We start from the raw sequence: 1,144,083 nt of genomic DNA, 5'->3' as shown, positions 1-1,144,083 counted from the left end.
GAAAAGATAAGCAAGCAAATAGGAAAATGGCCAAAGGATATGAATTCACTGAAGAGGAAACAGGCCAACCGACAGAAGAGACGATGCTCCTCCTTACCAGTAAAGCAGGGAAATGCAAATCAAGTCACCCACGAGATAGCGTCTCATCCACCCCCGTAACTGGCAAAAATTGGTTTGATGATATCATGGGCCGTTTGACGTTGAAGGAACCAGTTGCCCGGCACCCCCTGAAAACGTGTGTGTCTCAGGAGCGGCTGTTCCCCTGCCGGGGCGGGGGTGGTCCCGGAGCCCCCGCCAGGTGCCCAGGAGATGCGTCCCCGGATGCCACATTGGAAACAACTGTGTCCGTCACCTGGGCAGTGGCTCGGATGCTGCGTAATCACACGGTGGGATATTGCTCAACGATTCAGACGCTGAGCCCGGATCTACGCGGACCAACATGGCAGAGTACCTTTAACAGTCAGGATGGAAACCCATTGGCTTCACAGGTGTAATTACTTCGGGAGTGCGTGATGGTAAGAGGCTGGTCACAGGGGACTTTGGTTTTCTCTGGCATCTTTTTACTGTTGTAAAAGAGAGCATATGGATGTATTTCTTGTCTCACTAGAGCACAATGGTAGGAGCCTGCCTTAGGGAGGGGGCCTTTCCTTCCCACCTGGGCTCACACCTGCGCTGCACCTGTGAGCTAATCCAAGTCCCCCGCTGGCTGACAGTCTTCCCAGGACCCCAGTGAGCCCCCACCATTACAGGGCCCCCAGGGTTCTTTAGTCCACTTCCTTTTTCACCCTGCCAACCACCCCACAGACCGATTTGCAAAGGCACAGGCAGAAGGCAGGGTTCCCGGTGGGAGTGAAGGACGCACAGCCGTTTGTCTCAGCCAATGCCTAGAGGGCCGTCCTCCCTGCCCATGAAGCTGGCCACCCAGGGCGAGCACACGCTTGGCCCACCGACGGGCCCAGAACATACTGTCTAATGGCCCCTTTGGCTCTCACCTCTGCAATCTCCTTGCACTCTTCCTGCCCCCAGTGCCACTGACATCCTGATGGGCTGGCAGGACCCAAAAGAGCTGTAGACCACCGAGAAAGACCCAGCAGAAGGCTCTCAGTGGGAGGGGCAAAAAATTAAGGGACTATGCAGACCTCACGTGAGGTCCTCCCAGAATAGGTTTGCTTGCCTGCCCCTCCCGACCCCCCAATACACAACACCTCCCAGGCTGAAGGCCAGAGGCCTCTCCAGAGCAACGTGGGCGCCCTTCGGGTGATAGAGGCCTCAAGGTCATACCATGTGGCCGCCACACCCCTCTGCCATCTTTGTTGTTCCTACTGTGCCTGGTGCACAGGCTGGACCGAGCCCCGCATTCAGGGTGGGGGGGAACAGATATGTGCCCTGGGAGGGCTGGCCCGCAGTATCACTGTGGCCAGCTGCTGCTCCAGAAGGACCTGGGCTGAATTGCCACTGGGGGAGCCCCCAACCAGCCCTGAAGTTCATCCTGGACTGCTAGGGGCAGCCCCCCAGGGAGGTCCAAGCTGCGGGTCCAGCGAGGGTGGCTGCACTCCCCACCTCTCTGAGGAGTCCATATCCGCTTCTGGTTCCCCTGCCCAGGGTTTTCCTGGCCCTTTCTGCCATCCATCTCAGCTGGGCCACCTCTCAGCTGAGCTCCAGTTCAACTCCCTCTTTTCTTTTGCCCTCTTACCCCACTTTACTCCATTTACTAAAGCGTCTTCATTTCCCACCATCCACAGACCAACCCCCAGCCCCTTGTCCTACCGGAGCAGCCATGGAATTTGAATGGGAGTCTGAGAGTCCAGCCCAGCAAGAGAGCACCAGGTGCTACCTCTCTGCTTTCCGGGGACAATCCCTGGCAACCACTCCAAGGTGGAGGCCTGATCCTGGAAGTCAGATCTGAAAGGGACCACCAAGGTCCTTCTGGACTAGCCAGGAAGGATGCCTGGGTCTGGAGGCCCCACCTGCCCCATCTCTGCCACCCAGGCTCCGGGATTCCTGGGCTGATACTCACATGTGAGAACGAAGTGGCCCTGCAAATATTCCCCTTGGCCTAGGCAGTGGTCCTGGGCGTGGAAAGCCTGAATTCTATGCCTAGAACCGGGGCTTAAGTTCAAATCCCAACTCTACTGCTTTGCTGTGTGACCTTTTGCAACTATCTTTACCTCTCTGAATCTGATAAGACTGCTGTGAATATTTCCTACCTCTGAATACAACTGCAACGTTCCCATTTGTCATGATTTTTTTTTTTTTTCAAGCCAAGTTTCGATGACTTCCAAAAGTTTGGGAATCCCTGGTGTAATCCCATAGTTTCTTTTTATAAGTTCTTGGCCTGCTTACTGTTCAAAACATGAATTACAGAAAGGAAAGGTGAGAAGAGAAATAGCCCAGAGGACAAAAAAAAAAAAAAAAAAAAAATCTGCAGAGTTAGGACAAACTGCTGGGTGACAGCTTTGAAATGAAGCCACAGGGCTGTTAATTGCATTCTCTTTGCCCCCAGGCGTGTGCTCCTCTGTCTCGTCTGGTGTGGGATCAATGTGAGGGATGGTGAGCAGGATTAAGGAAGGCAGACTTTGATTAGGCCATCAGACAGGTAAAAAGGTATTGAGCCGACTCCTGGTGACTTATCACTAGATACAGTTAATCAGTGCGTGTGTTTGTGTGTGTGTGTGTGTGTGTGTTCTTTGTCTCTCTGTGTCTCTGTTTCTCTACCCCTCTCTCTTCCTCTCTCCTTTGGTCCCCACTCTATCGCACTGAATAAAGTGTGTGCATTCACACACAAGAGTCCTTGTGACTTCCTGTGGGAATCCAATTTTTAGCGAGTAACCAAAGGTTCGTAGTAGTGGACTGGTCTGGGGTCTTGGTTCACTTAGCACATATTTCCTGAAGACCTACTATGTGCCAACGAATCTTGCAGGTGGTGGGGAAAGAGCAGAGAACAAAACAGATGGTTGGGATGCCCCTGTGGTGCTTACGTCCCATTGGATCCAAACAGGTGGTCAACATTTCCCGTCCACTAGTGATGAGCATACAAAGAAACACACGGGAGAGAGGATGGGAAGAGAAGAGGGATAAGGATTTTGGATAAGGTGGTCATAGAGCCTACAGCATAGTCAGCTGATAGGAATCTTTTAAATAACTACAGTACGTCCAGCACTGGGTTCTAGGGGGGAAAAAAATAGGTCTTATTCTCCAACTGAGCCAGGAAGCCAAGCTCATGGACTGAGAGTGGAGACACCTGATCAGACTGTGTGGCTTAGGTGTGGGCATTACAGTAGATGCAGGAGAGGAAAGTCTCCTAGGGTGCACCTGCTAGGGTGGAAAATTGGGGGAAATGATAACACTGAGAAGATAGGGCAGCAGGAAAGGGGGGTCCTGGGGAGGAAGGTGAGGGGGAACTCTGTTTTGAACACGTCGGGCTGGAGGTTTGCTGCCCGCCTTGTCATGTTCGGTTTGCTCGAGTGCGAGAAAGCTGGGATTGACATCAAAAAATGGTTACTGACAAGCGTTTCAAATTAGCAAGTTATGCACAGAAGTATACCCCAGGGTTGCATTTCTTTCTATCTTGCCCTAAATAGTGACAACCACTCCTGACTGATGCAGGCCGAGCCTTGTGCCAGGCACTTTACATGTGTGGTGTCTTTTAATCCTCCTCAAAAGCTGAAGGAACATGGTTATTATTATCCTCATCTTATGGAGAAAGAATCTGAGGTTAGGAGAGACGACATAATTTGCCCACATTCTGTCCCTCCATTAAATAAGAACCTGTCGAACACTTCCCCACACGGAACCAGAATTCAAATCCAGGTCTGTCTGATCCTGAAAGCCTTAATGTAATATGATTTATGGTGTTAAACCGTTTTCCATAAATAGGCTTCATTTTTTTTTTAACACAGTAAAGGCTTATACTGAGCTATTCTCACAGAGTTCTACCTTGTTTCAAAATAAGCAAGAACACATAGGAAAGTGCCCCATAACCCAAAGTCAGGGGTCCAGGGGCACAGGGAACGTGGCAGGTGGTCTATCGGGCAATAGCACATCACTGTCACCCCTGGGTAGCATGCGTGTGCTGACAGCCGCCTCTGGGTTGCTCACCTTGGAGATGCAAAGCCACAGAGGGTTGGCAGATGGACCTGTAACCTCGGTTTTGCCTGAGCTGGAGTGTTCCTGGTGGGAGAGGGGTTGGTGACCCGGATGCCTTGCTCAGGAGGGGGCCACAGAGGTGAGCCAGGCTGAACTGGGGTAAAGATGCTACAGTGAAACAGGATCAGAGAATCTCCTACCCCAATACCTAGTGAGACACATTAAAAATAGTGAAAACAAAGGGGAAAAACTATTTTTTAAAAAACAGTCAAAAATGGATGAGTAGCGGGGCGCTTGGGTGGCTCAGTCGGTTGAGCATCAGACTCTGGATGTCAGCTCAGGTCATGATCCCGGGGTCATGGGATCGAGCCCCGTGTCGGGCCCCATGCTAACTTGCTTGAGATTCTCTCTCTCTCTTCCTCTGCCCCTCTTCCCAGATCAGGTGCTCTCTCTCCTAAAAAAAAAAAAAAATAGATGAGTAATAATCTATAAGAAATAAACCTTACACCGCTTGTAAAAATAATCACCATAAAAAGAAATGTTCAGGGCTGGGGGGCGGGGGGATGTGTGTGTCCTGACCTTGGCCCCGTGCCAGAGAAGTGACTGGGAAGGAAGATATCCTGGAGGATGGGGAATGGGGGCTGGAGGAGTTGATGAAGTGTCCAGTGCTGTGTGTGGGGAGGAAACCGAACCCACTGACCCTACTGCTGGGGTCACAGACTGGGCCTGATCAGGGAGTGGCCCTGATCTCCACATTTGCTGGAATCCCTAGAAAGAAAATGGGTACCAGGCCTCCCCTGACCAAATAAGCTTCCCCCACCCACTCTCATGCCCTCAGGCTACAGCAAAGCAGACAGAAGGAAACCCTAGCCTTCTTAGAGGAGAAGGGAAATGAAGGGACAGGGGTAAAGAAATGAGGAAAAGGGCACCTGGGTGGCTCAGTTGGTTGAGTGTCTGACTTCGGCTCAGATCATGATCTCACGGTTTGTGAGTTCGAGTCCTTCTCAGCACATTTCCCTTAAGCTAACATCCCCCATGAGGCTAAGATAGCTGCCAAGGTTCCGGGCATCACAGAGACAACCTCACATTTCAGTGGCCAGAATTGGGTCACCTGCTTCTTCCTAAACCAATCACTGGCTAGGGAAATGGCATTACTAGGATTGGCTTAGACTAATTAAGACCCACCTCTGCTCAGGGCTTCCTGGAGGAGAGTGGACACCCAGACAGGTCTGGGGTTCTAACAACACAGAGCACAATACGGGGACATGGAAGCAATGGCTTTGAGTGAATAACCAACCAATACTCCACCCTGGTTAGATCAGCCATCCCAGGATCTTTGTCTAAACACCCAAAAGGGTCCCAATGAACCCAGGCACAAGGGAAAGCAGGTATAACAGGGAGTGTGGGGGGAAAAAAAGTCTATATTTAAGAATGTGATAGGCAGTTCTTTATAATTATCAAGATTCTGACTGATGGAATGGGCAGGGCAAAAGCTGGGCAGTGTTCCAGGACCATCGCAAGACCCTGGGATTTGGAGAAAATGGACAATCCCCCAGAGTCAGCCTTTGGCTCATCCATCCCCGGGCCATGGCAGGTGGATGGTGGAGATGACTTCATATGCTCTCAACTTTCAGTCATAGACGCAACTGAGAGGTACCAGAAACCAACATCCACATCTTTTTTTTTTTTTTTTTAGTTTTTATTTAAATTCCAGTTAGTTAACATACAGTGTAATATTAGTTTCAGGAGTACAACATAGCGATTCGTCACTTCCATACAACCCCCAGTGCTCATCACAGCAAGTGCACTGCCTGAATCCCCGTCACTATTTGACCCATACCCCCCACCCACTTCCTCTCTGGTAACCATTGTTTCTCTACAGTTGAGAGTCTGCTTCTTGGTTTGTCTCTCTCTCTCTCTTTTTTCCCTTTTGCTCATTTATTATGTTTCTTAAATTCCATATATGAGTGATATCACGGTATTTGTCTTTCTCTGAGTGACTTATTTTGCTTAGAATAATACACTCTAGAATGTGAGGGCTATCTGGCTGCGACATCTGTCACCCCATTGATCGCCAGGGTTGATTTGGCTGATCTGGCTGGCTAGGTGGGTGTCCCCTTCCTCCCTCACCGCTCCATGTGCGTCCCTCCTGAAGCTGCACACTCGGTCAAAGAGGACGACCTTCCCTGAAAGAGGAGGACCGTTCTTCGGTCAAGGGTATACGAGTAGCAGTGCTCCCCTGCTAGAACCTCCAAACAAGCTCTCAAGGTCCATTTGTAGGAGAACGTAGGGTAGTCAAGCTTCCAAGACTCCAGAAAAAAAAAAAAAGAATAATACACTCTATTTCCATTCACATTGTTGCAAGTGGCAAGATTCCATTTTTTTAAGGTTGAGTAATATTCATATATATATATATATATATATATTCATATAGGGCTCTCTCTATATATATATAGGGCTCTGCCCATAATAACAAAGCTGCTATAAACATTGGGGCCCATGTACCCCTTCAAATCAGTATTTTTGTATCCTTTGGATAAATACCTAATAGTGCAATTGCTGGGTGGTTCTAGTTTTAATTTTTTGAGGAACGTCCATACTGTTTTCCAGAGTGGCTGCACCAGCTTGCATTGCCACCAATAGTGTACGAGAGTTCCCCTTTCTCCGAATCCTCGCCAACCTCTACGGTTCCCTGAGCTGTCCATTTTAGCCACTCTGACAGATGTGAGGTGGTATCTCGTTGTGGTTTTGATTTGTATTTCCCCGATGATGAGTGATGTTGAGCATTTTTTCATATGTCGGTTGGCCATCTGGATGTCTTTGGAGAAGTGTCTATTCATGTCTTTTGCCCATTTCTTCACTGGATTGTTTGTGTTTTGGGTGTTGAGTTTGGTAAGTTCTTTATAGAGTTTGGATACTAACCCTTTATCTGATGTGTCATTTGCAAATATCTTCTCCCATTCCGTCGGTTGCCTTTTAGTTTTGCTGAGTGTTTCCTTCGCTGTGCAGAAGCTTTTTATTTTGATGAGGTTCCAATAGTTCATTTTTCTTTTGTCTCCCTTGCCTCTGGCAATGTGTCCTTTAAGTTGCTCTGGTAGAGGTCAAAGAGGTTGCTGCCTGTGTTCTCCTCTAGGATTTTGATGGTTTCCTCTCACATTTAGGTCTGTCATCCATTTTGAATTATTTTTGTATGTGGTATAAGAATGTTATCCAGTTTCATTCTTCTGCATGTTGCTGTCCAGTTTTCCCAGCACCACTTGCTGAAGAGACTGTCTTGATTCCATTGGATAGTCTTTCCTGATTTGCCAAAGATTAGTTGGCCATATGTTTGTGGGTCCATTTCTGGGTCCTCGATTCTGTTCCATTGATCTGAGTGTCTGTTTTTGTGTCAGTACCATACTGTCTTAATAATTACAGCTTTGTAACACAGCTTGAAGTCTGGGATTGTGATGTCTCCTGTTTTGGTTTTGTTTTTCAACATTACTTTGGCTATTTGGGGTCCTTTCTGGTTCCATACAAATTTTAGGATTGTTTGTTCTAGCTCTGTGCAGAATGCTGGTGTTATTTCTATAGGGATTGCATTGAATGTGTAGATTGCTTTGGGTAGTATTGACATTTTAACAATATTTGTCCTTCCTATCCAGGAGAATGGAATATTTTTCCATTTTTTTGTGTCTTCTTCAATTTCTTTCATAAGCTTTCTATAGTTTTCAGAGTAGAGATCTTTTACCTCTCAGGTTAGAATTATTCCTAGGTATCTTACGGTTTTTGGTGCAATTGTAAATGGGACTGATTCCTTGACTTCTCTTTCTGCTGCTTCATTATTTGTGCATAGACATGCAACCGATTTCTGTACATTGATTTTCTATCCTGCAACTTTGCCGAATTCATGTATCAGTTCTAGCAATATTTTGGTGGAGTCTTTTGGGTTTTCCACGTAGAGGATCATGTTGCCTTCAAAGAGTGAAAGTTTGATTTCTTCCTTGTTGATTTGGATGCCCTTTGTTTCTTTCTGCTGTCTGATTGCTGAGGCTAGGACTTCCAACGCTATGTTAACTAGTAATGGTGAGAGTGGACAACCCTGTCATGTCCCTGACCTTAGCGGAAGAGCTCTCAGTTTTTCCCCTTTGAGGATATTAGCTCTGGGTTTTTTGTACCAACATCCACATCTTGACCCTCCAGCTGACAGGGTGTGGTGGCAGGGAAGGGTCGGGCTGAGAAGCTGTGAGGGCCAGCTGCGGTGGGCTGGTTCCAGGGTGCACAGACGCTCTGCTGCCTGCCTGAGGAGGTGACCCTCTGGCTGCAGTCGCCCACGTCCTCCTGATCTGGTCACTTGTGCCACATCTTCCTTCAGCTGTTCCCATGACTCCCATTTCAGACTTTCTCAAGTTTCAGCTAATTTTAAATTGTGCCTAAATTTGGGGTGCCTGGGTGGCTCGATCGGTTAAGCTCCGACTTCGGCTCAGGTCATGATCTCACGGTTTGTGAGTTCAAGCCCCATGTCAGGCTCTGTGCTGACAGCTCGGAGCCTGGAGGCTGCTTCGGGTTCTGTGTCTCCCTCATTCTCTGCCCCTCCCCCTCCTGTGCTCTGTCTCTCTGTGTCTCTCAAGAATTAAATAAATGTAAAAAAAAAAATGTTTTTTTAAATAAACAAATTGTGCCTAAATTTTCTTTTGTGTTTCTATTCCTTTCATTTCTACTTTGTGTCTACAAAGCTCTAAATCACATCATAAATGGGAAGGAGTCTCATTTTCCACACTTTGGGTACAAGAAAACACAATAAAGTCAAAATAGTATTTATTACTAAACACTAATTTGATACCACTGCCTGGAAGACTCTCAGCCCTAGGCCCACTCCCTCTTCATTGGAAGAAGAGAGATTAACAACGATTATAAAGGTGAAATCAAGGCATTCTTCTTGAAGCCCCTAGAAGACTTGCAGCGTAGTTTGTAGGGCAATAACCTCTCACTGTGGAATCTGAGAGGATTCCACGCTGGGAGCCTGGTTCTCTTCAATATGCCTCCTGGGAGCCACCATACTCCAGGGGACACCAGAGAGGTGTAAGAGCCTTGTCTCAGAGTCAGAGGGAGCTGTGCTCAGCCCATGAGCTAGGACTGGGGCAGCCATGTGGCCTCAGTTTCCTTATCTGTCAAAGGGGGTCCGTGGTCTCTGCCAGACTGGTAGGAGGGTGCAGGGAGAGAGCACGTGGAAGGCACCTGACAGCTTCCTCCCAAGCACCCTGGGATGGGTGGGGCAGGGGTAGAAGGGACCCTTCCGGGAACGTTTGTGGCTGAGAGAGCCCCCAACCGCCTCCCACCTTGCCACCATCCAGCCCACACGGCATTCCCAGAGCAGCCAGCTGGAACTGCCACACCAGATAATGCCCCATGCTCCCTTGCGTGGGGAAGGACAGCGACTTCACGGGACTTCCTGGAGAGCACACTGCTCTGGGAATGCCTACACTTGTCCTCCTTTTGGGGCCAGTCGGTCCGTCGCCACGTGTTTATTGGGTGTCTGTGAGCACTGCTGTGCACAAGTCAGACACCCTTGTGTCCGATTCTGATGGGCACTGGCAACGAGTATACACACACCCAGAGGTCAGATCTTGCCCAGCCTTGGGGGTCCAGCTCTGCTCTGGGGGAACTGGACACTCTGGTCAGCCAGCCTGGGTCACGTTCCCCCACTGCCATGGTGGGGGAGGCGGAACAGTGAAGAAGGCAGTCCCAGGAGGTGAGACAGGATAGTTCCCACCGCCTAACTTGTGGACCTCAAGCCACTGAAGGGCCATGAAACCAATGAGCGAGTTTGCCGGAGAGAGGGAAGGGACACTGCAGGGGGGTGGGGCAGGCGACAACAGCAGCCATCTTCTGCAAGAGGGTTTAGAGGACAACCCAACAGGAGTGGTCAGGCTGGGGACCCCATGATCAGAGGAACCGTCCCAACAGGAGTGGTCAGGCTGGGGACCCCATGATCAGAGGAACCGTCCCAACAGGAGTGGGCAGGCTGGGGATCTCATGATCAGACCAGGTGCAGAGGAAACAGTGTGACATCAGGCGGGGCACGTGGGAATGTCTGGGAGCACAGTGGACAGCTCCCATTCTGCATCCTTTATACAAAGACATCCAGGCACAGGGTGGACCATCTTGCCGGTTATTTCCTTCTGGATATCAGGGCACATCGCCCTCTGGTCTTTTTCACAAATACTACACACACACACACACACACACACACACACACTCATATATATATAACCTGAGTCTCAATATAAATTTTTTTATGTCTGTGGGTCACAAAGAAGGGAAAAACATTGCTCCAAACCATTCTCACTGGAAGCAGGTGGAGAAGTAACACCAGCACTGATTTTAGATTCGAGACCTGGCCCCGACCCTGACCAATCCATAGGATCCCAGGCAGGGGACCTCTCTTCCCTGACGCTCACTGAGAAAGGGAGTAAAAATCCAGCACCCTCAACCCCAGGCAACGCACAGTGAGAATGAGTCACCATAGCGATAGAAGTGAGCTCTCAACAGCTCAGCCTTGTACAAATGCGTGATATTGAGACGGTGAATATTAGGTCCTAGCCAAGAACCCATCTTCAGCCACGGTCCAGAAACCCAAGTTTTGTTCTTCGATTGCATCTACATAGCCAGCTGTTCAATTCCCATATGTTCCCCCCTTCTCTTCCAAAGCCTCCACCGCCAATTGGAATATGAGATAAAAAACACCATCTGGGCCCTGAGTCCTCCGGTTCCCTGCCCAGGACGTCTTGGGGCCAGGAGATGAATTCCAGCTCCTTCTGGCACTCTCATTTCCCTTGGCTGACGGTGTTGGCGAGGGCTTGCGTGTGAACAGGCTCTCAGCCATGTGGCGCGTGGCTCTCCACCGCCCATCAGGAGGTCTCGTGGCTCCTGGGTCCTGCCCGCGCTGTCCTGTTGGCAGCTTCACTGTTGATGCCCCTTCACAGCACTGGTCACCGCAGTCCTGCCTCCCGGTGGAGTGAAATGTGCCTCCCACCCTAGAAACCGCATTGACAGAGGGCCCCACCGATAGTAGAGAAGCAATGCCTTTGGCCTTGACTGGGGGCTGCTAGAGGTTTTCATAGGCTTCCCTCTGACCCTCACTGGCCCCAGATGCATGAGTGAGCCTACCCGAGATCAGCAGAACGGCCCAAGCAACCCACAGTCTCGTAAGAAATAATGCTTGTTATTTAAAGCCACCAGGTTGGGACACTTGGGTGGCTCAGTTGGTTAACTATCCGATTTCGCTCAGGTCATGATCTCACAGTTTGTGAGCTCAAGCCCCGTGTCGGGCTCTGTGCTGACAGCTCAGAGCCTGGAGCCTGCTTCAGATTCTGTGTCTCCCTCTTTCTCTCTGCCCCTCCCCTGCTTGTGCTCTCTCTCTCTCTCTCTTTCTCAAAAATAAATAAATAAATAAACATTTAAAATGTAAATAAAGCCACTGGGTTGTGGTATCATTTGTTACACAGCCATAGCTAATGGACCCATAAGAGCACGCCTCCTTCAAGGAAAAGGTAAAGGTAAAGGTAAAGGACTTTGTTAGGTTGTTCTGGGATGTGCTTCCCTCCCCCCAGTCAGATGGTCCCAGGGAACTTGAGAACCCTGCGGTGAGGTTAGAATCTAGCCCCTCGTCCCGAAGCCAGAGTGCCAAGCAAGGAAGTAAAAAGGATACACGGCAAGTGGGTTTACTCTAATCACTAGGCATCCCTGTCCCTGCCCAGCCCTCCCTCTCTCAGTCCATTCTGGGTGTCCCCACCCCCACTCCTTCCTGGTATGTTAGAGATGCCTCAACAATTTTCTCACTTAATTGTGCCCAGCGACCTAGCTGCCTCTGTCCCTGCCAACAGGGTCATGCCCTGGGGTGCACGCGTAGCTGCCTCTGTCCCTGCCAACCGGGTCATGCCCTGGGGTGCACTTTCACACAAAGACTCGCCTTGGTGTTCTGCTAGCACGGTGGCTCCCGAAGGATGGCAGTGTCACCGTTGGTGACACCAGCAATGATTTTCACATCTTCTATTATTGAAATTCTAATGCATTTACATTCAGGTGCACTCCGCTAAAATGTAACTAGCCCAAGATACCTACAACGTAATGTTTCCATTTAAAATAAATTTAAGCACAACTGGATGCGGAGTTGGGAATTTCAGTGGAGGCCTCCAAGCCCGACAGGTGCTGCTCCATGAAGGCGCTGGAAGGTCAGAGGCGGAACTCACAGAGGACGTGACTGGAAACAGTCAGACCCAAGCTTGAAGGGTCAGAGAGTGGGGAAGGAGGGTTTCTGGAGAGGGATGTTGGGGATCCGCGAGTGGATCACGTGCGGGAGGTGACCAGGGGCATTACAGGGAACATGTATGCCCTCCCCCTCTTACTTACTGAAGGGGGCTTCAGGGAGAACTTCCGGGAGAGCCCGGTATGTGTCTCTGAGTCTGAGGGATGTGGAGACTGGTCTGTGATGCATCTCTGAGAGGCGTGAAGGCAGGCAGTCGCGGCTGTGGGCCACAGGGCAGACAGAAAAAGTCCCACACTGAGCACATGGGTGGTCTGGGTTCCATGGAGAACAATTTGCAAGGCCCTCTTTCCAGAAGGGGAAATCAGATTCCCTCCAGGAGCTCCTTGCTGGGACCCCTCCCAGGCCTCGGCAGGGCCTGAGCAAGGGGTGATTCTGAGGCCAAAACTTCATGCACACTTACCTCTCACTGGGCAGTAGCCACACTGGCAACAACAAGGGAGCAAGAATGAGTGAGTGAACCAGATGTGGGCCACGTGGGAGAGAGAAACAGCCAGAAGCTATGCCCAACAGGAGTGAGAAGGTGCATTCTGAGAGTAGAATGGCCTGGTCATGGAAAGAGCCAGCAAAGAACACATAAAAGGTCCCAGTGGGAAAGAACCTCCTTTCCACAGTGGCCCGCCTGACCTTGTGATGATGCACCTGTCACCCTGCATCTCCTCTACCCAAACGGGGGGGATGAAGGGACAAATGTCACCCAAAGGACTAGGCTGCCCGTCCTGTCACAAGCCACCAGCCATGGGAGGGGATCCGGGGGGAAGGACCTGGACACTCTTGCTGAAATGTGACTTCAAGTGATCCAGGACATGTTTTAAATGACCTAAAGTGGAGCAGAGAAGACACAGCACAAGGCCAGATTTTCATATTCGCACCCTTTAAATTACACCTGCTGTCCCAATGACATAAGTAGGTCAATTTTAAAAAATATATTGTGTTAAATGGAATATTATTCAGCCAGGAGCAAGAAGGAAATCCTGCCATTTGTGACATGAACAGACCTTGAAGGTGTTGTGCTAAGTGAAATGAGTCAGACAGAGAAAGACAGCTACAGTATGATCTCACTTATATGTCTAAAAAATCCAAACCTAACAAAGCTGGAACTCAGAGAAACAGAGGGTAGAGGGACGTTCACCGGCGACTGGGGGACGTTGGGAGATGTTGGTCAAAGGGTGTAAACTTCCTGCTCCAAGATTAACAAGTCCTGGAGAGCTAATGTTCACCATGGTGATTACAGCTAATAACACCGTATCATATACGTGAAATCTGCTAAGAGCATAGATCTTAAATGTTCTCACCATGAAAAGAAAATGGTAATTATGTGATGGCACAAAGGTGTTAGTTAAGGTACGCTGGTAACCATTTTGCAATATATAAATGTATCAAATCAACACCTTGTATGCCTTAGACTTACATAATTTTATTTCTCAATTATGTCTCAACAAAAGAGGAGATGTCTTAATAAAGGATGTCCTATGTCCTCAAAAAGGAGGAGAAAAAGAAAATGTAACTTTAAAAAAGTAAAAACATAATGCATTAGTCAGCTCGGGCTGCTGTAACAAGTACCACAGACTGAGGAGTGGGGGTTAAACGACAGAGATTGTCACACAGTTCTGGAGGCTGCAAGTGCCAAGATCAATGTGTCAGCGGGATTCCTTCTGGGGCCTCTCTCCTTGGCTTACAGATGGCCTTCTTCTCCCTGTGTCCTCACATGGTCACCCCTGTGCGTGCCTGTGTCCTAATCTTCTCTTCTTAGAAGGACTCCGGTCATATTGATGGCGACCCTTATGGCTTCGTTTTACCTTAATCACTTCTTTAAAGACCCTGTCTCCAAAGAGTTGCATTCTGAAATGTGGGGCTTCAACATAGGAATTTGAGGGTGAAGGGGGGGGACACAATTCATCCCACAACATCTACGAAGTAAATAAAAGCTATTTAGACTTCCGGATAGGAGGCTAGACGAAAAACACCAATACCATGATCATGGCCGAGAAATTTGACATTCGCACACTAAAATAATCTAGTACATGGTGCATATTCAAATCCCTCATGACGTTGACTGTTTGGTCAGATCTGGGCTAGAAAACTTGGGCAGAGGCACTGACCGCTCAGGTGATGGTGTGAGCGTCCCAGTCCCGGCCCACTCCCCAACTCAGGAGGCACCCGGTGCCCGTCTGTCCTGCCACTGGCACGCTAGGTGGTGTCCATCAGACCCCTTCATCCTAAGGCACCTTTTCCCATTTTTAAATTATCAATCTCTCCATAAAAGACACCGTAGAGGGATCATTGGAAACCGTTACCAAAGAAGATGGGCAAATAAGGATGCGGAAAACCTAGAACCATAGGCAAGATCTGAAAATGCAGATACGAGATAATGTATTTGTTTGTGCGAATACTGGGCCATGAATTTGTCTTGGAGCTTCCAGCGGCTAATATGGAAAGGGGACCTTTGTCAGTCTCACAGCCCATCCCCTGGGACCTGCGCTGAGGAACCGGCCAGCGGCGGGGGCCTGCATGGGTGGTCACCACGAGAGGGCTCGAAGATGGTGACTCAGAATTCAACACCGACTCCTGGTTAAATGCGGCTGATTGAAAATGGGTATTAACCTCTGCCCTAATCTGATCCCACTAAAATAGCCATAAAAGGATTTTCACGTGGGGGAGTCAAAAGCTCAGAAAGGCAAGGAGAACAACAAGGAGAAAGGAGGAGAGAGCAACGAATGTGAGATTCAGGAAGGGAGTCAGGAGGGTGCTAACTCGATCGGCAGATGGGGGAGCGCTGACCCCTGGGCCAGCAGCAGCGGGGGGGGGGGGGGGACCTGATACACGGAACATGTGAAAGCCTCAGGAGTTGACATCGCTACAGCAACAGAAACAGAGGGTTGACTGAAAGCTTTTTCCAAGGCAGTCAGATCCCCCAGATCCCCTCTGCTAGGCTGCATCACTGCGGCCCAGCACAAGACCAAAGGCTAGCTCTCTAGAGACCACAATGGGGGCTCTGGACTGAGCTAGGTCAGAAGAAACAGGGGAAGTAAGTGTACTTGACGTACTGAATGCCAAGACCTCCACCCTCTTCCCCACCCCATGCCCCGGACACTGGTACCCAGCTTCTCTCTCCAGGCAGATACTTCAGGGAGCCTGACCAGATCAGGAAGACCTTGAGGGCTCCCCCAAGAGACACCCAGGCAGATCATTGTCCAATGGAGCCCACAGACAACAAGCCATCCCTCCTCTGCCACACACGTGTGCACACACACATAGACACAGAACCTTCCGTCAAGATTTCAGTGCCCTCCGCTTAAATATAAACAGACAATCAAGAATCATCAGACATCTGAGGAAACCTTTTGATAGGGGGGGCAGAGGTCAGAACAAACAAATCAATGACAGAAGTAATTTAAAGGAGACAAGAGTTATGCAGGGAGAAGAAATTTCAAAATGATGATCATTCATCAATATACTCAGAGAGATACGAGACGACATTCTGAGCCTGACGCAAGGACAGAGTAGTATTTAACAAAAGGAACAAAAAAAAAAAGAAAGAAAAGAAAAAAAGAAAAAGCTCTCGGAAATTCAAAACGATGCTGGCCAAAGCGAAAAACTTAAGAGTGAAGGATACGGTTGAGGAAAACCAGGAAGGAGAACAAAGGACCAGAAAGCCTCCAGGGAAGAACAATAAAGGGAAACAAATATAAAAATGACAGAAGGCTCCAATGCGGAGCCTGGGTGGCTCAGTCGGTTAAGTGTCCGGCTGTTGGTTTCAGCTCAGGTCACAACCTCATGGTTCGTGAGTTCGAGCCCCGCGCTGGCAGTGCAGAGCCTGCTTGGGATACTCTCTGCCCCTTCCCCACTCATTCTCGGTCTGTCTCTCTCTCCCTCCCTCTCTCAAAATAAGTAATAATTAAAAAATTATGTAAGACTCTAAGGTCATATTGGCATTGCCATCCCAAAGTGGCCTTGGAAAGTGGGAACCAAGAGAGCGATTTCTGCAACGTTCCCAGGAAACAGGGAGATGGGAGGGCGGCCAGGGAGGGGGGGGAAGGGAGCCCTGAGCATGAGGACAGGAGGTAGGGGGGCATGGCAGACATGCAGAAGGTCTGGGGAGACGTGTCAGGGGACGTATGGGCAGAATAGCCAATGATTTGGAGGTATGGAGACGAGATTGTCTCACCTGGAGGCTGTTTGGACATGAATCCATGACAAGTGAATGGAAAATTAACAGATTATGAACAGACTACAGGAAATTAAGCAAACAAAGACAATCATTAACGCCAGGGAGTCGAGAGCCACAGAGCATCCCAGATATGCAGGAGTTGCTAAGTTACAACCTTCTAGAAAACGGAGTCGAGAAATATAGTCTACCTGCCTAAGATTCAGGAATGGGAAGTTAAGTTAGAAAAGAAAAGGATTCTAAGTAGGGACAATTATTCTTGAAACAGAAGAGAAAAGATGCACAATGATAAAACAAATGAAAAATTAAAAATTAAAATTGGATCTAAAACCCTGGATGACACCTGTAAAACCTGAGGGGGAAGAAAGCCCAATAGGCTAATTTTCTTTCTACACAGAGGGGAATCAATACTTACAAATTTAGTCTCAAGGTTCATTGTGAAAATCGCCATGCATCCCTTTAAAAATAAAGGACAAGTCAAGCAGCAAAGTTAAACACAACACATGTACCTTCCCAATCACTAGAGGAAAGACTCAAAGAAAGTGAAGTTAAAATGGCAAAAAGTCAGAAAGCATAAAACCACACCACAAGTGAAACCAAGCGGGTATAACTATTTAGCATCAACAGGTTAAGCCCCTCATAAAAAGACAAGAGTCAAAAATAAAATCCAACAATAAGGCTTTTTTTTTTTTAAGCAAAAACATCTAAAACAAAATAACACAGAAAGCTTAAAAATAAAGGGATGTTTGGGGCCGCTGGCTGGCTCAGGTCACCATCTCGGGGTCCGTGAGTTCGAGCCCTGCGTCCAGCTCTGAGCTGCCAGCTCAGAGCCTGGAGCCTGTTTCGGATTCCGCGCCTCCCTCTCTCTCTCTCTGCCCCTCCCCCGCTCCCGCTCTGTCCCTCTCTCCCAAAAACAAATAAACGTTAAAAAAAATAAAAACAAAGGGATGTTAGTGCAATCAGACCACATTGAGAACCTGGAATAAAAATGAAAGTCGAGGGACAGAAGGGGAGAGGCAGGGGTTGTGATGTTCAGGAGTTAGGCTGCGCTCTGGGCAGAGAGGGAGAGGGGCCACCTTTCAGGAGAGGAGGGCTTGCGCTGTGAGCTGGTGAGGGAGGGAGCCCCCTGCATGGTGGGCCACCCCGTCCCATCGTGGGGTGGGGGAACCGAGGCCCAGGGGGTGCCCGGGTTGGCATGAAGGGTCAGTGGCAGGACTGGGGAGGGAAACCTGGTCTGGCTCTTCCCTTTCACCCCGCCAGCGGTGGCCCTCCTTACGGGAAGAAGTTCCCAACGAAAGCAGCCTCATTTGTCAGGGGGCTGGGGGGTCCCTGCTCCTGACACACTGAGAAGTCCAGAGGGCTCCTGACGGCCGGGTGGGGCTGGCATGGGTAGCCCTCCATCTGTGGGAGTCCCAGTCCGGCCCACTGATCTGGGGTGGTGGCCTCCCTCCCCCAACACAGGGGCCCCTCTGTCTTCCCCACACCCATAGCGGGGGCCAGACGTCAGCCCTCCCTTGCTTGCTTGCTCTCCCCCATGCTGCAAGGGGAGGCTGGAGGAGGTCCCTGCAGGGGGGTGGCCCTCTGGACCACCCAAAGGCCAAGAGGACATTGCCACCGTGAGGGCAAAAAAACGTGCCACATGTGGTCTGTCCCCTACCAGGCTGACAAGTGGTGGGGGCGGGGAAGGGGTCCTTCCCACCTCTGAGTCACATGACAAAAACGCTGGGGGGGGGGGTTGCCCTTGGTCTTGGGAAGGACAAGCCCCCAAGGAAAGCCTCAGAGAATTCCTTCGCACCCTCGTGGGTGGGAGAAAGCAGACGGCCCCCAGGAGGGGAGTGTGGCCAGCAGCTGTGCTGGAAACGTGGGGTCCTCTCTCGCTGTCTCCTTTATCTCTGTCTGTCTCCCTGTTTCTTACCTCGGTCTCTGCCTCTCTCCCCCAGGACCTCCTGTCAAGCACCGAAGGCTGCTGCTAGCTGCGTATCCGTCCCGGTGTGCACGGGCCACCTGGCCATCTCGTGGAGGGTGCCTCCTTTTGGGCTTCCAACCGCATGCCCGTGAGGTATTTCCTGTGCCCAGCTTTTGGCATAAAAGCGTCTGAAGGGCCCTGCAGGTTCCCCTGGCCACGGTTGGCTCATTTGCCAGGGGAGTGGCCCACTCTGCACCTGCAGCCTCCCCAGAGCTCTCTCCAGCAAACACCGGGGCCTCATCAACCTGGCTGCAGGGGTAGGGGGGACAGGGGTCACCAGACTGGACTCCCCTGGCCTTTGTTGCTCTCTCCCACTCCCCCATCTCACTCTCTGTAAAGCCCAGGGCTGACCCCGCCTGCCTGGCCTCACTGCCTTCTCTCCGCCTCGCACTGGCCCCCTCACTCGATGAAGCTGGGCACCCCGTGACCTTTGCGGTTGCTGTTCCCTCTGTCTCAGAGGGATGTTCTCACCAGGACGCCCGCAGGGCTCCCCCACCTCCTCTGCGTCACCAAGCATCACCTTCACGGTGGGGTCACCTGACCACGGTATTTACATTACACCCCTCCAGCGCTCCGTATATAGAGGTTGGTTTTCTTACTGCCTCGCCAGACCATAAGCTCCATGAGAACAGGGGTTTTGTCCACTCTCTCCCAGCACCTAGAAAAGCGCCGTGCACACAGCAGGTGCTCCATAAATGCTCGTCAAACAAATAATGCACGCGGCTCAGCAGACGCCTGGACAGTCAAACTGTCCCTGGCCCCGGGCTGTGTGCCTGCCTTCTCACTCGCCTCGTCTGCCCTCTCCTTGGCATATGCTTGGTCTCTGTCTGGCAGATTTCTTTCCTTTTTTTTCCCCCTTTATTGAGGTATAGTTGATACACAGTGTTACAATCGTGCTCACCACAGTGTAGCCGCCATCTGTCCCCACGCGGCCCCATTACGGTACCACGGATGATATTCCCTAGGCTGTGCCTTTCACCCCCATGACTCATTCATTCCATAACTGGAAGCCTGTACCCTCCCCTTCCCTTCACTCATTGTGCCCGTCCCCCCACCCCTCCCCTCTGGCAACCACCAGTTTGTTCTGTACTTATGGGTCTGTTTCTGCTTTGTGTTTGTTTGTTTTGCTCACTCGTTTCGGTTTTTAGATTCCACACATGCGTGAAATTATTTGCCCCTCTCTGTCTGACCTCTCTCACTCAGCATAGTACCCTCTAGGTCCATCCGTGTTACAAATGGCGAGATCTCATTCCTTTTTACGGCTGAGTCATAATCAAATGTATGGCAGAGTTTTTCCTTTTTTCTTTTTCTTTTTTCTTTTTATTAACTGCATCTTCTGTTTCCACCAGCCACCCCCCCACCCCCGACGTGTGGCAACCACCAATCTGTTCTCTGTGTCTGTGAGTTTGGGGTTTGGTTTTGTTTTGTTTTTAGAGATTGTACAGTACAGCATTTGTCTTTTTCTGTCTGACCTATCTCACTGGGCATAATACTCTCAAGGTCCATCCGTGTTGTCACAAATGGAAGATGTCCTTCTTTTTTAAGCCTGACTGGTATTCCACTGTGTGTGTGTGTGTGTGTGTGTGTGTGTGTGTGCGTGTATCACATTTTCCTTGCCCGAACATCCTCTGAGGGACGCTTAGATTGTTTCCTTATCTTAACTACTGTGAATAATGCCGCTGTGAACTTGGGGGTGCAGATATCTTTTCAAAATCATGATCTTATTTCCGTCAGATAAATATCTCGCCAAGGACATGCTATTGGATCATATGGTAGTTTTATTTGAAATTTTATGAGGAGCGTCCACACTGCTTCCCACAGTGACTGCCCACATTCCCTTTCTCATGTCTGGCTTCTCCGTTGTCCCCCCTGCCTTTTCTGAATGTGGGACATCTTCCTCTTCTGCGTCCCACTGGCCGCTGCCAGGGTCTGGGGGAGGGACAGGCTGGGGCCGAGAGGCAGCACAGCGAGGGCCTGGCCACGTGGTGAGCCTGCGTCCTCTCCTCGAAAGGCCGAGGTGCAAATTTCAATGGTGCCTCTGACAGAAGCTGCAGACGAGGAGCATTAGTCTCAGCAAAGCTTAGAGCCTTGGCTGCTAAATTCAGATCAGGTGTGATTCTGATATCAATCCAAACCGTCTAGGCAGGAGAGCCCGGGGATTTTCTTTTGGAAATCACCAAAGGAATGGACAAGACCTGTGGATTCCAACAGCTGAGAATGCGTGCGATGAGACATGTGGGGGGGTGACGGAGAATCCGCCTGGAGCAGGCCTCGGTTCCCGGGTGGTGAAGGCAGCGCCGGTCCCCTCTGCTGTGTAGATGCCAGGCGCCCAGCCGCTGTTCTCCCAGGAGCAGAGTCCAAGTCATGGTGACGGGAATGGAAAAATAAAGCAAGGACTCTGCCTAGGCAGGACACTTGGAACCTCTGAGGACTGACACCCACTTGCACCAACACACCCCACCCCTTCTCCCTCTTTTCGAGTCCCCAGGATCTAGTGGCTGAAAACGACGGCCGTCGTGGGGCGCCTGGGTGGCTCCGTCGACTGAGCGTCTGACTCTCGATTTCGGCTCAGGTCGCGATCTCACGGTCCGTGGGTTCGAGCCCCACGTCGGGCTCTGTCCTGACAGCGCAGCGCTTGCTTGGGATTCTCTGTCTCTCTGTCTCTCTCTATCCCTCCCCTGGTCACTGTCTCTCAAAAATAAATAAATAAATATTTATTTAAAAAAAAAAACAAAACAAAACTATCCATCATTTCATTGCCTCTCGCACTTGTGTGGGCCCGGAATTCAGGAGACGCTTGGCCAAGAGGGTCTGGGTGGGGGTCTCAGCTGCTGTTGCGGTGGTGCTGACTGGGCTTCTCCATTCGTGTAACCTCGGGGTCTCTGCAGATGGACTGGCTGGGGCTTCGGTCCCAACGCGGCCGCCTCCAGGCAGCCTGGAGGGGGAAGGGCCCCTGCTGGAGGCGGACCCTGCGTGGTCTCTCCCGATCAGGCCTCGGGTCACACCGTCGCTTCCGACACATTCCTCGGGGTTACAGGTGAGTCACAGAGGGGGCAGATCGGCCCCCACCACTTGACGGGGTCAAGGGCAGGTTCTAAAGGAACACCTGGACAGGACATGCTGTTGTGGCCACATTACCCTCCTCCCGGGCCGTGGAGAAGGCGGTGAGGGGGCGGAATCCTGAGCGAGCAAACAACTCACTAACACTTTGTAGTTTAACAGTTGAGGGTGGGGACAGCTCTGGGCAAAAGATACGGCGCGTGTATTGTTTTCTTTTTTATTCGAGTAGAGTCGACACAGTGTTACCGTGTAACATTCAGGGGTACAGCACAGCGATCCCACGGGTCTATACGTTCCGCTGTGCCACAAGCACAGCGGCCATCTGTCCCCGTACAACATCTCTGTGTTCCTTCATCCCCATGACTTATTCATCATGGAATGTATTTTTAAGAAGTGTAAGACTCCCTTTCCCTGCAGCCCAGATACACGAAATGGAAAACCTAAAGGCAATAGGAGGGAGCACTCCTTGAGGCAGGAGTGTGTCGTCTGGGGGTGGAGATGGCTGTGGAGTACAGCCCTCCAGGAGAACATTCTGCCGTGAGAGAAATGTCCCCTGTCCGTCCTGTCCCGAGCCACATGTGGCTACTGAGCCTTTGAAATACGGCTTGTGCAAATGAGGACCTGGATTTTAACTTCTATTTCCCTGAGATTAACTTTAGTTGAGACGCAGGAAGGCACGAGTGGCTAATAGCTACCATAGCAGACAAGTGTCGATTTGGAACTGGGTGTCTCAGGCAATAAACGAAAACCATATCCCTTAAAGGGACAGGGAGAGACATGCGACCTGAAACCCATCTCCCTCACTGCTGGAAAAGCCTCTCTGGCCTGCCCCCCACCTGCCCCTCGGGAAACAGGAGGCATAAGTTCAATACTAAGAGCTAGTTTGAGCTAAGTCTGTTAGAGGAAACAGTAAGTCAGGCATCATTTTTTTTTTTTTTTTGAGGACATAGTACAATTAAACAAGCGAACAGGGGTGCCTGGGTAGCTCAGTCAGTTGAGCGTCTGTCTTCGGCTCAGGTCATGATCTCACGGTTCGTGAGTTCAAGCCCCGAGTCGGGCTCTGTGCTGACAGCTCGGAGCCTGGAGCCTGCTTCGGATTCTGTGTCTCCCCCTCCCATGCTCATGCTCTGTCTCTGTCTCTTGGTAATAAATAAACGTTAAAAAAATTTAAAAAAAGAAAACAAGCGAACAAAATACAATGTATACAGAATGGAAAGGAGAAGAAGAATTTATCATTGAAGATGGCAGTATGGTATCACTAGGGTAGTCAGTTATAAAGTTAGCCTGTCAAGGGGCGCCTGGGTGGCTCAGTTGGTTAAGCGTCCGACTTCGGCTCAGGTCACAATCTCACAGTTCATGGGTTCAAGCCCTGCATCGGGCTCTGTGCTGACAGCTCAGGGCCTGGAGCCTGCTTCGGATTCTGTGTCTCCCTCTCTCTCTGCCCCTCCCCTGTTCACTCTCTGTCTCAAACATAAATAAAACATTAAAAAAAATTTTTTAATAATAAAAAAATAAAGTTAGCCTGTCAAAATCAATGCCTTTTTATAGAAAACACTAACAACTAAAATGTAACGAAAGAAAAGAACTCATTGTCGGTAGCACCTGACTACGAAATGCTTTTTACAAAATTAAGAAACATGAAGGACTTATGTGAAGAAAACTATGAAAAGACATAGAAGAAGATAGGGTAATTGGAGAGTTACACCTTTGTGCTCAAGAGGAAGACAAAGTTGTAACGATGTCAATCCTTTCTAAATCAAAATTCAAACTGAATTTTTTGACAAAAAAAAAACCCACCCTCCATTGAACTTGATGAAAGTATTCAAAATATGAACACATATGTCAGGGGAAGAGACTAGAGAATCCAGAAATAGACTCATGAATAGATGAGCATTTCGTAGCTGATAAAAATGGCCCCAGATGGAGTAGTTTTAGGGGCGCGGTGAGGGGAGAATCCAGGCTCAAAGGGGTTGCATAGGCGATAAATGAGTGATACGCGGAATTTACCGGAATGCGGAAACTTTTTAGAAGTTTCCTCGGCGGCACCAAGGTTTGCGAATGCTTTAGCCCTCCCGTAATCTCCAACATCCCCGCCAACAGTTTCCTCAAGTAAACATAGAAGTTAAATAAAAAGGCCCGTCCTGCAAGCCCCCACCAGCTCTCCCCCAGCCTCCCAAGAGAAAATTCCAAGAAGCCACTAGCTGGGAAGGACAGAACGTGGGCAAGCAGGAGCGGGGGAGTGGACGTGGGACGTGGTAGGAGGTGGGGAGTGTGCATGGGCTGGGTATCTGCACCCCACCCAACATGTTTCCCAGCGGTGTGCCCGCGGCAGCATTCAGGGGTGGCTGCCCTCAGAGGCTGCGGAGGCCGTGTCCAGCCTGGCCCCAGGAATCTCCCCTCCAACCCAAGCCCCACGTCTGCCCCATGGTCAGCACCGTGTGGGTCTGACCGTCCGGTTCACACGCTGGGAAGGCATGCACCAGCTGGCTCTCTGTGCCAGATGAGGAGAGGGGTCAGATGCTGTCAGACGGTCAGCCTCAGTGAGGGTGGACAGGCCAGTCCGCCTCCACGCAAGGAGCCTGGGAGGGCAGGAGAGGGTGGCAGGAAGGCTTCCTGGAGGTGGTGGCCTTTAAGCGGGCCCTTGACCAACAGGAATTCAACCAGATAAAAATGTGGGTGCAGTAACACCTGTTTTTGAGACTGCCTCTTTTCTGCACAAGCCTATTCAGCCCTCCTTTGGTTAAAAAAAAAAAAAAGGCAAGCGAACCGATTTTCTTCTGGGAACCACGTGGGCTCAGGCCACATGCCCAATGAGAGCCAAGGCCATGTTCAACTTCGACGGGAAATGGCGCCCTTTTCCTTCCTCTGACTGTAGCAGTAGGGGACCTGCCGCAGGTCAGGGGAGCTCCTCCCACCCACTCAAGGTGCAGGAGCTACTGTTCAAGCCTCAGGGTCCCATCTCTGCAGAGGAGCCCTCAGGATGCTCTGGTTCATGAGCCCCTGTCCCTTCCTTTGTCACTCACGTGAATTCATGCAGGGTCCACTGGAACAGTTGTGTCGTGTGACATGCTTGCTGGAAGTGTGGCACGGTGTCCCGGTGTCCAGGGGCTGTGCAGGGTACCTGGAGCCCATGGGCGCACAGGGGGGCTTCCTCACCGAGGGGGTGACATTTCAGCCGGGCCTTGAAGCCCCTAAACAAAAAAAAAGAACATCATAGGGTTTCTGTGAATACATTTTGAACTCTTCATTTCTACTAAGACAAAAATCAGTTTATTCACTGGCTTTAGGAAGAAAAGACAATGCGATAGAAGAAGAAGAAGAAGAAGAAGGGGAGGAGGAGGGGGAGGAGGAGGAAGAGGGGAGGGGGAGGAGGAGAAGAAGAAGGAGAAGAGGGAGGAGGAGGGGGAGGGGGAAGGAGGAGAAGAAGACCTAAATATTGGATCTGGCACACCCCGTTGTTGTAGGGCACTCGGCAAGAGGAAATTAATTGTAAGGAAAACATGACAGTGATGGATGCCGCCACTGAACCGAACGGTGACAGCATGCTGAGGACCAGTGTCCCCTCCTCCTTCCAGCCAACAGATTTCACGTGCCCACTCCGTGCCAGGCAAACCCCATGATGGGAGACACGGAGACAGATCAGACCCGGGGACCTCTTTCCCGTTTGTAAAATATGTCAGAGGCAGGCAGATGTGACAAAGCCCCCATGGCAGCCGAGAAGGGGGGGGCGAAGGCTCAGCAAAGGGCCCGTAAGGAGTGAGCGCCCTCACTGCCTCTCGCTGCTCCCTCCCCCCAACCGCACCCTCTCACCCAGAGGAGTTTATGAGAAGCACGAGCCCTCTTTAGCTTCTCCCCAGGGTCGTCCAAGTTCAGTACCTGATTTTGGAGACGAACCAGACCCTTCAGGAATGAAAGACAAACCCCCCAGGATCCCACAGTGCAGGGGGCAGAATGGCCTCAGGGGTCAGCACCCCACCCCGCCAGGGGTCTCCCTCAGCTGCAGGGAGGATGCCCGGGCAGGTGCATCAACGCTTGGACCACCTCCCCAAACCGGGGGCATGTGTGGGGGCTCAGCCTTGGGGGCTGGCCTTGGTGTCCCCCTCTGCCTGCTCCTGCTTCCTCCTTCCCTTGCGCTGAGCCCCACCTCCCCTTCCCAGGGGTGGGTTAAGTCCCGTACAGGGTGCAGGAATTCAGGGCTCTCTGACCCTAAGCCGGTGGGGCCCCGTTTGAGCAGCCTTTGCCAGTCTGACCACTACACGTTCACCCCAGCGCAGATGACCCAGCATCGTCTCCTTTTCTCCGTCTCCAGCCAGTCATGGCCCGGCCCAGGAAGCCCTTGGCCGCACAGACTGTTCTCCATGCCGGCAAGCGTGCCGGGGTGGCCCCCCCCACCCCCAGAAGGTGCGAGCATATTTCTCACCGTCTGCCACTGCTCATTGTTGAAGGAAAACTCCACATCCCCAACATTTGCTTGGAGGGAATTAGATCATCACCTCCCCACTAATGAAGCCAGGCTGTGCAAACAGAGGGAAGAAAGGCGGCAGGTTGTCTGTCTCTCGGGGCGGCGGCCCAGAAGTTGGCACCCCAGGTGTCTCCGAGGCTCCGTGCACATGTTTCGAAAGCGGCCTACGCCAAGCTGGTTTGGAACATCCCCAGGTGATGTTTGCCTTGGTGGCTGGGAATCCCGGCCCTGAGCGGGGACTGCAGCTCTCCGGGACCAGAGCAGACGTCTGCAGCATTCTGAAGGCGGCAGGTGCCCGCCCTTCCAGGCTTCGGAGCTGCCTCTGTCTCTGGTCCCTTCGGACCCTGCGCCACCATGGGCTTCTCTGCTGGGGAAGAAGATGCTACTCTTTCAGATGGAACAGCCACCCTCCTTAGATTTCCAACTGAAGTCTCTACGACTGCGCGGCTCTCTCGTTTATTATTATTTTAAATTAAGATATACTTCACCTTGGGGCGCCTGGGTGGCTCAGTCGGTTGGGCGACCAACTTCACTCAGGTCATGATCTCACGGATCGTGAGTTCGAGCCCCGCGTCGGGCTCTGTGCTGACAGCTCGGAGCCTGGAACCTGCTTCGGATTCTGTGTCTCCCTCTCTCTCTGCCCCTCCTCCATTCGTGCTCTACCTCTCTCCTTCAAAAATGAATGCACATGAAAAAAAAAATTTTTTTTTAAAGATATACTGCACCTCACATCAAATGTTACGTAAATGGTGACCATCGACAAACGGACCCTTCCGTGGTTCTTGGTAGATCGCTTTGTATAATAACGCCATGTAACCATCACCACTGTGTAATTCTGGAATGTTTTCATCACCCTCCCCACCAAACCCCTACCTATTAGTCCCAGTTTCCCCCTTTCCCTTCATAACCTTGGTCACCTCTATGCTATTTCTTGCCTGTTCTGGATACTTCTTGTAAGTGGAATCATACAATACATGGCCTTTTGGGTCTGGCTTCTTTTACTGAACATAATGTTTTCAAGATTCATCCATATTGTAGTCTCTGTCAGCTCCATTCCTTTTCATGGTTGAATAATATTCCACGATATGGATATGCCCCACTCTATTTACCCATTCATCGGCTGGCGGACACTTGGACTGCTTCCCCTTTGGGATTATTCTGGATAATGCCGCTACGAATAAGTCTTTGCTACGAACATTCGACTTCGGTTCTCTTGCGTATATACCCAGGGGTGGAATTGCTGGGTCGAATGCTCGTTCCGCGTTTTACTTTTTGAGCCATCTCCGAACTGTTTACCACAGTTGGCTGCACCATTTTACATTCCTACCAGAAACATACCAGGGTTCTAATTTCTCCGTCTCTTTGCAACATTTGTTACCCCTCTACGCCTTTTCTTTTCTTATTGTGTCCTCCTGGTGGGTGTGAAGTCATGTGTCCTTGTGGTTTTGATTTACATTTCCCTCCCCGCTAATGACACTGGGAATTTTTTCATGTGACTGTTGGCCATTTGTATGACTTTGAAGACACGTCTATACAAATACTCTGTCCGTTTTTAAACTGGGCTATTCATCTTTTTATTATTGAATTGTAAGTGTTCTTTATATATTCTGGATACTGGACCCTTATCAGATACATGATTTGAAAATATTTTCTCCATTCTGTGAGCTGTCTTTTCACTTTCTTGGTGGTGTCCTTTGATGCACAAAAGTTTTTACCTTTGATGAAATCCAATGTATCCTTTTTGTTTTGGTTGCATGTGCTTCTGCGGTCACATCTAAGAAACCACTGCCTAACCCAATGTCATGCAGATCTTCTCCTGTGTTTCCTTCTAAGAGTTTTATAGATTTAGCTCTTGCATTTAGGTCTTTGATCCATTTTGAGTTCAGGTTTGTATATGGTGTGAGGTAGGGGGTCCAAACTCATTCTTTTGCAGGTGGCTATTCAGTTGCCCCAACACCAATGTTTGGAAAGACTATTCTTTCTGCATTGAGTAGTCTTGGCACTCTTGTCAAAAATCAATGGACCCGAAGTTATTTCTGGACTCTCAGCTTTAGTCCATTGGTCTATGGGGCTACCCCTATGCCAGCACTAAACAGTCTTCATGTAGTAAGCTTTGAAATCAGTCATTGCAATCCTTCAACTTTGTTCTTCTCTAAGACTGTTTCGGCTCTTCCATCATGAGAACAGCTTTTCACAAAGTTCACAAACTTTAGGTATCTGGGGCCACACAAGGTATGCTAAGTATGCAAAACTGGCTGGCTTCATAACAGCACCTGAGGTCCGTTCTTTTGACACACACAACTTGTTTTCATCCTAAACAAACATAAAAGTGTGCTTTCTTTAGGTTTCCTTGCCACACACAAGGATACCCCTCTCCGAGACTCCTTTGCCATCAGAAATGGCCATGAGACAGGCCTAAGTTCCAACTGGGAGACATAAGCAGATCTCTGCTGGGGCAGCTTCTGGAACAGATAATATGTTATAGGATAAAAGGAGACAGGAGCGGGCTCCAGCTCTCCAGCAGGCCTGGGATTGGATGAGGCTGGAGATGTGCATGAGCCCCATTTAAGGAGGCACCGGCTCTCAGCACCACAGAAGGACACCGCAGCATCTGAGAGCAAACGCCTCCTTAAATATATACACCTCTCTTGCCTCGTGCTGGTCCCAGCCCTGTTTTCTCAGCCCCTTTCCTCTTCTTCCGGCTCTGAACCCCAGACCAGTCTTATGCCTGGAACCAGGCAGCTCTCTGGTGATGTGAGGCCACAAGATGGAGGGCACAGGTCACTGTGTTACCGAGATGGGGAGAGCCTGGGACCCAGGGAGGCTGCCTTTTCAAGGTTCCTTATCCTGTGGGATAATCACATGTCTGTTAAGATAATGCCCGAACCCCCTGAAAGGTAGGTTTTCTGTTACCTTCTGCCAAAAGCATCTCTCATATACAGATTTGTGGCAAGGAGTGTGGGTTTTCCATTTAAAGCTGTAAGACATTTTCAAGTTTGCAAAGTGAGTCGAGGACTTCATGAAAACTAAATATTCCTGCTCTCTGAAAGACACTGTTGAGGGAATGAACAAGCAGCCAATGCGAAAATACATTTGCTGAACATACATCTGGCAAAAGGCTAAAATCTAGAATAGAAAACGAATTCTTCCAACTCAATGTTAAGAAAACAAACAAACTTCCCCCCTCCCCCCCCCATAACGGGCAAAAGATCTAAACAGATACTTCACCAAAAAAAGGATACAGATGGCAAATAAGCATCTGAAATGATACACAACGTTATTAGTCGTTGGGGAAACGCAAATCAAAGCCACAGCAAGCTACCTCTTCCCATCCAGAGGATGTTAGATTTGGGCTAAAATGTAAAAGCTCACAGGGGCGAGTGCTGATAGAGACAGAGCAGCTGCAACTCTCACAAGGGGCTGGCGGGGATGCAACACAGCACAGCCTCACTGGAAAAGAATTTGGCATCTTCTTATAAAGTCACACATACATTTACCTTAACTACCTAGCAATGCCACTCCCGGGCGAGAGCAATGAACACATCGGTCAAAAACTCGTGTGCAAATGTTTCTAGCAGATTTATTTAAAGTAAGTGCACACCGGCAGCAACCCAAATGCCCATCCACGGACGACTGGATTAAGAAACAGTGGCATAGGGGGTACCTGGGTGGCTCAGTCGGTTGGGCGACTGACTTCGGCTCAGGTCATGATCTTGCAGTTTGTGAGTTCAGGTCATGATACTGCAGTTTGTGAGTTTGAGTCCCGCGTCGGGCTCCGTGCTGACAGCTCACAGCCTGGAGCCTGCTTCGGATTCTGGGTCTCCCCCTCTCTCTGCTCCTCCCCCACTCATGCTCTCTCTCTCTCTCTCTCTCTCTCTCAAAAATAAATAAACGTTAAAAAAATAATAAAAAAAAACAGTGGCGTATCCATGAGATAGAATACTACTCAGCAATAAAAGGGAATGAAATATTAATACATTCAACACTGTGGATGAATTTCAGAAACATGCCGAGTGAAAGACACCAGACTTAAAAGGCTGCATTGTACGAGTCCGTTTACAGGAACTTCCGGAAGAGACAGAGCTCCAGGGATGCAGGTCACTGGCTGCATGGGTTGGGGAGGTTGGTGATGAATGAGAAAGAGGCACAGAGCAAGCTTTCGGGGTGATGGCACTGTTCCATATCTTGATTGTGATGCTGGTTGTACAAATGTGCACACTTGTCAAAGCCTTTAGACCCACACACTCAAGAGGGCAAATTTACTCTATGGAAACGCGACCTCACGAAATCTGACCTTCAAAAAAACACTCTAAAATACGACTAAGGCCAATGACTTGTTCAATCACTGTACCCAAACACAATAGGTAAAACCATGAATGTTGGACAGTAGAATGAATAAATTTTAGTTTTTGGTTAAGCTTAATATTTTTTAAAGAAAGGGTAACATTTTGGGGCGCCTGGTGGCTCAGTCGGTTAAGCGGCCGACTTCGGCTCAGGTCATGATCTCCTGGTTCATGGGTTCAAGCCCCCCCCCGTCGGGCTCTGTGCTGACAGCTCAGAGCCTGGAACCTGCTACCGATTCTGTGTCTCCCTCTCTCTCTCTCTCTCTCTCTCTCTCTCTCTCTGCCCATCCCCTGCTTGCACTCTGTCAAAAATAAAATAAACCTTTAAAAGAAAGGTAACATTTTGCTAAGTAGAAGCCACATACTATACAATTCCATTTATATGACATTCTGGAAGAAGTGAGATCGCGGGAACAGGAGTCAGAGTAGTGGCTGCCAATGGCTGGGGGTGGCAGAGAGCATGGATGACAGAAGGACACGGGGACATTCGGGGGGTGATAACCCTGTTCTCTATCTTGATTGTGTTCGTAGTTACACGACTGTATGCATTTGTCAAAACTTACTGAACGGTGAAAAGGGCTAAATCTTACTGTATGTAAATTCTATCTCCAATTATGTAAATTACATACACCTGACTTTTTCAGAAAGTAAGCCGAGCAAAAGGAAATTATTAGAGAAATAATCCTACAGGTGGTATGCAGATATGGGAAAATTTGTGGAGGTGGGGTAAGAATGAATATATTTTGAGAAACACTTAATCCCAATTATATTGCACTCTAAAAAGACAAAACCAGCTCTGGAAGGTGAATGGGGGTGTCTGTGTTCTCCCATCTGATCTACCTAACAATTAGCATTTTTGTGGTTGGCCCCGAGATAGCGTAAGTGACGAATCAATGAAACAGCCCTCTAGGGAGGAGGACAGAGATGCACTTCTGAGCGGCTCGATCCCAGGCCCCTCCAGGGTCACCCACGTCATTCAGCTCCCGCCCGCCGGACACTGGGGACCGATGACAAAGCGTGGGCAAGAGTCAGACAAGGAATGATGGAGAAGCACTCACGGCTGCGACAGAAGCCATGCACAGACCTGAGGGGCAAGTGGGGAAAGAAAATTCTAGAATTCGAGGAAAAGGATCCAAATGGGAGAGGGGTGCTTGTAGGAGCTATGGCCTCTGCAGAGGGGCTCAGGAAACCCACCCACCCCTCCAGTGGGATTGGGAGAGACAGGGAAGGAATGTCCCCATTCACTCTCCTGTAGCGTCCTGCTGATGCTTTCGGCCCGCGGGCGCCCGTCTTCCGCAGGGACAGGCTCCCAGGGCACGGAGCAGGTGAAGACAGAGGGCAGTGTGTGTGCGGGTGCACGGAGAAGGGCCAGCACACCACCTCTGTTTGAAAATGAGGGTTTGGCATGAGGGATCCTAGTGGTGATGGAAATGCTCTGTCTCTACTGGATCAATGTCAATTGCTTGTGACCTTGTGGTGTAGTTTTCGCGAGATGTTATCATGGGAGGTAACTAGGTAAAAGTACACAAAATCTGTCTGTAGTATTTATTAGCAATGCATGTGAATCTGTATTGCAAAATAAAAAGTGCAATTTAATTAAAAAAAAGAAGGAAAGAAAGAAAATGAGGGTTTGGGGCACCTGGATAGCTCAGCGGCCAGCTCTTGATTTCCACTCCAGTCATGATCTCCTGGTTCCTGAGTTCGAGCCCCGTGTCAGGGTCTGCCTCTCTCTTCCTCTCCCTCTCTCTCTCAAAAATAAATAAACGTTAAAAAAAAAAAGAAAATGAAGGTTTTATTATTATTCAGCTCTCACGAGGCCAGAGATCAGACAATTGCAAAGAGGGAGTTACACTCACAGATCCTAGACACAGGAGGCCACGCAGGGAAGCTTCATGGTCAGTCATGATCTGAGAGGGGGGCAATGTGGCCGGAGCCTTTACTGCGGTTTCCTCAGGAAGGAGCAGGCGAGGCAGGTCTAAACAAGCTTGGGATTGGCTGGTCTGAATAATTGAAGGGCTGTCTCTGGTTGTCCAGTGCGTCCCCCTGGGGTGATGCGGGCAGGGGGCTCCTGGCAGTTAGTGAGGCAGCACAGGGTGGACTCTGGATGGGTTGGTTTGCACGTGAAAGGTGTGCCAGAGCCCAGAGCCCTCTGGAAGGCCCAGAAGTCAGAGCATCAGACACGGAAACTGGAAACTGTGGTTATTACAAGCTGGTTGTTACGAGGCTATTACTCGTGTGGTCCCGGTGGATGGAGACTTCAAAGTTACTGTCGCTCTAGAATACAGAAAATCTCTGCAAAAGGGACCCCCTGCAACAGAGGCTACGACCCAGTACCCCTGGGGAGGGGGACGCCAGATGACGGAAGAGGCCATTAACAGCGTCAGTCCTTATCGCGTTATTCCAGGAGCTGGGGGCCCAGGTCCTAGCTGCTAAAGGCCCTGAGGAATTGGTCAGCCCCCTCCTGTCCACCTTCCCAAGGCCGCCCCATAGGCTGCACAATTCTTCAGTGGAGCCCTCCTGAAGCCATGGCCCCCACCACCCTCTTCCTTCCGCTCAGATGCAGCCTCTACAGATGGCTTAGCCCCTGCCCCCCATCTTCCCCCCACTCTTGTCTCTGGCCCCGATTCCCTCCCATTCCTGACAGTGAGCTCTTCAGGGCCATAACTGCATCTCCCTTTAGACTGCCTCAGCGGTGACCCAGCCCTCCACTGATCCTTGCGTGCCGTGGGAAACAGACCCGAGACCCATGGGCGGCGGTCAGGTGGCACTTGGAACCGCTGGGGACCAGGGCTTGATGAGAGGAGAGTGGCTTCCGCCTTGGGAAGGAAAAATCACACGGGGCCAGACAAAGACCCATTGTCCCCAGCATCCAAGCCCACCCTCCCCTGCCCCTACCCGCACCATCACCACCATGGGCCAGGCATGGGCAAGACGATGGGAATATATGGGGTCAAAGAAAATGGAGAAAGAAGGGCCAAGGATAAGCCTCAGGGTGCAAAGGAAGAGGAGGGAGGAGGGGATGGCTGGCTGGAGAAGCCATTTGGAAACACCTACTTGGGCTCTTGCAATGAGCCGGCTTCCTTCCCCGCAGCCTTTGTGGATGCAGATGGCTGGGGCAGAATCTCTAACCTGGTGAGGGTGGGGGTGCGGGTGGGGGAGGGTAATTGCTCATCTGCCCCGGGCCTGTCTCCCCTCTGCCCTCCCACCGGTCTGCAGCCTGGCGTGCCAACCCCTCTGAGCCCACTCACTCACCATCCACCCCGTAACATCTGCTCGGCTCAGAGGCCCTCTGGGGAGGCTTCCCTGCTCTCCCTTCCATCGTGGGAGGGGGCTCTGCCTCTGTGTCCCTGGCTTCCTGTGTTTCCCCCAATCGTCGCCCTTTTACTTCCGTATTGTAGATGCCGAATTTCTCAATGTCCTCATCTGTGAAATGGGATTCCTACCTCAAAGGTTTGCTGTGCAGACTCAATGGATGAGAGGCATATAAGGAGTCTAGAAGAGTGCATAACCATGCCAGTTACTTACGCCTACTTGTTACCATAGCGCCTAAGTAATCGCTATTATTGCTAACCGCCCATCCGTGTCCCTGCACAAGCCCGAGTGTTACACACAGTGCATGTTCGCACGACAGCGATGACGACCCCAGAAGCAGATGGTCAGGTCCGGTCCAAACTCACAGGATTCTCCGCCCAGCTGCTGGGTGCTGTGCGGGCATCACCCCTGGCAATCTCCATGACAACCAAATCGGGGCTGGGCAGAGGGGAGCCGAGGGATGCTTTGGCAAAACTGCCCAGAGAGAGCTGGGCTGCGTGCCGGGTCTTGAATGGCCAGAGCTTGGCCTCCTCTGCCCACCTCTTGCCCCAGGCCCGGCGAGGAGCAGGTGCCCTGATGCCCGTGTGTGGTCACAAAGGCTCATCTTGTGCCCGGCTGTGATGCTCTAGACCGAGGGGGGCCTAAAATCTCCCCGAGAGCCCAGCAGCTGGAACCACCATGCTGCCAGCCCCCAGTGCCTGGCAAACAGCTCCAGGTCCTCTAATCCTCCCGCTCCTAGAATCTGGCCATTAACCTCCCTCCCCCCCCAGGCACAGGAGGGGAGCTGCACCCTCCCCGCCTGCCTTTTCGTCCAACACAATTAGGCCCTATTATTTCTGTCGTGTTGATTCTTGAAAAATCATTTTAAATTGTCGCCCTTTTTTTTTATGCTTTGGAAGAGGAAAGCGCCAAAGAAGATGAAAACAGAAAAGCGTGCCCGCATCCCCCGCCTGGTTCCTGGTCCCCCCCCCCCGATCCCCCCATTTCTCCTGACCTGTTCCCTTGGCAACCATCAACTCGCTCCTGCAATATTCAAAGGGAATCTCACAACTGCACATCAGATGGGACACGGGGTGTTTTCGGTTCCCTGAGACCAACTGGCGGACAGACAGACAGACACCCAGGGAAGACATGGACGCAGACACACAGAGACAGACAGACAGAGACAGAAAGAGACAGAGAGAAAGACCCAGCACAAAAAGACAAAGACACCCAGACTGCATTCAGTCTAGAGATACCAGAGCTTACAGGCAGAGTGATGCAGAGACAGACAGACAGACTCTCAGAGTGACGGTGGGGGAGAGACAGATGTAGGAAGAGACGGATCTAGAGAGACAGAGAGAAAAGGAGGACACCTGTGAGAGAGGAAGGCGGCAGAAAGGAGACAGGTAGGGCCAGGTGGGGGCAGGGGGACAGTGGAGGAGGCCCAGGGAGGCACTGTGAGTGCTGGGTCCTAAGCACAGTGGCCCGGCCCCCCCACCCCACTCCCTCCCGGGGCCCCTCTCAGAACATCCGCCCTCCCCCGCCCTCCTCTGTTCCAGCTTTTCTCCTGATCAGCCTCCTCACCTCAACCAGGCCCCCTCGGGCCCCCAAACTCCCTCTGCCCCTCTCACCTCTGTCAATGCTTCTTGACAGCCTGGCCTGGGGCCCAGGAGGGGGCACATCCCTGCCAAGGGCTATGCCATTTTGCTCTAGATGCTGATGTTGGGATTCTAGACACTCTGGCAGAACGCAGGGAAGAGAGTCCCACAGGCATCTCTCAAAGCACGGGGACTCTGAGGAGGGCCCCAGGAAGACCCCTGGAGGGGTAAGCTTTGGGGTAAGCACATTAGCTCACTCAGCAGCCGTGCGGATGGGGAGGGAGGGGGGATGCCTCCAGCAGCGGTCTGCCCTGTGCCCTTGATCCCGTTCCCTCACCGTGGCTCAGCCCCTTGGACCCTTCCTCACCCAGGCCCAGACCTCTTGGCTCTCAGCATCTGGCCCAAGCCCAACCACTGGAGGGCTGTCAGCTACAAGGCCGGGAGAAGGGACCAGAGAAGGTAAGGACGCTGAGGTCAGAAGGTGGGGAGCAGAGTGCAAAGGCAAAGCCAGGGTCCACTCAGAGGGAGCACAGCAGGCAAGCCTAGATCACACACCAGCTCTGTCACTGACCACTGGGCCGCCACAGGCCAGTCATTTAGCCAGTGTCCCCATCTATCAAGTGAGTAAATGGCCCAGAGTGATCGTATAGTAAGGCATCGAGAACGTACACGCGTGGTGAGCTCTGATTAAAACCAGTGCAACAATGACGGCGACGACGATCCATCATAGCTTCTTGGCAGAGACGTGGCTGGAACCTGGCTGCAGTCCACAGACCCAGATGCCTGCCAGGGCCAGCAGCAGGGGGCATGAGAAGCAAGGTGGGATCCGGGGGCAGGGGTGGGGGCGGAGGCAGGACGATGGAGCTCGGGGGCCCATCCACCACGCCGCCCGGCCTGGCCAACTCTGCCAAGTTTTCCAAAGGAGCTAGAAATAGGGATTTTTTTTTAATACCAAATCTTTGAGTTTTACATATTGGTCACCAATTCCATCTGCACGGCATTCTGCTGGGGGCCAAATAAAGCATCCGTGTGCTAACTTGGTTGAGAGCCCTTCCGTTGCCCGACCACACACAGCGAGCTGCATCGCTGCGGGCGCAGGAGTCCAATCCACCCGCAGGGGGCGCCTTGGTTGGGGCTGGGGAGCCCCTCAGGGAGGTTGAGCCCAAACAGGCCCAGCCTGCAAATGTGCGTGGCTTGGGGCGGAGGGGGGGAGGCTGCACTGCGGACCAAACCACATTCCCCAGGCCCCCCTACAGGTGCACAACGCCAGGGGCCTCAGCTGGGCAGCCCCCACCCACTACGGCCCCAGGATGCTGTCCCTGCTGCGGGTTAGAGGGCAGGTCCCCCCCACAGAGCCACGGAGAGGAGACCCCAAAGACTTGGGCTCAGGACGCGTCTCTGGGAAGAAGAGGGTCAAAGACCACGGTTCTCCCATTGGCGGGAGGGTCTCCACCCTGCGGGACTTGACTTAAGTGCCATCCCTGAGGGCCTGGCCCTGGAAAGTATGATTTGGTGGGTCTGGGCGGGCCTGGAATGAGTTCAGACCTCCCTGGGAAGCACTGGGCTGGGGTGATGCTGGGATCCTGCCAGCCCCATGGCCCGAGGAGCTGCCATGTTCCCCCACCAGAGACCTGCCTCCCCCCACTGCTGGCCCCCATGCTGCTGAATCTAAGGAAACTGTATTGACCCCTGTTGCTTGATGACTCACAGGGAGGCCTATGCAGGAACCGGCCCTGTAAAGGTCTCCAAAGGTTCCCCTCCCTCTGTAGGACCCCCACCCCCAAATCAGGGGGGCCTCTCCTAGGGAAGCAGCCAAGGGCTGTAGCTGAGGCCGGCTGGAAAGCGTTGGTCTCTTGCTTGTGCATGGTAGATACCAGCCGACTCCAGCAGTGCCTCTTCTGGAAGCACCCAGTCCTCGGGGCGCCCTCCCCACCCGCTGTCCCTCAATCCCCACACAGCCAGTCGCAGAACCCGGTTGCTGGGACGCACCGCACCCATGCCCAGACAGCCATGCTGGATCCCCGCGGAGAGTAGGTGCCCCCTGTAGGCGGGGGAAGCCGTGCGTGGGCAGGTGCGCCGGCTGCACCCGCCCCCACCCCCAGCCTTCTTGCAGTTACGGGAGAAGCCCCCGCGCCCTCACCATCAATTCCCCTTTGCCTAAGCTAGTTGGCTTTCTGTCACTTGCAACCAGATGTATCGCCCCAAACCTACTGACTCAGAAGTTTTGTATTTTTAACAAGTTCCCAGGTGATTCACGGGCCGGGCCGCACTTGAGAACCACTGACGTACGGCACCGCCAATTAGGCCGCTGGGGTTCCGGGGCCTCGGCCCGCGCCCCCACGCCGGAATCTGTCAGTTCCAATGCAAACCTGCCCTCCCCTGTGCCAGCATCTGCACATCAAACTCCGGTTATATAATCGCACACAGCAATGAGGAGGGAGGGGGTCTGGGCCTCGGTGCCCAATCACTGAGCCACCCGGAAGGCATGAAGCGCCCCCCCCAAGGGAAAGCCCCCAGAGGCCTTCTCTGGAGATCATAAAAGATGCAGAATGTGGGGGGCGGCGCTTTCTATCACAAAGGCTTTAACGGAGGAGAACAAAGGGAGGGAATCCAGGATGCGTTTTATTCACCTGTTCAACAGATCTTCCCGGTGTGCGACCGACCATCTGCCAGACACTGGGCGGGGCCTGGGGGTTCGAAGGTGAGCCAGGCAGGGGTCCCCTGTTCTCCAGAAGGCTTCCATTTAGGGGAGAAGGTGTGCATTCAACCAGGTCACCACTACATGAGCAAGTGATACAGACTGTGCGGGAAAGAACAGGGTCTGGGCACACATGGTTTCTGAGCCCCAACACATGTTCTCTCGTGTACTCAACTGGGTACCTGCTGATCGTAATACATTCTGTGGCCTCCTCTGCAGCTCTGCGTGGCCCCGTGACAAAGTTCTTACAGGTGGAGGTGTGGACAGAAGTAAGTGTGTGACTTCCTTTGGAATGTCTTGTGGTTGGAGAGATGAGTCTCCCCCCTTGCTCTTTCTCCTTCCTTCTCATTGGAACGGGGGTGTGATGGCTGGAGCTAGAGCAGCCTCCTTGGTCTTTGAGGGCCATGCTACATGTCAAGGACCATGGAGCATGATAGAAGAAACCCAAGTTCCTGAGGAATGTGGAGCCACCACCGAAGTCCAGAGCTGCTTAGCTCTGGACCTCATTCATGAGAGAGAAAGTAACCTTTATCTTGTGCAGCCACAGTGGTCCCGAGACAACGGCACTCTGAGAAATAATTGTAACACGGGGAAGTGGGGAGAAGGGCAGCTACTCAGGAAGCCAGTGGAGGCATGGAGGCTGGCTTGGGCAGGCCACATGGAGCCTGTGGTCCGAGCGAGGGGTCTGGGGGCACCAGAAAGGGTTTCCAAGCAGGGGAACGACACAGACAGGTTTTCAACTGTAAGCATCCCCTTCCCCTCAGACTGGGACCACCACAGACCCCCCCAGTTCTGTTCAATACATTGGTGGGTACCAATATTGCCCCCTTTTCCACATGGAGAATTGGGGAGGTGAATTGACAGGCTCGGGGCAATTCAGCTCGCATGGGTCACAGCAGGGACTTGAGCCCAGATCCATCTGGCTGTCAGACCCTGAGCGTTCCCCTGTGTTATGGCCTCTGCCACTCCCAGCCCAGACCCTTATCTCCCAGGTGAGCACGTTTGTGGTACAGCCAGATCCCCCAGTAGAAGGACAGGCCACTTCAGTCCTGGATCCAAGCACAGAGGTCACTGACCCCGAGCATGCACTGCACAGACTGGGGAACTGGGAGAAGCCGGGCCCTGGCCAAGCCTATCTGTGCAGACCAAGGATGGGGGCAAGTCATGCTGGGTCTCAGGCCAGCAGGGGCTAGGGAATTGGTCTGTAAAACCATCCCCTTATTTAAGCCCGGAGAGCCAACCTTGGCTTCCCACAGATAGACATCATCCTTACACAGACCCCACGGGGTCACCGCCACAGGCACTGTCCCTTCTCCCCTCACCCCCAACATCCCAGAATCATAGGGCTGAACTCATACTTGCAGAAGATGCCATTACAGAGGAGAGACCAAGAGGGGCTGAGCTCTCTTTGGGTTGCACACATAACAGGGCTTATCAGCATTGCTTACTGAAGACCTGGCAACAGGGTATGGCGGCCCCTCCTTAGCCACGCTCCTGACAGTATGGAAAATACATCTGCAGAAAAGGTAGAGAGAAACTCAAGGCTTGCCCTGTCCCTTTGAGGACACCATGAACTCCCCCGAGCCTCAGTTCCTCAGAACCACCTGGTTCAGATGAAAGTATTTTGTAAATTAGAAAATGCTCTGCTAATATGGAGCCTGGATATAATTAGGTGTGGCAAGAGTTGGTTCCTTCATGGTGTTTTGAATATAGAAAATTTTCTCTGTCTCCCCCCCCCCCCGCAAATATCTTATCCATGACAGAATTCATATCATTATCAAGTCACCCGTTCAATTACAGTATTGCCCATCGAATCTCTTTTGGGAAATGCAAATCCCTGCTGAGAACAATAAAACAGTATCTAATTAGTCATTTACATTTTAGTATAAATGAGTTTCTGCCTACCCTTTCTCTGAGGGGGAGGCTTAAGCAGGAAAGGGACGTTTATTAGGGAAAAGGTGATGAGAAAGGGATAAATATGGAGGTAAAGACAGACTTGCTGGGGGTTCATTTCCAGCAGGCAAGGCCAGGTCTGGATACGGCTGAGATCTCTTAAGGCCCGGGAGTAGAGGAAGACCAAGGAGGCACCCAGAGGAGGGGGCTGGCTGCCTAATGAAGAGGTAGCCGTTCTTTACCTTTAATCTCTCTCCCCTCCACTACCCCACAACCTGCAAATACCCGTAAGATCCTCCCACCCAGAAAAGTCCCACCACCCCTCTTTCGATGTTCCTGCACATCCCAAACACAGAATGTGGGTTTTTTTAGAGGCGGATAGTCTTGAGTTCCATGTTTGACTCTGCCTTTTCACCTCAAAATGGCTGCAAGAAGCCACCGTTTTATTTATCTTTGTACCTCCAGATTAAAGCACAGAGCTTGGCACCAAAAAATCTGGCCCCCAAAATGTTTTTGAGCCAGAATTGCTGAGCCTCAGTGTCCTCACTCGCTTTTCACCAAGGAAAAGCATAGTGAAAGATATTTATGTATACTAAAGCATAAGTGATTGATAAGATTTTGCCTTTTAAAGAGGGGCATGCAAATAACTGTCTGAAAAGAGGCACAACACCATTAGTCAGAAGGACCAATGATAAGCCTTTCCTCACAAGGCAGTGATAAGAACTAAATGACACCATTTAGCCACTAATGTAGCAAATATATAGTGAGCATCTAATGTGTTCCAGACACTGTTCGAGGCACTGAGCATAAAGCAGTGAACGATTAAAAAAAAAAAAATTCCCTGCCTTCATTTAGTCTCTTCTGAAAGTAGGGGACGGACAATAAACGAACAAATAAATGAAGAATAACTAAAAAGGTATTACAAAGTCCATGGTGATCAGTCCCTTGAAGAAGATTAAAATGGAGTAGGGGAATGGTGCATGATGGGGGATTATCATTCTAAATAGGGTGGTCTGGAAAGACCTCGCTAAGGAGGTGACATTTGAACAGAGACATGAGTGAGAATGAGCTGTGTGACGGTCTGGGGTAAAAGGAGAATCTAAGAGAATAACCTCATTACCTAAGGGCGGGCGAAGGTGGCTTGAACAATTATACAGGGAAGCTTCCGACATAAAGAACGTAATTGACAACTTGGACCACGTTACAATGAAGACTTTCCGGCCATCAGAAGGCAACATCAGGAGACAGAAAAGGGAAGCCACAGAGTGGAAGAGGATAGCCACAATATGTACCTCTGTCAAAGGATAGATCCAAGACAGGAAAAAAAAATCCCGTAAAGCAATAAGAAAAAGACACACCATTCCATGCAAAAAATGGGCAAGGCTTGGACAGAACACCAAACATAGGAGACCACGATGGCCAATACACACGTGAAAAGGTGCTTGACTTCGTTAATCATCAGAGAAATGCAAATTAAAACCTTGATGGGTTACTACCACACGCCTTCCTAATGATTATAAAGAAAATGACAGAAATATATCACGCATTAAAAATACTGACTTGCTCCCACGCTACTGGGGGGTGGGTCGGTTGGCACAACCACTTTGGAATGTAGATGTGTAGTTCCTGTTAAAGCTGAACACACACACACACACACACACACACACACACACCCTATGACCAAACAATTCCATCCCTAGGTCTCTTCCCAACTAAAAGCCATCTACATGTTCACCAAAAGAAGGCTACAGGAATGTCCACAGCGGTATTTTTTCTAAGAACTAACAAAAGTCTACTGAATGCCTGGTAATGCAAAAAAACAGGTGGATTTGAAACAGGGGAGGCTAGGACAAGCAGGAAGCCACAGGTAGACCAGACTCTTTATTGGTCTCTCGCCGCCACCTGCCAGCTTCCACACTTATTCCCAAGAGTTGGAGAAGCTGATGAACTTGACTAATATACTATCCAAGGAGAGGGGGAGGGGTTATTAAAATCAAAAGTGGCTGTAGCCACTTCTGCTTTCCAAGCTATGTGGCACAATCCAAAATGATGAAAAAAGGAAATATTGATTCTGTGTCCTGAAAAATTCATTAAAGAATGAGGGTGTGAAATAGGTGATTCCTGTTTAGCGTAACATCTAATGGCTCCCTAAATATGCAAATGTAGGTCTATACTGAGAAGAGAGGGAAGCCGAATGCACCCACCTAATTTAGGGAAATGAAGTTGGGGGAGGTTGAGGGAAGGGGTCCCAGAAAAGAAAGATGTGGCCAGCCCGTGGGGGAGGGAGGGTGTAGGCAACGCCGTGGGGGGCCCTTCAAAGGAAGCCAAAGGCGTCTTGAGGACAGAGGATGTGTCTTGTTTACTTTTGCGTTCTCTGCCGAGAGATGCTGTGACATCTCTCTCTTCAATCTTCTTAAATCTTCAGCCAATTTTGTAACACATCCATCTGCCTGGTGTACAGAAAAGAGAATGTGTCATACATCAGCAGCAATAGAAAGCAGAACAGAGACAGCCCATATGGGGGAGAGAGACAATCCAAAAATGGAACCATTTCAGCTACAAGAGAACTCGGCGCTAAGAGTAAAGTGGGCAAGTGTATACCTCCTCCAGGACTCTCACAGTCTGGGTGGCAACCGTGTTACCTAAACTATTTCAGACTACAGGAATCAAAGGAACTTTCCCAACCTCGCTCTGTGACACTTGACAAAACACACACCTGCAAGTAATGTTTACTTCGAACAGTACAAAAATCCTGAATGAAATATTAGCAGAATGAATCTAGCAGGCCAGGAAGAGAATCATCCACCAATACAATGCAAGGATACAGGAATGCAAGGCTGGTTCAATATTAGTAGTGCGACTGATGTTATTTACAACATTAACAGGTTAAAAGGGAGAAGCTTTGCTCATGTCCATGGGTTCTAACAAGGAACTTAATAATATTCAACATCCATTCGTGACTTTTTTGAAAAGCTTTTAATAAAAAAAGTATAAAAGAAAACTGTCTTTCCTTTGATAGGATATTTATCAGAAACCAAATAGCAGGGCACCTGGGTGGCTCAGTCGGTTGAGCGTTTGACTTCAGGCTCAGGCGATGATCTTGCAGTTCGTGAGTTCGAGCCCCATGTTGGGTTCTACACTGACAGCTCAGAGCCCGGAGCCTGCTCCGGATTCTGTGTCTCCCTCTTTCTCTGCCCCTTCCCACTGGCACTCTGTGTCTCTCTCTCCCTCAAAAATAAACAAGCATAAAAAAAAAGAAACCAAATAGCAAAGATCAGATTTCACGATCAAAGGCAAAGAGTATTCTATTGGGGAAGTTCTTCAGGGAAGACTTCTCTTGCTCTCCAGGATACAGCCATATCCGGTTTCTTTGGCATACATTTTCACTCCTCCCCTATTTGTCTTCAAAACTTTCTGATGCACTTGGTCACATCTGCATTTCCAGGGCCCAGAGCAATTTCTGCCACACGGCAAATGTTGAATACATAATGAGTGAATGAAAAACAGAAAGAAATCAAAGGTGCCCACTATTAACATCATTACGCAACATTATCCTGGGGATTACAGACACACCAAAAAATAGGAAAGAAGACACGAGGTATAAATACTGGGGGGGGGGGGGGAGATAAAGCTACAAGTCTTTGCATCTGATATAAATATATACCTAAAAAATTCAAGAAGAGAATTCAGAAAGATATTCAGATGATAAGATGCAAAACTCCTACACAGTGAAAGATGGTCCATGGTGGTGGACCACCTCCTTCCGTGGACACGGCAAACCCACAGATACATATAGCATAATTGAGGCTGAAAAACCACTAAGAACTACCTGAGCAGCAACCTCCACAACAAGGAAAAAGGACCACATTGAGATGGGTAGGAGATGCAGAGACATAGTCTCACTCAAAACCCCACCTTGGCACAACAACACATATAGGGAGGGCTCTCACAGACTCAGAGCTTCTCCCTAAGGAGTGAGGGTTTGCACCCCACACGGGGCATCCCAACCCTTGGGACCTGCATCACAGAGACGAGACCAGAAATGGCTGGCTTTGGAAGCCAATGGGGTCCTGGGGAGCCAAAGGGAACTTAGATACTTTTTTTTGAGGGGTTTATATATGAATTCACTTTTCCTGGGACCTGGTGTAAAAGCAACAGTGTGAGAGGTGACTGGATTATACGTGAAAGAGATTCATATGCATATATTAGAGTGTCTGCTGGAAGGACAGGGGCCAGTAGGGACTTTCTTCAAGGACAGAGACACTGGTGAGCTCTATTTTTTCACTTTACCTCTACCTTGCCAGCACAGGTGGGCACACATGGACACAGCCTACAAAGCCATGGGCATGTCCTACCACCCGCACTCTTCCCCCACCGTCCTAAAGCTGTGGGCATGCCCTGCCCTCAACACACTACTGCAGACTAGCTAAAGCCAGCAGGGGACTGCAGTCCATACAGGGACTGTCTCTTGATCACCTGGCTCTGGTGGCCAGAGGGGCTCGCATTCCCGGGTCCCATGGGGCTGAAACAATCAGAAAGACAGTTCTGGGCAGGCTACCCCACTGCGGGCACTACACAGACAGGAGACTGAAACACATCCCCAGTCTGCCTGTGACAAAGGCCCTTTCCTGGTCCTTCCTGGAGTGTCAACGTGAAAAATAGGTTTCAGCTTTGCCACACATCTAGAGAGTACAGAGGCACTCTCAGGGGACACGTGCAGAGAGACGCCATCTTTGTGCCCTCCCTTGGCCTCACCACAGCTCACTGGTGTGTCCCTGAAAGGGACATATGCACTTGTCCGAATCCTTAATTTTTGCAACTGCCCCCGAGGGGAAACTTCCAGACTTCCTGGTCTGGAGGTCAGCAGGCTCTGCAATTGTGGCCTCACAGGATTACATATACTGCATACTTTAAAAGCTGCTGCTGGAGAAACTGGCTTGCAATCAGCCTGAAACGAGGTGCTGGATGAGATCATTCCTTTGGGAACACTGACATGTCTTGGCACACCTTCAACAAGAATAAATCAGAGACCTATCAAGAATAAATCAGGCCACTTAGACAATCACAAAGGTTTGAGAGACAACCAAGAGCTGGGGCAAGGTTGAACAATAAGCTTCATCTCCTACACAAGACCATTTCTTCAAGACTGGGACAGAGAGCTCTTTCACATAATACATGGAAAAAAACAGAGAGCATCAAGCCTAATGAGGAAACAGAGGAATATGCTACACATGAAAGAACAAAATAACACCTTAGAAAAAGACCTGCACGAAATGGAGGTAAGTAGTGTACCTCTTAAAATGTTCCAAGTAATTGTCGCCAAGATGCTCACGAAACTCTGGAGAAGAATGGATAAACACAGTAGAACTTCAACAGAGAGTTTAAAACTATATAAGCAAGCACCAAACAAAAGTCACACGGCTGAATAATACAATAACTGAACTTAAAAATACACAAACAGGGCTCAACAGCAGATTAGATGAAGCAGAACGAATCAGTGACCTGGAAGACAGGGCGGTGGAACTCACCCAAACAGAACAGCAAAAAGAAAAAAATAGTGAAAATCGTCTAAGAGGTCTATGGAACATTAAAGCATACAAACATTCACATTATAGGGCTCCCAGAAGGAGAAGAGAGACAGAAGGGGGCAGGAAATGTAGCTGAAGAAATAATGGCTGAAAACTTGCCAAACCTGGAGGAGGAAACAGACATCCAGGGCCAGGAAACACAGAGCGCTCCAAAGGAGATGAACCCAATGAGACCTACACCAAGATACGTTGTAATTAAAATGTCAAAAGTTAAACACAGAGTCTTAAAAGCTGCAATAGAAAAACAACTTGTTGGGGTGCCTGGGTGGTTCAGTCGGTTGAGCATCTGACTTCAGCTCACGTCATGATCTCACGGTTTGTGAGTTCGAGTCCCACATTGGGCTCTGTGCTGATGGTTTGGAGCCTGGAGCCTGCTTCAGATTCTATGTCTCCCTCTCTCTCTGCCCCTCTGCCACTCGTGCTCTGACTCTCTCTCTCAAAAATAAGTAAACATTAAAAAAAATTTAGAAAAAAGAAAAATAAAAACAACTTGTTGAGTACAAGGAAGACCCCAAAGGCTATCGGCTGACTTTTCAGTAGAAATTCTGCAGCCAGAAGGAAGTGGCATTATATATTTAAAGCTCTGAAAGGGAAAACCTTCCAACCCCAAGTGCTCTATCCGACAAGGCTGTCATTCAGAATTGAAGGAGAGATAAAAAGTTTCCCAGACGAGTAAAAGCTGAAGGAGTTCATCACCACCAACTGTCTTACAAGAAATGTTAAAGGGACTTCTTTAAGCCGGAAAAAAAAGGCACTAACTCATAACAATAAAATATAGGAAAGTAAAAATCTCACTGGTAAAGGCAAATGCATGTATCAACCATGTATAAAGCTAGTATGGCAGTTAAAAGGCAAAGTATAAAATTGACTATAATTACAATAATTAGTTAAGGAGTACACAAGATAAAAAGATGTCATACATGACATCAAAAAATGTAAAATGTGCAGGGGGAGGACTAAAAGCGTAGATGCTTTAGGATGCACTCAAATTGAAGTTGTTATCAACCTAAAATAGACTGTTATATATATATGTGTGTGTGTGTGTGTGTGTGTGTGTGTGTGCCATTATATGTGAACCTTGTAGTAACCACAAAGCAAAACCCTATAGTAAATACACAAAGATGATGAGAATGAAATCTAAGCAGAATACTAGAGAAAGTCATCAAACCACAAAGGAAGAGAGCAAGAGGAGAAGAAAGGAACAGAGAGAAACTATAATAACAGCCAGAAAACAACTAACAAAAAGGTAATAAGTACATGCCTATGAACAATTACCTTAATTGTAAATGAACTACATTTTCCAATCAAAACTCTAGAATGATTGCATGGATTTTTTAAAAAGCACCAAGATTCGTGGGGTGCCTGGGTGGCACAGTCGGTTAAGTGTCCGACTTCAGCCAGGTCACGATCTCGCGGTCCGTGAGTTCGAGCCCCGCGTCAGGCTCTGGGCTGATGGCTCAGAGCCTGGAGCCTGTTTCCGATTCTGTGTCTCCCTCTCTCTCTGCCCCTCCCCCGTTCATGCTCTCTCTCTCTCTGTCCCAAAAATAAATAAACGTTGAAAAAAAAATTAAAAAAAAAAAAAGCACCAAGATTCATTTACATGTTGCCTGCAAGAGACTGCCTTCAAATCTAAGGACACACATGGACAGAAAGGGAAGGACTGAAAAGAGATATTCCATGCAAATGGAAATGAAAAGGAAGACAGGGTAACAATACTTATATGAGACAAAATAGACTTTAAAACAAAGATGGTAATAAAAGACAAAGAAGGCACAACATAATGATAAAGCGGTCAATTCCAGCAAGAAATTATAACATTTGTAAATACTTATAAACCAACATAGTAGCACCTAAACATATAAAGCAAATATTAACAGATCTAAAGGAAGAAATTTACAGCAATAAAATAATAATAGGGGACTTTAACGTCCCCATTTATATCAATAAATAGATTACCCAGACAGAAAATCAAGAAAGAAACATTGGCTTTAAGTGACACACTAGACCAGAAGTACTTAGGAGATGTATATAGAACATTCCATCCCAAACCAGCAAAGTATACATTCTTTACAAGTGCTCATGAACCAGTCTCCAGGATAAATCACATTAGGCCACTAAACAAGGCTCTGTAAATGAAAGACTGAAATCAAATCAGGCATCTTTTCCAACCACATCAGTAAGAAACTAGAAATCGATTACAAGAAGAAAAGTGGAAAAAGCAAAACTATGTGGAGATGAAACAACATACTACTAGACAAACAATGAGTCAACAAAAAATTAAAGGAGATATCAAAAAATTCCTGGAAACAAATGAAAATGGAAATATAGTTCTAAATGGAAAGCTCATAATGATACAGGACTACCTCAAAAACAAGAGATATTTCAAAGAAACAATCTAATGTTACACCTGAAGAAACTAAAAAAAAGGAAGAACAAAGCCCAAAGTTAGTAGAAAGAAAAGAATAATAAATGTCATAGCAGAAATAAATGAAATAGAGACTAAAAGAAAACAGTAGAAAAGATCGATGAAACTAAAATCTGGTTCTTTGAAAGGATAAAGCTGACAAAACTTTAGTCAGACTCACCAAGAGAAAAGAAAGAGAAGCCTCCAATAAATAAAATCAGAAATGAAAGATTAGTTACAACTGTTACACAGAAATACAAAGGTCCCTAAGAAATGAGTATGAACAATTATAAGCCAACAAAGTGGACAACCTGGAAGAAATGGATGAATTTCTAGAAATGTACAACTTACCAAGACCGAATCATGAAGAAATAGAAAATCTGAATAGACCATTTACTAGTAAGAAGATTGAATCAGTAAGCAGAAACCTTGCAACAAACAAAAGTCCAGGACCAGATGGTCTCACTGGTGAATTCTACCAAACATTCAAAGATTTAACATCTTTCTTTCTCAAACTCCTCCAAAAAATTTAAGAGGAGGGAACCTTTCCAAACTCATTTTACAAGGCCAGCATTACCCTGTTTCCAAAACCAACAAAGATACCACAAGAAAGAAAATTACAAGCCATGATGAAAAGATTCTCAGCAAGGTATCAGCAAAAACCAAGGCAACAAAACATTAAAAGGATCATACACCATGACCAAGTGGGATTTATTCCAGGGAGGCAAGGATGGTCCAACATCCGTAAATCTAACAATATGATACACCACATTAACATAAGAGTAAAAATCATATGGTCATCTCAATAGATGCAGAAAAAGCATTTGACAAAATTAACATCCATTTATGATAAAAAAAAAAAAAACTCTCAACGAAATGGATATAGTGAGGGCGCCTGGGCAGCTCAGTCGGTTGGGCATCCGACTTCGGCTCCGGTCATGATCTCGCGGTTTGTGGGTTCGAGCCCCACGTGGGGCTCTGTGCTGACGGCTCGGAGCCTGGTGCCTGCTGTGGATTCTGGGTCTCCCTCTCCCTCTGCCCCTCCCCTACTCACGCTCCGTCTCTCAAAAATAAATAAACACTAAAAAAATTCAAAGTGGATATAGTGGGAATGTACCTCAACATAATGAAGTCCAATATGACAAACCCACAGCTAATATCATACTCAACTGTGAAGAGAGGAAAAGCTTCTCTAAAATCACGAATAAGACAAGGATGGCCACTCTCACCACTGTTATTCAACATGGTATTGGAAGTCCTGGCCACAGCAATTAGGCAAAAAAAAAAAAAAAGCAATAAAAGGCATCTATATTGGAAAAGAAGAAGTAAAACTACCACTATCTGCAGATAATGAGATACTATATAGAGAAAGTCCTAAAGACTACACACACACACACACACACACACACACACACACACACACACCAAAAATCAAAACAACAACAAAAACACCTGTTAAAACCAATAAATGAAGGCACTTGGGTGGCCCAGTAGGTTAAGTGTCCAACTCTTAATTTCAGCTCAGGTCATGGTCTCGTGGTAGTGGGATTGATTGAACTCACTCAAACCAGTTCCACTGCGTGTGGAACCTGCTTCATATTCTCTCTCTCCCTCTCTCTCTGCCCCTCCCCTGCTCATGCATTCTCTCTCTCTCCCTCTCTCTCTCTCTCTCTCAAAATAAGTAAACATTTTCTTAAGAAAAACTAATAAATGAATTCAGGAGACTTGCAGGATGCAAAAATCAATGTACAGAAATCTGTACATTGAAATTCATTGTAACAATGAAATCTGTCACTAAGAATGAAATATTATTTAATATTATTTAATTATATTGAAATAATATTTAAAAATATTAAGAAAAAAATATCTCACTTACAATTGTATAAAAAAAGAACACCATAGTTAGGGATAAATTTAACCAAGGGAGTAAAAGACCTGTATACTGAGAACTATAAGACATTAAATAATTTGAAGAAAACTCTGATACACGAAAAGATATTTCATGCTCAAGGATTAAAAGAATTAATATTGTTAAAATGTTCACACTACCCAAAGCTATAGATTTACAAGTTCAATGAAATCCTTGTCAAGATTCCAATGGCTCTTTCACAGAACTAGAATAAACACTTCTAAAATTTGTACGGACCCAAATAGCCAAAGCAATCTCGAGAAAGAACAAAGCTGATGGTATTACACTCCCTAATTTCAATATATACTATAAAAGTTATAGTAATCAAAACAGTATGGTATTGGCCTAAAAACAGACACATAGATCCCATCCTTTCTGCCTCCACACGTCCTTTCTGCCTCTGCGTGCTGCCTTTCTTATTTCGGTGGTAATAGCACCTCTTGCCTTGGGAATTCTTGCCCCATTCCATGTGGGTTCTGATGAACCTGCCAATTAAGCTCCACCTCCTCTCCCCAGTGCCCCTCCCCCCCACATACACACAGTCACTGGGTGACACACAATCCCGGCTGGACTGCTAGTGGCAACCTTTGACTCACCCAGCATTTAGAATGGAACCCAAAGTGGACCACCAACAATTCTCTCTGGAAATAATCTGTGAACATGGCGAGAGAGAAGCCTGTTTCTTTTTTTTTTTTTTTTTTTTAATTTTTTTTTTTCAACGTTTATTTATTTTTGGGACAGAGAGAGACAGAGCATGAACAGGGGAGGGGCAGAGAGAGAGAGGGAGACATAGAATCGGAAACAGGCTCCAGGCTCTGAGCCATCAGCCCAGAGCCTGACGCGGGGCTCGAACTCCCGGACCGCGAGATCATGACCTGGCTGAAGTCAGACGCTTAACCGACTGCGCCACCCAGGCGCCCCAGAGAGAAGCCTGTTTCTGTCAGGATTGGATGTCTGGTGCAGCCAATGGCCGTTTTGCCTGACACCTATAAAACTCTTGTCTGGAGAATGGAGCCAGACAGAGACAGATACAGATGGACATAAAAATTAAAAGATATTGTGGTATCTATCACTTGTGGCCCATATACAGACTGTCTAGTTAGTGACAGAAAACCATTCTGAGTTGGGTGACCCTTGTGGCCAGCATCATCCTGACTTATACAGGATCTTTGAAAATCATGTTGTAATTTTTTTTTAATCCTGAGGATTCAGAAACATCAGAAGAATCTATCTTTGTAATTCAGTGTATCAGGAAAAGGAAAAAATGACATATTTCTTTTAATAGATTCAGAATATGCATTTCATAATGATCAACACCTGTTAACGATCAAGGAAAATGATAAAGATTAAATACCAATAATCTACAGCAGCGGTTCTCAAAGTGTAGATTTCTCCCTTTTTATTGAGGAAATATTGGTATATAACATTTTGTTTCAAGTGTACAACATAATAATTTGGTCTTTGTATACCCTACAAAGCAATCACCACAGTGTAGACACCATCCATCACCATGCAACTGGGCCCCTTCACCCTTTTGCCCACTTTCCACTCCCTTCCCCTCTGATAACCACCAGTCCATTCTCTGTTTGTTTGTTCTTTTTTTTTTTTTTTTTTTGGATTCTGCATATAAAAGAAATCCTGTCTAACTTATTTCACTTAGCATAATGCCCTCCAGATCCATCCATGGTGTTGCAAATGGCAAGGGTTTCCTTCTTTTTATGACTGAGTATTATTCCATCATATATATACTGCATTTTCTTTATCCATTCATCCATTGGTGGACACCTAGGTTATTTCTCTATCTTGGCTATTGTAAATAATGCTGCCATGAACATACGGGTGTGTATATATTTTTGGGTTAGTGTGTTTATTTTCTACAGATCCATGCCCAGAAATGGAAAGCTGGATCATTTCATAGACCTATTTTTAACTTTGAGGAACGTCCATACTGTAGGTCTAGGTAACCATATATGAGTAGGTTGATTTCTGGGCTCTCTATTTTGTTCCATTGATCTAGGTGTCTGTTTTTATGCCACTACAATCCACCCCTTGACTGCTCAGAAGAGAAACACATGCTTCTCACCATGCATCACATCTTAAACCATCCCTTGCTTAAATTATGCTGTCTTCCCACCTAAATCCAAAGTACAGTCCTCTCCCCAGAAAGAGACAACCCAAAATCACATCCAGGTATTGCCTGATGCTCTAAATTCCAGATCTCTGAGCAATACAGATGTTTTAGAGATGATTCATAGTCTTACAAGCCAGGCTTTCATCATGAATTGAACCCTCTCAATACAACCTATCCAGAATGATTATTAATGTGCTTGGAAAAGGAAAATATCCAGCAACTTTTCTTCCTACCGTCTCTTCCGTGCTGCCATGAGTGTATTCCTCAGTTCAGTCTTTCTGTTCATGAAGCTACCTCCAGGGGTGTCCATCACCATTCAGCCCACCTCCTCAACTTTAATCCCAATGATGATATTTCCAAGATCTACAATTGGCTCTTTTTCATATCACTATGATTCCATCCTGGTCCTTCTGAAGATAGTAATTTCATGTTTTAAAGCTCTTCTCTTTGCCTTACTATGTCCCCTTGCGAGTTTGTTCTTTAGGTGTTGAATGCCTTGCTCTCTGTTATGGTGAAAGCTTCCTTCATGGCCTTGGTGATTCTTGGATGGATGCTCATATTTGGATACAAGATGCCTGATCTGTCCAGCTGGTAGATGCTGTTTCTGTTTACTGTGGCAACTGCGGTGCAGGGCTGGGTGACCTGCTTGGTTTGCCCCCATTTCTCTTGCACATACCCATCACCTGAGTGCTCTCAAATGGCCATTCTACTGCTCCAGTCTGAGGTCAACCTCCATGGGCCCCCCTTCTTGACCTGTGTTAGAGGAAGGAAAAGATCCTGCACCCAAGCATCTCAAGAAGGCTCCCCAACTCCAATGTCCACACCCTTGGGGTTACGAGACCCCAGGGCCCTTACACCTCAGGTAGCCCATGTTAGGGGTCCTTCATCAACCCAACCCTCTATGAATTTTATTTCTCAGGAACTCCCCCAAATCTCTGCTCCACTTTATGGCGCTTTTTGCCTTTGTTTTCTAGAGTCGTTCTAGATTCATGAGAGAGAGACAGAGACAGAGTCAGAGACGGGAAAGGGAGAGACGAAAAGAAGGAGACCTTCTGTCATTTCCAGGGATTTGAAGCAGGAAGAGGAGGGGGGGAGAGTATGCTTAATCTGCCATCTGGAGCTTTTCCTCTTTTATCCCCCTAGTAAAAATACATCACAACAGCAGATAATAAAGGATATGTATAGAATAAGGTGAAAATAGAAATAGAAAGTCAGGACTGACAAAAGGAACAGGGGCAGATATTTCAATCACGAAGGTTACAGAGTTGCAGCCTGGTGGCCATGGTAAAAAGTGAAACTAGACCGTGAGTTCCTGGAGGGCAGCGATGGTGTTTCAGCCACTGCAGTATTCTCAGCCCTGGGCCCAAACCCAACCCAGACCGTTCTTCAATAAACCATTGGTGAATGAGGGCACTTATTTACTTGGTTCTTTATTAAACCACACAGTCCTTGCTAACTGGAAAGAAAGCGGCATAAAATCTCACTGGTGGTAATATTATTTTTCCTGTCAGTAAATTAAAAGCCATTTCTCATGTGTATCACAGAATGGATAGTGCCTTTGACGCTGTTCTATAGAAAGCATGAAGACAGCCTTCGTGTGATCAGTTTTCCAAATGACCTTTGGCAAAGCCTAAGAGCCTGACAAACCTCAGAGGATGCAAATCTTGACCCCACTGTCCTGGGTCCTGGGGCCCCAGGACTATCCTTCCTAGTCTAGTCGGGGCAGGGCGGGCAGGGCTGGGAGCCAACTGTGCGGGCCACACACCTCCATCTCTGGCTCTGATGAAGGGCCAGTCTCTCAAGCTGCCCTTCTCATGACCTAAGACGCTCCGTTTCATGCCCCCTCCCCCACCCCTCCCTGAATCCCTGGAAACAGTGCAAAGGTCTGGAAAGCCAAGCCAAGCCTGCTTCTTACTGTTTCCTGGGTCCCCAGCACAACCCTTTGGTCCTGATAAGTGCTGAGCTGGATCCAGTTGAAAGAAAACCCCTGCTAGCTGCTGCTTTGAGCCCTGGCCTGGGTGTCTAGGGTCCCTGAGTCATGCATTCACTCTTTACTCATTTTCCATTCATGTGCTGCCTCAGAAGATGGGAGCGGTGCCTCCTGGGTGCAGCCTGTGCCAGGCATGGGACACCCAAAAGACCCAGGAGATACCCTCTACCCTCAAGACCCACAGTCTCACAAAGGAGGTGACTCATGTCTAAGGCTCCTTGCCTACAATGCCTGTTGTCTAGAACAGTCAGGGAGGTTAAGGCTATGAATACTCTATAGCACATCTCATGCACAGATTCATGATGGCGGTGGTGGTGGCTGTGGTGAACACCCGTCTACTCCCTTTGTGTGGTCCAGGAGGCCCCCAGCCCCCAAGTATCCATGAGGGCAGTGATTGGACGCTGGCTGCTCCGCACTCCCCTCAGCCTCCCCAGACGGGAGGAGGGAGTGAATCCAGAAAGCAGATTCCAGCCCCAGCAGGGGGATTCCCGTGAGTTTTGCTTTATAAGCTAAATGCTCTTTATTAGCCTGCAGTTAAGTTGTCTCTTTGTCTGAAGATTAAGTAGAAGTTTCCTCCCTTGGTGAGGGGAAGTGGAGAGGAGAAGGATGCTAATTAGCTGATCCCCCTTCGAGGCCAAGGGTCCATTTTATAACCTGCCTACAAGAGCCGGGCTGTAGGGCTTTGCAGGAGGCTCTTCCACACCGTGGGAAGCCCTTGGGGGCAGGCCCAGGCATGCATCTCAGCTCTGCCTCTTGCTAACTCTGGACGTGCCTTGGTCTCAATTTCCCCATCTGTAAAATGGGCATCAACATGTGCCTTGGGTATATTAGAAGTGCAAATACAACCACCGCCCTGAAAGCCCCAGACGAAGGGAGAGAGGTGTTTCCTCCCATCCCCGGATGAGCGTGTCTACTCACTGTCCTCTCCAGGAAAGGCTGAACGGGGCCATGTCACCTGGACCCTCTGAACTGACCAGACGTAGAGACGGGAGCAGGCAGAGATGGCTGGTCAGGTGCTCAGGCAGTTAGCATGCTTCCTCTAGCAAATCCTGGGAGGATCCATGGCAGTAGTTTCTCACTACCTGGGCATTCGGGTTACCTGCAGAGCTTATGGAAAAAGGCCAATTAGAAAAACAGATTATATACAGAGATATTCTATCTACACACACACACACACACACACACACACACACACATACACACACACACATAAATCCCTATATAGCGAATATATAGAATATCTACCTATATATGTTCATATTTGTATATATATACATTATACTATTTCAGGTTGAAGCATTAGGAGGGAAAAACACCCAAAGATTCGTTTAAAAGCTTGCAAAGCCAAGCAAGTGGCAACAGTTGAAATGACCTGAACATCCATCAACTGATGAGCGGGTAAATACAAGACAGCATCTCCATGCGGTGGAATATTATTCAGCCGTAAAAAGAAATGAGGTGCTGTTTCACTCTGCACGGATGAACCTTGGAAGTGGTATGCTTGGTGAAGGAAGTCCGTCACCGGCTCCTGCAAATTGCATGAAACGGACTCCATTTATGTGAAATGTCCAGAATGGCAAACCCATTGAGACAGAAAGCAGACTGATGGTTGCCAGGGGCTAGGACAAAAGTGGGGGTGCTCAGGGGCACAGGGTTTCATTGCAGGGGGCGGGTAACAGAATGTTCTGGAATTAGATATTGGCAGGAGTTGTAAAAAGCCACTGAATTGCATGCGTTAAAAGGTGGATTTTATAGTATGTGAGTTCTATGTCAATGAAGGTGTTATAAATGTGCCTGTGAGGCAGGAGCCCGATATAGTAGGCTTGTCCTCAAATTGGTAAAAGATTCACGTGGAGAATCTTCTCTCTGTAGGAGCTGACTGCATCTCCGACGGAAATTTCTCCTCTGTACTGCGGAAATAGAGCACCAGGACTATTTAACTGTTTAAATATCCAGCAGCCTATTAATAAAATTGTCACTGTATTTCTCAGTATAAAAACAAAAAACAAAAAAACAGATGCCCTGGAGCAGCCCCACCATAGGCTGTCAAGAGTCCTGACTACCTGAGTGTTTATCCATTCTGCCAATATTCTAGACTCCCATCTGCATTGCCTTTGTTCAGGATTTCTGCCGCTTGAGAGCCAAAGCACCGGGATCCTCGGAAGTATCTGATCCTATGTCATCCCTTGCTCATGCTAGCATGTACCAGGCCTTTGGTCCTAGGGGGCTCTGTGTCTTCCTCACTCCGCCTCCAGGGTCCAGCCCCCTGCCCCATGCCGCTGCTCCTGTGGGCTCTGGGACCTAACCATGGACTCCCTTCTCTGCTGCTCTGGGGTCACGCTGCCTTCCCAGGAATGCTCCAAAGCTGACCATCTCTCCCCACATCCCCCAAATCCTCCTGTGGCTTGCTCATTCCTGCACACACACCACCCCCCTCAGCCCAGAAGACAGTCGGGGGACACAGAGCTCTTTCTCAAAGACACAGGAACATCTCAATCGCTTTTCCCCTTCTTGGGGAAAATTGAAAAAAAAATTCAGTCACAAATGCCTCTCATCCAGAGGCACACGTCCTGCAACATGATTTTATGTGTCTCCCATTAGGAGGGGGTGGCCCTTCTCTCAGCCCTTGAACCTGAGCCTGGTCAGTTTGTGACCTACTTTGGCCAAGGGGATGCCAGCAAACAGGATGCAAGGAGAAGGTGGAAAGTGCTTGCCCCCTCCAGCCACCCTGAGCACACCCTGGAAAGAGACCAGGCTAGCCTCTTTGACCCCCAGCCTTCCAGGCCACTTAGCAAAGGCCCAGACATGTGGGGAAGGCTGTTGTAGGCCATCCAATCCCAACAGAGCCAGCAAAGACCAGAAGAACCATCCAGGCAAGCCACAGAACAATGAGAAATAATAAGTGTGCTGACTGAAGCCACTGACTTTGGGGATGGTTTGTTATGCAGCAAAAGCTAACTGATACACTTATCTCTATGTCTTCTCCAGCCTGAGAAAACTGTCCCATCCAGGGAGACAGAAACTGTCATTGACTCATCTCGCACTGTTTCAAATCTATCGCGAAGCTCTGAGGCCCTCAACGCTTAAGAGGCTCTTGCAAATGGAAAGCGTTGGCTCCTGAAATGAAAAAGCCAGGAGTCTAACTCTCATTCACCTGCCCTAACTTCACTCCATGGGGGACAAAGCCTCACGGTCCAGTTTTAACAGGGAAAGAGCTACAGGGGCAAGAGGAATTAGGATAAACCAAAAAATAATTGTTAACACATCAACACAGGATGTCATCACGTATCTATTGAGCATCTGCTAGAGTCTAGACATCTTGCTAGGTACAGAGGACACAGTGATGAGCAAATGAGACCCAAACCCAGATCTCAGATCTTACAGGCTAGCCTGGGACCCAGATATGAATCAAGTCATCACACGAATGGGGATTCATTCACTCATGTGACAAGTGTTTGTCACGCGTGTCAGTACCTCAAGGAGGCATGGAGCACACAGTAGGGCACACAGAGATGCGTCTGTCCCTGGAAGTCAGGCACAGGGAAGGGGCGGGGGGGCAAGTGCAAGTGCAAAGGCCCAGCTGTGGCCAGGAGGACCTGAGAAAAAGCCAGAGTGTTGGGGGAGACCGAATGTGGGGGGGGGGGCCTTGGTGGGGGGCTAGGGTGCCAGGCCAATGTGAATTGTATCTTTAGACCCCAGTAGTCTCAGAAGGGAGAACTGGCCCACACGATCATTGCCATCCTGCTTGGCACCACGTGGCCCAGGTGTTGACGGCACCCTGTCAGCAGCCTCGCCTCCCACCCCTGAGACCCACCCTGCCCCAGGGCCTCTGGTCCTGTGGCTCTGCCCTTGTTGGGAGTTCTCCTAAACAGGCATCTGAGACTCCACCCTTCTGGAAGCTTTCCCTAAAGCTGAAATCCGGGGGGGCTTTGGAGAGCGATGGCAGTTCTGGGTCTAGAGCAGTTCTGGTTCCAGGCACTGTTTGCCATTGTGGAGCGGGGGACCAGCCAGTGCCATGCGCTGGCTTCGGGTGATTGGTGAAGAACACAGGCCTGGGTGCCAGCACCCCTGCTAAGGCTGTAACAAGCAATGGCTACAACAATGCACGTAAGGAATGTAACCGGGGCACAGCACAGCAAGTGCTCAGTAAATGTGTGACGCTATTTCTGTAATTCTTGTCTCAGTGTGGATGGTGACTCAGGGGCCCAGGGGCACATGGCGGGGGGTGGGGGGACAGCAGGGGATTCTCCTGGGCATTCGGGCACTCAGCAAAGAGGCAGATACCAAAGGGTGTCACCATCTGCTACAGACTCAGGCCCCAGAGTCCTGGAGAGACAGTGTGCCCAAGATATGCTGGAGATGAGCATGGGCCAGGGGCGAAGGGAGGAATCCCAGCCCCAGGCTCATTCATGCCAAACCAGAGAGGTCTAGACCAGACCTCAGGTCTGGATCTAAATCGGAACATGGTGGGGAGGCCGGACCTAGCCCTGGGGAGCAGGCCAAGGTAGCAGGGTGGGAGCATCACATCATGGGGCCCAGACATTCGCCTCTCCTTGCGTGGAGCCGTGGCCCCGCTGGCCAGGTGACGAGGAGGACCAGGGAGAGAGCACAGGCTGGGGCTCCACAACGTGGTGGCCACTTCCTGCGGAGCAAGGACTCGGACACGGGCAGCAAAAGGCTTTCAGAACTGGGGTGCCTCACAGGGACTGGATCTTCTTTAGTCATTTATTTGCCAAATAATTACTAAGCGTCCACCATGTGACGGCACTTTGTCCTGCTTACAGGTCACATTCTATGGTAAACATAGGAATGTACCCCCCAGACCCCATCCTTAAAGGATGTGCTGCTTTAGCTGCTGGGGACTGTCAGCGGGGGCCCTCAGTGTCACCCATGGCTGCAGATGTCACCCTCACAGGCCTGCCCTCCCCAGGCCCATGTCCTGTCACTGACCCACACAGATGTGTCAAAGGCCTGCCCACTTCCCGACTCAGGACAGCTCTGGGGCCATTCCAGCTCCAGGTCCCAAGGGGTCACCCTGGCTGTCCCCCACTGCCCACTTCTGCTTCCTCCCTTCCTGCCACAGGCCTGGCCAGGGGCCCCCGAGCAGCCGACTGCATGTTCCGTGGGGGCACCCGACCAACCATACCTCCGCAGGGCTGGCAATTCATGGGCAAGGCCAATGAAACACCAGGTAAAGGACACCTTCCTGCACTGAGGGCTGTGGAGCACAGGATCGGGGTCTTGGGGCCAAACAACCAGGTGATGTCTGAAAGGCAGCCCAGGTTGGGCAGAGAAGGCTCCCTCCTGGAGAAGACTTGTAAGCTGAGACCCCGAGGCTGTGGAACGTCCCCTACCCTGACAGCAGGGAGGGGAGCAGCGAAGGCCCAAAGCTGCAGGAACTGGAGGGCAGCAGGTGGGCGGGGCCTCTGTGCTCAGGAACCACGTGGCCAGGGTGCCTGGGTGACACCCGAAGGGGTACCTGAAAAGTACCTGGAGGGATATCTGGAAGGGGACCTAGAGGATACCAGGAGGGTGATCTGGTGGGTAATCTGGAAACGTACCTGGAGGGAGCTCATTGGCTGCAGGGCTTGGCCCCGCCCCCATGGAAGTGAGCTGCCTGGAGCAACCGCAGCCCCCACCCGTCGGAAGCAGAGAGGAGCGGCTTAGGGCAGGGGGTGGGGGTGGGGGTGGGGGTGGGGGCTCAGGCTGCACTGATTCTGCTGAGGGTGCGGAGGCCCATCTCCCAGGGGCAGCCCTGGACCGCAGCTGCTCTAAAATCACCCAGTCAGCCATTTCACCAGCAGAAGCCTCGGCTTCGGGCATTTGCATCCAAAGCGATGCACAGCCTGCTTCCTGCCGTGGCCGCTCCATCTGCTGGCACTGGGACTGTGGGGCCGGGACAATTAATTAAAGATCCCAGGGAGCAGCCGCCTCTCATTAAATCCCGCACGCGGGCGGGGGGGTGGGGGGGCATCAGGTGAGAGCCCCTCTTCCGTGGCTGCACTTTCTCCCGAGCCAAGCATTCTCACCTCCATTATCTCCATCGATCCCGGCCCAGGCTCTGAGAGAGATTATTATGACCATTTTGCAAGTGTAGAAGCGGAGACTCGGTCAGGTCGTGGGTCAGGGGCTCTCCGCTCACGAGCCGTGGGGCTGGGATCCACACCGGCAGGGCCAAGTCCCCGGTGCTTCCGCGGTCGGGGCCCACGCAGCTCTCTCTGGGTCTCCTGGGGCAGGAACAGGGACGCTGGGGTGAGGCTGAGGAGACGCACACGGGCTCTGCTCCCCAGGACTGCGGACAACCAGCCCTGGCCGGGGTCAGGGACCTGGAGCGTTCTGAGAAGGCGCCTTTGGCCTTGCGGGTCAAAGACGCTATGGGGTGTAGACGGAGTGTGTGCACTTTCCTCGGGAGGAAAACGAATACCCTGAGCCCGTGATGCTAAGGACCCAGAGACGGGCCCCCTCCCCCCCACCTGTGCAGAGGGGCCTCCGAGATTCCCTCCTTTTCTTTCCCCAAGTGACTGTGATTGGGTTCCTCGCAGCTGTTTTAACCAAGAGACAGGGCATACCGGATGCTCTGCGACCTCCAGGGCAAAATCATGAAAGATCCCACAGCTTCTTCTGCCCTTCTCTCTTGGAGCCACCAGACAGACAGTCAGGGTCCTTGAGGCACCACCCTGGGAGGACACCCAACCAGAGCAGGTGCAAAGACACACAGAGGCTCTGAGAGCATGTGGAGAGGCACAGCCAGTCTCCGGGGGGCTGCAGCCTCCCCCAACCACCGCCTCCATCACTGCTCCGCCTGTCCGCCTGACGGCAACCAGGGCCGAGAGCCGAGCCCCCAGGAGGGAGGGAAAAATGACTGTGGTTGTCTTGGGCCACTAATTTGGGGGGTGGGGGGGGATTGTCGCCCAGCAATAGGAACCAGAACATCATCATTGAGAGACAGGGACAAACAGACAAGGAAAATGCGATTCCAGAGTGAAAAAGAAGCAGATGCCAAGGGGTGGCCAAGAGAGAGGGAGGTGCCGGGAGCCTCTACTGGGTTTCTGCCAGGGACTCCCAGGCAAAGATGCAGGACGTGCAAAGGCCCGGAGGCACAGGAAGGGCCTGCCTGTTCTGTATTTCCAGCAAGTGGCTCGTGTCCCCGGAGTGCATTTAGAACCGAGATTCAGGCTGCAATGGGGAGGCTGGAGGAGGGTTGAGCTCAGAATGAGGTCATGGCCCACATTTTAGAAAGAACATTCTGACCTATGTGTGAAGGATGGAGAGGAAGAAGCTGGAGGTGTTAGGGCAATCTTTTTTCCCCAGGAAGGTCTTCAGTAACTTCTGGCACTATGTCGACATGGCCTTGTTTCGGGTGATAATTGAAAGCAGGCTAGGGGAAGCCGTGTGTAAGCAAAGCCGTGGCAGGTGGAGCTTCCGCATGGCCAGCCCCAGGCTGGCATCCCTCCAGTGTTACGGGGACAACGTGCAAGGCGACACCGAGGAGGGGGCTGAAAGCGAAGCATGGGCTGGGACCACGTCTAGAAAGGCCTGCGGAGGGCCCCCAACCATGACATCTGCGTCCTTTGTCACTCTTGCTGCAGGTGGTTCAGACGGTGTCCCCCGCAAAGCTCTGTTACCTTCAGAGGCAGGCACGTGGGCCAGGCCGGGCCAATCAGGGATTCACTTAGAGATACTGATCAAAGCTGGGCCAATGAGAATCCACTCTGGGACTTTGGTAAGAACTACTGGGAAGGAGGCATGCTCTTTCTGGTGGGGTGACCCACCCAGTGAAGTGGAAAAAGAGTTGATGGTGGCCATTTTCCCCTGCTTTAGGGAATCGATATGGACTAAGGTTTGTGTCCCCTCAAGATTCTTATGTTGAAATCCTCACCCCCCACCATGTGATGGTAGTAGGAGGCGGGCTTTTAGGTGATGAGAGTGGGGCCCTCATGATGGGATCGGTACCCTTCTAAGAAAAGACACAGAGCTTGCTTCTTCCTGTGCTCTCTTCCTTATGAGGACACAAGGAGCAGACAAACATCACCAAACCAGGAGGCGGGCTCTCACCAGACACCAGACCTGCTGGCACCCTTGCCGGCCTCCAGAACTGTGAGAAGTAAACATTTGTTATTTAAGCCCCTCCCCCCCCCCCCAGTCTACAGTGTTTTTGTTACAGCACCCAAACTAAGAAACATTTTCCTGAGCAATGCAGCGGAGAGCAGAGAAATAGAGAAAAGAGGGAAGAGGTGATGACGTCATTGGAGTACCTGGATCCAGCCATGCCTGAAGTCTATATCGCACTGCTTAGTTTTATGAACCCATAAATCCCTTTCCTTGCTTCAGCCACTCTGTGTGAGTTTCTATGACTTGCAAACAAAAAGGAGAAAAGAGCAATTACACCTGTAATGAGATGGAAAATCTTTTCATCCCCAGAATTCCTCGTGGGGATGGCACTGTCTTTATTTGGAAGAAATATTTTGAAAGGCATTGACGCTTGAAGGTAAGAATCCAGGGGACCTGGCTGTGGGGAAAATGCTTTAGGAGAGTAAAGGGAGAGACTGACTTCACCAAGGGAGAGCATGCCTTGGTAGGGACCCCTCCCGGGGCCTCACCCCACCTCAACTGCCCCAGGAGCAAATGCTAGTCTGAACACGCAGTAGACTGTGCGCTAAGGTTGAGAGGACACCGTGATGCAACTTGATGGCCAGGCTATAGTGTGGGATGCGGGAGTGTAGTGTGGGTCCTCGGTGGATGAGGTGGGGGAGACGGGCATCCTCTTCCAGGCCTCCCATGCTGCAGAAGCCAGAGTGTGAGCACAGCATTTCTCTGCCGCTGGGCTTCTGGGTGTGGCCTGTGGTTCAGCCACCCATCCACACTCGCATGAGATTCCAAAGTTTCACTGCAGCAGAAAACCCCCACAAGCACAGGGCTTCTCCCGAGTCCCGAAGCCACACAGGTGCATGCGGTCGCTGGCTCTCTGGGTTTGGGGAGGCGGCCTGCAGGGTTTCTAGTTGCTGCTGCAGGAGCATGCAAGGCCTGAAATCCATCTCCGCAGGGGGCATTCCAACTCCATCTTCCAGAGGATGGCAGGAATGACGGGGCCTGGTCAGAGTCAGTGCTGCCCTGAGTACAAGGGTCATTCCCGAAGGCCCACTGGAGAGCCCTCCTCCTGCCCTGCTGGCAGGGTTACAGTCACTTATCCCCTGGACAGACCCAGATTGTCCAGCCCCTGCCACCAGACCACTGTCAGCCAAGACAAGGACAATGGCACTGGCGTCCTAGAAGGGAGGGCCCAGTAGCCACCCCCTTGGGCAGCTCACTACAGTGGGAGCCTCCAGGACCACCCACACTCAGGGCCTCTGATGGAGGCTAGTTAGACTAGTTCCTGTCTTCCTGGAGGAGGCAGAAACCAGCCAGTCCCAGGAACATCTAGCTGTCCTGCGATTTCCCCAGCCCTTCTCTGCCGTCCACTTCCCCAAAGCCTTCGAGGGGTGAGGCTACGTGACCACTCTGGCTCAGGAGGACAGGAAGTAGCAGAGAACTTTCTGCCACTCCATCCGCACATGAGGGCTGGGTCCCTGGAGAAAAGTGTGGTCCCCACCTCTGGGGAGAGCTGGGGGACGGACAAGACCCAAACCTTTAACAAAATCCACAAGCAGATGGTTCGAACACAAATCAGCCCCGAGTTAAACGTTTTTGCATGCATAGTTCATTTTAATATCTGCAACAGTGAGCGAGGCAGTTTTTATACCCATTTGCAGATGAGGTAACTGAGGCACAGGGAGGTAGAACCGGCAGTGGGGGCTGGAGGGGCAGGATTTGAGCCCAGTGTGGAAGGTGTCCGGGAGCAAAAGAAACCCAGCCCTCGAGGGTGTGGGCACGCAGACACACAATAGGAGCTGGGACAGGACTGTCACGAAGGGATTGAGGCTTGAATCACGTTGAGCCAGATGGCTAAGGGGTGCAGACAGGATTGGGGTGGGGATAGTGGGGAATTGATGCGTTAAATCTTTGAGTAAACTCCTGTGGGGTGGGGATGAGGGGAGCACATGGGGACTCCTCCCTTTCCCACATCTAAAGACATATACGGAATATGTGGTAACTGCCTCCCCCAACATCCCAACACACACATATACACACATGCACATGTAAGTGCAGGTAACACGTTCACGTGCACATACATTCATGCACACACACATGCACACCTCTAATTCCTAAGCAAAAACCTCCCCCCCCCAAATAAATACCACAACACTGGATGCCATAATAATCTGCTAGTGAGACTATAAATTGATGTAGCCTTTTTGGAAAGGAACTTGGCAATATGTAGCCGTGGCCTTGAAATAGTCATAACTTTTGAACCTGCAATTTCATCTCTAGGATCTGTCGTCAGGCAATAATCTGAAATATGAGCTCTCTGTGCACGAGGATGTCCATGACAGAATCACTGATAACAGGGAGAAATTGGAACCAATCCAAATGTTCTGTGATAATCATTGAAACAAACTAATGCCATATCTGTGTGATGGAATATTGTGTGGTCATTAAAAAGAGGATTAGAAAGAGTTTTTCATCCTGTGAAAAAATGTTGGGAAAGGGGCGCCTGGGTGGCTCAGTCGGTTGGACATCTGACTGCAGCTCAGGTCATGATCTCACAGTTTGTGAGTTCGAGCCCCACGTCGGGCTCTGTGCTGACGGCTCAGAGCCTGGAGCCTGCTGCAGATTCTGTGTCTCCCTCTCTCTCTCTCTCTCTCTGCCCCTCCCCTGCTTGTACTCTCTGTCTCTCTCTCTCTCTCAAAAATAAGTAAACATTAAAAAAAAATTTTAATAGAAAAAAGAAAAGAAAAAGTGTTGGGGAAAAAGGTTACAAAGCTGAGGTCATGTTCTCAACCACAGGGAGTGGAGGGTGTGCCTGGAACAAAGGCAGGGAGGAAATAGACAAAATCATTCATAGAAATTGACTCACAGTCTAGAGGGATTTACTTATGTACTTCTGACCTTTTGTACTTTTTGGTGATTTCCCAGTTTTGTACAATGACCAGTCATTGTGAAAAACAAAAGGAAGAAGAGTTCTTGCCATCTGAACCACCGGAGTTTCTCCTTCAGCCCCCAGGGGAGGTGAGAGAGCAGCAGGCTCACCTCCAGGAGCTCCCTGAGTTGTGGCCTCAGCAGGCCACTGCCACTCACCTCCATGCAGTGACGAGACAAACAGGCTGGGACAAATGGGTGACTGCAAACTTGTAACTTGGACTCCAAAATATAATTGTATAATTGAATATAGGATGGGGGAGATCCAGCCTGAAAACAAAAAGTCACATAAAAATAGTTTAGGGACTTGAGCCACAAGCTGACCATAAAATCACTGAGATAGAGCTGCTTGGTATCTGAGGTCATATCACAAGGAGCATACTGACAAGAAAGAGGGAGGTGGCGATTACAGGCAGGCCATATCTGGGATTCAGATGACAACTTTCACCCTCCAGGGCCCTCTGTCAGCCCATCCTGTCTCCATCCTGGGAACCAGAGCCAGGCTTACAGGGCGTCTGGGAGGTTTCTTCCTTGCTCCTCTCTATCTGATACAAGGAAGTTGGAGGGGTAAAAAGAGGCTAAGAGACGAGGTGGCCAGAAGCCAGAAGACTTGTTCCCCACCACATCAACTGTGTAATTGGGCTAATTCTGCAGCATTTGGGCTCTGGGGCCCTCTTTTCCCTTTGTCTGTGTCGTTCCTGATTGGAACATTTGCTGTGGCTTTTGTGTCCTCCTCAACCCAATCCCCTCTGATGATGTACATGAATGTGTTTCTGATGGATGTTTTCCAGAACCCTTTGTTGCCTCAATTAAGGGATAATGAACAAGAATTGTTTCTATTTGTAAAACAGCCCAGCCATTTCCCACTTCCCAATTGGTGGGACAATGTGTCTTAATTAAGCACAAAGACTTGTCACTTCATCTACTGTCGAGATCCCCAGAGAGGCGGTGACTGAGGAGCAGGGAAGGGACCGGAGGCTGGGGAAGCCTTGGGTGGGCCTGGAGGGGCCCGGAGAGTGCAGTGGGCAGTTCCCAGGTGGCCGGGGCTGGCTCACATCAGCTGCAGCACCAGCAGGCATCTGGTTACCAGTCCGTAGAGGACGAGGCCCGGGCTGCCCAGGCCTGGGTGCCAGAGCCCTGGCCTTGCATTGGCTAGGCAGGGTACTCTCCCTCACTGTCTGTCACCAGGAGCATGGTCTGTAGAAACAGGTTGCCTGGGTTAGGTCCCGTCTCCACACTCACTAGCCACGTATCCCCAGAAAAAAGGACACAACCCCCCTAAAAGAGGCGAACGAGTAAAATGATGGCCGCCCCTACCTCCCGTGGAGGGTGGGCAGCCTGAATGAGCTAAACACACGGAAAGTGCTAGAACAGCACCGGGCACAGGCTGAGCCCCAGATGAATGTGAGCAATGACACTTTTTCTGAAAACAGTGCCCCAGTTTCCCTCTGGGATCCCTCCCCGCTCCCCGGGTTTAGGAGAACAGAGCACTGCCCTGAGCTGTCACCACTCCTTGTCCTTTGGGAGAGCTGGGTGCCCGGTGGCGGCTGGAAGCGTGAGCAATGGCAGGACAGTCCTGGAAGAGCCCTGGTAGGAACCTGGAACAGACCTCTCGAAGCCAGCCGCAGCGGTAGCACCACCAGCAGCCTATGGCCCAGCAGCCCTGTGCCAGACGCAGCAACAGGTTGGCACAAGGGCCGGGGCCAAGCATTGGTCCTGCAGGGGCGGGGGCTGGTGTGTGAGGGCATCCCTGGCGGGCGGTGGGCCGGGAAAACACACAAGAACTCAAGACAGTGGCTTTTCTCCCTTCTCTTCCACAGAGCTTCCATAGTTTAACGACAGACAGGGCCATCCCAGTGCCTGGTCATGTGCCCTGATGGAACCCACATCTACCCTCCATCCCTCCTGCTGCAGGGAAATTGAGTTCGCAGAGTCGAGCCACAGTCTGGTTGCACTCATCCCGGCCTGTCGTTGGTGAAGGTCAGGAGCCAATGCTTCCCAGATCCCAGGGTCCCGATGCCCTCCGGCTCCAGAAAGACTAATGTGTGTCCCCAACCGGTTCCCAGGACTTCAAAAGAACCAATCATCTGTGGAGAAGAAGACCACGGTGGTCTTTTTACTTTGGGTGGAAATTCCCTCAACCCGAGGGGTCTCATGCTGGTCTGTGTGCATTGATGATTGGGTCCATGGCTCTAGGGTTAATACAAAACCTTGTCCATAAAAGGTGCCTACTTTCTGCCAAGCAGAGAGCTGAGCTTTCTAAGTATGCTACTGTACCGAACCCTCGCCACAGGCCTGCGAGGCAGTCATTATTACAGTCGCTCTCATTTGATAGGTCAGGCCACCCCCGCAGCTCAGAGGAACCTGCCTGGGGCCCCTGGGAATTTATGGAGCCAGGATCTGAACCCAGGTCTGTCCAACCTCCCCACCGGCGGGCTGAGCCACAGAGCAGTCTTTTGTTGCTACACAGCTCTCGCTCTTGGCTCCGAAGGCAGGGCGAGGTCCACCTCTCCTCTGATGGAGCTCATCTGCTGGGTGAGCGTGGGGGAGAGATGTTTGTCAGGGATAGACCCTGGTGACAAGAAGGCACAGGGAGAGGGATGAGGCAGCCAAGCTGCACTGCAAAATCAAGAAACCCCGCCAACCCGGAGGGAAGGTCTGGAGCAAACACTGCCCACCAGAGTGTCCCCAGTCAGAGGGAACGGTGGGGCCTTTATCCTCTGTGTCCCTCTGGAAGGGTGCGGTCCCTCTGTAGCTGAGGCCGGCACTGAGGACTGACAGCTGGGAGGTATGCACTCCCACAGCTGGGGAACAGGCGGAGCCGGGCGGCGCACCTCCTTGTCCCTCACATCGTGTCCCAGGCCCAGGGAAAAGCCTCTGATGGCTCCCCACCAGGGCAGGAGCCAGCCGAGATCAGCCATGCCAGCCCTCACCGTCCGTGGCATCTGGCCTCTCCTGGTAGAGGCCTGCCCCCGCCCTCTGCTCCTCTGCCCACACTCCACCCCTGCACAGTCTCCTCTCCTAGGGGTTAATTCCTCCTTACTGGCAGGCCACCAGGGAATTGGCTCGCCCACCAGCCCTATTAGGGTATCGGGTCCATCTCCATGGCTCATCCACCTCTACCCCGTATCCAGACAGAGATGAAGTCTGTCCCATCACTTGGCCCCTGTGCCCAGCCCAGAGCAGCAGGGACCCGCGGCTTGGAAAGAGGACTGGAACAGAGAGCCCGGGCTCCAATGGCCCCGAGGGCTGGCAGTGAGCAATGAATACTATCCAAGGGGGGCAGCCACTGCCCGGCTCCAGCCAACTCCCGCTAGGCAGGCAGGTGGGCACAGCATGGCCACACCACCCCCCTTTGCAAGAGAATTCTACAATCTAGGTTTCTATGTCAAACACCTTGATTTTCTCAAATGCTGGCTTCTACTTTCAAATCAGTGGAAACACGAGACTGAAAGGCCTCAACCAGGACTGCCGGCTGGCTCCCCCAGGCCTTGACTGCCCGTGTGGGGGAGCGCACGGGGTGGGGGGGGTGGGAATCGGTGACCCCTGCACCGGGTCGGCCACTGGGCACACCCTGGAGCAGCCCGCATTCCCGGGACACACACAGTAAACAATGGCTTTAACAAACGAGTCGATTATGTGTGAGTATAACACTGTGGAACAAATTGACAGCCCACGGGTTTCCAATCTAAAGCGGGTGGGCCTAGCTGGGAAGGAGACATCGGGACACACGAACGATGTAGGTTTGGGGATGAGCCTGGGGGGGAGGGGGGGATGCTGAGTGAGAGGGGCCCCAAAGGGAGGTTCTGAGTAGGGGAGAGGCCTCCGATGCGGAGAACAGCTGGGTGGGGGCGGGGATCTGCTGAGGTCCCTCCGTAGTTGGGGTGTAGGGGTGCCACAGACTCAGGCCTGACCACTGCTGGCACCTACATAAGTCTGTGGTCTGGAAAGGAACTGGTGGAAATGGACCTAGACCGTCCAGAGGAGGGAGCTAGGTGGGAACAGGAGGCAGGGGAGGGGGGTCCCTTCCCCTCCCTACGCCTAATCGGATTAACTGTCCACACATCAAGCCTGGAGTGGGGTCTGCCCCGGGACCCACATGCTCCTATCGCTCCCGTGACAGGTGCTGAGGGCCCGGGTTGCCATGGCGACAGAGACAAAGCGCTGGAGAGCGCCCTGCAGTCAGAGGCACCCCTCCCCCACTGAGGGTCGGCCAGGCAGGGGCACGGCCAGTTAATGAGCCCAGCCCTGGGATCCCCAGGACACAGTGACTGCCTCGGGCTTTACAAAGGCAGCTGTGCTGGTGACTGGCCAACGGGTCTTTTTTCCAGCAGGAGCAGTGCGCAGTTTGCAGAAAATCCTTGAACCTTGGTCACTGAGTGAGCCAAGGACCAACTAACTGAATGACACCTAGGAAACCCACTTAACCCCTCTGGAAAAGGTGGACGCTGACTCCTTGGGATGGTTACTCGCCCCTCAGTCTCTCTTACAGCCCATCCTGAAAGCGGGGATCCCCTCTTGCCACAACTCCAATGGTGCCTCTGTCCTCCTCCCTCCCCTCCCCTCCCTGCCTAGCAACCCCAACCCTTCCTGACAGCCTGTTCTGACAACCTGTCCTAGTGGCCACTGTCCCTTCACTTCTAGGGACAAATTGTCCCTTTACGAACCCTTTCAGTGCCTGTAAAAGGTGCAGTTGGAACACTGCCAGCCAAGGACTGGGAAAAAGAACGCTGACTTCCCGGAAGAAAGCAGTCCATCCCGGCTGCGTCCCTCCAGCACCCACAGCTCATTTATCTTGCTCTCCTCTTCCTCTGTCTGTCTGTCTGTCCTTCCTCCGTGCCTCACCCCCCTGCCCCTCAGCCTAGGTCAGGTGGAGCCCCAATGTCCCTGCTGCTCCTCAGAGCAAGCTCAGAGGGTCAGGGGTGTGCCCTCAGTTAGGTGTGGGAAACCACTGAGCTCTGACTCCAGGCTGAGCCACACTATGCCCGGCCATGAAGACGTCGGATACCATGTCTGAGATTTGCCTTTTTGCACTCAGATCCCTTCCCTTCCCTTCCCTAGCCCTGCTCGCATCACAAGGCACTACATTTCCCAGGCCTCCTTGCTCTCATTCTCTTGGTGGCTTCATCCAATGGGAGGCACTGATGACAGACGGAGGGCAGGAGGAGAGCAGCCAGAGTGTTTCTCCCCTCTCGGCTGGCTGCTGGCAGTATCTCTGGCAAAGCCATGTTTCCTCCGTACCCCCAGGCTCCCCTAAACTGAACCCCCCTCCACGGTCCCAGCTGCTGCTGGGAAACCCCCACTGTGGCTCCAACCCGGGGCCCTGGCTTCTATGCTGTGGTGACATTACCTTCTCTCCTTGGGATGGTAGTCACCAATCTCTGGGTTATTTGATTTACCAGCTGGTGTTTGGCTTCTTAGCAATTCTATCACTTCTGTAACAAATCCCCTGCATTAAATTCTCTATGTTTATAAGACCTTGGGTGGTTTCTGTTTGGGGGAAGGGCTCCTACTGGTACAGTTCTAGACACACCCCACTGGGGAAAAAATAGGGACCCAGCCTTCTCCGTCGTGGGGAGGGGCATGGACAGAAGGCATGTCTCTGACCCACAGTGTTACCATGAGGTGGCCACTGGCCGCTCTGGATCTGACATCCTCCTGCATAAAGGACAACAGCAATACTCTTGGCACCTGCCTTTGTGGGCTCTCATCCAGGTAAAAGTGAGGTAAGGAGCTGGTTGGTATTCTGGCTTGCACAAGGTGCTCTCAGCTCTTGAGCCCCATACTGTCATCTTCCTTCCTCTCAGCCCAGGCTGACTGGTGCAGAGGTGGAGACACAAGCAGGGACTGCATGCCTATGGCCTCACCCTGGGCAGATCCAGCTGATTCCTGAGCAAGTTCTGCAAGGTTCTGGCCGTCCTTGGGGAGAAATGGCAATTGGCAGAGAAGTGAGTTCCAGAGGGAGCTCTGAGAGTACAGCAAAGTCTCGATGGAGCCCTGGAGACCTTGCTCATTTTGTCCCCTCCCTGTGGAATTTGCTGCCTGAGCAGTACAGCAAAAGCAGGAACAGTTAAAGACTCAGAGGATATACACTTGCAAAGACCTCAAAAGGTCCAGCCTGCCACCAGCACTGTACCCCAGGCATGCAAGCCTAGGATGACAGAGCACCTGTAGTGACAGGTGCAGCACTGAGCGGCTCTAATGTCTGAGCATGGAATAATGTCCCTGAGGAAGATGTACACATGGGAAGCAATGGCAAATGTAAATAAAATGTCATGTTATTGTTAAAACTCTGGAAGCTCGGGCTAAATATGGCCCAAAGGGCACTTCTGTCTACTTGCTGCCCAGACAGAAACCAGCGGGCTTCCCCAGGGGCTATCTCCATGCAACTGCCTTTCCTCGGTAGCTGGCCTACCCTCTCACGTGGCCACGGTGTCTGGACCAAGGATGAGCACAGTGCCCAAGTCAACCTCATCCAAAACCTTCCCCAGGATACTCATACTAGAGCCAGCCCCTTCAGGGATGAGGGATTCCAGCCTCAGTCTCTCGTGCGTCCATTTTCCCACAGATGCAGACAGTTCTCAAGGCTCCCTGCCCCAGCTCCACACGCAGGCACATTTGAGACCAATCTAGCTTCCCTATAATGCTTCCAGAACAAAAGCAACACTATGACTCTGGAAGGGGACAAGAGAGGGAAAATGAGAGAGAAAATAGCTTCGTGGTTTTGTTTTCACCAGGAGACCATCATTCTTTGCCAGTTATTCATAGACCATGATCCAACTGGAAAAAGCCTTTCCTCATATTAGCTACAGTCTTGAGACCAAAACAAGAGAAACAGAAATCGCAACCAGAAAGGAACATGACAGAAGGATCTAGGGTCACTGGACAGCCAGGCCTCAGGAACATGTGGACTCTAAGGCTGTAAGAACTGGTAGAAAGTCTTCAGCACGTGTTCCCAGGGAAGCATCCACTCCAAATGGCTTTCACATATATCAGTCCAAAAAACGAAAAGCACTCTAGGTCTTTTGAAAAAGGGCATTGAATACAGGGGATTGGTTATGTAGCTGATGGAACACTGACAAGCAACACAACCCAGAGGTGAACCCAGTGGAAGCTGTGGCCACTCTTAAGAGTAGAGAGGTGATGAGAGGAGGGGCTGCTGCTGGTCTGGATTCCAGGGCTACTCAGGGAGCTAAAACCCCAGCAATAGCAGCAGACAGGAGTCTCCATGTGGAGGCTGGGACCACCACGGGAGACACCACAGTGAGAAGGAGAGTCTGCCTTTCCTCCTCTTCACTAATCTACCCGTTCCTCCTACTGGCTGAAGCTGCCTGTAAGCCAGAGAGCAAGAAAGCCTGGGAAGGACCCCTCTGGTGCAGAGCAGAGTGGGTGACTAATGCCAACCCAGCATGTGACACTCCTAAATCCTGGGGAGTGGGGAGGTATGACTGGTCTGGCTTGAATCTTGTGTCCACCCTGTGGACAGGGGAGCATGATGCTAGTGGAAAGACCCAGCACGGCTGACTTCGTGGGGGAGGGGGTGCCGCCCCAAAGGGAAATCAGGAACTTTTACCCAAATAAGGAAACGCAGTGCAAAGCAAGCAGAGAACACAGGGATCCCCTAAATTCATGAGGAAGTTAACTGGGAAGCACCCTGTCTCGTAGGTAAAAGCTTTGCCTGTGTGCATTCCTTTCTCAAAGAAGCAAGGGGCTTCCCACAGGTCCCTTCTCCCCTTAGCGCCCACCCTGCCTGTTTAAAGCCCTTCGATGCCTTCTCGAGGTGATATTGTTTGACAGCTTTTCAGAAAGGCCCCAGAGAACTGTCTGGTTTCAATGCCAGCTTGGCCACTGGGAAAGAAACTTCACGCCCCTGTGTGCCGCTTTCTCCCCGGCGAAAGGGGCATAAAACTATGTTTGCCCTTCCTTCCAAAGAGTTCAGTGTGGAAAAGAAGAGAAGGACTAACTTCGCAGTGGAAACCCCCGACAAGCATGACCTCAGCCAGACGCTCAAGGTCAACACGAACAGTGATATATCATGTTGGCAGCGGGCTCCTGTGATATGATGTGATGAGAATGACCCTTTACCTCTGGGGTCTTCCTCCCAAAACCTATAACCCCCGTCTAGTCATGAGGAAAAAATATCAGACAAATCTAGGGGCATTCTACAATATATCTGACCAGCGCTTCCCAAAACTGTCAAGGTCATCAAGAAGAGGGGAAGTGAGAGACCATCAGAGCCGAGAGGAGCCTGAGGAGACATGATGGCCACATGTAATGTGGTGTCCTGAATGGGGTCCTGGGGCAGAAAAAAAAAAGGGTATCGGGTAAAAGCTAAGGAAACCTGAATCCATCGCGGACAGTCGTTACCGTGAGCGCTGGTTTGTTCGCTGTGACAGGTGTCCCACACTGGCATACTCTGGTAACAGCAGGGGAAACTGGGTGAGTGTGCACGGAACTCTGTACTGTCCTTGCAACCTTTCCGTAAATCCAAAACTTTTCTCAGATAAACAGGTTATTCCACCTGTGAGGTTCCTACGTCAGCAGCTGAGGTGACAAGCTGGATGGGGAGGGGCCATCAATAAGCCGGCCCTGCGATCCAGAACTGGCAGGGGGCTCCCCTCCTCCTTAGAAGCAGGAGCCATTCAAATGACACAGGCACTAGCCAGGCCAGGCCCTGGACTCAGCTTCTCCCGGCTCCAATCTCCTGGACCTCTCTCCACTTGTCAACAGCTCCAGAGGACCCCAAGGAATCTTTAATCTGGGCTGTGGATTTCTTCCCTGCCCACAGTCGGGACGGCCATGGACCTGTGAGTTCTGGCTCTCATCCTCCACCACCAACCCTGTCCCATTTGAAGAATCACCCTCTACAGATCCCTGACCTGTGCCCCATGGCCCTCCCCAGGAGGCCATACCCCACATCCAACATCAAGCTCGGGCCTGAAGCGCACTGACTGCCATGGTCCTGCCCGACTCCCCTTATAGGTTTCAGATGCTTTAACTCCATACATCTCCCTGGTGTCATGTCACCTGGGGGCACAGACCATACCTGCTGCCACCTGTAGTCACCTCCTCACACCCTAATGCCCACATGTGGCCCTGCCAATGGTCTGGGACACCCTCCACCCCTCCATCCCACATTTGTTTGAACGCCCATCTGTTCTTGAGTGTCACCAATGGGGTGTCCTCCCTGGCTCCTGGACTGAGATGCTGGGGCCACGATGAGATTTTGGCCCCTTTGTGGGACTCATTCTTGGTCACCAGCTGGAGTCACCCCTTCTCCTCCCCTGCACAGTATCCTTTAGCCCAGAGGATATGGTTAGCCCAGAGATGGTTAATCTCTGCCAGGTCCTATGCATATGGATTAATCCTCACACAGGCATCTGGGGTAGGTACAAATAGCACCCCCTTTTTTATGGATAAAGAAACAGAGGCACAGGCTAGTATGTGGCAGAAACAGGATTTGAACACTAACACTGTGCCTTGAGCTTCCAACTTTAACCCCTACACCGTATGACCGAAAGTATAAATCCAAGTAGTCGGGAACATTCCAAGGTAGCAGGAGTCATGTGCTGTCGTGTGGGGTGGGGGGCAGAGACTGGTGACAGGGAAGGGACCGTCCACCCCCAGCCCAGCACACACAGTAGGCTTCTGCCAGTAGGCATGACAAGCCAGTGTGGGAGGTGCGTTCTGACCCTGTCTAGCCTCTTCCCGGGGCCAGGAGGGATGGGCTGATGGGAGGTGACAGCCAGTCACAATGCCATTACCTCATCCGAGGTTCATCAAACTGAAATGTGAAACTGCAAGCGAGCATAAATTCTAGGCAGAGAACAACCCCGCACAGGAATTTTGCAAGCATTACATGTTCTCTTTCCCTGTTGTGATCTGTATAGTTTATCTTCTGAATAACAGAGCTCATGACTGAAGAACAAGTCTCACTAGTTGTCGCTCCGAGAGAGGAAAAAATACCGTTCCTTACGTGGCAGATATATACTGGGCTCTCAGACTCAGATGGGGAATCTGAACAGAGCTCGCTCTTCCCTCAGGTTAATTGCTTCTTTCTCCTCCTTTTTCCCTTTCACACGTCATCGCCAAGACCTGATTTTAACCCCAGTCCATTCTTACAGGGGTTTATATTTTTTTAATTATTTTATTTCTCTTTGAAATCATTTTATTTTCATCACAACGAGGGTACTCCTTAATCCCCATACCCTATGTCACCTCTTCCCCCCACCTCTCCTCTGGTAACTATCAGTTTGTTCTCTATAGTCAAGAATCTGTCTCTAGGTTTGTCCCTCTCTCTCTCTCTCTCTTTTTTCCCCTTTGCTTATTTTTTTTTATTTCCTAAATTTCACATATGAGTGAAATCATTTAGTATTTGTCTTTCTTTCACTGATTCAAAGGCTTAAGCAATAAGGATACTTAATTTCCTATTTTCATCCATAGCAAGAATTCTAGTGGTAGGGGAGGGTCCAGGACCAGTTAATTTAGTGAACCAATGACGGGAAGGACCCAGGTTATTTCCATCTCTCCAGTCTCCCATCATCAGTGGGTTGGCTTTGCTCCTCAAACGAACTCTCCTCGTGACCACAAAATGGCTGCCAAAGTTCCAGGCATCATAACAGATACAAAGCCGTTCAGAAGAAAAGGGAGTTTCTTCTTTCTGCCTCCTTTTAAGAACAGCGAAATATCCATGCAGGATTAAAAACTTCCTCAACCTGATAAAGGTCATCTACGAAAACCTCCAGCTAAAATCATACATAATGGTGAAAGACTGAATGCTCCCCCTAAGTTCAAGAAAAATAAGTGATGTCCACCCTCAGTGCTTCTAGTCAACATTGTCTTGGAGGTCCTAGCCAATGCACTAAAGCAAGAAACAGACATGAAAGACAAACAGATTGAAAAAATGCAGGTGATATAATTATTGATGTAGAACATCCTAAGGAATCTAAGAGGGAGTTGATAGAACTAATGAGTGAGCTAAACAGTACAGGACACAAGAGCAATACATAAGTACCAATTACATTTTTATACAGTGGAAATGAGCAACTTGAAATTGATATTAAGAAGTACCATTTACAGTAGCATCAAAAATTATGAAATACTTAAATCTTATAAAGTAAGTTCAAAATCTTCCTGTCAAAAACTAAAAACACTGATGAAAGAAATCAAAGACTGAAAAGAAATGGAGAGATATGCTTTATTCCTGGATCGGAAGATTCAGTATTGTTCAAATGTCAATTCACCCTCAACTGATCTATACCTACAGTGCAGTTGCAGTCAAAATCCCAGTGGGATTTTTGTAGAAATAGGCAATCTAATTCTACACTTGACACGAGAAGGCAAAGAAACTAAAATGGAAACAACTTTTTAAAGAGGAAAAAGTTCACTACTTTATTTCAAGAATTATTATAAAGTTACCACCATCGAGAAGAGAGGTATTAGAGAAAGGACGAACACATAGATCAGTGGATCAGAACAGAGTCTAGAAATACACCCACACATTCATGGTCAATTGATTTTTGACAAAGTTTCCAAGTTCATCCAATAGAAGGGTAGTGGCTGCAGCAGCTAAGGCTGAAACAGTTATATAGCATATGCAAGATATGAGGAAGAAGAAAAGGAAGAAGAAGAAGAAGAAGAAGAAGAAGAAGAAGAAGAAGGAAGAGGAGGAGGAGGAGGAAGAGGAGGAGGAGGAGGAGGAGGAGGAGGAGGAGGAGGGGGAAGGAGGGGAAAGAAAAAGAATTACAACTTCAATCTATATCTTGAACTCTATGAAAAATAAAAAACTTCCAACGGACCAGACTGCAAACCTAAAGCCATAAAACTTCTAAAAGAAAACAGAGGAAGAATCCTGGTGACCTAAGTTGAGCAAAGAGCCCTTCGATTCAATACCCAGATCACAACTCGTTTCACAACAGATAAAACTGATGGATTGGATTTGAGCAAAATGAGAACTTCTCGTCTTTGAAAGACACTGTGAAGACAGAGCAAAGACTTAAAGAATATATGTGAAATCATGTGTCTGATAAAAAGCCTGGGCCCAGAATGTATAAAGAACTCTCAAAACCCAATAAAAAGAAAATAATAATCTAATTTTAAAATGCACACAAGATTTGAGCGGACACTTCAGCAAAAAAAGATGTGCAGATGGCAACAGAACACCTGAAAAGACGCCCAGGATCACTTGTCATTAAGGAAATAGGAGTTAAAACCTCAATAAGATACCACTACCCATCTATGTCTACTAGGCTAACAACAAAAACAAAACAAAGAAATAAAATAAAAACTCACAAGACCAAGTGTCCGTGAGGATGTGGAACAACCGAACTCCCATCTACCACTGGAGGCGTGCAAAAGAGGACAGCCACTTTAGAAAAGGGTTTGGCAGCTTTTTGTAAAGCTGAACATACGTCTCCCATAAGCCCCGGCCATCTCAGCCCTCAGTAGTGAGCTAAGTTGACGTCAACGTGTCAGCACAAACTCTACAGGAGTGTTTATGGAAGCTTTATTGCTAGTGGCCCAAACCTGGACACAACCCAAACATCCCTCAACTGGGAAACGAATGAACAAAGAGACGCAGCTGTACAACCGGGCACCGTTGTGCCATAAAATGGAAGGTGTGCACGACGACAAGACGAATCCGGAATTCCAGCCGGGGAAACCAGACTCACGATGCTGCGTCCTCTGCGATTCCCCTTCTGCAGCGTTCAGAGACAGGGAAGAGCTGTAGCGACAGAACTCAGCTCCGTGGCTGCCCAGGAGCAGGACGAGGGGGTGGCTCCAGACGGCGCAGTGGAGTCTGGGGGTGACACGCTGCCTTGCAGCTTGATTGTCGCGGTGATTCCATGGCTACCCGTGTTCGTCAAAACTCACCGAACCGTCTGCTAAAAAGGGCGAGTTTTACTTTGTGTGCGTTATATGACACCTTCATGAAAAACAGAAAAGAGAAACAGAACAGTACAACCTTTCCCAGAAACCACCTCACACCTCTGGCTGGACTGGGGTCTCCTGTGGTTTCTAAGGCCGTCAATGGCGAGAGGAACAGAGTCATGGTGATTGGTTTAGACCCAGGAGCAGGTGCGGGCGGGTGGGCAGTGGAACTAAACCTGGATCTTGTTAGGAAGAGAGGAGGTGGGAGAGGCCGATGTTGGTGGGGCTGCTGCGTGGCAGACAGACCCAAACAGATACGTGGGAATGGTCAGCGCGAGGCGTGCCCTGCACAAGGAAAGTGACGGGGACTGGCCAGGCAGTAGGGGAGGCCAGGGGGGCCTCTCTGTGGAGGTGACCTTGGAGCCCAAACCCAAATGAGGGGACAAGTCCTAGGGCATGAAGAGCATGACAAAGACTGGGGTCAAGAGCAAGGCCGCTGTCCCATGGCGGAAGTCAGTGGGCAGAGGGGCAAGTGCCCCAAACACATGAAGGAGCAAACAGCGGCAGAGGCCTGGGCCTGGCTTCCGTCCCGAGTGCCCCAAAAGACACACAGAGCGTTTGAGCAGTGGGGTGCCACGATACCAATTATATTTTAAGAGGATCACAGCTGTTGGGAAAATGGACCGGAGTTACAAAAAATGCACCCCGGGACTGCATTCTCCCAGTGGGGGATGGCGTGATGAGAAAGACCCCGGAGGCGGCCAGCTGGGTCATGGACTGGGGAGCTGGTTGGATGTGGGAGAGGGTGAGGGACAGGAGGCGTCCAGGGTGACCACAATAACCCCCTTTACGACCACCTGCTTCGTGCCCGCAGCTTTGAGAGCGTCACATGGCCTCCCTGCAAGGTCATCGGTGCGTTTTATAGATGCTGAAACCAAGGCTCAGAGAGGTCTTGTCACGGGACCAAGGTCACCCAGTGGATAAGCAGGGTAGCGCACCCCAGAATGGAACTCACCTCTGGCCGCCTGAGAAGGTGGGCCCTTCCCACCTTGCCTCCCAAAGACAAAAGGTTATTTGTTTTCAGCCGGTAAGAGTTATGTGGGAGGCAGAGGCTCCCCAGCACCTGTCCAAACGGTCCAGCCAGGCGGCCTGTTCCCATTCCGGCCTGGGGGGCCAATCTGAGGGAGGAGGCTCCCCGGCTTTGCCCTCCAGCCGGAAGCAGCAGGAACGGCTGCAGCCGGACCCAGTCTTTCCAGGCGGCAGAATTAATAGGGCAATTCCCCATGCAGAACTTAGCTGGCTCCCGTGCTAAATTAGCATAGATAAATATTTTTGAGAGAGGAGGGAAAATAATGCATTTTGCAATAAAGCCAGAGCACAGCCCTCCGCAGCCGTTCTGTGAATCTGGATGAAATGAATTTGCACCTGGAGTAATTGAAGGCGCCATGGTCCTCTGGGGCTAGGAGCAGGCCCAGCCAAGCGGATAAACTCCCTCCACTCGGCAGAGCTAAAGGTTGTCAAGAGGCTGATCCCTACAGTGGGCTGGAGGTGGGGGAGGGGGATGCGCCAGGGCCCGGAGGAGCAGGGACCAGGGTTTGGAGGAGGGATAAAGAATAAAGAGGAAGATGGTTCCAAGTGAACAGCTCAGGAGTCCCTGCTAAGGATCTGGGCCTTCCCGGCACACCCACCTCTCCACAATCTGGGGAAATCAGCCTCCTAAACCACTCTCCCTTCTAACCCTCCCCTGCATCCCCACGGCCTCGCCCTTGTTCAGCCTCATCATCTGTCATGTGGATGGTCCCAAACGTCCCCTCACCCAGCAGTGGCTCCAAGGTGGGGCCTCAAGGGACAGAACTGGCCTTCAGCAGTGCACACCTGTATAGCTATACCAGTTGTTAAAAATACGGAAACACTGGGGCTATTGGGTGGCTCAAGAGGCTAAGTGCCGACTCTCAATCTCCGCTCAGGTCATGATCTCGCAGTTTGTGAGTTTGAGCCCCACATCGGGCCCTGCGCTGATGGCACAGTGCCTGCTTGGGATTCTGTCTCTCCTCTCTGCCCCTCCCCCCCCTTATATGCATGCTCTCTCGCTCTCTCTCTCTCTCTCTCTCCCTCTCAATAATAAATAAATGAACTTAAAAAATATGAGGGCCGCCTGAGTGGTTCAGTCGGTTAGGCATCAGACTTCAGCTCAGGTCATGATCTCGTGGTTCGTGGGTTCGGGCTCCACGTCGGGCTCTGTGCTGACAGCTCAGAGCCTGGAGCCTGCTTCCGATTCTGTGTCTCCCTCTCTCTCTGTCCCTCCCTTGCTTGCACTCTGTCTCTGTCGCTCTCTCTAAAATAAAATGAACATTAAAAAAATATTTGAAAAATACATGAAAACACTTCACAGCTGGTTAGAAAATGACCACTGTCTGTACCCCCTGATCACCCCAGCTGCCCCTGAATCCCAGGACCCCTGGTCTCTTAAGAAGGTACTGGTAGGTTAACGTCTGGCACCAAAAGTCTCTGCTCCAGCATGTGGCCCACAACCCCTTCCGATCCGCTGGGACCCTGTTGCACCAGTTATAAATATTTTTAATATCTCCCCTGGTGGGGAACTCACCTCTCCATAATCTCCATCAAGCCCCCCAGCTGCCTGGGATAAATACAGCAGCTAAGGTAGAAGAGAGGGGTTGCCCTCACAAGCCCCTCTCCTCCCTCTGACAGCCAGGCTGCCCCCTCCATGTCTCCACCCTTTACTTCTTTCCCCATTCCGGCTGAGGGGAGAATCTCCCTCAACCTTGCTACGCAGTACCCACCTCACTCTGCTGCCCGGTGTTCAATCCCTCACCATCTGGCCGCACTGACTCTCCTGATACTCCCCTGAGCCTAGCCAGACCACAGCAGAACTGTCGGGATTCAGGTCCTACCTGGGAGGTGGGTAAAGGGAACCAGCCAAAGGAGAAGAGCTAGACCAAGAGTGAGGGCGCCAGAGATCCCCCGAGCAGTGCCCCCTCTTGGAGGCGACATCACGCCCAGGGCCTGACACCCAGCAAAGGGGACTCTGCTGGAGCCTTGCTGCCGAGGGCCCATAGCTGCAGCCAGCATCTGACTGGGAACTCAGGGGCTGGGTGGGTGACCAGCCATGCATCCACCTGCCTTTGTCTGAACAGGTGGGGCCAACCCTGCCCAGCAGGGCCCGGGAAGTGGGTGCCCTACCCAGTCTGCCCCAGCCCACTGCCACCCATCCTTTCCCCAGAGTTTGAGACTTTTCTCATGTTTAAGACCTCAGGCCATGTTTGCATCAAAAGTCTTTGCAAACGCTTTTTCTCTAGTGTCAATTTCTTCCATGTCAGTGGCTCTCAATAGGGGAGGAAATGTATCAGAATTCATTGAGATGCTTTTTTTCAACTACACACTCCAGGCCACTTTTGTGAGATCCTGCAAAGTGCTCCCCAGGGAAAATGCCAGAATCCCTTGGGAGGAGAAGCCAGGAGAGGATAATAGCCAGTGTTAAAGCTATAAGCACCCTGAGGTCCTGACAGCACCCCTCCCCCACCAGACTAGGGCAGGGGCAGGGGAGTGGGGCTCCCTTTCCCTCTGCCTCTGTGAGTCACTTTCCATCCAACAGGGCACCTGTTCGGATGGCCGCCTCATGTCAGGGATCCTAGGCTCACACCTGGCTCCAGAGGGGTGGCACATAGCCCAAGACTCAGCCACCTTAAGCAAAGTGTTTTGCGGGAGGCTGTGGATGTAGTCCACACTTGGGGCATCCTGCCTGCCCCGTACATCTCTACCTGCTTCCTGACTTTGTTTTCTAAACACCTCCGTAGCTCCAGGCATGGTTCTAAACACTTGACATATCTTAGCTCTTTTAATCTTCCGAACAATACTATTTCCAAATTAGGTGCTGTTATTTCCTCCCATTTAACAGATAGGGAGGCCGAGGCACCATAGAAAGTTTGAGTGGCTTTGCACAGCCACACAGCTCCCAAGGGGACAGAGCCAGCACCTACACCCCAGGCTGTATGGCTCTGGCCCAGCCCTCATTGGCCACGCTGCCGTGAGCTCCTCGGCACTGGAACAAGTGGGAGCTGAGGGCAGGCTTTGATGGCTCCTGGTGCAGCTCAGGACAGCAAAACTCCCTGTCCCGGGCGCCAAAGGGAAGCAGCCATGTGTGAACCAGACCCGGGCTCCCAGTGTATAGGTGCTTCCCGCAAATTAGCTGAACGTTAAGGAAAAACCCGTGTCTTAACCAGGACATAGCTCATTAATGCACATTTACACAAGTCATGACAGTTTCTTCAAACACAGACTTAAAATGCCTTCTCTGCAGAAGCTGGTCACAGAGATCACCAAAAATAGCAACCCGCACAAGGCACTTTCAGTAATTGCAGCTGACAACCTGGGGTGTCTTTCTCTCCCCGAGCCAACCTGGGTGCTCACGGTGGTCTCTCAGGGGACCAGAGCCTTGAGTTGAAGTTCAAGATGTGGACAGGCATTGCTACTGGACCCTGTATACCTCCCAGCCCCAATGCACCTGTTCCTGGTGGCCCGGCCTTTGTGGCCTGTCCCAAAACTTTAGGCGTACCACCGCTCTGCCAGATGTGAAGTCTCTCTGAGCCTCAGTTTCACCATCTGCATGCTGGGCACCGCACCATCCTTCCCTGTTGCTATGAAGTCAGAGGCGATGTGTGAAATGCACAGGACACAGGAGCGTGAAAGTGGTACCTACTCTTGTTATTCCAAATTGTGGAGGAAAGGGTGTTGTGTGCCAGGGGCTCCTGGAAGAAGAAGAGCCCCCTCGGGGGTTCCTGGGGTAGGAGATTATGAAATTAGGAGCCTGACTGATGGTGGGGGCAGACAGTGCCCCCACTGCTGACCAAGCATGGCACAAGGTCTCCCTTGCCCTCCCACGGGGTGTCCCAGAGCGGTGAGGAAGGTACCCAGAGCGGAGAAAGACCGCCTACAACTGGCTGCCACAGGAACACTAGCAGGGGCAGGTCTGTGGCAGAGTGGATGCAGGCTGGGATTGGAGTCACTGGGGACAGGATCCAGCCAGTCCACTGGAGTGAGGGGCTGGCCTGGAGGGAGGGGACTGGCAGGGGCAGTTCCCCGGGTAGGCTCAAGACTGAGTGTGAAACACAGGTAGGCAGAGCCCACACTGCATTCAGAAATCACAGCACCCAGGTTCCTCCACCTTCTACCCACGCACACGTGGCAGAATTGAGACCCAGAGGAGACATGGGGCTAGAACCCCAGTGAGCTGGCAGCACTCTGGGCTTCCTCCCTTACCCGAGAGTCCCAGGAGCGGCCAACAGACCCTCCTCACTCACTGGCTGGGTTTCCTAGGAAACGGCCAAGTGCATCCTGCCACGGGCAGCCCCTCCCCCACACACCTCCTGCGGTGAGCCAGAGTAGGGGCAGGAGGCCCAGTGAGCTCAGCCCGGACCCCCAGGCTGCGGCCACCTCTGGCTGAGTACCCCCAAGGAGTGAGGGAGCCTAAAGGCACCCAACTTACTCGACGGCACAGCCACTCAGCCAGCCTCGGGAAAGCAGTAGAATGCAGTTAATTGGAGGTCTCAGAATCTCCACAATAGAAAGCCTTTTTTTAAGTGTGGTTTAAAAATGTTTTCTAGCAACATGGAGAAAACCAAATACCAACAGCTAAGGCTCCCGGAGCCCCTCCTGAGCCAGGCTCGGGGCTGGGTCATCCCATGCAACCGCCCTTGCACCCACCCCACAGACAAGGACCTGTGCTCAGAGAGGGGCAGGAGTTTCCCAAGCCCCAAGCCAGCAGGTGACAAGGCTGGAACTTGAAGTCTTTCTGGGAGGCACTGAATTCTGTGAGTAGACAGGGACTGATAGGTATTTGTCTTTGTCCTTTCTCCTCCTCTTTCCCTCTCTGTCCCTTTCTCTCTCCCTCCCTCGCCCTCACTTCCTTTCTATTTTTGAGTATTTTCCAATATTCTGCAAATAGAACCAAGAAAGAATAAACCTGTTTTCCTGAGTGGAGCCCCCACCAGCACCCCTACCCCCCTTCAGCACTTGGAAACAGAGATGGCAGAGGTCCACCGCTGGGCCAAATGCAGAAGTGACGGCTCCCTAGTCATTCATCAGCTCTTGGTGGAAGTGACACACAGTATTTTTGAGTTGCATTGTCCTACTTCAATAAAACTGTGGCTCGGAGTTCCCCGGTCTGGACGTAAAACTAGGCCTCCTGTGGACTTGACCCTCTAGAAGTGTTGAGGAAGTAAATGTCCTTTGACCAGCAGGTCACTGCCAGGGCTCCTGTCTTCTTAGCTTGTGTTGTAGGACTCGCTGCCATTTGAAAGAAACCTTTCCCGACACCCCCCCTCAAACATTTCCCACATATCTGCCCTTCTTCTGGTAACATCACTTCTCCACCTTGAGAAAAATTATCCCCACTGCCTGCAGCACTGGGGAAGCTGTGCAGGCACACACACACACACACACACACACACACACACACACATTCACAAACATGCACACACACATGCACACGCCCCAGCCCCTGGCGGAGGCATGCCCCCCGGGAATGGCCAACCGTAGACCACTACCCCTGGAAACAGAGACTGGTCCCAAGGGAGCAAGCTGGGCGTACAGGCCCCATCAGGTCGCTCAGAGCCCTCTCAGGTTGACTTACAAATGCTGAGGCAGAGAAGTTTTCTTTCTGCTCAACTGGCAGGAAGTAAATCTGGAACAGCCGACAGCCACATCTCCCCCTCCTTAGAGAGCCACAGAAGGAAGCCGACAGCTGGAGGGAGATAAAGCTAGACACACAGAAAGGGAGCTGATGTTATCACCTGAGCCCTGGATCCGGCTGTGCCTGAAGGACTTTCCCTGGCCTTCCCAGGCTCTGCCACTTACAAGCAAAAGAAGCTTCAATAACGCAGACGTTGCTGCCTGGAAAGGGGGTGTCACAAGAGGCAGACCCCACGATGCGGAGCTGGCTGAGTCTCGCGGTAAGGAGGCCATGCAATCCCCCAGCCCCTGACTTGTCACGCATCAAACGGCAGGCGGTGCTGTCACGGGCCGCGTCTTGGGACCCAGACCCAACGAAAGCATGCTTCCATGGCTGGGGTGATAGAGGAGGGGGTGGGCAGGTGCTGGGAGAGAAAATGCTGGGAAAGAAAATTGGCTACACCTGCCACCTTCAGTTCAAGACACCTGAGGGGACGGGGGTGGCCGGGAAGCGGGCTGCTCCACTTGACATTCAGAAAGAAGAGGCTACAGCTTTGTTTAGAGACCCCCTTTCTGAGTGCTGCCCGGAAGGAGGGTGCCCTGATTGTCTCCATTTAACAGATGAGGAAACAGTCTCAGACAGGGGAAGGCGTCAGAACCGCCCAGAGCTTTGATGGTGTGAGGGTTTGGAGGGGCTCGCAGGACAGATGCGATCAAAAACTGGGTCCAGAGAGCACAGTCCGGCCAAGGGGGTCGGAGCCCACGGCGGGGGGGGGGGGGGGGGGGGGGCGCCTGGAGAAGCAGATGGGCCACTGAGGCAAGGAGGCATCCCTGAGGGCAGAAGCGGATGATGGGAGGGGCCTGTGGAGGGGCCTGTGGCTAGCTGGGCTCAGAGCTGAGGGAGGAGGGGACTTTGGAATGTCACCTGCACTAAGCTTGCAGGCTCAGGGCTGGAGGGACTGGGCCCTGGGCACACAGGTGGCAGCTCCAGGCCTTTGCTAAGAAGACGGGAGGCAGGGCTGTCTCCAGGCCACTCCCCCAATGGTAGCCAACCTTGGTCCCTGCTTGGGCTGTGAGGCTAGGCTGTGGACAGCGTGGGGTGGGGCTGTTCAGGACACCAGGCAGGCTCTGGCCGCTTCTGCAGCTGCTAGGACCCGCATTTCCACCCCCCTCCCCGCCCCGCAGTGCCCTGCCCCATCTCTGTCTCTGTCCTTGCAGCTGCCACTGCCTCTGTCACCGGCAGGGTGGGGGGGAGGGGAAGCCAGGATGAGAAATAACAAACAGACCCAGTTTCCCCAAATCAACCTGTCGCCACAAAGGGAGGGAAATGAAGAGGCCTGGCCGAAGCTGACCTTCTGTTTACATTTTCCTTGGAAACGAAGAAATAATTGCCGTCGCTGTAAGGAGCCGACTTCAGATGGCCCCCCTCCTCCCTCCTCCCTCCCCCCTGTCCTATTCAAGCGCAGCCAGGGATGACACTGGAATCTTGAATCAAACTAAGTGGTTACTATGGTGTCAGCCTGAAATTATGAATCTCCAAGCCGGCCAGCACAGAGGCGCAGAGCCAGGGGTACACAATTAAAGCAGAGAGACCGGGGAAAGAGAAAGCACACTGTATTTCAATAGCAGCAAAATTGCACTTCCGAGCACGGGAATTAAAAAAAAAAATGTCCTTAGAAATGCAGTCAGAGGCATGATCGAGGCCAGGAAGGGTCTGGGTTCCGCCACCCACTCATCACCTCCCCCTCCCCCACACACTGTCCCCTTCTGCCCCTCCGGCCACTGCGAGCCGTGTGCAGCAGGCCTGCCGTACAGCCCCGTCCTGGCCCAGGGGACCACGACACAGCGGGGACCTGGGCTTCTAAGCTCATGCGCGAGACTCGGAGTGTATCTCTTGGGCACCATCCTTGACGTGTCTTTCTCTCAGTCCCACATGGAAACATTTACAAACATTTACATTTACATTACATTACATTTACTAACGTTTACGCCTGCGATGAGACCCCCCCACACACGCCACTACAGCTACCATCCTGGCCCGAGGCCCCCTCTGGGCCATGGCACCGCAAAGAAAAAGCCAGACCCCTCGAGTGGCCTCCCATGCTCGCTTAGCTCTGACCTCACTTGTCTCTGACTCATCTCCCCCTTCTTCCCCCTGGGCCTTCACTACAGCTACCCTGACCTCCTGACTGTTCCTGGAATATGACCTGCACACACCTGCCTCAGGACCTTGGCACTGGCTGTTCCTTCTGCTAGGAGAGCATCCCCAGATCTCTGTGATGGCACCAGCCTGTCTGCTTTGCTCACTGCTGTAATCTTCATGCCTGGAACAGCTCGGGTATGCGGGGTGCTCAGTGAGTGAATGCATGAACCCCATCTTCTGGGTCCCATTTTTTCCACCTTTACCATGAGGGTCTGGAGATTAGAGGGACCACCCAGAGGCCCACCACACAAGCAAATTCCAGCCTGGAAGTCTCTTTTGTTCAGTCTACACTGTGTTGGCCTGCAAGGCATTTGTAAACTTGAATTCATCAACAACATATTAAAAACTGGGAGATGAACATACAAATCAGAATTTCCACCACAGAAGCTATCTTTCTTTAAAAGTTTGGTAGAACTTTCCCATCAAACTGTCTGGATCTCATGCCTTCTTTTTATTTCCTCCTCCTCCCTTCCCTGCCCCCCTCCTTTTTTGTATTAGGCTCTGATTTAACTTTTTTGGGGGGAGGGGGGATAGATCTGTTCTTTTTTTTTTTTCCCTTTCCTCTTCTTAAATCAATTTTGGTATATCAGTCAAAGTTCCTGGCTGTAGACCACAAGTGGTCCATTAAGGCAGAAGACTTATATACTGCAGGGTTTACACAGTTTCCCGAATTTCTGGGAGGGTAAGAGATATGGACGAGAGTGAGAAGAAATTCCCACCCCCTCCAAGAGACTGTCCTATCAAAAACCCCATTGCCTCCACCACTCGTCACCGGGCACCTTGGCCACAGCTGCCCCAGTGGAACCCAATGCCTTTACCACCAGAGCCGGGGTCTCTCATTAGCAGCCCTTCCACCCCTCACTACACCCCTCTCCCCTTCTTCCTCACTTTCACCTCTGGAGTCCTGCCTTGGTGCAACTGATTGGCTGGATCCAGGTCACGTGCTCAACTCCAGCTTCAAGGGCACATGGGAAATGTAGTTTCTGGAGTGGAGAGACCGACACCAGAGGGAATTGGGGTTGGAGGTCCAGTGAGCCAGGCTGCAACATGGGCCACTTGGCACATATATGTTTTTACCCCCAAAAACTGTTCATTTGACCTGAGATTGTCTGATTAATTGGCATAAAATTTCTAATTTCCCATAATTGAACATATCTGTGCATCTGTCATGCCACTCCATTTTTATGGTTACTGATGTGTCTTCTTGATCAGGCTTTCTAGTTTTGTCTAGTTTGCCCATTTTTTCAAATAATTATTTTTCATTTTTATAGCTCAAGCCTACTGTTGTTTTATTCTATTTCATTAATTTCTGCTCCTGTTCTTCATTAATTTCTTCTGCCTGCTTTCTTTAGATTTATTTTGATGTTCATTTCCTAGCTTATTGAGGTAAACACTCAGTTCCCTTGTCTTTTCAATCTTTTTTCTAATGACTACATTTAAGCTATTTATTTTCCTCTAAGTACACAGGTCTTGGGCAGTATCCTGTGGGTTTTTATATGCAGTGCCTTTATTACCGCTCCTTTCTAAATAGTTGGTAATTCGGCTCTGATTTATTGCTTAATTCATGTTACTTAGATTTGTTTTTAAATTTCCAAGCAGATAGATTTGGCGATGCTAGCCTGTGGTTTAGTTCATTTTATTTGAATTGAGGTTGGACAATGTGGCTGGCATGATGTTTTAAAAAGCAAAGGCAACATGAAAATACATTCTGCCTGTAAAAGATTCAGTCCGTATAGAAGTTTATAGAATCAAACATGAAAATAGGTGCCTTTATGTGATTATTGTCGTTCTCTCCAATTTCATTTTCCTGCTTGGAGCTAATCTCTGTGGATAGTTTGGGGGGGGTAGTTTTCAGTCCTGGTTTTACATTTACGTACGTACTGATCTATTCATCCCTAGAGTTTAAAAAATTACTTCCACTTTAAACTGGGTCTTGGAGAATTCTCAGCTAACACCTAGGTACCTCCAGCCATTTTTGTTTCCAAATAAATATATTTTTGTTTTCAAATGAGTGTTTGCTTTGATTTGACAACAGCCCGCAAATTTTGATACCATGCTCTCGTGGCTCATTTTTAAGCAACTTTTCTTGTAGTTTTGATTTACCTTTTGGCTCAAGAGTCGCTTATGAAAGAGAGTTTTAAATGATTTCCAGTTGTATAAGTAGGCTTGAGAACACAGAGGAAGAAGGGAAATGTTCCACCTCTTTCTACGAGAACGAGGCAAGGATATTTTAAAAATAAAAATATGTAAACCCGTATCGCCCATGAAAAATTTTTCCAAAAGCCTAAACAAAATATTATTGGACCACAGCCACCACAGAAGCAAAAGATGAACAGGTCGTGATCAAACAGGATGGAAAATCCAGGAGTTGAGGGAGTGCTCAGCAACACGAATGTAATGGGATGTTAATAGATGGACACAGAAACTCATGTGACCAGTTACATGGATGCCCCCAAAGAAGCATTGGATAAAATCTGACATTCATTTCGGACTTGTAAAACCATTAGTACACTATATATAGAAGGGAAATTCCCTGACTTGATGAAGACTGTGAATTAGAACCTTGGATCTTGAAACAAGAATGCCCTAGAGGCTTGTGGGGGCCGACAGAACTAATGTTCTGGGAAGAACAAGAAAAAAGGCGTCTCCGGAAGGAAAACAATTAAACTGTCATCGTCTCCAAATGATACGGTTGTCCACCTGGAAAAACTATCAAACCAGATGAAAGATAGAGGACTAAGGCAAGTAGTAAGGCTCAACAGCCATGACCAGTCAGAAGATACTTGGGGGAAAATTGTATGCCATTCACAAAAGACACAAAAAACTAGAAAATCCTTCCTAATAAATGAACACGATCCACATGAAAGAGATGATCAAACTTTACGTAAAGGAAAACTTACATAGAAAAACAGACTAGGTTCGTGGACACAAAGAGATCAATTCTCTCCCCCCGAAGGAGTCTATAAATTCAGTGCAAACAAGAGGCCCGCACAGATTGCTGGCTCCCTGCCCGACACCCAACACTAGTGATGCCACAGAGGAGGAGGGGAGGGTGGGAGGGCTGAGAAACTAGCAGAAAACTGTGAGACAGAAGGCGGTTGAGTGCTGTTGTGTGGGGGAGTGTGTGTGAGTCTGTGTGTGCGTCTTCGTGTGCGAATGATTGTGTGAGAGTCTATGTGAGAGTCTATGATTGTGTGCGACCGTGTGTGTGTGTGTGTGTGTGTGTATGTGTGTGTGAGTGCCATGCTATGTGTGAGCCTTTGTGTGTGAATGACTGTGAGTCTGTGTGTGTAAGAAGGGGGAAGGAGGACTTTCCAGAGTGGAGAAGACAGTGACTATGGCAGTGGATGAGGACAGGAAACGCTTTTGTATTGGCTCTTTTCTGTCTCCGTCTGGGGAGCCTTTGAGGACTCATCACCTCTATAAGGGAGGAAGGACCGGCACCACCGCCCAGGCAAACAGCCTTGAAGCGGTCCTCCCTCCTGGCTGCACGGTGGGGCAGATGCCAGAAAGAAGGGGCTCGGTCCCCGACAGACCCCTGCCCCTCCCCTCTTCACACCTCAGGACAAGGTCATTGTAACAGAGGGAAGATAAAGTCGGTTAAAATGGTTGATTTTTTTTTAAATTTTCTTTAATGTTTATTTATTTTCGAGAGAAAGAGGGAGACCCAGAATCCCAAGCAGGCTCCAGGCTCTGAGCTGTCAGCACAGAGCCTGACGCGGGACTTGAACCCACGAGCCGTGAGACCATGACCTGAGCCGAAGTCGGATGCCCAACTGACTGAGCCATCCTGGCACCCCTAAATGGTAGATTTTTAATGGCACTTGTTCTGGGTATCTAATGCTGTGTAACAAACCACCCTCGAACTCAGAGCCTCAAAATAACGATTTACCCTTAGTTCCCGGGATTCTGTGGGCTCGCCTGGGCTCAGCCGGGCAGCCTTCCCCAGGGTTCCCCCGCAATTGCATGCACATGGTGGTCGGGGCCACCGAAGACTGGACTGGACACCCACAGTGACTCACGTGCCAGCGGCCAACACTGACTGTTGGTTGGCAGGTCGGCTGGGAGGCTGGTGCGGTGCCTGCCCGTGGCCTCTCTCCATGTGGCTTGGCTTCCCCTTCAGGACAGTTCGGGCCAGAGAGGGATGGGGCACTAATTCCAAAAGACCCAGGGGATGCTTGAGGTGTTCTCGTGACCTGGCCCGGACTACCATCCCCGCCCCATTCTGTGAACCAAGAGAAGTGACTAGTACGTCTCCTCTGAGTGGAGGCACACTACACAGATACAGCGTAGAAGGGATCTCTGCTTATCTCTGCTTATCTGCCACAAGTCCTCGGGCTCCCAGGACGCTGCCTTTTTCCTCTGGAGTTCATATTTCCCTTCAGAAGTATAAGCTACTTTGATAATGTGCAATGAATAAAAACACTCCTAAGTAAGAGTCTAAATGTGTTAAGGGTAAGCACTAGAAGATTAAACTGGAATGCCCAACTTTCACATCAACAGCAGAAAATAAGATCTGTCTGTTGAAATATGGCAAAATTTGTAAAAATAAAGAAAGTGTGATAAATAGGGGACAAAAAAGAATTCGGGAGAAATAGATCTTAACAGAACAGGGATTAGACTAAAGCATAAAGGGGGTAACTGCAGCAAACAGAAGACAGCAAGTCTTAGAGGAATTTTTTAAAAAGAATCTAGTAATATGAGTCTGGCAGAGACACACTTAAAGGGATGAAAATAAAAGGAATGGGGGGGATGGGGCGCCTGGGTGGCTCAGTCATTTGAGCGTCTGACTTCGGCTCGGGTCATGACCTCACAGTTTATGAGTTCGAGACCCACGTCGGGCTCTGTGCTGACAGCTCAGAGCCTGGAGCCTGCTTCGGATTCTGTGTCTCCCTGTCTCTGCCCCTTCTCCGCTCATGCTCTGTCTCTCTCTGTCTCTCTCTGTCTCTCAAAGATGAATAAACGTTAAAAAAAAAATTTTTTTTAAAGGCATGGGAGGAGGGTGGGAGGGAGGGGAGGGTGGGTGATGGGTATTGAGGAGGGCACCTTTTGGGATGAGCACTGGGTGTTGTATGGAAACCAATTTGACAGTAGACTTCATATATTGAAAAAAAAGGCATGGGAGGAAAAAACAGGGAAATAAGGAATGAAAGAGATTCAGCAGAGCAACGCTAGAATCAGAAGACGAATGCAACAGGGTTCAAGGCCAAAAAGGGGCATTCTATCTTGTGAAAAAGGACAATGGATTGAGAATATCTACTAATAACAATGAGCATGTATTCACCAAGAATACAGCCTCAAAATATATAACGTCACAAGTGAAAGGACTTGGATACATACAGACAACACCAAGACTGTGGCTGAGATTTAACACATCTCTCACAAGAACAAACAGATCAGCCAGACCACAGACAGAAGTGGAGATATTCCAACAAAGGGAAAATGTGTTATTTTTGAGGGCATAGAGAACAGTGACAAAATCAACCATGTAGTAAAGCACAAATGAAGTCTCCCTACATTAAAAAAAAAAAAAGAAATCAATATCATCTGAACCCATTCTCTAACCATGATGTGATAAAATGAAACCAGGAACAATGGGATAACTTCTTAAAATTCCCCACATCACTGAAAAGGGGAGAAAACTGCAAATAAATAAAATACTGAACAAAAAAAAAGGGGAAAGTAACTACAGACATAAGACACATTTTCAAAGTAAATGAATATTATGAACCACTGTATGTCTAACATATTTGAAAACCTGGACAGAACAAATCACTGGCAAGGCATAAAAAAATGCCAAAATTGGAGAGAGAAGGAATAGAAGGCTTGAATAGATCAATAACCATTAAAGAAGCCAAAATAGTCTCAAATAACCACTTTCCCAAAAACCTCAGGGCCAAAACTCATTTTACAAGTGAGTTCAACCAAACTTTCAACGAAGAAGATCAGAAGAGGCAAGTTGTTCCAGAAACTAAAAAACGAGAGAAAGCCGCCCTAGTCATTTTACAAGGGATAATATTGGTTCCAAAACCGGATAAGGGCAGGAGAAGGAAAGAAAATCTCAGAGCCATGCCATTTACGAATATAGATGCAAAGATTCTAAATCTGCTAATCAAACCCAACAGTGTATTTTCGAATGTAATCCATCCTCTGGCTCCATTTGTGTAAAATTTTAAAGCAGACAAAACTAACCAGTGGTATCAGAAAGCCGGATGGGGTAACCCTTGCAGGATAAAGCTGGGATGGGGGGGCGGGGGGGGGATGGTCCTCGTTCTCTTTCTGCTCCCAGGACTGTGCTCACGTATTGTCTCTCTTCTGTAGGCAAGTTATACTTCGAGGAACGATTCTCTTTTAATTTTTTGTTTTTACATTTTATTTGTTTTAGAGACAGAGAGAAAGAGAGAGAGAGAGCACAAGTGGGGGACAGGCAGAGAGAGAGGGAGACACAGAATCCGAAGCAGGCTCCAGGCTCCGAGCTGTCAGCACAGAGCCTAATGAGGGTCTCGAACCCACGAGTCGTGAGATCATGACCTGAGCCAAAGTCAGTTGCTTAACTGACTGAGCCACCCAGGCACCCCGATTCTCTTTTAAAAAGTAATATACCTAGTGGGATTTATACAAGGAAGGAAAGAGTGGTTTATTTTTTTTTAAGGATGATTTAGAATTACAGTATCTATCAAAGAAACCCACCCATCATAGACCTAAGGGGAAAATTACACAATTCTCTCAATAGACACAGAAATGGCATTTATTAATGTCCAATACCTATTTGCACGTGATGAGAAGTCCAAGCGTGGTAACACACAGGAGCTTCCTCAGCCCGGTAAAAGCTATACACCCAGACCCACCCAGACCCACAGGCCACCATCCTCCAGGCACAAACATGGTCGGTTATTCTCTTTAAGATCAGAAATCACCCGTGGATGCCTGTCCCAGCACTACCGGAGACAGTAATGGGGGGAATGGGCTTGTTACAAGTGGCAAAATAAAAAAGAATCTCTACCTTTGACAAATTACCAAAGGGAACTTCGTAGGCCAAGTATATACTGATCATTTACTAAGGCGAGCCCGCATACAAATGGTAAAGTGGCAAGCAAATAGAAAAGGCAACGTGAGAGAATATATTTGTGACCTAAGGATGAAGGAAGACTTCTTAATCAAGACATAAAAGCCTGAATCATAAAGTAGAAAACAGATGCATTCGACAACATCAAAATGAGGAGGTTTGGTTCGATAAGGACACGTAGGCAAAGACACGGCCGGCCAGGTGATAGACTGAGGAATATCTAAAACCCGAGAACATGCAAGGAACTTCTGCAAACTAACAACAAAATAATCAACCGAACAGCAAAAGGATAAGGGATATGATGAGGCAACTCATAGCAGGGGAAACCCAAATAGTTCTTAAGTACACGGAGAGAGGCTGCACTTCACTCGTAATCAGAAAATGCACATCCACACAATTACCCCATCACAGAGGCAAAAAGTAGGCAGGCAGAAAATATCCTGCGTTTGGCAAAGATACAGGGAATGGGGAAGGCTCGTGCGTGGGGTGGGAGTAAAAACGGTCGCAGCCATTCTGAAGAGCAATCAGACAGCGTTTACTGAAAATTAAGTGATGCAGTCGGGAGAGCCGTCCCCGGTTACAGGCCCTCGAGAACCGTGAGCAGATACCCGCAGGAGGGCACGTACAAGGAGGTTCATCCGAGCATCGCTTATGGCATCAGAGGGCTGGAGGCATCCTTGGTACCCGTCACGAGGGGACTGTGCCAGATGCTGCCAAAGAAATACTATGCAGCTGTTAGAAGCAACGAATTTGATATACAGACAGCCGCTTGGGCATATCTTGAAACATCATGACGACAGGAAAAAAATGTATAGTATTCCGACACAAAACAATACTGAATACTTTATAAGGATTAATAACTATCCAAAGCCACTTATCAAGCAAATTGGGATCAAGGAAGAAAAGGAAAAATAATTAATATAAAATAAGAAAAGGATGTTGCATGGAAGAATGACACAGTAGACCATGAAATGAGGATTAATAATTAACTCAATGTCTTACCCCTGCCTGGTGTCCAATAGCTAAGTACAGTCATTAATAAATTAATTCAATGTAACAGCAATCAAAAACCCAACAGAATTTTTCTGAAGAACCTGACAAGCTGGTTCCCCAGCCTCATGTGGAAGGCACAGAATAGCCCTGAAATTCATCCTCGTAGCAACAGCACCGATGAAACCAGGAATTTCAGAAACAGTTCACTGAATAAATGGGAATCTCGAGCACAAAAAAATTGGCATTCTGCTTCACAGCATAATGCAACAATAAATGTCAGATAGATCAAAATTCTGGACGTAAAGAATCTATAAAAGCACGGGGGAAAATTGTGGCACAAATTGTCTGAACTTGGGCCGGGAAAAGCCTTTCTAAGCAAAACCAAAGCCTGAGACACTGTAAAAGAAGCCCTTTGGAGAACAGCCGATGTGGGAAAAGACACCATAAACAGATTTCAAACACAAATGTCAGACTGGGAGACAACACTTACAACATTTATTACAGGAAAAGCACTAATATCCACAAGAGATAAAGCGCTCCTAACATAATAAGCAAAACACAAACAGCCCAGAAGAAACAATGGCGAAGAATATAAACAGGAAATTCACACACAGAGAAAAGCAAACACCCCATAAACAGATGAAAAGCAGCTCAGTTTCACTAATCAGAAAACTACAAAGTAAATCAAAAAATTGGATTCGGGGTTTTGCCCACTGCATTGGTAAAAATCCTAAGAACTGATGAGCTCTCGTACTGGAAAAGCTGTGATAAAACGGGCACTTTCTTTCATGCTGGGGAGTGTCTACTGCATTTTGTTTGAAAATTTTTATAACTGTTTTTGCAGTTGCCCATGTGTGTTACATTTGCAATTAATTTTTAAACAATAAAACAACGAATATATATTTTCTTCAATTTGCAAAGATAATGCATGCTCGTTTTAGAAATCTCGGGGAATTTGGAGTCACACTGCCCAAAGCAATTCAATCACTGCCATTTTTCTGTGTCCCCCCAGATCCCTCCCTTTAGGTACCTGCACAAATGGATATATAGGGGACACGTGTGTGTGTGTGTGTGTGTGTGTGTGTGTGCGTGCAGTGTGTTCACGTGCCCATGTGTGAGTGTTAAATTCTTCTCACTGCTGGGGTCTCTGCACAGCTGGACCACCTCCCTCAGCCTTGGGTCTGAGTACATTGCCAAAGCCCCAGGATGCGGTGACTCCAGCCTCAAAGGCGGAATAGCCCGGGCCCAAAGGCAGCTGGGAGAATCAGCTACCAACAGCCCAGAAAATGACCTAAAGGTCACAAAAAGGAGGCCAGAGTTGCGTGCCATTGCCTTCCTGCTCACACACAGCTGAGAAGACAACAGCAGAAACACTGGTCAGACACATGAGGGGCTGGGCCATCTCGGGGAGATAGGTCAGAGCCAGGGGCAGGTATGGAGGGAAGTTGGATCTGGAAGGTTCCAGCTGACTGGAAGGTTCTTAACCGTGTTCCTCCTCTTAGTAGTTGGAGTTAGAGCTGAAACAAATGTGTTTAAGCACCGCAAAAAGGAGAGGAGAGAACGAGGGAGGGGGGAGGAGAGGGAGCAGGGAGACAGAAGGAGAGGGGGAGGAGGGGGCGAAGGAGAAATAGCGTAATAACTTACAGGTGTAAATAACCTCAAGCATCAAGGGTAGCCTCCTTTCAGGCATGGCTGAATCACAGAAGCTCCATGATACTGTCCTGTATGTCACCTCCTCTCTTGCCCCCAGCGATTCCCCCATCTCTTGGCTCTCTCTTCCCCAGTGCTGGCTTCACCCTCCGTCTGGTGGCCTCTCCAGTTCCAGACTCAACCAGCGATTGTCTTCCCCACCGCTTGCAACCAGAGTCTCAGGATGAAATTTCAGGGGCAGGCACGGGTCACCTGGCCGAGGACGACACGCATTGAAGGGTCAGGGCTGGGTCAGCTCAACCAGAATTGCACTGAGCGGGAAGAGGTGGTCCCCTCAAGGAAAATCACAGTGCTGTTACCAGAAGACAAGAATGGGTGCTGGGTGGCCCCAAACTGCAGATGTCATCGTCAGGATCTTTGAGGTCAGCTAGATCGTAACCCCACACTTGGCAGTTGCGTCGTCTGAACAAACCTCTTAATTCTCTGATGCAGACTTTACAGCTCCAGAACAGGGACTTAAATCTCCATTTTGTGTTTTTGGATTAAACAACATGGGACGTCCCCGGTGCGGTGCCCAGCACACAGTAGGTCCTCAATTCCTGTGTATCTCCTTCTGCTTCTCTCCTGATACCGCCTTCTCCTCTGACCTGTTTCCCCTGCACTCAGGGGGGAAGCGGGGGCGGAGTCCTGCGGGAGGGCAGCTCTTCCCAGTGGTCTTGGCTCAGGGGAAGAAAATTCCGTGAGCAAGGGACACGCTCAGAAAACGGAAATATCTGGCCAAGCCTTTGGAGATTTAATTGAAATTAATATTATGCCTTATCGAAGCAGAAAGCTCAATGCTGCACATGTAGAAGAATCTATTTAACCAATTAGCTGAGTCAAACATGACCGTCCAGCCTTCAACAAGTCCCTCTGCACTCCCTCTTGGCCCAGAGTTGCTGCTAATGCCATGTGCATTAGACAAGTGGCCCCCAGCTAAACAGGTGATCGATAATGGGACAAGAGGGGGTTTCCAGTGAGGCTTGGGAGAAGAAGGTGAGCTTGCCCCGCGCGTCATAGACCACCTTCCTATAAATGCTCTGTGAGTGTGGCTGGAAGATCATAGACTTCTTCTACGACTCACCGGCTGTGTGACCTCGAGCAGGTTAATTCACCTCTCTGGGCTAGAAGTTTCACTTCACATAGCTGTAGTGAAAGCTGGAGATAAAAACCCTACAGTGGACACAGCACATTGGTTTCTAAGAGCTGAATCAAGCTGATTTTTCCTACTTGCAATTTCCACCTGAATTTGCTCATAACGTTTTGAAAATAGTCACATTTCCCACCAGTCAAAACAGCAAAAATCCTGAGGTTTGATGATACACTCTGTTGGCAAAGCCATGGGGAAAATGCGCACTCTTACATACAGATGGTGGTAGTGTAAATTCATACGATCTAAATGAGAGGAAACTGGGCAAAAGTCGAAAAGTCACAAAAATAAACCTTTGATTTTTGATAGAATTATTCTACTTTAAGGAATTTATCCTAGAGATGATATGCTCATACATGAACAAAATAAGATGGGCAATGACAGCCATTATTACACTGTTTGTAATAAATGAAAGACTGGAATTGATGCCTCCATAATAGGGGATGGGCTCACGGTTGCCAGACAGAACGCAGGACGCTCGTTTAAATTTGAACTTCAGGGGCGCTTGGGTGGCTCAGTCGGTTAAGCGTCCGACTTCGGCTCCAGTCACGATCTCACGGTTCATGAATTCGAGCCCCGCGTCGGGCTCAGTGCTGCCAGCTCAGAGCCTGGAGCCTGCTTTGGATTCTGGGTCTGCCTCTCTCTCTCTCAAAAATAAACATTAAATTTTTTTTCTAAAAAAGAGGTCGCTGTAACATTTCTTGTAAGGCCGGTTTGATGGTGATTAACACCTGTAGCTTTTGCTTGTCTGGAAAACTCTTTATCTCTTCTTCAGTACTAAGTGATACCCTTGCCAGGTAGAGTATTCTTGGTTGCAAGTTGTTTTTTTTTCCTTTCAGCACTTTGAATATATCATACCACTCCCGTCTGGCCTGTGACATTTCTCCTGAAAAATCAGCTAATAACCTTATGGGATCCCCTTATATGTAACTAGCCGTTTCTCTCTTGCCACTTCTAAGGTTCTCTATTTAACTGTGGACATTTTTATTATAATGTGTCTTACTGTGGTTCTCTTTGGGCTCATCTTATTTGGGATTCTCTGTGCTTCCTGAACTTGGAAGTCTGTTTTCTTCACCAGGTGAGGGAAGTTTTCAGCCATTATTTCTTCAAGTAGGTTGACTACCATCTTGGTAGTCAACCATACCTGGACAGTCCCTTTCTCTCCGGTTCGCCATCTGGAAGCCTTATGATGAATGCAAATGTTAGTACACTTGATGTTGTCCCGGGGGTTCCTTAAACTATCCTCATCTTTTAAATAATTTGTTCTTTTTGTAGTTCCAATTATGTGGTTTTCCCTGCACTGTCTTCCAGATTATTGATCCATTCTTCTGCATATCTAATCTGATGTTGATTCCCTCTAGTGTATTTTTTCAGTTATTGAATCCTTCAGCTCTGGTTCTTTTTTTTTTTATATTTTCTATTTCTTTATTGAAATTCTCACTGTGTTCATCCATTCTTCTCCCAAGTCTGGTGAGTATTTTTACGACCATCACTTTGAACTCTTTATCAGGAGCATTGCTCATCTCCATTTCATTCAGTTCTTTTTCTGAGGTTTTGTCTTACGTTCCTCTGTCTCAGCATTTTGCCCAACTCTGTTTTTTTTTCCCCCTATGTATTAGGTAGATCAATTACACCTTCCAGTCTTGAAGGGGTGACTTCATGTAGAAGAGATCCTGTGGGGCCTAGTAGTGCAACCTCCCTGGTCACTTGAGCCCGGTGCCCCAGGGATGTCCCCTGTGGGATGCATGCACCCTCCTGGTGTGGGTGGGCTACAGTTGGTATGGACTTATGGTGAACAGGGCAGTCCCAGGCCCATCTGGCTGAGAGGTCCAGCCATGACTGCTGCAGGTGCTCTAGTGTGTGAAGCTGGCCCCCCAGGATGGGAGCTACTTGAGGCCACCTGCAGGGTGTGGTATGATGGGCAGCTATTAGGCAGAGCAAGTCCACATAGAAATATCATGGTGGAGCGAGTGGTGATAGTATGGCAGATGGAGAGTGTCAGAAATGGCACCAGGCTGGTGAGGTAGAAGACTGAAAAAACTGGTACCCGCCAGTTTTTCCATCCCTGGTGACCATTCCAAAAGATCTCTGCCCCTCACATACACACACCCTAAAATCAGCCAATGAGTCTCCCATCACATGTGCTTTTCAGACAACTGCCTCTGTGCTGAGTCTTGGAAAGAGATCCCTTAAGAGTGGAGTCTTGGCGTGCCTGGGTGGCTCAGTCAGTTAAGCATCTGACTTCGGCTCAGGTCACAATCTCACGGTTCATGAGTTCAAGCACTGTCAGTGCGAGCCTGCTTGGGATTCTCTGTCTCCCTCTCTCTTTGTTTCTCCCTCCCTCCCTCTCTCTCCCTCTCAAAATAAATAAATAAACTTAAAAAAGAAGAAGAAGAAGAAGAGTGGAGTTTCACTTTCCTACTGCCCTCCAGCTTTCCCAGACAGAAGTTCCACTGGTTTTCAAAGCCAGACATTATTCAGGCTCATCCTTCTGGTTAGAGCCCCTAGACTGGGGAGCCTGACATGGGGCTTGGACCCCTCATTCCTCAGGGAGGGCCTCTACAGCCGTCATAGCCCCCCTGCTTGTGGGCATCACACTGGAGGTGGGGGTCCCAAGCAGATCATGCCTCTGCCCCTCCTACCTGCCCCCATGTGGCTTTTTCTTTATACCCTTAGCTGTGAAAAATCTGTTCTGCTAGTCTTTGGTTTGTTCTCAGAGATAGTTGTCCCGTGTGTAGTTGTAGTCGTGGTGTGTCTGTGGGAGGTGAGGTCAGGATCTTCCTTAGTCTACCAACTTGGTGGTCAACCATCTCTGGACAGGGCAACTCCTTGTGGTGGGGGTTGTCCTGTGCGCTGCAGGATGGTTAACAGCAACCCTGACCCCTAACCTCTAGATCACAGTAACATATGCACACAAACACACACGTACACACCCACACCTCTGTGTGCACATACACGTGCACTCGTGCACACACACTCATGCACACATGTAAACAGACTTACACACACACACGTGCACACACATATACACATGCATACACGCGTGCACACATACACATACACTCTATTGGGGACAATTAAAAGGGTCTCCAGGCATCGTCAGGGCAAACCCACCCCTAGACGAGAACCACTGGGCTACGTAAACTATGGCACATCCATCCACTGCGTCCATATTAAGCAGGTGTTGGGGGCAAGAAAAGCAGCAACTCTCCGCGTATCAATAGGACAAGGTCTCCGGAATGTTCCTCAGTGAAATAAGCACAGAGTAGCACACGTGCACCACCTTTTACGTAATAAAGGAGGACCAGGAACTTATAACTGCTCAGTTATGCTAGCAGCATTCTGAAAGGAGACACAGCAACTAACGACCAAGGTTGCCCTGGAGAGGCAGACACTGTGCACTCGGGCCAGGGAGGGCCCCGTCCCCTGTGAACAGATAAGCAAGTCAACAAATTAAGAGTAAAATTGATTTCGTTGTCAACGTTCGGGAAACGGAAGGTTTCCCGCTAAACATTCAGACTTCTCGGTTTTCTTGAAAACTCCAAGTCTGAAACACTGGGACGGGGTTCTTGCCTGGGATCAGCTAGCAGGAGCTGAGAAGCAGCGCCCCCTACAGATGGGGCACCTTGCCCACCTCGCCAGGACCTGCCTGGCCCTGAAGTAGCTAATTTAAGGGGCCCCTGGAAAAAGAATGGGCTGTCCAGGACCACTCCTCTGTGTCCCTCCCTGGGAGCCGTCGCCCACTGCCCCCATTCCAGGCCCTTCTGCTGAAGGCTCCGGCCCGGCCTGCAGGCTCCCTCTCCACCCAGCCCCTCCTTCCACCTGGTGATTCAGTGACTGTGGACGGCCCATCGTCTAGCACCCTGGGCTTCATCTCTGCCACCAGCCCCTTGCCACACCCTTAGGGTCAGCATGACCAAACCTGGGGTCCAAATCCCAGCTCCTCCTGACTGCTTTCTTCACAGCCCTGCCACAGCTATTCTCTACCTGTTCAGAAATGCGCCACCAACAGGGAGCTGTGAACCGGGGAGCCCCAGGGCTCAGGCTCTGGAGCTGGGTTCACGTCCCACCTCTGCCACTGAGTGGCTGCGACCTTTCTGTGCCTCGATTTCCTTATCTGCAAAATGGGCCTCGTGATGACTTCTCTTCATTCATTCAGCAAGTACTTACGGAGTGCCTACGAGGTACCAGTCTATGACCAGGGCACAGAGTCTTGTAAAAAGAGGCCAAAATCTCTGCCCTTGCAGAGGGAGAGAGAACAAAACCTAAAAATTAAAATGCAGAGTGTCACAACGGTGATTGTCAAATACCCGCAGCAAGCCATGAGTCGCCCGGTAGGCACAGAAGGCCAGTCTTAGAGTCAGACAGTCTGTGACCCACATACAGGAAAAGGCAGAGGCACTGAAGGCACCAGGTCCCCAGGGCCTCGCCCTGCACAACAGCCACGACACCCAAACCAGAGAGCCTGATGGCGGCAGCGTGAGACGTGGGACCCTCACCGAGGAGCCCGATCCTGACTTGCAGCTAAGTGGTTTTACTTTCTGCAACTCTGTTCTGATGGGGCCCCACACATCACGGGAACCAGGAGGCCATACAAAGCTCCCAGGGGAGGGGGCCTCCCGGCAGCAACCCCAGCCTCATCCTCTCGTGTTCCGGGAGGACCACAGGCCATTCTGCAAGCACGTATCAGGTGCAGTTCAGGCTGTGCCTGTGTGGCCTCTCTGGACACGGGCCGTGGTGGAGCCCATTCCCTCCACTGGGACGGTGCAGGAAAGGGGTATCGGTTTATATAGGATGGTCAGCAAAGGCCTCACCAAAAGGGTGACATCTGACTAAAGGCCCACATAGTAGAAGAAGCAAGTTATGCAGATGTCTGGAGGAAGAGGGTCCCAGGCAGATACAAGGGCCCCCCTCTAGGCAGAGGGGGACTAGCCCGTCTGTGGAAAATAAAGAAGCCAAAGTGGCTGCGGTGGGTCAGGAGGGAGAGAGATGGGGACAGCGTGCCAAGCACTAATAGGGGCCCAAGCCTCTCGGGCCTTGCGGCCAGGGTCAGGACGAGCTTTTACTCCAAGTGAGGTGAGATGCATCGTGGAGCCCCGCGCAGAGGAAGCATGTGCAGGGCACAGACCTAGGGGAGATGACACCCTCAGGAGGCTGTTGTGACAATCCAGGCAAGACACAATGTCTCTGGTCCCAAGTGGTCCGATTCTGCCACTATGTTAGAGGTGGAGGTGACAGGCTTGGGGTGTGGGATTGCGAGAGAAAGACGGGGCCCAAGAAGGACAACCAGCTTTTGGGCCAAGCCTCTGTGGACGGGGAAAGCTGCAAAAGGAGCAGGAGGGAGAGGTTGGAGCTGAGTCTGAGGCTCCCGACAGACCTCTGAGTGGGGCCGTGGGATGGGCAGAGGGCAGGGCCACCAAAGAGAGAGCACTAGGGCTCAGCTCACAGCAGGGGCCAGCACAGGTGAGCTCATGCCAACACTGAGTTGACCTTCTTACCTGTTAGTTCTGTCTTCACTTTCCTCTATTCCCTGCTCATATCCCAGAATCAACGATGTCAACCCCTCTCTTGCCCCAACCCCATCATCCAGCCATTGCATCCCCATCTCCGGCACAGTCTAGCCACACTTGATTCATCTGTCTGCCTGACTTCCCTGTGCCTGTGTCCAGGCTGCTGGACACTATTGGAAACATCAGACACCCACAGACGGGTGCCATCATGGGTGCCCTGGGAAATGGCAGACGCTCCCTCACCACCCATACTCGAACACCCACGGGGTCCTGGCCTCCTTGACATTGCTTCCCTCCATCCCCACTGTCTCCCCTGTGGTGGGCTGGATAATGGTCCCAAAGATGTCCATGTCCTAATCTTCAGAACCTGGGAATGTCACCGGACACTGCAGGCGTGATTAAGTTAAGGATCTTAAGGTTGGGAGCATAGCCTCGCTCACCCAGGCGCGCCCAGCATCACCACAAGGTCTTTAGAAGGCAGGAGGGTCAGAGTCAGAAAAAGGTTATGTAATGACAGAAGCGGAGGTCGGAATGATGAGCTCTCGAAAGGAAGGAAGAGGCCACACGCCAAGAATGCTAGTAGCCTCCAGGTGCTGGAAAAGGCAAAGAAACAGATTCTCCCCAAGAGCTTCCCGGAAGGAATGCTGGCACCTTGATTTGGGCCCCGCGAGACCCATCTCAAACCTGTGACCTCCGGCACGGTGAGATAATAAATCTGTGTCGTTTTCAGCCACCGTGGTGGTGCTGATTTGTTTCAGCCACGAGAGGAAACTAACACATCCTGCCTGAGGTCAGAACCACCTTCTCCCACCTGGTCTACCACACCAGCCTGCTATAAGCTACTTTGGTACACAGCTGCCAGAAGACCTTTCCAAAGCCCAGACTGACCATATCAACACTCTGCTTATGATCAGTGGTTCCCATCACCTTCAAGCTTGAGTTCTGCAGTTTGGCATTGAGGAACTGTGTGACCTGGCACCACCGGCCGTCCTCGGCCCACTGCTTGTCACTGGTCGTGTCTTAAGGAGGACACTTGCGACTGTAAAGGACATAATGCCATCTCCCGCAGGCTTAAATGAAAAGAAACTACTGACTCACGTGCCAGAGAAGCCTTGGGGCCTCAGGCATAGCTGGCTCACGGAATACTGCCAAGAATCCATCTCTTACCACTTCTGAGCTACACTTCCCTGGGTTGGCTTCATCTTCAGGCAGGCTAGCCGCTCTTGGTGGCAAACACAGCCCTCAGCAGCTTCACTTACGTGCTTCCACCAGCTGAGCTACCCTGGCGGAAGGAGTCGTTCCCCACCGTAGCGCCAGCAAAATTTCAGATCTGACATACGTTGACAGTGATTGGCTCTCCTTGAGCCATGTGCCCGCCTCCCAACCAATGACTGTAGCTAGGGAGATGTAGGTCTCTCATTGGCTAGGACTGAGTCATGTGCCCATTCGTGGACCCGGGGGCAGAGCGAGGCCCTCCAGAGCCTTTAAGACTGAGGGAAGAGTGGGCTCCAGAAGGAAAGCCGGAATAGTTGGAAGAGGAATAAATGGTGAGTGGGCAGGAATGACAGGTGAGCCCAGTGGCCTCTAATACACCACATACCCTCCTTCCAGCCTGCCAATCTTTTCTGCCCCCAATGTCCGTTGCCTCCCCTCTCCACCGCCTGCCTCCTCCAGGAAGCCCCTCTGACTCTCAGACCTGGCGAGCCACCTCTTTGGGGGCCTCACAGCCCTGGGGTTCTCCCCATCTGTCCAGCACACACCGACGCTCTGCGGTAGTGGCTAACTCCACTGGTCTGTCTCCCACCCTTAGTGGCAAATCTGACAGTTACCAACATTGAGTACTGACCATGTGCCAGGCACTACCCAGAGTGCTTCGTGGGTTTTTAGCGTATTCGACCCATTCAACACCCTTAAGAGGAATTCCTCAGTTGAGCGCTAAAGACCGAGGCACAGCCAAAATGTTCAAGGGAACCTAGGCTGCCTGGTGTAGACTATGCTCTCCACCTTGAGGCCGGAGCCTTCTCTGTGGGCCACAGGAGAGCAGAAAGTTAAGTTTGGGTCACCTCTGGGTCCCCAGTGTGAGCTCTGAATGCCACTCTGCCCTTACAGAACGCTAAAGAGCACAGGTCCAAGGGTCCGGGGGCTCTGACTTTTTGAGCCATTGAGCACAGTTCATAATATTCCCTCAGCACAATTTCCTCATCTGTAAAATGGGATAACAACAATCCCTATACCTTGTAGGACTGAAGCAAGGATGAAAGGAGATAATGCTTTAGCCCTTAGCACAAAACCTGGCATGAGACATAGCTTTCAAAATGTTAGCCTCCTGACGCTGAGGACAATGTTACAAGCGATTTGAGCCTCTGATGTGCTGGGGGGGGGATGGGAGATTGGGGAGGGCTTTTCTCCCTTCCCCCATACAACACACAACCAGACAAAGTGGTAGTCAGGGGGACTTGGGCCTTTTCTAGTTCTGTTCAAAACCCCTGCCACATCCTCCAGGAGCTGAGGTTTTGATACCTGGCTCTTCTCAGAAGACAGTGCCCCAAGTGCAGGAGAAGCTGGTCCCAGGCTGTGGTTGCCATGGAAACCATTGAATGTAAATTTCATTTTCTGCCTTGCCCAGCTAAGCTATTGATTCAGCAAGAGGGAGAGAAATTGGGAGCAGATTCCCTCCCAAAGTGAAACAGAAAGCGCAGACCCAAAGTGAAAATGGAAGGAAGTGTGGTCAGGTGGAGTGAAACCTAGTTGGAGAAAAGATGGGACTGTGCTCACCTGCCAGGATGGGTTAGCAGGGGCCATGGGGGATCTCTCCACTTGCATGAACCTGATGGCTCAGGTAAGCAACACTCGAGGCATCAGACCCCAGCGCCCAAGACAGGCTCTAGCTCTGTGATCAGGGGCAAGTGGCTGAACCTCTCTGAACCTGGGTTTTTTTTTTCATGTGTAAAAAAAAAAGTGTATAAAAATTGTCACTCAAAAGGCTTGTCGTGGGGACATCATCACCCCTGCATCCGACAGCCTCTCCTGGCATGCTCTCCTTTCTAGCCTGAAATTCCTCCCATTGTTGTCACCAGTGACTCCAGCACCCGAGGAAGGAGAAGAATGTTTTCCCAGGAAGCTTCTGTGGAAAAGTCTGAGTTTGCCTGTGAAACAAGGTAAGAGGAAGACTCTGCAGAGAAAGACACAGGACACGTAAGTTTGGACGGAGTAATCTGGAGTGGAAATCTGGAACCAAGAGTGCTGTAGGAGAAGTGGGCCATAGCAGTGTCAGTGTCGGGGGGACAGACCAGCCAGCCCAAACAAATCCGGGTCTGGGGCGCCCTCCCCCACAGTGGGTGCTGTGCCCGCCTGACGCTGGTTCTCTCCGAGACGTACCACCCAGGGTTCCCGAGCTGCAGCAGGCGCGGTGCAGGCTTATCAAGTCCTGGGGCTGTCAATACTGCTCCCTGGGGGTGATCCAGGGCAGCCCGGGCCCCCGACATGCCAAGGGTGCCCTGTCACACGCAGTCCTGGCGGCTGTACCCACAGAAACACTAATTGGGAAGTGAGACAAGCGGAGTGCCTTTAATGAGCTACCTTGTTGTAACTCTAACGGGTTGGCGTTATTTACAGAGATTCTGCTAATGAGGTGCCTGTCGGAGGGGGAGCCCGCGATGGGGGCAGGGGAAGGAAGGCCTCCCAGCCTGAGGGAAGAGGCGGGATTCAAAGGGAAGAGGGAAGGAAGCTCACTTTTGCTGAGCGACTGGGCCAGAGGCCCTTATCCGTGTGATCTCACCCATCGCCAGAGACCCAAGAGGTATGGGTGAGGTGTGCAGGGGAAGGGACATGGCAGAGCCACACAGGAGGTCCAGTCCAGGCTGCTCCTGAGCCTGACCTCTGAGGGACCTGCAGCAGGCAGGCAGGAGGCGGGTCTGCCCAGAACCTTCCTGAGGTGGCCACGCCCACCCAGCGCTCCAGGTGCATCTGGACTGTCCGAGATCGGCTTAAGAGGGTAGTTCCCCCGCCCTGCCCCGCCTCTGACTCTTCTACTCCAGAGATCACACGCCCCGCTCCCTGGGGGAAGTGGGGATCGATTCCTGGTGGGGGCCAGGGTTCTCAGCCACCCCTGAAGGCCCTCCTTCCCTCAGGTCAGGTGGCCTAGAGCTCTGAGCTCTGCCCCCAGCAGGAGAGGAGTTTGCTCTGCGTTTCCCACACTCTTGCAGCCCATCTTCCTTAGATAGGTGAGAATGGAATTGGCTGCAGTTTAACCGGGCTCTGACTCAGCCAGAGCTAGGGGCGGGGCTCAACCTCGATCCAGAGGATTGTCAGTCTGGGGTTTAGAGTACCACTCTGTGGCTGAAAATAAGGAGCTATAAGGACTCGAACCATTGGTCTTACTTTTTCCACCTGCGAAATGGGATTACTAATATCTGCCTTTCCGGAAGGTCGTCGGATCCTGAAAGAATGCATGAAATCGCTTTGCAAACTGTAAAGTGCCCAACCCCGGCCTTATTATCGTTTTTATTAGCAGTGGGCATGCGGGTGCCGACGCCCTCCACCCTGTGAGGGTCACTCCGCTGGCTCATCCTCCCATCCCGCTGGGCCCTGCGCTCCCCTCTCCCCTTCTCTATTCTCATTGCCACATCCCCTCTCCTCTCCTACTACCTGTCAAGATTGGCATCTCTTTAATTATAACGTCTGTGTGTTTCTTTAGGAGCCGTGTAATTCTTCCTGACAGCCACCTATTTAAAATGAAAGTCAAACACTCAGAATTTTGTTTAAGAGTTGAGTCTTGGGGAGAAAATGCATTAATTGCTAAACGTTGCTAATTTCACTCTGATGTGGTAACAAAAAGAATGAATCTCCATACATACACACAAGAGGACCAATGAAACCAGCGTTGGGGCAAGGACGGCAGTCAGAATGTCAGAGCCAGAGGTCCGTCTCAGAGCTTGTGCGGCGAAACCCCTCCCTCATTTCACAGATGAGGACACTGAGGTCCAGAGAGGTTAAGTGACTTGCTGAAGGTTGTCCCAGCCTAGGCGGCAGGTCCAAGGCTGACTGACGCCCGCAGGCTTGAGTGGCCTCCTTGCAGCAGCTGGTTGATCCCAGGGAAACAGAAGCCGCGCATTCCTTCCACATATCGGCACTCAGGCCATCTGGGGTGCTGCCCGCCCTGCAGGGCTGCTGTGTTTCAAGTGCTGCCTGCCGGGGGTCCTTGTGCCGGACAAGCGGCCTGCAGAGACCCTCCTCCGAGGCTGGAGATCTGTGCCTCGGTAACCAGGACAGTGGGCACAGACCCACTGAGCCGCCATCTGCGACAGCTGAGCTGTGAGACACAGGTGCCAAGGGCCTTTGTCGGCGAGCAAGACTGCCGTCCGCGGGCCAGAGCTGGGGAGAGTGCCCGGCTGGGCAGGCAAGGCAGCTTGCGTGGGCTCCAGCCCTGGTCTAAGGTGCCTCTGCAGCCTCCTGGTGAAGAAAGGCTGCTTGGCCCGAAGCCGTGGGTGTGTGGGCCCCACTGTGAGTGGATGGAGCATTGTTTCTGAACTCAGACGGCTCTCGGTTCAAATCCCTTCTTCGCGGGGCACACGCGGTGAGCTGTTTCAACCTCTCTCTGTTTCCGATCCTGCCTCTGGCCAGTGTGATTCACAGCATTGACCAGGCAGAGTTTGGGGGCCAGTGAATGCGAGCCACGTGCCAGCCCAAGCGCCACAAAGGCGGCCGAGGCTTAGACCAGCAAGCACAAGACAGGGGCCCGAGGGCCTTGCTCAGCCACAGACGTCTTTGCAGGCCTGCATGTGCAATTCTACAAATGTGATCTGAAGGCACCCTGGCCAGGGCCTGAGCTGAACCCACCGGCCCACGTCGGCTCACGGCCAGCCACTTCATTCGTGTGACTCTCCTGATTTTCCAGCCCTAAGGGATCCTTTCTGTCTCGCGCCAAAAGATGCTTGTTCGCCTCCTCTCCCGCTCCCACCAAAGCGCCATGTCTTTTCCATCCCAGCTCTGGTAACATGGCCAGACCATGTCCGGTTTCCCACTCAACTGGGAGCACCTAGAGGGCAGGGGCCATGTCGTATCCCTACGTGAGCAGATGTGGGCTCCAGGAGATGCGGTCGTGCAACAAACTGGGGTTGCATCTAGGGTCCAGGGACATAGCTGTGAATAATTTTGAGAAGGGCCAAACCTGGGCTTATGCCAGTGGGAGAGCTGAACAACTGCATAAATCAGCAAGATTTGGAAGAAGAAGGTAAAAAAAAAAAAAAAAAAAGGTAATAAGGTGATGCACTTGACCAGCGAGTGAGTGAGTGAGTGAGTGAGTGAATAAAGGAGCAAATAGTAAGAATGGAAATTTCAATTTAACAACACAGAGACACTGGATAGCCCCAAACAGGAAGAAAGGGGAACAAGGCTCAGTGAGGAACTGAATCTTCAAGTTGAATGGTTCAGCTCATTCTTTTTATCCACAATTCGGCCCCTTGTGCCCACCCCCCCCGCTACCTCCCTGGGCCAAGTTCTCATCTTCTCTTGCCCACACTATTGCAGTAGCGTCATGGCTACTGTCCCCTGTCCTGCCTCTGATCCCTCTGTAGTCAGCTGCCAACACAGTAGCCACAATGTGAAAGTCAGAATCATTCCTCTACGCAAAACCCTAATAGCCCTCACATCATTCTAAGGGAAAGGCAAGGTCTTTCCATGTCAGGCCCTATGTGACCGACCTGAGCCCCAGCACCTCCTTGTCCTCTTTCCTTCCTCACTCTGCTCCAGTCGCAGCGGTCTCCTTGTGGTTCCTGGAAATGCCAGGAACATTCCTGCCCCAGGACCTTTGCACATATGGTGCCTCTGCCTGGAATGCTTTCCCCTCAGATAACCACAACAGCTCCTGCCTTCATTCCTTTAGGTGTTTGCTCAAGTGTCATCTTCTCAGTGAGACCTTCCCTGGCTATGCCATCTGAAATGCCAGCACCCCCTCGCACTTGTTACTCACCCCTGCTTTATACTTCTTTCTTAGTGGCTATCATCTTCTGATCTATTATATATTTGACTACCTTATCTTGTTTATCATTTGGCTGTCCCAGGGATTTCTATCTGATCCATTCACCCCAACATCTAACATGGTGCCTGGCACACAGAAGCTCCATAAATTGGTGTTGGAAAAATAAGTGATCTTAACGATGGGTTAACAGAGGGGCCCAGGCAGGGAGGGAGCAAGTCACAGCATGACACCGGAATTCCCAGGGAGCCGAAGGAACAGTTGCCTCTCACCTTCTGTTTCCTCCACTCCAATGGAGTGTCAGAAGCTGGGTTCCTCCATGAATGGAGACTGACTCAGCATGGAGGAGGTGGCCACCAGGGAGCAGGCTCATTGAGATGTGGGCATGAGGGCATCTTTCTGGGGAAAGGAGGCAGCCACCTGCCCTGTCTGCCATCCCACAGAACCCCCAGCCCCACCTACCTAAAATTTCCTTCTGTCTACACAGCAACCCCACTTTGAGATGGGAGGAGGGGAAGTTTAGTAGTTCCAACCTCCTCCCTCCCCGCCTTCCCCCAACCAGGCGCTGCTGGGACCCTTGGTAACTGCAGCCTACACTCCTGTCGCCTGAACCAAGTGACCAGTCTGCTACCTTGGGATCCTTCCTTGGCTGCTCATTGCCCTCACAATCAAGCTCCAAGTCCTTAGCTTTCAGAGCCCCTGGACCTGTCCCTCATGGTCTCTCGGGTCCCGCTGCTCCTGGGCAAGCCTGGAACTCTGCCCGTGTCTTGCAGGTCCTGAGAGAAAGCCTGTGGCTCGCTGCCCCTGAGCCTACGCACCTGCTGTGCCCCAGCCAGAATGCTAGGCCCATCCTAGTTGAAGCTCACGCAACACCAACATTGACCACACTAATACTAGCTGGATCAGACAGTGCTGAAGCTGACAGCTCAGGTTCAAGTCCCATTTCTGCCATCTCCTAGCTGACAGCCTTGGGGAAGTCACCCAACTTCTCTGTGCTCAGTCTCCCCATCTATACCAGGAGCATGCTACTGCTCCCCACTTTTAAGTATGGTGAGGAGACAACACAAGATCATGCCTGGCCTGACTGGTGTCACGATAAGCAAGCAAATGCTAAAAGGCGCAAGGAAGGGGAGGAGGGCGAAGCGTCAACCACTGTGCGTTGAGTGCCACACACACAACATCCTATTCTAATCCGCTCACGAGCCCAGTAAAGAACATGCTATTATTGCTCTCATTTTCCAAATAAGAAACAGGGCTGTACCTGGGGTCTTCTCAGCCCTCTGCAGAGAAGGGTAGGGGATACACCAGCTCCGAAGAAAAACTATCTAAAAGCAGTTGTCTTTTCGATGTGTCTACTGCCAAGTTTCTGCCAGACTTTTTAAAAAATTTATTTATTTTGAGGGAGAGAGAGAGAAAGCGTGAGTCAGGGAGGGGCAGAGAAAGAGGGAGAGAGAGAGAATCCCAAGCAGGCTCTGTGCTGTCAGCTCAGAGCCCCATGCCAGGCTTGAACCCAGGACTCATGAGATCACGACCTGAGCCGAAGTCGGACACTTAACCAACTGAGCCGCCCAGGCGCCCCTCTGCCGGACACTTTAAGTGCAGGGCCTCACATCCTCAAGACAGCCGTCTGGTAATTTACAGATGAGGCCATCGAGGCCTCAGAGACTGACCTGGGATTGCCCGGCGAGCAAGCGGCAGGTCTGGCTGGCTCCAGACGCTGTGGTCTTTCTGGAATAGTGTCCCGGCTGTGGAACTGCACCGCTGGCTCGGCTCTCCCTTCCCAAGAGAATCTGTCCAGAGGAGAGGAGTGAGTTGACGGTGTCCAGCCTCTTGGCCTTCAGAACCCACCGAGGCAGTAGGACGAGGCCACACTCCACGAGCCAAAGGCGGAGTGCGGCAGTGGCACCGGGGGCTGGCCATTTCTGATCAATGCAGGGCACCTCTGCGGGGGTCTGTCTACAGGGAGTTCCCCGCTAGGCTGGCAAGACTCTCCCAGAGCTGTGCTGCAGGCGAAGGCCTCTCTCTCTCTCTCGCTCCTCTCAGAAGGCTCAGAGCTGCACTGGGGTCTAGGGCTCTTCCACCATGCGTGCTCCTTCCCTCCCTTTCCACGGGCACCCCCTGCAATAAATCCCTTGCACTTCTCACCCCTTCATCTTGGCCTCGGCTTTCCCGGGACCCCAGCTGACGCCACACATCATCTTTCACCCACACTGGAAGGAAGACTCCTCAGGTACGGAGTCATGCACGGAACAGCAGGCGAGGGTGGGTACGCAGTGCTTCTGTGACCCCGAGAGTAGAGGGGCCCCTGATGGCCGGAGTCTGGAGCCTTCTGGCCAGGAGCACAGCAGCCTTTCCTCCTTCCTCAGGGGAGAGCAAGCAGGCTGAGAGTCAGAGTTAGTGCCCTTGTACCACCTCCTTAGGCTCTCTGGGCTTCAGTCTTCCTCATCTGTGAAACAGGCATGCTGAGACCTAAGCCACCACATTGTCTTGAGAACCACAGAAAGTGCATTTAAAAAAAAAATTTTTTTTTGTATTTATTTATTTTTGAGAGAGCGAGACAGCATGAGCGGGGGAGGGGCAGAGAGGGAGGGAGACGCAGGATCCGAAGCAGGCTCCAGGCTCTGAGCTGTCAGCACAGAGCCTGATGCCGGGCTCGAACTCACGAGCTGTGAGATCATGACCTGAGCTGAAGTTGGACACTGCACTGACTGAGCCACCCAGGCGCCCCTACACCTGCATTTTAAAGGTGGTAACCCAGAGTGTGGGCTTTGAGGTCCATCTCATTAGAATCTAGATGATCAGAGTCAGGAAAAGTCATAGCGCCCTACCCTTTTATTATTTAGGTGGAGAACTGGGGACAAAGAGAGGGAAGAACCTTAGGCAGGAAGGGGCCTCAAGGCCCTAGCAGAGGTGGACTCCTATCCCTTGGACCCACCCCAGAGTACTGAATCGTTCCCATCCCCATGCAGTGCTGGCTCTGACTTCAGCCACGGGCAACCCGAAATGTGTGTCCTAGCCAGTTGTGCCCTGGCTTGCAGCCTCCCACCTGGTCCTCCCCGGGCAACTCTGGGAACTTGGTTACGGGAGAGGGAAACCCAAGTAAGACTCGGGGCCTTCATGAAGGCCATGGGCAGCCCGAGGGCTGTGTTTCCAGGAGACGCCTGCGCTGTGCCCCCCTCCACTGCTAAAAAGATCTCTGGGCCACCTCTTTAGAAGAGACAACCCCCAGAGACACAAAGCTAGGAATACCTCCGGACACAAAGAGAGGGTCGCTGCTGTGTGAGTCAAAGACGCAGACAACAGACGTGAGGTAGGCAGAGCGACTTGGAGGCAGAACAAGACACAGACCCAGGGCAGAGAGGATGAGGTGCAAAACAGATGGAGTGGGAGAGACTGAGAGACGCAGAGAAATGGGGGAGGGGGGGCGAATGCCAAGGAAAGGCAGAGAGAGATGAGACCGGGGAAAGAGAGGGCCGTAGACGACGCCAGAGGCTCGGGAGCGGCAGAGGCGGCCCGGAAGGGCTCCCAGAGCTGGTCTGAGCGCACCTGCGCCTGGGCCAGTGTCCGAGGTCAGAGCCCCCGGCCGCCCGCCCGCCGCTCCCCCAGCCTTTGTCCTGCGGCTGGAGCGCTTTCCCGTGGGCCGGGAGCGCCCCCTGCCGTCCCTAGAGGGTCCGACGGCAGAGCGCACTCAAACGTCGCACCCGGAGCCTTGCCGCTCCTGGGCGTCCACTCGCTGTGCAGGGGGACGCTGAGGCCCAGACAGAAGACAGCAGGGTCGGGAGGGCACCTCAGCCAGCCGGCGCCAGCGCCAGGACCAAACTCTAAGCTTCTGCTTTGGTGCTTATTGTGCTGATGCCCTCCGGCCCTCTCAGGGGATAGTCTGAGTCCCAGAGGTGCTCCGGAGCGCGGGTGCCCCACCCGGGAAGGACGGCCGGAGTCTCCACCATCCACGTCCTTCTCTGTTGTGCAGGACTCGGATGCCCACGTAGAAGGCAAGCAGCACAACCGGCGAACTGAACTGGCAAGGACTCTGAGGGCTTGTGGCCCTGGCGAGGGGACACAGCTTCCAGCCAGCGAACCCCTCCCTCCCAGGAACAGCCAGCACCCACCTTTGTCCAGTTTTCAGATTTTCCTAAAGAAGCCAGAAAACTTGGATTTTTATGGGAATGCTCACGATTCAATAGCTTCTCAAAACGGTGTAGGGGGGGGAATGTGTTTGGCCCACAAGCCACCTGCTGGCACTCTCAGCCAGGAGTGTCCTAAAATGCTCCCTCTCAGATTTCAGCCACCCCTCTGATTCGTGCCTTCTGTGGGTGTGTCCTTGAGGATTTTCTTCACTTAAATACATTTATCGAAAAAGGAAACCCTAAAAAAAATGAAAGAAAAGAAAAAGGAAACCCTATATCCCTATTATAATTAGAAACCCAGTATCCGGCATGCCATAAAAGCCAGGTAACCTTAGACATAAAATAGGACCTTTAAAACTAAAAAAGTCTGGTTTTAATGACCATCTCACGTTACCACATTTGGTGGACAACCTCACCTGGGAACTGCTGATGGGTCACCTCTGACCTCAGGGTGGTGAGGATGGGCTGAAAAGAGGGATTTTTCTAGGGCCCTAGGAATGGCTTCCAGGAGTCTGGGGGCCTAGAGAGACTACTCCATCCGTGTCACTGTCACCATCCACTCTCAGCACCACAAAAGTGGAAGCCTGGGCAGGGGGGAGGGGCACGCATCCCCTCACAAATTAAGGCGCAGAAGGCAGCAGAACTTGCCAGAGAGGAAGCAGGGAGACAGCACAGAGACAGTGCCTGAGACTTGGATCAAACTAGAACCTTCCCAGTGATTTCCACCGTGGAGGCTGATGACTTTGTTCCTTCCTCGCTGCTTCCTGTAGCGATCAGCTGCGAAGCTCCCATCATCTGGGACATGAGCGTACGGGAGGAACAGGAAGCAGAAGGGAGGGAAGAGCTAGGGCCCATCCCGACAGCAGTGCAGGGGGAGAAGCAAATGTGTGAGCAAGAAGGGAGAAGTTGGAATGGGGGTATCAAGGCGAGAGAGGAGGGTCTGGAGTTCTGTGCCTTGAAGGCAGATCTCCACAAGGTTCAGATCCCTAGCCAGCCAAGTGGCTTCTTGACACAAGCCGTTCTCCTGCTTCAAACCTTCCAGGAGCACCTCCCTTGGTCTGGGACCAAGACCAAACTCCACCTGTGTAGGAGGCCGCCCCCAGTAACTGTACTCAGCTGCCCATGACCTCTGTGCTCCCTAGCCCCCACCCCCAGCCCCACTGGTCTGCTCTCCTGGAGAACAGATTGCAGATGGGTCTGGAGAATATGAGTAGGAGTTAGCCATGTGAATCAGGCTGGGCGAAAGGGACAGGCTGCACCAAGGCGTGGAGGTGTGAAACAGCATGTCGTGTTCCGGGACTCGGTGAAGCCGGAGGACTGGGGCGAAAACCGGGAGGTGGACGTGACAGCAGATGAGCAGGGAAAGCCGGGCAGTGGCACCCTGGTACAGCCACAGAATATTAGGCAACCTATAAAAAATTTAATTAACTCTCCACCAATAGACTTAAAGGGATTTCTATACGGTATTGTTGAATGAGAAAAGCAATTTGAAGATAAGTGTGTATAATGCGATCCCATTTTTGTAAAACAACAGCCAAAATACTCTGTGAGTGCATACATATAGCTATATATGTCTGTATAGGATTTTGTTCACACAAAGAAAAATACAGAAGGCTACACACAGGGTTGTTAACATGGGTTTTCTTCTGGAAAACCTAGTGTGGGGGAAGGAGAACTGAGAAAAAAAGGATATAAACTATAAAGACTGCCTTTCAAAAGATGTAGGACCACAGTTCTGATGTACGTCCCCAACATCCACCCGTCAGCAAAGCCGGACACACGGGAGTGGTCTTTGCCCATCCCCGCTCCTCACCCCACATATCAGCTCCCATTTGGATGGCAAGGACATCTCCCTAACTGCCTCCCACTCAACCTCCTGAAACACACACACTACATTTACACTCTCCCACCAAGCCCATTCTCCACACAGCCAACCCCCTGATGGTCTCAACTGCCTTACGAGTGAAACTCAGCTCCCAAATGTGGCTCTCAAGATCCTACTCCTCTGGCCTTGCCACATCTGTTGCTATATTCCGATCACAGTCATGAGCACTCAGTACTTATTAAAAGCATTTAATCCTCATAACAATCCTATAAAAGGGTATAATATTTTTGGTTGTATTATATGGTTGGAAAACTGAAACACAAAAAGGTAAGTAATTTGCCTAACATCACACAACTAGGTAGTGGTTCAAATGGTTCCAGCGCCTGTGCTCTTGAACCACTGCATTGAACCCTTTCTTGTGCCTTTGGACACACAACTCCCTCTATAGGGAACTCCCTTTAGCTGCTGTCTCCACTTGGTTAAATCCAGATCACCACTAGATCTCAACTGAGATACTGCCTCCTCCAGGAAGCCTTCTCTGACCCCCAAATCTGGGCTAGACATTCTTTTGATGTTCTCTCCCATAGCCCAGTCATTCCTCAATCATAGTACATCTCATATATTCTAGGGTTGCTGAACATCCTTACCAGCCTATGAGCTCCTTGCAGACAGGGGACTTAGTTAACTATTTTGAAGATGGGTCCCAAGTACCTAGCACAAACAAACCTTATGTTAGCTCAGGTAATGTGTGCTGAATAAAAGAGTGACTATTTTAAAAACAAATTTTTTTTGATCTTTTACTTATTTTTGAGAGAGAGACAAAGTGTGAGCAGGGGAGGAGCAGAGATAGAGGGAGACACAGAATCCGAAGCAGGCTCCAGGTGCTGAGCTGTCAGCACAGAGCCGGACGCGGGGCTCGAACTCGCAAACCGTGAGATCATGACCTGAGCTGAAGTCGGACGTTCAACCAACTGAGCCACCCAGGCGCCCCAAGAGTGACTATTGGTATGTCAGATAGGCTAGGATTTGCTTGCTCCAAGTATTGGGGCGGTGGGGAGGTGGGGATGGGCGGGACCTAGGCGTGCCCCTCTCAGTACCATGGACAGTTCCTCCATCAGCCTACCCTCCCAGTCTCTGGGTTTGCTTTGTTCTCCTGGCTCTGTCCTGGCCAGGACTCTCCAGGCATGGAGCATTAGCTGGTTTGCCTGCGTGGGGAACAATGCAGGACAAAGGAGGAAGGGGAGGAATCTGAGGGCTAGAATAAGCCAGCCCCTTGGGCAGAGCTGCATCCCCACCCCAGGGTCTTACCATCAATCACCCCCTCCCGCCCCTCACCTCCTATACATTTTTTAGCCAGCACAAAGTTTTAAAAAGTAGCTAGAGAGCCTGTTGGAACCGGCCCCAAATCTGTATGTTTTCTGGAAGTATTGAACTAGAAAGAAATGAAAACATCAAAATACTCTTTGTACCAGGCTCAAATTGAGCGCTGCCTCATTCAGTCCGTGTCTGGGCCTGGCTAGAATGATGAAGCAATGGAGGGGAGAGTGGGCTGAAAGGAACAAGGCTCAGCGGGGAAGCTCAGACTGCCATTCGCAGACCACAGGCGGCAAGCTCAGAAGGAGTCCCCGCTCCAGAGGAGAGAAGAGGAACAAGATTGACAGGTGAGGAGATGGAGGGGGGAGGGGGCCACGCATGGAAGAGGCTGAGACACAAAGCAACGCTGGCAGACTGGGGACAGCCTGGCAGAGGAGTAGACAGGCAAGCCAGAGCCATCAGTGCTCCGAGAAGGATGTGCAGAGGCTCACCCTGCAGCCACAGGGCCCTGAGCAGAAAGGACAGGGTGTGTGAAGGAAGAGATGTGAATAGCGTATTGGCGGGGGTCAGAGGACGATGCCAGTTAGAAACACAGCCAGACAAAATCTCTGAGGTTTTTGAGTGTCACTTACAGCATGGTTGGAGGATCCCCAGCCGTGGGAAGGAACTTGGTCTTAGATGACCAAAGGGCTTCTGTCACTCCTTCTGGGAGTGCACGTCTGGGGACCAAATCCTGTGGCTAGAGTTGCCCAGTTGTGTGCCAGGCTGCCACAAGGCTGAGAGCCCCACCAACAGAGACATTCACTGGGGGTGGAGGTTGCCTGTGGCCAAAAAGACGAAAGGAAACCAGGTTCTTGGAGCCCACTCCACAGCCAGGCTCTGCCAGCCTGGGTCTTTGGAGATGCTGCTCCCCCGTGCCCCAGGATTTGGGAAATGGGGGTGCCCAGCTGGCCTCCGCTGAAACCTGCAGAAGGAATGCATCTGAGAGGAGAGGAAACAGGAGGGGCTGATGAGTCATGTCTCAAGGCCACGGAAAGAGATGCCTGGTTCATTTCGTTTTTACACGGCATTGGCTGAGTACTTTTCTCGGTGTGCATGTTACACGCGTTGGCAGCCTGAATGCTCTCAACAGCCAGCCAGGTGGATGCAGAAGCTTTATAGCTGTTTTGCCCCAGAGCTCAGAGAGGCAAAAGCAAGTTGCCCAAGGCCACCAGCAAATTACCAAGGGAGATAGGACTCCTACAAGAGTGAGCCAGCCATGAGCAAATAGGAGCAGAATGCATCTGCCCTGCTCTCCACCGGCAGCCCAGACTCTCCTTTGTTCTTCCCCTTCTCCTCCAGCTCCTTGCCTTTGAGGGCTGGCCTCCTGCTTGAGAGAGACAGCTGCCACTGCTGTGAATCAAGCACTGCCTACCTTCTCAATGGGGCCGGGTATTTGGGGTCTCAGACATAGGCTCTGCTGCGAAATGGGACGAGGGGAGGAGATCCCGTCCCTCCTAGTCCTTTTGAGTGAGCCCTGACACCCACTTGGAGAAAGTAACAGGACAGGCCCAGGCATAAGCCCCACCTCCAGCATTTCCAGCCCCAAATCTTCCTGTTGCCACATTTGTCATCTCACTCTGGGGACCATCCCTCCTGGCCCTAGCTGATCACCTGCTCCGGACCCACTTCTCTGCCTCTAGCTGAGCTTGTCAGGGATCCAGCATCAGGTCCCACACATCATCACCTTAGAAGCAAACGCTTCCACGGATCTGCTCTGTGCCTTATGTTCTTATAAGACCCTCACGTCTATTTGTTCACTTAATCCTGACAACCACCCAGTATTACAGATGGGGAAACTGAGGCGGGAAGCAGGCACCGTACTTGTGAGTGGCTGGACCCAGGCAGCGCAACCTCAAACTTCTATGCTCTTAACACCCTGCTGTCTTTTGGTGACATGTGTGGACTTGATTCTGGATATCCACCTGGAAGGTTCGGGGCTGCTGCGAGCTGGGGTGCCCCTCTCCTGCATGGAGGTTGCTCTTGGGGCCACTGGGAAGGCAAGTGCAGGGCGCCTCTGGCCGTGCACCGGAGGACTGTGCGTTCTGGCACCGCCACTGCCGTGGTAGCAGGCGGGCTTACACAATGAAAGCTAATTCCTCGGTTGTGATGACTGGAACAACTGCTGGCTTCTGACTCCTCGCATAATTACCGTGAGACCTCCGTGGAGTAATTCACCAGATAATTACATGGTAGCGGGTGGGGGGTGGGATTCTTCTCTGGAAGGTAAAGAGGTAGCATTTAATTTCGAGGGGGATGCCTAATCCTATAATTACTCAGTAAAGTCCCGTATTCCTGCCAACCTGATTCCCTAGGGCCAGCCTGACCCGCAGCACCAAACCAGGCAGGAGCTCTTCCCCAAGATGGAAATTCAAGGTGGGGCAGGGGGCTGGCGGGGCCTCCCAGAGCATCTCTACGGGCGACTTGTCCTTGGAGCCTCGAATACAACAGAAGAAATAGACAGGGCAGGAAACAGAGAGTGTTTTAATATGCTGAAGATGAAACAGACACAAAGGGAGAAATCTTACATATTTCCCCAGGCTAATCAGCAGTTCAGTGTGGCCATCCAGGCTGGGGTTCAAACTCAGGGCATCCCAACCTCTCTAAGACCAGCTTCTTTGTCAGTCTAAGGGTGCTGATGAGGCTGCATCATTGTGCATTAGTCCAGGTAGGGCTGCCTAATACTCCAAAACACAGAGACTTTAAAAAAAAAAAAGCAAGCATTTATCGGGGCGCCTGGGTGGCTCAATAGGTTAAGCCGCCGACTTTCGCTCAGGTCATGATCTCGTGGTTCGTGAGTTCGAGCCCCGCGTCAGGCTCCGTGCTGACAGCTCAGAGCCTGGAATCTGCTTCTGATTCTGTGTCTCCCTCTCTCTCTGCCCCTTCCCTGCTCACGTTCCGTCTCTCTCCCAAAAATAAATAAACATTAAAAAATTAAAAAAAAAAAAAAACATTTATTGCTCATGCCTCCGCAGTAAGCTGGTAGCTCGGCTTTCGCTGTGACTCACTCACATGCCTGGCGGCATGCCTGGCGGCTGGGGCAACAGGTGACCCGGCCACACGTCTCTCATCCTCCAGCAGATGAGCCTGGGCTTGGTCACAAGGCAGCTGGGCAGCTCCGAGAGCCACAGAGCAAGTGTACTGGCGTCTTGAGACCCAGGCTGGGAAATAGAACACTCTGCCACCTTCTACTGGCCAAAGTAGGTCCCAGACTAGCCCAGAGTCAGGGGTGGAGAAATGGACTGCACCCCTTGACGGGAGGGGCTGCATCGCACGGCAAAGGGCACGGATACAGGCAGGGATGAGGGACTGGACCCACTTTGTAATCAATCTGCCACGACCCGCCTCATGGGGTTCCTGCAAGATTTATGAGAGGCGGCTCGTAATGTTCTTTGCACATGCAAGTGTTCAGTAAAGTGGAGGTCTGCTAGTTATTGCGAATAAGAATAAAATAGTGGCAGTGATGAGCATGGACTCCTGGTGCCTGACATCCAAGCCGCTGCCTTTCCCTGTGCAGGGGAGACAGTGGTGCCGTGGAAACACCTAGCACAGACAGTGAGTCCCTGTCCCACCTGCCTCTTGCTGTGTGACGTGGGCAACTCACTCCCCACTTAACGCCTAAGTGTCTGTGGCACCAGGTGGGGGTGGCCCCGCTTCACGGAAGCAGCACAGGATCAGAGTGACACCTTGCATGCCAAGACACAGCTGGCCCCCGCCCCCCCTAGCCGTGTCTCTGTCCTTTTAAACCAAACCCGGCTGCCCCGAGGGCTTTGTATAGCTCTGCTTCCCATTGCTTCCAACATAAGAAAAGTAACTGCTTTCCTTTCCTTTTCCAACTCTTACATCATTCTATAATCTAGAAATGCCTTCTAGAATATCTAGAAACTAAATATTTACTCACAGAGATTCTGGAACATTCCCTGGTCCATCCGGCCCCCTGCCCACACCCCCAGGCAGGACCATAACCCTCATACGCTTCTCCAATAGTCACGACTATTTCTTTCCATAAACTCAGTTGTCATCGTAGAAGTGATTATGCTCTCTGCTTTTGACTGACCCAGAAAATGCAAAGTCCCGTGTGCCCAGCCCCCATTGCATGTCCCTCCCACAGACCCCACCGCAGATGTCGTCTTCACTTCCCCACAAACCACCACAAGTGCCCACACACTGCACATCCTCAGACCTTTTCCTCTTCATTAACATGTATATTAATTTAATTAGTTCTCGGTAATTTACATGAAATATATATGTTCCCATAGAAGTGGGAAGTCTAGTGGGAAGTATATCTTCATTTGCAGCATTCTTTTTTCACCCCAACTATAAATATCTACCTCTGTGGATGCACATAGATCTGGCTCATTCCGTTTACATTCTGGTATTCTGTAGCACGAATGGGCCACACTTTATTCATCCATTCCCTAGTTGATACTAAAAGTACTCACTGTGGCACTCTTCGAAACAAGTGTTCAGGACAGGTGTTAACACATTTAATCCCTTTCATGAACCAAGGATGAACTAGACACTACTGTCATTTCCATTTTGCAGTTTTGAAGAAAGCATGGCACAGAGAGGGTAGTGACCTAGGTAAGGTCACACAGCAAATAAGGGGCAAGGCCAGGACTGGAGCCTATGTCGTCTTGCTCCAGAGTTCCTGCTGCCTCTCAGAGCACCTGTGTGTGGGTTCTTCTGGGTTTTGTTGGTTTTTAGGGGGGTTGATTTGGGCTTTCTGCCTTTGCAAAACTAGCCCTGCCATTCTCATTTACTCCAGGTTCTTTTCTTTTTTTATTTTAAATGTTTATTTATTTTGAGAGAGAGAGAGAGAGAGAGAGAGAGAAGAAAGGGGGAGGGGGGAGAAAGCACAGGGGAGGGGCAGAGAGAGAGAGAGGGACAGAGAATCCCAAGCAGTCTCCACGCCACGAGCACAGAGCCCAAGGCGGGACTCACTCTTACAAAACCATGAAGTCATGACCTGAGCCGAAATCAAGAGTCAGAAGTTTAACCCACTACGCCGCCCAGGCGCTCCCCCACCCAAGTTCTTTTCTTAGAATCGGGAATTTCCCTTTGTTGCCCATATGTTTGAATTTGAAGCCAACTTGCCATCAGAAATCCCTCCCTGCACTTTGCCCACCCCCAACCAACACTCAGCCCCAAAGCGTCTTTTCCCACACACCCGGGGGCCTGCCACGGATCATCCCAGGGCATTTTCAGAGATGCTGCGGACGGCCAGAAACCTTGGCTCCCTGCTCTGACCTGTCCCCGAGCCCAGATGGGCTGGGGCCTTTCCTTCGCACCTCACTCTGTGCACCCATCGGAATGCAGGGTTATCCCTAAGGCGTGCGGAGGGTTAGCTCCTGAGAGGGGGCTTCACTGGTGGAGGGGGGAGGATCTCCGCCCGCGTTCTGGGATCAGCCTGGGGCTCAGTCAGTGCAGCATTGAGTGACAGCAGAAGGAGAGCTCTTTCCGGACATTGGCATCCCCGAGACTAGAAGGCTGATGGGGCCTCCGGGTCACTAAGTGCCGCTCCCCGAAGAGCCAAAAGTGTGTGCCAAGGCAGGATGGCAGAAGGCAAGGGGGCACATTCTGGAAATTCTACGTGATTCAGTACTGGGGCCATAGTGCAAGGAGAAAAAGGAGCCTGGGAGGGGTGGATGGTCAGAGACTAAACCAGGGAGGCTGTAATGCCAGGTTCAATCCCATAAGCCTCTCTGAAAGATCAGAGCAATGAGGCTGGACAGGCAGGAATGGGGAGGGTGTGGCAGGAAGGGAAATGGCCCGGAGGGGAGAGGAGCAGAGGGACGAAAGGGTGCCAAAGGAGCCATATCGGAGAGAGGTAACAAGGTCAGTGGGAGCCACGGCTTGGCGTCTGAACGCCACACGCAGTAAACAGCCCAGGCTCCGTCCTGCATTCGCCAGGAGCCACGGAGGTGTGTGAGCAGGGACACGAGCTGATGGAGTTGGGCTCGGGGAGGGTTTCTCCAGAAGAGAAAGGGGGGGGCTGGTATTTCTGAGGAGTAGCTCCACCTAACAGGGCTGGAGCCAGGACCCCATTCCGGGGGGCCACAGGGAAAACAGCCTGCCAGAGCCTCAGCAGAGAGGTGCGTGGGTACGAGGTGGATGTCTTCTGCCCCTGTTTCCTGGCCTGGAATCCTCTGCAGTGTCCCTTGAGTCCCGTGGTTTGGGGGGCAGAGCTTTCCAGGAGCGTGTTGGAATTGGCTCCATGTACAGTGCTCTGCTGCCAGTGGGTAGAGGAGGCAGCAACTCCGGGGAACCCTGCAGGCCCTAGCCCCTCCGCAAGGGTCACCCCCGTCGCTCCCAGGTGATTCTGTGGCCATGAGAGAGGGCAGAGCACCACCTTTAGTCACCCCTAACCTAACGGGGAGAAGGTACAGCCCCGGCACACAGCAGGTGCTCAATAATTACTTTCAAAGTGCCATCCCATGACACAGGCTGCAAGCAGGATTCTGAGGTGTCTAAGCTCAGCTCCAGACAGGAGGGAAAAGAACGATCAGGTCCCTCTGGAGAGGAAGGTTCGAATTCTGTAAGCCAACGTCACACGGCCGTCTTCATAAAGACACAAACAGGGTCTCTCTTGATCGTCTGAGACATATGCTGGGTGTCTTGAGGGGTGGGGGTGGGGGGCTGATCCTGAGACAAGGGTCAAGTTCAACACATTTATTTAGGAGGTGGCTCTAGGTAGCACCAGTAGGGAAGTGGGGCTGAGCCAAGGAAGGGAAGGAGACCAACGCTGTGCAGCCTCAAACAAGTCACCTCGCCTCTCTGATCTTTGTTCCTCAGTAGAACTGGGTACAGCTATATCTCCCTGAGAGGATTCCGGGGAGGTTAAAGGGAAGTGCCTGGCAGAAACAGGGTAGGTCATTATGTGGCAGCGCGGGGGGCCTTCTAAGCGTCAAGGACTGGCCAAGCCCCATAGCAAAGGACATGCTTACACCCATGTATAGCAAGGCTGCAAATTGCTGGCCACTGCCATGTCTGGGGCCCTTTCAGCCTCGCCCAGTGGATTCTGCCCTCTGGGCTCCATGCTGGTCCAGGGATGTGACCTTCCTTTGGGAGTCCGGGACCCTTTGGAACCCCCAGTGGATAGCAGGGGAGAGGAGGGCTTTTCATTCCGAGCTCTGCTGGCCTTTTTAGACTCCGCACCGATAAAGGTCAGTCAATCCATGCCACCCCAAACCAAGAGTACTCCAAGGCCATAGTGGGCACAGCCATGAGGTCATCTGGGCCCATCCTAGGTAGGGGGCCTGGGGTCCCATGGTCTGGCTAATACCGGAGTCAATCGGACAACGACTCGTCATTTGTTTCCCCGCCAGTTGCCCTGCAACCTTGGCAACTTCCTTAGCCCTTCTGAGCCTCCTTTCCAGCGTCTATAAAATAGCAGGAACAACAATACCTACCTTCTGGCTTGTTGGGAGGGGAACTGAGCTCATGCATGTAAAGGGTCCAGGCACCCAGTAAGTGCTCACAGAAAATGCTGGCTGGTAGTGCTATGTTGAAAGAACGATCAGGGTCCCAAACGTCAGGGCTGCTGTGGGCAAGGAGCTTCAAGTCAGGTGGGGATAGATAATATCCCCATGGCTGACTTCACCAGGAGCAGGAGGGAAGCCCTGCCCACCCATGACTGTCCAAGCAAACTGAAGCTTAGGGAGGGACTGACAGAGCCCGCCAAGGGGCACAGCCAAGGAGGGGCTGACAGGTGAGCTGAGGAATGAGGACGGGGGTGTTCTGAGCCCCGAGCAGGCCTAGGCTCTGAGATCTGTATATGAGCCAACCTTGGTGAGCGTCGTCCTGTGTCTGACATGTCCCCTAATACAGATGACTCCATTCGTGCCCACAACATTCTGTCAGGGAGAGCCCAGTGCCAGCCCACCTTTCAGATAAAGAAACTGAGGCCCAGAGAGGTCAGGTGCTCTCCCAGGCAGCAGAGCCTCGATTCTTCTCAGCGAGCCTGCAGGAGAGTTTTTACTTCCCTCACTGCTGCTTTGGAAGGGGAGGGGGAGGGCACTCTCCAGAGTGCCCCATATTCTCTTTCCCTGACCTGCACTCCCTCTGCAGCCAAGTCTCCCTGATTAAGCTGGGTCTCTGAATTTGGGCATCCAGGCTCGGGGAGGTGGGGGGGGGGGGGAGGGGGTCCCTGACCTGGAGGGATGAAGAGAGATATTAGGTATGCTGTCTACCACCCCTGTTTCCCGGGACCTGCCAGGCCCGGACCCCGCTTAGCCCGCTCTGCGTCAAACCTGGGCTCTGCACCCCTGCCCGCCGGCTGCAGGCAGGCCTGGCCGCCCCGCTGCAAAAGGGGAGGGGGGTGGGCAGGAAAGCTGCTTCCCTCCGGGCCCACAGCTTCCACATCAAACCCGTCCTCATTAAGAAGCGCTGCGTGTGCCAGGGTGACATCTTTATTCGTGCGCCCGGAGACTTCAAAGCCTTCAGGAGATCTCCTCGGTGGATTAGACATGAAAAATGTCGGAGATGAGTTGGAGCAAAGAAGCAGACGGCCGCTCCAGGCGTTAATTAGGCAGGGGGTGGGGGCCCACGGGACGGGACACGTACCCAGGGCTCCTCAGCCTTCTGGCCCGGGGTAGGGGTGCCGAGGGCAGGCTTGTCTGGGGCAGGGAGGTCCAGCCTGCTGCAGGCTCTCTCAGGCCACGTTCCCAGCTGCCTGCAGGCGGGCCCTTCCCACGCGGGAGAATTTACTGTACAGCCACCATGACCAAGGAACTCTGCTCCTAGCCCACAAATGTGGGTTGAGTCTTGGCCGGGCAGGTCCGTGAGGCTGCCGTGGGGCACGTGAGGAAGAAGGGCACCCAGGCTGCTCCCGAGGAGCTCACAGTTTGGGGAGGCAGGGAGGACCTGTTCCAAGCCCCTGCAGAAAGTTCTGGAGAAGCGGGTCCCGGAGGCATGGGAACTGGGGTTCCGAAGAAGAGACAGCACATGAAAGCTGTTCTCTCGCTGGAGTGTCACCATGGGATCCAAACTGAGACGGACAAAAAGCCATAGGTAGTCTTCAGTGTGGGGCAGTGTGGTCACAGTTAGGGTCCTGAGGATGCTTTGATGGCCCAGCTGGGTGTGGGGCAAGGATCTGAAGCCTGGAGAGCCTTGATCCTGGTGGAAGATGCAGACCCGAAGCAAGAAGCAGCCACAGGCATACAGAGGAGGCAGAGGGGGTGGAAACCATGAGGTGAGGGGTCCCGATTGATATCCAGAGTCCTGGCCCTGGGTCCAGGTAGAAACTGAGCCATCCCTCAGGTGAGGACATGGAGAAAGGACAGGTGTGGGGAGGATGCTGAGCCTGGTCTGGAGCCTGCTGGATTTGACGTCCTAGGATACTGGTGAGAAGGTCAGAGGTGGGAGAACTTTGGGACCAGAGCTCAGAGAAGGCACGGGAACAGGTGGATGGCCCACCATCCACACAACACAGATGTATGGGCTGTGGGGGTGGGGCTGGTTCTCTCTAGATGTCCTATCTCCAAAGAGCCTGTCTCAGGCCCTCTGGGGCTAGGCCTCCATTGCTGCTGGGAAAGAGGTGAGCAGCCAAGCCCACAGGGTGGGGCGTGCAGAGCACAGAGGAGCAAAATGAGGGGCTTGGAAAAGGGGGAAATGACTACCATCGGGCCGAGGTGCCACAGGGGACATGAGTCCTGGCCGAGCAAGGACTTTAAAGGCTGGGGTGCAGACAGTCCTCCCCAACCCCACCACGGTCCTTGCCCAGTGCCCAGGAAAGATAGATGTTCATACCAGGAAGGAGGATTCCGGCGGCCCCAGGGGTGCCTCCCAAAACGTCTCCAGGGGGAGATGGAAAGAGGAAACCTGCCAGCTCAGAACGCAACTTGGACGTTATGAAACGTTCATAAAGTAGCTCTCCCTCCCCGAGTAGGGTGGGAAGGGGAAAATGGAGCTATTGATTGGCCCATTTGGAGTGTCGACTTTGATTTGGTGTGTGTCACCCGGGTGACTAATTGGAAAAAGCTGGGGCCTCTGATCAAGGGGCGGCTTCAAGGTCTCCTGGCAGGTGAGGCCGAATCAGTGCCTGCGGTGTGGATGGGAGCCGCCGCTCCTGCCCGCTCAAGGCCAGGCCGGCAAGATGTTGGACTGTGCTCGTGGCCCTCGTAAAACTCGCTCTGGCTCCTCCCCACCCTCTAAGGGCAGAGCACTGGAGGCAAACGACTCTGCTCTTGTCAGGGGCCAGGCCGGGGGCAGTTCTCTCCAACCCTGGTAAAGCCCCACACTGCTGCTGCCACCCTCGGTCAGAGCTCTCGGAGAGCAGGGCCTGTGCCAGGCCAGCTGTGGATCTACTGGCATCCATTCCCTCATTCCAGAAACGGGACCACAGCCGGTCCCAGTTAAGCCCAGACTCAGCTGAGCTTATGGACCAGGGCTCTAGGTTGACCAGATGGCCCGGGCCTGGCCAAGGAGAACATTGTATTTCTTGGGTCATGGTGATTGGGTCAAGGAGCGATCACGTGACCCAGACAGAGCCCTTCGGAGGTAGAGAGTAGCCGACTAAGATTTTGCAACACTTTTGGGAAAGAGGAGGTCCTTCCTGTTCACTGGGGGTCACTAAGCCAGTAAGACACTGACAAGGAGATCGTTAGGCAACTTCCTGGGGGAAACAGACTCTGAGACAGATTTCAGTGAGCGGGACATTTGTTCAAGAGGGCCATGGGGATCAGTCTTCAGAAGGCAGGTGAGGGCAGTAGGGTGCACAGAGGGGGACAGCCTCAGCCACCCCACGGGGATCCCTGGAGCTCAAATGGCCCTTCTTAGTTGTCCCGAGCTGGGCTGAGATGGCCAAGCCTTTTCATCACCACGTCCATCAGCCATTGGGTCTGGGCCACCAAAGGAAAGTTTGTGACCCTAGGCCATGGGTTCTTGGCAGCCAGAGCGGGAGCTGAGAATTGTCTGCTGACAGCCCTTCGTCAAAGGGGGGTCTGCGTGTGATACAGGCTCCACCAGGGTGGCCATCTTTGTTATCACGCAGGGGGGGGGGAGGAAGAAATCCATGGGAAACCAGAGGTAAGAAATGGAGCCATGTTGAGACTCCAAGACCTTGTTGAACCCCTACATGCTGCTCTGCGTGATGCATCCGGACCTTTTGCTTAAACCAGTTTGAGTTGGGTTTCTGTCCCTTGCCAATGAGGGCTGGGCACTCAAATCAAGCTTAGCCTAATTAGTCGGGATTTTAGGGTTTAACATAGGAAAGACATGTGATGCCAAGGGCTGGGGAGCAAGGAGGGGTCTGAGGAGAGCTTAGGTCAGAGACAACACAGGTCACAGCCAGGGCTGCTGAAACAGGCCAGGGTGAGGGTGGGAGACGGTGGGCACACCAGGAAGGGAAGCAGGGAGCACAGGGCTGGAGGGATGTCTGCTGATACCCACCACACCCTCCAGCCCCAGCCTCCCAAGGCCCAGGGTCGCAGAGAGTGACGCAGACACTAGCCACGGTGGTTGCTTCAGGGAGCGGGAGTGTGACCCTAGTGGGACCAATCAGAGTCCAGGCACATCAGACCCAAGAGTTCTGCCAGAGTTGATATCTCCGGCCAGGACCCCCTGTCCACTTCCCTCCCCCACTCCCACCACCTCCTCTGTGTGTTCCCCCTCCTTCAACCCAGTTAAAAGCAGGCTTCACCTTGTTGAACTCGCAGTCTTGTGCCCTCTGGGTCAGACTTTGTGGGCTAGGAGAGGAAAGGGGACATTCCCTGACAGAAACACAGAAAAGAAAGCAAAGTTCAGCTCAAACCGATGATCTTGTCCTCAAGGCTCTGTGTAGAATGCCCAGCAATGGGGCTCAGAATTAAGGAGAGAGCAGAGATGGGGAGGGAGGGAAAGGGGTGGACGGCTGCATTAGCCTTTCCTGAACGCCTCTCTGTATGCCTGGCTTGCCACTGTGTCACTTCAAATGCCCACCCAGCAACCCTCATGGAGGGTTTTGTTCATTCCCTTTCACAGATGAGGAGACTGAGGCCCCATTCCCGTCGGGAAATGGCTTACCGAAGGCTGCATGTCAACTTCATGGCTGTTGCCTTCACAGTAAGGAGTTGTGGGGCGGGGGCAGTATTTGGAGTGAAGTTATAACAGGAGACAGAGACATAAATCTGCAAGAATGATTAAGTGATTCCCAGACTGAGTCTCCAGAATTACAGATGATCCCAGCTGGAAAAGACTCTGGAGTCACAGATTCGACATCCCATTTCACAGATGGGTAACTGAGTTCCCAAGTGGGCCCCAAGTCTTCCAATAAATGACAGGACCAAGCATAAAACCCAGATCTCCAGCTTACCAGCCGGAGGCTCTAGAAACCCCCCTTGGGCTTCTGTTCCTCCTCCCAGAGACACCCCCGCGTCCATCCCTGGGCCGATGAGGGGGGAGAAAGGTCTGCAGAAGGCCGTTCTGACTGAGCTCTGATCTGCCTTCCTTTTGTTCAACCCCATCGTCTTCTGTAATTAGAAAATAAATTACTTTTTCTGAAAGAAACATGCCTGGTTCTAGCTATGTGGATAAGGGGGATAAGAGGGAGGGAGCGGTCCACAGCCTGACAGGTGGAGAACCGCGCCCTATCAGCGGGGCCAGGCAAGAGAGAGAGAGCAGGAGGAGAAGGGGGGGTGGTGGGTGGGGAGGTGATACGAAGAGGGCCGGGCGGGCCAGCAGCTTGGCTAATGGACCCTTCGTGTCGGCAGCACCGGTCCAGCAGCCAAAAACACAGAATCCAAGCATCTTTGAAATGGGACCCCTCGGATTAGCACTCCAAAAAGAGAGTGGATAGAAAAGCGCCCTCCTTGTGCCCCTCCCCCTTCTGAATTGACAGCATTCATCCAGATGTGGTTAGCTGGCTGGAGTCTGCAAGGCCAAGGCTCCCACAGAGGCCCAGCTGGCCTACGGCTCCCATCCAGGTCCCCCCACCTCTCTCCTTCACTCACCCCACCCCAGCCACTCGGCCCAAGTGCACTCCCAACGCAGGGCCTTTGCCCTGTCTCTGTCTGTATACAGACATCAGTACCCCCTGATCTCGTCCTGGAGATCTCTGCTCAACGGGTCACTGGCAACCACCCCACCCCACCTGGAGTTCTCTTTTCCCTTCCCTGCTGTGGTTTCCTCCGGAGCACATACGACCATACGACCCTCTAACATGCGATCACACTTCTATTTCATGTACTGTCTACCTCCCCGACTAAGATGCAGACTCAGCCCCGGGCCCCCAGCCCTGACAACGGCCCTGAGGGTGCCTTGATGCACATGTTGTAGCATGAGGGGCCAGGCCCCTGGACTCCTGTGGGAAGGCCACAGACAGCCCCGGCGAGGGACGACCCTTGTCGGTGTTTGCCTGGAGCTTCCTTGCGTGTGCCACGCCCGTCTCCTTCCGGGCTTGTTGCAAGCCCCCAGCACAGGGGGCTAGAACACAGAGCACAGACAGGACCCAGGGCTCCTTGGAGGACACCACAGCTGGAACCCAGAAGAGATTCCCCAGGGGAAGACCTCCCGGTCAACTCTCAGGCAGTAAGAACCAGCCTCGGTCCCTATGTGGGGTGTCTCCTCCATGCCAGCTACAGAGATCTGAACTGTGTCTGGGTTAAGGGAACTGTCATCGACGTTGGCATCCTTTTCTGCTGGCACACCATCTCCCAGGGGCTCCCCAGGCTCCCACCCCGTGAGGGTCTACCCTTTGGCTGATGAACACCACCGGGTGGAGACCCCCGAGAGGTTACAGCCACCGCTCCGCCACACCCCCAAGAAAGTGGGCAGCCATGCCCGGTTGAGAGGAGCGCAAAAGCCCAGGCCCCTCCCCTCAAGGCAGAACAACTCTGGTGAGATTTATTCTTCAGAGCTCCACCCCACTCCATCCCCAGTGAGTCAGGCTTGAGACCACAGCCCTGCCCATCCTCCCTTACAGGTGTCCCCTGAGAGTTCCCTCAAATGCACTCAATCCCTGTCTCAGGCTCTGCTACTGGGAAACCAGCCTACAGAAGTGTGATTGATGTCTGAGCCCTTCTTTGTGCCTGAGAAATGATAACCAGGTGCTCTGGAACCCCAATTAAAGAGCCTGAGAGGATGGGAGGCTATAATAGGGAGGTAGGGCCGGAAGGAAGATGAGGCAGCACCCACAGGCTGGGAAAATGGGTCAGGGACCCCAGCAAATTTCAGTCCAATGAGGCCTTTGTCAGAGTCCAAAGGGTCAAATCCCAGGACGTGGGTAGGATTGAGCTTTACCGCTTCTCCCTTTGGCTTAAGAACTCAGTTTGCCAGGGAGACCTTTCTGAGAGATGGTTGGTGATTCAGGCTCTAAGACTCTGCTGGGACTCCTGGGCCCCTGATATCAGAAAGGGCCTCAGACGCGCCCCAGATGTGTGGAATTGTACGACTGCTGTGCAAACCTGCCAGCTTCCCTGAGTTAGGAAGAGTGAGAGACGAGACATGATAATGTGAGGGCCAATTTCTTTAATATATAAAGAGTTCCTACAGATCACTAAGAAGCACAATGGAAACTTCCACGGCGGGGGCGGGGGGGGGGGGGAATAGACAGATGTTAGGAGCCAAAAAGGAAATAAAGAACGGAAAAGGAAATAAAAGAGCGAGAAAGGAGCGAGAAAGGAAATAAAAGTTTTCTACCCTATCAGGAGATGGTTGTGTTCACTTATAATAATATGTACACAAATTCAATAAGCTGGCGTTTCCACCTGTTAGATGGGTGAATATCACCAAGTGTGATAGTAAAACACTGATGAGGGTGCAAGCAAACAGACATGACGCCCTCCATGCAGGGTACCTTGGCGATATCTGTCCGCATGACGGGTACACGGGCCCTGTACCCAGCATCCGCTTCTGAGAAGCTCGCCTGCGGGGGTACAGGGACTTGACCTCTGAGATGCACGTAAAAAGACAGCAGGGCAGCAGAGGACAGAGAAGCAATCTCAGTGCCCATCCGGAGGGATGGGCCAAGTGAGCTGCAATACACCCGTAAGGCGGGACCCTCCACCGCCATTTTCAAAAGAAGGAAGCCGATCTATATGGGTGAATCTGGAACCACCTAGCGTGAAGACTAATAAAGCAAAAAGGCAAAGAGGTAGAGTGCTCTGTGTGACACGCGACTGTCGGTGTGGGGGGAATAGGTCTGTGTGTCTGTGTAAAACACCTCCGGAAAGGTGCTCGTAAAACCGATGAGTGGCCGCCTCGGGGAAAGGAAACCAGTTGTCAGGGGTGGCTGAGACAGTTAGTTACCACTATATATTGACTCTCATTTATAGGACCTTTCCAAGAAAAAAAGTGTAACCGTGTAAAACAGTGACAGATGTCTGAGACCCAGGGGAGGAGAGCACAGTGTCAGGAAGCAGCGAGGAGGGCCCTGGGCCACACTCAGCAGGAGGGCCCGCAGGGGTACCCATGCAGCCCAGGGGTGCCGGGGAAGAGGGGGTTGGGGGCCAGATCTTACCGGCTGGACCCGGGCCCAGTGAGGGGCGGGCACATTGGAGACCAGGCCTCAGGAGGGTCCCCACCAGAGGGAAGCAGATTCAGGTGCCAAGGGACAACCTGGAAGGATCCACAGGGTAGATGGAGAGGGGGGCCCAGCGACTGGACTCCACTCCAAGGACCCCAGGCTACAACACCCCCTGCCGCACACACGCATCTTGTACTTAAAGCCCTGAAGCGCTTGTCGTCACTTAGAATAAAGATGAAAACCCTGCTCGTAGCCTGCAGGGCCCTGCGTGGCCGGCTGGCCTGGCCCCTCCTATGGCCACACCACCTCACCTCCCTATGGAAATGCCCCGGGGTTCACCAGCCTGGAACCCACCAACCTCTCCTACCACAGGATCTCGCACCCAGGATGCTCTTTCCTCCACTGGAGCCACCCCTCCTGGTTAACTCCTGTTCATCCTCCCGGTGATGGCCCGTCACCGCCTCAGCAGCGGCCTCCCTTACGAGCACACGCGCTCACCTCGGCCCTTGCCGAGTTACTTGTGCCATCCTTTAACCCGAACCTGCCTGCCCCCCCCCAAAAGGCAGGGAGCCCATGCTTTCATTTTGTCTTGTTTTCTATCCTCTTCTCACACGCTTAGAAGCACATGCACACTGAGCGTCTACAGCGTGCACACCTGTGTGTACACACGACCACCCTCCAGCAGCCTCCTACGTCACCAGCCCCACCCCAAGGGTGTCACGTAAGATTCTGTGGTGCGGATGTGCTGAAGTTGACCTACGGCCGACGGGCACGGGAGCTGCTCTGGTCTGGGGTCTCTATGGATGAGGCTGCGAGGCTCGTCTTTGTGCAAACCTTTGGGTACATGTGTGTAGACCTTTCTGCCGCAGGTAGACTCCGGTGTGGAATTGCCGGGTCGTGAGACAACGACGTTTTAGTCGATGTCAGACTGCCCAACGGTTCTCAGCGTGGGTGCTCTGAGTCACTCCCGCCGGCACCCGGCAAGGATGGCAGGGGCTCCACATTCTCTCCTCTTCGTCGTGGAGGCTCTGATGAGTGGTTGTGACCCACGGGTAGACATTTAATAAGTGTTTGTCAAAGAAGGGAGACAGGGAAGCAAGGAGGGAAGGAGACAGAAAGGGAGAGAGGGAGGGAAGGACAGGAGGGGCCGTCTCTTAAATTGGTTTGCTTCTGCCTCTGAACCACGAAGCCAGCAGGCTCCGCGGATCCAACGAGAATGCCCTCAGCCCCAGGGACAACTCCTCAGGCAAAGATCAGAAGTCTAGAACAACACAGGCACTTTGATCCGTCTCTTGCTAAGATGGGAAACGTTCCTGGAGGGCTGGCAGGAGGTGGACACCTCTGGACCAGCTCAACCTCCCCGGGAAGGAGCGAAATCAGGAAGATGAAGAGAAACGGTCCAGGTGGCCCCTGCCGGGCAGGGAAAGGAGAGCAGAGAGAATCAAAGGTGCTTCCAGAACAACGCTGGTCGGGAGGCGGGGGTGGCCTGGAGCCTCTTGAGGCAGCCAGGCCAGAGGATGCAGGTCAGCAGGCTGAACCCCTCCTTTGTTTACGAGGGCACACAGTGAAACCTGAGGGAGGGATTGCAGAAGGGAAGGACGCAATTCGGGGCCTCACATCAAGTGGAGAAAACGAAGAGGGAAGTCAAAGGGCAGGGAAGGGCCAGGCAGGTCTACAACTCCTGCGTGTGTGTGTGAGTGCGGGGGTGGGGGGGTGTGTGCGTGAGTGTGTTCGATTTAAACTTGAACAAAAGATGCGCCGCTGGTGGGAATGCAAACTGGTGCAGCCGCTCTGGAAAACAGTGCGGAGGTTCCTCACAAAATTAAAAATAGATCTACCCTACGACCCAGCAATAGCACTGCTAGAAATTGACCCAAGGGATTCAGGAGTGCTGATGCATAGGGGCACTTGTACCCCAGTGTTTATAGCAGCACTCTCAACAATAGCCAAATTATGGAAAGAGCCTAAATGTCCATCAACTGATGAATGGATCAAGAAATTGTGGTTTATAGACACAATGGAATACTACTTGGCAACGAGAAAGAAGGAAATATGGCCGTTTGTAGCAACGTGGACGGAACTGGAGAGTGTTATGCTAAGTGAAATAAGTCAATCAGAGAAGGACAGATAACAGATGTTTTCACTCATATGTGGGTCTGGAGAAACTTAACAGAAGACCATGGGGGAAGGGCAGGGGGAAAAATAGTGACAAACAGAGAGGGAGGGAGGCAAACCATAAGAGACTCTTAAATGCAGAGAACAAATTGAGGGTGGATGGGGGGAGGGGGAGAGGGAAAAGTGGGTGATGGGCCTTGAGGAGGGCACTTGTTGGGATGAGCCCTGGGTCTTGTATGGAAGCCAGTTGGACAATCAATTATATTTTTTTTTCAAAACGCTTGAACAAAAGAGAGCAAAAAGGCGTATCATACCAGACGAAATGAACATATTGAATATGATGGGGAGGTTCGCTGCTTAACGGAATTAACGATTCCCGGCTATATGCCGGGGGCTGTGCTGACTGCTTCCCACGTGTGAATTTATCTTCTCCTCACAGGTCCATGCAGGGAACCCTGCTTCATCCCCACTTTCGAGACGAGAACACTGAGGCACGCACAGGGGAGTCAGCCAGACGGCACGGGGACAGAGCCCGGGTTCGAGCCGCCGCAGCCCAGCTCCGGAGTCCACGCTCCCGGAGGATCGCGAAAAGATCCAGGTAATCTCGACTTTCCCTTTTGCTCACGCTTCTATACGCCACGTGGCTACAAAACACACCTCTTAAATGTTAGAAATGAAAGGAGAGAGAGAAATTCGATTGTGGTATGATGCTAATTCACTAATACGTCTTTATGAAATATTAAGTAAACAAAAATGAGCACAGAGGATATGAGCTGTGTAATTAAGAGGATAGAATTAATACATAAACATCTCTCATTGCGCCCCGTAGGGAGTGCGCCACTCGGGCAAGTTCCGTGAAACATCTCTGAAAGCTCGTCCTCCGGCCAGTCACAGCGCAAATGTCAAAAAAAAAAAAAAAGAAAGAAGTTTGACCAGATCTTTCAGAGATGATGGTCTTGACCACAATAAAATAAAGCTGGCGATACATTCTTTCTAAATACAGAAAGAAAATTGGAGATTTAAAACTCCTCTCCTAAATAACATGTAGGTCAAGAGGAAATCGAGCACGCAACAGACTACCTGGGAAACAATGAAAATAAAGCCCCACATATCAAAACATCTGGGACAGTCCGTGCCGGCCTCAGAGGTTTCTCCATAACTTTGAATGCTTTTATTGTCAAAAACCCACTCGCACACACAAAGGGAACATGAACAGATGGGGCTTTCAACCTCAGATTTTTAAGAAAAGAGCAAACCCAAAGGAAAACAGGAGAAAGGAAATAATAAAGATAAAAGCAAATAAATAAATTAGGGAACATAAAGGCATGAGAATGATAAATAAATAACAGACCTGGTTCGTTTGAAAAGAAACTAATAACATAGAAAACCCTACAATAAATCTAATCAAGGAAACCTGTAAATGTGAAGGTCTTCCACTTCGAATTCAGTGCTCTTTAATTTTTTAAAGACGGGCGGGCTATTCTAATGAGAGAAAGAAGAAAAAGAAACAATCTTCACGAAGGTCGTAGGGAGGGGAACTGTGTGGACACACACATCACATGTTTCTCTGCAGCAGCACCTGTGGGCTTGGGGACACAAAGGTCCTGCCTTGTGTCGGGGGGATGTGTGTGCAGGTTCTGTGGGGGGACTGTCCTTCCAGAGGTCCCGAGTGTGGGGAATGGGTGAGGCCCAGTGGCTTCCCAAACCCATTCCACGGATGCAAATTGTAAACTCAGACAAGCTGAGTGGTGTCGAAAGGCACCCCCAGACCTGGCCACATCTGTGCCCCCTAGAAGGGCCTCCCGCCCTATCCTCCATTTCTCTGTCCTTCATTTTCTTTTACATATATATATATATTTTTTTAACTTGTTTATGTATTTTGAGAGAGAGAGAAGGAGCATGCACGCACAAGCAGGAGAGGGGCAGAGAGAGAGGAGACAGAGAATCCCAAGCAGGTTCCAAGCTGTCAGCACAGAGCCCGACACGGGGCTCGACCCCACAAACCGTGAGATCGTGACCTGAGCTGAAATCAAGAGTCGGACGCGTCACTGACTGAGCCGCCCAGGCGCCCCTGAATTTTCTTTTCTAGTGAATTTCTCTTCTGGATTCTTTTCTTCTTTTTAGGCAAGGAGGCAGAAGTCACAACACATCCAAGCAGACTATTGGCAACTTTTATCCCCAAGAAACTACTTCAAGGTTCATGGTCTCCTGGAGTCGAGGATGTCCGTCTCCACTGGGCTGTTCCATCCTCCCCCCCACACACCCTCAGCCCTGCTCACAAAAGAAGTCAAACTGGTTATCATCACCTTGATATAAAGATGAGGTGTGTTGTACCACACCGATCGCTTAAAGCAACCAAGTGGAGAGTTTATTTTGATGGCCAAATTTATTTTAAAATGATCTCAGAGGGGCGCCTGGGTGGCTCAGTCGGTTAAGCATGTGACTTCGGCTCGGGTCATGATCTCATATTTCGTGGGTTCACGCCCCACGTTGTGCTCTGTGCTGTCAGCTCAGAGCCTGGAGCCTGCTTTGGATTCTGTGTCTCCCTCTCTTTCTGCCCCTCCCCTGCTCATGCTCTCTCTCTCTCTCTCTCTAAAATAAACAAAACATAAAGAAAATTTTTTTAGTATTTTCATAAGATGGGGCGCCTGGGTGGCTCGGTCAGTTGGGCTCCAACTCTTGCTTTCGACTCAGGTCATGGTCCCATGGTTCGTGGGATCAAGCCCCACGCTGGGCTCTGCGCTGACGGTACGGAGCCTGCTTGGGATTCTCTCTCTCCCCCTCTCTCTCTGCTCCTCCCCCGTTTGCTCTCTGTCTCAAAATAAATAAATAAACGTTAAAAAAAATAATATAAATAAATAAATAAATGTTTTCATAGGAAAGGTAGCAGCTACCTGGCTTTCAAATAACGAGGGAATAATGCAGATTTTGCTAACAAAGATGGAGTTCACGGGCAGGAAGCTGAGGGCCCCTTCCCCTGGGGGGGGGTGAGCAAGGGGCCCAGGAGGGAGACCCCTGAACAGTCCCACACAAGGGCATTGGCCGGCAGAGGAGGCCCCTCGTGGTTGGACCCTGCAGTTCTCCGAGAGCCACGAGCTTTCCCCCCACGGGGGGGGGGGGGGGGGGCTGGTCTGCGGACAAGGGACATGGCGTGACATCCGCCCGTCCCTGCAGCCCGGCTCCAGGCCCCGCCTCTCCCAGGCTGCACAGCCTGCCAGACAAGAGAGGGCATTCTCCCCTGGGTGTTTACATCCAGCCCAGGAAGCCGGAAGGGAAAGGGCTCTCCACAATGAGATCGGGCCCTTTCTCCTCCCCGCAAGAAGTGGGTGTGGAGGGGACTTCTATTGTCCAGGGAGAGACAGATGGGGAGGCGGGAGCCATGTGAACGACATATGAAGTGCTGGGCTTTGAGCGGATCCACAAACACTCAGATTCCATCAATGCTTCTTTTGATAAAGGAGGACAATGCATCAGGAGGAAGCAGCACACAGACTCTGGAGTCCGATAACGCTGGCGTCACTCGCAGCTCAGCCAAGCCTTTGTTGGGGTGACCGCGGACAATTATTTACCTTCCTTTTGCCTTGACTTGCTCATCTATGAAATGGGGATAGTACCTCCCGACTGGGTTGTGATGATTAAGCAATGCTCCAAGGATCCACAAGGTAAGGAACGAATCGCAGACCACAGGTCGGTAAGCCACTGTTGGAAGGCGCGGGCTGATGGCTTCCCATCCCAGCCCCCACCCCCTATCCTACCGCACAATTCCACGCTCCCCCAGGGACTGCCCCCCACGGCTTCTCTGCCCGAGCACATGGTGTGTTTGTGGAAGTCTTCGGGGTTCCCGGAAAGAGACCAGGAGACCTTGAGGGAGAGAACTCAGTGCAGTGTCCATGGAGCACCCCCTTCCGATCCCGGGTTGCAACATACGACCAATCGCCAACTTCACAGAGAACAGGACCCAGACTAACAGCATTTCAGATGCATCCACGACTTGGGAAGCCCCAGGGAGTACAGACAAGTGCAAGCTAAGACCCCCCTCCCCCGGTCACGAGAAAGTCTGTGCATGCGTGGAGCGGTGTGCACTCACACACACACACACACACACACACACAGGAAATAAACGCAAGAGTAAACAGAACTTTCAGAACGACGCCAACTACTCAGATCCATCCAATGTTTACCATCTGCCCATCCCTCACCCGAATCTCATATCACACTGGAAGGTCACCCCACTTGATGCTGAGCAGTGGGTCTGAATTTGGGCTCCCCACTGTCACTAGAAGTCACAGATGACTTCTGAGCCACCCACCCCCATGCCTTTCCATCAGGAGGCATTTAGCGGCTTCAGAGACACCCTCCCCAGTCCCAGCCCCGGGACACGTGGGATCCTACAGTGGTTTCTATCTGGCTGCTATGCATGTGTCTCCCGCTGAGCAGCCCTGGGCAAGGCACGTGCCCCCGCCTGCAGGGCTGGAGGCTCCAGAAAGGGTGGAGTGGCCCAGGGGCTGCTGGAACCCTCCTGCAGGGGTCAGCAAATTAGGACCAAATGCCGCCTGCCACCTATTTTTGTACAGCCCTGGAGCTAAGAATGGTTTTTACATTTATAAGTGGCTGGGAAAGCATTTTTTTTAGGAGTAATTTTTTTATCACATTTTTTAATGTTTTATTTATATTTTGAAAGAGAGAGAGTGTACGCGGGGGAAGAGCAGAGGGGGAGGGGACAGAGGATCCCAAGTGGGCTCCACGCCGACAGGCTGACACCAGCGAGCCCGATGCAGGACTCAAACTCATGAACCGCGAGATCATGACCTGCGCGGAAGTCAGATGCTCAACCGACTGAGCCACCCAGGCGCCCGGAGGGTAATATTTTGTGGCCTGAGAAAATTTTATGCAATCCAAATCTCGGTGCCCATAAATAAGGTTTCATTGGAACGTAGCCACACTTCTTTGTTTGTGTATTGTCCCTGGCTGCTTTCACACTGCCACAGCAGAGCTGAACAGCAGCGACAGTGGCCATGTGGCCCGCAAAGCCGAAGTTATTTACTGTCTGTCCTGTTACAGAAAAACTTTGCCGACCTCCGCATTATCACCCCAGTCCTTCTCTTCATATCACCCGGAGGCAGAGTGTCTTTTCCCAACCACTCAGTGCTGGGTTTGGCCAAATGTGTGAGCAGACGTGAAGGTGCACAGAAGCTCTAAACACGTGTGTCTAGCTGGCTTTGCTCTTGTCCACGAGAAGATTGTGCCTGGGGAAGCCACCGCTGTGAGAGGGCGAGCAGCAGAAAGCAAAGGCAGCCAATATTGGCATGCCCCCACCCCTGGGCCTTTGCACTGGCTGCCGGTTGCCTGTGCCCCTGAACTTCCCTGGGGACTTGCAAAAGCACTCTCTGTCCCAGGGTCTTTGCTCAAATGCCAATTCTCAGGGAGGCCCTCCCAAGCATTCTATTGTAAATCGAAGCCCCGACCTCATCAGCACCTCCTGCTACCATTCTCTGCCTGCCTTTCCCACCTAGGACTTAACCACCTTCTAACAGGACTTATTTTCTTATTTATTTCATTTCTTTCCTTTCTTCCCCCTCTAGAATGACAGGGCACAGACGACAGGCCCCTGAGCAAGGATATTTGTTTTGTTCACGGCCAACCCACAACCCTGATCCTGTTTCTCCTCTCCTTGGGGCCCTCGATTCTTTCCCAGCACACTCAGGGCACAGGCCCCTCCCTACCTGGTCTGTCCTGCTGTCACCCTGTGACCTCTCAGACCTCCTCTTCCCCTCACTCACTCTGCGTCTACCACCCCAGCCTCTTCAATGTTCCTCAAACAAGCCAGGCACACTCTACCCCAGGGCCTTTGCGCTGGCTGCTGCCTCTACCCAGAACACCTTTCCCCCATACGGGCGCATGGCTGCTTTACCACTTTTTTGGTGAGGCCTTCTCTGAGTGCCCTCATTTAAACTGTAACTTAGTAGGTGCTCAAAAAAAATGCATTGAATGAATACGAGGAAAGGAAGGAGGTAAGAAGGGAAGAAGCAGGACCCAGAAATACTGAAGAGCTGTCAGTCTGCTATGGAGAAAATAAACACCCAGGAGACGGAGTTTAGGAAAGGTCACACCTGAGGCATCCCCATCCTTGGATCTAACAATTTACATTCCCAGATGGCCATATCTCCCCACCACAAACATCCCGAGGCCTCCCCTGCCAGCTCAGCTGTCTGGAGGGTTGGTTGCTCGAGAGAAGAAAAGTGGGTTTTGCACGGGGGGGGGTGACACGTCACAGACTGGGCTCAGGCCACAGTGTGACTGTGCTGGCAGAGACAGCAGGCCCCGGCCTGGCCTGGGCCCAGGGCTAAGTGGGGGGCTTTGGGAACCAGAAGCGGGGTAGGGCTTTCTGGAACAGGCAACTGCAAACCAGGTGGCCGGTGAGCAAGGCCCTCCCCACAGCCTGTGACATGTGGTCCTGGTGTCCCCGGCACCCCTGGGGGAAGAGTGAGTGATAGGAGGAACACAGACCCTAACCTACCCTGGAAGCCTCCATTTCCCGTCTGTAAAATGGGCATGACACAGAGCCTGGAGGGCTCCGTGAGCACATGACCTGGCCAACACTCAGCAAATGCTAGCCTGTCCCCAGGCGTGGCTCTAAGTGCTTCCCTTGCACTAACTGCCTCACCATCGGCCCCAGCAAGAGTGAGGGACAATGAATCAGTGCCCTTTGAAGACAGGGAAACTGAGGGCCTGCCCCCGGCGTCAGACCCAGATCCCATTTCCCCGTCCTGTCTTCTCCAGTCTACTGCAGACAGCCTTGCCTCTGTAAGTCAAGCATGTAGAACAGAAGTGCTAGCCACAGGCTGTAAAATGTTACTCATCTCTGCCTGGAGATGAGTAAAGGCGGGAGGAAGAATATGGCCCCAATATTCCAGGCTAGAAAGGGCATCCCTATTTGCTGAGGACTGGTCCCGGGGCCGTGCCTGGCTTAGCCAGCAGCCCTGGACTTCTGGACACCTGAGGACACAAAGCAGGCACGGTCTCCCCCTCCCCTCCGGCTCATCTGAGAGTCTCCTGGGTGAGTTACACAGTCCCCCTGAGTCCCACCTAGCAGGGACTGATGAACTGCCCAGCAGACCCTCATCCCTCCCCTCTTGGGCCCGCAGGACTAGCTGGACACCGTGTTCCAGCCTCCTGTGCTTGGGGGTGCAGCTAGTGAACACGTGTGGGCAGAAGGGATGCCCATCCCACCCAGCTCAGGACCGTGAGGCCTCTGTGTGACCCTCCACCCGTGTCCTGCCCATGTCTGCCCATCAGATGTTGGCACCCGGGATGACTTAGGAGCCACACTTTGAAGGTGGCCGAGGGACGCCTGGGTGGCTCAGTCGGTGAAGCGTCTGACTCTTGATTTCAGGTCGGGTCATGATCTCACAGCTGTGAGATTGAGCCCTGCGTCGGGTTCAGTGCTAACAGCATGGACGCTGCTTGGGATTCCTACTCTCTCTCTCTCTCTCTCTCTGCCCCTCCCCAGCTCCCGCTCTCTCTCTCTGTCTCTCTCAAAATAAAGAAATAAACTTAAAAGATTTATTAAAGGGAAAAAAAAAGAAATACGCTTCTATGGCGTGAAGCCGCAGGGGTTTGTTTTTCTCTGCTACAGCAGACAAGGATCGCTAGGATGTACCCACATTCCTCATCTCGCAAACGGGGACAATGGGAATGTTCCAAAGTTGTTGGGTGGGTTAGATCAGACGTGATAAAGTGCCGGCATGCAGGCGATACTCAGGAAACGTTGGATTAAATGTCTGCTGAACGTCTGAATGGGTCCAGGGGGTGGTGTGGCGGGAGCGTTAGTCAGGAAGCCTTGGGCCTGTGACCGGCCGGACGCTGGATGAACAGTTGCTGAAACCAGACGGACGCGGATTGTTTACTTAGGAAGTCGTCTGGAAGCAGCAGTTCTGGGGCTCCTCCGGCGGCCCAGCCACGGCAGACTCTTCCCTCAGACCCTTCCCGCCCTTCCGCTCCGCCGTTCTCAGCGCGATGGCTCTTCCTTATCGCCCCTGCCGCTGCATGGTCACCGCAGCTCCAGGCGTCACATGGCCACGCCGTGTGCAAACTGAGAAAGCCAGAGGCAGGGGCCGAACGCTTTCTCCTGGAGACGCTCTAGCTTCTTCCCCGGGAAGCCGACCTTTTCCCAGAAGCTGCCGGGAGACTCACCCTTTCCTCCCACCGACCGGGAGTGGGTCGCGTGGCCATTTCACCTGCCCGGGAGCCGAGAAAGTCGAGTGGCTAGCGGTGAGCCGTCGAGGTATCTGCCGGAGACGGGGAAGAACGTGAAACATGGGTCACAACCCACAGAGGGGTCACACACATGATATACAGAAACCTTAGCGGCCTTGATCAGGAAGGGCAGCGGCTTTGGGGGAAAGGGGGACCCAGGAAAGATTGGGGCAGGTGGAGGGAGCTGGGCAAGACATCACAGCCCACACGCACAGCCAGGCCTGAAGCAGTGGCAGGAGGTACGGGGGAAATCGGTGACCCAGAGGTGCAGGTGGCCCCTGCACACCCAGTGCCGCACTCCACCATCTTTGGGGGTTAGACTGAATTATCTCCTTTGTAAGCAACAGATGCCCACTGGAGCTGCTCTGAGCCTCCAGGACGATGGGCCACCTGAGCCACCCAAGAGTGTCCTAGAACATCAGACTGAGATGCGTCCTTTATTCAGATGTCCCCAGGGCTGTCTCTTCTCTGCCCCTCCCTTCTGTTTTCCTCCAAGCTGGTCCTACCTCGAAAGCCTTTCCCTGCCGCGAGGAAGGTGGTACAGGTGACTTCTAGCAGCTCCCGGACCGTTCGTTCCTCGGCTTAGAGACCCTGGTGGGAAAAGAGGGCGTCTGCTTCCCAGAGAGCTCAGCAGACACCCTGAAGTTCACTCGGGGTGACCCATGGGGTCACACAAGCGGCTCTGGGGTGTGAGTGTCCTCAATGCACGGCTGAAGAGCAGTCATCCAGAGTATGACAGGTGCCGGGATGTCAGAGCGGGGGACAGAGGCCGGCCATGGCGAAGGGCTGGCTGGTGCCCACAGGCAGGTGCCCAGACTCAGGACAGAGGCGTAGGCTACAGACTGGCAGAACCCACATGGGAGGATAACGGGCCGGGACACATAGACCAGGCCTCTCATACCCCGTCCCCCGACCTGCCTGGGAGTCCCTCCTGCGATGGACGACCGCAGCCGGCCAGCCTTGCTGGGTCACCTCCAGAGGGGGAAGCCTGCTGGCTCTTCCCTGCCTTAATGCGACCACTGACATTAGTCATTGTTTGCAAACCTCTCTGCACTGGTGGGTCCCACCCCCAGCCTGGACTCTCCTCAAAGCTCCAGACCCCCTTACCTGCCTCCTTGTTGGCACAGCTTTAAAACTCTGCCCAGAATCCAGCCAGAATTCCCACCCCCTCCTGCTGCCACCCTGGCCCGAGTCACCGCCAGCTCTCGCCTGGACAGTTAGAGCAGCCGCTTCTCTGTCCTGCCTGCAAACCACAGCCAGAGTGAGCCTTTAACATGTGCATCAGATAACATCTCTGCTCAACCCTCCCCAGTGTCTCCCCACCCCAGAGGACTTTCAGTGGCTGACAGGGCGCTATGATCTGAACCCCCACCATAACCTCATCCCCCACCACTTTCACCTATCACTCTGCTTCACCATACTGGCTTCTATGCTCTTTCTCAAATATGCCAAGAACATGGCTGCCTCAGGACCTTTGCACCTTCTACCTGATTGCTCTCCCCCCCACCACCAGCCGTCCTCTATGCATGGCTGGCTCCTTTTTGACACTCAGATCTTTTCTCAAACATCAATTCCCACCCTAAGTCCGCTGTCTCCCTTCCCTGGCCACCAGGGAGCATGTAGAGCTTGCTTCCACCTTGCAGGGATTTCAAGGATGGGAGAGGAAGAGGAAATTGGAGTTACTGCTGTGAGCAAAACCAGGTTGCACCCACTAGCAAACAGCAGGAAGCAGCCAGCGACAAATGCCCTGACCTCTGTCCCCTTTCTCTCCCAGCTCCCGTTGGCCACACCCAACTTGAGAAAGTCTGAGCATGCCGTCCAAAGAGTGACCAAAGACAGAGGAGGGTACCCGGGAGAGCAAATGGAGAGTTCCCATCTCGACTCCACCACTCACTGGCTCTGTGCGTTTGGGCAAGTTTCTTAACCTCTCCGTGCCTCAGTTTCCTCATCTGCAAAATAGGGATCATAAAAGTGCCTACCTCACAGAATCTCTTTAAATATTAATGAGCTAGGACAAGTACATCACTTAGAACAGTGCCTCAAAACAATCAGTGCCGTGTAAAGGTAGCATTTATTACTCTGGAAGGGGCAAAACCAACATTAAAAGAGGCCATGGCAGGTTGGACCCAGTGGTTCAACATCATGGTCGGCGCCCCCACCGGGCCTCAGCGGCCCCCCCTCTGCCCCTTGAGGGCACCTGCATGTGGCAGCTGGTGCCTGTGAAAGGAGACGCTTGAGGGCTTTCTTTTCTGAGCAGCCTGAAGGCAGGCGGCCTGGATTCTGGTCCTGGACGTTGTGTGGCTCACTGCCATCTTGGAGCCTCAGTTTCCCCATCTGTGCAACGGAGGGCCAAGGGCCGGTAGTGTGCACACCTGCGGACGGCACCAAGATGTGGCCCTGTCTTCCTTCTCTGGGAGTGATCCCCTCCATAATCGTTCCCAGGAAGCCTGTGGCTGGTCTCCCAGGCAACGGGGCATCTGAACCACAGGGAGACTGCGTAGAGGACCGCATCAGATCAATACCACATCCTGGCAACGCTTGCGGATGTCATTCCCGCCTCGGCCGCATCCCCTCCCTCTAGCACAGCAGAGTGACTCCCGGCCAGCTCGCTCATATGCCCTGCCTCGGACCACACTGGCCTCTGCCCTGCTTCTCCCGGGCACAGAGGGGCCGCAGCCGGATACCTCTCTCCCATCAGCACCCATCTGCCTGGCCTCATACCAAGCGCTGGGCAGGAGGTCAGGTGCTATTTGCAGATGAGGAAACCGAGGCGCAAAAAGCAGTGACTTTGGCCATGGTCCCCAGCTTCTTTTTTTTTTTAAGTTCATTTGTTTATTTTGAGAGAGAACATGCGGTGGGGGGTGGGGAGGGGCAGCAGAGAGAGGCTGCTGAGACAGGCTGCTGAGAGCAGAGACAGAATTCCAAGCAGGCTCTGCGCTGTCAGCCCAGAGCCCACTGTGGGACTCGAACTCACCAGCTGTGAGATCATGACCTGAGCCAAGATCCAGAGTCGGACACTTAACCGACTGAGCCACCCAGGGGCCCCTCCCTCAGCTTCTTAACTGTCTTCTAACGCCAAGTCCCTGGGCCTTCCTCTTCATCTGGTGGCCAGTGGGACCAGGAACAAGGAGGAGAGGAAAGACAGGGGGCGGAGGTCAGAGGGAGGTTTTCAGACCTGTGGATCCCATAGGCGAAGCAGTGCCAAGCGAGGAAATGGCATAAGAAGGGCCTAGAACGACGCTGGCCCACGTACCACCATGTCCCTCCCAAGCCCACGGCAGACATTGTTAATCAATGAGAACACCCTTTCTTGCTGAGCCACCCTCAGAATCCTACTCAACACAGCACTCCAGGCAGCCTGGCGCTGTTGGTCGGAGTGGGTGCTCAGGAGGAAACCACACGCCTCCTGGATCATCGTCTGAAGGATGAAGAGCGGGGGAGAACGCAGAAGTCTCAGGATCTGAGCAGGTGTCCTGGGGACCAGGGACCCCGGAGCAGGCTGTGGTGGGCGGGGACAGGAAGAACTTGCCGCCGGCCTTGGGGGGGGGCGGGGGGCGGTTGGCCAGCAGACACCTTCAGGACGTGCCTTCAGCCACCTCGCTCTGGGACCTGTGACTGTCCCCTCCCAAGTGGGGGAGACAGAGACCCAGCCCCGAGGCACCTGCCACAGGGAAAGTGGACGGCTCGTCTCCCACAGCTTTGCGTTCTCAGCTCCCACCTCACCCCTGCTGCCTCCTCACCCGGGCCTCGACCCAGCCCCGGTCCAGCTCCAACATGACAGCCAGCCTTAAAAACTTCCAAACTAGATGCGTAGCTCTGCCTGATACTCCGTTAGGAAACATCTGAACATCAGAAAGTGGCTTCTCAAGGGAGCCCCTGCCTTCCCCGGCCCCCTCCTAGCCCTCTCGGGAAGGGGTATGAAATGACTCTGCTGTTCATCGGCGGATGAATGGAAAAAAGTAAATGTGGTCTCTACATACAGTGGACTCATCCCACCTTACAATGGAAGAAGTTCTGACACATGTCACAGCACGGAAGTCCCTTGAGGATGTCATGCTAAGTGACATAAGCCAGTCACAAAAGGACAAATACGGGATGCTCCCACCCACATGAGGAATCTAGAATCATCGAATTCATAGACACAGGAAGTAGGATGGCAGAGGACGGGGAGTTCACATCCAATGGGGACAGAGTTTCTTGTGTTTTTTTTAATGTTTATTTATTTTTGAGAGAGAGAGAGAGAGCACGAGCAGGGGAGGGGCAGAGAGAGGGGGAGACACAGAATCCGAAGCAGGCTCCAGGCTCCGAGCTGTCGGCACAGAGCCCGATGCGGGGCTTGAACTCAGGAACCGTGAGATCGCAACCTGAGCTGAAATCGGATGCTCATCCGACTGAGCCACCCAGGTGCCCCGGGGACAGAGTTTCAGCTTGGGAAAATGAAAAAGTTCCAGAGACGGCTGGTGGGGATGGTCGCACAACAGTGCGAGTGTATTTGATGCCCCCGAAAAGCACGCTTGCAAATGATGAAGGGGGTCAATTCTATGTTATACGTTTCTCACCACAGTAACGAATACAACAAACAAAACACAGCAAAGACTCCGGGCGTGGGAGGGAGGGAAACGAGCTTCATGCTCCAGAGGCATGGGGAACGTGAGGGCAGACCTAGGTCGGTGGGTCCCAGGCCCTCACCAGCAGGACGATGGCAGGTAGGAGGGGAGCTGGGGCTACAGGAAGGCTGGGCCCTGGAATAGAAAGAGTCGTGAGCCCACACCATGTCCCCCGGGCCTCTCCCCTCACTGGTAAATGGGAACAGCTCCTGTGGTCCTGACAGAATGCCCACTGCGTCAGTGCTGGCTCAGAACTCAGTGGGTTCTGAGACGTGCACATGAGGAAACTGGGGTTCCGAGGGGTGACCTGACGCCCAGTGCACATGGCAGGTCTGTGGAGAAGTTGAGAGTCCGTCCAGAACCTGTACTTCCCGCGGTTCTACTGTGCTCCCTGGGCTGGCAAATTCCGGTCCCAGAAGGGTCTGGAGGCCGGGCCCATGCTCGCCGTGTAGCCTAGTGTCCCCTCAGACACGTCCTCACCAAGTGGCATGACAGGCTTGATGTAACTTACTCTTCCAGGTTTGGGGGGGAGGGGGGGACTGGTACAACATGGGGACCTGGTATTAGAACGGATGCCCAGGGTCCCCCTTCGGCTTCTTCACCTATGATTCTTGACTGCCTCCCTGACCATAGCTGACTGGTCCAGGAACAGAAATCTGCTCTCCGGGAAAGACAAAGATATTTTCATTGATGAAAGAAATTAAAGAAGACAAAAAGAAATGGAACAATACCCTGTGTTCGTGGACCAGAAGAGTTATTATGGTTTAAATACCCATACCATTCAAGATGATCTACAAATGCGGTTCAGTCCCTACCGACATCCCAATAGCGTTTTTCACAGAAATAGAAAAAAAAAAATCCTAACATTTGTACAGGACCACAAAAGGCTCCAAGTGGCCAAAGCAATCTTGAGAAAGAATCACAAAGCTGGAGACACCACTTTTCCTGATTTCAAACTATTTTGCAAACCGCTAGTAATCAAAACAGTATAATACTGGAATAAAAACAGACACACAGTCCAATGGAACAGAACAGGGAGCCAAAAATAAACCCTAGCATATACGATTCATCTTTGGCAAGAGTGCCAAGATGCACAATGGGGGAAAAGGTCAGCTCTTCAATACACGGTGTTGGGAAAACTGGATATTCACATGCAAGAGAATGAAATTGGATTCTTATCACACACCACGCACAAACATTCATTTCAAACGTATTACGTTCTTGAACGTAAGACCTGAAACCATGAAATTCCCAGAAGAACACAGGGGGAAAGCCGCTTGACATTGGTCTTGGTAATTATTTAAAAATAGAGGAGGCCCTGGCTGGCTCAGTCGGCTAAGCATCCGACTCGTGATTTCAGCTCAGGTCATGATCTCACGGTTCGTGAGATGGAGCCCCACGTCAGGCTCTGCACTGACATCGAGAAGCCTGAGAGTCTCTCCCCCCACCTCTGCCCCTTGTGTGCTCTCTCTCTCTCTCTCTCTCAAAATAAATACATAAACTTAAAAAAATTAAAAATAGAACTGCCATATGATTCAGCAATCCTGCTGAATCATTTTCCAAAGGAAATGAAATCACTATCTCAAAGTATCTACACTTTGATGTTCATTGATGTTCATTGCCTATCCACAATAGGCAAGATATAGAAACAGCCTGAGTGACCATTGACAGGTGAAGGGATAAAGAAAACGTGATGTAGACACACGCACACACACACACACACACACACACACACACACACAGATGTATTACTCAACCATAAAGAAATAAGGACATCCTGCCATCTGCAACAACGTGGATGAACCTGGAGAACATTATGTTAAATGAAATAAGCCAGAAAGAGAAAAAAATAGTTCTGTATGATCTCATTTAATATGTGGAATCTAAAGAAGTTGAACTCAGGTGGCTCTGTCGATTGAGCATCCAACTTCGGCTCAGGTCATGATCTCGCGGTTCGTAAGTTCAAGCCCCGTGTCGGGCTCTGTTCTGACATCTCAGAGCCTGGAGGCTGCTGCAGATTCTGTGTCTCCCTCTCTCTCTGCCCCTCCCCTGCTCATGCTCTGTCTCTCTCTCTCTCTCTCTCTCTCTCTCTCAAAAATAAGTAAAAACATAAAAAATATACATATATATTATATATTTAAAGTATATATATATATATATATATATAAAGTTGAACCCTTATATATATATAAAGTTGAACCCATGTTATAAGACGAATAAGCTTATGGTGACCATAGTTGATAATACTGTATTGAATACTAGAAATCTGCTGAGAAAGTAGACTTTAAGTGTTTTTACTCTACACACACATATTAATGGTAGCTGTGAGATGACAAATGTGCTAATTAACTTGATTGTGGTCATTATTTCACAACATATATATATAATCATCATTTTGTACACTTCTTAAAATCACACTGTACAACCTAAATATACACAATTTTTATTTGTCAGTCATGTCTCAGTGAAGCTGGGGGGGGAGGAGAAAAACTACAAAATATTGAATGTTTATTAAACTATTAGAGCAATTGAAAGTACAATTAAAAATTTTTCACAAAGTACATTCGAGACCTAGATGGCTTCACCAATTTCTACCAGAAATTTAAATCCAGAGAAGAGGGGAAAAGGGAACACTTCACAGCTTGTTTTATGAGGCCAGAATATAATCGATACCAAAACCCAAAAGGACCTTATGAGAAAGGTAATAATCACTTAAGAAAATAAATGGAAAAATCCTGAGTCAACTATTAGCCAATCAAATCCAGTGACATATCAATTACACCAACCCAGATTTATCCCAAAAATTGTAGGTTGGTTTAACATCTAGAAGTCACCATATTAACAGAAAAGAGTAGAAAAACATATGATTATCTCTGAAGATGAAGAAAAATGGATCACATTTAACAAACATTCATTAATTTTTAAATCTTATCAAGGTAGGAATAGAATGGAACTTTCCTAATCTGAAAAAGGAAATGTATTAGAAACATACGCAAGTATCATATTCAATAAGATATTGAATTTTTCCCATGTGAGATCAGGAATCAGTCAAAGGGGCTCACTATCACCACTCCTATTCATCATTTTATCAGAGATTCTAACCAGTGCAGCAAGGCAAGGAAAAGAAAATGTAAGGAAGAGAAAAGAACTAAAACTGGTCTTATGTATATATTATATGATAACATACGTAGAAAATAGAAAAGGATCTCAAGATTAATTATTAGAATTAATACAAGGTTAATATATAAAAATCTACTGAGTTCCTTGTCTAAATTTTTTTGATGTTTATTTCTGAGAGAGAGAGAGACAGACGGAGCACTAGTGGGGGAAGGGCAGAGAGAGGGGGAGACACAGAATCCGAATCAGGCTCCAGGCTCCAAGCTGTCAGCACAGAGCCCAACATGGGGCTCAAACCCATGAACCCGAAATCATGACCTGAGCCGAAGTTGGACACTGAACCGACTGAGCCACCCAGGTGCCCCCGTTAAAAAAAATCTTAAAAAAAAAAAAAGAAGAGCAGTTGCAGTGGAATTGTAGATCTAAATATGAAAGGTAAAATAAAGTTTCTGGAAAACAATATAAAGAGAACATGTAATCTCAGGGTCAAAAAAAATGTTTTTCAATTAGATACCAGAAAATCTAATCTAAGGGAAACAATGACATACTGGAATGCATGGAATATATTTTCTATTTGTGAAGATACATTTATATTACAAAAATACAGAGGCGTAATACATATTGGAATATAGTAAATTAAAATTAAGAAATTCTGGACATCTAAGACACCCCTAAGAAAGTTAAAAGACAAGCCACAGAATGGAAGAAGGTATTAGTGACATCTGTAACAGACAAAGGCTCAGATCCAGAATATAAAAAGTAGTCCTACATTTCAATAAGAAAAAAGACAGAAAACTCAACAGAAAAATGGGCAAGAGACTTGAACAAGCACTTCACAAAAGAGAATACCCAGAGGATCTACAAACACGCAAAAAGATGCTCAGCTTGTTAGTAATTATGGAAATGCAAACTCAAACCACAATGAGATACCTTTATACATCCATGAGAATAGGATAGTATTTAAATTTCTGGGATGCCTGAGTGGCTTAGTAGGTTAAGTGTCTAACTCTTGATCTCAGCTCAGGTCTTGAACTCAGAGTTCAAGCCCCGCATTGGGCTCAATGCTGGGTGTGGAGCCTACTTAAAAATAAAATTAATAATAATAATAATAATAATAAAGTTATGACAATATCAGCTTTGGGCATGCTGTGGAATATCAGTAATTCCCACATACTGCGGGCGAAAGTAAAAATGGACCCAAGTCTTTTGCAATTCAGTTTAGCATTATCTACTAAGTTGAAGACAAGCACGCTGTGTGACCCAGCAATTCCACTCCAAATAGGTTCCCAAATGGAAATGCTTGCACATGTACAAAAAGACTTCATGGCAGTGTGTGCAGAGTGTTCAAGACAGGTGCGAAAGTATTCACAGCCTCATTATTCACAATAGCCCCAAACTGGAAACGAGCCACACGTCCGTGAACAAGAAAACAGAAATGTAAGCTATGGAGCATTTACAGAGAAATAATGCACAGCAAGGAAGATGAACAAAGCCGCCAGGCAGCCGCACAGATGAATGTCACAAACAATGCTGACGCGAAGGTGCCAGACTAACAGGAGACAAACTGTACGACTGCACCAATGGTCTTTTTAAAACCAGCAAAATGAAGCAATCCTGTTCTAGGGATAGATGCCTAATAGTGATAAAACTACTTCAAAAAGAGAGACAAAGAAAGGGTGCCTGGGCAGCTCAGTCCGTTGAGTGTCCAACTCTTGATTTTGGCTCAGGTCATGATCCCAGGGTCGTGGGATCAAGCCCCACATCGGGCTCCGTGCTGAGCATAGAGAATTCTCCCTCTGCTCCTCTCCCCAGTTCACGCGTTGTCTCTAAAATAATAATTATAATAAAATAAAACAGAGAAAGAGAGAGAGAGAGGAAGTAACCACCATAAAGTCAGGATGGTGGTCATTTGAGGGGAGGATGGAGGAGGTAAGGATTAAGAAGGGCACGAGAGGATTTCTGAACACTTGTAGTGTTCGATTTTTTGCCCTTACAGGTGGCTCCCTGGGTATTTGCCTGGTGGTAACTCACTCAGAGGTACATGGCTGTTTGGTTCAATTTTCTGTACGTGTTGACAATTCACAGTGATGGGGTGCCTGGGTGCCTCAGTCGGTTAAGCATCTGATTTTGGCTCAGGTCATGATCTCGCGGTTCGTGAGTTTGAGCCCCGCGTCAGACTCTGTGCTGACAGCTCGGAGCCTGGAACCTGCTTCGGATTCTGTGTCTCCCTCTCTCTCTCTGCCCTTCCCCCACTCGCGCTCCATCTGTCTCTCTCGAAAATAAATAATAAACGTTAAAAATATTTTTTACAATTCCCCGTGAAAAAAATTCCTTTAACCACTTCTGTCTCTTTGGCCCTGATGGATTCATATTCACATGGACTCTTACATTCTCGAAAGCACTATGATAGCGGGTGGCTGTTACCGCTTTGTCAGATAAGGAAACTGAGGCTGGGGCAGACGCAGGGGAGGGGGCCGTGACCATGCTCCGTGGCACAGCAGCAACAGAACGTTCAGTCACATCTGATCTTTCGCTTTACACGACTAATTTGTTGAGGGGGGAAGGGAGGTGCAAATCACGTTTTCATAAATTGATTTCATTTCATTTAAAATGCACTGGAGAGCCTGCCACTTCGGGAAACCCCGGAGTGTATTCATTTATTAATTGATTCAGCAAATATTTATCAAGTGCCTGTTTTATTCACAGAACTGTTAACCCCACTGAAACCAAAAAGCCTTGCTTTTGAGTTTCTCAATGGGGTCTTTTGATGTGTGGAATTTCTGCATTTTAATTAAATATATTCCAATAGGTATCCCACATCCCACATATATGTATTTTTTAGGCAGGTAAAATGCATTCCACATGTATGAATGCCTTCCGGTACGTCAGTGTTCTCTCTTATAGTTAGGTTTATTTTAATATTATTTACAGGTTTTTCGTAAAAATATATTTTTTCATAAAGTGAATAAATGTGCCCTTAATTTATTGGTTGTGCAAGTCTGTACTCTCAGATGTTGACGTGTTTGTTTCATTTTATTTATTTATTGTTAATGTTTCCTTATTCCAACAGTAGTACGTGTTCTGCACAACTGTAGAGCATTTAGAAAACGACAGCGGGGTCGGGGGGGGTAAGCGTCCAACCTCGGCTCAGGTCACAATCTCAAGGTTCGTGGGTTCGAGCCCCGTGTCGCGCTCTATGCTGACAGCTCAGAGCCTGGAGCCTGCTTCGGATTCTGCGTCTCCCTCTCTCTACCCCTCCCCTGCATGCACTCTGTCTCTGTCTCTCTCTCTCTCTCTCTCAAAAATAAATAAAAAGCGTTAAAAAAAGGGAGGGGGAATAGAAAGAAGAAAATAAAACCACCTATAGCCCATCACCCAGAGATAACCATTGTTGACATTTCGGTCTATGTCTCTCTGAGCATGTATATACTTTTCTCTGAGCATGTATGCACTTTCTATGCATGTATATACTTTTCTAACTGACATGGAATCATTTCAGGTTTCTTTTTAATTTTAACCTTTATTTGATTTTAAACACCTAATGGAAATCTATCCAGGAAAAAAGAAAGAAGTATCTCAAATACATGAGCCATCCCGCTCCTGAGGGGGCGGGAAGGCCACGGATGTCAGGGGGGGAGATTAGGGATATATCTTGTGCACCTGCTGGTGGTGACTGGGTATCCCTTTCCTGGGGCACTGCCTTGGGAACGGCCTCGCTGTGCGCCCACCCTGATGATCTCCATCGTCACTGTCAGCTGAGCACAGCACTGGGTCTGTGCAGAGACTCAAGTCCCTGCTACCAGAGGGACCCAGGGAACTGCATACAATTACCGAACAAACACCGGTAAGAATGTACAGCCAGCTGTCTCTGGATCACCTTTGAGGTTTCTCCAAAATTCTCCTCTAGCCTTTGGGTGACACGGTTCTCTGTTGACCCAAGTGTCGCCCCCAGAATTCCGGCACATTCTGTTTATCATCCTGTGGATATATTCTATTTTATGAAAGCCCACAGTACCAACCCAGATTGTTGGCAGGACCTCAACACTTTTCAAAGAAGAGAAAATTCTGTCGCACCTATCAGGCAGAGACCGTGTCTTGCCAGGAAGCGGCTGTCAGGAGTAGCGCTGTCCTTGTCCTCTTGGAAGGCAAGGCACCGATGGGGGAAAGCAGACACAGTGCGTGAGGGAGAGAAGGGGGCTGACGTCTGGAATCCAGGAAACCAGGACTTACCATCACGGAGAACTTCATGACTCTTTTCAGGAGAAACAGTGTCTGTTAAGACCCAAGAACAAGTGACACAATGACCTTGGGATGAGGTGATCGTGTTCCCAGTGGGTTACGTACCAACACCTCCTTTGCCACAGCACGAGTTCTTGTGTCTTTTCTTACGGCACCAAGAACAACCTAAGAAAAGTTAGTGTTTCTGGAACACAATTCTTCTAGCAAAGACAAAGTCAATGATTTGATCAGATGCCAAGTGAATTACAAGCAAGCATTAAAATCATCTTAGCCGGTGAGCAATCTACTTCACCAACTTGCTTACAGTTTACAAAACGCTTTTCAAGAAAACATCTCAGAAAATGAACTGGAAACGGTCAGAGGTGCCCAACCATAGTCCCCCTTTCAGGTTGGTAATTAGACCCAGTTTGATGACTCTTCTAGTCTTTTTGGATACTCAGCACCTGACCCTTTTTTGGTGTTTGAAGACATTTCCCCAGAGAAGGAAAGGGCATTCTCCTCAAGACCCTTGGCATGGACATGAATACATATACTTTGAAACTTTGGGAGACCCTCTTTTTAAAGGGTGAATGCTTTCAGTAATAAGATAGTTGTATTGTGTCAGCGACACACGCATTTAAATATGTCGAAGTCAACGTTGACATTGGGTCTTTCAAAGAATGGGGTAGTGAAGGAAACCTGTTTGCTGGCTTGTTTTGAATGAATCTCATTTGAATTCTTTTGGATGAATGAATTTGTGGCCCCCACAAATTCATATGTTGAAGCTCTACCCTCACAATCTGATGGCATTTGGAAGCTAAGTCTTTGGAAGGTAATCAGGTCATGAGGGCAGAGCCCCCATGAATGAAATTAATGCCCCTTCCAAGAAGAGACACCAGAGAGATGATGTCTCTCTCCACCATGTGTGGACACAGGAAACCGGGAGTCTGTCGGCTCTTTGATCCCAAACTTCCAGGCCTCCAGTACCGTGAGAAACGTAATTTCTGTTGTTTAGACCCCCCCAGTCTATGTATGTTTATTACAGCAACCTGGACCGACTAAGACACCCTCCCAAGAGTGAAGAATAACTGCCTTATGAGTTTTGGCAGGGGCAGAGCCACCCACTTCTTAGAAGCAGTTAAAAACCCAGGATCCCACTTCCCAGATTTTCTCAGAGTTAGTAAGTGCACACGACCCAGCGTCTGCCAGACCAAGATGTACAGATAGGGGCTGGAGGAACAGTCCCAGGTTCTGCAGCAAGACGCTGGGAGTGGTTTCCAGAGATTGAACCATATAAACAACCCTGAGATCCTTTGAAACTTCTGTGAGATACCCAGTATTCTTGTCACAAGCTCTATTTCTGAGCAAATCAGTTGAAATTGGTTCCTGAGCTTTCCAACGAAGAAGCCAGATTGCTAGAGTATGAAAATAGTAACATGCTATGCAGTAATGAACATTACACTGTCTTCTAAGATGTTTCATTTAACCTCGATGAATAACCTAGGATTTTTTCATGAAATCTGTATTTTCTAAAGACGTAGGTATGAATTTGTCTTATCAGCTATACAAAGTATGATATATACATTAGATGACATTGATTGGCAGCAAAATTGTGACAAAATTTAAAAATACAAACAAGACTTTTGAAAACAGCCCCATTAAGTTTGTGTTCACTCCTTCTTACTGAAATCTCTTAGAAACAGCCAGAAAAGAAAACTTTACCTTGATTAGAACTAGAAATTACCTGAAACACCAAATCAAAACATAGGTGAAATTACCTGAAACACCAAATCAAAACATAGGTGAAATATTAAACAGCAACAAAATTTGAGCAGGAATTTAGGAGGAAACAGTGTTCAAGAAAGTGCCCATGACTGCAGGCACCAGGAAGAGTTGATAAGGTATATGTACCCAAGTAAAAACCAACATTCTTTATCATAAAACCAAAATCCTTTCTGATGAAGAAAAATATATATATTATCTTCTCTGTACTCTGTTTGGGTCTGAAATACAATGGGCTGATCTCCACAAGCAATCCTGGACAGAGGGAGAACATATTTACAACAAACCACCAGGCCATGTGGCCAGGTAAAAAGAGACACTTTGCTCTGTGACCAGACCTACAGGTGACTTCACTGTCAGGTGGGAACGAGTGGACACTGAGAGATGCACCCCATTAACTACAGCCAGCCCTGGGCACAACCCTGGCTCTCCTCCATTGAACCTGCAATAAACAACTCATCCATGAGAAATTTCCTTATGCAGAGATGAGTAATCAAAACGAATTAACAGATGTTTATAACGATGTCATGATAAATGAAAAATGAGAAGTTTCACAGAAAAATTAATGGCAGATAAATATCACTCACCAGAAAACATATCACTTCTGAGCAGCAGAATACAAATACTGAACTTTACAATAAATAACCGAGATTTAGTGAAGTCACTGCCAATATAAAACAAGAGTACAAAGGAGATACAAGAGCTCAACAAAGACATAGCTAGAGAAAGAAGATAAGCCATGATGAGCCGGCAGAAACAGAAAAGCTCAGAAGCAGCACAAAAGACTTAGACGGAATCCATCTATCATTGATCTGAACCCTCTTCCACACAATTCTCCAAACTTGCCAACAGACCTTCTACATAATATTTCTTTCCTTCCCTGTATACTGTGACTACTGAACTGACCTAGTTACAAGGATTTGTCTTCTATTTGAATTCTCTCATGCTGAAAAAGCTCTGAGAGTTCTCTCACCCTCATTATTTCTAGATCGTTCCTCACTATTTTCACCTCTCTGGTGACTGTTTACATTGTTATGCAACCCTTGAACGTGCTAGGTATGTGCGCAGAAAGATGAAAATGCACAAAACTCGTCTCCTCAATCGCATGGTCCTCCCCGGCTCTCTCACGAGTTGGAAGAGCTTTCTTCTGGATGATGGCCACTTCCTTCACATGTGTTTCCTGGTCTGCTTTGTGTTTCTCTTACTGATCCCCACAATGCTGGACCTCTCCACGTGGGAAACAAGGATCATCCTGGCAACTCTTTGCAGCTTTACTCCATGAGATGGTTCTCCACCATAAATGTCCTGGGTTGGGTCTACAAAAGATATATGGACACTCATGTTCATAACAGCATTATTCACAATAGCCCAAAGGCAAAACAGCATAAGAGTCCATCAAAGGATGAATGAATAAGCCAAGTGTGGTCTCTACAGACAATGGAATGTTACTCAACCCTTGAAGGGAAGGAAATTTTTTTTTCTGACGTTTATTTATTTTTGACAGAGAGAGACAGACAGAGCTAAAAGGAAGGAAATTCTGACACATGCTGCAACCGTGGATGAACCTGAAGGACATTGCGCTCAGCGAAACAAGCCCATCACAAAAGGACAAATCCTGTATGATTCCACTTATATAAGGTGGTCCAATTCATAGAGACAGATACAATGGAGATTTCCAGTGGCTGGGGAAGGCAGGGAAATGGGATGTTAGTATTTAATCAGGACAGAGTTTCTGTCGGGGAAGATGAGAGAGTTCTGGATGTGGATGGTGGTGATGGTGCCAAGACAGTGTGAATGTGCTTAACACTACTGAACTGTACATTTAAAAACGATTCAAGGGGCGCCTGGGTGGCTCAGTCGGTTAAGCATCCGACTTCAGCTCAGGTCATGATCTCACAGTTCGTGAGTTCAAGCCCCGCGTTGGGCTCTGTGCTGACAGCTCAGAGCCTGGAGCCTGCTTCACATTCTGTGTCTCCCTCTGCCCCTTCCCTGCTCATGCTGGGTCTCTCTCTCTCTCTCAAAAATAAATAAACATTAAAAAAAAATTAAAAAAAACGATTCAAATGATAAATTTTATGTTATGTGTACTTTGCCGCAAATAAATTTAAATAAATTTTTTTAAATGCCCCGCGTTGAAGCTGATTTTTCCCATGCAAGCAAGGTTCACAAATCTGGACAGCTGCCTTGAAAACACCTTTTTTTTGAACTTTCAGGATTTATCCCTTTGACCCAGCTGGGACTTCTCCCTCAACCTGATCAAGGAGGGCTCAAGGAGGGCTGTCCCCAAGTCAGACACTGGCAGTGGCTGGATCCAACCTCAGCTCCAGAGTGCACCGTGCTGCCCCTCCGGTGATGTACATTCAAATATGCTCGCATGTGCTCGGAAACTTCTGGAAACTCTGTCCAGGATGTGTGGGCAGGTTTTTCCTGAGCCTTGACGTCTCTTCCCTGGGTGCCCACCACATTCCCTAAGTGCTCTTCCCCCCTAAACTGCCATGTCTTTTTTTTTTCCAGACTGTGGATGTTTCTAACTTTTGCTATTATAATTGCCCCTACAGGGAACACGCTTGTAGTTACATCTTTACTCCCTTAATTATTACTTTGGAATAAATTACGAGAGCTGGAATTCTTGGTTCAAAAGGTATGCGCGTTTTAAAGGTTTTTGATACACATTGCCAAATTACCCTCCCAGAAATGTTCTACAAATGTGCACTCGGACCAGCAGGGTATGTAAATTTCCCTATTTCCCTACACACTCCCCAACACCGGGTCTTATCTTTTTGTTCTCCTCATCTCTTGCCAATTGCTCTGGTTTAAAAAAAAAAAAAAGTATCTTATTGTGTCTGCATTTGCATTTCTATGATCACTGGGAATGCTGAGCACTTGTCATATATTTATTAGCCACTTGTGGTTTCGTCTTTTGTCCGCATCCTTTGTCCGTTTTCCCATCGAGGCGCCCATCTTCTCCTTAATGATTTATAAAAGCCCTAAGCGTACCTGCTCTCCTGAAGCGGGGCCCAGCTGCGCTCGGCACCCTCTCTGGTTGCTATGCAGATGTGCCAGTGGTGCGACCAGTCTCCATGGCCACAGATGCCCGGGTCTCAGCGAGGAGCGGAGGAGGGAGAGCGTTGCCATGGCGATGCTACCCAAGCGGTGCCTGGCTCCCCTCCCACTCGCCGAGCGGCTTTCCTGGCCGAGGGGCCACCAGCCCAAGCAGAGGCTTTGCAGCCTGCAGGGAAGGAGGCACAGGGACAAGTCTCCTGTCTAGGCAGTAATGCCCAGCTACGTGCCTGGCAGGGCTGGTCGCAGAGGGCTGGCCACCGGGACTCTGGGAACCGGAAGTTTAGACTATCCCAACCCTAAATCTGAGATGTGTGACGAGATTCAAAGAATAAAACTGCTCATTGCCAAACTTACAGATCGTGTCCTGTGGCCACACCAGATGATCTGTAAGGCACCGAATGGATGTTTTATTTCAAATGTTGGAATTATCTTGTTATTAGCACAACCGTGGTGCATCCTACGTGTGAAGTGTGCACGTGAAGTGCTAATTTGTTAAAGTAACCGTTTAAGATATAGACTAGTTGTTTAAACCCTTGAGGCATGCCATCATTCTTGAATATGCCCATATCCTAAAAGAAAATAAAAATAAAAACAAGGTAATGAGACCTGCCAGGGTCCCTCTTAACCTTGGAGAGGGCCCGCCCTCCCATTTTATGAATTGAATCCTGCCCCCCGCCCGAGTCCTCACCCCTAGCACCTCAGAATGTGGCTGCACTTGGAGGCAGGGCTTTTACAGAGGTAATTACGTTGAAATGAGATCATTTGGGTGAGCAGCATCCAGTGTGACTCGTAATCTTATAAAAGAGGAAATTTGGGCACAGATGTGCACAGAGGAAAGACCAGGTGGACGTACAGGGAGAAGGCGGCCATCTATAAGCCAAAAGGTGAGGCCTCCAAAGAACCAATGCTTCTGACACTCTGATCCTTAACTTCCAGCCTCCAGGACAGTGAGGCAATACATCTCTGGTGTTTCAGCCACCTAGCCTATGTATTCTGTCCTGGCAGCCAGAGGAAACGAAGGCACCCCACGTGGTCCATTTCCCTTCATCTGCACCACAGGGAGCTGCTCTTATGATCAAAACCATTTAGGGGCGCCTGGGTGGCGCAGTCGGTTAAGCGTCCGACTTCAGCCAGGTCACGATCTCGCGGTCCGTGAGTTCGAGCCCCGCGTCAGGCTCTGGGCTGATGGCTCGGAGCCTGGAGCCTGTTTCCGATTCTGTGTCTCCCTCTCTCTCTGCCCCTCCCCCGTTCATGCTCTGTCTCTCTCTGTCCCAAAAATAAATAAAAAACGTTGAAAAAAAATTAAAAAAAAAACACAAAACAAAAAACATTTACAGACGCAGACACAGGGGTTCCAGGAGGTCGGGGGGGTGGGGGGTGTGTGGAGAGAGGGGCTGGCATCAGGATTTGAACCTACGTCAGCTTGTCTTTGGCAACTGTGTTCTCCCCACTGCGCACACTTTCTGCAAAAGACTCTGACACTTTTGCTAGGAGGCGGGCAGGCTGCACCATTCTCTTGCGTATAGTTGGGATAAGCGAGATAGGGGTTGACGTGCTCCGTAAGGTCAACACTGCCCCCCCTCTTTAGAGCAGCTGTAAGGAAAGACTACACTCTCTTCAAACACCCCCAGCTCTGGGCAGTCCCTTGCAGGCCTCGATGAGGGTTATTTGTACCTTTTGCACTCATGTATTCATTCTCCATAACCTGACTTGCGTTTATTGAGCACCTACTATGTCCCCGGCACTGGGCTGGGTGCTGGGGAGACAACGGTGAATGAGAGAGAAAAAATCTCTGCCTTCACAGAGCTCACATTCTAGGGGAAACAGAATATACTCATGTAACCCAGTAAAAGAAGATCATTTTAGAGAATCGTAAATGCTAGAATAACACAAGTGGCTGAATAGAGAGGGGCTGGGGCAGGAAGTGACTTGAGATAGGGTGGTCAGAGAAGGTGACATTTGAGCTGGGACCCTAATGACCTGGGGCAGCCAGGCATGTGAAAGTTTGGAGGAGGCATGGTCCCCATGGAGGGGACAGCTAGTGACATCCCTAAGGCTAGAGTGAGCGTGGGATGTCCAAGGCACCGTATGGAGGGTGGTGTGGCTGGGCATATGACAGCGTGGGGGAGTATGGAACATGAGGGTGGAGTCATCTAGGGTCCTAGGAGCAGTGAGGACCTCATCTTAGTCCTCCCTCAGGAGAACATGCCAGGGAGAATCCCCTACCCAGATCCTTCCCCTGCCAGGACTGCCCCTGGGAGGCAGCAAGAGACCTAAGGAAGAACATGAATGTTGGAGACAGAACTAAACTGGAATCTCCGCTTTGAACCAGCATGCTATATGACCTTGAATACGTCAGTCTGTAGGGGACACTCTCCTGTGCAGCCCAGATCCCCACTTCTGGACCAAAGCACTCGTTCCCCCAGGGGCTGGAGGTGTTGAAGGTGGACGGCTGGTGGCCGGGTCCCTGGGAATTGTCCTCAGAGGGTGGCAGCCGCTTTTCCCCAAGATCGTGCCCCTCCCAGAAAGGAGGGGGGATGGGGGACGGGCATCCCACATCCGGGAGCTGGCTAATGAGGAGTCCAAGGTCCTGGCCCCTAATTAGGAGACCAGGGCCACTCTGCAGGGCCATCCCAGCTGGCCCTGGCTGAGACCATGATCACAGCCCAAGTGCTTACTCTGACCAGCCCTGATCTCAGGGCTCACGAGCTTGAGTCCTGCATTGGGCTCTGCACTGACAGTGTTGAGCCTGCTGGCATCTCTCTCTCTCTCTCTCTCTCTCTCTCTCTCTCTCCCCCCCCCTTCTGTTCATGCTTTCTCTCTCTCTCAAAATAAATAAACTTAAAAAAAAAAGAATACAGCAATTCTTCAATAAATGTTGCTCTTCCCCTTTTCTGACCTTGACGCATATTTGTATTTTCCATGGGGCTCAAGTCGAAGCCTCGTATGGAGCAGGTGCTCAGCGTGTTCTGCACTGAGTCACCACACAACACATGGCCGGTGAGGCACTCGCCACGTGTATCAGGAGATGGGGCAGAAACCGTTTGTTGTCCCCCAGTATCCACTCTTAACTTCTCTCTCTCATGGAAATAGAACTCTAGACTTTTCGCCGGATACAGGGCTTCCCAGAATAAATATTACATTTCCCAGCATTCCCTGCAGCTAGCTGTGGCCATGTGTCTACATGCTGGCTACTGAAGTGTGAGCAGAAATGACGTGTGCAACTGTGAGTTGTGTTCTTAAAATGAAGGGTCAGTTTTCCTCTTCCCACTGGCTGGAATGCAGATGTGATGGCTGGAGCTAGAGCAGCCGCCTTGGACCCCAGAATAGCAAAGCAACCATAAAGCTGTCATATGTATCCTGAGCTGAATGTTCATTGGCTATGCTCATCATGGCTTACTGCTGGGAGTCTCTTACCTTAAAGAACCTCACTATTTGCATATGTAAAATAAGAAGGAAATTCTAAGTGAAACCATATGTGATAAAGTCTCATTTTACCCAATTTTACCCAGGGAGAAAAAAAATCCCTTAAACCGTAGGGTCTGGGACTGTTAGAAATTCTTAATTCTAAATGAACTCCTTCTTAATGAACTCATTGTGTTTCTATCTGCTTTGGGGGTATGGTCTTCCCTTCCCTGGAACGTTAGAGATCTAATAAGACGAAGAAAAAGCCCAAGAGGTAAAGAAACAGATCTCTCCTTCTCTAAGGGAACATTGAATTCATGTAAGTTAAGTGTGAGCCCAACAGGACTCCAGCAAGGCCGGCCAGAGACCCCATGGCAGTCCCCATGCTTGTTACTCTGTGATGGTTTGAAATGTCCTGAGACCTGCAGGCTCTGTGGGGAGGAGGTCTGGGCAGGTGCAGGGGGCCCAGGAGTTGTGTAGCCTCTGGGCATAGAAGAGGAGGAAGGGCTTTCCAGGAGAGCAGAATGGCTGAGCCAGTGGTGTAGAAGTGAGCAAGAGAACGGCAGGGTGGGAGAGGATGGAAACGGGCCTGGGTGGAGTGAAGTGTCTTTGAGAAATTTGGCAAAAGGACAAACCCAAAGGTGTGAGAGGACAGTGAGTGGATGGAGTTAGCGTCCCTTAGATGTGGGTACCCACGAATCCAAGGACTGGCTTGCCCCCTCCCGGCCACCCCCTTGCCCCTGCTCTGCCTTTGGGATTCAAGGGACCTTTCGAAAGAGCTCAGTTCTGTTCTATGCACCCCAGGGGTATGACACAAGGTGTATCGTATTCAAAATTTTCACAAGAATATTTTGGCGTAAGAAGTGAACAATTAGAGCAGAAACTCAGTATGAACGGGAGTCATGCAGAAATCAGAATCTTGAGGGAACCCCTGGGCAATTGCAAACGTCCCTGACCTTGAGGACTTTCACACACCGAGAGCCGGGGTGGAAGTACTTTTCCATTCTTCCCACTGAGGACTGCTAACAGTCATGGACGTTATATATAACCTCTGAAACATGGAGGGAAGAAAGCAGACCCACTAAGGATCTTGGGGCCCGAGGAATGTTGGTGAGTTCCCTGAGTCTTCTCTACTCCTCACATATCCCAGTTCAGATGCTGGAGAAGCCGGTGATCGAGAAACACCAATCGGGTCAGGAAAAATCTCCGAGAGAAATCCGCTCCCCCTGGTCCAACAACCTGGAAAGAGGTAACCCAGAAAACTTTCAGACAAGAGCTGGACTGCACCATCAAATAACACAGAAAGAAATGAGGTCTCACCTCCACTCTGGCCAGCAGAGGCCGGATTTCCACCCTCACCTAGCTGTGATGAGGTACCCTTCTCCTCACTGGGGAGGCATCAGAAGGTAACTGGGAGCTTGGTACTTTGAGCATAGCCTGACATCCACAAGGCACCCATGCTGAAATGTCAGCGGAGGCCACAATGGGTCAGTAACAAGGTGTTCCTCCCAGCAAGGGTTGCAGCAGCAGAGGAGAAGCCCAGCCCTGCCAGCTGTAATAAGAGCCCCCCTCCCCCTAATATCAAAGGAAGCCTGGTGGGGGTACTAGACGTCCACCCTCATCTAGCAACAATGAGGTGACACCCCACCATCCCCACCAGAATGGCGTCAGAGGAGGCCAGTGGAGACAGAAGCTTTAAATAGAGCTCAGAATCTCATAGCATATGTCCCCAAACATACAGGTTTCGATTGCAAGTCCCCCTTTATACCAAGATCTGGGAAAAATGTCAACTTGGATGAGAAGAAATCACCAACAGAAGCCAATCAGAGGACGGGCGCCTGGGGGGTCAGTAGGTAAAACAGTCGACTCTTGGTTTTGGCTCAGGTCATGATCTCACGTGTTCATGGGTTCGAGAACCCCACGTCAGGCTCCATGCTGATGGTGTGGAACCTGCTTGGGATTCTCTCTCTCTCCCTCTCTCTCTGCTCCTCCCTTGCTCTCTCTCCCTCTCAAAACCAATAAAATAAACTTAAAAAAAAAAAGAAACCAGAGGATATAGATGTTAGAACAATCTCACAAAGATTTTAAATCAACCATATGAAAATGTTTCCACAATGAGCACAATTGGAAAATATGAGAAAAATAGAAAATCTCAGCAAAAAATAAAAGCTTTAAAGAAACACCAAGCAAATTTTAGAACTGAAAACTGCAATAACCATATTTAAAACTCAATGGATGGGCTCACCAGAACAGAGGGGACAAAGGAAAGAATCAGTGAACTTAAAGCTAAAACAATAGGAATTACTCAATCTGAGCAACAGAGAAAAAAAAAAAAGACTTAAGAAAATGAACAGAAATTCAAGGACCTAAGTAAGGGGCTATAACAGAAGATCTAACATTTGTGTGATCAGAGTCCCAGGAAGAAAAAGAAAACCAAGGCAGAACTGAAAAAGTTGTCAAAGAAACAATGGTTTAAAAATTCTCAAATTTGGCAAAAGACAAAAACCTACAGATTCAGGAAGCTGAGCAAACCCCAAACAGGATAAACCAAAAGAAATCTATGCCAAGACATAGCATACATATTAAAACTTGTGAGAACTGAAGACAAAGAAAAGACCTTGAGAGCAGTGAAAGAGAAATGACGTCTTATGTAGACGGGGAGAACAATTTGAATGTCAGCAGATTCCTCATCAGACACCATGGAGACGAGCAGGAAATGGCAGAACATTTTTCACGTGCTGAAAGAAATGTCAACCCGGAATCTTATATCCAGTGAAAATATCCTTCAGGAATGAAGAAGAAATCAAGACACGTTCAGAAGAAAGAAAACTAAGAGAATTTGTCACCATCAGACCCACCCAAAAGGAATGAGTAAAGGAAGTTCTCTAAACTGAAAGGACAAAAATGATAAAAGAAAGGACTCTTGGAACATCAGTCAGAAAGAAAGAGCATAGTAAGCAAAAATATAAAGAAATACAATAGACTTTATCTCCTCTTTCGTCTTCTAAGTTGTGCTTGGCAATTGAAACAAAAATCATAACACTATCCGACGTGATTCCCAATATATGCTGAGGACATATGTGAGAGAATCATATCAGAAATTGGAAGACTAAAGGGACATAATGGGATTTAAGTCCCACTAAGAAAATGGCAGCATTAGTAAACTGATAAGTTATGTAGGCATAGTGTAATACCTGGAATATCACTAAAATGCCTGTATACACAGATACACTGAAAAGCGCCACATATAAACCAAATGGAATTTTTTTAAGGTTCAAGTAACCCACAAGAAGGCAGAAAAAAGAAAACGGAGAGGGACACCTGGGTGGCTCAGTCAGTTGAGTGTCTGAATCTTGATTTCGGCTCAGGTCACGATTCCAGAATCATGGGATCGAACCCCATGTCAGGCTCTGTGCCGAGTGTGGAACCAACTTAAGATTCTCTCTCTCTCTCTCTCTCTCTCTCTCTCTGCCCCTCTCCCCCTCTCATCCTCTCCCTCTCTTCCTAAAATAAAAGAAAAATATTTAAAGGAAAAAGAAAACAGATTAAAAACAGGAAGAATAAACAAAGACAAAAAATAAAATGATAGACTTAAGCTCTAACATATAAACAATAATATTAAATATAAATGGTCTAATATACCAACTAAAAGACAGAGACAGGCACAGTGGACAAAACACCCACCACCACAACAAAACTGTGTGCTGTCTATAAGAAATTCACTTCTAATTTAATGATATAGGTAGGTTGAAAGTGAAAACGTGACAAAATATAACGACAATACCAAACACTGGAGAGGGTGTGGAACAGTAAGACGCTCACCAGTTGCTGGACGACCACTCTGGGAACAGGTGGGCAGTTTTTTATAAAATTGAAGGTGCATGTATTGTACAACCCAGCCATCATACCCCTGCACATTTATCCCAGAGAAAAGACATCTTATGTCCACACAAAAAGTTGCACATAGTTGTTCATAGGAGCCTTATTTATAATCGCCCCAACCTGGAACATCCTACGACCAGCACAGGTGAATGTTTAAGGAAACTGTGGCATACCGGAACCAGCAATAAAAAGGAACAAACCATTAATACCTGTGACAGCTCGGGAGGATTTCAAGGGCATTGGGCTGGGTGGGGAAAGCCAATCTCAAAAGTTCACATGCTGGGGAATGCCATTTCGATAAAATGTGTGAGGTGACAAAACTGGAGACGGGGATCAAATTAGTGGTTGCCAGGGCTGAAAATTGTGGAGGGAGGGGGTGGTTACAACCGTAAGGGACAGCATGAGGGGGATCTTTGTGGCAAGGGACGGTTCTGTATCTCAATCACTGTGGACTTACACCAATGGGCTTGTGATAAAGGAAGTAAAACTAGGCACAAGCAACCTCGCAATGTCAATTTCTGGGTGTAATATACTGTAGTCACAGAAGATGTTGCCATTGGGGAAACTGAGTGAGGAGTACCAGGGATCTCTTTATAGGACGGTGGCAACTCTCTTCTCTAGATATATTTCGAAATAAAAAGTTAAGAAAAAGATTAAAGTGCAAAACTACTTTCTGTACTTTGCATCCACATGTATTAGTATAGATATCAGGAGAGCCCCAAGATTTGTATTCAGGTTAAAAAAAAAAACTTAGCCATGAAGATGCTCTTTGTGTTATTATTTTGTCAATCTGTAATGAAACACTATTAAGTTGGAAAAAATTGGTTCGTGTGGCACAGATGTAATATGAAAGCATGTGTGTATTCACTTATTCATTCCACAAATACTGAGTACCAAAAAAAAAAAAAAAAGCATCTGGCATCTTCAACAATTTTCTGCAATTTCCCAACCTGAGATACAACAGCAACCCCCTAATTCTCAGAAAGCTGTCAGTACCCACGAGATCCCTAGCTGTTGATCCTCTAGCCCTTCTGATGATTTGTAAGCCCCTCCCTCCTCGTAGTAAATCCTTTTCTGCTTGGGAGGGAAAGGGGTACGTTGCCCGAATAATCCTGACATGGTGTGTGTGCACACAGCCTGCACCGGGGTGGGAACTGCTGGAAAAGCACAAATCTGATGGCACCACTCCCCTTGCATGGGACTATGAAGGTTCCTGTGTGCCCTTCACCCTTCTGCTGGGAACTCAGGGACATCCCTCCCCATCTAGCTTCATTTCCTCCCACCCCTTGTGCCCCCTCCAAGGCAATTCCTCGTCCTTCCTTGCCTCACTTCTGTTCTCCTGCTCAGAATGCTATTCCCCGCGCCCTTCCCCTGTCTGTCTCTGGTCAGATGCTGAGGAAGCGTTTTTTTGTTTTGTTTTGTTTTTAATGTTTATTTATTTTTGAGAGAGAGAGACAGAGCACAAGTAGAGGAGGGGCAGAGAGAGAGAGAGAGAGAGAGAGAGAGAATCAGAAGCAGGCTCCAGGCTCTGAGCTGTCAGCTGTCACACAGCACAGTGGGGCTCAAACCCGTGAAGTGTGAGGTCATGACCTGAGCCGAAGTCGGATGCTTCACCGACTGAGCCACGCAGGTGCCCCATTGGAAAAAGCATTTAAGCACATGAGACATAGCAGATGAGGAAGCAAGCAAAGTGCAGGGCCAGGGCTCGAGCGTCTGCTACGTCAGAAGCAAGGGAGCCAGGCTTCCGCACCCATCGCCACTGGCTGAGGGCCACCTGGGGGCCTTTGTCACTCTCTGCCCAAAGTGGCAGAACAGCTCCAGTGGCTCTAGAGAAACCTTCACAAGAAGGGTGACGAGTGAGGCTGCTAGAATGAAAAGCCCAAGGGAGCCGGGGAACGGGTGCTGAGAGATGGTCAAGGGATCCACGGGGATCTCAGCTGTGTCCGAGGTCTTGTCCCTGCACATGCAGAGCGAATGTCACCTCCTCTGCAAGCCCTCCCCGGCCAGGACTCACAATGGAGATGGGTGGCTTGGTGGTTCGTTCAGCATGCTGGGAGCAAGCTATGGGCCACACAAGTACCACAATGTTAACTTTTATCGTAAGCAGGAGGCCAAAGACATCCATGAACATTGTACCTTCAGGCATCACCAACCTGAGATCAATGTTGCCGTGTGTGTCTGTCGCATGCTACAGTTTTGATCATCAGGCAGAGACGGGCTGCCTGCGACAGACCCACGCACACCCTGGAATCTGGCTCTACCCACGTCCCGTACAGGACGCTGCCAACTGTGGATAAAAGACAAGATCCCTGGAGGATGCCACCGCAATCCGGATGGCCGGCCAACCTTCTGTCTTCCTGAGACGGCGAGCCCTTTGAGGACGGGGGCTTGGTCAGCTTTCTCTGCACCACCCGAAACCAACGTTGGAGAAAGCGGGGGTCTGATCCTTTTTCTCTTGAGTGCACGACTGAGTGCAACTGTTTTCAGCGGAGCAAGATGGGGAGGCTTCTGTGTGGTCCCATCTCCAAAGCCAGAGGTTGGCAGTCTCTCTTCAAGGTCTGATCCATGAAGCAGCTGGAGACCCTCACCAGCAATGCTACAGCAACAGCCTTAGGCAGAGAGGCGGTGGACCCCTTCCCTGGGGGGTGGGAGGCCCTGTATTCCTCTGCCACGATCTTTTCCCCCTAGAATATTCCCTGGGCCCCTCCCATGCACAGGTGCCAAGGACGCAACAGCAAACCAAAAGGACAGCCCCTTTGTGGCCATGCTCCCTCTGCCTCAGTGTCCTCAGGGATAAAGAGGAGATGATAATTTCTCCTACGTCACACAGTTGCTCCTTGGGTAACAGAGTTAAAATGCCTCACGGGCTTGAACAGTGCGCGTTCGGCACCTAGTAAGTGCTAAATAAAACTGCCTTGCCTTTTATTATTATTATTTATGAATAATTTTTATTTTATCACTAGCTTAGTAAATAGGGTCATCTCTGAGAGGGAGAAGCACTAGGTAGAATAAAGTAGGGGTAGGATGCAGGTTGTTGGGAGGGGAGCCACCTTAGATGGGCAGGCCTTACCAAAGCCGTTGCGGCTGAGCGAGACCCCGAATGGTGGAGCGAGCTCCATGGAGCCCTGGAGGAAGCATGTGCAGGCAAAGGGAAGAGCCGTGCAAAGTCCCTGAGGAAGAATCGGTGTGGCCTGTCAGCCGTCGTGGCTGGAGCGAGGGAATGGAGTGCACCGGAGAGGAGGCTGGCATCCCCGGAAGAAAGAGGGTCTCACGGGACCTTGAGAACCACTGGGAGGCATGGGGAGCTCTTCTTTTTCCTGTCCCCCAGGATCGCCAGGCCTTCACCCCAAAGCCGCAGGTGAATGCCCTCTGCCTCTGGCTTCTGGGGAAGGGAAGCACATCCCCGGAGGAGCAGCTATGGATGTCCTCCTGTCTGCGGCCAGAGCCACCTGCCCAGCTCCTCGATGGGTTTGTGCTCACCAGCGCATGCTCAGTGCCGGGCCTCAGTCTGTGGAGCCGAGAGCCACCAGACCATGTGCCCGGCGTCCGTGCCAATCTTGTCCTCACATCCCGCCCAGCGGAGGCCCACACAAGGTTCCCTGGAGGGTGTGGGCGGAGTGTGGGACCAGCGGCTGTGCCACCCCCAGGAGGAAGGGGGAGGGTGGAGGGGCCACCAAGAGAGGGCTCTCTGGTGACCCAGGATGAGCTGGTGGAGGCAGCCCTCGGGCGGGCCCAAGGCTCCACTCTGAGCAGAGTCTAGAGACCGTCCTCCTCCCAGCACAGCCCTTCCTTCCAGAGACACTGTCTTTGTCTTTGAGACCCCCCCCCCCCCCCGCCGGCCGACTGGAGTCCCCCGGTTGCTAGGTGACGGGAACTGCAGAGAAGAGGAAGATGGGGGGGCGGGGCAGGGTCCGGTGGGCCCCCTGGCAGGGGTCCCCGAATATCCAGACGCTGGAGGGGCGCACAAACCACCCCCACCCAGCCCCGCCGGCGCTTGGGGACACACCCGCCCCACGGCAGGCAGGCTCAGATGAGCACAGATGCCCCCCCACAGAGGCACCCGGCAGCCCCCCTGTAGGATCACACCCACGCCCGTCAAAGCGAACCAAAACAATCACACGCTCACATACAAACACCCCCCGCCCCCGCCGCGCGCAGATCCAGACAGACGCAAAGCTCACCGCCACAGCAGGGCTGATCCACGCAGGCATACAGGTACGGCTGCCCTACTCCTGGACGCACACACGTGAGCGGAAGGGAGGGAGGCGGTGGGCCTTCCCTTGGCCCCCTGGCCAGGGCTGGAGACACAAAGGGAGCCGTCCCCCAGGGGAGGGAAACCCGGGACACTGTCGTGCCCTCCGGACACACTCGCCACCCCCCCCCCCCCAGCCCACCCTGGGCCTCCGAGGGCGTCCCCAACTGCAGAGGCCACCTTCAGCCCAAACGCAGGGCCTCGCCTCGGTGTCACCAGCAGCTGCTCACTACGCCCCGTCTGTTCACTTATGTGTGCCTTGAATGAATACTCACTGGATGCTTGGAGACACAGCTGTGGGAGGAAAGCGACTTGCCCTGCCCGGTGGCATCCACAATTTAGTGGAAAGCGAACACATCATGCTTATAACACAGGAGGCCTTGACCTAGTTTGGGGGGCGGTGGCCTGAGGAGATGACGTTCGAGCAAGGGTGGATGTGGCAGAGGTGGGGAGGTTCCACGCACGTGTCAGGGTCCTGGGGACAAAGATGGCTCGAGCAGAGACCAGGGCACAAGGAACAAATGAGGGGAGAACGGCAGGGCCGAGGTGAAAATGGGATCAGCTGGTGAGCCTCGCGCCTGGTCAGGATTTCGCTTTATTCTAAATGCAGTGGGAGCCATGGAAGAATCCAGGCAGGCAAGTGGTGTGAGATCTGTAGGGAAGTCCAGAGGGGACACTGGAGGTGGGGGCGGAGAGGAATGGAGAGGGACGGATTTGAGCTGCATGGCCACACAGCTGGTGTAGGGTCATGTGCCTGGGCGTCTGCAGGGTAGAGGAGAGAGGAGCAACACGCACAGAGGTTCCAGGGTTCCAGCTCGGGGGGTGGGGGGGGGCCCTCACTGACATGGGGCTGGCCTCATCGCAGGGTCTGGAACATGTGCCCAAGCCAACCCCAGACTCCCCCTTGCCCGACCTGTGTCACTCCTCTCTCCCCCGGGGACCACCACCTCTGCCTTCCCTGCACATTTAAACTCTTCCTCCGTTCCTTCGGCACAAGCCTTGTGCCCGGCAGTGTAGGCATAGGGACCAGGGCCTTGCCCTTACGGCCTCAGGTGGACAACTCACGCCCTCTGACCTCTATTCTGATCACCGCCTTGTCCTAAGGGAGGGTGGTGTCTATGGGACCAGACTGGGAGAGGCGCGGCCTGGGAGACCAGGCGCGGCCTCCTGGGGGAGCAAGCCGTTACCTAGAGGCTGGAGGACACTTTAGCCTGGTCAAAGTTGGGGTCAGGCATCCCCCAAATGGAGCACCAAACCTCGGTGCAGGTCAAGCCATAGCAGATAGCTGCAGAAATAAGCTAGAACTTCTATGCATACCTACAGGGTGTGAGAAGAGAATGCTAGAACTTGTATTTTGAATGGATGCTTCTTAAAAAAAAAAAAAAAAAAAAGGACTATAACCAGCCTCTCCGTACATCTGACGAAAGGTGACATATCACCTTCCTGTGGCCCTGCAAGCCCCAGATGTCGCAGGGGACGGGAGACCCACAGGGCAGGGGACACACGCACACAGCTTCATGCTCCTTCAGCGCACTGCCGGGGTAAGTGGATCTGCGGATTCCGGTCTCGGGTTTTAATGAAACTAACCCCAACGAAACGACCAAGGAGCTGAAGAAGTTCCCTGCAAGGGACATGTGGACTGAATTTGAGGCAGGCGTGCGCTTAGGCCAAAATAATGCTGGCACTTTCTTTCACTCCTGGAACAAGCACGTCACTAGGTAAACACGGGGTCTGTCTAATCGGCGCTGACGAGGGGCCGAGCACAGAAATTACAAACTCACGGAGAAGTCCATTGGCAGTGTGGGTTTGCATCCGTGACCGTGAACGCCCGGCCTGGCCTGGCAGACGTCCCGGGGGAGTAACAGGCGAAAACACAGGTGGCAGGACAGAGCGTGCTTTAAATCCCCCTGGTGATGAAAACAAAGTAATGAGAATAATATACGTTAACGTGTGCACGAAAGCCGGAGGGACGGACGTCAGACCGGGCTCCCCTCTGCAGGGGAGGGTCGTGGCCGTGCCTCTCCGCTAATTGGAATCATTACACTGAGCGCGTATGACGGTTTTAATAAGAGACACAATACAGAATTTTCAGGCGTCTGAAGTTTTTTAATGTTTCATCTTGAAATTATTTTAGATTCGCCGAAGAATCGCGAAGAGGAAATGGAGTTCTCAAACACCCTCCCACAGCTTCTCTCGCTGTTAACTCGCTACACAACCGGCGTGTGTTTTTCATCACGAAGAAATAGATGTTGGTCAAGAGTGTTGACCGAAATTCGGACGTCCCCAGCTTACCCACTCACGTCCAGTCCAGGCTCCGTATCGCACCTGGTCAGCTGGTCTTCTCGTGTCCCCCACTCTGGGACAGCTCTTCTGTCGTCCCTTGTCCTTCATGACTTTGACCTTTATGAAGAACACTGCCCAGTTACTCTGTGGGATGTCCGTGGCTTTCTCAGGATTACACAAGAGCTGTGGGTTTGGGGGGAGAACACCACAGAGGTGGGTGCCTTCTCACATCGGGGGGCGCCTGCTACCTGAATGGCTGATGGTTGGTTGCAGGCGCTGTTGACCTTGAGCGCTGGTTGAGGTGGGGTCTGCCACCTCCACGTCAAGTCTTAGCCAGCTTGCTAGCAGCGCGAAATTTCACAGGGGTGGAGGGATCCGAAGCAGAGAGAGAGGCAGGGCGGGCCAGGTCACCGGTGACCTTGACTGGGCGCCCTGACCTTCTCTCAGAGGGAAAAGGAGTCTGAGGAGTGGCAGCCAGAGACACAGCAGGGTCAGCTGTGAGGTGTTTAAGCTGTGATGGTATCTGTGTGCAGACAGGGCCCAGAGGCAAGGGAAGACCCAGGGGGGCAGCGGGAGGCCGGGGCAGGGATGTCCAGGTGACAGGGGAGGAATTGGAGAGAAGAGGAAGGGAATCCAAGAGCAAAGGAGGGGTAGGACAGGGAGCGCTTCTCTCCCTGGAAGGAGCAGAAAGTCTTAGAGGTTGCGTTCCTGGGGACACAGTCTGCCCTCCCCACTAAACCCACCTCTGCGCAGAGGTGGCCGCACCCGCTGCGGCCAGTGCATAAACAAAACATGTCACCCCAGCTGCCTACAGGTGCCTGGTGGGCTCCGCGTGTTCTGTGCCTGCTGATCCCCGTGCAGGGATTTGGGGAGGGAAGGACGCTGGCCCAGGTGACACAGGGCAGGCCAGGCCTGGGTCATGGTGGAGTCCAAAGCCCAAATCTCTCCCCAAATCCTGCAGGCCTTTTCCTCGGCTTCAGCCACTCGAGGTGTGGACAGGCCAACCTCCTCCAACCATCCCGGGGCCCTCCAGGCCTCCAGGCTCCCTGAGTGTTCAAAGCCGGCCCAGAGAAGCCCGCGGGCCCAGGGGTGGAGGGTGTGTGGGTAGCAGGGTCAGAGTTACCCTTTGTTGTGTTAACAAACCACTGCGAACTTAGTAGCAAACAACAGCAACCATTTAATTCAGCGCTGGGAGTCTGTAGGTCAGGAAGCCTGCCAGAGCCCAGTGGGGTGTTCTGCCTGTGCTTCATGTCTAAGACCTCAGCTGGGAAGGTTGAAGGCTAGTGGTGACTCAAACCTCAGGGGCCGGACGGGGGGGGGGTCCCCTTCACTCTCGAACCTGGAGCCTGGGCTGGGGCGACCAGAAGGCTGGGTGCGGATGGGGCTTGGGCTTCGACGCAGCATGGTGGCTGGGTTCCCAGAGGAGCATCCTGAGAATGAGTATTCCAAGAATCGACGTAGAATCCTGGGACCTGCTGTTCCACCACATTCTACGGATGCAAGGGAGCCACGGAAGGCCAGCCCGGATTCAAGGCCAGGCATGGGGGCAGCGGAGGGACGAGGTCACGCTGCAGAAAAGCCTGTGGACTGGGGAGTGTCATGGGACTCCCTTTGCAAACGAGACCGGCCCCAGCGTCCTTCGGCCCCTGTGTGGATGTGATCCTGGGCCTCTGATCTCACGGCCAGCTTCCCCACTCCCACCGTTGCTGCACAGCATGGGCCCAATCCATTCTACCCTCCGTCTCCCCACTCGATGCCCCCTTCCCCAAAGCTACTTGAAGCCCAAAGCTTGCCCCTGGCGGGGTCTCTGCATTCACTGGGGCCACACAATCCCCCCCCCCACCTTAAGACGGGGAATTTGGAGTCAGACAGCCCTACGTTCTGTCTCAGTCCTGCCCCTGACCTGCCTCGCTGCCTTGAATTAACAGGTTCTTGTCTCTGGGTCTCAGATCCTCTGGCCCCAGGCCCGGAGGGGGAGTGAGTGCCTCCTTGCATGTCACACACCCACCCTAGTCTGGTTCACACAGCGGCCTCCCTCCGTGTACCCCCAGCCGCCCCCTTATGCACCTAGAACCCAGCCCTGTGGGAGGCTTACAGCCCACCCCGCTCCCGGAACCCAGACCTGGCTGTGACTGGGGTGACCAGAGCCTGGAGTGGATGCTGCTGCAAGCTTATCCACCTGTCGGGAGGCGGATGGTCCGCAGCATGTCAGGGGTGCTGGGGGCACAACCCCGCCCCCATGGAGCCCCCGCCCCAGGGCAGGAGACTGACAGTATACATCCAAATCAGATAAACACTAGGCCAAGGTCAGTGCAGCTGAAGAAAGACCCCACCAGGCAGTGAAGACGGGGAGCGGGAAGAGGACCCTGTGGTGGATGACGTCTTAGTGGTTCATCAGTTCACAGTTCGGCAGGCTAGAAGTCCAACGTCAAGGTGTGAGCAGACTCCGTGTCTGGTTCACAGAGGGCCCTCCTCTGTCCCTGTGTTCCCGTGGTGGAAGGGGTGGGGGAGAGGGCGGGGTTCGCTGGGGTCCTTTCGTGAGGGCAGAATTCTGTTCCTGAGGCTCCTCCCTCCGGGACACAATCGCCTCCCTGAGGCCCCGCCCCCCACCTGCCATCACCCTGGGGTTAGGATTTAACGCACTGATTTGTGGGGGACACACTTTCTAGCTCACACGAAAGGAAAGGGGAGGAGGAGGCAGGACTGGCAGGGACAAGCCGGCTGGGAGACGTGGCTCCAACGAACCTTACAGGAAGCTCTGTAGTCAGCCGGTCCCTTAGAGCCGCCCGCGTTGGGAGGAGCCCCCACATCAATCACTCACAGGAAGGGGGTGACCTCCATGGGGCAGGTTTCTGCACCTGAGGGCAAAAAGCTCTCACCCCCAAAGCTGCGATCTGAACAGCCTGCCATGGTCTCCCTCACGGGTGCTATTTTAATTACTAGGAAGGCTTCTGCGGCAGTTGACTTCATGCGTCAACTTGACTAGGCCATGCTAGCCACGCTGTGGTCGAACACCAGTGCAGATGTTGTCATGAAGGTATGTTTTTGGATGGGATTAACACTGAGGTCAATAGACTTTGAGTAAAGTAGATTCTCCTCCGGAACGGGGGTGGGCCTCGTCCGATCAGTCGAAGGTCTGAATTCTGGGGGCAGATGGCCTTCAGACTCAGGCTGCAGCATCAACCCTTCCTGGAGTCTCTGGCCCGCTGGTCTGCCCTAGAGATTTCAGACTTCGCCAGCTCCCACCATCAGGTGAGCCAGTTCCCCGAATTAATCTACCTCGATCCAGGCACCTGGGTGGCTCAGCCACCTAGGTGGCTCAGGTGAAGCGTCCGACTTCGGCTCAGGTCATGATCTCACGGTCTGTGAGTTCCAGCCCTGCGTCGGGCTCTGTGCTGACAGCTCGGAGCCTGGAGCCCGCTTTTGATTCTGTGCCTCCCTCTCTCTCTGCCCCTCCCCTGCTCATGCCCTGTCTCTCTGTCTCAAAAATAAATAAAAACATTTTTAAAAAATTTAAATGTACCTCAATCTGTCTCTCTAGATCTCTCTGCACGCACACACACTCGTGGCAGGATAGCAAGAAAGGCCTGAGCGGCAGGGAAAGTCAAAGTCGTCAGCAGAGCACCGCAGCGTGAGGCCTGTGAGGGGCACAGACTGGCACTTGGTTCTATGTGGAGCCGTGTTTGAGAGAAAAGGGATGCTTCCTCTGGCCACCTGTTGGAGGACAGACTCTTGGAGGCCCAGGGGAGGCCGCCACTGCCATCCAGGTGCCAGAGTGGTGATAGCGGAGTGATGGCGTGGTGATTTCAGGTGGGTCAGGAGACAGAATCAATGCCCCCTCCCCCACTGGTTTGACTGTGGGCTTGGCGGGGCTGAGAGGTCTCAGCAGGGAAAGAGGATGGGCTCAGGCCCCCGTTCCAGACCCCACATATATCCAGGGTGGGTTGTTTAAGCCTGTCTTGCAGCGGGCTCTAGGAGGGCAGAGGACGGGGCATCTTCAAATCCCGTGTATTGCTGTGCTCACAGGGCTGGATAAATATTTGCGACGTGAATGGGGGAGCGGCCTCTGTCCCCTGCCCGGCCACTGAGTGCCAACACGGGGGGGGGTTCAAGGCTCAGGGCGTGGCTGCCTGCCCCAGCCCAGGCAGCGAGGAGCCCTGCCTGCTCAGAGGGCTGTTCCGGGCCCCAAGGGTGTGGCTCTGCCTCGCGGAGCTCACACGAGTTGAGGAGATAAGGCACAAAATAATTAGTGAGCAGAGTGTATAATTAAGTGCTAAATTGTGTGTTTCAGACTCGCTGATCTGCGGGAGCGCTAGGTAGAGGGAGTCATGCCAGGCTGGAGTGGCTGGGGGAGGTGGCTTGTGTAAGAGGGGTGGCCCTGCAGGAGCAGGGGTCACGCAGGCAGGCCCCCACCCCCATGAGAGCAATGGGGACTTGGGTGGACAGGGTCACAGGAGTGCACTGGGGTGAGCACGGGGCGACCTCGGTGGGCTGCAGGGGTCTCATCTGTGAAATGGGCTGCCGGGGCACCCAACAAGACGGTCTGTGTCCAGATGCCAGCACAGGGTCTGGGACCCCAGGGATGTCCAGGCAGGCAGAGAGGGGAGCAGTCGGATGGCCAGACAGACAGTGAGACACGCAGGCAGACGGACAAGCAAGACACATTCAAATAGACAAATGGCCGGATTTGAGCCTCCCAGCTCCTGGCCCTACAGGAGCCCCCCCGGAGCGGGTCCTACCCACCCCTGTCCTGTCTCAAGAGGCAGGCAGTCTGAGGCTGCCAGGTGACGCGGGGCCTGCCCGGGGGTCTCAAGGGACCCTGGGTGGCAGCATGTGCTTGCCGAAGCCTTCGGAAGCTGGGAGTTCTGGGAGAGCACCCCAGCACTGGCTGCTTGCGGGGCCAGGGACCACGAGTCGAGAGTCTTCCAGAGGGGCGTAAGCAAACAGCAGTCAGAGCTGGAGCAGAGGTGGGCCTGGGCTAGAAGGATGATGGGGAGGCAGGGGCTGTGAGGGTCACTTGCATCCCAGCCAGGCAGTCAGGCCGGACACTGGAACAGGGGCAGCAGCGTGTCCCTAGCACCGCGAGGGAGCCCAGCGGACGCAGGAGGCTCCCTCTTGGCAGCGCTGTGTTTGCCACCTGGCTTAGCCCGCCGCCGCCTGTTAAACAAATATTGTGACAGGCCCGCTCCGTGCACCCAGGGACAGTGGCAGCACTCGGCTGTCACCAGGGGCAGCCCGTGATGGGGGCACTTTATGCCACGGCAGAATCTCTCCTTTCGATGCAGAGGCAAGGCGCTCTGCCTGAACAAACACTGGGCTTGGCCACCGCCCAATGAGACGGGCCGCACTCCCTGGAAGAGGCGTGGGCATCCACACGGCCCTTCTGCCCCACTGGCATCTGTCTATCCATCCAACAAATATTTATTGAGCACCTAATGTGTGCCAGGCAGTGGCCCGAGCCTGGGACACAGTAGGAAACAAAGGGACCAAAAGCCCTGCCTTCGTGGAATTTACATCCTAGTGGGGGAAGCTGACGATAAATAAAAATATAAAATGCCTGGGTGCGACAACAAACTGAGAAGGAAAACCACAAGGTAAAGCAGGGGGTAGAGTGTGGTCAGGAAAGACATCTGTAAGACTTTGGGGTAGAGACTCAAAGGAAGTGATGCATCCGGGGGATACCAGGGAAGAGCATCCGAGCATCAGGAACAGCTTGTGCAAAGGTCCTGGGGCAAGGCTGGGCTTGGCATGTTCTGGGACTGACCTGTAAGAGATGAGTGTGACTGAAGCAGAGTGACGGCTAAGGACAGAGGTGAGCCCTGAGGCCTGAGAGGTCCTGGGGCAGATTGTATGGGCTTTTCCTCCGAGGAAGTCGGGCATGGAGGGTGTGGATCTGAGCTCAGTCTTAACACCATCTCTCTGGGTGCTGCAGGGAGCCAGAGCAGAAGCAGAGAGGCTGCTTTGACAATCCAGGAGGGAGCGGGTAGGGCCGTTCAGACCAGGGTGGTAACGGTGGGAGTGGGGAAAGAGGGAATTCTGTGTATTTGGGAGGTAGAGGGAGCAGGATTTCTTTAGAGACCGGATGTGGGGATGAGGGTACCCCACTGGGTCACGGGTTTCCCCAACAGTGCTAAGCATCCTCACTCATTCACCCATTCATACATTTATTTTTTATTTTCGGCAGGGAGGGAGCAAGGGAGAAGCAAAGATGTTCACTGCAGCATTAATTACTGGATGTAACAGTGGGGTAAGAAATAAACTGTCTCAGCCACACAACGAAGGACTTAACAGCTCTGAAGTTCAGGTCTTCGGAGAGTGTCCCATCCATCCATCCCTCTTTCTCCAGCCAGAACCCCTGCCTAGCTGTGTGCAGAACCCTGCGGGCCCTGAGACAGAACAGACCCAGCCCAGCCCAGAGTGACAGAGGCCGAGCTGGAACGGGTCTTGACCAGACTGGGGGGTGCCTGCTGAGGCAGTGACAGACAGCCCAGTACTGGAGGACGAGGGGGACCAAGGGGAGACGGCAGCAAGGATCGGGAGGAGAGGGGGAACTTCTGGGAGGTGCAGCCAGGCCGTGGCTGGGAATGGGGGGCTTGGTCCTGAGGCCTCGGGCTATCACTGAAGGCCTGAGACATCGTCCCCTGGCAGCTGTGTGCAAGGAAACTGGAAGGACTGGGCGGTGGTGGGGAAGCGGGGGGGCTGGCCTGAGCTAGGACAGGAGGAGGGCTCCCTCTGCCACAAACTCCCCCAAGTGGACAGAGTTCCCTGTACCCTACCACTTAGACCCCCGCCAGACCCCTCTCCTACCCTTACCTGCTGAACCTGTCCCTGCCCCCTCTCTTCACTCAGCCCTGGTCCCAGCCTCCCTGTGTGACCGTGGGCAATTCCCCTGCCTTCTCTGAGCCTCCAGGAAAGGGCTGGAGCGCAGGGTCCGTCAGCCCAAGGACTCCCGATCTGGGGCCAGCCACTCCTATACCCACACTTTTCCTTGTGGAGCCTGGCAACGCTGGGCCAGGTCGGGCCTGCAGCCCTCAGGAGAGCCTTGTCTGCGATGGTGGTACAGCTGAGTGGCCGATTTCCGCATCTTTAAACAAAGCCTCCAGATGGACCTCGGTTGCTGGGGAGGGCTGGACGGGCTGCTGCGCTAACCCGGCCGGCTGCTACACTGGCACTCAGGGACTTTCCGCTAATTGGATCCCTGGGGAAGAAGAGCCACCATCCCCAGCCAGCCCATCCATCCATCCATTCATTCATTCATTCATTCAGAACCTACAATGTGGATGAGGGCACTGAGCTCGGCTCTGGGGACTCGGGGGTGAATGAGATAAAGCGCTGCACATATGGCGATCGCACGCCATGGAGGGAGCCCACAAAAGTGCCCAGGAAGAGGTCCAACGCAATATGGGGCAGGAAGAGAGTTAAGCAGGTGCAGCACTAGTGTTGGACTGGGGGAGGGGTGCCTCTCCGAGGAGGTGACATTTCAGCTGAGACCTGAATGGCCAGATGGAGCCACAGGGTCAGGAGGTGGGGCTCTAGGCAAAAGGAACACCGGGTGTAAAAGCCAAAGGCCCAGCTCCGAGTGAGGGGCTGGCTGTTCAAGGACCAACGAGGAGGCTGTGTGGCTGAACCAAGTGGGAGCGGAAGAGAGGAAGTCGGAGATGTCCGCGGGCAGGAAGAATTTGGACTTTATGCAGAATGCACTGGCAGGCCCTGGCGGGTAGGTGAGGGCAGAAACAGTCCCACCTTGCTGCGAGCCACTCCCCCTGCTGTAGTGCCTCTCACCCATGCACAGCCCTTGCCTCCGAGCCCTCCCATGTCCACTGGCCCCCACAAGGAGGCATGGTCGTGCCCATTTAACAGATCAGAAAACTGAGGCTCGGGAAGTTCAAGTTACAGAACCGAAGTGATAGGGATCTGAACTTGATGTTAGCAGGGACTCAGGGTCCGGCCATCCAGCTGAATACAGCCCAGAGAGGTATTTTTGTTTTCCCTGCAGTTTTTAACATGAGGGTCAGTTGCGAACATTGAAAAATGAGAAAACCTCACCTAAAATATTTCCCGGCTTTCGTGTCTCTTGAATAACCGGTCTGTGGCAGCCCTGACCCCTCGCCTTAGGTAGAGTCGACCTCAGCGGCCCCTTCGGACAGCGGGCAGGGAGACACCTGGTTTGGCACAGACCTCCTTCCCCAATTGTATCACATTTGGCTCTGCCCCCCAATCATCCCCAGGAGTCCCTCTGCAGATACGCTGCAAAGAAGTGCATTCTTCCTAGATTCCCCGGCTCAGAGGCCCAGCCCTGCTCTGTTCAACTGTGAAACTTAGGCAACAGGCCTCAGTTTTCCCCCTCTGTTCACTAAGGGATACATGGTGATGCTCTCTGAGGCCTCTCCCATCTCATCACCCATTAGCTGAGGACAGGAGCAGTTTGTCTCTCTGGAATCAAACTCAGCCCCTTCTACTTCCGTCTGTGTGACCTTGGGCCAGGCTTAACTTCTCTGAGGCTCAGTGTTTTCATCCATAAAATGGAAATGTAATTTCTGGGGTTAATGTGGGATCTAGTGCTCAGTACATGTGAGCACCTCTGTCCCCCCCCCCCGCCCCCCCCCCCCCGGCCAAGGTCATGGCCAACATGGCGGGGGGGGGGGGGGGTGTCCCAAGGCCATGTTCCAGGGCACCTCAGCCGGTGTCCAAATGTCTGAGCAGTAGAGTCCCAGATGGAGGTCGCCCTTCACTCCTATGTTACTGAGTCCCTCCCGTGTGCCAGGCACCCTTGTCAACATTGGAAAAGGGGCCAGTGGAGACCAAGACGCTCTGGGTCTGCTGAGGGGGCTGCCCCTGGCATTCTAAGGGCGATGGGGGAGGGGAATAAAACAGGAGTGGAACAGAAGCGCCCAGGTAGGAACTAGGGCTTCTGCAGATGCAGCGGTCAGGGGAGAGCTTTCTGAGGACGGCGTATGAGGGACGCGGGAGCGGGGCAGCAGGACAGGCCCTCCAGGCGGAGGGTGCAGGAAGCACACAGGCCTGGAGGCAGTCACAACACCGAGGTGTCGCTGGGACGGCCGGTAGACGGTAGCGCGCACTGTCAGAAGAGGACGGTGGTGGGAGATGATGTCAGCCAGGCAGCAGGGCGTTCGCGCAGCCCTTTAAGCAGCGGTAAAGCAAAGCGCCGGGATTCTATTTTAAGGTGACAGGGGCCCCTGGAGGGTTGAAGGCGAGCTCCGTGGTGGGCTTTTCATTTTGCTGCGAGGCCAGTGGCGGGGCCCAACCGCCGCCCTTAAGAGTCTGGCTCCAAGCCCACGGCCGCCGGGCAAGAAAATGAAGCCTGGGGGGAGGATCCCCGGCCCGAGGGGGCATCGGCTGGGGGAGGGGCACGGGCCGGGGCCTGCGATGGGGCCCAGCTGGGTGTGCCCGAGGGCACAGAGCTTGGGGTCCAGAGGAGGGGTGGGGATTACACGCTAACCGCGCCCCCACTGCCCCGAACTAGGCAGCAGGGCGCACGCAGCCCCATCCACGGGGCTCGCCACCGAGAGGGGCCTGTCGCAGCCCCAGCGCCCCTGTCCCACCCACCCCCCGCGCCGGCCTAGCGCGCCTTGCCCGGTGCGGCACCGCCCCCTGCTGCCCGCGCCGAGCATCGCGCCCAGGCTGCGCCGCGCCCGGGCTTCGTGGGGACCAAGCGGGAGTCCCCGCAGCCAGGTGGCCGACTTGGGGGCGCAGATCCCTGGTGATGCCCGGCACTGCGAGCAGCCGAGCGTGGGCAGGAGGCTCACGCTCAGCCCCAGCCTGGCTGCCCTCCTGTGACCTTGGTACCTCCCAACCCTGGATCTCGCTTCCCAGGGGGGCATGGCCAAGGTCACCAGGGCTGTCCGGCACGACTGTCCACCCAGGCCTTGCAGGCTGCACGACTTTCTGAGCTTCGGTTTCCTCATCTGTAAAGCAGCGATCATCATTCCCCCACCTGGCTTAAAAGCTTCATCTCAGTGAGAATCCAAGTGCTAAATTCTCCAACAGTTTCTAGTTTTAGTTTAAATGTGCCTTTTTCGTGCATTTCCTTTCAGCTCTGGAATGAAGAAGTCCCACTGAACTGCAGGGTCTCCAAAGTAAAGATGATGGCTTTCCAGAAACAAGACCCTCCCTCCAACAGTCAACTTTGTAGCCCAATTAAAGACGTGCAAGGGGGAGCCTGGGTGGCTCAGTCGGTTGGGCGTCTGACTCTGGATTTGGGCTCAAGTCATGAGGTCCTGGTTTGTGGGTTCGAGCCCCGTGTTGGGCTCTGTGCTTGACAGCACAAAGCCTGCCTGGGATTCTCTCTCCCTCTCTCTCTGCCCCTCCCCTATTCGTGCTTGCCCTGTCTTCTCTCAAAATAAATAAATAAACTTAAAAAGGAAAAGAAGATGTGCAAGGACCCACCTCAGAAGTCAAAAGATAAATGACACGTGGGGGGAAAAGTTTTGTACCTCCCAGCATAAAAGTCTAATACAGAAGTCAGCAAACCTTTTGTGTAAAGGGCCACATGGTAAGTATTTTCAACTTCCGGGCCATAAGGTCCCTGTCAAAACTACTCAGCTTTGCCATTGTCGCATGCTAGTTACCACAGACAATGAGCATGCCTGTGCTCCAATAGAATTTTGTTTACAAAAAATAGGTCAGTAGGCCTGATTTAGCTTGCGGGCCATAGTGTGGTCTAATTTAACCAATATATAAAAAGCTCCTAGAAATCAAGAAAAGACAACCCAATGAAAAACGGGCAAAGATCATGAACAGATAATTTCAAGAAAACTCAAGGGGCACCTGGATGGCTCAGGCAGTAAAAAGCTGCCGACTTCAGCTCGGGGCATGATCTCGCAGTCCGTGAGTTCGAGCCCCGCATCCGGCTCTGTGCTGACAGCTCAGAGCCTGGAGCCCACTTCAGATTCTGTGTCTCCCTCTCTCTCTGCCCCTCCCCCACTCCGTCTCTCTCTGTCTCTCAAAAATGAATCAATGTTTAAAAAAAATTGTTTTTAAAGAAAACCCAAAGGGCCCCCAACTATATTACTTAATGCCCAACTTCACACATGTAAGAGACGTGGAAATATTTCTCCCTTATCAGAACGGCACTTCCGTTGACACTCTGTTGGTGATGCCAAGGGAAACAGGTCCTCTCTGTGTGGCTGGCAGGAGTGCAAAGGGGGCGCCCTGTACAGGAGAAGCTGTCTGTATCCATCCATCAGGGTTACCTTCTGACCCAGCAACCCCCTGCTACCGTGGAAGACTATGTTTCAAAGTTATTCCAGTGAGCCACTGCCCGTGTGTTTGGAAACACCCCACCCAGGATCCAGTTACATAAACTCTGCTCTGAGTGCGGGGTGGAGTATCACACAGCTGTTAAGGGCGGGAAAGAGGCTCCAAGGTGGATACGGAAAATATCAAAATATCGGCATGCTGGTAGACACTGAGGGGTGAAAACGCAAAGTGCAGAACCGTGTGTTTAGAGTAAGGCTCTTGCGCAGGACCAGGATATGGGAATAAGAGCCTATTTGTATGTGTTTGTATTTGTGTGGGGAACAAAAACAACAACAACAACACTGAAAGGGTCCCTAAGAAACCAGTTCAAGTGCTTACTTGTGGGGAATGAGTGGTTAGGGGCAGGGAGGAGAGAGTATATTCTCAGCACAGATCACTGAAGTTTTTAAACCCTGTAAGAATATATTTTCTCTTCAGAAATTCAAGATGCTTAAATCAACATCCATGGCTTTGATGAGGAGTGAGGGAAAGAAGCCAGAAGAGTATATATAGATGGCTACAGTTTGTGTGGGAAAACACATATTTCCTTATGTGTGAGTGTTTCTGGAAGGGCAACCCCCTCCCCCCCCCCATCAAAAACAAAAATGCTGGCGCAGGTGGCCTGGGGGAGGAGCATGGGGCCAGGGGTTAGAGGGAGACTCACTTTTCATTGTTGATCCTTTGGGGTGGCTGGATTTTTTAAATTAATTATTTTCTCTTTTACCATATACATGTTTTGAAGCTTTCAAATCAAAAGAAAAAGAGATGAAAAAGAAGGCAGAGGAGAGCCTACGGGCCGTTAAAATAATACAACAGCTCCCCAGGCACGGTGTTTGCCCCGAGCCAGGTTCTGTTCCGACAGTTTGCAAGCATTTGCTACTTTAACGCATCTAGGAAGTACCAAGGAAACTGAGGCCAGGAGAGATGGGCGTCCCGCCCTGCATCACACACGGGTGGGCGTGTGCCCATCGAGTCCCCGGGACCAACCATAGGCCAGCAGGTGGAAAACAGTGATGGGGTCCCTCCCTGCTCATAAAATCGTCTCGCCTTGTTGCCCAGCCTTTGCTTGAATACCTCCCAGCACGGGGGAGCTCACCACCATGCAGGCAGGGCATTCCGTGGCCGGGTGGTTCAGGAAAAACGCCTCCTCACTCAGCAGGGGTGCCTCCCTGCCCTGGCTCTGCCCTCCGAGCCAGCTGCGCCCTCTGCCAAGGAAAGCCACATGGACACACAAAGATGGGGACCCCTGGGGCTGTTCTTCAGGCTGAGCAGTCCTGGCTCCTGAAGTATCCCTTGTCGGGCGGTTCAGGCAAGTCCCTTTCCATCTCTGAAGCAATATGCAAATGTGCCCCCTTCTACATGATCGAGGACCGGTGCCCACACACAGAGAGCCCCCGGCTCCTGACCCCTCTCGCCTCCAGACTCCTCTTCATTCTGTGCTTTGGCCATAGTAACCTTTGGTCTTGCCCAAATTAGCCACGACTGGGCATAACTCAGGGCCCTTGCACTTACTGTTGGCTTTATCTGGAAGGCTTTTATTATGTCTGCGTCTTCTCATCCTCGGTTTCTTAGCAGGAATGTGACCTCCTTGGACAGGCCTTCACTGAATGCTCTAGCTAACATAGCTCCCATCCGTTCTCTTTCCCGTCTCCCCACTTCCCGTTGGAACCATCTTACTTAGAACATGGGCTCCAGCGGACAAGGGCCTTGTGTAGTCACCGCTGGCTGGATCCCAGCGCCTAGAACAGCGCCTGTCATACAGTAGGTGTTCCCTACATGAATGGGTGAGTGAACGCGAGACTTCCCTAGCTTGCAGGGACGAGCCAGGAGGGGCTGCGTGCCCACAGAGCCGTGGGTCTAAGTGTCCACCGCTGGAGTCCTCCCTGAGCTGCCCCCACCCAGGCACCGTCATCGGTCTCTGCCCTTTGGCCCCTCTGCTCTCTCATCCACTGCACAGGGCGGAGGTGAGGCCAAGAGGCCACCCTCCCAGAGAAATATCAGGGCTCTAAATTCAATTTAAAACAGTTTAATTGCCTAATTGCTCTGCTCTTCGGTGCAGTTTGTTAACAGAAGCGATTCTGCAGCAGTCAGACCAGCCTAGCAGAAAATTGGCATTTTAGCCAGAGGGAATTAAAGAGGCAGAGAACTGAACTGCCACTGATCCCGGCCATCCCACTGCCCCTGCACCGCACCGCCCCCCACCCCGCCCCGCATGAGGCCACAGCCACATTCAGGTCTCGGACAAGGGACGGGAAGGCCAAAGCTGAGCCTCCGTGCGTGCAGACACGCACGCGGGTCGGGGCAGTATCTGCGTGCTAGGAAAAGCAGGTGCTTCTGCGAGCCTGTCTGGATCTCTCTGTTGCGTGCTTCCCTGAGCATGGCTGTGCTGCCTCTTCCTTTCTGTTTAAGCCCTGCTTTCCAATAGGGAACACACGCAAACGGTGTTTTCATTCAAGGTGTAAGTGGGTTTGCAACAAAAGTCTCCCCTGACCCCCCACCCCTGCCTCCATCCTTCCCTGCACACAGACTGTTGTGTTTCCTGAGGGTCCTTCTAGAGGTATTTTATGTTTGTACATGCACAAGACTGTTTTCACACAGATGATTGCGTACGTTGATCTGCTTCTCTCCCCCACTTGCCGTATCTCGGAGACTGCTTCTAATCAGAACTTATCTAGAGCCTCCTCATCTGTTTGACGTTGAATGACCGCTCTTGATTTCTTTCCTGAATCCCCTATCGCTGGACAGCAAGGTTGGCTCCAACCTCAAGCTTTATAAGCAACGGCGTTACCTCAATGTGTGCACGTACCTCATTTCTGCACGCGGGAGGGTACGTGTGCACAGAGTGCATATTCCGTTTCCAAATCCAGGGTGCTTTCCCACCACAGAGCACCCTAGAGGACCTGGAAAAGTGCCCCAATCCTACCGCCTCGGAAACAACCTCAATTACACCCAGACTCTAGTGCATGCTGATTCTGACTTCTATTTCACCCCAATGGATTCATGGCATTTAGACTGTTTTGCAAGCTGCTGGCTTTCTTTTTTTCACTCAATAATCAATGACGCTCATCTTCCCACGTAAGTAAACAGCTCCGCTTCTTGTTTTGAGGGCTGAGTAGCACGCCACTGTGCTCTCCTACTACAGCGGATTTAACCACTCCCTTATTGGAATCCAGATTGTTGCCAACTTTTTGTTATTAGAAGCTGCACTGCAGAGAGATTCCTTGAAGCTAAGTCCTGGCACACGTCCTTTATTCTGCCCTCAGGGCAGCTTCCCAGAAATGGAATTTCTAGCTCAGAGGGTGTGTACTTTTGGGGGCACTGCACCTTTTTGAGCCATCTGAAGTGTGCTTGTGCGTGTGTGTCTGTGTGTGCCTGTGGGTCTTGCCTGTAGGTCCCTGCAGGTAACCAAGCAAACCTGCTGTGCCGATTTGCATAAATGGGGGTGGGTGCTCTCTCTCCACCCTTAGGCTCTGGGACTACTCGGGGTTAATAGCACAGTCCTCTGCCTAATCGCTGGGAAAGCCCGGAGCGTCTCCCATGCTGGTGCTGTGCGGTTCTTACCCTCTGAACACAGCTATTGGAGGGTCTGTAGACCTCACTCATTCCCAAGCTAAGCCAAGTTTCATCTTCCCAGGATCCTCCTGGTAGCCAGGGTCAGAAACCCAACCCAGACTGGCTTTACGCTACGGGGAAGAAGTCTGAATCATCAGAAGTCCGGGACCCCCGGTGCAGGTGGGAGCAGGTGTTGAAAGAAGTCCATTCGGACTCAACATCCGTCTCTGGATCCTGGTTTGCTGTGTGCCGCCTGCACTCTCGTGTCAGCCCTCATGCGTGGAGGCAGAGACAGTGGGCAACCAGCTCCAGGCTTCCAGCTTCTCGCTTGTGACCCCAGCTCCTTCTCTTTTCCATGTAGTTCCAAGCAATGGCTTGGGATTTCCTCTGAGAGACCAGCTAAGATCACATGTCCACCGGAACTGTCACTGGGTCCTAAGGGACCGTGGTGCTCTCGCTGGCCAGCCTGGGCCACAGGCCACCTCTGCATCCGGAGGTCAGAGCCAGCTCTCCTGCCCCACCCTGCCCGGCTCTGCCAGCTCCTCCCCGGGCCCAGCCCTGCTCCTTCACCCCTGCCCACGTCTGCTCACCTGGCAGTTAACAATGAAGGGGTCAGTGCCAACCACTCTCATCAGTTGACTCACCCCCAGGATAGCTGCAGTCTCAAAGGAGAACCCCAGAAATCCAAAAGGCTTCCAGCCACAGAGGAAGAGAAGAGCTGGGGACCAAAAGCAGCTGTTTCAAGTAAAAGGAGTCAAAGGGAACAAGGCTTGACTCGTTTTTCTTTGAAAAGCACTAAATGATTTGGTAGAAGGAGTGACTGGAAAACATTTGAAGGTTTCACTGGTGCACAGACATCTGTAAACATCTGCCCTGCTGTCCCTGTCTTCCTTTGTCGCCCCCACCCCCCAACCTGAGTGAAGGGCAGAGGCTTGAAACTGAGAATGACCTTCACCACAGATGATGCTTCCAACCCCAGATCTTATCAGGCTGGATGGCTGTCCTCGGCAAACTCCTACTCATCCTGCAAAACCCATCTCAATATCACTTCCTTGGGGAAGCCTTCCCTCGCTCCTTGTGGCAAAATTGGCCCAGAGTGATCCATCTCTGCCCTCTGAGTCCCCATCATCTATCAGTGCCCTGGGCTCTGGGTCTGGTCTAGGGCTCCTGACTTCCCCCAGCCTCATATCCCCTTGTTCCGTAAAGGAGGAGCTTAGGGTAAGGTGGATATTTCGATCAGCAAAAGGAAAAAAAATTGGTTTCATTCATTCATTCCTTCAACCAATATATCCTGACCACCTACCAAGGACCAGGCCTATGCTGGATGCCCCAACGGACATCACAATCACCAAATAATACCGCAAATAAATGCAGCGTTACAAAGGGTGGCGCGTGAAGGACAGACGGCATAATGCAATGGCCGAGGACACGGGCCTGGAGCCAGGCTGCCTGGGTCTGAATCTCATCTCCACCACTGACCAGCAGGATGAATGTGGCCAGGTCACTAAACCTCCCTGAGCCTCAGTTTTATCATCTGTAAAATGGGGATAGCCACAGTGCCTGCCCTGTTCATCGGGTGGGGGGGAGGATTAAATGGAGCACTGGACATAGAGTACCTTGAAGCCGTGCCTGGTGCATCGCAGGAGCGATCCACGGGTGTGTTCAGCAAACACCTGAGCATAGGTAGCACAGAATGCCCATCTTCCTTGGTGGGTCAAGGAAAGCTGGTGTTTGAGCAGAGGCTGGAGGATAGCTGGGAATGAACCACGGAGGGAGACAGGGGCATGCCAAGCACAGGGTGACTGCATGTGCCAAGACGCTGATAGCTGGTGCCCCAGGCCTGGGCATGCCACCTTTCCCACCAAGGCTCACCTAGACAAGAAGCAACGGGGAGGGGGGCGGGCAGCCTCCATGAGGTGTGGCGGAAAACGGATGGCACTTTCTTTATATCATAAAGCCCGACAAGAGGAGCAGAGTGTGAAGGCTTTAAGGAAGAAGCCAATATTGGATGTGCACTGAATTTCCAAAGAAAACATTTTCCAATATGTAAATGATCTTGAGTTGGCTTCTACCCACATGACTGTGTTCACACCGCTATATCACGTTTCGTCCTCGCGATGGCTATATACGGTGCCTAAACAAGAATTCGTTTCATTGACCGGCTCTTTCGTGGGTGAGAAACAGCCGGGGACAGGTGGCGGCCAAGCGGCGAGGCGCAGCCAGGACGCTACGGAGCGCCCTCTGGTGGCAGGTGGGAAGCCTACAGAGCCAAGTCCCAGAGACTGAATTCGAGCTGGCAGGTCGCCAAAATAATGTCCCAATATAATTCCAAATGAATTTAATCGAACGGTTGCAAGAAAGCGATTTTGCAACCATAAAAACTTACGCGTACAAAAATCCACTACCCTCGACGGCTTGCAGGTTAGTGTTGGAAAGCTAAATTAGAGGGCCCAGAGTAGGGGGGGGCGGGGCGGGGAAGGGGGAGGGGGTGGAGCCTCTGGGGGCCTTGCTGAGGTCTTTGGGAGCCGTGCCAGGGAAGCCGTGGGAGGGCACAAGGAGCCACAGACAGAGCTGCGTCCACGTCCCTGGCCTCAGTCTGCAAAGGGAAGGTAGGAGGGGCAGGCTGGAAATGACAGCGTTGCTCTAGAGGTGAGGGGTGGCATGAACCAGGCTGCTGCAGGAAAGGGGGACAAGTAGAGAGAGGCTGTATTTTGAAAGTAAAATGCGCAGGACTTGGTCACGGATGTTCGGGGGGAGGGGGAGGGAGGCGTCAGGAGGACCTCCAAGCCCCGGCCTCCACAACCGGGTGGTCAGGGCTCCCCTTTGGAGCACCGTCCTCAGCAGGAAGCCACCTGAAGTCCGGGAAGGAGGGTGTCACAGGTGAGCACACCTACCCATCTGGGGGGAACAGTCCAGGTCTATACGTATCATCCTTGCATTGTTGTTAATTGTGCCCCCTTTCACTCTCAACAGGCTCCCTGTCTTCCTCTGAGTCGTAAATAAAAACACAGAAAACAAATATAAATGACGGATGAATGAACAGAGAGAAAAGCTGCCTTCTTCACCGCAGATGCCAACCTGTGAACGTGGAAGGATCGAACGACACAATTGGAAGGAAAGTCGCCATCTGGCAACCAGCGTGGGCACCACCGTTCCTGGCAAGAATCGAAAGCTGGTAAACCTAGCAGGGAAAAGGTAGAGAGAAAAGGTAGGGAGAAAGGGTGTCTTTGTAGGCTCAAAGTACCTCCCCGCAGAGGCGCGTTACTTACAAAGGAGGAAGGAGTAAGTGCAGTGAAGAAGTCTGGCTGATGCCCTCATATTCAAGGGATGAGAGTTAATGCCAAGAGACAAGGTGCTATCAGGAGCCCCGTGGCAGGTGCCCGTGAGGGGAACACAGCATCACTTCTGTGATATGGAAACACATCGGCTGGATCTGATCATCAGGAAACAGTTACTCACTCTATAAAATAGAATCCTGTTCAAAGGGATCCAAGTCATGAAAGTCAATGAAAGACTGAGGAATGTTCCAGATTAAAGGAGACTCAAGAGACAGGAAAACTCAGGGTCTCAAGTGTGTGGTCCTGACCTGGGTCCTTTTGCCCTAAAGGACATTATTGGGACAATTGGCAAAATGTGAACAGGGTCTGTGGCTCAGAAAGGGGTGTCCCATCAGGGTGGCTTCCCCGATTTGGGTGGCTGTGCTGTTGTCGAGCGAGAGCATGGTCTATTTGAGGGAAATACGCAAAAAAAAAAAAAAAGAAAAAAAGAAAGTCTTCTAGGGGGTGGGTGGCATGCTGGCCCTTGCTCTCCGATTGTCCAGGGAATAAGAGTTCTTTGTACTATCTTTGTACCTTTTCTCTGTGTCTGAAACCGAGGCCAGACAGTAAAATGACTCACCGCAGGTCACCCTTAAAGGCAGAGCCTGACCTACACCAGGGTCTCTGACTTCCGGCCTCCCTTTGCTGTCTGCTGACCTTCCCAGCCTGGAAAAGGGTCCTCTGCTCAGATGCATGGTTTCCCAGAGTAGGGACGGAATCAAAGAGGTCAGATCTATGACACAGCTTTAGCCACCCCTAGCGGCCACCTAGCAGGTGGCAGTTCCAAGATGTACCGAGAAATTTGAGGGTACCCCCAGGCAAGGTGATTCCCACCGCGTGAGCTGTCCTCTCATGGTCCAAGAGGCAGGGGCAGTCAGCACTACCAGGGTTTTTCCCATCTGTGCCTTTCGGGTCCCAGGACCCCTTAACACTCTGAAAGATTACTGAGTGAGGGCCCCCAAAGAGCTTTTGTGGATGGGAGTTTTGTTTATCGACGTTTACTATATTCAAAATTACTCAAAATTTAATTTTAATTAAAATTAAAGCACACAGGGTGCCTGGGTGGCTCCTTCATCAAGCGTCTGACTTTGGTTCAGGTCGTGACCTCGCAGTTCGAGTTCCACATGGGGTGAGCTCAAGCCCCACTTCGGGTAAAACACAAGCCCTGCTTCTCTCTCTCTCTCTCTCTCTCTCTCTGTGTGTGTGTGTGTGTGTGTGTGTGTCTGCCCCTCTCTCACTTGTACTCTCTCTCTCTAAAAAAGTGTAGAAAATTAAAGCACACATTCCATTGGCTGTCGGAGCAATGACATCATCACATGTCAGCTCTGGAAAATTCTACCACGCACTCAAGACAAGAATGAGCATAAGGAAGGCTGATAATGTCTTATAATGAAAACAGCTTTGACCTCACAAGTCCCCTCAAAGGGTCTCAGAAACGCCCAGGAGCATGGCCCCCCCCAGCCACACCCCTGCTCCGGTATTTGCCACACCCCTGCTCCAGCGATCACTGGGATCACTTGGAAGAAAACTCTGGCAGTGGCGAGTGACGTTGAACATGCGTCCGCCTGAGACCCCAGCCGTTCTGTCCCTCCAGACACACCCTAGAGAGACTTGCGCACGCACATGTGAACCACAGAGTCAGACCCAAGAATGCACGAGAAGGTCATCTGCCTTCACAGCTTGGAAACTGCCTGAACGACAGAGCTGACAGGTAACTGATACTCTGTTTCTATAACAGAATACTACACAGTATCAACATACATAAGGCCCCCAAACAAAAAGGGAATGCAAACAACAGGCTGAGGAGGGAAAAGGTCGGTATGAACCCACTTGACGAATTTAGAGCACACAGGACGGTGCTGCACGGTGTTCACGGATACACTTAACCTTTGCTGTGTTAATAACCACGAAATTCAAGATTTCAAGATTTGTGGCCATTGTTCTCTACTGTGGGGGGCAGGGCAGAGAATCGGGAAGGGGAAGCTGCCCAGGGGGTTTTCATTGCATCTGCGATGTTTAATTCATAAAGTTATTTTTAAAGTACCCGAGTGACTGGGGGAAGATGTAAAACTGGGCCAAGCTGGCGGTGCATGCCGTCACCAGTTCATTAACTGATTCTTCATCTTTGCGAGTACATGAAGCGGAGACTGCCAGCCGCCTACCTAATATCCGTGTTCCTTCTTAGCGATTTATCAGGGGTAGCATGTGCCCAGCTTAAAAAAAAAAAAAAAAGAAAAGAAAAGAAAAAGAAAACCCTGCCTATTCCAGCCCCTGTGCAATGTAGTGGCCGTACCAGCACACTGGGGCCAACAAGGTGAACCTGAGGCATCTCACGGGAAAGATTCTCAGCTATAAGAGATGACGACTGACCACACTGGTTTTCTTCATCCCTCACACTCACCCCTTTTCTCCTTCTCCCCACCTAGAACCGGGTTGGAAAGACGGTTGGAGCTGCAGCAGCCCTTTTGTGATCATGAGGTCACTTTGCAGATGGAAGGCAAGACTGAGCACGGTGTAACCGTAGGGGGAGCCTGAGCACTGATGATACCACATAGCCCTGCATCAGCCCTTGGCTCATGTTCCGTCAGGGACAAATAATCCCTCCTTACTTAAGCTGCTTGGGTCCAGGCTATGTCCACCCTCCTGCACCCTTTTCTCCCCAAGCACACTGAGAGCACAATCTCTCGCTGCACATGCAAAAATGGCAGGTGCCCCAATTGCCTCGCTTGCTAACCCTCCTCTTCTCTTTGCCTTTTCCTGGTCTACATTTCCAGCTTGTTGAGCTGGGTTTTTTTTTTTTTTTTTCCCTCCTCTTGGTGCCAAGTAATAAAATTTCAGTACTTAGCCTTGAAAACTCTAAGCTTTTCTTACTGCCGGTAAAAGAAATCTCAGCAAGATAAGAAGGAAAAAATGTTCTTGCTTCCCCTACAGCTGCAAAAACACAGACGCTCTTCGGAATCATCAAGCCGGTTCTGATAAGTAGTGCATTGAAAATATTCACCGAGAAAACGACGTATGTTCTCCTCTTCAGAGTGGAGACTGGCGTGAAAATGCAAAGCCCTGTTCTATTTTCTGTGAGTATAGACGTGTGCTTAGAAGGGTTATTTGCACAAAGGAGCCTTATAAGATGCCTGGCCTGTGGGCCTGGCTATGGTGTCCACAGCCCTCTTAGGCTGCAAGGCCCAGGATTGGGAGGGTGTCTTATGTGACCCTTTCTCGCCCTGCTGAGCACTTGGCATCTGGAATTTCTGGGTCAAAACCTAAGAGGATCATTGCTGCTGGCATGAAGGAAAAAAATTAACAAAGGCGAAGACATTGTTAGATTCCTTATTTGAACCAAAATTCTTGGACTCTCCCGTCTCGTTTAAATCAACACGGATCTACCGGTATTTGTTCATGGGTTCCCCTATCCAGACGTCCTCCTGCTCTGCTCTCCCTTCACTTCATTTCATTTCATTTCCCTTCAAGCTCAACCAGAGTCTCCATCTTGGAAGGACCCTGCCCCTAGAAGAACTGGGCCTCCTTCTCCATTCCCGCAGCTTCCCAGCATTTCCCAGAGTAATTCCCCCCCTCACTCACATCAGCCAGGGTTCCTATAGTTACAGGGGATAGGAGCCCAATTCAAACTAGCTTGAGCAAAGAAGGAGATGCGTTAGCTCCAGCGCCTGGGAATCCCGGCCGAGCTGCACTCAGGCAGAGCTGCATCCAGGTGCTGAGAGGATGATTTGTTCCCGTGTTTTGCTCCCGGTCTAGCCTCTTCAGTGGCCTTGGGTGGCTTCATCATCAGAGAGGTTCTAGCAAGGGGTGGGAGGGATGGGGTCAGCAGCTCTGGGACCACATCCCACCGATCCATCCAAATCGGCAGAGAGAGACATCTTGTTCTTGAGGGCAGAAGCAGCTCTGTGATTCTGATTGGCCCTTCCCCAAGTGTCACATGCATCTCTGAGCCAATCACACTGCAGCTTCTCACAGGCTAGGCCTGCACCTGTGCCCACCATGAGTGGGGGTGGAGCCTTAGTGATGTGGGAGGGCCAGTCCTGGAGAAGGGAAGGGGGTGGTTCTCATCAGTACACTGAGCTGGCACAAAAGCCCACTGCAATGTGAAGTTGTAATTCATTTTCTTCCGTGCCTTTTGTGTCCAGATGGACAAACACGGAGCCTGGCACATAGTAGGTGCTCAGTAAATGTTTGCAGAGTGACATGAATGGGAAATACGAGATGCAGCCCGGAAAAGTCACCTTGATGCCACAGCTTTAGAGCTTCTCAGACATTTCAAACTCCCATATGTAGAGGGGCCAGGCCAGAGACACAAATAATCAACTCAGGCCAGATGGGCCTGTCATAACTGGGGCGGGGAGGAATGGCCCAATCTGGGATCGCTGCATCTCGTGAAATTTTTTTTTTTTTGAGAAACTGAAAATCTGGAAGTGTGTGTGATATCTAATATTTATGTTCTGACAACTAATTAAAACAATTTTTGAAAACATCGCATGTGTCTATGGGCCACCTGTTTACGAGGATGACCGGAGTCCATATTTGAAATGTGCACAAGAGGGAGGAATCGGAACCTTCCGGAAGGCCACCTTCACAGGGGCTGCTTCCATGACTGCACGAGAGCACTGTCACCCCCACACCAGTCTGGGAGTCAGGGGATTCAGGACCAACCACGGGGGGCAGGCCCACACCATGAGGGTGTGCACCAGGCCGGCCCCACGGCCCAGGCGGACCCTGGCCCACCGGGAAGGCTGTCTCCTTGGGGTGGCTCTCCAATTTTCCACCTCGAATCAGACTCATCTTCCCCAGAATGCTATTCAGCCCCAGCCAAGCGGCACTGATTTTGCGTCCCAGAGTCTCCTGAGCTCCTAACGAGATCTTGACTGGAGCCTGGCTTTAAACATTCTTCACAGCGGGTGATTGGGTCTTGATTTGCTGGATGCGTTCAGCTGAGTCACCATCCCCAAACAATATGAGAAATAAAACGCTGGCCACGCTCGGATGGCCAGCAGCCGCCTCCTGATCCACAGGGCCAATTACACGGGCCGCTCCCCGCAAGCAGGCCCGTCCCCCCCCGAGGAAGGTCCTGCTTAGAAACAGAGGGCGGACAGCCCCCTAGACAGAGAGGCTGCTCGGTGCCAGGCCCGGCACAGGGTGGGGGTGGGGAGCGATCAGTGCCACGTCACAGGCGAGGAAATGGAGGCATGGGGAGCAAGGGGTCCTGCCACATCACACGTCAGACCTGGGTCGAGGAACGGGGTTGTCTCCTTGATGCCCAAGCGGTGTGCATCCTGGACCCAGCTCTGCCATAAGCATCCCAGGGGGCTGTCTCTCCCCTCCAGGGCAATCCTGTGGGGACTTCTCTGCACCCCTAGACCATGGAGTGACTGCAGCTTCCTCACCTGGGTCCAGTGGCCCCAGCGGCAAGGCTCAGAGCCCCTTCTCTGTTGCTGTGTCTGTGAGTCTTGGCAGTGGAGCACAGAGGTTGGATCCCTGCAGTCAAATCCCGCCCTGCCTTGTGTTTGGCCACGTGACCTCTCCTTCCCTCGGCTTCCCCATCTGCAAAGTGGGCATCGTAACCATGTGGGCCTCTGTTGCCCACGTGGAGTGTTCGGAATGTGGTCTGAACATCGATAGTTGTCACAGGCCCCTGGATGACAAACGACTGTCATTATGCCCCAGGACAATCAGCCGACATCACACAGCTTCCACTCTAGTACACGGGCCTGCCAGGGGCCTGACTTCCTCTCCGATGGAACACCTGCCCGTCAGCACCCCTTCCCGCCTGTCGCAGCAGAGGGGAGGGTGTGGCGGGAGTGTGGCCACCCGCTTTCCCCCCGGGCCTACCTCCCAGCTCCGCCTCCCCTGAGACCATAGCTGCCTCTCTCGGAGCCCCAGTGTCCTCATCTGTAAGGTGGGGGTGATGGCAGAAAATCTGCCTTGCAGGGTACGTATCAGGACCTTAGCAGAATTACCTGCTGCGGAGGCCCCGTGGCTGAAGATGAGACCAGCTCTCTGAGAGACAGCAAGCCCCCAGAATCCAGAGCAGCCTTGCCTTTGCCCCTGCAGAGTCTGGAGGCAGAGCCCATACATGCATCCCGGGGACGCAAGGTGCTCGGACCCACACCCTTCTGGTCTCACTCGGGGTTTGTAGCTCTGGGGAGTAGGGGTCCGGTCTCCAGCGCGGTCCTGCGACAAGGTTGGGAGAAGAGCCGGATGGCCACTCAGCTCCAATCTGCTCCCTGGGGCTTAGGACCAAGCTGTAGCAGCTCTGACTCCTCACTCCTCCCCAGTCCCCATCCTGAGACTGAGGCTGCTGGCTGCAGCGTCCCTTTACCAAGTTTAGCAGGCGCTCCTCTGGGCTGGCTGGGCTCTGTCGTGTTCACCTGCCCCGGGGAGGCGGAAGGGTAGAGACACGGGTCTCTGGGGAGAGGCAGGGGCGGGGGGGGGGGGGGCGGGGAGTGGTTCTCTCTGAGCAGACCACGGGCTGACAGGCTCCGTCACATGGCACTGCACATGTCAGGTAGCAAGTGCAGGCCACTGAGCATCGCTGGAGAGGGACTCAGGAAGCTGGCTGTCTGCTCTCGGAGGGGCCGCTCCCCTCATCTTAAGAGAGAAGTGTGCTTGTCCCTCCCGGGCTCAGGGCGTGGGCCCACACGGTGGGCAGCACAGCAGTGACAGCTCGTCAGGGGAGGGGACGGCGCTTCCTACATCAGCATTCCAGAAGGAAGCTCAGTGCAGGGTCCTGGAGACGCGTTCATAAACCGTAACCCCGGATGCCAGTGTTTCCTCGACTTCACGGCCCCATCTCAGAGCCAAGCCAGTGTCACCATGGCTCCCTAGCTCCCCAGCAGGACCGCGTAGGTCCTGTCCCAGAGCAGAGGAGGAGCTGCTAGAACCTCAAGGGAGGAGGAAGGCCGGGGCGCTTGGGCTATGAGCCTGGCCCAGGCATCTCCAAGGAAGGAAAGCCATGAATGGGTGAGGATAACTTTGGCGTGAAGCTTCCGGAAAGCGGCACAAGATGTGAAAGGGAGGCCCACGCCACACAGAAGATAAGGGGTGACCCTGTGACCCCCCCCCCAGGCTGTTAGTTGTCCCCAGCCCAGACCTTGCTCCCCCTATTTGCTGAACATCGAGTGAACTGAGCACCATTAGGAACCGAGCGGTCTATCTCATTTCGCCCTTGTATCGGTCACGATGTGCTAGGACCTGCTGCGTTAACACGTGGCCCCTGATCTTAGCAGCTTAAAGGACAAGGCTTCTTTCTCATTCTGGCTAAATAGCCAGTGCAGTCTAGCAGAGGAACTCTTGTCACAAGGTCCCTCAGGGACTCAGGTTGACACGGGGTCTATCTGGACATACGTTCCCACCATTACTGCGGAGGACAGAGTAATGTACTAGCAGTTAAATGCTTCTACCCAGAAACGACACGTGGCACCTCCGATCAAAGTAAGTCCCGCGGCATTACCCCTCTCCCCAAAGGGGGCAGGGAAGTACAATGATCCTCTATGTGTGTCCGGAAGGAAGAGAAGCAGAATGTGTGGGCGATCCTCAAGCGAACCCCCCTTACACCGGTGCGGTGAATCCCAGGCCACAAACATACAAGTGACTTTCTAGAAGGCTCCTTAATTTCCTAGTTGGTCTGATTCTGCTGAGCTGGTGGAAGATGTCACCTCTGTTGTTCTTGGGGGCTTTCTGCCTGGTCCCTGGACCAGGTCAAGTTTCCTAGCTCTGGGGGCGCCTGGGTGGCTCAGTCGGTTGAGCGTCCGACTTCAGCTCAGGTCACGATCTCACGGTTCGTGAGTTCGAACCCCGTGTCAGGCTCTGGGCTGATGGCTCGGAGCCTGGAGCCTGCTTCCGATTCTGTGTCTCCCTCTCTCTCTGCCCCTCCCCCGTTCATGCGTGCGCTCTCTCTGTCTCAAAAATAAATAAACATTAAAAAAAAATTAAAAAAAAAAGTTTCCTAGCTCTGGTACAGTGTCAGGATGTCAGGGGAAGAGAAGATTTCGTGCCATTTATTATGGGCTGAATTGTGTCTCCCCCCCCCAAAAGTCACACAGTGAAGCCCTAACACCCAGCACCTGAGAATGTGACTGTATTTGGAGACAAGGCCTTTAAGAGCCGATTAAGTTAAAACAAAGCCATTCGGGCGGGCCCTAATCCATCTGACAGGTGTCCTCATAAGAAGAGGAAATTTGGGCACACAGAGAGACATCAGGGGCGCGCCTGCACAGAGGAAAGGCCATCTGCGGACACAGCGAACACACCACGGAGAAGGGCCTCAGGAGAAGCCAAGTCTGCTGGCACCTTGATCCCAGACTTCCAGCCTCCAGAACCGTGAGAAGGAAATGTCTGTCATGTTAGCCACCTGGCCTGCAGTACCTGGCAGGCCACTACACCACTGGTCTCGTGTTCCCAGCCGTTACCACTAAGGCCTCCAGTGCTCTTGGCGGTAGGGACCTGCTGAGCTCAGAGCTCTGCAGTGTCTGTATCACTTGGGCTTGGAGACCGCTGTGCCCAAAGTCTTCCTCCCGAGGCTCACAAGGGCGCCATCTTATCTGGAGCCCGGCCTCCCCCATGCCTGGTCCTCAACGCTCAGGGACACATAGACCTGACTCCCAAGGGAATCCCCACCTGCTGCCTTCAGTAACCCAAGGCATTTGGGACAAAGTCAGGAGGGCAGCCACCATCTGTGGGCTTCCCTGGGTAAGGAAGGACAAGACCCAACTCCCCCTGACATGAAAGGGAAAAGAAAGCGAAACTCAAGAAGGAAAAGACACAATTACTATCTCAAAATATTATCCTATTTCCTGCGAGTGACCTGTTGGTGGTGGGAGGGGGGCTATTTTGATCCTCACATATTGTCATTAGGACCAAGCTTCTGTATACAAGATAGTTTCTTTCTCTTTCTCTCCCTGTATACAAGATAGTTTCTTTCTCTCCTGCTGCTGTTGGCAGCAGTCCAGTGCTGGTACAGCACCACCATCACTGGGGACAGGACTTGTTGTTCTGTCTATTTGAGAAGTCCCAAGGCATAGCTTCCCAAAGTCACCTACCTCACCATCCAAGATGGCTGCCAGAGAGTCGGTCATCACATCAGCATTGTAGGAAGCAGGGGGACAAAAGAGCACACCTCCTAGCTGAGTCAACGCCCATTAAGCAGTCTGTGTTAAAGAAAGTCTCATACTTCTGCTAACATCCACTGACCAAAACTTAGTCACGTGAGTGACTACAAAGGGTCAAGGAATGTCACCTTACACCTGCCTGCTTCACTGAACCACGAAACACCAGGGTGTGGTTACTAAGGAAGGGAAGATTAGATAGCAACCAGTCATCAGATACCCTGAGTCCCTATGAGGAAATTGAAGGTCAGAGAGAAGACGCGACTCGCCCAAGGTCCATACCTCATGAGCAGAGGCAGCAGGGAGGTAGGACTGGAACTTGGGCCACATAGGGTTAATTCCATCGCCATAACAAGGCTTCCAGAATTCCCCACATTCTGGCCACTCTTCAGCGTGGTGTTTGTTGCCATCTGGAAAGTGCTCCTAGAAGAACAGGAGCAAGCAAGTCTTTTCGGGAAGATTAAAAATTTGAATGGCGCACAGTGTCAATGAGGCTGCACTGGTAGGAGTTAAAACTCGTACAGCCTCCTTGAAGAGTGTGCTGGTTCAGATTAGGTTGAACTGTAAGAGAAAAATCCAAAGCGGTTTAAACAAAGTAGACATTTTTTTCTCCCTCATATTCAAAAAGCCATCATAAGGGGCACCGGCTGGCTCAGTCGGCTAAGCTTCTTTCTGACTTCAGCTCAGGTCATGATCTCACAGTCCATGGGTTCGAGCCCGCGTTGTCCTCTGTGCTGACAGCTCAGAGACCGGAGCCTGCTTCAGATTCTGTGTCTTCCTCTCTCTCTGTTCCTCCCCCCATGTGTTCCCTGTCTCTCTCTCTCTCTCTCTCTCTTTTTTTTTTTATTTAAAAAAAATTTTAACGTTTTATTTATTTTTGAGACAGAGAGAGACAGAGCATGAACGGGGGAGGGGCAGAGAGAGAGGGAGACACAGAATCTGAAGCAGGCTCCAGGCTCTGAGCCATCAGCCCAGAGCCCGATGCGGGGCTCGAACTCCCGAACCGCGAGATCGTGACCTGAGCCGAAGTCGGACGCTCAACCGACTGAGCCACCCAGGCGCCCCTCTCTCTCTCTCTCTCTTAAAAATATATAAACATTAAAAATTTTTTTTTCTGAAAAGGAAGGAAGTCCAAGGCCACCATGGATGCACCAGTGTCAGGACATGGGCTCCTTTCTATCTTGTTGCACTTCCGTGAGAGGCTTCCGTTCCCAAGATACTCTGTGATTCAAGATGGCTGCTACAATACCAGCCACTGCAACCACATCCCAGTTAGCAGGAAGGAACAGAGCCTGTTCTCTAAGGAAGTTGGGTGCATGCTTGCATCCCATTGGCCAGAACGTAGTCACATGGCCACACCCACCTGCAAGGATGGCTGGAAAATGTAGTCTTATTCCAGGAAGCTGTGTATCCAGCTTTTAAAAAAACCAGGGATTCCATTACAAGGGAAGAAAAGGAGGGGCGCCTGGGTGGCTCAGTCGGTTGAGCATCTGACTTCGGCTCTGGTCATGATCTCATGGTTTGTGAGTTTGAGCCCCGCGTCAGGCTCTGTGCTGACAGCTCGGAGCTCAGAGCCTGGAGCCTGCTTCGGATTCTGTGTCTCCCTCTCTCTCTGCCCCTCCCCCACTCACGCTCTGTCTTTCTGTCTCAGAAATAAATAAACATTAAACAAAAATTTTTTTAAAAAACAATGGAAGAAAAGGAGGACATATATTGGAGGACGGCTATTAGTCTCTGCCAGAAGACTGTAAGACTAATTAAAACTAATTAAGACCGTGTGCTCCAGTAATTCCACTTGCATGAGTTACCAAAAGCGTATTTATAAGGATTTTTGCCACTGTGCTGTCTGTTGTTGCAAAAATAGATCAGGAACAAAAGTCCATCCCAAGGGGACTGGTTAAATAAATTGCTATATATCCATAATGTATGCAGCTGCCGGAGGGAAGCAGCTCTCGCATCTGACATGGGATGATCCCAAGATCAGATGTCAGTGAGGAAAAAATCTACAGAACGTCTACGTTCCCAGAACAGGGGTAATGAACACACACGGGGGCCTCTGGAAGGCAATGAAGCCCCTGGCCTCAGTGGTGCTTCGGGGGGGGAAGGGGACAGGGAACCTGAAAGTCAAGGTAGGGAGGAGAGTCAAACTTCATCATACACCTCCCTGCACCTCGTTTTTTGAGTGCGTGTGTGCGTGTGTGTGTTTTGGCATGTACGTCTATTACCTATTAAAACACAAACTTTAAGATCAGAACAAAAAAAGCGGTAGGCTTCTAGCCTCTTCTCTTCTGTTGGTGCCTCCCTGTTGACACAGCCATTTGGTCCGTCACCACACTGAGCAAACCCCGGCTGTGAGTCTGGTATCTCAGCACAGGCGTCCCAGGCTGCAGACACTGAATGCAGCTCTGGGCTGGACTGTCCGGTCCCGCCCGGCCCCCAATGCTTGCCCTGCCTGGGAGGCGCTGCAGGCCTCCTTCCCCCGCCCCCAACCGGCTTCTAGGAAAGCTGCGAGAAGCAACCTCTTTGGAGCCCCAACGGTCCCCTCCCTGGCTGTGCCTTTGCGCTTGCCAGTGTCCGGGCCCACGGACGGCCCTCTGGGCCCCGGATCCCGGTGAGCATGCCTCATGGGCCCCCCCGCCAGGGCCCTTGCTGTTCTCCCACGAAAGAGGGCTGGCAGTGCAGGCGGGGCCAGGCCTGACCCTCAGCACCCCTGTGGTCCCACTGAGCCCTCCTCCTCCTCTCTGGCACAGGGGATCGCGTAACTGGCAACTCCCTTTTTCTCCGGCTGCCCAAAGTCTCAGGGACAGACTTCGGTACAATGGCAGCAACACGGACACCGGCACCTCTCTCTTATTCACAGGTTGCTTTATTCTGGCCCCTTTTCAGCGTATCCCATCAACTCCCTGCCCTCCTACCTTCGGAGCACCTGTTACGGGGCAAGCACTGTTCTAGGGGCTAAAAACAATCCAGTTGTCACTACTGCCCCATAACCATCTGCCAGCCGTGCACGCCTACTGTTTCCTAACCCTTACAAGAGCCCCTCAAAGACAGGCCTTCTAATCCCCATTTTCCAGATGCCGAACGGGAGCTGGGCCTGTCCAAGATGGCGGAGCAGAAGGAGCAGAGAAAGGATGGGGCCCGCAGGGCTCATCCCAAACCCCGGGCTCCCCAACAGGGTAGGGAGACAACAGCTCACAGAACCATGATTCTCTTTTCACGTGCGTCTCCTCTGCTCAAAAAGGGGCCTGGGGCAGGGAGCCCTGGGATCCGATTTCCCTCCATGTCCCCAGCAGCCAGCCTGTGCACTGGCCAGTGTTCCTTGGCTGAGCAAACGAAGGGGCCCAGAGCCTCCCAGGGCTGGGGACACAGGGCCTGCCAGGACCTCTGTACGTCGCGGGTTCTCGCCCCGGCCCCGGCGCTCCGGCAGAACCTCCACAGCTACGCCTTCTGCTCCTTTTGTTTTTTATTAAAAAATAGATCAAGAAAATATCCACACTTCAGCCCACCTGCCAGAGTGGGCTCCGAAGAGGCCAAAGTGCCACGGGGAGGGGACTTTGGAAGGGACGAGGAAGGCCAGACCGGTCCCGGGTGCGCAGGCTTTGGAGAAAGGAGACGCCCTCAGCAGGCCCTGGGAGATCAGAGTCAGGGCCATGTCGCTGAGCCGGGTGAGGGCAGGTGGAAGGGGGAGGCGGCCCCCAGCGAGAGCAGAGGTGGCCACAGGCAACGCAGAAGGCAGGACAGGGCCCGCACGGGGCTGCCGCCCACAGAAGGTCCTGCGACCTCGTCCCTCCCCACCAGGGGCTTTGCGCGCCCTGGCCTCCTCTCCAGTCTGCCCTCTGCAGGCCCCAGCAGGCCTTCCTGCCAGGGTGGCCACACTCAGGCGTTGATGGCCTTCCAGCGCTCACTGTCTGTGCTGTTGATGCTGCCAGTGTGGCAGGGCATGGAGGCGATGTCGTCCAGGTAGGCCACCCCTCCGGCCGAGTCGAACTGTGTACTCGCGGCCCCTGCCGCCTCCGGTCCCTCTCGCCGGGCCACCGCGTAAGGCTGGGGCAGGTGCACGTCTGGTTCCTCAGTCTCGTCCACTTGGCATTTGTAGGAGAAGAGGATCTTGGGCTCCGAGCTGGTGGGGAGGACAGAGAGACAGGGAAGCTCCACCGGAGGGTCAAGAAAGGCTTCCTTTTCTGGGCAATAAGGCCTTTGGCCAGGGAATGAGACGCACGAATGGCTGCCTAACCGCCACCCTGGGAGGTCCCCAAGGCTTGGACTCTGGAGTCCAATGGGACTTGTTTTAAAACTCAGCCCGTATGTGAGCTTGGACAAGGACTTCTGCGCCTGTTTCTGTACAACTCTGAGCTCAAGAGGGTAAATGGAGGTAAATTCCGGCCCCGAGGTGCTCCGCAAACACCAGCTGTGACCTCCACCCTTGCAGCTTTATGACCTCTCACTTTGCATTTACCCGGTCCCTCCAGCATCGAGATAACACTGATGGGGAAGCACTGCACCCGATTTGCAAAAAGGAGCCTGAGGCCAGGGAAATAAATACACGTGCAAGGTCCCACACGGATCAGGGTTGGGCTGGGGTCCAATCCAGGCCCTCTCACCCCACCTCTGATGCCCCCATCTCCTCAAACCCAGCAGGTGGGGGAGGGTGCGGTGGCAGGTGGGGGTGGGGGGCAAAACGCCAGCACTCCTGCCACAATAGAGGCCCAGGGTCCAAGCCTCCATCCCACTGTCCTTAGCATCCTGTCTCCCTGCCACGTGCACCAAAGTGCACCCACCCTACGCTGCACTACAGGCCGGCTTCCCCCAGGCCTGCTCCTCTCCCCAGCCATTCCCAGCTTGAATCCGGGAGCATGGTGACTTGTGTCTCCTTTGTCCCCTGCGGTGTCTGGCGGCTGCAGTGGTGCGGGACACGGAGTAGGTATTCAGTGAATGCTTGCTAAACGAATTAGCTAATCTACCGTAGAATGAAAAGCAGCAAGTGTAGAACAGCGCAGAGCCACTCTCCTGCGGGGAAAGTGTGTATGTCTGTGTGTTGTATATATAACGTGTAACGTGTATACATATATAATGTGCGAATGTATATAAGTGCGTGTAAGCACGTGAGGGAATATACATACACCCTTCATCAGCATCGCCTTCCTGGTATCCGAGCCTGCGCCGGGCCGAGGGACGCTCAGGACCCCGCAGCTGCGGATGCGCAGGCGCACGAAGCTGGAGGCGCAGTTCCGCCGGCAGCCACGAGGCGGAGCTCACGGCCCTCTAACCACGAGAGACTGGGTGGCGAGCAGGCAGGCCACCGCCTACCCCTCGGGGCCCACACCCCTTGCCCACACCCCCCCACCCACCCCCCAACCCCCCCCCCCCCCGGTGGGAAGACTCACCCAAAGAAGCCCCGGAGGAAGGCCACGTAGATGAGGGGCGCAAAGAAGCTGAAGTAGAGAAATGTGGTGGCATCTACACAGCTGGGGGGGGGGGCAGGAGGAGCGGGTCAGGGAGGGGCCTCCTCTGGGTGGGGCCTCGGCTTGGCCTCCCCCTGCCCACCGCCCCCACAGCCGGGCCAGTAGACACCCTGAACCCCGCCCCACCTACCAGAGCCCCTCGATGATGTCGGCGCAGAGCAGCGCGCTTCCCAGCCCCTGCAGCAGGTTGAGCAGCGCCAGGATGCCCGCATACACGTAGAAGCTCCTCCGTGCTGGGGGGTTGGGGACCGTGAGGTCCTGCTCTTGCCTCCACCCTTCATTCCCAGCGTGTCACCGGAGACCCCTCTGGGCCCCCAGGAGGACTCCCTCCCTGGCACCCACGGCTCTCCGGGAAAAGAGGCAACGCCCCACCCCCCAGGGACCCAGCCCTATCCCAGAGCCACCCACCAGCTGCTTACAAGGCAGGGAGATGCGCTCCTTCAGCGGGGTCTTGGGGAGCACGACCACCAGAGTGTAGACCTGTGGTGACAGAGCAGGGCTGAGAAGGATGCTGGGGACACCAGTACCAAGGCATCCAGTCTCATGCTCTGAGGCTCCTTGGGGCCACCCCCAAGGTGCCCAGAAGGGGGGAGGGCACCCTCGGCCTCACCAGGAAGAAGAAGCAGGAGCTGACCAGCCAGAACTGGCGGCCCCCATGCCCATAGATGTTGAAGTCCTCAGCCGACAGGTGGGCATCAGGGTACAGGATCTCCAGTGTCCCCTGCAGGGGCAGGCGGGGGAGGGTCTCGGTCTCCTGCCCACCTGGAAAGCCCCCTCCCTGGGAGCTCCCTCGTACAAAGCACCCGGATCTCTCCACCACCCCAAGCCCAGCTCCCCAGCCTGGCCATCAGAGATCCCCACTCCAGACTGCTCTCTGGCCTCGCCCTGCCCCCTGCCCGCCTCACTCCACCACCCAGAATAGGCCCAGCCATGGGGCAGGGGACAGAACTGGGCAAGAGGCAGCCCCCACCAGATCTAACGAAGGAGTCTCTAGATGGACAGCTCTCAGGGTGGTCTGCAAACCCGTATTTTCCCTACCCGGGCTGCTTCTTAAAACAGCAAGTTCTGGGCCTCCTCCCTGCCCCCACCCCAACCTATTGGATTAGAATGGGGGGGGGGGTAAAACCTGCCTTGTTAACAAGCACCCCAAGTAATTCCTGGGGCGCATTTAAAGTTTGAGAACGCTGCACCTGATAAACATTCAAACCCTGACCCAGAATCAGGAAGCAGTGGATGTGCGGCCCTCAGTGACCCCTGGCCTCCTCCAGGGAGCCCTCATAGCTGCACCTGCCCCACCTCCCCTCTTACCTGGGTGACAGAGTAGGCCAGGGACAGCACCGTGGTGATGGCCAGCACCCGCTTGATACTTGACTTGCTCTCCAGGTGACCTGGAAGAAACATGCTGGTCGGTCAGGGGGAGCCAGCCAGGTGGCCGTGGTGGGGTCGGTGCCCGCTAGGGAGGGACAGGGAGAGCACTGGCCCCAGCCGCACACGCACCAAAGGCAAGGCCCAGGATGACCACACTCAGCTCGATGGCCAACAGGAAGAAGCGGGTAATCTCCCACAGGATCTGGACACAGAGTGGGCAGACTGTCAGCCTGGGGGGCCCAGTCACCCCTCTCCCCAGTGCCCAACATCCTCCCACCCTTGTCAGCAGGCCCGGCCCCACCTTATCAGCAACGGTGGCAGCGTCCGAGGTGCTGACCGTCATGGACACCACGGCCCGGGCGATGCCCACCAGCGCCACTACGAACACCTGGTGGGCAAGAGCGGGGATGCCATTAAGGGGTCAGGGAACGAGGCCTCTGGGAACAGCGGGACTGCAAACCCACATCCCGCCTCTGCAGGAGCCTCTGATTCTTCGAGAACAGAAGGATCCTACGCGAAGAGTCGGGGGTGGGATGTAGGGGGGTGGCGAGATCCTCCGCTGCTGGTGACAGTTCCCTCTCCGGCCTCAGTTTCCTGGCTACACTGGCAGCCTGAGAATGGTGACATTCTTAGGGGTGACATGGTGGGTCCCCGCTGCCTCCTGCCTCTGTGACCTCGGGCCAGGAAGTGCACCTCCGTGCCTCAGTTTCCTTATCTATGAAATGGGGTAAAACTAGCACGCACTGCATTTGATGGCTGGCAGGGGCAAATGGGTAAGTACATGTAGCAGAAGCATGCGTGGCACCCAGTGAAGGCGAGGTGCACGTCGGGCGCTAGCACTGTCACATTAGCGGTTTTATTTCCAAGACACGGGGGATGGGAGGGTGCAGGGAAGAGACATCAAAGACCCTGGGGAGGGCTACTGCACCGGCAGGTGGTGCAAAAGTGCCTGGATTTTGTCACCCCGGTGTCCACTCGCTTCTTCTGGCAACAGCCTCCTCCCTCTCCTTGCTGCTCGCGTGGTTCGGGGGGCTGACCCCACCATGCCTGGCTTCAGGGGCTGGCCTGTAGTACAGGGCTGGGCATTCAGCCTATGGCATTCCCTGATTTGGGGATGGCGGGGGATCCCAAGGGAGTCTAGTGAAAGGCACACCCAGGACAGCAGGTGCAGCCACTACGAAAGGAAGCTGAAGAGCGCGCCAGCCTGGAGTTGCCGGGCTGCCTGGCTCCAGGAGGGCGAGACTGCTAGAGGCAAGGCCATCAGAGAGACCCAAGCTGACAGGGAGACAGAGACTGTGCCCCCACGGCATTGCCGAGCCCCTGAATCTAGCCATGCCTGAAGCCCTGGGACTTGTCAGTTTCTCAGTCAGTATGTTCCCTCCAGCTTCTATGAATTTAACTTAGGTTTTCCGGGATACATACAAACAGGAGAGTCCAGGTACAGGGCCGCCTGAGTGGCCCCGTCAGTTAAGCGTCACAATCATGGTGTTAGCTCAGGTCATGATCTCGCGGTTTGTGGGTTTGAGTCCCAAGCCTGGCTCTGTGCTGACAGCGAGGAGCCTGCTTGGGACTCTCTCTCCCTTTCTCTCTGCCCCTCCTCACTTCCTGCCATGCGTGTGCTCTCTCTCTCTCAAAATAAACAAATGTAAGAAAAAGAAGAATCCAGACACACACAACAGTCTGTCCTCTGTGCCACAAAAACCGTGTCAGCCTCCTGGGGAGGCTGACCCCAAGATCACAGGAGCGCCCCGGGGTAAAGCAGACCCAGTGCACGTGACGTGAGAAGGAGGGCACTGAGGCACAGAGAGGCCAAGCTACCAGTCCAAGGTCATTCAGCACAGCTGGGGTCCGGAGATAGCCTGAGTCAACCCTCACCGCTGTCTCCTGAGCTTTCTAGAACAGAGCCCCCAGGAATAAGAGGGCAGTGCTGAGTCCCCTGTCCCTGCGTCGTGTTCCTGGGCATTGGCCTTGGATCACTTCTCCCTGCCTGCTCCCCCAGAGAGGGCATCGGTAAGTGATGCTTTAAATAAATGCTTTATCTGTGGAATAAATACTCATCTCTGTAATGAGTCAGAGAGGCAGCGGAAGACAGAAGAGAGCAGGCTTCAACGCCCACCACTGCCTCACAGAGGAGGGGGCTCCAGTCAGCCAGCGACCCCTGGGGCCTCCACCAACAGCCTCCAGGGTTCCACACAGCCTCCCCTGACCCTGCCTGCCCGCTGACAACTCCCCTGCCTGGGAAGCTCTGAGCCAGGCCACAAAGAGGGGGACCAGAGAGCCATTCAGCTCTCGGGCATTGGTAGCTAAGAGGCAGAGAGAGGGGAGGATTCCAGCCAGTCAGGCCTGAGCTCTGAAGGATGCAGCTGGATGGCCCCGCACCTGGAACCCTCACCTGGAAGCCACACCTGGGGCCCACCTTCTCAACCACAGCCCTGCTACCTCTCCCGAGGAGGCCCACACCAAGAGCACTGACTGAGGAGAATTCAGGTTTGCCCAACAGGCAGGAAGAGGTTCCAAAGAGGTCTCAAAGAGTGTGTGGATGGCTGGATGGACAGACGGACAGATGGGGGGGGCCGTGGGCATTTCCCCCCCCAGCCAGTATCTATTCCCCTTCCCTCTACTAATGATTCCCCACTTTTCTTTCAGGGACCACCACCCTCTTCAGTCCACATAGTCTGGCTGAGTTGACCCCACACCCCAGCGCCAAAGTGCCCCTTTCCCTGCTAGTCACAGTGATTGGCTCGGGGACAAACAAGGACCCAAGGTGGGCCGGTCAGAGGGAATTTCAGGTCCATACTCGCACCGCCAGTAAAGAAGTCCTCTTCCGCTGGCATTGGCAGGGAGGCAGGATGTTAGCTCACAGCTGCTCTTGGCTATCTCTGACACCAGGCAGGGAGAGATCATCTGAGATAAGGCCAGAGGAGGGCAGAGATGCAGAGAAACAGAGTCCTGATGACATCCGTTAATCCTCTGGATCCAGCCTCATCTGAAGCTGGCTTTCATTACAGAGGCAGTTGAGAATTCCCTTTTGCACTTATGCCAGTTGGAGTTGGACTGAACTCACCAGGATATAGAAGGTGATAAAAATGGGGCTGGAGGTGACGCGGATCTTGGCCCGAGCGAACGGAAGCTTCCAAAGCAGGAAGATGAAGAAAAGCACATTGGGGACGAGCAGCAAGACGTCCCAATACCGGACCCTAGCAGACGGGCAGAGAAGCCAGCTGACTGGCAAGGCTCTGTCTCACCCATCCCCCTCCGCAGCCCGTCATGCACATGCACACCCCCCCGCACACACGGGGGAAACCCACTCACACACAGCCAGTCGGCCCAGCAGGGCCACGGCTGCCTCACCTGGAGGTGCCAATATCCTCATAGAGCAGCAGCAGACAGCGATGTGGCACGCTGATGTTGGGCGCCACGGGCGGGGGCGGGGCTGTGCTCCCGTTGGCCCGAAACACCTCCTCCAGGGCGTCCATCCCGCCAGCAGCTGGCCCTGCGGGAGCGAGAGCCCCAGCGTGAGCAGTGCAGGAGCTGCGTGGCCCGGGGTCTCTGGTCTCAGGTTCCCAGTGGAACCCAAGAGGGCCGCCTACAGTGGGCCTGCGGACAGCTCCCCCACCCAGCAGGGGGAGGGCAGGCTGTGGCTGCGCGTGCCACAGCGCAACCCCCAGACAGGGGCCCGGTGACCCCAACAGTAAATGCCACCCCACTGATGGAGCCTTACCGTGAGCCTGGCACAGCAGCGCAAGCTACTCTGCACGACCTCAGTTCATCCCCCCAGTCCCGGGGGCCCCGGGGACAGAGAACAGAGGGGCTAGGAGCCAGAGTTCTTGGCCCCTCTGTGCCTGCTTCGTCCTGCCCTTGCAACGCGGTAATGACCGACGGCATCCACCCCGGGAGGCTAAGTGGTGCCAGGCGCCTCCTACGACCCACACACGTGCAGTCCCCAGAGTCCGCGAGCTGCACTTCCTGCCTGCACGCAGATGCAGAGCCGACTTCGAGGCAATCACACGGCCACCAGACGCCAGAGTGGGGCATCAGGCACACCTCAGGTGGCCCACGGCCCTCATCAGCCTCTGCTGCCACCCTGGAAAGGCAGATGCAAATCTGGGGGGACGTGCACTGTGCCTGGAAGCTGCACAGGTGTCCAAGTGGAGAAGGGAGGGAAGGAGATGTCCTGCAGAGGGCGCTGTGTCTGCAAAGGCAGGAAGGGTGGGGGGGGCTGCTGTAGAGTCGGCAGGTGGGCCCGCAGACAAGCGGCTCCCAACGACAGCTTAAGACCCCAGCCTGGAGGTGTCTGGGTGGCTCTGTCGGTTGAGGTCCGACTGCAGCTCAGGTCATAATTTCATGGTTCTTGAGTTTGAGCCCTGCATCGGGCTCGCTGCTGTCAGCGCAGAGCCCACTTTGGATCCTCTGGCTCCCTCTCTCTTTTCCCCTCCCCTGCTCGTGCTCTCTCTCTTTCTCCCTCAAAAATGAATAAATAGGTAAAAACAAACATTAAAAAAAAAAGAAGAAGAAAAGAAAAGAGTCCAGCCGGTGGCCGGGAACCCTGGGAACTGCCCTGGACAAAGCAGGCTCCCAGGTGACTGGGCTCTCAGGGACAGGAGCAGAGGGGCTGGGCCCACACTGTTGGCAGCAGGGGTTTCCTCAGGGAGCTCAGGGGGCCCAGGGCATGTGAGCGAGGTGTGTGTGGCCCGGGCACCAGGACGTAACGGATGCCAGCATGAAAGCGAATACTTGAACGCACAGGGCCTGATGGCCTGGCGTCTCCACTTCTGGGTACATTTACAGTAGCCCCAGGCTAGCAACAGCCCAAATGCCCACCATCAGCAGCGGGCACACGTCTATGGCGGCGTCGGTGTAAGCAGCAGAACAGAAAGAGAAACTACTGTTACCAGCAGTAACATGAAAGGGCGTCACAGATACGGTGCTGAGCAGAGCCAGCCACGAGAGTGGATATGCTGCTGCCTGACCCCGTGCAAAGATCTAGGCGAGGGTCACCTTTGTGGAGGACGGAGGGCGTAGTGGTGGGGGGAGGAACACCAGCTTCCGGCGCTTGATCTGGGGGCGGCTGGGGGGGGCGGGTACACAGGCGTGTTCGCCCTGTCAGAATCCACTGAGTCGCATCTAGGATCTGTGTGCTTTTCTGCACGGGTTACACGTCAGTAAGTTTTAAAAAATTAGAAAGACGCGTTCTGTTTACACCCCGAGAGTGCAGATCTCACACTCAGCCAGGGGCAGCCCAGGACGCTCAGCGCCCTGTTAGCAAGGATCGGTGGCCCCTGAACGACGGGCCAAAGGCGAGGGCTGGAGGGGATACAGGGACATCCCTGCTACCTATCCAGGCCATGACACGGGAGCACTGCCTCTGGCTGAAAGGGAGAGGAGACTGAGGCAGGTGGGCTGAGACCATCCTCCTCCATCCCTCTCTCCAACAGGCCACTCGCTGCCTGTGGATCACATCCCCATTGGCAACTCGAGGCCAAACCAACAGGGCAAACATATGCCCGACACACAGTAGGTCCAAAGAAAGGGTGTGTTCTTCGTGCATTTTCCGCCCGCAGCAGCAGCACCTACCGCGAGCCAGGGAGGAATCTGGGTGTTGGGCCACACTTCCCCTTTGTTCTAGGAGGGGAGGCAGCCAGCCAGCATGAAACCTGCGTTACGAAGCAAACGTCTCCTAGAGATAAAGGCTCAGAGAAGAAAACAGAGGAGTGGAATGGAACAACGGGTAACACAGTAGAGGAGACTACCAGGGTCCCCAGCATCCACCCTTCCCTTTAGCACTGGAGCCCATAGCTCACACAAGGCTGCCCAGAACAATGGCTATTTTCTAAGCTTCCCTTGCCACTGGCTATGGCCCCTCGATCAACTTTTATCCAATTGTAAATGAACAGCTAATTTAATGAGTTTGTCAATTTCAGGCCATGCACTTCTCCTTTCCCACTGCCTGGAATAGGGATGTGGTGGCAGGAGCAACAGCAGCCATATTACACCACGAGACGGAAGCCATGGCTTGAGGAGACAGCAGTAAGAAAAAGCATCTGGGTCCCACACCCAATAGGCCTCCATGCATATCCTGGACGGCTTGCACGCAGACTGTCACGCGACATGCAGGAGTAATCTTCTATCTTGTTGTCTCGACCTTTGTTTCAACAGCTAAGGCAGAATCCCAATGAATATAAAGAGGTGCTGCTTTGGACTGGGTCGTCAGACAACCCAGTGCCTTCTGCACTAGATCTAACTAATCGAGAAGCAGGCAGACTTGGAAAAATCTGGACAAAGAGCATATCTGCGAGAGAACAATGAATGGAAACGCCGTGAGATACAAACAGGCTTGGCCTGTTCAAAGGGCAAAAAGCAGGCCAGTGTGGCTGGAGGTGATCAGAAAGGCTGGCAGGGCCAGGTCGCTGGGGGCCACATGACCACATGCAATGCGATTTCATTCTAAATGCAATGAGAAGTGTGTCACGAAGGCAGGGGACGGGATCCCCTTTCCACCCAGGCTGCCGTGGAAAACGGACTGGAGCGGGGGCAGAGTGAAGCCCCTGTACCAGTGCAGGCGGGAGGGCGTGGCTGCAGTGGGGGTGGGGTGGAGGAATTTGGGATACCTTCGGGAGGGCTGGCCGACCTGACCTCCCCATGGACACACAGAGGGAACGAGGGAAGACAGGAAGGATGTGGTGCCTTCTGGCCTCAGCCACTGGATATTTTGCAATGGCAAGGCCAGTGCTGTTAATGTGGCCCCACCAAACACTGCTCCCTTGTCCCTAGCTGACAAAGTGCTGTTCTCGTCCAGGTCCCCTCCATGATGCCCTGCTGAACAGGCAGGGACCCCTCTCCCGGGCCACAAGCTGAACTAATTACTATTGGCCAGTGGCTTTGGGGTCGGGGCAGTGTGGAACAGGACCAGGCACTTGGGCCGTGTGCAGGGGTGCTCCAGTTTGACACAGGGACTGCGGGGGCCGGGTGCTATGATGTTTTTATAGACAGGGGCCAAGGCTGCCAATGTCCCGCAACATGGGGGACGGTCCACCAAATGGATAATCGTCCTCACCTTTGCCAACAGTGCCCCGAAGGGAGGCTCTGGTCAAAGTCAAGAAGGGTGTTCTCCTTGTTGGTGGCCAGTTCAGGCCAGGGCACGTGATGCCACACGGGGGAAGTCTCCCAAGAAACATTTTCCTTCCTGAGCACCCAATACTTTGAAGGAGGAAAGCCCCTTGTCTACACCTGCATGTGGCTGTTGAGGGTATGACGTCTGAACTGCAGCCGTGCTGAACACGGGGAGGTTACTGCTGGCAGGGGGTGTGCCGGCCCCCTCAAGACTTCTTGTGACCTGAGATGATGACTTTTAAGTGACCGGAGTTGAAGGAGAGAGATTCTGCAGCCCCCTCCGCCCCACTCACCACTCCCTGTGGAGCAAACTTCTGGTCCCAGCAGCCTGATACCAGCTCTGGCCTAGGACAGAGTGTCAAGCAGCCCCAGGAGGGGCAGGCCTGGGAGAGCAGGCCAAGCTCCCAGCAGCCGCCGGGAAGCTGAGAGTTCCTTGTGAAGGGATGGGGATCCTAGTCCCCAGTGGGGATGAACAGGGCCAAGGAGCAGGAGGGCCGGATAGAGAGTCTGAAGGGGGAAGTGTCACTTGGTTTTGCCTGTCCAGCACCCCATTTTCCCAAGGGGGAGCCTCACCTTCCCCAGTCTCTGCCCATGAAGTTTGGGTACAGCAGACTGTACCACAGCTCCAAGGAACATGCATGGGATCTAAGCCCGGCCAGTCGGGATGCTCCCCTGCCCCGACCAATGAGAATCAGCCTTGAGACTTTTGCTATAGTTGTTCGGAACAGATGGGCTTTCTGCTAAAAGCAGTACCCCAGGGCTGTCCCACTTTGACCCTGCACATGGATACCCACCCGAGAATAAAGCCAACTTCGAGGAATATAGAGCCGAGAGACAGATGGAAATACATCCCGGAGACAGAACAACCTCATGCGAGCCCCTGGATCTGACCACACCTGAAGTTCATCCTACCCCTGGAGTTTCTTTTGAGTTTTAAATCCCACAAATTCCTTTCTCTGCTTAGGTCTGGTGGAGTCTGATTTCTCTCCTGTACTACTGAAAAACTTCCGGCTAACACACGTTATGGAGTTGGGCAGATCCGGGTTGCACTTCTGGCCCTGCCGCATACTTGCTCCGTGACCCTGCGTGAGTCGTTTCTCCTCTCTGAGCGTCACAGGGACAATAACACTTACCCGACAAAGGTGCTGAGGATCAGACAAGGACAGAGAAGCAAAGGTCTACAAAAGGTAACATAAAGGTAATTGTTGCTTTCCACCCCCTCCACCCCCAGAGGAGGGCTTGGGGTGTAGAGGAAAGAAGGATCTGGTTCCAAGTCCAAGGGCCCCTTTGCAAGCACTGCTGGCTGTGGGGTGATGAGGGAGAACAACATCCACTGCTCCCCACCAGTGGCCCTGCTGACTCTGCTACGACAGCACACAACACTCGCTGAGCCCTCCCAGCCCTACAAGGGAAGTACTTCTGTTACCCCCACCGTACAAAGCTCAGGGCCAGCGAGCCGCCTGCGACGTAATCTGTCTCCAGTGCCCAGGCCCTCAAGTGGCAACTTGCCAAGGGCCCCTCTCCAGGCATTGATCTCTCCACCTGTAGATGAAAGGCTTCATCTAGAGCTGTGCTTCTCAGACCTGAGCACTGTGCACAGGCAGGTTCTGATCCGCAGGCCCGGGGCCCGGCTGACAGTCCTCAACGCTAACCCCTGCGGCGCTGCTGGTCAGAGAACCACAGCTGGGTCATGAGGCTGTTGGCCACACTAGAATTGCCACTATGGGTCAAAGCTTACAAATCAACTGAGGCAATGATAAAAAATGAAACAACCACGCACACTACCTGGAGACAGAGGACTTTACGTGTGGTGACACACTGAACTAACACAGCAGCCCCTAAATGAGAAGGAACTACTTTGTACCCATTGTACAGGGGGGAAAGGAGAGGCACAGAGGGGTGAGTCACTGGCTCTACATTCTCCTCCACCTACCGTGGGTAAGCTCCTGGCCTCAGAGGCAGAAGTCTTGGTGGTGACAGACAAGGAAGGGGACTGCAGGCTCAGGAAATGGGGGACAGCGGGACAGGAGACGGTGGAAAGGCCGGCTGAGGGCAGGGGGCAGTAGGGGTGGAGCCCAGACTAGAGAGGGGAATTCTCAGAGGACTTTCTGGGATGCTTGAGTAGCCTAAGGCAACCCCAAGCCTCTCAGGCCCAGGGAAACTGGGACAGACTTGTCTTCCACCTGGGAGGGACTTTCCTGACCTTGTTAACATTCTAGAGGCCATCTTCCCACTCACCACTTGGGTCTCCAGTTCCGTCCCTTCCTCTGTGGCCAGCCTATGGGGCAGGATGCCAGGCTGGCTCCAGTCATGCAGTGCCAGACCTGCTATGAGCCCCTGGATGGGATTTTCCCTTCTCTGGGCCTCAGCTTTCCCATCTGTGCATTGGGATTGACCAGGGCTGGATGGAAAACTCTAGGGAAGACAGAGAGCCCCGAGCGTAAGAGAGAGGCTATGCCTCATAGTTGCTGTCACGCCCCTCGGGGCTTCTGACCTCTAGCAGACTGCTGAGCTTCTAAACCCTAGAACCAAAACAAAATGAGAAGGCTCCAGAGGACAGACGCCAACCCCTTATCTTTCATCCTTGGGGGTGGGGAGGTGGACACTGTCTGAGACACACTGCCAGCAGCCCAGGCAGGAGCCCCTGGGAGGATGGGAAGCCCTGGGCCCCTTCCCTCATCTGTCAAAGCCCAATCTGATCTGACCCCTGCCTTCTGCTCTGCCTCATTCCCTTCCATTCTCTAGCCCCTGGCTTCCACCTTGTTCTCCAAGCTGTTAAGCGTCCTCCTACCTCAGGGCCTTGGTGCTTGCTCCTCTCCTGCATCATCTCCTCACTTGGCCCACTTCCTCTGGGTGCTCCTTAACCATCTCTCACGACTGGCCCGCCCTGTGTTTTCTTTACAGCACTTCATTTGAAGTGGCCCCAGCTGCGTGTTTATGTGTTTACTGGCTGCCCATCCCAGGCGCGCTCATGACCCAATCCCCTAGAATAGCGCCTGGCACAGAATTAAGTTCTCACCAAAATGTTACAATGTGGACAGATGAATCTCCAGCAGAGTGCGGCCAAGCCCTTCTGGGGAGCTGGAGAAGGATCGCTGGGAGGACCCCACAGCCTCATCCCCACTACAGAGGCAGAAGGCAAAATCGCTCCCCCCCCCCCATCCGGTGGAAGCGGTCTCTGAGCCTCCCAGACGGTCCTTGATGCAACAGCAGCCCCGGCCTTATAAGCAACACCTCCTGCTGTGGAAGCAGGTCCTGTCACGCTGTTTGTAGGTGGGGACACAGGCCCAGATGCGGGGCCATTTGGCCTAGATCTCCTCCTACACAGCCTCAAGCCCCAGGGTCCACCAGCCCTGTTCGATGGCCAGCCCCGGGCCTGTGCAGCCCTGTGTGTCCTCATTCCCCCTCGCAGAGGGCTCAGCCGCCCCATCTTCCCGTGAGTCCTCACCCAGGGGCCCCTGGCCCTCTGAAACTTCCCCAAGGGGGTCCTCTGAGAGTGTGCCGTGAGCGGGAAGGGGTCATTCCGAAAGGAAGGAACGGCGACAGGTGGGCCCCAGGTCCAGCTGTGGGGATGGGGGTGGGGGTCCCAATCAGCTCCCCGCTCTCCCGCAGCTGTCGCGGGGAGTCACTATGGGCACCCGGGCTCTGGGAGCTCCCTGACAGAGAGGGACTGTAGGTGCGGCGGAGGCCGGGAGGCGTCCCTGGAGCGCCGGTCCCAGGCGCGGCAGAGGGAGGGGGGCACCCAGCCCCGCGGCAGGGCTTCCGGACGCGCCGCGATGGGGCTCCCCGTCCAGGTGTGGCGGGAAAGGGGAGAGGATCCTCTCCTTACCTGAGGGTCCCGGGCCGTGCTCAGCCCCCGCCGCCCGGGCCGCTCATCCACCACCGCAGGGTGCGCAGATCCGGCCAGGCCCCGGGACTCCGGCCTCCAGCGCCCCTGGCAGGCAGCAAGGCCAGGGAACGTCGCGCAAGAGCCGGGGGCAGCCGGCTCCGCGGAAATGGGGAATCAGCGGAAAAGGGGAAACGCGGTCAGCGCGCCGGGCGCACCGGCCCCCAGGACACCACGCAGCCCTTCCCGGCAGCGGCGACCAGATGGCAGGCGCGTCCTTTTCGTTCAGCCAAAACTGCAAAAACAGCCACAGCCCCTACTTATAGCCTTCAGGCCCGCCCCCAGCCCCCAGAAGCCTATAGAAATGGAGTTACATCAAAAAGAAGGCGCAAGCCGCGGAAGAAGCCAATCAGATCCCTAAGAGGCGGGGCGACCCGCTGACCTCTTAAAGAGACAGCAAGAGGGCATTGCGGGGGAGGGAAGCAGCTTCGGGGTAGGGAAGCTGCTACGTATCTCACCCTGAAGGCTGCCAGGATCGCGGACCCGAGAACTGAGGACGCTGCCCCCCTTTGGCCCCTGCTCCTGCCCCAGCTGTCAGCAGCTGTCAACAGACCCGCTCGCTCCAGCCAGTGCTCCTCCTCTGGGGCCCGGACGCGGCCGGACCGTCCAGGGAGGAGCCTCCGTGGACCTCCCCCTCGCGTGCTGCAGCCTCGGGCGCCCCTCAGCGGCAGTCTTGCCTGGTGACCTTTGGTCACCTGGCTGGGGAAGGAAGGGTAGGGACAGCCCCTCCCCCTCTCCCGGAACGACGCGTTTCCACAGCATGCCACGCTGCCCCTACGTCCACCATCAAAGCGCTCTGGCATTATTGAGCACCAATCGGGTTTCAGGCACTAATTTTCACAACAACCTTGCAGGGCGGTTATTATTAGCCGCCTATTCAGAGGAGGAACCTGCGGCTTAGAGACATTAAATAACTTGTCCAGAGCCATACAACTAGGAAGTCAAGACGCCCGGGGTTTGAACTGCCCCTCCTCTCATCTCTGACTTCAACAGGTCTTCAGGCAATCTCCTCTGGGAAGCCTTCCCTGATTGCCCTATCTTTGCCGTGTTCACTCCTGCCTCTCCTCTGCTGGCCCTGCGTGGTTTGGCCCCTCCTGCGTCTGAGTCACCGTTTCCCACCTAACCCCTCCTCATTCAGCGTGTTCAAGCCACGGTGCTTTCTGTTTCTCTTCCTTAAATATACCAAACTTGTCCCTGCCTCCCACTCTCTGCATCTGTCCTGTCTGGCTGGCTCCTTGTCACATGACCTCCTTGACACCCTAGCTAAAGTAGCTGTGCAGTCTCTCACATAATGCCCCTTTATTTCCCTCCAAGCACCATCTCTCGAACATGATTATATTCATTTACTTGCTTCCTAGTTCATCAGCCACCCTCCACTAGAATGTCAATGTCATGAGGACAAAACCATGTTTGTCACTTTCTTTGCAATATCCTGAGGCTGACTCGGTGCCTGGTGCAAGTTGTAGACACCCACTCATCACGGTAACCTCAGGACACACACCCAGTGATAAGACGGTCACTTCACAGTTGGGCTGGAATGAGATGGACCCCGTTCTTCTAAAACAGTAGAAGGTTGGGAAGTCACCACCTCGTGACCATTTGGGATTCGGTTTGTCTGGGACTTTCCCAGCTTGGACTGTGGTCAGTGTGCACAGTTTCTGTATTGGCCAGGAGGGGCTGTGCCCAAGCTGATGCCTGCCTTCCTGAATGGGCTACGGGGAGTCACAGTCCATTCCTAGAGTTGCCAGGAAGCTAAGAAAAGAACTTCATCACTGCTCACGTTTAATTAGCTAAAAACAAGTCCTAGGCCACTCCTCACCTCCAGGGGGCAGGAAAACTTCCCTCCTACCATGTTCCAGGAAGAAGAAATGGAGTATCTGTGACCAGGCTAAAAGACTACCCTCCATCTTTATCTTTATGTGTGTGTGTTTTTTTAAGACAGTACAGACTTCCGGGGCAGGCAGTTTGCTATTATCACTGCAATGCACAATTCTGCATTCTATACCCTGGGTTTGGGGCCTTGTGTGTAGGTTTCTGCAGGATTTCCGAGGGTATCTATTTCGTGCCCTCCTCTTCAGGGCAGAATCAGGATCTTATTCACTGTGGTATCCCCTACATACAGGACAGAGTGGAGCATTAGCGAAGTTCAAGAAGTGGTAGTTTAACAAACAAAGATCAGACTCCCAAATTCTATTCCTTGTCCTACACTGGGCTCAGGGGTGGTCATCCTCTCTAGGCCATGGCTGCTACAGAACAGGGATCCCTGAAAGCAATGGAAATCTCAAAACAACAGAAACAACATGACTGCTCTGCTGTCAGAAGAAAAGTCTGTACAATTGTCATATAACTGTCGAGGCCAAAGGAGCAGCCAGGAAGGCTGAAAAGATCTCTGGGATATATGTACTCAGTAGTTGGCAGAATGCCCATGTTGGTTCCTTGGTCTGTGTGAGGAGAGTTTTCTCAGAGGTGAAGGTCAAGTGAAAGCCCCTGAAACTTGCCTCCTACCCACCTAGCTTAGCCAAGATAATAAGTAAAAACAAACAAACAAACAACAACAACAACAAAAAAACCAAAAAACAAAAAACCAATATCACATGGCAGGGGAAATGCAGAGATTAGTGCTACCCATAGAGACCTAAAGCATCTGGAGTTGTGGACCCCATCGTATCCCTATTTAATTCATCAGTCTGATCTTTAAAAAATACAGAAAATGCTGGTGGATTGCTACAAACTCAACCAAGTAGTAGCCCCAATTACAGCTTCTGTGCTGGTGTCCTTGCTAGCGTGGATCAGCACGGCCTCAGGGACCCAGAGGCTGGCCTTCTATTTGACCACTCATATCAGGAACCATTGACATTCACAGGGAAGGACAGCCATTCACATTTATGGTCTTGCCCCAGGCCAGTGGTCACTCTCCCACCTTTGTCATGCGGTCCGAAGGGCCCTGGCCATCTGGACATTTGACAGAACATTGCAATGACATCCTACTAATCTGGCTGGCTGAACGAGAAGTAACAAGTAAATGAAGACCTCGATGAAACATATGTGTTTCCGAATCGGGTGGAAGATAAACCCCGGGAAGATGTGGGGGCTTGCCACATCAGTGGAGTTTAGTGGTCTGGGGCATACCAGAACATCCCTTCCAAAGTAAAGGACAAACGACTGCATCTTGAATACCCCATTGCAGGGAGGGAAACACAATGCAAAAACTCACTCTTTGGGATCTGGAGGCAGTATATTCTACACCTGAGAATTCTGCGCTGACCCATACATGTCTGGATGACATAAAAGGAAAGAGCTGTCCCATGGACCACAGGGCTCACAGACCCTATAATATTAGAGGCATAGATGGTGAATAAAGATGCTGTGTGAGGTTTATGGCAAGCCCTAGTGGGAAATCCATCATGTACACCCCTAGGGTTCTAGAGCAATGCCAGGCCACCTACAGCAGAAAATTATATATACATTCCAAAAGCAATTCCGCTAGGTTACTGGACCCTGGTGGAGAGAACTAGGGGACATCAGGGCCCATAAAGCCAGAGCTGCCCCTAATGAACTGGGTTCTATCAGGCTCGCTAAGTGGTAAATTCATGTGGGCCCAGCAGATTATAAGTGATATGTTGTAGCTCCATATCATCTACCCCTGTCACACCAGCGCCTCTCCCTCATTCACACCTATGACCTATTCAAGAGGTCCCTCGTGACCAGCTGACAAAGGAAAAAGGCTAAGCTTGATCGGAAATGAGCTGGCTCCTTATCAGATGTCTCATATGGCCTCTCGCACCCTCTAGTTCACTTGCTGTGAGCAAAGCCAGCTGCCATGTTGTGAGATGTCCTGTGGGGAGGCCCACATGGCAGGGAAGTAAGAGGACCCCCTCCAACAGCCAGTGTGAAATCGAGTCCTCATCCAACAGTCTGGGAGGAACTGATTCCTGCAACATGAGGCAGCTTGGAGGTGCATCCTTTCCAAGCTGAGCCTTTCTGAGGAGACTGAGGCCCCCGCCAGCACCTTGACAGCAGCACTGTGAGAGATCTTGAGGCAGAGACACCCAGCTAAGCCACAGCCAGATCCCAGACCCCTAGCCACGGTCATTGCTTTAAGCTGCTGGATTCCAGGATAATTTGCTATGAGGCGATAGATAACTAATACAGTCCCATCCACCATCTCTTCTCTGGCTTTTCCCCAGCAGCTCCCAGCATCCCATCTCCTGCCCAGAGTCCTTTGTTGGTGCCTCCTAACTGTCAGTGTTTCCCAGGTCCCAGGCCTGGGTCTTCTCACTGCGCTCACTCTTTGGATTGTCCAACCACTCTCAAGACAATCTACAGCTGAGGCCCAAACTCCCTCTCCAGGTCCAGACCCGAGCATTGGATGACCTCCTGGAAATCTCCGCTCAGGGCCCATGTTCAACACAGCCAGAAATTTGCCCCCAAATTTGTCTTCCCTCTGAGCTCCCCATCTCAGAGGTGGTGCCATCATCCACGTAGTCTCCTAAGCCAGAATCCTGGTGTCATCCGGGATGCCTCCCTTTTGCCTGTCCTCAATACCCAATGCCGATAGATTCTCTCTTCTAAGTATCTCTGGCATATTTCCAGTCCTCATCACCCCTCCTGCACCTACACTGCGATCCATCCAGAGATGCTTCCTCACTGCCGCGCTCACCAAGGGACCTGCCCTAGCTTGAGCCAGCTGCCTGTAACTGGAGAGAGGACAGCAGCAACGGTCTCCAGTTTGGTTCAATCCACCACCACCCAGGAGCAGCTGAGGGATTCTCCTTTCCTGGGCATCGCAAGCTGTTTAACCGAAACTACAGAAATGCCTAGAGATCCCCGCTGCGCCGTGCTCTCTTATATATTTACAGTTGTCGTTCTTTGTATCTGGAACATCTCGGTATCTTTGCTTCCCTCAGTCAAAATAACTTACTAGAACACCAAATGTGGCCTCCTACAATCCTGGAGCTGTTTTGGTGCTTGAAGAATTCGGCCTGAGGGCTTTTGGAGTAGCTGAAACAGACTTTCTGTTCATAAGACCTCGGGAAACAGGGCTCTCTGAGCCTCAGTTGCCCCATCTGTAAAATGTCCACAGGGTGGCCAAGGTCACGCAGGCAGCAGGTGGCGCTGGTCTTCATTGCCCCCACCCGCAGCTCCAGCTCCCACACCTCTGCTGGTCGAAGCGCTGAGAACGGCTGCGGGAAGACCCGGCAGGGGAGGGGCCTCGGAGGCGAGGGCGGGGCCTCCCCCTCTGACCCGCCCCCCACGCACGCAGATAAGGCCTACGTCACGACGCTGTGTTCTTTCGGACGCTTCCCGGGCTCGGGCGGGTCACGTGAGCCGCTTTTCGCGCGAAAACTGGTTGTTGCCGGAGTGGCGGCGGGGAGCGAGGCGCTACCATGGCGGTGAGCGCGCGTTTGCCGTGCGGAGGGGAGCGGGCCTGGGGGGCGGCGGGTGGTCCCCGCGACCCGGCACGTCTGCCTGGGGCCAGCGGCGCGGGCGGTGCGGGCGCGCTCCGGGAACTGGGGCGAGGGGCTGCGCGCTTGTGGTTCTCAGGCTCTTTTCGCCGCGCTCGGTCCCGCCGGGAAGGGGCCTCCGGATGAGGTTGGGTCCCTGGGCTCGGGTCGGGAGCTGATTTCTCCCTTGTACTCGTCTCTTGCGGGGTTTGCAAAGCCAGCGGGCCCCGCGCCAAGCTGGGAGCTCGGAATTCCTTAACCCGAGCTAAGTGGCCCACCCGGCCACCCGCGTACATGCTTGTGGGGCACCCTCTCTGTGCCTGGCGCTGGGTGTACACAAGACAGACACGGTCCCGCCATCTTCGTGCACGTATTGTGGTATTTTTTGTCCGTTTGTCTTATTTATTGTCTTCTCTCCACCAGTCTGTACGTTCCAGATCTCTGAGGTTTCAGTCACTCTTGTATTGTGTTTCCTATCGCAGGGTCTTGCATATTGTGGGTGCTTTCATGGGTGGGAAGGCGGGCTTACAGGAGAGGAAGGCAGAGGGAGTAGAGAAACAGGTACATAAACAAATGAGGTGTGCTTAGTGACTGGTCCTGGAGAAGGGAAATGGGAGTGAGTGGCTGCAGTGTTTGAGTAAGTGATACTTGAGCTGCTTCCTGTGTGCTCAGAAGCCATTGGCTCAGCTCACTGGAGAGCATTCCAGGCAGAGGGAACATCTGAGGGCAAAGTTTTGAGCCTGACAGGGTTAGGAGTGTCGGGGGCACAGGGTCACAGGTAGAGAGGGCTGCCTTATGGGAAGCTAAGTCAGCCCTCACGAGTTCTCGGTCCTCCATTGCAGGAATCATCTGAGTCCTACACTGTGGCATCCAGCCCAGCCCGGCGGCTGCGAAACGATCCTCTCACTTCCAGCCCTGGGCGAAGCTCCCGTCGCACCGATGCCCTGACCTCCAGCCCTGGTCGTGATCTTCCCCCTTTTGAGGATGAGTCTGAGGGACTTCTAGGTACAGAAGGACCCCTGGATGAAGAGGAAGAAGATGGAGAGGAGCTTATCGGAGATGGCATGGAGAGGTATTTTCATTCAAGGCCAGGCACTCAGCAAATGGTTTTTGCGGAGAGCTCGTGGGGTGTGTCCAGTGACCTTGCTTTGGGTGCAGGGGTAGCAGATGAATCAGAGTATCCTTGTCTGTGAGTGCACCTTGATGGCAGGGTCTAGGGGGAGACAGGTTCATGGAGCCACAGCATAGGTCCGTGTAACTTGCTGTATCTTCGTCTGGGCTCTAAGGTCTGGGCGAGCCTCAGCTCCATAAGATGTGCATCCCAGGGGATTTACGGGGTCTCTAATGTGGTGGACCACGTCAAGGATGCCAAGGGATGTTCCAAGGGTGACTTGGAACAACAGGAAGAGGAGGCAGCTGAGTGTTTTTCTGCAACTTGTTTTTTGCCACTTCTTTTCTGCAACTGAAACTGTGCGGGGGTGCCTGATGAATCAAGATTTTTTTTTTTTATTTAAATATTTTTTTTAACATTTACCTATTATTGAGAAACAGAGAGGATGAGCATGGGAGGGGCAGAGAGAAGGGGAGACACAGAATCCCAGTCAGGCTCCAGGCTCCGAGCTGTCAGCACAGAGCCCGACGTGGGGCTCGAACTCACCTTCTGCGAGATCATGACCTGAGCCGAAGTCGGCCGCCCAACCGACTGAGCCACCCAGGTGCCCCCTTTGGGACCTTCTTTTACTCTGACTCAGGGGTTCCAAATGTGGTGTGTTTGAGAGCACTGTACAGGCCATCCTATAATCCATGGAAAATGCCCTTTGTGAGCCACCCAGGGGACTTGCGAGGGCTCTCTGGACCTTTCAGATCTTTGCTTTAAGCATCATTACCCTAGATGATGAGACTATTGTGCCATGCGTGTCACACTGTGGAAGGAATTGGGAGTCTTTGGACAGATGCTCTGAATTTTTTATGTGAACATATGCTTTCCATTCTCTTTGGCATATATCTAGGGACGGAATTGCTAGCTCATATGGGAACTCTGTGGTTAATCTTTTTTTTTTTAATACTGGTTAACATACAGTGCAATATCGGTTTCAGGAGTAGAATTCAGTGATTCGTTACTTATATACAATACCTAGTATTCATCCTAACAAGTGCTCTCCCTCCTTAATACCCATCACCCATCTAGCCCCTCTCTCACCCACGTCCCTCGTCAACCCTCAGTTTGTTCTTGATCATTAAGAGTCTCTTATGGTTTGTTTCCCTCTCCTTTTTTAAAATCCCCTTGCCATATGTTCATCTGTTTCTTAAATTCCACATATGAATGAAATCATATGGTACTTACCTTTCTCTGACTAATTTTGCTTAGCATAATTTACTTTAGCTCCATCCACATTGTAGCAAATGGCAAGATTTCTTTTTTTTTTAATTTTTTGTTTTTAATGTTTATTTTTGAGACAGAGGGAGACAGCGCAAATGGGGGAGGGACAGAGAGGGAGACACAGAATCTGAAACAGGCTCCAGGCTCTAAGCTGTCAGCACAGAGCCCGACGCGGGGCTCGAACCCATGAACCGTGAGATCATGACCTGAGCCGAAGTTGGACGCTTAACCGACTGAGCCACCCAGGCACCCCAAGATTTCATTCTTTTTGATCGCTGAGTGACATTCCAGTGTGTGTGTGTGTGTGTGTGTGTGTGTGTGTGTGTATGTATGCATATATACACACACAGCCCACATCTTTATCCATTCATCAGTCAATGGACATTTGGGCTCTTTGCATAGTTGGGTTATTGTTCATAGTGCTGCTATAAACATCAGGGTGCAGGTACCCCTTCAATTCTGTATTTTTGTATCTTCTGGGTAAATGCTTAGTAGTACAATTGCTGGATGTGGGGTAGTTCTATTTTTAACTTTTTAAGAAACCTCCATACTCTTCTCCAGAATGGCTACACCAGTTTGCATTCCCACCAACAGTGCAAGAGTGTTCCCCTCTCTCCGCATCCTTGCCAACATCTGTTGTTGCCTGAGTTGTTAATGTTAGCCTTTCTGACAGGTGTGAGGTGTTATCTCTTTGTGGTTTTGATTTGTATTTCCCTGATCATGAGTGATGTTGAGCATTTTTTCATGTGTCGGTTGGCCATCTGGATGTCTTTGGAGAAGTGTCTGTTCCTGTCTTTTGCCCATTTCTTCATTGGATTATTTGTTTTTTGGGTGTTGAGTTTGATAAGTTCTTTATAGATTTTTGGATACTAACCCTTTATCTGATATGTCGTTTGCAAATATCTTCTCCCATTCTGTCGGTTGCCTTTTAGTTTTGCTGATTGTTTTCTTCTCTGTGCAGAAGGTTTTTATTTTGATAAGGTCCCAGTAGTTCGTTTTTGCTTTTGTTTCCCTTGCCTCCAGATACATGTTGAGTAAGAAGTTGCTGAGGCCAAGATCAAAGATGTTTTTGCCTGCATTCTCTTCTAGGATTTTGATGGCTTCCTGTCTCACATTTAGGTCTTTCATCCATTTTGAGTTTATTTTTGTGTTTTGTGTATTGTGTAAGAAAGTGGTCCAGGTTCATTTTTCTGCATGTCGCTGTCCAGTTTTCCCAGCACCACTTGCTGAAGAGACTATCTTTATTCCATTGGATATTCCTTCCTGCTTTGTCAAAGATTAGGTGGCCATGCGTTTGTGGGTCCATTTCTGGGTTCTCTATTTGGTTCCATTGATCTGAGTGTCTGTTTTTTGTGCCAGAGTTGTAAGTTTTTAAAATTTATTCTGGACACAGGTCCTTTATCAGATACGCAGTTTGCAAATATTGTCTTCTCAATCTGGCTTTTTTTTCTTAACCATTTCTTAATGGTGTCTTTTGAGGCACAAAAACTTTTAATTTTGATTATGTTCAGTTCCTTAGTTTTAATATGGACCAATTAGAATTTCACGGAGGACAGAGGACATCTCATGTGACTTAAAATTCTCAAAGAACTAGACAAATACCATTTAACTGAAAGCATTTAAGCATTTGGAAATGGATCAGCTCAGAAATGTACCTGGCTCTGGGATCTGTTTCTGGCATCAGCAGTGTGGAATTACTTATTCTGAGTTTACTGCAAAGAAAAAGAAAGGGGGGTGCAGTTCCTCCAATCACCACTTTGAAAAAAGGGAGAATTCCAAGATGGTCTGGGGTGGGGGTGGGGGGGGCGGAGTGCAGTATGGTATCTGAGAATGAGCCTGCAGTTTGTGGTTGGATGTATTTTGACACCCAACTCTGCTGAGCGACTTTTGGCAAGAGCCCCATTACGCCTGTAATCCAGTTTCCTCATCTTTCAAATGGAATAATGGTGTCTACCTCCCAGAATTGTAGGGAGGAAAGCCGTGCTTCACTCTCATGGGTTCTTTGTTCAGGCAACATTCCCCCTTCAAATATCTGGTAGGTGACTGGAAAATGAGTCCTTGAAGATCTTAAGGGTAGCTGAGACGGTTGAGCCAGTGTGTGGACGTTTCAGAGAAGCTGGTTTGGCAGATGTCAATAGATGACCCTCCCAGAACTTCCAGGGGCTTGGGGCGGCATTGTCTGGGAGGAGGAAGGTGTGGGGAAAATTTCTGCCTTGTTGGGGGGCTGGGGTTGGCTGCCTGAAGGTTTTGGGGTTCCTTCAGTTCCTGTTTCTTTCGGGATGCTCAAAGCTGTCTGGAGATCTGTCCCCTTTTTTTATTGTGGTTAAATACACGTAACACAAAATTCACCCTCTTTAAGTGTTGAATCCAGTGGCATCAAGTATACTCACTGTTGTGTCACCATCTCTGCCACCCATCTCCAGAACTTTTTCATCCTTCCAAACTGAATCCTGCAGAATTTGCCCTTTGGGGATTGGCTTATTTCCCTGAGCATATTTGTCCTCAAGATTCACCCATGTTTAGGGGCGCCTGGGTGGCTCAGTTTGTTAAGTGTCTGACTTCAGCTCAGATCATGACTCACAGTCTGTGGGAGACTGTGCTGACAGCTCGGAGCCTGGAGCCCACTTCAGATTCTGTGTTTCCCTCTCTCTCTGCCCCTTCCCCATTTGTGCTCTGTCTCTGTCTCTCTCAAAAATAAATAAACATAAAAAAAACATAAAAAAGATTCACCCATGTTTAGCGTGTCAGACTGTTTTTCCTTTTGAAGACTGAAATATACTCCGTTGTATACACAGACCAAGATTTCTTCTGGCCTGCCCAGCCTGGGGCTCCTGAGCCTTCTGGAGCAAGCCCACTTCTGGAGGTGTGGGGGGGTTTGTTTTGGTCTTGATAACTAACAGGGTCCATTCCGGGGCTCTCTCAGGGACTATCGTGCCATCCCGGAGCTGGATGCCTACGAGGCCGAGGGACTGGCCCTGGACGATGAGGACGTAGAGGAGCTGACGGCCAGTCAGAGGGAGGCAGCGGAGCGGGCCATGAGGCAGCGTGACCGAGAGGCTGGCCGGGGCCTGGGCCGCATGCGCCGTGGGCTCCTGTACGGTAGGTTCGAAGGTCTGCAACCTCCAAGGGTGCAAGGCTGGTCCTAGCTTCCAGAGCCTAGGGGAGCTGGGAAAAGCAGTTCTGGGGAAGGCCTCAGTTGAGGGTATCCCTTCGGCCCCCAGACAGCGACGAGGAGGACGAGGAGCGTCCCTCCCGGAAGCGCCGCCAGGTGGAGCGGGCCACGGAGGAGGGTGAGGAGGACGAGGACATGATCGAGAGCATTGAGAACCTGGAGGACCTCAAGGGCCACTCTGTGCGTGAGTGGGTGAGCATGGCAGGCCCACGCCTGGAGATCCACCACCGCTTTAAGAACTTCCTGCGCACCCACGTGGACGGCCATGGCCACAACGTCTTCAAGGAGCGCATCAGCGACATGTGCAAAGGTGTGGCTTCTGAGCATCCCTGCGGCCCCTCCGCTCACTCGATCCGCCTTTCCGAGTTCTCCTGCAACAGGCCATTTGCATGGGTCTCTAACGGCACATTTAATAGGAGTGGGAAGTGTGGGGAATACTGGGTAACTTGCCCTTAGCTAGACAGGAGCTACCACCTGAAGCTGGAGATGTCTGTCTTTTAGGCGAATACAAAATGCGTGTCTGCACTAGGATGCTCACTGGCTGTCCAGGGACACCAGCTGGACCACAGAAATGTTTTTTGAGTACTTAATAGGAGGCCGGTTTCATGTAAAAGTCTGGATTACTAGTTCAGTCAGAAAGTAGCATGTTTCCGTGTGGCGGGAATTACATTTAAAAGGAGGCACGCAGGGGCGCCTGGGTGGCTCAGTCGGTTGGGTGTCCGACTTCGGCTCAGGTCATGATCTCACAGTCTGTGGGTTCGGGCCCCGCATCGGGCTCTGTGCTGACAGCTCACAGCCTGGAGCCTGCTTCTGATTCTGTGTCTCCCTCTCTCTCTGCCCCTCCCCTGCTCATGCTCTGTCTCTCTCTGTCGCAAAAATAAATAAAAACATTATAAAAAAACAATAAAAGGCACACAGATCTTGGTTCCCTGCTGTCCACTCCGCCCCCTTTTGTTTTATATTTGACACAGTTTACTCACAGGTTTCCTTCGTGGCCCTCTTAGGCATTTTGAGTTTGCAACGCTCCTGTAAACGTCACCCTGTGCATTTCACTTGATGTAATTTTGCGCTACGCTGTGTGACATCTGCATTTTACAGTTTGGGAAGCCGAGGCTCAGGATGTGTCACTTGCCTGAGTCACGTAGCTAAAGCAGGGCAGGCTTAGAAGTCAGGGCTGGGGTTGCTAGCCCCAAGCCAAGGATTTGGGCGGGCAGGCCTTCTTCCCCGCGCAGTGAGACGGAAAGTGCCTGCTGTGTCCGCGGCTGAGCTCTGTGCTTAGTCTCTTTTTCCTGCCTCCAGAGAACCGCGAGAGCCTGGTGGTGAACTACGAGGACCTGGCGGCCCGGGAGCACGTCCTGGCCTACTTCCTGCCTGAGGCACCTGCAGAGCTGCTGCAGATCTTTGATGAGGCTGCCCTGGAGGTTGTGCTGGCCATGTACCCCAAGTACGACCGCATCGCCAGCCACATCCATGTGCGCATCTCCCACCTGCCTCTGGTAGAGGAGCTGCGCTCGCTCAGGTGAGCTGAGGGCAGGGCAAGCCTCAGGGTCCGGGTCCTTAGCACCCCGCTGTGGCTTCGTTCGGGGGAGCTCCGGCAGGGCCACGGAGGTGTGGGCAGGCTGGCTTCAGTCGAGGAGAGTCCTCACCCCCTGTGCTCTGGCACTGGGGCGCGATGGGATGACCCTGGGTTTTCTGGATCCACCTACTTACAGCTCTGACCTCTGCAGGGCATGGGTCACGCATCTGGCCTCCAGGACTCTGATAGTCTCGCTCTTGTGTCTGCAGGCAGCTGCACCTCAACCAGCTGATCCGCACCAGCGGGGTGGTGACCAGCTGCACCGGTGTCCTGCCCCAGCTCAGCATGGTCAAGTACAACTGCAACAAGTGTAACTTTGTGCTGGGCCCCTTCTGTCAGTCTCAGAACCAGGAGGTGAAGCCGGGCTCCTGCCCCGAGTGCCAGTCAGCTGGCCCCTTTGAAGTCAACATGGAAGAGGTGAGAGACCGTCCTGTGCCCACTGTTGGCTGCTCTTCCTGTCTGTGCAGGATGGAAGTGTGTATGGCCGCACCCTGAGGTGAACCAGATCTATCTGGCTAGTCTGTTTAGTTTGGCCCAGGAGTTTTTTGAGAATTTAAGCCAATATTTTAAGCAGATAATTTTATTTAAAACATCAGAGTTGATGGCTTTCTTTAAAAAAATGAGAAGCTCTGGAAAATTGGGCTCACTCTCACCTGGCTGCACCCTTAGCAAGGCACCTGCTTTCCTGTCCCTCACCCACATGGGGCTTCCCCTTGACGACCCTGGTACCTGCCTCTCTGATAGCCTCCCATTGGGAGCCTCTAGATGGTGACTGCCTCAGACGCTGCTGTGCCGTATTCAGGAGGTCCTGCTGAAAGTCTCTGAGCTGTTTGCCTTTGTACTTGAATGACTTCATCTGTAGAGTGGGGGTCATCACAGTACTTTTAGGGGACGCCCAGATCGCCTGCTTAGCTCTTTTTTTTTTTTTTTTTAATGTTTATTTATTTTTGAGAGCGAGAGTGTGAGCAGGAAAGAAGCCGGGGGAGGGGGGCAGAGGATCCAAAGTGGGCTCTGTACTGACAGCAGTGAGATCACGACCTGAGCCGAAGTCAGACGCTCAACCGACTGAGCCACGCAGACGCCCCTTAGCTTATCCTCCTTAAGAGTCCACCTTCACAGAAGCTTCTTGAGAAGTCTTGTACACAGGAGCAGAGTTTCAGGCTCTGCTTCTAAACAAGTAGTAATTATAGTTGAAGCTTCTGGAGTACTTGCAAGGTACCGAGTGGTGGGTGATGTGTAATTTCACACCCTTTGAGGCAGGTGGTATTACTGACCCCTGGGTCACCCAGCTAGGAAGAGGTCCAGAGGATTTGAACTCCGGATTTGATCAGAGTGTGTGCTTCCGATGGCTGTATTTTGTGGCCTGTTTGCTAGACAGTGAAATAATGGATGTTACATTGCACAGCACGACGTTAGCCTGTGACGTTTGGCAGTAGGGCCAACGCTTAGTGGAGCTCACTGTCTTGGTTGGCATTGATGTGTTTTTGACATATGGCGTGATTTAACCATGAGGTTGCACTCAGAGCGTTAGCATCCCCATTCTGCAGAAAACGTGTAGAGAGGGGACATCACTTGCCAAAGATCACACAGCCTAAGCCATGGAGCTAAGATTTGAACTGGGGCAGCCTGGTTCCAGCATCCATCTGCACAAAGGGCTGGGTTACATAGCATTTAGCAGGTGCTTGACTGTCTAGCAGTAGGGAGGCATCCACAGGGGTGGTGGCAGGGGTGGGGACCGTCTACTCATATGTTGGTCACAGCAGGCTCATTCCCTGCTGTCTTTCACTCTCCGTTTTCTAGTGAGTTGGTAGCAAGAAGAGCCATGTCTGTTTTCCCTCCTCATGGGGCCGTGGCCAAGGTCGGGTGGCATAATAAGTCAGTGTTTGGAGGGGTGCAAGGTTGGCCATGCAGAGACAGGCTCCTGTGACCTTGTGTTTGCCCCACACAGACCGTGTATCAGAACTACCAGCGCATTCGAATTCAGGAGAGTCCCGGCAAAGTGGCGGCCGGCCGGCTGCCCCGCTCCAAGGACGCGATCCTCCTTGCCGATCTGGTGGACAGCTGCAAGCCAGGAGATGAGATAGTAAGTGGCCCGGAGCAGGCGCGGAGGGAGCCGAGTTGCTAGGGAAATCAGCGTGAGCATCTGTGGTGTGGAGAGGGTTGGAGAGGGTTGCCGGCAGCGGGGGCGTCGGCTGAGGCTGGTTCTTCCATCGCTGAGAGGAAGACGCCTCTGTCCTTGTAAAGGCTGGCGGGTTGGAACGTAGGAGTTAGTTTTGCTTTGGCCATCTGGGTTACTTGTCTCGGTGCCTGGCGTGGAGGACTTGGGGATGTCTTGGGAAGGAGGACGCGCCCCTGGGTCTGACCCAGGGCTGGCCCTCTGGCTTGGCTCCCTTCTCCCAGGAGCTGACTGGCATCTACCACAACAACTACGATGGCTCCCTCAACACGGCCAACGGCTTCCCCGTGTTTGCCACTGTCATCTTAGCCAACCACGTGGCCAAGAAGGACAACAAGGTCGCCGTGGGGGAACTGACAGATGAAGATGTGAAGATGATCACCAGCCTCTCCAAGGACCAGCAGATCGGGGAGAAGGCAGGTGGAAGGCCGAGCGGGATTGCCATGCTCCCAGAGGAGGCTGGGGGCCCACTGCCCCAGAACCACGGTCTTGATTCCCCGGGTCCTGGAGTCTGGGGTCCCTTCCTGGCGTCACTTCGGAAAACTTGCCTTGATGGGGGGGACTATTTGCGTGGGATGGGGCTGTGGTGAGGAGTCAGTGGATGGAGTGGAGCTTGGACTCAAAGCTGAAACAGGTGCCACATGGGGGGTGGGGGGAGTGCGCCCTGCTACCAGACTCCTCCCCACAGTGGTTTCTCTAGGAAGGACTCAACCCCAGCGTGGTTTTGGGGCTACTTTGTTTTAATTGTGGATGTTGTCACTGAAGGTTGGGGAGCTGGGATGTATGTTTCACCTGCTCAGGTATCGCTTGGCTCCCAGGTCGGGAAGTGTTCTCCTCAAGCTCACGGCTGTCCTCCATCTTTTTCTCGTTCTCTCTTCCTGTTCAGCGTTTAACGCAGAACAGCGTAGCCTTCTTTTTGCCTCTGCTCTTCTGCAGAGCCAGACCCTTGGTTCAGTGCAGCTTCCATTTGGCTTGTTTAACAAATGGGATCCTTCCCTTGAGAGTAGGGCCACATGTGACACACCTCTGTCACCTCCACCTGGGCCACTAGGATTTGGGGTACCACCAGGAGGCGGGTGCTTTCCCAGCCTTGGACGACAAGAACCTCATTCTGTCAGCACACTCAGTCCTTGGATGCCTTTTGTGGCCACAGTCTAGGATCTTGGTGGGAAGTCCGGCACAGTCCTGGCCCTCATGGGGCTCATAGTTAATCAGGATCCCCAATAACAAGAAAGAAACAATGGAAAAGGATCTTCTCACAAAATCGGTACCATGGGAAGATGGTTACAACCCATGATTCTTTGGTTCCCACGCTTCCCAGAGGAAAATGAGTGCTAATGCAGTGGACATATTTTCAGACTCTTTGTGAGTATCTGAGCCAGTTTCTCCAGGAACAGAGACCCAGCCCTCCCCGCTGGGTGGCCTGGCACACATCAGCCGTGTTCATGTGCGCCTGACCTGCCACGGGAGCCCCGTGCTTCTAGGACACTTTGCCAGCACCCCTCTTTCTCTCTGCTTCAGTTCTTGCCGCTCTCCCGCTTTGTCAAGGAGATGAGGACGGCAGCAGATGAGAGCGTGGGAGACAGGATGTAGTTGACTTACTCAAGGCTTCGGACGAGGCGGTCCCCACGCGTGCCCTGTGCCCCAGACTTCCAGAACTGCTCGTAGTTGTCCTAGCATAGAAAGCTGTGCCGCACTTCTGGGCCTTGGTAGCTGCTGTTTCGTCTGCCTCCTTGTCTGTGTAGCTAACTGCAGGTGCACATGTGTGGGCTGTCAGTGTACTGACTGCTCAATTTCAGTTACACCTGCATGCTTACACGGTGACTCTCCCAGCATTGGAGAGGGTGACTTCTAAAGAGAGGTCCTTTATTTATTCATTTATTTGTATTTTTAGAGCGCGGTTGGAGGGTGAGAGAGAGACACACAGACAGACACTGAGGCAGGCTCCACACCCAGTGCAGAGACCAACGTGGGGCTTGGGGCTGGGTCCCATGACCCAGGGTCATGACCTGAACTGAAATCAAGAGTCGGACGCTCAACTGACTGAGCTACCCAGGCACTCCTAAAGAGAGGTCCTTTAGAAGGATCTAGAGGGGATTCTTTTTTTTTTTCTTTTAATTTTTTTTTTTTAACGTTTATTTATTATTGAGAGACAGAGCATGAGCAGGGGAGGGGCAGAGGGAGAGGGAGACACAGAATCTGAAGCAGGCTCCAGCCTCTGAGCTGTCAGCACAGAGCCCAATGCGTAAGATCATGACCTGAGCCGAAGTTGGATGCTTAACTGACTGAGCCACCCAGGCGCCCCTGAAGGGGATTCTTCTAGAAAGGATGACATCTCTGTGGGACCTCTTTCTGAGCCCCCATGGGTAAAGGAAGACCAGATGATACCAGGGAGGGTTGATCTGTACTGGCCCCATCTTTAGTCCAGTGTCAGGGTGGATGTTTTCACCAATAACTTGTTCAAAGACAGAAACCGCACTCAAGTTTTGGGGAACAAACTGAAAGAATGGATGACAGGCAGGATCCAAAAATGGTGGGGCTCCTCGAACTATCGAAGCCAGAGGTTTGCAAATTGGTAGCCTGTGGGCCACATGCTGCCTGCCAGCAGGTTTTGTTCAGTTGGTATGTGGTTCTGTGTTTCCTTTTCTTTTTAGTTTGCATTTATTTTTGAATGAGTTATCATCCTTAGGAGTCCAAGAGTTTTCACCTAAAGATCCAGAAGCCATCCAAGCATCCATCAGTGCTAGGTCTGTGTTGCTCTCCAGCAGTGACAGACGGGAGCCAAGCGGCAGCTGCCTTGCAGACAGGGCGTGCTCCCTGCTGTCTGCCCCAGCCACCCGCTTCTCTGTTCTCTGCAGCCTGAATAACTCGAGTGTGCAAAAACCCAGGGCATTTGATTTTGTGGGCCCTCGTCCGTGATAGATATTTCTACCGACATACCAAGGGATGCAGTTCACGCCTAACACTTAGATTGCAAAGAACTAATGGGAGCATCGGTGTGCAGCCAGCCTCTTTAGTTTGGATTTCAGCCCAACCCTTGGTGTGATCAGATGGGCTGCTTGCATCTGGGTAGTAGGATCCGCAGGCAGAGTTGTTACAAAGATTACATAGATGTGCACACACAAATGTTCCACTGTTGTGTGCTCAGCAGGGAGCTGTTACTGCACGTCCGTACAGAAGTTAGACTACTTGTACAAAACGTGGATGGGTGTCCCAAAGGCATAAAGAACCGTAGGAAGATAAGCATCATCTCGTGTTCACAGTCGCGGTGCAGTTGGGGGCTTGTCTCCTCTTTCTGGCGGGGTATTCTGCGTGGGGAGCAGGAACAGTGCGTATAGAGAGTTAATAGCATGAGCTTCAGATTCAGAGGAATCTGGGGTCAGGTCCTGCCTGTCTCATTTAGGAACAGGCCGTTGTCTGCCCAGAGCCTCGGTTTGTTTCCTCCTTTGTGACATGGAGGCCCCAGGATCATGAGGTTTAAATGGAATACTTCACGGGAAGCGTGTCCTTCCTTGGCAGGTCTGGGTTTAGTCTCACCCTTCTTACCAGCCATTAAGGTTGCCTGTTACTCGCTCAGACCAGCTAGGTCAGCGACAGGACAGCATGGGCTTTAGCATGGTTGCTTCCTTGCCCTCTAGTCTATAGGAGGCCCATCTGGATGCAGTGGGTGCTTTGCAGGAGGGGAGCTGAGCCTGGGAAACTGGTGCATAGCAGGCAGGAAGGGGGCCTGCTGCTCTTGGTGCTGGAGGGAGACATTACCTCATCCACGCAGGGGCACTTCATACGGGAACAGCCCTGAGAAACGGTCTGGGTAAAGAGAGGTCAGGGACAAGTGGCCTTGGCACAGCCACAGGACGCACAGGAGGAGGAGACATCCATGGCAGATCGTGTCTCCTGACACTCCCGGCACAAGTGAGGGTGTCGTGGCAGAATCATGCACACTGAGCATGAAGCACCTGCTTGACGCTCTCTAGGTAGTTTCCAGGTAGCAACAACAGTCCTATAGTGGAGGTGTCACATGTACCCGTCTTATTGGTGAGTAAACTGAGGCACGGATTAAATAAGCCTCCACGCCGCACAGCTGCTAATGGCAGAGGCAGGATCCCCATTGGGCGGTGTGGTCTGAGCCCGCGCTCCAAGGACAGCTCTCTGCTCCCTCTCCGTCAGTTACTGCAGCTGGGGGAGGACGCCTGTGTGCATGCTGGCTTACGGTGAGTTCTGTGCACGCCCAAGCACAAGTCCTGACCTGACTATTAAAACTTTACCACACAAACTTCTGGATGTAGGCGTGGAGCGGCACAGTGAGCCCCACATGTCCTACCCCCGGCTCCACCGGTGGCTGCAGTTGTGCCAGCCTTGTGTCCCCTCGGCCCACTCATTACTGTGAGGCCGCTTTCCGACGCAGCATCTGCAGCCAAGGATCTCTGACAGGCCCTCTCTGCTGAACCTAACCTCAACTCTGCAGCCACACTTTAAAAACTAATTCGCAGTTCTGTAATACCAAGTATTTGGTTGGTCTCCACATTTCCCTGATTATCCTACTTTTTTCTTTTTTTTTTTTACAAGTTTCCTGGACTTGATCCCCAAGGAAGGCCCCCACATTGCGACGGATTAATCTCTTAAGTCTCAATCTTTTTAGGTCCCCTCTCCATCTCCTCTTTTCTTGCAAGTTTTTTTAAGGTTTTACTTATTTATTTGAGAGAGGGAGAGAACGAGTGGGGGAGGGACAGAGATAGAGGGGAACAGGGGATACGAAGCAGGCTCTGTGATGAGAGCAGAGAGCCTGATGTGGGACTCAAACTCAAGAACCACGAGACCATGACCTGAGCCAAAGTCAGACGCTTAACCAGCTAAGCCACCCAGGTGCCCTCTTGCAATTTGTTTGTGGAAAAATTTGGGTTGTCTGCCTGCTAAATTTTCCACAGTCTGGTGTTGCCGATTGTGCCCTTGTTGAACATGTTCCTGGGCCACCCGCTTTCTGTGAATTGTCACTGAGCTGCGCAGGCTTACCCAGTCTCCAGGTTGATGGGTTTTTTCTTCTTTTGGTGCGGGGGCGGGGGGTGGAGCGGTAAGACTGCATCAGGGGCCTGTGTTCCCACCGGGGACACGTGCCTTGCCTCTCTGTGACATTAGCCACTGACGATCCTTGGCTAAACCCATGCATTCATCAGGGGTTGCAAAATGATGGTCTTCTAATTCCAGATCCTTCTTCATTCATTTTCTGGAATGCTTCTATGTAGAGAAGCTTCTCTCTGTTAATTTTTGGACTGTCCCTGGGTTAAGGTCCAGCAGGAAAAGCAGGAGGGTGCTTGATTCTTTCCCTTTGTTTACCAGTTTTCAAAATAAGCAATGGTCCCCTCCCGGGGTGACCACTGAATGTCATTACAAATTAACGAATGTCTGTGTCATTGAGGCTCCAGGTGATGCCCAGCGTGTCCCTCTAGTGGCCAGTATAAAGCCTGTTGTATTGGCTCCTCAGTGGTGTTGTCGTGACCCCAGTGGTCTGTGATGGCTTTCTTCTTTCTCTTGTAAGACACTGCCGTGTCTCCAAATAGCCCTGTGGGATGTATAATTTTCTCTCAGTGGGAAATGGTATTTAGAGATGGCAGCCTCTCACACGCACCAGGCCTGGACTACCGTTCACCGGTTAACGCTCTATGTCCTCTCCTTGGGCTAGGTCTTGCGGGAAATGTTAGGGCCAAGGAAAGAACCAGCAAAAGCGTACACGTGGAACCGACTTCCGCTCCTAACTTACTACGTAAAATCACAGCAGGAGGCATTTCTGGCACAGTGCCAGTGGTGCTGGCAGATCCTCTTTCCGGAAGGACCTGCTGGTCACACTGTCCTCTGGCAGCAGGGGAAAGCAGCCGTGCCTGGGATAAACCGCTGACCCCTAGCCCAGCTCTGAGAATTGGATTTCTCCCACCTTCACTCCACCTTCTGGGGAGTCCAGAGGGAGCAATTCTGGCCTGTGGAGCAGGCAAGATCCAGCCCGGTGGGTCTCCCTCAGGATTTTCAGCGCTGAATTTCCTGCTCCAGTGCCTCCTTCCCCCCTGGGGCCGGCTGCACTGCCGGCTGCCTTGGTGTGACCTGTAAGGAGGGAAGGGTGTGCAGTGCTTGTGCAGAGCTCCTCAGATCAGAAGGCAGGTCGAGAACAGTAAAGGCATGCAGGTGGAGGTGGAAATTCCTTCCTGCTGGCAAGACATTTCTTTGATGTCTCTGGTATTATCTTTATTTGATGTTGTTTCAAATCTTAGGATGTTTTATTTATTTTTTGTTTTTTAGATAGCATGTGCACACATTGGGCAGAGGGGCAGAGGGAGGGGCAGAGAGAATCTTACGCAGGCTCCACGCTCAGCACGGAGCACGATGTGGGGCTCGATCCTACGACCCTGGGATCATGACCTGAGCCCAAATCAGGAGTCGGACTCTCAACTGACTGAGCCACCTGGGCGCCATGGTGTGGGCATTTGGGGGCTGGAGGTGTCCCCATTCCCTGAGACTGGAGCGTGGGGGGGGCCTGCTGTGTGTGTCAGCTTGGCCCAGACGCAGTGCACAGGTGCCGTTCTCATTGGCTCTTTTCCTTCCTTGCAGATCTTCGCCAGTATTGCTCCTTCCATCTATGGACACGAAGACATCAAGAGAGGCCTGGCGCTGGCTCTGTTTGGAGGGGAGCCTAAAAACCCAGGTGAGTGGCGCTTGGGTGCCACCCACCTTTCCTCTGCACGGGTGTCCGTAGGAGCCAGCATTGTGGGTATTAGACAAGGCAGGACTCTGCATTTAAAGGCCGGGCGCCTGGGGAGAAAGCACATTAACAGATGGCCAGACCATGTATGGCTTGGTCGTTGTAGGCGGAGTGTAGTCCATGGCCGTGGCTCTTTGGGTGGTTTTAACTATAAAAATAACACGGGGGCGCCTGGGTGGCTCAGTCAGTTAAGCATCCGACTGGCTCAGGTCATGATCTCGCAGTTCATGAGTTTGAGCCCTGCATTAGTCTGTGTGCTGTTTGCACAGAGTCTGCTTCGGATTCTGTGTCTTCCTCTCTTTCTGCCCTTCCCCTGTGCACACGTGTGCACATTCTCTCTCAAAAATAAACATTTAAAAAATAATAATACGTGAATATGTTTTGATATTTTCTTCTTAAATTGTTAGAAGTCACAGAAAGGTTAAAGTCACTGCTGACCATCTTTCTTTCTTTCTTTCTTTCTTTCTTTCTTTCTTTCTTTCTTTCTTTCTTTCTTTCTTTCTCTCTTTCTCTCTTTCTCTCTTTCTCTCTTTCTCTCTTTCTCTCTTTCTCTCTTTCTCTCTTTCTTTCTTTCAAGTTTATTTATCTTGAGAGAGAGAGAGAGAGAGAGAATCCCATGCAGGCTCCGCACTCTACGTGCACAGCCCAGCCCAACTCAGGGCTCAGAACCACGAAACCAAGAGCCAGGCACTTAACCGACAGCCACCCAAGCGCCTAGTTTCTAAGCCGGTCCCGTTTGTGGTCTTTCCTCTGATTAGTGTGCTGTGTGCCCTAACAGACCTTTGCATGGCCGTCCACATAGACTTACATGCATACATCTACAAAAACCAGAATTTCGTGGCATGTGTGTATATGTCTCTGTTTACAAACGTAGTAATTTCCTGTAGCGTGTGTGTTAGTGATTGTGTAAAATACTTGCCTTATCTTTTCTGCCCAGTAGCAGGTTTGTGTTGGTGCCCACTGAGCTGGTTTATTCTCCTGTGACTGTGTTGTGGCCTCTGTAGCCTAGCGTACCGGGTGGAGAACATTTGCATTGCCTCCAGTCGCTTAATATTGACTGAGAGCATTATACAGGCGTCCCTGTGCACCCATTTCTCTGGGCCCAGTGCTCAGAAGTGGGATTGCTAGCCCTAGGGTATCATGTCCCTTTCTAAAAGAATGTGCTTCGCATAGCAGGCTGAGAAATTCACGATACTACATCTCGCACCCCTCTCCTCTTTTACATCCCCACCTCTGTCCCTGCCTCCAGGGGGTAAGCATAAGGTGCGAGGTGACATCAACGTGCTCTTGTGTGGAGATCCCGGCACAGCCAAGTCTCAGTTCCTCAAATACGTCGAGAAAGTGTCTAGCCGTGCCATCTTTACCACTGGCCAGGGGGCTTCAGCCGTGGGCCTGACAGCGTATGTCCAGCGACACCCTGTCAGCAGGGAGTGGACCTTAGAGGCTGGAGCCCTGGTTCTGGCTGACCGAGGAGTGTGTCTCATCGATGAATTTGACAAGGTGGGCCCCTGGGCCACATGGTGGTGGTACTGGGGAGGTGTTGGCTTAGCCCCGAGTGGGGGAACAAATGTTCATGGGATAGCAGTTGGGGCAAAGCATCATGCAGTTGGACTTTTGCAGATGAATGACCAGGACAGAACCAGCATCCACGAGGCCATGGAGCAGCAGAGCATCTCCATCTCCAAGGCCGGCATCGTCACCTCCCTGCAGGCTCGCTGCACGATCATTGCCGCGGCCAACCCCATAGGTACACCAGGCACGACAGCCATGGGGGTTGGGGCTCTGCCCCAGGGAGGCAAGACCCGGAGAGGTCCTGCCTCGGGAAGTAGGAGCCTGCAGCCTCCCTCGGCCAGTCCCAGGGTCCGAGGAAGGAAGGAACTGAGCATCAGTAAACCTTCCTCTTTTTGGTTTTTGCTGGGGGGAGGGGGCGGCGTGGAAGCAGGACGTGGGGTCTTTTGTTGGGCTGTGTTCTCAGAACCAGTTTTGGACATTTTCCTTAGAAGACAAGAATTTAGTGCATTGTCTCCACTGGAGTCGAGTTGATTGTTGGTCCCAGCCAGCACGTAGGTGAGAGCCCAGGCACCCTGCCCACTTATTCTAGGTTTTTTCCTGCTGGGAGATGGTTACACATTCGATGAAAAGGCTATGTCAGGGAAGGGCTCAGGGAAAGACCTCAACGTCTTGTCAAGCATGCCTGACAGTTGCAGGCACTGAGTGTTTATCCTCTTCCAAGGTCGTCTTTCTGTTTTGTCTCTGAAGCGACTTGGGGCTGGCAAGAACTCTGCCCAGGAGATGAGCAGATCCGGGAGAGCATGAGCCCTGATGGAGAGGTGCCTTTGTGTTACAGGAGGCCGCTATGACCCCTCGCTCACCTTCTCAGAAAACGTGGACCTCACGGAGCCCATCATTTCCCGCTTCGACATCCTGTGTGTGGTGAGGGACACGGTGGACCCAGTCCAGGTACACAGCCCCATGTCTCGGGCCCCGTGCAGCAAGCTGCAGGGACGTTGAGTGAGGATCAGAGCCTGGGTTGTACTAGGTACAAGGAAAGGGACACCATTCAGACCGTGGTGTTTGTCGGGGAGTCAGCCTTGGTTTCTTTCCTTCACTGGCCTGTGCCCACCGCCCAGCTGACATGGTCCCCACTCTGTCACTAGGCCCTGCTGGCCCCACCAACTGCACCCACGTGCTTCTCCTGCATCCCTGCTGCAATCCAGGTGCTAGCTTCTCTTGCTCTGACCCGAAGCTGCCATGTCTGGTGGTGGGTCTCTTGGCTTCTGCTCCCAAGATGGAAGGTGGAAGTTGGCCCATCTTCTGGAAGCATAAAGTGGATGCATCATGCCTTTTCTTAACTTGCTGTCAGCTTCTAGTGTAACTAGCAGAGAATCCGTTGGCCCTATGAGGACTCCTGTGGACCTGTCTCCTCCTCGTGCCCTTTGCTTCGTCCACCCCAGCCACACTGCCCTCTCTCCCTCCCCTGTGGACGCCAGGCTTTGTGTTGTCAGCATGCTCGGCTCTCTTTCTGGAGTGTTCTTCCTAGGTTGCTGCACGGCTGTGGTGCTCTGGCAGCCTCAGCTGGAGGGATCTCCTCGGGCCTCAATCTCAGGCATGTTACTCTCCGGGTATCTCGGAAACCGTGTCTGTTCCCTCTCCCCTCACTAGGAGGCAAGCTCCGTGCGGAATTCCGTCATGTGCACTGGTCACCCCTGGCACCCACCGCCGTGTGGCCACAGCAGATGTAGGATGGCACCGTTGGGAGAGTGTCATTCCCGAGCCACGTGCGGCTTTCACTTCTGGTGAGCTGACCTACCCCGGGCCAGGTCACAAGACTCATCCTGCGGCCTGGCCTCTCCTGTCTCGTCTTAGGATGAGATGCTGGCCCGTTTTGTGGTTGGCAGCCATATCAGACACCACCCCAACAACAAGGAGGAGGAGCCGGGCAGCGGTGGCACCCAGGAGCCCGCCATGCCCAACACGTACGGTGTGGAGCCCCTGCCACAGGAGGTCCTGAAGAAGTACATCATCTACGCCAAGGAGAGGGTCCACCCGAAGCTCAACCAGATGGACCAGGACAAGGTGGCCCAGATGTACAGTGATCTGAGGAAAGAGTCCATGGTGAGCGCCCAGGGTCGGGGCGGGGGGCGGGCTGCAGAGAGGGAAGCACAGCAGAAGCTTCCTCAGCTGTGCGATTCATCTCAGAAGCGCCAGTGTGACTTTCCTCTAAGAACTGCTATGTAGATACCGTAGCCATCCTATTGCAGATGGAGTGTGAATGCGTCCGTCTGCATGGTATGGGGCCCCGGGTCTCTGGAGTGTTGGCCACTGGTCAAGTTCCGGGCTGACTTTGTGTGAATCTCCCCCAAATGAACGCACGATCTGAGCGAGTGTTAGTTCTTTCGTAGCGGAGTGGAATTTAGAGGCAGCCTGTGTGCCGCTGGAATGCAGAATTCGTGTAGTCTGGTGGGTCTCACCTACCTCGTCAAGACGACAGCTGCTGTGTTTCTTTCTTTTTTACCTTTTTGTCAGGTCTTTGGTGAGCATTTAACTTGGTTTTTATAGAGACGGCTATATTCTCTCACGTAGCACGGGAATGTGCAATACTTACCACCTGGCAGAAGCCAGTACAGCTGGCCAGAAACATCGCGCACTTGGGGGGGGAGGGGGCACACGAGTGAGCTGGTAGGAGAGAAGGTGCGGGCGGGATAGGGTGGGGCCACAAGCATCCGGCATCCATGGGGGCCCCCAGCACGCTTCGAGAAGGGTGGAGGTGTGAGTTCACCCAGTGGCTCCGTCGACTTCTGCCACAGGAGCCACCAGCCGTGCCACTTCTCCATTTTCCTCGCCTCTGTCTCCCCGCTGCAGGCGACAGGCAGCATCCCCATCACGGTGCGGCACATCGAGTCCATGATCCGCATGGCAGAGGCCCACGCGCGCATCCACCTGCGCGACTACGTGATAGAGGATGACGTTAGCATGGCCATCCGCGTGATGCTGGAGAGCTTCATCGACACGCAGAAGTTCAGCGTCATGCGCAGCATGAGGAAGGTGGGTGGGAGCTGCGGCGAGGGCCCGTGGGAACGTGGCCTGCAGGGGGAGGGGGTGCTGCTCATCACAGGCGGCCGCGGTGGGCGTCCCGAGGCTCTGGCCCAGACCAGAGCTTTGCTGTCCTTCCCGGCTGCTCTGGCAGGTCGTGACAGGAGTGTGTTAGAAGTGGAGGCCGGTCATCCTGTACTGGTCTCGAGGGTCCTGGTAGGGAAGGGCATCACTGGACTTCGGCTGTTCTCTGCAGACTTTCGCGCGCTACCTCTCGTTCCGGCGAGACAACAACGAGCTCCTGCTGTTCATACTGAAGCAGTTGGTGGCAGAGCAGGTGACATACCAGCGCAACCGCTTTGGGGCCCAGCAGGACACGATCGAAGTTCCCGAGAAGGACTTGGTGGACAAGGTATGGGCACAGAGGGGAGGAAGGGCAGGGCTGCTTCCTGGGGGGCTGTCCATCACCTTTGGGGGCAAGAAGTCCTTGTCTCCTCATTAAGGTGGGCAGGCCTTGGATGGGAGCCATTTATTGAGTGTCCGTGGCATGCTGAGCACCACGCACTTTCGCTCTTGACCGTGGCGAAACAAGGTGATGAGGCCGCCATCGCCTCTTACAGACGAGATGGGCACAGTGTGGCTAAGTGACTGAGGAGCTGGTCCCCGCTCACAGGCCATCGGCAGAGCTGAGACTCCAAGCCCTGTGTCTGGCTCCAGATCCTGGCCCAGTCGCCTCTGCTCCACTTGACTGCCACCCTCCCCCCCGGCCAGGAACGGGCCTTAGAAACTGCGCCAGGACCGAAGGCTGTGCTGCAGACGAGCAGAAGTTCATGCCCACAGCTCACTCTGACGTTTTCTCTTTTTAGGCTCGTCAGATCAATATCCACAACCTGTCTGCTTTTTATGACAGCGAGCTCTTTAGGATGAACAGGTTCAGCCATGACCTGAAACGGAAGATGATCCTTCAGCAGTTCTGAGGCCCGGGGCCAGTGCAGGAGGCTGTTGAGACGCCAGCCAGGCAAGCAGACCGGTGCTGCCCTCACACTGCCTGGGGGGCACAGAGCTGACCGCCGAGGGACTCGGGGGAGTGCCGGCACTCGCGGCTGAACTGTCCAGCGTCACCCCCAGTCTCCTGGGCTCAGGCTGGGCTGGGGACGGGGGTGTTTGTTTCATGGGCTCTACTTTCTGCTTCTCGCGCCGTTGTGGGTGGGCACGCTTCGCCAGTGTTCCTCTCTGAACTGCTTGATGGCCCACTGGCTCCCGGAGGTTTGTCTCCACTTCGTTCCGTGGATCATAGTCGCTTGTTTCCAGAGTACTGTGGTCTGTTTTATGTGACTGAGAGTATGAGGGTGTCACGAGGACTGTTGTTGCCTCTTGGTGTGAGTTCCTGTCCTGCGTGCTTCTGCCACTTGTGCCAAAGAGCACGTTGAAGGTATTCCTAGTGTTTTTCTGAAACCAGTCCTGCAGGTTTCTCTGGGCTTCTGTGAGTAGAGAGGATGTGTGGGCAGCAGGGCGTGCAACCTGGGGCCAGCACCTTTGGCCTCTGTAACGGCCACAGGGATTGCTCTGGTCTAGCCGGGGCTGACCGTCATCCTTGTCGTGTTAATCTGTTTTCTCCTCTTAGGCATTTCCCCGTCATCTTGTACGTTCAGTTTTTGTTCTGTAGTTTTAACTTTTAATAAAATGAAATAAAGTCTAAATACTGGTAGCTGCCGGTCTGAATTCTGTCTTAATATAACGCAGGCTTTCCTGCACCTCCCTTGAAGGCCTTTCCCACCTTCCATTTTTGGTGTTCGGTGGGAGGCAGATCTGGCTGTAAGAGCTGTCGTCTTTGTGGATGTGCAAGAAGCAAAATGGTGTGGCTTCTCCCTAGGGAATTCACTTGGCTACTGCTGCCTCTGTGGCTTCTGTGGAATCCATGAGATCGTAGAACAGAGTTGTATACCTGGTGGGGCTGGAGGTAACTTGGCCCTGCCTCCTAATGGAGCAGCACTGTTCATCTCGACAGCGTTGCCACATGACCTCTACCTGGAAGTGCCCAGCTGTGATCAGCTGCCATCCGGATGCGTGGACACCAATGATTCTTACTGTTTCTTACCTGAGATTTAGCAGAAGTGTCTCCCTTCCATCGTGTCTCTCTTGTCCAAATTTTCCTTTCTGGAAACCGCCAAGATAGTCCTTCGTACGAAAGCCCTGCAGATGTTTGATGAACCTAGTGTATTTGGTTCCCTCCCTCATTCAGTCCCTTCCACAAATCCTGGAAGGGTCTGAGGGGTGTGGCAATACTCCAGTCATCCCTGAGGAACCAGTCAAGTTCTGCAGAACTGAATGGGGGAGGAGAGGGATGAGGAAGTGCCCCTTGTGAAGTGAGATCTTTAGGAGAAAGGGAACGTGCCAGCCCCAAAGAAAAAGCAGCGGGTGTGGCCGAAGCTTGGGAGCGGGGAGAGTGGGAGCAGGAGCCAGGCCCTTGGGCTCGCAGGCTGAAAGGAAAGCTTTTTCCTTACACAGAGAACGCTTCCGACACCAGATGTGAGGGTTCTTCGCGCTAGTCAATTCACGGCGGTCCTACACTGGTGCCCTGCGATTTAAGGCCGCTCTGACGCCACCTGGAATCAGCGTGCAGACCTCAGGAGGTAAGGTCTCAGTCCCACAGGCCTGTACCCACTTCAGACACTGGTTGCAAGTCGTGGGTCCCCAGGTCTCCTACACTTCTGTCCAGCTTGGCTACATATCGCAGGTTCCCGTGCCCCCCTCCTCAGGTTTGATAATTTGCTGCAATAGCTCACGGAACCCAGGGCAGCAGTGTATGTACTATGACCAGCTTCTTACAAAGGACATACCGAAGGACGCAAATGAACAGATGGAGAGAGAATACGTAGGGTGAGGTCCCGAAGAGTCCTGAGCACAGGAGCCTCTGTCCCTGTGGAGTTTGGGGTGCCCCACACTCCGGGCACACGAATGTGTTCTTGTTCACCAACCCAGATGTTCGAACCCCTTCAGTCAGGGGTTTTATGGAGGCTTTATTACATTGGCATAATGGTTAAACCATCGGCCATTAGTGATTAGCTCAACCTCCAGCCCCTCTCCCCTCCCCAGAGGTCAGGGGCTGGGACTGCTCCTTCCAACCCGCTAATCCCATGGTTCCCATGACAACCAGGCCCCATCCTTAGAGGCTTTCCAAAAGTCCCCTCCTTCAACTATGGTATAGTTGAAAGGGCTTGTTAGGAAAAAGTAAAGGCATTCTTTTCACCTTTATTACTTGGAGCTTCAGAAGCCAAGATAAAACCCAAATATTAGAACAAGATGCTCCTTTCCTCTTGTCACTTAGGGGATGACAAAGACATTAAGCTCTCTGACCAGGACTGGGGAAGAAGATAAAATATATACACTATACATAGTTGTATTCTGTAGAAACCCAGATTAGGGATCTAAATTTTTTTTCATGGAGATATAATTGACATACCACGTTCTATTCATTTCAGACGTGCAGCATAATGATTTGATAGTTTGTACATATTGCAGAGTGATCACAATAAATCTAGTTAACATCCATCACCCCACATGGCTACAAAAATTATTTTTTCTTGTGATGAGAAATTTTAAGGTCTCTTTTTACTCTCTTAGCAACAATTAAATGCATAAGACAGCACAGTTAACTATAGTCACCGTGCTGTACTGTATATTTCTATAACATTACAGGACAGTACCACACAGGCCTGATAAGGGCTCAAGTCTGGCTGGAGTAGCCAGCCCTTGAGGGCTGGTGAGCAGGAGACTAACACGGTGTATTTTACAGGGGCCTCCTGGCCACTGTCGACTCCTACAGGGAGAAAGGAAGAAGAATTAGTGGCATAGAAGGCTCTGGCGCTGTCTGTGGATGGCAGTGGTCTGAACTAGGGGATGGGGGAAATGGATGCAGTCTAGATGGATTTTGCAGGTAGGTTTGATAAGACTCAGGGATGCATAAGAAGTGGGAGTGGGAGAAAAGAAACCGTTTCTAGCTTGAGAAACAGGTAGAGGTTTAGTGGAGAACCAAGAGCTTCACTGTTGGCATGTTGGCTAGGAACGCGTTGTAGCTATCCAGGTAACAGTGAACTTTGCAGGCTGACTTGAGCCTGGACTGCTGATAGATGTCCCGGCAGGAGCTGTAATCATCTGACAGCTGTCACCATGGGGCCGGGCATAATCACCCAGCAGAGCGCAGCAAGACACGAGCACCCAAGGAGACTCAAGGGCCCATTATCTGAACCAGCAAAGGACACTTCAGAGTGGGCAGAAGGCGGGAGGAAAATGAGAGGAAGGGTGGTTATGGAAGCCAGAAGAAAGCAATTGAAGAGGGTTGAGGTCATTTGGGGCCAACATAGCTGTAAGTTTGGGTAAAATGACAGGCCTGTCCCCCGTAACCAAGTTTCATTGCATCTAAGATGCCATCTATTATAAAAATCACCATTATTGTACATGCTGCTAAGACAAAAATGCTAACGTTTAGAAAGATTAGATGCTGTCAACCGTAACACATCGCAGCTTAGAGGTGCTGGGGGATTGTTTCCAATGTGCATCTTAAGTGGAAATAGGGTATTTGTGGTAAGGCGGAGGCTGCTGTTCACCTTGAGGAGCGGTTTCAATGCACCACTCCGTTTGTAGAATAAAGGGCAGGTAAGCGATAAGGAATACAAGTTGTATATCTGGAAAAGTCTTGAGAAGTTTGGCTCTGAAGGGGAAGCATGGAAATGGGCAGCTGGCAAGGCATATGGGATCAAGGGAACGCTTTTCCTGTCGTGTTTATGCATTTAAAAAAATTTTTTTTAATGTTTGTTTTTGAGAGAGCGAGAGAGACGGAGCATGAGTGGGGGAGGGGCAGAGAAAGTGGGAGACACAGAATCTGAAGCAGGCTCCAGGCTCTGAGCTGTCAGCACAGAGCCCGCCATGGGGCTCGAACTCCTGAGCTATGAGATCATGAGCTGAGCCGAAGATGGGATGCTCAACTGACTGAGCCACCCAGGCACCCCGTGTTTATGTATTTTATAACAGGACGATTAAAGTTTGTATTTGTGCAATGAGAGTTTACTAATGGATTAATTGGAAAGATAACTGAGTGAAAAAATAAAATGCCAGAGGATCCCATATATGTGAAATTTAAAAGTATACTGATACTATGTACTGTTTATGTGTATATGTGTGTTAAAAATAATACAAAATGTATGGGTCACCTGGGTGTCTCAGTCAATTAAACAGCCTACTCTTGATTTCAGCTCAGGTCATGATTTCACGGCTCAGTTCGTGGGATTGAGCCCTACGATGGGCTTTGTGCTGACAGTGCGGAGCCTGTTTGGGATTGATTCTCTCTCTTCCTCTCTGGTTCTCCCTGCCCCCCCCACCTCCTCCGCCACCAAATAAATAAATAAACTTAAAAAATTCTATGAAAGAAATTATATGAAACGTCTACTTCTATGTTCTTGTGTTTTTTTTTAAATAATGGGTTTATTGAGACAGAATTTACATACCATATGGTTTTAAAATGTACAGTCTGATGGTTTTAACATTTAGAATTGTATAACCATCATCAAAATCAATTTTAGAACATTTTCATTACCCCCCCACCCCCCAAACACCCATACCTGTTAACAGTCACTCCCTTCCTGTTCACCCCCACTCCCTAGCCCTGGGGAAAGACAAGCCTACTCTCTGTGTCTATGGTATGCCTCTTCTGGACATTTCATATAAATGGAATCTTAACAATACATGGTCTTTTGTGATGGGCCACTTCCAACTCTAATGTTTTTATGTTCCATCCCTATCATAGCTTGTGTCAGCAGTTTATTCCTTTTTATGGTTGAATAACATTGCGTTGTTATTTATCTGCTCATTAATATTTCATTTATTTATTTATTTATTTATTTATTTATCTATCTATCTGCTCATTAGTCGAGCATTTGGGTTGGCTCCACCTTATCAATTATGAGTCATGCTACCATTAACAATCCTGTAACAAGTTTTATATGGACACATGTTTTCTGTTCTCTTGGATAGTACCTAGGACAGGAATTGCTGGGTCATTGGCAACTCTGTTTTAATCTTTTTTCCCCCAAATGTTTGTTTATTTTGAGAGAGAGGAGAGAGAGAGAAACAAGGTGGGGAGGGGCAGAGAGAGAGGGAGACAGAATCCCAAGCAGGCTCCATGCTGTCAGCGCAGAGCCCGATGTAGGGCTCTAACCCATGAACCACGAGATCATGACTTGAGCCGAGATCAAAGAGTCAGTCGCTCAACCAACTGAGCCACCCAGCCACCCCAACTCTGTTTTAGTTTTTTGGAAAGGAAACATCAGCCTGTTTTCCAAAGCCGCTGCACTATGTGCATGCCCATCATTAGGGCATGAGGGTTCTGATGTCCACATCCCATGGAACGTGAGTTGCCTTTCTCTTTGATTTTAGCCATTTCCGTGCAGGTGAAGTGCGTGGATTCTCGTTGTGATTCTGATTTGCATTTTCCTGAGGCCAGTGAGGTTAAGCATCTTTTTGTGTGCTTATTGGCCGTTTGTAGATCTTCTCTGTAGACCTATCTCTTCAGATGCTTGCTTGTTTTTAATTGGTTTGTCTCCTTATTACTGAATTATGAATTATAAGAGTTCTTTATATATTCTAGACACAAATCCCTTATCAGATGTGTGACTTCCAAATGTTTGTGTTTTTTTGTTTTTTTTCCCCCTATTCTGTGGGTTGTTTTCCTTTCTTTGGTGATATCCTTTGAAGCACAGAAGTTTTTCATTTTCTTGATTTCCAGTGTATAGATCTTTTGTTGCTTGTGCTTTTGGGGTCATCTCGGAAGCCACTGCCTAATCCAAGGTCATGAAAATATACTGCTGTGTCGTCTTCTAAGAGTTGTATAGTTTTAGCTCCTACATGTAGGTCTTTGATCTATTTGGAGTTAGATTTTAGTGTGTGGTGTGGGGGGAGGAGGCGAATCTTATTCTTTTTCACGTGGATATCCCTATGTCCCAGCATGATTTTCTGGAGACTGTTCTTTCTCCATTGAATTGCTTTCGCACTTATCAAAAATCAATTGGCCATAATGTGAGGGTTTATTTCTGAACTGTCAATTTTATCCAAGGATATAATTATCCTGGTGCCAGTGCCAGCTTTGTTTTTCTTTCTCAAGATTGTTTTGGTTATTCTGGACCCTTTGAGTTTCCACATGAACTTTAGTATCATCTTGTCAGTTTCTACAAGGAAGCAAACTGGAATTTTGAGGGAGATTGTGTTAAATCTGTAGATTAATTTGAGGATTGCCATTTTAACCATCTGGGTCTTCTTAGCCATGAAAATGGAATGTCTTTCCATTTATTTAGGTCTTCGGTGTCTTTCATGTGTCGTTTTCAGAGTAAGTTTTATACTTATTTATTCCTAAGTATTGTATTCTTGATGCTGTTGTAAATGGAATTGTTTTATTAATTTCATTGCCACTTGTATTAGTTTCCTGTTGTTATTGTAACAAATTACTGCAAACTCAGTGGCTTCAAATAACACACATTTATTATCTCAATTTTGGAGGTCAGAAGTCTGACATGGATCTCACTGAGCTAAAGTCAGAGTGTCAGCAGCCTTATTGCATTGTCTCTTACAAAATATTCAATATTTGTGTTGGAAATGATTATCCTTCTCTTGTTCCTCACTTACATGGGAATGCCTCTAATCTTTTTTTTAACTTTTATTTATTTCTGAGAGAAAGAGAGAGTGGGGGAGGGTCAGAGAGAGAGGAAGACACAGAATTTGAGGCAGGCTCCAGGCTCTGAGCTGTCAGCACGGAGCCCGCCCGAGGGAATGCCTCTAATGTTTCTTCATTAAGTTTGGTGATTGCTGTAGGTTTCTGAGAGATATCCTTTATTGAATTAAAGAAGTTTCCTTCTGTTTCTTATTTACCTCTTAAGTTTTTGTTCCTTTTAAAAGGAGTAGGTTTTAAGTCTCATCACATGCCCCTGGGGGGGCATCTCTCGAGATTTTTCTTGACTCTTAATACAGGGAGTTAAATTAGTGACTTTTGCTAATACTCAACCAATCTTATTTCCCTGTGTTAAGTCGTATTTAATCATGGTCTATTATATTTTTAGTACATTGCTCATTAGCAGCTTGCTCATATTTTCTTTATGAAAGTTGCATCTGTGTTCAGGAAGATTGACTGGGGATTTTTTTCTATTTGTTATTATTCTTGTTATTCTTTTGTTATTCTTGTTATTATTCTTTGTTATTCTATTTGTTATTATTCTTAGTTGTTTTGGCAGTGGGGTTACGCTAGCCTCATAAAGTGAATTGGAACACTTTCTAACCTTGCTCAGAAGAGTTTATACATTGAAGGTTTGACAGGATACATTCATTCCGGAGGGGACTTAATGTCTCTTTTAAGGGTTGATTTTTACTATCTTTTAATTTTCTCCACTGTTTATTTAGCTTTTCTACTCTTTGAATCAGTTTCAGTAATTTGTGTATTCCTTAAAAGTATTCATTTCAACTGCATTTTAAATTTTATTGATATAGGTCACGTTTTGCCTGTAGTTTAAAAATCTTATGTCTAGTTTTGTTCTCTTTTTCATTCCTAATGGTATTTACTAATGTCTTTTCTATCTTATACTAAAGGTTTGACTGTTTTATTTATTGTTTCAAATAACAGGCTTTTAGCAATCAGTTCTACTGGATTTTTATTGTTATTTTAACAATAGAAATTTATTGATTCATGTATGTTATGTGTGTGTAGTTTAAATCTTTTTAAATTGAATGCTTAGTTCATTTACATTTAACCTGTGGTTTCCCCCACCCCCACCCCTAATAAATGCATTTGTAGCTACAAAAACTCTTCTGTGAATTGTTGGCTATATTCTATGGATTTTGATATGCAGTGTTCTCACATTGTCATTAATTTCTAAATAGACTAAAATTGATATTGTGATTCACTCTTTAACCTAAGATTATTTAGACAGGTATGCATTTTAGACTGTGGTCCCCTCGGTCAATTATATCTCATTTGCTTTTTATCTTTCAAGTAATTCCTCCTCATTTGAGAACACCAGCTGATCCCATCTTCTTTTCCAGTGCCCATTTGGACCCATGTGTATATGTGTATCTTTCCTATCATGTCTAGGAATCATGAGCAGAAGGGGAAAACCAGGGACATGTAGTCAGTGTACCAGTAGCATGATTTCATATCCCCCAATTTTTTCTTTTTTCTTCTCTTCCTCCTCCTCCTTCTCGTCCTCCTCCTCCCCCTTCCCTCTTCCCCCTCCTCCCCTTTCCCTCCTCCTCCTCCCCCTTCTCACCCCTTCCCTCCTCTGCCTCCTCCCCCCTTCCCTCTTCCTCCTCCCACCCTCTTCCTCCTCCTCCTCCTTCTCCTCCTTCTTTTAAGGTGAGAGGTTCTGGATCATGTTTGTATCTAATGAAAATGATCCAGAGGAAAAAAGACTGACACCGTCAGAAAAGAGATACCCTAAAATGGAAGTCCTTGAAAAGGAGACAGATAATACAATGGTGAGCCCAGTGGAGGAGACTGGCCAGATAGAAGGAGACTGATGATGGGTCTAGATGCACCCTAGTCTTTTCTTTCCTAAGTCAGATACTCTCAGCTTTAATAGTTGTTTTTCATGACATCTTCCTGGATTTCTCCTCTATTACTTGGTCCTTCCTAAAAAGAAAAAGGTTACTATAAAAAATGGAATGTTAATGAAGTTCACGCAGTTCAGAATAACAGGACCATTAACTTCCTTGTTCTGGACACTACTCATTTTAAGTCCCAAATTGCTTTACACTTTGTAGCCATTACCTATTTGTGGGCTTTTTGTGTGAACTGTTATAAAATAGGTCTCCTTTAAAAAAAATTTTTTTTAATGTTTATTTGTTTTTGAGAGAGAGACAGAGCATGAATGGGGGAGGAGCAGAGAGAAAGGGAGACCCAGAATCCAAAGCAGGCTCCAGGCTCTGAGCTGTCAGCACAGAGCCCCACATGGGGCTCGAACCCATGAACCATGAGATCATGACCTGAGCCAAAGTCAGATGCTTAACTGACTGAGCCACCCAGGTGCCCCAAAATAGGTCTCCTTTAATTTGTACTTTCATAGAGACACTGGTCAAGATCTTTTACTACCACATCTTCACCTACTTTTCTGGAACCCATAGTGTCCTTAGACTCCAATGGCCTGTGGAGTTTACATTGACCGCAGGCTAAACAAAATGATGTAGTTCTGTTAATTAAATAAGAATAACTTTACCTAAAGGTTCTAATTTTATGGTACTGCTTTTCATTATGTTCTTAGACCATCACTTTCTCCTTGTGTTTCACTTCCTCATTTGTAATATAAGGGCTTACTACTTTGTACAAATTAACCAAAGATTAATTAAGGTATTTAGCTCCTAAGTCCTCTTTCTAACCTTGTCTCCTGCCCCCAGGCTAATCTTGAAATTCATCATTCCCCTAAATATGATAATGCCATGTATTACCACACCATGCTACATTTTGCCCATGTTCTTTGCTTGGGACCCATTCCCACCCTATCCCCCTTCACCCCAACTCTTATTTCCCCTAAGTAGGTAGTCCTGGAAGAGTCCTTTGAGATCATCTACAATACCTAGTGCCCCACCCCTGGATAGCGTGATGAGAATATAATTTGAAAAAGCAGGTTCAATATAAGAATTTATTTTATTGAAAGCAATGTTTTCCAAATATGCTATATATAAAGTAAAACTCCACATAATTATCACTGCTGCAGCTGTTTAAACTGCAGTAATTCTGAAAGGGTCAGGACTTTGCTCTGTTCCTTAAAGAGGCGGAGCTCCATTCTAGCTCAGGAATTGCCAATGCACCTTTCTTTTCTTCCTGGAAGACTTCCTTCCTAACCCAAGCTAATACCCCTTCATCCATCCAGGTGCTAGCTTAAATGTTTCTTCAGGAAGTCACGTGTAAATGTTCCCTTCCATACTCTCTCATAGCCCCTTATAGGTCTTAATAGACCTTACTAGACCTTAACAGACCTTAACAGACCTTCACTAGACTAAGCTCTGAGAATATGGGTTGTGGCTGTCTTGTTCACTACCATGGTGCTTGGCACATGAAAGAACTTTAGTTACCAAAAAGGACGAAATATTCAACAGGAAGTTAAAAAACGCTGCCCTAATAACGGAAAGCACATACGTAACAGATGAAGCAACCAGGGCCCAGAGGAGAGAAGAGTTTGGCTTAAGGTCTCTGAGCCATTTTGAATGCACTAGACTGCCTGGCTCTAAGTCCCATTTTTGGTTCGCTCCTGTCCCGGGGCCTTTGCCTAGTTTTTCTCTTGCCTTGGCCATCAGGGCTTGCCCAGCTCAAGGGCCCCTGAGAAGATTTCCCTGACCCCACTCCTTCTAGAGTCCCATTCAACCTCTTGATGTTCAACCTGTTGATGCAGGATTAAAGATACTCTTCACGTCAACAGGGTCAGGGGTCGTTCCTGGCTTCTCTGAACAGTGTCATTCCATGCAGGTGACCACCCGCTGCCTCCTGGGCGCGCAGGAAAGGTTTCCATCCAATGGATGACTAGGTGGTGCGGGCGCGCCCTCCTCCGACACCGGGCCCCAGGCAGGTGGCCTCTGCTCTCGAAGGCTAGAGGTGCGAGGCCGGACTCCGGGAGGTCACGGTCGCGGCCCCGCCTCTCCAGGCACCCGCGGCGCTGATTGGCCGACCGGGCGCCGGGGGACCGCGCGGAGGGGCGGCCGCCCGCGCGCCCGCCTCGTCTCCGCGGGGGCGCGCCCGCGGCACGCGGCCGGGCGGGGCCGGGGGTGAGTGACGGCCACGCGGGCCAATGGGGCGGGCGCGCGCCGCCGCCGCCGCCCGCGCGGCCCCTGACGCCGGCCGAGGCGCCGCGCCGCTGCGGCTGCGGGCGGCGACGGCTGCACCATGGGCCGGCTGCTGCGGGCCGTCCGGCTGCCGCCGCTGCTGCCGCCGCTGCTGCTGCTGCTGGCCGGGGGTGAGTGCGCGCCGCGCGGGCGGGCGGTGGCGGGGCCGGGGCGGGCGGCGGCGGCGGCGGCGGCGGGCCGCGGTGCTGGACAGCTCCCGGGCAGCCAACAAAGGGGCCGGAGCGCGAGGCGCGGGAGCGCGGGGCTCGGCTGGGCTGCTACGCCGTCCGCGACACGCGCGCTCCCGGGGCGCGGGGTGGGGGGGCGTGGGGCCACCGCGTGTGCCTCGTGTGAGAGCGGTTCCCCGGCGCGGGGGCGTGCGTGTGGACACACACACACACACACGCACGCAGGGGAGGCACGAGGAGTGTGTGGATGGAGGGCGCGCCTGCACGCGCTCTCTGGGGGCTCTGTTGGAGGGGGGGCTTGGGAGGGTGGGAGCACAGGCGGGAGGAGGGCGGACCCTGGCCGCCAGCTGGGCGACAGCCACACAGGGAGACACGGCATTTACAGGGTCCGTGAGGCCACCACAGTGGGCGTGGGGCGCGGATGTCTTGCGGCCGCGAGGGGGAAAGTGCCAAACAGCCGTACACACAGCTGCTGCGACAATGAGGGGGGTGTGTTTACGCGCGTGTGGTGCTGCCGGACAGGAGGGGGGGTGTGTCATTGTCAAAGCTTGTCTAGACTGTGCGGGGCAACTTTATTAGGAGCTGACAAAAAAAAAAAAAAAAAAAAAAAAAACCAAAAAACCAAAAACAAAAACACGTATGACAGCAACCAGGTCTGCTTGTGACAGCGACACTGCTGGATAGCTCCTGCGCTGCTGCCGCGCAGGGGTGCGCGTGAGAGACCTTCTGAGATGTGGTTCCCGTTCAGCGGTGCGCAAGGGCATTGGGATGTGTGTGGGTGATGACAGGTGAAATGTGGGGGGCAGGTGTGAAATGCATGTGCCCGTGACAGAACCTGCTGGACGGCCTCTGAGTGGCAGACGTGGGATTCAGGTGTGTGCATGGCGGGTGGGCACAGGCATGTGGCAGCCGATGTGACAGGCCACCACCACTGAATGAGGGGTGGGGGAGAAGTGCTGTCCGCAAGGGTGGGTCAAATAGGGACAGGACCGAACACCTTCTCCATGTGGCGGACACAGCCATGAGTACGTATTAAGGGGTGACTGCTAATCGGGGTTGGTGGAGAGGCGTACTGGAATGAGTGTGTGTGCACACGTGTGTGTATGTGTGTACGGGCTCACTTATCAGATAGCCTCGGCTGACTCCACTTCTGAGGGACACACAGGCGTATTGACATGTGTGCGTGTGACATGGGAGTTTGCCTGGGGCACTGGCTACTTAGTCACCTCCCGTGCAGTTAACCCACAAGGACACAGGCACGTGCGAGGATCTGTGGGAGTGAAGGAGAGGCTGTAAAGGGTCTCTGCCCGAGGAGGGAGAACAAGCATGGCAGTGAGATGGGCCATTGCCATGGCCCACGGTGACAGGATCCCAGGGAAAATGACTAGGAGCAGAAAGGGGCCTCCCGCTCCGAGCATGCCCCCGGAAGGGTTAGTCAGCGAGGGTAGTTTTTCGCCCCCATCAGTCCAGGGATAGCTAAGGACCAAAGGGGGTGTGCACAGAAATGCGTCCATCAGATCGTGTCTCAGACGCTCACACGCACCCGTGTCTGTGTTTGCATACCTTAAACCTTCTTTGGAAGAGGTGAGATTCAACAAATAAATTACATATTGATTAGTCTGCTGCTTCTTTGTGCGACAGCCACACCAGAGCTGGCAGGCACGGTGGGTCAGGGCCCATGCCCAGCTGTGGCTGGCCATGGATCACTATGGGCAGCTCCACTCCTACTCGCCTCCCACCTGCTCCCTCCTGTGCACACTTCATGATGTATGTGATGTACGTTGTCGCCTCCCTTTTGGAGACGTGTGTGTTCAGCAGTACGTCTCGTTCTTCTACACCTTTCTATAGAAAGCCTTTGAGAACTCTTCAGCTTTGCTTCCCAGACACATCCAGACACACACAGGAATGTGCGTGTGTGGCAGGGTGATTGTGCTAGACGATTTCTGTTGTAGCTGACGCTCAAGGGTGTGGGGGCCGCGTGGCAGGTGCTGCTGGGAGGCTCCCCGTATTGGTGTCTGGCAAGGGCTTAGGCAGATCTGTACTTGAAAGCTGCTGATGAGGGAAAGGGTGGGGGTGTAGCTGATGGTAGACATCAGAAAAGGATGTTTGGATCAGAAGCAGATTGCAGGGGAGATAAAACACGGGGATTAGTAAGGCCTTGTTTTTTTCACCCCCTAAGATGTAAGCCTGCTTCATTCGCCTCTTTTTCTGAGTCTGGGTCAGATTTTCAATTCTTTGAGGCTGGTCCCCGAATCCTTTTCATGTGCCTTCTTTTTCTCTCCCTCTCTCTCTGTTGGGAGTCATGAAGTAACAGAACATTTTAGGTGCTAGAGGAAAAAAAAGAAAGTCACACAAAGAGTGTAATTCTGAACTTCCAAATCAGATGGAGTCTTCAATTAAAGCAGATTAATTATCAAGTGCAAAAGCAATTACACAGAGAATGCTTAGGTCTCAGCTACTATTTTCGGGGGCAAGTTTGAAAATAAGTAACCTCTCGCAATTACTTAAATAATCACCCGTGGCCAAGGCTTTTGAACATATCAAGGTCTATATAAAGAAAAAATAATCATCGCAGGGGAAAAATAGCTTCAAGAAAACGGAACTGTGTGCTGGAAAAGGGATGAAAACCCAGATCCCTTTTTTCACACACAGCTTTTCAGCAAGATCAACAGAATCTCTGTTCGTTCCTATTAGATGGTTGGAAAGGAAGAGGAGGAGAGAGGGGGAGAGAAGGTGGAGGGAGACGGTGGCTTCTCTGCCTGACAGGTGGAGGGGAGAGGTTTGGAGAATGGAGGAACTCACCTCATCCTCTGCGCAGAGAGCTTCACTGACTAGGCGGTATTCGGTCAGCAGAGGTGAGACATCATCGGGACTGCTGGTCAGCCTTTCCTTGAGAGGGCATATTCGTTTTCTCAAGGTCCACGCTGCTCTGCAGAGCCGGACCAAGGCCTAGGAGGGAGTGACTTTGCTCCCTTCATGCCACGGGTCAGCTCTGAGAGAGGCAACTCTCAGGTGTCAAAGAGGCAATGCAAATTTGATCCTCCAGTGGTTTTATGGAAGATAAAATTCCAAGAATTCCTGAAGAAAACCAGTGTGCGCCTTTCAATAAAGGCTGACAAAGCGTCTTTCCCCACACACCTGCTAGATGCTGGTATATATAGATAAAGATTTTCAGCCAATGGCCTTTTCAGACATTGGCTGCTCAGGGGCCCTGGGGATCCGTGAAATTTTTATGTCATTATTGCAAACGTTTCTCATCAATTGACATTTTTCCTTCATGGACTGTGTGAGGTTTTTCCGGGTAAGTTGATCACATCTGGTTCCCCCAGTCTTGGGGGGTACCACCTCTGCAGAAAGGGGCTGTCGTACCTGCTGGTATCGTATGTAAAACTTAGACTACGCTTTCCATGCAGTGGTCACGTTTGAGGGGAGAGACCGGCTAATTACAGCTCTTCTATTAACTAGCTCTCTGACCTTAGCGTCACGGGGTCCCACTCAGTGGGGTTGACCAAGTGGAATCAGACACGGGCCACGCCACGTGAGGGAAGGAGGCTGTAAGATGGCCTGTTATGGTTTGGTGAGAAAAGTGCAGGAATTGGTTCAGAGGCTATGGTACGAGGAAGGTGCCTGGCCTAGTCTGGGAATGGCCGGGGAGCGCTTCTCAGAAGCAGAGGCTGGCAGCGGGAGCAGGAGCTGGGTGGTGGGCACAGGTGGCCCCAGGCATTACCTGCTGCTGGTTAAAAGCTCTTTGAGGCTTAGGTGCCATCCCGGGTTTCCACTCATCAGTCCTGAGTTTTCCTCTGAAGTCTCATAGAATAACTGTGGTCTGTATTATTCATATTCACATCAACCTTGTATTTTAATATTTGAAGATACTGACCATTGCCTCTCGAATATTCTCTTTTCCTGGCCAAGAATGTCCCAGTAGGTAGGATAATATTACTTACATTTATGGAATACAGCCTGTTCGTTGGAGCCCGGTCTGTAGGGAGCTTACCTCATTTGAGGTCCCTGCCTCCTGGGAAGCTGTGGAATTTTTGTCCTTGCTTTACAGATGAGGAAACCGGGGCCCCTGGTGGAGAAGTAGCTTACCCAGAGTGGCTCAGTGAAGCCAGGATGCAAACCTGCTTGCTTGGCCCAAGCTCTCTCTGCAGGGCATCCTTCTGTGTTCCCTTTCAGGATCTGTTGACCCTCTCCTGCATACTTCTTAACTGTGTTAAGCCCCGTTCACTCGGAGGGCTTTCCTTATGACTAAATGTTGCATTCACGGTCCCATGCTATGCGACCGTGCATACCATGCAGTCTCCACTGCGCTCTGGATGCCAAACTTAGGGCTTGCGACTGCTTTATAAGGTGGTTGTAAGGATCCAAGTTCAGATGACGCTTGCAAAGCATTTAGCACAATAGTGTTAGCTCTCATTTTTTTTTTAATTTTTATTTATTTTTATTAAAAAAAAAATTTTTTTTTCAACGTTTATTTATTTGTTTGGGACAGAGAGAGACAGAGCATGAACGGGGGAGGGGCAGAGAGAGAGGGAGACACAGAATCAGGATCCAGGCTTTGAGCCATCAGCCCAGAGCCCGACGCGGGCCTCGAACTCACGGACCGCGAGATCGTGACCTGGCTGAAGTTGGACGCTTAACCAACTGCACCACCCAGGCGCCCCAGCTCTCATTTTTTATTAAAAACATCACAAAAAATTTCCGTGAGCTACTCAAGCCAGGGCCCAGTGCACAACAGGGGTAGCGGGACGTATCTCTTCCCTACATCACTGAACGTTAGTCTTGGAACAGAAAATGTAGAGGGCATTTCACCCACCTTGCTTAATTTTCGGATGAGGAGACAGAGAGGTTTTAAGCAACTTTCCAGAAGACATATAGCGAGGTAGTAATATTTGTGTAATTTAGTTGTGAAGCTGGCAAATAGGGCTGTCTTCCTGTTCTTAGTGAGTGGGAGTGAGAGAGAAGAAGAAAAGATGCCCTTTAATTTACTGGGTTTTGTTTGTTCATTTGTGTTATAGGTTAGGAAAGAGGGATCCTCCAAGATTCTAAACAAATACGTTATTATCGACACTGCATGAGTTTGAACTGCGATCTCATGTGGCTCTTAAAGACTGTTCAGGAGATCGTACTGCTGAAATACAAATCACGTTCCTAATGCAGTTTTGGAAACTGTTCAGCTTAGGATGGAAGCCTGGGGAACAGTGTGCACACAGAGTCCTTACAAGCAGGGACCTGTCCTTCACTGCATCTGTGCCCTGAGCACCTAGCCTAGTTGTGAGGAAGGTGGGTGCTGGGAGCAGTTTTTGAGTGAGCAAATGCCCAGTGGGTGCTGAGCCAGATGAACCTCACTCTCTCTTGCCCACCTCCCTTGGTCTCTCCTTTGCCCCTTCACAGGGAGGGCTGGGCAGTTTGGCCTTCGTGGAGTGAGAACAGCAGCCCCTGGCAGCCCCTGGGTGTCAGGAGTGTCCCCCCTACCCCTCTGCAGTCCCCCCCCCCACCACCCCTGGGTTCTTTCCAGGGTGACCTTCGCCAGTCTGACCTTTCCGGCCTCTCACAACCATCTGGCTTCCGTGTCTGTGCAGGAGCGTCCCTGGGCACATGCGCGGCTGGGTCCGATGAGCCTGGCCCCGAGGGCCTCACCTCCACCTCCTTGCTGGACCTCCTGCCACCCACGGGCCTGGAGCCGCTGGACTCGGAGGAACCCAGTGAGGCCATGGGGCTGGGAGCTGGCCTGGGGGCCCCTGGCTCGGGCTTCCCCAGCGAAGAGAGTGAAGAGTCCCGCATCCTGCAGCCGCCACAGTACTTCTGGGAAGAAGAGGAGGAGCTGAATGACTCCAGCCTGGACCTGGGACCCACTGCAGGTAGCTTTCCTCACCTAAGAGTATGTGCTGACTGCAGCTGGGACTGAGGCCGTCAGGCAGAACGCCAGAGGACCATTTCCTTGTTCAAATCACATCTCTTGTCTCTCCCGCCAGCTTTTACCATGCTGCTGCCCTCCTGTACAGAGGCCCAGTCTCTGGGGCTCTGAATGCTTTACTGATCCAAGAGGCTCTTTTCTTTTTAACCTTTGCTGCTCTTTAGGGAGCCCATGTTCCGTGTTCACATAACTCTAGAACGCTTACAGCCCGTGAGCGAAACCTCCTCCCCATTTAGACATGAGAGAACTGCGGCTCAGAGGAGCTAAAAGCATGCCTAAGGTCGTGCACCTGTTCGTATGCTCAGTCATGGTCCAAGCCTAGGTCTTTCCAAGGTCTAGGGTTTTGTTTGTTGCCCTGCTGTGCTGTATCATCTCTGTCGAAGGTTCCCGCGCCCTTCCTGCGGTCTCTCGGACCCTTGATCAAGGCACTGTAACTGCCTTTCTCTCAGTCATGCACCAGAGCTGTTTCTGGGGTTTATAGAGCATGGCTGATGACCGCGTGTGGGCCAAAGCGAGCCTGAGGCCTGGCAGCGAGCAGGAATGTCTGCAGTTAGGGACTGGATACAGATGTGTGTCTTCATGCTTGTGGCTTTGGCAGCTGTGCCCATTCCTTTTTTCTTTCTTTTTTTGTTTCTTAAGTTTATTCATTTTGAGAGAGAGAGAATGAGTGGTGGAGGAGCAGAGAGGAAAGGGGGCAACCCAAGCAGGCTCTATGCTGTCAGCGTGGAGCCCGGCATGGGGCTCGAGCCCATAAACCAGGAGATCATGACCTGAGCTGAAATCAGGAGTCAGACGTTTAACTGGCTGGGCCACCCAGGCACCCAGCAGAAGCCAGTTTTTAAATGTTGCCCTGGCAGTGTGTGTGTGTGCATGCACATGGCCGGGGGGGGGGGGGGGGTGTTGCAGAATTTAGTCCTAATCTTTCTTTTCAGAGTATATAGTATTTTGGATTTATGTTCTCTAATTATAAAAAGAATACACAGAGATGGTAGAAAACATGACAACTGCAAAGAAGAAAATAATAATTCATCCATGACCTCACAACTCAAAGAGAATGACTATTAATACTTTGGGATACAACCTTGTAGCCACTTTTATGTGCCACATTGGAATCCCGTTTTCACTTAAAATATTTCACAAGTGTATTTCCACATCATTAAGTATTCCTTTTTAACCTGGTTTTTAATGACTACACAGTATTTCATCATGTGGATCATTTTATATATAAAACCAGCTCTCTCTCGTTGAATATTTAGGTTGTTAACAGTTTGAATGTTGCTAACACTATTATTATATGTTTTTGCAGTTTTTTGATTATTTCCTCATAATACATTTCTAGAATAAAATTGCTAGGTGTAAAGATGTATTTCCTGGGTGGGATGTATCAGCATCCCACGGAGAAATAGAAGACACAGTCAAACTGAGATAATCCAGGGAGGGTTTACTTATAGAACAAGGGACTTAGAAAGGTGTGGGCAAGGGATAGGCCAGCAACAAGAACCCAGGGCTAGTGGCAGTGGGGCACTCAGCGCCCGTACACCCTAAGGGACAGAGGGAGGGATGGATGAAAGGAGCCAGGAGGGATAGATAGAGTGTGGTGGAGAGCAAGTAATCCTGACAAGAGCAGTGACCCAGCAGGGGTGAAACCGGGAAAGTAAATAACCCACCCCTTCTCCTCCCATCTTCTGCCAGGGGCCCTGTCATTCCTTCTTCCCCTGCCTCTGTTGAGGAGTCTGGTCAGGAAGCAAGGACATGGCCTGTTGATGTAATTCATGGGGTAGAGAAGGATAGAGAGGGGATCTGGAGGGGGTGGAGCGTGTCTGACACAAAGGATGGGAATCTTTCCACAGGCTTTTGTTCAGTATTTCCCAATCAGCCTCCAGAAAGGTCTTTCCAGTTTGCATATCCACCAAAGGTGGAATGAGTGCCAGTGTTTTGGACCCTTCCCACAACTGTATTTTGTCATTGAGAAATGTTGGTCAATTTGTTTTTTTATTTTTTTTTAATGTTTTTATTCATTTTTTGAGAGACAGAGACTGTGAGTGGGGGAGGGGCAGAGAAAGAGAGAGAGATGCAGAATCCGAAGCAGGGTCCAGGCTCCAGGCTGTCAGCACAGAGCCCGATGTGGGGCTCGAACTCGCGATCCGCTTAACTGACTGAGCCACCCAGGCGCCCCAAAATCTTGGTCAATTTGATAGGCAAATTATAATGGCCTTCAATTGCTAGTAAATTTTAACTTCATGTATGTGTATATATTCTGACCATTTACAGTCTTTTCTGATTTGAGGCATGGTATAATTAAGAGCAGATTCTGGCATCAGGCAGATTCCCAAAGTCCCTGCAGCGACACTTAATAGCTATGTGATTTTTGGCAAGTAGCAACCTAAGCCTCAATTTTCTCATCTAGGAAATAGTATCATAGGGTTGTGAGGTTTAAATGCAGTAAACATCTAACGCGCTTAACACAGCGCTTGGTACGTCACAAGTACTCCGTAAATATTAGCTGTTACTACCTTTAGATTTTTTTCTATTGAAGCTTTAGTTCTTTCTTGCCACTGTACAGATCTGCATATAAAAAGGATGCTAACCTTTTCTCTGACGTATATAAAAAACATTTTTCCGGTTTATCACTTTTATCTTTATTATAGTAACTTTTGACATAACATAATTTTTACGAACTTGGACGGTCTTTCTTTTGAAATGTTTGAAATGTTTTTATGTGTTTTTCTTTGCTTTATGTTTAGAAAACCCTTTCCCTCCCTGAGATATATGCCCCTTTATTTCCTTTGTTCTTTTTCACCTTCAGTTTTTACACTTAACTCTTTAACAGTAATTTATTTTGGTATGCGGTATAAGGTAGAGATTGAATTCATTTCCCCCGTAAAGCTAGCTGCTTGCCGCAGCGGTATATCCGCCCCCCCCCCCCCCCCCCCCCCCCCACAGCACTGAAAAGAAGCGCTAGACAATTAGATGTACTCGGGTCTTTCCCTGGGCTTTTCCCTTGTTTAGACTCTCGAGACTCTGGTCTGAGGCAAGCAGTCATTCCGAGAGCCAAGGTTGAGAACGCCACGGTGGTGAGCCAGGGACCCTCCTCAGGATCACAGTGGGATGGCTCCTTAGGCTTCAGTGAACTCACGTTTGCTCTGCCTCTCCCTTCCCTTCCCCTCCTTTTCCTCTCGCTTCACCTCTCTCCTCCCATTAGCCTGTCTAGGCCTCTTAATAGTGAAAACAGCTGTCGTTCATTGAACGCGTGCTACATCACGGGCACTTTGCCTGCATTCCTCTTGTGCCAGCTCTGTCGTGTGGTCTGTTTCCTCATCTTTGCTCTACACCTGAACGACCGTAAAACGGGGACTCAGGCGCCCTGCATGAGGAGTAGGCGAGGGGGAGGGAGAGCTGCTTCGGACAGGCTCTCGCATTGCTCTCCCTCCCACCGGGCGCTTCCCTTTCCTCAGGTGGCTCTCTTCTCCATACACCCCCAAGGCAGTTCGTGAAAACACAGTACCCACAGAACAAAAGCTAAACATCTTAGCACTGCAGAAAACGCTCTTGACATCTGGCCCGGCCTTCCCCTTGGCCCCATCTCCTTCCCTTCTCCAACATGCATCGTTTAATTAGCCTATTATCGTCCCCACTTGGCAGATGTGGAACTGATGCACAGGGAAGTTAAGTGCTTTAACAAGGTCACACTTGGTATGTGACAGCTCTGGATGGAGAATCGGTGCCTTTTTACTGACAGCGGCTCAGGTCTGTTCCCCGAGCCTGTGGTGCCCTGCCCCCCCTGTCCTGTCTGCTCCAAGCGCCGTTGGGCATCCCGACCGCCTGGGGGACTTGTACCTGCTGCCACCCCTAGCTTGGAAGACACAGCCTCTGAGAGGCCTTTCCAGCTCTGCCATGTGAGCAGGACTGCATGTGGTTGTGGTCCAAGGGGGCCTTGCTGAGCAGGGGGGCCAGGGCCCAAGTCAGGGTGCACACTGCTCACTGGGCCATGGGCCGGACGAAGGAGTGCCTTTTTCTAAGTCACCTACCCAGAGGGGCGTCTCTGTGAGCTAGCGGTGGCCCTGAAGTTAAGCTGCGTCGTCGCAGTACCTTGATAACACGGTGTTAGACCACAACAGAGGCAGAAAGTGTCCCAGGTGTGAGGCTCATTTGGATGGGGAGGCAGCCCAGACAGGACAGAGTGCCAGTCCCGTCTGCCTTCTTCTGCTCCTGACCCTGAAAGTCACAGGCTTCCACCCGGGGGTTCTCTGGAAGGAAGGAGGGCATTGCCCCTCGGGGTCTGCCCCTCAGGTCGGAGGAGACCCCAGGAGCCTTCAAAGGGCCTGCCTGGGTGAGGAGTCCGTCCAGAGGTCAGAGTGACCATGCTAAGTGCCATCCTGACACGGCCCCTGGGGACGTGAATACGTCCATGGCGCAGTGACTGCTGAAAGCCATGCTGTGGCCTGGCCCAGTCGCAGAGCCGGTACCCTTCTAGTAATTACAATACCGACCCATATGTGAACACTGGGCATGCGCCAGGCACCGTGTTAGGTGTTCCAGTATAATATCTCGTCTAATCGTCACAGAAACAAGTATATGTGGTTACTCCCATCCCCCCAGGGAATAAACTGAGGCTGTGGGAGTTTGGATAACAGCCCTGGGTACTAAGGATTCAGACCTGAGTTCTCAGACTCCATAGCCTTGGCTCTTTCCATGAGGTTGCCTCTTAGCTCGCGATTTTACTCGAGGCCAGCAGTAAGTAGTGTCTTGTATTTTACCACTGGTAAATTCTCACCATTTTATTCATAGAATTTTCTCTTTGGTTAGCTCATTGGAACTTCACAACCACCCTGTGAGCTCCGCAGGCAGCAGTCGTCACTGCTTCACAGATGCTGAAACCCAGGCCCAGAGAGGACAAGTGCTTTGCCCAAGGCCATACAGCTTGTGTGTGGCCGAGCCTGAGTCTGGAATCAGCAGCTCCTGAGCAGTGAGGGGCCTGTGCCTGGCCGCCTGCCACGGGAGCGCACCAGTGGCCTGTGTCAGAGAGGAAACAGTGTGTTCCATTGTCACCAGTAGTGTGCTACGTCTAGTCTCGTTGCTAGTTTGTTGGGCCTAGAAGAGCCCGAGCTAGGCTCCTCCTGCAGCGACCGTCCTGAGGCCCCGAGGCCAAAACAGCCGCTGGCGTTTCTGATTGGCTGCTGATGAGTGTGCTGTGACCTTGAGCGGGTTCCTTGTCTCATCTTGGCTTCAGCCTCTCATCTGTAAGCGAGGAACGATTGATGGAAGCCTTCTCCAGCTTTAAAATATTATGATTTTCTGACATTTCAGGTGAAAAGAGTGGTCTCAGCAAAATAGGGAGGAAGTGTGGATCTCCACTCTGCCAGCTAGCATCAAGCCAGCTTAAGACCTGAGGGGTTCATTCTGGCAGGATTGTCAATGATTGATAATAATTTCCCAGGTTACCCACTCATCCCAAGGCTCTCTCTCCTGTCACCCTCCACCTCTTTCGTTCTCCAGTATCCTTAATAAAGTTCTCTGCATGCAATTTTAATTTTCCTGGTGAATAAGCTAATTAGTGTTCTACAAGAAAAGTGATAACTCTTCGGGGTTGGCAAGTTCTAGAAATCTACCTCAGACAGGCTCAGAGGACTGTATGAAAAAAGAGGTGTTAATGGGCCCAGTAAGCCCAGAGCCCAGGCAGGGGGGATCCAGGTGTGGAAATGGCACAGGAGAACCTGGCTTGCTTCATCATGCTTCATTCCCCTCGCTGGCTTCTTTCTTAGGCACGACGTCCGTGCGTGGTGGCTTTAGAGAGCCTCCAGCGACTCCTGTGTCATCTCCGTTCACTTAACAGCCCCAACAGACAGAGAGCTCTACCTCCCCAGTATTTCTAGAAGAGCCTCAGAATGGAAGCTCCTTAGTCTGCCCTGGGTGATGAGCCCATCTCCGACCCAATCCTGAGGCCTTGGGGATGGAGTTCTCTGGCCCAGACGGGGTCTCGAGCACACCTGGAGGCAGGGGGTTGGGCCCCATGCTCCTGGACTAAGAGGAGGGAGCAGCACCTGCCAAGCGATGGGTGGGCATAAACCACACTGCTCTCGAATAAGGAACGTTCATAGCATGCTTATATTATTTTAGAAATCGTTTTCACATAATTTTTTTTAACCTCAGTGTGACCTGATGAAATCCATAAAAGCGGGCATGGTTAGTATCACCGTTTATAACTAAGGAAACTGGCTTAGAGAGGTTTAAAGGGGGCACTAAATTACACAGGTAATAAGTGGCAGAGCTAAATCTCAAATTTGAGATTTCTACTTCAAGAGCTGCTACTCCATCTAAAATTATTCATTAGACCACTTTAATTACTGTTGCCTGTAATGAATTTCATAGAAACCAGATCATCAAAACCACTGTCTGCTGGGACCTGGAAATAGCTTCCATACATTGAGATTGTACCTGCTCTTGAGTGATCTGACCTTCTGGGTCACTGCACACACATCAGGCGTGTTGCTAAGAAGGCCCACTGAAAAGAGTCGCTTTCACCTAGATGCTAAAAGAAAAAAAAAAAGCCCTTTAGTTTTGTTTTACACTAGTAACAAACATCCTGGTGTGAAAATTAGAAAATGTAGAAAAGAAGAAAGTGAAAACCACTCATGATCCCATCACCCAGAATTGGCGAATGTTGACGTCTTGGCACATGTCTTTCTGGACGGTTTTCCCGTACGGGAAATACATAGAATGTGCTTTTATGAAAAATGGAATGACAGTGCCCAGGTCTCGGTGTTTCACTTGGCAGCGTCTTTCCACGCCCGCTGACAGGGCCCTCCGCCCCCAGTTGTAACGCTGGAATAGCATCCCGAGGAGGGCCAGGCTACCACGTGCTCAGTTAATGCCCTGCTGCCTGAGCACTGGACGGTTTTCAGTCTGTTGTTACCCTCTCTGTGCCATGATGGGAATCCTTGGAACCCCATCACCGTGAGCATCCTCATTGTGTCCGTAGGGTGCACTGCTAGGAGTGAAATTACAGGGTCAGAGTGTTTGGTTTTAAAGCTCTTCATTCATAATCCCCCCCCCCCCCCCCCGCCATTGTGGTCCCATCAGCGGCAGACTGAGTGCCTGTTTCCTGCACTCATCCAATCCTGGCGATCACCTTTAAATATATCCGCAGATTGTCCAGTTGGCAGTCCGAAAAATGTATCATTTTGTTGAATTTACATGTCTTTGATGACTCCTGAGGTTGACCATTAAAAAGTCATTTGTAATTATGCTGAAAGTTTCTTCCCTTGTGCCTCTGTTTTATACAAGTCTATTGTGAATTTTGTGAGTGTTTTTGTATTAACACTCACTCGAATAACTGGCTTGAGTGTTGCACTCACAGGGCAATTTTCAGTGATTTGACATTAACCAAAAGGGACATTTAAAGTGATCTTTCAAGGCCATTGGCTTGGTGCCTGTTTAAATTTCATGTCCCAAACAGGGAAGTCAGCTCATAATATTTCAGCTGACGCCGAGGGTCAAGCATGAGATTATGGCTACCCCAGAAGGCAGAAATGAAGTCCAGTGTGACCTTGATAAACTGGGGAAAGAGACTCACAAAAGTGATGAAATGTATGAGGGGAAAAGATGCAACTTGATCTGTTTAGGGAACAAACAGCCAGCCCGAGTGAGATGGAAAGGAAAAGCAAAAGCCTGGAGAATCCAGGCTGTCCAGGGCCCGGAGTTTCATCGGAGTGGCCTCCTGCTAGCCGCCAGATCACGTCCGGGGGGAGAGTGTAGGGTGAGGGCTGTGTTCGGCTCAGACCCTTCTGCATGAGTCAGGCATCAGCCAGCTTCTAGCCCGTGAATCTTGTTCACTTTTGCACAATTCACTCAGCAAATATTTGTTGTGTACCTACTCTGCTGATTTTGTGACCACTCTTAAAAGGCATGGGGAATCCAGACTTGCCACAAAAGAAGAATGACAAGGGGAGGGGTGGAGAATGAGGAATAATCCCAGTTGTTTGGCCCCAGGCAAAGAAGGCTGAATTGGAACAGCTGAGAAAATATGTAGGTTTTTATCCCGAGGGAGAGGCTTCCCACAATTTCCTCACTTAGATAAAACAGAAATGAGCTTCAGTTGTAAAGGGACTATTGAAGGTGGGTTTAAGGAATTTGGGGAGGAAAAAAAGCCGCCAAGATAGAATTGCCTCTTGAGGCACCTGGGTGGTCATCTGGGTGGCGTCGGACTTTAGCTCAGGTCATGATCTCGCAGTTCGTGGGTTTGAGTCTCTTGTCGGGCTCTGACCTGACAGCTCAGAGCCTGGAGCCTGGGTTCTGTGTCTCCCCCTCTTTCTGCCCCTCCCCGCTCATGCTCGCTTGCTCTCTCAAAAATAAATTTTAAAAAGCTAAAAAAATTTTAACTGAAAAAAAATGCCTAAGGAGACATATTCTTATTCTTGAAGAGACATATTCTTGAAGACGGTGACAGCCCATGTTACCTAGACTTAGTCGTCATCTGCTCAAGATGACCCCCCCGTGTCCCTTCTTGTGCTAGAACGCTAGTTCCTTCGCGTCCCATAGCAGGAACACCCCACCGCAGATACACTTGCAGCCAGCTGGGTGTGTGGAATGTAAGACCGCACCAGGGTTTTAAGAGAATGCTTTAGGGAGAAGAGCCTGCCTTCTGGGCGAGGTGATTTGAATGTTTTCTGTCATTTCACCTCAGCCTCAGCTTCCCAGAGGGATGGCGGGCTAGCCTGGAGGCCGGTCAGCCAGCCTCCTGGCCCCTGGCTGCAGAACTCTGAAGCTGTGCCTTGAGCTCACCCTGCCAACTAGTCTGCTGATTCAAGCCCAGCCTTAAAGAGATGGGCCTTGGCCCACAGTGTGGATGCCCCTGGGAGAGGTGATGCCGCTGCCGGTAGTTGGTTCCTCGCTGCGTCTGAAGCCAAGTCTGGGTGTCGTCCTAACTGAGCAGGCCGCCCACGAGCCTGAGTTTTACACCTTTACAACTGTGATAAGTGTAGCTTCACAACTGAGAGCAAGTGTCCTCCCCTCCCCCCCGTAAGCTTTTCTTTCCTCATCTGTGAAAGGCAGGCTGTGGACTCTCTGATCTTGCAGGGCCCCTGTGTCGTGTGAAATACCCCGAGTCTGTGTTTTGAAGGCCTGATTTCCCTCGGCTCCAGGGAAGATGTAGTTCCCAGTGGAAGCCACCAGGGGGTACTGCAGCTTCACAGACCTGGCACCCCGTGTTCTGGGAGGGAGATTCCTGAGGCTGGGGTGGGGGGGAGGGTTGGCTGAGGTCCCAGGGGGTCCTCTGCTATCTCACAGACAGTGAGGGGACTGAGCTACCTGTCTCCTGAGTGCCCTTGCAGCAGAGCCACTCCCTGACCTTCCATGCTTTGAGGTCAGGCCCCCTCTGGAGGGTCTGAGCTGTGGGGGACCTTTGGCATCTCTTCAGTGTCCCAGCTGTCTCTACCCTCCAGGGGATAGGGACAGGCTTTGCCTGGCTCTCGTGCCGTCTTGAACGTGTCTTCTGGGCATCTGTGTTTGTTCACACTCGGGTCCCCGTATGGGGAGTGTGGGGAGTGCTCTGTGGGTATGCTTTTGTCCCAGACAGGCTTTCAGCATTCATGGGACCCTCCTGTCCTGCCTCCCTGTGCTGAAGTAAATGGGATGGGCAGCCAAGCCTTGGGCACTAAGCAGGAGAGGCTCTCCCCGTGTGGAGTCACAGCTCTTGGTGACAGCAGTGGACAGGACTTGGGACGCACCACCTGTCACTGCACTGGGAGACCTGGGGCAGGGGGTGGAGGGGTGCCCGGAGCAGCCACCTGCCTTGCCTGGCCCATCGTGTCTCACCCGCTGTGGGGTGGCGCAGCTCCCTCCTCCATCGCTCTCCTTTTCCTGCCCCACCTCCCTGCTTTTCTTCTCTTCCTCCGTTGCCAGTCTACTCCCTTTTCCCTTCTCCAAGACCACTACTCCTGCTCCCTCTCCCAGGCCAGTGTCGCCAGGCCCGGGAAGCCTCTCCTTGGACACCTGAGTGGGAGAAGCACGTTCTGCCCTGTCCGCCAAGGCTGTTCCCCTCTTCGGGCACTGTGTTCCTTGCTCCTGGAGCCTTCAGAAGCTCCTGGTCCAGGTTGGCCTGCCCTGTCCCTTACCTTGTTTCATTCCCCTTCTGGTGGCTCCAGCATGTTCACTAGCCAGTAGTTAAAGGGATTTCTCTCTAACTCTGTATTTTAAAAAAATAATCCAAATTTACAGAAGACTTGCAAGAATAATTTCCGTATACCCTTCACTCAGATTCCCCCATTGTTAACGTCTTACCCAACATATACATGTATACTTACAGACACGCAGTTTTTTTCTAAACCATTTGATAGTAAGTTGTAGACATGATGCCCCTTTGCTGACTTTACATATTTCAGTGTATATTTCGTTTTTTTTTAAATTTTGCTTATTTATTTTAGGCAGCGGTGGGGAAGAGCTAATGGGGGAGGGGCAGAGGGAGAGAGAGAGAAAACCTCAAGCAGGTTCCACACTCAGCACAGAGTCTGACGTGGAGCTCGATCCCATAACCCTGGGATCATGACCTGAGCTGAAACCAAGAGTCGGACACTTAACCAAATGAGCCACCCAGGTGCCCTTTCAGTGTATGTATATTTTTTAACATTTTAAAGTTTTTAAAATTTATTTTGAGAGAGAGAGTGGGGGAGGGGCAGAGAGAGGGAAAGAGAGAATTCCAAGCAGGGTCTGCTGTGTCAGCATGAAGCCTGATGTGGGGCTTGAACCCACAAACTGTGAGATCACGACCTGAGCCGAAATCAAGAGCTGGATGCTCAACCGACTGAGCCACCCAGGTGCCCCTCAGTGTATATTTCTCAAGAATGGAGACATTCTCTTACAAAATCAGGGTACAATGACCATCAGGAAATTGGCATGGATACAATACTGTTATATAATTACAAACTTTAGACTTCCCATTCCCCACCCCCTGCCCAGTGTCCATTGTAGCAGAAGAAAACAAAATTATATTTTACAGTTCAGTATCCAGTCCAAGATCATGTACTGCATTTATTGTCATGACTCGTTACTTTTATTCTGGAAAGTTCTCCAGACTTTATTTATCTTTCATGACCTTAACATTTTTGAATGAGATAGGCTTAGGCTAGTTATTTTGTAGAATACCTCTCAGTTTTGTCTAGTGTTTCCCCATGAATACATTCAGGTTCTGTATTTTTGACAGGAATGTCATACAAGTGCTGTTCTCTTTCTCAGTGAATCTTGGTGCTGCTCTTGGACAAAGGATGGTTTCTTTACTTTTTTTTTTTTAAACTTGATTTTTTTTGAGCGAGAAAGTGGTCACGCATGCGATAGTGCGGGAGGGGCAGAGAGAGAGTCTCTCAAGCAGGTCCTGCACAGTCAGGGGCTCGATCCCAACAACTGTGAGATCGTGACCTGAGCCACAGTCCAGAGTCAGATGCTTAACCAACTGAGCCACCCAGGCGCCCCTTTACTTGTTATTCTATGTTCATATTTGGATCCAGTCCCCCTGCCCACTCTTCCTGGCATCCTCCTTTCCATCCCACCAGGGTCGGTCCCACACCTGCTCCCATTCCACTTCCCTCCACACCTTCTTTGGTTCATAATCTGTGTCCCCACAGGGTCTCCCCTTAAATTCTTGTTTCTGTGTAAGAGACATTTCTCATACTCAGATCATATCTAGATTTGTCAGGAAACCGTCAATCCTTTCCTGTCCTGCCCTCTTCCCAGGATTCTCCTTGACTAATTTATCACTCAGGCGCTTCTCTTACTCCTCGTCTTGTGGAGCAGACTTCCAAAATGGTGCCACTTTTCCTATTATGATCTTATAGTATGTAAATTTAATGATAATAACGGGGAGGAGGTAGAGGAATAGCCCAAGTGACTCAGGTATTCCGCTGTGCAGTGTGGGCTGTGCCCAGGCTTTATCTCAGTGCATCCTGACCACAGCCCTGTGTGTCAGGTACTACTGTTGTTTTATAGATAAGGAAGAGGAGACACATGGAGGTCAAGTGCATGTCCAAGGCCACACTGCTGATAAGCAGCGGGAACTGAGATCGCAGAGTAAAAGAAGAAGGAATAATTTTGGAAGGGGAGAGGTGGTAAAAAAAAAAAAAAAAAAAAAAAAAAAAAAGGTAGAAAACAAGCCTGCTGAGTCCAAGCACAAGGGTGCATTATTTAGTGATTTGTCAAGTCACCAGAGATGAGAGGGCTGGAGAGAGCAAAGGCTTGGTGGAAGATGTAGATTTGGGAGTCTTTAGCATGGAGGCCATAGAGAAAGTCTTTGGAATCAGTAACTCACTGAGAAAGAAGTGTGGAGATGATGAGTCAAGGGCTGGCTGTGTGGGAGTAATCACACGGAGGGAGCCGGGGAGGAGCTAGTGAAGGAGTAGTCCACACCTTCAGAGGCGCTTCTCTCTCCCTAAATGGACAGGTCCTGGGTTCAGGAGGCAGAAGGTGCTAGTCAAGAGTTCAGCAAACACACATTGCTCTCTTCTCTGCACTGGGCCAGGCACTGTGTTAGGTGCTGGGAACACAGGGGTGAAGAAAATCCCCTTGCTTGGCAATCAGAGTTCGTGGTTTCGTAAATCCTGTATTATTCTTATTTGGGACTGTAGAGGAGTTGTTTTTAATGTCACTGGTGTATGAGACACATTTATCAAAACTATCTCCAAAGCGTTGAATATCAGCGCCAGGAAGAACCTTAGAAATCAGATATGCCAGTATCCGTTCGTCTCATGAAAAACTGAAGCCCAGAGAAGCCCAGGGACTGACCATTGCTCAGACAAATCAGTTGGTGGCTGACTCTTCTGGCTTCCAGGCCCCATCACCCACAGCATGACGGCTGTTATTGTCCAGTTTAGTTGAGGGAATTCTGTTGGGAGCCAGGCTGCCTTTGGAGGAATAGAGAGCTCGACTTTTGGAAAGTCCACATCAAATGAGTAGAGGGATCGTTTTGGTCAGCTTGCCCTCTTGGGAACTCCCCCAGCCCAGGGGGATTCTGCTGGAGTGCACCACCATCCACCGCATCCCCAGCATATTCTAGGCTTTCCTGAGCCTACTGACTATTTCAAGTGCTTCTTGAGGGTTTCCAGGGCACTTGGCCTCTAGACTTCGCCATTTCTGCTGAGGGCACGGCTGCCCCCACAGTCAGCCAGAGTGCCCCCTTCTTCCTGTTAGTCAGCCAGTGCACACAGGTTATCAAGTCTGCTTTGGGGCCAGCTCTTGAATCTGTTCTCTCGTCAGTCTCAATGTCATTACCTGTGTTCATCTCTCCTGGAACGTGCAGCAAGCTCCCCAACTCTTTTCTCTGCTTTCATTCATCCCCTCTTTCATCAAATTCTTACACATTGCTGTCAGAGCAGTCTCCTGACCATAAAATTTCATGATGTAAGGGATTTTATATGTCCATTTCCCCAGAAGCCATCTGACATGCTACTATATCATTTTCCTGTCAGGTGGCCATCTAGGCCATTTCAATAGGTTTTTATGCATTGCATTTCGATTTTAAACAGAGATATTACAAAATGCTTACTTATATTGAACTAAAATATTTTTATTCTTTTATATACTTGTTTTATGGGCATAATTTCTTCTTGAGTCTCTCTAGAGGTGTTAATATGACATTTTTATAAGTTCTCTTTTGTTTTCTGGGTTAACTCTTCTCTCAGAGGTGGGTTGCTTTTCTTTCTCTCCTTCATGCTTTGTCATGAGCCTGGCTTTCCTCTAATGTCCTGTGAATCTTGATCGTTTGTTCATATTTATAAAGGTGATACTAGACTGTTCAGTATTAGAGGCTGGTGTCTGGCTCCTCAGTGTTCTGTGGTCTCTGTTCCATGAGCACACCTCCCCTCTAAGTGCCATGACTGACTGTTTTGTGTGGGGAATAGGTAAGTTTCCCTGCAGACTGTGAGGAGTGGAAGATATCCAGTTACCAGTCTCTTTGACTCAAAAAGAGTATACTTAACAAAAGTGGGGTGGGTAGAATATTCTAATTGTTCAGTAAAAATTTTTTCTAATGTTTATTTATTTTTGAAGGAGAGAGAGAGTGCAGGCAGGGGGAGACACAAAATCTAAAGCAGGCTCCAGGCTCTGAGCTGTCAGCACAGAGCCCAGTGTGGGGCTCAAACCCATGAACTGTGAAATCATGACCTGAGCCCAAGTGGGACGCTTAACTGACTGAGCCACCTGGGCACCCCTCTAATTATTTATTTAAATATCATAGTGGGCTTTCAAATATCACTAAGATCATTCAGCTAAAAATCATAATTTTTCTTATAGGGAGTCGATTTTCCTTTTGTAGTAATTTTCAGAGCCCTGTGATTCCATGTTCTTATGTGAATGCTTGTTCTCTAGGCCTGCTGCACAGTTTCCCTTCAGAGATTTATTTTCATGACTTCCTCTTATGTTTTTTGATTCCCAGTCTTCCTTAGACTTCATGGAGAACTTCCTGAAATACTTCTCCCAGAATCCGTGGATTCTCAAACCTTTAAGTCTTTGCATATATGAAAATGTCTGTATGTTGTGATCACACTTCATTGATAGTTTAGTTGGGTATAAAATTCCAGGTTCAAAATAAACTTCCCTCAGAATTTGGGATGCATTTTCAATTTCCTTCCTGCAGTCTAGCATTATGAATTAGAAGCTTGATGATAATTTGATAATCTCTTTATTGTTACTTTATGTGTTCTTCTTCTGAGAGCTTTTAGAATCTTGTCTTGTTCCTTAGAATTCTGAAATGTCATGAGAATAAAGCTAGGTGTGAGTCTCTTATCATTCACCTCAATTATATATACTTTCAATGTAAAGACTCCTGCTGCCAGGCCTGGGAAATTTCTTCTTTGTTTGACTCCTTATGCTCTCTATTTTAAGGTTCTTGTCTGTTTGGAAATTGTATTAGATATTATACCTCTTGCACTGGTCATCTGTATCTTTTAACTTTTCTTTCTTGTCCTTTTGCTTTGGAGACTTTTTCTTGACATTTTATTCCAACTACTCTATTGAATTTTTACATTTCAAGAATTTAATTTCAGTTTCTACAAATTTTTTATTTTTTAGAGATTACTTGATTTTATTATTTGTTCTCATTTTGGGGATGCAATATCTTTGGGTCTCTCTGAGGTTCTAACTGGAATTTAAAAATTATCTTCAATTCCATGAATTTTCTTTGTTGTGTGTCCTTGCTGCTCCCATAGTTGTTTTGTCTCCTTAATTCTGTTGGGAAGAGACCCTCCCTCCACCACTATCTTTCCCTGTTGTTTGTCTTGGCTGAGGGGTTATCTGTTCGTTGGTCTCATCTGCTTTCCATGTTCCCAGAAATGTATCTAAATCTTTCAAAATTTAATCTTACAGTTGAAAAGCCATTCTCTGATTTGATAGACATTTTGGAGGAGGAGGCCCAGTTCGCCACTTTAAACTATTACCACCTCTCTCATGTCTAAAGAGTATTTTAAAACGGTCTTAGATATTTTTTATTTGTAACAAAATGGCAGCCAATAAAAGCTGCTACCTAGAAATACCTTCCAGTGTTTTAAAGGAATTTTTAACAGAACTGGCTCATGATTTTTATATGTCATTACCCTGAAGGGGCCTAGGCTTCACTGAAAAGCCAGAACACGTCCTGTCATCCAGGAAGCCTCCTAAGTTCTGCACTTCAAGATGTGATTCCCAGGAATAGCAGCGAGGGTAAAAAGTCCCACTGTCACTGCCAACAGCGACCCTGTCAGTTCTGGGAGGCTCTGGGCTCAGCCGCTGGACTCTCTCGAGCTCTCCTGGCATCTTTTTTATTTCCCAGCCAAGGCCTACATCTCAGCAAAAGAGCACAGTTTAGGAGCAATGGCCATGATCTCTGCATTTCATCTTTTCCTGTGATCAGAGGGTTCTCAGACGTCATTCAATGGTTTTACCAAGAGGACCCCCATAACAACCCATTAGTAAAGAGATTTAAAGGGAAACTTTTTTTCTTTAACAAAGATTTAATTTAATTTAATTTAATTTAATTTAATTTAATTTAATTTAATTTAAGAGAGAGGGAGGGAGGGGCAGAGAGAGGGAGAGAGAGAATCCCAAGCAGTCTCTCTGCTGCCAGCACAGAGCTCCATGCAGGGCTCTAACTCATGAACCACGAGATCATGACCTGAGCCAGAACCAAAAGTTAGATGCTTAACTGACTGGGCCACCCAAGTGCCCCTTTTTAAAAAACATTTAAAAAAAAATTAAAGTTTATTTATTTTGATGGGGGAGGGAACCTTTTCTAATGGGTTGTCTGAGTCTTCTTGGTGAAATCTTCAGACAAGGAAACAAACCCATTATAAGAATGATAGAGAAGATGTTAACTTCTTGTCGTGGACTGTTTACGAGAGCTGTCTCCAAGGGGTGCGATCATACAAGCTATCTTTCTACTGTTCACATTCTTGTATTCATAGAATTTTAGTGGCAGATTTGTGTCATTTGTATCATCATGAAAGAAACAGGGACCAGCTTGGCCCTTGTCTCCTCCACAGTCTGCCCCCCCGAACCCCCACCATCCAGCCTTGTTTCCCACTCCTTTCCAATATGACCGGTAGTCCAACTCCCCACTGTCCCCCTGTGGGTCTCATAGTTCCTTTCTATCATCTGCTCAGCGAACACTGAACACCTCAGTGATGGATGATGAAACTAGCGAATGAGGTTTCTGTCTCTGTCCATAGACTACGTCTTTCCAGACTTGACGGAGAAGGCGGGTCCCATAGAAGACACCAGCCAAGGCCAGGAGGTGCCGAGCCCGCCCTCACCCTTGCCCAAGATGAACCTGGTGGAGCCACCCTGGCATATGGCTCCTGGAGAAGAGGAGGAGGACGAGGAGGACGAGGAGGAGGAGGAGGAGGAAAGGGAGAAGGAGGAGGTAGAGAAGGAAGAGGAAGAGGAAGAAGAGGAGGAGCTGCTGCCTGTGAACGGATCCCAAGAAGAAGCCCAAACTCAGGGCCATGGCTTTTCTCCCACCGGCGGCAGCAGGGTGCCAGGGGTTGCCAAGCACAGGCACGAAGAATCTGGGGAACAGGCCTCCTCGGGTGTGGAGGTGGGCAGCAGCATGGAGCCCAGCCTGTCACCGTCCGCAGTCACCCCGAGCACAGTGACCCCGGGGGGGCAGGACTTCGTCAGCCAGGAGACGGGGGGCATGACGCTGCCGGCCACGGGGCGTGGGGTGGAGTTTGAGGCTCCTCAGGAGGCAAGCGAGGAGGCTACCGTGGGAGCAGCGGGGTTGGCTGGCAAGCAAGCGGAGGTGCCGTCCTTAGCCTCGTTCCCTCAGACAGAAGCTCCCAGTGGGGCCGAGACCCCAGCTGAAGACCCCCTTTACCCTGGAGCCTCCACCTCTCTCCCGCTGGCCCCCCGAGACGCGGAACTGACACCTGCCTCTGCCACCTTGGGGCAAGAAGACCTCAGCCAGCAGCCCCAGGAAGGACAGGCCACCGAAGCCCAGTCCAGAATACCCTGGGATTCTACTCAGGTAAAGTGAGGGCACTCGAGGGCCACGCGGCTGCACCTTTCTCTGAGGAGCCTGGTCATCCCCAGGTGCACAGGGGGGGATGGGAGGGTGTGCCAGGCTGAGGTGGGCGGCCCCTCTCTGGCGGGACTTTTGGGATGCACACCCACACTTCCATGCAAAAGTAAAAAGCCTTGGGAGAGCTCAGCTCCCTCGGCCTGGCCTTGTTCAGTGCTACCGCTGGCCTTTCCCACTGCCTGACCTGTGCCCTTCACCCCCTCTCCGCATCCACCCCTGCTCTCCTCACCTCAACCGGCCCCAGCCCACACACCCAGGCCGGCTCCCTCCACTAGGCGGAAGGGGAGGGAGTCCCACTGTGTCAGGCCGTGCATCAGGCCTGCAGGCCTGTTTCCTGTTGGGCCGACAGAACACTAAACCCCTACAGGGTTGCCATCGAGAGTCTGTGGCTCTGGCAAGCCCTGTGCTGTCAGGCCCCTCCTCTCGCTGAAGACATCCTCCGTGGGGTCCCTGGACACATCTGGGCTTGTGAGTCTTGGGCCGGAGTCTGGGCACGGCGCCTTGCAGAGGCTGTCAGCTCCCTCCAAGCTGCCGCAAACCTGTACCTGGCCTTCACCTTCCAGCATCTCTAAGAGTTTCTCTGGATGCCTTTCCTCGTGCCTTTGTAACCGTCACCCTTCTTTCTGTTTCCTTGTGCAGGTGATCTGCAAAGACTGGAGCAATCTGGCGGGGAAAAACTACATCATTCTGAACATGACAGAGAACATAGACTGTGTGAGTGCCGAGCTAGGCGGGGGCCGCAAGGAAGGATGGAGGCGGGCGGGCGCACGGGGGATGGGAGGGGGGCTTAGCCTGTCAGTCACGGGGGCCAGCCTAACCCAGGGGGTGAACCAGCACCCACCCATGTCTAAAAGAGGAGCGCCTGTATATTTTTGAGTTTCTAGAGGCTCTTTTATTCTCGCCCTACTCCGTTTTTAATTTCAGGGGGTTGTTTTGTTCACATGTGCGATGCCATATCTCCTGGAGGATATTGGAACTGTTTTTAAAAAGTTGCTTTCCTTATTTGTTACTGTTGGCCTTGGTTTTCTCACGTGCATTTGCTCCTCAGATGCCTGGTAGGTTTGTTCAGAGCTATTTAAGGAGGGCCATCAAAAAGCCAGTTGGAAGCTTTGAGCTTAGGATTGGGGTTTGCTAACTGTGGTTTCTCAGGAGGGTGGACTGGCTGGGCCATTTTATTAGACAATTTCTAATGTTAACATTTTTAGGTCCTTCCTCTTTGGGCAATTAGATTCTTTGAAAAAGGGACATCGGTCCTACTGGGAGCGTAAAGGGCTAGTTGCCGGTGTTCTGAGAGCCAGGGTGGGGAGACGGGTGGGTGTCTCGGTGTCAGAACACATGTACATAGATAAATTCATTTACCACCCCCCCACCCCCCCCCACCCCCGCTTTGCAGTGTGAGCCCCCTCCCTCAGTTGTGCCCCGTGACCTCTGGGTCAGAGAGCCTCTGTTTTAACCCTCTTTGAAGAATCAATTCCCAGTCTTCTGCCAGGGAGTGGGGACATTTGTCAGCTGTGCAGTGTTGGGGAGAGGAATTAGGGATCCAGCCACTTCTTAAACAGACTTTCAAACAGTTTTCCTATTTTTAGAATCACGTTCATCCCCTCTTCCAAAGGTAACCAGCACTGCCTATTTGAGAACGTTTTAGTTGGGAGTTTGACAGTCGAAGTGTGACTGCTTCTCAGCTTGGTCCCTTTTGGCTTAGGATTCAGCTCTTTGGGGCCTGCTAGACCAGGAGAATGTAGCTCCTCCGTAGGCCTCCGGGGCCAGACGCTCACGCTCTTGTCTCCTTTTCAGTTTTGTTTTGTTCTTGTCTTTGTGGGTTGTTTTTTTCTTTTTAATGTTTATTTATTTTCGAGAGAGAGACAGAGCGTGAGCAGGGAAGGAACAGAGAGAGAGAGGGAGACACAGAGTCGGAAGCAGGCCTCAGGCTCTTAGCTGTCAGCACAGAGCCTGACGCGGGGCTCGAACTCACGGACTGTGAGATCATGACCTGAGCCGAAGTCAGACATTTAACCAACTGAGCCACCCAGGCGCCCCTTGTCATTGTGGTTTTTGACCTTTACTATCATTTAGTGGATTTAGGGGAGAAGGTAAAGTGTATGCGACGCGTGTGTTTATTAATTCAAGAGTGATCCATGAGGTTTTCTTTTTTCCGTTATAAGTAATGAACAAGTGGATTTTTAACACTGTTGATGTTTTTTGAGCTGTTGCAGTGATGATTCTTATTGATGCCCGTCCCTGGCCATTGAGAGCCTCTTTGAGGTGGCTTCTTTTTGACCAACCTGTTAGTGTTTGATAGTTTCCTGGTTTTCTGGTATAATACAATGTGCCAGGCTCATCTCGTACTTTCCCTCCCTAGACATGAAATCAACATTTATCTAAGCCCTCATTCGTTTTATTGAAATACGGTACTTAGAGACCACAGTATGGGCACTTGAGGCCATTAAATTTTGTGTGTGCATATTTGAATAATAAAGTCTAAAGATAATGTCTCTCCTCTTTCCAAACAACACATACATATATAAAAATGCTTCCTTTTTTTTTTCAATATTTTTAAAGTTTTATTTATTTATTTTGAGAGAGACCGAGACAGCACAAGTGGGGAAGGGGCAGAGAGAGAGAGAATCCCAAGCAGACTCTGCTCTGTCTGCGCAGAAACTGATGCAGGGCTCGAACTCATGAAGCTGCAAGGTCATGACTTGAGCCGAAACCAAGAGTCGAATGCTTCACCGACTGAGCCACCCAGGCACCCCAGTGATGGATATTTTCATTGTGGTAAAAAAAAAAAATCTAACGTAAAATTTACCATCTTAACCATTTTTAGGGTACTGCGGTGTTAAGTACGTTACCACTGTTGTGAAACAGATCTCCAGAGTGTTTCATCTCGCAAAACTAAACTCTGTCCCCGTTAACCACTCTCCCAGACCCCCAGCAACCACCACCCTACTTTTTGTCTCTAAGAAATTGACTAAGTGTGTCTTATAAGTGGAATCATACAGTACTTGTCCTTCTGTGACTGGCTTGTTTCTCTCAGCAGAATGTTCTCAAGGTCCATTCATGTTGTAGCCTGTGTCAGAATTTCCTTCCTTTCTGAGTCTGAATAACATTCCATGGTATGTATAGACCACGTTTGGTTTATCCGTTCATCCGCCAGTTGATATTTGGGTAGCTCCCCCATCTTGGCTACTGTGAATAATGCCGCTGTGATCATGAGTATACAAATATCTCTTTGAGACCCTGTTTTCAATGATTTGGGGTATATATATATATACCCAGAAATGGAATTGCTGGATCATATGGTGACTCTATTTTTGATTTCTTAAGAAACCTTGGTACTGTCTTCCATAGTGACTGAACCATTTTACGTTCCCACCAGCAGTGGACAAATGTTCCAGTTTCTCCACATCGTCACCAACACTTGTTTTCTGTTTTGTTTTTTTAAGTGTATTTATTTTGAGAGAGAGGGAGAGAGAGAGAGAGAGAGAGAACAAGAATGGGAGAGGGGCAGAGAGAGAGAGAGAGCACAGAGCACAGAGCCTGACGCAGGGTTCAAACTCATCAACCGTGAGATCATGACCTGAGCCGAAACCAAGAGTTGGATGCTCAACTGACTGAGCATCTGATGCTCAACTGACTCAGACCTTCCCTGTTTTCTGTTTCTTTCTTTCTTTCTTTTTATTTTTTTGAATAGGGGCCATCCTTTTTTAAATTTTTTAACTGTTTATTTATTTTTGAGAGAGAGAAAGACAGAGCACAAGCAGGGGAGGAGCAGAGACAGGGGGAGATACAGAATCTGAAGTAGGCTCCAGGCTCCACACTGTCAGCACAGAGCCTGACACAGGGTTCGAACTCACCAACCGTGAGATCATGACCTGAGCTGAAGTCAGATGCTTTACTGACTGAGCCACCCAGGCGCCCCTCAATAGTGGCCATCCTAATGGGTGTGAGGTAGAATTTCATTATGGGTTTGATTTTCATTTCTCTGATGATGACTGTTATTGAGCATTAGTCACTATTATTAACAGTGCTTGTTTGCTTTATCAATATATTTATTCGTTTCTTTGCTTGCACGTCTTTTCACATCCCCATTCCTTTCTTCTGAATTTAACCACCTTCTTCCTGAAATATACCCGTTAGCAGCTCTTTCTGCAAGGACATATCTCTGTCGGCCTTCATTAGTGTGAGGAACGTCTTTAATTTTCTCCTGTTCTTTTTTTATAGCTTTTTATTTTGAGATAACCTCAGAAGACTTATACAAAGAAATCCCATGTATCTTTCAGCCAGATTTACCACCTCTTAACATTTTTTCAAACCATTTGAGAGTAAGTTGATGGCATTGTTGCCTTTTGTCCTTCCCTCTCAATACCTGAGTATGTGTGTCTTCAGAGCAAGTCTGGTCCTTCAGCTCACCACAGCACAACTATCAAAATCGGGGCGTTAACACTGACTGATGCACAAGTATAATTTGTAGACCTTTCTTAGATTTCACCAGGGGTCCAGGGTATCACCCGGAACAAGGCATTGCGTTTAATTTTCATGTTTTAGTCTTTAATCTGGAATGAAACGTCAAGGGTTCAATGAAAAGTAATTGGAGTCATGCACGTAAAAATGATGGAGCTCTACAGAGAACACATCCTGAGAAAAAGATAGGGAGGAAAGTGCTGACAGCCTCTCAGAGAAAGTCTTGCAAGGTAAAGCCTCAGTGTCAGGAATTTGATCCGCAAGATTGCGAAATAAGCAGTGTAGACGTACAGCTTCTTTTACGTGACCTACAATATCACAGATGGTCCACGCAGAGGCAACTAGAAAGGAGCCTGTGGAGAAAAATCCAAGAGAGGAAGCAGAAGGATGAAGTAGTAAACTGAGAGGTACGGTCTTTGGGTTCTGGAAGGCAAAAGAAAATCCTTGGTAGTGGTGCAGGGAACTGACCTGTTGCTCTGCACAACAGAAAGAAGCCTCGAGGCACCAGGACGAGAGGTGTTGGGGGGGGTGGTACCAACCATCCTTCGGTGAGGGCCCTGAAAGAGCTCTTCAGCACAAAGGACTGGATTGCGAAGGCCTAGAGACAGAAACGGCTGGAGAGGAGTTGATCCTGTGTCTGAGGCCCTTGAGTTGCTGAGTGCACACCACGGACGTACTTACTAGATGTTTCAGGCTGTCTTGTACTCTCTCTGCCCTACCCTGGAATTGGCCCTTTCTTCAGGGAGCCCTGGTTCCTTTTGAAGAGGAAAGGTATTCAGAAACAAGATCCGGGCTCCCAGTGTGCTCATGGCTACTGGGGTATCATTGCTTCTTGGCCTTTTTAGAGGCCCTGAGAGAGAATTATCTGTATTTTTTCTCTGTAGACACAGATACACATACATAATACATGTGCACATGTACATATGTGTTTACTTCTGTATTCACACATATTTACAGTGATAACTTCGATTGCTTACCGTCCCAATGTTCCAGTTCTAATCCAGGACCACTGGCTCTTCCCAGCCTTCTTCTGTTCCACAGAAGTATCTTCCTTCACCGACGGAAACCTCACTCCCAACATCCCCAATGTACGTACTCATTTCTTCAGTTCTAGAATACACAAGCGGTTGCAGGATTTTTAACCCACGCTGATGCAAAAGCAAACCTGCTGATAAGTAAACTTCAGTGTCTGCTTGCAAGTTTCTTTGGTCTTTGGATGATTCCGAAATTAATTTAGTTTTTTTCCCCCTTTTGGTGTAGTTATACATTTGAAATGTGATTAGGTTTCTTTGTTTCTGTTTGTATTCAATTTTGGATCCCCCATCCTTGTTGATTTAATTGTATTTTTGAGTATGTAAAGCATTAATGTGGTTCTAAACATCTAAGGGACACAAAAATGTATGCTTAGAGAAACCCCCCTCTCCGCCATTACCTCTTGCCTTCATTCCCACCCACTCCTTCTAGGTGACCAATCTCATTAGTTTCTAGTTATCCTTCCTTGGTTTCTTTTTATAGAAATAAACAGATAGATGTAGAATTTTTTCCATTTTTTCTTGCAGGGAAGGTAGCAGAGTATTCATATTTTTATTAGCTTGATAGGGCTGTAATAACAGAGTACTACACTGGATGGCTTAAACACATAAATTTATTCCTTCACTATTCTGGAGGCTGGAAGTCCAAGATTAAGGTGCTGGCAGGATTGGTTTCTCCTGAAGTCTCTCTACTTGGCTAGCAGATGGCCGTCTTCTCCCTGTGTTTTCACACAGTTTTCCCTCTGTGTGTGTCTGTGTCCTCAATCTCCTCCTCGTGTAAAGTCACTATCGGATTGGATAGGGCCACCCTAATGACCTCATTTTAACTTAATTACCTCTGGAAACACCCTGTCTCCAAACACAGTCACATTCTGAGGTACCGGGCATTAGGACTTCAACATATGAATTTGTTGGGGGGGGGGGCGGTGGACACAACTCAATCTATAACATTATTTTTTTGCATTTTACTTTTCTTGCTTAACAGTATATTCTGGAAACCACTTTATGTTAGCCCACGGAGATTATTCTCAATCATTTTATTTTTACAACTGAATAATACTCCGTTATGTATGTGTATTATACATTATTCATTAAATTTCCCTTGTGTGGGCATCTGGGTGGTTTCCAGTATTCTGCAATTACTTACAAGGCTGCCTTGACTAACCTTGTATGTATTTTTGTGCTGTTGGGATGTATCTTCAGAGTAAATTCCCAGAAGTGGGATTGCACATGCAGTTTGATACATATTACCAATTTCCCATTTCTCTCTCATTCTTGTTACAAGTTTATTGGGCCTTATTTTTCTGTCTACTACGTCTCTTAACACTTTCATGGTTTCTCTCTTTAAAATATCTCTGATGCATTCTTCTTTTTCCATTTTATTTATTTTGGAGAGAGTGAGAGCATGGCTGGGGAGAGGGACAGAGGGGGAGAGAGAGAGAGAATCCCAAGCTGGCTCCGTGTTTAGTGCAGAGCCCAGTGCGGGGCTCCATCCCATGACCTGAGCTGAAATCAAGAGTCAGACACCCAACCGACTTAGCCACCCTGGCGCCCCTCCCTGATGCATTCTGAGTGATTTCCTAGCTCTATCTTCCAAATTAATAACTCTCTTCCAGCAGTGTCTAGTCTTCTGTTTGATCCATCCATTGAATCTTTAATATAGATAACTGTTCTGTATGTTAAGAATTTCTCCTTGGTTCCAAATCCCTCCCTTTGTTCTTCATTTTGTTCCCTTCTTTCAGTATGGCTTCTGTTCCTTCATTTTCTGAATTGTTGTAAGTATATTAATTTTGTGATTTCTTTCCTTTTGTTTTAGTAACACGGCATCCTGGGATGTCGGTTCTGCTTGTGGCTTTGTATTTTACTCTCTTTCTGGGTCACCATTTATTATTGTGATCTCCTCTTCAACCCTGGGTTGTGAAAGAGTTCCAACAAAGTGGTTTCAGGGAGACTGTGGGAGTTCCAGGGGCCCCGGGTCACTTTCATCTTAGTTCTTGGCTTGGATCTTTATAACACAAAGAACTTCACATTTGGACTCCACACCCCGGTGAAGTACAAGCCTGTTTGTTTTTTTTTTTAATGTTTTTTATTTATTTTTGAGAGAGACAGTGCATGAGTAAGTGAGGGGAGGGGCAGAGAGAGAGGGAAAGAGAGAATCTCAAGCAGGCTCCGCACTGTCATTGCAGAGCCCGACATGGGGTTCCATCTCACGAATGGTGACATCATGACCTGAGCCAAAGTCAGGAGTTGGAGGCTTAACCGACAGCCTCCCTGGTGCCTCAAGCCTGAGTGTTTAAGTGATCTTGGATGACCTTTTTCCCTTACTCATGGACATGGGCAGACAGCCTGTACAGTTCCTCCAACTTGGGAATGTTTCTGAGTCCCCATTTCACCAAAAGGGTTGCTCTTTGGGGACTTCGGACTCCATCCTGGTGCTCTGCTCTAGTTCTTCATCTCTCACATGCGCCAAGAGTACGTGGACATTGAAAGCCAAGTGTCCAGGTCCAGGGTCCTCTATCTGGGCCCCAGACCCCCAGGAGTTGATGCTGTGGCTTCCGCACCTGCTCACTCTTCTGGCTTTGAGTGCCCTCTGTTTCTGCCGTGGTTTTTTCCAGCATTTCTCCATGTTTGTAGCAAGGTGGGAGAGCAGGACGTTCATCAGTTCTGACTGCTGTGTTGCCACAAGTCAAAATGATCTGATGGCCAGGGCATGTGTCCCTTTCTGTTTGCCGTAAGGACCATTTGGAGTTGCATATAGCTTTAGGGCATTGGAAATGGGTGCTTGGATGGTAGCAGAGGATCTGGAGTCCCTACTGTGGGAGAAACGGTGTGACGTACAGGAAGGACCATCCACCCAGGAGTCAGCAGGGAAGATAGCTTACACCCACATGTGTATTGCCCTTAAGAAAAGCTCCAATGCCTTACAGTATACATCCAGAAAAGTGCACAGATCATAAGTGTGCAGCTTGTTGGACTGTCACAAAGGGACCACGCTCACATAAACACCACCCACATCAAGACACAGAACATGATCAGCACTGCCAGAGCCCTTCTCATTCCCCCTTCCAGACGCTGTTCCCTCAAGGGGAACCGTTTTCTTGACTTGTAACCGTATGCTGGTTTTGCATGCTTTTGAACTGTATATAAACAGAGTTATTCAGTTATTTTGTTTCTGGCTTTTTGCATTTTTGCAAAAACATTTTGTTTTTGAGATTCATCTAGATTGCATGTAGGGAAGTTTGTTCCTTCGTGATTCTGTATAGTGTCCCATTGATGTATGTGTTCTAATGTTGCTGGGCCTTTGAGTAATTTCCAGCTTCGGGCTCTTGGGAATGTGCTGCTGTGGCTGCTCTTGGACACATATTTTGGGGAGCATTATGGACACAGTTCTCATGGTGGCATGGCAGGGGCACGGTGTGTATATATCCACCTTGAACAGAAGCTGTCCAACAGCCTCCCAAAGCGTTTGTACCCAGTTATACTGCCTCTAGCAGCATGTGCCAGGTCTGGTTCTTCCTTGTCTCTCTCAGCCTTGGCATTGTCTTCATTTTAGGCATTTCTCAAAGTGTGTAGGGTGCTGGTGTCACTTTGTGGTTTTAATTTGCATTTCCCTGATGAGTCACGAACTTGAGCACCTTTTCATATGTGTTTCGGCTGATTGCATCCGATTGGGTTATCTTGACGTTTTCAAATTAATTTCTCTGAATTTATATAACCTGGATGTGAGATCTCTGTGAAGTGTGTGTGTATGTGTATGTGTGTGTGTATATATGAGACATATATCTCATAAATATCTGTTACTATTCTGTGGGTTGCCTTTTTCCTCTCTTTTTTTATTAATTTTTTTAATGTTTATTTTTTGAGAGACAGAGTGTGAGCAGGGGAGAGACAGAGAGAGAGGAAGACAGACACAGAATCTGTGCTGAGCTGTCAGCACAGAGCCTGACGCAGAGCTCAAACTCACGAACCGTGAGATCATGACCTCAGCCGAAACCAGTCGCTTAACTGACTGAGCCACCCAGGCGCCCCACCTTTTTTCTCTCTTAATAGTACCTTTGATAAACGGAAGTGGTTTTTTTAATTTTTTTAATGTTTAGTTATTTTTGAGAAAGGGACAGAGTGCAAGCAGGGGAGGGGCAGAGAGAAGGGGAGACACAGAATGCAAAGCAAGCTCCAGGCTCTGAGCTGTCAGCACAGAGCGTGACGCGGGCTCGAACCCACGAGCTGCAAGATCACGACCTGTGCTGCAGTCGGAAACTTAACCGATTGAGCCATCCAGGCGCCCACGGGAGCTCTTAATTTTTAAAAATTTGACCATAAGGGGCGCCTGGGTGGCTCAGTCGGTTAAGCGTCCGACTTCGACTCAGGTCACGATCTTGTGGTCCGTGAGTTCGAGCCCCGCGCCAGGCTCTGGGCTGACGGCTCGGAGCCTGAAGCCTGCTTCTGATTCTGTGTCTCCCTCTCTCTCTGCCCCTCCTCCGTTCATGCTCTGTCTCTCTCTGTCTCAAAAAAAAAAAAAAAAATTGATCATAAAATAGTCCAACTTACCAATTTTCTCCTTCATGGTTAGTGTTTTCGGGTCCATTTTAGAAATCTTTGCCTCCTCGGAGGTAACGAAGATAGCTTTCTAGGTTTACTTGTAAAAGCTTTAGATCTGAAATCCATCTGGAATTGACTGTAGTGTGAAGTATGAGTCAGGGAATTTTTTTCTTGATACTGGGCTATCCAATTGTCCTGGCACCTGTGACAGAATACGTACTTTCCTTTTAATCCTAACATGAAGCCCATCACGTTAGGACCGATGCTCATGTTTTCAGATGGGGAGGCTGAGGCTCAGAGAGGTTTAGTATTTTGCTAAAGGTCCCAGAGCTGGTGAATGGCAGAACCAGGATTTGAACCCAGATTTGTTTGATTCCAGATTCAGGGCTTTCTCTCTAAGCCAGTGACACTCAGTGCCTATCTACAAAATAAGTGGCACGAAATATATAGCCATCAGATGTTACCAGGACATCGCAGGTCTGTGAGCTTAAGCCAGGCAGACATCTGGACACAGAAAACGTGGGACGTGCACATGTCGGGGATCATAGGCCTGTGGCAGGGGGGAGGCATTGCCCTGGTAGGAGTGTGTTCCTTTTGTAAGCAGGGAGGCTGCTGGGTTCAGTGCATGCATGCGACTGAGGCAGATGCAGGCGTGTACCCCATCCCCCCACGCGTGTGCACATGAACATGAGGACGGTAAGACCTGCTTGGGGAACAGGGCTTTCCCAGCAGCTCATGGCTAGCTCCGGATACCAGTTTTCTGCCAAGTTCGGAACTTTGGCTTTAACTTGGCTTTCTGTTAGGCTGGTGAGTGCCAGGGCTTGGGCTTCCACCTGCCATTTGCCATGGTCACAAGGAACTCCAGTCCCCTTGGTGGCCTGTAGGGTAGGACGATGACCTGGGAGGCTCACTAGCTTGGGCTCTCACGGAAAGGCGATAGGAGCATCAGGGCCCCGTGGGAGTGGTGTGACGAGACGCCCAGCTCGAAGCTCTAAGGCAGGGCACTGGAGAGAGAGCGGAACAGCTGGGAATACGGAAACCAGGTGCAGCAGCCCATGATTTCCTGCATCCCGGCAGGAGATGGCTGCTGGAGAGGAGCCTGGGCGAGGGGGGCAGCTACAGGGCCCGGAGGGGGGGCTTTTCCCTGATGGGGCGAGGTTGGCGGCTTGCGTGGGTTTCCGCCACTCAGTGAGCTCCCAGCCAGTGCCTGCCTCTCGTTTGTGGTTTTTAATTATGTAATTATATATACACGAGGTGAAGAAAATCTAAGCAGTACAAGAGAGTGTCAGATGCAAATGAAGTCTCCTTATATCCCTCCTCCTGCCCCTGGCCCTGTTTCCAGGAGTTACCATTTTAACCATGTCTGTTTTAGTTCCTTTGGTCACTGCTGCCTCCGTGAGGGTGGTCAGACATCTTTCTCGACTCCCCAGCTTTGGGCCGTATCTCTGCAATGACAGGCAAGAGAGGAGCACGTTACCCCTCCCCACCACCCCCCTCCCGGGTTCCGTGGCTGCGTGGCCGTGCGCATCTTTGGTCCATTGCACCCCTGACCCCCCCCCCCCCCGGTATATTCACCCCTCGCACTATACTCTTGAACCCCAGGCCTGACCAGCAGACTGCCCTAGGCCTTCACACACCACTCACAAGCTCCCCACAGTCCTTGTTCGTGCGAGCGTATCTGTTCCCAGGTCAGCTGTGAGTGTCCCTGGGCAGGCCCATGCCCTCCTCATATGAGAAGCCCAGGCTGGAAGGAGCTCCCAGATGCCTGCCGGAACCAGTGGGTGTGCGTCTACGTGTTCCCACAGCCTCGCCTGAAGGCCACGCTCACGGCCTCTCTAGCAGTCTCCGGAGCTACGAGAGCGGTCCCCTCTGGAGCAGCCAGATGGCCTTTCCCGGTGGTCGGAGTTTGACCACCGGGAGGCTGGAGGCTGGGGGCTGGAATGGGGGCCGGGCCTGGAGGCGGGCCCCTCCCTCACTGAGCATGGGGCTCTCTTTCCGTCCTTGTAGGAGGTGTTCCGGCAGCACCGGGGGCTGCAGCTCCTGGCCCTGGTGGAGGAGGTGCTGCCCCGCCACGGCAGTGGCCGCCACGGGGACTGGCACATCTCCCTGAGCAAGCCCAGCGAGAAGGAGCAGCACCTTCTAATGACCTTGGTGGGCGAGCAGGGTGAGAGGGGACAGCCCACGGAAGGGAGGGCCTAGGGGGGCAGCCCTACACCAGCACCATGTCCTGAGGGCCACGGGAGGTCTGCAGAACCACGGGCGAGTGCACGGACAGGGGCTTTGAACGTGGACCTCTGGGATAAGAGGATGTGGTAGTGGTTGGGCCCCCAGTGCAGGATTCAGGGAGTATTGACAAGCTGGAGTTGGAGAAGACGAGGGTGTGAAGTTCGGACCCAGAGGGGAAGAGGTGTGGTTTTAGCACGGCGGGGGGTGCGTACACTTAGTGGTAGGGGGCTGTGGAGGGGGCACGTTCAGAACGCAGCGCTGGGGGGCTGTGGGAGTGACCGCCTGGTGTCACACCTGTCACATGGCGGTCATTCACTCAGTCCTTTTTAATGAGTCAGCCAGCAGGAAGCAAGCATAGGAGCACATGCACCATGAGGTCCACGTGTGGTCAAGAGCTGGGAAACAAGGTTCTGGAAGCTTAGGCCAGAGGCTGTCCCAGGGGGCTGGGGGTGCCTCAGTGGCCGGGGCTGTGCTGATGATGGTGTCTCCCCCCAGGGGTGGTGCCCACTCAAGATGTCCTTTCCATGCTGGGAGACATCCGCAGGAATCTGGTGGAGGTAAGAGGGCAGGGAGCCGCTCCCCTCCTGTTCTTTGAAGTTCTGGGAGCAGGGCTGGCTTCCCTGAGGGCAGGAGACAACCTGCACCGTGGTGCGAAGGAGCAGAAGACAGCCTCTTGCTCTGGGCAGCTCCTCCTTTTAGCTGTCCTGAGACGCCATTCCTGTGGGAGAGACGGAGTGCGTACACACGTGTGTGCACAACCGCACAGTTCGCGAAACGGCCAGGGGCGGGAAGGGCCAGGAACGGGTCGGGGGCAGGAGAGGACTCAGAGGGAAGGGGACCTCCGAGGGGGATCTGGACTGGTAAGTGGGCGTTTCTGGGAAGATAGCAGGAGCGACACCATGTCTGGCCCAGGAACTGGGCAGAGGTCTCGTGGGCTGGGAGAGTGTGCCGCAGTCTCAGAAACCACAGGGGAAAGACAGGCATGAACACGGCCCGGAGGCCATCAGCCAGGAGCTCTCTGGTGGGAGAGGGCCTGCTGGGGAGTGGGCACGGGGCTCAGGCTTGGGCGACAGCCCTGCCATCTTGAGGGGCATCCCTGACCCCTGTGCGGTTGGCCAGCTGCATGGCCAGTCCTGGAGATGTGGGCTGGAGGGCAGGCTGGCCAACCTCTCCTCCTGCACCACCTGCTACCCCTGCGTCAGGCTGAGCAGAGCTGGGCCTGTGGGAGGGGCAGGTCCCCTCGGTCCTTCTGGTCCTTGTACTTTTTCTGAAGGGAAACACCTTGGGCTCCTCACCTCCTTTCTTCAGGACCATCACCATTCATCTCCATCCAAAGTACTCGTACTCACTGTGGAACCCAGTGACCTGGCATTAGTCCCCTTTTCCGAGGCTCTGCAGCATTTCATAGCTGTGAAAGATGAATTGGCCGTGACCATGGGCCCTGCCTCCCTATCTATCACATGCCAGGCGGAAAGGTGGTTGTGGTGGTGGTTTTGGGTGTTTTTGATAAGCACACTGAGTGCTTACTAAGTGCTGGACTGCGCTGGGTTCTCTCACTTGGCCCTCACCGCCACCCCAGGCCTTGTCAGGATTAAATAAGGTACCTGTGGAGTACTGTAGGTGCTGTATGTGAGAGCTGTAGCCCAGAGAAGGGAGGTGGCCCACCTGAGAAGGCACAGCCACTACGCAACAGAGCCAGGCTTCGGATGAGGCCTGAATGATGTTAAGAGTCCAGGCCTTTAACCGTGAGGCTGTCCTCACTACCTGGATGGTTACCGAGGGCCTTTCCAGTTGTGAAGTTCTGGGTTCGTGAACACAGGGGGACTGGTGGAAGGAAACTTGGGCTGGCTTTGATCTTTTTTTTTCCCCACAAACTTCCTGCCTCTTCTCCCGGCCCCTGGGTGTTCTAGCTTTACTGGACACTGTTCAGACTGACTTGGCCAGAAGGCATGCTGTGTCTTTTTGGAAGTATATGAGTGGGAAAATTTAGCAGTGTCATTGGTGGGTGATTCTACTGAGAGAAACTGATCTTTGATAACTTCAAAAGCCAATGGAGAATAGTACTGTAACTAAACAGGATGTTCACAGACACTCAGGAAGAGATGACAACCTTGCCTTAGGGAAGCCCAAAGCAGAAAGGGAGGTTCCCAGGTCTCTACACTGGGGGCTAGTAGACAGCACCCTCTCCCCGGCACCTGTCATCGGATGAGGATGGCATCTCCCCTTCCCTGCTTTCTGCCCAAGAGGCTGAGTTATGGAGAGAGTGCTTGCCTGGCCCGGTGTGGGCACAACAACCTCTAGGACCAAGAAGGCAGACCCGCCCAAGACAGCCTGCTCTGTGGCAGGGGTACTGGGCAGCTCAATGCCTGTGGTGACTACTCTTAACGGGCAAAGGGAGGAAGCTGGGAGCTGGTGATAGCCTGGGATGTAGGCTGTCCCCAGTATCCCAGTCTACACTGTCTATAGCCCATAATGGGCAGAATGATACCTGAACACCTCCATCCCCAAGGTGGAGACTGGTTCAGGGACCTGATTCCATAGTGGAGCCAAACTTCTGCCCCAGCAGGGACAGAGTCAGGGCAGAGCCATGGTGGCAATGTGAGGGAAGGCTGGGAATGGAGGCATGGGATCAAGAGGCTTGGGGCTGCTGTCAGGTGAACAGAGGGAGATAGGGCAGAGATAGGGCTAGATTCCCAGATGAGCACAGGTCCCGGCCTCCGAGGGGGCTTAGTCAGGATTATGCCAGCTCTTCTCAAAGCCTGTTTCCTGTGCCTGAGCCCTAACCCCACGGCCCTGTGGGAAGCCCTGGCACCCAGGACCTCAGCTGAGGAAGCTGACCCCTCCCACCCCCAGATTGGCATCCAGAACTACTCCACTACGAGCAGCTGCCAGGCCCGGGCCAGCCAGGTGCGCAGCGACTATGGGACCCTCTTTGTGGTGCTGGTGGTCATCGGTGCCATCTGTGTGATCATCATCGTGCTGGGCCTGCTCTATAACTGCTGGCAGCGGCGGCTGCCCAAGCTCAAACACGTGGTGAGCATGGGGTCAAGTTCAGCCAGATGGCTTGGGCTGGGGGCGGGGCCTGTGGTGGAGACAGTACCCCACAAGGTCAAGGTCGTCGTCCTCATGTGCAGGTGGGGTGGCCGCGATTGTCCCGGGATGGGGTACTTCGAGTGAAGCTGCTTGTCCGGAGCCTTGGCACCCAACCTGTCCCCCTCTGCAGGGAAGCAGCCCCGTGATAGGTGCTAGAGGTGCAGTGGGGGGCCATTGGGAGGGCTCAGATGACACCAGGGAGGCCACCGGTTGTTTAGTGCAAAGGATCTTTAGGAGTTTGGGGGACAGAACAGTAGGGAGCGGGCGTCTGTGGAGGGTCCGCTGGTGGTTGCCTGTGGAGGGTTTCACACACTAGGGAAGGAACCGCGAGTGAGGTGACTCGTTCAAGGTCACAGGCGGGTTGGGGCTTGGGCCACAGCGCTTGCCCAGCGTCCCTCTCCCGTCGCCACAGTCCCACGGCGAGGAGCTGCGCTTCGTAGAGAACGGCTGCCACGACAACCCCACGCTGGACGTGGCCAGCGACAGCCAGTCGGAGATGCAGGAGAAGCAGCCCAGCCTGAACGGCGGCGGGGCCGTCAACGGCCCGGGGGGCTGGAGCGCGCTCATGGGGGGCAAGCGGGACCCTGAGGACTCGGACGTGTTTGAGGAGGACACGCACCTGTGAGGGCGCCCTCCGGCAGCTCTGGCCCGCTGTGACCCCGCGGCCGTACCCTCGCCCCGTTGGGACTGCGCCGGGACGAGCTGGGCGGATCCGGAGCGGACAACCGCGCCTCCCCTCCCCTCCCGGCCCCGGCCGCTCTCCCGCAGCCCGGCCCTCGGTGCGGGGTCCTCCCGCTTCCCACAGACTCACGGAACAGTCTCGGCACAGCCCTCCCCATCCCCGTCTGGCGCCCCCAGGAGCCGGTCCCGGAACGGCCCCGCTTCCCCGGCCGCGCCCCGGGACCCCCATTAAAGCCGCCCGGAGACCACGCCGGGCCCAGCCCGTTTGCCTGCCGGACTCGTTCTTGCTCCGCGGCGGGGCGGGGCGGGGGCGGGGCGGGCGCGCAGGGGGCGGGGCGGGGCGGCCCAGGTCGGTCCTCCGGGCGCCAGGCGCCGCTGCGGAGCGGGGCGGGGTCGGCGTGTGTTTACATCCGGCCGGGGCGCGCTGCCGCCGCCGCCGCTGCCGCCGCCGCCTGAGGTCGTTCGGCCGGGTTCCGAGCCGCCCGCATCATGGACACCAGCGATCTCTTCGCCAGCTGCAGGAAGGGGGATGTGGGCCGAGTGCGGTGAGGACCCCGGCGCCCTGGGAGTGTGCGGGGAGTGAGGCGGGGCGCCCCCGGGGGCGTGCAGTGGACGGGCTCGGGACAGGCGCGCGCCCCTGTGCCGCCGCAGTCCTGGCGGCCGACCCTCGGCTGACCTACCCCCAAGAGGCAAAGCAGGGGGCCGTGGCAGCCTTCCGAACCGGGGCTGGGGACGGAGTGCTGGCGGTGATTTACTCCTTGGGGTCCCGGAGGGCTTCCTAGAGGAGAGGACTGCTACGCGGAGCTCCGGAGAAGTGGGCGGAGAGGAGGGGGTCGTCCTCTGAGCGCTCAGGCCCCGGAGGTCAAACCCTGGGGCGGGCCTGGGACTCCAGACGTGGCTCATCCCACTGATCCGCTCTGGGCCTGGCACTCTGGGACAACTAGGACCCAGAATCAACCTCTGATCCCGGAGATTCGGAAACTCCTAAATGCGGTTAAAACAAACCTGGCACTGAAATCGCCATAAAGCAGGGAGTGAGGGGGTGCCTGGTTGGGATGTGAGGCACATCTCTTAGCGGGCCGTTCCGTGTTCCCTAGTTCTGACCCACCACTAGCTCCCTTGGGTTAGTCCCAGGCTTGCTGACTCCCACGGTGTCCCTGGTCCCATCCCAGCTTCAGGTTCACCTAGGAGTTAGCTGATACCCCCCAAAGCCAAGTGCAATTCAGAGCACACCTGGTCCAACTTAGACATCTCCCCCAGGCTGCCTGACCTCAGTGATGGCTTCAGTCCATGATGACCCCCGTCACCTCTCACATCCCGTCAGCCACCATGTCTCCTGACTTCTGCCTTCTAGAATCTGGCCACTTCTCTTCATGCTTCCACACCACCAGGACACTTGCAGCAGCCTTCTCCTTGGCTTCCATACCTCCAGTCTCCTCTATCTAGTCTGCGGTCCCAAGCAGCCAGAGGGCTGTGGCAGAACAGATGGCCCATCGCTGCCTCCTCGCTCCCAAATGCCTTCAGGCCAGAGGTCCCTACTGCTCGCAGTCTCAGCATCTGCCTTAGGCGTTCACATCTACACTCTCTACCTGTGTTGGTCCCTTTGCTTCGAATGTCTTTCCTGCTCTGGTCTGCTTGTCATCTGCCCTCACCTAGGGGAGACTTCCCCCAGCCAAAAGGGATGTCTTCTCTCTTTCCCCACTCCATGGGTCTCCTCTCCCAGACCATGAACTTGTCCTGACCCAGGTTTGACTTTCTCCCCGTCTAGGTACCTGCTGGAGCAGCGGGACGTGGAGGTGAATGTGCGGGACAAGTGGGACAGCACCCCCTTGTGAGTGCCGGGCGGGTGGGTGGTCAGGGCCAGTGGGGGGGCGCCTTCAGTCCCGATAACTGCCTCCTGTACTCCTCTCCCTCCTTCAGGTACTACGCCTGCCTGTGTGGGCATGAGGAGCTAGTACTCTATCTTCTGGCCAATGGTGAGAGAAGGGGCCGGGGCTGCGTGCGTGTATGTGCGGTCTGCGCATGTGCGGGGGCACAAAGGCATGGGTGTGCATTGGCCGATGCCCTCACGCCCTGTCCTTCCTTTACCCCTCCACATACCCAGTCAGCCAGTACTCTTGGTTCTACCTTCAGAACCTGTTTTCCTGTTTGCCCACTTCCCCATCTCCACTGCCACCGCCCAGCCGGGCTACAGCATCTCTCCCTGGCCGCAGAGCCAGCCTCCTCCGGTCACCCGCCACCCCTCTTGCCCCACCTACAGTCTGTTCTCCATATTGCAGCCTGGTCCATCTCACAACAAGTCTAATAGGCTTAACATTTCTCCAATGATTTCCCTTTGCGTTTAGCATGAAACTAGAATGACTTGCCAGTCCACACAGCCTGTCGTCTTCCTCTGGCCACACCTACTTTGGCTCTCCTGTGGGCTCACTCTTCCACCCGCGCTGGCCTCTCTGGTGCTCCTACCTCAGGGTCTTTGTACTTGCTGTTCTTCCTACGTAAAGTGCCCTTTCCCAGATCTTTGCGTGGCCGACTCCCTCCGCCATTCAGGTCACTGCATGTTGTCACTGACACGGTGACCTTCTGTGACCTCCCTGTGGGCAGGTGCAACCTTCGTTATCTTTGTCTTGCTTTGGTTTTCTTCATAGCACCACCTGACATCATTTGTTAACCTGCTTTTTGTCCGTTGCCCCACTAGAGTGTCACTTCAGGCAGGACAGGGATTTGTATGTTTACGGCTGTGTCCCTGGTGCATAGAACAGGGGCAGTCCTGAGCCTGCCCTGTTTGTAGTCTGTGGTCCACGGAAGTACTTGCGTGCCTAGGCCCTGGCAGAGAGGATGCTCGCGTCAGAGGGGGCCCAGGGTCATTTGGGAGGGGCTGCAAGTTCCAGGGCTTGGCCCTACGTGTGGGAAGGTTGCGGGATGGAGGGGGGGGGGAGATTAGGATTTCCCCCAGACCCTGTCCCAGCTGCAGTGTTCAAATCCCTGACCTGCTGACTGGCGGGGGCTGCTCCCAGGAGCCCGCTGTGAGGCCAACACCTTTGATGGGGAGCGCTGCCTCTATGGGGCGCTGAGCGACGCCATCCGCCGGGCCCTGCGCGATTACAAGCAGGTGACAGCCTCTTGCAGGAGGCGGGATTACTACGACGACTTCCTGCAGCGGTGAGATGGGGTGCAGGGCTGGCTCGTGTGTGGCGTGGGGTGGTCATGCGGGGCCGAGGGCTCTCCTGCAGGATGGGACGGGGGCTGCTGTGGTGAGACCGCGGGGAGGCACGTGCTGCACACCCCCTTTGCCTGTCCCTCCGCAGGCTTCTGGAACAAGGCATCCACAGCGACGTGATCTTTGTGGTGCACGGGAAGCCCTTCCGGGCACACCGCTGCGTCCTGGGTGCGCGCAGCACCTACTTTGCCAACATGCTGGACACCAAATGGAAGGGCAAGAGTGTCGTGGTCCTCCGACACCCACTGGTGCGTCCCTCCCGGGGGGGGGGGGGGACAGAGGGACGGCTGGCGGCTCGTGCTAGGGGGCCACCTCCGACCTTCCCTCCTGGCTGTGTCTACCTGCAGATCAACCCTGTGGCCTTCGGGGCCCTGCTGCAGTACCTGTACACAGGTGAGCCTCCGGGCCCCGTGGGGCCGGCAGGGAGAGGGTGTCTGTCCAGCAGCAGACCCAGCTGTGGCCTCAGGCCCACCCTTTACGTCCTGGTGCTTGTCCCCTGCGGTGTGGTGCTGTTCCAGCTGCCTCCTGGGTGGGCTGGGAGGCGAGGAGCCTGTGCGTCCGCCCAGGAAGCACTTACCCTGCCCATAAACCGAGCCCCCTCCCACCCGTCCCGGGGTCTGTAGAACTCAGGCAGTGGCTCCCGATGGGAAAGCCGAAACAGCCAGCAGACCCAGGAGTCCCAGCATGGGGGACAGTGGACGGCCCCTCTCAGGCTCTGAGCCTCCTGCACTGCACCCAGGTCGCCTGGACGTCGGTGTGGAGCATGTTAGTGACTGCGAGCGCCTGGCCAAGCAGTGCCAGCTGTGGGATCTGCTCAGCGACCTGGAGGCCAAGTGTGAGAAGGTGTCCGAGTTCGGTGCGTCCAGGCTTAGGGTCCGGGGCATTGGGCGGGAACTGGCAGGGTCAGTGGGCTCCCTGCAGCTGTGCTCTCCCCTCCACAGTGGCGTCCAAGCCAGGCACATGCGTGAAGGTGCTGACCATCGAGCCCCCCCCAGCAGACCCCCGGCTTCGGGAGGACATGGCCCTGCTGGCCGACTGTGCCCTGCCCCCTGAGCTCCGCGTAAGTGCACGGCCACCCGGGGCCGGGCCTGGTGCGCACGCAGCCGTGGTACACGAGCCCCATGCTTGGGTTCAGTCCTTGTGTGACCGGGGGCCAGTCACTTCCCTTTTCTGAGCCCAGGTTACCTTGGTCGCCCCTCCCCAAACCTGCAGATGGGGCAGCAGCCCACCCTGCCAGGACGGAGCTAAAGCAGGCTCTTGGCTGGGGCCGGCCACTCTCCCTTGTTGCCCCTGCTCTGATGGTGTCTTCTCTCCCATCCCCCAGGGTGACCTCGGGGAGCTGCCGTTCCCTTTCCCCGATGGTTTCAACAGCTGTCCTGACGTCTGCTTCCGGGTGGAAGGTTGCAGCTTTCTCTGCCACAAGGTGCCGTCCCTTCCCCCCAGCCCCCCAGCCCCTTGCCTTAAGTCTCCGGCCAGCTCTCTGGCCACAGACCCTGGCAGCGGCCCCTCCTGAGCCCAGCCTCCCCCAGGCCTTCTTCTGCGGCCGAAGCGACTACTTCCGGGCCCTGCTGGACGACCACTTCCGAGAGAACGAGGAGCTGGAGGCCTCAGGCGGCCTCCCGGCCATCACCCTACACGGCATCTCGCCTGACATCTTCACCCATGTTCTCTACTACATATACAGTGACCACACAGAGGTGCGGGGCTCGGGCGGGCTGCGTCTGCTGGGCTTGGGGGCGTGACAGTCAGGAATCAGGACAGGTCCACAGGCCGGGTCACCGTGGGGCTGAAAGGAGTGCCTAGGTCCTGACTGACTCCGTGGGGCTGGTTTTCTGTGAGGCTGGAGACGGAGTGGGGGACATGTTTGGATTTTTCTTTCAGGCTGAGGGGGCCTTGGTAGGTTCTAGAACAGAAATGAGTGACAAGAGCTGTATCATGAGTCCGTGACACTTGGAACTTAGTATCAGCCTCCAGGGTCCCCGCCTTCTCTTCTCCAGAGGGAGGGTGGGTAGGGACAGTAACCCTGAGTTACCACAGCAGTGGGGAACCCTGAGGCTGTCCACTCCCAGGGGTCTGGATGTCTGTCCCCAGCTCTCTTGGTGCCTCTCCGGGTCTTCAGTTGCCCCAGAGCATCCATCCCTAACATACGGGCAACATGAATAGCCGTAGATAGGGCCAGAAGTGTGTGTGTGTGTGTGTGTGTGTGTGTGTGTGTGTGTGTGTGTGTGAATGCCGTGTGCCAGGGGGTCTCAGTCCCAGCCGGTGAGCTCTCCCCTCCTGTGGAGCCGGGAGCCGGGGCAGAAGTGAGTGGGTGTGGCTGCGTTCCAGTAACACTTGGTTACAAAACACCGGGTGGGCCAGACCTGGTCCGCAGCACCCAGGGTGTTGTTCCCCTCTGCATCTGGAGATTGGTGTGCAGGCCAGCTCACATTTTAGGACGAAGAGGAAGACTAGGCAAGCAGTGTCTTTGTCATAGGCCAGGTGGAGGCCACACACACACACACACACGCACACACGCACGCACGCACGCTGGTTCTCATGTTGCCCTGGAGAGAACTTAGCGGCTGTGCTTGCCAACATGGCAGGCTGGGAAAGGTGGTCTCTGGGCAGGAGGAGGGCATGGGGGACAAGCTGGGCTGTGGCCTCAGCCCCTTGCTTGCTTGCCTCATGTAGCACCCCCATTCCTAAGCCCACCAGCCTCTCCACCTGAGTGCCCTCCCGGGGCTCCTTTCCTCCTGCCTCCTCAGCTTCATTTCTCCTGCGGCACAGCTCAGCTCTGTGGCCCCTGCCACCCAGGGTCCACCCTGTCCCATCCCCACCCCTCCTGAGCTTTGCGGCTGGCTCAAAGTGTGGACTTGGGCTCCAAACCTGGTTTGGCACTGGGTTAGCTGCTCGCAAGCTGTGTGATCTTGGGCTGGTTACTGAACTGCTCTGTGCCTCAGTTTCCCCCTTCTAGGAAGCAGGGATGCCCATAGTTGTTCTCTCTTAAGGTCTTGTGCAGGTGGATGTGTGTGTCGCAGGGAAAGTGCCTGGCCCAAGTAAGCAGTGTGCGTGGCCTGGGATGTGCTAGCAGAGGTCCTGCCCACTCTGTCTCCAGCCTGTTCCCTGTGACTGTCCAAAGTCTGGACCGGAACTGAGCACATGGTCTCTCCCAGCACAGGGTCCAGGTGTGGGTGGGAGAGAGCAGGGAAAGAGTTAACTCCATCACCCTTCGTGTGGGTGCCTCCGTTTGGATAGCACCTTCTGTTTTCCGACAACCTTTTGAGGCAGGCATGGTTGCACCTCCCAGAGAGGAAACTGAGGCACACAGAGGTGAAGTAACTTGCCTGCAGTCCCACAGCTAGAATTCCACAGCACAGGTCTGTGATTCACAACCCGAGCTCTTTCCCCTGCTAAGGCCCTGCCTGCCACCTGGCCTCCAGGCCTGCCCGAGGCACGGGGACCCCAGGTCCTCCAGCCCTCTAGGCCCACGGATGCCTGCAGCGGTCTGGGCACCCCAAGGCATGGGTGGGAGCCCCTGCCCTGCCTGCATCCTCCGCCCTCTCCCTAACAGCTCCCAACCTTGCTGCCAGCCCCCTGAGTGGCCTCGGTGACCTCTGGGCACACCCTCCCTCACTCCTTTCTCCACAGCTGCCCCCGGAGGCGGCCTACGACGTGCTGAGCGTGGCCGACATGTACCTGTTGCCAGGCCTGAAGCGGCTGTGTGGCCGCAGCCTGGCCCAGCTGCTGGACGAGGACAGTGTGGTGGGCGTGTGGCGTGTGGCCAAGCTGTTCCGCTTGGCGCGCCTCGAGGACCAGTGCACCGAGTACATGGCCAAGGTCATCGAGAAGGTGGGCCTGTGGGAGCCGTGGTGGGCGGGGCGGGCTGCGGGCAGGCGGCTGGCGTCGCCCTGAGCTGGCCTGCCCGCAGCTGGTGGAGCGGGAGGACTTCGTGGAGGCCGTGCGGGAGGAGGCGGCGGCCGTGGCCGCCCGGCAGGAGACGGACTCCATCCCGCTGGTGGACGACATCCGCTTCCACGTGGCCAGCACGGTGCAGACCTACAGCGCCATCGAGGAGGCACAGCAGCGGCTGCGGGCGCTTGAGGACTTGCTGGTGTCCATTGGCCTGGACTGCTGACTGCCGGCTGGCGAGGGCCCCCTGTGGCGGCATGTGTGGGCGCACATGCATGTGCAGCTCTTCTTTCTGTTTCTTGGCCCCTCGGGGGCGCGGGGGGGCAGAGGGGGCTCGGTGGGGTGCCCCTCCCCCCACAGGGCTGGGGGCCCCAGAGGAGGGTCAGGATGAGCCCCTTCCCCCAACACGAGCCAGCCCCCAAGGCCCTGGGGCTGGGCGCCACTCAGGGAAACCTGGGGTCGGGGTCTCTTAGGGCCTCCCTCCCCCAGACCTCCTCCCTCCCCCCGCTCTTCCGGCCGTGGCGTGTTTGCTTCCAGGCCAAGCCCAGCAAGCCGGCTTCTGCCTGGCGTGGAGTTGGCCCAGAGGAAGCAGGAGAGTCTGTGTGTGGCAATAAAGCTTGAATTCACCGTGGGAGCCCCAGCCTGTGTCGGTGGGGGGTGGGGGGAGCCCAGGAGTAGGAGTTGGGAGCGCCAGGGAGGAGCTCTGCATGTGAACCCCCTCATCCAGGCTAGAAGGCCTGGGTGCCCAGCGAGGGCTCCTTGGGGGCCGGGGGCGCCTGCGTCTGTGGGTCTGAGTAGGCGGCCCTTCTCTGTGGGGCCCCTGAGATCTCGCAGCCGGGCCCAGCCTCTCCAGTGGTCGCACTCCTCTCGGGCACAGCTTTCGCCTCGGGCTCCTCGTGGTGAGGTCTGACCCCAGGGTCCCGGGGGAGGTTTAGTGGGAAGGCTGATCGCCTGACCGCAGAGGCTGCTTCCCCCTGGACCGGGCAAGAGCGGCCTGTGCCCCAGACACTCCTAGCGCTCATTTATCGAGCATCCAAGTGGAAGGGGTGGGAGGAGGCCCAGGGACCCTACTCGCCGGCTGCTGGCTGCTGGCTGTGGGGAGCCTTGCGCCAGGAGGGGCTGAGGACGCACCTCTACCTCCCTCGGCCCAGGGCCAGCCTCCTTCCTGGGGAGGCCTCCTGGCCTCTCCCACAGGGTCTGTGACATTATCAGGGATGTCAGAGGGGGCCTTCTTTGAATGCCCTGCAGGCTGTCCCCATGATCCCTTGGGCCCCGAGGACCAGGCAGTGAGCACCCTGAGGCCTGCCCCATTCTGCCCTGGGAGCGGGGGCAGGTGTCCTGGCCCTCCCTGCCCTTTGTGCCTCTTTACTCTTCACACTTCCAGAACTTCTGGGACTTTTTCTCTCTCCAGTGCATTTCATCCATTTTGGTGTGCCGTGTTGGTCGTGTGGGGGAAGCTATAAGGTTGGACGAGTCAGTTGAACAAGGTAGCCAGCAGGCAGGGAGGTGATCAGCATGTGGGAGGGGAAGGAGTACCTGCTAAGTGGACAGCGGGGCCTGCTGGGTGGAGGGCAGGGTTTGGGCAAGGGCCTGGGAGCCTGAAAAGGCCCCAGATGAGATGGGGTGAGGGGTCAGCATGACCGGAGCCCAGGCCTCCTGGGGCCAGAGTTCCCACCCTGGTTCTGCCTCTTATGCCTGGTCATAGCTCTGTGCCTCAGTTTGCCCAGCTGTAAATTGGGATGACTCTGATAGTTGCCTCCTTTCTCGCTGGGGGCATGAAAAGCGAGTTACTGCTACTCGTGAAGTGAGCTGGTGGTGTTGTTTACATGCTGGGCTCCACCCAAGGTGTGGAGGGAGTGGCAGGAGGCCGCTTGCAGCTTAGCAAAGTCACTCTGGTTGCCCTGGGCACTCAGGAAGGGCGGGGCCAGCCCGGTGGCCTAAGAGCCACAGGTCCCACCTTAGACCACACACTAACTCTTTGCGTGCCAAGGTATGTGGTAAGAGATTTAAGCAGTAAAATAATTTTTTACATTACGATGCCTTTTTTAAATAGATACTAGGGACAAAAATGAACTCGTTTACCGAACCCATCTTTTTTACAGCTATTATTTGAAATTGTGTTTGTTTTATAACAAATTTAAGTAAAAATATACATGAGGAGATTTAAAATTTTTTTTAATGTTTATTTTTGAGAGAGCACGAGCAGGGGAGGGGCAGAGAGAGAGAGAGAGAATTAGAAACTGCAAGATCATGACCTGAGCCAAAGTCAGACGCTTAACCGACTGAGCCAGCCAGGCACCCCTAGGAGTAGGATTTAAAGGGAAGCCTCTGGAAGTGATACCTTAGCAGCTCACTGACAGAGCAAGAATGGGGAGGGGCGCCATTGGGGTCAGGACAGTCACCTTCCCCGGGGCTGAGGTCCCCTCAGCAGCAGGGCCTTAGGCATTCCCCAGCTCAGTCACCCCTTCGACATTTTCCCCGATACTTGTGGTCTGAGGAGGAGAAAGGCTTTGTGTACAAAGGCGTTCGGTGTGGCATGGCAGACAAACAGGAACCAAGGAGGAAGGACGGCCTCAGCGAGCCAAGCGGGGAAGGAAGTGACAAAGCGGGTGTCGCAGAACTTCCCTTGGCCGTAAGGATGCTCGGGACAGCCTCTGTCCACACGGGGAAATGCGGGGGACTTTCAGCCTGCCTTGGGGTGTTCCCCACAAGCCCGGGCTCAGAAACACAGACTGAGGGTTGAGGCTCTCGTGTGATGTCTGTGCTGCGCTCAGAGTGTGGCTGTGCTACATTTACGATTCAGAAGCACATCTGTCCCTCCCCTAACAACTTCAATTCATTCCTGCTGAATGGAAAACTATTTCCATCAAATCTGTCAGGGAATATATGCATTCTGTCCCCATTCGGGATATTCCCCACTTTTCTCACAGAGGGAAGCATAGATCAGCTGGGCACAGACAAAATAAACAACGCTGGAAAAGCAACAGAGAGCTTGTACGTAAGATGTGACGTAGGGACGGCCCGGTGCACCCCCAGCAAGAGACAGGAGCACTGGCGGGCAGGGGTGGAGGCGGGATCGGCAAGGTGCTGTGCTGAGTGCTGCTGGAGCTGGAATCAACATAAGTCATCCTCACCCTGTCTTTATTTGAAATGCTGCTGTTTGGTGCATCATGAGTTTGTTTTACGTTACTTTTTCTTTCATGTTTGTTCATTTTTGATAGGTGGGGAGGGGCTGGGGTGGGGGGGCAGAGGATCCAAAGTGGGCTCCGTGCTCACAGCAGCGAGCCCGGCACGGGGCTCGAACCCACGAGCCGTGAGGTCATGGCCTGAGCCGAAGCTGGACGCTCAACCGACAGAGCCACCCGGGCGCCCCTACCATTACTTTTGATTTTTTAAATCACATTAAAAGTATTAACGTATCTTGTGTATTATAAGATTCTTGGGGCCCGTTTACATTGTGCCCGGGGCAAGTGCCTCGGCTGGCCTCTCTCTGGTCCTGTCCCGACCCAAACAGTCATTACGTGAGGCAAGTCTGTGATGACAATACAAAATGTTTTTTTCATCCATGCTATAAAACCTTCCCCACCTGAAAAACAAATAAAAATTTAAAAAAAGAGAGCAACGGCTTTGCATATGCTGTTACCTCTCCGTGGAAAACTGCACAGCCCTTCATCTCCCATGTGACCGCAGCGGGCCGCAGCACCCAGGTTGGGCTGGGCTGCCATCTGGGCACTGGCATCATGGTTAGGAATGCTCTTGCCATGACCAGGGGCAGGCACATTGAAGGCAAAAAAGATGTCTCTCTTGGGAAAAGTCTGACCGGCAGGCCTCAGAAGGAGGGACTTCTGGGGCCCTTGGGCTCCTGGGAGTTTCTGCCTCCGCACAGGAGGCCACCCTCAGGCAATACCAGGCCCTACTGGTGGTAGAAGCTGAGCATTGCATTGGCACTCTGCACCTGGGGCTTTGTCACCTGCCTTCCTTCCCCTGGAGGTGCTGGGGAGGTATCCTGCACCTGGGTCCCAGACACCTGGGCTGGAGCTCAGTTACTGGCTTAGAGCAAATCACTGAGTCCCACAGAGCCGGCTTCCTTACCAGTCTATTTTTATTATGTTTATTTTTGCGAGAGAAAGAGCGTGCGTGCAAGCAGGGGAAGGTGGTGGGGGGGGGGGTGGGGGGGTGGGGACAGTGGATCCGAAGTAGGCTCCAGGCAGACAGCAGCGAGCCCGACACGGAGCTCAAACTCACGAGCTCCCGAGTTCGTGACCTGAGCTGAAGTCAGATGCTCACCCGACTGACCTACCCAGGCGCCCCACCCCGCCTTACCTAGATGAGAGCAACACTACCAACCACCCAAAGCTCGTGGAGAAACTGGGGTGCCTATGAGGAAGCTCCCATCAGGAGTGGCCGCTCACCCGATGTGAATTTCCGTTCTCTCCTGGAAGATGTAACAGGAGCAACGTGGAGCCTCCTTTGTAAGCTTTTCTTATCTGTAGCGTTTTGGAGATGTGCCTGCATTCCTTAGTTCCCTCTGGATCCCTTGGCCCTCAAGGGTCATAAAACCTTGTAGGTTTTACCTCTTCAGTAGCCACTGATTCAGTCTGCCCTTCTGTGTCCACACTGTGCCCGCCTTAGTTGGGGCCCTGCCTCACCTCTAGCTCATTCTCACCCCCCTGTTGGCAGATGCTGACCCTGGGCATCCCATCCTTGCAAACCTCAGTGCACACGCTTGGTTCTTGGGCACAGCCAGCTGTCTCCCCCTGATACCAGCCTGTCCTGTTCGGAGGGCAACCTGGCTCGCCTCCCAGCCTCCCATGAATTTGGCTGTGGCTGAGCCACCGGGTTCTGGATGTGATCTGAGACAACGCAGTCTCTGATTTATTTCCTGAAAGGTGCATGCCTGTCCCTTTCCTTTCTTCCCCTCCAGTGGGCTGGAATGAGGACGCAGTGGCAGGAGCTGCAGCAGCCACCTTGGACCAAGGGCCACATGCTCAATGCTTCCCCGGCAGAGAGAGGGGAAGGTGGGAGGAGAAAGAGGCCAGGCTGCTGCTCCTCCCTGCTAGCCTCCATTCTGATCATGGCCGTGTCCTCTACCTGAGGCCACAGCCTGACAGGCACCCTGCTCCCCAGGCAGGGTGTTCCACTGGCACCCCCCTCTCCCCCGTCAGGGCTCCCTGTGGCTAGTCCTGATGCTACACCCACCCCGGTGGACCCCTTCATCACACTAGCCTTGGTTGGCTGCTGCTGTGGGTGCCAACCTGAGCTCCCCCCACCAAGCCCTGCCCTGAGCCCCCTCGCCACAGGACCGGTGCACCCCACTCCTGTTCCTCTTTCTGCTTTCCTGCAGGGCTGCCTCTGAGCTGGTCCCCTGTGCTCTCATTGTCCCTTTTCCTGCCCTACAGCTGGGAGGCACTGGACTGACTGGCAGGTTTGTGGCCCTCTGTCATTTTGGGGGCAGCCCCAGGTGCCTGCTGCAGCCTGCCTTCCCTCCCTCATTGGACAGGTATTTAACGGGGACCCCTGGAGACCAGAGGCCTAATGCAGGACACACCCTCCTGCAGCTCAGTTCTGGTGGAGGGACAGTTACCGAGGCGTCAAGCAGAACACGGATCATGGCAGATGGCAATAACGTGCTGGGGAGAAGGAAGGCGGGAAGGAGCCAGGGTAGGTGTGCTGGCGTTAGACCAGGTGGTAAGGAAAGGCCTCACAAAGGCCAGCAAGGGAAGCTGGTGTGTGGGGGCGGGGGGGGGGCAGTGGACACAGGAGGAAGAGGGTGAAGTCAGGGCCTGTTATGAGCCAGAAGGGCCGCCTGTGACTCACTAGCGCCCCCTCTGGCCACCGTGTGGGGAAGACTGAAAGGGCACCACCCCCTGAGAAGGGTGCTGTCGCCACCTGGCGGGAGGAGAAGGCGACAGCAGTGGGGCCAGAGGGAAGTGGCCCGTCGCCCTGCTCCTGAGGCGGAGCTGACCAGGGGACAGACGCCAAGCGGAGGAGGGTGTGCAGAGCAGGAGAGCTGAGAGGGGTCGTGCCGGGGAGTTCAGAGCTGGGACGGGCGGCGGCGGAGTTGGGAGAAAGCACGCATGTGGTCTGCTCCGGCACGGGTCCCCAAGCACGGAGAAGGGAAAATCAAGGCCCCACAGGCCGGCTTGAATCACATGACCGGCTCAGCCCAGACGGCAATACCGCCTTGCCAGAGGGCCTGCTGTTCCCCGTACAGGGAGTGGAGTAGTCTCGGATCAGACAGACGGCACCACCATGCAGAAAACATCCGGTTTATTAGGATTAGCTGTGGCGTACATGGTTCCTTTGATAGTTCTGAGCTGATCACGAGTCCCCAGTAACGGTACACAGGTAGGGATGCGGCTGAACACAGACAGTAACTGGTAAACTGCTTAGAAAATCACGGGGACCCCAATGGGTTATGTTAGCGATTTGTGAAAGAAAGAAAACGTAGCGTGGGACCTTGCCACGGGTGCGGAGCAGAGCAGGTGGGTTTTTGTGGCCTCCTTCAGTGCTCTCACTGCGAGCCCCCGTGCCCCCCAGAAGCTGGATGGGAGGGCCGGAGACCATCCACCCCCCTCCCTGCAAAGGAGCAGCGCCCCCCTCTTCCTGCTTACAGGTGGCATCTCTTCCCAGAAAGACTGTCAGCCATGAAACCCATTTCCATACGGACCGGCGTGACCTCCGAGTTACAGGGGGAAGGTGCTGCATCCACAACAGCGCTGGGGCCTAGTGTCCCGACTGGTCGTCCCGTCGCATCTCCGGAATCCATCTTCCCACCTGCTCGAGGCCGGGACCCGTGTGACCCAGCTTCCTTCCCTTCCAGACCCAGCTCTCCGTCGTGGCGAAGGCAGGACTTGGAAGTTCCGAATGTCAGCATGGAGCATGGAGCCGTCAACACTGAGCACGAACTCAGTTCAAGACTCACACAGCTGTCCCAGGACAGGCGGGCACGTGGCACTGGCGTGGCCCCGCGTGGGACTCCAGACACAGCTGGTGTCCAGCTCCCACCCCTGCTCCTATTCAGCAGGTGGGGTGGCCTGTCAATGTCCCCGTCCCCTCCTAGATTGGGAGACACTCCTGCTTCCAAATAATTCTTTGTTCTAATATAGGCGAGTCTTTAACCAGATATGCAAATGTGACTGATTTAGAGCTTTCGTATAATCTCTGTTAGAGCTTTCATATAAATAAACTCATGCATCCAAAAGATTCCCGGTCAAACCACGTGCCTGATATTTAATTTGGGAAATAGCCTGGCCGGCACACGCTTCTCGGAGAGGCCGTGGGGATGGGGGGGCGTGGGGACTTTGTGTGACCCGCGCTATCACAGCTCCGGGCAAGAATTCCAGATCTGGGTTCAGGGGCGTCTCAAGGCTTGGGGGTCTGCGGGGGGAGTTTCTGCTTCTCCGCTGAGCAGCAGAAACACTCACCAGTGGCCCAGCTTGAACAGGCCAGGGCTGACCTTCTCTCTCAGTGCATTTTTTACATTTTTCTCCTTCGAAGAGAAGCCAGAGAAGGAAGACAGGGCAATGAAAGCCTCCCTCCTCGGGAACGTGGGCCCTGCCCGTGCCCTTCCCCCACCGGAGGGGCAGGAGAGCACAAACCCCGGCCCCCGGGCAAGCATGACTTTCAGCTGGGGGTTGGGGTCTGCCCACCGGAGGAGGGTGCCCCGCTCTTGGCTACGCCGTGGTGGGGTCAGGGCCCGCGGACGGAGAGCGCGACGGATGCCCCGCTCCGGACATCCAGACCAAGCCTCAGAAGAACAGGGGGTGAAAGGCAGCGGTTCCCACTGCCGAAGGAAGAGGGGTGGGAGCCCCAACTCGCAGTCTCCAAAGTCAGAGGGCCTGGCAGGGGAGCGGCCGCCTCGTCTGGGGCCTTGGGGCCCCCGGATTGTACCCTGCGGCCGAGTGGGTGCCCCCCAATGGTTCCACCCCGACCCGGGGTCCTGGTTGACGAAGAGCCTCATGAGGTAACAGCAGTCCCGCTTGAAAGTGAAAGTACTCTGCAGTGGGCGGTGATCCCCGTTTATTGCTGGCGCTGAGTGAGGGCCACCGGCGGGCCTTCGGGGGTCGGCACCTGAGAAAGGCAGGTCAGGCGCTGCTGGGCCCTCTGCTGGGAAAGGTCGCCCGGGGCCAGCCTCGCTGTGGCCTCCGGGGCCTGCAGTCCTGGGCAGGGCCACCGAGTCGGGACTCTCTCGTTCTGCCACCAGAGGTGGCTGTGCCACCAGCACCGAGGCTCCCAGGGCGGCTGTGGGCCTGGACCAGGGATGGGCCCGTAACCGACCACTGCTGGCGCTCCAGGGCCCCGCTTTCGGGGGGTTGCACCTTAGCGCCTTAACCAGGGCCCTCCCGCCAGCCTGTCTCCCTCCTGTGCGGGGGCATCAGGCTCCCATAGCTTCAAGCCCCCCTCGGTCCCACCCACCCACCCACCCAAAGAGTCTCTGCTTTAGAATATACAGTATATATTAGATGCTTCATCTTGAATACACTCCCTCTCTGAGTGTCAGGTCAAATTAGTCACGTGAGGGAAGGCGGCCTCCGAATATGTAAAGCACTCAGCGGGTGCCTGCCAGGCTCCCTGGCAGGAAGGAGGGGATTCCTGACCAAGTTCTCTTTCCAGGCCAAGCCTCCTCCCATCGCAAAGCCCAGCTCCAGGCTGATGAGGAGCTGACATGGGTCATGGGTGGCTCCTCATGTCAAGGAAGTCCTGGGCATTGTCTGGGCCTCGGGGGGCACGTGAGACTGCCCAGGGGAGGTGACGCCTGCCACCTTGTCCCACGGCCAGAGAAAGGCCACAGAGCGAGGCCAGCTGGGGAGGGTCTTGGGGTGGGGGCTGGAGGGGGGGCAGGAGGGGAGACTCCTCTGATTATTGCGGTCAGGTGTCCGGGGAACACCAGGGATTCCTGGGAACCTTGTGGGGGCTGGGAGAGGCAGGGCAGAGGCTCTGCTTGGTGTTAAGGGCATTTGAGCACATTCTCTCCCTGGGAAACTTGCCTGTGGCCCTTCTCTGTGCATGAAGTGTCTATCCCTTGATGTAGATCCAGTGACAGACAGCCTGATATAAGACAAGGATGTCTTGTTTTAAAGTAAATTGTGCCAGGGATCCCTCCGATTTGTGATCCCCACCCCTGCCCCCTGCAAGCCACATCTGACAAGCCAGCTTCTGCCCTTCCTCTGCCCACTTCCCCGACCCACCGGCTGTGGGCAGGTCACGCAGCCAGTTCGCTCAGAGCGGGGACCGCTTTCCCGCGGCTGCTGTCCTTTGGGAGACCCACATGTTTATTTCGTGGAAGACGGAGTTGGTTACTTCTGGAAGCTCTTTGTGGAGAACGTGGTAGGCACCTTCGTAAATCTGCAATTGGGAGAGACAGGAAGTCAGGGCCACAGGAAGGGACAGGTACAGGCAGGGAGGAGCCAGCGGGTGCTCCGGGCTCTCTCCCCATGCACCGAGGACTCCCCTCTTTATGCTGTTGTTGTCTTTCGATCAGAGGACAGCTCAAATAAATTAAAATGTCCCAACGTGTTCTAGGGGTGCCTGGGTGGCTCAGTTGGTTGAGCGTCCGCCTTCGGCTTAGGTCATGATCTCGTGGTTTGTGGGTTCAAGCCCCGCGTCGGGCTCTGTGCTGACAGCCCAGAGCCTGGAGCCCATTTCAGATTCTGTGTCTCCCTCTCTCTCTGTACCCCTCCCCCCTCACACTCGGTCTCTCTCTCCTTCAAAAATAAAAAAAACATTAAAAAAAAATAAAAAAAAATAAAATGTCCCAACATGTTCTAGCATGCCTTTCCTTACGCACACCCTCCCTTGACTCTACTTCTCTCTCTAGCTATGGACCCGTCTGGGCCTTCATCTCGAAAGGGTGAGTTCCACTCACTGTCTGCACATCCTTGCCTTCCGTCTGGTGCTCAGCGTATTCCAACCTGACTTTCACTCCCACCAGCCCTCAGCGTGTGTTCTTGGCACCCCCTCCCATGACCTTCCCCTCGCAGTAGCCAGGAAACGCTTTTTGCTCTCGTGTGATCTGACTTCTCAGCTCATTCAAAAGTTGACCAGTGTTGGGGCGCCTGGGTGGCGCAGTCGGTTAGGCGTCCGACTTCAGCCAGGTCATGATCTCGCGGTCCGTGAGTTCGAGCCCCGTGTCGGGCTCTGGGCTGATGGCTCGGAGCCTGGAGCCTGTTTCCGATTCTGTGTCTCCCTCTCTCTCTGCCCCTCCCCCGTTCATGCTCTGTCTCTCTCTGTCCCAAAAATAAAAAATAAACGTTGAAAAAAAAAAATTAAAAAAAAAAAAAGTTGACCAGTGTGAACTCTCTAGAAACACTCTCCTCTTGTGGTTTGCATGGCTTTCTGCCCTCACGGTCTTCTTCCTGTCTTGCCACCAGCCCCTTCTCAGTCTAGGCTGTACCCACGGCCCTGCTGACCTTTGCATGCTGGCAGGGCCCATGGGCGTGGCCGTGGGTCTCCTTGTCCTTCCCTGGAGTAACCCTGTCCGGTGACTCAGGAATTAAATCTCCAGCCAGATCTCTCTCTGAACTCTAGATGCGTATATCTGACTGCCTATTTGTAGGACTGCCAATAGGCATCTCCAAATTTCTTTTTTTTTTTTCAACCGTGGTAAAAAAAAAAACAAAAAAGATCACATAAAATTTACCACTTTCATCATTTTTAAGTGTACAGCTCAGGAGTGTTAAGTATTTTCACACGGTTGTGCAACAGATGTCTAGAACTTTTTCACCTTGCGAAACTGAAACTCCCGTTAAATTCCCTCTCCTCCTTCCCCGGGCTCTGGGCAACCACCATTCTACTTTCTATTTCTACGGTTTTTGACTCCTTTAGATGCTTCACGCAAGTGGAATCATATGGTGTTTCTGCTTCTGCAATTGGCTAATTTCACTGAGCATAATGTCCCCAAGGTTCATCACGTTGTAGCATGAGTCGGAACTGCCTTCCTTTTTAAGGCTGAATAATATTCCATCTGGGTTGCTTCTACTGCTTGGCTGTGGTGAAGAATGCCCCCATGAGCACGGGTGGTGAGCACCTTTTGGAGACCCTGCTTTCCTTTCTTTTTCCGAATTTCTAACGGGACCCTCTAACAGGTGGCTCAAAATGGAATTCTGGATATTCCCCACGCCTCTGTCCCAGCGTCTCACAAGTGGGAGCCGCGTCTCCTCCCTGGTGCAAGCCCACAGCCCAGGGCTTGCCCTGCTCCCTCCCAGCCTGTCTCTGGCCTCCAGTCTTGCCTCCACGTGGCAGCTGTGAGGACTCCTGGAGAACTGAAATCGGCACATGTCACTCTCCAGCTCCAATGCTCAGGTGAATCTTCATGCAACCCAGAGAAAAAGTCCCGAGACTGGGCACGCGGGCCACCACTCCCTTGCTCGGCTCACACCGCCCCCTGCTGGCTGCTTGCACACAGCCCGATCTTTCCAACCTGGGGTCTTGGTGTGCTGTCCCTCGTTCTAGAACATTCTTCCACCACTCTCCCTGTGCGCCCCATCTGAAGCAGGGGCTTCACCGTCCCTCCGGTCGGCCAGCCCACCCCTGGCACCGACCGCCTGCATCATCATCCTGGTCGCGTTTCTGCTTAGTGCTCATCTGGCTAGGACGGGGGCCACATGGGAGTCGGACTCTGCCTGTCTGGACCCCGGGCCTGGCACAGAGTAGGTGCCCAATGAGTATGTGAATTAAAGAAGACACGGATGAGAGGCGGGTGAATGCGTAACCGAGTGGTCTTCTTGGGGCTGGGGTGTGCCACACGGGAGGCTCCCACCCAGGCTGCCAGGTCCACCGGAGTTTTCATGCCCTCTGGCACTAACACAGCCAGCTTTCCTCTCCCCGCTCTCCTTCTTGTTCTTCATCCACAAGTCTGCATCTGATGTTTGGTGTGAGCCGGGGTCTGCTCTTCGTACTGCTGCAAGGGGAGCACTTGATGGTTGGCAGGGATGGAAGCGTCTTTGTTAGCGAGGTGCGGGGTGGCGAGCGGCAGGGGCTCCGTCAGAGGACCTGAGTTCGAATCCCGACTCCGCCACTCAGTGGGTGTAGACTCTGTGTGACTTTGCCTGCTCTCCTTACACTGAGCAAGAAATGGCCCTGGACGCGGGGCCCCTGCACTCGGTTGCTCGGGCTGTGGTGGCACGGTCAAGGACACGTCTGTTGGGGAATGCGCTGCACCCTAGGGGTGTGTCTGCCTAACCAGCCGCAGAGCGCCACCTTCAGGGTCAGCTGTCGCTTGATGGGTATACAGTAGGTGTTCCTCCACCTGGGGCTCTGCCCGGTTCCATCAGGCAAACAAAATGGGCCCCTCTCAACCCCACAACTACATCTGCCATCTTGAAAGGTGCTCTGAGTTAGTCCGTTGCAGTCTATCGGGTGTGATGTGCCACGTGGCTACACCACAGGTGCTGTCCCCTCTGCTCTTGAGGGTTCCCTTGCAGACCAGATCCCACCAGGCCCCCTGCACCTTTGCGCCCAGAGCCCCCGGGGGCGGCAGCCAGGCTGAGGCTGTTGCTGTTGGTGCGTAAGGCCAACACGTAGGGAGGCCAGGCAGAACACACGCCCTTGGCCCTCGGTCGCGGCCAAGCCGAGGGCATTCTCTCGGGAGACCTCTTTCTGCTCCATGCCCGGTTGCAGTTCTCTTCTTGACTGCGACAACTCAGTGCTGTCTCCTCCTTCCTCTCAAGCTCGTTCATGTGAACAATCAGCTCATGGCTTGTGCACTTGCTCAGAATTAATAGATGCCTGGCATCCCTGGTACTTGTTCTCCCGGGGGGGCCCAAGGGACGCCACCTTCCCTCTGTCTTGGGGACGTGGGGGGCAGCTGCTCACCTTGAGTGTCTTGTCCTGGCTCTTGGAGGACTCCATGACCAGGTAGGCCCCTTTGCTGTCACAAAGGCGGTCGGCAGAGCCCTGGAGCAGCAGGAAGGGCAAGGTCAGCTTGGGGAGGGCCCGCTCCACCCGCGTGACGGCATTGAGCAGCTGGTTGCCGAAGCACACCTTCAGTCCCGCCCGGCAGATGAGGGGGTCCGCATTATAAATGTCGACCTGCAGGAAAGAGAGAGAGAGAGAGAGAGATCCATGAAATGTTGGGCAGGGGGCTTCCAGTCCAGGGGCCCGGACCTGTTTCCTGGGAGCTTTCCTCCTGCTCTGGCCTGAACGGCTGATTCGGGTCACGTCCGCTCCTCTGGGCTGTGGGTGCCGAGCGAGAGCCAGGAGCAGGGCCAGCCCTTCCAGAAGGCCGACCTGCACTACTTTTGGCCCCCCTCCTTCCAGGCTCCGCTGCATGCCGCACTCACACCCGTGCCCATGGACAGTTTCAAGCATTGATTTGTCACCAAAAAGATGTAAGCAGCATCATATCGTTTGCTTTGATGATTTCAGTCAGGAGTAGCTCTGGAGAGGTTTTGGCGTTGATCTGCGTGGATTCTGTTTTTTCTAAGTCTGTCCACCTGGAATTCTGTCTGCCTGGTGGGCGTGGGTGAGGAGCACACGCTGAGTGCGGGGGTAGGAGGGGCTCTGCTGGAAGGCCCGGGGCTGCTGCGAGGGGTGCCAAAGGCCCCTGGCAGGGCACTGCCCCCTCAACTTCGGGAGAAGCAAGGCCCGGGGCAGGTCTGGGCCGCAGAGGTCGCCCGCCACCCTGACAAGGAGCCTGTCACCACACCTGCACCCTCAGCCGTATCTGCCCCTTCACGGGATGTGCCTAGAGGCGGGTCTGACGTGGAGGTCCACCCAGCCGTTGGTGGGGCTGCCCTGGCACCCTGTCCTGCTCTCCCTACCTTCTGGCTGGACTCCTCTGCCTCTGAGGGTGCCTGCTCACTCTGGCCCGAGGTGGGGCATCTGCCCCACAGAATCTGGGTAACAAGTTTCTAGAACTCTCTGAGGCCCATATGGGAAGGTGTGAGACCACAACGCCCCTCCGCTCAGTTTCCTCATCCTTGCCAGTGGGTACTTAGCCAGTTGGAGAAGTGCCCTGTGGTGTCAGGACTGGGTGAGGGAGCAGAGAAGCCACAGGGATGAAGCTTCCGGGAAGAGATGCTCGTGAGGCCACCAGAGAATCCACTGCACTCTGACTCTGACCCTCCAGGTGTGGGGGCTACATCTCCCCTTCTTCACCACCCCCTACAGGGCCTCCGCCAGAATCCTGGATCCGGGCCAAGAAGGGACAGGCTGTCTCGGGTCGCCCCTGCCATCCCTGGAGTGATCTCATGCTGGGGACTGAGCATGGCACACCAGACCATTTGTGAAAAGCCACGCGAGATGGATTAACCACTTCCTGCAGCTGAGCTGGTGTTGACTCCTGCAGGGCCAGGCCATCTGCTTGGGGACTGAGAGGATGAGAGACTGGCCAGGACAGGGCACAGGCAGTTTCTGGCTTGACCGCATGGCCACAGCGGGAGAGCATTCGGGGTCTGCATGGAGGCGTGTTTGGGGAGAGGGCTGTGGGGCCCCCCAGAGAGACCTGGGCTTAAAGTCTGTCGTAAACTGATGCCAACAAATACAAAGGCAACTGCAGCACCTCTGACCGGACACATACTTTGTGCTCAGCGCGGGGCCGGGGTGTCACGAGCAGGATCTCGTTTGGGAAAAAGAAATGAGGGTAGCCAACATTCATTCCTGAACTCTCCTGCGAGTTTGGCTCTGAGCGTTCAACCCATTCAACCTTCATGACCTTCGTAAACACACTGCATGAGGAATGGCTCTCTTACCCCTGTTTTGCAGAGGAGGTGGCTGTCACGAGTTACCCAATTCCTGTTTTCCCCTATAGAGCCCTGGATGCGCAGTTTGGAACACTACCACCCAGAATAAAGACTACATTTCCCAGCCTCCCTTGTAGCCTTGTAGGGAGGGAGTGTGCACTTTCTGGTCAAGGAAAGGTTAATCCTACCCTTGCCCCTCCCACCTGCCAGGGCAGACACGGGTGGAGTACAGAGACAGGTGATGCCACAGGGACAAGGGCTGCCCCTTGGAAAGAGAGAGAAAAAATGGATGCCATTAGCCCTGAGAAGTCACTGTGCAGGGAAACAAGCCTCTCTCCTGTTAACCCTGTTGTTGTGGTCTGGTCTGGGCAGGCTGGCGGGCCCCGGGCTGACAGCACTCCATTCCACGCTGCCAGGGCCCTGGTTGTGTCCTTGCGAGAGTACAGGGCCCGAGCCCGTTAGACCACCCCCCTCCTGAAGCGGCTTGACACTTTGCCCTGCTGACCCAGATCACCCTGGGCACGTGAAGGCCCTTGAGGAGTTTGCTCCTGGGTTTAATTGCTCTGACAATCAAGTGGTTTCCTGCTCTTGGCTCTTGGCTTCCTTTTTCCACGTCTGGATCACATAGGCCCTGTTTACACAATGATCTATTACGGGCCTGGGGAAGGACATACCAGATGTGTTGGGGAAAGGGCAGCCCCTGGTATAAACCATGGCCAGGGTGGAAGGCGAGTGGCAGAGGGGAACTGGGACCAAGAAGGAAGAGGAGGGCCATGTGGAAAGCTGAGGCTCAGAGGGCCCAACCCTGCCTCCAAGTAACCATTCTGGCCCAGTCATGGCAGCCTTTGTTTTCTGAGAGCTTGAGATCTAAATCTGCCCAAAGCTTAAGATCTAAATCTGCCCAAAGTCCTCCTTTGGGGGTAGCAATGTGTCCTATCATCCCCAGGAAGGAATGGACAGGGCTCTCCCTCCTCGGCCGGGTCCGAGCCCGGAGCACAGGTCTGCAGAACTAGCCCATTCAAAACCGGAGACCACAAGGTCAGTCCCAAAAGATGTATGATTCCATTTCCATGACGTTCTCGAAATGACAAAAATGAGAGAACGGATTAGTGGTTCGGGAGGGATGAGGTGGGAGGGAAGCGGACATGGAGGGATTCTGGGGCTCGACTGTATCAGTGTCAGTATGCTGGTTGAGTTACTGTCCTACAGATTCGCAAGATGTCATCACTGGGGGAACTGAGGAAGGGTACATGGGATCCCTCTGTATTATCTGTCACAAGTCTGCGTGAATCACAGTTATCTTCAAATAAAAAGTCTGATTAAAAATACGTAACAAAGATCCAGTCTTTGGTACTCTCACGCCCAGCTCCCTCCATTTGTTGGACCACAGCTGGTCCTGCCAGTGGAGGACAGTGTCCGCTGGGGACCTACCAGCCAGAAGCTGTGGATCTGAGTCCAAGTGACTGAATTTTTGTTCCAGATGACTGACTTCTGGGGACACCTCCACTCGCTGAGACTTGAAGTCCTTCTTCTTGGTTGGGGTAGTTGACTGACCAATATAAGAAAGACCAGAGGAGTGAGGGCCACTCAGCCCTGACATCTCCTAGCTGTGTGATCTTGGGCGAGGCCCTTCTCCTTCCTGGGCTTCAGTTTCCCCACAGGGAGGACCTTGAAATTCCTTTTGGGTTGTAAGTTTCATAAGCTGTGAATATGTTCCTGGCCTCCTGTGTGTGTTTTAGCAATCGTCAAGTACTTCACGGTTTTCTGAGGCTCTCAGGGCCGTCAGCAAGGTTGAACTGGACAGCCAGGAACATGCCAACTGGGGCTCCTGACTTCCGCACAAGGTCTCTCTGTGGGAAGAGACTTTGCCCCAGAGCACAGTAAATATAGCTGCAATCCACAGCTGGGAGTTTTCTTGAACCTTTGGTTGAGCAAAATCTAGGCCCCACCCCACCAGTCAAAGCTCTTGACCTATTTTTTTGAAAATCTGTTCTGTGATGGAATGCAAAATTACATTTTTAATTAGAATAATACTAAAAATAACTAACACATGGAGCCCTTAACTCTGTACCGGGTGCTACATGAAGTGCTTTACTTGTATTTGCTCATCGAAGCTTCTCAGGAAACCTCTGTAGGGACTGGTATTATTCTTCTATCTGTGAGGAGCCTGAAGCTCAGAGAGGCTGTGTGACTCACCCAAAGTTACACAGTAATTAAGGGGCGGAGCCAGGATAAGAAGGTAGGCAGGTGGGCTCCACATTAGCATTCTGAACCACTCACCAGGCTATGCTCACCTGTCTAGAGAAGAGAAAGTAAAGGTGGGTCTTGTGCACTTAGATGGCCAGGAGCTGTGGAGGTGGCCCTTCCAGAAAAGAAAGGGCTGGGTCCCTGGTGAGGACCAGAAACGTCTGGGCCTGACAGATAACGAGGTGATCCTTCGCGGACTGCCAAAGGGCAAGGGGGTGTCCTCTGGGCACAGACACACAGGTGTCGTTCCACATGACAGACACACACAGCCCAGCAGGCCTCCTCTCCTGAGGCTTCCCCTCAGGTACCTACAGATGTGTCTACAGCTGGAGCTTTCTCACCCTCTTTCCCTCGAATCCCTTCCTTTTCCTCTGGAAGCCTCATGCTTCCACCTGAGCTTTAGCCCACCCATCCTGGGACTCCCACCTCCTTCCTCCACTCTTTAGGTCTCTGTTAATCCATCCATTTCCTTCACAGGAAAATCAGCTCACCTTCTCTGGCATACTGGAGAGAGAGTGCGTAGCAACTCTGCCCAAAGGATGGCTATGAAACTGTGGGGACCCTAAAACGAACCGGCAGGCCTTTGCAGAGACAATCTCTTCATTTCCCACCTTTGCCTTGAATGGCAGGAGAGGCAATTTGTTGTGGAGAGAGTTGGATGAGGGAAAATCCTGTCCTTCGCATGTTGGCTTCCATCTCCTGTCTCAAGTGTTTTCCCAGCCGGGTGCTCTTTGTCTCCTTGAGGGTCTGTTCTGCTTTCGGGCCTCAGGTCAGGCCTCACTCCACCAGGCTCCCCAGGCTCTCAAGCTAGGGGCCCTCCACCAGCCCCACGCGCACCGGAGTCTGCAGTCCAGTGTTCGTGCGCCTGGCCCGGCAGTCAAGCATCAGCCCTTGGGGCCAGCCCTGGGAGGCCCTTGGTAGACACTGGATGGATGGATGGATGGATGAGTGAGCCTTCCTCTAACCCAGTCTGTCTGAGAAGCAGCACTCAGGCTCTGGGGGTCTGGTGCACACTGGGCGGCAGCTGGGAAACTTCGCAGCGGGCTCGCTGGCCCACAGCTGGCAGAGGGGCTGTTCACAGCTGGAATGACACCAGGCTCAGAGGCTTCATGTCACAAAGAAGGGCTGGGCACCGGAGAGGAGCGCCCCCCGCCCCCAACGAAGGCCAGCTCTCATGAGTGCCAGGTTCATGGGATATCCTCAGGGCGAACGAGAACTCAGCATAGGAATCGGCCTGAACCGAAGACACGGCCCGCTGAAAGTAGGCTTGCCTGGCGCGGCCAATGCAAGCTCTCCTCTCCGTGCACCCTCTCTTGTTGAGCCTTGTCCAGCTGTCCCTGGGGCCTGGATGCCTGTAGAGTCTCTCCTCTCTTCCCACACTCAGCTCACTGCCCCTTGCTCTGGGAGGCCTCCCTCCCTGGAGGCACTGTGAGCCATCACTGTTCCTGTCCTTCCTCCGGGCAGGCATCCTCTGTACCTACAGCCTGGGGCTGCCCCTGACATTTCCAGTTTCCAGAATCCCCCTTCCTATGCCCCTCTTCTTGTCTGCTGGCAAACCCCTGGGCCCCTCTTCAGGGCCAGTTCACATGTTTCCTCCCACTGACAGGCGCCCAGGCACTGTTGGAGAACCTGGCACTTCCCTCCAGGGCTCCTGTATCTTTGACACAACTTTTGCTTGATGTGATAACAACAGCTCCCATCGGCATGGTGTCTACACGGCACCAGGCTGCGGCCAAACCCACCCCCCTGCCACCCCACTCCAAGATGGATCAGTGGCACTGTGTGGTTTCCAAGGTCGTGTTGTGGCACAAAGGAGGAGACAGAGTCGGGGATCTGGGTCCGGACTCTTCCCACCGAGCCTGCTGCCTGCCTCTTTGTCCTTCTCCAGAACCACCTTTCTGCCCTGTGGCCGTGACCCCAGAAGACAGGGTGGCTCATCGGGTATTTCCAGGCCTGGCCCGAAGCGGGGCTTCCATGAAATCCTGTTGGTGTAACGTGCCACCTGCAGGATGGCAGAGGGGAGATGAGGGTCTTGCCTGATGCGGCACAAGGTCCCCCCAGCTCAGCTGACTGAAGGTAAGTCAGGAGGCCCGAGTCACTGCTATGGCTGTTGGAGGACGTGCCCACCCTTGGGGGCTGAAATTCTCGAGCCAGACAAGAACCATCAGAAATAAGGCCACTGTGGTTCCATTCTGGATAGACACGGGATGAATCGGGATTAGCCTACATGTATGAGTTACCGCTGAATCAAGAGCGTATGAATTACTGAGCATCACTGAACATTGCAAAAACCCAGCACAAGGTTCTGGGGCTTCCTTCTGGAGGGCCGAGGATCTTCACAATCAGACAGGCAACCCTGCCGGCTCCTTCAGAGTGGAGCTCCCTGAGTTGTGACCCCGAACCCAGACACGGCTCCTGAGTGGTCACCAAAAGAAGGGGAAAAGCGGCCGCTGTACTCTCCACGCAGTCACATTGGCCACAGCCACCTTTTCACAGGCCCAGGGATTGAATACGAAGTGAGAGAAACAAGAAAGAATTACAGGGATCTTACAGGACCACCTCCGTCACGGCAGGTCACAAACAGCAAGATCCCGTCACCGCAAGTCTTAAAAAGTTGGTGGCAACTAAGGAAACCAAAATGCAGATTAGATAGAGAATGAAGACAGGGAATTACTGATACTTTTCCAAAGCGTGACGACGGCATGGGGCCATGTGTGAATGTCCTCATTCTGGATCCTTCCTCTTGGGCAACACACACTGAAGTATTGAGGAGTTTAGGGTCCCGGGTGCCTGCAACTTAACTTTCAAATGGTTCAGCCAAAACAATGTACCTACTTCACCACCCTGGGTTGGGCAATGACTTCTTGAACATGACGCCAGATGCACAGGCAACGAGAGAAAAAAGTAGGGAATTGGGACTACATCAAAATGAAAACCTTTTGTGCATCAAAGAACACTATCAACATAGAAAGGCAACCCACAGAATGGGAGAATATACTTGCAAATCACATACTGACAAACGGTTCATGGCTAGAATATACAAAGAGCTCCCGCGATGCAACAACAATGCCACCCAAAACATCTGATTGAAAAAATGGAAAAAGTAACGTGAATGGACACTTCTCCCAGGAAGATATACAAATGGCCAGTAAACACATGAAAAGGTGCTCAGCACCACTGGTCATTAGAGAAATGCAAACCCTTTTGGGTGTAAACCCAAAAGTACCAAAAGCAGGGTCTTGAAGAGACAGTTGCACACGCATGTTCACAGCAGTCTCATTCACAACAGCCAAGAGGTAGACGCAGCCTGGGTGTCCGTTGACAGACGGATGCATGAACAAAATGTGGTCTATCCATGCCATGGAATAGCATCCAGCCTTCTAAAGGAAGGAAAGTCTGACACAGGCTGCAACAGGGATGAGCCTTGAGGACACGGGTCAGTGAAATGAGCCAGTTACAAAAGGACAAATACTGTATGATCACACTCGTATGAGGTCCCTAGAAGAGTCCAATTCATAGTGACAGAAAGGGGGACGCTGGGTGCCAGGGGCTGGAGGCGACGGGGAGCAGAGCGTTATTATTTAGTCGGGACACAGTTTCAGTTTGGGCAGATGAAGAAGCTTTGGAGACGGGTGGCGGGGACGACTGTGCAACACGGTGAGCATGCTTAAGGCCACCAAGCCCTACGTTTAAAAATGGTTAAGATGGTAGGTTTTAAAAAATGAATTACTGGGACCTTATGAAGATAAAAAGCTTCTGTGCAGCAAAGGAAACAACCAACAAAACTAAACCAACGGAATGGGAAAAGACATTTGCAAATGACACATCGGACAAAGGGCTAGTATCCAAAATCTATAAAGAGCTCACCAAACTCCACACCCGAAAAACAAATAACCCAGTGAAGAAATGGGCAGAAAACATGAATAGACACTTCTCTAAAGAAGACATCCGGATGGCCAACAGGCACATAAAAAGATGCTCAACGTCGCTCCTCATCAGGGAAATACAAATCAAAACCACACTCAGATATCACCTCACGCCAGTCAGAGTGGCCAAAATGAACAAGTCAGGAGATATAGATGTTGGAGAGGATGTGGAGAAACGGGAACCCTCCTGCACTGTTGGTGGGAATGCAAATTGGTGCAGCCACTCTGGAAAACAGTGTGGAGGTTCCTCAAAAAATTAAAAATAGACCTACCCTATGACCCAGCAGTAGCACTGCTAGGAATTTACCCAAGGGATACAGGAGTACTGATGCACAGGGGCACTTGTACCCCAATGTTTACGGCAGCACTCTCAACAACGGCCAAATTATGGAAAGAGCCTAAATGTCCATCAACTGATGAATGGATAAAGAAATTGTGGTTTATGTACACAATGGAATACTACGTGGCAATGAGAAAAAATGAAATATGGCCTTTTGTAGCAACGTGGATGGAACTGGAGAGTGTGATGCTAAGTGAAATAAGCCATACAGAGAAAGACAGATACCATATGGTTTCACTCTTATGTGGATCCTGAGAAACTTAACAGAAACCCATGGGGGAGGGGAATGAAAAAAAAAAAAAAGAGGTTAGAGTGGGAGAGAGCCAAAGCATAAGAGACTCTTAAAAACTGAGAACAAACTGAGGGTTGATGGGGGGTGGGAGGGAGGGAGGGTGGGTGATGGGTATTGAAGAGGGCACCTTTTGGGATGAGCACTGGGTGTTGTATGGAAACCAATTGGACAATGAATTTCATATATTGAAAAAAAAAGATGGTAGGTTTTATCTTCCGTGTATATTACCGCAATAAATTGGAAAAGACTTAAGCTACGCATCCATATTGCTATTTCCATATGTAAGCACAGATGAAAGAAGTATGGCGTAACATTTCCCATTTGGTGAATCACGGGGAAGCGTACGTGGGACTGTGTTGTGCTGTTATTGTCCACTTTCCTGTAGGTTTGAAATTCTCCATAATTAAAATCGGAGGAGAAAGCTCCTTTCCCCACAATCCCAGTTTTCAGGTTCTTTGGTTTCCCTTTGCCAGTAGGAGACACACGTCCCTTGGGTAGGCTTGGAGCAGGAAGACGCTGGTGGGCAGAGTCCCCCGTTTGGGGCTGGTGTCTGGATCGGCCGCTTACGCCAAGGCTTGGCAAGTCGGCTGCCTCTGATCGTCCCGTAAATGGGGGTCCAAATCCTAGCTCCCGGGTGGCTTCGAGGTGACCGATGGTGTCTTTGAGCGCATTTGGCCCAGGTGGTATTCCCATGGGAACCCAGCCAAGCTGGTGGCTTCTTTCTTCTTGGATGATGTGACGCTGCAGGGCAGGGAGAACGCGTCAAGGTCTCCGGTCTGGCTGGCAGCTGTGACGACTCCTGACAGTCTGGAGAGTCCACCGGCTTCAGGAAGTCCGCCGGCTTGTGTGCTCAGGGCTGCGAGAGTCTGCAGCGGGAGGAGGGCTGTGAGCAAGAAACATGCGAGGGGGCAGGGGAGGGGGCAGGGGGCAGGTTAGCGGACCTCTCGTGGGCAGGGCACAAGACCAACGTAGTCACATCGTCGTGCTCCGTGCTGGCTGCCCCCATATGGAGCTAGACATGACAAAAGACATTCTAATGGCCTCTTGTGGGTTTTTTTTTTTTTTTTAAGGCACCAGTAAATTCTTAGCTGCTCCAAATAGACAAGTCGTCTGTGGGGAATGTAAGCTAGGAGTGATGGAGAGTCACAAAATAAAATTGGCTGACCAAACTGGGCACACTGGAAAGTTAATAACCGGTTCTCAGAGGGGATTTCTGTGGGAGGCTGTGTCCTGGGGACAGAGTGGGAGGCTGAGGCCTATCTTTAGCTGTGGTTACAATTAGTCAAAAGCCTCAGGGATGGCCGAGCTTTCCAAGGCCTGGCAGGAGCCTTCCGGAGGGCCACGGCAGATACAGCCTCCCTGCGGGCGGGGGTGGGAAGCGTGCAGACAAGAAGAGCTGGGGAGCCTCATCCTCAGCGCTGGGCGCCTCTGAAGTGCTGGGTGGGGGTCTGGAGAGGCGCCCACCTGGAGGAAAGACAGGAAGAGAGCTGGTCACTCCCCACAGCTCTCTGGGCGCCTGGATCTCACCATCTGGCCCTGCCGGCGTGAGTGCCAACTCGCCAGGATGCGCTCCGAGGGCAGCCAGCACGTTGCGAGAAAACAGACTTAGTTCAGAAGACACAAGGCCTCTGTGTACAAACAGCGGATGCGCCGCCTTGAGGGTATGCTCGGAATTGCAGCCACTGCTTTTTCCCAGTCTCCACCAGTTCACAGGCTGAAGGACACAGCTCAGAAAAAGCGGTGCGTTCTGTCTCTGTGCAGTCGGGGGCGGGGGCGGTCGGGGGCTCGAGGGTGTGAGGAGATCATCGGCCACCTCCCCTCTTCACCTCTTGCCCCAGTGCCTTTGGCCTGAGAACTATTTAGAACATTCAAGGCTTCTCAGAGTGGGAGGGATTCATCACATTCTGAAGAACCCACTGTTGAGGGCGGAATGATGAATATATATGGCAGCACTCCAGTGTTCTGACCAAGGATGCTAACCATGTAGACAAACATAAAAAATGCCCAAGTGGCAACTTCTTTGTTCTCAGGAATTTAGTGCCAAGGGCACTTGGCTCAGAGTAGAGCGATCTGGGCTCAAACCCTTACTTAGTGGCTGTGTGTCCTTGGGTAAGTGACTCGCCCTCTCTGGGCCCAAGTTTCCACAAATGCAAATACTGGTAAGAAGACTGACTTCCGGGAGATGTGGCCGGACAGAAGGGCTAGGGCGTCTGACACAGAAGAAGGGTACGACAGTCACACACTGGCCAGTATCGAGACAACACGAGGCATTTTCGGCCTTCATTCCCAGAAGGCTTTGCACGCGCTGGGAGAACGTGCCTCCGTGGGCTGGTGGCCGTGAGGGATGTTGGTTCGCGAGGGGTGTCATGCTAACGGGCCTGGGTGGGCAAAACCCACACAAACACTGTGCTTTTGACATTCCAACGACAGATCCAGCCTGCTTCCCCAGAGACAGACTTCCAAATCTTCCCAGAGCCCGTGGCTCCTTCCACCGGGTCCTGCTTTATAGTAAGCTTGTCAGGCCAACGTTTCTTTTCTTTCTGGGGCTTTTAGAGCCGCGGGGTTCCATGGGAAATATCTTAGCTAAAGATGTGCCTGAAGACACCCTGATGTTAGATCCGAGGAGGTGCCTTTTCTGAACACATTTTCCCCCTGGGCGTTGCTATTTTTAAGGCTCAGCAGAATGTTCAAAGAGAGCCTCTGAGTGGCGACAAGCAGAGGGACTGGTTCTCTGCACCAAGGAATGGAACCGCTCGCTCCTTGTTTATTCCAACTGGAGTCCAGCTTTCGGGCTGACCACCGTCCTGCCTTCCTGGGAGGCTTCCCAGCAGGGAAATGTTTCCGCGTTTCTAAAGAATCACCTCTCTCTGGGGTACCTGGGTGGCTCAGTCGGTTAAGCGTCCGACTTCAGCTCAGGTCATGATCTCGCGGTCTGCGAGTTCGAGCCCTGCGTCGGGCTCTGTGCTGACAGCTCAGAGCCCGGAGCCTGTTTCAGATTCTGTGTCTCCCTCCCTCTCTGACCCTCCCCTGTTCAAGCTCTGTCTCTCTCTGTCTCAAAAATAATTAAAACGTTTAAAAAAAAAAAAAGAATCACTTCTCTTGTCTGAGTGGTCAGAAACCTGAGAAATGAGGGGTGCTGGCTCCACGTTCACACCCGACTCCCGGCTTTTGTAAGGCCTTCAATGGAATTTTCCACTATTTCAAAAATGAGATAGAAGCTCCGAAATTTACCACTTTTAAACAAAGAGGGTTCGGAATCACAAAGAGGGTTCGGAATCACTTCGTTATCTTTTTTTTTTTTCCCTTCCTGTTTTTGCCCAAGTACCTTCAGGTGGTAAGATAAACAATTTGGATTTGCACCTGGATGTTTCATCTCAAAGATGTCAAAGGGGGCGTCCCCTCTCTCTCTCTTTCTCTCTGTCTCTCACTGTTGTACTAGCACAGCAGAGGCAAAGATAATTGGTTTTGCTAGAGAATGCACATTCAAGCCAGAGCCATTATTCGGGATGCCTGCTGGTGGAGGAGCCCCTGCCCCCTCGGATCCCCTCACAAAGTGAATCCTGCACACAGGGCAGTGGCCCCCCCCACGGGCTGTGGGCACCAGTGACTGTAAGACAGGAAAAAGAATGTAGTGACTGTAAATAGTAGCTGGAAGGAAGCAGCCAGGCATGGGCTTCTGAATCAGATGGGTTCAGCTCTGGCCCTGGTGAGGTAGGCCACTTTGGACAAATTAGACCCCTATGTAACCCCTGAGCCTCAGTTTCCTTATCTGTGAAATGGGGTTAATGTTGATCTCACCCATGCACATCAGGATTAAACCAAACAGCATGAGTTTGACTTTGGTGTTTCTGGGTCCCAAAGTGGTGGTGCCTTTTGACTATATAGATTGGCCTTTTGAAATTTTCTTTTCTTTTTTTTTTTTTTTTTTTTTTTTTACTTTTTTTTTCAATGTTTATTTATTTTTGGGAGACAGAGAGAGATAGAGTGTGAGTAAGGAAGGGGCAGAGAGAGAGGGAGACACAGAATTCAAAGCAGGCTCCAGGCTCTGAGCTGTCAGCACAGAGCCCGACGCAGGGCTTAAACCCACGAACTGTGGGATCATGACCTGGGCTGAAGTCGGACACCCAACCGATGGAACCACCCAGGCGCCCCTAGATTTTATTTTCTTTACTCAAATACTCTTTGATCCTGGTGGGTCAAATCTGGCCCCAAAATGTGGCTTTGGGGGGCACTGTGCATTTTAAAAATTAGACTAAAAATTTCCAAGGAATGTGGATAACTTGGGTGGATGGGACCCCCATGACATCCTACAGGTACCTCCCCATCCCTACCACCTAGGGTCTCTCACTGGTGTCATTCATAAACAGGTGGCCCTCAGAGGCCCGGGAGCCAGACTCTTGATCAAGAGTTCTCCCTCCCACACATTGCGGAGTGTTTCCAATTAGTCATGCCCTCTGAGTGGCTGAGAGGGCCAGCAGGTCACATTTAATAATGACACTAGAGTCTGGGTGCTCAGGTCTCAGGAACAGCCACTGGAATACCACAGCACCCTGCTCTATTTTCCAGGGTCCTCGGGGAGCCGATGATCCCATGATTTCAAATTCCTAAGGCAAGAGGGGAAACTAGGCAGAAGAGTGGTAAAATGATTTGCTTAATCCTGAAGACAATTCCAGTATCTTTCAGATGCCCAGGGTTGCCCGCTGTCCACGGGCTATAAGCCACAGGGGTCCTTGCCCCCACTGACAGAGCAGGTTGGGGACCACACCCACCTAAGCTCTCAGGCCAGCCCCTCCAGCGGGTGGGCCCAGGCAAATCCTCTGGACCTGCCCAGTCCCAGCCGGCTCATCTGCAACATGGGGCTGCCGTGCGGCTGGAAGGGCACATAGCACCGGCCTGGCACACAACACAAGGGCCCAATCAAAAGCAGGTTGCAAGGTGCTGGGCTTCAGCTACCTGGGAAGTGAGCCAGCTCGCTGAACCTTAATAGACCAACCCAAATCTCTGGGGTTTTGGACTACACTCTGGCCCGGTATCTCAGGCACGTGAGTTGACCTTGACCTTTTGTCCCTGCTGACCTCGGTGCCTGGTCCCAGAGGTGGTGACATCAACCAGATGGCATAACCCCCAGCCCCTGTCTCTCAAGGCCACCTTACCTTTTCTTCCTGGGCTTCTTTCGGCGGGTTTTGCTTTTAAAAATAGTAGCACAGCTCTGCTTGGGGGGGCTGTGACGTGTTTCGGGCAGGGCGTTGGCCCCCATGAGAAGGGGTTCACGACGTGCCTTATGATCTGACCTCAGTTTACCCCTTGCTGCTCACCTGCTGCCCTCTGTGTTGTGGCTGAACCACAGTAAATGGGCTGCCCTCCCTTCAAATGAGGACTTTACTGGCACGGTGACCTCTACCAGGAACCCTCTTCCTCTTGAACCCCCTTCAGCTCCTGCACCAGCTCCCACCTCCCAACACACAGACGTATGACTCTTGGCCTGGCCTGAATCCAATCTGCTACCATCATCCCAATTGGCCCCCCAGAAATTGCCCTTCTCTATGCGGAGTCCGTGAAGTTGGGTGGGGTTGACCCACCCCTTTTGCTGGACAGTCAGCCAATAACAATCAGCCCTGACACGTTTGTTGGCTTTGCAACGGTCTATCTTTCTGCTGCAGTTGCTTAGGAAAGCTGCTGGTGGCCGCCTCTGCTTCCACTTGGGGAAAGTTTGCCTGGGAATGAAGCCAAACTAGGGGATATAAGAGCTGGGGAGCCACAGACAGTGAACAAGACTTCTGAGCCCCTGGATCCAGCCATGCCTGAAAGGCTTTAGTTCCATTCATCAATAAATCCCTCTTTTTGCTTGAATCACTTTGCTTTGGGTTTCTGTCACTTGCAGCCACAAGAGCCCTGGCTGATTCACGCAACTTCATCCGGTTTGCTCCTTATGTTCAGGGCACAGCTCAGGTATCCCTAGCACCTGTCCTTTCCCACCCAGTCCTGATGCCACATGGCACCTCCTGCATCTCTATATCCCCATCATTTCACGAAGGGCCTTAGTGACAGGGTGGCAGAAAGCCACGGACAGATCTAGAACGCAGCTTTTCCAACCAGGGGCTGCTGCCTTCAGTCCCTCCCCAGCCTCGGCTCTCCCCAGGTTTTCAGAAACACTCTCACCTCCGTCTTATTCCGAGAGAGCATGCTGGAGTCGATTGGGCCCAGGGACATGTTTGGCAGGACAAGGTTGAGAATTTTCGCAGCAAAGACCTGGCGGGAAAGGAAAACAAGGGTTTGAGCTCAGTGGGATCTGTGCCCAGCTCTGCCCACGGGACAGTTTACGATAAATTAAGGAAAGTGACGCCCAAGCTGAACATCAGCCAGGTTCGCTTCCCAAGGCTCAACACCCTAGGACTGCCCCTGCTCTGATTCAGCCGGCCTCTAGTTAGTCTGGCTTGGATCCGCCGTGGGTGAGCAGGGCGGGAGGTGGGCCACCATGGCTGACGGTAGGAACGCCGTGTCTAATTTTTGCCTGCTCCGGATCCTGTGCGGTCGCCCTCCCCAGTCATCCACCCGTTGTAATTTTGAATTCTTTGCAGGAGCTGCCTAGCTGAGTTCTTCTGCGTGAGTCCCTTCTCTGGGGATCCTAAAAATATAAAGCAGGAGCAGAATCACCCAGATCACCTGTGAGGCAGGATAGCTCAGAAGGCCCTGGAGGAAACTGCTCTGATCAGAAAGAATCTGTTGACTGCCTTGGCTTCTCCCGGAGGGAAACAGAAATGGCTAACCAGCCTGATTAGGAGAAGCATGGCAGAGGGAAAGAGACCCGATCTGATCCCTGGCTGTGCTGTCTTGTGCACTCAGGCACGAGATCTGAACATCACAGACCCTCTGTTTCCTTAGCTGCTAATGGTGCTCCCCCCAGAGGACCACTGTGTGCAGAAGCACCAGGCACACAGTAGGTGCTTAATCCATGCTCCCTGAACTTGACCCCGATGCGGGTACAATCCTCCCTCCCCATCCCATCTCTCCTGCAGGATCTGGTGTTCACCCAGGAACAGTGTGAGCCTGATGTCACATGTCTGCCTGCAGAGAGAGGGGGGCCGTTCTCATTTCTGCGTGGCGCACAGACACTCAGGGGTGACAGGTGCGATCCCACAAGCGAGCTGTGAAACGCTGAAATCAGGACGGCAGGCAAGGTGGCGAGTGGCGAATTCTCGGTCTGTGTCGAAGGCACACATCACGGAGCTAAGGAGCGATGGCCCTTTGTGCCCTCGATGAGGGCAAGGGCGCTAATATCTGCCGAGCGGCAATCTTTGGTGTGTGGCACACAGCTCTAGGTGCTCGGTCTTTCAATCCTGACAGACGCCATGAGGTCAGGGTTCATCCTCATTTGACAGATAAGGAAACAGGCTAAGCCCCACACCACGCGGTCAGCTGGGATGGGGGTGAGGGCCTGAGCCAGACCACTCTTTCCTTTCATGTCCCTGCCCTTCATTACTCTATCTCTGTCTGTACAAATGTAACTGGTGGTCTAACCTTGCCTGTGCGTGACCCCAAACAGCGGCCACTGAGACTCCCTGTGCCGACACGGGCGCTGTGCTCCTCAACCCCCTTAACACTCAGAACTACAAAACGTCCTATGGGGGCGCCTGGGTGGCTCCGTCGGTTGAGCATCCGACTTCCGCTCAGGTCATGATCTCACAGCTCCTGAGATCGAGCCCCTCATCGGGCTCTGCGCTGACCGCGTGGAGCCTCCTTGGGATTCTCTCTCCCCCTTCTCTCTCTGTCCCTCCCCCACTCACGCTCCCTATCTCAAAATAAATAAAACCTTAAAAAAAAAGGATTAAAACATCCTATGTCCTCAGGCTGTACAAGCAGGATATAACCTCACACGGTCTGTCAGACGGCCAGGGATCAGGCACAGAAGCAAAAAGGCTCTGGTCCTGAAGGAGTCCGGGTGCGTGACACTACTGTGAAATCCACACGCTCAGCTCTCTGCGTTTCAGGCAAGGATGGCAGCTCGCTGCCTCCAAGACCAGCCTGGCTCCCTGCACCCCACGCCTGCTGTCCAGGCCAGCAAACCCCGTGCATGTCAACTCACCGCCATCCACGTGCCAGGCAGTAGGCCAAGCCCTGAGCCGACTTGTGACAGTCTAGTGTAGCGATACAAGGAAATCCAACTGGGAGCCCTGGGTAAGTGCTCAGCCACACAGTCTGTAGCCTCATGGGATGGACATGACCCGTTGGGCGGGGTCAAGAGATAGGTGGGGCTGTGGGTCAGCTCCATGGACACGCACAGGACCAGGAGGGCTTGGACAGAGCTCTGGGGGCTCTGAGGAAGGAGAGAGTTTGGGTGTTTCTAAACACGGACCCAATGCCTATGAACTACAGGAACTGGAGGTCCCTCAGGGAATCTAAATTCAGGAGCTGGGATCTGTGCTTTCAAAGGTTAAATACATGTTTCAATGCACAGAAACCACAGCAGATAAGGGGTGACTGCCACAGGCAGGGAGGTGATGGGCTGTGTTCACTGGGCTCCTGGTGCTTTGGAAGGGTGGACTTGCCAGGACTTATTTCCTCCAGCAGTAGTGGCCCGAAGGCCACATTATTAGGGCGGAACTTAATGTGCCTCCCAGAGTTTGCAGAACTGGCGTCTAGATGTTTTGCTGTCCTCAGTGACTCTTGACGCAGCTCCCTGAATGGACAGGACGGCTGACAGTTGACCGTGTGTGACCCTGCCACACCTAGGAGTGGCCAGACACGTCTGGCCTGGGTGCCTGTGCGGTCTGGCCCAGCCTTCTCAAAGACACCACTGGTTTTCTGCCATTCGGTTTCCTACCCGTTCCCAGAGGAGATGGCCAGTGGCCAGGAAAAGGGCCAGGGGCACAGCACCTTGGCACCCACCCTGCAACAGAAGTGAAGGACAGAGACTGCACAACACACATTCTAATGCTCCTAAGCCCACCACCAGCTTCCTCATTTGCCAACAATTTATGCTTTGTGGCCCATCACCTGATTCTGCACAGACCTGGGCACACAGATGCCAGCCATTGGTGAAGACACAGACTTACCTTTATCTTTGAATCTGTGCTCCTGCCACTGGTGCTTTTTTTTTTTTTAAGTTTATTTATTTTGAGAGAGAGAGAGAGAGGGTGAGGGAGGAGCGGAGAGAGAGAGAGAGAGAGAGAGAGAGAGAGAGAGAGAGAGTCCCAAGCAGGCTCTGTGCTGCCAGCATGGAGCCCAATGCTGGGCTCGATCTCACAACCACGAGACCACGACTCGAGCCGAAATCAAGGGTCAGACGCTCAACTGGCTGAGCCACCAGGTGCCCCATCCACTGGTGCCTCTTAAACCAAAATATTTATACTCCAAAATGCCAAGATCCTTATTTCCAGCACAAGATGCTGACAGTTTAGGCTTGACAAGGGTCAGAAAAGGCAGGGCTCTTGTTCGAAGCATCCTTGCTTTGGGTTCACAAGGCTGAGGACAAGAGGGCCAGGAGGGACTCTATCTCAGGAGAGGATGACAGTCCTCTCTCCGAGTGAGCACTTGTCTTTCTCCTAACAGGGCTTTCTGCAGCAAAAGAGAGCTTTTAGGAAAACAGAGTTGTAGGGGGAAAAAAAACAAACAAAAAAGAGGAAGGCCATTTCTGGGGAAGTATTTGCTTTGCACAAAATGGACAATGCCAGGCTTTGGTCTCTGGAGGAAAGTAAAGAGTTAAGGGCAGATCAGCTGGCTGCTGCTCCTCCCCCATCAGAGTACCGTAAGCCAAATGCTGGGGAGACTGCCTCCTCCTGTAGCTGCCCAAGGCGTGATCGCCCAAAGAACGAGCCGGCGAGACACGGCCAGGATGATGATATCGTGGCTCAGGACTGGAGGAGGCTGGGCCACTGGACTGTCTAGCCGTATGCTTCCCTCCACCAGGACTCCCAGGGCAGTGGCCCCTCTTGCCGCTCTGAGGGCGCTGGAGCTGGTGGGCTCAGGATGGACCAATGCGCCTAAAAGGACCAGCTCATGACAACAAAGCTCCCGGGGTAGAGTGCCATGGAAGACACTGGTGCTGGAGCAAGGAGGACTGGGGATTCGGTCACAGACCCAGATGAGGGGGCAGACACCTCCAGGAACACAGGGTACAGATATTGCCACCCTTTCTCTGTTCAGTCCTGCAGGGGCTTGGTGTGGAGAGAGTGCTAAGCCCTGGGTGTGAGTTGACACCAGGGAGAGTCCGCGGAGAGGCCTGGGCCAGACACACTATTCAAAGGGCAGGCTCAGGGAAAGAGACTTGACTTCAGGGATTCCCTTGAAGTGACTTGTGGCACCATGCTTTCCCAGGAAGGTAGCACCTTTGATTGAACCCTCTGTTCCTTCCGTCCCATTAGCGTACTGGTAGCGGGCGCGATGCCCCCATCCGGCCCTATCCCTTCCTGATTTTTCATGGCCTCCCTGCTCTACGCGTGGTCCTCAGACCAGCAGCACCAACAGCTCCTGGAGACTCTGGCCTGTCGGATCAAGGTCTGCATTTTTACCGGACCCCAGGGTGTTCTTGTGTGCCCTGAGGTTGGGAAGCTGGCAGGTGGGGCCCTGGCGTCAATAATTGTGTGTGTGTGTGTGTGTGTGTGTGTGTGTGTGTGTGTTTTAAGTTCCCTGGGTGATTCCAGCATGCAGCCAGAGTCGAGAAAGTGTTCTTGTCTTCTCCCAGTTAGGACAGGGTTGGGGGTGCCACACAGACGTCTCTGAAGGGTACGCTGCCCTTTTGAAGGAGCTGTGATGAAAGACAGGGATGTGTGGACGGCCCTGACCCTCAGCTCTTTTTCTAAAGCTGCGTGGTAACTTCCAAACCACATTTCTAACAAGACGAAACTGGGTAGAGGCAAATCTTTTGATGACGATACTATGGCTTAAAAAAACCCACAAAAACCAAAAGAATCAGGTGCTTTAGCCTCTTCCTCCCCCCACCCCTGCTCCCGGCATCCGAGAAGGATGCAGGGGCAGGATGCTTTGAACAGTTGCAAAAGGTATGCCCTTTCCCTGCTGTTCTTTTAGGGGTTGTTTATTTCATTAGCCTAATGGCTAATGGGGGGAGGAAAGTGTGAGGTGGGGCAGAAAGAACTAATAAGCAGGGGCAGCGGGTTGATTGTGGTGACGCAGGAAGCCAGGAGGGCTGAGGAGGGCGTATGAGGTAAGGGAGGGTCACGGAGTAAGGACAGTTGGGGTGGAAAGAGTCTGAGAGACCCCACTCCCTGAGGATCAATTTTGTCCAGGCTGCTGCTGCTTCCCACCATGAGCTCCCTAAGCCTCCACCGTCCGCCGGGAGAGCCCCGCACCTGCTCCCAAGGGTAGGCAAAGGAAGCCGACAGAGGTGCCGGGGAGGGGTGCGGCTCACCCAATAAGAAGTTGAAATTGAAGAGAATGCCACTCTCGTCGCCATTTTGACCATGCTCTTCGGATAATCCTGTGGGAGTGTGGAGAGAGCCTCGGATCCAGCTCAGGGGAGGGGCAACTGCAGACGGCCTCCCTTGATGTGAGACCCCCCCCCCACACACACACAAAATGACCCTCGCAGGTGAAGTCAGGTTTGTGCCACCTTAGAGCCCCCAGTGGTGCTGGTTTAGCAGGGACCCCAAGTCTCATCACTGGAGGATAATTGGGGGGCGGGGGGCCGGGACCTACAGATAATGGGCACAAAGTTACCAGACCCCAGCCCTGGAAACAGGAGACTGGAAGCCAGGCAAATTTGGATTCGAACTCTGGTTCTGAATCACCAAGAAAGTCTGTGGTCCTCAGCTTCTCCATCTGTCAAATGGGGACAATGAAACAAAGTTCTAAGGGCCGCTGTGGGGGTTACCCAAAACCTGGTTCCCACAGGGCTCAACTCTAACTGCCCTACTGCTTTCTGGCCCCAGGAGAAGCTCAACAAATCCTTGCTGGTTGACTGAAGAGAGAGCACTTACTGATGCTGTTCCAAATGAAGACTTCAGGAAAAGTATGTGACTGGCAGCTTTGCCACAGGCATCACGGTCACGGCCAGAACCCCAAGTTAGTGCACCCACAAAAAAGGACAACTCTCCCAGAAGTGAGGCCCATCTCCTGATGAGTGAGGGACCAGAGCGTGTCACCGGGCCTTGACATGCCCTTGGGGCATTCCTGGATTAAGTGCAGTGCCCATCACTTTAAACAGTAGTGATTTGCACAAATGCCTTTATTGATCCAAAAGGATTTAATGGCTCCCTAAGATCATTTTTAAGCTTCTGCCCGTGAAAGACTTGACATGAGGGAGGGAATTCTAATCACTATCTTCTGAAGTGGCTCCAGCAAGTTGACCTGTGCAAAAGGGGCCAAAACTCCAGGTCTTTTGTGAGGGTGACACCCATGCAAGGGTCGGCCCAGAATTTCTTGGTGGAGGGAGTGCACCGTCAGACCTGCCAAGACTAGAAAGTGCCCCGTGCCTTTTCTGCAGGCCAAGCTGGGGAGGATCGAGTACCTGTTCACTGCTGAATGCCCAATGCCTGACACATAGCAGGGGCTCCCCAGAGATGTGGGGGGGGGGGAGATGACTCATTCCTTGAATGCCAAGTGTTTAGACGTCTGAACCCCATGGCTCAGTCGGTAAAGCATCCAACTTTGGCTCAGGTCATGATCTCGTGGTCCGTGAGTTCGAGCCCCGCAGCAGGCTCTGTGCTGACAGTTTAGAGCCTGGAGCCTGTTTCAGATGCTGTGTTTCCCTCTCTCTCTGACCCTCCCCTGTTCATGCTCTGTCTCTCTCTGTCTCAAAAATAAATAAACGTTAAAAAAATATTTTAGAAGTCTGAACCCCAGCTACGACAGGCGCAGGCACCTACAGGAGAGAGGTAACAACTCCCCAAGGTGCCTCGTAGCTGCCAGATTCATGGGCCAGTTCATGACCACAGTTTAAGTCCTGGCCCCTGGATCTAACTTTAAATATGTTTGAAAGAGTGGCAATTTCCCATGCTCCTGCCCTTTTCCCCTCCACTCCCCCAAGGGCCTTTTGGAGCCTAGTGACTAAAAACAGATGAGAACTGGGCTAAAGTCAAGGGAAGCTGACCTTAGGCATGTTTCGGGGTAAAGGGAGCATCCTGCTTTGCTCTCTGGTCTGAGCTGGGGCACAAGCTGACCTTGAGCAAGACAATTGGCCTGTTTCCTTGTCTGTAAATTGGGAATGGTTTTCTCTCCTTACTGGGTGGTGACAGAAAGGAAATGAGACAATACGAATCATGCACCGTGTGCAAGGTTCATAGCGGCCCTCTTCTCTCTACTTGGCCAGGTGCCCTGGCTGACAGGGAGTAGAAGCATCTGGAAGCATTGGGCCGGTTCCTGCATCCCTGACCCTGGACCCCAAGGGACAGCGTCCAGGCAAGAAGCAGGGAAGATCATTTACAAGATTACCCTCCTGGCAGGCTGAGCCCCTGTCCTGACCCTAGGCACTGCCCAGGGGGATTTGGGGTGTCCCCCGCTCCCAGAGAAGGGAGTGGCTCTGTGATCTGTCCCACGTTGCTGCCTGCTATCCCAGGGCAAGGCCAAGTGAGGACGTCCAACTCTAGCTCACACACCGTACTAGCTGGGCAGTCAAGGGTTTCACCTCTACACCCAGGAACGACTCCAGCCCTAATGCCCCCAGGGTCTGGGACATGGAGCCCGTCCCCATGAAATGGCCTCATAAGCAGCCGAGACTCATTCTGATACACTGGATGTTGTGTCCAAATTTCTCCCGCTGTTACTTCCCTTATGCAACCACATTCTAAACACAGACAGTGTTTGGGGGCCAGAAGCCTCTGTCCTCCTTGTCTGTTCTCCAGGCTAAATATACCCCAGCTTGTTGAAAAGGGAACACAGAGGTAAGACCCAGATGTGTGCAGGGTCCGGTGTGTGTGGGAGGGGGTATCTGGCAGGGGGATCCAGTGCTCTTACATTCCAGGGGGTGGGGCTGTCATCTTCCACATGCCTGTCTATACTCAAAGACTCGGATGCCTCATGCTGCCTGCTTTGATGCTTTTGCGAATCTCTCCAGCAGGAGTTTGGTGCCATCAAATAAATCCTTGGAACAGTCCACGGGCTGAGCTCTGGGAGAGGAGGCATGAGGCCAGGACTTGGCCCTGGGAAGCCCGCTCCTCTGCCTCAGTTTTCTCGGGTGGGGGTGGTGTCGGAGAACTTGTTAGAACACACAGACCTCACCCAACCCAGGACCTATCCTGAGCTCTTCTCCTTAAACCTGATGGGGAAGGAGCCACACAGGTATCGCTAAGTAAAACAACCAAATTAAAGCCAAACCCACAAAAACAAAAAAGCAAACCAAAAGAACAAAGCCGACAGAAAGCACAGAGAGGTGTATTCTCATCTGTGTGAAACACAGGAACGAATGGAGGGTGCGTGGGCAGAGATGGACACTCGGGCTGTCTGTCTCCTCTGGGCCGGGAGACTGCTTGCTGCATAGCCTCATCTTTCAAAGTTTGAAGTACATGAATGTGATATTCTAACGATGTTTAAATTTTAAACAGAGATTCTCCTAAACTCTTTCAGGAAGGTTGTCAGACAAGACTAGATGTGTGCGGGGTAATCAAGTCATCTGGGGGCGGGTAGGCAAATGAATCACAGAGTCCGTCAGGCAAAATTGCCCAAGACCCAGGGGCAGCAACAGATTTCATGGTGGGGAGGATGTGTCCTTAGGTCTGGGGGCAACAAGAAATCCAATTTGTCTCGGTTAATAAGAGGAGACCAGCACCCCCCAGGGATGGCTGGCTCCTGATGTGACAAGGTGATCTATTAGCACAGGGCTCGGAGAGGTCACGGCGGTGGCCTCGCCCAGAAGTTCCACCTCCGCCAGTGACTCTGAGAGGAAGCCTTGTGGCCCACCTCCGGGTCCTGCTACCATGACCCCCTTGTGCACTGTATCCGGAAAGCCCCACGCTCTCCAGCATGTCTCTAAGGGAAAACATCCACGGCAGAACACGCCTATTTTCTTCTGTGGGGAAACATCCTAGATGGAGAATGGACAACCCCGGATTCAAATCAATCGCACAAGCTGTGCGATCCTGGGGAGTCACTCACCCTGCGCCAGCCTCAGCGTTCCCTGTTCACAGAACAAGGTTGCGACCTCTCCCTAGCGCCCGGGACAGCACAGGACAGCACATGTTTGACACTCAGTGAACTGAGGAAATCTTCCTGAATCAGACCACGTGGATGCAGCTCCTCTGTGGTCCTGATCTTGCTTATTCTACTTGGACAAGGACCCTTGAGTGATTTGGCCTCGAGTTACAATCCTGGCAGGAGCTGTCCAGGAGGTCATGCCTCCTCTTGCGTGTTGAAATGACCGGGAAGTAGCCCATCTGTGCGTTCATTCCCTGTGGTTCTGTGAATTACCTTTATTTCTTTCCACGCCAGGGTGGCTTCTGCCTCCACTGTTGTCCTCTCACACAGCACTGAAATTTACTCATGATAGTTGACTTCAGTAAGTGGGTGGCGATTTCCTTACAATGGAGTAAAATTCTATTCTTCAGCAAATTGAGTAAATCATTGTTCTCTGGTTAAACTATCAGATAGTTCCGGGTTTCTCTCTTGCTTAGCCTGTCCCCATTTCAAATTGGTGACGTTTTTCTGTATCTAACCAAACGCCTGTACACGGGACCTCCCAACCCATCTCTGGCTGTGGGCTGGAGGCAACACTTTGAAAACATTTTTATAAGGTTTCATTCCCTGTACTGTGCTCCCTGGCCTGGGTCCTCAGGAGAATATTGCAGGCATCAGAGCTAAGGCGATTATTTAAATGGCCCTGCTGTCATTTGACTGTGAGGCCAGGGAAAGTAGGGTTAAGCTGTGGGCTGACGGCTGCCCAGTCCCCCATGGCCTCGTGACCCCTCACCCCTCCCTTCAAGCCCTTTGAGAGTCCGACAACTGGCTCAGGAGGCAGCAGCCCCACCGGGCGCTGACCTGAGATCAACCCTTTCCTTGGGACCCACAGGGTTGGGTTCTCCACTCTCATTCAGTTATGCTCTCCTTAAACCCCCAAAAGGTGGGTCCATAACATTCCCACCCCAGCTTCCCAACAAGCAGTCCTGCTGAGACAATGGTTTCATCTCTTTTCTCAGGGAGAGAAAACACCTGTTCTACTTCTAGGTGGTACAGTTGACCCTTGAACAATTCGAGGGCTAGGGGCGCCGCACCCCCCCGTCCAGTTTAAAATCGTATGTAACTTTGACTTGCCCAAAACTTAACTACTAATAGCCTAATGTTGACGGGAAGCCTCACCAATAACGTAAACAGTTGATTAACACATATCTTGTATGTTCTATGTATTACATACATACAATAAAGTAAGCTAGAGAAATAATGTTGGTAAGAAAGTCGTAAGGAAGGTAAAATATATTAACAGTACAGTGCTATGTTTATCAAAAAAACATCTCTGTGTAAGTGGGTCCACGTAGTTCATTCCCGTTGTTCAAGGGTCACCTGTATTTGTCAGCTCACTTGCCTTGTCACAGTAGGTCAAAGTCCCAGAATCCAAGAACATATACCTGTGTACCACTGTGTAACAGTATGACCAGAAAAACAAAGTGATGGATGAAACAAAGCAATGAATCATTACAGTCAGAGGGAAAGATGCTCTGGGCTGGAGCAGAGCCACAGTGGGTACACCTCTGTGTTGCAATTACAAATTGCCTGCAAGTCCACTCACCGTGCACTTTTGGTTGAAGTTGGTAAATATCCAGCGAAAATCAGCTTGAGCCTTGCACTTGACTTGTTAACAAAGGTTATTTGGCTGGATTCCTAACACATGTGTCCCCTTTTCTCTTTTTAACTCTCACCAGTAAAATATGCGCAAACAGGAACTCATTTTTCAAATTTTGTCTCTTGGAAAAAAACCACACCTGACTTTAGAAAATCCAGAATCCCAGTGGCAACAGCGTTTGATAGGTGTCCCCACCTTCACCCCGTAGCGCGTGACATCCAAGAATGGACTTCAGCCCTTCTCCCCGGACTCTAGCTAATCAGTGGACGCTCCGGGTCCCCAGAAGTGCAGGACTGGCACAGAACTGGAAATCCACTTACCTTGAAAGTTGTTGCAGACTCAGGACTGGCAAGAACCAAAGGCGAAATGAGGACCATGCCGGAGAAGAGGCCCGGTCTCTCTGCGGCCGTAAGGATGGTGATGGCACCTCCCTGCGAAGGAAAATGCACGGAGGCTGCTTTCACCAGCACACACGTCTCTAAGGAGCACCATCCTGAGCTACAGTCCTGGCCCGGAGCCCTGACGAGGTCTACCTTGGAATAGACACCATGGAATGTTGGATAAACTGGATCTGCAATTATTTTATTACACATGTTTTTTTCTCTGGGTTTTCCAAGAGCAAACATTTCAGAGAGATATAAATAAGGTTCCTGCTTGTGGGCTGCAAGTTAAATAACACATTCCTACTTCGTTTCAAGCCAAAAGCTGGCAGACCCCCAATTCAGCCATTCCGTCAGGCTTAATATGAGATCTGTGTTTTTGTGATCTGATTAGAAGAAGAGATCACGATACTTTTTTCTTTTTTTCCCTCTCTTCCTGGTTCAGTAAAGGTCCCAGAAATTTAGATTAGGTTCCAAGAAAAATACTTAGTGAACACGAATGGTGCTGAAATCATGAGGTCTTGGTTGTTTGCTGATGCTGAGGGTAAGTGGAACCAAGAGCTGAAGTTGCAAATGCTTATAGAACCCAGGTAGGTATCAAATGTCGGAAGCACGACGGGCTGTGATGAAGGGGCAGCATCCCTGCCCCAGGGTGAAAAGTCCCCCGCTCTACCCCACATCCAAATTGGATCAGTTCAGAGTTCTCTGCCAGCCAACGTGTCAGGTTGTGCCCTTGGGGCCACCAATTTGAGGACCACGGATTTAAAGATGACACTTGGTTGATTCTTAGAGGATTTTACACATTTGAAAGATTAAAAGGATTCTGGGTGACTTTTAAGGAACTGTCTCCCTGGGGAGACTCTGTCCCTAGTTCCCATCTGTGCTGTACAAGCTGGGGCAGGAACACGATGTCAGGGAGCTTCCCCTGTGCTTCTCACTGACCCACGAGGCAGCCCCGTTCTGAGAAGTGGGTCTGTGGGGAGAAGGGCCCTTGGGGGGCCTCCCTGTGAAAGGGCACTGAGGGGCCGACAGAGCTCGGAAGAAACATTGGTTTCCTGAGAGGTCCCACACCAGAGGTCCTCAGTGAGGACTGGCAGGCAGCCTCCTGGAGCCTTGGGCCCTGATGGGAAGGAAGGGGCCCCTGACAGCTCTGTCTGGGGCTGTCTCCAGGATTCTGCCCTGGTCCATCCTAAGCACTAAATTTCCCGGGAACTCCAAGTACGGGGCACGCAGAGGCAGACGTGCCGGCAAGGCAGAGAGCACCCGGGGTGGGGAGGTGGGGCTGCCTCTTCTCCATCACTGGGTTATCACACCTCACACCCCAGGCTGGGGATCCGGCTTGACCTGGGCCGGGTCTTCCTGTGCTTGACTTACCATGGAGTGGCCCAGCAGGAACACAGGAAGCCCCGGGTAGTCTTTCTGCATGACATCCACGTGCTGTAGCACATCCCTGATGAAAACGTGGAAGTCAGACACTACCATCCTCTCCCCTTCGCTCTGTCCATGGCCAACTGGAAGGGAAAGGGAGACGAGAGAACCACAGTTACCGGGAGGCTGACAAAGCCCAAGCTCAGTGACTTCCCCACAGGAGTTACCAGCCACTCTTCACTGAGGACCTGAATGGGTCACCCCCCGCCCCCGCCCCTTGAATCCTTTCTTTGCAATCGCTGTCCGACGTGGGAATCCTCTCCCCATTTTACAGCTTAGCAAGTTGAAGCACAGAATGGTTAAGGAACCTGCCCAAGACCACACGACCAGGAAGTGACGAGCCAGCGCACAAAGCCTGCCCGTGCGGCCAGGACGCTTTCCTCGTTTCCGAGGAAGAAAGAAAAGGACAGGTGCACCAAGTCTCACCAGGCCCGATCTTCCACCAAGTGGCCGGGACTAAGATGGATGGGGCTCGGAATTTTCTGGGGTTTTCCCACTTTCTTAATCCTCACAGTTGTGTTTCAGTGTTAGCCTTTCACCAGGTAAAGTGTTGCATCCTGTCACCTCACTTTACAGCTTTCAGTGACGCTAACATGACAGATCTGCGTTAGGATGAAATAGTCAGGTGCACTTGCCAGAAACCTCGACGAAACCGCAGGAAAACTAGGTCACAGTGCACTCCTCCTGGGTTTTATTATCTGCCACGTTTCTGGGCTGTTCGTTCCCCCTTGTTCTTTTCTTAGGGTCTCTCCACGTTTTCCCTCTCTGAAGGACATCAGTCGCTATAGAAACAGCTTGCTCGCTGCCTCGGCTTCCTTATTCAGGCTGAAAGCCACTGATGCAAGTATTTGAAAATCACAAAAAAGAACAGGGGCCACACAGCCAGGGCATCTGCCCAAACCCTTCCTGCCACCTCTGCAAGGCACCTGTCACGGTAATAATGATGGCAGCACCCATTTCACAGATGGAAAGGGTAAGGACTTACTGCCACGAATCCCTGGCCCTGGTGTCCCGGCCCCACCGCCGGGGGCAGGCACGCGGGGTCGCTGCACACCAGCTCTGTCACCTGCTCAGTGGCACCCTCTACTCTCTTGCCCCTCTGAGGATTTTTTCTCCCTTCTTAAATTTATTTTTACTTTTTTATGGTGGTAAAATATACATTACACAAAATGTACCATCTTAACTTTTTTTTAGCATACGGTTCACTGGTATTGAGTACATTCACAGTCTCGTGCTGCTATCACCACCGTCCAGCTCCAGAACGTCCCAAACCAAAACCCCACACTCGTGGTTATGGGCTGAATTGTGTCCCTCCAAAATTCTGGTGTTGAACTCCTAAACCCCCGCAGCTCACAATGTGACAGTATTTGGAGGCAGGGCCTTCAAAGGGTGGATCTCATTAAAATGAGGCCATTATGGTGGGTCTTAACCCTATCTGACTGGTGTCCTTGAAGGCAGAGGAGAATTGGACACGGGGGCATCAGGAGCACGTGCACAGGGGAGAGACCACGTGAGAACACGGGGAGAAGACGGCCATGAGCGAGCCAAGGAGAGAGGCCTCAGAAGAAACCAGCCCTGCCCACATCTCAGTCTTGGGCCTCGGGCCTCCAGAGCTGTGAGAGAATAAATGTTTGCTGTTCAAGCCACTTATTCTGGTGCTTTGTCATGGCAGCCGAGCCGACTGATACACCCATTGAACAACAATCCCCCATTCCCCTCCCCCACCCCCCACCCCCACCCCGCGGTCCTTAGAATATAGTTCAGTAATGATATGGCCAGAGTCTTATTTTTCAAGTTCAAGTTATTACAAATGTGTCATAATTATTTTCTCTGTGTGCTTCTAATTTGATACACAATTAGATTCATTAATTTCAAAATAAATTCGATTCCAGCTCTAAGTTTCGCTTTTCAATTTAATTTTCTTTTCCGAATACATACGCATTGACCTGCTACAACAGTTAGAAATTTATAAAAAGATTCAGCCAGCCACGTCTTGCTTCTATGCCTATCTATTCGATCTTTCCCTCTTGTTCCCTATGGTTCACCACTCTAGTCATTTTCTGGTTTTTCCTCGAAGCGTTTCTTTTTTGCAGAAATATGAAAATCGTCTTTTTTAAGATACGTTTTTTAAATGTTTTATTTATTTTTGAGAGAGTGCGCAAGCAGGGGAGGGCCAGAGAGAGGACAGAGGATCTGAAGCGGGCTCTGCGCTGAGAGCAGCGAGTCTGAGGTGGGGTTTGAACTCACAAACCATGAGATCATGACCTGAGCTGAAGTCAGATGCTCAACTGACTGAGCCACCCAGGCGCCCTGATCTTTTTTTTTTTTTTAAGTAGTGTTCACATCCAGCCTGGAGCCCAAGGTGGGGCTTGAACTCACAACCCTGAGATCAAGAGTCGGGTGCTCAACCTATTGAGTGACCTAGGCACCTTCTTTCTATCTATCTGTCTATCTATCTATCTATCTATCTATCTATCTATCCATCTATCTTTCTATGCTTATTTTCCCTCCTTTCCTACATTAAAGGTAGCACGCCACACGTGACTCTACAACAACCCCCCCCCCCCTTTTAGCATATTCTGGAGATTATTCCGCACCACAACCAGGCCACAGAACTCTTCTCCATTCTGTTTTCCTGCTGCGTGGTACTCCTTCTGTGAGTGAATGAAAGTTTCTTCAGACAGTCTCTTATTGCAAACTATTTGTGTAAGAGCCAATCTCTTGTTGATTACACAGTTGACTGTAATGAATAACCCGGAGATGTCATGATGGGGAATACGCGCCTTCAGGGCGTAAGTCTAGACATGGGGTTGCCAGGTTGAAAAAGACGTGTGTGTGTCACTTTGGTAGTTTTTGCCAAATCTCCCTCCACATGGGACACACTGTCTTTCCTCGATCGGCCAGAGATGGGAGAAGGCTGGTCTCTCTCAGCCTTGCCAACAAAGCGAGTCTGGATTTTTACCAGTAAGATAAGAGAGAAAGGGTAGATAGAACATCTCCTCAGGAACAAGTTGTATTTCTTTTGTGGTGAACTGAGAATTCATGTCTTTGCTTATTTTTTCTGTTAGGGTCTTAACATTTCATCTTGGTACTTAAGAGCTTTCTATATGCTAGTTATTCATTCGTACTCTGATTTTGTTTATGCTGTGTGTGGCTGTGCAGAAGAGTTTAATTTTTTTTGTTTTATTATCTTTTAATTTTTTTAATGTTTATTTATTTTTGAGAGAGACGGAGCATGAACGGGGGAGGGGCAGAGAGAAAGAGGGAGACACAGAATCAGAAGCAGGCTCCAGGCTCTGAGCTGTCAGCACAGAGTCCCACGTGGGGCTCGAACTCCCCAGCTGTGAGATCATGACCTGAGCCGAAGTCGGACGCTTAACCTGAGCCACCCAGGTGCCCCAGAAGAGTTTTATTTTTAAATAGTCAAACGATCAATCCTTTCTTTTCATGGCTTCTGAGTTTTGATTCTTGGCTGTCAAGGCTTTCTCCACCTCAGGGTTCTAAGGGAGGTCAGTCACATGTTGTAAGTTCTTTTATGGTTTCATTTCAGTCATATGTTGTGACTTTACGGTTTCATTTCTTTTTCTGTGGTTGTACATAACATGAAATTTACATTAATCACTTTGAAGCGTTCGGTTCAGTGGCATTAACAATACTCACAATGTCGTACAACTGCTCCCCTCTATCAAGCTCCAAAATGCAGATGGGTCTTAATTGTCTTAACAAAATTCAGGAAAAAGTCCTTCATGACCTCATGGTGAGCTCATTCTTGTCATACATGAAAGTTCCCTTTTCACTTGAATCTAGTCTATTTCTGGATTTCTGTTTAGTTCCGCCGGCCTGCTTATTTGTGAGTTAGCCCCTATTATTAAACATGACAGTATCTGCCCATCCTTTCTACATATTAGGTGCAGGAGGCCCTGGTCACGCCCCAGGTTTGCGCTTGCTCATGTCTGTGGCTCCCGTGCTGTGGCTCTCCTCCTAATGAAGATGTCTCCTAGCCACACAGTCTCTGGTTCCAGGCTCTTTCCAGAGCTGCAGATCTGTCTTGCCATCCCCTGGTCCTAAAGATTCCTGATGGTCACATGGCCCCTACACTGCTTCTCAAACGGGCTCCCCTCCTGGGTTCCACATGGTGGTTCACGGCCCCATCATCTTTCTGAATCATTCAGGCCAAAACAGAGCTGTGGTCTTTGACTTTCATTCTATCCCTACATCCAGCTGGTCCCTGAATCCTTCCAGACTTCCAGATGCACAGCCTCCTGAACCAGTCTTCTTGTTTGCACAACCACATCTCTTGCAGGGGGTGAGACCCTTGTTGCCTTTCACTGCCCACCCCCTCCTCAAGCTCTCCCGGCTCCAACCTGCTGGACACTGCTCCACCTTGTCTTCTGGGCACTGTTCTGATCTTGAAGTGGCCAGACTTTCCCCACTTTTCAGAACTCAGTCTGCACATTCCAGGCCAGCATTTGGGGCCTCCGCTAAAGGCTCCCACTTGTCCCTCTGCCTCCACAAAAAGCACATTCCAAGCCACACTGCCAACCACCTGCCCACTGTTCCTCAAAGCACATCCACTTCCTGCCTCGTGCCTCTCATGGAACAGCCCTTCTGCCACAGTGCCCTCACTCCTGCACCAGGCCAGGAGCCAAGTCCTTCAAGACCAGACTCAAATCCTATCACTTCCATGATGTCTGCTGCAATCCCCTGGATGCAGGTGTGATTTTTTTTCCCCTTCCACACTCCCAAAGCACTTCCGGTCTCCATCAAACATGGGTTGATGAGACTTTCCCCTCTTTCTCTCCTCCAGCATCCCCCCACCACGGACTGAGGGCCCCTGGAGCCAGGGTGACAAAAGCCCTGATTAGTGGCTGACCCCCCACTGCACTCTGCTCTGGAGGATTCTAAGGCGAGTCTGGCTGGACTGGGCAGAAAAGAAGGCTGTAATTAGTGATGTCTGCCACAGACACGAGAGAGGAGATTCGGCAGGCATGGACCCCACATTCTCCAGGCTGTCTTCGTGAGCAAGGATCCTATTTTATTCATCTGCATGTTCCCCAGGGCTCCGTGCACAGACCCCACGGAAGGTAGGTGCTTGATTAATCCTTTCACATGAATTGTAGGCAGTATTTCCATAATGGCCACTCATCAAAGAGGTTTAACCCCATGACTCCACTTACAGTTGATGTGATTCATTTCCCTTCCCGCCGAGTAGACTGAGCCAACTGAGCACTAGTCTGCATGGGCAATTCAAATTCTTCTTTCCCTTGTATCTTTTTTTAAATGTATTTATTTTTGAGAGAGTGAGAGAGAGCGAGTGCACAAGTGGGGGAGGGGCAGAGAGAGAGAGGGAGACACAGAATCAGAAGCAGGCTCCAGGCTCCAGGCTGTCAGCACAGAGCCCGACACGGGGCTTGAACCCACGAACCGCGAGGTCATGACCTGAGCCAAAGCCAGTCGCTTAACCGACTGAGTCACCCAGGTGCCCCTCACTTTTTAAAGAACCCTGCACCACAGACCTTCATCCAACATATTTTTGTCTTGTTTGCCTGGTTTCCCTATGTACTATGTTTTTTATTCTGTATTTTGACACTTAAGCCTCTGGTTACTGCTGGCCCTAGAGGGACTGTCCCTCCTAGGGCTAGCCAATTTCTAGAGATGGGAAAGAACTCGTCTGTGAGCTAGCCTTCCAGAGCCCACTCACCCCAGGACCCCTCCTCTTTGGCTCTCACACTCCAGGGTACTAACCCCCTGCCCTAATCACCCCAGGGCTAGGTACCAGATAACTAGGGACAGCCCTGAGCTCCAGAGCATGCTGAAATTATTCAAATCAGTCGATTCTATGCCTCTTCTCCCGCCTCACCTGTTCCCCCGGAAACCACAGTCAAGTTTCCTGCCCCCACTTTCCCCTCACTCTCTCTGCCTCCTGATGACCCTGGTGCCTCTTTGGGTGACCCTGCCTGGTGCCCTGTTTCCTGTTTCTAGGGATCTATGAATATAATAAATTCTTTTTTTGTTTATTTTCGAAAGAGAGAGAGAGAATATGTGGGAAATGGGCAGAGAGAGAGGGGGACAGAGGATCTGAAGCAGGCTCCATGCTGACAGCAGAGAGCCCGATGCAGGGCTCACATTTGCAAACCACAAGATCACGACCTGAACCGAAGTTGGACACTTAACCAACTGAGCCACCCAGGTGCCCTTGAATATAATAAATTGTTACTTCATGACAGTCACCTTTGTGTCTGTGTGACTTACCACACCTGATTAAAACCAATCTTAGTTACCCTTAAAACTCTAGCCCTGTTTTTGATGAAAAGTAAACACTTAGCCATTCTTTGTTGAATGATTAAATAATCCCAGTCTCTCTTTGTCTCATACAAAATACTTCTATTTTCCATGCTATTACCTACCACGTGCAAAAAAAAAAAAAAAAAAAAAAAAAAAAATCCATGAGAAGGATCCAGAAAGCTGATCATCCTGTTAACGTTAGAATAGAAAGAAATGAACACCCCACTTCCTTTTTCTTAGGGGACCAGTTCTACTCAGTAGTCATTTTGTTATAGAAGAAAAGGTAACCCACAGCCTTAACAAAGCGGTAATAACAGCACCTGACATTCGCACGGCAGTTCATAATTTACAAAGCCCTTTCCCCAGAGTTTATTCCATCTGATCCTTGCAACTCTGCAAGTGAGGGATCCATCTCCCCATTTTCTAGCACGCTCATGCTCGGCCCGCCAGCGCATTAGAGGCTGCCGAGGACTCCAGCGTGGGGTCCAGGCTCCGAATCCAGTGCTGTGACTGTCACGGCTCCATGCAAAACCCGGGCAGGAAGCAGAAGGTTCGGAAGCTGATGGCATGAAAAGAAAAGCCCTTCCTGATAGGATAAAGGACCCGTTGTGAAAACACACAGCTGGCACCTTCCCTCCAAGCTGGTGCCCAGAGCTGCTCACACCTGAGGCAAGTCTTGGGAGTGGCTGATTGGTGGTGTCTCACGCGGGGTGGCTCACACTCCCCAAGCGGCTGAGCTCTTTAGCGCCTGTACACGTGCAAACACAGGGGCGCTGAGAGGCATCCTTTGAGAGCCTTCACAAATATTTGAGAGTGGGGCACGGTGGGAACATCCAGGCTGGGCAGAGACCGATATCTAAATTGAATTGAACCACGAAAAACAGCCACAGACGTTCGCGGAACACCTTGTGTCTATGAGCAAACTGTGTTCACACGTTACCATGGGCAGACTCTGTAGGTGCCCCTGTGAGCTTTACAGACACGAAGGCACGTTTCTGGGAGGTTCGGCAGCCTGCCTGGTGGAGGGCTGCCTCAAGGACATGCCGTCTGAGCTGAGCTGGGAAGAACGGCCGGGTCCGGGAAGGGCAGGGTGAGTGCGCCCCCGCCCCGGGCACAGAGTGGACAAGGACCCCGGGTGAGAGGAAGGAAGTGTGCTGCCTTGGGGCGGGGGCCACAGTCTGGGTGCGGCATCTACCCAGAGAGAAGGGGCACCGAGGACAGTTTCACAAAGAAGAGTGACATGTGCATTTCTTTAAAAATTGGCTTCACTTGATCCCTTTTGCCACAAGACCATCATGAAAAATGCTGTCCAAGGATTTGTCCACTGACTACATCTGTGTCCCCCTGGGTATAAGGGACCCCAATGTCGCCTTGGCTCCGGCTGCCAGGAGTTGGGAGGGAAAGATTCATCTCCGGGTGGAGGGAGGGAGTTGTCGGGGTGTGGAGCCGCCCCAGGGTCAGGGGGACTGAAGACACAGTGAGCCACAGACTTTCCCCAATAAAAGATACGTTGCCCTGACCTCCACCCACATGGAGGAGGGCAGCCTTCGGCTCAGAGGCCGGCTGGCAGCACCATCCGCTTTCCTTACAGACCGGGAGACTGAGGCCCACAGACGCTGGGAAGGAAGTCCGAGTGAAGCCTCAGAGTGGCGGAGCTGGTAAGCCACACCGTACCTTTACCAGCAAGGGAAGAGATACAGGTGTTACTTAAAATGGGGGCCTGTGGATACAGGTGTCAGCCTCAGACCCGCGCTCTCCTGCATCGTCCCTCTGCCTTCTGAAAGGCGCATGTCACCGAGGCAACTCTAGAATGATAGCACGGTTTCCATGAGATGTCACGGGCCCCAGCTCCCAACTTTGCCACCTTCTGTGTGGACGCAGCACCCCGGCATCTCTGGTGAGGGGTCTGTGGTAGAGCCCACGGCTTCGACTGCCCCAGCTCCCACCCCGTGTGAGGGTTTCTGCACAGGCAGAGAGCTCTCCGTGCTTCTCAACTCTGCCGCTCTGGAGGTGCCCCCCACCCTCCAAGGTGGCTGCCTTCCCACAGGCCACACAGATGGCCCCACAGGATTTGCTCAGCCTGCCAGAAAAACCAGCTCTGGAAAGACAAACTAACAAGAAAAGAGCTCTGGTCTTGGCCTTGGCCCAATTCCCCATCACCCAGAGAGATCCAAGGCGATCAGCTATCTAGCAGGCCGTTGCATTTATTCACATCAGCCCGGAGATTTCAACAGTTCCTGACTTTCCTGGGGAGTTTTCCTCCCATGGGCAAGGCGGCCACGGGAGGGGTGTGGGGCTGACTCAGAGCCTAGGCTCCAGAGAGCTGGCTTTGGTGTTCCTGGGGACATCAGGCTGATCGGAGGACGGACCCTTGCTCCTACTGCAATTAGGGCATCGGCCCTGCACTCCTGGCCACCCCACAAGAGGCCAGCCATCACCAGGTGGGCAGGGCCCTTGCAGGATGTGTGGTTCAGACCAACAAGACAGATGGTCACTGTGGAGCTTTGAGAACCTTGTGGCTGGACCAGCAGGAGCCAGATGTGGGAGTCACGGCTACTAAAACCCAGAGGGCGTGTTAGCTGTGGATGAGCTACCAGAGAGGAGCAGGCACAGTTAGGGGCAAGGAGAGGGCCCTCGTGAAACCCCTACTTCTTTTTTTTTTTTTTTAATTTTTTTTCAACGTTTTTTATTTATTTTTGGGACAGAGAGAGACAGAGCATGAACGGGCGAGGGGCAGAGAGAGAGGGAGACACAGAATCGGAAACAGGCTCCAGGCTCTGAGCCATCAGCCCAGAGCCTGACGCGGGGCTCGAACTCACGGACCGCGAGATCGTGACCTGGCTGAAGTCGGACGCTTAACCGACTGCGCCACACAGGCGCCCCGAAACCCCTACTTCTAAGTCTAATGTAAGCACCGGCTCATATACGCTACAGGAAAGGGAGAAACCGGTCCAATCACTTTGGAAAACATTTGGGCATCTTGTAGGGTGGAAATTTCATGCTTAACAACCCAACAATTCTACCCTAGGCATAAATACACCCAAGAGAAATCTACGTGCGTGCCCCAGGAGACAGGAATACCACTGTGCAGCAGCCTGTGGTCGTAGCCAGAGGATGGACATCTTGTAGCAAAGGGGACTACTCTACAGTCAAAGCAGTAAGTTAAAGCTTACACGCAGCCCCATGGTCAAAACTTAGCAACAAAATATAAAATGAAAAAAGCAAGTCATGAAAGACTGGGGAAGTGTGCAGTTCAGCTATTTTACATAAAAGCTAAAAACAAACAAAAAACAAAAAACCCAAGGAAAAGCCAACAATGTATCTTTTTAGAGTCTTATACCTAGGTGATAAAAGGGTAAAATAACAAAGCAAGGGAATGAGACACACATTGGAAGAGGATGGTTATGTCCGGTTTCTTGCCTGAGTGTAAAACTGGAAGACACGTACCCATCTCATAAAGTTGTTGGGGGAATCAGTGAAATCGCACAGCATGCCCAGCATGTAACAGGTCTTCAGCACAGGCCAGCACATCCCCCTGTCCCCACATACGGTTTTAGAGGAGTAAATTCACAAACCAGCTCTCCAAAGAGATGAAGGACAGCTGGTCCGTGGATTTCTTAGAGACGAAGCATCAAACTACCTTTCAGCTCGACTTCCTGCAAACTAAAAATTCCCAGGTTTAACATATAACAGACCCTTTCTCCCCCTCTTCCAAAACATGAAGTTCAATCTGCCATGTCCTCCACCCGATTCCAGAAATTCCCACGTGGGGCTCTTCAGTTGCTTGATAAAAACAAAGCGATGCTGCAACCCAAGTTCAGCTTCTATTGAAACTCGGCCAAGGGCTACTTTGAAAAAACAAAGGGCAATGCGCACAGTGAAGTGGGTTGCCTTAAAAGAAGCGCAGATTCATTTCTTCAGGACGTGAGATCATATATGTATACACGCAAACACACACACACACACACATTTTTTAAGAGAGAGAGAGTGCGTGCTCATGCAAGCAGGGGATGGGCAGAGGGTGAAGGAGAGAGAGACGATCTCAAGCAAGCCCCGTGCTGTCACCGCAGAGCCCAACACAGGGCTCGAGCTCATGACCGTGGGATCATGACCTGAGCTGAAATCAAGAGTCAGATGCTCGACTAAGCCCCCCAGGAGCCCCGTGATAACAACTCTAACCTGCAGGATCACCGTCTAATGTAAAGACAAACAGGCAAAAGCACCTGTTTGGCTGCCAGGCAATAGAAGACTGGGGTTAAGGTGGAGGGCTGGAGTCAGCTCTGCCTCCCTGTGACCTGGGGCAGGTGACCTTGCCTCCAAAGGCTCGGCTTCCTCACCTCCAGGGAGGGGGACTCACAAAGCCCACTCCATGGGGCGCCATGAGGGCTAAGGGAGGGCATGAGTGTAAGGTATGTGGCACGCAGGAAGTGCTCAATAAATGCTTACTGTCATTATTAGGCACCTCTGCATTCTTTGCACTGAAACATGTGTGGTGTTGTCAATTCCAGCACAGGATACAGTGAAATCAGCCACTCCTCTAAACTAGCATTAATTATGCACTAACATGTCAGCAAGGGAGACCAACGTCAGAAGTGCCCTTGGTTCCTAGAAGTTTGGAAATGATGATTTAGATCTTTCCTGTTGATTCCTCAAGCAGATGCAGGGGCAAGCCATACCCCAGGAAGCCTTGTTTCCTGAATCAAATCCCTACCTCCTAATGAGGGGTGGGAGTCCCTCGTGATATCGGTGAAGAGGTGGAGGCTGGGAGCCTGGAATCCGGCCGCAGGCTTTCCCCACCCACTCAGTCTTGTCAGGGTAATGGACAGGCAAAGGGAGGCCTTTGGCAGAAGCCATCTGCCAGGATCCTAGGGGTCCTGCTAGCTGGAGCCCCTGATCCCTGCTGGCCCTGCCTGTGAAGAGGTTAGAGACCGGCCCTCTGGCCCTCTCTGCCCACCCTTACCACCTGGGCACGCTGCTCATCTCCCAGCATGGAGGGATGGGCCGTGGTCCTGCCGCTGCCAGCCCAGCGCCCTGTGGAGTGAGTGTTCCCCAGCCATCCCGGCTGCAGGGCACCAAGGTCTTTGTGCCACCGGGCAGTGTGACTGCAGGATGGTGCTAGACCTGGCTGCACTGTCCCGTATGGTAGCCACCAGCCCCATGTCTGGGGAGAACCCAACAAGCATTGAGGTAGCCGTGGAGTATGGGGTTAGGTAGGACGACTCTGGGGTTAGACTTCCTCAGGTCAAATCTGGCTTCGTTATAGTAAGGCGTCATGCAGTGTGTTCAACTTCCTTCAGCTACAAGGCAGGGAGCAATAATTACCCTACCCGACTTGGATTGTTGGTAAGATTGACTGAGATAATCTGCACAGAGTCCTCAGGTCAGTGCTGGGCATAGAGGAAGTGGTCACTAAGTATTAGCTGCAGAAATAAGAAACAAAACAAACAAACAAAAAACAACCCACTCCTGTCCTCGCCGACCAGAAATGACTATCAGTAAAGTTTGGTCTTGGGGCGCCTGGGTGGCTCAGTCGGTTGAGCGTCTGACTTCGGCTCAGGTCATGATCTCACGGTTTGTGAGTTCGAGGCCCGTGTCGGGCTCTGTGCTAACAGCTCAGAGCCTGGAGCCTGCTTCAGATTCTGTGTCTCCCTCTCTCTCTGCCCCTCCATGCTCATCCTCTGTCTCTCTCTCTCTCTCTCTCTCTCTCAATAATAAATAAATATTAAAAAAAAAAAAAGTTTGTTCTCAATTCAATGGCTTGCCAGCATGAACTGTGTGAACTGACCTGGGAAGACCTCTAAGACACGTCATTGGAAGAAAAACGTCAAACTGTGGAATGATACCTAAATGGCTCTTTTTAACAACCCACAGACTCATGCTCTTCCCTATGGCCAGCCGCCCCTCGAGTGCCCTTGGTCACTGAGCCTCCTGCTGGGACACCCAGGATGCGTGCCTTATGAAGGGCAGAAGGTTTAGGTGGAGGTTTAGGTGGAGGAGGTTAGGTGGAGGCGGCCACGGCTGTACCTTTTGGCAAGAACAGCCAGGGAGCGTAATGTGACTCCTTGTTCCGTCAACCCCCACTGTTCCCACATCCGGTCCCAAAGGGCATGTGCTGGGGCTTGGGGTGGGGAGGATGTCACTCCTGCTAACGGACAGGCCTTCTCTAACAGGGCTGCTGCAGGAAGATAGAAAAGCAACCAAATAAATGTTGCCTAAATGCTTGCTGTATGCCTGGTCTTGGCGAGGCACTGGGAGCCTAGAGTTGATTCGTAATTTGATACATACTATATCAATAGCCCCCTAACCACTGTTACATAATTTGGGGTTTGTTGTTGTTGCTGTTGTTTGTTTTATTTTAGGGAGAGATAGAGAGAGAGAAGAGAGAGAGAATGAATCTTAAGCAGGCTCCACATTCAGTGTGGAGCCCGATGTGGGGCACCATTCCAAGACCATGGGATCATGACCCGTGCTGAAATCGAGAGCTGGACACTCAACTGGCTGACCCACCCAGGCGCCCTTGTTACATAATTTGTACTTGTGATGTCTACCGACTGCATGATATCCCATCGGGGGGATAAAATCAAGACTCACTTAACTATTCTCAAGGGTGAGGCACTGAGATTGCCCTCAATCTTTGCTGTTATAAATAACAATGAGATGAACATCTTTTTACAGACATTTATAGAATTGTTAGGACTGACTTGGCAAAATGGGAGTTCTAGATCAAAAGATAGGACTATTTTGGGGAGTCTCCATCCATAGAACCAAAAATGCTTTCCAAATGGACAATTTTGTTGCCAGCAAAGTGTGGAAATCTGAGCTTTCTCACATGCTTGTGTGCACAGGGAGCCGGGCCTTTGTTTGTTATGGGGGAGGTGGAAAACCCACTTGGTTTCCAGGCAAGAACCCTGTGGAAATATCCTTTTGGTCTGAAGAACACATAGCTCAAGTCACATATATATTTTTTTCTCCTCCACCTTTGGTAGAGAGCACAGAACCTACATGTGACCCAAACAAGGGTTCATAAAATAACCCAGGCACTGGGTTAACTCACGTGGACTCCGGTGCAGGTGGCATCTGTGTGACCGCACGGGCCATACCCAATGCACCCAAAAGTGAGGTGACAGAGAACCAGCTCAGAGCCTGCCTGTGTCATCAAGCCATAGTCTTCCTGTTCCAGCAACTTTCTCAAGATGGTGCTGCACCGTCTGATTCCAGTGTTTAACCTCAGTGCTTTACTGGGATGAGAATGCCCACGTCCCCAAATTGCCTTCCGGCTCTAGAGATCACGGTTTCAAGGCCTGTTTTCCAAGGAAGGTCTCGTTTGCCTTCCGTGCTCCTGTGACATCCAATAAGCAGAAACCCCATTAGCAGCGGCATATTGCATGAGTGTAAGAGCTTCAGACCAAAGACAAGTTAAAAGTAAACTTGCATCCTTAAGCTAGCAGCCGAATGGCCATTTGCTGCCATCAAGAGAACGAGTTCGGTCATCAGCCTACGCAACCCCACTTGTGCTAAAAACGTCCTCGTCAGGTTCCGAGAGCAGGGAGCAGGGACGAAGGGGGACTCAGAGTCACGGGGCCAAGGGGCTACGGAGGCGATATGATCCAGGCGAGACGGGGGCTGTGTGCCACCAGGGCAAGGACAGCGTGTGACCAGGGGCGTTCCGCCTCTGTCTTCTGCTCTTTTTACGAACCGTGCATATGGCAAAAAGTCCGAGATCACAGCTTGTTGGCCTGAAAAACAGTTTGTTTCCCTCAACAAAAGCCATTTCCTCCTCTTGTGTTTGCTGATGGTCCAGGCTTCCTTCCACGGACCCTTGGAACAGCATGTTTTTGTCTCCCCAGCTACAACCACACGGAGTTACCTTCCACTAAAGGAAACCGCCCTCCGCTGTAGCTCTCTGCAGCATCCACGTACAAGCTCAACTTTATGAAGGACATAAAGACAGACATTAATTTTTTTACTAATTGACGACAGCTTGAAAAAGGTATAAAGATGCCAGAATTCAGCATATGGGCTACGGAAACACATTTTGGCTCAGTTTTTTTTTTTTTTTTTTTTTAGCTGTTGCAACACGCTTTATAATGTAACCAGCTAGGAGGCTGTTAACGGTGCGGCATTTTAGAAATAATGCGTTTTCGGGATTTCGTGTTTAGAGGGTTTATTTGAAAACATCCTACTCTCTACTGTATAAATAAGAGAAAACAGCATGACAAAAAGTGTCATAACTAAGGTTCTTGGCGTCTAACAAGAGGATCTTCTGCATCAGGCTGGAGGATGAGGACTCAGTTTCAGAGAACTGAGGGAGGCTGGCTCCCACCATGGGACTAGCAATCACCTCCCACGTGTCATGCCTGTGGGGACCATTCTCCTGTTCGTTTTCCGTCTCACCAACAGATTCTGGGTTAGCCAGAATCATCCAGAAATACCAGACCTTTCACCCACATAGTTCTGACCAAAGTAGAATATACAGAAAGTTTATAAACAGGCAACAGCTGTGGGGTGGGGTGAGGCGCTCACTCCAGAAACTTCCAGGATGTGATGAGATCAAGGACTAAAGAGCCCGTGAAAAAAAAAATAACAGGACGCTCTGGAAATTCCAAATAACGCTTGAGGCAAATTACAGCACACCATGAGATTACTCCATGAGAGCAGCAATCCCAAGGGTTTGAAGCTTCAGAAAACGTTAAGTATATTTTTAAAAGCCTTCGTACATTTAGAAGCAAAGGAAAAATGTCACAGGGACAGGCAACAAACAATGTGCCAAATCAGGCAAATCCCTGACCTGACCCGGCTTTCACAGAACACATCGTTTTAAAACTATTTTCCCCATGTCCTTCAGATCGTCCTCATTTTTGTTGGGAAATAGATTAAAGAGACTCTGTTTCGACTTAGGTATTTGACCGCACACAGTAAACCCACTGACTGACAGACAGTCAGTCTGGAAGACAATAGGAAGGATCTGGGTTCACGTCCTGACCGCTGCTTTGTAGCTGTGCGAGCTTGGGCCAACCACCTGGCTGCTGTGACCCTGGTTTCCCGTCCCTTACGACTGCCCCCAGGGATGGTGGCTGGCAGGTGGCTGGAGGTTACACAAGAGAGCAGGTGAAGGCGGCTGTCGGCAGCACAGTGTCTGTCCAGCCTCCCCAGCACGGCCTTCCTCCCTCGCCTGAACGGGGCTGTGGGTGGCCCGGGGTGGGGGTGGGGCACTGTGCCCAGAGCAAGCTCCCCTCAGAGACAGTTGTCACAAGCCCTCCCTATGAGCGGGGGCAGACGAGCCACGGCGGATGAATGGAGAAGGCCAACTGGGGCACTAACGTCTTACGGGACCTGCTGTGAATCTGCCTGCTCTTGCCCACCATGCTAACAAAAGTGCATCGGCTTGAGGCCAACGCGAAGAACAGGGTTCCAATAGAATGGGACACCTGGCGGGGGCCAGGAGCTTGGGAGAGACGTGGCCCACACGGGAACAGGTGGAAATGGCAGCAGGGCTGAGGGGAGCAGGAGAGACCCAGCTCCTGGGGTTGCTCAGATGACCCAGCGTCCGGCTAAATTGGGAAAGTCTTCCAGGCTCTGCTTCAGGGGGAAAAAAAGCGAAACAAAAGTACATGCAGCCACTGCCACCGAGGTTTCTCATATGGGGGCCCCACACATCACTGTTGCTACGTTTGTCCCAGTCCGTCCAAGCTGCTCACCATCCCTGAGCGGATGGCAGTCACCTTCTTCCGAGAGCGAAACTCTCCCCTGTCTTGGCTCGCAGGTCCTGTGTCCCCCGCCTCGCCGGCCCAGAGGGTCTCTCGTCACCACTCCCCACCCCCTCACTGCATGTGGGGCTCCGCTCATCTTGTCTCTCCCCTGGAAGGCCCCCAACTTCTCCCTGTGTGCCTGGCCTCCCCAGTCCCAGTGTCCCTGCTCTGTAGTGTAACGTGCTCCACACCATAGAACCACACCCCCCAAAGACGGTGTGCTCCTAGGGGGCAGGATGACTTATCTTTGTGTCTCTAGCATCCAGAAAGTGCCAGGCCCACAGAGGATGCTCAGGAATAAGGGAGCTAGTGAGAATCCAAGGTTGTGGTTTATGGGGTCACAAATGAGAGGTTCACTGCAGGGAACTGACTGCAGGGTCTCAAGTCCAGCCCAGCCCCAAATGGGGACAGTCACAGTGTCTTCCATCAGGTGGCTGTCCAAAGACTTATGAAACATACTCCCAGGCTCCCTGGGGACCTCGGCTTCCACCAAGACACCTATCCAGTTTCTCAACAATGGTCTCAAAGGAAACACTCAAAGGAAACACAGGGTCTGACTCTGTGATGAGTCCACACCCAAGGTCCCTGGCACTGGCTCACAGACTCCTGAGGCTGCACAAGTGACTCAGACATGTCACAGAAAGGGGGGGCCTGCCCCACAGGAGCAGGACTTCATGAGGGAAGGGGCCCCAAAGATATCACACAGAGTAAAGTGTAATTAGCAAGGAGATTCAGAAGTATTCTCCAAAACGCCAAGTGTTAAAAGTAATTATAAGCAAAGATCAAATAACTTGTGACCGCACTGTGGATCTCACTGGTATGGTGCACAGAGGGCAATTTTAGTTTCTTCCATTAAAGCATGCCTGCCCTCTGTGGCCTCGGATTTCTTCCCCCTCTTCACCATGAAGAGGAATCTGGCCTCCAAAGGAACATCCGAGTTCAATCTGAGTTCTTCTGAGTTCAGGGTTGTACACAATCTGTTGACACTGCTCCTTCTTGTAGAACTGCTGGGAGAAAGCCAGAAGTTCTGGCCATGGCCCCGAGACCTGCCCACAACTCACCTGGCTCACTGCCATCACGGCGCTGGGGGCTCAGCTGTGGCCCCCACAAGTTCATATGCTGAGGTCCCAAACCCCAGCACCTCAGAATGTGACTGTGTTTGGAGACAGGGCCTTTTAAGAGGTGATCAAGCTAAAATGAGGTCACGGGGGGCACGCCCTCTCCAACCTGACCAGTGTCCTTACAAGAGGAGACGGGGACACAGAGATGCACGAGGGACCACCACGTGAGGACGTGGGGAGAAGACAGCTATCTGCACGCCAAGAAGCGAGGCCTCAGGGGAAACCAATCCTGCCGGCCTTGGACATCAGCCCCTAGAACTACACAGAAGTAAACATGTGCTGTTTAAGCCCCCCGCCCGGGGAACTTGTTCCAGGAGCCCGGCCAGAGCCAGCTCACGTGCATGGCATCCTCTCCATCGGGCTGCGACAACCACAAATGGTCTGCCTTCCCTCCACACGGCTCCATCACAGGCTCTGTCCTCGTGCAAACAGAACTCTCTTGGCTCAGAATGCCACCTTCGCCTGCCCACCTCACAAGCTCATCCTCAACCATCCACACCCCCTGCAGACATGACCGCCCGCGTGCTGGGCCCCCTGCCGCAGGGGGCCGATCCCTCCGCTGTGTGTCAGAGGCCACGATCATGCGTGCAGCCCACGAATGGCCCTTTGTCGAGAGGCCTGTAATCTGGTGCAAAGTCTGAGCTCCCGACACTGGGATTCTGGCCGTTCTCACACTGAACAGGACCAGAGTAAAAGTTTCAGAGAGCTTTCCTGCTATAATCCCTTCAAGATGTATGCATTCAGGTAATGTCCATTTTAAAAGGAAGATAGCATGATGGCCTGCTCTATTTCCTACTTCCCAACCCACCTGCATGACAAATTCCATTCATCTTTTATTCAACTAGACGTTTCCTGAGCACTTGTTATGTGGGGGTGGGCAGGGGATGCGATCAGCCAAGAGCCCCCTCCGCACCCCAGACAGGCCTGATGTCATTCTGCTGGAATCAGACAAGAAACACAGAAAATGCAGAGCAGGTCTACTGGTGGGAGAGAGCAGAGCAAGGGGCAGGCAGGCCATGCACAGGTGCGTGTGTGGATGTGGGGGTGACAATTTCAGAGCCTCATGAGAAAGTGATCTTTCAGTAAAGGTGAGAAGGAGGTGACAGAGGAAGCCACTCAGACGGCTAGGGATGCATGTTCCCATTTCCCACGGCGGAGGCGGGGGGTGCGGGGGCGGGGAGCACAGGGAGGCCAGTGATCTGGAGATGGGGGTGGGGGTTTGGGGATAGGGAGGGGAGAGTCCCTGGAAGAGATTTCCAAGGGGCAAGGGTGGGGTGGGGGCAGAGGCTCCCTGCTGAAGAGCCTCGTCTTGTGTCTAGTTTGCTTCCTGGTGAAATTCAGGGCCCTCTTCCTTCAGGGTTTGCTGTAGAGACAGAACTCAGAGTCCCCATTGTACACCCAGCCCAGGGGGTGGCCCTGAGCCTCTTCACTGATGCAGGCGAGGAGACAGTCTCCATATCTGCTCCCGCCAAGCTTCAATGTGCCGCACCCCCCTTTGTCAACGTCAGAAGTGACATACAAAAAAGTAGAGGGAAGTGTAAACCCAAGGGACTGAGACCCACAGCCCACGGTGAGGGAAACAGAGAATGGCCCAAACAGCAGGGGGGGAGGCAGGACCCCAGGGACTCAAGGAGACATCAGCTTGTTCTGTTGACCAAACCACTGGCCTCAGTCATTTACACACACGTACACACGCGTGTGTGCACACACACTCCCATAAACACGCACACATAGCTGAAAGGATATACCATAAAACGGGGTACTGGTTGCTTCTAGGTAGTCTGATTGAGGTCATTTTAATTTTTTTTCTTTTTTAAATATTTTCCAAAATTGGTACAATGAACTAGCATTTTGTCATCTGGGGAAAAAATAAAGGCTTATTTTTTTTTTTTTTTGAGTCACACTTGTACCTGTGCACAGACACATAAAGCATGGAAATGAAATCACCCAGCTCTGCAATCAGCCCCCCATCCTATCTGCTCTTGAGAAATGACTTTAACTGGAGTTAGGGCGTCCATGCATTAAACCAACGCACAGGGACTTGGCCAGGTGGGGAGGATGTGAGAATTAACGAGAGGAGGCAGGGTGAGGTACCAGCGGCAATCAATATGAAGAGTCCTTTAATACCGCACTGATGCTTCTACTGGCTTGGATCAGAGCCATCAAGACAATCCCTCAGCCTCCAGCGAGACACCCTTCAGCAAGGCTCTTACCAGAAATAGGTCCGGGAAATGCTTTCCCTTCTATTCTGCCATCTCTGCCTTCTCGGAAACACACCTGGAAGCTTATCTTGGTCACATGGTACGTTCAATGCCAACGTGGCTGCAACCCCTCCTCCCTTTCCCAGGGGTCCCTGAAGGTCCCAGACCTGGGCTCAGCACTTGCTTTGATCAATGCAATGCAGCGAAGGTGATGTATGGCCAGGTCTGAGCTTAGGCTCCAAAGGTCTTGCAGCTTCTGGAAAGCCTGCTCACCTGCCAGCTGATGGGAGACCAGCCCAGTCACCTCCACGGCCTCTGCCACCCCAGCCAGCAGCCGACGACCCCCAGACCAGAGGTGTCTTGCCGATGACCTGTGGCTGAGCCTGGCCTAACACACTGACTCTCGGGACCATGAGCTAGACAAATGGCTGTTGTCTTAAGCCACTCAGCTGTGGGGTGGTTTGTTACACAGCGATAGCTGACTGATTACTAATGTCACGAATGTCCCTGGGCAGGATAACCTTGGCTCAATTTAAACTGCTCCTCAGAGAATTTTGTTTTAGACCGTGAGGTTCCAGCTGGGAGAACTATTCTCCTGTGCCAGACGCCTGGGTCTCCCAGTCTACGGCAGCGCCCTTCAGAGGTCAGGCACTGCAGCAGAGGAAGAGCCACAGATAATAACTTGGTAGCAGGCACTGCATCTATTAATTTTAAAATTGTTATTTATTCGAAATTACAAAATACATGAGTGCAATCTCAGATTTGCTACCCCGATCACTTTGCTATGTTTCTACATACTCACATTCTTATGTCTGTTATCTCCATGTAATTATGTGGTATGACCCTCTTTTTCTTTCCATAAACCGTTGTCTGTTTTTACCCTTAACAATGTATCATGGAAACCCTTCCACAGCCAAAATTACAGATCTCTCTCTTTCTTTTTAACCAGCAACGTACGAATGTGCCCTATCGTACGAATAGCCGATCTAACTATTCCTCTGGGCATGTGGGCATGTGGATTGTTCCAGACTGTTCACAGAACAAGGTTTGCCTCTCTCTGTGCACCTGATAGGTCCCTCTAGGATAGAAACAGAAACGTGGTGTCATTGGCCAAGTGAGCATTTTTTTTTTTTAATTTTCTTTTTTGACGTTTGTTTTTGAGACAATGCGAGAGACAGAGGGCAAGCAGCGGATAGCAGACAGAAGGAGACACAGAAGACAAAGCAGGCTCCAGTCTCTGAGCTGTCAGCACAGAGCCTGATGTGGGGCTCGAATTCATAAACTGTGAGATCATGACCTGAGCCGAAGTCGGACACTTAATCGACTGAGCCACTCAGGCGCCCCAAGTGAGCATTTTAAAGGACAGAGGCAGAAGGAGACTTGCCAAAATCCACAGACCAATGAACCACCCTTCCTGCAAAACCAGCCAAGCTCCCCTTGTCCATGTTTTCTGGTTTCTGTCACCTTCCTGCTCTCCTGGGCTCCTTCCCTTTCCTTTTTCTGTAGCCTCAAATGTACTTAGCATGGGACTCATCAAATAGTGTTATCTTTCCTGCTTTACTCCAAAACGCATGTGCACTGAAATTGCTATATTTTCTACAGGGGATAAAAACTGCCCTCCGTTTACTTGTTCTTGTGCCCTTAATTTTTTTTCTCCTTCAACAGTCTTGCACTAAAAAGAAAAAAAAAGAGTTCTACTGTTACACTATAAAATAAACACCAGATTCTTATGGGAAGGCTATAAAAGGAATTCCTGCAAAACTGGGAGACACAATATGGGTGGAAGTTAGTACAAAAGAAACCCAAAGAGAAGACGACGAGAAGTAACAAAACAGCGGAGAGGTACAGAGAATCCTCGCCCCGTGCCGTCCGGAGCCGGCCCCACAGCCTCTCCCGCTGCTTGGATGCGCGAGGGTTCTGGAACAGTGAGGACTGCAGGTGTTGGACCCAAACGCCCTTCCACACCCATAGCTGGCAATGTGGAAGGTAGTATATCCTCTTTCTGGCGGTCCTGAGAACCCAGGGATGTTCTCAGGCGTTAGGCAGGAGGCCATCTACCCCCACACAGAATGGTCCAAGTGGGCACAGCTCTGCTCCGACGGTCACAGCCCACCGGTGCCCCTGAATTTGCCGAGAACAGAACACAGTTCAGCTGCTGAGCTGGGCATGTCTACGGCCTCAGACATGCCTGGGTTTTGGCTCTGCCCTTGGGGAGTGGTGTACAAATGCCCTCTGACCTTCACTTTCCTCACTGCAAATGTGACAGTAATAAGGGCAGCATATAATCTGTGGGGAGGACAGCTCCTTCTGCAAATAACACGAGGATCAGAAGCCACCTGGTGACTTAACCAAGGCCACATGCTACAAGGTAGCAAAGCACCTGGTCGAGGGGGACGTGCCGGGCATGTGGGCATGACCCCCAGCAGGGCCTCAACACCCTTTGCTTGGCGATGGCTCTCCACTTCCACCCCTGCCTCTGTCCGACCATGTGAAGCAGCCTGGACCAGCCTGAGCTGGCCGGTATCGGGCCCCTGAGCTGCTTAGCTGTTTTCCTTGGTTGTGTAGGCCCTGCCTCCCACAGGCCATGTGGGAGTGTTTTGATCACTTCTGGTGGGCGGCTGGCTCAGCACTTGTGGGTGGACTTTTGTGCCCTGGAGAGGAGGCCACACTCTCCCAGCTCCCCAAGGCCTGGTCTCACCCTGCTTCTCTGAGCTTGTCCTCCTGCTGGTGGCTTCCTTCCGTGAATTCAGTCCCCAGCCCACGAAAGGCCCCCACCGCTGACCCCCGATGCCTGGGACCCGCCAGGCTCGGCGCCCACCTTCCCACCAAGGTCATGGCAGAGCTCCTCCTGTCCCCTTGCAAGGAGGAGAGGCCGAGATGAGACGAGAAAGCCTCTCCCGTTTGGGGAGTCAGCCCTGCTGGCCCCCTCACAGCCATAAAAGGCAAAATAAGGAAGCAACAAATATATAAAAAGCTCCATACCAATATGTCCCAAGATTGGAAGAAATACTTCACTTCTGTTCCAGTTTCCTTGACTGTAGGATGAGAAACCTTAAGCCTCTTGCCGAGGGCTATCGGAAGACTCAAAAACACTCCAAGTCCATTTGGTGCCTCACACGCTTTACATACACTAACTGGATTCATTCTCACAGAAGCGGCACTACTCATGTCTGTTTTACTAAGGTGGAAACTGAGGCACAGCAGGCCGATGGCAGGGCCAGAATCCACAGCTGGACGGCTCTGCTCTGAGCACCTGAGGCTGTTAGTCCTGAAGGCCAGGGTCCCAGAGCTATGGCCTGGGAGGTGGCCTGGGAGGTGGGGGGCACGCCTGCGTTCCCCTCCCTAGGAGGAGAGGGGAGGCTCCCAGCCAGCCTCCCCACAACCCCCCACTCTGCAGCCAACAACCACAAGGAGAGGGGAATGTCAGAATGAAAGGGTTTTTCTTGGGTAGGCATCTTGTAAGACGTATATCTTTTTTTATTTTAGAGAGAGAGAGTGTGTGAGTTGGGGAGACGCACAGAGGGAGAGAGAGAGAGAGAGAGAGAGAGAGAATTTCAAGCAGTTTCCACACTCAACACACAGCCCGATGTGGGGCTTGATCCCACAATCCTGGGATCACAACCTGAGCCAATGTCGAGTCTGACGCTCAACCGACTGAGCCTCCCAGGTGCCCCATCGTAAGATGGATTTTTAACCCTGTGTGTCTTCTGGTTCGTATATCCTAGCCCCTAAGGCGGTAACATTCCCTCCACTATCTGTACATTCTGTCTTACAAATTCACCTTGAACGCAAGTGAGCAGACTGCGTAGGAGGAATGCAATGTTTGACAAGATGGCAGGGTGTTCTGCTTTTTCTAAGTGTTTTCTGGCATCCTCAGATTTCTGGGCAAAGGCACCCGCTTTGAGTGGTCACCCAGCCATGCTGTCTGGGAGGGACTGTACTAAGACGAGCCCCTCAGACACGAGGGCTGTTCTTTTGGCTTACACAGCCCCACGTGCACAGGGCAGTCCCACAAGTTGCTCAACGCTAGGAAGAAAGGCGGAAGATAAAACCTGAATTCAAACAATTTCACTTCTCATGAGTCACTGTGACCTGGGAACAAGGGCCAAACCAAAGTTAAAATTGTGTTCCCATTAGCTCTATTCTTGGCGAAAGAGGCAAAGAGTTGGTTAAAAAGTAAAAAGGCTGAAGTATGTGCTCGCGGGTTCCTAAAGGGTAAGATGCCACCTTCACAATTCTGTCCTGGCCATCTGTGTTGTTATTCACTGAACACATTTCCCTATTACACGGACTCCCTTTTTTTCTTTATAGCAATGTATTTATCAAAGATACTTTCTATCACTACCGTTAACGGAAAACCAGTCACATCCCATAAACAGTAAGTAACTTCAGAGACTGTGGTTGGCCTACCCCATATCTATTCTTTGTCTCCTTCTTTGTAACCTATACACCGGAATTTATTCAGTTTGGCAATGTACCTGGCTAAAGCACTCTATCTCCCAGCTTCCCTAGCAATTAGGTGTGGCCATGTGACCAAGTTCTATTCATTAAGATAGAAGAGAAAGTTGATAGCAGGAACTTTCAGAAAAGCTTCTTGATAACATGGTAGACATGATTTCTGACGTCTGAAACACGAATGTGATGTGACGGCTGGAACTCTAGCAGCCATTTGGGACCAAGAGGGAAACTTGGGGCTTATAAAAGAAAGCTGGTTTCTTGATAACACAATGAAGCCATCATCCCAGGGTGTGTTAATTATGTCCTTTTATTCTGATATTTTGACTTCTGGGGCCATACCAACCCTAGGGGAACTGCCCCATCTAGGGCTAGCTAATGCCTAGACAGTACCAAACAACTTGCTTTTGAGGGCACCTTGCATATGCCAACTAACCAATCCAGAACCCACTCCCTGCTGCCGCCCCCAATCTCCTCTGTCAGGCTCTCACACCCCAGGCCAACATCCCCCTGCCCTAATCACTCCAGAGTCAGGTATCAGACAACTAGGCACCACCCCTATGCCCCAGAGTCATGAAGTTATTCCAACTAGCCAATTGTAAACCCACTTACCCTGCCCCACCCATTCCTTCCCATGGAAACCACAGTAAAGGCTCTTGCCCACAGTTTCCCAGCTCCCTCTGTCTCCTGATCCCACTGGTGCTTCCCCGTGTGGCCTTGCCTGGTGCCGAGTACCCCCTCCTCTGGGAACTGTGACTAACAAACTATCTGTTGGCCTCACCACATCTGAACAATAATAAGACCTACATTTTAAAATAGGCTCAGAATATCTCCAGACTTCTTTTTTCAGTGAGAGGGAAATTAACTTTTCCTTGCTTAATCTACCACCGTGACCAATCTCTGGTCTAGCAGCCACACTTAGTTCCTAACTCATATAGGAATCATAACATAACTGTAGATAATTTAAAGAAAAGCATCATTGCCTATGTACTATTTAAAATCATCTTGAGTTCCACCCCTCAGGGTTCAGGCCTCAGTCAATAGGTCTTTTTCTAGACAGACCTCCCTTCTCCCATGTGACTTGCTCTGGGCAATGAAATATGGGAAGAACTAATGATGGGACAGTCTGAGTCTAGACTTTCAAAGGCATCACATAATTCGGGGCACCTGGGTGGCTCAGCTGGTTAAGCATCTGACTCTTGATTTCAGCTCAGGCCACGATCTCATGGTTGTGAGACTGAGCCTTGCGTTGGGCTCTGTGCTGTCAGCTTGGGATTCTCTCTCTTTTCCTCTCTCTCTGCCCCACTCCCCTGCTCATGCTCCCTCTCTATCTCTCTCAAAATAAATAAACATTGGGGTGCCTGGGTGGCGCAGTCGGTTAAGCCTCCGACCTCAGCCAGGTCACGATCTCGCAGTCCGTGAGTTCGAGCCCCGCGTCAGGCTCTGGGCTGATGGCTCGGAGCCTGGAGCCTGTTTCCGATGCTGTGTCTCCCTCTCTCTCTGCCCCTCCCCCGTTCATGCTCTGTTTCTCTCTGTCCCAAAAATAAATAAAAAACGTTGAAAAAAAATTAAAAAAAAAATAAAAAAATATAAAAAATAAATAAATAAACATTAAAAAAAAAAGCATCTCATGATTCTACATTCTCTTGTGCCTCTGACATCACCCTGGAAAGAACAAGACTCAGCCCATCCACTGGCCTATGGAGGAGGATAGACTTGAAGAAGAGATAACTGGAAGTCAGCTGACCTACACATACAGGAGAAAGACAAAGTTGTTGTCTTCAGCTAATGAGTTTCGGGAGCCTGTCTTACATAATATTATTGTGGCAATTGCTGACTGATTCAGTCAGGAAAGCAGCAATCTACAAATGCTGATTGATTTCGTATGGTTAGAAACTGTGTTAGGCATATCCCAATGCCTATATACAATATATATAAAATCAGGGCACCTGGGTGGCACAGTCAGTTAAATGTCTGACTCTTGATTTCGGCTCAGGTCATGATCTCATGGTTCATAAGACCTAGCCCCACGTCGCGCTCTGTGCTAACAGTATGGAACCTGCTTGGGATTCTGTCTCTCTCCCTCTCTCTCTGCTCCTCCCCTGCTTACGCTCACACACACACACACACACACACACACACACACACACACACACACTTGAAATAAATAAGTAAACTTAATAAAATAAAATTAAATTAAATTAAACATATTAACACACAACACACTCACAATCAGTGACATAGTTCCTGGCCTCAAGGATTCCACCTTAATTTTGGAACTCTCCACCTTTAAAAACCACCGAGATTAGCCTGATGCCCGGCTGCAGACTCCAGCAGGATTGTATTATCATTCCCCAGATGAATCGATTCTATGAGAGAAAGAAGCTCTTCATTGAACTCCTCGGAAAGATAAAGCCTCCGAGGAGCCTTGGGGAGAACTAAGGAATCTGCAACAGTGTTGTGAGGCTGGGGGGGGGGGGTCATGCTAATGAGAGAGGACCCCTTGGCGCCAATCAGGGCAGGTCTGAACCCAAGCTCCCTCTGAATCGGCTGCATCAGCCACGTGGTGCTGGCAGCCTGTAAACGGGCCGCTGACCTCCTGTATTTCTGATGGAGGAGAGGACTTGCTCACACTTGGCCAATGCCTGCTGTATGTGTAGGTGCTTGGTACATGCTATCCCATCAAGTTTGTATGACAGCCACGTGGGTCTTTTATTTCTTTTTTATAGATGAGGTTTCCTGGGCCCTACATGGTCTCCTCTGTTGTATCTGCCACTCTCTCCTTCTCACCCTGTGTCCCCTGTCTCCTGACTGCTCCTCCCATGAGCCAGCCACCCTCTTACCCCAGGACCTTTGTACCGGCTATTCCCTCTTCCCCTCAAATACCTGTTTAGCTCCTCCTCCCCTCCTTCAGGTCTTTGCTCAGTTGCCACTTTCTCAGTGAGACCAGCCTATTTAGAATGGCACTCAGCCCCCACTGCATTGCCTTACCTCACCCCTACTTCATTTTTCTCCATAACACTTATCTTCAGGTTGTATACGCTAACGTCATTTGTTCCTGCTTATGGCCTAACAAGGGCGGGGATTTTTGTCTGTCTCGTTCACAGCTGTACTTTCTGTGCATAAGACCAAGCCTGGCCATGGCAGGTACCCCACAAATTACACAATGAACAAACAGCCTATGAGTGAGGCTCGGGGATATGCCAGGAATTGCAAAATGTCAACAGTAAGAAGTTTTCTGAGCAAACTGAACCCCCACAGTCTGCCTGGCCGCCTTGCACAGCCCCTGCCGCCTTGCACAATTAAACCTACAGCCACACTTCTCTCTTCCAGTGCATTCCATTGTTAGCTCTGAAAGACAAAGTGTCAGTCTCTTTTCTTGACAATTCTGCTGTGTGGAGGGAGGAGAATGGGGGAAGTGACAATTGTCTTTACTCTCTTGCTTTTTAAAAGGGCCTTAAAAATCAGATACATTTGATGGGAAAACCAGTTGATCTATCTTGTCAATGACAAGCTATTACTAAAGGGGAAATATCATTTTTGAAGATGTGAGTGTAAATGTTATTTCTTGTAGGTGAGGACAATTTGGGAGGTCCCCAGCAGCTATTTCTTAAAAAAAATTTTTTTTTAATGTTTACTTATTTTTTTGAGAGGGAGAGAGACAGAATGCGAGCAGGGAAGGGGCAGAGAGAGAAGGAGACACAGAATCTGAAGCAGTCTCCAGGCTCTGAGCAAGCGGTCGGCACAGAGCCTGATGCGGGGCTTGAACCCACGAACTGTGAGATCGTGACTTGAGCCGAAATCGGACCCTTAACCGACTGAGCCACCCAGGCACCTCCCCAGCATCTATTTTTTCTTCTTTTTTTTAATGTTTATTTCTGAGAGAGAGAGGGCATGAGCAGAGAAAGGGCAGAGAGAGAGGGAGGCTCTGTGCTGACAGCAGAGAGCCCAGTGAGGGGCTCAAACTCATGAACCATGAGATCATGACCTGAGCCAAGGTCGAACGCTTAACTGCAGAGTCACCCAGGCGCCTCCCCACCCCCAGCAGCTATTTCAAATAGTTCCTTTTGTTATAAACCAGTATTCCTATTCTGTGACTGTAGCAGCTGAAACACCTAGGCTGGGGGTTGGGGTGGGGAGGGGCTGTCTCAGCCCTGGCTTTCTAGCCCTGGCTTTCTGCACCCGGCTAACTGGCCAACGTCTCTAACCTCCCCAGGCCCATTTTCATCCCTCTCTTGGCCCCTGTACCACACACCAGTGTGTGACAAAACGCAGCATTGTATCTGGCCCATGGCAGGTGTTCAGTGAAGCTCCATTCACCTCCCTCTGGGTTACGTGCCCAAAATGTCTGTGTCCACCTGTGGTCATTTGGAACTCTTGACCACGGGTGTGTTCTCACGTCTCATCTCACTTGCTCAGAGAGGCTTTTTTAGTTCACAGAGGCAGTGTCATTTTACTGAGATGCTTTGAGCCCAGGGAGCCTGATGACCTCAGGGGCTCTTGGTTGGTGGGTCAGCTGGGAGGAGGGAGGGCCTGACCCACAGCCCCACCTGCTGCCAGGCAGCCCAGCCACCCCTCCCTCCCTGCACCCAGGGGCCTTGGAATCTATCCCTTTGGCCTTCAGATAAAGAGCTGTGGAGGATTCCTCTCCTTTTTTGGTGAAAGAGAAAGTTTCCGCTGAATAAACCCTCTAAGCAATTTTTCTGATCGGGTGACATCTGTACAATAACTAGGAAAAGAAATAATTATTATTATGGTGCCTAAATGATCCAGCACTTTCTCCCCAACTCCAGGAAGAGAGACAGCTGGCCCCTGCCTCTCATGCTCTCAGTCTTTGCTGGCAGCCCAGCCCTGCAGGCCTGGCTTTCTGCATTGAAGAAGGGAAGCTAGTGGCATGGTAGAGACAGCCATCCGGTGGGAGTGCCACCTCCCAGACGAGAGCAGATCAGAAGGAAGGGGCAGAACTATGTGGACACTGCAGCCTACGCTTATTACAAGCAGAGTCTGTGCTGACATCTTTGACTTAAGGTTCCTAGGGGACGTCTCAGGCTTATTGCACAGATGGGAAAACTGAGGCTCAGAGAGGTCAACTGACTAGTCTTGGCCACACAGCGGAGCCCTGAGTCCCTCTGCCTCCATCCAGGAGAGTCCCATTACAGAGCACCTGGAGCTGAGCTCAAGCTGAAAACAGGGAGCCAACCCCTTTGTGGGGCTCAGAGGAGGGACTTCGCATGGCTGCCCGTGTAGGAGCTGAGGAATTGGGGTGAAATCATTGTGTTCCTACTCCTGGACTCGGTCCTGGCCACTGGCGGTCTCTTGGCTGGGCTCAGGTGCCACCTCTGGGAGTCTGAGCATCTCTGAGCAGAGCTTCGGCAGAAGGTGCGCACTGGGGAGCTGGCACCACACCCCGACAGACTGCGCGTCACAAGCTATTCCCGGAGCCGCTCTGGTGCTTCTGTCAGATGGTGCAGAAACCCTGGGGCCACTTGCGGGGGGCTGCGCCACAAGCCGGGCTGCTCAGAGGCATGGCACCCAGAGGGCCCTCGCTGGTCGGACAGAGCCTGTGTGGGCACCCCGCCCCCAGATGGTTTTCTGAAAGTTGACATCCCAGCAAGGCGAGAGGGTATGGGGACTTGAAGCAGCCTTGGCACGCGAGGGCTGTGTAGCCTTGGGCAAGTTACTGCACATTTCTGAGCTTGCTTCCTCAATGGGCACATTGCCTGTGCCACATTGTAAGGATTACACGGGGCGGTGATCCGTGGAAAAATGACTAGCATGGAGAGGGCAGATTTTCCCAGGTGGACAAGTGTTATTTGATTTCCTTTAAATAGGGCCCATCTTCTGGTCCCAAGTCATACACCTACACATACAGTTCTCCAGTGGAAACTTGGGCAGACCCAAAGAAAACACCGTTTCTATCAGGTGCCTTGTAATTAAGCAGGCACTCATGGAGCAGCTATTATATCCTGATACCGGGAAGGACGCAGAGATGGGCAGCCTGGGCTGGTGTTCTCAGAGCACTTACTGTGCCGGCAGAGGGACCCACAGTGAGGGAGGGAGCCGTGGGGAGGCCGATGGCCCCACTGCCCTGCTTTCTGGAGTGCCCGGGGCAGACCAGCTTCTCCCGTGTGGCTGTGTCTCCACAGAGCCTCTGCGCTGGGGCGGTTTGCTTGGTTCAGGGCAGGGGTGAGATGCTATGAGTGAGGGGGTGCCCCTTCTCCAGCAGCCAGTGCCGCTTGCTGCCCAACCTCTGCTTCTGGGTTTGGGGTAGGAGCCCACGGGGCTGAGGGGAAGCGACTTTTTGCACCAGGGGCTCTGTGGAACGGCCTAGAACACAGGCTCCATTCCAGACACTTTCCACGTGCGCGTGTCCATGCATTCTATCAGTCTCTCAGCTACGGCCCCGGACGGAGGCGACGTTGGCCTCAGTGTTTGCAGATCAGGAAACGGAGGTCCAGCCAGCCTTGGCTCCCTAGCTCAAGGCACGGCCACCCAGGTCACCCTGGGCCTCTAACATCATACCCGCTCACTTCACTGGCCTGGCTTCTGGGGGCCCAGCTGTCCAGGTTCAGAGTTGCCCCATCTTCACACACAGAGCTCCTCATTCTCAAACGTCTGGGCAAGCACTGAGCATGTGTGGCAGCCCAGGGTGCTTGCCAAGGGGATCTGAATGCGCCTCAGCATCCCGGGCAAGGTTGGGGTCCTCAGGTTGCCTTTACATTTTTTCTTTTACCACTAATAGGAGAGAAATCAAGGCACTGATTGCGAGGCTTCCGGAGCTGCGAGCGGGGATTCTGCCCCTGGCCCTCCCGCTCCTGTCTTGGCCCCTCGTCCGTGAGTCAAGGCAGAGATCTCTCTGCCAGCCTTGGAAGCAACTTGCAGAAATGAAATTAAGCAGGGGCTATGAGAACCTTCCAGAAGGATGTCGTAACACTGCAGCTAATTATCTATTTTTCCCAAGCTGGTAACAGGTACCCTTAAAAACTGCCACCAGAGACTTCTGGAGCCGCCTTCCCTGCTGTCATGAGGCCCGCTTCCAGTCCAAGGAGGACCTGCTCCTCGCCCCTCGCCTGTGCTTTCTGGGCCTGCCCTGCCAGTTGGCAGCCCAGCGGCCGTTTATTTTTAGTTCTCGGCGGGCCAGCCATGTCCTGGTCACATGCTGTCGGAGCTCCTACTTCAGAAGGGCTCACAAACCAGAGCTGCCCCCTCCCCTGGGAAGCCCCTGCGGTCACCTGAGGCATCCGGCGTGGGCCTTGGCAGAGCCACCGGGCCCCTCCCAGGGACACGTTCAGACGCAGCCAGTGCTGGCCCTGCCTGTTTTAAATTTCTGTGAGGAGCTCCTTTTTCTGGTCCATCTGCAGCCAGTTATTTTGACTGTCACTTTACAAACGGACAGTGGTGGCACTGTCCAAGCCTGGGGGATGCACAAGGACCCGGTCCTGGGAGCCCGGAGTCTGGGCCCAAACCTGCCGTTTGTTGGCGGGACCTTGAAGCCTGCACCTGCCCCTGTCCCCCTAGAAGAGAAGAGGGCCCTCCTTGCAGGTTCACACAGCTTGCTGCTTTGCCAGTGACTGATACATGACTGTAACTATGATATTATTGCAGCTCCGGTCATGAGTATGACCACCTGCTGACAGGCTCCCCCGGGCCTGGTCCTGGTCCGAAGGCTTTTCAGATGGTAACCCACAGGGGCTCTACATCCGGTACCATTAACGCTGTTTCCACCTTGCACGTCAGGAAGTGGAGCTACTCGGGGTCAGGTCCTTGGCCATGCCTTGCAGCTGGTGAGCGTAGGAGCTGCAATTTGAACCCAGGAGGTCACTCCAGGGTCCCTGGCACCCTGGGCCACCACGTTAGGTCACTCCCCTCCTGCTGTCCTTGGTCTCAACACGTGCATCAAGAGTCTGCATGTCCCGGGGCGCCTGGGTGGCACAGTCGGTTAAGCGTCCGACTTCAGCCAGGTCACGATCTCGCGGTCCGTGAGTTCGAGCCCCGCGTCAGGCTCTGGGCTGATGGCTCAGAGCCTGGAGCCTGTTTCCGATTCTGTGTCTCCCTTTCTCTCTGCCCCTCCCCCGTTCATGCTCTGTCTCTCTCTGTCCCAAAAAATAAATAAACGTTGAAAAAAAATTAAAAAAAAAAAAAGAGTCTGCATGTCCCTCATAGTGACTGGGGACACGTGTGTGTTTCATCCGACTTGAATGTCTTTAGGAAAATACTCAGTATTTGCAGATGGGGAAAAAAAAAATCCAAGGTAACTGTTACCTAAGCTGGGGGCAGAGTGTTTAAATTTAGAAGGTGTCTGGCGTGTGGCAGGGAGGAGCTGGCCTCGTGGAGCATGTGGCAGGGCACGTGCTGATGCGCCCTCGGTGGTCCACTAGGCCTGCCCGCACGTGGACCCAGCAGCCAGGGAACAGGTGTTCCAGGGAAGAAAAGGCTCTACAAGGCACGTCATCTCCAAAGCAGGTTTTGAAGATGCCGGTGCGGGCATCTGCGGGAGCACCGACTGAGGGTGTTATAAGATGACCACTAAAGGCATCAACCTTCCTGACAGCACAAAGCTACACTGGCCACTAACAATGCCTGGCCAGAATCCAGTGGTCGCGGTAGATGCATGGGCTCTGCAAGTTCAAGGCCAGCTCTGACTCAGCCAGACTGGGAACCCGCTCGCAAGGCCTCCAGGCACACCCAGGCGTGTGCCCCCTGCTTCCCGAGGGACCCTACTGTGGCCAAGGCTGCCCAGGACGTGGCTCCTCCCCCGATCCAGGCGGGGACCCTTGCTGTCCAATCACAAGGCCCTCCTCAACACATCTGGCTACTGAGCAGGTGCAGATGTGGAGGGTGTCGATCTCCTCCTCTGCTCTAAGCTCTGCCACGGTGACCCCACCTTCCAGTCTCCTCTGGAGACTTCTCCACCTCTGCTACACCTCGTTCCCTCCCACTGCTCCCCCATCCTGCAACCTCCCAGAGATGGGACCCTACTGGACGGGGCGCTATCCTCAGGGAACTGCTAAGCTATTTATTTCACAAAACCAGTACACCTCCCCCCAGTAAGTGACCAGAATCTCAGCTATGTGAGGGAAACAGGAAGAGAAAAAGACACGGTTCCAGTGCTGGAGGAACTAAGAGTCTAGCAGAGGAGGCAAATGCACGAACAAACAACTAAAAATACACAGTGGGAGAAGAGTCCTCAAGCAAGTGAAAGATGGTACCCGAGCACAGAGGGCAAAGAGGGGAAGGAAACCTGCAGGGAGCTGAGGCTGCCAGCTGGGCTCGGTGGGGACCGGCAGGCCAGCGGCTGGCACGGGAGGTGGCCGGTCCCTGAGGGGGGCGTGGAGGTTCAGCCCAGATGTGGGCGTGGCCACTGGCCAGTGTCTGCACAAAGCTGTATGTTAGGAGGCAGCTGAGGCCCCTGAGGCCTTGAAGTACCCTTGGCCATTGTGGGCAACACTAAGCTGCTTGAAGATGGTGCTAGAAGTCTAGGAGCTGATCCACCTGACAGCAGCTAACCCCTGCCCTGGTCCCAGCCACCGGTGAGCCTCTGGGCAGCAGCACACTGTGTGGCTGGACCATCATCCCCAAAGTCCTGCCCACACCCGGCCACCTGGTTCCCAGCTTTGACCCCCTAACTCAGTCGTAGCTGCTCAACCATCCTGGACAGTGGAGGGAATCCAGTGTGCCCTTCCCACCATGTGCCTGGTGTTCTGCTTCTCCAGAGCTCAGCATTCCCGTCTTTAAAGTGGGAGGACACTCCTATGACCGTGGCGCCAGCCTGTGACAGGGAAGCTCGCTCCCGTGTCCTGCCCTTGCCTCTGCAACTCTGCCCAGGGTTGCTGTGGTCCGCCCCGCCCCGCCCCCCCAACCTTGGCCTCCCCGTTGCAGTGCAAGCCTCAGCCCACGTGGGGCCTCCTCTGCAAGGACCACCGATACCCTGCCCCCTCTCCTCCAGTTTTCCTCCCTCCCGGCCGTCTCGAGTGCCACCTGCTTCTCTTGGAGTTGGCAGTGTCCCCTGGCCCCACCCTGATGACCCACGCCTGGAGCCAGGACAGGCCCATGTGAGTTTTGGATGTCCCATCCCCACACAGGGCCTCCTGGGTAGCGCCCAGGCCTGTCTGCTGTGGTGACTGAACACCATCCACCCATACCTGAGCCAGCCGTCCTCCCTGCTCTGCCCGGATGCAGGAACCCTGCTCTGACACAATAAGGGAGGGCCCCAGGGAGAACTTGCTCGCCTCCCAGAGCGTCCACACAGCAGGCTCCTTGGGCTCTGTGAAGCCAAAGAAGAAGAGCAGGTCTGGCACGTTTGACGGGGGGAGGCCGGGAACAGGGGCTCTGGCACTGTGAGCCTCTGTGACCTGTGTTCCTTTCCTCTGCCGCCCTGACTAGAGGACCAGCCTACAAACACCTCAGCTCTAGGTATGCTGTGCAGAGTAAGTGACAGGAAGGGTGGGAAATGTCCAGGACAGTCTCGGCCCACAGTTAGGGTCCAAATGGAAACTACTGGTGCTTTGTTGTGGGGTAGAGGGAAGACTTGGGGTGCTCACGAGCTCTCCTCACCTGTGATCACTGTACCTACTTCCAGGCTGGCTCGAGGGCCAAACAAGGCAATGTTTCAAAAGCCTTTGGGGCACTGGGGTGGCTTAATGGGTTAAGCATCTGAGTTCAGCTCAGGTTATGATCTTGTGGTTCTTGAGTTCCAGCCCCACATTGGGATCCTCAGTGACAGTGTGGAGCCTCCTTGGGATTCTGTCTCTCTCTCTATCTCTCTCTCTCTCTCTCTGTCCCTCCCCCACTCGTGTGTGCTCTCTATCTCAAAATAAACTTTAAACAAGGCCTTTTGTGTGGTCAGGGGAACAATAACTATCAATAAATATTAATTGAATGCAAATACCATTTCAGCCTGTGATGACTTACAAATACCCCATGAGGCAAATACAGTGACATCCACTTTTCAAATCTGGAAACTATACTCAGTAGTGTGGAGTTGCGACCAGCATCAAACTCAGGCTTTTCTATGACTAATAACTAGTTACCCCACCACAGCCAGCATCTACAGAGTACTTAAGGTGAGCCAGGCACTCTCCATGGATTATCCCACTTAGTCTCCCGCTCCTGACACTATGGGGTAGGTGGAGACTTGGGTCTTCTCTGCTCTGGATGAGAAAACCGAGATGCAGAGAGGTTAAGCAACTTGCCCAGCATCACACAGCAACTAAGTGGTTGAACTAACTTGAACCTGGGTCTTGCAGACACCAAGGTCTACGTTTTTGCCCTGCTCCTAAATAGAACCCATGTACACACTATAATTAAGCGCATCTTTTCTCAGTTCCTGAACCACGACAAAGAGCCATCCATGGTGCTGAGAAGAATTTCTTTCCCTAGAATTATTCAGTCTTTTTTTTTTTTAAACATAGCATCACACGTAAGTAATTTGACTTTTTTTCCTCCTCCAAGTGACTCATTTGAACACTCCAGAAACTGTGTCTTCCAGAGACACAGAGTGATGTCTGTTTTCTCCCTACCAGAAAACCCTAAATATTTCCATCTCAGGGACCATATGAATAATTTTGAATGAATGAATACTCCCTTGGGGTGAATTCCTTTCGAAAAATAACCAGGTGTCACATTATCAGGCAGACTCCAGCACGGAAATGAGAACAGTGGCACTGATTTTCCGGAAGCATCCATCTCGAAGGCCCTGACACAAACGCAGGATTCAGGATTCAGACTACAGACTTGCCTTATGGGCCCTCCAAAGGGCTACACTGTTTTGATCCTTCCACAAAGTGGGAGTAAACGATGTGCCTGATCTCCAAGCGGATGGCTGAGTGCTCATGGTGAATCTTCCACAGCAATCACTGTCTAGCGTTCTTACGAAATGAAATCAAGGCTAGATAAAAGACCAGAGGGGATGACACCGGACGCCACCAAAGGAAAGCCCCCCGGCCAGGCTGATGAAGAAGCTGCCTCTGAGGCAGTGACGCCCAGCAAGAGTCACCCGGCATGGGCCGAATCGCATTTGGATTAAATACAATGCCAGGTGCGTGCCACTGGTCGCCGAAAAGATGGAAACTGTCCATTTAATCTGAGGGAAGTGAAGAAGAAAGACAGTGTTTGGTGATGAAGAGAAAAGTGAGTGGGGAGGGCAGCACTGATATTTGTTGAGCACCTAGTATGTGCCCAGCAGCGACTACGTTTGTGTAATCCTCATCAGCTAGACACTATGGCTCCGTTACGGGGCGGGAGTTGGGGGGAGGGGTAAGCTAAGGCTCACTGAGGTTTAGTGACTTGGCCAAGGTCACCGTGTCACGTACTATGAAAATCTTCCCAACAATCCCTCCCCCCGGGCAAACTCAAACCCTCTCTCCCTTTACCCCCAGACAGACTTCCACCAAAGCCCCCCCGCTGGAGGAGCGCCTCCACTCACTGTTCTTTTAAAACATGCCTGCCTGGGGGTGCCTGGGTGGCTAAGTCAGTCCGACTGCGGCTCAGGTCGCGATCTCACAGTTCGTGGGTTTGAGCCCCGCGTCAGGCTCTGTGCTGCCAGCTCAGAGCCTGGAGCCTGCCTTGGATTCTGTGTCTCCCTCTCTCTCTCTCTGCCCCTCCCCTGCTCACACTCTGTATCTCTCTTTCAAAAATAAATAAATATTAAAAAAATAAAAAAAAAAAAACATGCCTGTCTCCTTTACTGTACTGGGATTCTTGGAGGCCATCACTAGGTCTCTGCCAGTTCCATATTCCTGTACCCAGCACAGACCCAGCACACAGTAGGTTCTTCTACTACATCTGGTTTTTGAGATGCTGAATGTTTACTGAAAATATTGCATTTCCGGGGCACCTGAGTGGCTCAGTTGGTGAAGCATCCATTGTTGATTTCCACTCAGGTCATGATCTCATGGGCATGAAATCGAGCCCTGCGTTGGGCTCAGCACAGAGCATACAGCCTGCTTGAGATTCTCTCTCTCCCTCTCTCTCTCTGCCCCTCCCCTACTCATGCTTGCTCTCTCTTTCAAGATAAATAAACTTAAAAAAAAACATTACATTTCCGATTTTAACCACATCTAACACTGTAATTTAAAAGAAATTCTACATAAGCCAACACCTGTGGTGAACCTGGCCCCCTTCTTGCAATTTTTCCCACTTGAATCAGAAAATTTGGGGGTGGGGCCCAGCCGTCTGAGTTTCCACAAGCCTTCTGTGGACACTGCTGCCTACTGGAGTTTGAGAACCCTGCTTCTGCTCATACTCTCCCACCACGATATTATTATTATTATTATTATTATTATTATTATTATTATCAGCCTCACTTTATAGACAAGCAAACTGAAGCCGTGAAAGTTTGTGTTTTAGTCAAGAAAGAGGCAAGTGGCCACGTAAACTCATGTCAGCTATTTATATCCAAGATAGAAGGCTTGGGTGTGCTTACCTGGATTATAAAGGAAGAAGACGGGGAGAAGGAGGAAGGGAGGGCAAAGCCCTCTCAGGGACATGGCAGGTGCATGGCCCACCCTCCACCACCCTCTGCGTCATCCCTGCAGCGAATTCACGGTGGCCTGTCCTCGGAGCTGGGCCCCCTGAACTCCTGAAGTATCAAGGGGCCACTCACTCCATTACTCTCACTTTCGTATTTACTAAGGCAAGCGAAGCCGACACATTTCTCAAACATTTCGCACACCCAAAAAATATGTTCCTGTAACGGATGGCGACAGATCTTTAGAACAGGTCCCGCAAGGGACCTTGACTCAAAACAGTCTCCGTGTTTGGAAAACACACATACCATCTCTCCTCCTCCCCCGAATTTCCTAAATACCCTTCGTGGGACGGGGCAGGGCCCCCTCACCGAGAAAATGGGGCCCGACTGCCGCCCACAAACATTCCCTCAGAACTTCCTCTTCTCACACACCCCTGCTAGTTAGAAAAAATAAAACAAACTCCCTTTAACACTTTCCCTCAAATATTTGTGGATAATTAATTCACTGTTAATCAGTTGAGAAGGGTTCTTTGGTACTTTGTAAATAGAGAGAGAGCAGCCCCGGCCTCAGCAAATGTTATTCTTAAGTGGGAGGCTGCCGGCCGGGAAGGGCCACCTTGCAGCAGCCCTGTCGCCCGGACCAGGCCAGGCTGCCCACATTCCAGGCTGGACCCCGTGTCGGCCTCCGCCCGCAGCGGGGCCTCCAGGTGGGACCGGGGGGCCCCCCTCTCTCATGGTCACACCAGGCGCTCAGCTTGCGTGGAAGGCTGAGGGGTTTCCAGTGAGTCACCGCGAGCAGCTGGTGACCGAGGGACGGTGTAAGCACGAGCCCTGGTTTTCTCCGCACTATATTTAGAACGGCACAGAAAATCCCATCCTTTGGTGTTTCCACCTGTTCAGACGTCCCGGAAGCTCCTCCACTCCATCCGCCCACACCTCCCCCTTGCTGGGCCCTGCCCTGGGTCCCGTCTCCTGGCAGCTCCCGAAGTCTCCTGGTGGCCCTCCCTGCTTCCAGCAGCCAGCCTGTCACTCCCCGCTTCAATTCCCTCATGAGCTCCAAGCGTCCAAAGGGATTCATACCAGAGCCCCGAGCTTCGTAGGCTAGGGGCTTTTGCTCCTGTACCCCCTGCCCCCCTGGTAACTGCTTCTAAACTTTGGGATCCAGCAGAATCCTTAGGCTCAGATTTCTACCTAAATAAAACATAAGCACGTGATACTGTGTGTCCACTCTTTGCGTGTATGGTCTCCTCCACCTGGAACCATGGTTCTTAACCTTGGCTGCACATTAGAACCACCTGGGGCGATTCCAAAAGCCTCGCTGCCCCCAGACACATCAAAGACCTCAGAAATTCAAGTCTCTGTGGAGAGAGGGCCCAGGTGTCGGTATTTTCCAGGACTCCCCAGTGACTGTCAATGGGCAGTCGAAGTGAGAACCTCTCCACACCCTTTCTTCTCTTGGGGGGCTCCCACCCATCCGACAAGACCCAGCCACCCTGCCAGCACTCCAGGCATCGGGGAGCCCGTGTACCTCTGAGGCACCGTGCCCTCTTCGGCACACTGGACTTACAGGCTTCCTCTGTTCCAGTCTCCATCCACATCACTTTCCGGCCTCACTGGGTGGTGGTCCCCGCCCCCAGCCTTGGCCACCAGTCTCAGAGTTCCAGTGGCCACTCCACTCGGTCCTCTCCACAGGGATGAGACCCAAGAGTGCCCCGCTGCTGTGGATACTTTCATGTGGATGTCCTACTATGGGATGTCTAAAACATGTGTGGGGTGATGAACTTTGGATCAGAAACTCCTTCCTTCGTTCAGCAGACACTGGTGAGGTCTCCCCTCTGCCTCAGTCCTGGGCTCCACACAGCAGATGAGCAGTCGGTGGGGGAGAGCAAGGGACTAACACGACACAGTAAGACGGTCTCCTCCAGAGGACGGAACTACCACTGGGGATGCTGAACGCTATTACGCAGAGGAGCACCTAACAGGGGATGCCTACTTTTTCTGAGGGACACAGGTCACTCTACCATTAAGACATCAGTTACCGTGTCCATTCCATGAGTTTGTGCTTGTAGAGCAACTGACCCAGGGCTGACGCACGGTTAGGAACGTTAACCACTGCCAACTGATGATGCTAACAAAGACCTCTGCATCAAAACCTTACGAAACAACGGGATGGATAAGATAGACGGGGGATGCGGTTAGACCCAGAAGACACACAAAGTAGAAACGGTTGGGAAATGCTCTTTCTGGGCCAGCCTGGAATTGTGCTGTGGAAGAGGAGATGGCTACTGGCAAGGTCCTTTCTCCTCTTCCTTCTTACTGAGCCCTGTTCTGTTTGTACCAGCGGATATGTAGCGAACACATGAGACTTCCCTGCCTTCCTTGCAGCTAGCGGTGGCCGTGTGATGCAGCGCTGGCAGATGAGACCCAGCTGGAATGTGCCAGGAGCTTTCCTGGTATGAGCCCGGCCCCTTCCTCTGTGTTGCGGCCCACGTCTCCTTCCTGCTTGGAACGTGAGGTTGGAGCTGGTACCCACAGGCACAAAAGCCACAAGCTAAGAACAGCTGAGCAGAACTGCAGAGGGAGCCCTGGGCAGTGGTGGCACAGTGGTGTCCGTATGACGGGGGAGAAAAAGATACGTGTCTTGTTCAGGTACGAGGGTCAGGCCTCTGTTGCGTGACTGGTAGGAGTGTTTTCATGCAATGAGAATGGGCCCCCTTGGCTACAGAGCCTCAGAACCCTCACCTCTAAAACAGTCAAAATATCAGTCGTTAAGAGGGAGTAGAACAGGGGCGCCTGGGTGGCTCAGTCGGTTAAGCGTCCGACTTCGGCTCAGGTCATGGTCTCATGGTTCGTGGGTTCAAGCCCCGCATTGGGTTCTGTGCTGACGGCTCAGAGTCTGGAGCCTGCTTCAGATTCTGTGTCTCCCCCTCTCTCTGCCCCTCCCCCGCTCATGTTCTGTCTCTGTCTCTCTCTCAAAAATAAATAAACGTTAAAAAACTTAAAAAATAAAAAAGGAGTAGAACGTATGAAAAGTGCCTAGTCGGGGCGCCTGGGTGGCGCAGTCGGTTAAGTGTCCGACTTCAGCCAGGTCACGATCTCGCGGTCCGGGAGTTCGAGCCCCGCGTCAGGCTCTGGGCTGATGGCTCGGAGCCTGGAGCCTGTTTCCGATTCTGTGTCTCCCTCTCTCTCTCCCCCTCCCCCGTTCATGCTCTGTCTCTCTCTGTCCCAAAAATAAAATAAACGTTGAAAAAAAAAATTAAAAAAAAAAAGAAAAAAAAAGAAAAGTGCCTAGTGCAGAGCTTGATGCACAGCTGGTCCTGCTCAGAGCCTTGGAGGCCCCAGGGTGGGGACATAGCTCACCAGCTGGTCTGCATGGTGGCTGGAGGGGGTTTCGGGGTGGGCAGAGTGAAGGGGAAGAAGTTTCCACCCTCTGCTGGGCCCTCTACATGCATTCTCTCCCAACAACCCTTGGTGTATTACAGCACTGCCTCACCCATTTGGTGGATGAGAAAACAGAGGCTTGGAATGGTTCAATAAGGTCTCTGCGATCTTGGAGTCACAGTCTAGCGGAGACAGGGACCCAGGTATTGTTTGCGCCTGAGCCCTCTTGCTTTCTGGGGTGAAGGTTCTAACAGTCTGCGGTGACGATGCACGGGAGTGCAGGATGGCAGTGTGCCTGAACACATGGGGGCTGCGGCCTCATCCTGGAGAGACCATGAGCCCTTGAACAGTCTTTCTCAGCCCTGCATTTTTAAACCCTTTGTGTACCTCCAGCTGGCCCAGTAAATGCCTGACATTCTCCCCACCTATGCTCCATTTAAATTGAAAAGTTACGTTGGAAAGAATGAAGGCTGTATATGTCCCTGCATGTGTTCATGCCTGGTATATCATCCGTATCTTGTCATAAAGGAGGCCAGGCTTTAGAATCTACATTCTGGGTTCAAATCCCTCCTCCTCCGCATTTCTCAGCAAGAAGGAATAAAGCACAGATCACTAAGCCCATATCCACTTCTCCAGCCTGCACAAGACCCCGCCATGAAGGCCCATCCACACGGCTTTCTCCTACCAAGGAAGCCACAGTCACTTTCGTCTGTAGATGACCACCCAAGCCACACACACATTCAACTGGGTTCGTTTCTTGAATAAAACACCTCCCCTTTGGCACTTGCCGGAGATATTTCCAATGAGTCCCTGGAAGAAACCGATAAACCAAGGAACTTAAAACAGGTGAATATAAACAACCGGTTTTGAACTATATTTAGAACACCACGGAGAGCTATGCTTCAATCCTAGATGCTCTTCTGGAGACAGCGAAAGGTGGGCTGTTTCTCGTCTCCTTTTACTCAGAAAAGGAAGCCTTTTTCCAAAGTTCCACAGTCAGGCAAAATAAGTCAGGCACCACAGGTACTCGCTCCCACAGATGTGGCCAAGGGGGAGCTCGTAAGAAGGTAACTTGACTCCAAGACTCCCAACAGAGACGTGAGACTCTGGTTGGAGGTGTTCAGTGTTTGCAGGGTATAATTAATTATTCTTTGCTTTCAGAATGTCCCTCCGTTGTTCAGTTTGAAGCTGGAGACGATGGTTGCGACAGATTTTAACAGAGACAAAGACAACGGGAAGAAAGGCATTCCTAACTTGGGCCTTCACACACTGTGGAAAGTGCCAGAGTTAATAATGACACCGTCCCCATCGTGAAAATCGGGTTAGTCCTCAAATATCACATCTCAAACAGCCTCACAAATATTACTGGGACCATCTGCAAAGCACCAAAGAACATTACAACCATAATAAGGAAGAATTCAGTCAACAGTCTCAGTTACAAGGACGCTCGCGCATATATGGCTTAAGAAGGGCTCTTGGTAAACCACGTTTGCAGTCTGGTATCCACAGAGTGCCCCAGCAAGCTTCTCAGCGTCTCTCTGTACTGATACGCTCTCCCTCCCTTTTGCAAGGACTCCTGGGCCCTGTCACTGACCCCCCTCTCCCTCTTTTCAGCAGCGTCACTTAATTATCTATTTTCAAATCACATAAAACAGAAGCCGCATGGCTGGATCTGGACCGGGATAATGGATTTCTACATCGCGGTTGTGGAGAAATCGCCACGTTCAGTCACAGGGAACGCTTCGTTTTAAAGACTGTTCGGCAAAGAAAGATCTAAGCTGGGAGACTTCCGAACCATGAGGGAAGTTACGAAAATGATGAAGGCGTGCCATATTGAGTTAGGCAATAAACATGGCCTTTTGACGGTTATGGTGGATTTTGTTATGGGGCAAAGGATCGAAGAATCGGCCTGGGGACGTGTGTGTGTGTGTGTGTGTGTGTGTACATGTGCCTGCCTGTGTATTTATATGTGTGTGCACGCATGTGTGCGCACGTGCATGTGCGTTTGGGGTTTTCTTGTGTGTGACCGCATGTCCTTTGAGACTTTTCCTGCTCTCCTGGTTTGAAATGCTTTGTAAACGTCTTGTGGTTAAACTGGGGTTGAACTGTACTTGCACCGACTACATCACATCCATCTGAAGTCCCTTGGGAGAAGACCAGGGCCCATTTTGTACCGAAAGTGCTTTATAAATGCAAGAGAGGATTCCTTGGCCTGGGGCAAGTTCCTATATAAACAGATTCTGACTTTGGTTTCTTTCAGTGGAGATTTCTAATCAGCCTGCATTCAATCCCAGACTCAACAGAAACTGCTGGTCAGACATCTTTTTTTTTGTTTACATGATGATTTTTTTTTTTTAACCCAGAAACACTCATGGAGAACATCTCTTCCCACTGTCACTGCAGGATTCACAAGAGAATAACAGAGGAGGAGAGGTGATAGGAGAGGGGGTTCCCAAACTGTCAGGCACCGGCCGGCAGCGCAGGCCCTGTCCCCCCGGGGGTACTCACCATGGTCGTGGGCGAACACCAGCAGCTCGAGCCCCACCAGCATCTGAGCCAGCTCGTCATAGCGGCCACAGTGCTCCCCGGCTCCATGGGACACAAAGATGAGGGCCCTGCGGGGGTGAGAGGGAGCCCGGTTAGGAAGGTGGTGGACCACTGAGCACAGCTTGAACTTGAGCACAGAGCTTTTGTGACGCCAGTGAGGTGGAGACTGAATCTCCAGCTAAACGCATGAGGGAAAGGGCACTGCTCTAAAATGCTAGGCTTCAGGGTGGGGCGTCTGGGTGGCTCAGTGGGTTAAGCATCCAACTTCGGCTCAGGCCATGATCTCAAGGTTCGTGGGTTCAAGCCTTGCGTTGGACTCTGTGCAGACAGAGCTTGGAGCTTAGAGCTTGGAGCCTTGCTTCAGAGTCTGTGTCTCCCTCTCTCTCTGTCCTACCCCACTCATGCTTTCTTTCTCTCAAAGATAAATAAGCATTAAAAAAATCTTTGTAATTAAAAAAAAATGCTAGGCTTCAGGGCTATATGGAATGGAGCTCAAATTCCGGCTCTCCTGTGAACTCTCTGGCCAAGTACCCATCCCACGATGCTTCACTCCTTCGCCTGTAAAACAGTATCTCCCTTGGTGGAGGAGCAGGGCTCCTGAGGGTCAAGGAGCTACTTTATGCCAACGCATTGGGCACAGCGCACGTGGCAGCTTCCTCCAAGCCAGCTGCCCAGGCAACCCAGACCTCAACCAATCAGGACACGGCCTGTCTCGGGGACAGGCAGGTGACTCGAGCCAAGCTGGCTGGGTCCCATCAGAGCGGACCCCAGAGCTTTGGCTCAGGTAGGCAGGAGAAGGCACCCTCAGCTTCCCACCAGGTATGAGCCACAGAGGCTGTGTGCCTCGAGGGGCTCCAGTCGTCCGGCAAAAACAGGATGAGTCAACCCAACAGAAGAGAGCCATGTAAAGAAGGGACCCCACGTCCTGATATTGTCGCTTGAGTCCTGAATCCAGCCCGACCTGAAACCAGCATTCTCCCCTATCCCCGCCTTCTGCTATGCTGTTGAGGTAGGTCACTGGCTTTTCCGTACGTGTGAGGAGAAGAACCCTAACTGACATACAGCTCTCCATGTTTGTAATAGTTTATTTAAATACCCATCCCTCCACAGGCAGCTGGAATTTGTAGTATGTGCGTGCCTCGTATTCTCTTCCCCCCTTATCTGTCTGGCAAACTCCTCCCCTTACTTCAAGACCCAGCCTGAAGGTTCCCCTCGTCTGTGAAAGGTTTTACAGCCCCCAACTGGCTCTGCGAAGTCTCCTCTCTCCTCGGGGATCCTGCGATCCCTCTGTTAACGCAAGGACGGGCGCTGCTTTCTGCCTCCCTCCACCACCAGTTATGACCTTCTCCAGGACATGCAAAGACGTCATGTCTCCCTTGCTTTTAGCGTTAGTAGATAGCACACTTTGGGGCTCACAGTGGAGATTCTGCAAACGCTGTTTTGAACGAACGAATGAAGGCTGCGAGGTGTTGAAAGAAACGGCTGTATTTTGCACCTATGATCTGTGCAGGAGAAGCCCCGGGATCTGGAAGCAGAGCTTGGCTGGGCACCCCGTCACCCCGGAAAGCCTTCAGTGTGACAGGGTGACTCTGGGACCCAAACACTAGCACGACCGTGCTGTGACTCATCCCAGCTTCTCCACTAGCCAGAGTCAGCCTGGCCATGGTGGGGGTTGATGAAAGGGCATTTGGATTCTCAAACAGACAGTTGTCAAGACTCATATTCTTGGCATAAGCCCATAGGATGCTAGATTCCCCTTCGGGCTAGGAGTGAACGCTGTGAGCAACACCCATCCAGTTTCTGCCAAAAGTGAGGGAGGGGGAGGAGCGGTGGAGAGGGAGTGGGGCGGGGAGGAGTAGAGATGGAAGAGGGGGAGAAGGGGGAAGGGGGGAAAACAGCTGCCATCTTCCTGAGCATTTACGGTACGTCAGTTCCTCCATTAACCCCACACACGAGATTTCTAACCCTTACAGTTGTCTGAGGCTTTGATTTCTTTGTAGCTGAGAATGCAAATCAGAGAAGTTAAATTTATTGCCCAAGTCACACAGCAAATACAGATCACAGCACGTGACTTCCGGCTTTCAGGTCTCCCACTGGTCAGCCACCAGCGGGCTCAGAGCACAAGTCACCCTGTCCCTTGCCTGCCTCCACACTCTTTATGGCCACCTCCCCCCTTACCTCCCTGTCCTCACGAGGGGCCGGCAGTCATTCTTTGGCAGCGCCTGGTGCTTCCCGCCTCAGGACCTGGGGCCTTGCCAGCCCCCTCTCCCAATTGCTCGCCCCCAGATCTCCCCTGGTTGCTCCTCACACAGACATCACCTCGAAGAGGCCTCTTCTCCACCCCACCTGGGGTGGCCTCCCTCCCTTGGGCCTTTCTGACCCCCACTGGCCCCTCACCACACAGCACGTTCTGCCATTATTTGCACTGGTTTGTAACCGCACATCACAGTTTGCCCTTGTTTTGCAATTCATTTGCTTTCTTGGTTCCTGGCTCTCTCCTCCACTTCAAGGTTGGCTCAAGAGTCCAGGAGGCGTGTCCACCTTCTTCTGGCGGAACCAGTGCTGTAGCCCAGGCCCCGGTGGCACTGAAGAGGGGCAGGCGGATGTATGTTAAGGGAATGAACACCTCACTCAAAAGCCCGTTTCTTTCGACAGCTCCACTCGCCAGGTTGTGCAGGGGCAGAAGTGCACGGGATTATTTCACCAGGCTACACGTTTTATTCTTTGAACAGTGTGCAAAATACCAGCGTTAACCTCATCTGCCTTTGGCATCTGTCCTCCCTGCCCGTTTCCTAAAAATATAAGAGAAACATTTCACACTGTCTCCGTTGCTCCTCGGAACATCTGGCTACCTGCTCTTGATCAGACGTTAATCTGGGCAGATTACACCTGTCCAGCTGACGCTTCTGGGGTCGGCTGGGGGGTTTCCCCTTAGCTACTGAGGGGCATGGCCAGAACCTCTAAATAGTCCTCTCCCATCTGCAGAAGGGCTTCCAGAAGGGATGACACAAGCACTTTCACATCCTTTGGGGGATGTGGCAGCTGCTGTATTAATTCAGACCACAGTTAATGCAGATGAACAAGTGATCGAGCTGGGTCAGCCACCCCCCCCACCCCAAACTGCGGTCAGGGCCGGCTTGGTGGCAGAGGCCTTCAGGGTTTCCCTTAGCGCCCAAAACAGTGGCATAAAGCACTGTCATTATGCCTGGGATTGCTTGTTAATAGTCTACCTCTGAGATATGATGTGGAAAAATACTTGGCCTCTGACTCTACAGAAATTTCTTCTAATCCAGTGGTTCTCAACTTTGCCTACAGCTTGAAGTCGCCTGGAGTGCTTTAAAAAATGCGGAGGCTAGGTCCTGCCCCCAGAGAACCTCTGGGTTTAACTGGTCTGGGGTAGGAAAAGCTCCCCGGTGGTTCTGACATGCGGAAGCACCTGCAGTCATCACAGTGCACGGCTTGGGCAACCGTACTGCTCAGCCAGTGGCAAGAATGCAGCTAATGGCCTGGAGGCTTACAGCCACTTTGGAGCCACTTATCTGCCCAGGGAACATGCCGGGCAAACCACACGTTCTATCTGTAGAGATATACAGGCTGTCAGAGTTCGCTGCTGCCTTTCCTTTGGAAACAAAGCGAACTGACCTACTGCAGGGAGCAGAGGCTTCTTCAGTCCTTGTCTGCATGGATGAGGCAGCACCTGCAGGCTTAGCCCCCTTCCCTACCCGCCCCCCCCCCCCCCCCGCCCCCATCTCTGAACCAGAGCAGCCATCTCAGCAGACACACGTTTGGACAAGTGGCCTCTTTCTGGTCTTCAGCTGCCCCCGTGGTAAGTGGGGTTCCGCTTAGTTTATGCATTCAGCTCTTGCCTGGGCCCCAGTTCTGATAATTGGGTCTCCCCTCCCCCTCCCCACACCTACTTGTTCCCTGGACCCGAGTCTTTGTTCTGTAGGATCTGTCTGGCAAAGTGAAAATCAAATCACATTACTCCTCTGCCTTAAACCCTTCAGAGACTTCTGGCTGCAAGAGAACAAAGCTATTGCCTCTGTGATGACATCCTCACCTCCCCCCCTCCCCTCTGCCTGTGGCCTCCTTTCCAACGCTCAGACATGCCAACTGGGGTGCGCTGCTAAATGTTTAACAACTGGGGTGGGGGGTCCCGGTTTGCCAGTTTCCACAGTGTAAACGCTCTCTCATGGCTGACTTCAGGTTAACGTGCTGTCACCGAACACAGACTTGAAGGGCACGCAAACCACTAGCAAGCCCACTCCCACCTCAGAGCCTCTGCCCCTGCTGAGGCATCTGCTGGGGACCCCTCCCGATCTGTGCACGATGGCTTGCACTGCCGTGTGGACCTCAGGCCTTCTGTGACCGTTGCAGTGGAAAGAGTCCCTTGAGACTTGTGACTGTCCAAAACCACTTGTCCACCACCAGGTTCCCTTCTGCCCCCACCCACCCACCCAGCTAGAATGTGTTCCACGAAGACAGGGGTGTCGTCTACATTGCTCACTGCTATATCTTCAGCCAGGGAAAATGCTGGTGCACAGCAGAAGCTTAGTACGGACTTGTTGACAGATCGGAGGACCCCTGTGGCCTGGATCCCTCCGCCCCCTGCAGCCCTCCAAGTCGGAGTTCAGGCCCAGGGGCAGGGGCCTTGGGAAGCCAGGTTTTCCTGGCCTCAGGTTTTCCACTGCTTCGTCCACCTCACCTGTCAGGTCACACCTGCTCCCCTTGTCAGACCTTCCTCCCCCCACCCCCCAACATACCTGCTGTACGTGTGGCCACTGTCTGCTCATCTGCTCCCCTGTCGCTGGCCCGCCCCCAGGTCCCACCCCTCGCAGCGCCCCCACCTTGTCTCCCTGGACACCCCCAGCCACACCCCCAGCCGTGTGCATTTAGGCTTTGTGTCTCTGGGGGAAGGGAAACCCCCAGCCCGAGACTGTCTGATGGAGAGCCCCCTCTCACCGCTGGATGCTGACCTCCACTTGGAACTTCTTGTCTGGGGTTTCACAAGCTGTTGTGATTATATTTCTGCTCTGAACGCAGCCAGCAGTAAGGAACCGAGACGTGGTGAAATAAACGCCAAGGCTGCTGGGAGGCTGTCAACAGGACACACTGAAGCCAGGATGACTGGGTTCGAGTCCCGGCGTCACCACGCGTGGCCCCGCACAAGCCACCCACTGGCTCCCAGCCCACACTTGCAGGGTGGCAGCGACAGGGGACCTTGACTGAGGCCGTCCAGGAGTACCAACTCACAGCTTATCAAGTGCCAGGCGCCGGGGACCCACAGAGGGAGAAACAGCATTGTCCCTGCCCTCACACAGCTCACAGTCCGGCGAGAAAGACAGACAGACGCTCCCCAGAGGATATACCTGCGGGCGTGTACTGTGACGAGTGCCTTGGACACAGAGAGAAGGGACCACAGGGAGCCTTATTTGGACAGGAGGGAGTGACCCGGAAGGGCTCTTTCAGTGTTTAAGCTGAGAACTGATGGCTGAGAAAGAGAGAAGTCAGGGGTGTGGATGGACGGGAGGCATCAAGGGGCGTGGTCCTGCCCAGGGCAACACAGGTGTGCAATGGATCCCAGGCGCAAAAAGAAGGTTGCAGGGCCAGGGGCCTGAGATCAACTCTGAGAAGGGAGGCAGCCAGGGCCTACAGGGTCCCAGGAGCAAGGAACGGGAGGGGTTTCTCCTTACAGAGGATGGCTCAGAGCAGAGCCGCGAATGGATCTGACTTTTGAAGCTTCCAGGGCCGCTGTGGAGAACGGAGGGAGAGATGAGGGATGATGTCTGTCAAGGAACCTGCAGGCTGGGCTCTCAGCAGGTGCCGGGCAAAGCGGTTCCCTCGCTCCCGCCCTCCCCTGGCATTCTGCAACCTCCACAGAGAACAGCAGCAGAAAATTAGCAGGGCCATTTATGCAGACAAGGCAATACCCACGGCGGCAGAAATTAGGTTGCAGAAGAGGCTGGCGAAGATCTTTTTCCTGGAACTTCTTTAATGGCTGCAGCCCATTGGGAGACAGTCGTTCCGGGAGAAGGCAATGACTGTCAGAGGGGGAGGCCCAGCCCCAGGAGCAGATGGCCTGCCTGGCATCCAGCCCTGGGAGGTGGGGCAGCTCCCAGTAAAGCATATGCAGCCCTTGAGATGAACAATGCCGCAGAACTTCTCAGAATTTATAAACCGGGGCTGGTGTGACCATGCCCAGGCCTGACAAAGTGGAATGTCCCCTCGATCAAAAAACTGTTTCTCCCTTTATTCCTTTGCTTGTTCATTGTTTCAGCGACTCAACTTTCTAGGTCTCGGTTTGCTCACCTGTCAAATGGGGATACTCCCGACACCTCCAACCCCAGAGAGCACAGTGTCACATAAATGACCAAACGTGTCTGGAAGCTTTGGGTCTTCCTGGCACTCTGTAACTGCCTGCCATGAAGCTGTTTCCTCTGCTCGCACAGACGGTCCACCTGAGGTCTAGAGCCCTGGCTTTACACTCCAGTGCTCCCAGAAACTGGCTCCTGGATGGGTGCGGGCCTCAGTTTCTCCGCCTGTGTAATGGGGACACAGCACCTCTGCCCTGGGGTTTTGAGATGAAATGAGAGAGTATGCGCAGGTGTGCTGAAGGGCTCTGCAGTCCAAGGGTGAGGCCTCTGCCTTTCCAGCCATCCACTCTGCCTGCTCACTCCCCAGAAGGTGAGGCCTATTCACCGGCCCACACTGTGTAGGGACCCCTGGAAGGTTGGGGGTAGGGGAAAACAGGCCTGCAGCCACCAATGGCTTGAAAGAGAGGGCCCGGTGCTAGAATAAAAGCATTCACCTCTACGAAGGATGCCCCCATCTGTTACGTACAGGGCCGTGGACTTGGCTGGGACAGCTTCCCCTCTAAGTGCACACCTGCAGGGGAGGTCACAACACCTCCCGCACAAGGCTGTCAGGAGGTGGAAATGAACCTACCTAAAGCACTTAGCATAGTCTGGTGCCGAGTAGAAAACATTAGGCTCTTTCCTGCCTGCCCTCTCCAAAGCAACGGCAAGCTTCATTAAAGGAAGAGCTGAATGCCCAACTGAAGACATAGGAAAATTCCGGAAGCCCAGGATTTGTGGGAGGAAACCCGTTTGTCGGGTGAGCACCGTGGACGTTCCTACCACCAGGCAGCAGCTCAGATGGCAAGGTGGGGGCATCCGACCCAGGGAGGGAAGGACGCTAACCCCACAGACCCTCATGATGCCCTCAAGGGAAGTGGGGGGAGGGCATCTGCTGGCCTCTTCTGGGGGCAGCGCCTGCTGTAAGTTCTCGCTTATCCCCAAGGCATCCCACTCAGGCACCCGGTGGCTCATTCCATCATCCACATCCACCAGACTCCCTACTGCCAAATTTTCTGACTTTAAAAAAAAATTCACCCGGCACGTTTGTCATCAGGCCTGTGAGTGGGACTGAGAGGCTGAGCTGGACCCCTTTCCCATAACTAAAGCAGAATCCTGACAGGCCCTGCTGGAATCCAAATGTAACTGTTTCCCCTGCTATTCCACAGTGCCAGGATGACTTTGTTCCCCTCCGTCTCTGGCAGGGCTCCCGCAGCACAAATAGTGTGCGGCGGGGACGGGAATAGAACAAAACCCGCGAAGGGGTCTAAAATTTCATAGGGGGAGCTAGAAATAGACCTCTTATTTGTAAAACAGATCAATAACGCCTAGCTCACGGGGTCTTTGTGAGGGTTGATTGAGAGAATTTATGGAAAAGAACCCGGCAGGATGCTTGGTGCACAGTCAGGCATTACATAATAGCCAGTGCTGACAGCTGATATTTACTTTGGCTAGATATGGGCCTAAGTGTGTTATGCGCTAACTCATTTTAACCCTCACAACAACCCCATGAGGCGGGTACGGCTGTTTTCTCCATTTTTCTAATGAGAAAAGTCAGGCCCAGAGAGGCTACACAGCTTGCCTGAGGTCACACAGCCAGGAGGTTGAGACCTCAGCAGAACCATTCTTGACCACTGTGCGATTGCATAACAAGAGGAAGATGCTGCGCAGTCATGTCACAGTGCACGGTCAGGCAGTCCCCAGAGGCTCCTCGCCCTGACCAGCGTACCCCTCTGGCCTCCTGCCCCAGCCTGTCCACCAATCAAAGAAGGACATCTTGTTCTTTAGCTGGCCATCTTTGCCCACGCCCGTGGTCTGGCTCAAGTTCCATCCTTGCTCTCTATGAACTCGGAAGCCTTTCCTGGCGCCCCCCACCTCCCCAGGCTGAGTTAGTAGCTCCCTCCTGAGATCCTAATAACACTCTGTTCACATCTCTTTTATCCAGTACTCATCAGCATCTAGTGTGAGTAGACCATGAGTTCTTTGAGGACAAGGACCATGTTTTATTGACTCATCCTGTGTCTTGTCCCTAGAAGCTAGGATGGCCTCTGTTCCATAAATGAATGAATGAATGAATGAATGAATGAATGAATAAGTGAATGAATGAATAAGTGAAGGAAGGGGCTCTGAGAAGGCAGACACAAACGTGGGTTGGGACAGTCAGGGGCGCATTCCTGAAGGCCTACAGACCACTGCTGCAGCCCCTCCAACTATTTTGAAAGTGCCAGATTCCCCCTAGTAAATTCCCTTTCACCTTGCCCTGCTAAGGAGGTTTCTGTTGTCTGCAATGGATACACAGACTTCAGTCAAGTGCCTGGGACTGCTCTTGGCCCAAAGGAACAGGAGAATGAAGACAGGTGAGAAGGACCTGAACTGGGCATTCAAGGTGATAGAGGACCCATAAGAGGTACCAGGGTGCCCAGGCAGACTCTGACACTCCAAGGAAGGGGGTGGCCTAGACGAAGGAGGGGCAGGAGCAAAGTTCAACAGAGTGGGGACAGTAGTCACACTGCAGGGGGCCCCAGATGCAGGAATAGAACTTGATTACATCCTCCAGGGACTTGGAGGCACTGAAGGTTTCTGCGCTAGGATGTGACAAGCCAGAGGGACATACCTAAGGCTGGAAGGCAAATTCAAGATTCAGGAATGCAGTGGGAATTAGATAACTCATCTCTGAAACCCAGCCCCATCCTAGTTATTTATCTTTTTTAAAGGCGGATCTTCAATAGAGGTATTTTCCAAGGAGAAAATGAAATTATAACACTTTTTAAAAGACCACAGAGAAAGTTTCCTTAAGAATTTTTTTCATTTAAGGGGCGCCCAGGTGGCTCAGTTGGCTAAGCATCCGACTTCGGCTCAGGTCACGATCTCTTGGTTCAAGGGTTCGAGCCCCACTCTGTGCTGACAGCTTAGAGCCTGGAGCCTGCTTCAGATTCTGTATCTCCCTCTGTCTCTGCCCCTCCCCTTCTCACGCTCTGTCTCTTTCTCTCTCAACAATAAATAAACTTAAAAAAAAAAAGAATTTTTTCACTTAATATACCTTCTGAAATGTTCACAACCCCAAACCCAGAACAGCTCTGTGTCAAGTATATTTACCTCAAATGCTGCTGTCTGAAGCCCCAAATGTCATTCATTCATTCATTCATTCATTCATTATCATAACACTGAAACAGAAGAGCTTGTCTAAGCAGAGAAGACATTCAGTACAGATCACAGAAAGCAGATAAAGCCAGTCTCCCCCTGATTAGCAACAGCAGTGCTAACGGATATACACGAAGAGGCAGCGTGAGGTGGGCTGGAGCCTGGGAGTCACTCTGGACTTGGATCCTGAGTCTGGCCCTCACTAGCCCCACAGGCCTCAGACAAGGGACTCAGTCTCTCTCAGTCTCAGTCTCCTCATCTGTGAAATGGGCGCCAACAACAGAGCCTACTTCCCAGGGTCCTGAGGATCAGGTCAATAGCCCCTGCCGTCCACGTGAGTTCATGGTATTAACTCACCACGCATGATCTAACCGGTACTTACTATTCCACACCATTTTACAAATTAGGGAATAAGCACGGAGATGTTAAATGGCGATCTGCAAGGGAGGAAAATGTGATTGGAGGACACTCTTTCTTACCCGGGATGTTAAATTCTGAGGGAAATGGGGTGCTCTTTGTGTTCTTAAGGGGCGATGGGCTATGAATGGCTTGTGTTTGAAGAGGCCTCCACAGAGGACATTAGTAACCCCCCCACACCCCCCACCGGCAAGACTGGCTGGAGATTACCAGCCGGAGATCTGCTTCTATTTTTACAACCCTGAAATAAATGCACTGAGTCATTCATTCATTCATCAATGACCTGCTAGACCAGCTACGTGTCAATTCATCTAAGGATCCCATGAATAAGACAGTTCCACTGCTTCATGAAGGGAGGTCAGAGTGGGAACAACTCTCACCTCCCCGTGGCCCGCAGCACAGCCTCCCCATTCCACTCCCGACTGAATGCCTGGTTCTCTGGTTCAGTGCCCCTACTCTGCCCCACTTTGGTCTGACAGCCCGTTTCCTGTGTGATATGGGTCTGAAGCCTGCACTCCTCCTGTAAGTGCTCCCTCACGCCCCACTTACCCCTGAGGCCCACTATGGGGGCGACAACACTGCTATCCGCTCTGATGTGACCCAGGCCCTGGGCCTCCATGCCACCCACTCTTCCCTTCCCCACTGGAAAGCCCTGCCGGGGTCCCCGAAGTACACACTTAGGGTTGGCTGGCTAAGCACCTGGCCTGTCGTCCTCTCCTTTTTGATGAAGCATGCCCTCTCAATACCAGAATGCTCCCAGAGACAGAAGACAGGCAAAAGTGGAGGCCACTCAGCTTTACTCGCACGTTCGCCATGTTCTGAGCTCCACCTCCCATCAGGAGCTTGCTTGTGGACCGTTGAAAAGATCAGAATCCTACAAGAGTCTGTAAGGTCATACTGTGCCCCACCTGCCCCAGGAACTAGAGAGGCACCCCTCCCCCATCTTCCTTTTTTTTCTTTTTTTTTTTTTTTGTCTATGCACCCTCTTTTAAAGCGCTCTGCGAAGAATCTGCAGCCTCCACAGTAGCCACAGCCCAGCCACAGTTCAAACTTCACATCCGGGCTATTCCACGCAGCGACATTTGGTTATTTTTGTGTTTGCATTGAAACTGTGTGTCGCTTAGCTATCCCGCGAAAGCAGAGAAATTCTTATTTGTGGAGCTGAGCACTTTATATATGTTATGCTGTCAAATGAGCTCCTTGACTATCCCACCCCCAGCCTCCTCCCAGGACCCAGAACCAGGGCATTTCAATACCGGCATGGGCCAAACCCTACCTTTGGTCTTTGAGAAAGTCACTCGTTGCCTCGAGGGCCTTACTTGTAAAGGAAGAATAATCCATGCCGTGCACAGGAGTTTTGAAGTTTAAATGACAATGTTCTCAGAATCTCTAGCATTGCACCTGCCTAAATGCTGGTGTCCTTCTTTGGGCCTTCCTTTCCCCCTTACGTGCACGTCAGGGTTATACGAGTCAAGTTGTTTGAGAACACGCAAAGGAGGCCTGCACTTTCAAAGAATGTTCCAGACAGCCATTTAGTTATGTGCCGGGTCCCCTGCTGGTTTTCTGGTCTGTGCATTTGGGTTTTTTATATCTCAGACTCACATCAGGCAGGCACACCTGTGTCAGAAATGGATGGGAACTTAATCCACCCGGGGGTCGTACCTGAAACAGTTTTACTTGGAGCAGTGATGACCATCGGCCTACCAAAGTCTGAAGGCATTCTCCACTCCCCCAGCTGCGAGCCAGATGAAACGGCTCCAATATGCTAAGCACAATGGTTCCCTCAGGGAAACGAAGCAATCAGAGTGGAACCAGGCACGGGGCAGGACAGCAGCCACCTCGGACCCTGGCTGGCGCGGCAGCTCTCACTGCCACGGTCTGGGCTCGGTCTGCAACCCGCCTGCGTCTACAGACAAGGAAAGAAGACCGTGGCTTGGCAGATTTGCACAGACTAGAGGGTTTCAAAAACCCCACTCAGCGGGGGTTCCTAATGAGCCAAAGTTACTAAATCATTTCAAAAACAGATAACGTGTGTGTGTCTGTTATAACTATAATTTTATTTTAAAAACTGCAACAAGTGGGTGGGGGGGATGGGTGAAAACAGGTGATGGGGATTCAGGAGTATACTTGTGATGAGCACCGGGTGATGTATGGAAGTGATGAATCACTATATTGTACACCTGAAACTAATATTACACTGTATGTTGACTACCCGAATTTCAGTAAAACTTGAAAAAATTATGACAACATATTTTGAGTGTCTCTGTGCCAGGTGCTAGGCTACGTGCCTCCTCCAACCCCTGCCTACTGGAAAAGCTCAGAGTTCTAGACCCCATGGAGTCTTTTCAGATATCTGTTGATTCCTTCTTCAGAAATGTCCATTCTTAGTTTACAGAAGCCAAGTCTTCCTGGATCATGCTGGAAGTCATTAGCAAGTTTCTAAATTTCTTGTAGCAATACTACCTCCTAAGATGACCGTGTCTGTGACTCCTTCGAAGGATGCCCCTCTTCAGGGCTGCTACGTGTTTTGGCTCTCTTGGTGACTTTTCATCTTTTGGCCACATTTTCCAAAGGCCAGGATTTGTTCAGCGTTAGAAATTGGGAGGTGATTGTGAAGGTTCTCGCCCAAATATTTCAGTCCAGATGAAGCAAAAGGTTTAGGGTTACTCTAAGTAGCTACTAAGAAATACATTGGGAAGGAATAATTGATATGCCTGGTGAATTCATGAAGTGACAAATGCATGCCACCAAACCTTTCTCTATATATAACATTTTCAAATGCACACACCCACACACATAATTTATGTATGCTCGGAAAAGGAATGTGGGTCATTCTAAAAAATGGAAAAATACAGATAAGCCTAAAGGAAAATAAAATCCATCCATAACCTCACTACGCAGTGATAACCAGTATGAACATTCTGCTTCCTTTTGGGTTCTTTCTCTCCATATATATTAAACTTTGCTTGTCATTACTGATGGCGTTTCATCATAAATTAACAGCTACGATTTTCAATTGTAATTATAACTTATCATCGTAATCACACTGCATGTTTCATTTTGGATCTTGCCTTTGATTCCTTAACATCTTTCCATGAACAGCTGCCCCAGGAAGAACATTGCCACTTCCTTCCAAGTCACTCTGAGAGTGAATGGCAGGGGCGGGGGGGGGGGCATCTGAGAAAGCCCCCAGCACAGGGCCCAGCACCTGAGAGGTATCTAAGAAGTGATGAGGTGAAAAACACATAGCACTTGGACCCCTATTCCCTTCCTGAGTCCAGAGCAGACATTACTAATAAATCACAGCTCCCTACTCTTCTGATCCCCAGGCAGCCTGTAAGCCTTCGGCAGTTACCCCACTCTGGACGGCCACATACTATATTCCCCACCGGGCCCTGGTTTTGAGAAGGCTAGTTCTGTGTAGCTTAAATCCCCAATTTCCCCCTAGGATGATGTCATCCCTACTTGGAGCATCCAGCCTCTTGCATTCCACGAATCAGTAGTTGACTCTTTCACATGTAGCTTGGGCCTTCCATGTAGAGCACAGTGGAGCGATGCATCTGGGTTGCCCAAATAAGGCTCTGGCTTTAAAAGCTCTAGTCAGGTGTCCAGCAGACAAGAGACTCCCCTGCGGCACCATAGTGACTGGGCAGAATTTAGTTTAAGGCCAGTCCATCTTGACTCCTGGGCCATAAAAGAACGTTATCAAACAACTCTCAAAATAGCAACATACTGAAGCCATTGGTGCCCCTTGATAAGTATCACAAGATGCCTGGAGTCATCTGGTCTTCTGAGCAGTAAAGCCTTAGCAAAGCCGTAAAGCCTTCCCAGCGTAAGGATAATTAAATTCCAAAGTGGGCCTGCCCTGAAGTTATTCAACTAGAAAATTACAAGCCACAGCAATGATGCATTTCCATATAAATGTGCACAAGCAAATCCAGCATCAACCAGCTTGAAACAGAGGGGGATAAATAGTTTGATGCATTTTAACACCTGATTTATCATACCACTAACATCTCTCTTTGGGCACTTAGCGCATTCCCCTCCCTGGGCCACCCAGATACCTGCCTCATCCGGCCTGCTAAGCCCAGAGGTTCTGGAAGGCAGTGCCTTCCTCACTCTGCAGAGCCTCATGGGAGCCTGTGAGCAACTGGTGGGTCTGCAGTCAGGGTTGGCAGAGAGAAGCATGTGACATCACTCCGTCACCGGTGCGTCATGGGCTGTGGGCTGCATGACCATATCAACACCACCCCCCATCCCCACTGTCCTTCTTTTTCTCTGCAGAGGATGTGTCCCAGGACTGCTCTCCACTCAGCCTCTGGGACATTCGTTCCCTGCCAACCTCTCCTTTGCCGGCTCCTCTCACTCCCGTGGGTGTCCTGAGCAGCCCTGGGGGGGAGCAGAACAAGGCCAAGTCTCCTCCTAGGCTCACAGTCAAGCTTACTTTTTATAGGCAAAGAAAAATGTCCCCCGATGGACAAGAGCACCATCTCTCCTAAATAACATTTCCTCGAGATGTTTCGATGAACAGTCTAGACTTCCTCTGCACACAGCCTATTTTCCGAGCTGGAAGGCCTCGGGAAGCAGAAATCCAGGGCAAAAAGATGGAGAACCAGAACATCCTTTCATTATGGCTACCTGCAACTCCTTATTTAGACACCCAAGGTGTTGTATATTCTGAATATCACTGATATTCTAAAATATCCCAGATGAGGAAAACAACGTAAAATCAAAAACAACACAACATCCTATTGTTTATATTGCCCCGGAGAGCCTTCTCCATGTGTCTCCAACCCTGGTCTCCAGCCTCAACCCAGCCCCTATACCCATTACACCAAGGTCAGTGTTGCCAGGTCAGCAAGGCTGTGTGACTTCTCATTGTGAATCTATACATGCAGGTTAATAATCACAACAAAAATGGACAATGCATGTACAGGACATCACTGGCATTACAGAAGCGCACGTATACCTCTTTCTCCCTCCAGAAGTCACTGCTTGTCGTGACTCCTGGGATAATCACTGCTTTGCTTTTCTTCACAGTTAAAAAAATTCTTTTAACGTTTATTTATTTTTGAGGGAGAGAGAGAGACAGAGTGAAAGTGGGGGAGGGGCAGACAGAGAGGGAGACACAGAATCCGAAGCAGGCTCCAGGCTCTGAGGTGTCAGCACAGAGCCCGACACGGGGCTCGAACCCATGAACTGCGAGATCATGACCTGAGCCGAAGTCGGATGCTCAACCCACTCAGCTGCCCAGGCGCCCCTGCTTTTCTTCACAGTTTAACCACTTTTGTATGGAGGGAAACAGTGGTCTGTTTAGTTTGGCCTGTGTTGAACTTGTGTGTGAACAGACTCATCCTGACGTTTTTTTCTGGGTCTTGATTGTTTCTTTTATTCCGTATGCCTTGGGAGCTCACCCACACGGATATGTGTAGCTGCAGGGTCATCTTTCACTACTGTACAGGATTCCACCATAAGGATATTTTATAATGCGCTTATCCAGCCTCCTATGGAGGGGCATTTGGATTGTTTCCAGTTTGGGCATGTTACGAGTCACGTTGCCATTCTTGCATGTCTCTGGGCGCTCGTGGGCAAGAGTGTCTCTAGCGTGTCTATCTGGTAATAGTCCCCGGATAAGGCATGAAGATGTTCAGTTCTAGCAGGTGATGACAAACTGTTTTCCAGAGAGGTGGGACCGGTTTACATTCTTCCTTACAGGTATGAACATTTCTCTGCTCGCCTCCCTACCACCGCCTCCCTACCACCGTCAGACTTCAGATTCGCCAGTTCAATGGGTGTGAAATGGTATATTGTTGTGGTTTTAATTCCTGTTTGCTGATTACTGATGGGTGTGAGCGCGTCTGGCACATCATAAGCCTTCCGTGCTGAGCTGCCTCGCACCACCGTGACCACATGCATTATGGAGTACCCTCTCCCTCCTCTCTGCCGGTGAGCTCCTGTTCACTCTGCAACACCCAGTTCAGATGGGCCCTTCTGGGTAACAGCATCCTTTCAAGTTCCCTGAGCCAGAATTAGTCACACATCTTGCTGGGTTCCCACAGCGCTGGGCTTAGCTGTGTCACACTCCCTGACCACCCTGGGCTGGAATAACCTGTTTCCTTATTGTTTCTGCCAGTCAATGACAGTCTTCCTAAATTTCCCTTGTGTACATTGTGCAAAACAGCACCTGGCACAGAATGGCTACTTAGGTTATGTTTGCCAATGGATTTCATCAGGTTTAGAGAAAAACTTATTCTTCTAGTACAGGGGAGTTTGGACATAGGGTGAAAGAAAGTTTGGATTTAGATAAAAAGACAGGTCTGGATTCCTTACCAAGGTGAATTCCTGGAATGCCGTACAAGCAGTTCATCTCTGTGGGCGCCCCCTCCAGCTCTGAGCTCCAAGTCCTGGGTCCCCTCTGGCTCCGAGGGCCCGGTTTGGACTCCTGCCTCTTTCTCACTTCTGTGACCATGCCTGTGGCTCCAGCAGCTGGCCCCCCAGACACCGAGTCCCAAGACCAACTCCCTCAGACCCCTCCCCGAGAGCCCCCCTCTCCTCTCTGTTCTCTCCATTCCCTCTGTTACCACCCCCGCCCGCCCTTACTGCCCCAGACCTGGATGGTTGCAGCAGCCTCTAGCTCGACACCCTGCCCCCAGCCTCTCCCACTCAAATCTGTGCTGGCACAAACCCCAGCCTTCTATTGTGTTTGCAGCTAAAAGTCATCACTGCTCTGCTCCCACAACCGACTCCTCCATTCAGCCCTCACCTTGCCAGCCCCTCCCGTGACCCCACCCCGCCCCAGCTGCTTCACTCTGCCAAAGTTTCCTGTCCCACCAGGCTCTGCCTTCCGGCCACCGGGGCCCTGGTGAGGGTGAGGTGGTCAGGGTCCCCACAGTGAGCTGAGCCCATGGACCAGCACCTGGGAGTCATCTGGGGCAGATCCACAGGAGGCGGGAGCAGTTCCGAAGCAGGACCGCAGATAACAAGGGTCAGGATGAAAGAGCACCCCAACCCCCACAAGGAAGCAAGGACTGGGAGGGACGGGCAGAGCCATCTGCCCAGCTTCCTGGGGTCTGTGGCTTCCGTGTTCTCCCAGTGCATTCTCAGGACCTCATGAAGCATGCAGGATAAATTGTCAGAGATCAAGTGCCCCGAAGAAGCCAGAAGGGAAGGGCGTGCCTACCTAGGGAGCATCCATTTAACCAAAGACTAATCCATTCCGCCAGGAGATTCTTACGCATAACTCTTTGACATAAGGAACCATGGCACCAATTTTAAAGATGAGGAGACTGAGGCTCCAAGAAGTGAAGCTGTTTGCTAGCAGAGGAGTCAGAACTAGAACTTGTATGTACCTGACCTTGAACTTGTGCTCTGCCCATTTCGCCACACTACCCTAAAGGTCTGGCTCCTAATTCTGGCTCCATTCCTCGCCAGCCATGTGATTTGGGGGCCATGTAACTTCCCTGAACTTGCCCTGCCTCTCTCGGGGTAGGGAAGAAGATGAGAGAGATGGTGTGTGTGAACAGCATTTGCCAACTGCCCAGCACTGTAGTTATGCCACCTCAGTCCTTGCTTGGAAAGACACACGTGTGAATAAATGAGAGTGGATGGATGAACGAAATCGTGAGTCGACTCTGCTCCCTTGTGCTTGGTGGCTGATCTCTCCTCTCCTAGCTATGCCACGGGTAGAAACAGTGAATCTGGCTTCTTGGTGGCTCCCACGCTGCTCACCACAGACCTGCCCCCCGAAGAAAGCCTGAAGAACATTTATTAAGTGAGTAGGTGACCACACGCATGCCTGATGATAATGAACAGAGCTAGCACTTTCCTTGCAACAGACCAGCATTAACGTTGATGAAACAGGATATGTTCTTCATGGCAGGCTGCAAATTGACTGCCCCCAACTCCGTCCTCCCTTCCTTCCAGAGCAATAGAATTTTACCTGGACGCACGGCTGCCCAGGTAGAGACCACATTCCCCAGGCTTCCTTGTAGCTCTATGGCCACATCACTGACATGTGCCCATGGAACATAAGCGGAAGCGACAGAGGCAATTTCCATGACACCCACTTTAAACCCCCTTGCTTGTCTTATGCTCGCTCTCTGTCTCCTTCCCCCAGCCTGGAACACAGAAATGGCGATGACCCAGCTTTGGCCGTGGGGCCACACCTTCAGAGGTGGTAGAAAACAAGGTGGAAGGAACCTGGGCCCCTGAATGACCGTGGGGAGCCGACTGACCCTCCAGCTTAGACGACTCACCTGTGGACTGGTAAGGGAGAGGGACATAGACCTTCATCTTGATCTAAGTTTGGAGACCTTTTTTTTTTTTTTTTTTTCACATCGCTCAGCCTATACTCAAATACAGACTCACTAACAAGGTCCCTTACGTGCCCAGCAGCAAGCTGGCCTGGGTTCAGATCCAGACTCCGTTCCTTCCTAACTCTGTGACTTCGAGTGAGTTGCTGAATTCTCTGTTTCCTCGTCTGCGAGGTAGAAAACAACAGGACCCTCAGGGAGAATTAACGGACATCGAAGACACACAACAAAGCCCCGGCTGCTGTCGTTGGCATCACATCAAAATGTTTTCCTACCGGTAGAGCTCCAGCCAGGCCACCCTGTGTCAGTCATCCTGTGCCAGAGGAAATAGCTTTTCTGTTGGTCCCTCGGGTGGTTAGCTGTTATCTTCCTGCTGCAACTGATTTTACTGCCCTCACATCCATTTAATGCCAGCACCCTAGAAAGCATGGTTGTAAGAACTGCAGAGTAAAGTTCAGATGCCTGCAAGGTTCTGGGATATTTCCCAAAGCGCCTATTTTCTTTCAAATACGTGTGTGTGTGTGTGTGTGTGTGTGTGTGTGTGTGTATTTTTTTTCTTTTCCTAGAAAAGATGAAGCCCCACGAGACTGGAAGGCTGCTATGATTACACCCATAATGCAACATGAAGGAACAGAAGGACTGCCTGGCATCAGCTTGAGGCCCACGCAGCTCTCAGCCCTTCATTTCTTCATTAACAGAATTGTTGAGCACTTTGGGCATGCACTCGTTGAGGCTCTAGGGACACATCTGAATTAAATGAAGTCCCTACCCTTATGGAGATTTCATGCTAGTGCCAGACCCAGAATACTTGGCAAATAAATACATTCTGGGGCCGTGTTAAGCAGTGTGGAGAAAAACAGTCAGGGTTGGAGGTCAGGGTATTCTGTCCCACCCCCAACAACACAGCATTGCCACCTACAGTGCCAATCATACTAGAGACACTAGGTTCAAGGGGTGCCTGGATGGCTCAGTCAGTTGAGCATCCAACTTCGGATCAGACCATGATCTCACAGTTCGTGAGTTCGGGCCTCACATCGGGCTCTGTGCTGACTGCTCAGAGTCTGGGGCCTGCTTCAGATTCTGTGTCTCCCTCTCTCTCTGCCCCTCCCCCACTCACACTCTGTCCCACTCTCTCTCAAAAATAAACAAGCAATAAAAATGTTTTTTGTTTTAATTTAGAGATGCTAGGTTCAAGACTTTGGTGACACGTTTTCCCCAAGATTACGAAATGTCCAACAGGTGCATGAAAAGGTGCTCAATCTCACAATCATCAGGGAAACGCAAATCAAAACACAATGAGATGTCAACTCACACCAGTCAGAATGGCTAGTATCAAAAAGGCAAGTGGTAACAGGTGGCGAGGATGGCGAGAAAACAGAACCTTGCGCACGGCCGATGGGAATGGAAACTGCGCGGCCGCTAAGAAACGCGGTATGGAGTTTCCTCAAAAGGTTAAAAATAGAAACACCATAGGAACCAGTGATTCCATTTCCGAAAATATGCCCAAAGGAAATGAAAACTATGTTGAAGAGTCATCTGCGGCCCGTGTTCACGGCAGCACGATGTACAATGCTGTTACGTGAATCTTGTTAATGGGTCTGCGTTTGTTAGAGCACAGGCTGAGCAATGTAAAAGAAAGAGATCTCCAAATGTAGTGGCCTTGATCAAGACAAAGGTCTAGGTCCCTCTCCCTTACCAGTCCACAGGTGAGTCATCCAAGCTGGAGGGTCACAGGACATGGAAACAACCTAAGTGTCCATAGATGGGTGGGTGGATAAAGAGGAGGGGGTGTGCACATCCACACACACAATGGAATATTACTCAGCCATAAAAAGAAGGAATCTCTGCCATTTGGGACAATATGGACAGACTTTTGGGGCACTGTGCTAACTACCATCTCATCTCACTTGTGTGAGGAATCTAAAGTAGAAAAAGAAAAACAGACAAGCTCATAGAGAAAGAGATCAGATTTGTGGCTACCGGGGGCCGGGGGGCAGGGGGGAGAGGGACTTGCAGAAGGGGGTCAAAAGATACAAACTTGCAGTTATAAGATAAATCATCCCCGCGATGTCACGTACGGCGTGGTGGCTAGAGATAACGCCGCTGTGCGACATTTCGGAAAGGTGATAAGATCCTCAGGACGCTTATCACAAGGAAAATAACTTTTCCTCTTTTATTTTTTGTTGTTGTTACTGGATGAGGTGGCAGATGCTAAGTGAACCTGTCGCGATCGTGCCACAACACACGGAAACGAGCCACCGCGCTGTCCGTCGTAGATTTACGCGGTGCTGTGTGTCAGCCGCACAGAGCGCCAGCAAGAGTTTGGTCCGAGAAGACGTCAGTGCTGTAAGTGCCTTACTGCTGCCAATAAAGCGAAAAAAATGACCAAATACGGGGGCCCACTGAGGCACTTCACAGCTGGCAGTCTTAGTGCCCAGAACGCGATAATGAGCGAAAGTGACATCCTGGCTTCCCTAATGAAGCTTAATCAGCCTCCCTTACATGTCCCCTTCTTCCCGTAATCTCCTGGAGGTGCAGAAAACGTGTCGATTCCAAGGAAGTGAGGCAGGTAACTGCCTTACGTGAACTAAGTTAGAAGCTTCCAGAGAAATGATTATTCCTGCAACATCAGGTACGTCCTGCCCTCAGATAATTTCCTACCTTTTGAGGGATACAACCTCCAGGAATGATTTATTTTTCATCGCAAAGCAGTTCTGCGAAAGGCCAAGAGATTAAGACCCTTCATTAACATGCAAAGTCTCTTCAGAGACCTCTTCTGGCAGCCACGGCTGTGGCCAGCTCTGAATAGGTCCTCATGCCAAAGGGCTCCTCAGAGGCCGCTGTCCTGATCAATATTTGGAACAGGACTTCTGGGAAATCATTAATGGTCTGTGGAAGGCACACGGCGTGACTTTTAGGACAGTCCATTAATGAAGAGCTTCACAGCTGTCCCCCACTTGCAGAAAAGGCAGGGCCAGACGTTGATGTGACACACTCTGAGCTCTGTCTTCTCTTTCATACTGCACAGATAAGGGGCTGCGTCTGCCCTTGTCAACAGTGCGGTGCCCACATGCAGGCCACCTGAAGGTGCAGAGGGGGGACCCCTCGCCTCTGTTGTTGCCCGCATCCTCCCACGTGCCAACCAGACCCACCACAATGGCCGAGGCAGGGGAACTCATGCTGCCTGGGATGGTTTTGCTGTACTGGCATGTGCCACTAAAAAAAAAAAAGGGGGGGGGGGAGGCACACTTATTATAGGGTGACTCTTGACTGAAGGCATGTGTACACATGTGGGCAAAAAAAAGTTGGAGAGCTAGACTATTAATCTCCTGAAGGGACGGTACGAACGTCAACATTTACTTGTTGGTGTGATGAATCTTGCAGGTGCCAAACTGCCACATTACAGGCTCTCGACCTGCAAGATCCCCACGCTGGTGGTGCTCGGGAGGAGGGAGGTTCAGTGACACAACCTTAAATAACATGAAAGCGCACAAGGAGAATGTTACTTAACCCTAGTCACCCAGTTCTGGTCTGTGAGCATGGAAGGGAGGGTCTCAGGGAGGTGCCGATCTGTCTTAAATACCTAAGAACGTGAGCCAATCTCCAGGACGGAGAGAGAAGCCGCTGGGCTTGGGGCTTTCCGGCAAGTCCAAGGTAGTTTTAGCACCTTGGTTTCGTTTTCTCCCCTGGTCTCCGCTTCTATTGATGGCATATGATACTGGTTTTCTGTTTCCTGAGTTAGAAAAACGTTTCCTCTTAAAATAGATTTGAAGTGACAAAGAGAGTCAAAGACAACCATGAAAAATAATATTCAATTCAAAGGGCTGCACTGAACAGCACACAGGAGGTGTGTGAACGACCAAGGTGTGGGGAACGCAGTCTAACAAGGACACGCGGGCTCTTTGTCTGTAGTGGGCCAGCAAAACTGACCGGGGCGGGGGGGGCGGTCAGGGGGGTCTCCAGGCCCCTCGGTCCCTGCCCAGCTGCTCGCTGCAGCCCTTGGCAAGCATTTGAGGACTCACTTGTGATTGAGATGGGGGAGGGAGGTGTGGGGCAGAAATGACCCGAGTGAGGGTACCCAGGGAGGAGGCCCACTTCTATGGTGGTCTTGGCAGGATGAAGAAGCCCCACACTGGTGAGGCAAGTGCCAGCACGAGCTCCAGACCCTCCCTGTCACTGGCCAGAGGGGTTCCAGCCCAGACCCAGCTCAAATGTCACCTGGCCTCAGAGCCACCCGAGCCAGCGGCAGTCAGTCGATCCATCTGCTCACTTGTCACCTGTCCCACATTACCCCACTGGTGACCTATCCCTCAACTGCTGTCTCGCATGCCATCCCACTTCTGGCTTCCCGGAAGCAAGGACCTTGGCACACTCAGCTCACACTCCCCAACCCGTGCTGCTGCCAGCTATATCTCTGAGAAGGAATAAAAGACCCTCCATGCCTCAGTTTCCCCAACTGTAGAGCCAAGGGATGGAACTAGATCATCCTTAGGTGCTTTCCCACCTACCAGAGTCCACTATTAACATGACTGTCCTGTGGTGGTCAGGTGTTCTAGCTTTCTGCTTTCCCTTAATTTCTCAACGTCTTTTAATGAACATGTTTGCCAAAAAAATAAAAATAAAAGTAAAAATAGAGCAAATTTTATGTACGACCGCAAAATTAAATGACCAAAGATGAACGAGTAGAGAAAGAGCCTGTTCCATGAGGGAGAAACGAACACAGTCAGGCCAGCCAGTGACCCCAGAGAGGGTCCACGGGGAACCTTGGCCCCCAGAGATGACCCCAATCACCACCTGAAGGACCAACGACAAAGTGACCAGCCCTGCTAGCAAGGAGGAAGGCCCGAGAGTTCTCCAGGAGAAACCTCTCCTCACAAAACCCAAAGGAGACCTTGGAGAGAGGGTATGGGGATAACATCTAGAGTCTTCTTGAAGGCTTTGCAAGGAAAAAACTTTAAAGAGACAGCTGTGATGTGGCTTTGGACCTCGAGAAAACAGGGAATGGCCAGTGGAGAGAGCAGAGAGTTTCTTTAGTCAGAGATGAGGCTCCCAGACCTTCCTATATGAGCGTGCCGGGCTCCATCTTATGTAACGTTTTTTTTCTTTTCTTTTTTTTTTTTTTTCCTGGAAGGAGAACAGCATGAACTTTCCAAGTGTGCAGATGGCTCGAAGTTCTTCTGGGTGGTGAGATGCCAAACGGATGGCAATAAACGATCAGGAATCTATTAAGAATGCAGGAGAGGTGAGACGAACACACAGGGATGAATTTAAGGGACACAGCCACAGTTTTATGGGCACTGCGAGGCCTCTGACCTCTGCTACGACCCTAACTGGCAGCTGAGGCGTGGAGACGCTGGAGTTGGATACCTGGAGTTGGACGGACCACGGACCGTGGGCTCCTACCACAGGCCTGTCTTTCTGCCGTGGGTCTCTATCCAAGCCACTGTGTCCTTCTGAACCTCAGTCTCATCTGTAAAATGGGGCCATCATCTCTACCTCCACTGGTCATTGTGAGCACTGAATAGCACCTATCACACTATCGGGGCTATATAAAAGGCTCTCTTAAGTGTTTCACAAGGCAAAGGTGTGTGTTGGGGCAAGAACAGTGCCTTTAAAGCAAACAGATATGGGTTCAGACCCTGGCTCTGCCATTTATGAACATGTGGCTCTCTGAGACTCAGAGATCGTTTCTCCATCAATAAAATAGCAAGAAAGATTCTAACCTATGGCGATGTGAGAGTCGAGCAGATACAAGCAAAGGGTTATCCAGCAAGGTGTCAGCCTCAGGCTTGGGCCTTTCTGAGGATCTGTTTCCTTTCCCTTTCCAAAGATGATACAGGCTTAAAGATGTGTATTCAAGGAAGTCTGGCTTCACTGCAGCCCTTTCAGGTTCAGCCATGGAGATCAGCCAGGCTCTCTCCCCAGCTCTTGGCTGGAGCCAGTCGAGATGGAATCTGACAGTGGCCATCTTGGATGTGCTGTGTGAAATTCTGAATGCATGCAACATCTGGGCAGGACATGAGCTGGGACTGCAAGGGGAGGACGCTCGGTGAAGCTCTCAAGCTTCTCCAAGCAAAGCACCTGGCCTAGAACCCAGGCTCCGCTGGACCCTGGCACACGCACAAGTGGCTTGCCTTCCTGCCTTTCTCTCTGTACTGGAGGTCCTCCAAAGGCAGGGACCATTGGGTCTCAATGGTCTCTCAAGGCCCAGCAAAAGGCCCGGCACAGAGTTGGTGCTCGGTAAATGTTTGTTGAATGAAACCGATGGATGGATGGATGGATGACAGATGGTTGATGGAGACATATAGATGGGCGGATGAAGGAAGGGACAGGTGGATGGCTGCACAGATGGATGGTTATAGCTACACATTTGTCTCTTCCCTCACGGATGCTGCAGAAGATCCAGGCTCTCCCTTCTGGGGCACAGAAGCTGGGCACACCCTTCTCTCTCAGGGAGTCCCTGAGTCATTTCGAGAAAAGCTGTAAGAAGGAGTGCTATGGTGGAATCATCTTTCAGAAATCTCCATGCTTTGTGGCAGATACTACCAAGGTGAGGGAGAAGGGACTCACAGGCCAGCTTCTTATCCACAGGGGCTGATGCCAATGGCCCGCTCTTCCTCCTGTGATGGTGCTCCCTATCAGCACTCCCTCGGAGCTATCTACTATTTTTTGTTCTCTCTTTTACATGCTTCCTGCTGCTGCATCTGCTGGCGATCTCAGCAGCAGGGTCTCTGCTCTTCTCCCTGTATTAATGCCCACCAACTCCCAACAAGGGAGTCTTGGAGCCTCCCCACTGCCTGCAAGTTAAAGTCCAAACGAGGCTCACGAGCCCTTGCCAGCCAGACACGCACCTGCCTTTCCAACCTCATCCCTCAGTGTTCAAGCCATTTTCTCCATTCCCACTATGTCCTCTGAGGCTATCCAGTCCCGCCTAGAACACACTTTCCTCTTTGTTCAAATCTATCACCCTCCCAGACCTGGCTCAGGTAGGAAGCCCTCCAAAGCCTTTCCACAAACTGCTCCTTTTAGAAAACGTGGGAAAATCAGAAAACTGTGAAGAATATAATGAAAGTTACCCATCACAATTCCACAACCTAGAAATGACCACTATTTGTATTTCTAGTCTTTTTTCCATGATCATATTTTTAACATGGCTGAGATCAAAGTCTTACATTGTTATTTCTACGTATCGTTGTCTCCTAAAGAACATTCTGTACTATTGGATTTTTTAATGGTAAACGTCACTTAAAATGTTTGCATAATATTCCTTAATTCATATCCCTAGGTATTTGCATCTTTTGGTGACAGATTTATTGAGGTATAATTCACACACCATGCAATTCACTCTTTTAAAGCATACAATTCAGTGGTGTTTAGTCTATTCACACAGTAGTGCAACCATCACCACAATCAATTTTAGAACATTGTCATCACCCCAAAAAGAACTCCTGTACTCATTATCACCCCCTACTCCCCCAACCTCCACCCCAGCCCTAGACAACCACTAATCTACTTTCTGCCTCAACAGATTTGCCTATGCTGGATACTTTTAGGAAATAAGATAATATGTGGTCTTTTGTGACTGGCTTCAGAGCAAAATTGTTTCAGGTTCATTGCGGTGGCAGCATATATCAGTATCTCATTCATTTCTTTCTATGCCCAAATAGTATTTCACTGTCTGGATGCACCACATTTTATTTACCATTGATTACTTGATGGATATTTGGATTGTTCCTACTTTTTTTTTTTATTTTAAAGAGAAAGAAAGAGAGCTCAAGTGGGGGAGGAGGCCAAAGGGGCAGAGAGAGAGAGAGAGAGAGAGAGAGAGAGAGAGAAGAATGTTAAGTAGGCTCCACACTGAGCATGGAACCCAATGTGGGGCTTGATCCCACGAACTGTGAGATCGTGACCTGAACCAAAATCAACAGTTGAACACTCGACCAACAGAGCCACCCAGGTGCCCTGGATCGTCCCTACATTTTGACTGTTATCAATAACGTTGCTATGAGCGTTCATGTACAAGAGTTCATGTAGACATATGAACATGGTTTTCAGTTGCCTTTGTACATACCTAGGAATGGAATGGCTAGGTCTTATGGTAACTGCATTTAGTCTTTTGAGGAACGGTCACACTGCTTTTCCAAAGTGGCTGCACCATTTTAAATTCTCTCCAGCAGTGCAAGAGGATCCCAATTTTTCCACATCCTCACCTAGAGTTGTTGTCTGCCTTTTTGACTCTAGCCATCCTAGTGGGTGAGAAGTGGTATCTCCTTGTGGTTTTGAGTCACATTTCCCTGATGACAACTAATGTTCAGCATCTTTTCATGTGCCCACTGGCCATTTGTATGTCTTCTCTGGAGAAATATTCTCTGGTCTTCTGCCCACTTTTTAAAATTGGTTATTTTCTTTTTTTATCATTGAGTTGTAAGTGTTCTTTTAAATTCTAGATACAATTTCCTGATAAGATAGATGATCTGTAAATATTTTCTTCTATTCTGTGAATTGGCTTTCTGCTTTCTTTCTTTTTTTTAATGTTTACTTATTTTTGAGAGAGAGAGAGAGAAAGAGAGAGAGAGAGACAGAGTGTGAGCAGGGGAGGCGCAGAGAGGCAGGGAGACACAGAATCTGAAGCAGGCTCCAGGCTGCGAGCTGTCAGCAGAGCCTGATGTGGGGCCTGAACTCATGAACCGCGAGGTCATGACCTGAGCTGAAGTCGGGCGCTTAACCGACTGAGCCACCCAGGAGCCCCTCTTTCTACTTTTTAAATTGTGTACTTGGAAGCACAATGGCTTTTAATTCTGATGAAGTCCAATTTATCAATTTTTTTCTTTTGTTACTTATGCTTTTGGTGTCTTAAGAAACCACTGTCAAATCCAAGGTCATGGAAATTTACTCGTATATTTTCCTCTAAGATTTTGGTAGTTTGAGTTCTTACATTTAGGATATTAGTTGATTTTTGTATGTGGTATAAGGAGAGGTCCAACTTCATTCTTTTGTATGTTGAAATCCAACTGCCCCAGCACCATTTGCTGAGAAGACTATTATTTTCCTATTAAAGTATTGTGGCATTCTTATCAAAAATTAATTGATCATAGACATGTCTTTTTTTCTGGACTCCCAATTCCTTATGCCAGTAGCACATTGCCTTGATTATTGTTATTTTGTAATAAGTTCTGAAATCAGAAAATAGGAGTCCTCCAACTTGGTTCTTCTTTTACAAGATTGATTTGGCTTTTCTGGGCCCCCTGAGTTTCCACACCAATTTCAGGAACAGCTTGTCAATTTCTAGAAAGAAGCCATCCAGGATTCTGATAAGGGTTGCCTTAAATCTGTAGATCAATCTGGGGAGTACTGCCATCTTAACGATATTGTCCTCCAGTCCATTGATATGAGATGTCTGCCACTCATTTGGATTTTCTTTAATTTCCCTCAGAATGTGATGCAGTTTCCAGAGTATAAGTTTTGCACTTCTTTTGTTCAATTTAGTCTTAGGTATTTCTAGTCTCTTTGATACTCTCGTAAATGGAATTGTTTTAATTTCATTTTCAGATTATTCAATGCAAGTATGTGGAAATGCAATTGATTTGTATATAGTCATGTTGTATCTTGCAATCTTGTTGTGGTCATTAATTTGTTATAATAGATTTTTAGCGGATTCCTTAGGATTTTCCACAGATAAGGTCATGTCATCTACAAATATAGTTTGACTTCTTCCTTTCCAATCTGGATGTCTTTTACTTCCTCTTCTTGCCTGACTGCCCTGACTAGATCCTCCAAATACAGTGTTGAATTGCAGTGGGGAGATGGATATCTCTGGTTTGGTTCCTGACCTTAGGGAAAAAGCATACAGTCTTTCATCATTAAGTGTGATGCTGGCTTTAGTTTTTGGTCATTGCCCTTTACCAGGTTAAAGAAGGTCCCTTCTAGTCTCTTACACGTTTTTATCATGAAAGTGGGCTAGATTTTGTCAAATACTTTTTTACATATTTTGAAATGATTTCTTTCTTTATTCTACCAATATGGTGTGTTGCAGTAATTAATTTTTAGATATCAAACCACCCTTGCCTTCCTGAGACAAGCCTCACTTGGTAACGGTGTATAAATCTGTTATAATGGTGTTGGATTCAGTTTGCTAGTATTTTATTGAGGGTTTTGCATTAATATTCATAGGAAATATTCTGTACTTTTCTTTTCCTGTACGTCTTTGTTTGCTTTTGGTATCCAGGTAACAGCAGCCACTTAGAATGAGTTAGGGAGCATTCTGTCTTCTTTTAGAAAGTTGTGTGAAGAAGTGATATTCATTCTTTACATGTTTGGTAGATTTCAACAGTGAAGCTATCTGGGCCTTGGCTTTTCTTGGTGGCTAGTTTTCTGCCTACTAATTCAGGCTCTTTTCTTATTGTAAGTTGATTCAGACTTTCTATTTCTCTCAAGTCAGTTTCAGTAGTTTGCACCTTTCTAGAAATTTGTCTACTTCCTCTAAGTTATCTGACTTATCAGCGTACAGTTGTTCATAGTATTCTTTTCTAATCCTTTGTATTCATGAAAGATTGGTGACACCGTTCCCTCTTTCATTTCCAATACTAGTAATAGGAGTCTTCTGCTTTTTCTAGATCAATCTAGCTAAAGATCTGTCCATTTTGTTGATCTTTTCAAACACCCATATTCTGGATTCATTTATTTTACATATTGTTTCTCCATTCTCTGTTCCATTCATTTCTGCTGTGATCTTATTTCCTTCCTTCTGCTTGCATTAGGTTTAATTTGCTCTTCTTTTTCTAGTGTCATAAATTGACATAGTCAAGTGTCATAAGAAGACCAGGCCTATAGCCAGCCCTGGCTGCAAATGACCCAAGGAAGGCAATGGTGTAGTCACACCTGATAGAAACCAATCATGAATTGTACCTCTGGGGACAACAATCAGTGAGACATAAGGAGGAATGGCTACAGAGCGGGTAAACACCGGGTCTGAACAGTGCCCTGACTCTGTAAAGACACAGCTTATCCCTGGCATGTTCCCACTCCTGTGTCTGAGCCAGCTGGCCGATGGGACCTGCTGAGACTAGATGGTCTTAGACACAAGACATCAAGGCAAAAGGTAAATCCACAGCAACTTCAGACAGGCTGGGGCATCTACCATGAAACCGCAGAGAAGCAAAAATGTGAAAAGCCAGGATCCTCATCCAAGTTCAGCCATGGAAGATCTTCCAGTTGCTTTGAATGTTTTAGACTGTAACAATAACCAACCGCATGGGACCCCTGCCTCTATGATGGTTCCCACACAGCCTACACAATAAGATCCCAGTCCCTAAGCATGTCAAATACAGCTGTTACAAACAGTTGTGTCCCCTCCCCACCCCCCCAGAATTCACATGTTGAAACCCTAACCTCCAATCTAACTGTATTTAGAGATAAGGCCTTTAAGGAGGTAATTCAGGTTAAATGACACCATAAGGACTGGGCCTTATCCGATAATACGGGTGTCCTCATAAGAAGAGAAAGAGACACCGGGAATGCACACACATAGAGGAAAGACCAGACCACACGAAGGCAGCTGTCTACAAGCCAGGTAGAGAGCTCTCACCAGAAACCAACTGTGCCAGCACCTTGAGCTTGGACTTCAAATCTCCAGGGCCATAAGAAATTTCATTTCTGTTGTTTCAGCCACTGGGTCTGTGGTATTCTGTTATGGCAGCCTTAGCAAGCAAATACAACAGCCATTCAAATCCTGGCCCCCAAACAAACCATTCCAAAGTCATCCTCTGCCACATACTTTACAGTTTCTGAAGACTTCCTGTCATTTCCAGAACATACTTCCATGCCTGTATGAAAGTGCTCTCCACTGCCCGGAATGCCCCTTTCCACCTTCGAGAGTCAGCTCGCGTCACCTAACCTTTCTCTGAGGCCCCAACACAGGGTGGCCCCAACAAGCAAACTCCTGCGGTGCCCGGAATGGTGTCCTCAGTACACATGCACAGATGCCTTTGGAGGCAGAGACAGAGCCCCTTCATTTCCATATTGCCAAACTAGAACGGGGTAATGCACATGCAAGGTGTCCAGGAGGAACTCGTGGGACTGGAGGTCTGCCCTCCCACAGGCCCGAACCTCCATGCTGCACCATGGACCCTCCCTTGCTGTCTGGCATGGTGCCGAGTTTGCATTTGGAGCTCAGTTAGTACTGCGGAATCATCTCCCCATGTCAAAAGAGGACGCACACCTCACTCACGTCCAGATTCTGGTGTCTATGCTGATGTCAGTGCTCAAGTGGAAAACCCCTTTTGCTGTCCTGCAGGCCCCACTCGTACGTGTGTTTTCACATACAGAATTTTACCTCTGCATTAAATTGGCAAAAACACAGCCCCCTGTTATGTCAAGGGATCACCTACAGGGAATATTCTTATTCTAGCTATTATTGACTCCTTCTGGGATACTTCTGGATTTTGCCGCTCCATTTCCTGAACAAAAAAGCCCCTCTGATCTATCCTCTGTGGAAACAGTCTGTCCTTTCCCTAGAAAACCATGCCAGAGGGGACTCTGGAGAATCATCTAACCCAATTACCTGACTCTAAATATGAGAAGTTCATTTATTCATTCAACAAACCCAGTTAGATCCCTTATTTTGTGCCAGGCATGATACTCTACAAGGAGGGGAGTGCTGGAGAAGGAAGAATAAGAGTAAACATGACTTCTGCCCTGGAAAAGCTCAGGGGTTATTCACCATCACAAGATGCAAAGTGTCCTAGAGTTACAGAAAATGCAAAAGTCTCCGGGAACTTGCCCGAAAGTCTAAGAGATGATACCTTGTCAAGAATTACTCAGAGGCAGAGGCAGAAACAAAACTTCAAGGCTGCATTTCTGACTCTTAGGACAAAGAGCTTTTCTCCACGTGGTAGAATTTCAAAAGTGGCCTCAAAATAGGCCCTGCCCTCATCCTCGCTCCTTGGATGTGCCCTCACACACCACCTCTGGGCTCACTAGCTCTGACACTAGCAGAAACTTGAAAAGCACCCGCACATTGGGGTTTGCTCTCTTGCTGCTCTTGAAACATTGCCACCCTAAGAACAGATCTGAGCTAGCCCACTAAAGGGTGCCAGACCCCATGCAGAAGAACCGAGGTCCTCCTGCCAATAGCGTCCTGATACCAGACACATGAGTAAAGCCATCGAAGCCCAGAGAGCCCCTAGCTGGCCCACCAGTGCCCGTAGAGGCCGCAACTGACCACAGATGCATGAAGAAGCCCAGCCAAGGCAGAACATCTGCCCGGCTGAGCCCAGCACAAATCGCCAATCCATTAGATTGTGAGCTAAGTAAATGGGGTTACATGGCGATAGATTACAAAGGCGCCCCCGACGGCCCTGGCCACTCTGGATAGATGGCAGGATGGCACTTGTACCAGTAATCTCATCTCCTGCAATTAGGAATGTTTCCACATGGTGCTGACGCATTCAGGACCAATGGAGACACACGTGCCAAAGACTGGAACGTCTTAAGACACAGACTACCGAAAATGGAGCGGACGCTTCTATGGAAGTTTGCTGGCACAGATTTCCAGCCCTGCTCATGAAGGTTTGGCCTCCCTGCCAGTGAGACTGTACCTAAACGCTGTCACTCGCGGAAGCTTTACACAAGATAAAAGCATCTCATTGTCCTAACTGTGTGTTATCTCAAAAAGAATTTCACCACCAACGGCCTTCTCACGGTTTTCTTGTTTTGTTTACCTTGTAGATTAAACATCCAGTGTCTATTTTTTTTTAACATTTTTTTTAATTTTTGAGGGACAGAGAGAGACAGGGCACAAGCGGGGAGGGGCAGAGAGAGAGGGAGACACAGAATCCGAAGCAGGCTCCAGGCTCTGAGCTGTCAGCACAGAGCCTGATGCGGGGCTCGAACCCACAAACTGTGAGATCATGACCTGAGCCAAAATCAAGAGCTGGATGCTAAACCGACTGCGCCACCCAGGTGCCCCATCCAGCGTCTATTTCTATTAACTTCTGTCATTTAGGGAGTTTGAAATCTCCCTGAAACGGAACTGAGGGTTTTTTTTAAAGTAATTTCTATACCCGACGTGGGGCTCCAACTCAGGACCCTGAGATTAAGAGTTGCACACTCTACTGACTGAGCCAGCCAGGTGCCCCAAAACAGAACTGAGTTTGAACTGCTAAGAAAAAAAGCCAGTAAATAAGCTGAAGACTGGGGGAAAGCCTGCAGCCTGGGGTCATGGGGAAGAGCAGTAAAGGTGGGATGTATGAGTATTGCTTTCACTCTAGGGCTTACGTGGCTGATGCTTGCCAGGAGGGTGCTGGGAAGTAAGGGACAATGGTGGGTAACAAACAAGCCCAACACACAGTCCTTCCTCGCAGCCTGCCAGACTGATGGCAGAGGCAGCCAAAGAGATCAAACTAAGCAGTAAGAGCTCACACTCACATGTCACTTACAGTATGCCAGATGTGAACTCCCACGCATCTATCTAACCTGTACAAGCACCCTAGGGAAAGGTGCTGGTGTCCCCTATTTTAAAGATGCAGAGACTGGTCAAGTAGCGAATCTATGGCCCCATGCCTTGTCTGAGTGGACCCAGTCTGTTCCCCGCAGAGTCTGGCTCCATGGCCTACACTGTTCTCTCTATACTGGGATGCTTTGTGTCCCAGACAGACCAGTCTTCCCTGAAACATGTCCCTTCAGGGATCAACTGACCAAAATGTCTAAAGGCAGCAATTTCCCAGCCAGGGGTCTTTCATCTCTAATCCAGTAGCCTGCAAGTGGCCTGCAAGTGGCCTGGGGAAACTGCCTGCCCTGACAAGGTGAGACTAACCAGAGGCTTCCTGAGACCAAAGATGGCGGTTTCTAATTGTCTTCAAGCTCTTTCTCCTTCTGTCCTTCCCCTTCCCACCCCCCTCTGTATTCGGGGGCCCCATACCTCCTCTCCCACATGCTTCTCTTATTCTCCTAGAGGCTGTCTGTTCTTTTCCCCCTCTTAGAATTCATCCCCCTTCTGCCACCCCATCTCGTGGGTCCTCTAAGTGAGTCTCTTGCCACCTTTCTGAAGTCCATTACTCAGAGTCTTGGGGCATTGCCTAGGTGCCCACATGCTTCTAACCACAGAAAACAGAGCTCCCAAAATGTAGATGTCATCAAACAGCTTCCGGCAGCGAGGAGGGAGGTGGCCAGTTAAGACCTCTCCAAGCCCAGCCCCAAACTTCCCATCTGTTGAAATCCCCACTGTGAAGGGCTGCCTTGTGGTTTCAACCCAGAAGGAGAAGGTATGGGGTCAACAACTCCTGAGACATGGCGTGGCACAGAAGCGAGAGCGTGGTCAGGAGCTAGCCCCCGGGCCCACGCAAGCCCCCTAGGTGACTTCATGTTTACTCTCTGAGCCTCAGTCTTCCCATTGACAAAATGATAAGGCTGCCACTGAGCCCTGGGGGCAGGGACCACCCCCATTTCGAGAGTCTGATGGAGTCTGTGATGCGTCTTCCTTTCCAGAAAAGTGCATATACTTAACGTAGCCATGATGTCAAAAGGTCCACAGACTCTAACCCCCTAAAACCCTCTGCCACCTACTCAGGGGAAGTCCCCAGGGTTAGGGAGAGCTGGAGAACTCTAAGGACCTTAATACTCAAGTCTGACTTCCTCTACCAGAAGAAAGACACTGTGCCAGTGACTGGCTCACGCCCCTTTCTTCTCTGGGAGCAATTCATTCGCTCATTAACACACATTTATTAAGCTCCTGCTGAAGGCAGACCACTATTCTAAGCACCAGGGACATGACGACAGGCCATTCCACTGACACTTGCTCTCTGGGGAGAACAATGCAAGGGGACAGAGGCACGAGTGCCCTACAGGTAGCACAGGTGTGATTTCAAAAAGTGACCCATTTCCATCCTGATCTCTATTAATCCTGCCCCATATTTCTGGTTTGGGAAATGTGTTCAAGGAAAAGGAAGGTCTAATTCCCCTCAATCCTAACATCAACTGAAGATGTATTTTTCCAAACCTCCTTTCTTTCCTTCTGTTCTTCCCCCTTCTCCTCTCCCCTCCTCCCTGCTCCCTCCCACCCTCCCTCCTCCTTTTCCTTCCAGAATGTTGATGGAGCTGTGAGCCCAGGAGAAACAGCTCCTTTACACCTTTTTGAGGAAGGTGAGGCATGGTTTCTCACCACCGCACACAGGAGGATTTGCTGGACAGCCAAGAGAGGAAATGAATGGTCAGCAGGTGCAGGAGAGACATGTTGGGAGCTGGTGATGAACGTGAAAGGGATGGGGGGGCAGTTCCAAGTGGAGTGACACAGCTCACAGCTCTTGTTGTGACCTCCTAGCTACACACAGCCCCCTGCTGTGTGTGTCTCTGACACAGAGAGAACAATGTCACTCCCAGTTCGTCAGTGACCACCATCAGCATCCCTACCCCCACCCGCTATGAACAAGGCTGTGTGAAATGAAAGGAACGTCCTACCAACAAGAACCTCGGATGACCCTCAAATATGGGACAAGGGTTGTCCTGTAATCTCAGCTGTAAAAATTTGCACCACAGAAGACCATTTCCTCCATTTACACAATCACTGATGGTCGGGTTTGCACTCAAAAACAAAGTGCATCTGGGATTAACATCTAAACCTAGAAGGTGCCAATAAATAGACGATGGTGGACAATGGGGGCTATTCAGGAAGCAGTTTATTTGGCTATTTTTTTCTTAGACTCCACTGCAAAACAAAGCCAGATTTGTATCTGCAGAACATTCTTATAGCAACTGGAAGAAATTATCCCTTGACGAAGCTGTTGGAAAAATCAACTGCAAGAATAGCAGCCGGCCTTTCCCCTGGTCATCAAAAGATCTTTGCTATCCAAAGAGTCTTTAAAAAAAAAAAAGCGCCCAGAAGAGATGCCCTATGTAAAAATAAGGCAGTTTCCTATGCTATAACAAAGGCAGAGGCATCAGAAGGAGAAACAACAGTTTCATACAAGAGAAAAAAAACTTTTAGAAATTTTTTAAATAGGCAAAAAAAAAAATTGAACTGCTACTGTAAAGTTGATCGATCTGATCAAAAATAGTGTTGTTGCTCTAAATGCAGAGTAATATCCGCTCTCCAGGAGCTTAGGTGTAAATTTCATAAAACAACACATTAAATTAAAGGTGCTTCATTTTCGAGTCCTCATTGCAAAGCGCCAGTGTAAGATATGATTCCTCTCTCACCTTCATGAAAATGAACTTGTCCCTGTCATTAATATTTTACTGGTAATTTGGTTGGCTTGTCCATGCTCTCTCGCCTTCATTTGTCCCACTGATTTATTCCAGGGGTGCTCCAATGAGGTGTCCCACAGGGTAGGTGGCCCCACCTGTCCTCACTGTCAGAGAGTAGAGCAGGTATCTTGAGAGCAGAGGTAATAAAGGTGTTTGCTGGGAAGGAGAACCCCCATATTCCCTATGTGCCTGTCCCTTGGGGAGACACCTGGGAGCCATCCTTCCCCCACCTCTCCTGCCATCATCACCAGGAGCAGGCAACTTTAGTCCTTCCACTGCTATCACATGCTGTCACTACTCTGAAGGATCTCAGCCCTCCTCACCTGTCCCCTGGATTGTGGCAAACACCTCCAACCACCATTTGTCCATGTTACAAGTCTGCCTACAGCACTTGCTGGCTTAAGACCACTGGGCTCCCCCCACCCCCGAAGGTTCAAGTTTGAGCCTGTAGCTCAACCTGCAGCACCCCACCCCCATCCATCTCACCCCCCAGGGAATGGCCTCATTCTACCTCTCTAGCTTCATTTAGGTTCCTGCCACTGTCCACCTGGTGCCTTCTGCCCCAGTAATACCACTGCTGGTCTTCTCATGCAGCCCATGCATTCCTGCCCCAGCCCCCTCCCCTGGCATGCCCTTCCTGCATGTGGAGTGCTGTTCGAGGGCATGGGTAAAAAGGGAAGTAGGAGCTGAAACCCAGCCCATGTTCTGCCTCCCAAGCCACACACCTGAGGGGCTATGTCTTCTTGGATGGACTTCCTTCTTAATTTGCACAAAGGCTCTGTATGGCTTAGCAGGGGTCCTATCTCTATGGGCCTGCCACATCACATCATAATTATCCACATGTTCATCTACCCCCACCCCTTCATCAAACAAAGCAGTCTCTCCCCACGCTGGTGCCCAACACAATGCCTGGAACATGTGGATGTCAAAAACCGTTGACGTCACTGGTCGGTTGAATGGGAGCGAGACTGTGGCTGAACAAAAAGAGCAGGGAGATAAACCCTCAGAGCCTGTCTTGCTACAGAGGCTCGGAAGAGCCCAAGAGCTAGCCCAGAGCCTTACAGCCAGGGGGAATGTTCAAGGGGCTGGGCGGGGGGATGCCTGCCTGCTCTCACACCCACAAAGACCGACAGAATGGAGTTCAAAATGGCTCCTCTTAGGGACAAAGAAGGGATGTGATTTGGTTCACTCTGAGGATGTAGCAACCACAGGCAAGTGATGCAGCGACACCTCGTCACCCAGGGGGCAGGAGTTCCGAGAGGTCATGAAGGCTGCAGGAGTCAGCAGGGAACGTACAGAAACACCCAAAGATGTAAGCAGAACTCGTGGAATGTTGCTCAGAGCACTGAACCAATGCCATAGGCTAGGGGGCGTGGAGGAAGGCACCAAATAAGTGACTTCCAACCTGATTAAAGAAACCAAAGGGTGAGGGGAACATAGGAAAAGCCAGTCTGACCTATGAGAAGAAAATTCCAGAAGGCAGTAGGGGGTCAAAATTATGTCCAGCCAGACAACGGAGACGCTGCGTCTCCATGGGCTGGATCCAGTTGGCTGGGAGGAGCCCTTAGCTTCTGGAACCACTGGTACCACACCCAAAGGGCTGGTGGCTGACATGAGGAAGATATCATGAGGACATTCCCAGCTCCGGGGAATCACCTCTTTTCCAGGTAAATTTGCATAGTTGGGAGGAAGTGTCCTAAGGTGGCATTGCCCAAAAATGCAGCTACAGGGTTTCAAGGCTTCGAGGACACAGGGATCAGTGTGACCCAGGGCAGAGGTAGGGGGTATCAGCTGAGCCCCACTTTGGGGAATAAGGAATAAGGAAAGGAGCAGCCAGAGCTAGGACTTTGGCTTATCGCTTCTAGATCCACTGACAATGGCCAAGACTGAGAACTTGGGGAGGTTCCCACTCCCAGCCCTGACCCCCATGTCACCCAGAGGAAAGTCCTAAAAACCACACCAACTGCAGACTGCCTTGGAGGAAGCTCAGACTGCTGGAACCAGGAGGGGAGAGGAGTGGCATCCATGTGAGGGTGTGGCCGCCTGGTTACTGGAGGGAAAAGCCAGGTTACTGAACCTGAAGTCAGAGGCAAGAAAGGGAGAAAACACAGAGCCAGCAAGGTCTGTGGAAGAAACTCCAGGGCTTATGTTCCGGAACGTCTCCGAAAATGTAGGGAAATTTGGAACAAAATGCTAAATGAAACTTTCAAAAATGAGTCATTTGTGAATTGCAGCGGTTCTCCAGGCAGGGTGTTGGCATCAGGACTCTGCAAGCAGAGGGACCGGGGACAGCCGCACTTTGAAACAGCTCCCTCAATCTCCCAGCTGTTATCCCAACAGCAGCTACAGAAAGGAGAGCCTGTCAGCCCTTTGAGGGTGAGGGGTGGCCCAGAGACCAAGTGCACAGGAGGGAAGTAGCAGCTTTAGAGAAAGAAGAAGGGCACCGAGGGGTATATTACACACACACACACACACACACACACACACACACACACACACACGCTTCATGGTGGCCCTGCTGATCACCAGACCAACATGCTCTGGCCCATGTTTAGAATGAACTGTCTGGTGGGGACCCCGGCTGCACAACCACACAATTGTAGGGGGGCTCCCCGGCCTTCCTTGTCATACAGAATCAAAGGAAGGCTTCACGTCCTCAGACTGACTACGGTTTCTGACCACCCAGCTCTCCCCAGCCGGCCGGCCATTCGCCACGTGGGACAGGAACACCTTCACTGTTCCGAGCATGTCTAACTAACATTCAGAAGCGAATTTAAAGTCATCTTTTATTGGACTAAGGAGGACCACCTGGTGGACTGAATTCAAAGGTGCTATAGTCTCCGTCTTTCTGTCAACATGATTGCTGGAAATTTGCTGAAGGACCAGTACTTTAAAAGTCCAAGATACTGAATCTGGATCAGGCAGCCACTCCCCCAGGGCATCACAAGATTTCTAGTTTCAGAATGGAGACATATCTTTCACTGATTTCCCACTTTCAGCAATTGTGAGCCAACAATCAGGGAGAATTCATTATTCTATTACTCTTTACCGTAGGGTGAAGTGGTCTTCAACCCTGATGGAAAATGTCAGAATTTATCAGGAAGACGCTACTTACAGAGATGAAAGTCTGCCTTCCACATTAAGGCATTAATGCGGAGCCAGAGGAATCTGGGAGCCAGAGGAATCTGAACTGAATCCAGCTGCCCTACCTGGGTCATCCTGGGCCTGTGCCCCCATGTGTAAAATAGGAAATGGTAATGATAACATTGGCCTCACGGGCTGATGTCAAGTTAAGATGAGATCATGTAGGTAGGGAGCCTAATCCAGACCCCAGAACATATTTGATACTCAATTAATAGGAGATACTCAATGAACATAAGATAATTCTGCTACACCTTAAGTCTAACATTTGTTACACTGTAAACACCACTAGCTGAACACGAATTTGCCTTGACACTGCCAAATGTAGGCTTAAAAATCTTGGGTGCAAAACAGTTAAAGATGGAGTCTTTGGTCTGCTGTACTAAAAACAGTGTTGTGTTTGGACACACACATCATAATAACAGTCCCAAGAAATGCCTTCTTCTCTCTCAGGGTCCAGCGTGAGAGGCTGGCATGTATAAGGACATAAGTTGATTCCATAAGCAGGTTTGGCCTGTTTCTCAGCTATGGCTGACACCTGTGACCCAGTGTCACTCTGAGCCACCTGCAGAGCTGGTCTCGGGACCAGAAAGTTTCAGGCGCTCTGAGGCAGGCCTAAGGAGCTGGAGGCAACTTGTTGACCAAAAAACCAACCCAAAGCAGTGCGGCTAATAGAGGTGCACATAGACCCCGCTCTGAAAGACGCCACCCAGGGTCGCTTCTGAGGTCTCCAGGTCCTCTGGGAGGGAGATTATTTTTTAAATGGAGCAGAGTGGAAAAACAGAGGGAAGGGTGACAGTTGTCTGGGTTTTCCCCACAGACGGTGGAGTAGAGAAGGCCTGGAGCTGAACTGGGAATGGGACTTTAGGACACTCCCTGGAAGGGACGGACTGGAGTCAGGGGTGACCTGAGGTCCCCTCTCCCTTCCTAAAAGCAACAGGCAATGGTGTTGAAACTCAACAGCAGAGACGTTCCAGAGCATGCAAGAAGGCATGCAAGATACCCACACAGTGGCTGGTATCTGCCCAAGCAGCTGGTCTCAGTTATTCAGACATGGACACGCTTCCATTCCAGTTGGCATAAACCTCTGCCCTGAGGCTACCCCCCTGCTCCCCACCACTCTGGCTGCCATGATCTCTCCTCCAGGAACCCCTCACCCTATTTGATATACAGAGATGCAGACACAGGGTTAACTTCTGTTGCAGGAGGCCTCCAGGACTTTCTGATGGGTCAGGGCTGGTTGTGAAATCGCCTAAACATTACCTCTGACGTCGGCCCCAACTCCAAAAGGGTGTTTATTGACCTGAATCATCTCCAGGAGGTAGAGGGGTAGAGTAGGTAGGCCGGTGGCCTTCCCATCACAGTTCCCTTCCAAATCCCAGGGCCCAACTGCCTCAACCACCCACCCCGCCTTCTTATTGCCATCGGTGGCCACCACAGTGCAGACACTGATTTCCCAGAGACAGCTCAGTTTAAGCTACTGGGGGCTTGCCACATCTAAGTGGAGCAAAAGCAATGGAACCGAGAGACCTCCCCACAAGGCGACGTCAGCGTGGAGACTGTGAAAACCACTCACAGCCAAGGAAGGGCAGCCGGTTGGCCATTCCCAACCCACTCACCCACCGCCCTGCGCTGCCCCCTTTGGAGACCAAAGGTCCTCTTTATTTCGTTGACCTCCAACTAGGACAGCCTCCCCACTCAACCGAGGAAAGCCCCCAAAGTCTAGGACTTGGACAATAAAAATGCCTACTTTCAATTCTTTGTCCTCTTTTTGTATATCGATCAAATAATGCCCCATATACCACCCAGTTCTCAGAAGTTAAACCAAGAACACGCAACTGTACAGCCAAATAAGTCAGAGTGGAGAGTAAGTCAGAATGGAGAATTAATGACGATGCTTGACAACTCTCTCTCCCTTTCTCTCTCTCCTCTCTCTCTCCTCACCCCCTTCCTCCCTCCCTCCTTCCCTCTCTTCTCCTCTGTCTCCATCTGACACATATGCAGAGACACACGCTCTCTTCTGGAGGATATCTTTAAGAAAGATATTGCCAGAACTGGTAGGAACTATTAACAGCCCATTACGATAGGCAGTTTGTACAGCTGCCCTGAAGCTATGATTTTAAACCGCGTCTTTAAAAGTCCACATCTCTGTGTTTTTAAAGTGCAGCTACCTGGATTATATACACCTTGTTGAAAAACAGGAGAAATGCTATAGCTGTGCTAGGGTTGGGTGATTACTGAGACACAAAGAGAGCTATAATCTACATCACACCATGCACCCTGGGAGACAAGAGGCCTGGGAGACAGGTAAAACATCCATGGAACAGGAGACGCTCACTCGTCACTAGGCCAAATGGTTACCACCAATAATTCCTTTCCCCGAATAACATAAACAAGCAGGGCTTTCCCTGTTTCGTACAAGAGAAGGGGAGCAGCAGGCGACCAGCTGTCTTATGGTGTATCGTCCCAACGCCTTTTCTAACAGCAAGACAAATCCTTGATGGAAAATGTACAAAGTAATTGAGCTGGCAAGAAATCAGAAGGAAATACCCAGACCCCTTTCTCCCTAGTTATACACGTAGGACACCTCTGAAGCTCATAATCAAACAGGAAGACAGAACAAAGGTTACTATATATACAGTTTTGATGTTCTTATCTGCTTAGGTGGCTTTCTGGAGTTGTCGGCGTTGATTTCAAAGGAATGCCCTTGCAACAGGAAATCAAGTCCAGTACAAAAAATAAAGTCATGTGGAATTTTTGAAAACTGCCATACGGTAGAATCCGTATCCTGGTTGTTATAATGAAAATAGAACTCCTGCTTCTTAATTTAAAAAAAAAAATGATAAAGTCTAAATCTCATCTTTGTGGGCACTGCTGTGCCTGACGTTAAAACGTATGTGAAGTAGGTCATGAAGAAAGCAGTCCCGAAGGGTATGCTACAGGAAGAAGGGCAGAGGCCAGCGTGAATGGAGCCAAGTGCGTCTGGAGCAGCATTCGGGGGGGGGGGGGGAGGGGGGGACTTACTTGGGTGTGCCCGTAGGTTTCCAGTACCTGCAGAAGAGGTACTGTCCATCGGCATTGACCAGGTGAGGCAGGTCCTGGTATGGAACGCTCTGTGGGGTCTGCCTGGGAGAACTTTCCTCCGGCATTCTGAAAGGATCTCCAAGTCCTTGAAAGAAAAGAAGACATATTCGGAAGTCAGAAATACGGCAAAAACACACAGAGATGGGGAGCAAAGCCTCATTCGGTGTCAGAAGCATTTTAAGCAGTTTAAAAGGACCCCCTCCATTTCAAAGACTTAAAAAAAAAACAAAAACATATTTCTTGCAGTCTCTCCAAGACTGAAAAATCCCATTTGTTCTTAAGAAAAATGCTCACTTTATTTTTTAAGTGCCTCATTACAGCTTTTTTCCCCCCTTCCCATCTGTGTTTATTTTAAATCATTTCAGGAAACTTCATCTTAAAGACTATTTTAGCTGTAATCAAGTGGAAATTATACTCAGCTCTGTGGGTATAAAGACGCAGCTGCAAGAAGACCCATCTATCTTAAAATCCCCAAGGAAGTTTCAAAGGGGCACAATAATGAGGTGGATGATACTCCAATTAATGCCTCCTGTGTCTGAAATTCCAAAGATTCCATGACAAACCTGTTTCCATCATGTCCTGGCTTTTGCATTCCACAACCACGACAGCATGGAGAATCAGAGCCAGGCAAATAAGGGCTGTTCCCTCATCTCGGCGGTCACAGGGCGGCATTCAAGCAGTTCCCCAGCCCCTGTCCCCCAACCCGCGCCCTAACCCCAGAGCCAGTCTTGAGGGCTTTCGGGGTGCTGAGCCCGGGAGGCTGCTTCCAGCTCGCACTGGAAGCTCTCCGGGGCTCCCCCTCCGTCCCCAAGGGCGGGGAACAGGCGCGCGCGACGCCCCACTACTAGTTCAGGTCATCACTTTTCGTACACAAATCCCTGGAGGGGTTCAGAGAGGAGAGGGGCTCGCGAGCCCGGCACCCCCTGCCCCGGAAACTGGGAAACCAGCTCCGCGCACACCGAGGCACCTCGCACACGCACAAATGCGGGTCCCCGAGGCAAAGTCACCCCCGAGGCTCCCGACAAACTTTGCTTCCTGCCTGTCTCCGACAGCGCAGGGAACGGAGCCCCGCAGCTGTCACTGGAAAAGCCATGGGAAAAACCAGGAGACTTCGCCGGGCGTGTGCACGGGGCCGGAGGGGACCGGGAAAATGGAGTTGACGGGGACAAGTTGGTTTGGGGGCTGGTGCGAGGGAGCAGGGGAGGGCGCGCGCACACACGCGCACACACAGACACGCGCGCACACACTCGTGCACAGACGCGCGCGCACCAGGGGCGCGGGAGCCCACGCCGAGCATGCCGGGGACCCCCGAGGCTGCTCCCCACCGGTGGGGACTGCACTCGCAGGCTGGGGCGGGGGCCGGGAGGCAGTTACCGGGGCCACGAGCGCCGCTGTCGCGTTCCCCGAGCGCCGCGGGTCCTCGTCTGCGGCGGGCCAGAGCCGGGCCGAGCTGCGCGCCGCCGGCTCCGCGGCGACAGGGCGCGGCGTCTGCGCTGCCACTTTATCCCCGGGCCCGCTCGGCGGCGGGGGCGGCCCGAGGTGGGTGGGGACGCGCGGGACCGGCGGGCGGTGCGGGGAGGCGGCGCCCTGGGCCCACGTGTGCCCGGCCCGCGGGGAGGAGCGGGGGCGCAGCCCGCGGACCCGGCCACGCGCTCCTCCCCTCCCAGCCTCGGGGGAGGCCGCGCCCCGGGGTGGCCGCCCGGGGGCCGTCACGAGGCCTGGAACCCAGCCGGGCTCTCCCGAGTGTCAGCGCGGGAGGGCTCGCCACACCCACGCGCAACACACCTCGCGCACACAGACCCGCATAGAGACACACATGGACACCACACAATCTGCAAATGCACACGGACCGCATGCGTGCACAGACCCACACACAGATAGTGCACGTGCAGACACAGGGACACATGCGGATACATGTAGACACTACATGTGCACAAGGACACACGCCACACATGCAGGCATGCACATAGACTTCCCCACAGATACACATGCATGGACACGTACAGACACACAAAAAATATACCACACACATACAGATACTCGGTACACAAAGGCAGACACATGACATCCACAGAGACACAAACTCACATAGACACACACGGAAAGAAACAGACACACACACGCAGAGACACACGTAGACATCAGGTATACACACATGACATGCACATATGGGCAGACACTCATATACAGACACATTCACACCCGCACAGAGATGCACATGATCAGACACCCACATAGAAAGTGGGTTGGGGGTGCACAAACCCCCAGGAGGTAGGGTAAAGGCAGACTAGTGTAGGCCTTATCCCTCTACCCCTATACCCAGCAACCGTCCCTACGTTCTAGGAGACCGGCCCCCAAATGAAATCTCGGGTGGATCTACACAGGCCAGGGGAAGGTCTGAACACTATCCAGTACAACTAGCAATGTAGATTGTGGGGGTGCAGGAACCAGTGTTGGATTTAGGGTCCAGACCACCTGCAGCAGCTCCTCCATTTGTCCTGTGAGCCTTAATCTCCTCACCTGTAGCCTGGGTGCAACCATACCTGTGTCCCCAAGGAGTGTGACCAAGGTCCCCAGCTCACACTGACTTCAGCTGGCCTTTTCACCTTTTCTTCTTTCATAAATAACTTTATCCCATTGCAATGTGGAAAAGAACTGCTGTACTCCAGAAGCTGGTGTCTCAATGTCACATTGTCTGTGTGCAGGAGGCCCAGGCTGCTTAGAGCCTGTGATCTAACTTAAGAAATAAAACAATAGCCTTTGAGAAGCTATGGGCTGTAAGTGCTGCCAAGCTCAGCCAGCCCTCTGGCCTCAAGCAGTTCACCAACCAGGCCTGGGACAGAGAAGGGTAGCTAAATGCAGCTTTACAATATCCATGAGGCAGCAATCTTGGGGCAGGGAGCTGGGGGCTGGCTTTCAAGCTGGCCAATGCTAAATACACTGTATTTACTTGGATGGTAATTTGTTCAAGGTGGGGGCGGGGCGGCAGCTGGGGATCTAATGGATGCTATGGGGAGGGGGGCCCAAAGCGCACCTTGTACACAGCTGTGGTTTCAGTGTTTTCCAGCTCCAATATTCCAACATTTTAAATAGTGTGAAAGGCTTGAGGACAGATTTTGCTGAAGTTGTCAGCAGAGCCTCTGTAGAAATGGTGGTAGAGAATTGGAAGCTCTGCGTCCTTGGTTACCGACATAGATGAGAGCATGGTGTGTGGTCAGCAGGTTGGGAAACCATGAGTGAAGACATTGAGACTGTGCTGTTCTGTATCTGGGTTTTTTTTTTTTAATTAAACTTTTTATTTTGAGATACAGGTAGATTTGCATGCAGTTGTTAACAAATAATCCAGAGAAATGCTGTGTACCCTTTACCCAGTTTCCCCCAATCTTACGAAATTGTAGGATGATATCACAACCAGGATATTGACATTGATACAGTCTAGATGCAGAACATTCCATCACCACAAAGATCCCTTGTGTTGCCCTTCTGTAGCCACATCTACTTCCTTCCCACCCCCATTCCCTTCATAACCCCTGCCAAGCACTAATTAGTTCTCCATTTATAAAATTTTCTCATTTCAAGAATGTTCTATAAAGTCACACAGTATATGACCTTTGAGGATTCACCTTTTCATTCAGCATCTCCAGGCAGTGTGTGTAGCATTCTGTGGTGTGGACGTACCACACAGTTTGTTGAGGGACTTCTGGGTCATTACCAGCTTGGGGCTATCACAAATAAAAATGCTTTTGGCACTCCTGTAGAACTTTGTGTGAACACGGGTCTTCATTTCTCTGGGATAAATTCCCAGAAGGGCAATTGCTGGGATATAAGGAAATTACACGTTGTTTAAGAACCTGCCCAAAAGTGTTCTAGAGTGGCGATACCATTTCACATTCCTGATGTGAGAGGTCTAGGTTCTCAGCGACCTTGTCAGCATCTAGTGTTGTCAATATATGTATTTTTATTTTAGCCTTTTCCTCCTCACCATCTTTTCTCCTCTCCCTTTGGGACTCAGATGATATAGTATTAGATCTTTCGTTATAGTCCTATAGGTCTCTGAGGCTCTCTTCAGTTGTTTTCCAGTCTATGTTCCCTCTGTTGTCCAGACTGGGTAATTTCCAGTGCCCTGTCTTCCAGTTCACTGCTTCTTTCTTCTTCTCCATTCTGCCTCTGAACCCATCCTCTGAGCTTTTTGACCCCAGTATTAAACTTTTCAGTTCTACAATTTCCATTTGGAAATTCTAATGAAGATTAGATCTTCTCTTCCTAGGCTGAGAATCTCTAGTTTTCATTAGTTTCAGCCATGTTTGTACTTGCTCCTTGAAGCACTTTTATCATGGCTGCTTTAAAATCTCTGTTCTTTCAGTTGGCATCTATTGATTGTCTTTTTTCGTTCAATTTCAGATCTCTCTGGTTCTTGGTGAGATATGTGATTTTCTACAGAAACCAGATGATCTTGTATTGCGTTGTGAGACTCTGGATCTTATTTAAAGCTTCTGTCTTAGCTGATCCTCTCTGACACTGCTGTGGGCCAGGGGACAGGCAGGTGGCCATGTGGCCTCATTAGTCCCAGGTGGAGCTAAACACACAGGTTGCCCACTCAGTCTTGGTGGGTGTGGGTGTGGGTGTGGGCCACTTTTTTCTTCTGTGTTGTCTGGCTAGTGTAGAAAGGCCAACGTCTGAAACTTTTATGGCTTAGTTTTCTCTCTCCTGGTCCTTGGGCTGGAAAGGGCAGGCTTTGGTTAAGTATCATTTGGTCTGTGCCTTTGGCATTTTTGGGTTGCTGGCTTCTCTAGCTGCAAGACTGGAATATCTGAGACAAATCCAAAACTTGGGAACTTGCCACCATGTCATTCCTTGGCTCCTGAGGTCTCTAGTTGGTCTGCCTATTTTCTCCCCTTTCAGAGCCTCTTTCAGTTCGGTTTACATATGATGTCCAGGGTTTTTAGTGGGATTTACCTGGAGGAATAGGAAAAAACACACCTCCTGTGCCATTGCAGATGCAGATGTCCTGTATCTGGCTATATATTTCAGCAATTCCTACCAACCCACGCGCCCAGAAAGACCTCAGAACCCAGTCTTTCTAGACTGGACCGCTCTAGAGACAGTCGCCTCCCAGAAAAGTGCCAGTTGGCAGGATATGCCCCTATTGCCTGGGATGAAAAAGCAGGCCAGCAATTCAAGTAAAAGCAGCATCTTTCTGCTCCCACTAGTGTCTTGTGTGGCCTTCCAGAGATGCTCTGAGGTTTGAGCTGAGTGGAACATGCTGGAAATATCTGTGGGGAGGAAGGCAGTAAGAGCAAACTAGGAGACGTTAAGAAAGCCAGGAGTGTCTCTTATTAGAAATGTTGGTATGTGTGAATTAACTTCTACTGCTTTTTTGCAATCCTAGGAATGTGGGTGGTGGTATATTTCAACTACAAATCACTCCTGGATGGAGAGAAGTGGAGCTTGGGAGTGGAGATGGTAATTAGAGTGAATAACGAAAGATGTAAGACTTTGTACAAACTTAAAGGAAAATGAACTTGAGCAAAAATACATAAACTCTGAAATATGCTCCATGGACTAGCTATGTGACTTTTGGTGACTGACTTTGCCTCTCTGAGACTGCCTTCCCACCTGAAACAGGGTGATACGAATACCCACTCCGGGCCTTGGCCACAGTCAGTTCAGATCGTGTCTGTGCCGCACTCAGCACAGGGCCTGGTGGGCAGCCAGCTTGCGCTAAATCAAGAGTGGCAGCGTGTGGCCCAAGAAAAAGTACTTTTTCATCTGAAAAAAAATTTTAATGTGAATTTTTAAAATTGGTAATGTCACACGCAAATCCAGATTCCCAGCTTCTCTTGAAGAGCAGAGAGATGCGGGCACAAGGGGCCAGAGTGTTGGATGTGTTGAGCACGAGGTGCCTGTAGGGGAGGCTGGATTTGTAGGTCTAGAAGTGAAGACAAAGGTCAGGCCAGAGATGTGGGAGTTGGCCCAGAAACGATCCCTGCATCTGTGGAATACAGTACACTCACCTCCATAGAATAAGCAGGTAAAGGTATGACTTGGCATCCCACGCACTGCATTTAGTCTGCGGGAGTTTGAGCTTGGCCAATGCTGAGCTTTCAAAATATTTGAATTAGTGGCCAGCTTTTGAAAACCAGGACATTTCACATGATAGTGCTGGTCCCTGGGTTTCCTCTGAAAGGCAAAAAGCCTGTCAACACGGGGCCACATCTGTGCCTGGCAGTGGTCAGCAGCGTGGTTGGATGGAACCTGTCCTCTTTGGGTGACACATGCATCTGCCCGTCTGCCAGCCCTACTGCTGAGCCCACCTAAAGAAAAGCTAACCCTCCAAATTCATTCTATGAGGCCAGCATTACCGTGCAACTAAAACTAGATAAAGACATTACAAAAAAGAGAACTATAGGCCAGTAACTCTGATGAACATAGATGTAAAACTCCTCAACAGAATATTAGCAAACTGAATCCAACAATACATGAAAAAAAAAATCATTCACCACGATCTGGGATTTATTCCTGGGATGTAACGGTGGTTCAATATTCACAAATCAATCAACATGATACACCACATTAATAAAAGAAAGGATTAAAAACCATATGATGACTTTAATCAATACAGAAAAAGCATTTGACAAAGTACAACATACATTCATGATAAAAACCTTTGACAAATAGGTTTAGAGGGAACATACTTCAACATAATAGAGGCCATACATACATGAAAAACCTACAACTAACATCATACTCCATTATGAAAAACTGAGAGCTTTCCCTCTAAGGTCAGGAAGAAGACAGGGATGTCTACTCTCACCACTTTTATTCAACATAGTACTGGAAGTCCTAGCCACAGCAATGAGACAAGAGAAAGGAATAAAAGGCATCAAAATTGGCAAGGAAGAAGTAAAACTTTCACTATTTGCAGATGACATGATACTATGTATAAAGAAAACCTAAAAACTTTGCCCAAAAACTATTAGAATTTAAGGTTATGGGATACAAAATCAATGCCCAGAAATCCATCGCATTTCTATACACTAATAATGAAGCAACAGAAAGAGAACTTAAGAAAGCAATCTCATTTACAATTGTACCCAAAATAATAAAATACCTAGGAACAAACTTAACTAAGAAAGTGAAAGACCTGTGTCTGAAAAGTATAAAACATTAACAAAAGAAATTGAAGATGACACAGAGAAATGGAAAGATATCCCATGCTCATGGATTGGAAGAACAAATATCATTAAAGTGTGTATACTACTCAAAGCAATCTACAGATTTAATGCAATCCCTATCAAAATATCAACAGCATTTTTCATGAAACTAGAACAAATAATCCTAAAATTTGCATGGAATCACAAAAGACCCCAAAGAGCCAAAACAATCTTGAAAAAGAGAAAGCTGGAGGCCTCACAATTCCAGATTTCAAGTTATACTACAAAGCTGTCGTAATCAAGACAGTATGGTACTGTCACAACAGTAGACACATATATCAATAGAACAGGATAGAGAGCTCAGAAACAAACCACACAACTAACATCACACTCAGTTATGAAAAGCTGAGAGCTTTCCCTCTAGGGTCAGGAATAAGACAGGGATGCCCACTCTCCCCTCTTTTATTCAATATAGCTCAGAAACAGACCTACAATTTTATGGTCAATTAATCTTCAAAAAAGAAGGCAAGAATATGCAGTGAGGAACAGACAGTCTCTTCAACAAATGGTGTTGGGAAAGCCAGGCAGCTACATGCAAAAGAATGAAACTGTACCACTTTCTTACATCATATACAAAAGTAAAGTCAAAATGGATTTAAGTACCTAAATGTGAGACCTGAAACGATAAAAATCCTTGAAGAGAGCACAAGTAGTAATTTCTCTGACATCAGCCATACCAACATTTTTCCAGATAGGTCTCCCGAGGCAAGGGAAATAAAAGTAAAAATAAACTATTGGGGCTACATCACAATAAAAAGCTTCTGCACAGTGCAGGAAATAATTAACAAAACTAAAAGACAACCTACGGGATGGGAGGAGATATCTGCAAATGACATAACTGATAAAGGGTTAGTAGCCAATATATAAGGAACTTACACAACTCAACAGCCCCAAAGCAAATAATCTGATTAAAATGGGCAGAAGACATGAACAGACATTTCTCCAAAGAGGACATCCAGGTGGCCAACAGATACATGAGAAGATGCTCAATATCACTCACCATCAGGGAAATGCAAATCAAAATGACAATGAGATATCACCTCATATCTGTCAGAGTGGCTAAAATCAAAAGCACAAAGAAACAGCAAGTGCTGGCAAGGATGTAGAGAAAAAGGAACTTTTGTGCATTATTTGTGGAAATTCAAACCAGGGCAATCACTGTGGAGAACACTATGGAGGCCTGAATGGTTCAGTTAGTTGAGCTTCGGACTCTTGATTTTGGCTCAGGTCATGGTCCCTTGGTCCCATGGTCATGGGATTGAGCCCTGTCTTGGGCTTGTGCTGAGTGTGTAGCCTATTAAGATTCTCTCTCTTTCTCTCTCTTCCTCTGCCCACCCCCTCCGCTCTCTCTAAAAATGATTTTTTAAAAAAGTTAAAAATAGATCCTGTAATCACACTACTGGATGTTTACCCGAAGAATACAAAAACACGAATTCAGAAGAATACACTCACCCCTATGTTTATAGCAGCATTATTTACAATAGCCAAGATATGGCAGCAGTCCTAGTGTCCATCAACTGATGAATGGATAAAGAAGATGTGATATATACATATGATATACATATACATTACTCAGCCATGAAAAAGAATGAAATCTTGCCATTTGCAATGGCATGGATGGAGCTAGAGAGTATAATGCTAAGTGAAGTAAGTCAGTCAGAGAAAGACAAATACACTTTCACTCATATGTAGAATTTAAGAAACAAAACAAATGAGGAAAGGGGAGAAAGAGAGAGAGGCAAACCAAGAAACAGAGTCTTAACTACAGAGAAGAAAGTGATGGTTACCAGAGGGAAGAGGGGTCAGGAGATGGGTTAAACAGGTGATGGGGATTAAGGAGGGCACTTGTGAGGAGCACTGGGTGATGTATGAAAGTGTTGAATCACCATATGGTACACTTGACTTGAAACTAATATAATACCGTAGGTTAACTATCTTGGAATTAAAATTCTTAATTAAAAAAAATTTTTTTAATGTTTATTGATTTTTGAGAGAGAGAGAGAGCGAGCATGAGTAGGGGAGGGGCAGAGAGAGAGGGAGACACAGAATCTGAGGCAGGCTCCAGGTTCTGAGTCGTCAGCATACAGCCCGATGCAGGGCTTGAACCCAAGAACCGCAAGATCATGACCTGAGCCAAAGTCAGATGCTTAACTGACTAAGTCACCCACCCATGGTTTACATTCTTTACGCCTCTGTAAAAGGAGGATCATTAAGAATCCTATCGAGGAGGGCACCTGTTGGGATGAGCACTGGGTGTTGTATGGAAACCAATCTGACAATAAATTTCATATTAAAAAAAAGACTCCTATCTAGCTCATGCAACTGCCTGGGATAGGACAGGTTAATTGCTTAGCATGAATGTCTGGCACAGGAGGGCAGGGTGCCACGTAGTGTCACCATTAATAAGTTAAGGGAACATATGCATGTTTGAAAAGCCTGGGTGGCTCAGTCGGTTAAGCGTCCGACTTCGGCTCAGGTCACAATCTCGTGATTTGTGAGTTCGAGACCCGTGTCCGGCTCTGTGATGACAGCTGAAGCCTGGAGCCTGCTTCAGATTCTGTGTCTCCCTCTCCCTCTGCCCCTCCCCTGCTCATGCTCTGACTCTCTTTGTCTTTCAATAATAAAGAAACATTAAAGAAAAAAAGAAAAGTTCCAATGAGAAGTTCCAGTGAGAACCAGAGTTAACAGTGAATTATGAGTCTCCTTCCCACTCCTGCACCCTTGTTTCTGTCCCCAGAGGCAAACGCCTCTGCAGGTTATTGCGTGGCTTACTGGAAATGCTCTGAGGTCTGAGGAGCGTGGAACATGCCAGAAATACCTGTGAGAGAGAAACTAAGACACCGGGGTATCAGAAGGGAGTCACTGCATTCCTGGTGGCTCCATTGTGCTGGGCTTCTTGGAAGAGGCGGGACCAAACTGTTGAGTGGGTGTTAAGGACAGGGCTTGAGAACCATTTCTTCCTGGGAGGGAGGAGGTCTGTTGCTTCAGTGACCCCAGTAAATGGCCTTTTGCATTGTGACTTTGTGCAAGTTTGCACTGCCTCTAAGTAGACAGTGTCAGAATGGAGTTAGATTCTGTGACTCAGCTGGTGTCACAGAATTGTTTCATGCGGGGAAAACCCCACCTGTCTGGTGACCAGGAGTGTCAGAAGGGAAGTGTTCTGTGTGAAAGGAGACACTCCTGGAGAGAAGAACTGGGTTTTTCCCTACTCAGGAGGACTACTGGGTTTTTCCAGTACAAAAAGAAAGGAAAAAAGAAACACTTTGTACTATACACATTACCTACAAAAAAAGGACAGAACCAACAAAGTCACGTACCCAATGCTATAACAGAGAGGTCAATAAGTATTCTTAATATTGCTGGGAAAATGTGTGTTGATTCTGTTGCTCTTATTGAAATGGTTGTAAAAATTTCCCCCAAAATCATTTCTGCCTTGGCCCCTTTCCCTACTTTCCCCACAAAATGTTAAGCTCCTTCTACATAAATTCTTCCTATTTAGGTTTAGAGATTTAGGGCCAGTGATGCCCATGGTTAGGAAAGGTGCCTGGGTGGCTCAGTCATTTAAGCATCTGACTCTTGATTTCAGCTCAGGTCATGATGTCACAGTTTGTGGGTTCGAGCCCCACGTTGGGCTCTGTGCTGACGGCTCAGAGCCTGGAGCCTACTTTGGATTCTGTGTCATCCTCTCTCTGCCCCTCCCCCACTCTCACTCTGTCTCTCTCAAAATTAAACATTAAAAAAAGTTAAAAAAGAATCATGCAGGAAAAACAAAACAGGGAATTTTTCATCCTTTTAGTGTGGTTCCCACAGAAGTTGACTAATCGGACCCAAAATAGGGAGGTAATTGAATAGGTGCCTTGCCAACACTGCCACCGACGTCACAGCGACCCTGCGAGAGGGCTCTAACGCAGAATTTGGCAGCTCGAGAAACTGCCCAAGTGGCAGAGCCAGACTCGACCTGATCCGCCCACGTCCTGTATTTGGTCCTTTGCTGCAGGCTGGCGTGTGGACCCAGGCTAATGGGGAAAATGCATGCAGGTGTTCAACATGCAGGGTATTAAATAACAGCTTCATGGTGAGAGTCCCTCTTTGCTCTCATCTTTCTGATGATGAGTAACAAACAAGCAGTCTTCATTAGGTTTTCCTGTGTCTGTAACATTCCGTTTGTGCATCTCCCTTTTTAACCACTTGGCTTTGTTATAATTCATTTTATCTATTGGGTTACCTTAAATGTGTGGCAAGTGTTCATCTTCTATTTAGAGAAACCTTTTATGTTTATTTATTTTTGAGACAGAAACAGAACACAAGTGGGGGAGAGGCAAAGAGAGAGGGAGACACAGAATGGGAAGCAGGCTCCAGGCTCTGAGCTGTCAGCACAGAGTCCCGTGCGGGGCTCAAACCCAGCAACTGTGAGATCATAACCTGAGCCGAAGTCAGATGCTTAACTGACTGAGCCACCCAGGGGCCCCTAACGAAACCTTTTAAAAATAAATGGAGTTTGAGGCGCCTGGGTGGCTCAGTCGGTTAAGCAGCCAAATCTTGATTTTGGCTCAGATCACAATCTCACGGTTCGTGAGTTCAAGCCTCCAGCTGGGTTCTAGGCTGACAGCGTGGAGCCTGCTTGGGATTCTCTCTCTTCCTCTCTCTCTCTCTCTCTCTCTCTCTGCCCCTCCCCCACTCACACTCTGTCTCCCCCAACATACATAAACTTAAAACAAAAATAAAAATAAATGGAGTTTAAAACATGGGTTGATTTAAAGAAAGATATTAAGTGAATTACAGAGCACGTGGGACAAAGATAATGCAAAGTCAGAATGTCAGTGGTAGCCACAACTGAGATTGGGGACTCAGGGTGAAATGCTGGTAGGAGAGCAGGGTGTGGGCCTGGCCCCTCCCACTCTCCTGCTCCGTCTCTAACCTGCATTTCTGGGTTCCAGCTCCTTCCACACCAGTCTGCCACTGCACTTCTGGTCCTCAGCTTTCTGTGGGTCAGGATAGGATTGGCCCAGATGGTCTCCAGGGGTCTTTTCCAGCTCTCAGAAACATTCTACGGATGGCTATTTTTGCTATGTATTTAAGCACCAGCACCAGCCCTACTGGGAAAGGCCATTAAGCACAATCAAACCTACCGAGATGAAAATACTGGTTCCCACCCACCCACCACCTTCTTTAAATGCATTTGGCAAGTCCGGAAAGCCAGCAATTAGTAATCTGGCCCAATCACTATAACGAGATCTGCACTCAGCGGTAAAGGAGAAATTCCTGCACTGACTAATCTGGTTAATGGACCAGTTAAAAGTTATACATGCTGAAAAATATTCCTTTGGGGTCATTAGAAGCGCAAATAAAATGGACCCCTGCTAGCAAGTAACAGCGGCAGGTCACATGTGTGTATTTTCCTACTTTGTTTTTCGCAAAATAAAAAAATAAAAAAATTTTTAAAAATCCTGACTTCTTTTGAAATAGATGCGACTGACCTAATGCTAAGTTTTAGTCTTTGAAGGCAAATGAGGTAGTGGTTATGATTAGGCAGGGAAAGTCCAGGGATGGGTTGAGTAGCTTTGCAGAAACTGTTACATATGTATAGATATTTCCAGATAATCTAGGCAGGTCAGGGCAGGGAGGGAGCACACCAGCACAGTTTTTCTAAACAATAGCACTTTTTCTCCTGGGCTGTTTTTAATTGGCTGGTTTTGGTCAAACAGGCCACTTGGCATGCCTGTTAAAGGCACAGACCTCAGGGTCTGACTCAGGTCTTGGACTTAAAACCTGTGTGACCTTGGGCAAGTTACTTAGCCTGGCTGTGCTTCCATTTCCTTCTCAGTAAAATGGACGTAATAATAGAAGCTGCTTCACAGAATTGTAAGGATGAAATAAATGAACACATTAAAGTACTTAGGACAGTGCTCGGCAGGGGTGCCTGGGTGGCTCAGTCAGTCAAGCAGCTAAGCTAAGTGCAGACTCTTGATGATCTCACAGTTTGTGGAATAGAGCCCCATGCTGGGCTCTGTGCAGAGCCTGCTTGGGATTCTCTCTCTCTCCCTCTTTCTGTCTCTCTCTCTCTGCCCCTCCCACATGTGCTGTCTCAAAATAAATAAACATTTTAAAAAAAGAGCAATGCTTGGCATATAGTAAATGCTTAATGTATGAGCTATATTAGTAGTAATAGCAGTAGAATACAGCCTCAACTCTCCAAGTTGCCTTTGTAAATACCATACACTGAGAATCTGCCTTCCGAAATCATGTTACCTTCTACAATATTAAATCTACATTTCAGTGTACGTCAAGCAAAATTGGCAAGCCTTGGGTAGGATTTTACTGCTGGAAGATGTCCTAGATAGCATGGCATCAAAGCCATCATTTTATAGGTAAAGCAGCTAAGACCAGAGAGGTAAGGGGACTTGCCCAAGGTTGTACAGCACGTTGGTGACCAGATCTGAATTAGAAAAAGAGTCCCGGGCCCCACCTTTTGCATCTCCTGGAACTATTTATATCATCTCCTTTCATTCCTAACAGGTTCTTAGTGTTCCCACTATGAAAAGCAGCCGGAAACCAGGAATACCTTGGGGTTTCTCACCCACACCCTGCCACACACCTGTGTCAGATTTCTCGCTCATTTGTTTGTTTCTTGCCCACCAGGCATTATTTACTACTTTCTACCAACAGCTATATTTCCTTTAAAGGAAGCCTCCACCACTATTGTGAATTCTTGGGGCAACTGTCAGTCGAGGTGCCCCCATCACTCTTGCCAACCAGGGCCCACGGAAGCCACTGCACTGTCCCTGACTAGATCTTGAGAAGAATGATGTCAGACGGGAGGCCCAGGCAGAGCTCACTCATTCTCAGGCTTTCTGGGAAAGGCAAGGTAATTGGGTATACCCGCTGCATGTCCTGGTCCTCATTTGTTGTTTCCAAGCCTGGTCTTCTAGTCTCTAGTGTGTTCTGTGAGCAGCCCAACAGACCTCTGATAAAGTTCCCTTGGCCTTGCATCAGCCAGATTTGATTTCTGTTGCTTGCCATCAAAGAACCTTGGCAGATACAACTTGACTTGTTGACTTAGCCTTTCAGAGCCCCTGGGAACTGGCAAGTGGAAGGAATGTTGGAGACATGGGGAGCGGGAAGTGCAGGGTATGCTGTTGAGGTGTCTGGGGGAGAAGGAAAAGAGCTGAAGAGACTGAGAACTAAGGAGTCTCTTCAGATCGGCATGGAGAAGGCCCAGCGGCATGGAGAAGGCCCAGAAGACTGGGAAACAGGAATTCTGTCAAGCGGAGAAGTTGGCCTATTGAAGTCCCCAAGAGTGGGGTGGGTGAGCGGTATGGTGTAGCTGACAGCGGGCAAACAGGAAGACAGACAATGGAGAGAGGGAAACTTCCCAGGACTCCTTCCTCCCTTAGGGAACAGCCACAGCAAAACAACAGGGAGCCCTTAAAAGTGAATCAAAAAATGGTTTTAAGGACAGCCTTGACAGTGGAAGTCAGTGTTCACTTGTTCTTTCTCTCCTTCATTGAACTCAGATTTCCTACGCAGCCGCTACATGCCAGACACTGCACTGGATGCTGGGGTACGGAGCTAGAGCCGCCATCTCGCCCCTTGGGTGACTTGCAGTCTAATGAGCAAGAGGGACAAGAAAGCTACAATCACAGCTGAGGAGGTAAGCACCCCAAGGGAGGTGTGTGTGCGGACGGACCACAAAGGATCAACCAATGGCTCACACGCACGTGATGCCAACGTTCATCTTCAACAGCCAGAGGAGGATGTGTGAAGAGTCCAGGACAGTTCCAAGCGTGTGACCTGTCTTCTCTCAAACATGGGCTCTTGTCCTATTCCAGGCTTTGGCACGGAGGAAAGGAACATGAGTAGGCCAACTTGGGCTTTGCTCTGGTTCCCGAGGTCCCGATGGTTTACCAACCAGGCCCCCTAGGGACGTGCACAGGAACCCCTTAGTTCCTTACTACTGGAGGATGGTCCCGCGGACCAGCAGCACTGACGTGCCCTAGGAGCCTGTTAGAAATAGGGAATTCCAGACCCACAAACCACAGTCCGCATTTTAACAAGATTCCTAGGTGGTTCACAAGCATGTTCACTTTTGAGAAGGGTTAGTCTAGTCAAACCCTTAGGTGAAACACTGAGATGCTCATTTAAGGATAGGTTGTTTAGAAGGACTCGGGTCAGGAACCGAGCCATGTCAGCCAGAAATAGGGTGCAACCAGTGTCCTTGTGACTAGTGGGGACAATGGCAGAGGGGTGAGGGAGGGCAGGAAGACTTGGTCAAGGCACGTCCCTGTGGGCCGAATATATCAGAGAGTCATTCGATTAAGATGCAGAAAGCCAGTTCCATCTAAATTTCAGGTCAGCAGTGATTTTCAGGATTAGTACATCCTATGCAGTATTTGACACATAGTTACACTAAAAAGCTATTCGTTGTTTCTTCTAAATTCAAGTGTAACTAAGCATCCTGTGCTTTTATTTACCAAATCTGGCAACCCTAGTCTACCAGGCCCCAAGTGTTAGCTCTCAACACCTACAGGGGCTTCAAACTATTAAAACAAAGGGATTGAGAGGACCCAAAAGGACAGAATGAGTGACTAAGATTTAGAGATGTGTATATAATTAATTATAATATTTTCAACCCAGATATGAATGTAGTTGAATCACTAGCTTCTTTTTGTAAAAGAGTAGGAGCCAGAGATGGGAGAGGGTTCAGTAAATGGTATTGGCAAAATAATGCTGGATCTCTACCTACCGTCAGATAGACTATAGACCCAAAAGTGAGATAGACTTTAAAAATGAATAGAAGAAAATGGAGGAGAATATCTTTGCTACCCAGGTGAAGGAAAGGATGCTTTCAATTACATTTTAAAAACACAAAGTATAAACGGATTTGATTACATCAAAATTCAGGATTTTCTTCCAGCCAGGGAATCCTAGGACAAATAGGGGAAAACAAAGAAAAGGCGAAAATATTTGCCAAGACAAATTAGGGATTCATTTATAAAAGTTACATGGAACTCTTACAAGTCAACAAGAAAAACCGAACTGCCCTCATTTTTAATAAATGGGCAAAGAATAGGAACGGAATTTCTAGAAACAGAATCTCAAAAAGCTAACAAGCACATCGAAGAGATGCTCCAAATCATCAGTCGTCTGAGAATTGCACAGTTTGATAACATCAGCACTTCATTAGCCTGGCATCAAGCAAAAGCCGAGCCACGGGACGTGGTGGCAGGGACAGGACGGAGCTGGGGGAAAGCTTCTGCCTGGCTGGGTGGGAGTGGACAGCCACTCTCAGGGAAGCGCATGCCCCCCATGGCCAGCCTCTCACGTTCCAGTTCTCACACAGGTCCAGAGGCGGAAGCACAATCCTTTGTGAAGAGCTGTCCAGGTATGTGGAGTGGCCACCGCTGGGGCCACGGACACACCTCGGAAAGCCGCGCAGAGTTCCAAGCAATGGTCAGACACACCCAAAGTGATAGGATGGATGTTACACGGAGCACTTGGGGAACAAAGTGAACAACAACGAAATCTAGAACACACTTCCGCTGATATGTGTTTGAAAACATAGACACCCCACAGAAAAAATATTTTTAAAACATGAACTATAAACGGAAAAGAAGGGCTATATTTGCTTGGAAGGAGAACTGGGAGATACAGAGAATGATAAGTGAAAAACAGTACTAAAAAGTAATAACTAAATGGCAAACAATAAAATAATAAGTGAAGAAGAAAAATGTACATAACATAAAAGAAGAAAGAACCAACCGTGATAAAGTAGTGTGAAACAAGGGGATGATTGGCTCAGGCCCGTGCACCTCAAGTTCAAAACTAAACACGTCAATCTATAAACAAGTAATGACAAGTGTCTACAGTCACTGTCCTCGTCCCCTTTGGGGCTCGCTCTGAGGTTCTCACTTCTCCCCAGGAGTCGGAGTGCTGGCCTCCTGGGCCTGGTGCTTGGCTCTGCTCAGCCTCGAGGTCTGCTCCCCTAGGCTGCTGCACCTTTTTCGGACGTGTGTCTCTGCAGTTTGAGAGTTCATGCCCTGCTTCCTCTGGTCCGAGGCTCTGGTCCTTCCCTTGGTTTCAGGGGGGAAATGCATTCGCGTACAGGGTGGTGCTTGGCCCAGCCCCACTCTGACTCATGACCTGAGCCGCTCACATTCTGGGTCTTAATCAATGGGTTTTGAACGGAGAAACAGAGTGCCACCAAAGCTCTCCTCCTTCCCTGACATCCTCCGCAACCTTGGGTCGGGGAGGGAGTCTCAGCATCTCTATTGGAAAATGTTCCTTAGATATTTAAATTTTTTTAATGTTTATTCATTTTTTGAGAGAGAGAGAGAGAGAGAGAGAGAGAGAGAGAGAGAGAGAGAGAGAAACAGAGTATGAGTGTGGGGGGGGAAGGGCAGAGAGAGAGGGAGACACAGAAACCAAAGCAGGCTCTAGGCTCTTAGCTATGATGCGGGGCTCGAAACCACGAACCCATGAGATCATGATCTGAAGCTGAAGTCAGACGTTCAACCGACCGAGCCACCCAGGTGCCCCCCAAAATATTCCTTAGGTGGCTCTCAGGAACCTTGCAGGTTGCAAACTACTGATGTTAAAAAAAAAATCCATTGGATAGCAGGAAATAAAATTAGCACATAGAAATCAGTAGCCTTTAAATACATATACATATGTATCTATATTTATATACATAAAATAATCAGAGGATATTAAGGAAGAGAAAATTCCCTTTACAATAACAATGAAGAGGGTAAAATATTTAGGAATATACTTAAAAAATATGCGAAACTCACATCACCTTTGAAAGACAGGGCAAAATGTGAACAAGTGAAAAGACATTCCTTGTTCCTGGATAAGATGACAGCATCATAAAGATGCCAGTTTTCCTTAAATTAATTTATGAAGTTTAAACACTCCCAACAAAAATAGCAACCAGCTTCTTTGTGGAGTTAGACAATAGATACTAAAGCTCTTCATTTAAAAAATGCAAGACTAGCATTGAATGTCTGAGAGGCAAGAATGTCTTACCAGATGTTAAAGCATACCTTTTTAGATTGTGTGGTACTGGCACATAAAAAGACCAGCAGACCAGTGGGAAAGAACAGAAAGTCCAAAAATAGACCCAGCCACATAGAGGAAGGAATCTGGCATCTGATAAAGGTGGCCTCTCAAATCGCTGGGGCTTTTTAGCAAACAGCCCTGGACAACTTAGTTATCTGTTTGGGAAAAGGTAACACAGTTCACACCTTACTCAAGAGCAAATTCCAAAGGGATCAGGGATCCAGACATGAAAAAAGGAAACCACACAGCTATGGGAAAACCACTGGTATTAAGGGCTTCTCAGGTCCCTCCCGATTGTCACCTGCTGGGATTTCAGCTCCCCAGCAAATTAACTTAGGGCAGAGTGTTCCCCTAAGAACAAATACATCCTATGGCTTTCAAGCCACCTCCAACTCATCTACCTGCATAGCTGAGACAATGCCATGATGTACGCAATGTATTCAAGCCATATTTGTGGTGAAGATTGCCAGCACTCGTGGGCACACTACTAGACTACGCTTCCCATGCACCCTTGTAGCTTCGGGATCTCCTGGCCAATGAAATGTGGAGGTAAATGATCCCCACCATGGCCAGGTCTGCCCCATAAAACCTCTCTCCCTTTCCCTGTCTGCCCGCTAGGTAAAAAGTGAAGGATACTAAAAGGTGGTGTGAAGCCATGCAATGGAAAAAGCCTAGGCTCCTGAATTACTGCGTGGAGAGGAGAAACCCCCACCACCAATAACTTGCATTGAGCCGTAGAGCAAAGGAGAAGTAATAACCTATTGCCTGAGGTCCCTGAGATTTGGGTTTTGTCTGTTACAGCAGCTGGCGTTACTTGCTGTGACTAATATAATATTTGAACTGTTGCTATCCCAGCAGGGAACCCTTCTGGCCCTTCAAAAGCTCTTAGATCTTTCCCACCTCAGTATATATGTGTGATATGTGTCAACACAAGAACCACACAAATTTGAAGCTGAATTCAGATAGAGGTATACCAACCAGCATCGAGGCTACTGCCCATCTGTACTCAGGAAACACCAGAAGAGACAGAGGACCTGGGCATGTGACAAAGGGGAACAAAATGCTAGAAGAGACAAAATCCTTTAAATTCTAGCACCCAAAGCACAAAAAGACCAATTTCAAAGAGGTTGGAAATAACATGTGGTTCTACCTCTAAGTTAATACTCTCCTATGTTTGTTCAGAAATTGAGCCAGGGGCACCCTGGTGGCTCAGTGGGTTGAGTGTCTGACTCTTGATTTCAGGTCATGATCTCATGATTTGTGAGACTGAGCTCCCTGCTGGGCTCTATGCTGACAGGGAGGAGCCTGCTTGGGAGTCTCTCTCTGCCCCTTCCCCACCCACGCTCGCTCTCTCTCTCTCTCTCTGAATAAATTTAAAAATATTTACATTTTTTTCTAAGAAATAAATTAAACCAGAACTATAGGGAGCATGGGCACCATCCCCTAAATGGAACTGCAATGAGGTAGCACAGTGCCACGGAAAAATAGACAGTGGCCTCGATAGGAAGGGGGCCACCAGGTGCGTGAAGCTACTACAGGCAGTAGTAACACTTAGCATATTTTCTTGAGGGGTTACAAACACTGTTTTCATGTAGCCAGCAGCCCCACACCTGCTATAATAGGAACCCTAGATGTCCTCACATGGGGTAGGGGGAGCGTGACCCCTAATGTCTTAAATTGCTTTCTGAGAGTGATGAGCATAATAACTTGGCTGCCTCCCTGAGGATGGGTCAGAACTTGCTCTACAGAGGGAAGTGGAGGTGGCCATCCCACACTGACCTCCCCAACCCAGAAGTCCAGAGGGAGAGCTAGAGCTTAAGGGGCTGATGCGGAAGGGCCCTGCAGGTGAAGGGGGTACTGAAGGGGGAGCAGAGGATTGAAGGGGCCACTGAAATGTGTCTGCAACATACTGGGGAAATCTCCAGAAAGAAACAGAGGGGCTGCTCAGACTGTCTTAGGCACGCATGCTCCCGCCCACAAGTGCCTGCTGCCCTCACTGGATGCGCAGCCTGGGGCCGGCGTCTAGAGGTTCCTGCCCTTGGAGAGTCCTGCAAATGCCAGAGGTGTTCAGAGTGTGGGGACTTGAGTTGATGGATGGTACGAAGATGAGCTGGTTAAGTCAGGCTTCCTCGGCAAGGGAAAGGACAAAACCCTCCAAATATCTGACCCCAGAAAAAAGCTGATAATGCATTTAAAACTCCCTTTCTAAGCATGACTATGATATGTGCGAATGAAGCTATTCAAAGGACGTGCTAGTGACTTGTGACAACTTGCAGGGAGAAAATGCCTGTAAATGGGTGTGTGTTGGCATGCTCTGCCCTCCAAACTGCAGACACACTGTGTGTGTGTCCAGAGCACGTGACAGTAGCTGTAATATAGGAACTGCTAAGGACACTGAAAGAGGAGACAGGCCAACCACTATATTTAGAGTGTTAAGATCCTAAGACAGCATCAGAGAGAGGCTTTTAGACTTTTACCCTTCAACATGGGCCAAAAAAAAACCCCCAGAACATCTAGGAAACATGAGCATAGATTCATGTCCCCTAAAGACAAGACACGGGCATGGTAGGCCAAACTCCTTGCCTGGCCTGCGAGGTTCCAGGGGTTAGGCCTCAGCCCCAGTGGCTCTGATCTGATCTCCATGATTATCACCTGCCATCTTACTGGGGCTTGAACACTCCACGTGGGGTCCTAAGATCCTTTGCTCTTGCGAGGCCCTCCACCTAGGGAGTTCTTTCTCCAGCCCTGGCATGGCTCACTCCTTCACTCTCTCCAATCTCTGCTCAAGCATCAGCTCCATAGATAGGAGGCTGGCCAGATGGTCCCCTTATCCTCTATTGCCTGTGCTTTTTGTTTTTCTTCCAAATACCTTTACTGCTAAGAATACTTCATTATATATCACAATACTCAATACTAAAACTACATTATTTATAAATATACTTATTATATATTACATCTTTATTATCTAGAATGGTACCATTCAATATGGTAGCCATCAACAGCATGTGGCTATGGAGCACTTGAAACCTGGTTCGTCTGAACTGAAGAGGGTTATAAGGGTAAAATATACACTGGAATTCAAAGACTTAGCCTAAAAAAATAATACAAAGTATGTCATTATATATCAATTATATTACTGATTACACGAACCCAATATATTGGGTTAACCACCATTTATTATTGAAATTAACTTCATTTACTCCTTTTCATTTTGCCAGTGTGTCTACTGGAAAATTTCAAATTCCACATGTGGCGTGCATTTGTGATTTTTATTCTGTTTCCATTGGGTGGTGGTGATTTAGAATGAACGTTCCATGAGAATAGGAACTTTGTCTATCTTGTCCTGGCATCTAGGAGAGCACTTGGCACATGGTACAGGCTCAGTATCCATTTGTTGAATGGAACTATGTGTTCATTGAAAACTTAGTGATCCACGGTTTCTCCCTCTGCCCTCAATCTCCCTCTGTCTTCCCCTCCCACCCCTCTTCAGTTCCTTGCCCTCTGATATCATTGTTACCATAAGAAATTGACAGCCTTCCTTGTCTGCTCACTTAAGCCCCTGTCCTGAGTTAGCTCCTTCTTGGTTAGCTCAAAAACATGTCTTAAAAACACTAGCTTCTGAAAATTGGCTCTATTCTTTCCCAAAATCCTTCTTGCATTTTGAATGGCTCATTTTACGGACAAGTTAGTTAATCAAATTAAACTGACAGAACACCTGGGAGAAAGGAAATGAAAACATGAACAAGCAGGCATTCACACGGGAGACAGCACAATGGGCAGCAGGCCTGGGCGTCAGAAAGGCGCCACGTGCTGATGAATCAGGGACAGGTAAGGAGTGGAGAGTGAGGGGCAAGTGTAGACCACGAGCTTCTCCTTCCCAGACCCGTACAGACAGGCCCCACTCAGAGCAGCTGGCTAATGCAGCAAATATGTCTACAACCCACCCAGCCATTGCACAGATTTACCGAGCACCTCCCATGGGCCAGGTGCTGAGGATACAGCCAGAATGAAACAGACAGGATGCCTCTCTTACTGGAGCTTATGTTATGTCTGGAGGAGACCGAAAATGAGCAAAGAAGACCACAAATTAATATATGCCTTTTATATATTTAGTATTGCATGCTCAGAGAAGAGAATCCATGCTCCCAATTAATTTTTAAAATCCACAGCTCGGGGGATAAAATTGGGCAAGTGGAATTTTTTCAGAGAATAATTTTAGGATTTTTACAAATGAAGGATATTTAAGATAAATCTCAGCAAAAATAGAACCCAGGCTAGGTATAAGAACACATAGGCCACCATCTAATGAGGTATTCAGGGGGCGCCTGGGCATTCAGTTAGTTAAGCATCCGACTTTGCTCAGGTCGTGATCTCACGGCTCGTGAGTTTGAGCCCCGCGTCGGGCTCTGTGCTGACAGCTCGGGACCTGGAGCCTGCTTCACGTTCTGTGTCTGCCTCTCTCTGCCCCTCCCCTGCTCACACTCTGTCTCTCTCTGTCTCAAAAATAAACATTAAAGAAAAAACATTTTTTTTAAAATAAAGAGGCATTCAGAATGGGTGGAGATTCAGTCCCAGCAGAGTGCCGCAAACGTGGGACAGCTTCTAGACCTGCCACACGCACTGCATGTTGAAACCTAGAAAATGCTAACAACGTATTTCTAGAGAGGAGAAAATTAATTTTAATACCAGTATTAGCATTCGTACAAAAGTAGTGCCAAATGCACCTGCAGAGTTGCTAGCCTTGGTAGGATATTTGGCACGGAATAAAAGAGAGGCAAAACATGATACCCACTGGAACAGAACACGCTAGCCTGAAAAGCCCTTGAACTCCACAGCGTTCCAGGGCAAGAAAACATGCCAGTCTCTTTGTTAGCTCTGAGCACGCCTGAGCATTTTCTGGAAACTGCTAGTACTGCAACCCAGATCGCCTGCTCTGAACTGAAAAGAGACAGAAACAAACAGAGCCCCGGCACTGATTGAAGTAACATGGTGCAGTCACCGCCATGCCAGGGCGAGGAGCCCATTTACAGGACTGCAGCTAAGGAGACCCAACAAATCTATGATGCAAATTTTCAGGCAATGTATAATCAGTCCCCTGGTTTATAAATTACATAATAGTAAATTTATGCTCATTGAGTTTCTGTGGGAGGAATGGGTGTGCTATTCGCAAGAGGTGTCACGTAAAGAAGGAAACACTTTTGTAAAGAATGAGGGTTCGTATGCGTATACGTGTAATTATATCATCTGTGTTCATTCAGCCGTTCACCAACGATCTATTAGTACCTTTTACAAATGGAGTGTTGGGGATACAAAAATGAATAAAATATGGCCCCTGACTTTAAGAAAACTACAGCCTAGCTGGAGAGATCGACATGTGAGCAAATAATTATGGTGCCATAGAGCAAGTGCCAATAACAATTTAGGCACTTTCTTATGGGCTCAAAGAAGAGAAAAGAATGAATCCTGCCTGGCAAGGGCTGGGAGTCTGGGAAGGCTCCCTCCGCTCTGTGGAGTATCAGAGGGTGAGTAGGAGTTTACCAGGCATAAGAGGGGAGGGGAGGGTATTTGGGCAGAGCAAAGGCAGCATATACAAAACTCGCAAGAAAAACCACACACATATGGAAATGCAGGGTGTCCTCAGAGAGCTGTGGTGTGAAAGGGGGCAGGGAAGCCAGGTAGGATGAAGTCGAAGAGTGTGGCCTCAGCTGTTACTTTGGAAATAGGTTCGGCTGTCCTAAAAAAAAAAAAAGTCACCTGATAAAAGTGGCTTTAAAAATGAAGTTGTTGGGGCTCCCGGGTGGCTCAGTCACTTGAGCATCTGACCATCCGACTCCTGATTTCGGCTCGGGTCGTGATCCCAGGTCAGGTTGTGATCGAGCACAGAGCCTGCTTCGGATTCTCTCTCTCTCTCCCCCCTGCTCCTCTCCCCTGCTCATGCACGCTCTCTCTCTCTGTCTCAAATTAAAAAATAAATTTAAAAATTTTATTAAAAACATGAAGCTGTTTGTTTCTTTCTCACCTAATAGTATGGCCATGGGCAGAGTAGGCTGGCAGGAAGGCATCTCAGTGTGAGAGTCCCCAGCTCCCTCCATCTTGGTGCCACTCTACCGGGGCTGGGCTCTTTTCCACAAGATTCAACACGCTCACCCCTGTGCCTCAGTACTCTACTCTTGCCACCTCTGCACTTGATCCTTGCCATAGCTGTAGACCCTGGGCATTTTCCATTCACCCCTATGTGGTTCCAGTGCACTCTCCATTCATCCCTACATGGTCCTGCATGTTCTCCATTCACCCCTGCCACATCTGCATTCAGAATGGATTCTATACTCCCCCCTACCACTTTTAGATATTCACATCCCATGTTCTATCTGGAAGGAGCATGCAGAGCACAAGCCTCTTCCCTCTAAGAGTACAACTTGGAAATTGCACCTAGGGCTCACTTACGTGGCATACTGACAGGGTAGGAATCTAGCTGCAAGGAAGCCTGGGAAATGTAGTTCTTTTGGGCAGCCATGTGGTAGCCATCTGCCAAGTCAAAAGTGGGAGGTCCTATTTCCTTGAGAAAGAACGGGAGAGTGTTAGCAGCCTCTGCCTTCATATGCTACACTGGGATCTCTGGAATACTTTTGGGAAAACCTGATGTAAAATGCTTGCATTTTCTGCTCAATTTATTCTGACATGCTGACCTGATAGTGATTTTTTGATTTCTCAAAAGTAGAATTGTCAGCCTGTGAGAGGTTATTCAATGCCAGCAAGGAGTAAATGAGTGCTGTCCTATTTACACGTGCTTCATAAGCACAAATTCCGGCGCTGTTTTAAAGGACACTTGCTAACATCTCTGGCCTGCAGAAGGTTTATCCACTGCCCATGTGTATACAAGCAAGTCATGAGCATTTCCACCCCCCCAGAGTAAGGAGACAGGAACAGACTTCTAGGCAGGAAAGGGCAGGGAAATAAGGCAGTGGTCAACTTTATAACACCCTTGGGTCTGAATCCCAGTGTATCTCTTGGGGTGCCACTTGGAACAAATCACTTATGTTTATGTTTCTGGGCCTCAACTGTCTCATCTATAAAATGGGAATAATGATGAACTGGCTGGCGAAATTAAATGAGATGCTAATGTGACCCAAAGAGGGAAGCACAACAAAATGTTCACTTTCCTTCTAACTCAGCACATTAACTGTCAGGTACCATGTGCACAGCACTTGGTTGGAAACTACACCCCATGAAAGGATTTTAAAACCCAGTTTCCCATATAACACTGTATGTTAATAATTTGAATAAAATAAATTAAGTAAATTTTTTGAAAATTTAAAAATCAGGGGTGCCTGGGTGGCTCAGTTGGTTGAGCATCCAGATCTTGATTTTGACTCAAGTCATGATCTCGCAGTTTGTGAGGTCAAGCCCCATGTCAGACTCTGCGCAGACAGAGCCTGCTTGGGATTCTCTCTCTCCTTCTCTCTCCCTGCCCCTCCCCCACTCATGTTCACGCATGTGCGTGCTCTCTCTCTTTCTCTTGCCCAAAATAAATAAATAAACTTAATTAAAAATTATTTTAAAAAAAGAAAATTTTAAAAATAAACCCAGTTTCTTGTAAAGAGATAAGGACACCTTTGCAATGATACCTTAGCCAAGCAGTCAATCCTAACATGAGTAATAAAGGTACCAAGTGCACTAGGAACGTCACTTTACGGTTTTCCTTCAAAAGCCATACGACCTGAATTTAAGCATAAAGAAATATAAAACAAATTCAAATCAAGGGACATTCTGGAAAGATTTGGACCGGGCTCAACAATGTCGATGTCATGAGATACACATGCACATGAATGTGCACATAAGCACATACGTGAGCACATAAAGGAAACGGAACTATTCTAGCTTAAAGCACATGAAGAAATATAACAAATCAATGCAAATACTTGATAAAATCTTTGATCCAAAAAAAAAAAACCCACCGTGAAAGACAATTGTTGGGACAATTGGGGAAATTCAAATACAGTCTATATACTAAATGATAGTACAGACCAATGTTAAATTCATCAGCTGAGATCATTGTGTGGTGATTATGTAAGAGAATGTCCTTTCTCTTAGTAACTACATGCTGATGTTTTTAAAGGTGAAATATCACGATGCCTGAAATTTAGTTTCCAATGATTTTTCAAAATTTTGTAATGTTTATTTATTTTTGAGAGAGAGAGAGTGAGCAGGGGAGGGGCACAGAGAGAGACAGACACAGAATCCGAGGCAGGCTCCAGGCTCTGAGCTGTCAGCACAGGGCCCGACGTGGGGCCCGAGTTCATAGACAGTGAGATCATGACCTAAGCCGAAGTCAGATGCTCAACCATCTGAGCCACCCAGGTGCCCAGCTTTCCAATGACTTTTAAATGTGTATTTGTGTATGTAAGTGTAATGAGGAAAGAGAGAAGGCCAGGGAGGAAGGGAAAACGCTAAAGCAAAACGTCACAGTTGGTAAATTGTTGATACAGAGCATATACTTTTTCATCGTATTATTCTTTTAACTTTGGGGGTGGATTTGAAATTTGTCACAGTGAAAGCTGGAGGAGAAAAATAAGATGTAATGAAGGGAAAGAATTTGAGTTACATACAAGAGGGTCTGAGACGATGTATTCAAGGAGGCAATGTATTCAAGAGACCTTCTGCATCCTACCGACCTGTTGGTTCTTCCAATGACAATGTAGAAAATAAATGAAAGTACTTACATTAAAAAAAGAAAAAGATGTCCTAGTTCATTTTGGCTGCTATAGCTCCTCACCGTAGATGAGGTGACTTCTAAACGACAGAAATTTGTTTCTCACGGTTCTGCAGGCTGGAAGTCCAAGTTCGGTGTCCCAGCCTGATCAGGTTCTGGTGAGAACTCTCTTCCTGGTTGCAGATGACTGACTTCTCATCGGGTCCTCACATGGCTGAAAGGGGGCTAGAAAGCTCTCTGGGGTCTCTTTCCTAAGGGCTCTAATTCCATTCATGAGGACTCCACCCTCATCACCTAGTTACCTCCTGAAGGCCCTGCCTCCTAACGCCATCCCATGGGGGGTAGGTTTCAGTAAGACTTTTGGGGACACGAACAAGTGGTTTCTGCTCACAGTGGATTTGGCACTGTCAGTGTGTAGCAGTCAATGCAGAGCGGAAGAGACCCATCAGCTTCACCCCCACTCTGGGACATGGTCAGGTTTGTCCCTGACAACACGCACAGTGAGGTTCACAAGCTGAGGCAGAAAAAGTAAGGGGGAAACTGTCCTGTAAAATACCTTCACACAAACATGAACTTCCGCAAGTGACATCAACAGCCACGACCACAGCAGCCATGACAAGCTGAGCCAGCGACAGACTCCTTATGAATGAGTCAGGAATTCGGCTGCAGGATGGGAGGGGAACCAAGGAGGAAAGCCTCTCAAGGGGATTGGAAATCCCTCCCTCAGTTTCTCCACACATTTGTACAAATCGTTTACTCATGCAGCTGGGTGACGGGTAACCCGCAGCCCAACTTCATTAGAGGAGGGTTTTCCATCTCAGTGTTGAACTGCAGGCACAGTTGACATGGAACCACTTGACCTAGCAGGCAGTGAACATTGCCGAAATCATCAGAAGAGGACTCGGGGCGCTTGGGTGGCTCAGTCGGTTAAGTATCTGACTTTGGCTCGGGTCATGATCTCAAAGTCCGTGAGTTCGAGCCCCGCATCGGGCTCTGTGCTGACAGCTTGGAGCCTGAAACCTGCTTTGTATTCTCTGTCTCCCTCTCTCTCTCTCTGTCCCACCTACCCCCCCCCCACCCCACTTGTTCTGTCTCTCTCTCTCTCTCTCTCTCTCTCTCAAATCAAAACATTAAAAAAAAAAAGATGACAACTCAATTACACATATCCATATACAGAGAATACAGGTGAAAGCTCTGAGCAGTATCTAGCATACGGTAGGTGGTCAACAAATTTTACTTTAAAAATAATTTAAGAACCTTCTAGAATGTGATGTATATGCTAAGGGCAGCACAGTGGGAACAGTTTGCCTAGTCCATTCAGAGAACTTCTGGGTCCCAACACAGGCGGGAAGTCTGGAGTCATTTACACTTGCTTTGGTCTCCTATCTCCAGTGTATACACGGTATGGATATCACATGTTCCACTTTGAGATAGCAGATTAAAAAAAAAAAAACAGTGATTTTGCAGAGGAGAAAAGGGAACTTGAGTTCCTGCAGTTCTGCTATTCTTTTACATGATGACTTGGAATTTTTAATTTCTGTTTAAAATTTAAAACACTGAAATAGAGTGTGAGAGTTCACTGCATATTCCCCCTTTTAAATTAATCCAATTAAAAATGTTAATCCATTGCTTTTTCTTTGTTCATGTTTGTGTGCTGACATGATTCTATATGTGAAGTTCAATAAAAGACAATTTTCACTGTGGCATTTCTCTTCTAGATAGTCTTCTTCATGATTATTATTTCACGATTGCTATTGAAAAGAATATTGTGTAAGGAAAGAGCTGTTAAAAGAAGTATTTTCCTGAGGTGCCCAATAAGTCACAGCAGGTGGAGACAGCAGATTGAACACAGGTGTCTATTTTGTTCTCTTCCAAAACTCCTTTTAGATGCCAAGAAGAAGGTCACTTTAAAAAGTCAGAACCTGTAGGGAGAGGAGGCAGGAGAGAGACAATTGTGACCCAGCTTTGGGAGCTGGAACCCAGAGGGAGGACAGGTGAATGGCACACTCAGCAGCCCAGGAAGACAAAGTGTTCGGTTGGAAGTGGAGAAACCAGAGGAACCTCTGCAGAATCCCAGGATGCCCAGGAACGAGAGGCACTGGACACCTTTGGAGGTAGGGGTGACAATGATGGTGATGAGGGGGATTTCGGGAGAAGCCACCCGCTGAGACCCCGCCCCACTCCACATTATTGCCTTTCTCCCAACCTAGCAAACGTTCTGGGAGGGGAGAGTATAAAAGGGAGTCTTCTGCACTGGGAAACACGAGGCACAGTCGAAGGCAATGTTGTCATACCAAAAAACCCAAAAAGATTATGTGTATATTTGATGCTGAAATCCCCAGTCATTCTCCTGGCTCTGTTTCCAGAAATCTTCACCTTGAGGCAGGAGACCAGAGGATCTTTCTGGATGGAATCTGCGGAATGACACTGGGACATCCCCAACCAAGCGACCTAGCCACAGCACCCTGCAGTGAGGCGCCAAGTTGACAGGCCCCACCTAGGCCCCCGGTTTCCAATAATTGTTTTAGTGCCCCATTCCTGACTGTGAAGAGGCATCAGGGCACAGCAGAGGGAAAGCTCTAATGTGCAAGAGAATACCCAGGTGCAGGTAGACATGGGCCAAGATGGAGACAAACAGAGAATGAAAATCTGGAGAAAACAGAGATTTTTGCAAAGAGAAGAATGTTTAAAACAAAAAGATTATTAATAGCCTCAGAAAGATCAAAGAAGATAATGCAACCATGAAACGGACAAGATACCATAAAAATTAACATTCATGGGGCACCTGGGTGGCTCAATTAAGCGTCTGACTCTTGATTTTGGCTCAGGTCATATTATCAGGGTCATGAGATCAAGACACTCATTGGGCTCCACACTGACACTCATTGGGCTCCACACTGACCCTGGAGCCTGCTTGAGATTCTCTCTCTCCCTCTGCCCCTCCTCCACTAGCAGGGTGTGTGTGTGTGTGTGTGTGTGTGTGTGTGTGTGTGTGAGAGAGAGAGAGAGAGAGAGACAGAGACAGAGACAGAGACAGAGACACACACACAGAGACAGAAACAGAGACAGAGACAGAGAGACATGCTCAGGTTCGAATTCTCTCTCTCACACACACAAAATTAACATTCAGAGAACAAAAAGGAAATCCCAGAAATTAGAGTCATGATGGCCGAAATGAAAAGCTCAACAGAAAGTTTAGAAGATAAAAGGACACAAAGTAAACAAAAGACAAAGAGCTGGAAAGTAAAGCAGAAAAGCTGAGAAAATTAAAAGACTGGTCTGTGAGGTCCAGTATTCAAATGGCAGGCATTTAGGAAAAAAAGATAATCAGAGGGTGAGTGGGTACCAGTGGGGGAAGAGTCTAGCTGCACCCCCCGCCCCAGAAGATGAGTTGCCACATCACAGAGATCCACCAAATGCGCACTGAGGCACACCATCCTGACCCCGAAGGATGCTGGAGGCAGAAGAGATCCTACAAGTTTCCAGAGACAGAGAAAGCCTGAGGGGAAAAGATCAAGAATCAGACTGTCAACCACCTATAATCAGACTATCTGTTAGACTTTCATTGAATGGCATTTGTATTCATTTCCCGCTGCTGCTATAAAAAATAACCACAAATTTAGTGGCTTACGATGACATAAACTTAGTTCTGGAGGCCAAGAATCCCAAACAGGTTTCACTGGGCTGAAGTCATGGGGCAGGCTGAGGTGTGTTTCTTCTGAAGACTCTGGGGGAAGAATCTGTTTCTTTGCCTTTTCTAGCTTTTAGAGGTCACTTGTATTCTTTGGCTCATGGTCCCTCTGTCTTCCAGATGAGTAGCATCTTCAAGCCCCTCCCTCTCTGCTCGCCACGCCACCTCTGCCTCCACTCTCACATCTTCTTCTCTGACTCCAACCCCTCTGTCTTCCTCCTAGGACAATGCTTGCCACTATATTCAACCCACCAGGATAATCTCCCTGTTTCAAAATCCTTAATTTAATCATACCTGCAAAACCCCTTTTGTCACACATTCACAGGTTCCAGAGATAATGGCCAGGGAATCTTTGGGATGGGGGCATTACTCTACCCACCACACAGAGTTGGACTTCTAAAGAGCAACACTAGAACCTGGTTGGCAGCAAGGCAACCCTCTTTTCCTGCCTAGAAGACCTCTTTCCTCAGCCAAACTATCAGTCAAGTGTGAGAGTAAAATAAAGACATTTTCAAATGTAAGATTCTCAAGAAATTTGCCTCCCACACATCCTCTCTGAAGAAGCTCCTGAAGGACATTCTCAAACAAATGACTCAACCAAGATAGAGAAGGCATTAGGAATCCAGAAAATAGTAGATCCCACATAGGGACAAAGGAAAGGGTATGAGCAAGATGATGTTGAAGAGACATTCCAGAAGGACAACTGTGCTGTGGTCCGAGTTGGAGTGGCTCAGTCCAGAAGAGACCCTGGGGAAGATGAACTGGTAGTGTATCTGATGTATTGTGAGGAAATATAGACAATGGGTAAGGAGTTTGGGACTGAATTAACACAAAGTTCATGAAAACAAAAGACAATTACTAACTCCAGGGAAAACAAAAGTTGTGTGGGGAAAAAGAAAAGGTAATCATAGTTTACTACATTGGGCAATTGCATAGTTGCAAATAGTATTTCCGTAGCCATGATAGTATGAACACTGACCATCAGCATAATCACACTAAAACCATGGGAGGGCGAGGATGGGCCAGAGTGGGAAGCTAAGCCCACTTTGAGTTTCAGGGTGGGAATCCATAGTCCGGAAGAAAACCTGAAAAGGAAGGAGTGATATGAAAATGTTTTTTAGGGACCTGGAGGCACCTTCCACAATAATCATCCAGAAAAGGTAAAGGCTCAGGAAATTTCAATGGAGAAAGAAAAATGGGGGCTGTCTAGTACACGGTCAGCAAACTTTTACCGCAAATAGCCGGATCGTAAAGATCTACAATACGACACAAATCTGTATTCATTTTCCAGGCTGCATAGCAAATGATCTCAAACATAGTGACTTAAAACAACACCCATTTATTAGCTCTCACCTCTGTAGTTCAGAAGTCTGACACAGCATGGCTGGATTCTCTGCCCAGGGCTCACAAGCCAGAAATCAAGGTGTTGGCTGCCAGCCTCTTACCTGGAGTCTCTGGGGAAGAACCTACTTCTAGAAATCAGCTCCTTTTGGTTGTAGGGGCGACAGCCCCATTTCCAGCTACATGGCCCCTCCTGTCTTCAAGCCATCTTGTGCTTAGAATTTCTCTACTTGCCTTTTCCACCTTTCCCCCCTAACTGAGGTACAATGGACATGTGACATTATACTAGGCAGACAATAACTGAGTAGTAACCTTAATTACATCTGCAAAACGCCTCTGCCCAGCAAAGTCACATATGTATGCCAGGCGGTGAAGGTCACATACTCCGTGTTTGTTTCACATATTCAATTCCACTGCTCTAGCAGCCCTCAGCAAAATGTGAATGAACATGATCATCTGTACGTAAGTGCTCAGGGATGGAACTGGACACACAGATTCCAAATTCCTAAGTGCTGTCACCCTGAGGGAAGGGAATGAGGGTGTGCTGGGCACGGCCGTCCACATTTTATTCTGCACACTCGCCCTTTCAAATACTTACTTCATACTGTAATGAATAAGTACTAGAAATCTTAAAATTGTACATGTGAATAAATATATGAATGTTCACATATGTATAGAAAAGCTCACCCCATGATGGTGATTCTATCTGAGGAGAGGAAGTGTAAGAAACTTTCTCTTTTCCAAATTATATTTTCCTGTCCTCTTTGATGTTTTTTGCTACCATGAGCTTCTACTGCTGCGGTGAGCAAAAAAAAAAAATGTGTATACTTCTAATTTTATTGATGTCTCTGAAGAGTTTAAAAAGCTAGAAAAATAGAAGTAAAACTCTAGGTGGTAAATACCTATAACAGTTATCCATCATGGACAAATGCTCGTGTTATAACTTCAAGTCAAAAGTGAAAGATCAAGAGTGCACCCCGAAAATATATCCAACTATATAAAAATTCATAGCAAATGACTGGAAGAAAATACACTAAAATGTTAACAGTGGGTGTTCTGGGCAGTGAAATAATGAATAATTATTTCTGCCTTTCTAGTTTTTAATACTTCCCAATTTTCTATTATAAGCATGTATTATTTTTATAATTGAAAAAATAAGCGCAATTTTTTTTTTAAACTAAACGTGATTGCCAAGTATCCTGCAGTATTCGTGTCGGCAGCCTGCCAGGCTTTCTTCCCAGCTCAGAAGCCTGCTTGGAAAACAGTAAAAATCAGAGGGCATCTTGGTGAGTATGGGTTCTAAAGAAGAGGAACCCGAGGCTTCCGGGGTGAGAAATCATGTCATTTTTACAAATCGGGTAGAGTCACTCCTGCCTACTGATCCAAACCCTCAGGGATATGGAGAAAGCCAACCCTCCCCTGGTCCACACTTGACACATGCTAATGAGCTGCTGTTTTCCATATAGATCACATTTCTGATTCCCATATTCTTAACAACACCTACTCTTTCAACACCCCCCCCCCCCAGTTTGGTGTGATATTCTCAGCAGGTGGCTTTCTGGGTGTTCCTGAGGTGGCTTCCTCTGCAGATTGATGATAGGCTTCGTCTGTGGCTATTTTTACAGCGCAAGAGAGCAGGCACACGCCCCAAATGCAGCTCTCACCAGCTCCTACTGAACAGGCCCATTCCCAGACACACATATCTGTGACACTTCAGTCCCCACGCACAGATTCTCAGTCCCTGCCCGGGCAACTTGAAGTCCCTGCTGCCTGCAAGGTGCTGTGGGAAAGCCGAGGACACAGAGGGAAGGGCGCCTACCCCGACAGGAGCTCACAGCCAGTGAGATATAAAACGTGTCCAGAAAAGGAGCCCACACGCAGAGAATGGTTAAGTGCCCTAAGAAAGGTCAAGGGAAGGCCTTGTGTGGAAGGGAGAGATTCAGTCAGCTTTAATGGTGCTAGTTGAACGGTGCCTTAAAATATATGGAGGGTTTGTTCATAGCCAGATGGGAAGAAAAGGCAAAATTATTCCAGCCCACTCCCCAAAAGGCAGCATGAACAAAACCGTGAGTTCCTGACTCTCCAGGATCCAAAATGTTAAAATATTACTCACCTGCACGCTGGATGGCTGCAGCCCCACCTACAAGCCATTGCATTAGGTAGAGAGACCCCCATGTCAGAGTGAATAAAACTTCCTGTCTGACTCTAAAGTGCTGTACAATTCTTTCAAATTTTCTGTATGTTGAGATATTTTCATAATAAAATGCTGGGGGGAAATCTGTAGGTTAACACCTGAAGGAGGTGTGGAAAGGAGCATCCAGGATGCTGCTGAGGTGTCCCTGCCATACCAGTTATCGACCAGGTGTTCAATACTTGTGCAACCACAGGTGCCCCAGTCCAACAGGCTTCCCTCTGCACTGGGTCACGCTGCCTCCCTCCTCACTCTACCCCAGAGCATCTGTGGGATAACAAACACATTGTTCCCTGAAGGACTCCTCTTATTTAAAGTTACCTTTAAAGTCAAACTATTAGGGGTGCCTGGTGGTTCAGTCGGTTGGGCGTCCAACTTCAGCTCAGGTCATGATCTTGTGGTTTGAGAGTTCAAGCCCCGCGTTGGGCTCTGTGCTGACAGTTCAGAGCCTGGAGCCTGCTTTGGATTCTGTGTCTCCCTCTCTCTCTCTGCCCCTCTCTCTCTCTCTCTCTCTCAAAAATAAATATACATTTAAAAAGTTTTTTTAATAAAGAAAATTAAAAAAAAATAAAGTTGAATAAAGTTAAAGTACACCAGTCCCTCTGAGCCTTCTATAATTTGTGAATTGACCTCCCTCTTTGGAACATCTCTTTATCTTTTGAATGCAGATCAAAGCAAAATCGAGATGTCCACTTAACAAACATTTGTTGAGCGCCTACCACATGCTGGACAGTGGGGATGCAGAGGACATTAAGAAATGGCTAAGAGTTGTCTTAATGCCAGAATGGAAGTTTGGGAGGTGAAGAAGGAGTAGATGAGGAGAAGGGATGGAGAACAGACACCAGATCATGATCTTCACTTTATGTCATGCTGAGAGGTTAGAATTCTATTGTCAAAGTAGCAGAGCTCTCCAAGCCCTCCTGAAAAGCTGTGCATAAATCATTTAATTTTTCTCTCTTTTTAAAAAATGTTTATTTATTTACTTTGAGAGAGTGAGAGAGAGCACGAGATGGAGAGAGGGGCAGAGGGAGAGAGACAGAATCCCAAGCAGTCTCCGCACTGTCAGCGCTGAGCCAGATGCAGGGCTCAATCCCAAGAACCGTGAGATCATGACTTGAGCCAAAGTCAAGAGTAGAACACTCCACCAGCTGAGCCACCCAGGTGCTCCAAATCATTTCATGTTTCACACACTTTACAGAGATGCCCGGGAGGTTCTGAAATTAAAAAAACAATATGGGAGATATTTTTGGAAATGAAAAATTATTTTATATTGAAAATCACTAATTTTTACTTTATTATTTCAAATTTGAAAATATATCCTGCACCTTTTTTTTTTAAGTTTATTCATGTATTTTGAGAGGGAGAAAGAGAGAGAAAGAATGAGCAGAGGAGGGGCAGAGAGAGAGAGGGAGAGAGAATTCCAAGCAAGCTCCCACGAACTGTGAGATCATGATCAAAATCAAGAGTCGGACGCTTAACCGACTGAACCACCCAGGCACCCCTATACTATACCTTGTATGAAAACGAAGTGTACTAATTATAAGACTCCTACCCTCACATGGTCTTTATTTAATCAGTGGGCAATCTGATTACACATGTATGGGGTCGTATGTCATGGTTGAATCAATTCAATCTCAATCCATAATAGTTTAACATAGAACTGTAACCTAACAAGGTTAGGAGGGCTTGTTAGGTTGGACTGTACCTGGTCCAGTACCCCCTCGCTTTTTTGGAAAGAAGATAAAATGAGGCAATATTTACATGACTCAGAGTAACACAGCTGGTGAGAGGCAAGATGGCGACTCCAACTCAAGTTTTCAAATTCCAAACTCAATAATAGTCAATCAGCTGTCATAAAACCTTCACCACTCCTGCTCCTTTTTCTCCTTAGTCTATATTTTTCACGTTTATTGAGAGATGGGTAGAAGTAAAAATTAAGTTTAAATACTTAATATTTTTATATTAAGAGCCCTTGTGACAAAAATGTATTTGGGGTAAACTAGTTATTCAAAATGGTTAAAGGTCATGATCTGTGGTACAATTAAGTCACACACACTTCATATCACATGGTTCTCTGCTCAGAAACTTCCAGTGATTTGTGGATTTTGGAAACATGAACTCCTTCACTAAAGGGTATAAAAATATCCCTCCATAGGGGCACCTGGGTGGCTCAGTCGGTTATGTGTCCGACTTCGGCTCAGGTCATAATCTCCAAGTTCATGAGTTTGAGCCCCGCATCAGGCTTTGTGCTGACAGCTCAAAGCCTGGAGCCTGCTTCAGATTCTGTGTCTCCCTCTCTCTCTGTCCCTCTCCCACTTGTACTGTCTCTTAAAAATAATAAATGAACATTAAAATTTTTTTAAAATATCCTTCCATAAAGTCCAGTTCCACCAAATGAGAAGAGCATTTTTAAAACAGAGTCACTTCTTTGAGTGCCCTAGTGTTCACAAAGGACGACTGTTCCAGGCACTGTTCTGAGGACCATGCATGCATTAACTCATTTATCGTTACAAAAACCGCATGAGGTGCTGCTCTTATCACTCCCCCAGTGGGGAAACTGAGGCACAGCCATCCCTGCCCTGCTAAGTGGCAGAGATTGAACCAGGCAGTCTGGCTCCTGAGCTGTTTGCTGAACCTCCAGGAATGTCTTGTCAATTCCCCCATAACTTAGTTGTGTCCATGAATGTTTCAATTTCATCCTTTCTTTTTCTTCATTATGCAGTTTGGGAAGGAAGCGAGAAACACCCTGGTGCAGATGCCCTGATAGCAGGGATCCAGCTGGGCTTTTCCAGGCACCCATGCCACCCAGATGCCACAGGCAGGTTCCGGCTGTTTGCAGCAGCAAAGGGAGCCCAGCATCTACAGAGACGAGCAACACACCCACTCCACAGTGACGGCGTGGTGGACACCAACGGGGGCATCAGCACATTCATTTACGCCCTGGTCTCTCGGCACCAACACCTCCCCCCACCCCACCCCCACTTTACGCACCTCCAGCCTTTCCTTAGTGGAAAACCAATTTCCTTCAGACAATCCCTCTCTGCTGGAAATATATAGGTCAATTTTTTTTCTTGAATACTGATGGATTCTGACACCTTACTTAAATGTATTATATTTCCCTGTCTTCTGAAATGAGTATAATGAACTTGTGTACTCTTGACTTGACAAGTGGAGATAACGACGATGCTGCAACAGCGAGGTCCCCGGGACCTGTTTCAGGAGCATACACACCTGCCACCCCTGCTTCCCAACAGACTTTGTAAGGATGGGAGAAAACAACTATTCTTTCTGTTTTTGAAAGCTATAATAACATTGGAAGGCAACAAAGGGTGCCCCCTGTAGACCAGGATTTCAGAGGCATTTTAGGGAGGGAGAAAGCAGTTGGAGTCTGATGGATAGAGAAATCAGGGCGGAGGGTAAAGGCCTTCTTCCCAGGGGAGCCCTGGAGAAGCCCCCTGATGGGTACCTGCAGGTACAGAGACAGGAGCCACTCTTGGGCATCTAAGTCACATCCAGACCACTGGGAAAATCTGAGTCCCCCTGTCTCTGTCAAACAGTTCCTGGCAGCAGCGAAGGCACTCCAAAGAAAGGGCAAGGCCTCAGCTGAGGTCCTTGGCAAGGGAAGCAGAGTGGAGCACAGGCAGACACAGGGGAGGATACAGGAGGGAAAGAGAAGTCCCTCAGCCCAGGACCGGGATAGAGCAGAACACAGCTCTGCTTGCCATGCGGCCGTGGGCTCCCAGTCAGCCAGCCAGCTCCCTGACCTGTACCACGCAGGGACCTCTCCCCACTGTAGGCTTCCACTCCCGGCTCACACACAACCTGCCAGCAGGGGAGCCAGCACTGGGGAAAACAGAGACCCACGGCACAGAAACCGACACCAGCCAGGACCGTCTTTCCTTAATTAAACACACGTGGCAACGAATGGTCACCAGACATTTGAGGAAAACTGCCACCAAGTAAGAGAAAGACGGACAGGAACTTGAAGGAATCAGAGATGACTCAGAACATTAAAGAAAAACACAGTACAGGGGCGCCTGGGTGGCTCAGTCAGTTAGGCATCTGACTTCGGCTCGGGTCATGATTTTGCGGTTCGTGAGTTCGAGCCCTACGTGGGCTCTGTGCTGACAACTCAGACTCTGTGTCTCCCTCTCTCTCTCTCTCTGCTTCTCCCTCCCCTTCACGCTCTCTCTCTCTCTCAAAAAATAGACATTAAAAAGAGAAAAACACAATATAAATCTCACGTTTATTCTAATTTTTAGCTTTTAAAGTGTGTACTATATTTGCATGATTCAAAACTCAAAGAAAAAATGGGAAGGGATATGTTGAGAAGTTTCACTCCCATCCTTGCCCTTCAGCCTTACTTTATGTGCAAATGCAACCAAATATGACAAAATATACTTATTCTCCTTCCTGTCTCACGTGGAATGTGGCATACTACATGGGTTAGATTCCTAGGGCTGCCGTAACAAACCAGGTGGCTTAAATGACAGAAATCTACCCTCTCTGTTCTGGAGTCTGAAATCAAGGTGATGGCAGGGTCAGTGCTCTCTTATGGCGCTCCTCCCATGTGCACGTCTGCCTCCAGATTTCCCCTTTTGCAAGTATTTCGCCAGTCAAATTGGGTTAGGGCTTATCCTAATGACCTCGTCTGCACTCGGTTACCTCTTTAAAGACCTAATCTCTAAATAAGGTGACATTCTGAGGGTTAGGGCGTCAACACAGGAATTCTCAGGGGACACAATTCAACCCCTGCCACTACAATACCCTTCAGCTTTTTTTCCACTCAGTAATGTGCCCTTGGAGACCTTTCCCCATCAATACATAGAGTTTTTTTTTTTTCATTTTTTTCATGGCTACATTACTTCATTCAGAGGATATACTGTGGTGTACCTGATCAGTCCTCCATGCACAAACACTTGGGTTGCTTTTCCAATTTGTCACTTTATAAACTAAGCTCCACTTCATAGGTTGTTGGGCATGTCTATATGGTATGATCATAGATATGGGATTGCTTGGCCAAAGGTGAAAGGCATTTGTAATCCTGAGAGATATTGCCAAAGGCTCTCCTTGGGGGCTACATCATTTTGCAACTTCCCCCAACATTGTATGAGAGGGCTCTTTTCCTTCAGAGCCTCACCAACAGACTATGTTGTTAATCTTTGGGATTTTTGCCTATCCAATGGGTAAGAGATGCTTTCTTCATACAGTTTCATTCTCATTTCCCTTCTAAGTGAGGGTGAGCGTATTTCTTACATTCTAAGGCCATTTTAGATTCCTTTTTTGGTGAACTGGCAATTTTTAATTGTTTTTCTTTTTTATTGGGTTGTTACCTCCTTTTGTGCCAGATTCCTAGCCACTCCATACAGTAACCAGATTAACTCTGTGTCTGTGATGTATGATGAAAATATTTCCACAAATTTATCATCTGTCTTTTCACTTTGCTTTTTAAACTTTTCATTTGGGGAATTTCAAACACTGACATAAGTAGAGAGATTATATAGTGAACCGCATATACCGATTACTCAAATGCACCCATTACTAACGCATGGCCAATTTTCGTCTGTGTATAATCCCATCAGCTCCCATCCCACATTATTTTAAAGCACATTCCACTCATCACAGCTTTCATTCATAAACAGCCCAGTAGTCTTAGGTAAAAGATTCTGTTTGTATCTCTCTTTTTTTTTAATTAATTTTTTTTAATGTTTATTTATTTTTGAGACACAGGGAGACAGAGCGTGAGTGGGGGAGGGGCAGAGAGAGAGGGAGATGGAGAATCTGGAACAGGCTCCAGGCTCTGAGCTATCAGCACAGAGCCCGATGCGGGGCTCAAACCCATGAACTGTGAGATCATGACCTGAGCCAAAGCTGGATGCTCAACTGACTGAGCCACCCAGGCGCCCGTTTGTATCTCTCTTTTAAAAAACATAATTACAGGGGCACCTGGGTGGCTCAGTCAGTTAAGCGTCCGACTTTGGCTCAGGTCATGATCTCACATTTTGTGGGTTTGGGCACCACATGGGGCTCTCTGCTGTCAGCACAGAGCCCATTTTGGATCCTCTGTCTCCCTCTCACTCTGCTCCTCCTCCACTTGTGCTCACTCTCTCGCTCTCTCGCTCTCTCTCTCTCTTGAAAATAAACATTTAGAAAAAATATATAATCACAATACCATCATCACATATGCAAAATTAACATTTCCTTAATATCATCCAATAACCAATCAGCATTCAAATTTCCCTGAACACACATCATGATTAGTTAATATGCCTCTTAAGTCCCTTTTAATCTGTAGGTTCAGCCTCAGTCACTGTTTCTTCTTTCCCTTGAAATTAATTTTTGAAGAATCAATTGAGCTGTTGGTCTAGCAGAATCCCCCCCAGTCTGGATTCTGCTGAGTGTGTCCATGGTGTCTCTTAACGTGTTCTTCTGTTGTCTGTTTCTTCTGTAAATTGGTAGTTAGATTTAGAGACATTATCAGATTCTGATTTGATTTTGAATGGGGTGGATGGGAGGCAAAACAACTTCATAGGAAGCGTTGTGAACTTCCTTCAAGAGGCCCTTCGTGTCTGCTTGTCTCTCTTTTTGTGATGTTGGCAGCTGTTAATGATCACTGCCTAAATCCATGTTAGATGTTGCTAGATGTTGCAAAATGATGTCTTTCAAACTCTACCGATCCCTTCTTCATTTATTTGCTGAAATACACCCATAACAAGACACTTCCCTGAATCATCTATTCTGTTAACCAGAAGAGCAGTTTATGTAACAAAGACAAGTGCCTGTTTCTTTTCCTCTACTGCCACTTTAAAAAAATAATGATTGGTTCCCTAGGATACTCCAAAGGGAGATATTGTATTTTTGCCATTATGAGCTCATTTCTTTTAACATATTTTGTGTTTCCATCCATCATAGTTATTACCACTGTTGATGCTCCAACTGTCCCATGTTTGGCCTGTGGGAGCCTCTCCAGGTTGGCTCTGGAGCCCTTCACACACAACCTCAGTCCTCATTATGACTTTCCCTGGCTATTCCGTCCAATGAGCGGTTGCAGTTCATCTTGCATATTTCTTGGTCCAGACCTGGAATTAACCCTTCCTCCAAGAAGCCTGCTTTCCTTTTTGTGGGAACGGTATTTAGAGACCACAGTGCGGACATACTTACAATATAAGCTGTTCCACTTACTGCACACAGCTTTATTTATTGCTGTGTAAAAGGAGTAATAGGAGCCTCAAAGTTCTTGGAAACTAGAACGTGCTTACTGAAATAAGACATTCCTTGAGTACAGAGAACGTCATGGACATACAGAAACACCACGTTAGTGATCTGGAAAATGAAACCAAATAGATCTAAGGTGTAGAGCAAAAAGACAAGATGGAAAAGATGAGAGAGAGAGAAAAATTCAGAGACATAGAAGATAGATGCAAGGTTTAACACTCAACCATTAGGAATTCTAGAAGAAATGGAAAGAAACCACAACAGAGAGAAAATAATTTTTAAAACAATAAGTGTAAATGCTGCTTGGCCCAGGGGCACCTTCTGGGAAGTGGGAATGGTAACTAGATCAACTTCATCAGGAAAATGTAAAAAAGAGAAGAAAAAAAAAGAAAATGTTGACCCCGTGGAGATGTGTTTCTGATGTACTAATTTACTACCTGGGACCAGCATACAGTTACATCTTTATCTTCTTTGGTTTGTTGTAATCATTTATATAATTCTGTAAAGTCAGGACCCAGGTCTGCCTGAGGTGAATCCATATTCATACACGGTCCTTCCCCTGGAGTTACCAAAACAACCCCAACAACAAGCTGGCTTATCCTTTGAAAGGCAGTCTGTTTTCTGGGAATCAAAGTACCTCCGGTTAGGAAAGGGGATGTTAATGGCAGGGAAAAAAAAGAACATACAGAATAAACACAATAAATACACTGGAGAGCCTCTCAAACTGGGAAAAATACTATATTGTGCTTTCTCCATTGGCCTAGAGCAGGGGTAAGCAAAATTAGGTCTGAGGACCAAACCCAACTCTGCCTGTTTTTGTGTAGCCTGAACGCTCTGGATCACTCTTCAATGGTTGGAAAAAATCCAAACGAGAATAATATTTTGCGGCGTGAAAACATACAAAACTCACATTTCAGGGTGCACAAGTAAAGCTTCACTGGGAGACAGCCATAGTCATTCATTCACATTTCTCAATGGCGGAGTAGAGTCATTTCAGCAAAGGCTGAAACGTGGCCTGCAAAGCCTTCAATGCTCCCTATCTAAAATGCTCACTTTTCCAGAAAAGGTTTGCCGACCTCTAACCTAGAGGGTGTGGTAGCATCACCACCTCTCCTTCAGCCCAGAGCTCTAAGGAAGACGGTCCTCAAGCTAAGAAATCACTGAGGGCCCAGCAGGATTTCATTTTATCTGAAACTCACAAGCAAACATATTCCAGTGAAAATTCAGAGGTAAGGTCAAGAAGAGATCCTAAAACCCTGAGAGATAAAGCAGGCTTTGTAGAAGGTAAGGGAATTAGGCTTTTCCACCAGACTTTTCACTGGCAATACTGGACCCAAGACTGTCATGGGGCCATGCTTCAGAATTCTGGGTGAAGACTTTGGAACCTAGAATTCTAGACCCACCCACACCTTATATCAACGTGAAGGTAAGAGAAAGACATGTAAAAAAAAAAACAAGAACTCATAATTTATTGGCCGTAGTCTGTTTTTTTTTTTTTTTAAATCTATCCTAGGAATTCTAGCAAAAAGGCTCTAATAAAAAGACCACATAGGATACAGCATATTGTGGCATCTGTATGTGGCCCAGAAAGAACGAATGAGGCCAAAATGAAAAGAAAAAGGATCCAACAGGGTGATGATTCTCCATCAGGGACGTGTAGGAGGACCACACTGAGTGCATCTTAAAGATGCGAATTCCCACGTGCTCTTCGCAGATCCTGATGCAAGACGCTGTATTTTTTTTTTTTAATTTTTTAACATTTATTTATTTTTGAGACAGAGAAAGAGCATGAGCAGGGGAGGGTCAGAGAGAGAGGGAGACACAGAATCCAAAACAGGCTCCAGGCTCTGAGCTGTCAGCCCAGAGCCCGACGCGGGGCTCGAACTCACAGACTGCGAGATCATGACCTGAGCCGAAGTCGGACGCCCAACTGACTGAGCCACCCAGGCGACCCGAGACGCTATATTTAAAGCAAGTTCCCAGGTCACTTCCTTAGCTCTCTCGGAAGAACTGAGCTACATTCTGGCCTCTCCAGCCGCATTTCTAATGACAAAGAATGACATTCTCTTCTCTGTGAATCCAATCATACCACTGAATAGTCTCACTTATTCAACAAATACGTATTTAAATATTTATTCAATGCTTACCAAGGCGCTGTCCTCCTCTACGCTTTTGGGCCGCATCCATGTTCAAGCAGATGAAAATCCCTGCCTGTGGTGCTTTCTCAAAATTCCAGAAGGAACACTTACATGATCATCATGTGGTAAATGAAGTCTATTGGCCTTCCATTTTTAGAATCAGAACATGGAAGACTTACTCACAATGATAAAACAGATGTAAATAATGTAAGCCTTGGCAACCTAAAAATAATAGGACTTACACAAAATTATAGGATAAGGGATAAATGGAGGGGAAATTTAAGTATAAATTTCCTCATCTCTCATGGTGGCAAGTAGAGGGGTGGGGTGAGAAATTTTTATGAAACAGTTGGGGAGAAGTTCTCAATTATCCTGAACAATGCTGCTAATTTTTTTTTTTTTTTTTTTGCACAGGATTCAACTCTTTCTGCAGAATAAATCCTAAAGGAAAAAATTATTGGGTAAAAGGGTCTGTGTGTTTTTAAGGTTTTAATATAATAAACTGCCAAGTTGTCCTAAAAACTGTACTTAGCCCATCCTAGGTACAGACTGCCAGTTATGAAATACATAAGTCATGGAGTTAAAGACTACAGCATATTGTACAGCATATTATAATGTATTATAATAAAGTTGTATAGTGGCAGTGACTCCAATTACCATGGTAAGCATTTCGTGATACACAGGATCGTCAAATCACTATGCTGTGCACTTGAAACTAATATTGTTTCAACTTTTGTATGTGAACTATGCTTCAATTAAGAAAAAAGAATAGGGGCGCCTGAGTGGCTCAGTCGGTTAAGTGTCCCACTCCAGCTGAGGTCGTGAGCTCGTGAGCTTGTGGTTCCTGAGATCGAACCCTATGTTACACTTTGCACTGATAGCATGGAACCTGCCTGGGATTCTCCCTCTCCCTCTGCCCCTCCCCCACTCTCTCTCTGTCAAATTAAATAAATAAACTTAAAAAGAAAAAGAATAAAGAATAATATAGTCAGTTCCACCCAAAATATTAAGCTCCAACCATAAAAAAATATGGTACTACTTTACAGTTCCACAATAGTATAGGAAAGTACCCACTACCTGAAACTTCACCTACCTTGAGTTTTATACAATTTGAAATTTTTTCTACTTAATATAAGTAGAAAGAACCCTGACATGCCACAGTTTGAAAATTACATTTGTCTACAAATAAAAGGAAATATTTGCTTCATTTTCTACTTTTTATTTTTTTAACGTTTACTTTTGAGAAAGAGAAAGAGAGAGAGAGAGAGAGAGAGAGAGAGAGAGAGCATGAATGAGGGAGGGGCACAGCGAGAGAGGGAGACACAGAATCCGAAGCAGGTTCCAGGCTCCGAGCTGTGAGCACAGAACCCGACACGGGGCTCGAACTCACAAACTGTGAGATCATGACCCGAGCTGAAGTTAGACGCTTACTGACTGAGCCACCCAGGTGCCTCAAGACAAGAAACATTTAAAAAGTAGAAAACGTGGGCACCTGGGTGGCTCAGTCGGTTGGGCGTCCTACTTGGGCTCAGGTCATGATCTGCCGGTTCGTGGGTTTGAGCCCCATGTCGGGCTCTGTGCTGACAGCTCGGAGCCTGGAGCCTGCTTCGGTTTCTGTGTCTCCCTCTCTCTCTGCCCCTCCCCTGCTCACACTCTGTCTCTCTCTCTCTCAAAAGTAAATAAACATTAAAAAGAAATTAAATGTTTCTTATCTTTGTTATTGTTCTGTTCATGTCATTCATTTCCTATTCATTCCTGCAAAGTTCTTACATGTTAAAGATACAAATTAGTTGCCTATTATGAAGATAGATAGATACACAGACAGCCAAATTTTCCCCAGTTCACATTTGATTTTAATCATTGTGTGGTGGTTTGTCACATAGAAACATTTAAAATGTCAAGTAGTCAATCTTACCGCAATTTTCATTTGTTTTTCTTTAGGTATCAGAATGACAAAGTCCTTCCCTACCCAGAAATCACCTACAATTTCCTCATCTTCTTATGATTTTCCCTCTTATTATTCCTTTTTTTAAACTCTTAAATTCTTACAGTATTAAAGATGAACTGCGTTACATTTTGTGAGACAGCTTTTCAACTTATTTCTCAAATACCTAATGGAATTTATTACATTACCTTGCTGTTTTTATATGCCACATCTAACAGACACCAATTCCCATAAACGCGTGAGTCAGGGAAGGGACTTCATTGAGTTGCAGTGAAATAGCTGTCTGTTCTTCCCTGGGCTCCACGTTGCTTTGTTTCGTGCAATTGCATTACAGTGTTTCAGTATTCCACAGGGTAAGTCACCCCTCTTGTTGTTGTCTTTCCTAAACTCAATTGGCCATTCTCATATTTATTTCAAAAATTTGTTAAAGTTTTCCTTAGGGGCGCTTGGGTGGCTCAGTCCGTTAAGCAACCGACTCTTGATTTGGGCTCAGGTCATGAAACACGGTGGTGAGATCGAGCCTCATGTCAGGCTCCCCGCTAGGCATGGAGCCTGGCGTGCTTAAGATTCTCTCTCTCCCTCTGCTCCTCTCCCCACCCCCTCTCTCTCTCAAGAAAAAAAAAAATTAAAAAGGGTTATCTGGGTGACACAGTTGGTTGAGTGCCAAACTCCTGGTTTCGGCTCAGGTCGTGAGCTCACGGTTCCTGAGTTCAAGCTCCACATCGGGCTCTATGCTGACAGTAACAGTGCAGAGCCTGCTTGGGATTCTCTCTCTCTTCCTCTCTCTGCCCTTCCCCCACTCGTGTGCACACACATACCCTCTCTTTCCCAAAATAAATGAAAACTTCTTTAAAAACTTAAAATTTTAAATATAAATAAAACATAAAAATAAAGTTTTCTTTCTTTACTGCATAAAAGTGAAAAAAATTAATCTCATCATTGGTTGTATTTATTGTCATTTTTTTTTTTTTTACAAGAAACGCCAAATGCAATATTTCTTGGACTCTTTCATGTCTGAGTGGGACTTCTTGTTTCCTTTCTACTAGAATAACTCTTTGGCTGGTTGTCATCATCCTGGGTCACACCTTCTACCCCTCAGAACACCACCAATGTGACATCACTACAGTGTTTACTGGAAATGAAGGCTATGGAGGAGAAATCAAAACTGACGTCCTGTCCTCCCTTGTAAATGACTTGTTCATCCATCTGGATGACTGAAAAATTACATCTTTCATCTCAAAGTTCAGTAACTTCACAAAGTGTAAGGTTTTGATTGTTCTGTATGAATTTTCCTCTAGACCATATGTGCCCCTATGAGCCAAAGATGTTATTGGTCTTTCATTAGAGGGATTTTTTTCTCTATTATATTTATGAACATTCATCTGGTCAATGTCTTGGGTTCTGTATTTGACTCTCGTTATCTTTACGTTGGCTCATTTTGTCATTCCTGCAAATCTGTCACCTTCTTCATTGCTTTAGTCCTTTTGTATTTTTCCTTTGAAGTTACTGTGATTATCTCAAACTTTTTTTCTATATCAGGAATTTGATTTCTGGCTCCTTGTAAATTATGTATCAGATCTGTCATAGTGTTTGGATCTCTTTTCCGCATCTCTTTTCCGCATCTCTTTCCTTTTCATTCTGTTATTTTATTACCTCAATATTGAGCTAGTTTGATTGAATTCATACCCTCTTTCAATTCATCTGCATCATGAAAAACACCTTGAAGTTTTCTTCTGTTTCTCAAATTATGTTTTCTTCCAGACTGGGTTCTTTATTTCCATGCAATATTTTGTGCATTTCTGTTGTTACAAACTTGCATAGCTGTGCGCCATTTCTTTTCATCTTGCACATACTAATGATGGTCCCCATCTGTCCAGATCTTCTATTTTCTCTGCTATTGTGTGGACAAGTCCCCCTTAGTGTTTTCTCCACCTGATCTGACACTCCTGGGTCTTCCCCTGTGAGCCACAATTGATAGCCTAAGAGTTGTTTTAGACTAAATTGTGTGTCACTTGAGGGCACGTGTGGTGTGGGTCGGAAGCAATGCTGTCCCAGCTGCAGGTGCCTGAAGCCCCTACCAGGGCACTGCCCGTTGCTCTCTTTTCTGCACATTCATTCGGTGTCTTGTATCTGGGACAACCGTCTTCACAGAGATATGTCCCACTCTCATGGGCATTGAGTCATTTTCTTCATGTTTTGGGCAAAATGCCAAAGAATCCTGAAAATGGCCCCTTCTGGCCTCCTGTATAATCCGTGGTGATGTGTGAGATGTCCTACTAAGAAAGATTTTCCTTTTCTCTTCCCCAGGGCTGCATAGCTACATACTCCATCCACTTTTCTTCCAGTTGGAGGCTATTTGGTATTTCTTTTATATACTTTTGGTATTTCTTTGCGACAGTCAATGAAAAGGAGGATATTCATGAGTTTAAAATCTCTCTCAGGGGGGTACCTGGGTGAGTCGGTATGACCTTGATGAGCTTCCGACCTTGGCTCAGGTCATGATCTCATGGCTCATGGGTTTGAGCCACGCATCAGGCTCTGTGCTGACAGCTCAAGCCTGGAGCCTGCTTCAGATTCTGTGTCTCCCTCTCTCTCTGCCCCTCCCCCACTCATGCTCTGTCTTACTCGCTCAAAAATAAATAAACATCAAAAAAAATTTTTTTAAATCCCTCTCAGGAATTTCAGCAAATGACCTTAGTGGACCATCTGACATATTAGAAGTTAGACTCCAGGGCCCAGCCTAGATTGGCAAGGAGAGAAACTACAAAATGAGAAGGGGTACTGGGGATTGCAGCAAGCCAAGGGGGAGAAGAGGAGAAGCAGAAAGGAGAGAGCCCAGCTATATGGCCAGATACTGGGTATCAGATGTAAAAAACGACCAATGAAAGATCCATAGAAACATACGCATCATTTGATGTGCTTTGTTGCATTATGAAACTATTCCACGGCTTCAAAATTCCAGCCCTGTGGACTCCACACACAACCTTGGGCGAAAATACTGTGCTGGCTTTATGGATGTCATCCCAGGAAAAGAAGCAGCATGAGAAGAGCAAAGGAAGTAAAAATCTAGAACGCAGATCACAAAATCATTAGAAGTCAGGAGTGATCAAGGGAATTATAATTCCTCCCCCACTATTAAGCCCCATATGTATTGCCAGGGGAAATCAGGTTTTAAGATTTCTTCTCAGCCAAAGGGAGGATGGGGTGACATCCAAGATACTGACACAGTTATAAATGTTTAATAATAAGAGTTACAAATTGCCCTTGAGACAATTTTGGTTACATCCACGTTTTTTGAGTTTTGATAATGTGGAGTTGTAGTTATGCTAATTAGTGTAGTTATCAATGTGGGACTATGTCAGAAGACTTCTAAAGACCTCTCATATGTAAATATTTGACGAAACTATTATTCCTTAGGAATTTTTGCATTTTTTTCATTGAAGTAACCTTTACATATGGTGAAATGCAGACCATAGTATGCAATCAATACATTTTGAAAAACATCTACACCCATGTAACTGACACTCAGTCAAGATAAAGAACATCTCTATCATCCAGAAAATTCCCTTGTACCCGCTTCTAGTCAACTCTCCGCACTCAAAGCAACCACTACTCTGATTTGTCACTGTAGATCATTTTGCCTTTTCTAGAATTCCATATAAATGGAATCATACAGTATGTACTTTTTTGTCTAGCTTCTTTTACTCATATTATTTTTGAGATTCATTCATGCTGTTATATACATCAGTGGTTTGTTCCTCTGTATTGTTGGTTAGTATTCCGTTCTATGGATGTGATACAAATTGTGTGTCTATTCTCCTCCTATTTGACATTTGTGTTGTTTTTAGTTTGTTTGTTTTTTACTATTTTTTCTGTGTATCTTCATGTGAAGATATATTTTTGTTTAACTTTGGTAAAACCTGTAAATGGCATTTCTGGGAACTGCATTAGTTAATGTGTTGGAAAACACCAGTTTTCCAAAGTTGTACCATTTTATACTCCCACAAGTCATATGTGAGACTTCTGGTTGCTCCATATCCTTGAAAACACCTGATATTGTCCATCTTTTTAACATTGGCCACTCAGTTGGATGCATAATGGGACCTAATTTGGGTTTCAGACTGCATTTCTCTGGTGACTAAGACATAAACATCTTTTCATGTGCTCATTGGCTGTTTGTATTTCTTCTTTCTGAAGTACCTATTTAAGTCTTTTGCCCTTTTTTAAAATTGGGTTCTGGTGCCATTTGTTGAAGAACCAATTGACTATGTGTAAGTCTATTTCTAGACTCTCTTCTATTCCAATATCCATTTGTCCATTGTGACACCAATACCATGCTGTGTTTCAATTACTTTAGCCTTGTAGTAAGTCCTGAAATCAGACTGCGTGAGGGCTTCAGCTTTACTGTACTCTTTCAAGATTGTTTTGGCTACTCTACATTCTTTGCACTTCATGTAAGTTTTACAATTCACTTATCCATTTTTCCTGGGCTTTTGATTGAGATCAGATTAAAACTAAAGATCAGTTTGGGGAGCTTTTACATTTTAACTAAGTTGAGTCTTCCAATTGATAAGCATGGTATATTTCTGCACTTACTTAGATCTGTAATTTCTCTTGCATAAAATGCAAGTGCATTTTATGTATATATAAGATATGAATAATGTATACACAAATAGTCAAAAAATATGAACGTGTGATATATTTTTTTAAATTCTGGAGTTCTAAATGACTGACAAAAGACTCAGCACAGAGGGAGAACCCTCAATGAACACTATGTAGAATTTTTAAGTACTACTATAATAATGATGTTTTGATTTTTAAGCATGGCAGCAGCTCTTAGTGAAGAAAAATGATATTGGAAAGAAGACGTCAGTCTTGTGTAAACACCTTCCCCAGGCTTACCTCCCATGACCTGTTGCCCCGCTCATCATTTGTTCCTCTCAGAGGTTTCTGCTCATTGCCACTTAGTCTGTCCCCTTGCTTCCAACCGAGTACCACTCCCTGGGTCAGGTGCTCCCCGCCTCCTTCCCAGACCATTGAAATAATGTCCTAACTGGTCTCTGTGCCTCCAGTCCTCGAGTTGCCAATTCACCCCGCATGCTGGACTCCAAAGTTAGTTTTCAAAACATACACCTGCATATGTAATAAATGTTTGTTATTTCTGTTAATTAAAGCAGTTCAGACATATTGGTTGTTTTCCTTTAATATGGCATGCCAAATATAACTCTGTATATCTATGGTTATTCTGTTAAATTATAAATGATTAATCTCCCAGTAAATAAATTAAAAGAATATGCTCTGAGTAATTTGGTTGTTAAAATATCTGAATCATCACTCAGATTTCTTATTTAGTTATGAAAACATATGAAATTGAAATACTGCATTAAAGCAGAATACATCTTCTACCTCTGTGAAAAAAAACCCATTAACTTACCACCAAACCAAATCACTGGACTACATGCACCCTTTGCAGAAGAACAAATAGAAATTGAAGTCTCCTTGGGGCGCCTGGATGGCTCAGTCAGTTAAGTGTCCGACTTTGGCTCAGGTCATGATCTCACAGCTCATGAGTTCGAGCCCCATACCGGGCTCTGTGCTGACAGCTCACAACCTAGAGCCTGCTTCGGATTCTGTGTCTCTGTTTCTCTGCCCCTCCCCTGCTCATGCTCTGTCTCTCTCTCAAACAAACAAAAAAAAAAAAACAAAAAAAAAACAAAAAAAAAACAATAAAAAAATTAATAAAAAAGAAACTGAGCCTCCTTGATTAATGATCTGAGTTGAGTCTTCCTGATTGTGACATAAATCATGATGTAAAATGTGATTAATGCTGACTGGATGTGAATAAAATCCACACTACCTGGAAGCCATGTATTCAAAGACGGATGGTTTGCTATCACGTAAACTACCCTAGGAGAAGGCCCCCTGTGTAATTTTCAAAATATAAATAAGCAACAGGAAATTTCTCCTCAATAGAATTACAGTTTTGTGCCTTAAGGTGGTATATCTGCTTTATTTTCATTATCGATGACTCTACAATCCATTCTACAAACCTGACATAATTATGTTGAGGAAAAAAAAAAAAAACAAAGAGATGTGATATGCTGCTGTGTTTCTGCTTGCCAAGTTGGAAAATGCTCTACCGCTATATTCCAGCAGTTCTGACTGACAAACTAGCATCCATCATGCTTTGCATTACAATTTTTCTTTGCCATTTTCTCCCAGCTCATCATAACATAATTATGTTCCATTTTTTCTAGCCAGGGGCCTGTATTTTCTTTCATCCAGGACAACAGCTGCGAAGCCCAACCTTGATGCTTCCTCAAAATGGTGAAATGTGTTTGCTTTTTCTTGCAGTCTTGGCAATTCCAATTTTCACACTCCTGCTTGACAAATTTTCTTGCTGCCCAAAAAAACAAAAAAACAAAACAACAACAACAACAAAAAAACCAATCAGCCCTGAAACTTTCATAGGGCTTTGCAAAGGAGCTCCCACGGTACTTAGTTCTTGTCTGTACTGTAATTGATCCTTGAGCCACGTTGTTTGGGAACGTGTTGAGAACACTAGCTGCTCTCATTCTTTTTATAGCTTCATAATTGCCAAAGGAGAATTGCCTTTGTGTCAAACCCATTGGAACATTTTTATTCTTCTTTCTATTTATGTCTACTCATATATACACACATCAACATTTTCAGAGAGATAGGGACGTCAGGCCAAAAGCTTGTCAATAAAAATCTGATGCTTCATGGCAAAAATTCTAAGATCTTGTGTCCATGGCAATAATAGCTACCAGTTTTTTGAGCGTTACTCTGTAATGGACAGATAGATGTTCTGAATGCTTTTGGTGAAATAGCTCACCCATGCTTCACAAAACAAGTGAGAGAGGTGCTACTATGATCCTCACTTCTCAGAGGAGGGAAAATAGGCCGAGAGGGGTTGGAGAAACTTGATGGAGACCCCACAGTGGATGTGGTTGTGCCAGGCGGGGGGGAAATCCAGGCAGCCAGAGCCTACATCATGTCTCTTGCCCTCCCAATGTCCATGGTGGTCATCACCAGCTCCCAAAACACACGAGGCCCAGGTTTATCCCCTCCTGGGCTTGTTCCCTGGGAAGTACAGTGATGTTGAAAACCTGATAGACAATCCAAGACTTATATACTAGATGCCTTCTTGAAATTTCTCTTCCTGATTTATATAGAATTTAAACTGCTGTGGTCCTGGCTGCACACTATTTATTTGAGTATTTACGATTTTCTTTCATCCCCACGTGGCGATGTCGAATAGGAAATACAGAGATTCACAAACTGCCAGTGAATGGAGGCTTCCGTGGTCATGTAAGACTGGAGAGGCCACTTGTGGGAAGATCAGAGACAGAGACACAAAGGTATCTGTGGAGTGCCAGCCACTCTTCCAAGCCTGGGTGGCAGACATGTGACTAAAGAGGCTTTCAAGATAACCCAGCCCCAGTCACCAACTGCCTACAGCCCCTTAAGAGACCCCAAGCAAGGACTACCCAGCTGACCCAACCAACCCCCCCAACTCGTGGACTTTTGCTATTTTTTTTAGCCACTCTTTTGGAGTGGTTTGTTACATAGCCTTAGATAACTAAAACACCAGGCAAAACATTGGCAGAGAATATCGGGGAGAAAAAAACCCAGCAGGCTCCCATGTCAATCAAATGTTTGTAGAAGGACCCACTGCTGTGATGTTCTCATAACATCTGTCGCACTGGGGCCAGGGGTAGTATGTGGGTAGGCATCTTACCTGTTGGACTTATATCCTGTAGACTGGATCTGACTTGAAGAGTGACATAATGCATTGTGTCAGTTATCAAAATTTTGCTTATCATCTGGGGACTGAGAAGAGTCTATCAGTCCATAAACAAGAACCAAGAGGAAGGACCTTACAAAGGCAGATAAAGTAGAATCACTCTCTTGACCAGGCAATGAGCAACTCACCATGTCTGAGAGGCTGAGTCTGTGGGCCATTAGTGATGCCTACCACGTGTACCCAGGCTAGGAGCAGGGAAAGAAGAACCCTTGTCAAGAGCCTGTCTGGTTGTACCAGCCTCTAGGGGCTGGGGAGGAAAGAAGTGAGTGGCACAATGTCCACACCCCAATCAAGTCTGCTAAACTAAGAACTTTTGTAAGCAAAACTCTTCTTATGCTTCTTGTATGTTCCTGGCTTTCTCTTTTGTACCCCTTGATGTTTAACAAGTTCTTTTTAAAAAGTCCATCCTAGGGGCACCTGGGCAGCTCAGTCAGTTAAGTGTCCAACTCTTGATTTTGGCTCAAGTCATGACGTCACTGTGAGTTCAAGCCACGCATCAGGCTCTTTGCTGACAGTGCAGAGCTTGCTTGGGATTCTCTCTCTCCTTCTCTCTCTGCCCCTCCCACTCATGCTCTCTCTCACTCAAAATAAATAAATAAACCTGAAAAATAATAAAATAAAATAAAATAAAATAAAACTCCATCCTACTTTGGCGATGCTATGGGAAATCATATTTGGACCACAGCTGTAGAAAGGGAATGATAAGATAGCAAAAAAAAAAAACAAAAAAAAAACAAAAAAAACAAAAACCCAAATAATCCAATTAAAAATGGGCAAGACACCCAGATAGACATTTTTTCAAAGAAGATACACAAAAGGCGGACAAGTACATGAAAAGACGTCCAACATTACCAGCCATTAGGGAAATGCAAATCAAAACTAAAATGAGGTGTTAACCTCACACCTGTTAGAATGGCCATCCTCAAAAAGACAAGAGATAATAAATACTGGTGAGGATGTGGAGAAAAGGGAACCCTGTTGGTGGGCATGAAAATGGTGCAACCACTATGGAAAACAGCATGGAGGTTCAACATTAAAAATAGAACCACCACATGACCCAGCAATCCCAATTCTGGGAATATAACCAAAGGAAATGAAATCACTAGCTTGAAAAGATATCATTGTAGCATTATTTACAATAGCCAAGATATGGAAGTAGCCTAAGTGTCCATTGGTTGATGAATGAATATAGAAGTTGTTGTGTATGTATATATATACACACACACACACAATGTATACACACAACATATATTTACATATAAATTTATATACACAGTATATATATATATATATATATATATGTATATATATATATACACATACACACACACACACAATTTATAGATAAACTTATAAAATTGGAATATAAATCTGGAATACAGATGGAATACCATTCAGCCATAGAAAACAAGGAAATCTTGCCATTTGCAACAACATAAATGGACCCTGAGGGTGTTATGCTAAGTGAGATAAGTTGGAGAAAGATGAATACTGTATGATCCCACTTATACGTGGACTCTAAAAACAAAACAAAACAAAAAAACCCAAACTTACAGAAAAAGAGATCAGACTTGCAGTCACCAAAGGCAGAGGGTGGAAGGAGAGGGCATTGGAGAAGGCAGGCAAAAGATGCAGCTGTAAGATAAAGAAGTCCTAGGATGTCACTTTCAGCATGGTGACTACAGCTAACACCCCTGTGTGATACACAGGAAAGGTGCTAAGAGAGTAAATCCTAACAATTCTCATCACAAGGGAAAATTATTTTCCTTTCTATTTTTGCTCCTTTTTATTGTCCCCATATGAGATGATGGATACTAACTAAACTTTGAGTAGTCACCATTTTCCAAAATATGTCAGTCAAACCATATGGTATATGCCATATACCTCAACTTACATAGTGCCATTTGTCAATAAAACCGGAAGTGGGGGAATAATTTCATGGAGAGAAAAGTAAAATTACTATTTCAAAACCATGACAGGAGCGCCTGGGTGGCGCAGTCGGTTAAGCGTCCGACTTCAGCCAGGTCACGATCTCGCGGTCTGTGAGTTCGAGCCCCGCGTCAGGCTCTGGGCTGATGGCTCAGAGCCTGGAGCCTGTTTCCGATTCTGTGTCTCCCTCTCTCTCTGCCCCTCCCCCGTTCATGCTCTGTCTCTCTCTGTCCCAAAAATAAATAAACGTTGAAAAAAAAATTAAAAAAAAAACATGACAAAAAGGGACAGTAATCTTAAAGAGATATCTGCACCCCTATATTCATGGCATCATTATTCACAGTAAGCAGGACACAGAAACAACCTGAGCATCTGTCAATGGATGAATGGATAAGGAAGATGTGGTCTATACACAATGAAATACTATTTAGCCATGAAGAAGGAAAGCAATCTCATCATTTGTGATGCCATGGATGGACCTTGAGGGTATTATGCTAAATGAGATTAAGTCATACAGAGAAAGACAAATATGATATGATTGCACTGATATGTGGAATCTAACAAACCAGAACCCAGAGAAACAGAGAGTAGAGTGATAGTCACCAGAGGCTGGGGTCTGGGGGAAGTCGGGAGATGTTGGTGGAAGGGTGTAAACTTCCAGCTGCAAGATTAACAAGTCTGGGTAGCTAATGCATAGTATGGTGATTAGAGCTAAGAACACTGTATTATGTACTTGAAATTTGTTAAAGAGTAGATCCTAAGTGTTCCCACCACAAAAGAAAGAAAGAAAGAAAGAAAGAAAGAAAGAAAGAAAGAAAGAAAGAAAGAAAGAAAGAAAGAAAGAAGTGGTAATTAGGTTATTAGGGTATTCTTTTCTGGCACTGTGGTTTGCAAAATATGTCCAAGCAGGAAGCCAGGGTGAATTTGGAGGTCACCTCGTGTGCTTCCCTTGGCTCAAAGATCATGGCTCCAAGCTACTCACTGTCCAATGCCTGAAAACTATTGCTTAAGTTCTATCCATTTTTTAAAGTTATTCGCAGTAAGAGGTCACATTTTATACCAGCTACTCCATCACGGCCCAAACTGGAAGTCTGTTGAATAAGTAAATAGGACATCAAAATACATCAAAAAGGACAGTTCAAGGTTACCCAATAAATGAACACGGAAAACTAAATTACTGGCTCTCTTCTGCTGGACCCATCCTATATCTAAGCCAGTATCTTGAGCACAGGTCAGAGTTTCCTCCTGTCTCACCAGCATGTCTTACAGCCCGTCCCCCTCGGGTTGACACTCTATCCGTTTCCCCCTACCATCCTGAGTCTTTCCTAAGGCACAGGAATCACAAAATGGCCATTATGTGGAAGAAAGTGAAATTCACCAAAAAAGCCCAAAAGGGGTCTCAAAATACAAACACCATATAACATGAAACGGGACAATGGCTTCCAATACAGAAATGTATTCTATTGAAGGCCAAATACAACAGGAGAAATTAGAAACCCCTGAATAGCTGTTGGCTTGTATTGCATTTCTTAAAAATGTTTGTGTATTTATTTTTGAGAGAGAGAGAGCATGTGCAAGAGAGCAGGAGAGGGGCAGAGAGAGAGAAAGAGAGAGAGAATCCCAAGCACGGTCCGTGCTGTCAGTGCAGAGCCCAACACAGGGCTCGAACTCACGAACCGCGAGATCATGACCTGAGCCGAGATCAAGAGTCAGACGCTTAACCAACTGGGCCACCCAGGCGCCCTGGCTTGTATTGCATTTTAACAAGACAGAAAATCCTCTGGATAATACGCCCTAATAGAGGAATAGCAGTGACAGTTTGAAGCTCAAAACAGCTATTCAACCAAAACAGGAAAAGAGAATATATATTTGCATTTATATTTTTTTATATCTTACATTTGAAGTGCTACTGAATGACCTACCATTCCCACTCTCTAGCTGAGGTTAAATAGATAAATAAAAAGGTATATTCCAGGAAGGTAGGCAGGAAGGCCCCAACAGTATTCTGGGCACCTGCTAGCCAATATAGGGACTGAGGGTTTATCACAAAGAATCTATAAAATGGAACGAAGCATATAGACCATTAACAGCATTAACAAGCCAGCATATGCAGCGCTGGGCACACTTATAGGTGCTTTAAAATATTTTTGAATAAACATATACAGCTCAAATCTTTAAGCATTCATCCCCAAGACTTCCCTTCACAGACTACGCTTAGATTCTTCCCTGATTCCCTGTGTTGACCCGAGATCTTATCCACTCACCCTGTTTACTGTTTTGGAAAATTTGTTTAACTTGGAAACCACTGTTGCATTTCTCCACAGCATTCTGTCCTCACATCTGGCTTTGCGGACCATCAGCTTGCTGAGTGCACTCACGCCTGCTAATGTTTCCACAAGCTTTATTTTGGAAATTTGGTGCACTTTGGCTTTGAAACACGTGTGCAGAAGATTTTTAACTTAAGAAGCCCTGCATGCATTGTTATTTTTAAATAAATGTATGCGACTGTTAAACTTTGTGCTTCTTGGGTTTTGTTTTCCACAGCTGACTGGGACATTCCCAGTCGGGAAACAGGGTTGGCAAAACAGCTGCCATGAAAAAGGGGACCCGTGACCAGGAGAGACAGCCGATGACAGAGTCTGCTACTGTATCGGCATGATGTTGTGAAAAAGGCGCCCCATGTGAAGATGTGAAATACTAAGGTATGAGACTCCCAAACAAGACTTCTTTTTTTTATGTTTATTTATTTATTTTGAGAGAGAGAGACAGAGAGAGACAGAGAGAACGAGAAGGGGAGAGGCAGAGAGAGAGGGGAAAGAGAATCCCAAGCCGACTCTGCACTGTCAGCACAGTGCCCTATGTGGGGCTCGAAATCACAAACCGTGAGATCATGACCTGAGCAGAAATCCAGAGTCAGAAGGTTACCCGACTGAGCCACCCAGAGGTCCCTCCCATACAAGACTTCTTAAAGACCCAGAAAATTAAAAATATATGGACATATTAACACGTATTAAGTATATCATACGAAACATAACATTTATCTTAAAATATACCCAGTTCTAATGAACATTCAGGTGGTGGAACTGGAAGGAATTTAACATTTTTCTTCCTAGAAAGCAAGAATTTTGTTCTGATCTCAATCCTGCCTCTATTTGTGACCACAGGTGAATCACTTAAACAATCTGAGTTGTCTTAGTTTCCTCGTTTGGAATCAATAGTTCCTCAAAATTCCATTTTACTCTTCTCTTCCCTCCCTATCCCCTACCCCTGGGAGTGTGTAATTCTCTGGGAATTTACTATTGTTTGTTTCAGACACTTAAACTCTTTTAGCTAAGCATTTAGCCTAAGGATTGCAGTAAGAGAATGGCTGGTAGAAAATACTTTTCATGCATCAAAGCTAATGTTCAGAGCACAGAAAACAACCAGCAAATGTCTGACTCCCAGTGTCCTGGTTACACTGTCTTCGCGAAGCCTAACCTTTTAAATTTGTTTTTGGGGCTCCTAGGTGGCTCAGTCGGGTAAGCAACTGACTTTAGCTCAGGTCATGATCTCGCGGTTCGTGAGTTCAAGCCCTGTCTCGGGTTCTGTGCTGATAGCTCAGAGCTGGGAGCCTGCTTCGGATTCTGTGTCTCCCTCTCCCTCTCTCTCTCAAAAATAAATAAAAATTTAAAAACATTTTGGTTTTTAGTCAGATGCTCTGGGGTTAGTCATATGATGAGTTAATTCATAAATGACTATGTTTCTTGTTTAGATGTCTCCACATGTACCTTTACATGGACCAGCATTGTCACATTTGTCCTCTATAATGAACATACAGAGGGATGCATTTTCCTTAAAATACTGAAATCATCAAAACAATTTGCTAAAAATCTATGGATTCACAATTCTGTTCGCTCAAACAACTAATTACACTTCCCTATGGCTCTTCCAATCTTTAGGCACCTCTAAACACCCAATTTGCAAGTTATAATGAAATAACACAGTCACACATGTGTGATGTAGTTGTTTCTCATACGTTTGTACACTATTCTCCTAGAACTAGGTAATCCTCATTTGCAATGGCTACAAAATATTTAATGAAGTTGATACAACAATTTTTTGTCAGCTTTATCTGCCTTCTACTGAAATAAGTGAGTTAAGGTCTATGATCATTGTGCTTTGTCTGTTTCTCCTTATGTCTCCTTAGTTTATGCTTCACAAAAGATGTTATGATTTGATGCATAGATATGCATAATTGTTATATTTCCATAGTGGTTTGTAGCATGGTAAGGTGTCAGCTTTTGTCTTATTTAATACTTTAGGGCCTGAATTTTACCTTGTTTTATACCAGGATTATGTCTCCACCACACACACACACACACACACACACACACACACACACACACACACACGGTGTTTTTGCTGGTGTATCTTTGTCGATGCTTTTTATTTCTTTTTTTAAATCAAAGTACAATTAACATACAGTGTTTAATTAGCTTCAGATGTACAATGCAGTGATCCAACAATTCTATACATTCTTCAGTACTAATCACAAAAAGTGTACTCTTTTTTTTAATTTTTTTTAATGTTTTTATTTATTTTTGAGACAGAGAGAGACAGAGCATGAGCAGGGGAGACACAGAATCTGAAGCAGGCTCCAGGCTCTGAGCTGTCAGCACAGAGCCCGACGTGGGGCTCAAGCTCAAGAACTGTGAGATCATGACCTGAGCTAAAGTCGGACGCTTAACTGACTGAGCCACCCAGGCGCCCCACGATAAGTGTACTCTTAATCCCCTTCATCTTCTTCACCCCTCCCCTACCCCCACCTCTCCTCTGCTAACCATCAGTGTGTTTTCTGTGCTTAAGAGTCTTCTTTATTGTCTCTTTTTTCCTTTATTTGTTCATTTGTTTTGTTTCTTAAATTCTACATATGAGTGAAATCATGTGGTATTTGTCTTTCTGTGTCTGACTTGTTTCACTTCGCACAATACCCTCTAGGTCCATCCATGTTATTACAAATAGTTTTTAGTTTTAGTTTTTCTATTTTGCTTTGCGATGTAACCTGAAGATCTTTTTCTTCTAATGGAAGAATTATATTTGCATTTATTAGCATGACGTGTCTGGTCTTGGTTTGTGTCGTATTGTATACCATGTTTTCTGTTTTTAGATGCTGCATCGTAGCAATTCCCGGTCACTTTTTCACATTGTAGCATCTTTGAAATTGAGATGTCTTACAACCAATGGTGCCTCACCGTTTAATTGGCAACAGAGATGATTAAAATGATAGTGATCTTACAACTGATCCAATGTTAAGATTTAATAAAATTTGGTATATATTTTAATATATATGTAATGTATTTCCTCTACCTTTTATTGCAGCTCTTCAACTACTAAGGAATATTTGTATTCTGTTCTAGTGGTCAGCTTTACATTTATCTGTTTATACAACACCTGTAATGTCTTCTTTGTTTTCTCTAAAAAGTGAACTATGGAATTAGCTTCTGTCTCTGCTTCCTTCACCTCTCCCTATCTTTTCCTCCCCAATTTTCAGCAATAATACTGTTTTTCTTAGTGTTTATCTTTTTATTAAAACATTCTTAAGTTTGGACAACATAATTTGTCAGCATTAAAGGCAAGGCAATCCACGAGCTTATTGTATTTATACATTGCCAGGGCATACAACGATTACATTACGTAGCATTTGGCTTTCTGTGTTTAACAAAACACCTCAGAATGGAGTGGCTTAAAGCAATGAACATTCATTATTTGTCATCATCCTATGGGTTGGCTGAGCAGCTGGCTCCCCTGGGCCAGCTTGGCTACATGGTGTAGTCACGGGGTTGGCAGCAAGACTGGTCCTGAGGGGCCTCACTCAGGGGTCTGGCAGTGGCTAGAGGTCAGCTGAGGCAACAGCCACACGCCTCTAATCATCCAGCAGGGGCTCGTTCAGATGGCAGCAGAAGGGCTTCGGCAGCAAGAGAGGGCAAGCCCCAACACACCAAGCACTTTTCAGGTTTCCACTCGCATTACCTCTGTTGTTCCACTGACCCAACAAGTCACTGGGCCAAGCCCAGAGTCAGTGTGGAAGAAAAGACCATTTTGCATGGGCTACCCCACACTCTGTTCCATTCATCTTATCCCCTGCTTTGCTTTTGTCCAATGTCTCTGATCAAATATTTCCAACATTCAATTCTTTTGTGAAGTTTCCTCTGCCATTCCTTGGTTGGTTGGAGTTCATCCTCCAATGTTTCCCTGAAGAGGGGCTCATGATAGCAGGGGTGGGGTGGGGGAGCCACCCTCTTCTAATCTGTTCAAAGGCACCATATGTGCTGGCTGCAGCCAGGGCCTGAGTCTCAGAAGGAGGATGTAACTAGAATATATAAGCTGGGGGATCCTACTCATCTGGCCCAGCTTCTGTTCCTGGGCTGCTATATGTTATTCAAGTCAGCCGCCAGCCCTTGGGTCTCACTGGGTGCAGAGACTTTCTCATATCCACTAGCCAGACCAGAGGTCTCAGAGGCCCTAGTGGAATTTATATTCCTGAAGGGGAGCCAGCATCATCACCCCAGGGTCCTAGAGGCGGCCCTTCCCACAATGTGTCAGACCCATTATGGTTCCAGCTATTTACTTGTTCCCCAGTTACCAGAGTAAGACATCCACACCCACTGCTATGTAACTTCCACCTGATAGGAGCGAGGCACACTTTGCTATCCTCTGACATGCTTTGGTCGAGGGGATGTTCGTAGATGAGATGCAACCAGAGGTCTTGAAAGCTCTTGCATGGTTGGGCTTGCCATCTTTGCCTCTGTCACATCCATGAGAAGAGCATTCCTAGTGAGCCCGCTGGCCGAAAGAAGATGAGAGACCTGTGAGCAGAGATGCTCCCACTGGACTCACGGACCAGAAGCAGGAAGCAGAGCTGCCTTGTGGCCACAGCCTGCAGCAGGGCCACCTGCTGAGCCGAGATCAAGATCAACCCAAGCCAACCAGTGATAACAAATGAATATTGCTTCAAGCAACTGAGTTCTGAGGTGGTTTGTTATGCAATAGTATTATCATTGCAAACCAATACACGTCACAAATTTGTTCATAGGTGTGGTGTCTCTACCAAAACCCCTCAAGAGTTCCCAATGAATAGGTGACCTACTTTCTGGCCTGAGCCACCGGCCATCTCAGGCTCAAGTTGGAACTTCTCCTCCCACAGCCATTGAAAGCTGATGACAGAATTCTGCCAAAGGATTAGATGGGAGCCACACCAACGATATGGGTTTCTTGGATCCCACAAATTCTCTTATCCCTTACCACTCCCAGACTCTAAAGTATCTCCCACTCCTCTCTCTCAGCACAGTGCTAAAGATCCCAAAGTCCTTTAATACCTACTATTCGAATACATTCATCAGTGAATATATTAGAAGGTCCTTTTCTGAAAGTATCACGTGAGTTAAAAGGTCCACCATTTGTTGTATCTGACACACTTAAATATACCACTGATCTTATGAATAAATGAACAAAGTTATATTCCAGTAGAACTTGATTTTGATTGCATTTCATTTAAAATCTAACTCTAGTATTCTGACACATTTTCATGGGCCGCTGGGACCCTCTCACAAAAGAGGGGGTGAAATGCCATTAAATCTCCTCTAGCCCTTCCAGAGTTGGCGTTAAGGGAAACCCATTTGGCCTAAAAGGAAACCATCCCTTGCACTAATATACTTGCTTAATCACTCAGCAGAATTAAAACTGGATTCTTTCCTGCCGTACTTCTCAGAACTTTTAATATGCTAATGCACATTGTAGAGCTCTGAGAGGGGAATTAGCAGGCAGCATTTCCTAAGCCAACTTGGCCCTGGCGCCCTGAGAACTTTTTGTACTTAGGGCATTTGTATGATTAATATCAGCCCATGGAACACAGTTTGAGAAATTCTGCTCTTTTCCAATGACCTACAAAGCAATAAATCATGTTGTCAGCCACACAGCTATATTTACATCCCACCTTCCTGGCCCTAAATTGACTATCCCCCCACTCCTTGGTAACCTTTTTATGGCTACAGCACACTTGAGGGGAATAAAGGATCAAGGCAGGGAGGGGGGCGGGGAGGAAGCCACTAAACAGGTCAGAAATAATTACAGTGAAAACACTTTCTCAGTGGAACCAAGTCTTGCGGGTCTATAAAAGAGCCCACGGTTATCTCACTATTCACCCTACAACACTGGGTCTTTGAGTGAAGCTTGTGACTGGACCTGCCCTAATAAGGAAAAGTTTTGCAGCGTTCCAGGGAACGCTGGTTTTTTTGGCACTGGCCAAGGCTACAGGACACCCTTTAACTCTTATTGGTAAAAAGCAGTATCTTGAATCTTACAACCTAACTTTGCCACAGCTGCATATACTTTGAGTATATACATACTCCATATACAGGTGCCTATCACTTGGAATATGACAGATTGGCACAGATTCAAAACATAACAGACGCCTGTTCTCAGAAGTCACAGTACTTCTGCAGCAAGTTCCCCGCAACCAAAGGGGAACCACTGAGCAATCATGGCAAATTACACAGCACCAAAAACTACATACACGCTGGTGATTAGACATCCAAATAGAGCACTGTTTTCCTCAATTGTACTCTATTTAGAGTTACTTCAAAATAAGCAAACACAAAAATAAAAACAAAAAATGAAGAACGCCTCTAGCCCACTTGGTCCTCCAGAGGTCACTGGAACAGCATGGATGATATGGTACCCACATGGGTCAGGTTCTAAAAATCTACATGTATGGAAAAATTAGTGATAATCCAAATTGACCTTGAAAGTCTTAAATTTTCTGGGGCGCCTGGGTGGCTCGATCAGTTGGACACTCGACCTTGGCTCAGGTCATGATCTCACGACTCGTGGGTTCAAGCCCCACATCAGGCAGGCTCTGTGCTGGCAGCTCGGAGCCTGGGGCCTGCTTTGGATATTGTGTCTCCCTCTCCCTCTGCCCCTCCCCACTCATGTTCTATCTCTCTCTGTCTCTCAGAAAAGAATAAATGTTAAAAAAACATTTTTTTTTAAGTCTTAAATTTTCTCTAAGGTGCATGACACATAGTGTGTGCCTCTTGGTAATGTTGCTTGATTTTTTTTTTTTTTTTTACCTCAGTGCTCAGGCGTTGTAGTCTAGCCACTTCCAAGAAGGAAGAGGTGGACAGAAAATAAAATGAGCAGCAGGCAAAAGTTTATTAGAGCACAAGAGAAGATCAGAAAGTAAGAAGAGTATGAAAGCTCTCTTTGCAGAGAGGGGGCATTCGAAAGTGAATGCCCTTGACAACAGGCAAGCGTCCTTGTTTTACAAGGTTCTGGTCAGCACCCCCTTCCCTTCCCTTCATCCCTTCTCAGGTTCTACCCTTACTGGGTGGATCATTCTAGGTGCTAGGTGGTCCATTCCCGATTGGCTCAACTCCATTGTGTGAGGAGTCAGATTGGTCGTACTGTCCCTCCTATAACATTAGTTTTATGATTTAGTTTTTTGAGTTAGCTCTTTTGATTGCCAAATCCCTGAGGAGAACCTGAGGGGGTGTAGGTGGTGTCTGTTACGTTCTTAAGAGGGACCTTGGGCCCTCTTCAGGGGTTTGCTGAGGTCGAAAGCTCCTCAGCATTGTTCCAAAATAGGCGTTTCCTCCCACACCCCTACCTTAACTCTGTAACCTTTCCCTCTGCCTATTTTATCCTCTTTCCCTATCACAGCGAGATCCACCCAGGCCAAGAACTAGAGGCATTTTTCATAAAAAAAAAAAAAAAAAAACACTACCTGAGGGACGTAATGGAAGTCTTCAACAATTGGAAAGGTATGTCTGAACCTTGGACAAAATACTTAATATGATAAAATTATTTTATTTCCCCAAATAATATATTGGGCTTTTTTGCAATTCTAAATAAAATGACAAAGTGAATTTTCTTGGACACTTGACAAAATGATGTTAAAATTGAAATATAAGAAGTTATACAAGGATGGTCAAGAAAATATTGACAACAAAGAGAAACTTATCCTAGCATGAGTTATAGAATATTATAAAGCTATGAGGACTGAAACATTATGCTACCATGACAGGACAAACAGCCCAGCAGAAAAAAAGAGAGTACAGAAATGGACAGAAGCAAATAAGGAAATTTGATACAGGAGAAAGTTAGAATTTTAAATCAGAACACTCCAGATGGAGTGATCAATAAATAGAATTGGAATAACTAACTCAACACTTGGGGAAAAAAATAATAATAAATCTGGATGCCCACGTCATTCTTGACACCAAAATAAATCCCAAATGGGTCAAAAATTTAAGGATTTTAAATAGACAAAGCCATAAACACACTAGAAGAAAAACTGATGCATTTTTAAAATAATCTGGGGATTAGAAGAAACATTTCTAAGCATACTGCAAAACCCAGAAAACAACAACAGAACTTTAAAAAATTCCATAAAGCTGAAAGACAAGGGGGCTGGAGAAGAATATTTGTAATGTATTACAGCAAAAAAAGTTATTGTTATTTCTATCTCAAGCCTCAAATGATAAATAAAAAGCAAACCCATAATAATAAAACAAAGCAAATAAATAAGGCAATAAATAAAATAATAAATCAAACACATAAAAATGGGCAAATACATTGTACAAGAAAAATTATAAAAGAATACAAATATAATCGTATGCAAAGATGTTCAACTTTATTAACAGTAAAAAGCAAAAATAAAAACAGGATAACAACTCTCACCTAAGAGAATAGCACAGAGGAAAGACCACAAAGGCTGGTGGTGGCCAAGATGTAGACGCTGGGTACTCACATCCTGTGGGTGCAGGCTGCAGGGAAAAACCCTGACTGTAAACTCTGCACACCTTAAGACTATCCAATGGGAAAAGAACCATTTCTTCAACGAATGGTGCTGGGAGAACTGGACAACAATATGCAAAAGAAAGAAAATGGATCACTTTCTTATACCACACGTAAAAATAAATTCAAGATGGGGGCGCCTGGGTGGCTCAGTCGGTTAAGCATCCGACTTCGGCTCAGGTCATGATCTTGCAGTCCATGGGTTTGAGCCCCGCATCGGGCTCTGTGCTGACTGCTCAGAGCCTGGAGCCTGTTCCAGATTCTGTGTCTCCCTCTTTCTCTGACCCTCCCCTGTTCATGCTCTCTCTCTCTCTCTGTCTCAAAAATAAACGTTAAAAAAAATTTCTTTTAATAAATAAATAAATAAGTAAATTCAAGATGGATTGAAGACCTACATGTGAGACCTAAAACCATAATAATCCTAAAGGAGAACATAGATAGTAACTTCTTTGACATTGGCCATGGCAACTTTTTTTCTAGATATGTCTCCTGAGGCAAGAGAAACAAAAGCAAAATAAATTATTGGGACTTCATCAAAATAAAAAGCTTCTGCACAGCGAAGGAAACAAAACTGAAAGGAAACCTATGGAATGGGAGAAGATATTCACAAATGACATATCCAATAAAGGGTGAGTATCTGAAATGAGCTTATATATCTCAACCTCAAAAAAAAAATTATGTGATTTAAAGATGGACAGAAGATATGAAAAGACATTTCTCCAAAGCAGACATCCAGATGGCCAACAGACACATGAAAAGATGCTCATCATCACTCATCATTAGGGAAATGCAAATCAAAACTACAATGAGGTATCACCTCACACCTGTCAGAATGGCTAAATGCAACACAAGAAACAACAGGTGTTTACAAGGATGTGGAGAAAAAGGAACCCTCACTGTCTGTTGGTGGGAATGCAAACTGGTGCAGCCACTCTGGAAAACCATATGGAGGTTCCTCAAAAAAGTAAAAATAGAACTACCCTACAATCCTGTAATTGCACTACTTGGTGTTTACTCAAAGAATACAAAGATACTCATTCAAAGGGATACAGGCACCCTGATGTTTATTACAGTATTATTTACAGTAACCAAGATATGGAAGCAGCCCAAGTGTCCATCAATTGATGAATGGATAAAGAAGATGTGGTATATATACACACACATACACACAACAAATATTACTCAGCCATAAAAAAGAATGACATTTGCCATGACATGGATGGAGCTTGAGGGTATATGTCAGAGAAAGATAAATACCGTATGATTTCACTCATATGTGGAAATTAAGAAACAAAACAAATGAGCAAAGGGGGTAAAGAGAGAGAGAGAGAGAAACCAATTAACAGACTCTTAACTATAGAGAACTATAGAGAACAAACTGATGGTGACCAGAGGGGAGGTGGGTAGAGGGATGGGTTAAATGGATGATGGGAATTCAGGAGTGCACTTGTTGTGATGAGCACCAGGTGATGGGTCGAAGTGCTGAATCACTATACTATATTGTACACCTGAAACTAATGCAACACTGTATGTTCACTAACTAGAATCAAGGTGAAAACTTAAAAAAAAAAACTACAAAATATTATAAAACCCCTGCCCAAAAAAGGATATACTCCTTTTGCCCAAGAAATCCCATTTCTAAGAATCTATCAGAAGAAAATTATTAGAGGCTCAAAAAGCTGTCTGCACAATGAAATTCCTCACAATACTTCCAACTGCCAGAAAAGAAAAAGAGAAAACTGATACAAAAGGAACACCAGTGAAAAGCAGTCACATGTATTCTGGTACGCTCTGGGCACCATACCAAGCAGACACCAAAAGTTGCAATCCATGTTATTGACGTGTCTATAAATTGTCAAAGCATCAGAGAAAGAAATGTGATTCCTTTTGGCAAACAGTGTGTCTATTATCTAAACAAGTGCATGGTGTTGTTGTCTACAGCAATGCTGGCCAAAAGGCTTCTGTTGTTGTTATTCCTTGGGGTACAATGAATTAGTTCACTATGCTTACATGAAATTTTCTGTAAACAATGTTTTCAAAAGAGAAAAAAGATGGATAGATGGGCAAGGAAAGCCAAGAATTTTTTTTAATGTAATAAAGGGGCATTTGCCCTTGCTGGTGGTAAAGTGTAGTCTAAAGATACAACCATTAGAACAGAGTGGTAACGCTACAGGCGGAGGCAGAAATCTGAAATGAAGAGAGGGAAAAGAAAGTTGAGAGAGTGATTCAATGACAGAGGGAAGTTTAGTTTATGGCTGAGGTAGCATTTCAAATTAGGGAGAAAGAAATGAACTATTAATAAATGGCGGTAGGAAAACTACTGCATCACTGAGGGCAAAAATGAACACTCTCCTTTATCCATGATCAATCCCAGATGTATTAAGCTGTAAGTGTAAAAAACAAAGACAAAAAGGCGACTAGAAAATACAGCAGGAGAACGTTTTTATAATCTTTTGGTGTGTGTTTCAGGGGAGGGGTCTTCTAAGTGTATGAATCCCAGAGGCCCAAAAAAGAGAAGATTGATACATTTGATTACATAACAACTTTAAATTTCTCTAGTAAAATGTACCATAAACAAAAATAAAAATCTCACACAAGGGGAAAAAAAAATATTTTCTGTCAATATTACAAACTCTGCATGGAAGGATATAACCAAAACATTAACCATGTTGATCTTTATTTCCTTCTTCACAATGTTTTGCATTTTCTTGATTTTTGTTATTGAATATAATACTTTCATAAATTAAAAAAAACCCTTTTTAAACATTGAACCTGAAATAACATTAAAAGAAAATAAAATCATTCATAAAAACTTTTGAAACAGGATGAAAGAAGTTGCTTTAAAAAAAAATTTTTTTTAACGTTTATTCATTTTTGAGAGAGAGAGCACAAGCAGGGGAGGAGCAGAGACAGAGAGAGGGCGACACAGAATCCGAAGCATGCTCCAGGCTCTGAGCTGTCAGCACAGAACCCATGAACCACGAGATCATGACTCGAGCCGAAGTCAGCTTAACCGACTGAGCCACCCAGGCACTCCTTGAGCGTGTAATTTTCTAAGCTTAAAGGTAAAAGATGGAAAGAAAGTTCTTTCCTATGAGGGACCAGACTGACATATCTAATGGCATCCTTGAAATCTCCAGTTGGGCGTCTCATAGACATCTCAAAGTTAGTCTCGGCACAGTGCAACTTCTTGGTTCCCAGGTTCCCACACCAGATCTAAACCTCAACTACCAAAACAAAATGAATTTAACTTATAACCTTTTTTAAATTATTATTATTTTTTTTATTTAGAGAGAGAGAGAGGACATGCGTGAGTGGGGGAAAGGCAGAGAGAGAGGGAGAGAGAGAATCCCAAGCAGGCTTCACACTGAGCATGCAGCCCAACATGGTGCTTAATCCAATGACCCCGGGATCATGACCTGAGCTGAATTCAAGAGTCAGACACTGAACCGACTGAGCCACCCAGGCTCCCTTCAACATATAAAATGTTAAGTGAGTCCATCGAGACATAACGGGGTCTGCTGGTTTTTGTTAAAAGCCCTTTATACTGTCATCAGTTGGAAGGAAAAAGGGACAAGAGGCAGCCATGTCCCTTCCTCCTTGAGGACCTGACACAGAAGTTGCCCACCTCATTATCTTTCACGTGCCATTGGCCAGAAGTAAGTCATATGACTGTACCCAGTGGCCAGGGAGACTGGGAGATGACATCTTTATTCTAGGAAGTCATGTGCCTAAATGACATTACTATAGGAGGAGAAGAGGCTGGATATGGAAAGACCAGTGGTCTCTGGCATGATTATAGCATAGCACGTAGTGCATAATCTCATTTGTATAAAATGCACTGCCCACACTCTCACACACACATGCATCTTGATGGATGGAAAGACACAAAACTATTGGGAGTTTGGGTGAGTTTTACTCACTCCTTTGAACTTTTCTGTATTGATTGAATATTTATAATAGGTATCTTTTTCAGTAAATTTTTTTCCCAAAATGAATGACCTAAATTTAAATCTAAGGTCAGAGGCTGCCTCTTGAAAGACAAGTAACCCATGGGAAGCTCTGGGTCTGGGAAGGCTCTTCAGATCTGTCCCAAACTGAGGGCCTTTGTATACCCTCAACAACCAATCGCTGCCCTTAGGGAGGGGGGAAACCTCCTCTGGAGGGGACTGAGCTATGGGTCCTCAGCAGCCAGCACTCAGTCGGTGGAATGTAGCTCTGCGCTGAATGGGGGGTCTTGGTGGTGCGCGAGGGCATATACTACACCAGGGATCGATACAAGGCATCACCTGCAGCCAGGAGAAGGAAGGAAAGGAAAATCGGAAATAGCATTTTACACACACTATGTGCCATGTGCTTGTCACTTCCTGTGTTACCTTCTTCAGTTCAATAGTCTTGCAAGCTGAGTGCTTAAATTCACCATTTTTATGTGTATGGAAACTCAAGTTCAAGGATGTTAGGAAAACTTGTCCAAGAAGAGGCAACAGAGGAATAATAGAATGAGGATTCAAACCCAGACAGGGAAAGCAAAACCACTTTGTACCTCCAACATGAAGTCATGAAGATGGCTGTTTCTTTTTGAGAGAGAGACAGAGCATGAGCTGAGGAGGGGCAGAGAGAGAGAGGGAGACACAGAATCCGAAGCAGGCTCCAGGCTCCGAGCTGTCAGCACAGAGCCCGACATGGGGTACGAACTGCAAGATCGTGACCCAAGCCAAAGTGGGAGGCTTAACCGACTGAGCCACCCAGGTGCCCCAGGAAGGGAATGGTCTTAAAATGAAACCTATATATGGCAAAGTGCACAACTGGAGTCTGAGCAGGAGAAAACATTAGACATACCCAAACTGGAATGACTCTATGAAATAACTGCCCTGAACTTTTCAAAACGGTCAAGGTCATGAAAGGCAAAGGAAAGCTGAGGAAATGTTCTGCTTCAGCAGAAGCAGATTAAAGGAAGGAGAAAAGATACGACAACAAATGCACTGTGAAAATTGTATAAGGGGTGATATGAGGGCTTAGGCATAAAGTTAGTACAGATTGTAGGTACAACAAAAGTTTTGTTATTGACATTAAACTTCCTGATTTTGAAAATCAATCACACCATGGATATGTAAAATAATATTCCTGTTCTTAAAATTATGTGTATGTGTTTAAGGGTAATGGGTCACAATATCTGGAGTTTACTCTCAAATATTCAGAACACAATATATGTGAAATAAAAGTAAAATTAAATATGTATATATATAAATTATAAGTATATACATATATATACATATATAGATCATAAATATATATATTACATATACATACACAGAGAGAGAGAGAGAGAGAGAGAGAGAAAGTGTGGCAAAAAGTTAGTAACTGGTGAACCTAGGTGAAAGATACATTGAGAATTTATTGTAATATTCTTGAAATGGTTTTGTATGTTTGAAATTCTTTCAAAATGAGAGGAGAAAGAGAAGGGTCCCCAAGACAGGAGAGCCAGTAGGACAAGAGAATCCAACCACCTAAAGGAACTCAGAGCTGGTAAGTCTCCTGATAGGCAAGTATTGCAATTGATACAAAGTGGATGAGGATCATTATGGATTGATGAACTTGATCCTCGGGGAAATCCTGGAATGAATCTTCAAATAGATGGGCTATGAACATTTAGAAGAGACTGTGTGCTCTAGCAGTCAATGTGAACTCCCCCACAAAAATAAATAAATAAATATACGCAAATTAGGTCAAGCTAACCTCATTTTCTTTTCCAAAGTAAATTAAAGAAATGATCACCAGCACAGTGTATCCCTACGTAGGCGAAGTTTTTGACTAAGTTGTCCATAATACCTTCATGGATAAGAAGACAAAAAACCCCAGAGAGCATTTTTACAGCAACCTGACCACCACTACTCACAATATAGACACAACCTGCTTGGGGCGGAGGTGGAAAATTAGTCTCCCAGGGCTGCTGTAACAAAGCACCACATACGAGTGGCTTAAACAGCAGAAATTTACCTTCTCACAGTGCTGGGGGCTAGTAGTCCAAGATTAAGGTGATGGCAGGGGCAGCAGGTTCCTTCTGAGGGCACACAGGGCAGGGTCTGTTTAGCAGGGTCTATACAAAGTGGGTGAGGATCATTACGGACTGATGAACTTGATCCTCGGGGAAATCCTGGAATGAATCTTCAAATAGATGGGCTATGAACATTTAGAAGAGACTGTGTGCTCTAGCAGTCAATGTGAACTGGGTCTATTTAGCCCTCTTGCCTTGCCTTGTCAATGGTGGTCTTCACTTTCGCGGGGCTACCTCCCTGTGTCCAAGTCTCCCCTTTCGATAAGGATGCCAGTCATATTGGATTAGGACCCACTCTAATGACCTCATTTAACTTGATTACCTCTGTATAGACTCTATCTCAAATAAGGTCACATTCTGAGTTGCCAGGGAGTTAGGACTCCCACGTATGAATTAGGGAGACACAATTCAACCCCTAATAGTAGAGGTGGGGGGGAGGATCTCTAGCAAAGTGCCACAAAGCCTTTCTCTGTTCAACTCTATCAGGAAAAGACAACATGAGACCCTCTTCTCACACCTGGGGACCATCTAAAGCTGCAAAGGGAGAATAATCAGTAGGATGATGATGAGACAGCTAGTGTAACAGATACAGAATTAGGGGGCGGGGTTCCGCAGCCGGCTCCCTCACCGGCAGGGGGCACCACCCTGTCATTCCCCATACAGGCTCCTGGGTGGCGCAAGGATTTAAAGAGAACCAGGTAGGAGGCATTATGCAAAGTGCAAGGCTCACAAGACCCACAAATCAGGGCACTACCTCCTGCTGGGGACGGAGTCAGAGCCCCAGCAGCGAGAGCGCCAGGCAGGAGACAGCCGTGACTTCTGGGAGCGACAGCACTCTGTCATTTCCTTTACAGCTGTCTGTGGTGGGTCTGGGAGGCTGGGAGGTGTTTGTGCTACTTTCATTCCCAGTTCCTTCCCACCTCCTTGCCTTGACCCCTCCGACACTTGGAATCTCCCCCCTTTCCAAGGGTGTCTCTCGGTTCTTGCCTTTGTCTCGACTTACAGCTTCTATCTGGACATATTCCTAACTTACCCTGAGGTCCTGTTTCCCAGGGGTGCCCCACAGGGTCTCAGCATGCATCATACGCAGACCCATATTCACACTGTAGATCCAGAGTCAAGAACGCTTAAGGAAATGCTTTGCATCTTTACTGCAGGATTCATCAGGACCTTTCATCCTGCATTCTGACTCTTCAACAAGGGACATGGAACGCAGCATTTCCCAAATGGTTCTAACGCAGAACTCCATTTTCCAAATATCTGGAGGAACTAATGTCCTGCTCTTACAAGTTCTGGTTTGCACTCAGTGTCTCCGCTTCCAGTTGGTCCGTGACAGATGGCTATGCGCTAAAATCCTTTCCAAGGGGATGTGAACAGGTGTGAGAGTTGCCCCTCTGAGGCCTGATCCGCAAACCTGCTATGTACCCTCTTCCTCATCCTTTCCCTTCTGGCTGGCCAGGAGATGAACACTCAGGGGCCCTCGGCAGTGCTGCCACCAGCCAGGGTCCCGGAACCACTAGATGAAAGACAGCTACCTTGATGATCTGAATACATGCCTAGAATTTTGCATAAGCAAAGGATAATTCCTGTTATGTTAAGCCACGAAATGTTGAGCCCTGTTTATTGCAGCCTAACACACTGCCCTATTTGCTTCTTTACTACCTGTAATTAGGCATGAAAGAAAAATTAACTTCCTTCTTCTTTAGGGAACTATCATTCAAATTCTTTGTTAGAGTGGCTAAATCTCTATAGACCTTAACTTACACATGGTATAAATAGTGGTCACTGCATAATAATGGAACCAACAATCACAATTGGTCATGCTTGTGTTAAGAAACCACTTAGGTGGGGCGCCTGGGTGGCGCAGTCGGTTAAACGTCCGACTTCAGTCAGGTCACGATCTCGCGGTCCGTGAGTTCGAGCCCCGCGTCAGGCTCTGGGCTGATGGCTCAGAGCCTGGAGCCTGTTTCCGATTCTGTGTCTCCCTCTCTCTCTGCCCCTCCCCCGTTCATGCTCTGTCTCTCTCTGTCCCAAAAATAAATAAACGTTGAAAAAAAAATTTTTTTTTAAATAAAAAAAAAAAAAGAAACCACTTAGGAGTCTGCCTAAAACAGCAAGATTTGATTATTCATATACTCAGGATTTGAGGATTTCATTGCTGGGGAAAATGAAATAATATTGGGATACAGAGAGGGAAATGTGGCTTTCAGAAAGTTCATGACCTGTCAAAACCCCTCAAATCTACTAGATTTAGCGCGCAGCCTCGAACACCTGCAGGCTGAAGGCTGGACTGTCTGATCATGGTTTATCATCACAGAAGTGGGGAAGCAGGGCTTAGGAGGTAGCTAACTCCATTCCCCATGCTTCCCTGTGATGGATTCTTAAAGCAGAAGAGCCTCCAAAAGAAATACGGTCCGATCTCTGCCTCAAGACAGGATGCAATAAATATTATTGGGAAGAAATGGATTTCTGTCTCATTTTCAAGATCTTTGGAGAAGGGAATTTCCATTTAAGAACACATGCCTCATTAGGGAAAATGACGTGGAGTCACTTCATCGTTTATGAAAGCCCTTGTTCACATCTGTTAGTTCTCCTCATTTATCCTCCACATAATCTGTGAGAGGCAGATGAATTATCACTTTGCCTATTATTATCCTCCAAGAGTCTGCGTTACATGAGGCCATGAGGCCTTCAGAAGCAGTGCCAGGTTAGGATACCGGGTGTCCCATCCCCAGCCCCACTTTCCTCTCACTTACCAGCTTCACCTCTCAGTCACCCCAATCAGTAAACATCCCCTGACCATCTATTCTCTGGAGGGCCTGAGGCAGGCATGTGAATGTGCTACAAAGGTGAACAGGACAGAGCCCTTGGCCTCTGGGAGCTTGTGGGCTTGATGGGAAAATATGACAGGTGTATACACCTGCTACAGTGTGAAGTTCTATAGGATGGCACCATGTGACAGCCAGAGGCAACAATGCGCTGAGTCCTTCAGACCCAAACAGCCAGTAAAGACAATAAGATGATGGCAACTGCCCGGGACCCCACCCTCCCACACCTACAGGTGCTGAGCCTGAAGCTGCAGGGGTGAATACCCCATCCCCCCCACCCCACACACACACACTTACCTCCAGCCCTCTAGGCCCTCTCGGGGGTGGTGGCTAAGTTCCTCACAGCCCACAGACCTCAGGATGAGGAGGTGTGGCAAAATGTGTCCCAACCCTCCAACTATAAGAACTGGAAAGTACAAAAAAAAATATTTTTTGTAAAGTTTATTTATTTTGAGAGAGAGAGGGAGAGGGAACGAGTTGGGGAGGGGCAGAGAGAGGAGAGAAAAAATCCCAAGCAGGCTCTATGCTGTCAGCACAGAGCCCGATGTAGGGCTTCAACTCATGAACTGTGAGATCACAACCTGGGCCGAAACCAAGAGTCAGATGCTTAGCTGATGGAGCCACCCAGGCGCCCCAAAATTCCTTTTTCTTAAAATTCCATTTCTTAGACTGCCTCGAAGCCAGGGTGTGGACAGGTGACCTGGCTTCTGTCAATCAGTGGCACCCACAGGACACTTGGAGGTGGAGGTGAGTCGAGTCACCTCGAGGTAAATCCAGGTCCTGTGTCAAGGGAGAGTGTGAGGCAAGCTGTGGAAGTTTCTGAGTCTGTCCCCTCATGGGGCAGAGCAGCAGGTGACAGGAGCATTTCTTCTGACTGTTGCCCTGGGACACACTGCCCTCCCCCCCCACCACCCCAGCGCTCTAACATCCAAGCCCGATTCAGGGGCACTCCCAACCTAGCCAGACTGAATTCTACCACCTGCACCTCAACTGCTCTGACCCGCTCATGTGTTCCTTCACTGTACAAATAAGTACTGAGCACCAACTTTGTGCCAGACACTTTTTCAGGTGCTGAGGATCCACCAGTGAAGGAGACAGGCCTACTGCCTGGCCTCGGGGCTAACATTCGGGATGAGAAGGGAACCAGCCACAGACAAGACCTATGTCAACAGTGTGATACGGTAGTGATAACTCTGGGTCCTGTTTCTTAGCTCTCCCTTTCAAGTTGCTCTTTGCTGCTCGCGAAAACTAAAGTTGAATGTATAATCTCTAGGGGCTCCTGGACGGCTCAGTCGGTTGAGCATCTGATGCTTGATTTCGGCTCAGGTCATGATTTCACGGTTCACGGGATCAAGCCCTGCACTGGGCTCTGCGCTGAGTGTGGAGCCTGCTTGGGATTCTCTCTCCCTCTCTATCTGCCCCTCCTCTGCTCATGTGCATGCTCTCTCTTTCTCTGGAAAAATAAATCAACGTAAAACAAAACAAAAACAACGATCTTGAGGTTCTGTGCATTCCATCCCTCAGAGGGTGACAAACCACTTCTGCTGTTGCTCGTTTTCCTGCACCAGACTTTGTGTATGTCAAGCCCTTCGTTGCTACGGTCCACAAACTACAGTATGGGTCAAACACTACTTTATTAGTGCCAACACATTCTAGTTGAAGTTCCCATGCTCCCAGGATGGCCAAACCTTCCTTTTCCCCAGAGTCCCATCTAAGTTCTGGGGCACAGAGGTGTCTAACCAATGCACTAGAGTCAGGCCAAGGGGCGTGCTTTCCCACACTCCATATCTGTCATCTATCTATACTGATCCATGGAGAGGTCGACTGCCCCTAGGTCCTCGGTCTTGCAAGAGTCTCCATGTACCTGTCTGCATGGGCCTCTCTGGTTCAATGGCTCTCTCCACCACTGGGGCCTGGGGGATATGCAGGTCTCTGGAAGGGTTACCTAAGCCCTTGCTATCCAAGATGCTATGGAGTCATTTCCTCTCTTTGGGTTCTGGCTGACCCCCGACAGCCCTTCTCAATGAAGGAGACATCAGTTCCCTGTCTTCTCAGATCTCGCAAACCTCCCCACACTTAGTCCGGCGGAACAGGGCATGGGTCTTCTTTATAACTTCTCCTCCAGAGACCTCCCTGCTTCTCAGTTGGGAAAAGGGGTATGGGAAGAAGATCCATTAACATAATTTAGGTTTCCTTCTAAGAACTCATTCCTTTCTTGAAAGAGCCTAGGCTTCTGGAATCAGAAGACAGCGTTTCTTTAATTTCCCTCCCTCTAGGTTTTCTGAGGTCCTGATTTCTCCACCCACAGGAGGCAATAAGCCTAGAGCAGTTTTAACTTTTTGAAATGGCATCGAGAAGCAAAGCATCACAAGGATATATGCTGAAGGAAGGAGTTGGGAAGAAACAGGTAATATTTCAAAAATATCACTCCACGGATAGGAAGATACAGCAAAAGAACTACAGCAGGAAAGTAAGAATGAAGACACGGAAAGGCAAAGAAAACTGATCCATGAATGGGTACACTGGTATGTACCCATTCATCATTCCGTGGCAGGCTGTTTTGGAGGACAGATTAAGTTTGAAATAATCAGGTTGGTTGTTCATTTTTTTCACTTAGAAGAATGGTTTCCTCTAATCGAGGAACTGATCAAGCGAAATTATAGATATAGTTCAAGATAGGAACCAGTGTGCTGTGTCAGGAATAGTTCAGATGTATGTACTTTTCCTTTAACAGGTGGAGATGTCATGGGATGGGACTGGATATGTAGGGAGAAAAGTGACTTCTCAGGGTGCCTGGGTGGCTCAGTCGGTTAGGCGTCCGACTTCAGCTCAGGTCATGATCTCACAGTTTGAGATTTCAAGCCCTGTGTTGGGCTCTGTGCTGACAGCTCAGAGCCTGGAGCCTGCTTTGGATTCTGTATCTCCCCCTCTCTCTCTGCCCCTCCACCACTCACGCTCTGTCTCTCTCTCTCAAAAATAAGTAAACATTAAAAAATTAAAAAAAAATGACTTCTCTATTAAGAAAAAGCTTCCCAGAGGCAAATTACAATAAGAGAGAGCCAGACACTGGTAGATTAGCCTTAAGGAGGAATAAATTAAACCAAAATGGCAAAATATGCCCAAAGGAATACTGGAAAGCAACTCAACACTGTAAGAAATTGAAGGCTGAAAATGAAGCAGTAAGTCACTGCTGAGTAAATAGTTATATGTAATCTATTCAAGAAGTATGTTCCTTAAAATAAGTTTTTGGTTAATCAGTATATTTCATAATATTAGTCCTTCATTAATCATCTGGAAAATCATCTGAAAATCAGCTGAAGTCCCTGAGAGCCCAGCTTCCAACTTAGCCTCTTGATGGACCGGAAGCCCTAGCCCTTCACACCATGACTCACTTCCTCTAGAGACCAATGAAACAGATGAAATAAAATAGCCACGTAGGAAATCAAACAGGGTCTTCAGAGCAAGCTAAAAAAGATTCATTAGCTTAGCATAATCATCTGGTAAACAAAACCAAAAGCAGGAATAGAATCAGGTGTAGAAGGACCTAATGGGGCTATCAGGTGAAGAGATCTAGAGAGAGGAGTTTTATCAAAAAGCTATAATACGTACATGTAACTACAAATGCATGAAAGGATTGACATGAGCTTCTACAATGTTTTAAGGAATTTTACTTACCAACATGAAATGTGTTTTGTTTTAAATATGGCACATGTACACACACACGCACACTGGAATATTCAACTTTAAAAAGAATGAAATACTGATACAGGCTATTACATGGATAAACCTTGAGGACATTATGCTAACTGAAATAAGCCAGACTCATAAGGACAAATACTGCATGATTCTATTTATATGAAGTACCTGAAATAGGCAAATTCATAGAGACATAAAATGTAATAGAGGTCTCCAGGTGCTGGGGGGGAGAAGGGGAGCAGGGGAGCAAGGGTGAGAATGGGGAGTTACTGTTTAATGGGTATAGAGTTTCTGCTTGGGAAACTTTTTTTCTTTCTGATGAAAAAATTCTGGAAATGGCTAGTGGAGATGGCTGCACACCACTGTGAATGTATTTAATGCCACGGAATTACACACTTAAAAATAGTTAAAATGGTGAAATTTATATGTATGTTTATTGTATAATATATGTATATATGTATTGTACAATATATGTATATATGTAAACTTATGTATAAATAATAGTTAAAATGGAAACATTTATGCATATTTAACCAACCATAATTTAAAAAACAAACAAACACAAAAAACTGAGGAGAGATGCAGAAGAGTTAGTGCAAAGTGCAACCTGGGAAACACTCAACTCTGTTTCCGGCTTTGAAGACAGAGGAAGGGGCCATGAGCTACAGAGAGAATGAGTACAATTAATAGAAGCTGGAAAGCCAAGAAAAGATTCTCCCCTAGACCCTCCAAAAAAAAGTATAGCCCTGCGGACACTGCTTTTAGCTCTTAGAGAGACCCATTTTGGACTTCTGACCTCCAGAACTACAAGAAATAAATTTGTGTAAGATAACAACTTTGTGTTATTACCACCAAAAACAAATTTTGTTTTGTTCTCAACTGGCTGACCTCATACTACTGCCTTATCCACACAGTAAATATTCTGTTAACAGTTGCCTCCAGGGAACATTCCTCCTTCCTGCACTACCCCAAACCTGGGCAAAACTAATGAGTCTTTTCTCAGGCTTCTAGGGGACCTCCCACTTGAGGCCCAAGGTCACGGAGCTCCTGGTCTCCACGTAGACTTGCCAGATGTAGCAAATAAAAGCACAGAACACAAAACAAGAACAAGAACAACAAAACCCACAAGCAGTATTTGGGACATGTACTTAAAAACTGTTGGTTGAGAATCTAAAATTTACAGTTAACTGGGCAGCCGGTATTTTTTCTGGCAACCCTACTCCCTACCCACATTCAGTGAGCCCACACATAGTGGATTTGGGTCGTTTTGCATTTTCTTAAGAGATTAAACGGAGAGATGTGTCATTTATAAAAATTCTGTCTCCGGATTCTCTTTACCTCGCCCAGTCCTGGCAGACCTTCAGCCGCCCTGGCACGCGGGCCGGCGCGGGAAGACCCGCGCAGGCGCAGAGCGGCCGGAGGCGGGGCCAGCGGATTGCCGTCGCGGAGCCTCGCGGACGGCCCGCGCAGGCGCAGAACGGCCCACCCCGAGCGCCTGGGCCGGCACCTGTCACTTTAGAGGAGCTGCCAGCGCCCTCCCTCCCCCTCCCTCCCTCCCCCAGGGTGCCGGCCGTCGGTCCCCGGGGCTCCCAGCGCCGTCTATTTATATCGCTGGGCCCGCACAGGCCCATATTGGGCAGTGCCTGCCTGGCAAGCCCGCCGGCCGCCCCGCCCCAGCCCATCTGGCTCGGTCCACGCGGCCACAGGGCCAGGTCGCGGCGCCATCGCTGCGGCCTCTGCGGAGCCAGTGGGGGCCGTGCCTCAAGCCGGGGGGGCGGCAGCTCGTAAGTAAGTAACGGTGACAGAGGAAACAGGGGCGCCTCTCGAGGGCCTTGTCTCGGCTCTAAGGGCCAGGCCGGACTTGGGGACAACCTCCGGGCCCTTGGCACTTGCGGGGCCTTCTGCGCTTCCCTCCGGTGGCCTGGGGGCCAGCTACTGCCTTCACAGCTCAGCCTAGCATTCGCTTCCCAACGAGACCGTCTTTGCCCAGCCAGGGGTCTCTCCCCTCCTTAATGTCACAGCATCTATTGTCCTGGCAGCATCATTCTCTGAATTATCTACGTTGTTTGCCTCCCTCCCTAGACTGCAAGCTCCGTAAAGGTAGGGACACTTCCGTCTCTCCCGTTCCTGCTTGTCTGCCTAGAGCCTTGAATAGTGCCTGGCACTTTAAAAAGCTTCTGTAAGTATCAAAAGTATCCCCAGGCAACTCTCTTAACTTGAAAGCCAGGAATATAATTGCCCTGCGTCCCCCCCCCCACGTGATTCTTAAGAGGAACTAATGAGCTACTGTATAATGCACATTAAAGCACTTTGAAAAGTATAAAGTGCCCAGAGAACACAAAACTGTGAACTCCTCAAAGGAAAGCCAAAAGGAAACGTGTCCTATTTAGCTTTATCACTCATATGCCTGGCCGTTCTTAAACACCCAAGTGTGTGGGATGGATTATTGCTATTAAGTGAACCAGGTGTTTTTCCCTACTAGTGGGAGACTCAGAGTGCATTTAGGGTGGTGCGGGTATTCTGAGCCATTTTCTACCAGTGTCTGCACCTTGTTGTGATGCTGAGGCAAAGTAATGTGTGGGGGTGGAATGGTGAAAGCCAGGGGTCACAAATAAGTGGCTGTAGGGTAACTAAAAAGGCCGGAGGAGAAAGGCAACAGCGTGAGGAGAATTATAAATGAAGACAGACACTCCGGTCCCAATAAAAGGATAATGGGGGCTGCGGACCGGAGAGTAGAAGTGCCATCTGAGAGGTGGCAACGGACGACTCAGGTCCTGCACCCCATTGTCGCCATGGGAATGAAGGGCCGTCCCACTGTTGCCATATCTTCCATTGTTTTCAATAGATGCTGCAATGTGTCAGTTTTGCCTGTTGACAATTAATTTGCAAAAAAAAAAAAAAAGTCTTTGAGCAGGTAATTTGTGATCTCGGCTTCAGTTCTCTAGAAATTGGGGCCAAATTCCTGAGAGCACATGGTAACAAAATTAGAAGTGAGAAGTGGGTGTCACAGTGCATCAAGTTCTAGGCAAGGAAATCAAGTTAATGATTCTGGGTCGTTTGCTTGACTTGGACAATAGATTAGCAACTTGAAGAATCTACATTTAAAGAACATTTAAATGTAGAAACAAAATCTTCCAGGTGGTGGTTTAATAATATATATAAAACCAGAAGGATAAAAGGTTATCGTGAACTTACAATTTAGGACTAAGCAAAACATTCATAAAATTGCAGAGACCTTAATTGAGCGACTCTAATGCACCAAGCATCATTGGGGACAGAGGTTAAGAATATGGAAATGATTAAAACATGAGCTCCCTTCCTCAATGTGCTCATTATTGAAAGGGGAGGCAGACAATTGCATAAATAAATTGCAGTAACAACAGTGCAACAATCACTGTGTTCAAGGCAGGAGCAAGAGGAAGCGATGTCTGAGCTAAATTTTGAAGAGCCACTTGTATTTTTTCAGGTGGAACAGATGGAAGGGGGAGAAGGATATTCCACACCTCTTTCCTGAGCTGCCCCAATTTCCCGCCCCACTTGATTCAGCCCGATGCTTCTACCAAACTGGGCTACCTATGAAAACTAGCATCTCTGTTGACGGGGGGGGGGCTGACATGTTTGGGAGTGAAGGGTAGGAAACCCACACTCACAGTGACAAATGGGAAAAGGCTGCATCTCTCCTAAGCTGAGCTTTTAGTCTTGGTCAGGATAGCAGCAGACAAGAGAATTAGCCAAAAATTTAATAGGGATCTTCCAGGGAAGTCCTGGAAATGAGAGTCATGGAGGGGCTTGATAAATGCTCCACACATCCCTAGAGACTAGGGAAGCTATACAGACATGCAGCCCAGAAGAGGATACAAGTTGCATCAGAATTGTTAGTGGTTCGGTACTACTGAAAGATTGAGAAGTATAAGGAAGGAAAGCCGGGAGATGAAGCAGGAAAGGTTGGGAGATGCCAGACTGTGAAGGACCTCATAATGTTTGAACAAGGAGTGCTGGCGGTGAAAAGAAGCTCAGGAAAAATTTTGTTAATCCTTATTATTGAAGTATATTTGACCTACAATGTTATAATAGTTTCAGGTGTACAACGTAGAGATTGGACAGTTTCATACATTATGCGGTGCTCACCGTGACACGTGCCGTGCCGTTCTCCAATGTATCCCTTCCTTCGCACTTCCTGAAGGCAACCCTATCCTGAATTTGGTCTGTTTTATAATTACCCTTCATTTCTTTATATTCCACCACAGTTGTATGTATATAACATTTTTAACTTTTTATTTTGATGTAATTTCAAACTCACAGAGAAGTTCTTTGTTGATGTTGTGCAGTGTTCTCTTGAGGGAATGTACTACCGTTCTCACGTTAATCGATATTTCGGTTATTTCCAAAGTTTTGCCATTTCAAACAGTGCTACTATTAAATTTAAAGTAGTTTTGACTTCAACACATGGAAGAAGGTCATGTATCATTTGTTATTTAGAAAAAGGTAATGTAAAGATTATAAAAATCAAACATCATAAAAGCAAATCATTGGCAGTTTAAATTAACATTTTTATGCCGCATTAAAATTTGTAGCAGTCCATCTCTCAAAACTAAATATACTGGACACGGGTATAACTGCATTTTGGATTTGCAGAGTAATTAGGCATTATTCTTGTGATTTGTGTTTATCTTTGCTACTCATTTTTCTCTGTTATTATGGGTACTATTAATATGAATGCACCAGTTCAGTCTTCTATAAATTGGAGCAGAGAATAACTTCCCATTGATATCATTGAGAACATTTATACAGTTTTGTTTTGCTGATGAAAGGAGAATGCCCTCTCTGCCCTCATTACAAGAAAAAGTTTCTGTCAGCTCTCTTTTATTTATGAGCTGTGTCTGTACCCACAAGCAGTTTGTATATGGACCCAAACATCGTTATTATTAGAAAATTATTTGTACAGGTATATCCTACTTCAGCTTTACCGAGCAGATTTTACCAAGCAAATTACATATTATAAATGCATGACCTTATTTAATTCTCCCGACTATTACATAATTCTCAAAGCTAATCTCCAGTTAAAAGACTGAACGAGGCTTAAGAAACTTGCTCATGTCACTAGATAGTAGAGCAGGGATTCAAACCCAGGCCTCAGTGATCCCAGCCAAAGCCCACATTTCTAGCCTCTGAGCTGCACCCTGCTATACTACCGTAAAATAACAGTAATTTCCATTTATTGAGCACTTGGATGCCAAGAACTAACCTAACTACCTTATTTATGTACATTATGCCCATTATACAGATGAACAAACCAAGGCTTTCAAAGGTTAAATAATTTTAGGATTATAGCAAGTATCCAAACAGATGCAAAGCCAGGACTGGTGTCCCTTCAAAGCCATCTCACTGCAATGCCAGTATCTTCTCTACACCTTATACATACAGGAAACAATGCTGAGAATGTCTTTGAAATATGGTGGTGAGTTTAACTGCTTGGGTATTTTTCAGGGTTTCCATCAGCAAATTCATTTGGTCTATAAATCCATAGAAATTTAGAGCATATTTCAGGAGGTGTGTAAAAGGCAATTGGAAGGAGGGGGTACTTAAATATTTACATGCATCTAAAAAATTCATAAATGTTTCTTCATAGTGTTTGTAACAGTTATTTTTGTTTTAAAAGTGTTTGTTGTTGTTGAAGCCAATGTTTGGGGCAGACAAGCTGCATCCAAATAAAGTATTTATGCAAGAAATTGATTTCTCTTTGGGGACCTTGGGAAAAATCAGATGATCATTTTGAAATAGGGATCTGACCATTACCCTTCTCAAAACTCCCCAGCTGGGTTTAAGCAGACAAGTGGAGAATAGGCACCCAGATGGGATATTGTCCTACTCATGATCTAGAAAATGGATTTATTTATAACAGTAGAGCAAGAGTCATTGACCTGTGGCCTGTTTTTGTATAGCCCATAAGCTAAGAATGGATTTTATAATTTTAAATAGCTTTTAAAAATCAGAAGAATGTTAGGGTGCCTGGGTGGTTCAGTCTGTTGAGCGTCCAACTTTGGCCTAGGTCATGATCTCACTGTTCCAGAGTTGGAGCCCTCCCTGTGTCAGGCTCTGTGCTGACAGCTTAGAGCCTGGAACCTGTTTCAGATTCTGTGTCTCCCCCTCTCTCTCTGTCCCTCCCCGACTCATGCTCTGTCTCTAACTCTCAAAAATAAATAAACATTAAAAAAAATTTTTTTTGAAATCAGAAGAATGTTTCGTGACACATGAAAATATATGAAATTCAAGTTTCAATAGCCCTAAAACATTTCACTGGCACACAGCCAGGCTCCTTTGTTTATGTATCAGTTCTGGCTGCTTTTGCATTACAATGGCAGAGTTGAACTGCGCAGAGACCCTAGAGCCTACAGAGCCTGAAATATTTAGTCTGTGGCCCTAGTTTGTCTGCACTTGCACAAGAGGGAATGGTTAAGAGTACAGACTTTGGAGTCAGATGGAACTGGGTTCAAGACTCCGTTCCTGCACCTGTAAAATGTTGTGGCCATTTAACGAGAAGAGGTAAACTCAGAAGAGTGACTTAGTGATAGTTGTCTTCTGTCATGAAGAAATGAAGATAGCTAGAAGTTTCCATCTTTCTTTTACTTGACAATGTAATAATAGAAAACATAAGAACATAACGAAAGTGAAATTTTACAACATATACAACTGCAAGCATCTTAGGCAACCTTTTCTTGATATTTTTGCACCTGCCACTTGTACCATAAGGACTCTTGAGTATCAGTTCAGCAATCCCAGTTCAAACTAGCGTAAACAGTAAAGGAAATGGTTTGTCACTGAAACCTGAAAAATACAGATGTACATCATGTTTCGAACCCGTCGCTCTCTATTCTCTGCCTTCTTCCCTGTATTAGCTTTGTCCTCATGCTGGCTTATGGAGATGTGGCTGTAGCCAGTCCAGACCTCTCATCTATATGACACATGGACACCTCCAACCATCGAACCAGAGACGTGAGCTTCACACTGATGAAGCCAACCTCAGGTCTCACACCATCCTTGAACCAGTCACAGTGGCCCTACCCCATTGACTCCAAGAGAAGGCAGGTTGGGATGCTGGGGGAAACCCAATATTGTCCACTGTAAAGTCATTTATAAGATACTACTATGTTTATAAAGAAAACAAACATATTGTACTAGTTAATCCATTTTTTAACTCTCTTTGAAACTAATGCTGCCTGTGTTTTTATTAAGATAGCCCTATGCCACCAAATTCAACAAGGGTGGTTTGGTTCCTGCCTCAAAAATACAAAACCCTAGGGTTATGGTCATAATATTTGGGTCCCCAGCATCTCGTTTCTTCCTAGCAGCATCAAGGTCAACACTTTAGAAACTGACGAGTCTTAACTGCCTGCATTATACTAGATCTAGTGACCCTATCTGGAAACTGCTCTTGGCTTTCCAGCACTGGGATTGGTTATCCTCTGAGTGATTCTTATGTATCCCTACAGATGGAATAGTAGAAATTTTCTAATACTTATTTCCTTATGAGGAAACTTTTCTGGTTTTCAGCTCAAGGTAACAGCTGCCATCTATAAAGTGAATTGATGTGTTTATGTACAAAGAAGCCCACGTAATATTATTTGGGCTACCCGTAATGTGGTGTAGGAGAGCTCAGAAATACGATGACCTCCTAATTACCGATAATTGGATTCTCTTTGTAAAATCTAAAACAAATGAAAGTAAAAAGCAGAGGTTCACTTTTAACCTGCAAGGCCTCACAAAGAAAGCCTTAAGCTTTTATTGAAATCAAGCTGAGCCATTAATGCTGGAAAATCTGGCAAAGAGGGTTTTATTCCTATTTGAAGTCTGTGCAGACTCTTAGATTGGCTGGTTGTTATAATTCCACACACTCCAGCGCAGTGATTTTTAGGTCTTATAGTTGCCATTACATACTTAAACATTCCTGTCATGCCTAACACTTGTTTCCTGAAATGAACTTTCATTCAACACTGAAACAAGTGCCATTGCTCATTGAGACACAGTGAGAATGGAGATGGAGAAATCTCATCGAGATTTGATAGGATTACAGAAATGTAGAAAATTTACAACCTCTATAGCTGACAAATTATGCTTTCACGTGATTGAAATAATCACCTCTCTTCCTCTCTTAACTCCTAACACTGACTTTCCTACCATCATTTATTCTTACTGCTTACAGCTAATAGCCAAGTAAGAACTACAGAGGGTGATGGGGCCTGGAGATCTGCTCTTCGCGTGAGGGTTGCTGACTCTAGAATGCCCTTCTTTAAATCCAAACAGCTCTTTAACTCCCTTGAAATACCATGTTACCATTCCTCTGGGCGAGGTGAAGATGAGCTTAAAGAGACTTCTGATTAGACCAGTGCTTTTTAAGGGCGGAAGTGAGTCCATCTACGCCATGAGGAAGTCAGGAACCAAGAGAAGCTGAGCAAGGAGTGGGGAAAGAGACACAGGCTGGCTTTGGGGTCCTTTCTAAGTTTAGGATGAGTTAGTTCTAAGTTTCAAGTATTGTAAATTCTCAGGTCAGCAGACATTTGGTTGTGCTTTGCAAAGCACTGTTTTGAGTTGTTTGCCCCGTAGCAAAAGTTTGCACTTTAATGGACTTTAATGAACTTTAATGGACTTCTTTTCTCAGCCATCCTGTATGGTTTTGTGGCCATTAAACATGTGGGTGTGTTTCTTTGGGAGGGTGCGCATAACATTTTCAATGATGCATCTCCTCAGAGAGAAGGCTACCTGATGCCCCTGCCTCCTTTGCTTGCCGGCCAGCTGTATTTGGTAACTGGAAATGTATTTGCAAAACATGCCAGCTTATCACCTCTCTCTCCATTCACCTTGGAAGGGAGGACTTTCCAGCCCTCCTAGAAAAATCTCTGCTGCTGATTAGGTTAATGTTGTTAGTAGTTAATAATTTACTGTTTATGCAATCAATGGCATTATTTTTAGACACAAAAGTGGTTGTCTTAAACTCTGTTTGGAATGGATAATATTTATTTACAAATACTTCTTAGTACTAACGCTCCATATTTAAATTACAGAGAATTTTTTTCTTACAAGAAAACATTCTTTTCTCTCCCTCAGGAGTGTTACAGGACATCTCTGCTTTGTGAGTAATCAGACATGCAAATAGCCCCACAAGAATCAAGCTAAATTTAAAGAAGACTTACTTAGAAACATTGAAAAGTGTATCATGGAGTTCAAGGCTGAGGGAAAAGAAAAATACCAACATAGCTTGAATTTACTGAATAAAGTTAAGAACATGAAAGAATTAGCAGAAATGATTGACGTAGTACTCATAGCAGAAGGGGAGAAATTTCCTTGCCACAGGCTGGTCCTGGCTGCATTTAGTCCTTATTTCAAAGCTATGTTCACTTGTGGACTGCTTGAATGTACTCAAAGGGAAGTCATACTTCATGACATTACAGCAGAAAGTGTGTCAGTGATATTGAACTACATGTACAATGCGGCTTTGGAGATCAACAATGCCAATGTACAGACCGTAGCTATGGCTGCCTACTTTATGCAGATGGAAGAAATCTTTAGTGTGTGTCAAAAATACATGATGGACCATATGGATGCCTCAAACTGTGTAGGTATCTATTATTTTGCAAAGCAGATTGGAGCTGAAGATTTATCCGATCAATCAAAGAAATATTTATATCAGCACTTTGCTGAGGTGAGCTTACATGAAGAAATACTAGAAATCGGAGCACACCAATTTCTGACGCTTATTAAATCAGATGACTTGAACATATCCAGGGAGGAGAGCATCCTGGACTTAGTCCTGAGATGGGTAAATCATAACCAAGAATTGCGCACAGAACATCTTGTTGAGCTTTTGAAGCAGGTCAGATTGGAACTTATAAATCCTTCTTTTTTAAGACAAGCCCTAAAAAGGAACACAATGCTTCTGTGTGATGCAGCTTGCATTGACATCATTCAAAACGCATTCAAAGCCATCAAGACACCCCAGCAGCACTCTCTAAATCTCCGTTATGGCATGGAGACTACTAGTCTTTTGCTTTGCATTGGCAACAATTCTTCAGGAATCAGGTCAAGACACAGGAACTATGGGGAGGCCAGTTTTTGTTATGATCCCGCTTCACGGAAGACCTATTTCATTTCATCTCCCAAGTATGGAGAGGGTTTGGGAACCGTGTGTGCTGGTGTCGTCACAGAAAACAACACTATAATTGTGGCCGGAGAAGCAAGTGCCTCCAAACTCGCTAGACAAAAGAACAAGAATGTTGAAATCTATAGGTTTGTATCTAGCAAATATTTGTAAATTGGTTTTAATTATCTTGACTCTAGCAACAGTAGAAGGAAATACTTCCCAAGGAGCGATCATATCTTAATTACATGTAGTCAAAATTACCCCGTAATGTCATATTCTACATATGTATTATCATTCATAATGAAATCACCCACATTCTAAAATTATTTGTCTCCTTTTGTTAAGAGCATACAGCTGGATTTCTATAAGGTAAATGTACATATATTATGACTCCGTTGTATATTTTCATGCTTAGCTTTCATTTCTGATCCAAAAGAAAGGGTGTAATTGAGGGGCCTCTGGGTGGCTCAGTCGGTTAAGTGTCTGACTTGGCTCAGGTCATGCATGATCTCATGGTTTGTGGGTTCCAGCCCCACATCAGGCTCTGTGCTGACAGCTCAGAGCCTGCTTTGGATTCTCTCTCCCTCTCTCTCTGCCCCTTGAACTCATTCTCTCTCTCTCTCTCTCTCTCTCTCTCTCTCTCTCTCTGTCTCTCTCTCTCTCTCTCTCAAAAATAAATAATAAACTTAAAAAAAATAAAGTGTGTAACTGATTAGGTTTTGAAGAGCTTGTTGATATAACTTAACAAGAAGAAAAGTTTATTGATTCCTTTGAGCTGATTTTCTAGTTCATAATTCAGAGGAACAAGTAATTTTTTTTTCTCAACCCAAAATTACTAATTATCTATCAGTTTTCACTCTGTATTCTTAATTTGTAGATCTTTCCTAAACCTCCAATAGTGTAAAATGTTTGTGGTCTAAGAATGCTTCAAATCCTAGAATCATAAAAGGAACGAGTGTCTGCTAAGAGGTAGCATAGGTCTTGTATGTGGGGAGGATGTGTCTGTTTACTGTTTATTCAGCAAGTCTTCAGTGAGCATTCAGGTCTTCAGCTAACTGGGTAAGTGAGAAATAGGCACCTAGAATAAATACTAGGTAGAAAAGCTCTCCTTCAGTATCCTTCCCCTCTCAGTTCCCTCTTACGAGGGTTTGTTCAGACTTTTCAGTGAGAAAGTAGTTCCTCTTCATGGCAAAGTTGGGAGGAAGACTTAAGAGGTCTGTTATTTTTCTGTCATCTCTTAACACTCCATCATCTCTTTTGAACTGTAGTCCTGTCCCTTTTTTACCATCATCTCCCCTCGTAGTGATAGGGGAGGGACTGCAGAGCCCTGGGTGAGTGACCTGGCCCTATGCCCATGGGGACCAAGCATGTCCCTGGGCAGCAAGAACGGTCTTGCTCAGAATAATCAGGTATAGACTACAGAGCCAGGCTATCAGATCCCTCGGTGTCCCTCTTTTCATCGTAGAGCCTCTTGTACAGGTACCTTGGGTTCTTTAGATTGCTACTTTGCTTCCTCGTCAAGACAGGCTGCAGTTCTGTCATTATTTGTTTTAAGTATACTTTCTTATTTGGAGAGAGACAGAGAACGAGCAAGGGGAGGGACAGAGAGAGAGGGGAAGAGAGAGAATCCCAAGCAGGCCCCGCAGTGTCAGCACAGAGCCTGATGCAGGGCTCGATCTCATGAACCATGAGATCATGACCTGAGCTAAAATCAAGAGTCGGACGCTTAACCGACTGAACTGCCGAGGTGCCCCTAGTAGGTAATTTCTTTAAAAAAAAAAAAAAAAAAAAGATCTACCTTTCCATCTTCTTTAACTCTCCCTCATACTTCAGTTATACAAACAGCTGAGGATATAAGGGCTGTCTTTACACTATCAACCTCTGTGAATGCTGAACCTCTTTTGTCAGTCTTTTTATGGTCTATCCATTTCTCTTAATAATATGTTTTATATTTTTATCTGGTCCTTTTCTCCTCCCCCTTTTCATTTTAAAGTATCAAAACAAAAATCAGATTAGCAAGCTTGCCCAGAAAACGTGTACTTCCCAACCCTCATGGGACATATTTCATCCTTGGCTTGTTCTCTTAAACCATGTCTCAGTAAGCCAAAACCCCATTCCTTTAGTTCTATTGATATACTAATAAATTGGCTTTACTTCAGTATTCCCCCATCCATGACACCTAGCCCTCCTTCCTCTTCTAAAACCCAATACAATTAAAAGTACTGGTGAAAATTCCAACTGTGATTCAAGGGACTGGTGCCCTACCTAGAATTGTATAGACAACAACTAGCATTAAGTTTCTGCATTCAGATTGTGACAAACCAGACATGCCCTCTAGGAAAGGAATGTAATCTTCCAACTTCCCTGTCAAGCCCTAAGTAAGCAGTTATCTCTGGGGAAGAATATAAGAATTGGCCCAGAACTGCTGGGGAAAACTCCTATAATCCTATTAACTGTCAAATGTTTGATGCAAAATAAGTAGTCTGTATAGAACTGTATAGAACTCTGTATAGAACACTCATAGTTTCTTCATTTGTTTCCAAACCGAATAACTTTCCTTATTTTCCACATTTTCCTGGTTTTGTTGTAGTTTTGAATTCCAGAATACATTCTGGATTTCCTGGGACAGATCTAATTTCACACCTCACTGTCCCCATGAGTACTTTTGTCCATCTTAGACTGCGTGTCCCAAATCATGATTGGAGAAAACAGACTTCCTATTATCAAGAGGCAAGACAAAGGATACCCACAAGATCATATATTTAGTGACTCTATAATGCGCCACACACACACACACACACACACACACACACACACACACACACACACAATCAAAGTGTCAGACTCTAGGAGATATTGAGAAACCAATATCCTGGTGTCTCTACCACCCCAAACCCTTCTCAGACAGATACACTTATTCGTGGAAGAAATTACAGAAATTAGCATACCCAGAGCATTAAAGTAGATGCTAAATGTATCAGACACCTACAGATGCTCTTGACTCTGTTCTCAGCCAGTTAGCACTACAAGAAGAATCCTTAAAATTCTGCATAGCATACATTGTCCCATTAAAAATCTCTGAATTGAGGTATTTTGAGTTTGCTGGAAAGCTGCTTGCTTGAATATGGTATTAAAGTGAGACTTCTACTCCACAGACTAATACATTGTGCCATTTTTTCATTTTTACTTATTCCTCCTTTCTAGTAAAATTACAAAGGATTTTCTGAAAGACTTCCTATTCTTGATTTGCTTTCCCAGAACTAGGAAATGAAAGCTATCACCTATACTTTGTCAGTATATTTTCTAAAATTCTACTCCTGAAGCCAAGACGACACTGTCTGTTAACTAACTTGAATTTAAACTAAATTAATCAATAAATAATAACTACCAAAATAAATAAATTCGGCAGAGAGATACGGTTAATTGTTTCTATGCACATTAGAGTCTGTTCATCAACCCTTGCCAAAAAAAAGAAGCACAAACCTGTATTACTATCTTATATTAATGTGTCTTCCTCATACCAATAGTAGGACCCGGATCATGTTGTTTATAGCTGGAAAAGAAACTTAAGTATGTTTCTCGGGTAAGTTGTGCTCCAGTTAACACTAATCCCAGGTTCTCTCTCTTAATTGGCAGGTATCATGACAGAGGGAACCAGTTTTGGGAGAAGTTATGCACAGCTGAATTTCGAGAGCTCTACGCTCTGGGCTGTGTCTGTAATGACGTCTATGTTATAGGAGGACAGATGAAAGTTAAAAACCAGTATCTCATCACAAACTGTGTCGATAAGTACTCAGTAGAACGGGACAGTTGGAGAAGGGTGTCTCCCCTCCCACTGCAGTTGGCGTGCCATGCCGTAGTCACGGTGAATAATAAACTTTACGTGATCGGAGGCTGGACCCCTCAGGTTAAGAAATTTCCTGCATCCCTAACTGGCATGGCCGTGCCGCGTCTGGTTGCTGTGTTGAAAAATGTACTCGTGGAACACTAAAAGAGCATGACTTATATTTGGGTAAAATGCCTTTTACTTTATAGAATATTAAACTTAAGATTGTAAAGTGTTAAAGCATTTTAGGGGAATGAATTTTAAAGTGTGTTATTCATAGATATGACTTCATTCAGTATTCATGCTATGCTCTTTATAATCCTTCCCATTCTTGCTAATTATGAAAGATGCTTATGCTGAGGAATTATCTGTGGGGAGCATCTAAGTTAGAGGCAGAGAAGCTGGATCTTCATGCTGCTTCTGTCTGCTCAATAGTTGTGTGAGCCGAGGCCAAGTAACTCTGAGGTCTCTTCTAAATATAAAGCTCTTACTCTAACCAGGAAGCCAGAATACCCAACCTGTGATGGTACGATCATTGCCACAAAAGTATATTGTCATTGGAAACACTTCATGTCTTTGCTGGGCACCAGCAGATAGAGAAACCAGGATACCGTTTGCGGTAAAGCCCTGCGAGGAGATACACGCCGTGATGGCAAAGTCAGTAGAGTGTGACCACAGCGGCCCTTCCTTCTCTCCGTGGCCGTCCCTCCCAGTGCCCTGAGCTCTCACAGCAGTAACATGCCAGCTGCCTTCTGCCTTGGCCTGCGGGTCTTCCTTGTAAAAACTCTTCTCCGTAGCTCACTGTCCATCCTCATATCAAAAAGTCAACCTCTTTCAGCCTGTAGGATTTCTTGTTTTGGAAATTCGCCTTGTGATCAAACTCATGCTTTTTGCATTCATTTCACGAGCTTGGATTTTGCCATTTATCATACCTGTTTTTAAAACTTAAACTCCGCATTTAATGCTTCGTGAAATTTGTGCTGTGCGTCAAGAAGCAGTACAGATTTAATCACAGCTAGTAGCCGAGACCTGACTGATTATGTGTAGTTAAGCTTTTCAGAGCTATCCATTTTATAGTTAATATTGCATGAATAAGCTCCAAAGACAACATAGAAGCTTTTCTTTGGTTTTCTTCCCACTAAAATAAAGATCAAATACTTAAAAATGAGAAGGAAAATTAAAACAGTAAAGTCAACAATGTTCCTGTATAACGTCTTCACACAAATGGCACATGAATATTTACCGTATAACAAAAGCATTTGCAGGGCTGTAACTACAGAGCATTAAACTGCAAGCTCACGTGGGTTCGTGATTGTATCACAGTGATCATAACCCCTGGTGGATTTAAAGTAATTAAATTAATTACAACTTTCATAAGTATGGCAATTATTTCTATATCAAACACCTGCATCCAAAACAAAAGCCATTTAAGCATCCTTAGACTGAGGCCATAAAAGTTCTTGACACATTGAAGACAAAACACATCACTTCACCTAAAGTTTATGATTAGGGGAAGCCATATTCTTGTGTGTAAGAATAAACAGTTCAATTTTTACTGTTTCTAGTCATTAAAAATGTATGTAAATAAATACATTAAAATAACTGCAAATAATTTATATTAATCCATAAATCTTAAAAATTGAGTTCAGACCATTCCCATATAGGTCGTAATTATAGTGTAAAAATACTCTAATGATTAAAACACTAAAATGTTTTTATAATTTCATTCCATTTGGATTAGAAAAATATTAAAAAGAAAAATGCCTTATGAATTATTAAAATTAGTCTCTTGCAAATATTATTAAACTCTAGCCCAATAACGTTTGCGGAAATAAAATTACACTTTAAATACTGTTCAAGAAAGTTTGGTTTCATTTTTAAGGCTCTGCCATCACTTCATTTTCTAAAAAATGCTGTCTTGTCTCATTGCTAAGATCACAGATTGTTTGCTGTAGGCCGACACCCTAGCTCCATTATTACAGAACATAAATTCCTCTGACATTGACAGAGTCCTCATCACCCCAAGTCACGGGATCTGGTGTGTTTGTGAGTGTGAGTCACAACAGCTAACTTCTATTCATCTCCTTGGCTGTCTGCTTTGATTAATTGCACTCATGCACTCACAGAGATTTCTAAATGGTATGTTATTACATCGGCTGTCATATTTCACACAGATGGATCTTCCTGATGAAGAACCAGATCGACTAAGCAACCGACTGTTGCAATATGACCCCAGCCAAGATCAATGGACAGAGCGGGCGCCCATGAAGTTCTCTAAGTACCGATTCAGTACAGCCGTAGTCAACAGTGAGATTTATGTTTTGGGTAAGAAGAAGCAGATTGCTAAAAGAGTATAACTACTTTTATTTTCCTGAGCAGTTCACCTCAGTAAAAATGACATATTCTTCCTTCCTCTTGCATCCCAGTTCAGATGTATCTATAACTAGCCAAAAATGTTCTTTTGTTTCTTGTTTTTCTAGTGCAGTCAGATAAGATTAAATGAAAGTCCACTGACTTATTGAAAGCAAAATTATTTGTATGGAATTTTCAGGTCCCTTGGAATGCAAGAACAGTAGTGATACATCTTTATATACTATCAACTAAAATATTTTGAAATGGGAATAAGCCTTTGGCCACCTTTAGTTGATGAAATGTGGGTTTTAGCAACCTTGATTGTCTCTGCTTATAGAAGATTCAGCCACTATAGGTAAGACACCAGTTATGCCAACCCTCTTCATTTTGCCTCACCTACCAAATTCCTGTAGAGGTATTATCAAATAATTCCCATCTGAATGCATTTTTTTTCTTATGTCCTAAATATGTGTGGTCTTGTCCTAACCAGTAGGGAATGGTGTAAGACTGGTTCATACCCACTAAAGTGGGTAGAAATTCTAGAACATCTCCTAAGTTTCCCCTCTCCTTCTTCACTTCTTGTTTTTTCCTCTTTTATTATGTCCTTGGCTCTTCTAAGCAGATTCCATCACTTCCTCTCCCTCTCCCACTGTCCTGCTCCTGTGTGGGAAAGGGTGAGACTGGGACAAGGAAGCGGACTTGGCTGGTAAACTGATAAGTATGCCAGTGTTGTTTATGTCATCTCATCCACATTGATGACTAACTGGAAAAAACACAGGGAAGGTGATGGGTACCAAAGAGATGGCAAAGAAAAAACACGAGATATGGGCTCAGAGCAAACCAAGCATTTGAATAGCTTTTTTTTTTTTTTTTTTTTTTGCTAAAAGGAAGCCATTATCTCTTGGCTGCCTGCACAGCATGAAGCAAAATAATTAATGCACTCAAATATTAATAGTTTTATAATTTTAAGAACATTATGCAACATAATTTACAACTACCTCAGTTATGAGACTCGTAATTATAATCAAGTTTTTCCTCTGGAAATATATCTGTTACTTGGTAATAACCATATGCTGTGTCATAGGCCCAGAAGAGACCATATCTAAACTAGAATAGATTGCCTAGGACAGATATATAACTCCGGGGAGGGAAGGGCCGATCTCCTAATTATATTAAAGTTGGAGGCAGTCAAAAGAGGGATAAAAGTGATGTATCAATTGAACAAAAATGAGATTTCCCCTAATGTGGAGCCACGACTAGGCTAGATGTGGGATAAAAATGTAAATTTTTGTTTGTTTTTTGGGTAAGTTAGATGGGGAAAAGGAACCTTAGAGACAAATTTTGGAGCTTATGCTTCTTGGCACGAACAAATGTCCACAGCTGAATGAAAGGAGGTAGATGTTAAAGGACCCGTAAGATTTGGGTAGGTGAGGAGAGAAAAGAGCCCACCCGGGAAGAGAGATCATGTGGAGGGGCAGGAAAGAAAACGAGTAGGGAGAAAGCATAAGCAGAGGTTTGGAGGTGAGAATGAAGGTAGTAAGAATAGAGAATGGAAGGAGAGTGAGTAAATGAGCCTACCAGGAGATAGACAGTTTACAGGTAAGTTGGGAGCCAGTTACAAAGGCCTATAGTAGAGAATTGAGAACAGTAATAAGTAGTGAGAAACCATGCAGAAGCAACATGATTAAAGAATGTTTGGGGAATGTTGGTGAGGCAAGGATTAGAGAACAGATCAATGGTGAGAAGAAACTAGATATGGAAAAGACCAGTCAGGAAGGCTTTTGTAGTAACTTAGAGTCTAGTTTCTGAATATTCAGAACTGAGAACTGGTCTCATAATCACTCAAATGAATGTCACCCACTTGTAAGATTCAAACCAAAAAAGTCAACGTTCCCAACATTCGCTACTTAATACCCAAATATACTTATCAGCTTTGAAATGGAATGAAGTTCAGCTGTTTAAGGACTTTTGTGGTAGCCTTAGTTCAAATATCATTGTTTATAGTATGTGTAACTGGAATTTGGGCAAAACCCTAAAACCTTATCAGTGTCAATGGTTCACACAGGAGCCTTACGGTCATTTGTTACTTGTTTTAGCGAAAGCCCTGTCTGCTTTTGGGAATCTATATGTGCCCCACTGTGATGGGGGTCACTGCCAGTTACTATAACAATAACCCCTCCCCCTGATACCTGTAATAGACTTAATTTCTTACTATCTCCTAGTTGGTCTAGAGGCTACCCCAAAATAACAACCTCTGAAATCTCCTTTACCATAGAAGCAGTGTGGTAAAGTGGGGAAGGTACCAGCTTTGGAATTGAGTAGATTTGGATTGAGATCCTGACTCTACCATTTATCATTTACATGTCCTTGGCCTAGTAAATACATATATATATATATATATATATATATATATATATATATATATATATATATATTTTTTTTTTTTTTTGCTAACATTAAAATTGGAATGCCTACCTCTTATTAGAGTCAAGATTAAATAAAGCAAGGTATGTGAAATCCCTACAATCTAAGTGTTCAGACATTATTATAACTACTGTATTTTTTAGCTCCTTTCTGTTACAGACACTTTGCTGAATTCTTTGCATAAAGAAATTCACTTAATGCTTATAAAAAACTGATACAGTATTAACTCTCCTGTATGGAACACTAGATATCTAGACTATCTAGGCATTTCCCAGTGGAAATACCAAAAAAATGTTGAGAAAACATGTTTTAAATTTTCTGAGAAGCTTCTACACTTTGTGTGGCAGTAAGAATTTAGCAGGCCAACAGCAAAGTGAAAGCAGGAGGCTTCCGGCTATTGAAGAAGTGAATGAGTTGACATCCTCTCCTCAATAAGCAATTATAAAACCAGAGTTTTCGAAACAACCCTATCAGGTCTCTAGAAACCAACCAAAGATAACAAATTGAGAAGAGCTTCGCTTCTCAAAACTGCTGAACTTGACGTGAGTCTTCAGGCAATCTTTGGCATTCTTTCCTGAGCTGCCCCAATTTCCCACCCCACTTGATTCAGCCCGATGCTTCTACCAAACTGGACTACCTATGAAAACTAGCATCTCTGTTTGACTGGGGGGGGGGGGGGGGCTGACATGTTTGGGAGTGAAGGGTGGGAAACCCACACTCACAGTGACAAATGGGAAAAGGCTGCATCTCTCCTAAGCTGAGCTTTTAGTCCTGGTCAGGATAGCAGCAGACAAGAGAATTAGCCAAAAATTTAATAGGGATCTTCCAGGGAAGTCCTGGAAATGAGAGTCATGGAGGGGCTTGATAAATGCTCCACACATCCCTAGAGACTAGGGAAGCTAGTCATGTCATACAGACATGCAGCCCAGAAGAGGATACAAGTTCTTCACACATTCCTGGGCAACTGGGAGGCTGAGCACATGTACAGAGATCTGAGAAAGCCAGGCAGAAGGTTAAAGTCATGGTAGACTCGAAAACTACCTGAGCTTTGAATGTGCTCCCAACCTACACATAGACCCACCCAGCGAGGCTGGAAGCCTTACTAGTGTTTGACTACAAACAGTCATTGAGGAGACCTAAGCCATGAAGAAATAAGAGTAACCCCTATGCTGAAGAGAGAGAGAGAGAATTTTAAAAAATGAAGCAGAGACAGAAACAAACCACAGGGGAGGCGTATTCAATCTGAGCAAATTACTTCAAACAACAGCAACAACAACAACAAAAATACCCTAGGGGTGGAAATAAAATTAAAAATTGCTACAATATATTATTTTAAATGTCTAGTTACCAGCAAAGATTTACAGCACATACAAAGAAAAATAAACAGGGAAGTGTAACCCATGCTGGGCAGGGGCATGGGAGCATTCAATAAAATCTGTCTCTGGGTGGCTCCTGATGTTGGATTTAGCAGGCATAGGCTTCAAAATAGCTTTTTAAAAAGTGTTTTTTAGGGGTGCCTGGGTGTCTCAGTCGGTTGAGCATCCGACTTCAGCTCAGGTCATGATCTCACAGTCTGTGGGTTAGAGCCCCGCGTCGGGCTCTGTGCTGACAGCTCAGAGCCTGGAGCCTGTTTCCAATCCTGTGTCTCCCTCTCTCTCTGCCCCTTCCCCAGTCTCACTTTGTCTCACTCTGTCTCTCAAAAATAAGTAAATATTAAAAAAAATTTTTTAAAAACAAAAAAATAAGTGTTTTTTAGAGAGCAGAAGTGGGGGAGAGGGACAGAGGGAGACAGAGAATCTCAAGCAGGCTCCACTGTCAATACAGAGCCCAACATTGGTCTCAATCCCATGACCCTGGGATCATGACCTGAGCCAAAATCAAGGGTAGGATGCTCAACCAACTGAGCCACCCAGGTGCCCCCAAAGTAGCTATTAAATGTATGTTCAAAGAATGAACAAAAATAATTTTTAATGATTTTTCTTCTACCCAAGAGGTTCATCAAACTCCAAGTAAGATCAATTCACAGAGATCCTCACCTAAACGCATCATAGATACATCATTGAAAAAAATCATAGACAAAAAATTATTACAAGCAAGGAAAAAATGACACAATATACGACAATAATATGCTCAATAGGTGACTTATCAGAAGCAGGGGAGGCAGCTCTTCAGTAAATGGTGTTGGGAAAACTGGACAAGGACATGCAGAAGAATGAGATTGGACTACTTTCTTACACATACACAAAACTAAATTCAAAATGGATGAAAGACCTAAATGTGAGAGAGGAAATCATCAAAATCCTAGAGAATAACACAGGCAGCAACCACTTTGTCTCTGCCAGAACAATTTCTTACTAGACATAAGGGAAGGGAAACAAAAGCAAAAATCAACTATTGGGACTTCATCAAGACAAAAAGCTTCTGCACAGCAAAAGAAACAATCAACAAAACTAAAAGGCAGCCTACAAAATGGGAGAAGATATTTGCAAATGACATACCTGATAAAGGGTTAGTATCCAAAATCTATAAAGAACTTATCAAACTCAACACCCAAAAAAACCAAATAATCCACTTAAGAAATGGGCAGAAGACATGAATAGACACTTATCCAAAGAAGACATCCAGATGGCTAACAGACACATGAAAAGATGCTCACTTATCATCAAGGAAATACAAATCAAAACCACAATGAGATACCACCTCACCCCTGTCAGAATGGCTAAAAGTAACAACAAAAGAAGCAACAGGTGTTGGCGAAGATGCAAAGAAAGGGGAACCCTCTTGAACAGTTGGTGGGAAAGCAAACTGGTGCAGCCACTCTGGAAAACAGTATGGAGGTTCCTCAAAATAGAATGACCCTACAGTCCAGCAATTGCACCACTAGGTATTTACCCAAAGGATACAAAATACAGATTCAAAGTGGTACATGCTCCCCCGATGTTTATAGCAGCATTACCAACAATAACCAAACTATGGTGAGAGCCCAAATGTCCATCAACTGATAAATGGATAAAGAAGATGTGGTGTGTGTGTGTGTGTGTGTGTGTGTGTGTGTGTGTGTAATGGAATATTATATATAATGTGATATGTATATAATGGAATATTACTCAGCCATCAAAAAGAATGAAATATTGTCATTTGCAATGACATGGATGGAGCTAGAGAGTATTATTGCTAAGGGAAATAGAGAAAGACAAATACCAAATGATTTCACTCATATGTGGGATTTAAGAAACAAAACAGATTAACATATGGGGTGAGGGAGAGAGGGAAACAAACCATAAGAGACTCTTAATGATAGAGAACAAACTGAGGGTTGACGGAGGGAGGTGGGTGGGCAATGGACTAGATGGATGATGGGCATTAAGGAGGGCACTTGCTGGAATGAGCACTGGGTGTTGCATGTAAGTGATGAACCACTGAATTCTCCTGAAATCAATATTGCACTGTATGTTAACTGACTAGAATTTAAATAAAAATTTGAAGAAAAGCAAAAAGAAACAGTGGAGGCGAGAAGGCACTGGAATAATATATTCAAAGTGCTACAAGGAAAAATACTCAACCAAGAATGCTTCTGGGCCTATCTTCTATGTCCAGCAAAACTATTGTTTTAAAACGAAAATGTAGCAAAGACACTCTCAGATAAATACAGAGATAATTTGAGGCTAGCAGACTTACAAGAAATACTAAAGGAATACCAAAGAAATACTAAAATAATTCAGATTAAAAAGAAATACACCAGAGTAACTCTAATCCACAGGAATAAATGAAAAGCACTGGAAGTGATTAAAATGTAGGTAAACATAAAAGACTTGACACATATTTCTCTTTTTCATCTCAATTTTTTTCATGAAACAAGAGCAAATAAAGCAATAATTATGGGACTATACTGTTAGATTTATTACATATGTAGATTTGGTACATATAACAATATTAGAATTAGAGGGAGAGGAAATAGAGATATATTGGAACAAAGTTGCTATATTTAAGGCAGTATTAACCTGAAGTAGATTGTGATAAAGTAACACACATATTGGAATTTCTAGAGCAACTAAGAAAAGATTCAAATAGTTTAAAAATCAAAAGAATTAAAATGGTACACTTAGAAAATGATAAACACAAAAGAAGACAGTGAAGGAGGAACAAAGGAACAAAAAAGATATGAGACCGAAAACAAATAGCAAGATGGCAGCTGTAAATCCAACTATATAAAAAAATTACATTAAATGGGAATAGACCAAACACGTCTATCAAAAGGCAGAGATTTCAGACTGAATCAAGTATGGTATCTATAAAAGATACTTTATATTCAAATACATAATAAGTTGAAAGTTTTACTATTATAGAAAAATACATACCATGCAAACTAACTTTAAGAGAATTGAAGGCAATATATCATTATCATACAAAATTGACTGTCAGAAAAGAACTACAAAGAGAAATTTTGTAATAAAATGGTCAATACAATAGGAATATATATCAACTATAGATGTACCACACCCAAAAACAGAGCCTTAAAGTATATGAGGCAAAAATTAACATGAGAAATAGAAAATCACCATTGGAGATTTATATCCCATCAATAATTGAAGAACCAGACAGAAAATCAGCAAAATTTTAAAGACTTGAACAGCACTATCAACCAACTTAACTTCCCTGACATTTACAGTACTTGCATATAACAATAGCAAAATACACATTCTTTTTAAGTGTACATGGAACATTCTGCAGGTTTAATCATATGCCAGGTCATAAAAACAAGTCTCAACAGATTTTTTTTTAATTGAAATTATTCAAAGTACATATAAAATTAATTTATAATTAAATTATAAATCAAAGACAGAAAAAGGAAATCCTCAAATATATGGAAATTAAACAGCATACTTCTAAATAACCTTTAGGTAAAAAAAATCACAGAAAATAAAATATTTTGAATTGAATGAAATCAATACCCCTCATGACTATAGATTCAAAAATCTTTGAGAAACAATTAGAAAATTTAATCTAACAACATAAAAAAATGATTATATGCCATAGAAAATCCTTAAGAAACAATGAGCAGACTGAATCCAGCAGCATAAAAAATGATTATAAATCCCATAGCCAAATGGGATTTATCCCAGGAATACAGGAATGCAAGTTTAGTTCAATATCCAAAATTCAGTGTAATACCCCATATTAATAAAGGATACAATCACCTCAATAGATGTAGAAAAAGCATTTGACAAAATTCAACCCCCATTCTTGATAAAATTCTCAACAAATTAGGAATAGAAGAGAATTCCTCAGCTTGCTAAAAGGTGTCTATGAAAATCCTACAGCTTAGGTGATCTTTCTACTTAAAAACAGGGAAAGATGTTTTCTTGCTCCTCCTATTTGACATTGAGCCAGAGGTTCCAACCCATACAATAAGGCAAGAAAAAGAAGTTAAGGGTATACAGATTAGAAAGGAAGAATTAAAAAAGCCTTATTCACAGATTATATATTATTGTGTGTAGAAAATCCTAAAGGGGGGGGGGGAGGGAAGAAAATCCTAAAGAAGCTACCAAAAAAAAACACACCAAAATGTAAAAAGAAAGAAAGAAAAGAAAGACTACTAGAGCTAATAATTTTAGCCAAAGCTGCAGGGTAAAGAGGTCACAAGATATGAAATCAGTATACAAAAAGTAATTGTATTTCTATGTGCTAGCAATGAAAATTCCAAAAATGAAATTGAGGCAATAATTCCATTTCCAATAGTATGAAAAAGAAAAAGATATGTATGAATAAATTTAACCCCCAAACTGTGAGAATCCTATGCAGAAAACTATAAAGCACTCCTGAGAGTTAAAGATCTAAATAAGTAGAGATATATTCTTGATTATGTATCCGAAGACTCCATATTGTTAAGATAGCAATTTTCCCCAAGTTGAGCTGTATATTCAGTACAATCCCTGTGATGTCCTAGCATTGTCTTTCATTTTTTTGTCTTAAATCTTTTTTAATTTTAATTTTTATTTTTATTCCAGTATAGTTAATATACGGTGTTGTATTAGTTTCAAATGTACAATGTAAATTTCCCCAATTCTATATATTACTTGGTGCTCATCAAGATGAGTGTACTCTTAATTCCCTTCACCTATTTCACCCATCCCCCCACCCACTTCCCCTCTGGTAACCATCTGTTTGTTCTCTATTAATATAGAGTCTGTTTTGGGGTTTGTCTCTCTTTTTTTTTTTTTCTATGTTCATTTGTTTTGTTTCTTAAATTCCACAAATGAATGAAATTATATGGTATTTTTCTTTCTCTGACTGACTTATTTTGTTTAACATTTACTCTCTAGGTCCATTATGTTGTTACAGCTGGCAAGATTTCCCTTTTTATGGCTGAATAATTGTCCATTGCATGTGTTTACCACATCTTCTTTATCCATTCATGTATCAATGGACACTAGGGCTGCTTCCATAATTTGGCTATTGTAAATAACAAGGATTGTTTTTAAAAATTGACAAGCTAATTCTAAAATTATGTGAAAATATAAGTGATGTAGAATAGCCAAAAGAATTCTAAAAAAAGAAGAAAGCTTGAGAACTTAACTCACTTCAAAAGCCTACTACAGAGCTATAATAAAGATATAGTGGTATTGGCCCAAGGACAGGCAGCTAAATCAATAGAACAGAAATGAGAGTCTAGTAATAAATGTTTATATTTATAGTCAATTGATCCTTGACAAAAGTATCAAGGCAAATCAGTGAGGAATGATGAACTTTTCAACGAGGATGCCAAGACAGTTAGATCTATATGCAACCTAATGAGCTTAGCCCATTACCTCACACCATAGCAAATTTTTAAAAAAGGGGGGGTGGGTGGGGAATAAACCACAAACAACTCAATATGGATTCCAGACTTAAGAAAACAGGTGAAAATGTGATGACTTTGGATTAGGCAAAAATATGAAACTAAAAGCATGATCCATAAGAGGAAAAGGGTTGAATTGGACTTCATCAAAATTTTAAAAATTTTGCTCTTCAAGAGACAACATTAAGAAAAAGGAAAAGACAAGCCAGAGACTGGGAGAAAATATTTGCAAATCATGCATCTGACACAGATTTGCATTCAAAATACAAGTAGCCTGGGGCGCCTGGGTGGCGCAGTCGGTTAAGCGTCCGACTTCAGCCAGGTCACGATCTCATGGTCCGTGAGTTCGAGCCCCGCGTCAGGCTCTGGGCTGATGGCTCAGAGCCTGGAGACTGTTTCCGATTCTGTGTCTCCCTCTCTCTCTGCCCCTCCCCCGTTCATGCTCTGTCTCTCTCTGTCCCAAAAATAAATAAAAAACGTTGAAAAAAAATAAAAACAAAATACAAGTAGCTTGTAAATAATTTTTGCAACTCAATTATAAGAAAATAATCCTGTTTAAGATCAGCAAAAGAATTAGGGGCACCTGGGTGGTTCAGTAAGTTAAGTGTCTAACTCTTGATCTCAGCTCAGGTCTTGATTTCAGGGTTGTGAGTTCAAGCCCTGCATTGGGCTCCACACTGGGCGTGAAGCCTACTTAAAAAAAAAAAAAAAAAAGGGGCAAAAGATTTGAATAGACATTTTACATAAGAAGCTATATGCCTATCTGGGAAGTACAAGAAAAGATGGTGATTTCTCACCAAACACCATGGGAGCAAGAAGGCAGTGGAAAAACATTTTTAAAGTGTTAAAAGAACTGTCAACATAGAATTCTATATCTCATGAAAATATCTTTCAGAAGTGGAAATGAAATACTTTCAAGGAAAGCTGAAATTTATGGGAGTAGATTTACTCTAAAAGAATTGCTAAAGGAAGTTTTTCAGAGGGAAATGATGACAGAAGGAAACTGGAAACATCGAGAATGAAATAAGACCAATAGAAATGGTAAATATCTGGGTAAATATAATAGAAAATTCTTCTCCTTTTGAGTTCTTCAGAATATCTTTAGTGATTGAAAGTAAAAAACTACATTTTCTGATTGAGTTTTCAATGCATTTAAATATAATACATGAGATATATTTATATAGTATAAAGAGGGAAGGGTAACAGGACTTATAAGGTGGTAAATCTTCTACATTCTAATTACAATGACACAATATTAATTCTATGTAGACTATGAAATGTTAATTTTTAAATATCCAAACCAATCACTGTAAGAACTATAGTCAGAGATACAGTCAAATCACAATAATATATTAAGATGGAAAACGAAAAACTGTTCAAGTAATCCAAGAGTAGACAAGGAAAAAAAGAGGAGCAACAAAGAGCAGAAGGAATAAACAGAACACAAGCAATAAAATAGTAGACCTTATTCCATCCATAAAAATACTTAGTAAAATGCAAATGGTCTAGTGACACCAATCAGATGACATAAATTGTCAGGATGGATTAAAAATAGAATGATCTAACAATATGCTGTCTACAAGAAATCCACTACAACCATAATGATGTAGATAATTTAAAAGGATGAAAAATATGTATGATGCAAACACTAATGAAGCAAAGTCTGGAGTGGCTATATTAATGTCAAAGTAAACTTCAGTGCAAAGAAGATTACCAGGGATAAAGAAGAACATCACATAATGAGAAAATGATTACCAGAAGATATAACAATAGTAAATATGTATGCACCTAATAATAGAACTTCCAAATACATGAGGGAAAAACTGACAGAACTGAAATGTGAAATAGGCAAATCTACAATTACAATTGAAGATTTCAACACTCCTCTCTCAGCTAGAACCAGTAAACAGAAAATCATAAAGAATATAGAAGAACTCAATGCCCCCATCAACCCAACTGGGTCTAATTGACATTATTGACCATTCCATCCAAAAAGAACACATGGAACATTAAGTGCACATGGAATATTCACCAAAATAGAACATATCTTGAGTCATTAAACCTTAACAAATTTAAAAGAAGTGAAATCCTACAAAGTATCGTCTCTGACCATGGTGAAATTAAACTAGAAGTCAACAACATAAGGATAACAGGAGAGTCTCCAAACACTTGGAAATTGAGCTATATACTTCTAAATAATCTATGATTCAAAGAAGAAGTCTTCAAAGAAATGAGAAAACATGTTGAGCTGAATGGAAATGAAAACACAATATATCAAAAATTATTGGGGCAACCGGGTGGCTCAGTCAGTTGAATTTCTGACTCTTAATTTCAGTTCAGGTCATGATCCCAGGGGTTATGGGATCGAGCCCTGCATTGGGCTCTGTGCTGAGCATGGAATCTGCTTAAGAGTCTCTCTCTCTCTCTCTCTCTCTCTCTCTCTCTGTCTCTCTCCCTCTGCCCCTCTCCCCTGTCTGTGCTCTCTCTCTCTCTCAAAAATATTTTTTTAATTAAAATTATGGAGTGCAGCAGAAGTAGTACTTAACAGTTAATTTATAGCATTGAGTGTGTAAGTGCTTAAAAAAGAAGAAAAGTCTCAAATCTCTAAGTGCTAGCCTTAGGAAACTAGAAAAAGAAGAGCAACAGAAATCCAAATCAAAAAGAAAGGAAATAAGAAAAGAAAACAATGAAAGAAGAAACTGAAAGCTTAAAACAAAAATAGAGACAATCAATGAAACCAAAGCTGTTTCTTTGAAAAGATCAATAAAATGAATAAACTTCTAGCAAGAGTGACAAATAAAAAGAAAATTAAGGGACAAACTACCAGTATCAGAAATGAGAAAGGGCATATCACTACAGTCTCCACAGACATTAAAAGGATAAGAGAGCAGCGCTACAAACAACTCTAGACACATATACTCAACAACTTAAATGGACAAATTCCTTGAAAACCGCAAACTACATAAAGCCACTCAAGATGAAATCAGTAACCCTAAACTATTAAATGCATTGAATTCTTAGTTTATAACATTCCAAAAAATAAATTGCCAGGCTTACAAGTTTTCACTGGTAAATTTAACTGAACACTTAAGAATGAAATAACACCAATTCTGCAACCTCTTTCAGAACAGATAGGAGGAGGAAACACTCAACAACTCATTTTATGAGACAGCTTTACCTGATATGAAACCAAAGATTATACAGAAAAAGAAAACTGCAGACCAATATTTCTCATGAACATAGATACAAAAATCCTCAAGAAAATATTATCAAGTTAAACCTAGCAATATATAAAAAGAATAACATACCATAACCAAAAATGAGTTTTATCCTGGAAATGCACGGTCAGTTCAGTATTCAGAAATTAATCAATGTAATCTACCATATGAAATCTATAGAAGAAACCACACAATCATGTCAACGGATGCAGAAAAATCATTTGAAAAAAATATAACAACGATTCATGGTTAGAAACTCTCAGCAGGGGCACGGGGGTGGCTGAGTTGGTTAAGTGTGTGACTTCAGCTCAGGTCATGATCTCGTGGTCTGTGAGTTCGATCCCCACGCTGGGCTCTGTGCTGATGGCTCAGAGCCTGGAGCCTGCTTCGGATTCTGTGTCTCCCTCTCTCTCTGCCCCTACCCTGCTTGCACTCTCTCTCCCTCAAAAATAAACATTTAAAAAAACAGTTAAAAAATAAAAAGAAGCTCTCAGCAAACTAGGGAGAGAAGGGGAACTTACTCAGCTTCTCAGAGAAACCTGATAAAGGCAACCTATAAAAAAGTTACAGTTAACATTATTCTAAATGGGAAAATTAAATGCTTTTCCCCTAAGTTCATACATAAGACAAGGATGTCCACTGTCACTGTTCAACATCATACTGAAAGTCTAAATGCAATGAGGAAAGAAAAAGAAATAAAAGGCAAAAGAAAAAGAAGAAATAAAATTCCCCGTTTTCAAATAACATCTGCATAAAATCATCTATGTAGAAAATCTCAAGGGATCTATTTTTTAAATTCTTAGAATTAATGAGTTTAGTGTCAATCTTATTTCTATACATTAGCAAAGTACAAAACCAAAATTAAAAAGACTATTTACAATTGCTCCAAAGAAAATGAAATATTGATGTATAAATGTAACAAAACATGTACAGGAGCTACATGCTAAAATTACAAAGCAAATCCTGATGAAATCAAAGAGGATTGGAAGACTCAAACTAGTAAAAATGTCAGTTATCCCCAAATTTATCTAGAAACTTAATGCGATGCCAGTCAAAATGCCAGGAATTCTTTTGCAGCTATAGACAGTCTGATCTAAAATTTATATGGGTAGACAAAGAAACTAGAGTAGCTAAAACAATTTTGAAAAAGAATAAAGTTAGAAGAATCACACTGACTATAAGAGTTTCGATAATGCTAAAATAATCAAGACAGTGTGGCATTGGCACAAAGATAGATAGATAGATACATATACATCTATGGAACAGAATATAGAGCCCCAAATTAGATCCACACAAGTATGGTCAATAGGTTTTTGACAAAGATGCAAAAGAAATTCAATTAAGAAAGAATAGTCTTTCAACAAACAGCATTGGTGTTCTAATGAACTTTTATAGATTCTGTCTTTGAAGATTTGGCATCCATTGGTCACAGAGCCAAACTAACTGCCCAAGGTTACATCTCTCCTGCATTCTGGCTTTTGTGGATGCTTGAAAATGATATTACAAATCTCCAACCACAATTTCTAACATCTGTGTTTCTTTTCCTGCCAAATAGTGGCTATCTCTACCTAACAACTTCCTGCCATAGAGTAAAAAAACAAAAGTTTGTATCCATGCCCTTCCCTTCTGCCTCCTGACTGACCCTGGTTCTTTTCCCATCTTTGTGGCATGACATGCCCCTTTCTCTCAGGAATCGTAACTAATAAATTCTTATTTCAATGTCACTGGCCTCTCTATGTCATCACCCAGTCCCCGCTATAAATTAAAATCCTATACAATCAAGACAATTGGAACAACTGGTCATATGGAAGAGAAAAAAAAAAAGAATTTCAGTCTAAACCTCAGAACTTACCCAAAAATGAACTGAAAATAGATCATATATATAAATGTAAAACACAAGAATTTAAAACTTCCAGGGTAATAGAGAAGAAAATCTTCATGACCTTGAGATACACAGAGTTCTTACATATGGCACCAAAACCTCAATCTATGAAAGAAAATATTGATATATTAGACTTTATCACAATTTGAAAGTTTTGCTCTGTGAAAGACACTGTTAAGAAAATGAAGGCACACTGTAGACTGGGAGAAAATATTTGTAAATCATATATCTGACAAAAGAACTTTTGTCCAGAATTTATAAAGAATTCTCAAAACTCAGCAACAACCATAACAATAAAAACAACCCTCAGCAACAACAAGAAAATGAGCAAAATACATGAACAGACAATTTACCCAAAGAGGATATGAAGATGGCAAATACACAGATGATAACATTTTCAACATTATTAGCCATTAGGAAAATCAAAATTGAATAGGAAAATATATTATTTACAATAGTATAAAAATACAAGTGTTCAGGAATAAACCTAACAAAAGCAGTACAAGTCCTCTTTGGAGAAAATTCTAAGACTTTACTGAAGACATTGAAGAACACTCCAATATGTGGAAAAAAACATGATACTCACGAACAGAAGGGCTCAATCTTATAAATATGTCAGTTTTTCCCAGAATATAGAGCAGCCTCAAACTTTGAACTGTTTTTTTCAACTTGACAGGCTGATTTTAAAACATTAAAGTATAAAGGATAATAATAGCTATCTTTAATAAGAATAAAGTGGTGGGGTACCTGGGGGACTCAGTCGGTTAAACATCTGACTTTGGCTCAGGTCATGATCTCACTCTCCATGAGTTTGAGCCCCGTGTTGGGCTCTGTGCTGGCAGCTCGGAGCTGGAGCCTGCTTCGGATTCTGTGTCTCCCTCTCTCTCTGCCCTTGTCTGTCTCTCTTTCAGAAATAAACACACATGCACAAAATAAAAAAAAAAAAGAAGTGGGATGGCATCTTGTATCAAATATTAATACATATTACAAAGCTGTAATATTTAGAGCAATGTAACATTTGCATAAGGATAGGCAAATATTCCAATGGAACAGGAAAAAAACCCTAGGAACTTGACATCACAGACACAGTATTGAAGATCATCAGAGAAAGGTTGATAAATGGTGCTAGGATAATTAGGTATATGTATGGGGAAAAAATGAAATTACAACAGTATCTACTATTCACAAAAATTATGTGTATTCTAGATTGAACAAGACCTAAATCTGAAAGGCAAAACTATAAGGTGTATTACCTCTTATAAATATGTCTTTTAGACCATGTACATTTCACATAATTAGTAATGTAGTTGGATTTAATTTAACCATCTTGCAACTTGTTTTTATATGTCCTATGTTTTCTTCGTTTCATTATTCCTCTTTTCCTGCCTCCTTTTGGATTGATTATTTTTATTCTGTCTTTTAAAATTATACATTCATTAGGGGCGCCTGGGTGGCTCAGTTGGTTGAGCGTCCGACTTCAGCTCAGGGCATGATCTCACAGTCCGTGGGTTGGAGCACAGCATCGGGCTCTGTGCTGACAGCTCAGAGCCTGGAGTCTACTTCGGATTCTGTGTCTCCCTCTCTCTCTGCTCCTCCCCTGCTCATGCTGTGTCTCTCTCTGTCTCATAAATAAATAAAAACATTAAAAAAAATTTTTTTAATAAAATAAAATTATACACTCATGTAATTTTTCAGTAGTGGCCCAGGGATTTCAATATGCATTCTGGACATTGGAGTCTGCCCTTCCATTAATCCTTTTACCGCTTCTATAAGAACCTAGCAATAGTTTAACTTCATCCCCTCTACTCATTGTACTTTTGTTGTCATACACTTTACATACCCTTATTTTGTGGTTATTGTTTCTGCTGCTGTTGTTGTTTAAACAACCTTTGATAGCTATCCACAAAATTGCTATCTCCAGTGCTCTCTTCATTCCTTCCTTACATTACAGGCTTCCTTCCAACCTTCCAATAAAGAGCAATTATCTTTAGTCTAAAGAATTGTCTTTAATATTTCCGGTAGTGCAGGTCTGCTAGTAATGAATTCTCTTGGCTTTTGATCGTCTGCAAATGGCTTTATTTTGTCTTCATTTTTGAAGCAAATCTTTCGCTGGTTAGAGAATTCTCGGCTGGCAGATTTTCTTTTCGCACTTTAAATATGTCAGCCTGTTGCATCTGGCTTTCATGGTGTCTGTTTAAAAAGCCAATAGTCTTATTGTGGTTCCTTTGACGGTAATGTATGCTTTCTGTCTGGCTTCCTTTAAGATTTTCTCTTCATTTTTGTTTCCAGTGATTTCACTGATGTCTGCCTGAGTGTGATGTCTTTTTTTTTTCCCCCATTCTGTTTGGGGTTCACTGAGCTTTTGGAATTTATAGATTAATGTTTTCATCAGTTTGGGGGAAATCTTTGGCCCTTATCTTGTTGAGTATTGCTTCTATTTTATTCTCTCCCTTCTCTCCTTTTGTAAGACTCCAGTTAGCTGTATGTTAGACCTTTAGATGTGGGCCCTGTGTCCCTTATGATCTTATCTGGATTCTCCTTTCCTACTTTTTTCTTCCGATACTTCAGATTGAATACCTTTTTTTGAACCATCTTCAGATTCACTACCCTGTCTTCTGTATTCAGGCTGCTGCTAACTATCCTATGAATTCTTATTTTCAGTTATGATTTTTGTTTGTTTGTTTGTTTGTTTGTGTGTTTCCAGAATGTCCACCTTATTCTTTTTCATAGATTCCAGTTCTTTGGTGCATTTCTCCAATTTTTTCATCCTCTTTGTCAAAGATCTTTTCCTCTCTTTTATCTTCTTAAACAGTTATTTTGTTGGTCTGCTAATTCCAGTATTTGGATAATTCGTGAATCTGCCTCTATTATGTTTTTTGGTTTTTTTTTTTCTTCTTTTATCAGTCCTAGTTCCCTGCCTACTCACATGTCTGGTAATTATTCATTGTATGCTGAACAATGGAAAAGAACCAAAGAGGTTCCCAATGCTGTCCTCCCCCAAGAAAGAGTCTGCCCTCATTGGCAAAACAGAGCAAGGGACTAGTCACCTCAGTGTGATCAGGGGTTGAGCAAGGCCAGGGCTGGGCCGCAGCCTTAGTAACACTTAGTTCACCTGTTGTTTGTCCCTGTTCCCTGGTCATGGTCCTTCCAGGTTTTGGACTGAGAGCTTCATGGATCTCTGTATCCTCTCTCCTGAAAGACTATGGAGATTCAGCTCTTCCCTTCAGATTTTTTTGAGCTTTGCTAATTTTTTTTTCCTTCCTGAACAGCTTCAAAACCTGACAACATCTCAAAAGGGAGACCTCTGGCTTGTGCCAGGGAACCTCACTTCAGTCAGATTTGGTCTTCTACATACCACGCAGCTCTAAGAGATTTCCCTCTGACCGTTAAAAGTATTTGGCTCAGAATCCCAGATTGCCTTAATAACTCAGCGTTTCTGAGTAAAGAAATGGCCATGTGTGGGAAGTTCCTCTTTGCAGATCCTCTGGTTTTTGGTTTGACACACAGCCCGCACAGCTGCCCCCAGCCCCACCCCGGTGTCTCTTTCTCTCACTACAGTCTCTCTGTGTCCAATTCAGTTCTTTGCCTCAGTCCAGAATTAACACGTGCCCCAGGTGTAGAAAATGGCCCAGAAAGGGCTCTTCCCTCTCTGGCGTTTTAGTTCATCCAGTCTTTATTGTTTCCACACCTCTCTAACATCTCTAAAAATGTGATTGTTTTCAATGTACTCCTGTTTTACTAGTTGCATTAGGGTCATTAACCTGCCATGACCTACTACTACATCGCCCCAAGAAATGGAAAAATTATTGCTGCGATTCGTTTTTTTAGACACAGTTCCTTTGTATGAAATGTTTGTGTTACGATTTTGTAAAATGGGAAATGGGAAAGAACAAGGTCTCAGGGTAAGTACCCTATTCAAACTTAGTTATTAAATGGTGGAGCAGAATCAGAACCAGTCGTCTGACAAGAGAGCCTTACTTTTGGCCACTGTGCTGTTCCTTCCTTACAGCAGGGTTACTGACTTTGGTGTCCTGTCATTCAACTAAGACTGCTTCAGTACCCGTGGTCAGTGGTCAACAGAAGCCCTTAGGGAAGTACCTGGTTCTGTCTGTGCCTTGAGTCAGCTGAGGGTTTTCCAACGAGTTATGTATTGGATGCTGCTGGCCTTGCAACTCTCTGTCTTCAAGGTTAGGGCTTTCAGGTTTCAGTAGTTCTTTATCTCCTGCCAAAAATCATAAGCGAGAGACTCTCCACAGGGCCTGACCTAGGAAATCTGGTTTACCACTATGTAAGCATATAAGTTCTGTGATGTTTTTCCATAACTGGAAGAATGAGATAAATCATAAACTCGTATGCTCTAGCCAGGATCATGACATCTCGTATGTAAGTCCTGAATGAATAGGACCTATAGCACTTCTCACAAAATCCAAGCTGAGAAACAGAATGATTGAATTTTTTCTTTCCTTTTCTTTTTTTTAAGAGAGAGAGAAAGAGAGAGGGACTGAGTAGGAGAGGGGCAGAGGGAGGGAAGGGGGGAGAGAGAGAGAGAGTGAGAGCGAGAGAGAGAGAGCGAGAGAGAGAGAGAGAGAGAGAGAGAGAGAATCTTAAGCAGATTTCATGCTCAGTGTGGAGCCTGACATGTGACTTTATCCCATGACCCTAGGATTATGACCTGAGCTGACATTAAGAGTCAGATGCTTAACCAACTGAGCCACCCAGGTGCCCCCAGAATGGTTGAATATTTGAAGTTAAAGTTCTAACTGGGTCTTTTAAGAAATTCTCACTCTTTAGAGACTGAAGCAAGTGAGATCTCTATTTCTTTCCATTACCTGTGATTTAGTCACTACACTGTTGATGTGGAAGCCAGATGGTGAGCCAGAGAAAGGAAAGGAGCTGAAAATCAAATTAGCTACTTTTGCCCTCTGACTTAATAACTTTTATACGTGGTTTGCCAAGGCAGTAGCTAAATTATGGCTTGGGTAAAATGTGGATTTTTATTATCTATGCTTTCTTTCTTCTGACTTAGTATGAGAATTTAAGAATTGGCTTTATAGTGGGACCTATTGGGTTTGGATAAGAATATAATGTGGTTTTTGTTACCTTTGAAGTATTTAAATTTTGTTTACTGCCATCTGAGCCTGATATAGTAATATTTGCAATATGTACAAAAGTTAAAATTATAAACCCATTATAAGATACATGGTTTGCTAATATTTTCTCCCATTCCACAGGATGCCTTTTTACTGTTATTATCTTTGTTGTACAGAAACCTTTAGCTTGATGTAGTCCCATTTGTTTGTTTTTGTTTTTGTTGCCTGTGCTTTTGGTATCATACCCATGAAATCGCTGTAAAACCAGTGTCACAAAGCTTTTCTCCTAAGTATCCTTCCAGGAATTTTACAGTTTGACATCTTATATTTACGTCTTTAATTGATTTTGAGTTGGCTTTTGTGTATGGTGTAAGATAAGAGTTTAATTTCAATTCCTTGCATGTGGATAAGTGTTGGCAAGGATGTGAAGTAATTGGAACGCTGGAATGCTGTTATTAAGAAGGCAAGTGTGTGGCCACTATGGAAAATATTAAAGGAATTTTTTTTCCTCAAAAAATTAATAATAGAAATATCTGGGTGCCTGGGTGGCTCAGTTGGTTGGGTGTCTGACTTGGGCTCAGTTCCCGAGTCTGAGCCCCGTGTCGGGCTCTGTACTGACAGCTCAGAGCCTGTAACCTGCTTTGGATTCCGGGTCTCCCTCTCTCTCTGCCCCTCCCCACTCACATTCTGACTCTCTCTCTCAAAAATAAATAAATATTAAAAAAATTTTTTTAATAGAAAGACTATATGATCCATCAATCCCACATCTGAGTATTTATCCAAATATTTGAAATTAGAATATCAAAAAGATACTAGCACTCTAATATTCATTGAAGCACTATTCACAATAGCCAAGATATGGAAACAACCTAAGTATTCATTGAGAGACGAACGGATAAAATGTAGCATGTACATACAATGGAATACTATTCAGCCTTAAAAAAAGAAGGAAATTCTGTAATATGCAAAAACATGGATGAACCTTGAGGATATTATGCTAAGGGAAATAAGCCAGTCACAGAAAGATTTCACTTTTCTGAGGTCAGTAAAATAGCAAAATTCACAGAAGCAGAGAGTGGAATGGTGTTGCCAGGGACTGGGGGAGGTGGAAATGGAGGTTATTAATCAGTGGGCATATATTTTCAGTTAAGCAAGATGAATATGGTAGCAAGAGAGCTACTGTACAACATCGTATCGAGAGTCAGTAATACTGTATTGTACATTTAAAAATGTGTTAAAAGGATAGATCTCATGTTAAGTGTTCTTACCAAAATAAAATTTGCTTAAATTAATATTACAAAACATGCCATTGAGCTAAGAAAGATGTAAAGGGATGGGAAGCACACATAGTAAGGAAAGAAGATATGGTCTAGAAATTCAAAATTAGTACAGTGAGGGAAGTGGGGAGAAGGAGATAGCAAGTAGCAAGGCCTGGGTTAATGGGGAAGAAGCATCATCAAGAGACTTATGAATGAAAACAGTTCTTAGGAACTAGATGAATGAAAATGAGCAAGATCTGGCCTTTCAGAATTGAAGGGAGAAACAAGCAGGGAAGGTAAGCCTTTCTAAATAACAGGTAAAATTCAACTGAGTAACATTGGTATCAGAGAGACTAATAATTTCCAATGGAGAGATATTGCATTTTCTTATCATACCGTAATTTGATTCAACAAATACTTTTTGGGCATATAATATGTCAGACCCTGGCCTGGGTGCTGAGGATCTAGAAATGAAAGACAAACTCTATGCCCAGAAGGAACTCGTGGACCAGAATAAGATACAGTCAGGTCAGTCGTGCATACGGTTAAGTGCACACCTATGGGGACGTGTGGAGGGTCGACTCGGTCACCCTACAGGTGCGACTTAGTCAGATGAAGGAAAAGGGGAAGGAGGCTTGGCACCAGGGTCAGTAGAAGTCAAAGCATGGTAGAGAAAGATTAGGTTGAGTTGCTTTAATACATTCATTTCATGAGTACATATTAATTTTGTCTGTTTCTGAATTAAATGTCAATTATTTATCACCATTAAAGGATGAGACCAGCACTCAGTATCTTGGAGTCAAAAAAGCTGAGTATATTGATTTCTTAGATGCAAGAATGGTTAACTGGTGAGAGATACTCCCAGTGAACACAGCTGACTGATAACTCAGGATCGCGGGCAGGAGCTTATTTTGGTTTAGTGTTGTTACAAAGGTTGCTGTCACCTTTAGAAGGATGGATTGTGTCCATTACAGAGGCAGGAGTGGGTGGAGTCTGTCCTAGCACAGGGGTCAGTTGAGTGAGTCGGCCTCAGATTGGCTTCCTTTCAGAGTCTGAGGCTCCAGCTGACTGACTGGTTCCAGAGACACGTTCACAGAAGCAAGTTGTCATTGATTGATTAACCAGGTTGAAAACCACTTCCGATATTGATTTGTTACCCTGGCTCTAGAACAGCCAGACTTTTCCTAGGAGTGTGGAAGTTTGATATATTCTCCCCCTCCCCTTCTAGTTTTCTCAGCCCAAGCACAAGGAGAGACCATCAGGGTTGGTCCAGACAATCTCCATTATCGTTGATCCTTCTTGAAGAGAAGGTTTTACTTGTGGATCAGATTTTAATTTACTTGTCAATCAGCACGAATTTGTCCTGTTTTTGTCTTCAAATCATTTGTCAAAACATGTGTTAGGACAGTGGCTGTGTAGATTTAAGACTCTGAATAAACACGTCAAGCTATGCGATATACAAGTGTAACAAGGTATTACAAGAAGAGAGTGGAAGGCATTCTCATGGCACAATTTAGACTTTTCCAGGTCTGACCATCAAAACAAGGCCCAGCAACTCCCTGAGTCTTCCTTAACAGTTCTTAACAGAAATTGTTCTACCTCCCCTGCGATGTTAATCTAGGTACAAAATGAAGTGTCAGCAATGGCACAGACTCTTTTTGGTTAGCAATGGAAAAATCAAGGATTATGCTAATTCATAGCTCTTTGGGCAAAGGAAGTTTAACTGGTTTGTTTACTATTTTCTATATTGACCAAATCGAGGGAGAAATTTCCAAGGATCACTTGAGTTGAGCAGCACCTGGGGATGGGATTGTTACCCTCAGAAATCTGTCCCACCAATGTGGGAAGGGTTTCTATCCCTTCAGACTCTTTACAAGAAGACATAACCCCCAGAGGGTACTGGAGAGTTGTACACCTGGTCTAACTAAAAGACTGATAAAACAGTTGTCCTGGTCCTGGATCAGCATCAAAGAGCCTGGTTCCTACACAGAAAAAAGACGCTGAGTGCTGCAATAGAGACATGATCAGCGCTACTGGGGCTGGAGGTAGATTTGTCTTAAGGGCTCATGATAAACAATCGCTATCACATCCTGTTAAATCACAAAACTCAACCAAGTAAATCCGATGGTCTAACTGGCTTCATTAACCCATTCATGAATTGGGCAGCCCCCACCTAGCAGGTGGAGAGGCGCCAGAGGAGTGGGACTAAACAGAAGGTTGTTACAGCCCAGTGTGGGGACAAGAAAGTTATCAAGCAAAAGAAAAGGATTATTTTATGTGAGGCAGCTTTCTGGGGCGGGGGAGAAGCAAAGTGCCCTATCATGGAGATGACCTCATCTTTCCTTGGGGGCCCTGAAAGGACTCCGGTGCAGACTCACTGGCAGGGATTGAAAAATTCTTGACTGACCAGCTAAGACTATATTTCTGGGGGAGGTTGAAACTGCAATTAGATTATGTATAGAGCACTGATGTGAGAACTTGGTCTAAATGACACCATTTTGGGCCTTGTGCTTTTTGTGGGTTGTTTGTTTTAACAATCTCAAGAAAATTGTTATCCCTCTTTCTCAATGCAGGGACATTTTTTTTTTCATTTTTTTTTGTCGTGTCACTATTGGTAACATCAGTTTGACATATCTGTATGCCATACTTAAAATTCACTGCAAAAGCAACAGTCTGGGAGAGGCAAATTAAAAAGTTAGGATGGCCACCAGCCCTTAGTAACCCAGTAAAGAGGGAAAAATATGGCCAAAGGGATAAAGAAGTACACAAAGAAGAGCCTGGCAGTGGTTTTACTAAAGTCTTGTCCTGATGGTCTGAGTCTAAGTGATGCAGTTGAGTGGTGGTGGGGGTCCGGAGCTGACGGCCGAGAAAGAATTCTTGAGACGTCTTTGGTGCAACAAGGTGATTTTATTAAAAGCACAGGGACAGGACCCATGGGCAGAAAGCTGCTCTGAGGTTATGATGGGTGGCTGATTATAAACCTTCAGTTTGGGAGGGGGTTAGGGACAGCGAGAGTCTCTAAGGAATTTTGGAAGCAAGGTTTCCAGGACCTTGAGGGGCTAGCTGTTGTTAGGAAAAGGTCATTTATTACTGTTTAGCAAAAGTTCAGTCATGAGACCTTCAGATGTATGTCGGGGGGCCATAAGCTTGGAGGATGATTGCCAACATATATGGGGAAGCAGGTAGAGATAAAGGAAATTTCCAAAGGAATATTTATATGTGAAAGTAGACTTACAGGATGCTGGGGGGGGGGGGGGGTCGACATAATGTTAAGCTAAGGTTGCCTTTTGGCCTGAGCAAAGTGTCACCATCATTGAGGCAGCCGAGCTCCTAGAGGGAGGTCACTCTGCCTGTTTCAAGGACTTGTCAATGGGCTGCAGGCAGTAAGGGAGTTTTTCATTTGCCTTTGTTTCCCACATCCTAAGGATGCTCCAAGGAGTAAATGCTTCTGGGGGTTGTCTGGAGAATTTCCCTTTAAGATCCCCAGTGGCTGGGTGTCCGGTCCTCCTGCTCTTTCTCTTTGAGAACGTTCAGCCCATCTTAGAGATCTTCTAAATCAGCAAGTTTTTAATTCCAATTTATTTTTCTGAGACTCCTGTTTCCACTCTGAATCCATTTACAAAGAGAGAGGACAAGGCTTACTTTACCCTAAATTGTTTGGAAGTTTCCTAAAATTTTTTTCCAACTCTCCTATTGATTCGCCTTTATTGTGTGGACAATTTTGCTATTACTTATCCGGCACTATTTAGGTAATTACGTGGACAAAGCCCCTATCCACAAAAAGTTTATTACCTTACTTGTGGAGTAAAATATACCTTTAAATAAGTAGATAATCCCCCTTGTCAGTCTATGCTCTGAGTGGTGCCAAAACTGTTTCCCAGGCATTGGAAAAGGAAAGAGTCTACAAAGTTACATTTGCCAAATAACTGGTGCTGGCACCTTTAAGTGCCAACATCTGATAACATTTTTAACTAGACAGAAAATGTTTTAGGTTATCACACTTTTCTCTGCCTCCTGAAGAAATTTCTTTGAAGGAAAGTAATTTGTGTCGAAGAATCACTAAATGCTGGTGCTTTGCATGTGTTGTCCGAGTTCTCACAATGTCCTACAAAGGTAACGTCTCTGCTTATTTTTATCGTACAAGTAGTGCGATTAAATCTAGGGTTCAAACCCAAATCTGCCCCATGTCAAGGTTAAAATAACTTGTACAGATAATCATGAGGAACATCAAAAAGTGTACCACTCTGTACGTGAGTGCTGTACAAATCGGCTGTGAATTACGTAGGACCGTCCGCCCCCTGAGCTAGAAGGCCAGCAGATGCTATGTTGTGATGGTCCTTCCTTTCCTTCCCACCGCTCCGGTGCCGCTTCTTCCCCTCTCCTTGCCTTCCCCAAGTTGTGCCTGAAGATTGCTCAGGCAGACGATTGTGCTTCACACAGATTGTGCGGCTGTGGACCTTTAACAACGTCTCCAGTTTTCTTCAGAATAGAATTCAAGGTCTCCGTCGTCACAGCACTGCCATTCACTTCTCTTTACTTTGTTCAGCGTTGGTATTTGTGTTCTGGGCCGTGACTTGAAATCTGGCTTCCTGTTAAATGAGGGGTTAGCGTGTCAGGTTAACTGGAGCCCTAGGGGCCTGAAAGTCCCAATAAGCATCTAACCACCCTGGGGAGAGATTTAGGCCAGGGGCGGGGGGGGGGGGGGGTGGGGGGCGGCATCTGGCTCATTTGATTAATGGCCCTTGCCTTTACTTTTTTATACTTTTACAAATCTGAGTTAATGCCATCTGTACAAAGATTTCCCAGGTTTCTTCTTTACCTCAAATAAGCCGTATAAAGGAAAGGTCCTTCTGCAGACAAATCCTATTTCTGCAACTTATTAATGCCATGCCATTTTGAGCTGTTAGTCCATTTTCTTCATAAAATAAGGATAATAATAATACACCGTCATCTCATGCAGTCGTGAAGCTCGAGAGTATTATGTCAGATGAGGAATACTGTGCCTGGCACATATATAAGTGCACAAGAAATAAGAGTTATAATAATTATTATTGTTACTCGTAATAAGTGACAATTACACTTTGGTCCCCAAAATGCTCAGCCCAGTCCTCCTAACCTCAGTAGCCTGAGCTGTCCCAGCTCCTCGGCTGACAGGTCTCTGTGCTGTGGCTGCCGGGCCCAACTGGGGAGCCATCTGGGTGCTGGGATCGCTCTGCCCTCACGCATTGGGGTCAGAGGTCTGTTTCTGTCCACTTTTCTCATTCCCTCCCATTGTAAATACACACCAAACACACACTGCGTGTCCATCCAGCCTGCTTTTCTGTGTGGAGCAGGGACACATTTTCATGTGAGGGGCTCTTGGAGAATCCTGTCCAGAATGTATTCTTTCCATTTACACTACTGCACGTTGTGGCTGAGGCTGACCCCAAGGTCTGATAGGCGTTGTCAAGATTTCAGAATATTGGCTTCAGTTAACATCTGTGCTAAATTTTTGCATAAGTGTCTTGCCACAGATAATGACTTGAATTTAGACGAAAATGGCTCCTGGAACGATGGCAAACTAGCCAAGAGGCATATTAGTCAGACACTGGATAGTTTTTCCTGGAAATCTATAAATTGCATTCTTAAAATAAAAATACAGGAAAAGATACGGCCAGATTGTTTGCTTAAGTGACTCCACTGTCCACTCAGTTACATGTGTATTTGGTCAGTTTTGCACACTGTCTTTGGCTCTTCTGTTGAATAACTTCCTGGAGAGCTTTAAATAATTGAAAGAGTCTATGTAAGCCGTATGAGTAAATGACCCCCTGTTGAAAGCCCAGGTATTTAAAACTGGCTGATTTTCATTTTGGCTTTTTTTCTGAGGGCTTCTCTGGAGCGTACCCATTTTTGTGCAGGAAGGAGCGGGCCGTGGGCTCGATGGCAGAACCGTTTGAAGCCCTCTGGGAAGAGAGCAGAGGGTGCTGTTTAAAGCCTTGCATTTTAAAATGCTTTATTTTTCAAGAACAATCTTTTGTCATTTGTACTATGAATGCTCATTATAAGAGATACTTAAGCTACTTTAATCCAAAATACATCCTAATCTGCCAGAAAATGTTCTTTAAACAGGCAGCCTTAACATTTTAGGTGAACCTATCCCATCACTGTGAGAAAATGTTAACTCCTTGTTTTCAAGGTTTAAACTCATATTTTTATGAGTAATAAAGGAGGAGATGAATTAAATGCAGGCTCCTATTAGTAAAGTTTTGAGAAAGATGGAATCTTCCAGGCTCTACCTCATTAATCCCTGGTTATGAGCTCTTGTTGGGTGTCTGCATGACCAAAAAAAAAAAAAAAAAATGATTTGAAATATGGTACCAGGAGTTGTCTTTGAAAAAGAGTTTTTGTGAAATAAACTAGCAAGCATTTTAGCTCTCCTGCTCTTAGTTAGGCTTTTGAATAAATTATGCTTGATTCTGAAATGGCAATGGATACTCACAAATATGGGATTCTGGCAAGTGTTTTTAAAAAGTCAGAAGTTGCTTCAGCTTGATGGGTCAGGAAACTCAAATATAGAAAGTGAGCACCCGCGTCTATTTGTGGAAAGGTTTGGACCTTTCCCAACCTGACCCCAGCCTGCCTGTGAAGCCTCATCCCCTCCAGCCTCTCCCCTCCCAGCCCCACAAAACTTAAACCCCAGCCACAGCAACAGTCATTTCCTGTCCACACCTCCATTGTGTGCCTGTGGCTACTCTCCTCCCTCTGCTTCTACTGCCTCCTCCTTTGTTTTCTTACCTCCTACACATCCTTCAACACCTGGCAAGAAATGCCCTTCCCCTTGGTGGCTGTGTGGCCAGCAGGTCCGGGTTCCCCACAGCATGCTGCTCTGCGGCTGTCATTGCCATCATCACGCTATACTCAGACGGACTAGGGGACGAGATCTTGGCTCATTCGTGTCCGCATCTCTTCCAAGAGCCAGCCCAGGGCCTGGCTTCTGTGACAGCGGCTTGATATACACTAGTTTACCGAGCTGACTTCCCTCATCTCTGTAGCCCGTTGTTTTCTCCCATCGTATGAAAAGCCACAAAAACAATCAGTTCCGGGTATCGTGGAGAATTTTTTAAAGTAGGACTCTTGGGGCCCCTGGATGGCTCAGTCGGTTGAGCATCCAGCTTGGGCTCAGGTCATGATCTCACAGCTCGTGAGTTCGAGCCCCACGTCCGGCTCGGTGCTGACAGCTCAGGGCCTGGAGCCTGCTTCGGATTCTGTGTCTCCTTCTCTCTCTGCCCCTCCCCCGCTCATGCTCTGTCTCTCTCTCTCTCTCTCTCTGTGTCAAAAATAAGTAAACATTAAAAAAAAATTTAAAGTAGGACTCTTCATTTTCCTGTCTGGGGAGCCAGCTAACAAGAAGTCTTCCCACACAGCTGATGTCCCAAACCACCGGGTATCACTTTCTCCAGGAGACGACTCTGTACCTCACTGGCTCGCTGAGGCAGCCATACTGTGCAGTCTCTCAGCTGGAGTGCCAGCGAGGGTGACACGGGAAGTCACACAGAAGGTTCCAGTCACTAGAGTAAATGCACTTCAGAAATCACGCTAGAGGTGAATGCTTTTATCAGATGGAAGCACTAAGTTTTATTATGGTAAGCTTTTGCCTTTATCTTTCTTCAGATACAATTTGAAGCAACTTTTTAAAAGAGAGAAGTGTTCCTCAAATTACCTCAGTTATTCGTCAAAATGGCAGGTCCCTGGCCCTCACCCTTGGCAGGTTCTGAGCTAGTAGGTCTGAAGTGGGACTTAGGAATCTGAATTGCAGGAAGCATCCAGGCAGTTCTGGAATGACTCGTCGTAGAACTACCCTTTGAGAAATACAAATATGGTGAGGACAGAGAAGAGGTAGTATCATGTGGGACGGAGTATCATATGCCCAGAATATTTACTGAGCGTGCATCACACAGGCCAGGCCCTGAGGCGGCTCTTGGAAGAGCTGCAGAGAAGAATGGAACCACATCCCTTCCCCCGGGACAGCACTGTCTAGTCAGGTGTTCTCAGAGCATGTCAAGGTTATTTGGTCAAAGCATCCTGGCCGTCATAAGTTATCAAGCAGGCTGTCAGTGTGTTCTGATCTAATTCCAGAGTGTTCTGGACTGGGACATTTCTGAAGTCCAAGTGGCTCCCAAATTACAACTTAGCTATAGTAATTTTTATCACTGATATCCTGAAAGTTCACAGAAACTTGGCAGTCCCGCATTTCTTTGTGGCAGTTAGTTAGAAATTATATTTTATGTATATATTTCATTTATACGTTTATAATATATATTTTATTTATATATACTTATTTATTCAATCCATGTATAATTATAATGCTATGTGACTTGTGATTTCATATTTGCCTTTGGTTTCCCAGTAGACTGTGTCTTTTTTTTTCTTTAATTTTTTTTTACATTTACTTATTTTTGAGAGACAGAGAGAGACAGAGCACAAGCAGGGGAGGGGCAGAGAGAGAAGGAGACACAGAATCCGAAGCAGGCTCCAGGCTCCGAGCTGACAGCACAGAGCCTGACGCGGGGTTCGAACTCCCAAACTATGAGATCATAACCTGAGCCGAAGTCGGACACTCAACCGACTGAGCCACCCAGGCGCACCCCCCGCAACAGCCCCCAGTAGACTGTGTCTTAAGGACAAAAAAAAAGGTTCTTAAACGTATTATTCTCAGATACCTAGTATAAATACAAAGTGGATATCCAGAATATACTTATAGATTGCTTAAAATTAACTATAAATTTAAAGCACTTTTTTACTCTGAAGTCAAAATTGGAAGCTTCTCCAATGTGAAAGCCCCTGATGAGCAGTGGTGATAATGTTCTTGAAAGTGAGTGAGAAATATCTCTGGAGACTGTTGTTTTGGCCCCTGATTTAGCATAGTGTTCCACAGCCAAAGGGCTGTGCACCTAGACATTCTATGCTTTGCTTCTATGAAAAGAGGTAAATTGCTAAAAGCCACACCAACAGCAAAGATTTGTTCATGAAAGCAAATCTTGGGTCTGTTTTCGCGCAGCCTAATGAATAGAGTCATCTCTGTATCTATGGCATATTATGACAACAAGTTGTATTGTTACTCCTGAGTCCTTGAGAAAATGTTTAATTACATTTGGTATCTTCAGTTCACTAAGGCAGAGAATAACATATGTTTTAAAACATAAAAGAGTAGAATGTGTTATCTTCAACGAGTTTATCCTGATTCATATATGCGATCATTTTTTTATCACTCCGATTCTCTACAAGTTCTTGGGTAAATATGGAAATGAGCACAAATTATGGTTTTCTGCAAATCATTTTATTTACACATGAGATAAACATGCCACACCCTTATTATGGCCTTTTTTCTTCAATAGTTACTCGACAAATATTGCCAAGATCCTCTAGGAAAAAAAGCATTATTCTTAGCACCTCAGAGAATATAGCAATACGCATACCTTGCCTTCAAGGATTTACATCCTGTGTGTTTACATTTTTCAGCCGGGGAATATATCTGATTCATAGTCCTCATCTCAGAGAAGTATTAGCAGAGTGTGGGCTCGTGTCCTGTCAGGTCAGGTCCAGCCCAGGTTAAGAGAAGTTAACTGATGTAGGCAGGCTGACCCGGGGGAAGAGCTGAGCCCAACAACAACAGACTCACACCCACAATTTCTCTCAATACTTGGGCGGACATTCCTGTATCCTTAAGAAGACGATTTTTATAAACTGACAGGAAGTGAATTTTCAGCCCTTTGGACTCAGGGCTTGCCACATTCTGGGAAGCCAGTCATCGCTTTTTGTTTTGACAAAATGTGTAAGAAAAAAGATACCTGGGATGAGGGTGAGGAGCGGATCCATTTCTGCATTTAGTTAAATGTTTATTTCGTAACTATCTGTAAAAAGTGTTGAGGATACAGATGTGACCTAGACAGTCTTCTGTCCTCAAGTGACTTACAACCTAATCTAATAGGGAAACATACATAAAGATAAATAAGAACAATATATGTTATATATAGAATCTGATTTCGGTTCAAAGGACAGTGGAAGCCCAAAGAAAGGAATGGCCAATTTTATGTAGAGACATGAAAGATTTTTTTTTTAAGATTTTTTTATTCTTAAGTAATCTCTACACCCACCATGGGGCTCGAACTCACAACCCCGAGATTAAGAGTTGTGTGCTCTACCAACTGAGCCAGCCAGACGCCCCTAGACACGAAAGATTTATTGATGGTGACTATTGAGCTGAGCCTTAAAAGAGAAGTAGGAGTTTTTGAAGTGGAGAGGAGGACAAGGAGGGAGAGGAAGGAGGGGAGGAGGAGGAAGAGAGGCCGTTCTAGGCAGAGATCAGCCTAAGCAAAGGCCAAGAGCTACATAGCCTCACCTGTTTGGGGAGCTGCAAGCAGCCCAGCATGCCTGGAGCATGAGGTGATAGGAAGGCGTAGCACCAGGCAGTGGCTGGGTCATCAAAGCTTGTGTACCTTACAGGGAAGGGGTACATAGGAGACGTGTTGAGGAGGTACCACCAACGGAATTGGGTGACGGGTGAGATACAGAGGTTGCTGAATCAAGGAGGACAGTGGTGATATTCATCTGAGGCTGAGCCCTGTCACCCCTGACCTGGCGTGACATCTCTAGGTCACCTGCTAAGCTTGCTCCTACCCACCGTTCCCAGGCTCTCTCTGTTCTCCCCATAGGGACTCAGCCTTCAGACCTGTCAAGCCTGCAGAACAAGCTAGTGAAGAGGTGTGGGGAAGGAAGGAAGGAAGGAAGGAAGGAAGGAAGGAAGGAAGGAAGGAAGGAAAGAAAGAAAGAAAGAAAGAAAGAAAGAAAGAAAGAAAGAAAGAAAGAAAGAAAGAAAGAAAGAAAGAGAAAGAAAGAGGACCCCAGGGCTTGAAAGAACTGCTGGGGTCAGGCCACGTATTTGAATATGTCTCACATATGCAAATCCACTGACTCCCAGGACTGGGTCCAGTAAAGCCCAGGGATTATCAGAATCAGGTGGGACAGCAATTTTGTAATTGCAGCTTATCTGGCACCTGAGGGCTCAGTGCCAGAACTTACTATTCAGCTGCCTACATTTCCAGTGGGAAGTGTATTTCTCTCTCTCTCTCTCTCTCTCTCTCTCTCTCTCTCTCTCTCTCAATGTGGAAATGTATTGTTTTTTAATTTTTTTAGGTTATTCATTTATTTTAAAAGAAACAGACACAGCACAAGTCGGGGAGGAGCAGAGAGACAGGAGAGAGAATCCCAAGCAGGCTCCATGCTGGCAGTGCAGAGCCCAAGGCGGGGCTTGAACCCATGAGACTGTGACATCATGACCTGAGCTGAAACCAAGAGTCTGACACTTAACAGACTGAGCCACGCAGGTGTCCCTGGAAATGTATTTCTAATTCCAGTGGAAATGTAAGACATTTCAAACACATGATTTGCCCTCAAGCAAAATCAAGCTTTTCACAATCAAGAACTTTTCAGCTCTTTTATTTGATTTTCAAGCTAATATGTTTTGAGGAGCAAATTAAATGCAGACAGATGATTGTTTTCTTAGCTTGGTGAGAAAAAAACTGGCAAAGGACAGTAAAGGGTTAGCAGGTGAAGAGAATGGCCTTATTACAAGTGAGGACTGTCAGACCATGTTCTGGGAGCCAAGGCACAACACAGATAAGCAGTGCCTGGCATCACACGGAATTTTGTAAACGGCAGATAAGCCTGCTTTCAACCCAGTCCTCAAGGACTTTTTCTCAAAATACCCAAGATGCCTGTGTTAGACTAAGAAAGGAACAAGATCGCATCTCCTAGGGTCTTAGGCTCCAAATCGGGAACTCTAAAATGAGAGTAGAAAAAAACTCGGAGAGCAGACAACTCCAGTGAGAACAAAATCGTCACAGGCATTCTATCAGCAGTGAATAGATCGCATTTGACACGCAAGTCAGAAAGTAGCCCATCCACTCAGACGGGTGGGCCAGCTTCGCTCCTGGAAACCTGCTCACTGCAAAATCCTTTTCTGGCTTTTAGGATGTCACTTGATAGCCCCTGCCTCTCTCAGACGTTCATGACCAAATGAATTCCTCTAAATCTTTTCAGGGGGCTTTTCTCCTCATGATGGCTGAGATGATGGCTCAGCCTACTTTGCAGCCCCCTGACCTCCTGAAGATGAAACTTTTAAGAGAGATTTGACCACACAGTCAAATCAACCATAGACGTAGCAAATAGTTCAACTGAGAAGAAGCAAACATAAGATTTCAGCAACTTCGGTGACCACTGGCTTACTTACCCAACATTGCAGAACATGCAGGAGAAAGAATTCACACTGCCTGCCAGCCACTTTGTTTACATACGGTACAGGAGAATAAAGAAAATTCCCATAGGAATGCCTGTGAATAGATACACAGCAAACGCAAGTACCTCCTTACCCCTCTTCCCCTTTACATAGTTATATAATAACGTAATCGTTGCCACAACTTATGACATTGGTATTATTATCCTTAATGTACAGATGAGAAAACTGAGGCTTGGGGAAATCATATTGACCCAAGTTACCAGCTAGTAAGTGGCGACCCAAGCATGTAAACCAGAGTCTGGCTGTTTCCAAAAGCCCACGTGTTTTTCCTGCGTCACAAGGGAGCTTACGACACCAAAGATATTTACTAAAGCTTGTTTCTAAAGCGTCTTTAGCAACGCAAGTAACTTTGGGAGCTTGTCAGAGCCATTACACAATCCCCTTCCTCTTTTGGATCCAGCCCAGGGAAGAATAGAGTAAGTCTGCCACCTGAAGGCTACCCGTCAGGGCAGATGCTGGGAGCCAGCCCCATTGCAGGCAGGGTGCTGTGGACAGGGAGTCCTTGGAGGGGGTCAGAGAAGTGCTACTCCCCTCTGCCCTCAGCCACCTCCCCGCCAGGCCACAGAAGAGAAGGAATCTGTAGCAGCCAAACCCAAGAAGAGCGGGTCTTCATTTTTGTAGAAACAAAAACGAGGAGAGGCAGAAACTGTCCTCTTCTATAATTTCCACCCACTGAAAAAACCCTAAGGAGTATAGTTTGCACTTGAGGTCAATTTGGGGGTGACTCCCAAAGCTTATTTCTATTCATTTGCCTGTTTTGAATAAAGAAAAGTCAGGCTGAGAGGTTCTGATAGCATATAAATTAAAGATATGGAGGTATCTCATTGAAATTCTAAAGATGTGCTGATCCTACCCTAGATTTCTCTCATCAAAAGAGTTCTCTCGTGGTGCTGCTGCTGACTTATTAATAAAGATCACGCTTTTATTTGATTATTTATCTAATCAGGATTCACCTTCAGTTTAAGCTCATTAAGTCTGCTGTTACAGAGTGACGCTCTAAGTGTACTTGATGGTGGGATTACATCCAAGTGAGACAGGGAACATATTCACGCGTTAATGGTCAGGAGCAAAGACAATGTCCCGTAAGCCATGTGGCACCCGCGAGCAGAGCGTGCACGCGGTCTGCCAACCAAACAGAAAGGGCACATGTCTCCAAGAGCAGAGTGAGGGCTGCACGCGATAATTAAGTGCACTTAGTACCAGAATAACAAAAATGGCAAGCGCTCCGATTATTCCAAAAACCAAGAGAATGCTACCATTCTTCATACACATTATGTTGGGAAAGCTTTTCGAATGGGCTCTTAGTGAAACTTCTAAGTTCTGTTCAGGATGCTGGGTGCTCCGCCTGCCCCCAGCCTGACTCCCAGTGGCTCACATTTAAGCTGCTTGCTTCCACTTGTTCATAAGTTTTCCAAAGTGGTTGTAATATAAACCAGCCTAATAATACCTCTCCTGGGTCTTTGCAGAGCAGGTAACTAAGTCGTCTCGTTCTTACCTGATGAGTAGTTGCCAGGTTTAGCTGCTGGTGATAAATCCTCTTCTTGAAGGCCGTCTTGCCCCACACATAGGAAATTCCACTTCTTGTTGGCCTAAGACACCTCTGACTACCACACAGTGCCACGCTGAAAGAGGGCCCGTGAACAGCAGAGCCGTGCAGTTAGCCAAGGCCAGCGCGTCCCCTCCTTGGAAACGCTGCGGCCCAGACTTGGCACTGGAATGGGCTAAATTATTTATCTGGTCGGATACAAGAGAAAGCAGCTAGGAGCTTCCTGAGCTGATAGTCTCTGTCCCTGGATTCATACTGAGACAGGAAACAGGCCAGGCTCCATCAGCAAAGAGGGGGGATAAAAAAAATGGAATCTTCCTCCAAAGCCCTCTGCCATCACCTCTCCTGCCTGGCGTAGGTCCCGACCAGGGTGAAGATAAGCTGTTCCCATCAATCTCCTTGAATTCTTTGAGCACTGGGTGTGAGGCACTGTGAGATATGAGGTGTAAAAAGCAACCTTTGCCCTCAGTGAGCTTACGATACATCCACTTGGACAGAGAAAGCAGAGGAAGAGTTAAATTTCTCATTCATTCATTCATTCATTCGTTCGTTCCAGGCACCCATGTGTCAGACACTGTGCTAGGTATGAAGAAAGACTGAAAAAAAACAGGCGGTGATGAAAATACCATCTGACTAGCACAACGATGGGCAAAAGGTGTGAAGTAACAGTGAAAGAAAAAATGCCATGAAATGGTATCTGATTAAATTCTCAGTAAGTGGTACGTGAGGTAAATGCCAGGAGATCAGAGCAGCTCAGTTTAGGTTTTTTGATACTGCTGTAAACAACACAGCCAAGCCCCAGCCAACACGACTCTTCTGGACCCCCGAAACAGGAAGGAGACTGGTCATGTAGAGCAGGGTTGTCAGATTGGGTCAGCATGGAAGGAGGTCACCCATGAGAGGAGTGTCTGTCCTTCCGGGAAATTCACCTCTGCCTCAGGAGCCATCCTTCAGGTCAAGAAACATGGCCCTGGCGGCAAAGACGTTTCACTGTGGGACTTCAGAGGAGAGAAAAAAAAAAGATCACCTACAAACGAGTGTTTCTTATTACAGTATATTAGAAATTCTTATACGATTACTTTTCCCATGAAGGGCTGGACTTAAAATCATAACTATGTAAATGATATATCTGTTACTTGTCACAGACTCTGGACCTCTGAGTCTAATTTGTATCTCTTCTAAGTTACCTGTCATGATGTTGTCTACCTATTTATTTGCATACATGACCCTTTGTGTCTCGTTAATTTCATTTAAAAAATTTTTAAGGTTTATTTTATTTTTTAAGAGAGAGACAGAGCATGGGCAGGGGAGGAGCAGAGAGAGAGAGGAGACAGAATCTGAAGCAGGCTCCAGGCTCTGAGCTGACAGCACAGAGCCCGATGTGGGGCTCCAACCCACGAACCATGAGATCATGACCTGAGCCGAAGTCGGACATTTAACCCACTGAGCCACCCAGGTGCCCCTCCACCTCATTAATTTCTTAAGAGCAAGAAACATGCCTTATTCCTTTCCCTAAACTTCTTATAATTTAGCACATTGCCTTGATAAAATAGGCAACCAGTGAATAGCTGTTGAATGACCTGTATCATCCAAAAATGGAACAAGCCCTGGGCATTTGGGTATGGAGCCTTTCTTTGACCTCAAACTTGAAATTCATTAAAGGAGAGCCCTTCCCTCATGGGGAAAAGTTCATGCAACTTAAGAAGAGAGGAAGAGACAAGCTTACAATGATGAAGAATGGAAAGGATGCATCCCTACTAGCAGATTAGTGAAATCATTGCTAACAATCAACAGAAAGACAGATGTCAGAGTTGAGTTACCCTCACATTCAAACCTGAAATTCTTATTCTAAGGGCGATGCTCATTGTGTGAACCAGTGTTGGAAGTTGTAGAACATAAAAGGGAATCAGCCTCATGCAGAGCACAAACATACAGAACACTATGAATAAAAATGATGTTAACTTTGGGTATGGAGTATGGAGCAGACATCACTATTGCTTGGAAATTATCTGAGGGGCACCTGGGTAGCTCAATCGGTTGAGCATCAGACTTCGACTCAGGTCATGATCTCATGGTTCATGAATTCGAGCCCCGCGTCGGACTCTGTGCTGACAACTCAGAGCCTGAAGCCTGCTTCGGATTCTGTGGCTCTCTTTCTCTCTGCCCCTCCCCTGCTCATGCTCTCTCTGTCAAAAATAAACATTAAAAAAAAAAAAAGATGGGGTGCCTGGGTGGCTCAGTCAGTTAGGTGTCTGACTTTGACTCAAGTCATGATCTTACGGTTCATGGGTTTGAACTGCACATTGGGCTCCGTGCTGACGGCTCAGAGCCTGGAACCTGCTCCCGATTCTGTGTCTCCCTCTCTCTCTGCCCCTCCCCCGCTGGCACTCTGTCTCCCTCTCTCTAAAAAAATAAACATGAAAGAAGAAAGAAAGAAAGAAAGAAAGAAAGAAAGAGAAAATGAAAGGAAAGAAAGAAAGAGAAAGAAGGAAAGAAAGAAAGAAAGAAGAAAGAAAGAAAGAAAGAAAGAAAGAAAGAAAGAGAAAATGAAAGGAAAGAAAGAAAGAAAGAAAGAAAGAAAGAGCGAGCAAGCAAAGGAAAGAAATTATCTGAGAAGTAGCACCAAGCAAGGAAAAGTCAAAGGCCTGTAAATTTGTGATACAAACTGTAGCAGGAAGAGGGTGCTAACCACGATGAAGGTGCAGTTCTTGGTCATCTCATTTCTGTGTATCATTCTCTGTAGGTGGAATTGGCTGTGTAGGTCGAGACAAAGGCCAGGTTCGAAAGTGCCTCGATGTGGTAGAGATCTATAACCCTGATGGGGACTTCTGGAGAGAGGGCCCACCTATGCCAAGCCCCCTGCTCTCCCTTCGAACCAATTCTACCAACGCAGGAGCAGTGGATGGGAAGCTCTATGTCTGCGGGGGATTCCACGGAGCAGGTACCGATCCAATTTTAAATGTTTTATCACCTCCGCTGGTGTTGGCTTTAAACTCCCTTAACTGACCCAGCCCCCAAAGGATAATCCAGACAGCAGGGTGAGCCCGGGAAGATGCCTGGCCTTCAGAATTCAGTGGCCTGGAGCCTCTCACCGAAGCTCTGAACTGGGTTTTCACAGCTGCAAAATGGAACCGCCACCCCCACAGGCTGTTTTAAGAGTTAAATGAGATCCAGTTTATAATGTGTCTAGCCTACAGCAGTCACTCAGTAAATATTAGCCGAATATGAGGAGAGGAGAAGTGGGAGAGCAAGTCTAAGGCCCAACTGCAGGGCTAACAAGAGATTTGAGAACGTGAAGACCAGGCAGAAATAGAGCCATGGCCGGACTGTTGGGTTTCATCACTGTCTTTAATGACCAAGAGATCCCACCCTCAGAGGACACTCTTATTCGTCCTCCACGACTACCACTTGAAATCAATTGCTTGAAAGCATTTCTAAATACACACGTATTTATTACCACACTTAGTTCCCACGTACCAGATTGTAACGTCACTGCAAAGCACAGTATGGATTTAGAATTTTTAATGTAACAGAAATTGTTGAAATAGGCACCAATCTCATAAGCAACTGTCTCCAAAGTTATTTCGCCTCACCAGTAAATACGGCGGAATGCAGGTATATTGAAATGACGAAATTTTTGGGACAGAGAGAGACAGAGCATGAACGGGGGAGGGGCAGAGAGAGAGAGGGAGACACAGAATCGGAAACAGGCTCCAGGCTCTGAGCCATCAGCCCAGAGCCCGACGCGGGGCTCGAACTCACAGAGCGCGAGATCGTGACCTGGCTGAAGTCGGACGCTTAACCGACTGCGCCACCCAGGCGCCCCTGAACTGTTCAATTCTAACCTCACTGATAGAAGCGCTAGGCCAGTATATACCATGAAAAGCATGCCTCCAGAGCACTTAAAACTTTGGAAGGGGGCCAGATTAAAATAAAGCTGACACTGCAGCAGAGCAAAGCCTTTTATAAGCCCACCTTCATTTTTAATGCACATAATTAGACGTAAGTTAAGAATGAAGTTTTCATTACCAACCACGAGAGGAGATGGATAGACTGAATACAACAAGTGGGCCTTATTTGCCCCTTGATTCAAACAAATCTCCTGTAAAGAGATATTTTTCTGGGCGCCTGGGTGGCTCAGTCGGTTAAGCGTCCGACTTCAGCTCAGGTCATGATCTCGCGGTCCGTGAGTTCGAGCCCCGGGTTGGGCTCTGTGCTGACAGCTCAGAGCCTGAAGCCTGCTTGGATTCTATGTCTCCCTCTCTCTCTGCCCCTCCCCCGTTCATGCTCTGTCTCTCTCTCTCTCTCTCTCTCTGTCAAAAATAAATAAACATTAAAAAAAATTTTTTTAAAGAAAGGATATTTTTCAGATAATCTGGAAAATGTTAATATGGACTGGAGAATTAGATGGTATTCGGGAATTGTTAATTGTTCGGTTATGATAATAATGGCCTCGTGGTTTTATATAAAGGAGAAAGGAAAAAAGAGAAATGTTAACAATTAGAGATCATCTAGAAGTATTTATGGGTGTCAGTGATACGCTGTCTGAAATTGGCTTTAATCTACTCCAGCAAAGACTTTTTAAAAAGTGATTGGGGTGAGGGGGGCGAGAACAGATTTTATAGCATTTGTAAAATGTTGCTAATTGGTAAAGCTAGATAATGGATACACTGGGGTGTTATTTTACTACTTTCGTGTATGTTTGAGTATTCCCATAATAAAAAGCTTTAATTTTCCTTTCTCTGTCTGTTCTTCAGAGGACTTTCCAAAGAGGTTTTTAAAAAAGTGCTTTTAATATCTTTTATGTTAAACTGCACATGCTTGTGTCATCTATCACAGTAGCCAAGAACCCTGGCTCAGGAAGGAGATGTATAAGTGCCCCCAGGTTCAAGCTCTGTGTGTAAGAAGGATACGAGTACGGAGTCAGGAGAGAGATTCCAGCTGCTGGATCCACACACCCACCAGGGCTCTCCTCCCACTGGGATCACAGGCCTCCTCTTCATCCCCTGGCTTTTGGCTTTCTCTTCACCAGGAGAATACAAAGGATGGCCTCAGAACATCCAGAGGGGTGGGTGGCAGTTAGTGTCTAAAGACCGAGAAGATAATTCTGTTTTGTCTCCTTTCTTTATCTTTTCATTCCTTGTATAATATTGACTTAGAGAACTGATAACCTCCAACTTTTCAAACGGTCTATCGTCATACTATGAGCCAACCTCTTTTCTTGGTACTACAGGGGACTAATAATGCTCTCAGCCAGAGGGAAAGGGATTTACCATATGAGCTCTCAAAGTCCATTTTAATTATTTGGTCCTAACATGATGGATTGTCTGGGATTAGCTGAATGAATCATTCCTGGGGTTTATGAAAAATAGAGCAATTGTATAATAGCATGCCCGTTATGAACCAGAAACTTCAGCATCAGATCTAAAAACAGGCACTGGATTTCCTCTCCTTGTGTGACACAAACCTAGTCATTCCATTTATTTATTCAGAAAACCACAGTCAAGCAACGAATGTCTCATAATCTGTGTAGTTGATTCAGGAAAAAGGCGATTGAAACATGAAGCCAAGACCATGAAGACTGGCTGGAAGCAAGGAGGAGCCAGTCTCCTGCCCCACTCTCAGTAGTGACACAGAGCCCCTGCTCACCCCAGTGGAGACCGAAGCTGAGGCCGGGAGTGGAGGGCAAGCACTCGCTACTAAAACAGGCAGGCTGAGCGAAAATTGCACACTGAATATTGAGACGCCACCTTTCTTCCCTCCCTGGCTCCCGGAATGTGGGCAGCCTTAGCCTCCAGCAGGGGGCCGGAAGACTTGTCTTCAGGGACCTGACCAGCCCCAAAATAAAGCATAAGTCAAGTCACCCTGTGGAGAACCTCACAGAGAAAGTTTCCATGGCATTCCATGGCATCCCACTCTCTTTTTTTTTTTTTGAGAGGAGAGAGAGACAGAGACAGAGACAGAGAGCACCAACAGAGGAAGGGCAGAGAGAGAGAGAGAGAGAGAGAGAGAGAGAATCCCAAACAGACCCCACGCCCCGTGCAGAGCCTGACACGGGGCTCAATCTCGTGACTTGAGATCATGACCTGAGCCAAAACCAAGAGTCAGATGTTTAACCAACTGAGCCACCCAGGCGCCCCCATAGCAGCAGTATTTTTAACAGCCCAAAAGTAGAAACAACCCAAGTGTCTATCAACTAATGAATGCACAAAGGAAATACGGTACATTCACGCAATGGAATATTATTTGACACTAAAAAGGAATGGAGTCCTAACATATACTACAATGTAAATGAACCTTGAAAACATTATGCTAAGTAAAAGAAAGCCATCACAGATGACCCTGTATGGTTCCATTTCTATGAAATGTGCAGAATAGGCAAATGCATAAAGATAGAAAGTGGATTTGTGCTTGTCAGGGGGAATCAGGAACAAGAAATGACTGCCAGTGGGTACGGGGTACAAGGTTTCTTTTTGAGGTGACAAAAATGTTTTGAAATTAGATGCTGGTGATGGTTGCATAGCTCTGTGAATACACTAAAATACACTGAATTACACATTTTTTAAAGATGAATTGTATGGCACGTAGATCATATCTCAATAATGCTGTTATTAAGGAAAAAGAGGCTCTTCCTCTCTCTCCCCCCAAAGTAATTGGCTCTTGTGTTTGACACTAATAAGGAGAATTAGCTAAACTGCCCACAGGAGAGTGCAGTGGAGGGGAGTTCTTTGTGCGGAAGAGGCAGAAATGGCTCTATCCAGGGACAGAAATGTTAAGTTTCCAGAGACAGAGAGACAGTGGTGGCAGGTGACACCTAGTGGCGGGAACTTATTCCTGCTCATAAAAGCCTCCAGGAGGAGATGGCATCGTGGCCTTAGGAACTTGCAAAGGATCCCTGTGTCGATGACACAGAAATCCTGCCTTTTTGAGAAAGCGCCAGCAGGAGAGGGACAGAGAGAGGGGGACAGAAGATCCGAAGCGTGTTCTGCGCTGACAGCAGTGAGTCCGATGCAGGGCTCGAATTCCGAACCGTGAGATCATGTCCCGAGTCAAAGTGGGACTCTCAACTCACTGAGCCACCCAGGCACCCCCAGAAGTCCTACCTTTCGAGGGACCAAGTGAGCTTGGAGAGGAAGCATCCCGTGTTTTCTAGCTCCAGTGAGCACCCAGGATTCTTGAATATCCCGGGAGTAGGGGCTGCTCTCAGGGTTCAGCTGGCTTCCTGCTGACAGAGCCCCCACTTTGGCTCTTCTTCCAGCTACTAGCTCTTTGAGACTCTCCTGCATCTTCCTCCCAGCCTCTGGTTTTAGTGTGTTTCCCCCTAAGTCTCTGGGGCAGGGTCCCCTCACCTTTTACCACTACAGCAGCCAGTTGGCACCTGCACTTATTTGCAGTCTGTAGCTACTCTTGCAATCCTTCCAAGGTAACATAGGAATGCCTTGAGGGAGCTGAGGGAGTGCACCTCTTCTCCACTTTGGCTCCATGCTGGCTGCCAGAGTGGGTAGAGCTCTGGGCAGAGAGTTTCTGCCAGAGTCCAGCCGTAAGGCCCTTCTGCTTCCAGTCCCCCTTAACCCACCTGACTCATTTGCACCATCTTCCCTGGATAATTCTAGGGGAGCCAGGAAGCTGCCCCTTCTCTGCCCAGGACCAGAGAAGCTCTCTGCCTTTTCCCTGTCCCTGGCAGGAATTTCTCGCAAACCACCCCTCTGTTTTCTCTCATTCAGCACGGGGCCCAGCCCTAAAGGGAGAAAGGCTGCCGAGGACAAACTTGAATAATCAAAAAGAGGAACCGCGTTGGGAAGTATTTCAAAAAATTAATTACCTCACTAACAAATGTAGAATCAAATGGACATCTAAGACTTGGTGTTGACTTTGCGAGGAGCCGAGGAGCCGTTGTGAGCACTTTGCATATGTTAATTTATACAAATCTCACCGTGACCTGTCTGTGAGGTAGATGTTGTCATTACCTTTACAGACCACTGGAGAAACAAGCCACCTAAAGAGGTCACACAGAGGGTACGTGTTGATTCTGGGATTCAGAATTCAGATAGTCTGGCCCCACTATTTGTATTGTGTTTTTTTAACCAGGAAGCTAAATTGTCTCTCCATGCCAGACAAGTTAAATCAGAATATTTGGGTCTGGGGCCTAGACATCAATATTTTTTAAAAGCTCTTCAAAAAAAAAAAAAAAAAAGAGGTTAGAGTGGAAGAGAGCCAAAGCATAAGAGACTCTTAAAAACTGAGAACAAACTGAGGGTTGATGGGGGGTGGGAGGGGAGGGTGGGTGATGGGTATTGAGGAGGGCACCTTTTGGGATGAGCACTGGGTGTTGTATGGAAACCAATTTGACAATAAACTTCATATATTGAAAAAAAATAAAAAAATAAAAGCTCTTCAGATTGTTCTAATATGCAGTGGTTCAAATGAGAACCACTGCCCTGGCTGATGTCCATTGTTCATTCATTCAACAAACCTCTATTGAATGACTTCTAGATAAACCCTAGAGAACCAATATATGCAGTCCCAGCCCTGAAGGGGCTAAGCGAGGACCAAATAGAAAGTTGCTGCCTTAGTAGAACAATGCTTTCAGTCAGAGGCTTAGAAAGTAGCTGTGCTCCTTAGAGAAATAGCCGGTTCCAGGTGTGGAGCATGAAAATGGTGAGCTGAGCTTGGGATGTCCTGTTATACCAGAAAGCAGGTGAACTATCAAAGACTTAAGGGAGTCCCATCAAAAGACAGACAAGCCAGTGTAAAAGGGCAGTCCGTGGCCAAATTTGAAATAACTTGAACATCAAAAATCATAATTGACTATAATTGATTGAATGAATAATAAATGTAGAAGGAATGATAGAAGACTACATATAATAATTGGTTCTGGCAAATCATCAGCGGATGCTAAAAGCATTGATTGAAAGGTTATGAAGAACAGGATATGTACATGACACCAAAGTATTAGCCTAATAATATGAATAATATCAATACTAACCACAATTCTAATTAATACTAATTACAATGAGGAAAAATATATACTCTTACAGTGGTGAAATTGGATGGCTACCATTGCAACCAAATAATCATCATTTAAAATGGGATAATTTTATAGTACAGTTGACCCTTAAACAATATGGAGTTAGGGTACCAACCCCCCGTGCAGTCAAAAATCCACATATAACTTCTGACTCTCCAAAAACCTAACTAGTAGCCTACACTCTTGACCGATAACATAAGCAGTCAGTTAACACATATTGTGTATATGTGTTTTATGCTAAAATAATTGTATTAAGATAAGCTACAGAAAATAAAATGTTAAGAAATCATAATAAGGAGAAGATACATTTATAGTACTTGCTATACTTATTGAAACAAGTCTGCATATAAGTAGTCCCATGCAATTCAAACCCAGGTTGTTCAAGAATGAGTGTATTTTCTTTCTGTGTGATACAGTAGGAAGGATTCTTGCCCACCTACCACCACCAAAATGATTAACTCCTGTGTAAGCCTCTAAACTTCCAATCTATAGGGAATACAAGGGAGAAGAACAGGTTAAATGACCCTATGAGAAACAGACAAATTCAGAATGTAGACATTCAACAAGAAAACTGGCCCAGATACTCAAAAAAGTTAATGTCATGGGGAAAAAAAGATGGTTCCATCCTAAGTGAAAAGAGATCAGAGGGACATAAAAACCAAATACAAAATGTGAGCATTTATTGGATTTTGATTGAAAAGAACGACAATGTAGACATTTTGGGGAAATCAGAACACGGACAGAATATTACTTAATGGGATAGAATTAATGTTTTTTCATAGGTATAATGGTATTGTAATTATGTAAAGGAATATCTTTATTCTTAGAAGAAGCGTGAAGGGGTGAAGTGTCATGTCTGCAACTAATTTTTAAGGGTTTCAGAAAAAGAAAGTGCGTGTTCATGTGTACACATGAGGGAGGCAGTAAAAATATGGAAAAAATGTTAGCTACTATTGAATCCGGATGTAAAGTCTGAAGGTATTCATTGTACTCTTCTTTCAACTGTTTCAAATTTCTCAAAATAGAAAGTTGAGAAAAGAACAAACAACTTTGGTCACAACTACAGGATGAAATTCTGTTTTATCCCAGGACTATCGACAGAGAGAGATACACTGTGATTGAATTTGTCTGTTTTACTATTGCTATTTCAGTCCTCCCTGGAAAAGTTGTACTGAACTTGTGATACCCTGAAGGAGAGTTGCTACCTCTGGTTTTTGCTCCACATACACCACATATTTATACTGTATGTGTCATATATGCCATTTGTATTCCAAAAACAATGGAGACAATTTAAAGGATAAGTGTAGGTGCAATGAAACTACAAACATGCTTAGTAATAAGTAGAGGGGGTAATTTTATCAGAAAACCTAAGTTAAGAAAAATTTCCAGAACTTAGTTCAGCTTCTTGGCCACCAAGGCAAAGAAGGAAAAATGATGGTTTCTGAAGCTCCTATTGATAGAGGCATGTAAGTGCCTCCTTCTACTGCTTCTCATCCAAGTCTGCCTGAATCTTTAATCTAATGGGAGTTCTCTGTGCTTCATGGAGTTTAATATCTGTGCCCTTCCCCAGATTAGGAACGTTTTCAGCTATAATTCGGTCACATTAACCTTCTGACCCTTTTTGTCTCTTCATGTTCTGGGACTCCTATGATACAAATGGTATTCCTCTTTAATAAGTTGCTGACTTCTCTAAGTCATGTATCGTGATCCTTTGCCTTTGTTTCCCTCTTTTTTTTTTTCTGCTTCATTATTTTCCATAATTTTATCGTCTGTATCACTGATTCGCTGCTCTGCTTCATCCGTTCTTGCTGTTTCAGCATCCATTCGAGATTGCATCTTGGTTGCAGCATTTTTAATTTTGGCCTGACTAGACTTTAGTTCTTTTATCCCCGCAGAAAGGGATTCTCTGGTGTCTTCTGCGCTTTTTTCAACCTCAGCCACTATTATTACTATTTAAAATCATGGTTTTAAACTCTAGTTCAGACATCTTACGTATATCTGTGCTGATTAAACCCCTGACCGTCATTTCTTCTTGTTCTTTCTTTAGGTGTGAATTCCTCTGTCTTGTCATTTTGGAGGAAGAAAAAAATTAGTAACATAAACATTTTTTAATTTAAAACAAAACAAAACAAAAGTCAAATAAAGGAAGCTAGATCCTAGGTGTATTTCAGTTTGCTTGTTGAGGGAAGTGTGCCATGACTGACGGAGTCCTTTGTCTCTGACTACAGTTTCATGTCCTCTGCCAGAATCCTTTGTCTCCTCCCAGAGTGACAAGATAATAAACTGCCTGCCTGATGAAGTGAAGCCAGGTTAATGATTCAGGCTCTGTCCTGACTTATTTTCTTTCTCTTCCACTTGTGCCCTTCCCAGAGACCTTCCATGATACAGGGCAAGATGGTGCAACAGCCATCAGTTTTACCCTGTTCTGCCTCTCCAGTCATCCAGCACTGTTCTCTAGATGCTAGAGCAATGGAGTGGGCCTCAGTTCATGTTCAGGCCATCAGAAAGGTAATATCCTCCAACTGGTGTGACCTCCTGTCACTAGAGAGTGAGAGGCTAACATGTCATCCTGAAATCCTGGTGTTACACCACATCAGCTCCTGTCCTGACTGCTAAGGGACTAACTCCTTGTTCCACATCAGCTTTTCTTTCCACACCATTTGGCTTAATTTTCCAATTAAGTTTCCAATTAATAAAAATAATCATCTGCCTTAGGTTGAGCTCCTCCAAAATATATGCTGAGACAGGATTTGAGTTTACATAGTTCTGGGAAGCATTAAGAGAGGAAAAAGATGGGAAAGTAGGGGGCCACAAGGGAAAATTAACTGACAGGTTACCGCCTTGGGCCACTGGCATTCAATCACATTCGAAAACTTGGAGACAGTGTGGAACAGCCTCTGGGCTGTTCCTTACCAGAGGGTGCAGAATCTGAGGTATTTATCCTCAGATTGACTTCTTGGCACTCCCAACTTGCCGCACTTGAGTGGAGAGAAAATCCTCAGGCAAAAAGAGTAGCAGGTGGATGTAATCAGCGTGTTCTGGAACAATGATCACAGAGGGGATATATATGGCTGACAGCTGATATGTCAGTGATATTACTGACAGAGTTTTCTACACCAGCCTAACCACCCACCTTTAAACAAAGAGGGTTTATTACTTTTAACTGAAAAGATGCATCTGAGCAGATTCAGCTTCTGGTGATTTTAGCCGACTGTCACTGTTTTCATCTTGCACCAGCTTCTTCTTAGCATGTAATCACTGGGTTCGCATTCTTTTTTCTAGAACACATCCAAGAATAGGAATGCAGCCTCTATGCTCTGTGCTGAGCTGGCATACAGATCTATATATGTTTTATAAGTTTTTGCAAGCTTTAAAGATTGACATTGATTTGTAAGCATGACATAAAATTTTCTCTCCAATCTCAGCAAGCTGGGAAATGCTGGGGAAGACTGCTATCAGCTGGACTGCAGGTAGCAGAAAGGCCTAGGATCAGTTACTGCCATTTGCAACATAGATATCACAACGCCCATGACAGAACAGAATTTGGGAAACTGTTGTTTTTTGTTTTTTGTTTTTCAAATTTTTAGTTAAATTCAAGTTAGTTAACATATAGTGTAATATTGGTTTCAGGAGAAGAATCTAGTGATTCATCACTCACATACAACACCCAGTGTTCATCCCAACAATTGCCCTCTTTAATGCCCATCACCCATTTAGCCCATCCCCCACCCACCTTCCTCCATTAACCCTCAGTTTGTTCTCTACAGTTAAGAGTCTCTTGTGGTTTGCTTCCCTGTCTCTTTTTTTCCCCTTCCCATATGTTCATCTGTTTTGTTTCTTAAATTGCACATATCTGAAAAAGGGTTAGTATGCAAAATCTATAAAGAACTTATTAAACTCAATATCCAAAAAACAAATAATCCAGTTAAGAAATGGGCAGAAGACATGAATAGACATTTTTCCAAAGAAGAGAACTCTGTTCTTTTTAAAACTCACTCGGAGACAACTTCAAACTTACAGAAAAGTTGCAAAAATAAAAATAGCATACTGAGTACGCAGATTCACCTGTCACTAACACATTGTCCCTTTTGCTTTATTTAGCATGTGCTTAGTAATTGAATCCATCTGGCCATAGTTATGTATATATTCATACATGCTGACAGATACATAACTTTCTTCTCATCATATGTGAGTAAGTTGCAAACATCATGCCCTTTAGCCCTAAATACTGGAGTGTGTGGAATACGAAGAATAAAATATTCTCTTACATAACCACAATATAACTAACAATTTTAGGAATTTTAACATTGATTCCATCCTTTTATTTTCTTCCTAGTATTCTAATTTTGTCAATTGACCTAATAACATCCTTCATAGAATTTTTTCCTCTCGACACTATAGGCAGGTATTGCATTTTGTTGATATGTCTCTTCAGTTTCCTTAAATCTGAAATATTTCTACATACATTATTTTGCCTCTTATAACATTGATATTTTAAAGTGATGCAATCTTCCCCCTTTTTAAATAAAACATTCCTCTTCTGAGATCCAGCTGATGTTTCCTTGTGCTCAAACTCAGGTAATGCTTTTCTGGCTAAAATATTACATATCCACTATGTCCTTCTCAGGGCATGACAAAAAGAGGCAAGTCAAGTCCATTACCCCTCACTGGCAGTGAAGTTTTTATTTACCTGCTCAAGATATTGTCTAATTTCTCCAATGTATAATTCCTATTTTTCCCTTGCAACTAATGAGCAATGTGTGAGGAGATGCTTTAAAACCACACATTTAAATTTTTCACTTAACAGTATCTCCCAGAAATCACTCCATAGCAGGTAATAGAGATCATCCTTGCTCATTTTTACTAGCTAGTGTTCCATTGTGTTTATGTATCATAGGAACTCTGTTCTTTATTCTTTGCTAAGGCAACTCCCCAACATCTCTTTGGACCAAAACCTAGGGCCATCTGCCTGATTTTAACAACAGATTGTAAACTGGGTTCCAGTCAAGATCAAGTAAGTGCCTTTCACCCTGTCTCTCCCACTGAATGCAAGCAATATCCCTGGGTAGAATGCATGGAGCAGCTACCTGAGAACTCTTGAAACTAAATGGTCATGAGCAAATTGGGGAAGAGAACCAGAACTTGCAATACTACCAAATCAGTAAGTTCCTCATTTGTTTCCCTTGTTACCCACTGGCCAAGACTCAAAAGCAATCTGAAACCTGGAACCTTGCACCAAGTGTGGAGAGAAAGAGCTCTAAGAGAAGCCCTTTATTTCTGTTTCAAGGAACAAGAAAGAGGACCCCATGGGTTAGAGGAAGTGGGGGATTTTTTCTGCTTCATTTTCCCTTCTCTCCCACCCCAGCCTTCAGGCAATGCCTGGTGGTGCCTGGCAGCTGCAGGGTCTGGGCTGGCATCCTTCTCTCCTGACCAGGGAACTTTGGTCCCAAGTATGTGAGGAAAGACCCCAATGCTTTTCTCTCTCAATCTACCGGTCACTTAGACCTGGAGGCAAACACATTCGAGGAATGTGTGCTGCAGAGCCAGGAATCTAAAGCCCCAGCTTTATAGCCAGAAGGCCAGAAAGGAGAACAAGGGAATCCCTAGGGGCAGACAAGTGTCAGGAAGATTGCAGATAGGAGTGAGCTCAAGAAAACGATCCCATAGCTTTGGGCTTTTGGCTCAGAGGAAGGGAAGGTGCAATTATGTTTCATCAACCCAAATCTGGGTTCATCTGATACCAGCCACCTCTACCACACCACCTAAGTTCAACACCAACAAGATCAAAGTCATATACCTGAGGTGCATGTGTGGGGCAGTCAGTGCCACATCTTCCCTGCCCCAGAAGATCAACCCACTGCATCTGTCTCCATAAAAGTTTGGTGATGACATTGCCAAGGCAACCAGTGGTTGAAAGGGTCTGAGGATCACAGTGAAACTGACAGGCCCAGATTGAAGTGGGAACTTCCACGTCTGCCCCAATTACCAAAGCCCTCAAGGAACCAGCAAGAGACAGAAAGAAGCAGAAAAACATTAAGCACAATGGAAATATCACTTTTGATGAGATTGTCAACATTTCTCAACAGATACAGCACCAAGCTTTAGCCAGAGAACTCTCTGGAACCATTAAAGATATCCTGGGGACTGCCCAGTGTGTGGGCTACAGTGTTGATGTCATCAATAGTGGTGCGGTGGAATGCCCAGCTAGTTAAGAAAAAAAAAAAGGTCCCGTGAAGTTGGTTATGAACTCCTGAGCTCATGCCCAAGGTGCACATGGATGATTTAGCCATATATTTTGGTATACCAAAGTCTTTGAAAACTGATCTGAATAGTAAACCACTGCTCAGTCACTGCACAGCCACTGCATGGGCACACAGATGGAGAGAGCCCAGCAACATTGCAAGGGCTTTGAAAACTGAGCTGACACCAGGAGCATAGCCTGCAAAAGATAGATGGGAACATACCTCACTGGGTTAGTTTTCTGCTTAAAAAAAAAAAATCAATATTTTTCCACAGGATTTAAACAACACCCAGAATCATACAATATTCACAATGCCTACATGTAATTCAAAATTACTTGACATACCAAAAACCAAGAAAATATCAATGTCTCACAAGGGAGAAGACAAGAGAAGATACCAACTCTGAGATGGCACGGATTTTGTCTTTTGGAGTTTTTTTGAAATACTTTTTTAAGTTTATTTATTTATTTATTGAGAGAGAGAAAGAGTGAGCAAGCCAGCGAGGGGCAGAGAAAGAGGGAGAGAGAGAATCCCAAGCAGACTCCATGCTGTCAGCACAGAGCCCAATGTGGGGTTTGATCCCACAAACCGTGAGATGATGACCTGAGCCAAATCCAAGGTCATACACTTAACCAACTGAGCCACCCAGGCACCCCAAGATTTTGAAATAACTAGACAGATGCTTTAAAGCAATTATAATAATGGGGCTCCAAGAAGGAAGAGTGACTACTTTTGAAAGGTATGTAAAGATAGGAAGTCTCAGTAGAGAAGTAGAAGTTATTTTTTTTAAAAGAACCAAATGGAAATTTTGGAACTGGAAAATGAAATAGCAAATAGATTACTCAATGGTGTTAATATCACAGTGGAAATGACAGGAAAAAATGAGAAGTGAGTACATTTGAAGGTAATAAATAAAACTTACCCAATCGGAGTAACAAAGAGAAAAAATTGAAAAAGAAAAGTGAACAGAGCCCTGGGGACCTATGAGACAATATTAAAAGATCTAATACTCATGTCATGATCCCAGAAAGAAAGGAGAAAAATATGGGTGAAGAAAAAATATTTAAAAGAATAATGGCTGAAAACTTGCCAAAATTGGCCAACTAAACACACTTACAGATTCAAGAAACTCAGCAAACTAAAAACAAGATAAACACAAGAAAACTCACACCCAGACACATCATAACCAAACTTCCAAAACCTAAAGATAGAGGAAAAGATCTTGAAGAAGCCAGAGAAGAACAAAAGATAACATATGAGAGGAAAGTATTAGAATGGGTGTGAATTTCTCAAACCAGGCCAGAAGAAAGCAGAACAAAAACTTTAAGCTCTGAAAAAAAAAAAAAGGAATCACCTGGAATTGTACATTCAGTAAAAATATCCTTCAGGAATGAGGGCAAAATTAAGGTAAGACATTCTCTGATGGAGAGGAACTAAGAGTTTCTTGCCAACAGACCTCTAAAAAAGAAAGTTGAAGCAAATTCCTCAGATTGAAGGCAAATGATGTAGAGAAAGTTGGAACCTCAGGAATCAAGGAAGAGCAACAGAAATGGTAAATACGTGGATATTCGTATAATCGACTGCTTTTCTCCTCTTCAGTTCTTTAGAATATGTTTGACAGTTGGCAGAAAAAATTTTTACATTGTCTGACAGCGTTTTCTTTTTTTTTAAGTTTTTATTTCAATTCCAGTTAGTTAACATAGTGTTATATTACTTTCAGGTGTACAACACAGTGATTCAACAATTCTGTACATCACTCGGTGCTCATCACAAGTGCACTTCTGAATCCCTGTCACCCATTTAACCCATCCCCCCACCCACCTCCCCTCTAGTACCCATCAGTTTGTTCTCTCTATATATAGACATATAGGAACAAAACAAATGAGCAAAGGGGAAATACATGTTATATTATATATATATAAATTCTTAAATATATATTTAAATATATATATTTATATATAAATTTTAAATTTATATATTAAATACAGAGAGAGATTTCTTAAATTCCACATATGAATGAAATTATATGGTATTTGTCTTTCTCTGATTGACTTATTTCGCTTAGCATAGTACACTCTAGCTTCATCCATGTCATTGCAAATGGCAAGATTTCATTGTTTTTTATGGATGAATAATATTTCAGGTGTACATTCATATATACATGTGAAGTACATTTGAAGGTAATAAATATATAATATATATAATATCCATTCATCAATTAATGGACATTTGGGCTGCTTCCATGTCTTGGCTATTGTAAATAGTGCTACTATAAACATAAGGGTGCATGTTTCCCTTTGAATTAATGTTCTTGTATTTTGGGGGTAAATACCCAGTAGTGTGGGTGCTGGGTGATAAGGCAGTTCTATTTTTTATTTATTGTTTTAATATTTATTTATTTTTGAGACAGATACAGAGACAGAGAAAGAGCACAAGTAGGGGAGGGGTAGAGAGAGGGAGACAAAGAATCCGAAGCAGGCTCCAGGCTCTGAGCTGTCAGCACAGAGCCTGATGTGGGGCTTGAACTCACAAACCACAAGATCATGACCTGAGCTGAAGTTGGACACCCAACCAACTGAGCCACCCAGGCGCCCCCAAGATAGTTCAATTTTTGACGTTTTGAGGAACCACCATACTGTTTTCCACAGCAGCTGCACCACTCTGCATTCCCACTAGCAATGCATGAGTGTTCCTTTTTCTCCACATCTTGCCAATACCTATTGGTTCTTGGGTTTTTGATTTTAGCCATTCTGACAGGTGTGAGGTAATAGATATCTCATTGTAGTTTTGAGTTGCATTCACTGATAAGCGATGATGAGCATTTTCCCATGCACCTGTTGGCTATCTAGGTATCTTCTTTGGAGAAATGTCTGTCCATGTCTTCTGCCCGTTTTTCAGTTGGATTATTTGGTTTTTGGGTGTTGAGTTTTATAAGTTCTTTATATATTTTGGATACTAACCCTTTATTGGATATGCCATTTGCAAGTATCTTCTCCCATTCCAAGGGTTGCCTTTTAGTTTTGTTGATTGTTTCCTTCACTGTACAGAAGCTTTTTATTTTGATGTAGTCCTAATAGTTTATTTTTGCTTTTGTTTCTCTTGCCTCTGGAGACTTCTTTCTTCTAGAAAGAAGTTGCTACAACCAATGGTCTGATAGTGTTTTCAGTGTATGTTAATGTTATACAGAGAGGACCATCTCCCCAAGGGTAGGGAGAGGAACTACGTGGTTCCTATGTTCCACTTGAAATGATAATATACTAATCTGTTAAAAGTTAAGTATATGTATTGTAATCCTTAGAACAACTGTTCAAAAAACTATTTTAAAAAGGTGTGTAAAAACTCAAGATAAATTAAAATGGATATTAAAAATGTTCAGAGAATACAAAAAGAAGGAAAGAGAAAATCAAGGTACAAAAATAAAAGGAATCATAAAATAGTGACCTAAATCTAAACATATCAATACTTACATTAAATATAATGGTCTTTATCAGGTAATTTCATCTCATAGACCTTCCACCTCTGCTTAAAGAAAGTGTAATCTCATTTAAAAAAATAAAAAAGATGTCTTCCTCTTGGGAAAATGAAACTCAAAATATTTTCTTGAAAGAATCATTTCCTATTTTAACTCCTCCATGTAACTTTAAGCATAAAATGAATTCTATATTTCTTATACATAAACCCAGAATACTTAGTAGGAGTTCATTTACAAACCATTACATAGAATGTCAATTATCACTTGATCAAAAGGGGTTTTACATATCCATTTCTACAGCTTGGTGGAAAATATAAAATCTTTGATTAACTAATTGAATTTATAGACAGAGAAAGAACGTGACCATGCAACATGATTTTATAATTACACTGCTATCTCTAGAGGGCTATAGAGAACCACTGCTTCCCCGTCCACCTCCTTTGCAGACAGACAACTACGTATACTCAGCCATTCATTTGGGGTTTTTTTCCCCCATTTGAATGGACTCTTGGCTTCTTCCACTAGCTGAAGCCATCAGCCGCTGGTTATGCCTATTTGTGACATTTATGACCCTCCTCTTCCTGATTGAGTCAGGGGCAGTTAAGTGGCTCCTTCCACTGATATGTGGCCCCTTCACCACTAGGGTCCCCTCAGCGGAGGACAAACCAATTTAGCCTGGGGTCCATTACTCATTTTGTGATTTATTATTTATTCACATACCCCTTCATTCAAAATGAAATAGAATTTGAGATGGCTTATAGAGATGCATACAACGCAAGAAGATAGGAATTAAAGTAAATCAGGTAATTGAATGAAAGGAAAATGAAAATAGAAAAAGAAAATCAAGGAAGATGAGGTGATGTCAGTACATAAAGGTGCCCGAAGTTCTTTTGCCCTGGCTATGTCTGGACTGCCAATTTATCTCTGATCTCACTAGAGGCCAGAGCAGAAAGGAAAGCACTCCCTGTCAGAGATGTGCAGTACCCTCAAGGGAAGAACAAGCCACTGCTTAGAACGTACACATCTTTTAAACATGGGAGAAACTTCTCCCCATAGCCTCATATAGAGTAGTGGGAAATGCCCCCAGCAATGCTCCCATAATGAATAAAATGGCAAGTTAGCATCTCATGGAAGAGTAAGTCAAAAGAAAACAACTCTACAAAGGTCTAAAATATTCTAAGTTTTTGGCTTTCTGGTAGTCTGATTGAATTCAAGGATGAAATTTAAAATTTTTTTTAATGTTTATTTTTGAGACAGAGAGAGAGCATGAATGGGGGAGGGTCAGAGAGAGAGGGAGACACAGAATCTGAAGCAGGCTCCAGGCTCTGAGCTGTCAGCACAGAGTCCAACGCGGGGCTCGAACTCACGGACCATGAGATCATGACCTGAGCTGAAGTCAGACGCTTAACCGACTGAGCCACCCAGGTGACCCTCAAGGATGAAATTTAGACTGAAGTGTGCTTCTCAAATTTTTCCACTGAGGTACCACCAACGACAGACAGCACCCCCCTAAAATACATAGGGGTGCAATCCAAGGCAGTCTACCACATAGATGGAATTTCTTTGACAGCTCATTATTTATCTCAAAACTTCTATTTACTTCATGTAAAATAATGTTTCAGACCACTTACTCTTGGAAGTGTCAGGATGCAGGGAGAGTTTCTTGACTCCTTTAATAATTAAGTGTGTTTATTTTTGGAATATTAGCTGAATTGAAAAAAGCTGACATTGAGTTCAACCTCCAGTTTCTTTATCCTTGTTAGTGTGATAATGTTTCCAGAACCCAAACTCTCATAAATAGATAAGTACAAATGCCAACCCCTGATTCCTTGCTTTATGAGCTCTGTTAGCAGAAATTTAGGACAGCATCCAGGATGGCCCCACCAGAACGTGTGGCCCTGCCCAGGTGATTCTGGGGTGGGGGAGGGGAGGGGCAGCGTGGCAGGGGTCTGTGCTCTTCCTGAGAGTTCAAGCCCCCCACAAGCATGCCTGTTTTCTAGAACACTAGTTCAGAGCTTTCATACTCAAGAGAGCTTACTAGCTGTCTTCTTCACTTCCTTGCCACTGATGCAGTAATTTTCATTCCATATAAATAAAGTAAGAGATTTCTAGAAAAGCTGGTAATAGGCATACATGGTTTTTTTAAAAATGTCTCCCCAATAAACACTGCAATGAACAGAAGGAAGCAAAATTAGTGAAGAAAACTGTCTACTTGGAAATTGTAAAAGGCCCCAGCCTGCATTAAGTTGCAGAAGGACACCAGAAGCCTTCACCCAGCTGAAACAAAGCAAAAACAAAAAAACAAAAAAAAAACCAGTAAGCCAGATGTGGCAATGGTAAAAGACACATTCCAAGACAATGGTAGTAAGATGGAGAAGGCCGTTTCATCTCAATAGGAGTAACAAGCAAGAAGATGGAACATTGTACTGGACACCTGTCATGTTTTAGGGGCTGACGGCATTTCCAGCAGCAGTGCCCACAGCCACAGCAGCCAGCCGTGTGAAGGAGCAGTGGTAGTGCTCTCCCCTGACAGGGCCTCCCACCAAGCCTCCAGCTCTCCTCAATCTGTTGACCTACCTTCCTTGCAATAAATCCCCATTTTTGGAAAGCCAGCCCAATTTGGTTTCTGCTGTGGCTACCAAGAACCTGAACTGACACAAAGGGCATGACCCTTTTGTGTTTAACAACTTTGAAATATACATACCAGAAATGTATACAAATCATAAGATAAATGGATAAATCCACAAAATCTGCATGGACTTTAAGATACCTTTCTCATAAATGGACAGATCAAATAGGTATTGAAAAAAAGAAATCAAGGCAAAAAGAGATTTAGAGCTTTGTGTTAATTTAAGCTAAGTACAATTAAATAAGAATTCAAAATCAGTTCCTCAGTCCCACTAGCAATATTTCAAATTATTCAATACCACATGTGTCTAAAGGTTGCTGTGTTGGACAGCATGGATTATAAAACATTTCCTTCATCACAGTAAGTTCTACTGGACAGAATTAGTATAAAGAAAATGTGATACACACACACACACACACACACACACAGGAATATTATTCGACCATGAAAAAGAAGGAAATCCTGCCATTTGCCACAACAAGGATGAACTGGGAAGACAACGTGCTAAATGGAATAATCTGGACACACACAAAAAACCAAATACTATACCATCTCACTTATATGTGGAATCTAAAATAGTGATGTTCACAGATGTGGAGTGTGGAATGGTGGTTGCCAGGGACTTGGGGTGGGGAGACTGATGATGTTGGTCAAAGGCTTTCAGTTATAAGATGAGTAAGTTCTGAGAATCTAATGTACAGCATGGTGACTACAATTAGCAATACTGTACTGTATACTTGAAATGTGCTTTAGTGTTCTCACTACACACATGCACACACACACAAAGGTAACTGTGTGGTGACGGATGTGTTAATTCACTTGATTGTGGTATTCATCTCACAATCTATACCTTAAACATATATAATTTTTGTCAATTAGCCTCAGTAAAGCTGGAAAAAAATCTTCACCTTTATACCTAATTTTGTATTTGTAATTTTGTGATATTTTCCTTAAAGAGGACCACCAAATTTATATAAGCTTTAGGTCCCACTCATTGTCCTCATCAATATACTGTGGAAAATACAGTGATACCACGATGTCCCCCTTCATTCAATAGAGCTTAGTAGTTACGAGCACAGGTTTTGAGAACTGCGTATCTGGGTGCATATTCCGGGTCTGCCACTTCTAACTATATGCCTGTAGCCACAGCATTTAATTGCTGTAAGTTTTTCCAAATCTGTAAAACTGGAATAACAAGAGTACTGGCTCACAGGCTTATTATGAGGATGATATAACACAGTGTCTCAAATGCAGCCAGCACATAGTGAGCACAGTAGACAGTACACATACAATAAATACCAGTTTTTACTATTTTCTGGTGTTTGGGGAGTGAAGAGTCTTTCAGGAAATGCAGGTGAAAAAAAGACATTTTCAGGGAAATGAAAGCTGAAGGGTTTGCAGTAGACCTCCTCTAAAGTATATACTTTATCACAGTATATACTTTATCATACATTATCATAGATGAAGTCTAAGATGCAAAAAATAATGAAGAGCAATGAAAGTGTAAATATGTGGGTTAATTCTAAATGAGCATTTACTGTATAAAACAATAATGATAATGTCTTGCACAGTTAAAAGATAGGTAGAATTTAAATGCACATCAACAGTTGCTAATAAATTGGGAGGGCAGTAAATATAATTATTCTTTTTTTTTTTTAATTTTTTTTTCAACGTTTTTTATTTATTTTTGGGACAGAGAGAGACAGAGCATGAACGGGGGAGGGGCAGAGAGAGAGGGAGACACAGAATCGGAGACAGGCTCCAGGCTCCGAGCCATCAGCCCAGAGCCTGACACGGGGCTCGAACTCACGGACCGCGAGATCGTGACCTGGCTGAAGTTGGACGCTTAACCGACTTCGCCACCCAGGCGCCCCTAATTAAACTATTCTAAAGCCCTCCAAGAAGACGGTCAAGCATTGATTATCTTTAGGTCTTCATAAGTTGAGTATGCATGTTTCACTTTCTAGGATAAACACCAAAAAAAAAAAAAAGAAAAGAAAAAGAAGAAAGAAAGAAAGAAACAGGGTTTATAACTTCTGAATCAGTAGAGGGAAGGAAATGGAATAATAGAAAATACTCAGCCAATCTAAAAGATGGCATTAAAAGAGAAAAGAAAGAATAAGTGAGACAAGGACAATCCACAAATGAGGTGGTAGATTTAAACCAAAATAGATCAGTAATTACATTAAATATAAATGAATTAAATGCTCCAGTTAAAAGACAAAGATCATTAGAATGGTTCTCGAAATCTCACTTTTTAGTATTTATCATATCAGTCAAAAGACTGCTGATGGAACTTATTCTAGAGTAAGAAGATCACTCATAACAATAAATTTATAAATGGTAAAATTTATATGTACTTAATAACAGACTCAAAATGTGTATGCTAAAAATTGACAGAACTAAAAGGAGAAACAGACAAATCCATAATCTTAGCGGAATATTTTAACAAAACTCTCTCAGTACCTGGAAGAACAAGCCCACAAAAACCAGTAAATACATGGAAGTGTTAGCTAACATGACCCAATGAGTGTATATGGGACATTGCACCAACAACTACAAAATACACATCCTTTACAGGCACATATGGACCATTTTCAAAAATTGATAATATGCCAGGATTGGGCACTTTTGTATATATTATCTCCTCTGATCATCATAAAATTATGAAATAGTCATCCAGACCAGGAATCTTCCATCTGCCCCTCCAGACTCACCCTGCCCCATTCTCTGTCATGCTCTATGTCCTGTGAAGCCGACGTATACTGGGTGCATTCACAGACACCTTTCTCCTCTGGCTTCTGGTTGAGTTCAGCCAATGGGAGGCAAGAGCAGAGATTGTTGGGTGAAAGGAGGGTACAGTCAGGGCATTTCCTGTCCCTGCCTCCTCCCTGTGGGGTTGCTGAGGATGACTGCTCCATCTTCCCCACCTATGTCTGCTGCAACCAGGCTGCACTCTCCAGACAGCTGCCCTCCCCAAGGCCAGTCCCTATTTCTCCCCTTGCTGCCTCTCAGGTCTAGGGGTGGTAATAGCCCTTGATGTTCTTAGCCCTGGAGGATTGTACCATCCCTTGTGGGTCTTCTTGAACCCTGCCCACACCTTTCCAACAGTCCCTTCACTAAATTCTCTTCAAATCATCCAGATAGGGTGAGCCATCTGTTTCCTGCAAAGACCCTGGCTTAGTATTAGCATCCCTGTATGCCTTTGTGGAAACATAAACTCAGGGAGGTCAGCAAGTCATACAAGGTCACAAGCTGTATCTCCCCTACAGGTGTAGAAATAGGACAATTTCATCTGTAGCTCCCAACATTAATAAATTAGCAAATGTAGACAGTAGTATACCCTGTTAGTATGTCAAATAATTTCTGAATGTGAGTTGTAACATGGCCTTTGTTAGTTTCTTATATGTCAGGGGCATTGTGCCTTCATTTAAAGTATGCTTATTCAGTTGTTTTTTCATTTTGGTACTTGATGCCTTTTAGAGGAAGTTGTTAAATAGAGTGAAATTGGCCTCTGAATTTAATACCCCCATGATATTTTTGTCTTCCTACCTTGCTATTTTTCAGATCGACATGAAGTTATCTCCAAAGAAATACTGGAGCTAGACCCATGGGAAAACCAGTGGAATGTTGTAGCCATTGATGTCCTCATGCATGACAGTTACGATGTCTGCCTGGTGGCCAGGATGAACCCCCGAGACCTCATCCCCCCACCTTCAGATTTGGTGGAAGAAGGCAATGAGCACTGAAGTCAGTGTTTGCTGTAGGACCTCCTGCTACGTCTGCACAGGAGGCATTAGGAATGGAGAGAGCCACAGGCCCCAGCCAGTCACCCTGGACATGTGTGTTGCAGGCATAGCGGTCCATGTGCATAGCAGCGTGTGCTTGGTGCTGTGATAGGGAGTGAGCAGAGTCTGTGCTCAGGGACCTCCAGTCGGCTAGGATGGACAAGACATTACAAGGCCAAGTGTGGCGACAGCACAGGAAGAACACAGGGTGAGTGCCATAGGAATCGGGTGATGGAGGGACCTCATGCTGCTGGGACTCAAGGACTGCACTGTCAAGGAGCAGGCCTTTCACCAGGGCCTTGGAGGATGAGGAAGAAGCAGTCCCATGGGTGCAGCTGATGGGGACATCACAGAAACAGCTGAGCAAAGGCCCAGAGCTGGGTCAGGTTGCCGGGGCCATAGGCTCTGCTACTAAGGTTGGAAAAGAAGGCTGCAGATAAGTGACCAACACCTGGAAAAGCAAGGACTGTGGACCTGGTCTCTGAGCAGGGGAATTATCTCAACATCCTGTGATGTTAAAGGAAGACTTCTCTCTTTGCTCTGTTCTGGTTTCAGTCTTACAAAGGCTTTCTATTCTCGTGTATGATACTCTTCTACTGCAACAACATTGCCCAAAATGGGGCTAGCGGTGGACCACAAGTTGCCAACAGCTCAGGCACTCAAGCCCAACCACAGTGAGCAGAGAGGAACTCCCCCCTGGGCCAGGGCAGTGCCAGGGACAGAGATTGGGAGCCCTGCTACCCTGGCCCACTCAGGTTGGCACACAGTGCCCTGGACGAGACTTATCCAAGCTGCCCTTGGCCGGCTCTCAAGCGCATATGACCTTCTGGACACTGGCCCTGGCTGCATGCAACTGGCCTAGGCCACCCATAGTCCAGGCCCTGGAGTGAAGGAGAGAGGAAGCATATCCTTTTGGCTACCTGCCGCCTGCCCTCTTACCCAGCCTTTGCAATATCTTCCCCAAGACTGGAAGGTAGGGATGGAGCTGCCTGCTTCAGCCCCCGGTTGAGCATCATCAGAAAACAGGCACTCCCAAAATATGCTTTAGGGCTGACATGTAAATGACACGTGGGAAATCCATCTATTTTCCTGGCCATCCAAACTCTTAGAAGCACAATGGATTCAAAGAATGCATTTTGGTAGCTTCTCCAGAGTTTCCCAGTGCACGGCACTCTTGCTTACACAGGAGTGGTCAGCAAATTCCCTAGAATTTTCCCAGAAGGAGACAATGCTAGATCGAGATGGCTCTTCTCTGGTGCAGAGCTATGCGGCCGTGATGCCTATCAGCCCATGTCGCCAGATTCCAGCAAGAGGCTATACCAGGCAGAAGAGCCAGGTCCATGGAAACTGGAGCCAGTTGGAAACCTGCTTCTGCCACCACCCAGGGGGTCCACTTAGACCAGCGCAGGTTGTCCCCAAGTAGGCCAGGCTCTAGGAGGGCAGGGGCCGTGTCTGTCACTTTGCACTTTGCAACTGTGCTACTCGAAGCCCGCGGTGAGCAAAGTGTGCTTGTAGGCAGTGAGGCGCAAACACATTCTCTGTGTTTATACAGAGGGTTCTAAGAACACTACTCGCGTGAGTTCAAATGAGCTGATCCTTCTCCACAATCTGTGGATTATTTTTCTTGCTGCAAAGGCAGAGCAGTTCTGGGAGTGGGCTGTGCTGGCCATGGAAGCCATGGTTGCAGAGAGCCTGTTTCCCCAACTTCCTCATAGCAGAACCACGGTGCCTGCTGCACACACACACTAGAAGCTGCCACATTTCCGTGTGTCAAGGAGGCCTGGTCGGCACGTCGTAATCCATCTTCTAGAGGCACTGGGTTCAAGATCTCGGCCCTGGTGCCAGCGTTGCTACTTAGCCAGCCGTGTGATCATGGCCAAAAACAACCTTTTCTAAAGCCTCATTTTCCCCAAATGAAGGATGGGAAGAAAAATCATTTCTAAGGTTGGTGTGAGGACCGAGTGAGAAAGTGCTGAGCACAGTCCCTGTTCGATACTAAGACAATAAACATCCTTCACCTGCCATTATTTCTAGTAGCATCGTCATTGTAGTCTGCATTTCCCAAAGCATGGTGCCCACAACAACCAGTACTTGAGTGGACTCGTGGGATTATAGGGGAGCCGTGCATGTGGTGTGAGGGGGTTCTTAGCTCCCCAGACCCAGCCACTCAGGCCCTCCAGGTGGTGTGCAGGTAAACAAGCAAGCCTTCGCTTTAGTGTCTATTTTAAGCCCGAGGTGCTTTTTGTCTGACTTTCATATTTGTAATTAAAAACAAGATGTCTCTGCCCTCCTGTTGGCAGATATTGTCAGAGATTCGGCTTTGAATTCCTACGGCTCCTTTCCTCATCTCAGCTGACGGCTGTCCCAGTATCTCAGTGGAGGACTCTCAGAAAACATGGACTCTTCGTGAGGCAGGACTTCCGGACACTGAGCAGCACACCATAGTAGGGAAATGATCCGGAGGCTGAGGCTGGCAAGAGATGGCAGCCATCAGCCCAGCCCCGTCTGGTCTGCATCCGCCAAGAAAGCGCCACTGTTCTCACTGATCGACTTTATGATGAGCAAATGCTTTCAGTTTGAACTTACAAAATAAAAATGTACGATAATGAACAATCACTTTTACTGTTTTTCATATTGCAATTCCATGTAGATTTCTCTTGAAGAAGGGACTCCTGTGCCCAGCAAGTACTGAGCATCCCGGGGAGGGCAGGGAGGGATGTCCCGCCAGAAGATCACGGGGAGCAAGCAAGGCCCAGAGGCCAGGACGTGTGAGGTGGGAAGGAGGGCAGGAGGTGACCCTGGTTCCAGGACGGTTGAAACACAGGAGGATGTCAGGAAAAAGAGATGAGGCCAATCACGAAAGGCCTTGAATGCCACACCAAAGAGTCGGTCGCTGCCTTGGCACCTCGGTTTCAGGCAAGGAAGTCCTTCAGGAACAACCCTCCAGGGTGCAGTGTGGATGGGCAGGGTGAGAGCAGACACGGGCAGGAGTCCCTGTCACCGAAGCTGAACTAACCTGGTAACCGCGAGGTTAGGACAGCAAGTCCATTGCACAGAAACAGAGGGTGTGTGTGGTTTGCTAGCAGATTCAGAGAGCAGGGAGATGCTGGGAGCTTTACCACAGGAGAATGGCCAGTCACCCAAAACCAAAACCCAGAAAACGTTTTCAGGGGTCCTGCCCCCTCCACCAGTGACCCTTAAAGACAGCCACCAACCAGATGGCTTCAGCCGTTCACACCGGGCCCAGCCGGGAGTCATCAAGAGAGAAAAGAGGGTTTGGGGTGTAGTTGACTCACCCCACTTCTTTGCCAGCCCTAGCGGCCCCAGCTGGCCCCATCTTTGTTTGCAACAACAAGGAGGCTGTCCCAGCTCATCGGGAAGTCCTGCATGAAGCGGTCACAGAAGCCACTGTAGAATAGTCTCGGTCTACATGGTCTACAGGCCATGTAGAATAGTCTCGGCCAAAGGGATCTAGAGGGACATCTCTGGAGGGACTTTTGGAAGGGTTTTCTCTGCCAAGTCTTTTCAAGTCTGTGTGCCACTGGGGCTGCAGCCACTGCCCTGCAGTGACAAGGAGACAAACAGAGACAGCTGCAGTTGACCCACAGATGGGGACCAGCTGGGGGCATGGAGAGACCCAGGTCCTGGATAACACGCTGAAGCCACGGAATGAACCAGCCATGGGACTTTTTGCCACATGCCACTTGTTTCGATAAATGTTCCCTAAGTTCAGACTTCCCTGAGTTACTTGCAGCCCAAGATTTCCCAACACTCCAACCCTCCCCCACCAAAGCCACTTGCTCTTGGGGTGACATTTGCTAGCCCCACCCAAGGGGAGGACTCAAACAGTCCAGTTGCTGGGATATCTGAGAGTGTCTTCACTCCCTCTGTGAGGGGAGTTCTGCATGCCTGGCCGATGGTTTCCGAGCTATCTCTCCAGTATTTTCCTCTCAAAACTCCAGTGTTTTTGCTTCCTACTAATCCCACCCGCCACCTGTTTTTGTGAATAAAATGTTCTGGGGGCACAGCCACACTCACCATGTACGTTTTGTCGACGGCTTTCCGGCTGCAGCAGCAGACCCAAGGAGCTGCGATGGAGACCTCCGGCCCGTGAAGCCCAGAATATTTACCATCTGGTCCTTCACAGAAAAGGTTTGCCAACTTCCAGTGCCTTCCATCAGATTCCCTTGACGAGAAATACTGAGCTAAGGAAATACATCCATTATAAAGGAAAATAGATGCCTAGTCTTTTGTTTTCACATATATACCATGGTTCTCTTCCATTCTGCTTTTACTCAGCAATATGGCTAAAAGAGAGGGTTTCACTTTCTTTTTTATGGGCCATATCGCACCTTATCACAGGTGTGACCTAATTTCTCTAACAGAGCACCCAGGGATGGGGATTTCACAGTTGTTCCCTCCAGCTGTTACTTGAAGGGGTAGGGATCTGACCTGCTCTATTGCTGTGAGCTGTGGCACCCAATTCCAGACTGGCGGTTGTTTGGAAAGTGGGCTTTGCACGGCACTTAGGTTCTCTGTGGAGGCCGGGAGCCTGGGAGACAGATGCAGGGGGTGCCCGGCTGCGCTGCATGTGGTCTCAAGCCACTCAGTGGCATCTGGGCTTATGGAGAGACATGACAGGTAGCAGCCAAGTTAGGAAGCAGAATGGATTCATGCAAAGGCTGGTCTGAGCCACACTGAAGGGCTCACGAGGAGGGTTCCCAGTCAGCACCGAGAGGGGCACCTGATATGTGAGCGTGGTCGCAGCCCACGTGGGAGGCCAGGCACCTCCCTCAGCATTGAAAGACCCAGCAGTGGGTCATCTCCAAGGGCCAGTGCAGCACAGGAAAAATGAGGTCAGAAAGAGCAACCGAAGCTTCTGGTGCCACACCAAACCTGGGGCTCTTCACCCCCAAGGGCACTTCCTTTGAGTCAGAGGCATGGTCTAAGGCCCAGCAGTGGCAATGATCGCCGGTTTCTCTGCCTTTGCAATGCTGTGGGTCTCCAGAACCATATTCTACGGGGAGCAAGCCGACTCTGTGTCTGTAGCATCTGAGGGGCGGGACCTGAGAGGACGGACGAGGGAGAGGGCAGGATCAGGACATCCCATGGCACAGATCTGACAGCTCCGGCCCAGATGGAGCCACTCTCCCCCTTTCTCCACTTGGCACATTGGAGGGCTCAGCCCTGAGCTAGCGGGAGGCCCCTTGCCACCAAGGAGCTACTCAGAGGGGAGCCGAGCGAGGAGGATCAGAACTCACCCGCAGTGGGGAACCTGGTCTTTCTCACTTTTCTTGAGCCAGGGCTGAGTTGGGCAGAGATCCGTGATGCAGGGCCCTGCCCTCCACAAGTTCACGTTCTAGAGGAGAGACGAATGCATATACAGCAAAGGACATCTTATGAGGGGTTGGAGTCTACACATTTTGCACTCACTCTGCCCAAGTGGTTTCCAATCATTATGTGCACAACTTTCAGCCGGAAAAAAAGTCACTGGCTGGCTCAGTGGGTAGAGCACATGACTCTTGATCTCAGGGTTGTGAGTTCTAGCCCCACATTGGGCATAGAGATTAGTTAAAATACCAGCACACATACTCTCTAATCGCCACCAAGCCCTACCAAAAAAAGTTTTCTGTCTCAAAAGCAGACCCACGCAAGCACCAGCTTGCTGGCCTCTCTCATGGCCCAGAACCCCAGGTGCAGGTAGCTGGGTGCAGAGAAAGCGGGGCCAACCAGTTCGCATCCCAGCCCCCACACCCTGCTGTGTGGCCTTGGGCACCCCTCATCCCCTCTCCTACCTTTCTGGTCCCTACCTAGACAGTGGGACTAATCATTTCTACTCCACTTGCAGGGTGTTGGAGAATCGAATGAAGTGAAGTGCATATCCCCCCTTGGAGGAGAAAATTTCATAACCTGGGGGAGTGACCCTGGGGCCTCTCTCTACCCACAGCTCTCCAGGGCCACATCCCACACCACCCACCTTATGTGACCTGAAACCTCTCTGCCTCAGTTTCTCAGTCTGCAAAAAGAAGGGTGAGAAAGAACAGCATCGGTCTCAGGATAGCTGTGAAGACCAGACGTTTGGACCAGACCGTTGTTCAGAGCTATGAAGAGATTAGAACAGTCTTCTGTTGCTCTGATTTCTCCAGCTCCCCCCACAGCACCAAGAACTCTTCACTCTTGAGACACACTCTCGCTGAGTATCTACCATGGTCCATGCACTGCTCTGGGAACTCCCCTCTTCAGTCTCTCCAGAACATAGAAAGCTAAGCCAAAGGAAAAAAATAAATAAAAATCAGGGCATCATTAACCCCGGAGAGGAAAGCTAGCCACACCTTACCAAGGCTCAGCTATGACTGGTGTTTACATCAGTTTACAAGAACGCAAAGCCTGAGCTGGAATTAATGACTAGGAAGGGAATAGGGGCAGGGACATGGGTGAGGACAGGGACGAAAGATCCTCAACAAGCAGGCACCCTCCACTCCTATGCCGGGTGTTCTCCATTATTGCAGGAAAGGGCCTTCCATGCCCGAGTCACTGAAGAGCCTCGGCAGGGCAGCGCCTGGTTCTCAGGAGCTAATGGACCCACAGTTTGGAGGCCCTTGAACCAGCAAAACTCAGAGCTGGCCTGGGCGCACCACAGGCCCAACCTCTCACCCGCCAGAAGGGGGACCCCAGGCCCAAGCTGGGAAGGACTCTTGCAAGGCCACACCAGGAGCTCGTGGCAGAACCAAACACGACCCACTCAGCTGACCCCGGTCCCCTCCCCACTCACTCTTGTGCATGCACGTGGTGGAGAACGTCACTGCTTAAAGACCACGAAACAGCACCAGGTGTGGCCCTCGGGGCCTCTCTGAGCCTCTGTTGCCCCATCTGTAAAATGGGGGTATAGTAGTATGCAACCCTTAGGGTATGGGGGTTAAAAGCATGCATGTAGATGAAGCGCCTAGGGGAATATTGGCTCACCTAAAAGTTAGGGGTCTGCACGGGGCGCCTGGGTGGCATAGTCGGTTAAGCGTCCGACTTCAGCCAGGTCACAATCTCGCGGTCCGTGAGTTCGAGCCCCGCATCAGGCTCTGGGCTGATGGCTCGGAGCCTGGAGCCTGTTTCCGATTCTGTGTCTCCGTCTCTCTCTGCCCCTCCCCCGTTCATGCTCTGTCTCTCTCTGTCCCAAAAATAAAATAAACGTTGAAAAAAAAATTTTTTTTTTAAAGTTAGGGGTCTGCATTACCATTAATTATCGTTAATTCCTCTACCAGGAAGAGACAATCTCTGTGGTGCAATGTCAAGTGAAAAAGGCAAGATGGAGAACTAAGTATATAACCCGGTTCCATTGGTGGGATGTGGACAAGGCCACGAGCACCACCATACATGTCTGTGTCCATGTATGCATGTGTGTGAGTGTTTATGAGAATGTTATGTGTGTATGCAGATGCATGTGTATATGTGTATAAGAGCGTGTGTGCCTATAATGTGTCTATGGCGGTGTGTGAGTGTGTATATATGTATGAGTGTGCCCTGTAAGGGTGAATACAAACCTAGAACTAGAGAAATTGAGTCTCTGGTGCATGACAGGAAAACCAGACCCTCTCCCACACTTCAGCATTTCCTTTAGAAAAGTTGACATTGTAAATGCTATATCTCTGTCTCCCTGAGATGTATGTAAACCTCTCTCTTTTTTTTAAGTTTATTTATTGAGAGAGAGAGAGAGAGAGAGCAAGAAAGCAGGGGACAGAGAGAGAGAGAGAGGGAGAGAGAGAATCCTAAGCAGGCTCCACACTGCCAGCACGGAGCCCCACGTGGGGCTCGAACTCACAAACTGTGAGTTCATGACCTGAGCCCAAATCAAGAGTTGGACACCCAACCAACTGAGCCACCCAGGTGCCTGGTATGTCACTCTCTTTTAAAGTTTAATAAGGGGGTGCCTGGATGGCTCAGTTGGTTGAGCATAAGACTCCTGATTTCTGCTCAGGTCATGATCTCAGAGATCATGAGATTGAGTCCTGCATCAGGCTCTGCACTGACAGCATGGAGCCTGCTTGGGATTCTCTCTCTCTCTCTCTCTCTCTCTCTCTCTCTCTCTCTCTCAAAAATTAAAAAAAAAAAAAAAAGAAGCTAAATAAGGAGGCACCTACCTGGCTCAGTCAGAAGAGCATGTGACTCTTAATCACAGGGTTGTGAGTTCGAGCCCCACATTGGGTGTAGAGATGACAAAAATAAATAAATAAATAAATAAATAAATAAAATAAACTTTTAAAAAATAAATAAAAGCTAAATAAGCTTCTTGACGGTTTTGCATCCTGGGACTGGCTTTTTCAGAGTCAAGCCTCTGTCTCTAAAATGTAAACATTCAGAAGGCTGGTGCCTGTCCCCCCTCTTGCCAGGTCCCAGGACGCAACTGCCTGCTTGTCAAAGGATGGGAGGAATTTCACTTTTCCTCTCGGTAAAGACAACTAGCACGTGGGCAATGGCTTGTGTCTGCCAGGCTGTATAAAAAGGTAAGCTGTCCTTTTCTTCTTTGCAACCACTTTAGCGGATTGCCCATGATGCATGCAGTCTGGTTCAATGCTTATTCAATAACAAAACTGTTTTCTTTCTCTTCTATCTTCGTGGAGAGGTTTTCTGGGTTGGCAAGAGATTTTAATTATTTTCCCAGCGGTATGTGACTGAGTGTGTGTGTATACATGTGTGTGTGCCTGGGTGTATATGTAGGCATTGGGGGGGGGGCGTGGGGGTATATAGCAAGATTCCTAAGAAGCTGGTACACTGCACCCCTCCAGGACTCTGGAACTGGGAGACTGGGGTCAGACAGGGAAGGGAGAAACCAAATTTTTTTTTTAATTTTGTTTTAACGTTTACTCATTTTTGAGAGACAGAGAGAACAGAGCGTGAGCTGGGGAGGAGCAGAGAGAGAGGGAGACATAGAATCCAAAGCAGGCTCCAGACTCTGAGCTGTCAGCACAGAGCCCGAGCCGGGGCTGGAACTCATGGACCACAGGATCACGACCTGAGCCGAAGTCAGATGCTTAACCAACCGAGTCACCCAGGTGCCCCTGAAACCAAATTTTTTCTATATACTCTGTGTGGCAATTGAACTAAGCACATGCATTGTCTTTCAGAAAAAGACATAATTTCCAGTCACTTTGCACTGTCTGCAGGAGGGTTTGCTCTATATGACTAATGACAGTTAACCCAACCACAGCTCCCTACGGGCCCTACATCCTTCAGTCATTTAACCTCCAAAGCACTTGGCAGACCTGCCAGCCAATCGCTGCTGCTGTGATCACTCCCATTTTAGAGACAGGAAAGCTGATGCTTGTCCAAATTCAGGGGGGTGTGGCACACCGGGGTGGGGAGTCACACCCAGACCTGTCTGTGTGTGCCAACCACGTGCCCAGTGTCCCTCCAGCGCAGGGGTCCGAGTGGCGGCACCCACAGCTGGTCCCTGGGGACCTACAGCCCTCAGTCCTGCGTCCCTGGCTCTCTCCCCTGGGAGCCACCCAGCCAGACTCCCCCCCCCCCCGTCAGGGCTTTCCTCTCGCAGGATTCCGCCGCCCCCGCCCAGCCCCAGTCTCGCCTGCAGCGGCTGCGGCTGCGGGTCAGACAGGACCCAGGTCAGACAGGCGGGGTGTGAAACTCAGGGCAGTCAGGACTCAACGGCCAAGAACACTGATTACATCAGGCTCCCCCGAGGAGGGAGGTCGAGCTGCCAAACGGATTGCTCTTTGGTCCACTTAAACCCAGGAAGGATGAAGGATGGTAGCAAATGGAGCGGGAAAACAGGGCCACCTGGAAAACGGCCTTGGACCTGGTGGCTCCAGCCGCAGCCTTCGGGTCACTGTCCCGTGGACAAGGGCTGCCCCGCCCAGGCGTCAGGTGCCAGCTAGCCAGGGCCGCCTCCTTCAGCGCCACCATCAGGGGGGCTCACCCTGCTTTTAGGGTCAAGGCCACGCCCCTCCTGGGGCGCCAGCCCCGACCCACCCTCCTTACCCCTCTCCGGGAGGCCGCGTTTCCCAACGTTGCGGCCGCGAACCGGGCGAGGATGTCAGGGAAGCAGCTCCTCCCCCTGGTGGCCGGACCCGACAACTGCCCGCGTTGAGGCGGTGGGCCCCAGCCCTGCCCCCGGGACCAGGCTCGCTCCCCAGGCCCTGGCAGGGCCTGCTCCCGACACAACCCGGACAGCAGGGATCCGGAGATGCAGGAACCGCATCGGCAAAGTCCCTTAGACCTGGTTTAGAAACAGGGTACCTAAAGAAGGTCTACAAAACGATAAGCAAAAAAAAAGCAGGGGGGGGCGGGGGGGGGGGGATGAGCAGCCGAGAAGACACCACTCCTCACCCCTCCTTTGGCAGAAAGCAGACAAGAGCGCCGTCCTGACCCGGCCTGGCCAGGACCCTCTGCCGCGTGGAGCACCTCAAGGCAGCCTCTTTGGAGAATGGCTTGGCATTACTTGGTAAAGTTGAAGGTGCAAACGCCCTGCCGCCCTCGCAGATGCAGAGGGAAGAAACCCTTGCCCCCAGGCCAAGGGAGGTGTAGGCATGCGCGCCAGGCATTCACAGCAGTGTTTTCTGTAATAACTGGGAAGGTGTCAGAAAATGAACCCAGTGCCCCTCAACAGAAGAATGGATGGCTACTCTAGGTGCATTCGTGCAACGGAACCATCTGCAGAAATTAGAACAAACCAGAATACACACATCTGTGTGGATAAATCTCAGAAACATAACATTCAATGACAACAAGCATGTAGCCGGATTATAGATCCTGCATGAAACCACAGCGTAAAACATGCGAAATGATGCTGTGTATGAGTTAGAGATGTGTACGGATGTAATAAAGTAAATAACGTGGATGACAAAGATTCACAATGACCTCAGACAGGGTTATGTGTAGGGAGAGAGAGAAACGTGATGGAGAAAGGCCCAAAGCTGACTTCGGTTTCATCAGAATGTCTCCAGGACCTCAAGGATTCCCAACCAAGTAGGAGGCAACATCAGGATTTGTTCTAGCCCTGTGATCTTCACACAGATATCTGTTACATTGTTCTCTATTCTTTCCTACATGTTTCCAATATATTTTATAAAGAGCCACACAGCACTCCATGGTTCTAACCACTGGAGCTGCCGCACCACTGGCTGTGTGGCCTTGGCCCAGTCACTTAACCTGTCTGAATCTGAGCTTCCTTATCTGTATCAGGAAAATAGTAAGAGCTACCCTGTCAGGAGAAATGAAGGAGTCGGGGCCTGGGTGGCTCAGTCAGTTAAGTGTCCAACTCTTGACTTTGGCTCGGGTCATGATCTCATGGTTCATGGGTATGAGCCCCGCATTGGGCTCTACACTGACAGTGCAGATATATATATATATATCATATATATCATATATATCATATATATATATATACACATATATATATATATATATCACGATATATTTCCATTCTGCCATCAATCAACACATAGTTTCCAGTTTGGGAAACTGTTATGAAGGGTGCTATGAACACTTTGTCCATGTCCTTTGGTGAACATATGCAATCATTTCTCTTGAGTATCTTCCTAGGAGTGGAATCTCTGAGTCGTAGCATAGGTGTATGTGTAGCTTAAGGTAAACTGTTTTCCAAAACGGTCACACCAATTTCCACACCCATCAACAATGTACCAGAGGTCCTATGGCTCCATGAGCTCACTGTCCCTTGCTGTTATCAGACTTGTTCATTAGCTAGTCTGGCACATGAGTGGTGATAAGGCAGCTTTGAAAAACCTAGCTCCATGCCAAAACACACATAATCCAATTTAAAAAATGGGCAGAAGACATACATAGACATTTCCCCAAAGAAGACATACATGTGGCCAACAGACACATGAAAAGATGCTCATCATCACTCATCATCAGGGAAATATAAATCAAAACTACAATGAGAGACCACCTCACACCTGTCAGAATGGCTAAAACCAACAACACAAGAAACAACAGGTGTTGGTGAGGATGTAGAGAAAAAGGAACTCTTGTGCACTGCAGGTGGGAGTGCAAACTGGCGTAGCCACTCTGGAAAACAGTATGGAGGTTCCTCAAAAAATTAAAAATAGAATTACTTTATGATCCAGTAACTGCAGTACTGGGTATTTACCCAAAGAAAACAAAAACACTAACTCAAAAAGATATATGTACTTTAAAAAATTTTTTTCCAATGTTTATTTTTGATAGAGAGACAGAGTGTGACCAGGGTAGGGGCAGAGAGAGAGACATACACAGAGGAAAAAGGTTCCAGGCTCTGAGCTGTCAGCACAGAGCCCGACGTGGGGCTCGAACTCACGAGCGGTGAGATCATGACCTGAGCCGAAGTCGGATGCTTAATTGACTGACCCACCCGGGCACCCCCAGACTCTTAATTGCAGAAAACAAACCGGCAGCTACCAGAGGGGAGGTGAATGGGGGGATGGGTTAAATGAGTGATGGGGATTCAGGAGTGCACTTGTCATGATGAGCCATCGGGTGATGTATGGAACTGTTAAATCAATGTATTGTACACCTGAAACTAATATGACACGATATGTTAACTATACTGGTATTTAAAATTAAATTTAATTAAATGTTTAAAAATAGCTCCATAACATGTCAAAGGTCACAAGGAGCCCCCTAAAAAAAGGCCCCATTGTCCAAAGATGGGAATATTTGAGCATTAAAAAGAATTATTATAATTGATTAAAACCCATCAAATAAAAATTCACAAGTTTATAAGGATAATCAAAATAAGGGAAAGCAGAAATAAATCTAATTTGCCACTATTGAGTATCAACTCCTTATTCTCAAAATTATTACGGGGCATAATTAAGCGTGATCCCCGACTTACCGGTACAGACTGGAATTCCGGGTTACCAAGGAACTCCAGCTGATGTGGGAAGGCTCTTCTTTGCAGAAGCATTCCATTTATAAATGTGGAAGTAGGGACAGCTTTAACATCACAATTGAAATAACCGATCCAGGCTACAGTCATCAATGAATGCCAAAGCCGTGGGGTGATAGCCACAGGCTGACCAAGTCTCATCCCCTAGGGAAAAATCCAGAGGAAAAATATACCTTATAAGGGAGAGCAAGCTGTCATTATCTGGACCCACTTATCAGTAAGAGCAAAACAAGCAGACATTCTGTGCCATCTGACATGATACGGAATGAAGTACCCAGCACCACCTGTGAAGGATTCTTGCCAAAAATGTTGTAACTACATCCAATACATCCTTCAATATTACTTTAAGTTGTTAGGAAACAAAAAATGGAGAAGCAGTTAATACAATACCTCAGGGGAGCAAGCAGATCAATCCAGAGAAAGGGACTTTCCACAGGAAAACTGGCCCCATCTCTTCCACGGGTCCGTGGCACAGGGAAAACTACAAGGAGGAGGGGCTTGAATCGCTTCACTGATTGTTCTCTCGTCCACAGCAGCTCTCTGGCATCCTTGCCCACCCAGGCTGAACTTCTCAGAGGTAAATACGAGTTGGCCCCGTGGATCTTCAAAAACAGTTTTGGAAGTATGAGTCATTGCTGGTGGAACACTTCATTTATCCCTAACATGAGAGAATAAAGATTTTCTAGTAAGCATAATTCCTAGGCCAACAGTATTCAACTGTCATGCTGGAAAATGCATTAAGTCACATATGTGACTTGATCAGAGTAAAGTGCACTGTGAGAGGTCTGTCAGTAATGATTTGCTTTATTTAAATCAGATCAAACTCATCATTTGCACTTTAAAAGTGGCTTCTTGGGAGGGAATGAAGGTGTTACAGGGAGTACCAGGAAGGTAAAGACACTGCGTACAACCCAAGGGACTGCTTGCAGTAGAACTACTACCGGTCAGAGACATCCCAGCAGAGAACAACATTGGGACTAGCTGTTCTGGGGGTTCAGGGTTTATCCTGTGATCAACACACTTTTGTATAACGGGACTTGAAGATATGCAAAATACACCTTACAATCCCCTGTAAGAAGGACTAACTACTGTACCAAACTGAAAGCCCCCTTTTAGGTCTCGTGGTCATCACTGTGACTGTCATATGCTTCCTTATGCTTGCCTGGGGCTTAGCTCGCTCTCACTTTTCTGTCTTTCCCTCAGAATGGATCATTTCAATTGTTCTATCTTTATGTTTGTTGATTCTTCCTCCCACCTGTTGAAATCTGTATTGAGCTCCTCTGGTGGAGTTTTCATTTCTGTTACTGTATATGTGTTTTTACTCTGTAATTTCTATGTTTGTAATTTGTAGCTCTTTATTGGTATTTTCTATTTGGTAAGACAGTGTTCTCATACTTTCCTTTAATTCTTCAGACATGCTTTAATTTAACTCTTTGTACATGTTTTGGAAAAGCACATTTAAAGTTTTTGTGTAAGGAGGCATTCAGATGGATAAAAAAAAAAACACATGAAAAGATGCTCAACATCATTCATCATCAGGGAAATACAAATCAAAACCACAATGAGATACTACCTCATATCTGTCAGGATGACCAAAATTAACAACACAGGAAACAACAGGTGTTGGCGAGGATGCGGAGAAACGGGAACCCTCTTGCACTGTTGGTAGGAATGCAAACTGGTGCAGCCACTCTGGAAAACAGTGTGGAGTTTCCTCAAAAAGTTAAAAATAGAATTACCCAATGATCCAGCAATTGCACTACTAGGTATTTACCCAAAGAATTCAAAAATAGAGATTTGAAGAGGCACATACACCCCAGTGTTTATAGCAGCATTATTAACAATAGCCAAACTATGGAAAGAGCCCAAGTGTCCATCAACTGATGAATGGATAAAGAAGATGTGGTGTGTGTGTATGTGTGTGTGTGTGTGTGTGTGTGTGTCTGTGTAATGGAATATTACTGAGCCATTAAAAAGAATGAAATCTTACCATTTGAAACAACATGGATGGAGCTAGAGTGTATTATGCTAAGCGAAATCAGTTACAGAAAGACAAATACCATATGATTTCCCTCATATGTGGAATTTAGGAATCAAAACAGATGAACATATGGGAAGGGGAAAACAGAGAGAGGGAAGCAAACCATAAGAGACTCTTAATGGTAGACAACAGACTGAGGGTTGATGGAGAGAGGTGGGTGGGGGATGGGCGAAATGAGGTGATGGGTATTAAGGAGGGCACTTGTTTTGATGCCCTTCTCATGTGTTATATGTAAGTGATGAATCACTAAATTCTACTCTTGAAACCAATATTACACTATATGTTAACTAACTAGAATTTAAATTAAAATTGGGAGGAAAAAAGTTAAAACATAAAAAGAACCCTTACCTCACACTTCACACTGTACATAAAATCATTTTCCAGTGGGTCAAAGACCTAACTACAAAACATAAAACAATAAAAATTCAAAATATAAGAGAAAATATTCATTCTTTTGAGGTATGCAAAAAAATTTTTTTAAACACTAAACTTACAGAAGTACAGAAACACGAACTATAATATAGAAGATTTATAAATTCTTCTTCATTGAATTTAAGAACTTCTCTGTTTATTAACAGATATCACCAAGAAGTGAAAACTCAAGTCACAGAACAGAATTATGTTCACAATAATAGAGCCAAAAATAAGGAAATCCTGCAAATTAACAAGAAAAAACAACCCTGAAAATTTCACATAAAAAAGACCAACGATTTGGACAGACATTTCATAACCAGATAGTAAACCCATGAAAGGGTGATCAACATCATTAGCCATCTAGGCTAATGCAAATTAAAAGTACAGTGAGAGATCACAACATGACCACTAGAATGAATACAATTTAAAGGAGAAAAAAGGTAAAACCAAGGGTAGACAACCATACAGATCAACAGAAACTCTCATTCACTGCTCATGGGAGTATAAACTTCTAGAATCACTTTGGAAGTCTGTTTGGCAGTGTGATATGACCATATGATAAGCGATTCCATTGCTAGATACCAATGAAAAAGCATAGATATATGCAGCAAAAGACATGTACAAGTGGGTTCATAGCAACACTGTCCAATATAGTAAAAGATGAAAAGCAAACCAAATGTTCCACAACAATAAAATGAATAAGAAATTGTGCTATATTGTACAATAGAATACTACCAGTAGCGAAAAAGAACAAGGTCTTACTACATGGAGCATGGATGAACATCACAGGTGCAATGTTGAATGAGAGAGCAGAGACAAGAGAATCCATATTGTTTAATTCTATCTACATGAAATTCTAAAAGAAGTAAAACTAATATATAGTGATAGAGGTCAAAATAGTGGTTCTATTTGGTGAGAAAGTCATGACTGGGAGGGTGCATAAGAAAGGCTTCTGGATGTTGGTGAATTAGATCTGATCATGGTTAACAAGTGTGTATGTAAGTAAAATTTATTGAGCTGGACACAGATTTGTGTATCTTATAGTATGTATGCTGTACCTTACTAATAAAGCAAACACACGGACAGGAGGACCTGGGTAGCTCAGTTGGTTGAGCACCAGACTTCGGCTCAGGTCATGGTCTCACGGTCTGTGAGTTCGAGCCTGGTGTCGGGTTCTGTGCTGACAGCTCAGAGCCTGGAGCCTGCTTCAGATTCTGTGTATCCCTTTCTGTCTCTGCCCCACCCCTGCTCATGCTCTGTCTCTCTCTGTGTCTCAAAAATAAATAAATGTTAAAAAAAAGTTTTAAAGTAAACACACTGACAAATAAATGAATCATTTAAACATACATACATACATACATACATACATACATGTCATTGTGTATTAAGTCCAACATCTAGGCTTCCTCAAGAACAGCTTTTATGGATTGCTTCTGCTTACTGTGTATGGGTCATATTTTCTTTCTTTCTCTCTCTCTCTCTCTCTCTTTCTTTCTTTCTTTCTTTCTTTCTTTCTTTCTCTTTTTTTCTTCCTTTTTTTGGGGGCATGTTTTCAAATCCACATTGAAAACTGGACATCTTAAACAATATAATAGGGCAACTCTGGAAGCCGATTTTGTCCCGTCCCTAGGGCTTACTTTTATCATTGTTATTGTTTGTTTGTTTAGTGATTTATTTGGACTAATTCTGTATCCTTTGCTGTGTGTGGCCACCGAAGTCTCTGCTGAGTTAGGTTAGTGATCACCTAATGATTAGATGGAGATTTCCTTAAACACAGGAGACCAATATTCTCCTAACATACACGGAGGGGTTCACTGCCTGAGCAAACCCTCAACACTCAGCTAGTCAGTGGACAGCTCAAGGAGTAGAGCCTCCAGGTCCGCCCCATGTTAGAGTCTTTGCTGGGCACATGCATAGCCGTACGCATGTGTGTGCTCAACCCATGCATGTGGCCTTCTAGATTTCAGGAATGTTTTAGAGTTCTTCGGAGCTGCTATGGATGCCCATTCTCCAGTTCTGCCTTTTAACCTTTTTGGCTAACTTATCGTCTCAAGCATTATTTGCTACTTCAGGCAGTTGTGAAGGCAAGTTGAACCCTTGCCTACACCTTTGCCTGCACGTGTTATTGGCAAATGCCCCTGGGGAAAACGCTTTTTTGCACTAGGTGAATTCTGAGCTCCAAATCAAGTCAAATAAAGTGGGGTCTTGCAAGTGGGGTCTTCCAGAGACCCTCCGGACAAGTCAAGCAGTGCCAGTTCTCTTGGAATGGGGCTTTGAAGCAGCTCCACCCCGCTCTGCACCCTCCGGTGACTGCCAGGCCATCGGTTTTCGCCATTTGCACCTGCTGCTCTCCCGGGGGTACCGCAGAGCTGGGGGCTGTGGGGAGAGGACAGGGCAGGTTCAAACACCACAAAGTTCACCACTTTCATCATGATTCTGCTGTTGTTCTTGAATCAATGCTCACCAGATTGCCGCAAGGCTTTGGCTACCCTTCAGAGCTCTGAATAAGTCGATTTTTTTTTTTAATCATTTTTGGCAGTTTTCTTGTTTCTTTTATGAAGGAGAAAATGGGCGAGGTCCTCACTCTGCCAACTGCACTGACATCAACAGCAGTCCAGTTTTAACTACTGTGGGTATTGTTTTTTCAGGCAATGTCAGGTTGGTAAAGGGGACAGGAAATGATCAGAGAAAGACACTGGCACCAAGAGGAAGTGAGAGGTGCCACAGCAAGAAAAGGCAGAAATATCACCCTGGGCCAGCAGTGGAGGGGGAGGAGGGGGCATAATAAATGGCTCCTATCTGTCAATTGCCCTTGAACCTACTCTTATTTCACCCCAGCTGTATTAGTTTGTTAAGACTGCCATAACAAAACGTCACAGACTGTGTGGCTTGAACAACAGACATTTACTTCTCACAGTTCTGGAGGGTGGAAATCTAAGATTAAGAGGCTGACAGAGTTGGTTTCCTCTAAGGCCTCTCTCCTGGGTTTGCAGATGGCTGCCCTCCTGCTGCCTCTTCACGTACATGACCATCCTTCTAGGCATATTCATCCCTGATGTTTCTGTGTGTCCACATGTCCTCTTCTTAAAAGGACACCAGTTGGATGTTAGATGAGGTCCCCCCCTCATGGCTTCATTTTAACTCATTAACACTTTCGAGGTCTTATCTCCAAGTACAGTCACTTTCTGAGGTCCTAGGGGTTGGTCAGTGCTTCCGCATAAGAATTTTGTAGGGAAGGATAGTCTTGTCAACCAATGGTGCTGGGCCAATTGGACATCCACATGCAAAGCAATAAAGTTGGATCCCACCTCACACCATATACAGAAATTAACTCAAAATGGATCTAAGAGCTAAAGCTATAAAACTCTTAGTAGAAAATGGCTGTAAATCTTCTTGACCTTAGATGAGGAAATAATTTCTTATGATATCCAAAACACAAGCAACAAAAGAAAAACAGATAATTGGATTTCTTCAAAAGTAAAAACTTTTGGGGCGCCTGGGTGGCGCAGTCGGTTAAGCGTCCGACTTCAGCCAGGTCACGATCTCGCGGTCCGTGAGTTCGAGCCCCGCGTCAGGCTCTGGGCTGATGGCTCAGAGCCTGGAGCCTGTTTCCGATTCTGTGTCTCCCTCTCTCTCTGCCCCTCCCCCGTTCATGTTCTGTCTCTCTCTGTCCCAAAAATAAATAAACGTTGAAAAAAAAATTTTTTTTTTTAAAAAAGTAAAAACTTTTGTGCTTCAAAGGTGACCATTAAGAAAGTGAAAGGACAGGGGCACTGGGTGGCTCAGTCAGTTGAGTATTCAATTTCAGCTGAGGTCATGATCTTCCAGTTTGTAAGTTCGAGCTCCACATCGGGCTCGCTGCTGTCAGCGTGGAGCCTGCTTTGGATCCTCTGCCCCCTCTCTGTCTGCCCCTCCCCTGCTCTCTCTCTCTCTCTCTCAAAAATAAAATTAACATTAAAAAAATAAATAAATAAAGTGAAAGGGCAGTGCTCAGAATGGGAGAAAATATTTATAAATCATATATTTGCTAAGGGACTCATACCCAAAATATATGTTAAAACTCTTGCAACTCAACAGTAGAAAGGCAATTCTATTTAAAAGCGGGCAAAGAATTTGAATAGACATCCTCCAGGTAAAATACATGCAGGACCAATAAGTATTAAAAAGAAAATTCTCAACATCATTAAAGATGCTCACTTCATGAGCCATCAGAAACGGAAATCAAAACCTCAACCAGATACCACTTCACTCTCACTAAGATGACAATTAAAAAACAACAGACGATAACAAGCACTGGGCAGGATGTGGAGAAATTAGACCCTTGTATGCAGCTGGCAGGAACGTAAAATGGGGTAGCTTCTTTGGAACACAGTTCGGCAATTCCCCAAATAGTTCAACATAATGATACCATATGATGTAGCAATGCCACACTATGTATACATAACCAAGAGAACTGACAACAAATACTGACACAGAAACCTACACGTGAGTTGTCGTAACAGCATTATTCACAGTAGTCACAAAGTAGAAGGAATTCAACATCCACCAACTAATGAAAAGGTGAAAAGTGCTGTTAAATACCAGACAACGGACTATTATTTAGCCATAGAAAGGTATGGAATACTGATGCAGGCTCCACCATGGATGAACCCTGAAGACATTATGCTAAGTGAAATAAGCCAGTTACAAAAGACCACGTATTATATAATTCTACTTAAACAAAGTATCCAGAAAATGTAAATCCTTAAAGACAGACCAGGTGGTCACCAGTGGCTGGGAGTTAGGGGTAAGGGTGGTAGAATGGGGATCGACAGCTAATGGGTGTGGGGTTTCTTTTGGGGGTGATGAAAACGTTCTGAAATCAGATAATGATGTTTGTGCAAACATGCAAATATACCAAAGCCTCTGAGTTGTACACCTTACGTGGTTGAATTTTATGGTATTTGAATTGCATCTCAGAAAACAACTACATACGACCGTACCTCTAGAAAAGCAAATAGGTTCTGAAATGATTCTTTCAAGAGTAAAGTGAGCCCTAGGACGGCTGTGAGGGCCATCTGGGAGTCTCCTTTGATTTACTCTCAGCTGTTCTCTTGAGAGCTGAGGTTGCCATTAAGTTCCCTGAACAAGCGAGGAGTCATGCTGAGCATTTTGTAAGACTGATGTTGAGCACCACGCACAGCCTGCTGGCCTTGACCTGACAGACGGCCAGCAGGTGCTTCCCCAAAGCTAAACATTGAAGGCCACTGAAAACCACTGCGAGTTTTGGCAAAACCTGTCATGGAAGCCTATCAAATAAAAAATTGGGTTTATTTGTGATCTATAAAATATTTTCTTTCTTTTTAAAATATATTTTAAAGTTATTTATTTATTTTGAGAGAGGGAGAGCGTGCACGCATATGAGAGTGCAGAGGAGGAGCAGAGAGAGTGGGAGAGAATCCCAGGCAGGCTCCACTCTGTCAGCGCAGAGCTTGATGCAGGGCTTGAACTCAGGAAACGTGAGAACGTGACCTAAGCTGAAATCAAGAGCTGGACACTTAACCAACTGAGCCACTCAGGCGCCCCTAAAATATTTTCTTAAAAAATATCTCAAATTTATTGTTTTGAAGTAAACAACTTTGTGAGGACTCATGGCCTTAGGAGAGGTGTTAATCAAAACCTTTTTAAGAGACAGAAGACAACTAACTCTCTAACTCTCTCAACTAACTCTGAGGCCAACGTGGTTGGAGCAAAAGTGCTTGAAGTCCTTTCCAGAATTACAAGCATGTATTTTCACATGAAAAATCCAAGAAACGGCACCATCTGACTTTGACAGGACCCTGGAAGATACTTCTGCTACCATATCCCGAGCATTATCCACTGAGTAAATAAATAAACCGCGTCGTTCCAAAGCTTGTCAATCTGACACATTTCACGATTGCTATAATTGCTTCAAATTATTTGGAGGAGGTAGAAGATGCTCCAGACTGTTTATGTTTCTGTCCCTTTCCTAGAGGCTAGGGATAGTAAATGAGTCAGCTGGCAATATTCTCAGCTCCAGGATTCTGGTAGGCGTTTTTTATTGGGGGTGGGGAGGGGAGGTTGGAGATGGTTTTACAAAATGAAATGGTCTGTCCTCTCACTCTGCCTCCCCTCCAGTCCCCTCAGTGGAGGACTGTACTCATTGTGGATCCTGAGATTATGCTTATAATGCCACAGCAAGGTATCTCCGAAGGGTACAGTTTCCATTGGTTCGTGTCACTTAGTCGTTAAATGACATTAGGCAAGTTCCTTAACCTAAGTTACAAAGGTCTTTGTAAAATGGGTTAACAATACCATCTTCACAGGACCAATGAGGACTGACTTAGTACCTGTAAATAGGACTGCTGCATTGCCACCCCCAGGGGGCGCCATCCTCATTGGAGTCTGTGATTGGCCAGATGGGGAGCTGTGCGGCCCAGTCTGTGTGGGCTTGTGAGACAGTCCTATCTAACAATGCATATGGTGCACAGCAAACAATAGGTGCTAACAAGTGTGATAATTATTAACTCACTTTTTTTGTTTTTGCAAGAAAGGTGAACTTGCCCCTGGATGCTTCAAAGAGGCTTGAATTAATAGCAAAAAGGAAATTTGCAAACGTTAGGCCGTCCAGGCCCATTATTTTGTTAGGTGTCCTCACCTGTGTTATTCCACTTGACCTTCACAACAAACCCATAAGAATATTAGCATCTCTCTCTGATTAAAAACTGAAACTCAGATTTTAAATAACTTATGTGACTATCAAATATTTGAACCAGAATGGGAATGTGAGTCTGTTGGACTCCGTATCCAATGCTCGTTCCAGTGGCAGGTTGTGGACAGGTAGGGATATGCATATTTTTTGGCTCACCCAGGATCTATTCCTCCTTCTTCTGGAAGGGGCACCCTGATTTTCCACGATACAACCACCCTTCGAACATTGTCCATCCATTATGGTTTGGATGAGATTAATCTCAGGCCTGACCAATCAGTTTATTTCATCCCATATAGTCACAGGGACAGCTCAGGGATGCACACCTGGTCCAAATCAATCCAATGATACTCAAACCCAGGACTTTTGTAAGAACTGTGGGAAAGAGAGAATCTCTCCTTCTGGGGGACTTGAACCAGGAAGCCTGGAACTTTGGAGAATCAGTCTAAGGCGGAAGCCTATATATAAAAGACAGCAGAGAAGAGGTGGAGAGAAATTGAGTCTGATGACATTTTTTGAGCCCTTAGACTCACCTATGGTTAGATGTACATCAGCTAAAAAATTCCAGGATTGTTTATTTTTTCCAATGTATTCAAACTGGGTATTTTTTTTGTCATATACAGCTAAGCCAAGAGGGTGAGGAAATTAATGCAAGGGATTCTTAAATCCACTGAAGCACCCAGCCTTGTCTGTGAACAATCTGTTGACAATGTTAATTGTGAGCGGTAAGAATAAGGATATTTGTTTCATTTTTGCATACCTTTTTCAACTTGACAAAAAGATTAGAGAGGTTGGGGCGCTTGGGTGGCTCAGTCGGTTGAGCGTCCGGCTTCGGCTCAGGTCATGATCTCACAGTTTGTGGGTTTGAGCCTCGCGTCAGGCTCTGTGCTGACAGCTCAGAGCCTGGAGCCTGCTTTGGAATCTGTGTCTCCCTCTCTCTCTGCTCCTCCCCTGCTCATGCTGTCTCTCTCTCTCCTTCAAAAATAAATAAAAACATTAAAAAATTGTTTTTAATAAAAAGAAGAGGCAACACAAATTGCATTTAAAAGTAAAATTTTTAAACATAATAAAATAAAATAAAAACAGAAAGGAACAATTTCCCCCACAGAAGAGAGAAAACGAACAAATTCCGTTTGGTAGCTCTCCAATCTAAAACCTAATTCCTAGACTTCTCTCTGATGGTAATTCCTATATTAACATCCTATGCTCAGGCTGTCTCCCAATATCCATTCTCCCTTTCTTCCATGGTAATTCTGATTTTTAGCCAGCACATAACGTTTCAAGATAGAGACTACATTTCCCAGCCTGCTTTTCAGATAAGTGTGGTCATATGACTAGGTGATAGCCAATGGGATATGAGCAGAAGTAATGTGCTCACCTTCCAGGTTGTGTGTTAAAAGGAAGGGCATGCCAAAACGTAGACACAGTGATGTGCCATGATGGATTTTGTAGGCAAGGACACCACCCTAAAGGGAGAGAAGTGATAAGATATGCAGAACTTGAGTTCTATACTGCTACCCAGACTTCCTCTGGTTTATTGTACTGTGTTTTTTTCGGACTCTGCAGCAACAGCCAAATTTACATCCTAAGTAGTACATCAACAAACTTGCCAAAATAACACGCCCCCTCCACTCAGCCTTTCTACTTCTTGAACTACTGCTCTTCCTCCTCGCTACCCTTAAACATGGGTGGCGCTCTCACTTTCAAGGTCTTTCCTTAAATCTGGTTTCTCTCCATGTTTTCTTCCTTGGAAATCTCATCTACTGTCATTGAAGAGGACTTCAAACCTTTCTAAACCTAACCCATCTCTCAGCATCAGTTCTGCTTATCAGACCTCTCTTCCCTGATGCACATCAAACTCTGTATGTTTAAAATCAAGCCCACAGTTCTCCCTCTCCTTCACACACACACTCACCACAGAGCTAAGGGTAGACAACTCATTCTGTTCCTGATTCCTCTGATTTAGTAAATGGAGTAGATGACACCACCATCCAGCCAGGAGCCCAGGCTTAAAACTCTAAAGCAGGGGCCACAATTTCAAATGCTTATGGGAGCTGAAGAGTTCATGACCAACCTAAAAAGAGCAACCACTATGTGGCTGAGTTCTCACTTGTAGGAATGTAGGCACAATGTTGTAAGGTCTTCTGATTTTTCAAAGTAAAAATTTAGATTTTATGCTTTATGTACTCTCCCTATATTTATTTAAAAAATAACAACAAAAGCTATCTTCCACAGAAATATTGAACTAGCAATATTAATATATGGAAAAATATGTAAATGAAAAACTTAAAACACATCTTACACTATTTTCTAGATAAACAATATGTATTATAAAATGGCTAGTAAAATAATATAACTGTAGCAAAAATAATTCATCAGATCATTCCAGTAAGGGTAAATCATTTGTTTATATTTGGAAATTATTTATCTTTTGATGCAGCTGTCATTAAATTCTGTCATGATTTGACATAGGGAGCGACATCAAATTCTTCCAACAACTTCCTCATTAAATTGATAACCACTAGATGTTTTTTTTGTTTTTTGTTTTTTTTTTTTTTTGGGACAGAGAGAGACAGAGCATGAACGGGGGAGGGGCAGAGAGAGAGGGAGACACAGAATCAGAAACAGGCTCCAGGCTCTGAGCCATCAGCCCAGAGCCTGACGCGGGGCTCGAACTCACGGACCGCGAGATCGTGACCTGGCTGAAGTCGGACGCTTAACCGACTGCGCCACCCAGGCGCCCCTAGATGAGTTTTTTAAGTAGCCAATCTTTCTTCACATCAATGACAGTGTTGAATTCTCAGCTTCTGATGAATAGCAATTATATTTAAACATTTCCCAGACTTATACTCTGAGGCTTTTACATATTCAATATTTCTATTATTGACTAAATCACAAAAATCATTTATTGAAATGCCTTTTAACCAGTTGGCTTAATTTACTACTTCTTGTTCACCCTCAATCTGCAGAACTGCATAAACCAGTTGGCCAAATTTCAGAACTCAGTGAATTGAAGCAATCAGAAAGTTCATTACATTTTTCACTTTTGTCCGCAAATACGTTTTCATACTATCTGTGGGACAATCTTATAGTTTTTTTATTGAAATTGATACTTTATTTAGTTTCAAACAGTATACATATTTTTTTCATATCTGTATCTTCCACATCTGTTTCACAATTTCCTTTATTTTTTTATGTTATGGACTGAATGTGTCTTCCCCAAATTCATACTAAAGTCTTGTCCCAGGGCGCCTGGGTGGCTCAGTCGGTTGAGTGTCTGACTTCAGCTCAGGTTATGATCCCGCAGTTTGTGGGTTCGAGCCCCGTTTTGGGTTCTGTGCTGACAGCTCAGAGCCTGGAGCCTGCTTTGGATTCTGTGTCTCCCTCTCTCTCTGCCCCTCCCCTGTTAACGCTCTGTCTCTCTCTCTCAAAAATGAATAAATGTTTAAAGAATTAAAAAAAAAAAAGCCATGCCCCCCCACCAATGTGGTAATTAGAATTAGATAAAGTCACAAGGTGGGAGTCATAACCAATAATGCTCTTATAAGAGTCACTAGAGAGCTTGCTTCCTCTGCTCTGCTCTCTACCACGTGGGGACACAAAGAAAAGTCTGTGGTCTGCAACCCAGAAGAGGGTTTGTACCAGAACCCACCCTGTGCTGACACCGTAATCCGACTTCTAGCCTCCAGAACTGTGAGAAGTTTCTGTTGTTTATAAGTAACCAGTCTTTCATATTTTATCATAGCAGCCCAAACAGACTAAACAGTTTACATACGTTCAGCTGTTTCATTTATGGAGTTCATTAAAATATCAGCTATAATAATGAAATCACTTTTCTCATTAAACTGAAATGAATTTTGACATTTCCATGAAAATATCATTTATTAAGGCCAACATGCTTAAAACATGTTTTTGAAACAGTTAACCACTCCGTTTGTTTCTGACAGTGAACAAACATATACACAACTTACTGATTTCCAAACTGCTTTTGAAGTTCTAGGGCTTCAAGCTGTCTATCAAGGTTCCATTTTCACTCTGTAATTTGCAGTTCTTTCTGATCTTTATTTGATGTGTGATAGTAAATATAGTGCATCAAACAAAATATGAGAATTACTTGACTTGCATCTTGTATATTGCTTTATCCAAAATTAATTAAATTTGGTAACTTAGTGCCAAGTTAATACATCCAAATTTTTTCTAAACTTTTGGCTGAAACCCCAGACCTTCTAATATTACATTAGTACTTTTTGTACAAAATCCAATGGCTTTTTTTTAATTGCTGTCAAATACTCCAATGACATATTTATGGAAATATTTTTCAGTGAAATACAATTTTTCTTACCTACGAACAAAGTTCTTTACATTGTATTAAATGTGGCTCACATCATAAGGTCAACAAAAACCATCATCTTCAAAATCTTGAAATTTGTATTTTAAGCAAATTATTGAAACACTTTAAGTAAAACAAATGAAGTTTCTTTTTTTCAAAATATTTATTTTTATTTTTTTTATTTTTGAGACAGAGAGAGACAGAGCATGAATGGGAGAGGAGCAGAGAGAGAGGGAGACACAGAATCGGAAGCAGGCTCCAGGCTCTGAGCCATCAGCCCAGAGCCCGACGCGGGGCTCGAACTCACGGACCGCGAGATCGTGACCTGAGCTGAAGTCGGATGCCTAACCGACTGAGCCACCCAGGAGCCCCTCAAAATATTTTTTTAATGTTTATTTACTTTTGAGAGACAGAGCATGAGCAGGGGAGGGGCAGAGAGAGAGGGGGAGACACAGAATCCAAAGCAGGCTCCAGGCTCTGAGCCATCGGCATAGAGCCCAACGCAGGGCTCAAACGCATGACCTGCGAGATCATGACCTGAGCCAAAGTCAGACACTCAACCAAATGAGCCACCAGGGGCCCCAAAATGAAGTTTCTTTGATGGTGATTTAAAACGATCTGCCTGGGGCGCCTGGGTGGCTCAGGCGGCTGGGTGCCCAACTTCAGCTCAGGTCATGATATCGCTGTTCCCGAGCTGGAGCCCCACGTCTGGCTCTGTACGGACAGCTCAGAGCCTGGAGCCTGTTTCGGATTCTGTGTCTCCCTCTCTCTGTGCCCATCCCTGCTTGTGCTCTGCCTCTCTCACTCTCAAAAATAATAAACATTAAAAAAAGAAAAAAGCCTCCGACTTCAGCTCAAGTCGTGATCTCACAGTTCTGAGTTCAAGCCCCACATTGGGCTCTCTGCTGTCAGCAGGGAGCCCACTTCAGATTCTCTTCCCTCCCCTCCCCCCGCCCCTCTGCTGGCTCTCCCTCTCTCTCAAAAATAAATAAAAACAGGGGCGCCTGGGTGGCTCAGTCGGTTGAGCATCCGACTTTAGCTCAGGTCATGATCTCACAGCTCATGAGTTCGAGCCCCACGTCAGGCTCTGTTCTGACAGCTCGGAGCCTGGAGCCTGCCTCAGATTCTGTGCCTCCCTCTCTCTCTGCCCCAACCCACTCACATTCTGTCTTTGTCTCCATCAAAAATAAATAAACATTTTTAAAAATTTAAAGGAAAAAAATAAATAAAAACATTAAAAAAATATATAAATAGGGGCACCTGGGTGGCTCAGTCGGTTAAGTATCCGACTTGGACTCAGGTCATGAACTCGCTTTTGTGAGTTCGAGCCCCGTGTCAGGCTCTGTACTGACAGCTCAGAGCCCAGAGCCTGCTTCGGAATCTGTGTCTCCCTCTCTCTCTGCTCCTCCCCTGCTCATGCTCTCTCTCAAAAATAAAGATTAAAAAAATTTTTGTTAATATATATAAATAAAAAAATAAAACGCTGTGCCTTGGGGGAGGGGCTAGAGGTTGAAATCAATTTGCAACGGCCGATGATTCAATCAATTATGCCTATGTAATGTAGCCTCCATAAAACCCAAGAGGACAGGGTTTGGAGAGCTTCCCTGTTGGTGAACACATGCAGATTTGGGGAGAACGGCCCACCTGGAGAGGGCACAGAATCTCTGAGCCCTTTCCCACATACTTTGCCCCGTGTGTCTCTCCCATCTGGCTTTTCCTGAGTACACTTTTTATAATAAACCGGTAATCTAGTAAGTAAAAAATTAAATGCACTGCCTTCATTTATGTTTGTCAAAAAGTTGTTTTCTCATTTAGGAACATCTATGTTTTGTAACGAGTGGGTCCATGGTACCCATGTCCATATCAATAGCAGTCCTTTACAAGTCCTATTAGGGGTGCCTGGGTGGCTCAGTCGGTTTAGTGGCCCCCGTGAGTTCGAGCCCCCGTGTTGGGCTCTGTGCTGACAACTCAGAGCCTGGAGCCTGCTTCAGATTCTGTGTTTCTGTCTCTCTCTGCCCCTCCCCTGCTCAAACTCTGTCTCTCTCTCTCTGTCAGAAATAAATTTTAAAAATTAAAAAAAAGTTCTAAATATTTTCATAAAAATGCCCAATTATATAGTACCAAAGATTTCACTTGAACAAGTTTTAATAGCATCCTGCTGAAATACACTTGCTTAGTACTTTAATGTTTCAACACATAACTTTCGAGCACTATTTGCATCCAACATTTCTGTCACCAGCAAGAAGTCATATTCTTGCTTGGAAAAAAAAAATCAAGTTCTTTCTCACTCCAGAACTATAGATTTTATATGATAAAGTTTATTTAATACAAGTTTCATTTTGTGCAGATTCTCGCACAGCATCGAAACAAGTCTCAGGCTGGGATTCACTATTCTTAGAATTCCTTCTTCTGCAGATGGACCAGATTCATGTTTATTATATTTAAAATAAATATATTTAAAAATGTATCCAGATTTTTTTGTCTGTTCATTCTAGGTATTTTTTAGTATTTTATACTAAAATCTTACATGTATAAATACGAGACGCTGCACAGCTACTACTTTGAAAACAATCACAAAGTGCCAACAATAAGATTATTTTAGCTAGTGATTCTCCTAAAGCAATTAGCGTTTTGTTAACATAAGTAACTCAGCCAGTTCCTTCGGTGACACAGGCCAAACTATGTCATGACTCTTTCTCAGATGTAGCTACATCAGGAGGCCCATTTTCAATGGTACTAATACCCTAAAACTGTCACCAATGAGTTTATACTAAATTTATATTAACTAACTATAACACATCACAATTAGTACAATACAATTTACCCTTATGTATTTCAGTATTAAAGAAAATTTTTTAATGTTTATTTAAAACATTAAAGCATGAATGGGAGCAGGGGGCAGAGAGAGAGGGAGACACAGAATCTGAAGCAGGCTCCAGGCTCCGAGCTTCAGCACAAAGTCTGACGCGGGGCTCGAACTCATGAACCGTGAGATCATGACCTGAGCTGAAGTTAGATGCTTAACTGACTGAGCCGCCCAGGCACCCCCTTGTCTTTCAATAATTTAACCATCAATGTGGTACAGGGTGCGGGCTGGCTAAACCAGCTCTGGCCTATCTCCTGGATTTAGACCAGGAGCTGCCAGTTTTAGCATTTGGCCGCCACCCCAGAAAAGACTATCAATGGCTCCTTGATTGGAAGATGAGGCTGCATTTCAGAAGCACCTCTGAGAGTCGTGCATGGTCACTTTTTTGTGTGGGGGGATGGATATCAAGTGATGTCACACCTGGACCACTTCACTAATAATTGAAGTCACCTGCCTGCCTCTTGCAGTCATTGTAATTTGCCACCCCCGGGTTAGGTTCTCAAAAAAAGACTTCCTGTCCCAGCAAAATTGCTGAGGCAAGAATTTGCAAATCTTGGCTGAGTGGGGAGGGAGGGGGGAAAGAGAAATAGCAACCCTAAATTAATATTACAAAAATGCATCTTGCCACATCTGCACCTCTAACTTCTACCAGGTCCAGGTCACGATTTAGCTCACTGAAACCCTCCCTAACCCCCAGCCAGCATCGCCCATCTCCTCTTCCTCTAAATGATCACAGCATAGTCTCTCCCTCAGTGCTACCCTTTGAGTATACATGGCTCGGAAATAAATTCCAAACTCCCCATCTAACATACTTTGCCCCACCCATTATCCTCCAACGCACATTAAGTCATATTGTTTCCCTTCATATAGCCTTTGCTCCAAACAGGACATTTTCCCCTATAGATCTTTAAGGCAGTCACACCGCCATGTCTTGCTCACAAAGGTTTTCTCAACCTGGCGCACTCTCCTCCCTCATTTCTCATTGGCAGTATCCCTCAAGGTGTGGCACAAAAGCCTCCTCTGGGAGGCCCCCCTGGATTCCCTAGCAGGCCAGACCATTTCCTGAGCTTCCCAGTTCTTCTCTGACCCTCTGTCTCTCCAGGAACTCCTCCCATTCGTCCTGAGATTGCAGGGACCCGACAGGAATCATTTCTGGGACCCTGTGCCCAAGCAGGCCTCCGGGTTTGCTAAATGACTCAACAAACGAGGGTGTGCCGACGGCCCCACCAGCCGGGTAACCTAGTAGGAGTCGGGCACTGCGGTCTACGCCGGGACACGGCTCCTGATTAAAGGAGGTTATGCTCTATTCATTAATTCAGAATTATAAGTGCTATGAAGGGTATAGAAGTGACCTGGGACTTCGCCTTGCTCACAGGGTTGCGGCGCAGACGGGTTCTACCCTTTGCCTCAGTTTCTCCATCAGCCGAACCCGCCCTCCCCCCCGCCCTGTCACTTTGCAAGGTCTGCGCAGCCGCACGTTCCCAATCCCGGCGTGCCCCACCCCACCCCGCCGGCGGGCACCCTCTTCCCGGCAGGCCCCGGGAGCCCCGCTGTATGCCGGGAATTGTGGTCTTGGCGGAGGCGGTGCGGCGCCACGGCGCGTGGCAGGAAGCGGAAGCGGCCTGCGACCCGCCCCCGGCCCCGCCCCGCGCCGCGCCGCGCCGCTCGCCGCGGTGCTAGCACTGACGTGTCTCTCGGCGAAGGTGCTGCGCTCCGTAGCGGGCTGGGCCGCGGGCAGTGTCACCTCACTCGGAGTGGAGCGGAGCAGAAGCGGGACCCGGAGCCTGAACAGCCGCCGCCATGGCGAGTGAGTCCCTCGGGGCAGCCGCGGCAAAGCCGGGAAGGATCAGATCGCCCTTCCCCTCACCGGTCCGGGCGAGCGCCCACCCACCGGGCCCTCCCGGGTCCCCTCAGAACGAGGCCCGCGTCCCCTGGCCCCCTCGGTGGTCCCCGCGCGCGGTCTGCTCCCCTAGTCCCTGCTCCAACTCGTGCTGGGCGGAAGGCTTCCCCAGGGAGCACAGGAGGTTTTTACGTGCCCTAACTCTGCTTTTGTTTCTCCCATCGAAGTCAAATTTCTGGAAGTCATCAAGCCCTTCTGTGTCATCCTGCCGGAAATTCAGAAGCCGGAGAGGAAGGTAAGTTCCCCGTATCGCCGTCAAAGAAGGTTTCGTGAAACTGGGCGCTTGAAGTTTACAGTACAATTAAAAATGGCTTCAACACGCCAGATGGAAACTCTGTCTCCTGTTCCTTCCTCCTGGAGTGTAGTTGTGTGTACTCCTGAGCTTTGTCGAAAGGTGACCGGCTGTGTGGGAGTTTGCACCGAAATCAAGTCGTGCTTTATTTGGAGCATCTCTAGGGAACAAAGCCTTCGGTTTGCTCTGTCCCAAAAAGGATCTCGGCTGTGAATGTATAAGGCCTGGAAAGCCTCAGGATACTCGGACTGGGTCACCCACCCTTCCTTCTTCACCTCCACCAGGAGCACTTTATGGTTGGTGTTTTCCTAGGAGAAGATCTTAGTATGCATGTGCTAAAAGAGGCTAAGAGCGGTCACTTTTCCCCGTATAGATGAGTTTGTATGTAGACTGTCACAGTATTGAGGGGGGGAAAAGGCGTTTTAGGAACCCTACTTTTTACGGCAGACACGTTAAAGATAAAATGTAGAGAAGATAAAAATGTAGACCCTTTATCAGAATTTCTGCTCCTGCACATCGACAGCCCAGGATAGCGAGTGTGGCCACTGTTAGTAAAGCTGTTAAACAGTGAGAAAGTTTTATTTAGATTCTTGCGTTGAAAAGAATGAATAGTGCAATATTTTTGTTTTTAGATTCTTTTCAGACTGTTGCTCATGCATTCACGTGTACGTGTGTGTAATTGACAGCAGCGTGGACACTTACTCTTGGAGTCTCTTTTTTTTTCTTAACTTATAATCATTTTGTGTAAGAGTGCTCCATATGCGTGCTGCCTTCAGGGGGCAGAATGTAAAGGTGTCCCCTCCACCCCACCCTCCTGGCCTAGTAGAAAGGGTATGGCTCTGGAGGCCGACAAGCTTCGGACCTACCCTTCACAAACCTCTTAAAAGCTGTCCATCCTTGGCCTTGTGACTAAGTGTGGTAGATGGAGCAGTGGAAATACGTGCAAGGAGTAGCAGTGGCTCAGGAAGGATTAACTATGGAAGATGTGGTTTCTGATGGTGGTTTTAGTGGAAGAATAGAAGTTTTTTTGAGGAGAGGAGAAGGAATTCCAGGCATAAGGAATATATGGTGTGCAAAGACCAGGAAGACGAGCAGGTGGGAGGGTGTTAGCTATAGATCCACATTGTTAGAACATAAAAGATGGTGGGGAGCAGTGGAAGGGCCAGATGATTAGAAACTTGCTCTGGAAGTAGGTAGAGAGGAGAGTGGTCTAGAGGCTCTTGCAATAGAGGGTGTGTGGGGTGGGCTAGGAGACAAGGTTTCAAGAGGCTGTTTCAAAGGTCAGGTAGATAGGACTGGGATAAGTGCTTTTGAAGTTTTGCTGTTGAATTTGGCTGCGTCCAGGAGAGGAGACTTGGTTATTAAGAAATGAGGAGTCGGGGCGCCTGCGTGGCTCAGTCGGTTAAGCGTCCAACTTCAGCCAGGTCACGATCTCGTGGTCCGCGAGTTCGAGCCCCGCGTCGGGCTCTGGGCTGATGGCTCAGAGCCTGGAGCCTGCTTCCGATTCTGTGTTTCCCTCTCTCTCTGCCCCTCCCCCGTTCATGCTGTGTCTCTCTCTGTCTCAAAAATAAATAAACGTTAAAAAAAAAATTGAAAAAAAAAAAAAAAAAGAAATGAGGAGTCGGGGCACCTGGGTGGCTCAATTGGTTGAGCGACCGACTTTGGCTCAGGTCATGATCTCACAGTCCGTGAGTTCGAGCCCCGCGTCGGGCTCTGTGCTGACAGCTCAGAGCCTAGAGCCTGTTTCAGATTCTGTGTCTCCCTCTCTCTGACCCTCCCCCGTTCATGCTCTGTCTCTCTCTGTCTCAAAAAAATAAATAAACGTTAAAAAAAAATTAAAAAAAAAAAGAGTCTTCTAAAAATTATCTACTCTTTTTTTCCCTTAAAGAATCATTTCAGTACAAGCATGTTGCGTTCCTAGTTAGCCTGAAGGGATGTCGCCTTCCCTTGGCCTAATTTCTTGGTGCAGCGAGGTGCCAGGTGGGCAGGGGAGCATTCTCAGGAGGAAGAAGTGTTCTGGGAATTCAGCTCAGCTTCATGTGGAGCGTGAGACACTGTATGCCCATCACCTTTGTGCTGCGACCTCGTTGGGGCCTGCCAAAAGGGGTAGTCCGGGAAGACCACAGCTTCTGTTCAGACCAGAAAGCCAGACTCTGACTCGGAGCTCGCTTAGGCTTGACCTCTCTTCCCCTCCGGTTGAAAAGTAGGTTTTCAGAACACAATTCTGTTCACTTAACACTGTTGCTCGCAAAGTATTTTCCCTATCAGAATCCTCAGCTCACACAATAGTTATGGTGTTTCTCAAGCCCTTTGAAACCTTTCTTGCAGTATAGGCAGCAAGTACTAGGGAAGGCAGTTGTGGAGGCAGAATACCTGGAAAAGCTGCCACTACTTTGTACCAGAGGGACCTTGGGGTGGCAGGTTCTAAACTCTTTAATGATACTTACAAGTTATCTATGAAATGATTCCTAATAGTCACCTGTCCTACCTGTGTACCCAAAGAAATGTGAAAAAGTCTTAAATAGGTGCCATTAGTAGGCAGTGAGTAGGTTAGAGGTGTCTTCCCCCCCAGTATTGTTTATTACACTGTTTTACGCTTAATCCATAGCAAATACACTGTTGAATGATCACAAATTGCAAATTAGTTACCTACAGAATTGCAAGATTTTATCAATTACAAAAGCTTTTCGAATGAGAATTGATTGTTCCCTGGTTGTAAGGGCGTGTCTGGTTTTGGAATCCCTTTCTGTCGCAACAGTCTTTGATCTTGGGTCTAATCCTAAAGTGTCAATGCTGGTGGTTAAGAGCACGGGTTTTGCACTCAAACTCACTTCAGCTGTGGGATTTGGGACAAATTAGCTTTCCTAAGACTCCGTTTTCTCATACGATAAAGACGATAATGCCATGTGGTAAGAGGATCAAATGAGATAGTACATCTGAAGGTCTCTGTATAAGTGTCTTTTACGTAGAAAGCATGCAGTACACGTGCTTATGTTTTATGTTTGGCACGTAGTTTGGAGTGTTCAGCGCTCACTTGTCTGGTGAACCAAGAAAGGGGTCCGAGTAGAGGTCACTTCTATTAATTTGCTTATGAAAATACCTTCTTGCCTGAATTCATCTTCTTCCATTACAGATTCAGTTTAAGGAGAAAGTGCTGTGGACCGCAATCACCCTCTTTATCTTCTTAGTATGCTGCCAGGTAAGCACAGCTCACGTCCCAGAATTGGAGTGGGGATGAGAGCAGGCTGGGGCTAAGTGTGCTGACTCCTTCTCTCCGCTTGTTTCCAGATTCCCCTGTTCGGAATCATGTCTTCAGATTCAGCTGACCCTTTCTATTGGATGAGAGTGATTCTGGCCTCTAACAGAGGTAGGACCCTGGCCACCTGCACTTCCCTGCAGTGTAGACCTGCCTGGCCTCCCTCAGTTAAATGACAGGCTTTGGCTTTATGCGGAATTCAGAGGGCGTTGGGGAAGAATGTTGGCGTGCTGTGCTGAATAGCCTTAGCAAATGCCAAATTCCGCAGCACTGAGGCCTAATGTCACATTCGGAATTGTATTTGAATGCAACACAAAACCTGTACTAACAAGATTAGTCTAGGTCGTAGAGGATAAAAAAGCATGGAAGAACTAGAATGTGTTTTAAACAGCTGAAATGGCGACATTTGTACCAGTCTTTCTCCTGTTTTGATAACATTCTTTGGAATATGTCATTTATTTCCCTGCAACATTTTTTTTCGTATGTATAGGTTACATGTATGTGTCAAAGAAAATACGTAACGGTGTTTTGTGTACTTGAACCCATTACCTATGGGGGGAGGATTTTGAACACTTACGTTGATACTGCTTTTGATTAATTCATTTTTTAAATACAGTTCAAATTAAGTTCAAATTCCTTGGAAGTGTAGCTCATTTTAGCATAATGGAAGTAGACGTTTATTCCCATCTAGATACAGTGGTACAGACCTTCTTTCCAAACTCTGGAAATTATTTGAATGTTATCCTGTTTTTATTAACTGATGAAGAGACGAACCTTTCTTATCTCTGTAAAGCCAGAATGAATCTGTTTATGGTGAATTCAAATGCATTCATCTGTTTAAATGCCACGTGACTTCCTAAACAGAATAAGATGTTGCCTGACAGACTGAATGGAACGAATTGAATCACACTCTCATCATTGATATTGGGGGATTATTCTCGAAATTAACTGCCGCTAGCAAACTGAAACACATTGTATACGGTGTTCACAGTCAAATTTTGTTCATTCAGTTATTAATAATGGGTTGCTTTTCCAAGCTCATACTGGCTGTGTTTTGCCTCCCCCTTCCTTCAAGGCACATTGATGGAGCTGGGTATCTCTCCCATTGTCACCTCCGGCCTCATCATGCAGCTCTTGGCTGGTGCCAAAATAATTGAAGTCGGTGACACCCCAAAAGACCGAGCTCTCTTCAATGGAGCCCAAAAGTGTAAGTGAGATTTTGAGTAATGTTCAGATGTCTGTAGTTGGGAATTCAAATTTTCTATAAACAGGTTTACAAAAAAAAAAAAAAAACAGGTATTTTTGTACGAGGTAACCTCCTTGGCCCACCACCTTGTTAGGCTTTGTTAGTGAGAGAGAGCACTTGGATGGGTGGGATGAGGCAGGGGAAAGCAATGTCACAGGCCCCAGACACCATGTGATCAAGTGGAAGGAGTGGGGCTTGGAGGTCTCACTCTTCCTTACCACTTAACCACTTCGAAGGAGATACTTCAGAGCTGTTGTAAGAATTCAGTTGAACAGTGTGTGTAAAACCTCTCTCAGTGCCTGGCACCCAGTAGTTATTCTACAAGTGTTGTTTTCCTTCCTCTGGGAGTTTGAAAGGATTGAACTTAGGGGAAAAGGATCCTCTCAGTCCAACTCTGCTATTTCCTAGCTCTGTGGCCTCGAACAAAGTTAGGTGACAGCTCTGAAGTCTCAGTTTTTTCATCTGTAAAAGTAAGCAGAATATTGGTATTTGCTTTATGGCAAATAACGTGTTACTAGCAACAGTGAGTGGGCCTCAGAATTAACCACATTCAGCCTCTGAAGTGGAATGTGTTAACTAGGAAACGACGTTTACAGTTTCCTCTGCAGCCGTATTTCTTCCACACCAGCATGTTTTACAGATCTTAAGTTAGGAGGTTAAGTGACTGAACAAGAAAGACTAAGCTAATTCAGACATGTCAGTTTCAGACACAAATCAGGATTGAAAAGGATATACATAAATATTTTTCAAAAGTACAAACCAGCTGTTTTCTCTTCAGTCTTGGACAATTTTTTGAAATTTTTCTGTCTTAAGACTTCAGTTTTATTAGGCACTTTTAAAAAAGTCCAATGGAGGGGCGCCTGGGTGGCACAGTCGGTTAAGCGTCCGACTTCAGCCAGGTCACGATCTCGTGGTCCGTGAGTTCGAGCCCCGTGTCAGGCTCTGGGCTGATGGCTCAGAGCCTGGAGCCTGTTTCCGATTCTGTGTCTCCCTCTCTCTCTGCCCCTCCCCCGTTCATGCTCTGTCTCTCTCTGTCCCAAAAATAAATAAACGTTGAAAAAAAAAAAAAATTAAAAAAAAAAAAAAAAGTCCAATGGAAACTATATCTGATAGGTACTTTGAAATAAAATTGTATTTTATGTGCAAACTAAGCAGAAAAGGGAAATTGAGTCCCAAACCCATTTGGTTTCGTGGAACCAATAAAAACGAATGGATTCCATTGTGCCTAACAATGGAGTGTCATGAGGTACAAAAAACAAACACGTCTGCATACAAAAAGAAAAGTGTCTTAGGCCAGAAGACCTTTGTGGCAGAGGAAACCGGTAACTAAATTGATGGCACTGTGAAGTTTTTCCTTAAAAAACACATGAACTACAAACTGGGAAGGGGTCACTTTATTCCAGAGTTAATATTCAGTGTTTTGGACTCAGACCCAGATGAGCCTGGAGAGGGCCTGGGCATGGACTTCAGTTAAGGAGCTCTCCCAAGCCCCAGCGACCTACCCTGAGTTCGGGTGCTTCAGGTCAGCACCATCACCAAATCAGGTGTCTCTGGATGTCATCTCCCCTGATTCCCCGACATCTTTTTATCAAGAACTAGATTTGTCACGTTTCAACTTTTTCTCCTGCCCTCACTGAAAGGAAAGTGAATTTAGGAGAAGCTGAAATTGACGAGCCTGCGTGCTTTTGTTAGAAGGCATTTGAAGTACCTTGTGCTTTGGCCATGGGGCTGTTGAGTGTTTCCTGGACCAATCTCCTTGCAGGCAGTATCCATATTCTTCCTCTCCACCTTTGTCTTCCGCTGTGCCTGGCACAGAGTTGGTGTTTAGTAACTGTTCTCTCCTGGACCATGCAATGTCTCACTTTGAACACCGTTTTCTTTTCATTTCCAGTATTCGGCATGATCATTACTATCGGCCAGTCCATCGTGTATGTGATGACAGGAATGTACGGAGACCCTTCTGAGATGGGTGCTGGAATCTGCCTGTTAATCACCATCCAGGTAATTGCTACTCTGACATATGCCCCCTTTGGAGTAGTCCCTCACACGCACTTAGACTTCCCACGTGACAAATCTGAGGCATGCCTAAAATAAGCAGGAGAGGAAGCCGGAGCCCCTGTGTTGGCCTTTCTGAGTTCACCAGAGGAAGTCTGTACTCTCCGAGGCCTACTCTGCCTTTAGCATTTATATCAGGGAAGGTCGTTACTGCAGAAGGAGAGAACTATTCCCATGAAGAACAGAAGTGCGTAGTCTGTTTGGGTTTTTAATTTTTTTTTTTCTTTTTTAAATTTTCACAGCTCTTCGTCGCTGGCTTAATTGTCTTACTTTTGGATGAACTTCTGCAAAAAGGGTACGGCCTGGGCTCTGGGATTTCCCTCTTCATTGCCACTAACATCTGCGAGACCATTGTGTGGAAGGCGTTCAGCCCCACCACTGTGAACACCGGCCGAGGTAAGGGCCCTGGCCTTCTCTGGGGATGGGGTTCAGTAAAAAGTACCAATGTGCGCAAAGCAGGAAACAGTAGTCCCCCCCCCCTCCTTCCAAGGAAAAATTTTCGGTGTTAGGTACATCTCTTCTGATTTTTCTCTGTGGATCTGCAGAGTTGTTTTCGTTGGTTTGGTTTGCTTTGGTTTGGTTTAGAGTAACCTCTATCTGTAGAAATTTTTAAACACAGATAGGTTTGTGCTCATAAACACACGTAATTTGCCTTTTTCATGTGAGCGTTTCATGGACATTTGCCATGCTGGAATAAATAGCTCTGGCTCATTTTCCTTAGCACAGTGTGGACTTCTGTTGCGAGGATAAAGCAACACTTGTCATAACCAGTTTTTTTCTGATGGACACTGAGGTTGTTTCCAGTTCCACTGTTGTTACAGCACATCCACACACATTCATCTTGACGTATCTTGGTAGTTGCTCACAGCGAATACGTTTTTAAAAATGAAATTACTAAACTAGTGCACTTGGTCACGCAAAGGGCAGTTTTGTGAGAGAGGTCTGAACTTGGAGCTCCCCGGGGTTTAAATCCTGGCTGTTGCTGGTAGTAGTAAGTGGCCATGGGTGCCAAGATTAAGTGAGAAATAACATGAACTCAGTGATATGTGGCTCAAAGTAGGTGCATACCGCATATAGGTGTTCCACGTTATACCTATAAAGAATGGAAATCTTGTTACAGGCAGTGTTTTTAACAAAACTTTCTAAACATTTAGGGAAGTATGACTTACTAGAAAAGGAAAATCAAGTTTTTTCATCACTAAATATGCTGTTCACTCGGAAGAGTCCCATGAGAAGTCAATATTCATGCATATTTGAGTATTTTTCTTTGAACTGACTGCTGGAAACAGTCCCTGGCCTCCAGAGACCACATGGTCTCATTTGTGAGACTGAAAGTAGGTCCCTGGACAAATGAGGGCCACTTGCATCCCATAGATTACAAGGAAAAGAGTGTAACTGGACATAGGAAATGTCAGAAGGGCCTCAGGAGTGGACAGGGGCAGACTTGATTCCTCCCTGGGCACTTCCCGGAATTTTAGGAAATTCAGGGCAGATTAGGAGAAGCTGGAAGGTGGGAAGGAGGTCAGGGTTTTTCAGGAATGGGTGTGAAAAGGCAGGACGGTGAAGGGATAGTAGAAGCCACCAGCCAGGGCTTTCTGGCCACTGTGCCACCCTCTATTCAGGAGCAGGCCATGAGGCACCGAGAGTTGGGGTGTGGAAGGAACGATTCACCCTGGACTGGGGGAGACGGGCAGAGAGCAAAGCCAGGGAGCTAATCAGTCCTTCGGCTTTGATGAGCCAACCTGTCGTAGAAAACATTGAGCGAGGGCACGAGAACAGCGTGTAAGAGGTGGGACAATGGAGGTTCTTTCAAGGGTGACAGAAAATTGTGAAGCAAAGTCGGGTTTGTTTCTGGTTTTAAAATAAAAGTGTCATGCTGTCAGCTGGTAGTTTTGGGACCAAGCTGGAGAGACGATGCAGCCAGGAAGGGTCACTCCACAGCCACGTGTGTGGGCGGTGAGTGTCACCGTGGGAGCCATGGGGTGAAGGGAACAGGAGAGGGGGTTCATGAGGACTGGACCCTGGAGGAGGGCACAGGTCACAGAGGTCACAGGACTGAGAAGGCAGCATGGCGGCACATCTGAAACTCTGTTGGGCACATGGAAATAGGTTACTTACTGTGACCCTCTCAGGTCTGGGAGAATAGCCATTCCGTGGGCAAGTGGGGACAGCACAAATGGGATTAGCAGGGACCATGCAGGTACAAAACTGCCTGTGCCCTCGAAGTGACACTTCGCCCTTGGAAACCCGGTCTTGTTCCCAGAGATTCAGCAGGTAACGAATTTTAAGAAATGATTGTATTAAAAATTAGGAGAACTACAGCTTAACCCTGGCATCACCCTTCACTGAGAAAGTATTGGCCAGGCATCTATTAAGGACCAGGCGCTGTTCTAGGCACTGGGAATATGAAGGGAGCCGAGTACTGTGTAGGTTAGGTGTTGGGACAGGTACCTTGGGGAAAAACAAGGCAGAGGAAAAAGATGGAAATGCCAGGAAGGTTGTCGCAGGGTTAGTCTGGGTGATCAAGAAGATTCCCCCACCCCCACCATGTCCATCCTCCTAACCCTCCGTTGGAACAAAGTCCTTTAGAGGGGAGGGAGCCCCGTGACTGTGGGGGAAGAATGTCCCATGTGGAGGGAACGAGCAGCTACAAAGGCCCTAAGGTGGGAATGTAGCCGGTGTTCCAGGTCAGCTGGCGCAGAATGAAGAAGGGGGAGAGGAGTCAGAGTTGAGATCAGAGGTGTGGGGGTGGGGCAGTATTGACAGAGGGCAGAGGGTGTTCCCCCTTCCTGGGCAGCTGGAGTGTCCTCTGTGAAGTACGCGCTTGTCCTGGCTCCAGCTTTAAGATCCCTGAACTCTGTGCCCTAGGAAGATGGGCCAGTCACATGACTGAGGACGGCATCATAGGGTGAGGGGAGGAATTCCTGACTGTTGGGAACAAGTGTTGCTTCCATAGAAGCTACATCCAGAAGGTCAGTGGTGATGCCCATTAGATGGTTGACCTAAAGTGTCGTCTCAGAACAGTCCAGGAGAAGCCAGAGGGAGACGCGACGTGTGGCACCAGTCACCACGCGTCAGAAACTTGAGCAAACGCTGTCGCAGCACAGGACCAAGGCGCACCACATGCCACTGTTCCCAGTACCCGCTACCGGTCCTCGGAGACTGTGGCCTGGATGTGGCACTAGCTTTGTGCATGAGTGCCAGACGTCTGTCACAGGATAGTTAGACTGTCCTGGGTCAGCAGTGGTCAGTCACAGTAATGCAATGCTCCCGTTTCTGGTGTTAGCTTTTGTGTGTTCAGTTTATGTAAATTTCCTGAAAATGTATACACCCCTAGGCCTTGCTGCTGCCCTGTGCACCCAGGCCTTCTCACTTTCCCCTGTGCTGCCTGCCCCTCAGGTCAGGTGCCCACACTTGCTCTTTTCCTTCGGTGTCAGGGTAAGCTCAGTCTGCCTCGGGGCCTTGGTTTCTTGGCCCTGTGACCGGGCTGCCTCCTTCCACACCCTCTCAGGGTAAGGCGTGAACTCGGATTCGGATCCGCCATGTGGTAGGCACACGTGGTCCTTTCCGCTTAGCCGTCCATGTAGGGAGCAGAGTCCGAGCCCCGCCTTGTCAGGGCCAGCCTGCTCCTCGTGCTGCCGGCGTCTCCAGGAGGAGGATCTGACAGCTGGGAGGCCACTCTGCAGTGGAGACCCCTTCAGCGGGAGTTCAGCAGACCCTGCCGGTGTGATTTCGTAATCGATCATCATGCCAGGCATCTGGTAGCCATTGACTCCTGTATGTCGAAGACTTGAGATCAGTTAAGTCAAAAGGTAGAATGGCCCATTTCTGCAGGTTACAGGATGAGAGAGGTGTGAGAGAACTCTCTCCCTGTGGTTATAGGAGCACGCACTGCGAATGGTAGGGCTTACTCTTTTTGGCTACCAAGATCCTTAGAGCCAAATTGAGTTGGTGGTTTGTTTCTTTACCACATGCGTCCTCTCCTTCGCCAACAGGAATGGAATTCGAAGGTGCCATCATCGCACTGTTCCATCTGCTGGCCACACGCACTGACAAGGTCCGAGCCCTTCGAGAGGCCTTCTACCGCCAGAATCTCCCCAACCTCATGAATCTGATCGCCACCATCTTCGTCTTCGCAGTGGTGATCTATTTCCAGGTGCGTCCAGATCCGGCCACGGCGAGTTTTGATGGACTGCATTTAAGTTTCAGAGCGCCTTGGTGTGCGTGTCCCCCATCCACGCCCCAGGGTGGTGCACATCCCATTGCGTCGCACTGAAATGAGATGGCGTTTGAAGGGCACGCGTTCCGTGTGAGCGGCACAGGTTCCTCCCACTGAGTCAGAACTTGACTGCGCTAAACACAGTTTAGGCAAAACGCTCCTGAAATCGTGTTCCCTTGGGTCGGGCCTGTCAGCAGACAGAGAAGATCTATCTTTAAGTTCTTAGTTCAGGGGAAATGAGAAATAACCAAGCTCTAAAACCTCATCTGTGTGTTACCCAAAGGTTGTGTAGTAATTGCAGGCAGTAGCCTCATCTTGGAAAAGGCCTTCCTCTTACCTTCCAAATTATCAGTCTGTGTCACACGCGTCTGCACGAGGGACTTGAACTGCTGTTTCCTGTTCTGGGGTCAGATTAATCTTTTTATTTTTTGATTGGCTGCTTTGTATTCTGTTATTTATTGATAAGGAGGGACAACAGTTGAGGAAGCAGTCGAAAGGGTATTTAAACCAGGCAAATGCTTTTTCTGAGGGCTTAACAGTTCTGGTCCTTCAGCTGAGACTCAGAAGCCTCGTTACTAACAAGTGGACTTATTGGGAGCTTGGCAACTACTTGCACTTGGAGCGTGAACATTTTATTTGAAATCGTATGTATTCTGAGCCCTGTTCTAGGCACTGGGAGTTTGCGAAAACAATAGAAAAGAAACCCTTTCTCTTCTCAGGGGTTTCAGAGGGAGAGGCTGAATTCCTAGAAGAGCTTAGCTTTTCTGTTTATGATCAGAAATGTCCTAAAAGGCTGTTGTGGGGAGAGAGGCAGAGGCCGTGGTGGCCACAGAAAGCACAGGCGAGGGAGGCGCCCCTGGGACTCAGGTGCACGTCTCTCTGAATCCTGCAGAGAGGTGAATGTGACGTGCTGGACTTTGGTTTTTGACAAAAGTGGGATTATTTCACTCTGCTGGGGTTTGGTGCGTGTTTATGCCAGTGTTTCTAGGAACCTTCTGTTCAGGTGCCCTCAGGTGGGGAGGCGGGTAAGGCAGGGCCACAAGAGCCCCGGAACCCATGCTCCGGGCCGGCTCTCTCGAGGCTGTCCCCAGCTGCGCCATGCCGGGCCGTCCTGGGCAACCGGCCGGATGAGGCTCTGAGGGCCATTTCGCTCTGTTTGGCTCTTCAGGGCTTCCGTGTGGACCTGCCCATCAAGTCGGCCCGGTACCGAGGCCAGTACAACACGTACCCTATCAAGCTCTTCTACACCTCCAACATCCCCATCATCCTGCAGTCCGCTCTGGTGTCCAACCTGTACGTCATCTCCCAGATGCTGTCCGCCCGCTTCAGTGGCAACCTGCTGGTCAGCCTCCTGGGCACTTGGTCTGTAAGTACAGCTGCTCGAAGCAGTCTGTGTCAGTGCTGTGGCAAGTGGCAGTGTGTGCATCCATGTGTCTTGCTCTTGATCAAATATGTCACCCAGAGGTTTTTCCTAATCGTGCCTTTTACAAATTCAGCGCGTTAAATTTTCTTGTCCGTGCGTGAACCGCACTGCGGGCACTTGAGCAAAACTGCCTTCCGTCTGCTCGGAACTATTTGTGTCTTGATGCTAAGGTATGACAAGGTGGCACCCATAGGTTTTCCGCGTATTCTTTCCAGGATACTTCTTCCGGGGGTCCCGCACGTGCTTATCCGGTTGGTGGCCTGTGCTATTACCTGTCCCCTCCAGAGTCTTTCAGCTCCGTGCTAGAAGACCCCGTCCATGCCGTGGTGTACATAGTGTTCATGCTCGGCTCGTGTGCGTTCTTCTCCAAAACTTGGATTGAGGTCTCGGGCTCCTCCGCCAAAGATGTGAGTAGAAGTTACAGTAGGGTGCTGGACAAGTGGTTAAATGGGGAAGCAGTGGCCGTCACCCCTTAGTGGCATACAGAGTATCCACTCCTCACGTCTTCCTGAGAGAGCGGTCTGTGAATGCCCGCACACCCCTCGTCCTATTGCGGGGCAATTGTGAAGCGTTGATAGCCAGAGATAAAGCCCAAAAGTAAATGAGCACTCGGTTTGGGAAGCTGGAGCCAAACTGTGGGACTCGCCTTTGCAGCAGGTGTCAGGGTTACCCATGTGAGCGCTGAGGGGGGTGGAAGCGGAAAGTGGTGAGGGCCGAGTGCCGCCAGGAGACCGTTGCCTTCCCTTCAATTTCAAGTTTAGAGTTTAACGTTGTCTCTTTGGTGGGCGTCACGCAGGTTGCAAAGCAGCTAAAGGAGCAGCAGATGGTGATGAGGGGCCACCGAGAGACTTCCATGGTCCATGAGCTCAATCGGTGAGTGCTGGCCCCAGGCCCCCAGACTCTGTGTTTGTGGTTTCCTTACACACTAAGCATCCTGATCGGGCTTAGGGACTTCGGGTTTATTAACTCTTACCCTTGGGTAACGGGATAGGAAAGACCCCTGCGTCTGTAACTGTGAGCTTGCCAGCTGCTGGAGACCGGAAATAGAAAAAGTAAGTGCGTGTAGCCCCTCTCCTCGGAGAAGGAGCCACCAGGGAGCAAGGCAGCGGCACACGGCCCCACCGTCACAGGATGGTGAGCTGGCCGCTGGGGCACGGGGACCCCGCTTATGCTCTGAGTGCAGATGAGGGCCAAGGTGGAGGTGAGGCTAACAAGGCCGCACAGGGAAGGGGCAGCACCCCGGGTCCCTTCAGGAAGCTCAGCGCTGGAGGCAGACCCACCAGAGGGAGGTGAGGATGACTGAGAGGCCGCTGTGGGAGTTTGGGTGAGCATGGCGGCACGGGGTCCCGAGTGCCGCAGGGACTTGGGGACGTGGAGGAGAGGCTGGCTGCAGTGCTCGGTAACCAGCTGCAGGAGGAGGGTGTGGGGGTTTGGGGTTGGAGAAAGCTCCAGGCTGGCCCCTAGGGTGCTTACGCATCACCGTGCTGTCCGCACCCCCTCTTCATAGACAGGCGGTTACAGTGTGAGCTGTCTCGGGGGGCTGCACGGGTATCTCAAGCTTTTCAAGCCATTAGCCTCTGTTGTGAGTTCTTACTTCTTCCAATGCCTCTGGGAAGCAGCCGTGCACAGTACACGAATGAAGGAGGCTGTGTTCTTGGAAAACCGTTCACAGAATGAGGTGGCCGACAAGGTTTGTCCTGTGGCCTGTAGCTTGCTCACCTCGCCTAAAGGAAGCAACCACAGGGGAAGCCAGTGCTGCAAGTTCGGATTGTTTCCAGATCTCTAGCAGGGCAGTTTTAAGAATTCTCTGAGCCCTCTGCATTGATGTCACTGTTCGGTCATAGTAGGTTGCAAGCCACGTGGGAAATTTTAAATTTTCTAGCGGCCACCTGAAAAAAGTAAGAATATACCTGAAACTAATAAAATGTCGTATGTAGACTATATCTTAAAAAGAAACTGGTGGGGCGCCTGGGTGGCGCAGTCGGTTAAGCGTCCGACTTCAGCCAGGTCACGATCTCGCTGTCTGTGAGTTCGAGCCCCGCGTCAGGCTCTGGGCTGATGGCTCGGAGCCTGGAGCCTGTTTCCGATTCTGTGTCTCCCTCTCTCTGCCCCTCCCCCGTTCATTCTCTGTCTCTCTCTGTCCCCAAAAAAATAAATAAAAACGTTGAAAAAAAAAAAAAAAGAAACTGGTGAAATGAAATTTCATGGTATATTTTATTTAATCCAGTTATGTCCAGAATATCATTTTGTAACTTGCAGTTAACATAAGAAAAAGCATATTGAGATTTTACGTTCTGGTCTTCAAAACCTCACGTGAGGCCTTTACCATCTCTATCTGGACTAGTCCCATTTCACGAGCCATACACGGCACTCACTGGACAGCACAGCCCCAGTCTAGACCAACAAGCCATGACGTAGGTGAAGGTTCAAGGAGGTAGTGGAGTAGCCTCTAAGGAGTCAGGGTCTTGAATCAGAGGTGGGCATGTCGGATGGCCCGGCCGGGGGACTCTGCATGGTGCCATGTGGCTGACCGGCCCCCCCCTGCTCCCCAGGTACATCCCCACCGCCGCAGCCTTCGGCGGGCTGTGCATCGGGGCCCTCTCCGTCCTGGCCGACTTCCTGGGCGCCATCGGGTCTGGAACCGGGATCTTGCTCGCGGTCACGATCATCTACCAGTACTTTGAAATCTTCGTGAAGGAGCAGAGCGAGGTCGGCAGCATGGGGGCTCTTCTGTTCTGAGCCCTGTCTCCCCGGACCAGGGAGAGGGGCCGTGCACGGAATTGTGGGGGAAGGGAACAGCGAGACCTCACCGTGGGGTACTCATCACAGGGAGTGCTGCTACGGCACCGGGACTTTTGTTTAATAATGGTTTTGAATTTCATATTCTTTCATTCCACTTTGTAAAGTGCTAGAATTTTTCCAGTTTGAAATTTTGCTTTTTATGCTGGCATTGGCAGAAAGAACGGTAGAACTGAGGTTTTATTGAGCTGACTGCCAGAGGTGGGGGTGGTAAGTGACCGTCCCCAAGTGTCCATGTAACTTTTGTTGTAACCTTTGCACCTGCTCAGTGCCGTAGGCGGCTGCAGTGGTCTGAGCTGTTCCCCCACCAAGGGAATGTCCTGTTGGTTAGAAGCACAAACCCTGTGGCAGTGTCTACGTCGTGGCCACAGGGCACGAGGCTGAGAGCAAATCATGTTTTCTGGAGGACTCACTAGTGAGTCCCTTTCACAATCAGGGGTGGGAATATCTGGCTTAAAACTGTTTTTCTGGAAGACACAATTGTCTTCCTTTTTTGTAAGTAGTTTTTTAGGACCAAGCTTCTTCCAAAAGAAAGGGATGGATTTTCCAGAAGACGCTCTTGGGCCGTCTGTTAATTTTTCTGCATGTGCCTGTTGGCTCTTCTCATTGACTGTTCTAGTCGGGCTTTGAGGCTGAAAAGCACAGAGTCGGCTTGGCTCCACCATGTCTGTCTGTAGTCGGTTTGTGTCCCCTGATCGAGCGGGGCCAGGAGTCACCAGCTTTTAAGGCGTTGTGGCTGACCCAAGCCAGGTGGACGTTGCATAGAGGTCCCTTGGAGTGATGTGTGTCTGTCCAGTCCTTCTGGTTGTCGCCGGACGGGCCTCCCGCTCACCCCTAGGGAAACGCACACAGACGTGGAAAGGCAGCAGCTTGGCTGTCGCAGCACCGCTGCCTTCCAGGCTGAGGACTTCCTATCGTGTTTTTAGCACTTTTTTAATTGTGCCTGGGACCAAATGCATGTAAAGTAAGTGACTAGATGCCACCCGTCTCCCGTCGACTTCCATTGGGACCACCCAGCAGAGAGGAGGACTCGGGCCTCAGATCCATGATGAGATCCGGGTCAGAGGGCTTCGGGTTTTTTGGTGTTTGGGTTTCGTTTTGTTTTGTTTTTTTGTAAGTGGCTCCAGTGTGTTTGGAATGAAAAGACTCACAATTATGTCTAAATTAAGTTCTGTTTGCAGTAACAGAGGACCTAGATTTTAGGAATTGGAACCTTTTCTGAGGCCTTTAGGAAGGCTCCTCAGGGCACAGGCTGTGCTTGGCAGCAGGGACAGCAGAGTCGGGCACCGCAACCCTGAGGGGTTCTCACCGGAAGACGCCCCGGTTCTAAAAAGGGAGCACCTGGGGCCCTGCGGAAGGAGACGCCCCACCAGCAGCAGGCACACAGCGGCCTTCGAAGCACAGAGCCATGGTCACGACTCAGCAGAGGTGACAGGGCCGGCGCCCGTCTGAGTCGGAGTCCTAGGAGACCTCACTAGCAGCGCTAACCAGGAAACAAACCGACCGAGGGACAAAAAGCGACTTGCCTAAAGCCACCCGGCAAGCCAGCAGCAGAACCAGGATGGGCCCGGCAGGTCTGTCGACCCCAGTCCAGGGCATACCACCATATCACACGTGGCCTTGTCAGACCCAGTCCTGAGCAGAGACTCCATGCCTCCCCGCGACGCACAGTCTGCGCGAGCCCCTGCGTGGCAACGCCGGGAGCGCCCGCCTCGTGGGTGGGGCCCCGCGGGGCTCGTGCTCTGTGGTCCATGATCATGGTGGGTGGGGGCCGACCCCAGCTTCCAGGGGACTGTCACTGTGGACGCCGTAATGGCATAACTGAGTTAAGGTGAATAAGTGACAAATAAAGCCAACTTTTTACAAGCCACTTGGTCACGTTCTCTTGGTTTACAGTTCCCAGGAAGGCCGGCGAGAGAAGAGCTGGGTGCCCTTCAGGTGTGTGTGAGGCGTGGTTGAGTCCTGGTTTTGCACAGGGTGACCCAGTCTCCACTAGACGGAAGTCCCTCCCCGGGCAGGCGTAGCCCCTGGGAAACGTGCTTCTCCTGGGGGTGTGTCAGCTGCACTCCCAGGGTTTTGGTGAAGAGAAACACGGGTGAAGTGCCGGGTCCTCCCAGAAGCGAGGGAGTAGACAGGTGTCACCCCTGTGAATGCAGCCCATCACGCCATACCCACGCAGCCCCCTCCCGGCCTGTCCAGGCCAAGGGGTACCGTTGCCCTAGGCTGTGACGGCAGACATCGCTATACATCCAGCCACTGATCATCCGGACCTGTAGCTAAGCCAGGAGGGTCTCCACCCTGTCCTGGACCCCAGCATCACGCGGATGGCGGGGGCCGACATGATGACTGCTCCCGTGGGATGGGCGTAGGGAAGTCTTCCCGAGGGATTCCACCCTGAGGAGAATAGCGCATGTTCCCAGGGTGATGTGAAAGGAAAACTTCCCACTTGCCTGCCTGGTTTTGAAGCTGACAAGCTTCTCCTGGACGGTGCCTCACCCCGAACCCTCTGCCACCACCACCGGCCTGGTGTGCCTCAGTGACTCTCGAGTGACCGGTGGGCAGGACCCTTTCTCCTTAGCTGGGCTCCAGCCTCAGTGTTCCAAGGACAACCTTAGACTTTGTCTTGGAAAACCGATTTCTGGGGCACCTGGGTGGCTCAGTCGGTTAAGTGTCCAGCTCTCAATCCCAGCTCAGGTCTCAATCTTTGGGTCATGAGTTCAAGCCCCACATGGGGCTTCACGCTGGATGTGGAGCCTACTTTAAAAAAAAAAAAAAAAAAGAACTTCTGATTTCTGACATGGGCTTGGGCCAGGGCAGGATGTCCCTCTGGGACCCCTGGAGGGACAGGTGTTGGAGCCTGACCCTGCAGAAGCTCCCTGTCAGAGCTGGGCTGAGACTGCGCCCAAGATGGGGTGTGTGGCCAACCTGCCCTATGCTCCCTCCAGACTGCTGGCTGCCGGAACGGGCTGAGACCCCCGATGGGAGCCAGGCAAGCAGGTAGGGTCCCCGGCTGTGACGTCCAGAAACTCAAGTCAGAGAAGCTCCCGCCCCCAGAGAGACATTGCACCCTCTCTCGCTGCCTGGGCGATTTGGCTGGGCCTGTGACCAGACCGGCCTCAACCTGGGAGCCGAACAAGCGGAGCCCATGTTGGAGCAGCCGTGTATGTGGCTCGGGGTGCCAGGCTCTGCCTCGGCTCACGTGATGCCAGACGGGACCCTTGTGCCAGGAACTGTCCGGCAGCGCCTCCTTCTAACCGCCTGGTAACGCCTTCTTTTCCCCGTGGGGCTGGTGCTGTGCTAGCCCCCTTACACGTGATCTCATTCTCTGACCCTCGACCCGGTCAAGGCCTGGGAGGGAGAGAAACAGTTTGCCCCATTTGGTGCAGAAACTGAGCCCAGGGAAATAGAGTGTGACCCGAAGCCACACGGCCACTCTGTGGCAGAGCCAAGACTGAAAGCCCAAGGTGCCGTTCCTGCCCCAAGTTCCTGCTTGGCTGCTGGGCCTGCCCGCCTGTGGGTTCCTCTGCGAGGGGCATAGTTGGAACCAGGGATGGGGGGCTTCGGGAAACCTGCTGCGCTCCTGGGAGCTTCCCCCTGCTGGGAACCTGTGCAGACCCTGCCCTTGGCTGGGCCAGGAAGCCCGTGTATAGTGGGGAAGACAGGTGAGCATCCTGTCTCTGCCCCAAGAGGATAGCCATTTCCTAGGGAAGAGCACAGCTTCCCGACATGAGGCCCCAGGGGTGGGGAGGTGACCCCTGTCCAAGGCTCAGCAAAAGCCCTAGTACGAACTATAATATCCACCAGTACCTGGTTCTGGAGAGTCCCAGGAGTGCCCCCTGGTGGCGATGCCCACCTTGCCCCACTGCCCCAAACTTTCTGGGACTTTCCATCACCCTGCTCCAGAACCTTTGGCCGGCACACGTCCACATCGCCCACTCCTTTCCATTTGAAGCACATTATCGAGCCCCCGGGGGGTAAATGGGGCAGGGGTTGATTCTATGCTCAGAAAGCTCACCCCCCCAGTGACAGGTTCTGCAACATCTGCCTAGTTTCTGGGCTCTCCCCAGTTTCCCTCAGTTTTTGTCTGCCTGACAAACTCCTGTTCATCCTTCAAAGCCCAGCTCAATGAAGCTAGAAACCTTGGAATGCCCATCGGAATGGGACTGGATAAATTACAGCCCCTCCCTCCCGTGGAACGGAACTAGGAGAAAAGTCTATATATGGTCTTAGAGGAATCTCCAAGATGTGCCGTTGAGGGAGAAAAAAAAAAACCCTAGAAGCAGCAGTAGCATATGTCACTATTTGTATTCTAAAAGTTGGGTCAGGGGTGGAGCGTCTGGGTGGCTCCGTTGGCTAAGCGTCTGACTTCGGCTCAGGTCATGTCTCCAGGTTCGACAGTTTGAGCCCCGTAGAGTTTGAGCCTCTGCGGTCAGCCTGGATCCTCTGTTTTCCCCTCTCTGCCCCCTCCCACTTATGCTCGCTATCTCTCAAAAATAAATAATAAACTTTTTTAAAGGTTGGTGGGGGGTTAAAAAACACACTGTGCATCAGGAACAGGTCTAGCAATTTCTCATGAATCTGCACCCAGCTGCTCCACTCCCGGGTATTTACACAAGAGACATAAAAATCTATGTCTACACAAAGACTTTTATGCAAGAATGTCTGGGGCACCTGGCTGGCCCAGTCGGTAGAGCATGCGACTCTTGATCTCTGGGTTAATTCAAGCACATTAGGTGCAGAGACTACTTAAAAATAAAACAATCAGGGGCGCCTGGGTGGCTCAGTCTGTTCAGCATCTGACCTGGATTTCAGCTCAAGTCATGATCTCACTTTCGTGAGATCAAGCCCTGTGTCAGGCTTCATGCTGGACATGAAACCTGCTTGGGACTCTCCCCCTCTCTCTCCCTCTGCACCACCCCCCCCCACCCCGTCCTGCTTTCTCACTTTCAAAAAAATACATATATTTTAAAAAATAAAAAATAAAAAGACTATATACATCACATGCACGTTCTGTACTGCCATTCACTGTTTTGTGAGAATATATTTGCTGAACATTGGAAAAGAGAATTAAAGGCAACTCTAACATTTTTTTTTTAAAATGTTCATCACAGCTGATTCATAGTAGCTGAAATGTAAGATTGGGCCAAACAGCCAACGGCAGGTAGGTGGACGAGGAAACAGTAGTACACTCATACAGTGGCATCTCCAGGAATCAAAAGAACAGTGATAGCACAGCCTGCACAAATCTCAGAAGCGTGGATCTGTTTGAAGCGGACTCAAACGAGTCACAAGAGAATGCATCCACGCTTTTAAGTACTACCCCATTTTTAAGTCCGAGAGCAGGCAGAGCTGATCTATGGTGAGAAAAACCAGAACAGCGTTGTTTTTCTCTAGCGTGTTGGAGTCGGCCTGGCCTCAGTCTCCATTGCAGGGAGCCTGCTTGGAGGCTCAGGGTCCGCTCTCATCTCCGACCCTAAGGCCAGGTTTGGCCACGCCCCGTGGGCGGGGCGCTGGGAGCAGGGCGGGCACACGGGAGGCAGGCGCTGTGCGCTTCTGACCGCGCGGGGGCGCTGTGGCTTCGCAGTCACGGGCTTCGCGCCGCCGTGGGGAGGCGGTCAAGACCCCCGGGAAGCGACAAGGGAGAGGGACTGGCACTGTCCTCGCAGTCGCTCGCCTCTGGGACACCGCCGCCCACCGGATAGGCCGCAGCCGGGCCCCTCGCCCTTCCCCTCGCCTCGCCCGCGCTGTGCTCAGCCACTCAGGCTTCCCCCTACTACCCGCCTCTCCCCCATCCCGGCCTGGGGCCGCTGGCCTCCCCTGCGCTCCCGTCGCTTCCTCTGGGAAGCCCTCCAGACGCCTGCCTGAGCACCTGACTTACGGCTCCTTTCTGTCAGTTTGTCAATGGGTGGATAGGCTGGCGTCTGTCTCCGAGGCTGACCGTCCCAGGCAGCCTGGCTCTTTCCCCAGCAGAGGCCTGGGGACGGGTCACCTCGGTGGGCATCTGTGGACTTTGGCGCTGGCGGTCCGCAGGCTCTACTCAGTCACCTGGTGTGTCACGGGCGGGGCAGACGGGGTGAACCCAGGACGCCGGGCTGGCGAGAAGGCAGGGGCCAGGGAGCTGGTGGGACACCACCCGCGAGCCTTGTGATCTGTCCCCTGGGCCGTGGGGATCTATGAAAGGGTTTTGAGTAGGGGCCTGACTGGTTCAGGTCTGGAGTTTCCAAAGATGGCTGGGACAGTGGGGACAGGCCTGCAAAGGCCCAGGAGGCTGGTGGCCCTGGTGGCAGAGGCCTGGAGGAGTCTGGGAGCAGAGGTCACATTAGCTGTCCCCCCTACTCTCGGCCCTCCCCGCGCTGTCAGACCCGCACTCCGCCACCCCCTCGGTGACCCCTGTGCCCCAGTGTGAGAGGGCGGTGTGCTGTGCGCGAGACCCGCCGCAGGTGGCACGGCGGGCTTGGCGGGCCCCTGGGGGCACCCCCGCCGCCGGCGCGTCCCTCCGCTGCGGGGTCCGCGCGCCCGCGCCCTGGCGCCCTCCCCGCCGCTGCCCGCGTCCCCATTAATCACGCGGCGCTGACGGCGCCGATCTGCGCGCGGGCGGCGTGACGGGGACGGTGACGGCGGGTGACGGAGCGGGCAATCCGCGGGCGCCCATCGGCCCATCTTATCGCGCCGGCCCAGCCGCCGCCCGCCGCGCGCCGCCCATTGATCGCGCCGGGCCGGGGCCGGGGGTCAGCGCGGGCCGGGCCGGCCTGACAGCCGCATCCATCGCCGCCCAGACGCGCGCTGATGGCGGCACGGGCGGCGCGGCCCGGCCATTAATCACCGCGCCTGCCGCCGAGTGACGGGGAGGGGCGACAGGGCCAGCCGGGCCGACAGCCAGCCCCCGCGGCCGGCCCACCCCTTCCCCACCACCCGGCCCTGCTGCGCGCCTCTCCCCGCACCCTGGGCTGCCCGGTGACCCTGCCCGGGCCTCCGGCTGGTCCCTAGGGGGCTGCTGGCCGCGGGATAAATGGGAGGGGGGAGGGGTATGGAGTGGGGAGCGCCGAGCAGGTGCTCCCAGGTGGACCCTGCTCTGCTCCTGGGCTACGCGGCCTCCCAGAGACCAAAAGGGAGGGCTGACCTGTCCTGACAGCCGCCAGTGCTTGGCTGGAATCAGGAGGCAGCCATTTCTGCCCTCTGGCTGCTCCAGCCCTGGCTGGGCCTCTGGGGGTGCAGGGCCCAGGGGCCCAGTGAGGGGCAGCACAGGCTTCGGGAAGTTGTGAACACTGAGGAAAAAACTCCTGCCTTTGCAGGTTTCCAGAGCCCTGAGCAGGGCTTGTCCTTCTGGGCCTAACAGAAGAGTCCAGCCACCTGGGATTTCTAGGCCTTGCCAAGGGCCTGCTCCTCGGATAGGGAGGGGCAGAGCCTAGCCAGCTTCTGCCTCCCGTTGGGCAAAACCGTGACCTTCTCTTCTCCCAGGAGATAGGGAGGGATCCGGCGCTCCTTCTGAATTTTACTTACCTGGAGCGCCCGATGCAGCCACACATCACTAACCATGTCCCCACATCCATCGATGGGACACGGCTGCCCCCATCTCATAGATGCAGAAGCCAAAGCTCAAGGACCAGAAGGACCACCCTCATCGGGACCAAGGGCCTTACCCAATCAAAAACACATCCCTGTGCGTCATGCCCCCAGACCCAGATGCTCTGGACTCCCACCTGTCGCCTGACCGGGATCCCTCAAGAGCTGCTCGGGCCGGACGAGCTGCCCAGCCCAGGGCAGGCTCTGGGGGCTGCCGAGGACTGCTGGGTGACCAACGTCTGCTGCTTTCCTGGCAGAAGCTTGCTGACGCTGGGCTCAGACATGGGGGCCACCAGGCAGTCCACCCCCCACCGCTGTGCAGCTCTGTTTTGCTTCTTGTTTGCTAACCAAGAAGTCACTTTCTGGTGTGACACCATCTGTCTGTTCAGTCCTTAAAAAACATGATATCCTACGAACGAATGTAGGAAGCGCACCCTAAGAGGTGTGTGTGGCCGGGGCAAAGGCATGTGGGGACAAGGGGACTTCCAAGACAAGGGACGCTCTGTCTTTCAGGAGCCCTTCCAGCTCTCACATGCATCTCTGCATCTCAAGGGCCATTAGCTCCCATGGGGAGCTGGGATTTACATGCCAACAACTTCCCCTCAGCCACCCAATCAACTTGGGCAAGCCGGGAGGCCCCCAGGAGAGCCTGGGCCCAGGGCTCTGAATATCAGCCGACCAGCCCCCCACCCTGCCTCACTTTAATATTACAACAATTTTTCACACCGGAGCTGAAATAGTGCAAAAAATGGGGCTGCTGTAATTGTTGTTAGATTGTGTGTCAGCCTGATAAGATGTAACAAATATTTTCCTCCCCACCAGGGTCTGTTTCCCTCTTGGTAATGGATGGAGAAACTTCTCATAGTCGGCGAGGGATCGGTCGTAAAAACTTCGCCTGGAAGATTAATGTAACAATCACGGGCCTTGCTAGAAAAAAATAGGAGGAAAATTAAAATAACCCAACCTTCGTACCTATCCAGAACCATCTCCCTTACTGGAGCACAGATGAGGGAGGTGGGCCAGCTCCCTGGGTGGCTCCAAGGCCAAGATACCTGAGGAGAGGAAGGCTGTGACACCACCCCCCCTCCCCCCTCCCCCCCTCCCCCGGCCCCCCCCCCCCCACTCCTCAGCGCTATGGCCATCATCGCTCTGGCCATCATTGCTCTGGCCATCGGGGGTTCCCTGAGCAGTGGGGAGGGAGCTGTCCTAACCCGGGCCTGAGAGGTTTGTCAGCACTGCTGCTCTTTAAACACTGGAAAAGGTTTGGGGGCCAAGGGAGGAGGTCCGGCAGGGGCAGAGCCTGCTCTCGGCCTCTGGGACATCTGAGGCAAGTCACTGTCCTCACACCGGACCCTGCTTGCCTCACCTGCCTGGTACAGAGGTCAGATCTTGGAGGCCTCCCCAACAACTCCACACAGAGCAAGGTGGTTAGCCCACGGGGGTTAGGAGCACGGACTCAGGCCAGTCTGTCCGCAAATCCCGGTTCCACCTCATCCTGGCTGGGCTACAGTAAGAACGTGGATGGAAATGGAAAACAGTTACACGGGCTCCAGTACTAAATAGCTCTTGCCACACCTTAGGTGTCATTTTTTTTTTCTAACGTGCCTTGAGTTGGGAGGCCAGAGACACAGGCACAAGGTCAGAGGATATAGGCCACAGGGACAAGGCGCAGCACTCAGCCCCGACTTCTGGAAGCGTCTCGCCACCTTCCGCCAAAGCCCTTGTCCTCACCCGCCCTCCCCCCCCCCCCAAGGTGGCACCTCCCTCTGGGGCCAGGCCCACTCTGGCAACAGAGACCAGCTGGGGCCTTCTCGGGGCATGAGTGTGGCCAGGGGACCCTCGGAGGGTTAGATGAATTCCCACACAAGACCTCAGCCCTCCTGCCCTCAGTGTCCCGGACATTTTCAGGTGGAGATCACTCGAGGGAAAACAGTTGTACCTGCCCCACAGGGCCCTCATGGCTAAGTGGGATTAAAGCCCTGATTGGATCAACATCCCCATCATGGTTGGTCCTCTCTCCGGCGTGTATGAGCACGGAGACATGGGGCACCTGGGTGGCTCAGTCGGTTAAGTGTCGACTTCGGCTCAGGTCATGATCTCGTCGTGGTCTGTGAGTTGGAGCCCCGCACCGGGCCCTGCACTGACAGCTCTGAGCCTGGAGCCTGCTTCAGATTCTGCGCCTCCCTCTCTCTCTGCCCCTCCCCCACTTGTGCTCTCTGTCTGTCTCTCTCTCAAAAATAAATAAACGTTTAAAAAATAAAAAAAGGAGCATGCAGACCCCGCCCGTGTCGGGAACCACTTCGGTGACTAAGCTGGCAGACGAGGACCAGGCTGGGCAGGCAGAGTGTTGTGCTCATCCTACCAGGCGAGAACGTTCCACCGAGGTATCTACCAGGGCTGCCATTTCCCCTTCCTCTCAAGGGGCGAAAGCCCCACTCGGTGCACTAACGTGTCAAAGGGACACAGGAGCCCACCGAAAGAGCTCTCAACGGTCGAAGCCGGACCAGTGTAACAGAATAAGTAACGTGGTATTGGATTATAACCCCAAGTATAGATGGATATCCCTCCCCGATCCACACCGATATACAGGATTGAGTAAACACGCAAGTGGGAGAGAATGGGGGAGAACAGGTATCTCCCATGCAGAATTCCAGATCATCTCTGTAGATCCCCAGCCCTCGAGGAGGTGGAGCAGCCCCCCTCCCCCCCACTTCCAGGTGGGCTGCACTTAGTGACTCCTTCCGAAGAGGACGATATAGAAGAGGGATTAGACAAAGGTGACAAACATGACCGGAGCCAGGTGACTGCCGGGAACGGCCCTGCACCTCCGTGGTCTTCCACAGAGTGATGGTGAGAAAACTGCAGACAAACGCGGAGGGCTGATGGACACAACGCCTGAGCAGCACCCCTCAACCTGTCACGGTCGGCAAAATCAGAGAACGGGTAAGAAACCGTCACAGCCAACAGGGGCTGAAGGAGGTGGGCCGGCTAAATGTAGTGTGGTGTCCTGGGTGGGATCCTGGGACAGACAAGGCCATTCCTTAACCCAGGAAATTTGAGCAGGGCAGGACAATGCGAGCCAATACTGGCTCATCAGATGTGACAAAGGAACCACACCAGCACTGTGGAACGTTAACAATGAGGGAAGCGGTGTGAGGCACACGGGAACCCCCTGCGCTGTCTTCACAACATTCTGGAAATCTAAAACTGTTCTAAAATACAAAGTTTATTTTTAAAAAATTCAGAGAGAGACACGGCATCAAAATAACCTACAAGGGTTTATTAGAAAACATTCCAGGTGAAGCAGGGTTCCTTCAAAGCAACCACAGAAGTTATGATAATTTAAAAAGAAACACTTTCCACGCTGAACTGATGTCGTTCCCGACCGCGGCTGAGTGGGGACAGAGCCCAAGCGCAGGGCGGCCTCCCGCCAGACCCAAGGCCAGGCTCTCCCGGAGTGTCTCGCAGCCAACTCGGCCGTCTCACTTCATGTACTTATCCTGCTGGTCAGCCAGGATTTTGGCCGAGGACTTGGCATCATAGAAGAGCTCACTGATCTCCTCCACGTGCTCTTTCTCGATACTGTCCTTCCCATTGATCTTGGCCAGCAAGTTGGCCGGGGTCAGCAGCTGCACCGAGTACCTAGAGTGACAGGGGCCGGGGCAGGAGTGAGATGGGGCCACATCAGAGGAGGGCCACAAGCCACATCCCAGCCCCCAAATCTGTCACAGTCTGAAAGTTCTCAGACAGGCTGTAACTGCGCTGCTACTCGAAAGAGAGCACAGGGGCGCTTGGCTGGCTCAGTCGGTGGTGCGAGACTCTTGATCTCGGGGTTGTGAGTTCGAGCCCCGCACTGGGTATAGAGATTCCTTAAAACTAAAATCTTTGAGAAAAATAAAAGGGACCACAAACTGTGGTGGACACAGGTGCAGGCGAGGAATGCTAAGGCCCAGACTGGACACTGGACATGGCAGACGGCAGGCAAATGAGCACACAGTCAACCAAAAGCACGTTCCCCAAGCAAAGGCACAAAAATCCTGGAGTTTTTAAGTACCGCTCCACCCAAAGAAAACATCTTGCAATTCTGCTTCAACCTCTGAGCAAGGAACAGACTCAAAGGGAAACAGGGACTGGCTGGGAGCTGTGAGGTCGTGATTTCTCAAGCAGTCGGGACACCAAGAGGGATATTGTCCACAGGCAGGTGGCTCTGGGCCACTGGCGAACAGTCGGGAGAGCAATCTGTGTCCATGCTCGTCCTTCCCCCTCCCCTGCACCCGCCACCCCCTGCCCACCACAGCCTGGAGAACAGAGCCAGGGGGAGGGGTCAAGCGGGGCCTGGCCAGTGAGCCCTCTGCCTCGGACCCTGGTCTCCGGACTGTCCATCTCCTCCACTAAGGGAGCTGGCAAGCTCTCCACACAGGGGAGCATCCACTGTAGGACAAAGGGACCTAACCTGTCACTCTAGCTTTATGGGCGCCGTCACTTAAATGTTCCGCGTTCTAAATCGCAGTGCCCAGGACGAGACCCATCACAGCAGTGAGAGCAGATGTGGTCCTGTGCCCTTGTGAGGGACCCATCACTATGTCTCAGAATGGGCCCTACGGAGGCTCCACAGGGCAGACGTGCTCACCTCAGAGTCGTCTTGGTGCCAATCTCTCCCAGGTGGTTCAGCGCCTCCTCACTGATGTTGATCCCTTCTGTCTGGGCTCGGATTTTAATAATCTTTTGGAGGAGAAAGACCATGATCAATAGTGACTGACCTCAAGTGTCCCCTTTATCAAGTGCTTTAAAAACAATCTTGTCCAGTGTGTCTTGCCTGGCATCATCCGTGCCGAAGAGGCCCAAATCTGGGCTGGAAGGGCAGAGAGCTGGCCTCCACCCTGGGCTGCTGGTCCTGCACACCTCCGGGGTGCAGTGTTCACGGTGACCAGATGGCGGCTGGTACCCTTGGAGGTGTGGGCCGGGTAGCTCGGCTCCTACCTCCCCACCCTCCTCGCGGCAGTCCCCAAACCTAGAGAACGTGGGCCTCTCCGACACCTGCCCAGGCTCCCTCAAGGGCTCTAACCTTCCTCCCCAGCGTGGGTACCACCACCTATAAGCACTCAGGCAAGAGGAGACATTTTTTATTTGTTTGATAAATACGATGGTTAAATAAATCAAAAAAGTTACTTTTAAAGATTTACCAGCCCTCATAACATCACTGGGAGATATCTAATCTATCACAGAGAGGCTGACGCTTGTTGCGGTTGGAAGATCCTGGTGAAGTTGGAGGGGAGGCAGGCTGGCGGCGTGGCCGCTGGAGCACAAGTGGCCCCAGCATCCTGCAGGCGCACCGGCGCTGAGTGATAAGGGGCAGCTGGGATAATGATGTTGTGTGTTGGGGAGCCGAGATAACTCGAGGACTTCGAGCCTCATATAATACAGGAATTTTTCACTTTGGCAGCTTCGTAAACAAGATATCAAGAAGCCCTTGTTTAAATTAAAGCCATAAAAACACCCGAGGTAGAGGCATAGGAGATGGGAAAGACTGAGCCCCCGGCTCAAGCCCTGCATGGGGAAGAGAGGGACCCGGGGTTTAGGAGCCGGGGTCTTCAGACTGGCCTCACAGCTCCCGGGCAGAGACCCGCAGAGGCAGGCAGCTCAGCGTCGGGGACCCCAGGGAGGGCACCCAGCACGTCGGCTGCCGTGAACGGGACGAGTCCTGCTCGGTAGGACAGCCAGGCCCCGCACAACTGGACCAGGGCAAGAGCCAAGGTGGACGAGACCGCGTGAGCCAGGGCCGGTGGCCTGTCTGTTGCACACCACCAGTGCCACCGGGGCGGAGGGCAGGGAAGTTTCATTTTGTCAGGAGAGACTCAGAACTTAGACTTCTGTGTGAAATGTTCTTATGTCTAAATGTTGGCAACCTGTTCGAATAATTCACAAACACGGCCCCGGCCATGTAGAATTCTTCTGTTCAGCCAGTGAGCGGGCTGCCAGTGTGACCTCTGTCAAAAGACTCTTAGCTTGTGCAGGAGGAGCTCCACCGTCCACCGTCTAGGGTGTGAAGCTAAAGGCACCGGGCAGAGGGAAGTTACTGGATAGGCAGAAGGGTGGCTGGCAAAGGAGCAGGGAGAGAGATCCTGCTCCTGGCTCCGACCACAGGACGCCCCTCCGACCACAACAGCCAGAGCCAGACAGATTTGTGCAAGAGGGCTTCTCACTGACAGCTGGGGATTAAGGAAACCTCCAGGTCCTGCCAAGAAAAACGTCCCCTGGGGGCCTTCGGAAACTCTAGGGAGATGCAAATGTTGAATCCTGGAGCCCGCTCAAGGTGAGAGCTTCAGACCAGAGCATCCGGCTGTCAGCAAGCCCCACGGCATTGGACGTCGGGCCTCGGGAATGTCAGGGACGCTCTGCTCTCACTCTCTCTCCAGAGCAGGTCAGAGCAATCCCAAGCGCTCCTGTTGCAGACTGCTCGGAAACGGACAGTTCATAAATTAGATCTTTAATCATTTAATAACCTGCAGGGATAGTTTATGAGGGTGTCGGCACTGATGGCAGGGTACACAAGTTACATTTACTTTGTTTTTTTAAAAACCCACCCCAGGCTCCCGTAAAAATGCTGAGGTTATCCCTTGAACCCACAAGAACAAAGCAGTGCGCGTCCGGCAGTTAGTCTGACCTCTGCTCACCCGAGAGAGAGAGCCTGAAAGGAGGCTCTCCTGGCTGAGCCAAGAGGGAACCAGCCCTCTGGAGGAGCCCCAGGCATGGGGTGGAACGTTCCCGGAGAGCCCAGACCACGTGCTCCACGGTGAGCTGGCTCCACGTGAGGTCCTACCTCTGCAGCTCATCTCTGTGACCCAGGGATGCTCGCTGTTCCCGAACCCCGAAGCCTGGTTACTGAGAGCTGTTGTGAGGACCCTAGCAGGTGACTGTGAAGTCCCCACAAGCTGTTAACAGCCATGATAGTAACCGCAGTGGAGCGGGGCGGCCGGCCCCATCCCTTCCCTCAGTCAGCCTCGCTGTCTCACTCACTCCTCACGACAACCTTGAAAAGAGACAGCAGACCTTGTGCCAACTGCTCTAGTCACTCAGCCAGGAAGTACCGCCAGCGTGTGGGCTGCCTCCCTGGCACGATGACGCGGTGCCCCCGTCCCCAGGGTAAGGATGGGGGCGCAACTGGCTTCTCCTTTGCTTTTGCCTCTGCTTCTGTTCAGTGAATGCCTTGGCTTCAACCCGGCACTCGTCCAAGGGCTGGAGACCATGATTTGATGACAAGGCCCCCGGCCACGGACACCGTCCCCTACACAGCGTGCCCGCCGCTGCTCTGCACCCCTGTCAGTGCTGGTCACGAGGAGGTCTCTGGCTCCCGAGTCTCCACGGCACTCACGGGCGCCGTTGACCACAAACACCAGCAGGGCCGGGCCCCTCGGGCCACGGCAAGCGGAGTGCTGCCAGGGAACGCCAGGAGAGGCCTTCAGAGCTCCAAAGGGAAAGGCCCTGCTGACAAACTGCCACAGGGAAGCCACCCCCAACCGGGACCTTTCTAGCACGTGGGAGCTGGTGGCACAATGATGAAGACCAGGGGCTTCCAGACCAGGCAGCCTGGACTCCAGTCTGTCAGTCCTGTCACCCACTGGCCACTGACAAGCTCTATGAGCTTGGGTGGCTTAGTCAGCCTCGGTCTCTGGGTCCTCACCTTTAAGAATGACAGTGTAATAACTCTCCCACCTCACAGGTACCGGGGATCAAACGGAAGCGTGTTGGCTAAGTGTGTCCATGGGCTCAGCATGACATCTAACAAAGGGGGCCTGTGCTCTGTGAGAGGAGAGGGTCCAGGCAGGGCCTGTGGAGACACACAATGGTGCAGCCCTGGTCCACACAGACCCACAGTGAGGGACCTACGCCGGAAGTGGGACCATCTGGGGCAAGGGCGGGCAGAGCAGGGCCAGAGCACAGCCGCACTGCCCCGGTGGGCTACCAACCTAGGCCACAGGCCGCCACTGAGCACGTGGCCTGGGCTCTGCAAGGTACTGGCTGGCTCTGCATGTTGGACTTGTCACCCAGGGACTGAGCCATCCGCAGGAAGCGAGGGTGACCAATGACTACCTGGAAGTACACATAAGGGGACTAGAAATTCTAAGTGTAAAGTGCCTGGGCACGTGGCGCCCCAGGTCCAGATCAAGCACGAGGCAGTCCCTGTGCAGAGAGCCGGGGCAGTGCCCTTTGGGGTAAGGCCCAATCTCAGACACCCATGTCATTTTCCACCCCCAGGTCTAACGCAAATTCGGCTCACATGGAATGTCGAGCATACACTCTGTGTTAGGTACACTTCCTTCAGCCTCTTATAGGCTGCTTTTAGGACCTCCACTCCCAGGGGCCCCTTGAAGCTGTGTGACCCTGCTTCACCAGCTCTCTAGGCCTCCGCAGCAGCCTCAGGCACAGCCTCCGAAGCCCCCAGGATGGCTACCACTAGTCACACTGGTGGCAGCAGATACACTCTCGCCCCCCTCCAGCTTCTGTGCCCTGCTGGAGCCAGCCTGCGTGGGTCCTGGTGGGACAGAGCTCTTGGCTTCGCCTACTCAACAGAAGAAGCCTTGGAGGGGGCGTGGCCTAGATAGCAAGAGGCTACCACAAAATCATATTTTATTGCCTCTTTCCTAGAGCTGGTGGCTTCCCTAAAGGCTGTCATCAAGTTGATTTTTTCACTATCCCTTTCCTAAAGTTTATCAGAAGGGATATGATAGAAGAGACAACAGCCAAGACCCACAGGCAGCTAGGGTTTGGGAACACCTCAAGCAATGTCTCGTTAGCCCCCCGTTAGCCCACCCATCTTTCAGACGTGAGGACTGAAGTTCTGGAGTACTGTGACTTGCCCAAGGCCAGGAGCTAAGTGCCGGGACGGTGGTGGGAGCCAGGTGTGCTCCGTGAATACCTTTCTACACAGGATCAGGGATGCTGGGGCAAATGAGGGGAGAAGACTGTGGAGAGGGGGAAGGGGGACTCACCTGTTTCATTTCCTGTGGGGTGTACAGCATGGTCCGGATGATCATCACACGGTCCAGAAGGTCAAGGGGGATGCCGTGAGGAGAGGTGATGTCCTCAGTACCCCTGCAAGGACCAGAATGATCACATCACCCGGGCCTCTCTGAGACCAGAAACTAGACACCGGAAACATGGCTGAGGTGCTCACAATGAAAGAGCAGCCAATTCATATCCTGGGCCGAGCCGCGACCACAGAATAAATTAACTAACATTCAGGTGGTGTCAAAAACAGCTTCGTTATTTTAGCAAATATCAGTATCATAGGATATTTGGGGAAGAGAAGAAAAAGACACCTAAAATCCTATTAAAAATATTCATATAGATATTTACCAAATTTTCATATACATGCCTTTATAAATTACACTAAGTATGTAGATTTTTGTTTTGGTTTTGCCCACACTGCTTCTGTCTTAATAACCTATCAAGTATTTTACTTAACCCAACCTGTTGGGGACTTAGCTGGTTTCCAAGTATTGCTATTAATAATGATGTCTGATAAATAATTTTATGCATACAGTCATGAACATTTCCTCAGCCACTCTCAGAGTGCCTGACACGACCCTGAATATCTGTCTGAAGGAATGAATGTCCTAATTTACACAGCTACATAAGTGATCCGATCTCACTGCACTGCAGCCAGCACAGGGTAGTCTAATTCTTAAATATTTTGCTGCTTTCATGGTTTAGAAAAAGGAAGGGTGACACCTTGTTTGAACTTACAGTTCCTGGATTACTAGCAAATCACTTGAACGTCTTCCCTTAGGTGCATTAATTATTTTCTTTCCTTTTGGAACTAATTGTGTCCTTGGTGCCTACTTTTCTCTTGAGTCCTTAAACAAGTCGTGGGAGGAGCAGCCCAGGAGGGGAGTCCTGCCGACCCACCAGGCCCCAAGACTCCAGGTGCCCAATAGGCCGTGTGCCCGGCAGACCTGGTCGCAAATGAGGTTGGCCTCAGCCATAGGGTCCGGAAGCCCGACGTGCCACGGGCTCCCACTGCAGCCACTGGCGTCAGAGCGGCCGTAGGTCTACATCGGCGCTGTTCCTGCGTCCCTAAACCTGTGCCAGGCTGCAGAGTCCATGGTCATAACTCATCAACAGAACAAAGAACAAGGAAGGTCATCTGGATTTAGCTGTTAACATCAGAGTATTCAGTTTCAAACATAAGTGAACATTCAAGAAATACAACTTTAGTGAAGAAATCTTTGTGTTGAAATTCTATCAGGTCGTCAGTCGAAGTATAAATGTATATTTATCATTGCAAGAATAAAATGTTCTGATGCACACTACAACAGGATGCTAAGTGAAAGAAGCTAGTCACAAGAGGGCAGATACTGCAGGATCTCACTGGTAGGAAATACCTAGAAAAGGAAAATTCATAGACACAGAGTAGAGTAGAAGTTACCAAGGGCTCGGGGAAGGGGATGATGGGACTCACTGGTTAATGGGTACAGAGTTTCTGTCTGGAGACATGGGAAAGTTTTTAAGACGGGTGGTGGGATGGTTGTACGACTCTGTGAATGCAATTAGTGCCACTGAACTGTATACTCAAAAGTAACTAAAATTGCAAATTCCGTTATATACATTTTCTCAAATACAAACAATTCAAAGAAAGAATAAAATGCTATCCTTAAGGAATAATTGTTAAATCTAATATGAAAAAACAATTAAGACCTTTCAAAATAAATAGGGAAGTCAACTAACAGCAAATATAAATATTAAGGTAACTTTAGAGAAAACAAATCTTTTCCACCAAAAAAAGATTTCCAAAGTAACAAGGAAGAATTATAAAGAGTAAATTCTATCATGATTCAAATCTCAGTATTTGGTATGCTTGCAATCTTCACATGCAAAAGTAAAACTACAATTAATTTTGAAGTATCTGATTCTGTTTAGGCTGCAAGTTCAGTTTTTTTAAGTCTTACTTTGGATTTCTCTTGGGAAGTCTCGGGAACTCTTTAAAAGATCTCAACTTTGCCATGTTAAGATATCCCAAATTCTGTAACACTTGTGGTAAATAACTTTCCATTCAGATATAATAACAAACATAGAAAGTATAAAGAAGAAACGGTTAGAGGAAAAGATGAAGTACTCCCTAATTAAACTTCAAAAGAACAGTATTTATAACAGTGCACTAAGAATTTCTCGTGGAGGGGGTGCCTGGGCGGCTCAAGTACGTTAAGCATCTGACTCTTGATTTCGGCTCAGGTCATGATCTCAGTTTGTGGGATCCAGCCTCGCATCAGGCTCTGCACTGCCAGCATGGAGCCTGCTTGGGATTCTCTCTCTGTGCCCCGCCCCCACCTCACTCGCCTCTCTCTCTAAATAAATAAACTTAAAAAAAAAGAATTCTCATAGGGACTTGACCCACGGTGGACAAGTGGACCAGCAGCAAATCCCCAGCACCTCAGAAGAGCCCCTGGGTCTCCGCAGGCTCAGCCTGGACATGTGACCTTACACAAAGATGAGAAATGACAGAGAGCTTCGAGGCAGATTATATGCTTATGTTCAACATTTAAATATGGTATCAGGAGATGTGGGAGAGACGGCGACTACTACAGAAACTGATGAGGACACATGCAAAGAGACATAAATCGGAGAAACGGAATATTCCGATGCTCTTTGTCCGGGAAGATGGTGGTGTAGTAGTTGCCCAACCACTGAGAGTTGGCTGAAACAAAGAACTGACCACGGGACATAGGAGAGTCTGTAGGAAGGAGTGCCTCCTTAACTACAGAAGACACTCAAAAGAGAAAACTGCGTAAATTTGGGTATGAAGAAAGAACCAAGGATTCCTCCTCCACTCCTGAAAGGAGTCGATTTGCAGAGAACCCACAAATTCTCAAGCTAAAGGGCATTTTTATTTTTCTCCAACCCTTCCAATAAATGTGCTCACCAAAACATAGAACTCTTTTCGGTTGATCTGCACCATTCTTTTGTTTTTTTTTTCAAATTATTTCTGATTTTTTAACATTTAATTTGATTTTTTTATGCAAAAAAAAAAAAAAGGAAAAAAATTCTTATAGTTTTGAGTCCACAAAACTAAAAATTTAAACAAAAAAGTCTGTTTAAAGACTGCTAAGCATTTTTAGGAATTAAAGCCAAAACATTTGTCCAAGCTACGAATCTTAGGTACAAAGTTTCTTTTAGAAAACTTATTAGTGAAAAATGGTTTCTGGAATTCTGTTCTGCAAAAAGAGTCCATCACACTAAGTGGGCCAGGAACGGAAGCCTCTACTTACCAGCTCCTGCCCAGGTGGTGAGCCCAGAAGGAGCTCTCCGTGCAGAGCAATCACCGTTTGACAAGGCTGCCATAATTGCACTATTAGATTATGAAATTGCTAATAATAAGCTGTAATAACTACATTTGGCTAAAACTGCAGATTTATTCTTATACCCAGAGGCTCATTTCTGGCTTTGGCCCCAGCCTGATATTGATTTCACCATTAGGCCATTTGACAACTGTTCAAATGGTGTTAACGCTGTGCCTCTTCCAGGCACACGATTTTGGGCTGTGACGCCAGACGCCTAATTCTCCTTCAAATCCAATATGGTGTATCTGCAAGAACAAGGTAACTGCACTTCTATTTATCCTATAGCTACACCTACAAGTGTAAATGGTTGACTCATTTGTGAATGCTTCCCTCTTACTACAACTCAGAACTCCTCCACTGCGACGCTTTTGACATTTCGGATCAAATCAATTTTTTGTAGGGGACTATCGCGTGCATTGCAGGATCTTCAGTGGCATCCCTGTCCTCTACCTACTAGATGCCAGTAGCACCATGAGTTGTGACAAGTAAAAATGTCCCCAGCTGAGAACCACTGCCTGACTGCTTCTTTATATAACCCTGTAACTGCGGGGACACAGATAACACAAAGCTTTTCTGATGACAGGAAGTGCAGTGAAGGACACCTCTCTGGTAATGTGAAGGGTAATCCCCATAAGCACACTGAACCCTGGCTCAGTGGACACAGAAACAGTGCTACGAAGAAAACCATTTGAGTTTTTGAAGAGGCTGCCAAGACAATTCAATGAAAAAAGAAGTCTTTTCAATAAATGGTCCTGGGACAAATGGACATCCACATGCAAATGACTGAAGCTGGACAGGCCTCCTCCTTGACCAAACACAAAATTCACTACAAATGATCATAAACCTAAACCTAAGAGCTAAAACTATAGAATGCTTAGAAGAGATCACAGATGTAAATGTTTGTGACCTTAAATTAGGCAATGGTTTCTCACAGATGAGACTAAAAACACAAGCAATGAAAAAAAAAAAAGCAGAAAAACTGAATTGCATCAAAACATAAAAACACCATCAAGAAACTGGAAAACAACAACAACAACAACAACAACAAAAAAAACCCAACCCACAGGATGGGAGGAAATATTTGCAAATCATACATCTGGTAAGGGTCTACTGTGCAGAACACATAAATCTTACAACTCACTAATAAAAAGACAAATCACCTGGATAAGATAAGTGGCAAGGACAGTAATAGACAGTTCTCCCAAGAAGAGGTACAAATGATCAATAAGCACATGAAAAGATGCTTAACATCAGTAGCCACCAGGGAAAAGCAAATCAAAACCACAGTAAGCCACCACTTCACACTTGGAAAGCTATAAAATAAAAGACAGACAGTAACAAGTGTTGTCAAAGATGTGGAGAAACAAACCCTCAGACACTGCTGTGTAGTGGTGAATGGTGTAGCCACTGTGGAAACAGTCTGGCAGTTCCGTGAAAGGTTAAAAAGAGTTCCCATCTGGGGGCGCCTGGGTGGCTCAATTGGTTAAGTGTCTGACTCTTTGATTTCGGCTCTGGTCACAATCTCACGGTTCCAGAGTTCAAACCCTGTGTCAGGCTCCATGCTGACAGTGCGAGGTCTGCTTGGGATTCTCTCTCTCCCTGTCTCTCTGCCCCTCCCCTGCTCGCTCGCTCGCTCGCTCTCTCTCTCTCTCTCTCTCTCTCTCTCTCTTCCTCTCAAAAATAAATAAACTTAAAAAAAAATAAAAAGAGTTCCCATCTGACCCAATAATTCCACTCATAGGTAGGTACCCAAGAGAATAAAAACCTAAGTCTGCATAAAAAGTTGTACACAAGTGTTCATGGCAGCATTATTCATAATAGCCATGAGTAAAAACAACCCAACAACCAACCCAATGTCCATCACCTAATGAATGGGTGAATGTGCTATTAAATATTCCACAGTATGGAATACAATTCAGCCTTAAAGACCAAAAAACACTGACACATGTTACAACATGGATGAACCTTGTAAACATTATGCCCAGTCAAAGAAACCAGGCACAAAAGAAAACAGATTGTATGGCGAAGTTTATATGAAATGTCTAGAGAAGGCAAATGCAGAGGCAGAAAGTAGATGAATGGCTGCCAGGGGCTGTGGGGAAGGGTGATGAGGGAAACTAAGTTGGGGGATGAGGCATGGCAGGTAACTGCTGATTGGCATAGGACTGCTTGCTGTGGTGATGAAAATACTCTAAGACAGATAGTGGTGATGGTTATACGACTTTGTGAATATACTAAAAACCCCTGAATTGTACATTTTAGATAGGTGAATTATGTTGTGTGTGAATTCTATCTCCATAAAGCTGTTTTCTTAAAAAATTGCCATTTTAGGACACCTGGGTGGCTCAGTCGGTTGAGCGACCGACTTTGGCTCAGGTCATGATCTCACGGTTTGTGAGTGTGAGCCCCACGTCGGGCTCAGAGCCTGCAGCCTGCTTCTGATTCTGTGTCTCCCTCTCTCTCTGCCCCTCCCCACTCATGCTCTGTCTCTTTCGGTCTCAGAAATAAATAAACATTTTTTTAAAATTGCCATTTTCTGCCACAGGAATACACAGAATGGAGACCACGCTGTTTCCTAAGTCTTGCTCTTTGGTGCAACAAAGTGGAGAGAAACTCCTCTGAAGACTTCTTAGCCCCAGGGGGCTCTTCCCCACAAGAAAAGAAGACCTCCCAAGTTTTGGGAGCTGGGATGAAGGTCAGGCTCTCCTTTAATGGCTGAGGGTCCTGGCACAGAGGGGACTTCTTAGGGAAGCAAGGGAGGGTGGAGCTAAGGCACAGCAGTACAGGTGCACCTCCTTGGGGACCCAGGGGTGTCATCTCTTCCCAGGAGGAGCCTAAGGCCTCAAGGAAGAAACCTAGTGCCAGATGCTGCTGTAGGAATGGCTCCCCCTCCCCTGTGCACAGGGAGCCATGACCTAGAGGACGAGGGGGCCACTCATTGGCGGTGGTCAAGGCTCGTTGCACCAGCTCAACCTACCACCCCCCCTCCCACACACACACACACACTGACCAGAAGCAACACAGGAGAACAGGGGTAGCAGGAGCTCTGGAGCCAGCCGACCCTCAGGCCTGTGGCCCACTCATGTCACCTCCCGTGTGCACCTGGAAATAACATCACCCGCTCACAGGATTGTCAGATGCCCAAGACTACATGGGATGACCCATGTCAAGTACTTTGGACAGTTTCTGGCACAGAGGAAGCCCTCAGTTACTGGGCGCTTCCTCCTCTTCCCTTTTCTTTTGAGCTCTGGAGGTCACAGAGGGTCTCAAGGGCAAGGAGGCTCAACTGCACCCCTCTAGGAAAAAGTCTGCTGGGAAGCAAGTCAGATATTGCCAACACTGTGCCAACGTTCCAGAAATTTCATCATTTCACATTTAAACTCAATCAACACTGGATTCAAATCCCAGCCTTCCTTCTGTGCTGTATGACCTTAGCCAAGTCCCCCATCCTGGTGGAGCCTCAGTGTCCTCATCTGAACGGTGAGAACCAGTCCCTTCCTCAGTAAGTTGAGGTGTGAACTTCTGTGCTTGGTGCACAGAAGGACTCCTCGATACACGTTAGCTATTATTTTTATTGTTGCTAATTTGACACTATTATTATCAACACCACGACAACAAAATTCCTACTAGGGCTTACACCACAACCCGCTTCGAGAGCATACACCCCAACTCTGGTGGCCCCAGCAGAGAGCTTCACACCCCGAGCATCTTTTTCCCAGGTGGGTGACTGTGGTCTGGTGGCAGCAGGCAGCCACAACCTCTAGCAGCCCTTGATGAAATCAGTCTGGAGGGGCTGAGGCCAAGTATCCCAGGTGTCAGGCGGACCAGAGCTCCATGCCCATTGGGCATGTTCTGAGATCAGAGCTGCCTCACCGTGCGCTCTTTTTCTGAACGGGTTGGGTCTGAGAGAAGGTACTCTGAGTCCTAAGGGATTCTGCTCCTGTCAGAAGCTGCCAGGCTGCTCAGCCGTAAGGGAGAGGAGCTTGTTAGCAGTCCCCAGCAGGGGGAGCCATCACTCCAGGCTGAGCCTTTCACCAACTTTCAAACCGAAGCCAGGCCTCCCCAAAGCATGCAAAGTCCGGCAAACCTACAGGGTCTGTGCAGCAGGGATGCCAGGCTCACCGGGCACCAGGCCACATCCCCATTTCCAGAAGCTGCCCAGGTAGCCAGCTCCTCTCACCAATGGCTGGCCCAGCCCTGGAACAAGCTGCCTTCTTCCCAAGGATGCAGAAAACACCTGTGATGATAATCTTGTCAAGACAGCATTACAGGGATTTAAAGAGGGACTACAGGCTGCTGCCACATGAACTTGAATCACACTCACAAATCCTAATTCGGAGCCAGAGTGATCACCTGAGAGGGGAGCTGCCCCATAGCCAGCCGCACAGCTTCTGAACAATCTCAATGGAGACAAAGCTTCTCCGTCAAGAGTGAGCTAAATGCCTGGATCTGACCCGCCATCACTCAGAGGCAAGTCTAGGTGAATCAGCAATTTGGGTTCCTCACTTGGTTTGGCTCCAGCTCTGTGCTGAGACAGTCATGGGCCTGAGGGTCTCTTTCCTACCAGCCCTGCTGCCAGGAGCTGGCAGCCTCCAGGGCTCTGTTTACCCACACGACTTCGCTGCAGGCTTCAAAAGGGCTCCTTGCCACCCTGCTTCACGCCCCAGCACTGCTGGGACCAGGCCCCAACATTCAAACAAAAGAACAAGAAAACGACCAAGTCCAGGGCCCTTGAGAGCTAGGAAGACAGTGTGTTGTTCTCAGGGGCTCATAAGCTTCCAGAGTAATCAGGAGAAAAAGAACCTCAAGAAAGTCCCCGGTCCCAGCCCTGGCAGGGTGGAGCACCATGTGGGCATGTGCCTTCCGGGCCTGAACATCTACCCCCTTCCCAAAAGCAGGCCAAAGGGGTTGGGAGTGGGTGCAGGCGCCAGTGTGGCTCCAAGAAGATCTGGGATAGAGAGAAAATACTGGTTTCATTATCAGAAAGATCTGGGTCCTCGGACTATCTTTATGACCAGGGGCAAGTTATTCTGCCATTCTGTTTCTTTATCTAAAAGATGAAGCCAAAAATACTTACTGCCCACAGCTAGTATGAGAATAGAAGTCAACATATGTAAGACCACTGGAGGCCAGCCTGTCTGACCTGATCTCTGCCCACTCCAATTGAAGGACCAAATCACACCACACCATAGCCCCAGAGACCATGTGGGAGGCCCTCATATTCAGCAACAGGGTGACTATTGCCTTTGATGGCCATGATGGTATGAGGCTGATGAATGAACTACCTGTGAAGGCAGAGGCCATTTTGACAGGTTTCTCTCGAAATGAACGTGACCTCCTTCATCTCCATCCCCACTCATGATGTTACGGGTTTAAAGTGATCCCAGAGGAAAACACGAACCCAGACGGAGGGTGAAAAAGCCTCATGGCTGGCAGGTAGCCACCCTACCTGATGACACAGTTGCCTCGGTTGGATGCAAAGATGACAATGGGGGCGATAGAAGATTCCAGGGCCCGGTGCAGGTAGGTGAAGCACTCGATGTCCAGCATGTGGACTTCATCAACAAAGAGCACACCTGGAACCAGCTCAGCGATGCCCTGATCGATGTACTTATTCACCACCTTGTTAATCTCCCCTCGAAGTTTGTCTAGGAGAGAGCAGGAGTAGACAGGCAAGGTCAGGTGGCGGGAGTGGTCACCTTTTCTCCTCACCCCCCCCCCCAAATTTGACCCAAACCCAAGTGTGGAGCCCAGTTTTACTGCTGGCTGTGTGACCTTTGTCAGGTTACATCCCCGCTTCAGTGCCATCATCTGAAAATAGGGATAATCACCACGTAGAAGTCACAGAACTGGCAGCTTCCCCTGCCAACATGTCCTGTTAAGTCTGTAAATGGCTTTGAGTTTTGCATGTCTTCACAAGGGCACACATCTCCCCCCCAGTCGCACTTCTCACCTTTTGCCTTATTGCTCACATCCACCCACCTAGTGCCCTGCCACATCCCAGAGTTGGGGAGCCCTGCGTGAAGTGAGTTTTCATATGCAAATTTTTCCATTCTGCACTCGGGAAATGACCCTTTCTTTTGGCCCTGTAGACAAAGCTTAGGTTAATTAACTTTCAATCAAGTGCCTAGGCGAAGGAACAGGGTGCGTGAACAGGCCTCTCACAAGCCTCTCTGGCAGGAAATCTGGGAGAATTGCAGGCTCTGAGGAAAGGTCCCACTTCAGAGATCTAGAGGGGCGGGGCTCTCAGCGTCAAAGAGGACCATCTAAGGTCACGGTTCTCATTCTCCTGCCCAGCCCCTGCACTAGCATCAGGAGGGAGCAGCTCACAAACACAGAAAAGGAAGATCAGATGCCACATCTGCCACCAGAGCCTTGAGGCAGGGCTGGTCAGAAGAGGAGGCATGGTGAAAATGATTACAGCACAGACACTGGTCTTGGCAACTCTGATAGAAAGGTCTCAGATCATTCCATGGGCTAACGTGAAACAAAACCTTTCAAGGTGACAGAGCCATAGGTGGTAATTAGAAAAAAGAGGGACGTACCAGGTGAGAAGGAGAGGCAGGGTCCTCACCAGGGTGAGAAGAGAGGACACCCAAGGTCCACAAGGGAGCAGCGACATCCCTGCCAAACTCTGGGAAGGGCCCAGAAGGCTGAGCGGGACAGGCTGGGAGCTGTGGGGTGGCTGCAGGGAACTAAGGCGGCGGGGCTTGCCGTGCTCGGGGTGCTCCGGCAGGAGCTGTCCTGCACGGCTGGCCCGATACAACCCACGTTTCTGGGACCTCAAAGGGACAGGAGATTGTGACAGCCCCCATCTCACAGACGAGTGCAAGGATACTAAGTGCATCCAGGAGGCCGTGCTAGCACTTGGGGCCAGACAGCACACAGTGTGCTTTATTTACAACTGTCTAAAGCAGCCACGGGCTGGTCAGGCTCTGAATGAAGAGGAAGAAAGAACCTGTCCCAAGGCATTTCCTCAGGTCCGGGGATTCACTCGAAAAGCCTCTCACGCTATGCCAGAATCCAGGGCCCTACAGCTCAGCATCTTGCTCACAGGCCTTACTATTTCTCTTACCTGTGATTTCGGTCTTCTTTGGCTTCATTAACTGGCCCATCATAGACAGGATGTCTTGTCCGCCCTGCAAAACAGAAGATTTACACAGTCAGTCCCGCTCTCTAAGGCACCTGCAGAAGTCTCATCGTCACCACCTCCATCACACCAGTTACCACTGTCAACTGGACACAGGGTCCTGAGGCGTGGAGAAGCCAGACCGCTTCTCCCACCCCTCCCCCACAACGGAAAGCGTGAGGAGCGTCCAAACAGAGGGAATTTTAAGAGGCTCCCCTCGGCCTGCAAGAAGGAGCAAAACCCTTCGTGGGAAGTACCAGCTGTGGGGCCTGGCCTAGTCTCCCTCTCCAGCCATTTCCTTTCCAATCAGCACTCCCTGATTAGCCACACAGGACTGTACCCTCCTCTGAACACCCACGTTCTTTCCGTGCTTTGGCATACTCTAGTTCACCTGCCAGGAAGCACCATCTCTTTTCTGGGAAGCGCCAGTTACCCGTAAAGTTCAGGTCAAAGGCCCCTGCCCTCTGCCGATGCTCTGGTTCCCTTGGGGACACAGGGATTGTGGAAGGAAGCGTTAGGACATACTTATCTACGTTCCTGTGTCTCCTTACTAGACTCGACTACACAGTCACATTAACGTAGTCCTGGTCTGGAGCTGCTCACCACCTGCCCACGGCTGACCGTCCCCCCAGCCCCTCCCAGTGCCATCAGCAAGAGGTGCTGTTTTGTCACCTGCACGGGATTAAGAGATCCCATTGTTGCCACGCCCTGCGACACAGAGGTGCTCGCTAAATGTTCAGCTGTAAAATGTAGCAAATGTTTCCTGAGAACCTACAACACTTGATCCTGTGGGACAAGAACTATAATGCCTTCTTCACAGAGGAGGGAACTCAAAACCAGATAGCCCTAAATCACGGAAAACCCGGGGACACAGAGGGACTAACTGGCTGAGCTCATTAGTGTCGGAGTAATATAATCCCTGACTCCCAACTCTTGGCCAAACACTCTAACTAAGGCAAACACTCCCAGGAGGCTGGTTTGGGGACAGCCATTCTAACACTGAGGGACCTGGAGGTCCGAGACAATTCTTCACCAATCTCTTGGCCAAGGCTCCAAGGGGCAAAACACCAAGGGTCAAATTTCAAGTTAGAAAGTCTATTCCCTGCTGGTGAGGAGGTGGACTCTCTTAAGATCAAGAGGAAATCGAACTGAAAGACCAGCAGCAGGGAAGGGGTGGGGTTTTAAAATCACACATTTCCCAGAGATGTCATAAAGTCATACTATATTCCCCCCATGTTTATCAGTCAAGGCATAAGTATCCATCTTGTCGACGTGAGGAGCAGACACAATTCCTGCTCAAAGCGGAAACAGTGAAGATTCTGCTAAGCAGGGGGAAAGACACGGCTTTGTCGGGCTTTCTGAAATCCTGCAAAGGTCTCAAAGAACACTCCTGCCCTCCACCGTTAACACCCAGAGAATCCCAGGCATGAGCGTGAGCCCGATACTGGAGAGAAGCCACAGAAGAAGCTGGCTAGCTCAGGGCCAGAGGCTTGGCTGGGATAAGAAACAATACACCCGAAATCATCTGTGACTAGAGCATTTGAATTGGAACAAAGGAGTCGCTCGTAGCTCATGTCGATGTTAATTGCTGAACATCACAGATAGAAAAGGACCGTCTGCCCTAAGAAACGGGCAGCAAGAGTCTGACAATTCATTCCCAGGGCTTCCGTGCACACACAAAAGGGCTCGTGTGCCAGGTCACACCGGCATCGAGGCAGCACCTGGGGCCGTGCATTGGCCACATCCAAGTCATGCAAGGTCACATCCTGGATGATTTCTTTCTTCTTGTGCACATCCCCCTTTGGCAAGGGGACATACTCTTCAGCTTCAAGGTCGAATTCTGTGGCGTAGGTATCACACCTGCCCTGCCTCTGCAAAAAGAGAGAAACCCGAGTGCCTGGTGAGTTTTCACTGCCAAGTCCCCAAATGGCACAGTGCTAAGTGAGATAAAAGTCTCAGTTCCCAACCGCAGGCCTGACAGCCTACTTGACAAACTCCAAATATGCCCCACTCCCCTGCTGCCAAGAGAAGGAAGCTATCTGCTCATCACTGGGCTCCAAAAACCCAGTTGAAAAACACCTGATACTTTCTCCAAGAATCTTTCCCCCCTCTCTTTCTTTTAACTGTATGCAATTCCTGATAAAGGGCAAATCCAGTAGATTAACTGGAGACGGAGGGAGCTGTTCAGACTCTTTTGTAGGTGGGTGATTTATCGTATGATATGAAGTATTATGCTCATCCATTAAACAGTGAGGAACACTGTACAGGACACTGAAAATCAGATATAAAAAGAATGCCAACTAATGCAGCATCCCCTTCCACATGCATATATCTTGGGAAGAAAATACCAAAGAGATAAAAGGAAGATTAAATACGCTGCACATTTCAATTTGAAAATGACTACAGTTGTTTTGCTTTCTCACCCTGTACTCCCCCTCTACGCAGGTTTTAGTATTTTTCGAACAGACTGTCTGTTTTAATCATGAGAAGGTTAAAGCAGGAAGATAAAGGGAAAGCAAACTTTATTAAACCTAAAGGGGCAACTGCTGACCTTCCATCAGCATCGTGCCAGATGCCAGCCCCCTCCCGCACCCCGCACCCCCTGAAGAAAACAACCCCCTTGTAACCCAGGCCTCCTCGCGCAAACCAGTCATAGCATCACCTTCACAGCCCCACTGTTGGCTTCGATGTAGATCACATCTCCAGCTTCTACTCGCTCTTTCTGCAAACTTTCAAAAATGCTGGGATCCAGCTTTAAAAAAAGAAAAAACCCAAAAACATGGGGCTCAGAGAACTGTAATACAATATTTATTTCCAACTCACCGTAAGGTACCTTTCTACAAGAGGCTTGTAGCTACCTCATGACTATATGGAGAAAGTATATTTGTGCGCGTGTGTGTGTGCGTGTGTGTGTGAGTGGATATAGGAGAACACTGGCTTTGGGGATGTGTGTCCTAGAGATAGCAGGAGAGTGAGGGCACCCAAGGAGAGCACGAGGGGAGATCTAGAATTCTCCTTCCTTTTACTCCTGAGGTCGCAAAATGGTAAATATGACTGACTGCTTTTAGGTGAGGTCTACGCTGTCCAGGGGACCACAGGCCCTAACGCCCCCTTTTGGGGTTGCTCTCCATGCTTCAATTCTTCTCCTCCTCACCTCAGGTGGGGGTGGAACTTCCTGCAAGGAAGCACCTGCTGGAACCTGCTTGCTCTTTACGGCTGGCACTTTGTGGTCGTGATTTTAGACAAGGCTCTCTGAGCCTCAGTTTCCTCATGTACACAGCAGCACCCAGGTGTAAATATCCAAAGGGAAACACAAACCAGGATCTTTCCCAGGCCTTTTAATTCAAATCCATGTCTGTTCTCGGACCTGCCTGCTTAAATCTCCAGAAAAGGAGAGGAGCGTATTTTGCAGACTGCTGCTTTTCTCCAGATCATCCAGATTCAGGCTACCTTTGATGTTAATATTCTAGGACAGCATCTTTTGTCAGCAGTCAGGATTTAAACATAAGTTTCTTGGGGCACCTGGTTGGTGAAACGTCTGTCTGACTTGATTTCGGCCCAGGTCATGATCCCAGAGTTGTGGGATTGAGCCCCGCGTCGTGCTGAGCATGAAGCCTGCTCGGGATTCTCTCTCTCCCTCTCTGCGTGCCCCTCCCTGCTCATGTGTGCGCGCTCTCTCTCTCTCTCTCACAAAATAAATAAACTAAAAAAAAAATAGGAAGTTTCTCTCTGTTAAACTTCAAGGACACCTGTTTCTCAGTTAAACTTTATATTTTATAATGCGAAAAAAACTTTGTCTCAAAATTAAAGAGTAAAAATCTAGGACTCCGTGAAAGAACCCAGACACAAAAGCACACATGCTTGTATGACTCCATTTACATGAAATGTTCAGAAAGGACAAATACACAGAAACAGAAAATGGATTAGTGGTTGCCAGGAGGTGTGGGTGGGAATGGGCACTATTGTCAATGGGCATGAGGTTTCTTTTGGGGTGCTGAAAATGTTCTAAAATTGGACAGTGGTGATGGTTGTACCACTGTAAGTAGATTAAAATTCCTAGAGTTGTACACTTAAAATGAGTGAATTTTATTTAAAATTAAATCTCAATAAAGCTGTTAGAGACAGTAACCACAGGAACAAACTCGGGGCTTTGTGTCACTGGCGTGGTGAGGCCTGGTAACCTCCTAGAGCACAAGGAGCAGAGCTTATGACACAGGCCTGGCACAAGGCAGGTACGTGATAACGATGGCAAATACGGTATTCTCCTTCACAAATCAATACCTCTACCAACTATTTCTCTTTTTTATTCTTAATTTTTTAAATCTTTATTTATTTTTGAGAGAGACAGAGCACGAGCAGGAGAGGGACAGAGCAAGAGGGAGACACAGAATCCAAAGCAGGCTCCAGGCTCTGAGCTGTGAGCATAGAATCTGATGCGGGGCTTGAACTCACGAACTGCAAGATCATGACCTGAGCTGAAGTCAGATGCTTAACCAACTGCGCCTCCCAGGCGCCCCCCTACACCAACTATTTGAGCTCTGTTTGTCCAAGTATTTTGTACATATGCTCAAAGGAGCTAGAAGTACTCATCAGGGAAAAAGAAAAATTTATTTTCTTTCTCGTGTTATTTTCTTTCTTTTTTTTTTAAGCTTAATTTGTTTATTTGGAGAGAGACAGAGACAGCATAAGTGGCGGAGGGGCAGGGAGAGAGGGAAATAGAGACTCTCAAGCAGGATCCCTGCTGTCAGCACAGAGCCCGACGTGGGACTCAAACTCACAAACTGCGAGATCATGACCTGAGCTGAAACAAAAGAGTTGGATGCTTAACTGACTGAGCCACCCAAGTGCCCCGCTTCTGTTATTTTCTTGAAGAAACTGTGCAAAGTGGCCTGATGGAGGGCAGGAATGTAAACGGCAGGCCTGACTTCAGCTATCCTACAATGGGGAGGGGTCCTTTTTTTTTTTTTTTTTTTTTTTGCCTTAAGCACTTTAATATCGGTTAATTTCCCAGATGAATTGACTGAAGATGTAATTACTGGAAAGGCGGCAGATCCTACTAAGAAATCTAATTAATACAGAATGGGAGAGATGAGGGGGAGGTTTAAAAGAGATATTTGCAGAGGCAACCTCCTGAGATGGAAACCCTGTTAGGAAAAAGAAAAATGACCCTCTGAAGAAGTGACATTTTTATGATCTCCATAAAGCAGTGACCAAGAAACCACCTTACAGGATCAAAGAACCATAAAATCGCAGAAGAGAACGAAGATGGAGACATTATATGGTCAACCTACCACAGTTCACAGATGGGCACCCAGAGGCCCAGAGAGCTCAACTGACTCCTGAAGGTCACACAGCAAGTTGGAGGGACAACATAACAGTTGGGATGCAGAGTCTGCTCTCCCTCTTAACAGGCTGTAGGACCCTAGGACACCTCCTTATTAACCTCTTTATGCAGGCTCAGTTCCCTTATCTGTAACATGAGGGAAACTATACACGTGGCACATACACATGTAGAAAGCTATAAATAACAACAAATGAAGTATTTGTTAAAGCACTTAGCCGGGGCCTGACACATCCAGTAAGTAAGAGCTATAATGCTTTTATAACTATTATAATACTGTTTATTATAAATAGCAATAAGACAATACCTACAATCCCAATCGTCCCATTTCTCTAACTGAAGGCTCTCACAGTAACATCAACAGCTACCACTTCCTAGGTAACTGGGGCTACACCCAAAGCTACAACTTTTATATCCTTCTAAGAACTCCATGAGATAGGCAACCATTATCCCCATTTAACAGACAAAGAAACTACTGCTCAGAGATTAAGTAACTTGCCAAAAGCCACACCGCTGTCAGCAGCAGAGGCTGGTCTCTCTTTCAGACTTTGTCTGCCTCCAAACCACACTCTTCCCCCAGGTGCCCCTGCCACCCGCATCCTCAAGGTTGACAGACAAGTGTCTGAGGAGCATAATCGAGGGCCCCACGCTGCCACCACTATGGTTTCTCCACAAAGCTGTAGCCTGAGCAGAACCAACCGCTAAAGCTACTATAGGTTTCGGGGCCCTGACTCCTAAAAGGAATTGGCAGTCAGGATTCTGTGTTTGGCCCCTTGAGACGTCCATTCGTCATCCTACACGACTCTTACCAGATTAGTCACCGCTGCTTCTTTCTGGAAGCATGGGCACTGATATCTGAAAAATTAATCCACAGGTTCAGAGACAGGCCCGTGACCTTTGACACATGGTCACAATACAGGATACACGATGGCAGGCACGCAGCTCATGTCTTAATGCACAGTTTCACAGGAGTGAATGAGAAAAGCAAGAGCTATCTTTATTGAGTCTCCCTGTGTACTTGCCCTATTCTAGGTACTGCTCCGTACACGAAACATCCTCAAACGGCCCTGTGACGTATCATCACCCACAGCGCACAGAGCAAAATGGGACACTGAGCGGTTATGCCACTTGCCCAAGGCCATGCAGTGCGGAGAGATTCTGAGGCAAGAGAAAACAGAGGACAAACACATACTCACTTTCAGCTGTTTGGTTCCTTTGGCCGTTTTTAGTCCTATGATCACATGGCTAATGGTCTTCCCGTATCCCCCCATGGGGTTCTCTGTCTCACACGGAGTCAGCTCTGTGACTTCGCCTTCATAAACTTCTTTGGTCTCCTTTATCCGCAGCCCTGGAAGAGACGGCAGGTGAGCTCCAGGAAGAAGCAGAACTCTCTCTCACAGATTCGTATTCCCTCTCTTATGTAAGTCCTTAATAGCCTTTTTAGCCACAAACCTTCCATGTCACAACAACTGACAAGTCAGCCTTACTAATAATGTATATCCAAGGGTAGAAAAGTGCTGGATAGGAAAATACTGTAACTGTAAAGCGGAGGAGCTAGTCAGAACGCAGACAATTTTATTTCAACTTTTCAAAGGGACTTTCTCGGTTCAAATCTAGAATTAATTAGACAAGCTACAATTCTCAAAATTGTATCCGCCATCTGTTCCACCTCCAAGGGGGTGAAATTGAGCTTTAGCCTCTAATCCAATTTCTGAACCCCAACCATTCTACTCCACTAGAGCAGCAACTACATATACCCTTGTTTCTTGTGTTTTTGATTCTTGAAAAAAAATTTCAGAACCAATGGAATAACTCCTTACATCCCTTGTGTCACCAACAGACCTGAGCTAGGTATGCTATGTTAATTAGAGGTCCGTGCCAACAGCAAGTGATATGTGACCTGCCAAATGTTCTGGGCCTCTGACTGACCCTTGGTGCACACCCCAAGAAGAAATACCCAGTTGTCATTCAGCATTTGCAGTGGGTTGTTCTAGAAGTTTTCCAAGGCCACAACCCCAAAACAACCCCCCCTCGCCCTATAATAAAGCATTCACAGTTTTCAGATTAGAATATTATAAGTGAAGGCAAATGTCTCTCCTTGTTCGAAACATCAACCACATAAGCTAGTCAATAAATGTTGTTGGCAAACAAAGAATTGTTACCAAATTAATTTTTACAACATGGTCTCAGTGCCTTTTTATATAATGTTTTTGCTGCCTAAAGTACTCTTCCCTCCTTTCTGGCTTTGCCAACTCCCCAGCTGAAATACTTACTCCTTCTAGAAAGCTTGCCTGACACACCCTTCTTCTTTACCCTCCAATGACTCCCATGGCAACCTGTGCCTCCCACCCAGCACTCACACATGGGATTGCGGGGACTCTGGAGACCTGACTCCCCCTCTGCTAGACAGTCAATAGCCACACACAAAAATGGATGAATGCAGGAAGATACTCAAGGGGAAAGGGAGTGCCATCAGGCAGATCATCCGATACCTAAGAAATCTGTCTACAGATACTTCTGCATATTCTCCGTAATGCCTAAGATCTCTAAGGAAGTTGCCATGTGATGCAATAGCTCAGGTCCACCATGATACCCCCAACCCTGAAACCCAGGCCTCATCTGGATCAAAGGTTTTTTGCCTCCAAAGTCAACACAGGCATGCCCCTGCAGGGAAGAGTGACTGGAGGGGGCACAAGGAGCTTTTGGAGTTCTAGTACTGGTCTTTTGATCTGGGTGTAGGGTACATGAGTATGCTGACTTTATGAAAACTCACTGAGCTATATACCTATGATTATGTTTTCTTCCTGTGTGTATGTATGTATCGACATACATACACACACACATATATATAATGCTTTAATAACACATCAAAATAACAACAAGAAAATTGGGTTTTTCTTTTCTTTTAAACATTTTTTTAAGTTTGGGGCACCTGGGTGGCTCAGTCGGTTGAGCATCTGACTTCGGCTCAGGTCATGATCTCACATTTCCTGGGTTCGAGCCCTGCGTCGGGCTCTGTGCTGACAGCTGAGAGCCTGGAGCCTATTTCAGATTCTGTGTCTCCCTCTCTCTGCCCATTCCCTGCTCATGCTCTGTGTCTCTCTCTCAAAAATGAATAAACGTTAAAAATTTTTTTTAATTTTTTTAAGTTTATTTATTTATCTTGAGAGAGAGAGAGAGAGAGAGAGAGAATCCCAAGCAGGCTTTGCATGGTCAGCACTAAGCCCTATGTGGGGCTCGAACCCACGAACCGTGAGATCATGACCTGAGCCAAAATCAAAAGTAAAACACTTAACCGGCTGAGCCACCCAGGCGCCCCATGAGTTTTTCTAACAAAGCAATGATAATTACTAATAACTAAAGATTTTCTTTGTTTTTTTTTTAAACTCTGCTAAGATTTTTGTATGTATGTATGTATGTATGTATGTATGTATGTATGTATGTATTTATAAGTAAGCTATTTATAAGTAAGCTCCACACCCAGCATGGCGCCCAACACAGGGGCTTGAACTCACCATCCTGAGATCAAGAGTGGGACATTTAACCGACTGAGCCACCCAAACACCCTGCAAATAAAGGTTTTCTTAAGACAGGAAAACAAACGCATACCACTGAACACGGTTGCTCTGAAAGCGCACGCACACACACACACACACACACACACACACACACACACACACACACGCATGCACAAACTCTCCCAAATTCCTAAAGTCTGAGTCTAGAGATACAAATGGCTTTCTCTGAAACCATGCCCACCACAGGTAAGTTAACAGCTAATGCATCTGTTTTCCAAGAATTCTACATCAACAAGAAAATAATTTTAAGTCACTGTACATGTCATCGGTTCAAAGACAAGGAGGAAAACATCCTTGGGTCATACTAGTTGAAGATGGGTACAGAAGGAGTCCCTACATTTAGGAAAGCCGCGGGCCACACCAGTAGGAACATACTATTTATAGGTTTACCTCTGGCTGTGGCAGCCTCTTAGCCCACAGAAGCAGCCCTCCTGCCAGTCTGTGGAGGGCTTGCATGTCACTGCCTCATTTGATCCTGCACTGGTATCGTGAGGACAAGAGGAGGTGCCACCACATCCCAACCTAGCCCCGTGAAACAGCCAGAGTGAGGACTCTTTAGGTCATTTTACAGAGGGGAAGTCAGCTCCGGGAACTGGAGCAAAGGGTCCTTTCCTCCCTCGTGGTAGACCTGGGACAAGCGTGCAAGTCTTCTGGTTCTGAGACCAGCTTCTTCCCACCACACCACACTACACCACAGGGCCCCAGCTCACTGACTGCCTTTCCCACAACACTTGCTCTGTCCTTCCTCTTCCAGGTAACATGTGCCCACAGACCTCAGCGATCCTTTCTGCCAGCCCTTGGGTGTGAGCCCAGTCTCCAGCAAATTCATGTTTTGCCCCAAGGAAAGAACACAAATGTAAGGAAAACCCATAGGCTAAAAAGATAGAAGACACATATCAACTAATCTATCATGCAGATAGATTGTGTCCTGATTCAAACAATAATTAAAAAAATCTTCAAAAAAGAAAAAGCACACTGTGACACAAGACAACTGGAAATTTGAACACTAACTAGATATTTGATGATACTAAGGAATATATTGTTTATTCTAGGCAGGACAGTGGTACAATGGGGTTTCCTTTAAGTCCTTATTTTTCAGAGACACATACTGAAATATTTATGGATGAAAAAGCAGGTCTGCAATTAACTTCAAAAGAATCTGGGAGGGGAATAATGGGGGCTGCAGATCAATCAAGATTAACTATGAGCTGAAGCCTGGTGATGAGACCATGTGGGAAGGTCAGCATTTGACCACTTTTTGTACATTTGAAAATTTCCAAACTAAAAAGAAAAAAAAACCAATGAAATACTATTCGACAACCTCAAGAATCGTTACAATTAAAAGGATGACAATTCCAAGAGTTGGTGAGGACGCAGAACAGCAGGAAGGTTTGCACTGCGAATGGGAGTATAAATTGACACAAATGCTTTAGAACTGACGTCTCCTAAAGTTGAACACATGAATATCCTGTATCCCTGTAATTCAGCTCCTAGGTATATACCCACTAGGTATGGGCGCGCGTGTGCACCAAGGGACATGGCCAGTAACGGTCATAGCAGCATTGTCCATGACTATCAAACACTGGGAAAACTCCAATATCCGTCAAATGTGGAAGAGATGCCTAAATGTGGCTTATTCACACAATAGAATATCACAGAGCAGTGAAAAAGAATTATTCTAAATACAACAATACTGATGAATCTCACAAACATAACTTTGTGGAAAAGAAGCCAAACACGGAAGAATACATACTGCATGACTGTGTATATGAGGTTCAAAAACAGGCATAACTACAATCATAATGTTAGAATCAAGACAGTTGTTAATGTGGGGGGGCGGGGAGGAAGGAAGAATGGAGATTGGGGGCAGACATGAAGGGCACTCTGGGGTATTGGCAATACTCTCTTTCTTGACTGGATGCTGGCGGCATGGGTTTTCCATGTACGACAATTCACAGAGCTATACGCTTAACGCTCCTGTGCACTTTGCTGTATGTGCACACAAAAGTACCACGTCATTTTAAAAAGAAATATTTAAGTACGTAAAACTGGTAAGACCTGGCAAAGGAGGAACACTGCTGGCTTAAGTTTTGGGAACACTGCTCTAAACCTCAGCTGGAGTCTACATCATGGCTCTCACCCTTTAGAATCACGAGAGGTTTCTACTATTTTTCCTGCCCTGGCTGTACTCAGACCATCTGCCTGAATCTCAGGGGTTGGGACTGCTCCCCGGATGATGCCAATGTACAGTCACAGCTGAGAACCACTCATGTAAGAAGGAATGAAGAACTCTGTTCTGCTCACAATGTAGAGACACGAACCACTTCTGATGACAGGTAGCCCAGATATGGTTTGGGTGTCCTCACCATCAAGCCACCTCTGTTCTGATATGCAAATAGCCCAGCGGCACAAAGAAACACCGCCAATGGGGTCAGACACTCTCCATCACTTCGCATTTTTAAATGTGGTCATTATCTTATCTTTGGAGCGGTTGCCTTCTTTCTCCAGAAACCCAACCAGGACAAAGACTCTCTCAGATACTGAAGTTAAGGAAAAGTTCTACTCTACCTTCAGTCAATCTGATAGCCTACAAATGGAAGTTTTGGAACAGCCCCAAAAGAGATGTTGTGTTACATTTTGCCTTACCAAACTCTCAATTCCTGAACATCAAGACAAAAATTTTCCAAACTACATGAATGTATCAGAAGCCTGTGACATACTTGGAAAATTCTGTACTTTTAAAATGAACTTGGATTTTTTTTTCAATCAACAATTTTATATCCCACAGAGATAAATTCCTTCCAGTGGAATGCTTCCCTCTATTTCCTGTTAATGACCATGACATGAAATTCCTTGAGTGGGGAAGAAAGGCATTCCCGTCTCTCACTAGTGCCCGTATTTGTTTAGAAGTCGCTCTGTGCTGACAAGCAGGCAGGGGATGTGGGTGACGGACAATGAAAGCGGCTGTTAGCCAGGGAAGGGGCCGAGCTGGCGCTATCTCTGGCACCGGCAATACAAATGACACAGGTTTCATCTGCTGGCTCAGGTTTCTAAATCCCTGACAGGGACCTTCATCACGTCAAGGAAACAGCACAGACTCCTTGCTTTTTATTTCTGGTCAGCTTACCGCTTCCTCCCCACCCCTCTGCCAACTTCACAGGAATTCAAAGGCAGAGGAAGATGGGCAGGGTTCCTTTTTGAAGACAGTCAATGGCCTGCCTTTTTATTCTGTGGCAGGATCAAGAAATTCTCTTTACCTCACTGCCATCAAAAGAACTATGCTGCCCCTCCCCTCAAAAATGGCAAATTGCAAAATAGATACCTAGGAAATTTATCTCTATTTTTTCAAACTGCAGAGCATTAAAGTTACCTTCATGCAACCTAAACGCACGCACGTGTGCGAAAATCAGTTTTGTCAGATTTTATCAAGGGCAGAGAAATATTTCTTTTTAATAATTAACAATACATATTGAAAGTGCTCAGGGATTTGGGCCAGTTGTAGCGTCTTAATTAGTGAGTTAAATACGATCTTTGCCACATGTTCATTAAGTTTTTAGAAGGCACTCAGAGAAAGATTTTATAAACCCTGGGTCCTGTGACCCATTTCCACCCTTATTCCAGATACAATGCAAAAGTCCAAAGATGGCCAAACATGTAATGACACCCGCTGAACCTCACAAACATCAATGCTGCTAAAGGAACAACACCTAAACCAGGTTCCATTTAGAAGACGTTTAAAGGGCAAAATACAAGGCACCTGGGTGGCTCAGTCAGTTAAGCGACCGGCTCTGGGTTTCAGCTCAGGGCATAATCTCATGGTTTGTGAGTTCGAGCCCCACGTCAGGCTCCGTGCTGACAGTATGAATAAGCCACATTTAAGCATCTCTTCCACATTTGATGGATATTGGAGTTTTCCCAGCGTTTGACAGTCATGGACAATGCTGATAGGATTCTGCACCTCCCCCTGCTCAATCTCAATCTCTCTCTCTCAATATAAACAAATAAACTTTAAAAAAGAAAGAAAGAAAAGAAAAGGGCAAAATTCAGCCACACTGCTGTACAGGCTCTGATGAGCACAGAGGCCGTGGCCACACAACCCTCGCACTCTGTGGGTTGGCGTGGGAGAGGGGAGGGGCTGTGGCCAGCCAGGGCCAGAATGACAGCTGCGGTGCTGGCCCTGTTCCGTTCCCTGAGCTGAGTGGTGACGGCATAAGCGTTGACCTCATAAGAAATTGTTAAACTACAGGCATGCTTTACATACTTTTCTCTAAGTATGTTATATTTCAGTTTATAACAGCCACCAAAAAAATTCAATGTTTCACAGTAAAAAAGATTTCCAGTAAGAAATACTTTACAGTTTTGGGGCGCCTGGGTGGCGCAGTCGGTTAAGCGTCCGACTTCAGCCAGGTCACGATCTCGCGCTCCGTGAGTTCGAGCCCCGCGTCGGGCTCTGGGCTGATGGCTCAGAGCCCGGAGCCTGTTTCCGATTCTGTGTCTCCCTCTCTCTCTGCCCCTCCCCCGTTCATGCTCTGTCTCTCTCTGTCCCAAAAATAAATAAACGTTGAAAAAAAAATTAAAAAAAAAAAAAAAGAAATACTTTACAGTTTAAAAAAAAAAAAAAGTCCATACCTACACAACACAAAGCCTACAGACACAGCTCACAGGGTCTCTGGCTTAGAACAAGAGTCCCACCCTCCAGCGATCGCAGGGACCTGGTGCGGGCGAGCGCCTGGCGGGCGACGTGAAGAAGCAGGGCCGGTGTACCAGGGACGGCGGCAGGCTGGAGGGCGAGCCCCGCTCTGGAAAGGGGCCTTGCTCAGCCCCACCCGACTGCTGCTATGTGGGAAGGAAAGCTTCTCTCAGGAAGCCAGAAAGAAGGATTTCATAGGACATTTCCCAATTTCTAAACACTGGCAACCAATGCAACATTTATTTTAAAAAACCCTGTGCAGACCAAGCGGAGTATGTCTATCACCAGACACAGACTGAGGGCTATCTTTCTTCGGCTAAAGGCTTCTGTTTTCTACCTGCTTTAAAAGCCCAGTCCCTTCTCTCATTCAGAAAAACTTCACTGAGCCCCACTATGTGCCAGGAACTGGGGCCACAGGAGATACTCTGTCCATAGCAGACGTTCAATCAACACCCAGTCTGCTCCTCTCCAGACTTTCCCATCTCCCAAAATGGCCACCTCTCTTTCTTTACAGCCCCACATCTAATCCTCTGGGCAATCCTGTCAGCCCCATCATCCAACTAGATCCAGAATCTGACCATTTCTTATCACCTCTGCCACCACCACCAGGTCCAAGCCACCACCATCTCCTGCTCAGGCTCCTCACAGTCTCCCACTGTCCCCTCACTCTTCTCACTGTCCACTCTCCATGCCCCAGCCAGAGGGATCCTTGGACAACCAAAACCAGTAATTGCTTCCCTTTTCACTCAGTGACAGATGCAAAGCCCTAATCATGCTTAAGACCCTACATGATTTCACCCCTGACCTAGACTTTAGCATTCTTAAGGCAAGCATTCTGGGTTAGACAAATCCACTCTTGCTTAAACTTTCGTCATTTCCTCCAAGCTTTCCAGTAAATTTCCTTCTGAAGAATGCTCACCTTGTTTTGACAACCAAAGGGCCTGGAAAACTGTACAGGCGCTATGACAAGGGTTCATAACCCATGACTCAGCAACTGTATCCTAGAGATAGGCTCCCACATGTGCAGACACACATTAAACAGTTTTTAGTATCTTAAAAGGAATAAACTATTTCTTGATGTGAGGGACACTGGGATTTTCCCAGAGCGAGGGCAACAAAAATGGGGCAGGGAGACAGGCCCAGACCTCCTAGTGGAGAAGACGTAACTATTTGGGAGAGGCCATTTTCTTCTCATTGCAGGTCTTCAGAGCACAGGGCTCTAGAATCCGAGAGCTATAGGTTCAGACTACAGTGCTACTACTCACTAGCTGGGTCACTGTAGGCAAGTCGTGTAACGTCCTGAGACTCTGTGTCATCATATGCAAAATGAAGACAGAGAATTCCTCTTGGGGGAACAAAAGGCTATAATCAATGTTGAGGGGGGCCCTGCCATGTAACAAGCACCAAACCCTGTAAGCTCAAACCTCTGCCCGTCCCCCCATGGTTTCCTCACTCTCTGACAGGCCACGATTCTTCTGGCTCAACATCCAGGACCGGGGACATTCTAGCATCGCGACACACAAAGCTTATGGCATAAGTCCAAACCTTCTCACTGGACAGTCACCTCTAAAAGCATAATAAGGCTGCCGGGAAAATCTGACTTGTTTTTTAAAAAATCATTTTATGGCCACATCTACTTTGTCATGTGAAAAACCCCGGTCCCGTAGCCAGGGTCTACATTTTCTGACTGCTAAAACACTTCAACTAGAAAAGTTGGGTTTTTGTTTGGCTTGCGAAGATAACACTAATGGTGCCAAAAGAAAAATGGTAGCACGACAAATACAAGCTGTAAAGGCGTTTGCACAACAAAGCAGCTTCAGCGAACTGGGCAAATGAGAACAACTCTTGCCACAGACGTGATACTCACCAATGGCCCTGCGGAAGTTCTCCATCAGCACCTCTGTCTTCTTGATCTCCGTGGAGTAAACTTCACTCCCCACCATTGGGCAGAAGGGGACCTTACTGCCCAACTCCTGAGCAATAGCCAGAGCCAGAGCTGTCTACAGAGAACAATGGGAATGCACTTGTTTTACATTCTTGAAAATATGATAACTCAGAAACGTATCCTATCAAAAAATTATGAATCAGGAATAACCGAAAATCTAGTCCTTTTAGTTTCAACATCATTTGGCATGTTTCACACAATAAATGCTGAATGACTTTTGTGGACAGTCGATTTATAACCTAAATGGCACCTTTAATCATCCCTGTAATTACCACAGTTATCACTCACTGACACCACTGAGGCCCGACTCTAAGTGCATCACGTGACCCTCCCACTTGCCTATGAGCTACACAATGAACTTTCCCCACTTTACAAATAGGGAAACTGAGACACAGGAGAGGTAAAATAACATGTCCTGGGAATCATAATCTAGAAAATGGCAGAGTGGGAACTTGAACTCTGGCAGTAGTAGGGTTCCAAAGATCGTTGTTGCCATCGTAATTAGTAGACTTCCCAAACTGTCCCCTCGATATCAAAACAGGGCTCGGAACACCGCTCCAGTCTCTGAGATACTACTCTCTGTTTTTACAGGCATGGGAGGACACCAACCTGGAGAGCATCAGAAAACACTAACCAAAGAATGAATTACGTGACGTTCGCTTTGGATTGAGTGGCCCACACACGGTGAAGAAGGATGTGGGAGCTAGATTCTCAAGCTATGAGCTGGTCCCAAGTTACACTTGAACATGCCCTAGTGAACTACAAATTGATTTTGTAGATAACTACAAAAGATAACTACAGCTGACAGATGCTAAACACAAGCAGACCAAATAGATGTATTGTCAAATATCAAGTATGAAAAGCCGATGCTTTAAAGCTGGTACAGGACAGGGAGATGCCACAGCATTTTAATGCTGTTTTCATCTTTCCTCAACTTTGAAACAAGAGCCTAAGTAAGGTCAGTTCCCAAGAGGTCAGGGCTAAGCAAGAAAACAAGCTTGCCCAGAACAACAAAGTGCAGCCTGAGACAGTATTTTAAAGCTGGCCCAGCAGAGGTTTCTCTCAGATTTTCTTTTCAGTGCCATTTTGGTGATAGTTTTAAGATGGTAGCATCTGCTAGAGAAGCAGCATGTGATGTAGCACAAAAAGCACTGGTGGAAAGGGCAAAAACTGGGTTGTAGTGCTGGTTCGGCAACTAATTATTACCGTGACCCTGGGCGCATGGCAAACCTCTGCTGCCCTATTTCCCCACCTGCCAAATCAAGGTCCTGGATTAAATCACAAGTTGTAAACTCATTGCCCACAGCCCAGTTCTGTTTTGCCCTGCTGAGTGTCATGTGTGTTTTTAAACTCAATCTGTTGCCCATTTTTTAATGTTGGGAAATTTCATATAAAAATCGAGGTATCTGACCTAGGAATAAATCTAACCAAAGATGTAAAAGATCTATATGCTGAAAACTATAGAAAGCTTATGAAGGAAATTGAAGAAGATATAAAGAAACGGAAAAACACTCCGTGCTCATGGGTTGGAAGAATAAATATTGTTAAAATGTCAATATTACCCAAAGCTATCTACACATTCAATGCAATCCCAATCAAAATTGCACCAGCATTCTTCTCGAAGCTAGAACAAGCAATCCTAAAATTCATATGGAACCACAAAAGGCCCCGAATAGCTAAAGTAATTTTGAAGAAGACCAAAGCAGGAGGCATCACAATCCCGGACTTTAGCCTCTACTACAAAGCTGTAATCATCAAGACAGCATGGTATTGGCACAAAAACAGACACACAGACCAATGGAATAGAATAGAAACCCCAGAACTAGACCCACAAACGTATGGCCAACTCATCTTTGACAAAGCAGGAAAGAACATCCAATGGAAAAAAGACAGTCTCTTTTAACAAATGGTGCTGGGAGAACTGGACAGCAACATGCAGAAGAATGAAACTAGACCACTTTCTTACACCATTCACAAAAATAAACTCAAAATGGATAAAGGAACTGAATGTGAGGCAGGAAACCATCAAAACCCTAGAGGAGAAAGCAGGAAAAGACCTCTCTGACCTCAGCCACAGCAATTTCTTACTTGATACATCCCCAAAGGCAAGGGAATTAAAAGCAAAAATGAACTATTGGGACCTCATGAAGATAAAAAGCTTCTGCGCAGCAAAGGAAACAACCAACAAAACTAAAAGGCAGCCAACGGAATGGGAAAAGATATTTGCAAATGACATATCGGACAAAGGGCTAGTATCCAAAATCTATAAAGAGCTCACCAAACTCCACACCCGAAAAACAAATAATCCAGTGAAGAAATGGGCAGAAAACACGAATAGACACTCCTCTAAAGAAGACAACCGGAACAGGCTCATGAAAAGATGCTCAACGTCGCTCCTCATCAGGGAAATACAAATCAAAACCACACTCAGATATCACCTCACGCCAGCCAGAGTGGCCAAAATGAACAAATCAGGAGACTATAGATGCTGGAGAGGATGTGGAAAAATGGGAACCCTCTTGCACTGTTGATGGGAATTCAAACTGGTGCAGCCACTCTGGAAAACAGTGTGGAGGTTCCTCAAAAAATTAAAAATAGACCTACCCTATGACCCAGCAGTAGCACTGCTAGGAATTTACCCAAGGGATACAGGAGTACTGATGCATAGGGGCACTTGTACCCCAATGTTTATGGCAGCACTCTCCACAATAGCCAAAATGTGGAAAGAGCCTAAATGTCCATGAACTGATGAATGGATAAAGAAATTGTGGTTTATATACACAATGGAGTACTACGTGGCAATGAGAAAGAATGAAATATGGCCCTTTGTAGCAACGTGGACGGAACTGGAGAGTGTGATGCTAAGTGAAATAAGCCATACAGAGAAAGACAGATACCGTATGTTTTCACTCCTATGTGGATCCTGAGAAACTTAACAGAAACCCATGGGGGAGGGGAAGGAAAAAAAAAAAAGAGGTTAGAGTGGGAGAGAGCCAAAGCATAAGAGACTCTTAAAAACTGAGAACAAACTGAGGGCTGATGGGGGTGGGAGGGAGGGGAGGGTGGGTGATGGGTATTGAGGAGGGCATCTTTTGGGATGAGCACTGGGTGTTATATGGAAACCAGTTTGACAATAAATTTCATATATTAAAAAAATCGAGGTATCTGGCTTCTTTTGAGGACCCAGAAAGTCTGGCCATAATGGGCCCTCATTACTGCGTGGCAGCACCAGGTGTAGACCTCAGGAACAGCTGCCACCTTCAGTGAGGGTGTGCCGCTCTGGCCCCCACAGCCACCCTGCCCCTTCGTGCTAGTGCCCAGGCACCTCCCTCATCCTCACAGCCTATCTGAGTGGGCATCTGAGTTTGTGACCTTGAGACTGATGCCCCTAAAACTGTTATTCTCTGATACCCTAAAGCGAAGGAATAATCTCTGGAGCACTACAGGGTACAGTGTGAGGAGCAGACTCCAGCACCACGTCCACCTGCTATCCAAACCTGCCACCTTCTCAGTCACTCCTCTTTCTCACCCAGGTATCTCCACGGGCCCTGACTCCACACCCTCAGTTGTGAACATCAAAGACAGTGACTGTATCTGATTCGGTGACATCTCCCCACCTCCAGCTAATACAGACGAGATGATCAGTATCCTTCCACTAAAATATGATAAATACTTGGTTAAGAAATGCTTCCGGCGTGTCTAGTTTCTTCCTTGTAAAGGTTCCCAGAAGGCGGGTATACAATATAGCTATTATACCCACACCTGGTATATAGTGCTAGGTCACTTGCATGAGGTCTCAGTGGATCCTCCCAACTAGCCTATGAACTTGATGATCTAGTGTTTGATGTCTGATATCGTGTTGGATAGATTTACAAACTGAAACACACACATTACTAACTTACCCAACATCAGTTAGCACGTAGCAAAGCCAAGATGCAAACCCCAACCTCTAAGACATTATTTCTTTGTGACTACCCCTCATGCAAGTGGCAAGTGGCACACAAAAAAGAGGTTATTGCCAAAAGAAGACTGAAGAAGTCTGCTTCATTTCCCATCTCATTAGAACACCACCTTTCTCTAAAACCTAAACACAAAGCCCTGCTACAAACAGTGTGACATCCTCAAGAGAACAGGTCGTCCATACGAACCACTTATTTGTTTCTCTAAAATAAGCACCACCGTATTCCTGCCTCCACTTAGTTAAGCTGCCTAAACCGTGGGGCCCATCAACGCCCTGGAAAGCAGAAGAGTTACCACATGCCTTCATGTAAAGGGACTGGACAAAACAGCAGTGGTGAGAACTTCCCGTATTTCCTGGAGGAAAATGGTACAGTACTACAAAAGGAACGAACGGTTTACGCTGCCAGGAATATGGCACACTAGAGAGAGTCATGGAAAATCCTTCCTGTTACAAACAGCCAGAAATAAAGAAATAATAAAAAATCCAGAGTAGTAAACTACCATCGCCTTGAAAGTTTGGAGGGTTCTGGGGCACCTGGGTAGCTCAGTCAGTTAAGTGTCCGACTTCAGCTCAGGTCACGATCTTGCGGTCCATGGGTTCAAGCCCCGCATCAGGCTCTGTGCTGACAGCTCAGAGCCTGGAGCCTGCTTCGGATTCTGTGTCTCCCTCTCTCTGCTCCTCCCGTGCTCACACTGTCTCTCTCTCTTTCTCTCTCAAAAATAAACAAACATTAAAAAAAAAAAAGTTTGGAGGGTTTTGACAGCAGAAACCTCAGCAAGGTACTACAGTGGTAAGAGAGAAACCCCCGAATAAAAAGGAGGCTTGAAGGGCCATGCATGAGTAGAAAAGGTGAGCCAAAAAAAGCCCAAAAACAAACAAACAAACAAACAAACAAACAAACAAACAAAAAACCCCTGACATACAAGGTATAAACTTGTAGGTCCTGCCTGTGGCTCTGGGTGAGGAGAAAAGTCTCCACAGCATGCTCTCACACGACTCTAGGATCAGTCTTTACGCTGATGACCAGAAAACCCAAGCCACAAAATTCACAGCAAGTGCCCTGGATAGTGCAGCAGGGCCCCTCAGAAGCACTCTCAGAAGCCTCGCAGATTTGATCAGCCAAACATAAGTTCACAGGCAGACCAAGAATACAGGAAAAAGAAACTGATTCATGAACAAGGAATAAAAGGCTATCAAAAATAGCCAGAATTTTAAAAAATCCAGATTAAAAAAAAATAGAACTTGTAAGAGGGGGATGCTCCTTATTTACAAAGAACAAAACCAAAAGCAAGCTAATACATGTAGAATGACAGATTTAGAAAATCACTGTTTTGCAGCTACCAATGTGGTAACTGATACAGCAATAACCATCAGAGGGAGCACTACACCCTTAGGGTGAAAGGGTATTTGCAACATCTCCACAGGTCACTTCACTTCCAATTACTAATTAATTATAAAGGGAACTAGGACCTTCCCGTGGAATGTAGCCTCATCCCCCTTTCCTGTCAGCCTCCTGCTGTGACACAACATCACCTGGGCAGTGTTTTTCCAAGTGTTTAACTTCTCCTACTGACAAAACAATAAGAAGATCTCTGTAGGACAGCTGTAGAACCTTTTTACAAAACAAGTGTCCAGGACTCTTCCAAAAGGTCAATGTCAAAAAAGAAAACAAAACCAAAAAAGGCTGGGGAGGGTAACTGATTAGATAAAAAGAGACTAAAGAGGGGTGCCTGGGTGGCTCTATTGGCTCAGGTTGTGATCTCATGGTACGTGAGTCTGAGCCCCACATGAGTCTCTGCACTGACAGTGCGGAGCCTGCTTGGGATTCTCTCTTTCTCTCTCTCTCTCCCTCTTTATCTTGTGTACACATGCTCTCCCTCTCTCAAAATAAATAAAAAAACTTAAAAAAAAAAAAAAGAGAGAGACATAACAATGTGTGCAGTGTATGATCTTTGATTGTACTCTGAATTTACAAATATAAAATATGAAAAAGCCCCCAAAAAGACCAACTGGGAAAAATTTTAATTTAGACTAGACATTAGCTAATATCATTAGCAACATTAAGTTTCTTGGGCGGATGATAGGATCTTGGTAACAGGAGAATGTCCTTGCACTGACTTTCAAATGGTTCAGAAATAGAGAAAATACAAATGTCACCAAATATTTACAATTAGTTATTTACATGCAGGGTAGAGAGGGGATCATCATACCATTCTTCCAACTCTTTTGTAGGTTTCAAATTTTTCAAAACGAGGAAGAGAAAAATATTCAGTGGGTTGGATTAAACAGCAGCTTAGTCATAATCCACAAAACAATTAGACTGGAACAGAGGCCTAAAGAAATTACCCACAGTGCAGCAAAGCCCAAGAGATGGAAAACATGAAAGTGAGGTTGCAAGAGAAAGAAGACAAAATGAGAAACTCTGGCGCAGGGTTTCCCAGCCTTGGCACTACTGATATTTTCTGCTGGGTGTTTCCTTCTTGTAAGGACCGTCCTGAGCACTGTCTAGCAGCACCTGTGCGCTCCACCCATAAGATACCCGCTCAACCAAACTGTGACAGCCAAGAATGTCTCTGGACATCACCAATGTCCCTTGGGGGGTGAAACTGCCCCAAGTTGAGAACCGCTGCATTCAAATATCTGACTGGAGGGGCGCCTGGGTGGCTCGGTCGGTTGGGCGGCCGACAACAGCTCAGGTCATGATCTCGTGGTCTGTGAGTTCAAGCCCCGCGTCGGGCTCTATCCTGAAAGCTCAGAGCCTGGAGCCTGCTTCCGGTTCTGTGTCTCCCTCTCTCTCTGTCCCTTCCCTGGTTGCTCTCAGTCTCTCTCTCTCTCAAAAATAATAAAAGAATAAAAAATTTAAAAACAAATATCTGACTGGAGTTCCAAAAGAAGAGCACAAATAGGGAAATGCAATATCCGAAGAAATAGTATCATAGTCAAGAGATATCAAGAGATAACGTATCGTAGTGAAACACCAAAACCAAAAACATCAGAAAGAAAAGACAAAACCCTCAAAATGAGACTTCTCAAAAGCAAAGAGAGAAGCCAACAGGTAGCAAATATCAAGAGAAATAGTACCAACGGAAAATAGCTATCAACAGACTTATATATCCAACATAACCATCTTTGAAAACAAGGGCAACATGATAAATACAAGCCCGACTTGGCCACCAACAAACGTCTAGAAGCAACATCTAAATGATGTACTTTTCTTCTTTAGAAAGAAGAAAAATGGAGGGAGAGGGAAGGCTTAAGATAGAAAAAGGAAAGTAAGCAAATACATGGTAAATACAGTGGACAACCTGATGTCGTCTGCAGAGAGATAATTAAAGCTCATATTTATATGGCACTTTAAAGGTTAAGATAGACTTTTTCACAAATACAGCACTTCTTCTATTTTAAGACACCGACATATGTAAAGACACCACCAATTCAATTACATGATTTCAAAATGATAATTACAGTCATTATCTTACAACTGACCGGTTGGAATAACTGTCTGAAATGAGGCATGTGCTACTTCAGAAAAGGTGGAGAAACCTGCCTTGGGTCCCATGACAAGTCAACACCAGAGCTGCAATTTAAAGCTTATTTCCTTACAAACACAACCCCAAGCTCCTACGCTCCTGTACCAAGTGGCCCTTTGGAGGAACGTGCATGACTCAGATTGGGGACACTGATACATCTCAAGTATCTGGCCAGTGCTCTCACAAATCTCAACAAGCCGTACTGCCTCCTCTGCCTGGAAGGCCCTCTTCTTCCCTGTGAAGCCAAATGCTCTCAAACACTGCAGGCCAAATGTCCAGCAGAGTTTTACCAGCTTTTACCAACCCTCAGTCCCACCTCCAGCTCAAACTCCAACTGCATTTAAGATCAGTCAGTACCTCGCAGCTGAGTGTTCAACTGAAGCATTTTGTACTGTCATGGTTTCCTCTCTCTCCCCCAGAGAGAAGCCCCTTACGGATAAAAATCGTATCTCTGATTCCGTTCTTCTTTCCTTTTCCCCCATCTCTCACACAGCCAGAATAGCACTAGGCAAAGTTAGCATTCGGAAAAATGGTCGCTGCCTGATTTTCTTTCCCCTTCAAGTAAGATGTCATCCCCAAGATTTAATGAAGCCCTAGGCCAAAAGAAATGTATTTCCAAGGCAAAGGAGACTGGAAAGAGATAAAGGACAAATTCTAGACACAATGAGACCCCTCTGAGGACTTCATCCTCTCTTCTCTGGAGGTCAGCCAGGATAATTTGAATTTTAGAGGAGCATGGATTTTAGATACTCAATTGTATTACTGCACATTAGTTTTTCAAACATACATATAACCAATTTAGCTAAACAAAGACTAGTTAAGACACGAATTCAATTTGGCTTAAACATTAAGATCATTCTCTTGGGTAGATTTAGAAAATGAGAGAAAATGAGTACCTTGCCAGTTCCAGGAGGTCCTGCCAACAAGACAGCTCTTCCAGCCATTTTCTTGCTTTTGATTAATTCTACTATCACACCACATGCCTAGACACCACAATGGAAAGAAATAATAAATCAGTATTAAAACGTTTCACGTGGGGAAAAATTCCGGTTTCTGGTTCAAACAATTCACATACTCATTCAGCCAACGATGAGTGCCACTACACTACAGGTAGCGTTCTAGGTGCTGGAAGCAGTGGAGGGCGACAGAAAAGAAAGCCTTGTGGTCATGGAGCTCGCCTGTGGTCTAGCGGAAGGGACATACACAAAAACACTGTATGAGATCGCTAACGTAAAGAAAAAAGGGTAATGATCTGGGGAGGCCTCTCTGATGACATTTTATTTGACATGTAAAGCTCCAGGCAACGAGGAATCAGTGTTGCAGACCAAGGAAACCCCAAATTCAAAATGCAGGAATGACCTGGATATATCCAAGGGACAGAAAGGCCGCAGTGCCCAAAGCATAGCTAACAGGAGAATGGGAAGATCAGGTCGAAGAGGCAGGCAGGGGCCAGGACTCAGAAAAGAATTTTAGTAAAGTTTAAGTTCATCTACATAGACTATTCATCCCAAGATGATGATTTCTTTTTTAAAAGACCTTGATGGTTGCTGTGTGGAGAATGGATGGTAGGGTACAAATGGGAGCAGTGATTTTTAGCCTGGGACCAGGGATAGACTTCAGAGGCCCAACACCTCCTGAATTTCGGAATTAAATTGAAAACAAAATTGTGTGTATATGTTCCCATATGCATTTTTCCAGGGAAGAGAGTCACAGCTTTCATCAGATTCCCAAATTAACTCATTAAGGGTTAAAAATCAAGGCACACACTACTAGTTGGCCATCGGTTAACTCTCAGAATGTTGCAAATGCTGCACGTGAGGTGAACACTAGGGCGCCGTAAGATGTGAATGTCTTTCAAATCCTCAAGAGTAAATTGCCTGATGATTTCGTAATACATCTCTGGATTCTAACTTCATTCTAACTCTCTGAATACTATTAAATCATTTATAGCCATATGTACACATACATATAGATATATAAATGTGTGTATATATAAATTCCATAAATGGGCTACTGATTTTTATATGTTTTAGGATATTAACTATAAAGAAGGCTGAGAGTCACACTTACTGAACACTTACATCCCAGGACTATCAGGTTTCTTACACTGATTTAACAACCTAACATATAACTGTTAAGGGTGCATCTCCTTGCCTTAGGGCAGGCTACCACTACTTCCCATGGACTGTGGAGAAGTACCTTGGTCCTACACTTAGACAGCCACTACAAAAATGTGGGTTCAATGGTGCCTGGGTGGCTCAGTCGGTTAAGTGTCCAACTCTTGATTTCGGCTCAGGTCATGATCTCACAGTTCACAAGACAGAGTTGGGCTCTGCTGTATCAGCACAGAATCTGCTTGGGATTCTCTCTCTGCTCCTCCCCCATGCTCACTTATACACACTCTCAATCAATCGATCAATCAATCAATAAATAAATAGGGGCGCCTGGGTGGCTCAGTCGGTTAAGCGTCCGACTTTGGCTCAGGTCATGATCTCACAGTTTGTGAGTTTGAGTCCAGCGTCGGGCTCTGTGCTGACAGACTCCAGGCCTGCTTTGGATTCTGTGTCTCCCTCTCTGTCTGCCCCTCCCCTGCTCACACTGTCTCTTAAAAATAAATAAACATTAAAAATTTTTGTTAAATAAATAAATAGGTGGATTCAAAGTGTGCATGTGGATGGGCTATATTCCATTTTTGGCTCAGTGGGAAAAGCAGTGCCCTGAACAGAGCCCAGAAGGTATTCAGATATACTGCATTTCTAAGAAAATAGAGCCACCCACTATGGTCTTCCTTAATAATGGAAGCTCATAATCCTCTGTACTCTTTGGAAAGAAACTTTCCAAACTGTCGATGTGTACTCTTACTGACACACTATGAGCTCTTCCATTTCTCTCCCTTGGTTTAAGCTCCAAATTCTCTCCAGTGACATGTATTTAGTGAATTCTAAAATTCTAAAAAAGAACTGGAAGGGCCTTTAAAAGATTGCCTCATCTAACACTCAGATGAGTGGATGTTAAGCACCAGGGAGACTGCTGATATGACCAGAGTCATGCAAGAACCTGGAAGCTGCAGCAGGATGCCTATTAATTCAATCAATAAATAAATAAATACTGCGCCCCGTTAATGAGTAAATATAATCATATTTAACCATCTCTATTCTCAGGAAGCTCATATTCATAAGGAAGCATAAAGCATCAGAATTATGAGCATGAATTCTGGAGTCAAACAGACTTGGGTTTAAATCTTGTCTCTACCACTATCCACTGAGTGACCTTGGACCTACCTACCTAACTTCTGTGAATCCAAGTTCCTAATCTGAAAACACAGTTCATGACTGGCACACAGGCTAAAGGGTTTAGGGGTAAAGTGTACTACAGTCTGCAACTTACTTTGAAATGCAACAGTGGATTGGTGGATGGATCAATGAACAGATACAGGATAAACCAAACGAGTACAATGTTCATTGCACAATTGGGCACGTAGGTGCCTATACAAGTCTTTTAACTTTTTTGTATGTCCGAAAAGTGGCATAGTAAAGTAGGGGGCAGACAATTATTAGGGTGGAGGTGAAACAAGACACTGGAGATAAGAGCTGCCTGGCGCAGAGCAAGCATTCAACCAGTGTTAGTTAGCTGTTTTCAGTAAAACGTCCTCAGTAAGCAGAGGGGCTGGATAAAGAAGCTTCAAAGTCACCCTGACCTTGTCAATATTTCCTTTTAGAAAGACGATGCTCAAAAGAGAAGCCAGAGGCTTTTCTTTGGCCCTTTCTTTTAGCACAATCAGCCTAGGAGGCAATAGCTTTAACCTCACATTAAGTGCAGGTTTCTATAGCTGCTAAGCTATGAAAGGCCTTGGCATGGATCTGATCTTAGAGCACAGCAGGCAGAAAAGGGGCTGTAATATCACAGAAAGAGCACTGCTTTGAGAGTCAGAAAGACATGGGAGTACAAATCCCAGCACTACCATTGCTAAACAGTGGCGAGGGGGTAAGTGAAGTGACCTCTTCCACCCTCAATTTATTCATCTGCAAAAAATATAATACGAAGAGTGTGAATAGTTTCGCGATTATAATGTAAGTGAAATGACTTGGCATCACTGCCACTTAAAAACAAAAAGTGGATTTGACTGGAACGGTCAGAAAGGATGCTCCTCTCCCTAACTCCCGCTTTCCTCCTTCAGCTGCCAAGGCCTTGGAACGAAAGTGAGTTTTCTAAGGTTGATCACTCCTCTACTTTAAAGCCCCCATTGACTCCCACTGCCGTTCACAAAAATCCAAATTCCTTACCAGGTCCGACAAAGTCCTGCAGGACCTGACCTCCACCAAAACGTAATGATTATTTTATTTACTGGTTAAACGTTTATCGTCTCTCACTACACCAAAATGTAAGCTCCAGGAGAGCAGGGACCTTAACTATCTTCTTCCCCGCTTATCCCTGCGTCATGGCACAGTGGACGGGGCTCAATCGACACTTGTCAATGAGGTGAAGCAGTCAACCGTCCCCGTGGGGGCGGCACCTGTTCTCCTGGATGGCCCCTCTCCCACTCCCAGGGTGCACCTCCCTCGTCGACCCTCGTAGCCCATTCTCACTGCCCTACGGAAACTTCGGCGGGGCATCCAAGCGCGCACCCCGCCCTCAGCCCCCCACTTCAGCAGCCTCTCAACTCCCAGGCCGGCCCGCCACACCTCTCGTGCGTTCTCCTGGCCCACGAGCCCCGAGGCCGCCTGCTTGGCCAGGCCGCTCTCGTCCAGCCCCAGCCCCTTCACGTGGCTGTGGGAGGCGATGCGCTGCGTCTTCGTGGTGCTCTTCACCTCCTCAATCTTCATCCTGCAGACGCCGGGAGCCACAGCCTGCGTGGAAAACCGGGAGCAAGTACCACACGCCCAGCACCTGGGTTACCATGCGGCTGTTACTAGGGCGGTTTGTCAAGGCCCGCCTCACTCGGCGTCCCATTGGCGAGGGCGGGAACGCCTCCGCTCCCCCATTGGCTCGTAGCCGCGCCCATCGCGACTGCCGGCAGGGTTCCGCCCACCCACTTCCGGCTGTGCCGCGCGCTTGGCTTTCCCCGCAGCCAGCGCTTCCTGCCCTGACCCTAGGATGAAAATGCAAGGGGACCTCCTCAGGAGTTTGGCCTTGGAGTGGGACGCTGCACCAAAGTGAGGTCCTGGAGTCTGGCTCTTAATTGTGCCACTATGTATTATCTTATTTGAAAGTCATACCCTTGTGCGGAGCTCAAGTTATTACCTCCGATTTGGAGATGGGGAAAAGGAGGGACTTATCTAGAACTTAGGACGCCTTGCATTAGGGTTGATTGAGGCAGACCTGAAGTTAAATGCTACTGTAGTAATTTCTGACTCTCGCAACTTATACTTCAACATTATTTTTGAATCTAGGTTTCTGTTTGCAAGATTATTAGGTCAATGTTTGTCTCTCACTAAACTGCAGGCATTAGGAGCGTGTAGACCATGTTTGTGTTCATTTTAACTCAATTGCTTAGCACATAGCCTGGCTCACAATGGAGTCTTCTTATGAATCCAAATAAGGTTCTAAACCACCACATACACGCTTGAAATCATGTAGTTTTGCTGCATGTATTTTATTTTTTATTTAAAATTAAAGAAAAAAAATTTTTTTTTCAAGAGAGACAGCCCAAGCGGAGGAGAGGGGCAGAGAGACAGAGAGAGAGAATCTTAAGCAGCCTGCATGCTCAGCACAGAGCCCAACACAGGGATCAATCCCATGACCCTGAGATCATGACCTGAATCTAAATCAAGAGTTGGATGCTCAACCAACTGAGCCACCCAGGTGCCCCTTACTATTATTATTATTATTTTGCATGTATTTTAAACAGTAGGTTTTATGGGACTTAGTAATGGTTTCTGTCAGTGAATGGAAGCTTTTGGAAAATCCTTGGAAGGCTGAGTTTGTTACAGGTGGCCTATGATTCGTCAACCCTATGACACTGAGAAGGTTGCTTAGCACCTCATAGACTTTTTCCTGGTCATTACCCATAGGTGAGGAGCAATTCTTTCACCCTGTAAAGAGGAAAACTTTCCCCCAACTAGTAGTCGAAGTGAGGCACTCTGTGGGACTTACTTCTTTGTGTATTGTTCAGTTAGGAGAGAAGACCTTTCCTACATTTAGTATTTTAAGCCCCAAACTTTAGCACAAAGAGAAGGATTTCCTTCCGGCTGATATGAGTGGCGAGGGTTGGGGAATAAGGATTTGGGAGCTCAGGGGAACTCAGTAGGATCACTTGATCCAATGGTTTTCAAACCACATTCCCTGGGGTTGTAGAATTCTTTTGTGGCCAGTAGGTGTGTGGAAAGGGAAAGCTGAGAGGCAGGATGCCAGTCCAATGCCCCCACCTCCCCTTCTACCAGAGCTGTTCCATCACAGATCGGGCCTAGCCATATCCTCATTTCACAGATGAGGAAACTGAGGCCCCTAGGAGGGGTCAGAGTTTGTCCAAGATCACAAATTGAGAAGTGCCTGGCAAAGCCTAGACCCACATCTGGTGTAGAAAAAAGCTGGGTCTGGTTGCAGAACCAGACGGTTTCTTTCATTTCAACAGAAGACTATGCAGCAGGCCATTGTCCAAGATACACAGGTGAGTAAAGGGGAGGTGAAGCCCACAGTAGTGGACATATGTTGCCTACCCAGCGTCCTCCTGCTTCTGGCTACCATGAGTCTAATTTTCTTTCGAGAGCCACCCTTCTTTGACTTTGAGTCCAAGTTGTTTGGATGGGTTGACCCAACCACAGCTTTGTTTCAGGAATGGATATGGGACCCTGGCCTGGCCTATCAAAGTATCCCTTCTCCCCCCCCCCCCCCACAAAAATGATGATTGGTTCAGCAATGTGAGCAGACAGTCCAGTAACACTGAATCCCGGTCCCTTTACTGGAAATACCAAGAAAGAGACTTGAGTCATGGTGTTCCAGGTCATCTTTGCCACTTCATGGGAAAACTGCCTAAGAATAAAGTCAACACAAAGGAGAAGAAAGCTGGCCAGACATTCCTGATGAGATCTTTTACATTCCCAGGTACAGCTCTGCCCTACTTGCAGTGTAAATGGCACTGACATTGGGGCTTAAAATAGTTTGAGTTAGGTGTCCATCCATGGGTACTGATGAAAGTTCTTATCAGTGTGATGACATATATACAAGTAACTATGTGGACTGCTACATTCCCGAATTGTGCTGGATGAGACTCTCAGACCTGCCAGCTCTCTCATTTTACTTCTGTGACCCTTGTTCTTTCATCTCCAGTTTCTCATCTCCTCTTTTCTCCAGTCCAAGTTTGATGATCTCAGCTAACTGTTTCTCAACCCCTTCTGCTTCTTCTTTGCTTTGACTTCTTTCACACCTGACCTTTGAACCACAAGCCCAGATCAAACCTACCTCTGCCCTCACCACTGCCTCAGGAAGGCATAATAAAGAGTAATAAGCCCTCATATATATGGTCAAGGGTGCCGAGACCATTCAATGGGACAATCTCTTCAATGAATTGTGCTGGGAAAACTGGATATTCATATGCAAAAGAAAGAAGTTGGCCCCTTATACAATATACAAAAATTAACGCAAAGTGGATCCAAAACCTGTGTTGAGGAACTATAAAACTCTTAAGAGAAAACATAGGGGTAAATCTTCATAATCTTGAATTTGGCGATGGTTTCTTAAATATGGTACCATATTTAAGCAACTAAAGAAAAAAACAGATAAGTTTAACTCAGTCAAAATTTAAAACTTTTGTGCATCAAAAGACTATCTCTCAACAGAATGAAATAATAATGCACAAAATGGGAGAAAATATTTACAAATCATGTATCTGATGAGGATTTGATGTCTAGCAAATTCTAAGAGCTCCTATAGCTCAACACACAAAAAAATAAACAACCCATTAAAAAATGAGCAAAGGACTTGATAGACATTTCTCCAAAGAAGATGTACAAATGGCCAACTAGCACATGAAGTGATACTCAACATCATTCGTCATCAGGGAAATACAAATCAAAACTGCACTGAGATACTATTTCACACCCAGTAGGGTGGACTTAAGGAAGAATAAGGAGAAAGAGAGAAGAAGAAGAAGGAGAAGAAGGGAGGAGGGAGAGGAAGGAGAGGAAGAAGGAGAGGAGGGAAGGAAGGAAGAAAGGGGGACGAAGAAGGAAGGATGGAAGGAAAGGGAAAAGGAAGGAAGGAAGGAAGGAAGGAAGGAAGGAAGGAAGGAAGGAAGGAAGGAAGGAAGGAAGGGAAGAAGGAAGGAAGGGGAAGGGAAGGCAAGGGAAGGCAAGGGAAAGAAAAACCCAAAATAACAAGTATTGGCCAAGATGTGGAGATATTGGAACCATTGTGCATTGCTGATGAGAGCGTATAATAGTGCAGCTGCTGTGGAAAACAGTTTCTCCTCAGAAAGTTAAACAGATTTTCCATGTGACCCAGCAATCCCACTCTGAGGTATATACTCCAAAGAACTGGAAACAGGGACTTAGGAGCTAGCTACACACCAGTTTTCATAGCAGCATTATCCACAGGAGCTGTGATACTGTGTTTTATAATAAGAAATACATATTTGGTCTGTTAAAAAAGAAACAAGAGACCTAAAATGGAGTCACTTGTGCTAAGACCCATGGCAGCAAACAAGACTTAATTCCTAACCTGACTACAGTTTCAACACCTTCCGGAAATATGACTTTAACCAGTCCATCTGGAATTATCTGGTCAGCACTAGTGAGGTAATCTGCCTAATAGACCCCTGCCTTCCTGCAGAGGAAGGAGACCTGGCCTCAAACAATCCACTCTTTGCTAGAAACTTCCTTTTTCTCCCCCCCCCCAACTTCTTCCTATAAAAGCCTTCCATTTTGTACAGCTCCCCAGAGCTCCCTTCTATCTGCTAAGATGGGATGCTTCTCATTTCATGAATCATTAAATGAAGCCAATTAGATCGTCAAATGAATTTTGTTTTTTAACAGGTCTCTGTGCTATTTCTGGCATCGAGCTCCTAAAGCCCTTGGTATTTCCTAGGTGATGGGAGCTGGAGGTCTATGACGTTAGTAAGGTGGCTTTTGGACGGCACCTTAAGATGGAGGCTGGCTACCAAGAGAACAGCCAAGTATTTAAAGGGTTGGAACTTTCAGTCCCATTCCCCTGGTCTCCAGGGAGATGAGAGGGGCTGGAGGTTAGATCAGTTGCCAATGACCAGTGATTAAACAATTGTGCCCATGTAATGAAGCCTCCAAAAAACCCAAAAGGATTCAGAGAACTTGATGAACACGTGAAGATTTGGGGAGTATGATGTGCTTAGGCTTCAGGCTCTTTCCCCATACCTTGAACTATGTATCTCTTCATCTGGCAGTTGATCCATATCGTTTGATATCCTTTGCAAACTTAAAAAACAAAATTCAACGGAGTAAATTTTAAAGATGTTATTGGCTATATTCAACAATTCACGAATCAGGCAGCATCCAATGAGCAGAAAGGATCTCCAAGGAGCCACACAAAATGAAAGGGGGCAGAAATAAGAAAGTCCCACTAGACAAAAGAAGTGGGTTGGTTATTACAAGGTTCCTTTCCTTTAGGGGATGCAGGGTCTATCAGGCAGATTATCTAGTGCTGATCAGACGATTCCTGATAAGGTTTAAGATTCCATTTCTTGGAGAACCAACGCTAATTAAGTCTTGGTTTGGTGATGTGGGGCTTATCATAAGTGAGTCCATTTTGAGCTTAGTTTCTTGTTTTTAACAATTCCCCCCTTTTGATCAGACTCTCAGCCAAACTGAAGGATGTGATGATCAAAATGTAAGGCATCAGCACTCCTCCCAGTGGTTGCTCTAGAATCCTCTGTGTTTTGTTGAATTTTGTGGTATTCACAGGTCACAAAGTGAGGTTTGCATTCTTTTTTTTTTTTAATTTTTTTTCAACGTTTTTATTTATTTTGGGACAGAGAGAGACAGAGCATGAACAGGGGAGGGGCAGAGAGAGAAGGAGACACAGAATCGGAAACAGGCTCCAAGCCATCAGCCCAGAGCCCGACGCGGGGCTCAAACTCACGGAGCGCGAGATCGTGACCTGGCTGAAGTCGGACGCTTAACCGACTGCGCCACCCAGGCGCCCCAGTGAGGTTTGCATTCTTGAAGTTAATCGTTCTCTTCATTCCTTTTCTGACAGTCTAGTGTTAGGGAGATCATTTGCATGGTGATCAATGGCTGGGAATGTGCATTTAAAGCTTTTGAGAGAGTATGTCACACCAAGGAGCCTACTATGCTTATTATAAGCAGAATAATTCCCAACATGTGGAGTGCACTTCAGAGCCATGGTCCCAAGATCCCAGCCAATCAGCAATAAGTCAAAGAAATACCCTGTTGAGGGAATCTCTTTTTAAAACTAATTGGCTTATTCAGTGATCTTGGGTTTCCACATCCTCACCTACATTTGGAATTACACGCCTCTCTGATTATTGCCAACCTAATTGGCATGCTTGTTTTTTCTGCCCTAGGCTGATTTCTGAGGACAGAGCAGACAAAGAGAATTTTGCTGGCAACTTAGAGGTGGTACAAAGACATAAAACTAAATAATATTGATTTTTATAGTAAGAACATGAATGCCCTTCAAATTCTCTCTCAATAAGTCTTAGGGGGGCAGAGTGTAACCTTAACCCCTTTCTCTCCCTAAAGACTCTGAAACTAAGGTTTGTGTGGTTCCTGTGTACTTGGTGCAAGTGACAGTTTTTCTACATACAGGAAAATACTTTTGTTTAAGTCAAAAGGCGGGTTAATTTAAAGAAACATATTAAGTGGTAGGTGGTACCTGGATAGGACATAAATTATGAAGATGGTGCACATCATTGGGGTTAAAGGAACCTAACATAAAACAAGGATCAGCTGGCAGGGAACAGAAGGATCCTGCGTGGATGATCTGGATTCAAATGCCGACGTTTTCTGAGCAAGTTATCTCTCTAGGTCTACTTCCCCGTGCTGTAAAACAGCAGTAACAACATGCATGTATGAGATTACTAAGAAAATTAAATGAGATCTTTTACAAGGGGCTCTAGCATTGGGAAGGGCACAGAAAGTGGTATCAGATCCTTGGAATATAGAGGCATGGCTTTCCGCCCCACCCTTGGATATTTGCCTTCTCTGTGTGTATCCTGGCCTTCGTGAATAATTTTGTCATGCTTTTTCAGCTGAAACAGTACCCCAGGGCACTCACAGGAACTGCTGTGGAGAGTAGAGGCGGAAGTCAGGCTGGGGACAGGGGTCAGGTTAGCAAGAGCTAGTCCTCTGTCTCCTATTGTAACCCCCTCTGCTGGGGACCAGTGTTTCCATTTCAGCAGGGCACATCCTACTGCAATGGGGAAACCTGGCGGTGGTGGCATCTGCTGAGTCCCAGTGTTAGCCTAGGAAAGCAGCTGGGGCCTGCAGCTCCTGAGCACCTGTGCTGGGGTCACACGGCAGTGGGGGCAGAGGTCAGGGTGGCCTGGATGAAAGCGGCAGATCTGAGCAGAAGACACACACTGAGGCTATTTACTGTGTAAGTCTTAGTGATCCTCGTGTCTAAGATGTGGAGCGAGCCCAGTAAAGGCCCCCTACACCTCTAATCAGGTGGGAGGGAATTAGGAGATATTCATTTATGCAACAAATATGAAAATAGACTCAGTACTCCAATTAAATGCTTGCATTCATTTCCTATTGCTGTGGTAACAAATTGCCACAAACTTAGTGGCTTCAGCCAACACACATTTATTCTCTTACGGTTCTGGAGACCAATGTCCAAAATGGGTCTTAATGGGCTAAAATCCAGGTGTTGGCAAGGCTTCATTCCCTTCTGGAGGATCTAGGGGAGAATCCACTGCCTGCCTTTTCCAGCTTCATTCCTGGCTTCATGTCTGTCTTCCGTCTTCAAAGAGAGTAATGGCCAGTGGGGCCTTTCTCATGACGCCATCTCTCTGAATCTGACCCCCCTGCTTTCCTCTGATAAGGACTCTTGTGATTTCATCAGGCCCGCAGGATAATACAGGATAACCTCCCCTTTTCAAGATCCTTAACTGAATCACACCTGCAAAGTCCTCTTTACCATGTAGGATAACATACTCACAGGTTCTCACAGGATACATACTTACAGGATAACATACTCACATACTCAAAGGACATGGACATCTTTGGAGGCCCATTATTCTGCCATGGCCAGGCTCCCCTCATGGGATCCCATCATAGCCCAGACCGATTTCGATAGGTTTTAGTCCAGTGTCAGAGAGCACACTTTTGTATTGCTTGCCCTGGAAACAATTCCAGGGTTTTCTCCAGTTGTGCTAACTGGGTCACATGCTCACTACCCAACCAATTGCTATGGCTGGTGGGCTGGACCTGAGTCTCAGTCTCACTCTGGAACTGAGTGGAGTCAGTTCCCATAGTGACCTGGAGGAGAGAAGGTGTGATGCGTCCAAGGAAAATCATGGAGGCTTTCAGGAAAAGAGGGAGTGGATGCTGGCCAATATAGACTATAATGATCTTGTAAAACATTATGATGTCCATATGTAGGCAGAAGAAAGGGTGAGTGACATAGCCAGCATGAGGTAGGGCTATGATTTGAAATTGTGTGGGACCAGTTCTTGCCAGGACACTCTCTTCCTCACCCTGTGTCTAATGTGGCATTAGAAGATCTGTTTAGTGCTGGCAATGTCATGTAGCACACAGCTGGTGGCCTGAGTGACAATCTCATTCGAGGTTAATATAGGACATTTTGAGGAAGGTACATGGTTAACACAATCACTGGCAAGGTAGATACCCTCAGAGAAAAGGGAAATTTCCATTTCACTCCTAAAAGAATCTTTAGAAGCCAAAACCTAAATCAAAGAGCAAAGTATAATAACTTCCTCTGGGCAAATTTATAATTAATCCTGGATTAATTGGCCTTAATGAAGTTGAATTAATTACTAGCTGCTTGTAAAGAACTTTGAACTACCTTAGTACAAAATGGCATTAAAGAAACAGAAAGGAACCAGCATCGCATTAACATTAAGAACAAATCCCAAATAATCGCAATTCTGCAGGCCGTTTCCTGTCAATCATTCCCCAGGGACCATGCTCAGCCTGTGAAACTGTGGGGGGACCCTGGAATCTGCCGCAGAGGAGGATGTATTTGTGGACTGGAAGTTTGGGGGTGAGTCCAAGAAACAGGAACATTTGCCTGTGTCAGGCCCTGGGCAATCTAAGATGTATAAGGGATCCTCAGCCTACTAGGATGCTGGTGTGGGAGTGTAGAGGGGAGGGGGGGAGGAAGGGTGGCTTCAGAGCACCAGCCTGGCTTAAAGCAAACTCAATTCAGTGGAATTGATGTCAGGGCAGAGACAAAATTGACAACAGAGGGGCATGATGTGATTTGTATTTTGTTGGTGATAGCACCAGAGTTCCCATAGGGAGTTTGCCCCACTTTCCTCCTGGTGCTTGGAGTGAGCTCGTGACTTACACCTGGCTAGGCAGAGCATTTAATTACTCTGCTTGGTTCAAGGACACACAACTTTATCAGGGACAATGAGACCTGATGTGGGGAGTTGGAGTTGCTGAGGCTGTAAGGATAGAGGTGCTGGCAGCTGTCTTGTCACCATGAGGAGAGAACGTGCCTGGAAATGGAAGAAACCCAGAGGAGGGAAGAACAAAGCTGGTGGCTCTGTGCCATCGTCTGAGCCCCTGGGTGAAGCCGACATGAAAATGGGCTCTTCCTCTAGACTTTTTAGTTAGGTTTATTTATTTAACTCAACAAACATAATACAGCACTTATTATATAGCAGGCATTGTTCTAGGTGCTACACAAATACCACTTCATATAATCCTTGCAACTCTGTGAGTTAGGAACTATGATGTCCTCCTACTTCACAAATGAGGGAACTGAGGCACAAAGAGATTTTGTAACTTGCCTGAGACTATGCAGCTTTCAAACAGTGGAGGTGGGATTCAAGCATGAGCACACAGCTGCTAGGGCCTGTACTTTTAACTATACCACGGGCCAGTGAATTTCCTTTTTGTTCTGTTTTGTTTCAGTCAGTTTCATGGAGGGTTTTTGTCATTTACTTCCTCAAACTGTGACTAGTGCGGAACATAATAAGGAGGAAGCTTCCTGAAGTTGTGGCAGGCCAAAGGCATAGCTGTTGGGTGAGTGTGGGGCAAGGTGGATTGGCACTGTCCATTCGCAGGATTGCACAGGTTCTTGGGGGCCAGAGAGGAGTGTGGCGGGTATGGGGCGGGGTGACAAGTCCGTCTACAGGCAACAGTGAGAAGCATTTATAACTCTCCAACTAAGGACTAAAAATTAAAGGATCTTAGTCCCACTGGTGTCTTTAGGACATTATTTTACTTTTAATTTATTTTTAAGAGAGAGAGAGAGGAAGCAGGTGCAAGGGAGGGAGGGGAAGAGGGAGAGGGAGGGAGAGAGTCTTAAATAGGCTCCACGTTTAGCTTGGAGCCCGACGCAGGGCTCGATATCACACCTATGAGATCATGATCTGAGCCGAAACCAAGAGTCGGATGCTTAACCGACTGAGCCACCCAGGCGCCCTGACATTATTTTACATTAAAAAAAAATTTACTTGTTTATTGAATAGGTAATACTCTTGCATAATTTAAAAGTCAAAACTGCCAATGCACCTCCAGTAAAATGTCTTCCTGTCTTTCAGTGGATGAACGGGTAAGCAAATGGTGGTCCGTCCACTCAGTGGAATACTACACAACCACAAGAAGGCAATCATGATGTGGTGACATGTGGCCACGTGGACGAATCTCAAATGCACTATACTAGGGGTGCAGGAACAAGGTGCAGGAACAAGGAAGTTACACCAGGCATTGACTGGTTTAAGATTCCATTTCTTGGAGAGCCAAATTTGTAACTAAGTTAATGCTCAGTTTGGTGACACAGGGCTTCGCATAAGTGACTCCATTTTGGGCCGGTTGTCGTGTTTTTAACAGGGTTGAGGTTCAGGGCAGGCTGTCCCCAAATATGTCACTTTGGCATATGGATTATTCGGAATTAAAGTACTTAGGACACAGTGCAATAAAACCATGCTGGCCCTCTTTTGTCTCCCTGAAAGCAGGAAATAAATTTCCCACACGAAGGGTACCCGGGTAGAAGACATCCTTATCGCCAGAGATGGGGAATTCAGGGCCCAGAAGGCTGTATAAATAAACCTCGTTTACTTCTTCGCTAATTTGCCATGCTAAGCCCAAGCTTCTTTTTCTTGTCGATTCTTCACAAATGTATTATTTCTTTATCTAAAACATAAAAAAAGCTGTCTGCTCTAGTCACTTCTTTGAGTCTCATATTTTTATGAGTTCTCATATGTACAAAACCAAATTTGCCTGGCTAACTTGTGAATCTGTCTTATATCAATTTAATTATTAGGTTAGCCACAGAATCTAGGAGGGAAGAAGGGTAAAGTTTTCTCTTACAATTCAACTCAGTTCTGACACTATGTGCCTGAAGCTAGCATCAGCTTCCGTATGTTAAGGGCTCAGTCCTATGAGACTGCACCCAACCTGTTCAGCAGCCAACTGCAAGTTTAGTTTGTCACCACACTTCTGAGGACCGGCTCTAAATCAGAAGTTCCAATGACCCCTTCCTCAAATTTGATTAATTTGCTACAGCAGCTCACAGAATTCAGAGAAACAACTTACTACTGGGTTACAAGTTCATTACAAAAGGATTGGGGTTCCTGGGTGGCTCAGTTGGTTAAGCGTCCAACTTCGGCTCAGGTCATGATCTCACGGTTTGTGGGTTCGAGCCCCGCGTCAGGCTGTGTGCTGACAGCTTGGAGCCTGGGGTCTGCTTCAGATTCCTTGTCTCCCTCTCTCTCTGCCCCTCCCCTGCTTACGCTCTCTATCAAAAATAAAAATAAACACATAAAAAAAGGGATTTAACTCAGAAACTGCCAGAAAGAAGAGATACATAGGTCAAAATATGTGGGAAGGGGCATGGGGCTTCCATGCTTTATCTGAGCTCACCAGAAGTGAACCTGGAAGTTCTCTGAACTCCGCCCTTTTGGAATTTTAGGGAGGCATCATTACACAAGCATGATTGACTAAATCATTGGCCACTGGCGATTGATTCCATTTCCAGCTCCTCTTTTTTCCCCTCCCCAGGGGTCAGGTGAAAAGTCCCAACTCTAATCACTTGGTTGGCTCCCCTGGCAGCCAGCCCCCATCGTTAGGTGCTTTCCAAAAGTCACCTCAGTAACATAACAAAAGACACCTCATTCTCATCACAGGAAGTTCCAAGGGTTTTTGGAGCTCTGTGCCAGGCGCAGGAGGGAGACCTGATAAATAGTTCTTTTTTTTTTTTTAATGTTTATTTATTTTTGAGAGAGAAAGAGAGAGAGCAGGGGAGGGGCAGAGGGAGAGGGAGACAGAGGATCCGAGGTGGACTCTGTGCTGATGGCATAGAGCCCAACGCAGGGCTTGAACCCACGAACCCTGAGATCACGACCTGAACTAAAGTCAGATGCTCAACTGACTGAGCCACCCAGGCACCCTATGAAATAAATACTTCTTTTTCTTATTAAGTTTATGTATTTGAGAGAGACAAGAGATAGCACCAGTGGGGGAGGGGCAGAGAGCAAGGGATACCAAGAATCCCAAACAGGTTCCCAGCTGCCAGCGCAGAGCCTAACGCGGGGCTGAACCCATGAATCTGTGAAATCATGACCTGAGCCAAAACCAAGAGTTAGACACTTAACTGACTGAGTCACCCATGCGTCCCTAAAATATTTCTTATTATAAATCACAGTATCACAGCCTATAATTGACTCTCCAGAGCTTTTGCCTGCGACATTTTAGAAGGCCACATGTTCGGAGGCACCTGGGTGGCTCAGTCAGTTAAGCGTCTGAATTCGGCTCAGGTCATGATCTCGCAGTTTGTGGGTTCGAGCCCCGCGTTGGGCTTGGTGCTGACAGCTCAGAACCTGGAGCCTGCTTTGGATTCTGTGTCTCCCTCTCTTTCTCTGCTCTTCCCCCGCTCATGCTCTGTCTCTCTGTCTCTCAAAAATAAATAAACATTAAAAAAAATTAGAAGGCCATTTGTTCAAACTAAAACTATACTGGGAAAGACATATTCAGAGTAAGATTACCATGCGGCTTCTTTCCTGTCTGGGTATTTTGTGTGCAAGCACCTAGCAGTACCTTTTCCATCAGTGAGTGCCATGTGCCCAACCAAAGTGTCTTATCTGGCCCTTCTCTAAACCCCTGCCCTCCGTCTTCATCCTATGTTGTGCACGTGTTTTCTCAAGTGGCAGTTACTTGGTGTTAGCTATCCTAACACATGCCCTCCTCTTCCCTGTGCAGCAGGATGGACTGACCAACCGTGTCTGTTTACCTCGGGGACCCTGTTGCTGCTAATGCAGGGCCTGGACCACAGGAGGCATCAGGGAGCAGTTACTGCCAAGTGTGAATATATCAGAGCACGGCCTAGCTCATTACAGATGGCAAACTGGCGGTCAGGCAGAATGGAGTAGGTTCTGTGCTTGGCTACCTACCATAGTGTTTCAATTAAAAGCTAAATTAGTTGTTGACATGTAAAAAGTCAGATTTCATATAGAAATGCTCCCTTCTCTTGAAAAATGGGAAGATGGGCGATGCTGGGCTAGCATTCCTGCCTGGTACCAATTGTCTGGAGGTGAGCAGTGGCTTCCTCTATGCGGCACATGCTGTTCCTGTCTCCAGTCTCCACACTTGCTGGCATTTTAAGTCCAAGAGTTTTAGTCTTGCTAATCTCTCTCCTTAGTCAGGTGCCTAGCCAGTGAAGACACCTGCTTGTGAACCCTGGTTGGTGACCGTGGTTGACAATCTTTTTAGTGGTTCCAGACACTTCAAGCATCCCTTGAGAGTTATGTACTCCCCAGTACAAGCACATGCACATAACATTTTACGTACAATTTGGAGCTCTACAGCCTGTCCTGAGGCCAGGCTATAGACTTCCAGGGTCAGAAGATGACAGCCCTTCATCTTCTAAGTCTTTCCCAGATTCTCCCAGGGCTGGCTCCTTCTCAGCATTCCAGCCTCAGCTCAGTCAGCAACTGGAGAGAGGTCTTCCCTGACCGTTTATTGTAAATTAGCTGTCCTCCCTTCCCCTGGTGCTCTAGTCCTTTTAATCTCTGCTTTTATTTTCCCTGGAAGGCTTCTCACTTTCTGAAAGGGTCTGGTTCCAGGCTCACCTATTTCGTGTCTGACTCCCACCCCCGCCCAAATACAGTGTAACGTGGAGAGAGCGCCGTATCCCAGTACCGTGAATAAGCGGTGCCTGGTACCCAGGGGGCAATTGACAAGGGCTTGTTAAAATGAATGAATGGATGGATGGACGGATCCACCCGATCTTGGACTCCTCGAGGCTTCGGGGGGCAGGAGCCAGGTGAGAGTACAGCCTCACGGTCGGCGACCCCGGTCAAGTTCGACCCCGGGGCTCTCTCCTCCAGTGCCAGGCAGCGCCCGCGGGCGCCGAGAGGGCGGAAGCTTCGGGGCCGGAACGGGCGTGCCCGGCGCGAGGGTTGCGGGGGGGCGGCTTAACCGGCCGGACCGCAGCGGCGGCCGCGGGAGGGGCGGGCCGGGCGGGCGGCGGCGGCGGCGGCGGCATGGCAGGGCGGCGGGTGAACGTGAACGTGGGCGTGCTGGGCCACATCGACAGCGGCAAGACGGCGCTGGCGCGGGCGCTGAGCACCACGGCCTCCACCGCCGCCTTCGACAAGCAGCCGCAGAGCCGCGAGCGCGGCATCACGCTCGACTTGGGCTTCTCGTGCTTCTCGGTGCCTCTGCCCGCGCGCCTGCGGGCGGCGCTGCCCGCGCCCCCGGCGGCGCCCGGAGGCGAGCCCGAGCCCGAGCCCGGCGAGCCGCAGCTTCAGGTCACGCTGGTCGACTGCCCCGGGCACGCCTCCCTCATCCGGACCATCATTGGCGGTGAGCGCGGGCCGGGGCGGGAGCCGGGCTCGGGGACGCTGGGCGGAGCGGCCGGGCCCCGTGGTCCGAGCTCGCCCGAGCCGCTGCCGGGGAAGGGAGGTGGCCTCACCTCACGGCCGGGGCCACCCAACCCCGGTCGCGAGAGGCGACGGGACGCGCCCGAGGCTCCGCAGCAAGGGAGCGGAGGCCCTGGGACTCGAACTCGTGGCCTGGCTGACTTGGAAGCTCTAACCACCCACAACGACCGCGCAGGAAGGTGCCTTCCTTAAAGTTTTTGGTTTTGTTTTTTTGGTTTGTTAATGTTTTTTAGAAGATAAGTTTGTAATACACGAACTAGTAAGAAAACACAAAGACTGCAAAAAGGGTATATGTCAAAAGTGTCAAAAAAAAGAAGTCTCCACTCTTCAGTTCTTTGGTCTCCTGGTTCCCATTTCCAGAGTCAGCCGCTGTTCCCCGTTCCTTGTATCATTTCAGAAACACCACGTAAGGACAAGCATACCCGTGTGTATGTAAACCCCCTTTCTCTTCCTTTTCTTCACAAAATGGTAACACCATATACACTATTTTACTCAACGCGAAGAGTTCCATGTCAGTACACACAAAGCTGCATAATTTTTAAAGGTCATATAAAATTCCTTTGTGCGCTGGTACCAACGTTTTCTTAACTCTTAATGATGGACGTTTATCTCGTTTCCAGTTTTTGCTAATGATGCTTCGGTGAATTTTCTAGAACAAGTCTGGTGGGGGTGCTAACATATCTGTAGAATTAGCTCCTGAAACTGAACTGGTTTGGGGCAAAGGGCAGAGCGCATTTTCAGTCATAATGGGTACTGCCGAAATGCCCTTAGAAGATGTACCATTTAATTTTTAATTATACAGATAATACATAAATACATTCTGCTTGTGAAATACACCATTACAAATTAGGCAAAAGTCCCCTAATGACCTCTCCTATTTCTTCAGAGGAAGCTGCTATCATACCTTTGTGGATTATTTTTCTGGACGCATTTTGCCACAGTTAAATCTATGGACAGGGCTTTAAAACTTGTTCTGTTTTTCAGATGAAAATGAAGAATTCGTATAAGCACATGGCACACAAGGGTGTATAGCTAAAAGAAGTCTTTTTCTTCACTGCTGACCCGAGTACTTGGTTATCTTGTTTTCCATTGCCTTCTGTTTCCTTCCAATGATATGATATTCTCTACACCTACAAGCACATATGGAAATATACATTAGGAAGATAGTTTCATTGGCTTGGTGGCAGATGGCTTCATTGGTCGCTGGGCCTATGGGGTCCCAGCTGCAGTGATGAGTGTGTTAAGTACTTTCATCTCTGTTCCCTACCAGTTGTTCCATTCTGTAGGCAGTCTGAGGTCATTACTCCATTTTACAGTAGAGGAAATGAAGGCTCAGAGAAGGGACCTGCCCAAGGTCACTCTGCCTAAAGTCTTCAATTCATGTCTCAGTCATCAGATGACTACCCTTTTCTCTTCCCCCCTCCTTATAACTGAATTCTGTTTGGTCAGTCATGTCCAAGCACATTTTAAGACACGTACTCTGAGCCAGTCTAGGTTGGAGATGGAAGAGACAGGTTAAAATAAAACAAGAAGGCACTTTTTTTTTTTTTTTTTAGTGATTAGTGTAGGTGAATAGCGAAGGACATACTTTTGGAGTCAGAGCCAGGCTTGAGGTCTGGCTTTCTCCTTTACTGTGTGACCACGGAACCTAATTTTGGAGGTTCTACACACTAGCACATGCAGTTCTTTATTTTGGCTTCGCTTTTCTCGTGTGTTTGCCACTTCCCAGGCGAACCCTGCAAGGAGTGTGGCGGTTTCCATTTAACAGCTGAAGAAATTGGGACTGTGGGAAGGCTGCTGGTAAATAGCACAGCCCAGGTCCTCCTGATCCCAAAGCCGGAGCTCTTTCACCTGCTTCCCCATGTCACTTCACACTACCCCTACCCCCTTCTAACGTATGCATTTATGAAGAGCCTCTTTGTAGGACAGAATGTTTCATGCACCAGCCTTATCCCATATAACCAAATGATAACCCCCAAGGATTTGGCAGGTCCTTAGTTTGGTCTACAGTTAGCAGGTCTCCTACAGTTGTAAAACTGTAGAAGAAAAGAAGAGGGATTTTTTTCTCTTCTTGTACCTACATTGTGGCTCTTCTTACTTCCTGAGTGAGGAGACTTTCCTTATCTTACAGGCGTTAAAATGTGACCTGAACACAGTGGAATGGTGAGACCGAGGCTGCCACTATCCTTCCTTCAATAGAGCAGATTCCCACCCTTTTCGGAGAAATGAGGAAAAATGAGGGGAAGGACACGCACATTTGAGTACCTGCTCTGGCCCATGCTTGTTGCTAAGAACTTGCATGTGTGCAACAACCCTAAGGGGTGCCTGTTTTTCAGATAAAGAAACCGAGGCTTGGGAAGTAAAGTGCCCTGGGCTGGTGTTTACCTGACTCTGCTGCTGCTAACCTGGATCTGGTTAATACCATTGTTTATCATCCTAACTCATAAATCCACAGCCATCTCTGCCTTCATGAGACGGCTCCAGCGGCTGAGTCCCTGCTTCTGACAGCTGGACTCCTACAATGCTGGGCCTGCACTTCTCACCTGTTTGCCCTCCATTTCCACGTGGTAGGCAGTGAACTCCGTCTTCAGAGGCTCATCAGATCATGTCAACCCTCAGCTCCAACACTTCCCAGTGGCTTCTCTTTGTGCTTCGAGTAAAACCCAGCCTCTTCTTTGTGGGCCACAGAACCCACGGTCGGGCCTCTGTCTTCCTCTGAGCATCGTCCCTTGCCCCCCACCTTTAGTCTCACCGACCTCATTTCTACTTATTGAATGGGCCAGTCTTTGTACCTGCTGTTCCCTCTGTTTGGTACATCTGGCTTCTCATTTATATCTTAGCTCGAGTGTCACCTCAGGGAGGGCTCCTCTGACTGACCTAGCTAGAGTATCCTCAGCTCTCTCCCCCATGTACTTTCTCATGTCCCTGTTTTATTTCCTTACAGCCCTTTTTACCATCTGGTATTTCTTATGTGTTTACTTGTTGATTGTCTCTGTACTCCATGAGAATAGAATAGGAATCACGTCTGTCTTCTTCCCCAACATATTCTTAGCGTTTGGGCCAGAGCCTGGTGTGTGATAGGCAATTCGGTTAGTTTGAATGGATGAAGCTGTGTACCAGTTCCTGGGCGGGATGGTAACAGTGAGCAAAGAACTTTCTTCATGGGTTAGTTGGACAGAAGGCAATCAGCATGGAGCCTGGCCTGTAGTAGGTACACTATCCATGTTGATTCTTTTCCCTCCCTCTGGGAGCTAACAGCAGAGCTGGGGAGGGGGCATTGTCAAATGTGCAGAGTGACCTGTCAGAGCTTTTGGCACACAGGCCAAAAGCACTTTGCTGTGGGTAGGGTATAGGATGCGATAGGGAACGAAGAGCCTTCCTAGTGGAGGAAATGCCTGGTCAAGGATCTGTGACTTAAACCCGCCTTTTTGTCTGTTTAGAGTCAGAGATAACTGCTACCGTTTAGTTGTGTCTGGAAACCAGCATGGTGTGTAGGGAGACATGTCGAAGATAAAGGTAGAAGGGTTAGTGGGCCAGATCCTATAGAGTGGTAAGTATTGGGCTTAGATTAGGCCCTTAGTGTAGATTTCTCCTAAGGTGCTTGGAAGGCTTTTAAAGCAGGGTTGTGACAGGATCGGGCCTGAGCTTTGGAACTATGCAACATTGCCGGGCAAGAACTCCTACTGGCAGCAGGGACTGCACCTCAACCTGGGATTGCTGCAAGATTGGGCTCCTGTTGGAGTTCCCGGCTTGCTGTGAATGATTTAGACTCTTTGCTGAATACATTATCCCCAGTAGGAGGAAATTAGAATGATTGTCTGAGTTCCACGATGATATCTCTGAAGTTTAATATATCTTATATTAAAGCCTGTTCTCTTTAATTCCATTGCTCCCTCCCCCTCAAAGTGCTTTCACTACCCAAAAGAATCCTTTCTTAACTTAGAGAAAATTGGGCTTTATCTCCTTGATCCATGTGGCCATAGATAAAACTCCTGTGGTACTGGGGAGGTTAATAGTGACAGTAATACTCCGCATTTATTTAGTGCTGCCCTTATGCTATGGGTTTTTTTTTTTTTTTTTTCCTTTTAACACTCAAAGCAGTCTTGTGAGGTAAGAGGTGGTATTCCCATTTTACAGATGAAAAATCAGGCTCAGAGAAGTCAGGAAGCATAGTTCATAAGTGTCAGAGCTGGGTTTGAACCCATGTGGGTCTGACCACACAGCTCCTACTCTGGCATTCTCAATGGGAATGAAAAAGTGTATCCATCCACTGCAGCCCCCTGCAGTAGTGTCTCAGGGCAGTATTTTTCTCTAATCCATTTTAGGGTATAAATCTTTCAGGGTTAGAACTTCAAAAAGATTCAGTAATGTATGTTTTAAAGACTTGGGTGGGGGGTGAGGGACTTGGACCCATCCTCAATCTAACTCTGGCAGGAAAGAGGAGAGCTGAAAAATGCTGGTATCTTGGCTTGGCAATTTATAGTCCTCTGGTGGCTGCTAGGATTAACAGTGTATTGTCTCCTGGTCTTTTGTTCCAGTTGTTAATGAACAGCAGCTCTTCTGCCACGACTTGTCGCCCTGATCCCTCGCCTCCTCTGCCCACCGTTTAAGCGCTGCTTCCTGCAGGGCTTGGACCCTCTCTGGGCCCTGCCTGGCTGGAGCCGATGAGAGCTGCCAAAGCCTTGTAAGTCTGACTTGGTTACTCTCTTTGGAGGGAAAACAGTCAGCAGCCCTGGGGCTCTTTGTCTCCGCAGCCTAGGAGAAAACATTCTTTGTAAAACTTACTGCTACTTTGCCTTCTTTCTCTGTTTTTCCAACTCCGTGCCTCTTGGTGCTGATGTGGAGAGAGTGCTTGTCCCTCTGGCTTGTTTTATCGAGGAATGTGTCCTGCAGTCTTTCTGCAGTCTGTCTGAGATGCTCTCTTTGGACCTGTGAACCAAGGTGTGTGAATGAATGTGTGTTTTTGACCAGATTTTTTACCTTACCATTTGGGCATCTGCCCAGAAAGCAGTGTGCCGGCTCTATAAGCGGAGACAGCAAAGGGGCCTGGCTGCACAAGGAATTTGGGCATTATTCTAATGTAAAACCAGCCAACCAAACAAAAACCCCAATTTTGGTTTTCTCTGCCTCTCGTCTTATGATTTGGTGTAGAAATACGTTATGTTGTATTATGGTATTCATATATGTGTGTCCTGAAATATTGAGACCTATTTAAAGGAGTCGATATAAATGGAAATGCTTCTTTAATCTTAACTCCTTTGGCTCCTAGAATCCGCCAGGCCTTAGTTCCCTTACCTTCGTGCTCACTCAGGGATGGCTGCGTTTTATTTTCTCTTCTTTGTTAAAAGGTGTGCACCATAACGGCAGATTCCCCTCTCCGGTGTCCATTCTGGGATGCCCTCTACCATCGAGTGAAACTGAGGCCAGTACTGGTGTCTCTTATGCTCATGTGCCTAAAACCTCGTTCTGTCCGGCAGGAAGTCGGCTGCCCTCAGTGCCAAGTGTGCCTATATTCAAATACAAGTTGCTCTGTTTTGCCTGCTACCTTATCACTCTCTGACCCCTCCTGATCTCCTTCCAAGTTGGAGTGCCTTTAGCTGTCTCTAGGAGACTCTCAAGTTGAGCTTTGTTTGCCACACTTTCTCTTAGTGCTGGACAGCGGGTGACTTTGCTTTGGTTTGGGTGACAGTGTGGGAGTAACACAACATCAGAGACACAGCCTTGAGTTTAAATTAATGCAGAATATTTGAGCAGGAACCAACAGGAAAGAAAAATGGAAGCAGGTAGTCATATTTCATTCTGTTGGGGTACATTTTTCTTCTCATGGGGCTTGCCCTTGAGAACAAAACATATCAAATGTTAAATCAAAGAATATTTTTGTAGTCATGCTAGGAATAGAAAATAATGCAAAGACTTTGCCTTCTGGAGGCAAATATTTTGCTGGAAGGTTATAATCAAAGTCAGAAGGAAATCGTAGCCACAGCTTTTGGTAAAGCTGTAATCATTTAAAATTAATTGCTTTTAAACTTTTTGCTTAGCATCTCCTTTGTTTCCTATCTTCTTTGTCTCCTGGGTTTTTCTTCAAAATCACTTCATCCAGGTTGGAATAAGATTTGGGCAGGCGTCCCGGGAAACAACCCGTAAATGAAGCCCTGAGACATATTCCCTGCTCGGTCATTCTTTTGTTGGCTGGAGCCTCGAACAAGCTGGGGATGGGGCACCCTTGTCATGGAGCTCGAGTCTGTCCCCTTTGAGACTGTGCCCAAGGTGACAGGGTCTGGAGCTCTGGGTAATCCGGAGGCCTGTGTCCTGGTGAGGTGGAGCCTGGCATTCCTGAGATGGCCTCAGGGTGGGGCAAGGAACAGGAATGAGCCCTTCTAGGGTCTGGCTCAGATGGCACCTCGTGTGTCTCCTGCTCTGCTGTGATGGCTGGCTTCCCTCTATCGTTCCCATGCGTCTGAAGGCCTCGCAGGATCAGGGACAGCGTCTGAATTGTCTCTGTAGCTCCGGGGCCAGTTCAGGGCCTAGCACATTAGTAGATACTAAGTAATGTTTGTAAACATTTTTATCGAGCTACATATCTCACATACTGTAAAATGTGCCATTTCACGTGTATACTTTGGTGGTCTTCAGTATATTCACACAGAGTCGTGAACAGACGTTGCCACAATTGAAGTTGAGAGTATTTTCATCACTACAGAAAGAAACCCATGCTCATTACCAGTCACTCTCCATTTTCCCCTCCCCTAGGCCTAGGCAGCCATTGATCTGTCTGCCTAATGTCCACAGATTTACCTTTTCTGGACATTTCATAAAAGTGGAATCCTCTAATACGTGGCCTTTTGTATCTGGTTTCTTTTGCTCAGTGTGATGCTTTCAAGGCTCATCGATGTTGTAGCGTGAAGTATTTACACTTTGTTCCTTTTTTAAAGAATATTTTCTTAGTTTATTTTTAATTGTGGTAAAGTCAACATTACATAAAATTTATCATCTAACCATTTTTAAGTTTATAGTTCAATGGCCTCTGTCTCTAGAACTCTCCATCTTAAAAAAACTGAAAGTCTATACGGGTTAAACAGTAACTCCCCAGCTGCTTCTGCAGCTGTACTTCGTTGCTTGTTATGGCTGAATAGTATTCCACTGTATGGATAGACTGCTTTTTAATCCATTCATCAGCTGAAGGACGTTTGGGTCGTTGCCATTTTTTGGCAATTAAGGATAATCCTGCTATGAACATTTGTGTACGAGTCTTTGTGTGGACGTGTGTGTTTATCCCCTTAGGTGTATGTCTGCCAATGGAACTGCTGGGTCAGAGAGTAACTATTTCTACTTATCGAGGAACTGGCAGACAGTCTTCCACAGCAGCCAAGTCACTTCACATGCCCACCAGCCGCGTTCAAGGGTCCAGTGTCTGTACATCCTTACCAATACTTGTTATTGTCGGTGTTTTGGATTGTAGCCATCTTGGTGGGTGTGAAGTGGTAGCTCGTGGTGGCTTTCGTTTGTATTTCCCTGATGGCTAGTGATCTTGGGAGAATTGTCTGATGCCTTGCCCGTCTTTTAATTGGGTTATTTGGTTTTTATTATTGAGTTGTAAGATTTCTTCGTGTACTCTGGATACCAGATACATGATGGACAGACGGACGGATGGATGGATGGATGGATGATTGGCAGATGTTTTCTTCCATTCTGTGGGTTATCTCAATCAGTTGAGTGTTTGACTCTTGATTTCTGCTGAGGTCATGATCCCAGGGTTGTGGGATCAAGCCCTCTGTTGGGCTCCATGCTGAGTGTGGAGCCTGATTGAAATTGTCTGTCTCCCCCTTTCCCTTACTCATGCTCTCTCTCTCTCAAATTAAAAAACAAAAACAAAAACGTTTAAGTAAATAATTGAGTTGAATTAAATTAAGTAAATGAATATATGTTGAGAGGATTAAACGTACCCAACACATTACCTGGGCTAAGGTAAGTGTCTAGTAAGTGCCATTTGCTTGTGTATGGAAGGCCTGTTGGGGTCCTTGTGGACCTGTTCCTGGATCTGCCCATTTCTGTCCTTAGTGCCTGGCCAGAGATGGGTCATCCTGTCTGTTCATCCCGTGGTAGGGTCTCCTCTCACGTTAGGGTCTTGTCTGGGATCTGGCCTGCAGATGTGTTTTGGTGGCCCATCTAATATTTAAAATTAAAGAAAAAAAATCAGGTGACCTCATTTAATGACCCAGGTTCCTGGCTTCTTTAGAAACACAAGAAGATTTCCACGCTCTAGCGTGGTGGCACAGTCCTGGAACCGAGTAGAAGGGGCGTGTGCTCTTCAGATTGCTTGGGCCCCATAGACATTTGGGCTTGTAGCCCCCATTTTGAGGACTTGTCAACCCATGTGGTGGGAGAGGATCAGATGGAACTGTTATTTGGTGTTTTCACCCATTTATTCAGAGACTCTACAGCCATCTGTTGTACACTCTGTCGGATGTGAGGGCAGATACAGATGTGCCTGTCTTCAAGGAGCTCACAGTCCAGAGGGCCAGGGAAGAGCAGGAAGCGCCAACAGCCAGTTGAGACAAGATGCAGAGTCAGAAGGGCTTTATAAAAGAGGAGCTTAAGGTGTGAGTGCCTCTGCTTGGGACAGGCCGGAAGGGCATCCCCCAGGAGGGGACCCCGGGGCTGGACCTGGAAGGCTGACCTGGAGGTTTCCAGGCAGAGAAAAAGAAAGGGCAGAGCAGACCCAGGGAACAGACTGATCAGTCAGAGGTGTGAGAGCAAACTTGGCCGAAGAAGAGGGCAGTCAGTCAGCAGGAGAAGTGGGAGGAGGTAAGGCCGGGCATGAGGGTCATGGGCGAGTTAGGAGGAGGGGCTGTCTTGTCAGAGCTTTGAAGGATGGCTGAGATTTTCCCAGTGGGGAAGATGGGAGGCTTTCCTGCTCGAGGACTTGGAGTGGACAGACACACAGGGGAGAAGGGAGGGCTGGAGTGTAGAGCTCACAGGGAAGAGGCAGGATGAGAGGCTGAGCTGCAGAGACCCTTGGGCTCCAGAACTCAGGAGCTTGGAGAGTCTGTTGTTGGAGGCAGGTGGGTGGGTTTTAAGCCGAGAGATCCTGCTGGCTTTTAAAGAGTCTGAGAAGAGGGCCTGTGGGAAGTGGTCTGGGCTTCCAGATCTGGCAGGGAGAGGGAGAGCGACCACAGGCAGGATGGACACCATCAGGGGGAAAGTTGTGGCTCTGGCGTTGCCGACGGGGGAATGCAGAGCAGAGCTGAGGAAGGTCTGCCTCTCAGAAGGAAAAATGGGGAATGGACATTTTGGGAACATCTATTGTTTGCTGGCCACTGTTCTAGACCCTTGATTTTCTCTCTCCACCCTGCCAGCCAGAGGTGATCCTTTCCCTCTATATTGTACAGCCCATAAAAACGAGACTCCAGAGACCAGTCTCTGGCTCGGCGGGGGTCGAACCCAGTCTGATTTCAGAGACCCCAGTTTGCTTGTGCTGCTCTCAGGCCTTCGCCCACGCCTACTTTGGTAGGAACTGTGGCTCCTGAGGAGCAGTTTATATACAAGTCAATTTGTCAAAAACAGAGATTTCAGCTTCCATTCTCCCCCGGATTATTTGAGTTTTGTTTTTTGTTAATTGGGTCTTTTATTTTCTTGTGCTGTGTGATTAGGCTCCTGCTGCTTTGAAGTGGCCTTCGTTGGGTGGGGAGAGAGTGGGGAGGACTTCGTTAATGTGGTGATCCTCTCTTGGCAGGAGAAGAAACAAGTTTTGCTGTTGAGAGAGAAGTTGACTTTCCCTCTTTCCATATCTCTTATGTTGTGATGATGCCTCTCTTGTCTTGGGGCCTTCAGGAAGACTAAAATAATTTCCTTTGTCTCTAACCTACTTCCTGAGGATATTTATTTGGTGGCATACACAGGTGCTACCTAAAGATAAACCTGACTTTTTTTCTTGTAAAATTAGTGCTTGGAATTGCTAGCATTGACCTGCTTGGCCTCAGGAACCCGCCCTGTCTGGCCTTATGGCTTCATTCTTTATCATAGATTTATTTGGGCTGCTTAAAGCTCAGGGAGGGTCAGTGGCATGTCCTTGGTCATCTGACACCGGGACTAGAGCTCTGTCTTCCCTGTTACATTGCGGCGTGGCACTTTAAAAAATTAGCTCTGCTTGTGGTCATTTCTGGGTGGCTTTCAGGGCCGCGTGCCATAAGCACCAAAGGCCCTCGCATGCGCTTGCAGACTTGGTGTTCACTGTTCTCTGAAACGATGATCCAGGGCACGTTCAGAGAGAGTCCTCAGAACTTCTGCTCTAGAGAGAAAAAGACCACATAAGAAGACTTCCATCTCTTGAGGATTTGCACAGATGGAAGGACTGAGAAGGGAAGCTGGTGTTTGCCAGCACAGACATTGTTCCCAGCAGCACTCAGCGTGGCCAAGAGAGGGCCGACAGACACTTTGACTGGGAGTGACAGTTTTTCAGAAAAGTCTGCAGGGCCTTGATCGGCACTTTCCTACAGATGTGATGTGATGATGGGAATGTTCTCTGGTGGCACCGTTCAGTATGGTAGCTGTGAGCCACGTGTGGCTAATGAGTACTTGCTCTGTGGCTAGTGCAGCTAAGGAACCGGAATTTTCATTTTACTTAATTTTAATTACATTTCAATATGAAGGTCTGGACCTGTGTCTCCAGCCGCTTATTGGGCTAGTTTCCTCGGCAGTGAACATCACAGGCCCTCAGACTCCACATCTTCAAGACCACCCTCTCCGTTTCCTCACCTTCCCAGGGAATGATACCTCCATTCTCCTGTGGCGTGACCTTTGAAATGATCCTCAGTATGTCCTCTTTCATATAAATTGGTGACCAAGTCTTGTCCCTCCTGCGTGTCCTTCAGGCTTCCCCGTCACCGCAGCTGCTCCCTTAAGACAGGCCTCCGTTAGTCCCCGACTGGATGAGGACAACGTTCCTTCACGGTCTCTCTGCTTCCAGCACCCCCTCTTGAAATTGTCCTCCCCTCTGTAGCCAAGAACTCTTTCTAAATTGCTAATAGAGTTATTTTACTGCCCTGTTTTGAAAGTCTTGAGTTGCTCTCCATTGGTGTAAAGGCCAAACTCCTCAGCATGGCTGACATCAGTCCTTCCGGATGGCTGTGTGTCTCTCTGTCTCTCTCAGGATCCAGGATTAACGAACTACTTGCAGGTCTCTGGACAGACACCATGCTCTCTCGATGCTGCGTCATCTGGCTGCGTTCACTTTTCTGGGAAGCCTCACTGTTGGCTTTCCCCAGCCTAAATTAGGTGACCCTCATTTGAGGGCCTGTGACATCCTCTCTACCCCAGGATATCATTTTCTCCCCATCTGGGTTTCTCCCCATATACTGGGTTATGTTTCCCACTGGACTTGATCCCTTTGAGGGCAGGAGCCTGTTATCATTCAGCTCTGTCTCCAGGGGCCCAGGACAGGGCCTGGCCCTGAGTAAATGTTTGGTGCCTGCAGACATGAGTGAATGAACGAATGGATGGATGGATGGATGGATGGATGGATGGATGGATGGAGGGGTCATTTCCCACTGCCTGTGGCAATTACCTACCCTCCTGTGGCGCTTGAAACCAATGGCCACACAGAGTTCATATTGAGGAAGCCTGCCTTGAGGTTAGACAAGTTCATCTTTCAGTGGAAGTTCAGTCCTCGTATTTCATTTTCAGGCCACTTTGCGTAGCAAAGTAGTTTAACTCAGAGCAGATTTCTGCCGTGCTGATGGTTAATTTCATGGCCCACAGAGGGTCAGCACACTAATGCCGGGAACACGGCGACCTCAGTGCTGCTCACCGCACACGGTGAGGGCCCGGCAGCCCTGTTGTTTTAGAGAAGCGGTTTTCAAACATCCTTCAACGGGCTGATTTTGAGTTAACAGGGGTGACCTTTTCAAGATCATTTTTAAAAGCTATAACATAGATCCCTCCCAGACCGTATATTTTCCTTTCTCCACGCAGTTCAAAGGGGCTGAGTTGTCTCATAGGTTTTTGCCAGCAGTCTTCAGCTTGACCCTGGTTGTTTAAATCTGCCGGAGGAAATTTGAACAAACTTGTACTTTGGTAATTCTTCTGCCTCTGTGAACCTTTAACCTTAAGGTTTCTTTCAGAGCCAGGGGCTGCATTGTCACCGGTCGCCCCTGCTGGGGCTTTCAAAGGGCATTGTCTAGTGCGTCTGTTTTCACTTTGCTACTGGAGTTCTTTTGAGGAAGGGTATTAATTCAGACCTGATTCTGAGACAGGACGAGGACTTTTAAACTTGCCCCAGAGCTTGGGGATGGGGAAATGAGCATAATGCAAGCCTGTGGCCAGTGCCAGTGATTGTTCTGCAAGTAGGCTTCGAAGGTGAAGGGAGAGGAGGCCCCCCAGAGGTAGATCGGGCGTGTTAGCTGTCCAGCAGATGACCCTGGCTTTACCCAGGTCTGGTTGACAACATGACAGAAAGAGGTTCCTGTCTGTGCTGGTCAAGCTTTGGGCCTGGAGTTCCTCCTGAATGTAAACTCCCTGGAGCACCAGGTTCTTATGAACTTGGGAAGACAGTTGTAAACTTGGGGCTCACATACCATTACAAACTGCTTGCATGATATGAAACTTGCCGGGGAAAAAGAAGGGGGCTCCCTGAGGCAAGAGGGTAGGGAATTGGTACTCCTCCTGCTGTCCTGTCCCCACCCCTGCCCCGAGACTCTGTGTCACCCCCATCAGCTAGCCAGTTTCACCGTTGAGTTCTTGTGTTCTCTTGAAGGAAAGCCCAAAGGACACCTGAAAATGTGTGACCTCACAGTCCTAGGCCCCTGTGGGCTTCAGGGGCTGGTACCTTGGATGTTGCAGCATCGGAGACCTGACTTTTCCAGTCCCTGTCCAGGCAGCTCTTGTTTGTTCTGTCACCTACTCTTTGCAACAGGTTGGGGGCTGTCCGAGCACCTGGCTTGGTTCCTCAGCTCTCTTTCATTCCTTTTCCCAGGATTCTAGTGTCCTAGGGGACTGTACTTCTTAAGATCAGACATTGTAGAAGGAAAGGTGTGTCATGACATCAGTTAATTCATTCAGCAAATTCAGAGTAATATACAATTAGGAAGTGGGTTTCCATTGGTGAGCAAGGCAGAAGTGGCTGTGGTTTCGGGGAGCTCGCCACCTGGTAGTGGGAGGCAGACGTTATGGAAGTACACAGAAATGCACAGAACTGGAAATTGTGATAGTGCTATGAAGGACGCTAGAGGATGCCCAGAGACGCACGAGTGGACATGGGGAATCTCCTTTATTTGGAGGCCAGGGAAGGCCTTTCTGAGGAAAAGGTTGAGCTAAAATTGGAAGGCTGAGCATGAGTCCCGGCTGCTGGAGTGCTGGGAGGGAGTAGCACATGGGAGGGTTTTGAGGCAGGAGAAAGATAGGGGCTGTGGTACAAGAGAGAGGGTCACTCTAGCTGACTGCGTCAGAGCTGTTTTCCACAAAAGGGACCTGGTGTGGGGTGCCCTACTGGATATGTATACTTGAGGTGCACGTCAGTCTTTGTTTGGCTGGAAGATAAAGCATCCGTATGTCTTATCATTCTGATAGGAGGACAGAGAGCAGGGGGGAGGGACACTGCCAGCCTTCTGGAGGTGAATGGTCTCAGGGTGGCCATCCTGCATCCTGTTGGCCTTTACCCACCCTTAGTCCTGTCTGTTTCTGGTACTGTACCCCTTATTATCTTCCCATGATAGAGGGAGGGGCTGAAGTGGAAACAGGAGTTGGCTGGTAATCCTGGCACAAAGTGAACTAGACAGTTTTCACCATTCTGTGCTCGTGTTTGGCCATTTAACATTGACTGATCGTGATTTACAAGCCAGGTGAAGTTTAAGGATACATTCCGAAAGCACTAAAACCAAGCACTGGATATCAAAGATGGCAAGTGAAGTAGCTGAAGTCGCTGGCACCCAGCCCACCTTCTGGGTCCTGGCCACAGCCCCTGAAACACACTCCCCTAAATATTTTCTCCATCCCCTTTCCTTCTGGGGTGCCCATTGGGTGGAAGGTACTGCACTGGGGGCAAACTTTGCCTTCCTTTTCTCCCCCGAAAGTGAGTTCAGCAGGAGATCTGGCCCATCCTGGATTGTGCCCGGAAGGGTAGAGTCGTGGCTACAACATTTCAATGGTTTATGGTTCAGAACTGGAGCTGGAGACCCACTTAGAGCCCAGGACCTTACCCTGGGGCTCCTGCCAAGCAGGCCTAGCCTGCCCTCAGACTTGAGTGGGTATTTTTCTGCCTTTGATTTTTGTCAAGTTCTTTAATAAGAGAATAGTAGTTTATGTTCTTTAAAGCTGTCTTGAGATGCCAATTTGGTCTTCTGGGGACAGCCATGGTCTCAGGCTCGGGGAATGTTTGCAGGTAATTATAACAGGTTGGGGTTTTTCAGAAAGGAGAAGCGGACCATGTCCCTGAACTTTGGGGGATTCCTTTGAGAAAGAGCAACCTGGGTTTCCCATGCCCCCCTGTTTTCCCCCTCTAGAATCAAATGGAATTTCTTTGCCTGACAAATATTTCCCAGATAAAAAAGAAGTACTGTATACTTGTTATTGTAGAGTCATTAGCCGTTTCTAAGTTTTTAAGGTACATAATGAGAAAACTTGCCATGGTAACCAGTGAAGTTTCTTTTCGAGGAATGAATATTTTCTAGTTATTTTTGGTTTGATTTCTTCAGCTGAATCTTCCTCTCTTCCTCTTATCTCGAAATCTGTCTCAGAAGGCAATCTGGGGACATTTTAGCCAGCGCCCTGGTAACAGATGTGTGTCATCCTTTTCCTGACACGTCTCCAGGCCCCAAAGAGGCAGTGGTACAATTGCAAGCCGTCCCCGGGGCGGTGGGTAGAACCCATCTCCATGCCGACTTCGGGACTGTTCAGTGCACAAGAGGGCAGTGTTTGCTTACGGTCCCGGATGGAGATGATCAGTGTGTAGGTTAACAGGTCAGCATAGTTAGAATGACCTCGGACTTTTTCAAGACAAAATAAACTGTGAGCCACAGCCACGATGGCTTCCCATATATGCCTTTAAGCGCCTGACCCTTCCAGAAAATAGCTGCTTGCTATCTTTTCTTTCCCTAAAAAGAAAAATATTGTTTCTTTCAACGTTTATTTTTTATTTTTTTTTAATCAAACGAAAGTACGGTTTGCAGCTTCGTACCTACGACGGCAGAGGTTAAAAAGTGTTGCGAAGGCAAAACAAATGCTTTCTCATTAAAAACCATATGGAAAGATTTTTGTCTGAAGCAAGAGGTCAAATGTATATTCTCCCCCTTTCACATCAGTGTAAAGATTATCTGACTTAACTTTTAAAACATTCGAAGATGTGGGCTCCAGTTATCAACCTTTCTCTGCAAGTTCATGGTATTAACCAGAGCGAGGAATTTCCAGGAGAGAAAACAAGGTGATCTCTCTGCCTCCCGGGGGCACAATCTACTATCTGAAATAGGCCATGTCTGCTTTTGTATAAGGATTGGCCTGTTTTCAACTCTCGTGTGCTCTTCTGTGGAGGCTTTCAGGCCAGAGAGATCCACAGAAGTGTGCAGCCCCTGTCCCACGAGTTAGCAGCCTGTGCCAGAATTGGGTCCTCGCACCTATTTTGTCCCTGCCGCCCCCCAACCTGGAACTGCGGGTACCGGGTACCTCCAGCAGGTTAACACTCAACGGGGCTTGATGCACAGCGACAGCGGCAGCCAGGGCCAGCGCCCCAAGGAAATGCCACCTCTCTGAGCCTGTTTGCACACCTGGCATGCAGGTGATTATCTTGCGCGGCGTGGTTGTATCAAAGAAAATGTCTGCAAAACTTGTGGCACGTAGTAGGGAGCGGTTACTGTGATGTTGATCCCTGCGACCCTGACCGATTATAAGCCCGTGGGCATTGGGGGTGGTTGTTGGACACGAGGCTAGAAACACAGGCATGGATGGTTATCCTTTTATTCGATTCACTGAGCGTGTCTGTTGCTCAGCCCCTCTGAGCATTTGCAACAAGACAAAATGAAATCTAGGTGGGGGGGGGGGGTGCCATGCTACCGCCCCGATCCCCTGATAGCCATCGAGAAAAGCTGGGTTCCCAGGCTTAGCCCTATATGAAATCAGATGTCTTCTTCTAATCTTTTCTAATCGCAACATAAATCTTCCAAAGTGAGTGTGTCCATAAGATAGATGCCGCATACACTGTGGAATATATTAGTGTGTATGACATCCTCACAGTCTTTAATTGATCAGTAGCATTTAGTACAGAATTTGAATCTGACAGTGCCGAGGAGAGCCACGGGTGGCCTTCTCGTTTGCTTCCCCGTGAAGCTCCTGTCCTGGCTTTTATTAGAAGGGTCTGGGTAGGAAAGGAAGGTTTTTGAGCTGCAGGCTTTCAAAAGAGGCTCACGCCATGTTTTTCCCGGAACATAATTTCTGAAAAATGTCGGAGCCCTCAATTTCCAAAGCAACCTAGTTTGTAAGGGGAATGAAAAGTTGTTTCCGCGTGTGGATTCTGGGTTGTTTTCCATCTTCGCTCCCTAAGGCAGGGTTGGCAAGCGGGGAATAGGACAGATGTTCCTTGGTAGTAATTTCCAGTCAGATTCTTGAATGCCTTGTATACTCTGGGTCACCGTCAGCTCATAATGGAGCAAAATTGAGTGAGAATTCCTGCAATGAAAGACGTGAACGGCACACCGGCGAGATATGATGGTAGAGATAGAGTGCATTCTGTGAGAAAATATTTCCAGTGCTATCTGTAAAATTCAGATTGAATAACCATTCTGAAGTGCTCCCTTTTAAAAGAGTTTCCTTCCACAAGCATTGCAGGCTGAGTAAATACCAATAATTTTTATTTCCCTTCTCCTTATCATTCCCCCTACTGAAATGTTCCTGCACAGCCTATCTGGTCTTTTCAAGTGAGCATCAAATGATTAGTGTCAGCTTCCAATTTGAATTATGATCCGCATTTCAAAACACAAACTGCGTCGCGTTTGCATTTGGAGGTAATTATCAATATTTACCAATACCGTGGAAGAGTTGGAAATAGAGGAAGTGCTGCTGAAAAGGGTGTCCCCAGATGAAGATAGCGCCAGGGGTCATTTGTGCCCACATGTGGATGATGGCAGAGGGGCCCAGGGGCCCCAGCCTGGCACTGTCTGGCTGCCTCCAGCCTCGCCGGCCGTCTCTCAGATGGATGGGGGACTGCGTGGACCCATTTGCCCAGCGGTCTTTTGGGGATGGGAACTCCACAGAGGCTGGGAAAGCTCTTGCGCATAGGAAATGCTTGCCCCAGCCTCTACTCACAGAGGCCAGCCCCTCTCTGTTTCCTCGGGGTCTGCCCACGTGTCTGGTGGGAGTGCTCTTTGGTAAGAAGGGCCGGAGAAACCGAGGGCTGCTCTAAGACCTTTGTGGCCTGAGCCATCCCCTCCCTGCTACTCCCCTCCCCAGAAAGCAGCCGGACAGAAATAAAATGTGCTGACATCCCACAGAAAATACAGTTTCTACATGCTTCTGTCGGCGTTGAATCCTAAGTGTACTGGTGGCATCCTCTTCTATCTTAACAGACATTTAATTCAACTTTGAGTAATTCCAGTTTTTGCCGTTTTCTTTTTGTATTTTGGAGCCAGTAAACATTTTGAAGTTTGCAAACACTGGAAACTTCGATACTTTGCTTGTCATGCCTAATTAATAGCTGCCTTTGGGAAATCCAGAGGAGGCTTCAGACTTTGCCTCCTAGAACTTCCCAGAGAGTTTAGAGGCTGCAGTGCCATAGACCTGCGCACCAGAGTCAGAAAGACAAGATTTAAACTGAAATTTTGGCTGTTCCACTAGCTTGGTGCGTGAATGTGGACACTGTGCTTTTCTGAACCCGTTTCTTTGCCCGTATGAAAAAGGACTGATGCCTGCCTCTGGGGTTTGCAGTTAGGCTTAGCAGTAGGGACTGTGATGCAGTCGGCCTCCTTCTGGGTGCATGGTAAAGGCGCAGTGAGTGGAAGCCGCGTCCAGGGCCACTGTGGCCTGCAGGCTGGCGCTGCAAGGTTTGGCCCGGGAATGCCTCCACTTCTGAGGTCGCTGGGGAGAGTCAAACGCCCTCTTCCCTCAGCACTGCAGACAGCAGGAAAGAGCGCTGGAATTATGCAAGAGCTATGTTTCAAAGAAGGAAATGAAATTCTTGAATTTTTTAAGGCAAAGAAGAGGAGGGAAAAAATAGATTCATTGTTTTACTTGGCTATTGAACAGGATGCAGGACAAAGCTGGCCTCTCTCCTGTCTAATGTCATCATCGGCATTCTTTCTTTTTCTTTCTTTTTCTTCTTCCCCTCCTTCCTCCTTCTCCCCCATCCCCCCCTCCTCCCTTCTCCCTCTTCCCCCTCCCCCTCCTCCTCCTCTCTTCTCCCTCTTCCCCCTCCGCCTCCTCCTCCCCCCTTCTGCCCCTTTCCCCTCCCTTCTCCTCCTCCCCCTCCCCCTTCTCCTCCTTCTCCTCCCCCCTCCTCCTCCCCGTCTCTCTTCTCCCCTCTCTGTTCCCCTCCTCCCCCTCCTTTCCCTACTTGTACTGCAACAAACCCCCCCTTTTCTTCAAGTCGTTCTGAGGTTCTGAGCCTGGGATTAAATCTCATGCTGTGGAGATGCTCTAATGCCGGAAATTATTTCCTCTTCTGTGGTCTTTGGTCTCAAATTCTTCAGTGTTTCCTGTTGCTTTCAAAGGAAGGTGCCAGGTGCCAGCCCCATGGCTAGTTTTGGGGTTCGTGAGGAGTGCTGTAAAGAGGAGCAAACAGGAGCTCTCATGGTCCCACTGTTATGCAGCCAGGGCCGTAGGTGATGGGGTGACATGATGAGCAAGGTTTGAAGGAAGATGGGCACGGGCCTCCGGGTGAAGCTGGCCTGGTGTCAGGCCAGGTAGAGGCTGGCAGATGCTGGGGGAAGTTCTTTGGGAGGGCTGATAAAATTCAACAGCTGCTTACCATTTCATGAGTACCAGTAACGTGGGCTCTGCCCGCCCGACACAGTGCGGGCTTTGGAAAGCTCAAGAAGACACGGTTGCTGCTTTGGGGGAACTTAGTGCCAGGAGGAGCTGGCTGGCTTCTCTTCACAACTTGGGAGAACACACGTTCAGTGGGGGGTCCCAGTGAGGCACACGGGTACTCCTCTGGCGTCCATGATGTGCTCACCCTAAGGGGCCTAGATTTGCACTGTGGTCCTCTTTCCCTTAACAGAGGCTTTTGACACTTGTAGCTACGCTTATTTATAAGGAGTCATGGAAAGAGCTAGATTCAGCATGCTGGCCTAGGTTTAAGCCCCAGCTCTGAGGTTAGATTGTGATGATGCATTGCTCTGAATCTCAGTTTTGTCATCTTCAAAATGGGGAGAATCACCTTGCAGGTTTTTTGTGAGAATCCGGTGAGATCATCTATATATAGTGCTTACCTTCATGCCTGTAACCTATAAAATACTCAACAAATGGTGTTAGCGATGGTGATCATAACCAAATATGATTTGATCTTTTGATCTTTAAAAATAAAACATTGTCAGAAGTCTCACGTCAGAATTCTCACTTATTTTTGCTTGGGAAGGCAGGCTAGGTGGGTGGCGTCTGATACTGTAGATAGTATATGATTTTTGCCTTGTTTTTAACTTGGCTATAATGTAGTTGGGGAGAAACTAAATTAACAAACTTGAAGTAATCAGAGTATCAGTACTTACTTACATTGATGTGTCTATTAACATTGTGAGTGCAGTTGGAGCTAAGAGGAGGAAGTCCCTCCATGGGGAAAGACGGGACAGAAACCAGAAGAGAAACGTGAATGGTTTGTTAGAAAGCAGCGTGTTTTGTCTACCAGGAGAGACCAGTCTGCAGGAAGCCTTGGCTTGTTTTGTGTTCGGAAGCGGATAGGTGCCAATCACTGCTGAATACAGATGTGCCCCAAAATATGTGATTTAGCTTTGCCTGAGGCAATTTATGTGTCAGTACTGAAGGAAAAAAAAACCCACAAAGCAGCACAAAACAGCATGAGTGCAAACATGATACAATTTTTAAAGCTTGAGGTTTAGAGAAACTAAATATTTGAAGGCCGGCTTCAGCATTTGTTAGCTGTATCATCTTGGGCAGATTGCTTCACTTCTCTGGGCCTTGACTTCCTGGTCTGCAGAGGAGGAAAGAACCATTTTAAGGATTAGGAGAAATATATCTGGTACCCGATAAGCTTTTAATAAACATGGTTATTGTTATCACCGTTACTTTTCCTACTGATAATAAAGGCTCCTGGTCTCTTGTGACTCTACGTTGCCAACTATAAATGTGGGCTTCCCTGAAACGCTGTAGTTTTTTCTGTAGTATAAATGAACATGTTAGAGCATTGATTCAGTGTTGTGGAGAGGTTTATATGTGAATATGTGTAAGTTTTGGAAGGCTCTTTTTTGTTAACTCTACTTTAAAACCAGGACCAAAGAAAAACACCCCTTAATAGCTTAGTATTTTTAGGAACTGAGCTAGACCTTTGTGTAAGCCTGGGGACAAACTGAGAAAACTTTAGTTTTTCTAAAGACTTGTTGGGGTGCTCTCCTTTCAATTGAGGAAGCCATTTTTCCTTCCGAATTTACTGTTTATCTTTTGGGCACGCACATTTCCAAATACATCAAATATAAATGACACTTTTTTTTTTTTTTTTAGTTTTTAAACTAACATAAAACATCAAATAGACCTCTGCAGGGAATTTAAAAAGGTCTTGCTGACTTTCAGTTTCCCCCAGATTTGCAGGACTCTGAAATTTCTGGAAGTTTCCCATCTGTAGCTAAGCCAGCAAACACTCCGTTTGGGGTGGTAAGGAACTCCCTATCAAGCCACATCTTACTCCATCAAACTTTAAAGAACCTCCCAATTTCTTTCATTTTGGGCTTTTCTGTAGCACAGATTGCTTAAACTCAGTGGGAAATTGGCTGTGAATTTTTAACAGTATGGACACACTCGTGTTTGTCAAATTTGTCTTAGAGGAGCAGGCTCCAGTTTGTCTTTATAAATAGGAAAATTGACTTGCAAAGAGGTGAATGAAGAGTAGCAGACAGGAGATGACCTGTGGCACATTTAGACTTTGGAGAAATCACAGCCGTAAAAAACGGGTAGATGTTCTTTGTGTAAATGGATAGGCCAGCTGGTTCTCAAAAACATGCTTATTGACACAAACACACTGGACTTCAAGGGGAATTTCAGACTATTGGATTAGCTTATCTGCGCATTGGTACATGTGTAGAACTCATGGGAAAACGGTGTACCATAATAAAATGTATGCACAACAAATAAAATGGAGTTCAGAGGCACAAGTTAGTTATACAGTAAAAATGCATCATGTTCAATGAAGGTTTTATTATTTTGGAACTAGCTCTTTTTGGTTGTCTTAAAGGAATGTCTCTTTTGGGCAGATTTGAAATATGAAAACCGTCTTATTTTCCTGTAAGTGAAACATTTAAATACCATATTTTCCCACAAAATTTTTCAGCACGTAAAGCGAAAATGGAAGTAATTTTGATAGGTAACTTGTATTTTGGGGGCCGAGGAGAAGCACTAGAAAAGTCAGCTCCTGAAGATGAGTTCTTTGTAAGAAGGCAGTAGCATCCAGACAAATTCTCACGTGAATGTTTGCAAAGCCATAAGCAGATTTTGCTGCTATTGTAGGCAGACTCAAATATAGTTCAAAAGTGAAATTTCTAAATGAAACTTTTGAACGTAACTCCAAGGACATAAACTACAAGGATAAAATGGCACTTTGTTTTTTCCTGTTAAACTCCTGTACTTGTTGACATTGCAAAATTCATAGTGAATCTTTACAATGGGACATTTGTGACTCTAGGACCTCAGAATCCTAAATGAATTCAGATGGACTTACTATTTTTTCCTGTGACGTCTCAGAACCGTTCTGCTTTGCCGCAACCAAAAACTGCCTTCACTGTTCGTACTACCTTACTCAGTTAAATCTCTAAATCCCTGTTGTTATTATTGTAATTATTATTTTATTGTAATAATTATTGTTACTATTTTTGAACAAGCTTTGGATGTTTGGTTTGAAAAGAGTCCACTGAGCATTTTGATTATGGTGATTAGTGTGTGTGTGTGTGTGTGTGTGTGTGTGTGTGTGTGTGTAGCTGAGTATGAAGCGATGCAAGGATTTTATATATATTTCTAGGGCTTTTTCACCATGATACCAGGGAGTAAGATTTTTGTTTTTACAAGCCAGGAGGGTTACTGTGAATTGTAACATTTGGGAATCACAGTTTTAATTACAGCTTGTTCTAGTGAAATAAAAATAAGCCCTTGATACTGTTTTAATCTCTTGAATGAATGAGACCTATTTCGGATTCTAAGTTCACTGAAGCAGTCTCTCCGTTTCCCCAAGTGCCACTTCCCAAGGTGGACAAAACATGTTCTGTGCGGGAGAAACGTGAGATGCTGGCTGCATGGGGGAGGAAGGGGGAGAGGAAGCTGTTTGCAAAACTACTTAAAATAAATTTGAGGGGTCAAACATGGAACACAGTTGCAAAAGAGAAAGGAAAAAAATGCCTTAGGTCAGTTCAGCTAAAATAGCGTAGGCATTCACATTGGCGGGAGGGTTGTGTATTTCTCGCTAATCAGATCCAATCGGTACAGATAATATTTGAGTATCTGAGGCTAGATCTCATAGCCTCTATATCAGGAAAATTAACCTACAGGGGCATGTTTTAAAGGGTTGATTTGGGGGAACAGACACCACTTGGAAGAGATGCAAGCTGTGTTTACCTTGTTGTCCGAAGAGCGTTCAGACGTGAGTCTTGCTCCCTGACTTGGAGCTTGTCTGTCAGAGACGCAACCCTGCCTTGGGCCGACGTAGACGGGCTTGCGTTAGCACTTCATTTAAAAGCGATCGGTACTTTTAAATTAAACATGCAAAGTTATCTTGGTGAGACATTGAATGGGAGGTTGCTGGATTATTGAATTTGGCCCACAGTTTAGCCAGTTCAGCAGGGATTTGGGGGTCTGAAGCAATTAATATGCAAGTATGTTTGAGTCAGCAAGGTAGGAGATTACTGTCTTATCAGGGTAAGAAAAATTTCTCTTCCGAAGATCCATACTTTTTAGGAAGTAGATAAAACCCATTGTTTGAGGTTCACGTTTGAGAGTGACCACCTCACATTGCCAGATTTTAACCACTAAAACACACAAGAGGGAATAATTGCATTATGTTTAGCATAGAGGAGACTCCAGTCTCCTTTCCCATGTTCTCATGTTCTTTTTCTTCTTCTTTTTTTTGCTCATATAGCTTGAAAGAGAACTTAATTTTCTTTGTTGAAAAAGATCATTCATTTAACTGTTCAAATCACATGAAATTGTTTTGTCTTGTCGGATTAAACACTTAAAAAAGACAAAACCAAAAAGGATTTCAATACGTGGCGAAACCCTTCTGTCCTATTAATCCAGACTTGCTCCATCCAAATTGCTGTGTGCTTTCCTGACCATAAGGGCCTGAACTGGGGTAACAGCTATTTCTGTGATAAACCCCTTCTTCTTCTACAGAGCCAGTACCCTTACACCTGTTCTTTCCCACCCGGCAGGCAGCATTCAGGTATGACATTGATTTTCATTGTGTGACACTCAGCTTTGCACAGAGTGCCTGTGCAATCTTGGGGTGCAGTGGAGTGCTTAATACTACTTCCTTGTCTTTAAGATGGGGAAAGTAAGACCTTAAAGGGCTGTGAGGACGGCTCCATGTGAGGAGTTGACGCAGTGAGTGACAAACCCACAGTGCCAGCTCTGGGATGTCTCTTCTCCCACTAAACTTAGTGGGAGACACCAAGCCCTGCATGAAGGGGACATGGCAGGCTTGTGTTAGAAGTAAGAGCACTGGTCTAGAAGCTGGCAGGCACTGGGAGCTATGGGTAACTGAGGCTTAGAAACTGCTGCTTTATTGGGGCGCCTGAGTGGCTCAGTAGTCGGTTGAGCGTCTGACTTCAGCTCAGGCCATGATCTCACAGTCTGTGAGTTCAAGCCCCGTGTCGGCCTCTGTGCTGACAGCTCAGAGCCTGGAGCCTGCTTCGGATTCTGTGTCTCCCTCTCTCTCTGCCCCTCCCCCACTCATGCTCTGTCTCTCTCTGTCTCAGAAATAAACATTAAAAAAAAAAATTAAGAAATTGCTGCTTTATTCCAGAAGACAAGGAAAAGTTTAGCCGTCGAAAAGCACTTGTGACTTAAAAATGAAAAATGAGAAAAGAGTGGCTTATGGAGTGGTAAAGTCCTTTATTTCCATATTTTCTGTGGAAACCCTTTCCTTCTGAAAGCTCTGATTCCACTATCTGTCTTATTTCAGGAATTTGGGGCCCTCAGCCATTTGAGGGAAGGTCCTTCATTCCTGGGTAGCAGCTGTCCTTTTGCCAGGACCTGAGCTTCCCTTCAGAGCATGTAACCTTGGCTGCCTGAGGGGCACTTCAGGACATGGCCCTGGAACGCATGGCCGACTGACCACGTCCTTTGGGCAGGTGACATGGGAACCCAGCCTGGGCGTGAGTGGGTATGTGGCCTGGCTCCCTGGTAAAGGGCCTTCAGGGTTTCCTATGGGGCCCTGCCATTTCCATCCAATGTAGCTGCCTTTCTGTTTCAGATAAAGGATAAAATACTTTGGAGAATAACTTTCATTGTTTCCATTCCCAAATCCTTTTCTGTGTGTGGAGAGCATTCTGAGTTTGTCTGTTTGTTTACTGTCCTCCCATCAAGACCCATAGCCTGTGCCGACATTCTTCTGAGCAGATCACATGCGCTTGGCAAACGGGTGGGCCCTCTGAGCACTTTTTTGTGTTTTCAGCCATGGTCCTTAGTTCTCAAGGGATACGGCCAGACTCCATCCTGATTCCAGATTTAGAAGAAAAAAAAAAAGACACAAAACAAAACAAAAAAGAACCCTTGATATAAAATGGAAGTGGAACTTGGCAGCGGCTAGTGGAGATTGTGATAAGGAGTTTTGAAGTGTCTCTCCTTTGAACAGTCTTTCTTGCTGGAGAAGTAAGACCCTTGTAGATGCCCCAGCTGGGCTGATGGGGTGGGCTCGTCATCACTCCGAGACTGGGTGTCTTTAATTTCAGAAATGTCCTGAGGAATAAGAAATGAAACAGGAATGCTGCAGGGTTAATATTGTTAGGCCCTTTGTTTGTTTTTCTTTTTAATTTTTTTAATGTTTTTATTTATTTTTGAGAGAGAGACAGAGGGTGTGGGAGAGGGAAACAGCGAGTGGGAGAGAATCGGAAGCAGGCTCCAGGCTCTGAGCTGTCAGCACATAGCCTGACGTGGGGCTTGAACTCACAAACCATGAGATCATGACCTGAGCTGAAGTCGGACACTGAACCAACTGAGCTGCCCAGGTGCCCCTGTTTGTTTTTCTTAATGGGAGTAAGTGCCCAGACTAAATTTATGGATGGCAGCTAAGGGTAATAAAGCTCTGTACTTGAGTACCTGTTATTCTGCATTATCTCATTTAATCCCAACAAGAAGGATGGTTTGCTTTTTGAATAAATGAAGACAAGGAGACTCAGAGAGGTCAAGTAACTACCCAAAGCTGTATAATAGAAAAGTGACTGATCCAGGATTTTTTTTTCAAAGCTTATTTATTTATTTTGGGGGACAGAGAGAGAGCGCGAGTGAGCACACACACAAGTGGGGGAAGGGCAGAGAGCGAGAGGGAGAGAGAATTTCAAGCAGGCTCCGCACTGTCAGTGCAGAGCCCCATGCAGGGCTCCAACACACAAATCAGGAGATCACGGCCTGGGCCGAAGTCGGCCGCTTAACCGACTGAGCCACCCAGACGCCCCTGATCCAGGATTTCTTAAAAAAGTATTTATCATGTTTTTGATTAGGTAATACATACACGTGAAAGAAAATTCAAACAGTACTGAAAGACATACAGTGAAGAATATCTCTTTCTCCTGTCTCTGTGCCCAGTCTTTCATTCTCCTCCTGCACAACATATCCATTTCCATTTATGAATATATTCCAGAGATGGGTTTATATAGGCGTATAATAGCTTTATTCTTTTTGATGGCAGCATACTGCTTCACTCCCTCAGCATGAACCTGTGCTATTTCAAGCAATACTGAATGGACTTGGCTATTTCATCTTTTGCATTTGTGTGCACAGACCATGGGATGGATTCCCAGACAAGGAGCCCTGCCTGGAACCTGGGTTTCCTCACTCCCGGGCCTGTGCAGACGCCGTTGACCACTGTCTTCTCGGTCGGGTTCAGCGTTGCTGTCCTTGCCCAGAGAGGTGAGAGGGCTCCCGCCAGCCCTGCTGCCAGCCTCTGCTGTGGTGGCAGCTTCTGCTTCGGCTCTCGGCCTGCCTCCAGCCAGCCACTGAGAGGACGGTGGTCGTGAGGACGTGCCATTGCCAGAGAGAAGGAGCAGCAAGAGAACGTTCTTTTTATTCACTGTCTGTTTTGTGCTCTGTGATCTTGTCCTTCTTTGAAATCTCACTGGCCCAGGCTTGAATTCTAGTTCTATTTTATTAGCTGAGTGGTCTTGGGCAACTTCTTTAACCTTTCGGGTTTATAAGAAGTGACATTGGTGCTCCTGATACCTGCCTGAGAGTCGCTGTGAGAAAATAAATACTTCTGCTAGTAGGTGGTAGTTAACATTATTGAGCTTTGACCGTGTCAGGCCCGGTTGTAAATCCTTTAACCTGTGTCGTCTCATCTAATTCTGATAAGCCCCCAGTGAGTTAGACACAGTTCCAATCCTTCTCCTCTAAGTGACTGAAAGTAGGTCCCTTGCCGAGAGCCATTCATGTAACAGTGGCAGAGGAGACATTTGATGCCCAGTTGTTGCCCCAGAGCCTGTGATCCCGACCACGAGGCTCTGCGGGCCACCCACAAATGTGGCCGGAGTTGATCATTCAGATGGTTGTTCTCTGTTGATTGCATTCCGCTTCTAGCAAAGCTCAAGCTCTTTTTCTTCCATTTTCACGCCAGAGATGATCATTTGTTCACAACAGTTTTGGAGTTTTGCTTCTTACCATGCTTACTAGGAATGTGACCCAGAACAAGATACGTCCTCTCTCTGCACTTGAGTTTCCGTGTCTGTAACATGGAGACAGCAGTACCTTCTCTTCTCACGGCGTCGTGAGGACTCACGCACGTGCAGCACCCCAAACAGCGTCTGGCACGTAGTAGGTCCTCGGTTAACAACGTGTTGGTTCCTTTTTTTTCTTCATTTGGCTGATTCAAAGACTACCGGAAGAAAGGTGAGGTTTCCTCAAATGTTTGTGGAATGACCTGCCATCAGGTTGCTTTCTGTCTGTTGTCCCTGTGGGAAGTGATTGGAGGATTGATTCCCTTCAGGAGTGGGGGTGCCGTTGGGATTCTGAGGTTTAAGGGTGCCCGACTGTGAAGACATACCTTCCGCGGTGCCTGAGAGGTTGCCGTGGACCGCCAGCGGGAGCGGCTGTGCAGAGCACCGGGCCTGTTTCTGTGGCCCCGGGGAGACGTAAGGCTAAGCGGAGAGACAGCACAGCAAGAAAAAGGTGTATTTGACTGACCTGGCCTTCGGAACACCCTCGAGTCCCCCCAACAACTGCTTTAATGTTTCCTTGTATTGTCTCTCAAGCCTTTTTTAAAATGGTAATAAAATACATATAACATAAATTTACTTTCTAAACCATCGTTAAGTTCATTGGCATTAAGCACGCTTACCACGTTGTGCAGCCATTGCTACCGTCCGTCTCCAGACTCCAGAACTCTTTCCTCTTCCCAGACCGAAACTCTGTCCCTGTTAAGTACTAACCGCTCATTCCCCACCCGCCCTCCGCTGGCAACCACCACCCTACTTTCTGTCTCTATGAATTTGACTGGCTTATTTCACTAACCACAGTGTCCTCCTCGAGGTTCATCCACGTTGTAGCCTGTGTCAGAACTGTATTCCTTTTTAAGGCTGAATATCATTCCACTGTATGAGTATTCTTCTAAGTTTTTTAAAAAAATTTTTGATGTTTATTTTTTATTTTTATTTTATTTATTTATTTTTTTAGATTTTTTTTTTTTAATCTTTATTTTTGAGAGAGAGACAGAGTGTGAGCAGGGGAGGAGCAGAGAGGGAGGGAGACACAGAATCCGAAGCAGGCTCCAGGCCCCAAGCTGTCAGCACAGGGCCCGACGCGGGGCTCGAACTCACGAACCGAACCGTAAGATCATGACCTGAGCTGAAGTCAGATGCTCAACCGACTGAGTCACCCAGGCGCCCCTTTGATGTTTATTTTCGAGAGAGAGATGAAGAGCGAGCAGGGGAGGGACAGAGAGAAAGAGAGGGGAGGCACAGAATCTGAAGCAGGCTCCAGGCTCTGACCTGTCAGCACAGAGCCTGATGCGGGGCTCGAACTCACAAACCGTGAGATCATGACCTGAGCCAAAGTTGGACGCTTAACCGACTGAGCCATCCAGGAGCCCCTCTTCTAAGTTTTTTTTTTTTTTTAAGTTTATTTATTTATTTTGAGAGAGAGAGAGCAAGCGAGCACAAGAGGGGGAGGACCAGAGAGAGAGAGAAGGAGGGAGAGAGAGAACCCCAAGCAGTTTCCATACTGACAGTGCCAAGCCTGACGTGGGGCTCGAACTCACAAACTGTGAGATCATGACCTGAGCTGAAACCAAGAGTTGGGGCGCTTAACCGACTGAGCCACTGAAGTGCCCCATATTCTTCCAAGTTTTTAAAGCATAGGTTAAATACATAAACATACATCTATACTTACCAGTATGTTTGTTTACAAGTGTCTCCGTTGTTTTGTGTTTTGCTTTGACTTACATTTTAATTTCTTTCTTTTTTTTTAATGTTTATTTGTTTTTGACACAGAGAGAGAGACAGAGAGAGAGAGAGAGACAGAGAGAGACAGAGCATGAGCAGGGGAGGGGCAGAGAGAGGGGGAGACACAGAATCCGAAGCAGGCTCCAGGCTCCAAGCTGTCAGCACAGAGCCCGACGCGGGGCTCGAACTCAACAGACCATGAGATCATGACCTGAGCCAAAGTCGGATGCTCAACTGACTGAGCCACCCAGGCGCCCCTTACATTTTAATTTCTATGTCATTACTTCATCTTTGTGAACGTTATTGTTAGTGATGACATCTGTTTTGATTCTCTTTAAAATGAAGCGCATCTGCTGCTTTTCCTTATCGCTTATAGAATTAGTTGTGTTAAACTCTGCATATTTCTAAAATTAACAACATTTCTCAGGGAGACAGAGAAGTTTGTGGTCTGCTCGGTCTTATTTTCCTTTTGAGATTCCTGGTTGTGTCGTAAACTCTTTGGAATCACTTAGCAGCTGTGGCTGTATCTTGTGCCTCACCTAGCCCTGGTGAGAAATACAGATCTACCTATACTTTATTTGTAACTCCAAAGCTCTAAATGTTGAAACTATTTTGGGGAGGAGTTTGGGTGAATGCCTGATCTGAACTGAGGCTATTTATAGCTTTAATTTTTCCCACTGAGTGTGAATAGTTAAATGTCTAATTATAGAGAATGTCCCCATACCTGTTAGGGTATATTACATAATTATGGTTTATTCCTGTATGCTCTGAATTACCTTTTTTAGAGGTAATACATTTTAACTTATTCATAATTCCATAATTTAAAGTATTTCGTATGTAAGCTTTTAGTTAATGATATAACATGGACACCTTTCTACACATTAATGTGTAGAACATTCTTTTGTATGGTAACCATATCATATTTTTAAAAAACTGTTTTCATAATAGCTATATTGAGATATGATTCACCTATTATACAATTTAGCCATTTAAAATGTAAATTCAATGGCTTTTAGTATTCACAGAGTTGAGTAACCACAGCACAATCCATTTTAGAGCATTTTCATCACCCTCAAAAGAAACACCATACCTCTAAGCAGTCACTCCCTATTTCTTGCCTCTCCCTGCCCTAGGCAACCACTAATCTACTTTTCTGTGTCTCTAGGTATACCTGTTCTGGACATTTTGTATAAGTGGAGTCATATCAGTGTATGGTCTTTTATATCTGACTCCTTTTGCTTACAATGTGAATAAGATCTACCCATGTTGTAGCATGAATCTATACTTCATTTCTTTTTATGGCCAAATAATATTCCATTGTGTGGACAGACCACGTTTTGTTCATTCATCCATTGATGGATATTTGGCTTCACGTTTTGGCCATTACGAGTAATGCTGCTATGCACATTCATGCACAAGTCTTTGTATGGGCATAACTCTTGGGTGTATACATATCTAGGAGTAGAATTTCTGGGTCATAGGGTAACTGTGTTTACTTTTTGAGGAGCTGCAGACTGTTTCCCACCAGTCTGCACCACTTGGCGTTCCCACCAGCAATGCATGAAGGCTCTAATTTCTCCACTTCCGCATTGACACTTGTTCTTGTCTGTCTTGGGTGTGCGATGGTAGCTCACTGTGGCTTTGATGTGCGTTTCCCTGATGGCTAGTGATGTTGAGCACCCTTTCATTTGGCCATTAATATATCTTGTTTGCAGAAATGTCTGTTCAGCTCTTTGCTCATTTTTAAATTGGGTAATTTGGGTTTTTTTAAGTGTTGAGTTTGTAAGTGTTTTTAATATTTTCTAGATCATCAGATATATTATTTGTAAATATTTTCTCCTGTGGGTTTTCTTTCCACCTTCTTCATTGTTGTCTTTGAAGCACGCAAGTTTTTAATTTTGATGAAGTCCAATTTATTTTTTCTTTTGTTGTTTGTGCAAAGGAACTACTGCTTAATTCAAGGTTACATAGATGTATGGTTGTATTTTAAGAGTTGTATTGTTTTAGCTCTTACATGTAAGTCTTTGCTGTATTTTGGGTTAATTTTTGTATGTGGCGTGGGGTAAGGGTCCAGATTCATTGTTTTGCATGTGGATGTCCAGTTGTCCCAGTAACATTTGTTGCAAACACTGTTCTTTGCCCCAGAGAATTGTGTTGGTGCCGTAAATGTGAGACTCTCAGTTCTGTTTCATTGATCTGTACGTCTCTCCTTATTCCAAACTACTTTTTAAAAAGTTCTGAATTGTGAAACACATTTGTCCCCAGAATCTTAGGGACTAGATACTAATAGATTGCTGTTGCTTCATAGGGAGGGCCCTGTTTTTTCCAGGTTCTCAGATGTCACCATATTTACCTTTGCTGCTTTCTTACCGTGTGATCTCCATGGCACACCAGAGGAAAGCCTGGGAGCAGAGCTGAGGCTCATCGTAGATTTTCTGATATCCACACCATCACTGTTTCGGCATGATAATGCCATTACTTTTAGAATCCCAACCTTGAATGTGGATATAAGATGTTGTAGGCAGCAGCTAGAAAGTTGAAGCCCTCAACAAGTCCCCTATCTTTGAACAAACACCTCACAGTACAGGTGCAGGTGCCCAGGGACCATATTTGAGCTTGGTGACCCCGACCAACCCCAGCCCCATCCATATTTAATTGGTCCAGGGATACATACCTGTGCCAAGCTGGACTAAAAAGACGTTTTCCCCTTGGAATTTGAAACACGGGAGGAAGGGGTAGAGAAACTAGGAGTCCTGGAAATGGGCATTTGGTGGAAATAGTGTGCTAGATCAGAGAAAGGCTGCTGAGGTCCCCAGAGCCTCTCTGTGAGGTACCCAGGATCCTTCTCATAGAAACTCCTTTTTGCTTAGAATTAGTTTGTTTCTGTTACGCGTGAGGGAAAAAAAATCTTCAGTACCTTAGTGAAAGGGCCGTGCAGTGAAGAGTGGATACCACTTTTTCCCCCACAAATATGTATTTAGCTCCTGTTGAGAGCAGGGCATTCTGAATGCTTTTTCACTGAGGATGCCCTGGCAGATAAAGGATGGCCCTTTAGGACTCACATTGAGTTGGAGGATAGGGGATAGACTTGCAAAGCAAATGTGCTGAGTGTCAGATAGATGTGCCATAATCAAGGACCAAGAAAAGTGCTGTAGGGGTTCAGAGGTGGGAGAGTCAGGGAAGGCTTTCCAGAGGAGGTGACTGTGTGGGGTCCTGACGGATGAGCTGGAGTCTGCCTGGTGGCAAGTGAGAGACTGCGAGTTCCAGGAGCAGGGAACTATCCATGTAGGGGTTCGGGAGCGGGAAGGATAAGTTGGGTTGGGTGTGATTGGGTCACAGGTGTAGCAGCCAGTGGTGAGCTGCTGAAGCAGGTTGGAAGCAGATTATTAAGGTTCTTGTGTCTTGGGCCAAGACATCCAGACTTAGTTCTGGAGGCATCAGGACGTGTTGTGGGTTTTAAGCAGGGAAGTGAAGATCTGTGGTTGATGGAACTCACCCTGGTGCAGGTGGGGTGGAAGGGAGAGAGGCCAGGAGATCATTTTGGAGGTGGGGCCGTGGATCGGGGCGGTGGGGCAGCAATGAAAGGGAAGGGAGGAGGAAACCCAGGCTAGTAGTGGACTGGTCAAGGGTCAGTGCAGTTTGAAGAAGGGGAGGGGAAGAGGAAGGGTGCTTGGACAGAATGGGTGTGAGGTGGGAGGGGTGAGAACTCTGGTGCAGGGAGATGAGGCCTGGCTGGCAGGCCGGGCTGGGGGCGCAGGCCACGACAGCCTCGGGCCTCGCTTTGTGGGGTAGATGAAAGGGGCTCCATTCGACTTTGTTTTATGCCTATCAGGTGCAGCTTTGGGATTCCTGGCTAGCTGCCATGTGGCCCCCAGGCTACAGTTTGGCGGCCTTGGTATTGTTGACCCTTTGTACTGGATGGTGAAAGTATCTGCCTTGCAGACCAGGCCCTGGAATCAGGTATTTGGAATGCATAGCTAATGCGTTCCACTCCGGACCTTTGGTATTATTATTCCACAGTATCACATCTAATTGACTATTTCCAAGCGTCCTTGTACATTTTGACTGTACAAGCAAGGAAGGTTGCCAGCAGCCCCTCTTTGCTCACGCTGCCTCATCTGCAAAGTTTGCTGGGACCACCCCCCTTCACAGGCTCTTGCTTCCTCCAAGCCCTGTCCGTGTCTCAGCCTCTCCCACCTGTTGTCCTTCTGGCCCTCTTCACCTTGGGGTTTGCCTGTGAGGCTGTTGTGTGCGGAGGACTGCCCCAGCCCTGGGACTGCCCACGCTGTCTCCACGTGTGGGTATGTGTGGAGCTGGACGGGTGGGTGGGGTGAGCCCACTGGGCACCGATGGGGCCCAGGCCTAGTGCCCAAAGCCTCGGCACGGGGGTGGTGATGAGCGGCACTCCCAAAGTTGGGGTACCCCCACCACAGTGGGGCCAGTGATGTAGTCAGGGGCCGCCCAGATCAGGTGATGCCGTATCACCTGGTGAGCGGGTCCTTCCCTTCCCGGCTCTCTCGCCATCCCTCTGATGGTGATGTCGGGGAGAGAGGATCGTACCCCTCCCTGACCAGGAGTCAGCGGCTCACAGGAGGTAAAAGCACAACGGCATCCTTTAATATACTTTTTTAATGGTTACCTTCTACTTTTGGCGGGTCATTTTTTTCCCCATTTATGGCAGCCGTAGAATAAGTTTCCTTTTTTGAGCGTATGTTTTTTACATTGTGGTAACGTATACATGACATAAAACTTACTATCTTAAGTGTGTAATTCAGCAGCACTAACTATATCCGCAGTGTTCTGCAGCCATCATCGCTAGCTCTTTCCAAAACTCTTCTGTCTCCTCCAAGTGAAACTCCATACTCATTAAGCGAGAACGCCTTATTCTCCCCTCCCCCAGCCCCGCGCAACCACCATTCTACCTTCTGTCTCTATGAATTCGTCTCTGCTAGGTACTTCAGGTTAGGGGAATCACGCAGTAGTTGTCCCTTGGACAACCTTATGTAGCTTAGCATAAAGTTTTCAAGGTTCATCCATGTTGTAGCATGTGTCAGAATTGCCTTCCTTTCCAAGGCTGAATAATATTTAATTGTCTGCACAGACCAATTTTGTTGTTCCATAATCAGCTGATGGACACTTGGGTTGTTTCTGCCTTTTGGAGGTGGTGGATCATGCTGCGATGAACATTGGCATGTAGGTATCTGGTGGAGTTCCTGCTTGCAGTTCCTTGGAGTATCTACCTGAGAGTGCAGTTGTTGGGTAAAATGATGACTTTTCCTTCAACGGAAAAAAATCAGCTACGGGATCTTACACAGCGGCACGGGAAGGGTGTCACCTGCCTCTGAAGGCTGCAGTGGGGTTACATGGGGTGGTCAGGTGCCCCATGTGTCAGGTGCCCAGCAAGGTGACCACACTCGGGACGCCTCGCGGGTGAGTTCCTGTGTCTTCCTCTTCACCTCTTTGTATCTTCCTTCTGTGTTGCTGAAGTTCTCCAGTCCAGGGAATCAGTGGATGCTGTAATCCCAGTGTCCACTCCCCGCCACCCCGCAAGGTCCTGTTGCCCTGCCACATGGTCCTCTCCAGAGAAGCGTCTGAAAGAGAAGTAGCAAAGGCCAGGGATTCAATACCTTTACTAGCAGGGCCCATCCGGCAGATTTGGTGGGGGATTTTGGGGGCTGTGACAGAGCTAACCGGCCAGTATTCAGGAGGGGTCTGCTCTGTCTGCGCCCTAGCATGGGCGTTGGCAAGGGGCCATTGTCTTGCATTTCTTCATTTCTTTAGTTATTTATTTTTCCTGCAGATGATCATTCATCTGACCATTTGGATAATAATAAGGAATTAAAGGTATTGTTTTAAAAGATGAATTAATTTCATTGCTTTGCCCCAGCCACCGCACCTATGTGCTTTATATACGTCACGGTATGTGACCCCCACCACAACACTCCCTATTACTCAGTCACAGCACAAGGAAGCCACTTGCCTAAGGTCACACACAAATTGATAGGCCAGGAATAGCTTGTGTGACTCCGCCATTTCTCCGAAGGAAGAAGAGATTTGGTGTCAGCGGGTAGATTTTTCCCTCTGGGATGGGAGGGTGGAAGGGAAGACAGTGCATTTACCTAAGTGAGACTGAGCTGGGAATGCTGAACAGCTGGGTTCTGTGCATACGTAACCCTCTCTTGGAGGGGGTGGTCGGGGGACTCCGATTTCTTCAGGGGCTTGAGTGAGGACGAAGAAAATGCAACTCAAAACCTCTCATGAATCCGACTGCACTGATCCAGTATCCCTGATGCTGGACCTCAGATTTCACATCCCCCTTTTCCCTGTCTTCCTTCTTGGGATGTGAAATCTTTCCAGTTCATAGAACACGTGGGGCACCTGCATCGTGTGTTTAATGGAAACTGTCAGGCTGGGGATCAGCCTGAGCCTCTCAGGGCATGCCGCTGCCTGCTTCAGCACCGATCCTGTCCTGTGGCGGTCGTTGTTTCCCCAGGAGGACAGGGAAGGCCTCTGGAGGAAGCGTCTGTGGTTCAGATGACTTTGGGACCACAGGGGCCCGCAGTGGCTGCATGGGAATGTGATGATTGTTTTAGCAACAGGTTATTAGAACACTCTGGCTTGGCCCAGCCTTTTTGGGGACTAATTGTGAAAAATCTATCTAGAGCCTTAAATAAATTCTACTTTGTGAGTTTGTAATTCATCTTTTAGGAAGTAATCTGAAATTGGCCAGAGCTTTATGCTCAAAGATGTTCTTCACAGCGTTACGTATGGTAGCAAAAAATTGGAAGGCACCCAAATACAGCAAATTAAGGTACTTTGTATAGCCCTTCCTTAAAACAACACTTACAAAGAAATTCTAAAAACATGAAAAATCACATTAAATGTAATACTAAGTGGAGAAACAGGAAAAATACTAGAAAGACAGAAATCAAATGTTAACAGTGGCTAACTTTAGGGGTTGGGAATGTGGGTCACTTTCAGTTTCCTTTTACAAAGAAGGTGTTTTTCCCAAGGTTTTATTCTTTCCCAACATTATTTTCCAAAATAATGTCATGGGCATTATTAGTTTAATAGTTTCCTCCTCACCCCAATTACATAAAAATCAAAACACAGCGCTGGCTAGGAAGTTCTCACTCTTCGGTCAACCGGCTGCACAGCGAAGGCGCACGGATGTGGTCAGCTGATGCTGCTTGCTCCCCGGGCTCCTTCTCGGGGCGCCGGGGGCTGGTTCCCAGGAGCAGCATTATGATTAGTATTTCACGCAATCTTCATGTCTGTTGCCAGTTTGGGACACTTCCTTTTAATCCAAGCTCATTTTAAAGTTTAGGGGCCCGGCTATTCTGCGACTTTGGGAGTTGAGGAAACATGAAAGAAATCTGTCTTCTATTTGTTTAAATGTTAAAGCATTTAAAATACCTTTTTCCCTTCTTTCAGGTAACCAAAACACAGCTGACTCTCTTTTGCTGTGCAGTGCTGGAAGCTAGCTCCCGGTGAGGGTGGTTCACTTGATGGTAACGGACAGCGCAGATTTTAAAGAAATATTTAAATAGCTCTTGGGAAATTGTTATTCTTCTGTCTCATAATAGAAAACCAAGCCTGTGTCTTGTTGCTGAGCCTAGCATTTGGTGACCAGCAGAAAAAAGAACATTCCAAAGTCAAACTTGGAACCGCTGTCATCTACAAGATCTGTTTTATTTAGTGGGGTGCACGGGGCCTCACAGACACAGGAGGGCCCTGGCTGGGCGACCCTCTTCTGAGCCGCAGCCTTCTCGTTGTCAGGAAGGGCAGAGGAGTGCCTCCCCTTCATATAAGTCGTTGCTAGATGACTGTTTCCTTCCTTTGGGTTTTGGAGACTAGGGCTAAACCTTCCCCGTGTCCCTGGAAGATAGATTGGGGTTAGGGCATGGGGGCCAGATGGTAAAGCCGAGGGGTCTGCCATTGAGACTTGCTGTGAAGTCTGAGGCTGGCATGTCTTGATTAGTGGTTAGCGAGCTCTTGGAGAAACTGGGAAAGCTCTGGCCCTTCTCCCCAGCAAAATGTACATGGCTGTTCAGTAGGCGTTTGGTTGCCAGACCTTCGAGAAGCAGCTGTGGCCTGGCTAGGCTTGGGTGGTGGGCCGACCCATGTGGCCTCGTTGCCTTTCTGGGAGGGCTTGAAATGGGGGGGCCCCAATGTCCATGTGGATAGGTCTGTGCTGTAACCAGGAGGAAGGCTGAGAAAGTTTGTGCCTCTTTGCTTATTGGTGTAGGAGTCCGTATCTAAAGTGAAAAATAAAAGGGAAACAACTCTGGATGCCTAGGTGGCTCAGTTGGTTGGGCATCTGACTCTTGGTTTCGGCTTAGGTCATGCTCTCACATTTTGGGGGTTCAAGCCCCGCATCAGTCTCTGCGCTGATGGTGCGGAACCTGCTTGGGATCTATTCTCTCTCTCTCTCTCTCTCTCTCTCTCTCTCTCTCTCTTTCTCTCTTTCTCTCTGCCCCTCTCTCTATTCTCTCTCTCTCAAATAAAAAATTTTAAAAAAGGGAAACAACTCATTTATAGTAATTGTCTTCTGACACACACATGTATATAATCCCAAATCACTCGTAAAGACAAGGTTCTGAAAAAAATGAAAGTGTTGATTTATGTTTAACAGGATGATGGACATAAACACAAGATTTTCCTTAGCTCAGGTCTCAGCATGCATATTTTCTGATTCTACCACATATGTAGAATTTTTATGTAAAACAAAAGTGAGTTGGTGTGTATATGGGTGGGATGGGAGCTGTGATACAAGAACACAGTGGCCCTTTGTATAGTTTTTAAATATGGAGTCATTTTTTTTTTCAGATTCTAAAACTAACATGATCTATTTTAGAAAATTTGGATAATAGGCAAGACTGTAAGGACGAAAATGATCATCTGGTTTACCGGGTTGAAATTATGTACTGCATGTAATTTTTTTTCTGTTGTTTTAAAAAAATTTAGCATTATGTCCTAAGCATTTTCCCCACACCATTAAGCACTTTATGTAAACATCATTTTTTCATGCCTGCAGGATTTCCACTGTATAGAGTATACGGGTTCTTCGAGCACGTGGGTATTGCTGCAAACTTTGGCTCCGGGAAAATCTGCCGTCAGAACCTGTGTCTGTCACTTCCTGGCCCTGGGTGACCTCTGGAGCCTAGGTTTCCTTATCTGTAAAATGGAGACAGAATGAATCTCATGTGGGGTTGCTGAGCGGACTGCGAATGAAATAAAGAACCTCACACAGTGTGTGCACAGCAGGGACTCAGCAAGCAGTAGCTGCCGTTAACTATTGGTGGTGGCTAGGTCTTATGGCCCTTCTAGGAAGAGTTGAGGCCCTCACAGTGTGTTAAGAATAAGCAGCCCAGCTCTGGCCTCATTCTTTAAACAAATTCTTTTCTTCTGTAGCCGTGATTCCTTCTCTTGCATTTCCCCCCTTTGCGTCGTGTGTTTATGTAAGCTGCTTTACATCGTTTTTGCAGTAAGGCAGATATAAATAAATAAGCACTTAACCATTCCCTCTGGTGTTGGACATTTAGGTGGTTCTGATTTCTTGCCGTTGTAAGTAATGTTGCACAGAGTACCTTTGTGCATCACGGTCTGTCCTGGGCTGGGTTACTTCCTGGGGCTAGAATCCTAGAAGTGAAATTACAAGGCTAAAGGGACATACGTGTGTTTACACCTCTGATCCGGATCGCCAGGTTGCTTCTGAGGAGGTTGTACCGCAGTCTCCACTCCCAAAGAGCCGCCGCGTGGGGCAAGACCCATGTCACTGACTCCTTGAAGTCCACGTGAGCAATATCTTTCTTTTTAAGCCCCTCTCCGCGTTGGCCCAGGATGGCAGCGACCTGATGCTCACCTGGCTGCTGTGCTCTATGTCATCATCAGTAAATGGAGCTCCAGCTTGAGGTCTGTTCCAGCCTCCAACCCCCCTGCTTTTGGTAAATCTTATTTCTGATGGGAAGGCAGTCCTGTCGCCAGCCAGTCCTGCCTGCATAGGCTGCCCCCTCTGCTAAACAATGAGCACATTCAGACCCAACTCGTGTTTTCAGTTATTAAAAAACGGAGCCGTCTGTCTCTGCCTGTGACTTTAATCTTTAAGCCTTTATTCCCTCTACCCCATCCCCCTTCCCCTAACCTTTTGTTTGTGTAGTTCCGAGCTCCGGGATATGTGGGTCCAAGAGTTTCTGAGTGTATTGTGCCTTGCCCTGGCAGCTACAGATGGTTGTAGCCCTGAGCGATGTTATTTCAGTGTAGGCAGGAGGGGGAGGACTGCGGACGAGAGGGAAGGAGAAAACGAGAGGCCGGTTCTCCTTGCCTCCAGCAGTCATTTGGACTTTGCAAAAACTGTTTATTTTTATATAGCTCTGGAGTGAGTGCCCCAACTTCATTCTTTCCCTGTTTTCAAGTTTGGTAGAGATCGGTTCTGTCTTGGAGTTGCTTAGTCTTACGAAACTTTGTGTCTTCCTGTGGCCTCTTAGCATTTCCTCCTGGGAAACAGTTCTTACGGTTGAATTATGTATATGTATATTTAAACAAAAGCAAAAATCCCAAGAAAGGATCTTCAGTAATAACCTAATAACGTCAAGTCCCCTAAAACGTAACCAGAAAGTACAGAACACATAAAGGTCTTCAAGTTCAGAAAGGACACTCTTCTGGCAGCACTCGGGTCCATAGTGTCTTCTAGTACAGGGCCAGCAGGAAAGTTGGACGTGAAAACCAGTGGAAGGGCTGAGAACCCAGATGGTGGAGAGCGTTGGATGTTGTGTCTCTCATGGGAGAGCACTGGAGTCTAAAACCGCCTGGCGGAGAGGCTGTGCTGGGTGCACCCCTGCCTAAGGAAGGCTCTTTCTTGCAAATGCTGGGCTCATCCTTCTCAGAGCGCCCTTGCACTCTCCTCCCCAGGGCCCCACCGAAGCCTGCGAGTGTGCTTAGAACCTGGGCGTGGAGGTTCAGGTCGGAAGGTAAGCTCAGAGGAAGGAGACATTTTTTTAAGTCTTTTTTTAGATTTTTTATTTTTGCATTTTCACATGGGAACACACTGTTTGTTTTTAAACTATTTTTCTGACTACAAAGTTTCAGTAACACTCTAGCATTTCATAAATGCTTTCAGAGAAAGTGAGAGCCTCCCCACCCCTTTATGATGTTAACAGATGGGTTGGTTCATATTCATCTGGCTTTTTTCATATACACCTGTATTTGCCCTCACATTAATGTGTTAGTATTGTCATTTTAAGCTTATTTTTAAATTTCACAGTGGGGCTGTTATACTACACCTGCCCTTTGGCACTTTGCTTTTCCACCACCTAACAGTGTCTTGGAGATCTTTTCACATGCGTTCAGATAGTTCAGATTCACTCTGTTTGAGTGGCTACAGGATATTCCCTCGAGTGCATGTAGCGTTTAGCCAGTCTTCTAGTGGTGGCCACTTAGGGCATCTCTTATCTTTTGTTAAGTGAGCATACCTTTTTGTATCCTTGTGGGAATATTTCTGTGAGTGGCTGTCTCAGAAGTGGAAATTGAGGGGCGCCTGGGGGTCTCAGTCAGTTAAGCATCTGACTTGGGCTCAGGTCATGATCTCACAGTTTGTGGGTTAGAGCCCCACATTGGGCTCTGTGCTGACAGCTCAGAGCCTGGAGCCTGCTTCGGGAGCCTGTGTCTCCCTCTCTTTCTGCCCCTCCCCCACATGTGCTCTGTCTCTGTCTCTCAAAAATGAATAAATGTTAAAAAATTTTTTTTGAATTAAAAAAAAATAAGTGGAGGGGCGCCCGGGTGGCTCAATCGGTTAAGCATCTGACTTTGGCTCAGGTCATGATGTCACCGTCCATGAGTTTGAGCCCTGTATCAGGCTCTGTGCTGACAGCTTGGACCCTGGAGCCTGCTTCGGATTCTGTATCTCCCCCTCTCTCTGCCCCTTCCCCACTTGCGCTATGTCTCTCTCAAAAATAAAATAAAAATATTAAAAAATTTAAAAAAAAAAAGAAGTGGGAGTTGTGGGGGCAGTTACATTTTAACAAATACTGCCAACCCCGCCCCCAGGCCCCCAAAGGTCATACTCTTTATGTTTGGTTTATAAAAATAATATGTTAAGTGACTTACCTTCAGGGAAAATGAAGACTTTGTCTAAAATCTCAGGACTGCATTTATTTTACAACTTCCTGTGTGCCCTGACACACCATCATACGAACCTGAGTTTGCAAACTTGAATTTGAAAAGCCCAGTGTATCAGGTTAGTCACCTTTCATGTATTCATCCTGTATTTATTGTGTGCTTACTGTGTACCAGGCTTCAATTCTGTGGCGATAAATGCGAGGAAAAAAAATTAGCATGGTCACTGGGCTTTTTGGGCTTGTGCAGTGGAACTTACTGAGGCTTACCAGGAGATTCTAATGTGTAGACAGGCTTGGGAACCACTGCTCTAAAAAGTTCTCCGTGCCCCTTCCCCACTCACCCAGAGATAAGCACTGTTGTGATTTTTTGCCACTGCAGATTAGCTTTTCCTGTTCTAGGACTTCATGTAAGTGGAATCACACGGCATGTACTCTTGTGCATGAAGTTTCTTTCCCTTAGCATGAGATTCATCCATGTTGTCACATGTATCCATAGTTTGTTCCTTTGTGAAGCCAATCCATTTTATGAATATTCCACCGTTTGCTTATCCATTCTCCTATTGATAGACACCTGGGTTGTTTCCAGTTTTGTGCTCTTAAGAATATGCTTACTTGTGGGGCACCTGGATGGCTCAGTCAGTTAGGCGTCTGACTTCGGCCCAGGTCATGATCCCGCGTTTTGTGGGTTTGAGCCCTGCATTGGGCTCTGTGCCGACCGCTCAGAGCCTGGAGCCTGTTTCAGATTCTGTGTCTCCCTCTTTCTCTGCCCCTCCCCTGCTTGCACTCTATCTCTCTGTCTCCCCAAAATAAATAAATATTAAAAAAAAAAAAGAATATGGTTGTTGGTGTCATTTTGTAGACATGTATTTTCATTTCTATTGGATAAATTCCTGGGAATGGAATTGCTGGATCAGACGGTGGGTATATTTTCTCCAAGTGGTTATACCACCTCACACCCTAGCAGTGTAGGAGAGTTCCTGCTGTCCCACATTCTCGACAGTATTTTGTGTTCTGGTTTTTAGAATTTACAATTCTGGTGGTTATGTGGTGGTATCTCCTTGTGTTTTTAAGTTTTTATTTCCCTGATGATTAGTAACATTGAATACTTTTTAATGTGTTTATTGGCTTTGTGTATATCTTCTTTTATGAAGTATCTTCCAAATCTTTTGCTCGTTTTAAATTGGGTGCAACATTTTTTAAAAAGTTATTGGTTTATAGGAGTTCTCTATGTAACCTGTTTACCAGTCCTTTGTCAGATATATGTTTTGTAAATATTTTGTTACAATTTATGGCTTGCCTGTTTGTTTTCTTGATGTCTTTTGGTGAGCAGAAGTTTTACATTTTGATTCATTCTAATCATTTTTTTCCTTTTGGCTATCACTCTCTGTGTCTTGTTTAGGAAATCTTTGCCTATTCCCATGAAGGCATTCTACTGTTTCTTTCTAAAAGCTTTATGACTTTAGCTTTTACATTGAGGTCTACCATCCACCTTGAAATAATTTTTGCATATGGTATGAGATGGGAGTCTACGTTGATGTTTTTTCCACCAAAGGACTCTCCAGTTGTTCCAGTTCATCATTTGTTGAAAGTCTTTCCTTTTTTCATTGGATAGGTTTGTTGCTTTTCTTGAAAATCATATAACCATTTAAGTGTGGGTCTGTTTCTGGACTGTGTTGTATTTCTATGATCTGTTTGTCTATTCTTACATCAGTACCACATTATTTTTATTAAGTGGCTTTATAAAGTAAGGTTTGAAGTCTAGTAGTGAAAGTCCTGCAATTTTGTTCTATTTATTTATTTATTTATTTATTTATTTATTTATTTATTTATTTTAAATTTTTTTTCAATGTTTTAATTTATTTTTGGGACAGAGAGAGACAGAGCATGAACGGGGGAGGGGCAGAGAGAGAGGGAGACACAGAATTGGAAACAGGCTCCAGGCTCCAGGCTCCGAGCCATCAGCCCAGAGCCTGACGCGGGGCTCGAACTCACGGACCGCGAGATCGTGACCTGGCTGAAGTTGGACGCTTAACTGACTGCGCCACCCAGGCGCCCCAATTTTGTTCTTTTTAAAGGTTGCTTTGAATGTTGTGGGTCCTTTCCATTTCTATATAAATATTAGAAGTAGGTTTTCAGTTTCTACACAAACACACACAGACATACATATACACACATCCTGGTATTATGATTAGAATTACATTGAATTTATAGCTCAGGCTGGGAAGAATTGATTTTTCTTCCCAATATTGAATTTTCTAGTCTATGAACTTGGCATATCTATTCATTTATTTGAACTTGGCATATCTACTCATTTTTTCAGGTCTTCTTTAAGCAATATTTGTTTTGTAGTTTTTAGTAGAGATCTTACACATATCGTTAAATTTATTCCTGAGTATCTTACACTTTTTGATGCTATTGTAAACGATTTTCATTTGTTGGTAATATATTAGTATAAGTAGTTTATGTATATTGATCTTCTTTCTTGGAAGCTTGCACTACATGCTATTAGTCCTAGTGGTTGTTTTGTAGACTTTTTAGATTTTTGGCATGATCAACCATGTCATTTATGGATGAAGATAGTTTTACATCTTCCTTTATAATTTTTGTGTCTTTTAGTTTTTTTTCTTGCCTTATTGCACTGTCTAGAATATGCAGTAAAATGTTGAATGGAAGTGATGAGAGTGGACTTCCTTGCCTTGTTTGGATCATGGAGGGGAAAGCATTCTGTGTTTCTCATGAAGTATTATGGTAGCCATGGATTTTTCATAGACATCCTTTATTGTGTTGATGAAGTTCCTTTCTATTCCTAGTTTGCTGAACATTTTTATCATGTGTAGTTGTTGAATTTTGTCAAGTGTTCTTTCTGTATCTTTTGAAATGATCATAGTTTTTCTTCTTTATTCAGTTAATATGGTGAATTACACTGACTGGTTTTTACAATACTAAACATAAAAAGTTACAAATTTCCCTCAAAGCATTGCTTTGTAACATGGTTTTAGTGGGTTGATCTAGATTTTTATTTTTCAGGAGTGGATTATTTTGCCCATGGATTAGCCAGTAGATGGATTACAGACTGTAGCTGGTAAGAATGAATGGTTATGCCCAAAAGGTGGAGATCTGAGATAGAGAAACAGCGGGAATGGCAGGACCTTTGTTCCATCTCTTACATTCCAGTGGAATTTGTTGGGGAAGTATGATCTGATTTTATGTTTAGCCGTTTAGTGATGTTTATATTATGGAGAAGGCCAAGTCATTCACATTTGTCTTTCGGTATGCCTTAACCCATGGTCTTGGATCATGATAGGCTATTTCCTTAGTGTGATGTCATTGTTTCCATTTGGGCAGAGGAAGGTGACTATTGGAGGATAGTATAGGAAGGGGGTGGACACAGGTGCCAGGACTAAGGGAAGTAAAGGTCAGCTAGCATTATCACCACCACTTCTTGTGTGCCCAGCGCTGACTAGGTGCCATGCACATATTATCTCATGAAATCCTCTCAACAGCTCGTGGGTCAGTTATAGCTGAGGAAACGTAGGCCCACAGAGATTAGATTATCTGTCAGAGGTGACATAGTGACAGAAACGGGTCTGGAGCCCAGGTCTGCTAGACTTCAAAGCTGTTGGATTTTTTCCAGGTAACACCTACCTTTTCATATTGTGAAACATGAGAATATCTGAATTCTGGAATGAATCTTTAAGCTTTAAGGATAACGTCGTAACACAGTTCCCAGGATAATCTATTAGTTAGTTGATACCACCTGTCTTATTAATAATAGAGCTGCTTAGCCTGTTGAATGCTAAGCTTGGTGCTGCATAAGATAGGAAGACCTAGTTTTTAGAATATATCAGTAATCCCAGGAATTCTTAGCATGAAATGTGGTTGCCAAATGTAAATGAGACCCCAGAATTATTTGTTTGCGGGAATGTTACATTAGAGATACGGTTCTTTAGAGCAGGCTGTGAAGCAGATCTGTGAGGTAATTCCTGTTTTCTCGATGACTTCCATATTACGGAATCAGGTGATATATTCTCAAGGAACAAATCCTTCATTGATTGTGGCTAACTTTGATGAAGGAAGAATGTGGAAGATTCCACAGTGTAGTGGGATAGGAGTGTTAGGAGGACAGGCTCCATCCTGCACCATACTGCCTGCGTCTGCACCCTTACTTGCTTGCCCTGTGATCTTGGCCTGGTGACTTAACAAGCCGGTACTTTAGTTTTCCCATCTGTAAAATGGGGAGAATAGTAGTATAACTACTTAGAATCATCATTGTGAGGATTAGTGAATTAGTATGTAAACTCAAAATAAATATTAGCTATTATTATTATTATGCATACTACTATTTGTATTAGCATAATTGTGATATGTATTTCTTAATCTTTGGCAGGATTTCCTTTGGCAGGATTTAGTTTGGTCAGCCCAATCAAGAATTGCTGTAAGCCGGGCATTCCCCTACTTCTTATGTGAGGCAGGGCAGCACTCTCTGAGAGTTGTTTCTGTGTCACTGGGCCTAACAGTGCCGTGCTCAAGTGGCCTCCCCGGAGTTGCTCTGGAGAATCAATATCTGTTGTTAAAGAATAAATTGCTCTTTGCCCCTCCTCCCCTGAGGGCATCTGCGGGCCGCGGAAGCAGGGTTGCACAGCCCGCCACCCTCCCAGCAGCAGGAGATGGGTGGCTGGCCTCACCCTGAGGTGCTCCTGCCCCCTAAGGGCATTTTAAGTATGCTGAGCAGTGTGTGTGTGTGTGTGTGTGTGTGTGTGTGTGTGTGTGTGTGATTAAGACTCTCCCAAGCTCAGAGAGAAATCCACCCAGTAAGTTTTGCCTGACCAGGTAACAGATCAAAACTTAACTATAAAAAGTAGATTTGTTGGGGCGCCTGGGTGGCTCAGTCAGTTAAGCGGCCGACTTCAGCTCAGGTCATGATTTCGTGGTCCGTGAGTTCGAGCCCCGCGTCGGGCTCTGTGCTGACAGCTCAGAGCCTGGAGCCTGTTTCAGATTCTGTGTCTCCCTCTCTCTGACCCTCCCCTGCTCACACTCTGTCTCTCCCTGTCTCAAAAATAAATGTTAAAAAAAAAAAAATTAAAAGGTAGATTTGTCTAGATGATCATGAAAAGAAAGGAGCCTGTATTTGTCACATTTCCCCATTAGGTACTTTTGTCTGCTTTATGATGGCCTCTCCCTGGAAGAGTTTTTCAGTTTGAATTTATAGCTTGTCACACAGGTTGGATTCGTTGTTTGTGAATTCTGTGTGACTTGGTACAAAATAGGTACCCAAGAAGAGCTGGTCGAAGGAAAGAGGAATTTAAATGAATTAAAACGAGGGATGGGGCCCCTTCCTCTCTTCTTTTATCTCTCTGTTTAGTCACTTACTGATATGTTCTGGTTTGTGTGCTCATCTATTCCCCAGAATTTCCTAGACCCCTCCCTCCTCTGGGCCGCACAGGGCACCCCTCCCCTCCAGGAGAGCTCGGAGACTCGGATGTAGGGGGCAAGACCCCAACCCCAGGGGAACTCCAGTCCAGGGGAGACCTTCCAGTGCTGCTGAGCAGCCTGTCAGTGGAGGGAGGAGCTGAGGCTGGAGCCCTGCAGATGTGGCGCGATGGACGGGTGCACTCCAGCAGCACATTTAATGCCAGCATAGTGAGATCTGCCTAATAAAAGAGTCCCCAAACCCCAGCAGATGGTCTGCTGGTCTTGGGCAATATTTGTCTGTAAGAAGCTTTGCCCTGTAAACGTTTTATTAGACCATTAAGTTTCCTTTAGCCTCTCCCACATTTAGTAATGCCAGAGAAGGCTGAGCATACACTTCCATTTTTTTGAAATTCTTGCTTTTCCAGAGGCTTATTCTTTGACCTAATTTATTCTGCATCCTCATCCCCCAGATCTGGCTTAATTTGCTTGACTGGGATCACTGTCTGCAAGGGAGGGTTTTCCTGGAGCAGGGAGATGAGCTGGATAACTTCCGGAGGCCCTGGCCTGCCGAGGAATTCGGGGGTGCAGTACAATTATATGCCTCTTAAAAGGATTCTTCTTGTTAAAAATTACTGACAGCACAGCGTTTTGGGAGTGGAGTGGGGTGTCCCAAGTATCAACCCGTTTGGAACATGTCTTTGTCTCTGTCCTCCTTTTTCAAGTTAACGTAATGACCCCGAGTACTTTAGAATGCAATGTCATGTTGATTTTCAGGATCCCTGCTAAAGATGTAGGGGGATAAGTGCAAAGCTTGAATCACTCTAGTAGTTAGCTTTGCATTTCGTGGTCCTTTAAGGAATATGGAACTGGATGAAGGAGTTGTGTGAAGCATTCTGGGACACCTTTCTGCGAGGGATCACCTGCTGAGTTCAGGTCCATCATTCCTAGAGGGAGTCTTCCTTTCTTTTTGGCTTCTTAGCAGTGTTTGCAAAGCCCCTGTTAGAATTCTCAGTCTCCAGGAGGAGGCAGGAGTTGCTCATTGTCGTTGGCTTGCTTGGAGGCATTTGACCAGCCATTAACCTCGAAAAATTATCCTTGTTTTTATCAGGCACGTTTTGAATCCAAGCATTAGAGGAGGGGGTGATGGGAAGCACTGCGTCTCTGCTGTGGGAATTAACTTGGCTTAGAGCACACCAGCCACTTCTGTCCGCATGCGCACGGAACGCAATCTGTGTGGAAAACTGAGCCGCCCTGCCAAAAGACCTGATGCGGGTTTGACATATCAACAGTTGTGTAAAACGGGGTTGCTGTGGATAGGTTCTCTTAGTGAGGAGGAGGAAGCCTTTTGAGATGAGGGACAAGGGTAGATACAGTTGGCTGTGCAGCATGTGTTATTTCTGATGCTCACAATGACCTGCGAGATAGGTGGGATTGGCTGCATGACAAATGAGGAAACCGAGGCACAGAGAACACAGAACCAGGATTGGGATGCCACCTGACTTCCCGCTGCACTTCTCAGGGCCAGTCGGGAGACGGAATGGAATAAGATCTAGGGGAGGCTTTTCCTTGCCCACTCAGAAGCCTAACAGCGGGGAAAGCAGGGGGGCTGGTAGGAAAAGTGGTGGGCAGTCAGAAGCCTGCACTAAAGCCAGGCTCCGCTCTGCACTCACACCCCCTGACGTCTGAAGGGGCCCCTCAACAGCTCTAGGTAAAGAAAATTGAGTCTTTGAGCATCAGAACCAGAAAAGAGTGTGTTTGTTGCTATAATTCAGGGCTTTTTGCTTAATTGTAAAACACCAAACTTGTTCCACTCGAGTAAGAGCCTTATAAGACCAGGTTTACAAATGTCGGGCCCTGCCTTCCTCCCTTGCTTTTCCTTCCTCTTCCCTCCCTTCCTTTCCATTTAGGAATCAATTTTCACCCGACCTCAATGTCCCTTGAAAATGGGTGAGGGCATGGGACACCTGGGTCACTCAGTCGGTTGAGTCGACTTCGGCTCAGGTCATGATCTCAAAGTTTGTGAGTTCGAGCCCCGCGTCGGGTTCTGTGTTGACAGCTCAGAGCCTGGAGCCCCCTTCAGATTCTATGCCTCCCCCTCTCTCTACCCCTCCCCCGCTCACGCTCTGTGTCTCTCTGTCTCTCAATAATAAATAAATGATTAAAAAAAGTTAAAGAAAAGAAAAGAAAATGGGTGAGGCTTGGGAAGGTTCTATGGAAGCAAGTCTCTGCAGTGTGTTGTCTTTGTCTTGTTACTCCCTCCCCCCGCAAGAGGTTTATTTTAACTGGCAACTGTGAAGAAGAGCAAATGTTAACATCAGATGAACTCAAGTTTCCAGGGAGGCTGGGACTCGTGGTTTGCTAAGTGAAGGGGTCCAGGACTCTAGGATCTATGAAATCATTATCTCACGAGTCCTTTCCAAAACCACCTACCCCCTCTCCTCCAGACACATCCTTTACACAAACGTACACACAGATTTCAGCAAAATAAGGATGAAGTGAATTGGGCCCTCTCACTCAACATGTCTCGTGGCATTTAGAGATAGAATGCAGGGTGCTAGCTGACAAAGCTTTTTTTTTCTTTGTTGCTAAGAATTCGCATTACCCAGCCAGAACTGATAGTGGATGGACAGTTCAGTCAAGTTCTAGAGGAGGAAGTCCCTGTTCATAATCATTAAACCTCTTCCCGAGTGTTTTTGGCAGGTGCTACGGAGAGTTTCAATGTTCATCTGGCTGCTGAATGAACTTCTGGTTGGACTTCCAGGCTTACTATTTCTGGCACCCCAGACCTCAGTTGTGGCAAGGGTGCCAGGCTGGTGGCAGCATCAGATCCCCTGGGAAGTCTGCTTGCTTCCCTGTCTGTCTCAGCCCGAATTGGCACCACAGGGGAGATTCCAGGCAGTTGGGTTTTGGCTCAGTAGGAGGAAGTCATTTGCACGAGGCAGCCATGGAAACCTGGGGCTGGCTGCCTCACCCATTTCTCTGTCATTCAGGTGTGCCAGCAAAAACTCACCTCCACTTTGGAGTCTCCACCCCTGGATGGTTGGACAGGTAGCCTTTTTGCCCCATTAGCACCCCAAGAGTCTTGGGGATTTCACTCTAGTAGAAACCAAAGTAACTTGGCCTTTGCAAGCCTTACTTTTTCCCTCTGTCCACCCCCCACTTCCTTTCCTTTCATCTGTCCATTCCTTCTCATGAGTGTCGGATGCGACTAAGTCAGGTGCAGAAAGGATGACCAAGATGTTGCCGCTTTCAAGGGGCTCACAGTCTAGAGGGAGAGAGACTTTCTGTGCAGTGAGTGCTGTGGGGAAGTCCCACCTTTAACCTGAAGTGTGTCGGGTCTAGTGTCTGTGCCCAAAACAGGGTGTTGTCTGAATCGCCCTTGAAAATCCCTTGGGCAGGGGCCATGTTGAAGGTGAGTGTCCTGTTCCTCAGGTTGGTGCGGGGCCAGGTTCACCCTGCATTGGAATGGATTCCTGTGGCTTTGGTTGAGCACAGACGAAGTAGTTGGCTACCATTTAGGGGCCATGCTGTATGAAAAATGCCTACCTTTTATTTTATTTTATTTTATTTTATTTTATTTTATTTTATTTTATTTTATTTTATTTTATTTTTAAAATTTTTTTTAACATTTATTTATTTTTGACACAGAGAGAGACAGAGCATGAATGGGTGAGGGTCAGAGAGAGGGAGACACAGAATCTGAAACAGGCTCCAGGCTCTGAGCTGTCAGCCCAGAGCCCGACGCGGGGCTCGAACTCACAGACTGTGAGATCATGACCTGAGCCGAAGTCGGCCGCCCAACCGACTGAGCCACCCAGGCGCCCCTATTTTATTTTATTTTTAATGTTTATTTCTGAAGGAGAGAGAGACAGAGTGTGAGTGGGGGTGGGGGGGAGGCAGAGAGACAGGGGGAGACACAGACTCTGAAGCAGGCTCCAGGCTCTGAGCTGTCCGTGCAGAGCCTGACGCGGGGCTCGAACCCATGAACCGCGAGATCATGACCTGAGCCGAAGCCGGTCATTTAACTGACTGAGCCACCCAGGTGCCCAGAAAAATGCCTACCTTTTAACTGTTAGAATCCCAGCTCACCTAGGAAGGTGGTCACTGTGGAAAGGCCTGCGACACTTGAGATGACTCAGGGACCACTTGGCACGTCAGCTTACCGAGCGGGGAAGCGCACAGGTGCTGTGCAGTTCTCAGGCTCACTGAACTTCTCTCTCTCTCCCTCCCTTTGTTTCCTCAATGAATTCCTGTGAGTTAAATACAAATATGGTGTGATTTCACAGAGTTTTACAGTCACATGGATGAGAGGAACACCTGATCATGTGGGGGGACGTAGGGAAGCCTTCTCAAAGAAGTGACATTTGAGTAAGTTCTTGAGGAATGAGTCAGGAGTGGAATTTGAGTAGATGGGGAAAGGGAGCACATTCCGGGCCAGTGTTTTCCCAAAGCACACTTCCTGGCACATTTGTTCCACGGGATGATGATCTGTGTTATGGGAAAAGAAGAGGGTCAGCTTGGGAAGCACTGGCTGAACAAAGTTCAGTGACCTCTCTCCTCCCTCATAGGACTTCTCAGAGCCTTTAATCTGAAATATACTATGTATTATTATGAATCTTAAAGAGCAGGGTGTGGTATTTAGTGTTTCTCAAACTTATCTTGAAGGATTGGTTTAGGCAGGGTGGATAGCACATGCAGAGTCACGTAGGTTTGAAAAACCATGGCTGACCCAGAAAATTGTGGGTTTGGGTATCTGAGTAGAAGACATGTGGGAGCAAAAGGCGATGAAGAGATTCAAGGGACTTGGAGAGAAAGGGCCAGCTTCCCGAAAACTGCTTCGCATGGTGGGTCTGTCTTCCTCGAAGTACAGTCCTTTTAGAACTGTCTTCGCGTTCTCTGTCTTGGTCTTGGTGCCACGTACGTCATGATTTAATGTTTTTCTTTGAATCAATTCAGTTTTTGCATTTTAAATAATCATATGGAAGTTTTTTTTACCACTAAGGCAACTGGGTGCAGCATTCCTTCCCATGGGTAGAAAAAACACACACGTGGGGCGTATGTCACTGATCTTTGTCCTCCGGAAAGATGCTCATTGCTGCTGCCAGGGTTCAGAGGCTCGGGACAGCCGGGCATCACCGACATTCTTTCCTGTCCATTTCTGTCGGCTCCTACGTGAACAGAAAGGAAAGGGCCCTGCCAGTCTGGTCACAGGCTCTACCAGCTGCCCAAGAGCTTAGACAGGTGTAGGGGGGAAGGGATGCTTTGCAGTCGGATGGCCTCTGTCCCTTCCTGGCTATGTGAGCCTAGGCAGTGGCACTGCCTTAAGCCTCTGTGTTTTCATTCAAAATAGGATCACTAATGCTTACTTTGCAGAGCGGTTGGGAGGTTTTGAGATAATATATGCGGAGAGGCAGTTTAGCCTCATGTGCAGGTCGGTGGTGTATACTTAAAATACAGGGATTATTGTTCTCAGTTCTCTGTCACCGGTGAAGGTTCGTAGTGGACAACTTCTCAATGTGGAGGGATGTGGGGAGGCTGGTAGTAACATGAAAGAAAGCCTTGGTCCAGAGATGAAACTCTGTTGCTTGGTAATGCAACTTGTGAAAATCCAGACTGGCCAAAAAGAAAGTTGCATATACTGCTTCCCACTCAGAGAGTGTTGGTGTGGAATGGGACTTTGGAAGACATCTCTGGTTTTCTTTTGAGGCTGTGGAAGGGTCAGGAGGCGGCCCCGGGTTAGTCCGAACAGGGGCTGGCCCTTCGTCACAAGGGTTCCTGCCACAGCCCTTCAGTTCTGGAGTCGTCTCCCTCTGTTGTTCCATCTGCTTCTCCGTGCGCCAGGCAGGGACTGGCTGTCCTGCCTGCTGGGAGCTTTGGGCTTCAGGTCCTCTGCTCTCCGGGAGAGACCCTGGAGAGCTCTTGTTGCACTTAAAGCCCTGCTCTTCAGCTTCACCTCTTCCTGATAGTGAGTGTGTAGGGCAGTGATGTGAGGGCTGCCCTGGAGGAGGGTTTGACGCTGGGTGAGAATCACATCCCAAGAACAGTGGTTAAAAGCAGTGGTTAAAAGCTGTGTCAGCAGGGGGAAGATTCTGGTTTAGAGACATGGGAATTCTGCTCTGGCCTTCTGCTGTTTGATGTTTTCAGAAAGGCTTGTGAAAAGAGCAGAAGCATATCTGGAGGTGTAGTTTCTACTCCGTTGGAGACAGCGGAATCAAGAGTCAGGTCGTCTCTGTGGGCTTGGATGTTGAACCAAGGCCAACATGGCGAATGGGACAGGAGTGAGTGGAAGGAGCCTTGGGAGCTGTAGCTGACTGCCAGCTTCCCCGAGCAGGGCTGGCCTGGGGCTGCCACGTCAGTGAGCTCCCTGCAGGGCTGCTTTCCCGTGAGCATGGTGGCCACGTGCTGGGGGGCAGCAGGCAGCCAGCACACAGCTGGAGCACTGGCTTCTGTCCTTGGGCTTCCGTTTTAGGAAGAACCTTGACAACCTTCACCAACCCCCCAGGGGAGGTTTGGCTATTACACCACACCTCCCTAATTACCCGGTGGATTGCCTTGAGGGAAGGCCTTGGCTAGGCAGGGTGACTGGGAGACCAAGGAGCAGGCGTCAGAGACCCCGGCTGTGACGGCTGTGTTCCTCATTGGCCGTGTGGCTTGGGCACACCTCTTCATCTGCCTGTGGAGTTGGGGATGCCTTTGGTGATGGGTCTGGGAGTCTGTAGCCAGGACAGGAGGAAAGTGCTGGCATGTTTCGGCATGTAGGTGGTATAGTGGAAAATGCTTTTACAGTCTAGCTGCTTTGGAGGATTGGAGCCAGTGTCATAATCTCTGCAAGCCTCAGTTTTCTTATCTGTACAGCAGGAGTGTGGCACTTATCTCAGAGTAGACACCTGGCCCAGTGCCATCATCTGGGACTTGGCAGAAGTCCCTGACAGGGAGGTCTTGACTCCTCCTGAGGAAGGAGAAGCTCTGGAACCATTGGTGGAGCCGCCCCACACAGTGGCACGGGCCATTGGGCTGCTGAACCAGTGGAGGAGTCAGGCCGAGCCTGGGTGGGGACCGGGCTGGACTCAAGTGGCTTCTTGTTATAGGTGACACACAGACACTTAAACTCTGAGTACCATCAGACAGACACTTTTAGTCTTAAAAGTTACATCCTTATTTTAATGTATATTAGGAAAAAGCTCAAACAACATAGTACATCAAACCTGGAATTTTTATGGAAGGTTTTGCTCTTCTTTAGCTTTATTTTTTCAGTGTAAAAAAGTGTGTCAATGTAAAGAAAAATATTAACTAAATAATAAACTAGGCAAGACTCTTCAAGAATGTCAAAATCAGGGGCGCCTGGGTGGCGCAGTTGGTTAAGCGTCCGATTTCAGCCAGGTCACGATCTCGCGGTCCGTGAGTTCGAGCCCTGCGTCAGGCTCTGGGCTGATGGCTCAGAGCCTGGAGCCTGTTTCCGATTCTGTGTCTCCCTCTCTCTCTGCCCCTCCCCCGTTCATGCTCTGTCTCTCTCTGTCCCAAAAATAAATAAACGTTGAAAAAAAAAATTAAAAAAAAAAAGAATGTCAAAATCATAAGAGACCCCCCCCCCCAAAAAAAACAGGTGACACTTCCAGATTAAAGGAAACTAAAGAGGCCAGATCTGGAAAAAAATAATATTTGTGACAGGTACTGTGGGGATAATTGGGGTAAATTTGAATACTGGCAGTAGATTAGGTAATATTATGGCATCACTGTTAAATTTCTTGGGTAGGAGAATGTCCTAAGTCTCGGAAGATAGATGTTAAGGGTTTAAGTATCGTCATGTCTATAATCTACTATAAAATGGTTAGGGAAACATTTATATATGTTATAGAAATTATATGTTTAATTATGTCTTCTATATTATTACCTATTACATAATTATGTATATATTGTATGTATCATGTATACTTATGTCATATGTACATGCACATATGTACAAGGAGAAAACACAAATGTAGCAAACCGTTAACCATTGGTGGCAAGCAGATGAGGGGTATACTGTGCTCGTTATTCTGTTCTTTCCACTTTCCTATAGGTTTGAAGTTTTTCAACAAAGTTAGGAAAGTAAACAACTAAAAGCAGCGATAAGCTTGTCCCCCATGAAGAAACCCTCCCGTGGCTCGGCATCATGCTCTGACTCACACCAGGCCCCTCGTGGTGACAGGTGGCACCTAGATGGTTATCCTCTCCTTTGTCCTTCAGTTGCACAGGCCAGTTGTTTGAATCTCAGGGCCTTTGCATTTTTGCTGTTTCCCTGGCTTGTACTACTTTGCCTCTGTTTTACCATTTTGATCTGAGCTCTAAGGTAACTCTCTGAGTGAGGGGTCCCCAAACTTGCTTTCTAATTTCCAAGTCACTGTCACAACATCAAACTTTAATTTCTTTTTTAAAAATATTTTTTAATGTTTATTTTTGAGAGAGAGAGAGAGAGAGAGAGCGCACAAGCAGGGGAAGGGCAGAGAGAGAGAGGGAGACACAGAATATAAAGCAGGCTCCAGGCTCCGAGCTGTCAGCACAGAGCCCAACGTGGAACATAACTCACGAACTGTGAGATCATGACCTGAGCCGAAGGTGGACAATTAACCTAGTGAGACACCCAAAACGGCCCCACACTTTAATTTCTTCACTGCATTTGTCCCCACATGAAATGACCTCTGTAATTAATTTTATGGTATCATTTATCTGTTCTCTCACAAGAGTGTAAGGTCCGTGAGCATAGAATCCTTGAAGAAGAAAATGAGACTAGGATGTATATGGTAGATAGAGCAGAATTTGCGATGGTGGCACAGGAGTGACTAATATTTGAGAACCACCCAATGCTGTGGGACTTTCCTTCAAGTCCTTTTGAAGTCCTTGCTGACTTTTCATTTCTGGAACATATCTTTAATATTATATTATGATTTGATAAGAAACAATTTTGACCTAAGAAAAATCATTCAGTGACACATCACTAATATAATGTAAGTTGGTTAGAAAATACGATACGAGATAAAAAATATCAGTTTTCTCAGTTACATAAAATGAGATGGCTAAATTAAAAATTTTGTCTCAATCAGTGAGGTGGAATTCATTCAGTAACTATTTGTAGTCACCAGTTAAGATACTTAATAGAAAATGACCTAGTACAGACCCAGAGGCCATCAGTTGACACTAGAATATTAATGATGTAATGTAGGATTATAGAATTACCTGAGCTCTCCTTATTTCCAGGAGGGAAACGGAAAATTATCATGCTCCATGTCTCCTGAAAGCTATAATTAAGGGGCTCTTCACGAAGGTGGTGGGCTGCAGTTCCTGGCGGTGATCTCTGTAACTCTTAGTGTATAGTTATGGCGGAACACTTTTGCAATCTCGGGAGGGAGGGCAGCAAAAAACGCATAACAGAGGAAGCCTTAGTTGAATGTGGTTGTGGGGCAGTTGAGGTGGCTGGTGAAGAACTGACTCAAAAGGCGCAGTGTTTCATTACTGAGGTTGTAATAATGTTGGTGATAGTGTTTTTTTAAAAAATTTTTTTAATGTTTATTTTTTATTAGAGTGAGGAGGGGAGGGGTAGAGAGAGACACACACACAGAGAATCTGAAGCAGGCTCCAGGCTTCATGAGCTGTCTGCACAGAACCGTCGTGGGGCTCGAGCTCACAAACCGCGAGATCATGACCTGAGTCGGTCAGACGCTTAACCAAATGAACCACCCAGGCACCCCTAACATCGGTGAATATTCTGTACCGACACGCAGCCCTTCACCACCTCGCCTTCCTGCCAGGTGAATAGAATCTGGGCCACACATTTGGACTCTCAATTATATAATGGCTTTTAATATCCCTAAGTGGTTCATGGACTTATGTCTAGTTTCAAGGCGATTGCAAGCCCTTGGATGTGATGGGATGTGGCACATGCTCCTCCTGTGTGTCTGCCTGCATTTACGATGGGATTGTCCACACAGAGGCAGCAGGGCCTTCCCCAAGGGAAGAGGCGTGGGTTTTGGAGTCAGAGGATTTGGGTCTGGATCCTGATTCTACTACCTAGTAGCTGCAGACGTTAGCTAATGCACTGGGCCTGGTCTGTGAAGTAAGGGTAGCTGTAGCGGGCACTGTACCACGTTGATGGGTCAAGTGACATGACGTGTGTACATAGTTTGGTGGTATGGAAGATGCTATGATGGTGTTAAAATCACAATACTCAAGTTGAATTGGATTGTTAAAGCAGGGGCTAATACACTGCATTCGTCCATATGGTCTTGGGCTGTGAAAGACAGAAATGTCACCCACACTACTGCTTAAAACCAGCAAGGTCAAAAAGGCCAGCTTTAAGCACAGCTGGATCCAGGCCCTCAAATGATGTGGTCAGGACCCTGCCTCCATTTCCTGGGTTCGCTTTTCTCATGTCAGCTTATTTCTCAGGCCCGTTGACTCCCATGAGATAGTGGAGTGCCCATGGTTCTCCCAAGTTGACTTTTGTCCTGCCAAGTCAGCTCCTCTGACAGAGAGAGATCTCTTTCCCGGAGTCCCAGCAGAAGACGCAGGAGAAACTGAGTGGCTGGACCTGGGTCCTGTGCCCACACCTGGAGCTGGGACTGAAGTTCCTACCACCTGAACACTAGGGACTGAGGCAGGGAAAGGGACGATCCCAAAGGAAGAGAGGCTCTGTGACCAGTCATTCGAAGGGGTGCTGGGTCTCCACTGCAACAGAAGATGTGCAACTCCTGCGTGGACTTCTGCATCTCTTGTAGGACCTTTTCTCATGCATCACACAGCCTAACAGATCTACTAGTCCTCGTTACAAACCAGGCATCCTGCTATTTTTCTTGCTTTGGAAATTGTTGATAAAAACTGTCCTGTTTAGTTGAAACATTGCAAAAGTTATACAGGAAAAATAAACAAGTCTGAGACTCTGGCCAGTTGTGGAATGGAGGAACATCAAAGCTTGGCCTGTCACCAAACTCAGCTCCACTGGAGTGGCTTCATGTCCACTAATAGGTCTGCAGACCTGGAGTTTTAGTTTGGGCTTGATTGGTTGCAGGAAGCAGAAACCGCTCAGCATGGGTCTAGTAAAGGGAGTGGTTTGGGAGAAGCAGAGCTGTGCCTGGGCTGGGCCTGCTGAGCCAAAGTTGCAGCAGGTGGTTGTCCAGTGGTTGTCCATACAAGGTGGTCACGGTGATGTGGCTTGGCCCTCTGCCTGCCCCAGCCAGGGGGCCTGCCCACCCATCTGCTCCTTTGCCCCTTGACTGGCCCACTTGGACCCACGCCTGGCTTCTGACAGCTGCCGGTACTTGGGATCTGCCTCATACCCTTCACCCTGTTGTCCGGCTCACTGGCCCCATCTCCCAGTGAATCACTCCCAGGGTCCTCGGAGAACCTTGTTGGCCTAGCTTGCAGGCCGCTGGCTGGTTTCTGGTGAGGCCACTCCTGGGGCTGAATGTAGTCCCACCATTGTGACTGACTTAGACAGTGGGGACTGCAGGTAGGTTGGAATCCCTTGGCAGGAGAGGCAGGCGGGGGCAGACTTTGCCCTACTGGCTTTGGCAGTGGTCCTGAAAACTGGTTCAGATGCCTGATATAACAGATGGAAACCTCTGGCTCCTGGGATGGATGCTTATCATATATGTAGTTCCAGCATTTTACTTGAATATTGTAGTAGGTAATAATTTCTATTATAAAGTACTTATATGAATTGTGAAGTGAGTTTTCTTATCCTGATTTTGGGAAATGGCACAGGAAGGAGAAAATAAAAATTACTCATAACCCCGCCTCCAGAGATGTTAATAATGATAGCAGCTAACGCTTTTATGGCTTTTGCTTTGTGCTAGTCACCGTTGTGAGAGCTTTTAAAATATGTACTCGTTGAATTCTTACAGCAGAAATATGAGGTAGGAGGAGATACTATTATCCCCATCCCTAGTTCTGGAACAGAAGTCAGGTCTCTGGTGATGTGGGCATGTGACAAGGACACCTACGCTGCTGATGTAAAGCCCTGGTTTACATGTCACCCAAGGGTTGACCGAGTGTTAACCGGGTACTTGTGTGGATATTGTTCCCGATGGAATGTGGTTGGGGTAGAGGTGGTGCCCTGTCCCCGCCACCATAGGCCGCCATGGCATAGCCCAGGACAGGGCCCTGCCTCCCTCGCCCCTCAGCAGTATGTGCTTAAGGATTACTCAGTGAGACGGTTAGACATACTCCTTGGCCCTCCAGCCTGGCCCTTAGGCCCCACTGCCTAGAACCCCCTAGGCCTGCTCACTCACACCTAGGACCTGTGTGGACGTGTGTGAATTAAGTTGCCTGCCTAAGAGTCAGGGAGCAAGGGGCCAGCTCCCCTGACCCGTCTCCCATGTACGCAAGTGTGGGCTCAGCTGTAGCCTTCTTTCTTCTGGCCGTTGTTACGGTCCTGGAGGCGGGCCTCAGGGGAAGCCTCCGTGTTATAGGGAGAGGGGTGGTGTGAGTGATGAGGGTGAATCGAATGTTAATTGTCATTCCACTTATTGAGCACCTTCCATATTTCAGGCTTTATGCTTGGCACTAGGAAAGCATTACCACTTTTTTCCCAATGTCTCAGGTTTTACAGATGAGGAAACCGGGGTTCAGAGTCGGGAGGGGGGAGGCTTGCTCAAGGCCACACAGTAGGCCAGTGAGAGCTGGTGTTGGAATCCAGATCCCAGTAAGGGGGAAAGACCAAGAGTCAGGACCACAGCACACATGTTTCTTTTAAGCCAAGTCTCCTTTTAAGGGTTTTTTGCTTTGGTTTTTGTTGTTGTTGTTGTTGTTGTTTTTGCAAATAGCAGTGAACACAGAAAGATGCTCTCCCAGGGGTTGTACTTCGTGTGATTCAAGGAACTGAAATGCAAGAGGGGGAAAACGACCGAAAAAAAAAAAAAAGACCAACCACTGCAAGCGTCGCGTAGAGGCCTTTTTAGTCGTCTCTGGCCCCGACACAGACAGAGATTGTAAGAGCCGCTCCGGAGACAGCTGGTAACAGGACACCGTACTTTCAGCCTTTCTGTTTTCGTTGTTGCCAGAAACATAATCAGCTCTATATCTTAAGTGCTTGATAAAGTGGCCCAGACACCAGCTGTAACTTAAAACAATTTTTGTTTTAGTTGCTTTTAACAAACAGATGCGGCTGGCTTTCTGGGCCAAACTCAGTGTCCGTGTGCTGGAGTGGGCTCCTTGAGCCGCCCCACTGTCTTGATTTGTGTTTCAGCCTTTCTTTAGATGTGTTCATTCAGTCGTTGTTTTGGTACGTTTCCAGAGGCTTAGGTTTGGGCTTAAAGGAGTGATTCTGGACTGGATATTCGTTGGGGCAGCATTTACTGAATGCGTCCTATGTGGCCAGCACCGTGCTGGTGCACTGGGTCAGTAGGATCAGGGCCCCGGCCCTTCCTGGCCTGGGAGCCAGAGAAGCCAGCCAGCCAAGTGAGTAAGTAAGCACAGAGCACGTCTCTCCAGAGGCGACCATTTCAGCTCTTTCACCTGATTATTTTTGTACAATCTGTAAAACGTGTTTATTGTGCTACTTTTTGTCTTCCTCGGTTTTAGATACTGTCTGTAGACGTCCTCCTGAGGAACACAAGAATTCTTCCCCTTTCCATCTACTCTTTTCAGTTGCAGACCCGTGTTCCTTTCTGTCTTCCAAAAGCTTAGGGAGCACTGTGCTCTGAGAATACTTTCCAGTTGAATAAAACCCACCGCTTGCTTCCAGGAAGCTCACAGCCCAGCAGGGAGGTGGGCCTGTGAACGGGCCATGAGAGAAGGTGGGTAAGGCCTGGTCCAAGGAGTAAACATTCTGTGTTAGATCCGAGGAAGGGGCAGGGGCTGAGATCCCTGGTCAGCTTTGTCATCCCGAGCGTCTTCCTGGTTCACCACAGCCGTGTGCTTTGGAGCAGAGCACGCCAGCCTCCCCAGTGCTGCCGGCCCCTGCCACCACCCTCTCTCATGGCCAGCAGCAGCTTCCCCGCTGGCCTCCCTGTTCGTGCCCTTGCCTTTGACGGGGACCACAGTGAACTTTAAAAAGCATATTGCAACCCCAACTAAAAAACCTCCACTGGCCTTCTGTTACAAGTAAAATAAAATCCAAGCACCTACTTTAGCCTTAAGGATCCACGTGACTCAGCCCTTTCCCCTCTCGCCCTCCCCTTTGCTCCCTGTGTCCAGCCATTCAGAGCTGTTCTCCCACCAGGGCCTTCTCATCTGATCTTTCCTCTGTCGAGAACACTCTCCACGTTTATCTTCTAAGAGAACCTTCCTGACTATTCTTTTTAGAATATTGCCCCACTGCACCTACCACTCTATCTACCATAACACTGTTTATTTACTGCATAACATTTATCTCTTTGTAAAAATATCTGTGTCTCGCACTAGAATACGGACCCCATGAGGACAGGGACCTTGTTTGTTTTGTGAAAACGCTGCATCCCTTAGAGCAGTGCTTGGCCCGTAGTAGACACTAAACAAAAATGTCCTGGTTAAATGGATCTTGAGAGAGTGCTCTTTCAGTGTGTCCCTGTGACCTAGCACCACCCTGCTGTCTGAGCTCATTAGGGAAAACATTGCCCTAGGTATACTTAGAGTTGTGTGCCGGGAGTACAGTGTTTCCGCTAAATAGCACTTTTGAGCAAGAAGAATGACTGACAGTAGTAATAAACGCAAAGCCTCGTGTAACACTTGCTGTGTGCCAGGCACTGTTCTGTGTACTTTATTGTGGCAACATGCTTTCCTCACTACTACCCTATGGGATAGGTGCTATTATCATCCCTATTTTGCAGATAAGGAAACCAAGGACTGGGAGCGTTACTTAACAAAGTCACTAATTATAAGCCGTGGGACTAAGATTTGAAGCCAGACACTCTGGCTCCAGAGTCTGTGCTCTCATCCAAAGGTGCCTGAGTTCCTTTTAGCATTATCTTTGGAGCCGAATGAATTGGACACATTATGTCTCTAGAGGTAGAACTGGGAAGAGGGGTGATAACTCCCACTTACGGAGCACTCTGTTAGGGTGTTTTTGTGGCTGTTGCAGTGTGGCCAGTGCTGTCACTGGTGCAAAAGTGCCCGCAGACACAGAGGCCATAAACGTTTCAGGTCAGACGATAGGAAGACCACTTGTAGGAAGCAGGAGAGACCACAACCTGCTCTCAGACAGAGCTGTGACCGGCGAGGTTCTCCTAAGTTCCCAGGGACATACAGCTGTGGCCGCTACTAGCCACGTGGTCTGAGGATTCCTCCAGGGGTAAGACGCTCCGTTAGTCATTCCTATTGGTCCCCACTTCTTCTTTTTTTTTTTTTTTTTAATTTATTTTTTTAAAATTTTCTTTTTTTTGAACGTTTATTTTTGGGACAGAGAGAGACAGAGCATGAACGGGGGAGGGGCAGAGAGAGAGGGAGACACAGAATCGGAAACAGGCTCCAGGCTCTGAGCCATCAGCCCAGAGCCTGACGCGGGGCTCGAACTCACGGACCGCGAGATCGTGACCTGGCTGAAGTCGGACGCTTAACCGACTGCGCCACCCAGGCACCCCTATTGGTCCCCACTTCTAACTCACTGCTCTGGAGCTCTGACTTTGTGCCTGTCCGAAGTAGCTGGTATATAACCCCAGTCCATCAGTGGATGTGTACTATGAGACAGGGCGGAGCAAAGCTCAATTTCCCAGCAGCAGATTGGAGCAGCTGCGTTTCCTCTGCAGTGCTCTCTGCGTTATCGCCAGTTTTCACAATACCCCTGTGGGTGCGTTTTGGGACAGAAGAGCGACCCTAGATTACAAAGCTGGCAGAGTCCTGGTTCGAATCCAGGTCTTTGTGGCTTTGAGACTCCAACACAATTCCAGTTATAGTTCTCTGTTCACCAGAATGACTTCCAGTTACTTCCAGTAAATTTAGTTTTTTTTTTCCAGTTTATTTATTTATTTTGAGAGAGGGAGCAAGCAGGGGAGGGGCAGAGAGAGAAAGAGAGGGAGAGAGAATCCCAAGCAGGCTGTGTGCTGTCAGCGCAGACCCCAACGCAGAGCTTGAACTCATGAACTGTGAGATCATGACCTGAACGGAAGTTATGAGACGGACGCTCAACCGACTGAGCCACCCAGGTGCCCCAATAAATTTAGTTTCTATCAGTGTTTTCGAGTGGTGAGAATGGCACAATGTCCGGTCTCCCTCACAGGGTGCCACACCTGACCTTCACAGTTCACCACATTCTTTCAGACTTTTGGTTAATGTGGTAGGCCATGTTGTCCCTGGAAGTCTTGTGTCCCAGATACATTGACAAGCTGGATGAAGTGAAGAAACTCAAAGAGAAGCAGACGGATGCAGCTAGGTTCGGAAGCTGGAAAGAAACATGTTTTTTGGGGTTTTTTAAATGTTTTTCTTTATTTTTGAGAGAGAGAGAAAGAGAGAGAGAGAGAGCGAGCATGAGCGGGGGAGGGGCAGAGAGAGAGGGAGACACAGAATCCGAAGCAGGTTCCAGGCTATATTGTCAGACAGAGCCCAACACGGGGCTCGAACCTGCGGGCCACGAGACCATGACCTGAGCCCAAGTCGGACGCTTAACCAGCTGAGGCACCCAGGTGCTCCTGAAAAGGAACATCTTTAAGGGCTGGACACAAAAAGAAAGTCACAGTCACAACACTGAATAGGACTGGAAGCTGTTGGTTCACAGGGGTATCAAAATTGGAGATATGAAGAGTTCCCTCATAAATTAAGAATAGGAACTAGGAAAGTTCTCTAACAGGTCAGGATTAAATTGCTTACCTTGGAAGGTGAGCTCAGAAAGAGCTCCGGTCACCCAGGAGAGGACAGAAGTCTCAAGACTGCATGCGTTCAGATAGATGCAGGGCCCATATTCACATCATGGTGCTTCTTGGAAACCCTGAGCTAAGAAATTAACGTCAACACTTGTGAAGCCGTATGGCCCTGGCCACTGTAGCTCCTGAACCCATAGGGCACTTCAGTCACACACATGTGGCACCTCCCACAAAACACAGTCCTTGCTGGGGCTGAATTTACAGACAAATCACGAGGCATGTAAGGAGAATTACCACCATGGAAATGACATTCTATAGACACAAGTGTGAAAATTCACATTCTAGGAACTAGAAACCATAAAACAAATCTGAAAGGGGCTTTAAAATAAGAAATGTTTGAAATGTAAATGAAGGAATAGAATCCATAACGAGATTAGGACATTATGAAAAAAGAATAGGTGGGTTTGAAAAAGAGCTAAAAAGAAATTCTAAGTATTGAAAATGTAGTCATTGCCGTATACTTTCAGATTAATGAGCTTATTAACACTTTATGGCAGTTAGTAGTTTTTTGGCAGTTTATGGCAGTAGGTAGTTTTCTTCTTCATGTGTTATTTTTAAAAGCCTTTCTCTCCCTAAATATGTTAGTAATTTATGAATATTGAAAATCTGGAAAATAGAAGGGAATATAAAGAAGACATAAGAATGTAGTTTACTCAGGATAATTCCTGTTAATATTTTGACATATTCTTTTTTCTAGTAGGAACCCCACTGAATGTAGAATTTTAGACCCTGATTTAGAAAGTTTTTTGAACCATGAGTCTTATTCTATATCATTAAGTATTCTTTGAAAACATATTTAGTGGCTCTATTGTCTTGCTTTCCTATGCTTATCCACTGTTCTTGATGAATATATTCATTGTGTATAATATTTTGTAGTCTAATAACACTATAATCAGCATTTGTTGGCATTTCAGATTATTCTTTAGAACACATGAGAAATGAGATAGGTTCATCAATAGATAGGAACTTACAGTCTGCAGTGGGGGTAGGAGGGAATGGAAGACAGTTATATCTGAACATATTTTAGCTATCTTATTTTTTTTAATGTTTATGTATTTTGAGAGGGAGAGTGCGTGCAATCGGAGGAGGGACAGAGTGAGAGAGACACAGAATCCAAAGCAGGCTCCAGGCTCTGAGATGTCAACACAAAGCCCAATGCTTGAACCCACGAACCTCAAGATCATGACCTGAGCCAAAGTTGGTCGCTTAACCGACTGAGCCATCCAGGTGTGCCTAGCTATCTCCGATACTTGTCCTGCATTCCTGAGATGGAACTTCTAAAACTGTTGGAATTTCCCCAGTGATAGGAGTGTCCTTGTTGTTCATGGTGGGCCCTTGGACCACACCTTCTCTAAAGAGAAGAATTAGGGGCACCTGGGTGGCTCAGTCAGTTAAGCATCCCACTTTGGCTCAGGTCATGATCTCATGGTCAGTGAGTTTGAGCCCCGCATTGGGCTCTGTGCTGATAGCTCAGAGCCTGAAGACTGTTTTGGATTCTGTCTCCCTCTCTCTCTGCCCCTCCCCTACTCACACTCTGTTCTCTCTGTCTCTCAAAACTGAATAAATGTTAAAAATTAAAAAAAAAAAAAGAGAGAGAGAGAGAGAGAAGAATTAGGATGTGCTGGTAATTCCTGGAAGACCATCCATGTGATTAGAGGGTTGGGGCTTTGGGCCAGAGACACCAGTCTGACCTCTTGACCTCTGGGGAGAGGCGAAGGGCTGGAGATTGTGTTCATCTCATGGCCAATGCTTCAATCAGTCACAGCTCTGTTAATGAAACCCCAATAAAAACTCTGGGCACTGAGGTTCAGTGGAACTTCCTGGTTAGTGAACAGTCTGATGTGCCAGGAGGGTGATACGTCCCAGTTCTGTGGGGAGAGATAACTTGCCCTATGTGTCTCTTTGTTTGGCTGGTTCTGATTTGCATAAAAATCCCTTCATAATAAAACTGTAATTGTAAGTGTAGTACTTCCTAAGTTCTGTGAGTTGTTCTTGTGAAGTATCTAACGTGAGGGGTGTTGTGAGGACCACTCAGATCTGTAGCCAGTGGATCTGAAATGCATGTGGCCTGGGAACCCCTGAACTGGTGGCTGGTGTCTAAAATGAGGGCAGTCTTGTTGGGGACCTTTCCTCAACTTGTGCAACTCACCATTTATGATATATATTACCAATTACTTGCCAAGGCTTATGTACAAAATTATACTTTGATTAGGTAAGAGAATGAAAGGTTGATTTCTGTGTCTCAATATTCCTATCTGTAAAATGGAAAATGTAATAACAACCTAGGTTTGTTGTATGATAATCTTTGTGCAGTGCTTAGACCAGTGCCTGGCCCATTGAAAGCAACATGAAATGCCTGTGCATGTGCCTGTGTTCATTGTGAGAAAATCAGAAAATATACCTGGGGGGGGGGAGAAGAAATCATTTCAAATGCTGCCACCCAACCAAAGACATCGAAAGAGGATTCTATTTTGTATTTTGAAAGCCCCATCCTTTTAATAGGTTACCATATCCCTTTTACATTTATTATTACATTTTTGGTCTTTTGTCACCATATTCTATTTTTTCAAAACATTTTATATGCTTCCTTGCTGTATTCTTTATTTCTCCTACTTTCTATGTGATTTTCTCTCTCTGATTTTTAAAATTTGCATAAGTTGACAGCTTATTTTTCTTTAGAGCTAGTATTGGTTTAACCAGTAGTGACTTCGTATCTCAATAAACATACTGAAGCCTGAATTTCTCAAGCTTCTGACTTCCAGAATGAAGCCCTGCTCTGAGTTGCCTTCCTGGTTTTGGTTGTTTGTTCCACGGTTTTTTCCTTAGTTTTAGTGAAATCATTTGTAGTATGTATCTCTTCTTTCAAGAATGGTAAGCGATGCAGGGTGCCCGGGCAGCTCAGTCTGTTAAGCATCCGACTCTTGGTTTCAGCTCAGGTCATGATCTCACAGCTTTCTGGGTTTGAGCCCCACGCAGAGCCAGCTTGGGATTCTCTCTCTCTCCTCTCTCTCTGCCCCTCCTCCACGCACACTGTCTCTGTCTCTCTCAAAATAAGTAAACTTGGAAAAAAAAAAAAAAAGATGGAGCTGGTTGCCATGGTGAGGCAGTTCCAGCACCAGCCCTGGCCAGCGTAGTTTCTTGTTGGTTTTGTGTCTACTCTTGAGGCCCTCCTCCTGGGGCAGGAACAGTGGCTGTCACAAGGCCCCCTAAAATGAGGACACATGGCTACAGGGAGGAGCATGGCATGGCCTCTGGGGTCTTGGCTTTGCTGTTCATTCACTGTGTGTTTGGGCATGTTCATTGACCTCTCTGATCCAGCTTCTGCCTTTGGAAGATGGAATTACTGGGCTCACCTTGAAGGGTTGTTGTGAACTATGTGAATATAGGTAAAAGTGTCCCCAGCATGTGCCAGGCAGAGTGGTTGATGATAAATGTGAGCATAATCCCGTTTCTCTCTGCCAGACAGGGAGAGTCAGCACCAGCCATTGCCCTCCCCTGCCCTCCGTTGCTGAGCACCTCCTACAGCCCTTTTCTCTCTCCCTTGCCGTTGTACAAGGTGGTCTGGTGGCCAGGGGCCCAGTTTTTATGGGGCTCTGGAGAGAAGAACGGAAGGACGGTGCCGTGCATTTGCCCTGTGTGCTGTCACTCCACCTGGTGCGGTGTGAGGCCACTTCATGGACTGATTGCTGGGCTAGACGAGGAAGTACCTCATTTTCTTCTCAGACTGGTGTACATCGTTTCTGGTTTCATATCCAGAGACCCAGTTCTTTGACGCAAGAGGTGGGCAGAGGTTGTTCTGACTCTTAGGATATGCAGGGGGCAGAACCCTGCTCAGGGTTGGGGCTGGAGCGCAGGGGCCATGGAAATGCTCTTCACCATCGAGTGCGCTGAGGACACAAAGGAAATGTCTGTGGTCCTTTTGGAGTGACTGCAGTAAACATGTATTTCACCTAGAAGGGAACTGGGGCCCGAGAGCTTGACGAAGCTAGATGGCCCATGCGGTGAGCCACATAAAGGAGGACATCAGGACCAATTGGGCTAGAGAGGGCCTAATAAATTGTGTCCCTCACAAGGACCCGGCCTTGTCTGTTCCTTGGGTGGGCCACATGTGCTGCACTCTGGAGAAGATTGGGAACAGCTGTTGCCGTTGAGTCATATCTGGTCCATGGGCCAGCGGTTGGCGCCTCTGGTCATCCCGTCCTTTTTCACGAAGCTTGAGGTGATTTGGCCCTCTCCCCAAAAGATCCTGGGGGAACTGCGTGCTCAGCATCCTCTGTGAGACACTGGCAGCTGGGGCTTCCGTAGCGTCCTGCTGTGTCCTCTGCCTGGAACGGCCTCTCCCCTTGGCTTTCCGGACTCCTCCCTCCCTCCAGTTGCTAAATTCCCCTTCTGTGCTTGCTTAGCAGAAACTCCTTGTCTTACTTGGATGTACTTCCCTCTGTTGTTATTCGGGCTTGTGTGTGCCTCCCCTATCAGACTGTGAGCTCCTTGAGGGCAGGGACTGGGACCCAGTCCAGGGAACCGCATACAGGTGTGTGGAGTGGAATGGCAGTGAACTCTTATTTCACTAAAATAAACGGGTGGCTGGTTCGCAGGTCCTGTATGAGGCACCTTGGGACATCAGTAGTGGGGATGGACAGCACCACCGCCCCTCCCCACCCCCCGGTGTGGGCACTCTTGCCTGGGACGTTAGCCCGGCCTGGCCTCTGTGCCCCGTCCCTGCAGCCGCTCGCTCAGGGCTGTCACATGGTGGGCTCTGCAGTGAAATGTGTTCCTGCTGCTCCATCTGAAATGTGACCTGCCATGCCTTCTTCAGTCCCCTCTGTCTGCGTCCAGAAAAATGTCTAATTGTATCTTGAACTCATTTACATTGCTTGCTTCAATGGCCTCACTTGGCAGCTGAGGCCATATGCTAATTCCACCCTTTTCATGAAGGAATTCTGCTGATTTTACTTACTTTTTATGGTCGATTTCCCCCCTTCTTTTCTTCTTTTTTCCTCCTGTTTCCCCAGTAAACAGTTTCCTAAGTCCACTCTCTCAGGCTCATGACTCCTCAAACTCAGCGTTTCATTCGGTGGAGCTGCGGATGGGCCTTGCCCTTCCAGCACCTTCTGCCCGGGGTTAGTCCGGAATGCCTTGCCTTGGTTTCTGTGCTTCAGAGGAGGGGCTCTCTGGGGCCCCAGGACCCATTTCTACAAGGGCCCGTTTGTCTGTGGCCACAGCGACAACCATTGTTCCCCAGAACAACTGCCTTTGGCGGCAGTGGACGACTCGTTACCACTCTGAGCCTCAGTTTCTTCATTTGTAAAGTGGATGTGTGAGGACCTGTCCTCCCCCGCTTGGGGTTTGCTTGGGTCTTCTCCAAGTGAATGCAGCCCTTGGTGGCCCTTGGTGGCCCCTGGGACCCGGGCTGCCTGATCTTCATGGCATGCAGTCCTGGCCTTGGCACAGTTGCTTCCGTCACTCAGCTTTTCTTCCTTCTCTTTCTGTTTCTGAGCAAAAGCACACATACTTTTTTGGAGTGCGCTAGAATGTCACTGCTGAAGAGTAGAGAAGAATCTATTAATTGCTAATAGAGGGGACATTGTAAGTAATTTAGAAGGCTCAGTCCTCTCTGGCTTCCCAGTTCTTTTTACTCCGTAAATATTTGTTGAGCACCTGCTGTGTGCTGCTGGGTATGAGGGATTCTGTGGGAAGAAGCCAGCCCGGTCCCTGTTCCGGTGGCTGAGCCTGTAGGGAAGCCAGTGAATTGCAGGACAGGGCTCTTCTGGGCGGTGTGGGCACCATGGAACCCCAGACAGGGCCACCTCGTCCAGACCCAAGAGAGTTGGGAAAATACCTGGGAGGTGGCGTCTGAGCTGAAATCGGAAAGCTGAAGTGCCAGGAGATGGGACGGGGTGAAAAGAGTGCTTCAGGCCCCTGTCTTCTTGCCAAGTTGCTGGGGTGGGCAAGAACACGGCCGCAGCAGGGAATGTGAGGAGGTGTAGGGAGTGCTGGATGGGGCTGGGAGGTATGCTGCTGGAGGTAGGGGCCCAACCCTTTGCCCTCCTCTCTGTTCCTCAGTGGGAGTACTGGTTTTCCCACTGCCTTCACCATGCAGGGTAACACAGAGCCTTTAGAAACCAGGACTCAGGGCGCCTGGGTGGCTCAGTCGGTTAAGTATCCAACTTTGGCTCAGGTCATGATCTCACGGTCCGTGAGTTTGAGCCCCGCGTCGGGCTCTGTGCTGACAGCTCGGAGCCCAGAGCCTGTTTCGAATTCTGTGTCTCCCTCTCTCTCTGCCCCTCCCCCTTCATGATCTGTCTCTCTCTGTCTCAAAAATAAATAAACATTAAAAATTTTTTTTTTTTTTTTAAAGAAACCAGGACTCTGGGCCCAGAGTGCCTGTGTCTGCCACTTTGATTTAGGGCAAGTGATTTACACTCTGTGCCTTGATGTGTTCATCTGCAAAAAGGGGGTGTTGCTAAAAGCACCTACATCCTAGGACTGAATTAAATGAGCTAATCAATCATACACAGCACTTACAAGAGTGCCTCACTCATAAAAAGCACCTCGTTAAGAGTTGGCTCTGAAGACAACACTCAATTTTTAAGGAAAGAGCTTATACCAGAGACTCAGGATAACTTCTGCCCTGCAGGAAATTCCAGCTGGTGTCTCTGAGGTTTTCCTGCTCCATTCTTCCAGGAAAATCATTGCGTTAAGTTTTTCTCAGACTTTCTACTCACTGGGGGTATTTTGAGACTCAGTATGGGGTGCTTGAAACCATACAAAGAAACTCCACCAGAGAGAAAATAACAGGTCAGGTGGTGTGAACTGCTTTGATGCTGAAGTGGGTGCTATTTCTGTTGTCCCCATTTTTATATGGTGTTGCTGTGTGTGAGGGTTGCAGTAGGCAAGGGTCTAGTCAGAATGTCGGGGTGTGGGGATGCCAGCACTGTCCCTTGTCCAGCCTGGAGGGGCTGAGGTCGGAGAGGAACCGTCCTTGCCCTGTGGCCCAGTGGGGGCCAGGTTCAAGCCGAGGTTTGACCCCAAGCCCGTTGTCTCTTGTCCCCTGCTCTGGTCCTCTAGGGCCTGGTGACACCAGAGGTCACACCGCCCTTTTCTTCCAGGATGAACCCTTCCTGGTGTCCACCTTCCCCACCCCCATCAAGGCCAAATGTGGGACACAGAGGCCATTGGCCATGGGGCTGTCAAACCTCCCAGCTCAGCAGACTGATTCTGAGTGCTTTTCTGATTCAAAAAGGTAACAAAGAAGCTGGATGTTTATTGTTTCTTCCAACTTGCCTTTCTGGAGAAAATGCACTCCATAGGTCTTATACTGGGGAGCTGTGGGCCAGTTTTGGCCCATGGCCATGTTTTGTTTGGGCCACACGGTTTAAACATTTTTTGAATTGGTTGTCAACATTTAAAAATTGGCAAATTTCATATAATAGTCCAGATTTTTGGCTTCTCTTGAAAAATCGGAAGATCGGGCAACTCCAGGCCCAACATTCCTGTCTGGCCACATGGGCTGGGGCTGAGGAGACACTGTCCCTTCCAGCTGGGGCACAGCCGTTTCTGTCCCCTCTGGACTGACACCTTATCTTGCACCTAGCCCACGTCACTCACTTTCAGGTGCCCACCAAGCCTTGCGGGCTTTGACGTTTGGGGACATTGCTCCTCATGGTCTCCATTTCAGGTGGGCCTTTGTCCAGTGCTAGAATTTGTGAGAATGAGAACTCACACCCAAGAACACTGATCATTATCACTTACGTAGTTAAGCACCTGCTATGTTCCGGGCCCTGAGTTATGAGGTTTGCATTCATGATCTGTGAGCCCCACGCTGCCCTGTGAATAATCCCCATGTTGCAGGTGGGAGAGACGGAGGCTCAGAGAGGTAAAGGCCTTGGGCGGGTCTCACTAGGCATGTAGGTGGGGGAGGCTGAAGTGGGATCCAACATGTTCCCTGCAAAGCCTACGTGTGTCTCCCCCCTGCCCCCCCCCACACCCTTCCTTGACATTTGGCGTTCTCACCTTGAGCTGCACCTTGAGACGTGTGTTTCTTCTCACAGCTCTCGTAGGAACAGGAGATGTGTGTGATGTAAGACCCAGGGACCGCCTGCTCCTGGGGATGGAAAGCCACCTGGTAAAGCTTCCTGCAGAGTTTCCCTTGGGGTCACAGGGGGCCGTCTTTAAGAGAAATCCTCTCGGGTGCCACTTCAGGAAGGAGGCCTGGTGGAAAAGAAATGGGCCTCAGATCAGGTAGACCCAAGTTCGGCTCTGGCTCCACCATCATCCAGCTAGTCATAGGCTTGCACTATCTCTGCTCCTCCCTCCCCTTTTTAAAAAAAATAATTAAAAATTTTTTTCTTAAGGTTTATTCATTTTTGAGAGACAGAGACAGAGTGTGAGTGGGGAAGGGGCAGAGGGAGAGGGAGACACAGAATCGGAAGCAGGCTCCAGGCTCCGAGCTGTCAGCACAGAGCCTGACGCGGGGCTCGAACTCACCAACCGTGAGATCATGACCTGAGCTGACGTCAGACGCTTAACTGACTGAGCCACCCAGGCGCCCCTAACTCCCTTCCTTTTTTGCCTCCGTCTCCTTCTTCTGTCTTCTCTCCCCTGCTCCTTGCCCTCCTCTCTCACACTTAGTGAGCTCTTAGTTTACTTTCTGAGCCGCAGATTTCTCATGTGTATCTGGGCTGTTGCCTGGGTCTATGGCCTGCAAAGTTTAGACCTTCGATGACTGGTAGGCTCTGTTAGGAACCGTGAGCCTCTGTTGCTCATTTTCACATTGGAAATCACATTGACAGGGCCCTAGGATTATAGACTTTTCATGAAAATATTGACTTAAAAAGCATTTTCAGGGTGCCTGGGTGGCTTAGTCAGTTAAGTGGCTGACTGACTCTTGATTTCGGCTCAGGTCATGATCTCACGGTTCGTGAGATCAAGGCCTGAGTCAGGGATTCTCTCTTTTTCTTCTCTCTCTACTCCTCCCCCATTCACAGTCTCTCTCTCTCTTTCTCTCTCTCTCTCTCTCTCTCTCTCTCTCTCTCTCAATAAGTAAATAAACCTAAAAAAAAACAAAAACAAGTAGCATTTTCCCCAGGGCACCTTGATCAAAGCATTGGGAAGGCCTGGGATACACTGGGATACAGGTCCCCGTAATGCTGGGTCCTTCTGTTCCTGTGGATCAGGTGCCTTCTTTGTTCCAAGCACTGTGTGAGGTACATAGCTTCTTAAAAGATTAGCACTGGTTTTATCTCCATTTCACAGGTGAAGAAACAGGCCCAGAGAATTTAGGTGGGATGTGAAAGACATAGCAGCTGGTAAGGCAAGCAGAGATTCAGACTTAAATCTGAGTTGCCCCTCTGCAAAGCTTGTGCTCTTGAACTCTCCACTGCGGGACCTGACTGTAACTTCTGCCCCGGCACCTGAGCGTACCCAGAGTGTCGAGTGACCACTTAAGGAGGACTCAGGAACTCTTCATCCCTCGTAAAGTCCTGTTGTTCCTGGTCGATCACCAAATCTGAATATTTATTCTGTGCTGCTGTTGGGAGGTCCCTGGTTTGATTCTGAGATTCTGAGCCACCCTCCTGTGCCCACCCCTGGCTGAGAGACCTGAGAGAGACAGGATGACCCACGGGGCAGGGTCTCTTTCTTGGAGAGGTTTGTGTTGGGCCTCCCAGACATCACTGACTGTGAAGTTGGCCTCGGCCGCCTTAGGACGGGTTTTCCTCATAATTTACATTCCCATGTCCACCTCTTACTGTCCAGAAGAAGCTCTTGCATCCATATTTGGTGATTTGTCTCTGTTTCCCTCCCCCCGCCCACCGACCCCAAGGTGTCTGCCAGAATCCTGTATAATTCGTATCATCTCCCAAGCTGTTATAGTATATGAGGGCAGAGGATAATTTCGTTATTTTTGAAAAAAGATTCTTAGCAAAAGTAAAAAAGGAGGGGGGAGTTTTCATACTCACCGCATGAAATAGACAATATTTCCTGAAACAGGAGATACGAACCTCAAAGAATTTAAAATAAAACATTCATTTTATTATTTTTTTAAAGAAGGAAAACGAGGGGGGAAAAAAGTAGAATAGTCAGTCTTTTTATCCTAAGTACAGATGAAATTGATTAAACCTTAAAGACTGGCCTCCGCACACCCGGTTTATTAATTGAAGAATTTCCTCTTACCCAGAATGGGAAGTTCACATTAAAATCGAGCTTGCCCCTGAGTGGCAGTGACACTTGAGAACTGAACATTTTCCACAATCCTATTTTCTCTTCGGTGCTAGAGGAAATCCTAAAATGGTTAAAAGGCGGGGGGAGGGGGCTTACGGAGGAGGGGGAGCAGAAACCATACATTTTAAGGAAGCCTTCTTTCATTTCCTTGTAAAGCATGAAATCAAATTATAGCTCATGGCCCACAATTATTTTATTTCTACATTTCAAATTCCATTTTCTGCTCCTTTTCACTGCTCTAGAACAGGAGTTGTACTGTTGTGCAAAGTCAGCTAAAAAGATTACCCCAGATAGACTATGACACAGTAGCTTAAAGAAGCAAACAGGCAAAACTTTCTATTAAGTTGGGAGTCGTGGCCCCGCAGAACCCATGCGTCTGCCTCTATCAGGAAAGGAGGCAGAGAGGCTGGCACCCCCTTTGGCCCTTTGACCCGAGGGAGCGTGGACCCCTCTGCTCTGGCTGCGATGCCTGACCCTGCCTCTGCCCCTCTCCTGAGGTGGGCAGTGCGAATGGTGTTTACTCCAGGGCCTCCTAAGGGTGGGCCACACGCCTGGTGGTGTGGTACAAGGCGGTGCCTGGCCCATGATTGACACTCCTGCTTGACAGGGTTGGAAGGTCGTGCCTTTTCCAGTTCTCATCCTGTCCCTCCCGCCTGTCGGAGAGAGACTCACGTTAGTGCTAGGATGTCTTATACTGGCTCTTGCCGATCCTCTTTTCACAGAGAGCAGGCCTCGGGTTCAGGGCTTCCGCAGCCAGCATTATCTCGTTAGCATGTAATAGCATCGCTTTGTGTCTCATTTTATTCATCTTTATGGTTAACTTCTACTTATGGCAAGTTTAATGCATTTATTGTCGAGTCAAGTTCTTTTAAATATAAATGGATTTGAGTTCAAAAAAATGACTTAACCCACATTAAGTAAATAACAGCAGAAGTAGCATCCACAGGCATGGCAGAGATCGGAGGTGTTGCACGGATGGGGAGCCCTGGTGTAATTCATCCTCCCTCCCTGCAGCAGGACGCAACTGTTCCCAAGACCTCCAGCAAAGAGCCCTTTGATTGTATAAAGATGTCATGTACATCTTTACTAGCCCTGCCGCTCAGGAAGTTCTCTTATAGATCTACCTGAGTTCCTTCATGCTTCTGTTTAAGATCGCTTCCTTTGTCTTTTCCTCCAATGAGGAACATGTGGTCTCAACCTCTGAACTTGGCAGCTTCTGATTTCCTCTTCCCTCGACCTTGTTGTGGCCACACAGTGTTTGGTAGCACACTGCTCTGGGTTTGAATTCATACCTCCAGTTTGCTAGCTGTGTGACTGTGGGAGAGTCACTTTAGGTCTCTCCAAGCCTCAGTTTCTCCATTTATAAAGTGTGCATAATTAAATAAACTCCTCCTTCTTGGGCTGTAGTGAAGACTGATTGAAATAGTGTGCATGGTACATTCCTGGGCACTCACTGAATGTTCATTTTCTTTCTCTGTTTCCCCAATTTCCTGATGCTTCAGTCATTGTTTTGTTTATCTTTTTCATTTTGAGATAATTTCCAACCTACAGAACGGTTGTAATAGTACAGAAAACTGCCATATACCCTCCACTCTTTAGTGATCCTCAGGACCATCTCCAAATGCCTTGTCTGATTTTGATGCACCCAGACATGGGGATCTCTCTCCAGCGCGCCTGACCATCACCGAGTGGGATGAGGACAGGTCTGTGGTTCTTACATCGGTCTTGCGGAAGGACAAAATGTCATTCACAGAACATCTCTATGACCTCTAAACAGACATGATGAGTTCTACCTCCTTCTCTCTTATGCCCCTGCCCCTGTCGCAGGATCCAAGTCCAGGCTCTTTACTAGGAGAGTTTCCAAGCTGGAGAGATGCATGCCAGGGATGGTGTCTGAGATGCTTTTATGTGTGTGTAGGTACAGCACTAAGAAACATTAACCACTGCAAGAGAGTTCTGTTTTCGGGATTCTTTAAATCCTCTGATTCCATTAAGGAGAATATCTCTGGTGTCTGGAGTTTTAACACTTCTCTTAACATTGTGAGCTATGTACCTATGGCAGCAACTGTGTCTGGCTAGAATTTAGTAGCAGTGTTTTCGTTTTTCTGTCCTTTTTTTTGGTCCTTTTACTTATGGTAGGTAGTTTTTTTTTTTTAACTTAAAATTTTTAAAAACAAATTGATTTTGAACCAGTAATATATGCATGTTGTTTGAAATTTAATTTTTTTTAATGTTTATTTTTGAGAGAGAGAGAGAGAGAGAGAGAGAGAGAGAGAGAGAGAGAGGAAGCAAGCACGAACAGGAGAGGGACCAAGAGAGAGAGGACGGCACAGAACCTGAAGCAAGCTCCAGGCTCCCAGCTGTCAACACAAAGCCCGATGCAGGGCTCGAACCTACGAACCACGAGATCATGACCTGAGCTGAAGTCCAACACTTAACCGACCGAGCCACCCAGGAGCCCCTGTGGTTTGAAATTTAAAAGGTACAAACGCAGGGGCACCTGGATGGCGCAGCTGGTGTCCAACTCTTGATCTCAGCTCAGGTGTTGATCTCAAGGTTGTGAGTTCAAGCCCTGCGTTGGGCTCCGCACTGGGCGTGGAGCCTACTTAAAAAAAAAAAAGAAAAACAAAATTAAAAGGTACGAAAGCATAGACAGTAAGAAGTGGATCTCCCTTGGATCCGGGTCCCTGCTTACCTGGTTTACTTCCCCAGGGACAAATGACTGTGACCAGTTTCTTCTAAAAATTACAAGGACAGTGATTTCAGGCATATACGTGCTAATGCACAGCCTATAGAAATGGCAGGGTACTGTGCACGCTGCCTTGGTGAGACTCCCACTCAGGGCATAGCGCTGCTCTGTGCTTCTTAGTAGCTGTATACTGTTTTGTTATGTGGATATACTGTGATGTACATAATTGCCTCGCTCCCGATGGGCAGCTAGGCTGGCCCCACGTTTGGGTTACTGCAGACACGTTGCAACAGTGGCCTTGTATGTACCTCATTTGCATGTGGGATGTTGCCAGGTCCCAGGGTATTGTGCATCCACACTTTGGATGGCTGTTGCCAGAATGGCCTCAGAAGAGGTCTTGTCAGCACATGTCCCAGATGGACGGGACTGCCTGTCTCCCCACACTCTTAGCGGCAGGGTGTCGTCAGTGTTTTGAGGGATGACGTGACCCTGAAGCTGGCAGAGCTTGACTCTGAATTCTAGCCCTCACTTCCCAGTCGTGTGACCTAATCTCACCTCTCAATGGGGGTAGTGATGGAAGGTTGTCTGGAGGGCTCCAGGAGTCAGTCAGTAGTGCCTGGCAGGGCAAGACCTTACTACTCATCTGGCCCTTTTATTGTGGTATGATTTTGTCAACCCACCAGGTGAAAGCTAGAATCTTGGGGTCATTTCAGTTTGCATTTTCTTGTTATTGGTGAGGTAAGGCATCTTATTATATGTCTGAACTCTTTGTATTTCTTTTCTTTGCCCTGTTTCCTGACTTCCCTCCAGCCACCCATCTCTCTTCGCTGGTCCTTGGACACCCAGACACCTTGACACCCCACGGGGTCTTTGTACCAGCCCCTCTGTCTGCCTGGAATGCCCTTCCCCTGGTTAACTGCCAGCTCCTCTCCTCCAAGTCCTGGCTCAAATGTCTCCTTCTCAGGAAGGCCCACCCTGACAGCCTGAATTAAAATTGTAACCCGCCTGCCTCCTGTACATTCCTGAGCCTTTTTTTCTGCTCTCTTTTTCCCCAGGATACTTAACCATCTTCCCCCCTTCTGTGAAACTCATGTCTTAGATGTATTGTTTACTTTTAGCCTTATTTCACTGGACGGTGAGTCCCTCTTGTAAGGGGTAGGGACTGTCATCTGTCCTCATCTCCAGGGTGCCAAGCACCAGCTTAGGGGGCTGGCAAGTAGGAAGCACTCCGTGAATGTGCTTAGTGTGAGCTATGTGTAGATACGGTTGCCGTTTTTGATTGGATTGTTGCTCTTTTTATTATCCACTTGAAGAAGCTTTTTAACTATTAAGGAGAGTAGTCCTTTGTGGGTAGCATGTCCCTGGTCGTGTTGGCCTTTATCATATTTTTGTCCATGCAGGAATGTCTGATTTTTACGTTGCTGAATTTGTCAGTCTTTCATTTTTTTTCTTTTACGTGTTTCCGGGTTTTGTATCTTACCTAAGTTGTTTTTTTGTTTGTTTGGTTTGGTTTGGTTTGGTTTTTTGGTTTTTTTTTTTTTTTACTTTTAAGATTATAAAAAAATTCTCTCACATATTTTCTTCCAGGACTTTTATGGTTTTATATCTTTATGCTGAAAGCTTTGGTCCTTTGGCATTTATTTTGGTGTGATGTATGAGGTGGAGACTCAACCTTAGTTTTATCTAGACGGCCACCCGCTGTCCCTGTGTCCCAGGTGTGTGCTTTTCCCATCGACAGATGTGGACAGGGAGGCGACTCACCCAGGATCTGCGGCCGGTGCGTCCTATTCTGCACCACTGCCCTCTCTCAGCTCTGCGGGTGTTTGGCCGCGAGTCTCCAGCGTTTATTGTTTTTTGGCTTTTCCTCCGTTTGGCGGGGCTCCAGCGCCTCTATTTGTCTGCTATCTTGTCTGCAGCTGTTTATTTTTTTCCTGGGTCTCTTACACGGGCTCTCTTTGTTCTTTCCCCTGTTCCTCCACTGCTAACATGGCTCCCATTGTTCTCCTCCCGGGTTTCTTTAGGTGCTGATGAATGCCTCCTTTCGTTCCCTCCTGAAGGACCGTGCCTCTGGTTTTGGACGTGTCCTAAAGGACGCTGGCAGTTTGCCTTTGCACACCTTGTGCGCTCTCCTTCCTCTTCCCATCCCCAGGGCCTTGCCCGCCTCCTCCCTGGGGTACCGTAGGGTTCCCTGGAGACTCGGCCATGCGGGACCCTGGCCAAGAGGCAGCTGGCAATAGAAAAGGAAGACATGTTTAAGTCAGCCAGCCCTGAGTTCTAGCCCCGCCTCTGCTGGCTACTGTTGTGTGACCAGACCTCGGATTTCTCGTGATTCGAATGGGAGAGCCTCCTCCTCGTGGGACGTGGTGAGGGTCAGAGCTAACACATGTCAAGCTGGAGTCATGAGCCCATTTGCCTGTTAGGAGCCAGGCTGATGGCATAAATGCCAGGTATGGGGTAGTAGGGAGTTGTGGAGACCAGGGTAAAATTGGGAAAGATAGCCGCTCTCCAGGGGGCAGCTGCTCCTCAGCCACGTTGGGCACAGGCCCAGTGTTGCCATATCTGCTGATTCATAAGGATTTTATGTGACCTCTCGAACTGTAAGTGTTTCCCAGTGCATTCATATTCCCAGAATCACCATGCAGGCTAAACAGTGTCCTTTCTAGAGCCTGGTGTATCTTTGTCGGTTTGAAATCAGGGATGCGGATGGTCCTCAGCCCGGGGCCTGGCACTGATCCAGCCCCCAAGCCATGGTAGCAGTCACTTGGATTGTGGCTGCTCTTGTTGGCTTTCTTGTCAGTCAAGAATTACGCTGGTTCCGCTGGCTACTAGGTCAGCTCCACTCCTGCTTGCTACCTACAGTATTTGGAACACCCGAAGCTTGTTCTTCTAGTTCATTCGGTGAAGCGTATCATTTTCCTAGAAAACAGGAGTGAGGGAGGCTGTGTGAATGGGCTGTGGAACCTTGACGACTTGTTGAAGATGTCCAGTCCTGCCCACCCAAGTTCTCTTGCTCAGGTGTCTCCCTGCTGGTCTGGTGGGATTTGGCAGGATGTTTGTGGGGGAGCCTACCTTTGCAGACCGGGTTAAAACAGTAAGGGCTTCCTGCCCCTTGGTGGATGCAGTGCTCCAGGCTGTGGTCTGGCACTCATCCCCTGTGAGGGGCCTTGTGGATACTGCTGGATCGCGGGAGGTATCGTTAGTATTTGTTCCATGCTGTTGTTGATACTGTCTCTTCTCTGCCTGGGAAGGGCATGGGGCCTTTGTGGACATGTGAGCCACAGGGAAGGAGATGGCCCCTTTTGAGCTTTTACTGTGCTGGGCTTCATGATACAAGTCCCAATACTGATAGTAGCTTGTGTTTCTTGAGCTCTTAGTATGGGCCACGTGCTGTGCTCGATGTCCTCCCTGCACCTTAAGGTGTTGTCTCTGACATCAGCAGGATATAGGAGAGGAATCCCAGGCTCCAAGAGGTCAAGAGGTGTACTCACATGAGTGCCTGAGGCTGCACAGCCGGCAGGGGTGAAGCTGTGCCTTGGCTTGGGGCCAGCCCCTCAGGCTCCCCGCCTCCCTGCCCTGCTGCTCTCCATAGCATGCCTTCCAGGGCACGTGAGGTGGCCTTCCATGCTCCTGCAGCTTTCTTTCCGCTAAAGGGCAGCACCCCCTCCAAGGCTTTCTTTTGCTCACATGCCCCACGTACAAGTATGCTGTCCCTCTGGGCTGTGTCCTATGTCCGTATCTGAGATTTTCAACCAGGTCAGTCGAAATCACAGTGGGGTGATCATCCCTGTTTTACAGATGAGGAACTAGAGCTCAGAGAGGGTAAATAGCATTAAGAAATTTCCCTGTCTGAAGGTGTTCGTGAAAATGGTCATCTGATAGGAGCAAGGGGCATGGTCCTCGGAACTTCCTCCAGTGACTGGAATCTCCTTTGGCTTTCTGTCCCCCCACTGGAGGCTCTGGGCCTGGCCAGCAGCATAGGAATTGTGAGGGAGGGAGGTCCTGAAGAAAGCCGGCAAGGAGAGTGAGGAGAGGGGCTGGCGGGCAGTGTGTGCAAGTTGGACATGCGCCTGTGCCCAGGTGGGTGCACGTCTGACCACTCTGCAAGCTTTTCCTTCTCCACTCCCCTCCCCCCCCAACTTGGTCAGTAACCTCAGTTCTTTGTCCACATGTGTTTGCCTGGGGGCATCCTGAACAGGTGGGAACAGCAGCCTCTGAATGTGAGGCTGGGCTGAGAGCTTGGCTCGGCACCAACAGCCCTAAATGTAGCTCTGCTTACTGAGTGCCCGGCTGGCCTTCCCCTTTGATTCCATGCCCCCTACCCCCGCCCCAACCTCTTGCAGTGGGCATCTTTGTTTAGATTCTGATTTACAGATGAGGAAATGGAGGCCCCCAGGGGTGCTGTGGTTTGAATGCCCGGTTGGGTGCCTCCGAGCCCAGCGCTCACCTCTTCCTCCCGCTCGTGGCCCTTGGCTCCCCACCTGCATATGGACCTTCTTTACCAAGCCCCATTTCCAAACCCTCTGATTCTGTGCTGAGGAGGGCAGGACGGACATCCCTGGTGCTCAGTTGTACACTCTCCTGTGCCAGTAGGAATCTGAGAGGGGGTTCCCAGGCCACTGTACTTTGGGGGAAAGGATACAGAGGGAGGAAAACTGAAATGCACAAAATGGACACACACGCGGGGGGACTCTCCTTGAGAGGAATCACGGGCTCCAGTGTGATGGAAGTCTCGATGCCTCCTGGCCGAGAGGCGGGGCCAGGACAGGTGAGCCTGTGTTGGTGTCAAAACGATGCTGGCTTCTCACCCTAGCTAGATAGCCTGGGGCAAGTATTTAACCTGCCCGAGCCTCAGTCTTCTTGCCTGGAAAATGGGGAAACAAGCAATATATTGAATAAATGAATACAAATAACAGCAATACCGACGGCACCTTGGGATTGTAGAGCTGCAGCCCCTCCTCCCGCCCCACGCTCCAAGAGGGACTTCTGACACTTGCTTTGCCATTCTGCAGCACCCACAGGGGCTGATGCACAAGTCCTCACCCACGCACGGGGTGAACGTTTCACTCTGGGCGCAGGATCGCAGCCCAGGGACACAGGGTGCTGTGGGAGAAAGGGGTCTGGGGGCCCATGTTCACATCGCTCCAACTGAGCCCTTGCCCCTGACTTGACTTGGTCACTTCACCTCTCTGAGCTTTTGTTTTGCCGTCTGTGATTCTGTGATCCCCACATGGCAAAGTTAAGACGAGAAGCAAACGTGCTTGCCACAGTAGGAGTTGTAGAAGGAAAAACAATCACAGCAGCTAACGTTATGGAGGATTTCCTATGGCCGACGTGTTGTTCTGAACCCGCTCCGCGTGTTATCTCTTTTAACCTTCACTGCAGCCCGCTGGCTGGGCTCACCCTTGTCCTCATGGAGACCAGGAAGCTGAGGCCCACGGAGGTCTGATGTATCCAGCGAACGGGTTGGAATAATAATAGGACATAAATTGCCACTGCACTTTTATATTGTTGATGACAGTGTATTTACATTGTTCATTGAGTATTTAATAAGTCACTAGTTAAAAATACATTTTTCTTTATTTTAAATTTAATACTATTCTCTTCTTTTTAGGATGTTCATAGCTTTTGAATAAAAAAAAATCACATTTTGATTAAATACCTGATTTTGAGGCTGCTAAAATGTTTAAAGTTTTATGTTCAGTTTCTCTGGCTGAAACATTTTTTTTCTGCACACGCATGTTTTCCGCCTTCAGTCCCAGAAGGAAAATTACATCTCACAGATAACTTACACTTTGTTAAATGCCGACCTTTGTCAGTTTTTCTTTATTTTTGTTTTTGAAATGATTAAGATGTATCCTCTACAGAATTGGAAATTGTAACTTATAAAAGTACTGAGAAACTTGAACCCTGTTATAATTATTCTGCAAACCTTTAAAGGGATCTATAGTCAGAACAACTAGATGAAAAACTCTGATAGACTGAAAAATATAGAGGGTCATTTGTAAGCTGCAAGTTCCTGACTTGTGTTTCCCGCCCACTCGCTCGCTGTGCCCCTCTCGTCTCAGAATGGTTTCCTACCCTGGGTTCGTGGGAATTGGGAAGGACACTGCTTGATTCATTCTGTGGAAGTACTGGGGATCTTGAAAAAGACAAGACGGGCCAGTTATGTCACTTCCTGTCGCCTGATCAAAAGTTTGATGAAGCAACGGGAGTAACTGAGAGCCGCTGCTGGGCAGCAGGCAGTTGCCTGATGATGACCCCTGGTTCTCAGTGGGGCCTGTCACGTCGCTGTGACCTCTGGTCTCCTTAGAAGTGCCTGATGTTGGCAGCGGGTCTGCTCAAGAGCCTGGCCTTTTGGAATGGAGCTGTGTGCTCCCTGCAACAAAGGCGGCTTGTGGACGCTGGATTAAAGCTGCAGAGGAAATCCTGACCAGTCTGAGTGCTTGGGTCTCATCTGCACCTGTCTTTCTGGCTCTGTCAGGCCAGTTTCATCTCTATCCCCAGGATCCCAACAGGCGTCATAAGTGAGATGGGCTAAATACGTAGAATATACGAGTTCTTCCCCTCCAGCCACTGGGCCAAGACAAGGTGCTCCTGGGTAGTTTTATATACCAATGGGGAACTGAATCTCTGAGAAAAGGAACAGAGTCCTAGTGAATAGAGTGGGGGTGGGGGGTGGGCAAGCTATCATTAGCTCAGTTCAGTCCATGAAAGATTGCCCATGCTGTGCCCGCTAGGTCCTGTGCTGGGTCCTACAAATCCAGATTGACAGCCCGACCTGTGATCTGTAAGCTCTGAGCATTGGGGTAGTTGGGGAGGAAGGGCCAGGGGTGAGTGAAGTATAGGTAGAGGGGCAGGAGCAAAAGCCGGGCAGGGAAGGGTAAGAATTATCGTGGAGTGTACCTTGATTCTCAGTGTAAAAATGAGGAGTGGGCGAGGAATAGGACGAGTAAGAGAAGAGGCTGGAGAGGGGATGGGTCCCCATGTAGAAGGACAGGCCACATGGCACATAGGTGAGGACAGGCACCAGTGTTCAGATCTCTCCTTTAGCACCTATTTGCTGAGTGACTCATCCGTACAGGGGGTCCATGGTAGTTTGGGTAAGGGAGGGGATGATGTTTAGGTCCTAGAGGGAGCCAGGGCAGTTGGAAGTACTCTGGAAAAGTCCTTGAGACATCCTTGGGATAGCGTAGCCTTGGCTTTGTGGGCACAGCTTTGCCCACTACAGTTGGGGGTCACCTGGTCAGGCGCTTGGGACCATTTCGTGTGAAGGTGGCTCTCTAGTCTTCCTGGAGAACGGCTCATAGGCTGGGAACCCCAGGCACTCCTCCTTCTGCTCACCTGTGGGCTTTGTCCTATCCTGCCTCAACACCTCGCCACACAGCCCTGTGACTGATGACAGGTTTGCTTGGGGGGAAGTCACCTCTTCTGGGGAGAGCTGGGCTCAGGCTTTGAGCGGGGGCGTGCATGTGCGCACACACATGTGCCCTGGGGCAGGGCAGGGAGCACCGGGGAGGGCTCCGTGAGGTGCACCCTGGTGCGCAGCGCAAGGAGGACGTGCCAGGACCGTGAGGTAGAAGAGGGGGCCCAAAGCCACAGCACGGAGTTCCCGTTCAGTTAGAAGACAGCGAGGGCTCTTAGCAGGTGAACAGCAGATCAGCGTTTAGTTCATTATCTGTTTATGTACATCGCGCCATTTTATTTATTTCTGAATGGGTACTGCACACCTGTGTAAAAGGTACAGAAGAACATGCAGTCTGGTTTCCTTCCTACCCCATCCCACACCTGCCACCTGGCTCTCCCGACAAACAACCAAAAGTTAGCTGTTTCTGTTGCATTCCTTCAGACATGTTTTATGTGCAGAGGAGCAAACACTTCCTCCCATACAGCACCCATACACACACACCTTTCCCCACCGCCCCCCGCTTTTGACACAGATTACATCGCTCTGCCCTTTGTTCTTCTCACTCGCTCTACCTTGGGGACTGTTCCATAGTGGTACACAAAGAGCTTCTTCATTCCTTTTAATGATGGGATAGTATTCTCCTGGAGTGGGTGTAACATTCTTTGTTTTTAACATGCCCCCTGGTGATGGGCATTTACATGGTTTCCAACTGTAGCTACAACAAGCCTGCTTACACTATGGGACCCTGCACATGTGTGTGGGCTTGGCTGGGTCAAAGATGCTGTGAATTCTGATAGCTGTTTTCCGATTGACTTTCATAGAAATACCGATTTACCCCCATCCCTGACTCAGTGTATGAATTAGTCATAGAGTTTTAGGAAGTTCCTTCTGGGAGGCTGTTTGGAGGATGGATTTCAGAGGGACAAGTCTGAGGCAAAGAACAGGTCTCTTCCCGCTAGGGAGCAGCTGACATGGGCCTGCCATGCGCCATGGGGGTTGAGGCTGCAGCAGAGATGCATCCCAGAGGGGAGCTGGTGATTCGGTAGATAAGAGAGGGAGTCTGTCAGATGGTGAGGTTTTTAGACCTCCATTGTTTAAAAGGTGTAGGTGATAGAACCAGCGTCATCCCCTGCTGTGTCCCCACATGCTGCCCGGCGGGACAAGGGAGATGCCAGTGCCGGCTGCTGTGAGCACCAGCCTGCCCCTCCAGGCCCCTTGGACCACAGCAGCACGGAGTCCCTGGGACTGGGTGAGGTGGAAGAGGGGGCTTGGGAGGGCAGACAGAAGGGCCAGGGAGGATAGCTGGGACATTTTGAGGCCTGCCTAGAGCCGGAGACGCCTATTGTTTCTCCTGGGGGGAGGCTGGAGGAGCTGCGCACGTCAGTGGTGACCAGGAAAGAATCCTTCAGCAGTGCAGCCAGGCTCCCCGGTGTCTGGTGGCCCTTAGTGCCAAAGCAAGTACCCCGTGAGTCCACCTTCGTCTGAAACACTGGTCGTGGAGATTAAGGGGTTGACTAGCGCACACAGTAAATGTGCCAGCAGAGAAAACTGCCCTCCTCCTCGCCTTCCCTCACTCCCCAGGAATGATCTTGGGTCATGAGAGTCACCCACAGAGCAGTCCTCCTCCGTTTCACCACAACAATAGTTGGGCCTTGGAAATCCCTCCTGGGGCAAAGGGGGAAATAGCTGCATATTCTGTATCCCCCAAAATAACTTCCCTCCCTCTTTGTTGGTAAAACTACTTCAAATCCCATTAAAAAGGACACATTCCCTTCATTGGCTAACTTGAGTATTCCTAACATGGCTCGGGGCGGTTTCCCCTCATGGACTCCTCTGTAATTCCTCCCTCTGCTGTTGTTCAGCTCAGGTGTGGCTGTGTATTTAGGGCATGTTCCCAGCCAGGCATGCATGCATACGTGTGGAATGCACACACATGCGCACGCACACACACATATAGAAATACACACACGTACATGCTGGCGGTGCTCAGCGTTGATGTAGTTGAACCTTGGGTTGCTCTTACCTCCTTGAAAGGACGGGAGCCTACCACTGGAATGGAGAGGGCAAAAGAAGCGAGTAGATGTGACGCAGCCATGCGTAGGAGGATCATGACTAAACCCAACTACCGTGAGCAGAAGACCCAGGAGCCATAGAGGAGATGAGCCCCCACCTCCCTGGTAGTTTTCCATTCCTTCCATCTGCTGTCTTGTCAAGGGCAGATCTCTAGGCGTTTGCCAGGTCCAAGATGGGAATAAAATGAAGGGATTGATGCAGTAAAAGGGTGTTTTGGGGTCCCCAGCCCTACTGCGTGCTGGCCATGGCTCTTGGTGGGCTCTCTGTATTTTGCGGGCCTCAGTTTCTTCCTCTCCAGATGAGGTAACACGCCCGTCCCTCATGGTGGTCGTGAGGATTCAGTGAAATCATGTTGGTCTGAGTCCGTCCCCCATGGCCGGGGCTAGGAGGCGTGTGGTGGTCATCCCACCCACCTTTATCTTCATACTTGAATTTGGCTGGTTCTGCTGAAGCTCAGGAATTGGGCAACTTTCTACAGAGTCCTCTCCCCCATTTCCCTTTCTAACCTTGTCTTTCTCTCCTTGCAGGGGCCCAGATCATTGATCTGATGATGCTGGTCATCGACGTGACCAAAGGGATGCAGACCCAGTCCGCGGAGTGCCTTGTGATTGGACAGATCGCCTGCCAGAAGCTGGTCGTGGTGCTGAACAAAATAGACCTCTTAGCTGAAGGGAAGAGACAGGCAGCGATTGATAAAATGACAAAGAAAATGCAGAAGACCCTAGAGAACACCAAGTAGGTTTGCTAATGAGAGGAGTGTCCACGTGTCTAAGCTGGCTCTGGGGCATGCTTCATTTCATTAACACAGGTTGGGCAGGCGGGTGTCAGCTGTGGGTCCTAGTAAGCGGGATCTCACCTGGCCCTTGCGCACGGCAAGAGTAAAGACTAAGATGCTGTTGCAAGAGACCAAAAAATACAGAAGCGTAAAGAGACTAGAAGCTGATTTTCCAGGTAATTTCCTAACGTGAGCACAAGGGGGTTTCTTCTCTGTGCAGCATTCAGAAACCCCGGTGTCCTCCGTCCTGCTTCCACCTAGGGTGTGTCCCTGTCCGTGGGGTCAAAGACAGGCACGGACAGTGCTGCATTCACGTTCACAGGAGAGTCCAGTGTATAAGGAATGCCCAGACTGGAAGAGGCACACACCCTTGCCACAGATTCTGTGGGTGAGGCCTCAGTCCTGCCCGTTCATGTTGGTCATGCCTCGGTGTCAAGCCAGGAAACACATCCCCTTACCATCTGCTTAGCTGCAACTCGGTTATCTGAAGGTGGAGATGAGTTTTGGTGGATGACTGGATGTTTCTGTCACAGAGGCTTGTAAAATTGGGTAGATGGATGGGCAGACTTTGCTGTTGGAGGGGAGACTGGGAAAGGCGAGATCACAAAAGGACCTTTGTAATATCTCATGCCAGCGAGTTTACGATTTCGTCTTGCAGAAAGTAAGGAGTCCTTAAAGAGTTTGTGCAAGAAGTGGCTGAGAAGTTCTCCCATGCAGAGCTGACTGGCGGCAGGCAGAAGGGATGGCTCAGCGATGAGGATCCAGGGGGAGCCGAGAACAGAGAGGGAGAGGCAATTTGGTGGTGTTCTCAGGGAGAGAAGTGTGGTCCGAGTTAAGGCTGTGGAGGGAGGGGAGGGGTGACTCGGGGAGACCTTTGACAGGAGAAGCAACAGGCCTTGTCAAGTGATTGGCTACGCTTACGGTCCTTGAGGACAGGTCCATGAGGGCAGAGAGGTAGCGGTGCTGTGGGGCCGTGGGACAGAAAGCCGCCGGGTCGCTCAGGCGGCCACAGGAGTGACTTACTCTGGTGTGGTCAAGAGAATGAGAAAATGTCCTTGTTGAGAACACAGTGTTGGCAAACCTCATTGTTTTATCAATTCCTCTCTTCCTCTCTGGGCCAGCGCCTTTTGATCAATACTAAATAGCGGTCACTGGGAGACAGCGATGCTTCCTCTTTGCTATGCAGCCCGAGACAATATCCTGCTGCTGCCACCTCTCCTTCTCCTGCCTGTGGAGGGCAAGCAAGTAGAGAGTGTTTTTGTTTCCCCGTCATAAAGATTGATATGCCTTCCCATTTATGATTTTTTTTTTCAGATCCAACACCTGCAGCTCTCCCTCAGAATTCTCAAGTTGGTTAAATTAAAGCTCCAGCCCTGTGAATGGGCCAAATATGTCATAAAAGATTTCCTAGCACTGCCTTTTGTTAGCAAAATTCATCAATCCGATAAAATCGACACATTTAGATAAGTGTTGCATAAGAATTCAGACTTTGTTATTCCCAACGGAAGTGGATATGAGACTGTAAAAAGGAAGATAAAAAATTATATCTTCTTTTTAGTGAGTTATTTGATCTCCCTGCCGTTTTATTTACTTGTCAGAAAGGGGAGAACAGGTCCTTTGGACTCCTGCATGAAGACCCAGTACAATGTCAGTATCATTTGTATATAAACGGGACCTTCTGGGAAGGGTTTGGGGTACCATAAAGGGTAAATTAATATTAGCTATTTCGATCAGTTAAATTTAAGGCAGATTCTCACCTTCATGTTTAAGTTATTATTCCTATTTTAATTTATTGCTTGAAGGTCAAATTATGGACTGTATCATATCCAGAGGCAGTTGTCCACCTGAAACCTCTCCTCTCCTCATTCAGTGCCCGGAGGGCGGGGGGAGAAACTCCCATAAAAGAAAGGATTGCCACCCTGATGGGTTGTAGCTAGTGGGCTCCAGGGCCGGTGGCCAGGCCAGGTTGTAAGAGAACATGAGCTTTTACCTCTGTGCAGCAGAGAACTTTAAGTCATCTTAAGTGACCATCTCCTTTCCTTATGGTCCCTTGTGAAGTAAATCCTTTGTAAATGCTGGCCCATATGTGAAGAAACTTTCTGCCTAAAAAGGAAAAATTTGGGCTGATGAATTATGTACATATCAAAACTGAAAATATAAAACCTGTTAAAAACATAACGTATTTTTTCCATCCAAAGAGTAATTAAAATTAGAAAATGGAGAAAAAATATTAAAAGAAAGAGGAGACCACCCAAAGATTTCTTTTTTCAAAATAACTGCTGACATTTTGGTTTATTTCATTCCTATCTTTTCATTGTGTGTAATATTACCACCCCCCTTTTCGTCCACATTTTTTTAATTGTGGTAAAATATGCATACTAAAATACCCATAAAATTATTATTTTACCCATTTGCAAATATACAGTTCATTGGCATCAAATGCATTCACAAAGCTGTGTCCCCATCACCACTGTCTATACCTAAAACTTTTTCGGGATTCCCAACAGAAACTCTGTATCCTTTAAACAGTAACTCCCCCTTCTCTCCTCCCCTTCCCCCCCATAGCCTTTATTCTGCTTTCTGTTTCTTTGAATTTGCCTATTGCAAGTACCTTATATAAATGGAGTCATATATTCGGCTTTCTGTGTCTGGCTTATTTCCATTAGCATAATGCTTTCAGGGCCCATCCTTGTTGTAGCAGGTGTCAGAATGTCACTCCTTTATAGCTGAATAATTTTCTATTGTGTGTATGTACCATATTTTGTTTTTCCATTCATCATGGATAATCACTTGTCTTACTTCCTTTGGCTATTGTGAATAATGCTGTATGAACATTGGTTTACAAATATCTATTCAAGTCCTTGCTTTCAATTCCTTTGGGTCTATACCTAGGAGTGGAATTGCTGGATCATATGGTAGTTTTATGATTAACGTTTTGAGGAACCACCAAACAGTTTTCCACAGTGGCTGCACCATTTTACATTCCTGCCAACAATGTGTTAGGGCTCTAATTTCTCCACATCCTCACCAACACCTGTCATTTTTCTTCTTCTTCTTTTTTTTTTTTAATAGTTATCCTAGTAGCTATGAAGTGGTATCTCATTTCGGCTTCCCCTATCCCCTTTTGCTGGTTCCCCCACCACCACCTGTATTATTGAGAAATAGTTGACATATATCAATATATAAGTTTAAGGCATACACCATGATGGTTTGATTTACACATATTGTGAAATGATTAGCAGTCAGTTCAGCTAACATCCATCCTCCTATATAGATACATTACAAAGAAAAGAAGGAAAGAAAAAAGGAAAAACATGTTCTTGTGATGAGATTTCTTATGATCTACTCTCTTAACACCTTTCCTGCATATCAGATGGTAGTGTTAGCCACAGTCATCACGTTGTACATCATGTTTCTAGGACTTATGCTACAACTGCAGGTTTGTATCTTTTGACCACCTTCTCCAGTTCTCTCTTTCCCAGCCTTCTGCCTCTGGTGACCACAAGTCTGATCTCTTTTTCTGAGTTGTGTTTCTCGTGTTTTTGTTTTTGTTTTTTTAGATTCTGCGAATAACACACAGTATTTGTCTTTCTCTGACTTCTTTCGTTTAGCATAATGCCTTTGAGGTCCATCCATGTTATAGCATATGGTAGGATTTTTTATGGATAAATGATATTCAAATACACACACACACACACACACACACGTACATACATACACACCACAACTTCTTTATCCATTCATCCATCTATGGACACTTAGGCTGTTTCCATGTCTTGGCTACTGTAAATAATGCTGCAGTGAACATGAGGGTGCAGATATCTTTCCAAGTCAGTGTTTTCATTTCCTTTGGATATATTCCCAGAAGTGGATCATATGGTAGTTCTATTTTTAATTTTTTGTAGCTCCTCCATACTGTTTTCCATAGTGGCTGCACCAGTTGATACTCCCACCCATGGTGCACAAGCGTTCCCCTTTCTCCACATCCTCACCAGCATTTGTTATCTGTTGTCTTTTTGGTGGTGGCCATAGTAACACGTATGAAGTGATAGTGATATCTCATTATGGTTTTAACTTACATTTTCTTAATGACTAGTGATGATGAGCATCTTTTCATGTACCTGTTGGCCTTTCATGTATCTTCTTTGGAGAAATGTCTATTTAGGTCTTGTGCCCACTTTCTATCAGGTTTTTGTTGTTGTTTTGTTGGGTTTTTGTTGTTGTTGAATTGTAGCAGTTCTTTATATATTCTGGATATTAATCCCTTGTCACATATATGATGTGCAAATGTTTTCTCCTATTCTGTAGGTTGACTTTTCACTTTCTTCATACTGTCCTTGGAGGCACATGAACATAAGGGAAGGGAAACAAAAATGATATAAAAACAGAGGGGGACAAAACAGAAGAGACTCATAAATATGGAGAACAAACTGAGGGTTGCTGGAGGGGTTATGGGAGGGGGGGGTGGGCTAAATGGGTAAGGGGCATTAAGGGGTCTACTCCTGAAATCATTGTTTCACTATATGCTAACTAATTTGGATGTAAATTTTAAAAAATTAAAAATAAAATTAAAAAAAAGTTTTTAACTTTTATAAAATCTAATATATTGATTTTTCTTTTGTTGCCTGTGTTTTTGGTGTCATATCCATGAAATTGTTGCCAAATGCAATGTCATGAAGATTTTCCCCAAATTTTTTCTTAAGAATTTTGTAGTGTTAGCTCTTAAGTTTAGGTCATTCATCTACTTCTAGCAAATTGGTATATATGGTGTAAGTTTATGTATGGTGTAAGTTAAGGGCCCAACTTTATTATTGGCATGTGGCTATCCAGTTTTCCCAGCACCGTTTGTTGAAAGGATTGTCCTTTCCCCTTTTACCCTTGTCAAAACTAAATTGATCATACATGTGTGGGCTTACTTCTGGGTTCTCTGTTCTCTTCCATTGGTCTGTGTGTCTGTTCTTATGCCAGTACCACACCACTTTGTTTACCTTTGTAGTAAGTTTCAAAGTCAGGAAGTTGAGTTCTCCAATGTTTTTATGCTTCTTCTCCAAGGTTATTTTGGCTATTTGAGGCCCCTTGCAATTTGGAGGATCTGCTTTTCCATTTCTGCAAAAAGTGGTTGTTGGAACGTTGATAGGGATCGCCTTGAATCTGTAGATCGCTTTGGGTAGTACGAACATCTAAACAGTGGTAATGAAGTCTTCCAGTCTATGAACACGATGCCTTTCCATTTGTTTAGATCTTTAATTTCTCTCATCAGTGTTTTGTAGTTTTCAGTCTACAGGTCTTTCACATCCTTGGTTAGATTTATTCCTAAGCATTTAATTCTCTTAAATGCCATTATAAATGGAATTGCTTTCTTAATTTCCTTTTCAGATTGTTATTTGCTAGAGTATAGAAACACACTGATTTTTGTGTGTTGATCTTGTACCCTGCAACTTTGCTGAATTCACTTCTCCCTTTGAAACAGATGAGGTATTTGCATCTTGGATTTCTACCTGTGTTACTTAACATCTGTGTAGCACTTCTTCATGTAACCATCACTTCCTTGTTGGCCCCTTAGATTGGCATAAGGTTTCCTTCTTATAAGGAAGTAATCCTGGGGTGAACATTTTTGACCATCCTTAAACTTTTTCTGTATTCTCATTTTTTTTTCCTCTTGAGACATTTCCAGGTGTGAGATTACTGGACTGAGGGGCATGAATCCTTTCAAACTTGTTGTGTAGTGCCGTATTCTTTTCCAAAAGTGTTTACACAGGTGTTGGCAGCTACCTTTGGTTTCTAATTTTAACATGTATTTGAAACTTAGTAGGACAGAAGTGGAATGTTACTCTTGTTTTAATGTGTGAATCCGTAATTATTGGGAACATTGAACATTTCTCCTTACATGTACTAAACAGTTGTGCTTTTGTGCTATGTGCTATGCCCATATATGTTGTCTGTTTGCTTCTAGCGATTTTAATGCTATGTTTTTGATTTTCAGGAGTGTTTAATATTAACAAAGATGTTGTTATTAATTAACCCTTTGCCTATCGTATTTGCTACAAATAAGCCTTCAGCATTTGTTGGTTGTCTTTCCATGTTAGTTGCTTTTTTTTTTTGACATGCAGAAGTTTCTAATTTTTATGTAGTCAAACTGTTTGATTGTTTTTCTTTGTGATTTCTTTATCTTTGAAAGCATTTAAAATTACTCTTGCATAAGCATTTATCAATGTTAACAGAAATCAAAATAGAAGATAAAAACGTACCCACAATCTCTCCAATGCATCAAATTAAAGTGTTCTTTCCCTAGGATCCCTGTCATTCTTTCCCACATGTACATAATTTGAGGTAGTTGTTATCACAACATTGACACTGTTCTGTGTTCTAGGCTTTTCTGTTTATTTTTTCCACTAAATGTTATCATCTGACAGCATCCTTGATGCATCTTTCACTCCGGCTGCCTCTGTGTTTCCGCCTACTTTTTAAACACTTTCTATTTCTTTGTTTCTGTTGTAGCCAAGGCCATCTGCTAAACCCACCCGGGGCTCCCTTGGCCCTGCCTCCCTCCCTGGGATTGGGTGCATTGCCAAATCCCAAGTGATTGGGCTGCTGCCGAGCTGACTTACAAGGTGTGCCTTTCATACTGGCTTTGTGGCCAACTAGCTGTGTGGTCTTAGGCAACTCACTTCATCTGAGTTTGTATTTCTTCTTTTGTAAAATGGGCACTGTTAAGTTCAGCATTTGTTGTGAGAGAGCGTTTGACGTGGGGCCCGGCACACAGTAGGGTCTTAGCAATCACAGCTGTAAGGTGTGGAGCACCTACTGTGTGCCTGGCACTATGTTAGGGATTTCCCATACCCAGTCCCATCCTCAGTTACCCCAGGAGGGAGGTTTGTATCTGGGTTGACTGGTGAGAAAAAAAACAAAGTATAATAAATGCTGGTTATTTTGAATTTTACTATTCCAGACCTAAAACTTACACAAGTATCCCCTGCTTTTCAAAGATTGCATAGCACCACTTTGCTGTTATGAAAGATCTACCTTATTAGTTGTTTTCGCTAACCAAAAGAAATCTGGAGAGGATTTTTGTTGTTACGAAAAAAGGTGAAAAGCGACAATAGTGTTCAGTGTCTGCTTTGCAGAGCGTCATCACAGAGGCAGTGTGCATGCACCCCAGACAGCGAGAGCAGCCCCACCAAGTCCCTTTCCCCGGGACTGCACTCAGCATCCAGCCGCCAGAGCTTTGAACTGTGTCTGTGAGCATCTGTGCTTTATGTCGATTTATCTTGTGCATCTGTTAGTAAGATGTGTCCTAAGGTATCAGAAGAGCCTAGGAGAAGTTATTTTTTGGGTCTGGGAACGCTAATTTCTCCATATAAACGAATGGTAATTGCTTCTTTATGCCATTTTGCCTCGCTGAACATTTCATAGAAACGCTCTATTTTCAGATAGTGGGGAAACCTGTAGTCTATTGTTTATGTCTCTTACACAAGTTACACACACACGCGCATACACACACACATTTTAACTTATCTCAGATCGTTTTCGTGTGTTGTCGAAGGTCAGCCTGCGTGCATAGTCAGCATGTCTGGGCTTGGTTGGAAGCGTGATGCACCACAGCTGTGCGGGGAGTCTGGAGGAGGTGGTGGGTGCTGGGAACAGGAGAAGCACTTGAATGTGCTCCAGGTCAGCCCCTGCCTGCACCGCTGAGCTGTGGGGCTGGGCTCAGGGCTCATCCTGACATCTCTGGTTGGAGCCTCTTGTGCTTCTAGAACCCAGACACCAGTCTGGATCTGAAACCCAGGGCGAGAGGGGCCTCTTTTCCCCCAAGGGGCTGCTGAACTCTACTTCTGCCTCCAGAAGCCAGGATCCCCAGTGTGTGGCATGTTCAGGAAATCAGCAAGGCCAGCTTCTCTTGAGCCTGGGAAAGGGCCCAACACGCCTTTATGTTTTGTTACAATACATTGCCCAAAAGGGTTTGGATAAAAAATAATTGAATTTCCGAAAGCTTTATGGTTAATCGCTGGAATTCTCAGTGCACGCTTTTACCCTTCCCTGTCCCTCTGGGCCTCAGGCTCATGGAGTGTAAGCAGAGATGATGCACATGTACTGGGCCCTGGCTTGTGGTTGGGTCCTGGGTCACTGATTGCCGTGGCTGGAGCCCTCCCTACGGATTGAGAATGGACACTTCCTCTCCTCTGTCATGGGAGAGGCCTGGACTCTGGACTCCTACAGACCAGCCACTTACTCCCTGTGCCCCCTGGCAGCCTCAGGCAAGTCACTTGGCTTCTCTGAATACACATCAGAGGCCCCCTGCTCATGGGGTGTTGGGATCACACGAGAGCACGTAGCATGGTGCTGGCACAGAGCAGGGTGTCTGCTCCTTTCCTTTCCTTTGCTTTCTTTTTCTCTTGTGTTTCTTTCTTTCTTTCTCTGTCTCTCTTCGTTGGTGTTTTTATTGCTTCCCTCTCTCCCCTCACTATTCTTTTCTTTTTCATTCTTTTCCCTCCATCCCTCCCTCTCCAGTGTCTCTTCTTTCACAGTCAGCTCTGGGTGTTGGCCTTCCCAAGGCTGATATCTCCATCTTGCCATTTTGGCGGGGTAGCACGGCCCGTCTGAGCTGTTCTGGGGTTGTTGGGTGAGTGGGTCGCAGGCCCTGTTTGGAATCTCCCCTGTGAACTTGCATCATTTTGCACACTGACCTTTGGGCAGCCAGTGGCTCCAGAGATTGTTTAACTTACTCTCTAGGTAACTCCTGCTTGTCAGAGTTACTTCCTTTATTCTTTAAAAAAAAAATCTGGGGTACCTGGGTGGCTCAGTTGGTTAAGCGTCCGATTTCAGCTCAAGTCATGATCTCACGGTTTGTGAGTTCAAGTCCCACATTGGGCTCTGCACTGACAGCACAGAGCCTGCTTCACATCCTCTATCTCCCTGTCTCTCTCTGCCCCTCCCCCACTTGCTCTCCCTCTCTCTGAAAAATAAATAAACATTTTTAAAAATCTAGTTTTTTAAAGGGCTTGCCTGCCCAAGCAGGCCAGACCCAGTGGGCATAGAGTCAAAGACCAACTGAACATGTAAGACATGTACTGTGTACTTGAACAGGAAAGACCAACTTGTGGAGGAAGTAACAGTGGGAGATTTGCCCAGCAGTTCAAGAGGAGAGCTGAATTGGCTTCTCCAGAATATCATGGGGGGCTTCTGAGAAGGAGAATTTGCTTCTGGCCTGGAAGTCAGGAATTTGAATTGGTTCTAGAAGTGCAAGTGATAACCAAGCAGGGACGAGTTTCACAATATGTGATGCAGGTCAGGGCATTGACCACTCAGAAGGGATGTAGGCGGCTAGTGGCTGCCCTGATTCCAAGGACTGGTTCCAGACTCCCCACAGTACTTTCCACACATGAACTTGTTTGCAGTGGGAGACAACCCTGCAGCGTAGGTCATGCTGTTTCCTATAAGACAGGGACATGGAGGCGGAGTCAGATTCGGATCGGTATTCCTAGGGTCCTAGGTTTCTTGCTCAAAGTCCCATTCTCTGTGCCTTGCCTCAGGTTGCCTGTCACCAGGGTTAGGTTTGGATAGGCAGAGGAAAGGAGGGGAGTGGGGGCAGCAGTCAGATTAGAGTTTGGCACTAGGCAGAGGCTTGAGTTTTTACCTGTATTTCCAGGGGTTTGATGAGTTGGGTCAGTATGAGAAGGTTGGGGCAGACCATAGAGGGCCTTGTGGGCCAGCCTGGATGCTGGGCTTCATCCTGGGATAGTCATGGAGCCCCTGAAAGTGTGTAGGGGAGAAGGCTGATACTTCAGAGTGGTGTAGGTGGAAGATCATCACAGCCATGGTCAGTGCCTGGTATAGGGCTGTGCACAGACTTTGGAAAGTAGTTGGCCTGGGATGGTAAGGGCCTGACCCAAAGTGGAACTTGTTGAGGATGAACATCAGGGGATGGATTGGAGCCAGATCCCAAGAGAAGAACTGATCAAATGCAGTGACTGAGGAAGACAGTGGTGACCATGCAGCCAGTGATGGCTTCAGAAACCAGGGAATGTTGTCCTGTGATCAGAAACCAGGGAATGTGGTATTGGGAAAGTGTTGCTGGCAGGTGATGGTACATGGTTACAGTGCGGGAAAGGGGCCTTACCTGAAGACACAGATTTGGGAACCATCCACAGAGAAGCCTTGGCACAGGTCATCAGAGTATGGGGAACACCTGGAGGATAGCCGTCCAGGGGGAAAAGAGCTGGACTCTCAGGGTACTCTTGGGAGAGACTTGCAGTGGCTAGGGAAGGAAGAAGGCCTCTTGAGGAGGTAAAGGCCCTCGATAGAAGGCCATGGAAATAAAGCCTTGGGGTTGTGGGCGAAGAGGGAAAGGAGCCAGCTGGCTGATGGTCATCTCGGTCAGATGTCATAGAGAGAGTCTGAGGGAAGAACATTGACTTGACCACTGGAGTTGCTCTTGTCCTTTAGGAACTTAGTTCTCTTCTGTGACCCCTCCCCCATCCCTCTTGAAGTCAGAGTTGGTGCCCCAGACCCTCTTGACCCATTGCTTGGGGAGCCCTTTGTTTATTGTGCAACCTTCGTGAAGGCCAGCACAGAGGAGATACTTAGTAAATGTCCCTCAGCTTGAAAGCAGAGACAGAAATGATGTTGTAAGGAAATCAAGCTTAAGCTCCTGGTGAGTAAACAGAAGTGGTGTTGATTTTGAGATGTGAGTGGGGAAAGAGTGAATGGTGTCAAGCAAAAGGATTTCCTCTCCCACAAGAGAAGAGAAATCTGGTGATACAGAAAATGGGCAGCAGGCATGAGTCTAGAGACAGCATTGGAGGGGTTGGTGAAGGGAGGATTGGGGATGAGGGTGGTCAGACAGAGGATACCTTCAGACATGACAGGGAGACCAGGTAGCAGTAGATTTTTTTTCTTGGACTCTTGCCTTCTTTTGCCTGTTCTTGAACTGGGTCCTTTGTCCTGCTTCCCATTGGGTGCCACAGTAGAGAAATGTGAAGAAATGGCCAAGGGTCTTGAGGAAGATGAAGAAAGCCATATTATTCACAGTAAAGGTCTTACACTGTATGTTAGGCAAAAGATGTCTGAGATTGTACTTGGATGTGGCACAAATGTATGGAGAAGATTCTGGAAAGATGGAAGAGTAGGAGCACCAGGAATCCATTTCCCTATCTGCACAACAATTACACTGGCAGAATCTGTCTTATAGAACCATTTTGGAACTCTGGAGTCTATTGAAGGCTTGCAAGGAGAAGGCTTACAAGGGGAAGGCTTAATTTCACTTAATTTTAGCTCTTGACACAATAGCAGCTATCCATCCCCATCCCTCAGTCTCATGGCAGGCGTCTGTGCAGGTGTTTCTAGAGCAGCTTGCACACAGCTTGCAGGAACCAGAGTGGGCAAAAATGACCCTGTCCTCCAAATATCAGAGGTCTGTGCTCTGATCACTGATTGCTGCTTCTGATCACAGAGGTGCAGACAGACAGACAGGCAGCCATTATTTTTGTACCTCCCTCCACTATTACAAGAACCCTCTCCCCAGCGGAAGTGACTTCTGAAGGATTTGAAGGACCAGCGCCCCCCCTTTTTTTGGTTCCCCCTTCATTCTTTTCTTTTTCCTCTTTCAGAAGTCAGACATTAAAGACTAGAACATTCAGAAACAACTGCAAACATATGGAAGAAAATTACAGAGTAACCACATGCCCAGGGAAAGGGCTCAGATAAGACCTAAGAAGACTTCTAAGTTTATACTTCAGGCTGAGACAGCATAGAGACAGCCTTCAATAATAAAAAGAAAAACAAAAAACCCCAAGAACAACAACAAAAAAGAGGAAACTGCAGGGAAGGGGAAGAATCTGATTTATAGAGTTAACCATCTTATTTGACTCAAATTTCCAGCTCCCAACAAAAAAATCATAAGGCATAAGAAGAAGCAGGAAAGTATGGCCCAAAGGAAAAAGAATCAATAGAAAGTGTCCTGGAAAAAGACCTGATGGTAGATATACTAGACAAAGACTTTAACTATCTTAAAAACAGTCAAAAAAAGTAGAGGAGAATGTGGAGAAAGTCAAGAAAGTAATGTATGAACAAAATGGAAATATTAACCAAAAAAATTTAATCTAAAAAGGAACTAAAGAAATCCTGGATCTGAAAAGTACAATAACTGAAAGGAAAAAAAAATCACTAGAGAGATTTAAAAAGCAAATTTGAGCAGGCAGAAGAAAGAATTGGCAGACTTGAAGATAGGACAATAGAAATTATCCAGTCTGAGGAACAGAAAGAAAAAAATTGAAGAAAAGTAAACAGAGCCTAAAGGACCTGTAGGATGCCATCAAGTGGATGAACATATACATTGTGGGAGTCAAGGAAGGAAGGAAGCAAGCAAGCAAGCAAGCAAGCAGAGAGGATATTTGAAAATCCCAAATTTTAGGAAAGACATTAATATAAACATCCAAGAAGCTCAATCAACTCCAAGTAAAATGAACTTTAAGAGACTCACACTGAGACATATAATCATGCAACTTGGCAAAAGTCAAAGACAAAAAGAAGATCTGGAAAGCAACAAGAAGTGACTTGCCACACACAAGGGATCCTTAATAAGATAATAAGCAGATTTCTCAGCACAGTCTGTGGAAGCTGGAAGGTAGTAGGCCCATACATTCAAAGTGTTAAAGGAAAAAAAAAAAACCACTGTCAGTGAAGAATTGTATATCTAGAAAAACTGCCTTGAGAACTGAGGGAGAAATTAAGACATTCTTAGATAAACAAAAGCTGAGGGAGTTTGTTACTACTATACCTGCCATGCAGAGATGCTCCAGAGTCCTGCACAGTGAAATGAAAAGATACTAGGTAGTAACTTGAAGCTCTATAGTGAGATCCAGTCTCACGTGGGCAATTATAAAAGCTGGTATTATGGTGAGGTTTGTGATTCCATGTTTTTTCTATATGATTTAAGAGACTAATAAAGATAAAAGAATAAAACAATGATTTGTCTGAAAGATAGTAGTATTGTAACTTTGGTCCTTAACTCTACATTTTGTTTTCTACATGATTTAAGAGACTAATGTATTTAAAAGAATATTAGTTGATTTGGGGCACATAGTGTATAAAGGTGTCATTTTGTGGCATGAACAACAGAAAAAGATGGGGTCAGAGCTGTATAGGAACAGAGTTTTTGTATGTTATTGAAGTTAAGCTGCTATAAGTTCACATTAGAATATTATAACTTTAGGATGCTAAATATAATCTCCATGTTAGCCACACACACACACACACACACACACACACACAAAGCTATAGAATATATATAAAAAGAAACGGGAAGGAAAGTTAACTGTTTCACAACAACAACAACAAAACAACAACAACAACAACTAAACACCAAAAAAGATACTAACGCAAGAAATAAGAGACCAAAAAAGCTCTAAGGCACATAGGGAACAAATAGCATAATGACAGAATTCCCTCCTTATTAGTAGTTTCTTTAAATGTAAATTGATTAAGTTCACCAATTAAAGGGGAGGCAGTGGCAGAATAGACAAAAATACATGGTCTAACTATAGGTGCTCTACTAGAGGCTCACTTTAGATCCAAAGACACAAATCAATTGAAAGTGAATGGATGAAAAAAGATATTCCGTGCAAATGATAATCAAAAGAGACCAGGGATGGCTATGTTTATATTAGACAAAATAGACTTTCAATAAAAAAAGATTATGAGAGATAAAGAAGGATATTATATATTAATAGAAGTTCCAATACAGCAAGAAGAAATAACAGTTATAAGCATATTACATACCTAATGACAGACCCTCAAAATATATGAAGTAAAAACTGACAGAATTGAAATAGACCTAGTTCTAGAACAATAGTTAGAGATTACAATGATAGATAGAGGAACCAGACAGAAGATAAGGAAGGAAATAGAGGACTTAACACAACAAACCAACTAGCCTAACAGCCATATACAAAACACTTGATCCAACATTCTTCCCACATGCACATGGGACATTTTCCAGGACAGGCCGTGCCAAATTAAGTCTCAATAGATTTAAAAAGTCAGATCTCCTACTAAATATCTTTTCTGACCACAACAGGATAAAGGTAGAAATGAATAACAGAGGTAAGATTGGAAAATTCACAGATTTGTGGAAATTAATATATGTAAACAACCAATGGATCAAGGAAGAAATCATAAGGCAAATTAGAAATACTTGGAGATGAATGATAACCAAAACATACTATTATGGAATGCAGTAAAAGCAGTGATGAGTGGGAAATTTATAGTTATAAATTCTAACATTAAAAAATAAGAATGATTTGAAATTAGCAACCTAACTTTACAACTTAAGGAACCAGAAAAAGAACAAACTAAACTTAAGGATAGCACAAAGAAGTTAATAATAAAAGATTAGAGAAGAGAAAATGAAATAGGAAAAGAAAAACAATAGAGAAAAGGAAACCAGAAGTTGGTTTCGAAAAGATCAACCAAATTGACAAGCTAGATGGACTAAGAAAAAAAGAGAGAAGACTCAAATTATTAAAATCAGAAATGAAAATGGGAATATTACTATTAAGTCTATAGAAACTAAAATTGGACAACCCTGATGAAATGGACAAAGTCCTGGAAAAATAAAATCTACCAAGACCAAATCACAAATACATAGACAATCTGAATAGACCTGTTTGAAGGAGATTGAGTCAGCAATCAAAAATCCCGTAACAAAGAAAAACTCTGGATCTGATTAATTGGCAAATCCCAACAGTTAGAGAAGAGCTAACACCAATTCTTAAACTTTTCCAAACAAATCGAAGAGGAGAGAACACTTTCTAGCTCATTCTTTGAGGTCAGCACTACCTTGATACCAAAGTCAGACAAAGATACTAAAAGAGAAGAAAACTGCAGACCCAAATCCCTTATGAATATTGATGTAAAAATCCTCAGCAGAATGCTAGCAAACTGAATTTAGCAGCATACTAAAAGGATTATATACCACAACTAAGTGGGGCTTATTCCTGGAATGCAAGGATGGTTTAACATACAAAAACCATTTAATGTAAAATACCACATGGTCATCAATTGATAGGGAAAAAGCATTTGACAAAATTCAATACCCTTTCATGCTAAAAACAATCAACAAACCAGGAAGAGAAGGAAAGTACCTCAAAATAATAAAAGCCATATGTGAAAAATGTACAACAAACATCATATGAAGTTGTAGAAGGCTAAAGTTTTTCCTTTAAGATCAGGAACAAGACAGATGTTACCACTTTTTACCCCTTCTATTCAAAACAGTACTGGAAGTTCTAGCCAGAGCAATTAGGCAAGAAAAGTAAATAAAAGCATCCAAGTTGGAAAGGAAGAAGTAAAATTATCCCTTCATGGATGATATGATCTTATATGTGGAAAACCTCATTAAGCTTATAAATGAATTCAGCAGAGTAGCAGGATACAAAGCCAATGTGTAAAAATCAGTTGGATTTCTATATATTAACAATGAATAATCTGAAAATCAAATTATGAAAAGAATTCCATTTGTAGTAGCATCCAAAATAATAAAATACTTAGGAATTAACAAAGGAGACAAAAGACTTATATAATGAAGACTAATGAAGACATTGCTGAAAGAAATTTAAAAAGACATAAATAAATGGAAACACATTTCATGTTCATGGATTGGAAGACTTATTACTGTCAACATGTCAGTGCTACCCCAAGCAATTTACAGATTCAACATAATCCCTATCAAAATCCCAATCAAGTTTTTTGCAAAAATAAAAAAACCTGTACTGAAATTCATATGGGGTCTGAAAATTCCCCAAATAGCCAAAACATTCTTGAAAAAGACGAACAAAACTAGACAGTTCACACTTCATGATTTCAAATCTTACTACAGTGCTACGGTAATCGAAGCAGTATGGTACTGGCATAAGGCAGACATATACACCAATGGAATAGAGTAGAGAGCCCAGAAATAAACTCTTGCATATATGGTCAAAGGAGGGTTGACAAGGGGGCCAAAACCATTCAATGGGGGAAGGACAGTCTTTCAACAAATGCTGCTGGGAAAATTGGATGGATATCCACATGCAAATATATCTAACATCATATACAAACATTAGCTCAAAAGGGATCAAAGAACCAAATGTAGGACTTAAAACTCTCAGAAGAAAAATTTTTTTAAATTTGTGCATCAAAAGACCGTATCAGCAGAATAAAAAGACCACCTACAGAATGGGAGAAAATATTTGTAAATCTGTATATCTGATAATAAGTATATATAGTAACTCCTAAAACTGAAGAACAAAAAACAAATGACCTGATTCAAAAATGGGAAAGACCTGAATAGACATTTCTCCAAAGAAGATACACAAATGGCCAATGAGTACATGAAAAAAAAAAAAAAATGCCAGCGTCACTAATCATTAGGGAATTGCAAATAAAACTGCAGTGAGATACCAGTTCACACCTATTTGGATTGCAGTTGTCAAAAACAAGGAGGTAAGCGTTGACGAAATGTGCATAATTGGAGCCATTGTGCACTGTTGGTGGGAATGTAAAATGCTGCAGCCGACATGGATAATGGTATGGAGGTTCCTCAAAAATTAAAAAATAGTAATGTTAACTAACTGGAATTTAAGTAAAAACTTTAAAAAACTAAAAATAGAATTACCATGCACCAATTCTTCTTCTGGGTATATACTCAAAAGAATTGAAAACCGGGTCCCCAAGAGATGTTCATAATAACATCATTCACGATAGCCGAAAGGTGGAAGCAAACCAGGTGTCCGTTGATGGAAGAATGGATAAGCAAATTGTGGAATACATACAATGGAATATTATTTATCTCTAAAACTGGAGGAAATTCTGATACATGCCACAACATAGATGAACCTCAACGATATTTTGCTACATGAAATAAGGCAGTCACAAGAAGGCAAATACTGCATGATGCCATTTACATGAGATAATTAGAATAGTCAAAATCATAGAGCCAGAGTACTGTTGCCAGGAGCTGAGGGATGGGAGGATGGGGTTATTGTTTAATCGGTATGGAGTTTCAGTTTTACAAGAAAAAAGAGCTGTGGAGATGGATGGTGGTGATGGCTGCACAACATTACAGATGTATTTTATACCACTGAACTGCACACTTAAATATGGTTAAGGTGTGTATTTTTGTTATGTGTATTTTGTTATGTGTATTTTTATGTGTTTTTTTTTTGTTATGTGTATTTTTTTTGTTATGGGTATTTATTTTACCACTATAAAAAAAATTGGGAGTGGGGGGGAAATGCATGGAGTTATCTTAGAAAGTTAATTCTTGGGGCGCCTGGGTGGCTCAGTCGGTTAAGTGTCCGACTTCGGCTTGGGTCATGATCTCGCGGTTCGTGAGTTCAAGCCCCGTGTCAGGCTCTGTGCTGACAGCTCAGAGCCTGGAGCCTGTTTGAGATTCTGTGTCTCCCTCTCTCTCTGACCCTCCCCCGTTCATGCTCTGTCTCTCTCTGTCTCAAAAATAAATAAACATTAAAAAAAAAAGAAAGTTAATTCTTTTTCAGTTATCTTTAAATTTCATCGGTTAAGTGCAAGAAAATGTCTCAGCTTGGTCCTCGTATGTATGTCTTTAGTGCTTCCCTAACTTTCTAACCAGGCTCAGAACCTTCAGCAAGGAATAGTATCTAGCTAGGATTTAATAGCCTTCTTTTGTTTTCTTTATTTATTTTTGTAGCTGCAGTAGTAGATTTCTTGTCCCCTGAAGGGAACTGTGGGTGATTAATCAAACGTCCCTTAAAGCAGAGAATCATAAAAAATGGCACATTCAAACCTTATATAATATTTTAATTTAGAGTATATCCGTGCATTCTTATAGTATCAATAACATAAGTTGCTCCGGGGAAACATAAAAGGCTCTCAGCATCGTGCCTCTCCTTCTCCATTAGCAGCTAATCCAGGCTCATCGGAGTCATCTTGGCTTTGCGGGCAATTTTGCATCCTGAATTCAGGCCCATCTCCTCTTCTTTGTGCTGTTTTGTTTAGGCATGTGTGATTTCTGCACTATCTGTAATTTCAATATCACACAAGTTAGCACTCCTGATTCATGTTACCATTCATTCTTTTGGTCTGAATTCAGGAAAGGAAGCTATATTCTGGATGTTCTTCTTGGTCAGAATTTATATTTTTAAAAGCTCTAGGGTTTGTTGCTTTGCCAGCATTAAAAAGTTGTAATTTGCGAGTCCAGCTGCAGTACCTTAGGCAGCTGGGGTTGTCATTTTGGCGCTTTTTTTTTTTAATATCCAGGTGCAGCATGCTTGTGTGTGTGTGTGTGTGTGTGTGTGTGTGTGTGTGTGTGTGTGTGTGTGAGTGTGTGTGTGTGATTGTTTCTCTTGGTAGCATAAGTTAGAATAGTTCTACCAGTGTGTTAGAGGTGTTCTCCAGTTAAATAACCTGGAGAAAACGAAACAAATGGCTTCAGTTCTGTTGTGAGTATCGGCATCACATGGCTTCCTGTGGCCAAAGTCCTTGCCCCAGTAACTCATGACCTTGTTATATCTGTCACTTGCTGGAAAATGTTTTGCCCGCCCCATCTTTTCTTCTAGTTTGAGCCCGCTGACTGGCATATAAGCCATTCCCAAATGCACCGTCTGCAGTTTGGGTCTCCTTAAAGTGAAGCCCCATTTGCACAGCAGCGTGAGTGAATTTTTCTGTGTTTTCACAGCCTCCTCTGAAGTCTTTTATCATTTTCTTATTCGCACTTAATTTGGCACCAGGTTGTAAAGAGATCTGCCTGTATGTCATCTTTCTAAATAATTCTATTTAGCTCTCATAGAAACAGCTATTTTTCACACTGGTGTTTTATGATACTAAATTAAATTAAAATAACACAGCTGGCATTACCAAGTTTATGCCATAACCACTGTGTCTCCTGTTCAACTTAAAGGTCAGGTGGTGAAGGCAAAAGTGTGGGGTGGACTAGACTCTCGAGCGGGGCTTCGAAACTCAAGCCGTCTCCTGGGTGTGGGCACCTAGTGCACTAGGCTTTAGGCACGGGTTTTGCAGAGCAGAGGGAGTGAAGACCCATCCGCCAATGGCTGTCCTTGTGGCTGGTGGTGGGAGGGCCTCTCCTGTGCCTTTTCTTTGCTGCAGATGATACTGGTTTTCCATGTAGATAGTAACAGAGTCATGTTTTTCAATAAATGTATTTAAGGAGGAATGTGAACTGTTTTAAAGGAAAAAAAACTGAGAAAGTAATAGCTTAGGTGGTACGTCAATTTGACGAACCTTGTGAAGAGGGCATTAGGACCAGTGACCCGTGTGAAGGTGACACTGAAATAGAGGCAGAAGGGAATGGAGCAGAGCAGCCCAGCCCTGTCCTGGTGGGTGGGGGCACTGGACTCCATCTTCTGTTCTTCTGTTTCAAGGGAGCCGTGGTGACATCTGACACAGTAGTCATTCCCAGGGGAGGGATGGTGGGGGTCACCCTTAGGTTGTCCAACACAGTGGGAAGGACACTACTCTAGAACAGGGCTTTTTGCCTCTGCCATTTACTTCACTTACGACTCTTTAGCAATCATTTAACCTCTCTGTGCCTCAGTTTCCCCATCTCTAAAATGCCACTTTTACCCCTCCCTTCATTACCGTGAGGGTTAAATGGGGTGATGTGTATGAAGGCTTTTAGCCAAGCATTATGCCACTCACATAGTGCTCAAATAACGTCATGGGAATGTTAACGATTCTTCCTACCTCCGAGGGTTGTTTTAAGGATCCCAGTAAATTTATGTCTTTATCTGAAACTGATAGCAAACTGAGAATATTAAGTACTGTCATTATAGTTATTATCATCTTTCTTTCATTGGTTTGAGAATAAAATTTACTGAAGGGCAAGGATTTTGTTACTCCATTTATAGGACTTAAATATGTTATGTTCCCTGATCTTTGAAGATCAGCCACTTTCCAAATTCTCATGGATTTGAGAAAAGGCACACAGCCCTACCTCTAACCCAGGCAGATGGAACACTGTTCTCTTGATATTCTCAGGGGGATGGTAAACCCAGAGTTACCTTTTAATCATAGCCCCACCACTCATTAGCTGTGTGACCTAGAGCAAATGACAGAACCTGGCCAGCTTAGGACCCCCTTCTGTAATACTGGAGGAGGAGGAATCACAGCCACCTCATGGGGTTGATAACATGAGGAGTGCAGAGCTTCTAGCACAGGTGCTGGGACTGTGGTACTTGACCCCGCCCCTTCCCTTCACCCCCACTGTACTGGACACTGGATTGCATACAAAGAGGCACTTTGGAGAAATTTTTAGACGTGGGGGAAGGTAAGGGTGCATCTACTGGAGGAGGCAAAGACCAGAACCAGAAGTGGTATGGAAATGTCCCCTGAAAGTACACTTAGTATGTAAACAGATGGAAGATGTTCAACATTATCTGGCTTACTAAGGAAATACAAATTAAAATGAGGTATGTATAAAAAATAATGAGCTTTTGATGTATGTTTAGTGAAATAGACATACCAGATGTTCACTGTGGTAGTGAAAAGGGTAGCAAACCTTTCAATGTATGTTTTTTTCTTTTTAATTGAGATAAATCACATACCATAAAATTCACCCTTTTATTGTATATAGAATTACACAACCATCACCATTATCTGATTTCAAAAACACTGTACCCATTAAGCAGCTGTTTCCTATTCCCTCAGCCCTGGAAACCACCAGTCTGTTTTCTGTCTCTCTGAATTTGCCTATTCTGGATATTTCATAAAAATCACGCAATATGTCACCTCTTACATCTGGCTTCATTCACTTAGCATTGATGGGCACTTAGGCTGTTTCCACATTTTGGCTTTTGTGAATAGCGCTTTTATGAACATACATGCACAAGTATTTGTTTGAGTACCTGCCTCCCATTCTTTTGAGTTTATACATAGAAATCTCTGGGCCATATGGTAATTCTACATCTCCTTCATTTTTGAAGCAGGTTTCTTTTGCTGGAAACATAAGACTTGGTTGACTTTTTTTTTTCTTAACTTTCAGCATTTTGAATATGGCATCTGCATTACCTTCTAAGCTGCCATGATTTCTTTTTTTTTCTTTTCTTTTTTTAACTTGTTCATTTATTCATTTATTTAATAAATACTTATCAAGTGTCTACTCTATGATAGATTTTGGGGGGTGTTGTTATTGTTGTTTAGGTATTTGGGATTGGCTGCGCTGGTTTCTGATGAGAGAACAGCTGTTAATCTTATTGAGGATGCCTTGTACTGAATGAGCCACTTCTCTCTGGTTGCTTTCTCCTTGTCATTGGCTTTGACAGCTTGATTATGGTGTGTCTAGATCACATCTCTGAGTTTTTCCCACTTGGAATTTGCTGAGCTTTGTAGATGTCCTTCAAAAACTTCCAAAGTTTTTGAAGTTTATTCAGATCTTTCTGCGCCATCTCTGTCCTTTGTTTTTGAACTTCTCAATATGCATATGTTGATGTACTTGATGATGTCTCCTGTATCGTTGAGGCCATGTTCATTTCTCTTCTCTCTTTTTTCTTAGTTTTCCTCAGATTGCATAACCTCTATTGACCTATTCTCAAGTTTGTTGCTTCTTCTGCCTGCTCAAATTATTCCATTCCAGAATTTCTATTTGGTTCTTTTTTGTAATTTCTAACTCTTTTTCGATATTTCCTATTTGGTGACTCATTATCTTCATTCTTTCCTTTAGCTCTTTAGACACGGTTTCCTTTGTTTCTTGAATATATTTAAAATAGCTGATTTTCAGTTTTTGTCTAGTAGGGCTTTCTCATGAACAATTTTTATTAACTCCTTTTTTTCTTTGTGGATGGACCATACTTTTGTTTCTTTGTTGTATTGTTATTTTTTTGTTGAACACTGGACATATAGAATAATATAATGTGGCAGTTCTGGATGTCAGATTCTCTTCACCCACACTTTCAGAGTTTGTTGCTATTATTTTGTTAGTGACTTTTGTGAAGTAATTCTGTACAGTCATGTGTGACCACTGAAGTCTCTGCTCAGTTAGCTTACTGGTCAGCTAATGATTAGACAGAGATTTTCATTAAGCCTAGAATCAGTAAGTCTCCCAGTCTTTGCCAAGGATTAAAAAAAAATTTTTTTTAATGTTTATTTATTTGTGTGTGTGTGAGAGAGAGATAGAGTGCAAGCGGGGGGAGGGGCAGAGAGAAGGAGACACAGAACCCAAAGCAGGCTCCAGGCTCTGAGCTGTCAGCACAGAGCCCAACGTGGGGCTTGAACCCACTGACTGAAAGATCATGACCTTAGCAGAAGTCGGATGCTTAACTGACTGAGCCACTCAGGGGCCCCTGCCAAGGATTTCTATTGGGTCATGCTTTCAGTGCTCAGGCAGGCATTTGACAACTCTGCCTTGGCCTTCACTTCCTGCTTGCATAGAATCTTATGATCAGCCAAAGGTGAGAGTTTAGGGCCTTCTCATATCTTTCCTGACAGTGCCCAGGCATGCCCATAGCTTTTTGCTGTCAAATAACCTTATAGACTACCAGGAAAGCTCCAAACCTCCCATGGGAGCTCCCAGCTTTTCCTTCTATGACCAGTTTGCCCAAACTGTTATCCTCTGCCTCAAGCAGCTGCCTCTAATTGTTTTCAACAAATGCCCTCGAGGAAAATGCTGTTCACACTGGGCAAACTCCAAAGCAGGTCAAATAAAGATAGCCTTGTAAATATAGTCTTCCAGGGAGCTACCAGATTGGAAAAATAATGATACTTCTCTGGGAAAGGGGCTTTGATGGAACTCAAACCCACTCTGCAACCTGCTGTCAGGCTGCTGGCTTCCATTCTGATTGCAGATGTTGGCTATTAGGGCTAGTGCGAAGTTGGGGAGGGGTGGATGGGAATAAAGCAAGTTAAAATGCCACAAAGCTCTTTTTTAAAAAATGTTTATTTATTTATTTTGAGAGAGAGAGCACGTGCAAGTGGGGAAGGGGCAGAGAGAGAGAGAGGGAGAGAGAATACCAAGCAGGTTCCATGCTGTCAGCACACAGCCTGACCTGGGGCTTGGTCCCATGAACTGTGAGATCATGACCTGAATCGAAACCAAGAGTTGGACGCTCAACTGACTGAGCCACCCAGGTGCCCTGCCACAAAGCTTTGTTATTCTTACCAAGGTTCAGCCATTTTTCTTGAATAAACATTCCACAGGTTGCTGCAAACCTTTGGTTAATTTCTAGAATTCTGGAAAAGTTACTTCTGATGATTTTTGCCACTGTTCTTTTTTTGCTTTTATGGAGGAGAGACTTGTTGAATGTCTTTATTCTACCATCTTGCTGATTTTTCAATGTATATTGAGTCTTAGACTTCTTTCTTATGAATGAACCCCAAAGCAAGGGGGGAAAAACCCACTCACATTCACCAACATGTTTTATCAGTGTTACTTATAATAGTGAAAAATTTGAAATGTTCTAAATCAGTGACATTGGTGGGGGAAAGTGTGTAAATTCTGGGTAACACTATTATGCAGCCGTTAGGAAAGAAAGAGGAGGCCTGGAAGGTGGAATTATAACATGGAAGCTGTGAGTCTTGATTCTAGGGCCACATGGGCTGGATTGGAGTTTGCTCCAATGACTTGGAGCAAATTAATTTGCCCCTCTAAGCCTCAATTTCTCATCTATAAAATGGTGACAGTTACGGGGTGCCTGGGTGGCTCAGTAGGTTAAGCATCCGACTTCAGCTCAGGTCATGATCTCGCGGTCTGTGAGTTCGAGCCCCATGTCGGGCTCTGTGCTGACAGCTCGGAGCCTGGAGCCTGCTTTGGATTCTGTGTCTCCTTCTCTCTGCTCCTCCCCCACTCGCACTCTCTCTCTCTCTCACACACACAAAAATAAATAAACATCAAAAATTTTTTTTTAAATGGTGACAGTTCCATAGTGGTGCTGTGAGCTGTCAGTGAAGGTGTCCAGGCAATATGTGTGGCTCAGCCAAGTGAGTTGTTATCGCTGTTGTTGCTATCATCCAACAGAAAATTTGTTATGCTATAATGGCAAATAACAGCTAGAAGGATGTGAAATTTTATGTATGCTGTAACCAAAATATAAGAAAAAAAAAAATGCCTGGCAACACATGGAAAAACCAAGGTTGGAAGAAAGCACACCACAATGGCAGGATTATGGGTTGTATATGTTCTCTTTTCCATTTTTAAAAAATCACTGGGAAAGATAAATGTCTACTCACAGTAAGAATCTCTTCTTAAAGAAGGAGAGGCTCTTCAGGAGGGCCCAGGCAGGAACACCCCCCCATTAGACACTGGGATAGTGGAAGTGTGTTTCCAGATGCATCTTCAGGGACTTTTTGGTAACCAGTATTTCCCGAGTCTCTGCAGGAAACTAGGATGTATTTCCTGGTCTTCTTCAAGAGGGTCTTTTATTCAGCGTCCTGGGGGCCAGGGTTCACTGCTGCCTCCTCAGAGTGGGTTCTGAACGTGGTGGTTAAAACCTAAGAGCGCCCTTTTAAATTCTATTGTCCAATCCAAAGGTTTTCTTGTGGGCCTCTGTTTCCTCATCTGCTGAGTGGGAAAATGATGGTACTCTCTTCCTTGATACTTTCCAAAGGATGGAAGGAGAGGCTATCCGAAGTGCTTGGTGCTCTGCCAGGTACTCCACAGATGTGCTGTGTCCGTGCTGGTGATCTCTGTAACTTGGCGGGGCTTGTTTTTCCATTTCAGGTTCCGAGGTGCACCGATTATATCCGTGGCGGCCAAGCCTGGGGGACCAGAGGCCCCTGAAACAGAAGCTCCACAGGGCATCTCAGAGCTCATTGAGGTACTTGAATCCAGGCTGGCCTCTGGCCCCAGTCTCACTCAGGCAGGTCCCTTTGTGTCCTGCTTGGTCTGATGGGGAGAGAGAGAGGAGGCACCCCAGCAAGACGACTCTGAGCTGGTTCCTTTAACTACCACCACCCCTCCCCCAGGTACATGAGCACCTTAGTATATCCTCCCTCACCTCCCTGCAAGAGTTAAACCAAAAGAGAAGCAGAGCCCCCCCCTCCCCCCCGTCTCGTTCAAAGTCCTGCCCAGCTGTCCACACTCTTGTAAGTCTTTCTTTTTCCTTTCTCTTGCTGAACACCCCCACCCGGACACAGCAGCTCCTGCCTCCTGGAGCTCTGGGCCATGTCATCCATTCCAGGCCTGCAGACTGTGCCTGTCCCCCAGTGTGTCCCACTGGCTGATGGAGATGGGCAGTGCAGCTCAGGTCCTCATGGTCTCCACCAAATAGTGGAGCTTCTGAGGCACAGGCTCTGTGTCCAGGCTCAGTGGTAGATAAAGGGAGGGAGCCCAGCCACCGTGGGGTGTCCAGGGTAGCCAGAGGGCAGGTTGGGGATGGTGGGGTGGTGGTGATGCTGCTGGAAGGATGGCGGTGAGAAGGGGGACCTCAGTGTCCCTCACTAAGAGGGGCGGAGTGGCGAGGTATCTCGACTCTGGGGCTGCGTGCTGGGCCTACCACCTGCTGTCTCTTGCCTCTATTCCCTCAGTTTTAAGTAGGGAAAATCCCAGCACCACTTCCCTTTGGACTTGGTGTGAAGGTTAAGTGATCATTAACCTTTTCACAGTGATCATTAGCTTTCACAGTGGCCCTGGGAGGCTTAAGTTATCTGCATCTTACCAAGGAAAGTGTCAGACTCAGGGAAGTCAAGTAACTTGCCCAAGGTCTCACAGCAAGTATGTGGTGGAGCTGGCATTTAGTCCCAGGTCGGTTGTTGGGTGTCTTTGGGGTCCACCTGTATCTGGACCCACAGAGCCAAGATCAAATGTGACCGAGTACACTGCCACCATTTCTATGATAACAAGGTGCTGATCTGGCTGACTCTGCAAAGCAAACCTTTTCTGGGTGACGCTTTTGTTATTTTTTCGTCAGCTTCAGGGAGCACTGGTCTGGGAGCCTGGGACAGTCATTTTTATTAAAGCAGAATTCACCCATGTTGCTATGAAAGATGTTTGTCTATTCCTTTAAGAAGCCTCTGCATAAATATCAGGCAAAGCCTGTTTTGAATATTTAGTCTTTTTCCAGAATTGTTATCACAAGGCTGAGAGTTTAGAACCTTCACTACCGAATACTTTTTGACAGCCTCTTCCCTGATGAAAGGAGAAAGCAGCAAAATAAAAGGAATAATGCAGCCTTTATTTCCATTTGTTTATAAGGAATTAGCTCTGACATTTCTGAGCACATAGATAGCATGAGGAAAAGGGGCTGGCTGAGGTCAAAGCTGGTGGAAAGTGTCAGCGGAGAAGAAAACTCAGAACCACAAATTGAGGGGGCAACACCGGGCCTTGGCAGACATTAGGTGGTCCCTCTGTCTCTGCCGGGGCTTAGAGAAACAGCATTCACCCCCTCCTTCCCTGCCACACGTGGTGGCAGCCCTGCTATCCTGCATCCTTTGGACACGTGTCCCTCTCTTGGGCACCGTGCCAGCTGCTACAGATACTTGGAAGGACTCAGGGCTCTAGGAGGGAGACAAATAAACAAATGATCACAGTGGTATGTTAACTGGTTGATGATGGGCTGGGGAAGGGAGCCATACGGAAAGGGTAGGAAAGCCTTCCCAGAGGTGATGTGTCCCTGGAGAAGGGAGGTGAAGCTAGCTGGTACACTTCCAGGGCCTGCCAGCGGCTGGTGCCTGCTGTGAGAGGGCAAGTGGTGGGGGACGAGGCTTCCATGGTACCTAGGGGCTAGATGATGACACATCTTAAATTCCGCAGGCTCGGAAGGCTAGGAAAGCATGAGGCTTGAACTGACGCGTCCAGGGCTGTCCTGCAGCAGGTCCCTGTGCTGCAGTGCAGGCGAGGGCCTGGGGGTCGGCCTGTTAGGAGGCTGTTCATTATCCCAATGAGAGGAGAGAGAAGTTCCTTTGAACCGAGAGGAACTGAGAGCACAGCAGGAGTTTGGAGTGTAATCAGGAAGCGGTCCATTTCTGATCTTGGCCAGCTTGCCCCGTTCCTGGCTACTCCCTCTGCCCTCCTCTGCCCTGCCCCACTCAGCTCCTCTCCCCAGCAGGGTGTGGCAGCAGCATCTCTTTTCTAGCTCCTGACGTCCCAGATTCCCATCCCGACGAGGGACCCCTCGGGACCATTCCTCATGTCTGTGGACCACTGTTTCTCCATCAGAGGCCAAGGCACTGTGATGACAGGGACCATCCTCTCAGGCTCCATCAGTCTCGGCGACAGTGTGGAGATTCCTGCCCTCAAGGTCAGTCTTACCTTGGCCTTCCTTTTGGCCTGTGTCTCTAGCGGCAAGGGAGAGCGACAGTCCCTTTGCCTCTCCGGTGGCTGAGCCCCTGGGCCAGATCCCTGGGGCTGGCCTTCTGGCTCTTCTCTGCTCTGTCTTCTGTACTGCCCTGCCTGGATTCTGGAGCCACCACTCTCCCTCATCCTCAGAACAATACCCATTTACTGGAGGCCTGTGACGTGTCGTGATGAGCCTCCTGAGTGGGTGTTCTGTGTAGATAAAGAAACAGGAGCTCTAGAAGGTGTGGTGGGCCCAGGATCACCTGTCAACAAGTGAGGGTGCTGGGTGTACACCCTCCTTTTCTACCAGCTCCGTACGTCAGGGTGGCGAGTACATGTGCACTTATTTCTGGGTACTTTTTGCTTAGCTACAAGGATTTCAAGTTAAACACAATTAGAATCTTGTGTCACTCAGAGTCATTAAATCTGGAAGATATCCAGATGAGTTTTATACTCCCAGTGACCACTAGTAGGTGCCATGTTATCCCTCCGAAGACCTGTGAGAGGGATGGATAGCTGGGTATCTCCCTGTCGCCCCCCACCTCCTGGTAACTACCAGCCTGGTCTGATGTAAAAGGTGTTCAATGGCCTTGATAGTTCCCATCTTCAGTGGGCTTTTCTTATGGTTTTAGTTAACTGGAGAAGAACAACTTAGAGCCTCCTCAACCACCCTTCTCTTCAGGGGGTATAAAGGGTGGGGAACAAGGCCTGGTTAGAACTAGGAAAAGCCTATGAGGAAACCTGGGGTCCAGGGTGGTTGTCTAGTTCTCAGAAGAGCCTGGAGTGCAGGGACACGGAGGCATGCACTTGGCCCCGTGTACTAAGCCAGGGACAATACCAGCTTCTGGATATGCACAGCCCTAGGTCAGTGAGTTCACTTTGCTTGCTAACTGGGAGTGCTTCCTGGAGGGCTGTGTTGAGACAGATTCTGTGGTTGTCTGGATCACTAGATGTGTTAGTCAGGGTCCTCCAGAAAAACAGAACCAAAAAGATGTGGGTATATACATATACAGAAAGAAAGGGGTGTGTTTTAAGGAGTTGGCTCACATGATTATGAGGCCCAGCAGGTCCAAAATCTGCAGGATAAGCCAGCAAAGATGGAGACCCAGGGAAGAGTTGCAGTTCAAGTCTGAAGGCTGTTCACTGGCAGCATTTTTTCTTCTAAGAAGGTCAGTCTTTCTTTTCAGGCCTTTAACTGATTGGACAGAGTCTACCCACATTATGGAGAGTAATCTGCTTTACTCAAAGTCTTTTTTTTTTTTTTAATTAATTAATTATTTAACTCAAAGTCTTAGTGTTAATCTCATCCCCCCAAAACCCTCACATTGGGGTACCTGGGTGGCTCAGTTAGTTAAGCGTCCAGCTTCAGCTCAGGTCATGATCTCATGGTTTGTGGGTTCAAGCCCCGTGTTGGGCTCTGTGTTGACAGCTTGGAGCCTGGAGCCTGCGTTAGACTCTGTGTCTTCCTCTCTCTTCCCCTCTCCTGCTCATGCTCTGTCTTTCTCTCTCAAAACTAAATAAACATTAAAAAATTAAAGAAAAAAAAAACCTCACAGAAATATCCAGAATAGTGCTTGACCAAATATCTCAGTACAGTGGCTCAGCCTAGTTGACATGTAAAATATACCATCACCCTTTTGTGGGGGAGAACCATGATTATAGTGTCTGCCCTGAGGAAGGGGAGGGCAAGGGGCACCTATCTGTTGTGTTGGCCTTTTCTGGTCTAGGACAGCCTGGGAGGATGTAGGAGAGGGGTATTTCAGGAATGACAGGAATGACCAGGGCTTCCCCAGGTAAAGGAAATCTCAGGTTTAAATTACCCCCTTCACTCATTTTATGGTGCTGTGGCTGTTGCTTTCCTCCTGCAGGGCTGAGGTTATTAGGGAAGAGCCTCCTGACCAGGGAGGACCAACCAAAAGAAAAGCTTCCTTTATAGGCCTGAGACTGGCCAGGTTCCAGGGCTCCCTGGGGCAGCAGCAGGAGTTGAAGGACAAGGCCCTGCCCTTCCGAGGCCTAGGGCCTCCCCTGACATAGGACCCGAGTCCTAAGGTCATAATCCCCTCCTCCACTGGCTGTTGTAGCTCCTCCCCTGAACACCATTAGTCCTGGATAAATACCACTTAAATCAAATCCATGTTGCGCCAGGGACTAAAAGTGTAAATCTTAGAAAAATAAAGCACAAAATTATGAAAATAAACCAAACTTATATTTAACACAGTTTAGATTATTATGGTGCTGTGTGTTAATTCTTAGCTGGAACAGAGAATGAGTCAAATGCTAAATTTCTTTGCCTTCTGGGTCTTCCCTGAGGCAGACCCCAAGGGGCTACCCTGATCCAGTATCCCTTCTTCCTTGGGAGAAGACCTGTTTGCAGCCTGGGAGAGCAGCTGGGAGCAGGAAGGAGGTGTCAGAAGAACTCGCTGTGGGACATAGACTTTGAAGTGCAGTACCTGAGGGAGGAACAGGTGCTTGATGACAGGGTCAGTGGCTGCCATGTTTGACCGAAAGCGTGGACCTGGGGAGGGCCGAGGCAGAAATAGTCAGCCACGTTAGGCAGAGATGTTTGAGTGGGGACATGTTCTGAGGTCTTTGGCTACTTTTTCATCCTGATGAAAATGGAGCTTGCCTATCAAGGTCCCAGTTACTGATCTGCAGTACTTGGACACAAGGAAAGTGCTTGGCAAATATAAATTTAATTCTCTTGCTTTTCTTCACCCATTTCCCCCAGCCTACTTTTCAACCCTCTATTGTCGTGTTCTTGTCTAAGTTGCTAGTCAGGAAAGCATAATTTGTAAGTAGTGAACTCAGATATTTGGCTGAGGAATTTTCCAACCAAAGCATGGAACATGCAGCCTGGTTTCTCCTTTGCTGTGTCTAGTAAAATGTGAGAGGAAAGGAGTGAATTGGAGATGGAACTGTTAGCAAAAAGAAGCCTGCGCTTGATGTTTGGGAGATTCTCTGCCTCTTCAGATGCCAAAGGATGCTAAAAGTAGGAAATTGGCTTTGAGAAAGCATGCTCTGGAGAAAGGCCAGCGGTGAGGCTAGACAGCCTTTGCTGTGGAGATTGGGTATGTGACTCGTGGATCCAATCAAACATCTTAGCAGAAGCCAGGACTAGAGACAGGCTTCTCCAGGAAGAATCTATAGAGAACCTTCTTGTTTAATGATGGAGATCCCCTTGATATACATGGGAGACACGCGAGGTTTTTGAGAATGTTATATCGCAAAAACACTGGCAGTGTGGACTGAAAGGGACAGACCTGGTAAAATGTTTTTTTAAAAAAAAATAGAGCATTTGGACTTCTAGTATTCTAATTGTAGGAAATGGACTGATAGAATTACTCTACTAATTCATGTTATCCTTTAAGAAAAGGGAAGAATGACTCCAGGGGCAGAGCTGCGGACACAAAGGCAGAGGCCAGAGAAGCAAGCCTAAAGGCAGGGGCCTGTGGAGCCTCTGTGGGCCCGGAGGGTGGAGGACCAAGCCACAGAGGGTTACTTTCAGGCCAGGAAAGCTAAAGGAATTTGCTCTATTGGGTTTCAAATTTACTTGGGTCCAGTGACCTCTATGTTCCTTTCATTTTTTCCCTGTGCCTATATCTTAGAAGCAGAAAATTTGTCTTTTAGTTTCACACATCTGTAGATGGAGAGGCATTTGGCCCCAGGATGGATCATATCAGTATAACCCATGCCTGATTAGAGGGGTTAAATGATATTTTTGAGCGGGTGATACTTACAAGAGATTTTGGACTTAGAGTATGGTCTAGTGAGGTGAGAATTCGGGGATGTTGGGATGGGGTGAATGTATTTTACACATGTGAATGAAGTTTTGGGGACTGGAGGGTGGGGCGGACTGTAGTGGTTTGTAGAACTGTGGACCACAAAAGCCATATCCACCTAGAAGCTCAGAAATGACCTTACTTGGAACAAAGTCTTTGCAGATGTAATTAAGGTAAGGTTCTCAAGATGAGGTCATCCCTGTTAGGGTGGGCTCTTTACCCAACGGTGTGTGTCCAGTGACACAGATTGACAGAGGGAAGGGCAAATGAGGCTAGAGGCCAAGATTGGAGTTATGTGGCCCCAAGCCAAGGAACGCCAGTGGTTGCCTAAAGCCACCAGACACTAAGAGAAAGGTAGGGAAGGACTTCTCTCTGAGAGGCTCCAGAGGGGACCAAACCCACTGACACGCTGATTTTGGACTTCTGGCCAACAGAACTGCGAGAGAATAAATTTCTGTTGTTTAACACTACCAAGTTTGGTAGTTGGTTAGGACAGCCCTAGGAAATGAATACGGATTTTAGATGGAAAGGACTGAAGTCAGAACAAGTTTGAAGTCCTTTGCAGTTATGGGCAGGCCTCTTAACTCCACTGAGCTTGGACTTTGTCATGAGGAATGGCAGGGGTTGCCATGAGAGCTGAGTGTGTGTTGGCAGTAGAAGACTTTACAGGTTAACATAGAGTCAGTACCGCTGCATACTGATGGCTAGCTCTGTTCCTTCCTTCCTTTCCTGTAGTTCCCACCCAACAGATGAGAAAACTTAGGCCCAGGGCTTTGTTTTGCAACCAGACAGCAGAGCCGGCATTTGAAGCCATTTGTCTGGCTCCAAAGACCAGGCTCTGTCCACTATACCCACTGCCCCTGGAGACCCCAAGGAGACGGTAGGCACCAGTGGCGTTTCCTCCTTGGGGAAGGGCAGGACCCTCCAACCTCCAGAGCAGCTTTGTAGGTGAGCCGGGTACCCCACTGAGGCCTCTCCTGGGCCACGGAGCCTATAAAAACACATTTCAGAAGCTCCTGAGGTCTAGAGCTCCTGACCTCCTCTCACCCCCCACTTTCCACTAACCATAATTAGTGGCCGGTGCCTATTGGGCACTGGGGACATTGCAGGGTGGGGGCTTTAAATTAGATGGCCCTCCTCCCAAACCTGGTGACATCCTTGTCAGATTTCACTAATCAACTTGGACACATCTGACCGCTTGAACTCCCTCAGAGGCAGGGCACAGCCATTCCAAATAAACAGTCGCATTCCCCTCTTGGCCAGGGCTGGCCCGCTGGAGCCAGTCAGACCCTGGCCCCTGTCTCTGCTGCCTGTGTCCATTCCCAGCTGGGGCCCATTAGCCAATTGAGGAAATGTTGGGGAACGGGAATGAAGGAGAAAAACCAAATCCCACTTAGAGCCCAGAATGGCGTAAACACCAGCCATCTTGAGATTCGCCAGCCTTCTCCTCAAGGCTTTTTGGCCTGGGAAATCCCTCTGGTCGCATCTGATCCTGGGATTTTCGGCTAGTGATGTTTCCAGTGGGTATTGGCTGTCAGAGTTGTAGCGTCAGAAACTGTCAGAGCCACACACCATGGAGAGAGAGAGAGAGAGAGACGTCTGGGAGTTCAGAGGCAAGTTCTTAGCCTCTCTCTGTCTCGCTGATTCTTCACAAACTCAAGTCTTGCCTCAGTCTGGGGCCTCTGGAAGAGGGGCACTATGGTGCGGTGCCCACTGGGGATGGCGGGTGGAAGGTTCCTAGCACCGAGTAGGCACGTGGGTTTTAGGTGATAATTCTTGTCTTTATTGTTGCCATTCAGCGTTACTTTCCTGTGGAATTTCTCTTGGGTACGGGAGGAGGAAATGGCAGGGCACTTCCCAGGTTGCAAGGAAACGTTCTTTTCAGGGCTGCTAAATGAGTCGTTGAGATGGAAATACGCGTCACGGCCCTCACGTCAGTTTTCTCATGGTGACAAACATTATTAGGTATATAAAGATGCCTATTTAGCTGGTAAAACTGTTAGAGGAAAGTTCAGAATTTGATAGCATATTTCTCTAAATTGAGTTCATATTCAGACTTATTTTTTCCTTTATGAACACCTCCAGAAAGGAAAAAAAAATTATCAAATACTACTAGACATTGTTACTCTGACCTTTGCCTCCACTCTTGGGTGTTGATTGCAAGGTGAGAAGAGAAGGCCGTGGCATCTGGAAAGATGCATTTTCTCCCATCAGCAAGCCCACAGCCGCATCCTCTGCCTGACCTGCCCTGCCCCTACTCCTAGCAACCCTCCTCCCCTTGTCCTTGTTTTTCACCCAGAAGCCTTGGTGGGCTGTCCCCCTACCCTGGAGCACGTGACCTCTTCCCTTTCTCTGGATTGTTAGGCGCTGCCTCCCATGGGTGCTCTGGGTCAGCACTTAGGCACTGCCTGGCACTGTGTCTGTCTCTGTGCCTGCGTCTCCCACCACACTCATCTCCTGGAGGGCAGAGACTGGGTCCTGTCCTTCTCTGTGCTCTTAGCACCTGTCCTAGGGCTAGGGTCAGAGGAGGCCCCAGAAACTAGTTGATGAAAAAAAAAAAACAGTAGGGAACACCCATAAAGCAAATAAATGATTTGTTTTGTAGTAGGATTTTGATTCAGAATAGATAGTGAACGACTGTGGATGGCTGGGTTTGCAGCGGCTGCTCCCCAACCTCGTGGATCCAGATGGAGAAGCCTAGAGTCGGGCAGCTGGCTGCTTCCTATACCGGCAGTCTTCTTTTTGAGGCTCGAGTCTTGATGCCTCACTAGTGAGTAGCGCGAGATATTCCTGTGTCCCAGTGCCAGCTCATTTTCGGTTATAAACCAGGGGCCCAGGGCTACAGAGCAGCTTCCCGAGCCACCTGTGCACATCAGCTCTTAAGACTGAGCTCCCTCTGTCTCTGTGTCTTTTATCAAAAATGTAAAGCCTGATCGTCATCCTTGATCATTTCGTGTTTCAGAAGATCTATAAAGAAGGAATGCTTTTTGTGAGTTTGATGTTTTCATGGTTGTTGGCCTCAGGGTGGAAACTCCTGGGAGTCCGTTCTCTGTACCTGGATGTCACATGTGCCAGGGACGTGGAGCTAATGGAGCAGAGGGGGACAGGGAAGGAGAAAGGGGAAGGAAGGAAATGGGGAACAGTTTGGAAAAGCCAGGGGAGAGGGGGCAGAGGCAGAGGCAGGCGTTGATCAGGTGCCTGTGGTCAGATCAACTTTCACTTGGTGTCCTGTCTCAGGGTGGCGAGTGGGGGGGTGGTCTCTGCCATCAGGCCCTTGCCCTCAAGCTTCCCCTGTCTCCCGCTGGGACTGCAGCCCTCCCCTGCTCAGGTGCCAGCCCTCCAGCCCAGCCTCTCCCTGCTGACAGAGGGACAGATGGCGAGGTCTTTGTAGAGCCGTGCTTGGTCCCACTTATCTGCTGGTGCGCCCCTCGTCTCCAGGATGAAATCTGAAGTGCTCTGTGTGGCAGAGAGCTAGCCGTAGCCTCCCCTTTGTCACCTCTCCAGCCTCGGTTGCTTTCTGGTTTTTTTCACCACCTCCCTGCTGCCCAAACCACCAGTTTGTTCTCTGTATTTATGAGTCCGTCTCTGTTTGTTCGTTCATTCATTTTTTGGATTCCACACAGGAATGAAGTCATGGTATTTGCCTTTCTGTGTGTGTGACTCACCTCTCTCACTCCGCCTCAGTTTCTAATCCCAGAGCAACACCAGATCTCTTGTGCTCCGTGTGTTAGTTAGGGCCCTGGTGGCCAGTGACAGAAATCCAGCTCAGACTGGCCTGATGTGAAGGGGACAGGCTGGTTCCATTACTAAGCCAGGTGGGGCTGGTGCCTCCCTCCGGACCTGTTCTGTGTGGGCCACTCTCCCAGGCCTAGTCCCTGCACCCCGGCTTTCTAGTTCCTCCCCCTCAAGTCTAGGATGTAGTGGCCTGTGGCCTTGGGATTAGCTCCCCAAGTCCATTCTACCCAGAGGATGTCTGGTACGTGAGGATGCGCCTCCCCTGCCAGTGACTGGTGAGCCAGATTTGGCCAGTGAGATGGGAAGGGAGGTCTCTTGGGGGGTTTCTCCTGCTACTGGACGTTGAAGCAGGGAGGGCCATGTGACCTTTGGACTTGAGGGGTAAGTTTGAGGAGGAGGCATGCAGAAAGATGCCAGAGGAAAACAGCCCAAAGCAGGGCCCTGACGAGTGCCTGAGTCTGCCCTACCTCAGCACTTGGTGTTAGGAGAGAAATGACATTTCCTTTCTGTTCAGTCAGACTCGTCTGCAGTTATAGAATGGGATATGCTTGGCTGGCTGAACCAGGAGCTCAGCCCCAAGGCCAGGACGAGTGCAACAATTTGCTGGGTGAGCTGGATTTCACATTCACCCACCCCTGGAGCAGGGGTGGGGACTACTGGGAAGAATGGTTCCCAAAGAAGTTGGGGTACTGATCTAGGAGATAGACGCCGGGCGGGCAAAACTGAGAGACATCCACATACTTGGTGTTGGTTCCTGCGTATGGCTGCCTTGAGAGCCCGGCCTGGGACACAGAGGGGCTGAGCTTGAGTCCCTCCCCCTCACTTATTTGCTCGGGAAGTTACATCACCTCCTGGGGCCTGTTTTCTCCTGAGCTACTTGTGAAGATTCAAGGACATTTACGTACTGTGCTTGTAACCAGACCTGCACATGGGGATCGCCGTCATTGTTATCACGTGCCACTCTGAATCTTGTCTTTCCTCCCATTTACCGTGCATTGTTACTTGGCCCACAGAGTGCAGTGACTCAGGGGTGGGGTCCCTGAGCTTAGCATAGCCTGCACACCACCCCCCTCAACCCTGAGCACCTTGGCGCGGTGAGACCTTTGCCTGTGCCCCGCCTTCCTTCTGGCCTGGGGATCAGAATCACATCTGCAGCTGAGTTGTAATATCCTGTTGTCTCCCCAGCGAGGCCCTGAGAAGGAAGGACAGGCGACAGGCGAGGACAGAGATTGATCTCAGAGCAGGCAGGGAGCTCAGGAAGGTTTTTCTGTGTAGGTGCTGTTGTCAGAGGCGTGTGCCCAGCATGGTAAAGATCTAGCAGGCTGCAGGATACCGCCTCCCTACAGGCCTTTTCCTGTGGGCTCCCTCTGGCTTGTCCTCCCCTCAGTCCCAAGGGAACCGAGTGCCGTTCTGCCTCAGCCCCTGGATAAGGCTGCAGTTTCTTCTCCCAGAAGCCCTCTCTTTTGTTCTTGTGTGTTTGTCTTCCTTTATTTCTGAGAATGGATTTCATCACGCTCATGTGTCCGTCTACAGAGATGGTGCTGACACCCACCGCCCATACTGGGTCCTGATCGCTCAGATGCTGCTGGCTGGATGAAGAAGGCTGCCACGTCTGGCCTCGTCGAGGTCCAGCTTCTCTTAGTTTAGCCTCAGATGGCTTCTAGAAGTGTGAGTTCCGCAACACAGCAGGGTATTGGGCCGGCATGGGGAAGGAGCCTCAGCGCAGGCAGCACTGTAGGATGGTTTGTTGGCTGTCTTTGAGTGGTGCTGTGTCCCAGGCTTGGGCCTAAGACCTCTGGAGGTGTTCATTCTGTGCTTCCAGCGGCCCTGGAGGAGGTGCTGTTGTCCCCCATTTGATAGGCATGGAACAGAGACACAGAGACAGAAATCTTCCATAAGCTAATCAGTGGAGGACTCTGGAGTCAAATTCTGGCAGCCAGGCTCTCCAATGTGTGCTCACTCCAGCTCCCTGTGTAGGCATGAGGAGGCCACTGAGGCCAGCTCGACCCTGTCCCTCTCACATCAGATGAAGTCGTTATGGAGATGACCCAGGGACTCTCAGACAAGAAGATCCTGGAACTGACTTTAGAGGTGCTGCTTCATTCTGCCTTATCCTTCTTCATAACTCCGCGGGACCCTCCGTCCAGGAGCTGGAGGTCCTGGGCCTGTCCCGAGAACAGCTGTGCGGGCAGGGGCCACAGCTAGCTTCTGGTGCCTGGAGGGGCCTGGACCAACCACAGTGGGCTGCATCTGATCCTGGGTGGTCTGAGCATGCCCCACCGTCCTCTGCAGAGCTGACCCTGGCTCTCTCAGGCCCCGATTGGAGTGGGGGAGAAATGGCTGCTACAACCCCAGCGGTATCCTCTGAAGAAAGGGCAAGAGCCAGGAGTGGCTGTCCAGCCCACCCCAGCTTAGTTCTGCCCCACTGCAAAGGCGGGCCCCCTTTATGAAGCTGCCAGCTCATCTGGTTGTGCTCGGTGTATGTTCTGAGCCTTGTGCTCACAACTGCGTGGGCAGGTTGGGCTCAGGTTGACCTGCAGCCCTCCTAGCCCTTTTTCGGGACCCTGAGGCCACAAATAAAACCCGTCCCAATCCGACCAGCTGCTTCCCCTGAGGGCAAGAGTGGGCACTGCCCCCCTGCAGCTTCCTGCTACTACAGCTCTCACTAGGCTGGATGGACATCTTGGGAGCCAGCCTCTCGCCTGCCCACCCGAAGCCTGAATGCAGGCACCCCCACTGCCCACACGTGCCCTTCCCTTCACAGCCGACGTGTAGTATAGCAGGGAGGTGGAGAGCAGGGCGTTGAGCACCACTCTGCCTGGGTTTGCATGCCACACACCTGCTCTGTGACCACAAGGAAGCCGCCTCACCTGTGTGTGCTCCAGCTTCCCCCTCTGTAAGGTGGGGGTAATGTTACCTACGTCAGAGAGTCACTGTAAGAATTAGATGGGTTATACGGCATCTTTTGATGGCGCTTAGGTTCTAGGACGTGCTCAGTAATCATCGCCTATTGTTACCACCACGTGAAACCTAGTGTCCCTCATGCCTTGGCCAGCACCAGGAAGAGCCCTGGTGGCCAGGTGGCACCCGCAGGTTGCCGGGTGGCAAGCAGACACAGAAGTGGCAAATGTGGGGTCGGAGGGAGCGTGGCTGGCTTCCAGACCTCTCCTGAGGAAAGTGTATGTCCCAGACCATGGTGGCCTCACAAGACCCCCAGAGTAGCCAGGGGACCTGCTGTGCCCTGCAAGTCATTGTGTGGAAACCCCTCAAACGTATAAAAGCTTCCGAGTCAAATTAAATCAGTTTATTGTGTCCTGGAAGAGGCTGTGATTCAATTAGAAAGAACACTAATGAGTGCTATGTTGTGGCCTAGGCACCATGCCAGGGCAGTCCCTGCCCACGCTCCAGGCAGGGGACCAGGGTCTGGGGTCCTGGGTGTGATGCCCAGCTGTGTGACCAGGGGCAGGTCCCTCCCCTCTTTCCTGCCAGGCCACCTTCACAGAGAAGTAAGAATCGTTTTCACACTGCAGCCCTTCCTCCCGTGGGCCTCGGGCAGCTGCTTTCCCAGTGCTCTTGACCCCACCGCAGTCAGGTGAGTGTCACGGGGAGGCACCCACTCAGCCCAGGGGAACTGGCACAGACATGAATGCGGGCTTACTGAGACTCCCGGGGGTGCTGCAGTTCCCTCCTCGGCTGTGGGCCGTGGCTAGTATGACGTGCAGGCCTGTCATCGAGGGGGTGGAAAATGTGAGCTGGCAGCGAGGCCGAGAAGGCAGGACCTAGAACACTGGGGGCCCAAAGGGGGCTTCCTCCGTCAGGAAATGGGAGCCCAGCCAGGATTAGAGCACTAGCTGGAAGCAGTCTTGCTGCAGAAAACGCTCAGTCAGCAGCCAGTTGACTGGTGCTAGGCTGTGCCCAGTGCAAACATGGGTGCCGCCTGCCCCACGGAAGAGTGTTTGATCTTTGGCCTGAGGTCCATTGCCTTCTTTCTGCCTGGAAGCAAGTTCTGGTTCAAGCAGGAAGCATGGCCATACAGGTTCTGTTTAACCAGGAAGATTGCACACCCGCGAAGCCAGCCCTGAGTGCAGCCTTCTCACAGCACTGTCGGTGCCTCTCTCGTTGAGTTGGGCGCTGAAAGCTGTCAAAGCCCGGGCTGACCCTTGGGGAGCCTGCTGTGGGAGTAGGTGGCATAGGGGTGGTGGGCCGGCAGGCAGCTGTCTCCCCGTGTGGGAAAGGTATTAAGTGAGAACACCCGGCGAATACCCCGGGAGAGCTTTCAGCCCCGCTCCTCGGATGGGGCGTACTGAAGCTGAAGCTCAGAGGACGGCGGGGAGCTTTGCCAGGCCATCCCAAGCAAAAGAGTAGCATGTGGTGAAACCCAGAGGTGAGAGAATGCTGATACGTCCGTGGGAAGCGTGACGTTCATCGTGGCAGAGTCTGGGAAGAGGACTGGGCGGCACGTGGTTTTGGCGATCTTCCGAAGATCGCTAGGAGGGCTGGGCTTCGGGCATAGGGAGGGTGTTCTGAAGGCCACGTCTAGAAGAGGCTCTAGCAGCGTCATGTCCTATGGTAAAGTCCCACGTGGCTCGAGAGTATGCCTTGTCCTGTTGGGGAGGCACCGCTGCACCCAGGAATTAGGCTTCTCGTGAGAGAAGTCTTCTGGCGGTTCTGGTGCCCTGCTCCTCTGCTCTGGGCGCCGTGTTCTGGTTTGTCTGGGCTCCTTCTTGCTCTCCACACCCTCCTGGTTTTGGACCCCAGGCTTGGTCCCAGGCCCTTTGTGCAGTGTTTGGAATAAATCCCTCATGGAGCTTCTGTTCCTGGCTTTCCTCCCCTTGACAGGAATTCAGGGCCTAGCGGTATCTGATCCGTTACTTCTCATACTCAGCTGGGGGTGAGGGTGGGCCATTCGGAATCACTGAGGATGCTTGTTAGAAATTCTCAGCTCCACTCTAGTTCGCTAAATCCCAGTCCACAGGAACCAGGGAATTAACGTCCAGGAATTGGGGGTCTGGAGTTGGACAGACCTGGCTCACATCCCTGACTTGCCATGTGCCGTGTAGCCACCTCCCTCTGCCTCGGCTTCCTCACCTGCACAGCAGGGAGGTATGGATCACAGCGCCTGCTTTGCAGGGTCACTCTGAGAAGTAGGAGGGGATAAAGACCTCACATAAAGTGGCCAGAGTGTCCACTCAGCACGTATCATTGACTACCTACTGTGCGCCAGGCGCTAGACCAGGTCATAGGGGTCGATGGTGAACAAGGCAGGTCATATTTCTGTTGTCACAGAGTTTACCTTCTAACGGTAGGGGGTATGGGCAAAAAAAATGGCCTGATTTACCTTATGGTGACGTGACTGAGAACAGCAGGGGTTGGGGGCTGCTTTAGGTCAGGAAAACTCTGGACACAAAGGATCTGGACTGTCAGAGCTCTGGGGGAAGAGCACAGTGGCAACATCATGCAGCCCCTGTGATGGAGAGGAGGGAGGTAGGGGGGAGGGTAGAGAGATAGAGGGGAGGAGATCATCGAGGGCCTCGGAGGCCATGGCCAGGGTCTGGGTTTGACTGTGAACACACAGTTCACTAGGCTTCCTTTCCCTCAGCTGAAAGAACCATTGCCGGGCTGACCAGGGTGCCTCTCCCAGCCCCCACCAGCCCCTCTGACTTGGCACCTCATGGAGAGGCAGGCCAACCTTCAGCTTGTGGTGAGTCCCTAACTGCCCTGGCAGCCTTCTGGGGCTCTGCTGGGACCTTTTTGTTTTTATTTTTCTTGTTAAAGGAAAGTTGAGTGTTTCCTGAGTGTGCATAAAGCCAATGCACCACTTAAACTGAATATTTCTAATTCCTTCTTTTGAGAAATAAAACAATAATAAAAATACCATAAACTTTGCTTTAATTGTTCACAGGCTTCAACTTGTAATCATCATAGGGAAAGGGCAAGTGAGATGTCTTATTAAAATAAAGGCACTCGCCTGCTTTTGTTTGAAGTTTTGCTAAAACGCCTGATTATAACATGTCCGTGTTTAAAAATAAATTCCAGCCATTCAGGGTTTTCTCTTTTTTTTTCTTGTTGTCTTTTCCGAAGTATTTAAATGAGATGATGCTGGGCCAGGGTAACTCGGCGAGTCTGAGCCAGCCTTTGTGGGACAGGGCCGACTGTGATGCAGCTGCGGCCCCTGCCCCCATCAGACCGCACCACCACCTCCTTGGCTTTGCTAGTAGTCACCGGCGTTGGTGAAGACACAAACGGGTGTGCAGATGAGGATGAGTCCCCGGTCTGCATAACTGCCTCTGCGGGCCGCACAGCATACTCTTTCCCTACATACACACACCGGTAGAGTTTTGGCCCAAGGTAGGGCCTCCTTGGGACCCGGTAGAGCTCCCTGAGAGCGGAGAGCAAAGGTACCAACCGAGGCCGAGGGTCGGAGCAGACTTTCCCGGATCTGAAGGCAGAGGAGGACTGATCTAGGAAAAGAGCTGAGGCGTGGGTGTACCCAGTGTTCCAGGAAGAGGGACCGCCAGGGCAAAGCTACCTCCTGTGGTGGGAGATAACTTAGTGCGTTCAAAGACCTGCAAACGAGGCGTTTTAGCTGGAGCTCAGCAAACAGAGCCCCGGAGTAAGACGTGCGATAGAGGTAGGTGGGAGCAGACCACATAGGGTCTAGAGATTGCAGTCTATTAAAGATTTTATCTACTTTAATAACGCAGATGGTTTTGAAGGGTGGAGTGTGTATACATCACATTGTGCGTATGTATTTATTGTGTGTCGGAGAGGCAGACAGTATGGAGGACGGGTTCGGCATGGCCGCGGTACCTTTCTGGGGCCCAGTTAGGAAGGGGGCTGCTGCAGCAGTGAAGGCAGATTGAGGTCGTTTGGGCCAACCTGGTGGCGGCACAGTAGGACCTAGGGATGTTCAGGAGGTGGAATTAACAAGACTTGGCGATGGAGTAGATATGGGGAAAGTAGAGGGGAGAGACATGTCCAAGACAACTCCCAGACCTCTGGCTGGAGCAGCAGGCCGGGCAGTGGAGCCGTTAGCGAGCGGGGAGCCCTGGAAGGTCCGAGGGTGAGGGTGGAGGCCAAGAGGGGAGTATGCGGTGGGCTTTAATAAGTTTGAGGTGTTTGGGGGCCTCCAGTTGGCGCGCAGGTCTAGGAGGCAAACTGATACATGGGGCTGCAGCTCAGAGAAGTTTGGGAGAAGACACTTGAGTTTGTGAGCTCTTACTGTACCCGACCTTTGCTGCTGGGGCCTCTGGTGAGGAAAGATAAGAAAAGTTAAAAAGCGGGCTTTCGCTGTTTCTTCTAAGGTTTTATTTCTGATGTTTAAATGCTCCCAACCCTCCTCTTGTTCTCAGCTTGGGAGCCTTCCCCGCTCTGAAAGGTGAGGGCCTGAGTAGCTCAGGCTTTGGCATTTGGGGATTGAGGGGAGGGTATTTGTGGGCACAGTTGCCTTTTTTAAGATCACAGGCACCGGGGCCAGCCTCCGGAGGAGCTGCCCTGGCCTGCCCCAGTGCCAGCCCGGTGTGCAAAGCGCCCCGCAGCGAGGAGGGCAGCGCCGTGCCCCCCAGCCTCCGAGATGCTGCTGCCACAAAACAAACGGGGTGACTGGGCGGAAGGTCAGGAGTTTAAGAGCTTGTTTTATTCAAGACGGGGTAAGAGACAGGCGGGGAGTGCGCGGGTTTTATATGTGGATCCTGGTATTTTCTTTTGAGTTGGGGCGGAGAGTGGTCGGGGCAGGGAGGGAAGGCAGCCCGCCAGAGGGAACGTTGCCAAGCAGAGCGCCGCTAATGCGAACCAGAAGGCAGCGGCCCATCTCCTGGCCGGGCTTAATGCAGTCCTTGCCGGCAGGCGGGCGGGCAGGAAGGCGGCCTGGGCAGTGGGCTGCTTAACCCTTCGGCTGCTGGGCCGCCAGTGGGCTCCCCACCTGAGCACACTCACGTTTCTCAGTCCCGTGCCTTGTAAGATGTTTAGCAGCATCCCTGGCCTATACCCACGAGATGACAGCAGCACCTCCTCCCCCGCCAGGCCGGCCAAAAGTGTCTCCTGACATTTTCGGTCCCTCGGCCCTGGCCTGGGCTCTGACTGGCCTGTGCCCCTTAGGGATCTGTCCTTGGACACACCACTTCCTTCTGTGGGACCCTGAGTGGGGTGAGCACGTGGGGCACATTCTCTCAAGAAAGAGGTGGCCACAGAGTCAGAGGGGAGGTGTGACCTGCCCAGGGTTGCATGGCTAGTAGGAGCCGGGATGTGAACTCATGTGCTCCTGGGGTTGAGAGCTGGTTGGGCACCCCTCTCTGCATTCCCCGGGCACAGTCGGCTGGGGGACCAGGGGATCCTATGCCTATAACAGTATCTCTGGTTGTGAGTGTTTTTTAAAAATTTCTTGAATTTTTTTTTTTATTCTGAGAAAAAGGGAGAAAGAGAGTGAGGTAGGGGCAGGGAGAGAGAGAGAGAGGGAGAGAGACTTCCAGGCAGGCTCCATGCTGACACAGTGCAGAGCCAGATGCAGGGGGGGGTCTCACAAACCTCACAAACCGTGGGATCATGACCTGAGCCAAAATCAAGAGTCGGATGCTTAACTGACTGAGCCTCCCAGGCGCCCCTCTGGTTATGAGTGGGGTTTAGGAAGCGTCCTCCTTTCTTGCTTCCTGGGAGGACCGGTTACTGGGTCTGTTTTCTCTGCCTGTTCCAAGTGTGGCAGCCCAAGGAGACGTGCGTGGGGGTGTCTGCTGCAGCGATGTTTATGCTGTGAGCAGATGGAACAGGAGTCCGTGTGCAGTGACAGGCTGGTTAATACAAACCGGGCGGCACAACACAGCCATTGAGAAAGGTGACGTCAATGTAGGTGGCAAGGCTGCCACTAGAACCGTCAGATCCACGAGGCTGGAGATTCTGGTCCATCTGTTTCTCCGTCCTTAATAAACATTTTGTAAATAAATGGGATGCGTATATTGTTAAGTGAAAAGCAAGTCTCGGAACAATATGTGTGATTGGTCTCGTTTATGTAGGAAAACGGTGTACATATGTACATATGTTTGTATCTAGATGCGTCAAAAGATCTGAAAGGAGACACAGCAAACTGTGAATAGTGGTTACATCTTGGGGGAGTGAGGGAAAGTGGAATTTAGGGGGCTGAAAGAGAGCTTTCATGTCTAAGTCTGTAATTGGTGTTCGAATCTTTTACCGCGAGCTTGTGTTCATCTGTTTCGTGTGTGGCTTTTATGAAAGAAAAAAGTGCAAAGAAGCAGAGAAAGAGCAACTTTCGTTCTGCCCTTCCCTGCTTCTCTCTCACCTCCCTTGTGCCCTCACCCCGCTTGGGCCTGGGAGAGCCATCCTCCCCAGGGAGGCCTGGCTCTGCTGCTCAGGAGGACCACCTCTTCCTCCGGCAGCCCGAGCGAGGGGGCAGGGCTGGTGGTCACCTGGGCCCTCCTCGTGGATGGCCTCGGGCCAGCTCCCGGCACCCCGCCCCTCGCCCCTTGTGCCTGCCCAGTGCACTCAGCAAGTGCCACGGTCCCCGCCTCACCCCGTCTCTGGCTGTTCTAGCCCATTTCTCCCGGCCTTCAGCCCCCCACCCCACTCTGCGCTCTCCACATTCCCCTCTCAGAGATGCATAAAAGTCCTTGCTTGGTGATCTTTATCTCCCGCTGCCTCGTTGCCTCCTGCACTTCAGCATATACGGATACTCTTGTCCCTTTTACAGCTGTGGCCATCTTCCCTGACCGTGTCCGGGGAGACCGGATCCACCACTTGCAGTCACCCGCTTGGCCTCAGCCTCGGCAGGCGGGCCTTTGCGGCGATAACGGTGATAAGCTTCCAGGTATCAAAAGCTTGCTCTTTCTTCGTTGCCATAGCAGCTTCTTTTTTCTCTTGCTTCTCCGTGACCCCAGGAAAGAGGCATTTACTCCCCCATTGAACAGGTGAGGACAAACCAAGGCCCAGAGAAGTCAAGTCGTCTCGTCCAGGCTCACACGTCTTCAACATAGACCTGGCCCCAGCAGAACGTGCGCTCCGCGGCACAGATCTGGCCCATGTGCCTCTTCTGTGAGCCTGTAACTTACGGTTTACAGCGTCTTTGGATTTGAGCCCCCTGAATTGAGCCCAGCTTTCTTCAGCTTCCGTGGGGGTCCCTGGGAGTGCCCTTGCCCCTGCCAGCACTGCGTGGTCTCAGGCTCCACAGACCTCCCCGGTCATCCTTTGTGTTGGCTGAGCCTGTGGGACCTTGAGAGAGGATGGGTTTGGTGTCATGTGGCTTGGGTTCTGTGGCTGACTCCAGCACAGCTGTGGTAAGAGCAGGGCCCCAGAAACACACTTTGTGGGCAGACATAAGCCATGTACTTCGGGGGTTGGGGGAGACAGTGAAGAGAACGGCCCCTTTGGAGAACGGCCCTCAGGAAGCTGGGCGGTGAAGGGGTTTGGACCTGGCGACAGGAAGCTCTTGGGGCGTTTTCACTGTGGAAACACCAGGATGGAGAGGAGTGCGCACTCGTCCTCTGTGTCTTGCTGAGGGGACCTTCTTGCCGAAGGTCAGAGTTGGTGGCCCAGAGCCCGGGACTAGCAGCATGGAGCCCTCTACCCTTGGAGGTCTCGGTGGCCCAGCTTGTGAAGCCATCCAGGGACAGGTGATTGGGTGAAGGGGTGAAATCGCCTTCTGTGAAAGGCGATTGGGTGTCCTCCTGTGGGCCTAGCACCAGCCTTTGTGCCTCAGCCCTTGCTGTGGGGCTCTGGGTTGGTGACTCCAGCTCTGTGATCCTCGGTGGATGGGTGGGAAACCGTGAGTCCTGTTCAGTCAGTGGTGGAGTGGAGTCCGAAGCAGGCGGTTGCAGACCCCGTTCTGTCTTGGCCCTTGGGTCTGAATGGATTTCGACAGCAAAAGCCTTGGGAACTTGGCCGTCTCACCGAGCGGGGACTCTGAGAGTCTCCCATGGCACAGAGCCCCATGCTGCCCACTTGCTCTCACTGTCACCTGCCCTGCAGGGCCCATTGGAGCTGGCTGTCTGGAGCAAGGGCGCCTGGCTGGAGGGGATGGTGGGGGCTCTGCCCTTTCCTGCTGCGAGCAGGGTTCTGGCCTCCTGGCCCTGACTCGTGGTCTGATCCTATGACCTGAATGAAATGCCAGTGACCAGTGGTGGGAAGTGGGTGGCCTGTCCCGTTCCAGGCCATAAGTGCATCAGCTCCAGCCTCCTTCCCAGCTGCCGGCCTCGGTTCACAGGGAGCCCTTTGAGGGGCTTTTTGATGTGCACCATGGATGTTTGGCTTGACCAAGTTTGTTTGCTTAAGCATTACTCTTGCCAGTTCATTCGGACCTTCTCTTTCTTTTAAAAATATGCTGCTTGCCAAAGGTTATTTTGGATCTGTTTTTGTTTATCAGGTAGAATTGTTCCAGCACAATTGAAAGCAGACCCACATGTTGACACGCGCTTGAGCTGCTCGCCAGGACACGCGCATACATGCACACGCAGCATCTGTGGAGAGTAGTCTCCACAGAATATGCATGGTTGTGCGCAGGGTTAGGGGAAGTCGCCTCTTTCCCTGGAGACTTGAGCTTGAAGATTTTCAGCTTCTAGGTGCTAGCAATGGCAGGAAGTCAGGTGCAGAGAAACTAGGGTCTGCTACCCCTTGGGAGAAGCAGCCTGGTGGCTGATGTAGCTTTGGGATCAGGCTGGCTTGAGTGGAACCTTGTTTCTGCCATGGCTGTCTGTGGACCTGCCTGCTCTGGGCCAAGGCTTCCCACTCTGGGGCCAACTCACCCCACCTCCCAGACGCACCGTGGGGACTCTGTGCCGGATGTGAGTGATGGCTCTGGAGAGCAGGCAGGTCTGTCTGCAGTCAGCAAGGGAGAGGGAATGGAATGTGGAGCTCTGTACTTGTAGTTCCTGTTTGAGTGAGTGGCCTTCTCTTGTGGATGCAGTTGGATGTTTCCTGCCAGAACACCTGCAGTGAATTTCTTCTGAAAATACATCTCTCCGTCTCCATTGGGACCTGCTGTGTGTACACAGGGCTACTCAGAAAGCCCTTCCTGCAGCTAACCCTTCCTTGTTCCCTGGGCCCCATCATACCTGGGAGGCACACAGAGGGACGGCGGTGAAGGTTAACCTCTTTTCTACCCCAGGCTGGCAGCTTGGGAGTACTAGTCCAGCTCAGCATGTCCCTGGAATGGGACACTGTGCCCGGAGGGGTGGGCATACTAGCTCGTTCGTGCTTGGTTACCGGTGACGGAGGCCAACTCAGGTGAGTACACATAGAAGAAGAGAATCTATTTGTCTACATCACTGACAAGTCAGGGCGTTCCCGCTTGAAGCAAGGCTCCTCTGGTACTTGAAGGCTTAAATCTCCTCCCGTTTCTTGACTGACTCTGTGCTCCATACGGTTTTGCCCTCAGACAGACTCTCCTTGTGGGAGCTGCCAGCAGCTCCAGGTTACCTTTCTCGGAGCCGGAACCGATGGCCAGCCCCTCCTTCCCGGCGGTGCTGTGCGAGTGTCGGATCCCCAGGACTCAGGTGCTGCCACCATCAGAGGCCTGGCCGGCAGCCCGTGGGGGGCTCTGCTGCACGTGGGTGGTCTACCTTAGGCCAGAGACAACTGTGTGGTACTGCCATCACCCCTGGCCTGCAGGAACACCTGTTCCGTTTCCAGTCTTGGACCAACGAAGGTGTCCCTATTGGGGGATTTGGAGAAAGCTTCATTCCCTCCCGATGGGAAAGGGAAACTCACATTTTAACCTTTTCTTCAGATGAAAAAAAAAAAAGGCTTATCGTTAAAAATTCAACACTACTGAAAAGGATGTAAAAATGACCTCCAGTCCCACCCACTGGAGAGAAGCGCTGATACCCTTTGTCAGCACCCCTCCCGAAGCTCTGGTGAATCCACAGACGCATGGATACAGTATGACATCCATGGAGTCACATTTATATGTTGCTGTGCGTCCTCCACCCCCCTCCATTCCCACACAATCTGGACATCATTCCTTTTCAATAAGTAGAGATCATATAGTCATGAAGCTGACGGTAAAGCACAGAAGTAATTATGTTTTATCTGAGTTTGGGAATCTTTCTAAAATGTGTTTTATACTCCCTTCATTCCTCGAACTACACAATTCTTCCTAGAATACTGCATATAATTTCATCTTTTTTTTGATGACTCAGCTCATTTTGATGAACCACTTGATATTACAAGATTGGAGCTGTTGAAATGTATGGTCTGTTTGCTCCTCTAAATAGCTCCATGCAAGCAGGCCCTGGAGGCTGTGGTGGCCTGTCCGGTGGGAGGGGTCCTGGCAGTCACCGGTCTCCAGGGATCCGGAACCTTCCCTGTTACAGGACCCTCTCAGAGGCCAGCTAGGCTGTGGGCAGAGGGTCCGAATGGGCTTCTGGTGCTCTTCAGGTTGCCTGATGATGAGGAAACCCTCTTCCCATTTGTCTTTGCCTAGAGAGCAAGAGGAAGCCCTGAAGGATTTTAAGCAGCAAGGAAGGGGTGGGGGTGGGGGGGGCAGTAGTAACCACCCCGGCTAGCTAGAGGTCTGATTAGAGGCCAGAGTGGGTGTGGGGAGGCGAGGGATGACGTTGGTTTGGGTTAGGGTACTGCTGGGAGAGAGAACAGGCCGGGGTTGAGATGTATCCAGCATACAGTAAGGCTTCATCATGCACCGGGTCAGGCAAGAGGAAGGGGGAGGGCTGAAGAGGACCAGTGGATAAGATGGGTGGTGGCGCTGAGGGTGCAGGGAGACCGGGTATGGAGGAAGGTGTACCTGGCGTGCAGGCTGCGGTGCCAGGGACATTGGCAAGGAGAACGTGGTGCCCAGTTAATGTTGTACAGGGCAGGAGTCATATTTTTTTAAAAATTTTTTTTTAATGGTATTTATTTTTGAGACGAGAGAGACAGAGCATGAACAGGGGAGGAGCAGAGAGAGAGGGAGACACAGAATCTGAAGCAGGCTCCAGGCTCTGAGCTGTCAGCACAGAGCCTGACGCGGGGCTCGAACTCACGGACCATGAGATCATGACCTGAGCCGAAGTCGGCCGCTTAACCGACCAAGCCACCCAGGCGCCCCGGGAGTCATCCTTGATTACTAGTCACTGAAGCTGCGGGCAGGATGATATTAGCTGGAGAGCTTAAGAAGAGGAGCAGGCCTTGCTTTTGTAAGAACTGACATGTCATGACTGAGCAGAAGGGGACAGGCCTGTGAAATAGAAGGACTGGCCAGAGCGGTATGAGGGGAGAGGGAGAGCAAGGACTTGGATGCCGTTGTGTCCTCCTCCCCTCCTCCCTTTCCTCCTGCCTGCCCCCCTCCTCCCTCCACCCATCCCAATGTCCACTTCCTCCTTGTATTCCTTGCTGGATCGGCACTAGTCCCCACCCTGTCCCTAACCCGTGTGCTTACCCACTCCCTCCGAATCTGTAGTGCATTCTCAATAGTTCATCTGTGGTTTCCTTTCACATGCAAGCCTGTGGACCTCAACCCAGCTGTCCCGGCACATGCACGCTTAGCCAGCTCCTGTCTGGCCTTAGGGCTGGTTCACATTGTCCCGGAAAGTACCTGGCACTTGGCCTCTTGTCACCCTTTTCCTGATTGTTCCCAAATATGTGTATTACCTGTACTGTCATGTACTCCATATTCGTTTAGCCAACACACTTAAAAGTTTTTTTTAAATTTATTTAAAAGGGAAACTTGACAATAACCATGGATTCATGAGTTCACTCTGCCAGTTATATTCTTTTATATTCTTTTTTTATCTGGAATTTGATAGAAATACTTCCACCCCCCCCCCCCCACGTTTGTATTCACAAATAATATATAACATTTTTTCATTTGTTTTAAAGCTATGTACAAATGGTAAGGTCCTCTGTGTGTCCCACTCCAGGCTTGCCTTTTCTTCCAACACTGTGATATTGAGGTTTATATTTGCTGATAGGTATGGTTTTAGCTCATGAATTTCTCCTGCTGTGCAGTGTTCTGTTATGACTCAACTCTAGTTCATTTATCTGCTCTTTCTCTTGAGGGACATTCCCAGAGCATTTTGCACCCTTCTCTTAAGGCTCCTGCACACTCATTGGCTCCCTGTTTGGTGTCTGTCTCCACCCCCATGTACCCACTGGAAGTTCTTTTGGGGGCAGAACCAGTGTCTTGATCAAGTTTGGGTGGGGAAGTGAGCCTCCACCTCCTTGAGGGCAGAGTATCTATGCAAATTATTTGGAATTCTTTATAGGAGACTTGTCTCTTCTCACCTTTTATAGATTCAGTATTTATTTTTATCCGCGTAGGCCATGGATATGTATTTTATGCTCTGGGTTATAATCCAGCACTATATTATTTTGCTGCTTGAATTGTCCCAGCCTTGGCCACCGGGAGCTCCTCCAGGCTGGCTCCCGTGTCCCTTGACATGCCCCCATCCTTTAGCCTTTTGAGTACTTCCTTACTTTCTGGCACTACAAGATGTTCCAGGCTCATCTTGTGCTACTCCTGTCCTAACCCTGGAACCCACCATTTCTCTGAAGGAGTCCCATTCCTTTTCCTGGAGAATGGTATCAGAGACCAAAGTCTGGAGCTGGCTGTGTTTGTTGCTGCTAGGATGTCATTGTTTCTAGGGCCTCTCAGCAGACAGAGCGTGGAGGTGTGTGTGTGTATGCTAACCCATGCATGTGTGTCTACAATTGTAGATGCAGAGGTCACGATCGGTCCGTATCTATGTCAGGCCACACATGAGTTGATGCTGGCATCTCTGCCGCTAAGCGAGTACGCAGGGATCATTCTAGCCTTTCCTCCTTGCTTGTTGGTAACCTCCCCTCAACGCCAACAGACCTGATACCCACCATCCACTTCTGCATTCAGGCTCCGTACACCTGTGCGACTTCTACTAGATTGTGAGTCCATGCCCCGGGGGTTGTTTTGACTGGTCGCCTGCAGGTTCCCCAGCCCCATCTGTGGCAGAGAAAGGTTGCTGTTCTTGCAGATATTTTGAGGAGCAAACCCTGAAAGCTAATTTGGCAGATAAAATGGTGAAACGTCTGCCTTCACCCTGGAGCACGAATTGCAGGCAGGCTGGGAAGGAGAGGAGGTTGGGAGGAGAAGCTCTTAGTGACGCAAAGGGGAGCGGGCAGGTCGGCCTGTCCAGGGGCTGCCGTGGAAGGTTGCCCCGAGGCAGGATGCCGTGTGAGGAAGGACTGAGACCAGGAGTGGAATCAGGGAGCCCTGGGAAGGCCTGGTCCCAGCAGGCAAATTGCATTCACTGGGAGACATGGAGGAGGCTGGGGAAGGGCAGAAGCTGGTTAACAGCTGCACCGCCCTACCTCCTAGCCTTGGCTTCCTTAAGACCCCAGCACACCCTGGAATGATTGCTGTGTAAAGCAAGGCCAGTTGTAGACAGAAGGAGGAAGGAATGGCGCAGACGGCTGAGGGAGGAAACCCCAGTGGTTGGCCTGCCTGGGACTAGGCTGGGGAGTCAGTCGCTCTCTGGGAAAGTCAGCCCACGGGCCAGAGGCATCCAGGGACCAGGGGGGGACGGGTTCCCTCTTGGGTTATACCCAGATGGGGATTCAGTAATTACAGTATTTGACTTAATGTTTAATTGCTAAAAAAAATTAGGTAATAACGTTCTCATGATAGGAAAAAGTCCAAGCTGTACAAAAGACGTAAGGAATGTTTTCCACCCTTGTATCATTTCTTTCCAGAAATAGTCCATGCACATTCAAGCATATCCGTGTACATTCCCTACCCCCTGTTTTTTCTTTAAATTAACGATACCATAATATACATTGTTTTGTACCTTGCTTTTTTTCCTCCCCACAAAAAGTCTGTCTTGAAAGATACTTGCATGTGAAAACAGCTGGATTTCCCTTTTTTTTTTTTTTTTGCCGCTGCCATCGTGATAGTATGTACAGATGCCCCTTCGTTCATACTGGCCTTCTAGTGATGGACACATCTGTTGCTTCAGACCTTTTGCAGACTTTCTATTTCTTGTCTTAGTGTGTAAATTCAGGGTGCAGGTGCTTTTTACAATTACTTTGGGTTCGGTGGTTTTTGGTTTGTAAAACATTTTCACAGGATCCTTGGGAGATGGCTTTAGCAGATTCTCCAAAGACAAAAATTGAGGCTCTGATGAATGATGTTTTTGCTCAGATCATAGAGGTGTCTGAGTCTGGGTCTCTTAACTCTACATCCAGGGCCCTTTTCACTATCTTCTAGGTAGAAAGAATGTGTATGTTCACATATAAGTTATATAGGCTAGAGCAAAAGACTGAGTCCTACCTCCATTGACAGTGATCTGCAAACGAGGGGGCTGTGGCCTGGGGTTGTAGTCACTGAGGTGACTCATCCTTGGGATCCTAGGATAGGGACAGGCCCAGAACAGGGATCAGGAATCTCTTGTTGAACATATGTGCACCCCTGGGCCCTGGGATTTGGGGCCCACTGTGGCCATTGGCTCATAGGATATGGTGGTCTGCTGGTATGTTGGGGTTGGATGGGAAGCCTCTACGTTATTCTTCTCAGGTACAAGTGTTTATTTCACCAGAAGTCTCCAAATGAAACTGTTCTGCCCCATCATTGTAGTAAGCCGGGTTTCTGTAAGGAGACCCTAAGATCTGCACTGTCAGACTAGGCTAGTACAGACAGCTCAGGCATTCTTCAAAGGCTTAGTAAGTTATTTGTAGTCAAGGGATCTCCTATCTGAAACATTTACAGTTCCTCTTGGGTCCTTTTGTGCTTCGGGCATGGGACTCTCAAGGGAAGGTGATTGTGATTGTCCTTTGGTGGTCTTTTCAATTGGAGTAGTGACCTATGGAGATGAGAGGACAGAAGTCAGAGTCTGGAGCGGGGGGGGGGAGGGGGGTAGGGGTGGTGACAGGGATGTGGGCTAGCTTCCTTACTAGTGCAGGGTAAGTACTCCTCAATCCATGCCCCACACATTTTCCCTCCTGAGACAGCTGAGTCTTAACCAGTTGGGCCTCTCTAAGAAATGTTGCCACTTTCTCTTGGTACCACCAGTTAGCTTCTTAGAGCTTTTCTCGGATGGCTCAGTGCTGGCCCCTGGATGAGTTCCAAGTGGGTGTCCCCCTGTAGAACCAGTTTACAAACACCTGGAGGCCCTGTCACACGTTTTTTTCTGCATCCTGCACAATCTCACTGCTTTCCAGAGTCTTTCCAAGATACAGGTTCTAGAGTGGATCACACACTCAGGTGCCCTTTGGGGCCTGGCAGAGGCCAAATGGAGGGAAGCAGCACACAAGAGGAATTGCATTTCTGTGCCCTGTGTATGTAACAGAGACCTTGGTGCACCCAAGAGACACTGCTCACCACTCAGCTCTGTAGGGGAATATAGAGCTGGCATAGCCACATCTTGCCATTTTAAAGAGAAGCTGGAAATCTAGATCTTCATGTGAAGTGTCCCATATTTAGATACAGGCTCAAGGTTTTTTTGTCACACAGTGTGCATCAAACAAAATCTGTCCACAGCCTGGATCCTGCCTTGGGGCTACATTTGGGAACCTTTGCTCACCCCTCTGGACCACCCTTTTGTCCATCCTTTTGCTGCATTACTGTGGGGCCACCAATATAGTAGAATAAATATGTTGCTTGTTTGTTAATGTGTTTATTGGCCACTTGATTATCATTTTGAAATCATCGTTCAATTCTTTGAAACATTTTTATATTGGGCTGTTTACTTTACAGTTGATCTGTAGGAGTTCTTATAAATTTGGGATGTGCGACCTTTGTCAGAAAACATGTGAGATAATTTCTCCCCGTCTGCAGCTTGCCTTTCCATTTTCTTAATGGTGTCTTTTGAAGGTTTTCCATTTTGATGAACTTCAGCTATCGGTACTTCATTTATGGCTTGTGCTTTTTTTGCCCTAAGAAATCTTTGTCTTTGAGGTACCTAGGTGATTCAGTCAGGTAAGCGTCTGACTCTTGATCTCAGCTCAGGTCATGGTCCCACGGTTCATGAGTTTGAGCCCTGCATTGGGCTCCGTGCTGACAGTGTGGAGCCTGCTTGGGATCCTCTCTCTCTGGCCCTCCCCCCATTTTCGTGCGTGCACATGTATGCACGCACATGCTATCTCTCAAAATAAATAAACTTAAAAAAAAGAGAAACTTTTGTCTTTGCCTACTCCAGAGTGTCTTTGCCTTCCTATGTTTTCATCTAGAAGCATTATAGTTTTAGCTTTTATGTTTAGGTCTGTGTTCCATCCCAGATTATTATTTTTTTTATTATGTGATGAATTTTGTGGGTTTTTTCATATGTTTAATTATTTTACCATCTGAATATGAGTGGGTCTATTTCTGGATGCTGTTCTGTACTCTTGAACTGTCTACTTTTATTCCAGTCTTATACTGTCTTGATTACTGTAGCTTTACAGTGAATTTTGAAGTCATGTAGTCTGAGTCTTTCTTCTTTAAAATATTTTTCTTGGCCCATTTAGGTCCTTTGCATCCTTATAAATCTTCAAATCAACTCAATTTCTTTTTTAAAAAAAATGTGTATTGGAATTTTAATTGGCATTGTATGGGACCTATGGAACACTTTAGGGACAATTGAAATCACATAAATATGAGCTGTTCCAATCCATGAACATGGTATATCCTTCCATTGATTTAGGTGTTTCTTTTCTGTCAGCAGTTTTTTTTTAGTGTTAAGTGCAAAGTTTTGCAGGTCTTTTATTAAGTTTATTACTAAGTATTTTATTTGATGCTATTGAAAATGATATTTTCTTGTTTTCCAATTCTTTGTTGCTACAGTATAGAAATAAAATTGGTTTATGTATTTTGATCATGTATCCTGCAACCTTGCTAAAATCACTAGATCTAGTAAACAATCATGTCAGCTAGAAAAACTTTTTTCCCTATCTTTTTTGCCATTTTGTTTCCCTTACTTTAATTTACTTGCTTAGGAACTAGTACAATGTTCAATAGAAGTTGAGAGAACAGATTATCTTTGTCTTCTTCCTGATGTTAGGGGAAAGTGTTTACTATTCCACCAGTTTATGTTAGCCATGGTTTTTTTCATGCATATTCTTTATCAGATTGGGGAAGTTCCTTTCTATTCCTAGTTTGCTGAAAGTTTTTATCACACATAAGTGTTGAAGTTTGTAAAATGCCCTTTCTGCTTCTACTGAGACAATTATATGATTTTTCCCCTCTATTCTATTAATGTGGTGAGTTAATATTTATTAATTTTTGAATATCAGACCCACCTTGCATTCCTCAAATTAATCCTAATTGGTTGTGAAAATTATTCTTTTTTTATATTGATGGATTTATATTGCTGGATATAGTTGTCAAATATATAGTTATATCAAATATATATAGTTTTATATATATATATAGTCATATATATTTTTATTTCTTTTATCAGTTTTGTTGTTATGTTTTTATAAGGAATTAACCTATTTTTATCTATTTATTGGCTTAAAATGATTAATAAGATCCTCTTACTATCTTTTTATATTTTTTGGAATCTGTAGTGATGTCCCCATTTTATTTCTGATATGATGATTTGTGGGTTTTTTCTTTCTCTTTTTCCTGACCAGTTTTTCTAGGTATTTATCAATTTTACTAATATTTTCAAATAACCAACTTTTGGCTATGTTGATTTTCTTTATTATTCATTTGCTTCTATTCTGCCGATTTCTCTTCCATCTTATTTTCTTTTTTCTACTTTCCTTGGATTTACTGTGCAGTTCTTTAGCTTCTTAAGATGAAAGCTTAGATCCTTGATTATCAACCCTTTTCTTTTTTTAATATGTAATTTAGAGCTATCAGTTTTCCTATAAGTACTACTTTAGTTTCATCCCAATAATATGCCATATTTTTAGTTGCCATTTGGTTAAAACTATTTCAGTTTTTTTTTCAAACTTTTCAAAATTGTAGTTCCTTGTTTGACCCATGAGTTATTTATAAATGTGTTGCTTAATTTCCAAACATTGGGGATTTTCTAATTTTTTGATGTTGACTTATGCTTTCATTCCACTGTGGTGAGAGAACAAATATTTTATGGTTTTAGTCTCTTGAAGTTGATAATTCCTTTATGGCCTATATGATGACTCTGGGAATGTGGATAGGCAGGTGAGGCAGGTGCTGGTGTCCTGGGAGAAGGAAGTTGTAGATGTGCAAGGGACCAGCTCAGAGTAGAAGGGGTTCCCGTGGGGACATCTCTCTTTCCTCCTCTAGTTCTGTGTCTGTCTGCCTCTACTAGACATCTGTATTTGCTGCCACCTTTTCAAACTTTGCTTTTAGGATCACCCAAGTTTTAAGTACCCAAGCTTTAGAGTCAGAAAGTGCTGCCTTAGAATGCCATTTCTGTCACTTTCTGGCTTGATGACCTTGAGCAAATGATTCCACCTTTCTGAGCCTCAGTTAATTTTCCTAAAACAATGATGGGAATACCTTCCATGTGGACTTGTTAGGAGGATTAAATGAAATATGTATAAAATGCCTTTCGTAGTTCATGGTTTTGTAAATGGTAGATATTTTTAGTAGTACCAGTACTCAGAGGATGTAGGAAAGCTTACGTGCACACAGGTTCCCGGTCCCCCGATTTGAGCTATAGTGTTTGTTCTGCTATTGGTGAAAGGCTGCTCCCTACATGTGGCTGTATCCTTGGCCCAGGGGTCCCAGAAGAGACAGCCAGCACAGGGCCAGGGCTCCAGTAGACTGACTGGCTGGTGCTCGCGGGGATGTTGAAATGGAGAGCCATCCATGTCTTGCTGCCGGGGTCTTGACCCTGATGCCTGGTGAGCAGACGGTCCTCCTGGTCAAGGGGTCCCCCTTGACCTAGGTAGGAGGTCATTCTCTCCATCCCCCCACGAAGATTACGAGGAATAGAGTTGGCTGACCCCACTGGGACCTGGCATTTGAAGTGCATACAGGAAGACCTGTATCTTTTTGTTCTAGGCTGGGGAACCTAGAGGGGAAACGTGTATTCAGCCTGGTCATGTCCAAACATTAAAAAAAGGTCAGATGTTGGGCCCCTAGCAATGACAGGTCAGTGCTCTGCTAGGCACAGAAGTGAGAGTCTTAGCACATTGTGCTGAGTGCCTCCCCTGGGCTGAGTGGCAAGGACCTAGATCTAAACTAGACACTGGCTCTATTGTCAGAGCTCATGATCTGTGGAAGAGAGAGTGCCAAGAGATACCGAATCTGAACGTTGGGAGCACGCTCTGAGGGGGGATGCCAAAGGAAGGACTGGTTGGCTTTCTTGAAAATGTGGAGGGTGCTCAGAAGAAAGTGACATGTGACCTGCTCCTAAAAGGTAAACAGGAGTTTGCTAGGTGGGAAAAGTGAGGAAAGGGCATTCTCATCAGAGGGAGAAGCCTATGCAGAGACCCAGAAGAATAGAATAGCAAAGACTATGCTTGGATATTTGACCCTTTGTTTGAATTGTAATTGTTACAAAACAAAAACAGAAACAAACAATCCTTCCACTGCAGCTTGCCGCCATTTCGACCGGAAGTCAGCCAGCCTCTTGCCTGCGTCTCCAGGACTGTGCTGTGTTCAACAGGGAGGGCTGCTCCTGGGATGCCGGGAGGGCAGCTGTGGTCAAGCCAGCAGCAGGCCAGGGCAGGGCATTTTGCTGGCTACAGCGTGTGTGGCGTTGGTCCTGTACTGGAATGTGTCCGTCGGGGGTATTTGTTTCCTTCGGTCACCCAGACTCAAGTAAAACAAAAGGGGGCCCATTCGAAAGGTTGCCACTGATTCCAGGCACCCCAAGATGCTGTCTCCTTGATACTGGCACCCGCGAGGCAGCCCCTCAGTGCCGCCTTCGGTGATGGCAAGGCGCTTGCCAACTGCCGGAGCTAGGGTGACCCCCAGGCTGCCTCCTAGGGTCTGGGCAGCAGAGGAAGCAAGTTCACATCTGTCACCTGTTTGCAGTTTTCATAATTCTTGATTTGGCATTTTGATCAGTCTGGTTTTGGTCAAGGAAATGCATCCGTATCTCATAACAGGAAACCCCTTTTGTGATCTTTACTTCAAGGCATTTTTCTCTCTCTACTTCCCCCTACCTTTTTTTTTTCTTTTTTGGCAAAAATACAGACCTAATATGATGTGCATCTTATTAAAAGTTCAGCATAATTTATTGCCGTTGGTTTGTTTACAAAATAAACAATTCCAAACTGCATAACATGGCCTTCCTACAGTCCCTGGTCTTTCTTTTTTTTTCTTTTTTTCTTTTTCCTTAATCTTCCTTGGGGCTGGGATTGGGCTGCGAAGGTAGAGAAGGACCCAAGCTTAGGAGAAGTCACATGGCTCAAGGCTGCTTCCTGTCCAGAGTCACAGTGTTAACCAGCAGAGTCCCAGGATGCGGCAGGGACCGCTTGAGGTGGGCCCTGCCTTCCTCAGTGATGAGAGGGTCTCAGTGCCATGGTGGGAGCCCAGAAGTTCTCAAACCTTCCTCTGCCCAGCCGTCCTCCTGCCCACAGGGTGTGCTGTGGAAAGTATGGGAGTGGGGAAGAGGGGAAAGCAGCCCAAAGAGGGAGCTTCCACACAAGAACTGTGGATGTTTTTAATACAGTGTTGGAGGGCGGGGGGAGCATTTCCAGTGTGGGGGCTTGGACCCTCCAGCCCCAGTACTTCTCATAAGTGCATCGGCCTGTGGGGCAGGCTCAGCATTTCTCCCTTGATGGAGCTCACCCTGCCAGCCCACAAGAGGAGGACAGACAGAGGTGAGATTGGCCCTGGTCCCTAGGACTGAGCTAGCCTGACTGCTTCTGGGGGACAGGGTCTTGGCAGAGCATGAGATGGTTGTGTCCCCTTTGACGGTCACATCATACCTCATTACCCTCAGCCGAGGCATAGTGGGCACAGGTGGATGTGCTGACTCAAGAAAGCCCCCAAAAGTCCCAACCCTGGGAGGTGTAGTCCACATAGGATCCTAGAATGCAACTGACAGGATCAGGCCTCCTGCTTCTCAGTAAGGAGAAAGGTGGGGCAGAGGCAAGAGGAAGGAGGGAGTGTGAGCTGACCATTCTGTGCAACCAACACCACAAAGGTCAGGCCCCTCTGACCCTGACTTGGCCATTGTAAACCCTCCTCGTCTCCTCTTTCCCTCACCCCAAAGTCCAGTATTCAAGGCCGGCTAGTCTGTGCCCCCCGCCTTCCTTTCATACACAAGGACTGCATTTCCTCTGTGTTTATATTCCCTTTCCCCACAGGGAGCATGGGTGCAGGCACTTCAGGGAGCGGCTTGAAGTTCTCCTCCTCCACTCTCCTGCTTCCTGAACCTGCATGCTTCCGCCCTCTGTGTTGCTCTAGCATCCGACTGTTGCCTTGCTGCAGTGATCCCTTGGCCTTAGTGCCCCTGGGAGGCCTGAGAGGTGGCCTGGCTTAGAGGCAGCACTCTGTATATACTGGCTGGAAGGCCTCCAGTGGGGTGGGGGAACTGTAGCCTCCAGTGCCTCTGGTCCTCAAAGCTGCACCTCATGGTGTGTAGCAGCCAGGTGAGAGGATCTCTCAGAGCCCAGAGGTTTGGCAAAGCTTCTGCAGTCTTTTCTGTTCAAGAGAAATACAGGCACGATACCCGAGGTGTTGGTGACCCACTGGTGAATCAGCAGCTTGGTGCTGGCCTTTGTCCTCCAGGAGCACACTCCTCCTGGGAGACCAGAAGTGCACACTGGGGAGAAGCAGCACGCAGGAATAAGGGTGTGCCATCTTGGGCCTGACCGTTTGCAATAGGGTCTGGGAGAGGCGGTCAGAGATACCCTGTGAAAGCCCTCAGTTGTCCCAAGGGAGGGGTGGCTTGTGGGGACTCACTTAGATAATAAATTGGAAGTCTAGCATGTAGTAGCTGCTCAGGATATATGCTTTCCCTTCTGATTACCATTAGGTTTGATAATAACTTTCTGGAGAATTATTTTAGGGGAAAAACCCTTCATGGAGCTCCTTTCTGGAGGCTTGGCTCTACCACTGCCTCCATCTTTGTTTTTGGAGTAAGCTCTCTGCTCTGGCGTCTTTAATGGGAGGAGAGACCAAAGGAGCCTTCCGAGCTTCCGGTGGTTAGGGGCTGCCTTAGGGAGGCAAGCAGCTCATGTTGCAAAGCATGGCATAGTAGGCATGGCCTCACAAGGCAATCTGTGTTCATAGTTACTCCGTGCACCCCAAAGCTTCTTTCCGGCCTCACTCTGATTCCTCTGATGGCCTCGTCACAGGACTTCACAGGACTACCCTGGATTCTGGGCTCTGGTTGCGAGTTTCCTTCCTCATAACTCTCCCATGCTGTAAAATAATACTTTTTCAAATCATTGAAAATATCAACACATAAATATATAAGATAAAAAGATATAAAATGAGGTTCTTCCCAGCCAGTTCTGTGGAGTTAGTCCCTTCAACTCTCCCAGATGTTGGATTCAAAGCAGGTTCTGGTCTCAGTACCCTAGAAACCCTCATCCATGAGCTCCCGCCAACCCTGCTAATTTCTCCTAGCACTTGCCAGATGCTGGAGGGACATGCCTTGCCTGGAGCCCAGGAGTGGGTCGGGAGCCCCAGGGCAGAAGGGGAAGGTGCCTTCATGTGTACCCTCATGCAGGGAATGGGCATCCTCCAGTTTAGAGTAGTGTTTGGCCAGGGGGGCTTACGTAGCCTTCTGGAAAATCACCTTACCCTTGGGGCAGAGGGGCACATGCCTGGATCAGCTCTTCTTGCTCCCCGTGCCAAGCCAGGTCACCCCTGTTTTCTAGCACATCATATTGCTCGGGAACTATTTACTTAGTGCCCTAAGAAGACATGTTCATGAACACACAACAATCCGGGTGGGCTTTGAGAAAAGTAATGGGGCCAGTAGCACAGACCTGGATTCCGATCAAGGGCCGACTGCCGGGTCACTATGTAGTGTGGTCCTTTCATCTCTGTGAGTTTCACTTTCCTCATCTCTAAGACAGAGCTTGTGATGCCTGCTCCACAGACATGACCTGCCCTCCCACCCTTTTCACATAGTCAATGTGAGGATTAAATCAGAAAAGATGTATATTTTGGGCCCCCTGTGGATGCTGGAGATGTGGCCTGAGCCCCCTGTGGTTCCTGTGGGCCCACCGCTGTGGGGCCTGGACCCTGGCTCTGTGCTGTTTTCCACCACACAAGCCCCATGGCTTTCCGTGGTTTGGGGTCGGGGCCAAGGCAGGGTTGTCCTCCCTGGTGGCACTCCCTGGTGGGGGTCAACTCCCCAAAAGAGTAGACCCCCAGCTCATTGTTGTCTCCTGAGTCTGGGTGCACTAGAGCTGGCCTAGAGACCCCTGGTGGGACAGATGTTCTGGCCACTTCCACAGCTGCCTTTCTCCCTGTCTGAGAATTTCCCCCATCTTGACTTTCTGTGTTTTTCATCTCCTGTTCTTGACTCCAGCACTGTGTGCAGGTTGGCTTTTTATCTCACTCCTGGATCTTGATAGGCTGGGAGGGTTATCAAAGGCTACTGGGATGAACTATATTACGAATATATTTTTCATGGCTGTTGTGTTAGTTCCCTGTCCTTGTTCCTACTGCTGCTCTAACAAATTACCACTAGGTCTGTGCTACCACTAATTTAGTAGCTTAAAACAACACAGGTTTTTTTTCTCCCATAGTTGTCAAGGTCAGAATTCTGAAATGGGTCTCACAGGGCTAAAATCAGCATGTCAGGGCCGCGTTCCTTTCTGGAGGCTCCGAGGGAGAATCCATTTTCCTGACTTTTCCAGCTTCTAGAGACTGCCCTCATTCCTTGGCTGGTGGCCCCCTCCTCGGTCTTCAAAGCCTGCAGTGGCCAATTGAGCCTTTCTTCTGATGCTATCTCTCTGGTGCTGACTCTTCTGCCCCCCTCTTCCCTATTTAAAGACCTTGTGGTCACATTGGGTCCACCCAGATAATCCCAGATAATCTCCCCATTTTAAGGTCAGGTGATTAGCAACTTTAATGCCATCTACAACCTTAATTCCCCCTTGTTATGTACTATAACATACCACAAGTTCCAGGGATTAGGACCTGGACACCAGTGGGGCATTATTCTGCCAGCCACAGCAGTAATATTAACAGTCACAGAAACAGCTGTCATGTCTGGAGTGCCTGCTATGTATGAGGCAATGTACATAAATTCACATTAATCCCTTACAACTGCATCATAAAGAACTGACAGAGTCCTATTTTATGGGAGAGGAAGTAGGTCCTATTTCCTATTTGGCCCAGTGCTGGCCCAAAGTTTCAGCTAGTAAATGGAAGGAGCCGGGATTCAAATCTGTGTGCCATGCTGCCTTAAAGCTGTGTGTGTGCACACATGTGCATGCCTGTACGTACACATACGCCGAGTATGTTGAATAATCCTAATGCCATGTGAAAAGTCAAAGCCCCTTTTAATACCGTTCCAAAGAAGTCTGATAATTTGAAAATTCACTCTTCCAGACGTTTTCTATGCATGTATAAACAAATATATAATTTTTTAAAGAAGTCGGACTGTACCATATTGATTGTTCTATGCTGAGGCATTTTTTTTCTTTGTTAATTCATGGCACTATCCTTCATCCTTCCTAAAAGCAGTGAAATATTGCACACACTATAAATTATTTTCTCTTTGGATATTTAAGCTGATTCTAGGTTTCTGCCCTTGACTGTTATAGCTAAATAGGCATAAATGTAAAATTCCATACCTGGTTCTCCCAAACCAGATCCGCAGATGGAGAAACAACTCCCAATCTGCACAGGTCGAAATGGGATCGTTTGCCCCCAAGGGTTGCTGAGATGTGTCCAAGGAGCCTACTTTCTGGCCACCAGGCCAGACCATGTGATGTGTGTGGTGTCCCATCCCAGGGCGTGCTTTGAAATGGACTTGGCCGAGTTGGAGCAGCCAGAGGAACCTTGGAGACTTGCTGGCCGTACTGGAAGGGTGTGCGGCTGGGTGGCATCCCGCTCCATCTGTGTCCAGTGCCCTGGCCTCCAGCTGTGCCTGGTGTACACCCTCGTCCCGGTCCTCCCGTCTGCCTAGCAAGCTTCCGCCCGGCAGTGAGGGCTTGGTACACATCTTGCTTCCTCCGTGAAACCCCGTCCCACCTCGGCTGGGAGCTCCTCCTAGCCTTGGGCTCGGCACAGCTGAGATGTGAGGTGGTGAATTGGTCGGGCTTCACAGCTGCCAGTCACAAGCAGCCCCACTCTGGCCCTCGGGGGGTCGTCCCCAGGAGTCATCAGAATGGAAAGTGGGGACAGGTGTTGGATTCCAGACCTGTGAACCCAGACTACCCGCCTCTGTTCACCCCACCGGTCCGGTGTCCTGTTAGGCCCCTTTCTTGTCTCTCCCTGTCCTTCATTTCCCTCGAGACAACCTGCTTCTCTCCTTGGGCTGTAGCAGTTCACTTTGCAGGCCGGAGGGCAGCGGAACTTGGTGGGTTGGGAGCAGGGCCGGAGCAGTGCCTGGTGCCTGGAGGGACTTCAGACTCAGTCCTTTCATGATGAAAGAGCAGGGGAGAGGCCACCATGGTCCCCGGGGAGTGGCCCACGGGGGAAGAGCGCGCAGCAGAGGACTCCGTTGGGAAAGTGGCCCTGTGGGCCTGTGTGGGAGCAGGCTGCTGACGGGCCTGGGTGGCTGCTAACATTTACGTAATGGAGCGAAGATGAATTTTTCTCATCGAAGTGGAAAAACTGCCAGATTTTTATCAGGGCAAGTTGGTTAGAGTGTTAGTTAAGTCATTTGTCAAAGCTCATTTAGTTGTCAAAATTAAAATCATTTCCCTCCATTTCCTAGTGGATTGGTTATAATGATAACTTTCTTGGCATGACATTTATCATCCTGGTCCAAAGGCAGAGGGCTGGGAGTGGGGGTGGAAGGTATACACAGCGATATGACTCTCTGTTCCTTTTGTGGTAGAAAGATGCTATTTTAATAATATTTTATTTTTGTTATCACATATAACATTAGTGTTCATTTAGCTGTAAATGTGTGCCTGGTTTCGAAGCAGAACAAAACCAGTGGTCATATTCATGAAGGAGGGAAAAGGGATAATGTGGGTTATTACCCCCCATCTGGTGACACTGATAGCAGGAGAGGTCAGCCATATAGACAGACTGATTTAGTGCCCTGATTTCCAACATGAAATTAAAAACAATAAAAGTCCTGAAATAATTATTTTAAAGAGGTTTGACATAGGGTGCCCGGGTGGCTCAGTCAGTTAAGCGTCCTACTCTTGATTTCAGCTCAGGTCGTGATCTCACAGTTCGCGGGATCCAGCCCTGCATTGGGTTCTGCACTGACAGCGTGGAGCCTGCTTGACATTCTCTCTCCCTCTCTCTGCCCCTCCCCTGCGCCCTTGTGCATGCACGCTCTTTCTCGCTCAAAATAAATAAATAAACATTTTAAAAATTAAAATTAAAAAGGTTTGGCTTATAAGCAGAATACCTAAAAACATTTATTAGTTTTTTATACAGAAAAGAAATGGGCCAAATCACATTCCTCAGATAATCCTTGAGTTTTCTACAAAGATAAATCATGTATGTGGTTGAAACTTCAAACAGCACAAGAGTTACTAATAAAGGGTGAAAGTCTCCCCATTTCACCCCAGACCCACTCCTATAACCAGTGTTAACTATTTTTCTAAAATTTTCCCAGAAAAAAATTTATGCATAAACCACTATATACATAGCTGTGTATATATATGTAAAAGTCCTTTAAGAATTATACTCAGAGGGGCGCCTGGCTGGCTCAGTTTATGGTGCATACAACTCTTGATCTCAGGGTTGTGAGTTCAAGCCCCATGGTGGGTGTAGAGATTACTTAAAAATAAAATCTTAAAGTTATACTCAGAAAAAATGCTTGCTTTTTAATATTACACTCTTAGAGATATTTGTCAACATATACATGTTTCTTACTTTTAAATGTTTTGTATATATTGTGTCATGTAGATGTACCGTATTTTATTTGACCACTATTGAGCCCTGGTCTGTTTGTTGCCTTTAAAAAAAAATTGCAAGTGATGCTGCATAAACATCCTATTTTGTTTATCTTGATGGCCTTGTGTGAATATATCCATGGATAAATCCTTAGCAATGTGATTACTAGATCAAATGATCTGTAGCTCTGCACTTGTAGTTTGATAAATATTGCCTAATTTCTCTTCAGAAAGGTAGTGCCAGCTTACAGTCCTATGGTAATGTGTGAGGTTGCCCATATCCCCAGAACTCCGCCCAGATGAAATATTATCAGTTACTTTAATTCTTACCTGACCTGGTAAGTAAGGTAGCAGTATTTCCTGAGAGCTTGATTTTTGTTTCTTTCATTTATGAATGAGGCTATCTCCACATGTGTCTATTGGCCATTTGAGCTTCATTGTCCGTAAGTTCCCTGTTTCTGCTCTAGTCCATTCTTGTAGTGGGCTTTCTTTTTCACATTACTTTACATAAAGTCTGTACAATGAGGAAATTAGTCCCATGTTAGTTGTGTTGTAAATAACTAGTCCCTACCCCTTTGTTAATCTTTTGATTTGGCTTTTTCCCCCCTATTTAGAAGTTTTACACATTTCTATAGGCTGTTTCATGGGACTTACATGACTTCTGTGTTTTTTGTCCTGCTAAGAATGGCCTCCAAGCTTATAATTCACCCATGCTTGCATCTGAAATTTTTCTCATCCATCCAAATGCTTACATTTAATCTGACTTTTTTTTGGTACAAGGAGGAAGGAAGGTAGTATCTCGCTTTATTTTCCCCCACCAGTCAGCTGGTAATGCCAGCACCCTTTGTTGATAATCCTTTTACCCCCCAATTTGAAGTGTTACCTTTGTTACTAGCTATTTAAATCCATCGCAGTGTTGTTGTTGTTGTTGTTCTGTTGATTTGCTCACTTTTTCCTCCTGTCCCAACCTGTATCTTTGCTGTCTTTCTGATTGTTATAGCTTCATAATAATATATTTGTAGCTGGTAGGGCTAGACTTGCCTGTCCCCCACTCCCATTTCCCCTTTTGCTTTCTCTTAGCATCTTTGTAGCTATTATTGCGTGTTTATTTTTCAGATGAACTTTAATATCCTTTTTAATTGCCAAAAGGTAATTTTTGATATTATAATTGGACTTGAGTTGACTATAGATTAATTCAAAAAGAGTTTACATCTTTAAAATCTTGACTCTTCCTATCTGAGAGCACTGTATGTCTTCTCATTTACTTCAAGTTTTTGAGTTCTCTTCAAATAGATCCTGCACATTTCTTCAGTTTTTACCTAGGCATTTCATCTTTCTGGCTGCTATTATCAATGGGATCTTTTCTTTATTGTAATTTTAGTTTGTCTCTATAGGAAAGCTGTTGATTTTTTAATATTAATACTGTAACCCACCACTTTACTGAAACAGACTTCAATATTGTTTCCCTTATTTTTTTCCATTTATTCTCTTCAGTTTTCTAGCTTTATAATTAATTCCATTTTTCCTTTTCATTATTTAGACCCCCAGTTTCCTTCTCTTGTCTTATTACATTGCTTAGTAGTTTCAGCGTCATGTTAAATGACAGACATCCTTTTGTTTATAATTTTAATGAAAATGTGGCTAACATTTTATCCTTAAGCAAGATGCTAGCTTTTGCTCTCATGTATCTCTTTTCTCGTATAAAGGAAAATATCCACTTATTCTTATCTTCTTAAGTCAAGAGCTGCCCTTGAATTTTGTCACAATCCTTTATGGCATCTTTTGGAAAGATTCAGGGTTTTTGTCTTTTGACCGTTAACATGCTGTTTTACATTCCCCGGCTCTCCAGTATTGCATTCTAGGATGTGTCCTCCTGAGTTGTAGCAGACGATTCTTTTAATATGCCACTGAATTGTATTTACTGGTATTTCAGCTGTTTACATGGATATTTGGGATTGAAACATCTGCTTTTGTCACATCAAGTGTGGGTGTCAGTATCCTGCCTTCACAGAAGGAATTTGGAAGCTTTCCTTCTTGAATCTTTTTAAACATTTTAAATAGTTATCTGTTCCTTAGACCATTTGGAATCTTAAACTGCAGTTTAAGAGTTTGTCTCTGATACCAGCTGAACTTGGTACTGCCTTGGGATTAAGCACTTCGGTAACTTTAATGTTTTTCCTCCATGTTCTTTTAGACCTCCACCTCCTCCAGGGACAAACACACTTTCCTAGAAAATTCTCTATTTAAGTTCTGTTGTCAAATGTATTTGCATTGAGTGTTGCAAATGAACTCCATGCTAATTTTTTATATATGGTCACTTCCTGTTTTTTTTATTTCTAATTCTGTGTAATTATTTTTTACCATTTTTAAGAACTTGCTGTTGCATTTATCAATCCCACTATTCTCTTTTTTTATTGAATAATTTGTGCTCTTACTTTTGCTCTGTACTTCTCTCCTTGGGTTCATTGTTCTTCTAGCCTCCTGACTTAGAAGCTAAGTGTACTGCTCTCGCGTAGTTCTCTAGGCGTGTAAGGTTGTGACTGTCCCCAAGCACTGTTCTTGTTGTGTTCCACTATTTATTTTGTTGTTACTTGCTAGATAGTCTGCCACTTCCGTTTTAAGTCCTCCTTTGACTCAAGAGTTGTGTAATGGTAAACTCTTCTTCATTTCCAAGTTGGTTTTTTTCCTATTAGTTTTGTTGTGCATTTAGAGTTTTTATTGCACCGTGGGGGGAGAATGTGGCCTGTATCATGTCAACTGTTTGGAGTTTATTGAGTTTTCCTTCATGGCTTAATATATGATTTTGTAAATGTTCCAGGGGCTTTTAAAAAGACTTACTCTGTTATCAGGATATAAAGTTTGAGGTGAACACACGCGCGCGCACACACACACAGACACACACACCTCTTGTATATCCTGTGTGTGTAGATCTTAGTTCAAGCTGGCTTCTTATTTTGTTCAGATCCTCTAATATTCTTACTTACTTTCCTTGCTGGAGCCGTCAGAGGCTCACAGGAGTGAATTGGTTGTTTTTTGAGTTTTGTCTCCTTCCCTGCAATTTATGCTTTATGTATTTTGCTGCTCTGTGTTTTGGTATGTGAATATCTATGACTCATATCCTCATTGTGAATTAAACCTTCATTAATCATCAGTCCCCCCTTTGACTCATTTAACCTTTCTGCCTAGAGTTTCGGGTTGTTAGATTTCAATTTGTTGATCCAGTTTTCTTTTTGTTCTTTATCTTTTTTCACTTTTAACCTTCTGGTTCATTTTGGTTTAGATGTGATTCTGATTTATAATACATAATGGCCTTTTTAAAATCAATATGGAATTTTAAAGTCCTACAGAGCTCTTTGAACTTTAGTTTCCCCATCTGTAAAATGGGTAGTTTTTTTTTTCTGCAAAAGATTTGACTAAGATAAGGTTCGTGCTATTTACTGTACATACATTATCTCCCTTAATTCGCATAATGCTATCCTTTATAGGTACTTCTTATTCCCTTTGACAGCTGAGAAGAGTAGGACTCAGGAAGGTGAATTTTCCAAAGTTGCACAATGGATGTGTTTGAACTATGATTCATCCCCAATCTAGGGCTTTCTAATTCCAAGCCCACATTCTTTCTCCCATATAGCCACTGTAGCACCGTGGATGAAACCCCAGGTCACTCTGTGTGACATGATTTCTGGCTTTTCAGACGAGTTGTGGCAAGTAGGGTAACCTAGTAACTAGGCTCATTTTTGTACTTAATTGAAACCAGACTGCGGTGGGCTCAAGGGTCAAGCAAACAGTCTTCTCACCAGCACCCTCCTGCTCCGCCCCATCCTCCGAGAACGAGGGCAGCCTTGCACTGGGTGTGGGGGCCTGGCCACACTCAGGGCCATTCTTACCCTGGTCTTGGCCCTCCACAAGCCATCCTCAAGGCTTACAGGCACCCTCTGGACATTGCTTCCAGCCTCAGCTCCTTGTGACATTCAGAGACAGCAGATGGAGCCAGAGACTTGGAGAAAAAGGACACCCAGTTCAGAGTCCGTGTTTCCTGGGGCCAAGGCCACTGTGCTGAATGTGGAGGAAAGGGCTTGGTTCCTGGGAGGGGGAGCAGGGATGTGGGGGGCTCTTTTTAGATCTTCTCATTGTGGCAGGTGATGCCTCAGGCTGTCAGTGAGGAGGAGGGACTCGAGGGGCCCAGCTAATGCGAGGAGCTCCCGAGAGGTAAGGCCTGGCTCCCGCAAGCCCAGCTTGGTATCTGAAAAGCCTTTACAGAGCATCCTGAGCCACAGCCCATGTTCACTTTGTCTCTCTTCCCCTGTGGCCTGGCTCCAAGCAGCCTTCAGTGAACGTTGGCTGGATGAACGGGGCCAGGAACTCACTGAGCTGTCTTATTTGCAACAAGGACAAATAGGGAGGTGTATTTAGACTGAACCATGGAGTATCAGTACTCGGCTCTGAGATAGGTACTTGACTCACACGAAGCAGGGGAGCAGCCCAGCCTCACCACTTCCAGCTGTGTGCACGGGGCCATCGCTGGGTCTCTTGGGACATTCCCTGGGAAGCAGAGATGATGCTGTTTGCACGGTTGGACCCTGAGCTGGTTCCGTTTGGGGGACGATGAGGAGGATTTCAGTGTGCTCTCTGTGGCAGGGAGGAGTACTGACTTGCCGGTATTTTGTGAGATCAGCATTTCTCCTCAGTCCTAAATTATGAGGCCCAGACCGTGTGTGGTCCCAGTGGTACCCTGCGCTCACCAGTAATCTGTCTTGCCACTTGAGCTGTGTGGCTAAGAGTAAATGGGCCAAGGAGTTTGAACTTACAGCAATTTCCAGACGTGCTGCGCACATGCAGGTAAGTACAATTGGAGAAGTGGAACTCTCAGCAGTGAGCCCAGGTCTCTGCCATTCAGGCCGTGGGCTGGCCTCAGAGAAGAGGCCACATACCAAACTTGGGCCCAGCTCTGCCTATATTGCATGGTGCCTGGTGGTTCAGGTTCCTGCCCGTTCAAGGCTGCAAGAGCCAGGCCGTCCATCCAGAAAGGGGCCAAGCCTCTGACCTCAGCCCCTCTGGGGCTAGGTTTACTCTGGGCTTAGTGTGTGCACCAGACTAAGTGGGGAAATGTGGGGAGGTGGGCGGAAGATGTCAGTTGAGAAAAGACACAGCTTTTATTGAGTTCCCACTGTATGCCATGGACTAAACTAGGCTTTAAACAAAGATTTTTTTTTTTAATGTTTATTTTATTTTTGAGAGAGACAGACAGACCACATGAACGGGAAGGGGCAGAGAGAAAGGGAGACACGGAATCCGAAGCAGGCTCCAGGCTCTGAGCTGTCAGCACAGAGCCCGATGTGGGGCTTGACCCCACCAACCTTGAGATCATGACCTGAGCCAAAGTTGAACAGTTAACTGACCGAGTCACTGAGACGCCCCAGGGAGTCAGTATTCTTATCCCCTCCCAGCAGATGAAGCAGTTGAGGCCAGTGCCATTAAATTGCACAGCACTTGAGTGTCAGGGCCAGTCTCCTCAAAGGCCAGGCTTTGCCCGCATGACAGTGATTCTGTTCTTTTGAGCTGGAAAGTGAGGTGTTTCAGCTAGCACTGCTTCAGGGCCTACTGTGTGCTGAATAGCCAACTAGAAGCCTGCACACAGTATCTCATTTGAATAGACTGGCTTTGACCGTAAGAGTATGAAAGGGAACATTTACTTGTTCTCTTATTGATTCTTCATGAAAATCAACTGAGGATTGAAGTGGACTGGTCACAGGAGGATGATAAAGCAGCATGTTGCTTACTGTTGGGTGTTCCTAACACGAGTCTTGGAGAGACCAGAATTCCAGGATGGAGCGGGAGTGGGGGCCACAGATAGAATTTGGTGCAACCGTCCTTGTTCACAGAAAAGGCCAGATAGGACCTTTGAAGGAAGATGAATGTGTTTGGGTGAGTTTCCTTTTTCGGGGATCAGGGTCCATCCAAGTGCAGGTGATCTGTGAATGGTGTGTCCGGAAAGGGTGAGAACCCATGCGGGGACACGGATTTGCACAGGGCACCACAGCTGGGCAGGGGTGTGGGCAGCACTGAGCCATGGGTCCTTGCGGGAAAGACAGCCCAGGGGGGCTGACCATGGGGACGTGTTTGAGAGCAGCCCCTTAAGGCTGGGTCAGTTAGAAGAGGGACGGATCCAGGGTGGTAGAGAAAGCCTCGAGGCAAGATGTCAAGGGGCCGAGACCTTCTTGGAGGAGAGGGGCAACACACAGGGCTGGGGAGGCAGGCAGTTGCGGTTTGCTGAGGGCTTGCTGGCTCCATGCAGATGACAAACACGCTCACTGAGCAGACCCTTGGGTGCTCTGCCAGAGGTACCTTCTCCGTTTTTCAGATGGGGAAACTGAGGCTCAAGGAGGAAACTTGTCCAGGATCATACAACTAGTAAGTAGCAGAACCAGGATTTAAATTTGGATTTTTAGTTGCCAAAAGACCATTAGTTCTGTCTGTAGGTCATTTTGATTTTATATGTAAAGATTCAAAGCCACTATTTGAGGATCTGTGGTAGAACTTAGAGAAAAACTGGGAAAGGCAGATTGCCTGGGGAGTGAGGTATAAATCCGAATCACCTGAGAGTGCTCTTCCTGGCCAGAGCAGCGTGGCCTCCTCTAGCTGGGGAGCTTCTGGGACCCCCTCTTCCACTCGAGGAGAGCAGAGATGCTTCCCAGGAGGCACCTGGGCACGTGGCACTTGGCACCGTCTCCAGGGTCTCTCTTCCCTATTCTGGCTCTCCCGGCCTAGCCTGGCTTGGCCTGCTGAGATGCTGGATGCCACATTCTGGGATCTTATTCAAATGCCATCTTTTCCTAGCTTTAACATCCACTGACCCATTTAAAATAGACACATTTAGAGAAGGAAACTGAAAAGCAACACAAAGGAGCAGTTGTTTTTCCAACCACATACACCTTGTGCAGCTTAATGAAGTCGTAACAGAACCAAAGGCAGTGCGCGGTATCTGCACTTTCCAGGAAGAAAAGCAGGTGTCACCATTATCGTCTGGATGCCCTTTGGCCACAACGTTTTGAGACCATCTGAGGCACCGTTGAGAACGTTCCTGTGGCATGGTCTATGATGAGCCTCTCGGCAAGGTTAGGAAATTAGGACTCAGCAGAGTTGTGTATTTAATTAAAGACAGGAGAAAGTTGCAGGATTTCCTATGTTTTCTCTTCTTTCGTTGTAAGGAAGGGGCCATATAGAACTGCTTCCTGCTGCCTCTTAGCTCCAAAGCCTCCCCCCTGTGCTTGAAGACGCAGGGTTGAACTGGAGGCCACCGAAGGGATGCTGCTACCATTCACCTCCATCCCAGTGGGGTTGGGGCTTTCACCTTGACCTTGAGAGTTCCTAAAATTGTACAAAGTCATAGAGCTGGGAGACTGCCTCTTAGCACACTTGTGGCCTGACGCCCACCCCCTGCTCCCCCGCTCACACATCTGCAGGCAGGGAACTGGAGCCAGAGGGCAAGGGACGCTGCTGGTTTCTTTGTAAGGAGCACACAGTAGTGCAGTGTCTGCCCGCTCGTTTCCCCCATAATCCACAGCAGCGGTAGATTTCACATCCTGATGCAGGACACATACAGGCAGAGAACATGCAAGTTTTACAAAGCAACACATTCGCCTCCTGGTTTCTTTTGCATTGCCCCATACTCCATTCTGTTCGGTTCCTTTTTCACTTAAAACAAGAACAGTTGGTTTTGACCCCTCTGAATTCTCAACTCACAGTCTGGAAAGGTGCCGCCAGGATCAGGCATGCAGGCTCTCTGTGCTCCCTGGGTCTACCCGCGCCCCCACCCCCGCCTCTGGCCGCCTTCAGCAGCACCCTTTGACTTTGGCATTGCCCCGGGGGAGGCCTTCTGTTAAATAAAGCAATCTCTGTGGGGAACAGCCCACTCAGTAAAACTTTTGTATGTATTTAAAGGAGTCTAGGTAAGGACACAAACTACACAACAATGTGAACCAACTGGAAAAATAAGTGAACCAAGGTTATGGATAATGTAGGAGATCTCCCTCTAAGACAATGTTAAAAATTAAAATTTGGATTCAGACCAAAGTCTCATGAGAGGATGGTAATATGTTTTAGAAAAGGATTAACCACGAGATTCTCTTTAATTGTATGGTCCCTTCATTCATTAACAATGTAGTTATTTTTACAGAAATGTGATCTTTCTGCAGTTTTCAACAGTGGGCCCGTGGGCAACGTTCAGCACACAGGGACTGCAACGTGTTGTTCTTGCATAGCATCTGCGGCAGCCAGGGTTCCCGCCCATACCCCCTGGCCTCGTCCTGGGGCTGTCATACTGCAAAGCGCAGAGTCCTAAAGGCAGTCAGAAGAGGATCAGAACCCTTTCCCCTCAGAAGGAGGAGAGAACCCAGCTCCATGGCAGGTCCAGAGCTATTTCTGGGTCCTTCCTTCTGCCTTAATGCCAGGGCACCTGGGTGGCTCAGTCGGTTAAGCGTCTGACTTCGGCTCAGGTCATGATCTTGGGGTTTGTGAGTTTGAGCCCCTCATCGGTCTCTGTACTGACAGCTCAGAGTCTGGAGCCTGTTTCAGATTCTGTGTCTCCCTCTCTCTGCCTCTCCCCTGCTCATGCTCTGTCTCTCTCTCTCAAAAATAAATAAACATTAAAAAAAAAAAATTTAACGCCAGACAACCTTGTGAAAGAGATGCTATCACAGTCCTTTTCCCTCTGAGATGAAGGCGCCACAGTGCGAAAGGGCACACTCTGTGCCTGAGTCCCGCGTCAGCCATGGACCTCAGACGGGCAGGGCCTCCCAGCCGTCCTCAGAGCCTGAGTCTGCACCGGCTCCCTGGGCTCGGGGCCCCTTCTCAGGCTAGGCTCTTTTCTCCAGAATGTCGGCCCTGTCCATCTGCTGGCCACTTCCACGTGCAGAGGACAGGATAGAGAGAGCCTGCCGCCCTTGTGTCACCAGACCGTGCTGAGATAGGGGAGCTTTTGTTTGGTGTGAGCACCCACCAGGAGAAATACCAGTGTTCGGAACAGGGTCCGCCCTCGCCCTCCAAGGAAGGACAGAGGCGTCCTTGGTTGTTGAAAAGTGGAATGTTCCAGCTAATGAGGAACAGTTGAGAGATGGGTGGGCCACCATCCTTGCGGCAGGCCGCTGCCTCACCTCGGGTCCTGACCTGCTTCTGGAGGTGCAGACAACAGGCAGAGCTGCCGATGGGCGAGGCTTCGTCTCCCAGCACCTCCTAGTTGCGCGACAGGCCGATGGGAGGGGCCCTCTTCACATGTGCTCTTCCCTTCCCTTTTCTCTTCACCATTTAGCTGTGTCTCTTTATAAACAAAGACTAAGAAGACAGTGTTCTTGCTCTACGATGAATGCATCGTAAGAATTCTAAGCCCTTCTGCAAGGAGATATAGGTCCCCGGGAAGGTGGTCTGCTTTGGGGTGAGTGTCAGCTTTGGACTCGCAGCTCCTGGTTGAAGTCTCGGGCTTACCATTTCTTGGCCGTGTGGGCTTGGTCCAGTCACACAGCCCCTGTAGGTCTCGTCCCCCGCTCGTACGTCAGTTCTGCATCACAACATTGCCGTGAGGACGCCCACATGAAGCACCTGGTACGTTGTCGATTCTGGACAACATGCAACCGTTCCCTAGCTGTGTGACTCAGGAAGGGACCCTTACCCCTCCCTCTTCCCTCTCTTCTCGGCTGTCCACCAGGAATGAGACCAGTACCTACTCATGGGTGTGGGGAGTGATGCGTTCGTGCGTGTAGAGCCCCACTTAGTCCAGGGTCAGGTGTGTCGTACATGCTGCGTGTGCACCGCCCTTACTCTCTACAGAAAATACAAGTGCTTAGGTTTATCCGTGTGCCAGGGTCTTCCCACTGAAGATGGCAGTTAAATTTGTCTACAGTCATGGGGAGAGGGGACCTTCATCCGGTTTACATTCAGGAAGCAGGGGCCCTTACTCAGGGTCACATGGCTGGCAAGTCGTAGTGAGCAGGGCCGGGGCTGAGGGCCACGCTCGGGTTCCTCCTGCAGCCTCTGCTCTGTGCTTCCAGAAGGCAGGACGTGGGCTTTGGAGGAGGAGAGTCAGTCTGCCAATGGTACCACGCGCTGCAGCCAATTAATCCTTTGGCGGAAGTCCTTGTTGGCCTGAGGTCCCTGCACAGCGTTAGCACCGTAGAGGGTGAGGCTCCATTTCTAGGAGCCCCTACACTCACCTGGGACCTGCAGGGTCCCCTCTACTGCCAGGGCGGCTGGGACTGTGGGCCCTGACTGGTACACGCTTTTTCAGCACTTTTTCTTCTTCTTAGTTGTTGACCTCTTTTTTTCAGATTATAAAAGCAATACATGCCTAATGGGGAAAATGCAAAAAAAAAACTAAGGGAAAAAAATTGACCATAATTCTAACGATCATTTTTATGTGAATTTCCTTTAATTCACCTTCCTGTGATTATATGCTCTATATTTGCATAGCAGAGATCACGGTACTTAATTTTTACGTAATGTCATGTCACTCTTTCTGATGCATTTTAGCACTACTCTTTCGCAAATATGGGTCATATATTTGAGAGCTCTTGGTTAGTTGCCATTTTTATCGGTTGCCTGATATTATTTTTATGTTAAGTGTTTTCTTTCTTAAATTGTTCTATATTAATTTTACGTATGCAGGTAACCCATGAAGTACATCTTCATCATAATGCTTCTTGCATTGCCGGGAAAGGAAAGCCCTTCTGGATCAACTTGACTCCAGCCTCTGACACAGGGGTATTGCTGCTTGTTTGTGGTTTTACTTTTTGAAGAATGATGTTTATTTATTGTTTTATTCAATTACGATAGATACATACTCGTGGAAAGTTAATACACCATCACCTCTAGTTGAAAGTTAAAGTTCCCTGAAATTTTGCTCCCCAGCATTGCCAGCGTTAAGAGCATGCTCCATACCCCTCTTTACGTACGTACAGTACACACACACACACACACACACACATACACACAGACACACACACACAAGCTCATACGCATATTTAAGAATGAAAAGCCAAAGTGGGCTTCTCTTACATGCACTGTTATGTTAGTGTTTTCACCTAATATGTAGTGGCATCTTCACATGTGGCTTCTGTCTTTGTGTCCTGTGTTTTGATGCACAAAGGGGTGGTGCCATGCTATTGAGCCATCCCTCACGATTGACTTGCGGACTGTTCCGGGTGTTTCTGGCTCCGGGAACTGCTGCACAGCCCCTCTGTGTGTACAGAGCTGTGAGGGCTATTTCTGACTTTCTGGATGGCTGTTGGGTCGGCCGGTCAGCCTGTGTGCACGGTGTCACGTGGGCCTGAAGGTCACGAGACCGAGGGAACGCGGGGGATGAGGAGTGAGCGCTGAGCCTGCCCGGAGGTTGGGTGCTGAGGAACCAGGGCTGGGAGCCAGAAGGCTGAGGCCCTCCACCCACCGCCCGGCTCGGTGCCGCCAGCATCCGTGAACCAGGGCACGGCCCTCCCTCGGCGCTGCGTGGTGCCATCATTTTCCCCTCCCGTGACATACGACAGCGGGGAGTTGAGTGGTTTGTTTCATCTCTTCTTAAGAAAAAGTTAAATTTATAATCCCAGCCCCGACCTTCCTTGTAACTCATGTGCTCATCCTGTTAACTGGTTTAATATATGGCACCACTATTTCATTAAACAACATACAGGAATAATTAGTTCAGCAACGATGCCTCAGAACAAAAGCCCTTGATTTAGTTTAACTTTATAAGTTGCTCTCTTTTGATGTGCAAGAACACATCTGGGGTCTTAAAGAAAGCAGAAAGAAAAATAGAAGACGTTTAGTCAGGCTGGGGGTTAGGGTTTTCCGGGCGCGGCTAGTAACCCTTTGGTCCCAGGCCTCGCTAGCACCGTGCGAGCCCTGCAGATGGTGTGCCCCGCTGGCGAAGGGCACGAGGGCCGGGCACACCGACCACTGCCAGGCCCGAGAGGCAGTGCGCCTTACCCCCCTGCACACTCCGCTAGGTGTGCTCCCATTGTCCAGGCTCGTGGCCCGGGCTCTCGTCTGACTTCAGATTCTCATTCTGTTCTTCATTCGCTCAGCAGACATTTACTTGGTGCCTGTTGTGTGCCAGACACACAGCACTCTGAATGTAATTGGCAAACAAGACCGAGGTCCCACCCACCGGAGCCGGCGTTCTGTCTGCCCGCCACAGTTTTCCTCCATCTGCTCCGCGTGCCCTCGGTCTTTTCCCCGTCAGCCATTTGTCCACATGTGCTACCCCTGGGGTCTTTCTGACTTTTATACTTCATCACATCTCCCCTCTGCATGACGGCATCTCATGGCCTTCTCCTGCCCCCAGGAGAAAGCTCCAGCAACTTGGCGTGAGCTCTGGGGCTCTGTACTGCCAGCTGCAGCCATGCTTCCTCGTGTGCTCTCACTCTCTCCTGACCTGTGTGCTTCCCCACCCCCATCCTCAAGACCCAGCGCAGACGTCACTTCCTCTCTGGATTTCCGCTCCAGGTTCCCTGCCGAGTGGTTCCTTCCTCAAACCTTCCTTGCCACCCCGGGACAGCCCTTGCTGCATGATGCACAGGAGCAGGTCGTCAGGTGGGAGGAAACTCCAGGGGATGGAGGGTTCTGTCCAGTTCATCCTTGGATCCTTGGATCCTTGGATGTGGTGTAGTGTAGGGCATGCGACGGGCTTCTGGTGTGCCCCGCCTGGCCCCAGCACCTTCTGGTTGTGTGGCTAACGGCGAGAGTCCATGAGCCCTAGGCTCCTTGATCATTAAGGCTGCATGGGAATCCCTCCCCCATGGACTGTTGTGAGTCAAGGGCATGCTTAAGAAGGGCCTCATCCAAGGGCGCCTGGGTGGCTCAGTCGGTTGAGCATCTGACCTTGGCTCAGGTCATGATCTCATGGTTCGTGAGTTCGAGCCCTCTGCGTTGGGCTCCGTGCTGACAGTTTGCTCAGAGCCTGGAGCCTGCTTCGGATTCTGCATCTCCCTTGCTCTCCCTGCCCCTCCCCCACTCACACTCTGTCTCTGTGTCTCTCAAACATAAATAAATGTTAAAAAAATATATTTTTTTTAAAGACAGAAAAAGAAGGGCCTCGTCTGATACCCGAAATACAATAGGCGCTCAAGAAGTGGTAGTTTTGTCCTTTGCAAAGGTTTTTTGGACTGAATTTCGCCCAGGTTTTGTGCCAGTTGGTTTTTGAGAGCCCTGAGATTAGCTGAGCCAGATTAAGTGACTCTTTCTATCTCTGGCTTTTGGTTTCCAGGGAACCAGGTTTTGTGGTGGGCAGACAGGTGTCCCGCGTTTGTAGGAGGCCAGCAGCTTCCCCTAGCTACCTGTCACAGTACCCGCAGCCCTGCTCTGCCACTTGATGTCCTCCCCCCCGCCCCCCACCTTGCCCTCTCGCCCAGGACAGCAAAAGTCACGGGATGCTTTGTTCTTGCTCCCTCGACTAGCGAGGCCCAGTTGGAAATGTTGGCTCTTCTTTGGCCTCACTACAGGCATTTAGTTAAGCCCAGCTAGACTGCAGTCGGTCTGGGGGTTGGATGTTGTGCCAGAATTGCCCTGGGTGAGAGTCAGTGTCACCTCCTTGGCCGGCATCACTGCCCCTGCCAAGCCTTTCTGGTCCTTGCCCATGAGGTCTCGGCCCGCACCCCATGTGCCATCCTGCACGGTGCATGTTCTGACAGGCAGCAGATGCATGAGGAGCTGCGGGCCTGCGGCCACCGAGGAAGAGCTCGGAGCCAGGCACCTTGCACAGACATCTTGATTCTCACATCAGCCACGAGGAAGGCAGTATTTAACCAACCTTTTTACAGAGAGAGATGCTGAGGCCCAGAGAAGTGAGATGACATGCCCCAGGTTCAAGTCCTGGATGGGGTTTGAAGCTAGGTCTGTCTGGTTATAAAGTTGCTGCTCTTTTGGCTACTCGGAAACCCCTCTCAACCGTCAAAAAGAAACGCCTGGGGTGTTTTCCCACCTTTCCCGCCTGAAACAGGTTTCCATTTTAAGTGACATTCCTGTTCCCGCTCTGTTTTCCTAGGTCCTGACCCCCCTGCCACCCCTCGTCCCATTTTCTCTTGCTCCTGACCCTCAAGGCAGAAGGCCCAGGCCAGCGGGCAAGAGCTGGCTTACCCTGCCCGGCTCCCTCACCAGGGACAGCAGGCTTCAGGAGGCTCTCCTGTAATCTCTCTATCCACACAGCCCTCATTTTAATTTGCAAAATTGAACCCAGATCGAGAGCAGTAAAGCCAGAGGACGGTAAATATTCATGCCTCAGTGAGCGAGGGTGGCTCCATTACCGTTGCGAGATTGGGAGAATTACCTTGGGGATTATGTATATTCATGGGCCGATTTTTATTTGCGATAGAACATGACTCACATTGGCCTGTGTGTTACCCGTTCTACCCCAAACAGACTTTGCACAAAGCTTATGCCCTTAAGCTTCTGAAAGTCATCTCAAGTGGATTGCCCTCTCCTTCTGCTTCCTAGGAGACGGGTAAGAATAATAATCACTCCAGCACCCAACCAGGGGCTTCCCATGCATTTTTCTCATTCTGCTTTACAAGATTTGGTATTATTCTTGTGTCCAGGTTGCAGATGAGGAGACTGAACCTCAATGTCACACCGTGTTCTATTTTTATGGCTGTGTTCCTGGACTGGGCTGTTAGCCCCTCTGCTGCAGGGACCGTGACATATTCTGTCCCGTGCACCGGGCACAGAGTAGGTGCTCAGAAAATGACCGCTGAGCAAATGCCTGTCTTGTGACCCTGTTCTGCCGCTTGCACCCGTCAGTGCCTTCAGTGCCTGGTGGCTGCTGCAGGTACAGGGCTGGGTTTCCGTGCTCAGCTGTTTGGCTCAGAGTAGCCTAGGCCTCAGTGCATGGCAGGGTCAGCAAACTGCGGCCTGCCATCTGTTTTCGAAGTAAAGCTTTTTTGTCGATGGCTGCTTTTGTCCCAGAATGGCAGACTTGAGTAGTTGCCGCAGAGATTATAGGGCATGCAAAGCCTGAACTATTTACTATCTGGCCTTTCCCAGAAAAGTTTGTGAGCCCCGGTCCACAGGCCTGGAGGGAGCGGAGCAGAGAGCCTTTCTTCATGCTGTTCCTTCAAATCCTTTATGCCAGGCATTGGCGGGCGCCCCCCACATCTCACCTCTTTTGATTTTGTCACCATCCAAGTGAAGTCGGGATGCTCATCTCCACTCTGCTGATGGTGCAGTAGTAGTAGGAGTAGTGTCAGTGACTGATCGTTATTGAACAATTTCTGTTTTTCACGATGCCACCACACTCACCGTCTCACATGGACCGTGTCAGTGTAATGCTCACCGCTGCCCCACGAGGTAGATGTGTTGTCCATTTAAGGAAACACAGACGTAAGATCCCTTGCCCAAGGTCACACGGCCAGTATGTAGGATTTGAACCTGGGAAGTCTGACTCCAACACCACTTCTGCAGCTGCTGCGTTAGGTGGAGGTTCGGTCGCCTGCCCTCAGTCTCACGATCATTTAGCAGTTATTACCAACAGCAACGTCCCAGGCCCCCTGGGATTCCAGTTCCACCATGGCTGAGCTGGGTGACCTAGAGCCCTTAAGCTTGAACCCCCATGCAGTGTGGGTCACAGTAGGACCTACCTCTCAGGGATTTCATGAGGATGAAGTAGGTTGATATATGTGAACTCGTTAGAACACTATCTGGGACACACAGCAGGTGCTCACTAAATTACAGCCGTGGTGAGGGTGGGAGTGGGATGCTGGTGATGGTGATGCTGACAGGAATCGGGGCAGGGGGCCCTGGAACCTGGGACCCTGGAACTTGGGAGGCAACCTAGAGGCTTCAGCTGAGCCAGGAGAGGGAGGAATTAGCCAGGTAGAGGATGGTGAGGGGCCTGAGAGACACTGAGAAGAAGGCTACCCGTCAGCCGCACGTGACCGCTCCCCTTGGCCGGCGGTGCATCGGTTAGCGTGTTACCAGAATGTGTGCAGATCCCGGGCCATTCGGACACAGAGAGCAGCAGCCAAGCTGACGGAGCAGAGTTGGGTCCAGTGGGTCGCCTCACCCCAGCCCTGGGGGTGGGCGGTTTGGATCCGGGACACTAGGCGCTGTGCTAAGGAAACGCTGGGAGCGGTGGGGAGCTCAGGTCCAGAGCTGGCAGAGCAGGAGTAGTCGGGACTCCACTTCCGTCCTGCACGCCACCTCTGTGCGGTGCCTCCTGTCTGTCTTTGCTGGCATGCGGCTGTCACCCTGTGGGAAGCTCCCTCTGACTCTCCAGGTGGGAGGGTACTGCTTTGCCGTCCCGCCCTGGGGCAGCTCGTTCCTTTGACGTTTCCCCCCTCGAAGTTCTCGTTTACACGTTTAAACTGATTTTCATTAACCTTAACAACGGCTCCGGAACTGTCAGATAGTGTTTAATATTATTATCCCCCAACCCCCTTTCTGGGCAGGTACTTAGAAATTCATAATGGCTTTTGGGAAAGGGCTTGTCTCAGCTCCATGTTCGTTGTCTGCACTTGGGAGTAGTTCGCGTTAGATAAACCTCTCCAGATATCCAGGAAGACAGTCGTCAGCCCCAAGCTTTGCCAGCACCTTTGGAAGGATCTCTCGCATATGGAAATGGAAACTGCTGCCAGCAACCACGCCTCCTGCAAGTCTCTTGGCCACCCAGCTTCTCCCGGAGCCCTCCATCCAGGGTGGTGCCTTAAGGGTCGGGCGCAGCAGAGCTGAGGGGCCTTCCCTGTGCTGGGCTCCCTGGTTTTCTGGCAGCGGTGGGGGTTGTTCCGCAACTCGAGCCGGTGACTTGGGGATTTTAGGGCTTAGCCTGAGCGGAAGGGCCTTTGACCTGTGTCGTCTGAAGCGCTGGAGACAGTGCGCTTTCCAGATGCAGCCTTCTGCTGCTTGTCCCACTCCCCCAACGCCAGGTCATTTCATTTCTCTCCTCCCATCATCAGTCTTTCCTGGGTGGTGGGTCCTGCATTTGGGCTTCACTCACATCGTTTTGCCACCAAACGGTTTGCCACAGCCTTGCAGGTGCTGTCCTCTCCTCCTCACAAACAAGGAGGCTGAGGCTCAGAGGGTAAAGAGGCCAGGCTCTCCCCCCGGCTGGCTGGGACGTGGCAGATCTGGCCAGCACGTTTCACTCTGAAGCTGGAGTGCTTCCTGCCGCACTGGAGCCGTATCTTGGCATGGGACTACCTTCCGAGGCCAGCCCCGGGCCAGACGCCGCAGAGACCAGCATTCCCCTCAAAAATCCCTTGGGTGGTTGCCAGGTCGGATGCCAGCTCCCCCCTCAGTAGGTCAGCGAGTGTTGGGACAGCCGGTGTTCCTTCGGTGCGGCAGGAGAGGCAGGGTTGGATGGCACGCGTACCTCCGGATACTAGCACCTCCCTCGGTGGCGTGCAGGCGCTCAGTCCAGCAGAGGTTAGGTGCTGGAGGGCAGTGGGCTCCCCACTCCATCCGAATGCGCTCCTGGGCTGGCAGCCAATGAGTGAGCCGGGGAGATGGGCAGTGGTGTGCAAGAGCCTCTCTCGGCTGGTCTGCATCCTGCCCCAGGCCCCGTGAGTGCTTGTTGCCCTTCAGTTGAGTGCACCCCTCCTTCCGCCTTCCTTGCTTTGGGGCCAGGGGGCCGGGGTAAATGCCACCATGTGCCCCCGGCCGGCAGGTCAGTTTTCACAAGGGCAGTTAATTCCAAACTTCATATTTAAAACAACCATGGATCTATTATGGCATAAAACACACAAAAAATGTTTATATTAACATATAAAACTTGGGGCTTCCAAGAAATTCTGTGCTTCTAGCAGATGATTTTAGGCATTTATTCTCCTCTGCCACGGGGAAAGGGCAGACGCACATCACATTGTCTTTGGGGAACTGTGGGCACCTCGGCGCCCTGGCATCTTGGCAAGAGGCCCCCTGAGGAGTGGACGTTGTCCTTGAGGGCTCCGGGTGGAAAACGCAGGTTTCCTGTGGGTCAGCGGGCTCCAGACTCCACTGTGGAACTGAGAGCTTTCCCTAAGAAAACCCAAAGAGGAGGGGTCGAAAGGGGGGAAGCCGCTCTTTTATTTTCTGATATCCAGCTTCTGACCCATTCCACCCTACCCTGCCTGAACATGAGCTCCCTGCCCTGGTGGCCCATAAGTGGTACAGAGCTGTAGGCCCAGTGCCTTGGATGGCCTGGCACATAGTAGGACCTTCATTGTTGTTGGTGGAATCAATTCCCAGTGATGTATTTGAGCTTAAAAATGAGATATTGGTGTTTGCCTTCAAAGTTGGTGTTTTTTTTTTTTCAGTCTAATACTAAAGACTCGGAAACTACAAACTTGGAAAGCACAGAATAACGTACAGAAAATAGAAAGAAGGAGGAAAAACTCCTCGGCACAGGGTGCCCTTCCTATTACTGTTTCAAGACTTCCAAACGTGAGGCCGCCTCTGTCTCCCAGGGCCTTACTTTGGTTTTTCTTTTGTAATTAGAAGGTGGCTTCATGATGGAAGGCGACAAAGGCCAGTCAGGTGCAGTTTCCCTTATTACAGGCAAGGCCCAGCCCTAGACGTTCCCCACCAGCCTTGCGCTCTGTCTGGAGGTGGGATTCTTCGGTCCCCCAAGTGGGCCTGGGCCCACCCACCGCTGCTGCCACCCGTACTACTCCTGGGGACAGGAGAGGCAAGGCCCTCATTCTTCTCTCTGATGACACCGAGCCATTTTTGACTGCTTCCCCACCTCGCTGCAGATTTGGGGCTGGGCCCCTGTGCTCAGTCGTAGCCTGAAGTATAGGCCACCGAGTGCGCACTCCAGGACCAGCATTATGGCTGGGTTTGCAGCCTCGGTCCACCATTTTCCAGCCGAGGGGCCTTCGGCAGGTTACGGACTCTGTTTCCTCACCTGACAGATGGTGGTGACAGCACCTACTTGGTGGGGTAACTGTGAGGATGGGCGGGAACACACAGAGTGGCTGGCAGCACGCCTGCCTGACACAGGCTTCCCGGGCAGGGGCTTTTGGCTGGGGAAGGAATCTGATGGTCCTTCTGCAGAGACAACACATCGCTGCAGCCCGGTGGGATGGTCGTCCTTTTTCTTTCAACTTAGGTTTTTAAAAGCCTTTCCTCCTAAATCAAAGCTATATGTGATCACTTCAGAAGTTTTTATGAAGTATAAGGAAATTGGAAAACAAACTCACCGAGAAGCCCATCGCCCAGAGGCCATTGCTATTTATAGTTAGGATTGTATTTTCATTATTTTTATGCCTTGATTAGTTGTCCGGTATTATAGAGTATATTTCCATGCCGATAAAATTGCTTCATGTATTTGATTACTTACATGACATCTCATCTGCTGTGTATTTAGCCGTCCGTCTATTGCTGGGGCGCGAGGTTGTCACCGTCTTGTGGTTAACATAAAGAAGAGTGAAGTGAATATTTTAGTAACCCATCCTTGCCCTTCTGAGAGTTTCCTAAGGGGTGGGATTCTTAGACATAAAATGTAGAAGCATGAGCCCTTTCAGAAAGGCTTGGACCAGTGTGATCTCAAGTGGCCGTGAGGGTTGTGGCCGTGAGGGTTGTGGTCATGGGCGCATGTCTTTGTCTCTAGGCCACTGTGTGAAAAACAGGTGCTTCCTATCGTGCACCTAGGTGGAGTTAAGGTGGGTCCGTCCCCTCGGGTTGGGGACAAAACAGAGCAGTGTCTTCAGAGCGCCTGGCTCTCTGCCTGGCCCGGGGCTGCCCCTCCTGCTAGCCAGTCCTCCGGCTGGATGCTGCACAGAGCTGGGGTTGTTCTGAGTGGCTGCGTCTCACATTGTGCCACTCTTCCCTTTTATTTTGTAGGAACTCAGAGCCTTGGGCCATCTCTTTTGTCCTCCCCATCCTGGCAGGTGGCATGGCTGTTTCCACAGGTTTTAGGGACAATGACAAGAGTCTTCCATTCTGTGCCAGAGGCCTCCGCCAGAGTCCCCTCGGTCTCCCCATGTGGAGAGTGTAGGTTGGGCCAGACTTTAGTTAGGGGGCCTTCTGTCTCCTCGTCCTGTGGCGGTGGCTTCAGGGTGTTGCTGGGGAAATGGAGACTCAAGTCTGCGGTTACAGCACTCAGCAGGGAGGCTGGAGAGTGTGTCTCCTCCTCCTGCTGCCCCTCCCACCCCATCCACATCCCTTTTTGCTTCTCTTGGCCCAGCACCCTCACAGAGTCTGGCTCAGAGTAGACTGTCAGTCTTCATTGAGTGAATTGATTGGAACCTGATTCTATTAAATTTAATTGACTAAAATGTCTGTCTTTTATTTTTAAAGAATTAATTTTTAATTATACAACCAATTTATGAATGCCTCCATGTAACAAAAGTGAAACTTTTCAGTTAAGGGGGAAAAAGGGACCATTCTATCATACCTCATCCTGGCCTCCCATGTAGAGGAGGCCCCCTGTTCATTCCTTTGAGCGTATCCTTTAAACCCTTCTCTATGCAGTACACGTATATTTACGTAAAAGTACGTAATGCCATTTTGTAAGCGTATCGTGTCATGTGGATCTTGCACTTTTTTTGTTTCGGCCCAGTATTGGCCTCACCTTGTTACTACATACGGAGCCTGGCCGGTGCATGTGAGTATGGACATTTCATATTGTCCATTGCCACGTGCCATTGATGGGCTCTCGGGCCTCTGCCCAGTCTCTGTGGATATTACCTGTGCCGCAGTGACCGTCTTATCTTGCGCACGCGTGCACGGGTTTCTCCCTGGTAGGTATCAGGGAGTGAGAAGCCCAGCCTTGTTTTTCCTGGAACTCAGTTCCACAAGCTCTTCCTGAATCCCTTCTGTATCGGCAGACCCTGCCCATCAGGACAAGACACACAGATGGAAAGAGGGGCCTCCTGGCCCTCAAAGCCCTACCCCGGCATCACCTTCATCTCGTTCTGAGCCCCACCCCATAGAACTCTGCCCAAGCCTGCCAGCACCTCCTAGCATTCTCCTCACAACCCCCTCCCCATGCCGTCCCCTCTCTCCTGATCTCATTTGCAGGCATCACCCTTCAAAATCCGACTCAGATGTCACCTCCTCTCTGCAGGCCTCCCGAGTCCCTCTCATGGCACTCAGCACACTGTTCTAAATAGTACTTAACACGTCTGCTGCCCCCAGTGAGCCATGGCTTCCCCCACGTCCCCAGTGTTGAGTGAAAGCCTGCCTGGTAGCAGGTGCTACTAGAATGTGTGTTGAGGGAACGCAGGTGATGACATTGACAGCAGACCCCGAAGAATGCCCCCTGTGAAAGGTGGATAACTAAGCAGGAGCAGAGGCTCGGAGTGAGCCAGGGCCTAGACACGGAAGGAGGCCAGGCGGGAGCAGAGGGCTGGGCTGAGTGCCAGGCAGAGAGGGAGCGAGACACCTGGAGCCCGGGCAGGCTTGAGCGAGGGCATTGTATGACCCGTGCTCTGTACTAGGCAGGTGGCCAGGCAGAAACGTGGGGAAGGGGTGGCTGTTGGGGGGAGTCTGAGTGGGAAATGAGGCCCAGAAATGGAAAGAAACTGTGGGTATGGGGCAGATGAATTCCAGGATTTGCCACTAATGGGCCGTGGGAACTTGAAGGATGAGGAAGAAGCCAGAGGCTGAGGTCTGGACTGTGAGTTGGGACTGGGCCACCATGTTCATGGAAGACCTGGCATATTCCAAGTGCTCCACTAGATACTAGGTGCTAGATACTAGGTACTCCTTAAATCTTTCACAGAAGCCCTGTGGCCTACGATGTATTACCCCCATTTTATCGGTGAAGAAACTGAAACTTGGGAATGTCACGGAACTTGCCCAAAGCCCCGAGCTAGAGCACAGGGCCTGGTGTGCCCACCCAGGAGCAGGGGCCATGGGGGAGAGGGGACACTCACAGAGGGCTGTCAGACAAGGGAGCCTTAGGACCGACCCTTTTGAGACCCAAGCCCGCCTGGGTGCTCTGCACAGGCCCACACGCACAGGTGTGGTCATGCTCGCTGCTCCGCAGACAGCTTTTCTGGCCCTGCCCCGAGGACAGAGCTGGCTCCCTTGGCTTACCTCCCAAGGATTCCTTACCCCCCAAAAAGCCCAGGGATGTCGTTAAAAACAATTAAAGCCCCAGTTGTATGGAAAACAGAAGACTCTAACATTGGTGTAATTCAATTTAAAGTTTTATGGGATGACAAATGCGTGGAGGGTGGCTGGGAGGAGGAGCATAAAGCTTCCTGGCAGGCCCCTTGTCACTTTTACGGTTCTCCATTGTTGCAGCGACTGGGAGGTTCATAACCAGGGTTTGTTTGTGAGGAGGTCGCCATGGAGGCGCAGGGGCCTTTTGCTGGGCCATGTGGTAGGAAACCAAATCCATTCCTTCCTCCCTGGCTGCCCTCTGTGTGGCAGGCTCCCCGTGGGAGACCGGCGGTGAGCAAAATAAACCTGGCCTATGCGGGGGCAGCTGTCCGTGTGGCGTGGGAGCCCCACAGAAAACAACAGAGTGCGCAGGCACGTAGTGGACGATATGACGAGGTGCCGCGAGTGCCGCGAGGAACATTGTAGGGTGCTCCAAGGCCCGAGCAGGTGACCTGAGCTGCTCTCGGTGGGGGAGGTACGTGGGTGGGGACGAGGCACGCGGGCCCTGGGCAGCGCTGACTGCGGGGCGTGGGAGCCTGGCCTGGGCGTCCAGGGCGAGGGGGAGAGCCAGAGCAGACAGACATGCAGACAGGCGAATTGGGCCTTTGGGGGCCTGTGGGTCCCCAGACTCCTGAAGATCCTCTTTTCCTTCGCAGAGGGGGCATTCCTTATTAGTAGGGGTCTCTGAGAGGAAGTTCTCCTTTGCTCCCTCTTCTCTCTCTCCAGGGCACAATTGGTCTTTTGTTGAGGCCTCAGTGGAATTTTTTTTTTGCATAGAACAGACCCCACCTCTGGTCGGCCAGCACAGTTCCTCAGAGACACAGCCAGGTGGGAGGAGAAGTGTGTCGAGTGCCGCGAGTACCGCGTTTTCTGGCACTGGTGCTCAGAAGGCAGGGAGCCCAGGACGGCGAGGAGGGGCCTCCGCAGATCTCCTCCACCTCGTCTCCTCCCTGCCCCTCCCGTGCATCGCTCCTTCCTCCAGAGCTGTGTGGGCTCGGGGGCATGCCCACACAGCCCCCGGGGCCTGGCAGGCTCTTCGCCACTTTATCTTGGGTGACCTAGCGGCAGCAGGGACTCTGAGGAGCCCGGCTCTAGAAACGCACATTAGGACAGCAATGGGACGCCGGGCCTAATCCATCAGCCTGGCAACAGTTAAAAAGCCTGCAGTACCAAGTGCGGGCGAGGGTATCCGCTGCTGGTGGGGGTGGCAACCGGCCACTGCAGAAAGCAGTCGGTAAGACCTGGTGAAACTGGAATGTGTCCCCCACACCAGTCTTCCATGCAGATACCCACGCTAGAGAAACTCTGCATATGTGTACAAGTCCGTGTGTGTAGGAATGGTCACTGCAGCATCATTTATAGCAACGAGAATAGCAACCCATGTCCGTCAATAAAGGCATGGATACGGGGTGGAGTTTTCCTATAAAGACATACCACGCGGCCGTCAAAAAGAATCACCTAGATGTGTACAGAGATAGCAGTATCTCTGCTGAGATAAGTATATGGTAAATACACAGCTCTCTCCGTATCTGTATTTCCCAGGATGAACAGATGCCAGAAATAGAATACAGAAGGAAGGAGGCAGGTAGGAGTCAAGCAATAATATGGCACCATTTGTATGAACTAATAAACGTATATACTATTCAGGGATACACACACAGGTCAAAGTATATAAAATAGAAGGACACATGCAGAATTCATGGAAGTAATTGCTACACGGAGCTGAGGAGGGAAGTGGGACTAGAGGTCTTCAGCTCGATGTCGGGATGGAATGACGAGATCTGAGTGGTCAGTTCCAGGTGATGGGAACACAGGTGGTCACGATGTCATTTGATTCCCCGTACCTTTCTGAATGGTTTTCGCTGCTCTGAAGAATAAGCGGGTGAGAACTGAGTCCGCAGGACCCATGTGCCGTTCTCCTCTCGCAGGTGGTGCCAGGGGAGCCAGGATCTGCACCAGGCAGGGGAGGTGCCGGCAGCCCCCAGGGGCCCACGCTGCTCTCTCCTTGTGCAGAGTCCCGAGTTTGGCTTTTTGTGTGAGATGCAATTAATGCATTAGGCGGGGTGGGGGGATGCCTTATCTGTACCCGGCCTAGCTCGAAGAAGAGGGAGAAATGAGAGCAGCCAAATTGAAACTTTATTAAACAAAACTGGTTAGGTCTGATGGAGCCAAACCTAGGCTGGTCTTTAAAAGCTTATTTCATTTCTCCCCCTCCGGTCTGAACCTCTTTGAATTGAAGTAACTGATCCTGCTGTAAGCTTATTAGTGTCAAACCCTGCGTGTTTCTTTTCCTCTCCGATTTACATTTTATTAAGTAATGATGAAGTTGCAAGGCCCCGACCCTCGCCTTTGGCACAGCCAGGAGCTTCCAGGCTCATTAGTGGAACAAAAATGGATAATAGCGGTCCAATCTCATTACAGCCAGTGCCATTATTACAGAATCTCTGCACATCAGAAAGACTGCTAGGCACAGGCTACTGTCCACTTCTTCGAAGCATCTGTTGATTCCGTAGAACACCAGGAGGACCCTCAACACTGCTGTTCCTTTGCAGTTTATTATGATGGTGTCGGGCCTCTCCGTTTCTTACCCCACAGAAGGAATGCTGCCAGGGAACTTCACTGCAGTGATCGTATTTCGTTTCGACTTCCAGGGTGGAGTAGATGGGTTTTTATGGCATGATACAGTGAAAGAATTTAGGCGTTCATGGTGGGTGTATCTGGATGCCGAGGATAAATGTCTTAACCCCTGGGACCTCAGTTACCTTGTCTGTAAAACGAGGTCACTGTTAGCCACCTAAAGGTTGCTCTGGGAATGATATGGGCCCAGCTCTGTAAAGCGTCGTCACATGTAGACATCCAACCAATGTCGAGGGTCTCTTTTCTTTACTTCTATGTAGATCACGCAGTGAAGCAATGAAGTCCAATGTTAGTTAGGTGCCACTATTCCGTGCAAGGTGTCCTGGAGAGCAGAGATGAATGCTTTATGATCTCTACTTCGAGTCACTTCTATTGGAGGTTTTTAGTAGTCTCCAGAACAGAAACCAGATCCTTCTGAGTACAGTTCCCTACAGAGTCCTCAGAGGCTGGAAAACTACACTTCAGATGCCCAGAAGACCAGAAGGGGTATCTGCCCAGACACAGACACAAAGGCAGCTAAGGGAGGAGCAAAGGTGTTGAGAAGCCAGGTCTGAAGCTGTCCTCTGTGCTTGGCCAGGAGGAGGCTGTTGCTGACCATGGCCAGGGCAGCCGCAATGGCCTGGGCAGAGGGAGGAAGGGGCCGCCCCTGTCCTTGTCCCTGCCCCCACCGCTCCCGAGTCCCAGGCAGGCTGGCCTCCCCTCAGCTTCCTTCCACACCTGAGCAGGGCCCTCTCACAGTGGAGTCTTCCCTCTGCCCCTTCCCTAGAGCCATCTTTCTGGTTCCCACCACGTGGGCACCCACATCGTTGGTCCTCCGGACCTGGAGCAGCCTGGCAGGGCAGGGCCACTCTGCCCCTAGCGCCAGCCACCCAGGCACAGTTTCTGCTCATCTGATCCAGAGACCGGGCCGTGGGATGTCAGGCCTGCCTTACGGTCCCCGCATTCATTGTCCCAAGTCTCACCCGATTTGCTTTGTGACCTTGGAGACATCAAAAACCTCTGTTTCTTCATCCATAAAATTGAATGTAAAAATATTGACCTGCCTCGTAGGGTTTTCATGAAGAATAACTTGACCCAGTTGATGGCAAAGCCTCTTTGTTAGTCAGAAAGGACCAAACTGCTTAGCAAGCATGAACTTGAGTTTTAAAAATTGTTTGCTTGCTTGATGTATTCCTTCCTCCCTTTCTCCCTGGGTCCATCCTCCCTTCCCCAGAAGTGCTTGGGGCCGGAAAGAGGGGAAGGACAAGGGGAAGAGACTCAGCAGCCGCTGTCCCTGCTGGGAGCCGAGCTCAGGGGATGGGCCTGACTGGTGGTCCCACACAGAGTGACCTCCCCACTCTGCCACCTGCCTTCTCTGCCGCCATTCTAACTGTGCCCTGCCAGGGAAACCTGAGTCCCTGGGAGAGGCTTGGAAGGCTCCTCCCCCTGGGTTGTCTGGAACCTCCAACTCCTAGCCAGCCTCAGGGCTAGCCCTACTCCACAGTGTGGGTGCGTACTTCCATGGGCCTTTGTGGCTGTATACACCCCAGACCCAGACCAGAGCTCCCTGAGGGCAGAGACAATGCCGCGCCCATCCATGGCTCCATTCGTTCCGTCCACAACCATGTGTTGAGGTCCTCCATACATCAGGCACTGCGCTGGGCACTGGAGATAGAAACAGAAATTAAAAAATAAAAACACACCCCTTGCCCTCATGAAGGTTACATTCCAGCGTGGGAGAGACAGTCAGTAAACAAATATATATGTCAGCTAGTGGTGAGTGCTATGAAGAAGAGTGAAACACAGAAAAGAAGATAGAGAGGAATGAGGAGTTCTTATTACAGAGTCAAGGATGGACTCTGATAAAGTTTATTTACTTTGAGAGAGACCGAGAGCACAAGTGGGGAAGGGGCAGAGAGAGTGGGGGACAGAGGATCTAAAGCAGGCTCTGCACTGACAGCAGCGAGCCCAATGTGGAGCTCAAAGTCACAAAGTGTGAGATCGTGACCTGAGCCGAAGTCAGACACTTAACCAACTTAACCGCCCAGGTGCCCCAAAAATGGACTCTGATAAAGAAACTTCTGAACAGAGGGGCACCTGGGTGGCTCCGTTGGTTAAGCATCTGACTTTGGCTCAGGTCATGATCTTGCCATTCCAAGTTTGAGCCCTACATCAGGCTCTGTGCTGACAGTTCAGAGCCTGGAGCCTGCTTCTGATTCTGTGTCTCCCTCTCTCTCTCTGCCCCTCCCCTGATTGCTGTCTCTCTCAAAAATGAATAAACGTTAAAAAAACTTTTTTAAAGAAACATCTGAGCAGATAGGAAGGAAATAAGGAAAAGAGAAATAATGTGTATGGGGAAGAACATCCCAGTCAAAGGCACTGGCAAGTGCAAAGGCCCTGAGGTAGGAGCAAGCTTGATGTGTTCCGGGAGCAAGAAGTAGGAAGGCTGATGTGACTAAACTGGCTTGAATGGGGGCTGAGGGTGGAAACCTAGCTAATAAAGTCAGAGAAATGACAGGAGCTGACTATATGGCCTTGGGGTCCTAGCGAAGACATTAGTTTTACAGAGCAAAATGGGAAGCCACTAGAGAGCTCAGAGGTGAAACTGCAGAGTCATATCTTATATTTAAGCCGCTTTATGGAGAACAGGCTGCAGGGAAAGGGGCAATAGCCAAAGCCAGGTGGGCCTGAGACCAGGACGGGCAGTGGTTACAGAGGGAGGGGCTCAGGTGCCGGCCCTGTTTGGAAGGTGAGGCCTGCTAGAGCCCCCGATGGCTGGGTAGGGTATGAGAGAACAAGGAGAGTCAAGGGGGAACCCACCGTTTTCACACAAGCAACCAGAAGCGCAGAGCTGCCGTTTCTGAGACGACCAGACGTCTAGGTGGAAAAAGGCCAGAGGCAGTTAGGTGCGTGAGCCGCCTTCTCCTAGTCCCCGGCCTCCACCTGCAGCCTCCACGTCTCCTGGAGCTCTGACCTCTGTGCTCACCCAAGGCCTGCTGCCTTTCCTCAGCTGCCTCGCAGGCCTCTCCTGGGCACAGGTCACTTAGCTGCCCCTCCCCACCTCAGCGTTGGGCTGTTCCTCCAGCCGGAGCCTCAGTGTCCATCTGAGCGTGTCTCCATCGTCCCCATGTCCAGTCTATCAGCACATCCCCACAATGTACTGCGTAAAGAACTCTTGGGGTAGCTTCCTTGCTGGTTTCCCTGTGTCCTTTCTGGCTTCTCCACACCGTGTAGCCAAAGTGACCTTTTCAAAGTATGCATAGCAGGTGTTATTCTTATGCTCAACCCCAGGTCACCACTGCCACCAGGGGCTTCTGTTGTCCTTCCCACGGTGAAGGTGGCGGGCCTGTGTCTCCATCCCGATGCCGCTGCCCCTGGCCGGTTCCCTGCCAGCCAGCCAGCCCATCGCCTTTCAGTCCCTCAACCAGGCCATGTTCTTTCCCCCCTCAGGGCCTCAGGCCTGCTCTGCTGCTCCCTCTGCCTGGATCCCCTATGGGTGGTTTCTTCTCTTCCCTCCAGTCTCAGCTTTAGTACCACCTCCTCAGGGAAGCCCTCCCTGATGACCCAGGAAGGATTACATCCCCCAGCTATTCTCTCTCATAACACCTCTCCATGGTTTTGTAATTCTGAATTTATTAATTGATGATTTTATTAACGTCTCCCCCGCCCCCAACGGTAGACTCCAGAGTCCATTCTGTTCACCCCGTATCATTCCAGGGCCTGGGCCTGCTACATGAGAGAAACTTGATAAATACGTGTTGAGTGAATGCACACACAGTGTGCCACCACTCCCCTTGGATATTAGTAAATATGAGTGAGTTGTTGAATGGATGGATGGAATCCCTCAGAGTTGGCTAGAAAATGAAAGGCCGTTTTTTTCCCCTTCTTGAGTTGGCAAAACTACTTTCCCGTGTGTTTTGGTGTCCTAGATGGGATCTTACGTTCTTAAAGGATACCCTGTAAACGTGGGCTTGGCGATAGGTCCGTGTGGGCGATGCCGTCTGCGTGCACGCAGGAGAGCCCACAGTAGTGCCATGCCACCCTGTCCCCCAGCTTTATCGGTTTCACAGTTTCCTGTCTGGGCCCTCAAAATCTTGATTTGCACAGTTATTTGTCTTTCTGCTGTTCCCAGTGCCCTCTTAAGGCATTCTTTAACATTTCGGTCCTAAGAACACAAGCCCCGTTGAAAAGAGAACATGCCTGTGACAAAGCCTGCTTACAGATGGGCTTGATGGTGGGGGTGGGGGCTGGCAGGGTGGCACAAGGCCCTGAGCCCTCTGTCACAGGAAGTGTCATAAACCCAAGGATCCCGCTCAGGCCCCGGCCAGTCTGGAGTCTCAGCTCCGTGCTTTGCCAGGTGTGTTTTTGCCACGGGAGGCATTTCTCTTCCAGAATCAGATGCAGCCATTCTCTTCCGATGGGCTGGGTGTGTAACTGGGTCTGCCATAAGCAGCATTTTCAGCCACCCTCTGTGCTAGGCACTGAGGATGCAGCAGTAGGAACATGGCCCCTGGCTTCAGAATTTAAAAGGCAAAAAAAAAAAAAAAAAAAAAAATGTGACAGGCAAAAATGAAGAAATCTGGCTGTGCCAGATGTTGGAGAAGACCTATATCCATTGAGAGTCTCCAGCCTGTGGTGGAAGTGTACATTGATACTTTATTTATCTAGGAGACACGAGCAGTCGCCCCTGACCCAGCAGTTCTGGTCCAGGGCCCGTGTCTTCCAGAACCCCTCCTAGCACCGTGCACCAGGCAGGATTCCTGTGTGAGAGGACATTCATTGCATCCTCTTCCCGCGAAAACCTGGAAACGACCCATGTGCACACCAATAGAAGAGTGAATGGGGGTCGGTGCGTGCCTTGTGCCAGACGGCATCAGCAACAAATGAACTGCAGGTGTAGGCAGCACGGACACGAACTCCGAAGTTCAAAAACTCAGAAAACAAAGCAAAGTATTGATTAGGCATATGTACTACATATGTAGTGAGTCTCTGCTCAATCATGTACACACACATATATATATAAAGAAAGGAATGCCACACACCAAATTCAAGAGAATGGTTGCCTCCAGCTGGTGGGCAGGCAGGAGAGCTAGGTGGGGGAGGAGCACAGAAGGAGATGGAACTTACTGGTAATGTAGTTCTCAGGGTGCACGATGGGGCCACAGGTATTTACTATATTGTCATTTAAGTCAGTAGATACACAGAGGCACAGACTGGCAGAGCCATGAGGCAGCAATGACAGCTCAGTGCATCCGGTTCAGAGCAACCCAGGGAGAGTAGCCAGTTCAGTCTGGAGCAGGCAGGGATGCCATGCCAGGAGGTACCCTGAGAGCCAGAGTTTCGGGATGAATGGGAATTTCAGGTGGAGGAAGTCCTGGGGAGAAGGAGCCTCACGGGCAAAACGCAGAGGCATACAGGGCCCTGCGTTCTGTATGTAGGGAATGGGGTTCTGTATGTAGGGAATTGCTCAAGCTTGCCCTGGTTGGGGCTTGAGGTGCTGGAAGAATATGGGCCAGGAAGAGAGCTGCCGAGGCAGGCCGTGTTGCGGGAGGCTCCAGGGAAGGCCATGCGGGAAAGCCAGGCAAGCCGAAGTCCTTGGTGGGGCAGCACAGAGGGCGTCAGGAGGTGCAGGAGCCCCTATCCACCCTGAGCAGCTCACCTGATGGGGGGGTGGCGGCCAGAGGGCCGATCCTCCCATAGAATTTCAGTTGACCAAAGGATCGTCCTGTTCACTACAGCTACGCCCAAGAGGTTTGAAAGCAGTGGTGCAGAGCAGGGGAGCCCGTGTAGAGGTTGGTGCCAAAGAATTGCATCATCCAACATGTGTTTGAGAAAGGCGGCCTGGAGAAGGGAGTGGGGTGGGGTGGGGGCCAGAGGACAGCTCACCAGGCGGCCACGGGCCTCAAGGGAAGAGTTGCGATTCGGGGCCTGCCTCTCTGGGCAGACGCTTAGTGTAAGATAATATTCTCCAGTTACTCTGAGATGCATTCCTGAAAATCTTAGTTTCCCGTCGCCCTTGTAGACCATTTTAGAGGTGTTTTATGTTTCTCTTTGATTGATCTTGGCTGTGGCTTTTGACACCGCACTTCTCACTTTCTCTGCTCCCTGACCTCGTGGTTAGGTAGTTAATGATCTTTAAACAAACACTTGAGTATTATGGCTCTCCAGGAAAGGGCCTGGCCTCCTGCGCCCGGTATCAGCTCAGCATTCTCCCTTTATCCAGGGAAAAAGAGAGTGTTCCACATACCCAGGCTTTGTAGATGGGGATGCTTGAGACCTAAAGGCCAGTGTCTTTAATTTAACAAGTTTTGATGGCAGGTTTTCTGAAATCTATTACCCATCTTTTTGCTGCACTAAGCAGAAATCTGTGAATGTGATTTCATCTCCTCTCTGACAGTGGCTCTTAGTAGGAATGTCCATTGATTTCATGAACGTTTATTAGAGCCTTTCCTATGTCTGTTCCTGATTTACAAACTGTGGGTGCAGAGATCTGCCCAGTGTAGTAGTTAGTGTGATGGTTTCCAAACAGAGATAAGATCAGGTTACTCCTTTGCCTAAACTCCTCGGTGACTTCCGGCCTGCCCGGCCTCCCCTCCCTGTCCTCCCTGCCCTCCCTGCCCTCCCTGCTACAGCCCTCCTGCCTCTTTGTTTATTTCTCAGACTCACGGAACCTCTGTCCCAGCCTGTACATTCATCAGCTCCTCTGTGCAGAACTATCTTTTCCTGGACCTTCACACAACTTCTTATCATCAGGTGATAGCTCAGACATCACCTGTACAGAAGTCTTCCCTGACCACCGCTCCGAAAAGCCAGACCTTTCCCCAACCCTGGGCCTTCTCTAGATGTTATATGTGAACACATATTATACATAATGTGGTGTACTATATGTAATATGTATAGTATAGTATTATATATACCATATATATTTAATATGGTATACTACATGTACTATATTATATGCCATATGCTATGTATAATATAGTATGCTATATATAATGTACATAAGTAATTATGTTATATACATATGTAATTATTGTTATATTTACACATAAGATTTTTATGTTAATTCTGTCAATATAGACTTAGTTCATTTGATGTGTTTATAGTTTGGTTGTTGTTTCTCACTCTATTCATACCCCTAGAACGGTCTCTGGCACACTGCGGTCCCCCAGTGACTGTGTGTCTAGGGAGTGAGGAGTGGCCTGCCCTGGAGAAGCCCACAGGCTAGCAGGCAGGCTGGTGCAGAGTGGGCCCTGACTGCAGAGAAGTCTGTGTATGACTCAGAGGGGCTGGGGTAGCACTGGAGAGGGACAGATCCTGCCCGCTGGGGGTCAGGGCAGACTTTCCAGAGCAGTGGTGTTTGGTCCAGGTTTTCAAGGACAGGTGGTCATGGCTTGGCAGGCTGAGGACCTGGGGGTGGGGGGTGCGTTCTGCATGCAGTGGTGAGCCTGTATAGAGGGCTCAAGGCAAGAAAGTGCTGGAATGGAGCCTGGGGCAGAGCGGGGACTCAAACGACGGAGGGAGCTACAGTAGCACAGGACTTGGCTGCTGTGCCTACCCCCCACATGCTGGACTAGTGTGCTGTGTGGACCCGGGCCCCATGTTTGCAGGGTGGAGCTTGCTGTGGCCAAGGGGAATCTGACCACCCCAGTGCTCCCCTAGGCTGGCATGCCAGGTGCCAGGTGAGTGTTGGCAGCTCTGGGACAGGGACTTCTCCAGCTGGAGCCCCTCCCTCTTGCCTCAAGGCTCTTTGTTTCATGAGCTTTCTCTTTTGCTACACCAGGTGGTGAAGAAGGTGAAGTCCATGCAGATGTTTCACATGCCCGTCTCGTCAGCTATGCAGGGAGACCGACTGGGCATCTGTGTCACCCAGTTTGACCCCAAGCTGCTGGAGCGTGGCCTGGTGTGTGCCCCCGAGTCACTGCACACTGTCCATGCAGCCCTCATCTCTGTGGAGAAGATCCCGTACTTCCGGGGGCCCCTGCAGACCAAGGCCAAGTTCCACATCACAGTGGGCCATGAGACGGTGATGGGCCGCTTGATGTTCTTCAGCCCTGCCCCTGATAGCTTTGACCATGAGCCTGTGCTAGACTCCTTCGACTTCTCTCGAGAATACCTCTTCCAGGAGCAGTACCTAAGCAAGGATTTGGCACCAGAGGTGACAGACAGTGGCGAGGCTGACAAGAAGACGGGCCAGGCCACGGTAGGCCACTGTCCTCGGCAGCAGTGGGCCCTCGTGGAGTTTGAGAAGCCTGTCACCTGTCCTCGGCTGTGCCTAGTGATCGGCTCAAGGCTAGATGCAGACATTCATGCCAACACGTGCCGGCTGGCTTTCCATGGCATCTTGCTCCACGGGCTGGAGGACAAGGACTATGCCGAGAGTTTCTTGCCCAGGCTGAAAGTATATAAGCTCAAGCACAAGCATGGCCTCGTGGAGCGGGTAAGTACTCCAGACCATCACCCTTCCTTGTCAGGCTCGGATGGCCAGGGTGGGCATGGTTGGGGTCCGTAATGAGAAGCAGGAAGACCTTAGCAGCCTTCTGGTCCCAACTTCTGAGGTTTTTGAACAAGGAAGCTGAGGCCCCGTGTGGTCAAGTGGCCTGGGTTCTCTCTGCCCGTGGTCATAGAGCTGGGGCCTGAACTCAGGTCGGCAAGCTCCACCTCACCTGCCCCCAACCAGCCACCCCTACCCTCTACTTTGGCAGAGGAGGGCAGGGCAGCCCTGGCCCTCACTCAGTCCGGGTCCAGACAGCAGCACTTCAGCTGGGCCAGAAGCCAGTGTATCAGTGGCCTCCCTGAACTTCAGATAGGGCACTGGGCCCTGCCCCTGACAGCCTGATGACCAGGCCCTGGCTCTCGTGGCCTCAGTGGGGGCTGAGCCTCCATCTGGCAGAGTGGCTGCTGGGTCTGCCCCAAGCCAATCGTATCAAAGGAGAGAGCACGGCTGGTCAGTGCAGGGCAGGCCTGGCCAAGCATGTCCTCAGCCTGTGGGGTTGGGGAAGGGGGTGCCAGAGGGCAAGAGGTGGAAAGGTACAGGAAGGTGACATGGCAGGAGGCCCCGGGCTGCTGGCTTCCTGGGGTCCCTGTCACCATCACTGGAGGCAGGTCTTTAGATGTGGGTGAACCAGTATGGTTCCCAGACCTTTCATGAGGGTGTCCTAGAGCCTGAAAGGGTTCAGAAATCCTCGGATTACCTCCTGTCAGGTGGGCCCTGCCCACCCACTTTGTCTGTCCCTATAGGTCTCACTGGGAATCCCTGCCTCCTGGGCCTTGAAGACATGGGTGAAGAATGTCTAAACCTTGCTCCCTGGATGTGCGCCCCTGTGGGGCAGGGGTGGCTGTGGGTGGTCCTGGGACTTGTCTCTGAGCCAGGTGAGCGCGGTGGTGATAAGGCCCCAGTGTTGGGGACTTAGGCTCCAGTGGGGTCTACCCTGAGGCTCTCAGCAGGCCTGCAGTTCTATTTCTTAGCAAGATGAGGGTCACCCCTCCTGGTACAGCCCTGCCCACGTCAGCTTAGGCTCCAGCATGGTGTCTGATCCTTACCAAGCAGGCACTCAGGAGAAAGTGTCAGGGCCTTGGGCACCGGACAGTGTTGGGGTTCCATTGCCACCTGTCTCTTTCCCTTCTTTCGGATCCCCAGATCTTCCAGATCTCGTTCTCCTCTGGTACTCTCTGTCACAGTGGAAACCCCCACTCCCCTCCTCCCTGTCTTGGGTTTCTTCCCGGTGGTCAGGCCCTGTATCTAGACCTGCCCTCTGACCTCAGCCCCTTCTTCTCCTGCCTGTATCGAGACCTGCCCTCTGATGAGGGAAACAGTAGAAGCTTCTTACTTACCTGCTCATATCGGTCTGAAACTCGGGATCCTCAGCTTTGTTAACTCAGGGCTCCCACTTCAAGGCCAGCCTTGCCCACTCTGCCAGGCAGGTGTGGTCACCCTGCGTTGCTGCCCTGTGTGAGTCTGGGAGCTGGAGCCGTGTTGCATCCCCCTCTGCTGTTCTCTGGACAGGGCCTGTCCCTCTGTGGATGTTGGTTTCCTCATCTTTACAGTGGCAGCTTGAACTCCAGGGCCACCAGGAGGGGTCAAGGACCAACCGTGGGGCCACTCAAGGGCTCCATCAGCCCTGGGCCAGCCCTGCGATGCTGATTAAAGACAAAGGTGATAAAGTGCACGTCGCTCGTTTGTCTAGCTTTGTTTATTAGCAGTATTATGAAGTGTAATTATTCTCTGGGGAAGTATCTGTCATGGAGTAATGCCCCACTTGGCGAGCTCACAGGTCTAATTGCCCACAGAGGCCCATTGGTGGGGGAGGAGCCGTTACTTCCTTTGAGAATGAGACATGTGGGCTTGGACATATTATCAAATGACTCTTGCCTCCTAAGGGCAGTGGGGAGGACCCAGGAGGTGAGTTGACCCAGGCCCTGCCACCAACCTGGGGCATCCCTGGGGCCACCAACCCTTTCCTGCTCAATCCATGGAGGCCAGAAGTGAAGGCACAAGAGCCCTAGACTTGCAGTCAGCAGATCCCGCAAAGATACCCTAAGTGGAAAGGCTCCCTCCAACCGGGGCTGGCTTCAGGTGGGGCTGTAGATGTGTGTGGAGGGGACCTGAGACCAGGCTCCTGCAAGGAAGTAAGGGAACAGGCACCCAGGCTCCCCCTACCAGCCCCTTAAGGCTCTGGCTGAGTGGACACCTGTCCTGATGCCGGGGACCTCTGTGCCACAGGTTCCCTTCTGGGCCCAGGAATACACCCGCCCCCTGCTTCCCTCCACATTATCCCTTCTCTCTTTATGCAGCACCTATTGTGTGCCATTACTAGCTGCATACATTATTTTAAATCCTTATAAATCCAGGGAGGAAGTTATTACTTTTCCTATATGTACTTTTGCAAAAAAGTATTAAATAGATCACTTTCTTCCTCCTAAAATTATATGTAACTAATTGAGAAAAGTAATATGTGCGCACGATGAAACATAATTCAAACAAAACAAAAAGTTACTCGAAAAAACATTTTCTTCCGACTCTGAATTCAGGCCACCAGGGTGCCTCTACAAAGGCAGTCGCACTAGAAGCTAGCTCAAGAGAGGTGAAGTGACCTGCCCAAGGTCACAGGATGGTAAAGTCAGGATTGGATCCCAGCCCTTACCGGCCTCCACGTCCTTACCTTTCCAGCATGTCAGGTCGATTCTTGTCCAGTGAGTTGAGAGGCTTGGGTGCTCTTAAGAAACTGGAGCCTCCTTGGTGGGAGACTTTCCTTCCTTGTAAGGTTGGTAAGGCATTGACCTTGGGAGTCACACGGACTGTGCTCAAACCCTGGCTATGCCACGTAACCACCGTATGCCTTGTGCAGCCATTTTCTTTCACCATCCTCACTCATTTGTGGAGCAAGCAGTTTTCCTCTCAGGGTCATTTTGAAAGAGCCACAATAGCGTGTGGCTTCATATGCGAGAGTTGAGTCCAGCTCAGGGGAAGGAGGAAGATTTCCTCGTGTAGCTAACCAGCAGGCCTGGTTTATTCCAAGAGGCGACCCTGTTTGCTTTGAGCAGGACTCAGAGTGTACAGAGATTTTCAGATAGCTTGGCTGGCCACAGCCTTTGCCTTGCAGCAGACCCGTCAGATGTGCAGGCCTGGGCTTCAGTCCCAGCCTGACCACCTCCTAGTGTGGAAACATGGGCTGGTCATGAGACTTCCCTGTGTCCGGAGAATTTCACAGCACTGCACCATGGGGTGAGATGTAGGTGAGCTGGGGGAGTGGATGAAGGTTCCGAGATCAGTGCTTGGCTCCTACTCTGTGTTTGCTGTCTTATTGTTATTAGTTTAGCCCTTAAAGTCCCAGAATGATATTCCAATCCTTTCCCCAGGACTTCTGTTCCTCTCTGAAGCACAGAGACCTCCCTCCCTCCGCCGCCCCGGTCCCTGTCAGGAGGCAGCCAGGACTGCTGGAAGTGGCATGTTTGGGGAGGAAACTAAGAGCCAAGCTGGCTGCTGGGTGTGGTTGACAAGGGCAGGGAGTACCCAGTGCTGATCTTTTCCCAGCTGTGCTTGCCTGCCTCTGAAAAATTCCTAGACACATCACAGCTATCACCCGTCCCTAGGCATGTCTCCATTCAAAGACATCTCCAGGAGGCCAAGCCATCTTGAAAAGATTAAATCCAGTCTCCTGGGCAGGTTCTTCACCACCGTGGTGAACCAATTCCCAGCCCTTGCTCCATGATGCTGGGCAAACTCATTGTGTCTACTCTGCAAAACCCAGTCAGCTTTCTGGGAGCTCGACTTGGGCCTCTGAGACCTCCTCTGTTTATAATCAAGGAAGGCCCAGCCCTCTATAGATGTGTGTTGAATAAACATTTTCCACCTGGACAGACTTAAGGCATACAGTCCTGGGCTCATTGCCTAAAACACGCTCTTCATTCATATATTCAGATGTTTCCTCAGCTCCTGTGTATGCTGTGCACTGCAGGTACAGCAAGACAGAGTGCTTGTTCTCATGGGAGAGACTTGACAAGGAACAGTACCTTAGGTGCCTTCAGGTAGTAGTAAGTTCTAGAAAGAAAGTGACAGAGTGAAGTAAATACACAATGCTGCGGACAGTGCATGGCCCATACAGGGGCCAGCCATCTGCCCTCCCCAGGTTTTCTCTTCCTTCTGTGCTCTGCTTCACTTGCTCACATCGAAAGATGGGTCAGGCTCCCTTGTAGATGTGGCCACACTCATTGCTGTTGTTTTGAGTGTCTGTGGCCTGTAGGACACAACCAAGCAACTGGTCTTGCCCCAAATCTAATCATCTTCAATAAGCTTGTTTTCTCTGGATACTTTTTTTTAGTTGCTGCAATCAAACACAATTTAATTAACTTACCACCAGTAAATGGCTTTCCTTTGCTTGGCTAACAAATGAGCCACTTGGAAACTTACTTTGATTATAGCTTTATATCCTCTCTCTCTCTCTGTCTCTCTGTCTCTCTGTCTCTGTCTCTGTCTCTCTCTCTCTCTCTCTCTCTCTGTTGCCGTTTTGTGAAGAAATTCTGCCGTGATGAGATGTACTGCTTGAAATCATCTCATTTTCTTTTTCTGTGAGCTGGCAATATTCTGATGTCAGTGTATGCTGTATTTTATTAACACAGCCAGTAACAAACACAGAGCTTTGCCATGTGATTCGACAAAATAATAATCCACACCTCACTGAGCATTGTTGAAAGTGTGACATTTGAAGTCCACTTGTCCTGTTTTGACATGGCGCCTATGCACTGGTAATAAAAATGAATAAATAAAACATGTAGCCAGGTGAGACGCTGTGGAGCCATCCCAGAGTTCCTGCACCCAGCAGCTCCTAGGTTTCTGTCACAACTGTTCAACTCTGCCACTGTGGCACAAAAGCAGCTGCACCAAGGTAGGAACAAGTTGGTGTGGTGAGGGGCCAGTAAAAGTTTATTTAGGGACACTGAAATTTACTTCTTATAGTTTTCATATGTCATGAAATGTTCTTCTTTTGATGTTTTTCAATCCATTAGAAGACAGAAAAAACATTCTTAGCTTGAAGACCGTACAAAAACAGATACTGGGCAGAATTTGGGCCTCTAGCTATCTGATCACATTTGGTCTAAATGGTAAATATGACTCTTGAAACAGATTGAGCATCCTGCAAGGAAAATCTAATCACCATCTACAACCACAAGTACTCTACTCTCTCTGCATTCCTCAGGAATTAGGTCCTAGCAAGGAGTTCAGGTTACTAGAAACACTCCAGAGGTCTCACCTGAAGGGGAGAAGAAGGGAAGTGAAGGTGTTCTAAAGGCCTAGCCTTTCTCAAGGGAGGGCTTGGGGAAAGGAATTAGAGTATATGGTGGTGAGGGAGATGCTTAGTATCCTGTTTTCAGGTAAAAGTATAGAAAAATGTATAAGATTATAAGCACAGAGAAAGGGGAAGAAGCTATGAATGGACCAGGAAAGTGTAGCACTTCCACACACACAAAGGAAAATCTGGAATGAATTTGATTAAACCAACAAAAATGAAGGAAACAAAAACATTGTTCATAAATAATGACAAAAACAGGAGGAATAAGAGTGTTAGTCATTACACTAAACGTGAATGGCCAAATTCTCCTCTGTAGTACAGAGTATGATAGATTGGATTAAAACACAAAACCCAGTAATATGCTATTTATAGGAAACATGCAATGGTAAACAAAGGTTAGGAATAAAAGGACGGACAGAGAAATGTCAGGAGACTGTGAACAAAAAGAAAGTATGAGTGGTAATGCTAATTTCAGACAAGCTAGAATTTAAGACAAAAATACTTACCAAGATAAAGAGAGATACCATGTAATGATAAAGGCATGGTTACAAACTTGCACCTGCCAAACATATAAAGACAAAATCTGTTAGAAATTCAAGGAGAACTTGGTTAAAAAAAAAAAAAAAGGAGTGATAATTATAGTGGGGCACATTAGAATGCAGGTTCCAGAATTGGACAGGCCCGCTAAACAACAGGTAAGGAAGGACACAGAGGTGTAACACAATTCCTACACTTGATTTCTAAATAGATAAAAACGCTTATATCCCTCAGACAGAGAAAATACCCTTTCTCCTTTTTTCTGTGGAACATTTACAAAACTGGGCATTCAGCAACAGTCACTCAAAAAACATTTGTGGAACACTTACCCTGTGCTGTTTTCAGGGCTGGGGGTATAACGGTAAATAAGAGCCAAATCCCTGTGCTTGTGGGCCTTAGATTCTAGTTGTACCTGTGGCCACAGAGAAAACGGTAGTAGATTTTCAAAAGTAGAAATCATGAACCATTAAAAGTAGAAATGAAGAATGGATATAGATACATAGATATATGTTGTGTGTGTGTGTGATCATTTGTTTATTCTTTCATACATTTGCTGCTTGGAAATTGGCAAGCAGTAGGTTGCTGTTCATTTGGTTAAGGCTGTTTCCCATACTGTTCTACAATGTAGAATCCCTTAGTAATCACTTTGTTCTTTTTCAGGTTTTTTTTGGTTTTTTGTTTTGTGTGTGTGTGTGTGTGTGTGTGTGTGTGTGTGTGGTTTGTTTTTTGTTTTGTTTTGTTTTGTTTTGTTTTGTTTTGTTGGTCCCTTGATTACATCGCAAAGTAAGTCCTAGATTCCTTTGAAGGTGACTTTAACACCCATCTCTTACATGCTGATCTGCTTTTTGAACAAGCAGAAAACAGGGCCAAGATAGATCCTTCCAGTATCAACAGTCTGTGACTAGGATCCAATTCATTTTTTTAATTGTATTTACTTTACCATCAGGTTCCTATTTATGGCGACTCTCATTTTCTCTCTAGGGTACCATGTGAAGTTTCTCTTTTAAGCGTCGGTATTTAAAGAAAACGGTTAGGTAAAGAATCTTTCTTTGCAGGTGTGCAAAGATCTGGTGAAAATAAAGGGTGGTGTTTCTAAGCTGGGGTGGAGCTCCTGGGCCATGCTCCAGAGGTCCCTGTATCCCAGCCACGTGTGGATTTAAACCAGCTGCTCCTCTCTCAGTGAGCCAGGCTGAGTGTCACAGGCAACATGGCCTTTGTATGGGGGAGACATGTGCCTGGTCAGAGGGCCTACAGAGGGCCGCAGGAAGCAGGAGAGGGGCAAGGACTCTGCTAAGGTGGGAGGAGGTGGTCTTGTACGGGAAAATTACAAAGAGTTAATGACCTTTGAGCTGTGCCTTGTGACTGGTCAGACTGGGAGGTGGAGGTCCCAGAGCCAGGCACTGTTTCTGCAGAGGCACGGAAACAGGGCCCTCTGGCCCAGGGTGCCTGGCAGCTGGAGGACAGAAGGCAGCTCCAAGGTGTATGTGGGCCAACCACCAAAGCCACCAGCAGGTTGGGGCCTGGGGGAGGCTGAAGCTTCATTCAGATTGTGCTGGAGAAATCCTTTGAGTGGGGCCTGCCAGGGCAGCCTACAGACAGGTGTCCACATGAGGTCCCCAACCTTGTCCCCTGTCACCTAGCCTGCATTCCCAGGTCCTGGGCACCCCAGGTTGAGTCGAGTAGTCTGGCCTGACGGAAGCCACTTACTCTCTGGGGCCCTGTTTCCTCATTTGTAACAATTGCATGGGAAAAGGTGGGGCCACCGAGGGCTCAGTGCCGAGGACGCGGAGTGCTGTGCACTTGGCCTGCCCTGCCATGGTCCACTTCACACCTCCGACTGCTGCCACACCCCAGGGGCCCTCCTCTCCTCCCTCCCTGCCCTAGCAGCCTGTGCACCTCCGCCCACATCACTCTCTGAGAAACTAAGGTGGTCCTGCCACTGCCTACTCAGAAATCTCTTTGGGCCCACCTTACACCTTAGCTACCCCGGCTGGCCTGCTACTAATTGTGAAGTGGGGTCCCAGGACGTGGCAGGTCGGGGAAGCAGCCACACAGGACCAAGAGGGTGCCTCCTTGAGACCAGGACTAGAGGAGAGGAGGGAGGAGAACCAAGTATGGCAATGTCTGCGGGCTGAGGCCTTGAGGGCCCAGGGACCTCGGGCTCCAGCCAAGGCCCCAGGGGATGCTGAACGGCCCTGAGTGGGTGTGAAACTTTGGGGGAGTCTTTTCCCCTCAGCACCCTTCCTGGAAAAATAGGGGCTATCCTCCCTACTCCATGGGCTGGTGGAAGGCGGGGAGACGAGTACATATAAAATGCCGAGTGCTGTTCCTGGCACACTAGGCCATTGTTAAGCGGTGGCTCTCCTTGCTGCTATTTACTTGGACTTTCCTCAGGCACAGATGCCTGGGTTCCCAACTCGGGTGGTGGCGAGACGCTGATACCCGCACTTTTTCTGTGGTGGGATCAGGCCATGCATGCCGACTACCCTGGCTCTGGCACCCTGGCGCTGGATGGGGAAGGCCTTAGGGCTGGGCCAAGGAGCCTGCGGCATCAGCCCAACCAAGTGTAAACACACAGACGCCACCAGGGGCACTGGCTGGCTTTGAAGTCTAAAGTGCTGCTGCCTCCTGGCACCTGGCTCACCCCACAGTACTGCTGATGGCTTGTTCAATGTGCCCAGGGCACTGGAGAGTGTGCTGGCTGGGGTGCCGGCCGGCCCAGGCTCCCTGCAGTCCTTCCTGACCCGCCCTCGGAGGAGGCGGTGCTGTGGTCCACCTGGTCCCTTGGCCCACTCTGCTAACTCTTGCTCCGCTAGGCCCCTGTCCAGCAGGCTGAAGACTGTACTGGCTCCCAGGCCACTCAAGAGAACAGAGGTTCCCCCTGAACCAGAGGTCAGGAGGGCTCTTTCCTCAGGGAGAAGATCAGGTAGTGAAGATCAGCCCTAGTTGTTCTGGCCTTGGCCCTGGCCCAAGCCCTTGGCCTCTCTCCTCCCTTCCAAACGGCAGCATCTGATAGTGGAGAATCTTGCTGGGCTATTGAGGTGCCTGTGAGCCTCCTCAGATTGAAGATTGCTTTTTTGCTTGAATATAGACACAGGGTCAAGGCAGCTCGACACAGTGGAAAGAGCTGGCACTGGCCTGGCTCAGCTTGGCCATAGACAGGACATTCTCTCCCCACCCCACCCCCGGAACCTGTCTCTTAGATGAGGAAGCTGTGGTGGAGTTGATGAGATCACGTGTGCTAAGGGCCAAGGGGGGGCCTGGCACGAAGCAAGTGCTCACTAAAATGTGCGTCTCCTTTTTCCTCCGTGAAAATACGGCTGCCTTTAGGAGTGGTGCCTTTGTACCTCCCTATGAGCTGTGGACAGACAGCTTTACCTGCATCAGTGCCTGGGTGATGGAGGACAGAAACAGAGAGGGAGGCTCAGTGGGAGTACAGGGAAGTGGGTGGCAGGGCTTCTACAGATGAGCAAGTGCTCTGCCCAGTGGTGGGCAGGCCCTAGTTCTGAGGAAGCCAGCCCCGCTGGCCCAAGAGGTGGGGCAGAGGCGGGCAGGTTCCTCCTTGGGTGGGCGCCCTGGGGGCGCCTGCCCTGGGCCTCCTCACTGGGCCTCTGCAAATCACTTGACAAAAGGAGATGAATTGAAGGCTGCTTTCCTTTCCTGGGTTTGCACCAGGGGACTGCAGTGAGGTTGGTTGTCGCTCACACAAATCTCTCAGTCAGAAATCTTGCCTCTTCTCACAACAACTTTGGAGGCAGATAGGCTCACCCTGTTTTCAAAGGGGAGGACACTTAAGGCTCAGAGGAGTGATGTGGTCTGCCCAGGGTCCCACCGTGGCTGGTGGAGGAGTGGCCCTACCTTGGGGGCCACTCCAGGGCCCCCATCTCCCCACCATACCAGGCCATGGCCCTGTACTGGGGAGGAAGAAAAGGCATCTTTTGGGCGAGATGTTTCTTACGCCAAGTAAGGATGGGTGTACCAGAATAGCATCGTCATCCCAGGGACACTTGGGGAAGTTGTTGATCCTGGTGGCTGTCAAGTGCCCTGGGAGAATTACCACCCCGTGTGAGGGCTGCATCGGGGATCTAGGCAACTTCTGAGTTCATCCCTTGCAGATCCCTGCCCTGGCTCTTGTCCTCAGCGAGGACCTCACTGTGAGATGGAGGGTAAGAGGGAGAGAACCAGAGTCCCGAGAGCAGCCCCCGGTTAGATAACTCTCCATCTGTGGTCTCTGGATATGTCTTAGTTGTCCCTGCCAACACCCAACACCCCTAATCCCCAAAACAGCCCTTTCAGAGGAAGAAACTAAGGGTCAGGGAAGTCCCTTGCCCCAGGTCATGGGCACAGAGCTGAAAGAAGCAGTCCGGACTCAAACCTTCCCAACCCCTTCTCTTGCCTCAGCCCTCCTCACAGCCAATGGAGCGAGCGACTCGGGTCCCCACTGCACGGCAGGCTGCCCTTCTTTTCTTGGTGCCACTTCTCCAATTTGAATTAGAATAGTCGCTTCGGAACTTGGGCAGTTCCCAAGCCTCATCCTGGGAACTGGGCCCCGAGAGACACACACATGTAACGACATAATTATGTGCACTGGCAGCCAGGTTCCCGCACAGGGGCTGTAACAGTGGGGACTTGCCCGGCACGTAAGCAAGGGCCTGGGCTTCCATACGCAACCAGTGAGTGCTCTTTGGGAAGTCACCCTCTGATGACTGACGGCTAATAAACGAAGTGAAGTATTCATGCAAACAGTGAAAGTCCCCACTTCGGGCTAGTGTTGTAACCGTGCTGGCCCAGGTTCAGCATTGTTCCCAAGGAGTAAGTCCCACATGCATTGCCTTTGGTTTGACGTCACGATGATTGATTTCAAAATGAAAAGCCTCCAACTGTCCTCTGAAGATTTTTCCCTGCTGGATGTTCAGGTGTCTGATCTCTGAGGTCTTTCTCCTTTAGCTGGAAGAGTCTATAATTTGGAGATGAGCCAACCACTGGGCACACACACATATTTCAAAGACAGACAGGGCCGAGAAAAGGCATGTCCTCTAGCCCCCCTGCCCTTTAACACCCAGGACAAATGATGACCCCTGGTCTTCCGGAAGCTCCCCAGAGATATCGGCCTCACTGCCTCCAGCAGGACGGGCTATCGTCCCTCTCTCTAACGAGACTTTTCCTCGAGATTTCTTACAGCAGACATTTGTGAGTCCCCTCTTACCATGTCTACCCCCAGTAATATCTGGAGAGCTTACATTCTGGGGATGCAGAGATGCACTTAGGCCAGCTCCTGCCTTCCCCTACCACCCCTCTTCCAATTGGGGCAGCCGGTGCAGTCAAGCTGCTGCTGGGCCAAGATCCTCACACAGGCTTTGTCCCGGCCTGCTCCCAATGCAGCCTTCTGCCTGGGGCTCAGTGACCAGCAGGGGGCCATGGAAGAGTGCTGTGGTCTGTCAGCAATGTCTGCTCACATCTGCATGTGGCAGCCAGTGGGGTGGGGGACACAGGCCCCGTACCTTCCCCCCCCCCCCCGCCGCCTTCCTGTGTATTGTTCAGTGAGGAGGGTCCTGAGGGAGGAAGACACCTGCCCAGGGAGCGTGGGGGTGGCAGAGGCCAGGCCAGTGCCAACTCTGGGTAAACCTGCCATAGCTCTCTTACCTCACTTTGTGGATGAGCAGCTAAGGCCCGTAGGGGTTAGGCCACGGGTCAGAGGCTCCAAGACCACAAGACCAGGGCTTTGAGCCCAAGCAAGCTGGCACCAGAGCCCAGGCTCCGGCCCACTGCACGAGCAGAAGCTCAGCCTTCCCTCTGGAATTGGCCCTTCTGTGCAGAGAGTCAAGAGCCATGTTGGACAATAGCATTTGAGTCTGTTCTTAGCTGTTGCTTCTAGCTGAGCACCTCCTCCTCCCATCTTCCCTCGCCTGGTCCCCATCCCCTTAACCTTCTTTCTTCGTCTCTTCTGGTCTCCAGTGCGCCCGTGCTCCTAAATGTGGCCTGTATTGGAATTCACCAGAAGGGTAACTGGCCTCTTGGCCTCATAACCATAGCTAGAGGAAAGCTTACCATCCCTCCAGCCTCATTTTATGGATGAGGAGCCTGGAGAATCCCTGGAGGGTCAGCAGCTTGCCTCACTGGCCTTCAGTACATTCTGGACCTGGCAGCCTCCACCCCGGGTTGGCCCCAGAGCCGACCAGAAGCACCTCACAGCCACACAGCCCTCCCTTCCAAGGCACTGAGTCCGCTGGGCTGGCAGATCTTCCTTTGACAGGTGCTCAGGCCCCACCTCACTTCCTGCCTGGAGTGGCCAGGCTCCATCTGTCTTTACTCCCTGTCCTTGGGGTCGGCTTCTCTGGTGGCTTGGGGTTTTTAGGAGCTGGGACAGGCAGGGGTAGGGCTACCCTGCTGCCCCAGGGCTGAATTTGCCAGCTTGGGCCCAGGCAATCACGGCATGGCTCGGGGGAGCCCAGAGAATGGGAATGCCATGGCCGGGCCCATTCGCTGCTGCCAAACATCCACCTCTTCTGCTCTCATGCCGTGGAGGTGACGGCAGGGAAAGCTGGAATGTGTGACTTTGGGCCAGTCATTTCACTTTGCTAAATCCCTACTTGGCTTTTCGGAAGAATAACTAATGGTGTGGAGGCGTCTCTTCCAGAGCATGGCCAAGGACAGTTTGTGGCTCTCACCTGCTGAGGGTGCTGGGGTCGGGGACAGAGGAGGTGCAGAGGGCTGGACAGTCTGAGGGAAGAGGAGGTTGCTGCCAGCTCCTCTCGCTGTCCTGGCAGCTTGTGTCCATAGTGCCAGACTGGGCCATCTTCCAGCTCCTGGAAGGATCCACTCAGGCTGCTGGAAATGATAGTGTGGACCATCGGGGTGGAGGGGGGGTGCATCAGCTTTTCTGAGACCACAAGGTGTTCCTGGCAATATGCTGAAGGCCGGCCTCCTCACCCACACTGCCTGACCCCTACAAGTGGAATTGAAGACACAGAAGTTAGTAGGAAGGACATTACACCTAATCAGTGCTATTATGCCTTCTGGCCAAGCCATAAAACAAGAGAACAGGAATGACCAGGGCCCTGCCTTTGAACTTGAATCCTTTCTAAACTGCCACTCCAGCCCAGGGAGACCACGAGGCAGCAAGCAAGAGGGAGCCCCTCGGGCCCCTCCTCGGAGGGTCAGAAAAAGCCCATTCCCTCCTCACCTTATCCCGGATGCTTAAAAAAATATTGTGGTAATGTAGGTCAGTGAACTGACCGGCACCACACACCGGCAGGATTACAGGGCCCGCCAGCCCGCACGCTGGCCCACTCGGCCAGATGAGAACATAAACAAGAAGCGCCGGGAGCCCTCAGCTTCCCTGGCCCTAGGCTTTTGTTTATGTAGCACTTAAACCAACTTTGGGGTCGTTGCAGTCTGCCATGAAGGCCCTGAAGCTTTTTGAAGTTCCCCTGAAGTTAATAAAATTAGTCTGCCCTCTTTGCGAGGCTTGGGAGGGGGTGGGAGATGGGTCCTCCGCTGTGTCTGTGGCATTTAGCTTTTTAAGTTAATATTCTATAACCCAAAGAAAGGAAGAGGCGGGGGAGAAGGCCCAATAAAAAGTCTTGTGAAATGCCTTTTTGCTAATAGGTAGCATGCCTGCCACCCCAGGGCCCTGGTCACCACGAAGCCCCGCCACCAGGCCCGTTGGAGAGCCTGCTGTGCTCCGGCGCGAGGGATGGCCTATACTGGGGTGGAAGGGGACCTAGGTGCAAGGCGGGGCTGTGGGCTCCCTCTAATGAAACGTACCCCCAGCCGCAAGTCCACTTGAGTTATCTACTTTTGCGCCCAAATAGCCAAGAGTCCCCTTCTGTCAGCAGTATCTCCCTCCCCACCTGCATATCACGTGCACATTTACTGGGACCTGTCATGGGCCAGGGCCCTGCAGGGCAGAACTCCCCAGTCTGTCTCATGAGGGACACAGACAGGCCAGCTGCCAGTGATGAGACAGAGCGGCCAGGCCTCAGGACAGGAGGTTCCTGCCATGTGGGGAGGCTGTCTGAAGGAAGGCTTGTCCAAACTGAGCCCGGGAGGACTGGGGGACGTCTGGGGTGGGTACGGTTGAGGAGAGGGGGGAGGGGTGACAGACATGTTCATTATATTCATAAGCTTGATTGTGGTAATGTTTTCATGGGTGTATACATATCTCTAAAATTATCAGGTTACATACCTAAAATGTGTACGTGCTTTTATAGATCAGTTATGCGTTGATGAAGTGTTAAAAAATGAAAGACCACAGGCAGGACTGAGCATTGCAGACGTACCAACAACCACAATTAGGTACGTTTAACATTGACTCAGGCATTCAGGGAGCATATAGCAAGGCTTGTTGATGTGCAGGGAACGCAGCTGTGGGGAAGAGAGACATGTTTCTGCTCTCACGGACCTGTGTCCCGCTTGGGAGGAAGAAACAAGTAACGGACAGGGGCACCTGGGTGGCTCCATCAGTTGTGCGTCCACCTCTTGATTCCGGCTCAGGTCATGATATGGCCGGGATATCGAGCCCCGCGTCAGGCGCTGAGCTGAGCGTGGAGCCTGCTTGGGATTCTCTGTCTCCCTCTCTCTCTGCCCCTCCCCTGCTTGCTCTCTCACTCTCTCTCTCTCTCTCTCTCTCTCAAAATAAATAAATGTTAAACAATCAGCAGATAAAGCTATGGCATAATATCAGGGAGTGATCTGTGCTCCGAAGACAAGAGACAGGACCAGGGTTTACAGAGGAGCAAGGGCCAGGGTGCTGGGAGGACACAGGCACGAAAAGCTTGACTGGGGCCCTTGCAGGCACCAGGGCCCTGCCCAGAGACAGGGACACCCTGTAGCCAGTGAGCCGTCCAGAGGCAATGGGATGGAGGAAAGAATATAATTACCCTCCACAAGGATATACATGAGCCCCTGGAGGCAGGAGCTTGGATTTGCCCCCGGTGACACACCTGGCACATGGTAGGCTCTCAGTAAATATTTGTAGGAAGAAAGGACAAACATTGTTAGGAATTGGGTGTGAATTTTCTGCCTGGATTGCCTGTTGGGGCCCTGTGGTGCCTTTTATAAGTTGGTTCTCTAGGTAGGTTGTAAGCTCCTGGTGCAAGGACTGTGCCTTTTCTCTGACTGTGTCATTTCTCGCCCAGCCATGGGGCCCAGGACAGGTCTTGGGTCTCAGCTGGCCCTGTCTCATGGGCTAGCAAGGGTCTGGGACCCACCCGTCCTGCCCAGAGTGCCCCCGGGGCATCCCGGCGGGCGTCTTCAGCACGGGCTCTGCAAAGGCCTGGTATACTTGGCTTTGAACTTCCACCGTGCCACTGGCCCTGGTGACTGCAGTTCCCTCAGATCTCGCCTCTGACTGCCCTGAAGTAGGAATGAAAACCCCTTGCAGACAAGGGTGCCCCGGGGCTCAGTGGGGCCCCCTGATGCCTCTGTTACAGGCTGCGGTGCTCTGAGGCACTTTCTTCTAACAACTGGTGGCCTCTGAGTAGTGCAGGCCGAGCTTAGGACAGGAGGTGGCACTGAGCACCTTCAGTCATGGGGCACACAGAACGGCTAGTCCAGAGTCAGTGCGGCTAACCATCCTGGCTGCCGAACATGATAGGTAGCCCTGCCTCCCAGGCCCCGGGCAGGCTGGGAACAGACTTCTACGTACAGGCCGCTCTGGTGGGTGTGGAGGCAGAGGTCCTGGGAGCCGCGAAGCCTGGGAAAGCATTTGGGGCTGCTGACATCCGCTCACCCTCGCTCCCCGTGTCCTGCAGCTCCCAGGAGCCACCTCCATTCAGTTCACCCTGTGGTACCCACAAACAGGGCAGAGCCCATGGCAGTCCCGCCCACGGGAGAGCTCTGCCAGGGCTGAGTCCTGAAGGACGAGGAGGAGTTCATGTGTGGGAATGAGATTTGTGAATTATAAAGGGCTGTGCAAGTGGAAATGATTATTCTTATCGTTATTTGTATCCGATTCATCCATCACCGGGGAGAGGAGGAATTCAAGTACCTTTTATCTGGCGCTATGAATCAAATAGAATAGGATATGTTTTTCTAAAAGGGTTTTAGGGTAAATGGGACAGTTTCTGCCTTTCAAAACAATCCATCTGGGGCCCTTGGCCAAATCTTGGTGTCTTGGGCAGAAGTGAGAGGTTTCTGAGGTTGAGGACAGCCCGGCCCATGGGGCTCCCCCATGAATCTCGGCCTCAGGAGGAGAACACTTGGAGGCTGCAGTCCCCACCGCTGGCAGCACTCCAGTCTCCATGCTGCTGCCCGGGCTGACGCCTGCTCAGACTCAACCCTGGTCCCCAGAAGCACCCAAGCCGGTGCACAGGGCCTGGAGAGCAAGAAGAAGCCTCCCCCATTTGCTCTGTGGCACCTGTGTGGGACCCAGCATGCCGGACGCCAGGTCAAGCACGGGCCCTGCTCTGAAGTAGCAGCAAATCTCAAGAAGCTCATTAGCCCGTTTGAGGTCATCTGGAGGGTCTAGTCTTCAACATGCACACACACACATACACATGTCCCTCTTTCTCTCTTTTACACAGAGGCCTGGCACATTCCTGGCACAGGCCCTGGAAAGGAGCCAGGAAGGGCAGGGGAGGCCACAGGAGGGGAGAGTGACACTTCAGCCTTCCCCGCACTCAGTCCCCTGGGGAGAGGTTCAAGGTGAACACAGCTCTTGCTGAAATCAGGGCTGTACTAGGTCGGCTTTTCATGCACGTGTGTGTCCCTTCTGTGGCCTGGGCCTCCACAAAGAGTGAGGGGGCACAGGCTGGGCAGCGCAGGGCCTGGCCATGGCCAGCAGGGAGACAGGGAAGCTGGGGCCTCTCCTGGGGTTGGGGCCAGAGGGCATCACAGAGAAGAGGCGGTGAGGTGTGGTGTAGGTAGATGTGGGCCAGGCCAGGAAGGGGCCCTGAGCAGAGTGAGTAAAGCCTTGGCTGAAATGCATATGTGTTTAGCGGGATGAGGAGGCAGAGACCAAGTTCTCGGACACTCCTTGTGGGAGGGGAAACTGGAGAGAGGGTGAGGCAAGTTCTGGAAAACCTTGGTGCAGACTCAAGTGTGGATGTCATCCTCTCGACCTGGGGAGTCTGAGCAAGCTTTCATGAGGAGAATGCCTCTAGCCATCATTAGACAGGTGCTTGGAGACAGGCAGGGCACAGTGGCCATGCCGAGGCTGGTACGGGCAGGGAGGTTGTGGGTTCTGAGCTCAGTCTGCCCTGGGAGCTCTGTGACCTGGGACGGATGGCCTAACTCTGCTATGCCTCCAGTTCTACATCTGTGAAGTGGGGAAACAGTGCCTCCCTCCCATTGCTGCCGTGTGCTACGCGTGAGCCACACAAAGCTCTCACGGCCAGCTTGCCGGCAGCCGAAGCTCAGCGGTGGTCAGTGGTGGTGATGAGGGCTGGTTGCCACGTGACTCCAGTGCGTTCCTTTGTCGGCAAGACAGATCACCCCAGGGCCGGGTAGGGGCAGCGGCAGTCCCAGGCTCCTCCAGCACACACTGATTGTCTCTCCGGGGCCGGGTGTGTGGTGACAGGTGATAGACGACCACAGCGTGATCGGCCGCTCCCTGTTCAAAAAGGAGACCAACATACAGCTCTTCGTGGGCCTCAAGGTGCACCTGTCCACTGGGGAGCTGGGGGTCATCGACAGCGCCTTCGGCCAGAGCGGCAAGTTCAAGATCCACATCCCTGGTGAGTGCAGTCACTTCCTCCCACTGGCAGGCACCATGCAGGCATGGAGAGACAGCAGAGACAGTGCACGGACAGTGCCCCTTGGCTCAGGATGTTCAGCCTGCCTGAGCTGATACACGGGGCCCAGCCCACTCGGCCTCATGGCCTTTGGTCCCCTGTGGCTGAAGAGCCGGGATGGGTCCTGGAGGGGCTTGGCGTGGAGTTAGCCTCTGGGCAGAGCCAAGGTCAAGGTCTGAGTCTGAGCTCCTGCTCCACCGTTACCATATAGGGGTGACCTTGAATGTATTACCTGGCTTGGCTGTGAAGTATGGTACCAGTACTGATCTGACAGTTGCTTTGAAGGAAAAGTTGGTGAGAGAGACCACCAGGGGCCTGGCACGCTGCCCCAGTAGCCAGAATGTGAGTTGCCACCTCCTTTTTTGCCCCGTGGAGACCAGTAGGTGCGGAGGCTCTGTGCAACCTGAGTTGGGGCTTGTCCATGGCGGGATCAAGGGTGTGCATTTGCTCTTGGGAATAGAGCCCTTGGATTTCTTTAGTTCAGCCCTCCATCCCATCACTCCTGCGTGTACCCCACACCCATATTCTTGAGGTCCCGCTGCACACCCTGCAGGCTGCCACGGTCATGGGAGGGGGTAGGTGGGAATGCACTGAATGAGTATTGACTGTGCCTCACAGAAAAATAAAGGAGGGTGAGGGGGAGAATCACTGTGTGTGCCTCTGGACAGGGCAATTAGGGAAGATCTCTCTGAGGCGAGAATAGTTGAGTAGGGGCCTGACCAAAGGGAAGGAGGGAGCCCCACTGACACCAAGGGAAAGAATGTTCGTGGAGAGAGGGGATATGTACGAAGGCCCTGACTTGAGGACTGCTTGTTTGGCACAAGCCGGGAGGTGTGTGGGATGTCACTTTTCTTCCCCAGCAGTATGTTACACCAGTTTTCAGACATGCAACAGAGTTGAAGGATTTTACAGAGAAACCCCGACTTCGCATCAGCATGTTGCTGTACCCTGCGTATCTGCAGGGCTCTGGGTTTTATTCTGTGAGGGTTGGAAAGCCACGGGGAGGTTCAGATCAAGTCAGCAACACGATGTTGGTGTAGAGCTTCTTGAGTGACATCTTCAGGTGGGGTGGTGCCCTGGCCAAGTTCCCTGGCAGCTCGCCAAGTGAAGTCAGCACCCTCTGCTCTCCTGAGAGCCTGGCCAAGGGCCCTTGCCTCCCTAGTCCTTCCTTGAGCTCAGAGGGTCATGTGTGGGATTTGCCCTCGCATGAGGAAGAGCAGTGGGCACCGGAGGCCTGCCTCCCTGTGGCACTCGGATCTGCTGTTTGCACCCCGAGGTCCCCGTCAAGGTGGGACTCAGCTCCATCACAGTTGGACATACTCCCTTGGGGCAGGCAAAGTGACCATGATACCAGGCTTTAAGCTCCTGTCCTGTCCTCTCCACTGCTCCTGGTCATTACCTCAGCCCAACCAGGGTCCACAGTGTCCTGCTCTGGGTTCCAAGAAACACACACAGGGCATGAGCCGGGCAGGCCAAGGTCCAGACCTCACTTCCCAGGGCTTTGGGCCTGTCCCTGTGGGGGCTCACTGGGAAGGAGGGGTACAGGGCACTGGGAGGGCAGGAAGGGAGCTGCCTGGAGTTGGGGGGGATTGCACCCCGGAGCACTCACCCCTCCCCCGGTGGCAGGGGCCTGCTGGTCCAGACGAGGGAAGGTCAGCACCGTCTGTTTCCTTTTTTGGGGGGTCATGCTGACCTTCCCCTCAGCCCCCTTCCCCTAGCCCAAGGCAAACTCCGAGTTGGGGTGTTCTCAAAACAGGCCAGAGTACAAGAGGAGGCTTGTTTGGGGGCTCTGGGTACTGGGGTGGGAGTACAGGGAGGGAGACACAGTGCCGCGGCTTCAGTCAACTCAAGTTCACATTCCTTTGTTAGATCAGTGTTGCCTTTTTAATAGGTCTGCTTCCTGTTTGTGGCTTTTAAGCTTTTTATTAAATATAACTGGTCAGATTCCTTCATCCCCGCCCCCCCAACTCCACACCCCCCTCCTGCTTGTCTTTTCCTGCCGATTCCTCCCATGAAGAATTACTTTTAACCTTTTTGAAGTTCATTAATTGTGAAAGACTCTTCAGCGAACCCGAGACACCCAGTGCCAGGTGGAGGAGGAGGGGCGCTGCCGGCTGCAGGCTGGAAGTGCCGGCCGTGGAGGCCCGGGGTCATGGCCCTGCACAGCCCAAGCCTCCCAGAGCTGGAGCAGCCCAGGGGAGCTGTCCCAGCCCACAGGTTGTGGGGGGGCTGGGGTCAAATGTGGCCCATGGCCCTTGGTGCTAGCTCCACAGGGCAACACAGTGGGGGGAGGCCGACTGAAGATCTTTGGGTATCTTCCCATCAGCCCCTGACCTCCAGGCCCGCCTGCTCCCTGGGGCCTCTGAACTCAGGTGGCAAGGCCAGATCCCGACAGGGCCAAGCAGGTGTTGAACAGACCAAGTGGCAGGCAAGAGACAGGGTGGCGGGGGCTGTGCCACTCAGGTCTCTTGCTATATGCCCAGTAATCAAATTGTATCTAATTTAATGTTTATGTAAAACTTATGGCTAAAAATTTTAAACTGTCCAAACTAAACAAAACCTACCTTTTGGCTGGGTTTGGCCCACGGTGACTTGTAACTCCTACTTGAATTTCAAGATGGACACTTGGTCCTCAAGTTCACAAGCCAAAGGTGAACCCTAATATGGAAACGGTGTTTTACGGAGCCATAGACACCGGCCTCTGAGAAAAGGGTCCTGACACTAGGCCTGTTGCTTCCCCCGGGAAATGCTCCCCAAAATCTGTGGGGCTAGTGAGACAGTCCCATCCTGACACCCGAGGAGCTATCCCAGGTCTTGGAGGAGGCCTCGAGGTCAGAAAGCCCCACATGTATGCAGCTGCTCCCTTCAAAAAAGTGGCCTCATTTTAAGTCCTGGGAGGCTGAGAGGCCCTGTGAGATGAGCTGGGAGCCCACCGGGTCACCTTACTGCAAAGAGAGTAGGTGGAGGGCTTTGCGGGCAGAGATGAGGACCCTGCTGAGGATCCTGTCCGTGCCGTAGTGTCCGTGCTTCCCAGGTGCTGCTTCGGTACCCGGTGCGTCCTCGTGGAGCCAGGCTGGTTGCCTCTGTCTCCACGCAGGCCTCGGGAGCAAAGGGGCAGAGCGCCTTGAACATGGTCTCAGTGGGCAGTCCCTGCCTGCCCCACCAGCCCCAAGACAGGCACCAGGGCTTTGGAGAGCTGGCGCCACGGGGCCCACACATGGTGGGAGAGACCCTTGTGCTGGGCAGCCTGGCCCAGGCTGCCATGGCCCGCCCTGGTGAGTGCTGTCCTGCAGTTCCCGCCCTCCACGCCGTACCAGTGTCCCAGCACCAGCTCCGGCTCTGAGAGGCAGCCCGGGGCGGGTGGGGAAGCTGGGACCATAGCTGCCCCCCCCCAACCCCATATACCCCACTCTGCGGGGTAAATGACTTCTGCCAGAAAAGAGTCAAGTGAGGGGAGAAAGGCACTGTCCCTCATGACAGCCATGAGCCACTTACTCTAGGGGAGGAGGTAAACATACACACGCAACTTTATCTCCTGAAACAATGCCTCAGACACCGGCAATTGCCTAGTAGGTTGATAAGTGTACCTTGGTAGAATGTGGCAAGCTTTTTGGGTGGCCCATCTCCCACAGGGTACTCCTGGACCCACCAGTCTGGGGAGGAGTGTGTGTGGTTTGTGCTAGCAGTATGGGCAGGGATGGCCCACGGTACACGTGCAGCTTATGGCCTTGTGACTGCAGAGCCCTGGGCCCCAAGTACCGCTGGTGTGATGTGCATCGCTGCCCCTAGTCGAGTGACTGCACAACTCACGAGTCACAGAGCTCTGAGCAGACACGTGCCTTGGAAAAGCCAGAGCAGCAGCGACTGAGAACCGCAACCACTGGCGGCCACAGCGAGGGCCTTGTCCTCTCCACGGGCCTGCCCTACCTGCCCCGCCGAGACCACCCTGCCTCGTACATGTCAGGAAGTCGACCCGGACTGGGGCAGCCAGGCTCTCCCTCAGTCCCCGAAACAGAGGTCTCGGGTCCTGCTAATAATTCGCATTTAGGGTCACCGGATTTAGGTGATCTTTGATACCCTTTCAACTATTACTAATCACAACCAAATGGACCCGAGGCAGATGAGAAAAGAAAAACAAATGCGTGGCATTGTACTTGTAGTGAGAACCCAGAAGGAACTTCTGCTTACTGCTCTCCAGGAGCCGTGGCCGCTGTCCGAGGGGGCCCTGTGAAGCCCCAGAAAGGTTGGCACCCATGGCATCGGAGTGTCGCCGATTCACAGATGAGGAAACTGAGGCTTGGTGGATAAGCAATGCAGCTTGCCCAGTGTCGCTCCGTAGGAAGCGTCAGAGCTGGGATTGAACCTACAACACCCCTCTGCTGCCCACTGCCCACAACGCCCCCTGAGCCTTGGCTCCTCCCATGCAGGGCTGGTGGGGAGGTGAGGAAGCACAGCTCTGGCCCTCTGGCCCTGTGTGGGAGAAGGGGTCTGTCGTAGTCATTCTGCTGGGCGGGCCCTTGGGCAGAGGGCCTGAGAGATGGGACGGGGGGGGGGGGCTGCTGTGTGGCCCCCAGCAGGGTGGTGGCACTTCTAGAGAACCACTGCCTGCTCGCCTCCAATGGGTGTTCCGAGGAGGGTCCCTAAGCCACGCTGGCTTCAGCTTCTGTCCCCTGAAACCAACCACAGGTGTTCGGGTCTTTGGCATACCATCCCAATTCACGACAGGGGCTGGCTTTCCACGGAATAAGAAATGCTGCTTGCACAATGAATGAAATGAAGGAATTCAGTGGGACAGACTGGACTGGGATGAACAAACGGTTGAACTCAGGCCTGTGGGGGCCACAGAGCCTGGGGCCTAGTATGCCACGGGCCTCTCCAGAAACTCCTCCAAAGCAGGCAGGCACCAGCATCATCAGACCCCCCTCGGCCCAGCAATTCCTTGTGACATGGCTTTGGGGGTTCTGGTGCTTTAAAGAGGACTTGAGAGAGGGTACCAGTCTGCCTAGCTCTGCAAACTTCAGGGGAGGCTCAGGGCTGGGGATGCAGAGACCCAGTGGACAGAGTCCTGCCCCACGGCACGTCCCTGTGGAAGAGACGGAAGCCCAGACCAGCAGTTTGCAGTCACCATGGTGGGTGTCCCTAAGGGCACATGGCTGGGAAACAGGGCAGGGAGAGTGGCCATGCTGAGGGAAGGAAAAGGCAAATTTCCCAGAGAGGTTGCTGTCCGGGCAGGGATTGAGAGGGAAGAGGAGAAGGAGGTGAGTGGAGAGAACTGGAATCAGATGTGTGGTGTTCTCTAGAACCCTGTGGCCAGTGGGAGGGGCTGTGGATGGGGGAGTGCCTGCTCTGGGCGCCACTTTTTGCACCCATACGCTGGCTGTGGGAATACTCCCCTCACCTCTTCCCAGGGCCTCGTTCCTCTCTCTTTGCCCGGACCACTCTGCAGACCCAAACCAGAGCCCTCCTCTGGAGGTGCACGTGACTCCAGACCACCACTTGGTGCTCCTCTCTGGCACTGCCCAGAGCACTTGTGCAAGAGGAGGCCAGGGCTGAAGGGATGGAGTCCTTCTGTTTCTTCCCCAGTTCACAGATGGGGAAACTGAGGCCCCTTGATCACAGGCCCCGGCAGCTAGTAAGAGCCCAGAGTCTCCTCCTGCCTCTTCAGCCCCCAGGGAGATGCACAGTGGCCACCAGGAGCGAGGGGTGCAGAGGCCCTACCAGCTGGCTCTTTTCTCAGAAGCTCTTTCCTTCAGGGCTCTTTCCCAGGCCTCCGTTCAGGCAGACTGCCCGAGCACCCACATGCCGAAACGACCTCCCTTTGTGTCCCAGGACTCCAGGGGTAGCCCTGCACCTCCATTTGTCTGTCTCTCATCGGCTGTTTATCAGGCCCTTCAGGTGCCAGGCCCTGTCCAAGTCCTGGAATGTGCCAGAGGGGAGGGAGGTCCTGGATGTAGGCTGTGGAAGGAAAGTCCCCGGGTGCCCCGTCGGAGGCTGAGTACTGGGCAGGGCAGCGCCACCTCTTCTGCATCACCGGCTCTCTATGCCCGGTCGGCCCAGGAGGGTAGGTGGACCAGGCCAGGGCTGCAGGTGCTGTAGGCCCAGTTCCTCGGAAGGTCCCTGGGCACAGCACAGGGCATGACCTGCAGAGACAGGCAGCCCCTTCTGATTTTGGCAGGCCACCCCCAGTCGGAGCTTCAGCCCCTTGGTGCTAAGACCAAGGAAAACTTCTGATTTCCAAGAAGGGAATGGGGATTAGACCACTAATCCCTGCCCACGGTAGCTGACCCATCACAAGGGCCTCTGTGAATGGTGGCCGGGGTTGTGTGTTGCTCTCACCCACCAAGCCCCTGTCCTCACTGGGGGTCCCACGTGTCCACCGAGGGCCCCAGCCCCATGGCAGAGCAGGGAGAGTTAACCTCTCTCAAGCTGAGATGGGCTCTGCTACCAGGACCCCTCCCCTTGATTGATCCTGGAAGGCACTTTGCATTTGGTGACAAGCAAGGATTATACATTTCCCTTCTGATTGAGAACAGAGTCCCTTGGCCTGAGCAGGTAATTGGTGAAACAGTAGATGCATGGCCTCTAAGAGCTGTTCAGGGATGTTGTCTGAAGCCAGATGGGCCAGCAGCCAGACTTAGGAGTCTGCAGCATGGGGACCCACGGCAGGGATAGCAGCCATCCAGGAAAGCAGCGAGCGGCAGGCAGGGCCCATAGCAGGGGATAATGGTAGTAGTGGCACAGATGGTGGCCACTCTGGAGCCCTCGCTTTGCACCAGGGAGTGCGTCCTCACGTAGGCAGACCACTGCATCCTCCCGGCAGCCTAGGGAGGCGGGCCTGACAGCACCCACACTTCACAGAGGAGGGACCCAAACCAGCAGGGAGCCCAAGCAGCTTTCCTGAGGTCACGTGGCAGGAGGAGGTGGCTGGGGCTGAGCCCAGTGGTGGCCAGGGCACACACTGAACCACAACACACCCCACTGTTCAAGCTCAGAGACAGCCAGCTGGCCAGGACACGGACATTGGCACAAGCTCACTGTACCTTTGTCTGGTTCTCTACTGGTACCTTCTCTGTATCAGAAGCAGTGCGGGGTGTTCTGGGCACGTAGGCTCCAAGAGGACACGGACCTGCTCTGGGAGCCCATAGCCAGTCATTCATCCACTCAGCAATGAGTGTTTGAGCCCCTCTTATGTGTCATCCCTGGGCTAGGCTCTAGAAGGACCACAGTGACAAAAGCCCACGTGACCCCTGTTCTCATGGGGTTTGCAGCATGGTTAGTGTGGGGGGTCTTCTGTGGCTGCTGTACAAGAACCATAGGCCGGGTGGCCAAAACCAGGACCACTTATCCCCTCCGTTCTGGAGGCTGGTAGTCCAAGATCGAGATGTCAGCAGGGCTGGTTTCTTTAGCAGCCCCTCTCCTTGGCTTGCAGATGGCCGTGTTCTCCCTGTCTCTTTCATGTGGCTGTCCCTGTTTGCATGTCTCTGTCCTAAGTCCCTTTTCTTTTTTCTCTCTTTTTTTTTTTTTCCAGAGAGAGTGAGAGTGAGCAGGGGAAGGGCAGAGAGAGAGAGGGAGACAGAATCCGAAGCAGGCTCCAGGCTCTGAGCCATGAACACAGAGCCCAATGCAGGGCTCAAACTCACAGACTGTGAGATCATGACCTGAACCGAAGTTGGACGCTCAACTGACTGAGCCACGCAGGCACCCCAATAAGTCCCTTTTCTTATAAGGACACTGGCCAGATTGGATTAGGGTGCCCCCATATGACCTCATTTTACCTTAGTCACCTCCTTGAAGGCCCTGTCTCCAAATACAGTCACATCCTGAGGTGCAGGGCGTTAGGACTGCAACAGGTGAATCTGAGGCACACAAGTCAGCCCACAGCAGCTGGGAAAACGAACGCATCTCCCAAGTGTTTGCCATTTGGCAGACCTCATCAGGCTGTGCAGGGAAGGTGCATGGTGCTCTGAGAGTACAAAGCAAGACTGACTCCGTCTGGGGTTAGGAAGACTTCCTGGGGCAGTGGCATGATACTAGGCCCTGGAGGATGAATAGGAGTCCTTCAAGCAGAGTAGGGGGAGTGTCCCAGGCAAGGAGGTACTCGAGTGGAGCTCTGAGGCAGAAAAGATCGGCACCTGTGGGGGTAATGGCCCAGGAAACCGGTGGGTGATGGGAGTGAGGACAGGCGGGAGCCACCACATGGGGTCTGGCGAGGCCCAGGAGGCTGCTCATCTCTACCCTAGTGCAGAGAGGAATTGTTGGGGGGCCTGTAGCAGGACATAACATCAGATTTCCATTGCAGAAGATGGCTTGAGGCAGTGCATGAAAAGTTATCTTCCCACCAACCCTGGGAAGGAGTATTGTCACCCCCAACTCACAGATGAGGCTCAAAGAGCCATGCCCCACACCACGCAGCTCCCACCCCACCCACATGCTCTTCCCAAGGCCCCGAGCTGCATTCACAGCCGTGTGTCGGAGACATGGACAGCAGTGAACCAGCAGTGACCCTCTGGTGATGCCAAGGCGTGCCTCTCAGAGGGGTTTGCAAAGTGCCATGGGGCCATGGGGGGACTGCCCCCAAAGGACATGAGCAAGCTGAGCAGATGCAGGGAGATGGCATCAGAGACATGGGCAGGAGCCACGGTAGGAGTTTGGGTCTGTGGGAAACCACCAGAGGAAGGTCTTAAGTGAAAGACTGACTCGATTTGATCTGCATTTTTAAAGCGATCCCTCTGGAGAATGGTTTGAGGAAGGCCACGGGGAAAGCAGGGAGGCAGAGGGCTGCTGCAGTGCACAAGTGACTGTGAGACCTGTGTCACGTGCATGGGAATCTAGAAAGGCTTCCCGGAGGAGGTGGATACTGGAACAGACTCCTGACTTCATCAGAGGACTTCCCCAGGCCAACCACAAGGAAAGAAGGCTGTGCTCAGAAACCTGAGTCTTCAGGCGCATTTGAGGATTGCAGCAGGGAGAGCGGCAGGAAGGGTGACAAGCCAGGGTCACAGAGTGCCTTGCGGGCCAGCCCTGGCTCATGGAGTCAAGTCTGCAGGTCCCAAGGTTCCCCTCTGGGGGAGGGGAGATGGCTCGGAGGGAATACAGCTGGAAGCCCAAGTCCAGTGAGAAAGTACTGCTACATGGGGCAGAGGGCTGTGGATGGAGGTGGCTGGGAGGCAGGGTGCCAGGTGAGCCCATCTCAGCTTTCCCAGACGGCAGCCACAGCTCTTGGCACCTCCCTAGGGTGTCACTGCCCCGTTCTCGCCGTGTCCTGAAGAATGGGCACAGGTCTGCACACAGCAGAAGGATAGGTCCTCAGCCCATGCTGCCCAGACATTGCTGCTGGCCCTGAGCATTGGCACAGGCATGCACCCAGACCCCCAGCGTGGATTCTCCTCCTGCGAGGACGCTGCAAAACTGCAGCACCATGGACCAGTCCTCAGCCCCGAATCGAGGACTTGGGACCAAGTGCTTGTTTATGTCCTTGTTATGCCCTGGCTCCATCAAGTACCCAAGAAAGCCGGCGCTATGGGAAGATCCCCTCGTCCTGGCACCTGCCCCCATCAGGAAGGCAAGGCAGCCCCATGCCAGCTGCTCTTCTACGGGCCTGCCCCTATGGGAGCTGGCGGGCAGCTCAGGCAAGCTCTGGAAACAGACCTGCGCCTCCAGCTGCCTGCATTTGCATGCCTGACGGTCCTTCCACCTTCGGCTGGGAGAGCTGGGCTAAGGACTTCCTGTGGTGCAAATGTCATGCAATTTAAAGTGTCCGAGTGTGGCCCTGCTGCCGTCAGGCTGGGCCAGGATGGTGCCACGCAGCCCAGGCTCCGGTCTCCTCTCCAGCTGTAGCAGGTCATGGCGGATGGTGTGGGAAGTGCCTCCAGTATGAACAAAAATCAATGAAGTTTTCTGCATTTCATTTGTAAGAAAGAAGGGTTCCAGAATCAGCCATCTGTGTTGTAGACCGTGATCCCTGGATGCAGTAGGTCAGCTGAGGCATCCGGGGCAGCTCACTGCCTTCAGAGCCTCCATTTTCAGTTGATGAATGGGGTTAACGATGCAGTCTTGGGGGGCTGTGAGGATTAGGCTGGTGCACAAAGATGCCCTGATCTGCCTGCCGCGTGCTGGCACCCAGGCCCGGAAGCACGGGCCCCTCCACGTGGGGGCTTTGAGGCTGAGGCTGCCACATCCCAGCAGGCAGCCGCCACTCAGCTCCACACGGGTGGTTCTGGGCTGCAGCACGGCCACCATGCGATCGGATCTTCTCATTTTTCAAGAGAGACTGAGGATATAGGTTTTTACTTGAAATCCTCAGTTCTCCGGTGGGGTTACCGTGTCTAGCCTCTGTTGCGGCCAAGCCCTTGATGTGCTGCCTCTTCATCCTCCTGCAGCCCCCAGCCCATTTCCCGGAAGGGTACACTGAGGCTTGGAGGAGCTAGATGACCTGCCCAGCAGACCCCAGAGTCCCCAGGTAGAAGTAGGCAGTTCTCATGGCCACCGTTTCATGGAGAGCCTTCTGGAAAGCCAGCAAAGAAAAAAAGTGAAACTTTGCCTTGGTGCCAAAGGGAGGGGCCGCAAGAAGTCCTGAGGTTGTGGGTATTGTCATGTTCCCATAAATAAGCCCTCGCACAATAGGCTATTAGGTTGCGTGCTCCCTCTGGGGTTTGAAATGAAACCGGTTTTCTTTTCCTTTAAAATGTGCTCTCCGCACCCACCCACCCAGTTGCAACTGTAGACTCTGTTTGGCGCGGAATCTCGGGCAACCTCAGTGACCTGTCCTTGGGATTTCATCAGAGTTCTTAGCCGGCCGCCTCCAGAGTAGCCCCTGCCAGGACCAGATTGACTTTTACTGAAAGACACTGGCAGGGCTGGGGTTTGTGCATGCCTGACATTTCCTGCCCCCTCTAGGAGGTGGAAACAGGGTACATTCAAAGAACAAGAGCTTTGGAGGCGGCCAGACCTGAGTTGGAATCCTGGCTAGAGTAGTCACCTTTCTGGGCCCCGGTGTCTTCATCTATAAGAAGGATTATTTTGAGGGTTTTCCCGACCACCCTTCTGAATACTTTCAACCACGTGGAAAAGCTGGAAGACTGGTTTATTGAACACGCATAGTCCCTTGGATTTCAGTTGTGAACGTGTTGTCACGTTAGCCTGCTGTGTGAGTGCTGGGCCATTTGAATGATAGCTGTGGAACAGCAGTGACACTGGCATACCTCAGTGCGTGCCCCCAAGAACAAAGGCCTCCTCCCGTATAGCCACAACATGATTCTCTCTCGAGAAACTGGATGTCCGTCTAGGACACAGTCCACTTTCAGACTACCCCAGTGGTCCCAATACTGTCTTTCAAAACTTCTCCCTGACGGAGGATTCACACCCTGCATTTGGTTGTCGTGTCTCCTACGAGTTTTTGAAGAGTCCAGGTCAGGTGTCTCCCACATACACTCTTTGGGCCAATCTGCTCTTTCCTCATGACTAAGTTCAGGTTGTGTATTTTTGGAAGGAACCCCACAGAGGCCCTCTCGTGTCCTTCTTCGTGCACCACCCAGGATGCATGTGACGTCAGTTTGCTCACCATGCGTGATGTAGTTGTGATTTCTGGTGAAGGTGGTGGTTAGCAGGGTCAAGGAAGAGATGAAGTCAGCCCGTGGCCCAGAGATAGCTGGTGTGGAGGGGGCTCAGGGCCGCACAGCTGCTGAGCTGTGGCCCGCATGCAAGAAAGGGCACCAGGAGGTCCCTTTGGAAGTCAAGGTTAAGGCCCTGGTCTGGTAGCAGTGAGGCAGAACTGGCTGCAAGGGACCCGATCCAGCGGTGTCCTGCCCTTTCCCATAGCCCTGTGGAGGCTAAGTCAGGGCCTGCGGGGAGGAGCTGCTACTTGCCAAAGTCTGCAGAGCCCTCTCTCTCTCTTTGTCTGCCTCTGTCTCTGTCTGTCTCTCTCACTCCCCTCCCTTTGCTCCAGCTGTGGCCCTCTCCTGTGACTAGCATCAGCCTCGAACACAGAGAATTGGTTTCTGCCCCTCCCCAGGGGGAAACAAGTATTGCAGAGATGACTACAGAAAGTTAAGCATCATGATGGGTGGACAGGAAGGATGAGGTGACCACTCCAGAGTGGGTGGGAGTGGGATGGAAGGTTCCACAGACAGTGAGTCTTGAGCTGGCTTGAAAGTGCGGGGGTTTTCCCAGCTAGAGAAAGGGAGGAAAGGCATTCAGGACAGAGGGAACAGAGTATGCTAACACACAGAGGCTGGAAGGAGTGTGGCATATTTGTTGCTTCTTCTGATGTGTGGGATGTTGTTCTAAATGCATTATATGTTACTAACTTACTTTTTTAATATTTAATTAGTTACTTTGAGAGGGAGGGAGGGGGAGAGAGAGAGAGAGAGAGAGAGAGAGAGAGAGAGAGAGAGAGAGAAAGAGAGAATCAAGCAGGCTGTGCACGGTCAGCTCAGGGCCCAGTGTGGGACTCAGTCTCAAAAACCACAAGATCATGACAAGAGCTGAAACCGAGTCAGATGCCTCGCCAGCTGAGCCACTCAGGTGCCCTGTTACGAATTCATTTAGTTTAGCGTGTTTAAAATGGTGGTTTTGGAGGAGTTTTTTAACGCAGTGGAACTTTTTCCCCTGTGGTCTTACATGGAGTCAACCACAGTTGAGCCCCCTGGAGGTCCTTCTTGCTGTGCACCTTCAATCCCAGGCCTGAGGCCCTGAACCCCACGCTTGGCACCCAGCCTCTGTCAGGTCAGGGTTCCTTGGCCTCGGCACTGCTGACGTCTGGGGCCGGGTCGTTCCCTGTGGTGGGGGCTGTCCTGTGTGCTCTAGGATGTTAAGCAGCATCCCTGGCCTCTGCTCACTGGGTGCCAGTAGCATATCATGCTACCCTTCCAGGAAGTGGGTGGTGTATAGGCCAAGGACACGGTAGGAAAACTCTCCCAGGCAACTGGTTGGAGAGTGAGACTGAAGGCCCCAAGCCTTGGGGCAGTGGGTGTGTGGAGAGCAAGGCAGGGGCAGGGTGGATGAGCTGCAGTGACTCCATGCCTGCTGGGTGCAGAATAAGGAGGGCTGAGCAGGGGGCATCCCAAACAGACTCCACCCCAGCTGCCTCAGAGTCCCCTGTGGCCAGCAGAATGGGCCTCAGGAATGCCTCCAGTTGCAACCCACTCAGCCCAGGCGCCTGCACTGCCTCAACACTATAGTGCTGTGCCTATTTCTTCCCTTAGGCCTTGTCTTCTGGAATGTTCTCTGGGTGCTGGGGTGATGGGAGGTCCTGAGATCTGGGCCCAGCAATCATGAGGGGAGGGAGAGCCTTTTTACAGCCTGACATGTGCTAGAAACACAGCACCTTTATTTACCTGGATTCTTACAGGTTGAGTGAAACTTCTTTGAGAAGTACTTCTCTTTGTTTAGCACTCTCTAGAACTCTCCAATTTCTTACCAGTTTGTGGTTTTAGGGAAAATTTCATTTTTTCCGTATACATTTATGCTGCCTAAATAAAATCATTACGGTAAACTGGTTATTTGCTTTAATGTTTCAGGCAGTGCTAACGGGAACTTTTGTGATTGGCTCAGTACTGTCTCTCCAGAAAGCCTTAATGTAACAGACAACCAGCAGTCTTAAATACCTGAAAGAAAGTCCCAGAAACCAGAAGCCAGCCCCACATCCTATCATGGAACAATCTTGGCTTGGGCAGTCCTGCCAGATGTCGTGTGTTAATCCCCAGTGCCCTGGACTGCCATGGCAGTTGGTCATGCACCCCAAACCTCGAGACCTTCAGAGACACGTGTGAGTAACAAGAGTTAACCTGTGCATCAGCTCCCCAGATTCTGAACTCACCACATTAACCGAAACACTTAACACATATTCAGAGAGCCTTGGTAATTACAGTTACTGACAAGGGGGTGTGGCTGGCCTTCCCAGCCGAATGCTGGAGTGCAGAAAAACCTGCGACCGGAGGGCCAAGCATGGCGCAGACTGGTACAGCCTCTCCTGCTGGCCGGTCTTCAGCCCTTGCTGTGTGCCAGACTCTGGTCCCGATGCTTTACATAAACGATGCTATTTCGTTCTTACAATGGCCCTTGGACTTGGGAACTACTTGTAGGTTAAATTACTCGCCCTGGGTCTTACACTTGGACGGCCCTCTGACTTTGGCGGCCACACTACACCCAGCCCTCCTGGGAAGGACCGTGGTCAGGACAAAAGGGAGCCAGCCCAGCACATGCTTCTGCAAGTGATCCATGCAGGCGCTTAGAATTGTGTCTGTGCTAGCCCAGAGCTTGCTGCCCCTGCTGTGACTGCTGCTCCAGCAAGCCGCTGAGCTTTCCCCAGGCTCCTCCCTGTCAGCAGGTGCTCCTGAGGAAGGCGAGGAGAATAGCGACCGCAACACTGGTCACTGCACCAACATGAGCCTTTGGAGAGCCATCTCAAGGCTGAGTATTTGGTAGCCAGCGTCTCACTTGGTCTCCACGGTACAGATGTCTCGATGAGGCCCTACACAGGTCATAGAGCTGGGCATTGGACGGGAGCTAAGTCATTGGACGGGAGCTAAGTCTGGACCCCACTTTGTCCGACTGCAAAGCTCCAGTCTTGATGCTAAAAGAGGACTGGGAGACAGCAGAGTGTAGAATTCCAGGGGGTGTAGAGCCAGGCGGGCCAGAGCAGGGAGAGAACCCGGCACCCAATGCGTAGGCTTGGGGCTCACCTCGCCCTTGCCCTCGTTCTCCCCTGGGGCCCTCTCACCAGGCCACACAACCACCTGAGTCAAGTCTAGCTCACTTGGTGAGCTGCAGATGGCCATTGGCTTGCTTAGGCAGCTCCTGTCCCCAGGCAGCCACTCGTGGCTCACATAGGGCCCAACCCTGGGCTGAAGGGGCTGCTGCTGCCTGCTAGTGAGTCAGGGACTCGTGGCTCCTAGCTGAGCTCCTGTGGCCCCATGTTTATTTATTTGTAGCTCAAAGGTTGGGGTCACCACCTGTACCTCTCCAGAGAGCTCTCCTGGCAGGACTGGGTCACTTCTGGATGGGAGTAACCAGAAACATCAGATGCCGTCTGCCAATCCTAAACCAGTTCTCACTCATTTATATAAGTTGTATGGTTTCATTAGGGAGAAAGCTTAGAAATCTGGAGAAAAAAATGCCACCCACAGTCTGCTCACCCAGTGGCACCCCAGTGGACTTTTGGTTACATCTCCATCCAGGATTTCTTCAGGTATCATTTGGGTGGGGGCAGAAAGAGCCCAGGGTCGAGAGTGAGACTTTAAGTACCCCCTGTCATTGACAGCTGAGACACCGGAGCATTCCTCTGCCTCGCTGGGCTTGTGTGTCAGCTGTGCAGGAGGGCCAGTGAGAGAGTGGCATGGGCCATGTGTGTGAAGGGCCCGGCCCGGATTCAGTCAGTGACCGCATCGCTGTCTGTGGCACAGCGCCACTCCCGTGGCTCACCCTGGGTCTTCCCTTGGGGTCGTCTGTCATAAGAAGCTCTTCGTGTTGGTGCACAGCCTCCCTACACCTCCCTCCCAAAGGCTACGTGGCGCTGGGCCATGTAACCGTCCCGCACTTAATTTCCCGTGGCCATCCCGTTCGGGACCCACGTGTTTTCTGATTTTTCCCATTGGGGCTAACATCTGAAGTCATCTTTGAACTTCTGCGTGCCTTTCTCAGGCACTGGGCTTTGGATTTGGGCCATTCTGTCTGTGGGCACTTCCTGACCGTCCCATAGATTAGTTTGCATGAGCAGATGAGGGGAGACTCGGGGAGACCCCATCCCCGTGCCTGGCAGGAGTAGGGGCTCAATACATACATGCTGAATAAGGGCGTGACGGAAGCTGGCCGGGACACGTGAGTTCCTTCAGTGTCTGTGATTCCGTATCAGAGGGAGAATTTTTAAATGTATGCGTGGAAAACATTTACGTAGTTGGTACCGTGTGCCGTCCAATGTTCTGTATTTTGCATATAACGATGTCATTTAATCTTTGCAACCGATGTGAAGGAAGATGCTATTATAGTTATTGAAGTTTCCATTTCACCAGTGGGGAAACAGAAGCACAGAGTTTTATAATTACAGTTATTGAAATACAGTGATTGAAATTCCCATTTACCATTGAGGAAACAGAAGCACAGAGAGGTACAGGAACATTCCCACAATCACACAGCCATGAGTCCCAGCACTGGGATTGGAATCTAGGCCATTTGGCTCCAAGGTCTTTGCTCTTCCCTCTCTGCTCCCTGCCTCTGACAGTTCACCTTCCTGTCCACCTGCTCCACCCGGCCTGAGCTCAGGGCCCAAGGTGAATTCCAGAAGTTCCAGCTTGGGCTCAGTCCCCCCTGGGGTAAAGGAATGCCCTGGACCTCAGCTTTCCTATATAAAAATGGGGAGCGCCCCCCATTCAGGGTTGTGATGGAGAAATGAGAAAATGTATATGATGTGCCTGGATCCTTATCAAAGTTCAGTCACTCTGAGTTCCCTTCCTCTGCACAGGGGCAGGGGGCCATGAGGCCCCTCTGACTCACCTGGGGAGTCAAGCATCGGGTAAGACAGTTAGTTTAGTATTTGCTTTTAGTGAAGTTTCGTGTTTGTGTTTCTCAGGAGATGGGTAAATGTACTAACTCTTCAGATGACCTCTTCCAGCATCTGGCTGTTGGGTAAGCACTGCCTTCTGTGGCTTCCGTAACCCCTGCTGAGCAGCCCCTGGCTTGTCATGAGAGTATGCCAGGCACTGGCACTCAGGAAGCTGCTGTGACTGGCCCTCTTGTCTGGACCAGAGTCCAGGCTCATTCGCATGGCACTTGGCTTCTTCCCACTCTGCCTTCCGCCAGCCTTCTCCACCACTCCTGCCCTGCCCGTCTTGGCCGTATGCTGCCCATCTGCCCTTCGTAGACACACAGCGGCTATCCCTCATTCTACCGTTGGTGCAGGGTCCTCTGGGCTCAGCTCAGATCCCTTCTCCGGTCCGCCATCCCCGCCTACAATGCCACTGTCACCTCTCCGCACAGACAACTCTGGATCTCAGCCACATCCACCCTGGTGCACCACTATGCAAGGAGCAACTCGGGGGTGGGGGGGGGCGGTGGTGAGGGTGTCTTTGTCTTTACACATGCCGATTGCTCCTTGTTGAAGGAATGGGTGAGCGAGCATGCTACTCCAGATGGCCACCTGGGTCACCCCGGTGGGCCTGAGAAATGGACTAGTTGAAGTTGCCGTTGCAGGTAACGGAACCTTGACTCGTTGACCCATGTGCCCGAAAAAGTCCAGCAGCGGTGCTCTGTTCTAGGCACAGCTTAGCTCTTAGATCCCAGTGTCCTCAGGTTCAGCCCTGCCCTCCCCCAGGTGGCTGTCCCCAGGCAGGCTTTCCCTTGAGTGGTCTTCCCTGCTGCAAGTCTAGTCAGGGGAGAGAGATTTTCTTCTAGTAGTCTCACCAAAGTGGAGCCCCACTCCCATTCCAAACCAGCACTGTGGCTGGAGGCGTGCACACGCCCGCTGGCCAGCCTGTGTCATGGCTCCTCCTGGCACCAAGGGTAGACCCTGCTTCCCCAGGGAAGATCAGGACCTGTTGCAAGCAGCAGGAGCAAGTGGTCACTGCAAGCAGGCATGCCCAGTGATGCTGTCCTTGTGCTGGAACAGCCTTTCCCTCCCCGCCTCACTTCTTTCTGTTCAGCCTCAGGACAGCGTGAGATGCCCTTTGTAGGACTCCCTTAGCATCCTGGGCTGCCTCTTTCCCTGGGCCCCCTGGACTGCTCTGGCCTCTCCCCTGTCTCCCTGGGTGCCTCCCCCAGGCTGAGATCCCCAGCCAAGGCTTCCTGGGTCCCCAGGGCCCCATGCAGGAAGCCCCGACTGAGCTCTGTCTTGTCAGCTGCATACATGGTGGCCTTTGAAAGACCCATGTCCTTTCGGCTGTTGCAAACCTTCCCTCTCCCTAGTCACAGTGACTGGCCCGATTGCAAGGATAATGTCATTTATTCTCATCAACCCTGGCATGCTGACTTGTGAGGTGGGAAAGCAGTAAGGTATCAGAGTCTGCCAGTGGCCTAACCGGGTCTCTGACTGGGCAATGTTTGTGACTCTTGAGCAACAGGAGAGAATTTCCCATTAGAACCGTGGTCTGTATAGGTGATTGTTCTGGCCCTAGACCGCCCAACTGGCCTCCTCTCGTCCCAGCAGGGACACACAGTCTCACACACGGGGGCTATTTCCAAATGAGATGTTTTAGGTGGTTTGAAACAAAATCACAGCCTGTTTTTTATAACCTAAAAGTAACGGTAATATTCATTCAGGGAAATTTACATTTGAAGAAAAGTAACAAGGAGGGAAACAGGTCTCCCATACCCATCATTAATATTTTCACTTGGTTTCCTCTGCCTATTCTTTGCAAAGGCTGCTTTTTATGTAATTGAGATGATACGATGTGCACAATCTTGTGTGGTGTTCCAATCAATATTATTATGCAAGCTTTTATTCTTGTTGTTGTATGTTACCCCGTAGTCTTCGGGGGGCTGAGCAGTGCACTAAGAGCCTGCGTCCTGACCTCAGACCAGAGCCTGGCCCACATTCCAGCACCTTTACTCACCAGGTCTATAATCTTGGGGAAGTGACTGGGCCTCTCCAAGCCTCGGTCCCCTCATCCATAAAATGGGGATAACAGGCATGCCCTATGTGGGTGCCCTGCGATCTGAGTGCACAGTAAAATGTACAAGCATGTGTTGCACTCAGCACAGTGCCCGGCACCCTTCAAGGGCACGATAAACCTCACTGTTGTCACCATTGCCGTGACCGTCATCTTAATGGTGTTGTGATGGCAGTCCCCGCCCCCACCCCCACCCTTGGCCGTACCACAGCCTACTGTGTTACACATTCAGGTGTTGACAACTCCTCTATCATAAATAACATGGCTGGGAACATCTTTGCGTATAAATCACTGTCTTAATATAGGGTGTTTTTCTTCAGATGGATGCTCGGAAGTTGAATTGCTCTGATTTTTAAAAAGAAAAGACCGGTAAACATTTAAAATGTTCTTCAAGGCTCCTGGCAAAGTGATCTCAGAAGTGGCCCGTCATTTTATACTGCTGTCAGCCCTGTGCGAGCGCACCGGCTCTTTTGCCACCTCGCCAGCACAGGCTGCTCCTGTGTTGTTGATCCTTGCTCAGTTTGACCCATGAAAACCAGCATCTGGATGTTTTCATTTGCGTTTCTTTGGTAACTGTCTTGCCACATCTAAGTTTCTTTAAAGAGGTCTGGAAAAGAAGGTGAGTGGAGTAGAGGCTGTGGTTCACAGCCCGACATGCTCACAAGGATCTGCCAGAATTCCCCACTTTGCCTTCCTACCGTGGGGTCTGAGTACCTCTTAGATGCCGACCCTCAGATACCCAGAGTGTAAGCTCTGTCTCCCCAAAGCCCTGCGCAGGAGTCTACCCAGACAGACAACCCTTCATCCACTGTGGCTCCCGCATCTCTGGTCCAAAGATCTCTTTCACCCAACACAAATCCCTCAGTGCCAGAGCCCAGGCTCTGTCCTCAGCTGCTCAGTCCTCTGGCCAGGGCCCGTGGAGGTGGTCTGAGACAGCGCAGGAGGAAGCCGGGCGGGACTTGGGGCAGGGGGGCTTCTCCGAGCCTTAAAGGATGAATTACCCTTTGCTAGGCTCAAGAGCTGCCTGGGAGCCCCCTGAGGGCAGGAACCACGTCAGATCTGTGCACCTGCACATCCCCAGAGCTCTGCACACCTGAGGAAAGCAGGCAGGCCGGCACACCTGGCCAGTTGGGAGGCACAGAGGGAGGCAAGGAGATTTGGTATGAGGCTGGGGGGTGGGCTGCCCGGGGCTCACCACCAGGCACTAGGGAGCCACCAAGGATGTTAGGCAGAGGAGGCCGGGGTCTGAAATGCGCTCAGGGATGATGAGGGTACTGGTGCTCCGAGGGGGCTGGTGGACTGCTGGGGAGCCCCTGACAGTTCACAGCAAGCACGGCAGAGCAGGCACAGGGCAGGAGGCTCCGGCAGCCCCCTGCGTCCCCAGGGCTCCAGACCGGTTGCTGGTCCACTGACAGCTGACTCCCCTTGTGGAGCTGACTCATCCCACAGGGGGGCCCAGAGCCACTCTGTCAGGGATAGCTATGGACAGCCCCCAGTGACCTCGAGGGGAGGGTGGGCTCTGCCCTAGTCTCAGGCACTCCACTGTGTTGTGCTCCAGACTCTGAAAAGCACTCGGCTGGGAGAAAAGAGAGTTGAGGAGAGGTGAGGGGTGAGAGTAGAGGCTTCAGAAACTCCCTATAAAAATGAAAACAAGCCATCCGTCTTCCTTACTGGCGTCTTACCCCGACGGTGGCCTTTATGGATCTTGCCCCATGTCTGTGGGGAAGGCTGCTCTGAAACCTAACCCCGCAGCCAGCTAGCTGCTTCCAGCCCCCCGCTTTCTGGGAGGAACCGCCCCTGACAAGGGCCAGCCTCTCCTGGAAGCCATCCTGATGGAGGAGGACCTCTCACCGAGAGCAGAGAGCACTTCGGGGTGCCTTTTTTCCCCCAAACCAATGACCAACCTCCTCCCCCTTTGGCCATCGAAGCATTTCAAAGCAATTGTAAAAATTATATGAACCCCATCGAAGACTGTTACAACAATGTTTATACCCGGTGTTTGAAACAAAGACAATGATATTATAAATAATTGTAGATGATGAAGATAGGCAAGGAAAAATAACATCATTAAAAGAATTTTACAAGACGGACCGTTCACAAAGATGGATGGAGTAACACAATACGTTAAAAATATCTGCAATTAACATAAACACAGCGCAGTGGACAGAAACCATCTGCCGGCCAGCCTCACCCTGGGCATGGTCCCATGTCGTCCACACAGGGTGGTACCGGGGGCTTCTTGCTGTGGCCATGGTGAGAAAGGAGCCCCTGGGAAGAGTTCATCTGGGGCATGTGCCCTGGCAGCACACAGAGGCCTGTGGCCAGGGACCCCTCCATGTAGAAGGAACTCCATGAACAAAAGGGAAACTGAGGACTGAGGAAGTGTCTTCTTTGGGGTCATAGAGCTTCCTCCAGGATCCCTGCCCTGACCCCCAGCGAGATTGAGCCTCATCAGCTGTCCCTGTGGCTCCCACCGCTGCACAGCTCTGCGACCTTGTTTCCCCCATATGAGAAAGGGTCCTGTGGCTACTGGCGCCTCCCAGGCCGGGTGTGTCGGCAGCAAGGGGGTAGAGACTCGTGTGGTAGCAGGCGCCGAAGGCCCGGCTTGACTCAGCCACCGTCTCTCGTGGGCAGATAAAGAAGCCAAGGCCAGAGGAGCAGGTACCTAGGCAGGGGCAGAGACCACCCAGAGCACAGCTGTGGCGACTTCACATCTCACATCCCTGCACCTCTTTCTCCTTGTAATCAGTATTCGATGTTCTAAAAATAGAAATAAAATCTGTAAGCCTGAAACACTTAGGCCAGACAGAACAGAATGGACAGTCCTGAAACCAGCAAGAGCAAAGAGATGTGAGCGTCTGTCACCTGCTCCGGTTCCCCTCTCTTTTGTTGAGAACAGAAGATTGCTAATAAAGTGGAAGCCCTCCCACCCCCACTCCCCCACTCTCCCTGAAGGCAACATCCACCCCCCTAGGCTGGACCCCATGTCCATGTGCGTCTTTGTGCTCTGCCTACACACCGTTGCATCCAAACAGTGTCGACGGTTCCTGCGTGTTTCAGTGTTTCCATATCCGGTCTCACACTGAACCAAGTATGGATGGGACTCTTGCTGTTCTAGGCCGCATTTCTGGGTGACATTTGAGTGACTGCTGTGTGTTAGCCCAAAGTCTGAATGCACCGTGCTGGTGTGCCTGTCACCCGTCTGAGACGGGGGCCGTTTCCACTCTTGCCCTCCACTGAGCAGTGTCAGAGCATTGCTGTAGGCAGGCACAGGGGTGTGGTTGTCTGGTCCTAGAATGTGCAGAGCTACGGGTAGGGCCAGGGCCTGCCGGCCTCTCCTCTACCCTCACCCCACCACCCTTACCCCACTCACCATTTCCTGCCAGAGAAGAAGGCAGTCCCTGGGTTTTCGGAGGAACTTTCTCCCCGGATGCTTGTGTTCAGCCCAGGGTTCTTGGAAGCTCAGGATTGGCCCTAAATATCAGGACTTTGTGGGAATCCCTCCAGCCTCTCCGGGAGAACTGGGGGTTCCTCATCGGCTCTTGGAGGTGAAGGGAAGTCTGGGTGCTTAACTGGAAATTGAGCTCCTGGTTCACTCTGTCTGATTTCTGCCAAAGGCCGTTTCCCATCTGTGACTTGGAGTCAGATCCCTGTGGGCTCCTAAGTCCTCTTGGTGGCCACTTCATAGATCCATAGCCTGTCGCCTTACCCAAAGGATGGGAAGTATGTGCAAATGAGGTGAGCTGGGATCTGGATGCACCTGTCAGTGCCAGGTGCATAGCTGGCCCTCCTCCACCCGTGTGCTCGTCTTTATTGTTGTTAGAAAGGGAATAGCCGCGTGCCACAGACTGGCCACCAGAGCCTGGCCTTGCCACAGGCAGGGGGCGATTTCTCTGAGGCAAGGGTAGGCTTTGGGCAAGGAAAGACTGTTCTTTACATGCAGCTTGAGCAATGTAGGCTCTAGAGTCTGAGGCTTCTTCATTCGCGTGTTGTTCACCTCTTCTGTGCCACGCCCTTGGCTCAGGCTAGAGACTCAATGGCAAGAGAAATTGCTCTGTCCCTGCCCTCTCGGAGCTCCATAAAAGGGAGGGTCAGACAGCCCTGAGGTGGCACATACTTGCGGACAGATGGGCACTACAGAGGAAGAGGGCAGGTCTGACAGGGAAGGGCAGCTTCCTGGGGCCTAGGTGAAACCTGGAGGACTTTCGATGAAGCAGCATTACAGTGAGACCTGGCCCATGATCCAGAGTTTACTATCGTAGCCAGGAGGGGTCTGTGTAAAGGCCCCGAGGTAGGAAAGGCAGTGAACAGACGGGCAGGAGTGAGCCGTGGGAGATGCAGTGAGAGTGGTTGGCACGGCTCACTCCCACCAGGGCCTGGTGTGGACTTTGTCCACAGCCCCAGGACAGGAGAAGGCACTAGAGACAGGCCTGACCATACGTCTCTGTGAGGCCTCTTCCTGGGTGACTTCTGGCAACACCCTCAAGTCTCAGGGTCTCCCTTTCTCAGTGGGGGTCCTAACCCCCATGCCCGCGGATTGTTATGAAGAATAAAGCCCCTGATAGTCTTTGGCCTCCTGGTAAGCCCCCTGGGCTGCTACAGGAGAGAAATCTAAGGCCTCAAAGCGGAAAGCTCCCTTTAAACGCCTGGACCTTGAGGCGCGTCTCCTGGGAAAATAGGGTGCCAGCTGGAGGCTGGACCCGAGGCCCTGTGCCTGCCGAGGGCAGACACTGTAGCCAAGAGCCAGAACACGTGGCGGAAGAGGAGGCAGCATGCCCAGAGCTGAGATGCTGGCGGTCTTGGCCAGGCTGCGGGATGCAGGTCCCTGCCCACTGGTGCAGGCTCAGAGACAGGCCACCCTGCCTGCCGTCCTGTCCCATGCCCCACTCCCACCTGAGAGCACACAGGCCGGCAGGGGACCGGTGGGCTGCACGTGTGTGCAGGTGCATCTGAGTCTCTGTGTCCACGGATGTGAGCGTGTGCCAGTGAGTGTGCATCCGTGTTAGTGAGCGTGAGGCTGTGCCAGGGTGTGTATGTTGTTTTTTTTTTTTTTTCACAGAAGGGAGGTGAGTGAGAGGCCAGCTTCCTGACAGGGCAGTTATAAAACATTCATAAAACTTTTATTGGACTTGCCACCCTTCCAGATAAATATTTTTCGATTTTATGGTCTTGTTTTAGGGCCCTGAGCTTAATCATGGCTTTGTAGCAGCCTTTAAAAAAAGTTAAATATCATTTTGGCAAAAGGAGCCCCCTTCCCCCTACCCCTGCCAAAGGCAGCCTGCACTCTGAGCTCATAAATTCCCGCCACTCTCAACTCTTGCCCTTTCTCCCTCCGTGTCCTCACAGCCGTACGAGGGTGAACCTGAAAAAAAAGAGCAAAGAGAGGGAAGAAGAAATAACCCCTACCCCTCTCCCTCCTGCTGCCCCACAGCCCCTCCCCAGCCTCATGGGCGGTGGAGGGGGTGGGAGGCACTCGGCCCAGCTCACGGTCATCCACAAAAGGTGGCTGGCAGAGGGTGTGGGTGGGCACCGTCGGCTTCCTCCCTCAGAGGGGCAGCCGCCGTGCCTGGCGAGGGCGAGCTGGGCAGAGCTACCTCCCCTGGCCACACCAGCCTCCCTCCTGCCCCGTGAGGTCCCGTGTGAAGCCCCCGCTGGCGCCCCCCTCAGATGTTGGCATCTGGGCCTCAGACTGGCCTACCTGAGCACCCCTCCCAAACCGCACCCCCACCCTGGACCCGGTGCCGTCGCTCTTTGCTTTGTTGTATTTCTTTCACAGAACTCTCCGAAGCGTCCTCCTTCGTTCATTTACTCATTGTAAGGCTGTCCCCATTACAAACATAACCTATACATTGCTGTGTCCCCCACTCCCAGAACAGGGTCAGGTGCACAGTAAGTACTCAGTAATTGAGATTTATGCTATGGGCTGAATGAATGGTGGACACCAGGGTGATAGAGTTTGTGGTGTAAGAATCAAAATGGCTAATACTGCTCCGACCTCGCTTTGTGCTGGACACTAATTCTAAGTGCTCTACATTCTAACTCACCTAGGCCTTGCAACAACCCCGTGAAGTAAGGTCTAGTGCTGTCCCCACTGTTGGGGTGAGGGCACTGAGGCACAGAGAGAGTCTGATGTCTTGCACAAAGCCACACAGCTTATCTGAGCCCAAACCAGGGTTCGGGTCCTAGCAGTCTGAGTGTGCAGCCTGAGCTCTGGCCATCACACCTGATTCCTGGGTGAGAACAAGCACGAGAAGGCATGTGCCCTTCGGGCCACCGCAGCCTGGACTGAGCCCTGTCCAGCAGGCGTCGGCCAGTACTTGGGCCAGAAGCTCTGAGGCTGCAGGGCCGGGGGTGGGGGGCTCAGGCTCAGAGGCTTATCCCACCGGATTGCCAGTTTGGGTGCCTACAGGGGACAGGCAGGTCACAGAAATGAGGGGAGCCAGTCTCAGGTAACAGAGTGACACAGACTAGCTAGTGGGCCCACAGTGCAGCACAGCCTGCCCCACCCCACTGCCGCAGGCTGGGAATGTGAGGATAGGTCCTCCGGCTTTTCAAGACAAGCTAGAAATTCAGAATTGTATGTCACATGTCCTGCGTTTGCAGGTGAGTGAGTCATTCAAATATTTCAGAAATGCCGTGGAGGCTGGTTTCCACTCTCAGTCTGGCATTTTTCTCTTTTGTCTCTGATGAGAGTGTGAGCCCCAGGAAGGAGGGCCCAGGCACCTCTGTCTGCAGGCCCAGAGAAAGGCGATAGCTGGGGGAGAAGCCTTCTCAGAGGAGGTGGCACTGAGCTCAGCCTTGGGAGGTGGGAGGAATACTCTGGGGAAGGAACTTCCAAGCAGAGGGAGCCATGGCCGTGCTCGGGAGAGGGGACACTCTTGCTGCCCAAAGCGCTGGACAGGGCATGGGATGCTTTGATGCCTGAGGAGGTCAGGGCTCCCCCTGAGGGATGATGGGTCCATGAAGAGTCTTTGGCAGGAGCCCAATGAAGCCTCCAGTAAAATCTCATGGGCCACTTTGTGAGGGGTGTGGTCGGAGGGTCCAGGACGATGGCTTGGGTGGAGGGGGCAGAGAAAGATAATCAGCAGACAGACCAGACTCAGTGATCAAGTAGCTGTGGCAGTAAGGGGGATCACCAGGTGCTTGCTGGGAGAGAGTAGAGGGCGTGAATGCACCTGACGCTGGCGAGATGCGTCCAAGGTTAAGAGCGTGTTGAGGGGCCGTGCCCAGAGAACAGAATGCCACTTCTTCATGCAGCTGCCGTTTCCCCAGCATCCGCTGCACCAAGCGCACCGGGGATTTTCTTACCCCTCCCCCGACAGGCCGGTGAGGGCTTCACAGAGGAAACGGTCGAGGGCCAAAGTGAGGGCACACCGCAGCAGCTATGGCAAGGCAGGGTCCCAGGCCTCCCAACACCCGCATGCCACCCCTGTGCTCCCTGGCAGCCCATATGGGGTCTTGTTTGAATGTGTAAGCTCTTCCTACCATTGTGACTTCTCCAAACCCCACGTTGCTCAGAGACCTGAGAAAGGGCCCTGGGTGGCAAAGACACAGCTTCCATCGCATCTGCCCCAGCCCCAGCTCCCTTCTCTGGCATTTCCCTGGGCCACCCCCGGGCGTGGTGCGCGGTCTGGATTCCTCCAGGCTCTCCAGACAGCCATCAGGGTTCACCATGGAAGAGCTGTTCAGACCTGAGACAAGACCTAGTTCAAGGGTCTGTAGGATGGGCCCAGGAAACTAGAACGCCCCCAGGACCAGGCAGGCAGCCCTGCCAAGTCCTGCGTCTGCGGTAGGGGGCACTGATTACAGGGCAGGGGACCCAGGCCCTCTCTAAGGAGCAGCCCCTGCTCACCTCAGGCCACTTGTTGCCCTGGGAATGGGGGCCCATGTTTTTACTTATTTGTTTGTTTGTTTCTAAAGTTTACTTATTTTGAGAGAAAGAGTGTGTGTGTGAGCAGGGAAGGGGTGGAGGGAGGGAGGGAGAGCAAGAGAGGGAGGAAGGGAGAATCCCAAGCAGGCTCCACACACAGCACAGAGCTTGACATGGGGCTCGATCCCATGACCCTGGGATCATGACTTGAGCCTAAATCAAGAGCCGACACTCAGCTAGCTGAGCCACCCAGGTGCCCTGGGGCCCACATTTTTAAATGTTGGCAACAGATCCACAATTTTTTTTTTTAATTTGTTTTTCAACGTTTATTTATTTTTTTTTGGGGGACAGAGAGAGACAGAGCATGAACGGGGGAGGGGCAGAGAGAGGGAGACACAGAATCAGAAACAGGCTCCAGGCTCTGAGCCATCATCAGCACAGAGCCCGACGCGGGGCTCGAACTCCCGGACCGCGAGATCGTGACCTGGCTGAAGTCGGACGCTTAACCGACTGCGCCACCCAGGTGCCCCAGATCCACAATTTTTAAAGCACCTCCAGGCGCCACATTTGAGCTACGGAAAGCCAGATGTGGAGTGTGTAGGACTTCCTCAGTGAGCCCTGCACACATCAGCCCCCCCGGTGTTGGCTGTGTCCCATGCACTGCCTTGTTGGCTTTTGAGTCCCTTCCTACCAAAGTCATTGGCTTTGAGCGTCTCGTGTATAAGACATGAGAGTCTCATGCAGAGTCACAGCCAAGCTCTGAGGCTGGCCTCGAGCCCAGTGCTCCCAACCCCCCGGCCCGCAGATGGACAGATGGACAGGAGGCAAGGAAACCGAGGCCCGGGGAATTGGCACTGACAGGCAGGTAGTGGGTAGTCCATAACGTTTTCTAATTAAATTAATAAGTTGATTTAAAGAAATAGGTAAAAGAAGTGGTGGCAAAGGCAGTGACATGGAAGAGACACTTGGGAAACCCTGGGTGGACCATCCACAAGTTTTGATGGTGATGAGAGACTCAGGTGGGCTTTAGAGGGCAGGTGGAATTTAGATCAGAGAGAAGAGGAGTGCCAGATGAGCTGGAGAGCAGGGCGCTGTAGCCCTTCTGCACACATCCCCAGAGGTGAAGGAGCCGCCCGGCACTGCCCACCAGTCCCCTGCAGCCCCCAGCCCACATTTCCCCCAGCCACGTGGGCAGGTGCATTTGGAATCTAGTGACAGCTGAGACCGGCAGGAGGGGCTGTGTGATGGCATGTAGCACCATGATTTCAGAGGGAAGTGGGCTCGGGGAGGGGTGGGGGGCTGCGGGCAGAGGGGCCAGGCCCTGGGTGCTCTTCTGCAGCCATCCGCGGCGCCTCCCTGACAGAGGGGGAGCAGATGCAGCCCGGAGCCTCCTACGCTGCCGTCTGCATGACAGCACAGGTGCCTGGCGCAGGGGCCCTGTGGGTGGCCCAGCCGCTCTCCTGGGCGCCCTTCCTCCTTCCCTGACTCTGGACCTTGCCACGGCACCGTGGGCACTGCAAGGGGGTTGGTTCAGATTTGGTTCCACCTCGGGAAGCGGGCAGCGGCCCTGACCCTTCTTCCCCGTGCACGCTTGGGTTTTCCTTGGATAAAAAACGCCCCCGGATCCTAGCAGTTCTCATTGTTGTAGTCTTTAAGAAAACCAAGTAAAAATCCTCCTCCAAGTGACTGAAATGACGATGCCTTGTGGCCAAACGTGTGGGGCCGTGTCTACCCCAGCTGAGGAAACTAAATGCCGGTTTGGCATTTAAGACGGTCCCTGGCTTCCACTGGTGTTACCTCTCCCGGAGTGGGAGAGGAGGGCCATCCTGAATCACGTCTGCTTGGTCCTGGGCGGGCAGGGCCCTGCCGGTGCTACTGAAACCCTCCCTGTCAGCCGAGCAGAGCTGAAAGGAAAGCCCTGCCCAGTGCCACCATCGCATTTACCCTTTCCACTGCCCCCGTGGCGACGACCATCGTCCTCAAGAGTCATGAAGCTGCCCTGAGGCCGCCTAGCACCAGCCACTTGTCCAGGGGCTTGCAGGCCTCATCCACACAGCACAGAGGACTCCCTGGAAGAGGTGGTCTTGGCGGGCTTAGGAGAGGCATTGGGCCCGAGGAAGGTCAGGATCACAGACCTGGAGGCTTAAGTAGGGTGTGTGGGTCTGGTGGCTGGGAGGTAAATAGAAACGAGGTAATCTGGGAGGCAGGAGACTCTGGGTCCACCCAGTCTGTGAGGACAGAGGCCCACCCAACCATTTCCCCAGGACCCGGACGCCCCTGAAACTTGGCAGCAGTGATTTGGGCCGGCACTCCCACATTCTCCCCTCCCTGTTACGCTCAGCACTGGAAATCGCCAGTACAGGGGTCACTTGGGGACAATGAGCAAAGCCCTGGTCCTTTGTCAAGGACAGAACTCCTCTCTGTCCCTTCCACTCCTAGGACCCCTGGAGCCCCTCTCAAAGCCTCAGTGGGGCCCGGCACTCCCAGCCTCTGCACCGCATCTGCCAGTCTGACCCACTGGGCACAGGGTCAGCATCTTGGGTGGCTTCCTGCCAGGCCTGGAAGCCTCCTGCTTTCCAGCTCCTGCTGCCAGTGCTTGGGCCTGGCCCCCCTCAGGGGCTTAGCCACAGCCCACCCACCTACCTGTGGGGGGGGGGCGGGGGGGGCATCATTGTTCTCCCTGGAGGTGGGGGGTAAGCTCACAGTGACCTTTGATGGCGATAGCCAGAGGGGTCATTGTTCCCAAGAAGGGATCTGGGAGAGGACACCGTTGACCCCTTCTTTCCACAGCTCTCTTCTCTGACTTGCCACAATGCATTTATTCACTCTGTCATTCGTTCATTCAGACGTCGGCCCCAGTGGCCTCTCGTGGCTCACAGCCTCTAGGCCTGAGCAGTGGGCCAGCCTTGCCAGACTCCTCACCCTCCCCGCCCTGCCACACCAGCTTCAAGCAAGTCACTTCCTTCCAAGCTCCCGCCTCTTTCCTTCCCATGGCTTCCTCGTGTACCTCCTTCAGGTCTCGGCTTAAAATACCACCCAGAGGCCCCCACCGTGGTCTCCCTGCGTCGGTCGGTACCTCACAGCCCTCACACTCACCGCACCCTACTGTCTCTTTCCCAGCAGGTGAGAGGCGTGCCGTTGCCAAATGGTGAGAGCACGGTTCTCAGGCCCAAGCCAGTCAAGATTCCAGCTCCACCACTTACTTAGCTGTGTGTTCTTGGGCAGATGACTTAGCCTCTCTGGACCTCCGTTGCCTCATTTCCAAATTAGGAGAAATCATAGGACTTCCCCATAGGGTTGCTGTAGCTAAACAGACTAATGGAAGAGCACATTCAGACAAGAACATAAGCAGCAAAGCTATAGCACTTGTTAGCTTCTGATGTTATGGTCTGTTCCCCCAGTGGTTGCTGGGTGTGACCCCTGTAAGCCCCATGAGAACAGGGAACCAAATCAACACGCTCTGGTAGATGTCGAGTAAATGCCTGTTCCAGACCCTGCGCAGGCCTGGGGCTAGGTGGTGAGTGCCTTACCGTCCTACCTCTCGAGGAACTCACAGCCCAGAGGGAAGGCTCTGCAAAGGCACGCGGGCAGATGCAGACTGAGAAGGGCCGTGGGTCTTTCCAGAAGGCGTCCAGAGGAGCAGCCCTCACAACGTAGCTGGAAAAGCCAACAGGGTGGCCCAGGGCATATTGGGTGGGCCCCAGTGGTGTGGCTGAAGCCAGAGGTGGGCTTCACTGGAACCCTGGGGGCTGGCAGACCGGGCCCAAGAGCTCGGAACTCATCCAGAGGTGAGAGGGGCTGGAAGGAGCACCCACCACAGGCTCACTGCTTTCCAGTGAGGAACCAGCCTGGCCTGGCCTCCCCGCAGTGCAGTGCCCCCCGACCCGGGCTTCTCCTCATTGACTGTGTGTTTTCACGTGGCATGGCTAGTGTGTCTAGCTGAGAGAGGACAGCCCTGCCATGTCTAGGTGCCCATGCCCTTTCAGCAGGACCTTGAAACCCAGTCTAGAAAACAAAGTGGAAGGGGGTAGGGGGGCATCCAGTCTGCTTTTCTGATTTAAGGCAGAGGATCCCCCGGGCTGATGGTCTGCGGTACAATCTTCAGGATCTCCCCAGTCCACTTGACACCGCCCTTTTCTGTATTGTGGGATCAGAACCCTCAGGAGCTTGGGAGCCTATCCTGCACAGTGGGACGCGTCCCAGAGCAGGCGGAACCAGAGAGGACAGTCAGCTTGAGCTGCCACTTAGAGGCCAAGTCAGCTGGGCGGGGGACTGGGAAAGGCCTTCTGGGTGGGGGGCCGGCAGGAGCTGAGGGCTAAGGCCATTTGCTCTGTCCAATGACTGAGTGGACTGGAGAGATGGTCCACTGGGGAGGAGCTGCAGGCTGGGGTCATTTGTAACCCATCTACAGAGGGAGCACAGGGGCTTTGGTGGCAAGGGGGTTAGCACCACCTGATGATTGATACTTGTCCAACAGGGACACGGAGGGCATTGAACCCACACGTGGTCTCCACCATCTGCTCCTACCTGGCACCCTCCCAGCCATCTGGGACGCATATTCCATTCGGCCCTAGTTGCTAGACGACGAGCCAGCCCATCGAGCTCACGTGGCCATCCTGAGTCACACGGTGGTCAGTGGCAAAGCCATCCCTCACCCCAGGAGCTTGGGAACCAACCCCACACTCCTGCAAGGGGTTGGCTGCCCGGTCACAGGAGGCCCCAGCATATACACATGGCCCGCTTACGGGAAGATCGGGAGGGCTTTTGGTTTTCATTCGACACAGCGATTTCACGGGCCCACCCTGACAGGGAGCGGGCCGTGCTCTCCCTCAGGAGAGGGGAGTGTTGGATTAACTCTAGGAGCCCCATCTCCCGCCGACTGTCTGACATGGCCTGAGCCTAGCCTTGGGCCTGGTGCTTGTCCGGGCTAAGTCCCCCCTCAGAATCTGGAGCCCAGTTGATCTGACCCGGGGTGGCTGTGAGCTGGCCGAGCGACCAGGGGCACCGCACAGTGTGCCTGAAGTAACGGCCGCTGACCTGGGCAGTAATCCAGCCGCCAGTGTTTGGGGAGGGCTCGCCACGTGCCAGGCAGGCAGGGGGTCAGCCTTCACACGGAGCATCCCACTGCTGTGACGAGTCCGCCAGCATCCCGAGTTCAGAGTCCCGTGAGGACTCTGGCCAGGCACTTCTCAGAGCCCCTGCCATTTGCCTTGGTTATCAGGGCCGCCAGAAAGGAGAGCCAGCCGGGCACTTCTGGAGCTCCTCCTCCACACCACGCGTCTTCGCTTGCGTTCATCCCCATGGGATAGGGATTGTGCCCGTCTTACAGGTGAGAGAATAGGTGAGCCGCCTACCTTGAGAGTAAGCACCTAGTACGCTCGTGGTCAGGCCTCGGCCCGTGTGGATCCAGTCCCACCCTCTTTGCCCCGTTGCTGGCCTGCTGCTGTAACAGCCAGAGCTGCGAGTCAGGTGGGTAGGGTGGCTCAGGGGGGCGGGCCCAAGCAAGGTGCTGAAAACCTGGGCTGGGCTCTTAGAGTCAGGGAGGCCAGGTACAATAGGTATCTTGCCCCCCCAATAACTGCCCTTGAAAATAGAAGGCACTGGGGGCACCTGGGTGGGTCAGTCAGTCAAGCGCGCAACTCTTGGTTTCGGCCCAGGTCACGTGTGGTCTCACGGTTGGTGAGTTTGAGCCCTGCACCGGGCTCTGCGTTGGCAGAGCAGAGCCTGCTTGGAATCCTCTCTCTCTGCCCCTCCCCTACTGTCTCTGTCTCTGTCTCTCTCTCGAAATAACTAAACTTGAAAAAAATAAATACATAGAAGGCACCGGGCCTAAATTTTCTTCTTATCCTCACAACTACCCATGTCTCGTGAGAGTCAGTTCCCTCATGAAAACATGGAGTGGGGGCTCTCCTGCCTCCTCAGAGAACTCGGATAGGATTTACATTGCCTTAGCACTTCGACGTCATGACGAAGACAAATGCACGGGGCTTGTTCAGTGCAGGGGCCCGAACTCCTGCCCAGTAAGAGCTGGGTGCGCCATCCTGGGCTCAGGTGTGCCCCACAGTGCCGTCGTGTGGAAGCCTCTGGCTCTCCTTCACTCCGCCTCCCACTTCCCCTTGCTCCGTGGAGGAGGTGTGGTAAGAGAGGTAGGAATGAGGCGGGGGACAGAGAGAGACAAGTGGCCCCGGATCAACCACTGTGAAGCCCACGGCATGTGTATGTGTGTGTGTGGAAAGTTGCCAGGCTGGGGCCAGAGGTCGGGGCCTGCAGCCTCCGTGGGAGCCTGCGCAGTTCTGATTTGACCCCTTGGCAGGGGGAGGCCACAATCAGGGACAGGAGAGCAGCAGGATTGGCACAGTGGCACATGGAATTCCTGACCGCTCGTCGCAGACGCAAGGGGCCTCTAGGACCTTTTTGTCCCCCTCTCTCTGCATCTGGGGACGTTAGAGGGGTTAGAACTCTGACCACCAGAGAAGCAAGAGCAGCGGGTGAAGACCTTTTGTCAGGTTCCGGAACCTGACCAGAATGTTCGTTCATTTGGCCCTCGTGCCTGGCCCCTAGGGAGACCACTGGCCCCTGTCTGCAAAGCAGCAAAGCTCTCGGCACTTTTGCGAGGCACCGTCAGCACGGACACCTGACATTTTCACTCGGTTGAGAGGCCTGTCTCCCTGCTGGAACATGAGCTCTGCCAGGCCCAGCACCCAGTGCAATGCCTGACACCAAGTTGGCACTCAGGAACCGTGACTGAATAAATGAGCGAACGGACTCCATGCCTTGGGCGAGCTCTTGTGCCGCTTTTGATCTCGGGAGACAGCGTCTGCCGGTGTGCTCGTGGCTTCCAAAAATCCAGAAACGAAGTTGTCTCCAGTCCCCAGCTGTACAGATCTCAGGGCACCAGCTTCCTCCATCTTCCCGAGAGACCGAAGAGCCCCCACCCCTCCTGGGTTGGCACGGCCTCCCAAGATGACCCCCAAAATGCCCCCAACCTTGAGATGCTAGGCCGTGTGCCCACTACTCTGCAACCTTGCCCAGCTCTGGGCCCCACCCAGCATGGCTGTGTGCTCACCCTCTGAGTTCCTGGGCCATTCTGTTCAGTTTCACTGTCCCGGCCACACGGGTGACCACACCTGTGCCCACCTGACTGGTTGCTGGAGGGTGATACAGGATGCTGTGGGTACCTGGCCCAGGCTCGCTCCCTACGGGGCTCCGAGTGCCCTTGGCTGGTGTGGGGGGCGCCGTGATCTGAGAAGGGGATGGCAGGTCCAGCCTATCCCCCTGGGCTCTGCCAGTGTTAGCCATCTCCTGGCCCCCTGGGTTTCTCTTGGCCTGTTAGGGTCTTCAGAGGACAGGGTCTTCCTCTGAGCCAGCCTCGGGCCCCCTCAGCCCCTGCTGTCACACCCACACAGGGCCACACACGTGGCAGACGTGCATCCGTGTACACAAAGCAGGGTGTGACAGCTCACTGCTCACTACCAAGAGCACAGGCACCTGATGTTTGAGGCTTCCACAAACTTTGCTTGATAAAACAAAGAGGAAGAAAGCATTGTTTCCAGGGCTGGGGAGGCAGGGTGCATCTGCGGGGCCCCCCTTCCACGCTAGGCTCTCTCCAGAGGTCTGATGCACATCTGCTCACGGCCTCTCCGAGGGGCTGTTCTCCACTCCCTGATAGAGCAGGGGATTGTTTGGCCCATTTCACAGACATGGAAACTGAGATTTACAGAGCCATCTCCCAAGTACCCTGCAGAGCCCAGAACTCCTGACCCGGTGACCCTCCCATGGCTGACTGTGGTGCAGGGCCAAGCCTGGGAAATGGGCCACAATGACAGCTGTTCTCTGATATACGTGCTGCACTTCCAAGATAGGAACCCCCCATGTGTTCATACTGGCCCAGAGACACCCACAGATACCAGCTCAGATCCATTAGTGCTGTCTCCAGCCCTGGGCCAGTCTTCCCCAGGCCCCCTGCAGCCCAGGCTCCTGAGGGTGAAGGGACACCTGGATGGGGGAACTCCAAGCCAAAGCCTGTATACTCTTCCAGACTCAGGGGCAGCCTCCCCATATGTAGAGTAACCCCCCACCAGGCCACAATGCAGGATCTGTGCCCTGTGGCCACAACGTGATTAAATCCTGCCCAGGGCAGAGCCCCAGATGGTGTTTTGGAAGAAGGAGAACACCTCCCGGTGGACGAGGGTCCACATCAGCCCATCAGCAGCCACGTGGGGTAGCACTGAGCCAGAGGAGGGTACCTGATCCCCACCATGCCTGCAGAGAACCCCAGGGCTGGTAGCGCTGGCCAATGATCCGAGAGGCAGTTATGGCGTAAAATACAGGAGGGGATGGGCAGTGACACCACTTGCAGGTACCTGTGCTGGGTGTTAGGGACGCATGCAGCCATGTGGGCATGAGAGTGCAGGTGGCGGGAGCCAGCCCAGGGTCTGGTGCCCCATGCACACAGCAGACAGCCATCAAATGGACATTGTGTGCACACAGTAATGGTACATCCAGCCTCAGAGAGCATGCTGGGAGTTGGCAGGGTGACGGTTGGCTGGCATGCCGAGTGAGTGGGTCCGCCCCGCACACAAACCAGCCTCCCCGGGGCCTGAGAGCCACCGGCCGGGCCTGGGATCTGCCTGAGAAGGGCTGTGCGTGTGCCCACGGCCCCGTGTGTCTGTGTGGAGGGGGGGGGCACTCCTGTGCTCACCCCAGCTGCAGTCTTCACAGGTCAGGGAGGGGGTAAAACCATTGGAGCCTGCAGCTGTCAAATCGGGAGTGTGGATAGGGACCAGCGAAGCTCACCGCCCGCCCTTCGCTGTCGGCTGGAGAGGACAGCCAGCCCGCCCGCCTCTCCCTCCACTCTGCAAACGGGGCTGATACAGTAATCAGGACGCCACATATGGACCCTGGAAGATGGCTGCTCCCAGGGCCTTTGTTCGCCTTCATTATTCTGGATGAGGTTTTTTTTTTCCCCCAAGTCATAAAAATGACATTTTTAATATGTGGAATTTTTTTTCTAAAGAAAAGCAATATGAAGAAGACTTTTATTGTCAATAAGCTCTACCTTTTAAACCAGTTATCTTAGTTTCTGCTCTAGGTATTTTAATTGAAGATTAACTGCTGTTAAAGAGTGTACACGTTTAGGGAGTGAGTGTTTGGAGCATTAAAATTCAGCTCCCTCGGTGGTGGGGACAGTCTCCATGGGGGCCACCAGGAAGCGTGCTCCATCCCCACAGCTGGCCTCCAGACGCTGGCCATGCAGGAGGGCACCTGCAGGAGAGGCGAATCACTGTCTTTGCGTGGAGGGGCAGGTTGGGGAGAGTCCGGGAACAGCATTTGGTCTCCTGGAAGCAGCTACTGCCATGAGCCTTACTCCCGTCATCCCTCATCCTGACTGAGGAGGACACCACAGCTCAGAGCTGGGCGGTGAGGCCCCCATTTCACAAGGCCTGGTGTCCAGTCCTGGGCCATGGACTCAGCTCTGTCTCTGCCCACCATCCCCCACCCGCCCCCGCCTGCACAGCTCTCACGAAGCCTGTCTCTAGGCAAGCTCCTTGGCCTGGTCACTGCCCTCCGGCGATTACCTGAGACTTTCTCAGCGGCCACTGTGTTCCGATTGCTAAACAGACCCTACCGAGGGGAATGGATCCTGCCCGTTCGGGGGGTTCTCGGTCCAGAGATTTGTGTGCTTGTGTGCGCGCGCGTGTGTGTGCATGGCTCACTGTGAGTGGCGTTCTGCAGTGCCGTCTGAAGAAGGGCGACGACCCCTTTCCTCTAGCTACCTGGAAAAGAACTTGGGATTCGAGTAGCAGTGAGGATGGATGAGCCCTTGTTTGCCACTGACTGTGTGACCTCGGGCGAATCATTTCATATCCCTGGGCCTCAGTGTCTCTGAATGATGGAGTGAATACTGTACCCTCCTTGAGCAGGTTGAGACACGGAAAAGTGCTTGTCTGATCCTTCCCTGGCCAGACGCTGAGCCAGGCTCTGGGATCTAGTCTCTGCCCTCACAGAGTAACAGTCAGGGAAACGAGCTCATGTCCACCCATGACAGAGGTCTTGGGGGCCAGGACCAGTGCTGGAGGGTGGCCCCACGGTGCACCTCTGACGCAATGCAGCAGAGGAGAGTCCAGCTCGGAAGCCAGACTGCACGTTTGAGCTCAGCCTACCACATCTTCACTGTGTGGCCTTGGGCACGTACTGGCTCTCTCTGTGCCTCTGTGTATAAATAGAGCCAACCCCCAGGGAGCGGTTGTGGAGTGGAGAAGCCGTACGAACAGGATGTAAGAAAGGCACAGTGAACGTTAGCTAGGGTGACCATTGATGGTGTTTTCAGCATTATGAGAACTGGCCAGAGCCCATCTTTGGGGCAATTTGGGCCAGGCCTGCCTCACACAAGATGGGCTTTCTACTTCAGACCCCCTCTCTGCCATTAAGACCGCTCTCAGAGTCTGCCTAGGCAGTGGCCAAGCTCCAGCAGTGTCCCCCCCACCTCTGGAATCCAGAACATAGAGGCACGTGAGGCCTCATCCCTGGAAGTCTCTGGAGACAAGGTCCCCCACCTGGCCCAGCCCACATTGGTTGCCCTGGCCTGGGAGTGCCGGGTGAGAGGTGCCTGCTGCCCAAGTCAGGGTGGTCCCCCAGTCATGTCAATGCCCTTGCCTTTTGCCATCTCCTCCCCACCCTCAGGGGTAGTAGCCCCCTAGGCCCCCCTGCCCATGGCATTGCTGTCCCTGCTGCTTTGTTCCCAGTGAGAAGCAGCGGGGCTCTGGGGCGGCCAGGCCCATAGCCAGACTCCCAGACCTGCAGCAGGATAGACAGCTGTGTAAAGCCACAGGCTCGAATGTAAAGTGCTACTCCCCATTTACTGTTGTGTGACTTTGGGCAGTCACCTCCCTGCCTACAAAGTGACTTATAGGATGTCTGGAGGCTTGAATGAGATGCTGTCTGAACCCACCTGGCTGGATGGTATGTTGACAAGGACACTAGCTAAGCAGTCCCTATGATAGTGGTGGCAGAAGTAGAGGCAAAGCGACCTAGCCAGTCCCCTACCCAGCCACTGACCTTCGAAGCCTGCCTCACCCCTGCTCCCTCCCTCCCCCCAGGGCAGACCTGGGCCCTAAGCTCCAGCCAGCCTTCCCCACCTAGAGACTTCAAACCTCAGCCCAGAGAGCCAGCCAGAAGGAGTCCCTGGGAACACTGCTGTCTAGGCTCCCCTTCTGGAAATTGCTATTCCGAGGCAGCTCAGCTCCATCCCCGGGTCGCAGCCACCAACACCCGCAGCCCCCCCGCCCCCCGACCGTGCCTGGCACACCCACGCGGTTGTACTGCCTGTGCTGACGGGGAATGTGAGCCCAGGGGTTGGGACTGGGGTCCAAGCCCCCTGGGTGCTGAGGAGCCAGCCTCTAGATCTGGGCGTACGGGACATGTTGGAGGAAAGGGCCAGTGCACATTCCTGCCTCCTCTAGCAGCCCAGCTGCCCGGCCTCCTGCTCCCCAAGCCTCCTGTGAACTGACAGGGCCTGACTTGGCTGTCCAGCAGTGAGAGGGTGATTAGGAACCAGACGGTCAGGTGGGTGAGCCCTGACCCCCTGGGGACGGTCATCCTTGGGAGAGAGCCAGCCGCCAGGGCCCAGCCCACTGGCAGACGAGGCAGAGTGGGAGCAGGCTTAGGTCACCGGTAGTCCCCCTTCCTGGGGCTGCTGGCCACGGCTGCAGGCCGCACTTTGTCTCCTGAGGACACAGGGTCTAGACGTGGTCCGCTTGTGGAAAGCCTTGGTCCCCTTGGAGGATACAGGCCTGGAAGGTAGCAGAGAAGGCCGAGCCAAGATGCTAAAACTTTTGCTGAAAAGCCAAAGGAGTGAGGTTTGCCAGGTAGACGAGTGTTGTGAGTCACCCCAAGATGAGGGAACACCAGTACAGAGCCAGGGTAGGGTGAGTGGGGAGCCCTGTGCAGGGGTGAGTTGTGAGGCCTGTGAATGGGTGTGATGGGGCTCCCAGGCAGGGGTGAGTGCAAAGGGCCTGTGATGGGTTGGGGGCTGTGTAGGGTTGAGTGGTGAAGGTGGGGAGCCAGCTGGAGGAATTTGGACACCTGCCTGAGGAATGGCGGAAGATTCTGAGCTGGGAGGGATGATCAGGATTTTGTTCTGGAAACATCTCTTCGGCGACAGGCAGATCAGAAGGAGCTGGTGGGAGAGCAGCCTGGTGGCTCATGCCCAGAGGCCAGTGCCTGAGGCCCTAGTGCCAGGCCCTCCGCCAGGGCCTGGAGGGACACTGAGGGAAGGGGCCCCCATGGAGCACAAGGCCAGCCATCAGAGATGCTCCCCACTTGGGAAGGAGCGGGCTCCCCACTTGGGGCTTTTCAGAGTCAAGCAGAGGTTTGAACCCTACCTGAACTTCTGGGCTGCACGCCAGGCGTGACCTGGATGGGATGTGGAGCCCCTGGCTGCTGGGACTATAAGCCTCAGTGACCCCCCACAGCCACTTTAGGGGGATGAAGCCCTGCCCCAGGTGAGTGCTGGGCCGCCCCTGTGAGGAACAGGTGGGAGCCAACAGTGGATGGTGTTGGGTAGTTCAGAACGCCCCCAACCCCACCCCAGCGGCCCCCTCACTGTCCCCCTGAGTGACAGGGAACTTTCCTCCTCCTGGGCTGCCCCTCTAATAACTGAGCTTCTGATTCTTGAGACCAAGTCATTGCCTTTTTCAGAATGGCTTTGTTTTTGCCTTAAAGTCCTTCCTTCCACATAATGCACTGGTTTTCCCTCCCCGCGCACCCCCAATCTCCAAAGGCTTGACTACATTATAATTTCAATTTACACGGTGTGGGAAAGATTTGTGCAAAGGGTCCTTTTTTGTTTTTGAAGAATTCATCATTGCTGTTAAGAAGCTTAATATAAATTAAAGGAGGAATTAGGCAACATTAAGACATCAAAATGGGGGTGTGGGCGCCCGTTGCCTCGCCTCCACCCAATCAAAGGGGCTGCGTGGAGCCCGTCGAGTGTGCGCTCGAGAGCCTCAGAAAGCGCAGTTCCAATAAAGGGCCTGTTCTGTCGCCCGCCTTCCCCTAATTCCCTTTGTTGCAGGGACAGCGGAGTACATGTCTGATAAAAACTTAATCACCTTATCTTTTTAAAGCAAATTGCATCTTTGTTTACATACGGGATCCATAGCAGGAAGAGAAAGGAGAGAAAACCAGGCAGCTTTCCCAGCCCCAAGCAGCACGTTAAAGGCTTCCGCTCCCAAGGATAAATGCGGAAAACCAGGGCTGACAAAGAGATGGCGGGAGGGTTCCACAGTCACCAGCACCTCTCACAGATGAGGTCAGGGGCCCCAGCAAAGGGAGCCAGCCGACTGGTGTCCCCAAGGGCTGTCCCTCTCGGCCATTCTCTCCTCTCTTCCCCTGCAACCTTCCTATTGGCTCCTGTGGCCAGCCAGGCTCTCCCTAACCCGCTAGGCCCTCCCAGCACCAGCTCGCCTCTGGGCCTTGCGCTGAAAACCAGGCCTGTCCTCCTTGGGCCTCTCCTCTCCACTGGCGCTGTCAGAGCTAAGCTTGTACAGGGCCCACGCCATCCTGGGCCACTGGCCGGCAGAGGGATCTGGGTTCCAATCTCAGCTCCACCACCAGCTACAGCAGGGCCGCGGGCAAGTCCTTGCACCTCGATGTCCCTGCAGGATGGGGCGGCAGCAACAGCCCTGTGCAAATCGGACACAACAGGACCCCGCCCTGTTTCATGGCCACTACCGCCCTGGCCGAGTCCGCCTCCGGTTTCTGTGCCCTCCCCACCCCCTGCAGCCCACTCCCAGCTAGACTGTCCTCCAGCCTCGCCCTCAGCAGCACATCCTGCACAAGCCACCACATTAGCCACATCAGAGGTCTCATCAGGCACTGTGCCACGCGTACCTCCTGTGACCACCTGTGACCTGTGCAAGGCAGCCTCGTTAACAGGGCAGGCATGCAGAGACGCCTTTCTTCAGGTGAAGTTTGACGGTGGATCCCACTGGGTAATGGTGCAGCCATGCTGTTTGAAGGACCTCAGCCTCGCTGCTCAGGGTCACCTCGCTGACAGAGGTCCCCTCCTTTGGGCAGCCCCTCTTGCTCCCAGGCCAAGCATCCAGTCTAGACTCAGGACCTGGCTGGATTCAAGGCCCTCTGTGGCCATCCGTCTCGGCCATCCCATATGTCAGCCCAGCCCAGCTTGCCAGGCATGTCCCTCTGAGCTCCCCAGCCCTTCTGTCATCACCAGGATACTGACCCTAAAAAGGGCTCCCCCCCACCGCCCCTTACCCCGACTCTCTTTCTGCCCTGTCATTTCGGCTCTTTCCAAAGCTGCTTGTTCTAGGAGGGGAAGCTGGGGCGGCTGGAGTTGGCTGCAGCCCCACGGGGCCACCGAGGGGGCCGCTGACCCCAAGCTGCTTGCAAGGGCTCAGTTCCCACTGGGGGGTGCAGGCCGCCCACCAGCGTGGAGGCCCTTCTTCCAGTCTGGCCCCCAACATGAAAGCGACGCCAGCAATTGGAGGCAATTTGCCGGCCTTTGATGGCCATGTCAGGGCGGCACCCGCGGCCAGGGCTTGGGAAACTGTTGTGCTTCCCGCATTCTTCCCTGATTACCCCCGGCCCAAGCCAAGACCCAGCAGCCTCCAGCCCACTGTGCCTTTGTGTGGAGCTGGCACTGGGTGAGAAAGGCCAGCCCGGCCCTGGGAGAGTGTCCCCAAGGAAAGCCACGGCTAGCAGCGTCACCCCGAGGTCAGGCCGACCCGCCCCCACCGCATCCCAGGCTGGGCTTGTTGGAGAATGGATCGGGCAGCCCAGCTCCGGGAATCCTGAGGTCTGGGGAGAAGGAGCAGAGAGGTCTCCCTGTGGAGCAACGGCCACGGTGTGAACTTCACACACGGAGCTCATTTAGCTCTGTGCCCACCCTGCCAGGTAGGGAGCCACGTTCCTGCTCACATGGAGCAGGGGGCCTGCTGTCTGAGCCTGGGCTTCCTGGGCCATGACCTTGCAGACACGTATTTCCTAGTCTGGAGGCACAGGCTCTGTGGAAGCGTTTCTCTCACTTCCGCTGCCCTGCACACCTGGGCGAGACTGCTCCTTCCCTTGGCCTTCACCTGGCGCACCCTCCCTGAGCCCACCTGCCAGGCCCTGTGCCCAGCACCGAAGAGGCAGTCCCCCCAACAGGCCACCCGGGAGATGGATGCAGAAAGCAAACATTGGGGCGCCTGAGTGGCCCAGTTGGTTAGATGTCCATCCGACTCTTGATTTTGGCTCAGGTCGTAATCTCAGGCCCGTGTCGGGCTCCACGCTGAGCATGGAGCCTGCTTAAGATTCTCCCTCTTTCTTTCTCTCTCACCGCCTCCTCCCTCTGCCCCTCCCCCATTTTACGCATGTGCACATATACACACACACACACACACACACACACACACACACACGTGCTCCCTCTCTCCAAAAAAAAAAAGGCAAACGTCATGCCAAGTAGGGTTCCAGGAGGGAATCTGCTCTGCTGGGGCAGGTGAGGGAAAGCCTTCTGACAGAGACAGTGGCAGAGTAGGCGTCAGCCAGACAGGAAAGGCGTGGAGGAGCTTCCCAGACAAAGGGAAGTCGTCGGAGGCCCTGCTTGATTTCTGCGGGCTGGAGTGTAAGCCGAACGGGAGTGAGAGGAAGCAGAGGGTGAGGCGTAGAGGGAGGTACACCCTGATGACCCAGGGTCTTGGATGCCAGGCAAGGCCATAGACTTTGTCCTGTTGGAGCCCAGAGCTCCGTATGTGCCTCCGAGCAGCCCCTCCACGGGGGGAGCAGGACCCGGGAGGAGGCCCCCCGGGGGACAGGGCAGCAAGGCTGGGGAGCAAGGAGCAGACCCTCAGGAGGCTGTGGAGAGTGATACCCTAAGCCTGTGCCTTCCAGTTACTGCCCTTGATGCGGCAGCAGCGTCAGAAACCGTGGGCTTTCAGTGGCCACAAAGGAGCCATGAGCATGGCCTGAGGTGGTGCTCAGCTCGTCCTTCATGGGGCCGGATTACTGCAGAGACGACGCCATTGGCCCAGAGATGGCAGTGAGCTTCCTGGCCCACGGCAGCCTTAACCAGGACGTGGAGACGAGACCTGGCCCGGGGTGACAGCCACCTCCCCAGCCTCCCCTTCCTCCCCTGCCCGCCCCCCTGGAGCCCTCCTCCCTCCCCGCTGCCTCCCCTTGTGGCCATGCATTAAGCAGCCAGACTGCACTGGGTGGCACTCCGCTTCCTCTGGGCCTGGGTGCAGGAGGCCATGCCAGTGGCCCGTAGGAGATGGCCCCATGAGCACCCAGGCTCACAGTATTAACCTCGGGAAGTGGAGAAAAGTAGAAAGAAGAGCATCGCCTGTAACTTACCCCCGATCTCTGACGGCCTGGTGGATAGTCTTCTAGTCTTTCTGCATCCCAGAGTTAGAGCAGAACTCTTCCAACAAATTTGTATTCCTGTGGCGTTTTCTTTTTTTTTTTTTTTCAGTTAATTTTTAAGTTTGCCTTTGTGTAACTGTGAACTCTTCTCAGGTGTCACTTCACCTCCCAGAATATTCTGCCGCAGTAAATGCATGCCAATCCCGTCCTGACTGCCCTCCCACGGGTCTCAGCACCCTTGTAACTCCACAGGCCAACGCACCTCCTCCGTGGTGCACACAGACCTTGGGATCGGGTAGCCTCACAAGTCCAGCTCTGCCTCTCCAGACCTGTGTGACCTGGGGCCTGTCACTCTCCCGGGCCTCAGTTTCTTCCACACTGGGCTGTGGGGGTCAAGCACCCGCACGCGTAGTGACATCTGTGTATACAAATCTCAGGTTGCTTATTGGGACGGAATGCCTAGAAGTAGGTGGCTGGGTCCATGCGGTGACCATTTGGGGAGCTTAGTAGCCAGTGCTCACCCAGCAGGGTCTCAGAGGGTGTCTTCCAGCACTTTTCATTCGTAGTATTCTTTGAGCCCCTCCCGTGAGCCAGGGAGTGTTCTAGGTGTTGGGCTTGCAGCGGTGCATGCAGAGACAAAAATCCCTGCCGTGGTAGGACGTGCATACAGCAGGGGCAGAGAACAGACATCAAAATGAGGAACTTACAGCAGTATGTCAGAAGGTGATAATAGCTATTGGAAAAAAATAACTGGGTGGGGGGGTTGGGGCAGGAGGGGATGATAGTGGTCAAGAAGGCCTCACCAGGAGGTGTCATTTGCACAGCGATTAGAAGGAGGCGGGCCTGGGAGCCACTGGAACTCCTGGGGTGGATCTGCCAGCAGAGGAACTAGTGAATGCAAAGGCCCTGAGGTGGGAATGCACCTGGTGTGTCAGGTGAGGGGGACAGTTCAGAGACACAATGCAGGCCAGCTCGGGTGGGAGAAGAGGGATGCAGAAGTCAGAGGCCGGGAGCTCCAGACATGCTCCCAACGTCAGGGGCCATCCCAGGAGGGGCGACACATGGCTACCCAACCCATGGGGCCTCTCGAGGGTGCTTCAGGGGGAGGTCCCTAAGAGAAGACGGTAGCTCCATGAGAGTGGGACCGTCCTGCTTGCCTCTGTATCCCCAGGGCGCACAGGAAGTGTGGGGAGCTCTGGTGGATGCTGGGCGGGTGGACATCCCTCACCACTCTGAGCCCCCAAAGGTCCCTGGGACCCTCCCTGATTTGGGCTCCCGAAGAGCCTGGCACACAGGGAGCACTATGGGGACTCGGTAAGCTGCGGTCACCCTGTAGCCACACGTCCTCATCCATACTCGAGCGTCACGCTCATTCCCACCCAGCACGCAGACTCCCTTTGCATGCAGACCCTTGCCCAGGTCTGCGTGCGGCCAGTCCCTGTCACCTGGTCCCCGTTCGGAACTCTTCCTCAGAAAAGCCTGCCCTGGGTGCAAGCGACCTGGCCATCCTCCCCTCCTGGTGACACAGCACTTTTGCTTCCTTGATGGCCGCAGTGGCTATCTGGATTATCTTGCGGGCTTGTTTCCCCTCTGCCTCTTCTCGGACTAGTAAACTCTGGGGGGGCCAGGCCCTGGTCTGCGTGTTCACCGCTGTCATCTCCAGTCCTAGAGCCTCCTGTGAGCGTTTTTCACTGAAAGACACAGGGGCAGGTTGGGAGAAGCCCGGCGATTAGGTGGGCAGCAGCTCCGACCCCCGACGCCCTGACCTGCCCTTCATTTCCCTGCTTTGGCTGTTTGGCTAAGGGGAGGAAAAAGCCACTGCAAAACGAAGCAGCTCCCAGCGACGTTTTCCGCAAATCCTACAGCTTCGGCAGCACCAGAGAACAGGCCCGCGTTGGGGAGGCTTTCTGGGCATTGTGTCCAGGCCACCCCAAATGGAGCAGAGGTAAAGGAGCCTGACCATCTCAGTAGAGCAATTAAACGGCCACATGTTTGCCTGTGCCAGATAGATTTTCTGGCTCTGCCTGCTTTGGGCCGTGCGAGGTATGCACCGTGTGTAATGAGAGCCAGCGCGGGCGAGATGGACCGCCGATTGGGCCACGCCTGTCTCCCCAGCCCGGCGCAGACGCCGGGGAGCCCCGCGCCTCTTCAGCCATCAGACCTCCTGGCACCACAGGGAGACAGGCCGCCCATGCCATTTGTCAGGGTCTGGTGCCAGCCACCTTCTCTGTTTGCAGAAGGAAGGCCAGGGCTCCGATTCAGGGAGGCAGATACCTGCAGGCCTGGTGCTTGCTTGGGGGCCTGGCCCGGGGCCATTCCCACGCCCCATCCCAGAGGCACGCAGACCAGCTGGGTGTGGGGCCTGTGATCAGACACCATGCTGCGCAGCCAGAGGGTGGCTCCCCATGCTAGGGGCCCCACAGGCTCCTAGCGTCCCAGAGCCCCATTCACATTGGCCACAAGTCCCAGCCTTCCTGGGCAATGCAGGTGGTGCAGGCTCTGAGAGGCCTGTGGACAGGGAGACAGAGTCCTTCGTGGAGGAGGCAGAACTTCCCCAACAGACCGTACCGTGTCCCTTCAAGCAGCCTCCTGGCCACCTTTCTGAACATCAGGGAACTGCAGGGCCAGTACAGGATGCTCCATAGCCGATGGTCCCCTGCACAACCATTTTCAGGCGTCTGCTTAAGGGGTACCCCCACTGAGGGCTGGGCTGGCCGGCATCTGCCATCAGAAGCAAGCCCAGAGTTCAAATCCTTGCTCTTCCGGACCCTCTGTGGGGCCTAGAGGAGCCCTCCATGGGGCCTTCTGTCTTCTCATCTGTAAGATGAAGGGCTTGCTGACATCTTCAGCAAGCATGCGTGAGTGCCTGGTCTAAGCCAGAAGAATCCACCCACCGCTGCCGCCCAGAGCCCCCAGCTGGTTAAGACACGATGTGCAAAGGTCCTCCAGAGCTGCACATCTGCCTTTCCGTCTCAGGCAGACAGCTGGCACCCAGCCAGCACTGGGGCAAAGGAGGACACCCTTCACGTGCTGGCAGATGCAGATCAGGGCGCCCCGGGGCATGCAGGGAGGGGAGCCCTCCGCCTGGTGCCTACCCCCAACTTCCCACCAGCTCTAGACACCCGGCCTCTGGGTCCACTGGCTGATGCGACCCCTCTGTGCCTATTAGAAGTAAGCGCCCTCTCTGGGGGACACAGGCCTGCCAGGACCCCTCTTTTAGCAAGCACAGTGTAGGCTGGACTCCACCCCACTGGCCTCTCCCCAGGGGAAGAAGGGTTGGACCCAGCTCTCCCCGTAGCCGCTCCAGGAGCTGCCGCCCGCTGGGCCTCCCTGCCCCATGCAAGTCTCACGGTGCCCCCTCAGCTCACCCCCCAACAGCCCTGCCAGTCTGCTCCCCCCAGGTTCCCCCAGTGGGGTCGTGAGTGGCCTCAGAGGGTGAACGCCTGCCCCAGGGAGCTCTGCTTGTGCCGGGCCAGTCCGAGGTCTGACCACAGCCTCGGGTGAGCCGGAGCCTCGGCCCCTATGCTCGAGGCAGCCGAGTGCTCGTCCTGGCCAGCAGCCCCTGAAGAGGCCGCACCATGGTACGACCAAGCAGTTTCTTCATACAGACGAGCCCCAGAGCAAGCCTGCTGTTCAAGGATGAGCAGGGTTTCTTCCCATTAGCAAGGAGGGGAAGGGCGTCCCAGGCAGAGGGAACAGCATTTGCAGAGGCCCACAAGTGTGACGCTGGGGAGCCCAGGGACAGTCGTGTGTTCCTCAGGGCCGCAGGGAAAGTGCAAAAGCAGTGGGTGAAGGGGCCGGAAGAGTTGGGGTTGGTCTGAGTCAGGGTTGTCAGCAGGAAACTGATTTCCACTTAATCATTTGTCCAGAGGGAGTGAATATAAAGTCTGTACACTGTATGCAATGGAGGGAGTGGCCAGAGGGGGGTTGAAAGGAGCCGGTAAGATGTGGTGGGAAGGAGTAGGGGCCACCCCCACCCTGCATGGGACAGCGTGTGCAAGAGCCCAGGGGGAAGGACCCCCGACAGGAGCTCCGGTCTTAGGGAGCAGGGATCGTCACTCCATTTGCTCTTCCCTCTTGTCCTCTGATCCACTGGAGCTCCCATTGGCTGGACCCAACCAGAAACCAGAGGGCCACAGGAGCCCATATGCCTTCTGCAGAGGCCAGCCTCCCAGGCACACAGAGGAGCAGAGAATGGATCCCCAGGGGCAGCTGGAGAACTCCTAGCCCAGGGAGCCTCAAAGTCAAGCTTCAGTGCATGTGTTTTAATGTGAGTGCTCTGGGAGACAGCAGGACCATGTAGAGCAGGAGAAGGACATGGCCACCAAGTGTGAGCCAAGTGCAGAGTGTATGGGTGGGCAAGGGACTGGGAAACGGAGGCAGGGAGCCCTGCTGAGCTCCAAGCTGGACAGATCTGCCGTGGACTAGCGTGGTGCGGGGAGGGGCCAGGATGCAGGGATTTAGGTGGCAGAGTGGACCATAGGCCTCAGGGGTCCGTTGGCTGGGGAAGGAGGTAGAAGGGGGCGAGCCTGCCAAGGTGGCACGGGGGTCCTGGCTCGGCTTCGGCGGGCGTGAGGGTGTTGCAGAGTTGGGAGAAGGGGACTTGGAGATGTGCTATTTCAGGTGTGTGCCCATCCGGGCCGGTGAGGGGGCAGGCTAGGGAGCGGCAGGCTAACAGGCTCTCTTTCTGTGCCTTGCAGGTGGCCTCAGCCCCGAGTCCAAGAAGATCCTGACGCCCACCCTCAAGAAGCGGGGCCGGGCCGGACGAGGGGAGGCAGCCAAGCAGGAGGAGGGGGCAGAGCGGCCCGAGCCCACACAGCACGTGGCCCTCAGCCTGTCTTTCAAGCGTTACGTTTTTGACACCCACAAGCGCATGGTCCAATCTCCCTGAACGTTCCAGTGACCTCCCCCGGGGCCACCTTGCCCAGGCCCCGGGCTGGGCCGCGATGCCAAATGCCCAACCAGATGTGCCTCGACCCCCTTTAGTACATCCCTCCCCATGACTCTCGAGGCACGGGCCCCCGGGCCTGGCACGGAGCCCCATTGAGAAGCCTGGAGGATGCGGGGGCGGTGTCACCAGTGCTGGGGCCGAGAGGGTCTGTCCCTCCACCCTGGCACCCTCCCACCTACTGGTGGCCAGTGTCTCCCCAGCTGCCCAGCCGGCAGCCATGTGAGGGCCAATCCATGCCCTGACCCCAGGTGGCCTGGCACTTGCCAGCTGCAAATAAATGTCCTGTGGTGTCTGCTCTCTCTGCTGGTCTCTGTGATTTCACTGGGAGTGTTCCCTGACCTCTGTTCCTAAGGGGAATATCAAGGGAATTGCCAGGGTTCCTTCCCAGAGTGGAGCTGGGGGAGGGACCAGAACTCAGAGCCCAGGGGGGCAGAGGGATCCACAGGGTGTCAGGCCCCTAGGCCAGACTGGGTGGCCCCTGGGGTCTCCTGGGCCTTGAGAGACATGGGGGTGCTCTAGGCAGCCAGGTCCTGAGAGGGCTCTGCCAGGAGGGGCACACATGGGGTTCTGGGGAGTCGTGGGGTGCCGGGCAGGGTGTCAGGGCAGAGGCAAGCCTGCTCCGTCATTCCCACACCAGGAGTCCCTAGACCTCAGCCCTTGAGCTTGGGGTCCGTACTCCCCAGGGTGTGGAGGTGCAGGCAGGTGAGGGAGCCCTGTGCAGAGTACACGGTGGGCCAGGAACCATGAGCACAGGCCTCTCCAAAGCCCAGGAAGCCCCCGCTCAGCTCCTCTGCCTCTGCCCCACAGGCCAGGCCACCCCACCCCGCCACCCGAGCTGTGGATACTCGGGAAAGAGTGAGATGGTGAAACCAACTTAATGAGGGGAAATCAAAGCCTTTAAAGACATCTGTAGACAAACAGACGCGCTGGTGTTCCTTGATTTGGCCTCCAGACAGACGCAGGGGCCACCCTTTTATCCTGGTGATCGGTGCATTGTGCTTTAACTTGCAGAACTAGCGTCAAAGATACTAACGGGGGGCGGTGGCAATCCACGGGCTTGGAGGGGTGCGGTCCTGGGGCTGAGGGCAGAGAGGAGAAGGGAGTGGCGTGCAGGACGCGCTGTATGTGCGGGGCCTGGGCCACAGGCGGCAGCGTGCTCGAAGGGCACGTGTGAGGGCAGCTGGCCAGCAGGCCTCCCCAGCCCTCACAGGGACCGACCGTTAGGCCAGGCCAGGGACAGCAGTCAGGAGCGACAGCTGAGGGCTGGAGGCTGGGAGAGTTCAGGCCCGGCCCCCACTTCTCCCCGGGCTGAGAATGAACTGGGAGAGGGCTGGGTGCAGGGAGAGGGAGGCACTGCTTGCAGACCGTCCAGTGGTTCCTTAGAGCCTCACTGCCACCGCCTGAGGGGACACCTCCAGTAACAGCAGTGGCACTTCTTGCCTGGCCCTCAGCCTTCTGCAGGCCAGGGTCCAGGCCCCCCCCCAGGCCACCTCCCGTGCCTACTCAACCCTTTGGAGTGGACACAGCTGGGAGGAGCTGGGGTCTCCCCAGGCCCTGCCCCTTAGAGGAGGAAACTCCCTCCGGCTTCATCCCCAGCGTGGAACTCTAAGGCCAGAGCTGCTGGGTGCCCCCCAGCCCGGCCGAGTCCTCCCTGACCGAGGGGTGTGAGGCTGGCCCCTCCCTCTGGGCCCCTTCTGGGCGTCCCTGCAAGAGTAGCCCTGGGCTCGGTGACTGCTCCCTGGGCAGCTGCCCCTCCTCTCTGTGCCTCCGGGTCCTCCACCTGAACCCACCTCCAGGGTATCCCCTGCCCCGTCCTGCCCTTGGCCACATCATGTGGCCAGCAGAGCCCCACCCCCACCCCCCGCAGGCATAGAGGGGTGCCCATTGAGCAGGACCTAGTTCTGGGGGCAGATCCATGGGGGAGAGGGAGATAGCGTGGACTCAAGCCACTGTCTGGCCTCTCTGCTTGTGTGACCTTGGGCAAGTCCTTTAACTTCTGTGCCTCAGTGTCCCCACGTATAAAATGAGAACAGAAGCAGCTGTTTTGTGGGGCTCTTCAGGTACTGGGCCCATCGTGTTACCCACCGCCCTGAGGATGGGACCAGCACACAGGGTCTCACACAGGAAGGTGAGGGGCCTACAAACCCCTGACCAGTGGTGCGGGCCGCCCCAGGCCCAGCTGTGTGCCAAATCAAACATCTTTCTGTGACCATCCCCACAGCCACCTGCACCTGTCTCCCTGCCTCCCACCTCACCTGAAGATCACACTCCTTAAAGCCCAGGGAAGGAGGCGGGCTCAGAGGGGAAGGGAGAGCCGCCCGGGGTGTGACTGACTCCCAGAAGCCTCAGCCCCCCCCCCCCCCACAGAGAGTGCGGTGAGGCGGCCTGCTCCGAGAAGCCCCTATCGGGCCTGGCATCGGAAGAAACCCGAGCACCCATTAGCAGGCTTGGGCCAGGGCACAGCCTTTGAAGGAGAAGGGCAGCCAGGGTGGCTGGACAGGGGCGGGGGCCAGCGCCCAGGGGCATTCTGACGGGCAGTGGCCCCCTTCCCCTGGCTCTCCCACCAGCCCTAGGTGCTCCAGAAGAGAGTACAAGCACACTGCAGCCACCATCACAGGCGGAAACTCCCCAAATCTGGGAATGTGGTCTGGGAAGCATCGCCTCAATTATAGATGGGGGAGGTGGTGGGAGCTGGGGCTCAGCCGACCGGTGCCATTGCCTAGGCTCTGGATGACACCCTTGCCTCAAGGCCTTGGGTGTGTCCTTGGAAAGAGGTGCCTTCTGGGACCCTGCTTTGGGCGGGGGGGGGGGGTAGGCACAAGGGGCAGCAGCACCCCGCCTAGTGCTCCCACCCACCCGCCCATACAGAATGAAGTCATGGGCAGGCGTCCTGCCACCGGCTGGGGCAGGAGGGGCAGCCGTGATTGGCAGGCCCCCAACCAGCGGGGCTAATGCACCAGCAATGAGATAAGGCTTATCTGGAAATGTCCCTGGAATCGAGACTCTGATGGAAACAGGCTTCTGGGTTAATATATTTTTGATAGATAAAGTCTCGTAAACGGGAAGCCCTGGGGGCCCAGGGCAGGAGATGGGGCAGCTTCTGTTCTCCCAGGCCTCTTGCCCTGCCGGGGTGTGTGTGTGTGTGTCCCAGGTATCTGTGTCTGTGTATGTCTGGGCATGTGAATGGATCTCGGTCTCGGGTGTGTATGTATCTCTGAGGGTGGTCTGTCAGGCTGGAGATCTCTGGTGCATCTGTGTGGGAGTGGGGTTAAGAAGAGGGGTGTCGGGTCCAGTGTGCACAGGGTGGCAACACATGTGTCCGGGGCCACAGGGACTTGCAAGTGGGTGGGGCCTGGTCCCCAGGACCTGGTGGGACGGCAGAAAGCTCATTGCCCCCGTTCTATGGACCCAGAGCCCCCCTCAAGGTGAGCCAGACCCTCTCAGTGCCAGCTCACCCTAGGGCTGATCCAGGCCTCAGGCCCTCCCTGCCTCCTCTGCCTTCCCCTGGGGTCAGCATTTCCAGGTCTGCTTCTGGAGCCCAAGGCCAGGCCTGCTCACAGCCTCCCACCTCCTTGTTGAGCTCTGTCTGTCCTCCGTCACCATGACTGGGGCGAAGGGAGGCCTCTCGCTGAGGGACCACCTAGGCAAGGTCTCGAAGAAAGAGTAGGAGTTGGCCAGGGGGAGGAGGGTACCGTCCAGCAGGGGGCACAGCAGGAGCGAGGGCTCCAGGAGAGCACTTGGTAGGACCTGCGTGAGGAGGGATGAGGTCATGGTTCCCAGTCTCCCTCCAGCCCCTACCGGGCCTCCAGGAGCCTCCACATAGGCAGCCCTGATTAAAAAGAGTAATTAACACTTGGCTGATAACAGAGTCATGCCATTAATTAGCCAAGCTCAGCCAGCACCAGGGCTTGATTGCAGGGAGGCAGCGGAGGGATGCTGGTGAGGGGGGCCCTGCGTACTCCCTTGGGGGGCGGCCGACCCCAACTCTGGTCTTGCGGAGTCCCCTGCGGGAGCCCCATTCCCTTGCTGAGTGCTGGGGGGGGGGGGGCAAGGGAAGCAAAAGGGGCAGCTATGCAGGCAGGCTGGGCAGGACCAGAGGCCTTGGAGGCTGCTGTCAGTGGCCTTGAAGGGCACGGAGGGGCAGGGAGAGTGCCTCAGATCAGGGTTTCAAGAGACCTCTCTGGACCCCAACTTCCTGCCAGTTCTGGACACTCCTATGCTAAATTTCCAGGGCTTGGAGATCGGGGCCCCAAGAGACCTCAGGGCTAGAGGAGGACTCCCAGGACTGGCCAAGGAGCCCAGGGGAGGCGGCAGTGCAGGCTGAGCCCTGGGAGGAAGAAGAGGGCTCTGGAGAAGGTTTGGGGATTCAGCATCGAGGGGTGGAAGCTGGGAGCAGGGACAGATTTGGGAAGAGACCCGGAGTTGGTCATTCTGCATTTATTGAGCACCTCCTGTGTGCCAGGTCCTGGGGTCACAGCCTGGTGCTCCCTGGATGCGGTGAGGTGGGGCACCCTGGACCCCAGACTCCTGTCCTCCCCCAGGCCAGCAGGTCAGAGGTCATGAGCCCCGGAGCCTCCCCGTGTACCCCGCCACGAGGTATTGCTCCATCCCCCCACACCCTCCCACGTTATCGCCAGGTCTGGTGGGGAGACAGCACAGCGGAGAGAAACAGCCACTTCCCGTCGCCACAGCTGGGGCTCCAGATAAAGGCCAGCTGGGAGCCCAGGCTGACCTGAGGAGGCTGGGGTAAGGGGCCAGGTTCGGCTACCTGCCTGGCCCCTCAAGGGGCACCCCACAGACTCAGCCCTGAGCCCCAGGCTTCCAGCACAGTCACCACCAGGCAGGGCCGGGAGTCAGGCTGCTAAGGGCCACCCTCTGCTCTCCCGCCCTGCCCACGCCCCACTCCCTCCCCCGGGGTGGGTCCCGCAAGCCCCGCGGAGCTAAGGCAGGTGGCCAGTGAGGGTGCCTGTGGCCAGGCCACCCAGGGTAGCAGGGCGGGTAGCATCCGTGGCGGCAAACTCAGCCTGCATCCCCACGGCCGTCTTCCTTCACTCCCCCAGCGCCACTCTGTCTCTGGGTCTCCACATCCACCTCTCTCGCGTCCAGTTCACTTCTCCCACCTGCCACACCTTGAGGCCCGGTCCGGCCCCCGAGCTGTGTCCAGCACAGACCCTGCTGGACAGCCAGCTGACAGGGGCAGGTTGGAGGCTGAGAAGTGTGGGCTCGGGGCGGGGGGGGGCTGGTCACCTGCGAAGCACAGGCACCACTGGAGTTTGGTCAGCCCTCCCCTCGCACCCTTTCTCCCTGCATTTTCCACCCCAGCATCTGTCCCTAGGTGTGATCATACCCGCAGCCTCTGAGGGCCCCTCCTCTCCCCATCTCTTCAGTTCCCTCTGAGGGTGAGAAGGCCCAGAGGGGCTCCCCGGCTCAGATATAGAAAGGCAGGGTCGGGGGACAGGCCAGGTAGGGGGCAGGAGCCAGGCTTTCCCCAGAGCTCCAGGGGAAGGCCTTGGAAACAGAAATTTTCCAAGGGTTCCGGGGCTGGAGCCCACACCAGGCCACGGAAGCCAGGCCTGGCCCATCCTGTGTCCTCCCGATTCACTACCCAAGCAGGACTTGCCACGCCAGCTCCTTATGCTGTCCCTAGACTGTCCTCCTACGGCCACTAACCTCACCCACACCCAAGACCACTGCCTCCGCCATTAGTACTGGGGACCCGCCGCAGGTGGGGAAGGTGTGTGAGGCCACTGGCCAGGAAGGAGGTGCTATGAGGGGAAGGGGTGTGGGGGCGGGGCTCCGTAAAGACGGGGGGGGGGGGGGGGGGGAGGGGTCGGGAATGATTAGGAGGTGATGTCCTCTGCTGGCCTTGACGCCGCTTGGGTGCAAGAGGGAGCCGGGAGGGAGGGGACCCGGGACACCTGGGCAGCCTCTGCAGGGTCACTGGGCACAGCGCGGGCCCACCAAGAGGGGAACCCAGCAGCAGGGCCAGGTCTGGCCAAGACCTAGACCTCCCGATGAGCATGGTGTGGATTCCTGAGCCCGCCCGGGGGCGCAGCCCTTGGGTAGGGGCATGCATCTAAGACTCGGGTGGCGGCAAGGGGAGCCCAGAAGGAAGGCAGAGGAGACAGGGAAGGAACGGTCTGCAGTGCTGGGGCGGGGGGCTGCGGGCAGGGTCCCAACGGAAGCGGGCCAGACACCTCTGGGGGCAGGTGGGCGGGAGTGGGCGCCAGGCAGGACTGTTGTGTAACGGGTATGCTGTGAGATGAGGCAATGCGCTCCCTGATCAGATGTGGAGCCGGAAGATGGGGCGGCTGATAGCCATCAATCGGCAACATCTCGCTGATTCTCGGTATTCGGCAGGGTGGAGGGAAACGCACCCACCCCACCGCCCAGGCCCTCGAGGGGGCCCCTGCAGCAGCCTGGCTTCGGAGCCTCCCCTGGGCTGAGCCCAAGCTAATCAAGGCCGGGCCAGGGTCCCCTGCTCCATCCCCCCGAGGGTCCCCACATTCTCCAGGCCCGTGTCCTCAGCGCTCCTTGTGCCTGATACTCATGCTGTGTCCCTGTGGGGCCTCAGACCAGCCCCCTCCTCTCTCTGGGCCTCGGGGCTCCCCTCACAGATGGCTGCCGACGGCCAGAGCAGGGGAAGAGGCTCAAAGGACAGTGGCGCTGAAACAGGAGGTCAGGGCTCAGAGGGTGGTGTCCTGGCCCCCTAGGGGGCAGACCTGCCTTGCCCCTCCTGGCACTGCAGGCCCCTGGCTTACAGATGGGCTGCAAGGCAAGGAACAGCTTTGGGGACCCCTGGATCGGCTTCTTGGATTTCCTTCACAGAGGGGAAACCGAGGCAGGGGGAGGATTTGTCCCCTGCCCCAGCCCCCCAGCACAGGAAACCCTGGGGGGGAGGTGGGAAACGGCCGCTGCCAACTCTTGTCCCCTGGGCATAGTGCACATGCCCAGCCCGGTCCCAGTGCCTAGCTGGTCCTGGTACAGGTCCCTGGGAACTGGGGGTCTCGGTACACACGTGGACATGCTGACCGGCAGGGCGACCGCCACCCCATGGACAGCCGAGTGGGCTGCTGATAAGGAGAGACGGTTGTCAGAGTCACGGGGTGCCACTGATAAACCAGATAAGCATCTCCCGGTGGCCGGAAGATAGTGGGAAGAGGCCCAGTCCCGGGGGTGCCCACATCTCGGGTGGAAACACTGAGGCTGCTGGTTCTGCACAGGGCCCACCCGCCCGTCCCCCCAGCCAGCAGCCCCCACCGAGGCATCTGGGCCACTGCTATACACAGTGCAGCCAGGGGACCCTGGCCCGGAGAGGCAGGGCCAAGCCTGAGGTCACCTGGCAGGACCTGCTACCAGGCCAGTAGCCCCACCCTGCCCCCGCCTCCCCTGCCCACTCACCCAGTCCCACCTCAGCCCTAGACAGCTCCGAACAAGCTTCTCGAGGGCCCCTAGCCTGACAGACTCTTTCCACCGCCACACCTTTGCTCACGCTGTGCCCCTGCACTCTTCCCCCCCACGCTCACCCCCTGCTGCTTCATCCAGGCACAGCTTGCCCCTGAAAGAGGGATGATCCAGCCAAGACGAGAGGATTCCGGGAAGCTGGGGGTGTTACAGAGTTGGTGGGGGGGACCCCACTGACATGCGACAGACTCGGTGCAGGGTGCATCACGTGCTTTCTCGCGGGACACCCTACAAGGTAAGAATCCTCACCCTGGTTTCCTTGGGTGACTGAGGCCCAGACAGGCCAAGTGTGACGTGTCTAAGATGAAACCACCTGGAGGGAGGTGTTTGGGCTGTTGGAGGCCGCAGTCTGGCTCAGGGGTGCTCAGGGGAGGGTTCAGTCAGGCCCTGTGGGGAGCGGAGCACCCAGCCACAGGAGTGAGCTCTGTCCGTGGCTGGTGGTTTGCAGCCCCACCCCCAGCTCCCCTTCTGGCCCTGGCCCCGGAGGGGCTTTATGGTCCTGAGGACTTGCCCAAGGTCCCCTGGGAGTCGGTGAGGGATGGGGACGTGCCACCAGTCTGGAGGGGTGCAGAGCCCATGCCCTTCCCAGATGGTGCCATTGCTCCCCGGGACAATTCCTGCACCTTGTTCTCCTCCCTCCCTGAGCATTCTGGCCGTTTCTACCTCACAGGTGTGGGGTAGAGACTCAGGGAGGGGACAGTCCCCCCAAAATGCGGGGGTGACGGGGGTTGGGCATGTCACTGCGTTCTTTTTCTGGAGCCCCTGGGAACAAGGCCCTGTCTTCTTGCTAGGGTTGATATCAACTTGAAGCTGCTACGACCATCTTGGTACCACAAAGGGAATGACGTTTACACCACAAAGGAGTGACATCTACACCGAGGAAAGAGTGACAGACAGATGGAGAGAAACAGATTCCTGAAGGTATCCGCTGAATACCTGGAACCAGCTATGCCTGAAGCTTACCCTCAGGTTATGTGAGGCAGTGACTTCTCTTTGATGCTGAAGCTGGTTGCAGTTGAGTTTCTGTTTATGACTCAGAGTACACATGAACAGGATCAGTCAGCAGTGACTCTCGCCAGTCTGGGACATGCCCGGGGCCCCGGGCCCTGCTGCAGACATACGGGAGCCCGCATATGTCCCTGTGGACGTGGATCCCAGTCTTGCCCTCTCTGGAAGTCTTTTCCCACAGCCAATACTCCCACCCCCGCTGTGGGGCCTTGGGCAGTTCCCTCCTCCCAACTGTATGTTCTCTGTGCACCCCCAACCCTCCCCCACACACACAATTACCCCCTCCTGCCTCGGATGCTCTAACAGCCACCTCTGCCCGCCTCCCTCAGCAGCCCAGCAGGGTGCCGCACAAATCACCACCCCGGATCTGGATGGATTCTCACGGCTGCCCACCCACTGGGCCCCCTGAGACCTGGCTCTGCCCCAGAGTGCACACCTCTGCTGTGGCTGGGGACAGCCCTTTATTTGTCCCACATGCCCCTTACCTTTTTTAAATGTTTATTGCCAGCATTCGAATGGCAGATTTCGTATTAAAACATGATCTTTGCCACTTACTGACTGTGACCTTGAGCTACTTACTGACACCTGTGGTCCCTTCCCAAAGCTGGTGATACCAAGAGCAGCCCCCACGGCCCTCTCTGTCTCTCACATCCTCCTTGGCACCTGCCCAGGGTCAGTGTCTCCTCGCCTGAGACCACCGGCTTGGGCAATGGCCAACACATCTTACCGGTACCCCTGCTCTGCCCCTATAGCACCTGCAATCCGCACTCACACCAGCCAGAGGGCTGCTGTTCACACCTGTCATCAGTCTTTCTTCTGTGGAGAACCTCCCAGGTCCCCACCTCCCTCAGGTCTACACATGTGCCCAGTGACCTCCTGAACCTCCTGTCCCATTACCCTCCCCAAACCCACCTGCTCCAGCTCCACTGGCCTCCCCACCTCAGGGCCTTTGCACCTGCTGTTCCCTCTGACCCCGTTCAGCCTGCTCCCTCCCGCTGCCCTGTGAGGCCCTGTCTGGGTGCCTCAGTAAAAGTCACCCCCCCCCAGAACCCTCTCATCCCTCCTTGCTTTCAGTGTTCTCCCTAGAGATTATTACCTTCTCACACACTGAATATCTTGCCCATTTACCTCACTTACTGTCAGTGTCCCCCATGCGAATGTGAGCTCCAGAGACAGGAGTTTCTGTCCGTTTGTTCATCCCCAGCACCTAGCACACGTGCCGGGGGCCCCACACTCTTTGGGCATCCGTGGCTGTTGAGGATTGAATGAGTTAGTCCATGTCAAATCCCCGTGGGTCCCTACCATGGAGCACATGTCCCCGTCAATGGAGCTGGCCCAATCATTGCTATATTTACCCCTTCTGGCCACGCTGGCCTGGCCTATGTGCCCCCACAGCAACCTTCACCTTCGGGCAGTGGGGTCGGGGGGGAAGCACCAGCAGGAGAGGGAGTGAGCGGGGGGAAGGGCGGGTGCCAAAAAGTTGTGTCATCATGAATCACCCTGCTGGGCAGCTGTGCTCTCGGTCCTGGGAACGACTCCTCCAGGGCCAGGGAGCCAAAGCACGAATACCCAGGGTTGTCCGTCCACTGCGAGTCAGGGCTGCCCCCCTTCCCAGCACTTGCTGGACCTCTCACCCTGTCCCCTACTCCCCCTCCTACTAGCTGTTCTTTCCACCAGCTGCCCTTGCCCTGCTGGCTCCTTCTCTCCGCTCAGGTATCATCTCCGAAGAGACGGCTGACCTCCCCGGGGAGAAGTGCTCCTGTCCCCCTCATCCACGGCCCCCAGTTTAGTTATCTGCAGGGCTGTTTCTCAGTGGTTCCCCTGGTTAGCAGAGGGCCCCCCAAAAGAGCATGAGGCTCCCGGCAGCAGAGGTCTGTCTCTGCTCCAGTGCCCAGAACAGAGCCTGGCACATAGTAGGCGCCTCATAAATGCAGGCTGAATCAGTTGGGAGAATGCATGGTGCCAGCCTTCAGAGCAAGCTCATCAGTGGGAGGTACCTCCTGTGGGGGCCATCCGTGGCCGATGCAGGCCTTGCGTGGGGCCCAAGTGCACTGAGTTGGTCTCCGGGACTTCTTAAGGGCACAGGGAGCCCCCAGGGGTCACAGAAGAAGGTCCCTGAGTTGGAGGAGAAGGCGACCAGAAATGGAGGCAGATACCCACAGCCACAACCCTCCCTCCCCGCCACTGGCCCCCAGCCTGTCCCTCCCTGTCCCCTCTCCCACCCAGGAGAACATGGTGAGTGCAATTCAGAAGATGCTGGTTAGGACCACAGATCCCTGAGCAAATATGTTAATAGTCTAGAGCAGGAGTTGCCCAGGGAGCCTGGGAGGGGGTGTGTGCAGGAAGGTCTGCAAGGGTCGGTTGTGTGTGGGTCTCGGCCTGACCACGGGGGCCATCGTGAACGGGCCAGAGTTTTTAGGGGGGTCTGTGCACAGGAGCGGGAGCACATGCAAGGCTGGGACACCTGTGGGGAAGCTGGCACGCACCTGCATGTGCCAGCATGGGACACCTGTTCGGATGAGTCTGATCACATCTCTGGGCCGGGCTGTGTGCACACGTCTGTGTAATGGCCCAGGCAGGTGCCCTCTGGCATGCGCCGGGTGATTCTGGAGCCTGCCAGGTGTGGGTCCACGAGGCTGCATATGTGGGTTTCAGCAGGGGTGTGTGCAGGTGTGCGAGGCACGTGTGTGGGGCTCTGCACATGTGTTTCCCTACACCCAGCCTGAGTGAGGGCTGCAGGGTCAGGCAGACCCAGTTCCCTGTCCTGTCCACTCTGACCATCATCACCTTGGACGGGCTTTTCCGAAAAACGGGATTTTATCGCTGCCTCGGGGTTGCTGCAAGAATTTGGAACAACACATGCACTGACTTGGCGATTCCTTAGCGGTGTTTCTCATCCTCTCACTTTACATGTTGCTGTTCCCCACCCCGGATCTGGGCCTCTGCCCCCCCATGCCACCTCCCCAAGACCAGGGGACCCCTGTCACCCTCCCCCACGCCATGCTAGGCAGCCATGATCTTCATCCCCATACGAATTAAGGCAACAAATGCCGTGTCGCGTTGGTCGAACTGGTGAAGACTTAAAAAGTCTGATAACATCAAGAGCTGGTGGACAGGTGGGGTGATGGGAGGTCTTGCCCACGTGTTTAGGGAGGGGATGTCGCACGGCTGCTCTGAAGAGCGAGCTGCTGCATCCACTAAAGGTAAAACGCAAGTGCCCCGTGGGCAGGACCGCACGCCCACGCGAGCGCCCAAGGAGGAGCAGAGAAAACAAACCATCATCGGTGTGGAGCGGTCCCCAAACACAGTGGGTGCCCTAGGGAGGAGTATTCTACAGCAGGTGGAGGGAATGAACCCCCAGAATCCTGCGCTGGATCCCAAAACAGGTGAAAAGAGGTTGCAAAAGGCTACCTGAAGAATGAGACATTTGCCCCTTGAAAGAAATTCCGTCAAGCAATCCATGTGCTCTGTGAACACAGGTGTATGTATTTAGGTGAGCAAGGATGCGCTCCGAGCCAACAACCGGTGACTGTCCCTCAGAGGCCGCTGGAAAGGTGGTGGACAAAGGGCACTGTCGCCTTACCTTTCATGTTTCCATTTTTTGCTCAAAGAGACCGTGTGGCTTATTAGCCAGGAAGTAAAGATGAATGAGGGACAGAGATCTGTGAGGCACAGAGACTCAGAGGCGTGGGCCATGAGGGGAGGCCTGAGAGCTCCTTGTTAGGCACACCACTTGGCCCAGTTTTCCAGAAGACCAGCCCTCAGGGCGGTCCTGTGTCTGTAGACAAAAGGGTGGCCCTGAAGGGTGAGGCCCTGACACTCCTCTGTGACTTCCCTGGATTCCCTCCCGGACCCCGTCCCCAGGTTAACCTGGAGCAGTGGCTGCCCTGAAGCCCCGGGCATCTCTGGGGCCCCAGATCTTTTGGGCCCCACTATATTCCCCCATTGCGTGACCTCCACCCAAATCTCCAGGCACAGAGCTCAGCATGACTCTGGCCTGGAAGGGTGGCCTGACATGACTGGTGGGGCCAGGGATGACCACTCTGGGTGAGTGTGTGGGTAAGTCTGGGCAACCCAGGGAGACAGGGACAGGCTAAAAACTCATCTCACCCTCAGCACCCCCTCAAAGCTGCAGTTCTGGGACCAGAGACTGCAAGAAAAGGCCGGAGGCCAGCTAGCCCCTGTGGGGCTTGTCAGACCTGGGGGTTCATGCCTGCACCCCGTGCTGGTGCAGGAGGGGCAGCTGAGTCCCAGAGATGGAAACACAGTGAGAGACATACCAAGGGAAAGAGTGAGAGAGATACCAAGAGAGACAGAGTGAAGGAAATAGGGAGAGAAAAGAGACACGGAGAGTCCCAGATCGCTCCGCTCCGTGCACCTGCAGAAGGGGCGACGGAGACAGAGACCAGCACGGGGAGGAGAGAGAGGTGCGCTTTGGGCCTGGCAGGTCTGCCCTGCTCTGATTGGCTGGGACTGGCTGCAATTAAAGCCCATAATTGATTCCCTGGGATGACGAGGATCATTTCAATGCAGAGAATTAAGGTTTTCTTCCAAGATGGAAATAAAGATTAATTTGCAATTTCCTTCCTCACTGCACACAGGAGAACAGGCCCTGCTGGGGAGAAATCTCAGCCCTGGCAGGTGGGCTGGGGGTGGGGTGGCCTTTGGGGCCTGGAACCCCAGCCTCCACTGCACAGGGAGAGAGGCCGGAGCAGGGAGCAGCCTGGAAGACGACAGCCTCCAGGCCCCTGTGCCCCCACGGCAGGCCCGGAGGGGCCCAGTCTGCCCTTCTGGGACTCGGGGCCTCTCTGAGCCTCCGGCTGCCGGCTATTTGATACTGCTGCAGAGCCCGGAGGGCATTAATCCATGTTTGAAGAGCCCCTCCAGTCCTGGCTTCAAAGCAGGGAGGGCAGGCGCTATGATGCATCAGTCCCCACCGTGGTCTGATATCCAGAGAGCCACAGGGAGAGGTGGTAGGAGAACCCCTGAGGGGAGGAGTGGGAAGCACTTCTCCCTGGTGGTTCCTTTCCCAGCCGCTGACCTCCTTCTGCAACCCCCAGCAGAGCCAGCTGAGCCCCGGAACTAACACAGGGCCTCCCTGGGAGGATATACATACTGGAGCCCAGGAGGTGCTCCTGTCTCTTTGGCCTGGGCACCCCCAGACCCCCAATCCTGGGCCCTTCGCTGGGGATACTCCCAAGCACGGCCACATAGGAAGGCTCCAGAGAGGAGCAGCCTGACCACCCGGGGACCACCCCTCAGAGAGGCCTGCTCAGTCCCAGAACACCAGCCAGAGCGGGGGAGCGAGCGAGCCCAACCACACGTGTGCCCCCCAGGAGCCAGTGTGGCATCCTCAGGCCTGGGTGCACTGGGGGCAGGTGTCCATCGCTGCCTCCACGCTGTCCAGGCCCACACCCTGCTCAGGCCAGGTGACTGAGTTGGGCTCAGAGTCCCGGCCCGCGCAAGCACGGCCTGTCTCCCCGCCTCACCCTCCGGCTGGGGCCCCGTGTGAACAGTCCAACAGCCGCAGCTGAGAGGAAGCCCGCTGTCTCTGTCTGCGGTCTTCTGAGATCTTGGCCTCCCAAGGGTGGGGGGGCTGTGCTCCACACACCCTGAGCGAGGCCTCGAGGACCCCCAAGAACTAGGACTGGGCTCTCGGCCTGCTGTGCCTCTGGGACACACCGTGCTGCACCGCGGGCCCCACCCTGGGAGCCACCTGCCCCGCGCAGCCTGAGTCCGCCAGGGGCCGGCCACAGCCCGTTGGGTGCGAACGGCCTGGATCTGGCCACCGTGCCTCCTGGGCCAGCCTTTCCTGAGGGCGACCTCTGCACGACCTCCGGAGCACACAGGGACAGGGAAGAGCAGGCTTATGAGCAGAGGGGCCAGCGCATTCCTCCTGGGCTTGCCCAGCGGCCTCGGCCTATCTCACCCTATCTCACCATCACGACAGGAGCCCCAGGCCACCCCTCCCCGCCCCGCCCCCCCGCAGACCCCACGTGCTCAGGACCTCGGCCTGCATCACGTCCCCGAGCCCAGGTTACCGGGGGTGGGCCTGGCCCCACCACCGGGACTTCCCTCCAAGTCCAGTCTCCCTTTTACACACCTCCAGGCCCTGGGCACTCCCTGCACACTCCCCCGGGCAACTGACAGCTGGGAGAAGACAGCAACTCCGCCGAGTCATGAAGACTAGATGCCCACGCCGGGGGCTGCGGTGGTCTCTCTGAGACGCGCCCGTGGGTTTCAGTTCCGCCCTCTGCTCCCACCTGTCCCCGTGGCCCTGGGACAAAGACCTGGGGCAGAGATGGGACAGCGCCCCCAGGCCAGCAGCTCACCCCTCACCCTGCCGATGCCCCAGAACTCTGAGCAGAACCACGCAGAGCAGGACCGTCACCTCCAAAGAGCTGGGCCCTCGGGTCCTTTGCCTTCGCCCCGGACGTCCTGAAATGCCTCTGGCTGCTGTTGGCTGCTGGCTTTTGTCCATTTGTTCAACCAATAATTGGACCAAGGTTTTCTGAACCTTTGCCAGGGACCCGGCGTGGCTTGGAACAGCCCCTCCCCTGATGAGGGGCACCCAGGAGGGCTGGGCAAGCTGCCACCCTGGCCAGAGGCCCACATGTCCTTGCCCACCCTCTACACCATCATGTCTGAGAGCCTTAGGCCCACCTCCCAGGAGACAGCGCCCAGGGACAGATGCCCAGATCCTTCGTTCTGTACCCACCAGATCTGCTGGGGGCACCGGGTAATAAAAGAAATCACAGACACCCACTGCAACCCGGCAGCACCCCAGCAGTTGTGTGAGCAAGGGGCTGATTCCCAGAGCACACGGCAAACCACAGCAGCCCTGCTTTTAACAGCACAGACAGATCTGGGATCCAGTGAAGCTTGGAGCAAGTGTCTCACCCTCTCTGTGCCTCAACAAAACAAAACGAATATTAGACCTGCCTCACTGGGTAGTGGTGAGCATGAAAGGGGTACACAGCCGGTACTCACTAAGCGCTCTATGGCAGTCACTTGGGAAACCAGTTTGGGTGTTTCTTAAAAAGTGAAACACAGAGTTACTGCCGGAAAGTGGTAGGAACCCAAACGTTTATGGATGAACAAAATGTGCTATACCCACATCCCCATGGACTAATTACATAGAATTTATTCAGCGATAATATAATAATAAAAGGGAATGAAATACTGGGGCATGCTACATGGGTGAACCTCAAAAACCTTGTACTGAGAAGAAGCCAGGCACAAAGATCACATACTGTTTGATTCCATTTATATGAAGTGCCCAGAAAAGGCAGTCCCCCAGAGACAGAAAGTGGATGAGTGGGTGCCTAGGGCTGAGAGATGATGGGCTGGAAGAGGTGGAGGGTTTCTTTTTGGGGTAATGAAAATCCTCTAAAATTGATCACGCTGATGGATGATGTCCGAGGCCGTGAATGTGCTAAAAGCCACTGAATCACACGCTTTAAACGAGTGAGTGGTATGGTATGTGAATTATATCTCAAGAAAGCTGTTTGCAAAAACAATGAAGTTACCTTACGACCCGGCCATTCTGCTCCTAGATATTTATTTACCCAAGAGAATTGGAAACACGTCCGCGCAAAAACCTGTACATTCGTGTTCACAGCAGCACGATTCAGAACAGCCAAACCATGGAAGCAGCTCAAGTGTCCATCCCCTGATGGATGGACAAATAGTATGTGGTCTTTCCAACGGATGGAATATTATTCGGCCACGAAAAGGAGTGGAATTCTGACACGCGCCACAACGTGGATGAACCTTGAGGACCCCACGCTTCGTGAAAGAAGCCAGACACCAAAGGTCAAACGTTGAATAATTCCACTTGCACAGAATGTCCAGAACAGGTAAACCAATAGATACAGAAAGTTTGGTTCTGAGCCAGAGCCTGGCTGCATGAGGCACCAGTGTCCCATTCCCTGGGGGCTGAGGGGCAGAACGGGGACAGAGCTGCGTGCGGGAGGCCACCCAGGGACATTCGTGCAGGCCCCCCGGCTTCTGTCCCTGGTAGGAACCCCGCACCCCCACCCCGTACTCCCGCACCCCACCCTGCCCTGGCCAGCCAGCCAGGCCTCTCTCACAGCCTCAGTCTCTGCCTCCGTCCAGTGGGTCTCCCAATACCTCCTCCCAGGGCTGCAGGAGCGGCTGGCGAGACTGCAGTGGAAATCATTTTGTTCTTGTTTTTAGGCGGGCTTATTATTTGTCATTTCTGTGAAGGAAATAGTTCAAACATGCAAAAAACGCAAAGCGCATAAAACAGTGAACTCCCATGCCCCAACACCAGCTCGAGCCATGAGAAGTGACAGAGCCTGACGGGCTCCACAGTCCTGGCCTTCCCGGGGCCCTGTCCTCGCTGCGGAGGCGGCCCCCCTCAGGGAGGCAGGGGGACCGGTCCCTCCTCTAATTCCAGGTTTGGGCCGATGGAAACTCGAACCTCGCCAGGCCTCCCCTGCTCCTGGCACGGGGCACCCGGGGGCCCCAGCATTCTGAAAGTCTACAACCCTGTGTTTCAAACCCTGTTGTTTGGTGCATACGGTGAAAAGCACCCTCTTCGAGGTACGGTTCTGTGTGTTTTGAAAAACATACCGTTGTACAACTTTCACCACGGCCGGAATGCATGAGAGCTGTACCCTCCAGCATCCTTCATGCCCCCTGCACCCGGTCGTCCCGCTGGGCTATATTTGCACCGCCACCGGGCTGTTTTCTGTCCCTATTTGCATCACCTAGAATGTCCTGTAAATGGGAATCCTGTCGTACGGTCGCCCGTCTGTCAAGGTTGGTTCCTGCCACCGCTGTGTAGCATTGCACCCCGTGAGTGTACCCCAGCCCGCCAGCTGAGCGGGGGTGGTTTCCAGTTTGGGGGGACTATAAATAAAACTTATAGACATATTCATCGATTTCTGCTTGAGGAAATGTTTGGGCTGTATGATAAGTGTGTAAGTGTACACTTCATAAGTATCTTATAAGTATATTATAAGTATACACTTTATAAGTATACAGTCAGCGTTTTTATTCTGTCAATCAACACCTTCTTATCAGGCACCCACTTAGGGCCAGGCACTGAGCAAGACCAGGGATGAAAGTGGCCAGGATGAGTAAGGCCCTGCCCTCCTGGGACTGCCAGTCCATTGGGGGAAGCAGATAAGAAACAAGAAAACTCATGAACACACAGGATCATGTCAGATAGGGATAAGAGCTCTGAGGGTACAAAGGAGGGTGACCAGAAGGAGGGGGTGATCAGGGAAGGCCTCCCTCAGCACGTGAGTTTGAACTGAGACTAGGGATGAGGAGGCCCCATCCAGTCAGTGCAAGATCCAGGGCAAAGGGTTCCAGGCAGGGGACTGAGCAGGTGCAAAGGCCCTGTGGCAGGCACTTCATGATGCTGTGACTATGATAGATTTGTTGGAACTTAACTGTGTGCTGGGAATGTGCTAAAAACCTTAGAGACATCTTCCTATTTAATTCTCATGGCAACCCAAAGCTGAGGGATCACATTCATCCCCAGCTTACAGCCAAGAAACTATGAGGTTCAGAGAGCTGTCACCTGTCTCAGGGCCATGAGGGGCACAGCCAGGGTTTCAACCCAGTGGGACTCATAGAAGTGTGCTTAACACCGGGTTTCTGACCTTCACTGGAGTCCCTCCCTGCAGTCCTGCTGTGTGACCCCGGTGGATCACAGGCCGTCTCTGAGCCTCCACCTTCTTACCTGTGAAACCGAGCAGGGCTTGCCTGCCTCGAAGCCTGTTCTGGGAATCGTCTTGGCACAGAAGTGCTGGCAGCGGGCACACGGCTGTTCCCTGTGGCAGGGACAGAAGCAGCTGGGCCCCTGAGGAGGGTGAGCATTGCACTGCCACCGGGCGCCGACAGAGGGCAGGAGCGGCCCGCGCCTCCGCGGCCTGGCCGAGAGTGCACGGTGGAGTAGCAGGGGCGCAGCATTGGTCTGGGAACTGCAACCCGTGCCGGGCGGGCGCTGCACTGGGTCATGCCCCAAGGTACTCTCAGGATGTGGGCACCCCTTTTAAGTACTCCTACGTGGGGTGTAAGACTGGGACGACCCAGGGACGGGGACCCAGTTAAGGACAGGAGTAGGGGTGCAGACGGCATTAGAGTGCCAGCGTTCCCAGGCCTGGAAGACTGTCCTCTCAGACCCACCCAGCTCTCGGCTGCCCCCACCTCTGCAGCTGAATCCTGGGAGGGGGGACATCACAGCAGGTCCCTGCCCTCCCTGCGTGGTGCAAGGGGGAGGCTTCCTCCAGGAAAGCCACTTGTAGAACCTGGGAAAACTGGCCCTCACGTACAGAGAGCTCTTACCGGGTTCAAAGCCTGTGAAGTCCACTTGAAATGTGGCCAGTTTGAACTGAGATGCGCTGAGTGGTCAGCACACCCCAGACTTCAAAGGCTTAATACGAACAATGGATTCTAAACTATCACATTAATCATTTTTTATATTGATCACATGTTGAAACGGCAGTTATCTAGGATATGCGGGGCTAAATAAAATACAGACATTAATTTCACTTTAATGTTTTTAAATGTAGCTATTTAAAATTTAAAACTACAGGGGCACCTGGGTGGCTCAGTCAGTTGAGCGGTTGAGCAACTGACTTCGGTTCAGGTCATGATCTCGCGGTCCGTGAATTCAAGCCCCGCGTCGGGCTCTGTGCTGACTCTCCGGAGCCTGAAGCCTGCTTCGGATTCTGTGTCTCCCTCTCTCTCTGCCCCCCCACCCCCCGCTCATGCTCTGTCTCAGAAATAAACATTAAATAAATTTTAAAAAAAGAATTTTTAAACTACACACGTGGCTTTCACTCGTGACTTGTGTTCCTTTGCACAGAATGTGCTCGTCTACATGTTTTATGCCTGTTAGCCCATTTGATGCTCACCTAGTCCTCTCCGTGAGGCCTGTACTATTACAGATGTACACCATTTTACAGATGGAGAGGCTGAGGCCCCAAGCGGAGACATGACCCGCTCCGGGCTGGGTACGGGTGCACACCCGGCAGTGCCGCCCCACAGGCATGCCAGCCACCCTATGCCCAGGTACACATGTGCACACGCGTGACACAGGCAAGTGCCCAAATGTGCATCACAAGTGCACAGATACACATGTAATAGATGGACGGGCCCGTGCACAGACATATGCCACCTGTGTCCCGGCGGACGCATGTGAAAATGGCTGCATCCGGTCCGGTGACAGCCTCGCGAGCACATGTGTCCACACTCACGTGCATGGCCCCCTGCTCATGCCCACACACACACACACACACACACACCTGCACCCCCAAGTGCCATCTGGAGGACTTTTGGGGGTCCCGCTGCTGGGCCTGATGGTCCCCCTGCTCACCCAGGCGTGGACTTGGGAGGGCCCGACCGAGACCCCATCTCTGCGTGCAGGAGCCGGAACCGAGGTGAGCTGGTGCGCCTGCTTGGGGGCCCTGCCCTCCGCTGCCCACCCTGCCCGCCACCAGGCCGCTGTGGGCCCTTCCTCCTGGCTGCAGAGCATTTGCATAAAGCTCCCCAAGCCCGTGGATCGCATTACATGGAGGCCCGATGATAATCTTTGTTGAAATAATATTTAACACATGCTGCACTTTTAATTAACTATCTGAATAATCTCAAATTAATACCAGAGCTTTAAAAATAAGTTTTCATTTTCACGTTGGGTAACATAATAGTGGCCCGGCTGGCCCGTTTCCCCCTCCTTTGATTTAATTAAAAGCCCTTTTGTGTGTCTCTTGTCACTTCAGAAACAGACAAAAGCACCCGGGTGGGCGGGCCGGAGCTCCTGGCTTGGGGGTCCAGGGCCTAGGCCAGGGCTGGGGTCAGGGCTGCCCAGGGTCCTCACTCCAGCCCTGGGCCGGCTCTGGTGTGGCCATCCTGTGCACAGCACATTCCAACTTGGTCACAGACACCCATAGGTCACCTCTCCTACACCTAGACCTGTACCCCACACCCCGACAGGCCTGCCTATGTGCTCCCAGGGCCAGGCCCTACAGACAGACCCGCTCCCCCTGACACTTCTTGCACCTGCAAATAGACACACATGCACACGCACACACGTGCACGCGCACGCAAGATGGTGTGGAAGTTGACGGCTGAAGCCGGTCTGGGCTGGGGTTAACAATTCACATTCTCAGTCTGAATCTGAGAAGACCAGAGACTGCCTGGCCCGCGTCCCATCTCCAGCTGACTCTGAGTGCGCGCACGTGTGGGAGTGTGTGTGTGTGTGTGTGTGTGTGTGTGTGTGTGTCGCTGTTATTCTGTCTCTATCTCTGTGCCTCTATCCCAGGCTTGACGCTTCTAGAAACGGAACCCGGCAGGCAGCTTCCTCTGGCCATTCCTGCTTCCACGGTGCCCTGGGCCCCAGCCCTCCCTCCTAGGTCTCCTCCTACTGCTGAGAAGCAGGCAGGAAGGACGGTTTTTTTCTTGGGGTCTTTGCCTTGCCCCCCACCGGCAAGCCAAGTCGTCCTCCTCTGATCAGAGTCAAGGCTGAGGGAGGCCTTCCTCGGGCAAGCGGCCCCAGAGAGCCCAGTGGGGAAACTGAGTCCCTATGGAGCCTTGGTTTTCTCTGATAGGTCCAGGCTGGTGGGAAGCTTTCTGCAGGAGGGGGATACATGGCAGACCCCACCTGCCGAGACTGGATTCTTGGCAGGGGAAAGCAAGATTCATTTGGTTCTGAAGCTGAAAGTCAGAAAAGGCTCAGTGGAGATGAACGGCGGCTGGGTGGGGGGTGAGTGCATCGCGTGGCGCCACTCTGAAAGCTGGGGGCAGGGAGCTCGTGCCTCCCTGGGGCCCAGGGACAGTTCTGAGGCCGCCCCACTGGGGTTAGAAGTGGCCACATCTCCGCTCCCTCCACACATCTGGTTTATTCACCCGATCAGCAAACACAGACGGGTTGGATGCATGTTGAATGAAGGTACTGAGCCTGGCAGGCACACAGCAGTGAGGTAAGGGGGTCCCTGCCCTCACCAGGTGCCCATGGTAGGGGGGTGGGGGTGGCTGGGAAGCTGGGCTGCAGCCCTCTGGGTGGGTCACCAAGCATGGGTGGAGAGTCCGCATGCGAGCTCGGCACTCCTCCTCCCTCCACCCAGGGTCCCGCCTTCCACCCCAGTGCCTGGTCCTGGGACTTGGAACAGGAGCAGTGGAGCCAGATCCTGGGAACTGACTGCCCTGGGGTACGGCTCCCCCCTTCTCCACACCAACCGGTCACTTCTGGCTCAGGCTGACCAGCCAACCCTGGTCAGCTGGGACCCAGCGGACTCCTGCCCCCAAGGCTGCCTGGAGGGGCGGGCGAGCCTGCTCCCACCTACTGCACACTGGCCAGCGAGGACTGGCTGGGCCACCCGGGCACCTCACCGCCCCCCCACCATTGTCTCACACAAGCACACGGTCACTCACAGCCGCTCTGTCACACACACGTGTGTTCACTCACACACACCTTCGCACATGTGGTCACCCAAGACCACCCACACAAGTGAGCACGGCCGGCTGGCCCATACAGATGAGTGACGGTCATGGAGTGGGTGCCAGCAGTCCCATCCACCTGCTCTTCCTCCTGGGCACCCAGCCAGCCAGGGGGGGCCACATGTGGGGCAGGAGCTGCCCTCGTCCTGAGCATCTACTATGTGATGGGAGCCCCGCACAAGCTCCAGGGGTTCTCACGGATCTCGGGGAAGGGCAGGAGTCCCGCTTACAGACGGAGAAAGAAGCTCAGAGAGGCAAATTAAGTTGTTCAAGGTCACACGGGCAGAAATGAATGGAGCCAGGCCTGGAACTCAGCCTCACCAGCCAGCCCACCCCTCTGTCTCTTCAAGCCCTGAAAAGCTAACCTGCAGGGGGCCTGCCCCTCAATGCAAACGGAAAAGTAGAGGCAAGGCTGCATCTGGAACACCAGGGGGACAACCGTGGGGCAGTGCAGCTCAGCTGATCCAGGAGATTCAGAGCCCCTGTTCTGTGGCAAGACCCCGGGGAGCTGGGAGCCACTGAGGCTTGTCTCCCCCCCCCCGCCCCCGCCGCGCCTGCCCCCAGCAAGGGGACTGTGACCTGGCCCCACGAATCCCATGAACCCTGTGGAGGGCTACTGTGCACAAATGTGAGGGTTTCATGCCCGGGAAGTACTCAGAGCAGAGGATGCTATAGACAAGCCCTCCATTCGCTCATTTGCCCATTCAGTCGGTCAGTGCACAGGCTTGTGCTAATGCTTGCAGGCGCTGTCCTGGACCGGTGTGGCAAGACTGACCCAGGCCCTGCCCTCCTAGAGCTGCCCTTCCACTGGGGCAGACAGGCAGTACGCAGGCACCAAGGAGAGCAATGAAGCAATTCCGAATCATGATCATTAGCCAGACTAATCAGGGAGGGCTTCTCTGAGGAGGTCACCTGAATGACAAGAAGGAGGCAGCTCAGCAAAGAATCATGGGGGAGGATTTTAGGCAGAAGGACCACCAAGGGCAGAGGCCCAGAGGACTGAACGCTCACAGGAAGGAGGCCCCGGGCAGGGTGAGGGTCTGCAGGGCCAGGCCAGGAAGCAGCCTGATGGAGACTGGGGCAAAGCCCCAAGGCAGCCCACACCCCCACCTGAGGGCCAGCGGCTGCTCAGCTCCAGCCCACGGTTGTCTGTGGGACCGAGGACCCAGGAGGGCCCAAAGGTTTCAATTTTGCCAGAAAAGCTGAAGGTTTAGGGTTGTTTTTTTTTTGTTTGTTTGTTTGTTTGCATAAAACCTTCCGGTTTTTTAAATGGCCAAAGGTGATTCAACTTTTTCTGGAAGTGCTCGAGCCACACAAAACCTTCCTGGGGGGCCCAAACTAGCCTCTGGGCCTCTAGCTGGAGACCTCACTAGGAAGCGAGGGCCTGGATTCAAATCCTGTGCCTGCTCCCCACACTTTCTAACTGTTCGATCTTGGACAAGTTGCTTTTGCTACTTCTGGACTTCAGCGCTTTCATCTGGGGAACGAAAACTTGAATTTCTTCATGCATTCCGCAAATATTTATTGAACATCCACTGTGTACCCGGGACAGTGCCAGGCCCGGGGGATGGGGGTACCACAGTGAACAGAAAACACAAAAGTCTTTGGGGCGCCTGGGTGGCTCAGTCGGCTGAGCTTCTGACTCTTGATTTCGACTCAGGTCATGATTCCAGGGCTGTGGGATCGAGCCCCACGTCAGGCTCCGCACTCCCTCTCTCTCTCTCTGTCTCTCTGTCCCTCTCCCCAGCTCATGCTCTCGCTGTAAAATAAAAATAACTAATTAATTTATGTATTTATTTATAAAAGGGGAAAACACAGAAGTCTCTGCCCTGGTGCCTCTTATAGTCCACGGGACATAGAAGATGAACATGTAGAAACGCCACGTAGCAAGAAGGGCCAAGGAGAAGAAATAGGGGAAAACAGGACACAAGATGAGTTGAGGGGGAGGGTTGACATTTTAGATCAGGTGGCCAAGGCGGGCCCCACTGAGTAGGTGGCATTTTAATAAAGGCCTGAAGGAAATGAGGGAGAAAGGCACATGGCTAGCAGGTGGAGTGTGCTCCAAGCAGAGGGAATGGTCAGTGCAAAGGCCCTGAGGCCTGCCTGCTCACGGAATAGCCAGGAGACTGGTGTGGCTGGAGCAGAAAGAATGGGGTCAGAAAGGGAAGGAGCTGGGGGTTGGGAGGAGATCGAATGGGGCCTGGTGGCCGCTGTGAGGACTCGGGCTTTTCCTCTGAGTAAGGTGAGAGCCATGGGAGGGTATGGAGGGCAAGGCAAGGCAGGGGTGATGTCTGACTTTGGTTTTGACAGGATCCTTCTGGTTGCTGCTGGGGCAGAAGCAGGGAGAACAGGAAGGAAGCTACTGCAATCATCCCGGCAAGAAGTGATGGGAGCTGGACCAAGGGGCCGCAGTGGGGCTGGGAGAAGCTGGTTAGGCTCTACATTTCGAAGGTCAAGCCGGCAGAGGGGAGGCGGGGTGCAGGCCGAGTCAAGGATGCCCAGGTGCCATTTCCCAGGAGGGAAAGGCGGAGAAAGGGCTGGGATAGAAGTGCAGGGAGAGCAGGTGGAGAGAGGAGACTGGGGAAAGAGGGTCCAAGAGGGCCATCACATTGGGCCTATTTGAGTCACGGGGAGCAAGTGCAGATGACAGCAAGTGTCGCCAGAGGTGAGGACCCATGGCTTCTAGCGGTCGGTGGCTCACAGCAGGCCAGAGAGGCTGGACACTGGTATCGTTTGTCATTTGGGGTTCCAGGAAAGGAAGGGGGCCCGGAGGCAGCTCCGGAACGCAGACCCGAGGAGCCAGCCGACACTGTTGATCGTGGGGGCCCTGACTCCAGGCCGGGTCGCTGGGGTTGGCAGCCTGAGAGGGGGGTGGGTCTCGGTCCCGGGACTCCGGCGGGCCTGCATCCCCAGTCCCCCACGCCGCTGCGGCTTCCCCTCCCCCCGCCCCGTGCTCACTCCCCGGCGCACCCTCCCTTCCCCCCTCGCCACCTGCGGGGTCGGTCAGATCCGGGCCTTTGTCCCGCGCCGCAGCCCCGCCGCCCCGCGTGGCGCCCCCCGAGCAAACACAGCTGAGCGCCGGGACTCGCGTGCCGCCCCCGCCCCCCAAATCTTCGGGCCGCGGGGCGGAGGCTTAGCGGGGCAGCTGCGGGCCTGCGGGCGGGGCGGGGGCTGAGCCCGGCCAGGCGCCCCCCGCGCCGCCCCTCCCGCCCCGGCCGCCGGCCGCGCCTTTGTCATGCAGATGGCCCGCTGGCGGCCGTGCTCCGTAATCGGCCGAGCGCCTCCGCACCCGCAGCTGACCCGGGGGGTGGGGGTGGGGGTGGGGGTCTGGGCTCCCGAATCTGGCCCAGGCAGGCGGTGAAGACCCGCTTTATCCTCCCGCCGGGACACCCGATCTCCTTGATGCTGGGCCCCATGCTCAGGTCGCTGGGCTTCTCTGGACCTGTCTGCTTCCTTGCATTCCAGGCAAAGGAATCTGCGGGTACTAGGGCCTGGAGGCTGGGAGCAGAGGCTGAAGTTGCCACCGCCGGTGTGGAGCACGTTTGAGGACCAGCCCCCATTGCCCCTGTGCGCACCGTCCCGCCAGACCAGCAGAGCAGGCCCACCGCCATCCAGACCTCTGCGGGCACTGTGGGTCGTTGGGACTCCATCCTTGGGCACGCTGGCCTCAGTCTCCCCATCTGTACTTTGAGGGCTGGGACTGGAAGGCAGGGAGAAGGACTGGATGATGCTTGTGGCCTCACAGGCCACAAGGGAGGCTGACTGACATGGGGTGTAAATGCCTGGCACCCCCGTGGGCACCCTTGGTAATGGCACAGAAGCTCAAGATGGCAGGACTCCCTCCCTGCCCCTCTCCCTACCCCTCCTGGCCCCACGGAGGGGTAGTAGCTCCTGTGGGTCTTTGACTGGAGACACGCCCCCTTTCCCCAGAGCAAAAGATTCACCAAAACAGAGGTGACCAAACGCAAAGTTATTTACTGCCCAGTATCAGGCGTCAGGCCTGAGGCAAGACCTGAAAAGAAGCATTCCTGCAGCAGGAATCAGGCCTGGAGGCTCTGCTGTCCTGGCGCCCTCCCTGCAGCACCCTCTCCCCATTTTGCAGCTGAGGAGCCCGAGGCCAGAGAGCAGTGGGGACTGTGGCTCCCCAGCCCTTGTCTTTGCATGCAAAGTATGGAGGCCTGGAATTCATACCAGAAGCAACAGAAATGACCAACATGCGTAGACAAGATGCTTGGAGCCCAGGATGCGCAGAGGGAGTCACATGGCGTCATTGCCCACCAGTCGGGTGCAGAGCAAGAACGCGGGCAGCTGTCGGACTGGGGTCCTCTCCGTGCTGCCACGGTGAGTCCCCATGGGCACCACCGCTGGTGCTCGGCTTGCCAGTGGGAATCACGCCCAAAATCCTGCTGGAGCTTTGGTCCAGTGATATAGTCTAGGAATTTATCGTTAAAGGGAACCAACAGGGCAAGTGGGAAAGCATGCATACGGTGGTGAGTCTTCCGGAGTCCCTCAGAGCGCAGCCCTGCAGGCAGATGGGAGCTCTGGTCCCAACTCTGCCATGTAGGACTTCGGGCTGTGAGACCTGGGGCAGCTGACCTCAGTTTCCTCATCCAGAAGATGGGAATAACGGCCACACTGGTCTTTTCCGCATGAGGCCACAGTACGCAGGGCCCTTACCGCAGGGCACATTAGGAGCTCGCGGTGGACAGATTTACATGAAGGAAAAGCAGTCCTTTTTTTTTTTTAAGTTTATTTATTTATTTGAGAGAGAGAGAGAGAGAGAGAGAGAGAGAGCGTAAGTAGGCAAGGAGCAGAGAGGGAGGGAGAGGGAGAATCCCTAGCAGGGCACATCCTGACATGGGGCTCGATCCCACAAACCGTGAGATCATGACCTGAGCTGAAATCAAGAGTTGGATGCTTAACAGACTGAGCCACCCAGGCACCCCAGAAAAGCAGGGTTTTTTGATGTGATAGGCTATTAGCAGTCTTTACAAAGGGACATAAAAACCTCTCTGGGCCTCAGTGTCCTTTCTGAACGAAGAAAATTGGTGTTGGGAGCTCACTGGGTGGCTCCTGGGCTCACCCCGGTGGCCCCATCCTCTGACCCCTGCCTTCCCTCACCCTAGCTCTGAGAGCGGAGCCAGCTCAGGCGGAAGAGGTTGGTGGGGAGAGAGATATCAGACAACCTTATAGGAGAGAGCAGGGGAGGGGGAGGAGAAACCAGCTACCCACCACCTTCACCCCAGGCCTTGGCCCTCTGGCTCCAGTAGAGGCCAGTGGAAGGTGGGGGTTTATCTCACACACACCTCCAGGGAGGGGCTTTTATGGCCAGATCCAGTTTCTGGCAGGACTGGTTAGTCCAGGTGGCCCTCGATGGATGGCCGAGATAAGGTCTGTGCAGATTGGCTGGGCTGGGCAGGAGACCCAAGCTGGGCAAAGGCTGGGGGTGGCCCAGGCACAGCCTGATTCAGAGGTGGGATGGGGTCTGCCTCCGTCTTGTCCCAGCTGTCACCGGCTTTTGGGGGGCCATCCAGGTGCTGTCTCGGCACCTCCCACCCCTGCCTGCGGTGAGAGGTGGCACAGGAAGGGCCGATCCCAGGGTGACCAGGCCTGAGGTTGCCCAGGCAGGCTGCACTGCAGGAAAGAGTTTGTACAGGCACGTGATGACGTTCTAAAGCCAAGAGGCAGTACAGACTGAGGTTGCCCGGGCATGAGGTTGTTCAGGACTCCACGTTGCAGGTGGGCCCAGTTTGGATCGCCTCGTGCCTGTCAGACATCCTGGGAGTCCCCGGGAGCCTGGCTGGACCCGCTGGCCCTCATGGGCTTGGTTCTCAGGGGCCAAGGCCCTCCTGCTGTCTCTAACTTCACCATGTCCTAAATAGTGCCTATAAATAGCCCCACCTTTTTAAAAGTTTATTTATTTATTTTGAGAGAGAGAGAAAGAGAGAGAATCCCAAGCTGGCTCCGCACTGTTGCCGCGGAGCCAGATGCGGGGCTTGAACTCATGAACCATGAGATCAAGACCCAAGCCGAAATCAAGAATCAGACGCTTAACCAACTGAGTCACCCAGGTGCCCCTATAAATAGCCCCTTCTTGAAACCCTTCCACTTTGGTTGAGTGTCACCTCTTTCCCGCCAGGACCCTGACCAATAAGTTTCTGGGATCCTCACAGCCTTAGGGAGCACTCATGGTTGCCCCATTTTATAAGGGGGAGCCCCCTGTGGGGGCCTCAGTTCCTTTGGACATGGACTTCCCTCCTTCTCAGCACAGACCTCAGGAAAGGCAGCCCATGGGACTGAGAGCAGAGCCGGAGAAATGGGGTTTGTATACATGCGGGAAGTATCTGAGGAAGGTGGTCCCAGAGGATTGGGGGAGCCAGGGCTGGCAAGGAAGTGGGGAAGCCGGCAGAAGGAGGTGTTGTTGAACCACAGTCAGTGGGATCCTGACTCCACACTCCACCCCCGAGAGGGACAAAAGGGGATACGTAGCCAAAGGCTTCCACCCCGTTGCTTGGGGGGGTGACCCATCAGCCCCCGCACTTGTAGACTCACATAGCCAAGTGCCAAGCAGGACCTATAGGCAGTCCTCCTGCTGCGTCAGAGAAGCCATGGGCACGAGCAAACTGGGCTGTCAGCCTGCACCTGCACAAAGCAGGTCAGAGGCAGCAGGGAATGGCCACCACAGTGCCATGGCTGGGATAAGCCCGATCAGGAGGACTCTCAGTGGGCCGCAGAGGCGTCCCGTACGGTCCATGGTTTCATAGAAAATTTGAGGTTCATGAGGCCAAAAGATGAACAGATGACCGTCATTGAAAAGATTAGTCATAGTTCCCAGAGGAGGTGGTTGCCGCACCCCGAGGGGCCGCCTGGGGAAGCACCGGTGGCCGGGGGTGGGGGGTGGCTGGGGTGTGATGTGGGCAGGAGCTTTTATTGTGGTTTCCTCGGGAAGGAACAGGTACGGGGGTAAGAGGCTTAGGGTTGGCTGGTTTGAACCACTTGTAGGCTCTGGAGCCTAGGGCAGTCCTGAGTTGTTTGGGACCGGGCTCTGGGGATGCTGGTGGGGGGGAGCAGGGGGGAGTTAGTGGCCCCGAGTGTGAGAGCCCAGTTAGAGGAGGTGGCTGGGGCTGGGGGCTCTGGATCGTCTGGCTTGCATTTGAAAAGCACACTCTTGGGCCAGTGGTTAATCTTTAGGAATTGGCCAGTCCTGGGAGGAGAAGTCCCTCCGGGGTCAGCCAGGCCCAGAGGTCAGAGCAGCAGACACAGAAAACAAAAACCCGTCTCTTACCCCTCCTCAGCTCCACTCGCCACCTCCGTTAGATCCAGCATGTCCCAGAGTCCAATTCAGGGTGACGGCCAGCCTTGGTCTCTGTCAGATTGTGATATAGGAAATAGTAGAATGAGCCATGGTCCCTCCTGCGACACCTGGTCCTGAAGCCGCAAGGGATGTTCACCATCTCCTCCTGCCACCTGTTCTGGATCTCTCGCCTCTTCAGCCGGGACTCCCGCGGCCCTCGGTTTGCCTGGCGGGATACCCTGGATCTTCTCCATCTCCAGGGGTTTGAGACCTCGGTTGCCTTGCCCTGTCCAGCCATGGTTACGGCCCACCGTCATTGTCACTGGGCACAGATGGACCAGCAGGAGCCCCAGAGAATTCGGAGTTCCGGAGGTACCCCTCCCTGTCCCCTCTGTGCGACAGCAGTGTCTTCCCCGAGCGGTTATCCTTACCAGCAAGTTAGCTCCCAGGCCATAGCTGTAGCTGCAAATTCATCATATAGTGTCGCTGTGTCCCCTCATTCAGTCCCCAAACCAGGACCTCCGTTCTGGCCAAGACAGGACTGTGGGGCAGGAGGAAAGGATCCCGCAAGAGGGCACGATGGCGGGAAAGACAGGCCCTCCCTCCTCCCCCACTGGCCGCGCTCCAGTTAGGGAGCCCTGTGCTGCGTGTCCACCTGGGCTCTGTGCATGCGTTGTGTGGCTGAAGTCAAGCCCCCAGCCCTCAGGATGTCCCAGACTGGCACCTGAGCCTAGCCTTTAACGGGCCATTCTTTCTAGATGGGTGTGACCAATGGACCTCTGGTTATATTCCATTGTCACCTCCTTATGGTCTCTGGTCTGAGACAGTATGGTGAAGGACACCAGGGTTCCTTGAGAGAATGAATCTTCAATAACCTAAGGTATTTATTGTATCTCATGACCTAATTTCTCTCCTGTACATCTCGAATGGTCCTAATGATGTGCCATCCTTGGGTAAATTGAGCAAACAATCACTTGAATCATTTCCTGGGTGCTTGGTTCAGATGGGAAAGCAACTGACAAGCCATCTACCCTGGTTGAAAAAAATGTGGCCGTCAGACCTGTGTGAGCCCCTAGGTGGTGACGTGGCCGAGGCCCTACAGCCGGGGAGCCCACCCGGAGAGGGTATTGGTTCCAGTAAAGGTCAGTTGCTGGCCTCTCCAGGGTGGAAGGGATCCAGTGTGACCAACTCGCCTGCGGGCGGCTGGCCAGTCTCCTCCAGGGGTGACCCCGCCAGGGACTCAGCGGTGGTCGTCTGCCACGACGGTGGCGGCCTACTGGGGCACACGCACGGTGTCCGCCCTGCCACCTGCCACCAGGCTGCTCTGTTCACAGACCCATCATGCAATGCTAGAAGTGGCCCCAGGACAAGTCAGTCTTCCCCTGGCTGTCCCCCCTCTCCTCCAGGCCGGGTGCCCACACGTGGGGCCCACCCGGTAATCGACTCGCAGATTTCCGCCACTCAGGTCTTCCCCACTTCCAAGCGCATGACCAACCAGCCAGGCTACTGACTGTTGCCCCGGAGTCCACACATAGCCATGGCTCAGGCTGCTTTTCCCTCCTACTCAGAGAGTAGCCCGGTGTCCCGCTCATGGTGCTGCCCCGGGACCGTCTGCCCTCACCAGCCTCCTTCAGGGATGCTCCCGAGGGGGCTGTAAGACGGCAGAGGTCCATATTTGGTCGTAGACTCATCTGTGAGCCTGGCCTCCGTATTTCCTCCTCCCCTCAGTTGACCTGAGGGAACCCTCCCAATGGAGCTATAGGCGGGCAGTGGATTAGGCATCAGAGCAACAGAAGTAGGGAACGTGGGTGGGTGTCCGGGCCGCCTTGTTGCGGACCCGCGTCCACACGTGCTCGGCCCGATCCTCAGTGCCCCCCTTCTATCACACAGCGGATCACTGCAGGACCCGGCTGTCTTGTGATTAGAGGATCTGACGGTGGCCATGTCCAGGCACACAGTCACATGATGCCGCATCACCACACGCTCGGGCCCTGCAGGGCCCCTGTAGCATTCCAGAAGCTCGGCTCCTGAAACAGCTTTGCTGCGGTCCTCTGAGCATTTACATAGCAACCTCTTGCCAGGGCTGGCCCGCAGCTCCACCTGGGGCCGCGTCTGCCCCCATCAGATCTGCAGATCACATGACTGAGGAGCAGCCTGACCACAGTCTGAACCTTCTCCCGAGAGAGACTTTTGCTCTGGGCCCCACCTATGCAGTCACCTGATGAATGGGTTGGGGCAGCATTCCCCCGAGTGATGTTGCGGCATCCTGGGGCCCCCTGAGTGCCTCTCGCCTCTTTCTTCATGGTTGGAGGTATAAGGGACAGGAGCTTGTCCTCCCCCACCCCAGAAGGGAGTTCCCAGCATGCCCTAGGCCTTGAGACTCTTAAAAATCTTCACCGATATGGCAAGCCTCACGTGATTCACTAGGGTTACAAGCGTGCTTGCACAACCTAGTCCCAGGTCCGAGGACCCTGACGTCACCCGTAGAGTGGACCAGCATGACACTTTGCACACATCCAGACCGGCACTTCCTTCTGTGGCTTGTCAAGCTTTTTTTCCTCTCAGATTCAATCCAAGTGAAACTAAATGCAATCCTTCAACGCTGTTAAACCGACGCATAACACGGTCCACCTCTACACCAGTGACCCAGCTCCGTGTTTCTGAGCCTCTCTGAGAGGTGTCTGGAATTATGTTCCTTCCAAGGCTGGGGACGATTGTTTGGGGTAGGGGGAACCCGGGAATAATTATTTAATTTCGCTTTTTCATTTTTCTGCCATTCGAAATTTTTAATTAAGTATCCTAAATTTTTATGAAAGAACATCTTAAAAAGTTCAGTGAACACTGCTGAATCCATCATTTAAGCCTCCCTGCTGCGATCAGGTGCATTTCGGTGGAACCAGCTCTGACTGCAGACACTGGCACTGAAGGGAAGGGATGCCCCAGAGGGGGTTGGAGGTGAACTTGGCCATGCATTGGGCCCAGGATTACACCAAGGAGGCATGATCAGTGAGGGGCGGTGGGGGGGGGGGGGGGGCAGGGGTTGTGACAGTCTCCACCTTCTAGGAGCTGGAATGTAGGGAGCTGGTCCAGGCCCCAGGGAACATCCAGCCAAGCAGCCTGGAAGTGAGAGAAGGCTCCAGTGCCATTAAAGCCGACTCAGTGGACAGGAAGAACAAAACCAGTCATAGAAAACATTTATACGGCCCTTAGTGTATGCGGTGTTCTAAACACTTTATCCATATTAGCTCATTCAATTTTCCAAACAACCCGGAAGGTAGTCTATTTCTATCCCCATTTTACAGTTGAAACTGATTCAAGGGACAATTTAAGAGCCTGCCAGGAGGAAACGGAGGCAGGAGTATAGCTCTGGAGATGGGCCAGTATGCATGCACTCGTGCCTTTATTTCTTTCACCAAATATTTATAGAAATTAGCAAACACATACCCCATCCACTCACATATCTGCCCAGAAAGATGTTCTAGTCTAGTGGGAGAGATACACATTCAACATGTAAGTGTGCACATACCTCATCACTAACAATCCTTGCCATGAAGCAACAGTATATAGGAAACTGACCTGACTCGGGGGAACAAAAGATGTTTTAGCTGAACCCTGAAGAATATATAGAGGTTTGGGGTTGAAGAACATTCTGGGCAGAGGGAACAGCACGTGCAAGGGCCCTGTGGTGAGCAAGAGATTAGTTCATGAGAGACTCCAGAAGGAGTGCAGCATAGCTAGAGAGTGTGAGCAAGAGGGAGTCTGGTGGGAGATGGGAACCAAGACGTGGGCAGGGACTCCATTTCTTAGAACCTCATAGGCCGGGATAAAGAGTTTGGATTTTATGCTACATGCATTGAGAAGTTATTGGAAGGTTTTAAGCAAGGCAATCACGTGGTCTGAGTTACCTTTTCATGGGACACGTCGGTGCTATATGGAGTCAGGAGGCAAAGGAGAAGCAGAAAGATCCATTAGGAGGCTATTATAGCAAAGTGGGCAAGCAATAATGGCTGCCTGCTCACAGTGATGACAATGGAGGTGAGGGGCTGCCCCTCCTCCTTTGAGCAGACTTCCTGGAAGCCCCCCCACCCCCCACCGCGGGCACGCTTCTTCTCATGTTCCATCAGCAGAGGAGCCTGGGAATCGTGATCTTTGTTCCACGCGACCTTGTGCCCGCTGAAGAATCTGGCACCCTGTTTCTAAGGACGAAAAGGGGGACAGAACACGAAGCAGACATCCAGCAGCTGTGCCCCTGTGATGTGTGATCGACGGGGGTGACGATGCTGGCTGACGGCGGCGGTGGAGGTCAGGCTGTGGACGATGGCAGAGGTGGATGCGGTAATGAGGTCTGCGGTGGCCGTGGTGCTGTTCGCGATGGTGGGGGCGGTGATGGGGAAGGTGGGTGGCGATGGTTATGGTGATGAGGATGGCGCCTGTGCTGATGGGGACGCTGGTGTGTCTGGTGGTGATCAGGATCTGGCCGGCATCGATGAGGATGGCTGCTATGGTGATGGGGACGGTGGTGGTGGAGTAATGGCAACAGTGCCGGTGATGACTTTCATTTCTCCATTCCCACTCGTTCCGGAGCCGGGGAGTCGAACTGGTCTTCTTCCTGCCCATTCACTCCATTCTGAGCAGTACTCATCCTGTTCATGCAAAAACAGACACCCAGAGTCCAAGCCTGGATCCCAAGCTGTCCCGTCTTCCTGGAGGATTTTATTTTATTTTATTTTATTTTATTTTATTTTATTTTATTTTATTTTATATTTTATTTTATTTTATAGAGAGAGCAGGGGAGAGGGGCATAGGGAGAGAGAAAGAGACACTCCCAAGCGGGCTTCGTGCTCAGCACAGAACCCGACACCGGAGTTTGATCCCACGACCCTGGGATCGTGACCTGAGCCAAGGTGAAGAGTTGGGTGCTCAACCGACTGAGCCACCCAGGCACCCTTTCCGGGAGAATTTTAATATCCACTTGGACAATCTGTCCCATATCTGGTCTTTCCGTTCCTTGACCATTTCAGCTTAAAAGAGCTCCTCCCGCTGGGCTCTTCCACACTTCTCCAGATCACTCATTCAAACACCCCACACCCTGGCCACTATCTCCTTCCTGCCCCACTGTCTTTTATCACACTCATGTTATTAGATGTCTATTGCTGGTTAAAAAAAAAAAAATCACCCTAGAAGCTGGCAGCTTCAAGCCACAACAAACACACATTATCTAATACAGTTTCTGTGGGTCAGGAGCCCAGGAGCTTAGCTGGGTGGTTCTGACCTATGGTCTCGCCCAAGGTTCCAATCAAGATGTTGACTCTTCGTCATCTGAAGGCTTTCCAAGCAGGCTCACTCACCCGGCTGCAAGCTGATGCCGGGCTCATGGAACGACTTGAGGGTCCCAGGACATGGCAGCTGGCTTCCCCCAGAGCGAGTGACCCAGAAGCAGATGATGGAAGCCACAATAGCTTCCACGACCTCCCCTCAGAAGTCACACTGTCGTTTCTGGTTCCGTGCGTGAGCCTGTTCGGTGTGGGAGGGGACCACACAGAGACCTGACTATCATGAGGCCATCTTGGATGCTGGCTCCCACAGCTGTCTGCCTTCTTGTCAGCTCCAGAGCAATCGAGCCCGGAAAGAGAAAGCCACACACCAGGGCAGATTGGTTTCAGTGTGCATTCGTGATCGCCAGTGCCCAAGGCCCTCCACACTGCCAGGTAGGGTGTTGTGTCTCTCTGGCCGAACTATCCTCCAACTCTCTAAACAGCCATTTCAAAACTCGGCCCTCCCTCCTGCTCTCTTCTCTCACTTCGTGTTCAGAAAACGGCTTCACCTCCAATTCCACAGAAAAATAGTAGAAGCTACGGGAAGTCCCTCATCTTCCTGGGACCAAGCACACATGTATCCACCTTCCCTCTCTGCTGTTGCAGTAGAGGAATTGTCACTTCCACCCAAGGCCAATCCGTTCCCTGGGCCTTGTACCCAGTCCCCTCTCCTTTCCACTGCAATTATCAGTGCAATGGAATTAACCATTATATTACCAACCGGCCCTTCCCCGGCCCTCCTCCTCCTCCTCCTCCTCCTCCCCCTTCTCCTCCTCCCCCTCCTCCTCCTTCTCCTTTTTCTTCTTCTTCTTCTTCTTCTTCTTCTTCTTCTTCTTCTTCTTCTTCTCTCTTCCTCCCTCCTTCCCACCCCTCACACACACACATACACACACACACACACACACACACACACACTCCTCCTATTTCATACAACTGTATTCTTCTCAACAAAACTGAAGCCTCCTCAGGCCTCCATTATTCTTCCACTGCCCTCCTTGAACCCCATGGGACCTCCTTGGACCCCATGGGACCTTGAGTCCCATGACAGGGACTGTGGCATTCACCCCTTTCTCTCCTATACACTGCAGACTCCTTCGCAGATCACGGTTCCTGTGACCTCTGAACATCACGTCCCACACAGAAGAGCAGGGCTCATTGGATATATGTCTGGCTCCAGGCCAGGAAAGGAAATATTCAAGATGAACCTCACTTGCAGAATGCGAGGGGAATCTTGATCATAGTCTGTGGGGTTGTGAGGATGGGACTCAGGAGCTAACTTGCAGAGGCTCCCACACTGGCCAAAGGTGGGGACAGTTTGAACATCAAAAAAAATTCTGCGGTAGACTGAAACACAACAAAGATGCTAAAAATCCATGTGTAGAGAAAGGTAGCTAAAAAACTTTATTGGTCAACATTGGGTTGGCTAGGAACGAGCTTATTATTCCAAGAACGTTTCAATAAAGGAAAGAACGATCAGATGATCTTCCATTCCTTCTGTGAACTATTTCTCAGAATAACTAGTTGATGACAGAGACTCTCTTTAGGAAAATTCTAGCCAGTAAATGAAAAGGAAATGAGAGAGAGTCACCACTTTGCAACCCTGGAAGTAGGTGTGATCGTCAGTGTTTACCAAAATTATTAGTGAGAAGCAGGTGGGGCACTTGGATGGGCCAAGCTGAGAACCCCCAAACCATGGTTCAACCTTAATTTCACAAAAGGAAAGTGATCAGATATTAGGGACCTCCTGGAGTGCTACTTAGGAAGGACACATTGCTATCTATGCAGCTTCTTGCCAAAAACTCTTGCTTGAATCCAGTCAAGCCTCTAGACCCATCTCAAGCCCCTAGAACTACAGGAAATACAGGACTCAAGGGAACATGTTAAATGACACCACAGGGATTGCAATCAGCAAATTACAAAATGGGCATTCTATAGGTCAGATACAAGGTTCTCTAACAAATGAAAGGAAAAACGGAGGGAAGGGGGGTTTGTAAACTTAAAAACTTGAAAGACATATCGGTCAAAGGCAACGGGAGGATCTTGTTTGAAATCTGTTTTGAACAAATCAAAAATGACTAGGGAAATTTGAATGATAGCTAGGTTTGAATGATAGCTAGGATACTAAGATACTAAGCTAATGATAGCTAGGATAGCTTAGGATACTAAGATTTGTTGCTTTTTTAAAAATTTTTATTTATTTTTGAGAGACAAAGAGAGACAGAGCATGAATGGGGGAGGGGCAGAGAGAGAGGGAGACACAGAATCCAAAGCAGCCTCCAGTCTCCGGCTGCCAGCACAGAGCCCGACGTGGGGCTCAAACCCACGAACCGGGAGATCATGACCTGAGCCAGTGTCGGACGCTCAACTGACTGAGCCACCCAGGTGACCCAAGATTTATTGCTTTTTAGGTGTGGTGAGGACACCACGGTTATGCTTTTAAGTCTTTATCATATCTTTCTGAATGAAATAATAGGACATCAGGGATTTGCTTAAAATAGCCCAGGGTTGGAGGAGTGGATGGGGATATCGTTGAAATAAGATTGGCTGGATGCTGATATAGGACTTACTTCCCAATAGCCGTTGAACCTCTCTTCACCTCCCCATCTCTACCCCAACCCCCCTAGGTGGGTTGTTAGCCTCAACCTGGATGACGATGACGTCCCCCTAACTGGTCTCCCTGTTGCCATCCTGGCCCCTTGTCATCCTCTCTGCACCCTGCTGTTAGATGTGTCTTTTCACCATCCAAATTCTGATGTCACCTTCCAGCTTCATGCCATTTTGTGACTCCCCATTGCCATGAAGATCAAGGTGGCAACACTCATGCCAGACCCTGCACACTGTCCGGTCCCTGCCACCATGCTCCTAGCTCTCTCCCTCCTGGACCTTGTACTCACGTGTCCCTCCTGGCACAGAGACCCTGCACATGGCACTGATGGCTGGAGTGTTGACGGTGGTGGAGGGGATGATGGTGGCGATGGCAGTGTTGATGACCATGGTGCCCGCCCTTCTCCACACACACCTGGCCAATAGACCCTTGATCAGATTCACACAAGGTGGAGGGCTGTCAGGGCCGATCGCTGCGGTGGCAGAGTAACCCGGAGAGTCCACCCCCTCAATCCGGGAGCTGCCCGAGGTTCCTGGCCTTCTCACACGTGTCAGGATTTCTTGTTCCTTTGACCCAGCCTGTACCCGTTCAGTAGCGCCCCACCCCCTTTTAACTTACGTTAGCTACTGTGGTTTTCTCTCTCTTGTAACCAGGTAGCTCTAACTGGAACAGAAGGGGAGAGAGTGCGGTGAACTGAGATGGAGTCCATTTGGCCCCTCCTTAGCCCCGAACCTTGTGATGGCTTCCCATCTGACCAACGAAGAAGGCAGCCCTTGAAGGGCCCATGAGTCCTTGTACATAATCTACTCTTCTACTACTCCTCATTCCATTCTTTGCTTTTCAGTCAATGCCGCTGCCTCAGGGCCTTGGCACTTACTGTGCTTTCTGCGGGGAATGCTCTCCCCACGCCTTCCCCTGGCTTGATTCCTCCCCTCTTCCAAGTGAGAGTTTATGACAGCTTCGACCGGGGTAGTGGCACAGAGCACACGGGGGAAGAATCCAGAGGACGCAGAGTCTGAGAGGGAAGAGGTCGGGATGATTCCCAGCTGCCCGGGTGGGCGACCAGCTGATCAGAGGGGCCACCCCTGAGAAGGGACACAGAGTGGGGATCAGATTTGGTGAGGAAAGTGCCAAGCTCATGCTTGGCCCCGGGAGTGAGCGGCGGCTGTGGGACGTCCAGGAGGAAGGCTGACAGAGTGCAGGCCAACGGATCCATAGCCTAGAGCTCAAGACGGAAAGGCGAGTGGGGAGGCAGTGCCTGGGCCAGCAGTGGCAGCCATGGAGAGCCTGAGACCGCCACCCCCAGGGTCACCCTTAGATCTGAACGGTACCCACCTCCCGCGTCAGCCGGGCCTTCCGGGCAGAGATCCAGCCCATCAGCCAGAGCAGCGGCCAAACAAACCTGAACAGAGCGCCACTGACCCCGCTCGGCAAGAAGCACAGACCCTCTTGCGGCGGACGAATCCACAGGCCAGCCTTTCCCAGCCGGCAACGGGCAGGTAATCGATAAGCCTGATGAATAATTAACTTTTTAATTAAATATCAATTTAAAACAAGTATGGGGAGCGGTCCCTTGCAATTAATGTCCCTGCTCTCCTTCTCTTAAGGGACTCCGTCGGAGGCCCCGGCTCCGGGGCCACATGGCTGGAGGGCCGCGCCAGAGTGGGGCAGGGACCCGGGTCCGGTCGGCTTCTCCCCCTCCGCTAGCCACAGGGACCCTTGGGACACCAGGCCCGTCTCCTTTGGCCATGCGGGGGAAGACTGTCTCCACTCAGTGGTCGCTACCGAGCTCTCGAGACAGAGCAAAACGGTCCGTGCCCTCGAGGTGCTGGCAACTCGGATGCCGGGTGCAAGACGCCCAGGAACCCGCACATGAAGAGAGGCTGATTCCTGGGTTCCAAACGAGGGAGGAACGGGGTGCGGGGACCGTGGCCGTAAGAAGGCCTCTCTCCTTGGCCGTGATGGGGAAGGGCTGGGAGGATGCTCTGGGGGTGGGAGCCGCGTGGCCGGAGGTGTGGCGCCAGGGAGCGCGTGCGGGTGTGGCGAGGGTTCAGTGTGGCAAAGGGCAGCCGGAGCGTCTGGAGAAGGTGGCTTGTATGTACCCTCGCTGCCACCCCAGAACCCCACGACCCCAGGGGTTTCCTGACCGGCTGCTCGGGTGACCGCAGGCATAACCACGGCGCCTGGGGGCTCAAGTGGCTGGCGGTGCCAGGTTCCTGCTTTGGGGTGTGACAGCACAGTGTGGTTGACGGGCAGGGTGGCCCTGGCCCGGCGCCGCCCGACTCCCATGCCTCGCAAGGCCTGTGGAGGAGAGGCCCATTGTACTGGCCAAACCTCAGCCACACTGCCCCTGTGGACGTCCCACCGGGACTAGATCTGCGCTGTGATCCCAGGCCTTGACCGAGACCTGTGTCCAGACCGTTCGCAGGGCTCAATCGAAGGGACAAATAATGCCTCAGATGGACGAGATGCCAGGGGCTCTGGGGTGGGGGGCTCCCAGCGCCAGGGGAGAGGAGAGAGGGAGAGCTTTGGCAGATGGAGAAGCAAGTCCCAGACAGGGGGAGGAACAGGTCTGGGGTCCCCAGATGGGGGGCCGAGCAGGGCCGGGACCCCGCCAGCTGCCCGCCTGCCTCGTTGCACACCCAGGTGCTGGCTCCAACCACACCTTGCAGGGCCGCCCTCCTAGTCCTGGCTCCCAGCCACAGCCCCTCATCTCTTCACCTTTGCTCCGATCCAGACACATCCCACCGCATCCACCAGTTCAGGGGATGGGCACCGGGGACCAGGCAGGAAGCATTTGGAGAAGTAGGTGGCCATGAGCTGGCCTCTTACCAGCCCCTCCGTCCCCTGTCCTCTCTCCAGGCCCTGTGGTGGGCTGAATAACAGCCCCAAAGGTGTCCCCGTACTAGTCCCCAGACCCTGCCTGTTACCGGAAGTAGCAAAAGGGACTTTGCACGTGTGATTAAGCTAAGGGTCTTGAGATGAGATCATCCTGGATTATCCAGGTTAGTCCAGTATAACCACAAGGGTCACAGAGAAGCAGGCGGGTCAGAGTCAGAGAGGGTGACTGGAGACGTTACACTGTCCACTCTGAAGGTGAATGACGGGTCCCCGGGCTAAGGAATGCAGGCGGCCTCAAGGGGCACGGAGACACTTCTCCCTGGAGTCTCCAGAAGGAATCGCCAACAGCTCGATTCTAGCCCAGTGAGGCCCGCTTTGGAACTCTGGCCTGCAGAGCTCTAAGAGAATAAAGCTGTGCTGCGTTTAGCCCCTAAGTGTGTGGTAATCTGTTACAGCAGCGAGAGGAAACCATTACAGGCTCCTTCCCTGAGAAATCCCGAAGAAAGCGAGAGCCCTGGATTGCCAAGGAAGAGACGTGAAGTGAGGAGAGAGCAAAGGCCGCGGGTGGGACCTGGGAGGGTGGTTTGTAGGGCCGCAGGAAGCCAGCCGGCTGCCCCTACCCTCACGCCAGCCCCGGGGACCCTGAGGGGAGGAAGGCATACGTGAGCATTGCCCACGTATCCCCACGCCCCCCAGTGCCAGTGTGAGGGGCACCGCGTAGTGGGTAGTAACTCCTCATTTGGGCAGACAAGGAAACCGAGGCGTGGAGGGTTGAGGTGAGTTGCCCCAGGATGGACTCCCATCTATCTGACTCTACCTCCTTCTTCCTTCCAGAACAAGATGGTGCACATCTTGCCTGCAGCTGGAGGCCTGTGCACCCGCCCCCCCTCCGCTACTCCCAAGGGGGTGTCCCCACTCCATCCACTTGAGTTCTGGCAGGCCTGATGATGGAAACAGGGGTCTGCAGACCTCAGCCCCTGGGCTGCCGGGCATCTGTCTCCAAGAGAGAAGACCCACTCAGGGGCATCAGAGGCTGGCTGTCCGGCCAACCTGGGATCGGGGCACACCCCTCTTCCTCCTGTCTGGCGAGCCCAAGCAACTCCCTTCCACCACGAGGCCTCAGCTTCCCCTCCCGTGAGATGGGGTGAGGATCCCCACCCGTCGGAGCCACCTTTGCATGCTATGGAGGGCAGCCACTGTCCACAGCATATCGTTTTGTGGACAAAGCAAGGGCTGTTATGACATGGGTAAAATGATGCCCCTTTTGGTTAAAAAGGAAAAATCTACACACGCACAGTACAGCTTTCCAAAACGTTGGCCATGGGCCTCGGGAAACTGCCCTCAGTGGAAACTCTGGGGAGCCAATTGAGCGGTGTGTCTATGGGGGTGTTTTTATTTTATATTCTAGACGTTTTTTACTTGTTGTAATAAGCACGAGCTGTAAAAAGAAATTTCGGGTTTGTCCTACGAACTTGTCCGTAAAGAATTGCCAAGTACGTAGAGGGTGCCGGGAGTCTTTAAAGCTGTTCCGAAATACTGCTTCTCACTGAAGCCTCTGGCTGGGGTCAGCCTCAGCCGAATCACCCACGGCCATGCCGAGCACTTTAGGTGGAGACACCTGTCCATGGGGTCAGGAGAGAAAAGGGCAAGTCTGAGCAACAAAAGCCCCACAGAAGGACAAATACTGCATGATTCCACTTCCGCGAGGTCCCTGGAGTCGCCAAAGTCGCAAAGACAGCGAGTGGAGTAGTGGGTGCAGGGGCTGGGGGAGGGGGACGGGGAGTTAGTGTTTAACGGGGACAGAGTTTCAGTTTGGAGAGATGCAGAAGTCTGGAGACGGATGGTTGGGGACGGCTGCACGACAGTGTGAGTATACTCGGTGCCACTGAACTGGACACTTAAAATGGTTAAAATTCTGTGTTATGTATATTTCACAATGACAGGTAGGTAGACAGATAACAAATAATCATCCATTGCGGATAAAAGAGGGATGTGGGAGGTGGTAAGGAGGAGGCTGGAATTCGGGGTCTCCGCAGGTGTTGGGACTTTGTCTTGGGTCTTGAAGAGGGGTTTGGAGACCTCCACCTGCGGGTATACTGGGAGGTTCCCATTTGTCCCCAAGTCGGAGGAGATACAGGTATTTTCCTATGAGCCACTTTGGGGAGTTTGGACTTTAGACTTCCAGCAACAGATGATGGTAGAATGATCATGGCCTTCAGGAAGGAACAAAGTGCCTTGTTTTTTTCTGAGGGCTGGGGCAGGGGGGTGACAAGGTCAAAGGAGTTGTCCCTGGAGGGCCACCTCCGGCAGGCTGGGGCTGATGGCCCAGAGCCCAGGGAGGAGGCTAGGGCAGTGGTTCCTTCCTAGAATCCACCAGGGACCTCCCCGGGTTAGCACACAGTGGGTGGACAGATCTGAAGTCTGACCCTGCTGCGGAGAATGAAGAAGGCAGCATTCCTGAGGCCCTTGTGAGCTGGGCACTGGACGGGACAGAGAGTGACACTCACCTCTGCTGGTCTGATGCAGACGCAGGACCAAACAGTGGCAGACAGTAAGGGAAGGGCAATCAAGAGGTCCTCACGGGCTGAGGTCTGAGATGCCACAGGAAATTGCTGTCTTAAAATTGCCGATTCGAGGGGCATCTGGGTGGCTCAGTCGGTTGGCCGTCTGACTTCGGCTCAGGTCATGATCTCACGGTCCGTGAGTTCGAGCCCCACGTCGCGCTCTGTGCTGACAGCTCAGAGCCTGGAGCCTGCTTCGGATTCTGGGTCTCCCTCTCTCTCTGCCCCTCCCCCGCTCGCACTCTGTCTCTGTATCTCTCAAAAATAAATAAACGTCAGAAAAAAAAAAAATTAAAATCGCTGATTCGCCATTGGTTCCCAGGGAGGGGCCAACATCTGCAAAGGCACACAGACTGGAGGTGGAATGTGCTAGAGCTTCAGCTGTGAAAGCAGGGCGGGGGCACCTTGAGGATGGAGCTAAGGCATGCCAGGCCCTGAGCCCCGGGAATGTGGAGCCTGGGCGGTGGGGGCGGCAGAGCAGAGCCCGGAGGTCTTGTCCCAACACCTTCCCAGGCCTGGCACACAGGAGGTGATGGATAAGTATTTGTCGAATGAGTTACAAGGGGAGCTCTCTTTGCAAACCCCTGTCCTATAAAATGGGGACGCGGATGACATTTGGTGGACCAAGTGTGCCGTGAGGTGCTCAGCACCACCCTTCCACCCCCGAGATGAGACCATTGCTGACTTGGCAAGTTTTGATGTCCTAAGAGCCAGACCAAGGGCTCTGGCAGCTATTTGGTAGTAGCTAGGGTGCCAGTTTCCTGCCGAGCTTGGGACCCTGCCTAGCCATGGAGGGACTCCGGGGCCTGTGATGTTGAGGTAGAGGGGCAGGCTGGGGAGGTCTGAACGTCCCACCAAGGCCCCGGCCCAGTGGCAGTGCCGCTGTGGGAGACAATGGCATGGCTGGACGGCCTGGCTCAGCAGGGCCCTGGAGCCACGGTCCAAGTCCTTGGCCAGGAGGGCAGTGAGCGAGCCAGGCATTCTTGTCACCCGACTTGCAATCACCGGCCTTGCCCGTAGCCTCTGCTCAGCCATCCATTTGCCAGCTGCCTTCCGGTGTCTCTCAGTCTCTCTGTGTCTCTCTGTGCTCGGGCACCCTTGAGCCCTCTCCCCCAGCTCCCTGACACCCCTGTGCCCTTGTGCTTCAGTGCCCCCTGCCTCTCTTGGGGCCTTGGGTCTCTCCTCCTCCTGTGTCTCGCCCTGCTCCCCCATCGTCCTGCCCATCCCCACCCCACCCACTGCAGTCCCCTCCAGCCCACTGTGTTGCCCTTATCTGGGTCCAGCCCCTGCACAATTGCTGGGAGCCCATCCCCATGACAACGGGGCAGATGGCGGCTGCGATTAGCCTCTCTCCCTCCCGCCAAGGCTCAATCCGTCTTTGAAATTAAATCAGCTGCGATAACATCGACTGGCCAGAGGGAGGGAGGGCGGGCAGAGGCTGCCTGGGCCCCACCCACCCCGCCCCAGGCCCTGGGTGCAGGGGTGGGGGGAAGGATGAGGAGGGCAGAACAGGCTCCCCCGCATGGCAGTATGACCTTGACCAAGTCTCTAACCCTCTGAACCTCAGTTTCCCCATCTGTAAAATGGGGGCACATAGCCCTCTTTTGGGCTGGTGCAAGTCCCTGGGGAGAGTATGCAAAGTTCTTCCTGGGGACTCAGTAGGGTTGAGAACGTTGCCCCCCAACCCCAGTCCATGCAGAAACCAGACTCCGGTGGAAACACGCCTGTGGGGGTCACACTGCTGGCCAGGCCTGAGGCTACTCATAGCAGACAGGTTGCAGAGCTGGCTCCCCACCTGCTCTGTGAACCAGGGAGCATCCCTCCCCAGGGCTCTGGTGCCCTGACTTGTAAAATGTTCCAGTGTCACTAAATCATAGTGCCAGAAGAACATGCCGGGATGCCATGTTGTCCAACCCGTGATGGGGACCCCAGTCCTTCCCCACCGGATTTGGGTCCCTTTCAAGTTCCAGGGGCCCTGGAAGGATGGGGGCGGGGCCCTGGGGTGAGGTGAGGGTTGGAGAAGGGGGAGCGTGACTAGGTCTGAGGTCTCCCTGAGGAAGTGGCATCTGGGAAGAGACCAGAGGGGTTGGTAGGAGTTTACCTGGGTGGGGCTGAGTGGGGAGAGGTGTTTCAGGCAACGGGGTCACCATGTGCAAAAGTCCCGAGGCAGGACAGCAGCAGAGAGAGTGAGGGGGGCCTAGGGAGAGGCACAAAGACCGGAAGGCAAGTGTGGCAAGAGGTGACTGCTTAGCAAGCTGGGAGGAGGGTTCCAGGCAGAGGGTACAGCCAGTGCAAAGAGCCTGAGGCAGGAGCATGCCAGGTATGTGTACAGGCTGGTGAGAAGGCAAGTGGGGCTGGAGGAGAGCTAGCAATGGGAAAGCCACGGATGTCGCGGGAGCCCTTGATGCAGGGCCTTGTAGCCACCATTAGGACTTTGGCTTTTCCTTTGAGTGTCTCCTCAGACTGTTTTTCACAAGATCCTTCTGGCTGCCGGGATAAGAACAGCATGAAGGAGGAGAAAGGAGGAGGCAGGGCAGCCCAGGGGGAGGCTGACACAATGTCCAGGGGAGTGATGGGGGGGTCCAGGAGGCAGCAGTGGAAATGAGGAGCTACATTCTGAGAGTGGGGCCCTTCACCGCTTAGGAGGCCCCTTGAGGCTGGGCCAGGAGCGGGCCCTCAATGTCAACCCCCCCCCAGGGCACTCTTGCATGAGAAGTGGGACAGAGCTGGACCCAACCAGCCTGGCCAAGCCAGGGTGTGCGTGCTGGGCCATGGGGGCTCTGTGGGGGCCCCAGGCTTCCTCGCTGCCACAAGTCTCGGCACCTGGCACAAAGCCAGGCCCAGACGGCCGGGTTCCCTCGGCCAGAAGGTCCTGCTCCGGCGAGGCACGGGGAGGCCTCTGCAAGGAGGTGACAATGGAAGCAAGGCCCCCAAGGATGAATTTAACAGGCAGGCCAAAGGAGGTGAGAAGGGTGGCTCAGGGTGTGGGAACAGAATGTACGAGCTGTGGATGCTCGTACAGGCCTGGCAGCCAGTGCCTGTGGGGGGCGGGTGAGACGTGCGGCTGGAAAGGCAGCAGGGACCCCGAATGCCCGTTTGGGGAGTTTGGACTTTATCTTCGGTTGTGCATCCCTAGATGCACCCCAACCTGTCCGGGCTTCAGTTCCTCAGTCTGTCAAATGGGGCTAAGCGTTGAGACAGGATTCAGCGGGGTGGCTGATGACCCGGCACACGCGTGGCCAGATACAGTAGGCGCCGAGTCAGGCAGCCGCAGGAGGAGTTTGGGAGGGGAATGCCATGATCGGTCACAGGTCTGAGCTGGAGAGAGAAAGCACGGGCTTTGGGGCCAGGCTTGGTGAAAGGAAGGGAGTGCCGGCCATGAGCCTTGGCCCGGGGATCCTGGGGGTGTTTGGGAACACCAGTGCTTTGCAAGCACCCGGATCTGTGCTGTGCACCCAGCTCCAGGGCCATGCGACCGCCTGGGCGGCCGGCCGTAATTGGATTTGCCCAGCAGCTGTCAGAGCTAAGCGGGCCCACTTGATGCAGCCGCGGTTGGCCAGTAATTGGTGAAATTAGCAGGTCGGCAGGGGCACAGGTCAGGTGGTTAATGCTGTAGTGGGGGCTTTGATGAAGTTAGTCCCATTGCAGGGCTGGGAGCTGGGGTTCAACCTTCTGTGCGTCATGGGGCTCTCCTGCTCCTCTGGTAACATGGTTAGGAGACCTCCAGCTGCTGGTCTGTCCCAGAGGCTCCCGGAGGCGGGACCCAAGAAGCTAGAGGCTAGGCAGAGCCTGGAGGTGCGGCCAACAGCCAGGTCACCTACAGTGTCCTCTCGGCCAGGGCACTTGCAGCACCCAAGGGGCTTTGTATCCCCTAGAGATCTGGGGTGGTGCCCCTTGGCTTCTTAGAAGAAACCTTTAACAGGTTCCCCTTGGAGATAAGTACCCAAGCCCACCTGCAGGCTTCCAGCACCACACCCTGACTTCCATGATGGGCGCTCCTCAGCTTAAGTGTGCATCGGGAAATGGGAATGAATTCCTCCCAGGTCTGTCTTTGACCAGATCCCACCCTCCCCTGTAGGTTTATGGCCTCCTCAGAAGTCTCACCCATCATGAGTTCTGGAAGCTGTCCTCTGAACACACCCCTTGATTCTTGCTGTTCCCTGGAACAGTGTGCTCCGACCTCCTTTCATTTCACATCATTTATTGGACACCTACTACTTGCCAGGCCAGGAGTCGAGATGCATAGGTGAGCAAAACCTGATCAGGCCCCAGGATGATTGGCACTCACAGTGCCTTTCCTGGCCATGCCCACACACCCCCTCTTCGCAGCCTGGGAACCAAAGACCCTGTCACTAATCGGCCTTGAACCCTGAAGCCTGGAATCGCCTCTATTTCTGGCTCCACTCCAGCCCCCAAGGAATAAGGAATCGCCAGCATGCCGATCTTTCATAGATGCATTCGTGCATGCGTGCACACACACATACACACACACTGGCAGACACACTCACAGGCACACTTCGCCTTTGTTGCCGCGATTATTATTGTTATTGTTACTGTTATTATTTTGAAGGTAAATCCTTTGGATGAAATCCTGGCTCAGCCACTTGCCAGTTATGTGGCTCTCCTCTCAGTTTCCGCTTATGTAACGTGGGTCAACGACTACAATCTGGGAGAGCGTGGGCATCAAATGGAACTGTGGGTATGGCCCTCACTGGCCTCTTTGCTGTTCCTCAACAGGGCAGGGTTTGCGTTTACTCTTCCCTCTGTCGAGAATGCTTTTCCCCCAGATAACTACATGGTCCATGATCTCACTTCCATTCCCCAACTGAAAACTCGCCTGCCCGTGCCCTTGACCCCATCCTTCTCCATGAGCCTACCTGCCTGTATTTCCTCCCTCGCATTCATTATGACAGGGACAGGGGACAATGTTCCACGCACCTGCTTATTCCCTGGCTCCCCAGTACAACGTCTGCCCCATCGGTGCAGGAGTCTGTCTTGCCCATTGCTGTATCCCCAGGACCTGGCGCTGTGCCTGGCATATAATAATACACCCAATACATATCTCTTGAATTGCGCTGAATTAAAAGTGCAGGACACATCTGAAACTGGAGATTGCTTCAAAATAAAAATATACTTGGGGCGCCTGGGTGGCGCAGTCGGTTAAGCGTCCGACTTCAACCAGGTCACGATCTCTCAGTCCGTGAGTTCGAGCCCCGCGTCAGGCTCTGGGCTGATGGCTCAGAGCCTGGAGCCTGTTTCCAATTCTGTGTCTCCCTCTCTCTCTGCCCTTCCCCTGTTCATGCTCTGTCTCTCTCTGTCCCAAAAATAAATAAACGTTGAAAAAAAAATTTTCAAAATAAAAATATACTTAAAAAATATTTTTAAAAGACTAGCACTCGGCAGGCCCACACGGAATCAGAATTCGGCACTGTCACTCCTTCCGTGATGGGAAGCTCACTCCCAATGGAGTGTGTCTGAGAATGTGAGGCCCGTGCCTTTTGTGGCTCCTTCAAAGCCCTAGTGCCAACACTGAGGACACAATGCCGAGGACAGAGCCCTGTGGTCCAGCTGGAGCAACCTCACTCAGGGTCATGGACAAACACACACAAGCATGCCCACGCAAACACCTTCATACAACAAATATTTACTGTGTATCTACTATCTTCGTGCCCTGGGGTAGGTGCTGGACGTGAGCAAAAACAGGATCAGAGCTCCTGTTTTTGTGTTTATGGTCCACTGGGGCAGCAGACTGAACTCAAACCATCTTCCACTTCTCTGTCTGGACATATACAGACAGAGACGTGTGCACAGTGTCCACACATGTGACCCTCGGGCAAAAGTCCCTCCTACATAGGGTTACTTTGGGGGTCAATTGGAAATTATATAACAGGGTCCCAGTCCTCAGAAGGCCTCCTTGAAGAGGTGGTGGTTGAGCAAAGGCCTACAGATGAGTGGGCAATTACCAGGGAGAACAGCATGTGCAAAGGCCCTGAGGTTGCAAGACGTTTGGTTCCATGGAGAAACAGAGAGGAGGTCAGTATGTCTAGAGCTTAGAGAGTGAGGGTTGCCGGGACGTGAGACCAGGAAGGCGTTCAGGGGCCAGGCCACTAAGGCCTCATGGTGAGGATGAGGCCTGAGGTCTTTACGCTTAGAGCAGTGGGAGCCACTGACGGTTTACAGCAAGGCAGGTGAAGTGATGCAGCTTGGGTTGGGCACGATGGCCGAATGAAAAATCACTGGGGGGCAGGGGGCTGAGACGTGGAGCTGGGAGGCCCTGGGAGGATGATGCGGCCCCATCAGAGAGCCAACGGCAGCCTCAGAGTCACAAGGCTGGGCCGAGAAGGATAGGCAGTCACGGCACGAGAAGGGTCACAAACCACGAACACGGCCCACGTGTGCAGGCGGCACCCACGGGCCAGAGCGCACACGCCCCTCTGAGGCTGGGGCCCGGCCTGCCGAGCAGGTTCCCCACGCTCCCCAGCAACCGCCCCCCCCCCCACATGCGGGCAAGCTGTTCTCATGAACTCACTTGGCACCTTTATTAAGCATCAGCCGCACTCACGCCCTGGGGCGCGGCGGCGGGTGGCAGGCCAGGGGCCCAGGCGGCCTGGGTCACTTGTCCACCTGCTTGAGCTGCTCCTTGCCATTGATGGTCACGGACCTGAGCCGCCCATCCTCCTCCACCTCCACGCGCTCCTGCCCGTTCTCCATGATGCGCTTGGTGGTGACCTTGTGTCCGTTGACCAGCTCGGTGGACGACATCACCGACTTGAACCCTGAGCTGCCGGAGCCCCCGAAGGAGGTGGACGAGAAGGTGGTGTGGCTGGCACCGCCACCCCGGCTCAGGGCGTCGAAGGACGAGAAGGCTTCCATGAAGGCCGGGAACTCGCCGAAGCCGGCCGAGAAGGCCCCCCTCAGGCCATGGCCCTGGCCAGCGCGGTTGCTGTTGAAAGGGGTGTCCCAGAAGTCGAACGAGAAGGGGTCCAGGCCGCCGAAAAACTCGCGGAAGATGTCCTCGGGGTTACGGAAGGTGTAGCCGGTGTCGAAGGGGCTGCTGTGGGGGGTGCTGGCCCCGCCACCGGCCCGCCAGCTGTTGCAGCCCGCTCGGTCGTACACGGAGCGCTTCTTGGAGTCGGACAGCACCTCGTAGGCCTCGGACACCTGCTTGAACTTCTTCTCAGCCTCCTCCTTGTTGTCGGGGTTCTTGTCCGGGTGCCAGCGCAAGGCCAGCTTGCGGTAGGCCTTCTTGATGTCCTCTGGGGAGGCGCTCGTCTGCACCCCCAGCACTTCGTAATAGTTGGCCATGCCGAGGCGGGGGTGGGGAGAAGGGGGAGGCGAAGGTGGGGGAGAAGGCGAGGTGGGCACCGGCGGCCTGGGTGGCAGGGATGGGCTCAGAGGAGGCAGCAGCTGGTGTGGCTCCCTCAGCGGGGGGGGGGGGGGGGGGCCTTGCTGGAATCTACTGGCTCCGGGCACGGCTCTGCCCAGTGAGTCTACCCTTTCATAGTACCAGTTCTCAGGGACAGGTGGGCGCCTCCACTGACAGGGGGAGGGGGAGGGAGCACTGCCACAGTGGGGCCAGGCCAGGGGCAGTCCCCCCTGCGGAGCAGAGGCTGGGCCCTTTGTGACATCAGCCCCCCCCCCCCCGGGGCGGGGCAAATCCCCCAGCTCTGGACCTGGCCTGCCCCTGCCAAAGAGGTGGGCACCTTGGTGGGCCTGAAATTTGGAGTTTGGTCACGCTGGGTCTGTTGGCTGAGCTCCTGGGAGCCAAGGAGCAGAGGCAGAATCTGTCGCAGGATCGGGCCTAGGTGCGCCTTGGTCAGGGAGGGGGAGGGAGGCCTTCCTGCCACAGGCCCACTTAGCCCGCTGGCTGGGTTGTTGGGATGGAGTGAGGGGGCCTGAAGTGGGGAATCAGGCAGGGAGGCAGGCGCAGGAATTCATTCTTCTTGTACCCCTTAATCGGGTCAGATCCTCAGAGGTCAGCCCCACAAAGGCAGGGGTGTTCCGTGCCTGGCGATCAGTAAATGTTTGTTTAATGACTGAGGCTCAGAGACATGCAGGATGTACTCAGGGTCACACAGCAGGTCAGTGAGAGAGAGACAGAGGCAAACCCGGGGCTGTCTGAGGACAGCAAATTGAAAGAAGCATTCTGCGCAACTCTGGAAGAAAGAGAAATCGGGATTGATAATGGGTGTAGTGGGTTAGATCGTGGCCTCCCCAAAAGCTACGTCCCTGTCCTAATCGCTGGAACCTGTGAATGTGATCTTATTTGGAGGAGCGATCTTTGCAGATGTAATTAAATTAGGGGTGTCGAGATGAGAGCATCCTGGATTATCAAGTGTCCTTACAGAGACATACAGAACAGAGGGGTAGCAGTGTGGTGCAGGGAGAGCCCGAAGTCGCCAGAGGCCAGAGGGAGGGTGTGCGGCCCTGTGACACCTTGCTCGTGGACTTCCGGCCTCCAGGACTGTGAGAGGTTACATTTCTGCCGTTTGGGGCTTTTGTTCTTTTTTTTTTTTTTAAGTTTATTTATTTGTGAGAAAGACAGAGAAAGTGTGAGTGGGGGAGGCATAGGGAGCGAGGGAGACACAGAATCCCAAGCAGACTCCACACTGTCAACACAGAACCCGACGCATGGCTCGAACTCACGGACCGTGAGATCATGACCTGCGCTGGAACCGAGAGTCGAACGCTTAACCGACTGAGCCACCCAGGCGCCCCTCTGTTAAGTCACCCAGTTTGTAACTTAGTAAGCTAGCAAGGTGAGTGAGGTAACCACAGGTTCCTAGGTATTTACATTTCCTTAATTCTTGCTCCCATGGGGGATCGTACTTAGAATTAGCAAGGAACTATACTGATTTACTGATTGACGTCTCTTACTCCCTTCCCCTCACCCCCCTCCAGTTGGGGTGGAACACAGGCTAAACTGCCTAGTAAGCGCATCCGCGAGGAGAGAGCTGTTGTGATCACTAAGTCCTACCTAAGAAGGCATTCCTGGGGCGCCTGGGTGGCTCAGTCGGTTAAGTGTCTGACTTCAGCTCTGGTCATGATCTCACACTTCCTGGGTTCAAGCCCTGAGTCAGGCTCTGTGCTGATGGCTCAGAACCTGGAGCCTGCTTCGGATTCTGTCTCTCTCTCTCTCTCTCTCTCTCTCTGCCCCTCTCCCGCTTGCACTCTGTGTCTCAAAAATAAATAAATGTAATAAAAAAAATTTTTAAGAAGGCATTCCTCTGCCTTCTCTCCTTCCTTCCCTGCCCGTCTTCCTTTCTCTAGTCCCTACCCCACACCCCTGTCTGTACTCTTCTCTCTCTTTCTCTCTTCCTTCCCTTCCTGTCAGTGCTATGCTCCCAGAACCTAACAGGGAACAGCAGGTTCTGGCCAATCCCAAATGCCAGGAGGTGGAACACAGAATCTGGAGACACTTTGCAAGCCGGACCTAGAATGAGAGACGCTGTCACCCCCATACACCTCCCCAGGAGCAGGACTTGTCCTCTGTGCCCCGTGTCCATCTGCCACATGGGCTGACACCTAACACATATCACTCAGTAGAGGAAATAGACAACCGAGAATAAGTCCACTGAGTGTAGCTACAGATGAAAACGCTTCTTTATTTTTGTAACTGTTTCTGTCACTGCAGTCACAGCCTGTTCTCGACGGGCCTGCCCATTGGAGCTGGGGAAAGCTGCCTGCCTGCCCAGTTCTCGGTGACGACTGTGGGGACAGTGATGGCGAAGGGGGTGTGTGGTGGCCAGTAAGGCATCGTTAACATGGTGGAGGTGATTAGGGTAGCATTTCTGACGTGGAGGCAGTGGTGAGGGTGAGAGTAAGTATGGCGGTGATAGTGGAGTTGATAATGACAGACGAGGTGCTGGTGGTGGTGACACTGACCCTGGACGTGTAACAATGGACGGGATGGACGGTCATTGGGCACCATTGATAGTGACAGTGGAGGTGTGATGGGGAGGTGATGGAAAGGCTACTATTGGGGAGGGTGGTCATGGCAGCCATGGTCCTGGAGGTGGTGATGGTGATGGTGACGAAGGCAATGGAGTAGAGGAAGTTGCGTGTTGTACAGCTTTGCTTTGGTAACAACCCCCACATCCCAGAGCCTTACGACAGCCATTTAGGCCTTGCCCACTTCTGTCAGCTGCTGGGGTTCCAACTCGCACGTCTTCTCATCTGGGATTCCGGATGAGGAAGGGCTCCGGTCTGGAACGTGGCGTTCTCGTGGCAGAGAGGGTGGGAGAAAGAGCCGGGCGAAAGGCAGAGTGCCTCTGGAAACTTCTCCCGGGATGGGATGTACATCACCCTTGCTCATGCCATGAGGCCAAGGCCAGCATCAGCGAGGTGGGGAATGGCACTCCTTCAGGAAGGGTCCACACGTCTCAGGCTACAGGTGGGGAGGCACAATCCTCTTAGGGAGTGGGTGATCCTGCAGCATGCGGGGGGTGGGGGGTGGCCCTGGTGCTGCCGGCGATGGCAATGCTCTGGTGACCGAAGCGCTGCTCAACACGACAGGACCTGTGACAGCAATGGAGGGCTTGCTGACAACAGTCACGATGTGCTCTAGCTACGGTGTTGATGCTGATGGTGATGAAGCAGCAGGTGCGGTGTCCTGGGGTTTCTGTTGCTAACTCAGCGTTGCCGCCACCCTCCTCCATGGTCCCCTCGGCGTCCTAGAGAATTCGGAAAGATTTTCCAGAATCCCCTTCCCCATGTGGTTCCAGGGTGAAGTCTGCCAATGCATGAGCTACGGAAAGCAGAGGAGAGAGAAGCCGTTGTGGGCCGATGGCAACTGGAGGTCTGCAGGAAGTTCTGGGCAACCCTCTGAGAACCCCCCCCCCCACTTCAGAGATGCAGGCTGAGATGCTCAGGGGCGGGGCGGCAGGTGGGGGGGCTTCCCAGAAGATCGTGAGATTCCAGCAGCTTCCAGGCAAGCTCTTAAGATCTCGCCACTTTGGGGCAGCAGACCAAGACCGTCAGCGATGCCTCGTTTCCCTGATCTTTACGCGCCCAGGTCGTCCCCTGGTTGTGAAAACTCACACTTTGTGTCTTCATACCTGTCACGGTCAGCAGCTGTGTGCACGCGGTCATGGTGACAGTGGCTCAGGGGAAGGTGGTGTGGGCGGTGGGGGTGGCAGACGCGACAATGACGGTGGGCATGAGGAGGGAGGTGGGCAGTGGGGACACTGGGCCAGGTGACACCGGTGGTGACACGGGTGGTGGTGACGACAGTAATGGTAGCGGCAGTGACGGTAGCAATGGTGTTGTGGCGAGGGTGACACTGGCTGAGACGAAGATGGTGTGGGTGACACTAATGGCAGTGACGTGGGTCAGCGTAACGTGAACACTGTCGAGGTGGAGGCGGGTGGTGACGGTGGCGGTGGCGTCAGAGGCGGGATGTGGCAGTGGTGATGGTGTGATGATAGTGACCTGGTGCGATCGCTGGCGATACTGGGGACGGTCATAATGGCGACGGTAACAGCGATGGTGGGGAAGAGGGAGGTTGATTGTGGACATAGGGGTGGTCATACGTTTACGGTGATGCTAATGGGGTCATGCAACATCCGTCGGGGAGTTGGTGGCAATGGCACCACTACAGGAGACGCCTGAGGGTCCCATGGCCACGCAATCAGGACGCTGTGTGGCTGGTTACATCCAATTAAGAGACAAGGGACCCAGGATGATGAGATGCTTCCCCTCGACCCAGGGTCCCCTCTGCCTGCCTTGCCTGAGACTTGACCTGTAATGTCTTTGCAAAGAGGAACTTTCCTGTGGTTCTGGAGCTCCCCCAGCAAAGATCAGCACTGTTCTGACCCCAGGCGCTGTGCTCAGCCTGAGGCCCCACCCTAGGGTGGTCCGTCTGTAGGAGGCAGCGAGGATGGAGAGAGGGCTGGAGACCCCCAGGGTTCAGGGCTGTCCCAGGGCTTATAGGATGGGCATACAACACAGAGGCAGGTCTCAGCTGCTCATTGCCCAAGGAGCCCAGAAGATGGGGGGCCCTCTCCAGCTTAGCAAGGACGAAGTGGGGCGAGCTTCCTACAGACGAAGGTGTGGAACTTGGCAGAGGTGATTTTCCCTGCCGAAAATGGTTCTGAGTCGTGTCCTCTGAAATCCTAAGACCAAAAGTGTTAAGAGCAGAGGCGTCTGGGTCCCTCCCCAGGGCCTGCGTGAGGACACAGGGATGTGCAGGCATGACTTGAGCTCAGCCCCCACAGCCTTGACCACCACTGGCTGTTTGCTCACTTTCCCTCTCTGACCCTTGCTGTCCTCATTCACCGGTGCGTGGGAAAACTCCTCCCTGGGGAGCCAGACTAACCTCCCTGGCTTGCTGCCTCTGTGTCCCCAGTCTGAGGTCCACCCTCTGGGCCTCAGGCGGGCCTGCCTGCCCCCCGCAAGCCATGGCCTGGGAAGAGAAAGAGGACCTTGGGTGACCAGGTGATCTCAGGAAGAGCCTGATCCAGTGCATGCACGGGGAGGCCCAGAGAGGGCAGGGCACAACCAAGGTCACACAGCGGTCCCAGGAACCCTCCCCAGGGCGAGCTGATGGAGGCCGATTAGGCAGCCAATTGGTATTCTGAGCAGCCAGAGGCCCCTCTCTGTCTCTGTAATTAATGGAGTGGCTTTTTAAAAGGATTCTAATCACCCTCGATCCTATCTTCTTATCACTAGCGTTCCTAATTAGATGATCCTGGCAGTCACTCGGCTAATTCCCTCCAGCCTCATGCAGCCCTGCCCAGCCCGGGGCAGCCCACCCCACCCCCCCAGTCCACCCCAGCCCAGCCAGATGGGCAGTCCGGGCCTTCTCTCCCCTCAGGGCCCCTGGTTCTCTAACTGCATTACCTTCAGGATGGATGGGTGACAGCGATGGATGGGCCACTGGATGGACAGTGACAGGTGAGTGAAGGGACTGAATGATGGACAGCTATAAGGGTGGCTAGATGGCTGAACAGAAAACTGGGAGGTTCAGAGCTCAGCCTGTCAGGTCAGACAGCTCTGCCATTTACCAGCTGTGTGTTCTTGGGGAAGTCACTTAACCTCTCTGTGTCTCACTTTCTACATCTCATCTGTAAAGTGGGAATAATAATAGCATTTCCTCATAGGATTTGCTGTGAGGACAGCTTAGAACAGAGAAAAGGCTGTGTATGTGGGTTTGCTAGCCTAACGGGTGGATAGACAGATGGATGGATGGAAGAACAGACAGACAGATGAATGAAGGGAAGGAGTAGTAGATGGACAGGTCTGTGGAAGGATGGGTAGAAGGGTCAATGAGCATATAAATTGGTTCACTGATGGAGGGCTGGTCAGGTGGTGGGTTACTAGACAGGTAGAAGAGACAGTGAATGCCCAGTGCCAGGCAGGGAGGCGTGGGAAGGGGGGGTGGCCTCTCTTCTTCTCCAGAGGTAACAGGACAATCTCAGCTTAGGTCCTGACACAGACGTGGCTCAGACCTGCTTTCCCTCCCCCAAGACATCCAGGAAAGTGTCCTGTTCAACCCTCCTGGCCCGTGGTAATGGGTGCCCACTGGGTCCCCAGGATCCTTTCCCCTCAACCCCTACCCGGGTAACACCCTTCCTGGTGGTGGCCCACGTGGTCTCTGGAAGCTCAGTTCTAGCCTCCAGTGGAGGGTTACTGCCTGAGCAAAGGCATCATTTGTGGGGACCCCCCCTGCCGAGTTCCAAAGTGCACCAGCCTGTTAGGGCAGCCACTCTCCTCTCCCCACCCATAGTGCCCTAGTCTTCAGCCCATACCTGCATGGGGCAACTCTAGGCAGAGCTCTGATCCCACTTCCAACAGCTCATCCTAAGCCTCCAGGAGGATTCAACCCCCACTGCCTACATACACACCATGGACCTCTGTAGCTTCTGGAATGTGGGGCATCCTGGGTCTTTCTGGAAAGAGTATAGAACAAAGAAGCCTGAAGTATCTTCCAGAGTCAAGACCTACATGCATATGCGCACATTCATACCAGCAATCATCCACCCATCACCCACTTACCCATCTATCCATCTATCCATCCATCCATCCACCTATCCATCTACCCACCTATCCATCCATCCATCCACCCACCCATCCATCCATCCATCCATCCACCCATCCATCCACCCATCCATCCATTCATCCATCCATCCATCCATCTACCCACCTACCCATCCATCCACCTATCCACCTATCCATCCATCCATCCATCCATCCATCCACTTCCTCGCCCATCCATCTACCTATCCATCCATCCATCCACTTACTCATCCAGCCAGCCAGCCCTTCATCTATCCATCCAACCACTTATCCCATATGTTTCTTGAGCACCTATGCATACATGTACTATAAGCCAGGCACTCCTCTGGGTGCTGCAGGTATATATGCCAGTGAACACACTAGCCAGGGCGTTGCCCTCATGGAGTTGACAGCTAGCGGGAGAGACACAAGAAACTAATAATAAATAAACATAATATAATGTCAGGTAGTGATAGCTGCCATGAGGAAAAACAAAGCAGAAGGAGGATGACAAGCCTTCTCTTTCAGACAGGGTAGGCAGATAGGGCCCCACCCACCTCCACATGCGTATCAGGCATCCATGCCCCCACGCAATATGTGTGTGCCTATACACACGAACACAAGTGTCCACGTGTGCACACAGGCACACAGGTGCCTCCCACAAGGCCTGCAGCCCTGCTGTGCATTGAGGGTACGGTGTCTCCAAAGATGCCCCTGCCCACCCACACTGGGGAGGTCTGGCCCACCTCTCTGGCCAGAACTGTTTCCTTCTTCCTCACCCTGACCTTCCCATATCCCCTCTCCAGGCCTGCTCACCGGGGTCCCAGCACACATCTGGGTTTCACTGGGTCAACTGGAGAAGGGCCTAGGTGACTTCCATGCAATTCGCAATTCAGATCCACACATCTTTCTGCGCTGGTGTAGGTGCGAGCTGGAAACAGAGCAGAATTCAGCTGTGTCACCCACACCCACAGAGGGGCCTCCCAATCCCAGGCTGTGGGAAAGGAGCAGAGACCCACAAACACGTGAAGGCAGCTGCAACAAGCATTGGAGACACCTGGGGTGACATCTGGGCAGGGCTTACACAGGGCAGTTCCAGCAGGGTCTATTGAGAGAGGTGACATTAGCCTTTGGCTAGGGCCTCACACATGTGAAGGTCCTCGGATTTAGACTCTGGATGTCCTTTCCCAATGGTATAAATTGCTCGGTCGTGGAAAAAACAGTGTTTCCAGGTGGGAAGAAAATGTTCACCATAGGGCTGTAAGCACTTTCAGACCACGGAGTGCATTATTAATGAATCTCTTCCTAAATCAGTGCTCTCAACGGGGTCAGCCCTCCCTCCCCAGGGGAAAATGACAGGAGACATTTTTAATTGTCATGACAAGGGGGTAGGGTTGCTATTGGCATCTCATGGGGCGGGGTCAGGGATGCCACCAAACATCCTACGAGGTACAGGACAACCTTCCGCCACAAATAATGATCCAGTCCCCAGCGTCAGTGCTATCGAGGTGGAGAACTCTGGTCTGAACCCTGAAGCCACCATTTGAAAAGTACGGTTATATTGCATTTGTGTTTTTACTGTGCCTTAAGGCATTCATTTCTTTAATGTGAACGTTCAAAACATACAGGCGGTCTGTTTGGTTATTTATTTCTTAATAAAGCAGGGGCCTTGAAACAGGGGGGCGGTTTCACGCAGAGGGAGCAGCGAGCACAAAGCCTTGCGTGGTGGGAGAGCCTCATCTGTGGTCTATTGTACCTGGGACTGAGGAGACAATGAGGGGGCAGGGTCTATGAGGGTGCAAAGGTCATGCAAGGCTCAGATGCCAAACTCAAGAGCTTGGATCAGGTCCCGAGCTGGGGAGCCCTCGGGTGGATTTGAAGCACAAGGAGAATATGATCAATGGCATGTTCTAGAACAATCTCTCTACAACAATCGTGTTCCATTTCATGCCCAACAAACTGGTAACCATGTAAAAGGCTGACATTACCAAGTGCTGGCAAGGATGTGGATAGAGCAACGGGGATTCCCTGCCCTGCTGGTGGGAGTGTCAATGGGAACAACGAGTCTGGAAAATTCTTTGGCCTTATCTTGGAGATGTGAGGGTACTAAATCCTTTGACTCAGCAATTCCACTTCTAGGCTTCTGTGCCCAGAGAAACCCTCATGCATGGCGGAGGGATGAGAACAGCAAGCATATGCTCTCTTTATAATACAACACAGGAGGGGGGTGCCTGGGTGGCTCAGTCGGTTGAGCATCCGACTTCGGCTCAGGTCATGATCTCACAGTCTGTGAGTTTGAGCCCCGCATCAGGCTCTGTGCTGACAGCTCGGAGTCTGGATCCTGCTTCAGATCTGTGTCTCCCTCTCTCTCTGCCCCTCCCCTGCTTGTTCTCTGTCTCTCTCTCTCTTTCTCCCTCTCTCTGAAAAATAATAAACATTAAAAAATTAAATAATAGAAAACAGGAGGATTGGCAAATACATTGTGTTATATTTAAACAATGACAGTATATACAGCAGCGAAACATGAATGGAACAGAACTTCATATATTCGTGTGAAAGAATATCATAAACGTGATAGTAAACCAAAAAAAGTAAGTCATAGCAAAAAAAATCTACTGTTAAGATACCATTTTGCAAAATGTAAAAACGTGCAGAATAACGTGAGCTATGGCATAAGGATTCATACACATGTAGCAAAAAAATGTAACCTACATGGGAGTCATCAAGCCCTAGCTACTTCAGGGAAGGAAGGCAGGTAAGAAGGTTCAGAGGGCTCAATACACCTGTAATGTTTTCTCTATTTTTTTTTTGGGGGGGGCGTTAAATAAACTAAATGAGACAGAGCACAAGCAGGAGAGGAGCAGAGAGAGAGAGAGGAAGACACAGAATCCGAAGCAGACTCCAGGCATCGAGCTGTCATCACAGAGCTCGACACGAGGCTCGAACCCACAAACCGCGAGATCACGACCTGACAGGAAGTCTGTCGCTTAACTGACTGAGCCACCCAGGCGCCCCTGTGATGTTTTCTTTCTTAACCTGAGATGAGGGGGCGTCAGAGGGACTGCAAGCTGCCTCGGTTCTCCTGCCTCCTGGTGTCTGCAGCCTGGAAGGTAAGCAGGACCTGGGGCATGTATATCACCAACAAAATACGGCAAAGGTGATAGGCTGCCATTCCCGGGATTGCGGGACATTATATAAAACTCCCTGGTGTTGGCCACTCTCCTGCAGAGTGTCTGTGTGTTGCTGGCTTTGAAGGAGCAAGCTGCTGTGAATCCTACGGCCACAGGGTCCTCGGTTGTGCCAGAACCTGAGCGAGGTTGGTAGCAGAGCAGACCCTTCCCTAGTTAAGCCTCTGCCGAGACCCCAGTCCTGGTCAATGCCTTGAGGGCAGCCTTGTGGGACCCCACTAAGCCACGCCTGGGCTTCTGCACTGTGTGCGTGGTCTTAAGCTGCCGAGTCTGGGATTTGCTGTGCAGCTTAGAAAACTAGGGCCGCCCGGGGGGGCTCAGTCGGTTGAGCGTCCGACTTCAGCTCAGGTCATGATCTCACAGTTCGTGGGTTCGAGCCCCATATCCGGCTCTATGTTGACGGCTCAGAGCCCAAAGCCTACTTTGGATTCTGTGTCTCCCTCTCTCCATGCCCCTCCCCTGCTCGTGATCTCTCTCTCTCTCTCTCAAAAATAAACATTAAAAAATTTATTTTAAAAAGAAAACCAATAACTGGGGGGTACCATGGTATTTATTCTAGTATTAGCTATCTTTGTGGGTGTTTGAAATATTTCATCATTGAAATAAAAAGGTTAAGAAAGATCCCTTTGGCGGAAGAGACACGTTGCAGGGCACCAGCCGGGGGCAAGGGCCAGGGAGGAGGCTGGCGCTACAACAGGCGAAGGGACAGCACGGGGCAGTGTGAGGTGCAGAGGAGACGCTCCGATGCTGTCCGGATGGTACCGGCAGTGGTGCAGTGTGATGTGCGCTTGTGTAAAAACGTCCCCTCCGTTCCTGAGTTCTGAGGAAAGGGAGGGGCCCATCCCAGCAGCCCCTCAAAGCCTGGGAGACCTAGATCACAGCCCCCACCCCAAATCAGTACAGCCAAACCCGGGTGGGAGGGGCGGGGAGAAGGAGAGGGACAGTGTTTTCCCAGGGTCCCCGAGGGAGCCCCGCAGTGCGGGCTGGGGAGGGACAGATGGGACGGCGGAAGGAAACAGCTGCAAAGGGTCCGCCAAGTCTCCTCTTCAAGAAGGAAACCCCCCCACGGCTAGCCTGCATACCAGAGGGAGCCATCCTGTTCTCCCCCATCCCCAGGAAATGAGACCCCCATCCTTGCCTGGCCCTCAGTTTCCCCAGCTGTACAGGAGGGATGATCTGTGGGGACCCTGACTGGTTGGGGGCAGGCTGGGGGGGAAATACTGAAAACACCTACTAAGTAGCCAGGTATATCCCAATGGCACTCCTAAGGGACCCTGACAGCCTTAGGGGATGTGTGGAAGGAAGAACAGGAAGGTCAGGCGGCTTGCCCACTTCTAGGAGTAGAGAAGGGCACTGAGTAGGAGTAGAGACACTTCTAGTAGAGAAGGGAACTCTGTCTGAAGAGCAGTGGGCTGAAATAGCATCAGAAGGATATCTCCTTGCTAGGTAGGCTCTCCAAGGACTGAGACCCCTTGGCCCCCTCATCCGTAAAAGAACCCTGCAAGGTGTGGTCACGTTTTACTGGTGAGGAGTCAGGATTCAGAGAAGCTAATCCACTTCCTTAGGGCTGCACAGCAAGGGAGAGGCAAGGGTGTCCGCACCACACCCAGGCCTTGTCCTTGAGGGACATCGGTTAGGGCCTGGGGAGGCCCTGAAGGGCTAAGGAAAAGGAGAACTCAAGGTTTTCTCTAGGCTCTCTGGGGTTTTGAAGGATGAAGGGGAGGACATCTCAGGGAGAAAGACCAGTCAGAAATAAGGCAGAGAAAAGAACACAGGTGTTTGTGATGATTCTTTATTTTTTATGTTACAAAGGCGGCAAAAAGTCGTAACACAGTAAAATAATAGCACAGGGGCATCTGGGGGGCTCAGGCAGTTGAGTATCCCACTCTTAACTTTGGCTCAGGTCATGATCCCAAGGTAGTGGGATCAAACCCCTGTCTGACTCCACAAGATTCTCTCTCTCCCTCTGCCCATCTCTCTCTCTCTCTTTCTTAAAGTTAAAAATAATAATAATAATAATAATAATAATAATAGCACAAGTTTATAAAGTCAAAAATTACCCTCTCCCCCATCCCCAGACTATCACACTTCCCCAAACTAACAACTATTATTCATTAGGTATGTATCTTCCCTCATTATTTTCCATATCTACACAAATATTTAAAATTTTTTTTCTGGGGCGCCTGGGTGGCGCAGTCGGTTAAGCGTCCGACTTCAGCCAGGTCACGATCTTGCGGTCCGTGAGTTCGAGCCCCGCGTCGGGCTCTGGGCTGATGGCTCAGAGCCTGGAGCCTGCTTCCGATTCTGTGTCTCCCTCTCTCTCTGCCCCTCCCCCGTTCATGCTCTCTCTCTCTCTGTCCCAAAAATAAAAATAAAAGTTGAAAAAAAAATTTTAAATTTTTTTTCTAACGTTTATGCATTTTTGAGAGACAGAGAGAGACATGGTGTGAGTGGGCGAGGGGCAGAGAGAGAGGGAGACACAGAATCCGAAGCAGGCTCCAGGCTCTGACCTGATGCAGGGCTTGAACCCGTGTACTTTTCCTGAGGGGAAAGATGGAGAAATGACCCTGCAGACATAAGAGTCCCCTCAGAACCAGACCTTCTGCCCATTTTTAAGTGACTCACCTGACTCAAAATCGTTTGCAATGCACCTATACGTTTGCAAAACATCATGCAGCCAAGCAAAATTTGTCTGCTGGCTGGATAAGGCCACATGCTGCTGGTTTCAGATCTCTGAGTTAGGTGTTCCCTCAGTGAGATGCTAACCAGTGAGTTTTTCCAACTCCCCTTGCTTGAATAATCCTTCCCCCTTGCACTGACTCAGGATACCTCCTTCATCATCCACGATCTTGTAAATCCTAGGGTCTATTTTGGGCTTACTGGAGTCTGAGCCACTGATCTCCTGATTCTTACAGTAGAACCACAAGGTTTGAAAGATTGTGATTGGGACACCTGGGTGATTCAGTCAGTTAAGCGGCCGACTTCAGCTCAGGTCATGATCTCGCGGTTCGTGGGTTCGAGCCCCGCGTCGAGCTCTGTGCTGACAGCTCAGAGCCTGGAGCCTGCTTCGGATTCTGCATGTCCCTCTCTCTCTGCCCCTCCCCTGCTTGCACTCTGTCTCTGTCTCTCAAAAATAAATTTAAAAACGAAAGAAAGAAAGAAAGAAAGAAAGAAAGAAAGAAAAAAGAGATTGTGATCATAGAATCTTGTTTAATATTGGAATGCTTTACACATACACCTCGCTTTTATGTTCCTTAATTTTCTGACTTGCGCTGGTCTTGTTAGTTTTTGCAGATGAAGTTTGGAATTATTTTATCATTTTGCTTTAAAAAAAACCCCACACACAGTGGACTTTTGATCTACTGCCTGGTGCTATGCAGTCACTTAGGGCAGTCCACTCACCTTAGGAGAAGCTCTCTGGGTGTTTGCCTTCTTCCTTGCCTCTCGGGGGATTCGTCCTTCCTTTCCATCAGGTGGATGGCAGACATTCCTCCCAAATCTTATTCCCCTGGGGCAGTGTCCACTGATTGTTTCTAGTGGTGGTCACCAGGAGGTGGGAGGAATTTCTGGGGAAGGACTGAGATGGTCTCTATGAATTACAAAGGGGGCTTGGTTTCTCACTACAGAAAATGGGAATAAGAAGCTGGGCCTGGAAGCGTCTCTGTAGAAGGAAGGGAGGAAGGGGCCCTGGGCCAGCCAGCCCCACCTGGGTGCAAACAGATGGAACAAAGGCCAACCCACCCCAGGCGCCCTGGCGCCAGGCCCCCGCGGAATCATAAAGGCACCATCTCCCAGCTAAGGCGGCCACTTGCGACACTTGGCCTGCCTGCCTGCCCTGCCCTGCCCTGCCCGGGAGCTTTGAGGCCACAGAATCGAAACTATTTACCCGCACAATGACTCGGGCAGCAGGAGTCATTGTTAGCACTGATTATTTTATGGAAGAGGGAACAGAAACTGTAGTGGCACGAGTGCCTGGGGCTTGAACTTAGGGCCTCCGAAGCCACCATACCTCCCCCCGCTCCTGGTGGTCGCTCCCCGGACACCATCCCTACCCCCACAGTCTTCCCCAGCTCTGGCTGCTGGCTTTGTCAGAAACAACCCCTTCCCTCCGTGAGTTTCCTGGCAGCCAGAGAGAGCGGATTCATGGGGACAAGACGTGTGTGTTTTGTCCCCACCAGAACGCCAACAACTACCAGGGTCGACAAACATTCGGGAGAAGTGAATGAATCCATTCGACAGACATTTGGGAAGCACCTACTGCAGGCCCGGTAGAGACAATGGAGACACAAGAGTGACAGACACAGTCCCTGCTCTCTTGGACCTGACATGGCAGGGAGAGGGGATCCGCTCCTCTGTTTATTTCTTGCTGGCTGCTTCTGGCACTGGGTGCTCCCAAAATATTGCTTGGCAGTAGGAAGGAAATAAGACCAGGGTAGTAATAGAGAAACAAGGGTGGGCAGGGGGTTCTTTCTGTGGTCCTTCTGGGCTCTGGGTTCTGGTCTTCAGGTCCAGCCCGGGGATGTAGAGTCTAGGCGCTGGGCTCCACGTCCTTGGTGCTACACTCTGGGTTCCGAGCCCCACGCTCTAGGCTGTGAATTTGGGGGGTCCATGCTCAGGTCCCTAGGTCCTGGGCTCCGTGTTCTGGGATCTGGATTCTGAGGTTCAAGTTCTAAGCCACCATCTCAGAGTTCTTGGATGTAAGTTCTGGATTCTGAGCTCCAAGTTCTAAATTCTGGATTTGGGAGGACAGGAGCTGTGCTCTGTTTTGGGTCTGCTTCCTGAGTACTGGGGTACAGAGTTGTGGACTCAAAACTCTGGACTCCCAGGTTCTGGTTCTGGATTTGGGGCCAGGTAATAGCATTGTTCGCCAGAGGCCAGGTAGAGTCGTTACTGCGTCAACTGCTCACGGGGAGGAATTCTTGTTTGTTTCATCGGGTGGTGTAGCCCCCGTGCCTAGAACACGGCCAGGTGTGGACGAAGGGATCAGCAGGCACACATACGTGCTCACTTGAGTACGTGATCATATAGACACACAATCCCGCCGTCAAGAGCCAGGGCACAGAAGGGCACGACCATCCCTGCCCTCAGTGTGGGTATAACAGCTGATGGGGGAGGGTGGGCCAGAATGCTGTGAGCTGGGGAAGGGCTGAGAAAGCCACTATGGATTCAGATGGGCAGGCAAGTGCACACCCAGCTACACACCAGGTCAGTTCCCGCCTGCTCTAGGTGTCCATTCTACAGGAAAAGGACGTGTGCAGGGTGGTGGCGGCAGAGCAGGAGCAGAGGGCTCCTGAGTCAGAGACCCAGGGATGCTCCTCCCACTCTGTCCTGCTGGGCTGAGGTATCTGGGACTTCACAGGAGGCATGCTGGCCTCCACGGGACTATTGCTTCCCCGGCCCCAAGCAAGCACCCTGCCAGCACCGGCAGTCTGCAATGGGAAGAGTGACAGGAGGGCCTCCTGGCTCACATAGACATCAGGGCTGCCAGAGAACAAGGAGGTTGGCCATCAGAAAGCCTAATCGTCAAGGACTCAGGGTACCAGAGATGGTGATTAGGGCCAAAAGGAATCATCCATCAGAGACATATGAATAGAGTAATGTAATTAGAGACAGTGGCGTCATGGGAGATGACATCATTCAAGCACGTGATCAGAGGTGGTGGCTGTACATTGAGGATCAGGAGGTGGTGTTCAGAGGTCTTGGTGATCAGCATGATCGTTGATTGCATATATCATTCGTCATTGTTCTGGGACATGGGGGACTGAGGGTGTGAGCCACAGGAACGTTTGTGAAGGAAGCATCTGGTGCTCATATTCTTGACGACTGAATGCAGAGGGGACATCAGTGATCACATTCAAGGGCTAGAGACATCCAGAGATCCTGGTGGTGGGTGATCTACTGGGGACCAAAGGCAGCAATGGTTAGAGAATTTAGTGGCCAGAGACACAGGTGACTGGTGATACCGATGACCAGGGGGCTGGCAGTCAGTGTTCCTGGTGATCAGGATATAAGGGACACTGGTCATAAGGGTCCTGGAAGATAAGACTCCACAACCCCTATGCTGGACACTAGAAAGCTGGGTGATTAGCACTGAGGAGACAGGGATGTTGGGCACCAGAGCCACTGGTGACCACACGGACAGTCAAGAAAATGTGGTAGAAGAGGATCCCATGATCAGTGATATTGGTCATCAGGCACCTTGTTGGTTAGAGATGTTGGCGACCAGAGACAAGTGACCAAAGTCATTGTTAAGGAGACACCGGTGAGGAAAATAGTGTGATTGGTGATATTGGAGACACACGTGAGTGCTCAGATCTATCAACTATTAGAAAACCATTGATCAGTGACGTTGATGGTCATGCTTCTTGGTGAACTAGGACATTGATGACTGAGTGCATTGGGGACCAGCACAATTGGAAATCAGGAACATGAGTGACAAGAGGCACCAGTGATCACAAAATGGTGAATAGAAGTACTGGGAAAACGCAGTGATGGTCAGAGATGTTGGTGCCAGACACACTGAATATAAATATCGATGGATAGAGGTGCTGATCGGTGGTAGGAGATACTCATGACCAGGTATGTTACCAGCGAGCCAAAACAGTCCCTGGAGACCCTGGTGATCACATTTTGTGGCTGTCTGTGACCAGACATGTCACTGTCAGAGGCATTGATAAAACATTGGTTGACTGAGTGTTGGCGACCAGTGTTATAGTAATCAGATGTCTATGGTCACAGGCTCTGGTGATCAGACAGGTCACTGACCACGAATATCAGTCATGGTGGCTATCTCCAATGACCAACCTCGTTGATTGAGGATGACAGCAATCAATGACATCAGTGATCAAAAACACTGGTGATCAGGTTTGCCAATGAACAGGAATATTGAGGACCAGAGAGGACAGAAACAAGAGCTGATCATCTGGGAGGAAGTGGATGGGGACAGGGGCGGAGGCAGTCTTCTACAAGAGCCCCAGGAAAAGGATCAGTGTGTAGGCCAAAGGCTGGAGAAACCATGGCCTCCCCTTGTATCCCCAGTATCCACCCAGCCATCAGGACCCCCAATGAGGTGACAATGAGGAAATTCAGATGGGAGCAATGCAGGGGGGGGGCATCAGGGTCTCAGACCCCAGCCAGACAGGAGCCCTTCTCTCCAAATCACTGGGCCGCAGAACCCGTTAGGTCTGACCACTAATCTCCACACACAGGACTCAGCAGCCTGGGAGCCCACAAGATCGGCCAGAGGCGTTCACAAAAAGTATTTTATTATTCTTAACAGTATTCACTTCAAAGGAATAGGAGGATAGCATACAATTTTTTTACAGACAATATATAAATGTTGTACATAATTAACAATAACTTAGTTCACTAATCCAAAATAAAACAAGCCAAATAAAACATAAAAACAGAAAATACTGCGGATTCTTTTTCTTATGCGGATACTAGTACAAAATAAGTTACTTCTGGCTGTGGTGCCCCCGCAGCGATCGCCTACCCATATTGCACTTGGTCGACTACATCAGCACAATCCTGGTCCTGGGCCGGCCCTCGCCGGCCGCCGCACCCCACCACCTCCGCATACAGAATCTAAGCTCGGACACGGTTATGTACAGCTGTACCTTGGGAAGGATCCAGACAGCCACAGCAAAGCAGAGCACAACCCAGGCGTCTCCAGGGACCCCGGCAGGGTCGTGGCCTCTCCCTGGACCCACCCCCCCAACTCCTGCCTCTGCCACCTGCCAGACCAGCCCCTGGAGGCCAAGAGCAGCCAAAGCCCCTCCCCAGGCCCCCGGCTCCCCGTTCGAGGGCTGTGGGATCCAAGAACTTTTCCAAAAATAATTGCGAAGCTACAGCCTTGGTTTGTAGGTTTTATTCCTTTCCACAGCAAGGGCTTCCGTGGCAACGTACAATTGACTGGACCCAAAATGAGTTTAAAAATAAAACAACTAACTCCTCAGCGAGTTAAGCTTATGCAGTCTTTTGTATATATATATATATTTTTTTTTTCTTTTGTCTCAGAGTGGGAGGGAAGGGGGTCGAGGGGTGAGCAGAAAAAGGATGTTATGTACAGGGGTCCACCTGGCAGAGGAGTCAGGCTGTGGCTCAGGCTCGTTAAGGGGACACGGGTCACACCAGCTTCGGCCTCAGAGCCAGGGGAGCGATCTGGGAGACATTTCCCCTCTCAAGAAAATGTTGTTTCCTTCCTGTGACCCAGCCCTGGCCTGGGAATCTGCGCAGGACCGCCCATGATTGTCTCTGCCCTCCAGGGCCGGGCCGCCAGGGCACACACCGCTCAGCCTCCCCGGGCCGGTGGTGGTCCGGCTATACTGGCTCAGCCCAACCTGAGCTCCAGCTGTTTCAGAGAGGGAAGCCAGAGGGGAAGGTGCGGGCCGAGGGCCCCGCACACCTGCCCCCAGAGCCCTAGCAAGCAGGTGGGCCAAGCGGTACTTGGTGCAAAAAGACCCAGAGAACCTAGGGCAGCTCGGACCTCCAAGTCTCCCAGTCCTTGTTAGAAACAAGAGCAAAATAAATTACTTTTGCCTACTCCCTTCTCCTCCCAAAAACGGTCTTCTTCATTTGTCCCCTGCCTCCCCCCTTTTCTCTTCAAAAAGTTGTCCGTTCTGTTCTCCAAACAATCGTCCGTGATGGAAACCCCACCTGGGCAGGAAGCCGGGCCAAGGCCGCCCCCCAGCCTGGGTGAGGATCTTCACCGTGACCGCTGACGGCCGAGTGGAGCGCCCACAGGAGAGGCAGCTTGGGGCTCCGACTGGGCTGGCGGGAGTGCCATCAGTCTTCAGGGAAGGGCAGGCAGCTAAGGGTTTGCCCCCACCCCACCCTGCCTAGGGGCGCCCAGCCTCGCACCGCGGGCCACCCTCCTCGGCATCCATCCGTCCATTTGTGGGGGGCCGTCCCTAGCCCATGGCGGTCACCATGCTGGATGGGTGGGGGTGGCCAAAGGAGAGACTGGAGGAGGGGTGGATGGGCGTTGGGGTGGGCAAGATGTGTCCCGAGTGGCTGAAGGGTGGGAGGTGGCCCACGGGCGCCATGTGTCCAGCCAGGGCGGCGGCGCTGAAGGGGGAGGCCTTCTCCTGCATGCACTTGGACAGCTCCTCGAAGCACTCTGCACCTTTCTTGTTCTTCTTGGACTTGGTGGACATCTTCCGGTTCCTAGTCTGGATCCCTTCCTTCTTCATGGTCAGCGGCCTGTTCACCTGGGGGCAACCACAAAACCGTCAGGGGGGTCTAGTTCCCTTCCCAGAACAAGACCCCACCCCCCAGCTTCCCCGTGGCGCCAAAGGCGGGTCTGGGCTCAGGACCCCACTTGCAAACGCCCTCGGCCCGCCAGGGTCTTCCCATCAGCCTGCCGCCCTTTCAAGAAAGGTCTCTTTCACTGTGTGGGACCGGCAGGCCAGGCCGTTGAGCCCACTAAGTGCCAGCACTGCCCCCCATCGACACAACCGAACTCCACACCCACCTTTTGTTTTAAAAAGACACCACTTCCCCAGACCGCTGCCGTGGAGGCCACACTTGCAGCCAGCTTGCCCCCTCTTATGGGAAGCCCTTCTGGCACTTGGGGCTTGCCCGCCGGGGGAACAGCCGCCTCCCAAGCCAAGCCACGCTGGAGATTGTGGCTGGGGCCCCGCGCCTGGCAGCACAAAGAGCCGCGGTCCCCGGGGAGGGGCGGGGCGGGCCGGGGAGGGGCGGACTCACATTGTGCAGCTTGTAGTAGAGGCCACAGGCGTTGCAGACAGGGTCCCCGTTGGCGTTTCGGCGCCATAAGGTGGTGGTTGTCGTCTGACAATTTGCACAACAGGTGCCGGCTCTCCTGGCGGCCGACTGGGAGGGGAGGGTGGCGTCAGCAGGCTGGGCTCCCACGCCCCACCTCGACCTCCCTCCCCGACCCTCACCCCAACCCCCCGTCCCTGCCAACTTAGCCCAGGAGCGGGAAATCTCACAGGGAAATCCAAGCATCTCAGAAGCCGTGGAATTTTAGAATTTGAGACCTAAGCCATCGCAGAACTCAGAATAAAGAACTCTCAGAAGCCTGATCTCAGAATCAACAAGGGCGCAAGAGCTGAAGGGAAAAATCAGCCACCGCCCCCAACCCTTTAACTCTGTAAAAGGGGAAACTGAGGCCCTGAGAAGGGCTCTTTTGGTTTAGAAGGCTGGCTCACACGTCTGCATGACTCTCCACGACCCACAGTCCTGGGTGTGACCTCGCCTGAGGCCAGGGCAGGGACGTCAAATGTTTAGGGAGTCTAGAGCGGCACCGTCCAATATGATCGCCACTAGCCAGGTAGGGCTGTTTAAATTCAACTGAACTACGATTTAATAAAATTAGAACTTCGTTCCTTCCTTTGCACAGCCGCATTTCAAGGAACCCACAGCCCCAACCACAGTGGGCAGTGCAGATCCAGAACATTTCCATCACCGCAATGCTGGTCTGTCCCACACCCTGTACCCCAAACCAGAGTGCTCACTGCCCCGCAGCCCCTCAGGGAATGCAGGCCAGAGATGTCTGGGAATAAGTGCCTGGTTTCTGGAAAAGGGAAAAGTGAGAGAAAGTAAGAGAGTCTTCACCCAAGAAAGCAGATCTCCTCTTGTGGGCCCACCGGCCCAGCCCCACAGTGACAGAATGTGTCTGTCCCCCGCAACACTCCCCAGTGAACCGCAGGCAGCAGGGCTGGGGTTGGGGGAATGAGACCAGCAAAGGCCAGGAGGGCCCTAGGCCGGAGCTCCAACCTCCTCGACAGCAACAGCGGAGGGACCTGCCGGTCTGCTGCCTCAGAGGCGGGGAGGGTGAGGGTGAGTAAGCAGCCTGAAGCTGGAATTCTGACTCAGGGGCCAACACCGCATCCTCCACCCCTACCCCCACCCGGGCCCTCACCCCGCCCGCACTCAGGGTGGGGAAAAAAAAGGGGGCCCCCAAAGCGGCCAGCGATTTAAGCCTCATAAATCACTTCGCCCTGAAAAAAATATATTTATTATTCTTAGCATTTTACGCATTATTTGCAGAGCGGAGGGTATTAGAAATTTCAAAACAGCCCAGCGAGAGGCAGGACTGAGCCGAGGAGAGGCTCTAAAACTCGCGGAGTCCGGAAACAGATACGCGAAGTTTCCTTATCTTCAGGCTGCAGATGTCCGGATAGGAAACTCCGGCAGGAGATCCGAAAGGGCATTTTTTTAAATCACTCAAATGAAAATACACAGTATAGGTGACTCCATGGAAAAATAATAAAGGGCAGGTTTTTTTGGTGGTTGGTGTGTGTGTTTTATTTAAATAAGCGTGAGGAGACTGTGTTCTGGGCTACAAGGAAAATTACTTCATGGCCCTATTTTTAAAGAGAGTTAAACAGAGGCCAGGGGACAGGAGTCGGGCCCTTGGACATTCAATTTTGGGGAGCCCTGAGCTCAGTGGGGGGCGGGTACCTGGTGGGCCGCAGAGGGGGAAATCTGGCCTGAAAAAAAATCTGGCCTAAAAGAAGGGTGACCCCAAGCGATTTAAATGATAAGAGGATTTCAAGAGGCAACGCAGCTGCATTTGAAGGGTTTGGTGGTGTTACTCTTATTTTTTAAATAAATTGCCGGCTCCAGTCCAGGTCAGCGTCAGGGTGCTGCCCACCGGCCCCCTCCCCAGCCACCTGCTGCCCCGCGCCTACCAGTCTCCGCTTAGGCTTGATGAGTGGCCGGTTCTGCCCATTCATCTTGTGGTAGAGCCCGCAGGCGTTGCACAGGTAGTGCCCGGTGCCGTCCCGCCGCCAGAGAGGGGTGGCTGTGGCCCCACAGTTGACGCATTCCCGGCCTTCTGAAGGGGGACAGGGAGAGACGCCGGCCCGCTTAACGGATAAGGTCGAGGGGAGAGAGGCAGGGGTGGGCCAGCGCCAATCAGGCAGCAGTCTGCCTCGGGCCCGGATGCTTCAGGGGGTGACTTTTAGCTCCAACCCTGGGCAGGAAGAGGGACCCAGAGGAGGCTTCCCCGCCGAAGGAGATGAGTTCAGAAAGTAGCTTTAAGGCCAAGTCTCCCTCTTCAAAACCCTGGCTTGAAGGAAGGGAAATGGGGCTGGAGGGAGGAGTGGGGCCAGGGCCCCAGGGATTGTGGGCGCGACAATGAAAGGGTATTTACAGCAAACTTCGCCGAAGGCAGGGCGGTGGCAGGAGTGGCCCAGCTCGACCCGGCTGGGCCTGGGAGGACTCTGCCTTGCTTTCTAGTTCTGCCTCTTCGGTCTGTCCCTTTCCCCAACTTCGTCTGCCACCTTCCGATTGGTTCTCTGCCCCGCGTCCTCTGCCCTCAGCTCCTACCCTCTTTCTGTTCTCGGAGCAAGGGAATTTCCTTCTTTCTCCCCAGCTGCCCTCTTTTCCGCTGAGGCCCTAGAATTCAGTCCCGGACTCGGATACAAGGTGTTGCTCTTTAAAACAAAACACATCCCAAGCCCTTTCGTTTCGAAGTTAAGCAGACTAAGTGACCTTGGTCTTCTGTCGGTGGTGGTGTTTTTGGTTTTTGGTTTTTGTTGTTGTTTTAAAAGGCCATCTGGAATTCAAATACAACGTAAAACAAACTTGGGAGAAAGGGCTAATTTAAGGCAAGGTAGCTGGCCTGAGAACAGGGGCCCTGGGGTGGGGCTGAGGTGGGTGCCAGGGACGGTGGGGGCACCCAGGCAGGGTAGCTGGATGCCTTACATCGTGTTGCCCGGGAAAAAAATTTTCCCTATTTAGTTTAAACTAAATTGTCGATATATCTGGGCAAGGAAAGGTTCCTGGACTCAGGAGTAAAAGTTTTAAAAATCTTCTTCTTCCTTAGCTTAAAGGGATTGGAAGGGAGGCATTGACAGCGAAAGCCCCGCGCTAGCTCGGTTTCTGCTCTCCAGCCAGGTTCTCGGACGAAACCAGTGTGGCCCCAGCCGTCTCCTCCGCAAAGCGGCAAAGCTACCTACAGCTTCATCGCCTCACTCCAGCCTTCGGGGAGGGAGAGTGAAGGATGCGCCAGCGGGCAGGGAGCAGGAACGACTCCCGGGAATGCTGCTTTGGGGGAAATCTCCCAAGGAGATTGGGAAACATCGAAATCCCACGATTTGGACTGCCTGACTTGGAGAACCAGATTCCTTAAGGGTCTGGAGCGTACCCACAGCACCCACAGCACCCACAGCACGCACACACACAAAAACACGCACAAAAACACGCACACACAGCCTCGCTGCTGTCACTTGCTACTGCATTCCCTCACACAAGTCAAGAGGTTGCTCAAATTTTCACTGAAGATTCAGGGAAGGGAAGGGGGAATCCCCGGTCTGGGTTCAGGCTGGCAGTGGCCAACCTTGGAAGGGAGGGTGAGGAGGGGGAAGGGAAATGAACTTTGGGGGCAACCCTGGACAGTTAAGGAAAGGACAAAAGTTTTAGGGCTCCCTCTCCCCCATTCTGGGTTCTCAAACGTCTGTTGGGGTCTATTAGAGAGAGACTTCACCCATCCCCAGATCTGGAAGACTGGCACTGCCCCGCCTCCCATATCATAGCCCCCGACCCCCACAAACAAAAGCACAGACCAACCCCACTCCCATTGGCTCCCTGGCACTTGTCTTTACCTGAACAGGAGCGTGCCTTGCTGCGCTGCTTAGGGGTGAAGCTGGAGGCAGGGCCACCCAGGAAGCCTCCGGGGTGGAAGAGTCCGCTGCTGTAGTCGTGAGCAGCGGCGGGCACGTAGGAGGGGTAGGTGGGGATGGGGTGGTGTGTGGCAGGCTGGGTGCCCATGGCAGCCAGGCCTGGGCGCAGGGGACTGCCGCTTTCCATCTTCATGCTGTCGGTCAGTGACACCTGGTACTTGACCCCATCCTTGTCCTCCCCCCGGGCTGCATTACCCCCTGCGGAAGAGGAGGCTGGGGAGGCAGCCCCGGTGGTGCTGGGGTCAGGGGACACTTCCTTGGGCGGAGTGGGTGGGAAGCCGAAGAGGTGGGAGCCAGAGTGGGCTGCAGTGGGAGTGAGGGAGGCCACAGAGCCCCCGCTGCCTCCCCCGCTCCCACCCCCTGCCCCTGGGTACACGGAGAGGGGGCCTCCGGGGCCTCCAGCAGCTGAAGGGTGCAGCGGCGTCTTGGAGAAGGGGCTCACGGTCCAGGGATTGTGGTGGTGCGCTGCAGCCGCGGAGAGGGCTGCTTTACCCCCATCGAGCCAGGGCAACCCCGGGCTGTGCAACAAGTGTGGGCGGCACATCTGGCCTCCGGTCAGGCGGGCTGCGGGAGGAGGGAGAGGGGTCAGGGTGCGCAGAGGCCGAGTCGCGCCATGACAGATACACGGGACCACAACTCACAAAACAGCTAGCAGTAACATTCTTCCCAAAGAAAACCAGAAACATAATACCCCAACCGGTAATAATCAAGAATGTCAGTCCGGAGCTGAAGGACAAGTGGCACCCGAGGAACCCCACCAGACCAGGGCCTCGAGGGAACCCGCACAGGCCAGCTGGGAATTGGGCAAACACCCTGCGGTGCCCAGACCCTCCTCAAGAGGCTGCTGCCCCCACCTTTCCCGCCCCAATTTTTCAGCTGCCTCGATTCCTGCGGAGCTCACATCCGGGAAGCAGGCCGCCGGGCCCTCCTCCCCTCCCGCGCCTGGCGCGCGGCGCACGGCTCCTGGGCTCCCAGTCACCCACTGGCCTTGCGCTCACCGTGCGCGGGGCTGTAGGAGACGCGCGCCCGCGCGTGGGCTGGGTTGGCGTAATAGGGGTTGCCCTGCGAGTCCAGGTGGTTGAAGAAGACGTCCACCTCGTCGGGAGGCAGCAACTGCGCGGGCTCCATGTAGTTGTGCGCCAGGCCCGGATGGTGCGAGTCAGGGTGCTGCGCGTTCAGCACGGCGGGGTGCGCCATCCAGCGCGGCTGCTCCGGCGCCACCTCCATGGCCGGGAGTGGAGGCTCGGGATCTGGGCCGAGGCGGTGGCAGCGTCCCTGCGCGACGGAAGGGGGCGTGAGGGGCGCCGCCACGGCCTGACACCCCCAAAGTCCCGCCACGCGGAGTCCCGCACGCCGCTGCGCCCCAGCAGAGCCTGGCCGAGGCACAGTCCCGGGTGGGAGGAAAGCTCAAAGCTCAAAACGAAAGGAAGGCGGAGGAGATCGGTCAGCCGCTCACATTCACATGGTGACCCCCAGTCCCAGAGCCACACATCCGTGCACACCGGCTCACACACGGGCACAAGCCCCGACACCAGTGACCCCAACAAACACAGAGTCTCACTTTAAATCGGACACTCACACTGACCCCCCCCCCCCCTCCTTCCCGGGACACAAACGCATAAACACAGACTGAAAGTTGAAGACAGGCGCCTGGGCACCCACTGGGCACATGATCTTAGCGACACGCACATACCTGCACTTGGCGCCGGATACACATACCAGCTTGACGACCCCCCCCCCACCAAAAAAAAAACAACCACACACACTAAGCCCCAGCGGCTGGGAGCCAGCCTCCCCCCACCCCTGCCCCAGCTCACTCCCAGGAGGCACAATCAAGACCTCTCACCAAGGCACACCAAAGCAGTCACCCGAAGCCTGGCCCCGGCCTTGACCCACCGAAAGGACCTCTCAGAGCTTGGCGCGCCCCAGGCCCCCCGCCAGCTCTCGCACCCCAAACTTACACACGCAACGCCGCAGGGAGGGGGGCCACGGCCTCGGGGACGGAGGTTCAGCACCGGCGGGAGCCCCGGGAGTGGCGGGCTCAGGAACCGCGCTTCAGGCGGCTGGGCTCACGGAGTAGGAGCGGGGGACAGCGCGCGCCTCGGCCTCAGGCCCGCCCGGCTCCGGCCCCTCGGCATCCTCCGGCCGCCCTGGCGCCAGCTCGCGACTCCTGCACAGACATGAAGCGGGGGCCGTGCACGCCTAAGAAGCCCGCGCCAGCCAATCAGCGCCGCGCGCCGCCCAGCCTCCGCCCCCCATTGGCTGCGCCCGCAACTCCCGGACCGCCGGACTCCCGGACTGACCCGCAGGCCTGCCCCCCTCCGCCGGCGGGCCCCCTCCCAGCGCCCTCCCGGCGGCCCCTGCTGCCAGTGCCCCCCGCCGGGACCCTCACCCCACCGGCCGACTGCTGCGCCCCCTCTTGCGGACACTCCTGGATCCGCCTAACCCCAAGACCCTCTTCCCAGTTACTAACCAACTGGAGACCCCCTCCCCCCGCAGCCTGGGTCCCGCACCCTCTGGGCGTCTGGGTGTCCTCTCCCCAGGACCCCCGCTCTTCCACTCTCTCAGATCCCACCTCCTTTACCACTGAACGTGGCCAGTTGGAGTCCCAACTACCTACCCAGACCGTTCCCTCCCCCGACTCGGGCTATGGCTGAGCAGGGGGTTGGGAGGACAGCTTCGAGACAGCAGGAGCGGTGAAGGGCAGGAACTACGGGGCTCTAGTGGGCACCTGGGCCTCGGACAAGAGGCCGTTTAGGACTGTGCTTGACCGGGTGGAGGTGGCCTGGCTGGCGGCTCCAGAGAGGGGGAGGGGGCGTCCCCTTCCCGGGCGTGGCCTTCGCAGACCAACGGGCCGAACTGCCTGGGGCGAGGCCATGGAGACCCGGACTGGCGCCGGCGCCGGCTCGAAGGAGACGCCTCCGGGCAGGAGAAGGCATTTTTCCCTCCTGGGGGTCCCTAAGGCGGCCCCTGGGGAGAGGGAGGCGATAGACTGAGAGCTCTGTCCCCTAAGTCACCTGGAACTGCTCTCCACACACCTCCAATGCACAGATCCAGCTCTGTGGGTGGAGGGCCCCCGTGCACAAATCTCCTTGCTCTCTCCCATTGTACAGACATAGGAGACCGAGGCTCGAAGGGAGCCTATGGCCGACGGGGGGGGGGGGGGGAAGGGTCGGAAACAAAGAACTTTGGGGAGATTGAGACAGGTGCGGGGGTAAGGGGGGAATAATCGTCGTCCTCCAGCCCCTCTCCCTTAGCTGGGTCTACGGTTCTCGTAGTGGGAGCCCAGAGGGATCCCAGGTGGGTCCGGGACAGGGGAGAGGGCGGGGGTCCGGGCCACCCCCGGGAGGGTGGGGGGAGGGGCGGCGGGATTGACAGTCGGTAATTGGGTAACTGGAGGCGGCTTCTCCGGCCGGGCGGCCCCGCCACCGCGACGCCGGGGCCCTGACGTCACCCGATTCGCCAGGAAATGAACTTTTTAATAATCCGAGGAGGGAGGAAAGCCCTTGGTCCCCTCGGCTCGGGGGGCTCCCGGCCAGGCCCAGCTCCGCGGGAGCGCCCGTCACCCTCTCCCAGACCAGCTCTGGGCAGCGCCGGGGGGCGCAGGCACAGGCTAGGGGCCTCCTCCTGCCTTTCCGTCCGGCTGTCCGTTGATCTGTCCGAGGCCCTGGCGGCAGGTAAAGACGCGGGGCTGGAGGCGCGGAGCCCCATTTGGCTGGGAACCAGCGCGTCTTGGGCGCTTGGGGACCCGCCTGCCCTGGCGGCCCGCTGCGCCTCCCGCTCCGCTTCACTCCGGGGCGCGCGGAGCCCGCCTGGTCTACTCGGAACTCCGCTCCGCATAAGAGGAGGCCGGCGCCAGCTGAGTAAAGCGCGCCGGGGCCGGGAGTGGGAGCGCGAGGCCGCGGGCGCCGGGCCTCTGCGGCCAGGCCGGGCAGGTGATTGGCCTCAGTGCCTTCCGGTTCGCGCTACCCGAAACGCGCGCGGTCTGGCCGGGACTCGCTGCCTCTCTGTTCGTCTGTCTCTCCTCCCTGCCTTTAGTTTATGATTCTTCATCAACGCGTAAAATGCAATCGTCGGAGCCTCGAGACTGTTTTGCGTCCCTGGAACCTAGCAGGAGCTTATCAAAGACACCGCCGCCCCGGGGACAATCCCTGGTGTCAGGCAAGACTGCCCCGCCAGCTCGAACCCCGGGACCCAGCTCAGGAGGCAGCCAGCCGCTTGCCAGACCCGGGGCCGTGAACGCCGGAGCCGAGCGGAAGATTTCCGTGGGTCTGCGATCCGTGCCTCGGTTCGCAGGGAGGTGGCTACTCTGGGCTCTCGGGAAAGCAGGTAATTCGCTTTATTTTCCCCAAAGGCGTGGTTCAAATTACCCCCGTTCGGGGTGGGTCTGCAGTTTCATCATTACGAACTCGGCTAGAAGCCCCTCCGAGGCAATCTGAAGCCCCTCTGGGGCAGCGTCTTGGGCCACCGCAGAAGTGGAGGTGACCAGCCTGGCCGGGCCCCCCGCCTGAACGGCAGCCCCGAGCTGCCCGCTGGCCTGGCGCAGAAGCGAGCGCTGGCGGGGATTTAATTACCCCGCTCGGCGGCTCAGAAAATCGCCGCGCAGAGGAGCTTAGCAGGGCAGTTAAGCAATGCTTGAGCAGGGGCCTCGGGAGATCCGCACGAGTCTCCCTTCCCGCAATCCCGGCCTAGAGGGGAGGGAAAAAAAGGGGGGGGGGGAAGGGAGCCCTGCCAGGTCTCTTGAGGCCCCGAGGTTGCCTTCCTCCAAAAGGCAGGCAGGCAGGCAGCCGGCTTGGCGGAGGCCTCCACTATGGTTGGAGCTCCTGCGTTGGACGCGGGACTACTGCGTTCTCCCGCAGGAACGAACCCGCCTGGGAGAGAGAAGAGGGGCGCCAGGCAGGAGAAGGCCCAGCTGGTCAGTAAAACACACCTCCCCCATCATGAGTGTGTGTGTATGCCAGACAGACCAAGGGCCACTAGTCAGGCATCTTGCCCAGTAGGCAGCAAAGACCATCCTATCACTTGTACGCAAACAAACGTCCGGGGAGGCTCAGGGCAGCCCCCCCCCCAATCAGCTAGGATTGTGGGGGGCACCCTCACACATGAGGAAAGCAGATTTATTTCGGTTTATAGCCTGGGGCTTCAGGGTCTCCAGAACACCTTCAGAGGGACGTGACCCCTTTTCCATGTTTCTGTTGGTTTCCAAGGGTTGTTGCTAATGCGGGTGCTGCGTTTTGATCGCACTGAGAAGCTGTCACTTTCCTTACATGAGAACAAGACTTCAGGAAGGACTGGCGATGGGCAGCAGAGAAACTGAATGTTCCAACAGCCTTTTTCAAGTAGCCTGAGATTCCCCGAGAAAGCATGGGTCCTAACGGCTCAAGATGTGTTCTCCGGGGAGCTGGAGGCTCAGGGATCCAAGGCCAGGTTCTAGTGGGCCTCACCCACCGGCCTCACCCACCGGCCTCGGCTCTCAGCTGCCCCTGCCCGGTCTTCCCCTCCCCTCCGTGCCCTTTGTTTAAACTTCCCTCATCCAAGGTGGCCCCTCTGGGACCATAAGTTTGCCCTCTCTTTGTAACCTAATTCTTCTCGCCTTTTCCTATGGGCATCTAATTGGCCAGCGGTGGAGGGGAGATTCAAAGAAATCAGTTTGCTTAAGGACTGCCTTCCATAGGGATATTTAATTGGCAACCCAGCGACCTTCGAGCCCCACACTGGGGATGTGCCTTGAGGGGTACTGAGGAGGAAGAGGGGGCCTGCTTTAGCCAGAGGGGTTCAGAAGTCCCCATAGGGTAAGGCCTCAAATCTGCTCAGGCCTGCAGCCATCCCCCCACCCAGGGGTTCTGCAATGGAGGGACCAGGACTCCAACAGCCCCTTCTGCTCACTGGGGTTCATTTTCAGCCCCCCAAATGTGAAGGCTTCTTCTCCTCTCTGGCCTCCATGATGGCTTTCCCACTCTTTACGTCTTTAGGGCCGTTTCGAATCGTAAAACCCGGGCTGAGAAGTCTCAGCGCCCTGGGCTGAGGTGCCTGCGAGATCATGTATCTCCTTATCAGGTTCTAACCACCCACCTCCAAGCCGTACAGCCTCCCCCATAGGCCCTGCTGAGACCTGCAGACAATCGGTCAGCGTTTCTCCTTCCTTCAAGCACAGGCACGGTTTACTCAGAGAGCCTGGCGGTCCTGCGGCCCGGCAGCATGACAACTGGTAAATCCGTTTCGTTAGACGCAATTTGTTTGCAATTTGTCGACCCGGCTGGGAAACTCTCTCCAGACGCCTGGGTAGCCGCAACGGCCCTACCTGCTTCTCAAATCCTGCCCACTCATAAACGAATCCCAGCGCTAGGTGCCTGTGTAGACCCGGAGCTCACCGCCAGATGTTCCCGATCCCCGGGAGACGTAGCTTTTTCCAAAACAACGAATTTCCTTCCGTGTTTTCCGGGAAAGGAGCGGCCGCCACTCCCGGGGGCCCTGAACGCCGGATCTTTCCCCTTGCGGTTGGGGCAACCTGGAGTTCAAGCCTGGCCGCCGCCGAAGGATTCTGAATGCCCGGCGTCCAGACAGACCCAGACCGCCGCCGTCTACGCCTCCCCGCGGCAGATCTCGGAGCCCGCGGCGGCCCCATTCTTATTGAAATCCCACTAAACAGATTCCGGCTCCGGCTTGGGGCAGGGGGGAGACTTCCAGACCCGGCGCTCTCCCCCACCCGCACCCCAGCCACACAGGATAAAGGGCCGCGGGGCGCAGCGCGCGGGGGCGCACGCAGGAGCGAGCCGGGTTAAGCCGCGCAAAGCCGGCGCACGGGACCAGCCGGCAGGTGCAGCCGCGGCTCGGCGGCCGGGCTTGGGCGCCTCCGCCGCCTTGGCCCGGAGGTGGGGGCGGCCGAGACAAAGACCCCAGCTCGGGGGCCGGGAGGTGGGGCGCTTTGCGAGGCATCGGGAATAACCGGGGCTCGCGGCCTATGTGTGCTGCATCCGAGAAATGGGAAAACAAGAGGCCCGACGCGGGCCTACTGTCCTCGACTCCGCAAATACTCCCTCAGCATCAGGCCCCTATGACCTGGGGTTCGAGCCGCTGGTAGGACCAGGGCGAACCCCGAAGGCCACAAGTCAGGGGCCACGGGCTAGGGGGACTGCGTTTAGGGGGCCGGGTGGTTCAAACCTGGGGACTAGAAGGGCCCTGGGGCCAGGCGGAGGTGGGGGTACTTACCCAGCGAGGTGCGGCGGGCGGCGCCCCCGGGTGGACGGGGCCGGAGCGGAGCGGGGCGCACAGCGCGGTGCGTGGCTAGGTGGGCCCACAGGACCCCGGTGCGAGCTGTCGGCGTTCACCAGCAGGGCCCGGGTGGCGCGCTGAGTGGCCGCATGGTGCGCGGCGGGCCGCTTTTGTTCGCCTGGTGGCCGACGGGGGCCGGCTGGGGTGGGGGCGAAGGCAGCCTGGAGATAGAGACTTGAGCGGCGAGCCCGGGCGGCGCTGGCCTCGTTACCTCCCTCTCGCTCCCGCTGCCTCTCCCTCCCCTCCCCCGGCCGCAGCGGCCGCTGCTTTTTATTTCGACAGCACTTTGAGGGGGCGGGAGCGCCGCAGGGGGGCAGGAGGGTGCCCAGAGCTCTGCGCCCCGTTTCCCTGGTCCAGCCGCCGGGCGGCAGGCCGAGGGCCGGAAGGCACTCAAGGCGCAATACCTTACTCGCCCATACTCCAGACTACTCCCGCCCTCGCAGGGGCGCAGGAATGAGCACCTATTCTCTCAGGGGTGTAAGCTCAGAAAGCCCGGGACGTCTCTTTTTTGAGACTCTCCCCGGGGACCCTCATGAGCCTTGGCCACAAGCGCTCACACACACACGCACGTACACAGACGCCTGCTCCTCCTCCAGTTTGCTTCCAGTAGTGCTCACACATGCACACTTCTGTGCACACGCGTTAGCGCACACAGCTGTGGCTACGTGGAAATTCTCAGCCAGGAGATCTGGGTCACACTGACATGCACGCCGGCATACACCCAAATGTAGCTTGACAATCTGGCACACACGCGTGCACACACACACACACACACACACACACACACCCCTCCCTCACTTCCAGGCTGATTTTGGCTAAATGTAGACACATGGCCTCTCCCTTCCAAGCCACCTATACTCTCGCCCCAATTCCCAAACTCCCAAGGAGACCAGAGCATTTCAGGAGTGGAGTTTGAGGCGGCCCCCTGGCCCATCCCCAAGGAACCCTCTCAGGAAAGAGAGGGAGTAGAGGGCTTGTCCTCGGAAGGCTGGGCAGAGGAGCTGGGGTGTGGGAATCTTCACCCCAAGAATGCTAGGGGAATCTGGTCCTTGAACTTCCGAAGTCCCTACATCAAAATTCAACTCCACAGTGGGGGTCCTCCGCTCCCCACCCCCCCTGCCCTGTCCCATTCCAGCTGCCCTGGGGAGTGAAAGTGGCCTGGGGATCTTCGGCCCAGAGAGAAAGTGCTTTGCTTTGGAAGGACTGGGAAGTCCCTGGTCCTGGGAAAACTAGTGTGTGCCCGAGAGAAGTGTCCAGCCCCCCCCATCTCTGTGGCCATCTGCTATCTGTGGGTCTTTCTTTGAAGCTGATAGTGACTGTGTTGCACGTGTATGTGCTGTGTGTGCTCGGAAGAACATCTATCCTGAGGGCCCCTGTGTGTCTGTGTGCATCTGTGAGCACGTGGGAAGTCTACAAAACTGAGTATATTAGCACGCCCATTTCTTCTTGTGGGTCCGTGGGAGTTTTATATCGAGAGTCTGTGTTCTGTGGGTCCCTGAGAGTTTGTGCTTCATTATGTGTGGCTGTTTCAGAGCATGACCCCAAAAGTGCCTATGGGAAAGTGTGTCTGTGGAACTGGATGTGTGTCCCTGTGGCTGTGTATCTGTGAGATCATTGTGTTCGTGAATCATATGATGGGAAGTGGGTATTTCCAAGTGTTTATTTATAAATTGGTGTGTGTCCCTATGTGGGTCGGTAGCAGTGTGTGTCTGGGTATCCTGTGTCTATGAATCGGAGCGTGTGTGCATGCGTGTGTGTGTGTGTGTGTGTGTGTGTATGTTTCGTCCTTCTTTAACAGCACTGGGTATTGGGTGTGTAACGTTGTATCTTTGGACAGATGATAGGAGCGTGGACAGTGTATCCAAGTGTGTCTGCACATCTGTCTACAGCTCCACGTATGAACTGATACGTGTTGGGGTGGGTGTTTGTGTCTGTTTATCTAGGGTGTGGACATCTGTGTGTATGAATGTATCTTGGAACTATGTGTATGTACTTCTCTACCCAGTACTACCCTGGGTCTGTCGTCTGGGGACGAGTGTGTCTCTGGATGACACACATACTGTGTGTCTTCCCAGATCACCCACCATCCCTAACCGGCAGGGCAGGCGGCCAGTGGAGCTCTGGGGTGCCATTTGCCAGGGCACTCTCTGTCTGTCTGTGGGAGGGGGAGATGAGCTGATAAGGCTTATCTGCCGACGCCAGCGCCATGCTGAATAACTGCTCTAATGAGGTGGCCTCGCTGGGACCACCCGCTCCCAAGGCCCCCAGCCTCACTGGGGAGGGGCATGAGGGAGCCAGTTCAGGGGCACGAGAGCAAATCCCCGTGAACCCAGCAGCGCCTGAGTGTCTACAGAAGCTTTTCTACTTCTGTCTTGTTTCTTCAGAGGGGGGTTCCAGTCTTACACCCCCACCCCACCTGCCATCTCTCTGCTGGGCTGGGCTGGCCTCTGGTCCGCTGTCAGGAATACAGTCTTAAGAGGGTAGGGGGTGTGGACTGAGAGACATGGAGGCCCAGGGATGGAAAGACCCAGAGAAGGGAGAGGAGGACAGGGAGACCCGAGGACAGATTTTAAAAAGCACCGGCCATAGAGGGACAGAGACGCCAGTAGGGGCTGGAGGGGTGGGTTGGGGACACGCAGGAACAGACAAAAACAAACAACTTAAAAGTGGCAGAAAGAGTCGGAGCGATGGGAACAAAAGCAGCAAACGCGCTAACCAGACAGAGCCATGAACAGAGAAACAAGGGAGGAGAGATACAGAGGAGAGAGAGAGAGCAAAACACAACAAAAACAGAGATATGGGAAGGGAGAAGGGAACCCAGGCAGGTTCCCGGAGCAGTGGGGAGAAGAGGGAGAGCGGGAAGGGCCCCAAAGAGAACGAGGGAAAAGTAGGGAGGCCGAAGACGGGCTGGGTGGGAAGGACAGACCGATTGGAGGACAGCGGCAGTGCCGAGCGCCGCGCGGACGCGAGCGCGGGAGGCCGAGCGCCAGGCTGCGGGCCGGGAGGGCGTGAGCGCAGAGCCCGCGGGCCGGGCGGGGCACCGAGGCGCGGGCGGCGGTGGCGGGCAGGGGGGTCCGAGCGGGGCTGCGCCGCTGTCCGGGGTAATTTTTCATCTCGGCCGGCTAATCTTTGTTCCCGGCGAAGATAATGAATAGCCAATCGTTATCTGCCCGGCTCCCGGAGGCTGCCCGAGAATGGGGTTGTACAGGGCTGGGAATTGTTTCCAAAGTGCCGCGGAATAAATGGTGTTCCTTATCTCTGCCTTCCAGATTATCGGAGCCCTTTCAGAGCGCGCACAACAAATGCGCCCGCCATCGAATGCATCATTTACCACCGCAGATCCGCGCGCTGATGGGCAGGCAGATAGCCGTCCGCGGGGGGCACGCCGGGCGCCCTGTGCCCGCGCCTCCTGCCTGCCTGCTTGCCTGCCTGCCGGGGGCACCCGCGCGTGCGCCCCCGGGTGTGCCTGGCATGTTTGCATGGACATTCGCATGTGCCAGTGGATGGGCACTGAACAAGAAAGGGTATTGGTGTGCATGCGGGCATGTCAAAGAAGTGTGCTACAAAAAAGCGCAGGTGTGCAAGCCCATGCTCATGGGCGTGGTGGGCGTGTGTGCTGTGAATGCCTGGAGGGGGCCCAGCTGAGGCTGTTGGAGGGTGCACAGAGGAGGGGGTATTGCACGTGAGTGCATAGGCACGAGTGTCACTCAGGGTGGGAAGGCAGGTGTGTGAAGGAGTGGGTGTGCAAATCCGTGTGTACAGGTGTGGTGGATGAGCGTATTGAGTGCCACAGTGTACCTGCCCTCGAGGAGGCCGTTGAGGAGTGCACACAGGAGGCGGTGTCATCTGCCACTAGGTCGCGTGCGTGTGTGTATACTCAGACACGGGTGTGTGCCTGCAGGTGTCCGACCCTACTCAGTGCTCTGGGTTCCTACGTGCCTGTAAGCATGCGCATCCGTGCATTCCTGTGACTGTCAGGAGTGAGTGTGCCGCGGGTCAGAGTTCACCCCAGTGTGTGCCTTCGGGGTGCACGGATCTGTGTGAGGGCGGTTGTGTTGTTGTGCATCTATATGCCTGGGTGTGCCCGGGTGTGCGGTAGGAAGGGCTGTCGTTAGGGCCTGTCCCTGCGCCTGCCTGGGTAGGCTCAGGACACACGGGCCGGGACCCCTCTCCAGCGTGGGAAAGAGACAGCCAGAGGGGAGAGAATGGTGTGTGCAGGTGCGACAGACTCCACAGCAAAAGGGGTGGAATGTGCTAGTGACAGAAAACGGGGTGTGGGGGCGTGTAAGGGAGAAAGGTCTTCGAGGAGTTTGGGGACACCCAGGGGTCCCAATAGCCTCAACAGGCATGCCCTGCCGGGGGCCCCAGAGCTCCCCGCTCCGGACCTAGGGAAAGAGAGACCCGAGCCCCGCCGCCTGAGGTCCCCGCGCAGTGAGTGACACGCGCCGCCGACAAAGGCTGTATTTTTCCAGGCTCGCGCCCCGCCCGCGCGCGCGCGATGGTCCCCATGGCGACGCAGATAGCGCCGCAGCCATTTTCCCTATCTCCCCGGAGTCTATTATACGGCGGGATTAGCTCATCTCCAGGCAGGTCAAACCCAAAGTCACACAACCTGCGGCGCGGGCCCCGCCCCCCGCCCGGCCGCCCCTCCCCCTCCGGGGTCCGGTCTCTGCCCGGCGACCCTCGAGCTGCGGCCCTTGCACAGGCGCAGAGCGCCACCTGGCGGCCACGGGTGGCCCGAGTTGGGGGTCTCCGGGAGCCGGCAGCCTGAACCGGAGTCACCAGGCAGAAGAGCTGTGGCAGGGGTCCTTTCCTCCAGGAGGTGGACTCTCCCAGAAGCAGGGGCTTTGTTTTGTCACTGCTGTGTCCCCAGGGCTGGGCTGACGCACGGTAGATGCTCCTTAAGTGTTTCTTGAAAGGAGAGATGGATGGCAGGAAATTACAGACCCAGCAAACTGTCAAAGGTCACGCAGCTTAGCTGGCCACAAGAAATCACTTCTTAGACTGTATCCACTGAATTTAGAATAAAAGCCAAACTGTGCAATAGCCTTTGCTGACCACTCAGACCTGGTTTCCCCCTTTCTTGCTCCAGCGGGAGCAGCCTACCTTCTGTTCTTTGAACAAACCAGAACATTCCCACTCTCAGGCCTTTGTGTCTGCTGCCCCTTTTACCAAGAGTGTATTCTGCCTCTGCTCAGATGGCACCCCTCAGAGAGCAAAAACCGAGCCTTCCGACTTTCCTTGGTCGGCATTAGGCATTTCTTTTACAGTAAGGACTTAGCACATTGCAAAATAGTCTCCTCTCAGGGTGTGCCTGCAGCCAGCTCCCCTGCTCCCTTGGAATGCTAGGCTCCCTGGGGAAAGGGAGTCTGTTTTGCTTCCCAGCAGTAGCTCAGAGGCTGGGGTCTCCTCTGACAACTGGTTGGCGTTAGTCACAACTTAGGGAATGAGTGAATGAGGACAAGGAGAGGCCAGAGCAAGTGGGCCAGACCATGCCCTGCTATCTTTATCATTTCTCCTTACTATTATACCATTCCCCCCCTTAGCTGCCCCTGTGTTTTGCTCACCCCAGTCCCAGGATGCCTGCTCCCGCCAGCAAGTCCAGAGGGGCCCGGATATTTAAGGGAGAGAGCACCATGGAGGCCCCTCCACAAGGCTGGCCTGCCTTGCCGGGGGAGGGGGGGGGGAGAGAACACTTCTCACCCTTCACCCTGCATTCTCAGGGAACCGTGGTGTCTCTGGGAAGGCCGGGGCCACCGGTTGAGACTTCACTCATGATACAAGATAATTATACCTGAGTTGTCATGAGGCAGTGATGATTAATTGCCGTGCATGAGTCATGGATGGCGAAATATCGAGAACAGAGAGAAGGCCACAGCCCGACTGGGCTTCCAGGTGGGAGTCCAGCCAGCCCGTCTCCAGGCCAGAAGGGGCTAATCAGGCACTAGGCCAAGCCTCGCCCTGCTCAGGTGGGCTGGTGACAAACTCTGTGAGAGGCTTTGCCCAAGGGCTCAGAGAATTGGTGCTCTGTTCTGTCAGAAGTGCCCCAGTTGCCTCCCAGAAGAGGAGCTCCCGGGCCACTCCCCCCAACCTACACACTCACACCCTTTCTGGCCGGGTGGCCTTAGGCATCACTTTCCTACTCTGAGCCTCAGGCCTGCTTCCGCAACCTTCCTTCCTGGGTTATTATGAGAGTTACTTGTGAACATGTATTTAAAGAGTTGTAGGGGCACCTGGGTGGCTCATTTGAATAAGCAGCCAACTCTTGATTGTGGCTCAGGTCATGATCTCTCGAATCATGAGTTCGAGCCCCAAATCGGGCTCTGCACTGATAGTTCGGAGCCTGCTTGAGATTGTCTCTCTCTCCTCCTCTCTGCCCCTCCCCGGCTCATGCTGTCTCTATCCTTCTCAAAATAAATATATAAACTTAAAAAAAAAAAAAAAGAGTTGGGGTGCCTGGGTGGCTCAATCAATTATGTGTCCAACTTTGGCTCAGGTCCTGATCTCACAGTTCATGAGTTCGAGCCCCACATCGGGCCTCTCTGGTGTCAGTGAGGAGCCCGCTTGGGATCCTGTCTCCCTCTCTCACTGCACCTCCCCTACTCTCCCTCTCCCTCAAAAAATAAACATTAAAAAAATAAGTTAATTAAAGAAAATAATGTATCTGGCCACACGGTTTGGCACCGTGGGTATACGGTATTGAATAAAACCGCCGTGGTGCCTGGCCCTCAGACGTAACCACACAGATTAACACATCATCAAAACTTGTGATAGGAACCTTGAGGGTCAAGGAACACATATTTACAGATACCGGAACCAAGCTTAGTTGCAGAGACCAACTCTGGGTCAGGTCCTGTGCCGAGAGGTGGGGGCCTGGAATGAAACCAGATACTGCCCAACTCACTGTGGGCAGAAACCAGATACTGTCACTGTGGGCAGACAACTCACAGGATGGTGGAGATGCAGACACATTAATAGATTCTGTTCATTCCAGCCAATGAGAATTAGAAGCACAGGGTGCTTGAAAGAAGTGACACTTAACCCTAGTTTGAGAGCATAATATACAAAGAGGGCCAACGAATCAATAAGGCAAAAATACAACCGAAAAAATCAGGCCAGGGGTATGAAAAGAAAATTCACAGAAAAGGAACTAGACACAGCTCTTAGATGGATGGAAACATACTCAGTCTCACTCAGAGAAACGAAGATGTAAAACACATTGAAAGATTTGGGAAAAGAGAAATGTTCTAAAGTCGGATTGTAGTGATGCCTGCAACTCCATAAATTTGCTAAAATTCATGAAACGTCCATTTAAAATGAATAAACTTTACGGTGTGTAAATTATACCACATAATGCTGTTTAAACACACATCTTAAAATACTTTGAGATGCTATTTTATATCAATCAGTATTAGCCACACCCAAACATTCAATTACCTGATATGTTCCTGCAGGGGAGTGTCAACAGATGCAGTCTTGGGGTGGGATGGGCAATGTGACACGATTACAAACACGTTTCTGCTTTGAACCAAGAGTTTCGTTTACAGGATACAGAGAGGCTCTCACGCTTGTGGAATTTGTAAGGAAATTCACTGCAGCCTTGTACATTATGGCAAATGATTGCAAATGAAAGATGCTTATCTAGAAGAGATGTTAAAAGTATACTCATACAACCAAATAGTGCAATGTTATGCTGCTATCATGAAGAGAGAGAGAGAGAGAGAAGAGAAAGAGTGGGGGGAAGGGAGTGGGGGAAGGAAGGAAGGAAGGAAGGAAGGAAGGAAGGAAGGAAGGGAGGGACAAAAGAAGAAAGAAAGGGGAAGCTTTTTATGTAAGGATATTGAATGATCTGGGGTGCCTGGGTGGCTCAGTTGGAAGTGTCTGACTTTGAAGTGTCTGACTTCGACTCCAGTCATGATCTCATGGTTCATGGGTTCGAGCCCAGCATCAGGTTCTGTGCTGACAGTGTGGAGCCAGCTTGGATCCTTCTGTCTCCCTCTCTCTGCCCCTCCCCCCGCCAAAAAATAAATAAACATTTTTTATTTTATTTACTTATTTTTTCAAAATAGCTTTTTTAATTTTTTTAAAGCTTATTTGTTTATTTTGAGAGAGAGAGAGAGAGAGAAAGCCCGAGTGCAAGTGGGGAAGGGGCAGAGAGAGAGAGGGAGAGAGAGAATCCCAAGCAGGTTGCACACCACCAGTGCAGAGCTCAACACAGGGCTCGAACTCACAAATTGCGAGACCTTGACCTGAGACAAAATCTGACGCCTAACCAACCGAGTCACCCAGGTGCCTCTCAAAATAGTTTTTATATAGTACTTGAGTAGTTAAAATAATAGTTTCAGAACCCTAATGCGAGCATTTTCACTAACATACCAGAATGCCCAATTGAGACAGCTAGAAACTTTATGAAGAGAATGGAGCTGAAAACATGCCCCCTCTTTTCTGCTGTCCTCTCATTACTTATTGGTACCTAAGAAGCCATCTTCTTCTGGTGGTTTTTAATCTCAGGACAGAAGCAATTACTTAAATATTTCTGAGATCTCTTCCTATGTAATACCTTTAATTTTTACTGATTGGTCATGATTTTTTTATTTAATTTATTTTTTAAATTTACATCCAAGTTAATTAGCATATAGTGCAACATGATCTCAGGAGTAGATTCCTTAGTGCCCCTTACCCATTTAGCCCATCCCCCCTCCCACAACCCCTCCCATAACCCTCAGTTTGTTCTCCATTTTTATGAGTCTCTTCTGTTTTGTCCCCCTCCCTGTTTTTATATTATTTTTGCTTCCCTTCCCTTGTGTTCGTCTGTTTTATATCTGAAAGTCCTCATATGAGTGAAGTCATAGGATATTTGTCTTTCTCTGACTAATTTCACTTAGCATAATACCCTCTAGTTCCATCCACATAGTTGCAAAGGGCAAGATTTCATTCTTTTTGATTGCCGAGTGATACTCCATTATATCTGTATACCACATCTTCTTTAACCATTCATCCATCGATGGACATTTGGGCTCTTTCCATACTTTGGCTATTGTTGATAGTGCTGCTGTAAACATGGAGTGCACGTGTCCCTTCGAAACAGCACACCTGTGTGCCTTGGATACCTAGTAGTGCAATTGCTGGGTCGTAGAGTAGTTCTATTTTTAGTTTTTTCAGAAACCTTCATACTGTTTTCCAGAGTGGCTGCCCCAGTTTGCTTTCCCACCAGCAGTGCAAAAAGGATCCTCTCTCTCCGCATCCTCGCCAACATCTGTTGCTGCCTGAGTTGTTCATGTTAGCCATTCTGACAGGTGTGAGGTGGTATCTCATTGTGATTTTGATTTGTATTCCCCTGATGATGAGAGATGTTGAGCATTTTTTCATGTGTTGGTTGGCCATCTGGATGTCTTCTTTAGAGAAGTGTCTATTCCTGTCTTTTGCCCATTTCCTCACTGGATTATTTGTTTTTGGAGTGTTGAGTTGGATAAGTTTTTTACAGATTTTGAATTCTAGGGGCGCCTGGGTGGCGCAGTCGGTTAAGCGTCCGACTTCAGCCAGGTCACGATCTCGCGGTCCGTGAGTTCGAGCCCCGCGTCAGGCTCTGGGCTGATGGCTCAGAGCCTGGAGCCTGTTTCCGATTCTGTGTCTCCCTCTCTCTCTGCCCCTCCCCCGTTCATGCTCTGTCTCTCTCTGTCCCAAAAATAAATAAACATTGAAAAAATAAATAAATAAATAAAATAAACAGATTTTGGATTCTAACCCTTTATCTGATATGTCGTTTGCAAATATCTTCTCCCATTCCGTCGGATGCCTTTTAGTTTTGCTGATTGTTTCCTTCTCTGTACAGAAGCTTTTTATTTTGATGAGGTCCCAATAGTTCATTTTTGCTTTGGTTTCCCTTGCCTTCAGAGACATGTTGAGTAAGAAGTTGCTGTGGTGAAGGTCAAAGAGGTGTTTGCCTGCTTTCTCCTCAAGGATTTTGATGGCTTCCTGTCTTACATTGAGGTCTTTCATCCATTTTGAGTTTATTTTCGTGTGTGGTGTAAGAAAGTGGTTCAGGTTCATTCTTCTGCATGTCGCTGTCCAGTTTTCCCAGCACCACTTGCTGAAGAGACTGTCTTGATTCCATTGGATAGTCTTTCCTGCTTTGTCAAAGATTAGTTGGCCATACGCTTGTGGGTCCATTTCTGGGTTCTCTATTCTGTTCCATTGGTCTGAATGTCTTTTCTTGTGCCAGTACCATACTGTCTTGATGATGACAGCTTTGTAATACAGCTTAAAGTCTGAAACAAACATTTTTTTAAAAAGGATAAGGGCAGCTGGGTGGCACAGTCGGTTAAGTGTTCAAGTCTTCACATCGGCTCAGGTCATGATCTCACGGTTTGTGAGTTTGAGCCCCACATCGGGCTCTGTGCTGGCAGCACGGAGCCTGCTTGGGGTTCTGTCTCCCTCTCTCTCTGCCCCTCCCCTGCTTGCTCTCTATCTCTGTCTCTCAAAATAAATAAAAACAGGGGCGCCTGGGTGGCGCAGTCGGTTAAGCGTCCGACTTCAGCCAGGTCACGATCTCGCGGTCCCTGAGTTCGAGCCCCGCGTCAGGCTCTGGGCTGATGGCTCGGAGCCTGGAGCCTGTTTCCGATTCTGTGTCTCCCTCTCTCTCTGCCCCTCCCCCGTTCATGCTCTGTCTCTCTCTGTCCCAAAAATAAATAAAAAACATTGAAAAAAAAATTAAAAAAAAATAAATAAAAACAATAAACGTTAAAAAATTTAAAAAGGATATTGAATGATCCCCAAATAGATTTAGTAGAGAAATAAAAGTGCAGAAGAGTGTGGTCTGCTACCATTTGATTAAAACCGGGATAAGGAAAGAGTGTATATACATATTTGCTTACATATTGATAGACTTTCTCTGGATGGAAAACAAAAGAAACCATTAAGAATTGCTGGCACCTACAAAAGGACCAAGGCGTGGGTGGCCAGGGATAGGGATCGGAGAAGCCTTTTTGCTGTGTAAACTTCTATTTCTGTTGAACTTCCATAGACAGAGACTGAGTTAGAGACAGATATGTACATTCATGCCTCCTCACATGTATTTCCATATATATCCCATACAAAAAAATAAAGACTAAAAACCAAAATGAAAAAAGAGCTTTTTGTTAAAAAAAAAAAAATAAATAAAGATGGAAGGGCGCCTGGGTGGGTCAGTCGATCAAGCGTCTGACTTCAGCTTAGGTCATGATCTCACAGCCTGTGAATTTGAGCCCTGTGTCAGGATCTGTGCTGACAGCTCAGAGCCTGGAGCCTGTTTTGGATTCTGTGTCTCCCTCTCTCTCTGCCCCTCCCCTGCCCATGCTCTGTCTCTCTCTGTCTCAAAAATAAATAAACGTTAAAAAAAATGGGGGGGGGGGGTGCCTGGCTGGCTCAGTCAGTTGAACGTCAAACTTGGGCTCAGGTCATGATCTCACGGCCTGTGAGTTCAAGCGCCGAGTTGGGCTCTGTGCTGACAGGTCAGAGCCTGGAGCCTGCTTCGAATTCTGTCTCTCCCTCTCTCTCTCTGCCCCTCCCATACTCATGCTCGGGTGCGTGCTCTCTCTCTCTCGCTCACTCGCTCTCTCAAAAATATATAAAACATTAAAAATTTTTTTTAATTATTAATAAAATAAAATAAAGATGGAGTTTGCCAAGAAAAGTCAGGAGAGAAATTTCCCATCCCTGACTACAACGTAGAGAAACCAGAATTCTCCTGCTCTATTGGCCAGAATGTAAACTGGCACAAGTATTTTGCAGGATAGTTTGGTTGTACCTAGTGAAGTTGAAGATATAAATGCCACACGACCCAGCAATTCCTCTTCTAGGCATGTGAGAAATCTCACATGAACAAAAGACATGTGGGCAAAGATATTCATGGGGCACTGTTTGCTAAAAAAAAAAAAAAAAAAAATCAAAAGAGACTTTGGGGCACCTGGGTGGCTCCATTGGTTGAACATCCAACTTCGGCTCAGGTCGTGATCTGGCGGTTCGTGAGTTTGAGCCTCGCATCGGGCTCGCTGCTGTCAGCCTGTCAGCACAGAGCCCACTTCAGATCCTCTGTCCCCTCTCTCTGCCCCTCCCCGGCTTGCGCTCTCTCAAAAATCAATAAGCATTAAAAAAAGAGAGGGAGACTTTGGATGCAAGCTAATGGCCCATCTTGAGGGTACTGGATAAACAAGTAGAAAGTTCTTTGAATGGAATGCTATACAGCAGTCACATTGTCTGGAAGGGAGAAGGCACATAATGTTTTAGCCAAAGAAAGAACTGGCAAAATTTTAAACATGAAACAGTCCTGTGTGTTGTTTATGGAGATGAAGTATATGAATAAAAGTATAGAAACATAAATGGAATTAAATCTTCTGGAAGATCTCAAAATAAGACCTGGAAAAGAGCAAAAGCCGTGCCATGTTCCTGGATGGGAATACCGTAAAATGTCAATTCCTCCATATTTTCTGTGTCAATTTAATGTAATTCAAATTAGAATACGATTAGGATTTTTTTTTTTCAAAATTGGATGAAATGACCTCAAAGATCGTGTGGCAGCCTACATACCCAAGAATAACCAAAGAAAATCAGAAAAAGAATAACATGGGGTTTTTTTTTCACCTCACCAGAAAGAAGAACATACTATAAAGCCGCTGTAATCAAATCAACATGGCATTGGCACAAGACTGGGCAACGGGAAAGAGGAGAGAACCCCAAAATAGATTCTAGTATATGTAAGAATGTGATTCTTGACAAAGGTAGTATTTCAGTTCAGTCGGAGAAGGGTAGATCATGAAATATTCAGTGCTGGCACAGGTGAATATCTATCTGGAAGAAAATAAAATTGGACCCCTCATATACCTAAATAAATTCCAGATGGATTAAAAAGTTTAATGTGAAAAATAAATGCCTTGCAAAGAAACTCCCAGAGGCGACACTGGAGATCTGGCCAGGAGAGTAGCATATGCGAACACCAGGGGGAAAAGGACTCAGCGTGTTCTGGAAAAAGCAGATATTCAAGATGGCCGGGGCAAAGGGGAGGCCCAGGTGTGTGGAAAGCCTCCCCAAAGCCTGGTCACACGAATTACCATCTTCAGAATTGTTTGCCATACCTTTTCACCCCTGTGCTATTTCTTTAATCTTTTTTTTTTTTTTTTTTTTAAAGTAGGCTTCATGTGGGGCACCTGGGTGGCTCGGTCAGTTAAACATCTGACTTCAGCTCAGGTCATGATCTCACGGTTCGTAGGTTCAAGCCCCACATCAGGCTCTGTGCTGATGGCTCAGAGCCTGGAGCCTGCTTTGGATTCTGTGTCTCCCTCTCTCTCTCTCTCTCTCTCTCTCTCTGCCCCTCCCCTACTCACTCTGTGTCTCAAAAATAAATAAATGTTTAAAAAAAATTTTTTTTAAATAATAAAGTAGGCTTCATGCCCTGCACAGAGCCCTCATGTCCCTGGTCTCAAGACCTGAGCTGAGATCAAGAGTCAGATGCTTAACCAACTGAACCACCTTACTTTAAATTTTCTTTTTTTTTTTTTCAACGTTTATTTATTTTTGGGACAGAGAGAGACAGAGCATGAGCGGGGGAGGGGCAGAGACAGAGGGAGACACAGAATCGGAAACAGGCTCCAGGCTCTGAGCCATCAGCCCAGAGCCCGACGCGGGGCTCGAACTCACGGACCGCGAGATCGTGACCTGGCTGAAGTCGGACGCTTAACCGACTGCGCCACCCAGGCGCCCCTGAACCACCTTACTTTAAATCAATCCCTGTCTTTGTAAAGCAAATTGTGTTTAAAAGGCAAATTTGTATCACTGGCAAAATCATGGGTTCAATGAGGTAGTCATATATTTTTTTGAATCACATGGAAATAAATAAGTTGACTATTAAGATGAAAAATAAAAAGGTCTGGAATTACTGCGGTAGGATGGGTTAAATTTCCATATTGTTTATTTTATTTTACTTTTTAAAATTTTTTAAGGTTTATTTATTTTTCAGAGACAGAGCATGAGTGGGGGAGGGAGAGAGAAGGAGACACAGATTCTGAAGCAGGCGCCGGGCTCAGAGCCGTCAGGCTCTGGTCAGCACAGAGCCTGACACAGGGCTTAAACTCACGAACTGGGAGGTCATGACCTGAGCCAAAGTCGGTGAAGCAACCCGACTGAGCCACCGAGGCACCCCTAAATTTGCATTTTGGAAATCACTCTGCCACCTTGTGGGCAGGAGGGACTGGAGGGGGTAAGATGGGGAAGGAGTCAGCCGGAAAGAGGCCCGAGCAACAATTCATAGAAGATAGTGAGGTGTAAGCCAGGGCCACCCACACCCTCCCTTTCCCTTCTCCCACATTCCCAAATCTGACCACATCCCAGCATCAACACAGCTACTGCCCCGCCATCATTTCACCTGGGATTTCTGTACTAGCTTCCTCAGTGGAAGCCCCCAGGCTCCCCCCATCTATTAAGAACACAGCAGCCGGAGAGATCTGTGAAAACGTGAGCCAGACCCTGTCCCTGTTCCTCTCCATACCCTCTCATGGCTCCTGCCTCACTCAGAGGAACCCATGCCATCTATTCCCTCATTGTCTCTCTCATCTCATTCCCTTTGCTTACTCAACTCCAGACCCACTGGCTTCCTTGCTGTTTCTCAAATGTATCTGGCACGTGTCCACCCCAGGACATTTGCACTTGTTGTTGCCTTTGCCCAGATATCCACATGGCTTCTTTCCTTACTTCAGGTCTCTGCCCAAATGTTGCCTTCCCCGAGAGGCCTTTCTGGTGAAGGCCAAGCTAGCTGTGGGTGACAGCCAGGGTACAGATGGTCCTAGAGGCCCTGCAGGCTCTGTGCTGCATCTGGGCAGACCAAGCCTCCCCCAGATGCCTAACCCCCTGTGCCTAAGGCCAAACATATCTCTGGCCTTTCAGTTACATGAGCCAATAATACAGACCCCCTCATTTTTTCCCTTTAGCCAGTCTGAGGTGGGTTTTTTTGTATCTCCCAGCTAAGGAGTCGTGGTAATCTGAGTTGTGATAGATTAAAGATGATTACTGTTACTGAGAGAGACATCCCCTTCCCTTGAGTCTGGGTGGTCTCTGTGACTACTTGACAAGAGAAGATGGTGGGAGGGGCACTAGAGTTTCCAGGCTCAGGGATTAGATTGCTAGCTTCCACCCCCTGTCCCTTGAAACCTTCTCCATGGGAGTCCTGAGCTGCCATGTAAAAAGCTCAGCTACCTTGAGGTCGCCAGGCCACCAAGCTAGCCGGGTGGAGACACCGTGTGCCGAGAAGTAGTCACCCCTGGCCATTTGAGCCGTCCTGGCTGAAGCTCCAGATATCATGGGGCAGTAAGAGGCTGTCCCTGCTGCATCCTGTCCAAATACCTGACCCACAGTTTTGTGAGATCTAATAATAATGACCTGTTTTAAGCCATTAAGCTTCAGGGGAGCTTAAAAAAAAATTTTTTTTAATGTTTATTTGTTTTTGAGAGAGAGAGAGAGAGAGGGAACAGGGGAGGAACAGAGAGAGAGGGAGACACAGAATCCAAAGCAGGCTTCAGGCTCCGAGCCATCAGCACAGAGCCCGACGCGGGGCTTGAAGTCACAAATCTTGAGATCATGACCTGAGCCAAAGTTGGACGCCTGACCAACTGAGCCACCCAGGCTCCCCAGGAGAGTTTTTTTTTTCTTAATGCAGCAACAACTAAATGGAACAACAGGTATTTGCAAAGAGCCACATACACTTATTGGATTGAGAAGCGAGACAGAGAGACGAGGCCGCAGACTCCATAGGATTGGCTCACTTCCTCTTACACACTGCGGACTCCCTCTTACACACACTTGGGACAGTGGAGTGGAAAGTTTTGGCAGACAGCAATACTAATAAAGACATAGGTGTTGATCATGGGCAAAGTTCTCAGCAGCACCAACAGATGCTGAAATACACACAACGAAAGTAACAACACACCTGAAAACAGCCAGTCCAACAATCCCCACATGAGGAAGGATAAAGGGACGCACGCGAGGCTCAGTAGATAAGCGTCCGACTCTTGATTTCCACTCAGGTCACGATCTCATGGTTTGTGAGTTCGAGCCCCAAGTCCAGCTCTGTGCTGACAGCATGGAGCCTGCTTGGGATTCTCTCTCTCTCTCTCTCTCTCTCTCTCTGCCCCCCCACCCCCTGCTCGTGCTGTCTCTCTCTCTCTCTCTCAAAATAAAGAATAAACATTTTAAAAAGTTATCCAAAATGAAAAAAATCTCTTCTATAAAAATAACCCCCCCCCCCACTAATGTTCCTCCCAGCACAGCCTCTCCCCACGCATGAGATATCCTGGGCCCATGCCTCTGCTTCTTATCTGTGTGGCTCCAATTAGCATCCAACACTCAAAGGCCATATGTTTTCACAGAAGTGTATCTTCAAGCACTCACTTTAGATGTCCACTTGGTTGTATATGTTTAAGAAAAAAGGGAACCCAGGACATCTGCATGGCTCAGTCGGTTAAGTATCCAACTCTTGATTTTGGCTCAGGTCATGATCTCGCGGTTTGTGGGTTCGAGCCCCTCTTCTCGGTCCTCTCTCTCTCCCTCTCTCTGCCCTTCCCCTGCTCATGCACTCTCACTCTCATGCGCTCTCTCTCTCTCTCAAAATAAATAAATAAAGTTAAAAAAAAAAAAAGGAAGAAAAGAAAAAAGGAATTCATTGGTTCACAGAACTGAAAATTCTAGGGTGGAATGCTTCAGGTGGTTGAATCAGGATGCAAATGACATCCTTATTTCCAAACAGGCTCCTCTGGCTTCTACTGTGAGTCTGTTCCCAGACAGGCTCTGTCCTCATGGCTGCAAGATGGTTGCAGCAGCTCCAGCCCCTACATCCCTTTGTCCCCAGCGGGGACAATGTGGGATCTCTTTCGAGAAGCTTCTGACAACTCTCATTAGCTTTAGTTCAGTCGTGTGCCCATCCTTGAAAGGGCCTCTGGGACACAGTGGCACACTGACCAGGCCTGACCCAGGAGCCCACCCTCAGCCCGGCGGTGCCAGAACAATCAAGATATGGGAATGGATGTTGGGTGGCAAAAAACACAGAAGCCCACTCAGCTCACATCTTGATTATCCATCCGCTATAAACATCCTTCTTCCCATGCTCATTCCTGCGGGAGGTCTCATAGGCAGAACCATGGCCCCTCAGGCTGCCCACCTTAAACTGAATTTGTTCCTCGCATAGTTAACAGGGCTTCGCAGATGCAGTTAACGTTACTAATCTATTGACCTTAAAGTAGGGAAATGATCCTGGCTTATCCTGGCGGGCTCCATGCGATTACATGAGCCCTCAAAAGCAGAGAGCGCTCCCCAGCAGGGGGCCGAAGAAGAGTGGAAGAGGAAGTTAGAGTGGGGCAGGCAAGGGGAAGAGAGATGCAAAGCTTGAGAAGGGTTCGAAGCACAATTGCAAAGAAATATTGGCAAAGACACGGGGACCCCAGTCTTAGGACAAATAACTGAAGTCTGCCAACAACCTCAGCAAGCAAGCGTCTCTTCCCTCAGAGCCTCCAGGAAGGAGTCCAACCTGCTGACACTTTGATCAGCTCTGGGGCCCTTTAAGCAAAAACCCAGTGGAGTCGCGTGCCGCCTAGGATCTCTGACTCACAGAAACTGTGAGATACCGAAAGGAGGCTGTTGGGAGCCTCTTGGTTTGGGGTACACAGTTACAACCACAACGGAAAAGCGTACTGGAGGCCACACACTATCTCTTCCAGTCACACGTCCCCAGGACCAGATTCCGGTGACCCCCGGTTGAGATTGCAACGCGTTGGCCATCCCCACATGACTCGGGCAGAGACGAAAGGAGTATGATATCAACTCCTGTGTGGGAAAGGGGAGAGTGCCCCATGGGCCCTAGCTCAGAGCCCAGCTCAGGACACTGGAAAATGTGAGACATACAATTACCATGTGACCCAGCGACACAACTCCAAGGTTCGTACCCGGGACTCTTGGAAACACGTTTTCACATGGACACTGCTTTGCACGAGCGTTCAAAGCAGCGCTGTTCGGGATGGCCAAAAATTAGAAGCAAATGCCAGTCGACTGGCGAACAGACAAGCAAACTAGTCTATCCGTACAATGGAATATTATTTGGCATAAAAAGGAATGACATGCTGATTCATGCTACCACATGGGAAAGCAGAGTAGTGGTAAACGGGTATCCCAGGGTTTTTAGTATATTCACAGAGTCGTGCGGCCATTACCACAATCTAAGTTGAGAAGATTTTAACAACCCCCCTAAAGAAACCCTGTACCCACTGGCAATCACCCTCCGCCTCTCCTTACCCCCCAGCCCTGGCGACCACTAATCTACTTTCTGTCTCTATTGTGAACATTTCATATAAATACAGCCATACGCTCTGCGGGCTTTTGTGCCTGGCATCTTTCACTTAGCGTAACGCGGGCAAGGTCATCCGTGCCATGGTGTGCATCAGGGGCTCTCTGCCACCTTATTTTTTTTTTTTTTAACGTTTATCTATTTTTGAGACAGAGAGAGACAGAGCATGAACAGGGGAGGGGCAGAGAGAGAGGGAGACACAGAATCGGAAGCAGGCTCCAGGCTCTGAGCCATCAGCCCAGAGCCCGACGTGGGGCTCGAACTCACGGACCGAGAGATCATGACCCGAGCCGAAGTCGGACGCCCAACCGACTGAGTCACCCAGGCGCCCCCTCTGCCACCTTCTCAGGCAGCCAGTTCAGTTGCCAGTTCAAATGGAGACGTGTTTGCTGCCTGCCCATCCTGCTCCATGGCCAAGTCTACGGTGGGCACTGGGGCTGTCACCTCTTCAGTCACCAGTTCCACATGGTGCAGATTCCAAATGTTAAAGATGGCTTACACTCAGGGATAATATCACATAGGCTTGTGTTTGTGTTTGTGTTTGTGTTTGTGTTTGCCAGACCTGGAGTTTTCTTTGGTAGGGCAACCCCATCAACAACGTCTTAGGTTTTCCCCTCTATTTCTTTACCAACACATGTTGAAGGGGCGCCTGGGTGGCTCAGCTGGTTGAGCATCCGGCTCTTAACTTTGGCTCGGGTCAAGATCCCAGGATCATGGGATCAAGCCCCACGTCAGGCTTCGTGTTGAATGTGGAGCTTGCTTGGGATTCTTTCTCTCTCTCTTTCTCTCTACCCCTCTCCCCCACTCATGTGCTCCTTCCCTCTCTAAAATAAATAAATAAATAAATAAATAAATAAATAAATAAATATTGTAAAGGATATCAGGCACGCAAAAGGTTAAGCAAAAATATATATATATATATATATTGTATATATACGTATATATATATATATATATATATATAAAATGTACCCAACACCCACCTCAAGCATTAAAATATCACCAATATAGTTGAAACACAGGAACTCACTACATACTTGAAGGAAAAGTACAACTATTTTGTAACTTTGTGATAGGGAGAGATTTTCTAAGCATTGCATAGAAATCAGAAAATATAAAGCAAAGGATTGATTCATTGGACTACACAAAAACTTCCAACTTCTGTATAGTGAAAGAGACCACAAGCAAACTTAAAGGGCAAACAATAGACTGAGAGAGGGTATTTGCAGTGCTTCTAATGAAGTAGCAGTCAATATCTATAATATGCAAAGTGTTCCTAAAAATCAATAAGGCAAAGACAAACAACCCAACAGAAATATAGGCAATTCCCACGAAAAGAAATATAATGGTCCATCCACATATGAAAGGAAAGCACAATTAATCAAATAAATGATCATTAAAAGCAACAACGAGGTGCCATTGTTCCTTTAGCAGATTGGCCACCCACAAAAAATTATACAAGTGACAAGAGTGATAACAGCCATCGACAGCGAGCCTATCAGAAAGCAAGCATCCTCCTCTACTATGGGTGGGAATATAAATTGATGCAACTTTTAGCAAGCGCAATTAGCTAGGACCTCTCTAAATTTAAAGTGTGCTTACCCACAACCACACACTTAGCAACATATGGTGCAGAAATACTAGCATATGAGAAAATGAATGTACAAACATTGTTAGCAAAAATACTGCATGTGCTGATAGGGAACACTGTCCACAGTTTATTTCAAGGGAAGAAAAACCAAGTTATAGAATAAGAGGTATGTTATAGTCCCATTACTGTTTTCTAAAAACCCTATGTGATAATGTGTGTATGTATTCCTCAGGGCTATTCATGAGCTTCCTCGTTTGAATCGTAATAACAGACATATTTTTTTCATAATCCAAAAAACAATAAAGACTTTTCAAAACCTAGTGAAGACTGTGTCATAAGTATGAGATTTAAAAATAGTAAAATGACATTTATTTCTGATAGTAGTATTTATTTCTAATAATATTATTATAATAAAATGACATTTATTTTCTCTTTAGACTGTGCCTTTTGTGTCCTATTTAAGAAATCTTTGCCTAGCCCAGTGTCACAGAGATTCTTTTCCCCCATGTGTTTTCTTCTAGATTTTTAAGAGCTTTAGCTCTGACACTTAGATCTGTGATCCTTTTAGGCTAAGTTTTCAACCCACGGAAGTTCCCTCTTCCCAGAAAGATAGTCAATTGTTTAAGCACTAAAACTATGTTACCATAAGTTGAAAAAGCAACATATTCCCCCGTTGAATTACTTCTGTACCTTTGTAAAAAAATCAATTGACCATACAAATGTAGCTCTATCTGGGGGCTCTTTTTCATTGATCTATTGGTTTATCCTTACATCAGTATCGCACTGTCTTGATTGCTCTAGCTTTATAGAAAGTCTTGAAATCAGATTGTGTAAATCTTCTGACCCTGTTCCTCCTTTTCAGGATTATCTTGGTTCTTCCAGGTTCTTTGCATTTCCAAGTAATTTTTTTGATTGGGTTGTCAATGTATCTGTTTCTTTGTAGTTATTTATTTTTAATTTTGTAATGTTTTGTTTATTTTTTATTTAATTTTTTTAATGTTTATTTATTTTTGGGAGAGACAGAGACAGAATGAGAGTGGGTTAGGGGCAGAGAGAGAGGGAGACACAGAATCCGAAGCAGGCTCCAGGCTCTGAGCTGTCAGCACAGAGCCCGACACGGGGCTCGAACCCATGAACTGCGAGATCATGACCTGAGCCGAAGTCGGACGCTCAACCAGCTGAGCCACCCAGGCACCCCTTTTATTTATTTATTTTTATTATTATTATTTTTTTAGTGTTTACTTATTTTTGAGAGAGACAGAGACAGAATGTGAGCGGGTTAGGGGCAGAGAGAGAGGGAGACACAGAATCCAAAGCAGGCTCCATGCTCTGAGCTGTCAGCACATGGAGCCCCAATACGGGGCTCGAACCCACGAACTGGGAGATCATGACCTGAGCCGAAGTTGGACGCTTAACCAACTGAGCCACCCAGGCACCCCAATTTATCTCTTAATAAAGCCTGGATTTTTGCTAGAATTGTATTGAATGTTTGAATCATTTTAAAGATAATAGTCACCTTTTGGGGCACCTAAGTGGCTCAGTCGGTTGAGCAACCCAATCTTGTTTTCAGCTCAGGTCATGATCCTAGGGTCATGGGATCGAGCCTGATGTCTGGCTCTGCACTGATCACACAGCCTGCTTAAGATTCTCTCTCCCTCTGCCCCTCTCTCTTGTCTGTGCACTCTCTCTCTCAAAAAAAAAAAAAAAAAACCTAAAAATAAAAAAGAAGATTACTATTAAAAAAAAAAAAGGATGATTGTCACCTTAACAATATAGGCTTTTCTGGCTCATGAATATGGTATATAGCTCCATTTGACTAGATCTACTCTAACTTCCCTGTGTAAGATTTTGTAGTTTTGAGGGGCACCTGGGTGGCTCAGTCGGTTAAGCATCCAACTTCAGCTCAGGTCATGATCTCACGGTCTGTGAGTTCGAGCCCCGCGTGGGTCTCTGTGCTGACAGCTCAGAGCCTGGAGCCTGCTTCAGATTCTGTGTCTCCCTCTCTCTGACCCTCGCCTGCTCGTGCTCTGTCTCTCTGTCTCAAAAATAAATGAGAACATTAAAAAAAAAGATTTTGTAGTTTTGAGAGGACACGTTACATATCTTTTACTAAATTTATTCCTAAGTATTTTGTCCTGGACGATATTATAAATTGAATTATTTTTTAAATTCCACTTTCTACTTTTTCAGTGATAGTATATAGAAATACATGGATTTTTGTAGTTTGATTTTCATCCTGAAAAACTTGCTTTACTCACTTGTTAGTTCTAGTAGCTTTTAAAAAAAATTATTATTCCTTAGGGTTTTCTGTGTACACAATCATGCTTTTGCACATAAAGACAATTTCACACCTTTCTTTTCTATCTTTGAGCCATTTATTTCTTTCCTTTGCTTATTACACCGGCTAGGACCTTCAGTATAAATGTGGACTGGAAGTTGTGACATCTGTATCTCGTTCCTAATCTCAGCATTGAGTGTTTCACTTTTGAGTATGATGTCAACTAAGGTTTCTCATAGATATCCTTCATCAGGCTGAAGAAGTTCCCTTCTGTTCCTAGTTTGCTGAGTTGTTGTTGTGAATCAGTGTTAAATCTTGTCAAATGCTTTATTTGCAGCTTTCAAAATGATCATATGGATTTCCCCTCTTATTCCATTAATACTGAGAATTACATGAAATTATTGGGGGCATGAAAATCACTTTTGTGGGTGCCTGAGCGGGCTCAGTCAGTTGGGCGTCCAACTCCGGCTCAGGTCATGATCTCACGGTATCATGAATTCGAGCCCCACATTCCGCTCTCTGCTGTCAGCACAGAGCCCGCCTCGGAACCTCTGCCTCCCTCTGTTCTCTGCCCCTCCCTCGCTCTCTCTCACGTGCACGTGCTTGCTTTCTCAAAAATAAATAAACATTAAAAAAAAGAAAAGAAAATCACTTTTGCATTCCCGGGATAAGCCCTACATGCTAATGATATATTGTTCTTTTTATATGTTGCTGTATTCAATTTGTTAAAGTTTTGTTAAAGACTTCTGCATCTATGTTCATGGGGGATTTGGGTCCATACTTCTCTTTTCTTGAGATGTTTTGTCTGTTTTGGGTGGCAGGGTGATAACACTTGCCTCACAAAATTAGTTGTGAAGTTTTCTTCCATCTTCTATTTTCTGAAGTAGTTTGTATTTTTATTTTTATATTATTTTTTATTTATATTTATATTATTTTTATAGGTATATTTATATTATTTTTCCTTATTTATATTATTTTTCCTTATTTTCTTTATAGTAAGCTTTTATTTTTTTTAACTTGGGTCTTTTTTTTCTTTTTATAAATTTATATATTTATATTGACAGAGAGAACACAGGCAAGGGAGGGGCAGAGAGAGAGAGAGAGAGAGAGAGAATCCCAAGCAGGCTCCACACTGTCAGCACAGAGCCTGATGCAGGGCTCGAACTCACGAACCATGAGATCATAACCTGAGCCGAAATCAAGAGGCAGACATTTAATCGACTGAGCCACCCAGGCGCCCCTCTTTTTCTAATTTCTTAAGATTGAAATTTAGATCAAGTACTAGACTAGGAAAAATATATACCTGATTAGGACTTGTATCCAGCATTTATTTGTTAAGGAAAACTCCTACATCTCAATAATAAGACAAATTATCTGATTTTTTAAAAAAGTGGACAATTTGAACAGCCACTTCATAAAATGGCCAATACAAACATGACAAGAGGGGCACCTGGGTGGCTCAGTCAGTTAAGCGTCCAACTCTTTTTTTTTTTTTTATTTTTTTTCTTTCAACGTTTATTTATTTTTGGGACAGAGAGAGACAGAGCATGAACAGGGGAGGGGCAGAGAGAGAGGGAGACACAGAATCGGAAACAGGCTCCGGGCTCTGAGACATCAGCCCAGAGCCTGATGCGGGGCTCGAACTCATGGACCGCGAGATCGTGACCTGGCTGAAGTCGGACGCTTAACCGACTGCGCCACCCAGGCGCCCCAAGCGTCCAACTCTTGATTTCAGTTCAGGTCATGATCTCACAGTCCGTGGGATAGAGCCCTGTGTCGGCCTCTGCACTGACCGTGTGAGACCCGTTTGGGATTCTCTCCCCCCCCCCCCATCCCCTCTTCCCCAGCTTGCTCTCTCTCTCTCTCTTTCAAAAATAAATAAATAAACATTAAAAAACAAAGAAGAAGAAGAAGATGCTCACATCACTTGTCATCAAGGAAATGCAAATTAAAGGCACTTTAAAATATTAAAATATTTTTGTATAAACATAAACATTTTATAAAATATGAAAACAGTTAGTGGGTATAAAAATACACCCTCCAAAGTGGCTAAAGCCAAAAAGGCTGACCATACCAAGTGTTGACAATGACGTAGAGCAACTAGAAGCCTCACACATTGCTGGTGGGGATGCAAAATGGTTTGGGCACTTTGGGAAAGAGCACAGTAGTAATTTATAAAGCTAACCATACGCTTAACTATGTTACTCAGCAACCCTACTCCTAGATATATACAAAAGAGAAATAAAAACATAGGTCCACATAAAGACTTTCATGTAAACGTTCATTATCCATAATAGCCCCCGACTGGGAACAGCCCATATGTTCATCATCTGGAGAACAGATAAACAAATTGTGGTATCGTCATGCTATGCAATATTACCCAGCAATTAAGAAGAACGAAATATTAATTTACACAATGACATAAATGAATTTTTAAAATATGCTACATTAGGAGGCGCCTGAGTGGTTCAGTTGGTGAGCATTCGACTCTTGATTTTGGCTCAGGTCATGATCTCATGGTTTGGTTTGTAGGATCGAGCCCCACGTTGGGCTCTGCGTTGACAGTGAGGAACCTGCTTGGGATTCTCTCTGCCCCTCTCCTGCTCTCTCTTTCTCTCTCAGAGGAAGAGAGAATCCCAGGCAGGCTCCGCACTGTCAGCACAGGGCCCGACACAGGGCTCAAACTCACAAACTGTGAGATCATGGCCTGAGCTGAAAGCAAGAGTCAGATGGCAAAACTGGGCTTTGCAGATGTGACTGAGTTAAGGATCTTGAGACAGGGGATTCTCCTGGATTATCCAGATGTGCCCAATGTAATCAAAGAGGGAGGCAGGAGGGGTCAGAGTCAGAAGAGAAAGCCATGTGATGTTGGAAGCAGTGATTGGAATGAAGTGATTGGATTGGAGGAAGGGGTTATGAGCCGAGGAATACCGATGACTACTAGAAAAAAGCCAAAGAAATGGATTCTCCCCTCAGAACCTCCAGAAAGAACCAACCTGCCAGCACTTTGATTTCTTGGGGATGATAAGATAATATATTTGTGTTGTTTTAAACCACTGTGTCAATTTGTTACAGAAACAAACACACAACAGAAAGGAATAGACTACTGATACACATGACAACATGGATGAATCTCAGTTATGGTGGATGAGAGAAGCTAGACTTTTGGCAGGGATGCAGAGAAAGAGGAACCCTCAGGGCACCTGGCTGGCTCAGAGAGGAGCGTGTGACTCTTGATCTCAGGGCCGTGAGTTCACGCCCCACGTTGGGGATAGAGACTACTTAAAAAAGAAGCAAAAAAAATGGGAACCCTCGTGCACGGTTGGTGGGAATGCAGACTGGTGCAGCTACTGTGAAACACAGTACGGAGATTCCTTGAAAAATTAAAAATAGAAATCACCATATGACCCAGTGATTCCACGACTGAGATTCACCCAAAGAAAACAAGAATACTAATTCAAAAAGACATATGCACTCCTATGTTTATTGCAGCTTTGGCTGCATATTACGACAGTAATGTAGTCCTAGTATCCATCGGTAGATGAATGGATAAAGAAGATATATACAATGGAATATTATTCAGCCATAAAAAAGTATGAAGTTTTGCCACTTGCAACAACATGGACGGAGCCAGAGAGTATTACGCTAAGTGAAATAAGTCAGAGAAAGACAAATACCATATGATTTCACTCACATGAGGAATGAACAACAACAACAACAACAAAACAAATGAAGAGAAGAGAAGAGAAGAGAAGGAAACCGAGAAAGAGACTCTTAACTATAGAGAACAAACTGGTGGTTACCAGAGGGGAGGTGGGTGGGGGACAGGTTAAATAGGTGATGGGGATTAAGGAGCACTGGCTGGTGTATGTAAGTGTTTTATCACTCTATTGTACACCCAAAGCTAATATTATACTGTATGTCAACTATACTGGAACTAAAATAAAAACTTCATAAAAAAAGAAGTGAGGGGCACCTGGGTGGCTCAGTCAGTTGAGCGTCCGACTTCGGCTCAGGTCATGATCTCGCAGTTCGTGAGTTCGAGCCCCGCGTCGAGCTCTGTGCTGACAGCTCAGAGCCTGGAGCCTCCTTCAGATTCTGTGTCTCCCTCTCTCTCTGACCCTCCCTCTTTCATGCTTTGTCTCTCTCTCTCTGTCTCAAGAATGAATAAACATTAAAAAAAAAAAATTTAAGGGGTGCCTGGGTGGCGCAGTCGGTTGAGCGTCCGACTTCAGCCAGGTCACGATCTCACGGTCCGTGAGTTTGAGCCCCGCGTCGGGCTCTGGGCTGATGGCTCAGAGCCTGGAGCCTGTTTCCGATTCTGTGTCTCCCTCTCTCTCTGCCCCTTCCCCGTTCATGCTCTGTCTCTCTCTGTCCCAAAAATAAACGTTGAAAAAAAAATTTAAAAAAAAAAAAAAAAAAGAAGTGAGACTCAAGGTCATATACCATGAGATTCCACTTACATGACATTCTGGACAGAGACAAGATTAGCAGATCCCAGTCCAGATCAGCAAAGCCGCCCAGTTGCCCCTACTGACTTGTAAGCAATAATAAATGGTTGTCATTCGAGGTTATTAAGTCCTGGGGTAGTTCCTTACCCAGCGGAAGCTGATTCAGTGGGGTGAGAGCCCAGGGATGATGCTCAGGGGCTTGGCACTGACACCGGTCTTGTCCCAGGTTGTAGGAACAGAGAGGCAGTGAGAATGATAGAGGCTCGGGGTGGGGCCTGGGGATCAGTCTGCTTCTCCTTCCCTTAACAAAGGCTGCTGGAACCCACCCTACCAGAGCCCTGGCCTCTGCGTTCTTAGACAGCATCCCATCTCTGATACACCTGTGGTTGCCTGGCCAGTGCCGCTTCCTGAGATCCCGTCTTTCCCGCCATCGACCTTCTCCTGCACCTCAGGCTTCCCTCACGCCCCGGGGCACCTGCTGATCAGGTGCCCACTCCTTGCCAGCATCCAGCTCTGCACGGTGCAGCCCCAGAAGCCACATGTCTCTCAGAGGCTGCTACGGCTAGGGAACTGCCTCTGCCAGTCTACCCTGGCCATATATTTAAAACATATGTTCAGGGGTGCCTCGGTGGCTCAGTCGTTTGAGCATCAGACTTCGGCTCAGGTCTTGATCTCGCAGTTCCTGAGTTCGAGCCCCGCATGGGGCTCTGTGCCTACAGCCCAGAGCCTGGAGCCTGCTTCAGATTCTGTGTCCCCGTGCTCTCTCTCTGCCCCTCCCCGACTCATGCTCTGGCTCTCAAAAATAAATAAACATTTAAAAAAATTTTTTTAATCATATGTTCATAATGATACTTAGCAACAACCACCTCACTGGAGAGCACTAAGGAACCAACTCACTATTTTGAATACTGGTTTTTTTTTTTTTAAGTTTATTTTTGAGAGAGAGAGAGCAGGGGAGGGGTGGGGGAGGGGGGGCGGAGAGAATCCCACCATCAGCGCAGAGTCTGACATGGGCTCAAACCCACGAACCGAGAGATCATGACCTGAGCTGAAACCAAGAGTTGGACTCTTAACCAACTGAGCCACCCAGGCACTCCAAAACCTGCTTTTTTTTTTTTAATGTTTTTAATTTATTTTTCAGAGAGTGCAAGCAGGATAGGGGCAGAGGTGGGGTGCAGAGGATCCGAAGTGGGTTCTGTGCAGACAGCAGAGAGCCCCATGCCGGGGTCGAATTTATGAACTGCGAAGTCATGACTCCAGTCAAAGTTTGTCGCTTAACCTGACTGAGCCACCCAGGCACCCCCTGAAAACTAGTTTTTTTTTTAATGTTTATTTATTTCTGAGACAGAGAGAGAGCATGAGTGGGGGAGGGGCAGAGAGAGAGGGAGACACTGAATCCAAAGCAGGCTCCAGGCTCTGAGCGGTCAGCACAGAGCCCGATGCAGGGCTCGAACTCACAGACCGCGAGATCACCACCTGAGCCGAAGTCGGACGCTCAACCGACTGAGCCACCCAGGCACCCCAGCGAAAACTAGTTTTTAAAAAAGGGAAAGAAGCAAGCATTTATTCTGCGTTTCCTATATAAACTGCCCCTTGGGGCCATCAAACAGTTGATGAATGGAAGTGTGTCTGGATAGCTTATGAATGATGAATGAATGATTGAATTAGAATATCCATTAGTGTGCAAGCAGTAACGAAGTAAAAAAGATCTGGGCAGCTATCATCAGTGGCTGCTAACATCACAGAAGAACCAGATGCTATGTGTCCCTGAGGGCGGTAGACATCACCACCTATGAAAGAATTTTTATTCCCCCAAATAAAACCTGAATCTCATCAGGACGTAATAGGAAATAGAGAGAGGAACAGGGTAAAAGACACCAAAGGGATGCAAAGTAGCAAAATTCAACAAGTAAATTACAAGGAACAAAAGAGGAACATTGGGGGTTAAAAGAAATCTGACAAATTGTATCAATCTGCAATTTACAGATCTTATCTGGGTCCTTGTTCAAACAAATACACTTATAAGATAAGAATTATGAGATGATCATAATGTCTAGATATTTTATATTGTTAAGTAATTACTGTTGATTTTTTAGAGTGTGATAACTTTATTGTGGTAATGTTTTAAAAGCCCTTATCTGTTATAAATACATACTGAAACATTTCCAGATAATAAGATGATGTGATGTCTGGGATTTGCTTCAAAATAACCCAGGGGAGAGGGTGTGTGGGTGGGGTGCTCAGGCCGGCTGTTTGTCGGTCATCATCGAGGCTGGGTGGAGGGTACAGAGGGGAAATGGCTTTCCTATTGTTGCTGTAACAAATGACCACAAGTCCAGGGACTTAAAACACTACAAACTTCTTATGTTGTAGTTCTGGAGGTCAGAAGTCTGACACGGGGTTCACTGAACTAAAATCAGGGTGTCAGCAAGGGTGTGCTCTTTTTGGAAGCTCTAGGGTGGAATCATTTCCTTGTCTTTTCCAGCCTCTAGAGGCCGCCTACATTCCCGGGCTCGTGGCCTCCTCCTCTGTCTTCAACGCCAGCAATGCTGACTGTTGTCAGAAAAGACTCTCTGCTTTTAAGGATTTATGTGATGAGATTGGGCCCCTCTGGGTAAACCAGGATAAACTCCCATCTCAAGGTCCCTAACCTTAATCACATCTGCACCATCTTTTTTGCTGAGTAAAGCAACATATTCCCCAGGGTCTGGACTTAGGATGTGGACGTCTTGGGGGTGTGGTAGGGCATTTTCACAGTGATAGGTTAAAGAGAGGTTGCTAGATGCTGCTGCCTGGGGGATGTTATTTTAGGAAACATGGTAAGGCATGTCTTGCAAAAGCAGTGACGTCTGAGCTTCAATACGATGCAGAATGGGGGCTCCATAAATGGCCCATGGAGCTCAGGTGAGCAGCAGCAGGGAGCGGGTACATCTGGAGGATCGTGAGACCCTGGCCCCCTCACTGTCTCAGCTGCAGCCCAGGAGCCCCACACAGTGTATCTGGTAGGATGGGGACTGACGGGTGCTGACAGGCACAAGCCCTTGCCCCCAAGTCAGGGAGCTGTGTTCTACGTCCCCCTGGAGCCAGCCCGCTGTGGGCTCTCCGTGGGACAGACCGAGCCCTTGGCTTCGCCCTCTGAACACAAGCAGCATCAAGCAGGGTCTGGCTTGCACTATGAATGGTTTTCTAGAGCTCACTGTGTACCAGCATAATTTTAGACTCTATATCAGCTCATTTACTCTCTACCACAGTCCCGTGAAGAAGGTAGTATCTGTGGTGTATGAGGTAGGGTTCAGCCGGAGAACTAGTGGGAGATGTACAGTAAGAGATTTATTGCAAGGGATTGACTTACCTGATGTTGGGGCTGGTTGGGCAAGTCCCAAATCCTTAGGGCAGCCAGGCAGGAAGGGCGGGCCAGCCCAGCAGCCGCTATCTACGGGTGGAATCAGGCCCTCCCTGATTATCTAGGATCACCCCCTTTACTTAGAAGTCAACCGACTCTGGACCACTTTAATCCGATCTGTGAAACACCTCCATAGCAACACCTAGATTTGCATTTGATTGAATAACCGAGACTGTAGCTTAGCCAAGGTGATGTGTAAAATCACCATCATGGGGCGCCTGGGTGGTGCAGTCGGTTAAGCGTCCGACTTCAGCCAGGTCACGATCTCGCGGTCCGTGAGTTCGAGCCCCGCGTCAGGCTCTGGGCTGATGGCTCAGAGCCTGGAGCCTGTTTCCGATTCTGTGTCTCCTTCTCTCTCTGCCCCTCCCCCGTTCATGCTCTGTCTCTCTCTGTCCCCCAAAAAATAAATAAACGTTGAAAAAAAAAATTTAAAATCACCATCATGGATGGAGAAACTGAGGCATGAGCTGGTGAACTGTCTTGGCTAAGATCTCACAATGAGTAAAGGACAGACTTGAACCAAGGGATGCTGGCTCAGGGGGCCACATTCTTCTCTCAGCCAAAGACTCTCTGGCCTCACGTTCCGGCCGCGGTCTTAAGACTTGTGTGATATTATCAGATGTGTTTCTTAACACAGCCGCAGTTTTCCCATCTGTAAACTTTGCATAAAATCGTATCTGACTTAGGGTATTGTAGAAATGAAATGAGATAACAGAGATAAGATACCCAGAGGGTACTCAGTCGTTGATTCATCTGTGGAGTCAGGGAGAAAACCCAAGGTCTGCAGTCGGAGAGAGACAAGGCTTTGAGCCCTGCTCTGGCACGAACCTCTCTGAAACTCAGTTTTCCCACCTGTAGAATGGCAACAAGAGTTCCTACTTCGTGGGGCTGTTTGGGAATCGCATATGATTTCCCTGCCACTCACATCGAGGGTCTACTGGGTCTAAACGGATGGCGCAGTGGCTACAGCCTGGGGATCTCCCACCCTTGTTGGAAGTCATGTCCCCGAGGCACAGGGAAGGTCGGTGAACGAGGTCGGGCATGGGGCGTGGAAGTGACTGCAGAGATGGGCCAGCTCTTTACCCAAACGATTCCCCTTTCCTTCTGCACGCTCGATGTCCTCGATGTCCCAGCCTCCCTTGCAGTTAGATGGGCCATCAGCCTGCGTACGGGACACCGGTCAGCTGGGAAAACCTTGGAAACTCCCTGTCCAAGGGGGTTGGGATTCTGTCAGCCTGCATCCCCAAACAGCAGCACAGAGCTGAGCCTCCTCCTCCACCACACCCCAGGCCACTGAATGGAAAGTCTGTACATTTTTATTGCATTAACCCCCTAAGATCTGTAAGAGAAGCTAGTGTGAGTCACACCCATCAGAGATCAGTAGGGAAAGGGGGATATTAACCTGCACGTGTTCAGAGAAGGAAGGGCTCCCTGAGTTCAGAGGCATGCTCAGGGGTGTGGGCCCACTCTGGACCTCAGAGGATGAGTAAGAGGAGAGGAGGCACCGAGAGCAGAGTAGGAAGATTAGAATGAATGAAGGAGCTCGTTTGGGTCACCGACTGGCAGGAGAAGAATCGGGGAGACAAAGGTCTAGATGTGAGGTTGGAAAAGTAAGTTGATTCTGGACTTTCTCCTGGGGCACTGGGGAGCCACTGACAGTCATTGAGTGAGGGAGACATGTGATCAGAATCGAGCTTGGGGAAGACTGCTTCCCCATGACACTGAGACTGTCCAGTGTGCAAATTGCATACCAATTTGCAAGACTGACAGTTAAATGTATGGGAAACGTGTGGGTCAGTTGTTAAACACACTACTGATAAAAATTAAATTACATGAACGTATCATTAAGTGATTTCTATTCAAACAATGGTAAAAAAATATTCAAAATGTACCACTTCCTATGACTATTACGTGTGTTCTTGGGACCATTTATGTCTATTATATCTGCATGGTGGAAATACCACACAGTGATGCTCGGCTCTTCCCAGCTCTGCACTCGGTGACGTCACATCCCTTGAAATCAGCGGTGGAAACCGGCAAGCACCACAAACAGGGGTTTTTCTTTTAGTACACATTTGCTACCACACCACTGCAGATGACTCAGAAATTTTATCCTTTGGTGCCCGTCATGGCTCTGGGTTTAGTAACTGTGTGACCCGTGTTCTTTAGCCTCTCTGAACTCGGTTTTTGCCTCCGGAAAATGCGAGTGATCTCTACGCAGAAGACATAGATGTTGTGGTGTGCCACCTAGATCCCTTTTGGGACCAAGGCCTTTCTTCCACAGCAGCTGGAGTAACCCTACTTGGGAGGGGGGGGGACGGGTCCCCTCCACTGAAGGGAGCTCCTTGACTAAGGATGTCTGGAGTGATGGGAGAGGAGCCGGGAGTGGGGAGTGTGGAGTCCCGAGCCAGCGCACCCAGCTGTGGTGAGCCTTGACTGCTAAGGCTCACTGCTACCCCTTCTCTGCAGCATCATAGAATAACTCGTATCTGATTACACCTCTCTGGGTGAGGCAGCCCAGTACAAATGGCTACCTGACACAGGTCCCAAAGGCCAGTGCCTTGCTTCCATGGAGGGCAGGGGACTAACCTTGTGTTGCCAGTCCATCTTCCTGCTCACGTCCTTCCCCTGCCTGGCCCTGCTCCCCTCTTCCCTTCCAGGGTTCTTCAGAGAGCCTTCCTCAACCAACCACAGACACCCAAACCCCTGCCTCAGGCTCTGCTTCTAGGAAACCCGATCTGAGACAGAAGTCCGGAGTCGGGGTGACAGACTTGAAGGGAGGGTTCCTGGGGCTGTTGGACACACAGGAGCTCAAGAGAGAAGCCCAGGCTGGAAAAAGTGAGTAGGAAGCAACCTGAATCCTCACACTTCATTCCTCCATAATGTGGTGAGAGAACATACTTAAATGTGAAAGTAGTTACAAAATCATGGAACTGGCATTTCTCTCCCTTTACGGGTGAAGAAGCCAAGGACCCAGGAGACCTCTGAAAGAGGTAAAGAGAAATGCCCTGCTAGTCTTTCCCAGGATGATGTCCCTCGGAAGCAGGCCAATCTGCCAGCAAGAAAAAAAAGAAGCAATTTTCTGAAACTCAATTGTCTCACCAATTTTACCAAACTCAGCAATTTATCTACTTGCTCTAAGGAACACTTGGAAGGAATGAGTTCCTTCCTTTAATGGAAGCCAGCCTTTAATGGATGGATCTGGGGAGAAGTGACCCAGAGCTGTTCTGTTCAGTGCTCTCAGTAAGGCTGAAGGCCAATGCTCCCCCCAAAGGATGGGCCCTATTCCCAGCCTCGGTGAGACCCTCTCACCGCCAGAGGGTTGGAGCCTTCAACTCCAACTCTCAGAATTCAATTCCTGGGTTTCTTGGAGCATTTCTCCCCTGGAAAGGACCCTGAATGGGAGCGTTGAGGTTTTTAATTCAGGGACTCTCAGACTCTGTCTGGAAGAGGCCTGGAGGGTCCTTAAGAACAACCCTTCAGAAAGTTGCAGAGTCCTTCACTGACACTTCTACAGATGGTCTTCTAAACTCTGCTTACATGCCTCCCTTGGTGAGATTCCCTCCTTCTGAGAAGACCCTTCAGAGCTCTGACTGAGAAAGGTCTTCCTCACGTAAAGTTGAACATTGTTTCCCTGAAACTCTTCATACACCTTCTGCCTCTGGCTCCTGAGACCACAGCCCCAGCAAGACAACACTGCAGAGAGTCTTGGGAGAAGGGATGTGGCAGGCCCAACAAAGCTGAGTCCTAAACTGGAAGGAGGGAAAGCTGAAAACTCATGCAACTGAACCAGGAAACCCTCAAGGCACGTGAAGGAGCAGCACTGGCTCTATCTGGAATTGGGTTAAGAGGATGAAAACATAAAGTTATTTCCTACCTAAAAGTCTATACCCAGCCAAACTATCAACCAGGTATGAGGTAAATAAAGACATTTTCAGACATGCAAGTTCTTTTAAAAAATGTGTCTTCTACTTATCCTTTTCAGAAATTCCTGGAGGATGTGTGTCACCATAACAATGGAGGAAACCAAGAGAGATGAGGGCCTGGCACAGAAAAAACAGAAGATCCAACAAGGATGAGAGAAATGAAAAGAATTCCCAGGCCCCAGATATGCACCAAGTCAGGGGAGATTGGAGCAAGCCTAAGGGCTTCAAGGGATGTGTTACCAAGAAGTTGAAACTGAGAATAATGTGTGATGCATCTGAACATCTTGATGGGATAGCTAGACAATCTGCTGAGCAGCTGAGGTTAACTTAGTAGTAAACATACATCAAAGACTAAACAAAAAGAACAGAAACCTAAGACAAACCAACTCCGGGAAAAAAGAAAGCTGTGCAAGAAAGAAAATACAAGCATAGTTTATTTCAGGCAGTGTTTGTATACTCATCACAATGATGTAACCAAAGTTATGCTCTCACTATAGTGGGAGATTAGGAGAACACGGGTGGGGTGGAGCATAGAGGACAAGTGGAGGTTAAATCCTCCTCTTATATGACAATTTACAGCTGATATTCAAGTATCATGGCAAGCACATGATTTAGAGATATGGAGGTAAATATCAGAAAAATAACTCAGGCCATTTGAAAGAAACAACTTGAAACAGAATGCTATTTCTCCTAAAATTTCTTGCAGAACTATATGGCTCTTTAAATCAATATATATATAAAGCTTTGGTTAAAATTTTTTAATGTTAAAGAAAGAAAAAAAAGGAAGATGAATGGAATGCTCTTGATAGCTATTTGGCAGCATCTAGAAGAGTTGAACTTGAAATGCCTTTCTACCCAGCAGCAATATTTCCACAGTACAACTTTAAGCACAGACCCCAGGGAAATGCTTCCCTGCCTGTATAGACGTTCATTTCAGTATTGTTTATAATAGGGAAAAAGCACAAGGAAAAGAAAAAAATTGAGCAAAACATTCTTCAACTTTATCTGTAATATTTTGTTTCTTTTATTTAAAAAAAATCTGAAGAAAACAGAGTAAAATCTTCCTTGTGGGGAGTTATGAGATTGCCTTTATATTTTCTCTATTTTAAAAACTTTTACAAACTAAAACAGGGGGAAAAGGTCATCATATTGATTAAATCAACTCACTGACCTGCCACACCCAGGGCTGGATACCAGGATTATGGAGCTGCAAAAGACAAAGTTTATGACCTCAAGGGACTCAAAATTTGGTGAATCTCAACCATGTCATGAGCTTCCCTGATACCACAAGAATAACAATGACTTTGTAGTCAGGTAAACCTGGGTTCAAATTCTAACATGATCAGGCGCACCCGGGTGGCTCAGTGAGTTAAGCATCTGGCTCTTGATTTAGGCTCAGGTCATGATCCCAGCGTCATGGGATGGAGCCCTGTGTCAGGCTCTGCACTAAGCATGGAACCTGCTTCAGATTCTCTCTTTCTCCCTCTGCCCCTCTCTCCTGTTTTCGCATGCTCTCTGAAAAGAAAAAAAATTCTAACCTTGTCATTTACTAGCTGTGTGATTTATTTGTATTTTTTTAATGTTTATTTATTTTTGAGAGACAGAGAGACAGAGTCCAAGTTGGGGAGGGGCAGAGAGAGACAGAGACACAGAATCTGAAGCAGGCTCCAGGATATGAGCTGTCAGCACAGAGCCTGATGCAGGGCTTGAACTCGTGAACCACGAGATCATGACCTGAGCTGAAGCTGGTCGCTTAACCAACTGAGCCACCCAGGCGCCCCACTAGCTGTGTGATTTTTGATAAGACAACCTCTATAAACTGGGACAAATAATAAGAATTTATAGAAAAACTACACGTAATGCAAACAGTAATACCAAGTGTCTGACACATAGAAGTTTCTCAATAAACAATAGATTGTTTCGTCCATGGACTCCTCCTCCAGCTGCCATATCTAGAAAATATCTCTGTAAATGTGGGAAGCTGTGTGATGCGAGGGGACACAGTTGGACGTCAGTGTCAGACAGATCTCCGTTCAAATCTTGTCTCCATCACTTAGTAACTACGTGACTTCAGGCATGTCGTCCGAATATCTACTTCCTACTAAGTTGTGAAGATTGCATTGGAAACCTTATGTTTCACAGTGCCTGGGGCACAGTAAGCCCTATTTATATGATGGGATCGGGACTCCAAGGACTGGTTTCTATTCCCCGCTGGATGCTGTCCGTCACCTGTCTTCAGGTGCACTTCCCTGCACTTCAGCTTGGAGCCATTGGTCCTGCCATGATGGACACTGTTGGTTGCCTACTGTATTAGTTTCTTCTTGCTGCGGTAACAAATTACCACAAACTCAGTGGCTTAAAACAACACAAAGGTCATTCTCCCACAGTTGTGGAGGTCAGAAGTCTGAAATGAGTTCCACTGGGCTAAAGTCAAGGCATTAGCCGTGTGGTCCCTTAGGGAGGTGAAGAGGGCGAATCTACCTCTGCAAAGTGCTCTTAGTGGCTTCTTAGTGGCCGCCTGTATTCCTTTTATTGTTTCCCTCTATTCTCCTTTGTCTTATCTCCAAAGCAGGTCACTCCAATCTCTGCTTCCTTCACTATGTTACCTTCTCCTCTGATTCTGACTCTTCCTGTATCCCTCTTACAGTTACAGTTGTGATTACAACCCAACCCAATCTGGGATAAGCTCCCCTGACTTCATCACATCTGCAAAGTCCCTTTTGATATAGCAACCAACAGTCATCGTTTTGGAGACGAGGATTCAGACATAGTTAGAGGCCATTACTCAGCCTATCACAGTTCAACCCCTGGCCCTCAAAGATTCACATGCATCCCACACACAAAATACATTCATCCCATCCCAGGGTCTCTAAACCCATTAAATCCACCATTGAACCCAAAATATCACCCAAGTCTCAACCGCTCTGAAGTTCTAAATCTCATCCTCTAAGTTAACTTTCATGGGTCCTGGGGATTAGGACATTGATATATTTAGGAGGCCATTACTCTACCCACCTTACTTATGAACCATCATTCTCCCCTACCTGTTCTTCTAATCAAATCCCAAGTTTGCCTGTGGATTGAGAAGCCATGTACTTGGGAGGGGCTGTTTCTCTCCCCAGCCCTGGGGGGTGAATTTTACTGTCACCTAGATTAATCCTCTGACAATTCCATTCCAATGAGACTTCTTGTTGTCCTTTAATATCCATTTCCTTCTTCTTCCCATAGTAACAGAACTGTCCAGAATAAAGCCTACATTAATTACTCAGCCTCCTTTACACCTGGGGTTGGACTTGCAATTCAACTGAACCAATGAGAAATGAGCAAAACTCACATCTGAACTTCTGAGTCATGCCTTTAAGGGAAAGTGGAATGTTTCCAGTACCTTCCCCCTTTCCAGCTGGCTGAAGCAAAGATATGCCGGGAGAAGTTGGCACAGCCATGTCAGATCACAAGATGAAAACCGCAAGTTAAAGATGACAGAGACTTCAGACAGAAAGAGCCTGGGGGAGGGCACCTTGGTGGCTCAGTCAGTTGAGCATCCGACTCTTGATTTCAGCTCAGGTCATGATCCCAGGGTCGTGGGTTAGAGCCCCAAGTCAGACTCTGCACTGAGCATGAACCCTGCTTAAGATTCTCTCTCTCTCCCTCTGTCTCTCTTCTCTCTCAAAAGAAAGAGAGAGAGAGAGAGAGAGAGAGAAAGAAAGAAAGAAAGAAAAGAAAGTTGGAAGGATGGACCTGGGTCCCTGTTCATTGTGGTCGCAGAAATCAGCCTAGGACTACCTACTTGGACTTTACCATGAGAAAAAAATAAACATCTCTTTTAAGCCACTGCTCCTTTGAAAAAAAAAAATTTTTTTTTTTAACGTTTATTTATTTTTGAGAGAGAGAGAGACCGAGCATGAACGGGGAGGGTCAGAGAGAGGGAGACACAGAATCTGAAACAGGCTCCAGGCTCTGAGCTGTCCGCACAGAGCCCGACGCGGGGCTTGAACTCACGGACCGCCAGATCATGACCTGAGCTGAAGTCGGCCGCTTAACCGACTGAGCCACCCAGGTGCCCCGCCACTGCTCCTTTGGATGTACGTTGCAGCCACCAAATTTGAGTCTTACACTGACTAAGCATGAACATGTGCCATAATTGTGGCCAACCAGACATGGGCAGTGGTCTTCTGGGGTGCTTTTGGAAAATATTTTCCTCTTTCCTTTTGGAAATGCCTTCCTCTGGCTTTTGGACGTTCCTGTGTAAAGCTATGAATCCTGGGGCTGAGGCAGCCATCTTCTGAGCTTGAAGAGCCAGTCCTAGAGATGAAAACTACCCTGCCAAGACTGGCAGAGGGGAAAGAGGGGCAGACCAGGGGTATTAGATGCTGTCCCCGAGCCACTGTATAAACCAACTCAAGATTGGTTTATACCAATTCCCTCCAGATTCCCTGTTAACACAAGATAATGGCTGTCGGATGCTTAAATCACCTGTAGCCAGTTTTTCCGTTGCTTCCAGCCAAAGAAATTCTAGCTGTTTGGAGAGCTTCCTCAGTAGCTCATGGGGGCTCAACCAAACCATCCCAGGCTCCGTGCGGGAGGAAGTTTCGAGACTTCGCACTCTAGGAAGAGTGCAAGGTTTTGTGGCTCTTCCAGGATCTCCTGTCTTCATCATATCCCTCTCCGGCTAGGCCTGCTGAGGACTGTGAAGGCTCCAGTAAGCTCTATGTGAGCTATCCAATTCCCTGAGTCTCTCTTCCCTTACCTGCAGAACAAGCTAATATATGTAACTGCCTTTCTAACGAGATCTTTGTATGAACTAAATTAGATCGTGGATCATTTTTAAAGCGTGTTGTCATGTCAGTTATCCTACTAGAAAGGGAGTTCTTGAGCACAAATGAATGACAATATCTATATAATCCCGGAATCTATGACAGGATCTAACACCAAGTAGATACTTCGTAAATATTTACAGATGAATTTTAGACGTGACCAGGTAGGCCACAGAGTTATCTCAAGGCACAGTAATTGATTCAGAGTTGGCTGAAGCCAAGCCACTTGGGCCAAGCAAAGTGAATCCCAAGACTTTTGCTTAGGCAACTGGAAGTAAGATTCACTTTCCTGAGACACCTGGGTGGCTCAGTCACTTAAGTACCCCACTCTTGATTTCGCCTCAGGTCATAATCTCAAACTTGTGAGATGAAGTTCCTGTGAAAGACTCCTCACTGAGCATGGAGCCTGCTAGGGACTCTGTCTCTCCCTCTCTCTCTCTCTCTGCACCCCTCCCCCCATCATGCCTGTACTCTCTCTCTCTCTCTCTCTCTCTCTCTCTCTCTCTCAATAAATAAATAAATAAATAAACATTAAAAACAAGTTAACTTTCCAGGGTGTCTGGGTGGCTCAGTTTGTTGGGCATCCGACTTCGGCTCAGGTCATGATCTTATGGTATGTGAGTTCGAGCCCCGCATTGGGCTCTGTGCTGACAGCTCAGAGCCTGGAGACTGCTTCAGATTCTTTGTCTCCCCCTCTCTCTACCCCTCCCCTGCCCACGCTCTGTGTCTCTCTGTCTCTCAATAATAAATAAATGTTAAAAAAATAAAAACAAATTAACTTTCCACTCAACTCCTCAACTGTGGAGGGTGTTAGTCCAGAACTGTTGCAGCTAACTTATCACGTAAGAAGAAGGACTGCCTGAGTGTGGTATCTCAGAGAGAAAACAAACAGGGTTTTGATGATTTAATTTAAGGCCCTGGATCAAACCATACCTGAAGTCCACCCTTAGGGTTTCGAGTTACATGAAACAATATCTCCTCCCCCTTATTTTTTTTTTTTTTCTTGAGAAGGTTTAGGAATCCCAGCTGCTGCGATGAATGACAGAATGCCAGTTGGTAAATAGGTCAGCCTTATACGTGTGTATGAAATTATTCCTGCTGGATGGTTTAGTAAAACTGCTGATGATGTGCTCTGCCAGGGTATAGTGCATAGTAAATGGTCACCTTTGCTGTGGAAATTAAAAGGCAGTCAGGTGATTTCCCTGTTCCAAAAATGTTCTAGAGCTTCTGCAAAATAAAGTAATTCACAAGTGACTGTACCAAACCCAAGAATGTCCAATGTTCATTCTACTCTTCTGAGTCACTCCCCATAAAAAGTCTCAGTTGGGCCCGGGTATGTCTTCCAACTTTTTCTTTAATGGCCAGTTGCTTTCTGTTGCCAACCAGAGGGTGACCTTTTTTGGTTTAAGGCAGTCCCAAGACTGCCCCCCAGCAAGGGTGACCAGGAGAATAGAGTTGACTGAGACAGACTAGTGCCAAAGAGCAGAGAAATCACTAGTTTAAATAGCAAGTGTCTGAAGTAGCTTGATCTGCACCCTTGACTACGGCAGGACTCCTCTGTGGTTCCACATAGTCTCCTAGGTTGGGTCTTGAGGTTCCAAGAGGTTTATTGTAGAGTTCTTGAAGTCAGCCCCTTGTGAGGGAACCAGGGGGGTAGGATCAGGCAGAGAGAAGAAGGCTCTGACGGAGTCACTGCAAAGACTCAGCCAAACTCACGGGAAGCTCTGGGGCTGAAATGGCCTCCAGAGTCGTCCTGATTGGGAGCAAGGGGGCTGAACCTGTAGGCTCCTGTGGTGACCCGTCCTCAGAGGCAGGCTGTCCCCTTGGGGAGTCTGGCTCTCTTTCTCTCTCTCCTTAAATATGTATTTACTTATTTTTGAAAGAGGGAGAGAGAGAGAGAGTTGGGGAGAGGCAGAGAGAGAGAGAGAGAGAGAGAGCAGAGAATCCCAAGCAGGATCTGTGCTGTCAGCGCAAAGCCCAAGGTGGGGCTCAAACTCACTAACCGTGAAATCATGACCTGAGCTGAAATCAAGAGTCAGACGCTTAACCGACTGAGCCACCCAGGCACCCCAAGAGGCAGCTCTCTTTAACTGCAAGTGGTTACTGTCAAGGGATTGGACCAGGAGCCATCAGCAGTCAGCACTCCAGGCAGTTGGGTTGGGGGCTGGGGGTGTGATTTGGAGATCTCCAAGAGACACTCTACTCCTGACTCTGCCAGAAATCTTGTCCGTTTTTGTGGGAATGTCTCTAGCCGCTCTCCATTCCTGGCTCCATTTTCTCAGGGATCCCCGGCTTTTACTTTAGGAACATCGTAACGCCCTCCGGATCATCCCCCAGTCCCTGGAATGCCGGTGCCCAAAGAACTGTCGGCAAATGGGCACGCCTCCAGTCCCCCTGGCCAGCCCCTCACAGGCGTCCTCGGTGAGAAGTGCTTAGGCTAGTGGAATTTCTCCTTCCCACTGGGTCACCCAGTGGACCCCTCATTCCTTCCTCCTCTATCCTCAGTACTCGCTCTCAGCCATGCCTCCTCTGAATGAGGCACCTGCGGACCCTCACCTGGCCCCTGCCCCAGTGGGATTGTGCCCATGGAGTGATGCGGGGGGGTCTCCCTCCAATGGAACTGTTGGCATTCGATGGTGGCTTCTCAGAAGTCCACACTTCCATCGTCCCACCGGTCTGGGGAACCTGTGGCCCCCTTCTCTGGCTGGAGGACAGTGGGGCCCTGAGAGCCTCCTGCTGTGCCCATCAGGGGACTGTGTGGCTGGCGGGGAGAGAGGAGAGTGTCCTGTGGCTGGCGGATTCCTGGGAGGCACCGTCAGTTGCGTCTCACTCTCAGACTTCCTCCGGCCTGTGTGGGGGGCTTGGCCATGCCAGCCAACACGTGTGGCACAGCGGGCTGGGTTGCAAACAATATCCGGCATGGCAGTTGGTGCAAGAGTTATGCAATCGCCACCAACTTACGGAAACCACTGTGAGATGCTTTCTGGGAGGAGGGGCGCCTGGCTTTGCCACCCTGGCCACAGGCTGGGGTTCCAGGCTGGGGGTCTGAAGAGTGGCCCAGCCTGCTGTGGGGTGGCAAGAAGTGTGACAGATCTTCCCTGAAGCTACCTGGGAGCACATGAGCCACGAGACCCAGCATTGCTGCATCTTCTCCCCTGAGGGGCTCCAGACCGCTCTCTCCTTCAACACTCTACAAACTCCAGAAAACAGTCTAATTTGCTTATCAGCTGCCCCTCAGACTCCCAGGTCCTGCACAGGAGGTCCCGCTTGAGAAAGGGACAGGGCCAACCTTGGGAGGGGGTCTGGAGAAGGGGATCCAGCCAGTGACTCTAAGCCTCTGCAGGGCTGTCCCAATGGGGAGGGGGGAAGCAGGTGGCATTCGGGGGCACAGATGACAAAGCTGGGGTCTGGGGGGAAGTCACGGAGAGGCAGAGCCCAACTCCCTATCAGAAAGAACTTCCTCCCATTCCGAGCTCTCCATGGAAGGGATGGAATGACAGAAGGGAGTCGTGGGCTCATCATCATGGGAGGTGAACCACCCGCCAGATGTCACAAAGGTAAGCTAAGTAGCATCTCTGCCCCATCCGGGAGGTACCACTCACCTGCACAGGGCCATCATGGGTCATTCTTGAGAAGTAGACTAATGGAAGGAATTTTGCAAATCGACCAGGGGACCATGTGAGGGGTAGACTCCCCCAAAGCTTCTCTTGCTCTCCTGGGCCTCCCCACCTCCCTCCACCACGGAGAAATGGACTGAGAATGGGTTTTGACGTCGAACCCACCTGACCGCCTCCCTGCTCTGTTATTCACCGTCTGTGTGACCTCAGGTAAGACTTTTGCCTTCTCTGAGCCTGCAGTTTTTCCTCAGAGATGCAGGACATGAGGGCCCTTGGCATGCAAGCAGTTAGTGTTCAAGAAGGAAAGTTTGTTTAGGGATAAACAGAAGAGACTCTTACATATGGAGAACAAACAGAGGGTTACTGGAGGGGGTGTGGGAGCGGGGACGGGCTACACGGGTAAGGGACATTAAGGAATCTACTCCTGAAATCATTGGTGCACTATATGTTAAGTAATTTGGATGTAAATTTAAAAAATAAAATTAATAATAAAAAAAACAGAAGGAAAGTTTGTTTTATATCAGTCTCACCTCCTGGCCGCCTGAAATCCTCAAAGTGAAGCCTTCTTCTTAAGGATCACCACCTCCAAAAATAGCAAAAATTGGCATCAGGTCAGAATACCTCCTTCCAGACATTTTCATATGTCCTATGTACATACGTACGTATACTTATGGAGCAGGGGCTACTTTTTTTTTTAATGCTTATTTATTTATTTTTGAGAGAGAGAGACAGCAAGCTGGGGAGGGACAAAGAGAGAGGGAGAGATTGAGTCCCAAGCAGGCTCTGTACCGACAGCGCAGAGCCCGATGCAGGGCTCAAACTCAGGAACCATGGAGATCATGACCTGAGCCAAAATCAAGAGTTGGATGCTTAACCGACTGAGCCACCCAGGCACTGAGGAGGGGCTATTTGATCTAAATTTTATCTTTGCGTATTATTTTGCACCTTGCTTTTTTCACTCAACACTATATCTTGGAGGTAATATAGCTAATGAATACAGATCTGCTCCATTCTCCTTAATTGCCTTCTTTAAGGAATGATTATACCATAGTTTTTTTTAGCTCTTCCTCTGTGAATGGACACTGCTCTGTGAATGGTTACTTCTATTTTTTCACCCTTACAAACAATAAATAAGCATCGTCATTGATGCCTTCTAGGGCATATAAACAAAGCTTCCATTTCGAAAGACATGGGACCCTAATGTCAGAGGGTATCTGAATTTGTAATTTTAATATATATAGACCAGTGAAGTTTCATTAATAAATGAACACAATCTTGAATTCAGTTACTTTAACCCCAGAGGCAAATTTCAGGCATTGCAATTTTTCCTAAATGTTTAAATTGCAGTTAAAAGTTGCATGCAAAAGGAATGCATGCTTCTTGCAAAAAATAGATATCTTGCAAAAACTAGGTGTTTTTTATTTTAAGTGAAAGTCCCTTTCCTTCCTATCCCAACCCTTCTTCCAATTCTGAACAGTTGGCATATATACTTTGCTTTGCATTTCCAAACACACAAGTAGCACATAAACACAGACTTTTCTTTTTATATGAATGAGACATAGATAGATAGATAGATAGATGATAGATATAAAACTTAACTTTCCACTTTATCTTGGACATCTTCTCATGTCAGCATATTTATATCTGGATCTTTACTTTTAATGGGTGCCTAGAATTTATTGTAAGAGGCATAATAAATTTACTCAGTCCCCAGTTGATGGGCATTTTGGTTGTTTTCTGTCATTTGCTACCATAAATGAAGTTAGTGAATATCTTGGCACACCCATCTTTGTGTGCTCTGAAAATTCACTGAAGTAAAATAAGCACAATTAATCTTAAAAGTGTTCAAAGACAGGTGTTAGAAGGTGGGAAATTGGTTATCCTCGGAAAAGGTCAGTAGCTAGAAAGGGATGCAGTGAGGATTTCCAGGGTGCTGGCAACGTCCGTTCTTTGATCTGGGTGCTACTTGAACACATGGGACTGTTCGGTTTGTGAACATTCATCAGGATGTACGCTTACAAGTCGTCCACTTTTCTTTATGCACGTTATGCTACAACTTAAAATTTTACCTTAAAAATAAGTGAAAAAACAATACATTTAAGTTTTTCTTAGGAAAGGTTAGGTATGACTGAAGCTCTGTCACAAGTTAAATCCTAATTTGGGCAGAACTTGCAAACTGACCACAGTGAAATAATTTGTTTATAGATGTTGGACAAGTAATTAGGGGACGCATAGGATGAGATGGGGCTGAACTTTTCTAGGGATTTAATAAACTCAGGGAGTTAAGAAAAACTTTCCTGAGGGAGTGATGTTTAAGCTGAATCTTGAGGGATAATGAGATCCGTTTCTACTGTCTTTCTTTTCCCATGGGTTTTCAGTTCCTTGTATTCTTATACGCCTGACAATTTTTAATGGAGTGCCATTGTACATGAAAAATCATAGATAATATAAGGTTCTGGGTGACGTTATTCTTCTTCAGAAAGAATTTGTATTTGCTTCTGGGGAACAGCTAGGCACATTTCCAATCCCAGATTATCTTAATCCAACCATGGAGATATTTCAAAAGTAAGCATCAGTCCCTATGAGGGATGGTCTATTTCTGGTTCACTCTTATTTTTAACAGTGGTTCAATTGAGACATAATTCACATATCACACAATTCACCCATTCAAAGTATAAAATTCAGTAGTTTTTAGATACCTGCAACGATCGCTACAATCCATTTTAGAACATTTTCACAGCCCCTAAAAAGCGATCACGTCTCTTATTACCCCTATTCCCCCTAGACCTAAGCAACCACGAGTCTACTTTCTTTCTCCATAAGTTTGCCTATTAGGATATTTGATCTAAATGGAACTATATTATGTACGGTCTTTGTGACTGCTTTCTTTCACTTAGCACAAATGTTTTCAAGGGTCATTTGTGTCGTAACATGTTTCAGTGCTTCGTTCCTTTGTTATAGCTGAATAGTATTCCATTGTACGGAGAGACCACATCTTGTTGATTCATTCATCAGCTAATGAATACTTGGACGGTTTCTACCTTTGGCTATTATGTAGTGCTTCTATAAACACTTGTATTCAAGCTTTTGTGCGAAGATGTATTTTCATTTCTCTTGGGTAGATACTTAAGAGTGGAATTTCTTAGGTGTAAGGTAACTCTATATTTAACCATGTGAGGAACTGTTAGACTATAAAATGGATGCTCTATTTTATATCCACACCAGCAGAGTAGGAGAGTTTCCACCTCTCCACATGCTATTGTCTGATTTTTTTATTATAGCCATCCTAATGAGCGTGAGGTGGTATCTTGTCAAAGTGACTAATGATGTGGAGCATCTTTCCAAATTTATTGGACATTGGTATGTCCTCTTCCTTTTTTTAAGTTTATTTATTTTGAGAGACACAGAGAGAGAGAGAGAGAGCAGGGTAGAGGAGGGGCAGAGAGAGAGGGAGAGAGAATCTTGAGCGTGGAGCCCAATGAAGGGCTTGATCTCATGAATGGTGAGATTATGGCCTGAGCCAAAATCAAGAGTCAGACACCCAGCTGACTGAGCCATCCGGGCACCCCAACTGGTATATCTTCTTTGGAAAAAATGCCTATTCAAATCCTTTGACCATTTTTTTTTATGGGTTGTCTTTTCATTACTAATTTGTAAGATTTCTTTATATATTCTAGATTCCTTATCAGATACATGATTTGTAAATATTTTCTCCCATTCTGTGGGTTGTCTTTTCGCTTTCTTAATAGTGTTCTTCAAAGGATAAAATTTTTTAATGTTGATGAAGTTCAATATTAATTTTTTTCCCACTGTTGCTCATGTTTTTGATGTCATATCTTAGAATCTGTTGCCAAATATGAGGCTATGGAGATTTATCCATAGGTTTCTTCTAATAGTTCTTATCGTTTTAGGTCTTATATTTAGGTTGTTGATTGCTTTTGAGTTAGCTTTTGTATACGGTGTGATATAAGGGTCCAACTTCATTCTTTTGGGTGTGACTATCCAATTGTTTTAGTGCCATTTGTTGAAAAGGCTATTCTTTTTCCGCCTTGGCAACATTGTCAAAAATCAATTAACCATAGACATGTGGGTCCATTTCTAGACTCTCAATCCTATCTCACTGCTCTATATGCTCTATAATGCATAGTAATGAAAAGTCTATAATCAAGACTACACTGTCTTGATTACTATCGCTTTGCACTAAGTTTTGAAATCAGAAAATGTGAGTCCTCCTTTGTTCTTATTTTTCGGGATTGTGTTGGCTATTCTTGGTCCTTTGCAATTCCATATGAATGTTAAAATTGGTTTTTCGATTTTTACCAAGAAGCCGAGATTCTGATGGGGATTGCATTGAACCCGTGGCTCAATTTAGAGAGTATTGTCATCTAAATAATATTGTCTTCAAATCCATGAACATGAAATGTCTTTCCATTTATTTGGACTTACTTTCTTTCAACAATGTTTTATTGTAGTTTTGATTGTACAAATTCTTTACCTCTTTTGTTAAATTTATTGCTAAGTATTTTATTCTTTTTGGTGCTATTGTCAATTGAATTGTTTTCTTAATTACATTTTCATTATGCTCTTTGCAAGTGTATAGGAAAACAATTGATTTTTGCATACATATTTTAAATGTTTATTCTTTTATTTTGAGAGAGAGACAGACAGACAGACAGAGAATGAGTGGGGGAGGGTCAGAGAGAGAGTGAGAAAGAGAATCCCAAGCAGGCTCTGCACCGTCAGCACGGAGCCTGGTGTGGGACTCGATCTCACAAACTGCAAAATCATGACCTGAGCCAAAATCAAGAGTCGATCACTTAACCAACTGAGCCACCAAGCTGCCCCTTAATTTTGCATATTAATCTCATATTCTGCAACCATGTTTAATTTGTTTATTATCTCTAACAGCTTTTGAGTGGTTTACTTGGGATTTCCTATATACAATATTGTTATCTGTGGACAGAAATAATTTTACTTCTTTCTTTCCAATATGAATGCATTTTATTTCTTTTAATTGTCTAATCGCTCTGGCTAGAACCCCTAGAACAATGTTATATAGAAGTGGCAATCGTGGACATTCTTGTCTTGTTCTTTTTCTTAGAGGGAAAATATCCTGTCTTTCAGCATTAAGTATTATGTTAGTGATTGGCCCTTTATCAGATTGAGGAAATTCCTTTTTTAAAAAAATGTTTATTTATTTTTGAGAAAGAGGCTTGAGGAGGGGAGGGGCACTGAGGGGTGAGGGGGGACATACGATCCAAAGCAGCCTCTCCACTGACAGTTGCGGGACTGATGCAGGGCTCAAACTCGTGAACCATGAGATCATGACCTGACCCAAAGTCAGACACTCAACCGACTGAGTGCCCCAAGGAAGTTCCTTCTATTCCAAGACTTTTGAGTGTTTTTATCATAAAAGGGGATTGCATTTTGTCAAGTGATTTCTCTGCATCTGCTGAAATGATTGTGTGTATTTTATCCCTCATTACATCGATAAGTTGCATTACACTGAGTGATTTTCAGGTGTTAAACCAAATTTGCATTCTTGGACAAATCTCACATGATTCTCATATATAATTATTTTATATACGTCGCTGGATTCAGTTTGCTAGCATTTTGCTTAGGATGTTTGCATTGATACTCATAAGAGATACTGATCTGTAGATTTCTTTACATGTGATGTTTTTTGTTTTTGTTTTTTTCTTTTTAATATTTTTCTTTATTTTTGAGAGACAGAGAGAGAGCACGAGCAGGGGAGGGACAGAGACAGAGGGAGACACAGAATCTGAAGCAGGCTCCAGGCTCTGAGCTGTCACCACAGAGCCCAACGCAGGGCTCAAACCCACAAACTGTGAGATCATGACCTGAGCTGAAGTCGGAAGCTTAACCCAACTGAGCCACCCAGGCACCCCAAGATTGTCTATTCCTTCTTGAGTCAGTTTTGGTGTTCTGTGTCTTTCTAGGAATTTGTTCATTTCATCCAAGTTGCCTAATTTATTAGCATGCAATTGCTCATAGCATGCCTTTATTTTTGTAAGATCAGTAGTAATGTCTCTTTCGTTTCTGATTCTAGTCATTTGAGTCTTCTTTCATTTTTTTTCTTGGTCAGTCTAGCTAAAAGTTTGTCAATTTTCTTGATCTTTTCAAAAAACCAACTTTTGGTTTTGCTGATTATTGTTTTTCTACTCTATGGCTTCTTAATTTCCACTTCAATCTTCATTATATCCATTCCTTTGTCTTGCTTTAGGTTTTATTTGCCCTTATGTTCCCAGGGTCTTAAGATGGAAGTTTAGGCTATTGATTTGAGATCTTTCTTCTTTTTGATATAGGCATTTATCAGATATATATATTTCCCTCTAAGACTGCCTTGGCTATCTTGGTATGCTATGTCTTTGTTTTCATACATCTAAAGATATTTTCTAATATCTCTTTGATTTCTTCTTTGTCCCATTGGTGATTCAGGAGAGTGTTGTTTAAATTCCACTTATTTGTGAGTTTCTTGAATTATTTTCTGTTATTGATTTCTAACTTCATTCCATTGTGGCCAGAGAGCTTACTTTGTATTATTTCTATCCTTTAAAATTTATTGATGTTTGTTTTATGACCTAGCTTTCCTGAAAGATGTTCCATGTGCTCTTGAGAAGATTGTGTATTCTGCTGCTGTTGGGAGTATTCTAGAGATGTATGTTAGGTCTAGCTGGTTTATAGTGTTGTTGTCTTCGGGGTTTTTTGTTTCTCTTATGCCTAGTTGTTGTATCCATTAGTGATAGTGGAGTATTGAGAGCTCTAGACATTATTGTTGAATTGTTTACATCTCCATTTATGTCAGTGTTTGTTTCATGGGTTTTGATGCTCTATTGTTAAGTACATATATATGTTTATAATTGTTATATCCTCCTGATGGACTGACCTTTTTATAATTATAAAATTCCCTCTTTATCTTTAGGAAATTCTTTGGTTATAAGTCCATTTAGTGTGCTGTTCATATAGCCAGGGCAGATTTCTTGTGGTTGCTGTCTGTATGATACATATTTTTCCATCTTTGCACTTTTAATCTATCTATATCTTTGATTCTAAAGTGTGTCTCCTGTAGACAGCACAGAGTTGGAGCCTGTTTTTTTTTTTTTAATTCAATCTGATAATCTCTGCCTTTTACTGGATAATTTAATTCATTGACATTTAATGTTATTATTAATATAGCTGGATTTACATCTACCACTTTACTTTTTTTTTTTTAAATTTTTTTTTTCAACGTTTATTTATTTTTTGGGACAGAGAGAGACAGAGCATGAACAGGGGAGGGGCAGAGAGAGACGGAGACACAGAATCGGAAACAGGCTCCAGGCTCTGAGCCATCAGCCCAGAGCCTGACGAGGGGCTTGAACTCACAGACCGCGAGATCGTGACCTGGCTGAAGTCGGACGCTTAACCGACTGCGCCACCCAGGCGCCCCCCACTTTACTTTTTTATTTTCTATATGTCCTGTCTTTTTGTTCCTTTATTCTCCCCGCTTTTATTTGCATTAACAATATTTCCTAAGGTAACATTTACATTCTTTAGTGATATTTTTACTATATCTTTTTGAGATATTTCCTTAGTGGTTGCTCTAGGGCTTACCTTCAGCTTTAGATTTATACTACCTTAATTTCAGTGAGATATAGAAATGTTACTCTTAGAGGCACCTGGGTGGCTCAGTCGGTTAAGCATCCGACTTCAGCTCAGGGCATGATCTCACAGTTTGTGGGTTCAAGACCCGCGTTGGGCTCTGTGCTGACAGCTCAGAGCCTGGAGCCTGCTTCAGATGTTGTGTCTCCCTCTCTCTCTGCCCCTCCCCTGTTTGCTCTCTCTCTCTCTCTCTCTCTCTCTCTCAAAAATAAATAAATATTAAAAAAAAAGGAAATGTTACTCTTATATGACACTATTCCTTTTTCCTCTTTTTTGTTGCATTATGTTATATATTACAACCATAAATGTTCTAAACTCAACATTACATTGTTTTTTATTTTATTTTATTTTTTATTTTTTTTTTCAACGTTTATTTATTTTTGGGACAGAGAGAGACAGAGCATGAACAGGGGAGGGGCAGAGAGAGAGGGAGACACAGAATCGAAAACAGGCTCCAGGCTCCGAGCCATCAGCCCAGAGCCTGACACGGGGCTCGAACTCACGGACCGTGAGATCGTGACCTGGCTGAAGTCGGATGCTTAACTGACTGCGCCACCCAGGTGCCCCAACATTACATTGTTTTAATGATTGCTTTATATAATTTCATGTCTCTTAAAGAAACTGAGAAGAAAGGAGATCCAATATATATTTATAGGTTTAGTTGCATTACTTCTTATTTATCATTTCTGGCTCTCTTAATTTGTTCCTGTGGATTAAGTTACCGTCTGGAGTCATTTCCTTACCTCAAATACAGCTTTGATCCACTCATCTCCTTTATGCTATATATTACATTTTAGGATGGCATAGGTCCAACAATACATTATCATATACATATTGTTTTATACACTTGCTTTTTAAATAAGATCAGAGAAGAAAAAGAAGAAATGTGCATTTATACTGTTTCATATAATTACATAATTCCTTTTGTCAGTGGTCTTTGTTTTTCCTGTGTGGATTCATAGTACTTCCCAGGGTAACTTGCTGTCAGCCTTAAGAACCTCCTTTAGGAATTCTTAGAAGGCAGGTCTGCCGGCAAAAAAAAATCGTCTCAGTTTTTATTTATCTTATAATGTATTTACTTTTATTTTTAAAAGATAGCTTTGCTGGATATAGGATTCTTGGTCAACAATTTTTTTTTCTCTGATCAGTTTGAATATGTTATCCCATACGTTATGATTATCCCAATAATCTTATTGGGTTTCTTGGTAAATGATGTCATTTTTCTCCTGCTGCTTTCAAGGCTTCTTCTTTGTCTTTGACTTTTTCTAAGTTTATTTTGCTTAGTAATCTCTACATCCCACATGGGGCTCAGACTCAGGACCCTGAGATCAAGAGTCACACACTCTTCTGACTGAGCCGGCCAGGCACCCCATCCTTGTCTTTGACTTTCAACATTTTTTAAAAAAATTTTTTTTTCAACGTTTATTTATTTTTGGGACAGAGAGAAACAGAGCATGAACGGGGGAGGGGCAGAGAGAGAGGGAGACAGAGAATCAGAAACAGGCTCCAGGCTCCGAGCCATCAGCCCAGAGCCTGACGCGGGGCTCGAACTCACGGACCGCGAGATCATGACCGGGCTGAAGTCGGACGCTCAACCGACTGCGCCACCCAGGCGCCCCTCAACATTTTTTACTATGTAATATATGTGTTTGTAGATCTCTTTGCATTTATCCTACTTGGAGTTTGTTGATCTTCTCGGACATGTAGATTATTATTTTTTCAATAAATATGGAAAGTTTTCAACCATTACTTCTTCAAATATTGTTTTCTGCTCCTTTCTTTCTCCCCCCTCCGTCTGGTACTTCCATTATATGCATGTTGGTATGCTTAAATGCTTTCTCTGAGGCTCTGTTTATTTTTCTCCATTTTTTCCCTCCCTGTTCCTTAGATTGCATTATCTCTATCAACCTATCCTCATATTCACTGATTCTTTCTCCTGCCAGTTCAATCTATTGTTAAGTTCTTCTAGTGAATTTTTTTAATCTTAGTTGCACTTTTCTCTGGAATTTTACTCTTTTACTCCAGAATTTCCGTTTATTTTTTTAATTCTTTCTCTTTATTGATACCTTCTATTTAATGCAACAGCGTCATCATACTTTCCTTTACTTCTTTAATCATGCTTTTCTTTAGTTTCATGAACATATTTATAACGGCCACTTTGAAGTCTTTGTTAAACCCAATATCTGACGGCTTTCACAGGTAGTTTCTGTTTCCTTCCTTTTTCCTGGTGTATGGGTTTCATACTTTCTTGTTTCTTTGCATGAGTCATAATTTTTTTTGCTGGAAACGTGACATTTTAGATGATATATTGCAGCAACTCTGGAAACTGGTCTCTCTGGAACTGGTCTCTGTTCTGTCCCAGACTTGACATTGTTATTTACCTATTTGGTTTTTTAGTGTTTTTACCTATTTATTTTTTAGTGTACTGGATTATATTAGTGAAGTCGTCTTTCCCTTCCGTCCTGCAGTGTGCCGCCTCTGAAGTTGCTCCTCCGGGGTTGTACCCTTGAGTATACCCACAGTCACCCTTGGATAAAACCAAGTATACCCTTGGGCAGATCTCATTTTGATCATTTCTTTCCTTCACCCTACCCAGATGTTAAGCTTCACTAATTGGAGTTGATTGTTTTTATTGTTTTCATCGGTGCCTTGGGGCATAATCGTCCACAAATTGATCCAATTAAATTTGGGCTTCTTTGACGGAAATAACGTGTTGTAAAGAATTTAACCCTACCTCCAAAATAGGTCTGACTTTTGCCCTCAGAGTTTGGGAGAATTAATTATTGCCTTGAGAAGGAAATGGAACCAAATGCCAGACAGACTTCTCGAGGTGTCCCTTCTCTCCCGTATTGTAATTCTGCAATCCTTCATTGCCATGGTAACTCTCCAGAGACATGGTTTTTAGCTATTTGGTTCATATTTTCTAGCTACTCTCAGAGGAAGTGTTGGTCTGGAACAATATCATCTATCATCGATAGCAGTTCAAACTGCAGTGGTTAACAATGAAGATGAGGAGGAAGATGTGAGTGGAAGAATCATCAAGGAGGTAGGATCAATAGAACCCACTGATTGGTTGATTGGATGTGAGTAGAGCGAGGAGATTAGGACAATGTGGGGGTTTCGGTATCTAGGAATTTCACGATTCGTGGGGCTCTTCACAGAGACAGGGATGTAAGAAGAAGAACCATATGATGAAAAGGGGAGATAATGAATTCAATATTGGATGTTCAGAATTTATGGCATCCTAATGTCCAGGAGGCAATGCAATATTGAGGTCTGAAATGCAGGAGAGAAGCCTGGTGGGGACTGAGAGAGTTAAAAGTTATCAACAAAGAGGTGAGAACTAAAACCATGGGAGTAGAGAAGAGGAAACATGGAAGATCCTTGCAAGACACTGACTTTTCGGTGATGTCCAGTGACAGCTGGCTCAGAGAATGAACAGCCAAAGAAAAATCAGAACGGATTTAGGAGTGTAAAGGGATAGAAAAAAATCAAAGAGGGGGAGGGTCCACACATCAGGTGGTCTAAGCGAAGGAGAGAAGTACTTTCCAGAGAAATCCCAGTGATAGCGGAGGCAGAAACCATATTTCCAAGGCTCAAGGAGTAAGCAGGTAGGAAAGAAGTAGAAAACAGAAGTGTAGAAAATTTTGTTCAGAAGTTCCTAAGAAGTATTTGTTGTATTCTACTGGGTCGACCTGCTTTACAAAATGTACGTGCAACACTCCTGCAGTCTACACTGGCTCTTTGGCTCTCCCACCTCCCACTGCCCTATTAGGCCCTTGAGAGAATTCCCATGGTGATGGCCTCACTGTTGAATCAAACAGTTTGTCCTTTTTCCTCCATCTATTCATTCAGCATCATCTAACACTGTTAATCATCCAACCCTACCTCTGGTCCAAGATAACACTTGTGACGGTTTTAAAATATGGGTGCACATTCTTTGACACTCTCCTCCTTGAACCCTTTCCCCATGAGCATGGGAAAACTTTTGGCCAGTGCTATTACGAGGGTATGGTGGATACTATGGAAGCTTCGATGCTGGGTCATAAAAGGTCATGAAGCTTTCTGCCTTGCTGCTGGAACTTGTGGTCCCAGAGCCCTGAACCACCACGTAAGAAGACTAGGCATCCTGAAAAGTCCAACTATCTGTCACACTGGAGAGGCCACACGTAGGTGATCCAGTAGAGAATCATACCTGAGCCCATGCTTTAGTCTTTCCAGTGCAGGTTCAAGACATGTGAGCAAAAACTGGGCAATAGATCCTTCAGTGTCACCTGTCCCAGCCCTGTAGCTGTCAGAGTTATCCCCAGCCACTCAAGTCATCCCCGTTGAGAGCCTAGATATCTAGAAGTAGGAAAGCCCCCCTATATCCTGTCCAAATGTAAATGCCTGGCCCACAGCATCCCTGAGCATACCAGAATAGTCGTTTCACATTACTGCATTTCGGGATGGTTTCAGCAATAGATAACTGAAACGCCATTTTTTTCTTATTTCTGTTCTTCTATTCAGACCATTCTTTTTCTCCTAATCCTACACAGCTATACGTTCGTATTCCCACCAGCCCAAGTGGAAAGTTCTCCCAACTCAGTAATGGAGCTTAGTGAGCCCTGGACCAAAGGCTGTTCTGAACCTAACAAAGCATAAAAGCATGCCTCAAAAGAACTAAATTCTATCCCAGAACAAAGCCTGAAAATATTTAAAGAAATATACAAAGCAAACAAAATCAAGCACTCAGGAACATAATATTCACAGTATCTGTCATCCAATCAAAACTTACCAGGCACACAAAGAAGCAAAAGAAATGCAAGGAGAAAAAGTAACCAATAAAAACAGATCCAGAAATAACACAGATGACAGAATGATTTGACAATGGTATTGAGAGGATATTTATAATAGTTAGCTACTATAAATATTCAATATACTCAAGAAGGGAGGGGGAAACATGTGCATGATGAAGATAGAAATTGATATAAAAAAAGACCCAAATCAAACTTCTACAAATGAACAATACCCTGGATAGGATTAACAGTACATTAGACACCGCAGAAAAAAAAGAAGTCAGGAAAAGAAGAAAAGTGAATGAAGAACACAGATGAGAAGGATAGAAATCAACTAAAATATATTAGATTCAAATTCAACCATGTCAATAATCATATTAAATGTAAATGTTTAACGTTCCAATTAGAAGACAAAGATTGTCAGGTTGGAGAAAAAATCTACAAGAAACCCACTTTTTTTTTTAATTTTTTTTTTAATTTTTTAACATTTATTTATTTTTGAGACAGAGAGAGACAGAGCATGAACGGGGGAGGGGCAGAGAGAGAGGGAGACACAGAATCAGAAGCAGGCTCCAGGCTCTGAGCTGTCAGCCCAGAGCCGGACGCGGGGCTCGAACTCACGGACCGCGAGATCGTGACCCGAGCCGAAGTCGGACGCTCAACCGACTGAGCCACCCAGGCGCCCCTTAATTTTTTTTTAACGTTTATTTATTTTTGAGACAGAGAGAGACAGAGCATGAACGGGGGAGAGGCAGAGAGAGAGGGAGACACAGATCGGAAGCAGTCTCCAGGCTCTAAGCCATCAGCCCAGAGCTGACCTGAGTTGAAGTCGGACGCTTAACCGACTGAACCACCCAGGCGCCCCAAGAAACCCACTTTAAATGTAAAGACTACTAATTGAAAAGTAAAAGAATGGAAATACACGCACACTTGAAAAAAAAAAAAAAGCTGGGTAGCTGTATAAACATCACAGCAAGTAGGCTTCAGAACAAGGACTATTCCCAGAAATAAAGAGGAGCAATTCCTAACGATAAAGGGGTCAATTTATCAAGAAAACATAAAAATCCTAAATGTTAATGCACCTAATAACACAACTTCAAAATACACCAAGCAAATACAGATGAGCTCAAAGGAACAATAGATAAATCCACAGTTATGGTTGGAGATGTCAACACACGTCTCTCAAAAATTGATAGAATGAAGTAGATAGGAAATCAGTAAGCACACAGATCAGCCCTGTTTTTTTTTTTTTTTTTTTTGCGGGGGGAGTTATTTTAAATGTTCGTATTTATTTTTGAGAGAGAGACAGAGCATGAGCAGTGGAGGCGCAGAGAGAGAGGGGGAGACACAGAATCTGAAGCGGGCTCCGGGCTCTGAGCGAACTCATGAACCACGAGATGGTGACCTGGGCCAAAGTCAGACGCTTAAAGCGTAACGGACTGAACCACCCAGGCACCACCCCCCCATCAGCCTTGCTTTTGTAAATAAAGTTTTCTTGGAATACAGCCATGCGCATTTATTGACACATGGGCGACGACTGCTTTCGAGCCATAATGGCAGAGCCCAGTAGCTGCGACAGATGGTATGGCCTGCAAGGCCAAAAACATTACACCTGATATAACAGACCCACTGGGTTTCACAGCGGTCCTGCCTCTCATTTTCCTACCTCGGCAGACCCTAGCCCCCAGGACCACGGTGCCGAGAGAGGACCCTGCTGCCCACTGCCTCAGCGCCCAAGCCATGGATGCCTGCCCCGGGTCCTGTACTTGGCCCTCTACAGAGACCCTACCAAACCCCCCTCTGCTTCCCGCAAACACACCATTGGGTGAGAGGGACACATTCCTCCCTCCAAATTCCTAAAGGAAAAACAAATGTGTAATTGTTGGAAATATGCGACAACAACCCGACGTCCCTTTGGTCAGCTATGTATGTATCCCTCAGGATGGAAGGTGGGGGAGGTTTGAGGTTGACATCACCCCTCATACTGGTACCAAGGGTGTATCATATGACCCATGCCTGGCCCATCAGAGTCCACATGATTGGTTCAGGGCGGGCATATGACCCAATATGAGCCAATGGTCAGTGAGGCCTGTACTGTTGCTTTTTTTTTCTGGAACTGATGGGAAAAGGAAGTTCTCATGCCACCGGATTTGCTGAGTACGTTACTCATGAGTCTAAAGCCGCTGGGACTATCCAGCTAGCATAAGGAGGAAGCCTCCAGAGAAAGAAGCCAATACAGAGGCCCTGGAGCCAGCCATTCCTGAAACCGGAAGAGTTTTCAATTACATAAATCAAATAATTTCTCTTTTTTTCCTTAAGGCACTGGGTTGGGTTTCTGTCACATGCGGTCAAATGATCCCGATGAACACAGTAAACTGCGAAAAGCAAGTCAGGGTTCCATCTGTTTTGCAAGGCATAAACTTTGCCCCTTTCTCATCAAGTAAGAAAATAAAATCCTCCATACCCAGAACCATCATCCCAGTCATTCCATTGCCTTCCCAGGGCCTTGCCCAACCTTTTCCTGATCGGAACACGCACACATACACATGCAACATGACAGTTCCCAGAAGCAATGCCGGCCCTGCCCACCTTCCCTGATACACAGTCTGGCCCTTGAGCTGTTCTTCCAAGAAGACCCAGGTGGCTCCACAGAGGGACACAGGCTCAGGGTGTGGGGCAGAGCCGAAATGGCCTTAGGCTATCTACCAAACTGTGGATCGTGCACCATTTGGTAAAACACTTTTGAGCAAGCATCCCAATATCCGTATATTTATTTTACATAGTTTGCAACACTATCTGCATTTTATGTATTAACAAAGCTTCGCGAGTTCCTCATTTTACATGAAGTTTAGATAGAAATTCTCTAATTCTCTTCCCTGGTCTTTCACGTCCTCTTTGGAAACCTTGGGAGGAAGAGGTGCTGGCCCAGACTCGCCTTCCCATCCCCCAACTTGTTTTCCGAACTTTCAATATTGTGAGTGAAAGGAGGGGCCCTGCCCGGAGGGCTAGCTGAATTGCCCCGTGGAAATGTTGGCGCTCCAGGCTGGGGGCAGGGTGGGCCCAGTTTCCAGGAAGGGCTTGGGCAGGAAGCCAGGCAGGAAGGGGCTGGGAGTTTCTGGAAGGGCGGCCTGGAGAGGCCTGGCAGGCTGGCCCACGGGGCCTCACCACTCGCTCCCAGTACTTTCAGAGATGGGGAATCCTTGGCACTTCCGGGCACATACCAGGGCACAGGTTAGGGAGGGAGGGAAAGAGGGCTCCTGGCTGGGAACAGGGACAGACGTGGCAAGTGCCTCCTCAGCAGGCTTCCAGGAGGGTTGGCTGTGGACAGACAGGAGAAGTTGGGCAGACTTGGAGGGGCAGTGACAGGGGACACTTGGGTCTCCCTCTAAGTCTGGCTCCACCCCCCCCCCCCCCCCCCACGCCATAGCCTGTGCTTCAGGCTAGGGGAAGGAGTTCTCTCATTTCAGGATGCGCACTTTCAGCCCAAAGGGTACCCAGAGCAGAAGGGGACAGAGAGGAGGGTCACAGGAGCTTTAATTGGTTGGGGGTGGGGTGGGAGGGTGGCGGTGTCAGGTTGGAAAGATCCCCAGGCCAAGATGGGTGGAGAAGAAGTATTCCTGGGGGGGGGGGGCAGGTGTGGGAAGAAGGGGGTCCTTCTCTCAGACTTCTGTGGCTCCCCTGACATCCAGCCCAGGAGGCGCCTCCTTGATATATTAGTCAGGTTATAGGGCAGAAATCCCAAGTAAGAATGGCATTAACAACATAGAAGTTTGTTCCCCTGTCACCGCTAGTCTGGGCACGGCCTTTCTGGGCAGATATGGCAGCTCCACGATGTCAGAGACCCAGGCTCCCTCTGCCCTATTGTTCCACTGTCCCTGCGTGGTCCGAGATGGCCCTTCTCCACAGCCACCTTTCCAGGCAGCGGGATGGAGGGAGGGCAGAAGATGATTCAGAATCTATCCCGTGACCACACCAAACTCAAGGGATGTGGGGAGGTGACCTCAGAAGGTGCTCACGTGTCTCCCTGAAAGTTCTGTAACCGCGGAAAGAGGGGAGTAGATACTGGGGGCCAGCGGGCAGTCTACCCCCTGCACCTACGGTACTCACGCTCACATAGGAACAAACTTCCTCCACCAGCGTCCCCCCAACAAGAACTTGGTTAGTACTAAGGGGAAGCAAACACAGGGGTGGTCGTTACGGGAACACGGGCAGGGTGCAGAAACAGCCCCGGGTTCCCGGCACAGGCCTTTCTGCCCAAGAGAGGAAACAGCTCCCCAGCAGCCCCTTCGTCCTCTTGTCTCCTGGCCTGACTCCCCCTGGGCCAGTCCCCAGCACAAGGACCCCCGGACATAAGCCTCTGGGACCCATCTCCTCTTAGCATCTGAGGCTGAGTGGCCCTTGTCTTCCAACCTTCAGCCATTCATTCATGTGACATTTACTGAGCGCCTCCTAAGCCTCGTCTGCCTTCAGAGGTCCCGCCAGCTCCGGATCCTGTGCTTCCCCTCCCCCCCAATAGTAACTGGGGCAGGGTAGAAACGCTAGCCCAGTTGGTCCAATCCGGGCAAATATCGGGACTTGGGCAGGCAATGCCCGAAGATCTCAACCTGGGAGGACAAGAGCCCTGGCGTGGTGGCGGCCATTGGTTACATTGTGGGGCCCCGGCGGAGAAGAAAGCAGACTGGAGAGACTGGCTCCCATGACGTCTGAAAATCTCGAAGCAAATGCTACCCCAGACGGGAATTTCCAGGGAAGCTGGTTTTCTGTCGCCCTGCAGCCCCAGCGTGCTGGCCGGCAGAGGAAGTGCAAGAACAAAAGTGTTCTGGGCTGGCTGCTGGCTGCTGGCTGTTGGCTGCTGGCTTGGGAGCAGCCTCCGCCCCGCCCCTGCACCCCTTCTCCCCTCTCCTCACAGTGGCTCAGCTCACCGACATCCGCAATCTCCAGAGGGAAGCAGGCCTTCCTCCACTTCAGGCCGAGAGCCTTCTGTCAGAGCCATCAGGGTGGCCGGGGATGGTGGGACACAAGTCAGGGTCCTTACTGCGCAGGCCGTGGGGCCCAGGCCACCTCAGCGGGCGGCCTGGCAAGTGTCCCCTCTTTACGTCTTCCCTTGGAGTTGAAGCTGACCTCTTTTCTCCACAAAATGTCCTCCCTCCCAGCTGCACGAAAGAGGGCAGATACCCCCTAGACAGGAAGCAGTTCGAAATAGCCTGGGGGAGCTGTCAGAAAGGCCGTCCAGGCAGGAAATGCTTCGGGAGTGGAGAGGGGCGCCGCGGGGTTCCTTCAGCAACACTGTTTCTTCTTGGAGCCCCTTCCCTGTGCCAGGGCCCCCTCTTGCACAAGGGGAGCGGCCCCTGCTTCACAGGCACAAGGTCTCCCACAAAGACAAGGCCTCGTCAGTGACCGCACACACTCATCAGTGCCAATTGCGGGGCGTGCTGAGCAAAAGCGCAGGCTGTCCCCAGAGCATAGGAGAGGGGCCTGGCCCCAACAGAGCAGCCGGGAAGGCCTCCCTGAGCTGGACCCAAAGGACCCGGGATCAGGGGTCACTGTGGCAGACGGGACAGCTGTGCCCCCCGGGTCTGTTTCGACCTCCTCCATGGTCCACAGTGCAAATGCAGAGGTCGGCACACGTAAACTACATTTCCTTTTCAACAAGGGTCATATTAGATGCCACCAATCAGGCACACCCACGTGTGACTTGGCGGGCAAACGGGCCTTCGGGGTCTTCTGCTGGCGAGTGTGGCCGCTGAGATGCCAGTCTCTCTGCAGCCATGGTCCAGGCTCCAGGCTCCGGCTTCATGGAGCTCAACCAGCAGCCGTAGCAGCTGAAGCGGCTTCTGATCCCTGGATCACAGCTGAAGGGCGATGTTCTCGAACCAGCAGTTCCGGGGGCCGTTCTGATCCCCTGCTCCCCGACGGTGGCAGAGCCCGGGGCAGTTCCACCATGTGTTTCTGAGATCATCCTGGAGGCTCAGCCCAGACGCACTCTACCGGCCCCTCTACAGATTTTGTAGCACCCGAGTCCTTGTAGTAAATCTCCTCTCCTGCTTAAAATACCCAAAGTGCCTTCTGTTTCCTAGAGCTGAGACACCAGGCAAAGAGAACAAAAGATGGGTCTAGACGAAGTGACTGGCAGGGGTGTGGCAGCCTTGCCGAAGAGAGAGAAGGTGGAGAGGCAGGGGGCCTGGCTAGGAGCTACTGTGCCATGTGACAGGAGCCTGAACTAAGGCAGGGACGGTGGGATGGAGCAGACGGGATGGGTACGGGCGAAGAAGAAGCCACACGTAGTAACTGATCCCCCGTGGGCCTTAAAGGCCTCTGCTTGAGTCCCCAACCCAGGCGTGGGGACCAATGACACTCCATGTATCCTAGGAAGCAAAGACAGCAGCGTGGTGCCACAGGGAGAGCAGGGGCACAGATGCGAAGGGGAGACAGGTAAGACCCTGACCTTGTGTGGCTTATATTCCGGCAAGGGACACAGATCAAAAGTAGATAAAATTATTTCCAAAAGTTTACAAAAAAGAGAGTGGCACTGGAATAAAAAGGGATGGGGTTGGTCAGGAGGGGCCTCCCGGAGGAGGGGACAGTGGGGCTGATAAATGAAGGATGAGGAGGCAGCCATGGGAGGATCTGAAGGAAGGGCAGTCCAAGCAAAGGGAACAGCCAGTGTGAAGTTCTCCGTGCAGGAAGGGATGCGACACATCCAGGGAACACACAGAGGCAGGATGGCTGTGACAGATAAGCAAGCGAAGAAGGGAGGAGACGGGGTCCCTTTACACGTATTTTACACGTATACCTGGGTCCGTGCTCTTAACCCCTTAAGGCAGGTATACGTCATTCCTTCATGCAACAGTTGCTGATTAAGCACCTTCTTTGCTTTTTCCACTTTTATTTACTTAGTTTTTTTTTTTTTTTGAGTTCATTTATTTATTTTGAGAGAGACAGAGTGAGCAGGGGGAGAGCAGAGAGACAGGGGGGTGGGGCGGTAGACAGGATCCGAAGCGGGCTCTGTGCCCTCAGCAGAGAGCCTAATGCAGGACTGGAACTCGCAAACTACAGGATCGTGTCCTCAGCCAAAGTCAGGCGCTCGACCGAGTGAGCCACCCAGGCGCCCATCAAGCTCCTTCTAAGGACCCTGCCTCTGTTCTAGGTGTCAGGGACAGGGCCATGAACAAAGCAGCAAGCGTCCCCAGCTTCTACCTGCCGCCCTGACAATGCAGCTAGGTAAGCACAGTTCAGGCTGGAAATGCCTGGGAGCTGGCAAAGCCAGAAGGGGAGTGGGGGAGGATTTAAACAAAGAAGGTGACATCTGAGTGGGACTTCAAAGGATGTGAGGAAGCAAACCTTCATGTACCTGAGGCTAGCACCCCCCAGGGAGAGGGAGCAGCCATTGCAAAGGTCCTGGGGTAGGAGGAGCAGGAGGAGGCCACAGTGGGTGGGGTGGGGGGAGCGAGGGTGAGTGGGGGGAAAGGAGGGGATGGCTTTCCCTCGGGATGACACCAGCGCCTTGGGGGAGTTTTGAGCAAAGGGGAGACTTGAAAAATGGGATCCTGCCACCTGCTGTGGGGAGAAGCGGTTGTGATTGGAACATAAGGGGCCCAAGAGAGAGGTGGGGAGCCCAGGGAGGGCTGGGACTGGGTGACAGGAGGGGGTCTGGCAAAGGGGCCAGATTCTCGAGCACACTGAAGGTAGAGCAGGCAGGGTTTTCCAGGTAGACTGGATAAGGGGGTGAGGGAAAGAGATCCCCATATACAGATGAGAAAACCGGGGCACAGGAACTTAAGAAAATTGCTCTGGACTCTGAGTCCACCTTGGCAGGCTGTGTGCAATCACGGCACCTGCCCGGCTGAGGGGGCACCCAGAGGAAGGGGCTGCCTATTTCTAATTCTCTGGTGGTGGCCCTGCCTGTCTCTGAGAGACGGGGTCCTGCCGCCTGACCCCACGGAGGACAGCACACCTGCTCACAGACGACCACTGACTATCCCTCCGTCCCTTGGGGCTGGGGGCCCGGGGGGCTGGGCCCAGGGGGAGGCCGAGGAGTGGAGGTTGCCCAGGCTCTCTGGAGAGAAACCGGAGGGACAGAAAGCAGCGGCTGGTGTGTTTTTCAGGAAGGAAATCTTCGCTGTTGTAACAGTCTGGGAGTCTCGGCTCAGCCCAGCAGTCCGGCCCAGCCAGGAAGCGCCCCCTCCCGCCCCACTCGCTGGTCCGGTCCGAGGCAAACACTTTTGAGGACAGGAAGGGGAGAGGTGAGGTGAGTATCAAAGCAGCTGTGGAATTCGGGGGCGGGCCGAGCAAGGGGGTCCCTGCCATCTTGAGTGCTGATGGTGGCTCCCAAGGCCCCAGATTGTGAGCAGGCGGGTGGGGGTGGGGCGGCCGGGCCCAGGGCCCAGCCCCACAATGCATCGCATCACTGGCCGGAATTCCTGCAGGACGCTTTGTTCTAGATGGCAACCCTACTAGGGCCATCAGGCCTGTGCAGCGGCCTGGGTGGCAGGCCAGAACAAGGCCTCAGGAAGCCTTCAGCTGGTTACAAGGCTGGGCACTGCCCCACGGTCCTGCCAGCCCTTCCCCAGGCACCCTCCACCCCACCGGCGCCACCAGCCCCCCTGGGCCCCCGCCCTGGAGCCGCCTGGAAACTGGGCCTAGTCCAGCTGGACAGGCTGTGTTAACTCCAGCTGGGGGCTTCGCTGAGGCCACCAGTCCCGCTTCCCCTGTCCTCACCAAGCTTCCCCCTCTCCCTGCCATGCCCTCCTCCCCCCCACAGGAATGTCCTGGGGGCATTCCCTGGATGGTCCACTATGGAAACTCCACAGACCCGCCCCAGGCTCCAGCAGGCTGTGTAACATCAGGAAAGCAACTTAACCTCTCTGTGCTTCAGCTTCCCCTGCTTCACAGGGGGCCACAGGCTCCCCCGTAGATGCAATAAAGCAAGGGCATCCACAGGAGGAGAACCAGCCAACTTTGGGGAACTGATTCAGGATTATGCAATCTGAAAAATCTGGAGGAAAATCATGTTACTTTCAGCACTGAGTTTCGGTGTCACTCTGATTTGTCGGAATTTGTCAGAACATACCCAGACGGCCCTTACTGTGTGCCCGGCGCTGTTCTCAGCTCTTCCCCAGCAATGGCAGTGCCTTCATGCTCTGATGAAGGGATAGACTGAGCCACAGACAGGTGGACGAGATGGCCAGAGGTGGACAGTTGCAGAATTAGGACTCAACCCTGGCGCTCTGGCTCCAGGTCCGTGCTCATAAACACTGTTTCACGTGCCTGGGCTCCTTAGGACCACTAAGGCCTGAAGCTCTCCCTTCCCAGCCAACCTCGAAGGAGGAACATCCCCATCTTTACAGAGGGAGAAGGTTATTCTTCAGCACTGCGTAAGGCAGAGGTGTATGTGTGCATAAATGTGCATGTGTGACAGTGTGTGCATGTGAGTGTGTACGTGAATGTGCATCTGTGAGTGTCTGGGAGTCATAACAGTGAGTGTATTATGTGAACGTGCGTGTGTGTGTGCGTGTGTGTGCGTTTGAATGGGCTGCAGGTGGGTGAGAGTGTGTGGTGTGGGTATGAGTGGATGTATGGACATGGGGATGGGTGGGTGTGCATAGACGGAGTGTGCTGTGTGTGTGTGTGCGTGCGTGGGAGCTGTGAGTATACTGTGGACGCGCCATGCATGCGCACGCAGCAGCCTGGGGAACTCCTGAGAAGAGCCAGCGAGGAAAAAGGCAGTGGGGCAGGGGTGAGACTCTGGAAGTGCCTGAAAAAATTAAAGAGCGATTAGTCAAAGCTGAATTGTTTTTCTAAACTCCTAATGCAAACAACATGTGGGGCAGCGCCCAGATGGTGCCCGGGAGCCCCTGACAGGGTCCTCAGGAAACAGGTGCTCTTGGAATGTTTCCTGCCGCTGGGCCGTGGCAGGCGAGTGAGGTCGCCATGTTCTTTATTACTGTCAGGCAGGGCCCAGCTGCAGGCCCGTCCAGCTGGGTGGAAACCCATGGCCACCGGTCACAACAATGCAGGTCTCAGCTGGGACGGGCCCCCCAGCTCCACCAGGCCTGGGCCAGGGTCGGGGTGTATGGGAGCCGAACTCTCTCGACTCCATGCAATTGTTTGCAAGAAGGTGGTGAGCATCTTTAATTTGGAGAGCTATTGACAATTATTCCCCCAAAGTGTTGTACCGACGTGTAGTAGGGCCAGCAGTGAGTGCTGGGAATTGTTTCCCTACACCTTCTGCAAGCCTAGAGTACTCTCAATCTTCTTCATTCTTAGCAGTCTGATGGAGCAAGATGATATCTCCCAAGAAGAGGGGCACAATTATGCCTACGTTTTAGGAAGATCATTATGGTGGCTACATTGATAATAGTCTGAGGTATAATTAGGATTATGTTCAGTTACAGAAAAACAAAAAACAAACAAACACCTACTTCAGTGACTTCAATAAAGATTACTTATCTCACATAAGGAGAAATTCAAAGTGTTGTTCGATGGCTGAGGCACACCTAAGCTGAAATCTCTGTGAGGCTCTTTCTTCATGGTCATAAGATGGGTGCTGTAGCTCCAGCCATTACATCCACATTCAAGACAAGGAGCAGGAGGAATGAGGAAGGGTTGGAGCTGAGTTCATCTCTTTTTATGAGGAAAGAAAAGCCCTCCTCAAAACCACCCTAGCAAATATCTGCTAATATATCACAGGCAGAGGGTCGGGGATGGATGTTGGGGGGGCAACTGATACATAGTGTCCTGCCACGGCTGCTCTCAGCACACCAGCTGCCAGACATTGTTGCTGTGGGTCAGCCTGAGCCCTGCCCCACCTGACCCCACTCCAGTGAGCCTCCAGCCACCCACCGACAGCCACGGTTGGTCCCGGAACCAGCCAGAGTTCAGCCTGGAACGATACCAGGAGATTTCTTCCGGCTCAAGGTAGGCCTCAAAAAAATCTCCAAGCTTCTGGTGAGGGTTACAAGGCAACTTCTTGCCCAGTGTGGGGGCCCGTCGGTTGGGCCTCAGGTTTCTAGAACATTCCATCTGCCTTGATCTCTGACACCAAAAGGAAGCATAACCCTGCGTCCAAGAGACACAGTGGCTCCCACCAGCCCTTTCCAGTGTGGAACCCTGCCTCAAGCACGCATCCCGGCAGCACCCCTGGCTGCTTCTCTGACCATCCGCTCTGCCTGTGCGTCCCGCTCTCCTTCGCGTGAACTTCCTGATACTTCCTGGATAGGTGTTGGCCGTCTTGCCCTGAACGTGGCTGTCTGCATGGGCTGCTGCTGCCTTGCCATTGCCCCTAAGCCTCTGGCCCAGCCACACAGTCCCAGAATGCCACCATTCTTACAAAAATATTGTTTAATCAGAAGAGTACATGGAGCAGGGAGGTGCCTGGCCGGCTCCTGGTGGAGCGTACAACTCTTGACCTCCGGGTCGTGAGTTCAAGCCCCACATTAGGGGGTAGAGGCCACTTAAAAATAAAAGAGTAAACTAGGAATTCAATTTCCAGCACAATGACAGTGAGCAATATGCAGGCATCATTCTAAGCACTTATACATCTAGACACCACTCAACACTTGGTATTTTTATGTTTGTTCACAATGATCCTATGGGTGAGAATATTAGTGTCCCATTTTTCAAATGAGAAAACTGAGGCACAGAAAGGTTAAGTAGACTGCCCAAGTCACACAAGTATGAGAAGCCTAGTATTTCCTAGAATTGGTTAAAGTATAATGAACATTCTTTTCAATGCATAGCAGATCTTGCAGAAGGAAAGAAAGAAAGAAAGAAAGAAAGAAAGAAAGAAAGAAAGAAACAGAGAAAGAGAAAAAGAAAGAAAGAAATAAAGAAAGAAAGAAAGAAAGAAAGAAAGAAAGAAAGAAAGAAAGAAAGAAAAGAAGAAGAAGAAGAAGAAGAAGAAGAAGAAGAAGAAGAAGAAAGGAAGGAAGGAAAGGGAGGTGCCTGGGTGGCTCAGTCAGTTAGACATCCCGATCTTGATTTGGCTCAGGTCACGATCTCACAGTCGTGAGATCGAGCACTGCATCAGGCTCTGCACCGAGCATGGAACCTGCTTGGTATTCTCTCTCTCTCTCTCTCTCTCTCTCTCTCTCTCTCTCTCTCTCCCTTGTGTGTACCTGTGTATGTGCTCTCTCTCTCTCAAAATAAGTAAACATAGAAAGAAAGACAGAGGGAAGGAAGGAAGGAAGGAAGGAAGGAAGGAAGGAAGGAAGGGGAAGAAAAAAGAAAAAATTCCTAAAGGTCAAAAGTGAACAGACATCAAAGAAGTGAAGCAAACTCCCACCCCTTCAGGTGGGCTGTGCACAGTGACTTCCCTCCAAAGAGGACAGTGTGGAAAGGGGGACAAAAAAGTAACTTCACAGTGGAGACACCTGACAAGCATGACCCCAGCCAGGTGGTCAAGGTCAGCACCAGCAACAATACGTCATGTGGACATGTGCACCTTTGATATGATGTGATGAGAAAGGCACTTTACTTTTGTGGTCTCGAAACCCAAAACCCCAGTTAGATCAGGGGCAAAACATCAGACAAATCGCAACTGAGAGATATCTCATGAACTACCCGGCCAGTACTCTACACTGCTCTCAAGGTCATTGAAAAACAAGGAAAATCTGAGAAACTGTCACAGCCTAGAGGGGCCTAAAGAGACATGACAACTAAACGTCACAACATCCTGGAGGTTATGGGACAGAAAAAAAGGCCATTAGCTAAAAACTAAAGAGATCTCAATACAGTACAGGTTTTAGTCAATAATAACACATCAACACTGGTTCGTTCATCGTGACAAATGCATCACACTAACGTCACCTGTTCACAACAGGTACCCAGTTGGGTACAGGTATATAGGAACTCCTGGTAACTTTTCTATAAACCTCAAACTCTTCTAAAATAGAAAGTTGATCTAAAAATAAATGAAGGGGCAACTTTTTTTGACATCAGGACAATGGCATATTTCTTTACACTTGGACCCCAAAAAAGCATACAGGCATCTTTTAATTAAAAAAAATAATGACGATGATTTAAAAACCCGGAAAAAACTGATGATGTTTGAACCTTTTATGAGGAGTATGCAGAAATTCTGCAGGAACAGGCAAAGGCAAAAGCTGTCAATCTAACCAAGGCTTGGGTCCTAATAGCCCAGCAGGGACAGTCTGCGGGGGTCAGGAAGTTGTAACGGAATCCCCAACCCTCCCTGGGACCCTTGAAGATCTCTCGCCTCAATGAAATGGTAGTGGCTGGTAAAAAAAAGTCCCCTGAGTGTCAGAGTTAGCCAAGAGGATTGCTGTCAGCGTCAGGACCCTAAGCAGAAAGAAAACATCTCTCTATGAGAATTCCAACCACCCTTCCCCCAGCCCTGGGGTTATGGGTGAAAGTTTAGGCTACACTGCCCGAACTGATTGATTAACCTGAAAAGCAATCCTGGGGCTGGTAATTAATGTTCCTGAAGAACATCACCTAGAAGAAGCGATACGGTGTCACCCAAGACAGACCCACCCTCAACCCGGGCTAAAGGTCTGCCAACGTGCCCCCTGTGACCCCAAAGCCAAAACATGCAGGGCACCAGCTATCAGAAGACACAACAGAGGACAGGATCGGAACCCTAAAACTGCAGAGCGAATCATCAGATACAAATTGTAACGGCAAGTTGTACACCGAGTTCTAAAAAAAATAAAATAAAATAAGTAATCTGAAATGTGAGAGAAGACACTATTTTTCTCAAAAAGCACATTTGAAAAAGAACCAAGTGGAACCCCAAAACACGAAAAATAAAGTATTTGCAATGAACACAAAAATGGATGGATGAGAGTCAAACAGCAGGATGTGGCCGATGCAGACTGGGGGACGAACAGGGCTGACGAGGACTGTGCCAGTCCGGGCGCTGGCACAGAGGCAAAGAGATAGAAGTTACTGGAAAGAGGGAGAGGGTCGGAGAAGGCCCTCAACACACTGCCTAGGAATGCCTGGGAGAAAGGAGGGACCCAGGAAGAGGGAGTGTTCAGAGAGATGGTGGGTAAGAACCATCCAGGATTGACCGAAAAGATGGATTCTCGACAGGGACACGCAAAAGTCCCGAACAGGAGAAATGAAGGCAACCACAGGATGAATGGTTGCAAAACTGCGGCACACTGCAGGCAGAGCTGTGGTGGCCGCTGTGGGCGGTGCCCGGACCCTGGGACAGGAGGGGCTCTGGTTCCCCAGCTGCGCCAAGGGCTGGCTGCTAAGAGTGCATAGCTGTGTCCCTCTCCAGGAACTGCTGTCAGCCACATGGAGCTGCCTCCCCTTAAGGCCACCCTCCCTCCCCAGGACTACGGCCTGCCTGGGATGACCGGTGCCCAGCGCCAGAGCTCCCCGGGGGGTTTGGGGCGCTGCTGAGGCCTCTGTCCAGCTGCACCCGCTCAGCTCACCCCTGGGCCTGACCCTGCGCTCTCTCTGCCTCACAGGTATGGTCCCCGAGAATGCTCCCCAGGGCACCACCTGCCCACATTGTCCTTCTGGGTCTGTTCTCTCAGGAAATCAGACTGCAACATGATTTTCATTAGTGTATTCACATGGCTAACAAGTCAAATACCCCAGAAAGTAGGACGGTGTGTGCCAGGGGCGGGGGGGAGGAAGGAACAGGAGATTAGCATTTAATGGGGACAGAGTTTTCAGGGGCTCCTGGGTGGCTCAATGGGGTAAACATCAGACGCTTGATTTCGGCTAAGGTCATGACCTCGCGGTTCGTGGGATCGAGCCCCACATCGGCCTCACCGCTGATAGCACAGAGCCTACTTGGGATTCTCTCTCTCCTTCTCTCTCTGCCCCTCTCCTGCTCTCTCTCTCTGTCTCTCTCAAAAATAAATACATAAACTTCATGGGGACAGAGTTCAATTGGGGAAGATGAAAAAGTCCTGGAGACGGATGGTGGTGATGGTTGCCCAACAGTGTGAGTGTCATTGAGAGCTTGATGTCTTTGAGCTGTACATTCATTTTTGCAAGTTACAAAAGTTTATTAAATGAAAAGGCTCATTCCAGCCGAGAGAAAAATTACTATTAACATTTTGCCATGGACAAAGTGCTTTCATGTGAATTAGCACATTGGCAGCCAGACTTAAATGATAATATATATATACGTAATATATATTGATAATGATATCTATGATACTCTATAATCTAATATATAATTATATACTGACTGACCAGGACGATCACATGATCTCCTGTGCCACCAGTGACAAAAATTCCATTCTGATTACAATTTCTTATTTTGTATCCTAGTAAAGTAATTACTTCTTTTTGAAAACATGATTTTAACTTCCATTGTGCCAGGGTGGTCCAGAAAAAAAGGAATTCATTCTTCATTTGGCCAGTGAAGAGATGGAGTTTGTAAAAACACTCCTTTGAAATTTGTAAAGATCGCTCAGAGGCTTAGCTGACTAGCCCAAACATCACATAGTTTTTGACAATCTTATCTCAGTAACGTCTTCTCTTTTGAACTGTACATTTAAAATGAGGGGGGGGGGTTGTTTGTTTTTGTTTTTATTTTAGAGAGAGAAAGAGAGTGGGTGAGCAAGGAGGGAGTAGAAAGAGAAAGCGGGGGGGGGGGTGAGGAGGGAGAATCTTAAGCATGTTCCATACTCAGTGCAGAGCTCGACTCGGGGCTCGACCCCATGACCCTATGATCATGACCTGAGCCGAAATGAAGAGTCGAACGCTCAGCTGACTGAGCCACTCAGGAGCCCCGAACCATACATTTAACATTAATTAAAAAGGTAAATTTTATACTATGTGTATTTTAGCGCAATAAAAACGTCAAGTAGCCCAAATGCAAGCTAAATATCCATACTGATATCAACAAATGACTGAATAAATTGCTAAGTGGGAGAAAGGAGATAAATCCTCCGTACAGAGGAGCTCCGAATACATCGTGAAGCTATTCCACACGAAAGGAGGGACAACACGACCCAGCCCTTTGGCACGGCCTGCACCCGGTGACTTCCTTGCATAGAGCTCAGTGCAGAAAAGTGGAGAAACAGCATCCACCTTGCCCATTGCTCAGGGAAGTCACTTCACATCCACTGGGACGTCTAGTGGGCCCAAAGCTAAGCCGTCCAAAAGTGCAGAATCAGCAGGAGGATAAGTGAGGGTGGAGCCAGGGGAGCCGCGGATTTCCAGCAGCCAGCAAAGGCGAGGAGAAGCAGGAAGGAGTTTGTGTTCCGCAGCGGGTAAAGCTGCTTGCTGAAAATTGATAGATAGACAGACAGATGGGTAGAGATGGATAGACGCACTGATTGGTAGTATTTTCCAATTTCCATGGTGTAAACACTCCCACCATAGCTCATTTCAAGCCGCCACTGAGATGTCACTGAACAGGTGGGTTGTGGCCACACAATCACCTCCTGCAAGCTGATAGAAGCCGGTTCTGTCTCACCACTGCCGGAGCACCAAGTGAGGAAAAGAATTATAAGCATGAAAGAGTGATCAACCACATTAAATGCGGTTGAGATGTCCAATCAGAGGAGGACTTCTGCAGTGACATGTATCATTTTTTTCTTTTTTTAGTAACCTCTATCTCCAACATGGGGCTCTGGCTCACAGCCCCAAGATCAAGAGTCACACGCTCCGCCGACTCAGCCAGCCCCGCGCCCCGATGTATGTCACATTTCGCCACCCAAAAATGGCCAACTTCGCTCAGGCAAGATGCAAAATAAGCATGACCTCGTGGCCTATTTGCACAGTCAAGCTCTCCCAATGTAACATAAAAACCAGAGAGAGAAAGAGAGACAGTGGCCCAGCTCACTTCTTTTCAACTTTCCTTTTTTAATATATGCACAAAGGCTATAATTTTCCCTCTGAGCATGGCTTTAACTGCATCCCACACATTTTACCATGTGCTATTCTAATGATCAAAACATATTTTTAAGGGGCGCCTGGGTGGCGCAGTCGGTTAAGCGTCCGACTTCAGCCTGGTCACGATCTCGCGGTCCGTGAGTTCGAGCCCCGCGTCGGGCTCTGGGCTGATGGCTCAGAGCCTGGAGCCTGTTTCCGATTCTGTGTCTCCCTCTCTCTCTGCCCCTCCCCCGTTCATGCTCTGTCTCTCTCTGTCTCAAAAATAAATAAACGTTAAAAAAAATTAAAATAAAAAAAACATATTTTTAATTGCCATCATGTTTTTTCTTTTGGCCCACAGGGTTTTTGTGGGTTTTGAGTATTGTTTGATTTCCAAGCATGTGAGGATTTTTTTTTTTTTTTTTTTTTTTAGATATCTTTGTTTCTAACTTAACTGTATTGTGGTCAGAGAACGTATTCTGTCTTATTTCAATTCCTTGAAATGTTTTGAGATTTGCTTTCCAATATAAGTACATTTCTGGTTAAGTTCCAGTGTGTGCTTGAAAAGAATGTGTATTCTAAAGCAATTGTGTTCAATGTACTACATGCGTCCATTAGGTCAAGTTTGCTGATCATGCTATTTGAATCTTCTGTATCCTTGCTGATTTTTTTCTCCTGCTTGTTGTCTAAGTTACTGAGAGAGGTTAAGAGGCATATTAATGCCACCCACTGAAAATGTGGATTTGTCCATTTCTCCTTGCCTGTCTTGTTTCTATTGTCTATTATTTCTTCTGGTTTTCGTTCATGTGGTCTTGTCTGTGCCCGTGTGTAGCTACTTTTATTGTGTACTTGACATTAAAATCTTTGTTTAAGATTGTTTGTAGAAATAATTTGGGGCCTAGAATGCTGTTCTGTTCCTCCAGAAAGATATTAAACTTTTTCTCCAAAAAGGCATGTAAAGGTGTTAAATATCTGCAGGAAGTCACTGCAGGTTCCTCAGGCACTAACTCCTAAATCCAGTTTTGGGGTTTGAGATTCTTTGCCACTGAGCGGCGGTTCCTGCCAGGAATGGTCTAGGTCCTCCGTTTCACCCTTACCCCCAGGGTGAACTGCTTCAGGATCCTTAGAGCACAACATAGATGGGCTCTCACCAGCTTTTCTCTTCCTAGCCCACCATCTGTCAAGAGCACTGCTCCGCTCTCGGCCGCCGCTTCTGAAATTGGCCAACACCCTCATGGTCCCACGTGCGGAACTCAGCTCTCTAATTTTAAAAAAAAAAAATGTTTTTTTCAACGTTTATTTATTTTTGGGACAGAGAGAGACAGAGCATGAACGGGGGAGGGGCAGAGAGAGAGGGAGACACAGAATCGGAAACAGGCTCCAGGCTCTGAGCCATCAGCCCAGAGCCCGACGCGGGGCTCGAACTCCCGGACCGCGAGATCGTGACCTGGCTGAAGTCGGACGCTTAACCAACTGCGCCACCCAGGCGCCCTTCAATGTTTATTTTTTGCAGAGAGAGAGAGAGAGAGAGAGAGAGAGAGAGCCAGGGCAGGGGAGGGGCATAGAGAGAGGGAGACACAGAATTGGAAACAGGCTCCAGGCTCTGAGCCATCAGCCCAGAGCCCGACGCGGGGCTCAAACTCCTGGACCGTGAGATCGTGACCTGGCTGAAGTCAGACGCTCAACCGACTGCGCCACCCAGGCGCCCCTCTAATTTTTGACTTTATATCGGGTGCTGGCCCAGTAACGCTTCCCAGTGTTGTTAGCTCTCCAGTGTTTTCACCGGGGGCATTTTGTTCTGTTTTCATCGGTCCAGCTTTTCTAATTGTCCTCAGTGGAAAGCTTGGGACAAATCACTTAGTTGTCTTTACAAAAATCAAAATTCTTACCTCCTTTTCCAAAGGAAAAAGCTCTGACTTTCTATTCTACAGAAGGGCCATGTCCTAATTCCCAAAGAGTTCTCTTACATGATGCAATATATCCATTGATGAGAAGTTGAGGGAAGGGCACGGCTATTAAGGACTCTTTAAATTTTTGTTTAATGTTTCTTTTTGAGAGAGAGAGAGAGAGAGCACGAGCAGGGGAGGGGCAGAGAAAGAGGGAGACGCAGAATCCAAAGTGGGCTCCAGGCTCTGAGCTGACAGCACAGAGCCCGATGCGGGGCTCGAACTCACAAACCGCGAGATCGTGACCTGAGCCAAAGTCGGGCCCTCAACCGACTGAGCCAACCAGGCGCCCCACTATTAAGGACTCTTAATGGCATCGAGAACACAGTTGGCAACTACCAAAATGCTGATGCATGATTCTGTTTATACACACACACACCACACCACAGATTTTAAGCCAGTATCTTCAATTCTGAGAAACCACAGCTATCGTTAAACCCCCTGAGCATGTAGGCAAGATGGAAACAGCCCTGGCGTTTGTTGACAGCATGTCTTAATTGTAGCCTGGTAGCCACACTGGAAACAAAGTTCCAAAAGCAAGGCACAGGGAAGGACAGTGTCACTATAGGAGGCTTGCCTCAAAACATGACGGGGAAAGAATGATATAGACCATGGATTCTGGAGATCTGCTGATGAACACTCAGCAACACCCCTGGCCAGCACCTTCTCTTCCTCACACCCTCAGCCCCAGCTCAGTCCATTTGCCCACTATCCTCACCCCTCAAGAAGGGAACAATTAATTTGCAGTAGAAATCTTGGTCAATATTTTTGCCACTTCCTCCCATCCTTCCATTTGGCCTCATTCAAGGTCTCTTCTTCTTCTTTTCTTTCTTTTTTTTTTTTTTAGAGAGAGAGATGGGGGCTAGGGAGAGGGAGAGAGAGAATCCCAAGCAGGCTCCACACCCAGCAAGGAGCCCAGCATGGGGCTCAATCCCATGACCCTGAGATCATGACCTGAGCCGAGATCAAGAGTCAGATGTTTGGGGACTCTTGGGTAGCTCAGTCGGTTAAGCATCCAACTCTTCATTCAGGCTCAGGTCATGATCTCGTGGTTCATGGGATCAAGCCCCATGTTGGGCTCTGCGCTGACAGCATGGAGTTGCTTACGATTCTCTCTCTCCTCTCTCTGCCCCTCCCCTGCATGCGCTGCCTCTCCCTGTCTCTCAAAATAAATAATAGAAAAAAAAAGAACATTAAAGAAAACAAAAAAAAAAAAAAAACCAGTTGGACGCTTGACCAACTGAGCCACCCCGGCGCCCCTCAAGGTCTCTTTTCGGGACTGCATTGTCCTAACCCACTTTCCCACTGCTGTAAATACTATTTCTAGTTTTTGTCTTAACAATCAGAGAAATTTTGTGTTGGAACTGCTACCGGGAAGTCTCGAGTGACCCTTCACATTAAAAAACAAAAAAAGGAGGAAGGGGAAATTCAGAGAGGTTGCCAGTCTCGCCCGAAACACAGCCTGACTTCCTGCCACTCTCCACGTGGCCCCTCGCTCACGCACAACGCTTTGCACCAGTCCAGGGCTCTGGGCCCCTGAACTGTGGGTGCTGGGCTGGGAACTGACTTCCCAGAGGCTTTTCAAGCAGGGTCTGCAGAGGTTTGGAGCACAGGGCTGGCGAGAGCAGAGGGGAGGTGTCAGGCTCTTCCGGAGCTGAGGAGCGCCCTATGCGCTCGCGGCCAGCCCGCAGTCCGGCATCCTGGTGCCTCCTGCCAATGCTGTAAAGGGCATGCAGCTGGACATCGGGCGCCCGGCCAACCAAGCAACCTGCAGACCTACAGATTGGCTCCCTCGTGAGCAAGACCTTTGCAGCCAGACAGACCCAGATTCAAACCCCGGTTCTTCCATTTAACTAGATGCGTGACTCTGCCAAAGCCACTTCACCGCTCCGAGGCCCCCTTTCCTCCTCTGTACCGTGGAGATGATATACTGCCCACTCACAGGGCTGGGGTGAGAATAATGAGGTGGCACTTAGAACCATGCCTGGCACATAGTAAGTGCTCAGGAAGTGTTGGCTGTGGTAGCAGGAAAGGAAAATTGAGGGGGGCTTAATGGCACACGGGAAGGATTTGGGTAAACCCGAGATAATACCAGGTTATGTCTCAGTGACTGCCAAGGCCACTGTGACCACGACCTTGTGCTGAGCAGATATCACCCCCCCCCCCCCATCACAGAGTTGAAGATACTGACACTCAGAGAGACTCAGCAACTCTCCCAGCCGGCAAGGGATGCAACCAGAGTCTTGTCCCAAATGACACTTTACATATTTTATCCTGTGTGATCCTCTCGACTACCCCAGCTGATTCATACTGTTAGTTCCACTGACAGGCAGAGAACACATTAGTACTTTGCCTCGGGTTAAACTCCTGAGCCTTGGCAAAGCCAGGATTCGAACCCAGAACCTGTTGGCTCCAAAGTCCCGGCTTGGTGCCTGGTCAAGCCCACCGAAGGTGCCACGAAGCGTCTCGCAGGACACAGCAGATGTGTGTGCTGGCGTGCTGGGCAGGGGTTGTGACTCGAGCCCGGGGTTGGCCGAGGGAGGGAGAGAAGCTAGAACCTGACATTTGGATAGCACCTCAAAGGCCCTGTGGCCCCCGCCTCCTTTCCCTGTGTACCTCCCCCTTCTCAACAGGTTGTGTCTGTTCTGTGGTGGGGGACTCACTGCCGGCTCGTTCCGTGTTTGAACAGCCTTGTTGGATCAGGAAGCCTGTACCTGAGGACTATACCACCTGCGACTCATTGGTCCCGGTTCAGCCGCCCTGAGCCAACCCGATTTTGCTTTTACATGACATAACGGTAACGATAATAAAAATGTGATGGCGACCAGTTTTTTGAGTAGGCACAATGCACCACGCAGCGGGCTTTTTGAGGTATTATCTCATTTAGTGCTCGAAACTCGCTGTTGTGCCCATCCCCCCACCCCAACAAAGACAGGAAGTTCCCAATTTATGAACTAATTGTGTCCATAAAATTCTTTTGTAAGGCTGCTGTGTGGATGGTGGAACCGCTTTCCCACGTAAACAATGTCACAAACGGCTGTGGGTGCCCCCACGGAGCCCCTCAGAGCCTGGCTTACCCATGGCACCCCGATGGACCACCAGGCAGCTACGGTGAAACAGAATCGAATCAGTTCGGCTCCACTGGCGGTCGCTTCTTAATGCAGGGAAAAACTGCTGTTGGGAAAAAGATGTTTGTTCCTCCTCGACGCCAGCTGCTTGAGGAAGCGCCGGCCTGGAAACGTGCGGCCAACTTTCCATTCTGGGCGGGCACGGCCTGGGAACTGGCTTCAAAGCCAGTTCTCTCCTGATAGTGCCAGACAGCGAAGGCCCAAGAATTTTACCCAAAGAATGGCCCCTGGTGGTGCAGATGGTGTGCAGACCCAGAAAGTCAGCCAGGCCTGGCTTTGCCACTTACTGTATACACGGCCCTAGACAAATGACTGACATCTCTGAGGGCCCTTTGCGGAAAGTAGGACCACCGAGGTCCTTCCTGGGGGACAGTAATGATTCGAAGAAACAATGTGTGGCTCATAGTAGTGCTCAATAAATGCCCACTTGCACCGTTAAGCAATCAAAGTTCTGGGGCGCCTGGTTGGCTCAGTCGGTTAAGCATCCGACTTCGGCTCAGGTCATGATCTCACGGTCCGTGAGTTCGAGCCCCGCGTCGGGCTCTGTGCTATCAGCTCGGAGCCTGGAGCCTGCTTCAGATTCCGTGTCTCCCTGTCTCTCTGCCCCTCTCCCGCTCGTATTCTGTCTCTCTCTCTCTCAAAAGTAAATAAAACATTTTTTAAAATTAAAAAAAAAAACCCTTGCGATAGTTCAAGTGAGAGAAGTGTAGGAAAATTGAGAGTCCATGGAGTCTGCCCTGAGGCAGCTGACACCCTCTTCCTGTTCCAACCAGGCTACAGCAAGCCCACGTCATCTGCCGCTGGAAGGTAATGTCGTTCACTGGAACTTCTTGTCTTGTCATTTCGACTGTCCTTGCACGCATACATTTGTTTTGGTTTTATTGTCGTAGAAGTAGATAGTGCAGATGTTTGGATTGGGGGTGCACATGTTAATAAGGTTAAAATAGGACTAGCCAACAATAGTCAAGAGGTGGATGCAAGTCAAGCGTCCATCAGTGGATGAACGGGTGAAATGTGGCCTGTCCCTACAACGGAACACTCTCCAGCCCTGAAATGAGCAAGGACGTTCTGACATAGATTACAACATGGGCGAAGCTGGGAATGCTTTGTGAAATAAGGCGGGTCACAAAAGGACAAATCCCGTAGGACCCCACTTATAGAAGGTCCCTTGTGCAGAGACAGCAAGTAGGATGGTGGGTGCAGGGGTTGGGGGAGGGGAATGGGGAATTAGCGGAGCATTCACTGGGGACAGAGTTCAGTTTGGGGAGATGGAAACATTCCGGAGCTGGATGGTGGGGATGATGGCACAAGATTGTAAATGTACTTAATGCCCCTGAACTGTGCACTTAAAAACGGTTAAGATGGGGGCGCTTGGGGGGCTCAGTCAGTTAAGCGCCCGACTCTTCTCGGCTCAGCTCATGATCTCACGGTTCATGAGATCGGGCCCCACGTCGAGCTCTGCGTTGACGGGGCTGATGGCCAGACAGAGGATTTCTTGGGTTATCTCAGGGCAAGATACCCTGGGCCCTAAGACTCATCCTTCCAGGTAGGATTCTGGGGACTAGAAAATAGATTGCTCTCTCGTCACCATCACTATCTCAGCGAGACCACACAGGAAAAGCAACTCTCCACGCCTAGGCCAGGAGAGCCAGTGAGACAAGAGATCACCTACCAGTGATTTACAGCCCTGCAGGTGCATGGCAATTGTCTGCATAACCGTCAAAGATTCCTGGGCCCTGCCAGGGGCCTGCTGAATCAGACTCTCCAATCTGTCTTTCCCACCAGCTCCCAGATCCCTTCTGAACGCCTCGCCGGCTGGGGTGTCAAGTCGAGGGGCAGGGAGGCCGAGAAGAACCCAGGTTTGTAATCGCCAAGTCTGTGTAACTTCGAGCAGACCATCCAGCCTTCTGGGTCTCAGTTTCCCCTCTCTGAGCCGGGCCCAGAAATGCTTGTCACGTAGGGCTTTGTCCAAGGATTGGTGATACCGTCTACTAGGTACCTGACCCAGAAGGGGCGCTCCATAAATAGGAGCCACGGTTATGATGCAGGAGCCAGGAGAAGCCGACCCAGTTGGCACTCCAGCAGAGAGGTGAGAGCTGAGAATAGCCGAGTGGTTCAGCCCTTTCCTCTGGAGCAGCTCCCTCACAGATGGCTGCATCCAAAATGCACATGTGTTTCCTGGAGGAGGGAGCACCTTTCACCAGGGACACGGACACGGGTTGTCACCCTAGTTGCGAGAAAAGGGACAGAAGTTGTCAAGGGGAAATTCCCTTTTAGAAATCAGAATAATGCTGCGGGAAATCCCTCTCTTCTTTCTCCCCTACCAGCCTCACCCCGCTCTGCCTGAGCCTCAACCCTGGCTGCAGCCTCTCTCAGGAAGAGAAGCCCCCCTCAGCTGGTGTTCAAATCCTGCTGGGTGTTTTGAGAAACTCACTTGCCCTCTCTGAGCCTGAGATCCCATCTCTAACTAGGGGGAGGAGGATGACAACCATTCATCCATTCCAGGGATTTTTCTTGAGCACCTACTAGGTTGGGCCCTGGGCCAGGGGCAGGGAGACTACAGTGAACACGAGACATGGCCTTGATCTTAACAGCTGACAGTCCCGTGGGCAGGCCAGGCTCAAACCATCCACAAATACCTAACTAACGGCAAAATAAAATGTCTACCTTAGCAAGCTGCAGTCGGGCAATGGTTCTTCCAATGATGTGTTGGCAGCAGAACCCTTAGTTCACATCATGTTTTACACAAAAATCAAGCAGGGAAAATAGACCCAAGGGAAGCCGCTCAGAGATCTCTGGGAATATCTCCAGCATCCTAGGGCTTCAAGGAGCACAGCTAGAAACCAGCGCTTGGGAAGGATAGAGAGGAAACGTCTGCAGAGAGCTGAGCAGAGTCCTGGTCCAGTAAGAGCACCGGAGAAATGGCAGTACCCATCCCTGATGTTGCACATCTCTTTCTAGAAGAGAAGAAGGCACCATTTCAAATGGTGGTGGGGGCAAAGGAGGTGACTCCCGTGTGTCCCTCAGCCGGCAGAGCCCCTCCGGTGTGGAGCCCCTGTCCATCCTTGCTGAAGGTACCCAGGGGCCTCCGAGTCTGGGGGGTCACTGGGAGGTGGGGACACACTGATTCTGGGCACGCTGACTCTGGAAACCGGCTTGCTGCTACGGCCGATTATCTGATGGAACGCTTCCTTCATCAGTGCTAATATCCATGTACTGAAACAATGAAAGGGTTTCCTATCAGTTCCAAATAGGACGTGAAAAACTCTCAGTGCTAAGAGTAGAGGATGCTAGAATAGGGCAATGGGAAACGCCTGAGTCACCGGAGGGCCTCTTTGATTCCAACGGCCCAATCATTGAAAAGGAAAAGAGAGAGACAGAGAGAGAGAGAGGGAGAGAGAGAGACTGGTTCATTAATGGTCAGAGGGAGGAGACAGGAAGGACTGGCCCTTCACATGGGGACCTCCCCAGAGAGCAGACAGCAGAAGCCCGGGCGTGGAGATGACACCCAGAGAAAGAAACAAGCCCCTGGCTTCATCTGCCCCACCCCCACCCGTGTCAGAACACATTCATGAGCCACACTCCATGGGCAGATCTGGTTTCCACAAATAAAACCTTTTTTTTTTAATTTACTTATTTTTGAGAGACAGAGAGAGACAACATGAGCGGGGGGAGGGGCAGAGAGAGAGGGAGAGAGAGAATCCCAAGCAGGCTCCTCACTGTCAGCGCAGAGCCTGATGCAGGGCTCCAACTCACGCACCGTGAGATCATGACCTGAGCTGAAACCAAGAGTCGTATGCTTAGCCAACTGAGCCACCCAGGCACCCCCAAATAAAAGCTTTTAAGGAGGAATTTTCGGGACATATTTTTCTCCGAGCACTGCTTACCCAGGAGCTGGATGGCCACAGGGCTGACCCGGGACGAGGAAGCCTATTCACCCACTGCCTTGTTCGAGGGCTCCCTGGCCCTCCCCTGGGGCTCAGATTTTGTGCAGGAAGAATGGGAGGGTCACACAAAAAGAGAGTTCCTCAGGCCCGATTTCTGCCCAAAGGCTTTCAGGGTGGATCTCCCAGCTCGGACACAAGACCTCTTCTTTTTCTTCTCCAAGAACACACTAACCCATTATTCTTTAAAAGACAAAATGTGAGCCCCCCCCCCCCCACCCCAGGCAAGGCAGAAGGGTTACTAACTTCGTGGCCGGTGCGTGTGCTCTCCTGTCCATACTCTGAAAGTTCATTGCCTGTTACGGTCAAGCCACGGGCCTGGTTATCAGGCTTAGAAGGTAAAAGGAGGCTTCTGGCCCTGAGCCGCTGGGAACCTCTCGGCCTCCCACTTCATTCCGAGAAGGCTGTCTCCACCAGAGCCCATGCTGGCCCAGAAAATGATCCAGACCAGAATCTTCCTGGCATAAGGATTATCTCTGGGGTCAGGAGTTACTGTAATTAACGACTTTCCTAGCTGCCCTCACATGCCAGTGATATTAGATAGACTATATCCATCTTTAAGGTTCCCGAGTGAGCCCCGGACAGACGGACAGACGTTTGAACCTCCGTGTGAGTATCACTTGGGTTCCTTCACCGGGTCACGTCCTGGAGCCGTGCAGGGAGGAGCGGACTCGTGCTGTGCTCTTGCTTAGTGTTAAGCAACAGCTCTTAGGAAAAACCTTTTGCTGATGTGCTGATACGCGTACAGGTCTTGTGCAGAGTCGGGCTTTACGAATATGCATCAAGTGACACGGGGCCTGAGGAAGCTTATTCCACATGTGTCATCTGGGGGTCTCCTTCCCCAGGAAATGCATGTCTCGGGGGGAAGGCTGCATGGGCGCAGTTCCAGAACAAGCTGGAGGCTCCTGAGACACAGGGGCCCGGCTCGGCCCTGAGCTTAGAACAATGCCAAGCACTCAACACACCGCAGGTGTGTGTGTGCGCTGGGAACTTCTTCCTGAAGCCTCTGAGGTCAGGGGCCGGGGCCCAGAGGGCTGGCTGCGTTTATTGTCCATTGTCCCGGGCAGGGACAGGAAGTACTTTCTGTTCCCAATTGCTTGGGTGGATTAATTTACAGTGGGGAGCTCAGGGGTGGCGCGCCAGCACCTGTTTTCCCCTCCAAGAGGCCAGCTTCCGGTCTCGGAGGGTTTTCAGGAGGGGTCCCCGCCCTCCGCACAGACACAGCCTCCCCCGTCGCCCTGTGGGGCACCAGGCACCGGCTGGGCTGCCGCGGAGGCTCTGGGAGCCCAAAGGCCTGCCTGATCAGTCAGGGATGCACTGCCTTCTGAGCCGCCCACTCTCGGGGGAAAGTTCGGTCCCACGGTGGGACATACTACTCTGGTCCAATAAGGAACAAGGACAACGAAACTGTAGTCACAGCATCTTCCCTCTTACTGAGGATCCACTCTCTCTGGCCAGTTCAGAGTTAAGTGATGTGCCCGCACTCCTCTCACTTTCACTTGATGGGGCTGGCGAGTCCCGTTTTACGAATGAAGAGACTGAGGCTCAGAGTGGCTAGCTACGTAGATCATCAATGGCCGTGGTGGGGTTCAAACTCCAGTCTGCTCCGGGTCCCAGAGCCCTCCGTCAAACGCTAACGCCTGCGGGAGCCTGGCAAAGCGCACAGCTGGGGGATGCTGGCCGGCTGTGCACAGTGACGGGGAAGCGGCAGGGGTGAGGAGAGCCGGGGGCACACGCACCGCCTCCGGGGACAGCCGCTGCTCCACTCCAGCCTGCTGTTGCCTCAAAGGAAGGTGGGCCCCGTGCGGCCAGATCTCTACGTGGAACCTCCACATTTTTCCACGTTAGTAACTCACATAGTGAATTTCTAAACACGGGGCAAGTCCGAGGAAGCCTGTCTACAGGTCACACCTTGCTTTGCTCCGCTGCTCTGTGCCAGGGCACCGATAACAGCGGGGAGGACCTACGGTGTGTGGGCACTGCCCGGCGCCTCCCCCACAGTGACCCGTTGGTTCCCTTTTCAGCAGGCAGGACAAGGAGACTGAGGCCAACAGGCAAACCAGCTGGCCACCGGCATCCAGTTATTCCCGACTTGCTCATTGCGTTCTTGCCTCCCTACATCAGATCCTCATCGCTGTCCATCTAGGAGGCAGAGGAAGAGTTTTGGAGTCTGGTGGAGGATGGGGGCGCCGGCCTGATTTCTGTAGGTCCTTTTTCATGTGCCCACGGTGGCCTTGAGACCGTCACCCAGGACCCCCCCCCCCCGCCCCCCGCCGTGCACACCAACCACTAGGTAGCGCTACTCCCATTGGCCAGCTTGCTCTGTGTCACTTGGAGCAGAATGCCATCACGTTTCCCCAGGATAAGCTTGGCTCCCTGACTCTGCTGGCCCCAGATGGTTCCACATGCCCTCTTTCTGCCCACCTGCCGCCCCGCCCCAGCAGCCTGCCATTTGGAAGGCTGTGGCCGCTCTGCTAGCCCTGCTCCCTTCTACCCCAGGCAGGGTGGATGCATTACCACGTGGCCCTGAATCCAGGTTCGCCCGCTGTCCCCCTGAGTGACAGGGCTGCCCTTTGTGGAGGGGGAGATTAGAGGCGGGCTGGGGGCCGCGCAGCCCTCGCAGGGATGACAGGAGACGTCAGCCCCGCATGCACGCAGCACAGTCCAGAGCGAGGAAAGCCTTGACAGGCCTGGAGGGGATCCAAGAGGGAGCGTGAGGGAGGGGGACACACTCCTCACACACAAAGGCCGGGCCTGTCTTCACACCTGCGGGATGAACAGAACCCAGGGGCTGGGGGAGAGGTGGGGGCCACAGGGGCATGAATAATTCGCTCTGAAAGAAGCATGTCACAGGGAGATAGCTCAGCCAGACACTTCAAATAAAGGCAAGCAGCCGCAGTGACAGGGGACATTCTTTGCCACCGATGCGCTGCTGGGACCTAAGTGCTGAGATGTCGTGAAAGAAAAGCGCCTTGAACCCTTCATAGTTATTTTTATTAACAAAAAAAAAAAAAAAATTGAGAGAGAGAGAGAGAGAGAGAGAGAGAAAAGTACCACCACTGAAGCAGGGATGAGCCTGTGAGCCCTGAGAAAGGCCAGATAATGAATTCTGGCACCTTCCTTTTACCTTTATTGGGAAGAACAACGCTTCCTGGACACCCTGGGGAGTGCTGTGAGAACCGGGTCTGCTCATTTTTCCTGCCTCTGCATCTTCAGCCACGTCCTCCCCCTGCCCGGGTGCCCTCCTGCCACCTACCCAAACTTCCAGAACCAGCCACGATGACCTCTTCATGCGAGAACCCCTGCGGCCGGACACCCCAAGTTCTCGCTCCCTCCTCCCGTTTGGTACTCAGCATGCGACCCTATCTTTTGCCATATTGACCCCAGCCACCCAGCCAAAGCTCACAGAGCAAGGATCCTGTCCAGTTCTGTTCCGTGTCCCCTGACCGAGTACAGTGGCCGCCCGCTAAATGTCACGTGATGAGGACAATGACAGCGGTTTCTTCTTTCCTGGGGAAGAAAGGCAATGAGGCTACAAATAATAATAGTCTAGTGAAAAACTGACCCCCTCGCTGTCCATTCATAAAGGAAGAAAATTATCACAGAGCCCAACAAGGGACTTCTCTGGGGCCCCTTGAAAGAGTGAGGTCGACCTATGAATGCTCACGTGAATGGAGGTCACAGAACTCAGCGGATGAGGTTTCAGTATGGCATAGACAGCACAGGAAAATGTGGGGAGCCACATTTGGTGGTGCCCCCCTGGGGCACCTCCACAGACTCTGAATTTAAAGGAAGAAGGAGAGCTGAGGGATGTTCACTTTTTAATGTACACACTTGGGTATATTTTTATGTTTTACATGGAAGATGTATTACTTCTGTAACTTAAAAAAATTCTTAATCCGTGTGGCCTAGCCAGAGCTGAACCTTTCCCAGGTGGGGGCTCCAAGGCATGTCCTTACTCAAAGAAGAAAGAAGAGGGGTCAAAAGATGGCCGCCATTGCTCCATGACTCAAGGAAGGACAGCAGGGGATGGGTCACCAGTGGCTGCCAGTGCCCTTTCCAACGACAGTAAAAGCTTTGCCTGAAATCCTCAGGGAAGACGTCTCATTGGCCAAACAAAACAGGTCACGTAGTCACCGGAGCTGCAAGGGAGGCTGGGAAGTTAGAGGCAGGGTTGCCATGCAAAGCTTAGACCAAGAATGAATTTGATCTCAGGAAGCCCTCCTCTAGCCCAACCAGCCTCCCCTGCATTTACCTTTCCTCTTGTTTTGAGTGTATTGGGCCTTTTTCTCTTCTCTTGAAACAAGGAGTTTCACTTCAAAGGCCAAAGTTCACAGCTAATGCCTGTCCCTGATCACGGAAACTTCCTCCAGTTTCTGTTGCTATTATTCAGCCATATTTCTTTATTATTATTATTTTTTAATTCCCCACAAACACTTCAGACTTCTGCATTTCATTCTCAGCCTGCCTGCCTGAGGATGTAGGCAACAGGGAAGAAACCGGAAGAAAAAAGCTGAGGAAACTTGGAAGTCCTTTGGACTCAGTAAAGCCCCCAAGATGGCAATGACTAGAACTATTCTGGCTTTCTAAATGAATGAACCAATAAATCACATTTTCTTCTCCTTATGTCAGTTGGGGTTGACTTTCTGTTTCTTAAAACCAAGAAAAAAAAAAAGTCCTGACAATCCTAGAAACAATCTAGAGCTGAGTTTAATCATGTGCCCTGGCATAGAGCAATCTAATCCTGGTTGGGGGTGTGTATGTGTCAGGTCCTCATATGTCTGTGTAAAACCCAGATGTTCACTGAGGTCACCATCGGCCTTGGGAGCTCAGTGGGGTTGGGTCATATCACCAACCTTTCATCCGTGGCGTTCTCACCAAGATTTCTACAAGTGCCCCGGGGGTTCCTCCTCTCTTGACCATCTGTGACTCCACATTGACTCTTGTTCTCACTCATTCCTCCGCCTCTTTCGGTCTTCCCTCATCGCCACACTGACCTGGAAATGAAACTGTGTTCTTTTCCTTAATCTACTCCCCATGCTTCCAAAACCGCTCACATAAGATGGGTTTTACTGAAGCTTTGGGCAGTTTAAACGACAGCAATGTAGACCTCAATCAGATAGGAACATCTTAATTAAGAATAGTTAATAAGATCGGCGCCTGGGTGGCTCGGCTGGTAAACGACTGACTGTTGGTTTGGGCTCAGATGATGATCTCACAGTTTATGGGTTCAAGCTCCACGTCAGGCTCCGTGCTGAGCAGAGCATGGAGATTCTCTCTCTCTCTTTTTTAATGTTTACTTATTTTTGAGAAAGAGAGAAAGAGGGGGAGAGAGAGACAGGGAGACAGAATCCGAAGCAGGCTCTAGGCTCCAAGCTGTCAGCACAGAGCCCTCACGTGAGGCTCGAACTCATGAACCGTGAGATCATGATCTGAGCTGAGGTTGGACACTTAACTGACTAAGCCACCCAGGCGCCCCAGAGATTCTCCCTCTCTTAAGAGATTCTTAAGATTCTTTCTCTCCCTCTTCCCTTCTCTGCCTCTCACACATGCTCTCACTCTCTTTTTAAAATTATATATATATATATATATATATATGTATATATATATATATATAACAGTTAATAAGCATAATTAAGAATCCAACAACAACCCCACCACCAAGTGTTTCTTATTGCTTGCTTTTCCATGGGCCCCAGCCCCCCACCCCTCCCCTCTCTCCCAGCTCCCTGCCCTCCCAAATTCCGGCTCCTCTCCCCCAGCTCCCATACACAACAGTGTAGCTCTATTTATTTTCTCATCTCCTTCCAAACCACAACTCTTGCCCTCCCAGCACAGAGGTATTTTCCTGAATAAAGAGGGTCGCTCCCTAAGAAGAGCTCTGATGCTGGCTATCTATACTTACTGTCTCCTGGCCCTTGTTTTTCCCTCATAAGCGCCAGAGTGCACTCTGTGCCTGGGGACTAAGGGTAAAAGAACATGGTTCCTGAAACAGGAAGTAAACCAGTTGGATTGAGCAAGAGAAATCAAAACCTGTAGATGCCTAATCTGAACGAACAGATAGATTCACATACCAAAGCAGATCTCTGGGCAAAATGTCACCAGTTTTATTCTCTTGGGCATTCTTCCACAATGCCAGCCGGCGACCAAAAAGTGGCAGTAACCTGGCCCCTGATCTTCTCACCTTCCTTTTAGTAAGCATTGAGACATTCAGAGCAACTTACAAATACCCTCCCTCCAAGGGAGGGTGGCTATAAGATTAAAGACTCCAAGCCTTGAAGAAATAAGGTTCGGAGGGAGAATCATCTCAGGGAAAGATGGCAGAACTTCCTTGCCAGCCTCCTCCCTGGTTGACCCATGACCACATTATGGTCAGGTGCAATCTGCAGGTCTGAGGCTGGAAACGTTGTCTGTAGAGCATTGGGGAACTCTGAGGACATCCCAGGTGCCTTCTTGGGGGTCTCCCCACCCTAGCATCCCCTCCAGCCCCTCCTCCAGGACATGCTCTTGTCATTTCTCAACAAGCCAACAGCCTAATTTGGTTATTCTGACTCCACCCTCTCCCTTCCACATGACTGCAGTTTTTCTGAACCGCAAATCGGATCCCGTTTAAAACACACAAAGGAAACGAGCCTCCCTCCTGACCTGCCCCCATCCACGCCCCCAGTCCCTTCTGCCTCAAAGTGCCCACCTTGCAAGTTGTAGTGCACCCCTACGGTCCTCCCACCTGGGCCACTTCAGATGCCAAAGTCACTGCCAAAGCAAAGTGTGCCTGCAGAGGCTCCTGGGCGGGGTCTGTCTTGAATCTTTTCATTCAAATGCTGCACCCTCGCTTCAACCTCCCCTGATCTTGGACCTTTGCATCCAACTGTAGCCATGCCATTTTATCATTCGACACCATCCACAGGCTACTTGCCTTTTCAACCTGTTCCAGGGTGTTTTCTGATGCCTCGCCTCATGCACGGCAGAGATCTCCCTGACTACCCGATCACACCCGGCACTCACCTGGGGAGTTTTAAAGCCATTGCGGTCGAGTTCCTCCAGGGTGGGATACCTTAGGAAACTCTCCAAGGTGAGTCCAATGTGTGGACGGCGTGGAAAGCCCTGGCCGGAGAACAGGGTGTGCTCAGAGTGGCACTGGCCAGTGTCATTCCTCTGTGTGCAGCATGCGGTTAGCAAGTCAACACTCGCAAAATGAAGACCAGCCTGGACCGTTCGTGCATGTTTGTCCTCAGTACCTATCTGTGGGTATATTCAAATCAGTGGGTAGAATCACACTTTGCTTCTCAAAGTGTGGTCTGTGGGCAGAGCGGCATCAGCATTACCCACAAGCCTATTAGAGGCGGACGATCTCAGGATCCCCCACCATCTACTGAACAGAACCTATGTTTTAACAAGATCCCCAGGTGATTGCAAGACGTTCAAGTCTGAGCGGCCCTGCTCTTAAACTTGAAAATGCTAGGGGTGGGGCGCCTGGGTGGCGCAGTCGGTTAAGCGTCCGACTTCAGCCAGGTCACGATCTCGCGGTCCGTGAGTTCAAGCCCCGCGTCAGGCTCTGGGCTGATGGCTCGGAGCCTGGAGGCTGTTTCTGATTCTGTGTCTCCCTCTCTCTCTGCCCCTCCCCCGTTCATGCTCTGTCTCTCTCTGTCCCAATAAATAAATAAATAAATAAATATTGAAGAAAAAATAAAAAAAAAAAAAAGAAAATGCTAGGGGTGCCTGGGTGGCTCAGTCGGTTAAGCATCCGACTTCGGCTCAGGTCATGATCTCTCAGTTTGTGAGTTCGAGCCCTGCCTCGGGCTCTGTGCTGACAGCCTGGAGCCTGGAGCCTGGTTCGGATTCTGTTTCTCCTCCTCTCTGCCCCTCCCCTGCTCATGTTCTGTCTCTCAATAATGAATAAACGTTTTAAAAAAATTGTTTTTAAAAACCTTGAAAATGCTGAAGGACGAGCCCATGTATTCCTTATTCCGGGTCGATGCCCACAGGAGTAGGCAGGAGGCATAAATGAGTGAGGTGGCCTGTATGAGGCACTAAGGAGCACTGGGGACCATGGCTAATGAAGGGCACCACAGGCGTGGCCCCTGCCGATTCTGACCAGTCGGGATCCGAACCCAGGGACTGCCAGAGAGTCTTGTTCTTCAGGACAATCCTGAACTTCGGGGTTTCTTTAGGTGAAATCTGCAAGTTGGTCACAGCTCCCTGCCCATTCTGCTCCCCTTTTCAGTGTTTTCATACAACACGGTCCTCACGCTTTCTGCAATGTTCTTATTTGCTGCGTTATTGCTTCTTATCTGCTGTCCTTCTAGAAGGTGGGGATGGTTGTCTCTTGTGTTCACTGTTGTGCCCCCGGAACTTGGAACCAACTATCTCTGGCAGTCTCGGGGTCACGAGTTCAAGCCTCACGTTGGGCTCTGTGCTGGGCATGAGGCCTATTCAAAAAAAAAAAAAAAAAAAAAAGAACTATTTCTGGAAGGCAGTAGGTGTCAACAAACAGATGTGGAAAGAATTTACCGTGCAGGACAAGCCAGAGAACGTCTGTGGCTGACATCTAGCTGGCGGCTCCGTGGCTTTGCACAAAGGAAGCTCGGCCATGGTCCTCTAGCAATGGCGCCCAACCTGGAAGGCCTAGAACCTCGTCCTCAGGAGGATCTAAGAAGCCATCCTCCTGCTTCCCTGTGGGATCATAGGCGTGGAGGAGGCCCTGGGAGGGAGGCCTGTGGGACGTCCCCCTGTGAGCCTCTGAAGAACACTCTGGTGAGAAACCAGCCAAAAGGGGTCTGTGAGGCAACCCAGAAGAGATCAGGGACCATTTTATCTAAGCTTTGCTTTCATGAAGAACCTTAAATTTAGACTTTTTGATATTGTCTCCAAGTAAGGTTACACCTACAAAAGGCTTTTTTCTTAAAGGTATTAATCTGTGCAGTGGAAACACTTCTAAGATCCCTCAGTCGGCCACGATGCTATTCTGTCTTGTTTTCATTGTTTAATATTCTAGAAGGTTCTCTCACTTCTGGAGGGAGAGGCCCTGGACAGAGATCATAGGGGCCTAAGGGGGACACTCTCTTCCTTGTAGGTCTCTTCCCCCTGCTGAACAGGCCATCCCTATCAGGGGACCCTTGGGCCTTAATGTCGTGCCCCTGGGGCCTGGTCTGGAGCCCCTCGAATTGCTGTGAGAGAAGTAAATGCACGCGAGTCATGCTGAAGTCTCCTTTTTGGAGGAAGCCCTTTCCCCAAACCACTGCTCCTTCAAAAGCCACCAGGGCTGCCCTGGACATAGAGGATAGGGCCCAGCAGTGCCCTCCGGGACCTGAGCTCCTGGCCCACAGCTGCACTGGAGCTGGGCCATCTCTTCCCTGAGCGGTGGCTGCCCCCATGAGGGCAAAGATGGCAACCAGGCCTTCACCTTTGCAGGGAAGCTGGCCGAGGCGGTTACCAGTGGAAGAGGAATGGAGGACGTCTGGGGCGGGGAAGCTGTGTGCAGCCTGCCAGGATGTGTGGGCCCCAGAGATTCCCGTGGGATTTATGAGGAAAGGCCCAGCCAGATTGCCTGTGTGAGGGGAGGCCTGTGGTGGGAGAAGGTGAGCCTTAGGGGGGCCCTCCACAGGGGGACAGGGAAGGGGCCAAGTCAGCTCTGCGAGAAGTGTTATGTTTTTGGTATGTGTTGTTCATCTTTTCGTCTTGTTACCTTTGTTATCAAAAACTTCAAGCTTTTACATAATAAACAGAGTACTCCAATGACCCCTTGCATACCCATCAACCCATGTCCAACAAGTATCAACCCAGGGCTGATGTTCTTGCCACTTGCTGACTGACTTATCACCTTTCCATATTACTGTGCAGCAAATACACATCATAGCATTTCACTTATACATATTTCAGTATCTTTCTCTGGAGGAAAAGGAACTTTTAGAATATAACCATAATACCATTATCATACCTTTAAAAGATGAACATTATTCCTTAATATTACCAAATATATTTTTTTTTCTTTATCAAAACAAAAGATCAGAATGTGACCTTATTTGGAGACAGGGTCCTTATAGAGGTGATCAAGTTAAAATGAGGTCATTAAGGTGGGTCCTGATCCAATCGGACTGGTGTCCTTATGCGAAGAGGGAAATCTGTCCAAGAGACAGACCGGCCTGGGGAAAACATTATGGGAAGAGATACAGAGAGAACGCCAGGTGAAAACTGGAGATATGTAGTCACAAGCCAAGGAGTGTCAGGGGCTATGGGAGCTGGACGAGGCAAGGAAGGACCCTGCCCCATTGCCTTTAGGAGGAGCATGGCCCTGTCGACACCTTCATCTTGGACTTCTGGCCTCCGGAAGTGCGAGACAATGAATTTCTGATTATTACGCCACCCAGTTTGCCATACTTTATTAAGACAGCCCTAGAAGGGGCGCCTGGGTGGCTCAGTCGGTTAGGCGTCCGACTTCGGCTCAGGTCATGATCTCGAGGTCCGTGAGTTCGAGCCCCGCGTCGGGCTCTGTGCTGACAGCTCAGAGCCTGGAGCCTGTTTCGGATTCTGTGTCTCCCTCTCTCTCTGCCCCTCCCCTGTTCATGCTCTGTCTCTCTCTGTCTCAAAAATTAAAAATTTTTTAAAAATTAAAAAAAAAAATAAAAAAAAACGTTAAGACAGCCCTAGAAAACTACTCTTGTCAGAGTTCAAATTTCCAATTATCTCACGAGGGTCACCATTTTTTTTAGTTTGTTGAAATCAAGATCCAAACAAGGATCACCAGTTGTGACCAGCTGATAGGTCTCTTAAGACGTCTCTTAAAACAAGTTGGCAATGTCTTTGTCAAAGAAACTCATGTTGTTTGTCCTGTGGTGTTCACCACGGCGTGGATTTTGCTGTCTGCATCTCTGTGGTGTTGTCTAGACCTCACTTCTCATGGGGAGCACGTCTATAGGTCAGCAGCAGCTGCCTCACCTGGGAGCTTGTTGGAAATGAGGAGGATTCCAGGCCCACCCCAGACCTGCTGGACCAGAACTTCATTTTCACAAACTCCCCATAATTTGTACACATGCTGGAGCCTCAGAAGCCCATGATTCACATTCTTCTCTCTGCCACCTTTCCTATAATTGGTTCTTGGAGCTGAGAGTTTGATCAGAATCAGGTTTGATTTTTTTCACGAAGACTGTCACAGGTGGTGATTTTTCTTCCGTCAGGACGCATACCATGCCTGGCTGTCTCTCTGTTATAATGTTAGCAGAAATTGACCACCAATACTTAAGCCCATTCCTTCATTAGGGTTGCAAATGGTGGCCTTCTATTCCCATTATTTCTCTTCATTCATTAGTAAGAATGCATCCATAAAGGAAAAGTTTCTCTCACCTACTATTTGATTACCCAGTGGTATAGAGATATAGGAGATATAGGAAGGATAAATGCTAAATTCTTTTCCTCTCATGGGCCATTTTGCAAAATGGTGGGTAGATTCCCAATGGTGATGGTGAGTTTTGTTATTTTGGTTCTGTTTTTAGCATTGAACTCATGGATTTAAGCATAAGTGTTTACGATCCATTACCATTCTTATTCTTATTGATGTTCATGTGGTTGTCCCATTTTTGGCTACTGGGAATCATTATAGTTGGCTCCTGAGTCTTTTGAACAGAACCCTACTAGTCTTGGATAACATAGCAATCTCGTGTGACCAGATGTTCCAAACTCATCTTGGGCATCTCCTGCCCTAGTACTGGAATTGGTTATTTCTCCATAGACCCCTAGTTTCATTCAGTGAAGAAAGGTAGTTAGAGACCACAATTTGAATGTAAGGGTGCTCACTGCTATGGGTTGGCCTTGATTTGGGGTCTTTCATTGAATAAAACACATTTAACATTTTAACATAAAATACGTGAGTTTGTACTTCCAACCAATTTCAATATCATGGGATTTTTTTACCTTAAGTTTTTTTCAGTTTCAGATAAGTATCGCCTTTCTCCTAAGCAACGAATCCAAGTTCACAGTGACACTGGGTATGACAGAATTAGGATATCCCATATTTGCTCATTTGCTTTGCCCCCCATGGCACGATCAGTGATACCACGTGAAAGGATCTCCAGTCAGGGTGGTGCCTCAAGTACTCCAGGAGGAAGCTCTGCAGACTGGCTGGGAGGGAGGCCCGCAGGATGACACCGTTGGGTGAGTTGGGACAAAGTGACATGAGACCTTGAGGGTCACAAAGGGGACAACAGAGGGGAGGGCCATCTCAGGACTGCACAGAATGGGAAGCTTGGGTAGGACACCACGGGAGGGAGAAGAAGGCCCAAGGGGTGAGACATCGCCAGCCTATGAAAGGGACTGAGGGTAGAGCCCCTCATACTCAACTACCACCAGCACATAAAAATTTAAAGAAATACCAGGTCGCCTAGGTGGCTCAGCGAGTTGAGCGTCCGACTTCGGCTCAGGTCATGATCTCGTGGTTCGTAACTTCAAACCCTCTGAGCTGTCAGCACAGAGCCTAGAGCCTGCCTCTGATTCTGTGTCTCCCTCTCTCTCTGCCCCTCCCCTGCTCACGCTCTGTCTCTCTCTCTCTCAGAAAATAAGTAAACATTTTTAAAAATTACAGAAACGCCAAAACATGGTTACATTAATTAGAAGATATTTTAAGTGTTTCCATTTAACTAATAATTAAAGCTCTTACAATAAAAGCTATGCCATCATGTCATTATACTCACACAAGATAATTAGGAGATTTATACAAATATGTATATATTAATCTGGAGACTCTATAAGGAGTGAGAACAATGGTGAAGCACAAATTTAAAGCCAAATGAGGAACATCATCTTCTTTCAACCCTGTCACTGGAAAGTTCCCCTATACCCCCTGCCCCCACACATACATAACCCCACCAGAGTGGTGCATTTGTTACATTCAGTGAGCCTCCACTGACACATCGTTATCACGCAAAGTCCATAGTTTACATGAGGGTTCATTCTATAGGGGTCAACAAATGCATGAGGATATGTATCCACCATTATAGTATCACACAGAGTAGTGTCATTGTCCTGAAAATCCCCTATGCTCTACCTATTGATCTCCCCCCCTCCCCCTACCAACAACCCCTGGCTGCGGCTGATCTTTTTACTTCTCCGTGGTTTTGCCTTTTCCAGAATATCATATAGTTGGAATTACACAGTATTTGAGACTGGCTTCTTTCTCTTAGCAATGTGCATTTAAGTTTCCTCCGTCTCTTTTCGGGGCTCGGCAGCCCATTTCTATTCAGCGCTGAATAATATCCCATTGTCTGGATGGACCACAGCTTCTCCATCCACCTACTGGAGGACAACTTGGTTGCTTTCAAGTTTTGGCAGCCCCGAATAAAGCTGCTATAAACATCTGTGTGTAGGCTTTTGGTGGGCGTAAGTTTTCAACTCCTTTGGGTCAAATACCAGGAAGTGTGATTATTGGATCATATGGGAAGGGGATGGTTAGCTTGTAAAAAACTGCCAAATGGTCTTCAAAAGTGGCTGCGCCATTTCGCCTCCTCGCCAGCAATGGATGAGACTTCATAATTGCTCTACATCTTTGCCAACATTTGGTGCTGCCAGTATTCTGGATTTGGGCCATTCTGATAGGTGTGTGGTTAGAATCTCATTTTAGGGGCACCTGGATGGCTCAGTCAGTGAAGCGTCTGACTCTTAACTGACTGGGTTTCAGCTGGGGTCATGATCTCACGGTTTTGTGAGTTTTGTGAGTTCAAGTCCCACATTGGGCTGCGCACTGGCAGCAAAGAGCCTGTTTGGGATTCTCTCTCTCCCTCTTTCTCTGCCTCTTCCCCACTCACACTGTCTCTGTCTCTCTCAAAATAAATAAATAAACTTAAAAGAAAAAGAATCTCATTTTAATTTGCATCCTGCTGATGACATATGATGTGGGGCATCTTCCCATAATGCTTATCTGCCATCTGTATACCCTCCATGGTGAGATGTCTGTTCAGGTCTTTTGCTCATTTTTTAATTGTGTGGTTTGTTTTCTTTTTTTTTTTTTTTAAGTTTTTCTTGATTTTTTTTTTTTTTTTTGAGAGAGAGAAAGAGAGAGACAGAGCACAGGCAGGGGAGCGGCAGAGAGAGATAGAGAGGGAGACACAGAATCCGAAGCAGCCTCCAGGCTCCAAGCTGTCAGCACAGAGCCTGATGCGGGGCTTGAACCCACGAACTGGGAGATCATGACCTGAGCTGAAATTGGACACTTAGCCAGCTGAGCCACCCAGGTGCCCCTGGGTGGTTTGTTGTCTTACTGCTGAGTCTTAAGAGTTCTTTGGGTATTTTAGATAATAATCCTTTATCAGATATGTCTTTTGCACATCTTTCCGTGGTTTGTCTTTTCATCCTCTTTCTGTCGACTTGTTTTAAGGAGAATGTTGAAGTTCTGAGTTTGAGACCTACCCACGTGCAACACCAGTGGGACCCCCACCCTCTCGTGCCCCGTGCGTGGCCCCTGAGGGGAGAGGAAGGGTCCATGAAGGAAAGGACCAGACCTCACAGGAGCAAGGAGGAGGAGGCTCGTGGTTGGCAGCCTGTGAGAGGCTCCTTTCCAGAAAGAGACGTGGACATGGGGCATGGAGGGGAGCTGCGTATGGGAGAGCCGGGGTCCCCCCTGGGAAAAACCTAAGTCTGAGGAGGAAGACATTCAGAGGGCGGGGGAAGTGAGGAGACACTTGGAGGCAGCCAGGCACAGGCAGGGAGACCCAGTGGGAAACAGACTTCAAGTAAGGCTATTGTCCCCGAGGCTGGGGTGACAGTCTTGGGACGTCTTGGAGGCAGATCCATGTGGACTTTCCTGTGCCAGGGCAGGTGGACCCTCGAGCCAGCCAGCCAGCCAGCTGGACCGAGTACAGAAGCGGCACAGCCCCAATGTTGTCACCAGGGGTCCTTCCTGAGCCACCCCAAAAGCTTGTTGTCTGCCCTAGTCAATCCATTTCTCACACAAGAACCACCCCCCCCCACACACTTTCAACAGACAGATCCTTAAAGAGCCAGTAACCAAATATGAACGTCAGGCTTTACTATGTTCACCTGGACATCCTGGGAAAAACCAAGACTTTCTAAAACACACACTCCAAATCCAAACCTTTCCCAGTGCCCCGCATCAGGGAGTTGCATTCTGGAGAGAACCTTCACTGAAATATTCCCTGACTCAACAAAACAGGCTGCTTTAAGGGCACGTCCATGACATTGTTAGCATTTGATTTCCTTTTGCAAAACCCACACCACGAAAAATACTCAAAGAGGTAAACATGACACGAGGCTGGAGCCCAGCTGGTCTCTTCAGTCCTGAGTTGTTGCCAAGTTCACACAAATTCATCAACTGTCAGAGCAGAACTGTAGCTCTATCCCCACGGCCCCAGGAAGAACAGAGGCTGTCACCATGGCCCCTGATCACAAGATCTCAAATCAGAAACCTTAGCCAAATTCTCTCCACTCCCACCTACCTGGAAATAACCCCAGGAAGGAACCTAAACTCTAATAGTCTGGTTCAGGATGACCTTTTCGACTCACTAATGCCAGGAGATCCCCACAGGATCTCAGATTTGCTACCACTCGACGGGTAGGAGGGTGGGAGGCAGGGAGGCTGGAAAAAGTGAAAGGCAGAAAGGAAGTAAGATTGATATTGAACAGCATTCTGAGTCACCAACCTGCAAATGTCACGGGTAGGAAATGCACTGACACACACAACCCCGTGACGACTGGGCACAGTGACTCCCTGGGCCTCAAGGACACTTGACTTCTGGCGGTCACATATGCTCCAAAGAGCACCGGGAGCCCCTGCCCCCATACGATTTCTCCATGCCTGTCACTGTAGCTGATGTTCCACATAGGACAACTGGAATCAGCCTGAATGGACATAAATAAGAGACTTGTGATAAATTACAGCACACCCCTTGCAATGGAGTACTATGCAGCTGTAAAAAAAAAAGAGGAAAGAGAATCCATCAGTGGATCCCTAAGAGACACTGTTCAGGGAGACAGACCAAGGTGCAGAACCCATTATTATTCAGCCATAAGAAAAAAGAAGGATATCCTACCGTTTGTGACAATGTGGACAGACCTTGAGGGCATTATGCTAACTGAAATAAGTTAGACAAAGACAAATGCAGAATTTAAAGTTAAAACACACATGGGGCACCTGGGTGGCTCAGTCGGTTGAGCGTCCGACTTCGTCTCAGGTCACGATCTCACAGTTCGTGGGTTCGAGCTCCGCATCAGGCTCTGTGCTGACCGCTTGCTCAGAGCCTGGAGTCTGCTTCGGATTCTGTATCTCCTTCTCTCTCTGCCCCTCCCCCACTCATGCTTTTTCTCACTCTGTTTCTCAAAAATAAATAAAATGTAAAAAAAAATTTTTTTTAATTAAAACACACACACACACACACACACACACACACACACACACACACACAACTGAGCTCAGAGTTACAGACTGGTGGTTGCCAGAGGTAGGGGGGTTGCAAAATACGTGAAGGATATCAAAAGGTACAGACTTCCTGTTATCAAATAAACAAATCCTGGGTAGTAACGCCCAGCATGGTGACTACAGTTAGTAATACTGTAATGTGTGGGCACCTGGGTGGCTCAGTCGGTTAAGCATCCAACTTCGGCTCAGGTCACGATCTCGCGGTTTGTGAGTTCAAACCCTGTATCGGGCTCTGTGCTGACAGCTCAGAGCCTGGAACCTGCTTCAGATTCTGTGTTTCATTCTCTCTCTGCCCCCCCCCCCCCGTGCTCTGTCTCTCTCTGTCTCTGAAAAATAAATAAATGTAAAAAAAATAATGTTTTTTAAAATAATACTGTAATGCGTGTTTGAAAGTTGCTAAGAGAGTAGACGTTAAAAGCTCTCACCCCAAGAAAAATGAATTCTGTAACCATGCATGGTGGTGGATCATTTTGCAATATACACCAGTGTCAAAGCATTAGGTTGTATACTTAAAACGAATACAACGTTATATATCAGTTATGCGTAAATTTAAAAAGGAGGAGGAAATAAATAAATAAATATTAAAAAGAGGGAGGGGGAAAATGTACATGCCTATATGCTTGTCCGGGAAAGCCGTCTCCAGAAGGACTCCCGAGGAACTAGAAACACTGGCTGTGTCTACACACAGCATAACTAGGACAGGGGCAGTGGAAGCAAGGGGCTTTCTACCTTTCGGATCTTAAACGACAGGAATGCATTATCTTTTATGATACATTTAGATTTAGGGGACGCCTGGGTGGCTCAGTCGGTTAAGCGTCCGACCCTTGATCTCAGCTCAGGTCTTGATCTCAGGGTCATGAGTTCAAGCCCTGCATTGGGCTCCAGGTTGGGTGTGGAGCCTACTTAAAAGAAGAAGAAGAAAAAGAAGAGACATTTAGATTTAAAGGAAGGGAATGAAAAAGATCTAGATATGGAGACCTGGAGAGATACACAAGATCATGATTAAATGAAAAACAGTTGTTGACAGGGGGTTTCGCGGGAGTCGATCTGTGTTGGGTTTTTTTTTAATGTGTATTTATTTTTGAGAGAGAGAGAGACAGAGCATGAGAAGGGCAGAGAGAGAGGAGACACAGAATCCGAAGCAGGCTCCAGGCTCTGAGCTGTCAGCACAAAGCCCGAGGCGGGGCTTGAACCCACGAGCCATGAGATCACAACCCGAGTCAAAGTCAGACACCTAACTGATGGAGCCACCCAGGTGCCCCTGTGTTTTTTTTTTTTTTTTTTTTTTTAATTAAAAGGAACTTTCATTTAGACTTGTAAATACAGAGAAAAAGACTTGACGGGTACACAGGAAAACAGAGCTTCCCTTGGGGAGTCTGGAAAAACAGAGAGGTCCTGTGATTTCCATTGTGTCCCAGTAATGTGATGGTTGAGGCAAATGGAAAGGTGTGTGGATGTCACATGGTCCTGAGCCAGTCTGGGTCCCACCACCCCAGCAGGGTGATGATGCCAAATTTCACTCCACGGTGGGTCACCTGTGTAGACCTCCAGGGCTGCCGAAAACCTCAAATAAGGAGCCCGGCACTGGGAAGTCCGCCACCTACGAAAGCCCGTCATTGAACCCCGCGCATGCAAGGACAACCGAGGAAGAGCCGTGGATCCACGATCACGTGAACACAGATTTCCAGTTTTAAAAGTGCACATGCGTCTTGCAGCTTCAGAAACTTAGCCTTGGTTGGGAGAGAGTTTCTGAGTGTCAAGGACGCAGCCCAGATGGGATCAAGGAGACGAGCCCCCGAATGACGCAAGAGGACAATCAAGGCGTCACCAGCCCTGCGGTTCGCGCAGAGCCCTCCGAGGAGGGAACAAAGGAGCCAGGGCGGTGCCCTCCCTTGGTGGCACAGGGAGCTGGGAGACTGAGAAGCAGGCCTCAGTTCCGGGAGGCTCGGTCCAGTGGAACGGAGGGGGGGGGGGGGGGAAGGACAGGTGCCAAGGAGCTCTTTGTCTGCTCCCTTGGACAAAAGTGGAAATTTTGGGGTCTCCCATCTGGGAGGCAGGCCCAGCTTGAGCCCTGGGCATGCCTTCACCCTGCGGCCTCTGCTCTCGGAGCCTCAGCCCGCCTCGCTGGTCCCGTGGGGTCTGCACGGGGACCCTGGCAGTGTGCTAGGGAGTTAATGACACACAGGGCCAAATATTCTAGGGGCACCTGGGTGGCTCAGTCGGTTAAGCGTCCGACTTCGGCTTAGGTCATGATCTCGCGGTTTGTGGGTTCGAGCCCCGCGTCAGGCTCTGTGCGGACAGAGCCTGCTTCAGATTCTGTGTCTCCCTCTCCCTCTGCCCCTCCCCTGCTCATGCTCTGACTCTATCTTTCAATAATAAATAAAAATTAAAAGAAAAAAATAAAATAATGTAAAAGAAACAGATATTCTAACAGTGTCTGCTGTGTCCTCAGGAAATGTCGTTTCCTTCTCCTCGGAAAGCCAGAGTGATGGAGCAGAGAGTTCTGTAGTCTTCTGAAGGGCATCCCTCCCACCTGTTCCTTCCGGCGGGAATCACATCCGGAAAGACAAAACATGTGTGTTTGGATGCCCAAAACACCAGCAGGGCATCCCTTCACAAGAGATGCTTGGCTGGGGCAGGAACCCTTCGTCCTTGAGAACTTGCCCGCGCCCCCCACCCCTCCCACCCCCCCACCACGTGCGAGCACCAGGCTGGGAATGGCGGTGTGTCTGGCCTCTGTCTCCTTCAGGCTGTGTGACCCTGGGCAAGGCCCTTAACCCATCTGTGCTTCTGTTTCCTCATCTGTAAGCTGGGGCCCAGGATGATTAAATGGAGATGATATAGACGAAAGGGGCGTGCATTTGCCATTATTATTATCAGTCCCTTTGGTTAAAGACTGTTATCTCCTGTCCTCTCGCTGCCACGTGCCAACATGGACCGATGTCCCAGTGGATCCGATATGTAGGGGTGGTCACAGGTGGGCAGGGTGGACCCTGTGGGTGCTGGCCATTGCCACATGGAGGCCAGACAGTGCTGTTTCAGCCCCCGGGGGAGCCAGTCATCCAACCACAGTGTGCTCTGTTAGGCCTAAGCCTTCAAATACACCTGAGTCAGCATGTAAATGCTGAAGGATCACACATTTCTAAAAAATCCAAATTTGGGGGGCGCTGGGTGGCTCAGTTGGTCAAGCATCCGACTTTGGCTCAGGTCATGATCTGACAGTTCATGAGTTTGAGCCCCATGTCAGGTCCTGTGCTGACAGCTCAGAGCCTGGAGCCTGCTTTGGATTCTGTGTCTCCCTCTCTCTCTGCCCCTCCCCCCCCCCAAAAATAAATGAACATTAAAAACATATTTTTTTTGGGGGCACCTGGGTGACTCAGTCGGTTAAGTGTCCAACTTCGGCTCAGGTCATGATCTCACAGTTCGTGAGTTCGAACCCTGCGTTGGGCTCTGTGCTGACAGCTCAGGGCCTGGGGCCTGTTTTGGAATCTGTGTCTCCCTCTCTCTCTGCTCCTCCCTGACTCACACTCTATCTCTCCCTGTCTCCCTCTGTCTCTCAAGAAGGAATAAATGTTAAAAAAAAAATTTTAATCTAAATTTTTGATTTCTCTAGGGAAAAAATGGACGGTCTGCTAGCCCTGGGCCCACATCCCGCATAGCACCCATCAGCTGGAGCTGAACAGCATTCCCTTATACATTCCCTATTGCCACCAGGACACAGACGCTGCAATACTGTTTTCACTTCTGAAGGCCTTTATGCCGTTGCTCTTCCTATGGGTGAGACACGGCTCTTCGTATCCGTGTCTTTATCAAAAATTGGAAAATGGAAAGTAAACCAAAGAGCCATGGGTTTCACTTTATGGAAGTGAGGAACATGCCTGTGGAGTCAATCTGCAGACACGTGTCCTGTTCACTCATGCGCACGACCAGCTGGGCAGGTTGTCAGGGTCGTGCACTGCTCATCTCCAGGGGGCCCCACTGGGCCATAATTCGCCGTGAATGGCACCTCCTGTAAGTCACAGCCTGCACAGCCTGACATGGCAGCGGCCCAGCACTCAGGTCACAGGGCCCTCCGCCCCTCTTCAATCGTGCCTCCAAGATTGTCCTCCTGTGTGTTCCATACTCCCCTTCCGTGGTGTGCATCCTCTCTCACAAGAAAGCCCCAGGGCAGGGCTGTCTGGGGCTGTGTCAGTCTCTCCCAGGCCTTCACACTTCCTGCAAGTGCTTTTGATAATGCAGTGAAGAAGACCGCCAGAGATAATGATGCCTGGGACCTCAGTGCTTCCCAGAAGCCTCTGAAAAGTGATCTAAGATATATCTTCTGATCTGTGAAACCCCCATATTCAGCCTCCACGAATGGGAATTCCCTTGTTTAAGATTGGGCCTCACACCATAGCTACCACAAACCATTAAAAAAAAAAAAAAGTAAAAAAAAAAAAAAAAACAACAAAAAAAATCTTACCCCTTGCCCCACATGTCTATTTCTGGAAATCTAGCCTCAGAAAGTCAGAAAACAAGAGAAAAAGAGAGAAGGAGGGAAGGAGAGAAAGAGGAGGAGAGGAAAAGTTATATCCATGAAAATGTTCACGGGGCATGCCCAGCGAACATGCCTAATTGATCACCATGGGTAGTTTAGTGGAAAGATTTTGTTCGTTCATTTTGTTTTCGTTATTTTGAAAACTTTCTGCAATGCTATATTAGTTTGATAATTCAGACTAAACCAATGGAACCTTAAAACTTGAGGGATCTCAAGGGCTCCAGGCTACCCCCAGTAGCCCCTTTTCCATGCAGCTGGTGGCCAAGAGCAGACCCCAGAGCCAGAGTGCCCAGGGTTTCTTCCACTCCCCTGCTGAGCGTCGCTGGCAAGCTCCTTGAACCCCCCCACCCCCGGCTCCATTTCCTTATTTTTAAAATGGGTGCTGGGGTGCCTGGGTGGCTGTGTCAGTTAAGCATCCCGACTTCGGCTCAGGTCATGATCTCACCGTTCCCAAGTTCAAGCCCCGCGTCGGGCTCTGTGCTGACAGCTCGGAGCCTGGAGCCTGCTTCAGATTCTATGTCTCCCTTTCTTTCTGCCCTCCCTCTGCTCTGTCTCTCTCTCTCTCTCTCTCTCTCTCTCTCTCTCTCTCAAAAATAAACAAACATTAAAATAATTTTTTAAACTTTTTAATGGGTGCCGTAATAGTATCTATCTCATAAGGCTGTTGCAAAGACCAAATGAGTTAATAAATGTAAAAATGCGTAGAATAGTACCTAGTAAGACCTTAGTAAGTCCTTCTAAGTTGCTATTAGTGACGGTAACAGTGGGTTGTGCTACCACTTCTTACTCAGCAGCGAAAACCCCAAACCCCCACTACTCCCAGCATCACCTTGCCCATCTTCCTCGCTCAAATGTACCCCAAACCCAACTCTGCCCTGGACCACCTGCAGCATTCACCTCCAGCTCCAGCAGAGGAGGAAAGATTGGGTGCCAAAAGGCCACCCCCACGCAGCCACCTTGCACCCCCGCTGCCTCCTGCTGGACCCTCTGGCCCTCTCCGCTCCCTCCAACCCCACCTCCTCAGCTCCCCTGTGCTCTGCCTTTGACGAGCCCTCTGTCTTCGGAGCCACGTCTTCCTCGCCCTGTCCTCAACTTGATGACCTTCGTCGCTAAAGGACTGACGTGAAACTCTGATCCAAAGTTAAACAGCAGAAGGAAGCTTTAGTTCATTTTATTTTTGATTTATTGTTGAGAGAGAGTGAGTGAGTGGCAGAGAGAGAGGACAGAGGATCCGAAGCAGGCCCGATGTGGGGCTCGAACTCACAAACTGTGAGATCGTGATCAGCGGTGAAGTCGGACACTCAACCGACTGAGCCACCCAGGTGCCCCAATTCATTGTATTGTTCATGCTGACGTGTTTCAAAGTAAATCACAGATCTCACATCACCCCACCCCTGTGTGGTATTTGAAAACAATACCACCTTTTTGGTACATAGTCGAAATACATTATCACTAGCAAAACAATATTTCACTGCTTTGGAGGCTTTAACAAGTTGCAGGAAAACTAAATGCGGTTCATGACCCTCCACTGGGTCTGTCTGGAGGCAGAACTGTCAACAAGGGACATTATTGGCTCAACTAGCAGGACAGGATCACAGCTAGTAAATTAGAGAAAAGTACAGCCCTAATAACTAATAACTGTGTTGTGTTCAGGTAAAAGATCCCTACTCTTAGGAAACATACACGGAAGTCTCTAAGGAAATCATGATACATACAATATATTCTCCAGTGCATACTATATATGCATAATTTGCATTATACATAATACACATAGGGAGGAAGAGAGAGAAGGGGGAAGGGGAAAAATGATAAAGTAAAACCTAAACAATGGGGGCACCTGAGTGACTCAGTCGATTGAGCGTCCGACTTCGGCTCAGGTCATGACCTCACAGTTTGTGGGTTCGAGCCCCACGTCGGGCTCTGAGCTGACAGCTCCGAGCCTGGAACCTGCTTCCGATGCTGTGTCTCCCTCTCTCTCTGCCCCCTCCCCCACTTGTGCGCGTGCTCTCGCTCTCTCTCTCTAAAATAAATACATGTAAAAATATTTTTAAAGAAACGTAGACAGCGGATGAGCTGGAGTAAATGGTACACAGGTGACTTTTACACTACTCTTACTCTTTTTTCTAGGTTGGAATTTATTCCTTTTTTTTAATGTCTATCTATTTATTTTTGAGAAAGACAGAGCATGAGTGGGAAGGGACAGAGAGAGGGTGACAGGAGGGGGGGGGTCATCCTCATTTAAAGGACAAGGAAAAAGAAATGGGTGTGAGGACTCAGTTAGCCCTCAGGGACTTGCCAGAGGGACAGGAGTCCTGGGTTCGCTGGGACTATCCTGACTCCAAATGTTCCTTCCACCCCTTGTTAGTGCCCTCAGACATGGCCAGCTGGGAGTCTCGAGGTGGGGCTTACAAACCGTGCAACCATAGTTTGGGCATGTGCCCAGACGGCCCCTGCCAGCCCGGTCCTCCCCTCAGCCCTGAACAGGAAGGACAGGACTAGTCTCCCAGACTCAGGACCTGGAGCCCCTTTCAAAGCTCACGGGCTGGGCCGCCACCAGGCCTGGCTTTCAAGGTCTTTGCGGCAACCCCTTCTCCCCGCTACCGGGTGCTCGGGCCTAGCCTGGCCAATGCTGCCTGGTAGCATCTTGCTGAGCAGATGGCCCGAATCCCGGACCCTTGTGGGAAGGATTTCCTGTGCCAGCCAAGCCCAGGCCCCACTATCGCGTCCCGCCCGGGGCTGGGGCCTCCTCACTGGTGGTCGGTGGGAAACCTGCAGAGGAGGAGATGTGATTGGCTCCTCCAATCCCTGCCCTGCTTCGGGCCCTCCAAGAAGGCAGCTTCCTAGAGGAAGGGCCAAGACTTTTCAGAGGATTTTAGGGAGCAGGAAGCAGAGTGGGGACCCCTTGCCCTGCCAGCTTACACCACTCCCATCAGTTGGGGCCAGAAGAATAGAGAAGCTTCTACCCGTGTGCCTACTCTGGTCAGTTCATAGTGCTTCCGGGCACCGTGACGAGAAAGGACCTGAGGCCCAGTCCAAGCTTGAAGGAAAGAGTGTACCGGTGACATATTGGCCATGTCGGCACGACGTGGAATGGGAGACTGGCAGGGTACAGACTGTGTATTTGTCATTCCGGAGGTACGGTCTTTCCTCTCCCGAAATTGTAGGCATCCCCTCCACTAGAGAGAGGTGGGAGAGGTTATTAGCAGACTAGCAGGAATGCGATTACTACCCTCATAGCTAACAATATCTAGCACCTACTTTTAGCCAGGCACTTTGCAGGTGCTGTCCCTGGAACAGTCCTAAAAGCGTGGGGACAATTAGGAAGGGCTGGAGTCTCACTGACCTCTGACACTCTGGAACTGAGGGGTAGGTATCATAACCCCATTTTATAGCTGAGCTGAAGCATCTGAGGCTTACGACATACTCGCCGAGGTCCCACTGCTAGTAAGTGATAGAGCCAAGAATGGACCCCAAACCCAGGCGCTCTTGAGCCCCCCCCCTTCGCTTCCCCCCATCCACTCTTCCCATCCCAGGGCCCGGCCTCCTGCTGCCTTTCCTGAACCGCCCTCCTCCCACAAGTCCCCTGCAGATATGGGGGGCGTCAGCCTACAAAGCTATGGATGCTGCTGGGAGGGGCAGCAAGGTGGGCAGGGGCTCACCACCCCCACAGGCAGCGGACAGGGGCCTCCCTGCATCCGTTATTCGCCCCCCAGCCCAGGCTCTGCCCACCACACAGCAGTGATAGATAGTTTGTGAAATACCCCAAGCTTGCGGTTGACCAGAATTCTGAAATAATTCCATTGAGACCGGAATTCATGCAATGTTCTGTATCCTGATGTGGTAAAGAAGGCAGCCCGCAGGGGGGCGAGGGGATGTGAAGGCCCGAGGATGGTGAGGCAGCCTCCAGGCCCTGCAGCAGTGGCTCCTGCCAAACCCCCCCCTTGCCCACGGGCTCCGGAAGGCCCATCTGACAGGAGCGGAACCCTGATAAGCACCACCTGACCAGGAGGCCCCAGGCAGAGAGATTAATGCACAAATTGTCAACAACCTCCCCACGATGCACCCCCACAGAGGGAGCAGGGGCAGATGGGGGGGGGGCACTGGGAAAGGAAGGACAGAGAGGCCTCAACCAGAGATAGGCAACAGGACAGCTCAGCCCACCCCAATCCCTCGGCTTCGGACTCGCTCCCCAACCTGCGGCACCCCAGCCCTGGGCACCCTGAGCTGGAAGGGGCCAAGGCGTGAGGCCAAGCGAGCATCATGGTGGCCCTGGGGCCTGAGCAGGCCCTTGTTGTGCAGGGAGACGGGTGGTTGTCTGCGGAGGACCCCCGCCTTGGCCTAGAAGCTTCCCATAGCGGTGACTTTCAAGCCCCCATGCCCACGACTGAGCCCGCGGGGCCCCAGGGGTTGGGGGGGGTGCTCCACCTGACCCTGCCTGCCTCCTTGGCCGTTGGGCTAGATGGGGATGTGGGCTTCTCCTTGGCCAGCCTCCTCTTCATGTTGTAAAGCATCCCTCCACTCCTGTAGCTGGGCAGGGACTCCAGACCCAGACTCGGTCGTGTGGGGTCACCGCAGTTCGGGGTCCCCCCCCCACAGGTCAATAGGTTTAGGCCAAATGAAGTTTCCTCTCCTCGCCTGGAAACCAGAATCCTGAGGGCAACCTCACAGGCTTTCCATAAAGCAAAATGAAAGGGCTGCCATGGTACATTGAGATTATGAGACCCCCACTTTTTAGGGGGGCAAAAAAGTGAAAACTTTTCTCTGAAGAAATGATGGTACGAGCCAATCAGACACAGCAGGGTGAAGGCCCACGGCTGCCCGGTGTTTGCTGGGTAGCTGGGTTTAGGTTGTTATTTCCAGCTTTGTTTAGAAGCTCTGAGCCGCATGCGTCCCCATGTGCCCAGGCCCCAGCCCTCTCACTCGCTCCCTCCCCCTCTTCCCTGCAGCAACCCCGAGTTACGCTGGTTATTTATGATTCGCACTTTGTGTCACGTAGAGTTAGCCATGCCGCACGGCCGTCCCACACCATGTCAGCCTGTCCCTGGCCCGTGTGTTCCAAGCCAGGGGGTTTTGGCCCCTGCCCCATCCCTCGCCCTGGAACGCCTCCCTCGTGTGTCTGAATCCCTCCATGGGCGAGGTACGCCAGGGTCCACCTGTCCAGTGCCCCTGGCATCCACAGCGGGACAGGCTGAAGGTGCTACCCTGGGTTGTACCCTGCATGTGCAGAGGGTACTGCCTCCAGAACAGCAAGGACCCAGACTGTAAACCCCGGTGCTGTCCTGGGCGGCACCAACCTAGAAGAGAGGCTCCTGGGGGGCCTGGGGACCGCAGACAGGCATGGCCAAGTCCAAAGCCACAGACTCAGGGACCTTGGGCTAGGCAGGGGGTGCGTACAAGTGTATAGATGGAAGTGGGAGGTGGGAGCACAGTCAGTATGGACCAGGCACACGGGAGCAGCCGCCGCTCTAGCCCAGGGCCACCAGGCAGGGGCACAGGCCCCCCCACGGCCCGATCATCGGAATTTTTTCAAGAGACGTAAAGAAGTCAGATTTTTAGGGGCGCCTGGGTGGCTCAGTCGGTTAAGCATCTGACTTCGGCAGTTTGTGGGTTCGAGGGCCACATTGGGTTCTGTGCTGACAGCTCAGAGCCTGGAGCCTGGAGACCCAGAAGTGTCTCCCTCTCTCTCCGCCCCTCCTCTGCTGGTGCTCTGTCCCTCTCTCTCTCTCAAAAATAAATAAAAACATTTTAAAAAAATTTTTTTTAATTAAAAAAAAAAAGTCAGACGTTTAGGGTATATCGCCTGGCTTTTAAGTGCTGAAAATTAACTCAGTACTTCATAATGATAGTAACATTGCACAGGAAAAGAAAATACACATGCCGGCAAGAGAGTGCAAACTCCAGTCGGCAGCAAGGAGATTCAGCAGGTCCCACACTACATACGGCCAGTGAAAACACAAGGCCAGCCTGGGCAACATCATCCAGATGTGTTTTCTGGGCCTAGCCCAGGGCTGGCTCTGGGCAGCCACCTAACTCAGACCTTATCCCAGGCCTCATGTAGGTAGACATGTAGATCATTAAAGTGCAGTGAAGAAGGGCAAGCATTCTTGTACAGGCATAGAGTTTTCTGGAAGCTCACAAAGAATTGCCAGCAAAGTTTTCCTTTGGGAGAGTGGTTGGCCACTATGGGCAGGTAGGAAGGAAACCTTTTACAGGGTTTTTGTTAATGTTTACTTATTTTGAGAGAATGAGAGAAAGTCACACATACACATGCGAGTGGGAGAGGGGCAGAGAGAGAGAGAGAGAGAGAGAGAGAGGGTTAGGGAGAATCCCAAGCAGGCTCCACGCTGTCAGTGCAGAGTCCGACACGGGGCTCGATCTCACAAACCGGGAGATCATGACCTGAGCTGAAATCAAGAGTCCGAAGCTTAAACGATGCCCCTACTTTCACAATTTTTAAAACACAAGATGCATTTCTAATGAATCTGTCTGTAAAGCAATGCAGTGACACTTGTAACTCACATTGCAGAACGCCCAGCAAGGCAGTAACTGTCCTCATCTAGGAGAGGAGAGGAGGATGGCAGTAAGCCCTCCCAGGGGCAATATTGGCAGCTGGATTTTAGAGAAGAAATAGGAGTTTTTTCCAGGCAGACGAGGAGGGAAACTTCCTTGCAGGCCAAGGAAATCAGCGTCGGTCGGGGTTGCTGGGGAAGGTTTTATGGCGTGGCACAAGCACGGACATGGAGGGAGAAATGAACTTGACACATGTCAGGGACCTGGAATCGAGCTGGAAACCATAGAGTGGTTCCAGAGCAGGGCCTGCAGCCTGAGAACGGCCCTGGGTCCTCACAAGGCCTGGCCCAGAGCTACCTCTCAGAGGTCCAGGAGGACCTCGGTCCTTCACTGGAGGATGAACAGCTGCCTCGGGCCGTGCGGGTTCTCAGGGAGCCTGGGCCCACCCACTGGGAGTCGCAAAGGCCCGAGCAGCATAGCGTGACTAGCTGCCAACTAGGAGCCGGTCACCAGGTCTGAGTCTTGCTGGGACCTTCCCTCACCACAGTGGGACCTTTAGCTGTCTTTCCTAAGCTCCAGTTTTCCTTAGTAAAACCTCCAGCTGCATGGTAACTGTGAGGAACCAAGGGTATGAGGATGCCAAGTTCTCACCACTGGTCCTGACTTGCGGTGCAGAGCGGAACTCTGGGACAATTGCTGACGTCTATCCGACACCCACTTTTCTAAGTGCCCTGCCGCCATCGATTTGTTCAGTCTGCGCAAGAGCCCTAAGCGGCAGTTCCAGCGATAATCCACATGACAGAGGAGGAAACTGAGGCAGGCAGGGTGACACACAGCCAGGGAGTGTGGGAGCTGGGATGTGAACCCTGACGCAGCTGGCTCGGGCATCCCGGCCGTCACCCGCCACATACCTCGGGCTGGTGCCATGTGACTGCGTCATTCCAAAGTAGAATTTGGCCACCGTCAACAGAGGTCCTCTGCGCCAGAGCACAGGCCACCAACTGGCAAAAGCAACCCAGAGCCGGGGCCAAATGCCCGGGCTTGCCTCCTCCAGGCGAGGAGAAGGGTGGATTTCCTGGGCGGGAGGCGCCCTCTGGTGGCGAAGGGCTCAGAGTGCCCGCCGCCTGGGAGAGTCTTTAGAGCAAGGGGAGGCGGGTCCAACTCTTACCTGAACCTGGCTCACACTCAGGGGCCAGGGCCCCGCAGCCCCACTTTGCAAAGGGGGAAACCAAAGCCCTGAAAATGGAGCAGTAACTTTGTCCGGGGCCACAGAACAGTTCATGGAAGAACTGCAGGAAAAAACCAGACTTCTGTCTAGCTGATCAGATACACAGAGTGGAGGATTCTAGCTACAACTGGATGTTGCAAAAGAAGACAAAAGCCCCAAAGTCAGGGCCCAGTTGAGGAGAGACTTCAGAGGAGCCCGACCAGAGTTTGGTCAACCCTGGGATGATCCCATTCTATGGAGGAGATCCAAGGCTCAATGTCGGGCTGATTCCAAAGCCACCCTGCAGGCCAGCCTCCCAGAGGGAGGCCCAGGGGGCATCTTAATGGCCCCCGTGTTCCAATGGAGGGTCCAGTGGAGGGTGGCATAAGGCAAAAGGGACTCAGTTTCCCCTCTGAAATAGGAGCTGAATCAGATGGGTGCCTGCCAGCATTCCAGCCCCACCGTCACACCCTGTGTCACACACTCCGGTCCTGTAGTCTGTGTTCCTACAGGGACAACAGACCCACCTCATGCCCCCTGTGGGCCAGTGCCCGCCCAGCCCCTGCCTGGTCATTTGAGCCTCACACCAACGACGGCTCTCCGAGTTAGGAATTACTATTGCCCCATTTTATGGATGGGAAATTCGAGGCTCAGGGCACCCGAGTACCTTGCCCAGTCACACTGCTCGGAAGTGGCAAAGCCAGCAGTCCACCCCAAGGGCCTGCCCAGAGGTCACCTCCCTGCTCATGGTCTGTCTCATGGTCTCAACTAGCTGTAATGAAAATTTGTAATCTACCATTTCACTGGCTTAAGTAAAAGATACTCTAAAAAAAAACCCAAAGAGAATGTACATCGAATGAAGGGATTCCATCTGACTACACGGAATCGCGAATGGAAAGCCTGGCGTTTGGAAGCAGCCCTGATTTTGTGAGATTACATGTTGGGGGGCTGTGAGATTCCAAGCTGCCCCACCTGGCAGACCCTCCAGACCCGCCCTCTGAGTCATTATGTCCCATCTCTCCCAGGGAACCGCACTGCCTAGTACCTCCTTTCCAGGCTGCGCTCTGGGGGCACAGATACCTCAGAGCGGATTGGAGCTTAAGACCAGGGCTCCCATCTTGCCCCAGGCCGGGCACAGCCCCGCTGCCGTGTGCGCGGCACGATGTAACCACCATTCTGCAACCAGACTTGCCCGATGGCTGTTTGGCCCCAGAAGAATCACTCGTCTCTGACTTCTAGTCCTCACTGTAAATGGGAAGAAATCGCCCCCACTTGCCAGATTTGCTGTAGGGACGAAACAGAACCCCGGCCGAAGTCAGCAAAGCAGGGTGACACCACCGCGGGGGAGGGCGGTGCACGCTGGTGACCACCTTGCCAAGCCTGTGTGACCCACCAGTCCTCCCACCCCAGCTCCTTTGGCCAGGTCTACTCCCTGAAGCCTCCTTTGGGACAGAGGGAAGACGGGGGTGTGGGGGGTCCATCACTGGGGATTCGAGGGTGGGACATGGGGGGGTGTGGCACCCATCACTGGGGGTAGACGGTTGAGGGGTGGAGGACGCACAGTGAAATAATCTGGGATAGTACGTTGTGGATGCACACAGAGCAACACGGGCAGACCCCCAAAACTGAGCCAAGTACGGTCAGTAAGAATCAGAGTATGATCTAGAGCCAAGTGGACACATCCGCATGAAAACATACCACATGCTTTCCCAGGACACGCACTCTACACAGTGGGGCTGTCTACGGGGACAGAGGAGGGGAAGAGGGGTCAGGATGAAGGTACTTCGAGGACAGAGGCAGTGTGTCCCAATCTGAGAAAAAGAAACAAGTAGGGATTAATAACAGAACGCCCAGCCCAGAATCTAACCTATCAGACCATGGTTAAGGACTAAGTACCCGTGTCCGTGTCTAACATATGGGAGTCCGGCGGGCAGGAGCGCAGGTGACTGTGGGTCCTGGGTAACAGATAGGCAGTGCCCCTAGAATCACAGGACAGCCACATTGGGATGGGGCCCTCAAGACCAGCTCTGCCAGGACCTGCAATTCACAAGCCCTAAAAGGGCCCCCAAATCCTCCCTCTCCCCCTCTCTCTCTCACACACACTCACACACACACATGCGCGCGCACGCATACAAATTGCAACTGCTATGTGTTAGGCACACACGTTCTTTGTGCTGGGATGTTTACTTACATGTTTTTCATCCTGTAACATCATTTGGCCCACTGTTCGGGTGGAAAAGTTAAGTGACTCCCAGAACCAAGTGGTTCTGGGTAGATCTGGTTCCACCCTCTTCCAGCTGTCCCAGGGCTGCCTCCCACCACCACACACACATACGCAAGCATGCGCACGTGCACACACACACACACACACACACACACGGGTCACAGCATGGCAGAACACTTTCCTGGAGCTGCCTCTTCCCCTCCTGCGCCTCGGGTGGGCACAGATACCCTATCCCAGTCCTCACACCCCCAATCGCCCTCTCTAGCTCTCCCAAATTCAAACAGGTCTCCTCCTCAGGACCCAGTCTCCATCCTTGACAACATCCCCCCCTCCCCCCGCCCCATGCTGCTGGAGTCCCTCACCTGGGTCTCCAGGGGCCTAGTTCATCTCCTGCCCAGTTCCCTCCCGGCTCTGAGCTTCCTGCTCCAGTGACCAGGCCTCATAAGGGGGAAACTGGGCTCTCTGGAAGGGCTCTGTGGGTGAGAGGCTGTGCCTTTGTGTAGTGTCCCTCAACACCCCTAAGCACAAAGACCCACTTCTACTGCAGGCCTTGTGCTCGGCACAAAACCCAGGGCCTGCCCTGGACTCAGCCTGGTGGAGGGGGTGGCCAGGCCTGGGGGCTTCTGTGCCAGGCCCTAAGGGGGATGGGCCAGAGCCGCAAAACCAGCTTCTGAGACTAAGTAAACAGAAAGATGCCCTCCGAAGAGAAGCCCATGTGAGTCAGGATGGAGGAGGGGGTGTGGAATAGCTGTGTGATGGGAGGGTGCATGGAGAGCCCCACGCAGCAGGCCTGAGGGTGCAAAGAAGTGTTTCTGCTCATGAGGGTGCCCTGGAGCAGCCTGCTTGCCCGGAGGAGAGAGTCTGTGGGTGAGAAAAGGCCTAGAATGCCAGGCCTGCCTGTGCCAGCCCCGGGGCTGCAAAGTGAGGCAACAGCGCCCAACGACAGAGTGACTCAGGGTTAACACAGGTGGACACGTAAAGCGACGAGACCAGGTGCGTGCCCTGAGTGTCAGCGGTCATTATGACCGCAACTTGGCCTTCTAAGGTCCTTAAGGGCGGAGACTTTGCCCACTCCCCACCTAGCACACGATGCACGCCCCGTGAACATCTGACACCCTCGACCCAGCCCAGCAGCGGGTGTGTGTGTCGGTCTGCAAGTCTCGGTGAGAACCATGGCGAGGTGGGCAGGTGCTCCCAGGTGCTGGATGGCCGCACGCCCGAGGCCGTGTGCCTTCTCTGCCCCCCATGAGGGTACACGGGAGACAGAGATGGAGAGAAAGCCCCCACCCTGCTAATGCAGGTCATGCGGAGGCTCAGGAAGGATCTGCTTTGCTCACGGTGCCTCCAGAGCTCGCTCACAAGGCAACCAGGAGCCAAGACGGGTCCTGCCTCAGAAAACCAGGCTCGGCCTCTCCCCTTAAGAGCCCAGCCCAGCACTGGGAAGAAGCTGGAACGGGGAAAGAAAGCTCTGTGACTCTCTCCTCAGCGGAGGCTCCTCCCTGCCTGGCTGGCCCCAGCATCAGGTGTCCATGGTAGGAGGGCCCTCGAACACCCATCATTGTGCAAGACGACTTGAGTCCCAAAGGGGAGAGGGAGCTGGGACCCAGGCTCCCATGCTCAGGGACCCCCGTCTGCACCTGAACCAATGAGCAATGCATGCTCATAAAGGCACTTTGTAAATAGCTAAGCTCTTCGGACAAAAGTGTTAGGCTGATCATTCCAGCAACTGTTGAGGAGAGACTCCCATTTCTTAAGCCACCGCTCAAGAAGGGTTTCACTTGTGCCATGTCACTTGGTCCTTACAGACCTCCAACCATATGGTCCCCGATCTCCAGATGAGCAAGGTGAGGCTCAGAGGACAGGACAAGCCCTGGGTCTGGAGTGGGTCACACGCCCAGTCAGGAGCCCGGCCTGGGGCACCAAGACAATGATGGCCGAGGGCACCAAGACCCGGGCCTCAAGGGCAGGGAGCAGGGAGCCAGGAGCTAAGGATCTGGGCTGCCCTGGAGAAAAGGGGTGCCATGATACCTGACTTGGAGGCAGGAATTTCTGCAGCCACCAGGGCCCAGCTGGGACGGGGCAGGGCAGGGAGGGGTGAGGTGGTGGGACTTGGGGTGTTCACTCAGCCTTCCAGTCAACACTCTGCCATGCCACCCTCCAGAGCTCTCGGTTCAGCGGTCTCCTCCCAGGGATGCCGCCCGGCCCTTCAGACTAAATCCAGTCGCCACTGCACGCTATTTTGTCCCTCAAAACATCCATCGCTACCTGCCAACATTTTTCTAGTTTATTTTTTTATTAATGTTTATATATTTTTGAGAGAAAGAGACAGAGCCCAAGAAGGGCAGTGGCAGAGGGAAAGGGAGACACAGAATCCGAAGCAGGCTCCAGGCTCCGAGCTGTTGCCACAGAGCCCAATGCGGGGCTCGAACCACGAACCCCAAGATCATGACCTGAGCTGAAGTCGGATGCTTAACCGACTGAGCCACCCAGGAACGCCTTTCTAGTTTCTTTCTGAAAGTCACACGCGGGACGACTGGGCGGCTCGCTCAGTTAAGCATCCAACTTTGGCTCAGGTCATGATCTCACCATTCAGGAGTTCAAGGCCCCCATCAGCCTGTCTGCTGTCAGCACAGAGCCTACTTGGGATCCTCTGTCCCCCTGTCTCTCTGCCCCTCCGCCCACCAAAAAAAAATATTAAAAAATAAGTAAAAACTAAAAGTCACACAAGACTGTGTCCTACGTGCAATGTCCCTGGTGTCTTTCAGGCACAGTGTCTGACACACAGTAAAGCTATGTGCCAAGTGAATCAGAGGCATCGGGTGTGACACTTCTTTGACTCTGCTCAGAATGAGCTCCCAGTCTAGGGAGGCAAGCACCTCAGAGAGCAATGCCAAATTCCCAGGGGAAATAGGGAAGGCGGCCCAGGCCTCAGAGGGCGCTGGTGGGAGGCACAGCCAACGGCTCAGAGATCTCCCCGAGGTCTCCCCCTTCGGCCCTCAGTCCCATCCAGTCCTGCTCTTCAGGCTCCCTCTCTCCTAGATCTGCAACCTTTCCCTCCCCATGACCTCTTTCCTTCTCTCAGCATTTAAATGGGTCCTTTCCATCACCCCCCACATGCAAATGCTTCAGGCCCCATTATTACTCCTCTTGACTATGCCCCCATCCTGTTTTTTCTCATGCCCGGTCCCTGCATTTCCTTCTGGGCCTGCCACAGAAAACACAGAACCAGTCACCTGAAGGAGGTTGGGAATTTAGAAGGCTGGGTTGGAGGCACCATGGAAGGACTGGCCACAGGAGGGGAGAGGCTCTGGTTCACGTCCAGCCCCATTTGAAGGTTCCCTCTTCCCTCTCTGTCATCTTTCAAGCCCGTCCAGGCAGGTGACAGACGAGTCAGCAGGTCTCACGCCAGAGTCCGAGAGTCCAGCCCAGCTTCAAAATGGCGCCAGGGCCAGGTCCAAGGCAGCAGGCCTGTGCGGAGGCCATGGGCCCTGGGGTACGCTTGGGGGCGTTTCCTGTCTGGGCCTGCGGCCCCCAACCGCTGGCAGCGCGGTTTCCGGCAGGGCTGCGGCCGGGGCCTGCACTATCAGCTTGGTACCAGATGCCCGGTCAGGATACTTGTGGTGAAACTGTGAGGGTGCACTTGGTCCTTTGGGGTTTTCTCCCGTGTCAGCCTCCAAGACAAATGAATGAGGGAAAGTGACATCCCGCCCTTCTTCAGCCGTGTTTTCCCCCCTCTGAGCCAGGGGCCAGGCTGTG

At 49.7% G+C, this 1,144,083-nt stretch overlaps 12 protein-coding genes, 10 long non-coding RNA genes and 1 pseudogene across 54 annotated transcripts; 13 read left to right on the top strand and 10 right to left on the bottom strand.

Moving 5' to 3' along the window:
- Positions 1-77,402: 77,402 nt before the first annotated feature.
- On the bottom strand, positions 77,403-104,448 carry LOC109497353. The gene is made up of 4 exons (XR_002740387.2): positions 104,178-104,448; positions 101,740-101,834; positions 84,431-84,557; positions 77,403-77,795 (listed from the first exon to the last, which is right to left on the bottom strand). It is a non-coding gene; the product is annotated as an uncharacterized LOC109497353 (long non-coding RNA).
- Positions 104,449-104,460: 12 nt separating this feature from the next.
- Positions 104,461-112,588, top strand: LOC123383801. 2 transcript variants are annotated; one of them, XR_006594020.1, is made up of 3 exons: positions 104,461-104,647; positions 106,157-106,237; positions 107,776-112,588. It is a non-coding gene; the product is annotated as an uncharacterized LOC123383801 (long non-coding RNA). The 2 variants fall into 2 exon arrangements; XR_006594019.1 differs by having other exon boundaries at positions 104,490-104,626.
- A 51,598-nt stretch (positions 112,589-164,186) lies between these two features.
- Positions 164,187-171,044, bottom strand: LOC123381215. Its single transcript, XR_006587957.1, has 2 exons — positions 170,318-171,044; positions 164,187-164,604 (listed from the first exon to the last, which is right to left on the bottom strand). It is a non-coding gene; the product is annotated as an uncharacterized LOC123381215 (long non-coding RNA).
- Positions 171,045-171,122: 78 nt separating this feature from the next.
- Positions 171,123-173,929, top strand: LOC109497760. The gene is made up of 2 exons (XR_002154183.3): positions 171,123-171,462; positions 173,634-173,929. It is a non-coding gene; the product is annotated as an uncharacterized LOC109497760 (long non-coding RNA).
- Positions 173,930-204,471: 30,542 nt separating this feature from the next.
- On the bottom strand, positions 204,472-223,991 carry TPRA1 (transmembrane protein adipocyte associated 1). Of its 4 annotated transcripts, XM_011280249.4 has the most exons (12): positions 219,311-219,469; positions 218,796-219,087; positions 211,208-211,349; positions 210,921-211,053; positions 208,158-208,244; positions 207,986-208,058; positions 207,797-207,876; positions 207,099-207,209; positions 206,908-206,968; positions 206,619-206,721; positions 206,411-206,491; positions 204,472-205,146 (listed from the first exon to the last, which is right to left on the bottom strand). In XM_011280249.4, the coding sequence occupies exons 3-12, from the start codon at positions 211,330-211,332 to the stop codon at positions 204,903-204,905; spliced, it is 1,098 nt and encodes a 365-aa protein (XP_011278551.1). In that variant the 5' UTR covers positions 211,333-211,349; positions 218,796-219,087; positions 219,311-219,469; the 3' UTR covers positions 204,472-204,902. The 4 variants fall into 4 exon arrangements, 3 of the variants coding, with proteins under 3 accessions (XP_011278551.1, XP_044907979.1, XP_011278552.1); XM_045052044.1 differs by lacking the exons at positions 218,796-219,087; positions 219,311-219,469 and adding an exon at positions 223,774-223,971; XM_011280250.4 differs by lacking the exon at positions 218,796-219,087 and having other exon boundaries at positions 219,311-219,471.
- A 135-nt stretch (positions 223,992-224,126) lies between these two features.
- MCM2 (minichromosome maintenance complex component 2) lies at positions 224,127-246,586 on the top strand. Its single transcript, XM_003982560.5, has 16 exons — positions 224,127-224,245; positions 225,139-225,368; positions 229,600-229,775; positions 229,898-230,158; positions 231,148-231,367; positions 231,634-231,841; positions 233,373-233,507; positions 233,825-234,016; positions 240,195-240,288; positions 241,595-241,845; positions 241,966-242,092; positions 242,693-242,805; positions 243,712-243,960; positions 244,708-244,890; positions 245,135-245,290; positions 245,745-246,586. The coding sequence occupies exons 1-16, from the start codon at positions 224,240-224,242 to the stop codon at positions 245,853-245,855; spliced, it is 2,712 nt and encodes a 903-aa protein (XP_003982609.1). The 5' UTR covers positions 224,127-224,239; the 3' UTR covers positions 245,856-246,586.
- Positions 246,587-256,728: 10,142 nt separating this feature from the next.
- PODXL2 (podocalyxin like 2) lies at positions 256,729-296,662 on the top strand. 2 transcript variants are annotated; one of them, XM_023250087.2, is made up of 8 exons: positions 256,729-256,859; positions 262,502-262,780; positions 279,519-280,315; positions 281,009-281,083; positions 292,408-292,564; positions 293,122-293,183; positions 295,480-295,659; positions 296,132-296,662. In XM_023250087.2, exons 1-8 carry the CDS (start codon positions 256,790-256,792, stop codon positions 296,342-296,344), a joined length of 1,833 nt encoding a protein of 610 aa, XP_023105855.2. In that variant the 5' UTR covers positions 256,729-256,789; the 3' UTR covers positions 296,345-296,662. The 2 variants fall into 2 exon arrangements, with proteins under 2 accessions (XP_023105855.2, XP_044907978.1); XM_045052043.1 differs by lacking the exon at positions 296,132-296,662 and adding an exon at positions 295,761-296,090.
- A 133-nt stretch (positions 296,663-296,795) lies between these two features.
- ABTB1 (ankyrin repeat and BTB domain containing 1) lies at positions 296,796-304,135 on the top strand. Of its 2 annotated transcripts, none has more exons than XM_011280251.4 (12): positions 296,796-296,945; positions 298,169-298,231; positions 298,321-298,376; positions 299,415-299,559; positions 299,706-299,865; positions 299,965-300,010; positions 300,357-300,473; positions 300,559-300,677; positions 300,942-301,040; positions 301,147-301,314; positions 303,248-303,448; positions 303,528-304,135. In XM_011280251.4, exons 1-12 carry the CDS (start codon positions 296,890-296,892, stop codon positions 303,732-303,734), a joined length of 1,437 nt encoding a protein of 478 aa, XP_011278553.1. In that variant the 5' UTR covers positions 296,796-296,889; the 3' UTR covers positions 303,735-304,135. The 2 variants fall into 2 exon arrangements, with proteins under 2 accessions (XP_011278553.1, XP_011278554.1); XM_011280252.4 differs by having other exon boundaries at positions 296,798-296,945; positions 298,169-298,196.
- A 3,567-nt stretch (positions 304,136-307,702) lies between these two features.
- LOC123383800 lies at positions 307,703-310,714 on the top strand. The gene is made up of 2 exons (XR_006594017.1): positions 307,703-308,933; positions 309,067-310,714. It is a non-coding gene; the product is annotated as an uncharacterized LOC123383800 (long non-coding RNA).
- Positions 309,762-558,089, bottom strand: MGLL (monoglyceride lipase). Of its 6 annotated transcripts, none has more exons than XM_045052040.1 (9): positions 557,947-558,089; positions 428,362-428,506; positions 386,697-386,803; positions 343,475-343,611; positions 342,041-342,151; positions 336,363-336,431; positions 331,157-331,246; positions 316,325-316,540; positions 309,762-312,856 (listed from the first exon to the last, which is right to left on the bottom strand). In XM_045052040.1, exons 2-9 carry the CDS (start codon positions 428,484-428,486, stop codon positions 312,731-312,733), a joined length of 981 nt encoding a protein of 326 aa, XP_044907975.1. In that variant the 5' UTR covers positions 428,487-428,506; positions 557,947-558,089; the 3' UTR covers positions 309,762-312,730. The 6 variants fall into 6 exon arrangements, with proteins under 6 accessions (XP_044907975.1, XP_023105851.2, XP_023105852.2 ...); XM_023250083.2 differs by lacking the exon at positions 557,947-558,089 and adding an exon at positions 471,989-472,127; XM_023250084.2 differs by lacking the exon at positions 557,947-558,089 and adding an exon at positions 429,796-429,984.
- On the top strand, positions 334,666-340,495 carry LOC123383799. Its single transcript, XR_006594016.1, has 2 exons — positions 334,666-335,491; positions 336,241-340,495. It is a non-coding gene; the product is annotated as an uncharacterized LOC123383799 (long non-coding RNA).
- KBTBD12 (kelch repeat and BTB domain containing 12) lies at positions 508,645-585,772 on the top strand. Of its 10 annotated transcripts, none has more exons than XM_045052035.1 (7): positions 508,645-508,881; positions 509,176-509,272; positions 516,196-517,374; positions 520,865-521,135; positions 523,229-523,379; positions 560,741-560,938; positions 582,936-585,772. In XM_045052035.1, exons 3-7 carry the CDS (start codon positions 516,305-516,307, stop codon positions 583,115-583,117), a joined length of 1,872 nt encoding a protein of 623 aa, XP_044907970.1. In that variant the 5' UTR covers positions 508,645-508,881; positions 509,176-509,272; positions 516,196-516,304; the 3' UTR covers positions 583,118-585,772. The 10 variants fall into 10 exon arrangements, 8 of the variants coding, with proteins under 8 accessions (XP_044907970.1, XP_011278555.3, XP_044907969.1 ...); XR_006594013.1 differs by lacking the exon at positions 508,645-508,881 and having other exon boundaries at positions 508,889-509,272; positions 582,936-583,364; positions 585,457-585,772; XR_006594012.1 differs by lacking the exon at positions 508,645-508,881 and having other exon boundaries at positions 508,889-509,272; positions 582,936-584,129; positions 585,457-585,772.
- Positions 581,698-590,258, bottom strand: LOC111559459. Of its 2 annotated transcripts, XR_002740386.2 has the most exons (6): positions 590,120-590,258; positions 589,929-590,026; positions 589,134-589,419; positions 588,418-588,515; positions 587,195-588,222; positions 581,698-586,717 (listed from the first exon to the last, which is right to left on the bottom strand). It is a non-coding gene; the product is annotated as an uncharacterized LOC111559459 (long non-coding RNA). The 2 variants fall into 2 exon arrangements; XR_006594014.1 differs by lacking the exon at positions 589,929-590,026 and having other exon boundaries at positions 590,120-590,254.
- Position 590,259: 1 nt separating this feature from the next.
- LOC111557275 lies at positions 590,260-606,131 on the bottom strand. 2 transcript variants are annotated; one of them, XR_006594015.1, is made up of 4 exons: positions 605,976-606,131; positions 596,442-596,709; positions 595,998-596,195; positions 590,260-590,318 (listed from the first exon to the last, which is right to left on the bottom strand). It is a non-coding gene; the product is annotated as an uncharacterized LOC111557275 (long non-coding RNA). The 2 variants fall into 2 exon arrangements; XR_002737201.2 differs by lacking the exon at positions 605,976-606,131 and adding an exon at positions 597,625-597,681.
- LOC109497349 lies at positions 606,127-613,844 on the bottom strand. The gene is made up of 3 exons (XR_002153473.3): positions 613,764-613,844; positions 606,594-606,681; positions 606,127-606,190 (listed from the first exon to the last, which is right to left on the bottom strand). It is a non-coding gene; the product is annotated as an uncharacterized LOC109497349 (long non-coding RNA).
- A 205-nt stretch (positions 613,845-614,049) lies between these two features.
- Positions 614,050-631,471, top strand: SEC61A1 (SEC61 translocon subunit alpha 1). Its single transcript, XM_003982557.6, has 12 exons — positions 614,050-614,218; positions 614,479-614,546; positions 617,737-617,802; positions 617,892-617,970; positions 618,935-619,066; positions 620,997-621,106; positions 621,403-621,556; positions 625,156-625,316; positions 626,548-626,745; positions 627,018-627,209; positions 627,599-627,675; positions 629,355-631,471. The coding sequence occupies exons 1-12, from the start codon at positions 614,212-614,214 to the stop codon at positions 629,539-629,541; spliced, it is 1,431 nt and encodes a 476-aa protein (XP_003982606.1). The 5' UTR covers positions 614,050-614,211; the 3' UTR covers positions 629,542-631,471.
- An 8,952-nt stretch (positions 631,472-640,423) lies between these two features.
- RUVBL1 (RuvB like AAA ATPase 1) lies at positions 640,424-684,609 on the bottom strand. 2 transcript variants are annotated; one of them, XM_003982556.4, is made up of 11 exons: positions 684,359-684,608; positions 680,573-680,659; positions 672,108-672,240; positions 663,169-663,320; positions 659,294-659,383; positions 658,353-658,502; positions 656,578-656,641; positions 654,952-655,150; positions 646,155-646,257; positions 641,795-641,886; positions 640,424-640,806 (listed from the first exon to the last, which is right to left on the bottom strand). In XM_003982556.4, exons 1-11 carry the CDS (start codon positions 684,497-684,499, stop codon positions 640,647-640,649), a joined length of 1,371 nt encoding a protein of 456 aa, XP_003982605.1. In that variant the 5' UTR covers positions 684,500-684,608; the 3' UTR covers positions 640,424-640,646. The 2 variants fall into 2 exon arrangements, with proteins under 2 accessions (XP_003982605.1, XP_019680710.1); XM_019825151.2 differs by lacking the exons at positions 658,353-658,502; positions 659,294-659,383 and having other exon boundaries at positions 684,359-684,609.
- On the top strand, positions 647,633-649,084 carry LOC102901964 (annotated as a pseudogene).
- A 940-nt stretch (positions 684,610-685,549) lies between the features above and the next one.
- On the top strand, positions 685,550-948,349 carry EEFSEC (eukaryotic elongation factor, selenocysteine-tRNA specific). Of its 7 annotated transcripts, none has more exons than XM_045052028.1 (8): positions 685,550-686,283; positions 784,706-784,913; positions 809,636-809,732; positions 811,989-812,153; positions 881,987-882,643; positions 900,052-900,208; positions 947,198-947,369; positions 947,800-948,349. In XM_045052028.1, exons 1-8 carry the CDS (start codon positions 686,103-686,105, stop codon positions 947,957-947,959), a joined length of 1,797 nt encoding a protein of 598 aa, XP_044907963.1. In that variant the 5' UTR covers positions 685,550-686,102; the 3' UTR covers positions 947,960-948,349. The 7 variants fall into 7 exon arrangements, with proteins under 7 accessions (XP_044907963.1, XP_044907962.1, XP_044907964.1 ...); XM_045052027.1 differs by lacking the exon at positions 685,550-686,283 and adding an exon at positions 698,259-698,602; XM_045052032.1 differs by lacking the exon at positions 685,550-686,283 and adding an exon at positions 703,242-703,363.
- Positions 687,963-695,402, top strand: LOC109497346. The gene is made up of 4 exons (XR_006594011.1): positions 687,963-689,558; positions 689,794-692,831; positions 693,710-693,820; positions 694,342-695,402. It is a non-coding gene; the product is annotated as an uncharacterized LOC109497346 (long non-coding RNA).
- A 48,782-nt stretch (positions 948,350-997,131) lies between the features above and the next one.
- On the bottom strand, positions 997,132-998,208 carry DNAJB8 (DnaJ heat shock protein family (Hsp40) member B8). Its single transcript, XM_003982554.5, has one exon. It carries the CDS (start codon positions 997,917-997,919, stop codon positions 997,227-997,229), a length of 693 nt encoding a protein of 230 aa, XP_003982603.1. The 5' UTR covers positions 997,920-998,208; the 3' UTR covers positions 997,132-997,226.
- A 16,837-nt stretch (positions 998,209-1,015,045) lies between these two features.
- GATA2 (GATA binding protein 2) lies at positions 1,015,046-1,030,883 on the bottom strand. 3 transcript variants are annotated; one of them, XM_011280258.4, is made up of 7 exons: positions 1,028,662-1,030,882; positions 1,023,414-1,023,622; positions 1,022,451-1,022,727; positions 1,021,375-1,022,016; positions 1,019,458-1,019,603; positions 1,017,509-1,017,634; positions 1,015,046-1,017,009 (listed from the first exon to the last, which is right to left on the bottom strand). In XM_011280258.4, the coding sequence occupies exons 3-7, from the start codon at positions 1,022,677-1,022,679 to the stop codon at positions 1,016,710-1,016,712; spliced, it is 1,443 nt and encodes a 480-aa protein (XP_011278560.1). In that variant the 5' UTR covers positions 1,022,680-1,022,727; positions 1,023,414-1,023,622; positions 1,028,662-1,030,882; the 3' UTR covers positions 1,015,046-1,016,709. The 3 variants fall into 3 exon arrangements, with proteins under 3 accessions (XP_011278560.1, XP_044907961.1, XP_019680707.1); XM_045052026.1 differs by lacking the exon at positions 1,028,662-1,030,882 and adding an exon at positions 1,024,073-1,024,515; XM_019825148.3 differs by lacking the exon at positions 1,023,414-1,023,622 and having other exon boundaries at positions 1,028,662-1,030,883.
- Positions 1,024,838-1,033,788, top strand: LOC102901658 (translation initiation factor IF-2-like). Of its 2 annotated transcripts, XM_019825149.3 has the most exons (3): positions 1,024,838-1,025,129; positions 1,025,491-1,025,781; positions 1,031,994-1,033,788. In XM_019825149.3, the coding sequence occupies exons 1-3, from the start codon at positions 1,024,922-1,024,924 to the stop codon at positions 1,032,074-1,032,076; spliced, it is 582 nt and encodes a 193-aa protein (XP_019680708.1). In that variant the 5' UTR covers positions 1,024,838-1,024,921; the 3' UTR covers positions 1,032,077-1,033,788. The 2 variants fall into 2 exon arrangements, 1 of the variants encoding a protein (XP_019680708.1); XR_006594010.1 differs by lacking the exon at positions 1,031,994-1,033,788 and adding an exon at positions 1,026,660-1,027,110 and having other exon boundaries at positions 1,024,838-1,025,781.
- The last annotated feature ends 110,295 nt before the right edge of the window (positions 1,033,789-1,144,083 follow it).

Source organism: Felis catus, chromosome A2, assembly GCF_018350175.1.
Source record: "Felis catus isolate Fca126 chromosome A2, F.catus_Fca126_mat1.0, whole genome shotgun sequence".
In the NCBI taxonomy this organism is placed as follows: domain Eukaryota; kingdom Metazoa; phylum Chordata; class Mammalia; order Carnivora; family Felidae; genus Felis; species Felis catus.
The sequence above is the reverse complement of the archived record's forward strand: the minus strand, read 5'-3'. Positions and strand labels throughout refer to the sequence as shown.

Bases quoted from the DNA above. Each gene is read 5' to 3' on its own strand.
- TPRA1 (XM_045052044.1), bottom strand. From the start codon at position 223,918: ATGGGGCAACTGAGGCTCAGAGAGCCCTGTTTCCCGAGGTCTTATGAA. The intron at 208,059-208,157 runs GTGGGGCCGGGC...CTCTGTGTCCAG, and splicing joins CTGCCACCGTTGCTGATAAG to ATCCTGTGGGAGATTACCCG. The intron at 207,210-207,796 runs GTAAGAGGGGAG...CTGCCCCTGCAG, and splicing joins TGGCCTACTCTGTCACCCAG to GGGACACTGGAGATCCTGTA.
- MCM2 (XM_003982560.5), top strand. The intron at 225,369-229,599 runs GTATTTTCATTC...GGGCTCTCTCAG, and splicing joins ATCGGAGATGGCATGGAGAG to GGACTATCGTGCCATCCCGG. The intron at 241,846-241,965 runs GTGGGCCCCTGG...GGACTTTTGCAG, and splicing joins TCATCGATGAATTTGACAAG to ATGAATGACCAGGACAGAAC.
- PODXL2 (XM_023250087.2), top strand. From the start codon at position 256,790: ATGGGCCGGCTGCTGCGGGCCGTCCGGCTGCCGCCGCTGCTGCCGCCG. The intron at 281,084-292,407 runs GTGAGTGCCGAG...CCGTCCTTGTAG, and splicing joins TGACAGAGAACATAGACTGT to GAGGTGTTCCGGCAGCACCG. The intron at 295,660-296,131 runs GTGAGCATGGGG...CCGTCGCCACAG, and splicing joins TGCCCAAGCTCAAACACGTG to TCCCACGGCGAGGAGCTGCG.
- ABTB1 (XM_011280251.4), top strand. From the start codon at position 296,890: ATGGACACCAGCGATCTCTTCGCCAGCTGCAGGAAGGGGGATGTGGGC. The intron at 298,377-299,414 runs GTGAGAGAAGGG...GGCTGCTCCCAG, and splicing joins ACTCTATCTTCTGGCCAATG to GAGCCCGCTGTGAGGCCAAC. The intron at 299,560-299,705 runs GTGAGATGGGGT...GTCCCTCCGCAG, and splicing joins TACGACGACTTCCTGCAGCG to GCTTCTGGAACAAGGCATCC.
- MGLL (XM_023250081.2), bottom strand. From the start codon at position 429,093: ATGCCGCCCTGTGACCGCCGAGATGAGGGAACAGCCCTTATTTGCCTG. The intron at 336,432-342,040 runs GTAAGTGGATTT...ACACTCCCACAG, and splicing joins AGTCTGCAACAACTTTCAAG to GATTATCCGAAGAGCATGGT. The intron at 331,247-336,362 runs GTGAGCCGCACC...CTTTCCCGCCAG, and splicing joins CAATTTCAACTTCTTATTGG to GTCTTTGCTGCGAAAATTCT.
- KBTBD12 (XM_011280253.4), top strand. From the start codon at position 516,305: ATGGAGTTCAAGGCTGAGGGAAAAGAAAAATACCAACATAGCTTGAAT. The intron at 517,375-520,864 runs GTTTGTATCTAG...CTTAATTGGCAG, and splicing joins AAGAATGTTGAAATCTATAG to GTATCATGACAGAGGGAACC. The intron at 521,136-523,228 runs GTTAAGAAATTT...TATTTCACACAG, and splicing joins TCGGAGGCTGGACCCCTCAG to ATGGATCTTCCTGATGAAGA.
- SEC61A1 (XM_003982557.6), top strand. The intron at 619,067-620,996 runs GTAAGTGAGATT...TTTCATTTCCAG, and splicing joins CTTCAATGGAGCCCAAAAGT to TATTCGGCATGATCATTACT. The intron at 621,557-625,155 runs GTAAGGGCCCTG...CTTCGCCAACAG, and splicing joins CACTGTGAACACCGGCCGAG to GAATGGAATTCGAAGGTGCC.
- RUVBL1 (XM_003982556.4), bottom strand. From the start codon at position 684,499: ATGAAGATTGAGGAGGTGAAGAGCACCACGAAGACGCAGCGCATCGCC. The intron at 659,384-663,168 runs GTGAGTATGTGT...CTTTTTTTAAAG, and splicing joins AAGGAACCAAACAGCTGAAA to CTGGATCCCAGCATTTTTGA. The intron at 656,642-658,352 runs GTGCTGCCTCGA...TCTGTTTTGCAG, and splicing joins TGGCCAATGCACGGCCCCAG to GGCGGACAAGACATCCTGTC.
- EEFSEC (XM_045052027.1), top strand. From the start codon at position 698,281: ATGGCAGGGCGGCGGGTGAACGTGAACGTGGGCGTGCTGGGCCACATC. The intron at 784,914-809,635 runs GTAGGTTTGCTA...TTTCCATTTCAG, and splicing joins AAGACCCTAGAGAACACCAA to GTTCCGAGGTGCACCGATTA. The intron at 947,370-947,799 runs GTGAGTGCTCTG...TGTGCCTTGCAG, and splicing joins TTCAGTGCATGTGTTTTAAT to GTGGCCTCAGCCCCGAGTCC.
- DNAJB8 (XM_003982554.5), bottom strand. From the start codon at position 997,919: ATGGCCAACTATTACGAAGTGCTGGGGGTGCAGACGAGCGCCTCCCCA.
- GATA2 (XM_019825148.3), bottom strand. From the start codon at position 1,022,679: ATGGAGGTGGCGCCGGAGCAGCCGCGCTGGATGGCGCACCCCGCCGTG. The intron at 1,019,604-1,021,374 runs GTAAAGACAAGT...GTCCCCCTTCAG, and splicing joins CAAGGCACGCTCCTGTTCAG to AAGGCCGGGAATGCGTCAAC. The intron at 1,017,635-1,019,457 runs GTAGGCGCGGGG...CTCCCCTCCCAG, and splicing joins TCAAGCCTAAGCGGAGACTG to TCGGCCGCCAGGAGAGCCGG.
- LOC102901658 (XM_019825149.3), top strand. From the start codon at position 1,024,922: ATGAACTTTTTAATAATCCGAGGAGGGAGGAAAGCCCTTGGTCCCCTC. The intron at 1,025,130-1,025,490 runs GTAAAGACGCGG...CCCTGCCTTTAG, and splicing joins GTCCGAGGCCCTGGCGGCAG to TTTATGATTCTTCATCAACG. The intron at 1,025,782-1,031,993 runs GTAATTCGCTTT...TCTGCCTTCCAG, and splicing joins CTGGGCTCTCGGGAAAGCAG to ATTATCGGAGCCCTTTCAGA.